The 1,115,062-nt window shown below is 46.0% G+C and overlaps 1 protein-coding gene and 1 long non-coding RNA gene across 5 annotated transcripts; one reads left to right on the top strand and one right to left on the bottom strand.

Moving 5' to 3' along the window:
* The first annotated feature begins 223,240 nt into the window (after nucleotides 1–223,240).
* Nucleotides 223,241–382,618, top strand: LOC115084686. 2 transcript variants are annotated; one of them, XR_003854630.1, is made up of 3 exons: nucleotides 223,241–223,645; nucleotides 381,898–381,983; nucleotides 382,578–382,618. It is a non-coding gene; the product is annotated as an uncharacterized LOC115084686 (long non-coding RNA). The 2 variants fall into 2 exon arrangements; XR_003854629.1 differs by having other exon boundaries at nucleotides 223,241–223,607.
* Nucleotides 326,107–957,135, bottom strand: RECK (reversion inducing cysteine rich protein with kazal motifs). Of its 3 annotated transcripts, XM_029589885.1 has the most exons (21): nucleotides 957,035–957,135; nucleotides 912,501–912,562; nucleotides 881,055–881,129; nucleotides 868,808–868,844; nucleotides 801,079–801,164; nucleotides 760,834–760,881; nucleotides 739,120–739,153; nucleotides 703,047–703,244; nucleotides 697,093–697,360; nucleotides 692,589–692,768; nucleotides 677,722–677,934; nucleotides 656,176–656,312; nucleotides 601,387–601,527; nucleotides 565,947–566,135; nucleotides 550,399–550,521; nucleotides 482,788–482,959; nucleotides 442,019–442,211; nucleotides 423,949–424,159; nucleotides 394,093–394,166; nucleotides 359,087–359,242; nucleotides 326,107–327,166 (listed from the first exon to the last, which is right to left on the bottom strand). In XM_029589885.1, the coding sequence occupies exons 1-21, from the start codon at nucleotides 957,120–957,122 to the stop codon at nucleotides 326,954–326,956; spliced, it is 2,898 nt and encodes a 965-aa protein (XP_029445745.1). In that variant the 5' UTR covers nucleotides 957,123–957,135; the 3' UTR covers nucleotides 326,107–326,953. The 3 variants fall into 3 exon arrangements, with proteins under 3 accessions (XP_029445745.1, XP_029445746.1, XP_029445747.1); XM_029589886.1 differs by lacking the exon at nucleotides 550,399–550,521; XM_029589887.1 differs by lacking the exon at nucleotides 912,501–912,562 and having other exon boundaries at nucleotides 957,035–957,118.
* Between the last annotated feature and the right edge of the window lie 157,927 nt (nucleotides 957,136–1,115,062).

Genomic DNA, 1,115,062 nt, shown 5'->3' on the forward strand with positions numbered 1-1,115,062 from the left:
GCTGAAGCGGAGCCAGGAATGGTCCAGGGTCTGAGGCAGGCGGCAAGCTGAAGCAAGCGTGGTCTGGCAGTCCGAGGTCAAGGCAGGCGGCAGGCAAGCGTGGTCTGGCAGTCCGAGGTCAAGGCAGGCGGCAGGCAAAGCATGGTCAGGCAATCCGAGGTCAAGGCAGGCATAGTCAGTCAAACCGGAGTCAGGCAGGAAGCAGGCAAGCAAGGAACGCAACTCAGAACTACAAGAATGTAGTGAACCTCGTTGCAAGGCCCAGCACAATGAGTGAAGCAGCCCTATATAGGGCTCGAGCAGGAAACAGTCATTGAGGTGGGGCCCAGGCACTTCCTGTGTCTGGCCCTTTAAGTAAGATAGAGAGACGCGGCGGCGCGTCTAGGGAGACAGGAGCAGGACTGTGCAGGACCCTGGACAGCGGCCTGCACAGCGTCTGCACGCCGGCAGCGTCAGATGCGGAGAGGAAGTAGGAGAGAGCCTGGACACGGGCTCTGACGTGTGCAGCGGCTCCAGCCGCTGCAGTAGGCCCCAAGGGCAGCCCCAGCCGCCAGGAAACACTGGGGCTTTTATGGCCTCCAGCCGCAAAGGTGAAGACGACGTTGGGGGCGTTCCAGCCCCGAAGACAGCCGCGGTTCCGGCCGCGGAGGCAGAAGCAAGTCCGGGACGGCCTCCGGGCCGCGAGGGAGGGCCGATGGCGGCGTCTGCAGCGACGGAGGCAGGTACTGTTCGGGTTAAAAGGAGGGGAAGCGGCGGAGACCGCAACAGCCTATGCAGGGCCTAAGCGAACCGTCTTTCTTTGCGAAGAAGAAAAACCCGGCTCCAGCCGGAGAGGTCGAGGGGCGGATGAACCCCTTGTCCAGGTTTTCCTGAATATATTTAGACATTGCTTGTGTCTTGGGTAATGATAGTGGATATACACGAGGAGGAACTGAACCCGGGAGAAGATCGATGGCACAATTGAAGGTCCTGTGTTCTGGAAGGAGCTCCGCCTTTTCGTTGGAGAAAACATCAGAGTATTCCGTGTACTGTGGAGGCAGTGCCCAAGAGGTGGCAGATAAAGGAATACTCGGCCGAGGCCGCTTAAGCAAACAAGTAGTGAAACTGTCTGTACTCCATGCTGTGATTTGTAGTGTGTCCCACGAAATGCGTGGAGAATGTCTCTGCAGTCATGGTAGTCCCAAGACTATAGGATGGATGGATTTGTTCAAAACGTAAAAGGAGATCTCTTCCTCGTGTAGAACCCCAGTGAGTAAGATCAACGGGATGGTTCTATCTGAGATGCGTCCAGGCAGGGGAGTCCCGTGGATAGAGGATATCCGTAAGGGCGGTGTATGCGGAAGAGTGGGGAGTTGCAACTGTTGGACGAGATCTGCCAGAATGAACTTCCCTCCAGCCCCGGAATCCACAAAGGCCAAAGTTGAGAAAGAGGTGCCGGAGTATTCCAAGGAGACCGGTACCATGCATTGCGGAGCAGGATTCGTGCAGCCTAGGATCAACTCTCGGAGATTCCTAGGCTTGGGAGTTATCCGATCGCTCTTTGATTTGAGTTAACATGTGACTCTTACCTCCGCAATAAAGGCACAAGCCAAGCGAATGGCGCCATCTCCTCTCTTCAGGAGTGAGTGGGCTACGGCCGAGCTGCATGGGCTCCTCTTCTCGATTAGACTGAGCCTCAGAAGGCGGGGCCAACTGGCGGGAGAAAGACGGAGCCAAGGGCACTGGCCTTCGTGTTGGCTTAGTCTTTCGAGCCCTTTGCTGGAGTCTGCGATCAATTCATCCGGTGAGCTCAATCAAAGCTTCTAGATCATCCGGGAGATCACGGGCAGCAAGTTCATCCTTGACTCGAGATGAGAAGCCCTCCAGGTAGATGCTGTGCAGACTGTCCTCCTGCCACCCCAGTTCGGAGGCCAGGGTGCGGAATTCCACCATGTAGTCAACTAACAGACGTAGGCCTTGTCGCAAATGAAAAATCTCAGTTGCTGCGGTAGACTGGCATGCTGGCTCATCAAACACTTGCTTGAAAGTGTGAATGAACTGCTGAAAGTACCCGAGTAAGGAATCGCCCCGCTCCCAAAGCCGGGAGGCCCACACCAGGGCTCTGCTGTCCAGCAAAGACATTATGCAAGTAGTTTTTACTTGGTCGGTCGGGAACTGCGCCGGTTATAGAGCAAACCACATGAAGCAGTGGTTCAAGAAAGCACGACAATGCTTATTGTCTCTCGCATAGCGAGGTGGTGCTGGCAAGTGCAATGAAGCCGTTGGACCAGGAGCTGGAGGTGGAGTGGCAGTCGGCAGAGTAGAATTCAGACAGCTAGCCAACTGCTCGATCGTGGCCACCAGAAGATCCAAACAATGTTGTTGCTGTTGTAAGTGCTGGGCCATACCGGGAATGGCCTAGAGCCCGGACAAGTCCGCCAGGTCCATGGTCTTGGCAAACTGTTGTTCACGTGGACCCTTGGACCGGCTAGCATGTAAGGAGGATTCACCAAAGGAGGACCTGCAGTGATGTACACAGCCAGGATACAGTACAGAACCAGGAGACTAGACAGGACCTTCACCAATACCAGCCCATGTTCCCCACAGGTTGAGCCCTTGGGTGCCGGGGCCGGCAGGACTTAGGCGCGGGTCTCCTGGCAAGAGGAATCTGTAAGAGAGTCCGAGTTGAGGCAGGCTGAAGTCTGGAGAAGTCGAGAACAAACCAGGGGTCCGGGCAGGCAGCTGAGATGCAAGACGAGACGACAAGCCAGAAGTCAGGGCAGGTGGAGGACAGACGGAGCCAGAAGACAAGCAGAGATCAGGACAGGCAGCAGACAAAGGATACCGGAAGCCAGGCCGAGGTCAAACCGAGAAGTCAAGCAAGCAGGAACTGGATCAAGGAGCAGGAGCGGAGCTGGAGAAGGCAGGAAGGCAGGAACACAGGAACGGAAATGGAACAGGCAGGCAGGAATGGAGCTGGAACTGGCAGGAAGGCAGGCAGGAATGGAGCTGGAACAATCAGGAAGCAGGAACAGCAGCAACTAGCACTCGTAGAGTACACCTGTTGCCAAGGCAAGGCATACAGGTCTTTGGGACTCTTAAATAGTCACCAGCTGATGACATGCAGATCGGGGCCAGGCCGAGGTTTCCCACTGCGGCCCCTTTAAATGTAGCTGAGGTACGCGCATGCACGCCTAAAGGGCGGGGCACCCCGAGGAGGCAGACGACGTCTCCCTCATGGGGAAGATGCTGACAGAAGGCCCCGATACGGCCCGGGGCAAAATGGGATCAGCCAACCTGCAGGACTTCAGCCTGGAGGTAAGGGAGTTTTGCATCCGTCGGACTCAGACGGCTTCATCCCACATGCCTCACCTCAATATTCGCTTTCTCCACCAGCCTCGGGAAAATGGCGACCACCGAGTCTGCTTGCCGCACTCTCCGGCATCCCTGGAACGGCTATGGCAAGGCTTTCCGCCATGTTTCACCTGAGGGCCTCCTAGGGTGCGCGCGCTACCCACGTCGGTGCGAACCTCGAGGGCATCCCCCTCGAGTGATGTCACAACATCTGGGTATTTAGGTTGCCCATTTGCCAACTGACTTTGAGATAGCAAGTATTGGATTTATCCAGTCTAAGCTGCTCTGCCACTTCTTGCTGCTGCTGGAAGCTCTCTCTACCCTCCGGGGTTTTACTAACTTGGGTATCCACTCCTCGGGGCCCTATGCTTCTTTCCAGGTGCTTATCCAATATCCAGGTACTTGCTCCTCGAGGGCCTGAGCTGTCTACCTTGGTGCCTGCTACTATTACTTCTACCTGCTGGGAACTCTACCATTACAGCTACAAGAGTGTGAGTAATCTAACATCTATCAGTCTGTCTCACCTACAGCTCCTCATTGAAGATCTGCATCGGAGCTCCCTATAACACCATTGTGGGATGGGTCTCCTCAGCCGAGGACCCCAGACTGCTGCTGCAGGAATCTACTCACTACTGCCACCTCTGGTGAACTCTACAAGCTGTACAATAAAAATTATCTCTGTGTTTGTGCAACTGAGTCTAGCCTGGTTCTGCAATTCCCCGCGGGGCTCCTCCCCGTGGGAGTGGCCATCACTGCAGCACCTAAGAATCCACCAAACACCTCAAAACCATAACAGGGAGGACCTGACTGCGGCCGGGATTTCCAACACCCAGAGTCCTCAGTAATCTCCTTTTATCTATATTGACCAGAGCCATGCCTTGATCAATAATCATAATGACACTATAACTCAAAGTCAGACTGGGAACACTGTTCACACTATGGGCTCATGACTTCTCCAATATCGTCTTGGAAAATGGATTTAGATGAAGAGCCCACTCTTAATTAGAACCAACCAGCAGTGAAAAATGAACTATAATAACCTGCCGATGACTGTCCGAAGTAAACGACTATTTGTCCTTTATGTTGATACAGGAACATCGTCAAAACTTCCAAATTTAATGTGCACAGATCTTCCCTTGTATGCTAAATACAAAAGTGCCCAAAACATGTCCCCAGCACTTGATTAGCCAATTATCTATCCTTTATGGTAGTCAGCAGTTAACTGCAGACGCTAATACTCGTGGCCTCGGGGATCCTGGCTGCCTCGTTTTTGTCTGCAAGTATCCCTACCTCAGCCACTGATTGGAACCATTTGGCACCATCTGGCAGGGACAGCCTCAATTTCACTGGATACATTAAGGCAAAACTGATCCCCAACGTGTAAAGATGTTTGCACACAGGTGCAAATTCCTTCCTCTAGGCAGATAATTTATGTGAATAATCTTGAAACACTAGAATCTTTGTATTATTGTGAGACAACTTTTTGCCAGCCCGTATTGCTTGCAAAATTTCAGACTTATATACAAAGTCAAAGATTTTTGACATCACCTCTCTCAGTTTCACAAGACTGTCTCATCGGCCCCCCTAGTCGGTTAGCCCGCTCTATCTTAAAAGGACCCTGTGATAAAGTTAGGCCTAGCTCACTCACCATCCAGCTTTCCAGAAATGGGTGCAACTCTTATCGCCAAGGACTCAGGTAAGTCAATGAATCAAATTATTTCAGAAAGAGCAATTTTCTAACTCTTCCAGCCTTTCTTCCTGCTGTGAAATTTGGGTTTTCATACTGTGTACATTGTCAAGTAGCGCTGTAATCGCGTCTTGGTTATCCAATACCCGTTGCTCCAGCTCTTCACATCTTTCTTCATATGTGGACATGCGAGTGGTGATTTCTTCTAGCTTGTTGTTGACAATCTTTTTAAATTCAGGGGCTAGTGCCTCAACAACCGTTGCTTTGATAATTGTGATCATTGGTTTCTGCAGTGTTGCTGCATCGGTCTGTGGTGGTACATCCGCCATTTTGCCGTTACCCAGCTTGGATCTTTCTCTCTTTATCCTTCTTCCTCACCAATCTAACAGACATTCCTTTAATACCACTTGGGAGGACTATGTGACCACACTGGCCATTTTGGCAAGTAAAATTCGGCCCAAAACAAAGTATGGAGGTGGATGTTATGGAGAAGGAGATCAGAGCTAGGCAAATCACATTTTACCCACTGAAGGTGTCATGTGATCCCAAGGTCTTTTATGGTAAATCTGTTTTTGTTTTGGAATAGAAACGAACAACACACAAAGAGCGACATATGATATATAATGTGTTCTTTTACATATCATACCACCGTAGACTTTGTGATCTTTAATTTCTCCCTCAGAAATTCCTACCCATCCCTCCCCCTCCCCGCCCGGCCCCCATGCACAGAAAGGGACCCAAAAAGCAAAAGGATGAGCAGTCTGTCAAGTCTATAACATCTGAGCATATAGGAGCACCATGAATTCCATGTCTCAAACATCTATACGGTTAAGAAAGAGACTTTTCGAGTCCTGCGATAAGGTTAGAATAAACGGCATCCAGACTGCAGTGATAGCCCTCCTGGTCCGGATCGATAAGTGGCTAGAAGCCAAAGTTTCCATCGTTAGCAACTGTATGATAGACGAGCGCCAGCATGACAAGGATGGCCCCTCAGGTTTCCTCCATACCGTAAGGATGGCTTTACAGGCCAATGAGCAAACTTTTGTAATCCATATGCTATGTCCCTTCTTCCCCTGGAATGTTCGAGGGAAGATCCCGAAGAGTGCCACCAGTGGAGAAAGTGGTATCTTTAAACCCAAAGTATGATTTATGGAGCGGAAGACCTTCTTCCAAAAGTTTTGCAGTTCCAGACAACTCCAAAAAGAATGACCCCGATGCGCTCCCACTGAACCACACTTTATACAGACGTCCGTAGTGGCGAACCCCGCTCTATACGCTTGGTGTGGAGAAATATACATTCTGTAATAATTTTTTAGTGGGTCTCCCTCAAAAGTGTATTGCTGGTTATCTTTTTCGTCATGGCAAAGGCAGATTTCAACGCAGAAACAGCGATTGGTTGCACAAGTTCCAATTGCCATTTAAGTCTCACCCCCTCCAGGGACCACTGTTTGTGTTTTCCAGCTGTCTGTAAAAATATGAGATAGAGCATTTTTGTGGAGTATCTGAGTCAAACCACGTACGCAGAAATTGCCACTTCGTATCCGAGAAGCTGGATTGACTAAGTGAACGTACATAATACCGAGCTTGGTAATATTGAAAAAAGTCCTTGGACGAGATACCATAGAAGGTGCAGAGCCCAGGAAAGTCAATGAATGTCCCATCAGCATGTATCATTTGGCCAATACAGGTAAGTTTTAACTGCTCCCATGTACGGAATTTGGAGGCTCCAGAGCCCGCTGGGAAAGTTGGATTGCCGCAGAATGGGAGGAACGGTGATGCACCAACCGGTAACGATGCCTTTTGCATGAGCCACTTCCACGTCTGCTGTAGTGGTCGCAATAGAAGTCCAGAGCTGATGGTTGTCGAGATAGACGCGGTCGCCACATGTAGGGCATAACTTGGCAAAATAGGAGAGAGTAATTGTGATTCAAAAGAGTGTTGGAGAAATGTGACGTGCCTTGGATCCAGTCGCCGATGTGCCTCAGATTGATCGCATGATTGTATAATTTCAAGTCTGGGAGGCCAAATCCTCCCACTGACGTCGGTCTCATCAGTATTTTCAAGGCCAACCGTGATTTTTTCCCACGCCAGAGAAATTAAGTCACCACTCTCTGGAATTTAGCCAGGGTAGCTCGGGCGAGGAGAAGTGGGAGGACACTGAGAACATACAGCCACCGGGGCAGCACAGTCATTTTCAGTAGGTGTATGCCTCTTATAAGTGAGAGCGGGAGATGCATCCATGCAGATACCGATCTTTCTGTTTTCTGTTGTAACTGTGGCACATTAAAAGCATACAAATCACCTAGGCGCTTAGGTACCCAAACCCCTAAATATTTAATTCGATCGGATGCCCATTTTAAGAGAAACTCTCCATGCCAGGGAATAGTGTCAGCCCTTCCTATCACCATAGCCTCTGATTTTTCAAGTTTTAATTTGAGACCTGCGTGTAAGACATACTCTGAGATTACCTGTAAAGCAGCTGGGAGGGATTGCGATGGATTTCTCAGGTGAAGTAGAAGGTCATCCGCAAAGGCTGCCGATTTGAACTCCACTATCCCCATCTGGATCCCTGCTACACTCTAGGTTTCCTCCAAAGTTCGTAACAACGGATCCAAAGAAAGAACAAACAACAGAGGGGATAGGGGCACCCCTATCTGGTACCCCTAGCCAAAGTAAAGCCGTGTGAGAATTCCCCATTCACCCAAATATTAGCCTGTGGATTGGTGTAAATTGTCTTAAGAAATGAAAGAAAAGGGCCTTGAAATCCATAGTGACTCAGAGTTTCAAAAAGAAATGTCCAATTTACCTGATCAAAAGCCTTTTCGGCATCGAAGCTTACAAGAAGCGAGTCTAATTTCATGGTTTGTGAAAAGGTGATGGAGGCCAGAACTCAGCGAACATTGGTTACGGCTTGCCTTCCCCTGACAAATCCCACCTGGGAGGGGGAGATAAGTTTAGCAATGAAAGCCGCCAGTCTATCAGCCATGACCTTGGCCATCAACTTTAAGTCACAGTTGATAAGGGAGATGGGCCTGTAGTAGCCCGGTAACTCAGGATTCCGGCCTGGATTTGGGAGAACCACAATGGTGGCTCTGCTTGCTGACCAGCCCTGACAATCTTCCGAAGACAGCGTGTCATAAACTCCTTGAAAAGAGAGGCTAATTGAATGAGATTGCACTTTATACAGCTCATTCGTGATTCCATCAGGGCCCGGGGATTTGCCTAGGTTAGAGCATTTAATTGCCAATTCCAGTTCTATTTTTCCCATGGGTGCATTTAGGCGATGTAAATCCTCCGCCGGTATCTGGGGCAATTTGTTTAGCAAAATAGGTTTGCAGCTCCGGGCCATTGCTAGGGTCTGCTGAATAAAGCTGTTGAATATAGTCCATCAAAATCTTCCCAATATCCTTCGTGACAAGTTTAAGTTGACCCTTAGAATCCCGCAGCCCTTTAACATAGGATCTACCTTCCCAGGATTTAACTAGACCTGCTAGTAACTTCCCCGCTTTATTACCAAAGTGAAAAAGTCTGTGTTTGTAATAGAGGAGGCTTTTTTGTGTTTTTTTGTTGGATATAATCATGTAACGTGCTTTGGAGGGCGAAGAATTTAGTGCGATTCTCCATAGTAGAGTTAGAATTCAAATGTGCCTTGGCCTTTTGTAATTGTTTTTCTAATCTGATTATATTGGCTGACAATTCTTTATTTTTCCTGGCCGTATAGGCTATGACTTCACCCCTAAGAACCGCTTTAGCAGTATCCCAATAGAGAATGGGATTTCCCTGGTGTTGTTGATTAAAGTGAGCATATTCCTTCCATTTATCCCTTATAAAAGATTTGAACCCTTCATTGTAATAGAGTTTGGCCGGAAATCTCCAGTGTTTTTTCCGCCCATGCTATGCAAGCCCTTAAAGTCCGCCCAAACAGGCACATGGTCTATTATTGCCAGAGGACCTATTTCCGAGGATGTAACCTTAGAGAAAGACAAAGAACTGGCCAAAAGGTAGTCAATACGAGACTGAGTTGGTGCATTCGTGCCTCTTCTCTCCCCTCGCTCCACCCTCTTTACCTTGGGAGTGACTCCCTTCGGCTCTGATGGACAGTTGCAGCCGCGGCTCTCTGCCTCTTGGTCCCGGTGTCCCCGGGCTGGCTTGACGCTACGGATCCGCCATGTTCCTAATGACGTAAGGGTGCGCGCTCGCTCCAGACTTGTACCGGCAAGGGCGCGAACCTCGGGGGCGTCCCCCAGTAGTGACATCATCAATTTCCACTTTTAAAGGTCTTTGTTTGCTAACCTCTGACGAGTTAGCAAGGAACTCCAATTGGACTTGCTTCGGCAGTCCACGATACTTGCAACAATGATCCGAGTCAGCCCAAGGAACCTGTCCCCACTGCTCGGCCTTTTCAAACTTACCAGGAGTACCCGCTCCATAGGGGCTCCGCTCTCTATTCTTGATTTCAGATTGCCGGAATACACAGAAGACTCCTCATTGCCTGGAGGCGATCGTGGACGTGAACACAGTGAGTTCTATTGTACATAGGAATCGGTACTCGCTCCTTGAGGGCCTACATTCCTATAGCTCTGAAGACTCCCTTCCGTCCAAGACGTTGTCGCAGGTATGGAGATCGAGAGTTAGATTGGCAAGATTGCAGATAGAAACCGGTACTCGCTCCACGAGGGCCTATGTTCCTAGAATCCTTTACAGACTCTCTTCTACGCTAGAAACTATTTCATATACAGCTATTGTGAGTTCTTATTACAGACTGTGTAGAGGAACCAGGGCTTGCCTATGGCTCCTGTTCCTGAATGTACTGAAGACTCTCTGTGGCATAGAGACCATTGCAGACATCTACTATTGTGAGTGTACCATTTTGTATCCAGTATACCCTGTCTACTCACTCCTTCTAGTCTCTCTCTACAGCTCAGCGACCCAGAGATTACATTCCAGTATCAGAAGGACTTCAACCCTACCGGACACCTCGACTCTCTACTGCCACCTCTGGTGGTCCAGTTTCCAGTTTAATAAAGAACTATTTGTGTTTACTTCATATTCTAGCCTAGCCGGTGGCTCCTCGCAGGATCTCCTCCTGGGGACACTGTCATCTGCCATTGGCCCAGGGATTCACCATCTCCTCCTAGTGGTCATTTCCTTACACTACTATCACTCTGTGGGAGCCAACCACTACAGACAACTAACACCGCTCACGGAAGTATTATATAGACAACTACCTTCTCTTTCTTTGGGACCTTCCAGCAGCCTATATATACAGATTGCTACTCCGTAGCGGAGGCATGATTGATTGCTATCTCAGTAGCGAAGTACAATATCCTATTGTTAGCCCCTCTCCTCAGAAGTATATCATAGAACAAATTACCAACTCCTCTTCCCTGAGGAGTTGGTCCATACCAGCTTGCTACCTTCCTTTCTTACAGGAACATCTAACAGTAGTTCGCTACAGATTACTAACTCTGCCCTCCTGGCAAGGTCAGCACTACAGATAGCTATCTCCTCCCTTCTGGAGGAGCAGATCATGACAGATTGCTACTCCTCCTCCTTTCAAGAGAAAAGCAGAACAGTTTGCTACTCCTTCCTCCTGGCGGGGTGACAGCAGATTGCTGACTCCTCCCCCCTGGAGGAGGAGAGCACTAACAGATTGCTACTCCTTCCCTTTGGAGGAGGAGAGTGCTAACATGAGTCCCATGGGCACGGGAAATGTGAGTGAAGTTATGTTCTGTTGGATGGAGTAGCCTCCAGACATCCGTAAGGTCTAGAAGTTTACACAAAAAGGGGAGGCCTCTTACAGAGTCTGGTCGAGGGAACTGCCTTGATGGCTGCCTGTCCATGGAGGGTTCTATGACCGCATTGAAATCTCCCCCAATTATAAGTGGGAGATGGGAATATTCCTGCAGGATGTGTAGCACCTTGTCATAAAAGGTTTGGGAGTATGTGTTAGGGGCATATATATTTCCCAGAAGCGTACGTGTCCCGTCTATCTCTATGTCCAAGAATAGTTATCTCCCTTCCGGATTTGTCACGGAACGATGCAATTGAAAAGGGAGTGTTTTATGGAGTAGTATAGCCACACCCGCTTTGCGAGAATTGGCAGATGCATAAAAGGATTTCCCCACCCATTGTTTAATCAGCTTCTCATGTTCTGAGTTAGTAAGTCTAGTCTCCTGCAGCATGGCTATGTGCACCTTGTATCTCCGTAGAGCCTGTAATATCTTATAGCGCTTTGTCACAGAACCTATACCACAGACATTCCAAGTACAGTATCTTATGTTATTCATCCTTTCACATAATATGGACTTTCATCTGCCACTAGTCTGATATGTAATCTGAGATGGGTGGCGGTCCCCCAGCATAGACCGCCACCCATCAGGGTGCTATTCATGGTAACAAGAAACATGCCAATAACTATAGAAACATCAATATAAGAAAACAACATCGTAAGATCCCCTGTTCACTTTGGTGCAAATCCCTCTATATATCCCCCTTGAAGGTGTAGGAAGCCACAATAGATAAGCCAAAGGCTGACTCCTGTAGCCACCATCACAACTAACAGTGCAGGATCACTTGAACTGTGAAGACCCCCCTCGAAACAGGAAAGAACAGCCAGAAAATTTCACCCAACTGTGATCCACGCTAGGAGCATTAATGGGAAATCAATATGGAATCTCTGCTCCAAAGAAAAATCCAGGCATCCATTGTGAACTCGGTGAGAAACAGTCATATTAGTCCTCTGAGCCAGAGGGTAAGCCCTGAATAAAGGCGTTTGCTGCCGCCGCCTCCGTGAAAACATGGGTCTGCCCATTGTAAGTGAGACGAAGTCTGGCTGGGAAGAGCAGAGTGGCATGTATTTTTAAATTTGCTAGTTGGGAACATGCTGGTGCGAAAGTCTTCCTTTGCGCTGCCACTGAAGCCGAATAATCCTGGAATAACAGCACTTTGGCCCCTTCAAAGTTTAAGTCAGGCGTTGGGCGATAGGCCCGCAAGATTTGCACTTTGTGAGTAAAATTAAGTACTTTGAAAATGATCACTCTGGGTCTGTGATTCAGGGACCACCCTGTGGGTGGAGGGCCCAGCCTGTGAGCCCGCTCTATCTATAAGGCTCCATGCTGGTTTCCCAATTTAAGTGCCTGGTTTAACCAAGACTCCAGCCGGGTGCCAAGCTCAGTTTCAGGGAGACTTTCAGGGATCCCTATCAGCCATAAATTATTGCGACGCGACCTGTTTTCTAGGTCTTTCAGCTTACTTTGGATTACCTCAAGCACTTTTTTAAGGCCCTGCAAGTCCCGATCCTGCGCTTCCATTTTGTCTTCTGCTGCTGATATTCTGTGTTCCACAGCTTGTATCTGGGTATGGATGTCGGAGAGTTGCAAGCTGATCCCGGTAATTTGGGAGGAGAGTTGTGAAAATCGCCCCTCCAAAGCAGCTATGACCGTGGCTGCTATGTCGGCGCCGGCTGAATCTGGAGGTTCCGGTGCCTGGTGCGGCTCAGCCGCGTTGGCCATCTTGGCGTTGGTGCCCTTCAATTTTTCCTTTTCTTTTTTGCTGGTTTTCGCCGCCATATCGCTGAAAGCACCTCTCCCCGATAGCCAAAGTGATTTCTGGAAGCGCGAGCCAGCCGGCGCGAGCGAGGCAAGAGCGCTCAGGAGTGCAAGAACGGGTCTTCGGAGGGTTAATTCGGAGGGGGGTCTCCGGAGAGATCAGGCACACATCCGATCACTCGTGCAGCATCACGTGATTCTCCCAAGGCCTTTTAATTATATGGAAGAATTTTTGATGGACCTGGATGCTTTTGCTAAGGGTATCACGATATTGCACCATAGTATACTTACTGCGAAGTTTGGTAATGTGACACCACAGACTTTGACACAGACCTGTAATGATGACCTGGGTAAATCCTTGGATGCCAAGGACTGGAAGACTATTTAGGCCTTTGCCTTTAATAATGGAGAAATTACTTACCTGATAATTTCGTTTTCCTTAGTGTACACAGATGGACTCAGGACCAATGGGTATAGTGTACTCCTGATAGCAGTTGGAGATGAATCAGATTTCAATCTGACGTCAGCCCTAGTACATATACCCCTGCAGGAAGTGCAGCTCTTCAGTATTCTCCTCGAAAAGCATTGTGGATATATGTGTGACTGACTAATTTGAATGACTTGCATAACTTCATAACTTGAATAACCTGATTAACTTTATAACTTGATTAACTTGAATTGGTTGAATTGGCTATAGCTGGAGACCGCCAGTGCCCTCAACCGGGAAATGTCGACACCAGGTAGGGTGGGTGTCCTAGATGAAGGAAAGCATGGCTTACCCTTGATTCCCTCGCTCTCTGAGCTGTCCCCTGAGGCTTCCATGAGTAACGGCAGCCATGGGTGGGATGCTGAGTCCATCTGTCTACACTAAGGAAAACGAAATTATCAGGTAAGTAATTTCTCCATTTCCTAGCGTGTAGCAGATGGACTCAGGACCAATGGGATGTATAAAAGCTACTCCCGAATTGGGTGGGAGGCTGTCCATGACCCACTTAGTACTGCCCTTGCAAATGCTGTGTCCTCCCGAACCTGAACATCCAAGCAGTAAAACCTGGAAAAGGTGTGAATGGAGGACCATGTCGCCGCCCTGCAGATCTCGGCAGGTGACAACATCTTGGTTCCTGCCCAGGACACTGCCTGGGCCCTAGTAGAATGGGCCTTGATTTGTAGAGGCGGCGGCTTGCCTGCTTCTACGTAGGCTGCCTTGATGACTTCCTTGATCCAGCGGGCTATGGTTGCTCGTGATGCCGCTTCCCCTTGCTTCTTCCCACTGTGAAGGACGAACAGGTGGTCTTGTCTTTCGTACGGATTCTGACATTTCCAGATATCTGGCCAGAAGTCTGCCGATGTTGAGGTGGCGTAGACTTTTGGCCTCTTCTGAATTCTTATTTTCATCTGGCAATGGTAGCGAGATGGTTTGGTTAAGGTGGAAGTGAGACACCACTTTGGGGAGGAACGAGGGAACCGTGCGTAACTGGATGGTTCCAGGGGTGAGCCTGAGAAACAGCTCACAACAGGACAGTGCTTGCAGCTTGGATATGCGACGGGCTGAATAGACTGCCAGCAGGCAGGCTGTTTTCAATGTTAATAGTCAGAGAGACAGGCCACAGAGAGGTCTGAATGAGGCTCCTGCTAAGAAATCCAGGACCAGATTGAGATTCCAAAGAGGTACCGGCCACTTTAGGGGTGGTCGGATGTGCTTAACTCCTTTCAGGAAGCGGGAGACATCCGGATGAGAGGCTATGCTGCCGCCCTCGTTCTTGGCGTCGTAGCATGACAATGCGGCCACCTGTACCTTGATGGAGTTGAGGGACAATCCCTTCTGTAGATCATTCTGTAAGAATTCCAAGATCGCAGGAATTTTGACTGAGTGAGGTATGATGTTGTGGTCCTCGCACCAGGCTTCGAACACTCTCCACACCCTTATGTATGTTAGAGATGTGGAGAACTTGCGTGCTCGGAGTAGGGTGTCGATTACAGCCCCCGAGTATCCACTCTTTCTCAGGCGAGCCCTCTCAATGGCCAGACTGTAAGAGAGAATTGAGCTGGGTCCTCGTGGAGGATCGGTCCCTGTTGGAGCAGGTCTCTGTATGGAAGTAGTGGTAGGCGGTTCCCTGTCAGTAATCTCCACATGTCTGCATACCATGGTCTTCTTGGCCAGTCCGAGGCCACAAGAAGTACCAGTCCCCTGTGTAGACTTATCTTGTGAATGATCGCGCCTAGTAGGGGCCACGGTGGGAAGGCGTATACCAGAGTCTCCTGTGGCCATGTCAGTACCTGGGTATCGATGCCCTGGGACTGAGGTTCCCATCTGCGGCTGAAGTAACTGGGTACTTGGGCGTTGGACCGGTTTGCCAGAAGGTTCATGGTTGATGTTCCCCAACGGTTCACTATCAGTTGGAACGCTGTGGTCAACAGCTTCCATTCTCCTGGGTCTAGACTTTCTCTGCTGAGGTAATCCGCCGTGATGTTGTCTTTCCCGGCGATGTGGACGGCTGAGATCTCATGGAGGTTCCCTTCCGCCCACGACATTAGGGGGTCTATTTCCAGAGACACTTGTTGGCTTCTGGTTCTTCCCTGACGGTTGATGTAGGCCACTGTTGTGGCGTTGTCTGACATTACCCTGAACGCTTTGTCTCGGAGTCTGTGACCGAACCGTAGGCAGGCTAGTCTGACTGTCTGGGCCTCTAGGCGATTAATGTTCCACCCCGACTCTTCTGCGTTCCACTGCCCTTGGGGGTTAGCTCTTCGCAGTGTGCTCCCCATCCTCGTAGGCTGGCATCCGTGGTGAGCAGGATCCAGGTCGGTGAGGATAGTCTCTTTTCCTGGCTCAGGTGGCCGTCTTGTAACCACCTCTGTAGTTGGGTTCGAACTTTGCCCGGGAGCAGTAGGCGTACGGTGTAGTTCTGAGACTGGGCTCCATCGCGATAGGAGAGAGTGCTGTAGGAGCCTCATATGAGCTTGTGCACATGGTACTACTTCCAGTGTGGATGCCATGAGACAGAGGACTTGTAGGTAATTCCATGCTGTGGGGCGAGGTTCGCTCAGCAGGGTTCGTAACTGGTTCATCAGTTTTAATCTCCTTGTCGGTGTCAGGATGACCTTGTCTTCCTTGGTGTCGAATCGGACTCCTAAATATTCTAGAGTCTGTGAGGGCTGCAGACAGCTCTTGTTTGTGTTGACCACCCATCCGAGGCTCTCCAGTAGAGTCTTGACTCTACTGGAGAGTAAGGGTGTACGAGGATTCCTTCCTTCCTCAGTGTTGCCGCCACCACCACTATTATCTTGGTGAATGTCCAGGGTGCTGTGGCTAACCCGAAGGGTAATGCCCGGAACTGGTAGTGACGGTCCAGGATTTTGAAGCGAAGGAAGTGCTGATGTTCCTGATGGATCGGAATGTGTAGGTAGGCTTCCGACAGATCTAGGGATGTGAGGAACTCTCCTGGTTGTATTGCCCTTATTACAGAGCGTAGGGTTTCCATGCGGAAGCAGGGGATCCTCAGGTGGCGGTTGACCGATTTGAGGTCCAGGATGGGCCTGAACGTTCCCTCTTTCTTGGGGACGATAAAATAAATGGAATAGTGTCCGGTATTTATTTGTTATGGAGGCACTGGGGTTATGGCCTCTAGGGCCAGTAATCTGGTCAGAGTAGCCTCCACTGCTATCCTCTTGGAGGGGTCGTGGCAGGGGGATTCCACGAACTTGTCTTGAGGGGTTTGGAGGAAGTCTAGGTAGTATCCCTCTCGAATGATGGTTACGACCCACTTGTCCGAAGTTATCGCGACCCATCTTTGGTAGAATAGGGCAAGTCTGCCCCCTATGGCTTCTTCCTTTGGACGGGTCGGCCGAATCTCATTGTGGGGTGCGGTTGGGGCCGGGGCCCGAGCTGGTTCCCCTTTTGTTGTGCTTGTTCCGAAAGGACTGGTTCCTGCCTGTAGGGCGAGGTGCTTGATAAGTGTTTCTGTATGGATTGAAGCGCTGTGAATTTCTGCCCCTGGAAGATTGGGGGAAGGGTCGCTGGTTTTTCTTATTCCTGTCTTCCGGTAGTCGCAGCAATGGGGACGCGCCCCATTTGTTAGCCAGTTTCTCTAGTTCGCTGCCGAACAGGAGGGATCCTTTGAAGGGCATCCTTGTGAGTCGCGTTTTGGAAGATGCGTCGGCCGACCAGCTTCGGAGCCAGAGTTGCCTCCTGGCTGCCATAGCTGGTGACACTCCTCTGGCTGCTGTGCGCACCAGATCGGAAGCAGCATCCGCAAGGAATGATTCTGCTGGTTCCATGGCTTCCCCAGGGGTGTTGCTCCTGGTCTGTGATAGGCAGGCACGTGTCACCACGGTGCAGCAGGCCGCTATTTGTAGGGACATAGCGGCAACGTCAAAGGACTGTTTAAGGATGGATTCCAGACGTCGGTCATGAGCATCTTTGAGTGCTGCACCTCCCTCCACTGGGATAGTAGTGCGCTTCGAGACCGCGCAGACCATGGCATCCACTTTTGGGCATGTCAGAAGGTCTTTGGCCACCGGGTCCAGAGGGTAGATGGCTGCCATAGCCCGTCCCCCTTTGAATGTGGACTCTGGAGCACTCCATTCCAGGTCAATTAGCTGCTGGACGGCTTGTAACAGAGGAAAATGGCGGGAGGTCTGGCGGAGTCCCTCTAGCAGGGGATTCGTCTTAGGCTCCCCCGAAGCACTTGTGCCCGGGATAGCAAGCTCCTTCAGGCTGTGGGTGACCAGGTCTGGGAGCTCGTCCTTGGTGAAGAAGCGTCTCATGGTTCGGTGAGGCTCTGTCCCCAGGGGGAGTTCCCCCTCTTCTAGGGGCTCTGATTCCTCTTCAGAGTTGTGCGTGTCCCCGTAGGTGGGACTTCTGGGTGGTGGAAACATTTGTCTGGGCCTAGAGGGGCCTGGGGCATAAAGGTCTTCTGGTGGAGGCTGTGGCTGTTTTGCCGGAGACTCCGTCTGTATGTGAACGAAGGTGTGTAGGCCTTTGAAGAATTCCACCCATTAGATAGATGCTGGGTCCATGCTAGGGGGCGCTGTGTCTCTGGGGGTCCCCATTTGAGGGGGTGTCCCGCTGGAATTTGCTAAGTCCAAGGTACTCATTGAGGAGCTAGTACTCGGCCCTGGGTGGGACTGGCAGTGGACTGGATCTCCCAGGGCCTCCTCGGGAGGCCCTGGGAGATCCAGTCCTCCTCCCAGGGCGTTGGCCTCTTTGTTTTGTGCGGCTCTGATGTGACATGCTGGGCAGAGGCCTTGAGCCTTGATCTCCATTTCCGGTGGTACCATGGATATAGTCGCGTAAATCCTTATGCGCTCTGGTGCATCTGGGTTGTGTGCTCGCAGGTATGCGCCCAGCCCAGTAAGCATGCGATGTGCGCGAATGTTATGTGCTCGGCACTTGTGCGTGTAACTTTATGTGCATATGTATTTTGTGTGCCTAGCTAGCCTTGTGCGCCCGGATCGAGACGGTGGACAGAGCGGTGAATAGGGCGACAGCGACCACGCGGGCAATATGACAACCACCTCGGAGGGTCTCCACGTGCGAGGACCCTTGGATCTAACCGGGGCCTAGCCCTGCTAGGGCGGATCAACCCGGCGGCACTGGTCCCGGCCGGCGACCTGTGTGACTCCTCGAACCTCGGAGACTGGAGTCTATGAAGAAGATTTCTACCTTACCTTGTCTTCGGCGCTTCCCGGTTTCGTTCCGGGCGGTCTCCGGCTGCGGGGGGAGAGGGCAAATACCTTCACCGCCGCGCTCGAGGATGCACCCACTGCCTCTCAGCCGTGCCCAAATCGGGGGCTAGGTCCCCGCCGAGGGTCGGCCACCGGACCGAGGCTTACCTCCGAGGGACCACGGAAATCACCTCGGAAATTCTCAACTGGGGGAGGGACCCGAGAGTATCACCACAGGAGAGCGGGGCTCGTCTGTAGAGGTAAGTTTTCTTCTGAATTTGGGTTTTCTCCGTTGAATTTGTTCTAACGCTGTGAAAGCATGCAGGTAGTCCCTAACTGCTATGGAGACGGAAAATACCGAAGAGCTGCACTTCCTGCAGGGGTATATGTACTAGGGCTGATGTCAGATTGAAATCTGATCCGTCTCCATCTGCTATCAGGAGTACACTATACCCATTGGTCCTGAGTCCATCTGCTACACGCTAGGAAAATTTATTTATACTAGGCAGATTGAACTCATGCTCAAATCGTTACAGAGTCATCAAATGTAGAAAAACATGGAAGCTTTCTTTTAGACCACACAGTGAAGCAAGTTTCAGTTACATTCTCATTAAATGTGATTTTATTGTGAATAAAGCTCCTGTAGTGAGGTTCAAATGATTATATAGTTTATGTGTCCCATGATAGTGTTCCGTGTTTCGTCGTTAGGCTGCGTCGGGAGGAACATAAAAAAAGCACAATGTTAAACACTCTAAAAAAAAAACAACTTCCCCTTTCTTTGTATTGTTTCTCTCTATTCTAATATTTCCCAGGTGATAATTGCGAATGTATATGGGATTTTGAAAAAATAATGTGCATATGTTGTATTATGTATGCATTCCTTGTGTTTAAATGGTACATAATAAATAAAAATATTGCACTTTGATAGATATATGTATGAGGTGTTGATGTATAAGAGATGTGAATGATTAAATTAATGGTGACCCTACATGTATATGCTGTTCACTATATCGATGACATCCTCCTAATTTGTATAGGGATGGATGTTCAGTTTTTTCTATTTTTCGACTGGTTGAACCAATGTGATGTGAATAAACCATTCAATTTTTGTATTCACCGCACACAGATCTCTTTTTTAGAGATCTGTACACATAACAACATAAGATATGTCATACTGGGACAGACCAAGGGTCCATCAAGCCCAGTATCCTGTGTCCAATGGCCAACCAAATCACAAGTACCTGCCAAGTACCCAAATATTGAATAAATAGATCCCAAGTAACTAATCCTTATTGACTAATAGCAGTTTATGGAATTTTGCTCTACGAACTTATCCAAACCTTTTTTAAAGCCAATTATACTAACTGCCATAACCACATCCTCTGGCAATGAATTCCATAACTTAATTAAGCATTAAGTGAAAAAGAACTTTCTCTAATTTCTTTTAAATGACCTACTCGCTAACTAGTCCTTATATTATCCTATAGAGCAAATAACACAATTCACATTTACCCATTCGAGTCATTTCATGATTTTGAAGACCTATATCATATCCCTCCTCAGCTGTTTCTTCTCCAAACTGAATAGCCCTAACCTCTTTAGCCTTTCCTCATAAAGGAGCTGTTCCATCCCCTTTATCATTTTGGTCGTCCTTCTTTGTACTTTCTCCAGTGCATCTATATCTTTTTTGAGATGCGGCGACCAGAACTGCACATAGTATTCAAGGTGCAGTCTCACTAAGGAGCGAAACAGAGTGTTGTGGTTATGTGTGTTTGGTGGATCCTTGGATGCTGTGGCGGAGGCCACGCCCATGGGGAGGAGCCCCGAGAGGAGCCACAGCACTGGGCTAGACTCGTACTACACAAACACAAGAGTTCTTTTATTAGACAGCTGGAAGAGAACCATCAGAGGTGGCAGTAATAAGGCAGTCTAGTAGTTGCAGTCTAGGGACCTCGGCAGAGGGAGCCCTTCTCTCCTTGATGACGTCAGGAGGTTCTGCAGCAGGTCTCCCAGTGAGGAGCTACTGTGGATGAGATAGACTGAGAGTTAGAGTACTCACTAGGTGTTGGCTGTTGATATGCGATTCCACCAGGTATGTTGTAGAAGGTACAGGCACCAAGGCAGTGTGCGCAGGCCCTCGAGGAGCGAGTACCTGTTCCCTGTAAGGCACCTGAAATAAAGCTGAGGGCCCCCGAGGAGTGGGTACACAGGTTAGCATTTACCCCGAAGGGCAGAGAGAGAGAGAGCTTCCTGCGGCAGCACGGAAGCGGCAGAGTAGCGTAGACAAGATTCGAGTCCTTGCTAACTCGGGCAGCTAGCAAATTAGTGAAGGTAATATACCCGGATGGCATGACGTCAGTATGAGGGAACGCCCTCGAGGTTCGCGCCAAGGGTGATACAAAGATGTGGGGTGCGCGCGCACAACCTAGTAGCTACCTGAGAGGAGAAATGGCGGGTGGCTGCACCATAGCCGTTCCGGGGACGCCAGAGAGGACGGCTTGTAAACGCGGCAGTAGCCATCTTTCCCAGGTAAGCAGGAGGAGCCATGAATAAGGTGAGGCAAACGGGGCGAAGCCGTCTAGGACCGAAGGACGCAACACAGAGGTATTATGACATCCACCATTTTATTCACTATTCCCTTCTTAATAATTCCTGACATTGTTTGCTTTTTTGACCACCACAGCACACTGAGCTGACAGTTTCAATGTATTATCCACTATGACACCTAGATCTCTTTCCTGGGTGGTAACTCCTAATGTGGAACCTAACATCATGTAACCACAGCAAAGATTATTTTTCCCTATACACATCACCTTGCATTAAATTTTATCTGCCATTTAGACACCCCATGTACCAGTCTCACAAGGTCCTCCTGCAAATTATTACAATCTGCTTGAGATTTAGTTAGTCTGCTTAATTTTGTGTCATCCGCAAATTTAAGCACCTCACTCATTGTGCCCCTTTCCAGATCATTTATAAATATATTAAAAAGCACCGGTTCTAGTACAGGTCCCTGAGGCACTCCACTATTTACCTTTTTCCACTGTGAATACAGACTATTTAATCTACTCTCTATTTCCTATCTTTTAACCAGTTTGCAATCCATAAAAGACCATCGCCTCCTATCCCATGACTTTTTAGTTTTCTTAGAAGCCTCTCATAAGGGACTTTGTCGAACGCCTTCTGAAAATCCAAATACACCACATCTATCGGTTCTCCTTTGTCCACATGTTTATTCACCCCTTTATAAAGACTTCCCTTGGGTAAATCCATGCTAGCTGTGGCCCAATAAACCATGTCTATCTGAATATTCTGTGATTTTATTCTTTATAATAGTTTCCATGATTTTTCCTGACACTGAAGTCAGGCTCACCAGTCTATGGCTTCCCGGATCTTCCCTGGAGCCCTTTTTAAATATCAGGTTACATTGGCTACCCTCCAGTCTTCGGGTATAACAGACGTTTTTAATGATAGGTTACACATTTTTACTAATAGGTCTGAAATTTCATTTTTGAGTTCTTTCAGAACCCTGGGGTTTATACCGTCTGGACCGGGTGATTTACTACTCTTCAGTTTGTCAATGTCACCTACTACATCTTTCAGGTTCACCATAATATGTTACATTTCAACTGAATCATCACCCTTGAAACTGGTCTCCAGAATGGGTATCTCCCCCAACTTCCTCTTCAGTTAACACCAAAGCAAAGAATTTGTTTAGTCTTTCTGCAATGGCACATAAGTGCCCCTTTATCTTCCATAAGTGCCCCTTTAACCTCTCGATCATCTAACTGACTTCCTCGCAGACTTTCTACTTTAGATATATTTTTATAAGTTTTTATTATGAGTTTATTATGAGTTTTTGCCTGTAAGGCCAACTTCTCTTCAAATTCTCTCACACTTAACTTGCCAATGCTTTATCCTATTTTCTTCTGATGGATTCTTCTTCCAAAATATGAATGAAGATCTTTTGGCTAATTCACCTCACTTTTTAACCATGAAAACAATCATTTGGCCTTCCTTCCACCTTTCTTATTGCATAGAATGCATCTGGACTGTACTTCTAAGAGGGTATTTTTAAACAATGTCCACACGTGTTCCACACTCTTTACTTTTGGAGCTGCACCTTTCAATTTTTTTTTAACTATTTTCCTCATTTTGTCAAAGTTTCCCTTTTGAAAGTTTAGTGCTAGAGCCATGGATTTATTTACTGTCCCGTTTCCTGTCATTAATTCAAATTTGATCATATTATGATTACTATTGCCAAGCGGCCCCACCACCATTACCTCTCTCACCTGATCCTGGACTCCACTGAGAATTAGATTTAAAATTGCTCCCTCTCTTTATTGGCTCCGGAAACAATTGCTCCATAAAACTGTCATTTATTCAATCAAGGAACTTTATCTCGCTAACATGTCCTTAAGTTACATTTACCCAGTCAATATTGGGATAATTGAAATCTCCCATTATAACTACATTACCAATTTGGTTAGCTTCCCTAATTTCTCTTAGCAGTTCGCTGTCCATTTCATCATTTTGGCCAGGTGGATGGAAGTATACTATCGCTATACTCTTCCCCAATACACAAGATATTTCTACCCATAAAGATTCAATTGTGCATTTAGGGGTGGATTTTCAGAGCCCTGCTCGCCTAAATCCGCCCAAAACCGGGCGGATTTAGGCGAGCAGGGCCCTGCGCGCCGGTGAGCCTATTTTACATAGGCATACCAGCGCGCGCAGAGCCCCAGGACTCGCGTAAGTCCCGGGGTTCTCCGAGGGGGGCGTGTCGGGGGCGGGCCCGGTCGTTGCGGCATTTCGGGGGCGGGTACGGGGGCGTGGCTACGGCCCGGGGCGGTCCGGGGGCGTGGCCGCACCCTCCGTACCCGCCCCCAGGTCGCGGCCCGGCGCGCAGGAGGCCCGCTGGCGCGCGGGGATTTACTTCTCCCTCCGGGAGGCGTAAATCCCCGGAGAAAGGTAAGGGGGGGGGGTGTAGACAGGGCCGGGCGGGTGGGTTAGATAGAGGAAGGGAGGGGAAGATGAGGGGAAGGCGTTAGAGGATTCCCTCCAAGGCCGCTCCGATTTCGGAGCAGCCTTGGAGGGAACGGGGGTAGGCAGCGCGGCTTGGCGCGCGCCGGCTATACAGAATTCATAGCCTTGCGCGCGCCGATCCAGGATTTTAGTGGATATGTGCGGCTCCGCGCATATCTACTAAAATCCCGTGTACTTTTGTTTGCGCCTGGAGCGCCAACAAAAGTACGCCAACGCGCCTTGTTTGAAAATCTACCCCTTAGTCTCTTGCAGGATCTTTATCCTGTTGGACTCTATATATCATCCCGGACATAAAGCGCCACCCCACCACCAAGTTGCTCCTCTCTATCATTGCGATATAATTTGTACTCTGGTATAGCACTATCCCATTGGAGCTCGATGTTGATTTTCTGTGTCCATCTGTGGAGATGATTTTGCAGGTTACCGCTGATTGTTCTCCACCATCAGATGGTGCTGGTCCCTCACAACCTTTTCCTGGTATTGTTTCTAGTGGTTCCTGTTTTGTACCTCCTAAGCTGGAGATTGTGTCTTTGGATGCTATTTAGGATTTAATGGTTCGATTTGGATTTGCTTTTTCCCAATGCTCTTCTAAAGTGAACTCTATTGCTAATAAACTGGAATCATTATCTGCTGATTTTGACTCTCAGCACCAGGTTGTTGCTGGAAAGATATCTGACTTGCAAGATGAAGTTAAGATGGTGAAATCAGTTCAAGCTTCGCTTATTCAGGAACACAGTAGTATTTCCAGAAGAGTTGAGCTGATAGAAATTAGACTTCGACATTTAAACCTCCATTTGTTGAATTTTCCTTGTGTTATTGGTGAATTACCTCAGTTAACTCTTAGTAGATAATTCCAGGAGGTTTTAAATATTTCCTCTGATATGGTTTCTTGTCTTACTAAAGTCTATTTTCTATTGGTGGGAATAATTCTCAGATTCCTGTTAATTTAGAGTTAACTGCTTTTTTGGAATCTTCAGAATATGAGGTGGTGGAGAGATTAACATTGCTAGTCTCTTTTTTTGCTGAATCAGATTTAAGCACTGTGATAAAGGCTTATTTTCAACATATGAACAGGGGCGAATTGCAGGAAAAATTCAGCCCAGGAGATTTTTTCAAAACCGGCCCCTGGGGTATATGACTCCCTCGTGCACTTTCTCTGCAACACAGGTGTCAAAAGCTCCCTAAAGCACGCCACGTCGACTCTGGAACCTGGAAGAAATAAGGCTAAATATCTCCAAAATAAATGTCACATTTCCCCTAAATAACTAAGCATTAGAGCATACTCTAGACCAGCAGTGAGTAAACAAAGCTGTAGACTCCATTCCATCCATCCAAATCGATTAACATACACACACGAATATCCTGATGTGGCCAACCAAGCAGCTCTTGAACTAGTGAAAGTAACAAGACAACTACACTACCAGCCAGTGTCAGAGCTCAGACACACAAACATTTATAGATTGCAGAAACTTTATATACACTAATATATACTCTCTTTCTCAAACACTTTCTCACAGGCACCAGTTAAGCCCACACACTGAGAGTGTATGTGTGCGGGTGTCAGAGAGACACCCACACACGCACTCTCCCTGACACAAAGTGTATGTATAGGTATGTATCACTCTCTGTGTGGCACAGACACACATTCTCTCTAACATGCTACTGTTGTGCTGCTGCTTATGTGCTCATACAGTGCATGCCCCCACACCAGCACTACTGCATCATAGTTTAAAATTCTTGTTTGCTGCCAGCCCTTCCTCATTCTGCAGCAGCGTCCTTTTCCAATCCCACTCTGAAACTTGCTGGTTCCACACCTGCTCCTCTCACAGCTCAGTCCAGTCACCTCAGGCAGAAGCCTCCCCAACACTGCATAGGTACTTTCTTCTGGCTTACTCTCTCCCTTCCTGTGTCTGTAGCTTGCCTCCACTTCTCTGCCACCCTCCCACCACTCCAGTGCATTCCCATTGACTGCATTCTAACAGTCTTCTGCTTTTATGGTTCCCCAGGTTTGACTCTGCCTACCTATTCCAGGCAATAGGGGACCAAAAGTGATCCATAATTTTCCCTGGGCTTATAAAAAGAAAAACTTAAGCCCTGGGTGAGACGAGGGACAGCCATTAACCCAGCTACACTTGGGACTCTGCTTTCTCTTGTGCAGCCAGGGCTGGTGCAAGGGTAATTTAAATAACAGATTTTACATGAAAAAGAGCATTCAAAGTACAATCTTCTAAGGTAAAAATATCACGTACAACATGTATATTATTTACATGCACTACTATGGCATCAACCAGAAAACTCTGCAAAAAAAGCCACCTGCAGTCATATGGTATTAAAGTTTATTATAACAGGTGTTGGGTGTGGGCTTGGCCTTCAGAAAGCTCTGAGTTAACTGAATTGCAGTATAGTAAACCTCGCATACAAAAACAGCACAAACTACCAGGACTTAAACAGTAATAATCCTACCTATGAAAAGGCAACACGGAAAATATTACATCAGACCTTAAAACACCAATACCCCTGCTATTAACAGAATGAGCCAAGCTGTTATAGATTCCTGCACAGAAACTACATGCCATAGTTCCCTTTAAGCTGAGTGCATAAGTGATTGCTCATATATTTTAGAGCATTGCTCACAGGTTTTACATGATCGCTCTCAAATTTTTCTTTGTGATGTATACAGAAATGGAACTTTAATGTTGGCACTCAAAAATTGTTGGTTTAAAAAACTGTTGCTCACACACAAAAAAATTTGTACACTTCTAGTCACTCCTTGAAGCACTGCTACACACTAGCAGAATACCTCACCTCAGTCAAACATGTAGAACATAGACAGACCACTCACCAAATACAAAATGAAGAGATGATGAAGTATAAATACAGACAAAAACTGAATTTGAGACCTTGACAAGCCAGACTGTATGGAATGGAATAACAAATCATTACTCACTAAACATCAAACAATAACATCAAGAAATATAAAGCATCAATCATAATAGTAAAACCAAACTCATAAAAAGAATACATATTTCAAAACAGCTAATGAAAAGAGCATCCAACGATTATGGACATATAACATTTTTTTTTTAAATTTCCCAAACATCAATAAAATATTTCAAACTAGCAGACACAGCAAACACCATCCAATAGTTAAAATGAAAGCTAAAATAAATCCCTTCCTCTCTGTACTTGGGAACTTTAGATTCCAGTCACCCTGAGATTGTCATGGATTAGTAAAGGGTGGGAGATATGCACAAACTTTCTTCTCTGTCTAACATAATGTTCATTTCATACAAACTCCCTTATATTCTCTCTCATACTTATGCTCACTAGACCACACAAACTCTTTCGTACATGCTCACTGGCTCACATGCTTTCTCTCACAGACATGCTCAGTGTCCGACACTGATGCTCTTGTTCACACATATGCTCACTGGCTCATTCATGTTCTCTCATATTCATGCTCACACACATGTTTACTGACTCGTTCTTGCTCAAGCATATGCTCATTGGTTCATTCATTCTCTCTTGCTCACAAATGCTCTGGTAACCACAACAAGCCCAACAGTATTATGTATGCAACAATGGAAAAACAGAATCATAATCACGCCTCACAAAACATCAAGCAATAAAATCAAGAGATATAAGACATCATTAATAATATTAAAACCATAAAAAGAATAAATATATCAAAATAGCTACAAACATAGGGGGGCCTGATATTCAAAGCACGTTCAGCGCTACTTAGCTAGATAAGCAGGACTTTTGGTTAAGTAGTGTCCACTGAATATGTGCTTACGTTTAGTGGATGTTGCTTAGCCACATAAGCCCCTCTTATGGCTAAAAAGTTAGCTGCATAAGTTGTGGGTGGAGCGACTTAGTATAACTTATATTATATCTGGCCAAGTAACTTAAATGGCCATCTTTCAATATTGAGCCCCCAGATTTTGGGGTAGCATGGCCACTTGGGCTAAGGCACTGGATTAAGGTTCCACTCTCTTTGGGAGGTGTGGGTTTGAATCCCACTGCTGCCATTGTCTTTCTTTTTTGGGTACGTGCCAAGTTCTTGTGGCCTGGTTTGGCCTCTAATGGAAACAGGATGCTGGGCTTGAAGGACCCTTGCTCTGACCCAGCTTGGTATGTTCTTGATGATTTAAAAAGTCACATAAATTTGTTCTAACATTTCCCAAACACCAATAAAATATTTCAAAACAGCAGACATATGAAATAGCACCCCATAATTTAAGATAATAAAAATTTAAATAATTAAAAAATCTCCTGCTTTCTATACTATTACCTACATAAATAAATACCTGGCATCTTTCAATTTCCCAGAGATTGTTGTGGATTTAGGTGAAGGGGACACACCATCTTTATCCTTTTTTTCTGCGCCTAGGCTGCGCCCGCGATGTCCCTTATTTAGTGCAGGAGGGGAGGTGGAGACCCTGCTACTGCCAGCTGCATCTTTCTGCCGACTCCAGCCCGTAGGCCTTTTTACTTGCCGCAGCAGTTGGGCTCCATTGCAGTCCCGCTGAGACCTCTCTCGGGCCACGTTGGGTTGGGCTCTGTCACGGCCCCACAGAGACCTCCTTTGGACCACGACAGGTTGGGCTCTGCTGTGGCCCCGCTGAGATCTCCCTCGGGCTGTGAAGGGTTGGGCACTTTCGCAGCCCCGCTGAGTTCTCCCTTGAGCCGCAATAGGTTGGATTCTGTCACGGCCCTACCAAAGGCCTTGTTCCGCGGCTTCATTTCAGCAGGAGCTGAGATGAAGACCACGTGAACAGTGCGACTGGCCCACCGGGGGATGCCTGATCCCCCGAAAGGACAATCTACTCCTGCATATGAACAGTTTATGGGGCAAAATATTCTTATTTTTCCAGACTTAGCTCTTGGTACTCAAGAAAGGAGGAAAGGATTCCTGTCCTTGCATCAGGAAACCTGTGTTCTTGGAGCTTTCTTCTTTCTATGATATCCCTGTAAATGTGTGGTAAAGTTTCAACAGAACTCATGTCTTTTTTGCTGCTGAGCAACTTAGGACATTTATTGATTCTAAAAAATTGCTTACTGGTCCTAAATCTTCAGTCATATAGTAGGTCTATATACATATTAGCAGGAAATTTTCAACTATCATGCTAAGGTAGTTTCTTTTGTGGTTTTCTTCATTCTTCTCAATTTCTGCCCCCTTTTTTCCCTTTATTTTGCTTGTGGACTAATGAGATTGTAAAGATGTTTTTCTTACTGGTAGTTATTTTGATATATTATTTTTCAATCATGTTTCTGTTCAAATATTGTTCTAGTTTCTAATACTATATAATCCAATAAATGAAAAATAAAAAAAATAAAAATATAATGGAAAGCCTGAAAGAACAAAAAACACATTCCCAAAGATAACATATGCCAATCATAAAAATTCAAAATTTTTTTTTACCTTTGCTCTCTGATCTTAATTTTTTTTTCCCTCACACTCCCTTGGTCTTTTCCCAATTCCTTTTACAAGGTCTCTTTTCTTTCAGATTCTTCTCTCACCACTGTCTTCTGTTGTGATTATGTGTGTTTGGTGGATCCTTGGGTGCTGTGGAGGTGATCATGCCCACGGGGAGGAGCCCCGTGAGGAGCCACAGCATTGGGCTAGACTCGTACTACACAAACACAAGAGTTCTTTTATTAGACAGCTTGCAGATATCCACCAGAGGTGGAAGTAGTGAGGCAGTTTAGTTGTTGCAGTCTCAGGGACCTCGTCAGAGGGAGCCCTTCTCTCCTTGGTGACGTCAGGAGGTTCCACAGCAGATCTCCCAGCGAGGAGATACTGTGGATGAGATAGACTGAAAATTAGCGTACTCACTAGATGTTTGCAGTTGATATGCGATTCCACCTGGTCTGTTGTTGAAGGTACAGGCACCGAGGCAGGGAGAGCAGGCCCTCGAGGAGCAAATATCTGTTCCCTGTAAGGCACCTGAAATAAAGCAGAGGGCCCCCGAGGAGTGGGTACACAGGTTAGCATATACCCCGAAGGGCAGAGAAAGAACATAAGAACATAAGAAAATGCCATACTGGGTCAGACCAACGGTCCATCAAGCCCAGCATCCTGTTTCCAACAGTGGCCAATCCAGGCCATAAGAACCTGGCAAGTACCCAAAAACTAAGTCTATTCCATGTAACCATTGCTAATGGCAGTGGCTATTCTCTAAGTGACCTTAATAGCAGGTAATGGACTTCTCCTCCAAGAACTTATCCAATCCTTTTTTAAACACAGCTATACTAACTGCACTAACCACATCCTCTGGCAACAAATTCCAGAGTTTAATTGTGCGTTGAGTAAAAAATAACTTTCTCCGATTAGTTTTAAATGTGCCCCATGCTAACTTCATGGAGTGCCCCCTAGTCTTTCTACTATCCGAAAGAGTAAATAACCGATTCACATCTACCCGTTCTAGACCTCTCATGACTTTAAACACCTCTATCATATCCCCCCTCAGTTGTCTCTTCTCCAAGCTGAAAAGTCCTAACCTCTTTAGTCTTTCCTCATAGGGGAGTTGTTCCATTCCCCTTATCATTTTGGTAACCCTTCTCTGTACCTTCTCCATCGCAATTATATCTTTTTTGAGATGCGGCGACCAGAATTGTACACAATATTCAAGGTGCGGTCTCACCATGGAGCGATACAGAGGCATTATGACATTTTCCGTTTTATTCACCATTCCCTTTCTAATAATTCCCAACATTCTGTTTGCTTTTTTGACTGCCGCAGCACACTGTACCGACGATTTCAATGTGTTATCCACTATGACACCTAGATCTCTTTCTTGGGTTGTAGCACCTAATATGGAACCCAACATTGTGTAATTATAGCATGGTGTTGCAGTCTGGGAAGCTGCAGTCCAGGTGTGAACCCTTGAGCCGAACTACCCTGGGTAGAGTAGGTCGGGAGGAGGAGCCACAGGCACAGGTCTTCACCCGGGAACCAGGAACCCGCCAGGAGGAGCCCGTAGGGTCCTAGAACCTTGGGACTTAGGAGCACAGTAATAGTCTCTATAGAAAAGGCCTGGGCAAGGGTAACCCACAGAGTCCAGCAGCAGGGAGCAGGAAGGCCCGGCAAGAGCGGGGCAGTCAGATAAAGTCTGTAGCCTGCTGAACAAGCTGTAGAGAGCAGGCCCGGGGTCTGTAGTATGCCGCGGAGCGGAGCAGACAGGAAACAGGAACAGAGTCTGTAGCGTATCGTAGACTGTGACCAGCAGAAGGCAGGACTGGAGTCAGTAGCGTGCAGTGGAGCCAGACCGGGCAGTGAGTAGAATGGAGACGAACCCAAGTCAGGCTGGCAGCCAGTAGAAGCAGTCTCAGGTGCAGGCAAAGGTCGGAGGCTGGCGGCAAGCAGGAGCGGAGTCGGGACAAGCGGAAGTCAATGGCGGGCTGCAGGCAGAAGCGGAATCAGGAACACGCTGAGGTCAATGGCAGGCGGCAGGCAGAAGCGGAGTCAGGAACAAGCTGAGGTCAATGGCAGGCGGCAGGCAGAAGCGGAGTCAGGAACAAGCTGAGGTCAACCGGAATGCAGAACAGCAGAAGCGCAACTAAGAACTACTAACAGTAGCGATCCTCGTTGCAAGGCAATGAGAAGGCAGACGAACGCCGGTTAAATCAGGCTTGGGGCGTGGCGTAGTTAACCCAGGCGGGGCCAGACTTCTGGCGACCGTGCGTCCATAATGCGGGTCCTCGCGCTTATGGCAGCAGCGAGATGACCCAGCAATGGCGGACGCCCCAAGGGCCCGGCGGAGCCGCGAGAGCGGCGTTCCCCCCATCGGAGGTGAGCCCTGAGCACAGCAGATAGAGCGGAAGCGGTGGAGACCGCAACAGTACCCCCCCCCACCCCATTTACGGCCCCTCTTGAGCGGGCCTGGTTTCTCTGGATGGTCCCGGTGGAACTGGTGCAGGAGATCTTTGTCTAGAATATTACGGCTGGGCTCCCAGGTGTTATCCTCGTCACCACAACCTTCCCAGGCCAGTAGATACTCCCATCTACGGTTGTGAAATCGGATGTCCAGGACGTCCCGTACTTGGTATGTAGGATCATCATCAACGGTTGTGGTTGCAGGATCCGGAGGTGTACGGTGATACCGGGAGAGGACCACAGGCTTGAGCAGCGAGGCGTGAAACACGTTGTGTACTCTGAAGGAAGAGGGTAGCCGAAGCCGATACGATACCAGTCCCACTCGTTCAGCCACTCGAAACGGACCACAGAACTTGGGTGCAAATCTTCGTGAGGGAAGTCGAAGGTGCAGATTCTTCGTACTTAGCCAGACTCTATCCCCAGGTTGGAATGTGGGAGCTGGCCGGCGATGGTGATCGGCCGTCTGTTTAGCCTTCGCGGCCGCACGGAGAAGCTGTCTTCGCGTCATGTGCCACAACGCCTGGAGCTGCTGGGCCGTTACTTGAACAGCGGGTGAGGCACTGGGAGCCTCTAGCGGAAGCGGGGGTCGTAACGGCTTACCATATACCAGATGGAATGGAGATTTGCCCGTGGCAGCATGGACCTGGTTGTTATATGCGAATTTGGCCCAGGGCAAGAGCTCAGACCAGTTATCTTGCCTCTCATTAATAAAGGCTCGGAGGTAAGCTTTTAGAGTCCTGTTCATTCTCTCGGTCTGTCCGTTGCTTTGAAGATGAAAGGCTGTGGAGAAGCTAAGCTTAACCTGGAAGCATTTACAGAGGGCTCTCCAGTAGCGGGCCACAAACTGCGAACCTCTGTCTGAAACGATATCTTGAGGGAGGCCGTGAAGCCTGAACACATGTTGGACGAATAGGTGGGCCAACTCGGGTGCAGAGGGAAGCTTAGGCAGGGGAACCAGATGGACCATTTTCGAGAACCGGTCAACTGTGACCCAGACAACCGTATGTCTCTGGGATGGAGGCAGGTCAACTATAAAGTCTGTAGCTATATGGGTCCATGGTTCAGTGGGAACCGGAAGCGGGTGCAGGAGACCATATGGGGAGCCAGAATTGGGTTTCTGGCGAGCACAGGTAGGGCACGAAGCCACATACGAGGCGACGTCATGCCGGATGTTAGGCCACCAGTAATACCGGTTAACAAGCTCCAGGGTCCTTTCTCGTCCAGCATGTCCTCCGATCAAGGAGTCGTGGGCCCAACGTAATGCAGTTAAACGGTCCCGCCGCGAGAGCACCGTCCGGTCTTGTGAAAGGATGGTCATAGCAGAGAGACGAATCTTAGCGGGGTCCAAGATGAATTGTGGTGGCTCAATGTCCTCCTCGGCACAAGAGGTGCGAGACAAGGCGTCTGCCCGGAGATTTTTAGCAGCAGGACGGTACTGTACAACAAAGTCAAAACGACTGAAAAACAAGGCCCAGCGGGCTTAGCGGGGGTTCAGTCGTTGAGCCTGGGTCAGAAATTCCAAATTCTTATGATCCGTGTAAACGGTGGTGGTGTGCAAGGAGCCTTCGAGCCACTGTCTCCATTCTTCGAAGGCGAGTTTTATCGCCAGGAACTCCTTATCCCCTATGGAATAATTAATTTCAGCAGCTGAGAACTTCCGGGAAAAGTACGAGCAAGGAAGGAGTTGTCCAGTATCAGAGTGCTGGCTGAGAACCGCTCCCCACAGCGATGCTGGAGGCGTCAACCTCCACGATGAATGGTCGTGAAGGGTCCGGGTGTCGGAGACAGACATCCGAGAGGAAGGCCTCCTTGAGATCCGAGAAGGCTGCGACTGCAGCATCCGACCAGTGCTTAACATCTGCTCCTTTTCGGGTCAAGGCTGTAAGAGGAGCCACACGGTGAGAGTAACGTGGAATAAAATGTCTATAAAAGTTCGCAAAGCCCAGGAAGCGCTGGAGGGCTTTGAGACCCGTGGGCTGGGGCCATTTAGTGATGGCGGCTACCTTTTCTGGGTCCATGCAAAAGCCAGCTTTGGAGATAATATATCCCAGGAAAGGTAGAGATTCGGCTTCAAAAACGCATTTCTCAAGCTTGGCATTTAGATGATTGGCCCGGAGGGCCTGAAGAACCTGGCAAACATGCTGGCGGTGAGAGTCTAAGTCTTTGGAGTATATGAGGACATCATCCAAGTAGACTATTACATGGGAATGGAGCATCTCTCGAAGGACCTCGTTCATGAGGTGCTGGAAGAAGGCGGGGGCATTACAAAGCCCAAAGGGCATCACGAGGTACTCGTAATGCCCATTACGTGTGTTGAATGCCGTCTTCCACTCGTCTCCTGGGCGAATACGGACGAGGTTATAGGCCCCTCTCAGGTTCAGCTTGGTAAAGATGCGAGCCCCTTGGAGACGGTCCAATAGTTCCGGGATGAGCGGCAATGGATAGCGGTCTCGCTTGGTAATGGCGTTGAGACCACAATAGTCAATACACGGTCGTAGCGAACCATCCTTTTTGCCCACGAAAAAGAATCCAGCACCTGCCGGTGACTGGGATGGACGAATAAATCCCTTGGCTAGGTTCTCGGAGATGTACTGGGACATCGCCTTAGTCTCTGGTAGTGAGAGAGGATATACACAGCCACGAGGCGGTGTGGTACCGGGAACCAGCTCAATGGGACAGTCAAATGGTCTGTGTTCCGGGAGAATCTCTGCCATCTCTTTGGAGAAGACATCTTGAAAACTTTGGTAGGCCTCTGGCAGGAGATGCGAGGAACAGAGATGCAGAGAGTTGGGAGGACGAGGAAGCCGTAAACATTGGTCAAAGCAAGCAGAACCCCAGCTAACTAGCTGGAAGTCATCCCATCTGATGACGGGGGAGTGCGGACGGAGCCACGGAAGTCCCAGCACCAATGGATGCACGGCTCGTTCCAGGATGAGTAAAGAAATCTCCTCGGAGTGAAATAGACCCGTCTGCAAAGTCACTGGTCTCGTGGAGCGAGAGATAACTCCAGGCAGCAAGGTCCCTCGGATTGAAGAGATGCGTAAAGGAGGATTCCTTGGTTCTGTAGGCAGGCCCAGTTGTTTCACCAGCTCGGCCACAATAAAGTTCCCCTCGGCCCCAGAATCGACAAAGGCCCGAATCTGGATCTCCCCACCGGGGTATTTGAGGGTTACAGCCAGAGTGCAGAGAGGAGCGGATCTGGTAGCGCCTAGGTGTAGCTCCTCGGTATAACCTAGGCACGAGCGTTTCCCGGACGCTCGGTGCAAGATGACAGGAAATGTCCTTTACCTCCACAATATAGGCAGAGGCCTAGAGAGCGCCAACGGCTCCTCTCTTCCGGGGTAAGTGGTGACCTGCCCAGCTGCATGGGTTCAGAAGCAGGGCTGGCAGCAGGAGAAGTCCTTTGCAGAGGAGACCTGGAGGAGACGTGTAGGCGTGGCTGACTCCTATTAGCCGACCGAGTCTCTCTGTCACGCTGTTGAAGACGGCGGTCAACCTTGCCTGCAATGTCCATTAAGTCATTCAACTCCTCAGGAATCTCCCGCCCTGCCAGTTCATCTTTAATCCGACCAGCCAAGCCTTCAAGGAAGATCCCTTTTAAACAATCATCCTGCCAAGCCAGTTCCATGGCCAGGGTCCGAAAGTTGATAATGTACTCCGCTACCGGACGCGTGCCCTGTCGGAGGTGCAAGAGTTCAGAAGCCGCCGTGGACTGGCGTGCAGGGTCATCAAAGGCCAGGCGAAACTGAAGCAGGAATTCCTGAAGATTCTGTAGCAGAGGATCGGAGCGTTCCCACAAGGGTGAAGCCCATTCAAGCGCCTTGTCATCCAGTAAAGAAAAAATATAGGCCACTTTAGCCGCTTCAGTGGGAAACTGGGTAGGTAACAAGGTGAACCGTACTTGACCCTGGTTCAGGAACCCACGGCAGGACTTACTGTCCCCAGCGTACCTGCTAGGGGCTGGCAACTGTGTACTGTGAACAGCGAGTGGTACAGAAGGCCCTTGGCGAGTAGAAGCTTCTAGACGAGAGACCAATTGGTCCACAGTGGCAGCAAGAGTATCAATACAATGTTGCTGCTATTGAAGGCGTTGCGCCATCCCAGGGATAGCCTGCAGGCTGGGAGACTCCGCCGAGTCCATGGCCTTGCAAACTGTTGCAGTCTGGGAAGCTGCAGTCCAGGTATGAACCCTTGAGCCGAACTACCCTGGGTAGAGTAGGTCGGGAGGAGGAGCCACAGGCACAGGTCTTCACCTGGGAACCAGGAACCCCCCAGGAGGAGCCCGTAGGGTCCTAGAACCTTGGGACTTAGGAGCACAGTAATAGTCTCTATAGAAAAGGCCTGGGCAAGGGTAACCCACAGAGTCCAGCAGCAGGGAGCAGGAAGGCCCGGCAAGAGCGGGGCAGTCAGATAAAGTCTGTAGCCTGCTGAACAAGCCGTAGAGAGCAGGCCCGGGGTCTGTAGTATGCCGCGGAGCGGAGCAGACAGGAAACAGGAACAGAGTCTGTAGCGTATCGTAGACTGTGACCAGCAGAAGGCAGGACTGGAGTCAGTAGCGTGCAGTGGAGCCAGACCGGGCAGTGAGTAGAATGGAGACGAACCCAAGTCAGGCTGGCAGCCAGTAGAAGCAGTCTCAGGTGAAGGCAAAGGTCGGAGGCTGGCGGCAAGCAGGAGCGGAGTCGGGCACAAGCGGAAGTCAATGGCGGGCTGCAGGCAGAAGCGGAATCAGGAACACGCTGAGGTCAATGGCAGGCGGCAGGCAGAAGCGGAGTCAGGAACAAGCTGAGGTCAATGGCAGGCGGCAGGCAGAAGCGGAGTCAGGAACAAGCTGAGGTCAGTGGCAGGCGGCAGGCAGAAGCGGAGTCAGGAACAAGCTGAGGTCAACCGGAATGCAGAACAGCAGAAGCGCAACTAAGAACTACTAACAGTAGCGACCCTCGTTGCAAGGCAATGAGAAGGCAGACGAACGCCGGTTAAATCAGGCTTGGGGCGTAGCGTAGTTAACCCAGGCGGGGCCAGACTTCCGGCGACCATGCGTCCATAATGCGCGTCCTCGCGCGCGTGGCAGCAGCGAGATGACCCAGCAATGGCGGACCCCCCAAGGGCCCGGCGGAGCCGCGAGAGCGGCGTTCCCCCCATGGGAGGTGAGCCCTGAGCACAGCAGATAGAGGGGAAGCGGTGGAGACCGCAACACATGGGTTATTTTTCCCTATATGCATCACCTTGCACTTATCCACATTAAATTTCATCTGCCATTTGGATGCCCAATTTTCCAGTCTCACAAGGTCTTCCTGCAATTTATCACAATCTGCTTGTGATTTAACTACTCTGAACAATTTTGTGTCATCTGCAAATTTGATTATCTCACTCGTCGTATTTCTTTCCAGATCATTTATACATATATTGAAAAGTAAGGGTCCCAATACAGATCCCTGAGGCACTCCACTGTCCACTCCCTTCCACTGAGAAAATTGCCCATTTAATCCTACTCTCTGTTTCCTGTCTTTTAGCCAGTTTGCAATCCACGAAAGGACATCGCCACCTATCCCATGACTTTTTACTTTTCCTAGAAGCCTCTCATGAGGAACTTTGTCAAACGCCTTCTGAAAATCCAAGTATACTATATCTACCGGTTCACCTTTATCCAATGTTTATTAACTGCTTCAAAAAAGTGAAGCAGATTTGTGAGGCAAGACTTGCCCTGGGTAAAGCCATGCTGACTTTGTTCCATTAAACCATGTCTTTCTATATGTTCCGTGATTTCGATGTTTAGAACACTTTCCACTATTTTTCCTGGCACTGAAGTCAGGCTAACCGGTCTGTAGTTTCCCAGATCGCCCCTGGAGCCCTTTTTAAATATTGGGGTTACATTAGCTATCCTCCAGTCTTCAGGTACAATGGATGATTTTAATGATAAGTTACAAATTTTTACTAATAGGTCTGAAATTTCATTTTTTAGTTCCTTCAGAACTCTTGGGTGTATACCATCCGGTCCAGGTGATTTACTACTCTTCAGTTTGTCAATCAGGCCTACCACATCTTCTAGGTTCACCGTGATTTGATTCAGTCCATCTGAATCATTATCCATGAAAACCTTCTCCATTACGGGTACCTCCCCAACATCCTCTTCAGTTAACACCGAAGCAAAGAAATCATTTAATCTTTCCGCGATGGCCTTATCTTCTCTGAGTGCCCCTTTAACCCCTCGATCATCTAACGGTCCAACTGACTCCCTCACAGGCTTTCTCCTTCGGATATATTTAAAAAAGTTCTTTTCAAATTCTCTCTTAGCCTGTCTTATCAATGTCTTACATTTAACTTGCCAACGTTTATGCTTTATCCTATTTTCTTCTGTTGGATCCTTCTTCCAATTTTTGAATGAAGATCTTTTGGCTAAAATAGCTTCTTTCACCTCCCCTGTTAACCATGCCGGTAATTGTTTTGCCTTCTTTCCACCTTTCTTAATGTGTGGAATACATCTGGACTGTGCTTCTAGAATGGTATTTTTTAACAATGACCACGCCTCTTGGACATTTTTTACTTTTGTAGCTGCTCCTTTCAGTTTTTTTCTAACAATTTTTCTCATTTTATCAAAGTTTCCCTTTTGAAAGTTTAGCACGAGAGCCTTGGATTTGCACACTGTTCCTTTTCCAGTCATTAAATCAAATTTGATCATATTATGATCACCATTGCCAAGCGGCCCCACCACCATTACCTCTCTCACCAAGTCCTGTGCTCCACTGAGAATTAGATCTAAAATTGCTCCCTCTCTCGTCGGTTCCTGAACCAATTGCTCCATAAAGCTATCATTTATTCCATCCAGGAACGTTATTTCTCTAGCGTGACCCGATGATACATTTACCCAGTCTATATTGGGGTAATTGAAGTCTCCCATTATTACTGCACTACCAATTTGGTTAGCTTCCCTAATTTCTCTTAGTATTTCACTGTCCATCTCACCATCTTGACCAGGTGGACGGTAGTATACCCCTATCACTATAGTCTTCCCTGACACACAAGGGATTTCTACCCATAAAGATTCAATTTTGTATTTAGTCTCATGCAGGATGTTTGTCCTGTTGGACTCTATACCATCCCGGACATTAAGTGCCACACCTCCTTCCGAGTGCTCCTCTCTGTCATTGCGATATAATTTGTACCCTGGTATAGCACTGTTCCATTGGTTATCCTCTTTCCACCATGTCTCTGAGATGCCAATTAAGTCTATGTCATCATTTACTGCTATACATTCTAATTCTCCCATCTTACTTCTTAGACTTCTGGCATTAGCATACAAACATTTCAAAGTTTGTTTTTTGTTTGTATTTTCATTCTGCTTTTTAATTGAAAGGGATAAGTTAGAATTTTTTAGCTCAGGTGAGTTTTTAGTTACAGGCACTTGGACTACTTTTCCAATTATTGGAACCTCACTGTCGGGATGCCCTAATTCTAATGCATCATTAGTATCCTTTAAAGATACCTCTCTCCGAACCATGCGCTGCTGAGCGACTGTCGGCTTTCCCCTTTGTTCTAGTTTAAAAGCTGCTCTATCTCCTTTTTAAAGGTTAGCGCCAGCAGTCTGGTTCCACCCTGGTTAAGGTGGAGCCCATCCCTTCGGAAGAGACTCCCCCTTCCCCAAAAGGTTCCCCAGTTCCTAACTGAATCCCTCTTCCTTGCACCATCGTCTCATCCACGCATTGAGACTCCGAAGCTCTGCCTGCCTCTGGTGACCTGCACATGGAACAGGGAGCATTTCAGAGAATGCTACCCTTGAGGTTCTGGATTTAATCTTTCTACCTAAGAGAACTTCCTGCGGCAGCACAGAAGCAGCAGAGTAGCATAGACAAGAATGGATTCGAGTCCTTGCTAACTCGAGGAGCTAGCAAATGAGTGAAGGTAATATACCCAGATGGCGTGACGTCAGCATGAGGGAACGCCCTCGAGGTTCGCGCCAAGTGTGTTTCAAAGACGTGGGTTGCGCGCACATGCACACCCTAGTAGGTACCTGGGAGGAGCAATGGCGGGAGGCTGCACCATAGCCATTCCGGGGACACCAGAGAGGTCGGCTTGTAGACGCAGCGGTAGCCATCTTGCCCAGGTAATCGGGAGGAGCCGTGAATAAGGTGAGGCAAATGGCGCGAAGCCGTCGAGGACCGACGGACGCAACAGTACCTCCCTTCAAAGGACGTCCACGCTGTTTCCTACCATGTCTTGGTTTATGAGGATGCAGATGATGAAAGTTCTGTAGCATCTTTATCCCGGATATTAGACATTGGTGTCTAAGAATTTACTTCAGGGCCATACCCTTCCCATGACAGGAGATATTCCCATACTCTGCCTCATCTTCTCACATCGAGAACTGAGTCTACTTTATATCCAATGTCTTCTTCAGCATCTATAGGTATAGCTTCAGGTATCTTGTTGGAGAACTCACTAAGGACCAGTGGTTTCAATAGGGGATGTGGAATGCATTGTGGATCTTTAAAGTAGATGGTATCTTCAGACTGTAAGTCAGATTGCCCAGTCGTCGGAGAATGGGAAATGGTCCAACGAAGCGCGGAGCGAAGCAAGCTGAAGGAAGTTTAAGTCTTAAGTGCTTCGTGTAAAGCCAGACTTTATCACCAGGCTTAAAGTCTGGAGCCTTGCAGTGATGAGCATCGTATCCTTTCTTTGCTCGAAGTCCTGCTTTAACAAGCATCTCTTTTGTCTGAGTCCAAAGTTGTTGGATATCTTTAGCAGAGGAAGGGAGGGGAATGTGAGGGGAGGGCGAAAGGGAGTTCCCTCCGAGGCCGCTCCGATTTCGAAGCGGCCTCGGAGGGAACGGAGACAGGCTGCGCGGCTCGGCGCGCGCCGGCTGCCCAAAATCGGCAGCCTTGCGCGCGTCGATCCAGGATTTTAGCAGATACGCGCGGCTACGCGCGTATCTACTAAAATCCAGCGTGCTTTTGTTGGCGCCTGGTGCGCCAACAAAAGTACGCGCTCGCGCTGTTTTATAAAATCTACCCCTAAGTGAACTTAATAGCAGGTAATGGACTTCTCCTCCAAGAACTTATCCAATCCTTTTTTAAACACAGTTATACTAACTGCACTAACCACATCCTCTGGCAACAAATTCCAGAGTTTAATTGTGCGTTGAGTAAAAAAGAACTTTCTCCGATTAGTTTTAAATGTGCCCCATGCTAACTTCATGGAGTGCCCCCTAGTCTTTCTACTATTCGAAAGAGTAAATAACCGATTCACATCTACCCGTTCTAGACCTCTCATGATTTTAAACATCTCTATCATATCCCCCCTCAGCCGTCTCTTCTCCAAGCTGAAAAGTCCTAACCTCTTTAGTCTTTCCTCATAGGGGAGTTGTTCCATTCCCCTTATCATTTTGGTAGCATTTTGGTAGCCCTTCTCTGTACCTTCTCCATCGCAATTATATCTTGAGATTTTTCTAGAAGGTATTCCTTCCGCTCCGCGGCTGGGCTAAGCTCAACCCATATATTGTGAAGCAGCGTACTTTCTACTGAGTTCTCTCCCTGACATGATACTTCTGCGAGGTTTCTCCGATTGATCTAAGGATTCGGTTTTTTTTTCTTCATGGTGAGGATCAGGGAGTCAATGGTCCACCCAGAGACCCCTTTCTTTTTGGATAATTAGTGCCTTACTTCTTAAGGCGTCAAAAAAAGAAACTGTTTCGATATGATGTAATCTTAGTAATAATTTCAAAACACCATCATATGAAAATAATATTAAACCATTGCCTTTGTAGTCTTACAGTTTGAGACCTCATATATCGTGGCGGGCTTTCAAAGCCATAGCCCTGAGTAGCCACTGTTAGAAATATGCGGTATATAAATGACTGTTACACCATCTTAATATTTATAATCATCGGTCTCTTAATATTATTGTAATGGCAACTTGTGTCAGTTTACCGACAGTAAATATTTGCATTTAGTATTTTCATATGATGGTGTTTTGAAATTATTACTTCTTAAGGCACCATACATTGTGTTCCTTCTTTTTTCACTCCCTTTACTTCTTCTACATGGTTCTTTTTATTTTTTTTATTATTCTGGATCTAATGATTTTTACTCAGCACACCTCTACAAAATGCAAAGCTCCTGCTTCATCTCAGGTTGGCAGTATAACTGTTACAACTGTCGCTGCCCGATGTCTCCACTCCGCCCTCCTTACCTCTCTGGCAACTCCTCCTGCGGTTGACGGATGTTTGGCTGCCGCGGAATCTGCCTGCCATCCTCTCCGGCGTCCCCGGACCGGCTTGGGCGCTGCCTCCCACCATGCTGTTCAGCTGCCTTAGGGCGCGTGCGCTGCGCGGCCCTGCTTCAATTACCTTCAGTGGCGCGAACCTCAGGGGCGCCCCCCTGTGATGACGTCATGCATCCAGGATACAAAAGGCCTACGCGATTAATAGCTAATCGAGTTAGCAAAGGTTTCCTAATGGATGGGATTCGCTCTCCGTACCTTGCAACTCTGCTTCCTTCGGACCTACTCTATTTGAGGTACTCGCTCCTCAGGGGCCTCTCTCTCTTTCTTATCTTTCAGGTCACAGTCTGGAACCGGTACTCGCTCCTCGAGGGCCCATGTTCCTGGACTCGCTACTTGGACTCCACTTCTGCCAGGAAGACACCGCTGCCTATAACATCTGGAGGTTACCATCTCTATCTCTCAGAGCTATTCCCTGGAACCAGGTACTCGCTCCTCAAGGGCCTGCCTTTACTCCAGCTCCTGTGCTCCAAACTGAGAGACCGCTGCGTGAGTACATTACCAACGAGGCTCTATTCCTGAACTCTGCATATCCTGCTACTACTCACAATATCAGTTCTCTCTATTACAGCACAGCCATTGTGGGATCGCTGTTCCAGAGCCTGAGGGACTACAAGCCCAACCGGACTACTTTCCAGCTCACTACTGCCACCTCTGGTGGTTCACCAATCCTGTATAATAAAAGAACTAGTGTGTGTGTGTCTCCTACGCTGAGCCTGACCTGTGGCCTCTCAGGGGACTTCTCCCCGTGGGAGTGGTCTTCTGCCACAGGTCCAGCGATCCACCTAAAACCCTTACAAATAATAACAGATTGCTAACTCCATGGATCCGGCACAGTTTAATGCCCTGCAGGCCATACCGGGCCTGGCCCTGCGCATTTCGGAGCAGCAAGACGCTTTGGAGAAACTCACTTCAGCGTTTCATCAGCTGCACACACAGAAGACCCAAGGCACTGCTTCCAGCAATGAAGGTCAGTTATAGGAGGTAACTTTAAAGACTGCTGTACCGCTGGCAGCTCCAGTTCGTTTCTCGGGAGAGATTCAGAAGACCAGGGGCTTTTTAAACCAGTGCTGCATGAATTTTGCTCTACAGCCTTCTCAGTTCCCTACAGCATTTTCCAAGACTACTTACATCCTTTCTTATCTGGATGGAAGGGCCTTGTCTTGAGCGTCTACCCTATGGGAACGCAAGGTTCCCATATTGCAGGACATAGATGGATTTCTGGACTCATTTAAATCCGTTTTTGATGATCCTGCTCGAGTTACCATTGCCGGCTCTGCTTTGGTGGACCTGAAGCAAGGCAACAGACCACTGGCTGATTTTGCGATAGAGTTTAAAACTCTTGCTACAGAACTCGACCGGGACCCTAAATGCCTGATGACCCTTTTCTTCAGAGGCCTGGATACCCATTTAAAAGACGAGCTGGCCGCTCGCGAAACACCTGACTCGTTGGATGAACTAGTGGCTTTGGCCACTCGGATCGATCACCGGCTTCATGACAAGGTGAAGGAACTCCGGCCTAATAGAAGACCTGGGTTGAAACAGGCTAGTGCTAAACCTGCACCTCGGATGGTTCCAGTAATTCCTGCTGCCAGTGAAGATGAACCGATGCAACTTGGTCACGGGCATTTGACTTCCAAAGAGAGAAGACTTCGGAAGAGGCGTGGTCTTTGCATGTACTGTGGTCAGTCCGGCCACGATGTCCCTACATGCCCTATTCGTCCGGGAAATGGAAGGGCCTAAGTCCTGCGGGAGGACTGTTCTTAGGCCTCACTACGCCCTCTTCTCCACTCTCTCTCTCCCAGACTCCTTGACCTGCGGACCGTCCATGGTTCAAACTCTTGCCCTGGTGGATTCAGGGGCAGGAGGCAACTTTATTCTCCGATGTTTAGTGGAACACCTGAGGATTGCCCTCGTCAGTTTGAAAGTTCCGCTACTTCTATCCTCCATCCATGGAGAGCCCTTACCGGGCGAATTGACTTGCCAAACCTTACCAATGACTCTCCGCACCGGAGCTCTCCATATGGAATCGCTTCCCTTCTTTGTGTTGGAAAAGGCCATGCACCCTATCGTCCTGGGGTTACCCTGGTTGCGAGCGCACCAACCCCAATTTGACAGGGCATCCTTGGAACTCTCCCGCTGGGGCCCAGAGAGTCATGGGAGATGCCTTAAGGAGATTGCTCCTGTCATCTGCATGCCTACGACTCCGGTGATGCCAAGACTGCCGCCCTAATAAGCATCCTATGGGGATGTGTTCTCCAAAGAAGCGGCTGACATCCTTCCTCCACATAGGTCCTATGACTGCCATAAGACTGAAACCCAATACTGAACCTGCTAAAGGGCGTGTCCTCTCTCAGCAATTGAAAACAAGGCAATGTCTGAATACATTGAAGAGAACCTTCAGAAGGGGTTTATCAGACCATCGAAGTCTCCAGCCGGCACAGGCTTTTTCTTTGTGGGGAAGAAGGACGGTACCCTACGTCCATGTATCGATTACCGAGGTCTGAACGAGATCACGATTAAAGACCGCTACCCCTTGCCTTTAATCTCGGAGCTGTTTCACCGCCTTCAAGGGGCCAAAATATTTTCAAAACTCGACCAGAAGGGGGCCTTTGTAGTTCGCATTTGTAGTGGCGACAAATGGAAAACAGCCTTCAACACTCGAGACGGCCACTTCAAGTACTAAGTGATGCCCTTCAGCCTGTGCAACGCACCCGCCATATTTCAGAACATGATGAATGACATCTTGCGGGATCTGCTGTACAAGAGTGTTGTGGTCTACCTGGATGATATCCTAATCTTCTCCCAGGACCTGCCCGCTCACATTGAAGATGTCAAACAAGTACTCCACTGACTCCATGAATACTGGCTTTACGCCAAACTTTCTAAGTGCGAATTCCACAAAGACTCAGTGCCTTTCCTCGGCTATATTGTGTCTAAAGAAGGCTTCCAGATGGATCCTCACAAACTTGAGAGTATCAAAAATTGATCCCAACCTACCAGCCTGAAGGCCCTGAGAAGATTCCTGGGGTTCACCAACTATTATAGAAGCTTCATAAAGAACTACTCTTCTTTAACAGAACTCTTGACCGCTATGACCTGCAAGGGTGCCAACGCTTCAAAATGGTCTGCGGAGGCCATTTCCGCGTTCGAGAATCTGAACACTGCCTTCTCCACAGAACCATGCTTGCAGCATCCTGACCCCAACAAGCCCTTTATCGTTGAAGTTGATGCTTCAGATGTCGGCGTGGGGGCCGTATTGAGCCAGACAGGAGATTCGAAAGCCTTATGTCCCTGTTCCTTCTTCTCAAGACGATTCTCCCTGGCCAAGAAGAACTATGGGATTGGCGATAAAGCGCTCTTGGCAATAAAGCTTGCATTCGAGGAATGGCGGCCTTGGCTCGAAGGCGCTCAACATCAAATAACCGTATTCACGGACCACAAAAATCTAGAGTATCTCCACGATGCACAACGTCTTAACCACAGACAAGCCAGATGGTCCTTATTTTTTAATCTTTTCGACTTTGTGCTTAAGTATCGCCCCGGAGACAGAAATACAGAGCAGACGTCTTGTCATGCTCCTTTCTCTCGGAGGATGTGCCCGAAGAACCTCAGCACATAATTGATCCGAAGAAAGTCATCTTGGCGACTACCCATTCTGTGCCCGCTGGTAAGACCATCGTTCTAAAACACTTCAGGAAGAAGGTGCTCTTTTGGGCGCACGATTCCAAGCTGGCTGGCCATCCTGGTCAACACCGTACCCTACTCAAAATACAGAAGTTGTATTGGTGGCCTACAATCAAGGATACCTATTCCTATGTGGCATCCTGTACAAATTGTGCGAAGAACAAACCCGCTTCTGGTCAACTGTGGGTTCTGCTGCAACCTCTGCCAGTTCCAGAATGGCCCTGGTCACACATCGCTACTGATTTTGTAGTCAATTTACCCCCTTCCAGAGGAATGAATACCATCTGGGTAACAGTTGATCGCTTCAGCAAGATGGCCCACTTCGTAGCCACTAGTTCCTGGCTTACCCTCAGCCTTGGAGCTTGCGAAGCTCTTCATATCGCACATATTTCGCCTTCACAGCCTACCTAGTCACATTGTCTCTGACCGTGGTTCACAATTCACGGCACGATTCTGGAGGGCCTTGTGTAAGTTATTTGACATCTCTCTAGACTACACTTCAGCCTACCATCCGCAATCAAATGGCCAAACAGAACGGATGAATAGAACTTTGAAGCAGTTCATTCGTGCCTACGTCAGTTCCTGTCAGAATAACTGGACCGAACTGCTACCATGGGCTGAATTCGCCATCAACTCTCATCCAGCAACATTAACTGGATCAACATCTTTTGAAGTGGTATATGGACGTTTTCCAACACCACCACTTCCATTGAAGCTCTCAGTGACGTCCCCAGCAGCTCAAGCTACTGCTGATGAAATCCATAACTTGTGAGTTCAGACAAAGGACATGCTGAATAAAGCAAGTGACCGTGCTAAGAAGTACTATGACGCTCACCATTCGCAAGCGCCAGTTTTCAAACCTGGAGATAAAGTCTGGTTATCTACCAAACACCTCAGACTGAAGCTACCCTCCACTAGGTTCGCTCCTAGCTTCGTTGGACCATTTCCAATCCTCCGACATCTTGGCAACATCATATATAGTCTGAAGCTACCACCTGGACTCAAATCCATAACGCTTTCCACGTTTCACTCTTAAAACCGCTCATTCTCAGCGAATTTACTTCCAAGACTCAGGTACCACCTGTTATCAACGCAGAAGACGACCTAGAGTACAAGGTTGAAGAGATACTTGATGTCCGAAGACGAGGCAAAGCACTTGAATACCTGTTGTCATGGGAAGGTTTCAGCCCCGAAGAAAACTCTTGAGAGCCTCAGGCCAACATCCTTGACAAAGAGATGCTCCGTCAATTTCACCTTGCGAATCCTTCTAAACCAAAGATTGGTACCCGAAGAGGAGACCGCCCTTTGAAGGGGAGTACTGTTACGACTGTCGCTGCCCGTCTCCACTCCACCCTCCTTACCTCTCTGGTGACTCCTTCTGCGGTTGACGGATGTTTGGCTGCCGTGGCGTCTGCCTGCCATCCTTTCTGGTGTCCCCAGACCGGCTTGGGCGCTGCCTCCCGCCATGCTGTTCAGCTGCCTTAGGGCGCGCGCGCACTGCGCGGCCCTGCTTCAAGTACCTTCAGTGGCGCGAACCTCAGGGGGGTCCCCTGTGATGACGTCACGCATCCAGGATACAAAAGGCCTACGCGATTGCTAGCTAATCGAGTTAGCAAAGGTTTCCTAACGGATGGGATTCGCTCTCCGTACCTTGCAACTCTGCCTCCTTCGGACCTACTCTATTTGGGGTACCTGCTCCTCGGGGGCCTCTTTCTCTTTCTTATCTTTCAGGTCACAGTCTGGAACCGGTACTCACTCCTCAAGGGCCCATGTTCCTGGACTCGCTACTTGGACTCCACTTCTTCCAGGAAGACACCGCTCCCTATAACATCTGTGAGTTACCATCTCTATCTCTCAGAGCTATTCCCTGGAACTAGGTACTCGCTCCTCGAGGGCCTGCCTTTACTCCAGCTCCTGTGCTCCACACTGAGAGACTGCTGCGTGAGTACATTACCAACGAGGCTCTATTCCTGAACTCTGCATATCCTGCTACTACTCACAATATCAGTTCTCTCTATTATAGCACAGCCATGGTGGGATCGCTGTTCCAGAGCCTGAGGGACTACAAGCCCAACCGGGCTACTTTCCAGCTCACTACTGCCACCTCTGGTGGTTCACCAATCCTGTATAATAAAAGAACTAGTGTGTGTGTGTCTCCTACACTGAGCCTGACCTGTAGCCCCTCACGGGACTTCCCCCGTGGGCGTGGTCATCTGCCACAGGTCTAGGGATCCACCCAAACCCTTACAAATAATAACAATAACCGAAACAATGTCTTCACAGACTGATCGTATCTCAAACCAGACTCAATCTTCTTTTTTCTCATGGCATCATTTCTCACTGCGTTTACGCTAGTCTCTCTAAATATCAATGGCTTTTCACACCCAATCAAAAGGAAAAAGATTTTGACTTACTAACAATCTTTACATACAGATATTGCTCTCCTGCAGGAGACCCATCTTTCTACCAATGAAGCTATCAAACTTCGACAACAATGGGTAGGTCAAGTGTATTTCAGTTCGGCCATACATAAAAAAGAGAGGCACCGCCATCCTGATCCACAAGTGTTTGATAGCTCAAGTCACACATCAGTCAGCCGACCCGGATGGGCGCTGGAATTTAATTCAATTTACCATCTCATCTGAAACATTCACTCTCCTTAATATTTACGTGCCAAATAATGATAACCCGGACTTCTTTCATTCATCGTTTGCACAACTGGAACAGACTGTGAGCAGGAACGGAGTCTATAGCGTGCTGAGAACTGGAACAGGCGGTGAGCAGGAACGTGGATGGATCCAGTTCAAAGGCTGGCGGCAGGCAGAAGCGGGGTCAGGCACAGGCTGAGGTCGGAGGTTGGCGGCGAGCAGAAGCGGAGTCAGGAACAGGCTGAAGTCAAAGGCAGGCGGCAGGCAGAAGCGGAATCATGAACAAGCAGAAGTCAAGTCAGGAATGTGGAACAATCATAGCGCAACTCAGAACTACTAACCAGTAGTGAACCTCGTTGCAAGGCAATGAGATGGTATCCGAACGCCGGTTAAATCAGGCTTGGGGCGTGGCGTCGTTAGTCCAGGCGGTAGATCGGCCCAAGGGTTCACTTCCGGACTGCAGCTTCCCAGACTGAAACATTATAGCAAAAAGTGCAAGTGAAAGTGAAACTAAAATAATAAAACGTACGTATACCCAACTCCGCGGAGTGGCAGATGGTTTTCGTGAGGACTAACATTCTGCTGTCCTGTGAGAACACCTGTTACAGGTAAGCAACAATTGCTTTCTCACAGGACAAGCAGGATGGTAGTCCTCACATATGGGTGAGTACAGCGCTGAGGATGACTGAGAGTGTACACAATGCACCCAAGACGTGCAAAAGGCACAACGTCGGGGGTGGAATTTGGTAAGGAGGGCATCCTGAAACCCTTAACGAGTTGGTGGAAGGATGTTGGGTAGTTAAACTGAACAGAAGAGGAGTAGACGGACTGGCCAAACATGGAAGCATGCCGGCCAGTCTTATCTAAGCGATAATGGGCTGCGAAGGGATGGAGAGAGCTCCAGGTCGCAGCTTTACAAATATATACAAGCGGCACTGGCCGAAGGTGAGTTATTGAGGCTGGTACGACCCTAATAGAGTATGGTTACACACGGTGTTGTAGTGAAATGCCTGTTAGTAGGAAAAGAAGATACAGACCGTCAATTAGGAGGGTCTGTTTGCCCACTGGAACTCGCAGCTTGGCTTTTGCCACAGGAGGAAAGAGTTAGGTGTAATTCCTATGGAGTGTAGTGTGGTCTGGATAGAATGCAAGTGCACTTTTATAGTCCAAGGAGTGGAAAACCCTCTCGCTCTGGTGAGAGAGAGGTGTTGGGAAAAAGTGGGCAGAGTATATTCTGAGTAAGGTGAGATGCTGCCTCTACCTTAAGAACGATATGTAGTTGAGTATGTAAAACCACTCGGTCACGGAGGAACGGAAGGTCAGGTGAGTATGTAACAAGGTGTGGAACTCACTGACCCTGTTGGCAGAAGTGATGACTACGAGGGAAAGAATTTCCCATTGCAGACTGTTATGTGAGAGGAATGGCAAGGCTCGAACGGGGAACGCATGAGTCTTGTAAGCACTAAATATAGGTCCCATTCCGTAACCAGTAAAAATAGAGGTGACTTAATCAGTGGATAAACCAGGGTAAGCTGACTCGGAAGGGGTTGAACCATTAATCGGGTATCCCCACTCCCAAGTGGTACGCCAATTGGAATCGAGGCGTATCCATGTAGAGGATGTCTGGGGAGCAGAATTCGAGGGAGTAAGAGAAAAGAGTAGTGTAAAAATAAAGGGGGTAAAACTCCCTTTTTTTTTTTTTTTTTACGACACGTGGTAAATCATGCCATTTTGAATGGTAAGATTTATGTGTAGAAGGTTTTTGAGACACTACCAGTACCTGAGAACATCAGTGAGTCCATGATATGAGGATGACCTGTGAGAAGGCAAATACGTTACTGGTGTGATAGATTGAGAAGAATGGGAAAGCATACTGGTCTCGGCCAGGACGTGGGTCTGAGAATAGTGAACCCCGTCCCAGTGCAGCATAATAAGGGTGATAGCTATGAGAGGCATCGAAAGAGACACATATAAGAGGCCTTTGTTGCAGCAAAGGCGTCCATGGAAATGTATTGGAGACATGTATAGGGAGTTGAATCTGTCCACCGTATGGTTTGATTCAGATGCAGAGGGCAAGTTTGGTTGACCTCAGCGTTAGAAGATATGCCTCGCTACACATATAATCCAAGACCATCCAAGAGCATGGAAACTTATGTGGAGAAGGTCTGCTAATGCGTTCAGTAAGTCTGTTAGATAAGTGGCCTGGGGATGCATGGAGTGAGCAAGGGCCAAGAGTAGAGCTGCACAGCTGCCTAGCAGAGCAGCTAAGAGGTTGTGCATGCTTGTGTGTTGGAAATACCACAATGTCACTATGCTGTCTGTCTGTATGCACAAAGGTTTGCTGCATAGGCAGTATTGTAAGGCATAAAGGCATAACTCATGGCTCAAAGCTCCAGGAAGTTAATGTGAAACTCTGCATGGAGCGGAAGAGACGCATATTGGGTTGAGAAGATGTTAGTTCGAACTCTGCAACCTTGAGAAAATGCGAGTATGAGCAGGACCAGTCTAGGTTTTGGCTCTAGATCTGCAATATGGATCAGGGACGACAGCGGTTGAACAGTTTAGGTTCACTGATAATTGAATTTCACTGAATCTTACTCATAGCAATTTTTTTGGGACCTATGAGTAAATGCATGGTGAAAAAATGCTGTGGCCCAACAATGAAAGAATTGAGGGACTGAGGTTAGGGTGTATGCGTGCAGAGACATATAGGAATTTGTCAGAATGTCTGTGCGGTTGTTGGACAGGAAGTTCGTTGTGACTGTGGTGTCCAGAATTGTGCTATATGGGATTTATGGTAGTGAACAGCAATCCCAGGCAATAGATTTATAGCGAGTCATGAAGAAGGTAGAGCTCCTTGCTTGGGTTGACGGTTGTTATGCAGCTATCCATGCAAGGAAAAGCGTGAATGATGTTTTACTCCGTAGAGAAACAGCAGTCACTGCTAGTGATTTAATGAAATACCCAAGTTGCCGAAGCTGGTGCAACCGGCAGAGCTTGGGATTGTAATATTGTTGACTCACCATGAAGCACACAGAAAGAATAGAGGAGAGAGGCAACCTACTTACTGCGGTATGGAAGCATGGTGATGAGAGATACCATTTTACCTGCACCTTCTGAAGAAAGTTGATATTTCTGAGGTCCAGGATGGGCGGAGAGTAACTACTTTCTTTTGAAAGAAAGAACAGTGAAATTAAAACTCCCCCCACTTCTGCTCTTCGTAGTGTCCGGGGGACTGGACCCTGAACCTTGGTACAAAGTGGGGTGGCCGCTCTGATATCCGGAAAGTTGAGAGACCAGGAGGTGTCCAACTGGCGGGGCTGACGTAATCAGGATATCATGTAATCTCCCACGGGAGCGTGAGCGGTAAAAGTCGTACCTACATTTCTGTGTGCTATACAAGAAAATGTCGAGACCTGTCGCCAGGTCTCGAGGTGGACTTGCAATTGAGACAGTGTTTGTTGAATCTTGTGTTTAGCAGATCAGCAAATGCATCTGGAATTTTGGTCCTTAATTAGGAACCAGAAACCAGAGTATTAATCAGTACAAAGTCCCGTGCTAACAAAAGGAGATAGAGCAGCTTTTAAACTAGAACAAAGGGGAAAGCCGACAGTCGCTCAGCAGTGCATGGTTCGGAGAGAGGTATCTTTAAAGGATACTAATGATGCATTAGAATTAGGGCATCCCGACAGTGAGGTTCCAATAATTAGAAAAGTAGTCCAAGTGCCTGAAACTAAAAACTCCCCTGAGCTAAAAAATTCTAACTTATCTCTATCAATTAAAAAGCAGAACGAAAATACAAACAAAAAACAAACTTTGAAATGTTTGTATGCTAATGCCAGAAGTCTAAGAAGTAAGATGGGAGAATTAGAATGTATAGCAGTAAATGATGACATAGACTTAATTGGCATCTCAGAGACATGGTGGAAAGAGGATAACCAATGGGACAGTGCTATACCAGGGTACAAATTACATCGCAATGACAGAGAGGAGCACTCGGGAGGAGGTGTGGCACTTTATGTCCGGGATGGCATAGAGTCCAACAGGATAAACATCCTGCATGAGACTAAATACAAAATTGAATCTTTATGGGTAGAAATCCCTTGTGTGTCAGGGAAGACTATAGTGATAGGGGTATACTACCGTCCACCTGGTCAAGATGGTGAGATGGACAGTGAAATGCTAAGAGAAATTAGGGAAGCTAACCAAATTGGTAATGCAGTAATAAAGGGAGACTTCAATTACCCCAATATAGACTGGGTAAATGTATCATCGGGTCACGCTAGAGAGATAACGTTCCTGGATGGAATAAATGATAGCTTTATGGAGCAATTGGTTCAGGAACCGACGAGAGAGGGAGCAATTTTAGATCTAATTCTCAGTGGAGCACAGGACTTGGTGAGAGAGGTAATGGTGGTGGGGCCGCTTGGCAATAGTGATCATAATATGATCAAATTTGATTTAATGACTGGAAAAGGAACAGTGTGCAAATCCAAGGCTCTCATGCTAAACTTTCAAAAGGGAAACTTTGATAAAATGAGAAAAATTGTTAGAAAAAAACTGAAAGGAGCAGCTACAAAAGTAAAAAATGTCCAAGAGGCGTGGTCATTGTTAAAAAATACCATTCTAGAAGCACAGTCCAAATGTATTACACACATTAAAAAAGGTGGAAAGAAGACAAAACAATTACCGGCATGGTTAAAAGGGGAGGTGAAAGAAGCTATTTTAGCCAAAAGATCTTCATTCAAAAATTGGAAGAAGGATCCAACAGAAGAAAATAGGATAAAGCATAAACGTTGGCAAGTTAAATGTAAGACATTGATAAGACAGGCTAAGAGAGAATTTGAAAAGAAGTTGGCTGTAGAGGCAAAAACTCACAGTAAAAACTTTTTAAAATATATCCGAAGGAGAAAGCCTGTGAGGGAGTCAGTTGGACCGTTAGATGATCGAGGGGTTAAAGGGGCACTCAGAGAAGATAAGGCCATCGTGGAAAGATTACATGATTTCTTTGCTTCGGTGTTTACTGAAGAGGATGTTGGGGAGGTACCCGTAATGGAGAAGGTTTTCATGGGTAATGATTCAGATGGACTGAATCAAATCACGGTGAACCTAGAAGATGTGGTAGGCCTGATTGACAAACTGAAGAGTAGTAAATCACCTGGACCGGATGGTATACACCCCCGAGTTCTGAAGGAACTAAAAAATGAAATTTCAGACCTATTAGTAAAAATTTGTAACTTATCATTAAAATCATCCATTGTACCTGAAGACTGGAGGATAGCTAATGTAACCCCAATATTTAAAAAGGGCTCCAGGGGCGATCCGGGAAACTACAGACCGGGTAGCCTGACTTCAGTGCCAGGACAAATAGTGGAAAGTGTTCTAAACATCAAAATCACAGAACATATAGAAAGACATGGTTTAATGGAACAAAGTCAGCATGGCTTTACCCAGGGCAAGTCTTGCCTCACAAATCTGCTTCACTTTTTTGAAGGAGTTAATAAACATGTGGATAAAGGTGAACCGGTAGATATAGTATACTTGGATTTTCAGAAGGCGTTTGACAAAGTTCCTCATGAGAGGCTTCTAGGAAAAGTAAAAAGTCATGGGATAGGTGGCGATGTCCTTTCGTGGATTGCAAACTGGCTAAAAGACAGGAAACAGAGAGTAGGATTAAATGGGCAATTTTCTCAGTGGAAGGGAGTGGACAGTGGAGTGCCTCAGGGATCTGTATTGGGACCCTTACTTTTCAATATATTTATAAATGATCTTGAAAGAAATACGACGAGTGAGATAATCAAATTTGCAGATGACACAAAATTGTTCAGAGTAGTTAAATCACAAGCAGATTGTGATAAATTGCAGGAAGACCTTGTGAGACTGGAAAATTGGGCATCCAAATGGCAGATGAAATTTAATGTGGATAAGTGCAAGGTGATGCATATAGGGAAAAATAACCCATGCTATAATTACACAATGTTGGGTTCCATATTAGGTGCTACAACCCAAGAAAGAGATCTAGGTGTCATAGTGGATAACACATTGAAATCATCGGTACAGTGTGCTGCGGAAGTCAAAAAAGCAAACAGAATGTTGGGTATTATTAGAAAGGGAATGGTGAATAAAACGGAAAATGTCATAATGCCTCTGTATCACTCCATGGTGAGACCGCACCTTGAATATTGTGTACAATTCTGGTCGCCGCATCTCAAAAAAGATATAATTGCGATGGAGAAGGTACAGAGAAGGGTTACCAAAATGATAAGGGGAATGGAACAACTCCCCTATGAGGAAAGACTAAAGAGGTTAGGACTTTTCAGCTTGGAGAAGAGACGACTGAGGGGGGATATGATAGAGGTGTTTAAAATCATGAGAGGTCTAGAACGGGTAGATGTGAATCAGTTATTTACTCTTTTGGATAGTAGAAAGACTAGGGGGCACTCCATGAAGTTAGCATGGGGCACATTTAAAACTAATCGGAGAAAGTTCTTTTTTACTCAACGCACAATTAAACTCTGGAATTTGTTGCCAGAGGATGTGGTTAGTGCAGTTAGTATAGCTGTGTTTAAAAAAGGATTGGATAAGTTCTTGGAGGAGAAGTCCATTACCTGCTATTAAGTTCACTTAGAGAATAGCCACTGCCATTAGCAATGGTTACATGGAATAGACTTAGTTTTTGGGTATTTGCCAGGTTCTTATGGCCTGGATTGGCCACTGTTGGAAACAGGATGCTGGGCTTGATGGACTCTTGGTCTGACCCAGTATGGCATTTTCTTATGTTCTTATGTCCTGAAGTAATCCCAAATGATTGATAGAGAGGTTCTCTTGGTATTGTCTCCGATATCGCTGGCAAAAGCGATATGTGACACTAATACGTTTCTTGGAAGGCCAGACGACCTAGAACCTTTCAAACCATATGGCCCGATTTAGAGAACAGGTCTCAATGGGACTGTCGCTGAAGCAGGATTAGAGTAGAGTACTTACCATCCGTTGTGGATCACAGAAGGACGAGCCGGCGAAGGTTGATGGCTCCGTGGAATTCAGGAGTCATCGAGGGATAGCCTGAAGGACGTACACGTCTGCCTCAACTCTGTAACCTGGTATGGTAGTGCAGGTACAGAGGAGACAGGCTGAGCGTGTCTGGTGCTACCACAATAATTTGTGGAGGGTCAGAACCCTGCACCGTTGTCGGTGGGGAACGCCTCGGGTACAGGGGAGTCATGACTCATGAACCCAGCCCTCTTTGCAGCGGCTCGATGTATCGTGACGCCAGTGCAGAATTTCGTGGAACTCGGTCTGCTCATTCTGGAGCATGGAGGACTGCCAGCTTTGTGTGGAACAGTGGCTGTGACAGTAGCGACGTTGCTCGTCCCGGGTGTTCTCCAGCACCGAGTAGGATAGCACCGATGTGCTGGATGGCATTGGTGGCGGACGGTCACCGTGCCGGTGACAATGAGTGCCATGGTGCTCAGCCCGGTCTTTCCCCAGTGCCCAGGTGGATGCCCTCGCTGTCCTGGATGGCGAATGATGATGGACTGTCAGCATGCCTGCACTGCTCCTGGCAATATGTAGTGTCGTAGGCTGATAAGGGGCTTTAGTAAAAAACCCCAAGAATGGAGCACTCTGTTTAGGCGAGGGCATTGTATGTAGGTGCTATGTCAGTATTAACGGTATCGATGGCGGCATGGAGCGACCTCGAGGGTATCGTCAAAATATATATGAAAAAAATGTCGATGGCCTGGGCAGAGCAACGATAACAATGACGGAGGCACCGACGGCATCGGTATAGGTATCGATGGCAACGATGTGGCATCGAAGGATCGAACAGACATCGATGGCATCGGGAAATTGATACCGGCATCGACGGAATCGATGGCCGCATCGATAGGAACAACGAAGACAATGATGGAAACAATGTGGGCGTTGATGGCATCGATGGATGGAGACTGGCGCCGACGGCATCGGTGGCATGGCCAAGGGCGTCGACGGCATGGCCATAGGCGTCAACAGCCTCGATGGTATCAACATGGGAATCGATGGAATCGACCCGGCTATCGATGGCATCAACCTGGGCATCAATGGCATCGACATGGGCATCGATGGAATCGACATGGGCATCGATGGTATCGATAGCACCAACATGGGCATCGATGGCACCAACATGGGCATCGATGGCACCAACATGGTCATAGGTGGCATGCACATGGCATCGACCCGGGCATTGATGGCATCAATGGAACCGACCCAGGCATCGATGGAACTGACCCGGGCATCGATGGCACCAATGGAATCAACGATGGCATCGATAGAATCGACCCAGGCATCGATGGAACTGATCTGGGCATCGATGGCATTGACCTGGGCATTGATGGCCCCCTGTGGGGAAAGACTGGGGAGGTTGGGTCTTTTCAGCTTGGAGAGGAGACGACTGAGGGGGGATATGATGGAGATGTTTTTTTTTTTTAATTTTTTATTTATCATCTTTTAACAGTTATACAAAACAAAACTTTTGCATTGGAAATACAAAGAATCTCAATATAGGAAATAATCCTGAAGTAAATAAACAAAGAAGTCATGAACCCTCTTAACTCAGAGAGTTTTAAATACTTCTTACTTAAATTCCTCTATTACATAGGAAAATGTGGAGAGAAAGGAAACATATAAGGAGTTTTTTTTGGAAACATGAAAATACTTTAGCTCCTGATATCAACCCCAATCTAACTCTCCCTTTATGGTTCACTAGGAAGTCTTCTCCCATTCAAAAAGACCCGTAATTGATCAGGTAAAAAAAATATATGAGTATTCCTGGCCAGTTTAATGATGCACTTACAAGGGTAGCGCAGCATGAAGCTGGCTCCTAGTGCTAAGGTCTCATTTCATTTCATTCATTTCATTTATAAAATTTATTAATCGCTTAACACTGTTAGGTCTAAGCGATATACAAAAATTTACATACATAATAAAAAAAACAACACAAATAAAGACAACTACATATAAATAAATTCATAAAGACTAACTCATAAAGAATTGTCTAATATTCATTGCAATATACACTGACTTATTCAAATACATTGTTAGCAGTTATAAACTCGATTCAGCAAATAAACTTTAAACACAGCTTTGAATTTTTTGACATCCTCGATAGATCGTACATCAAAAGGAATCATGTTCCAGCAGTTAGGAGCCGCTATGGAGAAAGAAGTTTCTCTTGTATAGTATAAACGGGCTAATTTTACTGATGGAACTTCAAGTAAATCAAGTTGTGAGGACCTTAGTGCTCTGGCTGGCTTATGAATTCGAAGTAGTGCGTTAAACCAAAAATCAGAGGAGGCAGCACGTAATTTAAAGATGGTCATACCTATCTTAAAAATTATACGTTCTGCCATAGGGAGCCATTGAAGTCGACTTAAAACTGGAGTGATATGATCACGCCGTTTAGAAGATGACACTAACCTGGCTGCTGAATTCATCAAAAGTTGAAGCGAACGAATTGAATTTTTAGGTAAACCAATATAGAGACTATTACAATAGTCGAGGTGGGGAAAAATTATGGCTCGTACGACCATCAAAAAATCAGTTTCATACAAAAGATGTCGTAATCCTGCTAACAGTCTCAATTTGAAGAAACCCAATTTCACAACGGATCTAATCTGTGCTCTGAATGAAAGAGTTGAATCGATCAGGATACCTAAGCTCTTGATTGGTTTAGAAAGAGAAAAGGAAAAATTCTCAAAAGAGATAGTATCAAAGGCAGGTTTCATTTGTAAGAAAGCCTTCCTACGCTGCTGCGTAGGTTTAGCAAGATCCGGATACACACGTACTAGACCACCACAATATACTTCATTTACATTTTTAAAGTAATTTTTCATTATCTTTGAAACACTAGCTTCATCAAAAAGGGAAACAAAAAGTATAGCCCTGTCCACAATTTCAATAGTAGAATCTTCTAGATATTCGGTTAGATTTTGAAAGTCCAACCTTTGAACATTAGAAACAGCTGGGTCTGGGTTATTCCTTTTAGGTAGAAAAAATAGTTTCTTTACAGGAGGAATCTCTTCTTGAGGTATCTTTAATATCTCTATTGCATATTTCTTAAAGGTTAACAAAGGGATTTCCCCCATTACAATAGGAAAATTTGTTAATCTAATATTTAGATGCCTCATAAAATTTTCTATTGATTCCAATCTCCTCGACATATAAGTCCTTTCAGAAATCATAGTGGCATTTATGCTGTGGAGATTTCTTATTTCCTCATTAGTTTTCTTGATTGCTTCCTCATGTTCCATAAATTTCTGCTGGTTGTCGCGCTCTTGTGTCACAAATCTTGCAGAAAACTCTTCAAACTTTAGGGCCTGATTGTCTAGTTTATCCGACATCCTCACCATAAAGTCCCAGATAGTATCAAGGGTCACCACCGTTGGTTTAACAAATTGCAATGGGGGGGATCTCCTTACCCCAAATCCTGCAGACACGCTGCTTTCTCCCGATGTTGAAGGGATTTCAGCTGCTTCCTGCCCCTTTCCTCCTTGCACAGCAGCCGTTTGGGGTCTCGGTTCTCCTCCCAACGCACCGGCAGCTTCTGGGCCACCCAGCCAAGCACTCCGAATGATGTCATCGACATGAGCCTCGGTTCCTCCGTAGTAGGTGCGTGGCAAAGCTTCCAGCGGTGTTTTCGGAGCTGGAGGGCTCAACGAAAGTTCCCCAGGGGAGTAAGGCTCTCCTCTCGCCGACTCACCAGCGGGGGTTGAAACCCTCAAAACGGGTGAAGAGGCGAACTCGGATATCAATCGTTGCCCCGAGGTAAGGTCCGGGTCGGGTGGATATACCCGGACTTTACCTTTTCTCTTATGCGGCATTTTTTCCAGGGTAACTTAGCCAAAGCAGTCACAAAGGGTCTTGAGAACGCGGAGCAAACGGAGTTACGTCCTCTCAGGGCACCATCTTGGTTTCTCTCCTCATGATGGAGATGTTTAAGGTCATGAGAGGTCTGGAACGGGTGGATGTGGATCGGTTATTTACTCTTTCGGATAGTAGAAAGACTAGGGGGCACTCCATGAGGTTAGCATGGGGCACATTTAAAACTAATCGGAGAAAGTTCTTTTTTGCTCGGCGCATGGTTGGACTCTGGAATTTGTTGCCAGAGGATGTGGTTAGTGCAGTTAGTATAGCTGTGTTTAAAAAAGGATTGGACAAGTTCTTGGAGGAGAAGTCCATTACCTGCTATTAAGTTCACTTAGAGAATAGCCACTGCCATTAGCAATGGTAACATGGAATAGACTTAGTTTTTGGGTACTTGCCAGTTTCTTATGGCCTGGATTGGCCACTGTTGGAAATAGGATGCTGGGCTTGATGGACCCTTGGTCTGACCCAGTATGGCATTTTCTTATGTTCTTATGATGGCATCGACATGGCATCGACCCAGGCATCGATGGAACCGACCCGGGCATCGGCACCGATGGAAAAATCAGCGCCATGGATGAAAACATTGATGGCACTGAAAGAACTGATGCGGGGATCGATGGCATCGACGGACCGCCGGGGGAGGGGTGTCGATGGTGTCGAAAAAGGCAGGATGGCCTGGAAGTGGGTACCGATGGTAGCAATGGGGGCATTGACTTCACGAAGGTACCGAGGTATGAATTCGACAGGGGGCCCTGGCGACAACGGTAACTGTGGAAGTTCCGTGAGGAAAAGTTGTGAGAATTTCTCACAGAGCTCCTAACCGCTATGCTTACTGCAGAGCGGAAAAAAGAAGACTGAGGGGAGACACCTGTGGTCACAAGGAAAATTGCAGGCTGAGCATGCTCAGTGCACTCAGTGTGCCAGCGTCAGTCAAAGCTTTAAAGAAACTTTGACAGAAAAGTTTTCCGTAGCAGGGCTCCGTCCACTGACGTCACCCATATGTGAGGACTACCATCCTGCTTGTCCTGTGAGAAAGACTGCTATCACTTCTTTATCTTCCAGAAAAGCACCAGGCCCCGATGGTTTCTCTTCAGATTTTTATCAAGCATTCCATAGTGTACTTATCCCACATTTGTATACTTATTTCTCCTTGCTTCCTTCTTCTCCTAATGCTGTTGGGCCATTCACAGAAGCTTCTATTGTGGTGCTTCCAAAGCCAGGCAGGAACGCTACTCATGTAGCCAACTACAGACCCATATCCATTCTAAACACCGACTATAAAATCTTTGCTACAATTTTAGCTACTAGACCTGCTCACCCCATTTGTTCTCTTATACATCCTGACCAATCGGGATTCATCAAATACAGACTAATAGCAAATAACACACACCTTTTTTTTGCACATTCATGATCAGGCACTCTCCATTTCCAATCCAGTGGTGGCTGTATCTTTGGATGCAGAAAAGGCCTTCGACTGTGTCGAATGGCCTTTTCTATTTGCGGCTCTCCAGTGGTTTGGTATAGGCCCTACAATTATATCTTGGATAAAACTCCTTTACACGTCTCCATCTGCTTTTTTATACATAATTTGGCTTCTCCTTCATTTTCACTTTTTAGAGGAACCTGTCAGGGTTGTCTCTTGTCCCCACTTTTGTTTAACCTGGCTCTGGAACCACTACTATTGGCAATTTGCCAAACTCCATCTATTGAAGGTGTAACTATAGGTCTAGAAACATATGTTATCTGCCTATGCAGATGACGTTCTCCTTTTCTTGACTAATCCCACTTCTTCTTTCACAAGTTTATTTGATCTGATCTCCTCCAACTCTTCTCTATCTGGATATAAAATAAATTGGCATAAGATAGAGCTCCTCCCTTTGAATTATTTAGGATCCAGGGCAGATCTCTCCCATCTTTCCTTAAATAAAGTTAAGAATGGGCTTAAGTATTTAAGGATCAGATTTTTTTTTATCGACCCCATGCTTACGGCAGCCAATTGTGAAACTACAATACTGCAACAATTACGAGACGCTACATTACAGTGGTCCCCTCTCCATCTTTCTTGGTGGAGGAGACTTGAATCTATTAAAATGGAATTGACACCAAAAATCTCATATTTACTCTCCATGATACCCATTTATTTTCCTAGAGATTTTTACACGCAAATAGACAAGCTTTTACAAAGATTCCTTTGGCGCAATAAAACCCCCAAAGTCGCTTTAAAAAAAATTAAAAGCCGCACGAAACTGTGGAGGAGTGAACTTCCCTGATTTCTAGGCTTATCATCAAGCATTTATTTTGCAACAAGGGTCTCACTTCTTTAAGGTTGAGCCTGATTTCTCAATTAAACCTAGAAGGTTATCCATAGAAAGACATTTGCTGGCTCCATACCCTACTGATTGCTTCTCAGGCATGTCCCTCCTCCCCAGACAAGCTTCTAACCCAATTTTACGAATGCTCCATCATGCTTTTTCCGAGCTGGAATCACTTCGACCACCTGGAACCTGTACATGGAAAGCTTCTACATTGGCCCCAATATGGCACAACCCACTTATTAAGACTGGGGGACATCCTATCTTTAGGCCTGTCTGGCAGGCATTTGGTATTTGGACCCTCTCCTCTCTTATCCAAAACATTTCTTTTATGTCCTTTCAGGATATCCAAGTTAAATTTGGGCTTCCAAAAACTCAATTTTATGCCTGGCTACAACTCTGATGATCTCTCCGTATATCAAAACTCCAAGAATTCTCCTTAGACAAATCTTACATTTTCATTAAATATCAGGAATTTGGCTCCAAAGGCCATCTAGCCTCCCTTTTTTATAAACTATTTGGACCCCTGGAAATTATACCATCAAGCTAGGTTGAGAGAACACTGCACAAATCTCATCTTTGTGTGAGTTTCCTCACTCCAAACTTCACCAAATCTTCACAAGAGAGCTCTATTCTGTTCGTACGTCTCACTTTGAATGTCAAAGTGGCCCCTAACCCCGTACACTAATACCTAAACCTTCCCTCGAGTTACTAGGTGGGCCTCCCATAGAGATATAAATACCTGTCTAGGGTGAAGGCATTATGGCTAGGTGCTCACTCTCTCTCTCTCTCTCTCACTCATAGCTGGCTCTCCCAGAGCTCCAAAATACCTGCCCCTAACTCCTCCTCTTTTTCTGATTTGCATCGCACCATACGTTATGGCGCTATCGCATGCATTAAAGGCGTTTTCACATGCGATAAGCCCTTAATGCGTGCGAAAACACCTTACAGCATTTTGATAAATGACCCTATGAGTTAGATAAAATTATCTGGATAATTCTGAATATTGGAATTAGCTGGATAACTTATCCAGCTAACTTTACTCCATTCTGAAAGGCCTCAGAATGCTATCTAGCTAATTACTTAGCTGGATAATTCTGAGGCAGTCAGCCAGTGGGTATTTTCAAATCCCATCATTTGTCCAGCGCAGTCTGAACTTACACAATTGGCACTGAATATCATCCTCATAGTGCCCACCTTCTTTTTGACAAGGGGGGGGGGGGGTGGTCTTCTGCATTCTCATCTGTACCTTCTTAAGGGTATCATATACAGGCAGGACATTGGAGCAGGGGAGAGAAAAAGAAGTATGTCCAATTATTTTACCCTGGAATAATTCTCCTGCTCTGAAGTAAATGGAATGCACTCTGCTATTTCCTTTATAAAACAGGTGAAAAACAGACCGGAAGCCGATCCAAGTTGGCTATATAGTGACCAAAAAACAGGAGAAATGGATCGGTGTGTATGAAAGAGACTTTATTCTGACATAATGCAAGCCCAACTCTGGCCGAGTTTCGCTCTTTGTGGAGAGCTGCCTCGGGGGCTATGTGTATATGCGAAACAGCTGTATGTGGGTGTTACTCCCACTCTGCCTATGAAGGTATATGGACAGGGTATTGGCAGTACAAATGAACTATTTGATTACAGATAGATCAGTATTACTCCATCATATGTGATTCGGTTTGTAGCGATTATTTCGTCTGATAGAAAGAGTATGTCAGTAAATATTCTGTCCACCGAGCAACTTAAAGGAACGGCTGCAGCATGAACAAGAGGATGCTCCCTGGCCTCTATCACTGCTCAACTTTACAGAAAGGGAGAAAGAGGACGGGAGGGATGCCTTGCGCTCCGGACGGATTGATGTCCTGGGGCGGGGAAAACAGTAGGCAGGTGCCACGTTCCTCCCCGCCCCGCCATGCAGGACATGGAGACATCCAGTCGAGCACCCTTTCCTCTGTGAGTTTCAGGTACCTAGTCCCTTTCCCTGCATCCCCCCACCTTCACCCCTTCAGTATTGATGCATCTCCAATTCATCCAGGGGATCTGCAATGCTCATAGAGGCTGATGCCACCCAGGCTGATGCAGGTGGATCAGGCCTCTTTGAACATAAAAGCTTCTGCATATCCTCTTGTTCACCTGAAGACTTCTATGCAACATCTTTTGATAGGGGCTGCACCAGACACAGCATGCATGATTCAAGGCATCAGTGACTGATGTTATGCCACACTTTTTGAAACCACTGGCGCCTCTCTGGGACATCATCAAAAATATGGCCAAAGTGAAGCCAAAAGACGTGACTGTGAAAAAATAGAAAAAAAATTATAAATAGCTTTTGACAAAATATTTGTCTAAGGACTAAAGGAGAAGATTTTTTGTGAGATCTGAGCAAAGCCATAGCACAGTAATGTTGAGATTACTTACCTGATAATCTCCTTTTCCTTAGTGTAGACAGATGGACTCAGAACGAATGGGTATAGTATGCTCGTGCTAGCAGTTGGAGACGGATCTGTCGTCAGCACTGGTATATATACCCCCACAGGAAGCTCAGCAACTCAGTAATCTTCCTTGCAAAAGCTGTTATGGATGTATGTGTACTGACGCTCAGTGAAATAGTGAAACAGGATTCCCCTGACCGATTGACAGTAGCTGGAGACCGCCAGCATTCCCAACCGGAAGGCGTCGACACCTGGCAAAGGGGACGCTCTTATGTAAACAAAAGACATGGCTTACCTTGAATCGGTGAAACCCATGTACACTGGCAGCTGGGCGGGATGCTGAGTCCATCTGTCTACACTAAGGAAAAGGAGATTATCAGGTAAGTAATCTCAACATTTCCTAGCGTGTAGCCAGATGGACTCAGAACGAATGGGATGTACAAAAGCTTTACTCTCAGCCTGGGCGGGAGGCTGCCTGAGGACCTTGTAGGACTGCCCTCGCAAATGCTGTGTCCTCCCTGGCCTGAACATCCAGACGGTAGAACCTGGAGAAGGTATGGAGGGAGGACCATGTCGCCGCTTTACATATTTCTGCAGGCGACAGCATCCTGGATTCTGCCCAAGATGCCGCTTGTGCTCTGGTAGAATGAGCCTTGACCTGTAGAGGCGGAGACTTCCCGGCCTCTACGTAAGCTGCTCGGATAACTTCTTTAATCCAGCGGGCGATGGTGGGCCGAGAGGCCGCTTCACCTTGTTTCTTTCTGCTGTGCAGGACGAACAGATGGTCCGTCTTTCGTACTTCTTGTGTCATTTCCAGACATCTGGGCAGCAATCTGCCTATGTCGAGATGGCGTAGTAAACGCCCTTCTTCAGATTTCTTCAAACCCGCCGTGGTAGGCAAGGATATGGTTTGGTTAAGGTGAAATTGTGAGACCACTTTAGGTAGAAAGGAGGGAACCGTGCGAAGATGGATAGCCTCCGGAGTGATTCTGAGAAAGAGATCACGGCAGGACAGCGCTTGTAGCTCTGAGATGCGGCGTGCTGAACACACCGCCAGCAAGAACACCATCTTCAAAGTTAGAGAATGGAGAGACAAGCCCCGAAGGGGTCTGAAGGTGGATCCCGCGAGGAAATCCAAAACAAGGTTGAGGTTCCATAGGGGCACTGGCCACGTCAGTGGCGGACAAATATGCTTGACTCCTTTCAGGAAGCGAGAAACATCTGGGTGCTTGGCAATGGTCTTGCTGTCCCTCCTGGGACCGTAGCAAGACAGCGCAGCCACCTGAACCTTGATGGAGCTGAGGGAGAGACCCTTCTGAAACCCATCCTGCAGGAAATCTAAAACAATCGGAATTGTGGTCGCATGTGGGTTGGTGCCATGAGTGTCGCACCATGCTTCAAACACTCTCCAGATCCTTACGTAGGTGAGGGATGTGGAAAACTTGTGAGCTCGGAGGAGTGTATCTATCACGGGCTCCGAGTAACCTCTTCTCTTCAATCTAGCCCTCTCAATGGCCAGACCGTAAGAGAGAATTGAGCCGGATCCTCGTGGAGGATGGGACCTTGACGTAGAAGGTCCCGGAGAGGAGGCAGGGGAAGGGGCTCCCCTGCCAATAGTCTTCTCATGTCCGCGTACCAGGGTCTTCTTGGCCAGTCTGGTGCCACTAGAAGAACTAGGCCCTGGTGTTTCTGAATCTTGTGGATGATGGCGCCCAGCAGAGGCCACGGAGGAAAGGCGTATAGCAGAGTCCCTGGAGGCCATGGCTGAACCAGGGCATCGATTCCGTGTGAGAACGGATCTCGCTTGCGGCTGAAGTATCTGGGTACTTGAGCATTGGACTTGTCCACTAGTAAGCCCATGTCCGGAATCCCCCAGTGATCCACAATCATCTGGAAGGCTGTGGGTGACAGCTGCCACTCTCCCGGATTTAGGCTTTCTCTGCTGAGGAAGTCTGCCGTGGTGCTGTCCTTCCCGGCAATGTGGACGGCGGAGATGTCCTGAAGATTCGCCTCTGCCCAAGCCATCAGCGGGCTATCTCTAGAGATCCCTGTCGGCTTCTTGTTCCGCCCTGACGGTTGATGTATGCCACCGTGGTGGCGTTGTCGGACATCACTCTGACTGCTCTGTTCCTCAGTCTGTGAGCAAATCGTAGGTAGGCTAAATGGACTGCCCGTGCCTCGAGGCGATTGATGTTCCACCCCGCTTCTTCTCTGTTCCACCGCCCTTGTGCGGTGAGTTCTTCGCAGTGTGCTCCCCATCCGCTCAGGCTGACATCTGTGGTGAGCAGAATCCACGTGGGGGAGGACATCTTCGACCCCCTGCTCGTGTGGTTGGACTGCAACCACCACTGTAACTGGGTCCGTACCCTGGCTGGCAGAGGTAGGTGCGCAGAATAGTTCCGAAAGCGGGGGCTCCAGCGAGAGAGCAGGGAGCGCTGTAGAGGTCTCATATGGGCCCTTGCCCAAGGTACCATTTCCAGGGTGGAGGCCATAAGGCCGAGAACCTGCAGATAATCCCAAGCTATGGGCCGACTGGCTCCCATCAAGTACCGGAGACGCGTCTGAAGTTTTAACCTTCGCTTGGTAGTGAGACTGGCTCTGTCTGCCTGGGTGTCGAACTGTACTCCCAGGTATTCCAGTGATTGGGAAGGCTGTAGGCAACTCTTGTTGAGGTTGACTACCCATCCCAGGCTTTCCAGAAGAGCGATCACTCTGTCGGTTGCCCGATGGCTCTCCTCTCGAGATTTCGCCCTGATCAGCCAATCGTCTAGGTAGGGATGGACAAGGATTCCTTCCCGTCTGAGTGCCGCTGCTACCACTACGACCACCTTGGTGAAGGTCCGCGGTGTCGTGGCCAACCCGAAGGGTAGAGCCCGGAATTGGAAGTGGCGTCCCAGAACCTTGAAGCGTAGGTAGCGCTGATGATCCGGATGGATCGGGATATGCAGGTAGGCTTCTGACAAGTCTAAGGCTGTGAGGAATTCTCCTGGCTGTACTGCAGTCTTGACGGAGTGCAGAGTTTCCATGCGAAACCTCGGGACCCTTAAGTGTTGATTGACTGACTTGAGGTCCAATACGGGCCGGAAAGTGCCCTCTTTCTTGGGTACCATGAAATATTTATTTTATTTATTTATTTAGCACTTTTATATACCGACTTTCCAGTAACAGAGTTACTGATCAATTCGGTTTACATTCTAAACAGAAACATTGACAAGTTAATGTCTTACAATGAACAGGTAACAGGAACTTGGATACAGATATATGGGGTTAATAACAAATACTACATACCGTAAATGCTACGGAATAAATGGAATAGTGTCCAGAATTCATTTCCCAGGCAGGTACTGGGATGATGGCTTTCAAGGAGAGGAGCCTCGCCAGGGTAGCTTCCAACGCTGCCCTCTTGTGTATGGGACACGAAGATTCCACAAACTTGTCCAGAGGGAGATGATGAAAGTCCAGATAATACACCTCTCGGATGATGGCAAGGACCCACTGGTCCGACGTAATCTCGACCCATCTGGGGTAGGAGAGGGTTAACCTGCCCCCTATGGCTCCGTCCCCCGGATGGATCGGCTGATTCTCATTGTGAGGCGCAGCCGGGCCCTGAACCCGAGCCGGCTCCCCTCTTGCACTGCTTGGTCCGAAAGGACTGGTTCCGGGCCTGAGGACAAGGCGCCTGGTAGCGACTCCTATAGGGAGTGAAGCGCTGTGAGCTTCTACCTCTGGAGGGCCTTGGAAAGGCGCGCTGGTTCCTTCTGAACCGATCTTCCGGCAGTCGAGGTTCTGGAGAGGTGCCCCATGTGCTGGCCAGTTTATCAAGGTCGCTGCCAAACAGGAAAGAACCCCTAAAGGGCATTCTGGTGAGGCGTGTCTTCGAAGGAGCATCGGCTGACCAATTCCAGATCCAGAGCTGCCTCCTGGCGGCCACGGAGGATGAGACCCCTTGGCTGTTGTACGGACTAGATCTGAAGCAGCATCTGTGAGGAACGAGAGAGCTGACTCCATGTCTGTTGCTGGAGCATTGTTCCTGACCTGTGATAAACAGGAGCGCGTCACCACTGTACAGCAGGTTGTGATCCGCAAAGAGAGAGCTGCCACCTCAAAGGTCTGTTTCAGAATGGCGTCCAGTCGCCGGTCATGAGGCTCCTTGAGGGCCGCCCCCCCCTCAACTGGAATGGTAGTGCGCTTGACCACAGCGCTAATCAAGGCGTCCACCTGAGGGCACGCCAGCAGCTCCTGGATAGCCGGTGCCAGGGGGTACATGCCCGTCAGGGCCCGACCCCCTTTGAATGAGGCTGCTGGTGCAGCCCATTCTAAATCTATCAGTTGCTGTGCTGCTTGCAAGAAAGGAAAATGGCGGGCTGTAGGACGAAGGCCTTCCCGCAGAGGGTTCTGCGTAGAGGGTACCGTAGCGCTGGGACCTGTAATAGCCAACTCCGCCAGGCACGGAGATACCAGGTCAGAGAGATCCTCTTTAGGGAAGAACCGCCTCATGGTTCAGTATGGCTCAATCCCTGAGGGAAGTTCCCCCTCATCCGGGGGTTCGGACTCGTCCGGTGAAACATCAGGGTCCGTCTGAACCGGACTGTCTGGAGGCGGGAGGTCCTGCCCAAGATAAGGGCGCGAAGGTCCAGGGACAGGATCCACAGGAGCCGCAACAGCAGCAGCAGCCACAGCAGCAGCAGCAGGGCCTGGAAGGGAAGCTGATTGCATCTGTACAAAGGCATGAATTCCCTTAAAGAGATCCACCCAGGAAATGGAAGCGGTCTCTAATCGACGGGGTACCAGGTCCCCCGGGATTCCAGGTTGGTCGAGACTGCCCGCTAGATCCGGGGTAGCCCCTGGGGAACTGTCAGCAAACCTCGGTTGAGACTGGTCCTGGCCCGAGGCTCCCACGGCCTCCTCACATTGGGCACAAAGGGAGTCTGGCTCTTCACTGTGCGTGGCTCTAAGCTGGCATGCTGAGCAGAGGCCGAGGGCTTTAATGCCGGAATCAGGAGGCACCGCCGCAGAAGACGCTGAGGCGTTCTGTTCCATCGCGGCTTGAAAATGCAATATGCGCACAACAATATGCAACAGCAATCTGCGCTTAATAGAACAGGCGCTCAATAGTATGCGGCAGCAGAATGGCGCTTAATAGAACAGGCGCTCAATAGCATGCGAAAGCAATATGCGCTTAATACAACAGGCGCTCAATAATATGCGGCAGCAATATGCGCTCAATACAACAGGCGCTCAATAATATGTGGCAGCAATATGCGCTTAATACAACAGGCGCTCAATAATATGCAGCAGCAATATGCGCTTAATACAACAGGTGCTCAATAATATGCGGCAGCAATATACGCTGAATACAACAAGCACTCAATAATATGCGGCAGCGATATACGCTCAATGATATCCAATATGCGCTCATCAATATGCGGTCAGCAATATACGCTCAATGCTATCCAATATACACACATTAATATGCAGTCAGCAATATATGCTCAATGATATACCATATGCGCTTAGTTATAGACAGGCGCCTATCATGGGCGCTCAATACCTGAACAAGGCCAACAAAATGGCGCCCTCCACGGCATGCCGCCTACAGGCCACGCCGCCGATCCTCGTCCCTCGTAGACCAAAAAGTAAGAGATGTACGCCTTACCTGATCCTCGGCGCTTCCCGGCTGTAACCCGGGTGGTCTCCGGCTGCGGGGGAGAGGGCAAGTACCTTCACCGCCGCGCTTGAGGATTTCACCCGCTGCCTCTGAGCCGCCGAACTCGTCTCGCTCGGGGCTAAGTCCACGCCGGGACCGAGGCGCCTCTCAGCCCGACCCGAGGCTGTCACACTCGGGGGCTAGATCCCTGCCGCGATTCGGCCACTGGACCGAGGCCTAGACCTCCGGGGGATCATGGAAATCACCCCGGGAAACTCAACTGGGGGAGGGACCTTAGGGTATCACCACAGGAGTGCGGGCTCGATGTTCCTGGAGAAAGTAAGTAGAAGAAAAATACAAAGTAGTATTGGAAAACACGCTCAGCGAGTGTGCAGGCTCTCCAAACTGCTTTGGAGACGGAAATTACTGAGTTGCTACGCTTCCTGTGGGGGTATATATACCCGTGCTGACGTCAGATCCGTCTCCAACTGCTAGCACGAGCATACTATACCCATTCGTTCTGAGTCCATCTGGCTACACGCTAGGAAATTTACTTTTATTTAAATTAAAAAAAAAAGTTTCCCAACCAGAACTGCAATGAGAAAAATCAAAGTATCTGACTCTGTGGTAAAAGGTGAATTGAGGGGGCCCCTGCATAACAGCTGTGATGTGGGAGCATGTTGAAAGCTCTGAACTTATTGCATCAACCCAGACTCTATCAACATCACCCACCTGTGAGGACTGCCATCCTATTTGCCCTTGAAGAACTCATGTGAATTGGTTCAGATAAGGGATGGAAGGTGATAATGGAATATCTAAGTTTCCTTTTTCTCCTGCTGTTCCCAAATATCTTTATTCAAGCTGTGATAAATATCTTTTTGCAGTCCTGCATATCTCAAGAAACAAAAGACACTTATGACAATTAATATTTGATGCTATTCACACTGTGGGTGCAATAAACTCCACTGTTACTATTGGTTATGAATATCAAGCTGTGCCAGTGTGGAGTGGCATAGTAATGTCGATTTAACACCTTTAAATTTATTTTAAAAAAGCTTTTAAAAAGCAGATGAATGAAAATATTAAAAATATGTACATTATCAGTAATCTGATGTCAATTGATATTAGCCTACCAAAAGCCTGCTGCTTTTTATTGTAAATCCAGTGTACCTTTAATTAAATCAATATTCAAACTAAGATATGACCAGCAATACTAGAAGTAAATCATAAACATCTTATCCAGCCTGTAAATTTATATAACATAATGAGAAATTACTACTTACCTGATAATTTCCTTTTCTTTAAGACAGATGAATCCAGAACAAGTGGGTTATGCATTCCTACCAGCAGATGGAGACAGAGTAACTGACATCACAGTATATAACACCTGCAGTTACATCAGCCTGCCAGTATTCTCTTCAAAAACATCTGTGGACAGACTAGCAAAAAACCTGATGAAAAATACATAACCATTGAACTACTCAGCCAACACGCAACACTGATCTCAGACAAGAATGTAATAACACTAGTCTAGGGACTGGAGTAACACTTACCAGTAAGCCCCATAACACGTAGGCACACAGGAGGATCATTATGCAATCATACGGCAGCCAGGGGAGAAAGCTGGATTCATCTGACTGTCCTAAAGAAAAGGAAATTATCAGGTAAGTATAATTTCTCATTTCTTAGCATCCAGTTAGATGAATCCAGAACAAGTGAGATGTACCCAAGCTATTCCCAAAGAGGGCGGGGGGTGCCCGTGATCCAGTCAAAACTGCATGTGCAAAGGCTGCGTTCTCCCGGGCTTGCACATCCAGACGATAATACCTAGAAAGGTGTGTAAGAAGCATGTTGTAGCTCGGCAAATGTCAATGGGAGACAACAATCTAACTTCTGCCTATGACACTGCCTGAGCTTGAGTGGAATGGGCCTGAACCCAACTAGGTAACGGCTTCCCAGCATCCATATATGTGGTCATGAGTACCTCCTAAACCAAGTGAGCTATTGTAGCCCGCAAGACTGACTCTCCCTGTCTACTACTGCCATGGAGAACAAACAGGCGATCCGACCTATGCAAAGGCCCAGTGTCTTCCAGATACTTGATAATATGCCTCGTGACATCCAAAGGCCGCAAAAGAAGAGTATCTTTTACGTATCTCTCCCTGACCAGAGATGGCAGGGAGACGGACTGGTTCAACTGAAACCTAGAGACCACTTTCGGTAAAAAGAGAAATGGCTGCTGGCAATCAAGGCCCGCAGCTCGGAAACCCTAAGCGCAAAACAATTTGCCACAAGGAACAATGTTGTCAAGGTCAGAAAACACAAGGACAGAGTACACAGTGGTCGAAACATAGGGCCTATCAAAAAATCTAAAAACAAATTGAGACTACAGGGGCACCGGAAATGCAAAGGAAACAAAGATGTCCCACTACTTTCACAAAACAGACCACATCAGAATGAGCTGACAAGGATCTACCATTGAACGGACCCCTGAAATAGGTGAGAGCAATTACTTGACCCTTAAGGAATAAAGGACCAAGCCTTTATTCAAGCCATCCTGCAAAAATTCCAAAATGAACGGTACCTTGACTGAACAAGGAAGAGTACAATGATCCTCACACCAGGCTTCAAACACTCTCCAAATCCACACATAGGCCAAGGAAGTGGGGAACTTTCTAGCTCTTAGCAAGGTGGATATCACTGCCAAAGTGTATCCACATTTCAGCAAGTGAGCCCTGTCAAGGGCCATACTGTTATACAAAATTGAGTCAGATCTTCTTGAAGGACAGGCCCCACTTGCAACAGGTTCCTCTGCACCGGAAGTCGAAGAGTCGAATTCACCAGGAACCTCCGCAGATCTGCATGCCATGGTCTCCTGGGCCAAACTGGAGTAACCAAGAGCAACATCCCTCTGTGATGTCTGATCCTACGAATCAATCTGCCCAACATGGGCCATGGAGGAAAGGCAACTTGTCTTCCGGCCACTCCTGCACTAGGACATCAGTCCCCAATCGCCTCAGATCTCTTCTGCGGCTGAAGAATCGCAAAACTTATGCCGTGCGCAAAGTCGATAAGTCCAGGAACAGGAGATCCCAGTGATCCCGAATCAGCTGAAATTCCTCGTCTGACAACGCCCACTCTCCTGGATCCAGACTCTCCCTGCTGAGAAAGTCTGCTCTTACGTTGTCTTAGCCTGCGATGTGCGAGAATGAGATCATCTGGAAATACACCTTAGCCCATTCCATAAGATTATCTATTTCTTCCCTGCCAACTGCTTTAAGCCACAGTCGTTGCATTGTCTGACATTATGCAGACCAAGCGAGCCTGCAGACTGTCGCCGAACTGTAAACATGCCAACCAAACCGCCGTGAACTCCAGGCAATTGATGTTCTAGAAAGACTCTCTGCACTTGTGCCATCAACTCCTGACAGTGAGCTCCTCAGCCAAGGAGACTCACATCCGTTGTCAGGACTAGCCAATCTGGAGGGGATAGCGAAACTCCTTTCCAAGGATGAGTCGCTTGCAGCCACCACTGCAGTTAGGAAAAGACCTCCATCAGCAGGTGGAGCCATATCAAATAGTCCTAAGACTGCGGATTCCACCGAGACAACAGGAAGTGCTGAACAGGACGCATATGCGCCCTTGCCCATGGCACCACTTCTAGGGCGCTGCTATTAAGCCAAAGACCTGCAGGTAAAACCATATGGTCAGGCGCAGAGTGTTCAACAACAGAAGGAGTTGAGCTAGCAACTTCTGAATTCGAGCTTTCAGCAGGAACACTGTGGCCTGCTTCATGTTGAACTGAATCCCCAGGTATTCCAGTGGGAGCACTGAGAGGAGAGGATCACCTTGCTGGTGGCAGAAAGGAATCAGTAAGTTTTTGCTTGGGACATTGTCTTTTTTAAAAGTATTGGGGCAAAGTTAACTATTTGGTAGTATTATTTAGTGTTTGTGTGTTTGTGCTTTTAATAGTCATTAAGGCAGCAAATAAATATAAGTTAGACTGTTTGCATTTTTAAATAGTCAGTCAGTAAGGCAGCTAGTGAGCAGTAGTTAGAGTTGTGAGTGTTTAGTGGACTCTTGGGCCGGCCTGGCGGAGACTGGGAAAGGTGGACTACTTTCTCCGTGGAGAGAAATGCAGGCCAGGAGGTGGACACTGGGACCCGGTGAAGGAGTAGGCCTTCACCCTGGAATCCCGTACTCCCCAGGAGAGGTCTATGGGAGTCGGGCTGCTGGGGCTTGGGAGAATAAGGAGGAGGTCTTCACCCTGGAAGCCAAGACTCCCCCAGGAGGAGCCCGTAGGAGTCCAGCTGCTGGGACTTAGGAGATCAGTGAAGATGTCTTCACCCTGGAAGCCAAGACTCCCCCGAGAGGAGCCCGCAGGAGCCCGGCCGCTGGGGCTTAGGCGAGCGGGAACACAGAGAAGATGATCCGAGATCAAGGCAGACACCAGGCTGGAACTGAAGCAGGATACTGAGATAGGGACCTGGCTGGTACTGAGGCAACGTACTAGGGCTAGCACCAGGCTGGAACGGAGGCAGGGTACTGAGGCAGAAACCTGGCTGGAACTGAAGCAAGGTACAGAATCAGGAACCAGGCTGGAACTGAAGCAGGATACTGAGACTGGAACCTGGCTGGAACTGAAGCAAGGCACAGAAGCAGGGACCAGGCTGGAACTGAAGCAAAGCACAGAAGCAGGAACCAGGCTGGAACTGAAGCAAGATACAGAAGCAGGAACCAAGCTGGAACTGAAGCAGGATACTGAGACTGGAACCTGGCTGGAACTGAAGCAAGGTACAGAAGCAGGAACCAGGCTGGAACTGAAGCAAGGCACAGAAGCAGGAACCAGGCTGGAACTGAAGCAAGATACAGAAGCAGGAACCAGGCTGGAACTGAAGCAAGATACTAACAGACGTTAGCGAACTCCGAGGCACACAGCAACTAGGAACCCCAAGGTAACCTCGTTGCAAGGCGTTTAACAACAGCAGGCGCCGGCCTTACATACCCGCCGGCGTCTGACGTTACTGAGGCGGGCGGAGCATCGAGTTGCGGGAAAGGGCCTACAAGTTCGGGCTTTTTGGGCGCACGCCTAGTAGGAGGGCGGCTGGCTCTGGTGTCCCGGCGGCATCGCCCCCGCGGAAACGCTGAAGAACAGGCCCGGGACCCGGCAGACCCTTGCAGCGAGCCTGAGTCCCAAACCCGGATGATCGAGGTAAGGTCCTGGTCGCGAGCGCCGCGACCGGGGCCACAACAGTTAGTGTGTTTATTTTTAAAAGTCTGTAAGGCAGCTAGTAAGCAGAAGTTAGAGTGTTTGTATATTAAAAAAAAAAAAAGTAGCCAGAAGCTAGAAATAAGCTAGGAGCAGTGTATACCTAAGTAAAAAGTTTGAAAAGTTCAGTTCAGTTACTCACCTTGGAAAAGTGTCGAGGTGGTGTGATTTGGTTTGATTAGGTACCACCATTTGTTAATCAAGAGAGCAGTGAGTCACTCTGGCTGACTAACTGAAGTTAGACTGTATTTCCCAACCCACCCCTAGCTCATCCTTTAATTTATAGGCAGGTGCCACTTAAAAAAAAAACCCACCTTATTGAGAGTTTGATCATTCCCGTGTAGGCCACTACCAGACATATAGTGAATTCACTAATACATTTAAAGGACATTAATTAGACACATTCCTACTCCCATAGTAACCTAAAACTTAAATAGGAACTGAACAAATTTGAGATGAAGGCAGTAGTCCAGCAGCAAGAGGAGGACTTCCCAGTCTTTTGCATTGAGTGTCACATGTATGATTTTTTACCCGCCAGTGAGAAATTGTACATGTGTATGCGATGCAAAGAGCTCCTGGCTCTCAGAGAACGAATCCGATCTCTGGAGGAGCTGAGGCAGACAGAGAGGTATATGGATGAGACCTTCAGGGACATAGTAGCCAACTCCCAACTTCAGACTGGCAGCCCTGGTGCTGCCTTGGAGGAAGAAGGTCTCATGATGGGAGAGCATCAACCTGATGCAGCAGGAAAGGATCCTGTAGCAAGGACCTGCCCTCCAGTGATGCATTGTCCTTTCGCACCGAGGATATCTCCCCAAGGCTTACTGCCCAGGAGGGAAGGGTTAGGTCGGCCGTCATAGTTGGTGATTCGATTATTAGGAATGTAGACAGCTGGGTGGTTGGTGGGCGTGAGGATCGCCTGGTAACATGCCTGTTATGAAACTGACGGTGGACCCTTAGTCCGAGGTAGAGTAGAAGATACTTAAGAGAGAATAAACTCTCTTAGGTTCCTACTGTCAGAAGGCGAGGCCAGGTAATCCAACGTAGAACAGTTACTTCGCCACCGGAAGCTCACGGCCCCCCAAGGAGGAGCCAGTAGGGACCCGAGCCGCTTGGACTTAGGAGACTTCCAGAAGATTGAAGATAGCTCTGGATGCAGGCGCCTCCTGCAGGTCGTGGGTTCCAGGCCACTGGTGCCTCCAGCAGGTCGCAATGCAATCTGGAAGTTGAAGCCAAGGAAAGGTCTGAAGCCGGTCCAGTGGTCGAAGCTGAGAGAAGGGTCGGAAGTCGGTCCAGTGGTCAAAGCCAGGAGAAGGGTCAGAAGCCGGTGCAGTGGTCGAAGCCAGGAGAAGGGTCGGAAGCCGGTCGACTGGTCGAAGCCAGGAGAAGGGTCGGAAGCCGGTCCAGTGGTCGAAGCCAGAAGAATCCGTCCAACAATAGGAGAAGCAGGAACTAGGACCAGAAGGACAACACCACAGAACACCAGAAGCAGAGTCCAGGAATAGGGAACTCAGGAACAACACCAACCAGGAGCCAGGATACCAAGAAAAGGTCTGAGGGGCAGACCTTGTCTTAAAATAGTGAACCAGCAGGGGAGTTCCCCGGAAGCAGCTGAAATCAATATCCGGTAATGTCCCTTTAAGAATCCTGTTTAGCCGCGCACGCGGCTCTAAGCAGGCTCGGCGGGGAAGGAGCCAGCAGCAGAGAACGTCGGTAGGGGCGCGGCCAGGCCTCAGCAGCAGCCATGGCCACGTGCCGAACGTTGGAGCCGGCTGCCTGCTCCCGCAGGCGCCCCGGGAACGTCCCCACGCCGCAGGTGAGTGGCTGGCCCCAGTCGCGGTGGTCCATGGCCAGCGGCCATAACAGTACCCCCTCCTTTAGGCCTCCCCCTGAAGGCTTGGGTTTTCCCGGATAATTAGTGTGGAAGTCTTTTATAAGATTCTTGTCCAGAATGTTCATAGCAGGTTCCCAAGAACTCTCTTCCAGACCGAACCCCTCCCAGGCCAGGAGGTACTCCCATCTGCTGCCTCGTTTTTGGACATCAAGAACTTCACGAACTTGGTATATGGTCTCCTCCTCTGCCCTAGGCTGTGGAACTTTGGGAATTTTTCGGCTAGGCCAAATGAGGACCAAGGCTTTAGAAGAAACACATGGAAGGAGTTGTGTATTCTCAACGTGGCGGGCAGACGAAGCTGATATGTTACAGGACCTAACTTTCGCAGCACTGGGAAAGGCCCAATGTAACGGGGAGCTAGTCGCATAGAGGGGATTCTCAAATGGATGTGCCTGGTGCTGAGCCACACCTTTTCCCCTGGATGGAACTGGGGAGCTGGTTGTCGATGCTTGTCGGCAAAAGTCTTTGCGGAATGAGCTGCCTTGCGTAGCATCTGTTAGGTATGAACCCAAAGCTGTTTCAGCTGTGCTGCAGTTAGCTGGGCCGCCGGCGATGGAACAGGCAAGGGTACCGCAAGGGTGGCCTGGGCTGACGACCAAATACAATCTGAAAAGGGGATGCCCCAGTCGAGGTACCGGCATGTGAATTGTGGGAAGATTCAGCCCAGGAGAGAAGTGCTGCCCAATTATCCTGACGAGAATTGACATATAACCGTAGAAATTGCTTCAATGTTCGATTCATACGTTCCGCCTGACCATTGGCCTGGGGATTAAACGCGGTGGTAAAGTCCAGAGAAATGCGAAACTTCTTACAGAGATTGAGCCAGTATCAAGCCGTGAACTCAGGATCACGATCTGATGTGATATGCAGTGGTAGTCCATGGAGACGGAAGATGTGAAGCATAAATAATTGAGCCAGACGGGGAGCAGACGGGAGGGAGGGAAGCGGGATAAAATGGGCCATTTTGGAAAAGCGATCCACTACTACCCAAATCACTGTGTTGCCCTCAGATGGTGGGAGTTCCACAATGAAGTCTGTGGAGATAATAGTTCAAGGCTTCGTGGGAGTTGGCAGTGGTTGTAAAAGTCCCCAAGTCTTCCCGGTAGGAATCTTGTGTTGAGTGCAAGTTGGGCATGAATCAACATATGCTCGTATATCCTTACTCATCTCAGGCTACCAATAGTATTGTTGGAGAAGTGTTTGAGTACGAGCTCATCCAGGATGCCCGGCTAACTGGGAATTGTGACCCCAAGCCAATACTTTATTACGAAGTCTTTTAGGTACCACTGTTTACCAGGTGGCACAGTGAATGTTGCAGAAAGAATAATGCAAGCCAGGTCTATGATATGTTGTATAGGCTCCTATATATCTTCAGTGGAGAAGGATCGGGATAAGGCATCTGCCTTAATGTTCTTGTTAGCTGGTCGATAACGAAGTTCAAAATTAAAACTCATGAAGAAGAGTGCCCACCGAGCTTGATGCGGATTCAAACGTTGAGTTTGCTGGAAGTATATCAAGTTCTTATGGTCCGTGTAAACTGTTATGCGGTGTTGCGCTCCCTCCAATCACTGCCGCCATTCCTCAACCGCAAGTTTAATGGCAAGAAGCTCTTTGTCACCGATGGAGTAATTTCATTCCGCTGGAGAAAATTTCTATGAGAAATAAGAACAAGGATGAGAAGTTCCCGATGCATCGATCTGGCTTAAGACTGCTCCTACTCCTTCAGCAGATGCATCCACCTCCACCATGAATGAACGTCAGGGATCAGGATGCCGGAGGAAAGAGTTCTTGAGTGCCTGAAAAGCTTCTTCAGCCTCAAAAGGCCAGACCTTGATGTTCGCCCCCTTCCGAGTAAGAGCAGTGAGAGGTGCAGCCATTTTAGAAAAGTTCTGAATAAAACTACGATAGTAGTTAGCGAATCCAAGGAAGCGCTGGAGCGCACGTAATCCATTAGGCTGAGGCTATTCTTGGATACATTTCAACTTGGAGGGGTCCATCTGAAAACCCTGTTTGGAGATAATATACCCCAAGAAGGGTAGTGAGTCACGTTCAAAAACACATTTTTCAATCTTAGCGTAGAGCCGGTTCTTTCTTAGGCATTGCAAAACCTGTATAACATGTTGCCGGTGTGACTGTAGATTGGAAGAAAAGATCAAAATATCATCCAAATAGACCACTACACAGACATAAAGTAGATCTCGAAATATTTCATTAATGAAGTGGTGAAATACTGTAGGAGCATTGGTCAATCCGAAAGGCATAACCAGATATTCATAGTGACCATTTCTGGTGTTAAAAGTCGTTTTCCACTCATCACCCTCACGAATCCTGATTAGGTTATATGCGCCTTGAAGATCCAATTTGGAAAATACCCGGGCTCCCTGTAAACGGTCAAAGAGTTCAGCAATTAAAGGTAACGGGTATCGGTCCTTGATGGTGATAGCATTTAACCCACGGAAATCGATACATGGACGCAGAGTCCCATCCTTTTTCCCCAACAAAGAAGAAGCCAGCTCCAGCCGGAGATGTGGATCATTGAATGAACCCCTTCTGCAGATTGTCTTGAATATATTCAGTCATAGCTTGGGTCTCCAAGGCGGACAACGAGTAGACCTTACCACGAGGTGGTGTAGCTCCAGGAACCAGATAGATGGCACAATCGAATTCTCGATGTGGAGGTAACGTATCAGTGGCTTTTTTAGAGAAGACGTCAGCAAACTGACCGTACTGGGGCGGCAAGCCCTCAAGAAGAGAGGTGCAGATATAACTACAGGAAGGAGTAGTTCCCTGAAGGCAGGTCTCCTGGCATGCTGGACCCCATTGCGTAAGTCTTAAAGACGTCAGTTGAACTGAGGATTGTGACATTGCAATCAAGGAATTCCAAGAACAACTGGATGAATGGCTCTCTGGATGACATAGAATGATATTTGTTCAGAGTGGTTAGATGCAATGTGGCAAACCAGAGGAACTGTCTGATGAGTTATTCTCCCCGGCAGGGGATCCCCATGGATGGAGGATATAATCAACGGCCTTGGGCATGGACAAAGAGGAATGTGTAGTTGTTCCACTACATCTTGCAGGATGAAGCTTCCTCCGGCCCCAGAATCTACTAAAGCCAGTGTAGAAAATTAGTGACCTCCGAGAAGCAGAGAGACATTTAGGGTAAGTGGGGGAGCCGGAGAAGTGATGCCTAGGGTTACTTCCCCAGTGGAGCCTAGGCTTGGGAGTTTCCCGGATGCATAGGACAACGAGCAATGAGATGGCCCAATCCTCCACAATATAAGCAGAGACCTGCCTTACAAAATCTTTGCCGTTCCTCCGGAGAGCGCGGACCTCGTCCTAACTGCATCTGTTGACTCTGTGGACCCTTGGGCCGATCGGAACCGATGGAAAGAGACTGAGAGGGTTCTCAGCAGTGATGCCGATCGGAAGGCAGCCGAAGCGGACTCGAGGATGGCTGGCTGAAGGAACCACGGAGGCCCTATGCGACCAAGGGCTTAACAGGAACAGGAGGGAAGGTGAGACTGGCCTGGTGGTAGAAGATCTTCGCCCTGGAAGCCGGTACTCCCCCGAGAGGAGCTCGTAAGAGTCCGGCCGCTGGGACTTAGGAGATTCACCCTGGAAGCCGGTGTCCCCCCAGGAGGAGCCCGTAGGGACCCGGCCGCTAGGACTTAGGAGATACCTCAGAGATGGAGTCCTGAAGAAGTCCAAGGTCGAGAGCCAGAGGGACGTCGCTCACCAGGCCGAGTCGAGTACCAAAGAATCACCGCTAGCCGAGCCGAGTCAGTAACCAGAGAGTCGTCGAGAGCCAAACCGAGTCAGGAACCAGAGAGTCGTCGAAAGCCAAACCGAGTCAGGAACCAGAGAGTCGTCGAAAGCCAAAACCGAGTCAGGAGCCAGGGAATCAGAAGACAAGCAGGAACTCAGCAACTGGAAACAGGAAGAACCTCGGAACCTCGTTGCAAGGCAGGGAGAACCGGGACTGCAGGGCTTAAGTAGCCCTGCAGCGTCTGACGTCATCCCAGGGGAGGGTCTGGCTTTCCCGCGCTGGTCCCTTTAAAAAAAGAGCAGAAACGCGCGCGTCTAGGGGGCGGAGCTAGCCGCGGGAGAACGCCGGCGGAGAGGCAGAGGCCGGAGCGTGGTGCCCGAGGGCCCTGCAGGCCCGATCGAGGTCGGCACGCGCCGGGAATGCTGCGCCCGAGGCCCCTGCAGCCTCGGGAGACCGGAGCCCGAAGCGGAACCGCGGTGGGGTGAGTGCCGATCCCGGGACCGCCCCGGGGTCGCAACAGTATCGGTTCTTCGATGGTCCCTTCTGTGGCAGAAGAAGTTTGAGAGACCGGAGAAAATGGATGGGAAGGAGTAGAGCTCGCCAGCGCTTCCTTGTGCTTGAGCCTTCACAAGCCCTTTCCTGTAGGCGACAGTCTATCCTGGTAACGAGCTCAATAAGAGAATCCAACGAGTGTGATAGTTCCCGGGCCTCCATTTCATCCTTAATTCTGGCGGACAATCCTTCCAAATATATGGTCCGGAGACAGCTCTCCTCCCAATGGAGTTCTGAGGCTAGAGTTCTGAATTCAATAGTGTACTCCGCAAGCGCACGTCCTCCTTGGCGAAGTTGCAGAAGGCTGGAACCCACAACTACTTGTTTCCCTGGATCATCAAATACTGTTCGAAACAGTTCCAAGAAGTTGGGGAGGTTTTGCAGCATTGGATCCGACCATCTCCAATATGGCGAAGCCCAAGCCAGGGCCTTACCCTCCAACAGGGATAAGATGTATGTAGTCTTTATAAGATCATCCGGAAAGAGGGAGGCCTGGAGATGGAAGTGCATGCTACATTGATCGAGGAATCCCTGGCACAGGTGGGGTTCGCCTGAATAGCATGGAGGAGAAGGTAATGGAATTACTGGACGAGTATTCTCCTGCAACACGGATGGTGAAGGTAGAGGCAGAGGAACTGCATGAGCTGCGACTACCAAATCCAAATGGGCATTGAGTCGCTCCCCGGAAGCAGCTGGAATCAATATCCGGCAATGTCCCTTTAAGAATCCTGCTTAGCCGCACGCACGCGGCTCTAAGCAGGCTCGGCGGGGGAGGAGCCAGCAGCAGAGAACGTCACCAGGGGTGTGGCCAGGCCTCAGCAGCGGCCATGGCCACGTGCCGAACGTCGGAGCCGGCTGCCGGTTCCCGGGGGCGCCCCGGGAACATCCCGACACTGCAGGTGAGTGGCTGGCCCCGGTCACGGCGATCTGCGGCCGGCGGCCAAAACAATGACTACCTGGTGCGAAGGTGGCAGACCTCACGCATCACCTAGATAATATTTTAGACAGTGCTGGGGAGGAGCCGGCTGTCGTGGTATATGTGGGCACCAACGACATAGGAAAATGTGGGATGGAGGTGTTGCGGTCCTGGCCACGAGCACCACGGCCAGGCCTTTACCTCTTGATTCCCGGACCTGCTCCCGCCTCCGGAGTCGGACCTGTTCCCGCCTCCTGGCTTGCGGCCTGTTTGGCGGCGTTCCCCGCTGGGGCAGCGCTGCTGTGAAGCTGCCGGTGGACGCCCTGCTCCTAGGCACTCGGGCGCCTTTGTAGCCCGTTTCCCGCCAGTGCCGACTCTGCCCAATACCTGACGTCAGACGCCACAGCCTTGATAAGCCGGCCGCGGCCATCCAGCCTTCGCCTTGCAACGGGTTAGCATTCTGGTTTCCTGTTGCGTTGTGCCCCGGAGTGACCCGTTTGGCTACATCACTCCGTTCCTGCTACAGTACCTGCTTGGTTCCTGCCTGCTTGCTACAGTACCTGCTTGGTTCCTACCTGGTTCCAGTACACGAGTCTTGCTACAGTTCCTGCCTGGTTCCAGTACCCGAGTCCTGCTACAGTTCCTGCCTGGTTCCAGAACCTGTACCCAGTTACAGTATCACTACTGTTCTAGTCTGCTTCCAGTTACCCGTCCTGTTCCAATCCGCCTAAGTCCTAGCGGCCAGGCCCCTTCGGGCTCCTCTTGGGGGGGCTTCAGCTTCCAAGGGTGAAGTCACTTAAGTCCCAGTGGTTGGGCTCCTACGGGCTCCTCCCGGAGGAGCACCAGCTTCCAGGGTGAAGAGCATCTACATCCCGCCTGAACATCTGCCTCCCGGCCTGCTGTTCATCTGAGACATTGTCCATCCCTTCCTAGTCTCCAGCAGGTCGGCCCAAGGGTCCACTAAACTGAGACTCCCACAACAGGAGGTTCCGGAAGCCAAATTTAGGCTCTTATGTAGAAAGCTTAAATCCAGAACCTCCAGGGTAGCATTCTCTGAAATGCTCCCTGTTCCACGCGCAGGTCCCCAGAAGCAGGCAGAGCTCCGGAGTCTCAATGCGTGGATGAGACAATGGTGCAAAGAAGAGGAATTCAGTTTTGTAGGAACCTGGGAACCTTTGGGGAAGGGGGAGTCTCTTCCGAAGGGATGGGCTCCACCTTAACCAGGGTGAAACCAGACTGCTGGCGCTAACATTTAAAAAGGAGATAGAGCAGCTTTTAAACTAGAACAAAGGGGAAAGCCGACAGTCGCTCAGCAGCGCATGGTTCGGAGGGAGGTATCTTCAAAGGATACTAATGATGTATTAGAATTAGGGCATCCCGACAGTGCGGTTCCAATTATAAGAAAAGTAGTCCAAGTGCCTGTAACTAAAAACTCAGCTGAGCTAAAAAATTCTAACTTATCCCTATCAATTAAAAAGCAGAATGAAAATACAAACAAAAAACAAACTTTGAAATGTTTGTATGCTAATGCCAGAAGTCTAAGAAGTAAGATGGGAGAAGTAGAATGTACAGCAGTGAATGATGACATAGACTTAATTGGCATCTCAGAGACATGGTGGAAGGAGGACAACCAATGGGACAGTGCTATACCGGGATACAAACTATATTGCAATGACAGAGAGGAGCACCCGGGAGGCGGTGAGGCGCTTTATGTCCGGGATGGCATAGAGTCCAAGAGGATAAACATCCTGCATGAGACTAAATGCACAATTGAATCTTTATGGGTAGAAATCCCTTGTGTGTCGGGGAAGATTATAGTGACAGGACTATACTATGTCCACCTGGTCAAGATGGTGAACTGATAGTGAAATGCTAAGAGAAATTAGGGAAGCTAACCAAATTGTTAGTGAGGTAATAATGGGAGACTTCAATTACCCCAATATTGACTTGGTAAATGTATAATCGGTACATGCTAGAGATATAAAGTTCCTGGATGGAATAAATGACATTTTTATGGGGCAATTGGTCCAGGAACCGACAAGAGAGGGAGCAATTTTAGATCTAAATTCTCAGTGGAGGACAGGATTTGGTGAGAGAGGTAACAGTGGTGGGGCCGCTTGGCAATAGTGATCATAATATGATCAAATTTGAATTAATGACTGGAAGAGGAACAGTATGCAAATCCACGGCTCTCGTACTAAACTTTCAAAAGGGAAACTTTGATAAAATGAAAAATATTGTTAGAAAAAAATTGAAAGGAGCAGCTACAAAGGTAAAAAGTGTGCAAGAGGCGTGGTCATTGTTAAAAAATACCATCCTAAAAGCACAATCCAGATGTATTTCACACATTTAAAAAGATGGAAAGAAGGCAAAACGATTACCGGCATGGTTAAAAGGGGAAGTGAAAAAAACTATTTTAGCCAAAAGCTCTTCATTCAAAAATTGGAAGAAGGATCCAACAGAAGAAAATAGGATAATGCATAAGCGTTGGCAAGTTAAATGTAAGACATTGATAAGACAGGCTAAGAGAGAATTTGAAAAGAAGTTGGCTGTAGAGGCAAAAACTCACAGTAAAAACGTTTTCAAATATATTCGAAGCAGAAAGCCTGTGAGGGAGTCATTTGGAGCGTTAGATGATGGAGGGGTTAAAGGGTCACTTAGAGAAGATAAGGCCATTGCGGAAACATTAAATGATTTCTTTGCTTCAGTGTTTACTAAAGAGTATGTTGGGGAGATACCCGTTCCGGAGAAGGTTTTCATGGGTAATGATTCAGATAGACTGAACTAAATCACGGTGAACTGAGAAGATGTGGTAGGCCTGATTGATAAACTGAAAAGTAGTAAATCACCTGGACCAGATGGTATACAACCCAGGGTTCTGAAGGAACTAAAAAATGAAATTTCAGACCTATTAGTAAAAATTTGTAACTTATCATTAAAATCATCCATTGTACCTGAAGACTGGAGGATAGCTAATGTAACCCCAATATTTAAAAAGGGCTCCAGGGGCGATCCGGGAAACTACAGACTGGTTAGCCTGACTTCAGTGCCAGGAAAAATAGTGTCCTAAGCATCAAAATCACAGAACATATAGAAAGACATGGTTTAATGGTACAAAGTCAGCATGGCTTTACCCAAGGCAAGTCTTGACTAAAAAACTCTGCTTCACTTTTTTAAAGGAGTTAATAAACATGTGGATAAAGGTGAACCGGTAGATGTAGTGTACTTGGATTTTCAGAAGGCGTTTGATAAAAGTTCCTCATGAGAGGCTTCTAGGAAAAGTAAAATGTCAAGGTATAGGTGGCAATGTCCTTTCGTTGATTACAAACTGGCTAAAAGACAGGAAACAGAGAGTAGGATTAAATGGACAATTTTCTCAGTGGAAGGGAGTGGGCAATAGAGTGCCTCAGGGATCTGTATTGGGACCCTTACTTTTCAATATATTTATAAATGATCTGGAAAGAAATACAAGTGAGGTAATCAAATTTGCAGATGATACAAAATTGTTCACAGTAGTTAAATCACAGCAGATTGTGATAAATTGCAGGAAGACCTTGTGAGACTGGAAAACTGGGCATCAAAATGGCAGATGAAATTTAATGTGGATAAGTGCAAGGTGATGCATATAGGGAAAATTAACCCATGCTATAGTTACACAATGTTAGGTTCCATGTTAGGTGCTACCACCCAAGAAAGAGATCTAGGCATCATAGTGGATAACACATTGAAATCATCGGTTCAGTGTGCTGCGGCAGTCAAAAAAGCAAACAGATTGTTGGGAATTATTAGGAAGGGAATGGTGAATAAAACGGAAAATGTCATAATGCCTCTATCGCTCCATGGTGAGACCCCGCCTTGAATATTGTGTACAATTCTGGTCGCCGCATCTCAAGAAAGATATAATTGCAATGGAGAAGGTACAGAGAAGGGCGACCAAAATGATAAGGGGAATGGAACAGTTCCCCTATGAGGAAAGACTACAGAGGTTAGGACTTTTCAGCTTGGAGAAGAGACGGCTGAGAGGGGATATGATAGAGGTGTTTAAAATCATGAGATGTGAATCAGTTATTTAGTCTTTCAGATAATAGAAAGACTAGGGGGCACTCCATGAAGTTAGCATGTAGCACATTTAAAACTAATCGGAGAAAGCTCTTCTTCACTCAATGCACAATTAAACTCTGGAATTTGTTGCCAGAGGACGTGGTTAGTTCAGTTAGTATAGCTGTGTTTAAAAAAGGATTGGATATGTTCTTGGAGGGGAAGTCCATTACCTGCTATTAATTAAGTTGACTTAGAAAATAGCCACTGCTATTACTAGCAAAGGTGACATGAAATAGACTTAGTTTTTGGGTACTTGCCAGGTTCTTATGGCCTGGATTGGCCACTGTTGGAAACAGGATGCTGGGCTTGATGGACCCTTGGTCTGACCCAGTATGGCATGTTCTTATGTTCCAGCAACTAAGTAGGCTGAAGACTGCTCTTGGCTAAGTTCACCACCCAGCCGAGCTCCTGCAACAGGGAAATCACTTTGCAAATAAACAGGCAACTCTCTTCCAGCGACTTGGTGCGAATCAGCCAGTCATCCAAATACAGGTGTATTAGGATTCCAATCTTTCTCAACTCTGCCATGTAACCACTACCATTACCTTGGAACAGGTTCTAGGAACACTGGCCAGACCGAGGGCAGTGCCCAAAAATGAAAGTGGCGCACCAGAATTGCGAACCGCAGAAAGCGTTGATATTCAAGTCAGATGGGAATGTGGAGATACACCTCTGATAGATCCAGAGAGGCAAGAAATTCTCCCTACTGCACAGCCATTATCACCAAGCGCCATGTCTTCATGTGAAAATGCTTCACTCCCAGATGACGACTGACGCCTTTGAGATCCAGGATGGGACAAAAATAGCCCTCCTTCATTGGCACAACGAAATAATGGAAAATCACCCCATATAATTCCAGCAAATCCGACCACATAACCCCTGTCCTCAAAGAACTGCATTGGCTTCCTACTCTCTCACGTATCCTTTTCAAAACCCTAACCATTATCCACAAAACTCTCTGCAGCCACAATTCCAACTGGCTTGAAGAGCCCCTGTGATTCATTCTCCATAACCTCCCTGCCAGAACCACCCACAAAGGCACCCTCTATACCCCTCCCTTAAGAATGCCCACCTCTCCTCCATGAGGGAACGAGCCCTTTCAGTTGCAGGTCCCACCCGTTGGAATGCCCTACCAGCTGAACTTCGCATTGAGCCCTGCCTGTACAAATTTCGGAAAAAGCTAAAGACCTGGCTCTTTAAGCAGGCATTCCCATCATAATCCTCCCTGATCCCCCCTGTTCCCCCCCCCTAGTTCCTTTTTATTTATTCTTATTTTATGTCATACTTTTAATTAAGGTTATAATTTGTTTCCTATGTTTATTCTCTACTTTATTCTTATTTCTGTTATACTCCATGTTTTTTTGCCACTACCTAAGTTTATTGCTCCGTTTGCCTTTTCCTTGTTTAGTTCCCCCGCCCCCCCCTTGTTGTGGCTCCCCCGTCCCTGTTCTCTGTATTTCTCTTAGTTCAATGTAAACCGATATGATGTACCCACAAATGTCTGTACAAAAAAAGCTGTTAAATACATAAATAAATAAATGTGGGTACTGGGACCACAGCCCTCATACTGAGGAGTCTTGCCAATGCATTTTCCACTGCCTGTGTTTTTTTTTTTTGTGGTGAGTGGCAAGGAGACGCCTTGAACATGCCCCAAGGAACACTGCAAAACTCCAGCGCATATTCCTCTCGTATCACTTCCAGGTCTCATTGATCTGATATGATTCCGACCCACCTCCAATAAAAGAGAGAGAGGCGTCCCCCAATCTCCTGTTCCCAGTGTTGGGTCGGCAAACCTTCATTGGGAAGTTCCACTATCCGAGCCTGCACCTCTTCTGGGTTGCTAGGAACAAAAGGACTGAGACCCACTGAAGGGTGAAGTCCTCTAAAGGTCGCTCCTCTACAGGGTCGAAAATACTTGGATCCTCTAGCACGACCTCTCATGTGAAGGGAGTGCTGTGCCTGCTTCTTATCCTCTGTCAAACGAGGAACTGGAGATTCACCCCACTTACTGGCCAGTTTCTCCAAATTGCAACCAAACAAAGGCGAGCTGTTAAGGGGCAATTTGGTGAGGTTAGCCTTGGAGGTCGCATCAGCCAACCGATTTCTCAATCATAACTGACCCTGGCTGCTACTATCGAAGCCACCCCTCTGGCTGAAGTGTGGACCAAATTACAGCCCACCTCTGCCAAGAAGGCAGCAGCTGGTTCCACAACTCCTCTGGAGTTTACCCCCGATTCATCAACCTCCAAGGAAAGAAGCAAAGAAAAGCGAGCTATCAAGGAACAAGAAGCGATCTGCAAGGTAACTGCCACTGCTTCAAATGCTTGCTTAAGGACAGTCTCAATCTTTTTAGCATTTGCAAACTTCAAGGTTGCTTTTCCTTCCATGGGAATAGTGATCCGCTTGGAGACTAAACACACAAGGGCATTTCCACCATGGGAAAAATATAAGCGCTCTCTTACCACTGGATCCAGAAGGCACAGGCCTTCCAAAATCTGATTCCCTTTGAAAATAGCCTCTGGGGCACCCCACTCAAGATCAATTAATGCCTGAATGGCCTCCATCACAGGGAAAAAACAAGAGGCTTTATGCATGAAAACCAAAATGGGATTTCTCTTTGGAACAGACACTGAATCTGCCCCAGGAAATCCAAGCAATTTTCAAGGTCTGGGAAATCAGAGCTGGCAGTTAATCTCTACGAAAGAATCACAATATAGTTCCATACCATTCTAATCTAGGGGAATTTCACCATCCTCAAGAAAGACAGGATCGGCATCATCCGTGATGTATGGATCTCCATCGAGAGGACACGCTGCCGCTCCAGGAGTACTCCGGTGCCCAAGAAAAAATCCAGGCAAGGTTTTCCCCCTGTGCCTCTGCTCTAGGATCATGAGACAGGGCCGAGGACTGCGCCTGAAGAAAGGACTGCAACCGATGGAAAAATCTGACCCATGAAAAAGTAGAAGCATTCAGACCAGGAGGGACCTGAGGTGTACTCAATGAACTACCTTCCCCTGCTGAGGAACCAGTTAGGGGAGTTCCAAAATCAGGCACCACACCTGAATTGTCTTTACTTAGACCCATATCTGGCTGGGAAGAACCAAATTTACTGAAATTAGAGGAAAACAATACACCCTGATCCTCCAAATTGCGCTGGCACAAATCAGCGGGTACTCCTGACTGAGATGCCCCTTTATAACCATGATGGCTGACAATGCGCTGAGCGGTGGCCAGAGGCGTGCGTCTAGCGTGTTTCTGTTTTTTTTCTGAGATAGGAGCTCAACTAGGCACCTAGAAATTATGCGTCCAACACTTATGCGCACACACCTAGGCACTTACCTAGGTGGCCAAAAATTAAGCATACAATAAACTTAAGTGCACAATACCACTTGTGCACATAGGTAAGCGGTGGCCACTACATGTCACTTAACGTGGGAGTAGACTACAAGGCCCCAACTGTGTGCACAACACACCAGACTGACAATCCTGTAGAGGACAGCCTTAGAAAGTGTGCCACCAGGCTGCCCTATTCCCTCGACCTCCCATGGAGGAACAAATGTCGGACCGGCACACTAAGCACGAGACCAAAGAAAGATGAAACCTGTATTTAACAAAAAAAACCTTCCTGCTAAGTCTTTGTATGTCTCTCTCTCTCTTTTTTTTTTTTTAAACTTACCAGAGACTGTCTCCAGCTGCGGGAGGAGAGGACATGTGCCATTATTACTGCGTTAGGCTTCCTTCACCCACTACCTTTCAGCTGCTCAAGCAGCTAAGTCCATACTGGCAAAGCCAGCTACCGGACCAAGGCACACATCTGAGGGAACACGGAAATCACCTCAGGAATTCTCAACTGGGGGAGAGACCATTTGGTATCACCGCAGGAGCGAAGGGAAAATTTTATCCTTAATTCTCCTTTATTTTAAAATGAAGCAATTCCCAGTGGGGAGATGCACGTCCACCATCTGCTGGAGACAGAGAATACTAGCAGGCTGATGTAACTGCAGAGATATATATAATGTGACATCAGTCACTACATCTCCATTTGATTGTAGGAATGCATAACCCATTTGTTCTGTATTCATCTGACGGACACTAAGAAAGGGAATATTAAAGAAATAAACCTGAATTGTTAAACTTACCTACAAACTGAAATGTTAGCATATATCTTAACTCTTCTGTACTGCCTCTGGTTATTTTGCATTTCATATTCCATTGTTGTATCTGACATTGCAAATTATGAACTAAATTCTCCAAAGATTCCAAAAGCCATCTTTCAAGTGAAGATACCTTTTTACAAGTGTCCATTTCAAATTCAGATGACAAATGAAGACTTTTTCCAGGCATATGATATGCTGTAGGTTCAAAAGAAGAATATCATAATTTTTATTCTATTTGCTTTGTGCCTAACATTTTTAATATTTCTCCTTTATTTTTCATGAATTTGTTTTACTTAACCATGCCTCATATGTTTTTCTGTATCTAAAACAGCAACATTAAAAGGGTCAACATTCAGATGGATTGTCCAGCCAAATTAAAATCTTAGCCAACTAAACCATGGTTTTTAAATTTCGGCTGCTCTGACCATCTCCATCATATCTGGCTAACTATTTAGTTAGATAAGTTAGCCAGATAAGTTGGAGGTATTCTGCCATGAACTTACGTTAGATGGATAACTTATCTAGATAACTCTGGATGTGACAAAGATTACTCCTCAAAATTAGCTGGATACGTTTATCACTCTAACTAGGAGTTTATCTGGCTATATTCAGGGGAGTGCCTAATTGACAGTACAATGCTGAATATCTGGACAATTTATTTGGCTATCTAACTGGATAAACTGCTAGCCATGCTGCTAAATATACTGACCTCAAAATGTTTTATTCCCTCAGAAGGGAAACAAAATCTTCAACTTCATATTGATGAACAACCTTAAAAGTTCAATATTCTGTAAGCTGGCTAGCATTGATATAGCCAGATAAATATGCATGGGGGAAAAAAGCAGGAATTTTCAAACAAGCAAATACTTAACTGGCTAAGTCTAAATATCTGGGTATGCCTGGATAGAAATGTACACGGCTAAATGATCTTAGACATATATTTGAATATGGCAGGGGTGGACAACTCCAATCCTCAAGAGCCACGATCAGGCCTGGTTTTCAGGATATCCATAATGAATATGTCTGAGGTAGATTTATATGCTCTGCCTCCAATGTGTGCAAATTTCTCTCATCCGTATTCATTCTGGATATCCTGAAAACCTGGCCTATTTGTGGCTCTTGAGGACCGGAGTTGGCTACCCCTGGAATATGGGGAGGACTGCATAAATTTGAATATTCCCACAAAAACATTTATCATTAGTTTCCAGCTAAGTGGCATTTTGAAAGTTAGCTGGCTTTCAATAATAACTGGTTAAAGTCCAATAATGCCACTTAATGGGACAAGATAAATGTCTAAATGGCAATATTGGAATTTAGCGAGTTGTTATTGATAATTGGCTAACAATCTATGGGGCGGATTTTCAAAGGCCCGCACGCGCCTATTTTGCATAGGCCGCCGGCGCGCGTAAAGCCCCGGGACGCGCGTAAGTCCCGGGGCTATTGTAAGGGGGCGTGTCGGGGGCGGGGCCGTGGTGTTTCGGGGGCGGGCCCGGGGGCGTGGCACCGGCCCGGGGGCGTGGTCGAGGCCTCCGGACCAGCCCCCGGGACCGGAGGACGGAGCGGGGCTGCCGGCCGATGCGCGCAAAGTTACGCCTGCTTCCAGCAGGCGTAACTTTGCCAACAAAGGTAAGGGGGGAGGGTTAGATAGGGCCGGGGGGGGGGGGGGGGGTGGGTTAGGTAGGGGAAGGGAGGGGAAGGAGCGGGGAGGGCGAAGGAAAGTTCCCTCCGAGGCCGCTCCGAAATCGGAGCGGCCTTGGAGGGAATGGAGGCAGGCTGCGCGGCTCGGCGTGCGCAGGCTGCCGATTTTGCGCAGCCTTGCGCGTGCCGACCCCAGATTTTATAAGATACGCGTGGCTACGCGCGTATCTTATAAAATCAGGCGTACTTTTGTTCGCGCCTGCTGCGCGAACAAAAGTATGCGCTCGCGCAACTTTTTAAAATCTGCCCCTATATCTTTACTTAGTCAGATACCAATGATAACCATCTAACTTTGAATATGACCATTTACTGTATATTACTTTTAGTTGGTTATGTTTAAAAAAAAAAAGGGCATGTAAAGAGCCCTGCAGCTGAGAGCACTCTCTAGCACCACTTATATCATTAGAGAAAATTGTGCTACCAAACAGGTAACCTAATTTTTTTCAAAGAGGAGAAGGCACTTTTAGCCAGGGTTATCCTGGCCAAAGAAGATATTATTTACCCTCCTGAGCATTGGGGGTGGGGTGTCAAGGTCAGGATATGTGCCTGGAATTTCATCATGTGGGAGTTTAAAAAGTAAGAATGCTTTTTATTTAGGGGTACAAATGCAGCCACACACTTGCACACTTTAGTGGAGACTTTGGAAGGAAGGGAGAGGTATTACTTATTTGAGATTTTAATCTACCGGATGTGCATTGTTGTATACCTTCTGCATTATCTGTAAGAAGTAGTGAGAATGTGGATGCTCATCAAGGGACTCTGCTCAAACAAATGGTGATAGAATCCACAGGGGAATAGCAATACTGTATCTGGTGCTCACAAATGAAGACAGTATTTCTCATGTCTGGGTAGGTGTCCATATGAATACCAGTGATCATCAGGTGTTATGGTTTGATGAAATGGCAAAGACAGAGAGAAGTTGTATATGAAGCTCAAAGTCCTAGACTTCAAAAATACAGACTTTGGTGAAATGGGGAAGTAGCTTGAGGCAGAGCTAGAAGGGAGAATATAGGTGAAGTGAAACTGCAGTGGTCCAAATTAAAAGGCAACAAATGCTTATGTAAGAGAAGTAAATACAAGTAAGAAGAAAAGAAAACAGATTTGGTTCTTCAAAACAGTTGCTGAAAAAATAAAGGCAGAAAGATCAGCTTTCAGAAAGTTCAGAAGATCTCTAAAAGAGGAACACAGGGAAGTACACCTGGAACGCCCTTCCGGAGGAAGTGGTGAAGACCAAAACTGTGGACTTCAAAGGGGCGTGGGATAAACACTGTGGATCCATAAAGTCTAGAGGATGTGAATGAAGAGAGGGTGGCTTGCAGGAATGACAGCTAATAACTGGAGATAATACCCTTATTCAATAGACATACCGTATTTTTCGCTCCATAAGACGCACCTGACCATAAGACGCACCTAGGATTCAGAGGGGGAAAATTTAAAAAAAATAAATTTGTGCTAAACCGGCTCTGCGTCTGGGCGTCTTATGGAGCAAATTAGGGGAGTGCATAGTTTTTTTTTTTCTCCCCATTTTGTTTTCGGGTCTGGGGAGGGCCATTTCGGTCCACTCCCCAGATCAGAAAATTTTTCTTTCTGTGGGAACCCCCAAAACCCCCCCCCCATCCCAACCCTTTAAATTAACAACCTCCACCCCCCTGACCCCCCCAAGACCTGCCGAATTAATTTCCTGCAACCCCCCACCCTCCTGACCCCCCCAAGACCTGCCAAACGTCCCTGGTGGTCCAGCGGGGGTCCAGGAGCGGTCCGGGAACGATCTCCTGGGCGTGAGCCGTCGGCTGCCAGTAAACAAAATGGCGCCGACGGCCCTATGCCCTCACTATGTCACTGAGACCGACCGCTGCTATTGGTCGGTCTCAGTGACATAGTGAGGGCATAGGGCCGTCGGCGCCATTTTGTTTACTGGCAGCCGACGGCCCTATGCCCTCTCTATGTCACTGAGACCGACCAATAGCAGCGATCGGTCTCAGTGACATAGTGAGGGCATAGGGCCGTCGGCTGCCAGTAAACAAAATGGCGCCGACGGCCCTATGCCCTCACTATGTCACTGAGACCGACCAATAGCAGCGGTCGGTCTCAGTGACATAGTGAGGGCATAGGGCCGTCGGCGCCATTTTGTTTACTGGCAGCCGACGGCCCACGCCCAGGAGATCATTCCCGGACCCCCGCTGGACCACCAGGGACGTTTGGCAGGTCTTGGGGGGGTCAGGAGGGTGGGGGGTTGCAGGAAATTAATTTGTCAGGTCTTGGGGGGGGGGTTGTAGGAAATTAAGTCGGCAGGTCTTGGGGGAGACGCACATACATTTTCCCCCCACCTTTGGGGGAAAAAAAGTGCGTCTTATGGAGCGAAAAATACGGTACACACGGTTAATGCGACAACGACAGTGCTCTATGCTTCAACGGCAAGAGGAAATGTGGATAAAAGGATTTGCGTTCACAAAAAAGTGGGGAATAGCTTGCTTGTTACAGTGGTTACTACCCCAAACCAAACAAGCCTGATACTTCACTTTCACTGCATATGCAGAGTAGCTCTCTGCTTCAACCGAGGGGGGAATGAAGAAAGGTGGATTTATATTCAGATAACAACCAACAAGGACTAAATTGCACAGGCTGGGTAAACAAGCATGGGAGTAGCTTGCTTACTGCAGCAGTTACTACCCCTAACCAATTAAACTAGATACTTCACTTAGAAGCAGTTCCAGCACTGCTCTCTACATTAATGGCGGGGGTGGCTGGGAAATAGAAAAAAAAGTTACTAAATGCCAAGAGTAACAGATAAGCATATGAGAGAGAGAGAGAGAGAGAGAGAGAAAAAAAAAAGAAAAAAGTGTGAAAGCTTGCTGGGCAGACTGGATGAGCCATTGGTCTTCTTTTGCCGTCATTTCTATGTTTCTATATGTTAAGTATATTGGTGAAGATGAAAGAGATGAGGAATGAAATCAGGATGGTAAAAGCTCAAGTGGAAGAAAGGAATGCCAAATAGCTAAAGAGAGATGACAAAACCTTTTTCTGATATTTATTTATTTATTTAAACTTTTTTCTATACCGTCGTTAAGTTAAATACCATCACAACGGTTTACAGAAGGGCACGATAAAGAGAAATATGGGTGGTATAGATTACAAATTACTCGTATGCCATCATAGTACGGTAGCAATTTAAAATAATAAACTAGGTGTGTAAGTTAAACCTGATTGTTAGGAACAAATTAGGCAGTTTGATTTTAACATTAATATGCTTATGTAGGTTACTAAAAACTTCTAGCTTGGTGCATCCTTATTGCTCAACTATTTTTCTCCTTTTCTTTACCTTTATAAAATGCTTGTTTAAAAAGCCAGGTTTTTAGATTAGTTTTGAATAATTTCAGATTTGTCTGTAGTCTTATTTCGAGTGGCATGGTATTCCAGAGTACAGGACCAGCCAGTGACAGTGCTCTTTCCCTTACTTGCGTGAGATGTGCTGATTTGACAGAGGGGACAGTTAGTAGAGCTTTATTTGCAGATCTCAGGTTTCTTTGTGGTACGTGCACGCACAGTGCCGTGTTAAGCCAGTCGGCTTTATCATCGTGGATTAGTTTATGGATTATACAAAGTGCTTTATATTGTATTCTTTGTTCAATTGGAAGCCAGTGGAGTTCAGCAAGTGTTCCTGTAATATGGTCACTCTATTTTTTGCCTGTCAAAACTCTGGCAGCAGAATTTTGCAATATTTGCAGAGGCCAAATTGTAGATTGAGGTAGTCCTAAAAGCAGGGAGTTACAATAATCTGTGCTAGCGAATATCATTGCTTGTAGAACTGTGTGAAAATTGTTAATCGTTAATAGAGGTTTTAGTCTTCTTAGGATCATTAGTTTTGCATAACCTTCTTTTATTTTCTGTGAGATGTGTTGTTTCATGTTTAGCTCAGGGTCAATTATTACTCCTAGATCCCTAACTTTTGTTGCTAACTCGGTGGTTTGAATATTTTTGATTGTGAATGTTGGTTGTGTGTGGTGAGTGTTTTTACGTTCAAGGTGTAAGAATTCAGTTTTGGAGAAGGGAGGAAGGCTAGAGATGGTATCATAAGACTGAAAGGAGAGAAGGAGCAATGTATGGAGAAAGATGAGGAAAAAGTAGAAATATCAAATAAATACTTTAGTTTTGGTTTTACTAAAGACCTTGGAGGAGAATCATTGCTGGTTGGCAAGAGTATGGATGTGTGTGGGGTAGATACAAAGGAGTATGTTTGGATAGAACTTGGAAAACTGAATGTGACAAGGCCATGGGGGCATAGGATACTAAGGGAGTTCAGAGGTGCTGGCAGACCCATTGAAGAACCTGTTCGGTAGATCCTTAGTGATGGTATTAATGCTGCAAGTTTTGAGAAGGGCAGTTGCAGTCCCACATTAAAAAGTGGTAGCAGAGACTTAACTAGTAACATTTAGCTGGTTAGCCTTATTTTGGTGATGGTATCCCAGCTGCAAATAGAACTAGATCTTTGGGAAGAGAAAGCACATTTAATGAACCCTTTACTACCTGTATGAGAGACAGACACAGCCTGTGGGCTTGTGTGCGAGTGTGAGAAACTGAAATGAGAAAAAGTTAAAAAAAAACAAAAACAAAACCCCCAAAAAACCCTGAAAGGTGCAGCTACAAAGGTGTGCAATAGGTATAGACACTTAAAAAATACCATCTTAGAAGTGCAGTCCAGCTATATTTCATGCATTAAGAAAGATGAAAGGAAGGTCAAATGATTGCCAGAATGGCTAAAAAGTGAGGTGAAAGAGGCTATTTTAGCCAAAAGATCTTCATTCAAAAACTGGAAGGAGGATTCATCAGAATAGGATAAAGCAAAAGCACTGGCAATTTAAATGTAAGACACTGATAGACAGGCTAAGAGAGAATTTGAAAAAAAGTTGGCTATAGAGGCAAAAACCCATAATAAAAATTTTTTAAATAGCCTACGAAGAGTATTTCCTTGGTTGGCTCCCCTATTAAGTGGGCTGGTATGTTTGTGTTTACAATTATAATTATTGTAAAAGTATTTCTGTTTGAAGATGTGATGATGTAAACTTTTCTTATTTAATGTGCATTGTTAAAATGTCAAGAAATTTAATAAAGTATAAATTATAAAAAAAAAAAGCCTATGAAGGAGTTAATTGGGCCGTTAGATGATCGAGAGGTTAAAGGGGCACTTTGGGAAGATAAGGTCATTACAGAAAAATTAATGAATTCGTTGCTTCGATGTTTACTGAAGAGGATGTTGGGGAGATAACCATTCTGGAGGCTGTTTTCAAGCATGATGAATTCAACCAAATCACAGTGAACCTGGAAGATGTTGTAGGCCAGATTGACAAACTGAAGAGTAGTAAATCACCTGGACCAAATGGTATACACTCCAGGGTTCTGAAAGAACTAAACAATGACATTTCAGACCTATTTCAATTAATTTGTAACCTATCATTAAAATCATCCATTATATCTGAAAACTGGAAGGTGGCCATTGTAACCCCAATATTTAAAAAAGACTTCAAGGGCGATCGTGGAAACTATAGATTGGTGAGCCTGACTTCAGTCCCAGGAAAAATCATGGAAACTGCTATAAAGCAAAATTGTTTACTTTGTAATAGGTGTTATCCAAGGACAGCAGGATGTAGTCTTCACATATGGGTAAAATCACTGACGGAGTCCTATCATGGAAAACTTTCTGTCAAAGTTTCTAGAAACTTTTGACTGGTATCCTGAGCCCACTGAGCATGCCATGATCCCTCGAACCACAGGGGTCTCCCTTTAGTCTCGTTTGTAGCAATAAGCTTTAGCCCAAAATAAAATAATAAAACGTACCGGACACAATTCCGCGGGGTGGCGGGTGGGTTTCGTGAAAACTATATCCTGCTTGTCCTGGGATAACACCGATTACAAGGTAAGCAATTTTGCTTTATCCCAGGACAAGCAGGATGCTAGTCCTCACATATGGGTGATTAGCAAGCTACAGGCTGAGTCATCCTGGTATTGGACCAACAGCGTACAACTTGTGCAACAGGCACAACAACTGGTGTACTGTTGGGAGAAATGAGGCAGCCTGAAATCACGGAAGGTTGGATGTGGAAGGAGTTGGGATCATACTGGAAACAAGTTCTTTAAGACAGATTGTCCGTAAGCTGAATCCTATCTTCCTTCCTTGTCCAGGCAATAGTGAGCCGCAAAGGTGTGAAAAGAACTCCATGTTGCAGCTTTACATATGTCAGCTATTGGCACTGAACAATAGTGTGCTACTGATATTGACATTGCTCTTACTGCGTGCGCCTTTACTCGCCCTTGGAGAGGGAGGCCTGCTTTTTCATAACAGAATTGTATACTATCTGCAAGCCAGTTAGACAGAGTTTGTTGCCCACAGCTTTTCCAGGTTTGTTTTTATCAAAAGATACAAAGAGCTGTGTGGATTTCCTATGGGCTGCAGTACGATCTAAGTAATATGCGAGCACATGTTTACAGTCCAAGGTGTGTAAAGCCCTCTCTCCTTGGTGAGAGTGTGGTTTTAGGAAGAAAGTAGGCAAGATGATGGATTGATTCAAGAGGAATTCCGTAACTATTCTGGGGAGAAATTTTGGGTGTGTATGAAGTACCACTCGGTCATGGAGGAATTTTGTGTAGGGTGAGTATGTGACAAGTGCTTGTAACTCGCTAACCCTTCTAGCAGATGTGATAGCTATTAAGAATATCGTCTTCCAAGTAAGAAATTTAATATCACAGAAATCCATGGGTTCAAAAGGAGAACGCATGAGCCTCGTTAATACTACATTAAGATCCCATTGTGTGACTGGTGGTTGGTGTGGAGGTTTAAGTTTAATTAATCCTCTCATTACCCTACTAACGAGGTAGTTGATCAGGAATCTCAACGGGATATTGGTGCATCCCAGATGGTATTGTGGTAAGCTGAGATTTCACTTAAGTGTACCCTTACAGATGAGGTCTGGAGACCAGAGTCTGAGAGGTGCCACGGATAGTCTAACAAAGATGATGTAGTGCAGGAAAAAGGGTCAATACCGTTTTGTGTGCACCACATGGTAAACCTTTTCCACATAGCACGATAGTTCTTCTGTGTGGAGGGTTTGCGTGAAGCTACAAGCACTTGAGAGACGTTAGTTGAAAGATTGAGAGGTTGTAGTTTCAAGCTTTCAACATCCATGCTGTGAGGGATAGAGATTGAAGGTTGGGATGACGCAACCTGCCTTGATCCTGAGTTATGAGAGTGGGTGCTGTGCCCAGGCGAATTGGGTCTGTGATCGAGAGATCGAGGAGTATTGGAAACCATACTTGCCTAGGCCAATATGGGGCTATGAGTATCATGGACCCTTTGTCCTGTTGTAGCTTCACTAGAGTCTTGGGTATTAGCGGTATCGGGGGATACGCATATAGAAGGCCTGAATTCCAGTGGCGAGCAAAGGCGTCCCTGGAAAAGCGGCTTCTCTGCTTGTGCAAGGAACAAAAATTGTCCACTTTGTAATTCAGTTGTGATGCAAAGAGGTCTACTGTTGGTTGACCCCAACATTGGAATATCCTGGTCGCTACTATGGGATCCAGGGACCACTCGTGAGGTTGGAAATGACGACTGAGGCGGTCCGCCACTATGATAGATTCCCGATGGACCTGGAGCAGGTTCACGCATCGGTACTTCCTTTGTTATTTCTTCTTCCACCGGTCTTGGCGTCGGGGTATCGGGTGGTTGCACTGGAATGGCACCGATGAGAGTGTCCAACTTCGCTAATATTGGCGCCAAGAAGGACATATCTGGCACAGGCATTGGTGTAGGCATCGTGTCGGTAAGGGTAATGGTGTCGATGGATGAACCGGAACCAGCGATGGACTCTGTGACGGTATCGGAATCGACACTGGTGAAGATGGCCTTGTACCAGGAGCGCCCTACACAGCCACTACCCATGGGCTGGTCACGGACCACAACATGGCATGCCAGAAAGGAGGCAACGAGGAACCTGGGGTACAAGACATCAGGAACAGGTGAGGAACATCAGGACTGGATCACAGACATCAGGAACAGGTGAGGAACATCAGGAACAGGCGACAAGACAAGACATGGAACTCCAACGAAGAGCAAAGGCCTGACGGCGCGCTGGAAGGCGAGACATCCAGAAGCATGTAACTCCAAGGCAAGGCAGAACTGAAAGCAAAGTCCTTTTATAGTGCAGGAAGCAGGCAACTCTCTGGGAGGAGTTTAGATGGGCCACACCCGGCTGGCCCTATAACTAAAGCGAAGAGCTGCAGGCCGGCCCCTTAGGAAGAAGGGGTGTGGCCCAAACCAGAGTCCAGGAGGAAGCAGAGCAGGCCTCAGGCAGGCCCAGATGGCAAAAGAAGGCCTCCCAGGCCATGGAGCAAAACAGGGATAGACTGTCCAGGCAAGGCCCTGGCTTCGGTGCGACTTCCAGAGAAAAGGTGAGAGGTCTCCTGTGGCACAGCTATAGGAGGAATCGTAACATCAATTCTGCTTAGTTTTATGCATAGTATTTGCTAGACTGATGATGCATAAAAGAATGTGCTAGAAAAACTGCTAGTGCAAAATGAAAAATTACTGTGCTATGTTGAAAGTATACCAAGGCCAATGCTGACATTCCAGCATAACAGTAATCTCATCTTATATACGGATAGCATTTGCATACTCTATGATAACAAATTTACATATAGCTACTTAGAATAATTGTTTTACCATTATAGACAGTCATAAAAATATTTTGACAACTGTGTAACTTAGTCATTGGTGTAGAGATTAGAGGTATGAGTATGACACCTCTATATAAATCCTGATATCAGTGAATGATTTCTGAGAGAGCGCTTTCGGTATCCTTGCATGGTAATCTGTTACTCTCTCTGTTGTGACCATGACCTATAGGTCCTGATCGGGCGCGGCCGCTAGCTCATGGGAGAGCGTGAGCCCCTGAACCACGGCACGACTCAGAGAGGAGCCCCGAGCCACACCGTGGGAGGTGAACGCATGCAAGCACGGGCGGAGCAGGAACAAAGCAGGACTGGAACTAAAGTAAGGAACTCGGAACAGGCACCCAGCAGGATCAGCCCTCCGCTGGACCTACATGCACCAAGGAGACCCAGCAATGCAATGCTGGTCTCAGGAGTAGTCCTCCGGCCACTCGAAAGCCCTTTCGGACCCGCCGCTTGGGAATGATGAGTGCGTGAGGCCAGATGGAGGCTGAGGGCAGGAACAAGACGAAGACTTGGAACTTGGAAGGACTCAGACGAAGACTCAGGTTACTCGGAAGACTCAAGACAAAGACTTGGAACTTGGAAGGACTCTGCCAAGGATTCAGGCTACTCAGAAGGTCTCAAGCAAGGTTTCAGGACTCAGGCAAAAGTACTGGATGAGAACTGCATCGCAGCGTGCCCTACACAACCGCCCATGGCTGGTCGCGGACCACGCCATGGGCGAAGCAGACTCTAGGCAAAATAGTGGAACTTGAGACTGGAACATGACGACGATTCAGTAGAGGCCTGCACCGGGGAGTGCCCTACACAGCTGCCTGTGGCTGGTCACGGACCACGCTGGAGCGGAACAAGTTCTGGAAGAGTCTTGGGCATAAGAACATAAGAAAATGCCATACTGGGTCAGACCAAGGGTCCATCAAGCCCAGCATCCTGCTTCCAACAGTGGCCAATCCAGGCCACAAGAACCTGGCAAGTACCCAAAAACTAAGTCTATTCCATGTTACCTTTGCTAATGGCAGTGGCTATTCTCTAGGTGAATTTTTTTAAACACAGCTATACTAACTGCACTAACCACATCCTCTGGCAACAAATTCCAGAGTATAATTGTGCGTTGAGTAAAAAAGAACACTCTCCGATTAGTTTTAAATGTGCCCCATGCTAACTTCATGGAGTGCCCCCTAGTCTTTCTACTATCCGAAAGAGTAAATAACCGATTCACATCTACCCGTTCTAGACCTCTCATGATTTTAAACACCTGTATCATATCCCCCTCAGTCGTCTCTTCTCCAAGCTGAAAAGTCCTAACCTCTTTAGTCTTTCCTCCTAGGGGAGTTGTTCCATTCCCCTTATCATTTTGGTAGCCCTTCTCTGTACCTTCTCCATCGCAATTATATCTTTTTTGAGATGTGGCGACCAGAATTGTACATAGTATTCAAGGTGCGGTCTCACCATGGAGCGATACACAGAGGCATTATGACATTTTCCGTTTTATTCCCTTTCTAATAATTCCCAACATTCTGTTTGCTTTTTTGACTGCCGCAGCACACTAAACCGACGATTTCAATGTGTTATCCACTATGACGCCTAGATCTCTTTCTTGGGTTGTAGCACCTAATATGGAACCCAACATTGTGTAATTATAGCATGGGTTATTTTTCCCTATATGCATCACCTTGCACTTATCCACATTAAATTTCATCTGCCATCTGGATGCCCAATTTTCCAGTCTCACAAGGTCTTCCTGCAATTTATCACAATCTGCTTGTGATTTAACTACTCTGAACAATTTTGTGTCATCTGCAAATCTGATTATCGCACTCGTCGTATTTCTTTCCAGATCATTTATAAATATATTGAAAAGTAAGGGTCCCAATACAGATCCCTGAGGCACTTCACTGTCCACTCCCTTCCACTGAGAAAACTGTACATTTAATCCTACTCTCTGTTTCCTGTCTTTTAGCCAGTTTGCAATCCATGAAAGGACATCGCCACCTATCCCATGACTTTTTACTTTTCCTAGAAGCCTCTCATGAGGAACTTTGTCAAACGCCTTCTGAAAATCCAAGTATACTATATCTACCGGTTCACCTTTATCCACATGTTTATTAACTCCTTCAAAAAAGTGAAGCAGATTTGTGAGGCAAGACTTGCCATAGGTAAAGCCATGCTGACTTTGTTCCATTAAACCATGTCTTTCTATATGTTCTGTGATTTTGATGTTTAGAACACTTTCCACTATTTTTCCTGGCACTGAAGTCAGGCTAACCGTAGTTTCCCAGATCGCCTCTGAAGCCCTTTTTAAATATTGGGGTTACATTTGCTATCCTCCAGTCTTCAGGTACAATGGATGATTTTAATGATAAGTTACAAATTTTTACTAATAGGTCTGAAATTTCATTTTTTAGTTCCTTCAGAACTCTGGGGTGTATACCATCTGGTCCGAGTGATTTACTACTCTTCAGTTTGTCAATCAGCCTACCACATCTTCTAGGTTCACCGTGATTTGATTCAGTCCATCTGAATCATTACCCATGAAAACCTTCTCCATTACGGGTACCTCCCCAACATCCTCTTCAGTAAACACCGAAGCAAAGAAATCATTTAATCTTTCCGCGATGGCCTTATTTTCTCTAAGTGCCCCTTTAACCCCTCGATCATCTAACGGCCCAACTGACTCCCTCACAGGCTTTCTGCTTCGGATATATTTTTAAAAGTTTTTACTGTGAGTTTTTGCCTCTACAGCCAACTTCTTTTCAAATTCTCTATTAGCCTGTCTTAGCAATGTCTTACATTTAACTTGCCAATGTTTATGCTTTATCCTATTTTCTTCTGTTGGATCCTTCTTCCAATTTTGAATGAAGATCTTTTGGCTAAAATAGCTTCTTTCACCTCCCCTTTTAACCATGCAGGTAATCGTTTTGCCTTCTTTCCACCTTTCTTAATGTGTGGAATACATCTGGACTGTGCTTCTAGAATGGTATTTTTTAACAATGACCACGCCTCTTGGACATTTTTTACTTTTGTAGCTGCTCCTTTCAGTTTTTTTCTAACAATTTTTCTCATTTTATCAAAGTTTCCCTTTTGAAACTTTAGCACGAGAGCCTTGGATTTGCACACTGTTCCTCTTCCAATCATTAAATCAAATTTGATCATATTATTATTTATTTATTTATTTAATTAACATCATGTAAAATTTACATATCATCTCAGTTTACATTGTAACTCAGAGAACAGGCATGTAAGAATGCAATCACATAGAACAGGGCATAAAACCTGGATCACAATAAAAGGGGAAAACACATATTATATGAGCGCCTAGTGAGCGCCGACGGCTCCTCTCTTCCGGAGTAAGCGGTGATCTGCCCAGCTGCATAGGCTCAGAGGCAGGGTTAGAAGCAGGAGGGATCCTTTGCTGAGAAGACCTGGAGGAGGTGTGTAGACGAGTCTGACTCCTGTTACCAGACCGAATCTCTCTGTCACGCTGTTGGTGCTGACGGTCTACCTTGCCTGCAATGTCCATTAAGTCATTCAGTTCCTCAGGGATCTCCCGTCCCACTAATTCATCTTTTATCCGCCCGGCCGGACCTTCAAGGAAGATACCCTTTAAACAATCATTCTGCCAAGCCAGTTCCATAGCCAGAGTCCGGAAGTTGATGATGTATTCTGCTACTGGACGTGTGCCCTGTCGAAGATGCAGAAGTTCAGATGCCGCTGTGGACTGGCGTGCAGGGTCATCAAAGGCCAGGCGAAACTGCAGAAGGAATTCCTGGAGATTCTGCAGCAGCGGGTCAGGGCGCTCCCACAATGGGGAGGCCCACTCTAGCGCCTTGTCATCGAGTAACGAAAAGATATATGCCACCTTGGCCGCCTCTGTGGGGAACTGGGCTGGTAACAAAGTGAACCGTACCTGACATTGGTTCAGGAACCCACGACAGGACTTACTGTCTCCAGCATACCTGCTGGGAGCTGGTAATTGAGTCTGGTGTACAGCGTCTAAAACGGAAGGCCCTTGGCGAGTAGAAGCTTCAAGCTGAGAGACCAGTTGATCCACCGTGGCAGCAAGTGTCAATACAACGTTGCTGATAGCACAAGCGGCCTAGAACCCCCTCAGATGCCTCCTCGGCAGCAGGACGACAGGGGGTGGATGATGTTCCTAAATGTTCCATTAACCCCTGCATGGAGTTTAAAACTAGGTCCATGTCCTGTATCTGTTGTTGCATCGAACGGTGCATCTGCTGTGCCATATCTGGTAAGGCTACAGTCATTGATGACTCCACCGAGTCCATGGCCTTGCAAACTGTTGCAGTCTGGGAAGCTGCAGTCCTGGTGTGGACCCTTGAGCCGAACCACCCTGGGTAGAGTAGCTCGGGAGGCGGAGTCTCAGGCACAGATCTTCACTCGGGAACCAGGAACCCCCCAGGAGGAGCCCGTAGGGTCCTAGAACCTTGGGACTTAAGAGACACAAGTACAGGTCTTCACCCAGGAACCGAGAACCCCCCAGGAGGAGCCCATAGGGTCCCAGAACCTTGGGACTCAGGAGTAAGGTCTCAGTCTCTAGGAAAGGCCTGGAAAGGGTTAAGTCACAGAGTCCAGTGGCAGGAAGCAGGTAGGCCCAGCAAGGGCAGGACAGACAGGTAACTGGAATGGTGTCTGTGTAACCTCGTGGAGTATGACCGGCACAAGGCAGGACCGGAGCCAGCAGCGTGTAGAGACTCAGACTTGGCAGAGAGTAGCAGGAGAAGAAACCCAAGTCAAACTGGCAGCCAATGGAAACAGTCCTGGGAACAGACCGGGGTCGGAGGCTGGCGGCAACCAGGAGCAGAGTCGGGCACAAGCTGAAGTCGGAGGCAGGCTGCAGGCAGAGGCGGAGTCGGGTAAACGCTGAGGTCAGGGGCTGGCGGCAGGCAGAAGCGAAGTCAGGAGCGAGCAGAGGTTGGTGGCAGGCGGCAGGCAAAAGCGGAGTCAGGAGCGAGCAGAGGTCAATGGCAGGCGGCAGGCAGAAGCGGAGTCAGGAACGAGCAGCGGTCAATGGCAAGAAGCAGTACAGCAGAGATGCAACTAAGAACTACAAGCAGTAGCGACCCTCGTTGCAAGGCAATGAGAAACCCGATGAACACCGGTTAAATCAGGCTTGGGCGTGGCATGGTTAACTCAGGCGGAGCCAGACTTCCGGTGAGCGTGCGTCCATAACGCGCGTCCTTGCGCGCACGTGGGCCCAGCAATGACGGACGCCCCATAGACCCAGCAAAGCCGCCGGCGTTCCCGGCATAGAAGGTGAGCCCTGAATACGGCAATTAGGGGGGAAGCGGTGGAGACCGCAACAATCTCACTGTCGGGATGCCCTAATTCTAATGCATCATTAGTATCCTTTAAAGATACGTCTCTCCGAACCATGCGCTGCTGAGCGACTGTCGGCTTTCCCCTTTGTTCTAGTTTAAAAGCTGCTCTATCTCCTTTTTAAAGGATAGCGCCAGCAGTCTGGTTCCACCCTGGTTAAGGTGGAGCCCATCCCTTCGGAAGAGACTCCCCCTTCCCCAAAAGGTTTCCCAGTTCCTAACAAAACTGAATCCCTCTTCCTTGCACCATCATCTCATCCACGCATTGAGACTACGGAGCTCTGCCTGCCTCTGGTGACCTGCGCGTGGAACAGGGAGCATTTCAGAGACTGCTACCCTGGAGGTTCTGCATTTAAGCTTTCTACCTAAGAGCCTAAATTTGGCTTCCAGAACCTCCCTCCCACATTTTCCTATGTTGTTGGTGCCCACATGTACCACGACACCCGGCTCCTCCCCAGCACTGTCTAAAATCCTATCTAGGTGACGCGTGAGGTCCGCCACCTTCGCACCAGGTAGACATGTTACCAGGCGATCCTCCTGCCCACCAGCCACCCAGCTATCTACATTCCTAATAATCGAATCACCAACTATGAAGGCCGACCTAACCCTTCCCTCCTGGGCAGTAGGCCTTGGGGAGATATCCTCAGTGCGAAAGGACAATGCATCACCTGGAGAGCAGGTCCTTGCTACAGGATCTTTTCCTGCTGCACCTGGTTGGTGCTCTCCCATCATGAGACCTTCTTCCTCCAAGGCAGCACCAGGGCTGCCAGTCTGAAGTTGGGACTTGACTACTATGTCCCTGAAGGTCTCATCTATATACCTCTCTGTCTGCCTCAGCTCCTCCAGGTCTGCTACTCTAGCCTCCAGAGATCGGACTCGTTCTCTGAGAGCCAGGAGCTCCTTGCATCGCATGCACATGTACAACTTCTCACCGGTGGGTAAAAAATCATACATGTGACACTCGATGCAAAAGACTGGGAAGCCCCCCTCTTGCTGCTGGACTGCTGTCTTCATCTCAATTTTGATCAGTTCATAGTTAAGTTTTAGGTTGCTATGGGAGTACGAATGTGTCTAATGTCCTTTAAATGTATTAATGAATTCACTATGTGTCTGGTAGTGGCCTACCGGGGTCTGATCGAATTCTCAATAAAGTTTTTGTTGATTTTTTTTTTGTGAAAGTGGCACCTGCCTATAAATTAAGGATTCAGCGAGGGGTGGATGGGCGAGGGGTGGGTGGGCGAGGGGTGGGAGGGTTGGGAAATACAAACAGTCTAACGTCAGTTAGTCAGCCTGAGTGACTCACTGCTCTCTTGATTAACAAATGTTGGTCCCTATTCAAACCCAATCACACTACCTCAACACCTTTCCAAGGTGAGTAACTGAGCTGAACTATTCAACTTTTTTTACTTAGGTATACACTGCTCCTAGCTTATTTCTAGCTTCTGGCTACTTTTTGGGTTGTTTTTTTTTTTGTTTTGTTTTTTTCAATACAAGCACTCAGTTAGTATTAAATACAAACACTCAGTTCTTTAAAAGTCTGGAGAACACTCAGTTCTGCAGACTTTTAAAAATAAACACACTACCTACTGCTACCTTATTGACTGACTATTTAAAAATACAAACAGTCTAACTTGTTTATTCACTGCCTTTCTGACTATTAAAGGCACAAACACACAAACACACTAAATAATATTCCCAAATAGTGAACTTTGCCCCAATACTTTTAAAAAAGACAATGTCCCAAGCAAAACCTTACTGATTACTTTCAGCCACCAGCAAGGTGATCCTCTCCTCTCAGTGTTCCCTCTGGACGGAAGCAGGCAAGGAACTCCGAAGACCAGGACAGGAATCAAGACTCAGGATTCAAGACTCGGAACTTGGAACATTAAAAACTGTGGATCCATCAAGTCTAGAGGATGTGTATAAAGAGGAGGCAGCAAAACACTGCACAGAGCGGCAGTAGCCACAGAGGCATTCACGGAGCGGGATGCCAGTGGTTGGTGTTCCACCTTCACGGAGCGGAAGGATGGAGGGCTGCCATCTCCAAAAAAAACCAAACAGGGGTGGGTAAGAGTATGTAAAATTAACGGTGAGGTCATAGGCTATAGGTATTGCCAATTATTAGGCTTGTTCAATATTTGTTGATAGTTAATGTGGCTCTCACGGAAATGGGGTCTGGATCGTAGAGTCTGGGTGGACAGGGGCAGGGGTGTGGCCTGCTTGTTGCAGAGGTTGCTACCCCTAATTGAGCTGGATGTTCACTTGGATGCAGATCTGGCGATGCTCTCTACATTGGTGGTGGGGTGGAGGGGAAATAGGGCTGGAGGGTACTGGAAGCCAAGAGTAACAGGTGTGAGAGAGAAAAAGGAAGAAAAGAAAAAAAAAAAAGATAAAGTGCGTAGCTTGCTGGGCAAACTGGATGGGCCGTTTGGTCTTCTTCTGCCGTCATTTCTATGTTTCTATGTAAGGGTCTTCCGGAGACTTGTGCTGCAGACGAGAAGAAGGCCTTTTACCACGTTATTATGTTCTTACACTTTCGGATAATAGAAGAACTAGGGGGCATTCCAGGAAGTTAGAAAGTAGCACGTTTAAGACTAATCGAAGAAAATTCTTTTTCACTCATCGCACAATTAAGCTCTGGAATTTGTTGCCAGAGGATGTGGTTAGTGCAGTTATTGTAGCTGGGTTCAAAAAAGATTTGGATACGTTCTTGGAGGAGAAGTCAATTAACTGCTATTCATCAAGTTTACTTAGGGAATAGCCACTGTTATTAATTGCATCAGTAGCATGGGACCTTCTTGGTGTTTGGGTACTTGCCAGATTCTTGTGGCCTGGTTTGGCTTCTGTTGGAAACAGGATGCTGGGTTTGATGGACCCTTAGTCTGACCCAGCATGGCAATTTCTTATGTTCTTATGTTCTTATGTTGCCGATGCCAACACCGACTAGGAGGAAAGAGGGGTGGCACGATCTACTTCTGACCCATGTGGTGGATCGGCGACTGGCACCAGGACTGGAGGAGACCATCGTGGATCCCTGGCATTGATAGAGGATGGCCCATCCTTGCCAAGAGGTTTCTTCATGGGCATCATGGCAAAAACCGGTTCATCCCCATGTCCAGCACCATGCATTGACGGGGACCGGTGCCGGTGTTTCTTAGGCTTTCCTCAATGCTCGGTCTGGTCTTTCCCTGGTGTCAAAGACGTTGAACCCGGTGTCCTTCGGTATGGAAGAGTTTGACAACAGTCAGTCTCCGATGCCCCTATCCACCGACGGTTTCGTCGATGTCGATGGCATGTTGTCCATTGGTGCGGCTCCAAGGTCCATTGATGCCAATGCTGCCAATGGCTCGGACATTCCTGACCCGAAGAGCTGATCGAAGCCGACATCCCTTCGTGGTTATTTGGGTGCATAAGCGACAACCCTGGATGTCATGTGATGACCCCAGGCAGAGGAGACATATCTCATGAGGAATCGTAATGGACATGGGTCCTCGGGCACCAGTGGCATCGACGAAAACTGGACATGGCCATGACGTATCGAAAGAAAAGAGGCCGCAGACAAGAAACTGGAGCACCACTGCCACAGGGGCGCAGCATACCAAGACTCCTGGCCTCTTCCAGAATCAGTCCTTCTCCTAATTTGGAGGGAAGCCCCCTGCAGCACCTGACAAAGAGTAGGATCTGTTTTAATTTTGTGTTCTCCAGTATTTATTATTAGGCCTCACAGCCAGAGATAGTCAAAATAAGGTGGTATATAAGTTCCAGCACACACCTGTTTGGTTGGGTTCATCTCAAGTTTTGAGATGTATCATTTTGGAAATTCACATCTGGAGTTTTGTCCTGTGAATCCCTAGTCTTGCCTCATGTAGGGAAAGTCCCTTCCTTGGGAAGGACAGAAGCAGAGAAGATCTATTGATAACATTTCACTCTCTATGGATAGACAGTGGTGCCCACCTTTTGTGAAGACATTTTGCCTTTTAGTTTGGGAGGATGTTTTGGCTGACACCCTTCCAGCCCAGTAGTTAGGGAAAGAAATAGTTATGATTTTATCTGTGTTGCTTGAACCTTTCAATCTAAAAGATCTAAACATACCATCTTGAGAGGAGAGTTGTGAGTTAGAAGTTTGTGTCATCTGGCGCCTCCCACCAGAGTCTCCATGCTGGAGAAAAATGAAGAGGACTGGGATTTTGGAGAACTTGGTACCACTAGACCTCAAGCATTCTTGGGGAAAGGATTCTACCACACACCAAGCATAGCTCCCCACCTGGAATACTTAGCATTCTAAGCCCTGGAGGGTAAGAACGTCTCAGGATACAGTACTAAGGGACACATTCACAGATAAAACAGTATGAGAAATATTGTTGGGCATATCTGGTGTCAATTAATAACCATGGAAGATCTGCAGTAAAGTTTAAGCTTGGAACACCCATCCATAGTGACCCCTGCTTTCCTGGATAAAAAAAAACAGAAAAGGAGGCTACAACTGCAAACATCTAAATTCTAAGTGTGTATATTTTATCAGATGTATTATTTGCAGACATTTTAATATTTGCATTCAAGAAATCTGAGTTGAGCCAGAGCAAGACAAGTTATGTTGTGAATGGCCAAGGTTTATCCATGTCATTTCATAGTCTGTTTAGCTGACTCTGAAATAAGATGAGGAATTTAATTTAAGCTTAGTAATGATACTTTACACTACTACCAAAAACAGACACACTGCTTACCATAAATCATGAAATGAATATCTTTAGTAACATGCTTATCTTCACTTGCATAGAGGATATTACAGGTATATCTTCCAGAATCATAGCCATGAATATTGTAAAACATGAGATCACCATTATTGGTTAAAATGAACTTTTCAGAATCTATAAAACATACATAATATAATTACTAACTCTATAGTAAACATGTGACAGAAAAGTATAGCATTCATGCATGTAGTGTAACAGCATACAAGTCTCATTTTCATTATCACACAAGAGAATACCTTTGGGTGTAGTTCCAAATGGCAAAATATTTGATATTAAAAATATTTATATATTTTTTTTTTTGAACTTAACAGAAGTTAGAGAATTTTACTGATAGACTGATAACTACTCATGTAATTATCTTCTCCTGTTTTAATTTCAAAAGTCAAATATATGCTAGGCTGGAGATCCCTATGTTTTTCTTGCCAGATGGCCATTTGTTACCTGTTACCCTACTTCCCTGTGATATTAAAGATTTCAGAGTATACTATCATAGAAGGTAAGGTAGACAACACAGCTATGAAAATATGTGGTGTTTCAAATAATAGTATTCATGTCAGATGTGATTATGGGCTTTATACTAAGTTTCTGAATTTTTTTTTTAAGTATAAAGCTTTTAACATATTACTAACAGCAGTTTAAGGAATATATAACTTTGACTTTTTAGTTCTACAAAAAATTGTGGTACTCAAAAGCTTAATTTAAATCTTCAATTTCACACTGAATCCTATTGGGTTAAATGGAACATACCCTTTTTTCTTTTTAAAAGGAGTATGTTTAAAAGCCCAAGTGCCATGCTAGGTCAGACCAACTGTCTAACGAGTTTAATGTCCTGTCTCTCACAGTGGCCAATCCAGGTCTGACATCATGAGAGCATTAGTCTGTGTTGTTCCTCAAGGTGATAATATCAGAAAATAGATAAGGGATATAGATATCACAATGAGACTGATAATGCTTTCTGTGGAGTAAGGACTAATCTAAAATCCTGCATAAGCCTGTATATGCTAAATTTTTCAGGTACATACCTCACCCCCCCCTGCCCCCCCCCAAAAAAAACCTGAAACAATATCTGAACACTTTTATTATTAAAACTTGGGCAAACATGTTTCAGGTGAAAATTTTTCTAAGTTCTTATTTTGGGCAAGTCAAAACATAACCGCTGGTAGGCTGCTATGCTGGCAATAAACATAGCACCTTGAAACATCTTTCTCCCGAGAGCATCCATAGTGCTCTGATCCTTTCCCGGGGGCACAAAGGAATGGGTCCAATTGTGCTTGACCTTTTTGAGAGCAGATTAAACTATAACCGATCGGAGTGGCATCGGTTACTTGTCAAATCAGAGAGCCTTCTGGATGAGATATTGCGTCTGCTTTCCTATTTATGGGAGGCATCGAGAGGGTATTTTCCCACATTTTCATCAGTACCTCCATAAAGATTTCGTGCACTGGGACAGCCACAATCTCCTTAAGAGACTCCCATGTACTGGAGAATACCCAGTATCTTGTGCTGCTTATCCTCCTCCATTTGCAACTGAAATGGAATGACTTCCGCCTTCAACCTAACAAAACATGTGAAGGAGTGGTCTTCCGGTTGAGACTTCCTTCTGTCATCGGGAGACAAGTCTGAGGGGAGGCCATCTGATGCATCAGGGTCCGAATCATCTGAGGAGCCATACCCAGAGGGTTGTAAGGTCCCTCATTCATGCTGTCATACAGCAGTATGGCAACCAACTCGACTGGCCATGTTGGCCCAGTCCCCAAGACTGCCCCCATGACCAGGGGAGCTTTCTCCTCCAAGGAACAGGAGACAACCACCAGATGGATCATGGTGGTCTTGATACCCCACCCCAGAGAAGGTGTTGGTAGCACTCTGATTAGCATATTCAGGGATTCAAGTAACAGCTCAAGGAGGGATGGTGCTAGGCTTGGTGCTATTGATGTCCCGATGCCAAGGACCCACAAAGCCCTCTCCAAAGTCAGCCTCATGCGCTTCTCCAGCTCCTCCTCAAAGATCGCTGATGCCAGGGCTGACTGGGATCTAGGAGACGTGACCAAATCCTCTTCAGAACTGAGAGGAGGATTGGTGGCGGATATTGGAAAGTGGAGACCTTGGCAAACTCCTGGGATCCATGGAAGACTGGCACTCCTCATCACAGGATTGCTTCAGGGACATCACAGTCAAAGCTGGTGCATTCCAGTTCCTGGCACCACCCATAAATGGGGACCAATGCCAATGCTCCTTTGGCTTCCCTCGATGCTCCATCGGTCCTTCTTCAGTGCCGAGGCTGAAGACTGACCCAGATGTCTTTGACCTGGAAGAGGCGCACAATGGCTTGTTTCCCGCGTCCCTAGAAGCCATCGATGCCAATGGAGCCACCGGTCTCTTGAAGCCGATGCATCGGTCTTGCCTGGCCTAAAGAGCTTTTCCATCTTGTTGAACCGGGCCTGATGTCCTTTTGGAGTCATCTAGGTACACCTGCTGCAACTCTGGACTTCATAAGATGCCCTCAGGCAAAGGACACATCTATCACAGGGCTCATGATACACATAGTGTTGTGCACTGAAGGCACTGCTTAAAACCAGTCGATGACATGTTGTTGCAAAAGAAAAGGGTCATGATGTTGAGACTGATAGTGGCGGCCATTGATGGTCCATGTGCCCTGAACACACCATCACTTGGGGGATCAACTGTGAAAGGAAATTTACCAAAATGTTGAAAAACCTGACTAAGACAATAAGGGGAGAAGAGCAGGTTTGCTTACCGTAAACAGTGTTTCCTGTAGATAGCAGATGAATTAGCCATGCTGTCTGGGTCGGCTTCCGTGCCACTAGGTGGCGGAGCTCTCAAAGATCAGTGAACTTTGTCAGTGAGGCGTTCCTGCTTGTATCTTCCCGCGATTCCCCAAGTCTCCTCAGTCCGTAACCAAGGAAGATGACAAGCAATGCTGGAACTGTCCGGGGAGATGGGCGGGTCAACATGGCTAATTCATCTGCTATCTACGGAAAACACCGTTTACGGTAAGCAAACCTGCTCTTTTCCCGTAGATAAGCAGCATGAATTAACCCTACTGTCTGGGTGTTAGTACCTGGAGCGTGGACCCTTGTTCTGAGGTAGAGTCTGTACAGCCGTCAAGGGGAGAATTCCTCGTTGGTCTCTACCGTCAGATGGCGAGGCCTGTTGCAGATGTAGATCGGACTTCACCCTGGAAGCACGTGGTCCCCCCAGGAGGAGCCCGTAGGGACACGGCCGCTGGGACTTAGGCGACTCCCTGAAGATAGAAGATGGTCTGGATGCAGGCGCCTCCTGCAGGTCATGGGTTCCAGACGGCTGGCGCCTCCAGCAGGTCGTAGGTAGTCTCTGTAGAGAAGTTGAAGAAAATCCAGAAGCCGGTCCAAGACTCAGAGTCCAATGAGCAGTCCACAGCCAGTCCAGGGGTCGGAGACCAGAGCGTGGTCCAAAGCCGGTGCAAGGGTCGATATCCAGAGAGCGGTCCAAAGCCAGTCCAAGGGTCGAAGTCCAGAGCATGATCCGAAGACAGTCCAAGGGTCGAAGTCCAAAGCGCGGTCCAAAGCCAGTCCAGTGGTCGGGGTCCGAAAGAATCAATCCAATGAGGAGGACAGAGCAGAAGTGGGACAAAGAACCAGGATACCAGGAACACAGGAACCAAGCAAGACCTCAATACTATGGCAAGGTCTGAGGAGCAGATCTTGCCTTTAAATACCAAATCCAGGAGGAAGTGCTTCAGAAGGGAGCCACGATACTTCCTGTCGTGGCCCCTTTAAATGCTGTCTTCAGCCACGCGCGCGGCCCTAGTGAAGTTGAGAAGGGGGCGGAGCCACGGCAGGAGTCAGAGGCCTGTGGCCGGCCGCACAACGACCCGGGCCACGCGGAGAACGTCGTCTGAGGCTCCCTGCACCAGCAGGAGCCTCAGCGGAGCCCCAACGCAGCGGGTGAGTGCTAGGTCCCTGTTGCGGACCGCCGCGGCCATAACACTGGGAGTCCCCAAGTGAGAATTGAGCGCAAATTGATTATATCATGTGTGATATGTTTTAACTTGGTTTGTGGGACTTGGGTCATGGAGAGAGCTGACTCCACCCACAGGGAGGAGCCCTGTGGGGACTCTCCATGACAGGCAGGGTCTCAGTAGTGATGGACACAGGAGTCAAAGAATCTTTATTATACAGCAACGAGAAACCCGAGGAGCGGGTTGTAAACTCAGTCCTGGAATTAGTACGGGGTAGGCCAGAATGAGATGTGAGTAACTGATACAAGACAGTGTAAATCCGGTAGTGGTCTGCAAGGCGGGGTAACCCGGAAAGTACTTGCTTCAGATATAACTTGTGCGTTGTAGCTCTGGTAGTGGTCCGCAGCGCGTGGTAGACCAGAGGTAGGCATTGGCAATTGGCACAAGACAGTGTGTATCCGGTAGTGGTCCGCAGAGTGCGGTAACCCGAGGATCCCAAATAGCAGGGTAGATGAAGTAACAAAGAGTAGGTCTTGTACTCACAATGCAGTAGAGAATAAATGCCAGCAGCAGCGGAGATCCGATGCAGGAGAACCCGGTTAGCTGAAGATGGTGAGACAGGCAGGAGAGGCTCTCCGAGGAGCGGATAGCCCTGAGTGCAGCAAGGCCCCCGAGGAGCGGGTACCTGAGTCACTCAGCCAGGAATGCCGGTATAGCGATGCGAAGCGTCTCAGAGAAAGGACTAGCAAGATGGAATCCTTGCTAACTCGTAGGTAGGAAAGTCTGGTTAGCTTAAATACACGTAGGCAATGACATCATGCGGAGGGGATGCCCCGAGGTTCCCGCCATGACGTGCACAAGGAGGCGGCAGGCGCGAGCACATGTGCCCTAGGTCACTTCGGGTTCAAGATGGCGACTGGGATCGCCCTCGCCGTTCCGGGCACGCTAAGGAGGTCGGCATGCAGATGCAGAGACGGCCATCTTAGCCAGAATTGAGGCTACTGGGAAAAATGAGGTGAGCAGCAAAGGTCGCAGCCGTCTGTGACGGACGGGGGCAACAATGTGCCCATGACTAAGAGAAAGTAGTGCGCTCAATATGGTAAACAGGAGGCGGACAGTTCTTATGTTCTGCTGTCTCTGTGTTTAAGATGTGCCTGACTTGAGAATAGTCCGCCCCATGCGTGCGTTGTCCACAGTCTGCTTGTCTAAACAATAGTGGGACGTGAACGTATGCAGTGAGGACCAGGTGGGTGCCTTACAAATGTCCAGAAGAGGCACTTTGTGGAGATGAGCTATTGAAGCAGCCATAGCACGGGCCTGGTGCACCTTGGGTATAGCGGACAGGGTCTCTGAACATTTTTGGTAGCAAAATTGAATGCAGTTCAAGATCCAGGATGATAGTGTTCTCTTGGATACAGGGAGTCCTGGGGCATTCAGGTTGAAGGAGAGAAAGAGCTGAGAGGCTTTTGTGGTCCGAATGAGTGCGCTGTTTATAATAAGCGAGTGCTTGTTTGCAATCTAATGTGTGGAGTCTTCGCTCACCCTTGTCCGCATGAGGTTTTGGGAAGAAGGTCGGGAGGGAGATGGTTTGGTTGATGTGGAAAGTGGAAACCACCTTTGGTAGAAAGTTAGGATGTGTACATAGCGTAAATCTTGTCATGGTAAAACTCTAGGTAGGGCGGGTAGTGAACTAAGGCTTGTAGCTCGCTAATACGCCTTGAGGTGAGGGCGATCAAGAATAGCACTTTCCAGGAGAGGAACCTGGGATGACAAGTGTCCAATGGTTCAAAGGGTGGTAGAATGAGTTGTTCCAACACTATGTTTATGTCCCACGGAACTGGGGGCTTCCGAGTCAGAGGTCGGAGACGTAGGACCCCTTTCATGAATCTGGAGAAGTGCGGGTGACAAGAGATAGGTTCCGCATTGAGAGGAATGTGATAAGCAGCTACGGCACTGAGGTACACTTGTACCGAGGCTGTGGCGAGACCTTCCCAGTAAAGTAGAGAGATAATCCATGAGGCGATCTTGCGGGCAGGTGAGTGGATCTGCTCCCGTAGCTGAGCAGCAGGAAGCATAACGTGCACATTTCCGATGGTAGCTGAGTCTAGTCGAAGGTAGTAGGCCAGATTGACAAACTAAAGAGTAGCAAATCACCTGGACCGAATGGTATGCATCCTAGGGTACTGAAGGAACTAAAAAATGAAATTTCTGATCTATTAGTTAAAATTTGTAACCTATCATTAAAATCACCCATTGTACCTGAAGACTGGAGGGTGGCCAATGTAACCCCAATATTTAAAAAAGGCTCCAGGGGCGATCCGGGTAACTATAGACCAGTGAGCCTGGCTTCAGTGCTGGGAAAAATAGTGGAAACTATTCTCAAGATCAAAATCGTAGAGCATATAGAAAGACAAGATTTAATGGAACACAGTCAACATGGATTTACCCAAGGGAAGTCTTGCCTAACAAATCTGCTTCATTTTTTTGAAGGGGTTAATAAACATGTGGATAAAGGTGAACCGGTAGATGTAGTGTATTTGGATTTTCAGAAGGCGTTTGACAAGGTCCCTCATGAGAGGCTTCTACGAAAACTAAAAAGTCATGGGGTAGGAGGCGATGTCCTTTCGTGGATTACAAACTGGTTAAAAGACAGGAAACAGAGAGTAGAATTAAATGGTCAATTTTCTCAGTGGAAAAGGGTAAACAGTGGAGTGCCTCAGGGATCTGTACTTGGACCGGTGCTTTTCAATATATATATATAAATAATCTGGAAAGAAATACGATGAGTGAGGTTATCAAATTTGCGGATGATACAAAATTATTCAGAGTAGTTAAATCACAAGTGGACTGTGATACTTTACAGGAGGACCTTGCAAGACTGGAAGATTGGGTATCCAAATGGCAGATGAAATTTAATGTGGACAAGTGCAAGGTGTTGCATATATGGAAAAATAACCCATGCTGTAGTTACACGATGTTAGGTTCCATATTAGGAGCTACCACCCAGGAAGAAGATCTAGGCATCATAGTGGATAATACTTTAAAATCGACGGCTCAGTGTGCTGCAGCAGTCAAAAAAGGAAACAGAATATTAGGAATTATTAGGAAGGGAATATTTAATAAAATGGAAAATGTCATAATGCCTCTATATCGCTCCATGGTGAGACCGCACCTTGAATACTGTATACAATTCTGGTCGCCGCATCTCAAAAAAGATATAGTTGCGATGGAGAAGGTACAGAGAAAAGCAACCAAAATGATAAAGGGGATGGAACAGCTCCCCTATGAGGAAAGGCTGAAGAGGTTAGGGCTGTTCAGCTTGGAGAAGAGACGGCTGAGGGGGGATATGATAGAGGTCTTTAAGATCATGAGAGGTCTTGAACGAGTAGATGTGACTCGGTTATTTACACTTTCGAATAATAGAAGGACTAGGGGGCATTTCATGAAGTTAGCAAATAGCGCATTTAAGACTAATCGGAGAAAATTCTTTTTCACTCAACACACAATTAAGCTCTGGAATTTGTTGCCAGAGGATATGGTTAGTGCAGTTAGTGTAGCTGGGTTCAAAAAAGGTTTGGGTACGTTCTTGGAGGAGAAGTCCATTAACGGCTATTAATCAAGTTTACTTAGGGAATAGCCACTGTTATTAATTGCATCAGTAGCATGGGATCTTCTTAGTGTTTGGGTAATTGCCAGGTTCTTGTGGCCTGGTTTGGCCTCTGTTGGAAACAGGATGCTGGGCTTGATGGACCCTTGGTTTGACCTAGCATGGCAAGTTCTTATGTTCTTTCCTGGAGGAGACCAGGATATCCTGAAGATGAGGAGAAATGTTCAGGCGTTGAAATACGAGCTTTTCAATCTCCATGCAGTGAGATTCAGAGATGAATGAAGCGGGTGAAGCAGAGATCCCCCTTCCTGGGTGAGCAGGTGTGGGCTATTGCCTAGGAGGATCGGATGGTGTATCGACATTCGGACTTAGGAAGCTGTACCATGGCTGCCGTGCCCATGCTGGGGCGATGACTATTATGTCTGTGTTGTCTGAGATACACTTCTGGATTGTGCGACAGATAAGAGATATCGGAGGGAAAGCGTAAAACAAGCCCTTCGTCCAATCTAGGAGGAACGCGTTCTGCGCTAGCTGGTGTGCACTGGGGTACAATGAGCAAAAGAGGATGCAAAGAGAATGCAAAGAGCTCCTGGCTCTCAGAGAATGAGTCCGATCTCTGGAGGCTAGAGTGGCAGACCTGGAGGAGCTGAGGCAGGCAGAGAGGAATATAGATGAGACCTTCAGGAACATTGTAGTCAAGTCCCAACTTCAGACTGGCAGCCCTGGTGCTGTCTTGGAGGAAGAAGGTCTCATGATGGGAGAGCACCAACCAGGTGCAGCAGGAAAGGATCCTGTAGCAAGGACCTGCTCTCCAGGTGATGCATTGTCTTTTCGCACTGAGGATATCTCCCCAAAGCCTACTGCCCAGGAGGGAAGGGTTAGGTCGTCCGTCATAGTTGGTGATTCGATTATTAGGAATGTAGATAGCTGGGTGGCTGGTGGGCGTGAGGATCGCCTGGTAACATGCCTACCTGGTGCGAAGGTGGCAGATCTCACGCATCACCTAGATAGGATTTTAGACAGTGCTGGGGAGGAGCCGGCTGTCGTGGTACATGTGGGCACCAACGACATAGGAAAATGTGGGAGGGAGGTTCTGGAAGCCAAATTAGGCTCTTAGGTAGAAAGCTTAAATCCAGAACCTCCAGGGTAGCATTCTCTGAAATGCTCCCTGTTCCACGCGCAGGTCACCAGAGGCAGGCAGAGCTCCGGAGTCTCAATGCGTGGATGAGACGATGGTGCAAGGAAGAGGGATTCAGTTTTGTTAGGAACTGGGGAACCTTTTGGGGAAGGGGGAATCTCTTCCAAAGGGATGGGCTCCACCTTAACCAGGGTGGAACCAGACTGCTGGCGCTAACCTTTAAAAAGGAGATAGAGCAGCTTTTAAACTAGAACAAACGGGAAAGCCGACAGTCGCTCAGCAGCGCATGGTTCGGAGAGAGGTATCTTTAAAGGATACTAATGATGCAATAGAATTAGGGCATCCCGACAGTGAGGTTCCAATAATTAGAAAAGTAATCCAAGTGCCTGTAACTAAAAACTCACCTGAGCTAAAAAATTCTAACTTATCCCTATCAATTAAAAAGAAGAATGAAAATACAAACAAAAAACAAACTTTGAAATGTTTGTATGCTAATGCCAGAACTCTAAGAAGTAAGATGGGAGAATTAGAATGTATAGCAGTGAATGATGACATAGACTTAATTGGCATCTCAGAGACATGGTGGAAAGAGGATAACCAATGGGACAGTGCTATACCGGGGTACAAATAATATCGCAATGACAGAGAGGAGCACTCGGGAGGAGGTGTGGCACTTTATGTCCGGGATGGCATAGAGTCCAACAGGACAAACATCCTGCATGAGACTAAATACAAAATTGAATCTTTATGGGTAGAAATCCCTTGTGTGTCAGGGAAGACTATAGTGATAGGGGTATACTACCGTCCACCTGGTCAATATGGTGAGACGGACAGTGAAATGCTAAGAGAAATTAGGGAAGCTAACCAAATTGGTAGTGCAGTACTAATGGGAGACTTCAATTACCAACCAAAGAAGAAGCAATCCCTTGCACATCCGCAAGTAACAAAGAGCACTGGTGCAGGCAGGCACTTATAACCACCAAGAATTTCCAGTAAATCTTGTTTTAATGTTCCAAACACTTTCAAAATCACAAAGGCTTGAAATGGCAACTCCGTAAAGCATAACATCAAATTTCAGCAGTCCCCCTATTCATCAATAGTAGCCATTAAACGCTTCGATCAAACGGCACAAATCCAACCAAAGAAGAAGCAATCCCTTGCACTTCCGCAAGAAACAAAGAGCACTGGTGCAGGCAGACACTTATAACCACCAAGAATTTCCAGTAAATCTTGTTTTAATGTTCCACTTTCAAAATCAGGAAGGCATGCCTTTGTGATTTTGAAAGTGTTTGGAACATTAAAACAAGATTTACTGGTAATTCTTGGTGGTTATAAGTGTCTGCCTGCACCATCGCTCTTTGTTACTTGCGGATGTGCAAGGGATTGCTTCTTCTTTGGTTGGATTTGTGCCATTTGATCGAAGCGTTTAATGGCTACTATTGATGAATAGGGGGACTGCTGAAATTTGATGTTATGCTTTACGGAGTTGCCATTTCAAGCCTTTGTGATTTTGAAAGTGTTTGGAACATTAAAACAAGATTTACTGGAAATTCTTGGTGGTTATAAGTGTCTGCCTGCACCAGACTTCAATTACCCCAATATTGACTGGGTAAATGTATCATCGGGTCACGCTAGAGAGATAACGTTCCTGGATGGAATAAATGATAGCTTTATGGAGCAATTGGTTCAAGAACCGACGAGAGAGGGAGCAATTTTAGATCTAATTCTCAGTGGAGCACAGGACTTGGTGAGAGAGGTAACGGTGGTGGGGCCGCTTGGCAATAGTGATCATTATATGATCAAATTTGATTTAATGACTGGAAGAGGAACAGTGTGCAAATCCAAGGCTCTCGTGCTAAACTTTCAAAAGAAAAACTTTAATAAAATGAGAAAAATTGTTAGAAAAAAACTGAAAGGAGCAGATACAAAAGTAAAAAAATGTCCAAGTGGCGGGGTCATTGTTAAAAAATACCATTCTAGAAGCACAGTCCAGATGTATTCCTCACATTAAGAAAGGTGGAAAGAAGGCAAAACGATTACCGGCATGGTTAAAAGGGGAAGTGAAAGAAGCTATTTTAGCCAAAAGATCTTCATTCAAAAATTGGAAGAAGGATCCAACAGAAGAAAATAGGATAAAGCATAAACGTTGGCAAGTTAAATGTAAGACATTGATAAGACAGGCTAAGAGAGAATTTGAAAAGAAGTTGGCTGTGGAGGCAAAAACTCACAGTAAAAGCTTTTTTAAATATATCCGAAGCAGAAAGCCTGTGAGGGAGTCAGTTGGACCGTTAGATGATCGAGGGGTTAAAGGGGCACTTAGAGAAGATAAGGCCATCGCAGAAAGATTAAATGATTTCTTTGCTTCGGTGTTTACTGAAGAGGATGTTGGGGAGGTACCCGTAATGGAGAAGGTTTTCATGGGTAATGATTCAGATGGACTGAATCAAATCACGGTGAACCTAGAAGATGTGGTAGGCTGATTGACAAACTGAAGAGTAGTAAATCACTCGGACCAGATGGTATACACCCCAGAGTTCTGAAGGAACTAAAAAATGAAATTTCAGACCTATTAGTAAAAATTTGTAACTTATCATTAAAATCATCCATTGTACCTGAAGGCTGGAGGATAGCAAATGTAACCCCAATATTTAAAAAGGGCTCCAGGGGCGATCCGGGAAACTACAGACCAGTTAGCCTGACTTCAGTGCCAGGAAAAATAGTGGAAAGTGTTCTAAACATCAAAATCACAGAACAAATAGAAAGACATGGATTAATGGAACAAAGTCAGCATGGCTTTACCCAGGGCAAGTCTTGTCTCACAAATCTACTTCACTTTTTTGAAGGAGTTAATAAACATGTGGATAAAGGTGAACCGGTAGATATAGTATACTTGGATTTTCAGAAGGCGTTTGACAAAGTTCCTCATGAGAGGCTTCTAGGAAAAGTAAAAAGTCATGGGATAGGTGGCGATGTCCTTTCGTGGATTGCAAACTGGCTAAAAGACAGGAAAAAGAGAGTAGGATTAAATGGACAATTTTCTCAGTGGAAGGGAGTGGACAGTGGAGGTCCTCAGGGATCTGTATTGGGACCCTTACTTTTCAATATATTTATAAATGATCTGGAAAGAAATACGACGAGTGAGATAATCAAATTTGCGGACGACACAAATTTGTTCAGAGTAGTTAAATCACAAGCAGATTGTGATAAATTGCAGGAAGACCTTTTGAGACTGGAAAATTGGGCATCCAAATGGCAGATGAAATTTAATGTGGATAAGTGCAAGGTGATGCATATAGGGAAAAATAACCCATGCTATAATTACACAATGTTGGGTTCCATATTAGGTGCTACAACCCAAGAAAGAGATCTAGGTGTCATAGTGGATAACACATTGAAATCATCGGTTCAATGTGCTGCGGCAGTCAAAAAAGCAAACAGAATGTTGGGAATTATTAGATAGGGAATGGTGAATAAAACGGAAAATGTCATAATGCCTCTGTATCGCTCCATGGTGAGACCGCACCTTGAATACTGTGTACAATTCTGGTCGCCGAATCTCAAAAAAGATATAATTGCGATGGAGAAGGTACAGAGAAGGGCTACCAAAATGATATGGGGAATGGAACAGCTCCCCTATGAGGCAGGACTAAAGAGGTTAGGACTTTTCAGGTTGGAGAAGAGACGACTGAGGGGGGATATGATGAGATGTTTAAAATCATGAGAGGTCTAGAACTGGTAGATGTGAATAGGTTATTTACTCTTTCGGATAATAGAAAGACTAGGGGGCACTCCATGAAGTTAGCATGGGGCACATTTAAAACTAATCGGAGAAAGTTCTTTTTTACTCAATGCACAATTAAACTCTGGAATTTGTTGCCAGAGGATGTGGTTAGTGCAGTTAGTATAACTGTGTTTTTATAAAAGGATTGGATAAGTTCTTGGAGGAGAGGTCCCTTACCTGCTATTAAGTTCACTTAGAGAATAGCCACTGCCATTAGCAATGGTAACATGGAATAGACTTAGTTTTTGGGTTCTTGCCAGGTTCTTATGGCCTGGATTGGCCACTGTTGGAAACAGGATGCTGGGCTTGATGGACCCTTGGTCTGACCCAGTATGGCATTTTCTTATGTTCTTATGTACCTTTCTGTTTTGTTCCGTTGCAAAGAGGTCGATCTGGGAAAGACCCAAAGTTGAAAAAATTTGATTGGCCATATCTTGATGGAGTTCCCACTGGTGGGGGTGAAACATTCTGCTCAATTTGTCTGCTCTGGAGTTGTTGATTCCGGGTAGTTAAGTGGCCTGTAGGGAGATGGCTCTGCTGATTGACCATTCCAGGATCTCTATGGCTTCTCTGCAAAGGCTCCAGGAACCTGATCCTCCTTCCTTGTTTATGTAAATCATGGCGACTTGGTTGTCTGTGTGGATCATGACAGTTTGCCCGCAGAGGGTCTGCTCGAAAGCCCAGAGGGCATATCGGGTGGCTCGGAGCTCCAAGAGGTTTATTTGTGTTTGTTCCCATTTGGACCACAGTTCTTGTGTCTGGAGGTGGGTGAGGTGGGCTCCGCTATCTGTGGTGGTAGCCTCTGTGGTAAGACCGTATGATGACAAGGGGGTCGAAGAGGCAATCCCATCTCCAGTACTGATGGTGTCATCCACCACCGTAGGTCTCTTTTCATGCTGGACCTTAGTGTGATCGGGGTGGAGAGGGGGCTGCAGAACTGGCTCCATTGGCTTTTAAGGCCCCACTGCAACCGTCGCATATGCAGTCGCATGTGAGGTACGCCCGGAATTTCAGAAGCAAGACTCTGTCCTGAATGGTGTCAATATGAGCTCCAATGAACTGTAAGATTTGAGTAGGTTGCAGATTTGATTTCTCCTAGTTTACGAGGAGGCCTAGATTGTCTAGGCAAGATATGGTTTGAAGAAGATTGGTTATGAGAGAGGACTCGTTGGGAGCTACAAGCAGCCAGTCGTCCAGGTAAGGACATATCTGGATGCCTCGTTGGAGGTGTGCCACTGCTACCGCTAGGCATTTTGTGAAGATTCTGGGGGCGGAGCAGAGGCCGAATGGGAGAACTTTGTACTGGAAGTGGCGCCTGTTCACAATGAAACAGAGGAATCGCCAGGAGGCAGGATGCATTTATTTATTTATTTATTTAAAAGTTTTTATATACCGTCATTAAGTTATTTACCATTATAACGGTTTACAATAGGGCACATATATCAAACAAAAAAAGTAGATCATACTATACATTGAGGGTGCCAATATTATCCGGTAACAAATACACATTTAAGTACTATTTGGTTTATGACATGGAATTTACATTGATGAAATTTCCATGGGAGAGTATATGTTTTTGCTATTCAACCTGTCGGTTTGTTGACTACTATAATCTGAGGGATAAAATAATTTCCATGTAGTATCTGGAGATTATGTGCTAGGTGCTCTATATCCGCTTATCCTTATTTATTTGCTTGCGTCATTCTCTTTATCGAAGGCTTGCTTAAAATGCCAGGTTTTGAGGTTTATTTTGAAAAGTTTATGATTTCTCTGAAGTCTTAGATCAAGGGGCATAGTGTTCCATAATATGCTATATGAGCATATGCATCCTTCAAATCCAGTGAGTACTTCCAATCCCTGGGTCAAAGATAAGGTAGGATGGATTTGAGGGATGTCATCTTTAATTTTTTCCTCTGTAAGTACTTGTTGAGAGATCGTAGGTCCGGGATGGGCCAGAGGCCCCCAGACTTCTTGGGAATGAGGAAGCATTGAGAAAAGAAACCCTGTTGGAATTGCAAGGGGGTCAACTCCCGAATGCACTGTTGGTGGAGAAGATGGTTGATCTCCTGATGCAGAGGTCCACGGTGTGCATTGTGATGTTTCTGGTGGACTAGGTGCGGTAAGGTTGGAAGAGAGAGGAAATTGAGGAAATATCCATCCCGTATGATGTTTAAGACCCAAAGGTTGGATGTGATGCTGTCCCAGACCAGAAAGAACTGGGATAACTTGCCTCCTACTATAGGTGGTGGTAGTGGTGGGGACGCAGCTCCTAAAAACCCTGCGGGGCTTTCGGTGGATGAGGGTCCGCAGACTGTCTAGGTTGTCGAGAGCACTGATGTGGCCCGTGCTGTTGGAAGGGCTTTTGTCGGCTCGGTGGGTACGAGGATGGCTGGTAAGATGGATATGGTCTATATGGCCGTCAAGGGTAGGCTGTCTTCCTATACGAGTGAAAAGGACGCCTGGATGAAGGACCTTCGGGAGGGGCAGTCAATGACAGGACAGCCTCCTTCTGCTCCTTGAGTTTCGCAACTCTCTGTCAGCTTGTCGCCAAAAAGATTGTCCGGAAGACAAGGAAGATCCGCCAATTTCTCATGAACGTCATCTCTAATGGCACTCGCTCATAGCCATGCTAAGCCTCGTGCTGCTATGGCTTTGGCGGTAGTTTTAGCTGACGTATTAAACACTTCGTATATTGAGCAAAATAGGTGACGCAGGCCATCCTGCATGTTATGGAACTCCTGTGGGGGTCGATCGTCCGGGGACGAGGTCTGTAACAGGAACTGGAGGCATTTATACAGATATTTCGTCACGAAGAATCGGTAGTTATGTATCTTTACATTTAACATTCCTGACTGAAATGTTTTCTTGCCGAAGTTGTCAAGATAAGAACATAAGAACATAAGAAAATGCCATACTGGGTCAGACCAAGGGTCCATCAAGCCCAGCATCCTGTTTCCAACAGTGGCCAATCCAGGCCATAAGAACCTGGCAAGTACCCAAAAACTAAGTCTATTCCATGTTACCATTGCTAATGGCAGTGGCTATTCTCTAAGTGAACTTAATAGCAGGTAATGGACTTCTCCTCCAAGAACTTATCCAATCCTTTTTTAAACACAGTTATACTAACTGCACTAACCACATCCTCTGGCAACAAATTCCAGAGTTTAATTGTGCGTTGAGTAAAAAAGAACTTTCTCCGATTAGTTTTAAATGTGCCCCATGCTAACTTCATGGAGTGCCCCCTAGTCTTTCTACTATCCGAAAGGGTAAATAACCGATTCACATCTACCCGTTCTAGACCTCTCATGATTTTAAACATCTCTATCATATCCCCCCTCAGCCGTCTCTTCTCCAAGCTGAAAAGTCCTAACCTCTTTAGTCTTTCCTCATAGGGGAGTTGTTCCATTCCCCTTATCATTTTGGTAGCCCTTCTCTGTACCTTCTCCATCGCAATTATATCTTGAGATGCGGCGACCAGAATTGTACACAGTATTCAAGGTGCGGTCTCACCATGGAGCGATACAGAGGCATTATGACATTTTCCGTTTTATTCACCATTCCCTTTCTAATAATTCCCAACATTCTGTTTGCTTTTTTGACTGCTGCAGCACACTGAACCGACGATTTCAATGCGTTATCCACTATGACACCTAGATCTCTTTCTTGGGTTGTAGCACCTAATATTTGCAGTCTTTACCGGGGGGGGGGGGGGGGGGGGGGCATTTGAGTGCAGCCTAGATTTCTTTGCCCTCTGCATCGCGGACTCCACGACAACAGATGCATGAGGGTGCTGGACCACTGAGTAAAACGGTGACTCCCGCATGCGGTATTTCAGATCTGTCTTCCGGGAAGTTGGTTGTCCCGAGAAGGGGGATTCCCATGCTTTCGTCATTACAGAATCTAAGACGCGTGGGAAGGCAGTGCCGTAGGTTCGGCAGAAGTGTCGAAGATTTTCAAGATTCCCATCATCTCCTGCCTGGGGTCTGGGACCTTCCTTGTCTCTATATCCAGGCGTTAGTCCACTTTCTCCAAGAAGTTCGAGTAGGAGAGATCCTCTGGGGGAGAAACAGGTTCAGGTGGAATTTCTGCTGGATCTGACGGGGATCCCTTGGAGGAGCCCGGTGAGGATGGCTGGGGGAAGTCCTCTGCAGGAGGAGACGGCTGCCAAGGCTCATCGACAGGGTAAGGTCCTGGGCCTGAGCTGCCCTGCGGTGATAGTGGAGCATCAATGGGCTTTTCCGGCGGTTGTTGACCTTGTTGCTCAATGGAAGTGAGGAATTGTGTCAGGATCATGGAGATATGTGACATGGCCTAGGAGGCTAAGCCTGTCGAAAGGGGTGGCCTTGGTTGGGTTGGAACGCCACTGGGGGCTATCGCTGCCTGCAGGATGTCACTGTCAGGGCCCCTGGGTTGAGTGACATTCACAGGGGGGGGCGCCTGTCCCTTTTGAACAGTGGGTCTTGCAGGCTTGATGCACTTCGGCGGCATGAGGCCATGGAGAGGCCAGAGAATACGTCTGACGAGGCCAAGAAACTGTGGGATATCCTGGGAGAAGAGAGATCCCCCTCCGAATCTACAACAAGAAGAGGAGAAGGTTCCCTGAACCATTTATGTCCCGAGGTGTGTTTCTTTGGCGGCTTGGAAGGTGTCTTCATTTGCTACGTTGGTGCTGATGCTGTCACAGTGTGGTGAGACGCAGGGGTATGTGCCAGAGCCGGCTCTGCATCAGTGGGCCTTGTCTTCGATGCAGATGTGTCAATGCCCCTGTGCTGTGTCGATGCGTCGCTGTTCTTTTGATGCATCGATGCTTTCGACACTGATTGCTTCCTCGGCGCCGACGACCCATCTCCCGCGCCGTGCCTTGGTGTCGTGAGGGCTTGCTTTGGCGCCGGTTCCGATGGACCAGGGGGGTCCGCAGAGGTGGCCCAATGATGAGAGGGTGTCTTAGACTTCCGGTGGGGTCCCGGAGAGGATCTAGTTGACACCTCTGAGGGGGCATAGGAACCCAACGCCGCTCCACGGAGTTGGGTGATACGGGCAGCCCTCTGCCGCTGGGCCCACGGGGACATACGGCTGCAGTCCCGACAATTTGGTTGGTCATGGTCTGGACCCAGGCAAATATAGCACCAGACATGGCCATCAGTGGCAGACATAATTTTGCCACATTGACAGAACCTGAAGCTTAGTGGACGAGGCATTTTAAGTTCGTCAGTGTTTTGGTTTTTTTTTTTTCTTCACAGGAAATGCTTTCTCTGAGAGAAAAGGAAAAAAATGGATTGAGGAGACTAGGGGAAACACGGAAAGATACAAGCAGGAATGCCTTACTGACAAAGTTCAGTGATCTTTGAGAGCTCTGCCACCTAGTGGCACGGAAGACGTCCCAGACAGCATAGCTAATTCATGCTGCGTATCTACGAGAAAATCAGGGTACCCCATGTAAACAGCACGATCCCACAGTTATCAGTTACTGTGAAAATCACCAAAAAAGCCTTCCAAAGTTGCTGAAAAAGAGAGGCTAAACTTTGCTACGAGACATTGGGCTCCATGGAAAAAAAGAGATTGAGGGGACCTTGCATAAACATGTGGTATATTGCATGCCAGTGCATGCTTAGACAAAGTTCTAGAAACTATGACTTGATCTCTGTGCTGGGCTCCATAAGATGATGTCATCCATATGCCATCCTGCTTGTCCTCAGAGTACGTAATAATTCAGATTGATAGACTAGAGAATAACAAATCACTGGATGGTATTCACCCCCAAGTTCTGACAGAACTCAAAAATGAAATTGCAAATCTGTTTCTGTTGATTTGAAACCTATCATTTAAAACAGCCACTGTACCTGAAGATGGGCCGATGTGATGTCAATTTTTAAAAAGGGCTCCAGGAGTGATCCAGTAAACTATAGACTAGTGAGCCTGATGTCAGTGCTGGGCAAAATTGTTGAAGCTACACTTAAAAACAAAACTACTTACCACTTAGACATGGTTTTAGTGGGGGAGAAGAACTGCATCAGGAGGGACCAACAATCTAAAAATAAAAATGAAAATAAAATGATTGTTTCACATTGTTTTGAACAAATAATGGCATCAAAAACCATGAAGGAGTACAAAAACGTTCTTACCCCAAGCTCTAAAATTGGATAGATGTAAACAGCAGAGCAGTTCTAATACACAAAAATAGAATGTTAAGTAAAAAATCATAATCTAGATGGAGTCGTACATCCAAACCAACAAAGATTACAATAGCATAGGTGTTTATACAAAACAAACTCACCAATGAAAGATATGGGGATATGTCACAAAAGTAATTTCTCTTTTTACTTTTTGAGACTGTGCATCCAGGCATCCAATTAGTGTCATTTCCTATGGAGATAAGAAAACACCTGATGTAAAAACCTTGATGTAAAAAGGGCTGCCTAGCACCAGTGAATGAGAGAAATAGAGAAAAATTTACCAGCGTTTCAGGACAAATCATGACCGTGACACATCAGGAGGAAACTGATGTTTGGTCAGCATTTAAAAGCTCAATTTGAGAGTGCCAAACGGCGATAAAAATTCACATGATCATGACTGTGTTATGCCTGTCAGTCGCAGACGGCTGTGACAGCAAGTACTCACAGCTTGTTCTGCTTTCCTACCCTCCCCGTTCGCGGAGGCATGGACGCCATTACTTCCGGCTCCGATGTCGGGTCCTCCTAGGCGAATGTGTGTCACAAGTCCTGCCTTTGAAGCCACTTCAGCGGAAACCTCGGGGGCGTCCCCTGTTCATCATGTCATCGGACTCCGGTATTTAAGCTCCTGCTTTGCCCCCAGCAAGCCGACTTGGCAACAAGTTCCGTACTAGTCCTACGCTTGCCTTGTTCCTGAGACGCTGCTCCTGCTTGTATCGTGGAACCTGTCTGGCACCCGCTCCTCGTGGGTCAGTGTGCGCTCTACGGGGACCTGTTCCCTGGTCTAACCCACTCCTCGGGCTGGCCAGTCGCCTCTTGGGTTCCATCTGGCTTCCTGCTCTACCTCGGCTCTCCTTGGGAACTACTGCAGCGACTTGTGAGTTCTCAGCCGGCCTTCCCCGCTACTCGAGGTTGCGCTGTATCCTTCAAAGACTGTTTGCGCCTTCCTGCTCCTCGGGCAGCGCTCACCTACTCCAAGACCATCATGAGCTTCCCGCTCCTCGTGGCTTGCTCTTTGTGATTCTACAATTGACTGCTGTCCTGCTCCATGGGCCTGTTTCTCTATTACTCAGCCAGCTACCCGCCGATCTCCAGGAACCTGTCTACGTGAGCTATTGGACTTGGGCTCGGGCTCTCTGCCCCGGGAGGTTCGCCTACACTCTCCCTCTATGCCACTGTGCTGTGGCTCCGCCCCTCGGGCTGCACCATCGGAGAAAATCCTGCTTGGCTGTTCGGGCGCCCATCATCCCGTGATCTGCCAGGCGCTCTCTCTCTTCAGTTTCTCCAAGTGCCATCTACAGACTACTACCATATGGGGGGCTCATCTCCTGATCTCTGGGACTCTCCTCTCGACTATGCACAGAGCTTCCCTACACTCCAACACCTCGTCTCCTGGCAGTGCGAACCTGTGGGGCTCCTCCCCACAGGCTGTATCAACTCACATCTCGAGCTAAGGGTCCACATACACACTAATCATAACAGACTGCTATCAACCATCGGAAAATGCCCCCAGTACTAGTGACAAACGTGTCTTACAGGAAGACTTTCTTTGCAAATAAAAATAAGAAAAAAAGGAAAAAAGGGGAGCCAATATCACAGAGAGAACTTTGACTGGGAACAATGCTGGATATATAATTTGAACACTATCTCACTACAAGGGTTAAATTCTCATATAGATTTGTCTGTTTTCTTTTAAAGAAGTCTTTACCTCTTCTACACTGTTCTCTTAATATTTTATTTGCCAGTTTACATTTGTGTTACTTTGTTCTTATATTTTTTTTCTGTTTGTACTCAGAGGTTACGATTTGTGAGCTGTTCTCTCTTTTTCCTTAAGAACATAAGATATGCCATGCTAAGTCAGACCAAGGGTCCATCAAGCCCTGTATCCTGTCTCCAACAGTGGCCAATCCAAGTCACAAGTACTTGGCAAGTACCCAAACATTAAATAAATGTCTAGCTACTATTGCTTATTAATTAATAGCAGTTTATGGATTTTTCCTCTAGGAACTTATCCAAACCTTTTTTAAACCCAGTTACACTAACTGCAGTAACCATATCCTCTGGCAATGAATTACAGAGGTTAACTATGTGCTGAGTGAAAAAGAATTTTCTTCGATTTGTTTTAAAGGAAGCTACTTGTTAACTTCATGGAGTGTCCCCTAGTCTTCCTATTATCTGAGAGAGCAAATAACTGATTTACATTAACTTGTTCAAGTCCTTTCATGATTTTGTAGACCTCTATCATATTTCTCCTGTTGTCTCGTCTCCAAACTGAACAACCCTAATTTCCTTAGCCTTTCCTTACCACTTATTTTGATCACCCTTCTCTGCACTTTCTCCAATGCAACTATATCTTTTTTGAAATGCAGCGACCAGAATGCACACAGTTTTCAAGATGTGGTCTCACTATGGAGCTATAGAGGCATTATGACATCCCATGTTTTATTTGCCATTCCCTTCTTAATAACTCCTAACATTCTCTTTGCTTTTTTGATCCCACAGCACACAGAGCCAAATAGTTCCTTGCAACACTGGAAGACCTTTTATTGCAAGCTGTCCATTTACTTATGTATACATAAGTAAAGGGGCTTTGTATAACTACGTGTTTAAGCTTCGTTTGATTTAAATTTTGTGCACTATTGGTGTGTGCACTTATTAAACTGTTTATGCTTCGTTTACAGTGCTATTGTCCAGTTTAATTTATTGCCGCACATTAATTTGCTGTGATTTACCTAAATGTGTGTGCTCTTAACTCTGCCCTTCTTGCATGCGTACTTTATGTATACGACACATGTAGACTGGGGGTGTCCCCAAACATTTTGACAGACAGCTATGCTCAAACCCCTTTTCACTCTTCTAACATGATTCTTGTAACCGCTAACAGGCAAATCGGGTTTTTCACAATGTATCATTGTCAAAATTCAGTCTGTGGTATTGGCTCCCCTTTTTTTTCACATTTTTATTTGCAAAGTAAGTCTTCCCCTAAGACACATTTGCACTAGTACTGGAGGCATTTTCCGATGGTTCATAGACATGATCATGTGACTTTTTGGCACCGTTTGGCATCTAAAACTGAGCTCTTAAATGATAACACTGGTAAACAAAGTTTTTGTTTCCTTCAGGTTTTTTTGGTGTTCCAAATAGATTGTTTGATGCTGATCACAGATATTACTTCAAAATTTGAACATCACGAAAGGTTTTTGAGAAACGGCCAATTGTGTTACAATAATTGTGAAATTTTAAAACAATCTTGCGTACATATATTTTCTTCCTGGACAGTAGTTTTTATGATTTTTAAAATCCATGTCATATTTTTGACGGCCATAAGCAACGTAACATGTAATAGACTAACCTTTTTTAAAAATAGACCAAGAAACTGCCTGATCATGCCAGAACTTGCTTGGTCAAGCCCCAGCTCGGCTGCAAGATTCCAACTTGTTTCCGTGACGAGGCAGCCTTATATAGGCAGCAGCAATGAGTAGTCTCCTAAAACTGTTGAGTTTAAAGCTTGTGGACTTAATTTCATATACTTTATGAAATGTCGCGCCAATGTCGTAATAGCTGTGACACGTTTTGCTACATCTGTGGTGAGTTTACTCTGAAAGCACAGAAAAAGAGTATGACTGCACTCATTAAGAAGGCATACGAGTTATACTTTAGGTGCAAAATTGGTGACCAGGACAGAGCATGGGCTCCTCATATATGTTGCACATCTTGCACCAATAGTTTATGAGCTTGGCTGAAAGGTGTGTGACCATCCATGCCGTTTGCCATCCCAATGATATGGAGGGAGCAGAAAGATCATATAACGGACTACTACTTCTGCATTTTGAATGTGTCAGGATACTCATCAAAGAACAGGAAGTTTACTGAGTGCCCTAACCTTGCATCGGCAATAAGACGTGCACATGTGTGCACCCCCTTGCGCGCGCCAACCCCGGATTTTATAACATGCGTGCGGCAGCACGCGCATGTTATAAAAGCGGAAGTAGACTTGTTTGCGCCGGGTTGAGCGAATAAATCTACGCCCGCGTATAAGTTTCAAAATCTGGCCCCAAGGTTTTTACATCCGGTGTTTTCTTACTTCCAAAGGAAATGACACTAACTGGATGCACAAACAGTCTCAAAAAGTAAAAAGAGAAATTACTTTTGTGACATCCTGTCCCCATATCTTTCATTGGTGAGTTACATTTTTTTATAAACACCGGTGCTATTGTAATCATGGTTTGTTTGGATGTATGACTCCATCTAGATTATGATTTTTTACTTAATATTCTATTTTTGTGTATTAGAACTGCTCTGCTGTTTACATTTATCCAATTTTAGAGCTTGGAGTAAGATCATTTTTTTATATTCTGCTTTTTGCACTTTTTTTATAACTTCAAAGTGGATTACATTCAGGTACTGTAGGTATTTCCCTATCCCCAGAGGACTTAAAATCTAAGGGGCAGATTTTCAAGGGGTTACGCGCACCAGGCCTCTTTTCAAAAGGCCTGGTGGCGCGCGTAAAGCCCTGGGGCTTGAAAAAAGGGGCGGGGAATGGGCAGGGCATGTCAGTCCGGGGGCGGGGAATGGGCGGGTCGTAAGCAGGTAAGATACATTTTTTAGGGGGGTTTAGCTTAGGGCTGGGGAGCGGGAGAGTTAGGGGAAGAGAAGGTGGGGTGGGGTGTAGGGAACGGAGGAAGGCAAAGCAGCTTGGCATGCGCATGTTATAAAATCGGGCGTACATTTGTGCGCGCCGGGTTGCGCGCACAAATGCACCCCGCGCGCATATGTTTTAAAATCTGCCCCTAAGTTTGTACCTGAAGCAATGGAGAATAAAATGACTTGCCCAAGGTCACAAGGTACAACAGTGGGAGTTGAACCCTGCTCTCCTGGTTTTTAGCCCACTGCTCTTGTACTCCTTCATGTTTTTGATGCCATTATTTGTCCAAAACAATGTGAAACAATAATTTATTTTCATTTTTAGATTGTTGGGCCCTCTGATGCAGTTGTTATATGAAACACGGTCCGGTTTGGGGGACCATGTAAATCCATTAAAAACTCTGTTATACCTTCAACACATCTGTGCTATAAAGATTTCCTACAGATAAGAATAGTGGACATTTTTTAACTTTATTGCTCCATCGTTTGTTGCTTTTGATTACTATAAGGTTGGGGTAGTCACCTTCTTCTTTTTGCTTTTAATGGTGGAGAATCAACATGGGTTTTCAAAAGGACCATGCCCTCCCTGCCTCCTTACTGACTCCATTTGTGTGCAGTACCTGTTTCCATCTAAGGGTTTGACTCCTGACTTTGCCACTAGTACCAGCAGTGGCTGAACTCCATCTATGCCTGCCTGCTTCCCATCTTTTCCACCCCTGTGACATCTGTGGGCATCTGAGATAAACTGCAGCACAGGATGCCAAGGATGCCAGTGCCTGCCAGCTTACTGGCTCCAATTGTGCTTCAGCGCATTTCCATGTACGGGTTTTTTTCTGGACTCTGTTGCTGGGAACCACAATGGCTAGACTCCCAGCTCAGCTTGCCTGCTTCCTGTTCTGCCCCCCACCCCATGACATCATCTGGATGCGTGTGGGTTAAACGGTGACAGAATATGCCAAAGGTATTGAACGCCTTTGTCATACGCACAAAGGAGCACAATGAAGGAAGTTTTCTTCAATTAGAGCATGGCTGATGCACAACGGTCTTGCCCTTACCCTTGACAAAACAGATTATAATTCTCATTAGATTTCCTACTGATGACACACCATCTAGCTTCCAATTCACGGGTCAGAGAATTCAAGTTTCATCCTCTGTCTGTAACCTGGGCATTACATTAGATCCCAGTCTATCAAAGAAGTTACAGGTAAAAGCAATGGTCAAAGCCTCCTTCTTTAAGATATGGATGTTGCACAAGTTAAAACGTTTGCTAACAGCCCAAGCGTTTAGATCTATCTGGCAAGTTCTTGTCCTTTCAGGAATGGATTACTGTATTTCTTTAGTCCTTGTTCTTCCCATCAATGTGTTAAGATCATTACAGATCATGTAGAACTCTGCTGCTAGGATCTTAATGGGTACCTCCATGAATGAACATATCACTCCCATTCTTAAATCTGTACACTGGCTGCCGACCGAATGGCGCATAATGTTAACGCACAAATTCCTTCACAACAATTTTGTTCCCTGGATCAATGCCAGCTTATAGTTTTATGTTCCAGCATGCTAGTTCCGTTCGGCAAACTCCATTACTGTGGAACTCACTTCCTGAGAATACAAGAACTATGTGCATGAACATTTAAGAAGACAGTTAAAACCTTTTTCTTTATACAGGCCTTTAAGGTTGAAGTCTGTACCTTAGCCTCATGGATGGAGTCCATATATTTACCTGTCATTTCCTGGCTACTTGTCTTCATTTACCCTGTCATAGTTTCTGTTCCGGCATTATATGCTGCTTTCTACTGAATGTTTTTATATTTAAAATTATGCATGTACATGATGTAATCTGCCTTGTAATGCCTAGAAATGTGCTGAATCTAATTTTAAATAAAGTCTTGCCTTTCCAATTTACTAGATTGTTTTGAGGGTATAAACAAACGTGAACAAAGGTGAGTTGGTTGATATGGTATATTTGGATTTTCAAAAGGTATCTGACAAAGGACATCACGAGACTCCTCAGCAAATTGGGAGGTCATTGAATCAGACCAAGTGTTCTATTGTGAACTGGCAACTAGATAAAAAAACAGGAAACAGAGGATAGGAATAAATGGTCAGTTTTCCAAATGGAGAATGATCTGAGGAAGAAGAAGAAAGGAACGAGTGAGGTGACCAAATTTGCAGATGCAAAGATTATTTCTAGTCGTTAAAACAGCAGATGATTGTGAAGAACTGCAGAAGGACCTTGTGAGACTAGGAGACTGGGCTTCTAAATGGCAGATGCAATTTAAAGTGGACAAGTGCAAAGTAATGCACATAGGGAAAAAAATTCCAAGTACAGGTGTGTGAGGAGTTACCACCCAGGAAGAGGACCTCAGAGTCCTTATGGCCAATACCTTGAAATCTTCAGCTTAGTGTGTGTAGGCAGTCAAAAAGGCAAACAGAATGCAAGGAATTATGTGGAAAGGAATAAAAAACAAAACTGAGCATATCATAATATCTTTGTATAAATCCATGGTGCGATCACATCTTGAGTATTGTGTGTAGTTCTGGTCATCCAATCTCAAAATAGACATAGCAGAAAAATAAAAAACAGCATACAATAATGCTGCAATCAGACTCCTCCCTCAACTGTCACCAATCCAAAAAAACAAGGAAGAGCAGATGCAGATACTCTAATCCACTTTGTTATTTTGTAGAGTATCTGTGTCTACCCTACCTTGTATTTTAAACTGGTGATAGTTGAGGGAGTCATCTGACAGCGGCATTATTGGATGTTTTTTTAATTTTATACATTATTACTTGATGCTTGACAAAGAAGAAAAAACAGTTGGTTATAAATAAGGAAAAGAATGGAAGAGGAAGATCATTTGATATTTTTGAGCAACATTTGCAATCAGCTGCTTGTTTGGTCAGCTGAAAACTTTTTTAGTAGGTTTGTTCTTTTGTGTGTTTAGTATTGTGTGGGTTTTTTTGTTTGTATTTTCTGTTTGCATGTGATTTATTATATGTAATTTGGACCCTCATTAGTGTCTTTGGGTTTATTTATGTGTCGCATCGTGAGTAGTCTCAGAGTAACCAGATTCATACTGAACTCTGGCAGAAATCTTGCACAAACTTCTTTATCAGTGACAAGAAAACAAATAAAGCAGCTTCGCTATTCTTTGCAGTTCAACACCACAAAGGTAGTATTACAATTTAGAGTAGTGTTTTCTTTCTTTAGGCTTCTTTCTCTCCTCTGGGCCACCTGTTCTCTCCTAGGCCTGGCTAGTTATATACCTTTCCTAGGACCTCAGCTCGGACCACGATGCCCTGCTGTCTTATGCTTAAGCTGGATTGGGCCAGATATCTGGACCTTGTCCTTTAAGGTGTTTTGGGTTTTCTCCTGTATGCTGCTTTAAATATCCTCTTTAGCAGCTCAAATTTCTTAGGTTGAGTGCTTGCCCATACTAAGGGTTGAGGGCAGACGGCCCCGACCCTATAGAAGTGGCAGAAGTTCATCGGGCACCAAAAGAGACTGATAAGTACATATAATAGAAGCGAGAACGCTTAGGGTCGGGCTGACCGCCGGGGAGAGAATACCTCATAAAAAGATATAAAGCACATTGAGATAAAAGCAAATTAAAAAACAAAAAAGTAAAAAATATATGGAATAAAGAATTTGAAGAATAAAAACGGGAGCTATTCAATGAGAATATCACACAGTGATTGCTTTGCATATAGCAACCGCACATCACCACACATCAGGGTGTTCCCTTGATGGTTGGTTGTTAATGATTTTTAGTAGAAGGGAACAGAGGTTTGGTTGTTGGTAAGTGCATACTAAGGGTATAAGCAATCCCCATTCCTCTCTCCTTCCCAGCTCTATGCTGGGGCTGTTTAACCTGTCTAAGGTTTCCTCTCTCCATCCCATTTTGGAAACATAAGATTTGCCATACTGATTCAGACTAAGAGTCCATCAAGTCCAGTACCCTGTTTCCAACAGTGACCAAGCCAGGTCTCAAGCACCTGGCAAGATCCCAAGGGGGAGAATAAACAGTGAATTTTTGCAATCTACCTTAATAATGATTAAGGGATTTCTCCTCCAGGAACTTGTCCAAACCTTTTTCAAATGCGGCTACACTAATAGTTTTCACCACATCCTTTGGCAATGAATTCCAGAGCTTAATTACGCATTGAGTAAAAAAAATATTTTTTCTTATTGGTTTTAAATGTATTACTTAGTAGCTTCATTGTGTGTCTCCTGGTCTTTGTACTTTTCGAAAGAGTAAACAACTGATGTTTACTCGTTCCATTCCACTCATTATTTTATAGACCTTTATCATATCTTCCCAACGCCATCTCTTCTCCAAGCTGAAGAGTCTTAACCTCTTTAGCCTTTCTTCAAGGTTAGTGGGATTCCCTCTGTAGCTCATTTGGCCCAGTAAGTTCCTTTGCTTTGTTTACTGGGTCTCTGGAACATTCCAGTTCCTTTTGGAAACAGTGCCATTGGGTTCTTGGTGACAAGTTATCTGGCAGGCCTCAATTGTATATAAGCTGACCCCACAAGTTTTTAAACTGGGGACAATCATACCCCAAAACCATCAGGAGCTCAGGAAGTATCCCCACATCCATAATATGATACAGACTTTCAGATACTTGAAACGTTTTAATGATCTAAAGACAATGACAAACCTTTTCCATTGGAAAAAAATCAGCAGAACCAGGGGTCACGATTTGAAACTCCAGGGAGGAAGGCTCAGAACCAATGTCAGGAAGTATTTCTTCACGGAGAGGGTGGTGGATGCCTGGAACGCCCTTCCGGAGGAAGTGGTGAAGACCAAAACTGTGAAGGACTTCAAAGGGGCGTGGGATAAATACTGTGGATCCATAAAGTCTAGAAGATGTGAATGAAGAGAAGAGGCATGGGGGTAGCTTGTGGGAATGACAGCTACTACCTGGAGATTAATACCCTTATTCAATAAACATACTCACTGTCAATGCGACTCCAGCATTGCTCTATGTTTCAACGGCAAGAGGAAATGTGGAAAAAGGATTTGCATTCATAAAAAACCGGGGAGTAGCTTGCTTGTTGCGGCGGTTACTACCCCAAACCAAATAAGTCTGATACTTCACTTTCAATGCATATCCAGCATAGCTCTCTGCTTCAATGGCAGGGGGGAAAGAGGAAAAGAGGATTTATACTCAGGCAACAACCAACAAGGACTGAATTACATAGTCTGGGTAAACAAATAATTATGGGTGTAGCCTGCTTGTTACAGCAGTTACTATCTCGAATGAATTAAGCCTGATACTTCACTTGGAATACATATCCAGCGCAACTCACTGCTTCAACGGCAGGGGGGAATAAATGAGGAATTATATTCAGACAACAACCAACAAGGACTGAATGGCAGAGGCTGGGTAAACAAATAAGCGTGGGAGTAGCTTACTTATTGCAGCAGTTACTACCCCTAACCAATTAAGCTAGATACTTCACTTAAATGCATCTCCAGCACTGCTCTCTACATGAATGGTGGGGCTGGAAGGTAACTAGAACCAAAAAGTTACTAATAAGGGCCAAGAGTAACAGGTAAGTATGAGAAACAAAATGTGAAAGCTTGCTGGGCAGACTGGATGGGCCGTTTGGTCTTCTTCTGCCGTCATTTCTGTTTCTGTGTAGGTTTGCCCTGATGGAGTCATCAGCATTATCTAACTAGTTGGATACTGCTGCTGATCACCATATACACAGGTGAATGTCGCTTTCTCTTGCAATTAATCAGACCTCGCTGAGCTAAGTCTTTACTTATGAGGGTCCTTCCGCATCCTGAATCAACTAGGGCCTGGGAGGGCCCCTCATTCAGCTCCAGTGAAATTAGAAAATATGAAAGTTCTCTTTATGGTCCATCTACCAGGTTACAACTTTGCATATTCGCAAAAAACTATACCCATTCGCACCCCCACACTTCAGCCTCATATTGGGGGCGATCCTTAATAATGTGTTCTTCCTCATACCTGTTGGACTTGCTCTGCTTTGGTCAACAGTTGCTACCAAAGATTCATCGTTCACCTTATTCAATTGATGGCGCTCTTTCTTGCACTGCTCCTCTAGCTTGAGCTCGCATTCTATTTCTTCAAACCACAGGCAGTCCTTGTCAGCATGGTCTTCCATCTTCCATCTCCTTTTACTTCCAGGCTTCCTATAAAGAGCTACTTGCTCTCTTCCTTATCATATGGACACCGTTCCTCTTTATGCTGCCCAGCATAAGGGGCTTGATTTTAAAAAACATTTACGCAAGTAAAACTGGGTTTTACTTGAGTAAATGGCTTTTGAAATTGCTACAATAGTCACATGTAAGCGCATAACTCCTTTGAAAATTACCCCCAAAGCATACACAAAGGGTAAACTTCTATAATCTTGTTAATTGTTTGGGCAGGCACCTTACAACTCAGCGATCGTCCTCCCTTGGAAGATTTTCCTTTATTATTGGGTACTTTAACCTTTGGTGGCATTTGGGTCACCAGGCTGACCTCCATCGACTCGCCCCTTTTGTAGTGATAGTCCCTGGCCAAGTGGCCACGTTTCCCACAGTTGTAACAAGCAGAAGAGCTTGAGTATGGAGGCAGAGATGTACTGCTCAGGAGACTGTGGTTGAGTCTTGTGTTATCACTGTCATGATAGAAAGCATGTGTGGGTTTTCTCTGCAGCCTTCACATTACTTCTGGCCTTATATGAGCCTGATGGAAGGCATCTGCTAATTCCACCATGTTTTAGAGTTTGATATTGTAATTTGGGTGGTTCTTTATTTATTTATTTATTTTATCTTTATTGCGTATTCTTTATGTATATTGTATATATTATATGTTTGTTATAAAAAAATGTATTTTGCATTTGACGTGATTAATGAGATTGTATTAAAAAGGTATGGAATCTGTTGCCAGAGGATGTGGTCAAGGCAACTAATATAGTGAAGTTTAAAAGAAGGTTGGACAAGTTCCATAAACAGTTAATAGCCAGGTAGACTTGCTAAGGCCATTGCTTATCCCTGGAAGTGAAACAGATCAACTTATTTGGGAACTGCCAGATACTTGTAGCCTGGACTGGCCACCGTTGGAGACAGGAAGATGGGCTTAACGAACCTTGATTTGACCTAGTATGGCACTTATGTTTTTAACATTCGAGACACGTGAAAGAGAAGGATTTTCATGTATATTTTTAAACAGTCTCTCCCCTCACTCCTTTATATGTTAAGAGAATTAGAGATATGAAATAATTAATCAATGAAAACTTTGCTGATGTCATATAAAATGTTCCTTATAAGGAGATGATAATCATCTGCCTTCCACTTATTTCTCTTGTTCTTTTTGGCGAGAATGTTCAAACTTTCTGAATTGGTGCAAAATCCCCATGTGGTGCAAAGTTTATCCAGCCTTTACAACAATTTTCAAAGGGAAAGCAAGGACTTTTATTTTGAACTTTGCTGCATGAGCAAAATATGTGAAGTCACGAGAACCTGCATTTTGTGCGAGAAGAATTTTGCTTAAAAAGTATGGAGAAATTTGGTTTTACCTGATAATTTCCTTTCCTTGAATCCTGTTACACCAATCCAGATGTGTAGTTTTCTCCCACTAGCAGATGGTGACAGAGAACACACCTTTTTTCATGACATCATCCCTGGTAGTTACCATGAATCAGCTCCAGGAAATAGCTATAGACTATATTCATTGCAACAGACCAGTTAATCTGACTTCAGTGCCAGAAAAAATCTTAGAAACTATTCTAAAGAACAAAATCACAGAACATATAGGGGCTAATGTAATAAGACCCACGGTGGAATCGGCGCTAGTTGTCTGTGCGTATTTTTTTTCAGTATGCACAGCAAAAGCAGGCGCCTCCGCAGTATGTAATAAAGGACAGGCATGCAGATGAGATGTGCATAGAAAATCTGCGCAAAAGTAAAACACGTGCAAATAGGCGCAGTCAAGGCCCTATGTAATCAACCGAGCAGAAACCCGCACTGAAACCCGCATTAATGTGGTGACCTGTGAGTGATTAACAGGGCGAAATCCTTCCTCTTTCATAAAGCATTGAAGAAATTAGTGGTTCAGGAGTAGGACTGAAGGTGGGAAAGAATGTCTAACCCCTTCATGTTCTGTCTCTGATCACATGGCAGATTTACTGGTGGATGCCAGTAAGCATGGGAAATACAGCAGAGATTTCTTCAACCAACCTTCAAAATGTACCATAGCATGCAGAAAAAGTGAAGGTAATCCACGATTACCCCCAGAGCTACACAGACACACACAATCACACTAATACCAGCAATGGAGTAAATCGGCATCTAGACACACGCTTTAACTTAACTCCTGCCCTGACCCAGGTGCTAAAAAACCCGTGTGCAAAATCCTGCAGTCCCTGCATAGCCTGTGAATAATTAATTGCCTCCTTTGCATGCCATTTGCATGCACTCCCCAAAACCAGCCACAGGTTTTTAAGCAGGTTGATGCACACATTTTTACCGTACTAACCACGTTATTAAGTACACGCATAAAACTAGCACGGGAAAATTGCGCACAAAAACCTGAGCAAGTACGTGCAAAAACCCGTGGCAGCTTTAACGCAGCTTATTACATTGGCCCCATATAGAGATATGGTTTAATGGGATTCAGCCAGGATGGATTTATACAAGGGATGTCTTGCCCCACCAATCTGCTACATTTTTTGAAGGGGTTAACAAACATGTGCATAATGAGCCAGTGAATCTACTGCATTAGATTTTTCAAAAGGCATTTGACAAAGTCCCCCATGAGAGACTCCTGAAAAAATTAAAGAGTCAAGGGATAGGAGGAAATGTGCTATTGTGGATTGCAAACTGGTTAAAGGATAGGAAACAGAGGAGGACTAAATGGTCATTTTTTTCCATGGAGAAAAGTACTGAGACTGGTGCTTTTTTTTTTTTGATGAAATCTTTTTATTTATAAGAGAACAGGCACAAATTGAACGGATAACATGTAATTTCTCACAGGAACTAAGATACAGAAATTACAAACAACAGTAACCCTTATAATCGTTTGCATAAAGAGGAGAGAAAGAGGAACAAAGAATAGCAAGGAGGATTAGAAAATAAAAGGGGGAGAGAAAGGAAAACAGAGAGATAAGAGGAAGAGAGAGGAAGCAAGAGTAGAAACTGGGTAGGTAATGAGATCGTTTGCAAACACCATCCATTCTACTACAATGAGTTTATATAGTCGTTGAGTGGCTTCCAAACCCTACACCAAGATATCTTTTTATTTATTTATTTATTTATTTATTTATTTTATTTAGAAGAGTTTATATACCGAGGTATAGCAGGCTGCCTTCACCCCGGTTTACATTTTTAACAACTTATTACAGGAGTAAAAAAATAATAGATAACATTAACACATAATATAAATAATAGATAACATTAATATATAATATTTTTTCTATGTATAGTCAACGTGAAAAGGGAAGGAGTAAAATAATGTAAAATAATAATAGTAGAAACAACAGCAGGTAACAGGCATTGTACAAACAGGGACAAATTGGGAAATACAGTGTACAGACATTGAAATAGCGAGTATGGGAGCACTGGATGCATATAAACTTGCGTTCGGCTTCGGAGTGTGGTGGACAGCTTAGTCGTCACCAGCTGTGAAAGATTGCCTGAAGAGCCAGGTCTTGAGCTCCTTTTTGAAAGATTTGGAGTCGTTGATCATGATTAGGTAGTCTGGTAGGGAATTCCATGCTTTCGGTCCAGCAATGGAGAAGGCTCTGTTCCTAGTGTTGGAGAGCTTAGCTGAAGCGAGAGGGGGTATTGTTAGATGTGGTTTGCTGGTTGTTCTTCTTGTTCGTTGTGGATTGTGTAGCTGGATCATGTTATCAAGTGCGTTGTTCTCTGTTCTGTAGATGGCATTGTGTAGGATAGTTAAGGTCTTGAACATGATTCGTTGTTCAACCGGAAGCCAGTGGAGCATTCTCAGAACTGGGAATATGTGGTCCATTTTTTACTTGCCGGTTAAGACCCTGGCTGCAGCATTTTGCAAGAGTTGAAGAGGCTTTAAGGTCGATTTGGGAAGACCAATCAGGAGCGAGTTACAATAATCGATAGTATTGAAAATAAGAGATTGTAGGACTGTTCTGAATTCTTGTTGGTGTAAGAGCGGTTTTAGGGGTTTCAGTATGTGTAATTTGTAAAATCCGTCTTTAGTTTTTGTTGCGATGTTCTTTTTGAGGTTAAGTTCGTTGTCTATCCAGATACCGAGGTCTTCAGTATTGTTCTTCAGTTGGATATTTGTGCTGTCGATTTGTAAGGGCGGCAGTGGGGTGATTTGGTCAGTGTTGTTTCTTTCGATGAGGATGCACTCAGTTTTGGTCATGTTGAGGCATAGTTTTAGTTGGTTCAGCATGTTTCTGATAGCGATGAGGTGGTTAGCTGTGCGACTCAGGGCATCTTCGATTGTTGAGGTTATAGGAATGAGGAGTTGAATGTCATCGGCGTACATGTAGAATGTAACGCCAAGATTTGAGATAAGATGGCAGAGTGGTAATAGATAGATATTAAAGAGGGTGGCTGAGAGGGCGGAACCTTGCGGGACCCCAGTTTCAAGGGGGAGGGGGGCAGAAGAATTGTTAACGGTTACTTTGAAGAATCTGTCTTTTAGAAATGAGGTGAACCAGTCAAGAGTTTTTCCTGACAGACCTATGTTTGCAAGTCTGGATATCAGGCTTTTGTGGTCTAAGGTGTCAAACGCCGCGGAGAGATCTAGAAGAATTAGTAGGTGGCTGAGTTTATTGTCAAATCATCTTATTATATTGTTTGAAAGATTTAGTAGTAGGGTTTCTGTACTGCGATATTTTCTGAAACCATGCTGAGCATTGTGTAGTATACTGTTGTTTTCCAGGTGTTCATTCAGTTGTATCAGTGCGGCTTTCTCTATCATTTTTGCAAGAAGGGGAAGGTTCGAAATAGGACGGTAGTTATTCAGATCGACTGGGTCTAGGTTCCTTTTTTTTAGAATTGGAGTGAATGTTGCAATTTTTAGTTTTGTAGGAAGTACACCTTCTTCAAGAGATTTGTTAATAATTGCTGCTATGGAGGGGGCAATGAAATGAGCCATTTCTTTTAATTCACGGGTTGGGATGGTGTCAGGATCATGACGAGCTGGGTTTATCTTCCTTAGCATTTTTTCAGCTTCAATATTTGTGATAAGATCGAAATTCGACCAGGGTGTTATCTTCATTGTGTCTCGAAGTTCTACTGTATTTGCGGAATTGTTAAAGGTGTCAGTGATTTTGTTTATTTTATTTTTAAAGAAAAAGGCCAGGTCTTGGCTTAAATTGTTCGAATCAGATTTGGGGGTGGTGTTATTCTCCTCTATGAGGTTTTTTATAATGTTGAAGAGGGCGTTGGAGTTGTTTGTTGAGTTTTTTATTTTTTGACTGTAGTGGTCGCGTTTGGTGTTCAGGATCGTCTTTTTGTAGCTGGCGAGTTGTGTGCGGTATCTTTGATGGGATTGTGGGCAATTGGATTTTCGCCATTCTTTTTCCAATTTCCTGAGGTTGGATTTCATTGCTCTAAGGTGGGAGTTGAACCATGGGTTGATCTTTCCTTGGTTATTTTTTACCAGTTTCGATTTCACTGGGTTTATGTTATTAGCGGTTTGTTCAGTCAGGTGGAACCAGGAGTGGGTGGCTGTGTTAATATTGGAGAGGTCGAGATTCGCAAGTTGTTTACCTAGTTCTTGTTGAAGTAGGTCGGGTTGGAAGGGGGGTCTGTAATTGAAGAATAGAGGTTCTTTCTTTTTCGTGATGCAATTGGTTGTTACTAGAGACTTGCAATGTAATAGATGGTGATCAGACCAAGGGACAGGTTTGGATGAAATTGATGTGTTGGAGAAAAAGTGGTTGGTGAAAATCAGGTCCAAGGTGTGGCCTGCTTTGTGAGTGGGGTTGTTCACTAGTTGGGTTAGGTTTAGGCTGGAGAGCATACTGAGCAGTGTTTGGCAATTTTGTGACCTGGGGTTATCGTCGGTGTGGAGGTTGAAGTCACCAAGAATAATAGTAGGTTTTTTATACTGATATTGGTTATTAAAAATTCTATGAGTGGGGAGATATCACCTTCTAGAAGTTTAGGTGGGCAATAGACTAGGCATATCTGTAGGAATTCAGAGTCAAAAAGAGCAATTTCATATTTCTTAGGAAGGTTGTTCTGGATTAGTTTCATAGAGAAATGTTTTTTTATGATGAGGAGAAGCCCTCCTCCTCTACGGGACTTGCGTGGGATTGAAAATAGGTCATAGTTATTGTTGGTGAGTTGGTTTATCAGCACTTGGTCGGTGTTTTTGAACCAGGTTTCAGTTACTGCAATGAAGTCCGGTTCTTTTCTTGGATTATGTCTGATATTAAGAAGAATTTTTTTGTTAGTGATTGAGCGTTAATCAGAAAGAAGGTGAGATAAAATAGGTTTTTAATGTTCTTCATGATTGGGATGTTGATTAGGTGTCTGTTATTGAGATTTTTCTGAAGATATTTGGTGTGGGTTGAAGTCATTTTTCAGACGATAGCTAAGTCTTGAAGAGTTCGGGTGACCCTCTGGACTAGGTCTCATGGAATGGGTGTAATAGAGATCGAGAGTATGTATGTGGGAGGAAGACTGGGAGTTCTGGGATGTATGGATGGTCTGAGTAGGTGTCTGTCTGGAGTCAGGAGGATCTTTGTAGTTGTCTGTCCAGTGTCCAGTATCAGACGGTGATATTTAGTAGCCATTGATTGTTCGGATTTGCTAAAGATACAAACTGAATTCCACCAAAGGTGCTCTGAGAGCTTATCACTGTGTTTCCAGTTAGACATGATGGGGCAGATTTTAAAAGGAGCGCGAATAGCCTACTTTTGTTTGCGCTCCAGGCGCAAACAAAAGTACGCTGGATTTTAGTAGATACGCGCGGAGCCGCGCGTATCTGCTAAAAACCTGGATCGGCGCGTGCAAGGCTATGGATTTTGTATAGCCGGCGTGCGCCGAGCCGAGCAGCCTACCCCCGTTCCCTCCAAGGCCGCTCCGAAATCGGAGCGGCCTTGGAGGGAATCCTCTAACGCCCTCCCCTCACCTTCCCCTCCCTTCCTCTACCTAACCCACCCGCCCGGCCCTGTCTACACCTCCCCCTTACCTTTCTCCGGGGATTTACGCCTCCCAGAGGGAGGCGTAAATCCCCGCGCGCGAGCGGGCCTCCTGCGCGCTGGGCAGCGACCTGGGGGCGGGTACGGAGGGCGCGGCCATGCCCCCGGACCGCCCCGGGCCGTAGCCACGCCCCCGTACCCGCCCCCAAAACGCTGCCGACACGCCCCCGAAACGCCGTGACGACCGGGCCCGCCCCCCCGACACGCCCCCCTCGGAGAACCCCGGGACTTACGCGAGTCCTGGGGCTCTGCGCGCGCCGGTAGGCCTATGTAAAATAGGCTTCCCGGCGCGCAGGGCCCTGCTCGCCTAAATCCGCCCGGTTTTGGGCGGATTTAGGCGAGCAGGGCTCTTAAAATCCGCCCCGATATTGTGTATAGCCACATTCAGTAAAAAATCTAGTAATTTACGAGAAGGAGTGGGAAGTTTGATGGAAGCATCTGCACCTTTAAGTATTATCAATGAATAGGTTAGAGGTTGGGAGAGGCCTAGCACCATTGAAATAGTTTGCCACACTTGCCTCCAAAAGATGGATACATGAGGGCAATAAAAAAAGCATATGGGAAAGTGAACCCTTGGCACTTTTGCAGGACCAACAGGCATGGGAGGTGAGTAACCCAGCACGGTGTTGCTTCCATGGAGTCCAGACTGCTCTATGCAGCACAAAGAAGGACGTCTGAGTGAGACTGGAAGACAGTGACATGCGACTGGAAACCTTCTAGACATATGACCAAGTTGCTGAATCTGGTTGATGAGAAAATTCGGATGACCACACAGAGTAGAGGCTGGTAATGGGACAAGAAGTTAAGGAAGTTTTAAGCAATTTGTAAAAATGAGAGGCTAGATAGCCTAGAGCACCATACTTCTGGTAAATCTTAAGTACATAAGGCAAATTAATCCCAAACAAATCAGGAATAGAAATTGCATAAAGGGCATTATGGAGCTGAAGCCAAGAATAAAACTGAGATTTCGGCAGTGTATATCACAATCGCAATTGCTCGAAAGGGAGAATCTTATTATTCTGAAGGATGGAGAAGAGAAACCATATCCCTTGTGATTGCCACAAGGGCCAATTAATAGGGTGAACGTCAATTTGGATCAGAAGGTTGCACCAGATAGGAGCATAGTGGGACATTTTCCAGGAGCTGGAATCAGGCATTTGGATCATATAAAAATCTTTAAGAGCTGTATGTGTAGCGCGAAGAATAGGTTTAAGCGCATGCCGAGGCGATAATGATATTGCAGGAAAAAATTCAACAGGGTAGGGGTGTAGCAAATGTACTTCCAAGGAGAGCCAACGAGGGATGTCAGAGGGGGAACTATGTGGCGTAAATTAGTGATATCCTTGCTGTAAAACAAAGGCCTGGTGGTAAGAGTAAACATCTGGGAAATTCACTCTGCCTTCTTGGGGAACATTTTTCAGCTTAGATAATGCTATTTGAGGAACTTTATTGTTCCATAAAAAGTGGGTAAGAATACGATCTACATAATTATAAAAATCCTTGGAGAAGAAGGCTGGGATCATAGATAGCATATACGTGATTTTAGGGGCTAAAACTATCTTTATAGTGTCTAATTGGCCACACCAAGAAAGGTGGAGAGGAGACAACTGTAGGAAAGTAGCCCGTAATTGCTGTAAAATTTGTGATTCACAACAGCTAATGGTGGTATGGAGGTCAGTGTGGAATTAAACCCCCAAATATTTGAGGCCCTTAGTAACCTTTTGAACGGGGAAATGAGAAAGATCAGTAAGGGAACCCAGCAAGTTTAAAGGTAACATCTCAGTTTTATGCCAGTTGACTTTGTAACCGGACACAGACGAGTAGTTACAAATAAGTTGAAATAAAGAGGGGAGAGAAGAATCCAGATTGAGTAAAAAAAAGGATATCATCTGTATACACTGATAGCTTAAAGGTTTCAGTCCCAATAGTAATTCCTTCAATATTAGTAGTTTGTCTAATAGCAAGGAGTAATGGTTCCAAAGCCAGGTTGAACAATAGGGGTGAAAGGGGGCATCCTTGTCTGGTTCCCCTGTGAAGTTGAAAGCGTGGAGATACCCTGTTGTTTATATAAAGGTAAGCAGATGGAGAAGAATTTTACCCATGATGTAAAATTAGGACCGAATCCAAACCATTGAAGAACTGGAATAAGAAAAGGCCATTCCACTCTGTCAAAAGCTTTTTCAGCATCTAGAGAGACTGCTATAGCAGGGGACGACAGAACATAAGAACATGCCATACTGGGTCAGACCAAGGGTCCATCAAGCCCAGCATCCTGTTTCCAACAGTGGCCAATGCAGGCCATAAGAACCTGGAAAGTACCCAAAAACTAAGTCTATTCCATGTTACTGTTGCTAGTAATAGCAGTGGCTATTTTCCAAGTCAGCTTAATTAATAGCAGGTAATGGACTTCTCCTCCAAGAACTTATCCAATCCTTTTTTAAACACAGCTATACTAATGCACTAACCACATCCTCTGGCAACAAATTCCAGAGTTTAATTGTGTGTTGAGTAAAAAAGAACTTTCTCCGATTAGTTTTAAATGTGCCACATGCTAACTTCATGGAGTGCCCCCTAGTCTTTCTATTATCCGAAAGAATAAATAACCGATTCACATCTACCCGTTCTAGACCTCTCATGATTTTAAACACCTCTATCATATCCCCCCCTCAGCCATCTCTTCTCCAAGCTGAAAAGTCCTAACCTCTTTAGTCTTTCCTCATAAGGGAGCTATTCCATTCCCCTTATCATTTTGGTAGCCCTTCTCTGAACCTTCTCCATCGCAATTATATTTTTTTGAGATGCGGCAACCAGAATTGTACACAATATTCAAGGTGCGGTCTCACCATGGAGCAATATAGAGGCATTATGACATTTTCCGTTTTATTCACCATTCCCTTTCTAATAATTCCCAACATTCTGTTTGCTTTTTTGACTGCCGCAGAACACTGAACTGACGATTTCAATGTGTTATCCACTATGACGCCAAGATCTCTTCCTTGGGTTGTAGCACCTAATATGGAACCCAACATTGTGTAACAATAGCATGGGTTATTTTTCCCTATATGCATCACCTTGCACTTATCCACATTAAATTTCACCTGCCATTTTGATGCCCAATTTTCCAGTCTCACAATGTCTTCCTGCAATTTATCACAATCTGCTTGTGATTTAACTACTCTGAGCAATTTTGTATCATCTGCAAATTTGATTATCTCACTCGTCATATTTCTTTCCAGATCATTTATAAATATATTGAAAAGTAAGGGTCCCAATACAGATTCCTGAGGCACTCCACTGCCCACTCCCTTCCACTGAGAAAATTGTCCATTTAATCCTACTCTCTGTTTCCTGTCTTTCAGCCAATTTGCAATCCACGAAAGGACATCGCCACCTATCCCATGATTTTTTACTTTTCCTAGAAGCCTCTCATGAGGAACTTTGTCAAACGCCTTCTGAAAATTCAAGTATACTACATCTACCGGTTCACCTTTATCCACATATTTATTAACTCCTTCAAAAAAGTGAAGCAGATTTGTGAGGCAAGACTTGCCTTGGATAAAGCCATGCTGACTTTGTTCCATTAAACCATGTCTTTCTATATGTTCTGTGATTTTGATGTTTAGAACACTTTCCACTATTTTTCCTGGCACTGAAGTCAGGCTAACCGGTCTGTAGTTTCCCGGATCGCCCTTGGAGCCCTTTTTAAATATTGGGGTTACATTAGCTATCCTCCAGTCTTCAGGTACAATGGATGATTTTAATGATAGGTTACAAATTTTTACTAATAGGTCTGAAATTTAATTTTTTCGTTCCTTCAGAACTCTGGGGTGTATACCATCTGGTCCAGGTGATTTACTACTCTTCAGTTTGTCAATCAAATCTACCACATCTTCTAGGTTCACCGTGATTTGATTCAGTCCATCTGAATCATTACCCATGAAAACCTTCTCCAGTATGGGTACCTCCCCAACATCCTCTTCAGTAAACACCGAAGCAAAGAAATCATTTAATCTTTCCGCAATGGCCTTATCTTCTCTAAATGCCCCTTTAACCCCTCGATCATCTAACGGTCCAACTGACTCCCTCACAGGCTTTCTGCTTCGGATATATTTTAAAAAGTTTTTACTGTGAGTTTTTGCCTCTACGGCCAACTTCTTTTCAAATTCTTTCTTAGCCTGTCTTATCAATGTCTTACATTTAACTTGCCAATGTTTATGCATTATCCTATTTTCTTCTGTTGGATCCTTCTTCCAATTTTTGAATGAAGATCTTTTGGCTAAAATAGCTTCTTTCACCTCTCCTTTTAACCATGCCAGTAATCGTTTTGCCTTCTTTCCACCTTTCTTAACGTGTGGAATACATCTGGACTGTGCTTCTAGAATGGTATTTTTTTTAACAATGACCACAACTCTTGCACACTTTTTACTTTTGTAGCTGCTCTTTTCAGTTTTTTTCTAACAATTGTTCTCATTTTATCAAAGTTTCCCTTTGGAAAGTTTAGTACAAGAGCCGTGGATTTGCATACTGTTCCTCTTCCAGTCATTAATTCAAATTTGATCATATTATGATCACTATTGCCAAGCGATCCCACCACCGTTACCTCTCTCACCAAATCCTGTGCTCCACTGAGAATTAGATCTAAAATTGCTCCCTCTCTCGTCGGTTCCTGAACCAATTGCTCCATAAAGCTATCATTTATTCCATCCAGGAACGTTATCTCTCTAGCGTGTCCCGATGATACATTTACCCAGTCAATATTGGGGTAATTGAAGTCTCCTATTATTACGGCACTACCAATTTGGTTAGCTTCCCTAATTTCTCTTAGCATTTCACTGTCCATCTCACCATCTTGACCAGGTGGACGGTAGTATACTCCTATCACTATAGTCTTCCCCGACACACAAGGGATTTCTACCCATAAAGATTCAATTTTGCATTTAGTCTCATGCAGGATGTTTATCCTGTTGGACTCTATGCCATCCTGGACATAAAGCGCCACACTGCCTCCAAACAGTCTAACTTCAGTTAGTCAGCCAGAGTGACTCACTGCTCTCTTGATTATCAAATGTTGGTACCTAATCAAACCAAATCACACTACCTCAACACCTTTCCAAGGTGAGTTACTGAACTGAAATTTTTAACCTTTTTACTTAGGAATACACTGCTCCTAGCTTATTTCTAGCTTCTGGCTACTTTTTTTTTTTTTTTTTTTAAATAGTCAGTTCTGCTTACTAGTTGCCTTACAGACTTTTAAAAATAAACACACTAACTACTGCTTACTAGCTGCCTTACTGACTGAACATTTAAAAATACAGTCTAACTTGTTTATTCGCTGCCTGACTATTAAAAGCACAAACACACTAAATAATATTCCCAAATAGTTAACTTTGCCCCAATACTTTTGAAAAAGACAATGTCTCAAGCAAAAACTTACTGATTCCTTTCAGCCACCAGCAAAGTGATCCTCTCTTCTCAGTGTTCCTGTACTTGTAGGAAAAGGCGGGTGTTGTTGGCAATTAGACAATTTTTGATGGCCGGACTGATCAGGATGTATAAGGGAACCCATGAAGTGAGAGAGCCTGGTAGCCAAGATTTTAGCGAAAATTTTATAGTCTGTATTCAAAAGAGAGATAGGCCTGTAATTAGATACCATTTTAGCATCTCGTCCTGGCTTTGGAAGCACTACAAGACAATCATCTGAAAAAACAGTGGGAGTGTCTACATTTGAGAGTAAAGAGGAAAAATAATTATGGAGGTGTGAAGCAAGGTCCGTTTTGATAAAAATCAGTGATGAAGCCGTCAGGGCCAGGTGCCTTTTCGCTGGAGAGAGAGCTGATAGCCGTTTTAATTTCTTCTATTGTGATAGGAGCATCCAGGATAGAAGCTTGAGAAGGCTTCAAAACAGGGTGTGAGAGTCGGGAGAGAAATTGGCAAATCTCTTCAGAAGAGGCCGCAGATTCAGATTGATAGAGATTGTCATAAAAGTCTCGAAAAGACTGAAGAATTTCAGTGTCTGAGGTTAAAGGTTGATTAGTCGAGGAGAACACTCTAGCAATACGTTTCTTCTCAGATCTTTTTTTGAGATAAGTGGTGAATAATCTGCCACATTTATTGTTTTCTGTGTAATAGAGAGCTTTAGTCCGAAACACACCAACCTTAACTTGAGAACTCAATTGCAGATTATATTGGTAGCATGCCTTAAGAAGCTCCGTTACAAAGGAGGGCATCAGAGAGGCAATATGAGCTTGTTCTAGGGTAGACATTGTGTCTTCCAGTCGTGATATCGCAGCTTTCTGAGCTTGATGAGTATGGATAATATGACTAATAATTTCCCCTCTGATTGTGGCCTTAAAAGCATCCCATAATGTGAAGGAGGAAATATCCGGAGTCGTATTCAGATGGAAATAATCAGCAATTTTAGTTTGGAGACTTTCCATAAAAGATGTATTAGCAAGCAAGGAGGAGTTAAAACACCAGTGATGATCAAATTCGATGGGAGATGACAATTCGAGTTGAATGGTAACAGCGGCATGGTCGGATATTAGAATAGGACAGATGGTCGCCAATTGTAGAGTAGGAAGAATGTCTGGAGACAAGAAAAAAATCAATTCTGGAATATGAGAATGAGTAAAAAGTATAATCCTTGGTTGCTGGAAGGGTAAGTCACCAGGGGTCAGATAAGCCACATGAGTCTATTAAATGCTGCATCATCTTGCATGACTTTGAGAATCAGGGACGGGCGGTAGTCTTGTCTAGAAATGCGTCCAATGGTTGATTAAAGTTCCCACTGAAGATGTAAGAAGTGGAATCCAGAGTCTAGAGGTTAGTGAAGACAGAATGGAAAAAGCTGGGGTCATCAGCGTTCGGGGCGTAGATGTTAAGGAGAGTGTATGAGTTCTGAGCTATGGTAATCCAGGCTAAAAGCCAGTGACCATCTGTATCAGCAGCCTGATGGGAGATTTGTACGTCTAACTGTTTATGTATTAGAATAGCAACCCTTCTTTTCTTCTGTTGGGCAGGGGCATATAGGACCTGGCCCACCCATTGCTGCTTCAATTTAGCCGATTTGGCCGCTGAGAGATGCGTCTCCTGCAGGAAGGCGATATCTGTATGGAGAGATTGTAAATATGTCAGTCTTTTTCCGCTTAATAGGGTGGGAGAAGCCGCCAACGTTCAAAGAGGTAACAATAATGGAGCGGATCGTAGACGCCATAAGTTGTTATATGGATATGAGAATGTGGATGGTGAGACCAGGTATGAATAATGATTGGAAAAAATCATAGTAATAGTGTGCTAATTGTAAACCCAACAAGCCAGAGAAACCAAGGAGGATGTAAGACAAGTGTAAAGAGGAAAAGGTAGAGCTCACATAAAAAGGAAGTGAGCATGGTTGAAAAATGGAGGAAAGCCATCCAAGGCTATGTAAATCTAAAGAGCCTCTTGACAGGTCAGAGGCTGCTAGCATCCCATGTCTTACACCAGACATAAAGGAAATATAATGCCTGTCAACCCACTAACATAAAGAAGAAAGTATGGGTGAAATGATTACAATCATCCCCCAAGGTAGATCTTGCCACAAGATGGAGGGAGGCGTAATCAGGTAACCATTTCAGCTGCTTCCACTGTAGATTGTAGAAAATCTCCCAGTTTCTCAGGTTGATGAAAGAATTGAGTCCGGTTCTGGTAAGTAACTTTCATTTGCACCAGATACATCAAACCATATTGGGCTCCCAGGGCACGCAGCTTGGGGCGGAAATCAAGGAAAGCTTTCCTTCTGTCAGCCGTGGCCTTAACAAAATCCGGGACAAAGATTATCGTGTGACCCTGAAATTGGGTAGGTGAGTTACGTTTTGAAGCAGCTAGAATTGCAAGAACTTGGGGGTAACATAGTATTTTAAGAATTAGAGGTCGCGGATACTTCGAGTTTCAGAGGCCTGGAAGGGAATGCGATGGGCCCTCTCGATTTCAAACGGGAGATCATATTTTACCTGTAGGCAAGTCGGTATCATCGCGGTTAGAAAAGCGATTGCATCAGAGCCTTCTGCTCCTTCCGGGACACCAAGGACTCACAAATTATTTCGTCGGTTGCGATTTGTGAGCTCTTCCACCTCCCTTTGTAGTTGTTCCATGTCCCTGTTAATTGTGACACAGTTGAAAGTAATAGGGGATGAAGTTTGCGATTCTACATCCAAGCCTACTTTGAAAGCTCGCTATCTGTTGAGACATATTCTGTAAATCGCTCCTTATTGTATTATGTCCCTTATTGTATCATGTCCTTGAGTTGTTTTAATTCTATGAAGACTAAGTCCGCCGACGCCATGTTTTTTGCGGCTGAGCTTTTCTCTGATGGGAGGATCTTGTTTCGCTCGTTTTGATCCTGTTGCCGCAGCAACAGGATCAATCTTACCCACTTTTGTTGTAGACATCTTCCTGTGCAATGATAAGTATTTCAGGGGAGAAACCGATTGAAATCGAAGTGGGTTTGCATATATTGTAAGCGGAGTCTGGTGGGGAACATAAGAACATAAGAAATTGCCATGCTGGGTCAGACCAAGGGTCCATCAAGCCCAGCATCCTGTTTCCAACAGAGGCCAAAACCAGGCCACAAGAACCTGGCAATTACCCAAACACTAAGAAGATCCCATGCTACTGATGCAATTAATATTCACCTGACCTCAGAAACAGGCAGGAGCCACCACTTGAACCTTTACTGAATTAAAGGCCAACCTTTTACTTAATCCATCTTCTAAAAATTCCAAATTAAGTGGGATGTTAACCAAATGAGGAAGAACCCCTCAATTTTCACACCAAGCCTCAAACACTAGCCAAACCCACACATAGGCGTAGTAAGGTGGCAATCACCACAGTACAATATCCACACTTCAGCAACAGAGCCCTCTTAAGAGCCATACCGTAAGACAAAATCAATTCGGATCTTCGTGAAGAACAGGTCCCTGCCATAGTAGGTCCCTGTGCACTGGAAACCGGAGGGGAAAAGTCCACAAGGAGCCTTTGCAAATCTGCATACCAATGTCTTCTGGGCCAATCTGGTGCTACAAGAAGCACCATCCCCCTGTGACTCTCGATCTTTCGAATCATTCTGCCCAACATGAGCCATGGAGGAAAGGCATACAGCAGCTTGTCTTCTGGCGACTCTAGCATGAGGACATCGATGCCCAAAGACTTTATATCTCTCCTATGACTAAAGAAGTAAAGGACTTTCACATTGCAAACAGTCGCCAGTAGTTCCATAAACGGAAGACCCCAGCGATCCACTGTTAACTGAAACACCTCGCTTGACAATTCCCATTCTCCTGGATCCAGACTCTGTCTGCTGAGAAAGTCTCCTCTTACATTGACTTTTCCTGCAATGTGTGAGGCTGAGATCTCTTGAAGATGCAGTTCCGCCCATTCCATAAGTTAGGCTATTTCCTGCGACAGTTGCTAGCTTTTGGTTCCTCCATGTCGACTCCATGAAGTTAGCATGGGGCACATTTAAAACTAATCGGAGAAAGTTCTTTTATACTCAACGCACAATTAAACTCTGGAATTTGTTGCTAGAGGATGTGGTTAGTGCAGTTAGTATAGCTGTGTTTAAAAAAGGATTGGATAAGTTCTTGGAGGCGAAGTCCATTACCTGCTATTAAGTTCACTTAGAGAATAGCCACCTCCATTAGCAATGGTAACATGGAATAGACTTAGTTTTTGGGTACTCACCAGGTTCTTATGGCCTGGATTGGCCACTGTTGGAAACAGGATGCTGGGCTTGATGGACCCTTGGTCTGACCCAGTATGGCATTTTCTTATGTTCTTATGACTGATGTAAGCCACTGTTGTTGTATTGTCCAACATTACCCAGACCGCTCGACCCTGCAATCTGTCGCTGAACCACAAGCATGCCAACAGGACCACACTGGCTTCCCAGCTGATTGATGTTCCAGAGAGACTCTTCTGCACCCCAGCGCACTTGCACTGTGAGCTCCCGACCCCTGGAGGCTCGCATCTGTCATGACTTCTAGCCATTTCGGTGATCTTAGGGAAACCCCCTTTCTTAGATGATCTGCTTTTAACCACCACTGAAGTTGAGTGCAGACCTCCTTTGGCAGGTGTTGTCGAATCAAATAGTCTTGAGACTGTGGGCTGCAATGAAACAGCAGAGTGCACTGAAGAGGCCGCATATGTGCCCTTGCCCATGGCACCACTTCCAGGGTGGCCGCCATCAATCCAAGCACCTACAGATAGGACCACACTATCGGGCATATTGTGTTCATCCATAGAGACATCTATGCCATCAGCTTCTGAATACAGCACTCTGGCAGGAACACCCTACCCTGTTTCGTGTCAAAATGAACACAGAGATACTCTAGGGACTGTGATGGCTGTAGATTGCTCCTGGCCAGGTTCACGACCCAACCTAGCTCCTGCAACAAGGAGATCACCTTGCGCGAGACTCAAGAGATTCAGCCAAGAGAGCCAAGAGGCTCTCTTGGCTGAATCAACCAGTCGTCCAAGTATGGATGTACCAGGAACCCATCTTTTCTCAATTCCGCCACCACAACCTTGGAAAAAGTTCTGGGCGTGGTGGCCAAACTAAAAGGTAGCGCTTGAAACTGATGATGCTGCCCCAAATCCACAAAAAAAAGAAATTGTTGATGCTCTAGCCAGATGGGAATATGCAGGTAAGCTTCAAACAGATCCAGAGACCACAGGAACTCCCCTGACTTTATTGCCATTATCACTGGGTGCAAGGATTCTATGCGAAAACGAGTCACATGCAAATGATGGTTGACCCCTTTGAGATCCAGGATGGGATGAAAAGAGCCCTCCTTCCTGGGCAAAATGAAATAAATGGAATATCGGCCCGTATTTTTTGAGATGTGGGCACTGGAACCGCTGCCTGCAGGCTGAGGAGTCTTGACAACGTACACTCTACTGCCTGTCTCTTCTGTGGAGAGCTGCAGGGAGACACCATGAACACGTCCCGAGGAACACTGCAAACCTCCAGCGCATAGCCATCTTTTAACACCTCCAGAACCAACCGGTCTGAAGTGACCTCAACCCAACTCCGATAAAAAAAAAAAAAAAAAAAAGAGGCAACCTCCTATCTCCTATTCCTGGAGGTGGGTCAGCACATCTTCATTGGAAGCGTCGGGATGCTCCACTACCTGAGCCTGCACCCTATCTGGGCTGCCTGGGACGAAAGGACTGAGCTCTACCCAAAGGTGGAGTCCTCTGAAAAGCCACTTCTCTGTAGGGTCAAAAACATCTGAACCCCCAAGTACAACCTCTTGTGCTGTTTCTTATCCTTTGGTAATCAAAGAACCAGATACTCACCCCACTTATTAGCCATTTTCTCCAGCTCACTCCCAAACAAGAGCTAGCCTTTAAAGGGCAATTTGGTACGGTTAGACTGCGAGGTTTTATTGGCTAACCAATTTCTCAGCCATAGCTGATGCCTTGCTGCTATTACCGAAGCCACCTCTCTGGCCAAAGTGCGGACCAAATCGCAGCCTGCATCTGCCAAAAAGGCAGCTGCTGGTTTCTTCACTACCCTGGAATTGATACCAGATTCATCAATCTCCTGAGAGAACACTAAAAAAGAGTGAGCCACCAGGGAACTACAGGAAGCTAGCTGCAAATCCATTGCTTCAAAAGCTTACTTAAGGATAGCCTCAACTCTCCTAGCTTGTGCATCTTTCAAGGCCACTCCCCTTTCTATGGGGATAGTCAGCCGCTTGGTAATGGCACCAGAAGCGCATCCATCTTCAGGAAACGCAATTGCTCCCTTGCAACTGGATCCAGGGGGTACAGTCCTAAGACTTGTTCCCCTTTAAAATTAGCTTCCGAAGTGAACTATTCGAGATCAATTATTTTTTGAATGGCTTCCATAATAGGGAAGAAACGAGGCTTTATGCAAAGAAATCAAAATGGGATCTTTCTTTGGCTCAGACATGGATTAAGCCCCAGGTACTCCTAGCATCTTCAATGTTTGGGAAATCAGTACCGGTAACTCATTTCTATGAAAGAACTGCAACCTAGTTCTATACGGCTTCAATGCCGGAGGAATTTCCTCATCCTCCAGGATCAGCTTCATCAGTTGTGTCATCTGGGTCCCTATTGGGAAGACCGGCTCCAGGCATACCCTGACGCTTATCCACAGCAACAGGCATGCAGGACTTCACAGCCTGCGACAATGACCTGTTAAAAATTGGCTGGGGCTGAGGACTGCACCTGAAGACAAGACTGCAGTCCTTGAAAAAATTCTACCCAAGAAAAGGCAGAGGGATCCATATCAAAACCAGGGAGGCACCTGTCCAGTACCCACAGAACTACCTTCCCCACTGACGAACCACTTAGGGGAGCTCCAAAGTCAGGTGACCCTTCTAGCAGCTCTTTTTCCATTTCCACACCGGGCTGGGAAGAGCCAGGCTTAGTAAAATCAGACAGAGGCAATTCTCCCTGAGCCTGAAGCACTCACACAAGTTAGAGGGAACACCAGGCTGAGATGCCCGAATATGACAAGCAACACATAGGGCAAGGCATTTAGGCTTCTTTGCTATGGGCGCCATCAGTCTGACAATATACCTTAACAGGCATCTGTCAATAGTGCACCCAAAATATAGACATTCAAAAATTAGGAGCTCAACACTGTGATTTGATAAATGCACAAACTGAGCTCCGCAAGAATGCTCAGATAGTGCACGCAAAAAAAAAGTGCATGCATGTGTGTGCCCTGGCAGGCACTCCTATGCACCTAACTAGGCACCCAACCAGATGCTCAACTAGGCACACAACATGCCGTACTACCAGGTGCACAAGCATGAACCGACTGAAACTGAAGAGGGCAGTCTTTAGTGCATAAAAACGCGCAAACTCGCTGCCATAGCCTACCACGTGACGAACAAGATGAGCCTGAAAGTGGGGCCTAGCCAAAAAGTCTGCTCAACCTGCCAGGCTGCCCATGTCCTCTGAGCTCTCCTGAGGTGAGAACGCCGAGCATGGAAACCGGGGAGAGGGGGAGGAGGAGGAATCCTTACTTAACTTCCCTTCTTCCCTATTATTTATTAATTATTCTTTACCTGAGCTCAGCCCATCCCGGCTGAGTACAAAGTCTGACTGTGGCTGCGGGGGGAGAGGGCATATACTTTCACCGCTTGGTTTCCTGCACCCACTTGCCTTTCATCTTTTTTTTTTTTTTAACAGCTAAGTCCACGCCAGTTAAAAAATCAGTTACCAGACCAAGGCACTCAACTCAGAGACCATGGGAATCACCTCAGGAATTCTCAACTGAGATATCACCACAGGACAGCAGGGCGAATAATCCTTCTCTTTTTCTTTTTTTTGTTTAGCAATCCCTAGTAGGGAGATGCACATCCACCATCTGCTGGAGATGGAGAATACTGGTGGGCTGTCACTGTTTTGTCAGCTATGCTCCATCTCCATCTGCTGGTCGAGATGCATAACTCACTGGTTTTGGATTCACCTGTCTGAACACTAAAAAATGTTTGCTTTATAAATTGTGTTCTTAAGCAACCCATCTCCAACATTTTGATGATAAATGAAATGTGGCCCATATGGCCACTTTACAAATCTTTGCTAGATATACAGCTCCTTCTTATGTCCAAGAGGATGACTGATCTCAAGTTGAATGGGCTATGATTTCTGCTAGAGCCTGATTTACTTTTTTTTTTTTTTTTGAAACTTTCTTTATTGGGATTTTCAACACTTTTCCACCTAACCAGTACACTTCCAAATCAAATAACACCAAACAGGACCCTCCCCCCAGATTTACTTTTAACATATGTGCTGCTCTTATCGATACATTTGTTCAACTTGCTATGGTTGGTTTGGTTGTTGCCTAAAACTTTTTATACTCCTCCTTCAAAGTAAACAATTTATCTGACTTTCCGGAAAAAAAAATTAGAGACCTCTAAATATTTCAGTAAGAGGCCTTCATACCTCCATTGCCCCCGGCGAGCCCAGACACTGATCGCGCCTCCTACCAGCCGCGCCGCCCCTACATGCGGCCCAGAGACACTCCCACAAACATCCTGCTACCAATCGGGAGCTGAGCGGGGGATTTAAATTTACTAACCCGCTGCGCCGCATCAGATCGATCCTCTCCCTTCACCGCCGCTGCTGCCAACACTGCTGAGCTCGGACTAGTGAAGGCCTGCGCGATCGGCGCCCAGACCCGTCGGGGTAAGGCCTTCATACCTCCATTGCCCCCGGCGAGCCCAGACACTGATCGCGCCTCCTACCAGCCGCGCCGCCCCTACACGCGGCCCAGAGACACTCCCACAAACATCCTGCTACCAATCGGGAGCTGAGCGGGGGATTTAAATTTACTAACCCGCTGCGCCGCATCAGATCGATCCTCTCCCTTCACCGCCGCTGCTGCCAACACTGCTGAGCTCGGACTAGTGAAGGCCTGCGCGATCGGCGCCCAGACCCGTCGGGGTAAGGCCTTCATACCTCCATTGCCCCCGGCGAGCCCAAACACTGATCGCGCCTCCTACCAGCCGCGCCGCCCCTACACGCGGCCCAGAGACACTCCCACAAACATCCTGCTACCAATCGGGAGCTGAGCGGGGGATTTAAATTTACTAACCCGCTGCGCCGCATCAGATCGATCCTCTCCCTTCACCGCCGCTGCTGCCAACACTGCTGAGCTCGGACTAGTGAAGGCCTGCGCGATCGGCGCCCAGACCCGTCGGGGTAAGGCCTTCATACCTCCATTGCCCCCGGCGAGCCCAGACACTGATCGCGCCTCCTACCAGCCGCGCCGCCCCTACACGCGGCCCAGAGACACTCCCACAAACATCCTGCTACCAATCGGGAGCTGAGCGGGGGATTTAAATTTACTAACCCGCTGCGCCGCATCAGATCGATCCTCTCCCTTCACCGCCGCTGCTGCCAACACTGCTGAGCTCGGACTAGTGAAGGCCTGCGCGATCGGCGCCCAGACCCGTCGGGGTAAGGCCTTCATACCTCCATTGCCCCCGGCGAGCCCAGACACTGATCGCGCCTCCTACCAGCCGCGCCCCCCTACACGCGGCCCAGAGACACTCCCACAAACATCCTGCTACCAATCGGGAGCTGAGCGGGGGATTTAAATTTACTAACCCGCTGCGCCGCATCAGATCGATCCTCTCCCTTCACCGCCGCTGCTGCCAACACTGCTGAGCTCGGACTAGTGAAGGCCTGCGCGATCGGCGCCCAGACCCGTCGGGGTAAGGCCTTCATACCTCCATTGCCCCCGGCGAGCCCAGACACTGATCGCGCCTCCTACCAGCCGCGCCGCCCCTACACGCGGCCCAGAGACACTCCCACAAACATCCTGCTACCAATCGGGAGCTGAGCGGGGGATTTAAATTTACTAACCCGCTGCGCCGCATCAGATCGATCCTCTCCCTTCACCGCCGCTGCTGCCAACACTGCTGAGCTCGGACTAGTGAAGGCCTGCGCGATCGGCGCCCAGACCCGTCGGGGTAAGGCCTTCATACCTCCATTGCCCCCGGCGAGCCCAGACACTGATCGCGCCTCCTACCAGCCGCGCCGCCCCTACACGCGGCCCAGAGACACTCCCACAAACATCCTGCTACCAATCGGGAGCTGAGCGGGGGATTTAAATTTACTAACCCGCTGCGCCGCATCAGATCGATCCTCTCCCTTCACCGCCGCTGCTGCCAACACTGCTGAGCTCGGACTAGTGAAGGCCTGCGCGATCGGCGCCCAGACCCGTCGGGGTAAGGCCTTCATACCTCCATTGCCCCCGGCGAGCCCAGACACTGATCGCGCCTCCTACCAGCCGCGCCGCCCCTACACGCGGCCCAGAGACACTCCCACAAACATCCTGCTACCAATCGGGAGCTGAGCGGGGGATTTAAATTTACTAACCCGCTGCGCCGCATCAGATCGATCCTCTCCCTTCACCGCCGCTGCTGCCAACACTGCTGAGCTCAGACTAGTGAAGGCCTGCGCGATCGGCGCCCAGACCCGTCGGGGTAAGGCCTTCATACCTCCATTGCCCCCGGCGAGCCCAGACACTGATCGCGCCTCCTACCAGCCGCGCCGCCCCTACACGCGGCCCAGAGACACTCCCACAAACATCCTGCTACCAATCGGGAGCTGAGCGGGGGATTTAAATTTACTAACCCGCTGCGCCGCATCAGATCGATCCTCTCCCTTCACCGCCGCTGCTGCCAACACTGCTGAGCTCGGACTAGTGAAGGCCTGCGCGATCGGCGCCCAGACCCGTCGGGGTAAGGCCTTCATACCTCCATTGCCCCCGGCGAGCCCAGACACTGATCGCGCCTCCTACCAGCCACGCCGCCCCTACACGCGGCCCAGAGACACTCCCACAAACATCCTGCTACCAATCGGGAGCTGAGCGGGGGATTTAAATTTACTAACCCGCAGGTGCCGTGCGCCTTTGTCGCGCCCCTTCGGCTCAGCCCCGAGGGTGCCCCGAGTCTACCCCAGGATCTTCGGTTCCACCTCAGCCGACTATCTCACCCAATTCTTACTCTACACCTGCGCTAACCACACCAGTTTCTCCTGAGCTCCAGCTCAGCTCTTGCCAATTAGCCCTCCAGTGATATACTCTATTCGCACTATATCGACCATTCCCTAGGGGAACTAAAATCCTCTATTACATCCATTTGCTAGACCTGCACTCTTCTATTGATAGTCTACCCCATAGGAAATCAACATTCCCTTTCCCTCACACATACAAAGATTAAAGAATAAACTTATTTGCCAACATTTGACGACGTTAATCTCATTCTACCTATAATGCAAAGATACACAATACCCATCCTATACCACAGTCCCTCATCTAAGATGAAATTTCCATTGCAACACCAATTCAAACCATATAGAAACCTCATTCCAGTCATGATCTCCCCTCTTACCCAATTCCTTGGGCTAGCCTTATTCTCTCTAACTCTATTCAATGCGCAATCAATTACAAAAAAAACCCATATCTTACATGACTACCTGCTTGATTCCAAACCAGACATCTGTGCGATCACAGAGACGTGGCTGAAGCCGACAGACACAGTCTTAATAAATCAACTTCCCACCCAGATATATGACGTCTTTTCAATACCTCGACAAAAGAAAAAAGGAGGAGGACTTCTCTTAGCAGCCAAAAAAGATCTTAATCTCACCCAACAACCCATCAATTCATCATCTAAGCTGGAGGCAGGCCTGTTCAAATCAAAAACTCTCCAGATCCTCCTCATTTACGCCCCTCCTGGGTTGCTAAACCTTGATGTATCGCCTTTAGTAGAAATTATAGCTAAATACTTGACCTTGGATACTCCTTCCATCATCCTTGGAGACTTTAATCTACACATTGATGTCAGGCCTCAATCATCTAATTGTGAAGCTCTCCTTTCCTCACTCTCAGCTATGGGCTTTACCCAAATTATCACCCAACCCACTCATAAAGGGGGTCACACACTTGATCTTATCTTCACAAATAATAGCCTCATACAACTCTCATCCCCTTCCTACCTTCCAGTACCATGGTCAGACCACTTTATGATCACCTCCACTTTTAAAATGACGACAGGATCTCTTGCACCCCTGCCACCAACAACACTGCACTATAGGAAATCTTGTCCTTCAGAAGCCCTTGACAATTCGCTATGCAAAGAACTACCCAACTTGGATCTTTCGAACCCTAATGCAGCTATACTTTCTTGGCAAAATATCACTGAAACCATAGCAAATAATCTATGCCCTCTATCATCAAAGAATTTCAATCCATCTCAGAAACATAAACAACTATGGTTCTCTTTGGAGCTTCGCACATTAAAACAAAGCCTAAGACAGAAGGAAAAGAAATGGCGGAACTCCCCCAATCCTCAATCTCTAGCCATCTACAAAGCAGCTCTCCATCATTACAGAACCATGACACTGCGAACCAAAAGAGACTTTTACGCCCACCGTATCCATGATATGTTCTTCGATGCAAAGGCCCTTTTCGCTTATGTTTCAGACCTCACCAAGATTACTTCAGCACCAATTTCTGATGATATAGCCCAATCAAAAGCCAATGAACTGGCCATCTTCTTCCAGAGTAAAATCGCTAACACCTTGGCTAAATTACCCTCCAATCCTATCACACCTTCTTTAGATCCCCTCTACCGCCCTAACTCATTCACAACATTGGAAACATTCGAACCCACCTATTCTACAGAGGTGGAAACTATCCTCAAAAGAATGAAACCCTCCTCTCATCCACAAGATTATATCCCATCTAAATTACTGCTTCTAATACCAGACTCTATCTCCAAATACCTAGCAGACATTATTAACTGCTCATTTTCACAAGGTATCTTCCCAGACACTCTCAAACTAGCAACTCTCAAACCTATCCTCAAAAAACCAAACTTGGACCCAGATGATCTAAAAAATTATCGACCAATATCTAATTTGCCTTTTATAGCCAAAATCATGGAGAAAGTAGTAAATAATCAACTATCAAATTACTTGGAGGAAAATAATATCCTTCATCCTTCACAATATGGATTTCGGAAAGAACATAGTACGGAATCACTCCTCATATCACTCCTTGATCAAGTATACCTGGGATTTGACAAAGGATGCTCCTTCCTGCTTGCACTCCTTGATATCTCCGCAGCTTTCGATACAGTCAACCATGCTATATTATTAAACCGGCTATCTGACATAGGAATCTCAGGATCTGTCTTCAGATGGTTCGACTCATTCCTCAGTAATCGAGGTTATAAGGTTAAAATCAATAATATGGAATCTCCTTATACTAATTCCCCACATGGAGTCCCCCAGGGCTCCTCTCTATCTCCCACTCTATTTAATATTTATCTCCTCCCTCTCTGCCATTTCCTCTCGTCGCTAAATTTGAAATTCTACGTATACGCAGACGATGTCCAAGTTTTGATTCCTATAACAGGCTCTTTGGACTCAGCAATCAAATTATGGGAATCTCACCTTCAAACTATTAACCATCTCCTTACTAGCCTCAACCTGGTGTTAAATACTGCTAAGACTGAAATCCTGCTTATCACCCCTGAAAATAGTCTACACTTACAACAATTGCACACTATCTCCCACATCACTCATGCTAGAGATCTTGGAGTTATTATTGACAACCATCTGAGCTTAAAGAAATTTATAAATTATACTATAAAAGAATGCTTCTACAAGTTACAGGTGCTTAAAAAACTCAAGCCTCTCCTATATCACCATGACTTCAGGACTGTACTCCAAGCAATCCTGTTCTCTAAGGTCGATTATTGTAACTCGATCCTACAAGGTCTACCAGCTGTTACATTAAAACCTCTGCAACTACTCCAAAACGCAGCTGCAAGGATTTTGACCAACACTAAGCGCAGAGATCACATCACGCCCATTTTAAAAGACCTACATTGGCTTCCAGTTAATTTTAGAATTGTTCACAAATTCCTCACCATTATTCATAAAAACATCCACCACCAGACTCCACTAGACCTACTACACCCTCTCAAATTACACTCTTCAGCTAGACCTTTGAGAGATGCCTATAAGGGATCCCTTCATGTTCCCCCAATCAAATTGGTACAAAGATTATCAATCAGGGACCGGGCCTTTTCAACAGCAGGCCCCACCATTTGGAATACACTACCCCCAGACCTCCGACAGGAAACCTGCCTCATAAATTTTAAAAAGAAACTGAAGACTTGGCTTTTCGGTAGAGCCTTTCCTGTCTCCTAGACTATATACTACTAAGATATTTTTCAATCAGCTGTACTTCAATAACTAGCAGAATGTCATATAATCATGTTATAATGCTAGAGTTATTCTCCTGAGGTTGGCTTCAAGCCCCTTCTCTCTGTTATATCTCTCTACTTTGATTATCTGTCTCTTCATTTCCAATTCCTAGTTACTCACCCTTGTTATAATGTAACTTTTTACCTTCTGCTCACAATCTGTCTCCTCTTTTGAGGTTTGACTAGTTACTGTTAATGTACTATCGTTCTGTGTAAACCGAGTTGATTTGATCTGTATCAAGAAAATCGGTATATAAAACCCCTAAATAATAATAATAATAATAATTTCTAAGTAATAGTAGAGATTGCTTCTGGTTCAAATAGAATGAACTGGACAGATTAATTTAAAAACATCTTGCTAATGTTTTTGACACTAAAATAACTACTCTTAAGATAAGAACTTTAATCATTGTCCTTTTAATAGGATCAAAAGGTATAATTATTTAAGTCTTCATGAACAAAGTTAGCATCCACAGTGAATAAAACTGCTCTTTAGGATGTGCTTCACTCCAGCTCCTATCAAGTAACATTATTTCCCTTGATTCTATCTTTTCAACATAATATTACTGATACCTGCATCCAAATTTAATTGTGCGGTTAAAACATTTTACTAGCCCCTTTTTGTAGAGAAACTAAAATTGCAGAAATATCTGAATGGCTAGGAGAGTTTGATGAAGCTTTGCAAAATTATTCAAAAGAATACCAAATATGAATATATGCTAAGGAAGTGATCTTTCATTATTATACTATACTACTTTGCTTATAATAGGGATGGTAGCAAGGACAAAAAGCCTTTATTAACTAAACTTAACCTCTCTAGAGTCATGCTATAAGATAAAATTGGAAATTGGTCCTACATGTGCCATGGATCTTCAATTAGAAAATCTCTGGCTTCTAGATATTTTAGAAGTTGATCGAACCTCACTTCCAATAGATGTACAACCCTCTCTGAAACAACATCTTTTCCAACAGACAAGATTAAAAAATAAGCAAGTAAAATTGCATTCTTTCAGGTTTTAAATTGCGTACATGTTAAGAGAAAGGAAATATCCTTTACTATACAATCGCGACCTTTCAAGAACCAGGCTATAAAATACATGGAGCTGGACCTCCTATGAGAATAGGATACTGATTTAGGAGACTTTGATCCCCTTATGAATTGTATCAGAGACATCACAGGATTTACATTACAAGTCCAGCTTGACCAATCCAGAGTCATTAGAATGACCCACAAAAACTGATTCACTATCTTTCTCAAGGTCCTTACTCTCAGAAGTGAGGGAGGAAGCACACAACAGCTGGACTAAAATGTCTATCACTTTGAAGCTGTGTTTCCAGTGATAACTGAAGAACCAAATGGCACATGAAATTTAATGTGGACAAGTGCAAGGTGATACAAATAGGGAAAAATAACCCTTGCTATAGTTACACGATGTTAGGCTCCACATTAGGAGTTACCACCAAGGAAAGAGATCTAGGCGCCATAATAGATAATACATTGAAATTGTCGGCTCAGTGTGTAGTGGCAGTGAAAAAAAACAATATTAGGAATTATTAGGAAAGGAATGTCAAATAAAACGGTGGATGTCATAATGTCTCTTTATCACTCCATGGTGAGACCGTACCTTGAATACTGTGTGCAATTCTGGTCGTCGCATCTCAAAAAAGATATAGATGCACTGGAGAACATACAGAGAAGGGTGACCAAAATGATAAAGGGGATGGAATGGCTCCCCTGTGAGGAAAGGCTGAAGAGTTCAGGTCTGTTCAGATTGGAGAAGAGATGGCTGAGGGGGGGATATGATAGAGGTCTACAAAATCATGTAAGGACTTGAACAAGTAAATGTAAATTGGTTATTTACTCTCTCAAACAATAAAAGGACTATGTGGCCCTCCATGAAGTTAGCAAGCTCATTTAAAACAAACTGGAGAAAATTCTTTTTCACTCAACGCATAATTAAGCTCTGGAATTCATTGCTAGAGGATGTGGTTATGGCAGTTAGTGTTAGTGTAACTGGGTTTAAGAAAGGTTTGGATAAGTTCCTAGAAGAGAAGTCCATAAACTGCTATTAATCAATAAGGAATAGTAGCTTGGGATTTATTTAATGTTTGGGTACTTGCCAGGTACTTGTGACTTGGATTGGCCACTGTTGGAAACACGATACTGGGCTTGATGGACCCTTGGTCTTTCCCAGTATGGCATCTCTTATGTTCCTATGTTCACCATAAACAAAGCAGAGTGATCTAGGAGTGCCTCTGTACCTCCTCTGTGGACAGAGGAGGGAGGCCTGTAATTTTCTATTGCCGACAGAGGAAGGTGGGCCAGGAGTGCTACTGCACCACTGCTGCAGGCAGAGGAAGGAAGCCCAGAACTGTCCATTACTGATAGAGGGGAGGAGACCTGGAGTCATGCCACCATGGACAGAAGGCAGCCCAGAACTGCTCACAACAGATGGAGCAGGGAAGCTCAGAAGTATTGCTGTGCTGCTGCTGATGGAAGAGGGAGGCCCGGGAGTGAAAATGTTCTGCTGTCAATGGAGGAGGGAGGCCCAGAAGTATTGCTGTTCCACCAACAGAGGTAAAATGTTGGCAGGAAAAAGTTGAGAGTGCTGGCCTGAGGAAGGGAGAGAGGAGATGGTGCTTTTGATGGGCTGGGGAGATGGTGATAGTGCTGGACTGGTGAGGGGGGAAGGGGAAGAGAGATGGTGCTAGTGCTGGGAAGGGAAAGGGGAGATGTTGCTGGGGCTGACTTGATGGTGCTAGTGACTGGAGTTGGGGAGGTGGTTTTGGTTTTTGTTGGTGCATATATGCACTTAAAATTGAGTGTAACAGGTGTAAATGCACTTTACCCATGTAAGTGGACTTTTGAAAATTGCTACAATATATGCCATTGAAAATCTATAGGATATTCATGTGTAAGTGCACTTTATGTAAGTAAATGGCTTTTTTAATTTGTTATGATAGTATGTTACATTTACACATGGAAATCCTTTTAAAATAACCTCATTCCATCCCCCTTGCATAATTTTGGTTAAAAGAGAATTCACAGGCATTTCTTTTCAGTCCACATGGAGAATGTAGTACAGGGTCAATGGTGAAATCATCCTATTTTCCAGCTTAGTATCAGAAAAAACATTTGTATCTCAAAGTCATTCTCCCAATGATCTAATCAGGCATCCCAAATTATACAGTTGAAAGTTAGGGAGCCCCAACCCACCCTCTCCTTTGAGTATCATTAACTTCCCCATAGAGCATCTCGCCATCTTTCCTCACCAAAGAAAATATAAGCATGTCTTAAGAATCACCCCTTTTTTGTCACCCTAATTGGCAGCCTCTTTAATAGATATGGAAGTTTGGGTGCTAATATTTTGATCAGTGCTATCCTTCCCAACCAGGAGTCAACTTTGCAGTTTATCCTTAAATTCTTTGAGAATTGGGGGAACATTTAGGGAATACCACCTGCTGGATTTCTATGTATGCAGACCCCTAAAGGAGAAATTACTACTTATCTGATCATTTCCTTTTCTCTAACATAAGAACATGCCATACTGGGTCAGACCATCAAGCCCAGCATCCTGTTTCCAACAGTGGCCAATCCAGGCCATAAGAACCTGGCAAGTACTCAAAAACTAAGTCTATTCCATGTTACTGTTGCTAGTAATAGCAGTGGCTATTTTCTAAGTCAATTCAATTAATAGCAGGTAATGGACTTCTCCTCCAAGAACTTATCCAATCCTTTTTTAAACACAGTTACACTAACTGCACTAATCAAATCCTCTGGCAACAAATTCCAGAGTTTAATTGTGCGTTGAGTGTAAAAGAACTTTCTCCGATAAGTTTTAAAATGTGCCACATGCTAACTTCATGGAGTGTCCCCTAGTCCTTCTATTATCTGAAAGAGTATATAACCGATTCACATTTACTCGCTCTAGACCTCTCATGATTTTAAACACAGATATTTCAGCATTCTTGGAGTCTTCCGGAGATGACCAGGTCACAGATCGTGGAACTTTATTAGTTAGTTTTATTTTTCTCTCTGATTGCAACATGGTTCTAAGATTATTTCTTCGTAATAGAGGGATTTTGTATTTTGGTCAAAAGATTTGGATGTATCCGGACATTGCTAGATCTACTCAACAACGTAGAAAGAAATTTTTGACTTTGGGTCAAGAAGTTAGGCAACTAGGGGCGCAGATGATAATTCGTTATCCTTGTAAATGTATTATGAAATTTAACAATGCAAGATATGTATTCTTTGAACCTTCTCAGTTGAGAGTATTTTTGGACTCTCACACATCTGTAGATGCTGCTCACTGATGTAGTTTCCAAATAATTGAGAAATAGTCCGTTAACCTCTTCTTCCTTTTCAGTTTTGCCTTTTACCATTGCTTGTTTAAATAATATGCTTAATAGAGCCTTGGATCTCCATTATTACTTTGTACTTGGGTCTAAGGTAATTTTGTCTGTTTTTTTCTTATTGATTTTGAAAATATAATTTTTATTTCTGTTACTCATGATCCTTATTTCAGTGACAAGTTATATTGCTGTCTAAAAATTTGGAAACAATAAAATACAAATTAAAAACAGTGCACAACAGGACATTGTTTAAAAATACAATCTTAGAAGTGCAATCCAGATGTATTCTACACATTAAGAAAAGTGGAAGGTGTTGGGTTCCGCGGCCGTGGAACGCCACGACCGCAGCCCTCTACCTTGCCCGCGGCGGTGACCCGCCACGACAGGTCCTAGAAAAACCCCAGAGTCGGTGCCCGTCGCTCCGGCACAGGTCCCTGGGCTGGCCGCCGAATGGGGAGCCGTCCCTGCTCCTCCCTCGCGGCGTCCTGCAGTCTTTCCTCCGCGGAGGAAATCCAAGATGGTCGCCGCCATCTTTAGGCACGAGGCCACGCCTCCTCATTAGAATTAAAGGGACCTGATCCCTTTAAATATCTACAGTTGTTCCCTATGAGCCAGAGTAGAGGAAATATAAAAGGAGGCTTCCTCTGCTCATTCCTTGACTTGGCAACGTCTCTTGTAGTGCTGTTTAAGTCTGCTTGCTTTGGCGAGTCTTCTTGCGCTTTGGATCTTTGTTCCGGGTTCCTGTCTCGTCTTGGTGTTCCTGGTTCCTGACTTCGGACTGGCTAACGGTGATTCCTGGTGTGTGACTTCGGACTGGCTAGCGGTGATTCCTGGTGTGTGACTTCGGACTGCAAGCGGTGATTCCTGGAGTGTGACTTCAGACTGGCAAGCGGTGATCCCTTGGCGTGTGACCTCGGACTGGTAAGCGACGACCTTCTGGTACTTGACCTTGAACTTCTTCTGGACCACTGTCTCCAAGGGCCCACCTAAGTCCCAGCGGCCCAGGTCCCTACGGGCTCCTCCTGGGGGGACTGCGGGCTTCCAGGGGTGAAGCTCCAGTTAGCCCTTGCTCCGAACTCTTGACTCCTTGACCTCTCAAAGGTCCACCTAAGTCCCAGCGGCCCGGGTCCCTACGGGCTCCTCCTGGGGGGACTGCGGGCTTCCAGTAGCGGACACAGTTCCTCTCCTTGACGTCACGACTCTTCGTCTGCCTCTAAAGTCGCCTCAGTCTCCAGTGCTGAGGGTCAGCTGGTCACTTCTGTTCCGCCTCGCCACCCAACGGGAGAACCTACGGATCCACTTCCTAAGGTATACCATCCTCCCATCGGTCCAAGGGTTCACAAGCCTGGGCATAACAGAAGGAAGGCAAAACGATTACGGCATGGTTAAAAGGTGAGGTGGAGGGGGCAAGATGGCGGCGTGCAGGAGTTGAGTGAGAGCGTCCCCGAGACTTGTTTCCTGATTATAGAAATAATTAATTAATTTATTTATTTAAAATCTTTTCTATACCGTCGTTAAGCGGGTGCCATCACAATGGTTCACAATAAGGCACAAAAACTATATTGAATAAAGTGTCTAGAATTCTAACTCTTAAACAGGTGCCATAAAAAATACTGTAACATTGATGCTTATTATGAGATTGTTCTCCTTGAAACAAATACACCCCTTATACATGATGAGCACTGTCATAGGGATCTGCAACCATTCTATCACTATATCTTTTTACATACTAACTACTCATTGTTCTTTTCTCCTTATCTTGGCCCCAGCAGTATAAATACTGCCTGTGAGTTAAAACATTTTTCTCATCCTGCTAGTTTGTTTTCTTTTTCTTTATCCACTATAATGGACTGCCTTTTATGACTTTCTCTGTACCCTCTAAGAATGATTTCTTCCTTCTGCCAGTTGTTTAGTTTTTTACATTGTTCTTTTGATACTTATGTAAATGTAAACTGAAGCTTAAGACTAATGTTATGATAATGTAGTTGTATTTGTAGTTCAACTATAGAGCTGACTGACTTTTATTGTAACTTCAACCTTAATGCTGCCATTTGCTATCTGAAGATTGTTTGACTCTGTAAGTATCACGTACCTAATTTAGGGATCTAGAGGGACACATGCTTTACACACACCCAACACAAACCAAAGGTTAGTGGCTAGAACACACTTATAGGCCTTGCCCTAGACCAGGGGTCAGGAACCCATGGCTCGGGAGCCAGATATGGCTCTTTTGATGGCTGCATCTGGCTCGCAGACAAATCTTTAATAAAAAAGTAAAAATCTAACAAAATCCCCCACCCTCCTGATGCCCCTCAAGACCTCCAAAATTTATTTACTACAACCCCCACCCTCCTGACCCCCCCAAGACCTGCCAAAAGTCCCTGGTGGTCCAGCGGGGGTCCGGGAGCGATCTCCTAGACTTGGGCTGTCGGCTGCCAGTAGTCAAAATGGCGCTGACGGCCCTTTGCCCTCACTATGTCACTGGGGTCAACCAATGGCGGCGGTAGCCCCTGTGACACAGTAAGGGCAAAGGGCCGTCGACGCCATTTTGATTACTGGCAGCCGACAGCCCAAGTCCAGGAGATCGCTCCCGGACCCCCGCTGGACCACCAGGGACTTTTGGCAGGTCTTGGGGGGGTCAGGAGGGTGGGGGGTTGTAGTAAATTAATTTTGGAGGTCTTGGGGGGCGTCAGGAGGGTGGGGGGCTGTAGTAAATTAATTTTGGAGGTCTAGGGGGGCGTCAGGAGGGTGGGGGGTTGTGTTAGATTTTTACTTTTTTATTAAAGATTTGTCTGCGAGCCCTGGACCCCCGCTGGATCACCAGGGACTTTTGGCAGGTCTGGGGGGGGGGGGGTTGTAGTAAATTAATTTGGCAGGTCTTGGGGGCATCAGGAGAGTAGGGGGTTGTAGTAAATTAATTTGGTAGGTCTTGGGGGAGTCAGGAGAGTAGGGGGTTGTAGTAAATTAATTTGGTAGGTCTTGGGGGGTCAGGAGGGTGGGGGGTTGTATTTAGTATGGCTCTCACGGAATTACATTTTAAAATATGTGGCGTTCATGGCTCTCTCAGCCAAAAAGGTTCCCGACCCCTGCCCTAGACTGTCTGCTGCCTGCAAAACGTAAGGGGAAAACACGGGTCTACCCCTCTGACCCTCCCCCAATGGTGGGATGTTTAATAACTTCTTACTCACCCGTACCGACGACGATTGAGGAGGTGATATCCCCCGCTAAGGTGTCCGAGGAGGGAGCCTTGGCGTCTTTGGGGGATGTGACTCTGAGCGCTCCGGAATCCCGGCGTCCGGTGATGACGTCCCCGCCTGACTTCCTTCCTGCTGCCGAGAAGCAGCCAACCGAAGTGCTGACTGCAGACCTGGCTAAAGGAGTGCAGAGAGGAGGATTCTTCAGCATCCCTGTGCCATCTGAAGGAGCCTCGGTGGAGGGAGAAACGGGAACCGAGGTTGGACCGCAAACATCTACCCCCGAAGGAGGTGGGAAGGAGACCCGGGGAATTGTAGTTGTACAGGCGGAGGAAAAACTGGTGAAGAAGGTTGGTGAGTTTAGCCAACCTCAGATAATACTAAAGTCAGACAATGTGACTCTTGGCGCGCTCTGGGACTTAGTATCTGGTTTAAGTTTAGCATTTCAAGGTTTCAACACAAAAGTAGAGGGAATCAGTGAAAAAAAGTTGATGATTTGGAAATAAAAAAATAACAGTATGGAACCTCGGATTGAGGAAATTGAAGCCTCACTGAAAAATAATAGTGAGTGTAAAGCAAGTTTGTTTACCGTAAATGGTGTTTCCGTAGATAGCAGGATGAATCAGCCATGCTGTTCTGGGCTGTCCGTTCAGGCCCGGGAGGTGGAGCTTCACAAAGCTGTAACACAGAACTTTGCTCTGTGCGGCTGCGTATGGGTTACCGCACTGGAAAAAGCAGATTCTCCTCAGTCTGTAACATAGCAGCAGGAGAACGTATGTGGTTCAACGGCTGTCTGTCCAGGGAGGTGGGTGGGTCAGCATGGCTGATTCATCCTGCAATCTATGGAAACACCGTTTACGGTAAGCAAACTTGCTTTTCCCATCGATAGCAGGGCTGAATCAGCCATGCTGTTCTGGGAGTCCCAAGCTATAGTCACGCGTTTGTGTATGTCAGTTTTCTGCGACAAGCGTGACCGTGAAGCATGGACAGAGCGCCTTAGTGTTCACTTCTTAAGGGTATTGAGTATGGCTCTGCCAACACTGGCATTCCCTGCCGTTTGTTGTGCTATGCAATAGTGCGATGTGAAGGTATGCAGAGACGACCAGGTTGCTGCCTTGCATATTTCAATGGATGGAATGTGTTGTAAATGGGCGATGGACGCCACTACTGCTCTGATTTGATGTGCATGTGGAGACGAAGCTAGAGGGAGGCCTCTCTTGTCATAACAGAATTTTATGCATTGTACAATCCAGCTGGAGATAGTTCTCTTGGCTACCGGTAAGCCCGGAAAATTAGGATTAAAGGTGAGGAAGAGCTGGGAAGAGCGAGTGTCCGATTGAGTTCTATCCTTGTAGTACGCCAAGGCCCTCTTACAATCCAATGTGTGAAGTAACTTCTCCCTGTCGTTTGGATGTGGTTTTGGACAGAATGTTGGCAACTCGATAGATTGATTAAGATGAAAGGCGGTAATCACCTTTGGTAGGAAAGACGGATGTGTGCGAAGCACAACCTTGTCATGAAAGAATTGCAGATATAGACTATAGTGCGCTAGGGCTTGCATTTCACTGACCATGCGCACTGATGTGATTGTGACCAAGAAGACCAACTTCCAGGTGAGGTATCTGACGTGCGACGTGTCCTTAGGCTCAAAGGGAGGTAACATGAGTTGCTTCAAGACTACATTGAGGTCCCAAGGAGCCGGAGGTTTTGCAGAGGGGGGCTGCAGGTGGGAGAAGCCCGTCATGAACCGAGAAACTATCGGGTGTGTAGCGATGGAGTGACCTTCATGGCGTGAATGAAAGGCCGCTATAGCGCTTAAATGGACTCGTATCGATGCTGTCGCGAGTCCTGTCGTGTAGAGAGAGTGTAAATATTCCAAAAGGTGTTCTATTGGACAGTGCCGTGGATCAAACTGGTGAGATGCACACCAGACTGTGTATCTTTTCCACTTAAACTGGTAATTTCTTCTTGTGGATGGTTTCCTGGCTGCCATGAGGACGTCTCGCACCGAAGGGGATATTCCCATATTTGTTAGTTGTGACCGCTCAATCTCCATGCTGTCAGATGCAAAGATGTGTGCATCGGATGTAGGAGGGATCCTCCTTCCTGTGACAGGAGATCATCGCAGTCCTCCAACCGAAGGCGAAGAAGGTAAGTGTACCATGGTTGTCTGGGCCATGCTGGAGCAATTAGTATTAGGTTTGCTCTGTCTTGTATGCATTTTTGAATTGTACGAGTGATCAGTGGAATTGGTGGGAAGGCATAAAGTAAGTTGTCTGTCCACGGAAGTAGAAAAGCATCTTGTGCCATCTGACGCGGGTTGTTCCTCGGTGAACAGAAGTTTGGTACCTTCTTGTTGCTCTCTGTGGAGAATAGGTCTAGAGCCGGCATTCCCAAGTATTCGAAAATCTGTTCTGCCACCTCTTGGTGCAAGGACCATTCGTATGGATGGAAGATTCTGCTTAGGCGATCCGCCCGGGTGTTGGCTATGCCTGGTTGGTATGTCGCTTGTAGGTGAATGGAGTGTTGCGCTGCCCAGTCCAGAATTATGAGTGCCTCTCTGCAAAGGCTCCAGGAACCTGATCCTCCTTGCTTGTTTATGCAGAACATGGCTACCTGATTGTTGGTATACACCATGACTCAATTGCCCTGCAGGTGTTGTAGGAATGTTCATAAGGCATTCCCGTATCACTCGGAGTTCCAGGAGGTTTATCTGGAAAGAACTCTCTTTCTGAGACCATCAACCTTGCATTTTGAAATAATCGAGATGAGCTCCCCAACCTGTGTGGGAAGCATTTGTTGTTAACACTGCATTGTGCGGAAGTGTCTTGAAAAGCGCTCCCTTGGTCAGTGTTTACTTTTGTAGCCACCAGTTTATATCTGTTAACATGTCCAGAGTTATAGGCACTTTGTGAGATAAGGGTTGACGGTGTTGCGACCATTGCCTTTTTAACCCCCACTGTAGTCTTCGTATATGAAGACGAGTATTTTGAACTGTGTATATGGCTGCAGACATGTGCCCTAGGAGCATCAGAACTTGATGTGCTGATGTGGTTTGTGTAAGTTTGACGATGCGCAATAAACACCTGAGGGTGATTGCCCTGTCATTCGGAAGAAAAGCTCTGCTCTTGATAGGTTACAAAGTGGACCCCAATAAATTGAAGGGACTGAGTTGCTGTGAGGTTTGATTTTTGGAAGTTGACTACCAGGGCTAAGGTCTGAAGACAGTGAAAGGTTTGATGCACCTGGGATCGTAGCGTCTGTGGATCTGACGCCACTATCAGCCAATCGTCCAGATATGGGAACATTTGGATACGTTGTTTTCTGAGGTGGGCCACCACCACTGCCATGCATTTTGTGAAAACTCTGGGTGCAGCCGCTAGACCGAAGGGTAAAACTTTGTATTGGTAATGGCGATCCTTGCATCGTAAGCACAGGTATTTCAAAGATGCTGGATGCATCGGAATGTGGGTGTATGCATCCTTTAAGATCTAGGGAGCACATCCAATCGTTTGGCTGGAGAAGGGGTAGAATGGACTTCAAGGACACCATCTTGAACTTTTCTTTTACTAGGTATTTGTTGAGTTCTCGTAAGTCCAGTATGGGACGTAGACCTTCTGTCTTCTTGGAAATGAGGAAATATGGGGAATAAAATCCCTTGTTCCAAAAGGAACGGGGTAATTGTTGTATTGCCTGTTGTTCGAGCAATTGATTGATCTCCCGTGATAGTTGAAGTAGGGAAGGGAGGGGTATGGAAGGGAGGGGTGGGTTGGAAGAAAAATGCAGATGGTATCCTTGATGTATGAAAAATGCAGATGGTATCCCTGATGTATGATGTCCAACACCCATCAGTCCGTTGTGATCTGTGACCAAGCTTGGGTAAAGAATTGTATCCTTCTTGCAATTGCTACAGGCGAAGGAGATGGCCCTGAAAGGTTCAAAAAGAGGATTGAGTCTTTGGTGTTGTTGTAGACATTTGCCCTTGGGTACGTTGGGTCCTAGGTCTCCCTCTTCTTGGTTGTTGTTGAGGCTTGCGGCCTCTGTGATTGTTGGTAGTTCTGAGGTCTGTACTGTGTATATGGGTGAAATTGATGTCTTTGGAAAAGTTGTCCTCGCAGTGGAGGATAATACTGCCTGGTGAAGGAGGAAGTAGGCGGAGGGGTGACCAAGGATTGTACTGCCACTGATTGTTCCTTTAATTGTGGCACCGTGTCTTGCAGTTGATTACCAAATAAGTTGTCTCCACGACATGGTAAATTTGCCAATTTGTTGTGAACATCCTCTCATATGGCACTTGCCCTCAGCCATGCAATTCTGCGTGCAGCTATTACAGAAGCAGAGATGCGGGAGGACGTCTCAAAAGATTCATACACGGATCTCAGAAGATGGCGTAAGCCTTCCTCCATGTCCAGTATTGGCTGCGGAACCTCAGAAGGTTCTGTTGAATTTGGCAGAAAGGTTTTTACCTGATGTAGAGTCGTAGAGGTATTGGACTATATAAAACTGATGTTGTCCAATACGCGCCCCCAGCATTGAAGACTGAAAAGATTTCTTCGCAAAATTGTCTAGATATTTATGGTCTTTCCCCGGTAGAGCACTTGAATGTGACCTTGTCTTCCTAGCTCTTTGTAATGCGGATTCCATTAAAATGGACTGGTGTGGCAGTTGCGGAGTGGCGTAAAAGGGGGAGTGTTTCATCTTGTATTTAAGATCAATTTTTTGAGATACTGGGATGATGTTATGAGGAGTCTCCCAGGATTTTTCCATCACTGTGTGCAGAACCTTAGGTGATGGGAAACTTGTCGATTCGTTTGGAAGGTCAAAGATTTTGAGAAGACCTAAAGTTTCTGACCTCGAGTCTGGTGTTTTTTGTATTTCTAGGTGGAGAACTCTCCCCACCTTTTCAATAAATTTAGGATAAGCCAGGTCTTCTGGCGGTGAGTATGGTTTTGATGCTCCTCCTCTGGATCAGACAGATATCCCGTTGATGATGTTGGGGAGGATGTAGTTGACCATGGTTGTTGTGGCAGTGTTATCGGTTGCTCTGGGGTTGGTACTGATGGCCCCGGTGCAATTGGTAAAGGTGTCTCAGGGCATTGAGACGAAAGATTCGGTGAATGTGCCGGAGAGCTCTGTGGAATACCACTTGGAGGTAGAGGAAGCTGAAAGGAGGTTTGTAACGTAGTAAGAAGCCCTGATAATAGAGTTGAAATCTGCGTAAGAGTCTCCTTAGCTTCCTCTGGCATCTGCGGCATGTGTCCCATATTCGGAACTGTGTGCGGAATGATTGGTGGTTCATAAACTGGATCTCCTACATCTGGTGAGATCCCTGTCTGTACTCTCCGTCTTTTAGTACTTCTCTGTGAACTGGATGATATATCTGATAGTATTTCCAAGGAGGAAGATGAGGAAAGGGAAGATTCCTGTAATTCCTCTTCCATAGAGGACTCTTGTCTTATTGGTGTTCTATTGTTACTTGATGGAGTTCTCCGTGGCTCTAAATCCCAAGAGTCCTGGGAAAGGGAATGACTTGGTGATTCCATTCTTGGATTGACATCCAAGTGTTTTCTCTTCTGATAATGCTTTAAGCCACGCAAATCTTCAGCGGAATGGAGTCTGTGCCTAGATTTTGATGGCAGTCGACTTTTTTCCTGGTGTTTGTGGTACTGTGATGAACAGGTCTTGCTGCTTGGTTTGTAGAGGCATTTAAGTGTTGTTTCTTGCTTATTTGCGTCGATTTTTTATGTGCCGTTTGTGAATGCGCTGGACATAATGGAAGTAACGGCGTCGAAGGATGCGTCAATGTCGATGGCAGCATCGGCCCCGGAATTTGGTTCGGCGTCAGCACCGATGACTTCATGGGTGCCGATGGTTGTGTCAGCGCCGGAGGGTGCACCGGCTTCGGTAATTGAGTCTGCGTCGATTGTTGCACCGGTGTTGGAGGCCGCGTCGGTGCTGACCTATGTCTTCAGTGTTCCGAGTGCTCCGACTTCGAGGCCTAAGTCGAAGGTGCGTCGGCTTTAATACAGTGTCCATGCGCGACGCATTGTTGGCCATACCTCTTTTCGAGCCCGAGGAGGTAGGCCCCATCGACGCAGCTCTCTGAGTTCTTTTCGGGTGATGTGTCGCCGGTCCCGGCAAATAGTGGGACTCAGACGGAGGGGCATATGAGCCCCTAGCCACTCTCAATCTATCTATTTTTTCGGCCCTTTGGCGTCTGGCCCTAGGAGACATTTTTCCCACAGGACTTACAGGTTTCTTGTACGTGGTCTGGTCTCAGACACACATAGCAGGCCTCAGGACCATCTGTAAGCGACATAATCTTGCCGCAGGGTTTAAACCCCGATGGCCTGGGCTTCTTATGCGCTGTGCTGGATTCCATTCTATTTATTTATTTCCGAGTTCTTCAAATCTGTCAAAAAAAAATAAATTCTGAGGAGATTCGAAGCTCCGCGTGCGCTCCTGCGTGTGGAAAAAACAGACTGAGGAGAATCTGCTTTTTCCAGCGTGGGAACCCACGCGCAGCCGCACAGAGCAAAGCTCTGTGTTACAGCTTTGTGAAGCTCCGCCTCCCGGGCCTGAATGGACAGCCCAGAAGAGCATGGCTAATTCAGCCCTGCTATCGATGGGGAACACTAAAATAATTAAAGATCTAACAAATGCTTCGCGAAGGATTGAACATCTAGAGAACTATTCACGACATCTTAACCTAAGATTTTTAAATTTTCCCAAAATAGCAGGTCAAAATTCAGAAATTACCTTGAAGAAATTTTTCCTGGAAAATTTGAAATTTGAGGAGTCAAAGATGCCTTGTATTGCCAAAATATTTTTTCTTCCAGTTTCAAGGAAGGACAGACAACAGGCAGGAAATCAAGCACAGATCTTGGAAAATCTTACCCAATACCTTGAGGATTCAGCTGTGGAGTTAAGTGACCGAGCTATCCTTTTGGTGACTTTTGTTTCGGAGCAGGATATGGGTATTGTAACGAGAAGTTTTTTAAAGAATATTTTGACACCCTTTTATGGGGCATTAGTTAGAATATACCCTGATCTTTCTCGGTTTAAGCAGCAAAGAAGAAAAGAGTTTTTCCTTTTAAGGGGTTAAGTGATATCTCTGGGTTATTCGTTTATGCTCAGATACCCCTGCAAATGTATTGTGAAGAAACAGAAAGAGATTTTTGTATTTCATTATCCTGAGCAACTTAAAACATTTGTAAATTCTAGGGTGATTACTGTTGTAACCCCTAGTTAATACTAAGTGGGATTGTAAGTAAAGTAATGTTGTCGGTAACGTTATGCCAATTATCTTTATAATAGAGAGTAAATTTATTACAATATATCTCCCATATATTCGCCCCCCCCCCCCCGTACTTCCTATAGGAGGAACATATTCCAATGTTAAAGATTTCCTTAATTTGTATGTTTCTTTATTTGTATGGGATGTTTACAGGAAAATATGTTCCTATTTTCTGAACAGTGAGAATTGTCTTTCTTTTTGAATTGAAAAATTAATAAAGTGCAAATTAAAAAAAAAAAAGGTGAGGTGAGGTGAAAGTTATTTTAGCCAAAAAAAATCCTTCAAAAATTTGAAGAAGGATCCATCTGAAGAAAAAAGGAAAAAGCATAAGCATTGTCAAGTTAAGTTTAAAGACTGATAAGGCGGGTTAAGAGAGAATTTCAAATTAAGTTGGTAGATGCAAAAACTCATAATAAAAATGCTTTAAAAATATATCCGAAGCAAGAAAACTGTGAGGGAGTCGGTTGGACTGTTAGATGACAGAGGAGATAAAGTGGCTCTTAGGGAAGATAAGGCACTTACAGAAAAACTAAATGAATTCTTTGCTTCTGTGTTGACTAATGAGGATGTTGGGGAGATACCAGTTCCGGAGATGATTTTCAAGGGTGATGAGTCAGATGAACTGAAGTAAATCACTGTGAACCTGGAAGATGTAGTAGGCCAGATTGACAAAGTAGAGTAGCAAATCACCTGGACCGGATGGCATGCATCCCAGGGTTCTGAAGGAACTGAAAAATGAAATTTCAGATCTATTAGTTAAATTTAGTAACCTACCATTAAAATCATCCATTGTACCTGAAGACTTTAACATTGGAATATGTTGAAGACTGGAGGGTGGCCAATATTTCAAATGGGCTCCAGGGGAGATCCGGGAAACTATAAACCAGTAAGCCTGACTTTAGTGCCGAGAAAAATAGTCAAATCTATTCTAAAGATCAATATCACAGAGCATATATAAAGACAAGGTTTAATGGAACACAGTCAGCATGGATTTACCCAAGGGAAGTCTTGCCTCAGAAATCTGCTTCATTTTTTTGAAGGGGTTAATAAACATGTGGATAAACTAGACTGGTAGATGTAGTATATTTGGATTTTCAGAAGGCATTTAAATCGGAGAAAGTTCTTTTTCACTTAACACACAATTAAGCTCTGGAATTTGTAGCCAGAGGTTGTGGTTAGTGCAGTTAGTGTAGCTGGGTTTAAAAAAGGTTTGGATAAGTTCTTGGAGGAGAGGTCCATTGACTGCTATTGATCAGGTTGACTTGAGGAATAGCCACTGCTATTACTGGCAGAGGTAGCATGGGATTTACTTAATGTTTGGGTACTTGTCAGGTACCTGTTGCATGGATTGGCCACTGCTGGAAACAGGATGCTGGGCTTGATGGACCCTTGGTCTGACCCAGCATGGCAATTTCTTATGCTCTACCAAATGCACTCTGGGGCTAGAAGCCTCAACATAGGGCTCACTTAACTGGGAAGTTGTTATGACCGGAGTAGTGGACTCTTAGGCCGGCCGTGTGGAGAGGTGAAGGAATGTGGGAAGGACACCGCAGAGATGGATAGGCCGAGAGGCGGCACGGAGCTGGGAGACCGATCAGGAGTTTCGCCCTGGAAGCCCAAAGCCCCCGGGAGGAGCCTGTGAGGGCCCGGACCACTGGGACTTAGGTGAGGTCTCCCAGAACACGAGGCCAGCAGCGTGAAGATGAACCAGGAGCTGGGCAGGCAGCAATCAGGGAGTACCAACAGACGAGCCGAAGTCAGGAGCCAGGAAGACAGTCCGAAGGGAAGATTTATGTATTTATTTATTTAGCTTTTTTTATATACCGGCATTCATGAACAAGTCACATCATGCCGGTTCACATAGAACAAGGGGTGCAATGAACAGTATAACTAAACTTGTGCAAGGGGGGAAGCAGTTACAAAAAACAGGGGTAAATAACATGGAATGAGCAGAAAGGGGGAGAGTGGGGTGTAACAGGAACTGTAAGGGAAATATAAATAAATTTAAATTTATAAGTATTTACAGTACTATATAGAGACATTGTTATATGAACTGGAGGGGGTTATGAGCTGTCCGGGAAGGCTTGTTTAAAAAGCCAAGTCTTTAGTCTCTTGCGAAAGGTTGGAAGGCAAGGTTCTAGGCGGAGATTTGTAGGAATTGAGTTCCAAAGTGCGGGTCCAGCTGTCGAGAATGCCCGGTCTCTTGCCGTTGTGTGACGGGTTGATTTTGTGTTCGGAACCTGGAGGGATCCTCGGTGTACTTCTCTGATTGGTCTTTGAGAGGTATGAAGGCTGAGCGGGTATTGAAGGTCCAGGGATGAAAGGTGGTGGATTGACTTGTATATGATTGTAATAGATTTGTAGAGGATTCTGGCCTGGATGGGGAGCCAATGAAGATTTTTTAAGATGGGTGAGATGTGGTCTCTTCTTTTGGAGTTTGTGAGGATTCTAGCCGCTGTGTTCTGAACCATCTGTAGCGGTTTGGTGTATGAAGATGGAAGGCCCAGAAGTATGGCGTTGCAATAGTCTAATTTAGCAAAGATTATTGCTTGAAGTATGGTTCTGAAATCTTGGAAGTGGAAGAGATGTTTAATTCTTTTTAATACTTGTAGTTTATAGAAGCAGTCCTTGGTGGTCCGGTTTATATAAGCTTTTAGGTTCAAATTGTTGTCAATAATGGCTCCTAGGTCCCTGACTTGAGAAGATAGGGGGATGTTTGGGGTGAAGGTATGTTGATTGTTGTTTTCAGGAGTAATGAGAATAAGTTCTGTTTTGGAGGTGTTTAGTATGAGGTTCAGGCTGGAGAGAAGATCATTGATTTTTGATTGGCACGCATTCCAGTATTTTGACTAGTGATTCTTTAATGGGAATTACTATCTGCACATCGTCTGCATAGATAAGGTGTTTGAGATTTAGATCCGTTAGAAGTAGGCACAGTGGGCGTAAGTAAATATTGAATAAGGTAGGTGATAAAGAGGATCCCTGTGGTACTCCTATGGGGGCATGAAAACGGGAGGATTCCTTATTGTGTATTTTCACTTTGTAACCTCTGTTGTTAAGGAAACTTTTGAACCAGGCTAGGGCGGACCCTGCGATTCCAATGGCTGATAGTTGTTTTATGAGGCTGGTGTGGTTGACCGTGTCGAATGCAGCTGAAAGGTCCAACAGGATCAGAAGGAATGAATGACCTTTGTCAAGACCCAGAATCAGGTGGTCCGTTAGAGATACCAAGAGGGATTCTGTGCTGGCAGCTTTGCGAAATCCGTATTGTGAGGGGTAGAGGAGTTTGTTGTCTTCGAGGTAGTCTGAAATTTGCGAGTTCACTAGTTTTTCCATTATTTTGGCTATAAATGGTAGATTGGCGATTGGTCTGTAGCTGTTCAGGTCTTTGGGATCTGCGCTTGGCTTCTTTAGGAGCGGTTTAATTGCTGCCATCTTGAGGTCATCTGGGAAGAGGCCTTGTGATAAGGAGCAATTGATGATGTCTGCTAGTTTTTGTGATATGATTTCTGGGATGGACAGGAGGGATTTGGAGGGAATGTGGTCAGCAGGGTGAGAGGACGGTCTCATTTTGTTCAGGATAGATTGGACCTCTTTGGCTGATGTGGGTTCGAATTGGTCCATCTGCGAGGCTGCATTGGTATTGCTTGGAGCGGGGGGTCGAATAAGGCGAGGTAGTGATGGGTAGCTGCGATACGAGCTTGCTGATTTTGTCCTGGAAGTACTGGGCCAGTTCCTCGGCTTTTGATTGTGCTTGAGTGAAAGGAATGGTTGGAGTGGTGGGTTTTGTGAGGTTTGAGACAAAGGAGAAAAGTGCTTTGGCGTCAAAGACTAGATCATGGATCTTGTTTGCGTAGTAGTCCTTTTTGGACTTAGAAGTGGCGGATTTGTACTGGTAGAGGGCCTGTTTATAGGCACCATGGGTGCTCGTGGAGGGGGTTTTACGCCAATTACTTTCTTTCTTTCTTAAGGTAAGTTTCAGTTTTCTTAGCTCTTCCGTGAACCAAGGTTGGTTTTTTTGCGGGTTTGAGTTAGATTTTTTTGTTGTGGTGGGGCAGAGCTTGTTAGCTATGTTTTCTGTAATTTTGTTCCATGATTGAATAGCAGTATTAGGATTGGTGAGATCTATGTTGGTCAGTTGAGGGATTAGTTGCGTGCTGAGGTCTTCAGTGGTGCATGTTTTCCTATATTGGAAGGAGGGTTGAGGTTCGTGCTCCCTAATGATTTGATTTAAGGTGAATTTGGTAGTGATAAGAGAATGATCCGACCAGGGTATCTTCTTGCACTTGGGGGGAGAAGGATGTTTTATGCCTGAATTAACAAAAATTAGATCAAGCGTATGGCCTGCTTTGTGAGTGGGTTTTTTGACTATCTGGTTAAATCCTAGGGTGGATAGGGCCGTGAGTAAGGATTCACAGCTGTGTGAAGGAATCGGCTCGTCAACGTGTAAGTTGAAATCTCCCAGGATGATTGCTGGGGTGTCCAAGTTGATGGTGGTAGTAATTAGTTCGATGATCGGGGAGGTGTCAGTTTCCAGGAGCCCTGGGGGGGCATAAACTAATAGGATTTGGAGTTGATCTGAGGAGAAGAAGCCGATTTCTAACTTGGGTTCTGATGTAGCTGAATGTTGTTGTTTGAAGCCAAGGCCTTTTTTTGTAGCTAGTAAGATGCCCCCTCCTCTTTTTTTTAGTCTGGGGAGGGAGAAGATGTTGTAGTCCTGCGTAGGCAGTTGATTTATTATTGCAGTGTCCGTGGGTTTAAGCCATGTCTCAGTTATGGCGCATATGTCAGGTTTGGCCTCTAGGAGGTAGTCATTAAGTAGTAGGGATTTTTTTGTTAGAGATTGCGCATTGAAAAGACTGAGGGAGAATAAGGTAAGACCTAGGAGTTGGGTGATCGGAGCAGTTAGGATAGGCATCAGGTTTATAAGTGAGCGTTGTCTAGGGTGCCTTAACGGTATCCTTGTAATAAGAGTAGGGTGTTGAAGGATGGGAATACAGGCGATTGGGTGCATTTTCGTGTGCTGCGAGTATGGAGCGTGTGTTGGATGCGTAGTTTGATTGTATGTAGAGGGGGAGATCTTGCGGGGCAGAGATGTGGACAGGAGAGTGGAGGGTGGCACTGAGGTGCTGCACTAAGGGGCGCACAAAGGGGCAAGCCCCTTTGTCGGGCTCCTTAGGCGCGCGACGCACAGCGCCTGGACGTGTGGTGAATTTAAAGGTCTCCTTGCTCCCTCTCTATTGGCTGCCCCTCGGAGGTCTGCGATTGGCTGCTAGCCCGGAAGGGCTGAAGAATGGCGTCGGGTCTGAGGCGGGCGGAGTCTCGCTGTCGGCGTGGTGAGCGGCCGAGGTAGGTGTGCGAACAAGGCCTTACCTCGGCTGGTCTCGGCGCCGGCTGCGCAGGCCTCGCACGATCTCGTCTCGGGCCGGGCGGGTGAGAGAAGGGAAGGAATCGCGCCGCTTCGCTGATTTAAAGGGCTCCTTGCTCCCTCTCTATTGGCTGCCCCTCGGAGGTCTGCGATTGGCTGCTAGCCCGGAAGGGCTGAAGAATGGCGTCGGGTCTGAGGCGGGCGGAGTCTCGCTGTCGGCGTGGTGAGCGGCCGAGGTAGGTGTGCGAACAAGGCCTTACCTCGGCTGGTCTCGGCGCCGGCTGCGCAGGCCTCGCACGATCTCGTCTCGGGCCGGGCGGGTGAGAGAAGGGAAGGAATCGCGCCGCTTCACTGATTTAAAGGGCTCCTTGCTCCCTCTCTATTGGCTGCCCCTCGGAGGTCTGCGATTGGCTGCTAGCCCGGAAGGGCTGAAGAATGGCGTCGGGTCTGAGGCGGGCGGAGTCTCGCTGTCGGCGTGGTGAGCGGCCGAGGTAGGTGTGCGAACAAGATAAAGCTGATGCTGGACTGGAAACCTGGAGAAGGAGCAGAAGCTGGAGCAGTAATAGAGCTGGAACAGGAATGGAAGATGGATCAGGAACGGAAGCTGGAACAGGAACGAGACCAGATCAGGTAGAAGCAGGAACAGCAACTAGATACTCACAGGGAGTGAACCTCATTGTAAGGCGATATTCTGAAGCAGGGACAGGGTTTAAATACCCTGCCGGCGTCTGACGTCACTCTGGGGGCAGGCCAAGGTTTCCCGTGCCTACAGCTTTAAGAGCTGCCCCTTCGCGCTCACACGTGTAGTTCGTGGGTGGGGCAAAGCAGGAAAGTCTGACAGAGTCTCCCTCGAGGAGACGCCACAACGGGGAAAGGCCTGTTCAGGCCTGGAACAGTGTCAGAGAGGCCAGCAAAGCTTCGGGAGCGCCAGCAGAGGTAAGAGCCCGGTCGCGGGAATCGCGACCGGGATCACAACAGAAGTACCAGACGCCTCACCTGCAATTCACTTTCAATAAAGTAGAAAAGGCTGAAGTTTATTCGGCAGGGTCAAGATGGCATCCTGAGTGGTCGCACGATTTGAAGCTCCTGAGTTTCTTTCCTAACTTTTTCTTCATTGTGCCTTTTCTTTTGCTGCTTGAGATGGGGAAAAGAAAAAGTGTTGGAAGAACTTACCTAGCTGCAGGAGCAACCTGGCAGACTACAATGCTAGTTTACATCTGTCCTACCTTCACAGACACCAACTTGACAGGCACTGGGGCTTCCTGTCTGTCGGCTGCGGAGCTAACGCTCAGCCCGGTTGAGCAGTCCACACCAAGGCCTCCTGGAGTCCCCGCTTGTGTCGGGGCTGGATTGCCGGAGGTGGAATGCTCTTGCATTGCCCCCACTGTGCTGAGTGGTTTTTGTGTCCCTGCTGACGTTGGAGAGACAAGGCAGGAAACTGTGGAAACTACTTTCTACCTCCAGGAGCCTGAGAGTTTAGTTCAAGGCAACACATTTGGAGTGATGACTTCATTTGAGATTCTCTCTGCTTCTGGGGCTTCAAGTGTCGATCTACACGACATTCAAGCGTCCATTAATTCACTCCAGATTAGACCTGCTGTTAGTAAACTGAATTTGGTGACACTGGACAGCTTATGAGGTGTTATGGCCTCTATTGGACATTCAGTGTCTTCATTGGTCTCAATTATATTGGATATTCATTCAAAACTTTTGAATCAAGATCAACGTTTAAAGCAATGTGAAACTAAGATATCTCATTTAGAAGATTCTATCTCCAAGATTAAGGAAGTCCAAATTAAGCAAATTGTTGATTACCGGTTGGTTTCTTGCAGAACTGAAAATCTGGAGAACACTGCCAAAAATCTGAACTTGCGTATAGTAAATTTTCCTCAGACACCTATGATTTTGCCTTTGGAAATGATCAAAAGTTACATGAAATGTCTTGCAAATTCCCGACTTTGCTTTTCCTCCTATTCAGAAAATTTATAATCTACCTTCTAAGAAGATTTTGGTTGGTGATCTCTCAGATAGAGCTCAGTAAGACACTTCCATTAACATAACTGATTTTCTTGAGAACTCAGTTGTTCAGTCTTTCTCTCGGGGCACTATACTAATCTCATTTGTTTTTTTGCAAGTTAGGAATAAAATTTTGTGTTTGTTCTTTTCTCATCGAGATATTTTGTTTAAAGGAGAGAAAGTTTGGATCTTCCCTGATTTAGCTAAGTCTATGGTAGACAGGGGGAGAAAGTTTCTCAATATGAGACCTGAGGTTCTAGTTTTTGGGGCCTCCTGTATTATTAGACACCCATGTAAATATCTTGTCATTTTGAATTCTGTACGCTATATCTTTTTTTTTTTTTTTTAACATCCCACAGTTGAAGGAGTTCATCAATGCCCGTCTGAATGCTTCTTCTCCCTCCTCTTAATGGTGGGTCTATGTTAGAGTAGGTAGTATTCACTCAGGGTGATTTATTATTATTTGAAATTTGTATATTTAGTATGGTTTTGTCCCAAGGCCACTTTCTATGTCCCCCTGGTATATGTGATATTTAATGTGGACTTATAATGTTTTGTTTGCTTTTTTTATTATTATTGGAATTATGTAATTATATATATTTTCTAAACAAATATGTATGTATTCAAATGATGTAAAATGACTATAAAAATAAAGTTAAAAAAAAAAATTAGAAAAGGCTGAAAACTGTCCATAAATTCTCCATCAGGCCAGGCAAAGACTGAAGCCTGGGGATCAAGTTCCTGCTGCACCAGGCACCTGTCCTGCCATTTTCTGGAGAAAGAGAATACTGGCTTTTTGGAGGAGCTGCACCATGGTAATTACCAGTGATGATGTTACGGAAAAGGTGTCCCCTCTGTTTCCATCTGCTAGCTAGGAGCAGAAAACCCATCTCTGGATGGTGTAGCAGGAAGAAAACGAAGCACATAGATGTGAAAATGCAAGCTACATGTGTACTTTTCCTCCCCTGATCTAAATAAGCCCCTCGGAATGCCTCCTCTCAATGTGGCTAGAAGTCCATGTATTGTGGACAGCAAATGGACTTTTATCCTCATTAAGGATGAGCAATTTTCAGAAATCCAATATATGTGGGTAAAATGCTTTTTACCTGTGTAAATCTCTTTCAAAATTACTCTTTCAAAGGCAAACTGGATTTTGATTTCCTTTTATAGTTCAAAAATATATATTAACGTGCAAATGAGTAGTAAAACAAACACTGTACCTTTGTTTATTATTCCTTTCGGTCCATGCCATGTATGTCTTAGACCTATGGTCTTCAGCACTAACAGCTTTTGAGTAATACACCTAAGGGTTATGCCTTTGGAATTAACAAAAACAAACGCTGGAACTAAAACAGAAAGAGAAATCATAATATAAGTGTCAATACAGTACAACAAATGTAAAGTACTATCTAAATTACTGGTCAAAGACAACCTTAATATAATTACATTAACACTGTAAAAAAAAGTGAAATTGATTTCCTGTAATTAGAGTTCTCTGACAGTAGATCAATGAATCCACACTGATTGTTCATGTGACCATTTAATAATAAGTTGAGGGTCACATGGGGTGATGTGCTAAGGAGGATGTGCTCTCCCTTAGCTCTGGGTGCCACACTTTCGAATCTATTGGCATCGCCCCTCATTGGCCTTGGACAAAGGTACTAACCACACAGGGCAAGACGGCACGTCGATTGTTCAGTTTATGAACAAATCCCCACAGTTAATGGCCTCTAGAGGAGGAAAAAAAGAAGGAAAGCCACAGACCCTAAGATGGCGGCGGACGCGGGAAAGCCGAGGCCTTCATTATCGGCACCACTCACGGTGGATGTTCTAAAGAAGACACTAGATATGGCGTTGGACAACAAGCTAGCCGGCACAGCTCAACAAATAACTGAGGTAAAATCCGCACTGGACGAATTCGGCCCTAGAATTGAGCAATTAGAGGGGAGAGTATCGGGGTTGGAGGACGGGATAGCAGCGAGCGAAGCGCAACGCAGCGCTCAAATGGCGGCCTTAAAAGAATGCCAGGCTAAGCTGGATGATATAGAAAACCGGCTCCGGCGGGATAACTTATGGTTTCTGGGATTGCCGGAGGCAGTGGATGAGAAAGGCTTAGTGGCCTTCCTGGAAGCATGGCTCCCTGAAGCTGTGGGCCTGGAGAAACTGCGAGGTAAAGTAAGAGTTGAAAGGGCGCACAGACTGGGGGCTCGGAGCGACTGACACATGGCCCCGAATTGCGATCGCAAAAATTTTAAACTCGGTGATCAAACAAAAGATCTGGCTTGCTTACAGGAGGCACCTGGAGATCACATATCAGGGCCAAAGGATCCATGTATCTCAGCAGCACAGGAAATTTGCTCCGAGGTGCTCTAAGTTCTTTGAGAAACGGGTCAAATTTGCTCTTCAATTCTACGCCATGCTAAAAATTGGGCAAGATGGGAAAATTCATAATTTTACTGTGCCCGAGGAAGCCCAGAAATTCCTGCAGACCCAAGTGGCTTGAGCAACAGAAGCACACCTCAGTACTCCCAGTTTGAGAAAGGATGAGTGAGTGCGGTGTCATAGCCATGCTATTTCTTTTTCTTCCCCAGGATTTATTTTTTTATTTTATTTATTTATCGAGTTTTATATACCGTCGTTCGGTTATGCCACTACAACGGTTTTAATAATAGTTAATGCATTATTGGGTTAGTTGTACATATTTGCTGTAAGTGTTACAGTTTGAGATGGTTGCTAGGAAAATTTTAGGAGAGAGATCATATGGAGGGCTGTTGAGGCTGGTGAGGTGGTGTGATGTTCAGGGGATGGATGGAAGTCAGAGGATGTTAAGGTAGGCTTTAGTGAAGAGCCATGTTTTCAATTCTTTCCTGAAGGTTTGTAGGTTCGATTGTGTTCTTAGTTCGGGTGGAAGAGTATTCCAGAGTTTAGGGCTTCCGATGGTTATGGATATGAGACTGCGGCGGCAATCATTCTTGTGGGACATTATTAATAGTTTTCAATCGTGTTGCTCTGATTAAACAGCTGGCCTAACCGGACTGGGCTATGGCTAGGACGGAGAAAGTCTGTGAGGGCATACCAGGGATTCAGAATCTCAATGACTGCTCAGTGCAGCCACACACATGATGCTTTGGCTTCTGAAAAATTTGTACTTTGGAAACATCGATTCGGGAGGTCAGTTCCCATAAATCTCATATAGACATGATCTGCGCTGGACTAGACAGGTTGAAAGACTGAGTTTTACAAATTTGAAACCTACAAGAGACCTTTTGGCGCTTAGCGGGAGGTTTGAACCCAAGCACCCTTTAAGCATACCCTCTAGATCTGACTCTCCCTCAAGGGGGAGAGCCGGGTCGTATATTTCAAGTTAAGGTGTACCAGAGGGTACAGGGGGAAAGGGAGGGGGAGGGGCAGGGATGGGGAAGGGGTAGGGAACATTTAAGTAGACATATGAAAGGGAGGGGGGTAGGGTTGGTTTTGTTGGGATGTGTGAGACTGACAGAGGGAATGTGTGTCTGTGGGAATGGCGTGGGAATGGCGTGGGTATGGGTATGGCTATAGCTAGCCCCAAGGCTTATGTGACACCACAGGGTACCATGGTGTGGGAGAAGCTGGGACCTCTCCCCTCCCCCCCCCCAAGGGAGATGTACTATTTTTCTCAGGCTGATGAGCATTCGCCCAGCATTAATATGACGAAAATTGTATCTTGGAATGTCCATGGGCTAGGATCGCCCATCAAAAGAAAGAAAGTTTTAACTCACTTAAAGAGATTATGTCTTCAAGAAACACACCTCACCAGTAAGGAAAGCCTTAAGTTAAAGCGTGATTGGGTGGGGGAATGCTTTTTTACGGAGGCTAAAAATAGGAAAGCGGGTGTAGCTATCCTTATTAGTAAAACCACTGAGTTTGTTTTAGAAAAACAGTAGTGGATCCGGATGGCAGATATGTGATAGTGATAGGACACTGGCAAGGACAAATGGTCACTATCTGTAATGTGTATACACCTACTATGAATCCCCAGCAATATTTAAAAGGGCTTACAAATGTGCTACTGACTCTCAAAGTGGGAATATTAATATTAGTGGGGGATATTAACTGTGTTGCCGATGGAACAGTAGATAGATCAATGACACGAGGGCCACGACCAAGGAGAAAGGGGGATGGGGTAGAAGCCCTAATAAAGCCATTAGGGTTAATAGATGTCTGGAGGACTCTATACCCCATGGAGAGTTTATCTTTTATTCCAACCCACACGGCTCTTTTTCTAGAATTGATTACATCTTGTTGACTGATGAGGCATTTCCCCGGGTTATCAGGGTGGATATAGAATCTCCAGTCTTATCGGATCATTCGCCTGTATCTCTGGATATTAACTTAGGGTCAAAAAGATTAGGGAACACCATGTGGAGATTTCTGCATGATCTCAAAGGGGATAAGGATTTTCAACAATTTTTACGTGATAAATGGATGGATTATAAAGAGCATAAGTCCCAGCATGTATTTAATTCACAACTGTTCTGGGAGGCTGGCAAAGCAGTGTTACGGGGAGAGATTATAGGTTACACAAGTGCCCAGTTCAAGCATATGAACAGGGAAATTCTGCAACTAGACTCTCTAACCAAAAAGGCCCGTCAAAGAATGCTACAATCCCCGTCTGAGGAGAACAAAAAGTCTTTCTTTAGTACCCTTAATCAGCTAAATAAGGTGCTCCATATAAGGATGGGACAAGCGCTTCAGGTTGCCCAACACAATTATTTCAAATTTGGTAATAAAGTAGGCCGACCATTAGTTAATCTAGTAAGGGCGGCTAGACCACGGACAATGATCCATCGCATGTGCACAAATCATGGGCATCAAGTGTCAGATATTGCAGATATTGGTGAAGTGTTTCATGCTTTTTACAGTGCCCTGTACAGGGATGATTTGACGCCACCTCCCAATAATGAGCAGGATTTCTTTTCTGATATTTCATTGCAGACCATTACTAACCCACAGAAGGAATTCTTAAACCGCCCCATCCAATCCTACGAGGTAGTACAAGTCATTAACACAATGCCCTCTGGAAAGTCACCTGGACCGGATGGGTTTTCCTATGACTTTTAAAAGATGCTCAGGGCCCACATAGCCGCCCCATTGACAAACTTTTATATAGATGGGCTTGCAAGAAATTCCTTTCTGACGGAGTTTAATAGTGCTCATATTATAGCACTTCCAAAACCCGGAAAAGATTTAGAAAAACTGGAATCATATAGGCCCATCTCCCTCCTGAATAGTGACCTAAAAATACTGGCTAAAATATTGGCGGTAAGACTTACCCTGGTGATTCCAAAATTGATATCGGCACAAGTGGGATTTGTAAAGGGTCGAATGGCTACTAGCCATATTGTCAAATTGCTGTCCGCAATGCAGTTCTGTCAACAACATGGAACCCTAGCTTTAGTTATTGGATTTGACGCCGAGAAAGCTTTTGACAGGGTATCATGGCCATATATGTTCTCCGTGTTACACAGATACGGCCTAGAGGGCGATTTTTTCCAATATCTTCAGCTGTTATATGAGTTACCCATCTCAAGGATTATAATCAATGACACACGATCTGGGCCAGTTTCCATCCAGAGAGGGGTTTGTCTGGGCTGTCCACTGCCCCACTTTTGTATATCCTTACTATTGACCCGCTCTTACGAAAAATTATGGCTCATACAGGCATACGGGGGTTTGAGAGGGCACAACAGATATTGAAAGTGGCGGCATTTATGGAAGACGTCTTAGTGTTTTTAATGGACCCTGTCACATCTTTAGAACTTCTGTTGTCCACTCAAGGGCCGTTTGGATTGTTTGCAGGGCTCAAAATTAACAGGGAAAAATCCGAAGCTATGGAGATCACAAACAGAATTAAAGCCAATTGGATAGGTCAGTTCCCGCTACGTTGGGCCAACGAAGAAATTAAATATTTAGGGGTCAAGATTCCAGTGGCCCTTGATTCTATATATCAGATCAATATTAACCCGAATATTAGAGATACCCTGGAGGTTTTGAAGAGGTGGCAGGGACTACCACTGTCATTGAAAGGCCAAATCCTAAATGGCTATATACCCTGCAGATGCTCCCAATACGACTCCAAACTCGGGACATTCAAACTATCAACTATCAACAAAGCACTCCGTCAGTTCCTTTGGGGGGGGGGAAGCCCATATTCCCTTACAAATGTTACAGCAATCAATCCGGGTGGGGGGACTGGGTTGCCCTGATTTAGCCCAAGACAATCTGGCGTGTAACTTACGTTTCATATATGATTGGATTTATGAATCTTCCCTTTATTTATTTATTTATTTATTTATTTAAAAGGTTTTATATACCGACAACCGTTTGCACATCGTGTCGGTTTACAGGTAACTTAGAACCAAGGTTTAGATAGGCATTGCCTTTACAGGGAACAAAGAACAGTCAAACAAATTAACAAAGCAAAAAACTAGATAATTTAGTTGATTCAACTGGGTGTAACATAAGTTGGGAGAGGGGTATGAACAACAATAACAAAAGGAAAAGGCTATGTACAGGGTTCAATATACATTCGTTGAGATTGCTGATTCTTATTTGGGGGAAAGAAAGAGGGGAAAAAGGGAGGCCAGCAGAAAGGCAGAGGTTAGAGGTAGGTCACAGAGGGACCTATTATCAACTATTAACACTGCGGTATGGGGTACCCTCCTTAAACGTGCTTTTACATATGGAGTCACGCCATATTCCAGCTGAATTAAAAGGCCACCTCCTTGTGTCCATGTGTAGATAAACCTGGGCACAGCTTTGTAAAAAACTTAAGCAGCCTCAAGGCGTTACTCCAATGCTATGTCTATTCAATAACCCGTACTTTACCCCAGGTGTAGGGGATTCGCCTTTTCTGCACTGGCAGAAGGCAGGTCTACGATATTTATATCAATTGTTTCAGCCCCTGACTGGAACATTGTTTAGTTTTTCGAAGCTCTAGCTACAATTTCGCCTGCCTCACATGGATTTCTATGCCTCCTTACAAATCCGTCACTTTATGCAGACATATGCTGCGAATTGGCACACGACTTGCAGCACTGCGGCTCTGCAAAAACTGTTATCTAGCAAGTCTCCAAAGGGTCCTGCTATATCTACCTTTTACAGAGAAATAGAGGCTTGTGGTTCAGAGGGTAGCCACCTGCAAACGTTATTTAACAAATGGAATGGCTGGTCAAAATTTAGTTTGTCTTATGAGAGTTTTTTGAGAACTTTTTCCCAGATCCCTAAAATCACTACCAATGAGGACCTGCAGGAGACCCAATACAAGTTCATGTGCAGGGGTTTATATCTCCAACACAAGCCTTTAAGTTTGGACTTTGCGACTCTCCTTGTACAAAATGTGGAATATCCCTTTTATCATATGTTTTGGGAATGTCCTTATATTCAAGTGTTTTGGAAAGAAATTCAGAGGTTTTGTATGTCTATATGGCAGTGCACAATACCTACAGATCCAGATTTGTGGCTGTTTGGGGCTCCAACAAATTTACAGGGTGCTAAGTTGTCTCACTTGCGGCTGTTTATTTCCAAGGCTGCAGTGGTGGGGAAGAAGGCGATTTTAACAAAATGTTTGGAAGACAAAGCCCCTGATAAACATCAATGGGTTAAACAGCTGCTCCGGCTCTGTACTCATTAGCTTTACCTCACACAACACTAACAGCCCTCCAAGCCGGCAGAGAATGCTGGGGTCTGGGCTCCTTTTTTACATTATATCCAACCCACGAGGCAATCCCCTTAAGAAATGGAGACAGGACAGATTGGAAGGCTAATCACTTACACCAGTGAACACGTCTTTTCCCAGTTTCCTCACTTACAAAGCATGCTGGCCCACATCCGAGATGTCTAATTTAGATTCCTATTACATGGACTCATTCTACTCCCTACTATGTGTGTAAAGGGGTGGGGGGGGGAAGGTTTATGACGTCTGGCATAAGGAAAATGATATGTGACATTTAGTCTCTTGACTCTCTAGTTACTGTTTGGTACCCGAGCATTATATTATACTTGTGGCATTGAAGAAACTCAGGTGGGGAGTATCACCTACCTTTCGCTAAGATCAGTTTTTTGGGAGTTTTTTTGCTCAGACTCCCTTTACTGGACCCAGAGCAGGCGAAACAAGCCAAGGCGTAAAAAGGGGTAACTGAGCAGAGACAAGCAATTACGGATACCCTACCTCAGTATCTAATGTGTTTTGCTTTCCTGTATGTTTAAGATACCCAGGTGAGAGGTTCAGTCTGGAGTGGTATTACTTTGTTACTGTTGCAGTCATTTGATGAATACTATTGATTGAATAATCATAATGCTGTACTTCGTTAAGGATGTGCACATGCTGTGATTCAAGAGACAAATACTCCATTGTTATTATGCCATACTAGGTATTTTAATATTTCTTTATGATTGTTTTAATATGAAAAATCCTAATAAAAATAATATAAAAAAATAATAAGTTGAAGCGATCTCTCAAAGCTAGCAGATTTGGAAGCTTGACACCTTTGAACTGTTTACAAAACAATCAAGTATCAAAATGTCAGTATTCACTCAAATCTCCAATTTCTTTTCTTGCTAAGCTTAAAAATAGCACTCTATGTGTAATTCTGTAAGGAGAAGTGGTATGTTTGTGAATCAATTGAACTGCTGTTATTAGAGACCCTCAATTACAGTCTAGCAATTTCATTTCCTTTAATAGCAGGCAGTCCCGAGCTATTCGCTCAAGTGGGTGTAGGGAAATCTTTAGGAAACTCCCTCAGACTACCTTAAGGACCCAGGTACAGCTGTCGCCCAATCTTCCTTAAGATCCAGACCCACAAGGAATCCTGGGTGAAGAGAAGAGCCTCTCACGAGAGGGCCTAGAAGGATTAGATAGGCCCTGGGGAACAGGCAGGAACCCAGTCTGTGCAAAGACCTGCTATGTTTGATGTCTGTCTGTAAAGTGAGCTGCACATACAGGAAACAGCAAGAATCTGCCTTCTTATTCCTCCAGGGAAAACTGCCTATGGGCTGATGTACGATCCAAAAAGAATGTGAGCACCCGCTTGCAGTCCAGGCTGTGGAGAGCACCATTCCCCTGGGTGTGAATGAGGCCTTGGGAAGAAGGTGGGAAGGATGATGGACTGGTTCATGTGGAAAGCAGTCACCACCTTAGGAAGAAATTTGGGATTCGTAAGCAGCACCACACGATCATGGAAGAACTTTGTGTAGGGAGCGTATGTAACCAGGGCCTGTATCTCACTGACCCTGTGAGCGGAAGTGATCGCCACCAGGAACATGACTTTCCAGGTGAGGAATTTCAGGTCAGAGTACTGAAGAGGCTTGAATGGATGCCGCATTAGCCTCACCAGGATAACACTGAGATCCCACGGGGTAGCTGGAGGTCAAAGCAGGGGCTTTAGTTGAACGAAGCCCCGCATGAAGCGTCCGACAAGACGGTGGACCAAAACGGGCGCACCAGCGACGCCCTGGTGGTAGGCGCAGAGTGCACTAAGGTGCACGCGGACTGAGCTGGTTTGGAGGCCAGACTCGGACAGGTGCCAGAGGTAATCCAGCAGGCGGGGGGGGGGGGAGGGGGGGCCGACAGGAGAAAGGGTCCAGTCCAGTCCATGACCACCGCACCAGGTGGAAGGTTTCCGGGACTCAATCAAGACCCTGGACATACCATCCAAGAGCTGCAAAGGCTGAAGGATCATGCACTCAACATCCATTCCGTGAAGGCCAGGGTCAGGAGGTTTGGGTGGTGCAGGGTGCCCTGGTTCTGCGATATGAGGTCGGGAGCTGTTCCCAGCGGGACAGGTGTGCTCACTGACAGGTCCTGGAGAAGAAAGAACCACACCTGCCTTGGCCAGCAGGGTGCCACTAGGATTATGATCCTCCCATCCTCTTGCAGTTTTATCACAGTTCTCGAGAGGAGCAGAATAGGGGGGTACTCATCAAGGAGACCCTTTCCCCAGTGAAGGGAGAAGGCATCCCAGGCTGAATGGCCCTTCCCCGGAATCAGGGAGCAGAATTTGCTCACCTTGTGATTGCGGGAAGAAGCGAACAAGTCCATGTCCGGCGTACCCCAGGGGCAGAACAAGTCGGCCGTCACCGCAGGGTTCAGGTACCACTCGTATGGCTGGAAGGACCGACTGAGGCAGTCCGCCAGTGTGTTTAGATGGCTGGCAGGTAGGTGGCCTGCAGATACATCCCATTGGAAAGGGCCCAATCCCAGACCTGCATTGCCTCCTGGCAGAGGAGGAACGAACCTGTGCCACTCTGCTTGTTGATGTACCACATCACCACCTGGTTGTCCTTTCTGATGAGGAGGACCTGGAAGGCCCACACGGCGTACCGGATCACCCAAAGCTCCAGAAAGTTTGTCAGTGAGCTTCGGCTGTAGTTCACAGGCCCTGAGTATGCAGGCCATCCTTGAGGGTCATCTAGGGTGGCGCGGGCTGAAAAGGGAGCCCGGTTACCAAATTGGGAAGGGCTTCCCACCAGGTCAGGGAGAAATGGAGGGGGTCCGTGACCGTAACCGGAGCCTCCAGATCTTGGGATGCCTGCCACCACTGGGATCGCAAGGCCCACTGAGGGTTCCTCATATGGAGGCGGGCAAAAGGGGTCACGTAGACGGAGGCCGCCATGTGGCCCAGCAGGCAGAGCAGTAGGTGGGCTGGCACCCTCTTGCTGTTGCAAACCGAGGGTGGCCAGCGAGGAGAGGGCGACTGCCCGGTACTTGGGCAGGAAAGCCTTTGCTTGTGCCCTGTCCAACCTGGTGCCTATGAAGTCTAGCTGTGGAGACGGACAGAGATGTGACTTGGGGAAGTTGATGACGAATCCCAACATCTGCAGTAACTGAAACATCAAGAGCCAGTGCTTGGAAGGCCCCAGAGCGGGTGTCGCTCCGGATTAGCCAACCGTCCATGGAAAGACGTGGACCGAGCGATGCCTGAAGTAGGCAGCCACCACTGCCAAGCATTTGGTGAAGATGTGTGGGGCTGATGCCAGCCCAAAGGGCAGTACTTTGTACTGAAAATGTGCCATCCCCACCAGGAAGCAGAGGTTCTTCCTGTGGTTGGGGACAATTGCACTATGGGCATAAGCCTCCTTTCAGTCGAGGGAACAAAGCCAGTCTCCTCTTTGGAAGTGTGGGATCAGCGTGCCCAGAGAGACCGTTTTGAATTTTTCTCTTATGAGAAACCTGTTTAATGCCCTGAGATCGAGAATGGGGCACAAGCCACCATCCCTCTTCGGAATGAGGAAGTACCTCAAGTAGAAGCCTTGGGGGACCCGTTCTACTGCGCCCGCTGCTAGAAGGGCGGAAAGTTCGGTTTGAAGGACAACCTGATGAGTGAGTGAACCCCACGATGGACATGGGGGAGCGGTCTCTGGGAGCCTGCTGAAGTTCAGGCGGTAGCCCTGGTGGAAAATGGAGAGAACACAATGGTCCGAAGTGATCACTTCCCAACGGCGGGCAAAGCAAAGGAGCCTGCCACCGACCAGGGGATCGACTGCTAGGGGAACCGGTATTTGGCTCGTGCCCCCTCGCCACCAATCAAAAGCCTGTAGTTGGGGCCTGCTGGGGGGCTGGTTGGGTCTTTGGAGCCCGCTGCTGCCAGCTGGAACCCCTGGAATTGGTCTGAGGTGGGCAAGCACAGGTGGCTGGAAGATAGTATTTCCTCAGCCGGTAAAAGGGCTTGCGTGAGCCTGGCCTTGAGGTCTTCCTGAAGGAAGAAGGGCCTTCTAAGTGGTCAGAACTGATGGAGGGGGGTTGAGGCGTTGCTGGCACGGCGCCCTGCACCATAGTTGATGGGGAATGCATCAGGCTACCAGGGGCACTGGAGGATGGGGCCTCTGGAGGCCAATGAAACTTCGATGGTGGCTCGGCAGCCACCGATGACGCTCTGGAACCAGAACTGTGTCAAGACGGTGACCGGTGCCGATGCTTTCTGGACTTCTGGCGCTCGACCTGGTCTTTCCCCGGCACCTAGGAAGACAATGACCCCAAGGACTGCGGGAGGGGAGAGACCACAGAGAATCGACCTCCCTCTCCCCGATCATTTGGGGTGCTGGATAGTGGGATCACCAGGGGAAGGGACGGCGACGGCTTCCCGTGATCCTTGGGCATCAAGGACCCTGATGCAGAAGCGGAAGATTTCGAAGACCTGAAGAGCTTCTCCATTTTACCTAGGCGCACTCGATGTCCTTTGGGTGTCATTTGGTCACACAAATGGCACCCTCGGACTTCATGCGAGGCCCCCAGGCAGAGGATACAGACCTCATGCGGATCCGTGATGGACATGTTCTGCGGGCTCTGGGGGCACCGGACGACGTCATAAAAAAAAAGAGGCTGGAGCGTGGTCGAATCCGGCAGCCTTTTGGATGAGGTAAATCCTGTCTGCTTTCTTATTCAAGGAAGGCACTGTGAGAGGGTGTTCCAAATTCTTAGCAGCAACTCCGTAAGGCTCTCGTGTATTGGGACTGCTACAATCTCATTAGCAGGCTCCATGAACTGAAGAACCTCAAGCACTTCGTGCCTGTTGTATTCTTAAGTCAAAAGCTGGAAGGCGATGACCTTCACCCTCACCCTGACAAACCTTAACAAAGGTCAAGTCCTCAGGTGGGGGACTTCCTCCACTCCTCTGGAGAAGGATCTGATGGGAGACCATCTGAATCCTCGGAGGGATGCGTCTGATCAACCCCCAGGGGTCATAGATACCCTCATCCTCACTATATACCACAGGGGTGGAGCCCTAGGTGCTTGGTTGATGTCCAGAGGTGCAGGAACTGATGGAACAGGACAGGGAACTACTGGCATTGGTGTCTGATGGCCTCAGAGGAGCTTCCTCCTTGGAGGAACTGGTGATGCCATGCTGGGCACTGATGCCAGCTGGGTAGCTAAGACATCTTAGCTTCTCCAGAAGCAGTATGAGCACAGGTGGCACTGGCTCTGATGCAGTCGGTGCCACGGAACCAAAGCCCTGTAGTGCCCGCTCCACAGCTAGCTGAACTCCATGCTCCAGCTCCTCCTCAAACGTTGCCAATGCCAACACCAACTGGGAGGAAGGAGGGGTGGCCAGATCTTTCTTGGACCTGCGAGGGGGATCAGCAACTGGTAGCAGGACCTGTGGAAACAGTCACAGACTTCAGGCATCGATGGAGGTATGGCGCTCCTCCCCAGGGGGTCATTTCGGGGGCATTGCGGCAAAAATTAGTGCGACCCTGTGCCCGGCACCATGCAATGACTGTGACCGGTGCCGATGCTTCTTGGTCTTCCCATGATGTTCGGCCCATTCTTTCCCTGGTGCCAAGGTCGAGGATAATGAATCTGATGCCCTCGTCCCAGAGGTCAACAACAGTAGGTCTCCGATGCCCTTATCCACCGGCGACCTTGATGGAACAGACAGTCCCGCCAATGTCAATGGCATGGTGTCCATGGGTGCAGCTCCAAGATCCTCTGATACAGATGCCGCTGATGCTGATGGCTCGGATTTCCTCGACCCAAAGAAGTTGTCCATCTTGTCAAGTCAAAGCAGACGTCCCTTCGGGGTCATCTGGGCACACAAGAGGAAATGCCAGGCAGAGGATGCAAACATGAGGATGATCAGTAATCGATATGGTCCTCGGGCACTGGGGACATCAGAGAAGCTGGACGTGGCCATGATGGGATGAAACAAAAGGGGAAAAAGATGGAACAATGACAGTGAGCATCGATGAAAGATGGGCACGAAGGTGCCGCCAACATGCGGGGGGAGGGACCGACTGCGAAAGAAAGCTTACCCAAATGCCGAAAACCCTGACTGGGGCACTAAGGGGATGCACTGAGAGGGACCCAGTGCTGGACTTTAGAAGTGAAAAAAAACCCAAAAACGCAAAAAAGAACTTTTCTGGGAGGCAAAAAGCCAAAAATTTTAGAGCTCAATCCAACTGCAATGCTGACAGCTCCCCTGGAAAAAAACAGAGACTGAAGAGGGACCCGAGGGATAGGGCATGCTCAGTGTGCCTAGTCAAAGTTTCTAGAAACTTTGACATGAGTTTTCCACATCGGGTTCCATATGATGATGTCACCCATGTGTGAGGGCTACCATTCTGCTTGCCCTTGGAGAACCTCCTTTAAAGGATGCCTCTGGTGTGTAATCCATGCCAGATCAATCAACTCCTGGATTGCATCCAGAAAGGGAAAGAAACAAGAAGCCTTGTGTAGGTGACCAAAATGGGATCCTCAAGGAGTCAGTACAGTCGCTCCGAGGGCCTTCCAAGGTCTGAGAGATCAAATTCAGCAACTCATCTCTGTGAAAGAAACAGAGAATTCCATATGACTCCCAATCTGAGGGAATGTCCCCTTCCTCAAGAGGACAGCCACACCATAATCATCGGTATCATCTTGATCCACCTGCATTCGAGCCTTGTCAGACCGAACTGCATCACGGTGCTTGACCACGGAGTCAGGCAGAGGAGCACTCAGAGCAGATTCAGGGGACCATCCCTGTAGATTGCAGATCTCTGGAAGAATTCCACCCAGGAAAATGGAGGACGGTTCTATTCGAGGCCCTAACCTGTCATCCTGAGAGCTAGTGTCCCCTGACAACTCAGCCGTGAATCAATCAAGGGAGGGGATACCCCCATGATGTTGCCCTTCAGACCGAGGAAATGGACTGTCATCTGCAAAATCAGGAGGAGGTAAACCTCCCTGAGCTTCCAGGTGGCGCTAACACAGGCTTAAAGAAAGCTCTGACTAAATGGCCCTAATGTAGCATGCAGCACAAATAGCTAAGTGCTTACGCTTCTTCGCAGTGGGCATCATGGTTGTAAACGTGCAGACTGGTAAAGGCTCGTGCCTAGAGTACCTGCTCTTATAAACTGTGCCCAAAATGGACGTACAAAAAATGTATATCCAAGTAGACATGTCTAGGCCGCTCCTCCAATTAGACGTCCAAACTGGGCGCCCAGTATCGACACTAAGGAAAATGCCTAAGCTGGACACACAGGCGAGAACGGACGCATAAACAGACATGCAGGCGCGACTGATGGCCCGCAGCATAAAACACGCAAAATATATATACTGTTCCTTTCTTTAGTACAGGCATTTATAAAATAAATTGCTAGGGTTTCTCACTGCTTCAATTCGATGTCAAAAAGTTTAAGTTTTGTTTAAAAATTCTTTTAGTTCTGTACTAGTTCTTAATTAATCAGGTAGAACATAAGAGAGGATGGGGACAGTGATAGAAAACTCCCATTTCCTAGTCATTTGAAAGTCAAAGGTAATTAGCAGTGGCTTTAAATGCTTGGGCAAGTGTAGTTTAAAGAAGAAATTACTACTTACCTGATAATTTCCCTTTCCTTAGTACAGTCAGGTGAATTCAAAACCAGTGGGTTATGCACTTCTATCAGCAGATAGAGACAATACCCATGCAGTGACATCAGCCCACCAGTATTCTCTGTAAAAGCCAACTGTGGCAAACTTAATAAAACTTGATTATTAACAGATAACCATCCAGCACTTAGCCAAAAAGAAAACACTGAGCTCAGACAAAGAATGTAATAACACTAATCTAGGGACTGGATTGACACTTACCAGTACTCCCTGGAACACACAGCCACGTAGGAGAACCATAGCACAACTATGGGTGAGAAGTTGGATTCACCAGTCTGTATTAAGGAAAAGGAAATTATCAGGTAAGCAGTAATTTCTCCTCTCTTAGCGTATAGACAGGTGAATCCAAAACCAGTGGGATATACCAAAGCTACTCCTGAACAGTGTGGTAGACTGCCCGTGGTCCAGTCAAAATCACACATGCGAAGGCTGCGAAGTCCCGGGCCTATACATCCAGGCAATAATACCTGGAAAAGGTGTGTAAAGAGGACCACATTTCAGCTCGACAAATGTCGATGGGAGACAACAATCTAAACTGCGCCCATGACACTGCCTGAGCCCTAGTGGAATAAGCCCTAACCTGACTAGGCAACGGTTGCTCAGCATCCAAATATGTGGCCGTGACTACCTCCTTAATCAGCGGGCTATTGTAGCCCATGACGCCAGCTCACCCTGTTTATTAACACCATGGAGTATAAACAGCTGGCCCGTCTTCCTGAGAGAATCAGAAACCTATACCTCAAGACATGCCTGTTGACATACAAGGGCCAAAACAGGCGATATTCTTACGCATCTCTTTCCCTGTGCAGAGATGGCAGGGAAATGGACTGATTCAAGTGAAAATCCGAGACCACTTTTGGCAAAAAGCAACAGTATGCAGCTGTATTATCCTCGGATTCACTCACATAAGGCCTGTAGTTTGGATACTCAATGCGCGGAACAAACTGCCACAAGAAACACCGTTTTCAAGGTAAGTAACATCATGGAAAGGTTATGCATCGGTTGAAAAGTAGGGCCCACTAAAAAATCCAAAACTAGATTACGACTCCACAAGGACACCAGTAACTGCAAAGGATGACGAAGATGGGGGCCACATCTAGAATAGCCGACAAGGACATACCATTCACCTGACCTTGGAAATAGGCAAGAGCTGCCACCTGTACCTTTAAGGAATTAAGGGCCAACCCTTTACTCAATTCATCCTGCAAAAATTCCAAAATGAGCAGATGAGGTAGAACCACTCGATCTTCACACTTAAGCCCCAAACACTAACCAAACCCGTACATAGCCTAAGGAAGTGGAGAACTTTCTCACTTGTAGCAAGGTGGCAATCACCACAGTAGAATATCCACTCTTCAGCAACTGAGCCCTCTCAAGGGCCATACCATAAGACAAAATCGATTCGGATTTTCATGAAGAACAGGCCCCTGCTGTAGCAGATCTCTGTGCGTCGAAAGCCGGAGGGAAGTGTCCACCAGAAGCATTTATAGATCTGCATACCACGGTCTCCTGGGCCAATCTGGTGCTACAAGAAGCACCATCTCCCTGTGACTCTTGATTCTCCAAATCATTCAGCCCGCAATGGGGGAAAAGCATACCGCAGCTTGCTGTCCGGCCACTCCTGCACAAGGGTATCAATGCCCAAGGACTTTGGATTTCTCCTGTGACTAAAGAAATGAAGAACCTTCACACTGCAAGAAGTTGCCAGCAGGTCCATACATGGAAGGCCCCAATGATCTACTATTAGCTGAAACGCCTTATTGTACAATTCCCATTCTCCTGATCCAAACTCTGTCTGCTAAGGAAAACTGCTCTTACATTGTCTTTTCCTGCAGTGTGCGAAGCTGAGATCTCCTGAAGATGCACTTCCGTCCATTCCATAAATTGGTCTATTTCCTGCAACACTTGCTGGCTCTTGGTTCCTCCCTGCCGACTGATGTAAGCCACTTTCATTGCATTGTCTGACATTATCCATACTGCACGACCCTACAACCTGTCGCCGAACCGCAAGAATGCAAACCGGACTGCACAGGCTTCCAGCCGATTGATTTTCCTCTTCTGCACGATTGGACCGCCGCCTGGAACTGACCTCTGCTTGTCCCTGACCACGCTCGGACTGACTTCTGGAACTGACCCTTGTTTTGGCTGACTACCCTCGGATGGATACCCTGGCTTTGACCCTTGTGCTCCATAAGGACACTCTCTTTGCTGCCCCGGTGACCACCAGGCCAGCCTGTTCGGACGCTACTCGCGGCCTTCTTCCAACTAGACCTATAGGCGCTGCCTATCTTGACTGGAGGACCTCCAGTTCCTGTCTTACTCCTCTGGCCTCCGGTTCCTTCCGTGTTGGTCTAGTCCAGTGGTTCTCCACTAGCCATGCACCCTTGCTTGTGGTAAGCACACCTCTCCATTATCTCTCCGGGAGACCCACAGAGGCCCACCTAAGCCCAGGCGGTCCGGGAATCCAAGGGCTCAACCCAAGGAGCCCCCAGACTGTTATTGGTGAAGCTCCAGCTAGCCTCGTTCTCCTTGTAGGCTCCACCTCCTGGTGGCAGGCGCCCCCTGGGAACCCTGAGGGTCGTACCAATCCTGCGCCAGGCCAAGGGTCCACCTCCAGCACAACACTCCCTGGAAGGTATCCAGAGTGAGTAAGGAAGATCGACCTAACAAGTCTGAGCTGATAGGGAAGGAATGTGAAAGAGTGTCCCTAAAATCCCTCTTTAAACAATACTGGACCAGGCATTTGGCCTAGTCCACCTTAAAAGTTAGAATTTATTAGAAAAACCAAAAGGAAGATAAAAACTCGACTGAAAAAACCCCAAAACAAAACTGCATATAAAAATCAGAAGATTCAAGCTCCACTAGTAGCTCACTGTTTGGCACACAATCATATTTTTATGGACTTAAAATGGAGCATTTTAGAAAATTTATCTTTATTTAAAACTGATATATCGCCAATATCCTAGGCAGTGTATAAAAGGATCCGCAAGGAAACCTAAAACATACATAACAGCAATAACATAAAATCAAATACATACAACTAACATAACTAAAAACATGAATAAAACCAAATACATATACATATTTAAACATAACTTAAAACCTAAAAGCAATAATAAAAACATAACTACAAATAAAACATCAAGGAAGATAGAGACCATATTATTTTAGGGAGACACTAATAAAATGCCTGCCTGAACAGCCATGCTTTTAAAAGACTCTTGAATGACTTCATATCATGCACCTGCCTCAATTCAAAAGGAAGAGAATTCCAGAGAATAGATGCCGCCACTGAAAAGGCACAATCCCTGGGCTGTACAGAGTCTTGCTGTTGAGGCAATGGAATATCTAATAAGCCTTGCTGGGAAGACCGTAACTGTTGAGTAGGACAGTAAAGACGTAAAAGAGCATTAAACCCAGGGAGAAACAGAAGATGTGGTCAATTTGAAGGTGATTATAGCATTCTTATATTTAATACGCTCATTAATGGGTAGCCAATGTAATTCTATGAGAGTGGGGGGTAATATGAGCTTGTTTCTTTGTGCTGGCAATGAGACGAGCAGTGACATTAATCAGTAATTGTAGGGGTTTTAAGCTAACTGCAGATAAACCCAAAAGGACAGAGTTGCATTCCCACATCCATGTGGAGGTGACCAAGAGCTATACTTTCTCACTCAAGAACAATTTTAGATTGTTTTATTGTATTCATGTTGTTGTACTGTGGATATATCAATTAAATAAATTTATTTTAAAAAATGCACAGTACCAAAAAGCCTCGTATTTTCAAAATAGGGGAGGGGCAGCTGCTATGAGCTCTCTCAATTCGCTCAACCATGTCCTCACAAGTCTTTCTCAATCACCCCATCCTATCCCAACCAGTCTCTTTCTTGAAATCTCTCTCATTCCCACCAATTTTCTTATCTCAACCTTTTCTCTTATGCCCACAGATCTCACTCTCTCAAGCTCCTCTCCCATCCTCAGTATTCTCATCTCCAAACCCCACCTTGTTCCAAGCAGTCTCATCACCCTCTTTTCCCCTAATCTCTTACTTACAGATTTCCTCCCTTTGACCTGGGCTGTCACTGAAGAAGCCTCTGTTGCCACTACCACTACCTCTGCACATACTGCCTCCTCCTCTGATTGGTCCACAATGCCATTGATGATGCCTCTGAGCATCCTCCTCCATGGACATCACTTTGACTCATGACTGACACAACCTCTGACCTCTGATGTCACACCTGAATCTTCCAATTGGTCAACTTAGACCTTCACCACTACCACTTGCTCCCATTGGCCATGTGGGCCACTGCCACATGAGCCTTGTTGCTTCAAGCCCCTTTGTGTACCTCTATAAGACAGTACCCACATTGTATCAAAAAATGTATTATCTTTATTACAATACTTCACAATATTCCTTTCCCAATTGCACCAACCTATCCTGATATCACCATCTTGAATTGGAAAAAAGACATGCAGTGAGCATGCTCTTGCCAAGTTGTCACTATAGGAAATAAGTCTTCCTTGCCTCAGTCACCCCTCTCTAGCCTTTAATGATTCGCTTATTGCAACTACACTACAATATATTTCCTGGTAATGTCATCTTTACTCATTTGAATTCTAACCTGAAAAATGAGAAATTACTACTTATCTGATAACTTCCTTTTCTTTAGGACATTCAGATAAATCCAGTTTCCCTCCCTTGGCTGCCGAATGACTGTATTATGATCCTCTTCCATGGCTACATGTTACAGGGATTACTGGTAAGTGTTTGTCCAGTCGCCAGACTAGTGTTAATACATTCTTGTCTGAGCTCAGTATTGCCTGTTGGCTGAGTTTTGAAATGGTTAATTGTTTAATCAAGTTTAGTTAGTCTGTCCCCAGTTGCTTTTGAAGAGAATACTGGCAGGCTGTCACTGCAGGGCTATTTATACTGGGACGTCAGTTTGCTCCATCTCCATCTGTGGTAGATGGAAATGGGCCACATCAGGATGAGCTGACAAGAATCCGCCATTATCAGTTTCAGGCAATGCCTTTTGGTCTGGCCACCGCTCCCAGGACCTTTTCCAACGTAATGGAGGTAGTTGTGGCAAAATTGAGAAAGGATGGGATCTTAGTACACCCGTATCTGGACTGGCTGATTCGAGCCAAGTTGCTGGAAGAGCCACCTGGTGACCCAAAATATGATCTCCCTGTTGTATGAGCTCAGCTGGGTTGTGAAACCGGCCAAGAGCAGCCTGCTCAGTCACTGGAATACCTTGGGGTTCGGTTCGACACAAAGCAGAGCAAGGTTTTCTTGCTGGAAACTCATTCAGAAGTTGATGGCACAGCTGCGTCTATTGATGAACACTCTGCGCCCAACCGTATGGTCCTACCTGCAGGTACTTGGTTTAATGGCGGCAACCCTGGAAGTAGTAACATGGGCAAGAGTGCATATGCGTCCTCTTCAGCGCACCCTGTTATCTCAGTGGAACCCGCAGTCTCTGGACTATTCAGTTCGGCTCTACTTGCCAATGGAGGTCTTCTCCCAACTGCAGTGGTGGCTACAGATGGATCATCTAAGGAAGGGAATTTCCCTAGCACCACCAGAGCAGCTGGTATCGACGAAAGATGCGAGCCTCCATGGTTGGGGAGTTCACTGTCAGGAGCTGACAACACAAGGGCTTTAGGATGCAGAAGAGTCTCTCTGGATCATCAGTCATGTGGAAGCCAAGGCAGTCCAGCTTGCATGTTTGCAGTTCAGTGACAGGCTGTGGGGTCGAGCGGTCTGGATAGTGTCAGACAACGCAACAACAGTGGCTTACATAAATCAGCAGGGTGGAACCAAGAGCCAACAAGTGTCGCAGAAGATAGAGCAATTTATGGAAAGGGCCGATGATCTTCAGATGATCTCAGCCTCGCATGTAGCAGGAAAAGACAATGTAAGAGCAGACTTTCTTAGCTGGGAAAGTCTGGACCCAGGAAAGCGGGTGCTATCAAACAAGGCGTTTCAGCTGATTCTGGATCGCTGGGGTCTCCCATTTCTAGACCTGCTGGCAACTTCTCGCAATGTGAAAGTTCCACAATTCTTCAGTCGCAGGAGAGATCTGAAGTCATTGGGGATTGATGCCTTGGTGCAGGAGTGGTTGGAAGACAAGTTGCTGTACGCTTTTCCTCCATGGCCCATGTTGGGCAGCTTAGTCCGAAGGATCGAGCGCCACAAAGGAATGGTGCTCTTGGTTGCTCTGGATTGGCCCAGGAGACCGTGGTATGTGGATGTGCAGTGGCTCCTGGTGGAATCACCCCTTCGGCTTCCGGAGCACAGGGATCTGTTGCAGCAGGGTCCTATTCTTCATGAAGATCTGAATCGATTTTGTCTTACAGTATGGCTCTTGAAAGGGCTCACTTGCTGAAATATGGATATTCTGCGGCAGTGATTTCCACCTTGCTAATAGCTAGAAAGTTCTTCACTTCCTTGGCCTAGGGGCAGGGTTGACAAGTGTTTGATGCCTGGTGTGAGGATCAAGGTACTCTTCCTTGTTCGGGCAAGATCCCACTCATTTTGGAAGTTTTGCAGGACACTTGAATAAAGGCTTGGCATTGGATTCCTTAAAGGTATAAGTAGCGGCTCTCACCTGTCTCTGAGCTTAGGTGAATGGCGGATCCTTGTCAGCTCATCCTGATGTGGCCAGTTTCCTGAAAGAAGTGAAAGATCTTTGTCCTTCTTTGCGGTTTCCATTGCCCTTATGGAGTTTTAATTTGGTATTGGATTTCTTAGCAGGTTATACGTTTAGACCGATGCATAACCTGACTTTGCAGTTACTGATCTTGAAAATGGTGTTTCTTGTGGCAATTTGTTCGGCGTGTAAGTTTTCCAAACTGTAGGCCTTGTCTTGCCGGGTGCCATTCCTCCGGGTGACTCCAGGAGCAGTACGGCTGCGTACTGTTCCTTTCTACCAAAGCTGGTCACTGACTTTCACTTGAATCAGTCCATCTCCCTGCCATCTCTGGATAGAGAAAGAGATATAGAGGAGTATCGTCTGTTTTGATCCTTGGATGTCAAGAGACATTGTCCGGTATCTGGAGATTGCTAAGCCTTTACAGAAGACAGATCGCCTGTATGGCCTACCTGGTGATATTAGGCAGGGAGAGCTGGCCTCGCAGGCTACCATAACTCGCTGGATTAAGGAGAAGTTGTGACTGCATACGTTTATGCTGGGAAGCCATTACCTAGTCAGGTCAGGGCTCATTCCACTAAGGTTCAGGCAGTGTTATGGGCAGAAGTAAAATTGTTGTCTATCGTCGACATTTGCCGAGCTGCAACGTGGTCCTTGTACACACTTTTTCCAAATATTATCGTCTGGATGAGCAGGCCCAGGAGGACACAGCCTTTACACGTTTGGTTTTGACTGGACCGCGGGCAACCTCCCGCCCTATTCGGGAGTAGCTTTGGTACATTCCACTTGTTCTGGATTCATCTGACTGGACGCTAAGAAATGAGAAATTACTACTTACCGGATAATTTCCTTTTCATTAGGACAGTCAGATGGACCCAGCTTCACGCCCTTGGCTGCCAAATGGTTGTATTATGATCCTTCTCCAAGGCTATGTGTTACAGGAATTACTAGTGTTAGTCCAGTCCCTAGAATATTGTTAATACATTATTGTCTGAGCTCAGTGTGCTGATCTGGTAGTGGCCCGCAGAGCGGGATACGCCAGGAAATCCTTGTAGATAGAGATACCTCAGAAAGCAGATCCGATAGTGGCCTGCGAAGTGGGGTACGTTAAGGATGTCTGTACTGTAGATGGTGCTAGTGAGGTAGTCAGAGGTGTGGGAACCTGGAGGTGGAACACGTAGCTGGAACAGCATTATCCTGCAACACAGGGTAAACAGGAACCACTGCAACTGAAGAAGGGACACAGTGGCCCAGGACTGGGGTACACCGTAGAGAAGCTTCAGTAAGCTGGTATCGTTGAAGTCTGTAGAAGATACTCACAAGAGGTAGTTCCAGGAAGGTGTCCTGAGAAGCGGGACAGGTAGCAGTCCAAGGCAGGAAGATCCTCCGAGGAGCGGATAGCCATGAACACAAAAGGGCCCCCGAGGAGCGGGTACCCAGAGCATCCACACGCCAAGAGAGAATCTGGAACTGAAATTCGAGAATGGAGCGGATTCAGCAACGAGGGAATTCCTTGCTAACTCGCAGTAGCAGGGGGCCGGTCAGCTAGTACAGCAGCGAGTTGACGTCATCAGGAGGGGACACCCCCGAGGTTCCCGCCATGATGTGTACAAAGGAGGCCCTTGCGTGCGTGCGTGCCTTAGGTGATTCTGTATTCAAGATGGCGGTCGGCAGCGCCCACGCCATCCCGGGGACGCCGAGGAGATCGGCGTTGGCTAGCTGAGGCCGCCATTCTTCCTAGAATTGACGGTGTAGGGAAAAAAGAGGTGAGCATGAGAGGTTGCAGTCGTCTGCGACCGATGGGTGTAACAACTGGACACTAAGAAAGAGTATTAGCTCCTGAAAACAAATCAAGAAATGTATTCAGTCCAATAAAAAGGTATCATCTTATATAGTTTTTTGTTTTTGCTAACTTTATTCGTATGCATTCAAGTGGACTAACATAGTAGCCAAACTACTCTGGATTGACTTTCTTAATTCTAAGAGTAAATATTAAATCTAAAAAAAAAAGTGTATATAAACAACATTCATAAATTATTTAAAAAAAACAAAAAACTCAGAAAAGAAATCTTTTCCTTAAATGTACTGATAACTTACCAGTATGTCCTTCTATTCCCAGTATTTCTGTATTGTTTTTTTGTATAAAAACTGGTGTAGCTGTAAAGCCAATTTCATCTATTTTTCTCTTCTTCAAGTGTATTTTATCTTTCTTTATGCAGTGAGGAGAATCCACAAAGCAAGGACTTTCAGCTATGCAAACAAAACATGGAAAAATATTTACATTGTGAAAACTGAATAACTTAATTACTCAGATTCCAGTGTAAAGGGAACAGATATATAGGTGATTCAATACCTACCTAGCTTGGAGGGATACAAAACACATCATTTGGAAGCATATCTACCTTGGGACAAACTACATGTCCACAGCCAAAGTTTAAGTACCGCAATTGATCAGAGAGACAGGCAAGGATCTCAGCAGTGGAGAGAATACCACATTCCACATTAGGAGCTTCAAAGCATAGGTACGGATGCAAGGGGAAAAAAAGTTTGCCTTCACTGATGAGAGATTTAGGCCTCTATCTGAAATCAAGAGGAGTCTGAAGTCTTTAGTGATCAGTTTAGATTCTACACTGTTAAGAGTTTAAATGCATCTAGCAGGTGGGGGTAGAACCATGATGCAAAAATCACCAACAGAGGTGAACTAAGTCACCTAATATAGCTGAAGATGACAGAGGATAATGAGATTGCATATGATAGTAAGTCAAGAGGAGAAAGAGAAATGCAGATGAATGCTCAAGGCGGGGTAATTGAATCCTCCACCTGTAGGTGTAAAGGCCATTATACTCTCACAGACTTAGTGCAAGGAAAATCATTGCAGGGTCACAGCCATACTAGATGATATTCTTGTCAGAAAGAACAGGATATGGAATATATGAGAAGTGTCACTTACATGAAAGATAACATAAAATCAACAAAAAAGCAGAAAATACAGGGTGAGGAAGAGGTACTCTAGTGAAGGGAAATGGGTATCAGATGAAAACTGAGAAAATTTAAGGCATGAAGAAAATCATAAACTGAACTCAAATAAAAAGCCCTGCAGTAATGCACATTGCTACCACAGTTTCTGAGAATTCAGAAGACATTATAGAGAATTAAAAACACAAAAATATTGAGATATTTGCTGGTACATAGCATTAGGTCCACCTAGTTTGCTCATTTGTGCCTGCCTCAGGGCTGTCACACATTCTTACTTCATATATGGTCCTCTTTCTTCCTTTCTCTGCCACAAAAGATCCTTTATGTCTATCCCAAACATGCTCGATTTCTCCTACTGCTTTCTGCTTGAAGTTTGTTTCAGGTATCCACCACCCTCTCAGTCAAAAAGTGTTACGGTCCTGGGCCGTGCCTGGGTCCCTTCACCTACCTCGGGGCCGGCCCGGGCTGCTGCAACGCCTTGTCGGCCGGCATGGCCCGACCCGCCTCTGCCGCTGGGCTCCCTCCTCGAGGAAGACGCAGTCGATCCGCTGCACCTGGCCCCGCCCCCTAGGCGCATGCGCGCGCTCAGGGGCTAAGATTTAAAGGGGCCAGCACGGGAAGAGAGGGAGCAGCTCACAGATGATGTCAGATGCTGCAGGGATATTTAAACCCTGCAGCTAGGCCTATGCTTTGCCTTGCAACGAGGTTCACTCTCTGTTGAGAGTTATGAGTTGCTGCTTTCGACTTCTGGCTTCGGCTTCAGACTACTGGCTTCTGACTTTGGCTCGTCCACTGGCTTCTGACTTTGGCTCGTCCACTGGCTTCGCTTCTGATTCCAGCTTCTATCCAGGAGGCCCCTCCTAAGTCCAAGCGGCTAAGGTCCTCACGAGCTCCTCTCGGGGGGACCGCGGGCTTCCAGTGGTGAAGTTCCAGTTGGCCTCCTGGCTTCAGCCCTACTCTTCTCGATCCTCTGGAACTCTTCTTTAGACACCGGCCCACAGGAAACCGCATGTAAGTCCAAGCGGCTCGGGTCCTCAAGGGCTCCTCCTGGGGGGACCTCGGGCTTCCAGTGGTGAAGATCCCTCCGGTCTCCTGCTCAGTGCCGCCTCCCGGCTTCGACATCCACGGTGGGCCTACCCACGGTGAGCCTTCATCTGTCCCAGCCGGCTCAAGGGTCCACGAATCCAACAGTTTGCAAGGCCATGGACCAGGCGGATGTGGCAAGCTTAAAGGCATCTGCCTTGATGCTCTGATGGTGACTGTAGACCGACTGGCCAATCTTATTGATGGAACACCTGCACTTGTACCTCCTGCGCCAGTTGCCACGGCCGATCCTGGATCAGCGACGCCTACACAGCTGCCTGCACCCTCACGGTACTTGGGGGAAGCGAAGTACTGCCGCGGATTACTCAATCAGTGTTTCATCTGATTCAATCTGCTGCCTTCCCAGTTTTCGACGGATCAGATTAACACCATTTACATTATTTCTTTGTTGGACGGGAAGCCTCTGGCCTGGGCTTCTCCGCTATGGGAGCGTAAAGATCCCCTTCTAGGGAATCTGGAACAGTTTGTCTCTGCCTTCCGACATATTTTCGATGAGCCCTTTCGTAGGCCCACTGCCACCTCTGAGCTACTTCAGCTACGCCAAGGCAACCGGTCCCTTGCCGAGCATGCGGTGGAATTCCATATTCTTGCAGCCGAGCTAGATTGGAGGGACGACAGCCTTCATGGCATATTCTTGGAAGTTATCTCTTCAAGACTCCAAGACGAGCTAGCGGCAAGAGACCTCCCGGATGACCTGGCTGTTTTCGGGAAGGGAGGTCCTGTCATAAACCCAGTAACTCTGGGTCTACATTTCCCCGATCGGTACCCTCTTCCTCTGCTTCTCCCGGAAACCAAGACGTAGAGCCTATGCAGTTGGGCCGAGGTCCCATCTCGCAGGAAGAGAGAAGACGACGACACGCTCAAGGTCTGTGCCTATATTGTGGTGGCAAGGGGCACTTCCTAGCCCGATGTGGTGAGCGGCCGGGAAACGCCAGAACCTAGGGATCAATGGGGAGCTGACCCTAGGTAATACATGTTCCGCCTCCTCATGTGCTGTACACCGGTTACCCTCGTCTACCCTGGGGGTATGTTTGATAAGCTGGCTTTGGTCGACTCTGGAGCCGGAGGGAATTTCATTCTCGCAGACCTCATCCAGCAGTTGCAGATTGGGGTCCAACCCCGAATTCCTCCTATACTCCTATCTGGGTATCATTGATTCACGGTACTCTCCTTCCGGGAAGCATTACTACCTGCACCAAGCCTTTGGTCCTTCGTACCAGCCTCCTGCACGTGGAAGAGATCACCTTCCTTATACTGGACAAATCCATGCACCCCATCATCTTGGGCTTACCCTGGCTACAGAAACATTCCCCAGTCATACAATGGGATACCCTTCAGATCGCAGCTTGGGGCCAGTCTTTGACTCCTGCCTGATGAATATTCCTCGTCCCAGTGTGCCTCTCTTGGCCACACCCATGGCACTCCCGCCACAGTACCAAGACTTTGAAGATGTCTTCTCTAAGGAGAAGGCCAAACTTCTCCCGGAACACCAGCCCTTTGACTGTGCCATTGACCTGGTCTCAGGCACTACGCCTCCCAGGGGGAGGGTTTACCCCTTGTCGCTTCCGGAAACTCGGGCCATGTCCTCATATATTCAAGAGAATTTGGACAGAGGTTTCACTTGGCCTTCTAACTCCCCTGCCGGGGCCGGGTTCTTCTTTGTGACCAAGAAGGATGGGTCACTCCGACTCTACATCGATTACCATGGCCTCAACGCTATCACGCGATGGGACGGGTACCCTTTGCCTCTGATTCCAGAGTTACTAGACCAGCTGCAAGGAGCGAAGGTCTTTACCAAGTTGGACCTCCGGGGTGCCTACAATTTGGTACGGATACGACCCGGCGAAGAATGGAAGACCGCCTTCAATACTAGAGACGGGCACTACGAATATTTGGTCATGCCCTTTGGCTTGTGCAACACCCCTGCGGTCTTTCAAAACCTCATGAATGAGGTCTTGAGGGATATGTTGCATACCTCGGTTATAGTATACCTTGACGACGTGTTGATATATTCTAAGGATTTGTCCATGCACCGAGTACAAGTGCGGCAAGTACTACAGAAACTTCGGGACAATCGTCTCTTTGCCCAGTTAGAGAAGTGCCAGTTTGAGCAGGCATCCTTGCCATTCCTCGGATATATAGTTTCATCCACGGGCTTCCATATGGACCCTGATAAAGTGGCGGTCATTCGGGATTGGCCACAGCTGGTAGGGGTCAAGCCCTATGACGCTTCCTGGGCTTTGCCAATTTCTATTGCCAGTTCATACCCCATTACTCCCGCATGGTGGCACCACTTACAGCCCTTTCCAGGAAGGGTGCCGATGTGAAGAATTGGTCCCAGACGGCAATAGATACTTTCCAGAGGCTGAAGGAAGCCTTCCTCCTTGATGTCTGTCTCCACCATCCAAATCCGCAGTGTCAGTTCATCGTGGAGATAGACGCATCTGATGTTGTGGTAGGGGCTGTCCTGAGCCAGTTATCCACGAAAGGCAAATCCCTACCATGTTCCTATTATTCCCAAAAATTCTTTCCGGCGGAGAGAAATTATAGTATTGGCGATGAGCTCCTGGCCATCAAGCTCACGCTGGAGGAATGGCGGCAATGCCTGGAGGGGGCCCAATACCCCATGATTGTCTATACAGATCACAAGAACCTGGAATCCTTGTGCCGAGCCCAACGCCTTAATTCTCGACAAGCCCGATGGTCGCTCTTCTTTAGCTGGTTCAATTTCCTTCTTTGGTACAGACCAGCCTCCAAGAACATTAGAGCGGACGCCCTCTCACGCACGGCTGAAACAGAGGATAACCCGGATCTGCCCCGTTATATCCTCGATTCAGCCAAAGTCCTTCTTGCAGCTTCAGAGGTGGTTCCTATGGGTAAGACGGTTGTACCCGTTCGCCTGTGCAAGAAGGTGTTGTCATGGGCTCATGACTCCTTGACCGCAGGGCATTCGGGGGTCGCTCGGACTTTGGATCTGCTGACCGAATATTACTGGTGGCCTCAGGTACGGAGAGATGTTCATCTCCATGTCAGCTCCTGCCCGACCTGTGCTCGACAAAAGATGCCGACCGGTCGCCCGTGGGGGCTCCTTCAACCATTACCTATCCCCACCGAGCCATGGGCTCATTTGTCCACCGACTTCATCGTGGACTTGCCACTTTCAGAAGGGAAAACAGTGATATGGGTCACTATCGACAGATTTTCTAAGATGGCCCATTTTATCCCCCTCACTAAGTTACCAACGGCACCTGAGCTCGCTAGCCTTTTTGCCCAGCACATCTTTCGCCTACACGGACTTCCTCTCCATATTGCCTCCGACCGGGGCTCACAGTTTACGGATAAATATTGGAGATAAATATTGGAGAGCACTCTGCAAGAAATTTGGGGACCAGTTGGGCTTCTCGACCGCCTTTCATCCCCAAGGCAATGGCCAAGCGGAGGGCACAAACCGGACCCTGAAAGCCTTTCTCCGAGCCTTCGTGGGAGACCTACAAGATGATTGGGTAGCTTTACTCTCATGGGCAGAATTCTCCTACAACCACCAGAGGCATTCGGCCACCGGTAGGCCTCCCTTTCAGGTAGACGTATCCGACCTCCTTTGCCATTGGCTGTTCCGTCACCAGCCGTGCAACTCACAGCTCAACAGCTATGCAACCTCTGGGGCTCTACTCAGGAGAAACTTCAACGCACGGCAGTCATGGCAAAGAGGTGCGCCGACCGTCTGCAACATCCAGCTCCGACGTTCCATCCTGGGGACAAGATATGGTTAAGTACCAAACACCTTCGCTTGTGGGTCCCTTCTATGCGCTTGGCTCCAAAGTACATTGGCCCATTTCCAGTCACAGAACGAGTGGGTGCTGTCTCCTACCGACTCCGCCTTCCCTCTATGTTCAGGGTTCATAACATTTTTCACGTTTCATTGCTCAAGCCCTTGGTCTTGTCCGTTTTCCACAACAAGATCCCTGACCCTGCCGCTCCTGCGGCCCAGGAGGACACTGTCTGCCAAGTGAAAGAGGTATTGGATGTGCGATTCCACCTCAGACGATGGGACTATCTCCTCTCCTGCGAAGGTTATGGCCCTGAGGAGAATTTGTGGGAACCAGCCTCTAACATCCTGGACAAGGGTCTTCTCCGCCAGTTCCATTTGGATCATCCCACTAAACCCAAGCCTCCGGGAAGGGGGCGTAAGGGGGGGGGGGGGTACTGTTATGGTCCCGGGCCGTGCCCGGGTCCCTTCACCTACCTCAGGGCTGGCCCGGGCCGCTGCAAAGCCTTCTCGACAGGCAAGGCCTGTCCTGGCCTCTGCCGCAGCGCTCCCTCCTCGAGGGAGACACCGTTGATCCGCCACACCTGGCTCCGCCCCCTAGGCATGTGCACGCAGGGGCTCAAGATTTAAAGGGGCCAGCGTGGGAAGAGAGGGCGCAGCCCACAGATGATGTCAGACGCTGCAGGGGTATTAAAACCCTGCAACTAGGCCTATGCTTTGCCTTGCAACGAGGTTCACTCTCTGTTGAGAGTTACAAGTTGCTGCTTTCGACTACTGGCTTCTGACTTCGGCTCGTCCACTGGCTTCTGACTTCAGACTACTGGCTTCTGATTCCGGCTTCTGACCACTGGTTCCAGACTCCGGCTTTCATCCAGGAGGCCCCTGCTAAGTCCAAGCGGCTCGGGTCCTCCCAAGCTCCTCTCGGGGGGACCGCGGGCTTCCAGTGGTGAAGTTCCAGTTGGCCTCCTGGTTTCAGCCCTACTCTTCGCGATCCTCTGGAACTCTTCTTCAGACATCGGCCCACAGGAGACCGCACATAAGTCCAAGCGGCTCGGGTCCTCACGGGTTCCTCCTGGGGGGACCTCTGGCTTCCGGTGATGAAGATTCCTCCGTTCTCCTGCTCAGTGCCGCCTCCCAGCTTCGACATCCACGGTGGGCCTTCCCACGGTGAGTCTTCATCTGTCCCAGCCGGCTCAAGGGTCCACGAATCCAGCAAAAAGTAGATTCTAACATTACTTTCAAGCTTCCTCCCTTTCAGCTTTCTAAGATGTCCCTTGTTCTTGAGCTTTGAATTCTATAGAAAGCAAAGCTGCTTACCTGTAACATGTTTTCTCGGAGGACAGCAGGATGTCAGACCTCACACATGGGGGACACCTTCCGATAGAGCCTAGGACGGAAAACTTACATCAAAGTTTCTAGAACTTTGACAGAGCCTCTTTGAGCATGCTCGGACAAGAATTATATCACGTGGCCACGCCGGGTCCCCTCGGTCTTATAATATAGAATTAAAGAAAGAAACCCAAAAAGTGGAGACCCAACTCCATGGGGAAGAAGGTAGGTCTCGTGAGGACTGCCATCCTGCTTGTCCTCAGAGAAAGCAGAGTTGATTACCTATAACAGGTGGATGGCGGTCCTCACACGTGGGTGAATCCCTAGTTACAAGCAGCACCCCCAACACAAAAGGGTACCAACAAACAGCTGCCAATGGGCACAACAACAATGTTTAGTTGGTAACAGGAGGGGAGCAGCCTGAACAGTAATAACAGACCCTAGGCGGGAACAGAGTTAAGTTCTTAACCTCAAACAAGTACCAAAGGACAGACTGGCCAAACCTATTGTCGCATCGGCCATCCTGATCCAAACAGTAATGTGATGTGAATGAAACTCCATGTCGCAGCTCTGCAGATCTCTTCCATGGGGACTGCTCACAAGTGGGCTATGGCTCGAACAGAATGAGCCTGGACATGGCCACAAGATGCAATCCCATTTGGATATAAAAGAAAGAGATGCAGTCTGCTAGCCAATTGGATAGCATCTGTTTGGCAACAGCGATCCCCCAACCTGTTTTGGTCAAAAGAAAGAAAAAGATGGGTGGACTCTCTATGGGCTTCTGTCTGCTCCAGACAGAAGCCAAAGGCTCTCTTGCAGTCTAAACTGTGCAGGGCTCGTTCACCTCGATGCAAATGATCAAACTGTGACTATGCCCACAGAGTGTGCCTTCTTTTCAGCAGGCCCACTCTTATGGAAAAGCTTACCAAAAGAAGTAAGATGTCTTCATTAAAGAAACTTCTTTAAAAACAAAACAAAACACTAAAGACCCACCTTTTTAAAAAAGCATTCTCAAGCTCAACTAACAATTTATAACCCATGTGGTGTCCTTTTCATCAAGCGATGTACATGCAGTCTTCCCCTGGCTCTTTCCAGGGTTCTTCGCACAGCAAAGTTATTGTTTTATTTTTTTATTTGATTTGCTTTGTGTCTGTAATTTGACTCATATTGTATTGTTATTTTAATTTTTATTTATTTTAATTTCATTGTTATGTAATCTTTATCTACTGTGTGTTTTTATTGTACCCTGCCCTGAATTTAGAAAGAGAGGGTAACAAATATTTTTAAATAATAATAAATAAATGAGGCCTGGGAAAAAATGTTGGCAGGACGATAGACTGGTTAAGATGGAAGTCTGACACCAACTTAGGTAGGAATTTAGGGAGCGTATAAAAGACCACTCTATCATGAAAAAACTGTGTGTAAGGTGGATAAGTCACTAAGGCCTGGAGCTGACTGCCACCAAAAATATGACATTCTAGGTCAGGTACTTCAGGTCACAGGAGTGCAGTGGCTTGAAAGGAGCTTTCTTCTGATGAGCTAAAGCCACATTGAGGTCCCAAGACACAGCAGGAGGCCGCAAAGGAGGCTTCAACTGAAACAGACCCCCATATGAAACGTACAACTATAGTCTGTAAAGAGATGGGCTTACCATAGTGATATGCGCCAATCGCATTCATATGAACCCTAACGGAGTTGGTCTTGAGACCAGCTTTGAGAAGTGCAGCAGGTAGTCAAGCAGATTTTTTGTTGAAGAGGGTCTAGGGTCTTTTGCTCACACCACAAAAGACCCTTGCCCCAATGGCGAGAAAAGGCGTCTGAGGCTGAATCGCTGTCTGACCTGTACAGGGAGCAGAACTGAGCTACCTTCCTAATGCAGGGGGATGAAAACAAGTCCACATCTGCGTTCCCCCAGAGGCAGAAGAGCCGATTCACCATCATTCTCCACCATTTGTGGAGCCTGAAGGCTCGACTCAGTCTGTCTGCTATCACGCTCTCCGATCCGGTCAGATACATGGCCAGAAGCACCATCCCGTGGGACAAAGTCCAAGACCAGATCTGGACCACTTCCTGACATAGGAAGTAGGAACCCGTGCCTCCCTGCTTGACGACATACCACATTGCTACTTGATTGTCTGCCTGGATCAGGAGAACTTTGTTGGACAGCCAAGCTCTAAAAGCCCATAGTAGAGCATACCTGATCGCACGGAGCTCCAGGAAGTTGCTTTGACTTTGGACTTCCTGGGCGGACCACAGACCCTGGGTGTGGAGCCAGTTTACATGTGCACCCCACCCAGGGTGGATGCATCTGTTCTAAGGACAATTTGCGTAGGGGGAGTTCTAAAAGATACGCCCTGCTCTAAATTCGAGAGAACCCGCTAACAGGACATGGAGTCCCGGAGAGACATAGTGATGCGGATACGAGCCAGGAGGTCCTGGGTGGCCTGGCACCACTGTGACCTCAAGTTCCACTGGGCTCTGTGCATGTGTAAACATGCCAAGGGAGTGTGTGAGCGAGAGTCAGTGTGCATATATCTGAACCTGTGTTTGTGTGTGAACCTATGTGCATGTGACAGCCTGTGTGTTACAAACAGGCTCTCACAGGCACACATATAATGTATCGGTGAAGGAAAGGGAACCTGTGTATATTAGAGAGAGGGACAGTGTTAGAGAATGAAAGTGTTATTGTGTATGTGTGTGAGAGAGAAGATAAAATTTGAGCGGCCCTTCCTCCCCCAATCACTGAATAAATCCTGGAGGGAGGGGGGGGGGGGAGGGCAGCAGAGTACTTTTTCGCACAAGAAACCTACTTTTACCCAAGTTGGAGACTTTCCACAGTTGCTTTAATGAAGCTGTGCAGGCATGAGTAGGCAACCCTAGTCACCAGTCATCCCATCACTCATCAAAGCGTTAACAAAAGATGGATGGTTCACCCAAATAGATGGTTTCTGCTTCTATTTTTGTATCAGGGAATTGTTTTCCAAGTTTTATACAATATTAAGGGCATTCTATAACACGTTGCTAGGGCCCCGCGGTGCCATTTTCACAGGATCTCGCTGCAACCCTTCCAAACACCGGCACCGACCGACCAAAACATCCCCGCTGTTTCCCTACACCATATTTAAGGAAAGAGAAACCTTGATCTTTGCCACCCGCTATAGAAACACTTACCAGCCACCTCTGCTACTAGAAGTAACGCCAAAATAAGAGCCATCTCCGTGCGCCACTGCATCCTGCTCCGCACCTCCCAGGCTAGCCCCACCCTCATGGCCTTCTGATTGGCTAATGCAGAATAACGGCAGCCTGCAGCGGCTTGGATGGAGAAAGAGGGAAGCTGTAAATCCTCCCCTCAACTGTCTGTACGCTCGCGACTAAGGAGTGGGCTGGTGGCACTGGTCTTCATCTCATCTTCTGCCGTCACGGCTCCTGCTGAGATAAAGCCGCGGAACAAGGCCTTTGGTGGGGCCGCGACAGGCTGTAACTCGTTATGAATCGAGGGAGATCTCGGCGGGCCGCCACAGAACCCAACTCGTCGTAGCCCAAGGGAGGGTCTCAGCGGGGCCGCGACCGAGCCCAATCCGCCGAGGCTAGAAGAAAGGCCTACGGCCCGGAGTCGGCAGAAAGATGATTCTGGTGGTAGCGGGACAGCCACTTCGCGGGGAGGCCAAGGTACAGAAGAAAGGAGGACGCCTGAGAGAAGTATATGTGTGCGTTTGTATAAATGTTTGCCTGTGTGCATTAGTGAGCCCCTGCATCTGTATATGAGGGGGGGGGGGGGAAGAGAGAGCCCCTGCATCTGTATATGGGGGGGGGGGAAGAGAGAGCCCCTGCATCTGTATATGGGGGGGGGGAAGAGAGAGCCCCTGCATCTGTATATGGGGGGGGGGAAGAGAGAGAGAGAGCCCCTGCATGTGTGGGGGAGGGGGAAGAGAGAGAGCCCCTGCATGGGGGGGGGGGAAGAGAGAGAGCGCCCCTGCATCTGTGTAGGGGGGGGGGGGGGAGAGAGAGCGAGCCCCTGCATCTGTGTATGAGGGGGGGAAGAGAGAGCGAGCCCCTGCATCTGTATATGAGGGGGGGGGGGAGAGAGAGCGAGCCCCTGCATCTGTGTATGAGGGGGGGAAGAGAGAGCGAGCCCCTGCATCTGTATATGGGGGGGGGGGGGAGAGAGCAAGCCCCTGCATCTGTATATGGGGGGGGGGGGAGAGAGCAAGCCCCTGCATCTGTATATGGGGGGGGAAGAGAGAGCGAGCCCCTGCATCTGTATATGGGGGGGGGGAAGAGAGAGCGAGCCCCTGCATCTGTATATGGGGGGGGGGGAAGAGAGAGCGAGCCCCTGCATCTGTATATGGGGGGGGGGGGAAGAGAGAGCGAGCCCCTGCATCTGTATATGGGGGGGGGGAAGAGAGCGAGCCCCTGCATCTGTATATGGGGGGGGAAGAGAGAGCGAGCCCCTGCATCTGTGTGTGGGGGGGGGGGGAAGAGAGAGCGAGCCCCTGCATCTGTATATGGGGGGGGGAAGAGAGAGCGAGCCCCTGCATCTGTATATGGGGGGGGAAGAGAGAGCGAGCCCCTGCATCTGTATATGGGGGGGGGGGGGGGGGAGAGAGAGCGAGCCCCTGCATCTGTATATGGGGGGGGGAAGAGAGAGCCTCTGCATCTGTGTATGAGGGCGGGGAGAGAGAGCGAGAGCCCCTGCATCTGTGTATGAGGGCGGGGAGAGAGAGCGAGAGCCCCTGCATCTGTGTGTGAGGGCGGGGAGAGAGAGAGAGAGCCCCTGCATCTGTGTGTGAGGGCGGGGAGAGAGAGAGAGAGCCCCTGCATCTGTGTGTGAGGGCGGGGAGAGAGAGAGAGAGCCCCTGCATCTGTGTGTGAGGGCGGGGAGAGAGAGAGAGAGCCCCTGCATCTGTGTGTGAGGGGGGGGAGAGAGAGAGAGAGCCCCTGCATCTGTGTGTGAGGGCGGGGAGAGAGAGAGAGAGCCCCTGCATCTGTGTGTGAGGGCGGGGAGAGAGAGAGCCCCTGCATCTGTGTGTGAGGGCGGGGAGAGAGAGAGAGAGCCCCTGCATCTGTGTATGAGGGCGGGAGAGAGAGAGAGAGAGAGAGAGCCCCTGCATCTGTGTATGAGGGCGGGGAGAGAGAGAGAGAGAGCCCCTGCATCTGTGTATGAGGGCGGGGAGAGAGAGAGAGAGAGAGCCCCTGCATCTGTGTATGAGGGCGGGGAGAGAGAGAGAGAGAGAGCCCCTGCATCTGTGTATGAGGGCGGGGAGAGAGAGAGAGCCCCTGCATCTGTGTATGAGGGCGGGGAGAGAGAGAGAGCCCCTGCATATGTGTATGAGGGCTGGGAGAGAAAGAGAGCCCCTGCATATGTGTATGAGTGCGGGGAGAGAGAGAGAGAGAGAGCCCCTGCATCTGTGTATAAGGGTGGGGGGGGGGGGAGAGAGATCCCCTGCATCTGTGTATGAGGGCGGGGGGGGGGGGGGGGGAGAGAGAAAGAGCCCCTGCATCTGTGTATGGGGGGGAGAGAGAGCGCCCTGCATCTGTGTATGAGGGCGGGGAGAGAGAGAGAGAGCCTCTGCATCTGTGTATGGGGGGGGGAGAGAGAGAGAGGGGGGTGTAGGGGGAACCTCTTTCTGTTTGCAGGACATAGTGTATTTGCAGCTGTTTTCTAAGGCCCAGGCTGGGGGGCCTTGCAATTCCAAATGTGATTGACATTTTTTTATGTGTCCTTCTGGATTCAAGGTATGGCGCAGGTTAAAATTGTGTCACTTAATGTGGACGGGGTGCACTCCTCGATTAAGCGAAAGAAGTTACTCACAATGTTTAAGCGCATGCGGGCCCAGGTGGTATTCCTGCAGGAAATGCACCTTTCAGATAAGGAGCACGGTAAACTACAAAGAGACTGGGTGAGTCCATGCTACTTTTCCTCATTTAGTTCGAGGAAGCGTGGGGTCGCCATTCTAATCCATAAAAATTTAACATTTCAGCTAGCACGCACATACCAGGATCCAGAAGGGAAAATGGTGTGTAATATTTATGCTCCTATTGTATATTATCCTCTATTTTTTGCTTCCTTGGTGAGTTGTCTAGCTGAGTTCCCTAACTATCACCTGGTAGTCGAGGGGGGGGGGGGGGGGGGACTTTAATATAGTGGCTAATAAGCAGCTAGATATTTCCTGGCGTGTAGCCAGATGGACTCAGAACAAACGGGATAGTATCCGCGTGCTAGCAGTTGGAGACGGATCTGACGTCAGCACGGGGTATATATATCCCCACAGGAAGCGTAGCAATTTAGTAATTTCCGTCTCCAAAGCAGTTTGGAGTGCCTGCAAGCTAGTTGAGCGTGCTTTCCAAGACTACTTTAATTTTTCTCTTTTCTTATAATTCTAGATTCTACTTTCTACTTTCTGCAAAAATATCGAGCCCCGCGCTCCTGCGGTGATACTCGAAGGTCACTCCCCCAGTTGAGCTGCCCGGGGTGATTTCCGTGATCCCCCCGGAGGTTAAGTCCTCGGTCCGGCCGAAGTGCGGCAGGGACACAGCCCCCGGGCAAGGTTCGGGTGAGGCATACGAGGCGCCTCGGTCCCGGCGGTCCTCAAACGCGGCGGTGTAGGTACTTGCCCCCTCCCCCCGCAGCCGGAGACCGCCCGGGTTCCAGCCGGGAAGCGCCGAAGATCAGGTAAGGCGTACATCTCTTCTTTCTGGTCTCCGAGGAACAGAGGATCGGCGGCGTGGCATGCCATGGAGGACGCCATTTTGGGGCCTTGTTCAGGTATTGAGCGCCCGTAATAGGCGCGGCTCTATTCCTCCTTGTGCGTATATTGCCTTATTTCTGTGAGCACCTGCTACTGAGCGTGTATTACTAACCGCTTGTTATTGAATGCATATTGGCTGCCACTGAGCGTATATTGCTGACTGCCTATTGCTGAGAGCATATTGAATGCCATTGAGCGTATATTGCTAACCGCATATTGCTGAGAGCCTATTGAATGCTATTGAGCGTATATTGCTAACCGCTTATTGCTGAGAGCCTATTGAATGCTATTGAGCGTATATTGCTAACAGCTTATTGCTGAGAGTCTATTCAATGCCATAGTGCGTGTATTGCTAACTGCATATTGCTGAGTGCATATTGCATACAATTGGGCTGTTTTCTTGGCCGCCTATTGCTAACAACATATTGCGCATATTGCTGCTGCTTATTATTATTACTGGGCGCCTATTGTGTTGAGCGCCTATTGCTGCCGCATATTATTATTATTGTGCGCCTGTTGTATTAAGCGCCTATTGTTGCCGCTTATTATTATTATTGTGCGCCTGCTGTATTTAGCGCCTATTGCTGCCGCATATTATTATTATTGTGCGCCTGTTGTATTAAGCGCCTATTGCTGCCGCATATTATTATTGTGCGCCTGTTGTATTAAGCACCTATTGCTGCCGCATATTATTATCATTGCGCGCCTGTTGTATTAAGCATTCAGCGCATATTTTTCAATGGATCAGAACGCAGCAGGGTCTTCAGCGGCGGCGCCGCCTGCCTCAGGCATTAAAGCCCTTGGCCTCAGCTCTGCATGCCAGCTTAGAGCCACGCGCAGTGAAGAGCCAGACTCCCTATGTGCCCAATGTGAGGAGGCCGTGGGACCCTCAGTCCAGGACCGGTCTCAGCTACGATTTGTTGACAGTTCCCCAGGGGCTACCCCGGATTTAGGGGGCAGTCTCGACCAATCGGGAATCCTGGGGGATCTTGTACCCCGGCGATTAGAGGCTGCTTCAATTTCCTGGGTGGATCTCTTTAAGGGGATTCATGCCTTCGTACAGATGCAAACGGCTTCCCGTCCAGGCCTTGCGGTTCCTGCTGTTCCTGCGGTTGCTGCGACTGCGGCGGCTGCTGCGGTGGCAGCTCCTGCGGATCCTGTTCCTGGACCGGTCACGCCCTTATCGCGAGCGGGACCTCCCGCAGCTGGACAGTCCGGATCAATCAGACCAGGAGGTCTCATAGGACGAGTCCGAACTCCCTGGACGAGGGGGACCTTCCCCCAGGGATTGAGCCATATAGAACCATGAGGCGGTTCTTCCCTAAAGAGGATCTCTCTGACCTGGTGTCTCAGTGTCTGGCGGAATTGGATATTACAGGTCCCAGCGCTTCGGTACCCTCTGCGCAGAACCCCCTGTTGGAAGGTCTTCGTCCTACAGCCCGCCATTTTCCATTCTTACAAGCGGCACAACAACTGATAGATTTAGAATGGGCGGCACCAGCGACTTCCTTCAAAGGGGGCCGGGCTCTGACGAGCATGTACCCATTGGCACCGGCTATCCAGGACCTGCTGGCGTGCCCTCAGATGGACGCCTTGATTAGTGCTGTGGTCAAGCGCACTACCATTCCAATTGAAGGGGGGACGGCCCTCAGGGAGCCTCTTGACCGGCGACTGGACGCCATTCTGAAACAGACCTTTGAGGTGGCAGCTCTATCTGTGCGGATCGCAACCTGCTGCACAGTGGTGACGCGTGCCTGTTTGTCACAGGTTAGAAACAACGCTCCGGCGGCAGACATGGCGTCAGCTCTTTCGTTCCTCACGGATGCTGCATCTGACCTGGTCCGGACAACAGCTAAGGGGATTTCATCCTCCGTAGCTGCCAGGAGGCAGCTCTGGATCCGGAGATGGTCAGCTGATGCACCTTCCAAGACACGCCTCACCAGATTGCCCTTCATGGGCTCCTTCCTATTTGGCAGCGACCTTGATAAACTGGCCAGTACATGGGGTGCCTCTCCAGTGCCCAGACTGCCGGAGGATCGGTTCAGAAGGGGCCAGCGCGCCTTTCCAAGGCCCTCCAGGGGCAGGAGTTCCCAGCGCTTTGTTCCTTACAGGGGTCGCTACCAGGCACCACGTCCTCCAGCCAGGAATCGGTCCTTTCGGACCAAGCAGCGCAAGGGGGGAGCGGGCCCGGGCTCGGGTCCTGGCCGCGCCTCCCAATGAGAATCCGCCGATTCATCTGGGGGACGGAGCCATAGGGGGCAGGTTAACCCTCTTCTACCCCAGATGGGTCGAGATTACGTCGGACCAGTGGGTCCTCGCCATTATCCGGGAGGGATATTATCTGGACTTTCATCATCTCCCTCCAGATAAGTTTGTGGAATCTTCATGTCCCATACACAAGAAGGCAGAATTGGAAGCTACCCTGGCGAGGCTCCTGTCCTTGAAAGCCATCATCCCAGTACCTGCATGGGAAGTGAATTCTGGACACTATTCCATTTATTTCATGATACCCAAGAAAGGGGGCACCTTTCGGCCTGTGCTGGACCTCAAGTCAGTCAATCGATACTTGCGGGTACCGAGGTTTCGCATGGAGACTCTGCGCTCCGTCAAGGCTGCAGTACAGCCAGGAGAATTCCTCACGGCATTAGACCTGTCAGAGGCATACCTGCATATCCCGATCCATCCAGATCATCAGCGCTACCTACGCTTCAAGGTTCTAGGCCGCCACTTCCAGTTTCGGGCTCTGCCCTTCGGGTTGGCCACGTCTCCACGAACATTCACCAAGGTGGTAGTAGTGGTAGCAGCGGCACTCAGGCGGGAAGGAATTCTGGTCCATCCCTACCTAGACGACTGGCTGATCAGGGCGAAATCTCGAGAGAAGAGCCTTCGGACAACTGACAGAGTAATCTCCCTTCTGGAAAGCTTGGGCTGGGTAATCAACCTCAGCAAGAGCTGTCTACAGCCTTCCCAGTCACTGGAATACCTGGGAGTACAGTTCGACACCCGGGCAGACACAGTCAGTCTCACTGCCAAGAGAAAGTTGAAACTTCAGCAGCGTATCCAGTATTTGATGGGAGCCAGTCGGCCCATAGCCTGGGATTATCTGCAGGTTCTTGGTCTCATGGCATCCACCCTGGAAGTGGTGCCTTGGGCGAGGGCCCATATGAGACCTCTACAACACTCCCTGCTCTCTCGCTGGAGCCCCCGTCTACGGAACTATTCCACGCGCCTTCATCTGCCAGCCAGAGTGTGGACCCAGTTGCGGTGGTGGTTGCAGTCCAACCACATGAGCAGGGGGTCGAAGATGTCATCGCCCACGTGGACATTGCTCACCACAGATGCCAGCCTGAGCAGCTGGGGAGCACACTGCGAAGAACTCAAAGCACAAGGGCGGTGGAACAGAGAAGGGGCAGCGTGGAACATCAATCGTCTAGAGGCCCGGGCAGTCCGATTGGCATGCCTTCGGTTTGCTCACAGACTGAAGAACAGAGTAGTCAGAGTGATGTCCGACAACGCCACCACGGTGGCGTACATCGACCGTCAGGGCGGAACCAGAAGTCGACAAGTATCTCTGGAGATCGCCCCACTGATGGCTTGGGCAGAGGCGAATCTTCAGGACATTTCCGCCGTCCACATTGCCGGGAAGGACAATACCACGGCAGACTTCCTCAGCAGAGAAAGCCTAAATCCGGGAGAGTGGCAGCTGTCACCCACAGCCTTCCAGATGATTGTGGATCACTGGGGGATTCCGGACATGGATTTACTGGCGGACAAGTCCAATGCTCAAGTACCCAGATACTTCAGCCACAAGCGCGACCCGTTCTCACACGGAATCGATGCCCTGGTCCAGCCGTGGCCTCCAGGGACTCTGCTATATGCCTTTCCTCCGTGGCCTCTGCTGGGCGCCATCATCCACAAGATTCAGAATCACCGGGGCCTAGTTCTTCTAGTGGCACCAGACTGGCCAAGTAGACCCTGGTACGCAGACATGAGAAGACTACTGGCAGGGGAGCCTCTTCCCCTGCCTCCTCTCCGGGACCTTCTACGTCAAGGACCCATCCTCCACGAGGATCCAGCTCAATTCTCTCTTACAGTCTGGCCATTGAGAGGGCTAGACTGAAGAAAAGAGGTTACTCGGAGCCTGTGATAGATACGCTCCTCCGAGCTCGTACGTTTTCCATGTCCCTCACCTATGTAAGGATCTGGAGAGTATTTGAAGCATGGTGCGACACTCATGGCACCAATCCACATGCGACCACAATCCCTATTGTGTTGGATTTCCTGCAGGATGGACTTCAGAAGGGTCTCTCCCTCAGCTCCATCAAGGTTCAGGTGGCTGCGCTGTCTTGCTATGGTCCCAGGAGGGATGGCAAGACCATCGCCAAGCACCCAGATGTTTCTCGTTTCCTGCAAGGAGTCAAGCATATTCGTCCGCCGCTAAAGTGGCCTGTGCCCTTATGGAACCTCAATCTTGTTTTGGATTTCCTCGCGGGATCCACCTTCAGACCCCTTCGGGGACTGTCTCTCCGTTCTCTAACCTTGAAGATGGTGTTCCTATTGGCGGTATGTTCGGCGCGCCGCATCTCAGAGCTACAAGCGCTGTCCTGCCGTGATCCCTTTCTCAGAATCACTCCTGAGGCTATCCATCTTCGTACGGTTCCCTCCTTTCTACCTAAAGTGGTTTCACAGTTTCATCTTAACCAAACCATATCCTTGCCTACCACGGCGGGTTTGAAGAAATCTGAAGAAGGGCGTTTATTACGCCATCTCGACATTGGCAGATTGCTGCCCAGATATCTGGAAGTGACACAAGAACTACGAAAGACGGACCATCTGTTCGTCCTGCACAGCGGGAGGAAGCAAGGTGAAGCGGCTTTGCGGCCCACCATCGCTCGCTGGATTAAAGAAGTTATCAGAGCAGCTTATGTGGAGGCTGGGAAGTCTCCGCCTCTACAAGTCAAGGCTCATTCTACCAGAGCGCAAGCGGCATCCTGGGTGGAATCCAGGATTCTGTCGCCTGCAGAAATCTGTAAAGCGGCGACGTGGTCCTCCCTCCATACCTTTTCCAGGTTCTATCGTCTGGATGTCCAGGCCAGGGAGGACTCAGCTTTTGCGAGGGCGGTACTACATGGGCCTCAGGCAGCCTCCCGCCCAGGCTGGGAGTAAAGCTTTTGTACATCCCATTTGTTCTGAGTCCATCTGGCTACACGCCAGGAAATGTTGAGATTACTACCTGATAATCTCCTTTTCCTTAGTGTAGACAGATGGACTCAGCATCCCGCCCAGCTGCCTGAGTACATGGGTTTCACCGATTCAAGGTAAGCCATGTCATCTGTTTACATTAGAGCGTACACTCTACCAGGTGTCAACGCCTTCCGGTTGGGAATGCTGGCTGTCTCCAGCTACTATCAATCGGTCAGGGGAATCCTGTTTCACTTTTCACTGAGCGTCAGTACACACATCCATAACAGCTTTTGCAAGGAAGATTACTAAGTTGCTACGCTTCCTGTGGGGATATATATACCCCGTGCTGACGTCAGATCGTCTCCAACTGCTAGCACGCGGATACTATCCCGTTTGTTCTGAGTCCATCTGTCTACACTAAGGAAAAGGAGATTATCAGGTAGTAATCTCAACATTAGACCCCCCCAAGCCTATGCAAAATCAAGACAGGAGTAAAGGTGTCAATCTTTTAAGTGATGAATTGCAATTTCCTAGCGTGTAGCAGATGGACTCAAAACAAGTGGGTATAGTGTGCTCGTGCTAGCAGTTGGAGACTGATCTGACGTCAGCACGGGTACATATACCCCCGCAGGAAGTGCAGCAATTCAGTAATTTCCGTCTCCAAAGCAGTTTGGAGCTACCTCACGCTCGCTGAGCGTTTTTCCAAGTTCTAACGACTAAATTCATAGAATAAGGCTACTGAAGACGAGCCCCGCACTCCTGCGGTGATACCCAGTTGAGTTTCCTGAGGCGATTTCCGTGGTCCCCTCGGAGGTAAGAGCCTCGGTCTGGTGGCCGACTCGCGGCAGGGACCTAGAGGCAGCCTCTGTCCCGGCGTGGACTTGGCCCCCGAGCGAGACGAGTTCGGGCGCGGCCTAGAGGCAGCGGGTACACTTCCTCGAGTGCGGCGGTGACGGTACTTACCCTCTCCCCCCGCAGCCGGAGACCGCCCGGGTCGCAGCCGGGAAGCGCCGAAGACAAGGTAAGGCGTACACTTTACTTGTTGGTCTGAGGAAGGGAGGATTAGCAGAGTCTGCCTACGTGGCAACCCGCCAAGGGGGTCGCCATTTTGCCTGCCTGCTCGCCTTCTGCCCTGGTTTGTCAACCGTGCAATAGGCGCCCTTTGCTGGGCGCATGTTGCTGGGCGCACAGGCATAGGCGCACGTTGCTACGCGCACGTTGATACGCACAGATTGGTAGGCGCACATCTTCGCGCATATTACAAAGCGCAGACTCTAGCTGAGTTCACAGACCAGATGGAGCGTAAGAGAGCCCATGCGTCAGCGGAGCCGGCACCTCCAGAATCAGGCATAAGGCTCTGCATGCAACTTCAGAGCCACTCAGAGCAGGGAAGCAGGCTCCCTATGTGCCCAATGTGAAGAGGCCTTGGGAGTTCCAGGCCAGGACCGGTCGTAGCCCAGCGTACCTGCCAGTTCCTCAGAGAACACCCCGGACCTAGCAGGCAGCGGTGAGCTGCCAGGGAACCCGAGAGACCTGGTGCCCCTAAGGTCAGATCCTGCTTCGCTCTCCTGGGTGGAATTATTCAAGGGGATTCATGCCTTTGTCACGATGCAGTCCGCTCCCCGAACGGGTCCATACGTACAGCCCCTGGACCCTCAAGGCCTAGGCACAGCCGCTCGCCGCCCGGAAGCCCCACTTATGGGGATTCCGATTGCTCTGAGGAAGATGACGAGCCCCCCGAGGAGGGTGGACTTCCCTCGGGGATTGAACCCTATCGGGCCATGAGGCGTTTCTTTCTGAAAGAGGATCTCCCAGGCCTGATCTCACAATGCCTGTCGGAACTGGCTCTTCCGGGCCATGACACCCCAGGGGAACCTAGAATGTGTTACGCTAACCTCGCAGATAGTAGTGGAACCGTCGGTTAGACCGCTTACCGTGAGGCGAGAAACGTAATACACAGTCTGAGTCAGGGCAGGCAGCAGGCAATCAGGCACCAGAAGCAGATAATCCAAAGGCAGGCAGCAGGCAGCGAAATCCAATACACAGTCCGAGTCAGGCAACAGTCAGCAGGCAGGAACCAAAGGCAAAATCCCCAGACGAGAGCTCAGAGAACAATTGTGGCCGAAGCAGCGAATCAGGGAAGCTGCTCCCTTTAAATAGTCAATTTTCCCGCGCAGAGGTGCCTCTGCCGGAGTCTGACGTCAGGGGGGCGTGGCCAGGGCTCGAATCGCGCGAGAATTGGCTCCCCTTGTCGCGCAGAGGTGCCTCTGCCGGAGTCTGACGTCAGGGGGGCGTGGCCAGGGCTCGAATCGCGCGAGAATTGGCTCCCCTTGTCGCGCGGAGGTGCTGGCTTGTTTGCCGGGGAGAAACGCCCCGATCCCTACCAGATCGAGCTGCCGATGCCGCTGAGTCAGCCCCGCTGTTCCCCGGACCCCGGACAGCTCTTCCCACACGCTGTCTCGCCGAGACCCGCGCGGCCGAGTTAACAGAATGAACCCCCTGTTGGAGGGCCTGCGCCAAACGACTCACCATTTTCCCCTCCTACAAGCAGCACAGCAGCTAATCGATCTGGAATGGAATGCGCTGGAGGCCTCATTCAAAGTGGGTCGGGCCTTGGCTGGCCTGTACCCCTTAGACCCGGCAACCAAGGAGATGCTGGCGTGCCCCTAGGTAGACGCCATAGTTAGCGCAATTGTGAAGCGCACCACCATTCCGGTGGAAGGGGGTACGGCCCTGAAGGATACACATGACCGGCGCATGGACGCCATTCTGAAACACGCCTTTGAGGTGGCAGCCATGTCCCTACGAATTGCGACCTGCTGCACTGTGGTGACGCGTTTCTGTTTATCACAGGCTAGGAACAACACCCCGGGAGAAGAGATGGAATCAGCTCTCTCGTTCCTCACTGACGCAGCCTCCGACCTAGTCCGTACGGCAGCCAAGGGAGTGTCATCTTCAGTGGCAGCCAGGAGACAGCTCTGGCTACGTAATTTGTCGGCCGACTCCTCCTCCAAGACACGTCTCACGAGAATGCCCTTTAAGGGATCCCTCCTGTTCGGCAGCGACCTCGAGAAACTGGCCAATAAATGGGGTGCCTCTCCATTACCCCGTCTACCAGAAGACAGGTCACGGAGGAGCCAGCGTCCCTTTCCTAGACCATCCAGAGGTAGAAACTCTCAGCGCTTCAACCCTTACAGGACTCTCTACCAAGCACATCGTTCGCAGGCCAGGAACCAGTCCTTTCGGACTAAGCGCAATAAGAGGGGAACCGGCTCGGGTTCGGGTCCCGGCCGTACCCCACAATGACAATCAGCCAACCCATCCGGGGGTAGCAGCCATAGAGGGCAGGCTAACCCTCTTCTACCGCAGGTGGGTCGAGATTACCTCGGACCAGTGGGTCCTCGCCATCATCCGAGAAGGGTACTACCTGGACTTTCTTCGGCTCCCGCCGGACAAGTTTGTGGAATCTCCTTGTTCACCCCTCAAGAAGACGGCACTAGAAGTTACCTTGCGGAGGCTCCTGTCCCTAAAAGCCATAATCCCAGTGCCTGCAGGGGAGATAAATTCTTGGCATTATTCCATTTATTTCATAGTGCCCAAGAAGGAGGGCACTTTCAGGCCCGTTCTGGACCTCAAGTCAGTCAACCGGCACCTATGGGTCCCCAGCTTTCGCATGGAAACTCTGCGGTCTGTCAAAAATTCAGTACAGCCAGGGGAGTTTCTCACATCCCTAGATCTGTCGGAAGCCTACTTGCATATCCCAATTCATCGGGATCACCAGCGCTATCTACGCTTCAAAGTCCTGAACCAACACTTCCAGTTCCGAGCATCACCCTTCGGGTTAGCCACCGCGCCGCGGACCTTTTCCAAGGTCATAGTAGTAGTGGCGGCAGCGTCACTCAGGAAGGAAGGAATCCTCGTCCATCCCTACCTGGACGATTGGCTGATCAGGGCAAAGTCACCGGAAGAAAGCCACCAGGCAACCAACAAAGTTATATGTCTTCTGGAAAGCCTAGGATGGGTAGTAAACTTGAACAAGAGTTCCCTACAGCCTTCTCAGTCGCTGGAATACCTAGGAGTCCGATTTGACACCCAGGAAGATAAGGTAAGTCTGACCGCCAAGAGGAGAGCAAAGCTCCAGAATCGTCTGCAGGCCCTGCTCAGCGCCACCCGGCCCACAGCTTGGGATTACCTACGGGTCCTCGGCCTTATGGCATCCACGCTGGAGGTGATACCATGGGCGCGGGCTCGTATGAGACCATTACAATGCGCCCTCCTATCTCGGTGGAGCCCACGATCACAGAACTACACCATACACCTACCTCTACCAGCCAGAGTGCGGAATCAGATACGGTGGTGGTTGCAGCCCGGCCACATGAGCCGGGGGTCAAGAATGTCCTCCCCAACCTGGACCCTGCTCACTACAGATGCCAGCCTGAACGGATGGGGGTGCACACTGCGAAGAACTCACCGCCCAAGGGCGGTGGAACAGAGAAGAGTCGGGGTGGAACATCAACCGACTAGAGGCACGGGCAGTCAGGCTAGCATGCCTGCGATTTGCCCACAGACTTCGAAACAGAGCAGTCAGTGATGTCTGACAACGCCACCACGGTGGCATACATCAACCGACAGGGCGGAACCAGAAGCCAACAGGTATCCCTAAAAATAGCCCCCCTGATGACTTGGGAGGAAGCAAATCTCCAGGACATCTCCGCCGTCCACATCGCCGGGAAGGACAACACCACGGCAGACTTCCTCATCAGACAAAGCCTAAATCCAGGGGAATGGCAGCTGTCGCCCACAGCTTTCCAGATGATTGTGGATCAGTGGGGGACACCGGGCATGGACCTACTAGCGGACAGGTCCAACGCTCAAGTACCCAGATATTTCAGCCGCAGGCAGGATCCACTATCCCAGGGGATCGATGCCCTGGTACAGCCATGGCCTCAGGGGATCCTGCTATATGCCTTTCCTCCATGGCCCCTGCTGGGCGCCATTATACACAAGATTCAGAGGCACAGAGGCCTAGTTCTTCTAGTGGCCCCGGACTGGCCAAGAAGACCCTGGTACGCAGACATGAGAAGACTACTGGCAGGGACTCCATTTCCTCTGCCTCCACACAGGGACCTGCCACGACAAGGTCCCATCCTCCACGAGGATCCAGCTCAATTCTCTCTTACGGTCTGGCCATTGAGAGGGCTAGACTGAAGAAAAGAGGATACTCTGGGCCGGTAATAGATACACTCTTCCGAGCACGCAAGTTCTCCACATCACTAACATATATCAGGATCTGGAGAGTATTCGAAGCCTAGTGCGAAACTCACAGCACCAATCCACATGCCGCTAAGATCCCTATCATTTTGGATTTCCTGCAAGATGGCCTTCTGAAGGGTCTGTCCCTCAATTCCATCAAGGTTCAAGTGGCAGCGCTATCCTGCTACGGTCCCCGGAGTGACGGCAACAGCATCGCCACACACCCAGACGTTTCACGTTTCCTGAAAGGAGTCAAACACATTCGCCCGCCACTGAAGTGGCCAGTACCCCTGTGGAACCTCAACCTAGTTTTGGAATTTCTAGCGGGACACGCCTTCAGGCCTGTCCCTCCGTTTGTTAACCTTGAAGATGGTGTTCCTGCTGGCTGTATGCTCAGCACGCCGCATCTCAGAGCTACAAGCACTGTCCTGCCGTGATCCGTTTCTCAGAATCGCTCCAGAGGCTATCCATCTTTGCACGGTTCCTTCCTTCTTACCCAAAGTAGTCTCACACTTCCACCTCAACCAAACCATATCCTTGCCTGCCACGGAAGGTTTGAAGAAGTCGGAAGAAGGTTGAATACTACGCTATCTCGACATCGGCAGGCTGCTGTCCAGATACCTGGAAATGTCAGAAACAGTACGAAAGACGGACCACCTGTTCGTCCTTCACAGCGGGAAGAAGCAAGGGGAAGCGGCCTCTCGGGCAACCATCGCCCGCTGGATCAAAGAAGTTATCAAGGCAGCCTACGTAGAAGCGGGAAAACCACCGCCGCTTCGGGTCAAGGCTCACTCTACAAGAGCGCAAGCGGCCTCTTGGGCAGAAACTAGGATGCTGTCGCCTGCAGAAATATGTAGAGCGGCGAAGTGGTCCTCCTTCCATACCTTCTCCAGATTCTATCGTCTGGACGTCCAGGCCAGGGAGGACACAGCATTTGCGAGGGCAATCCTGAACGGACCTCGGGCAGCCTCCCGCCCAGTCCGGGAGTAGCTTTTGTACATCCCACTTGTTTTGAGTCCATCTGCTACACGCTAGGAAAGGTAGAGATTACTTACCTGATAATCTCGTTTTCCTTAATGTATGCAGATGGACTCAGCATCCCGCCCGGCTGCCGGCATACATGGGGATTCACCGACTCACGGTAAGTCATGTTTTTCTTATAATAGGCCATCCACCCTGCCGGGTGTCGACACCTTCCGGTTGAGAACACTGGCGGTCTCCAGCTACTATCAATCGGTCAGGGTAATCCTGTTCATTTAATCGATCGGTCAGTCACACACACACATTTATTTATTTATTTTTAATTTTTATATACCGGAATTCCTGTATACAATACAAATCAGTCCGGTTTACATGAAACGAAAAGATTGCCCTGGTCTGGGAGGTCAGACCGGGGTTTTTTTACAAAGAACATTGAACAATAACATATAATACATAGAACAATAAAATATAATACAATCCTTGAACATTGAACAATAACAATAAATACTTAAATATTTTCATAATTAAATTAAAATTAAGCCAATTAGCATGTTAAACTTAAATTAAATGTAAAATTAAATTTAAATTTAATTTTGGATAATATTGTATATTGTTAACTGTAATACAAAATATTCCTAAGTTCAGTCAGGATAAGGCGCTTAGTTAAATTCTTGAGATTGGAACGCTTGCCTGAAGAGCCAGGTTTTTAACTTTTTTTTGAACTCTGGTAGACTGGGTTCGAGGCGTAGGTCTGGGGGGAGAGCGTTCCAATGGTGTGGTCCTGCAGTTGAGAGTGCTCTTTTTCTTAGTAATGATGTTGCTGGAGGGGTGAACAATGTGCCTCTGTAGGCGCTTCTGATGGGTCTGGAGGATAGGTATGGACGAAGTTGGGTTTGGAGTGATATCGGTGCGATGTTGTGTATTGATTTATGAATAATGGTAAGGGTTTTAAAAAGGATTCTCTGGGAGATCACGTGACACCTTGACGGGAGAGGTCCTGATTACTAACAGCCACTCAGGAAAAATTAACGGCATGGCATGATTTGCCGCTCTCCTTGGTGGGCAGAATCAATTTGTTCAAAATGGTTGTTCTACCCAAATGGCTATACGTTATGCAAAACTTTCCTCTGCTACTACTGGCCAAGGATCTGGCTCGGGTGGACCAATTATTGCGCCGGTTTATTTGGCATGGGAAAAAGGCCAGACTGCCACTGCGTCAGTTACAAAACCCTTGGCATTGGGGGGGTATGGGTATCCCTAATTTGTTGCGCTATGGGTTGGCAGCTAACTCTCGCTTGATTAGGGGCTGGCTACTGGGGAAGTCCCCTTTCTTAAATATCACAGCTGAGGCCACGTTTACCAGACCGGTCGCTTTGAGTTACATTCTTATGAGTTCTTATACCAAGATTCCACCCTCGCTGGTGACTAACCCATTAGTACAGCCTGTACGGAAAACATGGAGGCTTATCACTCATCTTCTGGGACTTCCCAATCATTGCACGTGCTTCACCCCCATCAGGGGGAATCTGGACTTTACCCCAGGGTCTACCACTTCTTACTTTAGGATCTGGGAGCAGAAAGGGGTAATATATTTGGGACACGCCTTAGATGACACGGGACAGCTTCTATCCTTTACCAGAATGTGTGAACTGTATGGGCTGCCGAAGAAGCATTTCTTTGGATATGTGCAATTGGGACATTATCTGCGCAGCCTGGGTCCTCCAGCTCAACATATGACAGTGTTTAAAGCTTTGAATGGGTTTTTTCAATTTGACCATACTAAAGAACCCTCGATGTCCTGTTACCACAGGCAGCTGACTAGGTACTCCCATAAGGAGGCCAGTGTCATTCCTGTTGATCGCTGGAACCGCGATGGTATATTTTTGATGACCTCCCGTATTTACTTGCATAGTTTACGAAGTGTTCTTCAGATTACTGGGAACATGTACTTTCGGGAGATGCATCTCAAATTTTTAAGCCGGGCGTATTTGGCACCACAGTTGGCTCAAAGCGGGCATCATCAGCACAGCCCAGTGTCCACGCTGTCGGGTGGGGCTGGGGACCCTGGTTCATGTTTTCTGGGGATGTCCCCCAATGGTGAACTATTGGAGGCGCATTGCTTTGTACTTAGGGGGGCTGGTGGGGGTTCAGCTACCAATGTCTCCTTATGTTTGGCTACTTCATTGCATTACCCGCTTCCTGGTGGCAGAGTCTGGCCCACGGATATTGCTTCAAAAGGCGGGTCTAGTGGGGAAGAAGATCATTCTACTACACTGGTGTGACCCGGACCCGCCGACATTCTGGTTGTGGAGGATTCACTTTCATCGATTGATGCAGTTGGAGGCGATTCATGCTCGGACTTCACCCAGGCGACGGAAGCTTTTCTTGCTTACGTGGGAGCCCTATTTGCAATCTTTGCCTCATAGGGCTCGCAGTTTGGCTCTCAATGATTAACTGTGCTCTAGTGGAAATGTCTGGATGGTGTTTGAAGTGGTTTCTGGTCTTCGGTGGGGGGTTGGGGGGGGGAGGTGCTCGAGAAGGGAGGGGGTGGGAGAACTGTTGCAATTTGGGTGGGTTATCTCTGAAAAGAGTGTTCAAGTTTTCATGGCAACTTAATGTACATCTATAGTGTTCATGTATTGGTTATATTCTTTACTGTTGCATTGTGTTTTGTGTGTGCAATCGCTCAATAAAAATATATTGAACATAAAAAGGATTCTCTGTTTGATGGGTAGCCAGTGGAGGTTGCTCAGAATGGGGGAAATATGTTCTCTTTTATTGGTGTTTGTTAGGATTCTGGCGGCGGCGTTTTGTACCATCTGTAGAGGCTTAATACTGTTGGCAGGGAGGCCAAGCAGAATTGCGTTGCAATAGTCGAGTTTTGAAAAAATAATGGATTGTAGGACGAGGCAAAAGTCGTTGAAGTGAAGGAGTGGTTTTAACTTTTTATATATATATATAAAGCTTTTGCAAGGAAGATTACTGAATTGCTGCACTTCCTGCGGGGGATATGTACCCGTGCTGACGTCAGATCCGTCTCCAACTGCTAGCACGAGCACACTATACCCACTTGTTTTGAGTCCATCTGCATACACTAAGGAAAACGAGATTATCAGGTAAGTAATCTCTACATTAATGGACATCTGGCGGGTATTGCTTCCCGGAGACTCTGACTTTGTTTTTTTCTAACCCACACCAGTCTTATTCTCGATTAGATTACTTGCTGGTATCGGATAGCTGTTTCCCGAGAGTGACTGAGGCCACTTTGTGTACTATTTCTATCTCTGATCACATCCTGTGATGGCAACAATACAATGGTAATCCAGGGCTTGCCCTCCATTCTCCTGGCGCATGCGTCCCGATTTATATCTGGACAAAGTATTCCAGACTTATTTACAAAATCAATGGCTGGAATACCTAGAACATAATGCGACCCCAGATATGAGCACTGCGACTGTGTGGGAGGCTGGTAAGGTTGTGATGCGAGGTACAATAATAGCGTATGTGGCTAGAGCAAATAAAAAATGCAATGCTGAAATTCTGAGGTTAACTGCTGTTCTTAAACAAGCTCAACAACAACAGATGACCTCCATGACAGGGGAGTCCAAGGCGGTGGCTGACAGGGCTAGGGCTGCTCTTAATGGTTTACTACACCAAAGGGCATCTAAATCGCTCCTTTACTATCAGTATCACTTATATAAACAAGGGAACAGGGCAGGTAGGCTGATGACCCACCTTATTCGGCCTAGGGGGCAACGGGCAGCCGTAACGGGGATTAGGGATAGCCAGGGAGTCCACTTGAGTACCTCACCTGGCATTGCCCGTAGATTTCGGGACTACTATATGTCTCTTTATGGCTCTAAGCCTATGGCTGCTGATGTTGCTGAGTCCCTCTTTCAGGGGATCTCATGGCCCTAGCTAACTGTAGGTCAGATTACTGCATTGAACAGCCCTATCACTGAGGGGGAAATCTATGCTGTTATTTCCAAGCTTAAATTGGGCAAGGCAGCGGGCCAGGATGGGCTAGGCTCCGAATTTTACAAGATAATGAAATTTTCAGTCTTGTCCCCGTTGCATAAATATTATGCGGACCTTTTGTTCACTGACCACCTGGCTGAGGACTCTAACCAGTCTGTCATTGTCGTTCTCCCAAAGCCAGGAAAAGATCCCTTGGAGGTGGGTTCTTATAGACCCATTTCCTTATTAAACATAGACATTAAAATCCTGGCAGCTGTCCTGGCAGCCTGGCTAAATGGAATTTTGCCCCTCCTTATTCATAGAGATCAGACGGGGTTTGTTAAGGGGCAACGGGGTCTGCAATGTTCGGCGCTTGCTGGCGATATTAAGCTATTAATCAATACCGGAGGCCCTGGTTTTGAGTCTGGATGCGGAAAAGGCATTTGATTCCTTATCCTGGGAATACATGTTCTGGGCTCTGCAACGTTACGGCTTCTCAGGGGCCTATCTCCAATGGCTGAAGGCTCTTTATTGTAACCCTAGCGCCACTATTTTGCTTAATGGGGGATCCACCGACCCTTTTCCTTTACACTGCGGAGTACGGCAGGGGTGTCCCCTTTCCCCATTGCTATTTGTGTTGGCATTGGAACCCCTGGCTATTCGGCTAAGAGGAGACCCGGGATGACCCCGCACCAGTGTGCCTACTATTATTCATCTTTTTGATCAGTTTCGACTGGTGGCGGGGCTGAAAATCAATTATGGAAAGTCAGAGGCTTTGGCCCTAAATGCTCACCTGCCTGGATCCTGGGCGGTCCCTTTCCTTTTCAGTGGGCCCCTGGCAAAATCAAATATTTGGGCATCTGGATACCCCGAAAGCTGGCACAGCTTTATGAGTTAAATAGTGCCCCATGTCTCCTTAAGCTTCGGGCGCAGCTGCAGCTCTGGACCCCATTGCCACTTTCCCTATTTGGTGGTAGTGCTCTTATTAAAATGGTAATGGTGCCACGGCTTCTCTATCTGCTGCACATGATACCTTGTTGGTTGAGAGCTGGGGATCTTCGGCAATTGCGCGCTAGTTTACAAAAGTTTTTGTGGAAGGGGAAACGGGCTCGGTTGGCTTATGCGGTCCTGGAGCGCCCCCGGGAGCAGGGAGGGCTTAATTTACCGGATTTTAGACTCTATAATTTGGCTTGTCAGTTGCGGTATGTGGATGAATGGATTACAGAAACCTACTCTTATTGTGATTCAGGGATGTTACATAAGATGTCTCAACCTAGCTCCCCTTTAAGTATTATTCAGATGCGCCCGGGGCTGCGGAGTACCATGGCTTACCCTCGAATATTTTTACAACCTTGTATCAGAGCCTGGCGCTGGTTGCGGCAATAGTGGGGCTTGAGAGGCATAGCCTCCCTTTTTTTAACTTTTCTAGGGAATGCAAGTTTTGTGCCGGGGAGGGATAGCCAGGCTGTATTCCAGGCTTGGGCTGACAATGGGGTGGTATACATATTTCATTTGTACCCGATTCCCATGTCCTCCAAGATTTCGCTACTCTGACACGCACGTTTCAACTGCCTACTAAGTACTTTTATGCGTACCTGCAAGCCCGTCGTCATATTCAATCCCTCGCATGGTCTGTAGAGGAACTGACAGCGGAAACAACGTTTGCTACTAAGTTTTTTGACACTGCCTGCCTCCATAATACGACTGGATGGAAAAAATTAGGGCAGTCCTTGGGCCACTCAGGCTGATTACAGCATCTTACAACTCGTTGGACTGCCTTGTTGGACTCACAGTTGGCCCCGTCCTACCTGAAGAGCTGCTTTACGGCTCTCTACCAGTTATTGCCAGATGAGGGGCTGCGTGAGGTCCAATTCAAAATTCTTCATAATATTTTCTATGATGATGATCGATTTCATATGAAGCTTACCCAGTCTCCTTCATTTATTTATTTATTTATTTTTAACTTTTATATACCGACATTCTTGCATTAAATGCAAATCATGCCGGTTTACAGTGAAACAGAAAAAGCAGGAAAAAATTCCTTAGTCGATTACAATGAAACAGCTTAGTTTGTAGCCGGTGTGGCGTTGTTGAGGGCAACTTATATCGTTTGTTGGCGTGGCCGCACGTGGCGCTTTTTTGGAAGTCAGTCCTTGACATGATTAATAAAAGTACTGGTATTGTCCTCCCTCATATGGGTCGTCTTTTGATGGCACATCAGCAGTCCTCTCAGGTTCCTGGTACATGTTCCAGAGCAAGATTTGAATGCCTAGCAGTTATGATGACGTGCCGTACCGTACTGGCTATCTGGACTGACCCCTTGGTGCAGCCTTCAGTTGATGCATGGTTTGGCAGGATGGCCTCTCTACTTCAGATGGAATTTATGGATTTTCGCCTTGGCAAGAGAAAACCGGATAAGATATAAACTGCCTGTTGGAATGCATGATATGCCCTGTTTCCTCTGGCTCTCCAAACTGAGCTTAATAACACTGGGTACAAGGCCATATGGTCTTAAATGAGGTTCCGAGGGGGGATTAGATTGGGGTGGGGGGAGGCATAGTCTTTCTGTGGTATGCATGCAGTATGAATGAGGATGCTTTGGAGCTGGGTATTTGGGGTGGGGGTCAGGAGTGGATGGAGGATATAAAAACGGAAAACGGGGGAGTACATTGACAGGATTAGTTGTTGAACCACACATTTTTGTGCAACGCTTGTATTGAATGCAGTTTTTTTTTCTGTTTGCATCTGCTATTGTTATCTCAGATTTGTGTAATGTCTTCCTATTAATAAAAATTATTTTGAAAAAAAACCAAAAAAACAGAATTCTCAACTCTGTTCCTCCTAAGGCGCATCAAGTGAGAGCGGTAGCGAACCTCAGACATGTCCAACCAATAGACATATGCAAAGCGGCTACATGTCATCCCTTCATACGTTTACGTCCCACTACTGCCTAGACCAGCACACAGCTGAAGACCCTAAGTTGGGACGTGCAATTCTACATTCGCTAAAGAACTAAGGCACATAGTCGACTGCCACATGGAGGAGATCACACTTCCAAGACCAATTCAACTCCACAATACAGCGTGATCGGGAGCTTAGGACTCCCATGACAGCATGGCTAATTCAGCCCTGCTATCAACGGGAAAAAGCAAGTTTTCTTACCGTAAATGGTGTCTCCGTAGATAGGATGAATTAGCCATGCTGACCCATCCACCTCCCTGAGCAGTCTACATTACTCTGTATCCTTCTTATGCTTGCTTTTTTACAGACTGAGGAGATTCTGTCTTCCTGCGCAGGAACTCACGCGCAGCCTCAGAGACAAACTTCTGAAACCTACTTTGAAGCTCTGCCTCCCGGGCCTGATTGACAGTTCCCATGAGAGCATGGCTAATTCATCCTATCTACAGAAACACCATTTACAGTAAGCAAACTTGCTTTTACATGAAAAATATTCAGTGTTCTAAGGTAAAAATATCACTTATATGTGTATTAATTACATGCACCGCTGTGGTACCAATCAGAAAACGCTGAAAAAAACATACCTGCAGCATATGTAATTGGGACTTTTGTAAAGCATGTTGGCCGTCAGAAAGCTTTAAAATTATAGTACACTTCCCATACAAAAACAGCACTAAACTGTCAGCACTCAAACAGTAACAACCCTACCTATAAAAAGACAACGCTGCAAATATTAAACCAGGTTTTAAAACACCAATACACCTAATATTAGGAAAACAGAACAAGCCAAGCTTAAGAGCCTGACACTGAAATTACATGCTAGCAGAATACCTCACCTCAGTCACACATGCAGAATACAGACTGTTACCAAACACAGAATAAAGAGAAAGTATAACTAGAAACATGCAGACAAAAACTAAATTAGAAACCATAATAAACTCCGTATGCAGTTCAACAATGGAAAAATAGAAACATCACCATTCATTAACCATCAAATAATAAAATATATAAGCCATAACAATCACAATAGTAAAACCATACTCAGAATAAATATTTCAAAGTAGCTGATGAATAGAACATCCCATGATTAAAAACATAAAACATTTGTTTTTTTTAAATTTTCCAAACATCAATAAAATATTTCAAAACAGCAGACACATCAAATAACACATACTAATTAAAACTAATAAGGGTTTAAGGAACCTTTTCTCCATACCTGGGAACTTTGATTTCCAGTCATACTGAAATTGTCGTGGATTAGTTAGCAGAGGCAGGATAGGGGCACATAATCTTTCTCCTCGCTCTTCCTTGCATGCTCTCTGTTCCCTCCCCACACACGTTCTCATACAAACACATGCTCTCTGTCCCCCATGCCTCCCCCATACACACACATACACACACACTCTGTCCCCCATGCCATTCCTCACAAAATCTGTCCTCATCTCCCCCCCCCCCCGCCCCCCAACACATCCGCATTCTCTGGCCCCTGGATTCCGTAATGCACCTACTTTCATGCACACATACAGATGGTCTGTCCCCTATACACACATGCTCTCACATCCATGTTCTGTGTCCCTTCCCCACCACGTGCACATGCTCTCACATGCACATTTTCTCTGTCCCCTCCCCACAGACATGCTCTCTGACCCCATCATACACACATACACGATCTGAAGCACCACACATGCTCTATTTCCTCGGATATTGTAAGCAGCAGATGCAGCCATTTTCTTGCATCACTGCAGCAACAGGAGGTCTCCTCTTTCTCATTTGTGGGAAGACAATTTTTTTCACCTGGCGGGCTGCACCTGCTCCCGATCCTCTCTTTAGCTGCGCAGACCCTGCTCCTGATCCTCTCTTCAGCCAAGCGGGCCTTGCTGCAGTTGCTCCCGGTCCTCTCTTCAGCCAGAAAATCCTAGTTTCCACTGCTCCAGATCCTTTCCTTCGGTGCTGGTGTTTTCTTCCAGCCCCGCAAAGCACCTGCCTCCAATTTTAGATTGTCTCCTTCTTCTAGCTGCAAGAGCTCACTTCCTCTTCTGACCCATGCGTGGGAAGGAGGCCCACACTCCTGCTCTAAAGTCCAAGCTGAATAGGGTTGATGGAAGCACTAGGCTGCTGCCGCCAAAACTGTGGCACTTTAGGCGGTTGCCTAGTGCTTCCAGCGGCCTTGCTCACAGGCCCCGCTCCTGGCCACAGCAGATGGACTCTGCCGTGGCCTTGCAGGCCTCTCTCCCAGCCCTGCATGGCTGTCTGCTATGGCCCTGCCGGTTTCTCTTCGGGCTGCAGCAGCCCCTCTTCTTCTCTTTGGCCAGGAAGTTTAAAAAAAAAAAAAATCACGTGATGGGAGCAACCGTCCCACTGGGAGAAGCCCAATCCCCCGATAGGGCAATCCCCTCCTGTCAGCAACCCATGCTGGTCTCTGGGGTAGCACCCCTGGCCACTCCGAAAGTCCAGTGCCACTTGAAAGCGGTTTGAGCATGAGGACAGATGGAGCAAGAACACTTGAAAGTGACTCTGGAGACGTGGACAACCAAAGATCTTAGCCTTCATTTTGGTAAATCAGCTTAATCAAGCTCTGCCAATGAGTCTAGCTGATGACCAAAAGAGATTCATTAAGAACAGAAATGAGTTACCAATATATGCACATTTATTGAAGCACTGTGGTCTGATAAGGTTCTTAATCCGCGGGGCCTGATCATAAGTTTAGATGCTGAAAAAGCCTTTGATAATGTCCAATGGCCTTACATGTTTTGGCTAATGCAAAAATATGATCTCCCAGATTTATTAAAGTGTTTACTTTGGGTTCCAAAGAAAGCAGAGTTGCTTACCTGTAACAGGTGTTATCCAAGGACAGCAGGATGTAGTCCTCATATATGGGTGACATCACTGGATGGAGCCCTATCATGGAAAACTTTCTGTAAAAGTTTCTAGAAACTTTTGACTGGCACACTGAGCATGCCATGATCCCTGCAGCCACAGGAGTCTCCCTTCAGTCTCGTTTGTAGCAATAAGTGCGAGCGAAAAAATAAAACAAAACTGCAATGGACCCAACTCCGCAGGGTGGCGGGTGGGTTTCATGAGGACTACATCTTGCTGTCCTGGGATAACACCTGTTACAGGTAAGCAATTCTGCTTTATCCCAGGACAAGCAGGATGGTAGTCCTCACATATGGGTGATTAGCAAGCTACAGGCTGATTCACGGTTTAATAGGTCAATGGCACCCAACAAGTGCAACAGGCACAACAACTGGGGTGTCATTGACTAAGATGAGGCAGCCTGAATCACAGCAGGTGGTTGTGGAAGGAGTTGGGTATCATACTGGAAATAGGTTTCTCAAAACAGATTGACCAAAGGCAGAGTCTTGACATCCTTCTTTGTCCAGGCAGTAATGAGCTGCAAATGTATGCAGAGAACTCCAAGTCGCAGCTTTGCAGATGTCAGCAATAGGTACTGAATGGCAGTGTGCTATGGATGTTGACATAGCCCTTACTGAGTGTGCTCTTATTCGCCCCTGGAGAGGAAGGCCTGCTTTTTCATAGCAGAATTAGATACAGTCTTCTAACCAGTTGGAGAGAGTTTGTTTGCCTACTGCAACTCCTGGCTTGTTTTTGTCAAAAGAAACGAAGAGTTGGGTGGACTTTCTATGGACTGCAGTGCATTCTAGGTAAAATGCAAGTGCACGTTTACAATCCAAAGTGTGTAAAACGCTTTCTCCCTGATGAGAATGAGGCCTTGGGAAAAAAATGGGCAAGACAATGGATTGGTTAAGGTGGAAATCCGTTACCACCTTAGGCAGGAATTTGGGGTGTGTGCGAAGTACCACTCGGTCATGCAGGAACCTTGTGTAGGGTGAGTATGTGACAAGGGCTTGTAACTCACTGATCCTCCTAGCAGAGGTAATGGCTATTAGGAAAAGGACTTTCCATGTAAGAAATGTTACATCACAGGAATGCAAAGACTCAAACAGGGACTGCATGAGTCTTGCAAGTACCATGTTCAGATCCCATTCTGTAACTGGAGGTTGAATGGGGAGCTTAAGTTGAAGTAAACCCCTCATAAACCGGCTCACTAGGGGTTTGGCTGTTATTGGGGCATCCCCTATACTTTTGTGATATGCGGCAATGGCACTCAGGTGTACTCGTACAGAAGAAGTCTGGAGGCCAGAATTTGAAAGGTGCCATAAATAGTCTAGTAGAGATGGAGTGGGACAGGAGAAAGGGCCAAAACCTTTTAAAGTGCACCAATCTGTAAATCTAGGCCACTTGTAACGGTAAGATTTACGTGTGGAAGGCTTTCGTGAAGTTACGAGAACCTGAGAGACTTGAGTCAAAAGATTGAGTGGTTTCAACATCCAAGCTGTTAGGGCAAGGGTTGGTAGGTTGGGATGGCGTAGCATGCCCTGGGTTCTGAGTTATGAGAGTGGGTGCTGTGCCCAGGCGAATTGGTTCTCTGATCGAGAGGTCGAGGAGTATGGGAAACCATACTTGTCGGGGCCAGTACTGGGCTATGAGGATCATTGACCCTCTGTCCTGCTGTAGCTTAACGAGAGTTTTGGTTATGAGCAGAATCGGAGGATACGCATATAGAAGGCCTTTGTTCCAGGGGCGAACAAAGGCGTCCCTGTTGAATGACTGTCGGCGGCTGTGGAGGGAGCAGAACCTTTCTACTTTGTGGTTGAGTTTGGACGCAAAGAGGTTGATGGTTGGTTGACCCCAGCGTTGAAAGATTTTGCTCACTACACAGGGATCCAGAGACCATTCGTGGGGATGGAAACCTTGACAGAGACTGTCCGCCAGGACATTTTGTATGCCTGCTAGATAAGTGGCCCTGAGATGCATAGAGTGTGTCAGGGCCCAGGCCCAAATCTGCACTGCTTCTTGACACAGCAGAAAGGAGCATGTGTCTCCCTGTTTGTTTATGTACCACAATGCTACTGTGTTGTCAGTTTGTATCAGCACAATTTTGTGTGACAGGCAGTCTTTGAAGGCATAAAAGGCATATCTTATTGTTCTAAGTTCCAAAAAGTTGATTTGACACTTTTTTTCGAGCGGAGTCCATATACCTTGTGTCTGAAGGTTGTTGACGTGAGCTCCCCATCCCAAGTTGGATGCATCCGTGGTCAAGATGACATGAGGAGTCTGTTGTTGGAACGGTAAGGCAGGCTGGTTTGCCCACCAGCGGAGCGAGAGACGTAACTGATGGGTGACTCATATTAGAGACGACAGTGGCTGAACAGCTTGAATCCACTGAGATTTCAAGTCCATTGAGTTCTTCTCATGGCTAACTTCGCCATAGGGGTCATGTGGACTGTAGATGCTATGTGGCCCAGTAGTGTAAGAAACTGATGGGCAGAAGCGAACTTGCAGCTGGTCAGAGAATTTGCCAGATTCACTACATTGTTTGCACGGTCGCTTAGATGAAAAGCTTTTGCGACTGTGGTGTCTAGGTCTGCTCCGATGAAAGTGAGGAGCTGAGACGGAATCATATGTGATTTTTGATAGTTGATCAGGAATCCCAGGGAATGTAACAGGCTAATGGTGCTTTCCAAGGCAGTGAGAGTTCCCTGTCTGGATGGACTCCTGATTAGCCAATTGTCTAGGTAGGGAAAAACATGAATACTGTTTTTTCTTAGATGTGCAGTAGCTACTGTCAGGCATTTTGTGAACACCCGAGGTGCTGAGGCTAGCCCGAAGGGTAGGACTCTGTATTGGAAATGGTTTTTGTCCCACTACGAATCTTAGATATTTTCGATGTTGTGGGGAAATGGGTATGTGAGCGTAGGCTTCTTGAAGATCGAGAGAACAGAGCCAATCTCCTTGGTGTAGTAAGGTAAGGATGGTTCCAAGGGAGACCATCCGGAATTTTTCTTTTTGAAGAAATCTGTTGAGATTGTGGAGGTCTAATATGGGGTGGAGACTGCCTATTTTCTTTGGAATTAGAAAATAGTGGGAGTAGAACCCTCTGCCTTCTTCAGATCGGGGAATGGGTTCAACAGGATGGCTAACATCCATTGATCTGTGGTGATTTTTGTAAAACTCGATGGACCAGGTAAGGGACCAGAGTCCCCATCATCCTCTTCTGATGAGCCTGGAATGGGTATAGCTGGAGTCATCGGAGGATCCATCGACTGTTTGTTTTGGTGCAGGCTGTGGGAAGGCGCCAATTAAGGCATTGTCTGCTAAGCAGAGGTGCCAGTACTGATGGCTCTGCTGTCTGTGCCAACATCTGTATTGGCGTCTGTGGAGGTTGTAATTTTTGAAAAACCTCAATGACTGCCTGTTGAATCATGGAAGTCACTTCTTCCCTGGAGACTGGGACTGGGTCCACTGTCGCAGAAGAAGGTAAGACTGGCGCTAGTGGCTCTTCCACATTTGGATGTGGTGACACAGTCTCCAACACCGGTCCCGGTGGAGAGCGCCTCAGTGTCTCAGGTACAGAGGGGCACAATGGCTTTTGTACACGGACCCGCTTTGCCATCGGCTCGATGGCCATCGATGCCGATGCGGTAACCGGTTCTCCGGATGGAATGGAATCTGATCGATGTCACTTCTCTCGATACTCTTTGCTAGACATAGAGGACGATGCTATCGAAGATCCTGATGGAGACGGATGGTCTCTGGACTCCTTCTTTCCTCGGTGTCTTTCAGTGGAGGAAGGAATCTTCTTCAGTGACGACTGTGAAGATGTTGATGGAGTGAATTTCTTAAAGTTCCTCCATTTTGTCCAGTCGGGCACGCCTGCCCTTCGAGAGTCATCTGAGTGCAGGTGGAGCATGCACAGACATCGTGGCCTGATCTCAGGCAAAGTACACAGATGTCATGCAGATCTGTTATTGACGTCGTTCGGGGGCAATTTGGACATTTCTTAAATTCCATGGCTATGGTAAAAAATAAGGCTGGGTACCGAAGTGAGGTAACAGGGACCGACTAAAATAATGACAAAAAACGGTTTGTCGAAGGGAGACCCGTATAGGGTATTTTTTTGACAGAAAATATTAATTTTTCCCTGAGGAAAAGTTTGTGAGAGAACTGACAGAGCTCCTGAAATGCAAGGCTAACAGCAACGTGGAAAAAAAGAGACTGAAGGGAGACCCCTGTGGCTGCAGGGATCATGGCATGCTAGGCATGCTCAGTGTACTAGTCAAAAGTTTCTAGAAACTTTGACAGAGTTTTCCGTGATAGGGCTCCATCCAGTGATGTCACCCATATGTGAGGACTACCATCCTGCTCGTCCTGGGATAATATATGATATGCTTATTTGCTGATCACATGCTCTTATTTTTTAGGACCCCGATAGGATCACTTGCCAAGACACTAAACTTGATAGAAATGTTTGGCCTATTTGCTGGCCTAAAAATAAATCTTTCAAAATCAGAAGCCATGCCTATATCAAACTTAAAACTGGCTGGCAAGGCGCATTTCTGTTGACATGGTCATCTGGGTGTTTCACATGTTTGCGTATATAGATACCTTGTGACCTTTTCTCAGCTATACAAATTAAATATTAGCAAATTAATAGAATCCCTTAAAGAACAATTACAGGCATGGAAAAATCTGCACTGTGTGTTTAAAATGGCTCTTTGGCTTAAAATTTTATATAATGTCATGCGCCCCGCCTGCGGCCGTCCCACGCACAGGACTGCTCACCTTCGGGAGTTCCACAGCGGGTCCCAGTTCAGTCTCCCTCACAGTCCTCGCTAGGCCCTGGCGTCCTATGGCGGCGGTCGCCGGGCCTCACGCCGAGCCTCTGCGTCCTCAGCATCCCGGGCCACGCCCCTAGGTGTGCGTGGACTAGCCTCTCTGATGTAGGCTCCAGGGCGGGGCCTAGTTCCGCAGCGCACCCTAATTGAGTTCCTGTTAAAAGGAAGTTCCTGGCCTCACTTCCTTGCCTTGGCAATCGGGTCGGTTTGTTCCTGAGATTGCCCTTGTTCGTGTATCTTGCTTGCTTGTCCCTAGTCTCGTTCCAGGATCCTTCTGTTCCTGCTTCCTATCCTACTTGTGCCTACATCCGTCTGTTCGTCTTCCTGGTCTTACCCCGGACTGACTTACTGCCAAAGACCTCAGCTTGTTCCTGACCTGCATGCCAAAGACCTCAGCTTGTTCCTGACCTGCCTGCCGCCTGCCAAAAGACCTCAGCCTGTTCCTTGACCTAGTCTGACCTCTGGATTCTGACCTTTGCCTGCCTGACCGTGTCCATTGATTCTGGCTCTGTCCCTAGCCTTGTCATCACCATCACTATACTGGTTCTCTTTGCTTCAACCTGTCTCCAGCCTTGAAGCCGATAGCGCTTCCCTAGTATCAGTGGGCACACCGCACTTCCATTCTCCCAGGAGACCCTACGAGGCCCACCTAAGTCCAAGCGGCCCGGGTCCCTACGGGCTCCTCCCGGGGGGACCTCGGACTTCCAGTGGTGAAGCTCTACACCACCTCTGTCTCCTTCCGTGTTCTGCCTCCTGGGGCAGTCCCCGCACTGTTCCAGGACCAAGGGTCTACCCCCGAGCGCAACATAGGTTACAGAAGATCCTGTATGGATGAGACAGTTGGATGTGGAACAGCTATTCAAAATAGTTACAGATTTCATATGTTGTGGAAAAAAATCCAGACTAAAATACACCACTGTTATGAGATCTAAAAAATATTGTGGATTTAAATTTACCCATTTTCACTTTTACAATATGACTTGTCAATTGCATTGTTGCTGGGAATGGTATAGACCTCAATACAAGTTTGATGTTCTGGGACTTATCTCAGACATTTCACAACCATATTGAGCTATAAATGTACTTCAGGCTCCAGACAAGGCCCTTCCACAGCAGTTAAGATCACATATCTTGATTAGACCTGTTCTATTAACATGGTGATTCTTTTGTAAAAGAGGAAAGTAAATCCATATGCCATGGACTTACTTGAACAACTGGTAATAGGTAATCTTGATTTTTCCCCCTGGTTGGGACAATCCAATTAAAGAGTGGAAGCAGCAAGGGTTATTGACAGAATTTTTATTGGAAAAAAAATTTTTTTTTAAACAATTACAATCTTGTTATGGTTTGCACCAACAATTTATATATTTACAAAGTAGATATTATGTGCTTAAAATAATTTCAATGGCTACTACTATCATTGCACAAGAATCTGTTATTGTATTTAAAAGCATAAAATAATATGGCAACACTGTGTTTTTGGTATAGATTATGTTTTCGTAAAGAGAGCCCGACATTATTTACATCTCTAGCCCATAGTCTTTGGGGAAGCCTATAACAGGAAAAAAAAAAGCCATTACTTTATTTCGACTGTGCAATTACAACAACAGTAGATGTGAAATTACAGGAAATACAATTCAAGATACTACATAAAATATGTGGATACAGTTAAAGCACATAAAATGAAAGTCAAGGGTATGGACAAATGTAATAAGTGTCATACTGAAAAAGGTATCTTAGTGCCCAACTTTTGTTCTTTGTTCGGCCCTTTTCCTTTTTGGGCTGCAGTATTAAATCTTATTGCGCTAATTGTTCAGAGAAAACCACTCTTTTGTGGAGAATTCATTTTATTGAACTCTACAGTGGATAATAAAATGTTTCTAAAAGTCAAGCAAACTTTCTTTACATATTGATACTACTGCCTAAAACTTGTATTCTCTATTGGTGGATTTAACCAACACGCCTCATACCCTGGATGTGTTACCAGAAACTAGCAAATTAGATGCAAATTGAAACACTAGATGTTAAATTTACCCAACGGAAAGTACAAGATGAATATATTAAATTATGGGAGCTCACATACTTTTTTTTACCTGCAACACTTACACAAGCTTTGCTAACTGGTGGATATTCTCCAAACTGGTGATTGAATATTTATGGAAATTATCTCCTTCCAGGTTGTCAGAGCTATAATTGAGCTGACTGATATGTGTGTGTGAGTTTTTATCTTAAGAACCTAAAATAGAAAACTAAATATGAACATCTTTGCTTTCAATGTAATGACAGACATTGTGTTATGCAGCTATACTATATTACCAGTTTACTGTAATTATTCAACAATCTTTTTGATATTGTATTTTGCTTAAATAAAAATAAAAACCCCCCAGTATATCCAAGGATCAAGAAATAGGAACCCAAAGTCATCCTTCGGGCTGAGGCATAGCCTCGTTGTGCCATCCTCCCTCTGGAGAAAATCTGAATCCAAGGTCAGATTTCAGCAGAGCCAATAGAACTAAAAACGACCAGTGTCCTCTCTGCCATCTTGAAAAGGCTGTGATAAAAACTAAGGGGGCAAATCTTGCCTTTATCCTGCTGAAAATTGCAATTCTAAGCACCATACAACTGGGCCAGAATGGATCCTGGGACTGAACGCTGTCCCAAAGTAAATGCTGGGAGTATACATTTCTTAAATTACACGCTCTGCGGCACACCTTAGGCAATGCACAAACCCACTTTCTAACATATTCTGAAGAGACTCATTTCCCATCAGCCTTATGCAGGGGATAGGATTTACCAGACTTTAGGACACTGATCACAACTGGGGCTTCTGTGGAGAAAGAAGATTCTTCTGTCTTCTCAGTAACTTGAAATTCCACTGTGCTAACGTAGTTAAGATATACTCATCCCTACGAAAAGGATAAACTATGGATGAGGAGTCCTCCCATCCGGAAGAAAGTCCTCTGCTTCCACAAACTATCAGCATAACAGTATCCTTCATGTTCCCAAGCTCAACTGAAAGATCCCAGAATCTCCAAATGACTGCTCAGCTACCCCCAACTCTACTGTTTTCCTTTATCTCCAAATCCTGCAAAGGAGGCAAAATCCTGGGGCGGATCCATGTAATAAAATCTGCCTTATAAGAAGGCCTGCACAAGCCGTTAAAAGAAAACATTTCAAATAGTACACCAAAGGGGAGGCATTTAGGAGAAAAGAGGCTGGAGTTATTGCCACAGAATCCAGTTTAGCCGCTAATCCGCAGGCTTCTGCACTGTAGGACAGAGCAGAGGAACCCTGAAAAAAACCCTTGAGAGAGCCATGAGGTGGCCACCATTCCTGCTGGTGCAAGGTCCTCTGTGACACAAACTATCTATACAGTAGCCTTTTGGAAGTGCCTAAAAATGGAGCTCTCCTAAATCTTGAATCTGAGGAGCTATGGCAAAATTGCAACCATGGCAGAAGCAACACTCCCTCCCGCCCCCCAAAGAGCTGCTACAAGTTCCACAGGCGATGCAAAGTGCAAGCTTTTTTCGCCTGTGCACTGCTGAGTAAGCCATACACTCCTGGAGTATTAATACAGTTGCATCCTTCCTCAAGCCTGCTGCTGGCCAACTCAGACGTTTTGCTACTAATGCCATGGCCCCACATTGATCAACAGCGCTGCTGGAAAAACTGCAGTGCCTTTGCTCTCTCACAGCTTTACTTTTTTTTTTTTTTTTAAATTTAAACAGACAAAAGAGAGAAGGAGGATAGGAGGCCTGGGAGTGAGAAAACAGCCTCTTGTATGGTAGGCCTCTGGCCTCCTGCAGCAATCAGCTGTGGGAGGGAGCCTTATGCTATTATTGCAGGAGCTGCAAATGCCAGTTCTTCTGATCTAGGGCAATGCTCTGCTGAGGGAGGGTGAACTTGTTTTTCACCTTAGGAGTGGCCCATCCAATTATCTTCATTCAGCCTAATCAAGCCTAACTCCACAACACAGGATGCATGACTACCATCTGCTGGAAACAAAGAATACAGGCAGACTACCATCAGCACATAGGTATATAAGGAGTGACAACAGTGAGCCTATTGATCTGTCTCCATCTGCTGGCTGGCATGCATAACCCCACTGGTCTGACTGGTTCTTGTGGCCTGGTTTGGCCTCTGTTGGAAACAGTATGCTGGGCTTGATGGACCCTTGGTCTGACCCAGCATGGCAATTTCTTATGTTCTTAATCAGGTTTTATATCTGCTCAAAGAGAAATTTTGGTCCTAGGATATTATAGATTCACATGAGCAGGGGCATAGGGTGATTCTCTAAGTTGGTGGTGCACCAAAAAATGTGCTGTTGCTGCTGCATAGCTTAAAAAAAAAAAAAAAAAAAGTGTGTGCTAATTATTTAAATAAGGGAGATAATGAGATTCTTATGCATACCCATGTAGTAATGGTATAGTTAAGGACATAGGGAAGATGTCAAAATACTAGCTTCTTCAACATCCCTGCCTACCCGCCAGGCCATCCAGACCCTGATCTTACCCCATCCACACAACAAAATAAGGCCACACAGACCTCAACCCTGTTTCCTCCAACACAACAAGGTTGCCCAGATTCACTTGGCGGGGGGAGGGGTGTATTAGGTTGGTTTCCAAAGCCTTCTCAACACCCGTACCCTTCTAGAAACAGGAGAGGTACCTCCTGCTGTATTGCCCAACACTGTCAAAGTCACCAGCTCAGCTTCACTTGACTTTTGACTGCTTGTAGGTTCAATTGTGAAGCAGCACTGAGCCAGCACCAGTTTCTCAGCAATTGGCTAGTCAATAAGAAATAAGCAGTTCTCTTGCCAGAAAGAAAGGGAAAACTTAGATCCTGGGGAGATCAAAGGAGTTCAGGCTGCTTCATTATACACCCCAAGCTTGGATTGTAACTTCAGGAAGATGTACACAGTTGGGAGAAGCAGCAAAAGATACTGTGTACACAGCATTCTGCTCTAGTCCAAAAATGACAATCATTAAAAACCATTTTATAAATAGTGTAGGACATAGAATTAATACAAATAAAGTACTGCCATGCATCAGGTTGTAGGATAAACACCAGTGACCCTAAACAAGAATGTGCATCATTGAACTTGAGGCTTGCAGTTATGCACTCAGACTGAACCAAAAAGTGCAGGCTAAATAATACAAAGATGGAATCTTCAGCCATGTGAAGATCTTCACAACGTCTCATGAGACTGTGATTCACACAGAAGAAAAGAAGCTACAGTTCTTTCATATCAGACATTTGTCAGCACCTTACAAATGTCTGAGGAGAACCTTTGACAAGAATTGTGAACATGTCCTTGGTGAAAACTTTGTGACAAGCTATAAAATGGATATTGTTCCACACATCTGCTGATTAATTTCATTAACCCGCAATGGGAATGTTCATGTGCATCTGGGTCAGACGACATCACTTGCATTCCACCAATCCTGTCTCTATAGAAGTTGCTATGGAACTGAATATGTAATGAGATTCTGAATAGAGAAAAGGACTCTGAAGTATACAGACTGGCTCTTCCTCATGGATTTTACACACAGGTCAATCCAGTACCGAGCGGTAGGAAGAGCTGCGTTAGTGCCCGGCGCACCCGTGGTTGCCGCACGCACAGTGCAGCTCACCTACCGCTCGATCCTGTATGTAAATAGCTTGCAAATGCAAGCTGCGTCTAAGAAGCGTCCATGAAGCGTTAGGCCCACGCAACCCATTTTACTGTATAGAGCGCCTATACAGTAACCTGGGTGCACAGGCCTAACACTTCACGGACACGCTGGTATCTGTCATTTCAAATGTCATTTGAAATGACAGGTACCAGGAAGTGGCCAGTTCTCCGACGCTCGGGATTGTCAGCCCTCTCCCCTCCTCCCGAAGCAAGGCGCGAAAAGCAGCCTTGCTCCAGGAGGAGGGGAGACAGGACTGGCAGTGTAAAGCAAAAAAAAAAATTAGCAAGAGCGAGGGGAGAGAGGATGGGCAATGCTACGCTCGGGATTGCCAGTCCCCTCCTCCCGAAGCAGGGCGCGAAAAGCAGCCTTGCTCCAGGAGGAGGGGAGGGGGGACTGGCAGTGTAAAGCGACGAAGCGACTTATTTTTTGCAGCCCCCCTCCGGACGCGGCTCCCCTCTCCTGCCTCCAGCTGCCCGCGAAGATGGACGCCTGCACGGGCGAAAGCGGCCCCTGTTCGTGCAATTGGGTTGCTCAAGACGTGACGTCACATGCCGTGACGCCAAACGTCGTGACGTCAAGCCTTGAGCAAGGCTGCTTTTCGCACCTGCCTCGGGAGGAGGGGAGAGAGGACTGGCAGTCCCGAGCGTAGGATTGCCTGTCCTCTCCCCTCTCTCTCTTTTTGGCGTCCATCATCGCGGACAGCTGGAGGCAGGGGAGGGGAGCTGCGGTCGTCCTCTCCGATGTCCGGAGGGGGGCTGCTGCTCCCCTCGCTCTCTTGCTACTTTTTTCTTTTTTTTCGTGTTGTCCGCTTTGGTTGCTTGCTTCGGGAGGAGGGGAGAGGGCTGACAATCCCGAGTGTAGGATTGCCCGTCCTCTCTCCCCTTGCTCTCTTGCAACTTTTTTTTTCGCTTTTTTTTTTTTTTTTTTGCTTCGGGAGGAGGGGAGAGGACTGGGGCTGTCCCGGAGACCAGCACCCATGGACGCGGCCAGGGCAGGAGAGCGGGGGCTGGGGGAAAGTTTGCCGCCTACCCTTACCCCTGCCTCTAATGCAGGGGTAAGGGTAGGCGGTAAGTTAGCAGGTTAAACGGGCGGCAAAACGGCAGGGTAAAATAGCGATAGTCGGGGCGTGCGTTACTGGATGGTAGGGAATAGCTAATTCGATCGTTTACATGCAATATACATGCCGCATGCGGAAGGGGTTGCCCGGGGATTTTAGGACGCGGTAGGAGTAGGTTAAAGGGGATAGTGTATCGCAGGTTGGACTAACGTGGCCGAAAAGTGAGTAGAAAGCCGGTTAGGAGCAGGGTAACCGCGGCCGCACTTTACTGTATTGAGCTGACAGAAATTATTCCAAAGAGCTTTGCTTCTAGAACTTTGACTGCTGTAGTTCACCACACCTGTGAACCTCCAAGTAAGACTGGGTTTCATACTCAGCAGCCTGCTCTGAGAAAAAGGAGTCTGGCCAACTATCCCTTAACAGAACTAATGCTAAGACCTAAGACCTTCTTTACCCTATTTCTGCCATCATATAATTCATGAAGACGTCTGAAAGACCTTTTGGTTCCAATTGTCATCTGCTGATACGGGGGTTTTGCTGGATTTTATCCTGTGGTGTTGAAACAGATCCTACAGCTGTAGGAATGTGACCTGAAACGGAAAAGAGTGAGAGAAAACTGGCTTAATTACCTTTCAGCTAGGTTAATTGGTTTGGCAATTGCGTAATTAATAAGTGCAAAGCTGGGCTTGGAGAAAGAACTTTATATGCGTTATCTTTCATTATAGTGCTTTGCGATGTGAAACTGTAACAAAGAGCAAAGAAAAGAAATATCTGTACCAAATTAACCCTTGTATTCTTATGCTGCTATAATAAAACTTGATTACCTCACAAAAGTGAAAGCAACTGATGAATTAATATTTTATATTTATATTCAGTTGTAAATATCCAGACCTGATATTCCTACAGGATGTCAGTTACTATATCTAAAATATTAAAAACTATCTAAAAATACATTTTATTTTTATTTGTACAATTTTTATATACCGTTGCACAGTAAAATTCCATCGCTATGGTTTACATAATAAAATCATAAATACATAAAATTACTAAAAATGCATATCATTAAAACTACTTAATACAAACAGTATTCCTAACCTAAATACTCTCTAAAATAAGGTAAGATAAGAACAAGTTTATGGATTTTTAGTTTCCGTTTCCATTTTCACTCTCAAATGCCTGATGAAACAGCCATGTTTTTAATTGTCTCTGGAACTTTTTTTTGTCTTGCTGTAGCCTTAATTCGAATGGTAATTGATTCCATAATTTTGGTCCAGCTATTGACAACGAACGATCTCTAACCTCGCTCAGATGTGCTAATCTTATATTAGGTATTACTAACAAGGCTTTGTTTGCGGATCTTAGTTCACATTGGGGTACCTGCAATCTGATAGATGTGTTCAACCATTCCATCATTTCACTGTACAGAATTTTGTGAATAATACATATTGTCCTAAATATTATATGTTGATCAATGGGAAGCCAATGTAACTCTTTTAACACAGGGGTAATGTGATCTCTCTTTCTTGTATTGGTTAATATACGCGCTGCTGTTTTCTGTAGAACCTGGAGTGGTCGCAATGTTGATTTATGTAAGCCCAACATAGTGGCATTACAATAATCCAGACTCGTAAAAATCATGGCTTGCAATACCGGTCTAAAATTATCCCTACTTAAAAATGATCTAAGTCTCCTTAACATCATCAATTTTGCAAATCCCTCTCTTACTTTTTTTGAGATATGAAACTTCATGTTTAGTTCGACACATGCATATACATATTGAAAATGTTTTCACCTTTATCTCATGTGCTTGTCTCCTCTTCTCCCAGCCCTCTGTAGCTGCCTCTACCCTCTCCCAGCCTATTGGCATCAGTAGCATGGGATCTTCTTGGTGTTTGGGTACTTGCGAGGTTCTTGTGGCCTGGTTTGGCCTCTGTTGGAAACAGGATGCTGGGCTTGATGGACCCTTGGTCTGACCCAGCATGGCAATTTATGTTCTTATGCACCTGTTGCCCTCTCTCTCAGCCCGTCTCTCCTCTTTGAGCCTGTGCATAGATGTCTCTTATCCTCTTCAAGCCCCAGTTCTCTGTAACTCACTATCTCCTTTCTCCCAGCCCTTCTGAAGTGCCCCAGTTTGTAGCTCTCTTTCCCTTGTCCAGCCTTAGAGAGATTTACTAAACTGCAATAATTTATCACAACAGGGGAAAAATATTGCAAGGGGGGGGCTACAATACTTGGCCCCTCCCCAACAAAGAATTGCAGCAGTACCATCGCAAGATTTTTTTTATTGTGGCACAAACACGTGAAAAAAAAAATCGCCAACACTCAAAAGGCCTGAGGATCAAAAATTCACAACCCCCCAAATCTGCATAAAATCATCCCAGGGGTCTTTGGAGACCCTTGCCTGTCCCCCCTACCTCCTTCCAGGGCAGCTCTAGCTCACAAATAAACAAAAAAAAAAGGTAAATCACGCAGCAATGGCCAGCTCCCTTACCTGACCCCTGCTCTTAAATCTCAAAAATTGCCCCTTAGCCAAATGATCTTGCCCACATAGGCCCATCTCTTCCCCCCATCCAAAAAAAGTAAAATACCTGGGTCTAATGGCTCCCTCCTAACCAACAACCCAAAACAAAAGTAGCCTGGTGTTCTTAAAGGATCCCCAACCCGTACCTTAAAAAGGAAGGCAATTATGATCATTGGGGACCCTGAGCCCCTCTTAGCTCTGGGCCCCTTGACACCATTTAAAAAAATGGCATTTACCTGACATTGTCCCTCTCATATGATACCAATGACTTCTTTTTGAGGTATGGGGGGGAAGGTTGGGGGTGGGGGGGTCTGCCAAGACCACCAGGCTACTATTTTGGGGTTGGGGGGACCTACTAAACTCTAGGAATTTTACTTTATTTGGATGGGGGGGAAGGGATGGGCCTTAGCGGGAAGATCATTTGGCTGAGGGGCAGATTTGAGATTTAAGGGGAAAGACTGAGTAAAGGATTAAGCCATCACCACATGATTTGCAGTTTATTTATTTATTTTTTTGGGCCAGAGCCGCCTCAGAAGGCGTGGGAAGAGGCAGGTGGGGCCTTCAAAGACCCCCCGCCACCAAGTGATTTTTTTCTTTTCAGATTTGGGGAGGTGTTTTGGGCTCCTTGGCCCTTAATTTTCCTGCAGGACCATCGGAGACCATATTAGTGACACAGTGCTCACTCAAATGCGCTAAAATAACAGGGCCAAGTTTTTTCTAAGTCAGTTGTGTTATTTTATTAACATAGCATTACCTTTCCTACGCTGCTTTGCATACATTAGCTAACTTTATGCATGCAAAGCAGCTTATTTCCACAGGGAGAGAAAATCTCCATGTCTATCACATGATTTGGTGATAGTGCATGTTAAACAGCATTTAACGCACATTACATGCTGTTTAACTTGCGATATTGCCTTTTTGAGTAATAGTAAATCTAGGGCTTAGTTTGTAATGGTCTCTTCCCCTACCTTGTCAAAGTTTGTAGCTGTTTCCTTTTCTTCAAGCCCCAGCTCTCTGTAGCTGTCTCGCACCCTCTTTGCTGCGGTCTCTATCACTGAAGCTTCTTCTTCCCAAAGGTTCACTTCAGCAGGACAAACAAAGCAATATTATCTTTCTAAACAACTTTATCCCTGCCAAAGGCAGAAAAGCCTTGCTGCAGTTAGGTACTGACAATAAAGGAGTCAGGGATTTTAAAACAGAAAGGAGAAACTTAAAAGGAGAAGTGTTACATCTTCCACTAACTGCAACTTGCAGATGGAAGAGAACGAAACAAGTCTTTAAATTAGTAGCTATAACTTTTCACATAGATAAGCAGCATGAATTAGCCATGCTGTCTGGGTACATCCTCCATGCCACTAGGTGGTGGAGCTCTCAAAGTCTATTACAGACTTTTAACTAGATACTCCCTGCCCACTATATCCTGGCAGGATCACCTCAGTCAAAATTTTTCCACACAACAGAGTGCGCGGAGCTCTCTTCTCTCTCTCTTCACTTTACTACAAAATATATATATATATATATATATCTAAAATCCTAGAAAAAATAAAATAAAATAGAAATATATATAGAAGAAGGAACAACATATAATGGTGAGATTACTTACCTGATAATCTCGTTTTCCTTAGTGTAGGCAGATGGACTCATTACAAATGGGTATAGTGTGCTCGTGCTAGCAGTTGGAGACGGATCTGACGTCAGCACGTAGTACATATACCCCTGCAGGAAGTGCAAACGCTCAGTAATCTTCCTTGCAAAAGCATTATGGATATATGTGTGACTGATCGATTAATTTAACTGAACATGATTAACCTGACCGATTGACAGTAGCTGGAGACCGCCAGTGTTCTCAACCGGAAGGTGTCGACGCCCGGCAGGGTGGATGCCCTATGTAAGAAAACATGGCTTACCTCGAAACAGTGAATCCCCATATATATCGGCAGCCGGGCGGGATGCTGAGTCCATCTGCCTACACTAAGGAAAACGAGATTATCAGGTAAGTAATCTCACCATTTCCTAGCGTGTAGCAGATGGACTCATTACAAATGGGATGTACAAATGCTACTCCCGGACTGGGTGGGAGGCTGCCCGAGGTACGTTTAGGATTGCCCTTGCAAATGCTGAGTCCTCCCTGGCCTGGACGTCCAGACGGTAGAATCTGGAGAAGGTATGGATGGAGGACCACGTTGCCGCTTTACATATCTCTGCAGGCGACAGCATCCCAGTTTCTGCCCAGGAGGCCGCTTGTGCTCTGGTAGAGTGAGCCTTGACTCGTAGAGGTGGTGGTTTTCCCGCTTCTACGTAGGCCGCTTTGATAACTTCTTTGATCCAGCGAGCAATAGTCGCTCGTGAGGCCGCTTCTCCTTGCCTCTTCCCACTGTGAAGGACGAACAGGTGGTCCCGTCTTTCGTACTGTTTCCGACATTTCTAGGTATCTGGACAGCAGCCTGCCGATGTCGAGATGACGCAGTATTCGACCTTCTTCCAATTTCTTCAACCCTTCCGTGGTTGGCAAGGATATGGTTTGGTTGAGGTGGAAGTGTGAGACTACTTTGGGTAAGAAGGAAGGAACCGTGCGAAGATGGATAGCCCTGGGGTGATCCTGAGAAACGGATCGCGGCAGGACAGCGCTTGTAGCTCTGAGATGCGGCGTGCTGAGCATACGGCCAGCAAGAACACCATCTTCAAGGTTAACAACCGGAGGGACAGTCCTCGGAGGGGTCTGAAGGTGGATCCCGCTAGGAAGTCCAAAACTAGGTTGAGGTTCCACAGGGGCACTGGCCATTTTAGTGGCGGGCGAATATGTTTGACTCCTTTTAGGAAACGTGAAACGTCTGGGTGTGTGGCAATGCTGTTGCCATCACTCCTGGGGCCGTAGCAGGATAGCGCTGCCACCTGAACCTTGATTGAATTGATGGACAGACCCTTCTGAAGTCCATCTTGCAGGAAATCCAAAATGATGGGGATTTTAGCGGCATGTGGGTTGGTGCTGCGAGTTTCGCACCAGGCTTCAAATACTCTCCAGATCCATATATAGGTTAGTGATGTGGAGAACTTGTGTGCTCTGAGGAGTGTATCTATTACCACCCCTGAATATCCCCTTTTCCTCAGTCGAGCCCTCTCAGTGGCCAGACCGTAAGAGAGAATTGAGCTGGATTCTCGTGGAGGATGGGACCTTGTCTCAGCAGGTCCCTGTGAGGGGGCAGGGGTAGGGGATCCCCTGCCAGTAGTCTTTTCATGTCTGCGTACCAGGGTCTTCTTGGCCAGTCCGGGGCCACCAGAAGAACTAGGCCTCTGTGCCGCTGAATCTTGTGTGTAATGGCGCCCAGCAGGGGCCATGGAGGAAAGGCATATAGCAGGATCCCCTGAGGCCATGGCTGCACCAGCGCGTCGATCCCCTGGGATAGAGGATCTCGCCTGCGACTGAAGTATCTGGGCACTTGAGCATTGGCTCTGTTCGCTAGTAGGTCCATGCCCGTCGTCCCCCACTGATCCACAATCATCTGGAAGGCCGTGGACGACAGTTGCCAATCCCCCGGGTTTAGGCTTTCTCTGCTGAGGAAGTCTGCCGTGGTGTTGTCCTTCCCGGCGATGTGGACGGCGGAGATGTCCTGGAGATTTGCTTCCGCCCAAGCCATCAGGGGGGCTATTTCTAAGGATACCTGTCGGCTCCTGGTTCCGCCCTGCCAGTTGATGTATGCCACCGTGGTGGCGTTGTCCGACATCACCCTGACTGCTCTGTTGCGAAGTCTGTGGGCAAATCACAGGCATGCTAACCTGACTGCCCGTGCCTCTAGTCGGTTGATGTTCCACCCCGACCCTTCTCTGTTCCACCGCTCTTGGGCGGTTAGTACTTCGCAGTGTGCTCCCTAGCCGCTGAGGCTGGCATCTGTAGTGAGCAGGGTCCAGGTTGGAGAGGACATTTTTGACCCCCGGCTCGTGTGGCCAGGCTGCAGCCACCACCGTAACTGATTCCGTACTCTGGCCGGTAGAGGTAGATGCACGGTGTAGTTCTGTAATCGTGGGCGCCACCGAGATAAGAGGGCGCGTTGTAACGGTCGCATATGAGCCCGTGCCCATGGTACCACTTCCAGAGTGGAGGCCATTAGGCAGAGGACCTGTAGGTAATCCCAAGCTGTGGGCCGGGTGGCGCTCAGCAAAGTTTGTAAACAATTCCGGAGTTTTGATTTCCTCTTGGAGGTCAGGCTGACCTTGTCTTCCTGGGTGTCGAATCGGACTCCTAGGTATTCCAGCGACTGTGAAGGCTGTAGGGAACTCTTGCTTGTGTTGACTACCCATCCTAGGCTTTCCAGAAGAGATATAACTCTGTTGGTTGCCCGGTGGCTCTCCTCCGGTGACTTTGCCCTGATCAGCCAATCGTCTAGGTAGGGATGGACGAGAATGCCTTCCTTCCTGAGTGACGCCGCCACCACTACTATTACCTTGGTAAAGGTCCGCGGCGCGGTGGCTAACCCGAAGGGTAGAGCCCGGAACTGAAAATGTTGATCCACGACTTTGAAGCGTAAGTAGCGCTGGTGATCCCGATGGATTAGGATATGCAAATAAGCCTCTGACAGATCCAGGGATGTGAGATACTCCCCTGGCTGTATTGCACTTCGGACTGACCGCAGAGTTTCCATGCGAAATCCTGGGACCCTTAAGTGTCGGTTGACTGACTTGAGGTCCAGGACAGGTCTGAAGGTGCCCCCCCTTCTTGGGTACGATGAAATAAATGGAGTAATGCCCAGAATTTATCTCCCATGCAGGCACTGGGATTATGGCTTTTAGAGACAGGAGCCTCCCCAAGGTAGCTTCCAGCGCCGCCCTTTTGAGGGGCGGACAAGGAGATTCCACAAACTTGTCCGGAGGGAGATGAAGGAAGTCCAGGTAATACCCTTCCCGGACAATGACGAGGACCCACTGGTCCGAAGTAATCTCGACCCACCTGTGGTAGAATAGGGTTAGCCTGCCCCCTATGGCTTCTTCCCCCAGATGGGTCGGCTGATTCTCATTGTGGGGTGCGGCCGGGACCCGAACCCGAGCCAGTTCCCCTCTTGTTGTGCCTGGTCCGAAAGGACTGGTTCCTGGTCTGAGAACGAGGTGCTTGGTAGCGAGCCCTGTAAGGGTTGAAGCGTTGAGAGCTTCTACCTCTGGATGGTCTAGGAAAAGGGCGCTGGTTCCTCCTTGACTTGTCTTCTGGTAGACGGGGTAATGGAGATGCGCCCCACTTGTTAGCCAGGTTCTCGAGGTCGCTGCCGAACAGGAGGGATCCCTTAAAGGGCATTCTTGTAAGGCGTGTCTTGGAAGAGGAGTCGGCCGACCAATTTCGTAGCCAGAGCTGTCTCCTGGCTGCAACTGAGGATGACACTCCCTTGGCTGCTGTACGGACTAAGTCGGAGGCAGCGTCAGTGAGGAACGAGAGAGCTGATTCCATTTCTTCTCCCGGGGTGTTCCTGGCTTGTGATAAACAGGAACGCGTCACCACGGTGCAGCAGGTCGCAATTCGTAGGGACATGGCTGCCACCTCAAAGGCTTGTTTCAGAATGGCGTCCATGCGCCGGTCATGTGCTTCCTTGACGGCCGCCCCTCCCTCCACCGGAATGGTGGTGCGCTTCACAATTGCGCTAACTATGGCGTCTACCTTTGGGCACGCCAGCAGCTCCTTGGTTGCCGGGTCCAGGGGGTACATGCTAGACAAAGCCCGACCCCCTTTGAATGAGGCCACCGGACCGAGGCTCTTTCCTCCGAGGGACCACGGAAATCACCTCGGGAAACTCAACTGGGGGAGGGACCCGAGGGTATCACCGCAGGAGTGCGGGGCTCGTTTTCAGGTAGGATTCTTCTAAGAATTTAGTCGTTAGAAATTGGAAAAACGCTCAGTGAGCGTAAGGTAGCTCCAAACTGCTTTGGAGACGGAAATTACTGAGCGTCTGCACTTCCTGCAGGGGTATATGTACTACGTGCTGACGTCAGATCCGTCTCCAACTGCTAGCACGAGCACACTATACCCATTTGTAATGAGTCCATCTGCTACCCGCTAGGAAAATAAATTCTACTTCACAGGACCTGCCCTCACAGGACCGTTAAACGTCCCAGGGCACCCCCTCCCACCTCTCAACCACTCCGATTATCTGCACTCCTCGTCCTCCCGGGTTTCCAGGGCGAGACCGAGTGGAGCCTGGGGGAGAGGTATATATTAAAAAAACAAAACAAAAAAAACCGATGAAATGGCTCACCGGCAATGCGCTCTGAAGTACAGCTTCATGGACCTCTTGGGCCGTTGCCCTTTTTATGTCTCCTCGGCCTCCCGTTTTCACTGGGTCTGCTCAGAGTTGAGCCCCTGCACCACGGAGGAAACGGAGCGGGAGATGCTCCGCAACGTTGAATGGACGGCTCTAGAGAAGCAAACGCCAGGTTGCCGACACAGGCGCCAGGGCGCGCCGACTTATGATGAATGCGCCAGATGCGTCGACTGCCCACGCAGGCGCTGGACGCCCTGACTGCCAAGGACTGCGCTGGATGCGCCATCCATGGGCGCGTGCACTGGGCGTCGCCGTCCATTGGCGCGGGCACTCTAACAAATGCAAATGCCAAGCACCCCGACCATCGGTGCACACACGGACAGCCTTACCATAGTTGTAGGTCCCGGACACGCCAATCATTGGCGTAAGGCTCCGGGCCCCCGACTGCTGATGCAGGTGCATGGCGCCTCTACCATCAGCGAGGACGCCACATGCGCTGACCATAACTGTAGCGGCCGGGTGCCCCGACCGCAGGTGCAGGACGCCCCGACTACCAGCGAGGGTGCCGACCATCACCGCAGGCACCGCCGCGCCGGGCTTTTAACAGTCCAACACAGGTGTCGACGCGCTGAGCCCATCAATGTGCGCCATTCCGTCGCGAGCGCACCAGGCCCATCAACAAGTGCCAAATCATTGACAAGGGTGCCACCGAACTGGACCATCGATGCGAAGAGACCGTCGATGGTACCCTATGATTGCAATAAGCGAGGCAATCAAATTGCTAAATCGGCGAGGCCGACACGCCATACACTGCCAGTAAGCCTATGCTTGAGCGGGAACATGCCCACACAAACCGCATGAGCCGAATCGACGAGCCGAATAACACTATAGATGGGGCATCTGCGCAGAATGTAGAAAAACATCTACAAGGCGCCGGGACGTACATATTATTGAGCACGCAGAAGAGGGTGCAGGCACAGGATATGCCAGAGCTTCCTTTCACGGACCAAGTGTATACACACACTTATACCCATCAAGCGCCTGCTAACACCAAGGCTTTTTTTTAAAAAAAAAAAAAAAAGAGAATTGGGCCCTCCAACTAATTTGACGTAAACAGACATAATGAAGCACAGTTCGTCTTTCAACATGTATACCACCTATGCAGCTTACATAGATCGGGCGATTACTATTGTACATAGCAGCTACACCCCACTTCCGCGTGCGGGGCTGGGGGCATCGTACAATTGCAGGTTTCCGGCTAACCTACAACTCCCATTGCACAGCATTATGGGAATATTCCTGAAAGGAGTCCCTTGTGGGATCCTACAGTTATTCTACATAGCCTAAAGGCTTAAACGGGTTGATTGTGTCGACGAGGCAAACGTCTTCTGCTCGGCACCCGTTCCAATATACCGCTAAGCAAAAAAAAACAAAACAGTTTTTACAAATGGAGACACAATGCATAAAGTTTTTTTTACTTTTTTCTTGGGAAGGTCTCATAACCCCCATGCTATCCACCAGAATTTGTGTCGCATTTTCTAATAAGCCTTGCATCAATACCTTCATCTCACGAAACGGGAAGCACTTTCTGAACTCCGTTTTTTGTTTCTGTAGTTCGGGAGTATTCCTGAACTACAGAAATACATGAGTATTCTCATAATATTCCCATAGTTGCTGAAGCCTTAAGAATATTCCCATAATTCTTAGGGCTTCAGCAACTACCTGCAAGCCAGCCACCTTCCATGGTTCAGTTTCTAGTGCCTATTTGATGATATTTCACGACTGCGGGGCATTCCCAGATCCTCCAGACATTTCTTCGGAGATCAGTTCACTGATGCCGTCAAACTTTCTGCCGTGGCTGTCTTGGATTCCTATTGCTCACTAGCCTTGCAAACTACCGAGCATAAAAAAAGAAAAAGAAATAACCTTCAAGCCCTACTCCACTTGTAAGCGTTCTCTTCTCAACCATCGAGGCAGCAAGCTAGAAAGCCTGCCCACCCACGGCATACTTCGGATCCTCAACCTCCAAAAACCCAGTGGACTTCAACCATACATATTCTCATATACCAATGCACCCCAGTCCTGGTATTACCTTTGTTCCAAACAGACAACCAACTTTTTCCAGTACGAGGTTCTTCCATTGGCCTGGTTTCAGAACCCAGGGTCTTCACCAATTGCAGGACAGGGCATGGGCGCACCTTCCTCGTCAGTGGGTGCAAATATATCCTTCTCTAAATGATTGGCTCCTACGAGCATCCAATCCAATACTACTACGGCAGACTCTTCTACAGACAATCTCTTGCCTACACAACCCAGGTGTTATGATCAATTATGACGAATCGAACCTGGAACCCACTCAAACTTTACAATTCATAGGAGCCTATATCGATACGATCCACGATAAGGCTTTCCTACCTTACCTGAGAGCATTAGCTCTCTACACACTGTTTATGACTCTGCTTTACAGTTCAACAGAGCCAGCTTGACAAGTCCTCACTATTCTGGGACATATGGCGACAACCATTTATATGGTGCCACACACACACACACGTGCCTTCACATGGCCACCTATAATAGGATCTCAAACTACAATGGACTCAATGTCTGCAGTCACTGTCCACACCTGTTTCCTTAACCATCAGCATAAAGTGTAACCATACAATGATGGTTACTCCCATCAACGTTTTTTCCGTGGGTTTCCCACTGAGACCCCTTTTACATCAGGTGATACTAACCACAGATGCATCTCCCAAAGATTAAGGAGCTCATCTGGAAACGTTACAAACACAAGGTCTGTGGACCTCATACGAACGGACACGTCATATCAACCTTCTGGAGCTCAGAGGGGGGATGAACGCCCTTCGAGCCTTCGAAAGTGCCCTACCAGGACAGATAGTCATGGTGCACACAGAAAAACCAAATGACAATGTTCTATATCAACAGAGTAGAAGGGTTCTGTTCATGGAACCTCTGCAAGGCGGCAGTACAAATATTGAAATGGCCTCACCAAAGATCCATTTCACTACAGGCAACATAACCTGCCACGGATACACAACTCCAGAGCATGCAAGCTCAGCAGACTTTTCGTCCACACGAACTGGAGTAAAATCCAGAGTAACTCAGGATCTTTTGCTACGTGGGGTCTTCCCACAGTTGATCTGTTTGTAACACAGAACAACAAATACTAGAGAACTTCTCCTCAGTTTACCCAAGCCCTCTCAGACTCGCTCCAGACGTCTTTCTCATCTATTGGTCGCACAACCTACTCTACGCTTCCCCCTGATTCCACCCATCTCTCGCACAATCCAGAGATGCATCGAGAACCAAGAGGATTTGATCCTAATTGCGCCAACATGTCCGCCACAACTATGGTACAGTTACCTGCTTCGACACTCAGTCCGTAACCTGATCCCCTGGGCGACATTCTGAACCTTTCACCCAGGACAAAGAGACACTAGTACATCCTCTTCACTCCTCGCTACACCTCAGGCCGTGGAGATTGAAAGGATCGCTTACCAGCATTTGAACATTTCTCCTACCCTTCAGGACATACCATTGTCCTCTCGAAAACTATCTATCAGATTCAGTTCTTAAACAAAGTGGTCACGCTACACTTCCTACTGTATATCACTGGGCATCAACCTGTCGTCTTGCCCACCTAAATGGCTTCTTCCTTATCTCAAACTACTGTACAACAAAGGGCTTGCAACGTCCTTGCTATGAGTTCACTTAAGTGCTATAGCCGCTTACCATACCCCTCTAGATGGAGAGTCTATTTCATATCATAGCTTAGTATCAAGCTTTCTGGAAGACAAATTATACCTCCGTCCACCTGTATGCAAACCACCGGTACAGTGGGACATTCACATAGTTCTCGAACAACTAATACTTTCGCATTTGAACTTAAAAAAAACAAAACAAAAAAAAACTTGTCACCTTCGCTACCTTTATTGGAAGGTGCTCTTTCTGGTTCCTTTACCTTCTGCTGGAAGTGTTAGTGAACTGCAAGCCTTAGCTCACTACCTCCTTATCTGCAATTTCACCATGACAAGGTGACCTTATGCACGCACCCTAAATTTCTACCAAAGGTGATCTCCAGTTTCCACATCAACCAGACCATCACCTTCTATATATTTCATCCTAAACCTCATGCTAATGCTAATGAGAAAGTCATACACTTTAATTTGCGAACGTGCACTACAGTACTACAGACGGCGCACGTTTTTCTCCTAACCGACCTTCACAACTATTTATTTCTTTAATCCAAATGCTCCAGGGTGTATGGTAACAAAGAGAACTTTCTCCATTTGGATATCAAACTGTATACAATTTGTCATCAACAAAGGTCGCAAACTTATCTGTAACACCTACGGCGCATCAGGTGCATGCCATGGCAGCCTCGATCGCCTCTCTACATCAAGTTCCTATCATACAAATATGTAAGGCAGCGACATAGTCGTCGCTCCACAGCTTCACATCCCACTATTGTTTAGCTAAACAAATGGCGAATAATGCCTTAGTGGGGCGAACTATCCTTCAGAAGAGCACATTTTTCATGTAATTACAGCCTTCAGAGGAACTGTCCGCTATGTTTCATCAAATTTAGCAAAAAAAAAAAAAAAAATTAATTAATACACATTACCTGCTCAATACTTCAGCTGGGGACTCCCAGACAGCATGGCTAATTCATGCTGCTTAAGTATGTGAAAAGAGCAAGTTTGCTAACCGTAAACGGTGTTTTCCGAAGATAGCAGATGAATTAGCCATGCTGACCCGCCCGCCTCCCCGGACAGTTCTAGCATACCTAGCTAATGCTTTGATACTGATTGAGGTTCCTGAGGTGATCCTGCCAGGATATAGTGGGGAGGGAATACCTAGCTAAAAGTCTGTAATAGACTTTGAGAGCTCCACCACCTAGTGGCACGGAGGACGTACCCAGACAGCATTGGCTAATTCATCTGTTATCTACGGAAAACACTGGGCGCATTGACCGTCGACTACAGGAACACTCTCTGGAGTCCAGAGCATCCCGGAAGGCTGTACCAGGACCATCCCGAGTCAGATGCTCATCTTCTCCTAGACCAAACCCACCGCTGAATCCAGTGGAGGAGGAACCCATGCTGATGGGTAGGAGTAGACTTTCACCAAAAGAACGTCATTGTCGACAGCAGTCTGGCCTCTGCCTGTACTGCGGCCAGCCGGGGCATGCAATTGCCTCATGTCCGTTCTGACCAGAAACTTCCGTGCCTAGGATCTGATGGAGGACTTCTCCTAGGCCTAACCTCAACATCTCCTCCACTGACCGTTCCCGTATCTATAAAGATGGACAATAGAGTTCCACACCTTGGCACTGGTGGACTCCGGGGCCGGTGGGAACATCCATCCTAAAGCAGCTCACAGAACATCTACAGATCCCTACTATCCGGTCTCCGGTACCCCTACTTCTTTCCTCGATTCATGGGGAACCTCTTCCTGATGAAGTTACCCACACTACAGCTCCCATCCAACTACACACCGGAACCTTGCATGTGGAGTCCATCTCGTTCCACATCTTAGACAAGACCATCCAGCCCTTAGTATTGGGACTATCTTGGCTGCAACAGCACACCCCACACTTTGACTGGGCCACTTTACAGCTCTCTCGTTGAGGCCCTGCTGGTCACAAGAATTGTCTGGAACCCGTTTTACCATTGCCTTGTATGGTAACCATAACCACTCTTTCCGGCCTTCCGCCGCAATATGCATCCTTCTCCGATGTGTTCTCTAAGAAGGCCGTGGATGCATTTACCTCCACATCGCTCATATGACTGTGCGATCAACTTACTACCTAATTATCAGCCCCCATGGAGGCAAAATCTATCCTCTCTCACAGATGGAGACCCAAGCCATGTCAGAATATATTTGAGAAAACCTGGCCAAGGGATTCATTTGGCCCTCCCAAGTCCCCTGCACGTGCAGGGTCGTCTTCTTCATAGGGAAAAAAGTTGGCTCCGTGTGCCCCTGCATCGACTACCTTGGCTTAAATGAAATAACCTTCAAGGATCGCTACCTGCTTCTACTTATCTCTGAGCTCTTTGGGCTTCAAGGAGCTAAGATCTTCTCAAAGTTAGACCTCTGAGGGGCCTATAACATGATTTGGATCCACAAGGGTGATGAGTGGAAAACCACCTTTAACACCTGTGACGGACACTTTGAATACCTCCGGAATGCTGTTTGGGTTGTGTAATGCTCCCACGGTATTTCAAAACTTGATGAATGAGGTTTTCAGAGATATGGTATACCAGTGCATAGTCATATATCTTGATGATATACTAGTTTTTTCACAAGACCTTGAAAGTCATCGCTGGGACGTTTCTTGAGTTCTACAGTGGCTGTGGGAGAATCAACTATTCGCTAAGCTTGAAATGTGTTCATTCGAACAGAAGACCATCCATTTCCTGGGCTATGTGGTATCTAACCAGGGGTTACCATGCTAGCAATAAAAATGGTCGCGCTGACGCCCTCTGACGGTCATTCGACACAGAGGATATACCTGATTCACTGTGGCACATCATAGATCCAGCTAGGGTTATTCTATAGGCCATCTATCCAGTGCCTCCAGGAAAGACTGTGGTTCCTCACCCGCAATGACAGAAGGTGTTGCGGAGGGCCCATGACTCTCTGACCACCGGACACCCGGGCAGGCCAGGACTCTTTCCACCCTTCTACGCTACTACTGGTGGCCCACTATTCAAAAGGGTAGCCAAGCGCATATAGGACAGGAATCCTGTCCTATATGCGCTCATCATAAGTCTCCAGCTGGCAAGCCCTGGGAGCTCTTGCAACCACTCCCTGTTCCGAGCGAACCTTAGACCCATAATTGCCACTGATTTTATAGTGGACCTGCCAGTCTCCAGTGGGAAGAACACCATATGGGTCACTGTCAATCGCTTCTTTAAGATGGCGTACTTTGTGGCTCTACCTGGTCTCCCAACAGCGCCCCAAGCTGGCCATACTGTTTCTTCGGCATGTGTTTCGTCTCTTCGGTCTCCCCAAACATATTCTCTCTGACTGTGGTGTTTAATTTACTGCACGTTTCTGGAAATCTCTTTTCAAGAAGTTGGATATTTCCTACCACCCTCAAGCCAACGGCCAAACTGAGAGGACCAATAGGACTCTGAAACAATTCATTCGTGCCTAAGTGAATCTGCAGCAGGACGATTGGGCAAACCTTCTAACTTGGACGGAGTTTGCATTAAATTCTCAAGCGTCCACGTCCACCGATTCGTCTACTTTCCAGCTGGCCTACGGACACCAACCTTTACTACCGCTTCCTCTCCAGCAGCGCAGGCGACTGGTCAAGAATTACACCAACTGTGGCGTAGTACCCAACAGCTGCTCGAACATTCTGCCCAAAGATCAAAAACGGTCTTCGATGCTCAGCACCCCAGTTTCAACCTGGAGATAAGGTGTGGCTTAGCACTAAGTTCATTTGCCTCAAACTGCCTTCAACATGCTTTGCTCCTAGATATATTGGCCCCTTTCCTGTATTACGCCGCCTGGGCCCTGTTACCTACTGACTTCAGTTGCCCTCCTCACTCAAAATTCACAATGCGTTTCATGTTTCTCTGCTGAAGCCTCTGATTCTCTCTGGATTTTCGAGAAACCACCAGATCCCGTACCGCTTTCCTCCGAGGCTGATGTCACCTACCAATTGTGAGATGTCTTGGACATCAGGAAACATGGCAGGAGATGAGAGTACCTCCTGTCGTAGGAGGGCTTTGGGCCTGAAGAAAACAGCTGGGAGCCCATGGCCAATATCCTGGACAAGGATCTCATTCGACAGTTCCATGCCAAGCATCCTCACAAACCCAAACCCCCAGGAAGGGGCCTTAAGACAGGGGGTACTGTTATACCCGTCGGTCGCAGACGGCTGCGACCGCGTGTACTTCCTGCACTGCTTTCCTATCCTCCTCGGGGCTGCTCATGGCTTGGGCCAGGATTCACCGCCGCGTTCCCGAGGACTCCTCATGGCGGCCTAGATGCCGCCATCATCTTCCCCAACTTCGAGCCTTCCTAGGTGAGTGCACCACCGGGCCCTCCTTTGAAGCCTCCTCGGCGGGAACCTCGGGGGCGTCTCCGGTTGATGACATCATCAGACCGGTGTATTTAAACTCCACCTTCGCCCTCAGCTAGCCAGCTTGGCAACAAGTTCCGTATGTCTTCGACTACTGCTATGTGTTCCTGAGACTACTCTTTGTGCCTTGGATCCTGTCTGGTACCTGCTCCTCGGGGGCCAGTGCACACACTGGGGACTCGCTCTTCTTGCCTTCCCCGCTCCTCGGGCTGGCTCTGCATCTCCTGGGTTCTAACCTGCAAGGCTTCCTCGGGACTACCTCTGGGACACCTCAACTATCCGTGAGTTCCACAGGGACTTCCCTGCTCCTCAGGGTTGCACTCGCAGCCTGAACAAGACTGGCTGCGCCTCCCGCTCCTCTGGACCATGCTTACGTATTACAGTGACTGCCAGAGCTTCCCTGCTCCTCGGGGTAGCGCTCTCCGGCTTCCCTGGGACTTGCGCGCTTCCCTGCTCCTTGGTGTTGCGCCTACATACTATGTTAAGACTGCCAACAATTCCCTGCTCCGCGGGGCGGTGCTTCGTCATCACTAGAGGCTCAGCTCGGGCTTTCCTGTGCTGTGGGCTGGCCTACGGCGTTACATCATCATCCTATGCTGTGCAGCTCCTCCCTTCGGCGTTGCCCTCCGGAGTACCTCCTGATTGGCCAAGCCTCACGCCCCCTACTCTGCGCTCTATTCCTTCCCTTGGGGGTCCCTGCCCAGGTATTGCCTTCAGTCTACTCTCAACGGAGGTCCTCTCCTGGTGCCGAGGAGCCTCTCTATTGCCTCACCCAGAGCTCTCCGCTGTCTCTGACCTCGCCTCCCAAAGGTGAGGACGACCTGTGGGGGTCGTCCTCACAGGTAGTAACAACTTGCACCTCAGGCCAAGGGCCCACATACCCACAAATCATAACAGGGACAATGCAAAGCATCTCAGGAAATTTAGTAGCTAGGTGTGGGTTTACAGGTCAGCAAAACAACTTACTTTCCCCTTCTCCCGCACTAAATCCCTAAACACAAAGGTAAATAAAATCAGTGTGAAAAGCAGTACTTGATGCAGTTGGTTTTTTTTTTTTACATTGTGCGGATTTGTTGTGGTAGTGATTTTGTATCTTTGTGTGGCTGTTAGACCCTGACATGCTCATTTTGTTGGTGCAGGGCACACTTTTTCAAGTTGGTGGTTGCAGGTACATCACTGCATTAATAACACTATGCCCCTGCATGTGGACTTTAGAATACTGCTGTCCTCGTTCATAATTGTAATAGCTGACCACAACTTGCTCTGGCTGGATCCCACCTTGTCAGGAGCTGTTGTGCAGGCTGCTGCAAAGGGGGTGCTGTGGGTACCACCTCCAGAGTGGCACATGACAACAAGACAGGAACTAGTTGTGGATGGTCCTGTAAGACTTGAGCAAGAAATGATGTGCAGGCTGGAGTGAAGCTCTGGAACGCAGCTCAGGCTGGGCTGGAGCTGAGTAGAGGTAAAAATGATCTGGAACACAGGAGCTGCATGGAGGTAAACGTGAACTGGAGTTGAGTGAAGGTAAGAGTAAACTGAAACACTGTAGTTATGTGGGAATAAGGGTGAACTCAGGAACAGATTGGAACACAGGACAAGACTGGACAAGACAAACTTAGAACATAAAACACAAAGCCAGAAGGCATCAACAAGGAAAGGCTTTGAGACAAGGCAGAGAGAGGCCTAGAGACTAGGAAGAGACCTAGGGAGTCTCAGGGCTAAGCCAGGTCTGATACGGCCAGAGGCAATGAAAGCCCCTGGAGCAGGCCATAGGGCAAAGCCGGACGGCTACAAGGCAGGGAAAGACCAAGGTCCAAAGGCCACAGAACAAATAAAGGTGAAACAATCAGAAGGCCTGGAAGCCATGCAGAGAAACAAGGAAAGGCCTTAGAAGGCTGCAAGGCAGAGGTGGCTAGAACAAGGAGTGGAATAGCACTCAGTGCTAAAGCATTGAGGGAAAACAGGCAGGATTAAGTAGGGCAAGAGTTGGGGTGGTGCAGGCAGAAGAGAGGGGCCTGGACAGTCTGAGGGATGTGCTTATGAAGATCCCCTGGAAGAGTGGCAGTAGTACAGCAGGTGGAGGCCAGAGACCAGACATGTGCCGGAGATTATGGTTCCAAGCAGTGTTCGCTGGGGTCCCCCTGGTGGAGGGGAGGCTGTACAGCAGCCGGAAACGCAATAGAAGCAACTGCACTGCCAGACCTTTGCAGTAAAATTACACTTAATTTCTCAAACCACCTCTTTAAACACAGTCAGTGATACAATTTCATGCTCCTAAGGCATCAGGGTATGCCAGACATGCAGAGTAAGCGCATACCCATATGTATCATCCAAATTCCCTTGCCTTTTAAACTGGGTAATTGCCAGGTTCTTGTGGCCTGGTTTGGCCTCTGTTTGAAACAGGATGCTGGGCTTGATGGACCCTTGGTCTGACCCAGCATGGCAATTTCTTATGTTCTAGTCATGTGGTCAACATTTAGCAATAAGCTCTCCAATCCCCTTTCTGGGGTAGTCACTTACTAGAGCACAGTGGACCACCCAATTTTGACTCAACCCTCTCCAATAATTTTCACTTTCCCGATAAAGGTAAGGAGGGGGTGGAGGGAATGGAGGAAGGCTGTGCGGCTCGGCGCACACAAGTTGCATAATTGTGCACCCCCTTGCGTGCATGTTATAAAATCGGGCGTAGATTTGTTCACGCCGGGTTGCGCGAACAAATCTACGCCCGCACGCAGGTTTAAAGATCTGCCCCTTTGTCTTTTTGAAGACTTTCGTACAGTATTACAAACCCTCATTTACTCAAACTTAGATTACTATCACTCGCTATTACTTGGACTTGCTACATGTAGCATAAAACCATTCTAATTACTACAAAATGGTCTGCCAAACATCTATTAGGAACTAGGAAATTTGACCACATTACACCCTCATTGATTTCACTGCACTGGTTACCAGTACAATCTCGAATTTATTGCAAAGTCCTCACGTTAATATTCAAAATTATTCACTCATGTAACACTCGACTGATTGGTGTGATATTACATCTACATACACCTTAGCGAACATTAATTTCACAAAAAAAAAGGACTGCTGCCTGTTCCTATAATAAGTAGCACACACTTCACCCAAATAAGAGATCGTGTGTTCTCCATAGCAGGCCTTGAGCTTTTGAATTCACTACCAGAGATGCTATGTTTGATATCAGATAGAAAAAGATTTAAATGTGAACTAAAAACATGGTTGTTTAAAAATGTCTATAATCTTACTTAAAATTGAGAGTAAAAGAACCATAGTATGAAGAATTATAGGAAATCCTATTTGAATCATGAGGAATTAATTGTAATGAGAGAGTGAGGAAGTCACAAGACTAAAAAATGACGAGAGTTCTATGGATAGGAAGCATAGAGGATTACAGATAATCTATAACTTATAATATTATGATAATCATGTATTATGGAGCAACTGGTTCAGGAACCAACGAGAGAGGGAGCAATTTTAGATCTAATTCTCAGTGGAGCACAGGACTTGGTGAGAGAGGTAACGGTGGTGGGGCTGCTTGGCAATAGTGATCATAATATGATCAAATTTGATTTAATGACTGGAAGAGGAACAGTGTGCAAATCCAAGGCTCTCGTGCTAAACTTTCAAAACATAAACTCTGATAAAATGAGAAAAATTGTTAGAAAAAAACTGAAGGAGCAGCTACAAAAGTATAAAATGTCCAAGAGGCGTGGTCATTGTTAAAAAATACCATTCTAGAAGCACAGTCCAGATGTATTCCACACATTAAGAAAGGTGGAAAGAAGGCAAAACGATTATGGCATGGTTAAAAGGGGAGGTGAAAGAAGCTATTTTAGCCAAAAGATCATTCAAAAATTGGAAGAAGGATCCAACAGAAGAAAATAGGATAAAGCAAAAACGTTGGCAAGTTAAATGTAAGACATTGATAAGACAGGCTAAGAGAGAATTTGAAAAGAAGTTGGCTGTAGAGGCAAAAACTCACAGTAAAATCTTTTTTAAATATATCCGAAGCAGAAAGCCTGTGAGGGAGTCAGTTGGACCGTTAGATGATCGAGGGGTTAAAGGGGCACTTAGAGAAGATAAGGCCATTGCGGAAAGATTAAAAGTTTACTTTGTTTAGGTGTTTACTGAAGAGGATGTTGGGGAGGTACCCATAATGGAGAAGGTTTTCATGGGTAATGATTCAGATGGACAATCAAATCACGGTGAACCTAGAAGATTTGTTAGGCCTGATTGACAAACTGAAGAGTAGTAAATCACCTGGACCGGATGGTATACACCCCAGAGTTATGAAGGAACTAAAAAATGAAATTTCACACCTATTAGTAAAAATTTGTAACCTATCATTAAAATCATCCATTGTACCTGAAGACTGGAGGATAGCAAATGTAACCCCAATATTTAAAAAGGGCTCCAGGGGCAATCCTGGAAACTACAGACCGGTTAGCCTGACTTCAGTGCCAGGAAAAATAGTGGAAAGTGTTCTAAACATCAAAATCACAGAACATATAGAAAGACATGGTTTAATGGAATAAAGTCAGCATGGCTTTACCCAGGGCAAGTCTTGCCTCACAAATCTGCTTCACTTTTTTGAAGGAGTTAATAAACATGTGGATAAAGGTGAACCGGTAGATATAGTATACTTGGATTTTCAGAAGGCGTTTGACAAAGTTCCTCATGAGAGGCTTCTAGGAAAAGTAAAAAGTCATGGGATAGGTGGTGATGTCCTTTCGTGGATTGCAAACTGGCTAAAAGACAGGAAACAGAGAGTAGGATTAAATGGACAATTTTCTCAGTGGAAGGGAGTGGACAGTGGAGTGCCTCAGGGATCTGTATTGGGACCCTTACTTTTCAATATATTTATAAATGATCTGGAAAGAAATAAGAGTGAGATAATCAAATTTGCAGATGACACAAAATTGTTCAGTGTGCTGCAGCAGTCAAAAAAGCAAACAGAATGTTGGGAATTATTAGAAAAGGAATGATGAATAAAACGGAAAATGTCATAATGCCTCTGTATCGCTCCATGGTGAGACCGCACCTTGAATACTGTGTACAATTCTGGTCGCCGCATCTCAAAAAAGATATAATTGCGATGGAGAAGGTACAGAGAAGGGCTACCAAAATGATAAGGGGAATGGAACAACTCTCCTATGAGGAAAGACTAAAGAGGTTAGGACTTTTCAGCTTGGAGAAGAGACAACTGAGGGGGGATATGATAGAGGTGTTTAAAATCATGAGAGGTCTAGAACGGGTAGATGTGAATCGGTTATTTACTCTTTCGGATAGTAGAAAGACTAGGGGGCACTCCATGAAGTTAGCATGGGGCACATTTAAAACTAATCGGAGAAAGTTCTTTTTTATTCAACGCACAATTAGACTCTGGAATTTGTTGCCGGAGGATGTGGTTAGTGCAGTTAATATAGCTGTGTTTAAAAAAGGATTGGATAAGTTCTTGGAGGAGAAGTCCATTACCTGCTATTAAGTTCACTTAGAGAATAGCCACTGCCATTAGCAATGGTTACATGGAATAGACTTAGTTTTTGGGTACTTGCCAGGTTCTTATGGCCTGGATTGGCCACTGTTGGAAACAGGATGCTGGGCTTGATGGACCCTTGGTCTGACCCAGTATGGCATTTTCTTATGTTCAGAGTGGTTAAATCACAAGCAGATTGTGATAAATTGCAGGAAGACCTTGTGAGAATGGAACATTGGGCATCCAAAATGGCAGGTGAAATGTAATGTGGATAAGTGCAAGGTGATGCATATAGGGAAAAAAACCCATGCTATAATTACAGAATGTTGGGGTCCATATTAGGTGCTAAAACCTAAGAAAGAGATCTAGGCGTCATTGAAATCGTCGGTTCAGTGTGCTGCGGCAGTCCAAAAAGCAAACAGAATGTTGGGAATTATTAGAAAGGGAATGGTGAATAAAACGGAAAATGTCATAATGCCTCTGTATCGCTCCATGGTGAGACCGCACCTTGAATACTGTGTACAATTCTGGTCGCCGCATCTCAAAAAAGATATAATTGCGATGGAGAAGGTACAGAGAAGGGCTACCAAAATGATAAGGGAAATGGAACAAATCCCCTATGAGGAAAGACTAAAGAGGTTAGGACTTTTCAGCTTGGAGAAGAGACGGCTGAGGGGGGGATATGATAGAGATGTTTAAAATCATGAGAGGTCTAGAACGGGTAGATGTGAATAGGAAAATTAGTTTCTTATCTGATAATTTTCGTTCCTGTAGTACCATGGATCGGTCCAGACAGCTGGGTTATGCCTCCCCTCCAGCAGATGGAGTCAGAGAGAAAATTGAAAGCACCCCCTAGATATACTGGTGTGCCACCTGCGATCCCTCAGTATATGTGATATCGAAGCAGAAGTAAGGAATTAATCACTTTCAACACTGCCCCCAATAGATTTCCAAAAATTTTTTTATTTTTTTTTTTACATCTTAAACTCAGTGACCAGATCAAGTAGAGACCTCCTTGAGAACAGGTAAAACCAGAAATAACAAGTAGGACACCAAAGAGTGTACAGTAAAACACGAGAAAATGACAAACTTAACCTTGAAACTGTGGCATCTGTTGCGAATACAAACTGTAATGGAAGAATATGGAACACGAGCGGACTCCCAGAAAAATTGTGGGCGGGCGTCTGGACTGATCCATGGTACTGTGGGATGATGGGGAGATTATTTCTTTGATTTCCTTATTTGAATTAATATTGTATTGGATACAGTGGATTTAACTAGTAAGCCAGCTAACACTTACTAGTGACAGGCTGAAGCTTTGCTGACTTCGCATTTTTCTCAGAGATGCTGGACATTGGAAGAGTGACAACAACATCTGGAGTGTGTTAAATTAGTCTACATTTGGGTCTGTCTATCAACCAGAGCTGAAGTCCTGGATACAGTCATTGCTATAGTCATTGATTGGTTGGGTCAGAAATAACTCCAAAACAACTGTTTCTATAATAGAAAGGAACAACTGTTTCTATAGGGAAGAGCCATGCTAATAAGTGATTCTTAGTTGGCTGGGGCTATTCTGGTACAAAACCATATATGACAAGAGAACTTGGTTATTCTGGTACAAAACCATATTTGAGGAAAAGAGCTTCAATTTGTGACCAATCAGAAAAGAACATTTGTCCTGGATTTCACTTGGGACATTATAAAACAGGGTAAAACTTTATCATCGCTTTGGAGGCAGAGAGAGAGAAACACATGCCCAGAAGATATCCTGTATCACAGTGCTACATTCCCTCCCCACTGTGAGTATCAATAGCCTGGCCAGCTACAACTTACATCGTAAGTATTTGATACAATATTAATCAAGTATAGATATCAATGGGAAATTCTCTGCGTTTATTTCATTATCTCTGAAAAGATCCCTAGAGATAACTGGATAAGGAATTATATACTTTACTGTATATTCTAAGTGTATACTAAAGAAACATTAAAAAGGATATAGCAAATCAACTTTTACCAATTTGCTTATTAAAAATTATTATTAAATTGGTGTCTGTGAATTATTCCTTATCAAACTAAAACAGTTACAGTACTACAGGAACGAAAATTATCAGGTAAGAAACTAATTTTCCTTTCCCTGTACGTACCAGGATCAGTCCAGACAGCTGGGATGTACCCGAGCCGCCTTGGGGTGGGACCCTGAGAGTCCCGCTCGAATCACGCTGCTCCCAAAGGACTCTGCTGGAGGACCACGGACATCCAGGCGATAATGCCTGGAAAAAGTATGCCAGGATTTCCAAGTGGCTGCCCTGCATATCTCTTGGCAAGAGACCAATTGATTCTCTGCCCACGAAGTTGCTTGAGAACGCAGAGAATGAGTTTTAAGTCCTGCAGGAACAGGCTTACTGCAGCCAATATACGTGGATGCAATAGCGCCCTTCAACCAGCGTGCGATTGTAGCTTTGGATGCCTGAAACCCCTTCTTGGGTCCATTCCATAACACGAAAAGGTGATCTGACCGTCGAAAGTCGTTGGTAACCTCCAAATAGCGCAAAAGAATCCGACGGATGTCCAGACGTCTCAAGTCCCTTCCTTGAGAAGACTGCAGTTCCTCTTCCGAGAAGGAAGGCAATTCTACCGTCTGGTTGACATGAAACGCTGAGACTACCTTAGGTAAGAAGGAGGGAACAGTTCGTAGAGAAACTGCTGACGCAGAAATGCGCAAAAACGGTTCTCTGCAAGAGAGAGCCTGAAGCTCCGACACCCGACGAGCCGAGGAAATGGCCACAAGGAAAACAGTCTTGAGGGTCTGATCCTTCAACGAAGCCGTTTTAATAGGTTCAAACGGGGCCGCACACAAGCCACGGAGTACCAAGTTCAAGTTCCAAGAAGGACAGGGAAGCCTGACGGGAGGACGCAAGTTCCTAACACCTCGCAAAAAACGAGCCACATCTGGGTGACTCGCAAGGGAAGACCCCTCGACCTTATCTCTCAAGCAGCCCAAGGCCGCTACCTGAACTCGAAGCGAATTATACGCCAAACCCTTCTTTAGGCCATCCTGTAAGAACATAAGAATATCAGCCACGGACGAACGTCTGGGCGAAGTACTTAGCACGGCACACCAATCGTGGAAAACCTTCCAGACCCTAGCATAAGCAAGCGTAGTGGAAGACCGGCGCGCCCGAAGGAGAGTAGAGACAACTGCATCCGAATAACCTCTCTTCCTCAACTGCTTCCGCTTATAAGCCAAGCTGCCAGACAAAAGTGATCCGCCAGATCGAAAAACACGGGGCCCTGACTGAGCAGATTGGGAAGATGACCCAGACGTAGCGGACCGTCCACCGCCAGATTGACGAGATCCGCAAACCACAGGCGACGCGGCCATTCTGGAGCCACGAGAATCACCCGACCATGATGGGCCTCTATGTGTCGTAACACTTTTCCCACCAGGGGCTACGGAGGAAACATAAAGAAGGATGTGACGGGGCCACGGAAGCACCAACGCATCCACCCCTTCCGACCCGTGTTCTCTTCTTCGACTGAAGAAACGCGCCGCTTTCGCATTTTGCCGAGTCACCCAACGCTAGATGATGAGACGCATCGCCTCCGTTGAGAGCTCCCATTCTCCTGGATCTAGATGCTGCCGACTGAGGTGATCTGCCTGAACGTTGTCTACGCTGGCAATGTGGGTGGCCGCGAGGCGCGACACGTGTCGTTCCGCCCAGTCCATCAGCAACGCCACCTCTGTCGCCACCGCTCGACTTTTTGTGCCTCCTTGCCGATTTATGTACGCCATTGTGGTCGCATTGTCCGACAGAACCCTCACCGGTCGGTCGCGCACCATCGGAAGGAGGCGACGCAAGGCCAGACGTACCGCTCTGGTCTCCAAGCGGTTGATGGACCAGGTGGACTGGAGCGCCGACCAGGTGCCCTGGACTGCTCGGGACTGGCAAACCACCCCCCAGCCGGAGAGGCTGGCATCCGTTGTCACCACCATCCAGGACGGAGGCTCCAGGTCCACACCCTGAAGGAGATTGACTGGTGTTAGCCACCAGGAGAGACTGGAGCGGGCCGGCTCCATCAAAGGCAATTCCATCCCGTAATCCTCTGATCTGGGATCCCAACGAGAGAGCAGGGCCCTTTGTAACGGCCGCATATGCGCAAAAGCCCATGGTACCATCTCCATAGTAGACACCATATGACCAATGACTTGTAAATAATCCCAAGCCGTGGGAATCGGAAGGTCCATCAGGCGCCGCACCTGTGCCATGATATTGATCATGCGTTGATGTGGAAGAAAAACCTTGCCCACCAAGGTATCGAACCGAGCGCCCAAAAATTCCAGCTGTTGGGTCAGCTCGAGTCTGCTCTTCACGAAGTTGACTACCCAGCCCAAGGACTGAAGTTGACACACCACTGCATGAACCGCCCGTTCGCAGGACGCTTGCGACTTTGCCCGAATGAGCCAATCGTCGAGATAGGGATGTACCAGGACTCCTTGCCGACGGAGGGAAGCCGCGACCACCACGAGAACCTTGGTGAACACTCGAGGAGCGGTCGCCAACCCGAAGGGGAGGGCACAAAACTGGTAATGATTCCCCAACACCATGAACCTCAGGTATCTTTGATGTCGTTCGCGGATTCCAATGTGAAGATACGCCTCGGTCAGGTCCAAAGAAGCCAAATACTCTCCCTTGTGGACGGCCGCAATAACAGACCGTAGTGTTTCCATACGAAAGCGAGGTACGCGCAACGCCTTGTTCACACCTTTTAGATCCAGAATGGGACGGAAGGTGCCCTCCTTTTTGGGAACCAGGAAGTATATAGAATACCGACCCGTCCTGAGCTGGTCCGGCGGGACCGGAACCACCGCTCCCAGAGCCTGCAAGTGATCGACGGTTTGAGCTATAGCCAGCTGTTTCTCCGGCGGGCCGCATGGCGATATCATAAAAAGATCCCGGAGGGGACGTACAAAATCCAACTCGTAGCCGTGCCGAACGACGTCGAGGACCCATTGATCCGAAGTGATTTTGACCCATTCCTCCCAGAACCGGGACAGCCGTCCTCCGATAAAGGGAACGGAGGAATAGGTCTGCACACCATTGTGCGGGCTTACTGGTAGTGAAACCTTGCGAGGAGCCCCCTCGTTGAGGCCTCCTGCCACGAAAGGAAGGAGACCAGGACTGGGATCTAGTTGCCTGCTGCCTCTGGGGAAAAGGACCACCTCTTCCCGCACGGAAACGCCTTTGACCCCGAAAACGAGCCCTGGCATTCCCAAAAGACAGAGTCTGACGAGGCTTATCCTCCAGCAATTTATAAACTTTGTTGTCTCCCAGGTCCTTAATGAGCTGATCTAGCTCCTCGCCAAACAGCAACTTGCCCTTGAAAGGGAAGGAACCTAATCTCGCCTTGGAGGTGGCATCCGCCGACCAGCGACGGAGCCACAGCAACCGCCTAGCGGAAACTGCTGAGGACATAATACGAGCTGAAGTGCGTAATAAATCATATAAGGCATCCGCTGTATAAGCGACCGCAGCTTCTACACAATTGGCCTGCTCCGCCTCGCCCGGAGGAAGCTCCTGCATGGTCAGCAGCTGATGGACCCAGCGCAGATTGGCCCTCTGCACGAGGCTGCTGCACGCTGCCGCCCGGTCACCCAGGGCCGCCACGTCAAAGATGCGCTTCAGTAAGACCTCCAGCTTGCGATCCTGGAGATCTTTCAAGGCTATACCCCCCATAACAGGGATAGTCGTATGCTTGACCACAGCCGTGACAGCCGAATCCACCGCGGGTGTCTTCAAAAGTTCCAGGGATTCCTTAGGTAAGGGATATAGCTTTTCCATAGCTCGATTCACCCACAGGGAAGCCTCTGGCAGCTCCCATTCCTTCGAGACAATCTGCAAAACTTTGTGGTGGAAGGGAAAAGTCTGAGGGGGGCCCAAAGCCCTGCCATAGCAATATCCCCCGTGGAAGTGTCCGCATCCTGAGGTGGCGCTGTCAGCTCTAGCTCCTGCAGGACGTGGAGAATGAGAGAGCTTAACTCATCCTTCCCAAATAAACGTAGTACCTGGGGGTCATCCCCCTTTACGGACCCCTGTTTGTCCGCCATCAGCAAGTCCGGAGCCCCCGGGGGATCCGGGGCGGCTCCTGCGTCTCCCGTGCCCTCAGCCCCCCCCCCCCCCCCCCCCGCGGGGAACATTGACCCCGGAGGGCCCCATGCCCGGTGGGCTCCCCCGGGGTAAGGAAGTTGTTTTGGGGACCTTCGGGTGAGGAGAAGCCTCACAGCTACAGCGCGCCGGGTGGACTAGCCACCCCCTCCGGAGTCCGTAGAGGCAGTGGCAGGCCGGGATTACAGAAAATGAGCTCACTGCCTGTCACCAACAGGCCTTAAGTGGCTCTGCAATCAAAACCTTTTTAACTTTTTTTTTTTTTTTTTACTAAACCCCCTTCAGGGCTGAGCCCCCTGGAATTGGGGGGAGGGTGACCGGCCCACCGGTAAGCTCTCCCCCAGCCTCAAGGACACTCTAATCCGGGAATTGAAGAGGGCACTGCCCTGTGTGCCTGCCCCACACTAAGCTCCAACCGCGCTGCGCCAAGACAACCAACAGCACAGACAGACAGAAGATAGAAGGGAAGAAACCAATTGATCTTGTCCCTTTTTTTTTTTTTTTCCCAGTACCGATAAACTAACCAGGCCAGGACTGCAGGTTATGCCTCTCAATCTGCTGGAGTCAGAGAATATACTGAGGGATCGCAGGTGGCACACCAGTATATCTAGGGGGTGCTTTCAGTTTTCTCTCTGACTCCATCTGCTGGAGGGGAGGCATAACCCAACTGTCTGGACTGATCCTGGTACGTACAGGGAACAGTTATTTACTCTTTCGGATAGTAGAAAGACTAGGGGGCACTCCATGAAGTTAGCATGGGCACATTTAAAACTAATCGGAGAAAGTTCTTTTTTACTCAATGCACAATTAAACTCTGGAATTTGTTGCCAGAGGATGTGGTTAGTGCAGTTAGTATAGCTGTGTTTAAAAAAGGATTGGATAAGTTCTTGGAGGAGAAGTCCATTACCTGCTATTAAGTTCACTTAGGGCTAGATTTTAAAAGCCCGGGACGCGTAAATCCTCCCAGATCCCGCCTGTGCCGCCTGTGCCTGTGCCGTAAATCCTCGCATCCCCCGGCCTGTGCCGGGGGATGCGAGGCGGCGCGCGCAAGTTACGCCTGCTTCAAGCAGGCGTAACTTGCCCAACAAAAGTAGGGGGGGATTTAGGTAGGGCCGGGGGGTGGGGGGACGCGGAGGGAACGGAGGCAGCCTGCCGATTTTGCGTAGCCTTGCGCGCGCCAACCCCGGATTTTATAAGATACGCGTGGCTACGCGTGTATCTTATAAAATCTGGCGTACTTTTTAAAGATCTACCTCAGAGAGAATAGCCACTGCCATTAGCAATGGTAACATGGAATAGACTTAGTTTTTTGGTACTTGCCAGGTTCTTATGGCCTGGATTGGCCACTGTTGGAAACAGGATGCTGGGCTTGATGGACTCTTGGTCTGACCCAGTATGGCATTTTTTATGTTCTTAAGTTTATAATGCACTACTATTAATATATTAGCTATTAAATACCTTCTTTGTAGCATGTGCATATGTTATTGACTTGTACTAAAATATTTCATCTGATATATATCAAATTTGTTTTTAATATTATGAATGTTATTTGTAAACTGTTGTGGTCTTGATTTGGAACAATGGTATCTAACATTTTTAAATAAGTCTGGATGGGAAAGTGTGGGACTGCTGGGGAAGGAGGGGGATCTACGGGGAAGTGTGGGAGACTGCTGGGAACAGAGGGTCTGGGGAAGTGTGAGTGCTGGGGATGGAGGAGGTCAGTGGGGAGATTGAGAGTGAGACTGCTGGGGATAGAGGGGGGGTCTGGGGGGAATTGTGAATGTGACCCTGCTGGGGATGAAGGGAATGTTTAGATTACTTACCTGGTAATCTTCTTTTCCTTAGTGTAGACAGATGGACTCAGTACGAATGGGATAGTATCCGCGTGCTAGCAGTTGGAGACTGATCTGACGTCAGTACGGGGGCGTATATAGCCCCACAGGAAGCGCAGTGACTCAGTAATCTTCCTTGCAAAAGCTGTTATGGATGTGTGTACTGACGCTCAGTGAAAAGTGAAAACAGGATTCCCCTGACCGATTGACAGTGGCTGGAGACCGCCAGCATTCCCAACCGGAAAGCGTTGACACCTGGTAGAGTGCACGCTCTCATGTAAACAAAGGCATGGCTTACCTGGAATCGGTGAAACTCATGCACACAGGCAGCGGGGTGGGATGCTGAGTCCATCTGTTTACACTAAGGAAAAGAAGATTACCAGGTAAATAATCTAAACATTTCCTGGCGTGTAGCCAGATGGACTCAGTACGAATGGGATGTACAAAAGCTTTACCTCCCACCTGGGCGGGAGGCTGCCTGAGGGCCATGCAAAACCGCCCTCGCAAAAGCTGAGTCCTCCTTGGCCTGGACGTCCAGACGGTAGAACCTGGAAAAGGTATGAAGGGAGGACCACGTCGCTGCTTTACAGATGTCTGCCGGAGACAGCATCCGTGATTCAGCCCAAGACGCCGCTTGGGCCCTGGTAGAATGAGCCTTGACCTGTAGAGGCGGAGCCTTCCCAGCCTCCACGTAGGCGGCTCGAACGACTTCTTTAATCCAGTGGGCGATGGTGGGCCGCGAGGCCACTTCACCTTGCTTCTTCCCGCTGTACAGGACGAACAGATGGTCCGTCTTTCGTAGGTCTTGTGTAAGTTCCAGATACCTGGGCAGCACTCTGCCAATGTCGAGATGGCGTAATAAACGACCTTCTTCAGATTTCTGCAAACCGCCGTGGTAGGCAAGGATATGGTTTGATTAAGATGAAACTGGGAAACCACCTTAGGCAGAAAGGAGGGAACCGTACGAAGGTGGATAGCCTCTGGAGTGATCCTAAGAAAGGGATCACGGCAGGACAGTGCCTGTAACTCGGAGATGCGGTGTGCTGAACACACCGCCAGCAAGAATACCATCTTCAAGGTGAGAGAACGAAGAGACAGGCCCCGAAGGGGTCGGAAGGTGGATCCGGCGAGGAAATCCAAAACGAGGTTGAGGTTCCACAAGGCACAGGCCACTTCAGTGGCGGGCGAATATGCTTGACTCCTTGCAGGAAGCGAGAAACATCCTGGTGCTTGGCGATGGTCTTGCCATCCCTCCTGGGACCATAGCAAGACAACGCAGCCACCTGAACCTTGATGGAGCTGAGGGACAGACCCTTCTGAAGTCCATCCTGCAGGAAATCCAACACAATAGGGATTGTGGTTGCATGGGGATTGGTGCCATGAGTGTCGCACCATGCTTCAAATACTCTCCAGATCCGGATGTATGTGAGGGATGTGGATAACTTGCGAGCCCAGAGGAGGGTATCAATCACGGGCTCCGAGTAACCCTTCTTCAATCTAGCCCTCTCAAGGGCCATTCCGTAAGAGAGAATTGAGCCGGATCCTCGTGAAGAATGGGACCTTGACGTAGAAGGTCCCGGAGAGGAGGCAGGGGAAGGGGCTCCCCTGCCAGTAGCCTTCTCATGTCCGCCTACCAGGGTCTTCTTGGCCAGTCCGGTGCCACGAGAAGAACTAGGCCCCGGTGTCTCTGAATCTTGCGGATGACAGCGGCTAGCAGAGGCCACGGAGGAAAGGCGTACAGTAGAGTCCCTGGGGGCCATGGCTGGACCAGGGCATCGATGCCGTGCGAGAACAGGTCGCGCCTGTGGCTGAAGTATCTGGGTACTTGAGCATTGGACTTGTCCGCCAGTAAATCCATGGCCGGAATCCCCCAATGATCGACAATCATCTGGAAAGCTGTGGGGGACAGCTGCCACTCTCCTGGATTCAGGCTTTCTCTGCTGAGGAAGTCTGCTGTGGTATTGTCCTTCCCGGCAATGTGGACGGCGGAGATGTCTTGCAGATTCGCCTCTGCCCAAACCATCAGTGGGGCGATCTCCAGAGATACTTGTCGGCTTCTGGTTCCGCCCTGCCGGTTGAGGTAGGCCACCGTGGTGGCGTTGTCGGACATCACTCTGACCGCTCTGTGCCGTAGTCTGTGAGTGAATTGAAGGCATGCCAAGCGGACTGCCCGGGCCTCCAGGCGATTGATGTTCCACGTTGACTCCTCTCTGTTCCATCACCCTTGCGCGGTGAGTTCTTCGCAATGTGCTCCCCAGCCACTCAGACTGGCATCCGTAGTGAGCAAGGTCCACGTGGGCGAGGTCATCTTCGCTCCCCTGCTCAGGTGGGCGGGCTGCAACCACCACCTCAGCTGGGTCCGAACTCCGGCCGGCAGAGGAAGGTGCGTAGAATAGTCCCGTCGACGGGGGCTCCAGCGAGAGAGCAGGGAATGCTGTAGAGGTCTCATATGGGCCCGCGCCCAGGGCACCACACCAGGGTGGATGCCATGAGACCCAGGACCTGCATGTAATCCCAAGCCATGGGCCGACTGGCTCCCATCACATACTGGAGACGTTGCCGAAGCTTCAACTGTCTCTTGGTCGTAAGACTGACAGTGTTCGCCTGGGTGTCGAACTGTACTCCCAGATACACTATGGATTGGGAAGGCTGCAGACAGCTCTTGCTGAGGTTGATCACCCAGCCCAAGCTTTCCAGAAGGGCGATCACTCTGTCGGTAGTCCGCAGGCTCTCCTCTCGTGATTTCGCCCTGATCAGTCAGTCGTCTAGGTAGGGATGGACTAGAATCCCTTCCCGTCTGAGTGCCGCCGCTACCACTACCACCACCTTGGTGAATGTCCGTGGCGACGTTGCCAACCCGAAGGGCAGAGCCCGAAACTGGAAGTGGCGGCCTAGGACCTTGAAGCGTAAGTAGCGCTGATGATCCGGATGGATCGGGATATGCAGGTATGCCTCTGACAGGTCCAATGCCGTGAGGAATTCCCCTGGCTGTACTGCGGCCTTGACGGAGCGTAGAGTTTCCATGCGAAACCGCGGGACGCGTAAGTATTGATTGACGGACTTGAGGTCCGAAAGGTACCCCCTTTCTTGGGTAACATGAAATAGATGGAATAATGACCAGAATTTACTTCCCAGGCAGGTACTGGGATGATGGCTTTCAAGGACAGGAGCCTCGCCAGTGTAGCTTCCAATGCTGCCTTCTTGTGCGTGGGACAGGAAGATTCCACAAACTTGTCCGGGGGGAGATGATGAAAGTCCAGGTAATATCCCTCCCGGATCACGGCGAGGACCCACTGGTCCGATGTAATCTCGACCCACCTGGGGTAGAAGAGGGCTAACCTGCCCCCTATGGCTTCGTCCCCCAGATGAGTCGGCGCTTCCTCATTGGGAGGCGCGGCCGGGACCCGAGCCCGGGCCTGCTCCCCTCCGACCCTGCTTGGCCCGAAAGGACTGATTCCTGGCCGGAGGACGTGGCGCCTGGTAGCGACCCCTGTAAGGAACAAAGCGCTGTGAACCCCTGCCCCTGGAGGGCCTTGGAAAGGCGCGCTGGCCCCTTCGGAACCGATCTTCCGGCAATCTGGGCACTGGAGAGGTGCCCCATGCACTGGGCAGTTTGTCAAGGTCGCTGCCAAAGAGAAAGAAGCCTTTAAAGGGCAATCTAGTGAGGCGTGTTTTGGAAGGCGCATCCGCTGACCATTTTCGGATCCAGAGCTGCCTCCTGGCGGCCACGGAGGATGAAATCCCTTTAGCTGTTGTGCGGACCAAGTCCGATGCCGCATCTGTAAGAAAGGAAAGAGCGGGTTCCATGTCCGCCGCTGAAGCATTGTTCCGAACCTGTGACAAACAGGCACGCGTCACCACCGTGCAGCAGGTGGTGATCCGCAAAGATAAAGCTGCCACCTCAAAGGAGTGTCGCAGAATGGCGTCCAGTCGCCGGTCATGAGGCTCCCTGAGGGCTGTCCCCCCTTCCACGGGAATGGTAGTGCGCTTGACCACAGCGCTAATCAAGGCGTCCACCTGAGGGCACGCCAGCAGCTCCTGTATAGCCGGTGCCAATGGGTACATGCCCCTCAGCGCCCAACCCCCTTTGAAGGCAGCCGCTGGTGCCACCCATTCCAAATCGATCAGTTGTTGTGCCGCATGTAAGAAAGGAAAATGGCGGGCTGTAGGATGAAGACCTTCCAGCAGGGGGTTCTGCGCCGGAGGCACCGAAGCACTGGGACCAGTAATATCCAATTCTGCCAGGCACCGAGACACCAGGTCAGAGAGATCCTCTTTAGGGAAGAACCGCCTCATGGTTCTATATGGCTCAGTCCCTGGAGGAAGGTCCCCCTCGTCCGGGAGCTCGGATTCGTCCGGTGAGACCTCCTGGTCCGACTGATCCGGACTGTCCAGCGGCGGGAAGTCCCGCTCGCAATACGGGCTTGATGGCCCAGGAACCGGATCTGCAGGAACCACCACCGCAGCAGCAGGCGCAGCAGGCGCCGCAGGCGCAGCCACCGCAGGAATTACAGGAACCGCCGGGCCAGGCTGGGCAGCCGTTTGCATCTGTACAAAAGCATGAATTCCCTTACAGAGATCCACCCAGGAAATCGAAGCAGCCTCTAATCGCCGGGGTACAAGCTCCCCCGGGATTCCGGATTGGTCAAGACTGCCCCCTAACTCCGGGGTAGCCCCTGGGGAACTGTCCACAAACCGTGGCTGGTCCAGACTCGAGGGTCGCACGGCCTCCTCACATTGGGCACATAGCGAGTCTGGCTCATCACTGCGCGTGGCCCGAAGCTGGCATGCAGAGCAGAGGCCAAGGGCTGCAATGCCCGAGGTAGGGGGCGCCGGCGCCGCAGACTCCGCTGCGTCCCGCTCCATCGAGTGATAGGCGCTCAATAACAAGAAGCGGCAGCAAGCGGCGCTTAATACAACAGGCGCTCAATAATCCTATGCGGCAGCAAAAGGCGCTTAATACAACAGGCGCTCAATAATCCTATGCGGCAGCAAAAGGCGCTTAATTCAACAAGCGCTCAATAATCCTATGCGGCAGAAAAGGCGCTTAATACAACAGGCGCTCAATAATCCTATGCGGCAGCAAAAGGCGCTTAATACAACAGGCGCTCAATAATCCTATGCGGCAGCAAAAGGCGCTTAATACAACAGGCGCTCAATAATAATATGCGGCAGCAAGAGGCGCTTAATACAACAGGCGCTCGATAACCCTATGCGGCAGGAAAAGGCGCTTAATACAACAGGCGCTCAATAATAATATGCGGCTAGCGCTAGATGCACAGTGTGCGGGCAATAGGCTCTCAGTCATAGGCGGGCAGCCATATACGCTCTATATGCATTCAATAGGCTTTCAGCAATAGGCGGTCAGCAGTATACGCTCAATATGCATTCAATAGGCTTTCAGCAATAGGCGGTCAGCAGTATACGTTCAATATGCATTCAATAGGCTTTCAGCAATAGGCGGTCAGCAGTATACGCTCAATATGCATTCAATAGGCTTTCAGCAATAGGCGGTCAGCAGTTTCTCACAGGACAAGCAGGATGGTTGTCCTCACAAATGGGTGACATCGAGGATGGAGCCCACCACGGAAAACTTCTGTCAAAGTTTAAACAGAACTTTGACTGGCCCCTACTGGGCATGCCCAGCAAGGCACTGACCCTGCAGCCAGCAGGGGTCTCCCTTCAGTCTTCTTTTTTCCGCGCAGCAGTTGCCACGCGGTGAAAGGAGCTCCCTTACCACGTTCCTGACAGGAATTCGGTACTTTTCTTTCCGAAGAAAATTTGCCCCTCAGGGGTCTCCCTTCGACAAATTTTTGTCACCTTCGCGGAAACCGGTAAGTTTTTTGCCTTTTTCCTCGACTACCGTCGAATTTGGCCCTCGAGGCCTGTTGGCACTTACCGAGCCCGCGACTAAATTTGGCCTTAAGCCATGGCAACGGGGTTCCGTCGATGTCCGGATTGTACCCGGACTATGTCAATCACAGACCCCCATAGGGTTTGTGTTTTGTGTTTGGGTAGTGAGCATGATGTCCTGACTTGCACCAAATGTGCCCTAATGACACCTAAGGGTCGCAAGGCCAGGATGGAGAAGATGGGGCTCCTCTTCCATGCACCCACCCCAACGCCATCGATAGCATCGACGTCATCGGAACCGGCACCGTCGAAATTGCACCACCATCGTCAACCCTCCGGTGACCGTCCACCATCGATGACTTCTCGGCCGTCGACTCCTGTCCCCTCCCCGGATGGGCGAGGAGACCGGAAGGACAAGCATCGCCATCGACGGCACAAGTCTCGGCCTGTCGAGGATCCACAGTCATCGACCTCTGAACAGGCCGAACCACCGACTAAGAGGCCTCGATCAGACTTGGCACCGTCCACGTCTCGTTCGCAGGCATCGAGGAAACCCTCACCCTCTCAGGGTGTGGGAGCCGTGATCCCACCGGTTACGGTGGTCCCTCCGGCTCTGCCTCAGCCTCCTTCTCCCGTCGAGCCGGGTATTGTTACCCCTGGTCTCCGGGCTGAACTGGACCGGCTGGTCCAGGAGGCCATCGAGAAAGCGATGCAAAGATTCCAACCTCCATTGGCACCGTCTCCGGCACCGATTCCGGCACCGCCACCGGCATCGACCCCGCCACCGAGGAAGGAACCGACCACCGAACCTTTGGTGGAAGCGCTGGCACCGCTACTACAACGTATGGAGGCACTTGTACATGCCCTTCCATCGATGATTCCAGTAGCACCGACAGCGCCATCGTCTCCGACTGGATTTTCATCGGCGGGAGAAACACCGTTCCTGATTCCCCCTTCCGGGGTGGTCCCATCGGTGCCTTCTCGTATATCTCCACCGATTTATCCTTTGGCTCCATCGGTTCCAAGACAGGCACCGACTCCATCGGCAGCACCGAAATCCTCGATGCCGTTCCCAGTACCGATTGTACCACCGGTTCCTCCAAGGTTTCCTTCGATGCCTTCGGATCCTCAACCAGGTCCATCGCGGCTTCAGCCCCCAAGTGATCCCTATGATACCTGGGGTGATGATACATCTTCTGACACAGATTTACCATCACCGCCTTCTCCTACAGAGAGTAGAAAAAGATCTCCTCCAGAGGATCTCTCCTTTATTAATTTTGTAAAGGAGATGTCCGAAATTGTACCTTTTCAGCTGCAATCTGAGACCGATGACAGACACCAGATGATGGAACTGCTTCAATTTTTGGATGCTCCAAAAATCATCGCTTCCATCCCCATTCACCAGGTGTTTCTCGATCTCTTAAAGAAAAACTGGGAATCTCCTTCATCTGTATCACCAGTTAACAAGAAGGCTGACTCCACATATCTCGTCCAGTCAGCACCAGGCTTTCAAAAGCCTCAACTGGATCATCGCTCTGTTGTGGTTGAGTCCGCACAAAGAAAGGCCAAGCGTCTAAAGCCACACTCCTCCACTCCGCCCGTCAAGGACAATAAATTCCTGGACAGTGTGGGACGGAAAGTGTACCATGGAGCTATGCTGATTTCTCGCATAGCCTCATATCAACTCTACATGACGCAATATAACAGAGCCATCCTTAAACAGATGCAAGATTTTGCTGACACATTACCTGACCAATACCAGCCACTACTTCAGACCCTTCTTAACAAAGGGTTTGAAGCAGGGAAGCACGAGATCAGAACGGCTTATGACATCTTTGATGCCTCCACAAAGGTTTCAGCTACTGCCATTTCGGCCAGACGTTGGGCTTGGTTAAAATCATCCAACCTTCGCCCAGAGGTCCAGGATCGTTTAGCGGATTTACCCTGCTTAGGGGACAATTTGTTTGGAGAACAAATTCAGCAAATTGTAGCTGAATTAAAAGATCACCACGAGACGTTAAAACAACTTTCTTCTGTTCCGTCTGAGGTTTCCTCCAAACAACCACTTAAGAAGGACTCTAAGAAGTCGTTCTTTCGGCCACGCCGTTACTACCCTCCATCGGCCAGGCCTCGTCCAGCTCGATCCTCTACTAGGCCTCAGCCGCGTCAGCCTAGGAAACAAAGGCCTACTGTAGCCCCTCCTCCTGGGCCTGCGGCTGGCCTTTGACTCCCCTGTAGGGAACACATGCCAAACCCCTCTTCCAGACATTCCTGTAGGAGGTCGACTGTACCATTTTCTACAACCTTGGTTGCAGATCACCTCAGATCAGTGGGTGCTAACAATTATCGCACAGGGTTACCACCTCAACTTCATAACTCTTCCGGCAGACTCCCCGCCTCTTCAAGCGTGGAGTCTATCCACCCATTTGGCTCAATTACAACAGGAAGTATCTCTTCTTCTGCAATCAAATGCTATAGAACCCGTTCCTCCCTCTCAACGAGGCAAGGGATTCTATTCCAGATACTTCCTAATACCAAAGAAATCAGGGGGACTACGTCCCATTTTGGACCTTCGAGCCCTCAACAAATACCTTCAAAAAGAGAAGTTCAAAATGGTAACCCTAGGCGCGCTGCTCCCTCTGCTACAAAGAGGGGATTGGCTGTGCTCTCTCGACCTCAAGGACGCTTATACCCACATTGCGATCACACAATCCCATCGCAAATATCTGCGGTTTCTAGTAGGCCACGACCATTATCAATACCGTGTCCTACCTTTCGGTCTGGCTTCTGCCCCACGAGTCTTTACCAAATGTCTCGTAGTGGTAGCAGCATTCCTAAGGAAGAAAGGTGTCCACGTCTACCCCTACCTGGACGATTGGCTAATCAGGGCCTCCACCCAACAGATAGCTCAATCCTCCCTAAAATTGACAATTCAAACACTCCTTTCCTTAGGGTTTCTTGTCAATTACGACAAATCTTGCTTAGTCCCATCTCAAACCTTATCCTTCATTGGGGCAGACTTGGACACCTTACAGGCAAAGGCTTACCTTCCTCTTCAGAGGGTCCACACCCTAATATCCCTGGCTCGCCAGCTCCAGTCTCAGAACACTGCCACGGCTCGCCAGTTCCTCATTCTCCTAGGACACATGGCATCTTCGGTTCAAGTCACTCCCATGACCCGACTAGCCATGAGAGTAACACAATGGACTCTACGACACCAATGGATTCAAGCTTTTCAGCCTCTGTCCTCCATAGTCACAGTCCCACAAGCGCTGCGCCTATCCTTAACCTGGTGGACGACTCAGGTCAATCTCCTTCAGGGCTTACCTTTTCTTCCACCGGATCCGCAAGTAATCCTAACCACCGACGCTTCTCACATCGGTTGGGGATCCCATGTGGACGACTTTCAAACCCAAGGGTTATGGTCCAAAGAGGAAGCCGAACACCAGATCAATTTCCTGGAACTTCGAGCAATCCGCTATGCGCTCCGAACTTTCAAAGATCATCTATTTCATCAGATAATCTTAATCCAGACGGACAACCAAGTGGCCATGTGGTACATAAACAAGCAGGGAGGCACAGGCTCCTTCCTTCTGTGTCAGGAAGCTGCGCAGATCTGGGCGGAAGCCCTCTCCCACTCCATGTACCTCAGGGCCACTTACCTGCCGGGAGTAGACAATGTATTGGCAGACCAGCTGAGCCGTGTCTTCCAACCACACGAGTGGTCACTCAATCCTCTGGTAGCGACCTCTCTGTTTCACAAGTGGGGTTCTCCCCGCATAGACCTCTTTGCGTCCCCTCAGAACCACAAAGTGGACGATTACTGCTCTCTCATTCGGAGCCAGCACTCTCGGCCGAGAGATGCATTCTCCCTCAAGTGGACAACCGGTCTGCTCTATGCATTCCCTCCACTCCCTCTTGTGTCAAAGACTCTCGTGAAGCTACGCCAGGACGGAGGAACCATGATCCTGATAGCACCTTACTGGCCACGCCAAGTATGGTTTCCAATACTCCAGGATCTCTCCATCCGCAGGCACGTTCCTCTGGGAAAGGACCCGCATCTGCTCACTCAAAACGACGGATGCCTCCTCCATCCCAACCTCCAAGCCTTGTCCCTGACGGCATGGATGTTGAAAGGTTAATCCTTCAACCATTTAACCTTTCAGATTCCGTTTCTCGGGTCCTGATAGCTTCACGAAAGCCTTCCACAAGAAAGTCTTACTCATACAAATGGAAAAGGTACACATCATGGTGCACTTCTCAGTCCCTTGATCCCCTTTCCTGTCCAATCTCCAAATTCTTGGACTATTTATGGCATCTCTCTGAATCAGGTCTTAAAACCTCTTCTATCAGAATGCATGTCGGTGCGGTAGCCGCCTTCCATAAGGGTATTGGGGGTAATCCTATTTCAGTACAACCCCTAGTAACACGCTTTCTTAAGGGCTTACTCCATCTAAAGCCACCCTTGCGTCCTCCGGCCCCATCCTGGGACCTTAACCTGGTTCTTGGTCGTCTAATGAAACCTCCTTTCGAACCTCTGCACTCCTGTGACTTAAAATATCTCACTTGGAAAGTGTTATTCCTTTTGGCTGTTACTTCAGCTCGCAGGGTTAGTGAATTGCAGGCCCTAGTTACCTATCCGCCTTACACTAAGCTCCTGCAGGACCGGGCGGTACTCCGCACTCACCCTAAATTTTTACCTAAGGTAGTTTCGGAGTTTCATATCAATCAATCTATCGTACTACCTATCTTTTTTCCCAGGCCCCACTCCAACTCTGGAGAGCAGACCCTGCATACCCTAGACTGTAAACGGGCTCTAGCTTTTTACCTAGACCGTACAGTTTCTCACAGGAAGAGCACTCAATTATTCGTCTCTTTCCATCCTAACAAGTTAGGACAACCTGTGGGTAAGCAGGCTCTTTCCTCCTGGTTGGCGGACTGCATTTCTTTTTGCTATGAGCAAGCTGGCATTCCTTTTCAAGACCGTGTTAAAGCACACTCTGTGAGGGCCATGGCGACGTCAGTGGCACACCTTCGATCGGTGCCGCTTCCTGACATCTGCAAAGCTGCAACCTGGAGTTCTCTCCATACCTTTGCAGCCCACTATTGTTTGGACAAGGCTGGACGACAGGACTCCATCTTCGGCCAGTCTGTCTTGCGTAACCTTTTTCCAACCTGATGTACCAACACCCTTCCACCTACCCGGTAGGGTGCGGATGCCCTTTCCCAAATTTCTCCTCAGTTGTTGTGCCTGCTGCACACCGTTGGGTACATTTGGTGCAAGTCGGGACATCCTCAGCTCGGTACTCACCCATTTGTGAGGACAACCATCCTGCTTGTCCTGTGAGAAAGCAAATGTTGCTTACCTGATGTAACAGGTGTTCTCACAGGACAGCAGGATGTTAGTCCTCACGAAACCCGCCTGCCTCCCCGCGGTGTTGGGTTCGTTTTACTTTTCCTTTCTAGGCACTGCCTGTAGCTTGATAATCAGACTGAAGGGAGACCCCTGCTGGCTGCAGGGTCAGTGCCTTGCTGGGCATGCCCAGTAGGGGCCAGTCAAAGTTCTGTTTAAACTTTGACAGAAGTTTTCCGTGGTGGGCTCCATCCTCGATGTCACCCATTTGTGAGGACTAACATCCTGCTGTCCTGTGAGAACACCTGTTACATCAGGTAAGCAACATTTGCTATACGCTCAATATGCATTCAATAGGCTTTCAGCAATAGGCGGTCAGCAGTATACGCTCAATATGCATGCAATAGGTTTCAGTAATAGGCGGGCAGCCATATACGCCCAATATGCATTCAGTAGGCTTTCAGCAATAGGCGGTCAGCAATATACACTCAATATGCATGCAATAGGTTTCAGTAATAGGCGGGCAGCCATATACGCACAATATGCATTCAATAGGCTTTCAGCAATAGGCGGCTAGCATTAAACGCACAGTGGCATGCAATAGGCACACAAGCCAGAAACTCAAAAGGAGGAGGAAAAGCTGCGCCTATTACGGGCGCGGAGTACCTGAACCAGGCCCAAGATGGCGTCCTCCACGGCGTGCCACGCCGCGGATCCTCTGTGCTTCGGAGACCCGTCGGAAGAGCGGTGCACCTTACCAGCATCTGCGCTTCTCGGCTGGAACACGAGCGGTCTCCGGCTGCGGGGGAAGGGAGCACCTCGCCACCGCAATTGAGGATATGCACCCGCTACCTCGTCCACGCCGGGACCGAGGGCCTTGTAGGCTACACCCGAACGTCGTCCGGGGGCTATGTCACTGCCGCGGCTCGGCAGGACCGAGGACTTTCCCACGGGGGGAGCACGGTAATCACCCCGGGAGCTCGCTGGGGGAGGAACCCGAGGGTATCTACCGCAGGAGCGCGGGGCTCTAAGCCTGAATAGGCAAGAAACAACAAAGTAGAATCTGAAATGAGAAGAAAAAAAAATCAAAGTAGTCTTGGAAAGCACGCTCAACTAGCGTGCAGGCACTCCAAACTGCTTTGGAGACGGAAATTACTGAGTCGCTGCGCTTCCTGTGGGGCTATATACGCCCCCGTACTGACGTCAGATCCGTCTCCAACTGCTAGCACGCGGATACTATCCCATTCGTACTGAATCCATCTGGCTACACGCCAGGAAATGTGATTTGAGACTGCTGGGAATAGAGGGGGTCTGGGGGAAATGTAAGACAGCTGGGATGGGAGGGTCTGGAGAAGCAAGTGTGAAATCGCTGGGATTGGAAGGGAGTGTGAGACTTAGGGGGGGGGGGGGGGGATATGAGAGTGCTGGTGTTTGGAAGAGGTCAGGGGGAAGTGAGAGTGAGAGACTGCTGGGTATAGGGCGCGGTGTATAGGGGATGAGACTCACCCCCATACCCTTAACTGTGCCCAGAAGTGAACTTTGGTCGTCCCAGCAGGCTGGCGCTCTCTTATAGGGAAGAGGGGCAATGATAGAGCCTATTGGGGACAAGGGTTGAGACCAGAAAGAAATTTTGATTCAGGAAACTTGACTGATATGACAATTTTACATGGGTTGCCAAAGTAATATATATATAAAATGTTTAAAATAAAAGGAATGTTTGTGAAGAAATTACATAATGGTAACAGTATAATAAAATTATAGGTTAAAGAGAATAACAAATTCCCAGGTTCTAGTGTTGGTCCACAGTTAGTTTAGTTTATCGTATTTGATGTATCCCTGATTCTTACATAAATCAAAATGATGTATTAAAAAAAAGTGTAATCATAAATGCTAATACAATTTAAAAATATATATAAAATCATAAAAAGAAAAATTGGTAACAAAAAACCAATAAATGTACAATAAACAAATAACATAATTGTAAACATACAATAAACAGTAAAATAAAATCAGTGTAAAAGAGAGATAAGACACCTTATTCTGGGAAGGCCTGTAGAAATAAAAATGATTTTACTAGTTTCCTAAATGTAAAATATTCCCTTTCAAGCTGAACTGAAAGTGGCAAGGAGTTCTAGAATGAAGGGGCAAGAAAGGCAAATGATTTTTCTCATGTACCTTTGGAAATAAATTTTCTGAAGGAAGGTACATGGACTAGATAATGTTGGGATGAACAAAGTGAGTGACCTGGGATATGAAGAACTAAGCAACTGGAAAGATAAGGAGTGCCTGCACAAAGGAAGATTCTGAAGAAAAAAAAAATCCATCCATTTTTTCCCCAATGCTGGAGATGCTGTCATTCTGAAGAAAGAAGGCAGGCGTGGTACCAGTTAGTTCCCCAAAAATATCTATAGTAGTGGTAGAATTGCAAGAGAAGACCATTGAGTTGGTAAGCTCTAGTTGGTGTGATCTGGTGCAGGAAAAGTGCAGGTGGAGAAAGCAGAAAAAGATCTGCCACAGTGGGGAAACTAGCAATGAGATGGCCCTTGTTGGGGGCTAGGCCATGAAATGTGAGACATGACTAGTTGTTGAGGAGTGCTAGGAGAGGGAGAGGCTGCTCTCCAGATTCTATGTCATCAGGATCCTGATTTTCAGAACAGAATCACAGAGAAGGATGCTATCTACTATGGATTCCAAGTAGTAGATTGTAGCTTTCAGTGCCCAGATGGCGAGAGAGAGAGTTTTACTGTTGTGAGCCCTGAAGTCAATCTCTATGCTCCTGTGCCTATATATTTTATTTATCCATTTTATATACCGACCCATGTAAAGATCGCAAAAGTAACATTCATAACTATAAATCAACAAGTAAAGATAGTGTAAAGAGGTAGTATTCATAAACAGGAATTTATCATATTAAATGTTCCAATACATATTAACTAAAGATCCAAGACATAAGGTGAGTAGTACAGTAAAATAAGATAATAGATTTCACATAATAAGAACATAAGAAAATGCCATACTGGGTCAGACCAAGGGTCCATCAAGCCCAGCATCCTGTTTCCAACAGTGGCCAATCCAGGCCATAAGAACCTGGCAAGTACCCAAAAACGAAGTCTATTCCATGTTACCACTGCTAATGGCAGTGGCTATTCTCTAAGGGGTAGATTTTATAAACTTACGTGCGCGCGAACAAAAGTACGCTGGATTTTATAAGATACGCGTGTAGCCACGCGTATCTTATAAAATCCGGTGTCTGTGTGCGCAAGGGGGTGCACATTTGTGCACCTTGCGCGCGCCGAGCCCTATGCGCGCTGCCCGTTCCCTCCACCCCCCCCGCACCTTCCCCTCCCTTCCCCTACCTAACCCACCTCCCCGGCCCTATCTAAATCCTCCCCCTACCGTTGTTGGCAGAGTTACGCCTGCCTGAAGCAGGCGTAACTCTGCGCACGCCAGCGGGCTGCTGGTGCGCTATCACCCGACCCGGGGGCTGGTCCAGAGGCCTCGACTATGCCCTCGGGGCCGGCATCATGCCTCCGACACGTCTCCCGCCCTGCCCTGAAATTCGCGCCGCCCAACCGGCATACCCCCGATATGCCCCCCTTGCGAAGCCCCAGGACTTACGCGCGTCCCGGGGTTTGAACGAACCGCCGAGCCTATGCAAAATAGGCTCGGCGCTCGCAGGGGGCTTTTAAAAGGGTTACGTGCATAACTTATGCGTGTAACCCTTTTAAAATCCGGCCCTAAGTGAACTTAATAGCAGGTAGTGGACTTCTCCTCTAAGAACTTATCCAATCCTTTTTTAAACACAGCTATACTAACTGCACTAACCACATCCTCTGGCAACAAATTCCAGAGTTTAATTGTGCATTGAGTAAAAAAGAACTTTCTCCGATTAGTTTTAAATGTGCCCCATGCTAACTTCATGGAGTGCCCCCTAGTCTTTCTATTATCCGAAAGAGTAAATAACCGATTCACATCTACCCGTTCTAGACCTCTTATAATTTTAAACATCTCTATCATATCCCCCCCTCAGCCGTCTCTTCTCAAGCTGAAAAGTCCTAACCTCTTTAGTCTTTCCTCATAGGGGAGCTGTTCCATTCCCCTTATCATTTTGGTCGCCCTTCTCTGTACCTTCTCCATCGCAATTATATCTTTTTTGAGATGCGGTGACCAGAATTGTACACACTATTCAAGGTGCGGTCTCACCATGGAGCGATACAGAGGCATTATGACATTTTCCGATTTATTCACCATTCCCTTTCTAATAATTCCCAACATTCTGTTTGCTTTTTTGACTGCCGCAGCACACTGAACTGATGATTTCAATGTGTTATCCACTATGATGCCTAGATCTCTTTCTTGGGTTGTAGCACCTAATATGGAACCCAACATTGTGTAATTATAGCATGGGTTATTTTTCCCTATATGCATCACCTTGCACTTATCCACATTAAATTTCATCTGCCATTTGGATGCCCAATTTTCCAGTCTCACAAGGTCTTCCTGCAATTTATCACAATCTGCTTGTGATTTAACTACTCTGAATAATTTTGTATCATCTGCAAATTTGATTATCTCACTCGTCGTATTTCTTTCCAGATCATTTATAAATATACTAGCGGTGCCCGGCCACGCATTGCAGTGGCAGAGTCAGGTTCTTTACCCTCCATCCCCCTTCCCCTTGCTCATTTACCTCAGTCACTTATCCTCCTCCCCCTTGGTCACTCCCCCCCCCCTCCCTCCCCTGTCCCCCACTCCAACTCTCTCCCCTGACACTCACCTCCCCCCTCATTCTCCCTCCCCCCACCCCCGAATCCCCCCCAATCCCAAACCTTTAAATCAAATAATAACCCCCCACCCTCCTGCCCCCTCCCAAGACCTGGGAAATTAAAATTGTTGGTGCTACATGTAGTCTGTCCCTGGGCGTCTGTGCGCGTTATGTAGCCAAATAGGGGAGTGCCTAACCAAATTTGCACTTCCAAATTTGTTTTGTGGTCTGGGGAGGGCTATTTTGGTGCGTTCCCGAGATAGTGCAAGTTTAGTGTATATATTTGTGTATGAACCTCCCCCTTCCCCCAAAAAACAACCTTATGAGAAAAGTTCTCTTAAACTAACCACCCCACACTCTCCTGCCCCCGCCCCCCCCCAGAGTTGCTGAATGAATGAAACCTGTCCCCCCCTGTGACCCCTCCCCAAGATGTTCGCAATAAATTCATCACCACCCCCCACCCTCCCGAGACCTGATAAAAATATCAGTTGGTGGAGCGGGCGTTCAGGAGTGGTCCGGGAGAGATGTATTGGCATTGGTCCGTCGGCTGCGAGCACTGAAACGGGTTCTGACGGCCCTTTGCCCTTACTTTGTCAGTGGGGTGGAGCAATGGCAGTGGTAGGTCCTCTGACATAGTAAGGGCAAAGGTCCGCCGGCTGCCAGTCCTGAAAATGGCGCTGAGGGGCCCTTGCCCTTACTATGTCACATGGGCTACTGCCGCCATTGGTGTCCCCGAGTGGCATAGTAAGGGAAAGGGCCGTCGGCGCCATGTTGATTGCTGGCAGCCGACGGCCGTAGTGCAGGAGATGTGTCCCGGATCGGTCCTGGCCCCCCGCTGGAGCCTCCCGGACTTCTGTCAGGTTTTGTGTGTGTTGTGAGGGCCTGGGAAGTAAATAAATTTGGCAAGTGTGTGGGGGGTGTGAGGAGGGTGGTTTTGTGTGTGTTGGGAGGCTGTGGGAAGTAAATCAATTTGGCATGTGGGTGGGGGGTGTGAGGAGGGTGGTGGGTGTATTTTATCTGTAAAGGAAATAGTTATCTTCCGGCGAAAAAAGTGCGCGAATGTGTTAAAATGGAAGTGAAACGTGGACCTGGACTAGCGAAATGATTAGTGTAGCGTGTGTTAGTGTAAGGTGTAACAGATGGCGCTTACGTCCAGCAGATGTCGCTGTTTTCTGGAAAAAACTTTTAAACCTATTTTACCTGTCACAGGTGTGACATATCTGTAATGTAAGTACAGAAGAACCTTCCTGTATGCGAAATGAAGGTTGTGTCCAAATTTGAAAGCAATCTGTTCAGTGGTTTCTGAGATTAGCAATTTTGTCCAAACTATTTAACATATTTATATAGATTGAAAAGTAAGGGTGCCAATACTGATCCCTGAGGCACTCCACTGCCCACTCCCTTCCACTGAGAAAATTGTCCATTTAATCCTACTCTCTGTTTCCTGTCTTTTAGCCAGTTTGCAATCCACGAAAGGACATCGCCACCTATCCCATGACTTTTTACTTTTCCTAGAAGCCTCTCATGAGGAACTTTGTTAAACGTCTTCTGAAAATCCAAGTATACTATATCTACCGGTTCACCTTTATCCACATGTTTATTAACTCCTTCAAAAAAGTGAAGCAGATTTGTGAGGCAAGACTTGCCCTGGGTAAAGCCATGCTGACTTTGTTCCATTAAACCATGTCTTTCTATATGTTCTGTGATTTTGATGTTTAGAACACTTTCCACTATTTTTCCTGGCACTGAAGTCAGGCTAACCGGTCTGTAGTTTCCCGGATCGCCCCTGGAGCCCTTTTTAAATATTGGGGTTACATTTGCTATCCTCCAGTCTTCAGGTACAATTGATGATTTTAATGATAAGTTACACATTTTTACTAATAGGTGTGAAATTTCATTTTTTAGTTCCTTCATAACTCTGGGGTGTATACCATCCGGTCCAGATGATTTACTACTCTTCAGTTTGTCAATCAGGTCTACCACATCTTCTAGGTTCACCGTGATTTGATTCAGTCCATCTGAATCATTACCCATGAAAACCTTCTCCATTACGGGTACCTCCGCAACATCCTCTTCAGTAAACACCGAAGCAAAGAAATCATTTAATCTTTCCGCGATGACCTTATCTTCTCTAAGTGCCCCTTTAACTCCTTGATCATCTAATGGTCCAACTGACTCCCTCACAGGCTTTCTGCTTCGGATATATTTAAAAACGTTTTTACTGTGAGTTTTTGCCTCTACAGCCAACTTATTTTCAAATTCTCTCTTAGTCTGTCTTATCAATGTCTTACATTTATCTTGCCAACGTTTATGCTTTATCCTATTTTCTTCTGTTGGATCCTTCTTCCAATTTTTGAATGAAGATCTTTTGGCTTAAATAACTTCTTTCACCTCCCCTTTTAACCATGCCGGTAATCGTTTTGCCTTCTTTCCACCTTTCTTAATGTGTGGAATACATCTAGACAGTGCTTCTAGAATGGTATTTTTTAACAATGACCATGCCTCTTGGACATTTTTTACTTTTGTAGCTGCTCCTTTCAGTTTTTTTCTAACTATTTTTCTCATTTTATCAAAGTTTCCCTTTTGAAAGTTTAGCACCAGAGCCTTGAATTTGCACACTGTTCCTCTTCCAGTCATTAAATCAGATTTGATCATATTATGATCACTATTGCCAAGCGGCCCCACCACCGTTACCTCTCTCACCAAGTCCTGTGCTCCACTGAGAATTAGATCTAAAATTGCTCCCTCTCTGGTCGGTTCCTGAACCAATTGCTCCATAAAGCTATCATTTATTCCATCCAGGAACGTTATCTCTCTAGCTTGACCCGATGATACATTTACCCAGTCAATATTGGGGTAATTGAAGTTTCCCATTATTACTGCACTACCAATTTGGTTAGCTTCCCTAATTTCTCTTAGCATTTTACTGTCCATCTCACCATCTTGACCTGGTGAACGGTAGTATACCCCTATCACTATAGTCTTCCCCAACACACAAGGGATTTCTACCCATAAAGATTCAATTTTGTATTTAGTCTCATGCAGGATGTTTATCCTGTTGGACTCTATGCCATCCCGGACATAAAGCGCCACACCTCCTCCCGGGTGCTCCTCTCTGTCATTGCGTAATAATTTGTACCCCGGTATAGCACTGTCCCATTGGTTATCCTCTTTCCACCATGTCTCTGAGATGCCAATTAAGTCTATGTCAGTATATTGTGTTCAGGTTCTTACATTCTCTCATTAATTTATTCCTCATGCTTTGGTTGATATCTCTTGTCCTTGTTACTGTAGTGCTCTACATTCTGATGTTTTTAAGTAAGGTTATATGTGTTTTTGAATAGCCATACCACATAACAGGATACTAAGAAACACGGGAATTTAGGACATTCCATTAGAAAGGTTGTAATAAATGCTAAAGTGGACTAGGTGCCTTTAAGTAAAGAGCAGAAAGATTTCAAATTATCTGTTAGCTGAATAGCAGGGTGTTAATATAAACAAAAAACATACTTTACAATGTCTTGTATACAAATGCATATTAATCCTAGTCAGATTAAGTTTTAGCCTTGTGGCAGGATTCAGCACATTTTGTTACTATAACTGCTGCTTCTCCTGTGTTTTTTATAGTAGAGGATGGATGTACTTTTGGAATAAAGATGGTATTTTGTTGGATTATTTTCAGCTAATACTTTATGCTTATCATACTTTTATTCTTTTAGTAAACTGCCTTGGGTCTCCTCTGGAGTGGAGATGATGGTATAGAAAAGTAAATATGTTGTGCCAGGAGTATTTCCCGCTCATTTTGGGGGCCGTGTTGCATTTTTCTGTCAGTTTTGGGAATCATTCATCTCTGATAGCTTGGTATTTCACATAGTATAAGAGGAAATGCATTTTTTCCCTCTGTTGCACTGCAGGCATTCTGGCTTCTTGGGATTTACAGTTCAGCTTTTGTCTACATATTTCTATTTGTAGTCACTTAGTCTGTGCTATGTTTTGCTGGGGGTCTATCGGTGTTCTGCAAGTGCAACCATTAGATAATCTGCTAGCATATTTCTGTGTAGGGATCTGTAGCAGTCCAGTCTGTTCTGTTTTTCTAAGTTGCACTTCCCAATAGGAAGGTGTATTGTTTTCTATGGCAGTGGTTCTCAACCTTTTTTTCTATTGGGACACACCTGACAGATAATGCTTACATACATGACACACTGAACACTTGACCATCACAGGGCTAAATGTAAACACAGATTCTACATCCATAGGAACCCGCCACCCCCCCCTCCCCCCCCAAGACATTGAATGCAGAGTAGAAGTAGGATATTTCAAATACAACTCACCATATAAAAAAGATATTATTCTTATTCTGGTGCTATCTCAATAACAGAAACACAAACTCCCTTCCTACCAGGCGCATTGTAAAACACAAAACCATGAAAAAAAATACTCAGCACATGTGTAGCATACCATAGCAATACTAACTAACAGCAGTAGCCTTACCTATGAAAAGGCAGCTGTGCATATCCTACTGAGAAATATGAGAAAGCAACAAATAAGACTGATACAAATCCCTATATACTAGTAGAATACCTCAGCTCAATCACATATACAGATCCGACCTTCACCAAATACAGAATAAAAGACCACAAATTTCATATGTGGAGACAATAACTGGAATGAAAACCTAAAAAAGCCATTCTGCACGCAGTGCAAATCTGGAGAGCTAGAAACAGAAACACATAACCTCCTACACTAATAGAAGAAATGCACATTCCTCAAACTGACATATTATGGCTCTTGCACTCCATCACTTCCCCTCCATCATCCTTCAATTTTCCCAATTACTCCCTTTCAATCATCCGCTCATACTTACATCCCTGCCCAGCATTCCTGTCCCCCCCTCCACACACACACACACATCCTCTTCTCTGTGGTCCCTCACTCTCCTGCTTGACTCTCCCTACCTGCCTTGCTGTTCTGACCTCCTGTTTCCCACCCCTTCCTGCTCAGCAGCCCACACACTCCTCTCCTTTACACCTCTTATATGCCCAGCATTCCTAACCTCCTTTCTCTCACCTTGCACAGGGTGAAGATATCAGAATCACTCCCAGACTCAGCAGGGGAAGATAAAGTTTGTGTCCCATCAGGCCCATATCAGCAGGAGCTGGAAATGTCTCGTTCTGTTCTGGGTGAAGGAGGAAACAGCCTCCCACGGGGCCAGAAAGAAGAGAAGGAAATTGAAAGTAGCCTCCCATCAGGTCCAATATAAGAAAAATCAACCAATTCCCACCCAGGCTGATAAGGGGACAGCAGCCTTCTGCTGGCCCTGCACTACACCTCCCAGGATCTCTTGACACACCAGTGTGTCCTGACACGCCTGTTGAGAACCACTTCCCTAGAACAGTGGTTCTCAATCTTTCATGACTACTATACCCCCGTCAAGAGTTCTAGATATCTTATATACTACTAGGTACACAAAAATGTAAAATTCAAATACTATAACCCATATTTAAAAAGGTATGTTAAGTGTTAACATACCAAAATATGAACTATTTAGTGCAGGCCCCATTATTTTCGGTGAGGCCTATTCACTAACATATGTTTTAGCATGTTAACACTTATACACCTTTTTAAATAGGGGCCTATAGTTACAGGATATTTACAGGGCCTATCTATTTCAAATGACAGTTAACTGCCAAATAACACACAAACTCACACCTGCTAAATGTTAATGCTGCTGAATTCAAACCAATCCTAACAGAAGTGACATGAGTCATTGACTTTAAAATATTAATTATGACTGCTGTAGCAGACACTTTATAGTCAAAGATTTCTAAAAAATTATTTATTAATAAAAGTATAACTACCATGGCTTAGACCTATATGCCTAATGCCCACCCATGTTAATGATAGGCCCATTCACAAAATATGTTCTGGCTACCCCACTGGAGAAGCAGCATCCAGCTTATGACAGTTCCACTGACTACCTAAATTATTGAAATAGGTACACTCTCATATATGAGCTGTTGTACACATTCGCTGCCACAGCGTTTTTAACTGTTGTACACTTATTGCAAATGTGTTTGCTCATTCAACTTAATCATGGGGTAACCCTTTTCAGTTACGTTGCAATCTGCCGCTTTTTTAAGCAGAACAAACTTTTTTTTGATGACTTTTTGTTAAACTTTCTTAGAAGCATTAAAGGTTTATAACATCAATTTCAACTTAATAGAGGAACTTTCATGGAATAGAAACCTTATCTTTTCCAAAAACACAGGCTAGTGCGCAGAGCTTGTCAGCTCGGCTTTGCCAAACGCCCGACACCGCTGGTGTTTCGGCTTCTTCTTCAGGGGCTTTAAACACTAAAAGTTGGGATAAAGAACATATTTAGTAAAAAAAAATGCCGACATCCAAATCAAACAGTTAAAATGATGGAAGCTTACACAGTTAGAGTTGGGGAATAGATCATCTATGCGGCATATCAGAGGACCCGCCATCTTTAAACAGACGTTTTTAAATCTACGTACGGATTCAAAAAGAGCCAATCAGAACTAAGTGCAGAAAAAACAGGAAGTATTAAAGGGTTGAAATTAAGCCCTTTAAATTAGTGAAGACCATTCGATGACATCATTCATGCCCCAAGGAAATTCTGTAGAGAGTTTAAAAATCCATCTTTGCTCTTTGTATTTGAGGAGAGAATGAACGTCTCCTCCTCTAATATTCAGTGGGATCATGTCCAGAATGGTCCATTGTAAATCAGAAAAAACATGACTTTCTGATAAGCAATGCTTTACAATTGGTGCTTCACTGTTGCCTGGGTTAAGTCTGCTCCTATGTTCTCTCAATCGAATTTTGATTGGCCTGGATGTTCGACCAATGTAGAGCAAGGGACAGTTACATTGTATCAAATACACTACATGATGGGAATTACAGTCAGTCATGAATTTCTTCTTGTATTCAATATTGGTAATCGGATCTTTCCAAGTAGTTGTGATATGTGCTGAGACACATATCACAACTACCACTGGTAGTATTAAGACCAATTGTGCATAGGTGCGGAGGGGTTGGTAATGCTGCCCTCACAAGATGGTTCTTAATGTTTGGTCCTCTCTGGAATGAAATAAGAGGTGGTTCAGTAAACACAGGGTGAAGTTGGAGTACATATAAAGTTGCATATAAAGACACCTTGCAGGCCCTACCCCATGAAATCCTTATTAAGAAAAAGAGCCCTTTCCACATCTGGACCAACACAGTGGAACTCACTCCCACCAGATCTCCGACGCGAACAATGCCCAACCACCTTTAAGAAAAGACTCAAGACATGGTTATTCAAAGAAGCCTTTGCTTAACTCCAATGTCCCTTTAAATTTCTTTTTGCAGCTTCGCTAGTAGAATTTTTGTCACTAGCAATCCGCACAGAACTCTGTCGATCTTACAATTACATCATTTTGTCTTTCCCCCTATCCCCCTGTCTCGTTCTTAGACACCTTCCTCCCCTGTCAAAAATTTGCTCGGCCATCTCATTTGCTGATTCAACCCTTTTTGTTTGCATCCAAGTTTTACTTCCTTGTTTAATGTAATGCATTTCTTTTGCAATGGTTATTGTTATTATGTAAACCGAGGTGATTTGTAACTTGTTACATGAATATCGGTATATAAAATTGCTAAATAAATACATGCCAATGTTTATGTATGCTTTTAACAATGTCTGGTGCACGGTTTGTGAATTGCAATACATAAACATCCTGGGAGATGGTTTTTCTATTTTTGTACATTAGAAGAGATTCTCTAGGGGAGTATAGGGCTCTTTTATAAGCTGCCCTCACAATTCCAAAAGGATACCCTCTTTCAAAAAATTGCTTGGCCAGGTCATAGGCTTGATGTTTGAAGTCCTTCAATGAAGAGCATAGACGCCGAAGTCGAAAAAACTGACTGGCCAGGAGGCCATTTTTAAAGGCCCTAGGGTGGAAACTTTGAAAAGGTTATTCTTATCAATATCTTTACGATACAGGGTAGTGCGAATTGTCATACCATTTTTAATTATCATAATATCCAAAAAGGGAAGTTGTTGATCAGCAACCTTAGATGTAAATTTCAAGTCACTATATATTTCATTCATCCACACAAGAAATGCCTGCAGTCGGAATTTGTCCGATTTCCAAAAAAAGAGAAGATCATCAATATAGCGGATCCACAGGCACACTTCATGAAAAAAAGGAGATCTATAAATCTTCTGCGTCTCTAAACGGTTCATAACGAGGTTAGCCACTGCAGGGGCGACTGAAGACCCCATCGCTATGCCGTGTATTTGGAGGAAAAACTTGTCATTGAAGGAAAAATAATTGTGTTTTAAAACTAACTCAGCTGACAAGCTCTGCGCTCTAGCCTGTGTTTTTGGAAAAGATTACATTTTCTATTCCATGAAAGTTCCTCTATTAAGTTGGAGTTGATGTTATAAACCTTTAATGGTTCTAAGAAAGTTTAACAAAAAGTCGTCAAAAAAAAGTTTGTTCTGCTTAAAAGAGCGGCAGATTGCAACGTAACTGAAAAGGGTTACCCCCATGATTAAGTTGAATGAGCAAACACACTTGCAATAAGTGTACAACAGTTAAAAACGCTGTGGCAGCGAATGTGTACAACAGCTCATATATGAGGGTGTACCTATTTCAATAATTTATGTTGAATATGTGATTTTTCTGGTTCGTTGATATCTTCATCACATATTTCACCAGTTTTTCTAGATTGAGTTCTACTGACTAGCCTGTTTCTCTGGTAGCACCTCTGCCTCTTGGCAGTCTACTTTGCTGTCAGCCTCATTCTGTAATATAGACTCTGTTCTAAATACATCCTTAATTTCCAGAAACTATATGTTCTATTAGCCTTTCGACTTCCTGATATCACAGTTCCTAATAGAAGTCTTCTTTTTCCTGTCCTTTTTAGACCTATAGGGCCAGATCTTAAAATCTACGCACGATATAAAATCCAGGCTCAGTGCGCGCAAGGGAGTGCACACATGTGCACCTTGCACGCGCCTAGCCCAAGGAGAGCCCCGATGGCTTTCCCTGTTCCCTCCAAGGCCGCTCCGAAATCGGAGCGGCCTTGGAGGGAACTTTTTTCCGGCCCCCCCACCTTCCCCTCCCCCCCCATCTAACCCCTCCATCCCTAACTAAATCCCCCCCACCTTTACTCCAAAAGTTACACCTGCCCGAGGCAGGTGTAATCTGCGCACGCCGGCAGGCTGCCGCTGTGCCGGAGCACTCGAACCCGCCCCAGACCGCCACCACACTCCAACCACGCCCCCGGATTGCCCCTTTTTGCAAGCCCCAGGACATACGTGCGTCCCGGGGCTTGCGCTCGGTGCGCGCAGGGGAAGATTTTCTCGGGTTACGTGCATAGCCTTTGAAAATCTGCACCATAACTTGCATCAGCTTTATATTCTCTATTTCTTTCTTCAGGCAGCCTGCTCTCTCTGTTGCCTGTGAGCTGTTTTCTTCCTATCTGCAGACTGTTCCCAATTATGCAAGATAGCTACCTCATTTCAACAGCACAGCACAGTACAGTACACTTGGTTCATATACCCAGATCAGCACATTTGATTCATATGACCCGCTCTTCCTTTTCCCAGCACTCTAAACTCACATTAGTGAAAACCACTTCAACCCGACATACTTGTTTTATGCATAACTCACCTCAAAAACCAGAGTAGTCAATGTGGGCACCCCTCCCCCACCAACAAACTTGGTAATCATGGTAGGTTAGCAGATGACTCAATATCATCTATTCTCACAGGACAAGCAGGATGGTAGTCCTCACAAATGGGTGACATCGAGGATGGAGCCCTGTACGGAAAACTTTTCTGTCAAAGTTTCAACAAGCTTTGACTGACACTGGCACACTGGGTGCACTGAGCATGCCCAGCCTGCAATTATCCCTGTGAGCCACAGGTGTCTCCCTCAGTCTTCTTTTTTCCGCTCTGCAGTCAGCATAGCGGTTGGAGCTCTGTGAGGATTTTTTAACTAATTACCTCATGGAAACACTTAACTTTTCACTTCAAAAAACACTTTTCCCTGCACAGGTCTCCCTCCGCGTACGTTTTTACGACGCTCGGTGAGTACTAATTCTTATTTTTCGGTCGGTTCCTGTCACTATCTTAAGGCTGTTAACTGACTGAAGCCTTCCCTTCCCCCATTTTTCAGTTAGCTTTAAACAGCTTGCGAGTATCTCTGTGACACTCTGCTTGCTTATGCTAGTGGGGTAGGGATTTTTTCCTTAACTTTAGGACCTCTGTAGCTTCAAGTCCTTCGTTCCCTGGTACCCTCACGCAGTCGATACCCTATCGCTACACCGGGACCCTCCTAAACCGCCCTGGGCTTTTATATGTCATCAGCGCCCCTCCCCCCACGGTGCCCTGATGCCTTTATCCATGTTTTTTGCTTTTCAGTGCTACCAGGCTTTTTCCTCCTACGCACTGTTTTTTTCCTTGGGCTTCCTCGGTGCCGTCCCTACCCGGATGCATGCCATTGACGCACACGCTGTTAGTCACTGCCATGCATACTCGGGTCGCCGCCACCGCTGCCCGAGACACTTTTTAACGATCCCAGGGTCACTTCATCGATGCCACCCCCCCTTTTGGGGATGCCATCGATGCCCCATCCTCCCCACCGATGTCCAGCCCTTCTCCATCGGTGGGCATCGGTGCCACATCGATTCGTCGGTGGGCATCGATGCCGGATGGTCCCCATCGGTGGACATCGGTGCCGGATGGTCCCCATCGATGGACATCGGTGCCGGATGGCTTGTCCGTCGATGGCATTGGTGCCAGGTCCTTTTGCATCGATGGACACCGAAGCCCAGGTGTTTCATCCATGGGCATCTATGTTAGAATGCATCCATCGAGGGCAGTCGATGCCAGGCTGCTCCCATCGGTGAAATTCGATGCCCAGGTGGGTCCCATCGGTGGGTATCCATGCCGGCTCGATTCCGTGGATGGGCGTTGATGCCAATGCCAGCCTTATGGCTGGCATCGATGCCCATGCCGATTCCAGGACTGGCGTTGATGCCGGGATGGAATTCATCGACTGGGAGATCCATGCCATCGATTCCATACGTGTCCATATCGATGCCACCGACACACGTGTCTGGGGCACCGATGCCATGTACACTTGGAAATCTGAGTCTGTCCAAATCGATACCGTCAACGTCTGTGGCCCTATAGTTGATGCCTGTGGCCATGCCACAAACGGCATAAATGCCCGCCTCCATGCATCGATGCCCTCGAAACCTCCGTTTTCCTTCGGTGTCCTTGACGCCCTATTGATTCGACTTCGACTCAGTCGATGCCGGTATCTTTTTCAATAACGGCAATGTTTTTCGATTATTCGATTCCACATCGTTTCAAAGATACCTATGCCACTGCTGTCAGTGCCCGTCACTGTCATCATTCTCCTGGCCAGTCATCGACGATTTTTCATACCCATTTTGATGATATCCTCGAAGCCCCTTAGGTTGCCTTCAATATCGTCAATACCGACATAGCACCGCCACATAATACCCTCGCCTCCTCACATTGCTCCACGCTTTGGGTTCTTTTTTAAGCCCCGTATTAGCTTAAGACACTCCATTGTGTCAGGAGCAGAGCAGGTGTGCTGACAGTTCGTCATCGATCGCCTTCCAGGACGACGAGGGCTTCCATCTCGGCGCTGGGGAAAGACCGGGCCGAGCACCGTGGCACCCATCATCGCCGACATCGTGATCGTCCGCCGCTGACGCCATCCAGCACATCGGTGCCATCCTTCTCCAGGCTGGACAACGCTCGGGCAGAGCGACATCACCACTGCCATCAGCACTGTTCCTACAGTTTTGGCAGTCCTTGGTGATCCAGAACTTCCGGATCCAGGTCCGACAGCTTCTGCATTGGCGTCACGACACATCGAGCCGCTGTGACGAGGGAAGGGAACATGAGTTCCGTTAGGGCTCCTCTGTTCCTGGCGTGCCCCACCGTCAAGTGGTGTGGGACTATGGCCATCTGTTACACTTAGCAGTCTAAACGCCACTCACGCCTGGCCTGTCTCCTCTGTACCTGTGCCACCATACCGGGTTTCAGAGCGAGATGGACGTTTACGTCCCCGGCCTTACCCTCGAGGACTCCGGAGACCGGAGTCAACAATCTTCACCGGCTCGTCTTGCGGCGATCCACGTCGGATGGTAAGTACCCGCTTCGGCGGCATTCCCATAGAGTTGTGTTCTCCCATTCGGACCGTGGTTCGAAAAGTTCTGGGTCATGTGCCTTTTAGAACTGTATTAGTGTCACATATCGCTATGTTAGCTATGTTAGCCACAATATCAGGAGAACCCCTCTATCTTCTTGGGATTGCAGCAGGGCTTCTTCTCTTGTCAGTAACAAGTCCCTGTGCCGACCAATGCTCTGACTCTTGGTTCCCTCCCAACCAAGGTCCAGCTGCATTGGCTGATCTGCTAAACATGAGATTCAGCAACCATTGCCCCATGTACAAGTCCACCTTGAGGCCTGGCCACAGGTCTCAGTGTCTCCTTGTACAGCATACAGAAATGCGGGTACCACTTACCGCTCACACACCTGCAGGAGCCTACATGATATCCTCCATTGGGACACCTCCTGGTCTCCCATCTGGTCAGATATCAGAGCGGCCACCCCACCTTGTACCAAAGTCCCGGTACACTCCCCCCAGGCGCTACGAAGTGCAGAGGGGAGAAGGGAGGGGGGTTGGGGAGTTTTAATTGCACTATTCTTTCTTTTAACAGAAAATAGTTACTCTCCGCACATCCTGGACCTAAGAAAATCCAACTTTCTTTAGACGTCACAGGTACAATGGTATCTTTGGTTACCATCACTCCATACTGCAGTAAGTACATTATTTTAATGTTTCTATGTGCTTTATGGTGAGTCAACATTACAACCCCAAGCTCTGCCGCTGGCACCAGCTTCGGTAAGTGAACTGTCTCTTGCATCACTGTTGGTGAATGCTGTTTTCTCTGCGGAGTGTAACATCATTCACTTTCCTTGCATAGACTACTGCTAACCACTTTCAGTACATGCAAGGAGCTCTCACTTTTTTCAGGACTCACTATACATTTACTAACTGGGATTACTGTCACTGCCATAAATCCCTTCTGTAACACTTCTGGACACCACAGTCTTAAGACCCTCTTGTCCAGCATGCGCACAGACATTCTGATACATTGTTATATGTCCCTGCGCATATTTTCCATAACCTCAGCCTTTCAACTTTTCATGGTTGGGCTATGGGGTTTCTTCCCACTATGCATTTTTCTCATAATTCAAAACTGCTATGGGTTATATTCAGTGACATTCTATACTCAATGGACCTAAGTGGTTTCATTGCTTTCGTCCCTGATTCTTATCCCAGTTCGAACTAGGACCTAGTCTCCTTCGACTCATGCACTCCAGCATAGTTTCTCATAAACTTCCTGGACGTTGCACCCATGAGTTATGCCCTTATGCCTTCCAATACTGCTTTTGCAACAATTCTTTGTGCATACAGACAGACAGCATAGGGACAATGTGCTTTCCAACTCATAAGCACGCATTACCTCTTAGCTGCTCTGCTAGACAGCTGCGCAGCTCTACCCTTGGCCCTTGTTCACTTCATGCGTCCTTGGGCCACATATCTAAGAGATTTAATGAACGCTCTATCTGACCTTCTCCACGTAGGTTCTATCCTCTCGAATGGTCTCAATTACATGTGTACAGGGCAAATCTTTTAACGCTGAGTTTAACTAAACTTTCCTCGGCGTCTGCATCATTCCATACGATGCACAGGTTCTGCTCCCTGCACATGTTTCCTATGCGTTCCCTTAGATGCCTTTTCTTCCATCAAAGGCCTCTTCAATATATCTCTTCTGCTGCCTCTCGTAGCCAGCATTCTTCTAATGTTGAACTGGGATGGGGTTCAGTATTCTTTTCCCCACTCCCTGACTGAGATCAGTATGCTTCCCATACTTCTCAATCCATCATATCAGTAACCTTTTATTCCCTCACCAGTCAGTCCCAAATCATAGACTTACTGATGTTCTTAGGTTCTGGTAGCGTCACAAAACCTTCTAAACATAAATCTTGCCGTTTAATATGGCAGGCTTTACCTCCTGACGCTAAAAAAAAAAAAAAAAAAAAGAGGTATTACCCCTTTTACTTTTCCACCATTTTTTCTTACTCCCTCGGATTCTGTTCTCCAGACATCCTCCACATAGATACACCTTTCTCTTAGGAGGTGTATCGTTTTGGGAGTTGGGTTCCCGTTTTCGGTAATCCTCTCTGAGTCGGCTTACCATGGATTATCCACTGATCAAGCCGCCTCTATTTCTCTAATCACGGAATGAACATATATATTCTCCTTATAAGTCTCATACATTCTACGTTTGAGCCTTTCCATTCCTCTCTTCCACAGTTTGGCAAGGGAACTTCTTTCCCTCTTAATGTCATTCCTGCCAGCAGGGTCCGTGAGTTATGCACTCTTTCCATACTCACCTGACTCCGTTCCTCTGCCACTGAGTAGTTCCACGCATTCAACTTTCTATCCTTTTCAGGTAGATGTTGTATCTCCTTTCCTCAGGAAATACTCTATTAATTTTTCCTAACCTCTCTCTCTCGCCCTAGGGAGAGACTGGGTTTTCCACATTCCTGGACAGTAATGCTGCGCTTACATTCTATCTACATTGCACTGCATTCCATGTGAATTCCACTTGACTCTTTCCTTCATGCAAGGGTCAAGCTGCTACTTCCAGTGGCCACACAGACCTAATCCTTCTGATTAAGTGGTCTATATTTCCTTTCCTACCAACAAGCAGACATTTCACTACAACACTGTGGGTATCCACATACTGTTGTGTCCGTCTTAGCCTTAACAGCTTCCCTTTGGTTACTGCTGCTTGTACTTTTTTATCAGGTTGCAGCCTGGAGTCCTCTCCATACCTTCGCAGCCTATTATTGCTTACATTTGACTAGCCGGCATGCTCCATGTTTGGCCAGTCCGCCTACTCTTACTTTTTTCAATTCACTACCCAACATCCTTCCACGAACCCATTATGGTGTTGCGGATGCCCTCCGTTCCCATTTCCACCTCAGTCGTTACGCCTTTGCGCATCTGCGGTGTATCTGGTGCATTCCCGGGCATCCTCAGCTCGGTACTCACCCATTTGTGAGGACTACCATCCTGCTTGTCCTGTGAGAAAGCAAATGTTGCTTACCTGATGTAACAGGTGTTCTCACAGGACAGCAGGATGTTAGTCCTCACGAAACCCGCCCGCCACCCCGCGGAGTTGGGTCTGTATACTTTTATTTTAGTTTCGCTTGCGCTTTTTAGCTATAAGACGAGACTGAGGGAGACACCTGTGGCTCACAGGGATAATTGCAGGCTGGGCATGCTCAGTGCACCCAGTGTGCCAGTGTCAGTCAAAGCTTGTTGAAACTTTGACAGAAAAGTTTTCCGTACAGGGCTCCATCCTCGATGTCACCCATTTGTGAGGACTAACATCCTGCTGTCCTGTGAGAACACCTGTTACATCAGGTAAGCAACATTTGCTTTACATGCTGAGTCACTTCTGATTTTATCTCATTGTGTGAATGTATTTTAGAAGTCCAGATTGTCTATGGTTAAATCTGGCTTTTTAAGCTTCATGTTACTGGTGTAAAGCATTTATTATAATCAGAAATTTCATTTTTTAGTTCCTTTGGTATGCAACCTAGGGTACTAAAGGAACTAAAAAATGAAATGTCTGATCTATTAGTTAAAATTTGTAACCTATCATTAAAATCATCCATTGCACCTGAAGACTGGAGGATAGCAAATGTAACCCCAATATTTAATGAGAGCTCCAGGGGTGATCCAGGTAACTATAGACCAGTGAGCTGAATTCAGTGCCGGGAAAAATAGTGGAAACTATTCTAAAGATCAAAATCGTAGAGCATATAGAAAGACATGGTTTAATGGAACACAGTCAGCATGCATTTACCCAAGGGAAGTCTTGCCTAACAAATCTTCATTTTTTTTTATTTTATTTATTTATTTTTAATTTTTATATACCGAGGTTCTTATAGAGACTATAAATCACTCCGGTTTACATATAACGATAAACTGCCCAACAGAGATAAGGGGGCTTTACATAGAACAGTGGTACATATGGAACATATGGTACATTTTTGAAGGGGTTAATAAACATGTGGATAAAGGTGAACCGGTAGATGTAGTGTATTTGGATTTTCAGAAGGCGTTTGACAAAGTCCTCATGAGAGGCTTCTAAAAAAAATAAAAAGTCATGGGATAGAGGTGATGTCCTTTCGTGGATTACAAACTGGTTGAAAGATAGGAAACAGAGTAGGATTAAGTGGTCAATTTTCTCAGTGGAATGCCTTAGGGATCTGTACTTGGACCGGTGCTTTTCTATCTCTCTCTCTCTCTCTCTCTCTCTCTCTCTCTCTATATATATATATATATATAAATCTGGAAAGGAATACGAGTGAGGTTATTAAATCTGCGGATGATACAAAATTATTCAGAGTAGTTAAATCACAAGCGGATTGTGATATATTACAGGAGAACCTTGCAAGACTGGAAGATTGGGCATCCAAATGGCAGATGAAATTTAATGTGGACAAGTGCAAGGTGTTGCACATAGGGAAAAATAACCCTTGCTGTAGTTACACGATGTTATATTCCATATTAGGAACTACCACCCAGGAAAAAGATCTAGGCATCAGTAGATAATACTTTAAAATCATTGGCTCAGTGTGCTGCAGCAGTCAAAAAAGCAAACAATGTTAGGAATTATTAGGAAGGGAATAGTTAATAAAATGGAAAATGTCATAATGCCTCTGTATCGCTCCATGGTGAGACCGCACCTTGAATACTGTGTACAATTCTGGTCGCTGCATCTCAAAAAAGATATAGTTGCGATGGAGAAGGTACAGAGAAGGGCAACCAAAATGATAAAGGGGATGGAACAGCTTCCCTATGAGGAAAGGCTGAAGAGGTTAGGGCTGTTCAGCTTGAAGAAGAGACGGCTTTAAGATCATGAGAGGTCTTGAACGAGTAGATGTGACTCGGTTATTTACACTTTTGAATAATAGAAGGACTGGGGGCATTCCATGAAGTTAGCAAGTAGCACATTTAAGACTAACGGAGAAAATTCTTTTTCACTCAATGCACAATAAAGCTCTGTAATTTGTTGCCAGAGAGTGTGGTTAGTGCAGTTAGTGTAGCTGGGTTCAAAAAAGGTTTGGATAAGTTCTTGGAGGAGAAATCCATTAACGACTATTAATCAAGTTTACTTAGGGAATAGCCACTGCTATTAATTGCATCAGTAGCATGGGATTTTCTTAGTGTTTGGATAATTGCCAGGTTCTTGTGGCCTGGTTTGACCTCTGTTGGAAACAGGATGCTGGTCTGACCCAGCATGGCAATTTCTTATGTTATGTTGGTCTTGGGTGTGTGAATTAGGCTGTGAAACTTAATGTACATGGCTATAAACTCTCACACAATAACTAGATAAATGTCTTTTTCACAATATACTTTATTCTTATTATACACAAATAAGATGTTACATGGTTTATTTTTCATTTTTTTATTACATTTAAAGCCTTTGGAAACAAATTTCCTTCATAGCACTGTATTTATTATAAATACTTTTGAAAAAACGACTGATGATAATTCTGGTTGAAAACAACTTTGTAAGTACCAACTTTTGAAGTTCATCAGCTTATGAAATCTACTTCAGCAGTTGAATATAACACTGGAAAAATACTTCATATACTGAATAGACATGAACAGTATAAAATAAAGATTGTCAAGTAAGATATAGTACTGCAATATTAAAAATGGCACTTATAAATATATATTTATATATAAACAAATATTTTCATTCAACAATGCAATTACATTTTCAGTACATAATTATAAAAATATTATGCAATATTTTACTTCATTAACCAGAACATATAAGCAGTAGAATTCTGACTTAATAATCACAGTTTATAGTAGAGATTCCCTATTTGTGGGTCTGAACTCTTTAATGAACACATCTGAAGACTTAGGTGGGTCCTAAAGTCTCACTGAGGACAATCTGCTAGGAATTTCAAGAGTAAAACCTGGACAGCAAGACAGCAGTCCCATAATACATTTGGAAAATAATTGTTTATCAGTGAATAATTAGGTGAATTGTCAATATTTTCCTCACAAAATGCCCTTCCCATTAGCTATAATCATTTTGGTTTGGTTTAGTTTTCACTTGATATTTCCACTTTGTAATATATTTTAAATTACAGTCAAGAGGAATTTGCCCAACTATATATTTATTGCTTGACCTCTAGGAACAGCTGAGACAGAAGCTTGACTTCCTTTGTTACAGCACATATTGTATGTGATCATTAAAACAGAAATCCACTCTAACATGATTGTCACTTTGCCCTGGAACATGGGCATTTAATTTTCTTCAAAGTAATATATAAGATCATATATTATGTACAGATGGAATTACAATCTCAGTTCAATTTTTTTGGTAAATTAATAAAGGCACAATACACAAGCAACAACTACAAAATTGGGGACAGATTTTTCTTATAAAGTATCCCAAAGTAACAGCAATTTTTTTAGTTTAGGATATATCTATAAACTGAAACAAAGCTGCCACTGTAATGAATGCATATAACAATATAATGCAACTAATAATATTTTTGTAGCTTAATAATTCGGTTTTGCTGACACACATACTTCTTGAAACAGTCTTCAAGACATACAAAAATAATATATGTAAAACAAGTAAAAGTATACAAACAGGTTGTTTATATTTTGACAAATATAAAGGACTGAGGGGAGAGGGGTATCCACTTCATTAGAAGTGAATACCTCTTATTTGATAGATGATGCCTCCTGAGGAAACGTAGCAGCGCAAACAGTCTGGCTAGAGACTTCCAAACTTTCATTTTGTTCAATAAAGATAAGAGTTTTTACATCTATATGAAAGATATTTGACACAGCAGCAACCACACCATATTGCACCAATCATACGGTTTCTATATGAAGGGATGAGTGCCTTGTGATGACATCTATATATTAAATTCCATAAAAGATCAGTGGCACATCAGAAAATTCCACAATGTTTAGTGAAGATGCACTAGTCAGTGGACATTAATACCAAAAGCACGCATAAAGCAGGGAATAAAAATAAAAGTCTGATAGTTTCTTGCAAAAGATAATGATTTCATATTTTTGTGGAATATTTTGTTTGCCACTATTCATTTTTGATATGTTAATTTCTGTATGTATGAGATGTTTGAATAGCAAGCATTTCAGGGATTCATGGTTATAATGTCCTTCAAATTGCATCAAATTAATTACAAGGTAAATTATCAAATTAAGGCAATTTAACAAGCAGCAAGGAAGCATTTTCCAGCTCTCTGGAAAAGTTTGCACCTTGAGCATTTAGAACCTTAAAGAAGTGAAAAATTCCTAATATTCATCTTTTGACAACCAGTTCTTAGATTCTGGCTATAAGATTGAATATTTTGTCTGATATGAACATCAAAGATAGCCTCTTAAAGATCTCTGCCTTTAGAAAATACAGTGTGATATGGAAATATTTGCTGCTGTCTTAAAGCAGCAGCATGCCATTTACAGATTCCGATTTTATATATTTTACTTTACAAAAAATGGAATGTCAATAGTACTTGAATCTTTAACTTAAAGACCAAACTTAGGGCCTCATTTTCCAAGCAGTTTACCGCGTGCGATAAATTCGCAAATTAGTAATTTGGTATTCAGGGGGCGGAGTTGGGGCGGAGCATATGTAAAGCGGGAACCAGTTTATCGTGTGCGGCGAAACAGCCACAGAGAGAGAGAGAGCCTTACTATAGTGCCTATGCCCTAGACAGGTATTTTAATCCCTATGGGAGGGCCACCTACTAACTCGGGGTGGGGATTAGGTATGAGCGTCGGGGGTTGGGGGCCACTTTCGCATTCCACATGAGACCTACGGAAAGAACAGTGGTCTCTAGTGAAGATTTGCTGGCCGTCGGAGTGAGGAAACTCACTCCAAGAGGAGATTTGGGCAACGTTCTCTCCACCTAGCATGCTGGACACTCTACCTGGGCAACAACAAGCTAGGTGGAGAGAACGCTGCCCAAATCTCCTCTTGGAGTGAGTTTCCTCACTCCGACGGCCAGCAAATCTTCACTAGAGACCACTGTTCTTTCCGTAGGTCTCATGTGGAATGCGAAAGTGGCCCCCAACCCCCGACGCTCATACCTAATCCCCACCCCGAGTTAGTAGGTGGCCCTCCCATAGGGATTAAAATACCTGTCTAGGGCATAGGCACTATAGTAAGTCAGTCAGTCAGTCTCTCTCTCTCTCTCAGCCTGAAACAGGCTGTCCGGAACTATCGTGGCCCGCGATGATTCAATTGCTTCCCCACTGTGTTACCAATGCGATATTGGAAAATGAGGCCCTTAATGGCAAATCGACCTTCTCTCAGCAAATGGTAGAATTTATATCTGGTATTGAAAGATTGCCATGGTAATCACTACCACAGTGCTTAGGAAGGGTATATCTAACTTATCGCATTCCTCTGAAATTTATTCCACCAAAATTACTCCCACATGTTATACCTGCTATTTGATGCACACACATTTTCCTGAAAACTGACATATATACTTTTCAAAATCAAAAGGTATGCATGTAAATGCTAAACCTGCACAGACTCTTCCCTCCGTCTCCCCAGAATGCCACTGCTCAGTGTGTGTAACAGTGTATGCAAAAAAGTATTTTGCACATACTGTTACCCACACAACTCCCAGGTAATTTGGTAATAAGTCATTTATGCTTTAACTACTGTTTTATAGGCATAAACAGCATTTAAATTTACTTCCAATTTTATTATGGAAAGATATGCATGGGGATAACCATACTAGGTGCATCTGGATTGCTTCCCTCCTTATGATGGTATTTTAGTAGAATACAGTCATGAAAGTTTGTACTTACACTAACCCCACTGAGGTTCAAATAAATGTAGAAGATGATATATATTTATAATTTAAAATATAAAACACTATTTAATCTCCAGATCAGTTGAAAAGGTTTTTCACTATATAAAAATATATACAAAAACTTGTTTTATAATATAAACTATGTACTGAGTAATGCTTCTGACAAGATAATTAGAAGACAAAACAAAAGCAAAGGTAGTAAAGGAATAGTCTGAATACTTGAAGATAATTTTAGTGAGATTTGAACCTGGGATGTGATTAGAGCTGATAATGGAACATGAGATGCTAAAGTTGGGCTATCAGAATTTATGAGCGAATCAATCTTTTCTGCTTCCTTATTGCAGGCTTCAATCTACAAAAAAAACAAAACAGTGTGTGGTCATTTAAAGGCATACATCATTAAAAATAATACTGACAAATCCTAAATTAAATAAATTACAGTGCTATAAGCTATTGGTTGACAATAGTGCAACATCTATATAATGAGTATTTTAAGTTTCTGTCATTTAGCCCTGAAGATCTGATTTATTTTAACCAACATGATAAAAAATGGGATTACATTTCTAATGTCTTCAGAAGACATTAATTCTCCAGCTACTGAATCAAGGTTAAAATTTCTTTTTTTAGCACATTTTATGAAATACAAAAGCACTTGTTTTTGCTTTTGTCTGTCCCTGACATTGACATCCCAGACACATGGACAAAAGTGAAAAACCACTGGCAGCCCAAACTATGAAGCTGCAGGAAAACCTGGGTCCCGTTCACCCACATGCCAAAGAAAAGCAGACACCAATGGCTCAAGATCAGAACTGCTGGCAAGGCCAGGTTGCGCCCGACCAACAAAAGAAAGAAGGAACTGGTGGCCCAATGAATGAATGTGAGCCTAAAAAAGAGTTGCTGGCAACCTGAAGAGAGAAGCTTTAGGAGAGCCCAAGCCCAACCTGCCTGCTGAAAAAATACTAATCACTCAATGAAGTTTCCACCCGATGTCTACAAATACTTGTAGACACATGTATAAAAGAATCAACAGCATGCACACATTGTTTATACAGGAAGTGTCGCCAATATTTGAGAGCTGTCAAAATACATGTATAATAATGGTAGTCTATTGATTGCAAGGGAATATGATAAATAGGACTTTAAAGCATTTTCAACAATAAGCGCAGTTGCTTACCTGTAAAAGATGTTCTTCTAGGACAGCAGGATGTTAGTCCTCAGGAATCCTGCCCGCCTCCTCATGGAATTGGGTTCTCCTTCCGGTTTGTTTTATTTTTCACTTTTATTTTTTCATCTGTTACAAGACTGAAGGGGGACCTCGCGTGGACGTGCAGATAGTGGCATGCTGGGCATGCTCAGTGTGCTGGTCAAAGCTTCTAGAAACTTTGACAAAAGATTTCCATGCCAGGTTCCATCGGATGATGTCACCCACTTGGTGTGGACTAACATCCTGCTGTCCTAGGGTAACCCCTGTTACAGGTAAGCAACTGCACTTTTTCTTTGATTCTTCTCCACTATCCAAATCAAAATCTTTCGACAGTCTGGTATTCAAGTTCTTGGTTAACTCCATATCTCCTTTTATTTTCTTCCCCATTACCCATCATGTATTTTATTTTATTTTAACTTCCATAGTGATACTTTGTAAAATATCCCCATTATATTTTGATTATAAATAAACCATAGTAAGATTCAAAGATCTCTGAATGCAAGAGGATTGGTAGTCCTCACACATGGGACACCAAGAACTGCATCAGATTACTACAGCAAGACCCATCTTGGCAAAGACAAATGAATCTCCAGTACTGTTTAGCCTTTCCAAAGAGAGCCTGCTTTACTGACACCAGCTGAGGAGTTTGGAGATTGCTTTTTCAGGAAAGTACAGCTTTCGCTAGGCCTTGGTAGATAATAATCTTTCCCCAACTAATAGGGATTATTTATCCTAGCTTATTGTACCGATATATAACCTGTTCTGTGACCTGGACGTTCTTATAAGTCTCTGTTTAGTGCGTACAGAAAATATAGTTTTTCATATTATCACATGAGCCATAGTCAGGTGTCATCATCTTGGTGTGTTTGTGTGCTCCAAAGTACAAGGCAAAAACCTCCATCCTTCCACTCAATATAGTTTACCATTAGTTTCTTTCAAACTATTTTTATTTAAGTTGTGGGACAAAATATTTCTAAAATGGCAGATGAGAAATGTTCTCAAAATGCAAGGGGAACTTGAGATACAGGTCTATGGGACTCTAGCAGCTATACCAGAACAAGTGGTGGCTTTCAGATAATTGGAGCCAAGAGCCCCACAGACAGCATAAAAGCTGTGCAAAGTGAAATAAGAGTTTTAGGGCCATCACAGACAAGCCGCCATGTTGACCAGATACCTAAGGGCACGCGCGCAGCCCGACTGATGTACCGGCGTTGGCGCGAACATCGGGGGCGTCCTCCTGAGATGACATCATCAGCTCCAGATATTTAAGGTCTCAGTTTTTGCTAACAAGACGAGTTAGCAAGGTATGGGATTCGCTAACTCCGGGTATTGCTGTGGATGGGATTCGCTCTCCGCACACTTAGCTACTCTGCCTCCTCGGACTTCACTAGAGGTACCCGCTCCTCGGGGGCCTCGCCTTCTCTTTTTCATTTCAGGTCGCAGTCCGGAACTGGTACTCGCTCCTCGAGGGCCCACGTCCCAGACCAGCTCCTGAATACCACTTCTGCTAAGAAGTCATCGCTGCTTACAACATTAGTGAGTTTCCATCTATCTCTCAGAGCTTTCCCTGGGACCAAGTACTCGCTCCTCGAGGGCCTATTGCATTCCATCTCCTGGGCTGCCTCAAGAGACTATGGTGTGAGTGTTACCATCAAGGACTTGTTCCAGAACTCTGCATGTCTTGCCTACTCACCACCTTCTTAGTTTCTCTACATCTCAGCCACCTTGGGATCGCTGTTCTACTACCTGAGGGACTACAGCCCAGCCGGGCGCTTCCAGCTCAATACTGCCACCTCTGGTGGTTTAATATATTGTCTAATAAAAGAATAGTGTGTGTCTGTCTCCTAAACTAAGCCTGACCAGTGGATCCACCCACAACTATTCTACATAACAACAGATTGCTATATCCAGCAACTCCGTTAATAACAGATTGCTATCTCTCAGCTTTAACAACAGAGCTCTAATAACACAGGGTTAGGGGCAGACTGGCCTATTGGGGCTTTGGGTATGTCCCAGTGGGCCAGTCAACAAAATCACATGGTCTGTGAGGTTGTTGCGTCCTCATGCCAAAAAAGCCACTGTGACCAACACCAGCCCTACACAGCAACTTGTCTCACAGATTGGGATCCTTCCCTGAGGCTCTCAGCTCATGTTTGCCTACTCAGGTATCCCGTTCTCCCACCTTTGCCACACTTCTGGCTCCTCTCCTCACATGCCTCTGCCAACATGCAGTTGGCCTCTTGCGCTGCCTCAGCAATGGCTCAACTTCTTGCCCTACTTTCAGCCACTGGGCTCCCTTCTCGCTGAGCCATGGCAAAAAGTAATAATTGAACAAAATACAAACCCAGCCTCTGGGCCTTCCAGCCCGCCCTTTACCACACCAAGTAGCAACAGACAGCCAACTGACACCCTATTTTTCTGGACCATGCCTGGATCCCCAACTACCAATGTAAGTAAAACCACTTTTATTTATTCAGAGGGGGGGAAGAGCGAGTGACAGCGTGCATGAATCAGTGAACATGTGAGTTTGTGAGCAACAGTGTGTGTCAGATCACATGAGTCAGCATGTATTAAAGTGTGTGAGCGCATGAAGTTTAGTGAACATATACTTGTGAGTGCACGTCAGTGATCATGAGACTGCACGAGTGTCAGCACACATCAGTGAATGCATGAAAGTCAATGTGCATGTGTCAGTAAGCATGTGTGAGGGTGAGAGAGCAGGAGATCCTTTTCACCTTTCAATATCAGTATACCACTTTGGACTTTTCTCCTTTCACTGATGTATCTGAAAAATGTTTTGTCACCTTGCTTTACCTCTTTGGCAATCTTTTCTTCCACTTGTCTTTTCGCTTTCTTGATTACTTTCTTTGTCTCCCTCTGTTCCACCAGATATTCTTCCTTGTGCTTCTCCCTTTGGGATTCTTTATATTTCTTGAATGCTGTTCTTTTAGCTTTTATTTTGTCAGCCACATTCTTTGAGAACCGAATAGGTTTCATTTTTCTCTTGCTTTTCTTTACTTTTCTAACATAGATTAGTTGCCTTGGTAATTGCTACTTTTAGTTTGGTCCACTGTTGTTCCACATCTCTCTTGTTCTCCTAGCCTTCTAAGTTCTTCCTCCAGGTACTTCCCCATTTCATCAAAGTCTGTGTTTTTGAACTGCAAAACTCGGGTCTTCGTGCTACTTCTCCGTATCCTATTTGTGATATGAAACCATACCGTTTGATCATTGGTACTGAGGTGGGCACCCACCTGGACTTTAGAGACATTATCTCAATTAGTGAGCACTAAATAGAGTATAGCTCCCTCCTTCGTGGGTTCCATTACCATTTGTTTGAACAGAGGCCCTTGCAGGGCATCTACTACCTCTCTACTACTGTTATTTATTTATTTATTTTAGTATTTTTATAGACCGATAGCCGTTTGGCACATCGTACCAGTTTATAAGGAACAGTAGGAGGGCCAGGAACAAGGCATGACCGTTACATAGAACACAATGAGTAACATTTGAATGTATTTAAAAAAGGTACTTAGAATGAATAAGAATAACATTTGAACGCATGTAAAGGTACATAGGAAACTTAAATAACAAGGAGAGAACAACGCAAAATGGAATAAGCTGTGGTTAACTTGGTCTAGCGGTACTATAAAATAAGAGATTCTGCAGAAGGGATTCTCCAGTCTACATCCGGCAGATTAAAATTTCCAACAATCACCACTTCTCCCTTCTTTCCCATCTTTTGGATGTAGGGGGGGATATTGTAGGTAATGGCAGATTGCTAAAAAAAATTTCCCATTCCTATTCATTATGCAGCTTCTTTGAATATAACTTCCGGTAGTAATATAACTTAATTTGCAAACTGCCCTCTGTGGATGACTGCAATATACCATTGCCATCAGAAAAAGATGTTATAAAATACTTGGGTTTGATGTTTTTAATCATGCGTGCAAGGAGTTTACCTGCCTTATTACCCTGCCTAAATAGAAGGCTCTTATAATGCCGGATGTGCTGCATTTCCCTTTCAGATAATAGAAAGTTCAGGGATTTCCTCATGCTATTCATGTGCTGTAGCATTTCTGGCTGCATTGTGGAAATATATTGAGTCTGAATCTGAACTAATCACAGAGTTGTAAAAACTCCCTTATCTTATTTTTTGTCACATATGCAATAGTCAATCCTTGAAGCATTGCCGTCCCAGCATTCCTAAAAATTTTCACCAGTCAGATCCTCTGGTTAAACTCTAAATATTTATTCTATTTTTGTCTCACAAAATCTTTAAACTGATTATCATGAATAAGGGCTGATGTATGCACCTTGTAAAAGAGAGGGCCCTTGGGGAACCAATAGCCAATTCCAAGATTATAGGAATATGGTCTGAAATTGTAAAAGTATCAATCGATGCAGAACAGAGTTTGGGAAACAAGGTAAAGGAAATAAACAATCGATTCTTGAATAAAATTTATGAGCTTGAGAGTAAAATGTAAAATCTCTCTCTGTCTGTTGCAATGTGACCATGCATCAGTCGGTTGTAACTCTTTCATCAAAAAGTGAACCCCTTCAGTAGGTTTATGTGGGGCCTTAGCTTGCACTGGTTTACTGTCAAGATCCAATGAAAAAGATATATTAGAATTGCCCCCCCCATCACCAATTTATAGATGGAATATTGTCCAAGGGCTACTACTGTGGTAGAAAAGAATGATTGTGTAAAAACATTAGGGGCATAAACATTGCAGAAAATCAATATAAGATTAGCTAATGCTCCTTCCAAAATTAAATATCGGCCCTCTTTGTCAGCAGTTTCCTTTCCACCAAGAGTGGGCAGGTCTTATCAATTAGTATGGTAATTCCCATGCATAGTAGCATTGGCCCATCCAGTCCTGTTTAAGCTTCCCATGCTCTTTATCATTTTTTTATTTTTATATTATTTTTGCTAAATTTACAACATAAGAATATATTGTATCAGCTGAAAAAGGAACACAGAAATAATACAAAGATACAGACTGAAAAGTATAAGAAGACATTAACATTCCTCTACAACAGTGGTTCTCAATAGTTGTGTCGGGACACACTAGTGTGTCGCGAGGTCCTGGGAGGTGTGTCGCAGAGCCAGCAGAAGACTGATCTTTCCTCATTAGTCTGGATAGGAGTTGGCTGATTTCTCCTTCTTGGCTGCTCTTGCTTCCTTCTCCTCCTCCTGGCCCAGTGGGAGGTTATTCTTTTCTCTTTCATCCAGATCAGATATCACCAACTCCCGTTCATATGGTCCTGGCAGGGCACCAACATTATCGTCCTCTGCCTGGCAGTAAGGCTGCTAATGCTCTCTTCACCCCATTGGGGCCTGGACAAGAAAGCAGGAGCATGAGGAAGAGAGGTGCGTGCTCTATAGATCCACTGCTGCTGCCTCTTCTTCTTCCTCTCCTCAATGTTTTTTGCTCTCATCTGCTGCTGGTAAAGTGGGAGGGAGATTCTGGATTGGACTGAAGGCTTATGCTGGCTGGGAGCCAGGAGGAGAAGGAAATGTGCTGGGCAGGAAGGCCTTGGGAGACAGGGAGTCAGGAGTCTGCTGGGTAGGAAGGGGTGGGGGAAAGGAGGTTGGGATTGCTGGGTAGGGAGAGGTGGAGGAAAGAGGGCCTAGGGACTGCTGAGCAGGGAGGAGAGATGGAAGTGGAGGGATACATGGAGGTGTGGGGCCTGCTGGGTTGGGGAGAAGGGAGGTCAGAGATGCTGAGCAGGAAGTGGTGGGAAAGAGGTGGTTAGATGTATGCTGGGTAGGGAAGGGCAGGGAGACTTGAGCAGGGGAGAGAGGGAGCATGAGGAAGAGGATGCGGGGTGGGGGTGTCGGGAATGTTGGACAGGGATATGAGCATATGAAGGGATGATTGAGTAGTTGGGAGAAGGGAGGGGTGATGGGGGCATGGACGGGAGTGACTGGGTACAAGGGCCATACTATGTCAGTTCTGGGAATGTGCATTTCTTCTCTCTTTGAACTTTGCTTAGTGTAGGAGGAAATGCATTTCTGTTTCTAGTTCTCCAGTTTTGCACTGCATGCAGAAGGTCTTCTTTGAGTTTCCATTCCAGTTTTTGTTTCCTCATTTGTAATTTATGGTATTTTATTCTATATTAGGTGAAAGTAGGTCTGTTTGTATTCTGTATGTGTATGACTGAGATGAGGTACTTTACTAGCAAGTAGGGATTTGTATCAGTCTTATTTTGTTATATTTTCTCAAAATGATATTGCACTGGTGGTGAACTGCTGCCTTTTCATGGGTAGGGCTATTGCTGTTTCATTTCTTGGAGTGAGTGCTGCTGCGGTATGGCAGGTTTGACAGACATGTACAGAGTGGGGTTTGTTTGTATTATTTTACAATGCACCTGGTAGAAGAGGGAGTCTGTGATGCTGTTATTGAGATGACACCAGAATCAGAATATCTTTTTTGTATGGTAAGTTGTACAGGGAAATGTCTTAGTTCTGCTCTGCACCTATTGTTTGGAAGCAGGAGATTCCTGTGGATGCAGATTATATGTTTATATTTAGTCCCGTGATGGCCATGTGTTCAGTGTGTCACGTATGTCAGCGTGATCTCTCAGGTGTGTCCTTACAGAAAAAAGGTTGAGAACCACTGCTCTACAATATAGGAAATATGGGAGACCAAGAAAGAAAAATCGAGTGAAACATCAATGAATAATAGAAAAAGAACATAAGAGCACAACCTATGCCTCAAATAAATGCCAAGACTACATGAGCGATCTCTAGGTGTGCGAGTCCAGAAAAACCCATAACTGTGATGGTTCAAAAAAGACATACTTTACATCTAAATATTTTACACAATACTTGCATGGATACCACAAAATAATCTGGCCCCCACGTGATAGAACCTCAGGTCTCATAGATAAAAATTTCTTATGTCGCTCCTGTGTTTAATCTTGTAACATCTGGGTAAATCCAAATTTTTTTCCCATGAAAAAGAACACAAAAACCTTAGCACAGTATTCCTATTGCTCATAAAAGCTAAAGTCACCAACAAAGTCCCTCTTTGTACAATGTCAGTTTCTTGTGAGAGTTCCAGGAGATCAGTAATATTCGTAAATTGTTAATCTTGAGGAATATTTCCTGAGGATACTGCCTCATTTTGGGGTAAATAATAAGCTCTTGTTATAAGAGGCATAGCATTCGATGGTATCTTAAGAACATTTGAGACATAACTCTTAAAGACCTCAACTGGGGAAACCATTTTAAGGATAGGAAAATTAAATACACTCAAAGAGTCCTCAGTATTCTCCAATTTTTAAATATGAATTATCTCTGACTGAACCAATCCCTGATGAATCTTATCAAAAGAAGACATTTTAGATTCCATTGCTTTTAATTTTAAATCTTGAGTTGAAACCATTCCTTCCATCTCCAGAACACTTTGATTAGTATCCAAAGAAACTCAAGTCAAGGAGGCTGTAGCTGCCTCTAGGGAAACTAAAAAACTCCCATACACTGTCCAACGTTATAATAGCAGGTTTTTGTTTTTTTTTAAAGGTAAACGAGTACCTGGGACTGCTGGGGCAGCACCACCTTCACTCAGTAGGGTGTTGAATTGAGGATCCCCAAATAAAATCATCTTTGGGGTATCCACAGCGGCCTCTGCACTAAAAGAAGCAATATAATCTTCACCAAAATGATTTTCCACTGGTGGAGCCGCAGTTGCAGAGACCCCCGATGCCTCCAATTCTGCTCCAGGCGAAGCAGACATTCTCCTGTCTTCCGCAAGGGAAACCAGAGGTAATTCCATACTCACAGAGGATAATCCACAGTAGGGAGGTGGCGTTCTTGGCGCACCAGGACTCAGCGAGATCTCCTCGGCCTATAGGGTTGGCGTTCACTCCGCATCAACACCCAGTGTGGCCCTCGCTCCCGGCAATGTCAGTGTGGAGGTGAAAAAACTGTCAATCCACTGTTGAAGTGAATTGGAGGAAGTAGAAGACACAGTAATCTCCCTTAACTTAGCTTTACGCTTTGGGGTAGATTTTACAAATTTACGCACACGTGTACTTTTGTTCGCGCACCAGGTGTAAACAAGAGTACGCGGGAGTTTAACAGATTTGCGCGTATCTCTTAAAATACGGGATCGGCGCGCGCAATTCTGAGCAAAATCGGCAGCCTGTGTGCGCCAAGCCGCACAGCCGGCCTCCGATCCCTCCGCCTCCCCCCACCTTCCCCTACCTAACTCACCCCCCCAGCCCTATCTAAACCCCCCCTACCTTTATTCCAGAAGTTACGCCTGCTCGAGGCAGGCGTAACTCGCACGCGCGGGCCGGCTGCTGGCGTGCCATGTTCCAGTCCGGGGGCTGGTCCGGAGGCCGCGGCCATGCCCCCTGGAACACCCCCGGGCCAGAACCACACCCGCAGCCCCGCCCCGGAACGCCCCTGGGTGATGCGCCCCCCCCCCCCCCCAGGAAAGCCCCGGGACTTACGCGCGTCCCAGGGCTTGCGCGCGCCGCCAAGCCTATGCAAGATAGGCTCGGCGCGCGCGGGGGGGGGGGGGGGGGGGGGGGTTGGGGTAGGTTTTCGGGGGTTACGCGCATAACCCTTTGAAAATCTACCCCTTTGTATAAGGCATATTGTTCAGAGGCAAAACCAGGGGAAAAAATCAAGTCGAGGAGAGTCAGCTCCAACCCTGCTTCTCAAATGGCAGCCATCTTGGTCTCCCCTGCTCTTAAACTTTCTCCAAGAAACCCATTTAAATGATAATGTTGGACTTGGCTTTTTAAAATAAACATAATATCTTTTTCCTTTTTATAGGCAAATATATACAGTTTACATTTAGTGAAACAATTCTCAGATCAGCCACCCCCTTGAGAAATAAAGAGAATAATAACAACCCACAATATTGTATACCTCCATTGTTGAAGGGCTGCCCAGCCTTGACCATCCACCCAAAGCTTTGGAACCCAATAAGAAGCTCTAAATACTACACTGGTGTGCTTACAATATACCACACACAAATACACACACCCATCCCAGCACATTTAATTCAACCCCATTCACTTTTTGCCTTCCATACTGCCGCAGCAGTTGAATGATAACATGATTTTTTATCGTTCCAAACCACACCCATACTACAGTAAACAACCCAAAACAACAAACTTAAAAATGTTTCAAGGCACCAAATCCATTCCATTCTTCTTTTCTTCAAGGAATGTAGTCACAACCTCCAGGTTTGCATACGAGATGGAAAAAAGAATACCTCTCTTATCATCCTTCTAGACACAGATATGTTGCTGAGATACCCCATATAACTATCATAAAAAAAAATCACTTGATGCAAGTCTATCCACATCTGAGAATAGACTGTGTTTATGCAAAAACTTAACAAGAGGACAATGAGAAGTTTATAGCTACATATACTCTTCAATGGCATAAACCGCATAAACACAGTGATCAGCATATATTCACAGTTTTGAGAAATTAAATAAAGCATGGTCCAAAAAGGGGAAAAAACCAAAAAAGAAAAAACTTAGCTGCTGAAAACTAGAAACATAAATGCTGCGTCACAGCAAGGCCATAGAGGAAAAAAATGGCCGCCACAGGGGAAACCTAAAACTTAAGTAGGAACTGAATAAATTTGAATAAATTTGAGATGAAGGCAGCAGTCCAGCAGCATGAGGGGGGCTTCCCAGTCTTTTGCATCGAGTGTCACATGTATGATTTTTTACCCGCTGGTGAGAAATTGTACATGTGCATGCGATGCAAAGAGCTCCTGGCTCTCAGAGAACGAGTCCAGAGGCTAGAGTGGCAGACCTGGAGGAGCTGAGGCAGACAGAGAGGTATATAGATGAGACCTTAAAGGACATAGTAGCCAAGTCCCAACTTCAGACTGGCAGCCCTGGTGCTGCCTTGGAGGAAGGTGGTCTCATGATTGGAGAGCATCAACCTGGTGCAGCAGGAAAGGATCCTGTAGCAATGACCTGCTCTCCAGGTGATGCATTGTCCTTTTGCACCAAGGATATCTCCCCAAGGCCTACTGCCCAGGAAGGAAGGGATAGGTTTGCCGTCGTAGTTGGTGACTCGATTATTAGGAATGTAGACAGCTGGGTGGCTGGTGGGCGTGAGGATCGCCTGGTAACATGCCTACTTGGTGTGAAGGTGGCAGACCTCATGCATCACCTAGATAGGTTTTTAGACAGTGCAGGGGAGGAGCCGGCTGTCATGGTACATGTGGACACCAACAACATAGGAAAATGTGGGAGGGAGGTTCTGGAAGCCAAATTTAGGCTCTTAGGTAGAAAGCTTAAATCCAGAACCTCCAAGGTAGCATTCTCTGAAATACTCCCTGTTCCACACACAGGTCACGGGAGGCAGGCAGAGCTCCGGGGTCTCAATGCGTGGATGAGACGATGGTGCAAGGAAGAGTGATTCAGTTTTGTTACGAACTGGGGAACCTTTTGGGGATGGGGGAGTCTCTTCCGAAGGGATGACTCCACCTTAACCAGGGTGGAACCAGACTGCTGGCGCTAACCTTTAAAAAGGAGATAGAGCAGCTTTTAAACTAGAACAAAGGGGAAAGCAGACAGTCGCTCAGCAGCGCATGGTTCGGAGAGAGGTATCTTCAAAGGATACTAATAATGCATTAGAATTAGGGTATCCGACACTGAGGTTCCAATAATAAGAAAAGTAGTCCAAGTGCCTGTAACTAAAAACTCACCTGAGCTAAAAAAATTCTAACTTATCCCTATCAATTAAAAAGCAGAATGAAAATACAAACAAAAAACAAACTTTTAAAAGTTTGTATGCTAATGCCAGAAGTCTAAGAAGTAAGATGGGAGAATTAGAATGTATAGCAGTGAATGATGACATAGACTTAATTGGCTTCTCAGAGACATGGTGGAAGGAGGACAACCAATGGGACAGTGCTATACCGGGGTACAAATTATATAGCAATGACAGAGAGGAGCACCAGGGAAGCGGTGTAGCACTTTATGTCCGGGATGTCATAGAGTCCAACAGGATAAACATCCTGCATGAGACTAAATGCACAATTGAATCTTTATGGATCGAAATCCCTTGTGTGTCAGGGAAGACTATAGTGATAGGAGTATACTACCGTCCACCTGCTTAAGATGATGAGACGGATAGTGAAATGCTAAGAGAAATTAGGGAAGCTAACCAAATTGGTAGTGCGGTAATAATGGGAGACTTCAATTACCCCAATATTGACTGGGTAAATGTATCATCAGTACATGCTAGAGATATAAAGTTCATGGATGGAATAAATGACTTTTTATGGAGCAATTGGTTCAAGAACAGACAAGAGAGGGAGCAATTTTAGATCTAATTCCCAGTTGAGCACAGGATTTGATGAGCGAGGTAATGGTGGTGGGGCCGCTTGGCAATAGTAATCATAATATGATCAAATTTGAATTAATGACTGGAAGGGGGACAGTAAGCAAATCCACGGCTCTCGTGCTAAACTTTCAAAAGGGAAATTTTGATAAAAAAAGAAAAATTGTTAGAACAAAACTGAGGTAAAAAGTGTGCAAGACACATGGGTCATTGTTAAAAAATACCATTCTAGAAGCACAGTCCAGATGTATTCCACACATAAAGAAAGGTGGAGAGAAGGCAAAACGATTACCGGCATGGTTAAAAGGGGAGGAGAAAGAAGCTATTTTAGCCAAAAGATCTTCATTCAAAAATTGGAAGAAGGATGCAACAGAAGAAAATAGGATAATGCATAAGCGTTGGCAAGTTAAATGTAAGACATTGATAAGACAGACTATAAGAGAATTTGAAAAGAAGTTGGCCGTAGAGGCAAAAACTCACAGTAAAAACTTTTAAAAATATATCCGAAGCAGAAAGCCTGTGAGGGAGTCAGTTGGACCGTTAGATGATTGAGGGTTTAAAGGGGCACTTAAGAACATAAGAACATGCCATACTGGGTCAGACCAAGGGTCCATTAAGCCCAGCATCCTGTTTCCAACAGTGGCCAATCCAGGCCATAAGAACCTGGCAAGTACCCAAAAACTAAGTCTATTTCATGTCACCTTTGCTAGTAATAGCAGTGGCTATTTTCTAAGTCAACTCAATTAATAGCAGGTAATGGACTTCTCCAAGAACTTATCCAATCCTTTTTTAAACACAGCTATACTAACTGCACTAACTACATCCTCTGGCAACAAATTCCAGAGTTTAATTGTGCGTTGAGTGAAAAAGAACTTTCTCCGATTAGTTTTAAATGTGCCACATGCTAACTTCATGGAGTGCCCCCTAGTCTTTCTATTATCTGAAAGAGTAAATAACCGATTCACATCTACCCGTTCTAGACCTCTCATGATTTTAAACACCTCTATCATATCCCCCCTCAGCCGTCTCTTCTCCAAGTTGAAAAGTCCTAACCTCTTTAGTCTTTCCTCATAGGGGAGCTGTTCCATTCCTCTTATCATTTTGGTCGCCCTTCTCTGTACCTTCTCCATCGCAATTATATCTTTTTTGAGATGTGGTGACCAGAATTGTACACAGTATTCAAGGTGCGGTCTCACCATGGAGCGATACAGAGGCATTATGACATTTTCAGTTTTATTCACCATTCCCTTTCTAATAATTCCCAACATTCTGTTTGCTTTTTTGACTGCTGCAGCACACTGAACTGACGATTTCAATGTGTTATCTACTTTGTCGCCTAGATCTATTCTTGGGTGGTAGCACCTAATATGGAACCTAACATTGTGTAACTATAACATGGGTTATTTTTCCCTATATGCATCACCTTTACTTATCCATATTAAATTTCATCTGACATTTTGATGCCCAATTTTCCAGTCTCACAAGGTCTTCCTATAATTTATCACAATCTGCTTGTGATTTAACTACTCTGAACAATTTTGTATCATCTGCAAATTTGATTACCTCACTCATCGTATTTCTTTCCAGATCATTTATAAATATATTGAAAAGTAAAGGTCCCAATACAGATCCCTGATGCACTCCATTGCCCACTCCCTTCCACTGAGAAAATTGTACATTTAATCCTACTCTCTGTTTCCTGTCATTTATTTATTTTATTTATTTATTTGACGTGTTTTGTATACCGTCGTTCGGTTTCACCATCATAACGGTTTTTAGTGCTTGTGAAATAATCTTGGTTATCAAAATCAATGTAGCAAAAAGTCATCAGAAGGAAGGTTTTGGGGTTTGATTTTTAGTAGAATACATATACAATAGTTATTACATGTTAACCATCTACTATCACAGCAATATTCATACACGTTGTAATGTTGATACTTATAAAACGAAAACTTATTGCATACAGGCTTGGGGTGAGTTTAGTTGCACATTGTCTTAGGTGTGGTGGGAGTTATTTAATTGCTTGAGGGACAGAGTCTTTTTCTTGGTGTTGGGTTGCGTGGTTGGTTGGTGGTTTTGTTGATTGAGTGAGTTTGAATAGGCTCTGGTGAAAAGCCAATTTTTCAGGTCTTTTTTGAAAATTTTGATGCTTGGTTGATTTCTTATTTCCATTGGTATTGAATTCTATAGCGTGGGGCTGGCGATGGATATGGCTCTCTCGCGGGTGTTATGAATCCTGCTCGCGGAGCTTCTCCCCACGAGCAGTCTCCTCACCTTCCATGCTGCTTGTCTCCTGATGTGGGCGGACGATGCCGACATCGGGCCTTCTCCGCGGCAGGAGCCGCGGACTCTGCTCGCCTCTCGCGGCCTGGAGGCCGCCCATCACACTCCTCTTCACGGCGGCAGGAGCCGCAGCCTTCAGGGTCTGCAAGCGGCAGCATGGCCGCTCTCTAAGGTCCTGCCCCCTTCCTAAGGGGCAGGCCCGCATCTTCTTCCCCTTCTTAAAGGGGCAGCATAGGTGGGGTCCACCTGGCCCCACCGGAAGTCAGCTCTCTTGATTTCCTGTGTCAGCCCTATAAAGGGGCTTCTCCTGCATTTCAGCTTTGCCTTGTATTGGAGTTACTTGTCTCTGGAAGTCTCTTCTTCCAGCGCTCCGTCAAATCTTCATTGGAGCTCCATGTCTTGTCGTGCTTCCTGTGACTTCCTGATGTTCCATGTCTTCATGTTTCGAGGTTCCTAGTCCAGGCTTCCTGATATTTCACTTCCTGATGTTCCATTTCCTGTGTTTTCAAGTTCTCCTGGATCCGCCGGCTCCTGTGGTTCTCCAGATGACATCTTACTTCATCATTGGAGTTTCGTCTCAGCTGGACTCTTTCTGTGTTTCCTAGTATTCTTGACCTTCCAGCTCCTGTGGTTCTCCGGATGACACCGGCTTCGTCATTGGAGTTTCGTCTCAGCTGGATTCCCTTCCTGTGCTTGTCCTGCTCTCCGTGTGGTCCGTGACCAGCCTCTTCAGGTTGTGTAGGGCGCGTAGGACAGGGTGGTCCGCAACCAGTCCCACGGGTGGACTGTGTAGGGCGCCCTGAGAGACAGTGCCAATGTTTAACCTTCCCAGCTGCTCGTCTCGTCAAGAGTCTTCCAAGATCCTCATCCACTTCCAGTGTCTTCTCGTCGCAAGTCTTCTGTGTCACAAGGCCTCCGTCTGCCCTCATCCTCAGTCCGGCCTGCTGCTTCTTGCCGATACTTAGCGGCAGGTTCGAAAGGGCTGGGAACGGTCGGAGGACTGTTCACTAACCAACATAATGTTGTTGGCTTCCAAAAGCATGCAGGTCCAGCAGAGGAACAGACTTTGTCTTCGCCCATGCTGGGACACGCCTCACCAACCCTCGGTGCAGGCTTGGACTCGTCTGAGATCGTGCCGAGGCCCAAGGGCACACTATCCCCTCAAGTTGGGATCACTCTTCTAGCATTCCCTTCTATAACAGCAGGTTGTGTTTAGTTTTGTGGTTCTGGCGTGAGGGATTTTGAGGAGGCCTTTGTTTGTTGAGCATAGGTTCCGTTTTGGGGCATGGGGTACAATGGATTTGCTTAGCCAGTTGTTTTGATGTCCTTGAATTATTTTATGCAGAATTGTAAGTACTTTGTATTCTATATGGTATTTTATTGGGAACCAGTGTAAAGAGATGAGGGTTGGTGTAATGTGTTCATGTTTTTTTGATCCAGTCAGAATTCTGGTAGGCCAAGGAGTAGAGCGTTGCAGTAGTCCAAGTTGGAGAAGATGAGTAGTTGTAGGACTGTTCTGAAATCATCCTGTGCAAGGAAGGGTTTGAGACGTCTGAGCGTTAATAGTATGTGGTATCCTTCCTTAATTTTGTTGGTTATATGGGTTTTGAAGGAAAGTTCTTTGTCTATGATGATTCGTAGATTTTGCGTATGAGTTACAGGTGAGATTAAGGTATTTGGGTTTTCTGTTTTAAGTGGTAAAATGGGGGTGTTGTTTTTGTTGAGGATGATTAACTCAGTTTTTTTCTATGTTTATTATGAGTTTCAGGTCAGTTAGATGCTGTTTGATTTCTGAGAGATAGTTGTTTTCTCGTATGTATCTTTCAGCGTGTTCTGTATAGGGACCAATATTTGTGTATCATCAGCTTACAGAAAATGGGGCAAACCAAGGCGTTCTAGTGCGTGACAGATAGGTAGTGGGTAGATGTTGAAGAGTGTAGCTGATAGGGCCGATCCTTGCAGCACTCCTGTGTTGAGGTTTACTTTATTCGAGAGACTGTGTTGAACATTACTTGGAAATTTCTGTGGTATCTATGACTCCTATTTCAGCTAATCTGTCGAGTAAGATTGCATGGTTTACTGTGTCGAAAGCAGCTGATAGATCCAGGAGTATTAATAAGTAGCTTTGTCCTTTGTCAAATTCTCTGAGTACTGTGTCATTAAGTGAGAGAAATAGAGATTCTGTTCTTAAATTTTTCCTGAATCCAAATTGAGAGGGGTAAAGTATGTTGTTCGTGTCAAAGTATTCAGATAGTTATGAGTGGACGATTTTCTCAATGATTTTCGCAATGAATGGTAAATTTGATATGGGTCGTTAGTTTTGAATGTTCTCAGGATCTAGGTTGATCTATTTTATTAATGGTTTAAAGATTGCTGATTTTAGGCATTCCGGATATTTTCCTTCGGTGAGGGAAAGGTTAACTATGTCTGTTATTGTTTTGGAAATTGTGTTTTCAATTAGTTTAATTGTCTGAATGGGGATACTATCAATGGGATGGTTTGCTGGATTCATTTTTTTGATTATATTTTGGATTCAAGTGAGGAGGCGGGGTCGAAGTTAGACCAAATTGATGTTATTTTCGGTAACAGTTTTGGGGTTTGGATGTGAGTGATGGAGTTGTTGCTGGAGTTGTTTATTAGCTTATATATTTTTTTCGGTGAAATATTTGGCAAAATCATTGCTTTTGTTTGTACTGGAAGGTGTTCCTGGCTCATTTGTTGGTTTGGTGAGGTTTTATATGATTGTGAATAGCATTCTGGGGTTATGCTGGTATTGATTTATTTTGCTCGAGTAGAAGTCCTTTTTTGCATTATGGATCAGTTTTTTATATATTGCTAGATGGGTTCTGTATGCGTTGAGTAGTGGATTAGTTTTGTTCTTGCGCCAGGATCTCTCTTTTTTTCTGAGTTCACGTTTGGCTGATCTTATGGTATCGTTGTACCACCGATTTAGGTGTTTCGGGTTTTTTATTGTCTTTGTGATGGTAGGGTTTATTCTATCTGCTAGTGTTTTGGTAATGTTGTTCCATGAGTTTGTGGCTGTTTCGGAGTTTGTGTAATCAATGTTCATGATTTCTTCTTGGAGATTTAGTTGCAGTGCTTCTATATCAAAAGGTGGGTGGTATGTGATGGTTTTCATTTTGTTTTCTATTTTGTTGGGTTTCGTGCTGAAGGTGAGGGAGGCTTGTAGGAGGTAATGGTCTGACAAAGGGATTTCGGTTATTTTTGTTTGTTGCGTACTTTTCTTAGAAGCCTCTCATGAGGAACTTTGTCAAACGCCTTCTGAAAATCCAAGTACACTACATCTACCGGTTCACCTTTATCCACATGCTTATTAACTCCTTCAAAAAAAGTGAAGCAGATTTGTGAGGCAAGACTTGCCTTGCGTAAAGCCATGCTGACTTTGTTCCATTAAACCATGTCTTTCTATATGTTCTGTGATTTTGATGTTTAGAACACTTTCCACTATTTTTCCTGGCACTGAAGTCAGGCTAACCGGTCTGTAATTTCCTGGATCTCCCCTGGAGCCCTTTTTAAATATTGGGGTTACATTAGCTATTCTCCAGTCTTCAGGTACAATGGATGATTTTAATGATAGTTTAAAAATTTTTACTAATAGGTCTGAAATTTCATTTTTTTTAGTTCCTTCAGAACTCTGGGGTGTATACCATCTGGTCCAGGTGATTTACTATTCTTGAGAGAGAAGATAAGGCCATCGTGGAAAGATTAAATGATTTCTTTGCTTCAGTGTTTACTGAAGAGGATGCTGGAGAAGGTTTTCATGGGTAATGATTCAGATGGACTGAACCAAATCACGGTAGACCTAGAAGATGTGGTAGACCTGATTGGCAAACTGAAGAGTAGTAAATCACCTGGACCGGATGGTATACACCCCAGAGTTGTGAAGGAACTAAAAAATGAAATTTCAAACCTATTAGTAAAAATTTGTAACCTATCATTAAAATCATCCATTGTAGCTGAAGACTGGAGGATAGCTAATGTAACACCAATATTTAAAAGGACTCCAGGGGCGATCCTGGAAACTACAGACCCGTTAGCCTGACTTCAGTGCCAGGAAAAATAGTGGAAAGTGTTCTAAACATCAGCATCACAGAACATATATAAAGACATGGTTTAATGGAACAAAGTCCGCATGGCTTTACCCAAAGCAAGTCTTGCCTCACAAATCTGCTTATTGAAAGTTCAATCATCATTTCAATAAACATATGTAGATGTAGTGTACTTGGATTTTCAGAAGGCATTTGACAAAGTTCCTCATGAGAGGCTTCTAGGAAAAGTAAAAAGTCATGGGATAGGTGGCAATGTCCTTTCGTGGATTACAAACTGGCTAAAAGTCAGGAAACTGAGAATAGGATTCAATGGACAATTTTCTCAGTGGAAGGGAGTGGGCAGTGGAGTCACTCAGGGATTTGTATTGGGACCCTTACTTTTCAATATATTTATAAATGATCTCGAAAGAAATACGACGAGTGAGGTAATCAAATTTGCAGATGATACAAAATTGTTCAGAGTAGTTAAATCACAAGCAGATTGTGATAAATTGCAGGAAAACCTTGTGAGACTGGAAGATTGGGCATCGAAATGGCAGATGAAATCTAATGTGGATAAGTGCATGGTGATGCACATAGGGAAAAATAAACCATGCTATAGTTACACAATGTTAGGTTCCATATTAGGTGCTGCCACCCAAGAAAGATCTAGGTATCATAGTGGATAACACATTGAAATCTTCGGTTCAGTGTGCTGCGGCAGTCAAAAAAGCAAACAGAATGTTGGGAATTATTAGAAAGGGAATGGTGAATAAAACAGAAAATGTCAGAATGCCTCTGTATCGCTCAATAGTGAGACCACACCTTGAATACTATGTACAATTCTGGTCACCGCATCTCAAAAAAGATATAATTGCGATGGAGAAGGTACAGAGAAGGGCGACCAAAATGATGAGGGGAATGGAACAGCTCCCCTATGAGGAAAGACTAAAGAGGATAGGACTTTTCAGCTTGGAGCTGAGGGGGGATATGATAGAGGTGTTTAAAATCATGAGAGGTTTAGAACGGGTAGATGTGAATCGGTTATTTACTCTTTCAGATAATAGAAAGACTAGGGGGCACTCCATGAAGTTAGCATGTGGCACATTTCAAACTAATCGGAGAAAGTTCTTTTTCACTCAACGCACAATTAAACTCTGGAATTTGTTGCCAGAGGATGTGTGTGGTTAGTGCAGTTAGTATAGCTATGTTTAAAAAAGGATTGGATAAGTTCTTGGAGGAGAAGTCCATTACCTGCTATTAATTAAGTTGACTTAGAAAATAGCCACTGCTATTACTGGCAACGGTAACATGGAATAGACTTAGTTTTTGGGTACTTGCCAGGTTCTTATGGCCTGGATTGGCCATTGTTGGAAACAGGATGCTGGGCTTGATGGACCCTTGGTCTGACCCAGCATGGCATGTTCTTATGAGCCTCATTGCCCACATTAGGAGAGAAAAAAATGAAACTGGAAAAATGCAGAAAAGGAACTTAAATGATCCAGTGAGGGGTTCTAGTTTGTAATCCACGAAAGGACATCGCCTCCTATCCCATGACTTTTTAGTTTTCTTAGAAGCCTCTCATGAGGGACTTTGTCAAACGCCTTCTGAAAATCCAAATACACCATATCTACCGGTTCACCTTTATCCACATGTTTATTATTTATTTATTTAAATGATTTTATATACCGACAGCCGTTTGCACATCGTGTCGGTTTACAGGTAACTTACAACCAGTAAATATATAGGCATTGCCTTTACAAGGAACAGTATATAAGATAAACGCAGTAACAGAGTGAGTAACTAGATAACAAGGAGAGGGAGGGATTCGGGTTAGGCGTGACGAAGGAGGGGGCAGGGGGAGGGTGAACAAAGACACAGAGGGATATGGTATGTACAGGGTTTAGAGGAACATTTGTTATATACACTGGTTATATACAAAGTTGTCCTGTATTGTATACAAAGTTGTCCTCTGCGCTTAGACCGGCGGGTCTAAGCGCAGAGGTTTAGAGGAACATTTGTTATATACACTGGTTATATACAAAGTTGTCTAAGCGCAGAGACAACAGGTGTTTAAGTGATGTTAAAAGTGAGGTTATACAACATAAAATTCTTTATATACAAAAGGTTAAATAAGACATTTGTGATTCCTTAGGGGGGTTAGAGGGGGTAGGTGTTGGATGTAGGTCCTGAGAGGGGGGCGTTTGTAGGTGAAGATGATAGGGTTAGGGTGTTGGTAAGTGATGATGATTGGGGGTATGCTTGGAGGAAGAGCCAGGTTTTGAGTTTCTTTTTGAAAGTGGGTGTGGAGGTTTCAGTGCGTAGGTCAAGAGGCATAGAGTTCCATAGGGTAGGGCCTGCGAGGGAAAGGGCTCTATTGGTGGTGGAGATGAGTCTCGTGGATTTTATAGAAGGAGAAATAAGAGTTCCACGGAGTGAGGAACGGGTAGGCCTTGTGGAAGTACGAGGGAGGAAAGGTGGGTTTATCCAGTTGTAATGTTCATTTGTAATACTTTTGTGAATGAGGGTAAGGGTCTTGTAGATAATACGTGAGTGAATGGGGAGCCAATGGAGATCAATGAGGGTGGAAGTGATGTGGTCTTTCTTATTAGCATTTGTGAGGATGCGTGCAGTAGCGTTTTGTAGGAGTTGTAAAGGTTTGATGTGGGTCCAAGAAGGGAGTCCAAGTAGGAGAGCGTTGCAGTAATCAATCTTCGAAAAAATTATAGATTGGAGTACTGTGCAGAAGTCAGAGAAATAGAGAAGGGTTTGAGTTTTTTGAGGGTTTGTAATTTGAAGTTCTGACTTTTGTAACATATGGAAATGTGTACAGCAGCCTTTCTTATATGTTTCCAGGTTTTAACATCTAAATCTCCTTGTAAATCCAAGTTCCATTGTTTAATAAGCTCAGGTGTTGTACCATTACCAATAGTTTTGTTTCTAACAATCAAAGTATGGAAATCAAATGACCACTTCTATCCTCACAACACGGGATCTCCTCCACCCCTTCACATTCCTCAAGCTTTTGCACAATCCTGGGTGGTTTCATAATTTTAAACTTAGCTGCAAATATAGATATCTAGTATTAGGGATTTGAAACTCAGCCACAAGGTCAGCGAAGAGTTTTACACTGTTACTCTCAATAAGTTGACCTAGAAACCGCAACCCAGAATAATGCTAAAGATCAGTATCAGGGGAGAAAGTACATGAGGACGAAGAAGGGTTTCTAAAAATGGAAGTTATATAGGTCCTAGTTCCTTCCATGTAACCCAGCCTCTTCTCCATTGACCTCCAAATTCTCAAAATGTGCGCCACAACCAAGATTACATGATTATATTAGAAGCGAGGTGGCATCTATAGTAGGGATGTGAAAATGTAATCCCCAGTCCCACTGCAAGCCAAGAATGTAGAGGGTCTATGCCCGGCCAGACACGTAGTCATACCAGACAACAGCCCCACTAATACAACTGAAAATCTGGTAACCAAGCCCCTCATGCATCCATATGCCTCATCATTGAGAAACATCTCTTTTATCTATTTAAAAGCAAGCATGCTATGAAAATCCATGTGTATTTTTAGCTGCTCTGGAAACAATTTTCACCTACTGTTATTTTGTACCCATGTACCTAATTTTCAAAGAGAAATTATAAGGGTAGTTTCCCTTTGTTAATTGCCTATGGGCACAAAGTACTTGTTGAATTTACAACTGATTATTCCACAGGTAAAAATTTGCTAGTAAAACACTACACACAGATTTGTAAATCAAACCTATGCATGTTGTTTTCCCTACCCCACTGCTGTGAATGCAGTGGAAAGCAGAATTGCTTGCCTGTAACAGGTGTTGTTTGAGGACAGTAGGATGTTAGTCCTTACACATGGGTGACCATTATCAGATGGAGCTCTGGCATGGAAAACTTATGTCAAAGTTTCTAGAACTCTGACTTGCAGCACTGAGAATGCCCAGAATGCCTTATACCATGTGTGGTCCCTCTCCAATTAACATAGAATTAAGAATAAAACCAAATAAAGAGGAACCCCAATGCCGTGGGACAAAGACCAGAGTTTTACAGTTCAAAAACACAGACTTTGAGGAAATGGGGAAGTACCTGGAGGAAGAACTTAAAGGATGGGAGAACGAGAGAGATGTGGATCAGCAGTGGACCAATCTAAAAGGAGCAATCACCAAGGCAACTGCTCTATATGTTAGAAATGTAAAGAAAAGCAAAAGAAAATTGAAACCTATCTGGTTCTCAAAGGAGGTGGCTGACAAAATTAAAGCTAAAAGAACAGCATTCAAGAAATATAAAGGATCCCAAAGGGAGGAGCACAAAGAAGAATATTTGTATCAACTGAGGGAGACAAAGAAATTAATCAAGTTGGCAAAAAGTCAAGCAGAAGAGAGGATTGCCAAGGAGATAAAAAATGGTGACAAAACATTTTTCAGATACATCAGCGAAAAGAGAAAGGTCCAAAGTGGTATAGTGAAATTGAAAGGTGGTAATGATCAATGTGTGGAGAGAGACGAAGAAATGGCAGAAATATTAAACAAATACTTCAGCTCTGTGTTCACTAAAGAAGACCCTGGAGAAGGACCATCTCTACACAACAAGAAACTGGAGGGAAGCGGAATAGATGAAAATCCTTTTACAGTAGAAAATGTGTGGGAAGAGCTAAATAACCTGAAAGTGGACAAAGCCATGGGGCCTGATGGGATTCATCCAAGGATATTGAGGGAGCTCAGAGATGTTCTGGCGGGTCCGCTGTGTGACCTGTTCAATAGATCCCTAGAAACAGGAGTGGTGCCGAGTGATTGGAGAAGAGCGGTGGTGGTCCCGCTTCACAAGAGTGGGAACAGGGAGGAGGCTGGCAACTACAGACCAGTCAGCCTCACTTCGGTGGTGGGAAAAGTAATGGAGTCACTGCTGAAAGAGAGAATAGTGAACTATCTACAGTCTGGAGAATTGATGGACCAGAGGCAACATGGATTCACCAGGGGAAGATCCTGTCAGACAAATCTGATTGACTTTTTGACTGGGTAACCAAGGAATTGGATCAAGGGAGAGCGCTCGATATCATATACTTGGATTTCAGCAAAGCTTTTGATACGGTTCCGCACAGGAGACTGGTGAATAAAACAAGAAGCTTAGGAGTGAGTGCCGAGGTGGTGACCTGGATTGCAAATTGGTTGACGGACAGAAGACAATGTGTGATGGTAAATGGAACCTTCTCTGAAGAGAGAGCGGTTTTAAGTGGTGTACCGCAAGGATCGGTGTTGGGACCTGTCCTGTTCAATATCTTTGTGAGCGACATTGCGGACGGGATAGAAGGTAAGGTTTGTCTTTTTGCGGATGACACTAAGATCTGCAACAGAGTGGACATGCCGGAAGGAGTGGAGAGAATGAGATGGGATCTAAGGAAACTGGAAGAGTGGTCGAAGATATGGCAACTGAGATTCAATGCCAAGAAGTGCAAAGTCATGCATATGGGGAGTGGAAATCCGAATGAACTGTATTCGATGGGGGGGGGGGGAAGGCTGATGTGCACGGAGCAGGAGAGGGACCTTGGGGTGATAGTGTCTAATGATATGAAGTCTGCGAAACAATGCGACAAGGCGATAGCAAAAGCCAGAAGAATGCTGGGCTGCATAGAGAGAGGAATATCGAGTAAGAAAAGGGAAGTGATTATTCCCTTGTACAGGTCCTTGGTGAGGCCTCACCTGGAGTACTGTGTTCAGTTCTGGAGACAGTATCTACAAAAAGACAAAGACAAGATGGAAGCGGTACAGAGAAGGGCGACCTGGAAGGTGGAGGATCTTCATCGGTTGACGTACGAGGAGAGATTGAAGAATCTAAATATGTACACCCTGGAGGAAAGGAGGAACAGGGGTGATATGATACAGACTTTCAGATACTTGAAAGGTTTTAATGATCCAAAGACAACAAACAACCTTTTCCGTAGGAAAAAAATCAGCAGAACCAGGGGGTCACGATTTGAGGCTCCAGGGAGGAAGATTCAGAACCAATGTCAGGAAGTATTTCTTCACAGAGAGGGTGGTGGATGCCTGGAATGCCCTTCCGGAGGAAGTGGTGAAGACCAGAACTGTGAAGGACTTCAAAGGGGCGTGGGATAAACACTGTGGATCCATAAAGTCAAGAGGCCGCCAATGAAGAGTGGGTGACTCGCCAGAATGATGGCTACTGCCTGGACACAATACCCTTATTCAATAAACATACACATGCTTACTGTGACTCCAACATCGCTCTAAGCTTCAACAGCAAGAGGAAATGTGGAAAAAAGGATTTGCACTCACAAAGAGGGGAGTAGCTGGCTTGTTACGGCGGTTACTACCCCAAACCAAATAAGCTTGATACTTCACTTTCAATGCATATCCAGCATAGCTCTCTGCTTCAACGGCAGGGGAGAAGAATAACTGATACTTCACACATCCAGCAGAGCTCTCTGCTTCAACGGCAGGGGAGAAGAAAAAAGGGTTCGCAGTCACAAAGAGGGGAGTAGCTGGCTTGTTAAGGCGGTTACTACCCCAAACCAAATGTGCCTGATACTTCACTTTCGATGCATATCCAGCATGGCTCTCTGCTTCAACAGCATGGGAGAAAGACTGATACATCACGCATTTCCAGCATAGCTCTCTGCTTCAACAGCAGGGGAAAAGAAAAACTGATGCTTCACGCATTTCCAGCATAGCTTCAACGGCAGCGGAGAAGAAAAAAGGATTCGCAATCACAAAGTGGGGAGTAGCTGGCTTGTTACGGCGGTTACTACCCCAAACCAAATGTGCCTGATACTTCACTTTCAATGCATATCCAGCATGGCTCTCTGCTTCAACGGCATGGGAGAAAGACTGATACTTCACGCATATCCAGCATAACTCTCTGCTTCAACGGCAGGAGAGAAGAAAAACTGATACTTCACGCATATCCAGCATAGCTCCCTGCTTCAACGGCAGGGGAGAAGAAAAAACAACCAATAAGGGCTGTATAACATAGTCTGGGTAAAACAAATAAGCATGGGTGTAGCTTGCTTATTGCGGCGGTTACTACCCCTACTGCCCCTAACTAATCAAGCTAGATATTTCACTTGGATGCAGCTCCATCACTGCTCTCTACATTAATGGTGGGGGTGGAAGGGAAATAGAACCAAGAGCTAAGAGAAACAGATAAGTATGAGAGAAAAAATGTGTGAAGCTTGCTGGGCAGACTGGATGGGCCGTTTGGTCTTCTTCTGCCGTCATTTCTATGTTTCTATGTTTCTATGGATGGACTAACATCCTGCTGCCCTCAGAGAGCACCTGTTATAGGTAAGAACGCTGCTTTCTCAGAAGACAAGCAGGATGGTAGACCTAACACATGGGTGAATCCCTAGCTACAGGCTGCCCTCCCAAAATAAAAGGGGATCAACAGATACCCAAACCAGGTGCCAACGGGCAAAACAACAAAGGTGTTGATAACAGAGAGGGAAACAGCCTGAACCCAAACAACGGGCCTTAGGCAGATAAACAAATTCTTAAGGACAGATTAGCCAAACCTACTATCGTGTCGGCCATCCTTATCTAAGCAATAGTGAGATGTGAATATGTGAAGAGAACTCCATGTCGCAGCCTTGCAGATCTCCTTCATGGGAACTGCTCGCAAGTAGGTCACTTATACTACCATGGCTCAAACAGAATGTGCATTGACATGACTCTCAGGATGCAGTCCCACCTAGGCATAACAGAAGGAGATGCAATCTACTAGCCAATTTGATAGTGTCTGTCTGAGAATGGCAATGCCCAACCTAATTCTAGCAAAAGAAAGTTGGGTGGACTGTCAATGGGATTCTGTCCACTCCGGATAGAAGGCTAAGGCTCAACTGCAGTTCAAACTTTGCAGAGCTTGTTTGCCTTGGTGCGAATGGGACCTAGGAAAGAATGTTGGCAGGACAATGGACTGGTTAAGATGGAAATCTGTCAACACCTTAGGCAGGAACTTAAGATGCGTATGCAAGATCACTATGGAAAAATGTAATATAAGGTGGATAAGCCACTAAGGCCTGGAGTTCACTGACCCTACGCGTTGAGGTGGCCGCCGCCAAACATATGACCTTCCAAGTCAGGAATTTCAGGTCACAGGAGCACAGCAGCTCAAAAGGAGCTTTCATCAGCTAGGCTAACACCATGTTGAGGTCCCAAGACACAGCGGGAGGTCATAGGGTAGGCTTCAACTGAAGCAGGCCCCGCATGAATCATACCACTTTAGGCTGTACAGAGATGGGCGTACCATGAACACCATGGTGGTATGAGCCAATTGCATTGAGATGAACTGTAAGTGAGTTGGTCTTCAAGCCAGCTTCTGATAGGTGTAGAAAGTAGTCAAGTAGTTTTTGTGTGGGGCAGAAGAACGGATCTAGGGCCTTCTCACACCACACGGAAAACCCCAGTCATAGAAGGCTTTCTGGAAGCCACCAGCTCCTGAGACATATCGTTTGAAGGATTGAGTGGTTGTAAAACTAACATCTCAACATCCAGGCTGTGAACGACAGGGCTTGGAATTGGGATGTCTCAACTTGCCTCAATCTTTCTGGGAGCAGAACAGAGGTACCTTCCTGTTGCAAAGGGATGCAGAGAGATCCACGTCTGGGCTCCCCAGTGTTCCAGGGCAGCCCAGGATGGTCACATCCATGGTTAGGACAATATGGGTAGGAGGTCTTTGGAAAGAGATCCCCCGTTCCAAATTTGAAAGTACCCGCCACCAAGACAAGGAATCCTGGAGGGGTGAGGTGACTCAAGATGAGATCCTGGAGGTTCTACGTGGCTTGGTACCACTGTGACCTCAGGGTTCAATGGGCTTTAGTCATGTACAATCATGCCAAGGGAGTGAGGTGAAATGTTGCTGCCATGTGGCCCAACCTCAACATGTCCCAGGCTGGCTCTGCTGCGATGGCCATCAGGGTGATTAATGGCCCTTTGACGAGGCAGGAAGGCCTCGTATCTAGCAGGCCTAGTATCTAGCAGGGCTGCTATGAAGTCCAATTGAGGTGACAGGCTGAGATGGGACTATGGGAAGTTGATGACAAACCCTAGTGACTTCAGTAACCAGATGGTCAAGTGCATGAACTCGATGGCCCTTACCTGAAAAGTGCGCCACCACCACAGCCAGGCATTTTGTAAAGACACATGGGGCTGACTTGACCCAAACGGCAACATTTGATACTGAAAGTGCTGTTTTCCCATCACGAATCTGAGATAATTCTGGTGAATTGGGAAGATCTTAAAGTGTGTGTATGCATCTTTCAGATCGAGGGAGCATAGCCAGTCCCCTTTTTGCAAAAGGGGGATCAAGGTACCCAGGGAAACCATCTAGAACTTTTCCTTTTTGATAAATCTGTTCAAGGCCCTTAGGTCTAGGATGGGACAGAGTCCTCCTGTTTTCTTTGGAATCAGGAAGTAGCTTGAGTAATATTCTTGCCCTCTTAGCCCTGGTGGAACAGTCTCAACTGCTCTGGCCATTAAGAGGGAGGAGAGCTCCATCAGAAGTACCTCCTGATGTGCTATTGAGTCCCAAAATGGGCTTGGAGGGCAATTTGGCAGTGCACCCAATAAGTTCAATCGGTACCCTTGACGTATGATGGAAAGAACCCACTATTCTGAGGTTATACTGGGCCACTGGTTCGTAAAGAACTATAGACTTCCCCTCACCGGCAGATCCATTGCCATGGGTACAGGGAACTGAACTTCGCTCCCTACGATCCAGTCAAAACCCCATCCCTGGAGTTGACTGAGATGGTGGCTGGGCTTTGGAAGCTCTCTGCTGCCTGGGATAGCCTCGGGAGCTCTGATGGGAGCGAGAGGGCAGAGGATAGTACTTCCTCTGGCAAAAGAAAGACTTCTTCTGCCCTGATCTCACCAACTTCCTAGCAGAGGAGGATGGGTCCAGAGTGCTGGTGGAGAGTTCTTGGAGGATTTCTTGGTAGTGTCAGAGCTGTGCCTTCACATCCTTCACCCTATCTCTGAAGAAATTCTCTCCAGTACATGACATGTCAATAAGCCTTTCCTTTATCTCCGGTTGGAGATTCGAGGCCCGTAGCCATGCCATTCTACAGATGCCGATTCCCACTGCAGAGACCCTCGATGCCATTTAAAAAACATTGTACGTCGTGCAGACCTCGTGTTTTCCGTACTCCAGGCCCTTATGCACCAGCAACATGAGGGTGTCCTGCTGTTGTTGAGGCAAGTACTGGCTCATGTAGAGCTGATAAGAAGCTATGCAGGCAATGAGCATAGCTCTCTGAAAAACTTTTCTCCGAAGAGCGTTCATCACTCTGTGATCCTTCCCTGGGGGTGCTGAAGAATGGGTCTGAGAACGCCTGGCTCTCTTGAGAGCGGATCTGACCACCACCCATTGGTGGGGAAGCTAACACTTGTTGAATCTGGGAGCCTTCTGAACAAGGTAAACCCTGTCCGCCTTTCACAATGCCTCCTGTGAACAAAAAAAGTGTTCCCATATTCTCAGCAGTAACTCTTTAAGGATGTTGTGTACTGGGACTGCCACAACCTCCTTAGGAGACTCCACAAACTGAAGAATTTCAAGCATTTGGTGCCTGGCATCCTTCTCTGTCAGCAACTGAAACAAGCCTTGCGAAAGTTAGGTCCTCAGGCGGAAACCTCCTTCACTCCTCTGGAGGAGATGGGTCTGAGGGGAGATCATCAGAGCCATTGGTAGAAGACTACATTGTGCATCTCCCTAGGGGTCGTAGGGGCCCTCACCTTCACTGACATTGACAGGAGATGGGGCCCTTGGCGCTCAGCCTTTGTCCAGCGGTGCAGACATGATGGGACTGGACAGGGGACTGCAGGTGTCTTGCCTGGCCTAAACAGAACTTTCTCATCCAAGGAGCCGGCCGCGACCACCGTGTTGGCAGGGAGAGGCTGCAGTGCTTCGGGAACAGACACCAGCTGGATAGGTAGCGTGTTGATGAGCACATGGACAGACTAACAGTGGCTCTAAGACCGTCGGTGCCCACTCGACTGCCATCTGTACACACCTCTCAAGATCCTCCTCAAACATTGCTGAGGCCAACATTGACTGGGGGGAAGGAGGGATGCCCAGATCCGCTTTGGAACCGAGAGGAGGATTAGCAGCTGGAGGACTGGCTCTCCTCATTTTGGGGTTGTTTCAGGGGCATAACAGCATGAGCTGGCGCATCCCATGCCCAGCACCGTGCATTGATGTTCGACACGATCTTTCCCTGGTGCAGAGGCTGATGATGAGGAACCAGATGTCCTCAGCCTGGAGGAGCTCGACGAAGGTCAGGCTCCAGCACCTCTATCAGCCGACGGCACAGACAGTCCTGCCGATGTCGATGGTTTGGTGTCCATTGGTTTGGCTCCTTGGTCCTTCAATGCCACTGCTGATGGCTCAAACTTCTTCAACCCAAAGAAGTGCTCTATCTTGTGAAGTCAAAGTCGACCTCCTTCGGGATCATCTGGGCGTATTAGCTGCCACCCCGGACATTATGCAATGCCCCCAGTCAGAGGACACATTCATCATGAGGATCCATGATGACCATGGTCCTCGGGCACTGAAGGCATCGCTTTAAAACCAGATGTGCCATGATGGAATGAAAGAAAAGGGAGGAAAGATCAAATTTGATGGTGACGGGTGTCGATGGCAGGTGGGCACCAAAGCAGTGCCACAGCGGGAGTTCGACCACAAAAGGAAATTTACCAATAAACGATGAAAACCACTATCTAAGAATGCTATGGGTAGACCGAGAGGACCTGGCATTGAATGCAGGCGGCTGCTAAGAAAAACATGAGAAGAAAAAAAGTTTGACAAAATGGGGCAGAGGCGAAAAGAGTGAGACTCAATTCTGCGATGCTGCAGCTCTGTGGAAAAATAGAGATTGGAGAAGGACACATGGTATAGAGCATACTGGGCATGCTCAGTGTAGCAAGTCAAAGTTCTAGAAACTTTGACAGAAATGTTCCATGTCAGGGGCTCCATCTGATGACATCACCCATGTGTCAGGACTAGCATCCTGTCCTTGGAGAAGCCTGCGTCAACTTTCAGCCAGACTGAATGAAGACAATATTCAGGCAGGCCATTTTTTTATATTCAGCATCAAGGAAAAGGCATAATCTGAAATAAAATTTTAATATAAGGGAAAAACATTCAAATGTTTGGTGTTATCAAATTATGGAATTTTCTGCAGATTTTAAATAGATATGCACCAAAGAGGAATGAGGATAACTCCATCACATATGGGTATTAACTGATCTGATAATATAAAATAGGGGTGTGTAAAGTTTTTCAATAATGCCACATTACTGGTGCTCATCAGAACCAGGACCCAGGGGAGGAGAGTGGTGATCCCCCTTGGAACTCCATGAGCTGGGGGTTACAGTGCGAAGTATACCCCATGACACAGTGAAAGGACCAAAACAACCATACAATAAAAAGAAGAATTCAAAACAGCTAACAAACTGAATAACATCCAATAGTTAAAAACTCACATAAACATTTTCCAAATACCAATAAAATATTTCAAACCAGACACAAAAGTAACACCCAATAATTAAAACTAGTAAGGATTTTTTAAAAATCCCCTACTCTCCGTACCTGGAAACTTTTGATTTCCAGATGCCCTGAAATTGTCATGGATTAGTAGGCAGAGAGGAAGGGGTTGTTGCATACACGTGTTCTCTTTCCCATACCCACACATGCTCTTTCTCATCCACCCACACACATTCCTCTCACTTTTCCCACCTCTTGAAGCAGCAGCAAATTCCTTCTTTATCCCCTGTGGCCAACAGAATGATTCTGAGCCCCAGGGGCAACCCAGATGTGACTTGGTTCACCTTCTTGCAGGGCAGGCTATGGCGTGCTGGTTCTTCCTCCTCCTACGTTGCGCTGGTCAAGTTGCCGATTCCAGCATTCCTCATCTTCTTAAGGTCTTGCCAGACACATTGCCAATTCCAGCAGGGCCGCACTTCTCTCTCTATGCTATGGCACTGAGAGGGGGATGCCATTGCTGGATGCCGAAACCTACATTGTCATCAACAAAGGCCTGTGATATCAGGCCATTCTTGATGACATCATTTCAAGGCGTCAGCAGGCTGGAGATAATGGGGCAGCTGAATTAGGTAGCAGGGCCAAATAAAAACATGTCATTGGGATGGGTTTGGCCTGCGGGCTGTAGTTTGCCCACCCCGAAGTAAAATATCACTCAGCAAAATCAGTTGTACCAATAACTAGAAGATGGCTAAACAACAAAACCTAACTCTTTTCTGGCTAGAAATTACTGTATGTACCTATATAGATTATAGCTCTTATAATTTTTGTGTTATAATTGATTGCTATATTATCTCCATGTTAAGCAAATAATAAAAAAAACTGCTAGTCTTACCTGTAGCGCTTTTGGATGCTTATCAACAGGTATGATAAGAATCACAATTTCAGTTTCTATGCTTAAATAACCAAACACATCACACTGTGGAACCGAAATATGTAGACGGATTTTTTGAAGTATATCAAGGATTGTTATTGGCTTTTTATTTGTTACCTAGAAGAAGATTGAGAACTTTATTACACATACAATTTACCATGCTATATGTAACATTTTATACTTCACTGATACATATTGCCCTCCTCAGCATAATACACACTTTTTAAATGAAACCATTTCCCATATTTAACACAGTTCTATGAAAGAATTGAAAGTAGTTAGGACATGATGCTAGGGGATTCTACTACTCTGCAAACCAGACTCTGAGAATTGCATAGTGACTTGTATTTCAGGAATAAGCGTACACCACTTAAAAATATTCATAAATACATTTCTCTGCCAAGTCTGGTTATGGATTCTCATACATTAGTGTCTGAGTCACACAACAGGCTTATTCTGAACAAGCCAAACAAAGTTTGACTACATTCTTGCTTCCGAAATGAATGTAGTCAAACTTTACTAAATCTGAGTCACGGAGAATGAAAATGATGCTTTTCAAGATATTACTGGGTCAGTATAAACGACCTATGATTTGGGAATTGCGGAGGATACGTGAGTTAAGAAGGGAAAGGATCTCAAATTAAACCAGAAATGACAAATATACATTTTTGACTGAATCTATGAAGAAATCTATGACTCAGTTTGGACAATACTTGCTTTTGGGGACAACAATGAATGATACAAATTATTGCTGTTTCCTCTGAGAAAGGCATAGTCGTGCAAGAGATTCCCATAACATCAAGAGAGACTGGCCACTTTGACAATCATTGGAATATGGGAGGAAAAGCTTTAAGCATCCAGCACTTGTTGAATCAAGGAAGATTGTCTTACCGCCTTTTCATATCAAGCTAGGTGTTGCGCCAGTCGGTCACAGACGGCTGTGCCCTCTATTGCTCACCTTTTTTCCTGCCTGGCTCAGTTAAGAACATAAGAAATTGCCATGCTGGGTCAGACCAAGGCTCCATCAAGCCCAGCATCCTGTTTCCAACAGAGGCCAAAACCAGGCCACAAGAACCTGGCAATTACCCAAACACTAAGAAGATCCCATGCTACTGATGCAATTAATAGCAGTGGCTATTCCCTACGTAAAATTGATTAATATCCATTAATGCACTTCTCCTCCAAGAACTTATTCAAACCTTTTTTGAACCCAGCTACACTAACTGCACTAACCACATCCTCTGGCAAAAAATTCCAGAGCTTTATTGTGTGTTGAGTGAAAAATAATTTTCTCCGATTAGTCTTAAATGTGCTACTTGCTAACTTCATGGAATGCCCCCTAGTCCTTCTATTATTCGAAAGTGAAAATAACCGAGTCACATCTATTTGTTCAAGACCTCTCATGATCTTAAAGACCTCTATCATATCCCCCCTCAGCCGTCTCTTCTCCAAGCTGAACAGCCCTAACCTCTTCAGCCTTTCCTCATAGGGAAGCTGTTCCATCCCCTTTATCATTTTGGTTGCCCTTCTCTGTACATTCTCCATCGCAACTATATCTTTTTTGAGATGCGGCGACCAGAATTGTACACAGTATTCAAGGTGTGGTCTCACCATGGAGCGATATAGAGGCATTATGACATTTTCCGTTCTATTAACCATTCCCTTCCTAATAATTCCTAACATTCTATTTGCTTTTTTGACTGCTGCAGCACACTTAGCTGACGATTTTAAAGTATTATCCACTTATGATGCCTAGATCTTTTTCCTGGGTGGTAGCTCCTAATATGGAACCTAACATCGTGTAACTACAGCAAGGGTTATTTTTCCCTATATGCAACACCTTGCACTTGTCCACATTAAATTTCATCTGCCACTTTATCCTGTTGGACTCTATACCCTCCCGGACATAAAGTGCCACACCCCCACCAAGTTGAACCTCCCTATCATTGCGATATAATTTGTACCCTGATATAGCACTGTCCCATTGGTTATCCTCCTTCCACCAAGTCTCTGTGATGCCAATTATGTCAATCTCATCATTTGCTGCTATACACTCTAACTCTCCCATCTTACTACTTAGACTTCTGGCATTGGCATACAGACATTTCAAAGTGTATTTTTTGCTTGTTTTAACAACCTGCTTTTCAGTTGTTTGGGATAATTTGGAAATCATTAGCTTTGGTGATTTTTTACATATAGGCATATGAACTATGTTTGCATTTAATGGAACCTCTCTGTTGGGATGCCCTAACTCTCCTGTTTCATTAATATCCTTCAAGGATACATTTCTCCGAACCATGCACTGCTGAGTGACTGTCGGCTTTCCCCCTTTTTTCTAGTTTAAAAGCTGATCTATCTCCTTTTTGAAAGTTAGTGCCAGCAGCTTGGTTCCACTCTGGTTAAGGTGGAGCCCATCCTTTCAGAAAAGTCTCCCCTTTCCCCAAACGTTTCCCCAGTTCCTTACAAAGTTGAATCCCTCTTCCCTGCACCATCGTCTCATCCACGCATTGAAACTCTGGAGCTCTGCCTGCCTCTGGGGACCTGTACGTGGAACAGGAAGCATTTCAGAGAATGCCACCCTGGAGGTTCTGGATTTCAGCTTCCTACCTAAAATCCTAAATTTGGCTTCCAGAACCTCTCTCCCACATTTTCCTATGTTGTTGGTGCCCACATGTACCACGACAACCGGCTCCTCCCCAGCACTGTCTATAATCCTATCTAGGTGAAGCGTGAGGTCTGCCACCTTCGCACCAGGCAGGCAAGTTACCAGGCAGTCTTCACGTCCACCAGCCACCCTGCTATCTACATTTCTAATAATTGAATCACCAACTATGATGGCCGGCCTGACCCTTCCCTCCTGGGCAGTAGCCCTGGGAGATTTGTCCTCAGTGCGAGAGGACAATACATCACCTGGAGAGCAGGTCCTTGCTATAGGATCACTTCCTGCTACACCAGTGTGATGTTCTCCTATTGGGAGACCTTTCTGATCCAAGGCAGCACTGGGGCTGCCAGAATGGATTTGGGACTTGGCTACTATGTCCCTGAAGGTCTCGTCAATGTACCTCTCTGTCTCCCTCAGCTCCTCCAAGTCTGCTACTCTAGCCTCCAGAGATCGGACTTGTACCCTGAGAGCCAGGAGCTCTTTGCACAGAGTGCACACATATTATCTCTCACCAGCGGGTAAAAAATCATACATGTGACACTCAATGCAAAAGACTGGAAAGCACCCCTCTTGCTGCTAAACTGCTGCCTTCATCTTAGTTTTATTGAGTTCCTAGTTAAGTTTAGGATCCTAAGGGAGTTGGAATGAGAGTACTTTAAATTTACAGGTGAATTTAGTAATTAATCAGCTAGTGTCCTACAAGGGGATAATTAAACTTTCAATAAGGACTGGTACAATATTATGTTTTAGATAAGATCTTGATTGATTTTTAATGAGAAAGTGTCTTGTGCCTAAATATCAAGGGTGGGAAAGTGTCTTGTGCCTAAATATCAAGGGTGGGAAAGTGTCTTGTGCCTAAAAATCAAGGGTTGAGTGGGTGGGAAAGACAGACACTAGAATTAACTATCTCTGGCTTGCTTTTTACCTCAGACACACAAAAACTCTAAAGAATATATCCCTTAATTTCATCTTTCACCAAACTTTTATAAGCCCAAAAATTTCTGAAAACTATACTTACCAATCCTCTTAAACCATGGTTAAATTAATCTTCACTCTGTTAATAGAAGGATTCCAGCTGTGGAAGTCAATCCCTGGATCGCTTGCAGTGACCTCTGGCCTCCTCTCCCGGGGGATGCTGGGAGCAGTATGCAGATGAGCTTTCTAGTCCTCCTCTACTGCAAACCTTGCAGGGCCTCTGGAAGCTGGGCTGTGGAAGTCAATCCCTGGATCGCTTGCGGTGACCTCTGGACTCCTCTCCCGGGGGGATGCTGGGAGCAGTATGCAGATGAGCCTTCCGGTCCTCCTCTACTGCAAACCTTGCGGGGCCTCTGGAAGCTGGGCTGTGGAAGTCAATCCCTGAATCGCTTGCGGTGACCTCTGGACTCCTCTCCCGGGGGATGCTGGGAGCAGTATGCAGATGAGCCTTCCGGTCCTCCTCCTTTTGGGAAGATGGCTGCCTCTGCTTTTCCACGCCGACCCCTTCGGCGTTTCCAGTCCAGCATGGGCGATTGCATTGCCCATTTTTCTCCCGGAGTTACCTAGGGCACGTGCACAGCCCTGTCCTTTACGTGCGTCATAGCGGGAACCTCGGGGGTGTCCCCGCTGCATGACATCACAAGCTCTGATATTTAATCTCCATTCACGATTCCAAATATGAGTTAGCAAGGAATCCTCCATGCTGATCTCTCTACGCTACCAGACGCTTCTGCTCTGTGTACCCTCACTCCTGGATGACTTAGGTACCCGCTCCTCGGGGGCCTTGCCTTGCTCCTCTACACCCTCCAGGGTTATCTGCTACCAACCAGGACGCTTAAGGTATCCACTCCTCAGGGGCCTTGCCTTGCTCCTTACACCCTCCGGGGTTACCTGCTACCAACGAGGAAGCCTAAGGTACTCGCTCCTTGGGGACCTTGCCTCGCTCCTGTCTAACCTCCGGGGTTGCCTACCTCCTACAAGGACGCCTAAGGTACCCGCTCCTCGGGGGCCTTATTTCGTCCCGGACCTCTGTTCCTCAGGGGTTCTCTCCTACTACAGCTACCAGCATCAGAGTGAGTACTACTGCTCTAGTTCTGTCTCTGCTATGTCTCATCTCTCTCTTCATAGATCCTCGGCCTACCACCAGATCTACTCTCACTGGCCTTTCCATCTAGGCCTGGGTTCTTGGCCTACCCCACTTCGCGGACCATTACCGGACCCATCTCCCTCTCAGGACCTGGTGAGACTTTGTGCTGCCTTTCCACTCTACAGACGAGACATTAACATCTATGTTGCAGTATAATAAAGACTCACATTCTCTGTGTCCATTTCTGCTTAAGAGCTAGCCTATCGTAAGTCCCCGCAGGGCTCCGCCCTGTGAGAGGTGCCATCTCTTGCAATGACCAAGGGCCCACGCCTCAATGTCCTGAACATAACAGAACATAACACTAGGTTTAATGAAGAACTTTGTCAAGGTCATGGACAAAACTAAAGAAGTTGTCAAGTATTTCAGTGGTAAATTTCCAAGATTAAGTGAAGTTAAGATTTATTTCTTTATTTAAAACTTTTTTATTCCGACATTTGTTTTCATATCACATCGGTTTACAATTAACAGGGTAACATAGAACCAGATTTAGAAGGAGAAAAATAAAGTTAATGTAACAGGGAGATAAAGGAACAAGTTGGGAGGAGTAGAGGAAACAGCAGGGTCCAGTGGACTTAGGAATGCAATTAAATAAGAGATTGGAGTGAGCGAAACTATGTACAATTGAGTATTACCAGTATAAATTGCTTAGAATCTAGGTTCTTTGGCAGTGGGGGTGGTGAGAAGGGGCCTGATGGGAAAGCGGAGTGTGAGAGCATTAAATTATGTATAGGCCAACTTGAATAGCCAAATTTTCAGGTTTTTTTTTTTTTTTTAAGGTTTTTGTGCAGTGTTCTTGGCGTAGTTCGGGTGTCATAGAGTTCCATAGAGTTGGTCCTGCTATGGAAAATGCGCGTTCCTTGGTGGAGAAGTGATGGGTGAGTTTGTGGGTGGGTGTAAACAGGGATCCTTTATAGGCAGCTCTGGTGGGTCTGTTGGAGGTGTGGTAATGCAGGGAGTCATTAAGCCAATGTATATTCTGATTGTGTATTGTTTTGTGGATAGTTGTGAGGGTTTTGTGGAGTATTATAGAGGGGATCGGAAGCCAATGAAGATCTCTGAGGATTGGTGTGATGTGACCTGTTCTGCGGGAATTGTTGAGGATTCTAGCGGCTGTGTTTTGCAACATTTGGATAGGTTTGATGGAAATGGCAGGGTGTTGCAGTAGTCAATTTTGCTGAATAAGGTGGCTTGGAGGATGGTTAGGAAGTCATTGTGATGGAGGAGGGGTCTTAGTATCTTTAGTGGTGTTAATAAATTTGTTTAAGTTCAGATGGCTGTCAAGAATGACCCCTAAATCTCTGATGTGCTGTGGAAGAGGGGAGGGTTGATCAGAGGGGAAGGGGCATTGGTGGCTGGGGGAGATAAGAAGTAGCTCTGTTTTTGTAGTGTTTAGGGTGAGGTTAAGGTTAGTAAGGAGGCGGTTGATGGCGCAGAGGCAGTTATCCCAGGTCTTGAGGGCTTTTGGTAAGGTTTCCGTGATAGGGATGAGTATCTGGACGTCATCAGCATAGATACAGTGTGTTAGACCGAGATCAGCAAGGAGTTGGCAAAGGGGTAGTAAGTAGACATTAAAGAGAGTGGGGGACAGGGAGGAACCTTGGGGCACTCCTCAGGTTAGGTTAACGGGGTTAGATTCTTGGCTGCCAATTTTGAGCTTATAATGCCTGTTACTAAGGAAGGATTTAAACCAGCTGAGGGCCGTTCTGGAAAAGCCAATTTCGGCGAGTCGATCAATTAGTATGGTGTGGTTGACAGTGTCGAATGCAGCAGAGATGTCTAGCATGGCAAAGATGTAGGACTGGCCCTTGTCAAGACCCCTGAGTAGGGTATCTGAGAGGGATATTATGAGGGTTTCCGTATTGAAGAATTTACGGAAGCCATATTGTGATGTGAATAGGGTGTTGGGTTTTTCCAAGTGATCTGTGAGTTGTAAGTTGACCACTCTTTCAGTAAGTTTGGCAAGGAATGGGAGGTTGGAGATAGGTCGGAAGTTTGATGGGTCGGATGGGTCTAGGTTAGGTTTCTTTAAGATAGGTTTGAGGGAGGCTTGTTTCCAGGCGGTGGGAACTTGTCCGAGGGACAGGGAGCAGTTAATGATTTTTGATAAAGGCTTGGCAATGGTGTCTGGGATGGTGAGAAGGGATTTTGCTGGGATGGCGTCATACGGGTGTGAGGAAGGTTTCATTTCCTTTAGGAGTGTCACTATCTCTGGGGCAGATGTAGGTTCAAAAGAGTCGAATGGGTTACCATGTTTTTTTGGGTGGGGTGGGAGGTGGGAATCGTGCCATAAGCTTGTCCACTTTGTTGTGGAAGAAGCGTGCTAGTTCATTACATATGGTTTTAGCTTCGTTCTCTATGATAGGAGGTGATGTTGTTTTAGTGAGGTTCGAGACATAAGTGAAGAGTGCTTTGGCATTAAATTGGTAGTTGTGGATTTTTTGGTTTTAAGGGTTGTGGTTCTTTAGGAGTGGAGAGTGTGTTTATAAGCAGCTAGTAGAGAAGGTGAAGGATCCTTACGCCATTTATTTTCTTTAGTCCTTAATTCTTGCTTGAGTGCCTTTAGTTCAGCCATGTACCATGGTTTTTTTGTGTTGTTTGGGTTTAGGTCTTTAGAGATGAGAGGACAGATATTGTCTGCAATGTTATTGGTTATCTTGTTCCATGAGTTATGAGCAGCCTCCACATTGGTGAGGTCTAGATTGTTTAGGTTGTTAGAGCGTGGGTTAGCTCCTCCTTAGTGCAGGTTTTTTTGTATTGTATGGTGTTATTTAGTTTTTGGGTGGGGGTCTGTGCTTTGTTTAGGGAGAGCTTGGTTTTTATAAGTGAATGGTCTGACCAGGGGACCGGGGTGCAGATGGGTGGGTCCGTATGTGGAAAGTGGGAGTTTGTGAAAATCAAATCAAGGGTGTGGCCAGCTTTGTGTGTGGGGCTGGAGACTATTTGTTTACAGCCCAGGGCTGAGATGGAGGATAGGAGGGCATTGCATGGAAGGGGTAGGGGGAAGGTGTCGACGTGGAGATTGAAGTCTCAGAGGATGATGGCTGGAATGTCCATGTCTATGTCTATATTTGCGGGGAGAGGCATTGTGGTCGAGGAGGCCGGGGGGGTGTAAACTTGGCAGATTTGTAATTGTGAAGATTTAAAAAAGCCAATTTCAAATTTGGGGGCGGTGTTGACTGTCTGAGAGATAATTTAAGCTCTTTCTTAGCAGCCAATAAGAGACCTCACCCTCTTTTTTTGTGTGTGCCACTTTCCACATTCGCATTTTCCACATGGTTATATGGTTACATGGAATAGACTTAGTTTTTGGGTACTTGCCAGGTTCTTATGGCCTGGATTGGCCACTGTTGGAAACAGGATGCTGGGCTTGATGGACCCTTGGTCTGACCCAGTATGGCATTTGCTTATGTTCTTACGTCTATCTTTTGCGTAAATAGTGTGTAGATAGTGTTTTAATAATAAATTGTAAACTTAGGATTTTTCATGTATTTATGGTTGCATAATATTTCACCTGTCCTGTTTAAAAATTAAATCAGCAAAAGGATTATGGAAATAAACTTTACTATGAAAGAAAAAGCCAAATAATATTATATAAATATCTCTATATCTCTCTCTATATATCTATATATATATATAATATATTATTTATATAGATATAGATTTATATATAGATTTATATATTTGGCCTTTTCTTTCATAGTAAATTTTATTTCTATAATCCTTTTGCTGATTTAATTTTTAAACAGGACAGGTGAAATATGCAACCATAAATACATGAAAAGTCCTAATTTTACAATTTATTATTAAAACACTATCCATACACTATTTACGCAAAAGATAGACATAAAATATAAAAGCAAGTATCAACAGAATCAGTAGCCAATCAGCTGGTTTAATTGTCATATTTGAATTCAGCACGTCAACACACAACTTCTAAAAATGTTTATATTGCTGTAATCAATTACCCATTTTAGGCATTAAAAAATGTTTTAAAAATAATACAAGTGAAAAATAGTGCAAACCCTTGAGACAAAAAAGAATTTCCAAAAATCAATGTCTTTCTCAAGAGCAAAAGATGCTAAAAAAAAAGTTTAACCCTAACCATGGAAATCTATTGAGTTTTAAAACTTATTTCTTGCTAGCAGTCATTGCTTTTTGAAATTGTTAGTTAATCCTTAAGACTTTAAGTTAATTATTTCAATTATCATTGTTACACATATGTATTTGATATTTATACTCCTAGTTTTACTGTTAAATAAGCGTTTTGCTTTTTCCATTTATTTTATTTATTTATTTAAGGATTTTTATATACCGCGGTTCGTTAGCAAACATCACCTCGGTTTACAGAGAACATTAAATTAGCAACAAGCTTTACAATCAAAATTAAGTTAAGGCGAAACAAATTTGTAAACAATAATAATGTAACTAATACATTAGGATAATACACAATATAACTCAACAATACTTCCAAGGAGGTGTAGGGTACTAGGTGATCAAGAATATCAGTATAGACATAGCAGATCAATTATGACAGAGTGTGAGGGTAACTCATACTAATTAGTGATTTCTTAAAAATTCAAGATTAATAGACTGATAATTACTATTATAGTAAGAATATTTTGAAATAAATATTACCAATGAGTGTTAAGAGTAGTTGGCAAATAAACTGAAACAATGAATGGGAAAATTCTATACAATGTCATGATAAGATATAAGAAACAAAATGAATAGAGTTCACAAATTGTATGCTTTTTTGAAGAGCCATGTTTTTAAATTCTGTTTAAATTTTTTGTGGCATGGTTCTTGGCGTAGATCTGTAGGTAGTTTATTTCAGTGATTAATTCCTGCAATCGAAAATGCCCGTTCTCTCGTTGCGACATGTTTTATTTGTTTATGTTTAGGTGTAGTTAGTTTCGCCAGGTGCATTTTTCTAATAGGTCTGACTGAAGTGTGGAATATAAAACTTTCAGAGAACCAATTCATGTCTGAATTGTATAATGATTTATGTATAAGGGTGAGGACTTTAAAGATTATTCTAAATCCGTTTGGAAGCCAATGTAGGAATTGAAGAGCTGGAGTAATGTGTTCGTGGTGGTGTGTATTCGTGAGGAGTCGTGCAGCTGCATTCTGTAGCATCTGCAGTGGCTGTATTGCATTTTTCGGTAGACCCAGTAAAATAGAGTTACAGTAGTCTAGTTTAGCTAATATAGTAGCTTGTAGTACAGTCCGGAAGTCATTTGGGTGTAGAAGTGGTTTTATCCTTTTCAGTGTATGAAACTTATAAAAAACATTTTTTATTGTGGAGGTGATAAATTTTTTCAGTGTAAAATTATTGTCAATTATAACACCAAGGCTGCGTACTTGTTGTATAGAGTGTGAGACCGATAGCGGTTGTTGCGTAGGGTTAGTAAAATTGTAGTTTTGAGGCGATATGATGAGAAGTTCATTTTGTTGGTATTTATTGCCAATGAGTTTTCCGTTAGAAGATTCTCAATTTCCATCAGTGCAGACTTCCATGTTTTGAGTGCGTTGGGAAGAGAGTCCTTGATAGGTATAAGGATCTGTACATCATCTGCATAAATGAAGTGCGGTAGATCCAGTTTCATCAACAGTTGGCAGAGGGGAGTGAGATAGATATTAAAAAGCGTGGAAGAAAGAGAAGAGCCTTGTGGTACTCCCTGCAATAGATTTTTGGGTTTGGATTCGTGATGTCCAATTTTTACACTGTATTTTCTGTCGTTAAGAAAAGATTTGAGCCAACATAGAGCAGTGCCGGTGATGCCAATTTGAGAGAGGCGGTTTAAAAGGATACTGTGGTTGACAGTGTCAAATGCTGACGAAATATCAAGAAGGGCGAGTATATATGAATGACCAGTGTCCAAAGCTTTCAGAATAGTATCTGAGAGTGTTTGGAGAAGTGTTTCAGTACTATGGTGCTTTCGGAATCCATATTGGAATGAGGAGAGTAGATGATTTTCATCAAGGAAATCAGTGAGTTGTTTGTTAATCACTTTCTCTAATATTTTAGACAGAAAAGGTAGATTTGATACTGGGCGAAAATGTGCTGCTTCAGTTGGGTTTAAATCATGTTTCTTTAATGTTGGTTTGATTATGGCGTGTTTGAGTTGTACAGGTACAATTCCAGAGGTAATGGATTTGTTGAGAATCTTAGTTATGGGTTTTGAGATTCTAGAAGGAATGGCAAGGAGGGTTTTAGTAGGCATGATGTCAAATGGGTGTGTTGCTGGTTTAGTTTTTCTAAGAATCCCTTCAATTTCTAATATCGTAGTAGGTTCAAATTTAGTAAGTGCAGCAAGGCAGGGACTGTTTAGATTTGTATGTGTAGTATTAATAGGTGGAGTAGAATCATTTATAGAGAGGTTAGACAGTGGAGAGGTAGAGATGCGGTTCATGATAGCATTGATTTTGTCCTGAAAGAATGTTGCAAGTGTTTCGCATCTGGTTCTGTCCTCATTATCTGAGTTAAAGTTAGCTGGGGGAGTGATGATGGAAGCAACATATTGGAAAAGTGCTCGCGGATTGAATTGGTATTGGTGGATCTTCAAGGCGTAATAGTTTTTTTTAGATTCATCTGTCTTATTCCTGTATTCATGTAGAAGTGACTTAAATTTTTGAAGTAACGTATGTGTTTGATTTTTGCGCCATTTCTTTTCAATTTTACGGAGTTCAAGTTTCAATATTTTAAGATCAGGAGTGTACCAGGGTTTTTTGTCTTTCTTTTCAGAGTTGATTTCTTTTGTAAGTAAAGGGCAGAGCTTATTTGCTATATTACTAGTGATATGATGCAAGGAGGAGCAAGCCGAAGTGGCATCCGAGAGATCTAACTTCTGAAAATCTTCTGAAAGGGCTTCAGCGATGTCCTCAGTATTGAATTGTTTTCTGTAAGTAATTGTTCTTTTATTTGCGTGGGGAGTATGGGGATTGCCTGTCATAGTGCATCTTGCATCAATCCGGAAATGATCAGACCACGGTATGGGAGTGCATTTGGGAGAGTCCACATTAACAAAGGAGTTCGTGAAGATGACATCTAGGGTATGACCTCCTTTGTGAGTAGGGCCAGCAACCCATTGTTTAAAACCAATTGCGTTGAGAATGGTGAGGATAGATTCACAGGTTGAAGTAGGAGTGGAGCGGTCGAAGTGAAGGTTAAGATCTCCAAGGATAATTGCAGGAGTGTCGATATTAATGTATTTAGATATATATTCAGTTAGTAAAGAAGGGTTATTTTCAAGAATGCCAGGAGGAGCATATATAAGGCATATTTGCAGATTTTTTGATTTGAATAGTGCAATCTCGATTTTGGGCGGAGGATTAATGGTTTGTAGGGTGAGATTGAATTTCCACTTATTTTATTGTAAAGCCTGTGGCTGAATTACTGTTTGCTGTAAACCGAGGTGATGTGCATTACGTGCCGCGGTATATAAAAAACTAAATAAATAAATAATCAATCCCTCAATTGCTGACGGTGGTTGTGAACTCTATACCTGAAGTAGTTTGTAGTTTTTTGCAATACGATATTCAAAGCAAAATAATGTATTCTTTCATCAGGCATACCTAGATAATCAAGGAGTGTAAATATGTTTTTTAAAGGAGAGTAAATACACAAGTTTAGATTATTTGCAGTACATCGCTGAATAGGTTTAGAATACAGCTCTGTCCCCTGACACAGGACCATGTTTCACAAAATGCTGCATCGAGAGGAACAAATGGGATTGATTCCTAGAGCCAATAGTAAAATTATTAAAATTACATTTTCAGTGGGGTAAGTGTAGGGTGATAAGAGAAGGGCTGGTTTAGCGAGGGGCTTATAATGGAATCAGCCTGGGTGGTAAAAGGAGCGTTTCGACGAAAAATTGCCAACCGAGAAAGGTCTCTTTAAATGGCATCAGGTGTATAATATATAGAAAAATGCTTTGGTGGGAACAGTGTATCTTTCAGTAAATTTGAAGTACTCAAAGTACTAAAGTATGCTACGCTTACCCCACTGAAACTGCAAATCTCAAACCATAAAGAGTTTAAAAAATCACTCAAAATGCATCTGTTTAAAGAGGCCTTTGCAGACATTGTTTTTTATTTTATTGATTGTTTTGTTGTTCAATCACCATTGTCTTATAACCTTTCAATGGCATTTCATCTGAACTCTATTTTATCTTATTTATTTATTTGAAAACTTTTATATACCGGTATTAGTATGCAAACATCATACCGGTTCACATTGTAACTAAAGGCAGAAATTACAATCAACAGGGAGGGGAAAACAAGGAGGATTATACATAGAGCAGGGGGCATAGAAATTAAAGCATTAAAACTGTAACGAGCTATTTAGAGGACTATATACAAGTTTAGGCATCTTAGATGTTTTTGGCTTTCTTTTTTTTCCTATCGCTTATTATGTTAAAAATGTTTTTAGGGAAGATGTACGGCGACATATGAGAATAGGGATTAATAATCTTGAATTGTATTTTTCTCTGTTACTGTTTTTATTAATTTTTATTTTTAATGTTATTTTAGTTGCTATTTTTATTTTTATAGTTTATTAATTTAATTATTATACTCTATAATTATTTGATGTCTTGTGAACCGTTTTGGTCAATATTCATTGTGAAAGACGGTATATAAATGCTTTTAAATAAATAAATACATTTTGATAATTTTACTATTGGCTCTAGTGGAGATGCTCCACTTGGTGCTCTGTAGAGTCCCCCAATAAATGTTGGGCTAGTATTGCCTAAGCCAGGATGACGAGGTTGACGGCCTTTGGTAGGATATATAGGCTGATTTGCTTCCAATGGAGCAGGCCGATCTGCATCAGATGGTAGTAGAGAGTCAGCCAGGCAGAGGGTCCCCATGGACCAAGGATAATGTGAGCAGGGTCTCCAACTGGAAGGTGGGAAGACATGCTGGTGTACCAGACTTCACTGGTGAATTTACCACTGGAGCCAGTGTCCAAGAATATTTGAGTGTCTATCAAAGTCTGCCCAACCAAAGGACAGACCGGTACCAGAATTTTTGGAGAGGGGGCTGGGTTGACCTAGGGTGGCCTCTCCCACCATCCCCGGGCCCTGGATTTTCCCGACTTGGCCAGCATTGAGCTGCAGTATTCCTGGGCAGCACAGTATAGACAAAGGCTAAGGCACCTTTGCTTCTTATTTTTCCTCGGGTGATATATGAAGTCAGTCCACCTGCATTGGCTCTGTCTGCAGGGTTGCTGGGTCTAGGGCTCCGGTAGTAGTCACAGGGTGCTGAAAGAGAGCAGGATAACTGCCAGACTGATGAGCCTTTCCAAAGTGGTTGGCAGATCTCGACCTGCCAGCTCATCCTTGATGTGCTCAGACAAATCTTGCCAGAACATGGTCACCTGTCTTCACCCCATTGGAGCTTAGACACCAGTATGCGGAAGTGGACTGCATAATCCCCAGCTGACCGGGTGCCTCACTGTATCTGAAGTAATTCAGTTGCTGACAAGGAAGTAAAGGCCAGGCTCATCGAAAATGAGGCAAAACTCTTGAAGGAAATGGTCCAGGTCCACCTAGCGTAGGTTGTCTCTCTCCCAAGGGAGGGAGGCCCAGGCCAGGATGGAACCCCTCAACAGGGACAGGAAGTAAATGACCTCTGCTTTGTCTGTGGGAAACAGAACTGCCTGGAGCTCAAACTGCATGCAGCATAGATTCAACAAACCCCACCTTAGCTTCCCCATGGTAGCGAGGTGGTGATGGCAGCTGTGGGATAGATCTTGGGGAAGCGGCTGGCCTACCCCCCGTAGCAAGGGTCCATTTGGGCACTAGTCTCTCAAGGACTCCTTTCACTTGGTCAAGGATGCCTTGACTATTGAGCTTGACTTCAGAGCTGGGAAAAACCATGGAAACTGTTATAAAGAATAAAATCAAAAAACATTTAGATAGACATGATTTAATGGAACACAGCCACACAACTCCAACTGGCTTGACCTCCCTTTCACTGCGCCCCTGTCCTCCCGAGCCACCAGATCTGCCAACAAAGGTAATCTACATGTACCGTCCTTGAAGGCAGCTCATCTCTCATCCACCCGTGACCGCTCCATATCCATTGCCGGCCCCGCCCTCTGGAACTCCCTACCCGTCCACTTGCGCCTTGAACCCTGCGCCATCAAATTCAAAAAGAAACTAAAAACATTCCTGTTCAACCAAGCCTACACAGAATAGACCCTCCCTTCCCTCTATTGCTCATACCCCCTAGGTGACCGCCCTTTTCCTTATATTAAGGAATCTAATCACAATGTACATTGTTGTCTTCTTGTTATGACCTCTTGTTGATTTCTTGTTGTTTAATCTATTTTCCCTACTGCTCTAGGTTAACCCCCTGCCCAGTTCGCCTCCCCTGTTGAAATGTACTTCTAAATCTTTTGTTAATATGTGAACCGGTATGATGTCCCCACTAATACCGGTATATAAAAGTTTCTAAATAAATAAATAAATAAAAATTTACCCAAGGAAAGTCTTGCTTCACAAATCTCCTACATTTTTGTGAAGGGGTGCATAAATATGTGGACAAAGGTGAACCGGTAGAAGTGGTGTATTGGATTTTCAGAAGGTGGTTTGACAAAGTCTTGCATGAGACACTTTTAACAAAACTAAAAAGTTATGGGATGGGAGATAATGTCTTTTTGTGGATTGCAAATTGGTTAAAAGACAGGAAACAGAGATTAGGATTAAATGGTCTGTTTTCAAAGTGGAAAAAGGTAAACAGTGGAGTGCCTCAGGGATCTGTACTTGGACTGGTGCTTATTAATATATTTATGAATGATCTGAAAAGGGGTACGACAAGTAAGGTGATCAAATTTGCAGATGACACAAAATTATGCAGAGTTGCTAAAACTCAGGCAGATTGTGATTAAATGGCAGGAGGACCTTGTGAGACTGGAAGATTGGGTTTCCAAATGGCAGATGAAATTTAATGTGGACAAGTGCAAGGTGATGTACATTGGGAAAAATAACAGTTGCTGTAGTTAAGAACATAAGAAAATGCCATACTGGGTCAGACCAAGGGTCCATCAAGCCCAGCATCCTGTTTCCAACAGTGGCCAATCCAGGCCATAAGAACCTGGCAAGGTTGGGCTTGATCTTAGGAGTTACCACCCAGAAAGAGATCTAGGCATCATAGTGGATAATACATTGAAATCATCGGCTCAGTGTGCTATGGCAGTCATAAAAGCAAACAATGTTAGGACTTATTAGGAAGGGAATGGCAAATAAAACTGTGGCTGTCATAATGCTTTTGTATCGCTTCATGATGAGACCGCACCTTGAATACTTTGTGCAATTCTGGTCGCCACATCTCAAAAAAGATATAGTTACATTAGAGAAATTGCAGAGAAGGGCAACCAAAATAAGGGGCATGGAACGGCTTCTGTATAAGGAAAGGCTAAAAGGTTAGGGCTGTTCAGTTTGGAGAAGAGATAGATGGGGAATAGTTAAGCTCTGGTATTCATTGTCAGAAGTTGTGGTCTCGACAGTTAGTGTAACTGGGCTTAAAAAAGGTTTGGAGAAGTTCCTAGTGGAAAAATCCATAAAGTGCTATTAATTAATAAGCAATAGTAGCTTGAGATCTATTTAATGTTTGGGTACTTGCCAGTTATCTGTAACTTGGATTGGCCACTGTTGGAAACAGGATGCTGGGCTTGATGGACCCTTGGTCTTACCAGTATGTATATCTTATGTTCTTATGCTGTTGCTAGATCCATAGAGCCATATCTGGAATTGCCTGTATGGCAGCTAGCTCCACCAAATCTATGGCCTCAGCAACCTGTAATGGGCTAGATATCAGTGGGTCCCTAGTGGGCCTTCAGAAATAAAAACATTCAAACGTGACCTTAAACCATGGTTATTTCAAAATGCCTATAACCTAACTTAAAATCATCTGAACCCAGAGCATGCATCTTCAAGGACAAAGTAATTTAAAATATATGTTTCTGACCTCTTCCAGTTAATGTAAGTCTATCTATAATATGTATGTTGTGATCTTTTATTTGGAATGACGGTATATAAAATAGCCAAATAAATAAATACATTTTGCTGTGAAGTATTTGGCGGCGCCTTGAAGGTGAACCCTCTAGGCCCAAGCTAACTGCTGGTGGATGTGCCCTAAGCGGTAGATTTTATATCATGTGCACATACATGTACACCCGATTTTATAACTTGCGCACGCAAGTTATAAAATCAGGGGTCGGCACGCGCAAGGGGGTGCACAATTGTGCACCTTGTGTGTGCCGAGCCGCGCTGCCTTCTCCCATTCCCTCCCCCCTCCTGCCTCTGGGCAGGCGCAAGTTGAGCGCGTAGGCCCACTGCCGGCATGCGATCCCCGACACAGTGGCAAATATGGTGTCCAAAACAATGATAATTCTTCTATATTTTCTAATCAGAATAAATCCAAATGTTTATAGACAAAGTTAGGTGTGGCTTCTTTTATTATGCTATATTCCTGGTAACTCTTGGAAAGAGCCTTTAGTAGAGGAGAGGCAATGACATCATCCAAGGGCACCATGGCTGATTTCATGCCATGGGCCCTTTAAAATTTGGGCCATCGGGCAATTGTGTGCCTAAAAGTCTGGAAGAGTGGCAGCTGATGGCATCTGGTGTCGCGCTCAGCAGCATTTGTGGTGAGAGGCTGTGTGCCGGTCATGAGACAGGCCTGGTGGCGTCAGGGGTGAGTGAGGCTTCTTGCAAGACTGCACACTGTGAGCTGCCAAACATAACAGCACACTGTTTGGAAAACACTGTTAGCTTAACAGAAACTAATTCCTAACAGGCCGACTCAGTAAAGTCTGCGGGAGAACGGACGAACGCCCGCTCTCCCGGCGGGCGCACCGGCCCCTTGCCGGTGCGCTCGATGCAGTATTCAAATTAGGTGGCGCGGTAGAAACGGGGAAAAGGAGGCGCTAGGGACACTAGCGCGTCCTTAGCGCCTCCTTTTGACCCGGAGTGGCGGCTGTCAGCGGGTTTGACAGCCGACGCTCAATCTCTACCAGCCTCGGGAAAATGGCAACCGCCGCGTCTGCTTGCCACACTCTCCGTTGTCCCCGGAATGGCTATGGCAAGGCTTTCTGCCATGATTCACCTGAGGGCCTCCTCCTGAGGGCTACCCACGTCTTTATTCCAACATTGGCGCGAACCTCGGGGGCGTCACAACATCCGGGTATTTAGGTTGCCCATTTGCTGACTGATTTTGAGTTAGCAAGTTTGGATTCGTCCGGTCTAAGCTGCTCTGCCGCTTCTTGCTGCTGCTGGAAGCTCTCTCTACCCTCCGGGGTTTTACAACTTGGATACCCATTCCTCGGGGGTCCTATGCTTCTTTCCAGGTGCCTATCCAATATCCAGGTACTCGATCCTCGAGGGCCTGAGCTGTCTACCTTGGTGCCTGCTACTATTACTTCTACCTGCTGGGAACTCCACCATTACAGCTACAAGAGTGTGAGTAATCTAACATCTACCAGTCTGTCTCATCTACAGCTCCTCATTGCAAATCTGCATTGGTGCTCCCTATACCACCATTGTGGGACGGGTCTCCTCAGCCTAGGACCCCAGACTGCTACTGCAGGAATCTACTCACTACTGCTACCTCTGGTGAACTCTACAAGCTGTACAATAAAGATTTATCTCTGTGTTTGTGCATCTGAGTTTAGCCTGGTACTGCAGTTCCCCGTGGGGCACCTCCCCATGGGAGTGGCCACCACTGCAGCACCTAAGAATCCACCAAACACCTCAAAACCATAACATCAGGCAGTGTCTCTGTAAGAGTACATTCGTGGGAGTAGCACTCATAGTTGAAGGAGAGTCTCACCTTCAAGTCAGGATGGCAATTCCCATCTATCTGCTGTTTTAGACTTATGTTTCTGACTTTTGCTAACATGCCTCCATCAAGCTCCAGTATGTGGCTTCCATTTTGATTTCCCTGTTGTCCCAGCAACGAAACTGTAGTATATTTGCTGCTGTGATGTTGCCACAATTATCCTTGTTTGTTCCGTAGTCCTAGCACCTCCTTCTTCTTCCCTCTCTTGTGGATGTCCCAGCAACGCCATTTCTCTTTCTCTCCTGCACGATCCTAGTGATGTTTGTATTTACAGCAAATTGCGCATATTGGATATCCTGCCTGCAACTCATCCACACAGTGGATCCACAGGACCAATCACCATAAAACTTGATATGGGGACTACTATACCATAGTCCACCATAGTTCTTTAATCTTCCAAATCACAAGGCTGTAAAGTACTGTGGTTTCAGTTGAAATATGAGGTCAAACAAAGGGTGCACACTAGCTCTATTTAAGGTGTTTTTAAGTTTTTTAATATTAGATTTATATGACTAGTTAGCCACTTCAAAGCACATTACACACACATACCAGAGGTGTCCTTGTACTTCCAAGTGCAAGAATGCCTATAAAGGGAAAACAGAGAACAGAATACCAACAGGCAAGCAACATTATTTATAATATATTTTTTTTTTATGGATGACACTGGAAATCCTAAAAATGGGCTCTAGGGGGTTGAAGGTGGTATTTATTCCTCAGAGAAACTCTGTCGGATCAACTAGTCAAACCTACTGTTTCATCTTTATTAATAGCTTATGCAACTTGAGCTCTAAGCAATGTACAGCTAAAAACACACACAGTTTCATCTTTATTGATCACTTATGCAACATGATCTCTAACTGATGTACAGCTAAATACACACATAATAAAGGTAAAATGACTTAGGCAATAATATACAAACATACAAAATGCTTAAAATAAAGAAAAAATGCATAATATAAAACATTAAAATCCAGAAATTAATTAAATGATCTGGAAAGAAATACGACAAGTGAGATAATCAAATTTGCAGATGACACAAAATTGTTCAGAGTAGTTAAATCACAAGCAGATTGTGATAAATTGCAGGAAGACCTTGTGAGACTGGAAAATTGGGCATCCAAATGGCAGATGAAATTTAATGTGGATATGTGCAAGGTGATGCATATAGGGAAAAATAACCCATGCTATAATTACACAATGTTGGGTTCTATATTAGGTGCTACAACCCAAGAAAGATCTAGGTGTCATAGTGGATAACACATTGAAATCGTCGGTTCAGTGTGCTGCGGCAGTCAAAAAAGCAAACAGAATGTTGGGAATTATTAGAAAGGGAATGGTGAATATAACGGAAAATGCCATAATGCCTCTGTATCGCTCCATAGTGAGACCGCACCTTGAATACTGTGTTCAACTGTCACCGCATCTCAAAAAAGATATAATTGCGATGGAGAAGGTACAGAGAAGGGCTACCAAAATGATAAGGGGAATGGAACAACTCCCCTATGAGGAAAGACTAAAGAGGTTAGGACTTTTCAGCTTGGAGAAGAGACGACAGAGTGGGGATATGATAGAGATGTTTAAAATCATGAGAGGTCTAGAACGGGTAGATGTGAATCGGTTATTTACTCTTTCGGAGAGTAGAAAGACTAGGGGGCACTCCATGAAGTTAACATGGGGCACATTTAAAACTAATTGGAGAAAGTTCTTTTTTACTCAATGCACAATTAAACTCTGGAATTTGTTGCTAGAGGATGTGGTTAGTGCAGTTAGTATAGCTGTGATTAAAAAAGGATTGGATAAGTTCTTGGAGGAGAAGTCCATTACCTGCTATAAAATTCACTTGGGGCAGATTTTTTAAAAGTACGCGAGCGCGTACTTTTGTTCGCGCACCAGGTGCGAACAAAAGTACGCTGGATTTTATAAGATACGCGCGTAGCCGCGCGTATCATAAAATCCGGGGTCGGCGCACGCAAGGGGTGCACATTTGTGCAACCTGCGCGCGCCGAGCCCAGCGCAAGCTGCATGTTCCCTCCGAGGCCGCTCCGAAATCGGAGCGGCCTCGGAGGGAACTGTTCTTCGCCCTCCCCCCACCTTCCCCTACCTACCCCCCCCCCCTGGCCCTATCTAAAACCCCCCCCCTTACCTTTGTCGGCAAAGTTACGCCTGCTGAAAGCAGGCGTATCTTTGCGCGCATCGCCGGCAGCCCTGCTCCGTCCTCCGGTCCCGGGGGCTGGTCCGGAGGCCTCGACCACGCCCCCAGGCCCGCCCCCGAAACGCTGGGGCACGCCCCCGAAATGCCGCGTCGTTTCGGGAACGCCCCGGACACGCCCCCTCCCAACCCTTTTCGAAAGGCCCGGGACTTACACGCGCCGGCGGCCTATGCAAAATAGGCGCGCAAGGGCCTTTTAAAATCCACCCCTTAGAGAATAGCCACTGCCATTAGCAATGGCAACATGGAAGAGACTTAGTTTTTGGGTACTTGCCAGGTTCTTATGGCCTGGATTGGCCACTGTTGGAAACAGGATGCTGGGCTTGATGGACCCTTGGTCTGACCCAGTATGGCATTTTCTTATGTTCTTATGAAAAATTTAAATCAAATTGAACACTGTTTTGTCAGTGTTCAACCAATAATGGTATGTAAATATGTGGACTGAACTGGATATTGCAACTTTGCAAACCTCCTCCAAGAAGGCTGATCTTAGGTGGGTCACCGATGCAGCAATGGCGCCAATATGATGAACCTTGGAATCCTCTTCCAGAGTCAGGCCTGCCTGAGCATACTAAAACAAGTCTAAAGAATGTACCTCCAATGGATACAGAGAAGGGCAACCAAAATGATAAAGCTCCCCTACGAGGAAAGGCCAAAGAGGTTAGGGCTATACAGCTTGGAGAAGAGACTGCTGAGGTGGGGATATGATAGAGGTCTTTAAAATCATTAGAGGTCTTGAATGAGTAGATGTGAATCAGTTATTTACATTTTGGGTAATACAAGGACTAGGGGGCACTCCATGAAGTTTGCTAGTAGCACATTTAAGACTAATCAGAGAAAATTCTTTTTCACTCAATGTACAATTAAGCTCTGGAATTTGTTGCCAGAGGATATGGTTAGTGCAGTTAGTGTAGCTGGGTTTTAAAAAGGTTTGGATAAGATCTTGGAGAAGTCCATTAACTGCTATTAATCAAATTGATTTGGGGAATGGCCTCTGCTATTACTGGCATTGGTAGCATGAGATCTTCTTAGTGATTGGGTACTTGCCAGGTTCGGCCTCTGTTGGAGACAGGATGCTAGGCTTGATGGACCCTTGGGGTCTGACCCAGCATGGCAATTTCTTTTGTTCTTATGGGAGTATATATGTGTGTGTGTGTGTGGTATTCTTGTAAACATGCACCAAGAAATAGTGGAGTAGCAATAATCACACATGCCGCATACGCAAATAGGGAGAAATATGTGATAAATATCTATCAAGCTGCTCAGTAAAAAGTAAATTTTAAAACCAGCGTGTGTGCGCACACATGCATGATAAGAAGAACGCATGTATACGAAAACGAAAACCCCGAATTTTCAGTGGTGTGAGAAAGTATGCATAAACTTTACAAAATGCACGTATCGTCGCTTTTATTTCTTTGCGTGTATCCTTCGTTCTTAGGCACTGCACATCTCGCAGGCGGGTGGCGTGCCTGCTTCAGCACCATACCACTTCCACAGAGGCGTATACAGAAAAATGCCTCGCCCTGCCCGCCAACCCAATTTTACCACCAGAGACGTCCAACTACTGGTGGCCCTGGTGGTGGCCAACGAGGCCAACTTATTTTTTGTTCCTGGGGTATGCCAGAACATCAGGAGAAACAAACCTGCATGGATGAAGCTCCGCACAACTTTCAATCATGGTGCCTCCTACCTATGTGGGGAAAGTATAATGGGGATAATGGTGTGGGTAGGGTCAGGCCATGCATGGGTGGGGGGACGGGGGGACTAGAGAGGTGTAGGGAATGGGTGGTGAGGGTCATGGGGGGTATTGAGTGTAATATAGCTACTCACATCTGAACGAGTAACAATCAATAGTTACATACAAGTACGGCACTCACATTGAGAATATCCATGCACTAATAATGTGTCTCATATTTTGTTGCCCTATAAACTAGGGACTTGAAGGAGAAGGCCCGGGAGCTGCACCTGAAGCAGAAGTGCTGGCTGGACTGGCTGCACACTTGGCAGTATGGGGCTGGCGGTAAGATATTCCTCATGCCAACTTGAAATTGTTAACAAGCACTATGTCTTCTCTATGTCAAGTATCACATTAATTACCCCCTCCTCTGCCACACTTGGTCTCAGCCTTCATCTTATGCTAATCCTCCTTCACATATCTCTGTGTCGCAAGCTCCATGCTCCTGAAAGTGTTTAGAAAAGACACCCTGTAGCCTAGAAGGCACACTTTCAGGGACTTTACTCCTGCTCCAACATGGATTTGCCCATAACCAACAGGGCTCGGGTCTAATACAACAATATGTAGCATCACAACTCTACATACCTTGCTACATACACCTCTATGGTGAGTTTAACTCCTGTTGCACATTTATTTTCTTCATCAACTAGCACTTAGTAGCCTTTATCAATGTACATCATGTTCCCATCAATGAACAAGATGTCCAATCACCTACCAAAATGGAAGGCAGCACCGGGTTGTCCCATACCTAACAATACTTCCCGTTGCCTTTACCTCTCCCTCCAAAGACTAGTCCTTTAAGTGCCTCAGTCCTCTGCGCATCATACTCTGCAGCATGTGACCACACAATATGACACACATTTGCTTTTGTCTTCACAGATACTAGCTCCTCGTCATCATCCTTCTCCTTAGATGAGGAGGAAAAAAACTGAGCAGATGATAGCGGCAAGGCCCCAGCCCCACACCCTGCTGAAGCATCAACAGCTACTACAGGGGAGAAGCAGGATGCTCGTTCTCCACCCTGTCTACCATGAAGGGAACCAGTGATGGTGGTCCAGCACCTCTGCCTCCAGCAGGTGCACCCCAGGCCTCAATAGCGCCCAGACCCTATCCCCATAGGGCCTCTTCCCTGTTTGGCCCAGGGAGTTAGGAATGCCACAATGCAGACTGAGGCCTGCATCCTCATCTGTTGCCTATTATCAACCACATCCCAGTGGCCAGAAAGAGGCTCTTAAATGGGCGCCCCTGCTCCCAGCAAAGAGCTTCTAGCGGCAATTTGAAGCCATGGTCAAGATACTGGCAGAGGACAGAGGAGGATACATGCATCCCTTGGGAGTCTGCTCAGGAAGGTGCACTGCCATAGTCATGCCCTGCGGAGGCTAGGCATAGGCATGCAGCTTCAGCCCAGGAGCCAAGAACCATCCTGAGCAGACTCCTAAATCCTGAGTTTGCGACTGACCACAATTCTCTAGGGTATTTTTGTTTTGTTAATAGTTTACTCCCTAGTTAACCCCTCCCCATCCCTTTTCATTTTTAAATGTTTGTTAATTTAATAAGAAATAATTGGTTACATTTGTGAATAAACATTGTTAGCACAAGAAAATACTTTGAGTTAACCTGTGCTGATAGTTTCCATGAGGTGAATAATGCAAAGTAAACATTTAAATCGATAACTTGGACTTTCAAGATTAATTTGTGAATTTATCTCTCTAAATACTTTGAATATTGACCTCTATAGCTTTTTTGGTGTGAGAATAGCCATGATGGCAGTTCATATACTTTAATTTCATGCTTAAGAGGTACAGCAGAAGGGATGTTCTTCTTTAAGCACTTCCTCAGGTTCCCCCTTCTCCACAATCTCTCATTATGCATAGCTGGGCCCAGAAGAGGAATGTGGTTATAGAATGTTGCAAATGACAAAGGTCAGATCATAGACAGTAAGAGAGAGTTTTCACCTTACTCTGCAACTTTGGAGGAAGTTACTACATGTCAGGTTGTTGATGTGAAGGGTCACTGGCAGCATTTCTTTCATATCCTAAGATTTGAAAGTGGCAAGAGGAATGGGAAGGGGCAGGAGCACACACTTGGAGGGAACACAAGGTGGGCCGCATATGTAGAGTGATAATATTCTGTGATAAAGGGCCAGGACACACACATTTCCAACAGGTATTCATTTTTGTCCATAGAGAGACAAAGTTTGCTGATATGGTCAAAATTGTTTTCTCACCATTAGAAGCCATGATGGCAAGCAAAGTGGCAGAAAACATGCATATATATGGCATCCCACCCATGCAACTACCACTCTTCACCCAATCATATTGGACATAGCTAAGCATTCTGGCCTTCTAGTAATTGTTCATTAGTAGGAAGTCAAGGATTAGGTAATGGGCCAATGAGTGAAAATGCAGCATCTGCAAAATCCTATTAGCACTTAGGACCACACATAGCTTTGGGAGTGAGGGTGGCTGGACAGAGAAGTTATTAAATTCCATCACTACACAGGCAGACAGGTTATGCAGGTAAGATAGTGCAACAACATGGGCAACCACATACATGAGTTACTATTCTTTCTATTTAATTTGTTATGCACATAACTTTTACCTGTGAAATTCCCAGCCAGTCACCCACATTATCTACAGGCAAATTGGTCATCTTGATTTTTCTTTGCTGTTAGGACAGCCCCATTGAAATCCTGGGGGTGGGAGAAATCAGGGCAACCATGCTGGGCCCCACATTTTAGAGGGCCCTGTTCCAACACATCTCAGCAGCTTCTGGTGTGCTGCTCATCTTCATCATCTTCTGTCTTCTTCCCTTAATCACCTCCTGCCAGGAGTTGAACAGCAATAGTACTTCTTATCCATGACTTCCACCTCCTCTGCTAGCTTCCCTCTGAAACACTAACCATGCAGGGTCCTGTAGCCTGGTGGAATTCCCTCCCCTTTGCCCCCAACCCACCTGGTTCAAACTGTGGATCTAAGCTGGCAGAGGGGCAGGCAGCCACACTTAAGAAGTTCTAAGATTCTGAGGATTTTTTAGGGGGGGGGGGAAGAAGAAAGAGGTGGTGGTTTATGGCGAATTTGGGTGGGGGGGAAGAGGTGATAATAATGTTAGGGTTGAGGTACAAGAAAGAGTAGGTCATTGTCCAGAAAGGGGATAAAAGGGATGATTCTCATGAGAAGAGGTGGTGATTGTGCTGGAAGGCGAGGTAGGAAAGAAAGGGACGATGATTGTCATGAGAGTAGACCCCTCACAGGCTAATTCACTTTGAGTCCTGTACCCTCTAGGTTAAACCTTCATAACCCCATTGGGTGTTTTAATAATAAACATGGGATGTGCTAGTCTACTAAGGTATTCTTACCTAGGGTATCCCATTGGTAGTTTATAACTAAAGTGCTAACTATGGCTAACAGTAAGATCTTTTTCCTCTGAAGTAAAATGGTAAGAGATTTAAAGCAAGCCCAACATGGCATCTTCCAGTCCTGGACCCCGCTACTGGATATGAAATAATAATGGAATCCCCAAAATGCTAAAAAGGACTATAAGGCTTTGCCTTCCCTTTTTGCTATCACCCTGGGGAAACTAACTCTATATTCCTTCTTATATTCCTAAACAAGAACACCTAACCTTGTCCTCTCCCCCCAGGTCTTATCTCACCAAAGTCAAGATGCTTATTGTCTCAGTGACTGGTCAAGTCCTCAGCAGAGCAAATTTCTTTCTGGGTCATCTTTAGAGGCAGCAAGGGGGAGGGTTGGGACAGGGACCTCAGCAAATTCCTGTTTTTGTTTTATGTTTTACTATTTGAAAAGATGCTTTTTTGAGCCATTCAGACCCATTAAGACACTGCCTGGGAGCATTGGGGTGCGCATTAGTGGGCTCTACCTTAATCAGGGTGGAACCAGACTGTTGGCACTAACCTTTAAAAAGGAGATAGAGCAGCTTTTAAACTAGAACAATGAGGAAAGCTGACAGTTGATCAGCAGCACATGGTTTGGAGGGAGATATCTTCAAAGGATACTAATGAAGCTGGAGAATTAGGGTATCCCAACAGAAAGATTTCATTAATAGCAAAAGTAGTCAATGTGTCTATAAATAAAGAATCACCTGAGCTATAAGATTCCAAATTAACCCTGTCAACTGAAAAGCAAGGTGTTAATATAAATAAAAAACAGACAAATGTCTGTATGCCAATGCCAGAATTCTAAGAAGTAAGATGGGTAAGAGTGTATAGCAGTGAATGATGAGATAGACTTAACTGGCATCTCAGAGACATGGTGGAAGGAGGATAACCAATGGAATAGTGCTATACCAGGGTACACATTGTATTGCGGTGATAGGGAGGAGCAACTTGATAGGGGATGGCGCTTTATGTCCGGGATGGCATAGAGTCTAACAGGATAAAGATCCTGGAAGAGACTAAATGCACAATAGAATCTTTATAGGTATAAATCCCATGAAGGTTGGGGAAGAGTATAATGATAGGAGTATACTACTGTCTACCTGGCCAAAATGATAAGACGGACAATTAAATGCTAAGAGAAATTAAGGAAGCTAACCAAATTGGTAGGGCAGTAATAATGGGAGATTTCAGTTACCCCATATTGACGGGTAAATGTAACATCAGAAGATGCAAGCTAGATAAAGTTCCTGGAAGAAATAAATGACAGCTTTATTGAGCAATTGGTTCAGGAACAAATGAGAGAGGGAGCTCTTTTACATCTAATTCTTAGTGGAGTACATGATTTGGTGAAAGAGGTTACGGCGGTGGGACCACTTGGTAATAGTGATCATAACATCATATTTGAATTAATGACTGGAGGGGGGACTATAAGTAAATCCAGAGCTCTAGCCCTAAACTTTCAAAAGGGAAACTTTGATAAAATGGGAAAAATAGAAAAAAAACCTTAAAGTTGCATAGCTTAACGCTAATAAAAAAAGGTGTAACTATTTTCGGCGTTAAAACTGCAATATCATGCATTATGGCTTCGCACTTTGCGAAGGCAGCTGACTTTTACAAAATTCCCACCGCTGACTCCGCCCCAATCCTTCCCCTTTTAAAATTAGCATCACAACATGTGTTATGGTGCTTTTCCCGTAGATAAGCAGCATGAATTAGCCATGCTGTCTGGGATGTCCTCCGGTCCTGTAGGTGGCGCAGCTCTCAAAGTAAAGTTCTGAGTCTTGCTGTAGTATGTGCCTGCTTGGCACCTCCCCTGCTTCCATGAGTCTCCTCAGTCCGTTTTTTTCTGTGAGCCTAACAGCATGCAGAGCTCTCCTCAGTCTCCTCACACAATTTTCTGTGTGAAAAAAAAAAAAGAAAAGAAAAGAGAGGTTTTTCTATCTCACTACCTCTTCCTGTAGTTGGCTTAACTACTTCTTCAAAATTTCATCGACATACGACAGAAAATGCCTCATCCAGGCTTCAAATTCTGTCAGTGTGGGAAAATAATGTCTGCTACGGAAGGCATACCTGCTGTTACATTTGCCCGGGCGAACTGCAGGGACTGGAGACTCATGTCCCCAAGAGCACAGAGACAACATGCAGCCAAAATCCAGGAGTTAAAGGAGGCTGCTTCAGGATCTTATGTTCCCTCTGAGGAGTCGGCTCAATCCCCCTGGGACCTCCCCATGCTTCGAAAGCGTCGGTGCATCCACAGGCTGCTTTGGTGGGGCCTCCCGCTTCGACTGAGAAGAAGCTGCCATCGGTAACGACGTATTGTGCAGGCGACGCACTCACTGCGTCAAAGACGGCATCGGTGCGTCGACTGGCATCGAGGCTCCAACGCACCATTGACACACCCGGTGCTGGTGAGTCAAGCCATGCTTCGGGCTCGAAGCATGGCCATAAAACTACGAAGCTTCGAAGCACATCAGCTCCGACTCATCACCACCAGCCTATGCCATCGACTGCATCAACACACAAGCCCTACAAACAACCAAAGAAGCACATATCTGTCCACAAGAGGCGGAAAGAGCTATCGCCTCTGTTGATTGTGGATGAAGATCCTTTATCTTCTCCCCCTGATGCATCCTCGCCATCTCCACCATCTGGCCATGATGAGCCTCTACGTAAAAAGGCAAGGTCATCATCATGTCCTAGCACCACGTACTCAGGTAGAGAAGGACCCAATCTGCCACCTCAAGCTCCACCATGAGGTGCATCACTTTTAACTGACACACCACCTCAGGAAACAGCCTCGCAAGCGATGTCACAAAGTTCATTAATTTTGTCACAATTCTTGGCATCGGTAGCGACTCAGGATGGACGTCCACCAGAACCACCACAAGAGACTCCAACATCACCTCAGGACAGCCTCAGTCCAGGACCTGCTCCTACATCACCTTCCCCTTCTCCTCCTCCTGCTGACCAGTCACCTCTGACATCTTCACCAGGCTCCTCAATTGGGTATCCTTCCAACCCCCCAGAAGAACAGCCAGAACCAGTCTCGCCTACCAAGGATCTCACTTATGCTAAATTCCTTGAGAAAGTGGGCCAAAAACTAAACATTGAAACCAAGAGACTTCCAGATCCAAGAACAGATGTTCTTGGCCTCTTAAAGGTTTTTGAAAGTCCAGCAGAACCTACTACACTTCCATCTCATGAGGTGCTGGATTCAGTAATGAAAAGAGCCTGGAAGACACCCCTATGAGGCCCTTCCACTTCAAGAAAATCAGAGTTAAAATATCAAATGCGACAATCTACCTACTACTCACATGTTCAATTACCTCATGCCTCAGTAATTGTCGAGTCAGCTATGCAAAAGGCCCGTAAGTCTTGGCTGCATTCAAATGCCCCTCCCGGTAGAGACTTCAAATACATGGACGATTTTGGAAAAAGAGCATACCAGTCAGGTATGCTCAATGCAAAAATTCAACATCAGTTTGTAATCACCCAATATCTATTTGAGTGTTTACAAGCCCTGAAACCCAAACTTCAGGATCGATCTCCTGACTAGCAACTCCCTGAAGAGTTCCATCATATGAAGGAGGGTTTGTGGCATCTCATCCGTACAGTATACGAGGGTTTTGAAACATCTGCAAAATTCACAGCCAATGCCATCGCAGCGAGAAGACTTGCATGGCTGAGGGCAAGTGCCATCAGAGAAGATGTCCATGAGAAGTTAGCAAACCTGCCCTGCTTGCCAGATAATTTGTTTGGTGACCAATTCCGGGAGATAGTAGCTCAATTAAAAGATAAAAAATTAGCAGTACTGTCTCTAACCTCTCCATCTGACCTTTCATCCTCCAGGCGGTATTATACACCTTACCGCAAGCCGCAATATCAGCATCGGCCCTTCAGGCCTTATCCAGCCTCACGTCCGCTGTACTACACTTCTTCTTGCCCTCAGACTTCACAACCAGAAGGGCCTAGACAGCGTCAGAGGACTCTGAAACAACCTTAGATACCTCAAGATCAAAATCCCCTGAAACCATCGCATGGTTTTTAGGGAACCCCAACTCACCGCTACCACTTCCTGTTGGAGGCAGATTATCCCATTTCCTACCTGTATGGGAAGTCATTACAACTGACCTCTGGGTATTAAAAATAATAAAGGAAGGTTACTCCCTCAACTTCCAATCCTTTCCCCCCACGCCACACCTCGTGCATACCAGACACCAAACTGCGCACTACGATCAAATTCACCTGGAGATCAACTTACTCCAACAGCAATGCATCAACGAACTACCTGTGCCGCAGTATCACACAGGATTCTATTCCCAATACTTCCTCATTCCAAAGAAATCAGGAGGGTTACGTCCAATCCTGGGTCTCCGAGAGCTCAACAAGCACTTGACAACGTAAAAGTTCAAGATGGCGTCCCTAAAATCCATTCTTCCCTTCATTCAACGCAACGAATGGATGTGTTCCATGGATCTCAAGGATGCTTACTCCCACATACCGATGCACCCAGCCTCATAGTGGTACCTCTGCTTTATGGTGATGGGACGCCACTTTCAGTACAAGGTACTTCCATTTGGCCTTTCCTCGGCTCCCAGAGTTTTCACGAAATGTCTAGCGGTAGCGGTGGCTCACCTACGACATCAAGGCATACAAATATTCCCCTATCTGGACGATTGGCTACTAGTAGCACCCACCCCGTCTCTCCTACAAGCCAATTTCATTACTACCATCAAATGCTTAGATGGTTTGGGGCTAATGATCAATTACGAGAAATCAAATCTGCAACCCACTCAAGCTTTATACTTCATTGGAGCCCATATCGATACTTCAATGGACAGGACCTTCCTTCCCGAAACATGAGCAATCAACCTGACAAATCTCGCTCAACACCTACGACAATCTGCCACTGCCCCTGCTCATCAAATCTTAACACTTCTGAGGCATATGGCGGCAGCTATCTATGTGGTTCCCCACACATGTCTCCACATGCGGCATCTACAGTGAGGCCTAAAGACACAATGCAATCAATTTTCTGACCGTCTCTCTACACCCATTGGTGTTTGAGGTAGTGGTGGGTGGATCCTTGGGCCGGTGGCAGATGATCATGCCCCCGGGGGAAGATCCCAAGAGGGACCACCGGTCAGGCTCAGAGTATGGAGACAGACACACACTAGTTCTTTTATTAAACAGTATATTGAACCACCAGAGGTGGCAGTAGTGAGCTGGAAGTGCCCGGCAGGGCTGTAGTTCCTCAGGTACTGGAACAGCTGGATAACTGAGCTGTAGAGAAACTGAATATAGTGAGTAGGCAGGGTATGCAGAGTTCAAGAACAGAACCTTGATGGTAACACTCACACAATAGTCTCTAGAAGTAGTCCAGGTGTTGGAATGAGTTAGGCCCTCGAGGAGCGAGTACCTGGTTCCAGGGAAAGCTCTGAGAGAGAGAAGGTGACTCAGTGGTGTAGTAGGCAGTGATGACTTCCAGGCAGAAGAGATATTCAGCAACCAGTCCGGGAACATGGGCCCTCGAGGAGCGAGTGCCGGTTCCTGACTGTGACCTGAAAACAAAGAGAGAGCGAGGCCCCCCGAGGAGCGGGTACCCCTGGTAAGTCCGAGGAGGCAGAGTAGCTTGGAGAGAGCGAAACTGGTCCATAACCAACTCCATGTAACTCCTTGCTAACTCGATTAGTTAGCGATTTCTAAGACCTTATATATCTGGTACTGATGACGTCATCTCAGGGGGATGCCCCTGAGGTTCGCGCCACTGCTGGTACATCAGTTGGGGCCGCGCACGTGCCCTTAGGCCCTTGTGAAACATGGCGTATTGCAGCATCGAGCCACTCCGGTGACGCCGGAGGAAACAGCAGAATGACGCCGCGGCAGCCAACCTTCCACTTGAGTGAGAGGGAGTCGCCAAGGAAGGCGGAGTGGAGACGTCGAGCAGTGATGGTCGCAACATCCATCTCCATCATGACCAACATGGAAAGAAAATTATTCCTTACTTGCTAATTTTCGTTCCTGTAATACCATGGATCATTCCAGACGGTGGGTTATGTTCCATGTCCAGCAGATGGAGTCAGAACACAAAATTCCCAGGGGAGGACCCATATAACCACGCCTCCCCTGTAACAGCTCTCAGTAACTAGACTAACAAAGCCCAAAAGAGAGAGACTAAAAACAGAGGGATCAAGTAATCAAAGAAGGAATTGAAATAACCATTGTCCAAATAAACAGCAACTAAATTCTGAACAGTGAACTTGCGAACAGCAGTGCGTGAACAAAAAAGACGCGCAGTATTCGAAATACAGAGTCCATTGTACTTTGCTGCAACCACAGGGCAGTTCACTTGCTCTGTGGCACCAGTTTTATTTTTTTCTTTTTACAGTTGTGATTTCTGTTGGGTTATCACAAGTTGAGAGGAAAAAAATTGGATGTCTATCCATCCATACAATAGTACAATGTAATTACTTTCTCCACGCTTCAGGTCCTTTTTCTTACAAATTATTTCCTTTGGAAAATACTTCCTATTAGTCATAACAGTTCCACAGGCATCAATTCCTTTACCACTCAAAAATGTCATCAGTGTTGGTGATGAGTAAAACCTGTCCATGTATACTGTAAAACCCTGATTTTCAAGGCCATGCATCAAGCGATAAACAACATTTCCAGTAGTTCGATGTCAGGATCAGTCACGTAACCTTCACCTTCACTTCTTCCAGAGTATACTTCAAGGTCATAAACATACCATTTTACTCTCACATAACATGTAGCATTTGATGCCCCATTTATTGGGTTTATCTTTCATGTATTGTTTGAAACCGAGATGTTTTTTGGCAGGTATTACTCCTTCATCCAAAGACAGGTCCTTATGCAAAGTGTAGTGCTCCTGAATGCTAGCAAGTAGTTTACTGAGAAGTGGATGCACTTTGTAGATTTTATCAGTTTTATCGCTTGAACCTTCATCGACATAATGAAGGAATTTCCATACTGCCAAGAATCGATCACGAGTGAAGTTCTTGCGATATCCTGGTGTGTGGAAGAGATAGCCCTGACATTTTCTGTACCAGTATGATTCATATCTGGGCTTTACTACTGCATACTCCATGGAAAGCCTAATGCCAAAGAATGCCTTCATTTCATTGACAGTCACTGGATACCATTTTCTTGCAGAGTAATCTTTAGGATTTGCCTGAAAACAACATTCAGCTTGCTTGTTTGTCATATCTACAAATGTTTGCCATTTACTATCATCCCACAGTTGTGAAAAGAAATCAACAGCGCTTGATTCAGAAGAAAGTCCACTCACCATTTTAGGTCTAGCCTGCTGTGTACTAGGCTGACTAGTACGACTAACAGGAACATAGTTCTTTGACCAAACAAATGGTAATGTTGGCTGGTTCTTCCATTTACTACAATGTCTCACGCGATTTGTTGTTGGTCTGACCACAACTTCATCCTCACTTTCACTTGTAACCCAACTGTCACTGGAGTCTATCTCCGAACAGTGTAACTCCTCAACGTCACTATCTAGCACCTTTTCTAATGCCTGCTTTGCACTAAATGTCTTTCTCTGTGGCTTTGCTTTCGAATGGCTAGACAGACCAGGGTCATCATTGTTTGATGAACAATGATTCCTCTTACGCTTATCCATCGTAAGTTATACAACAACAAATTATTACGACCAAATGATACTCAAAGTACCCTAAAAGCTTCCATAAATTCCATAAACAAACATGGCTGTCATAAGTCATCGCCTATCATGTGGCTGAAATCTAGTGCATCACATACAGCTGTCGGCAGAGGGTGTATGCTATAGAAGGCTAATTATAGTCTAGAGGAGTGGCTGTTTGCTGCCCATAGGACTCCTGTACCGGTATTACATGGGAACGGAATAAATCAGTATGTGATTATACCGGTTTACCGGGATAATGGGTGATATTGATATTAGGCCGTCCTGGAATTCAGGTACAATAGGTTCAAAGGGTTAACCTTTTTTTTTTTTTACACTGTTTATTTTAACAAGGGCAAGACAGCCACACTTGAGTGACAAAAGTTATATAACACAGATGATAGCAAAGTCCAGCAGATATAACAACAAAAGTGATTATCCACCACGTTTGCCCCAGTAAGCTCAAAAACTATTCCAAATCTTGTTATACATGGTCACACTGTGACAACAAAAATGCTAACTTTTCAATTAAAGCAATATTATGAATTTGTTTCTGCCACATCTCCAGGGAGGGGGCCAATTTCCACAATAACACAGTGGTTAACTTTTCTGCATGAATCAATTGATCTGCAAGGATCCTCTAAGAGATAACCAAGCATGATTTCCCCATCACCCTAAAAGACATAACTCTGGCATCATGGAAATAAATATCTCTTTCCAGTATCTAAGAGATCACCCCTCATTACTTTTCCAAAAGGTTACAACCAGAGTGCAGGACCAGCACACATATGATAGAAAGATCCCTCCACATCCCCTCTAACATAGCTTAGAGGACCCAGGTGAGAAGAAAGAGTAGAAAAGCAGATAGCGATGAGTATAACAGCTTCACCACCAATTCAACCCTCCTTTTGTAAAGAGAGATTTTGTGAGCTTCCCTCCATATTGACTTCAGTTTCAAAAAGAGTCAGTGAAGAGACCAATCCCTATTCAGAACTGAGTAACCAGGAAAAGTTAACTGGGAACTTTTTCTGGGTTATTGCAAGTTATTACACACTCTTGGCATTTAGTGTGCACTTTTCATTTAGGAAATGCAATAATGTGGAAAATCTTAAACCCAAGTTGCTCTATAAGCATCCACTCCCCTGCTCCCATTTTTGTAGCAAACTGGAAAAGACACTTTAAACACCTGGAGTGTGGTCACGTCTAGCGTGACAGAATGCATAACTAACACAAAAACACTAAGTGATTATATATAGATGATTCAGCTTTGCTTATTCTATTTATATAAATATTTTAACATTTATTCTTTCAGTTTCATGTTTTACCTTCGCGAAGGTGTCTAGTTTATCTTTATCAAATAAAATTTTCAGCATTCCAGCACAGAGTGGACAACAGGATCCTGTATTAGAGAAATAAGCAAGATAAATTACAGAGAAATAAATAAATGCTTTCTAAGTTAAGATGGTTTAAACTAAAAGATTACTATCTTAACCTGCTTTGCCTTTAAACTGTTTTGAAATTACTGGCCTTTCGGATACAAATTTTATCAAGAAGTAATTATTTAGATTATACTATTCAAATACATGTAAATTTATAAAACAATCATCTGTGCACAAAAACATATCTATATAAAGGTTAACTTGCTTGGCTGCATGAAAATCTCCATCCTTCCTTTAAATCTTGTTTCTGCCTAACTAATTCCACTAATATGGGTCCCATTCCCAACTAATTACCTCCTTCTGGACAACATTTTTTTCTCTTGAAGCTTCCTGATTGCCCCTTCTAGTTTAGCTTCTCTAATGCAATCAGGGTCGCTTTTACCTATGCTTGATCGTGAAAAAGATAGAGGAAAAAGCCAAGGAATACACTGTTTCAAAAGCCAAAACCCTTCCAGGTTAAGCCAAACCAGAGAGTGATCAGAAATCTCCATTGGGCTTATACTGGAGGATATAACCTTGGAGAATCCCGCCCTACTAATCAAAAGGTAGCCAATACAGGAAAAAGATTGATGGGCCCTTGAAAGAGGCATCTAAGATCTCTCCAAAGGATGTAAAGTTCTCCATCCATCTACCACATCTAGACTATGACACATATTTTATACCTTTAGTAACAGCAGAAGGGTGATATAGGCCCGCAGTAGACCTATGTAAAGTTGAGCCCAAAACACAGTTAAATTCCCCCGTAGCAGCCATACTATCTTCACAAAAAAACTGTGGACATAAACGTTAGAAGCATATATATTACAAAGAACCAGAGGATGTCTATCAAGAGAGCCTTCCACAGAAGGGTGTTCTATACATTTTGTGGCCTGAAAGGGAAGTGATTTACCCAACAGAATAGCCACCCTTGCTTTTTTCCCTAACTGCTACAAACAAGAAAACTTTCCCTACCAAAGTTCTATGTAACGTTTGATGCTCATCCCTATCCAAATGCGTTTCCAGAAGCATTGGAATATGAACTTCGTATCTGCACAAGGTTTACAATATCTTGTACCTCTTAACTACAGACTGATAGCCAGATATGTTCTGGGTTGATATTAAAATATTTTGAATATCAGATAATTAGGAGGATCAAAGGTACAAAGATGAGGAACAAACCTCTTTCAAAAGCCCAGATCCCCAGCCATATGTTTACAAAATTTCCCATATAAGGTACACAAAATGGGTGATATTTACCGCTCCCTCAACACTAATGTAAACTATACATACAACAAAAGAGAGAACAAATCTTTATTGTCAAAACCTTTTTTTTATTTTTCGCATGTACTTTTACTATAAGACGAGACTGAAGGGGGACCCCTGCTGGTTGCAGAGTTGGTGCTATGCTGGGCATGCCCATTAGTGCCAGTCAAAGTTCTAGAAACTTTGACAAAAGTGTTCAGTGATTGGGCTCCATCCTGATGATGTCACCCATATGTGAGGACTAACATCCTGCTGTTCTGTGAGAACACCTATTACAGGTAAGCAACTCTGCTTTCTCACATAAAAAGTGTGTCATAAAACTCACTCACTCATTCACACATTCACTCAATTAAAACCACAATTTAAGCCACAACGAAGTAGCCCACCAGAAATTACATTAATGCAACTTTTTCAAGATGTAAAAAAATTTCAGAATGCAACAAAGAACATGTATTTATACATCCTGTGGTTATATAACTCCACTTACAACTCTATAAATAATTTTACCTTCTGGTACAATTACCTATTTATTCCCTAATCTTCACTATTCTCAATTCATTTAACCTTAATTACCATGCTATTATATGGTCAAATATAATAAATACATGTGTGCATCTGTACTTAGAAGTGCATGAAAGATTGAAATTATCTTCATCTGGCGTTCTTCACTGTATGCTTCTTCCTTCATCAAAATTTAGAGACAGTACTTCATCTTTCACCACGGTGTAACCCCTACAAGAGGCCCTTGTTTCTCTGTTACCAGCTTCATCAGGGGGATATTGACCATCTGGGAAAAAAACCCATAATCCTCACCTTAAGTAAACATAATACCGTGCTAATAAAGACACACTATCAAAACTACTTGAAAAACGCTTACCAGACCTGCATTCAAAAAATCACTTTCAATCACCTCCGCGTTATCCATGAGCTTACTCACTCCGTGATGTTCTTTATCAGTTTTATATATGAAACCATCATAGGCTAAATCTCAAAAAGTACTTGACTTTCTCTTGGTTTAAATCTCATACACTTTTCCCAGCAGGACCTGTAATAATAATAAATAACCTTACCGACTCCAAAAATTACATACCCATAGTGCGGTCAATACTTCTACAAAACCCATAATAGACATACCTTGCTGCTGCACCAGCTATTGATATGTTTACAATGTTTTCTGCAACATCTCGAAACCTGAAGCCTGGATCAACGTGACCGCACTGCTCCACGGAGAATGCTAGTAAATGTACTCCTCTAATGTTCTTCTAAACACGTTTTAATGCTGCCACCGCCCAGCGCTTGCAAGCGGCGTACGGGCCTGAAGGCACGACTAAATGCCAAAACGTCAAACCATCCATATGTCACGTGAAGGTGCATGGCAAATCGTGCTGATGCACTTAAAACGATTCAATGCTGTCTCAAAGGAGCTATAAGATTTATCCTAATATCTCAAAGTTCCATCCTCAATACCAATCAGCCATGTCACTATATCAATGCTAATTGCATGAAGCTATAACTCACAACCATTCCATGCCTTACATACACACGCGAACTATTAATAATACCCCTATTTATTTCTTGAATACAAACACCACATCTATACCACGCTATAGCCTAATACATGCAGATATATCTGATACATATATACTAAACCTACTCCGCTCTTAAGATAGATATCTCAGATTTCAACGTTAAATTCGGTCATCCACTACCAAGACGTGTGACTCCACTCCCATACCTAAACACTCACACTGGACAATAAAGAATGCACTTAGTCAGATTTGGTATAGATTTTCTCAAACCTCTCGTTTAGTTCCAGGGCTACTGCTGCCGCATCTTCCTTAACCATGGGATCCAGGGCCTCAGGCGACGGATTGCTGGAAATATGCGCCATCTTCCCTTCAGGGCCCTTGAGCATGCCACAATCGTCCGATGGAATCCTCGTAGTCATGGGATACAATCAAATAATATTCTATCTGGCAAATCTCACAAGAAGTAGAGTAGTCCCCAATATTATTTTATAAGGAATTGCTGTCGCAGAAACTAATAATAATAAGAACATAAGAACATGCCATACTGGGTCAGACCAAGGGTCCATCAAGCCCAGCATCCTGTTTCCAACAGTGGCCAATCCAGATCATAAGAACCTGGCAAGTACCCAAAAACTAAGTCTATTCCACGCTACTGTTGCTAGTAATAGCAGTGGATATTTTCTAAGTCAACTTAATTAATATCAGGTAATGGACTTCTCCTCCAAGAACTTATCCAATCCTTTTTAAACACAGCTACACTAACTGCACTAACCACATCTTCTGGCAACAAATTCCAGAGTTTAATTATGCGTTGAGTGAAAAAGAATTTTCTCCAATTAGTTTTAAATGTGCCACATGCTAACTTCATGGAGTGCCCCCTAGTCTATTATCCAAAAGAGTAAATAACCGATTCACATCTACCCGTTCTAGACCTCTCATGATTTTAAACACCTCTATCATATCCCTCCTCAGCCATCTCTTCTCCAAGCTGAAAAGTCCTAACCTCTTTAGTCTTTCCTCATAGGGGAGCTGTTCCAGTCCCTTTATCATTTTGAGGAGGTAAGGCCCCGAAACAAGTCAGATGCACGTCTTCCTTCTCTTATTGAATCTCTTTGTAATTGGTTAAATGATGCGGACATAATTGATGTACCTAACCAATTGTCTTTTTTGGTTGGGAAATAGAGAGCCCCCTTTTGAAGAATATCTCCATTTCTATATGAAGATGTGACTTATTTATGAACCAATATGTACATTAAATTCCCAAGAAGTGAGCCCAATAGTATTTTGGAATGCTGTGAAAGCTGTGTTACATGCCATATCATTACCAGGCCCTTGACATAAACAAAGGAATGGAAAAATATTTGAGCTTTATATTAAACTGGCAAATCTTAGATGGTTCATACAAGTACTTTGTCTGATGACATTAAATAGCAGATTATCTTGGTGCGGACAGAACTGAATGCTCTATTAGATATATGGCTCAGAAAAATTTGCAGTTTTATAGATATTAATTGTATCAGTAAGAGCAGCAAACTACTAGCCATGATGGTGAAAAATACCACTTCTAAGAGATTAATCATTCATATCAAGTTTAATGGTAAACTATGCAACACCTCTGCTGTGATTTCAGAGGCCTTTGATGTTTATTGTAAAACCCTACAGACTGCAGAGACATAGTGGAGTACATTTTCAAAAACAGCGAGCGTGCGTACTTTTGTCAGCGAAAGCGTATGAACGTACACCGTGACGTCACGCACGCCCGTTCATGCGCCTTTGCTGACGAGCGCCCGTACACTACGGGCGTGCGTTCATCCATCTTTGCCGGCGGGGGCCGCTGGAAGCCGCTTTCGCCGCCAGCTGCCCCCGGGAGGCAGGGGAGCCGCGGTGCTCGCCTCCGGAGGAGGGCAGAGAGGACTGTAAGAAAAAGTAAGTTAACTTTTGTTACACTTCATATACAATATTTTAATAGCATGTCGAGTCGCTTTTCGCCCTGCTCCTTGCTTCGCGAGGAGGGGAGAGAGGACTGGGGCTGCCCCGGAGACCGGCGGCCAGGGCAGGTGAGTGGGGGCTGGGGGAAAGTTTGCCGCCTACCCTTACCCCTGCCTCTAACGCAGGGGGGTAAGGGTAGGTGGTAATTCAGCAGGTTAAAGACGAGGCTAAACTGCAGGTTAAAAAGGTGATAGTCGGGGCGCACGTTACTGAATGGGAGGGAATAGTTAATCCAATCGTTTACATATCATATATATGCCGCGGGCGGAAAGGGTTACCTGTTGATTTAAAGAAGCGGTAAGGATGGGTTAAAAGGGATAGTGAATCGCGGGTTGGACTTACGCGGCCAAATTGTGAGTAAACAGCGGGTTAGAAACGGGGTAACTGCGGCTGCGCTTTACTGTATCGGCCTGTTTGTCGGCAGATTTACGCCTACCCAAGGCAGGTGTAAATTTGCGCACGCTAGCAGGCTGCTGGTGCGCCATTACCCGACCCGGGGGCTGGTCCGGAGGCCTCGGCCACGCCCCTGGCCCAGCGTCATGCCCCCAGACCCGCCCCTGACCCCCAGACCCGCCCCCTCCTGCCCCTTTTATGAAGCCCTGGGACTTACGAGCGTCCCGGGGCTATGCGCGCGCCGGCAGCCTATGCAAAATAGGCGCACAAGTGCCCTGCACGCATAAATCCGGCCGGATTTACGCACGCAGGGCTTTTAAAATCTGGCCCATTTTGTAGATTCTTGTGCAGATTTTTTTCTCAGATTTGCCTCTTACTCAGTTAAGTGAGGAATAGAAAGAGATCCTAGATGTCCCTATACAATTAGTTGAGATATAAAAATGGGAATGGTTAATAGAACGGAAAATGTCATAATGCCTCTGTATCGCTCCATGGTGAGACCGCACCTTGAATACTGTGTACAATTCTGGTCGCCGCATTTCAAAAAAGATATAGTTGCGATGGAGAAGGGCAACCAAAATGATAAAGGGGATGGAACAGCTCCCCTATGAGGAAAGGCTGAAGAGGTTAGGGCTGTTCAGCTTGGAGAAGAGACGGCTGAGGGGGGATATGATAGAGGTCTTTAAGATCATGAGAGGTCTTGAACGAGTAGATGTGACTCGGTTATTTACACCTTCGAAAAATAGAAGGACTAGGGGGCATGCCATGCAGTTAGCAAGTAACACATTTAAGACTAATTGGAGAAAATTCTTTTTCACTCAACGCACAATAAAGCTCTGGAATTTGTTGCCAGAGGATGTGGTTAGTGCAGTTAGTGTAGCTGGGTTCAAAAAAGGTTTGGATAAGTTCTTGGAGGAGAAGTCCATTAATGGCTATCAATTTTACTTAGGGAATAGCCACTGCTATTAATTGCATCAATAGCATGGGATCTTCTTAGTGTCTGGGTAATTGCCAGGTTCTTGTGGCCTGGTTTTGGCCTCTGTTGGAAGCAGGATGCTGGGCTTGATGGACCCTTGGTCTGACCCAGCATTATGCAATTAAAATTGACAAAAAGTCCTGGATCACATGGGTTTTGGACAAAATGTATTACATCTTGGGTGATCTTACTGTAGAAACTTTGAGGAATATATTTCAAGCAGCTAGAGATTCTGGTTCCTTTGAACTGGGCCATAACCTCATCACAGTGGTGTTACTTCCGATACCCAGAAAAGACTTGAACTACCCTGAATTCTTTAGGCTGTTTCCCTTCTTAATTAAGATATAAAGTTTTTAACTGCAGTCTTGGCTGGTAGATTGAAAAATCTGATTCATTCACTTGTAACTCCTGACTAAACTGTTTCTCTAAAAGGGAGATTCTCTAATTCAAACAGTTTAAAACTTTATTGGCTATTCAGTCTTCTTCCCATGGTAAATTAGAAGGCATGTTGATAGGTCTTGATGCCAAAAAAGGCATTTGACTGGGTCAACTGGGTCAACTGGGAATATGCGACATGGCTGTTAAAATATGTTGGTGAGAATTTTCTTTAATGGGTACAGTTATTACTGTATATAACAAGCCAAAAGCCCAAGATTGATCAATGGTTTGTTATTACAACAATTGTTTCTAGAAAGTTAGCAAGTAGCACATTTAAGACTAATCGGAGAAAATTCTTTTTCACTCAACGCACAATAAAGCTCTGGAATTTGTTGCCAGAGGATGTGGTTAGTGCAGTTAGTGTAGCTGGGTTCAAAAAAGGTTTGGATAAGTTCTTGGAGGAGAAGTCCATTAACTGCTATTAATCAAATTTACTTAGGGAATGGCCACTGCTATTAATTGCATCAGTGGCATGGGATCTTCTTGGTGTTTGGGTAATTGCCGGATTCTTGTGGCCTGGTTTGGCCTCTGTTGGAAACAGGATGCTGGGCTTGATGTACCCTTGGGTCTGACCCAGCATGGCAATTTCTTATGTTCTTATGTTCTTAAAGGGGTATGCTTCAAGGTGGTCTACTTTCCTCTTTACTTTTTGTGGAACCGTTGGCCATTAAATTGTGTAAACTGGACAATTTTCAAGGGATTGTACTGGGGGATGATAATCAACAAATGATTAAATTGAGTTTATTTGTGAACGATATGTTATAGTTTGTAGGTGACCCACAACTATGTTTGGATAGTACTGTGCAAGTGATTTTTTTGTTGGGGAGTTCGCTCGATTAAAAATTAATTATGAAAAATTTGAAGCTTTTCCACTGGATAAAACATCTAAAGATAAGTGGCAGGTTATCTTTACATTTAAGTGGGCAGTGGATACCATCGCTATTTAGAGATTACTTTAACTAGATCAATAGCTGACATGCCTTAAACATTTCTGCACTGTTAAGAGAGTGTTTATTTGTTCTCTGTTGGGAAGATGGGAATCACTTACACATTCACTTATGGGAAGATGCGCTTTAATTAAAACGGTCATCTTACAGAAAATTCTTTACAATTTGCAAATGCTCCCATTGTGGGTCAAGGGATCTGAAATAAAAATTTTCAGATCTTTGATCTCTTCGTTTATATGGCAGAATAAACCATCCTGTTTGCATTTTGACAATCTTGTACATGATTAAAAAAATGGGAGGGGTGGCCTGCTTGCTTCGATATGTTCAAGATTGGGTCTCTCATGGGAATAAGTATGATACTGAAAACTGGGTCTTTATCTATAAGCCTATTAATTTATTACATTGTCAAAGAACTAACTTGGTTTCTCTTCTTCAACCTAGTTTTTGGTTGATGTCAAAGAGGGCATGGAAGTGGTGGAGACTGAAAATTAAGTGTAAAGATCTGATTTTTCCTTTTATCACTTTGGTGGGTAATATGGTTTTGTTTTTTTTTTAATTTATACTTTATTTTCTTCAATGATTATATCATGAAAACATAATAAATATGTATCACAATTATAACAAATACTAACAAATTTCAATGTAGAAAAACATTATTAATATATTGCATAATTGGGGGAGATATAAGGAAATATATATATAAATGGTAATATATATATATATACAACCAAATAGAAAACCCATTTAAAATTATGGGTCCTACTGGGCAGGCAAATGTTTAGGGTAATATGTATTTTGTAGTATGTAGGGTAACTCCTCATTCAAGGATGGGCAACATGGGGCCTCTGGTATTTCAGGCAATAGGTATAACTATTTTTTTTTTTCAAGAACTTAAAAGACTGTTGGAACCTTCCTATGTATAATTGTTTTGCTTACAAGTCCGTCATTACTGTTTTTCTCTTTGTAAGGATAATATTGATTCTATAATATACATTCATATAGAAGATTCTTTTGGAAACACTATCCCTAAGCATAATAGACTGGGGTATTTGGTACACAATATTAAAAGCTGGTTTGGAAGCTCCACATTTATGTAAATTGGCTAATGATTGGAGTACAGATTTAGGAGTTAATTTGGATGTCTCCGATATTTTCCAAGCCTTAACATTATTTATTATGTGTACTCAAATATGTGAGAAACACAATTTAAGAACACACATTGGATTTACATCACTAGAGAAAGAGGGGCCAGAATGAAACTTTGGGATTCTGATCTCTGTCTCAAGTGTAATTTCTCAACAAGAACTTCATGTTATATGTTTACTATCTTATTGAAAACAAATTTTTGTTTATTTAGAAAATATTTTGGTCTGCTTCTTTAATATATTTACATCTCTTTTCTGTTTATCATGTGTTGCCTACAGGGGAGGGGTGGAAAACTTTCTCAGTATTTCTTTAGTACGTGCCAAAAATTCTTGTTTTATGCTGGAAGGGAAATCGAGAATGGAAAAGGATAATTTTGCTTCTTTGGAATTGTTGGGTAAAACTGAACTATCTTGTAACAAGCCGTAAAGCCCGTTAAAACGGGCTACATCCCTCTGTCTCTCACCTCCCCCTCATTCTCTCTCCCCTCACTCTTCACCACCCCCCTCCCCCACCCACTCCTCTCCACCCTCCCTCTCCTCCCACTCAGTCCCCCCTCTCCCTCCCTCCCACTCACTCAGTCCCCCTCTCCCTCCCTCCCTCCCACTCACTCAGTCCCCCTCTCCCTCCCACTCCCACTCAGTCCCCCTCTCCCTCCCTCCCTTCACCCACCTCCATTTCCTCCCGGCGCCGTAAGCGCGACTTCCCGCAACCCTCACCCGGCTCCATTAACTCCTCCCGCTCCTGCCGGCAGATCTCGGGGGGGGGGGCGCGGGAGTGACACCCCCCCCCCCCGAGATCTGCCGGCAGATCTGGGGAGGAGAAGCAGCGGCACCGCGCGCGCGCGCGGCGCCGCTGCTTCTCCTCCCGCTCCTGCGGCCCCACCGCCCTTTTTTTTTTCTGATCGACATCCTTGCCCGCACATGCGCAGTAGAGCTGCGCTCTACTGCGCATTTGCGGGCCGTCGGTCACAGGCCATTTATAAGGTAGATAGAGGTTTACATTTCAATCAGCAAATATTCAATTATGGGCTACAGTCCAGAATGAAACTTGACTAGATTTTTTTTCTTTGCAAATTGATTTTATTTGGCTGCTTTTTGTATTATGTTTACTGTATATTTCTGCCTAGTTCTGGAAATGTGTGTGTGTTGGGAATTAATATACTTTGGTCACATTTTGTCTGTGGAGTAAACAGTTATTGTATTCACTGTGTTCATTTTGACTGGATCATTGTTTTGTTCATTCTATTGAGTTGACCAAATAAATATATGTTTAAAAAAATTTCTCAGCTGGAAGAGTGGTCAAAGACTTAATATCTAGGATTCAATGCCAAGAAGTGCAAAGTCAGGTATCTGGGGTTCAATAATCCAAAGGAGCTATATGTGATGGGGTGGGGGGGGGGAGTATAATGTTCATGGATCAGGAATTAGAGACCTAACAGAGATAGTATCTGACGATCTGAAGGTAATGATGCAATGTGACAAGGCAGTGGCTAAGCTCAAAATGATGCTGGGCTGCATAGACAGAAGCATAATCAGCAGAAATAGAGAAGTGATGCAGATCTTTGGTGAGGCCTCACCTAGAGTACTGTGATCAGTTCTGGAGACTGTATCTCAAAAAGGACAGAGACAGGTTGGAAGTGGTTCAGAGAACAGAAACCAAAATGGTGTGGGGTCTGTACTGAAAGACATGAGACTAGAGGATCTAAATATTTACACCCTGAAGGAGAGGAGGGATATAATATAGACTTTTTTTTTCTTAATTTATGCATTTTCCATTAAATTCAAGAAAACAATCTTGAAATAGAAAAGAAAAAAAGAAAAAAATCATCAAAATACACACAAAAACTGAAAGAACGGTTTATCGCTAAGAAAAAAGACTAGCTGAGAAGGAGTAAAGAAAACATATGACAAACCCTTATATTTAATAAGGCACTTGCACAGAAATTTCAAAATAAACATAGCCCTAATCTGCAGAACCCTGGGTCTCATCAAAAGAAATGGATGCCTCCTCTTCTGCGTTTGCCTGGAAACATCAGGGTATATCCTGATAGCAAGGAGGAAAAAGGGCTCAAGACTGTGCTTAAATAATAATCTCAAAACCCAATCGCAATCCAATTCAATTCAAATGCGAAAGTGACCATCATAGTGGCCACTTGTATGAGGACAATATCTGAAGCCTCCAGCAATTAAGATAAATCCAGATTTGGAGTTAGAAGATTCATGTCTTGAGCATTTTCATGAACTTCTTGCTTCTTAAATGGGGGTAAGAAATATGATTTAGATAATGGAGGCACTGCCGCCTCAGGAACCTTAAAAACTTCCAAAAGATATTTCTTAAACATGTCCTTTGCGAAAATGTGTGGAAGTTTGGGGAAATTTGTAAAATGAAGATTTTACCTATGGATTAAATTTTCCAAATTTTCAAGTTTGTTTTAAAGCAATCGATTCTCCTTTAATGACTGCTAGAGTGGGCGTTAAACTTTGAATAACTTCCACTATTTCTTTTTGAAAAGAAGCTCCTGATTTTTCCAATAACATAACTCTGTTTTCAATTATGTTTACTCTCTCAACAACAGGATTCAATTGCACAGTTATGGATGATCCAAAATTCACAACAGTCTCCCAAATAGAATCAAGAGTGATCAATTGATGTCTTACCAGGGCAGGAACAAAAAGGTTTCTCAAAGGGCTTGAAGCAGGGTCAGCTGAGATCAAAAAGCAGGGTCAGCTGAGATCAAAAAGTCTCCATATGTTGGTGAGCAGGATATGCTCCTAATGGGGCCGTCTCCAGCATCCTTCTCCAGCACTCACAGGGTGTCCTGACCCTGCATGGGGTCGCAGGGCTTCGGCGTCTCCAGCCCAAGCCCCTCCCAACAGGGTGTGTCCTGGTCTCTGAAAGCAGCCAGGTTCCCCAGTGGAATCCTAATGATTGGGGAAAGAGAGGTTAACAAGTCCTGGGAAGATGCCGGCAGCTCCTCTCCCGCCTCCTTCCCAAAGGACAATACCCTGATTGACTCCCCTGATGAACATGAGTGTCCATGGGGCCCAAAACAGGGGAAGCCAGAAGGTGGCTGATAAAATAAAGGCTAAAAGAACAGCATTCAAGAAATATAAAAGATCCCAAAGGGAGGAGTACAAAGAAAAATATTTGGTAGAACTGAGGGAGACGAAGAAATTAATCAAGATGGCAAAAAGTCAAGCGGAAGAGAGGATTGCCAAGGAGATAAAGAATGGTGACAAAACATTTTTCAGATACATCAGTGAAAAGAGAAAAGTTCAAAGTGGTATAGTGAAATTGAAAGGTGGAAAGCATCAATGTGTGGAGAAAGATGAGGAAATGGCAGAAATATTAAACAATTACTTCAGTTCAGTGTTCACTAAAGAAGACCCTGGAGAAGGACCATCTCTACTTAACAAGAAACAGGAGGGGAGTGGAGTAGATGAAACTCCATTTACAGTAGAAAAGGTATGGGAAGAGCTGAAGAATCTGAAAGTGGACAAAGCCTTGGGGCCTGATGAGGTTCATCCCAGGATACTGAGGGAACTCAGAGATGTGCTGGCGAGTCCGCTGTGTGACCTGTTCAATAGATCCCTAGAAACGGGAGTGGTGCCGAGTGATTGGAGAAGAGCGGTGGTGGTCCCACTTCACAAGAGTGGGAACAGGGAAGAGGCTGGTAACTACAGACTGGTTAGCCTCACTTCGGTGGTGGGAAAAGTAATGGAGTCACTGTTGAAAGAGAGAATAGTGAACTATCTTCAGTCAGGAGAATTGATGGACCAGAGGCAGCATGGATTCACCAGGGGAAGATCCTGTCAGACAAATCTGATTGACTTTTTTGACTGGGTTACCAAGGAATTGGATCAAGGAAGAGCACTCGATGTCATCTACTTGGATTTCAGCAAAGCTTTTGATACAGTTCCGCACAGGAGACTAGTGAATAAAATGAGAAGCTTAGGAGTGAGTGCCGAGGTGGTGGCCTGGATTGCAAACTGGTTGACGGACAGAAGACAATGTGTGATAATAAATGGAACTCTCTCTGAAGAGAGAGCAGTTTTAAGCGGTGTACCGCAAGGATCGGTGTTGGGACCGATCCTGTTCAATATCTTTGTGAGCGACATTGCGGATGGGATAGAAGGTAAAATTTGTCTTTTCGCGGACGACACTAAGATCTGCAATAGAGTGGACACACCGGAAAGAGTGGAGAGAATGAGACGGGATTTAAGGAAGTTGGAAGAGTGGTCGAAGATATGGCAGCTGAGATTCAATTCCAAGAAGTGCTAAGTCATGCATATGGGAAGAGGAAATCCGAATGAACTGTATTCAATTTGGGGGGAAGGCTGATGTGCACGGAGCAGGAGAGAGACCTTGGGGTGATGGTGTCTAATGATCTGAAGTCAGCGAAACAATGTGACAAGGCGACAGCAAAAGCCAGAAGAATGCTGGGCTGCATTGAGAGAGGAATATCGAGTAAGAAAAGGGAAATGATTATCCCCTTGTACAGGTCCTTGGTGAGGCCTCACCTGGAGTACTGTATTCAGTTCTGGAGATTGTATCTCCAAAGAGACAGAGACAATTTGGAAGCGGTCCAGAGAAGGGCGACCAGAAAGGTGGAGGGTCCTCATTGAATGACTTATGAGGAGAGATTGAAGAATTTAAATATGTACACCCTGGAAGAAAGGAGGAGCAGGGGTGTTATGATTCAAACTTTCAGATACTTGAAAGGTTTTAACAATCCAAAGACGACAAACCTTTTCTGTAGGAAAAAAAATCAGCAGAACCAGGGGTCACGAGTTGAAGCTCCAAGGAGGAAGACTCAGAACCAATGTCAGGATTTATTTCTTCATGGAGAGGGTGGTGGATGCCTGGAATGCCCTTCCGGAGGAAGTGGTGAAGACCAGAACTGTGAAGGACTTCAAAGGGGCGTGGGATAAACACTGTGGATCCATCAAGTCTAGAGGATGTGAATGAAGAGTGGGTGGCTCACGGGAGTGACGGCTATTGCCTGGAGATTATGCCCTTATTCAATGAACATGCGCACAGTTGGTGTGACTCCAGCGTTGCTCTGGGCTTCAGCGGCAGGAGGAAGTGTGGAAAAAAAAAAGGATTTGCATTCATGAAAAGCAGGGAGTGGCTTGCTTGTCACGCCGGTTGCTGCCCCAAACTAAATAGGCCAGATACTTTACTTTCAATGCATATCCAGCATAGCTCTCTGCTTCATCGGCAGGGGAGAAGTCTGATACTTCAAGCAAATCCAACATAGCTCTCTGCTTCTACGGCAGGGGAGAAAGTCTGATATGTCACTTTCAACACACATCCAGCATAGCTCACTGCTTCAACGACAGGGAGAAGTCTGATACTTCAAGCAAATCCAACATAGCTCTCTGCTTCTACGGCAGGGGAGAAAGTCTGATACGTCACTTTCAACGCATATCCAACACAGCTTTCTGCTTCTACGGCAGGGGAGAAAGTCTGATACTTCACTTTCAATGCATATCCAACACAGCTCTCTGCTTCTATGGCAGGGGAGGAAGTCTGATACATCACTTTCAACACACATCCAGCATAGCTCTCTGCTTCAACGGCAGGGGGAACGTAGAAAGGTGGATCTATATACAGACAATAACCAACAAGGACTGAGTTACATAGTCTGGGTAAACAAAGGCATGGGTGTAGCTTGCTTATTGCGGCAGTTACTACCCCTAACTATGGTAGATATTCACTTGGATGCAGTTCCAACACTGCCCTCTATATTAATGGTGCGGGTGGAGGGGAAATGGAACCAAAGGGTTACTAAGAGCCAAGAGTAATAGAAGTATGAGAGAAATAAAATAAATAAATAAATAAATAAGAAAAACTGCATAGCTTGCTGGGCAGACTGGATGGGCCGTTTGGTCTTCTTCTGCCGTCATTTCTATGTTTCTATGATCGCAGGGAAAGTCCTCTCTTTTGTCCTGTGTTTTTGGGCCAAATGTTGCATCAGTAAAAGGCAAAAGTAGCTCCAACAAAAAGAAGAAGAGTGCCGAGCTCACGCAAAATGCTCAGCAGCGGCCATCTTGGATCCCGGTGAGCTCCTCGATACAGACTTTTTCATACCTTAAAGGAAAAAATGATGCACAAGAATCAAACATTTTCCGATGGAAAGGAAGCTGTAGAACAAAGGGTCATGACATGGAACTCTAATGAGATAGATTCAAACAATGTCAGGAAATATTTCTTCACAGAAAGGGTGGTGAATGCATGGAATGCATTTCTAGAAGAGGTGGTGTAGACAAGAATGGTAATGGAATTAAAAAAGGATGTGGGATAAACACAGAGATTCCCTAGTGGCTAGAGGATGGAAATGAAGAAAAGAGATCACCTTTAACTTTCAGTATAACATCTCTGAATGAGGGTAACCTGCACAGAGCAGGTATTACTACACTGAACAGAAAGCATAGGGGATAACCGGCATGGATCAGCAATCTAAGCAACTTGCCGGGTAGACTGGATGGACAACATTGGATATTTATATGATGTCATACACTAGGAGTCAGAAAAAAAATTCCAAAAGCAAGAAGAGAAAGACTATTAATTGGCTACAGAAAAGATTTGGCAATTATTTCTGCCAAATGAGATGTTATAAAGTACTGACTGAAAGGGTGTTCAAATTTTTACACATGCTACATTCACTTTTTACTATTCTCAACCTGTTAAATCAGCAAATATATAGTAATTTTGCATTAAAAATTGCAAAAAGATATCATGTTAACTTTGTACCATGTGCGGGTTGTCTCAGCTTCTGTTCACTCAAGAGATTCATTTACACACACACAATTTGACCAGGGGTGCCTAAACCTTTGCACACAACTATACATGAAGGCTGTTGTACAAGGTATATTCTACACTAGAGCTTATCAAACCTTTAGCCAATGTGACCCTATTTTAGCACTTGAAAATTCACACAACCCCAGAGGACAACCAAACCTAACTCACAGGGGTGTAAGCTTGCCTTTAACAATCCCTCCACTCACCATTCCTGCACTCCAACTGATCCCCTCTCTCAACCTCCATCCCCTTCCAGAGGGCCTCTCAACCTTTGTCCTTCCAGCTGATCCCCTCTTACATTCCTCAATTCCTCTCCCCTTCCCAGCCTAGCCTCTTGCTCACCCACTCCAGCTTTTTACATCCTCCCCATTGAACCTCTCACCTCCAAGCCATTTTTGTGACCTCAATTGATCATCTGTCTCATCCCTTCTTCTCTCTTTTCTCACATACCCGCCAGTTGATACTCTCACCCCTAGCTCCTCTCTTGCATTCCCCCTCTCACCTTCCAAAGTCAATGCCTCTCCCACTGATCCAACCCTCAAACATGTTACGCCCGGTCGCAGATGGCTGCGACCACTCTTGCTCACCTCTTTCTTTACAGCATTGACTCCGTTGGATAGACTTGCGGCCTCCGCCAGCTATCGCCAGCCTGTCTACCACTCCCAGGCCTCCCTGGACGCCATGGACACTGACGACCGCCATCTTGACCTCGGAATCCCTTAGGCGCTCGCGCACGGACCCGTCTTAAGCACGTCATGGCAGAAATCTCGGGGGCAACCCCTCCAGATGATGTCATTTCACCAGGATACTTAAGCCGCCTAGTCCTGCTTACCAACGACTTGGCAACGAGTTCACTCATTGCTGAATCCGCTTCGCTCACTACGGACTTCCTGTTCCTGTTGTTGCCTCTTCGGCATGAGACGCTCTGGGTACCCGCTCCTCGGGGGCCCTTTCCTAATCTCTGGCTATCTGCTCCTTGGAGGGCCTAATGCCTTGGATTCCTACCTGCCCTGTTGCCTGGGGTTTTTCTTGGAACCTTCGCTACTGTGAGTACCTCCGCTCTGTGGACCATTACCATACCAGCTCTAGTGAGGAACCCTCATTGGTGTACCCTGCGCTGCGGACCACTACCGTACCATCTCTAGTGTGGAACCCTCATTGGTGCACCCCGGGCTGTGGACCACTACAGTGTCATTGCTAAGTGAGGAATCCTCATCAGTGTATCCTGTGCTGCGGGCCATTACCGTATCACCTCTACTGAGGAACCCTCACTGACGTACCATGCTCCACGGACCACTACTGTATCATCTCTACTGAGGAACCTCATCGGTGTACCCCACTCTGCGGACCACTGCTGTATCTTCACTACAGAAGTATTCCCTTTGAATATACCCCATCGCACAGACTCAGACTTTCTCCTGCGTTTCTCGCTCCACGGGCAGTGCCTCTCTATCTCTTAATAAAGACTCTATAGCTGTGTCTGATGTCGCTGAGACCTCGCCTCCGGATGGTGAGGCTCACAGGGCTCCTCCCTCTGGGCGGCTCCATCTCTCACCTCAGCCCAGGGGCCCACATACCTACTAATCCTAACAAAACCCTTCCTGTATCTGATCCCTCCCTTCAAACAGCCCCCATCCAAACATCCCCTTGACTAGGATCAGCAGCAACATTTTCCTTTGGGCCTTAGGCGATAAGTGGATGACAGCTAGTGGGAAGGGAGGGCAGGCTGATGACAGGGGCAACATTTTTCTCTTAGGTAAGTTCAGTGATGGGAAAGTATAGAGAAGAAGTGACAACCTGCACAGATCTGTGCACACTCTGCCCACTCTTCCCCAATGGCTGGTCCAATGCCTGATGTTGATCTGCAACTGGCAGCAGCATTAGTAATGAAAGTCAGCACAGGATCTGTGAGCCAGTAAAAGCTCACAGGCCCTGCAGTGGCCCCAGTCCCTCTTCACACATGGCTTCCTGTTAACATGGAAACTCAAGCGAGGGCGGGACCATTGCAGGACCTGAGGGTGCATGCTAGGTCAAAGATCCCATGCCGATTTCCACTACTTCTGCTGCTGGTGATGTCTGGAGAGGACTGCACTTTGAGGCATTTGTGACCCCGGCTGGAGGTTTTGTGACCCCCATTTGGGGGTCCCGACCCACAGTTTGGGAAGCTCTGTTCTAGACCTTATTTAACTTTCTCACAAAGCGATTGAAGCTAATTTCAACTAGTTTCAAATGCATCAGTAATTAAATTAAATTTGGAGTGTTTTTATAAATCAGTAGCTTGGGTTCTTCTTAGTGTTTGGGTAATTGCCAGGTTCTTGTGGCCTGGTTTTTGGCCTCTGTTGGAAACAGGATGCTGGGCTTGATGGACCCTTGGTCTGACCCAGCATGGCAATTTCTTATGTTCTTATGTAAATGTCTAGAAGGCAGGCTGCAAGCATGCAGTAATCAAGGAAACCTCTACTAAATAGCACAGAGTGGCCAGTGACTGCTAGGTTGGCTTCAATCTAGCCTATCGATAAATTATGTGGAAAGATGAATTGAAAGTAATGTTGCCATTTTACATTCATGATGTTCATCAGATAAGATATCATTCTCCTGCAAAATGAAGCAAACATTCTAATAAAATTAGCAATTAGTTATAGAAAGCTGGTGTTTTCAACAGAATTTTATTAATATTTCTCCATTATTTTGTTCTCTTAGTCCTTGGCAACATGTGCCCTGGCTTAGTGGCTGCCACCTGGTTTCACTGCTTTATGCCTAGATATCGTAATCTCATTTCCGTGTCCTGTCCCTGAGTGGTAACAGAAAGTACTGACAGTTCATTTTTTTTGTCCAGTCTTTTGCACAAATGCATCACCATGCATTTGTCCAAATTATTATTTCACCTGCCAGCTGTTACATGGTTTAAACAAAAAGAGAGTGGCTAGATACCTATGAACATAACCAGATGGCACAAGTAAAAATCAAACGGATTATACAATTAACAACAGATTGAGGAATAGGGACAGGGAATGCAAAAAGCAGATTGGGAGGAGCCTGGACATCACAACCCTGTGAAAATCTAAAGTTAAAAGAAGTAAGTAGTAGAACAGCAGCTTAGTGGTTAGAGCAGTGGGCTGAGAAACAAGGATGCCAGAGTTCAAATTCCACTTTGCACACTAACGCTCTTTGTGATCTAGCACAAGATGCTTCTCCCTCCACTGCCCCACACACAGATTGTGAGCTCTCTGAGGCAGGGGAAATACCGATTATACTTGAATCTGTAACTTGTCTTGAATTTGGATTGGGAAGGGCGAGTAATTAAATCTAAAATATAAATCCAAGATTTATATAAAGGATAAAGTAAACTGGAATCTGGATTGTTTTTTTTAAGAATATCAACACAAGCACCCAATGCCAGAACAAATTCCAAAACAGATTTAAAACAAATGAAATTCAATGTGGTTAGACATTTTTACAAAATTGCATAAAGGAAGTACCAGAATCAATTGGTGGATAAATCAGAGAGGAAAAGAAACTGAAAGGAGGGCAGCCCTTGCTAGTGTTGGGGGGTAGCCCTCCAGCCACTCTGTAAGCCCTTTCGGACTGGATGTAGACAATGTGGACCCCTGTGTGCAACAGTAGAGAAGGGCCACAAAGGAAAGCCCGGGTGTCGAACTTGTCCACAGGCAGAGAGTGTCCAGGTCCAAGCATTGAATGGATCAGCGGAAAACAAGAGAGTCCGATAGAAGATCCAGGATCAGGTCAGGCAGCAGGCAAGTGAAATCCAACACAGTCCGGGATCAAGGCAGGCGACAAGCAGGCAGTCTGAGGTCGAGATGGGCAGCAAGCAGGCAGAATCCAGAAAGGTCCGAGGTCAAGATGGGCAGCAGGCAGGCAGAAGCAGCATCCAGAACCAGGTACACGACAAGTGAGGCAGGGAACAGGCCAAAGAACTTGTTACCGAGGCAAGGAATCCAGGTCTAGGTAGGATAAGTTGTCCTGAGAGTGTGACATCATCATCAGGGTGATCACCTAACTTCTGCCAGAGTGCGCAGAATCGTGTGCACCGATGCACACACATGCCCAATGCGTCTCTTCGCTGGGTCCTAGCCACACGCGCATGCAATTTATTTATTTATTGGATTTTTATATACCGTCGTTTAGACTAGCCACCACAACGGTTTACAAACATTCGTTCAAAACATCCAGTAAAAAACATAAATAGAAATAATGAACTAAGGGGGCCTGGATCGTTGTGAAGGAGGGTGAAGGAGGGAGAAGGAGCCGACGCAGGCAGCCCGGTGAGAGGAGGCGGAGAGAACTAAGATCTGCCACAGCTGTGCTCTGCCAGTGACATCACCTGCTGGCGACCACGAGTTCAAAAGACCGTGGGACTGCGGCGCAGCGCAGCGCCTAAGCCGCGCATGCCGAAGGGGCGTGCGCGTGACTTAGATCGACTTGGATCGCCTTGTAGCCACGATATATTGTTTTATGGGGCGGAAAAGGAAGGCTAAAGTGTTTACATCATCCCCAGCACCACAAGGATCGGGGCCCATGGACACTCATATCTATAGGATATCGCCACAGGGGGATGGAGAAAGAGACTCCTTTGAAGTCTCTTTAAGCCCCAGCACGAGACTAACACCTCTTCAGCCCCCACCAGGAACATCAGGACAGAACATCAAAGAAACTGCAACAGTAAGTGACGGTGAACTTGTCTCTCAATCACTGAGCGTTGCAGGCCCCTCCAGTTCGGAGCTAATTCAGCAAAGATCTGAAGGCGGCATAGTATTACCTAGCATTGAGAGCGCAAGGCTAGCAGCCGTGGATACATCCAATGTGACGTTGGGGGATCTTTGGAGGATGATGGTTAAATTGGACTCTAATGTTTCACAGATGAATGTCTCTCTTGGAGCAGTAGTTAATAGAAATAAGATTCTTATACAGGAACAAGGGAAACGTATAAATGATATAGAATTATTAATTCAGAATGCTAGTGTGGAAGTTGAGAATGTTAAAAAATTGGAAGTTTTACATACAACAGATAATGTTATATTGCATCCTAATGTGGAAAATTTAGAAAATCAATTGCGCATTAAAAACTTGCGTATTGTAAATTTCCCAATTACAAGACTATTATCGCCATTAGAGATGTTCTCTAAATATCTTAAAGAAGTTTTAGCTTGGAATGAGACTCCGGCTATTTCCAAGATTTATTACTTTTCACCTCTAACTGGTGAGACCCCGGGAAGGGATGAGGGAGATTCCCCGGGGATATCAACCTTTTTGGAGGAATCTGTAGATATAATAAATAAAAGAGCAACCTTGTTTGTGTCGTTTGTAATGGAAAGAGATAAAGAAATAATTATGGATAGATTTTTCAAAAAGAAAGATATACTGTTTTGTGGGCATAAGGTTTATATATTTCCCCGATGTCTCCAAGCCAACTCAGGCTAGGAGAAAGCAGTTTTTAGCCCTAAAAAATAAAACATTAGAACTTGGGGCGACTTTCTTTTTAAAGTACCCCAGTAAATGTTTTATTAATTATCAAGGGAAAAAATTTATTTTTTCTCAACCATCTCATTTGGAAATCTTTTTGAGAGATAAGAGTCAGGTACGTTTGGAGAATGAGGTATCATCATCGTTAGTACATTAAGATAGTAGATTCTTTTCACCCTCCTTTTTTGATCAATATATTGGTATTATGGGCAGAAGGGCCCCCACATTATTTAGATATGTATAGCAGTTGCGATTTTATAGAAGAATGTTTGAGAATATTTGTTTTCCTTGTTTTTGGAAAGTAGATCTGCTATAACATTTTGTTTGGGTTATGTTTAATAAATATGATTTTATTTTGTAATGACAATTAAAATCCAATAAAGACTAAATTAAAAAAAAAAAGAAATAATGAACTAAAAGTCGTAAAACAGAGTTGATAAAAACAAAAATAATTAATACAAGGTTTCTCAATCATAAGAAACGTTAATAACCAGTAAAAATAAAAATATAAGCATATAAAATTAGGCTGTAACAACTGTGGTACTTAAAATATAACTGGAGGATAAAAATTATTCAATACCTATCGTATATGCTTTCTCAAACAGCAATGGCATCTCCCGGCTGCACAGTGAGTGTCCAAAGCAGAGGAGTCTGGGAAAGTGGCTGGATTCTAACAGTACCTCCCCTCCAAGGGCCTCTTCCTAATCTTCTAGGTACAGGCTTGGTGGGAAATCGGCAATGAAAATATCAAACTGAGGAGCCTGTAGATTGGATGCTGGTTCCCAGAAGTTCTCCTATAGACAATAACCCTTCCAGGCTGAAAGATTCTGGAATTTCTTTCATATCCTTCTGGAATCCAAGAGTTTAGCCATTTCATACTGAGGATCCTCTTCCACCACGATATCTGAAAATCAAGGTGGGAGCTAGATGGCCAGGACAAAATGGCGGGCTTTAAAAGGAAGACATGGAATACGTCATGTACGAAAATTGTGGGTGGTACTTTTAGCTTCTAGGCCACACTCCCAATCTGACGTACCACCGGAAAAAGCCCTACAAAGTGAGGAATAAAAATTTAAGTGAGGGCATGCAAAGTCTTAAATTCTAGGTACTTAACCAGACAAGATCCCCCGGTCGTAACTGGGGTGCAGGTGTTTTCTTTTATCTGCTTCAATCTTAGTGCGGGTAGCAGCTTGTTCAAACAGTCGATGAGCTGATTGCCATAAACTGATTAGTTCCTGACCCTTTAAGTTGATGGCAGGGCATGTTACTGACATGTCTAATGGTATATGGGTATCCGAGGGTGCCTACCATAGACCAGGAAAAATGGAGAGGATCCAGTAGCTTTGCAGTTGTGATCAGAATCAGGACCCAATCACCAAGACAGCGTGATTCCTTTGGACCACAGCACATCTCCAGGGCAAGGCTCCAAGGTATGCAAACGCATCTGGGCATGGGCTGGACAGAAGCTTGGAAGCAATTGGGGACTTGGAACACTTAGAATCTTGGAATAATTGGAGACTCCACTGAACCTGCATGCACAGGAGTGAGACCCAGCAATGCAATGCTGGTCTCTGCAGTAGCCCTCCAGCCACTCAAAAGTCCTTTCGGACCTGCCGCTTGGGAACAGAGGTTGAGGACAGAAGATAACTCTGCAGAACAAGACTTAGACAAAGGCACTGAAGACTTGGAACCAGACGAAGATTCAGGCTCTGTTCAGGTTTTAGATTCAGGTTCAGGTTTCAGATCCAGGTTTCAAATTGAGCCCTATGCCGCAGCGTGCCCTACACAGCCCTTGGGCTGGTTGCAGACCACGCTGAATGTGGAGCAGACTCTGGGCTTGAAATATGATGAAGACTTGGCACTGGAAACATGACAAAGACTCTTGGAGAATCCTGACGCTCTGCGTGCCCTACACAACCCAAGGGCTGTTCGCTGACCACGCCAGAGATGGAGCAGACTCTGGACTTCAGACTTGGACATGGATGGAAGCTGGGCAAGGAGCTCCGAAGACCAGGATCAGGATTCAGGGATTCAGGAACTCAGAACCAGGGATGGGACCCTGGCATTCAGGAACTCGGAACCAAGGATGGGACCACAATGTTTAAAAGCAAGAGACTTCCAGAGACTTGACCAGCGAAGAAGACAAGCTTTGTGCCATGAAGCACCCTACACAACCCGTGGTCTGGTCACAGACCACGGCACTCGCACACCTGGAGAGGTGGACAAGAGAGATGACCTGGAAGGCGGGTCTTGGAGACAAAGACTGAAACATCAGGAATTTGCGAGGACTTGACATCAGGAAAAGAAGACACAGGGACTGTTGAGAGACCAGGAACATGGAACGAAGAACATAGAGGAGCTCCCACGAAGAGCATGAAGGCCTTGAAGAAGCAAGGATTGGAACAGGAAAAACTTCAGAAGCGAGAAGCTGGAACAGGAATTCTAGGAGCAAGCAACTCCTTGTGAAGGCCCCAAGGAACTGCCAGGAAAGCCCTTTTATAGGGCTTTTCCCACTGCAGACCCTTTAATTCCAAAGGCAGGGCATGCATGTCTAAGATGAAGCCGAATGCAGGAAAAGATGTCAGCATGGAGAGAAAGCGACGGCGGCCTACTGGCGGCATGGATTGTGACATCATCGCTGGCAACGAGTGACTCTCGCCACATGGCTCAAGCGGCATTGGTGGACAGCGGCAATGATGGAATTCCTAAGCCACGAAGAAAATGGAAGATGTGGCGACTTCTCACCGCATGGGAGCAGTGGAAGGCTGGCGATGTTAGGGGTGAATAAACCACTCGTGAGCCTGTCCCGCAGCAGTATTCAAAACATTTACTAACGTGATTGTTATGGCAGACATCTTCCCAAGGAAGAAGGGAGACCCAGTTATCTTGGCATTGGTTGATATAAGACCAAAGGAAACTTTTAAGAGATTGATCAGTCCATTTGATCTGTCCATTGGATTGGGGGTGGTAGGCAGACAAAAAAGTCCAGTGTAATTTCAAATTTTTTGCATAACACCACCAGTAATGTGCGGTAAATTGAACCCCACGATCAGAAAAGATGTGACGAGGAAATCCGTGAAGGCAGAAGAAGTGCTGAATGAATAATTCAGCCAACTCCGGAGACAGTATAAACCAAGTAGAGGCACAAAGTGGGCCATCTTAGAGAATCAGTCTACAATTACCAGCAGAAGGTGGAAGATCGGTGATAAAATCCGTTGCTAGATGTGTCCAGGGTTCCATAGGCATGGTGAAGCAAGGTCATGGATCGAGTTCGAGAACTTATTTGCCGCACACACCAGGCACATTTTTATGTAGGTTTTTATGTCCTTCTGTACCTGAGGCCACCAGTAATACCAGGTGGTTAGCTCTAATGTTGTTGCCATGGACACTCGGAATCGAAGGAGCGAGATAGCACATTGGCCCATCGATTCTTTTCGGCTGGGCAATATTGCAGCTTGAAATCAAAACGGTTAAAAAAGAGTGACCACCGAGCCTGCCTAGGTTTCAGGCGTTGAGCTTGTGACAATTACTCTAAGATTTTATGATTAGTATGTATCTTGATTTGATGTCGGGCCCTTTCTAACAAGTGGCACCATTCCTCCAGGGCCAGCTTGATGTAAAGTAACTCTCACTCACCAATATCCCTTGTTGATCATGCTGCAGGAGGATAGCCCCCACTCCGAGAGTGGAGGCTATCCTCGATTGCAAACAGTTTATTGGGGTCCGGGTGGCATGGACAGGGATCCAGCATGAATTCCTGTTTGAGACACTAGAAAGTCTGTAGAGCTTTTTCACTCCAGACGTGAGGGTTTTCCCCTTTCCGGGTCAAAGCTGTGAGGGGAGCCACCAATGAGGAGAAGCCATGCACAAATTGTCAATAATAATTTGTGAAGCCTAAGAACCTCTGTAGACCCTTGAGACTTGTGGGTTGGGGCATTTCCAATATAGCTATTAATTTTGCTCGGTCCATGCATAGACCAGTCTGGGAGATTATGTATGCTAGAAATGGCAGTTCAATCTCATGTAGAGTTGATGCTTCCTCAGCCACTGCAAGACCTGTCGGACATGCCCTCAGTGTTAAGTGTCTGAGAAAATACCAGGATGTCATCCAGATAGACCACAACATATAACATGTGACTGGAGTAGGTTTTGGATTATCTCGTTGACCACGGCTTGGAAGACCGCAGGTGCATTATATAACCCAAATGGCATGACTAAATTTTCGTAATGGCCAACCCTGGTGTTAAACAGTATTCCATTTACCTCCCTACTGGATTCATTTCAAATTGTATGCCCTTTCTGGTCTAGCTTCATAAATCTACGAGCCCCTTTCAACTGATCAAATAATTCAGTAATGAGGGGCAATGGGTAACAATTCTTCTTAGTGATCGCATTCAGCTCACAATAATCGATGCAAGGCCACAGGAAGCCATCTTTCTTCCCCACAAAGAAGAATCCCCCCCCCCCCAGGGAGGTGGAAAGGCAGATAAAGCCCCTTTTCAGGTTGTCTTGAATATACTGTGTCATTGCCTCGGTCTCAGGAACAGACAGTGGATAAAACCTGCCCCTGGGGCATAAACTCTGCCCCAGACATCTTCCTGGGTATCACGTCAATAGGACAGTTGTAAACCAGATGTGGGGTTAAGACCTCAGCCTGTTTTTACTGAAGACATCTACAAAGTCTTGATAAGGTGCAGGCAACCCAGGCAAGGTAGGAGTAGAATGACAAAGTTCAAGAGAAGAGGTCAGGATTCTGATCATAAATTGCTCCTGAAAGGTGGGACTCCCCAGTCAATTTGGGGTTGATGTTGAGACAGCCAGGGCAGGCCAAGGATTACCGCCTTCATGGTTTTAGGTAGAACATTCCTGTTGAAAAAGACCAGTGCACATGAGAAGTGGAGTCGTGGACTTTGTGATGCACTTAGGCAGGGCTTTGCCAGAGATAAAGGGTACCACTAGTGGTGTCTCCAGTGGTTCTGTGGGAATAGTGTACTGATGCACTACTGATTCATCTCTAAAGCTCCTGGCCACACTGGAATCCAGGAGGGCGTGAAAATGTATTATAGTGTTATTCACATTCAGGTTTACTGGCAACGGAATTTGTGGAGAGGTACTTTGTTGACCTAGGGTGGCCTCCCCTACCATCCCTAGGCCTGTGACTTTTCCTGCTTGATAGGCTACCAAGCAGCATAGTGACCAGGGTCAGCACAATATAAACACAAGTTCAAACTTCTCCATCTTTGATGTTCCTAGGCAGTGAGTCTGAGGTGATCCACCTGCATCAGTTTCTCAATGGCCAGCAGGGAAAGTTATCAGTAGGGAAGAGGGTCACCTGAAGGGTAAAGTGCATACGACACTGGTTGATAAACCCTCGAAATCTCCATGGGTCACCGTGCATGGAGCAGCAGTTACTACCCTTAAGAGAAACATGGGGGTAACCTGCACGGAGTGGCAGTTACTACCCTTAAGAGAAACATGGGGGTAACCTGCACGGAGTGGCAGTTACTACCTTGGGAAGTTTGCTGGGCAGACTAGATGGACCATTTTGGTCTTTTTCTGCCGTCAGTACTACGTTACTATGTGATACCACAGTGGACGAGGTAATCTCGGAAGCTTTGGAGAGGGGGGGTACTGGTGCCGGTGGTGGAAGTACTTTGGGTGGCACTGACTCTGGAGAGAATGCATCCATCCGGGCGCCAGCTTTTCCAAGACCCCCATGATCTAGACCAGTACATTCTGTTGCTGCTGGATTCATTGTGCCATATAGGGGATAGCATGGAATGCAGCCATCTCTGCCGGGTCCATGGCCTCGGCAAACTGTAAGGAGGGCAGTCCTTGCTGGTGTCAGGGGAGTAGCTCTCTGGCCAAACTGTAAGCCCTTTTGGACTGGATGTAGACGATGTAGACCCCTGTATGGAAGAGTACCAGAAGGGCAGCAAAGGAAAGCCCGAGTGTCTACCCTGTCCACAGGCAATGAGAGTTCAGGTCTAAGCTCTGAGTGGATCAGGTGGAAAGCAACAGAGTCTGATAGAAGAGATTCAGGGTGGGGCAGGCAAGTAAAAGCCAACACAGTCAGAGGTTGAGGCAGGTGGTAAACAGGCAGAGTCCAGAACAGTCTGTGGTCGAGAAGGGTAGCAACAGGCAGAATCTAGAACAGTTTGAAGTTGAGATGGGCAGCAGGCAGGTAGAAACAGTGTTCAGAACCAGGCACACAACAAGCGAGGCAGAAACCAAGAACAGGCTAAAGAACCTGCTGCCGAGGCAAGGATTCCAGGTCCAGGCAGGATAAGTAGTTCTGAGTGTATGACATCATCAGGGCGATCACCCTACTCTTCTGCCAGAGGGCACACGCATGCCCTATGTGTCTCTTCGCTAGATCCTAGCCACATGCACGTTGAGCATGCAATGGCATCTCCCAGCCATTCAGTGAGCATGTGAAGCCGAGAAGTTTGGGAAGGCAGCCGTATTCTAACAGAAACAAGTATGAATAACCAATGATATGCTGAGTGATGAGAACAAAGCTAAATTATGAGAAAATAAATACAGAAATTTAAAAAGACTGTAGAAACACAAAAGAATGATACTTTCAACAAGCATGAATTCCAAGAACTGGACAGATATTGTAGCCCATTACTTTCCAAGAAAATTAAAAAATCTGAAACCTAAGGAGTAAAATATAAAGAAAGGCAATTCATTATAACAGGTGTTCTCAAACCTGTCCTATTGACAGACAATTTAACAACCTCCACAATAAATGTGCATGAATTAAATGAGCACCAACTGGAGACTCTGTATGTAAATCTCTCATATATATTCATTTTGGATATACTGAAAAACCAACTGGCTATAAGTTTCCTAGGAAAATCTCTGTACTATAGGCAAAGTAAGAAATTATTGAAAACGTATATTGGAAAAATACTCTTATACAATGATTAACAGCCAAAACCTCTTATATCTTATTGGGGTCAATTTAAAAAAGAAATGCTCAGTGCCTAAATTTAGGGACCTAAATCTCAGCCAAAATTTAGAACTGCAATTCATATGCCCATATTTACGACCCTAAATTAGGTGTTTAGTGCTGAAAATCAGTGCTAAGTGCCTAACATTTTTACCCTGATCTAACTCTACCCCCACTGCCACCCACTTTTTAGGCTCCTAAATTTTGGTGCTCAACCCTAGGCAATTTTCAAAGGGGATGGTTTAGCTAACCTACGGGCCAATACAGTAAAGTCAGAGGGAGAGCGGACTTTACTGTAACGCCTGCTCTCCCGGCACGCGCACCGGCCCTTTGCTGGCGCGCGCGATTCTGTATTTAAATTAGGTGACGCGGTAAAAACAGGGAAAAGGAGGCGCATGGGACACTAGCGCGTCCCTAGAGCCTCCTTTTTGACAGGAGCGGCGGCTGTCAGCGGGTTTGACAGCCGACGCTCAATTTAGCCGGCGTTGGTTCTCGAGCCCGCTGACAGCCACGGTCTCGGAAACCGGACGCCGGCAAAATTGAGCGTCTGGTTTTCGGCCCGACAGCCGCGGGCCGAATTCAAATTTATTTTTTTTTTAATTTTTTTTTTTTACTTTTCGGGACCTCCGACTTAATATCGCTGTGATATTAAGTCGGAGGGTGCACAGAAAAGCAGTTTTTACTGCTTTTCTGTGCACTTTCCCGGCGTCAGAAGAAATTAGCGCCGACCTTTGGGTCGGCGCTAATTTCTGAAAATAAAATGTGCGGCTTGGCTGCACATTTTACTTTCTGTATCCCGCGCGCATACCTAATAGGGCCATCAACATGCATTTGCATGTTGAGGGCGTTATTAGGTGCCGCGGGTTAGACGCGCGTTTTCCTCCCCTTACTGAATATGGGGTAAGGGAAAGCGCACGTCCAAGAGCAGGCTAACAGTGCGCTCCGTCGGAGCACACTGTACTGTATCGGCCTGCTAATTTTCAAAGTTAGGAATCTAAACACATTGAAAATTGACTCCTTAATAAACACAGTATAAGTAAGATTACAGAGGAAGGGAAAAAAAAAAAGAATAGTCAAAAGATAAAGCACCTAGAGGTGACACTTTGCCTGCTGAATTTTTACAGAATATAGGTGAGGAAGAATTAATTCTCACACAAATCTGATGAATCAGATATCATTGGAGAATACCAAGATAACTTCAATGTCAATATTTATTTCATTTGAATTCCACCTTTTGGTACTTCAAAGCAGATTACATTCAGGTACTGTAGGTATTATCTTTCTTATAATCCCTAATTTGAAAGCATTGGTGTGCAGAAGTTGCACTACAATCAGTTTGATATCTCATACATCTAAGACACTTTTGCAGGTCATTTAAAACAGAATAATTTCAATTGTTGAATAGCAATTGGATGAAAAACCCCCCACTAGGAATTAGAAGAGGAGCCAGAAATGGTATTTACTTACTATGAAGAATAGCTGAGAAAATGATTCAAAAGACAGACAGATATTTGCTTTGATGACTATGATAGAGTAAATCATAGAAGATCTGGTCAAAAGAAAGTTGAGAAATGCTGGTCATGTAATCAGAGGTTCTGGTAAGCTAATTATCTAATTTACTAGTGCAGGGAAAGAGGGCAAAAGAAACAGAGCAGTATAGGGAGACAATGATAATGCTATTTCATAATATAATGAGGTTACTCTAGTAACATTTTTTGTCTACCCTACAGAATTGAGAGTCAGCTCTCCATTAAAGACACTGATAGCCATATCTTAGAGGAAGATTCCCAACTGTGCTCAAACCCTGATAAAGTACTACTAAAGAATTCATTAACTTACCTGGAGATGTAACTGGTTTGCATCCTTTTGCAACAAGAGGAGGACATTTAACAGATGCACATTCTGTGTTAAAATTATAATCTGAAAGAACTCCAACAGCTTGACATTGGCCATAGTAATCCACAGCTACACGATCAGAATATGCAGCGCACACATTACTGTAAGTTTCACCATTGTGTCCACATACTGGTTCAACTGTTTTGCAGAAGAGCTAAAAAGTAAACAGAGATGGTTTAATGAAATACCAATTATTTTTACCATTAACATAGAAAAACAAAATATCTTAAGGATTATAAGGTCCGTTTAGTCTGCAAAATTTACTTTCTGGTACAACGCCACTGCTTCAGTTATCTTTGGTTTTTCCTTCACATCTAGGAATCCTTATCCCATGTATTTTGTAATTCTTTTAAAAAAGTGAAATGTTTTGCAAATGCCTCTCTCACAAAATGATCGATAATGTTCTGTTGTTACTCTGTTGGTCCACTTGAATGCATGACCTTTATTTCCATGCTCTGTGGATAATAAAAACTATCTGCCTACTAATCCCTGCCAAAGTGCCAAACCAGAAAAAAAATTAATTTAATTTCTAATTTATATTCTGCCTTTTGTCACTGGTCAGCTATTTCAAAATGGATTAACACAGGTATATTTACTGACTCCACATGACTTACATTTTAACAGGCTGATATAATAAGGTATGTTCAGCAGAACACACCGTTTTACCTGCATATGAACGCACATTTTCTGTGCATACACCTTACTGCCTATGCAGCAATGAGCTCTATGTGCATAAAATGTAGTGCCCTTGTATGGAAACCCCATGGAAATGAGGGCATTAACCATTTCCTCCTGATTCAGAAAGGTGTACTGGCTTAATTCATGCTTTTCTAGAGTTGGAAATTTTACTCCTTGTACAAGATGGAGTAAAGTTTACAGCACTAGTTTTAATAAAAAGCAAAGAGCTCCTGGCTCTCAGGGAAGGAGTCCGATCTCTGGAGGCTAGAGTAGCAGGCTTGGCGGAGCTGAGGCAGACACGAGAGGTACATTGATGAGACCTTCAGGAACATAGTAGCCAAGTCTGGCAGCCCCAGTGCTGCCTTGAATCAGAAAGGTCTCCCAGTAGGAGAACATCACCCTGGTGTAGCAGGAAGTGATCCTGTAGTAAGGACCTGCTCTCCAGGTGATGTATTGTCCTCTCGAACTGAGGACAAGTCTCCCAAGGCTACTGCCCAGGAGGGAAGGGTTAGGCCGGCTATCATAGTTGGTGATTCGATTATTAGAAATGTAGATAGCAGGGTGGCTGGTGGACGTGAGGACCGCCTGGTAACTTGCCTGCCTGGTGAGAAGGTGGCAGACCTCACGTGTCACCTAGATAGGATTATAGACAGTGCTGGGGAGGAGCCAGCTGTCGTAGTACATGTGGGCACCAACGACGTTGGAGAGAGGTTCTGGAAGCCAAATTTATGATTTTAGGTAGGAAGCTGAAATCCAGAACCACCAGGGTGGCATTCTCTGAAATGCTTCCTGTTCCACGTGCAGGTCCCCAGAGGCAGGTAAAGCTCCAGCGTTTCAATGCGTGGATGAGACGATGGTGCAGGGAAGAGGGATTCAGTTTTGTAAGGAACTGGGGAAACTTTTGGGGAAAGGGCAGACTTTTCCGAAAGGATGGACTCCACCTTAACCAGAGTGGAACCAAGCTGCTGGCACTAACTTTCAAAAAGGAGATAGAGCAGCTTTTAAACTAGAACAAGGGGGAAAGCCGACAGTCACTCAGCAGTGCATGGTTCGGAGAAATGTATCCTTGAAGGATACTAATGAAACAGGAGAGTTAGGGCATCCCAACAGAGAGGTTCCATTAAAAGCAAACATAGTCCATGTGCCTATATGTAAAAAATCACTGAAGCTAATGATTGCCAAATTATCTCTAACAACTGAAAAGCAGGTTGTTAATACAAACAAAAAACACACTTTGAAATGTCTGTATGCTAATGCCAGAAGTCTAGGAAGTAAGATGGGAGACTTAGAGTGTATAACAGCAAATGATGAGACTGACATAATTGGCATCACAGAGACTTGGTGGAAGGAGGATAACCAATGGGACAGTGCTATATCGGGGTACAAATTATATCACAATGATAGGGAGGATCAACTTGGTAAGGGTGTGGCACTTTATGTCCGGGAGGGTATAGAGTCCAACAGGATAAAGATCATACAGGAGACTAAATGCTCAGTAGAGTCTATATGGGTATAAATCCCATGTGTGTTGGGTAAGAGTATAGTGATAGGAGTATATTACAGTCCACCTGGACAAAATGGTCAGAAAGATAATGAAATGCTAAGAGAAATCAGGGAAGCTAACCAATTTGCAGTGCAATAATAATGGGAGATTTCAATTACCACAAAGTCACAAGTGCAAGTAAAGAGATCAAAGTCCCATTCACTTAATATAGCAATTTATTGACCATGAATAAAGTTCATATATTATTTAATTCGGCAACTCCATGTCAGTAGTAGCAAGCATATAGTTTTCTATGTCCCCCGACACGGTCCCGTGTTTCGCGGAGGCTGCATCGGGAGGGACCCAAAGGAATCATTCATATCTAAAATGTAATATAACATAGTATGAGAAACGGAACACACTCTGCCGAGCAAGTAATATCATTAAAGTACACATACCCATTCCATTCTTCTCAGGAGCGCACTCACCCTGTAGTCTGACAGCCATTTAAAGCGCAGAAAAGGGGCGGAAACAGATTCTCGCGAGATACTGACCGCAATACCTTATTGGCCTATAACAGCTGTCATCCGCGGGCACTGAGGGACAATATTCCCACGGGTCAATTTTTGAGACTCCGTCGGATATGCTCCACACGCCAGGAATTCCTTTCTCAGTCCAATGGTTTGGTTGACCGTTTTACAGAGAGAGGTTATCCTATGCGAGTCATTAAAAGGGCTTTTAAGCGCGCCCTGTATACACAAAGAGAGTGGCTATTTACATCTTCCACGTCATCAGATGAGGTTACCCACAACTGCATTCTTCCTTTTTCCACTGTTGGCAGGGCCATAGCTAAGATGGTCAAACGACATTGGTCATCTTTGTCTTTGAACACTATAATGCAGGGTCCCCCGCGATTCACTTTTAAACGCGCAACCAATCTTAGAGACCGTCTAGTGCACACAGCACCAGTGACACAATTTTCTGATAAAACGAACGGACAACATACTCCGTGCGGTCACTGCACTATGTGCAGGCACACACAACTGACCACCACATTTACACACCCTGTGACAGGACGTGTGTTCAAACTATATTCTCAATCAAATTGCTGCACAAAAGGAGTGATCTATGTGATAAGATGCCCCTGTTCATTGTTATACGTGGGGAAAACATCCCGAATGATAAAGACACGGGTCATTGAACATTGCTCGAATATAAGATCCTCTAGAATCGATGAACCTCTGGTGTCCCACTGGCTCCAAGCTGAACACTCCATTGACTCTCTCTCTTACTCCGTATTGGAGGTAGTCTCGCCCCCCCCCACGGGGAGGAGATTTCTCCGGTGCGCTGGGTCGGAGGGAGCAGCGATGGATTCATACTTTAAACACAGTAGCCCCTTCTGGCCTTAATAAAGATATTGAATGGCACCTATTCTATTAATTTCCTTTGGTAGCCTCTATTGACAGGTGCCCGCTGATTGTTGTATCTCGCGAGAATCTGTTTCCGCGCCTTTTCTGCGCTTTAAATGGCTGTCAGACTACAGGGTGAGTGCGCTCCTGAGAAGAATGGAATGGGTATGTGTACTTTAATGATATTACTTGCTCAGCAGTGTGTGTTCCGTTTCTCATACTATGTTATATTACATTTTAGATATGAATGATTCCTTTGGGTCCCTCCCGATGCAGCCTCCGCGAAACACGGGACCGTGTCGGGGGACATAGAAAACTATATGCTTGCTACTACTGACATGGAGTTGCCGAATTAAATAATATATGAACTTTATTCATGGTCAATAAATTGCTATATTAAGTGAATGGGACTTTGATCTCTTTACTTGCACTTGTGACTTTGTGGATTACCTTATGTGCAAGGTGCTTCTGGTATACTTTTAGATTTCAATTACCCCAATATTGACTGGGTAATTTTAACATCAGGACTTGTTAGAGACAAAGTTCCTGGATGTAATAAATGACTGCTTCATGGAGCAATTGGTTCAGGAACCAACAAGAGAGGGAGCTATTTTAGATTTACTTCTTAGTGGAACGCAGATTTGGTGAGAGAGGTAACGGAGGTGGGGGCCACTTGGCAACAGTGATCATAACATGATCAAATTTAAACTAATAACTGGAAGGGGGACAATAAGTAAATCTACAGCTCTAACACTAAACTTTCAAAAGGAAAACTTTGATAAAATGAGGAAAATAGAAAAAAACTGAAAGGTGCAGCTGCAAAGGTTAAAAGTGTTCAACAGGCATGGACACTGTTTAAAAATACAATCCTAGAGGCGCAGTCCAAATGAATTCCACACATTAAGAAAGATAGAAGGAAGGCAAACCGATTACCGTCATGGTTAAAAGGTGAGGTGAGGGAGAGGGTGAGTAGGAGAGAGAGACGCCCCCGACAGAAAGAGAACATCTTACTGACTTACTGTGCCTTGAAACGGAGGGAACAACTCCCGCACCATTGAACCCTGGAGTGAGAAGCAACCCGGAGGGAAAAGCTGGTGAGCGGGGAGACCCGGGAGAGACGCACGAGTGACGTCAGTAATCGGCGTCTGCTGCATAAATTGAAGCTGCAGACCCGGGGAAGTCGGAGAGCGTGAGTAGGAGAGAGAGACGCCCCCGACAGAAAGAGAACATCTTACTGACTTACTGTGCCTTGAAACGGAGGGAACAACTCCCGCACCATTGAACCCGGAGTGAGAAGCAACCCGGAGGGAAAAGCTGGTGTGCGGGGAGACCCGGGAGAGACGCACGAGTGACGTCAGTAATCGGCGTCTGCTGCATAAATTCAACCTGCAGACGGCGCCCCGCCGTCACTGGCGCGCCGCCTAAGCCGCGCGCCACCCAAGGGGCGCGCAACTCTGTCCGGCTCAGTCCGGAGAAGGCGGGAGAAGGTGCTTTCTTTATGTCTGATTGTTAAATTGGAATATCTTCCCGAGTACTCCTCAAGTTTTGATGGGGAGGAAAAGGAAAATAAAATCTATTCCATTGTCACCAATAACACCAAGGGGACCTATGGACAGCCACGTTGTAAGGCTGACCGATTCACCAAGAGAGGACGAGGGGGGGGACCAGTTTTCTGCGTCTCTAAGTCCCGGTGAAGGACCTGCATTTCCACCACAACCTAAGCCATTAATTTCAGATGATTTTCTGCAGCTGGGAACAAGCAGCCCATTGAAACATGGGGACTGTGAAACTCCACCAGAGAATCAGATAAGTGGTGTAAAAATGTTGGAAGGAGTATTGCCAGGGGGACTGAATAGGTCTGAGATATGGCCAGTGAACCCCCCTGAGAATATAACCCTAAATGATATATGGAAATTGATGACAACAGTAAATAATAATGTCTCGCGAATGAATGAGTCATTGTTAGGAATTGTGAACATGAATAAACAACAAATAGAAGAACAAGGAAAGGAAGTAGCTGGTTTAAAGGATAATATGGTTAAAGTAACAACAAAAATTAAATTATTAGAAAATACTGGAGTTGCCCAAATTAAAGATAGTCTCTTTACTCGTAAAGAGTTAGAGAATATTGAGAATTTGGTGCGATATAAGAATTTACGAATAATTAACTTTCCCCAAACCAGACTCCTATCTCCTGCAGAAATGTTGAAAAAATATTTTAAAGAAATTCTTCAATATTCAGAGACAGAGTTACCAGTTTTTTCCAAAGCTTTCTACTTTTCTAGGAAAGTTAGAGGGCAAGAGGAAGGAAATTTAGGAACATCTTCGATTGGGGTCTCCACATTTTTGGAGGAGTCAATCGATATAATACAAAAGAGGGCTACCTTATTTGTTTCTATGTTATTGGAATCGGATAAAGATAGAGTGTTTGGGGATTTCCTCAAACACAGGGATATGTCCTTTTGTGGACAAAAGATTCTGATGTTCCCGGATGTCTCAAGGGCCACTCAGGCCAAAAGGAGACATTTTTTGTCTTTAAAGAGTAAAGTAGTAGCCCTAGGGGCAACTTTCTTTTTGAAATATCCAGCTATCTGTATTATTTCTCTTAGAGGAAAGAAATACAGTTTTATAGACCCATTACATTTGGAGACTTTTATTTCAGATAAAGATATAGATGGAGGAAATAGTTTAGAAGGTCAGAAATAGAATTTTCATGTCTCTCTCTCCTATCTTAAAATGAATATTGTATAATTTAATATATGGTTTGATCTCTCCCAGTATATAGGTAATGTAATGGGTTAAAGGTTTTTCATTTTATATTGCTTAATAATGATATGGATAAGTCTTAATTATCTGTATTATTATTATTATTATTATTTTTGTTATACCGAGTTTCATGACTAATATCACATCAACCCGGTTTACAGCTAACAATGTGTGTAGGGTAAAGCGTAACATAATAAACAAATTTCCCAATTGAAACTTTAAATACAGTAAAACAATAATAAGGATGTGAGAAAGTTACAATAAAACAGGGAAAATTAACTAGGATCAGAAAAGGGGGGGAGAAAGTGTACAAAGAGATATTTACAAATCTGACAGTTTCATCAAGTAACATAATTGTATAGCAAAGTGAGTACATATCAGCCAGTTGCATCAAGTAACATAGTTGTGAGTAAATGAGACAACGTGAGTAAATATGACTGTGGATAGATATGACGCAGTAAATAAATATAGCCAAGTGAATAAATATGACACCCAAGTGAATAGATATGACACAGTTGTGAGTGATGATAATATTGTGCTGAGTATAAGTTTGTTGTTGGTGGATTCTTATTTTGATCCAATTTTTGAATACATTTGTGCTGAAGGGTGGAGGTTTTAATCAGGGCCTGGGAATGCTTTTTTGAAAAGCCAAGTTTTTAGTCTTTTCCTAAATGTTAGAGTGCATGGTTCTTGTCTCAAGTCAGGTGGGATAGAGTTCCATAGTGTTGGACCTGCTGAAGAAAAAGCTCTGAGACTCAATGATTTATGTTGGTAGGTTTTGGCATGAGGAATTTGGAGTGACTCTTTGTAGTATTCCCTGATGGGTCTGGCGGATGTGTGTTTTTTAAGTGGTATTTGTAGGTCGAGTTGAGTGTGTTGGTTTATAGCCTTGTGGATGATATTGATAGTTTTGTACATGATTCTGTAGTGGATCGGTAACCAATGAAGGTCTTTGAGGATCGGTGAGATGTGGTCGATTTTCCTGGAGTTTGTAAGGACTCTGGCTGCTGAGTTCTGAACCATTTGTAGAGGCTTGGTGTAGGAAGCTGGGAGGCCTAGTAGTAGTGAGTTGCAATAATCTAGTTTGGAAAAGATTATTGCTTGCAAGATTGTTCTAAAGTCTTGAGCGTGGAAAAGTGGTTTAATTCTTTTCAGAATATGTAATTTGTGGAAGCAATCTTTGGTGGTCTGGTTAATGAATGGTTTGAGGTTAAGCCGGTTGTCTAAGCGGGCTCCTAGGTCTCTTACGTGGGTTGTTTGAAGGAGGGCTGGTGGGTTTGGATGTGTGTTGTTGTTTTCCGGTGATATGAGCAGGTATTCTGTTTTCGAAGCATTGAGGACGAGGTTTAAGCTGGTGAGGAGATGTTTGATATCTAATAAGCAACTATCCCAGTATTCCATTGTTTTTGAGATTGATTCTTTTATGGGGATCACGATCTGTACGTCGTCTGCGAAAAGGAAGTGTTTCAGGCTTAGTTTTGAGAGAAGTTGACATAGGGGAAGCAGGTAGACATTAAAGAGTGTGGGTGAAAGTGATGAACCTTGTGGCACCCCACGGTTGGAAGGGTGATATTGGGATTCTGTATTGTGAATTTTGACTCTATATCCTCTGTTTTCTAGAAATGTTTTAAACCAGTTTAGTGTAGCACCTGACAATCCAATGTTTGCCAGTTGTTTTAGAAGAAGGACATGGTTGACGGTGTCGAAGGCCGCCGAGAAGTCAAGGAGGATTAGTAAAAATGCTTGGCCTTTATCAATTCCAGAGATGAGGAAGTCCATGAGTGAGAGAAGTAGTGTTTCGGTGCTTGCTGCTTTGCGAAAGCCATATTGGTTTGGAGACAGAATACTGTGGTCTTCTAAGTAGTTGGATAGTTGAGTGTTTACCAATTTCTCCATAATTTTGGCTATGAATGGGAGGTTGGAAATGGGGCGGAAGTTATTAGGATCATCGGCATTTAGATTTGGTTTTTTTAGGAGTGGTTTGATTGAGGCAGTTTTTAGGTCATCTGGGTAGATACCATGTGACAGGGAGCAGTTTATGATGTCTGCTAGTGTTTTTGCTATAGTGTCAGGGATGAGAAGAAGCATTTTGGAAGGGATTTGATCAAATGGATGTGATGACGGTTTCATTCTCTTCAGCACCGATTGTATTTCTGTGATTGTAATGTGTTCGAACGCGTTGAACTGAATGTCTTTGTTTTGGGGGAGATATAAGTTATCTGGAGAGGCATTGTTAGGTATCAGCTGATTGAGGAGGTCAGATATTTTTTTGTTGAAATGAAGAGCCAGTTCATCTGCTTTAGTCTGAGCTAGTTCGGGTGGGATATCTGGAATGATAGGTTTGGTGAGACTGGAAACGAAGGCGAATAAAGCTTTTGAGTCAAAGATGAGGTGGTGAACCTTAAGGGCATAGTAGTCTCTTTTGGTTTTCAGCGTAGTACTTTTGTATAGATGGAGTGAGCGTTTATAATCAGAGAGTGAGGCCGGTGAAGGGGCTTTGCGCCATTTTCTTTCTTTCTGCCGAAGTAGTTGTTTGAGTTTTCGCAGCTCCTCATTAAACCAGGGTTGTCTTTTGGATGCATTTGAACTCTGTATTTTGGTTGTCAGAGGGCAAAAAGTGTTAGCTATAGATTTTGTTATTTTGGACCAGGATTGGAGTGCAGAGTTGGGTGTAGAAACATCGATGAGTGGTAGATCTGTATTTAGTAGTTTGTTGAGGTGTTCCGAGGTGCAAGGTTTTCTGTATTGGAAAGAAGGTCTTGAGTCGAGATTAGAGTCTGATCGTGGTACAGAAAAGCTGGTGGAGATTAGAGAGTGGTCTGACCATGGGACTTTTTTGCAATTTGGTTGTTTTGTTAGAGAAATACCGGAGTTTGTAAAGAAGAGATCGAGTGTGTGGCCTCCTTTGTGAGTGGGTTTGTTGATTTGTTGACTGAAACCCATCGCTGACAATGCGGTGAGGAAGGCTTCACAGTTTGTTGAAAGGGGGACTTTGTCAACATGTAAGTTGAAGTCGCCCAGGATTATAGCAGGGGAGTCAAGATTAAGATGCAAAGTTATGGTTTCGAGAATAGGGGAGGCGTCTGATTCTAGCAAGCCTGGAGGGGCATAGACTAGAAGGATTTGGAGATATTCTGATTTGAACAATACTAGTTCTAATTTGGTAGCTGTGTTGATCGGGTAGTGTGTGAACCTTAGGGATTTTTTAGCAGCTAAGAAGATACCCCCTCCTCTTTTTTTTTGTCTAGGGATGGAGAAGAAATCGTAAGTTTGTGTTGGTAGTTGGTTAATGAGGGTGATGTCGGTGTGTTTGAGCCATGTTTCTGTTATGGCGCAAAAGTCTGGGGTTGTGTCCTGCAGTATGTCGTTAAGTATAAGAGTTTTATTGGTGAGCGATTGGGCGTTAAATAGGATGATGGTGAATAGGGTGAGACCTAGGAATTGTGTGGTGGGGGAAATCATGATTGGAATGAGTGATTTGTAGGTGCGTGGGCGGTAGTGCATAGTTGCTAGAGGCTGATGATTGCTGTTGGAGGTTAAATGGGTGCTGGAAGCTGGATGAGTGTTGCTGGAAGCTGGATGAGTGCTGGTGGCTGGATGAGTGCTGTTGTAGTCTGGATGGGTACTGCTGGAGGTTGGATGGGTGCTGTTGACTGGTTGAGTGCAGCTGGATGAGTGCTGGAGGCTAGATGGGTGCAGCTGGATGAGTGCTGTAGACTGGTTGAGTGAAGCTGGATGAGTGCTGTAGACTGGTTGAGTGCAGCTGGATGAGTGCTGGAGGCTAGATGGGTGCAGCTGGATGAGTGCTGGAGGCTGGTTGAGTGCAGCTGGATGAGTGCTGGAGGCTAGATGGGTGCAGCTGGATGAGTGCTGTAGACTGGTTGAGTGAAGCTGGATGAGTGCTGTAGACTGGTTGAGTGCAGCTGGATGAGTGCTGGAGGCTAGATGGGTGCAGCTAGATGGGTGCAGGAGGCTAGATGGGTGCAGCTGGATGAGTGGCTAGATGGGTGCAGGAGGCTAGATGGGTGCAGCTGGATGAGTGCTGTAGACTGGTTGAGTGCAGCTGGATGAGTGCTGTTATAGTCTGGATGGGTGCTGCTGGGGACTGTAAGGATGGCACGCTAATGAAGGCTGAATGATGTCCGTATGCCTCTGGATGTGTCGTCTTGACCTTGGAGGTTTTTGATTGAGTGCTGGAGGTACTGGCGTATATTTTCCGTGGCTGGTAATGAGTGTGTAGCGGCCCTGGCTCTGGGTCGCTCCAAGGGGCGCGCTAAGGGGCAGGCCCCTTAGGTCGCGCTCCTTCGGGCGCGCGACGCCGGGGGCGCGACGCCTCCGAGATGCGCCGGAGTTTAAAGGGGGCAGTAGCCGCCCTCTGATAGGCCTGATGCCTGCTTAGGGGCGCGGCTCACTCACCACGTTTCGTCCTACGGCCTGCTTCTTAACTCGGGAGCGGTGGAATTGTTTTTTTTTTAAATTGTTTCCTTTGCCTCCCGTCTCTCCTGCACGGCTCACCTCAAGGTAGGCTGGTGAGCAGGCTCTTGCCCCGGATGGGCCGCGCCGATCGCGCGAGCCTCGGCAGGGAGGTGGACGCAGTTAGGTGCGGGTGGGCGCTGAAATGGACGCCGCCGAGATGCGCCGGAGTTTAAAGGGGGCAGTAGCCGCCCTCTGATAGGCCTGATGCCTGCTTAGGGGCGCGGCTCACTCACTACGTTTCGTCCTGCGGCCTGCTTCTTAACTCGGGAGCGGTGGAATTGTTTTTTTTTTTTTAATTGTTTCCTTTGCCTCCCGTCTCTCCTGCACGGCTCACCTCAAGGTAGGCTGGTGAGCAGGCTCTTGCCCCGGATGGGCCGCGCCGATCGCGCGAGCCTCGGCAGGGAGGTGGACGCAGTTAGGTGCGGGTGGGCGCCGAGATGCGCCGGAGTTTAAAGGGGGCAGTAGCCGCCCTCTGATAGGCCTGATGCCTGCTTAGGGGCGCGGCTCACTCACCACGTTTCGTCCTGCGGCCTGCTTCTTAACTCGGGAGCGGTGGAATTGTTTTGTTTTTTTTTAATTGTTTCCTTTGCCTCCCGTCTCTCCTGCACGGCTCACCTCAAGGTAGGCTGGTGAGCAGGCTCTTGCCCCGGATGGGCCGCGCCGATCGCGCGAGCCTCGGCAGGGAGGTGGACGCAGTTAGGTGCGGGTGGGCGCCGAAATGGACGCCGCCGAGATGCGCCGGAGTTTAAAGGGGGCAGTAGCCGCCCTCTGATAGGCCTGATGCCTGCTTAGGGGCGCGGCTCACTCACCACGTTTCGTCCTGCGGCCTGCTTCTTAACTCGGGAGCGGTGGAATTGTTTTTTTTTTTTTAAATTGTTTCCTTTGCCTCCCGTCTCTCCTGCACGGCTCACCTCAAGGTAGGCTGGTGAGCAGGCTCTTGCCCCGGATGGGCCGCGCCAATCGCGCGAGCCTCGGCAGGGAGGTGGACGCAGTTAGGTGCGGGTGGGCGCCGAAATGGACTTATTACTTATTACTTATTACTTATTTGAAATTTTGTTTAAAAGTTTTAAATGAAAATTCAATAAAGAAATAATTAAAAAAAAAAAAGGTGAGGTGAAAGAGGCTATTTTAGCCAAAAAAACATTCTTCAAAAACTGGAAGAAGGATCCATCTGAAGAAAATAGGATAAAACATAAGCATTGTCAAGTTAATTGATAAGATAGGCGAAGAGAGAATTTGAAATGAAGTTGGCCATAGAGGTAAAAACTCATAATAAAAACTTTTTAAAATATATCCGAAGCAAGAAACCTGTGAGGGAGTCGGTTGGACCAATAGATGACCGAGGGGTTAAAGGGGCTCTTAGAGAAGATAAGGCCATTGCAGAAAGACTAAATGAATTCTTTGCTTCCGTGTTACTAATGAGGATGTTGGGTAGAATCCAGTTCCGGAGATGGTTTTTAAGGGTGATGAGTCACAAGAACTGAACAAAATCACTGTGAACCTGGAAGATGTATTAGGCCAGATTGACACACTAAAGAGTAGCAAATCACCTGGACCGGATGGTATGCATCCTAGGGTACTGAAGGAACTCAAAAATGAAATTTCTGATCTATTAGTTAAAATTTGTAAACTATCATTAAAATCATCCATTGTACCTGAAGACTGGAGGGTGGCCAATGTAACCCTAATATTTAAAAAAGGCTCAAGGGGCGTTCCGGGTAACTATAGACCAGTGAGCCTGACTTCAGTGCCGGGAAAAATAGTGGGAAGTATTCTCAAGATCAAAATTGTACAGCATATAGAAAGACATGGTTTAATGGAACACAGTCAACATAGATTTACCCAAGGGAAGTCTTGCCTAACAAGTCTGCTTCATTTTTTTGAAGGGGTTAATAAACATGTGGATAAAGGTGAACCGGTAGATGTAGTGTATTTGGATTTTCAGAAGGTGTTTGACAAAGTCCCTTATGAGAAGCTACTAAGAAAACTAAAAAGTCATGGGATAGGAGGCAATGTCCTTTCGTGGATTACAAACTGGTTAAAAGACAGGAAACAGAGAGTAGGATTAAATGGTCAATTTTCTCAGTGGAAAAGGGTAAACAGTGGAGTGCCTCAGGAATCTGTACTTGGACCGGTGCTTTTCAATATATATATATATATATATAAAAATGATCTGGAAAGGAATACGACGAGTGAGGTTAACAAATTTGCGAATTATACAAAATTATTCAGAGTAGTTAAATCAGAAGCGGATTGTGATACATTACAGGAGGACCTTGCAAGACTGGAAGATTGGGCATCCAATTGGCAGATGAAATTTAATGTGGACAAGTGCAAGGTGTTGCATATAGGGAAAAATAACCCTTGATGTAGTTACACGAGGTTAGGTTCCATATTTGGAGCTACCATCCAGGAAAAAGATCCAGGCATCATAGTGGATAATATTTTAAAATAGTCTGCTCAGTGTGCTGCAGCAGTCAAAAAAGCAAACAGAATGTAAGGAATTATTAGGAAGGGAATGGTTAATAAAATTGAAAAGTCATAATGCCTCTATATCGCTCCATGGTGAGACCGCACCTTGAATACTGTATACATTTCTGGTCGTCGCATCTCAAAAAAAGATATAGTTGCGATGGAGAAGGTACAGAGAAGGGCAACCAAAATGATAAAGGAAAGGCTGAAGAGGTTAGGGATGTTCACCTTGGAGAAGAGATGGCTGAAGGGAGATATGATAGAGGTCTTTAAGATCATGAGAGGTCTTGAAAGAGTAGATGTGAATCAGTTATTTACACTTTCGAATAATAGAAGAACTAGGGGGCATTCCATGAAGTTAACAAGTAGCACATTTAAGACAAATCGGAGAAAATTATTTTTCACTCAATGCACAATAAAGCACTAGAATTTGTTGCCAGAGGATGTGGTTGTTGCGTCCGTCAGTCTCATATGGCTTCGACCTCTGTGCCTCACCTTTCTTCCTTCTCTCTCCTCAAGCCTTGGGAAGATGGCTGCTGCTGCGTCTTCATGCCACTCTCTCCAGCGTCCCCGGAACGGCTATGGTGACGGTGTTCGCCATGTTTCTCCTGAGGGCCTCCTAGGGTGCGCACGCCACCCATGTTTTTATCCACATCATGGCGGGAAACTCAGGGGCGTCCCCCTCAAGTGACATCACGCCATCTGGGTATTTAGCCTGCCCTTTGTTTGCTAACAAACTGAGTTAGCAAGGATTGGATTGCCTCTGGTCTAAGTTGCTCTGCCGCTACCTTGCTGCCGCTGGAAGTTCTCTCTGCCCTCCGGGGCCATTCATCACTAACCTGGGTACCTGCTTCGCGGGGGCCCTTATGCTTTCTTACAGGTACCTATCTGGGATACCGGGTACTCGCTCCTCAAGGGCCTGCTCTCCCTGCCTTGGTGCCTACAATTCAACTACTTCTGCCTGCCAGGATCTCCATCAATACAGCTATCTACTTCAGTGAGTAATCTAACCTTGTCAATCCAATTCATATGATCTATCAAACCTAAGACCTATTTCTAATTTACCTTGTATTTCAAAACTTCTTGAGAAAGTAATTAACAATCCACTAACAGATTATCTTGAAAGGCATAGTACCCTGTATCCAGCACAACATGGATTTAGAAAATATTTTAGTACTGAGACCCTTTTAACTTTATTACAAGATATTATCCTCAGAGGAGCCAATAACAGCCAAACTTACTTCCTGATCATGCTAGATATTTCAGCAGCTTTTGATGCAGTTAATCATAAAATCCTCCTGGAAAGACTAAACGAAATAGGCATCAAAGACTCCGCACTGAAATGGTTTAAATCTTACTTAAAAAATAGAACCTTCAAAGTAAAATTTCTTGATAACGAATCACAACCAATTGATCTCCAGTATGGAGTACCAAAGGGATCCTCTCTATCCGCAACCCTTTTTAATATTTATATGCTTCCATTGTGCAGAATCCTATCTGGCTTCGGTCTAACACATTTTGTCTATGCTGACGACATTCAGATTTTAATACCGATCGAAAAATCTATCAACCAAACTCTTAAGCTCTGGGATATATACCAATCTGCCATTGAGAAAATATTAACCCAAATGAATCTTGCCCTAAATACAAATAAAACAAATTCTTTACATCTCACCTAAATTAAGCAAGGCAAAAGAACTTGAAATTCAAGAAGCAGCTAAAAATTACCCCATCTCCCTGGAAGTATAAGATCTAGGGATCTTCCTAAACTGCGAATTCTCAATGAAAACTTCCGTAAATAAAATCATAAGCGATGGTTATTTTAAACTAAATATCCTCAAAAGATTAAAACCTCTTCTATTCCCAAAAGATTTTAGAACAGTTTTACAGGCACTTGTCTTATCGAGATTAGACTTCTGCAATTCATTATTTTTAGGCCTACCAGCAAATGTTACAAGACGATTGCAACTTCTGCAGAACTCAGTGGCTAGACCTTTGACAGGAACTAGAAGATCTGAGCATATCACCCCAATATTGGAAGACCTTCACTGGTTGCCTGTTAAATACAGGTCTCAGCATAAAATCCTATCCCTAATTCATAAAACGCTCTACAATGAAAAAACTGAATGGTTAACTTCATCACTTCATTTCCATATCCCTTCAAGAATTACTAGATCAACCGGTACAGGGATGTTGCCAATTCCTTCCCCTAAGATTGGGCATCTAAATAATGTAGGAGAAAGAACTATCTCTATTGCTGGACCCCAACTATGGAACTCTATACCACAGGAATTATTATTGGAAGCAGACATTAAATTATTTAAAAAGGGCATTAAAACTTGGCTATTCAAACAAGCCTTCCAAGAACTGTTAACTTAATGATTTCAGACTACTGATTTTATACCAAGGTAATGTATATTTTTGATTTTATTATCTCTGATCTTACTATACTGCCTTTCTAATAGTTTAAATTTTATGATTATTTAAGCTTACTATTTTTTAGTTTACTACTTTATTTATTTATATTATGAAACTATGTATCCACTTCCTTTTTTCTTTTGGAAATGCAAATATTTTGAATGAATATTTAACTACTGTAAACCGATTTGATATGCTCGCATGAAAAAATCAGTATATAAAGATTATTAAATAAAATACATAAATAACCCCAGCAATTGTGTGTGTTTATATTGGGTAAGCCCCCAAGGTAGTTCTGTGTGCACACAGGCAATAAGCCCCTCAAGTAGCCACCGCACCCCCCCCCCCTCCCCCCAGTGTAGTTCTCAGTAAGATTACACCCCCTCCCCCCCAGGTCAGAGCCCCTGGGCAGAATGCCAGTGTGCATGGTCTGAACCCAGAACAGAAGTAAATCTCCCTGAGCATCCAGACAGACTGACACAGGCTTAAAGAAAGCTCTGGCTGAATGGCCCCAATGTGGCATTCAGCACAAATAGTTAAGCGTTTAGGCTTCTTCGCATCAGGCGCCATGGTTGTAAGCATGCAGACCGGTAAAGGCTCACGTCTAGAGTACCCGTGTGTGTAACCTGTGCCCAAAATTGATGCACAAAAAATGTGCAACCAAGTACATGCACCTAGGCCACTCGCCCAACTAGATGCTCAAACTGGGCACCAATACCGACACTAAGGAAAACACCTAAGATGGACACATAACATGTGCGTCCAGAAGGAAGAACGTCCAAATGGAACACACAGGCGACAAAGGATGTTTAAACCGATGCACAGGCGTGCGCAGACAGCCTGAGACAAAAAGCATGCATAATTACCTCGTGGCCTAGCATGTGCCAAAAAAGGGAGAAGTCTGAGAGCAGGGCCTAATCAAACAGCTGGTTCAACCCGCTGTGCCTGCTCTACCTCATCTCATAGAACTCCCCAGAGATGTGAGCGGGACAGCCAAACGCTGAGGAAAGAGTCCTTTTCTCCTGCTTTTTTTTTTTTTTGCTGACTTTTTTTTTTTTGTAAAGTAAAAAACTTTTATCTGAGCTCAGCCCTCCCTGGCTGAGAGCAGGAATGTGTCCCGTTTATGGGGGTGGGGGAGAGGGCTAAAGCCTTCACCGCCAAGCCTCTCTTGGTCTGCAACTACTAATTAGAATTTAGGTCCACACCACTCAAGACTACCGGACTAAAGGCATTCTACTGAGGGACGGACCGCACGGTATCACCTCAGGAGGCAAGCGGTGCTATACAGATGTCTTGCTTTCCGATATCTCCTTTCAAACTTCTTTCTTCTTTTTTCTCACAGGCAATCCCTTGAAGGGAAATGCATGTCCACCATCTGCTGGAGACAAAGAATACTGGTGGGCTGTCGGGGCGGGACTATTTGGCCATGATGTTACCTTTTGCTCTGACTACATCTGCTGGCAGAGGTGCATAACCCACTCATTGGGATTAACCTGCCCGAACACTGAGGAAAGATGCCATTTTATTAGATCAATGAAGTGTGTGTGGAGTTTAGCCCTGATGTAGATTTTCATTGAAACATAGCATTGTGCCATGGTTTCCGGGTTATATGAAGCTGGTAAACTTCTTTAAAGCTAAATGATGCTTGCATTATATGTATCATGAATATGTTTTGTCATGTGCAGAAGATGAGTTACAAAGTTTTTCACAGTAATTGATTTAATTTTGATGGGTGCGCAGTTTGAACACAATAATAAAGGGACCTATGAAAGTTGATTTATGACCTCTGGTTTGCCAGTTTCCATGGGTATCAATACTTGACAGTTCTACAAACAAAGCACTAGTACAAGATATTGGTTGACACCAAGCATTTTTAAAGTTGTCTTGCCATTGGTTCGTGCCTGTAGTTTCTTATAGGAAAGAACTGTTCCTTAAGTTTAATTATATACTTATTACTCAAAAATCCACCTAATGCAATGATAACCTTTGTAAATTTCTGTACTAAAGATGGAAATTAGGAATCATGAAAAGATCATTTTTCATTTTCTTCACTTTTTCATTTGTTGAATCTTTCACTCAATTGTTTATGTAGATTATACGACTAATGTGAATCTTGCTGGTTCAGAAATAAGATTCTGCATTATGAACTTATAGCCTTTATTGCTGCAGATAAACAAAACTGAATGAAGGCTAAAGATTTACAAAGCAAACTGTATCACTTTTGCCCAAAGTTTATATTAGACCCTGTACAAATTGTTTTATAAAAAAGACAAATTAAATAAAATAATAGAATGAAACAACCACTTCATACCTGGCAAGAACCCTTATAGGCTAACATTTTTCCTCGCTGGTACAGTGTGCAGATATTGATATGCTCCATATTTTCCGTGTCACAAACAGGTTCATGGGTTTGTTCACAGATCAACTGCCTTGGCACACATTCATGCTGGCTGCAGCCAAACTTTTCAAAACTGGTCAGGCACACCTGTCTTTTTGGTACACATCTGCATAAAACAGTAATGTTTAACTCTTAATATTTTACACAGAAAAATAATAAGATCCAGAAAATATACTTATAATATTCACACTAGACTTAAAATAATGAAAAAGGGGCTGCTCTGGTGGAACAGTGAAAAGTGCTGGGCACTGCCATGCAGAAGACCCAAGTTTGATTCCCAGACCTGATATTTGCATGCCAGAATAGTTAATGATGCGTAGGAGTCAATGTTCATGACCCTTGGAGGAAGGAAGTCTCAGTTATCACTCAATCATGATATCTACTAGACAGATTTAGGGTGGACATGTACCACTTTCTTGAGGGAGCTGCAGTCCATGGCTGCTGGTCAAACATTGTGACTGCAATGGCTGGCTAGGTGAAGTGAGTGAGATACAGATTACAAAATAAAGGAACAATCCCAAGTAGATACAAATGCATGATTATGTCAATATAGTCCAATACAGAATGCTTCCAAATGAGCAAGAAGCTAGTGAAGAAGGAAACTACCAAGTCAAAAAAAATAATAATGTAAAGGGCTCTGTATAATATTTTATGTTTGTAACCTTTGAAAATATAAACAAAGAGGTAAACAGATGGAGAAAGCTTCTTAAAAACTTAAAAACACATAAGGGGAATAAATATAGTTTGACAGTAACAGAGTAATTGTTAGTAAATACATTTTGTCAGCTGATACAAAGATATGATTATATTCATATACAAATCATCCAGATTTGCTCCTTATACCAGAAAGGGACATGTTAATTTTTTAAATTATTTTATTTATACATTTTCAACCAAAACAATTCAAGAAATAATCTCAGGACAAGTCAACATTTGAAAGTGTAAAATGAGAGCTACCAACATGGAGCAAGGACCATGAACTTGCAATGATGAAGGCAGACTAGCCAAATTAAATCTACACATGTTGCATCCACCGGTCTCAGACAGCTTCAACCTTTGTGCCTCACCTTTCCTTCCTTCTCTCTCCTCAAGCCTTGGGAAGTTGGCTGCCACCGCGTTTTCATGCCGCTCTCCCCGGCGTTCCCGGATCGGCAACGGCGTTCGCCATGATTTTCCTGAGGGCCTCCTAGGGTGCGCGCGTGCACGCCACCCATGTCTTTATCCACGTCATGGCGGGAACCTCGGGGGCGTCCCCTCCGAGTGACGTCAGCACATCCTGATATTTAGCCCGCCCTTCATTTGCTAACAAACCAAGTTAGCAAGGATTGGATTAGCTCTGGTCTAAGCTGCTCTGCCGCTTCCTAGCTGCCGCAGGAAGTTCTCTCCACCCTTCAGGGTAATTCTACTCTAACTTGGGTACCCGCTCCTCGGGGGCCCTTCTACTTTCTTTCAGGTGCCTATCCTGGGATATCAGGTACTCGCTCTTCGAGGGCCTGCTCTCCCTAACCTGGTGCCTGCCATTCTACAACTTCTGCCTGCCAGGACTGCCAAAGATACAGCTTCTGCTTCAGTGAGTACTAACCTTTCAGTCTATCTCACCTACAGCTTCACTGCTCTATATCCGGGACTTGTTCCTGTTCACCGCGCCGTCTCCACCAACTCTAGAGTGGGAAGGGTCCTCTCTTCCAAGGATTCCTGGACTACTACTGCTGGAGCTATCTTCCACTGCTGTCCGCTTCCCAGGCAGTGCCACCGTGCTGTACAATAAAAACAATCTCTCTGTGTTTGCGTGCAAAGATTCTAGCCTGGTACTGCAGTTCCTCATGGGGCTCCTCCCCGTGGGAGTGGCCATCACTGCAATACCCAAGAATCCACTCCAACACCTCATAACCATAACAACACACTATAATAAATAGAAGAGAACTGGTAAAAGGGTCCTTGGCACTTAGCTACTTGAAGATACAGTTATTGCAAGGTCAACATACTTTAAAGTCTGACAAAGTCCTATTAGCATCATGGGATATAGTTATGTTTGTTGACCTCATATCCAAGTGAATTAACGCAACCACTATTCTTTGCACAGGATATACATAATGAGCTGTTGGACTTAAATGGCTGTTAAGTCACCTGCTATCTAAAAGTGCCTCTAGTTTATAACCACGAAATATAATATATGAAAGTATTGGTAGTATACCAATTGCAAAATATTCTGTATGTACTGTATATTAGCAGAGGTAGGGCCAACTCAAGGGTAACACTACATTCTGCCATGAGGGAACTAGGGATCAATTCCTGGAACCAGCTTCTGCTCATCAGGTAAGGGGGGATGCTTAGCAGGCAGCATTCATAGCTCTTTGTATGTAAGATGACCGAGTACTCATTCAACAATTACATCTACAGACAGTATTTGTGCACTTTAAACTCTAAGTTCCAAATGGAGCCACATCTGGTTTTCTGCAAAAAAAACAACAACAAAAAACAAAACCCCACCACCATGATGACTGGATTAGAGAAGAAAAGGATAGACCTTAATCAGTAAAAATAATTCCTGATAAGTTCTGCCTTAGCTTAGGACCTACCTCTTCTCAGAAATAGTAGCTGGTGCAGGTTCTCATGGGATTACCAGATCAGATGTGGTGGAATACAGGACATATCATACCTTACCTAGCATTTCCACACTGGATATAAAATAAAAGCAGTATAAGCTGCCAGGACAGCAATAGCAATAGTAGGTCAAAGAGGAAATAATCATACATGTTAATGCCCCCTCCCCTTCTTTACAGGCTCTCCTGCTCTCGTACGATTAAAAAATCAGGGCAATTCCACATTATCAGTATGACAAGGGTGGGGGGGAGAAGAGTTAGCATCAATGTTTTCCTTTATTTCATAAGACCATAAGAAATTGCCATGCTGGGTCAGACCAAGCGTCCATCAAGGCCAGCATCCTGTTTCAAAGAGAGGCCAAACCAGGCCACAAGAACCTGACAAAGCAAATGTTGCTTACCTGATGTAACAGGTGTTCTCACAGGACAGCAGGATGTTAGTCCTCACAAATGGGTGACATCGAGGATGGAGCCCACCACGGAAAACTTCTGTCAAAGTTTAACAGAACTTTGACTGGCCCCTACTGGGCATGCCCAGCAGGGCACTGACCCTGCAGCCAGCAGGGGTCTCCCTTCAGTCTGATTTTCAAAGCTACAGGCAGTGCCTAAAAAAGTAAAAACTAAAACGAACCCAACACCGCGGGGTGGCGGGCGGGTTTCGTGAGGACTAACATCCTGCTGTCCTGTGAGAACACCTGTTACATCAGGTAAGCAACATTTGCTTTCTCACAGGACAAGCAGGATGGTAGTCCTCACAAATGGGTGAGTACCGAGCTGAGGATGTCCTGACCTGCACCAAATGTACCCAACGATGTGCAACAGGCACAACAACTGGGGTGGAATTTGGTAAAGGGCATCCGCACCCTACCGGGAAGGTGGAAGGGTGTTGGTACATCATGTTGGAAAAAGGTTACGCAAGACAGATTGGCCGAAGATGGAGTCCTGTCTTCCAGCTTTGTCCAAACAATAGTGGGCTGCAAAGGTATGGAGAGAACTCCAGGTTGCAGCTTTACAGATGTCAGGAAGCGGCACCGATCGAAGGTGTGCCACTGAAGTCGCCATGGCCCTCACAGAGTGTGCTTTTACACGGTCTTGAAAAGGAATGCCAGCTTGCTGATAGCAAAAAGAAATGCAGTCCGCCAACCAGGAGGAAAGAGCCTGCTTACCCACAGGTTGTCCTAACTTGTTAGGATGGAAGGAGACAAACAATTGAGTGCCCTTCCTGTGAGCAACTGTACGGTCTAGATAAAAAGCTAGAGCCCGTTTGCAGTCTAGGGTATGCAGAGTCTGTTCCCCGGAGTTGGAGTGGGGCCTGGGAAAAAAGATAGGTAGTATTATGGATTGATTGATATGAAACTCAGAAACTACCTTAGGTAAAAATTTAGGGTGAGTGCGGAGTACCGCCCTGTCTTGCAGGAGTTTAGTGTAAGGCGGATAGGTGACTAAGGCCTGTAACTCACTAACCCTGCGAGCTGAAGTGATAGCCAACAGGAATAATACTTTCCATGTGAGATACTTCAATTCACAGGAGTGCAGAGGTTCGAAAGGCGGTTTCATTAGACGACCAAGAACCAGATTAAGGTCCCAAGATGGGGCCGGAGGACGTAAGGGTGGCTTCAGATGGAGCAAGCCTTTAAGAAAGCGTGTTACCAGGGGTTGTACTGAAATAGGGACACCCTCTATACCTTTATGGAAAGCGGCTACCGCACTGACATGCATTCTAATGGAAGAGGTTTTAAGACCTGATTCCTATGTAAATTAAGATACGTTAGCCTCTTTTTATGTGCCTTAATGTAAACCGTTGTGACGGTCCCCACCAAACGACGGTATAGAAAAATGTTAAATAAATAAATAAAATAAATAAATGCCATAAATAGTCCAAGAACTTAGAGATTGGACAGGAAAGGGGATCAAGGGACTGAGAAGTGCACCATGATGTGTACCTTTTCCATTTATATGAATAGGATCTTTTGGTGGAGGGCTTTCGTGAAGCTATCAGGACACGAGAAACCGAATCTGAAAGGCTGAAGGACTAACCTTTCAACATCCATGCCGTCAGGGACAAGGCTTTGAGGTTGGGATGGAGGAGGCATCCGCCGTTTTGAGTGAGCAGATGCGGATCCGTTCCCAGAGGGATGTGCCTGCGGATGGAGAGATCCTGGAGTATGGGAAACCACACCTGGCGTGGCCAGTGGGGTGCTATCAGGATCATGGTTCCTCCGTCCTGGCGAAGCTTCACGAGAGTCCTTGACAGAAGAGGAAGTGGAGGGAATGCATAGAGCAGACCTGTCGTCCACTTGAGGGAGAAGGCATCCCTCGGCCGAGAGTGCTGGCTCCGAATGAGAGAGCAGTAATCGTCCACTTTGTGGTTCTGAGGGGACGCAAAGAGGTCTATGCGGGGAGAACCCCACTTGTGAAACAGAGAGGTCACTACCAGAGGATCGAGTGACCACTCGTGTGGTTGGAAGACACGGCTTAGCTGGTCTGCCAATACATTGTCTACTCCCGGCAGGTAAGTGGCCCTGAGGTACATGGAGTGGGAGAGGGCTTCTGCCCAAATCTGCGCAGCTTCCTGACACAGAAGGAAGGAACCTGTGCCTCCCTGCTTGTTTATGTACCACATGGCCACTTGGTTGTCCGTCTGGATTAAGATTATCTGATTCGATAGATGATCTTTGAAAGTTCTGAGCGCGTAGCGGATTGCTCGAAGTTCCAAGAAATTTATCTGGTGTTCGGCTTCCTCTGGTGACCATAACCCTTGGGTTTGGAAATCGTCCACATGGGCCCCCCAACCGATGTGGGAAGCATCGGTGGTTAGGATTACTTGTGGATCTGGTAGGAGAAAAGGTAAGCCCTGAAGGAGGTTGACTTGAGTCGTCCACCAGGTTAAAGACAGGCGTAGCGCTTGTGGAACTGTGACTATGGAGGACAGAGGCTGAAAAGCTTGAATCCATTGGTGTCGCAGAGTCCATTGTGTTACTCTCATGGCTAGTCGGGTCATGGGAGTGGCTTGAACCGAGGATGCCATGTGTCCTAGGAGAATGAGGAATTGGCGAGCCGTGGCAGTGTGTTGAGACTGGAGCTGGCGAGCTAGGGACATGAGAGTTTGGACCCGTTGAAGTGGAAGGTAGGCCTTTGCCTGTAAGGTGTCCAAGTCTGCCCCAATGAAGGATAAGGTTTGAGATGGGACTAAGCAAGATTTCTCGTAATTGACAAGAAACCCTAAGGAAAGGAGTGTGTGAATTGTCAATTTTAGGGAGGATTGAGCAATCTGAGGGGTAGAGGCCCTGATTAGCCAATCGTCCAGGTAGGGGTAGACGTGGACACCTTCCTTCCTGAGGAATGCTGCTACCACTACGAGACATTTGGTAAAGACTCGTGGAGCAGATGCCAGACCGAAAGGTAGTACCCGGTATTGATAATGGTCGCGGCCTACCAGAAAACGCAGATACTTGCGATGGGATGGTGTTATCACAATGTGGGTATAAGCGTCCTTGAGGTCGAGAGAGCACAGCCAATCCCCCTTGTTCAGCAGAGGGAGCAGCGCGCCCAGGGTTACCATCTTGAACTTTTTTTTTTGAAGGTACTTGTTGAGGGCCCGAAGGTCCAGAATGGGACGTAGCCCCCCTGATTTCTTTGGTATTAGGAAGTATCTGGAATAGAATCCTTTCCCTTGTTGACAGGGAGGGACGGGTTCTATAGCATTTGATTGTAGAAGAGTGGGAACAGGGAGGAGGCTTGTAGAAGAGTGGGAACAGGGAGGAGGCTGGCAACTACAGGCCGGTTAGCCTCACTTCGGTGGTGGGAAAAGTAATGGAGTCTCTGCTGAAAGAGAGAATAGTGAACTATCTACAGTCCGGAGAATTGATGGACCAGAGGCAACATGGATTCACCAGGGGAAGATCCTGTCAGACAAATCTGATTGACTTTTTTGACTGGGTAACCAAGGAATTGGACCAAGGAAGAGCGTTCGATGTCATATACTTGGATTTCAGCAAAGCTTTTGATACGGTTCCGCACAGGAGACTGGTGAATAAAACGAGAAGCTTGGGAGTGAGTGACAAGGTGGTGACCTGGATTGCAAATTGGTTGACGGACAGAAGACAATGTGTGATGGTAAACGGAACCTTCTCTGAAGAGAGAGCGGTTTTAAGTGGTGTACCGCAAGGATCGGTGTTGGGACAGGTCCTGTTCAATATCTTTGTGAGCGACATTGCGGACGGGATAGAAGGTAAGGTTTGTCTTTTTGCGGATGACACTAAGATCTGCAACAGAGTGGACACGCCGGAAGGAGTGGAGAGAATGAGACGGGATCTAAGGAAACTGGAAGAGTGGTCGAAGATATGGCAGCTGAGATTCAATGCCAAGAAGTGCAAAGTCATGCATATGGGGAGCGGAAATCCGAATGAACTGTATTCGATGGGGGGGGAAAGGCTGACGTGCACGGAGCAGGAGAGGGACCTTGGGGTGATAGTGTCTAATGATATGAAGTCTGCGAAACAATGCGACAAGGCGATAGCAAAAGCCAGAAGAATGCTGGGCTGCATAGAGAGAGGAATATCGAGTAAGAAAAGGGAAGTGATTATTCCCTTGTACAGGTCCTTGGTGAGGCCTCACCTGGAGTACTGTGTTCAGTTCTGGAGACCGTATCTACAAAAAGACAAAGACAAGATGGAAGCGGTACAGAGAAGGGCGACCAGGAAGGTGGAGGATCTTCATCGCATGACGTACGAGGAGAGATTGAAGAATCTAAATATGTACACCCTGGAGGAAAGGAGGAGCAGAGGTGATATGATACAGACTTTCAGATACTTGAAAGGTTTTAATGATCCAAAGGCAACGACAAACCTTTACCATAAGAAAAAAATCAGCAGAACCAGGGGTCACGATTTGAAGCTCCAGGGAGGAAGATTCAGAACCAATGTCAGGAAGTATTTCTTCACGGAGAGGGTGGTGGATGCCTGGAATGCCCTTCCGGAGGAAGTGGTGAAGACCAGAACTGTGAAGGACTTCAAAGGAGCGTGGGATAAACACTGTGGATCCATAAAGTCAAGAGGCCGCCAATGAAGAGTGGGTGACTCGCCAGAATGATGGCTACTGCCTGGAGACAATACCCTTAGTCAATAAACATACACATGGTTACTGTGACTCCAACCTCACTCTAAGATTCAACAGCAAGAGGAAATGTGGAAAAAAGGATTTGCACTCACAAAGACGGGAGTAGCTGGCTTGTTACGGCGGTTACTACCCCAAACCAAATATCCAAATTACTACCTCCACCTTCCTCTATTCCTGATGCCTTTCAACTAGCTTGATCACTCCATTCTTATACTTCACTTTCAATGCATATCCAGCATAGTTCTCTGCTTCAACAGCAGGGGAAAAGAAAAACTGTTACTTCACACATCCAGCAGAGCTCTCTGCTTAAACGGCAGGGGAGAAGAAAAAAGGGTTCGCACTCACAAAGCGGGGAGTAGCTGGCTTGTTACGGCGGTTACTACCCCAAACCAAATGTACCTGATACTTCACTCTCGACGCATATCCAGCATGGCTCTCTACTTCAACGGCATGGGAGAAAGACTGATACATCACGAATTTCCAGCATAGCTCTCTGCTTCAACGGCAGGGGAAAAGAAAAACTGATACTTCACGCATATCCAGCATAACTTCAACGGCAGGGGAGAAGAAAAAAGGATTCACACTCACAAAGCGGGGAGTAGCTGGCTTGTCACGGCAGTTACTACCCCAAACCAAATGTGCCTGATACTTCACTTTCGATGCATATCCAGCATAGCTCTCTGCTTCAACGGCAGGGGAGAAGAAAAAAACTGATACCTCACGCATATCCAGCATAGCTCCCTGCTTCAACGGCAGGGGAGAAGATAAACAACCAATAAGGGCTGTATAACATAATCTGGGTAAAAACAAATAAGCATGGGTGTAGCTTGCTTATTGCGGCGGTTACTACTCCTACTACCTCTAACTAATCAAGCTAGATATTTCACTTGGATGCAGCTCCTCCACCGCTCTCTACATTAATGGCGGGGGTGGAAGGGAATTAGAACCAAGAGTTAAGAGAAACAGATAAGTATGGGAGAAGAAATGAGGGAAGCTTGCTGGGCAGACTGGATGGGCCATTTGGTCTTCTTCTGCCGTCATTTCTATGTTTCTATGTTTCTATAAGAAGGGATACTTCTTGTTGTAATTGAGTCAAATGGCTGGTTAGACTCCATGCCTGACGGGGCGGGGAGTCTGGCGGGAGAGTTATGAAGTTGAGGTGGTAACCCTGTGCGATAATTGCTAGCACCCACTGATCTGAGGTGATCTGTTTCCAACGGTGTAAGAAGTGGTACAGTCGACCCCCCACAGGGATGTGTGGAAGAGGGATCTGGCATGTGCTCAGTACAGGGAAGTCAAAGGCCAAGGAGGTGGGGCTACAGTAGGTCTTTGCTTTCTTGGCTGGCGAGGCTGAGGCCTGTTGGAGGACCGTGCAGGACGAGCCCTAGCTGATGGAGGATAGTAGCGACGTGGTCGAAAGAACGACTTCTTAGAGTCCTTCTTTGGTGGTTGCTTGGAGGACACCTCAGGTGGGACAGATGAGAGTTGTTTCAACGTCTCATGGTGATCTTTTAACTCTGCCACAATCTGCTGAATTTGCTCTCCAAACAAATTGTCGCCTAAGCAGGGTAAATCAGCAAGACGATCCTGGACCTCTGGGCGAAGGTTGGAGGACTTTAACCAAGCCCAACGTCTGGCTGAGATGGCTGTGGCTGAAACCTTTGTGGAAGCATCGAATATGTCGTAGGCAGTTCTAATCTCGTGCTTCCCTGCCTCAAATCCTTTATGAAGAAGGGCTTGAAGCTGTGGCTGGTATTGGTCCGGCAACGTGTCAGCATAGTCTTGCATCTGCTTAAGGATGGCTCTGTTGTATTGAGTCATGTAAAGTTGATATGAAGCTATGAGTGAAATCAACATAGCTCCATGATACACTTTCCGTCCCTCACTATCCAGGAATTTATTGTCCTTGGTAGGTGGAGTGGAAGAGTGTGGCTTAAGACGCTTGGCCTTCTTCTGCGCGGACTCAACCACAACAGAGCGTTGATCCAGTTGAGGCTTTTGAAAACCTGGTGCTGACTGGACAAGATATGTGGAGTCAGCTTTCTTGTTAACTGGTGAAACAGATGAAGGAGATTCCCAGTTTTTCTTTAGCAGATCCAAAAACACCTGGTGAATAGGGATGGAAGCGATGATTTTTGGAGCATCCAGAAATTGAAGTAGTTCCATCATCTGGTGTCTGTCATCGGCCTCAGATTGTAACTGAAAAGGTACAACTTCTGACATCTCTTTCACAAAATTAATAAAAGAGAGATCCTCAGGAGGAGATCTTTTTCTACTCTCTGTAGGAGATGGTGGTGAAGGCAAATCTGTGTCAGAAGATGTATCATCATCATCACCCCAGGTATCGTAGGGATCATGTGGGGCTTGAAGCCCTGAAGGACCTGGCTGAGGCTCTGAAGGCATCGATTGAAATCTAGATGGAATCGGTGCTATAGGTGGAACTAGGAATGGCATCGAGGGCTTCGGCGCTGCCGATGGAATCGGTGCCGGTCGCGGAATCGATGGAGCCGAAGGATAAATCGGTGGAGATATACCAGAAGGCACCGATGGAACCACCCCGGAAGGGGGAATCCGGAACGGTGTTTCTCCTGCCGATGAGAATCCAGTCGGAGACGGTGGTGTTGTCGATGGTACTGGAATCACCGATGGAAGGGCCGTCATAAGTGCCTCCATGCGGCGCAGTAGCGGTGCTAGAGCTTGCACCAAAGGCTCAGTGGTCGGTTCCCTCCTCGGTGGCGAAGTCTGTGCCGGCGTCGGTGCCGGAGGCGGTACCGGAACCGGTGCCGGAGACGGTGCCGATGGAGGTTGTAACTTCTGCATCGCTTTCTCGATGGCCTCCTGGACCAGCCGGTCCAGTTCTGCCCGGAGACCAGGGGTAACAATACCCGGCTCGACGGGAGAGGAAGGCTGAGGCAGGGCCGGAGGGACCACCGTAACCGGTGGGATCACGGCCCCCACACCCCGAGAGGGTGAGGGTTTCCTCGGTGCCTGTGAACGAGACGTGGAGGGTGTCCGGTCTGATCGCGGCTTCTTAGTCGGTGGCTCGGCTTGAGCAGAGGTCGATGGCTCTGGATCCTCAAGAGGCCGAGACTTGTGCCGTCGATGGCAATGCTTTTCTTTCCGATCCCCTCGCCCATCCGGGGAAGGGACGGGAGTCGACGGCCGAGAAGTGATCAATGGCGGACGGTCACCGGAGGGTTGACGGTGATGGTGCAACTTCGACGGTGCCGGTTCCGATGACGTCGATGCTATCGATGGCGTTGGGGTGGGTGCATGGAAGAGGAGCCCCATCTTCTCCATCCTGGCTTTGCGACCTTTGGGTGTCATTAAGGCACATTTGGTGCAAGTCAGGACATCATGCTCACTACCCAAACACATAACACAAACCCTGTGGGGATCTGTGATTGACATAGTCCGGGTGCAATCCGGACAACGACGGAATCCCGTTGCCATGGCTGTAAGCCAAAATTTAGCCTGGGGATCGGTAAGTGCCAACAGGCCTCGAGGGCCAAAATCGATGGTAGTCGATGGAAAATGGCAAAAAACTTACCGGATTCCGTAAAGATGACAAAAATTTGTCGAAGGGAGACCCCTGAGGGGCAAATTTTCTTCAGAAATTAATTTCCAAATTCCTGTCAGGAACGTGGTAAGAGAGCTCCTTTCACCGCGTGGCAACTGCTGCGCGGAAAAAAGAAGACTGAAGGGAGACCCCTGCTGGCTGCAGGGTCAGTGCCTTGCTGGGCATGCCCAGTAGGGGCCAGTCAAAGTTCTGTTTAACTTTGACAGAAGTTTTCCGTGGTGGGCTCCATCCTCGATGTCACCCATTTGTGAGGACTACCATCCTGCTTGTCCTGTGAGAATTACCCAAACACTAAGAAAGTTAATTCATATTAAACCATGTATGTGACACATTCTCTATTTGTTTTAAATTGCCACTGGAAAATGAGAGAAGAAAGGAGGCAACAGGGAAGAAAGCAAAGAAAGGGGTAAGTAAAAGGGAGGAAAAAAGGAAGGACAGAAGCAGTAAATGAGAAAGTGTGTGTTATTAGCAAGGAAAGATGCAACAGTGAAATGGAAAAAAATAGGATGTGATGTAGACTGGACAAAGGAAAAGGAGGGAGAATAGCTGTCAGGTAATGAGAAATTACTATTTATCCCAGGACAAGCAGGATGCTAGTCCTCACATATGGGTGATGTCACTGACGGAGCCCTATTGCGGGAAAACTTCTGTCAAAGTTTCTAGAAACTTTTGACCGGCAGCCTGAGGCTACTGAGCATGCCCAGCATGCCATGATATTCTCTGCCACAGGGGTCTCACTCCAGTCTTCGTTTTTCCGCGCTGCCATTAGCATTGCGGTCATTGGAGCCCTGTGAGACTTCTCACAATTCTGACTGAAAAAGTCACTTTAAAATTTTCCATTTTCTCCCACATCGGGTCTCACTTCTTATTTGTTACCAGCCGGTGACAAAAATAATACTGAATTCTCATTTCTTGGAAAAAAAAATTTTCTCAGAGATTCTCATCGGCGGCCGTCGATGCCAACATGGCCTCCGGTTTCAAGAAATGTCCCTCTTGTAACCGGACCATGTCGGTGACAGATCCGCATCTCGAGTGCGTGATCTGCCTCGGAGAAAAGCATGACATATCGTCATGCTCTCAATGTCAGGAAATGACCCCAAAGGCTCGAAAACTTCGACGAGAAAAAATGGCCAGTATTTTTCAATTACAACTGATTTCATCGCCATCTACGTCGACAAAGTCCTCCCCAGTAGGAGGGACTAAAAAACTCCTGATAAACAAAAGCCACATCGAAGGATCCAGAGACGCTACTTCACTGACCCCGTCCATGTCATCGACAAGGTCAGTGACAGAGCCCAGAATAAAGTATAAGCATCGTCATAGTCGACCCTCGGAATCCCCATCGATTCCGTCCTCGACACAACCGTCCACAAAGCACCAAAAGTCCTCCAATGCTGTGCCGACCTCGGTAGCTACTACGCCGTCATCGACATCAGCATCGTTACCAGCATTCACCGCTCCGGACTTAACAGTCCTCATACAGAAGATAGTGATGGACGCTTTGCAGAAACAACTTCTGGTGCATGTGCCGATGCCGGCGGTCTCGCCAGTGATGCAGATGCCATCATCGATGCTGGCACTTACGCCGATGCCGACGTCATCGTCGATGCCGGCGGGAGTGCCGATGTCAGCACCATCATATCAGTGGTTACCTCAACACACGTTATCGGGTCTGTACCGCCTATAACATCGAGGGATCCATCTGTTTCGATGCCACTAAAGCCCTCGATGCCTACATCTGTGGTGCCTCCATCTTTATCGATGCCTGCTTCTATGGGAAATATTCCATCGATGCCAAGTTTTTCGATGTCATCGATGCCGCACTTGTCGATTCCTATTTCACAGTTTTCCTTTCAGACATCGACGATTCCACTGACATCACAGACAATGTCCATTTATACCACGGCGCCTACCATACCGCCACATCAAAAATCGAAGACATCGAAGTTTAAGTCATCTGTTAAACAAAAATCATCGATGACTCAACAACTTAAGCTTCCAACTTCAGAGGAAAGGGCATTACATGATATCTTAACCAAAAGATATCAGGATTTACTATCCTCCTTGCCATCTGGTCCAGAAGAACAGCAAGTTGAGGATCTTTCACAGGAAGAACCCATCCCAGGACCCTCTGGCATCGTTCCTCCTCCCAAGGTTATGCCTCCTCACCAGATGCCTCAGTATGACACTTGGTCTGACACTGACTCAGATCCCTCCTCAGAGGACTTCATGTCAGACCCATCTCCACCTCCTGCTGCAAAACAATCACCTCCAGAGGACCTTTCCTTTCCACTTTTTGTCCAGGAAATGGCTGATTCTATTCCTTTCCAGATACATACAGAGCAAGATGTAAGACAACAGACTCTGGAGGTGCTCCAATTCGTTGATCCTCCGAAGCATACTATGGCTATTCCAGTTCACGAGATCCTTCTCCAACTGCAACAATGACTTTGGGAACACCCATGTTCCATTCCTGCAGTCAATAAAAGGATAGAATCAACTTATCTTGTACAACCCACCTCTGAGTATCAAAAAACTCAGCTACCCCACCACTCTTGTGGTAGTAGAATCGGCACAGAAGAAATCCAGAAGGACAAGAACCCATTCCTCCATTCCTCCTGGAAAGGATAATAGATTTCTGGACCAACTGGGCCGAAAAGTCTTCCAAGGGTCAATGCTGAATTCTAAGATATCAGCATATCATTTATACATGACCCAGTACCAGAGGAACCTCTGGAAACAGATGGAGGAGTTTGTGCCATCATTACCCACACAGCATCAGGAGGCTGCACAATCAATTATTAATAAAGGCTTAGATGCGGGGAAGCATGAAGTTAGAGTGGCCTATGTTAGCTATGACACAGCTTCACGAGTTGCTGCATCTGGTATCGCTGCAAGACGCTGGGCCTGGCTTAAGGCCTCTGATTTACGCCCAGAAGTGCAGGACAAACTTGTTGATTTACCCTGCCTTGGTGATAATTTATTTGGATCAAAAGTGCAGGATGCAATTTCCCAGTTACGAGATCACACGGAAACGTTACATCAATTATCCTCACTGCCCCAAGACTTTGCTACGCATGCCACCAGACGACCTCCACGTAGAGAGGCCAGACGTCCTTTCTACAGGCAACGCAAATACTATCCCCCCCGCATCTAGGCCAAGACAGCCTAGGTCTCAACAGAGATCTCAGCAAAGACAACAAAGAGCAGCAAGGGCACCACCAGCTCCACAAACTGGCCCTGCTACTGGTTTTTGAAAGTGTACCCAGAGAACAAAACCTCTATATCAATCCTTACTCAGAAATTCCAGTAGGAGGCAGAGTGTCCAAATTTTATATCAATTGGACAACAATAACATCGGACCAGTGGGTCCTCTCCATAATACACTGAGGATACCAACTCAATTTCGTTTCAATCCCTGCAGATGTTCCACCAAAAAACTTTCACCTCAGCGAAGATCATATTCTTCAACTTCAAATAGAATTATCCACCCTTCTGAGAACCAGAGCCATAGAACGAGTGCCCCAGACTCAGAAAGGCAGAGGTTTCTATTCCCGGTATTTCCTCATTCCAAAGAAAACCGGAGGCCTTCGTCCTATCTTAGACCTCAGAAATCTCAACAAATTTCTAAAGAAGGAAAAGTTCAGGATGGTATCCCTAGGAACCATGCTTCCACTTCTTCAAAAAGAGGATTGGCTTTGTTCTCTGGATCTCCAAGATGCTTATGCTCACATTCCAATTTTTCCTCCTCATCGCAAGTATCTGCGCTTCATAGTAGGTCACCAACATTTCCAATACAGAGTTTTACCATTCGGCCTGGCCTCTGCTCCCAGAGTGTTCACCAAATGTCTAGCAGTAATATCAGCACACTTGCACAAACAAGGTGTTCATGTTTTTCCATATCTAGACAACTGGCTCATCAGAAGTCAATCTCAAGAAGGAGTTCTAACCTCTTTGAATCACACAATTACTCTCCTTCACAACATGGGATTTCTCATCAATTATCAAAAGTCCCATCTTACTCCATCCCATCTCCTTCAATTCATAGGAGCGGAATTAAACACCATTCTCGCAAAAGCTTTTCTTCCCGAAGATCGAGCAGAAACACTTTCTCGGTTGGCAAACTTCATTTATTCAAAGGAAACGGCCACAGCTCATCAGCTTCTAACATTATTAGGCCACATGGCCTCCACAGTTCATGTTACTCCTCTGACACGGCTAGCCATGAGGATAACTCAATGGACTTTAAAATCTCAATGGATCCAAACCATTCAACTACTTCATTCTCCAATCCAAGTCATGCACCAACTACGCTCATCTCTGCTCTGGTGGGTGAACAAGGATAATTTGCGCAAGGGCCAAACTTTCCAGCAACCAGTCCAACAAATAACTTTAACTACAGATGCATCCACCTTGGGTTGGGGAGCTCACATAGACAATCTCCAAACCCAAGGGACTTGGACAAAACTCGAAGCAACATTTCAAATCAATTTCCTGGAACTTCGAGCTATACGTTATGCACTGCATGCATTCAAGGACTGCCTTTCACACAAAACTGTTCTTATCCAAACGGACAATACAGTAGCCATGTGGTACATCAACAAACAGGGAAGTACGGGCTCGTATCTCCTTTGTCAAGAAGCTGCACAGATTTGGGGATGGGCCCTGACACACTCAATGTTCCTCCGGGCCACTTATCTGGCAGGCATACACAATGTAGTGGCGGACCGACTCAGCCGTCAATTTCAACCACACGAATGGTCCCTGGATCCCTCAGTAGCAACCAGGATCTTTCAACGTTGGGGACAACCAACAATAGATCTCTTTGCGTCACATCTGAATCACAAAGTGGACAACTACTGTTCTCTACACAAACAAAAGTACGAGCCAGCCAGGGACGCATTTGCTCGCCCTTGGAACTCAGGCCTACTTTACGCGTATCCTCCGATACCGCTCATAACCAAAACTCTAGTGAAGCTACAACAGGACAAGGGGTCCATGATACTCATAGCTCCATATTGGCCTCGACAAATCTGGTTTCCCACACTTCTAGACCTCTCAGTCAGGGATCCCATTCGCCTGGGAGCAGCTCCCACTCTCATAACTCAGGATCAGGGTCGGTTGCGCCATCCCAACCTTCAATCCCTATCCCTGACAGCATGGATGTTGAAAGCTTGATTTTACAACCACTCAATCTTTCAACCAATGTCTCTCAAGTGCTTCTGGCTTCACGTAAACCTTCCACACGAAAGAACTATTCTTCCAAATGGAAAAGATTTACTTTGTGGTGCAGGCAAAACAATATTGATCCTTTCACTTGCCCCAATACTTCTCTTCTAGACTACTTATACCTTCTTTCAGACTCTGGTCTACAGACTTCATCTGTAAGAGTACATTTAAGTGCAATCTCAGCTTACCATAACAAGGTTGGAGATGCACCCATATCCACGCAACCTCTCGTCAGTAGGTTTATGAGAGGTTTAACTCAGCTTAAATCACCAATTCGGCCTCCAGTAACAGAATGGGATCTGAATTTGGTACTAACAAGACTCATGCATTCTCCTTTCGAACCCATAGATTCCTGTGATTTTAAATTCCTCACATGGAAGACTATCTTCCTCATAGCCATTACATCAGCTAGGAGGGTCAGTAAGTTACAAGCACTTGTCACATACGAACCCTACACAAAATTCCTACATGATAGAGTGGTTCTCCGTACACATCCAAAATTCCTTCCCAAAGTAGTTACGGAATTCTACTTGAACCAATCCATAGTTTTACCCACATTCTTCCCAAGGCCCCATTCTCACCGTGGAGAACAGGCTTTACATACCTTGGACTGTAAACGTGCTCTATCCTTTTATTTAAACCGCACTGCAGTTCACAGGAAATCCAATCAACTTTTTGTTTCTTATGATCCAAACAAACCAGGTAAAGCAGTGGGTAAGCATACTCTACCCAATTGGCTAGCAGATTGCATACAGTTTTGCTATGAAAAAGCAGGCCTTCCTCTCCAAGGGCGAGTAAAGGCACATTCGGTAAGAGCAATGTCAACTTCAGTAGCACACTATCGTTCAGTGCCAATCCTTGACATATGTAAAGCAGCAACATGGAGTTCTCTTCACACCTTTGCACCTCATTACTGTTTGGACAAACAAGGATGACAAGATTCAGCCTATGGACAATCTGTCTTAAAGAACTTGTTTCCAGTTTAAACCCAACTCCTTCTACAACCAACCTGTTGTGATCTTCGGCTGACTCATTTCAACAGCAATACTCCACTGTTGCCTCAATACAAAATGACTCAGCCTCTAGCTTGCTAATCACCCATATGTGAGGACTAGCATCCTGCTTGTCCTGGGGTAAAGCAAAATTGCTTACCTTGTAATAGGTGTTATCCCAGGACAGCAGGATGTAGTCCTCACGAAACCCACCCGCCACCCCACAGAGTTGGGTCTCAGATTTTTTCTTATTCTATTTTTGCTAAAGCTTATTGCTACATACAAGACTGGAGTGAGATCCCTGTGGCAGAGAATATCATGGCATGATGGGCATGCTCAGTAGCCTCAGGCTGCCAGTCAAAAGTTTCTAGAAACTTTGACAAAGGTTTTCCCGCAATAGGGCTCTGTCAGTGACGTCACCCATATGTGAGGACTACATCCTACTGTCCTGGGATAACACCTATTACAAGGTAAGCAATTTTGCTTTATCTGATAATTTCCTTTTCTTTAGGACAGACAGAAGAATCCAGAACCAATGGGTTATGCACCTCTACCAGCAGATGGAGACGGAGCAAAGCTGACATTACAGTAGATATACTGGTATATCCCTGCAGTGACATCAGCCTGCCAGTATTTTCTACAAAAGCCAACTGTGGACAGACTAACAAAACTTGATTAATAACAGATAACCATTCCAGTACTCAGCCAACAGGAAACACTGAGCTTAGGAAAAGAATATATTAACACTAGTCTATGGACTGGATTAGCACTTAACAGTAACCCCTAGAAACATGTACTCACACAGGAGGACCATAGCACAATCAGTTGGCAGCCAAGGGCGGGAAGCTGGATTGATCTGTCTGTCCTAAAGGAAAGGAAATTATCAGGTAAGTAGTAATTTCTTATTTCTTACGTGTCCAGATGAATCCAGAACCAGTGGGATGTACCCAAGCTACTCTCAAATAGCTGCCCACAGTTCAGTCAAAACCGCACATGCAAAGGCTGCATCCTCCTGGGCCTGCACATCCAGATGATACTATCTGGAAAAAAGTATGTACGGAGGACAATGTTGCAGCTCGGCATATGTCGATGGGAGACAACAATCTAACTTCGCCTATGTCACTGCCTAAGCTCTAGTGGAATGAGCCCTAATCTGACTAGCATCCACATACGTGGCCGTGACTACTTCCTTAATCCAGTGATCTATTGTTGCCTGTGAAGCCAGCTCGCCCTGTTTACTTCCATTATGGAGGACAAACAGGTGATCCGTTTTCCTGAGAGGTTTAGAAACCTCCAGATATCTCACGATATGTCTCTTAACATCCAAGGGTCACAACAGGCGATATTCTTCCGCATCTCTCTACCTTTCCAGAGATGGCAGGCAAATGGACTGATTCAAGTGAATTCCAAGATCACCTTGGCAAAAAGGAAGGAACAGTACACTGCTATATCACCTCTGGAGTCACTCGAAGGAATGGATCCTGGCAAGACAAAGCCTGCAGCTCGGGTATTCTACATGCAGAACAAATCGCCACAAGAAACACAGTTTTCAAGGTTAGTAACCGCAAGGAAAGGTTATGCATTGGTCGAAATGTAGTGCCCGCTAAGAAATCCCAAACCAGATTAAGACTCCACACGGGCACCAGTAACCGCAAGGGAGGATGATGTTTCACTCCTTTCAAGAAAAGGGCCACATCTGGATGAGCCGATGAGGATCCACCATTCACTTGACCCATGAAACAGGCAAGAACCACTATCTGCACCTTTAAGGAATTAAGGGCCAACCGTTTATTCAACCCATCCTGCAAAAATTCCAAAATGAACAGGATCTTAACCGAACAAGGAAGAACCCGTCGATTTTCATAACAAGCCTCAAACCTTCACCAAACCCACACAAAGGCTAAGGAAGTGGAGAACTTTCTCGCTCGTAGCAAGGTGGCAATTACTGCAGAAGAATAAATATCCACACTTCAGCAAGCGAGCAAGGGCCATACTGTCAGACAAAATTGAGTTGGATCATCATGAAGAACAGGCCCCTGGTGCAGCATATCCTTGTGCGCTGGAAGCTGGAGGGAAGAGAACGCCTGGAGCCTTTGCATATCTGCATACCATGATCTCCTGGGCCAAAATGGTGCCACCAGAAGCACCATCCCCCTGTGACTCTTGATCTTCCGAATCGCCCTGCCCAGCATGGGCGGGGGAAATCATACAGCAGCTCACCCTCCGGACACTCCTGCAGGAGGGCATCGATGCCCAAGAGCTTCTGATCTTTCCTGCAACTGAATAAACATGGAACTTTTGCAGTGTGAAAAGTCGCTAGTAGATCCAGAAAGCATGCCAACTGGACTGCACGGACTTCCAGTCAATTGATACTCCAGAGACACTCTCTGCACTCTGACGCCCTTGCGCTGTCAGCTCCGGACAGTGAGCTCCCTAGCCTTGGAGGCTCCCATCTGTCATGAGCACTAGTCAGTCTGGTGAGCCTAGGGAAACCCCCTTTTTCCTCAGATAATCTGCTTTATACCATCACCACAGGTGTGTGCAGACCACAATTGGCAGATGAAGCTGAATCAAACAGACCTGAGATTGTGGGCTCCAACGAGACAGCAGAGTGCACTGAAGAGGACACAAATGCACCCTCACCCACGGTACAATTTCCAGGGTCACCGCCAATCAATTCAAGCACCTGAATACAGGAACACACTATCAGGCATATTGTGTTCATCAATAAACACATCTGCGTCATCAACATCTGAATACGACCCTCCAGCAGGAATGCCCTGCCCTGTGTTGTGTCAAACCAGTACCAAGAGATCCTAACGACTGGGAAGGCTGCTCTTGCCAGGTTCACTATGCTCAACCAAGTTCAGGCTCTCTTCCAGAATCTTGTAGAAAAAGGTACTCGCCACGGAAGCCAAACCAAAAGGTAGTGCACAAAAGCGTGAAGCATAGAATCATTAATGCCCTAGCCAGATGGGGATATGCAGGGTACGCCTCAGACAATACCAAAGACGTCAGAACTCAGATTCATCAATCTCCTGAAAGATAAGTAAACAAGAACGAGCCACCAGGGAACAACAAGAAGTAATCTGCAAGTCATTGCCAATGCTTGCCAAAGGATGGTCTCAAACCTTTCATTGTGTGTATCCTTGAAGGCCACTCCTCCCTCTATGGGAATAGCAGTTCGCTTGGTGACAGCACCCACAAGTGCATCCTCCTTTAGAAGGTGTAACTGCTCTCTCTCAGCTGGCTCCAGGGGATACAGTGCTTTCAAGACTCGTTCCCCTTTAAAATTCGCTTCAGAGGCACCCAGTCAAGATCAATCAATTCTGGAATGGCCTCTATTACAGGGAAAAAACAATGAGACGTCATGCAAAGAAGACAAAATGGGATTCTTTCATAGCTCAGCCGGGGTTCTCAGCACCCGGCACTTTCAATACTTCAACACACCGACACCCAGAGCTGGCAATTCATCCCTGTGAAGAAATTCAATACCATTCTATATGACTCCAAACCCGGTGGAATATCCCTAATCTCCAGGGAGCAGGGATGCACGTCATCATCTGTGTCATCATGACAATGCCCCATAGCAGGGCAAGACGCACCCCGGCACCTGCCCGCTCTGCCAACCTTGCGGGATCTCGCAGCTGCGATCCTGGACTGTCAACCTTGGTCAGCTTCACCTTTTGTGTGAAAGGATCCATGGCAAAGGCAGGGGGAATGATGGTCTAGCACCCACTGAGTCTTCCTCCCCTGCTGATGATGCAGTTAGAGGGAACTCAAAACCAGGCGAACCTCTGACACATCCCACTGGAGAACTCCCTCTGAGCATCTAGTCAGTGCTGACACAATTTAGAAGGTACACCAGGGTGCAATGCCCTAAAATGGCAAGCAACACACACTGTAAGGCACCCAGGCTTCTTTATTACCGGCATCCACTATCAACAAGATCTACTGCGTCTGAAAACAGAGTGTCCAACTGTGTGTCCATCTAAAATAAGGACGCCCAAGAAAAAGGAACTTCTATCCCAGGACTCCCAACTTGGACGTCCAAAAATTGGATGTGCAAGCCTGGAAGTACAAACCTGAACGCCAAAAAAAGATCCTTTACATCCAAGTACGCAGCCCAGGCGGATGCCCCACCTGGATGCGCAGGTGCGAACCGACTAGAGGCCCAACACGGGAAACACTGCCGCGGCTTACCATGTGGCAGCAAAGAAAATTCTGAGAACGGGCCTAGCCTAAAAAAGCCACTCAACCCGCCAGACTGCCGCAATCCCCAAACCCTCCAAGGAGGCAGGAAATAAGCTGGATCAGCATGCCGAGGATTTGGAGTCTGGAAGGGGAGGGGGAGAGGGGTCCTTAAACTCTCTACCCCCCTTACTCTCCTTTTTTTTTTTTTTTTTTTTTTACAACTCCTTACCTGAGAAGAGCTCTGGTCTTCGGCTCCGGGGAAAGAAGGCAAATGCCTTCACTGCTGGGCACAGTTCCTGCAACCGCTACCCTTTCAGCTGGATCTCCCATCTGCTAAGTCTATGGCAGGAACCAGCTACCGGACCAAGGCACTCAACTGCTAGCCTTTCAGCTGGAACTCACATCAGCTAAGTCCACCCCAGGAACCAGCTGCCAGAGCAAAGCACTCAACTGGGGGAAGGATTGAATGGATATCACCCCAGGAGAAACTTGACTGAGAGAGGGACCTTCTGGTATCACCTCAGGAGAGCAGTGCGTATAGTCTCCTTAATCTCCTTTTCTTTCTCCTTTTTTTTTTTAAAGCAATCCCCCAGTAGGGAGATGCACGTCCACCATCTGCTGGAGAAGGAGAATAATGGCGGACTGATGTCACTGCAGGGATATAGATACTGTGATGTCAGCTCTGCTCCGTCTCCATCTGCTGGTAGAGGTGCATAAACCACTGGCTTTGGAGTCATCTGTCTGGACGCTAAGAAAGGGAAGGATAGCAGCTAGATGTAGGAAAGAGAGATGCAGATGGGAGATTAATGACAGGACAAGGAAACTAAAAGAATAGGAAAACAAAAGATCATAACATAAGACATGCCCATACTGGTTCAAACCAAGAGTCAATCAAGCCCAGCATCTGTTTCCAACAGTGGCCAATCCAAGTCACAAGTACTTAGCAAGTACCCAAACATTACACAGATTCCAAGCTACTATTCCTTATTGATTAATAGCAGTTTATGGACTTCTCTTCTAGGAACTTATCCAAATCTTTTTAAACCCAGTTACACTAACTGCCGTAACCACATCCTCTGGCAATGAATTCCAGAGCTTAATTATGAGTTGAGTAAAAAATAATTTTCTCTGATTTGTTTTAAATTAGCTACTTGCTAACTTCATGGAGTGCCCCCTAGTTCTTTTACTGTATGAGAGAGTAAATAACTGATTTACATTTACCTCCTCAAGTCCATTCATGATTTGTAGACTATCATATCCCCCCTCAGCTGTCTCTTCTCCAAGCTGAACAGCCCTAACCTCTTTAGCCTTTCCTCATAGGGGAGTCATTCCATCCCCTTTATCATTTTGGTCACCCTTCTTTGTACTTTCTCCAGTGCAACTCTTATCTTTTTTGAGATTTGGTGACCAGAATTGCACACAGTATTCAAGGTGTGGTCTCACCATGGAGCAATACAGAGGCATTATGACATGTTATATGATTGCTTATAAGTTCTATCTGGAAAGGCTAACACTTCAATAATGAAAATGCTCCAAGAAAATTTGTTTTTTCTTAGTTTTATATTTTTTGCACATTTTTATTTAGTGCATTTTAAAAATTCACTTTGAAACAGACATCCATGCACGGAGTTATTATTACCTTTAACAGAAGCTTTGGGATAGCTTGCATGAGGCTTGCTGGGAAGACTAGATGGACCATTTTGTCTTATTTGCCTCTTTCACTATGTTAGTATGTTAATATATATACATCCAGTCTAAATATTATTGTATTTGAAATTAATTTAATATTGGACATTGATAATTTTTTCACTAGTGTGTCTATTTTATTGAAGGATAATCCTGGAAGGACTAAGGAACCAAGTTTGCTTTATTCTGCTTAGTATAATTGATTCAATTTTTATACAGCACAGATTTGCGTTAGGTACTTTTTCTATAAGGATGAGACTGGGATTCACATGTATAATATGAAATGGACACAATTTAACTCATTCTTTTTCAAGTGCTTTCAATCCTCTGAAAATATTTAAAGTAGACTTTGTGTAGCATATTTTTCAACAATTTTTAGGCGTTTGTTTACAAAGTAAGCAAAAGAACATCTGATGGGAAGACCATTTCTGCCCATTTGTCCGTAATCTTGTATTTGCAGACAAACCAGTATACAGAATAAGATAAAATTTGACATTTGATTTGCAGGCCCATGCAATATCATTGCATAAAAAATGTGCATCCAAACTGGGCACACATTTTTTGAACACGTGCACATCCACCTCTCCTGGGCGCTCGATACAATAAGCAAATGAGCTGCTGCACATCAACGTAATGAGTAATTTGTGCATCCCTAACACTCTGCATTGGGCACCCAGGAGACGTGGCGATGCACTCGCAACAGCCTAGCCCAGGGGTCGGGAACCCATGGCTCGCGAGCCAGATATGGCTCTTTTGAGGGTTGCATCTGGCTCGCAGACAGTCGCCACACTTTCCCGCTGACCCAGCTGCTCTCCAGTCCTCCTCCGCCCGGGCTTAAAATGCTGTCAGCCCGGGCGGAACGCGGCAGAACAGCTGGAGTCAGCGGCACTGCCGTGCTCTCTTCGCCCCCCCCCCCCTTCGCGGCCCGGAAGAGGAAGTGAAGAGTATCGGGTGCCTGCGCGGCAAGAAGAGGCCACGCTAGTGCGCTCAGCATCGGCCCGAAGAAAAGAAGACTGCAGCGCGGCTCGGAGGAAAATGAAGAGGTTCAGCCGCGGCCGATGGGACTCCGCCTCCGCGAGGGCTGAAAATGAAGAGGTTAGCGTTGGGAGGAGGCTGCTGCTGCTGCTGCTGCCGTGAGTTCCCGGGGTGGGGGAGAGAGTGAATGAGCGAGCAAACACATCTCTCCCCCACCCCGGGAACTCGCGGCAGCAGCAGCCTCCTCCCAACGCTAACCTCTTCATTTTCAGCCCTCGCGGAGCCGGAGTCCCATCGGCCGCGGCTGAACCTCTTCATTTTCCTCCGATCCGCGCTGCAGTCTTCTTTTCTTCGGGCCAATGCCGAGCGCACTAGCGTGGCCTCTTCTTGCCGCGCAGGTACCCGATACTCTCCTCTTCCGGGCCGCGGGGGTGGGGGGGCCTGTGTGTGTGTGTGTGAGTGAGAGATTTCATGTATGTGAATGATTGAGAGCCTGTACATGTGAAAGAGAGTATGTCTGTGATTGAGAGCCTGCCTGTGAGAGAGAGAGAGAGAGCATGAATGTAAGTTTACCATTGGGAACCTGTATGTGTAAGTTTGTGATTGAAAACCTGTTTGTGTGAAAGAGTATGTGTGTATGATTGAGATCCTTTGTGTGTGAGAGAAATCATGTGTATGTATGATTAAGAGCCTGTGTGTATAAGTAAGAGAGAGATCATGTGTGTCTGTGTGTGATTGAGAGCTGGTTTAGGTGATGGAGTATGTGATTGAGAGCCTGTGTTTAAATGAGAGAGAGACCATGTGTGTCTGTGTGTGATTGAGAGCTGATTTAGGTGAGGGAGCATGTGAGTATGTGATTGACAGCCTGTGTGTAAATGAGAGAAAGAGAGGACATGTTTGTAAGCATGTGAATGAGTCTGTGTGTGAGAGAAAAAGACAGCATGTATTTATGTGATTGAAAGCCTGTGTGTGTGTAAGCGTGAAAAGATAGACAGCATGTGTGTAAATGTGTAATTAAGAGCCTATATAAGTGAGTGAGAAAAAACGTGTATATGTGAGTACTGAGAGCATGTGTGTATAGGTGTGTCATTGAGAGCCAGTGTGAGAGAGAGCGCTGGTATGTGACTGAGAGAGGAGAAAGTTCCAAGCAAACCACCCCACCTCCTGCTAATTCAGAACAATCTCAGGACACCTGGATATCAAACGTTCCCAGGTATGCAGAGCAAAAAAATGTTTGTATCCTTATTATTTTTCATTACTGGGTCTTTGTGTCTGCTATTTTGAAATATTTTGTTGGTATCTGGAAATGTTTTATATGTGTTTTTAATTATTGGATATTCCACTCATTAGCTGTTTCGAAATATGTTCTTTTTGTTAGTACAGTTTTACTGCTGATGATTTTATATTTCTTGATTTGTTTTATAAGGATGGGTGATGTTTCTTTTTTCCTTTGTTACACTGCATACAGAGACTCTGGCTTGTTGCAGTTTCCAATTCATTTTTTTCTGTATGCTTCTTGTTATGCGTTTTGGTCTCTTTATTCTATGTTAGGTGAGGGACAGCACGTGATTCAGGTGAGGTTTTCTGCTGGCGTGTAGTTTCTGTGTAGGACTCTATAGCAGCCTGACTTGGTCCGTTTTCCTAATAGGAGATGTATTGGTGTCTTAAGGCCTGGTGTAATATTTTCAGAGACTTATTGTACTTTAAAAGTGTGATCTTACATAAAATGCACACATTTACTTATATTTAGTTTTAAACATATTGTATGGCTCTCATGGAATTACATTTTAAAATATGTGGCGTTTATGGCTCTCTCAGCCAAAAAGGTTCCTGACCCCTGGCCTAGCCAGAGCTCCTGCCCCACCTCCAGCAGGACTGTTCCCAATTGGTCCTTTTCACTGACACTTATTAGTGAAAGGAGGAACCCCTTTTCAGGACAGCCTTCTGAAAGGGGATTGGTTTTTTCACTGACATGTGACAGTGAATGGACCAATCAGCAGTAAGTGAAGGAGTAAATCAATTAATATTAAGTGCCCGACAAGTAATACCAATTTATTTTCTCCTTCACTTACTGCTGGAAGGGATTCCAATTGCACCAGACCTTGGGGATGCTGCTTTCTGTGGTTCCCCCAATGAGAGAAAGCAGGATTTCTTTTTTTTTTTTTTATGTTGAGTCCCTTTAGTGCGGCATGTTTCTGCTTTCTGTGGTTCCTTCTACTTAGTTCACAACGATACTATAGGAGGAATCACAGAAAGCAGAAGTTTTTGTTTTTCTGGTGAATCCTTGAGTGCGGCATGCTCTCAAGGACTCACCGTTAAATTTGCTGTTTTAAAATGGGTGCCTTGGTCACACAGCAATTTTTGGCATGGCAGGGTAATAGCATGTGATGAGCGCTATTAGCTATGTGCTCGATTAGACACGCTAATCCCCGTATTACATTGGGGGTTATTTTAGCATGTCCAATAGAATGTTACCTGGTGCGCTAGCCTGAGTGCACTATATTGCACTGGCCTGTTGGGAAGATAGTATAGCCAAATCTAATAGTTTAAAAGATTTTTTTGGTTAGGGGAGGAGGAAGAGGGAGAAGGTATTTCATCCTTATGTTCCAGACAACATTAATGTGCCTTACCTGCTTGATCCAAGAACTAAACAGGTTTTACACACACTAAACTGTTTTTGTGAATATAAAACTTATTACTGCATGGAAAATGTAAGTCAGCCCTTACTGAAACAAATTGTCACTTATATGGAGAACTGGTGGGAGTGCACACAAATTTCACTTGTTCAATTATATGCAAATTTTTGTGTACTTACACTCTATAAATGATAGACAAGTGTTGGAAAATTGCACAGAGAGCCAATAAATACAAACAAAACAAAAATAAAAGTGGCTATCCTCTCAGGCCTACGGAAAGAGATAACACGATCACAGGAAGAAATTTCTAGAAGAATGGTGAAGGGCTGGAATATTTTATCAACAGAAATTGAAATGACTAGAACAGTAAATAACTTGGCGTAGAACATCTGGAAATGGTCAGCCTAGCAAAGCTGATATCAGATGATTATCAGCTCAATGCTTATGCTGTTTGCTAATGAAAGGACAGTAATGTTAGTCTGTGTATTTTCACAGAATTTGGAGGATCTTCCTCAGGCAGCATTGATGGTACTTCAAAATCATGAGGTGTATTTTGCACTGACCTGTATAATAGAATGGGAATCATGGCTGCTAGATAAACCATGGGCTTGATTTTGGATCTGCAGTCATGGTGTTTAAGAACCTGTTTTCTCAGATAACTGCATATCATGTGCCCATTTGAACTGATATTGAATTTCTTCAGTGATATCAGCCTTCTATGAGAAATGGATTCTAAGGTATGGGAAATGCTAAATATTTTCCAGAGTCACACCATGAATCTGAGTTGTCAGAGCTGGTGATAAGAGCTTGCCAATGGAGGACTTTAGTATTCTAAGCGTTACACTTTAGTTTCATTTTCTCGTATACCTCGGTAAAGAGGTCAACAATTGCCCGAAGATCCACTTCTGAGTAAGCACACATTGCAGCACTGTCAGCATGCAGGAGCATAATGAATGAAGTTGGAGTAGTCTTGGTTGTGGATCATTGGCTGATGCTAAGCAGTTTACCACCTGTTTCACAGTCTAGCTCTGCTCCAACTGGAAGCTTATCAGTGGTCAGAAGTAGCATCAAGATGAAGGAAATACCTCAGGACTATATTACCTGTTTTAACTCCCGGCAATGATTCCACAATGCTGAAGTCCTTCTTGGAATGTCAGTTTTATTCTCCAGCACTCCTATCAGGGCAACAGTGGCATGTGGTCAGGGTCTTCAAGGGATGTACTGAATCCCTTGCCCTACATACACTCCTGTTTTTTTTCAGCTTTTGTTTTTCCTAGCAGGAGTCAATAGGGGACAGCATTTCTCATGCCCATTATCAGCAGCAAAACAACACAGGGCAGAGAGCGGGGCCTTGGTTTGCTTCCGCCTTCTTTTGTGCTGGGTTGAGTCAGGCAGCTCATACGGAGCAAAAGGAGCAGGCCAAATGGGCACTAGGAGAGACAGTAGCAGCAGGAAAAAACATCTGTCCTCATGGGCCATTAAGGAGGATTGGTAATGGTGGCAAGGCAGCCGCGAGAGGAAATGGTGTCCGTTCTCCTGGGCTGTTAGGGAAGATCAATGGTAGTGGCATAGCAGTAGCGGGAGGAGCCAGCTTCAGTCCTCCCGGGCAATTAGGGAAGATCAGTGGCAGTGGTACAGCAGTGGCAGCAGGAGGATCAGCATTGGTCTTCCTGGGCCATTAGGCAGGATCAGTAGCATCAGCAGTTGAGCAGAAGGTCCTGCTGCAACTGCTACTGGGAAATTGGGGTGGGAGAGTCCTGGTTTGCAATGACACAGATGGGAAATGGTGGGAAAAGAAAGGAAATTGAGAACTGAACTCAGTCTACTTCCTTTTCCCTAAGTCCTCAGAAGTCTCACTCAATCCTTTCTACCCCTTCCCCAGGACACTTGGGGGAAGAGCAAGACTGTTGGGGACTTGGCGGGAGAAGATGAACATAAGAATATAAGAACATGCCATACTGGGTCAGACCAAGGATCCATCAAGCCCACATCCTGTTTCCAACAGTGGCCAATCCAGGCCATAAGAACCTGGCAAGTACCCAAAAACTAAGTCTATTCCATGTTACCATTGCTTGTAATAGCAGTGGTTATTATCTAAGTCAACTTAATTAATAGCAGGTAATGGACTTCTCCTCCAAGAACTTATCCAATCCTTTTTTTAAACACAGCTATACTAACTGCAGTAACCTCATCTTCTGGCAACAAATTCCAGAGTTTAATTGTGCGTTGAGTGAAAAAGAACTTTCTCCGATTAGTTTTAAATGTGCCACATGCTAACTTCATGGAGTGCCCCCTAGTCTATTATCCGAAAGAGTAAAAAACCGATTCACATCTACCCGTTCTAGATCCTCTCACGATTTTAATCACCTCTATCATATCCCCCCTCAGCCGTCTTCTCCAAGCTGAAAAGTCCTAACCTCTTTAGTCTTTCCTCATAGGGGAGCTGTTTCATTCCCTTTAGCATTTTGGTCGCCCTTCTCTGTACCTTTTCCATCGCAATTATATCTTTTTTGAGATGCGGCGACCAGAATTGTACACAGTATTCAAGGTGCGGTCTTCACCATGGAGCGATACAGAGGCATTATGACATTTTCCGTTTTATTCACCATTCCCTTTCTAATAATTCCCAACATTCTGTTTGCTTTTTTGACTGCTGCAGCATACTGAACCGACGATTTCAATGTGTTATCCACTATGACGCCTAGATCTCTTTCTTGGGTAGTAGCACCTAATATGGAACCTAACATTGTGTAACTATAGCATGGGTTATTTTTCCCTATATGCATCACCCTGCACTTGTCCACATTAAATTTCATCTGCCATTTTGATGCCCAATTTTCCAGCCTCACAAGGTCTTCCTGCAATTTATCACAATCTGCTTGTGATTTAACTACTCTGAACAATTTTGTATCATCTGCAAATTTGATTACCTCACTTGTCTTATTTCTGCTGAGAGTAACAATTTCAAGGTGAATGGAAATAAAAAATTCCCAGGAATGCAGAGTGGGGGAATTTTTGTATCCTCTTATGAAATATGTTGTTGGTGTTGGGAAAATTTTATAAAATGTTTACAAGTCTTTGAATATTCTGTTCGTTAGCTGATCTGAAATATTTTTCAGAGTATGGTTTTTAGGGATGTGTATTTGTTTCATTCATTTTGGAGTTACACGTGTAACTCGCAGATTTTATACTAGACATAAAAAAATGGATAGGTTGTGTATAACGTGAGCTAGTACAAGTACACCTACACTATCCATTATGCGTGTACTATTAAGTCTGCGAGTTATGCATGCAATTCTGAAATGAATGCACATCCCTAATAGTTTTACTATTATGATTTATATTTCTTGATTATGTTTTATGAGGAATGGTAATATTTCTGTTTTTCCATTGCTGCACTGCATAAAGAGACTGACTTGTTGCTTTTCCCAGATCAGTTTTTGTCTGCACATGTCTTTTTATACTTTCTGGTCGTCTTATTCTCTTTTTGGTGAGGATCTGCATGCATGTTCAAGGAGGAGCTGACCCGCCCCAGCTAATGCGTGGAGGCCACAACCGGCGAGGTGCTCCACCTCCGAAGCAAGAGAGGGAGCAGAGGTTAGGTGCTGGCCAGAGAGCAGAATTTTAAAATGAGCTGGCCCACTATCCAGCCTATTCTTTTGGCGGTGTTTGCATGGTAAGAGATAGGGTTCTCTGCCCCTTTCTGGTGGCCTACCTTTTATTTTCTAGTCCCATTCCTAGACTGAGATTGGATTCTCTGGGTCAGCGCTAGCTCATTCTTCAGAGTGTGGGCTCTAGTCATGTGTGTCACCTTCACGGGCTTGAGGACCTTCATCATGGTGCAGAACATTAGGTTGGCGCCTGTATCTCGGTTGACTTTCTAAGACTCCGGGAGACCAAGGCAGGAGCCGATCCTGGTTGGCAGCCTCGTGACCCCTTTTGCACGCTCCCTAAAGTCAGCTGTCACTGTCTTCTTGTTTTTGAAGGGCAGGGACAGGAGCATCGCAGCAGGTGAACTATTCCACAAAGCCGATTGCAAGTCCATAGGCCGAGAACAACAACCCGGGCTCTGTTGACTGCTAGCAGCTCTGAGGCTCATTGCCTTTCATGCAGAGGGAGCATGACAGACTTGTGGGTAGTCTGTGTTCTGGAGGCATTGGCATTGGGCAGGCAGTTCTGTACAGCGTTCTGTCGGCAATAGTGCAGGGCCGGGCAGACCCCTGGCCGTGTCCCTGCACTGGATGAGAGGGGAGAGGTGATTGTGGTAGAGGCCCACGTGGGCTATTTGCAGGTAGACTGAGAGGTTTCCTCTATTCCTCCTGGTTGGTACTGCAGCTCCAACCCCTCGGAAAAATGCCTGTTTTGCTTGCCGGCAGACTCTTTGCATGATACAGGTAGGTCCTGCCTGGAGAACTGACTGCGACTCCTGTGGCCTGCCTGACTCACAGGTTGGTGTAGTCAGCGGAGCATGGCAATTAGTGTGTGTGGCCTCCCAGGTGTCCTCCTTATGGTTGGGCCAAGGCCAATGTGAGATGCTGTGATGGCTGGGGAGGTTATTGGCCACGATGGAACCCCCTTTGCAGGGGTTTAGGGAAGGTGGAGATGTACACAGCTGCCACTGATGGTCAAACTGGGTGCAAAGGTGTCCAATGCTTCACAGGCCTGCAGCCTTTTGTGCCACTCTCCCAATGGAGCAGAGAAATGGAGCAGAGTATTTAAAGATTTAGTTATTCTGGGTATATCTGGCTACCACATTTATTAATGGATAGCTCTGAGCCAATAGCATTTGGTTGCAGTAGAGGGTTAGGTGGATTGTGCAAGTTGCACACCTGATTTTGTGACTGTTGGTATCCATGCTGCTGTGTGCCTCTGAGACAGGACCTAGGCAGAGCTGGGTATACATAGATGGTCTTAGGACATGTGCAGTCAGCAGGCAAAACAGCAGAGGGAGCAGCAAGGGGCCAATGCAGTTTCGGGAGTTGGTTCCTGGTGTGCCCCTTGACCACTCTTGCATACTATTTTGGGTCCCTGATGGACACACAATACAGCCATATTTATATTATCTTCTTGTGTTGATCTGTATTCTGCCTTTTCAGTCACTTCAAAGCATATTCCATTCAGGTATTGCAAGTACCATATTGTGATTGCCTAGAAATCAGCCACCTTGGCTACAAAGATAGAGGAATAACCAGTAAGAAAAAGGAGGTGGCAATACCCCTTGGTACATGTCCTTGCATTCAGTACTGGTGCTCGTATTTAAAAAAGGATAGAGACAGTATGGAGGCAGTCCAAAGAAAAGCAACTAAAATGGTGTGGGATCAGCATTGGAAGACTTATTAGGAAAGGCTGAAGGATCTGAACATATATACTCTAGAAGTGAGAAGGTGCAGGGGAGATATGATACAGACCTCTAGATACCAGAAAGGTTATAATGATGCATAATTGTCAAACCTTTTCCGCTGGAAAGAAATCAGCAGAACAAGGGTTCATGAAATGAAACTCCAGGGAGGACAACTCAGAACCAACGTCAGGAAATATTTCTTCATGGAGAAGGTGGTGAATGCCTGGAATGCCCTTTCAGAGGAAGTGGTGAAGACAAAAACAGTGAAAGAACTGAAAGGGGCATGGGATAAACACTGTGGATCCCTTAAGAATAGAGGATGGAAATGAAGAAAAGAGTGCATGCGGGTAACTTGCTGGTGCGGTGATTACTACCCTTAACCAATAAGCCTTGATACTGTGCTCTCTGCTTCAACAACAGGGGGGAAAGGGGAATTGGATTCAGACAGCAACTAACAAGGACCCTGACTTTTATGGTCTGAAGATCAAAAAAGCATGGGGGTAACTTGCTGATGCGGCTGTTACTACCCTTAACCAATATGCCTGATACTTTTGATGCAACTCCATCATTACTCTCTGCTTCCACAGCAAGGGGTAAAAGGGAATTGGATTCAGACAACAACCAACAAGGACCCTGAATGTTATGAATCCCGCGACGCATCCTCTGGACAGTAATACACATTTCAGCTCTAAAATAAATAGCTCACCTAATTTCAATTCCTATAGCATCAATATTTAATCTTTTGCTTAAGGAAGGTCACTTCCCTCAGGCACTCAAATGCACAACAATCAGACCAATTCCGAAAAAAAACAAAACACTGGCTCCAACAGTATTTAATAACTATAGGCCTTTACCTAACATCATTTCCAGTAAAGTTACTAGAAAAAGTAGTGCAGAAACAATTAACTGAACACCTTGAAAACAATAATAATATTTTATAACCATCCCAGTTTGGCTTCAGAAAGCGTTTCTGTACCGAAACTTTACTATTGGCACTAACTGATACTGTCCTTAGAGGATTTGACAGCGGACAAAGCTATTTACAAATTTTACTAGATCTATCGGCAGCATTCGACACCGTGAACAATACAATTTTCCTTGACAGATTACCAGAAATTGGACTAACAGATACTACACTTCAATGTTTTTCTTCGTATCTCAAAAACCGCTCTTTTCAAGTTAAAATTAAAAATTCCACCTCAGACAAAATAAACCTCAATACTGGAGCTCCGCAAGGCTCCTCGTTATTGACTACTTTGTTTAATATTTACATGCTCCCACTCTGTCACTTATTAGCCAGACTTGGTCTTACTCATTACATATACACCGATGACATACAAATTTTAATCCCAATCAAAAACTCAGTTGACACAACCTATAAAATGACATCCATGTACCTCTCAATTATAAAACAATTGCTAACAAACATGAAACTAATTCTGAATGATGATAAAAACAGAAGTCATATTTTTGGATAGGAGACCATCCTGCTCTAAACTGCACATCCTTTCACTGGAGGACCAAACAAAAATAGATTTAGTCAAATACTCGCGAGACTTAGGAGTTATCATCGACTCCAAACTCAATTTCAAAAAGCATATTTCCAATAAACTAGGAGATAGATACAACAAGCTCCTAACCCTTAGACGATTAAAATCTCTCCCATGTCAACATGATTTTAGAACAATACTGTAATCATTAATATTCTCCAGCACTGACTATTGTAATTCTCTCTTACTAGGCTTCCCACTATCTACAATTCGCCCATTACAGGTTTTACAAAATGCAGCAGCTAGGATTTTAACAGGCACAAAAAACTACGACCACATAACACCCATATCAATATCCTTACACTGGTTACCAATAAAATATCGCATAGAATATAAATCTCTATGCATCCTACATAAAATCATCTATGGGGAACAAACCAATTGGTTTAATGTGACAATTTGACTTCACACACCTCAACGAAACCTGAGACCTGCAAAGGCAGGCTTATTAACTATTCCCACAATGCATTCAGCACATTTAATGCAGGTCAGAACTAGAGCCATATCTCTTGCAGGTCCAAAAATCTGGATGCCTTACCAACAGAACTAAGGTTACAACAGAACCTAAAAGTATTTTAAAAAGACCTAAAAACATGGCTGTTTAGCAAAGCCTATCAAGACCAAGATCAGTTTAAGACCTAGCAATCTTTTCCTACCTTTTCTTCTTGCTTACCAATTATCGGGTCGATACAGTAAGGCCGCGGTAGAAACAGTGCGGCAGTGTCAGGCGCACCCTTCCTCCCCGCACGCACAGTTCTCTTCACTAAGTCCCCGATACTCTCTTCTAATCGCATGCAAATGCATGCCGCGGCTGTGAAGCGATAGGGAAGGGTTATGCCCGCGCAACCCATTTTACTGTATAGGCGCTTAATACAGCGCCTATACAGTAACCTGGGTGCGCTGGTACCTGTCATTTCAAATGGCATTTGGAATGACAGGCACCAGGAAGTGTAAAAAAACACAAAAAGTCTTTGTTGCTTCGTCGCTGTGTCTCTCCTCCCGGAGCAGGGCACGAAAGCAGCCTTGCTCCGGGAGGAGGTGAGGCACAGCGGCGAAGACAGACGGGAGAGGAGAAAAAGCAGAGCCGAGCAGAGCGAAAGCGTGCGAGCAAAGCGAAAGCGTGTAGCAAGCCGGCGAAATAGACCTGCGAGCAGAGGCAATAGCAGAGGTTCGGTAAGCCTGGCACCCTCCTTGATGTAGTACGTCCCGGATGCCCCCCCCTCCCCAGCGCGCCCGCCACTACCCCTTTCATCAGCTGCATCCACTGCGACCCGGCAGTCCCGTGAGGCCTACAAAAAAAAAAAAAATCCCCGGCTCCCGCGCCCCCGCACTGGCCCGCTGACTCTACCCCCCCCCTCCTCCCGATCGGGCAGGTAGGCGGTGGCGAAAACCAAAGCAATTTTTTTTTTTTTTTCAAAAAGCGACATCACACAATGCATAAAATAATTTCTCCAGCCTTAAAGCGACTTACTTTTGGGATCTGTCAAGTAAGTCGCAAAAGTAACTTACTTTTCTGAAGCCATCACGATCGTAGCTCAAGACGAAGATGGCCGCCTGCACGGGGGAAAGCGTGCAATTGGCCACTGAAGACGTGACGTCACATCTCGTGACGCCAAACGTCGTGACGTCACGTCTTCAGCTGCCAATTGCACGCTTTCCCCGTGCAGGCGGCCATCTTCGTCTTCGTCCGGAGGAGCTAAGATCGTGTTCCTGATGGCTTCAGAAAAGTAAGTTACTTTTGCGACTTACTTTTGGGATCTTGACAGATCCCAAAAGTAAGTCGCTTTTGGAAAAAAACAAAATTGTCGCTTTAAGGCTGGAGAAATTATTTTATGCATTGTGTGATGTCGCTTTTGGAAAAAAAAAATGGATTTTGGTTTTTTTTGCTTTTCGCCGCCGCCTACCCGCCCGATCGGGAGGAGGGGGTAGAGTCGGCGGGCCAGTGCGGGGGCGCGGGAGCCGGGGATTTTTTTTTTTGTAGGCCTCACGGGACTGCCGGGTCGCAGTGGATGCAGCTGATGAAAGGGGTAGTGGCGGGCGCGCTGGGGAGGGGGGGGGGCATCCGGGACGTACTACATCAAGGAGGGTGCCAGGCTTACCGAACCGCTGCTATTGCCTCTGCTCGCAGGTCTATTTCGCCGGCTTGCTGCATGCTTTCGCTTTGCTCGCACGCTTTTGCTTTGCTCGGCTCTGCTTTTTCTCCTCTCCCGTCTGTCTTCGCCGCTGTGCCTCACCTCCTCCGGGTCGCAGTGGTAGCATGGCGCTGTGAGGGGGGGCGAAAGGGTATATACCCATGAACGGATTTGAGTGGGAGCGCTCTGTGAAGCGGGACATGCCCGTGAGGGGCATAATGGGTGGATGCAGCTGATGAAAGGGGTAGTGGCGGGCACGCTGGGGAGGGGGGGGCATCCGGGACGTACTAATCGGAGAAAGTTCTTTTTTACTCAACGCACAATTAAACTCTGGAATTTGTTGCCAGAGAATGTGGTTCGTGCAGTTAGTATAGCTGTGTTTAAAAAAGGATTGGATAAGTTCTTGGAGGAGAAGTCCATTACCTGCTATTAAGTTCACTTAGAGAATAGCCACTGCCATTAGCAATAGTTACATGGAATAGACTTAGTTTTTGGGTACTTGCCAGGTTCTTATGGCCTGGATTGGCCACTGTTGGAAACAGGATGCTGGGCTTGATGGACCCTTGGTCTGACCCAGTATGGCATTTTCTTATGTTCCTTATGTTCTTACATCAAGGAAGGTGCCAGGCTTATTGTTTTATTGTGTTTGAGTATCTTAAGCGGTGTCGATGGATTTGTTACACAGTCCTAACTCCTACTAGGGGGAGGCGCTAAACTAACAGGTTAAGGCCGCGGCAAAACAGCGCGTTCCTAAGGAGATAATATCAGCGCCCGTTACAGTATCGGAGGGGAATAGCTAATTCCTTCATTATACAGCTTTTTCGTTCATTTACATGCTGGGTGCGGAAAGGGTTAGGTGTTTATTTTAGGAAGCGCTAAGGACGCGTGAAACTGGAGACTGTATCGCTGGATGGCCTTACTCGTCTGTATTGTGCGCTCCCAGCACGTTACAGACAGGCAATCTTTAACTGCACGTTACTGTATCGACCTGATTGTATATTCCGAATATTATCCCAAAGTGAAATTAATGTTATTTTATTTTTTATTACTTTGTATTTTAATTCTATTTTGATTCTATACTTTTATTTAAGCTTGATTTTCTACTAATTTTACTATATGTCTTAAAACTATTTATATCTATTAACAATTTTAATTTAAAATGTACCTTTTATTTTATTTATATACTACTAATTTATTCTTGTATACCGTTGTGATGGTCCCCCCCAAACGACGATATATAAAATCAATAAATACAATCAATAAATATGGTCTGGGAAACTGATAAGCATGGGGGTAACCTGCATGACGTGGCAGATACTAGGGATGTGAATCGTGTGCCCGATCGTTTTAACGATCGGGTTCGGCTGGGAGGGGGGGGGAAATCTGATCATTAGAGATGTGAATTGGGATCGGTTCCGATTCCAATTCACATGACTAATTTTTTTTAGTGAGGCCGCGCCGATAAAAAAAACAACCCACCCGACCCTTTAAAATTACCCCCTTAGCCTCCCCCACTCTCCTGACCCCCCCCAAAACTTTTTACACATACCTGGTGGTCCAGGGGGGCCACGGGCAGCGATCTCCCGTTCCCAGGCCATCAGCTGCGCTAAAACAAATGGCGCCGATGGCCCTTTGCCCTTACCATGTGACAGGGCAAAGGTAGCGCTGGCGCCATTTTGAATATTGGCAATACGGCCCGAGTGCAGGAGATCGCTCCTGGACCCCCGCTGGACCCCAAGGAACTTTTGGCCAGCTTGGGGGGGCCCTCCTGACCCCCACAAGACTTGCCAAAAGTCCAGCGGGGGTCCGGGAGCGACCTCCTGCACTCGGGCCGTATTGCCAGTATTCAAAATGGCGCCGGCGCTACCTTTGCCCTCACAATGTCACAGGGGTCGACCGTCCTGTGAATGGAGTCATCTTTTCTCATGACCCAAGGGCCCACTGCCTAGTTTACACACAGAATGTAACACCACATTATACACATCAACTCCTTTTCATATAAGGTCTAAAATTCTTTAATGATGTAATTTTACAATGAATACCTCTGAATGTGTCTCTAGCACCCCCCCCCCCCCCCCCCAAAAAAAAACAACAACAAACTTGCCCCAAATCAAAGTGCACCCTTATAATGGTCCATATATTGAGTATCAGGCTTAGCCTTATAAAGAGTCTCTCTCTCTCCCCCCCCCCCCCCCTCACGGACCATTATGCCTATTGAGAAGCTATAGCAAAGTTACGTGCATAACATACACGTGCTGGCTGAGGAAAATTAAGGGTTACACGCATCAGTGCTGGCCCTGCCTCTAGAACGCCCATGCCCTGCCCCTTTTTTGCCTACTTTTTCTGGACATGCATCCTTCCTGGCTATTTAAAATTCGCGCACCTCCCACATGACCCACTTACGCAAGTATGTAGCTGTTTTTGCGTGCGCTAGGCTTTTAAATCTACCTCTATGCGTACCCTCCACAAAAGCTCTTTTCCCCTGTGTTACCCTTCCGTGTGGGTAGTAAGCTCATATTCCCCCTGTGTCGTACGTGGGCTGACAAGTGGCAGCAGGAAACGTGCACCCACATGGATGAGGAGAGCGCCCTCTTAGGGACTTGGTGCACTGTGGAGATGAACGTGGCTGTTGCAAATGGGTAAGAGGTTGCAGAAATATGTAAAACATGGCACTATGATCATAAATCTGTTTTCTGAATACATAAAAATGCATCTCCAACAAAAACAGGAAGCCTCTGGTTACCCTCAGATGTAGAATAACAAAACCTGTATATATCTGATTTTTACAAAAAAAGAAGGTGTGGTTTTACATCCAGACCAGGTTAGCATGAACCCCGCAAAGCGCCAAATTGCTAAGCTTTTCTTAAATTCTTTGTGGGGGTAGTTTGGCCAAAGAACAAATGTACCCGTTACAAGTATTGTGAGAGATCCTGACAATCTCTATAAGTATTTGTTTTCACCTCAATTTGAGGTTTCATTGTGTGACTTTATTGATGATGAAACAACATGTGTGACATGGAAGCACTCAAAAGAATGCAGCATGTTGACAGGTAATACAAACATCTTCATTGCCTGGGGTGGGAGGGGCATGGATGGAGTTTGGGGGCGGGGCTTAGACCAGAAGTGAATGCTGATTGGCTGATATCAATTTTGAGTGACAGTATACCCATTATACTACTAATATGTATGAGATAGATTTGTATACAACGGAAGCTGTGCATGCAAATCTCTCTCATGCATATACATTGTTGATATCCTGAAAACCAGGCCTCTCTGTGGCTCTTAAGGACCAGAATTGGCCAACTCTGATCTAAACAAAGTATCACACACTGGCTCCTGAAAATCTGCTATACCCAGAATTTCATATAGATTTCAAGGGAAGCAGTTTAAAGAAATAGAAAACTGACATGCATTTTTGACTGATGCACTGTAAGTATTATTGCTGGCCATTACTTTCATAATACTTCAGAATACATGAAGTGTACCGTTTTATTGTTTTTGCAGCTATCTTGCCATATTTCAAATCATACTATTTGATAGCAGAGGTTTCTGGAGCCTGAGGTGCTTTTACTTAAAATTTTGTTTTGAATACTATAAGAACATATCAGATGTAGTACCATGGGGTAAAGTGACTAAGAGGGAAAAACAAGCTGTATCTGAAGCAAGGCCAGCACTTTTTTTTTTTTTTTTTTTTTGCTGCCCTAGGCAGCTCCATATTTGGTGCTTCACTTTCTCTCTCCTTTCCTCCCCCCACTTACCTTATCTCAGCAGTTTGGTAGAGTTAAGGGCAAGAAAACAAGAGCTCTTCCAAGTAGCTACAGCAGAAAGTCAGGAGAAAAGCTAGGTAGAAACAGCAGAGGAAGGGTGAGAAAAGGAAAGAAAATTCTGTCTCTCATCAACATCCAAGAAAGGAAATAAGAGCCCCTAAAGCGTGAATACAGGTAACACTACTACTGCTTTTCCTTCTTGAGCATGTTTTTCAATTTCTATTATAACTGTACTGACAAAATGATATACTTTTAATTTATTTTCCAATGTACAGGTGAAGAGCTAAGCTACATTTTTCAGAGCACAATTTGAGTTCTGTTAATCAAGCCAAAAAAAGCTGACTACTATTAATATTAAGGGAAATATTTATAACAGTCTGCGTGCAGAAAGCCCATGTGGACTTCAGCTCTAATTTTCAAAGCGGACATACACTATGCACATTTATTTCTGCTTGGAAGCAGATGCAAACTGGGTCACATGTTTTTCCACATATTTGCAAAAATTGAAAGTGTGCATGTAAATTGTGTCTTGTCCCAACTCTGCCCATAGAAATGCTCTTTTGAATATGCATACAGGTACACATGAAATTGCTTATGCACATACTTTTTACATGTACAACCCTCAAAGTATTTAAGAATAAATTTTGAATTTAAGTAGTATTTTGCATTCAAAAAAATCTCAGAAACAAATTATAATGTTAGGATGAAATGTTTCACAAGGACATGAAAAGAAACTGGTACAGCTCAAATATAAGCTATTTCTGGCTACTAATCCCAAGAGTAAACTACCACATAATATATCTTTTCGTAATGTAATAGCATAATGAAATAGCACTGTACAAAATAAACCCAAACTCCTCAAATATACTTAATCTTTACCTCTGAGTTCTAGAACATGGATTTGGAGAGCATGGATCCTTGGAAATACATAATCCAAATTCAAATTGATTGTCCAGAAGTCCAACACATCGCGCTACACATGCACTTGGATAAGTGCGTCCATTGTGTCCACACACAGGAACAAACTGATCTGCACAGTTACATGGTAACCCTAAAAGAGTAATGCAAAATGTAGTGATTTACTTACTTAACCATCTATAGCAAATGTTATAAAAACTCTTATTTAAGCCAAAGGTAAAATATATAGCATTTGCATTACACAGCTACTGAATCATGTATGTTAACCAGAAACTTATCCAAATTGACATATACATCCAGCAACTGAACTATATTAAAGCACTGGGGAGTATAGTATGCAAAGACTTAACATAGTCAAACGACTATGCAAATGGCCAACAATTCAGATCAAGACAGGCAAAAAAAAATCCCCCCCCCCCCCAACGCATGCCATGTGCCAAATAATGTATTTATTGCCACTTTTCTAGAAAACTTAACATTGCATCTATTAACAGCAATACTATGACACAGATGACAAACCACAGCATTTATGGAATAAAGGATGAATATTCAAGACAAACCCATATTTAAAAATTAAGATAAAGTTCCAACTCTATTGCTGCAACATTACAGACATTTTCTTTCCATTAAAGAATATTTTCAATCAGATAATCCAATAAGCATTGTGGGTAGAAATTCAGCACTCAGCAATTACTGTCTTGAAATGTTAACACTAGAAAACAAAGTTGCTTACTTATAACAGGTGTTCTTCAAGGACAAGAGTTTACAAATTCACATATGGTGATAGAGCCTCAAGATGGAATCTTCCCATAAAGCTGTCTAGAGCTTTCCTCATGCTCTGTTGAGCATGTGCGGAAAGTCCCATGTCAGCAGCAGCAACAATGCTACCTTCAGTTTTTTTTAATTTAACTTAGAGTAGAATCCAACTCCAAGGAAAGGCAGGCAGGTATGTGTGAACCTGTAACATGCTGTCCTCAGAGAACATCTGTTACAGGTAAGCAACTCTGTTCTCTCATAGAACAAATATGATACCAAGTCCATATATATGGGAATCCCTAGCTGCAAGTTGCGTCAAACAAAAAAAAAACAGGAATCAAAGAATAGTGCACAAACATGTCTTTGTTGGTAGCAAGCCATTTTCTATTTTATTGGGGAGAATTCTCTGAAGACAACCTGAAATCATAAAAATGGGCTGGGAGGAAAGGGAAGAAAGAGTTGAGTTGTAATCCTCAAAACAGACCTTACATGATAGACTGATCAAATCTACTGCTTCATCTAGCATCATTATGTAAACGATGTAATGTGTATATTTGAAGAGAATTTCATTTTACATTCTTGCAGAACTCTTCCACGGAGGTCGAACATAGGTAGGTCACTGATAGTACCATGGCTCTTACATTATAAAAATTGTCAGGCCCATAAAGGGTCAGACCTGACCAGGCATAAAAGAAAGATGCAATCTGCTATAAAATCCAGGGTGGCGCGCACCGGAGGGGGGTGTTGAAAAATGCAATTTACACACAGCAACAAAATCAGGCTTCCCTCAATTCCCTCCCCCTGACCCCTTAAAATGCCCTACCTTTTTTTTTTTTTTTCTTTCTTTTAAAACTTAAGCCAGCTCCTGAGCTGGCATAAATTGCGGCGCACGATCCCCCGGCACAGCGGCAAATGGCCGCTGTACCGGCTGCCTCCAGCTCTGCCCCACCCTGCCCCCCTGGACTGTCCCTTTTCTTCGGCATGGCTCTTGTGCGCTTAACAAGGGTTTCATGTGCTGCCGGGTCTCTTTTAAAATGTGCGCGGCACGTGCAAGGCCCAGCCGCATGCATAACCCCTGTTTTTTACGCATACTGGCCATTTTAAATCGGGACATTAGTGTATTTGGATTTTTAGGAAGACTTGTGACAGTATCCCATGAGAAACTCCTAAGAAAATTAAGGAGTCATGGAATAAGAGGAAAGGTGTTCTCCAAGGACAGCAGGAAGTTAGTCCTCACACTGGCATACTGAGCATGCCCAGCATGCCGCTAACTACTCATCCATGCAGGGTCCCTCTTCATTCTTATAACAAAGAGTTCACAAAAAAAAAAAACAAACCGAGAGAAACCCAACTCTGCGGAGCGACAGGCAGGTTTCATGAGGACTAACATCCTGCTGTCCTTAGAGAACACCTGTTACAGCTGAGCAACTCTGCTTTCTCTAAGGACAAGTAGGATGGTAGTCCTCACACATGGGTGATTAAGTAGCTTAAGGCCGCTCAACATGTCAGCAAAGAACAGGTGCCAACATGCACTATGCTAGTGCTGCAGTAGCCAGAGGAGCAGGCCTGCACCCAAGGATAGGGCCCATGGAGGGAGAATTGGGTTTTCATGGCTGGAAGAAATTACGGAGACCGAATTGTCTGAAACGACTGTCCTGCCGGCCATCCTTGTCCAGGCAATAATGTGAGGTGAATATGTGGCAGGAACTCCAGGCCTTCGCTCTGCAAATCTCGTGAATGGGAACTGCACACAACTGAGCCACAGAGTCTGACATGGCCCGTATGGAGTTCGCTTTGACATCTCCATCAAGCTGTAGGTGCGTAACAGAAAGCAATACAGTCTGCTAGCCAATGGGATACGGTCTGCTTAGAGACCACAACTCCCAATCAAAGGAGACAAAAAGCTGAGTGGAGATGCGGTGAGGCGCTGTCCGCTCCAAGTAAAAGGCCAGTGCCCTTTTGCAATCCAGTGTGTGTAGAGCACGCTCACCCTGGTGAGTGTGAGGCCTTGGGACACAAGAAGGCAATACAATAAACTGGCTGAGATGAAACTCCAAAACTACCTTCGGAAGGAACTTCAGATGCGTTTGCAGGACCACCTTGTCGTGACAGAACTATGTATAAATTGGGTTCAACAACAGAGCTTGCAGTTCACTGACCCTGCGAGCTGATGTAACCACGACCAAGAAGATAACCTTCCAGGAAAGGTACTTTAGATTACAAGATTGCAATGGCTCAAACAGAGCTTTCATGAACTGCGACAGGACTACATTGAGATCCCAGGAAACTGCCGGAGAGCAAGTGGGGGGCTTTAGTTGCAATAAGCCCCTCATAAAATGTCCCATGGGGAGATCATGTGATGCAGTGAAGGGAGCAGATGCATCTCTCCCTTCTTGGAGCCCCCCGTTCCACATCTAGTCCCATCCGCTGCAGCTAAAGCGCAGAGACATTCCTCCAGCATTGATTGTGGACATCATCCGGTCTCCCCTTGAGGAGAGATGGCATCCCACCAGCTAAAAAAAGATAAAGATAAAGACAGGGATAAGGCCAGGCCCACTGACCAACATGCTGATGAAGAAGAAAAGGCCCCCCGAACCTATGCAGATGGTGGTGCTTGCCAATATTAAAGCAGCTATTGAGGAAACTATACATCCCAAACTGCTTCTCATCTCCTCAATTAACAGAGTTTTCTGCTTCCATAAATACTTTTGAAACTCGCTTTGCAGACATGGAACACACGTCTCTGATTTACAAGATGGCCACCACGCGATGTTGCAGGATATCGCCTCCCTTAAAACCTCACTGGCCAAAAAGACGGAACGGCTTGAGGATCTGGATAACAGATCCCACCAATCAAATCTACATTTTGTAGGACTGCCCAAATCTATTGGGGAGAGAGAGCTGGCGGGGTTCCTGGAGTCGTGGCTGACTCAAACACTTGAGCTGGCTCAGACCCTCGGCCCATTTCGCATCGAGCATGCCCATCACCTAGGCCTAAAACGAGGAACGGACGTCCAGCCCAGAGTTGTGATAGCCAAGGTCCTTAATTATGCTCACAAGGCTGGAATTTTGGCAGCACTTCGTTCGGGCAAAACGGCCTATGAAAATCAGAAGGTCCTTGTCTTTCAGGACTTCTCCGCAAACGTGGTGCAGCAGCGCCGAGCATTGGTGCTGTTTTGTGCAAAATTGCATTCCTTGGGAGAGAAAGCGGCCTTGGTTTATCCGGCATGGTTTCGGGTCAGCATCCCAACAGGGACTCAATGGTTTGCGGATCCAGAGGCAGCTCAAGGCCACTACCAGACATATAGTGAATTCACTAATACATTTAAAGGAACTTAGACACATTCCTACTCCCATAGCAACCTCAAACTTAACTAGGAACTGATCAAAATTGAGATGAAGGCAGCAGTCCAGCAGCAAGAGGGGGGCTTCCCAGTCTTTTGCATCGAGTGTCACATGTATGATTTTTTACCCACCGGTGAGAAGTTGTACATGTGCATGCGATGCAAAGAGCTCCTGGCTCTCAGAGAACGAGTCCGATCTCTGGAGGCTAGAGTGGCAGACCTGGAGGAGCTGAGGGAGACAGAGAGGTATATAGATGAGACCTTCAGGGACATAGTAGTCCAGTCCCAACTTCAGACTGGCAGCCCTGGTGCTGCCTTGGAGGAAGAAGGTCTCATAATGGGAGAGCACCAACCAGATGTAGCAGGAAAGGATCCTGTAGCAAGGACCTGCTCTCTAGGTGATGCATTGTCCTTTCGCACTGAGGATATCTCCCCAAGGCCTACTGCCCAGGAGGGAAGGGTTAGGTCGGCCGTCATAGTTGGTGATTCGATTATTAGGAATGTAGATAGCTGGGTGGCGGGTGGGCGTGAGGATCGCATGGTAACATGCCTACCTGGTGCGAAGGTGGCGGACCTCACGCGTCACCTAGATAGGATTTTAGACAGTGCTGGGGAGGAGCCGGCTGTCGTGGTACACGTGGGCACCAACGACATAGGAAAATGTGGGAGGGAGGTTCTGGAAGCCAAATTTAGGCTCTTAGGTAGAAAGATTAAATCCAGAACCTCCAGGGTAGCATTCTCTGAAATGCTCCCTGTTCCACGCGCAGGTCACCAGAGGCAGGCAGAGCTCCGGAGTCTCAATGCGTGGATGAGACGATGGTGCAAGGAAGAGGGATTCAGTTTTGTTAGGAACTGGGGAACCTTTTGGGGAAGGGGGAGTCTCTTCCGAAGGGATGGGCTCCACCTTAACCAGGGTGGAACCAGACTGCTGGCGCAAACCTTTAAAAAGGAGATAGAGCAGCTTTTAAACTAGAACAAAGGGGAAAGCCGACAGTCGCTCAGCAGCGCATGGTTCGGAGAGATGTATCTTTAAAGGATACTAATGATGCATTAGAATTAGGGCATCCCGACAGTGAGGTTCCAATAATTAGAAAAGTAGTCCAAGTGCCTGTAACTAAAAACTCACCTGAGCTAAAAAATTCTAACTTATCCCTATCAATTAAAAAGCAGAATAAAAATACAATCAAAAAACAAACTTTGAAATGTTTGTATGCTAATGCCAGAAGTCTAAGAAGTAAGATGGGAGAACTAGAATGTATAGCAGTAAATGATGACATAGACTTAATTGGCATCTCAGAGACATGGTGGAAAGAGGATAACCAATGGGACAGTGCTATACTGGGGTACAAATTATATCGCAATGACAGAGAGGAGCAGTCGGGAGGAGGTGTGGCGCTTTATGTCCGGGATGGCATAGAGTCCAACAGGATAAACATCCTGCATGAGACTAAATACAAAATTGAATCTTTATGGGTAGAAATCCCTTGTGTATCAGGGAAGACTACAGTGATAGGGGTATACTACCGTCCACCTGGTCAAGATGGTGAGATGGACAGTGAAATGCTAAGAGAAATTAGGGAAGCTAACCAAATTGGTAGTGCAGTAATAATGGGAGACTTCAATTACCCCAATATAGACTGGGTAAATGTATCATCGGGTCACGCTAGAGAGATAACGTTCCTGGATGGAATAAATGATAGCTTTATGGAGCAATTGGTTCAGGAACCGACGAGAGAGGGAGCAATTTTAGATCTAATTCTCAGTGGAGCACAGGACTTGGTGAGAGAGGTAACGGTGGTGGGGCCACTTGGCAATAGTGATCATAATATGATCAAATTTGATTTAATGACTGGAAAAGGAACAGTGTGCAAATCCAAGGCTCTCGTGCTAAACTTTCAAAAGGGAAACTTTGATAAAATGAGAAAAATTGTTAGAAAAAAACTGAAAGGAGCAGCTACAAAAGTAAAAAATGTCCAAGAGGCGTGGTCATTGTTAAAAAATACCATTCTAGAAGCACAGTCCAGATGTATTCCACACATTAAGAAAGGTGGAAAGAAGGCAAAACGATTACCGGCATGGTTAAAAGGGGAGGTGAAAGAAGCTATTTTAGCCAAAAGATCTTCATTCAAAAATTGGAAGAAGGATCCAACAGAAGAAAATAGGATAAAGCATAAACATTGGCAAGTTAAATGTAAGACATTGATAAGACAGGCTAAGAGAGAATTTGAAAAGAAGTTGGCTGTAGAGGCAAAAACTCACAGTAAAAACTTTTTAAAATATATCCGAAGCAGAAAGCCTGTGAGGGAGTCAGTTGGACCGTTAGATGATCGAGGGGTTAAAGGGGCACTTAGAGAAGATAAGGCCATCACGGAAAGATTAAATGATTTCTTTGCTTCGGTGTTTACTAAAGAGGATGTTGGGGAGGTACCCGTAATGGAGAAGGTTTTCATGGGTAATGATTCAGATGGACTGAATCAAATCACGGTGAACCTAGAAGATGTGGTAGGCCTGATTGACAAACTGAAGAGTAGTAAATCACCTGGACCGGATGGTATACACCCCAGAGTTCTGAAGGAACTAAAAAATGAAATTTCAGACCTATTAGTAAAAATTTGTAACTTATCATTAAAATCATCCATTGTACCTGAAGACTGGAGGATAGCAAATGTAACCCCAATATTTAAAAAGGGCTCCAGGGGCGATCCGGGAAACTACAGACCGGTTAGCCTGACTTCAGTGCCAGGAAAAATAGTGGAAAGTGTTATAAACATCAAAATCACAGAACATATAGAAAGACATGGTTTAATGGAACAAAGTCAGCATGGCTTTACCCAGGGCAAGTCTTGCCTCACAAATCTGCTTCACTTTTTTGAAGGAGATAATAAACATGTGGATAAAGGTGAACCGGTAGATATAGTATACTTGGATTTTCAGAAGGCGTTTGACAAAGTTCCTCATGAGAGGCTTCTAGGAAAAGTAAAACGTCATGGGATAGGTGGCGATGTCCTTTTGTGGATTGCAAACTGGCTAAAAGACAGGAAACAGAGAGTAGGATTAAATGGGCAATTTTCTCAGTGGAAGGGAGTGGACAGTGGAGTACCTCAGGGTTCTGTGTTGGGACCCTTACTGTTCAATATATTTATAAATGATCTGGAAAGAAATACGACGAGTGAGATAATCAAATTTGCAGATGACACAAAATTGTGCAGAGTAGTTAAATCACAAGCAGATTGTGATAAATTGCAGGAAGACCTTGTGCGACTGGAAAATTGGGCATCCAAATGGCAGATGAAATTTAATGTGGATAAGTGCAAGGTGATGCATATAGGGAAAAATAACCCATGCTATAATTACACGATGTTGGGTTCCATATTAGGTGCTACAACCCAAGAAAGAGATCTAGGTGCCATAGTGGATAACACATTGAAATCGTCGGTTCAGTGTGCTGCGGCAGTCAAAAAAGCAAACAGAATGTTGGGAATTATTAGAAAAGGAATGATGAATAAAACGGAAAATGTCATAATGCCTCTGTATCGCTCCATGGTGAGACCGCACCTTGAATACTGTGTACAATTCTGGTCGCCGCATCTCAAAAAAGATATAATTGCGATGGAGAAGGTACAGAGAAGGGCTACCAAAATGATAAGGGGAATGGAACAACTCCCCTATGAGGAAAGACTAAAGAGGTTAGAACTTTTCAGCTTGGAGAAGAGACGACTGAGGGGGGATATGATAGAGGTGTTTAAAATCATGAGAGGTCTAGAACGGGTAGATGTGAATCGGTTATTTACTCTTTCGGATAGTAGAAGGACTAGGGGACACTCCATGAAGTTAGCATGAGGCACATTTAAAACTAATCGGAGAAAGTTCTTTTTTACTCAACGCACAATTAAACTCTGGAATTTGTTGCCAGAGAATGTGGTTCGTGCAGTTAGTATAGCTGTGTTTAAAAAAGGATTGGATAAGTTCTTGGAGGAGAAGTCCATTACCTGCTATTAAGTTCACTTAGAGAATAGCCACTGCCATTAGCAATGGTTACATGGAATAGACTTAGTTTTTGGGTACTTGCCAGATTCTTATGGCCTGGATTGGCCACTGTTGGAAACAGGATGCTGGGCTTGATGGACCCTTGGTCTGACCCAGTATGGCATTTTCTTATGTTCTTATGTTCTTATATCTCCAAACGGGAAGCCATTTGCCCGTCTTCTGCTGGTGTCTCATGATCCGGGCTGGCCAGCCCCGGGATTCACTGATACGTGCTTTTGTGGGAGACAAGAATGCCTGCAGTCTCAAAATGGGAGGACAGATTTTTTTTTATCACAGGACTCGGCGCATAATTTTTGTTTTTATTTTTATTTTTGGGGGGAGCCACTAATCGTGAGAGCCAAGTTATTTCTGGACATATCTGCCAGTTATTTCCCTTCTGGCGTAGTTTTTCTTTTACTGTTTTTGAACTATCTTCAAAATCACTCACTAAGTGGCTTTGGACATTTTCCTTGCTTACATCAGGTCAACTATATTATGGCAGGGCCACACCAGGAGTGCACTGGAGCTTCCTGACATTATTTAACTCCTTTTTCTTGTTTTTCTTATTAATACTCCCTTTGGCTTTCTTCCTTATGTCTTGCCATGAAAGCAGAGTCGCTTACCTGTAACATGTGTTCTCCAAGGACAGCAGGATGTAGTCCTCACATATGGGTGACGTCACTGGACGGAGCCCTATCACGGAAAGCTTTTGTGTCAAAGTTTCTAGAAAGTTTTGACTGGCACACTGAGCATGCCCAGCATGCCATGATCCCTGTGTCCAGAGGGGTCTCCCTTCAGTCTCGTTTGTAGCAAAAAGTGCGAGTGAAAAAAGAAAATAAGAAACGTAAGCAGACCCAACTCTGCGGGGTGGTGGGTGGGTTTCGTGAGGACTACATCCTCCTGTCCTGGGAGAACACCTGTTACAGGTAAGCAACTCTGCTTTCTCCCAGGACAAGCAGGATGGTGGTCCTCACATATGGGTTATTAGCAAGCTACAGGCTGACTCATACAGGCCAATTCAGACATTTCGTGCAGAGTTCTGAAGGAACTAAAAAATGAAATTTCAGACCTATTAGTAAAAATTTGTAACCTATCATTAAAATCATCCATTGTACCTGAAGATTGCAGAATAGCTAATGTAACCCCCATATTTAAAAAGGGCTCCAGGGGAGATCCGGGAAATTACAGACCGGTTAGCCTGACTTCAGTGCCAGGAAAAATAGTGGAAAGTGTTCTAAACATCAAAATCACAGAACATATAGAAAGACATGGTTTATTGGAACAAAGTCAGCATGGCTTTACCCAAGGCAAGTTTTGCCACACAAATCTGCTTCACTTTTTTGAAGGAGTTAATAAACATGTGGATAAAGGTGAACCAGTAGATGTAGTGTACTTGGATTTTCAGAAGGCATTTGACAAAGTTCCTCATGAGAGGCTTCTAGGAAAAGTAAAAAGTCATGGGATAGGTGGCGATGTCCTTTCGTGGATTACAAACTGGCTAAAAGACAGGAAACAGAGAGTAGGATTAAATGGACAATTTTATTTATTTATTTATTTATTTAAAGTCTCTTCTATACCGATAGCCTTTCGCACATCGTATCAGTTTACATAAAACAAATAACTTTGGGCGGGGCCCTTACAAGTAACAGTCGAAAACAAGTAACAAATGAAAAGCAATGGGGAAAGGTGTGATAACAATTAGAGCAGTTTTAAGGATGGGAACAAGATAAGGGGTATCATATGCAATACTGTAACAGTAACAATAGATAAAACTGATTGGCATAATAATAAATAAACAAATACAACACCTATAATATAATAACTACAATGTGCAGTGTTTTTAGAGCAGACCGGTGCTCTAAAGGGAGTGAGCAGTGGAGTGCCTCAGGGATCTGTACTGGGACCCTTACTTTTCAATATATTTATAAATGATCTGGAAAGAAATACGAGTGAGGTAATCAAATTTGCAGATGATACAAGATTGTTCAGAGTAGTTAAATCACAAGCAGATTGTGATAAATTGCAGGAAGACCTTGTGAGGCTGGAAAATTGGGTATCTAAATGGCAGATGAAATTTAAAGTGGCCAAGTGCAAGGTGATGCATATAGGGAAAAATAACCCATGCTATAGTTACACAATGTTAGGTTCCATATTAGGTGCTACTACCCAAGAAAGAGAACTAGGCGCCATAGTGGATAACACATTGAAATCGTCGGTTCAGTGTGCTGCGGCAGACAAAAAAGCAAACAGAATGTTGGGAATTATTAGGAAGGGAATGGTGAATAAAACGGAAAATGTCATAATGCCTCTGTATCGCTCCATGGTGAGACCGCACCTTGAATATTGTGTACAATTCTGGTCGCTGCATCTCAAAAAAGATATAATTGCGATGGAGAAGGTACAGAGAAGGGCTACCAAGATGATAAAGGGAATGGAACAGCTCCCCTATGAGGAAAGACTAAAGAGGTTAGGACTTTTCAGCTTGGAGAAGAGACGTCTGAGGCGGGATATGATAGAGGTGTTTAAAATCATGAGAGGTCTAGAACGGGTAGATGTGAATCGTTTTTTTACTCTTTTGGATAATAGAAAGACTAGGGGGCACTCCATGAAGTTAGCATGTGGTACATTTAAAACTAATCGGAGAAAGTTCTTTTTCACTCAACGCACAATTAAACTCTGGAATTTGTTGCCAGAGGATGTGGTTAGTGCAGTTAGTATAGCTGTGTTTAAAAAAGGATTGGATAAGTTCTTGGATGAGAAGTCCATTACCTATTAATTAAGTTGACTTAGATAATAACCACCGCTATTACTAGCAACAGTAACATGGAATAGACTTAGTTTTTGGGTACTTGCCAGGTTCTTATGGCCTGGATTGGCCACTGTTGGAAACAAGATCCTGGGCTTGATGGACCCTTGGTCTGACCCAGTATGGCATGTTCTTATGTTCTTATGATGAGGCAGCCTGAAATCACAGCAGGTGGTTGTGGAAGGAGTTGGGGATTATACTGGAAGAAAGCTTTTCAAGACAGGATGGCGAAAGGCAGAGTCTTGACGGACTTCCGTATCTAAGTAGAGGAGGGCTGTGAATGTGTGAAGAGAGCTCCATGTCGCAGCCTAGCAGCTGTTGGCAATTGGTACTGAACGATAGTGTGTTACCGATGTTGCCATGGCCCTTACAGAATGTGCCTGCACTCACACCTGGAGAGGAAGGGCTGCTTTCTCATAGCAGAATTCGATACAATCTGCTAGTCAGTTGGAGAGAGCTTGTTTGCCCACTGGAACTCACAGCTTGTCTTTGTCAAGGAAGGAAAGAGATGGGTGGATTTCCTATGGAGTGCAGTGCGTTTTAAGCAGAATGCAAGTACACGCATTCCGTCCAATGTGTGCAAAAACCCTCCCGTCCTGGTGAGAGAAGGCCTTGAGAAAAAGTGGGTAGACTATAGACTGAGTAAGGTGGGGGTGAGTACGGAGGACCATTCGGTCATGGAGGAACCTAGTGTCGGTTGAGTATGCAAGAAGGGCTTGTAAGTCAATGACCCTTTTAGCAGAAGTGATGGCTATGAGGAATAGAATTTTCCATGTTAGAATTTTAAAGTTATAGGAATGCAGAGGCCCAAACGGGGAACGTATGAGCCTTGTAAGCACTACATTTGAGCCCCAGTCTGTAACCGGTGATCATAGAGGAGGCTTAAGTTATAGAAAACCCATGATAAGCTGACTTATAAGGGGTTGAGCCATTAACCGGGCATCTCCTACTCCTTGGTGGTACACTGAGATGGAACTGAGGTGTACCCGTGCAGAGGATATCTGGGGACCAGAATCCGAAAGGTATCCTAGATAGCCTAATAGGGATGGAGTGGGGCAGAAAAAGGGGTCAATATCTTTTTGTGCACACCATTTGGTAAAACTTGCCCATTTCGAATGGTAAGAGTTATGTGTGGAAGGTTGATGTGAAGCTACAAGTACCTGAGAATATTAGTAAGTCCGTGTTATGAGATTGACCTGTGGGCAGGCGAAACAGTTATTGGAGTGATAGGTCAAGAAGTATGGGGAAGCATACTTGTCGAGGGCAAGACGTGGTTATGAGAATCATTGAAAACCTGTCCTGTTGTAGCATCACGAGAGTTTTGGCTATGAGCGGTATCGGAAGAGACACATATAGGAGGCCTTTTTGCAGGGGCGAGCAAAGCATAACGCATTTCAATGCATGTGTAGGGAGTAGAATCCATCCACTCTGTGGCTCAATTCGGACACAAGAGGTCAATGGTTGGTTGACCTCAGCACTATAAGATTTTGCTCGCTACACATGGAGTCAGAGACCACTTGTGAGGATGGAGACACTGATTGAGATTGTCTGTTAATATATTCGGTATGTCTGTTAGATAAGTGGCCCGGAGATGCATGGAGTGTGCAAGGCCCAGGTCCAGAACTGCGTGGCTTCCTGACAGAGCAGATAAGAGCCTGTGTGTCACTGTGTGTTCATGTACCACATTGCCACTATGTTGTCTGTCTGTATTCACAAATTTTTTGAGAGAGGCAGTGTTTGAAGGCATAACTCATGGCTCGAAGCTCCAGGAAGTTGATCTGAGACTTTCCATGGAGTGGAGTAGACTTATTTTGGGTTTGGAGGGTGTTGATACGAGCTCTCCAACCCAAGATGGATGCAACCGTGGCCAAGATCATGAGGATTTGGTACTGGATATGGTGATATGGATCAGGGACGAAAGCGGTTGAACACTTAGAGCCACTGAAATATGAAAATCCACTGAGTTTTCCTCATGGCTAGTCTGGCCATAGGAGTGACGTGGAGAGTGGAAATCATGTGGCCCAGCAATGAAAGAATTGATGGGCGGAGGCTATGTTGCATGTGTGCAGAGATGTGGAGAATTTGACAGGATGTCTGCGCGTTTGTTGGGCAGGAAGTCCGTTGCGACTGTAGTGCCCAGAACTGCTCCATATGGGATTTAAGGTAGTTGATCAGAAATCCCAGCCAAATTTAGAAGATTCATAATGAGTCTTGGAGAATTTAGAACTCCTTGCTTGGATTGACTCATATAAGGCAGTCGTCCAGGTAAGGAAAGGCGTGAATGCTGTTTTTCTCTGTAGATAAGTGGCAGTCACTGCTAGGCATTTGGTGAAATACACAAGTTGTCGAAGCTAGTGCGAACGGCAGAACTTGGTATTGAAATTGTTGTTGATTCACTATGAAGCGCATAGAAAGACCAGAGGATAGAGGCAACCCACTTATTGTAGTAAGGGAAGCATGGTGGAGAGACATCATTCTGAACTTTTCCTTCCTAAGAAATTTGATGAGATTTCTGTGGTCCAGGATGGGCGAAGATTGCCTGCTTTCTGTTGAAGCTGTTGAAATAATGGGATTAAAATCCTCCGCCTTGTTGCGGCTGGGAAACGGTATCCCGAGCCCTGGTCCTCAGTGGGATGGCCACTCTGTTGTCTGGCAAGGTGGAAAATCCAGGAGCCTGCCTGACTGGCGGAGCTGGTGGATATCAATTGGTCTCACGCAGGAGCGTGAGCGGTAAAAGGTCCTTTTAGCATCTCTCTCTGCTTTGCAATAAACAGAGAGCTGTCGCAGTGTCTCGCGGTGGTCTTGCAATTGAGGCACTTTCTGCTGGACCTTGTGCATGACAGATCAGGTAGGTCATCTTGGACTTCGGGTGGTAAATCAGGGCTGGAAGCCAGATTACTATCTAGTACGGAGTCCTGTTGCTGGCAACGGGAGGACATCTCGAAGCAATCCCATGTGGAGGCAGAGAGGTTCCCTTGGTGTTGTTTCAAACATAGGTGGTAAATAGCAGTATGTGACACCAATGTGGTTCTTGGAGGATGTTACGACCTAGAATCTTTTGAAAACATCTGGTCTGTTTTAGTGACCAGGTCTCGTGGTCACTAAAACAGTGGTCAGTGTTGAAGCAGCATTAAAGTGCCCTTCGCCCTTCGTGGTGGAGTCTCAGAAGGACGAGTCGGCGGCGATGACTTAGGCTGTTGGTATTGTCGCAACGAGGCGGTGGCACCACAGTGTAAACATCGATGGCTCCCGTGGTAGTAGATTCCAGAAGGCATCGAGGACAGCCTCAGAGACTTAAACATCCAGGTCCTCCCTGTAAGCTGGTATGGGTGGCGCAGCTACAGGGGGAGAAAGGCTAGGCACTACTGGCACTTCCACATTAATTTGTGGTGGCTCAGTACCCTGCACCAGGGTCAGTGGGGAATGCCTCTGTGCCTAGGGTGCAGAGGAGCATGGAGACTTGTGTACCCAGGCCCGCTTCTCAACTGGCTCAATGGACATTGATGCCGGTGCCATACCAGTGCCGGCACCGAACGTGGAACCACGTCGGTGCGGCGACAATGTTTCCCTCAGAGCTTGGCCCGGTCATTCTCCAGCACCGAGGAATTGCAACCAATGTCCAGAACGGCGTCTGTGACAGTTGTTTACCGCGGCAGTAGTGATGTTTCCCTCTGTACTCTGCCCAGTCATTCTCCAGCACTGAGGAAGATGCCACCGATGTCATGGGATGGTGTCGGTGGTGGGCGGTCACCGTTCCAGTGACAATGATTCCCATGGTGCTCGGCCCGGTCATTCTCCAGCACCGAGGAAGATGCCCTCACTGTCTTGGATGGCATTGGTGATGGACTGTCACCATGCCTCCATTGCTCCTGGCAAGTTATCAGCAAAGGCATCGACGGAAGCATCGATGGCATCGACAGAGGCATCAGTGGAATCGATGGCACCATCAATGGCATTGACAGAGACATGGACATAGATGGCATCGACGGCATAGACGTGGGCATCAACGGCATCGACAGAATCAACATGAGCATCGACGTGGGCATCAACGGCACGGATGAGGGCATCGAGGGAATGTATGGAGGCACTGATGGAATCAACGTGAGCATCGATGGCGGCCCTGGTGGCAATGGGAACCGTGGACGTCCCTATCCCTCTAGCCCCGATGAACCCAGTGGAAGATCGCAGGAAGGACACTCGCGGGCATCGGGGGTGGACCGAGGGTGATAGACATAGGGAGAAAGAAGGCCGCAGTTCGGTTGGTAACCCGGGGAAACAGATAGTGAGGTGACAGGAACAGACCAAAAATCAGGGCATAGTACTTACCGAGCGTCGATAAAATGTGCACGAAGGGAGACCTGTGTAAGGAACAATTATTTGTGAAATAAAATTTCAAGTGTTTCCTTGAGGAAAAGTTGTGGGAAAATCTCACAGAGCTCCTAAACGCGAGGCAAACTGCATTGCGGAAAAAAAGAGACTGAAGGGAGACCACTGTGGACACAGGGATCATGGCATGCTGGGTATGCTTAGTGTGCCAGTCAAAGTTTTCCGTGATAGGGCTTCTCCATTGACATCACCCATATGTGAGGACTACCATGCTGCTTGTCCTGGGAGAAACAATGTTCCTACTATTGTTATTATCTTAATGTTAAAATGTTTGTCGGCGATGTGGATAGGGCCTGGTGGTTACTTTAGACATTGATGGCTAATTGAGGATTACGATTCTTTTCTTGTAATGTGTGTGGTATCAATTCCCCCATCAAATGATCTAAGATTTTGTCAGTACGAAAGAAACAGTCTGCTGACCTAGCCTTTTTACAAGAAACACATCTTAATGATTTAGAACATCAAAAACTGATTTGGTCTTGGGTGGGGGCAGTTTACGTTATGTAATTCTGGTTGCTGAGCTTCATCTGATTCTGATAGTCCTCTGCAATATATATGCTCCTAATAATCCGCGTTTAGACTTTTTTGAAAGCCTATATGGTCAACTTGCTCCTTATATGGATCGGGATATAATTATTGGAGAGGATTTTGACAGTATCTGAAACCCTCGGCTAGATAGGACGAGCGCCCACAATAGAGAGAGTGCGTTGGGGAAGGGGATTCATTTCCTAGAAAATTCACTGCAACTGGTAAATGCCTGGCGTATCCTACACCCTACAGCTAAGGATTTCACGCATATCTCACAAGGTCATTTATCTCAATCCAGAACAGATTATATTTTAGTTAGTACACGTATTTTCTCTAAGGTTTGCGCCGCCGATATTGAGGATGTGATCATCTCAGATCATGCCCCTATCTGGATTGAGATGAACTGGACCGCCCCCATCTCCAAAATGTCGTATATGGCAGTATCCCTACTATCTGGCTGAGGATGCTCATTTTCATGACTATTTACGCACTAAGTGGGACCAATACCTGCAGTTTAATGGCGAACACTTAACTGACCCAGTATTGTTTTGGTACACTGCAAAGGCAGTTCTTAGGGGGGAGATTATATTTTACACTGCCCGACGGCAGAAATTTCTTGAAAAGCAATTACTTTCCTTAAGTACCCAGTTACTGCGTGCCAGGCGCACTTTCCAACATGCTCACACTAGTGCTAATAGGGAACATTACTTTACCCTTCAAAGCACTATTAATACGCTGCTGCATCAACGGGCCAAGAAGAGTATATTTTACTACCAATTTAAACTTTGTCAGTTTGGCAATAAATCAGGCAAAATGATGGCGAACTTGATTAGGTCCAATAGAGTTCCTAGTCAGATGTCGGCTGTATATACAACTTCGGATATAGTAGCTCATGTTACCCCTACTATATTATCTACCTTCTGGGCATTTTATGCTTGACTGTATACTGCTGAGCATAAGAATTTGTAGGTCTGAAAGCAATTCTGTGCATGATTGAACTTCCCTCAATTAACTAGTGATCAGCAAGACTGGTTAAATGGTCCAGTCACAGAAGATGAAGTCCGCTCGATTATTAAACAGGCTAAACGATATAAGGCCCCTGGCCCAGATGGTTACACTGCTGAGTTTTACAAGTGCTTGACTGATTCTATTTCAGCTCCGCTAACGTGTACTTTTAACGCTTTAATTGAATCAGGGTCCTTCCCTGTCCATATGAATACTGTGCATATCACTTTGATATCAAAACCTGGGAAGGATCCACTGCTTCCAGTCATAATGCCTGATTTCTTTGTTAAATGTAGACCAAAAACTTCTGGCTAAGATTTTGGCGGACCCCCTAGCGGTGTTGATGCCTTCCCTAATTCAATCATGTCAGGTGGGTTTTGTGAGAAAGCGATATGCACTTATGAATAGTAGGAATGTATTGGCAGCCATGGTTCTCTGTCAGCAGGTGGGGGAACCATTTTTAACAGTTAGCTTTGATGCTGAAAAAGCATTTGACCAGGTGAAGTGGGATTATCTATTCCATATTTTACAATCCATAGGAATAATGGGGGTCTTTTATAATGTGGTTAGGGTTGCTATATCATGACCTCTTGGCTATTATTGTAGCTAATAACTCCCAATCTGATCCATTACTAGTCTGTCACGGTACCAGGCAGGGCTGCCCCCTATCCCCGTTGTTGTTGCTTCTGCAGTTAGAACCTCTCATAGCTGTACAGGTTGCGCAAATGATCAAAGGGGTATGGTTCTGCACAGAAACTTTCAAATATGCTGCATTCGCAGACGATATTTTAGTCTTCTTGACAAACCCCCGGCAACCCTTACAAGGTCTTTCACAGTTATTTCAGGAATTTGGGAGGGTTTGTGGGCTCAAACTAAACAAAGGGAAATCGGAGGCCTTGGCCTTCCCTGGCTCACTATGGGATAATTGGGGGGAACCCTTTCCGCTTGTTTGGGCTGATTCTAAGATCAAATACCTGGGTATATATATCCCCTCCCAACTCAAGAAGCTTTACAACGTAAATGTGCTTCCCATGCTTACTGCCTCGGTGACCCACCTGGAGGCGTGGAGGTCTCTCCCCCTGTCGTTGATGGATTGTGTTAATTTATATAAGATGATCATCCTCCCCACATGGCTATATTTGTTTCAAAATCTGCCCTTAGTGATCAAATACAGAGACCTGAGGAGCCTGGGGAGGGCGTTGCGGACCTTTCTATGGTGAGGCAGAAAATCGAGAATTCCGTTTCGCTATCTCCAAGCGAGATGGGGTAAGGGAGGGTTGAGTGTCCCGGATTTGAAATGATATAACTTGGCTGGTAATTTACGAACAGTCCGAGATTGGCTTTTGGGAGAATCGTCTTATGTTGATATCAAGGCTGAAAAAACGTTAATGGGGATGTTAGATCAACATTTTCTTCTACTGGTGGAGGGGGCAAAACTCTCGCTGTCCCCCCTCTTAAATCTTTTACTTTCTCCAGTCCGGAGTGCCTGGAAGCTCGCTACAAAAGTACTTTCCATACCAGGTCAATGTGCATACGTTTTTCCCATTAGTGGTAACAGATTTTCCCCCGGGTTCCCACACTGCAGGGTTTCGAATTTGGATTTAATCTATATATATATTTTTAATAATATATTAAATGTTTTAGACAGAGAAGTTCACTTGTTATCTTTCACCTCTCTGTCTGCACAGTATAATTTACCTTTGACACACATATTCTCGTATCTGCAAATTCAGCATTACATAACCTCCCTGCCTGGTCCTTCCATGCAACCACAAAATTTCCTAATTTTAGAGGATTTCTTTGCACTAGAGAGGGAGGAGAGCCCTTCCTTGGCCCATTACTATAAAAAATTAACCAGCCGTAACAATGATAATGTTTTTTCCTTATTAGCGGAATGTTGGAACAAAGAGGCAGCGAATATAGTAACTGTAGAACTAATTAAAATGGGCTTCAATCACATCTCTGGGATATCCACCAATATGTATTTTCGAGAACTGCAATTTAAGTGTTTGTGGTGCGCCTATATTCCCCCCACCTCAGCAGTCTACTACAATATATTGTCGTTGGAGCTCTGTGGGAAATGTGGGAAGGAGGTTGGTACCTTGCTGCACAAGTTCTGGGGTTGACCTCTTGTCAAGGTTTATTGGGAACATATTATTCACTATCTATCCCGTTTGCTGGATATCTCAATGAAACAAACCCCACAGCTAGTGTTGTTTGGTCACATTCCATTATTACTGATCCGAGGGAAAGGGCCTCGGTTGTTGTTACATAAGGCTCTGTGTGTGAAAAAAGATAGAACTTCTACAATGGCGGAGCTCTGACCCTCCCAAGTATTGAATGTGGCGGAATCATTTCCATAGACTGCTACAGATGGACAAAGAGTTGGCTCACTCCTCTCCTCATACCATACAGACCCAGGTGTTTAATACTAAATAATTAAAAGACCTTGAGAGACAAGGTTGGAGCTCTTATTCACCACTACGTCAGGCCAGAGTTGTTTGAGGATCAGTAGTCCATGGGAGATTGGGGTCTCAAGGGAGGGGGAAAGGAGTAGCAAAGCGGGGGGGGGGGGGGGGGGGGAGTAACTGAGGTGGGAATGAAAAGAGTGTGCTTTGACACTTTGTTGGTACTTCCTTCTTTTTGCTGTTCGTTCAATTATCTGTCTTGTACTGGTGGTAACACTGTTTGTATTTTCAAACTCAATAAAAACAGTTTGAAGTAAAATGTTCCATGAGCGGATGGGAAGAAACCGCAGTGTCATCCATACCCTGATGGTATGCCCCAATGGCACTGAGGTGAACCCTCACTGAAGTGGTCCGTAGACCAGATTTGGAGTAAGAGTGTGGGAGGGGAGCAAGAGAAGGTACCGAGACCGCGTCCCTCGCACCAAGATGAAAACCTTTTCCACTTTAGATTATAAGATTTCCTGGCGGAAGGTTTCCTAGACTCCTGAAAAACACACATTCTCACAGGACAAGCAGGATGGTAGTCCTCACAAATGGGTGACATCGAGGAAGGAGCCCTGTACGGAAAACTTTTCTGTCAAAGTTTCAACAAGCTTTGACTGACACTGGCACACTGGGTGCACTGAGCATGCCCAGCCTGCAATTATCCCTGTGAGCCACAGGTGTCTCCCTCAGTCTTCTTTTTTCCGCTCTGCAGTCAGCATAGCGGTTGGAGCTCTGTGAGGATTTTTTAACTAATTACCTCATGGAAACACTTAACTTTTCACTTCAAAAAACACTTTTCCCTGCACAGGTCTCCCTCCGCGTACGTTTTTACGACGCTCGGTGAGTACTAATTCTTATTTTTCGGTCGGTTCCTGTCACTATCTTAAGGCTGTTAACTGACTGAAGCCTTCCCTTCCCCCATTTTTCAGTTAGCTTTAAACAGCTTGCGAGTATCTCTGTGACACTCTGCTTGCTTATGCTAGTGGGGTAGGGATTTTTTCCTTAACTTTAGGACCTCTGTAGCTTCAAGTCCTTCGTTCCCTGGTACCCTCACGCAGTCGATACCCTTTCGCTACACCGGGACCCTCCTAAACCGCCCTGGGCTTTTATATGTCATCAGCGCCCCTCCCCCCACGGTGCCCTGATGCCTTTATCCATGTTTTTTGCTTTTCAGTGCTACCAGGCTTTTTCCTCCTACGCACTGTTTTTTTCCTTGGGCTTCCTCGGTGCCGTCCCTACCCGGATGCATGCCATTGACGCACACGCTGTTAGTCACTGCCATGCATACTCGGGTAGCCGCCACCGCTGCCCGAGACACTTTTTAACGATCCCAGGGTCACTTCATCGATGCCACCCCCCCTTTTGGGGATGCCATCGATGCCCCATCCTCCCCACCGATGTCCAGCCCTTTTCCATCGGTGGGCATCGGTGCCACATCGATTCGTCGGTGGGCATCGATGCCGGATGGTCCCCATCGGTGGACATCGGTGCCGGATGGTCCCCATCGATGGACATCGGTGCCGGATGGCTTGTCCGTCGATGGCATTGGTGCCGGATGGCCGTCCGTCGATGGCATCGGTGCCAGGTCTTTTTGCATCGATGGACACCAATGCCCAGGTGTTTCATCCATGGGCATCTATGTTAGAATGCATCCATCGAGGGCAGTCGATGCCAGGCTGCTCCCATCGGTGAAATTCGATGCCCAGGTGGGTCCCATCGGTGGGTATCCATGCCGGCTCGATTCCGTGGATGGGCGTTGATGCCAATGCCAGCCTTATGGCTGGCATCGATGCCCATGCCGATTCCAGGACTGGCGTTGATGCCGGGATGGAATTCATCGACTGGGAGATCCATGCCATCGATTCCATACGTGTCCATATCGATGCCACCGACACACGTGTCTGGGGCACCGATGCCATGTACACTTGGAAATCTGAGTCTGTCCAAATCGATAGTCAACGTCTGTGGCCCTATAGTTGATGCCCGTGGCCATGCCACAAACGGCATAAATGCCCGCCTCCATGCATCGATGCCCTCGACACCTCCGTTTTCCTTCGGTGTCCTTGACGCCCTATTGATTCGACTTCGACTCAGTCGATGCCGGTATCTTTTTCAATAACGGCAATGTTTTTCGATTATTCGATTCCACATCGTTTCAAAGATACCTATGCCACTGCTGTCAGTGCCCGTCACTGTCATCATTCTCCTGGCCAGTCATCGACGATTTTTCATACCCATTTTGATGATATCCTCGAAGCCCCTTAGGTTGCCTTCAATATCGTCAATACCGACATAGCACCGCCACATAATACCCTCGCCTCCTCACATTGCTCCACGCTTTGGGTTCTTTTTTAAGCCCCGTATTAGCTTAAGACACTCCATTGTGTCAGGAGCAGAGCAGGCGTGCTGACAGTTCGTCATCGATCGCCTTCCAGGACGACGAGGGCTTCCATCTCGGCGCTGGGGAAAGACCGGGCCGAGCACCGTGGCACCCATCATCGCCGACATCGTGATCGTCCGCCGCTGACGCCATCCAGCACATCGGTGCCATTCTTCTCCAGGCTGGACAACGCTCGGGCAGAGCGACATCACCACTGCCATCAGCACTGTTCCTACAGTTTTGGCAGTCCTTGGTGATCCAGAACTTCCGGATCCAGGTCCGACAGCTTCTGCATTGGCGTCACGACACATCGAGCCGCTGTGACGAGGGAAGGGAACATGAGTTCCGTTAGGGCTCCTCTGTTCCTGGCGTGCCCCACCGTCAAGTGGTGTGGGACTATGGCCATCTGTTACACTTAGCAGTCTAAACGCCACTCACGCCTGGCCTGTCTCCTCTGTACCTGTGCCACCATACCGGGTTTCAGAGCGAGATGGACGTTTACGTCCCCGGCCTTACCCTCGAGGACTCCGGAGACCGTCGGAGTCAACAATCTTCACCGGCTCGTCTTGCGGCGATCCACGTCGGATGGTAAGTACCCGCTTCGGCGGCATTCCCATAGAGTTGTGTTCTCCCATTCGGACCGTGGTTCGAAAAGTTCTGGGTCATGTGCCTTTTAGAACTGTATTAGTGTCACATATCGCTATGTTAGCTATGTTAGCCACAATATCAGGAGAACCCCTCTATCTTCTTGGGATTGCAGCAGGGCTTCTTCTCTTGTCAGTAACAAGTCCCTGTGCCGACCAATGCTCTGACTCTTGGTTCCCTCCCAACCAAGGTCCAGCTGCATTGGCTGATCTGCTAAACATGAGATTCAGCAACCATTGCCCCATGTACAAGTCCACCTTGAGGCCTGGCCACAGGTCTCAGTGTCTCCTTGTACAGCATACAGAAATGCGGGTACCACTTACCGCTCACACACCTGCAGGAGCCTACATGATATCCTCCATTGGGACACCTCCTGGTCTCCCATCTGGTCAGATATCAGAGCGGCCACCCCACCTTGTACCAAAGTCCCGGTACACTCCCCCAGGCGCTACGAAGTGCAGAGGGGAGAAGGGAGGGGGGTTGGGGAGTTTTAATTGCACTATTCTTTCTTTTAACAGAAAATAGTTACTCTCCGCACATCCTGGACCTAAGAAAATCCAACTTTCTTTAGACGTCACAGGTACAATGGTATCTTTGGTTACCATCACTCCATACTGCAGTAAGTACATTATTTTAATGTTTCTATGTGCTTTATGGTGAGTCAACATTACAACCCCAAGCTCTGCCGCTGGCACCAGCTTCGGTAAGTGAACTGTCTCTTGCATCACTGTTGGTGAATGCTGTTTTCTCTGCGGAGTGTAACATCTCCAGAAATCACATGATCTTTGGCAGTCTATTATCTGCGGCAGTCTATCATTAAAACCCAACCTCTAGCCTATATTAGGCACCGCTCATGTTAATTATGTTATTACCCACATATATCTTAATCCAAGTTAATTCGACCTGTTCATTGTAAGACATTTACTTGTCATTGTTGTTATTGTTTAAAATGTAAACCGAATTGATCAATAATTTTGTTATTGGAAAGTCGGTATAGAAAAATGCTAAATAAATAAATAAATAAATCATTCACTTTCCTTGCATAGACTACTGCTAACCACTTTCAGTACATGCAAGGAGCTCTCACTTTTTTCAGGACTCACTATACATTTACTAACTGGGATTACTGTCACTGCCATAAATCCCTTCTGTAACACTTCTGGACACCACAGTCTTAAGACCCTCTTGTCCAGCATGCGCACAGACATTCTGATACATTGTTATATGTCCCTGCGCATATTTTCCATAACCTCAGCCTTTCAACTTTTCATGGTTGGGCTATGGGGTTTCTTCCCACTATGCATTTTTCTCATAATTCAAAACTGCTATGGGTTATATTCAGTGACATTCTATACTCAATGGACCTAAGTGGTTTCATTGCTTTCGTCCCTGATTCTTATCCCAGTTCGAACTAGGACCTAGTCTCCTTCGACTCATGCTCGCAATTCCTTAGGGTTATAAAGTTTCTCCTGAAAGCTGTCAACCCATTATGCATCTATTGCACTCCAGCATAGTTTCTCATAAACTTCCTGGACGTTGCACCCATGAGTTATGCCCTTATGCCTTCCAATACTGCTTTTGCAACAATTCTTTGTGCATACAGACAGACAGCATAGGGACAATGTGCTTTCCAACTCATAAGCACGCATTACCTCTTAGCTGCTCTGCTAGACAGCTGCGCAGCTCTACCCTTGGCCCTTGTTCACTTCATGCGTCCTTGGGCCACATATCTAAGAGATTTAATGAACGCTCTATCTGACCTTCTCCACGTAGGTTCTATCCTCTCGAATGTTCTCAATTACATGTGTACAGGGCAAATCTTTTAACGCTGAGTTTAACTAAACTTTCCTCGGCGTCTGCATCATTCCATACGATGCACAGGTTCTGCTCCCTGCACATGTTTCCTATGTGTTCCCTTAGATGCCTTTTCTTCCATCAAAGGTCTCTCCAATATATCTCTTCTGCTGCCTCTCGTAGCCAGCATTCTTCTAATGTTGAACTGGGATGGGGTTCAGTATTCTTTTCCCCACTCCCTGACTGAGATCAGTATGCTTCCCATACTTCTCAATCCATCATATCAGTAACCTTTTATTCCCTCACCAGTCAGTCCCAAATCATAGACTTACTGATGTTCTTAGGTTCTGGTAGCGTCACAAAACCTTCTAAACATAAATCTTGCCGTTTAATATGGCAGGCTTTACCTCCTGACGCTAAAAAAAAAAAAAAAAAAGAGGTATTACCCCTTTTACTTTTCCACCATTTTTTCTTACTCCCTCGGATTCTGTTCTCCAGACATCCTCCACATAGATACACCTTTCTCTTAGGAGGTGTATCGTTTTGGGAGTTGGGTTCCCATTTTCGGTAATCCTATCTGAGTCGGCTTACCATGGATTATCCACTGATCAAGCCGCCTCTATTTCTCTAATCACGGAATGAACATATATATTCTCCTTATAAGTCTCATACATTCTACGTTTGAGCCTTTCCATTCCTCTCTTCCACAGTTTGGCAAGGGAACTTCTTTCCCTCTTAATGTCATTCCTGCCAGCTTGTTGAAACTTTGACAGAAAAGTTTTCCGTACAGGGCTCCATCCTCGATGTCACCCATTTGTGAGGACTAACATCCTGCTGTCCTGTGAGAACACCTGTTACATCAGGTAAGCAACATTTGCTATACCCCTTCTGAAAGGCTGAGGACCCTCACAGTCACCCAGTCAACATCCAAGCCATGAGAGCTAGGGCTTAGAGGTTGGAGTGGTGGCCTGCCCTAGTCCTGGGTGATTAGGTCCGGAGCCATCCCCAATCGGATCGAAGGGCACAAAGCCAGGTCCCGAAGGATCGGAAACCAGACCTCTCAAAGACCCCCATGGCTGTCTCAAAGACATCATAAGCAGAACGATAATGGAACCCTGATCCTGCTGCAATTTCTGGAGCATTTTCGATGTGAGAAGAAGGGGAGGGTAAGCGTACAGCAGCCCATCGCCCCAGTGAATCGAAAAGGCATCTGCTATCAGTCTGCTGCTTCTTCGGCCTAGGGAGCAGAAGCGATGCACTTTCATGTTTTCCAGGGAGGCGAAGAGGTCCGGGGTCCCCCAGGAGCGAAAGATCCGGTTCACTACCTCCTGACTAAGGGACCATTCTGAGACCAGAATGCTCGGCTAAAGCCCACAGCATGTGCACCCCACCCCATCCAAGATGCGTCAGTGGTGAGGGTGGCCTTGGGTTGAGGGCTCCAAAAGGAGTATTTCCGCTACAGATCTGAAAGGGTTGCCCACCACTGGAGAGACTGTTTGTAACAGTGTTGTGATTAGAACACGAGCTCGCAGGTCATGACCAGCCTGACACCATCGAGAACGCAATGTCCACTGTACTCTGCGCATGTGCAGCCGAGCAAAGGGGGTGACATACACCGTCGCTGCCATGTGGCCCAGCAATCGGAGGAATTGGTGTGCTGAGTTATGGAGGCAATCGGAGACTTCTCGAGCAAGAGCTGTGAGGGTCTCCGCCCTGTCCCGGGAGAGAAAAGCCTTCGCCTGGACCATAACCAATCGAGCTCCAAGAAGTCCAGTTGCAAGGACGGATGGAGATGGGATTTTGGATAGTTGATCAGAAATCCCAGGGTCTCCAAAGTTTGGATGGTGGTGCACGTGGCATTCTGTGCCCCTTGCCGGGAGTTTGTCTTGATAAGCTAGTCGTAGAGGTATGGAAAATCGTGAATCCCCCACCTTCGAAGATAGGCTCCAATAACCACCAGACATTTTGTAAAGACACGGGGTGTGACCTTCAGGCCAAAGGGCAGAATGCGATACTGATAGTGATTCCTGTCGACGAGGAATTGTAGGTACTGCCAATCGGTCTGAAAGATGGTGATATGGACGTACGCGTCTTTCAGATTGAGTGAGCAGAGCCAGTCTCCTGCTTTGAGAAGGGGGATCAGGGTGCCCAGGCAAGACCATTTTGAACTTTTCCTTCACCAAAAAACTGTTTAAGGCTCTCAGGTTCAGAATGGGTTGGAGGCCACCCATTTTCTCTGGGATTAGAAAATACCTGGAGTAGAAACCCCTCGTCCTGCTGGATGGTCGGAATGGGTTAGACCACTTGAAGCCAGTACGAGGGCAGAGAGCTCTATCTGAAGTATCTGTAAATCCCTTGTTGCTCTCCACCAAGGACACGGAGGCGAGCGGGGTGGAAGTCACTGAAATGCAACTCGTAACCTTGATGCATGATGGACAGGACCCAAAGGTCCGATGTGATCGAGATCCATCGGTCTGCGAACAGCTGGAGCCGATCCCCAACCGGAGGGATGGCATCCTGTGGAGAAGGTTGGCTCATGCTCCCTGGCTGTCAGTCAAAATCCTGTGGCGGGGTTCTGCAGTGGAACTGCGGTTGTCCGGGTGGTCGAGGTTGTCTTGGCCTTGCCCTGGGAGTAAGCTGTTGATCCCTGGACCTCTGTGCTGGTGGATAGTATTTTTGAAGCCGATAAAAAGGCCTCTAGGGGTATTGCTGCGGGGGCTTCTTGGGTGGCTGAGTGTCAGAGGTACTGGCTGACAATTGCTGAAGGGTCTCTTGATAGTCCTTCAATTGTGCCACCACCTTCTTAATTCTCTCTCCAAACAGATTTTCCTCTGTACATGGCAAATCAGCCAGGCAGTCCTGAATCTCAGGATATAAATCTAGGTGCCGTAGCCAAGCTGTCTGCCAAGCTCCGATGCCTGCTGCAGCGCTTCTCATGGCTGTCTCAAAGACGTCATAAGCAGAACGAATTTCGTGCTTGTCGCACTCAAGGTCCTGCTTTACGATCTTTTGGAAATCCTCCTGCAACTACTGAGGCAGGAATTCACTAAACTCCAGGGCCTGTTTTCCACAGGTGTTCGAGAAGTACTGACCCATATATATAATTGGTAATAAGCAATTCGGGCAGTTAACATTGCACTCTGAAACACGTGGGCTCTATACTCCCCGCCCTGGGGGGGGGGGGGGCTGAGGCATTGGTGTGGATCCTCTTTGCCTTTTCAGGGCTGATTCTACTACACCAATTGGTGGGGGAGCTGACGATGCTCAAAACTGGTGGAAGGCTGGACTAGGTTAAACTACGTCTGTCTTATGATTCACCAAGAGCACCGAGATGGGGTGCTCTGAAAGGCGAGCAAACCAATTCCTTAAATATGTCGTGGACAGGTAACGCCACCACCTCCTTTGGTACATCCATGAATTGCAGAATTTCAAGCATTTGTGCCTGTCTTGCCTCAGTTAAAAGCTGGTAAGACACCGATTTGTCATGGCCTTAACAAATCCCGCGAAGGAGATATCCTCCGGGGAGATTTCGCTGTTCCTCCAGTGGCGAGGGCTCAGAAGGGAGATCCTCCAATTCCTCAGTGGAAGACATGGAAACCTCCATTTCCCAAGGGTCATAAGAGGCCACTCCTTCACTTCGTCCCTCCAAAGATGTGTATTGGGGGGGGGGGGGGGGGGGAGGAGTCGAAGACCCAGCTGCAACCAGAGACATGGGCCTTGAAGGCACCGAGAGAGGAGCAACAGGCACCAGTGGGCCTCAAGGCCACAGGAGCACCGATGGATCCAACAGTGCCAGGGGAAGCAGGGGAACTGTGGGCACCAATGGAATTGACCCCGATGGCCCTGAAGGCGCCGGAGTACTATGCACCCCCGAGACACCATCGAACCTGATAGCCCTTACTCCTCTGACGAGTCGCTCACCGGCATGGGGCCTGGTGGCTGCGATGCTCCCTTAGGCCATGAAGGAGCTTTGGGCATTGTTGCTGGCTATGTCGGTAGAACACAGAGCAGCATATTGAGCCGTTCCAATAATGGCACAAGCACTAACGTGGTAGGTTCTTGTGGCAGAGCCTCAAAGCCCTGCACCACCTCTAACTCCTTCTCAAAGGTAGCTGTGGAAAAATAGTTTGAGAAGGAGAAGGTGGAATCAGAATGTCCCGAGGGGCACTGAGCCCTCCACTGGTGTCTGTGGAGGCTTCGGGAAGGTCAGAGGGAATAGTTTTCTCTGCCTTAGACTGCTTCGAAGGAGGCACTGTTGTCAATGCACATAGGGAAAAGTAACCCATGTTGTAGTTACACAATGTTGTTTACCCAGGAAAAAAGATCTAGGTGTCATAGTAGACAATATATTGAAATCATTGTATTCCCAGCCCTCATTTTCTCAAAATTGATTACTGTAATGCCTTAGTATTAGGCCTTTTGGCATCTTCCACCAGACCCGCTTCAACTACTGCAGAATGGCAGCTGCCAGAGGAATAACTAAAACTAGGAAAGTAGATCATATAACACCTATTCTAAAGGAATTACACTGGCTACCAATACACACATAGAATCCATTTCAAAACTCTATCACTAATCCACAAGACACTTTACAATGACAAAGATGAATGGCTTAAGGCTGCTCTCCATTTCCATACTCCACAGAGAAATACGCGCTCAGTAAGCAATGGGACTTTACCTATACCCTCTCCCAAATCAGTACACCTAAATACTGTAAGAGAGCGGGCTCTAGCACTTGCAGGTCCCCAGTTATGGAACTCCTTTCCATAGGACCTAAGATTAGAGGCAAATTCCCGAACGTTCAAGAAGGGAATAAAGACCTGGCTATTCCAGCAAGCTTATGCATAATTAAAGATGACAACTCTATCTATTCTTTAATTTCAGATAACTATTTTATTCAGTTATTTTAGTTATAACTTCCTTAGATGCTTTTAGAAAATTTTATTTCGATGTTTCTTTTAACAAATTATGTATTGCATTGTATATTTTGAATTGTCTGTTTTATATTACATTGTAAACCGATGTGATGTTTTCCCACGAACTTCAGTATATAAAAACAAATAAGTAAATAAATAGTGTGCTACAGTGGTTAAAAAAGCAAATAGAATGTTAGGAATTATTAGAAAAGGAATGATGAATAAAATGGGGAACGTCATAGTACCTCTGTATTGCTCCATGGTGAAACCGCATCTTGAGTACTGTGTGGAATTCTGGTTGCTGCATCTCAAATAAGATATAATTACACTACCAAAGTTCAGAAAAAGTCGACCGAATTGATAAGGGTATGGAACGGCTCCCCTATCAGGAAAGGTTAAAGAGGTTAGGGCTGTACAGCTTGGAGACAAAGACAACTCGGGGGGATTAGATCTATAAAATTACTAGCGGTACCCGGCCACGCGTTGCAGTGGCAGAGTCAGGTTCTTTACCCTCCCTCCCCCTTCCCCTTGCTCATTTACTTCAGTCACTCATCTCCTCCCCCTTGGTCACTCACCCCCCCCCCCTTCCCTCCCCCTGTCCCCACTCCAACTCTCTCCCCTCACACTCACCTCTCCCCTCATTCTCCTCCCCCTGACACTCACCTCCCCCCTCATTCTCCCTCCCCTCAGTGTCACCTCCCCCCGCCTACTGCCTACCCTTCAGATCAGAAAACCTTTGTCTTTCTATTTCTGTGGGAAACCCCCCACCCCCCCCCAAAAAAAAAACCCAATCCCAACCCTTTAAATCAAATAATAACCCCCACCCTCCTGCCCCCTCCCAAGACCTGGGAAATTAAAATTGTTGGTGCTACATGTGGTCTGTCCCCTGGCGTCTGTGCACATTATTAGCCAAATAGGGGTGTGCCTAACCAAATGTGCACTTCCAAATTTATTTTGTGGTCTGGGGAGGGCCATTTTGGTGCGTTCCCGAGATCGTGCAAGTTTAGTGTATGTATTTGTGTGTGAACCTCCCCCCTTCCCCCAAAAAAAACAACCCTATGAGAAAAGTTCTCGTAAACTAACCACCCCACACCTCCTGCCCCCCCCCCCCCCCCCAGCCCCCGCGAAAAACAGTAGCCCCCCCCCTGCCCCCCCCAGAGTTGCTGAATGAATGAAACCTGCCCCCCCCCGTGACCCCTCCCCAAGATGTTCGCAATAAATTCATTACCACCGCCCACCCTCCAGACCCCCCGAGACCTGATAAAATGTCAGTCGGTGGAGCGGTTGTTCAGGAGCAGTCTGGGAGCGATGTATTGGCGTTGGTCCGTCAGCTGCAAGCACTGAAACGGGTTCCGATGGCCCTTTGCCCTTACTATGTCAGTGGGGTAGAGCAATGGCAGCGGTAGGTCCTCTGACATAGTAAGGGCAAAGGTCCGCAGGCTGCCAGTCCTGAAAATGGCGCCGAGGGGCCCTCGCCCTTACTATGTCACATGGGCTACTGCCGCCAATGGTGTCCCCGAGTGGCATAGTAAGGGAACGGGCCGTCGGCGCCATGTTGATTGCTGGCAGCAGACTGTTGTGTTCATGGACCCTTGGGCCGGTTGGGACAGAGGATGGAGTGCTGTAGAGGTCCACAGCAAGTGTCCCAACCAGGAGGCGGTTCGGAGGCTCGGAGCAAGCTGAGAGACTGGACTACGGTGGAGTCCTATGCGACCAAGGACTCGGTACCCACTGGGAGGACGGACGACGTTGGACCCTGGTGATAGAAGAATCTTCACCCTGGAGACCGGCACTCCCCCGGGAGGAGCCCTTAGGAGTCCAGCCACTGGGACTTTTGGAGATTCACCCTGGAATGCCGAAGTCCCCCCAGGAGAGCCCGTAGGGACACAGCCACTGGGACTTAGGCGACTCCCTGAAGGTGGAAGATGGTCTGGACGCAGGCGCCTCCTGCAGGTCGTGGGTTCCAGACAGCTGGCGCCTCCAGCAGGTCGTAGGTAATCCAAAAGTCGGTCCAGGAGTCTGAGTCCAAGAGGTGGTCCCGCAGCCAGTCCAGGGGTCGGTGTCCAGAGAGCAGTCCAATGCCAAACCAGAGGTCGAAGTCCAGAGAGCGGTCCAAAGCCAGTCCAGGGGTCGGAGGTCCAGAAGAATCAATCCAGCAAGGAGGGCAGAGCAGAAGCGGGATGAAGAGCAAACCAGGAACGCAGCAACAGCAGGCCGAAGACCAGGAACCTTGTTGCAAGGCACTGGAGTGATCTGGATGCAGGGTACTTATACCCTGAGGGCGTCTGACGTCATCCACAGCAGAGCAGAGAGTTTTCCCGCGCTGGCCCCTTTAAAAGGAGCTCCTCCCCACGCGCGCGCGCGTCTGGGGGCAGGGCCAGCCGTGCCGGAGAGACGCGCTGGAGGGCCTGCAGGCCCAAGGAAGCCCCCGAAACGGCCCGGGCCGCCCCCGAGGTAGGTGGAGGGACTGGGGCACGGCCCGGGACCGTAACAGTACCCCCTCTCCTACGTCCCCTCCCTGGAGGCCTGGGTTTACTTGGGTGATCCAGATAGAATTGGTGGAGGAGATTCTTGTCCAGGATATTGGAAGACGGCTCCCAGGAATTCTCCTCAGCACCATACCCCTCCCATGAGAGGAGATATTCCCACCGGCGGTGGTGGAAACGAACATCCAGGACGTCCTTAAACGGTGTATATGCATCAGGAATCGCCGTAGCAGCAGCCGGCCTCAGGCGGCTTCGTGTGAATTTTGAGAGAATCACCGGTTTGAGCAGGGATACGTGGAACACGTTGTGGATCCTCAATGTGGAAGGCAAACGTAATCTATAGGAGACCGCCCCGACACGCTCGAGTACTGCCAACGGGCCAATGTACCTAGGAGCCAGGCGCATAGATGGAGTCCGTAAATGGATGTTTCTGGTACTTAACCATACCTTCTGTCCCGGAAGGAAGACCGGACAGGCCGACGAGACTTATCCGCAGATCTCTTAGCCTTGGTCGCTGCCAGACGGAGTTTCTCCTGGGTGATTCGCCATAAGTGGTGCAAATGCTGTGCCGTAAATTGGACCACTGGAGATGGTACCGTCAGAGATAGAGGTAGTGGAGGTCTTGGAACTTTCCCATAGACCAACTGAAACGGGGATTGGTCCGTCGCAGAGTGCTTGTGCCGGTTATATGAGAACTCTGCCCATGGTAATAAAGACACCCAGTCGTCCCGGAGATCTCCCACAAAGGAGCGAAGGAACGTCTTCAAGGTCTTGTTGGTGCGCTCGCTTTGCCCGTTGGCTTGGGGATGAAAGGCCGTGGTCAGGTGAAGCTGTACACCAAACTTCCTGCAGACAGCCTTCCAATACTTTGCAGTAAAATGAGGGCTGCAGTCTGAGGTTATATGTGACGGGAGACCATGGAGGTGGAAAACATGCTGAGTAAAGAGGGTGGCCAGTTCCGGTGCCGATGGTAGTTTAGCGAGAGGCACAAAGTGGGCCATTTAAGAAAAACGGTCGACCGTGACCCAGATTACGGTCTTCCCGTCAGAGGCTGGTAAGTCGACGATAAAATCGGTGGATAAGTGAGTCCAAGGCTCGATAGGGACTGGTAATGGCTGAAGAAGACCCCAGGGACGTCCATGCAGGGTTTTTGCCGTGCACAGACGGGACAGGACTGGACATAGAGGCAAACGTCCCTCTTCAGTTGCGGCCACCAGTAGAATTCTGAGAGGAGATTCAGGGTCCTGGCTATTCCCAGGTGTCCGGCAGTCAGAGAATCGTGGGCCCAGGCTAATACTCTCCTACGGGAATGGACAGGAACTACAGTCTTCCCTGCGGGAGCCACCTCAGCGGCCGCTAAGAGGACCTTAGCTGGATCCAGGATGTACTGCGGCGGTGAAGAGTCCTCTTCAGTCTCAGAGGTACGTGAGAGGGCGTCCGCCCGGGTGTTCTTGTATGCCGGTCGATAGCGTAGGGTGAAATTGAACCGGCTGAAAAAGAGGGACCAGCGTGCCTGCCGTGGATTTAGGCGCTGGGCGTGACACAGGTATTCCAGGTTCTTGTGATCTGTATAGACGGTTATTGGGTGTTGGGCCCCCTCCAGCCATTGACGCCATTCCTCAAAGGCGAGCTTAATAGCGAGTGGCTCCTTGTCCCCTATGCCATAGTTCCTTTCAGCGGGGGAGAACTTGCGGGAAAAATAGGAGCATGGCAAAAGTCTTCCTTTCTCGGATAGTTGACATAAAACGGCCCCAACCGCTACGTCTGAGGCATCGACCTCCACGATAAATGGTCTCTGCGGATCTGGATGGCGGAGGCAGGTGTCCTGGAGGAAGGCTTCTTTCAAGTCCTGGAAGGCTTGTATAGCCGTCTGCGGCCAATGTTTAACGTCGGCGCCCTTCTTGGTAAGAGCCGTTAGCGGAGCCACCCTTTGGGAGTAGCGGGGAATGAACTGCCAGTAGAAATTGGCAAAACCCAGGAAGCGCTGGAGCGCCTTCACTCCAGAGGTTGTGGCCAGTCCTTGATCGCTGAAACCTTCTCTGGGTCCATAAGAAACCCGGTGGAGGATACAATATACCCTAGGAAGGGTAAGGAATCCTGCTCGAAAATACACTTCTCCAACTTGGCGAATAATTGATTGTCTCGCAGCTTCTGTAGTTACTCATCGAACCTCCTGGCGGTGTGTCTCCAGATCCCTGGAGTAGATAAGGACATCGTCTAAGTAAACTATGACTGAAGAATGAAGCATGTCTCGGAGAACCTCATTCATGAGGTTTTGAAAAACTGCCGGGGCATTGCAGAGACCAAAGGGCATAACCAAGTATTCATAATGACCGTCCCTTGTGTTGAATGCGGTTTTCCACTCGTCTCCAGGACAAATCCGCACCAGGTTATAAGCTCCACGAAGATCCAGCTTAGTAAAAACCTTGGCCCCTTGTATCCTGTCCAGGAGCTCCGGTATCAGAGGAAGAGGGTACCAATCACAGCAGGTAATGCTGTTTAAACCACGGTAGTCTATGCAGGGGCGGAGTGACCCATCTTTCTTGGCCACGAAGAAGAAACCGGCTCCTGCCGGTTGTAGGCAGACATAGCTTGAGTCTCAGGAAGAGACAAGGGATACACCCGACCTCGTGGAGGTGTAGTACCAGGCAAAAGGTTTATCGCACAATTGAAGGGACGATGTTCGGGGAGAATCTCAGCTTTTTCCTTGGAGAAGACATCATGAAACTCCTGATAGTGCGGAGGCAGCGCCATGGGGGTTGTCAGGAGTGGCACCTGGGCTTGAAGTACCTTAGTCAGACAGGAGCGAAAGCAGGTCGGCCCCCAGGAAGTCACCTGGAGGGAGTCCCAATCAATGATAGGTGAGTGTTTCCGAAGCCAGGGTATTCCTAGAATGATAGGATGCATAGATCTCTCCAGAATGAGGAAGGAGATCTCCTCTTGGTGCAACACGCCAGTACGTAGGGTGAGCGGATGGGTGCGCGTAGAAATGGTTCCTGGAAGAAGTCCTCCCTGGATGGAGGAAATGCGAAACGGGGGAGTTTGGGGTTGTACCCCAATCTGGAGTTGCCAGGCTAACTCCTGAAGGATGAAGTTCTCTCCTGCGCCAGAGTCTATTAAGGCCTGAGTCTCAAACTCTCCCCCTGGGAGAAGCAAGGTCACCAGGACGAAGCACGGGGAGTCAGTAGTGGTGTAACTTAGGGGAAGCTCCCCACTAATTCCTAGGTACGAGCGTTTCCCGGGCGCTCGCTACACTGGGCAAGGAAGTGGCCTCTTCCACCGCAGTATAGGCAAAGGCCCAGTGAGCGACGTCTTCTTCTCTCTTGTTGGGAGAGAGGTCCTCGACCCACCTGCATGGGTTCAACGTCCTGGGTTGCAGAAGAGGTTGGCTGGGAACTTGCCTGGGGGGCCGGAACGGGTCCAGAAGTGGCAGGCCTATGAACCGTCCTCCTCTCTCGGAAGCGACGCTGGATGCGGCGGTCCACCCTGCCGGCCAGGTCAATAAGTTCATTCAGATCATCAGGAAGATCGCAGACTGCCAGTTCATCTTGTAATCTCGGGGAAAGACTCTCCAAGAAAATACCATGTAGGCTGTCGCTTCCCCAATTTAACTCTGCAGCGAGAGTCTGAAACTCCATGGCATGTTCCGCTAGGGGCCGATTGCCCTGTCGCAACTGGAGCAACTCGGAGGCAGCCGTGGGTTTACGGGCGGCCTCATCAAAGACCTGCCTGAAAGCAGAAACAAAGTGGTCCAGATTATTCAGGCGGGAATCCTGGCGTTCCAGTAGATTGGAGGCCCAGGCCAAAGGTTTCCCATCTAGTAGGGAAATGATGTAGCTGGTCTTGACTCTGTCAGTAGGAAACTGAAGCGGAAGAAGGTCAAACCAAAATGTGGCACTGGTGCAGGAATCCTCGGCAGCGTCCTGTATCTCCAGAGGAACCGTGAAGGTGCTGGCATCTGGACAGGGACGGTAGCTGCAGCGGAGGGCCCAGCTCCAGATGGCGTAGAACTGGCAGGAGTGGGTCCTCCAACACGGTTGGCTAAAGCTTGAACCGTTGCCATTAAGGCATCGAGGCATGCTTGCTGTTGTTGTAGCCTCTGGACTATACCGGGGATGGCTTTCAAGCCTGCAAGGTCCGCCGGGTCCATGGCCTTGCAAACTGTTGTGTTCGTGGACCCTTGGGCCGGTTGGGACAGAGGATGGAGTGCTGTAGAGGTCCACAGCAAGTGTCCCAACCAGGAGGCGGTTCGGAGGCTCGGAGCAAGCTGAGAGACTGGACTATGGTGGAGTCCTATGCAACCAAGGACTCGGTACCCACTGGGAGGACGGACGACGTTGGACCCTGGTCTTAGAAGAATCTTCACCCTGGAGACCGGCACTCCCCCGGAGGAGCCCTGTGATGCGGAGACACACGCTGTATCAAGTGACAAGCACACAGCGCCTTCTCTGTATTAAATACCAAAGAAGTTCTTGAGAAAGAGATTGAAGTGTTGTCTGAAAAGAAAGAAAAAACCCAATGCTTTCAAAAACTCCATAATACAACCAGTAACCAAAAGAAAAAGCTCACTATGCTGGGTGACTCTGTCATCAGAGGCACTAATCTGGAAGCTCTCAGCGAGGGAAACACTACAGTTAAAAGCCTCCCAGGATCATCGGCCAGCAGAAATGCTATTCAAACAGTCAGTGACAGTAGGACATTAGAATTTCACCCCCCAAATACAAATGCAATAAAAAAGGGCAAAGTGGATAACAAAAGTCAGCTAAATAAGTCACATAAAGAATCCAAGAAAAGCATTAACCTGTACCAGAATGGCTGGAAAGCTATGTGCACAAATGCTCGTAGTTTGGGCAATAAAATTCCAGACCTGCAAGCCCTAATTTTAGAGACGGACTTGGAAATTGTTGCTGTCACGGAGACGTGGTTCACAGATTCACATGATTGGGATACTACCATACCTGGATATAACTTATTAAGGAAGGAAAGAGATAACAAAAAAGAGGGAGGAGTGGCTCTTTATGTCAAAAACAATATCCAAGCATCCAAGCTGCAGGGAAAATGGGGCAAAGAAGAAGCTTTATGGACCGTCCAAAAAAAAGATGATGGGGCATGCATTTTTATTGGCATGGCTTACAGGCCTCCAAATCAAATAGAAGTACTAGACAGAGATCTGATCGAAGACATCCAAAAGAAGAGTAAGAAGGGCAAAGTGGGGATTGTTGGAGATTTTAATCTACTGGATGTAAATTGGAGAATCCCTTCTGCGGAATCTAACAGTAGTAGAGAGATAGTGGATGCCCTGCAAGTGGCTCTGTTCAAACAAATGGTAATGGAGCCTACGAGGGAGGGAGCTATACTCGATTTAGTGCTCACTAATGGAGATATTGTCTCTAATGTCTGGGAGGGTGCCCACCTCAGCACCAGTGATCATCAAACGGTATCGTTTCATAACACTAATACATTATAGAGAAGTCGCACAAAGACCAGGGTTTTTTGTTTCAAAAACACAGACTTTGTTGAAGAACCTGGAGGAAGAACTAGAAGGATGGGAGAAAACGAGAGATGTGGAACAACAGTAGGCCAAACTAAAAGGAGCAATTACTGAAGGGACTAATATACATGTAAGAAAAGCAAAGAAAAGCAAGAAAAGAATGAAACCTATCTGGTTCACAAAGAAGGTGGCTGATAAAATAAAAGAATAGCATTTAAGAAATATAAAAGATTTCAAAGGGAGGATCACAAGGAAGAATATCTGATAAAACTGAGGGAGACGAAGAAAGTAATCAATAAAGCAAAAAATCAAGCGGAAGAAAAGACTGCCAAAGAGGTAAAGCGAGGTGACAAAACTTTTTTCAGATACATCAGAGAAAGGAGAAAAGTCCAAAGTGGTATAGTGAAAGTGAAAGGTGAAAAGGATCAATGGGTGGAGACAGATAAAGAAATGGCAGAAATATTAAACGAATACTTCAATTCGGTGTTCACTAAAGAAGACCCCAGAGAAGGACCGTCGCTAGTTAACAAGAAACTGGAGGGGAGTGGAATGGATGAAACTCCATTTACGGAAGAGAATGTCTGGGAAGAGCTAGGAAAACTGAAGCCATGGGGCCTGATGAGGTTCATCCCAGGATACTGCAGGAGCTCAGAGATGTGCTGGCGGCTCCGCTGCGTGACCTGTTCAATAGATCCCTGGAAATGGGAGTGGTGCCGAGTGATTGGAGAAGAGCGACAGTGGTCCCTCTTCACAAGAGTTGGAGCAGAGAGGAGGCTAGTAACTACAGGCCGGTTAGCCTCACCTCGGTGGTGGGAAAAGTAATGGAGTTGCTGCTGAAAGAAAGAATGGTGAACTATCTACAGTCAGAAGAATTGCTGGACCAGAAGCAGCATGGATTCACAAATCTGATTGACTTTTTTGACTGGGTGACTAGGGAATTGGATCGAGGAAGAGCGCTCGACGTCATCTGCTTGGATTTCAACAAAGCTTTTGATACGGTCCAGCACAGGAGGTTGGTGAATAAAATGAGAAGCTTAGGAGTGAGTGCCGAGGTGATGCCCTGGATTGCAAACTGGTTGACGGACAGAAGACAATGTGTGATGGTAAATGGAACTTACTTTGAAGAGAAAACGGTGTTAAGCGGAGTGCCGCAAGGATCGGTGTTGGGACCGGCCCTGTTCAATATCTTTGTGAGCGACATTGTGGACGGGATAGAAGGTAAGATTTGTCTTTTTGCGGATGACACTAAGATCTGCAACAGAGTGGACATGCCGGAAGGAGTGGAGAGAATGAGATGGGATTTAAGGAAGCTGGAAGAGTGGTCGAAGATATGGCAGCTGAAATTCAATGCCAAGAAGTGCAGAGTCATGCATATGGGGTGTGGAAATACGAAAGAACTGTATTCGAAGGGGGGGTGAAGGGCTGATGTGCACAGAGCAGGAGAGAGACCTTGGTGTGATAGTGTCTAACGATCTGAAGTCGGCGAAACAATGTGACAAGGCGATAGCTAAAGCCAGAAGAATGCTGGGCTGCATAGAGAGAGGAATATCGAGTAAGAAAAGGGAAGTGATTATCCCCTTGTACAGGTCCTTGGTGAGGCCTCACCTGGAGTACTGTGCTCAGTTCTGGAGACCGTATCTCTGAAGGGACAGAGACAGGATGGAGGTGGTCCAGAGAAGGGCGACCAAAAAGGTGGATGGTCTTCATCGAATGACTTATGAGGAGAGATTGAAGAATCTAAATATGTACACCCTGGAGGAAAGGAGGAGCAGAGGTGATATGATAAAGACTTTCAGATACTTGATTGCTCCATAAAACTATCATTTATTCCATCCAGGAACTTTATCTCTTTAGCAAGTCCTGATGTTACACTTACCCAGTTAATATTGGAGTAACTGAAATCTCCCATTATTACTGCACTACCAATTTGGTTAGCTTCCCTATTTTCTCATAGCATTTCACTGTCTGTCTCATCGTTTTGTCAGGTGGATGGTAGTATACTCCTATCGCTATACTCTTCTCAAACACACAAGGGATTTTTATCCATAAGGATTCAGTTGTGCCTTTAGTCTCTTGCAGGATCCTTATCCTGTTGGACTCTATGCCATCCCAGACATAAAGTGCCATCCTGCCACCAAGTTGCATCTCGCTATCATTACGATATAATTTGTACCCCGGTAAAGCACTTTCCCATTGGTTATCCTCTTTCCACCATATCCCTGAGATGCCAGTGAAGTCTATGTCATCCTTCACTGCTATACATTCTCTCTCATCTTACATATTAGACTTTTGGCATTAGCATAAAAACATTTCAAAGTGTGTTTTTGTTTGTCTTAACATTCTACTTTTCAGTTGACAGGGATAAACTGGAATCTTTTAGTTCAGGTAAGTCTTTAATTACTGGTACTTGGACTACTTTTCTTATTATTGGAACATCTCTGTTGGGATGCCCTAACTCTAATGCTTCATTAGTATCCTTTGAAGATACCTCATGCGCTGCTGAATGACTGTTGGCTTTCCCCTTTCATTTACTTTAAAAGCTGCTCTATCTCCTTTTTAAAGGTTAGCGCCAGCAGCCTGGTTACACCCTGGTTAAGGAGGAGCCCATCCCTTTGGAAAAGACTCCCCCCTTCCCCATAAGAATCCCCAGTTCCTTAAAAAACTGAATCCCTCTTTCCTTGCACCATTGTCTCATCCAGGTACAAAACTTAGATTGTAAGCCCTCTGGGGATAGAGAAATACCTACAGTACCTGAATGTAAACCGGTGTGATATCTCAATTGAGATGAATGTCGGTATATAAAAAAAATAATAAATAATAATAATAATAAATAAATAAATAAAATCCACACATTGAGACTCTAGAGCACTGTTTACCTCTGGGGATCTGTATGTTGAACAGTTCAGAGAATGCTACCCGGGAAGTTCTGGATTTCAGCTTTCTATCTAAGAGCCTAAATTTGGCTTCCAAAACCTCCCTCCCACATTTTCCTATGTCAATGTTGCCCACATGTGCCATGTGAGTCAGCTCCTCCCTAGCACTGTCTAGGTGACACATGATGTCCACCACCTTTGCACCAGGTAGGCATGTTAACAGGTGATCCTCATGCCCACCAGCCACCCAGCTGTCTACATTCCTAATAATTGAATCACCACCTATGACAGCCAACTTAACCCCTCCTAGGCAGTAGCCCTGGGAGACACGTCCTCTGAGCGAAAGGATAGTGCACCACCTGGAGAGCATGTCATTGCTACAGAATAATTTTCTGTTGCACCAGGTTGATGCTCTCCGATCTGAAGACTTTCTTCCTCCAAGGCAGCACCAGGGCTGCCAGACTGGAGTTGGGACTTTGCTACTATGTCCCGGTAAGTCTCATCTATATACTGCTATATCTGCCTCAGCTCCTCCAGGTCTGCCATTCTAGCTTCCAGAGATTCCTCCTAGTCTGCGGAGCTTTAAGCAAGTGGTGGGAAGCTTTACTTATCTGGGGTTTAGAATTTCCAGTAACTGTGAAGAGCTGTTTAAACTCAATTATGCTCCTGTTTTGGGTTCTATCTGCAAGGATTTGTGAGACTGGAATGATTTATTTCTTCATATGGAGAATAAACATGATTAAGATATCAGTTCTCCCAAAGCTTCTGTATGTTTCAGTATGTCCCTTGCTCTATTTCGTAGGCAGTTTTCACTTCTTTGCATGACCAGTTAGGTAGTTTTATTTGGCATAGTGAAGTGGCGCGTATTAATTTGACCACTTTGTCTAATTTGGGCATGCGTTTTGGATGTGCTAATCTCTTTATTGCATCGGGTGCTAGTCTAGCACATCCAACCGCATGCTGTGTGCTAGGCTGGGTGCACTTTACTGCATCGGTTCCCCAGTGTCTCTCAATGGATGCAGCAGATGGTCGAAACTGCAATTTTAGACAAACTTACCCAAGATGGTTTACCGTGTGTATATAGGAAAATTATGGCAAGATCGAGGCATCCGGCGACAGGAAGGTAAGTAGCTGACTGAAAACAGCCACTGTGCGCCAAAATACCGTGAGCAGAAAAACGCCGGGTGAAGAAACTTCACCCCCTCCGGAGTCCCTGGTCAGCGCGCGGCAGGCTAGGGCTAGACCAGATCCCAGCCTGTCCCCAACAGGACTTACGGGTCTTGAACAAGAATTAAAATTAAAATCCTGGTTTGTTTTTTTTGGTTTTTTTTTAAACGAAAGAAAGTAGCCCTCGTCAGGCACTAGACCTGGGAACAATCAGATAACGATGGGGGAGGGTGACCGGACCACCGGTAACTTTCCCCCCGACCAAAGGGACACAAACCCGGGAAAAGAAAAAGAGAGCCAAGGCTCTCACAGCCTGCCTTTATGCACCAAAGAACACGCTGCGCAGACAACAGGGAATGAAAAGTAAAACAAAAACAGACGCCTTCACACTAAAGCCTATCTATCTAACTTTCTTTTTTTTTTTTTTTTTTAAACTAGGTAGAATTAACAAATTGATCTAGACAGTAAACTTAAGAAATTAATAAATGACACCTGAGAACTTTGGTCAGGATCTAGACAGGACTGCAGGTTATGTCCCTCAATCTGCTGGAGTCAGAGGAAATACTGGCGGATGGCAGGTGGCGCCCCAGTATATCTAGGGGGTGTTTCAGTTTTCTCTCTGACTCCATCTGCTGGAGGGGAGGCATAACCCAGCAGTCTGGACTGATCCTGGTACGTACAGGGAAATACTGTATATACACACACATACTGTATATACAGTATATCTACACATACATATATCTATAGATGTAGATATTGTGATGTAGTGCAGCGCGGCCGGGAGGCAGAAATGGATAAGATACCATAAGGCAGCTGGTAATACTAGAGTCTGACAGCAGGGGGCACAGATGAAGAGGAGAAACTACAAATCCCAGGTTCCTAGAACCACCACCTGACCTGTGGGGAGAGCCTGGAGGCGAGCAGGTGGCAGACTTAGAGTAATGAGTCAGTCACAGGTGAACCTGGGGAGCTAGAGGAAGAGGGGCGAGCCTACATGGTGGCAATGGCCAGAAAAAGCCAGGGCCAGGAGCCAGGGGAGAGAGAGGAGATGGAGGTAGGTTCCGGGGGAGAGGAATCCTCCAGCTCGCACGGGGAAACAGAGTAGCCTGAAAGGGGAAAGGTATAACTTAGGCCTTAGGGGGAAGTTGGAGCAAGGTGTATTTGCTGTTCTAATAGAGAGGATTTGAGACCTGGAAAGTACCTCTGCTATAGCACAGGTTGTGAGGAAACCTGAGGGCTTGGGCGGGGGCATGGTCATTTGTTCAGGCCTTGAGCTACCGAGGACTGGCAGAGCTGGATGGGGGAGGTGGCAGAGCGAATGTAATACACCCATATATTGCTTTATAAACTGCTATGAAGGAACTATCTTTCTCTGTGTTATCTTTGGGGATTGGGGGGCTGTTTTACCCCCAACCCCATATGAGGAGAACCTAGAAGCCCAGCAAACCCAGGGCCTGCTGGGACTCGAACCCAGAGAGTTACGTGTCGTTGGCGGACTCCAGGGATATCTGGGACTCGCGGAAGGCCTGAACCAGACGCAGAAGCGGGGCACCCAGGGCAGCAGTGGCGGTGAGCCTTCACAATATATATATATTAAAAACAGAAAAAACAGAAGCATAACAGAATAGAAAAAAATAGAAAAATATTTAATCTAAAGGACCAAATAAGTACCTTAAAAAGATAGCTGTGTGAATAGTAATAATCCATTTATAAAGGATGAAAAAGCCAGATCATATTTTGTCATAACAGTGAGTTTTAAGCAGTTACCATGTTCCTACCTGACTTTGTGCAAATTTCAATCATATCTGGTATAAAAAAAACTTCTTTATTATCACTATTTTAATATTTTTTAATTATATAATATCAAAATGTGTTTTTATAACTGATGACTTCAAAGCTGAAGATAAAAATCCAAACTGGTAAATCACAGACACAGTCATTATGAAACCACCACTTCTCATCTGTTCAGCTCACTATGATAGTCATTAAATAGAGTCCTAGCTGAACTTCTCTTAGGGTCTTGGAGGCTGTGATATCTGGTTCTTTCAAGATGACAAATCAGTAAATGTCACTACATCCTGATATTGGTCATCTCAAATTCTAACAAATTTAAAAAAAAAATTTAATTTACTGAATTGAAGGGCATTCACCAGGCAACCACACTGCCAAACAGTGCCTCAAAAGTCCATTCTCTATTATTGTATCGTTTTTAATTTGCTCATCTTTATTGTCTCATATTTTGATTTCTTATTTAACTTTTTTTATTTTTTATTTATTTTTACATTTTGCTTTTATTCACCCTTCTTCCCTCTCTCCCCTCCACATCCTCATTATCCCAGGACAAGCAGGATGCTAGTCCTCACATATGGGTGACGTCATCCACGGAGCCCTTAAGCGGGAAAAACTTCTGGCAAGTTTCTAGAAGCTTTTAACTGGCTGCCTGAGGCTACTGAGCATGCCTGGCATGCCATGATATTCCCTGCCACAGGGGTCTCACTCCAGTCTTCTTTTTTCCGCGCTGCTATCCGCATCGCGGCTTCCAGGAGCCCTGTGAGTTACCTCACAACGACAAACTTTAAATTACAAATTTTTACCCCTTTCGGGTCTTACTCGATTTGTCACCGGCTGGTGACAAACATCACATAATTTTTTGTGAAAAAGGAATCCGGAATCATCGATGGATGTCGACGGAAAAAACTTCCGGATTCAAAAAATGTCCGGCCTGCAACCGGACTATGTCAATCACGGACCCGCACGTCGACTGCGTCCGCTGCCTGGGAGGAGACCATGACATCGCCTCCTGTGCCCAGTGTCAAGAAATGACGGTGAAGGGTAGGAAACTTCGCCAGGAAAAAATGGCCCAGATTTTTCAAATCCGGCCATCGCCGTCGCCCTCGTCATCGACAAAATCTTCACCGGTAGGTTTATCGAAGAAGATACTTCTCAAGACGAGAATTCCAGAGGGTTCAGGAGACGCTTCATCGCCAACACCGTCAGTGGCATCGTCAAAATCCGTGTCTGAGGTTCGTACAAAGCACAAACACCGCAGACATCATTCCATCCCTCCGTTACCACCGCCGGAGGAACCGGTATCTAAGCAGCGGAAATTGTCATCGACCTCCGCAGCACCGACAGAGGAATCGATTCCATCGACTTCCGTGACAGATTTAACGGCGTTAATTAAGAAAATTGTCACCGATGCCCTCAAGGAAAACATGCCGGCGACATCGCCGATGCCGACCCTAGGGCCGATGCCGACCTCCGGGTCGATGCCGACTTCTCAGTCGATGCCGGCCATCGGGCCGATGCCGATGACTCAATCGATGCCGACTATCGAGTCGATGCCCTCCTCGATATCGATGCCACTGCCGGTGCCATCGTCGATCTCGATGCCGAGGACGACTGCAGCATCTCCGCTAACAGCACTTTCTGTGCCGATGGATGCGGCCAGCTGCTCTTCAGCGATACCTGCTACTCCGATGATCTCTGCAGCTTCATCATCGATACAGCTGTCAGATCCATCGATGGAATCGGTGTCCACAATGGCCCCTAGGCCTATCTCCTCCTTGATTCCTATTTCTATGTTCTCCTTCCTGACTACAGCACTGCCTACTGCTGCACAGGTAGCACCTCGGTACACCCTAGCCCCGTCCAGAACTCCAGGACAAGGGAAAAAGGCATCAGGGAAATCTAAACATGCATCCCTGCAGGCTACAGAAGTTTCTTCTGACAGAAGACTGCATGCACTGCTAACAAAAAGATACCAGGATCTGTTAGCTTCCTTGCCTGCACAGCCTGAGGGACAGAGTGATACCAGTGAGGGTGAGCCGGACACTCAAGATCCTCTACAAGGACCATCTGGGATGGCACCATCTGCAAAGCTAGACCATCGTTCACACCAGGTTCCAACAGATTCATGGTCTGATACACAGTCAGAGCACTCTTCGGAGGATTTTTTATCTGAAGGTACTCCGCCTCAGGCCAAGAAGCAATCCCCTCCTGAGGATTTATCCTTTGCTTCCTTCGTGCAGGAAATGTCAGAATCCATCCCCTTTCAACTTCAAGCGGAGAAGGATGAAAGGCAGCAGACACTGGAGATACTACAGTTTGTAGATCCCCCAAAGCATAACTTGGCTATCCCAGTGCATGAAGTGCTGCTGCAACTTCAGCAAAGGATTTGGGAGCACCCGTGTACAACACCTGGAGTAAATCGTAGAGTGGACTCTACATATTTAGTCCAAGCAGCCCCAGGGTTCGAGAAACCACAACTGCCACACAACTCATTAGTTGTAGAATCTGCGCAGAAAAAGTCACGCAGATCTAGGACGCACGCCTCTATCCCTCCAGGGAAAGATAACAGATTCCTGGACCTGATGGGGCGGAAAATTTACCAGGGAGCGATGCTAAATGGCAAAATTGCTGCGTACCAACTATATATGACGCAGCATCAAAGAAATCTGTGGAAGCAGATAGAGGAATTTCTCCCATCTCTCCCCCAACAACACCAAGAGGCAGCACAACAGATTGTGCAGAAGGGACTGGATGCGGGCAAACATGAGGTGCGAGCGGCGTATGATGCCTTTGAGACTTCCTCCAGAACGGCAGCATCTGGTATCAGTGCCCGTAGATGGGCCTGGTTGAAGGCTTCGGACTTGCGTCCAGAAATCCAGGATAAGCTGGTAGACTTGCCTTGCCAAGGTGACAACTTGTTTGGAACAAAGGTACAAGATGCCGTGGCACAGCTTAGAGAGCACTCTGAAACTTTAAAGCAGCTCTCCACTTTGTCCCATGATCCTGCAACTCATCCTGCCCGCAAGCCGCCGCGTAGGGATACAAGACGACCTTTCTACAGGCCGAGGAGATATTACCCTCAGGCTTCTAGACCACGCTCTACAAGGCCTCAACAACGGCCTCAACAAAGACAGCAGAGAGCGGCAAGACCTCAGCCTCCGCCCCAAACTGCTTCCACCTCTGGCTTTTGAAAGCAGTACCAGAGAACGGAGCCAACCAAACCCCTTTCCACAGTTACCAGTAGGGGGAAGGATTTCCCAATTTTACAACGAATGGGAAAACATCACCACAGATCAATGGGTCTTATCCATAGTCCAACAAGGTTACCATCTGGACTTCACAACTTCCCCGCAGGAGTTTCCTCCACAAAACTCCTATCTCGAACACATTCCTCAATTACAAATGGAATTATCTACTCTTCTGAAAGCAAAGGCTGTGGAACACGTGCCACACTCCCAGAAGGGAAGAGGATTCTATTCCCGATATTTCCTCATTCCAAAGAAAACAGGAGGACTTCGTCCCATTCTAGATCTCAGAAATCTCAACAAATTTCTAAGGAAAGAAAAATTCAGGATGGTATCATTAGGCACCATGCTTCCTCTCATACAAAGGGGGGATTGGCTTTGTTCTCTGGATCTTCAAGATGCTTATACTCATATACCTATATTCCCACCTCATCGCAAGTACCTAAGATTCAAGGTGGGACACCAGCATTTTCAATACAGAGTCCTACCATTCGGCCTTGCCTCAGCTCCCAGAGTATTCACAAAATGCCTAGCAGTAATAGCAGGACATTTACACAAACAAGGTGTTCATGTCTTCCCTTACCTAGACGATTGGCTAATAAAAAGCCAGTCGCATCAAGGAGCACTAACGTCTCTCCGTTACACAATACAGTTGCTTCACAGGTTGGGTTTTCTAATAAACTATCAAAAATCCCACCTTCAGCCGTCTCATCTGCTACAGTACATAGGAGCAGAACTAGACACAAACCTTGCACAAGCTTTTCTTCCAGAAGATCGTGCTCAAACACTGTCCCGGTTGGCGTACTCCATGTCCATACAACCGCAAGCAACAGCTCATCAGTTTCTAATCTTACTAGGCCACATGGCGTCAACGGTTCACGTCACTCCTATGGCAAGACTTGCCATGCGACTAACCCAATGGACTCTTCGATCACAATGGATCCAAGCCATTCAACCACTTCACTCTCGCATCCAAGTAACCCACCAGCTGCGCTCATCGCTACGATGGTGGACACTCAAGGACAATTTGCGCAAGGGCCTGCCCTTCCAAAAACCGATCCCTCAGATAACATTAACTACAGATGCATCCACCTTGGGATGGGGAGCTCATGTGAACTCTTTCCAAACGCAAGGGACTTGGACAAAACTCGAGGCCACTTACCAAATCAATTTTCTGGAACTTCGAGCTATACGTTATGCGCTGCATGCGTTCAAGGACTGCCTTTCACACAAGACTGTGCTAATCCAAACAGACAATACTGTAGCCATGTGGTACATCAACAAACAGGGAGGTACGGGCTCGTATCTCCTTTGTCAGGAAGCGGCACAAATTTGGGACTGGGCCTTGAACCACTCAATGTTCCTACAGGCCACTTATCTAGCAGGGATTCACAATGTACTAGCAGACTGACTCAGTCGCCAGTTCCAACCACACGAATGGTCTCTAAATCCCTCTGTTGCGACCAACATATTCCAACGTTGGGGACAACCAACAATAGACCTCTTTGCATCGCATCTGAACCACAAGGTGGACAGCTTCTGTTCTCGACACAACCAGAAGCACCAACCAGCCAAGGACGCCTTTGCTCGCCCTTGGAACTCAGGCCTACTGTATGCATATCCTCCAATACCGCTTATCACCAAGACGCTGGTGAAGCTACAACAGGACAAGGGGTCCATGATTCTCATAGCCCCATATTGGCCTCGACAAGTATGGTTTCCCACACTGCTAGACCTGTCAATCAAGGATCCAATACGCCTGGGAGTAGCTCCCACTCTCATCACTCAGGATCAGGGCCGGTTGCGCCATCCCAACCTTCAATCCCTATCCTTGACAGCATGGATGTTGAAAGCTTGATCTTACAATCACTTAACCTCTCAACTAATGTTTCTCAGGTGCTTATAGCTTCCCGCAAACCTTCCACAAGAAGGAATTATTCTTTCAAGTGGAAACGATTTACTTCCTGGTGCAAGCAAAACAATACAGATCCTTTCACTTGCCCCACAGCTACTCTGCTAGATTATCTGTACTATCTTTCAGACTCTGGTCTTCAGACATCGTCAATCAGAGTACATTTAAGTGCAATCTCAGCTTATCATAACAAGATAGGAGATGCACCAATTTCAACACAACCTCTCGTCAGTAGATTCATGAGAGGTCTAACTCAACTTAAACCACCAATTCGGCCCCCAGCTACGCAATGGGACCTGAATCTGGTCTTAACAGGTTTAATGCGTTCTCCCTTCGAACCCATAGATACCTGTGAACTTAAATTTCTCACATGGAAAACTATTTTCCTCATAGCCATTACATCAGCTAGGAGGGTTAGTGAATTACAAGCACTTGTCACATATGAACCTTATACAAAGTTTCTCCATGACAGAGTGGTTCTCCGAACACATCCAAAATTCCTTCCCAAGGTAGTTACGGAATTCCACTTAAATCAAACTATAGTTCTACCCACATTCTTTCCAAAGCCTCACTCTCATCAAGGCGAAAGAGCTTTACACACTTTGGACTGTAAACGTGCATTGTCCTATTACTTGAATCGCACTACGTCCCTCAGAAAATCCAATCAGCTTTTCGTCTCTTATGACCCAAATAAGCCAGGTAAAGCAGTGGGAAAGCATACTCTATCCAATTGGTTAGCAGACTGCATACAATTTTGCTATACAAAAGCAGGCCTTCCTCTCCAAGGGCGAGTAAAGGCACATTCAGTAAGAGCAATGTCAACTTCAGTAGCGCATTTTCGTTCAGTACCAATCATTGACATTTGTAAAGCAGCAACATGGAGTTCTCTCCACACCTTTGCAGCTCACTACTGTTTAGACAAGGAAGGACGACAGGATTCAGCCTATGGACAATCTGTCTTAAAGAACTTGTTTCCAGTTTAATCCCAACTCCTTCTACAACCAACCTGCTGTGAACTTCGGCTGCATCATTTCCTCAACAAAGCATCACTGCTACCTGCACGGACAATGACTCAGCCTCTAGCTTGCTAATCACCCATATGTGAGGACTAGCATCCTGCTTGTCCTGGGATAAAGCAAAATTGCTTACCTTGTAATAGGTGTTATCCCAGGACAGCAGGATGTAGTCCTCACGGAACCCACCCGCCACCCCGCGGAGTTGGGCCTCAGACTTTATTATTTTAATTTTGCTTACGCTTATTGCTACATACAAGACTGGAGTGAGACCCCTGTGGCAGGGAATATCATGGCATGCCGGGCATGCTCAGTAGCCTCAGGCAGCCAGTTAAAAGCTTCTAGAAACTTGCCAGAAGTTTTTCCCGCTTAAGGGCTCCGTGGATGACGTCACCCATATGTGAGGACTACATCCTGCTGTCCTGGGATAACACCTATTACAAGGTAAGCAATTTTGCTTTCTCTCTGGCCTCTTTTCCCATTCCCATCTCCAACCTCACCATTCCCCTCCCCAACTTCTTTTCTCCAGGTGGGCAACAGCTTCTTTCTCTGGCCCACCAAAAAATACATGGCTAAGCTGTGACATCCTTACAATGTCAACACTACATTCTGGCAGCTCCTTCCATCCTGAGCTTGCAGCACCTTCATGGCATGACACTGAACAGTATAGCCATATTTTTCTTCCCTGATTGGGCAGAAAGCAGAGTTGCTTACCTGTAACAGGTGTTCTCACAGGACAGCAGGATGTTAGCCCTCATATATGGATGACATCATCAGGTTGGAGCCCAATTACGGAACACTTTTGTCAAAGTTTCTAGAACTTTCACTGGCACCTACTGGGCGTGTCCAGCATGACACTAACTCTGCATCCAGCAGGGGTCCCCCTTCAGTCTCGTTTACAGCAAAAATACGTGTGAAAAATAAAATAAGAAATCATAAGCGAACCCAACTCCGCGGGGTGGCGGACAGGTTTCGTGAGGACTACCATCCTGCTGTCCTGTGAGAACACCTGTTACAGGTAAGCAACTCTGCTTTCTCACAGGACAAGCAGGATGGTAGTCCTCACATATGAATGAGTACCAAACTGAGGATGCCCGAGCAATGCACCAAATGCACCCAAAGACATGCAAAAGGCAGAACAGGGGTGGAAATTTGGTTAGGAGGGCATCCTGAACGGGTCGGTGGAAGGATGTTGGGAAGTTAAACTGAAAACAAGTTGCATAGAATAGACTGGCCAAAGATGGAATCTTGCCTGCCAGTCTTATCTAAGCAATAAAGGGCTGCAAAGGTATGGAGAGAACTCCAGGTAGCAGCATTACAGATGTCAGCAAGTGGCACCGAACGGAGGTGTGCTACTGATGTCGCCATGGCCCTGATAGAGTGTGCCTTCACACGGTCTTGCAGCGGAATTCCTGCTTACTGGTAGCAAAAGGAGATACAGTCCGCCAACCAGGGTATCAAAAGAAACAAACAATTGGGTGGACTTCCTATGGGCTGAAGTGCACTCCAGATAAGAGACCAGGGCACGTTTACAGTCCAAGGAATGCAAAGCCTGTTCTCCTGGGTTTGAATGGGGCCTGGGAAAGAAAGTAGGTAGGATTATGGATAGATTAAAATGAAATTCCGATACTACCATTGGTAAAAATTTAGGGTGAGTGCGGAGCACTACCCTGTCATGCAGAATTTTAGTGTAAGGCGGATAGGTAACTAATACCTGCAATTCACTAACTCTGCGATGTGATAGCGAGCAGGAAATACCACTTTCCAGGTGAGATAATGGAGATCACAGGAGTGGAGAGGCTCAAATGGAGGTTTCATGAGCCGCCACAATACTACATTAAGGTCCCAAGAAGGGGCCAGAGGGTGCAGTAGAGGTTTCAGATGGAGCAAGCCTCTCATGAAGCATGTCAAAATAGAGACATCACCTACGCCCTGTGGAACACCGCTACTGCAATAAACATGCACTCTGATAGAGGAAGTTTTGAGGCCTGACTCTGACAGGTGCCAGAGATAGTCCAGAAACTTCGCAGTGGAAAAAGTGAAGGGGTCTATGGACATGGAAGTGCATCAGACCATAAAACTCTTCCATTTAGAATGATAAGGCTTCCTCGTGGAAAGATTTTGTGAAAGAGGCTATTTTAGCCAAAAAAACATAAGCATTGTCAAGTTAAGTGTAAAACATTGATAAGACAGGCAAAGAGAGAATTTGAATTGAAGTTGGCCATAGAGGCAAAAACTCATAATAAACACTTTTTTAAATATATCCGAAGCAAGAAACCTGTGAGGGAGTCAGTTGGACCATTAGATGACAGAGGGGTTAAAGGGGCTCTTAGGGAAGATAAGGCCATTGCAGAAAGACTAAATTAATTCTTTGCTTCCGTGTTTACTAATGAGGATGTTGAGGAGATACCAGTTCCGGAGATGGTTTTTAAGGGTGATGACTCAGACGAACTTAACGAAATCACTGTGAACCTGGAAGATGTAGTAGGCCAGATTGACAAACTAAAGAGTAGCAAATCACCTAGACCGGATGGTATGCATCCTAGGGTACTGAAGGAACTCAAAAATGAAATTTCTGATCTATTAGTTAAAATTTGTAACCTATCATTAAAATCATCCATTGTACCTGAAGACTGAAGGGTGGCCAATGTAACCCGAATATTTAAAAAAGGCTTCAGGGGTGATCCGGGTAACTATAGGCCAGTCAGCCTGATTTCAGTGCCGGGAAAAATAGTGGAAACTATCTCAAGATCTAAATCGTAGAGCATATAGAAAGACATGATGTAATGGAACACAGTCAACATGCATTTACCCAAGGGAAGTCTTGCCTCACAAATCTGCTTCATTTTTTTGAAGGGGTTAATAAACATGTGGATCAAGGTGAACTGGTAGATGTAGTGCATTTGGATTTTTAGAAGGCATTTGACAAAGTCCCTCATGAGAGGCTTCTAAGAAAACTAAAAAGTCATGGGATAGGAGGCGATGTCCTTTCGTGGATTACAAACTGGTTCAAAGACAGAGAGTAGGATATAAATGGTCAAATTTTCTCAGTGGAAAAGGGTAAACAATGGAGTGCCTCAGGGATCTGTACTTGGACCGGTGCTTTTCAATATATATATAAATGATCTGGAAAGGAATACGACGAGTGAGGTTATCAAATTTGCGGATGATACAAAATTATTCAGAGTAGTTAAATCACAAGCGGACTGTGATACATTACAGGAGGACCTTGCAAGATTGGAAGATTGGGCATCCAAATGACAGATGAAATTTAATGTGGACAAGTGCAAGGTGTTGCATATAGGGAAAAATAACCCTTGCTGTAGTTACACGATGTTAGGTTAAGAACATAAGAAATTGCCATGCTGGGTCAGACCAAGGGTCCATCAAGCCCAGCATCCTGTTTCCAACAGAGGCCGAACCTGGCAATTACCCAAACACTAAGAAGATCCCATTCTACTGATGCAATTAATATCAGTGGCTATTCCCTAAGTAAACTTGATTAATAGCCGTTAATGGACTTCTCCTCCAAGAACTTATCCAAACCTTTTTTTGAACCCAGCTACACTAACTGCACTAACCACATCCTCTGGCAACAAATTCCAGAGCTTTATTGTGCATTGAGTGAAAAAGAAATTTCTCCGATTAGTCTTCAATGTGCTACTTGATAACTTCATGGAATGCCCCCTAGTCCTTCTATTATTCGAAAGTGTAAATAACCGAGTCACATCTACTCGTTCAAGACCTCTCAAGATCTTAAAGACCTCTATCATATCCCCCCTCAGCCATCTCTTCTCCAAGCTGAACAGCCCTAACCTCTTCAGCCTTTCCTCACAGGGGAACTGTTCCATCCCCTTTATCATTTTGGTTGCCCTTCTCTGTACCTTCTCCATCGCAACTAGATCTTTTTTGAGATGTGGCGACCAGAATTGTACACGGTATTCAAGGTCTGGTCTCACCATGGAGCGATATTTATTTATTTATTTATTTAACATTTTTATATACCGACCTTCATGAAAGAAATTCATATCAGATCGGTTTACAAATAACATGAGGGGAATAACAAAGTCAACCATATAACAAGAAATGAAAGTTACATATAACAAGGGGTATTAACCTGGAGGGCTAGGATAGCCGGAGCGATAGAAGGCATAACTGGAGAAATTAGATAATACAATAATATGAAGAGAAGAGGCATAAGTGTATAGGCTACACTTGTCAGAGAGTTTAGATAGGAATCAGTGTCTGAACTAGTGAGGAATTGCTGGGTCTGTAGGTTAGGTGAAGGCCTGGATGAAGAGCCATGTCTTAAGTTTTTTACGGAAGGTAAGCGGGCAAGGTTCTAATCTGAGTTCTGTGGGCATCTTGTTCCAGATGGCTGGGCCAGCTGTAGAGAAAGTTCGTTCTTTGGTAGATGATACGCGAGTAGATTTCGTTGAAGGGGGTTGCAGGGTGCCTTTATATGCTTCTCGGATCGGTCTGTCTGATGAGTATAATTTGAGGGGAATCTGGAGGTCTAGTTGTTGTTGGTTGTGAATGACTTTGTGGATTATAGTGAGAGCCTTGTGTAATATTCTATATTTTATTGGCAGCCAGTGCAGGTTCTGTAGTATGGGAGTGATGTGTGTTCCTCTGTTGGTATTAGTCAGGATTCTTGCCGCAGCATTTTGGAGCATCTGTAATGGTTTGATAGATGAAGTAGGGAGCCCGAGGAGAAGAGAGTTACAGTAATCTGTTTTGGAAAAGAGTGTGACTTGCAGCACAGTCCTGAAATCTTGGAAGTGGAGGAGGGGTTTGAGCCTTTTCATGACTTGTAATTTATAAAAGCAGTCCTTGGTAGTGTTATTGATGGCTTTCTTAAGATTTAGACGGTTATCAATGATTACTCCAAGGTCCCTTACTTGCGTGATCTGGGTGTTGCCTGCTGGTGGATTAATTAAGGCCGAGTGGTCCGAGGAGATGATTAGGAGTTCAGTCTTATTTGCATTCAGAACTAGATTCAAGTTGGTGAGCAGACTGTTAATAGATTTGAGGCAGATTTCCCAAAAGGCGAGAGATTTAAGGAGAGATTCTGTAATGGGAATCAGAATCTGTACATCATCTGCATAGAGATAGAATTTTAATTTTAGGTCCGTAAGCAATTGACAGAGGGGCAGGAGGTATATATTGAACAGCGTGGGTGACAAGGAAGAGCCTTGTGGTACTCCTAATGTTGATTTGACATCTGGGGATTCGTTGTTATTGATTTTTACTTTGAAGCTTCTGTTACTTAGGAAGGAGTTAAACCAGCTGTGTGCAGATCCTGTTAATCCGATTTCTGCTAGGCGATTTAGTAGGATGGAGTGGTTCACGGTGTCAAATGCGGATGAAATGTCCAGAAGGACTAGGATAAAAGATTGACCTTTGTCTAGGCCCATGAGGATGTGATCGGCAAGGGAGATAAGTAGGGTTTCTGTACTAGCTGCTTTACGAAAGCCATATTGGGATGGGTGAAAGATATTGTGATCTTCCAGGTATACAGAAAGTTGTGTATTTACAACTTTCTCCATGATTTTTGCTAAAAAAAGGGAGGTTGGATATGGGGCGGAAGTTGGAGGGTTCACTTGTGTCGAGGTTAGGTTTCTTCAGGAGAGGTTTGAGGGATGCGGTTTTCAGCCTGTCCGGGTAGATTCCTTGGGCGAGTGAGCAATTTATAATGTTGGCCAAAGCTCTGGAAATAGTGTTCGGGATGAGAAGCAGTAGTTTAGTTGGAATGTGATCTGTTGGATGGTTTGATGGTTTTAGTTTCTTAAGTATAGATTCGATTTCCAGTGGTGTTGTAGGTTCAAAGGAATCGAGGATGGCCCCAGTATAAGTACTGGAGTTGAAGATTATGGAGGGTGGAGTTGCATTGGATGGTAGGCGTGCTAATGTGTCTGCAGTTTTTTTCTGAAAGTAGAGTGCTAATTCATCTGCTTTGGATTGTGCTTGGTCGTCTGGTATGGTGGGTGTAGGGGATTTTGTGAGTTGGGAGACGTAAGAGAAAAGGGGTCCTGGCATCAAATTGAAGGTCGTGTATTCTGTGGGCATAGAAGTCTCTTTTTGTCTTTAAGATGGAGATCCTGTAGTTGTGGAGGGTGCGTTTGTAATCAGACAAATTAGTGGAGTTGGGGATCTTACGCCATTCGTATTCTTTGTGTCTGAGGTTTTGTTTCATCTGCTTGAGTTCTGGGGAGAACCAGGGTTGTTTCTTCTTCTGTATTGAGTTGATTATTTTCACCGTTTTAGGACATAATTTATTTGCTATTGCCTCAGTGATATTGTGCCAAGAGAGGAAGGCTGCATCTGGGCTAGTAGTGTCCAGATTGGGGAGTTCTTTGGTGAGATGATCACTGAGTGTGTCAGAGGTGCAGGTTTTCCTAAATTGGATGGTATATATGATATAGAGGCATTATGACATTTTCCGTTTTATTAACCATTCCCTTCCTAATAATTCCTAACATTCTGTTTGATTTTGACTGCTGCAGCACACTGAGCCGACGATTTTAAAGTATTATCCACTATGATGCCTAGATCTTTTTCCTGGGTGGTAGCTCCTAATATGGAACCTAACATCGTGTAACTACAGCAAGGGTTATTTTTCCTTATATGCAACACCTTGCACTTGTCCACATTAAATTTCATCTGCCATTTGGATGCCCAATCTTCCAGTCTTGCAAGGTCCTCCTGTAATGTATCACAGTCTGCTTGTGATTTAACTACTATGAATAATTTTGTATCATCCACAAATTTGATAACCTCACTCGTCGTATTCCTTTCCAGATCATTTATATATATATTGAAAAGCACCGGTCCAAGTACAGATCCCTGAGGCACTCCACTGCTTACCCTTTTCCACTGAGAAAATGGACCATTTAATCCTACTCTCTGTTTCCTGTCTTTTAACCAGTTTGTAATCCACGAAAGGACATCGCCTCCTATCCCATGACTTTTTAGTTTTCGTAGAAGCCTCTCATGAGGGACTTTGTCAAACGCCTTCTGAAAATCCAAATACACTATATCTACCGGTTCACCTTGATCCACATGTTTATTAACCCCTTCAAAAAAAATGAAGCAGATTTGTGAGGCAAGACTTCCCTTGGGTAAATGCATGTTGACTGAGTTCCATTACATCATGTCTTTCTATATGCTCTACGATTTAGATCTTGAGAATAGTTTCCACTACTTTTCCCAGCACTGAAATTAGGCTCACTGGTCTATAGTTACCCAGATCGCCCCTGGAGCCTTTTTTTAAATATTAGGGTTACATTGGCCTCCTTCCAGTCTTCAGGTACAATGGATGATTTTAATGATAGGTTACAAATTTTAACTAATAGATCAGAAATTTCATTTTTTAGTTCCTTCAGTACCCTAGGATGCATACTATCTGGTTCAGGTGATTTGCTACTCTTTAGTTTGTCAATCTGGCCTCTACATCTTCAAGGTGCACAGTGATTTTGTTCAGTTCGTCTGACTCATCACCCCTGAAAACCATCTCCGGAACTGGGATCTTCCCAACATCTTCATTAGTAAACACGGAAGCAAAGAATTCATTTAGTTTTTCTGCAATCGCCTTATCTTCCCTAAGAGCCCCTTTAACCCCTCGGTCATCTAATGGTCCAGCCGACTCCCTCACAGGTTTCTTGCTTTGGATATATCTAAAAAAGTTTTTATTATGAGTTTTTGCCTCTGTGGTCAACTTCATTTCAAATTCTCTCTTCGCTTGTCTTATCAATGTTTTACACTTAACTTGACAATGCTTATGTTTTATCCTATTTTCTTCAGATGGATCCTTCTTCCAATTTTTGAAAGATGTTTTTTTGGCTAAAATAGAATCTTTCACCTCACCTTTTAACCATGAAGGTAATCGTTTTGCCTTCCTTCCACCTTTCTTAATGCGTGGAATACATATGGACCACGCCTCTAGGATTGTATTTTTAAACAATGTCCAAGCCTGTTGAACACTTTTAACCTTTGCAGCTGCACCTTTCAGTTTTTTTCTAACTATTTTTTTCTAACTATTTCCATATTAGGAGCTACCACCCACCCAGGAAAAAGATCTAGGCATCATAAGTGGATAATACTTTAAAATCGTCGGCTCAATGTGCTGCAGCAGTCAAAAAAGCAAACAGAATGTTAGGAATTATTAGGAAGGGAATGGTTAATAAAACGGAAAATGTCATAATGCCTCTATATTGCTCCATGATGAGACCGCACCTTGAATACTATGTACAATTTTGGTCGCCACATCTCAAAAAAGATATAGTTGCGATGGAGAAGGTACAGAGAAGGGCAACCAAAATGATAAAGGGGATGGAACAGCTCCCCTATGAGGAAAGGCTGAAGAGGTTAGGGCTGTTCAGCTTGGAGAAGAGACGGCTGAGGGGGGATATGATAGAGGTCTTTAAGATCATGAGAGGTCTTGTACGAGTAGATGTGAATCGGTTATTTACACTTTCAAATAATAGAAGGACTAGGGGACATTCCATGAAGTTATCAAGTAGCACATTTAAGACTAATCGGAGAAAATTCTTTCACTCAACGCACAATAAAGCTCTGGAATTTGTTGCCAGAGGATGTGGTTAGTGCAGTTAGTGTATCTGGGTTCAAAAAAGGTTTGGATAAGTTCTTGGAGGAGAAGACCATTAACGGCTATTAATCAAATTTAGTTAGGGAATAGACACTGATATTAATTGCATCAGTGGCATGGGATCTTCTTAGTGTTTGGGTAATTGCCAGGTTCTTGTGGCCAGGTTTGGCATTTGTTGGAAACAGGATGCTGGGCTTGATGGCATGGCAATTTCTTATGTTCTTATGTGAAGCTACCAGGACTCGGGACACATACTCTGAAAGGTTAAGAGGTTGGAGTATTAACCTTTCAACATCCAGGCAGTCAGGGACAGGACCTGGAGGTTGGGGTGGCACAGGTACCCATCATTCTGAGTTATCAGAAGTGGACCCTTCCCCAGAGGAATGGGCAGGCATATTGATAAGTCCTGGAGGATAGGAAACCACACCTCCGTAACTTTACGGGAGTCTTCGATATGAGTGGAAGTGGAGGGTACGCATAGAGGAGACCGCTGGCCCATGAGAGGGCGAAAGTGTCCTTTGGCTGCGAGTGGTGGCTGCAAGTGAGGGAGCAGAAGTTTTCTGCTTTGCAGTTGTGGACTGACGCAAAAAGGTCTATGTAAGGGTAACCCTAACGTTGGAATATTGAGTCTGCTACCATGGGGTTGAGAGACCACTCATGCAGATGAAACGTGCGACTCAAGCTGTCCACTAATACATTGTCCACAGCCGCCAAGTAGGTGGCTCTGAGGTACATCGAGTGGGAAAGGGCTCACGCCCATATCTGTGCAGCTTCCTGACACAGGAGGTAGGATCCCGTTCCCCCTTGTTTGTTGATGTACCACATCACCACCTGATTGTCGGTTTGAATCAGGATGACCTTGTTGGAAAGGCAATCCTGAAAAAAGCTGAGGGCATATCTGAACGCCCGAAGCTCCAGGAAATTTATCTGGTGTTTGACTTCCTCTGGAGATCATGTTCTCTGAGTCTGCAGGTCACCGGCATGAGCACCTCACTCTAGGTTGGAGGCATCTGTTGTCAAGGTGATTTGAGGTTCTGGAGCCTGAAATGGAAGGCCTTGAATTAGATTGATGTGTTGCATCCACCAGGCTAGCGACAGGCGGAGCTGCTTGGTAACGTGGACAATGGTGGACATTGGCTGACAAGCTTGAATCCACTGGGATTTTAGGGTCCACTGCATTACTCTCATGGCTAGGCGGGCCATCGGAGTGACATGCACAGAGGATGCCATGTGACCCAGCAGTATGGGGAAGTGATGAGCAGTGGAGGATACTCGAGTCTGTAGGAGATGCGCCAGGGAGGCAAGGGTGAAAGGTCGATCCTGAGGGATGAAGGCTTTCGCCTGTACAGTGTTCAGGTTGGCTCCTATGAAGGATACGATTTGAAATGGAACTATCTTGGATTTGGGATAGTTGATGAGAAACCCTAGGGAGACCAAGGTATGAAGAGTGAGACGCAAGGACGCCAATGCGGCTTGCTGAATCGGAGTCCTTATCAACCAATCGTCGAGATAAGGGTAGACACGGACACCTTGACTCCTGAGGTAGGCTGCTACTACTACGAGGCACTTGGTAAAGACTCGCGGAGCAGATGCCAGGCTAAATGGCAGCACTCGGTACTGGAACTGTTGTGGGCCGACCAGGAATCGCAGGAATTTGCGATGAGATGGAGTGATCGAGATGTGTGTGTATGCGCCTTGGAGATCCAGAGAGCAAAGCCAATCTCCTCTTTGCAGAAGAGGACGTAGAGAGCCCAAGGTTACCATCTTGAACTTTTCCCTTTGTAGATACTTGTTTAAGGCACGAAGGTCCAGAATTGGACGTACGCCACCTGACTTTTTTGGTATGAGGAAATACTGGGAATAGAACCCCTGCCCCTGTTGGGAGAGGGGCACTGGTTCTATTGCCTGGGATTCAAGGAGGGTGGAGACCTCCTGTTCGAGAAGGGGAGAGTGGTCGGATGACCCCCATGTCAGTCAAGGTGGGGAGTCCGCTAGTACAGTGAGGAAGTTGAGGTGGTAACCTTGAAAGACCACAGCAAGTACCCATTGATCTGTGGTGATCGTATGCCATATGTTGGTGAAGTGGCACAACTGACCGCTGACGGGTACTGATGGTAGAGGAGGTTGGCATATGTTCTATAGGAAGGAGTCAAAATTCTGACGTTGGTCCAGGCTGAGGGGCTGGCTGTGCCTTCTGAGGCCGTGATTGTCTGGACTGATCTTTCTGGTAAGTTCTGGATGGGTGACCTCAAGAAGGAGGAGGAGATTTCCTTGGCTTGTAGGCCGGCCGCTTAGAGTCTCACCTGAAAGTCCTCTTGGATGTGGACGAGAAATCAGAAGTCACTGAAGAAAGTTGACATGTTTCATGGTGGTCCTTTAGCTGTATCACAGTCTCCTGAATTTTGTCCCCGAAGAGGTTATCACCAGCACAGGGTAGGTCAGCCAACCTGTTCTGTACCTCTGGTCTTAAGTCAGAGGACTTCAGCCAGGCCCACCTTCTTGCACTAATCCCCGCTGCATACACCCTAGAGGCAGTGTCAAAAATATCATACGCAGCGCGGACCTCATGCTTGCCAGCATCCAGGCCTTTTTGAGCCAGAGTGTGAAGCTGATCCTGGAGTTGCTCAGGTAAAGATTCAGAGAAATCCTGGATCTTCTTAAAAAGGTCCCTGTTATATTGGGTCATGTATAACTGGTAGGAAGCAATGCGAGATATCAGCATTGATCCATGGAAGACACGTCTGCCAAATGCGTCCAGGGATTTTTGTTCCTTCCCTGAAGGAATGTAGGAATGAGGTTTGGAACGTCTTGCCTTTTTCTGGGTGATTCCACAACCACAGAGTGATGATCCAGTTGTGATCTTTGAAACCCAGGAGCTGCCTGTACAAGATTGGTGGCATCTGACTTATGGTTGACAGGTGGTACCGTACCTGGGTGCTCCCAATTCCTCTTTAGTAGATCAATGAGGATTTCATGAATAGGAATAGACATGATTTCTTTTGGGGCATCAAGAAACTGGAGAACTTCCAGCATCTTGTGTCTTGAGTCCTCTTCTGTCTGAAGCTGAAATGGAATAGTCTCAGACATTTCTTTATTGAAATTAATAGAAGACAGATCCTCTGGAGGACAACATCTTCTCTCCTCAGGTGGAGATGGCTGTGAAGGTAAGTCATCAGTATCCTGGGAAGAATCATCGGTCCAAGGATCGTAAGGTTGATCACCAGCTCCCATAGGATCTCCAGAGGGGAGTAATGGTGCTATTCCCAATGGACCAGACCGAGGTATCGACGGCATTGGAGGTGGCACCAACGGTATCGATAGAGGCACCGGCGGATGCATAGGCACCGATGGAACCGGCGACATCGATGGAGGAGTCGGTCGCAAGATCCCAGACGGCGGTATAGATAACGGTGTTTCTTCATCCTCCAATGACAGAAGTATCGGCGTGGAAGGTAGTGGTCATACCGGTGTCCTCTGTTCCAGCGGTGGAAGAGCACCGAACGACGTATCCAGCCTGCCGAGCAGGGGTGCGAGTGCCGTGGGAATCGGGTTGGTGACTGGAGCTGGTATCGGCATCAGTACTGATGGAGGTTGAAAACCCTGCAGTGCCTTACCGATGGCCTCTTGGATCATCCAATCCAATTCCTCGCAGAAGCCTGGGGCATGGAACCCCAGCTCCGGAATACGAGGCAACACTGGCATAGCCAGAGGGTCCACCGGTAAAAGTGGAATCGCGGATCCTGGCACCAATGAAGGTGGGGAACGCCTCGGTGACCCAGTCGTAGAGGAGGATGAGGCCCTTCTCTGGATGGGATTTCTTTATCGGTGGCTCTATCAATGCCGATGCCAAGGGCTTGCCTGGATCGGCGGACTGAGCTTTCCAATGATGGTGTCGATGCTTTTCACAATGTTCTCCTCGGTCCTTCTCCTGAGGCGATGAGGAAGAGGTTGACACCTTAGGAATAGTCAAAGCCGGGCAGACAGCACCGGTGTCCCGATGCTGGCGAGAGGTCAATGGCCCCGGCTCAGACGAAGTCGAAGCGGTCGAGGGAGTCGGGGTTTTTTTTTTTTTGTCAATTAGATTTTTATTGACCATTTAAAACATTAAACATAACATTTGACATAGAATATGACAACAATGGTATTCATTTTTACAACAATTCCAAAGTGTCTGGGAAAGGATATTGCTTACATATAGATATAAGTCAATAGGGACGAAATACTGTATGTCTGGACCAGAACCTGTAACCTCTAGAGGGAAGGCATCTTAGATATCATTATCGAGGACGCTGCTTTATACCTATGTAACACCTCTATCCCATATGCAGTTCCCCCCAATAAAGATCAAGCGAAAATACAAAATGGTACTACATGTGTTTGTTCACTCTCCACTTCCTGTATGGCTCCCAGACAGCCATATGTTTGGGCTGGTTCCTATGTTTTTGCGCAGTAAGCTTATACAATTCCATCATTATATCAAGTTTCCGTATTAACATGGATAAATCCGGTACCTGGCTGCTTTTCCAAAGGGCTGCCAACACACACCGTGCTGCAATTAAAATCTGTTGTGTTAGTAACCATTCATATTTATTGCCAGCCACTGGGACATTAAGCAATGCCTGTTCAGGGGACAGATCAACAGAACACTTAAATATCTCCTGCAGAACAGATTTCACTAGAGCCCAAAATCGCTGCACTCTATCACACCGCCACCAAAGGTGAAAAAAGGTTCCACTCTCCCCACAGCCCTTCCAGCAGCTTGCAGACGATAATAATTTAGCCTTCCATAATTTATAAGGAGTACAATACCATCTGAGGAGCACCTTGTACCCATTCTCCTGAAGAGATGCTGAAATAGAACTACGTTTAGTGTTCTGAAAAATGATATCCCACTTGTCTTTACCCAATGGTGCCCCGAGGTCTCTCTCCCAGGCTGTCACAAAACCGGGTTTGGATTGGGTAGCCGTATTAAGAGACTCATAAATTTGCGAGATCAATTTGGTTACCTTATCAGCTCGTTCACACCAATTCTCAAATTGGCTCTTTCCTTGAGAAAGGCCAGTGGTTATTACACTTGTGTGTAGAAAATGTCTGATTTGCAGGTATTGAAAAGCATCTCTGTCCTCCAACTGGTATCTACCCTGGAATGTCGCAAATGGGAGAAATCCACCCGCTTCCCACAGTTTACCAAATGTAAGAATATCCCTCTCTTTCCAATGTGCGTAACTACTAGAGTCCCACCCGGGAGAAAAGGTCTGATTGTGGTATAGGGAGGAACTCGAAAAATATTGCCTATCCCCTGTTAGTTTGGTTTTCCATTTGCTCCAAGTCCGAAGTGTGTTAGTCAAGAATGGAGTTTCAACGCCACCGGTTAGCCAGGTTTCTTTTGGTTGCCATGTAGTAGCCCACAGCGGCATGGGGTCCAGCAGGGCCTGTTCAATATCCACCCACCTCTTTCTCTCCTTCTGTCTGTTCCAATCTATCACAGCCCGGAGTTGGGCGGCTGCATAATAATACCCCAAATTAGGCACCCCTAGCCCCCCCTGTAACCTATGTCTGTATAATGTAGACCGCGCTATCCTTGGAGGTCTTCTCTTCCATATAAACGCAAACAGCTTTTGCTGCCAACGTTTAAGAAGGGCATTTGGTATAGGGATGGTAGGGTTTGGAATAAGTACAGGAACTTGGGCAAAACAGACATTTTAATAGCAGCAATCCGTCCTACCCAAGATAACTGATGCCTCGTCCAACTGTCCAGATCCTGAAAGATTTTTGAAGCAAGGGGAGTGTAATTTAAGTGGAAAAGATCCTCCAGCTTATTACCAATTTGAATACCCAAATACTTAATGCTTCGTTTAGCCCATTTAAAGGGGAATTGAGATCTAATGCTCTGAGCAAGAGCATCCGGCAGGGAAATATTAAGAATCTCCGATTTTGCTAAGTTTAATTTAAAACCGGAGACCGCACTAAACTGGTCCAGTACCGATACCACCCTCACCAGGGATTCAGACGGTCGGGTCATGGTGAACAGAACATAGTCTGCAAATAATGATAACTTATAATCAACCCCCCCTACTTGAATGCCGTAAATGGACATCGTATCCCGAATTTTAATCGCCAGTGGCTCCAGAAACAGAGCAAATAATAGCGGGGACATAGGGCAGCCTTGTCTGGTACCTCTCGCTATCACAAAGGAGTCAGAATAAGTGCCATTCACCTTGACACACGCCCTGGGGTTCTCGTATAAAGCCCGTATCCAACTTGTAAAAATAGGTCCGAAGTTCATCCGCTCCAATGTTTTAAACAAATATGGCCAATGGACCATGTCGAAAGCCTTTTCGGCGTCTATGAACAAGAGGACAGTTGGAGAGTCATTTTTCTTCGCCCACCATATCAGATCCAAGATTTTTCGGACATTGTCCGCTGCCATTCGGCCTGGTATGAAGCCGGTCTGGTCAGGGTGTATCAAATGAGACAGTACCAGTTGCAAACTCCGTATCTGAGAGGTTTTAACTTTTTTCTTGTGCGCCCCTTGTGAAATGAATTTCCCTCTCAGTACGGCCTTGAGACGCTCCCAATATAAGGAAGGGTTAGCCAGCGCCTCTACGTTATGTATTCTATAGTTTTCTATTTCATCTCTCACCGACTGGCAGAATGGCATATCGTCAAGAAGAGTGTCGTTTAGTTTCCAATATTTTTGACCACCCTCATACCCGGAGATGGTTAAAATTAAGTCCACCGGGGCATGATCGGACCAAGTAATCTGGCCAATGGACGCTTCCCTAACCGAAGAGGAAGAGGATCGATCCAAGAGAAAATAATCAATCCTTGAGTAGGATTTATGTGGATGGGAGTAGAAAGTGTAGTCCCTCCTATTTGGATTTCGGGATCTCCAAATATCTAGAAGGCCCCACTTAAAAATGAAGGATTTAAGAGTTTTCCTCTCATTCTTAGCCCCCAGCCCTCCGCCAGTAGAGTTATCCAGAGGTGGATGAACTGTCATGTTAAGATCCCCTGCAATAACCCAAACTCCCGGGTCCTGCTGTGCCATGAATTTATCTAATTGCGCAATAAAGGGACCATAAGATACATGTGGAGCATACACATTAAGGAGATTATACAGTTTCCCACCACTCTCCAACTGAACTAAAACATATCTGCCCTCTGGGTCAGCTTGATGTTTTTTAACCTGACCTTGCAGATTTTTCTGCAATAGAATACTGACCCCGGTATATTTATGGGTTTTGGAAGCTGAGGCGCTATAACAGTGAGGGAAGCAGTTGCTCATATTTTCTAAGTAGATGCGTCTCCTGCAAAAACAATATATCCACCCCCCGACTGCTGCATGTCTTCTCTTAATAATTGATGCTTCCTCGGGGTATTGAGGCCCTTAACATTTAGAGATCTTATAGTGATGGAAGTCATATGACCATTAGGATAACAGCACCACCTCGGCCCCTCCACCCAGATCCTGCAATCCCCCATCTTCGGGTAGACATAATGCGTCCCTCCCCACTTATGAAAACCCAAAAGAAAATATGCAGGTAAATTGGTCCCCAGTACCGTCCAGAATGTACTCTTATCCCCCATTGACAACACTGAGCGCTATGATATTTCCCAACCCAGCACTCGGTCCCCACCCCCCCCCCCTTCCTAAGAGTGTCGTGGGTTACGAGCATATCTGCCTGGGCAGAAAAGGACATTAACACCCACGGAGCCTGCAACCCCCTTCCCCCATTAAATACAAAACATCTAAATTCAACTGTATAAACGGTGAAAACAGTGAAAAGCACAAATCAAGTCCAAAAACTCTCAGTGAAATAGTGTTATGAACCACGTCATTTAGGTAATAGTTCTTACTGCTCCCAGTAATAGCGCCGTGCTCCACGTGGTCAAGATGGGAATTCTTAAGGAGGCGAAGTTCCCCCCTTCAACCATTGCCGGTGGGCTCCTTCTGCTGTTCCTGCCTCCGTAGTCGCCTCCCCCCCTTCGCCACCCGCTGCCATTTGGGGGGATCGGAGGTCGCGGTGGATTGCAGTCGCTTCTGTGCCGGGAGGGCCCGCACCTCGTGGCCAGCCTCTTTCAAAATGGCTGCCGCCTGCTCGATCGAGGTAGCTTTAGCAGTTGTACCATTGATGGTGATGGCCATGCCACATGGGAAGAGCCACCGATACCTTATCCCTTCCTTGCGCATGATAGCAGTAATGTCTCTAAATTCCGCCCGATGTTTCAATGTGAAGGGAGAAAGATCCGCAAACACAGAGACTTTATTACTCTGCCACTCCCATTCTTTCTGCTGCCGCGCTATCTTCCAGATCCGTTCCTTGATCGGGAACCGATTAAAACATACCACAATGTCCCACGGTCTGTCGCCCAGAAATCGAGCGATGGGCTCTCTCGATTTCGATCTCTGGTGCAATTTCAGTAGTCGCCCCCGATTCTTCTTTTTGTAGGAAGAATGTGCCGAGTGTTTTAATTATGGCTTCACAATCCGTGTAGTCCGCTGTCTCCGGGATGCCCCGAACACGGAGATTGTTTCTCCGACTGCGATTCTCGAGGTCTTCTAATTTATATTGCAACTCTTGTGCATCCTGAGTGAACTGCCGTCCCTGATTATGCAGACCCTCCATTTTCTCAGCCTGAGCATCAAGGCGGCCGTCAAGCTCATCTACCCTCCGACCGATATCGGAGAGTTCCTCCTTGAGGCCTGCCATTCTCTCCAGCAGTTCTTTTTTGTTTGCTTTCATGTCTCTTCGAAGATCCGCAAACCATTGGCGAAATTCATCTCGCGTCGGGGCCCCCTGGGGTCCCGCTTCCACTGGCCCGAGATCTGCCTCGGTTTCAGCTGCATCAGACTCAGCCTCGCTACTAGGCTTCTCCAGCTCTGCAGGCCCCGACTCACCGGTCTCCGCTTTAGAGTAAGAATATTGGCGAAAATCAATATTTTTCTTCTTTTGAGCCATCACGCACCGTTGTACCTTTCCACAGGCTGTAGCCAGAGCTATTTCAAGAAGTTTTAGCCAAGTTTCACCGTTTATTGCTAAGGGGATAGGAGGAGCTCAGGTTTAAGCGACCATTCTGCTCCGCTGTGCTAGCGCCCCCCCCAGGGAGTCGGGGGTTTTGACTGAAAGAGAAAGTCAATTTTCTCTGAGCGGGCCTTACGGCCCTTCGGTGTCATTTGGGCACATTTGGTGCAAGTTTTCATGTCATGGTCGGACCCCAAACCCTATGCGGGTCTGTGATGGACATTGTCCGAGGACAGTCGGGGCACAGACGAAAACCCAACGCCATGACTTGAAAAAAATTTAGCCGTGGTATGGTCGATAGCCGGTAGGCCCCGAAGGGAAAACTTGACGGGAATCGACCGCAAACGAGGGTAAAGCCTTACCGTTTGACCACGGATTATGGATATCGATAGGGAGACCCCTATGGGGTAAAATGTTTTGAAAATTTTGAAAGAAGTTCCGTGAAGAAAATTCCTGTCGGGAATTTCTAGAGAGCTCCTTAACCCGCGTGGCTACTGCTACGCGGAAAAATGAAGACTGAAGGGGGACCCCTGCTGGATGCAGGGTTAGTGTCATGCTGGGGATGCCCAGTAGATGACAGTCAAAGTTCTAGAAACTTTGACAAAAGTGTTCCATGATTGGGCTCCATCCTGATGATGTCACCCATATGTGAGGACTACCATACTGCTTGTCCTGTGAGAAAAGCATGCCCCCCTTCAGTATTGTTCAAGCTCCCCTGTCTTAAGAGCCTGTATTCTGGGATTTCTGGTCAATGTATTTCTATTTCTTGTTTACTGGTTATGCCACTTGATAAATAAAAAGTTAAAGAAAATGTTCACCATTATTTCAACTTTCTTTCTGGTCCTTTTACAATTATAATAGTTTACAAAAATTCCAGAATTTGACTAAAATAAAAGATGAAATAAAAGTGGATGTTAATACCTGTAAACATGCGGCGTTCATCTTCAGAGCTATGCTCATTTAGGCACTGATGAATAGAACATATTAAATTTCCAGCAACACAAGAACACACATTGCAGCCTATGTTAAATGATGTTCCATGACCTTTAAAAAAAATTAGCAATGTATATATTAAAAAACAAGACACAAAACGATTTTTTTTTAACTTGTGTTAAACATTTACAGATTTATTTCCCCTATTCTTCGGGTCTAGCATAAACCAGGAGGATTTCAATTTGAGTTTGGAATATTTTTTAGATTTGTACAACTTGATGTAATGAAGCCTTAATAGTGATTCTAGGGAATTTTGACAATGATTGGTATTCACCAATCTAACTGCCTCTATCTGCCTAAAACAGACTGCCTTTCATGCATCAAGAGCCAAGGAACCAGAATACACAGTACCAAAGGGTTTCAAGGTGGGTGGGGGTGGGGATCCCTCTCATCGCCACCATCTTGCTCTTTCATTCACCCTACCCTAACCCTGCCAGTTTCTCTCTCTTTTAGTTCCTTCATCCTTTTCCAACCAGTCTCTGTCCATCTTCCCCCTCCTGGTGGAGTAGCCCAGAGGTTAGAGCAATGGGGCATAAACCAGGAAAGCTAGGGTTTAAATCCCACTTCTCCTACTGATGCTATTTGTGACATTGGGCAAGCTGCTTCACTCTCCAATGCTTCAAATATAAACTCAGATTGTAAACTCTCAGACAGGGACTGTAACTTACCTTAAACTCAAATTTGAAAAGGCAAGTAATTAAATCTAAAAATCCAATCCAATCAATATCTAGTCTCCTCCTCTCTCAATTCCCCCACACTATCCCCCAGCCTCTATCAATCCCTGACTTTGTTTCTTCACTGTATCCCCACTAATCTCTCTCAATCCCATCCTGTTCCTACGAGTCTCTCTCAATTGCTTCGCTGTCTCCACTAGTCCAGCAATCCCTACTGCTACTCTACCTCCACCAGTGCCTTTTTCAATCCTCCAAACCTATCCACATCTACCAACCTGTCCCTATCAGTCTCTCTCAATTCTATCCTGTTCCCACTAGTCTCTTTCTCTCTCCTCCCAACTTGTTTCACCAGTTTCTAAATTTGCCCAAACTGTCCCCCAGTCTCTTAATCCTTCTGCCCTGTTCACCCCAGTCTCTTAATCCTACCACCCTGTGCCAGCAGTCTCTCTCTCTCAATCCTGTCCTGCCTCCAGCAATCTCTCTCAGTCTTCCCACTATTCTCTCTCTCTCCCCCAGTAGTCTCCATTTCTCAGTCCCTCTACTCCATCCGAAACAATTTTCTTCAGTCCTCCTACCAGTCTCTGTCAATCCCTCCCACCCTATCTCTACCGGTTTCTCTCTCAGCAGCCCCAACATAACATTTTCCTCTCCCCTCAGCAGCCCCAACTTAACACCTCTTGCCTCATCCCTTGTTAAACATTTCCCCTCTGCTCTCTGTATCCTCTGCCCAACATCCTGACTATTTTTCATCTGCTTCACCTCTCTGCCCAGCATCAGTAATCCCCCACCTAAAAAACACCTTTTTCCCCTGCATCACATCCTACCTTTCCTCCCTCCCTCATCGCCCCTGCCCCCACCAAATTCTCTCTCTCCTTGCCCCACTATCTTGCTGCTTTTCTCTTTTCCCAAATCTCCACCTCTAACACTTATCTCAATCCCTCATCCTCTTTCTCTGTCTTCCCCCCTGTCCCCATCCCCCTTTTCACTTTCTCCTCCTCCCTTCTCCCCCCCACCCCCCAATATCTCTTCTGGCCGTCTCTCATACACTCTCTCCACCATCTCTGAGTATCTCAAATACTTCCCTCCCAATGACCAACTCTGGCTTTTTCTGCCCCCACCCCACTCCCATTACCACTTCACGTTCTCACCTTTTCTTCCCCCTTCCCATTTACCACCTCTGGCTCTCGCTCTCTCTCACACACACACACTCATCACTATCTGTTCCCCATCCATATGGTCCATCTAGTCTGTCCATCTGTCCAATTTATCTAGTCTTACAATTCCCATCATTACCTCAGAGATCCCCTTTATTATTCTATGCTTTCTTGAATTCAGATACTGTTTTTTCCTCCATCACATCCACTAGGAGGCCCTTCCACACATCCACTCTCTGTAAAGTAGAATTGCTTACTTGTAACAGGTGTTCTTCTAGGACAGAAGGATGTTAGTCCTCACACATGGCTGACATCATTAAATGGAGCCCAATACAGAAAACGTATGTAAAAGTTTCTAGAACTTTGACTAGGCAAACTGAGCATCCCAGAATGCCCTAAACCACACATCCACGCAGGGTCCCTCCAATCTTGTAACACAGAATTACAATAAAAATAAAATAATAAAAAAATAGGAGAAATCAAATTCCATGGGGTGGTGGATGGGTTTTGTGAGGACTACCATCCTGCTGTTTTTGGAGAACACCTGTTACAGGTAAACAACTCTGCTTTCTCTGAGGACAAGCAGGATGGTAGTCCTCACAAATGGGTGAATCCCTAGCTACAGGGTGCTCCCCAACACAAAAAGGGGACCAACAGACACCTAACCAGATGCCAAAAGACACAATACCACCGGTGCGGTCGGTACCAGAGGGGGAGACAGCCTGAACCCAAAGAACGCTCCCTAGGTTGGGTGAGTTGTGTTCTATACCTCAAAAAGATTCCAGAGGACAGACTCGCCGAACCTACTATCACGTTGACCATCCCTATCCAGACAGTAATGTGATGTGAAAGTGTAGAGAGACCTCCATATCGCAGCCTTGCAGATCTCCTCCACGGAAACTGCTCACAAGTGGGCCAACGACGTTGCCATGGCTCTGATGGAATGAGCCTTGATAAGACCCCAAGATGCAGTCCCGCCTGAGCATAAGAGAAGGAGATGCAGTCTGCTAGCCAACTGGATTGTGTCTGTTTGGCAACAGCAACACCCAAACTATTCTTATCAAAAGAAAGAAAAAGTTGGGTGGACTGTCTATGGGCTTCTGTCTGATCCAGATAGAAGGCTAAGGCTTGTTTGCAGTCCAAACTGTGTGCAGCGCTTGTTTGCCTTGGTACGAATGGGGCCTAGGAAAGAAAACTGGCAGGACGACTGACTGATTAAGATGAAAATACATCACCACCTTAGGCAGGAACTTAGGGTGCATAAGCAAGACCACCCTGTCATTATAAAACTTAGTATAAGGTGGATAAGTCACTAAGGCCTGGAGCTCACTGACCCTGTGCGCTGAAGCGACCGCCACCAAAAATATGACCTATTGGGCACAGAGCATTGTACCTGAATCCTGCTTCTGCAAGTTTAAAAATATTTCTATTTATTCAAGATATATTATTCTCTGTTCTGTCTGTTCTGAATCTGTTATTCTGTTGTGTGACTGCCTAATTGAGTTCTGAATAGAGATTTTCTGTACTTACTAACTGGCTAGTGTGGGGTTGTTGAACTAAAAGGGGCAAAAAGAAAGGTGGAATAATATTTGCTAGTTTTTACTCTAATTTCTAATTTATGCTTTGTAATGGGAATTTACTAGTATTATTCTAATTTCAAAGTCTGTTATTGAACTGAGGAACTCAGAATACAGGTTTCTACTAGAGATTTGGGGGTGCTTTGAAAATAATTTGAGACTAAAGTGCTCACTGTTTAATTCCTTCCTACCCTACCCCACTACCCACCCACAGGCTTGTTCTTCTAATATAGTCCACCTGGATAAAGAATTGGAAAGAAGATAATTTAGAAATTTATCAATTCTTTAGGTATTCTCCATCAAATTAATTGAGCAAAATGAAGACTATCCAGTGTAACAATTGTGGAGCCTTTATTTTGAGGCAAATCATCTGCAAACTTAGGGCTTGCCCCATTTGTTCAAAACTCTCTTCCATGAAAACGGAGTTTGCTCACCTTAAAGCTGAATTAGCTAAAATAAAGAAAATACCAGCAACTACCTAGAAACCCTCACCCACTAAGAACATAAGATTTGCCATACTGGATTAGACCAAAGGTCTATCAAGCCCAGTATCCTGTTTCCAACCGTGGCCAATATAAGTCAAAGTACCTGGCAGGATCCCAAAAGATCATAGATTCCAAAAGACCTGTACAGTATAATTCAGGAATCGTTTCCCCAATACCAAGGAGAATTCAAAAGCCCTTGAAAAAGTTGTTTACAGTGGGCACAGGTAGGACAAGACCTGTGACCCAAAGACACCCATCCTTCATAATGGTGCAGCCCACATGTCCCCCCCTCCCACTTACAAAAAGCGTACATCAATCCAGGAACAAATGGATCACTGTGGGCTCTAGGAGAGTAAGACCTGTGATGAGGAAAGACACGCAAGGGAGATTGAAGTGGTATCTGAAAAGAAAGAAGAAATCCAATGCACGCAAAAATTCCAGAATAAAAGCAATAACCATTAAGAAAAAGCTCGCTGTGCTTGGTTACTCAGTCATCAGAGGCACTAATTTGGGAACTGTTTTTGAGGAGAACACTATAGTTAAAAGCTTTCCGGGATCATCGGCTGGTAGAAACGCTTTTCAGATAGTCAATGAAATCAAAGAAGAAAGCAAGGACGCTGTAGTTGATATTATCATCCATCTGGGTACCAACGACCTTGCTAGAAATAGCATCCAGGTGGTACAGAGAGATCTCCATTCTCTGGTAAAGCAGATTAGTCCCATGGCAAACACCATTGCCTTTTCAGAAGTTTTATCTGTTCATTGAAAGGGGAAAGAGAGACTAAGCCATATACAAAAATTAAATACATGGCTCAAAACTTGGTGTAAGGAACAAAGTTTTGGATATTTTGGAGGCTGGGGCAATTTATGGAATAGAAAACGACTATGTTCTGAAGGAACAAAAAATGAAATTTCACATCTATTAGTAAAAATTTGTAACTTATCATTAAAATCATCCATTGTACCTGAAGAATGGAGGATAGCTAATGTAACCCCCATATTTAAAAAGGGCTCCACGGGCGATCCAGGAAACTACAGACTGGTTAGCCTGACTTCAGTGCCAGAAAAATAGTGGAAAGTATTCTAAACATCAAAATCACAGAACATATAGAAAGACATAGTTTAATGGAACAAAGTCAGCATGACTTTACACAAGGCAAGTCTTGCCTCACAAATCTGCTTCACTTTTTTGAAGGAGTTAATAAACATGTAGATAAAGGTGAACCGGTAGATGTATATTTGGATTTTCAGAAGGCATTTGACAAAGTTCCTCATGAGAGGCTTCTAGGAAAAGTAAAAAGTCAAGGGGTAGGTGGCGATGTCCTTTCGTGGATTACAAACTGGCTAAAAGACAGGAAACAGAGTAGGATTAAATGGACAATTTTCTCAGTGGAGGGGAGTGGGCAGTGGAGTACCTCAGGGATCTGTACTGGGATTCGTGCTTTTCAATATATTTATAAATGATCTGGAAAGGAATACAACGAGTGAGGTAATCAAATTTGCAGATGATACAAAATTATTCAGAGTAGTTAAATCACAAGTGGATTGTGATAAATTGCAGGAAGACCTTGTGAGACTGGAAAATTGGGCATCCAAATAGCAAATGAAATTTAATGTAGATAAGTGCAAGGTGATGCATATAGGGAAAAATAACCCAAGCAATAGTTACACAATGTTAGGTTCCATATTAGGAGCTACCACCCAAGAAAGAGATCTAGGCGTCATAGTGGATAACACATTGAAATTGTCGGTTCAGTGTGCTGCGGCATTCAAAAAAGCAAACAGAATGTTGGGAATTATTAGAAAGGGAATGGTGAATAAAATGGAAAATGTCATAATGCCTCTATATCGCTCCATGGTGAGAGCGCACCTTGAATACTGTGTACAATTCTGGTCACTGCATCTCAAAAGATATAGGTGCGATGGAGAAGGTACAGAGAAGGGTGACCAAAATGATAAAGGGGATAGAACAGCTCCCCTATTTATTTATTTATTTGACATTTTTCTATACCAACCTTCATGGTAATAACCATATCAAATCGGTTTACATAGAACGGGGAGGAACTTTTACAATAAACAATCATTTAACAAAAGGAGCAAAGTTACAATCAACAATGTGGATAAACTTGGAAGCATAGGAAGCTGGAAAAAAAGAGTAGAAGGAGGCAAATAGCCGAGAACATAATAAGAATACAAGTTAGTAGTTTGTATATATTGGCTGCTTAGGGGTTCCTAATTCCAGAGTTCGTGAATTGTGGCTAAGGGCCGTTAGTGTGCTTCAGAAGGTTGCGGGAAGGCTTGGCAGAAGAGCCATGTCTTAAGTTTTTTTCTGAATGTTAGATGGCATGGCTCCAATCTAAGATCTGTGGGGATGTTGTTCCAGATAGTAGGGCCTGCTATCGAGAATGCCCGGTCTTTCGTGATGGTGAGACGTGCGGCTTTGGTTGGCGGGGCTTGCAGAGTTCCTTTGTATGCTTCTCTAATTGGTCTGGTTGAGGTGTGGAGTCTGAAAGGGATTTCAAGGTCGAGCTGTAGATGATTGTGGACTGTTTTGTGTATTATGGTGAGGGATTTGTGTAGGATTCTGAAGTTTACTGGCAGCCAGTGTAGGTTCCGGAGGATGGGGGAGATGTGTTCTCCACGGTTGGTGTTGGTCAAGATTCTTGCTGCGGCATTCTGAAGCATCTGTAGAGGTTTGGTGGTGGAGATGGGGAGTCTGAGGAAGAGAGCGTTGCTATAATCTATTTTGGCAAAGAGCATGGTTTGTAAGACTGTCCTGAAGTCGTGGAGGTACAACAGGGGTTTGAGTCTTTTTAAACCTGAAGTTTATAGAAACAATCTTTGGTCGTCGTGTTGTTAGCTTTCTTTAGGTTTAGACGGTTATCGAGGATAATACCGAGGTCTCTTACATGTGTGACCTGAATGTTGGGGTGGGTCTGTGGAGGGGAATTGTCTTGGTTGGAGGAGATAAGGAGTTCAGTCTTGGCGGTATTAAGGACCAGGTTCAAACTGGTGAGGAGGCTGGTGATGGATTGTAGGCAGTTGTTCCAGAAAGTGAGTGTTTTTGTGATAGATTCTGTTATAGGAATCAGAATCTGCACGTCATCTGTGTAGAGGTAATGTATTAAGTTTAGGTTCATTAGCAGCTGGCAGAGGGGGAGGAGGTAAATATTGAAAAGGGTAGGTGATAAGGAAGATCCTTGAGGTACACCTAGCGAAGATTTTATGATGGGAGATTCTTTATTGTTAATTTTTACCTTGAAGCTTCTGTTACTGAGGAAGGAGTTGAACCATTTGTGAACCGATCCTGATAGACCAATGTCTGAGAGTCGATTGAGAAGGATGGAGTGGTTAACTGTGTCAAACGCCGCCGAGATGTCTAGAAAAACTAATAGGAAAGTGTGACCTTTGTCTAGTCCCATGATGATACGGTCTATTAGGGAGATGAGGAGGGTTTCTGTGTTGCGAGATTTGCGAAAGCCATATTGGGAAGGATATAGGATTTCGTGTTCTTCCAAGTATTTTGAAAGTTGTGTATTGACCAGTTTCTCTGGGAGTTTGGCTAGAAACGGAAGATTAGAGATGGGGCGGAAGTTAGATAATTCATTAGGGTCAAGATTAGGTTTCTTGAGGAGGGGTTTGAGAGAGGCATTTTTTAATCTGTCTGGGTAGATACCTTGTGTTAGAGAGCAGTTTATAATGTTCGCCAAAGGTCCAGAGATGGTGTCTGGGATAAGTAGCAAAAGTTTAGTTGGGATATTGACTGCCGGGTGGCTGGCTGGCTTCTGTCTCTTCAGTAGGGACTCAATCTCACTGGAAGAGATTAATTCAAAAGTGTCAAGAGAGGCTCCAGTGTGATTGGGGATATTGGAGAGTGTGGAGGGGGGGGTTGTGTTGGAGGGGAGGAGTGCGAGGGTGTTAGGAATCTTCTTCTGAGTGAGCTCACTAGCCTTAGATTGTGCCTGTTCATCTGGGATAGTAGGGGGGGCTGTTTTTGTAATCTGTGAGACGTATGAGAAGAGAGCCTTGGCATCGAATTGTAGGTCGTGGATTCTATTGGCGTAGAATTCTCTTTTTGTCCGTAGAATGGAGGTCCTGTATAGATGGAGGGTTCCTTTGTATGCTGATAGTGTTGGGGTCTTTGCACCATCTTCTTTCTTTGTGTCTGAGGTCTTGCTTCAACCGTTTGAGTTCAAGGGAGAACCAGGGTTGTTTTCCTTTTTGCGCTGAGTTAATAGTTTTAACAACTGAGGGGCATAGTTTGTTTGCTACTCCTTCAGTTATATGTGCCAGGAAAGTAGCGCTAAGTTGGGACTGGATACATCCAGATTGGTGAGTTCCTTGGACAGATGATCACTGAGTAAGTCGGATGCGCATGGTTTCCTAAAGTGTATGGTAGGCTGGTGCTGAGGGGTGTTAGGCTGTTCTTTAGTGGTAAGGGTGGTGGATATCAATAAGTGGTCTGACCAGGGGACTGGAGTGCAGACTAGAGCAGTGGCGCGAGAAATGTTGGAGTTGATGAAGATGAGGTCGAGCGTATGTCCTGCCTTGTGGGTGGGTTTGTTAACGATTTGATTAAGGCCCATTGCCCTGAGGGAGGAGAGGAGAGCTTCGCAGTTGGAAGAGAGAGGTGTGGTATCGATGTGGAGGTTGAAGTTGCCCATGATTATAGCTGGTAGATCCATGTTGATATGTTTCACTATAGCTTCTATGAGGGGTGAGGCGTCTGCGTCTAATACTCCTGGTGGGCATAAACTAGCAGGATTTGGAGTTGTTTCGATTTGAATAAGCCCATTTCCAGTTTAGAAGCGGACTTGATAGTATGTGAGGTAATTCTGAGTTCTTTCTTGGAGGCTAAAAGAAGGCCGCCACCTCGTTTCTTGTGCCTGGGGATTGAGAAAAAGTCATATATGTGTGTGGGAAGTTGATTGATTAGAGCTATGTCAGAGTATTTTAGCCAGGATTCTGTGATAGCACAGATGTCTGGCTTAGTGTCCAGGAGATAGTCATTGAGGATGTGTGTTTTCTTCGTCAGAGACTGTGCATTAAAGAGAGTTAAAGAGAATAAGGTGAGCCCCAGGAGCTGGGTCAAAGGGGAGGTCATGATTGGGATGAGGGATCTGGATGTCCTTGTTGGGAGTTGATGGGAGGAGTATATGCAGGAATGGTAGCGATGGTATAAGACTGGGATGGGGTAGGTTAGCATCTTTCTTCTCCGTGCTAAGAAGGACGGTGGGAAAGGAGAAGCTGGGCAGCCCGTGCTAGAGGAGATTGTGAATCCGGGATGCTTTTATTTCTGCGTGACGTATAAAGTTCAAGCTCTGAGAGTTTGGTAAGGGTAAAAAGTAATTTGATGAGAAGAGTGGACGAGATTAAGCAGGGCTGGCGCCGTGGAGGTTCTGTGAAAGCTCTGTCCGTCGGTTCTGGCACCGGTTCGCACTAAGGGGCGCACAAAGGGGTGGCCCCTTTGTCGCGCTCCTTAGGCGCGCAACGCCTGAGGCCGTCGGGCCCTTTAAAGGGCTTACGTCGCCGCGGTCTCCGCGTCACCGGGGGTGGGCGGGCTTACCGCGCTGCTATTTTTTCTTTTAATTTTTAGTTTCCTGCTCCTGTGCGGGGCAGGCCCGAGATGAGGGCTGGTTGCCTCCCGCGTCGCCGCTGCCTCTCGAGCCTCCCCTGACCCCGATGGGTCAGCGCCAACCGCGCGGGGAGGGGGGCAGGAAGGGAGATGGCTGCCTCAGGGCCGTCGGGGCCCTTTAAAGGGCTTATGTCGCCGCGGTCTCGGCGTCACCGAGGTTGGGCGGGCTTACCGTGCTGCTATTTTTTCTTTTAATTTTTAGTTTCCTGCTCCTGCGCGGCTCGGGATCCGGGGAAGGCCCGAGATGAGGGCCGGTTGCCTCCCGTGCCGCCGCTGCCTCTAAAGAGGTTAGGACTTTTCAGCTTGGAGAAGAGACGGCTGAGGGGGGATATGATAGAGGTGTTTAAAGTCATGAGAGGTCTAGAACAGGTACATTTAAATCGGTTATTTACTCTTTTGGATAATAGAAGTATTAGGGGGGCACTCCATGAAGTTAGCATGTGGCACATTTAAAATTAATCGGAGAAGGTTCTTTTTCACTCAATGCACAATTAAACTCTGGAATTTGTTGCCAGGGGATGTGGTTAATGCAGTTACTGTAGCTGGGTTTAAAAAAGGATTGGATAACTTCTTGGAGGTGAAGTCCATACAGTAGCATGGGATAGACTTAGTTTTTGGGTACTTGCCAGGTTCTTATGGCCTGGATTGGCCATTGTTGGAAACAGGATGCTGGGCTTGATGGACCCTTGCTCTGACCCAGTATGGCATGTTCTTATGTTCTTGTGTCAAAGATGGCTTACATCTGTCTGCGGCAGGAAAAAGGATATGAAGAGATAAATTCAAATCCTATGCCATAAGGCATTTAAACAAAACGACAAGGGTGGCAGAGAGGCATTAGAATGTTAACCCCCAAAAACATAAAGAAAACAAAAACAAAGAAAAAAGAAATGGGTGAAGAGGATAACAAAAGTCAGCTGAATAAAGCAAAAACAAGTCCAAGTTAAGCAGTAAACTGAATGAGACACACTGGAAAACTATGACCACAAATGTTCATAGTCTAGAAAATAAAATCCCAGACCTGTAAACCCTAATGGTGGAGGCAGACTTGGACATTGTTGCTGTTACAGATAAATGGTTCACGTAATCTCAAGATTGGGATACGGCCATACCAGGTTATAACTTGTTAAGAAAGGACAGAGGACAGAAAAGGGGGAGTATCAAGTCTTTATGACAAAAACAATATCCAAGCAACTGAACTGCAAGGAATAGAGGATAGAGAAGAAGCATTATGGGCTATCCTTAAAAAAAAAAAAAAGTATGGTGCATCCATTTTACTGGAGTGGTTTTACAGGCCTCTGACTCAAATGGAAGAACTAGACAGAACGCTGGTAGAAGATATCCAAAAGGTTGGAAGGAAGGGAGAAGGGATTGTTGGAGATTTTAATCTGCCAGATGTAGACTGGAGGATCCCTTCTGCAGAATCTAACAGTAGAGAGTTAGTGGATGCCCTGCAAGGGACTATGTTCAAACAAATGGTTATGGAACCCATGAGGAAGGGAGTTATTCTCGACTTAGTGCTCACAAATAGGGATAGTGTTTCAAATGTCTAGGTGGGGGACCACCTCACACCAGTGATCATCAAACTGTATGGTTTGATATCACAAATAGGATATGGAGAAGTCACACAAAGACCAGAGTTTTGAACTTCAAAAATATGGACTTTGTTGAAATGGGGAAATTCCTGGAGGTGAAACTTGGAGAAAATGGAAGAAGTGGAGCAACTGTGGGCCAAAGTAAAAGCAAAAATTTCAAAGGCAACTGATCTATAAGTAAAAAAAAGTAAACAAAACAAGGAGAAATAAGAAAACTATCTGGTTCTCAAAGGAGGTGGCTAAAATAATAAAATTAAAAAGAACAGCATTCAAGTTATATAAAGGATCCCAAAAAGAGGAACAAAGGGAAGAATATCTGGCTAAACTGAGGGAGATGAAGAAAGTAATCAGGAAAACAAAAAGTCAGGTGGAAGAAAGGATTGCCAAAAAGGTTAAGAGAGGTGACAAAACATTTTTCAGATACATCAGAGAAAAAAGAAAGGTCTGAAGTGGTATAGTGAAATTGAAAGGTGAGAAGGATCAATATGTGGTTATTACCATTAGTGTAGCTGTGTTTAAAAAAGGTTTAGATAAGTTCATGGAGGAGAAGTCCATTAACTATTAGAGAATAGCCACTGCTATTACTGGTATCAGTAGCATGGGATCTACTTAGTGTTTTGGTACTTGCCAGGTAATTGTAGCCTGGATTAGCCACTGTTGGAAACAGTATGCTGGGCTTGATGGACCTTTGGTCTAACCCGGCCTTGGTGCCCCTCCAGACACTAGTGCCGACCTGGGAACTGATGCCAGCTGGGTCAGTAATGCACCGATGAGCACACTGAGCTTCTCCAGAAGTGGTTTGAGGAGGGCTGCCACCAGATCTGGTGCTGTCTGTGCTACAGGAATGAAGCCCTGCAGTGCCCGTCCCACCACCAGCTGGACTTGGTGCGCCAACTCTTCCTTAAACATTGCCAATGGGAGGAAGGAGGGGTAGCCAGATATTCCTCAGACCCACTAGGTCGATTGGCGATTGGCTCCAGGACCGGTAGAGACTGTTAAGGTCCCCGGGCATCAATTGAGGATGGATGCTCCTTGCCATGGGGCTGCTTTGGGGGCAATGCGGGAAAAGCCAGTACTTCCTCATGCCCAGTACCGTCCATTGACAGGAACTGGTGTCAATGTTTTAGGCTTCCCCACAATGCCCGGCCCGGTCTTTCCCTTGTCCCGAGGTCAAAGACGATAAATTCTGGTGTCCTCGGCCCAGAGAAGATTAACAATTGGTTTCCAGCACCCCTATCCACTGGTGACCTCAACGGAACAGACGTTTCCACTGATGTTGATGGCTTGGTGTCCACTGGTGCGGCTCTGAGATCCTTCAATGCCGATCCTGCCGATGCCTTGTTGAACCTGAAGAGCTGATCCACACCTTGTCAAGTCTCAGCCAATGTCCCTTCTGGGTCATCTGGACGCAAAGCAGCAACTCCGGACGTCATGTGATGCCCCCTGGCAGAGGATACATACCTTATGAGGATCAGTGATGGACATGGTCCTCGGGCATTGGGGCCATTGGCAAAAACTAGACGTGGCCATGATGGGGTGAAACAAAAGGGGCCGAAAGACGAATGATGGCGGTGGGCATCGATGGCCTGCGGGTACCAAGGCACTGCTACCACAGGGGGAATCGACTGTGAAAGAAAACTTACCAAAATGCTGAAAACCCCGACTGGGGACACTACAGGAAGGCACCAAGAGGGACCTGCCGACAGATCTAAGAGAAAAAAAATCACGAAAAACCGTGAGCAGCAAAGTTTTCCACAAAGCAAAAACCTAAGTTTTGAGCTCAATAAAACCGTAAGGCTCACAGTTCCTTGGAAAAAAAGAGTGTGTAGCTAGATTCAAAAAAGAGTGTGTAGCTGGATTCAAAAAAGAGAGTGTAGCTGGATTCAAAAAAGAGAGTGTAGCTGGATTCAAAAAGGTTTGAATAAGTTCATGGAGGAGAAGTCCATTAATGGCTATTAATCAAGTTTACTTAGGGAATAGCCACTGGTATTAATTGCATCAGTAGCATGGGATCTTCTTAGTGTTTTGGTAATTTCCAGGTTCTTGTGGCCTGGTTTGCCCTCTGTTGGAAACAGGATGCTGGGCTTGATGGACCCTTGGTCTGACCCAGCATGGCAATTTCAAAATAAAACCTTGTGTGGACAGGTGGTGTTATGACTGGGTGGTGGGCAAACAAGAGGTGGACCCTTGGGCCGACCTGCAGGTACACACGGAGCAGGCCGGGAGGCGGAGTCAGAGCTTGACAGGAACACCCGGAGCCTGGAATCCCCCCAGGAGGGGCCCGTAGGGACCCGGGCTCTGGGGACTAGCACAGTTCAAGATAGTCCAGAGGGTTCAGAGAGTTCAAGAATGGCTGCCAGAGAAGAGACAGGGAACTGGGTAGCCGGCGGGTCACTGATGAAGGCGGGGCCTGAGCCGGCCGAGGGTAGGAGGCCAGGCTGTGGGCCTACCCGGGAGCAGGAGAGTAGAGTGACCAGCGCTGGAGTCCGGGGTGAACCAGGACCAAGGCAGTCAGCTGGCTAGCGAGAGGTCCATGAGGCAACCTGGGATCAAGGTAGGCGGCAGGCTGACGAGAAGTCCGTGAGGAAAACCGGGGTCAAGGCAGGCAGCAGGCTGGCGAGAAGTCCATGTGGCAAACCGGGGTCAAGGCAGGCGGCAGGCTGGCGAGAAGTCCATGTGGCAAACCGGGGTCAAGGCAGGCGGCAGGCTGGCGAGAAGTCCGTGAGGAAAACCGGGGTCAAGGCAGGCAGCAGGCTCGCGAGAAGTCCATGTGGCAAACCGGGGTCAAGGCAGGCGGCAGGCTGGCGAGAAGTCCGTGAGGCAAACCGGGGTCAGGAACCAGGAGACAACGAGAGCAGCAAGTAAGAACAGGAACAGGAAGCAACTAGTCAGCAGGAAACCTCGTTGCAAGGCGTCTAGTGAGGGACTGGACGCCGGTTAAATCTGGAGTACAGCGTGACGTCAGTAAGCGAGGCGGAGCCGGGCTTCCGGGTGCTGTGCGCTTAAGAAGACTCTTCTCGCACAGGGCCAGGCAGGGATAGGCCTGTAATGGCGTCTTTCTCGTGGGTAGTCCTCGGCCGGCGGCCCTATCGAGCCTGGATTCAAGCGGTTTCCTAAGGGAGCTGAAGCGATGGTAAGCGGGCCTGAGCCCGAACATGAGAGGGGCGGTTGGAACCGCAACAGGTGGTATAGGGCATGTTGGGCATGATCAGTGTGCTTAGTCAAAGTTCTAGAATTCCATATCAGGCTCCATCTGATAATGTCACCCATGTGGGAGGACTACCATCCTGCTTGTCCTCAGAGAAATAAATATTTCCTAAGATTACTCCCGAGTCTACTCGTTCTCATCCCATGACCCTTATTCTAGAGCCTCTTTTTCATTGAAAGAGGCTCACCTCCTGCGCATGGAAACTTTTGGGATATTTAAAAGTCTCTATCATACCTCCCCATCTCGCCTTTCCTCTAGGATGTGCATGTTTATGTCTTTAAGTCTATCCCTATATGCTTTAGAATGAAGGCCACTGACCATCTTAGTAGCTACCCTCTGGATCGACTCCATCCTATTTATATCCTTTTGACAGTGCGGTCTCCAGAACTGTACACAGTATTCCAAGTGAGGTCTCACTAGAGACCTATACAGAGGCAATATCCCCTCCCATTTTCTGCTGACTATGCATTAGTGAACAAACATAGAAGATGGAGAATAGCAGTACATGCAAAAGACAATTAAGCATGCAAACAAAATTAATACTTGATGACTGGAGTTACATTATTAAGTAGATTACAAAATGTGGTACACATTCATTTGAAGACAGTAAGCAGATTGCAAAGTTTATAAACTCAGTTTGTACTGAAGGTATTAAGATTAGTATAGCATCAACATGCAATAAATTAATAATTTAGTGTTGTCTGGGCCAATGATCTTGTAGCTGCTTTGCAAGAGTACTGGGTTCATCCCAGAACAAGATCCTGCTCCATGGACCAGAAGAGATTAGAAGAGCTGTGACAACAGGGATCACAATCATGGTAAGAAAGCCCAGCCATTCTACAAGAACAAAATCAGCTGGACAGATTTAGGGTGCACATGGTCTGTCACTCCTGGACTATCACTACAATGGCTGGGTCAACAGAGGAAGAGGAACATAGCAACTAGCAGAAGTGTGACGTGTGGGGGAAGGGAGAAATTCTAGGATAAAACTGTAAAGAAAAAACCAACTACAATTTAATATTTTCTGCTGCGTGAAAATCTGCAATATCCCTTAATGAATTTCATTAAAACTGGATATTATCATTCCTATTAGGTACAATAAAATAGGTGCAGTTTCATTATTTGGTAAATGTAAATTATTATATACTTACTTTTTCTTTGACTACCAACAACACATGTCTTTTGAAGGTCAACACAGTGCATTTCCATACAGTTTTCTAGCAGCCCACTTTGTCCACAAGTGCAAATTTTATAACAACCAACTTCACCTGTGGATGAAGGAACCTGGATGAGGGTACCTTGCCGAACAAGAAAATCTGAAGCTTCTCCTAACTTGCACCCTGAATTAAAAAAAACAAATATAGTTTATTGTAAATACAAAATTTACAAAATTCTTGTTTTTCATTTACATTACATTTCACGAATATGCTAAATCTAGCCTTTTTTTGTCTTTATTATTTTGCTTTCATTTCATTTATTAAAATTTATGAATCGCTTAACACAACAAAATTGTGGCCTAGGCGATTTGCAATAGAACATCCATAAAATAGTATCACAAACACCAAAAATATTACATACAACAGCATTGGATTCTAAAACATCACAGAAACTACCAGCATTTAAAAAATTCAGACCTTGCATCAAGAGCACTGAAGGAGGATGTTTTTTAGGGAAAGTCTAAATTTCTTCAGATTTTCCTGCATTTGAACCTCGAAAGGTAAAGAGTTCCAGATAGAGGGAGCAGCTACAGAAAAAGCAGTTTCCCGTGTAAATGCAAGACGGGCATGACGGATGGAAGGCACATCTAGTAAACCAAGCTGTGATAATCTTAATTGCCGAATAGGTTGGTAAATCCTGAGAAGGGCATTGCCCAGGGAGGAGAATCCGGACTGAGTAGTTTATATACAGTCATAGCAATTTCAGAAATTGAAAGCCTTTTAAGTGAATCAGGACAGGAGTAATATGTTCGAATCGTTTAGTACAAGACACTAGTCTAGCAGCAGCATTAAGTAATAATTGTAATGGCTGCAGATTAGATTTAGGTAGACCTAACAATAGACTATTACAATAGTCTAAATGCGGAAAGATAATAGCTTGCATTACAGTAAGAAAATCAGAATTAAACAACAAATGGTGAAGACCAGATAGCAAACAATTTGAAAAACCCAGATTTAACAATGGCTTTAATCTGAAGTTTGAATGAAAGTGTAGCATCAAGAAAGATGCCGAGACTTTTAATAGGTTTGTTCAGAGCAAAAGATGAATTATCCAACTTAATGGTGTCTATGTAAGGTGTAGAATGAGGACGATGTATGAGTAAAAACTCTGTCTTTTTTGTATTGAGAGAAAGCTTGTTTTGATTTAGCCATAGTTTGATAGTACTTAGTAGTAGGTGATCAAGTGTTTCTTGCCAAGAAGGTCTGATTTTGATAAAAAGCTGTATGTCATCTGCATATAATTTGAAACCATCTGTAACATTGGTCAGTAATTTAGTAATAGGCGCAAGGTAGATATTAAACAGCATAGCGGACAACATCGAACCTTTGCAGCACTCCAGATTTTAAGAGAAAGGTTGACGACTGCTGATTATTTAAACTAACGGATTGCGAACGGCCTTCAAGGTAGTTGGCAAACCATGCAAGAACAGAGCCATTGATACCACATTCACGCAATCGAAAAAGAAGGATCTCATGGTCGACAGTGTCGAAAGCCAACGAGATGTCCAAAGAAACCAATAGAAATTGATGTCCATTATCAAGTCCTCATTTTAAAGTATCAATAAGTGAGATGAGGAGTAATTCTGCACTCGCAGATCGGCGAAAACCGAATTGATGAGGATTAGGAATTTCGTATTTTTCCAGGAAGTCTATAAGTTGTTGCTGAACAGCGCTTTCAATAATTTTCGGTACAAAGGGAAGGGAAGAAATAGGCCTATAATTTCCAACATCAGTACTGTCTAATTGAGGCTCTTTCAACAAAGGTTTTACTGCTTTTTTAAGACAATTAGGAAGCAAACCAGTATTAAGTGAAGAATTATCAATACATGAGAGAGAGACACTTAAAATGTCAAAGATGGCTTTGAAAACTAACTCAGAGACATTAGTTAGTGGACAAAACACATTATTCATCTTTGAAACAAGGTTGGACATTTTGTTTGTTCTGTTATTTTGTATTTGTTATTGTATCCCAAGAGAATATTAGCAAGTAGTAAGTTGAATTTATTTTTGCCTTGGAGAGATCTACCGGTAGTTGAAAAAGCACTTTGACAATCAAATAGGCTTTTTAAAATTTCTTAAAGAAGGCACTCAAAACCAAGGCATCAAATTTTGCTTTCTATGATAAAACCCTTGGCAAAGTTACCTTTTAAGTATGCCTTCAATTCAAATGCCCAAAACCCTAGGCTAAATAAGGAATCAAACTGTCACAACTAATTATGTTCTTTTACAGTATTCGCATTTAAAGTGTTTGTTATAGTTTGGTGGGTTTCATTTCCTGCATGTGTTATCACATACCTTTGAAGATACAGTGTCTACTTATGCCTGCCTTTGTTCACTAAATAAATGCAAATTCTTCTATTTGCATTTGCTTATTTATTTATATAAGCAGTATGAGGGCGATTTTCAAATAGCCCTCATACTTGCAAACTACATGGGCACTTTTAATGTACATAAATTATGTAAATTTTCAAAAAAACTACCTGAACTTTTATACATATTATGATACTTTAAGATTAGTCATACACTCCTTTTTTAATTTACTCAATTCTATGTTACACTATACAGTGCTGGCTAGAATAGATTTCTGAGTTATCTATCTTCCTTGTTCTTTATACTTTAAGAGCATTCTGGCAGCTGTTTCTATGCTTAAGCATATTTTGTACATATAATATATATGCCATTTTGTTTAGAATACATGAGATGAAGAGGAAGGTCCTAGTTCATTTTATATAGCCCATTCTAATCAAACCTTCCTCATGAACTTGAGATTCCCACTCCAGCTCTGCTAGTAAACTTTTGACATCCATGTTTTTTGCCAACCCACACAGGCATACTGTGAGAGGTCGATTATCAACTGAAAAGGCATTTTAGGACTGCTTCTCCAAATGCACTCTCTCGTTTAGATATTGTCTAGTCAGTAATATGATGTAAAAGTGTGAACTGAAGGCTATGTTGCAGCTTTACATATTTCCTGAATGTGTCACTGAGCGGAAATGTGCAATTGACACTGTTGTGGCTCTTACTTGGTGTGCTTTTACTGGATCACTTTATTTATTTACTTACAGTACTTATAATCCGCTTATAATGGATCATTCTAAGCGGAGTGCATACAAATCAAAACAAGACAATTCAACAGGCAATACATCAAATCAACTTCAGCATCAAAAACAACATTAAACTGTTAAAAACAATATAAATATAAAATCAAAGGCTTCTTCAAACAAGATAGTTTTTAGTCTTTTCCGAAAACCTTAAGATCAGAACTGATCTTAAAGTCATCCAGTAAGGCATTTCATAACTTTGGGCTGACAGATGAAATTGCATAATTGAGTACTTCTTGCAAATGTAGCTCTCGCACATTTGGTACCTCAAGAAATTATAAAGATGATTTTAATTCCCACATGGGAAAATATTTCTTAAACATTTAGCCAAATAACTGGGAGAATTTTCTTGATTTGCTTTCACAACAGCAAAATCTTAACTGCATCCTTGCTAAGTGGAACATGCAGCTTGCTAACTAGTTTGATAAAGTTCTCTTATATACTACAGTAGGTCCTAATTTGTTAAGGACAAAGGATATAAAGAGTTCTGAAGAGAGATGCACTTTCATCCATTTCAAGGCAGTGCTCTTTTACATTTTGAGTATAAAGCATTTGTTCACCTTTGTACACATAAAAATTTGGGAAGAATGTAGGAAGTGCTATTGATCGATTGATGTGAAAATCTGATTACCTTCAGTAGAAATTTAGAATGAGCTCACAGGACTACCCCTATTGTAGGAAAATTGCAGATATGGAGGAGACAATTGCTTATATGGCATTGACATAAAAGTTTTCATAAATTTTAAAAAGTACGTGCATAAATTTTTGCCAGTTTAAATGTATGCAGGTTCTCTTGCTAGGGTCATTTTCAAAATGAAAGTATGTACCTGTCTTTAAAAATTAGTGCAAAGCCGGTGGGTAGAAAAGCACCTGCAAACTTTGCATTTATCTGGACAGTGTTAAAATTACCCCTATACAGGGATGGACTGAGACATGTTGGCACCCATGACAGGCTAGTAATTTGGCACACCTCTCCTCCCCATGGCAGGTGCAAGGGTATTAAGGTGCCCTAGATGAAACTTATAGCTTTGCAGGCGCGCGCACACACACACTTCCCCTTCCATTGGCCCTCACCAAGCACACAGTTAAGAATTATGCATTTGTAACAGATTTTACATGAAAAAAAGAAGTCTTCTGATGTAAAAGTATCACTTACATTTTATTATATATACATGCACTGCTGTGGTGTCAACCAGAAACTCCTGCAAAAGAGACACTTAGAACCCATATAATATTAGACCTGCTTCCACACCCTGCCTGCCTAATTCACTATTGTTCTCTTTGTTGTGTATCTCCCCCCCCATCCCCGTATATTTTACCCACTTCTGTACTACACTTCATGCATCAGATGAAGTAGATTCTGTGCTTAAAAGCTCATGCCTTAATAAAATGGTTAGTCTATAAGATGCCACCCACTTCGTGTCATATTAGGCCTATTGTAACGTGTGTTGGGTGTGTACTTGACCCTCAGAAAGCCATGAGTAAACTGAATTACAATTACAGTATAAAAATCTCCCATACCAAAACATTAGTAATTGCCAGCATTCAAACAGCCCTACCTATGAAAAGGCAACACTACAAATATAATACCAACCCCTAAAACAGCAATACAACTCCTATTAGAATACCTCAGCATAGTCACACATGCAGAACACAAACAGACTCTTACCAAATACAGAAAATAGCAACCATAAAGTATAAATAGAAACATACAGCAAAATCTGAACTGGAAACTGCAACAAGCCAGACTCTCTATGCAGTGCAACAATGGACAAACAGAACCATCATCATTCTTCAATCAATAAAATCAAAACTTATAATAATCATAATAGTAAAAAATATATTACTAAAAAGAATATTTAAAAAAAGATGACAAACAGAAGATCCAATAGTTAAGAACATACAATTTTTTTTAAATGTTCCATACACCAATAAAATATTTCAAATCAGCAGATATATTAAACACCCAAAAAAAAAAAACCTAAGAATAAAAAAAATTCTTATGCTCCATACCTGGGAACTTTTGTTTTCCAGTCACCCTGAGATTGTCATCGATTAGTGGGAGTGGGGATGCATAAGAACATAAGAACATAAGAAAATGCCATACTGGGTCAGACCAAGGGTCCATCAAGCCCAGCATCCTGTTTCCAACAGTGGCCAATCCAGGCCATAAGAACCTGGCAAGTACCCAAAAACTAAGTCTATTCCATGTAACCATTGCTAATGGCAGTGGCTATTCTCTAAGTGAACTTAATAGCAGGTAATGGACTTCTCCTCCAAGAACTTATCCAATCCTTTTTTAAACACAGCTATACTAACTGCACGAACCACATTCTCTGGCAACAAATTCCAGAGTTTAATTGTGCGTTGAGTAAAAAAGAACTTTCTCCGATTAGTTTTAAATGTGCCCCATGCTAACTTCATGGAGTGTCCCCTAGTCCTTCTACTATCCGAAAGAGTAAATAACCGATTCACATCTACCCGTTCTAGACCTCTCATGATTTTAAACACCTCTATCATATCCCCCCTCAGTCGTCTCTTCTCCAAGCTGAAAAGTCCTAACCTCTTTAGTCTTTCCTCATAGGGGAGTTGTTCCATTCCCCTTATCATTTTGGTAGCCCTTCTCTGTACCTTCTCCATCGCAATTATATCTTTTTTGAGATGCGGCGACCAGAATTGTACACAGTATTCAAGGTGCGGTCTCACCATGGAGCGATACAGAGGCATTATGACATTTTCCGTTTTATTCATCATTCCTTTTCTAATAATTCCCAACATTCTGTTTGCTTTTTTGACTGCCGCAGCACACTGAACCGACGATTTCAATGTGTTATCCACTATGACACCTAGATCTCTTTCTTGGGTTGTAGCACCTAATATGGAACCCAACATCGTGTAATTATAGCATGGGTTATTTTTCCCTATATGCATCACCTTGCACTTATCCACATTAAATTTCATCTGCCATTTGGATGCCCAATTTTCCAGTCTCACAAGGTCTTCCTGCAATTTATCACAATCTGCTTGTGATTTAACTACTCTGCACAATTTTGTGTCATCTGCAAATTTGATTATCTCACTCGTCGTATTTCTTTCCAGATCATTTATAAATATATTGAACAGTAAGGGTCCCAACACAGAACCCTGAGGTACTCCACTGTCCACTCCCTTCCACTGAGAAAATTGCCCATTTAATCCTACTCTCTGTTTCCTGTCTTTTAGCCAGTTTGCAATCCACGAAAGGACATCGCCACCTATCCCATGACTTTTTACTTTTCCTAGAAGCCTCTCATGAGGAACTTTGTCAAACGCCTTCTGAAAATCCAAGTATACTATATCTACTGGTTCACCTTTATCCACATGTTTATTAACTCCTTCAAAAAAGTGAAGCAGATTTGTGAGGCAAGACTTGCCCTGGGTAAAGCCATGCTGACTTTGTTCCATTAAACCATGTCTTTCTATATGTTCTGTGATTTTGATGTTTATAACACTTTCCACTATTTTTCCTGGCACTGAAGTCAGGCTAACCGGTCTGTAGTTTCCCGGATCGCCCCTGGAGCCCTTTTTAAATATTGGGGTTACATTTGCTATCCTCCAGTCTTCAGGTACAATGGATGATTTTAATGATAAGTTACACATTTTTACTAATAGGTCTGAAATTTCATTTTTTAGTTCCTTCAGAACTCTGGGGTGTATACCATCCGGTCCAGGTGATTTACTACTCTTCAGTTTGTCAATCAGGCCTACCACATCTTCTAGGTTCACCGTGATTTGATTCAGTGACTTTTCCCCCTCTCTCATATTCTATCTATATCTTTGGAATTACCTCCTGGGGTTCACATTACCAGTACTGCCCTAGTGCAATTCCTTTTAGCTAAGGATAGATAGATGGAGTTATGGAGAGGCACCATTCATTACAGCCTCTCCCTTTGAGGGTGCTGGGATAGCCATCTCCCCTGGTGAGGAAATAAAAGCAGCTTGCAGTAGTGCCAGAGTGGAAAAGTGCAGCCTGACTTTTGAAGTTAGAGGTGTTGGAGCTTTGCCTTCATTTGGATTTTTGGGCTCCGGCACTCCAACCTGGTGTCCCTGAATGAGGTCAGAGATCTGCTCTTCCAGTCCACTCTCTGGCTGGTAGGGTTTGCATTCTGGGTTGTTTGCAGATTTACAGAATTTTTTCTTTGTAAGAAGCCTATGACACCCTGGGTAATGCCTGGAGAGAATCCACAGGGAAACATTTCCCTAGGGGAAATGACCCTCTGCAGAGAATGTCTGGTGTTTCCGAAATCAGTTTTTGGGAAGAGACTTTTGGTTGAAAGAGCTGGGAGGAAGAGCTTTACTGCCCCCTTCCTACCCTGACAAAAGAAACAACAAAGAGCTGGGTGTTCCTCAGAGGATCTTTTCCATCAAGGATTCAAGGGAAAGAGACAGAGATAAAAGCTGGAAATTTGTATAACTGTAACAACAATATTGAAACTGAAGACTCCCACTTAGTGATAGGATTTTACCTGTTATGCAGCCTCATCCTCTGTTGCTCCTGCAATGACGCCTCCCCACCAGCAGAGGCCTCTAACGAGCACTGCTTCCAGCCACTGGAGCCAGCTCCTCAGTAACCACCTGACTAGACCTGTCTTGCATCCTCTGCTCCACCAGGCGTGCTCAGCGAGCTTAGCCTCCAGCTTTGCCAAGCTCCTTCTCACTGCCTACCCCACACCTAAGCTCCAGTGGAATGTAACCCAGCCTCGCCAGTGTAACCCTTGCCTTTTCATGGAGTCTTTCTTGGCTCTCTGACCTGGCCTTTGTTTCCTTATTCCATGCCTTTGGCCTACGGACCTTCTTGCCTTGTGACCTATGGTCCTTCTTGCTCCTTGCCTTGCGGCCTATGGGCCTTCTTGCTCCTTGTACCTTGTCTTGTGGCCTACTCAGGCCTTACCTTGTGACCTTCCTACCCCTAATATCGTGCTCTGTGGACTACTCTGACCTTACCCTGCCTAAAGGCCTATCTAGGCCATTCCTTGCTTTACTCTGCGGTCTACACTAGGCCTCACCTTGGGTTGTGGCCTACGGGCTTATAGCCTAGTGGCCTATAGCCTTCTTGTCTTTGGGCTTCTTTGCTCTATATTCTGTGTTACCACTGTGTAAGTCCTGACTTGGTCTTTGTTTGGGTCTTGTCCTTGTCTGATCTTGTCTTGCCCCTTCTAGTCTTGTTGGTTCTAGTATCCTGCACTCAGCTACTTCACTGACTGTGTACCTGCCCAGTACCCTGCCTTATGTTCTTATGCTTGTATCTCTCCCTGACTGTTCTCCTACCTTGCCTTGTCTCTGTACTTTGCAGTTCCAGTATCCAGTCCAACCCTGTGCCAAGCCTCACTCCAGCCTTACCAGCCTGTCCAAGCCTCATTCTAGCCTTACCAGTGTTAGAATCCAGCTGCCTTCCCAGACTCCTTGGCAGCAGACGTTCACAGTGCGGCAGTGCCACTGGACACTGACACATGTGATACTAGAACCCGGTAAAGAGAAGCTTAGGGTGTACGTGCGATTCAATGTGCACGATTCAGCACACACTGACTGGAGAGTTGGGTACCCACCCCAATGATGATGTCACATGCTCAAGACTGCTTAGCCTGCCTGGACTTTGATTCATTGCCTCAGCAAGGTGGTCTCCTGGTTGCTGCTCCTCCTGGTTCTAGTCTTCTCTTGCTTCCAGCTTGGTTTCTGTCTTCAGCTCCAGCCTGGTTCCGTCTTCTCAGCCTTCAGTTTTACTTCAGTCTTCACCTGTGGCTCCACTGCAGTTTTCAGCTCCGCTTCAGCCCTCAGACTTGTCGCAAGCCATCAGCCTTGTCTCAAACCATAAGCCTTGCTTCAAGCCATCAGTCTTGTCCTTGCCTAGATTCAGATGTATAGACTATGACTGAGCCCAAATGTATAGACATTTGGGCTCAGTCATAGTCTGGCCCATGCCAAGATCTGCTTACCTGCTGTTGGCGTCTCAGGAATCTACCTACGAGGCTACGTCATGGCAAGAGGGGCTCACGCATACGCAGCTCCTTACAATTTGCTGATGTCATGAGCTCAGTGAATGCGTCCCTGCAACAGGCCATCGCTGCCTTGATCACCCAGATGCAGGAGCAAAAAACAGAACTGATTGGTCTCCTGCACCAGTTCATGTCAGAGGCCCAGCAGCAACTTGATCAAGTAAAAGACTCATTACAGACCTTGTCACAGCATTTAGACATGATACAAGTTCAACGTCCAGTCTTAGTTTCAGTTTCACTTCTGGCAAATCCTGCACCAGACCCAATCATCACTTCTGGTGAACCCTGCACTGGACCCAATCTGGATTGGTAAGTCCATGATTCAACTACCGCCACCTCCAAGGTATGGGTGTGATCCTAAAGCATGCAGAGGATTCCTTAATGAGTGCAAGATGCAATTTGAATTACAGCCAGCTTGTTTTTTCTCCGACCGTATATACTCTCCTTGTTGGATGGTCCAACTCTCCCTTGTGAGATGATTTGCTTCTCAGGAATTTGGCCAATTTCATTCAGCAATTCCGTACTAATCAGGGCAATTGTTCTGTTGGCGAATATGCGGCAGAATTCGTACCTTAGCTTCCAAACTCGGTTGGAGCGAAGATAGCCAAACTGTCATTTTTTGGCAGGTATTATTTGAGAGAATGAAAGATGAATTTGCAGCCCATGACCTTCCTCCAACTCTAAAAGCACTCATTGCCTTGGCTATGTGTATTGACCTGAGATGCCAAGAACAGACCTCACTACTGGTTCCCAGACCTCAGATCTTTCACAACCCATCCTGAAACCACCGAAGGTAGCTGCCTTCGAAGAATCCAAGGAATTGGGTAATACCAAACTTTTGCTTGATGAGAAAAAAATGCAAAGATCACAAAATCTTTTTCTCTAGTGTGTCACACAAGATCATTTTGTCCGTCAGTGAGACCAGAAAACTCTATAAAGAGAAGTCTTGTCAGGAAGGAAGTCTTGCACCATCCTGCTTCCTCTTCGCTACTGATGGTTCCAGTGTGACTTACCTACAGAAAACACTCAGTTCAGACTGAAGCTTTAGTAGATTCCGGATTCGGGGGCAACTTTATTAAAGAATCACTGCTGCGTCAATGTGGTTGCCCTACTATCAGCTTAACCATCCCGTGTCATTTCGTCCATCTACAGAGAACCCCTACCTGGTCGTGTGACTACAGCTTTCTTGCTTATTGTGATGCAGATTGGGTCTTACCAAGAGAACATTCAATTCTATGTACTATCTGAAGCATCCAGTCCTTCTGTTCTTGTTCTAACCTGGCTGAGTCTTCTTCAACCATCTCTTGTATGAATTTCTTATAGACTGACCAATAGGGTCCATCCTGCCAAAAACATTAATTTGTTTCATTTTTATCTTCAGCTTCTTCCCTTCGAATTACTTCGTCTGAAGTGCCGGTTTTGCCGCTTCAATTTACATCCTGTTCCTACGTGAATTCTGAACTGTGTTGTCCTCCTGCCAAAGAACCTTTGTCTATCAATCAGGACCAATCTCAGTCCTTGTCCAAGCTTTGCAGCCTTTTCTTCAGTTGCCTTCTGATTTTTCAGTCCGGTCTCAAAACAAAATCTCTGGATCCTGGGTCTGGACCCCCTGGCTCCCAGTTGGTAAAATAGTACCTTCGTCTCCTCAGAAGCCAAAGAAAAGAGGCTTGAGGAGGGGGTACTGTTAGAATCCAGCTGCCTTCCCAGACTCCTCAGCAGCTGATGATCACCTTGCATCAGGGAATCGCCATTGGACACACTGACGCATGTGATATTAGGACCCGGTGAAGAGACGCTTAGGGTATGTATGTGCATCGGTGCGCACGATGGCGGGAGAGTCGGGTACCTGCCCCAATGATGATGTCACAGGCTATGGACATGGATATGTTGCCTCAGCAAGAAAGTCTCTTGGTTCCTGCTCCACCTGGCTCCAGTTTATTGTCTTGCTCAAGCCCTCCAGCTTGGTTCCTGCCTTCAGCTTCTGCTTGGTTATGTCTTCTCAGCCTTTAGCTTTTCTTCAATCTTCAGCTCCACTTCAGCCCTCAGCCTTGTCTTTACCTGGCTTCAGCTGCAAGCCTGGGCTTTGTATAGACCTTTGGACTCAATCATAGTCTGGCCCATGCCAATACTCGCACAACCACCGTTGGCATGGGTCTCAGGACTCTACTTACAAGGCTGCATTATGGCAAGAGGGGCACATGCATACGCAGTTCCTTACAACCAGCCTGTCCAAGTCTCGCTCCAGCCTTAGCAGCCTGTCCAAGCTTGCTCCAGTAGTCCTGACTCACTATGTTATATGCCGCTGCAGCCAAGTCCTACTGGCCTAGAAACCAAGAGCTCAACCTTCTGTGAAGGGGGACTGGTTAGGCAGAAGAACGACCCTAGTCCTCAGAATCCAGCCTTGTAGTCCTGTACCGCTCCTTCAGTGATGTACCTTGAGCCGAGCCAAGTATCCAATGACACTTGGAGTCTTCACCTCTGAGGAGAGAGGAAATTGACACTCTCTGTGCAGACGCTGTTACCCATTTTGACCAACTTTGGAGGGATGTTTCCTGCTCACACATGGAAACCTCATTTTATCCATGCCTTGGAAGGTGAATTTTTCCCCTGCCCTGGTAGTAAGAGACTTTTGCACAGATAGATTGTGATCATCAGAGCTGTGGTGCTAAGAACTGTTTGAATTGTGTCATTTATCTAATATACCTTCAATAAAGTTTACTTTTAAACACTCAAATCAGAGTCTCCTGCGTGTTATTGGCACCTATAGTATCAACAGTAGTGAAGGATTTATACCTCTCTTAGGGAGAAAAAGAGCCAGTGTCACTCAGCACACTGAAGGAGAAATGTTTTCCCCCACACAAAGAACTTACGCCTCGGGAAAGAGTTGTGTAAGAAATCTAGTGCAAGCGGATCCAGCCTCAGGAACTAAGAAATTGCCATACTGGGTCAAACTAAGGGTCCATCAAGCCCAGCATCCTGTTTCCAACAGTGGCCAATCCAGACTACAAGTACTTGGCAAGGACCCAAAAACTAAGTGTATCCCATGCTACTAATGCTAGTAATAGCAGTGGCTATTTTCTAAGTCAACTTAATTAATAGCAGGTAATGGACTTCTCCTCCAAGAACTTATCCAATCCTTTTTTAAACCCAGCTACACTAACTGCACTAACCACATCCCCTGGCAACAAATTCCAGAGTTGAGGGAAAAAGAATTTTCTCCGATTAGTTTTAAATGCGCTTCATGCTAACTTCATGGAGTGCCCCCTAGTCCTTCTATTATCCAAAAGAGTAAATAACCGAGTCACATTTACCCACTCTAGACCTCTCATGATTTTGAAGACCTCTATTATATCCCCCCTCAGCTGTCTCTTCTCCAAGCTGAACAGCCCTAACCTCTTTTAGTCTTTCCTCATAGGGGGGCTGTTCCAACCCCTTTATCATTTTGGTCGCCCTTCTCTGTACCTTCTCCATCGCAACTATATCTTTTTTGAGATGCGGCGACCAGAATTATACACAGTATTCAAGGTGTGGTCTCACCATGGAGCAATACAGAGGCATTATGACATTTTCCGTTTTATTCACCATTCCCTTCCTAATTCCTAACAATCATTGATCAGATTATAAACATTTTTATGGCATCACTGGTAGTTAACTTCTACCCCAAAACATGATTACATATATACATATACACATATATATACATATACACATATATACAACACATATCTCCCTTTCGCACACATAAGAACATGCTAGTGCGCACACACACAGATGCACCCTCTTTCACACACATGCTCACATACACACACACACAGATGTTCCCCTATCTCTCACACATCCACAGATGCTCCCCCTCTCACACATGTACTCACAAACTCGGTTGCTCTCTCTCTCTCTCACACATGTGCTCACACAAATACAGATACTCCCTCTCTCATACATGTGCTAACCCTCACAGAAGCTTCCTCTCTCACACACATGCTTGCACAAACACACAGAAGCTCCCTCTCACACACATACGCTCACACATGCTCCCTTCTCTTGCCCCCCCCCCCCCCCCCCCCACACACACACACCTCCCCAGGATCTCCAACTCTTCTTTGGTTGTGATCCGCTGCCAGCCCTGCGCTCTCCTCTTCACTTCAACTGCTGGAGGGTTGGGGTCCGCTGGGCATCCCTGAGGCCCCCTCCAATCTTAGGTGGGTTGGGGGTCAGCCAAGCGACCTCACGGTGCACTTCAATCTTTGGCCACCAGTGGTTTGGGATCTTTGAGCAGCCCCACAGCCTCCTCTGATCTTTGACCACCAGCAGGTTGGAGGCTGCTGGGAGGCCCCATGGCCTCCTTAAATCATCGGCTGTTGGATCTTTCACAGGAGGAGCTGGAGGGAGGCAACCAGTGCAGCAGAGAGATGGTGAGGTTTCAGTGCCCTATTGGTTGGCCCATGTGGTGGTTTCACCAAAATAAACACTTCATACCAGCAGCTTAAGAAAGACCTTATTAGAAAATTTCAGGAAAGGCAATTCAGAAGGAGTCTCAGACAGCATTGCTTACACAATAGGTTAAATCCAATTCACACACCAATGAGCTAGTTTGTTTTCATAACGTTTTCCAAATTGGTTGATATTAACTCAACATCCTTAAGTGGCAAGAATAGTGAATATATCTTTGATAGGAGGTGTGCTTCCCAACTCACTGAAAAAAGCCTATTCTCAAAAATTCTCAGTTAAATCTTTTATAGCCTGCAAGTTGCAGGCCAATTTCAAATCGCCCATGTCTAGCAAAGAACTAGAGAAAACTGTTCACAAACAACTTTGCGACTATTTAGAAGAAAATGCCTAACTAAATCAAAGATAATATATATAGATTCAGAAAGAAGCACAGAAACTTTGCTCCTTTCATGGTTTGATAGTATATTCCATGAATTTAATTATGGCAGCTGATACTTGTTGATTTTACTTGATATATCAGCAGCATCTGACACCTTAGATCATAACACCTTGATATCCACCTGTCTGAGTTTGGATTTAACACCACCATTCTGAACTGCTTTTGTTCATTTCTTAGTAACAGAAAATTTGCTGTCAGTATTGATTTGGGTAAGTACACACGGGTTAACACAAAAACAGGGGTTCCACAAGGGTCTATTTTGTCAGTAACCTTATTCAATGTATATGTATCTCCTCTCTGTAAAATGGATTGGGTTTGAATTTTAGAATCTATGCAGGTGATATTCAGTTTTCTTTCCCCATAATAATATCATTTGGCTGAAACGTTAAAGGAACTTAGAATTTACATGTCTGCCATTCAGAAATAGCTAACGTATAATAGACTAGCTTTAAATGTGAACAAATCAGAATTAATACTCATCTAGATTTTGTGAAACTATTGATGAGCTTCCCATTCTGTGCTTTGATAATCGAAACTAAAAATTCAGTCTGTAACACGAGACTTGGGGGTATAGATTGGTACAAGGTTTTCTATGAAGCAGCATGTTAAGGATTTAGTTAAAGCTGGTTATTACAAATTAAGATTAGTAAAATGATTAAAATGCTTTTTAGATCATGAACATTTTAGATTGGTGCTTCAGAATATAATCTCTGTGGGCTTAGACTATTGTAACTCGCTGTTTTTAGGGGTCCCTGCAAATACTATCAGACCAACGCAGCTGCAGCAGAACTCAGCAGTCAGAGTTCTCACTGCTGCTTGTAGATATGATCACATAACCCTTGTTTTATTATATTTACATTGGTTGCCAATTCAGTATAGGGTGCAATATAAAATACTATCTCTGTTACATATGATAGTTCATAGTGATTACATTTTTTGGTTAGGAATAAGGTTTTACCTGCACACACCTTCACGTAACATAGAGTCTGCCAATAAAGGCCTGTTATCTATTCCCATGATAAGGCAAATACACTTGGGTATAGTTAGGGAGAAGGCCAACTCTGTGATGGGCCCTTTATTGTGCAACACCATGCCAGAAAAATTTATTACATGTCAAAAACCTTTTTTAAAAAGGACTCAATACATGACTGTTCAAACAGGCTTTTGGTGAGCTGATATAAAATTTTTGATTGCATATACGTTGGGAAGCATTGAGTAGGAAGGCAGGGTTCAGAGGCAATGTTCAGAGATTTAAGAAGCTATAGAACAAGAGTTTAATGTCTAATTGTTTTTATGTTTCATGAGATCTTGTATATTTTATTATTTATTTTACATTGTGATTTTATGTGAAGTCATTTATGGATTATGTACGGTTTGATTTTTTAATTTTATGTATGTTCTATTTTAAACCGCTTTGGTTATTTTAGTGGTATATAGGAAAATTAGTTTCTTACCTGATAATTTTCGTTCCTGTAGTACCAAGGATCAGTCCAGACTGCTAAGTTGTGCCTCCCCTCCAGCTGATGGAGTCAGAGAAAAGCTGAAAAGCACCCCCCAGATATACTGGCGTGCCACCTGCAGTCCCTCAATATATTCGATATCAAAGCAGAAGGACTAAATTACTACTTCCGCCAACCCTTCTTTTTTTTTTTTTTTTTTTATAACAACCACTGACCAGATCAACTCCTTTGAACGACAGACAAAAAACACCGTAACTCTCTAAACACAGAAATTTCCTTTAACAACCGAAAAACACATTAGAATAGAATGTAAGTCAAATAACTTACCGTTTACACTGCGTAAACTCTTGTAGCCAAAAAACCTTTAAGAGCATAATAACCACGAGCGGGCTCTCCGCAAACAGACTTGGGCGGGCATCTGGACTGATCCTTGGTATTACAGGAACGAAAATTATCAGGTAAGAAACTAATTTTCCTTTCCCTGTACGTACCAGGATCAGTCCAGACTGCTGGGATGTACCCGAGCCGCCTTAAATGGGGTGGGACCCCGAGAGTCCCGCTCGAATGACACTGCTCCCAAAAGACTCGGAAGACGGACCACGGACATCCAGTCGATAGTGCCTAGCAAATGTATGCAAGGATTTCCAAGTGGCCGCCCTGCAAATCTCCTGTGAAGACACAAAATGGCTTTCAGCCCACGAAGTTGCCTGAGAGCGAAGAGAGTGAGCCTTCAGACCATCAGGAACAGCCTTACCACATCCAATGTATATGGAAGCAATGGCCTCCTTCAACCATCGAGCAATCGTCGTCTTGGATGCCTGAAGACCCTTCTTGGGACTCTTCCACAAGACGAATAAGTGATCCGATCTCCGAAAATCGTTAGTCACCTCCAAATACCTGAGGAGCACCCGACGGACATCCAAACACTTTAAGTCCCGACCTTGAGTAGACTGGAGCTCCTCTTCCAAAACGGAAGGCAATTCCACTGTCTGATTCACATGAAAGGCCGAAACTACCTTGGGCAAGAAGGAAGGAACTGTGCGTAATGAGACTCCCAACTCGGAGATCCGCAGGAACGGTTCCCTACAAGAAAGAGCCTGCAATTTCGAGACTCGTCGTGCGGAAGAAATGGCCACTAGAAACACTGTTTTGAGAGTTAAGTCCTTCAACGAGGACAACTTAATGGGCTCAAACGGCACCGTGCAGAGACCACGTAGTAGCAGGTTCAAGTTCCAGGAAGGACAGGGCATCCGCACCGGAGGACGCAAATTCCTAGCACCACGCAAAAAACGACCAGCATCCAGGTGGCTGGCGAGAGAGAACCCTTCGACCTTACCTCTCAAGCACCCCCAGAGCCGCTACCTAAACCCTAAGTGAACTATAGGCCAAACCTTTCTTCAAACCCTCCTGCAGGAACGTAAGGATATGCCCCACCGAAGACCGCCGTGGCGAGATCTTCAAAGCACCACACCAAGCATCAAACACCTTTCACGCTCGCGCATAAGTGAGCGTGGTTGAAGATCTACGCGCACGAAGGAGAGTGGCAATGACCGTGTCCGGATAACCTTTTTGTCTCAACTGCCTCCGCTCATAAGACAAGCCGCCAGACAAAAGCGATCCGCCAGATCGAAAATACTGGACCCTGTTGAAGGCAATTCGGAAGATGACCTAATCGTAGTGGACCGTCCACCGCCAGATTGACAAGATCCGCGAACCATGGACGCCGAGGCCACTCCGGAGCCACGAGAATCACTAGCCCCCGATGGGATTCTATGCGCCTCAACACCTTTCCCACCAGGGGCCATGAAGGGAACACATATAGGAGGACGTGAAGAGGCCACGGCAGCACCAGAGCATCCACGCCTTCCGAGCCGTGCTCTCGCCTTCGGCTGAAGAACCGCACCGCCATTGCATTTAACAGAGTCGCCATCAAATCCAGGTGCGGGACTCCCCAACGCTGGGTGATGAGATACATCGCTTCGGCCAATAGCTCCCACTCCCCTGGATCCAGGAGTTGGTGACTGAGGTAATCCGCCTGTACGTTGTCCACGCCTGCAATATGGGTGGCCGCGATGCGTGACAAATGACGTTCTGCCCAGGCCATCAATACAGACGCTTCGTCCGCCACCGGATGACTTTTGGTGCCTCCTTGCCGATTGATATACGCCACCGTGGTCACATTGTCTGACAGAACTCTCACCGCTCGTCCGCGTAACATCGGGAGGAGGAGCCGCAAGGCCAGCCGCACCGCCCTGGTCTCCAGTCGATTGATGGACCATGTATGTGGCTTGGTGGGCAGACCACGTCCCCTGCACTGCTCGGGACTGGCAAACCGCCCCCCCAACCGGAGAGGCTGGCATCCGTGGTCACCACTATCCAAGATGGAGGCTCTAAGTCCACCCCCTGCAGAAGATGGTCCGGGATTAGCCACCAAGCGAGACTGGAACGGGCCGGCTCCATCAATGGTAACTCCATGCCGTAATCCTCGGACCTGGGATCCCAACGAGAAAGAAGTGCTCTCTGTAAAGGCCGCGTATGCGCAAAAGCCCATGGAACCATCTCCAGAGTAGAAACCATATGACCAATGACCTGTAAATAGTCCCAGGCCATAGGTACTGGGAGATCCATCAGGTTCCGCACCTGCGACATCAGATTGACCATACGTTGATGTGGTAGAAACACCTTGCCCAGCAAGGTATCGAACCGGGCCCCCAAGAACTCCAACTGTTGGGTCGGCTCCAGCCGGCTCTTCGCAAAGTTGACCACCCAACCTAACGCCTGCAATTGCTGTACCACCAGCCGAACCGCCCGCGTGCACAATGCTTCCGACTTCGCCCGGATGAGCCAGTCGTCGAGATAAGGATGGACCAGAATTCCTTGACGGCGCAGGAAGGCTGCCACGACCACGAGAACCTTGGTGAACACCCTCGGAGCAGTCGCTAAGCCGAACCGCAAGGCACAAAACTGGTAATGGTTCCCTAACACCATGAATCTCAGGCACCTCTGATGATGCTCCCTGATTCCTATGTGCAGGTACGCCTCGGTCAGATCCAAAGAAGCCAAAAATTCTCCTTTGTGGACGGCCGCAATAACAGACCGCAGTGTCTCCATGCGAAAGTGAGGAACGCGCAACCCCTTGTTTACGACCTTTAAATCCAAGATGGGCCTGAACGCGCCCTCCTTCTTCGGAACCACGAAGTAAATGGAGTACCGGCCAGTCTTGCGCTCGACCGGTGGGACCGGCAATACCGCCCCCAGAGACCTCAAGCGGTCCAGAGTCTGGGCGATAACCAGCTGCTTCTCCGGAGGACCGCAAGGCGACATCATAAAAAGATCCCGGAGGGGACGAGCAAAATCCAACTCGTAACCGTGGCGGATAACATCGAGAACCCATTGATCCGAGGTTATCTTGACCCATTCCCCCCAAAACCGGGACAACCGACCCCTGATGCACGGAAGAGAGGAATGGGCCTGCGCGCCTTCATTGCGAAGTCTTGTTAGGAACAAACCCTTACGAGGGTCCAGAACATTGCGGTCACCTGCCACGAAAGGAAGAAGTCCAGGATTGGGACCGTGCCGCTGGCTTTCGTTGGGAAAAGGAACCACCCCTCCCCATGCGGAACAGTTGCTGTCCCCGAAAACGGGCTCTGGAGTTCCCGAAGGGCCGAGGCTGACGGGGCTTATCCTCTGGCAACTTATACACCTTATTATCTCCTAGGTCCTTAATGAGCTGATCCAGCTCATCCCCAAACAACACCTTACCTTTGAAGGGGAAAGAAATTAACGTGCCTTAGAGGATGCATCTGCTGACCAACGACGGAGCCAGAGTAGCCGCCTGGCTGAGACCGCAGACAACATGATCTGCGTCGAGGTCCGCAGCAGGTCATTCAAGGCGTCCGCTGTATAGACGACCGCAGCCTCCACGCAGCTGGCCTGCTCTGCCTCGCCAGGAGGCAGATCCTGCGTTGTAAGCAATTGCTGGACCCAGCGCAAATTTGCCCTCTGCACGAGGCTGCTACAAGCCGCCGCCGGACTCCTAATGCCGCAACCTCAAAGATGCGTTTCAATAAGACTTCCAACTTTCGATCTTGGACATCCTTCAACGCAATGCCCCCCGAGACAGGAATGGTAGTGTGCTTTACCACGGCCGTAACCACGGAATCTACTGACGGGTTCTTGAGGAGTTCCAAGGTTTCCGCCGGTAGGGGATACAGCTTATCCATAGCCCTGCTAACCCGCAAAGATGCTTCTGGGAGATCCCATTCCTTAGACACGATCTGAAAAACTTTATGATGGAATGGAAAAGTTTGCGGGGGGGCCCGCAGGCCCGCCATAGCCACATCCCCCGTGGACGTGTCAGCTTCCTGATGCGGGGCCGCGATTTCCAACTCCTTCAATACATGAAGGATTAAAAAGCTTAACTCCTCTTTACTAAATAATCTGAGCACCTGGGGGTCATCTCCTTCCACCGCCCCCTGCCCGGCAGTGTCATCCAACCCGGGCATCTCCGGGGAATCCGGGGCGAGGTCCGGCACCTCCGGACCACCAGCCCCCCCCCCCCCCCCCCCCACGAGCGAGGGCCACGAGCCCCAGTCTTCCCCATATTTACACCTGCCCTGGGGACCTTTGGTGGAGGGGGCCCATCCACCTCCACACCAGCTTCAGCCTCTAAAAAAGCTTTGTGCATTAAAAGCACAAACCGGGAAGAAAAAAGAGCCACTGACCTTTTCAGGCTGTCTGCCGTGGGCCGGGAGGGAGAGGGGGGCCGGTGCACCTCCGAATCGGGCATGCTCCGAGGAGATAAGGCAGGCGGTGAAAGAGGAGGGGAGGATTCCTCCTCCGACGCAGATTCCCCTGCCTGCCACGTGGTCAAGATGGCTGCCACCCCCCCGAAGGCGGGAGGTGGGGCCGAAGATCGGGAGACCCGACCTCTTTTCTGCCGCGCTGAGCCGGGGAGAGAAGATCCGCTGCGGGCAGCGCTCGGCCCCCGAGAGGGTCCCTCGCCCCCAGGAAGACATCAGGAGCAGAGACCCTCTCGGGAGAGTCGCGCCCCCGCCCCCCCACAGGCCATGCAGGCCTGTGGGGGGGCGGGAAGCGCAAGAGCAACTGCCAGAAAAAAAAGAAAAAACGCGCCAAAAAGGTAAGCAGTGCACCGCTAGTGACAGGAACGCGCCGGGTGACCCAGCCACCCCCTCCGGAGTCCTGGGACCTATTAATGGCAGGCCGGGGCTGAAATGAAAGGGCTCACTGCCTGCCACCAACAGGACTTAAGCGGCCGGTTTTTTTTTTTGGTTTTTTTTTTTTTTAAAGAAGAAACAAAGCTTACAAGCCCCCTTCAGAAGACTTTCTGGAATATGGTACATGTGGGGGGAGGGTGACCGGCCCACCGGTAATCTCTTCTCCTGTCCCCTGGGACTATACTAGCTCCGGGTAAATCATGAGAAGGCAGTGCCCTACAAGCCTGCCCTGAAGTTTGTGACCTCGCTGCGCAACAAACCCCCTAAACAAGACCAACCTCCCTTAACTAATTTTAATTTTTTTTTTTTTTTTTTTAAATTAGACAGACAAAAGAAGGAAGGAAGAACGAATTGATCTAGTCAGGGTAATTTTGAATAAACAAAACCTGGATAAATAATGTAGAAACCGAGAGATCAGGACCGCAGGTTATGGGGGTAATTTTCAAAAGAGTTACGCATGTAAATGTGACATACTATCGTAGCAATTTTCAAAAGCTATTTACTCGAGTAAAGTGTACTTACTTGAGTAAATCCTATGGACAATTCAATGGCATATATTGTAGCAATTTTGAAAAGCCCACTTACTTGAGTAAAGTGTATTTACTCGAGCAAAAACCAGTTTTGCTCGAGTAAATGCTTTTGAAAATCTGGCCCTATGCCTCTCAATCTGCTAGAGTCAGAAAAAATACTGAGGGACTGCAGGTGGCACGCCAGTATATCTGGGGGGTGCTTTTCAGATTTTCTCTGACTCCATCTGCTGGAGGGGAGGCACAACCCAGCAGTCTGGACTGATCCTGGTACGTACAGGGAAAAGCATTTTAAATTAAATTAAATCCTTTTAATAGGATGTATTATAACTTTTTCTCATATATATAAATGAGCTGGGAAGTCATGTGATTTCTTGTAAATTGAGCCCAGAAATGAATTTTAAGACTAAACTTCATATTTTGTCACGTCAGCAACCTTCAATAATTCTAAAAGCCTGATCAGTTTAATGATGACAGTGCAGAGATGACAGCTTCATAGGAAAACCTTTTCAAAGCTCCTTAACATTCCCCCCTTCATCATATTTAGTATGATATAATAAATTTAATTCAAATTATAAATATAAGAAGGTCCACTAGGACTAAGTTCTAAGTCTTGGATCATAGGACATATTGACATTAAAAATCATTTGTAGCTTTGAAATGAAAATAGTCCCACCCCATAGAGAGAAGGGGACAGAAAATGGTCAAGTATCTTTTATCCATAGTATATATATAATCAACAATTAATAAAGATCAAATTAGTTAGACTAACATAAGAACATAGGAACATAACATAACATAGGAAGTGAATAAGTTTCCAAAAATTAACTTTTCTGAGGGCCACTACTCGTCAGAGCAAATGCAAGACAGTAATAATATTCTAATTAAGCAAATCTAAACTTAAAGTGTCTTATGCATGTGGTGAGGATGAAAACAGTAAATTCAAAAAGGCATGGGGTAAACACTGTGGGGTACATTTTAAAAGACAGGAGCGTGCGTACATCAGGCGCAAACAAAAGTACACTGGATTTTATAAGATACGCGCGTAGCCGCGAGTATCTTATAAAATCCGGGGTCGGCGCGCACAAGGGGGTGCACATTTGTGCAACTTGCGCGTGCCGAGTCCTGCGCGCTGCCCTTTCCCTCCACCCCCCTGCACCTTCCCCTCCCTTCCCCTACCTAACCCACCCCCCCGGCCCTATCTAGACCCCCCCCCCCTTTATCCGAAAAGTTATTACTGCCTCTGGGGTATGCCTTTCCAGTGGAAAAGGTTCGTAGTTTGTGCATCATTAAAACTTTCAGGTAACTGAAGGTCTGTATCATATCTCCCTTGCACCTCCTCACTTTCAGGGTGTACACTTTTTGGATTGAATCCCAGCTGCCATATCCTCGACCACTCTTCAAGCTTTCTTAAATCACTTTTTCGTTTTCTCTATTTCTTCAAGCGTGTCCATTCTATTGCAGATCTAACACGAAAAGCCCATTTCCTATGTTTCAAAAACCAAAAAAACCAGAGAAAACTGCATAAAAAAAATAAAAGAGAAAAAGTTCCTAGGGGAACATGCTCATAGTCCATTATCACATCAGACTGCTGTGCCTGGTTCCAGCTGTTCCATGCACTCAATCTGCGGCATCCACATGCTTACGCCTCATGCTGCACTAGTGCATCTCTCTGCCTCTGTGCCAGCAATGCTTCTCCCACTTGATCGAGATAACACTAGATTTCTGCCTTTTCTCACAGGGGAACTGTTCATCCCCTTTATCATTTTGGTTGCCTCTCTCAGAACCTTTTCCAATTCCACTATATATTTTTTGAGATGTGGCAACATGAAGTGCATATAGTACTACAGATGTGGCTGCAAATGGACCAATGCAGATGATCCATTCCTTTCCTTTTTTGACTGCTGCTGCAGACTCAGAGAAGATTTCAACATATTGTCCATGACAATGTCTAGATGGTGACTCCTAGTATGGAACCCACCATCATCATATAACTATAGCTTGGATCACTTTACCCTATGTGCATCACCTCACCACTATTCACATATATTTTTTTTTATTATCTCTTTATTAATTTTTTCAACATTTTACAAAGTGAATAACTTTGCAAAGGAAATAATATAACGTTTGTTATGTATACATAAAAAATAAAAATTAAAAGAGAAATATAGAAAACTATATCAATATTCAACAAGAAATTAATATCATCTATGCCATACCTAAAACAACTAAAGGCATCATAGAGGAAATATGCAGGACATTATGAATCCATAAATGAGGAATATCACAAGAAATCACCAAATTATAAAATTTGACTGTGACAGGGAGTCCAGCATATATTTAATTACCTCCAATCACATTCTCATTAGTCAAAACTTGCCTTTTTGCACTCAGAAAAACTTTTAAATGGTTAACTTCAAAAAAAGATGTGTGTTGTTCCCTGAAATTTTACTACACATTTGCAAGGGTATTTTACAATTATAGTAGCACCAAGAGCAAGAAACTCAGGCCTTAATAATAGAAATTCCCTACGACGGATCTGAGTGTTTCTGGCAAGGTCTGGATAGACCCTTACCATAGCACCAAGAAAAGGAGTACCCATATTTTTAAAATAAGCCCTCATCACCAGATTCATATTTTGTTCAGACTGAAAAGTAATTAAAGTAATCCGTGCTAAAATTTCTACTTGAGATTCTTCTAGGAAACGTGTCGGATTTTGAAAATCTATGGAATTCCTTGATAAATTTTCTCTATTCAAAATTTGCTTATATGGTCTTTTAATTTCCGGTCTTTTATCTGGCGGGGCTTTTAGATTTTCCCCCAAATATTTTTTAAAGGTTACCAGAAAATGTTCTTCTTTTACTTGTGGAAAATTTAATAACCGAACAGTTAAATGTTTAATAGGATTTTTGAAAAATTCTATTTTTCTTTTTTTTTTTTTTTTTTTTTTTTTATTTATGCCTTTTAATATTACATTGAAAAGTAACCATACAGATCTTTGTAATCTAATAAAGGAAATATACATTGATAAGTTCATTTACAATATATCTATCTGTACTAAGAAAGTAAGTTAAGAAGAAATCCTCGAGAAAGATAAGAAGAAACAAAGCGGTTAAAGGTAACCTATTTGAATATTAAATAAACAATTGAAAATTAAGATTTGCATCTAACATATTCTCTATATTTATTTTGTCTGTTTCCAAGACTAGGGAATCTGGGGCTATTGAATCCAGAAACAATCGCAATTGCGTATCTTCGAAGAATATATATTTCTGATTTTGATGTGTAATCTCACATTTACATGGGAATTTTAAAAGCATCTTTCCCCCCAATTTTTCAATTTCTGCTTTAAAAGCTAGAAATTTTTTTCTTCTTAATTGCGTAAATCTGGAGAGATCGGGGTAGATCCAAATTGGGGCCCCATGAAAATTCTCCAATCTTTCCCTCATATAAAAACGAAATATAGCATCTCTATCAGATGCGAAAACAAATGTTATATGCAAAGTAGCTCTAGAAGAAATCACTGTCTCTGCAGTTGTTTCTAAAACTGCAGTCAGGTTAGTTTGGGATTCCTCTGGTTTTTTATCCAATTCTCCTTTAGTCCCGTTTGATGGAATATAATAGATTTGGGATATTGGGGGAACAGATTCTTAAGACATTTGTAAAACATGAGACAAATATTCTTTAAACATTTCCAACGGTGGGATTAAGTCCTGTTTGGGAAAATTTAATACTCTTAAATTTAAATATTTCCGGAAATACTAGAACAGAAGAAACAATTCGTTGGAGGTTGGGCTCTCACCTCACTCCTACCTTATCGTCAGCGCTGGTAAGAAAAGGCACAGATTTAGGAAATTAGTCCTTTTTCTCTCCTCCACCTCGGAAATTCCATTTTTCTAAATGTTACTAATTTCTCTCGGGCTAATGTCGAAGTAAGGTCTTTCAAACCTTCTTGCAATGAGTGTATTTGTTCGCATTGTTCTGTAAGAATTCTCTGGTGATCTTGGGTAACAGAATCTAATTTTTGGGAAACATTCTGAAGAATTGTTCCTGACTACTATAGACAAGTCTTTTCATTAGGTCCCAAAGAGACTCTAATGTTACAGCTGTAGGTTCTACAATCCTAGTCAGACAACTCCAGTTTTTTGTTTGTGATCTTCACTGCCTATTTCACTTAGGCCTCTCCCAGTAGGAGCTCCTCCTCCCCTGGGATAAGTTCAAACTTTGGTCTGGAGTGGAGGTTCTGGCTATCTCCAACTCATCTACTGGTTTTCTAGCTGACTGGGATACTATGGTCGGATTACCTCCATTTCCACCAGTAGCTAGGGAGAGAATAGGAGGGGAAGCTAAATTCAACTGCCGAGGTTCAGGGGGACTTAATGTTATCTCCCCAGGTGACATCAGTGTTCCTCCCACTGCTCCACCAATGGGTTTTTCAACCCCCTGTAGTGCTGCTGGAACCGCAAACTCAGGCATGAGGCATTGCTGAAGTAAGGGGATGGGCTCAGCTGGTTAAACCCTCACCTTAGCTTTTCTCTTGTGAGGCATTATTTAAACACAGAAGGAAATATACTAACAAAACCTCCTTCCCTGAGAAAACACCCTCTCACTTGTCAAATTCTTCAATTCAATCTCCTCCAGGGGAAGTTGGTTTAATTTACAATGAAATAGAGTCAAGTTTTTTTACCCATAAGTCCAGGCAAGAAGCAAATCAAAAAGGTCCATGCTGATCCACGCCCCTTAGGCATGCACGGCTTTAGCGACGCGCCGACGGCAGCGGGGCACTGCTAGGGAGCAGATCTTAAGGGTTCTGCCCGGCCCCTCCCTCTGACATCAGGGTCACAGCGATGCGATGCGGAAATCCAAAGTGCAAGGAAACTCGCACCCAATTCAAGGTAAAGTATTTACCAGTTGCCCGGAGAAGATTTTAACAGGTAATTTTGCTCCAAACCGCCCTACTATTCACATATTTCTTAACCCCTGCAAAAAAAAATGTAGCAGACTGACGAGGCAGGAATTGCGTTCGGTAAATCCACATTAGATATGTCCCATTAAACAATGTCTAGCTATATGTTCTGTAATTTTATTCTTTAGTTTCTATGATTTTTCCCCGCACTGAAGTCAGGCTCACCAGTCTATAGTTTCCTGAATTACCGGAGGCCTTTTTAAAGAATGGTGTTACATTGGCCAAATACAGTAGAACATTTAAAAGCTAGGTTACAAATGTTTAGTAATAGATTTGCAATATTATTTTCAAGTTTTTCAGAACTCTGTGGTGTGCAACATTTGGTCCAAGTCATTTGCTACTCTTTAGTTTGTCAATTTGCCCTATAATATCATCCAGATTCACCATGATTAGTTTCAGTTCCTCCAAATAAGCAATCCTCTTTCTAACATGGTTATCTCCCAAACATTCAGCTCAGCAAAGACTGAAGTAAAGAATTAATTTAGTCTTTCTACTTATGGCCTTGTCTTCCTTAAGTGCCCCTTTTACCTCTCAATCATCTAACAGTCCAAATAACTCCCTCACAGGCTTCCTGATTTGGATATATTAGAAAAAGTTATTATGGATTTTTGCCTTTATAGCAAGAACATAAAAACATGTTTTGCCATGCTGTTTCTAACAGTGGTCAATCTGAGACACAAGTACTTGGCACAATTCCAAATTCAAGAGATTCCATTCTGCTTATTTCAGGGTCAAGCAGTGAATTTCCCCAATCTACCATAATAATGGTTTATGCATTTTTCGCCCAGGAACATGTACAACTTTTTTTAAACCCAGCTACAACAACTTTGACCACATCCTCTGTCAACGAATTTCAGACTTTAATTATGTGTTGAGAAAAAAAAGATTTTTCTCCTAATTATCTTAAACGTATCACCTAATAACTTCACTGCATGTCCCTAAGTCATTGTACTTTTTGAAAGGGTAAACAACCAGTTTGTGTTAGGAAGCACTAGGGAGCGGTCCCGATTCGGGAGAGAGAGTGTGCCCTTGGGCCACGGCACGGCCCCAGAGGGAACTCCGGAGAAGTGCCGAGGCAGACGAGAGATGTATCCGAGCACGGGCAAACAGACTGAAGAGTAGGGGCCCTGACCTCTGCCGAAACCGAACACACCAGAAGAGACCCAGCAACACAATGCTAATCTCTGGGGTAGACCTCCGGCCACTCAATAGCCCTTTTGGATCCGCCGCCTGGGAGCGGCAAGTGCGACAGGATGGACAGAGGTCGAGGACAGGCGATGACTGTAGAACAAGAACAAGACATAGGCACTAAAAGACTTGGACGAGACGAGACACTTGGACGAGTAGAGGCACTAGGAGACTCAGGCAGGCACTACCTCTCAGGGTGCCCTACACTGCCCTCCGTGGGCTGGTCGTGGACCACCCTTTCCTGCAGCGCACCCTACACAACCTGAAGAGGCTGGTCACGGACCACGCGGAGAGCAGGACAAGCATAGGACTGAAGGTCAGGACAGAAAAGGAATCCGGGCAGCACTAGAAGACGGATCAGACGGAACAGGGCTTCAATGACCGGGAACAGGACTCAGGCTAAGATTCAAACACGGATTCAAGCAAACTCAGGACGGTCACCTGAAGGTGGAATCCGGCGACGAGACAAGGCTGGAATACCCGGAGCCAGGAACTGGAGGAACCGGGATAAAAGGACACAGGAACTGAAGCACTGGAACAACTGGAGGCGAGGACCAAGGACAGGGACATCTGGAGACAGGAACTAGAGAACTGGAATGACAAGGCACAGGACGCACAAGGACGCAGGATCCGATGAGAGACCAGGAACCACGGACTAAGACAAGGGAGCTCCCACAAAGAACACGGACATTGAAGGAGATATGATGGACCTCAGAGCCTCCTGGATGAAGAGCTGGAACGGAACATCCAGGAGCAGGCAAGCTCCTTGTGAAGGCGATGAGGGACTGGCGAGGAGCCCTTTTATAGGGCTGAAGAAATGTTGCCGGGAGACGTCATCAGACAGGGCCGCAGGGCTTCTCCCACCGCGGGCCCTTTCAATATCGAGGAGAGGCACAGCCGCACACCTAAGGTGAGGCCAGGACCGGGGACAGTGGCAGAGGCATTCATGCCACGAAGAAGGCTGTAACAATGACAACCCCCATGCCGCAAAGGAGGAACGTCGGCGGCCTCCGGGCCACAAGGGAGGAGTACCATGTCGGCGGCTTCCCTGTGACGCCGGAAGAGGCAACGAAGGCGGCCTCCAGGCAGCAAGACAAGGCCAGGGTATCGGCGGCTCCATGCAGTGAAGAAGGGCAAGATCGACGGCGGCTCCGCCTCCCGTGGAGCGAGGATGTCGGTGGCACTCGGGCTGCAGGAGGTGAGAGGCTGCTCATGGCTAGGCCCGTGAGCTGAATCGTAACAGCTTGAATTTACCTCTTCCAATCTTCTCATTATTTTATCTATCATGTCTCTTTTCCAAGCTGAAGAGCCCTAACCTCTTTAGCCTTTCCTCATAAGGAATTCATTCCATCCCCTTTATCATCTGGTCACCCTTTTCTGTAACTTTTCTAATTCCACTATATCTTTTTTGAGATGCGGTGACCAGAACTACACACAATATTCAAGGTGTGGTCGCACCATGGAACGATACAGAGGCATGATATTCTCTGTTTTATTCTCCATTCCTTTCCTAATAATTCCTAGCATTCTATTTGTTTCCTTGGACGCCACTGCACACTGGGCAGATGGTTTCAAACCTTTATCCACGATATCACCTGGATTGTTTTCCTGGGTGGTGACTACCAATGTGGAACCTTACATCGTGTAGCTATAAATTTGGGTTCCTCTTCCCTATGTGCATCACTTTGTACTTGTCCACAATAAATGCCAACTTCCATTTGGATGCCCAATCTCCCAGGGTTCTTTTGCAATTTCTCTTGTGTTTTAACAATTTTGAATAATTGTGTATTAGCTTCTTTTCAAATTCTTTTTCCTTGCCTTATCAATGTTTTGCATCCAACTTGCTAAAGCTTATACATTTTCTTGTTTTTCTTCATTTGAATCCTTCTTCCATTTTTTTGAAAGAAGTTATTTTGGCTATGTTATCCTTTTTCTTCTCACCTCTTAACCATGTTGGCAGTCTTTTGACCTTCGGAAAAAACAAAGAAGGATCGGTATGTCAGAAGAACTTTTATTAGAACTTGCCCGACTCTGGCCGAGTTTCGCTCACACAGGAGCTGCCTCAGGGGCTACTGTGTAGATGGACTCTTGAAGACAAGGCTTCAGTACAGAAACAGCTTAAGATACTCATAATCATTCAATACAAGAGACTAAAGCACTGCAGTTCCCTGCCGAAGTTTACAGAAATTGTTTGGATTCTGATGCTTTACTGATTTCGATATTCACACAGCATCGCACAATTTGAATATGATCGCTTAGCAAAACTAGCGATCTCCTTGACATTTTGATAAAGGCACATCCGCGGGACTGACAGACAAAACTGTGTTAAGCATCCCAAATCTGAATGTGTTTTGTCTAATGCCAAGTTGTCTTGTATTGAATAATTATGAGTATCTTATGCTGTTTCTGTACTGAAGCCTTGTCTTCAAGAGTCCATCTATACAGTAGCCCCTGAGGCAGCTCCTGTGTGAGCAAAACTAGGCCAGAGTTGGGCAAGTTCTAATAAAAGTTCTTCTGACATACCGATCCTTCTTTGTTTTTTCCACTACACAGCAATATTGGATCGGCTTCCGCTTTGTTTTTTGGGACCAGTCGTTTCACCTTCTACATTTTTTAATGCATGGAACATATTTGGCCTGGGCTTCCAAGATGATATTTTAAAAACATGTCCATACCTAATGTAAACTCTCAAACCTTTGCAGCTGCATCTTTTAGTGTTTTTCTAACTATTTTCATTTTATCAAAATCTCCCTTTTGAAAGTTAAATGCGAGAGCAGTAACTTTCCTTAAGACCTCCCTCCAGTTTTTAAGTGAAATTTGGTCACTTTATTATCTTTGTTGCCAAGTGGCTCTCCTATCATTACCATTTGCACTAAATCCTACATTCCACTAAGAATTAGGTCTAAAATAGCTCCCCCTCTTGTCTGTTCCTGGACCAACTGCTCCATGAAACAACCAATTATTTCATCTAGAAACTTTGCCTACTTAGAATGTCCTGATGTGACACATACCCAATCAAAATTAGGGTAAATGAAATCTCCTATTATTACTATGTTGCCAAATGTGTTAGCATTTCATTGTCTGTCTGTTCATTTATTTATAGATTTATAAAATTTATAGTATGCTCATGTTCGAAAGTTCTTGCCAGGTTACAATAAAAACATACATTGAATCATTCATAGTAATATATAAAAACACAATTGACTAAAACGTTATGAATAAAATCCAAACAAAATATTAACAAAAGCTAAAATACAACAAATATAAAACTAATCTCAACAATAAGACTATAAATGAGACATCACAGCTGAGTCAAACATTTCATCATCAAGGATTGAATCATGTCTCAACACATTCATTCTGACAGGTGTACAGGCATACTCTTCCCTATCATACATGGAATTTTTATTCATAGAAGTCTCACAGTTCTTACGTCGGCAAGCCGCAAAACTCGCGACCGGCCCTCCTCACATAACCTGCTGCCCTGTTGGGGTTGGGCCCCGGCCTCTCCGCTGCTTCCTTGGGCCCAAGATGCAGCCAAGACGCCACCAACATGCCGCACCACGGCAGGGACGCCGCCACCATTGGTCTCTCCCCATCTGGGTTCCCAGGTGCGTGTGCACGTCTCTTTGATCAATTTAAAGGGCCCGCAGCCCAGACCTACTTAAGGCAAGCTCTGACAGTCAGAGCTTGCCTTTGCAACAGGTTCCCTCATTCCTAGTTGCCTCCAAGCCTCCTTTCAAGTTCCAGATACATTTTGACTGCCTACTTGGGTCAAGACTTCTGATTCGCCCAACCACGCATTTGACTCTCTCCGAATTTCGACTTCTGCTTCGCCTGACCACTCGCCTGCCTTCTCTGTGCCCTGACCATTGCCTTGAATGATTGTGTCCAGAGTTCTACGCTGCTTGCCACAACTTCCACTCATCGCCGGCTCTGAACCTCGCCTGTCAGTGACGCCTCTCCTCTGGACGTGGACTCTCAAGGCTCAGGCCATCCTTTCCTTTGGTGCCTCCAGTTCCCCATTGTTCCTTTGGCACCCAAGGCCCCGTTCCGAATCCAGTCCAAGGTAGGACTACGCCACTTGGAACAACTGTATACAAAACCTCTAAATAAATAAAATAATATATATACCTCTCTGTCTGCCTCAGCTCCTCCAGGCCTGCCAGTCTAGCCTCCAGCGAATTGACTCATTCTCTGAGAAACAGGAGCTCTTTGAACCGCATGCACTCATACATGTGACACTCGATGCAAAAGACTGGAAGGCCCCCCCCCCCCCTTGCTGCTGGACTGCTGCCTTCATGTTAATTTTGTTCAGGTTCTAGTTAAGTTAAGGGTGCTCTGGGAGTAGGAATGCATACAATTAGGATTCTTTAAATGTATTAGTGTATTCACTAATTATCTGATAGCGATCTACAAGGGGATAATTAAACTCTTGATAAGGAGTGGGGAATTTCTGAATTTAAGTTAAAAGGCTCATTAAACTTTTTTTTTCTACTTAATACAAAACACATTTGCCTTCCCTCTGACTAGCTATTTAATACAAAGCACACTAAAGAATATACCCTAACAGTTTACTTCTCCCCAAAACTTTTAAGTTCTAAAATTTCCCCAAGCAATACATACAGATTCTCTTCAAGCACCAGAAAAGTGATCCTCTCCTCTCAGTGCTCCCACCTCTGATGCCCTGCAAATGGAACTGGGAGCATTTCTCAGAATCCTGTCCTGGAGGTTCTGGATTACATCTTTCTACCTAAAATTCTAAATATGGCTTCCAGAACCTGCCTCACACACTTTCCTATGTCACTGGTACCCATATGTACTACTAAACTATGTACTACCCATATGTACTACTAACTACGACAGTCAGCTCCTTGCACTGTCCAAAATCCTATCTAGGTGATGCATGAGGTCTGATACTTCACATCAGGCAGGCAAGTTACTAAGCAATCCTCATGTCCACCAGGCATCTACATTCCTAATGATAGAATCACGCCGCATCTCAAAAAAGATATAGTTGCGATGGAGAAGGTACAGAGAAGGGCAACCAAAATGATAAAGGGGATGGAACAGCTTCCCTATGAGGAAAGGCTGAAGAGGTTAGGGCTGTTCAGCTTGGAGAAGAGACGGCTGAGGGGGGATATGATAGAGGTCTTTAAGATCATGAGAGGTCTTGAACGAGTAGATGAATAATAGAAGGACTAGGGGGCATTCCATGAAGTTAGCAAGTAGCACATTTAAGACTAAGCGAAGAAAATTCTTTTTCACTCAACGCACAATAAAGCTCTGGAATTTGTTGCCAGAGGATGTGGTTAGTGCAGTTAGTGTAGCTGGGTTCAAAAAAAGGTTTGGATAAGTTCTTGGAGGAGAAGTCCATTAATGGCTATTAATCAATTTTACTTAGGGAATAGCCACTGCTATTAATTGCATCAGTAGAATGGGATCTTCTTAGTGTTTGGGTATTTGCCAGGTTCTTGTGGCCTGGTTTTGGCCTCTGTTGGAAACAGGATGCTGGGCTTGATGGACCCTTGGTCTGACCCAGCATGGCAATTTCTTATGTTCTTATGATAGCCTCTCTAACTCTTTCCTCATGGGCATCAGCCCTTGGAGACCAATCCTTTGGGCAGAAGGATAATGCATCACTTGGATAGCAGGTCAACTACAGGATTACTTCCTGCTATATCATTGTATTTTGCTATATTATATATTTGCTTTGTAATCCGCTTTGTGGTTTGTATGAGAAGGTGAAATATCAAATTAAAGAAAAAATAAATAAATGTACCTTCTCGAAATGCAGTCTCTTAATTTGTTGGTTTTCTTCAGTGAGTCCTGTGCAGAAGGGTACTGCCAAAACAGGTTAGGGATTGTCTTTTCTGCAGTGCAACCCTCCTCAGGCAGAGCCTATACGGACTGAGGCCTCTCACATATATCAATTTTATTTATTTATTTATTTAACATGTTTTGTATACCATCATTCGGTTTCGCCATCATAACGGTTAACAGTAATCATAATAAGTAGACAAAGTTACATCAGGGTTTCTACAGTGAGCATAATAGGTGAAAAAGTTGGGTAAAAAATAAAAGCATCAGGAAATGTTGGTTATTACATATTGAAAAAGGTTCTTGAGCGGTGTATAGTGGGTTTAACAGTTCAGATGAGACTCCATGGGTGGAGATGATGGTATCTCTGTTTTCTTGATGTTGTATTGGGTGGGAAACTGTTGGTGTTGATGGTAGAGAGCGTCTGAGTAGGCTCTGTTGAAAAGCCAGGTTTTAAACTCTTTTTTAAACGTTTTAGTGTTTGGTTGTGTTCTTAAATTGGATGGTAATGAGTTCCATAGTGCAGGGCTGGCAATGGATATAGCTCTCTCACGGGTTGAGATCAGATGAGTGGTTCTTACATGAGGGATTTTGAGGAGGCCTTTATTCACTGAGCGAAGGTTCCTTTTTGGAGTGTGTAGTTCGATGTGTTTGCTTAGCCAGTAGTTTTGCTGTCCTGTGATTATTTTGTGGAGGATTGTTAAAACTTTGTAGTCAATTCTGTATTTTATTTTATTTTATTTTATTTAAATTGCCTTAGGGTCAGGCCATCCATGCAATACCTCTGTGCTTGCTCATCAGTTTCCTGGATTTGATGTTCTGCCATATGGTGGGTTGCTCCCAGATTCTATGGTGCCTTTGGTGTACATCAGTTTGTAGATGTTTCTTGGTATCCATAAGACCAGTGTAACATGTTATAGGCCAAACTTCTTTGCAAAACGCTTTACCTTCTTTTAGTTTAGAGGAAGAGCCCAGCTGTAGAACAGTGAATATTCCTAACTGTTCCAAGTCCTACCTCTTCCAGGTTGAGAGAAGGGGATGGCCCTGCCTGAATACAGAGGAAGCATGAGATAGATCTGAATATAATTATCACAGTGTGCAAGCAAATTTATCTCATCCATATTCATTTTGGTTATCCTGAAAACATGACCTGTATGTGGTCCTATAGGACTGGAGTTGTACACCCCTAGTCTATCATATCCCCATATCTCCTCTCCTCCAGAGGATACATATTTAGGTCCTCAAGTCTCATCTCATAGGACTCTTGATGTACACCTTATATCATATTGGTAACTATTCTCTAGGTTATGGTTGTATCATTGTTGTTGTTTTTGTATTTAAATTGATATGAAGAAGGGCATACCAGAATAGAATGATCACCCAACCTGCTAAATCTACCCTGAGGAAACGTGCTCTATCCACAGCAGGCCCGTCTCTCTGGAACTCACTACCACCGGACCTCCGCCTTGAACCGTGCCATACTACTTTCAAAGTGAAACTCAAGACTTGGCTTTTCCATCAAGCTTTCCCAGAGAGCTAAAAGCAAGAAGAACAAACTTTCAGCCTTGTCTTACAGCATTATTGTAATGTTCATATTGCGTCAGTTATATGTTTCAAGTTGTTTTCTAAGTTGATCTTAGTTGTTTCATAATAGATTTTACTTTGATTATTATCCGTTCATTATATTCGATATGTTCCATGTAAACCGCCTCCCCGGCGATAGTTATTTCTGTTAAATGTGAACCGGAGTGATATGTATTGTATACAGGAACTTCCGGTATACAAAAACCAAAAATAAATAAATAAATAAATAAATATGTTCTTATTATGTATGTATAGTAGTTACCCGCTAAATATGCTGGATCGAGTGGGATATAAATTCTTTAAATTAACAAACATAATACACCTCCCCCTCTCTATAACCATTTGGAGGAACAGCCTCAGAATTGAACACAATATACTAGTCCAGCCATTGCAGTGATGATCCTCCGCTCCTAACGTGGTGAACTTATACCCTTTGTTCTAATCAACAGGTGTCACCACTAAGCAATGGTTGAGATTCTCTCCCGACCCTTAGGTGCTCCAAAAAGTGCCTCTACAGCATGTCTAGCCCTGGCAGGTCCAGGAGGCAAAAGTTGGAATAAACAATTATTACCTTGAATACAAAAATATGGAAGACAAGGTTCCCCAGACTGGCAGCCTCTTCGATTAACCTCACATAGCTGATTAGTTGGACAAGGATTTGGATTGCATGGATGAGTAACTTCTTCCACAATAGTATCTATAGGGCTTGAATCTGAAAAAATAGTTTAGAAATTTAATGATCAGCTGGAAATAGGTATATATAATCAGTAAATAACCTGCAGTCTATACTGTGCAATTTTTTCAAAAGTATATATAACTACTAATACCATATATCAATTTAAAAACAGTATGTCAGCAAGAAATTTAAAAACGACCAGACTACAATGTCACAAATAATATACACTGTATAAAATATTCACAATCCATGACAAGTCATTTTTAACATTTTTCTGAACCTGACCAAACTTGGAGGTTCAAGGGAATTGCATACAAGTAATTTAAAGAATTTCCAAATACTGATTAGGGATGTGAATCGTTTTTTGACGATTTAAAAAAATCGTCCGATATTTTTTAAATCATCAAAAATCGGTACAGTGCGCGATACAATAAAAAATTTCACGATTTATCGTGAAAAATCGTTACTCCCGTTAGTGTCCACTAACAGGAGTTATTTGGGGGGAGGGCGGGAAAACCGGCACACCAAAACAACTCCTAAACCCACCCCGACCCTATACAACTAATCCCTTACCTTCCCCCACCCCCCGAACCCCCTCAAAACTTTTTACGAGTACCTGGTGGTCCAGTGGGGGCGCGGGGACCGATCTCTCGCTCTCGGGCCATCGGCGCCATTTTGGCTGCCAATCAAAAATGGCGCCGATGGCCCGATTAAAAAAAAACCCACCCCGACCCTTTAAAGATGACCCCTTAGCTTCTCCCACCCTCCCGATCCCCCCAAAACATTTTTAAATTACCTGGTGGTCTAGTGGTGGTCCCGGGAGCGATCTCCCGTTCTCGGGCCGTCGGCTGCCAATCATAAAGATGGCGCTGATGGCCCTTTGCCCTTACCATGTGACAGGGTATCCGTGCCATTGGCTGGCCCTTGTCACATAGTAGGAGCACTGGATGGCGGCCGCCTCATCTATCTATTGTACAGATTAGCTCCTGTTAGTTTGTTTTTGCAACAGATAGAGATGCTGTTTTCAGATTGTTTATGAAAAAAAGAACAGAAAATTTCCACGGTGGAAAAATCTGGGTTTACCCTGATCTTTCCAGAACAACTCAACTAAGGAGGAAAAAATTCTTAGAATTAAAAACAGACGTGGAACAAAAGGGTGGGAAAATGATTGTAAAATATCCATGTAGGTGTGAAGTTTGGAGAAATGGTCAAAAATATGTTTATTTTGAAATAACACAGTTAAAAAAATTTCTTGATTCTTTTCCCCCGTGAAATTTAGCATAGGAACGAAGCAGATAATATAAATATAATATATCTAGGAGAAGTCTTCTTTTTTCAATTGTAAAAGGTTATCCTGTTTTCCTTAGACCGCTCAAATTTCTTTCTCAATCTTGAGCATTACTTTTCCTTATTCGGTAACGCAGATTATAATATATACTCTATGGAATGTTATATTATTGAGAATCTGTAATTATTTGTCTTTTCCCTCTGTGTAAGATTGTAAAAATCAGCATAAATAAAAAATTAAAAAAAAAAAAATTAGCTCCTGCATATTCAAATATCAGGAAAACTGGTCAGATTGAAAGTGTTTAAAAGATGACAGGGCATTTGAACAGCAAACCTTCATGCTTAATCAAAACTTTTCCTAAACAAGGCATTAACAGTAAACCAAGCATCCTTAACAGATAAACATGAATGGATCAAGGATAGGAATTTAAAGGACAGGAAGAAAGCTGTAGCAAGAAGCAATTCTAGATGGTATTTGATATGTTATTCTGAAACTGAAAAAAAAAAAGTCAGCCTCAGGAGATCAAATAGCAGCAAATAGAATGTAAATGAGTGTAGAACAGAGTTGACCAACTCAAAACAAACAGAAATAGGAATGTCTGCACTGCTTGCATGGAGCACGTACATAACATTATGCTAGAAGCCTTGACTGGCCTGGCAAGCATGAGATATTTCTGGCCGTCGACTCTCCCTCGCTGTCTCCCCTTCCCCCACTTGGTGATCCCTATGACGACGATTCCAGAAGAGGGGGCGGACTGAGCAGGGCAATGAGAGAAATCTCGCATAAGGCGGGCTGAAGGGCATTTAAAATATGGAAGATGCAGATGGAAAGCCAGTCCCAAATTGGTTGTGTGAGATTGGAATTCAACAGAATGGGAATTGCTGAGTGCAGTGGTCCTGTCCACATGGTTGATGAACTGCAGAGGATACAACAGAGTGCAGCATTTCTGAAAGGGCTAGGCTGGGTGGCAGGCCCAGCCCCAGACAACCTCATTGTCAAATATGTTATCTTGGCAAGGGACACAGTTATCAAAAGGGGCAGCAGCTAATCAGTTGGTGAGCTTTGCATTCTTCACAAAGGCTCAAGGTTGGGGCGACCCTTCCAAAATCTTCTTGATCAGGAAGATGTTGACTGGCTAGGTAAGAAAGGCAGGGTCGGTCAAGGATACAAGAACATAAGAAATTGCCATGCTGGGTCAGACCAAGGGTCCATCAAGCCCAGCATCCTGTTTCCAACAGAGGCCAAACCAGGCCACAAGAACCTGGCAATTATTCAAACACTAAGAAGATCCCATGCTACTGATGCAATTAATAGCAGTGGCTATTCCCTAAGTAAACTTGATTAATAGCCGTTAAGGGACTTCTCCTCCAAGAACTTATCCAAACCTTTTTTGAACCCAGCTACACTAACTGCACTAACTACATCTCTGACAACAAATTCCAGAGCTTTATTGTGCGTTGAGTGAAAAATAATTTTCTCTGATTAGTTTTAAATGTGCTACTTGCTAACTTCATGGAATGCCCCCTAGTCCTTCTATTATTCGAAAGTGTAAATAACCGAGTCACATCTATTTGTTCAAGACCTCTCATGATCTTAAAGACCTCTATCATATCCCCCCTCAGCCATCTCTTCTCCAAGCTGAACAGCCCTAACCTCTTCAGCCTTTCCTCACAGGGGAGCTGTTCCATCATTTTGGTTGCCCTTCTCTGTACCTTCTCCATGGAAACTATATCTTTTTTGAGATGCGGCGAGCACAATTGTACACAGTATTCAAGGTGTGGTCTCACCATGGAGCGATATAGAGGCATTATGACTTTTTCCGTTTTATTAACCATTCCCTTCCTAATAATTCCTAACATTCTGTTTGCTTTTTTGACTGCTGCAGCACACTGAGCCGATGATTTTAAAGTATTATCCACTATGATGCCTACATCTTTTTCCTGGGTGGTAGCTCCTAATATGGAACCTAACATCGTGTAACTACAGCAAGGGCTACTTTTCCCTATATGCAACACCTTGCAGTTGTCCACATTAAATTTCATCTGCCATTTGGATGCCCAATCTTCTAGTCTTGCAAGGTCCTCCTGGAATGTATCACAGTCTGCTTGTGATTTAACTATTCTGAATAATTTTGTATCATCCGCAAATTTGATAACCTCACTCATCGTATTCCTTTCCAGATCATTTATATATATATACTAGCGATACCCTGCCACGCGTTGCAGTGGCAGAGTCAGGTTCTTTTCCCTCCCTCCCCCTTCCCCTTGCTCATTTACCTCAGTCACTCACCCCCCCTGCCCTCCCCTGTCCCCACTCCAACTCTCTCCCCTGACACTCACCTCCCCCCCTCATTCTCCCTCCCCTCACTGTCACCTCCCCCCGCCTACTGCCTATCCTGCAGATCAGAAAACTTTTGTCTTTATTTCTGTGGGAACCCCCCACCCCAAAAACAAAACCACCCTTCCCCAACCCTTTAAATCAAATAATAACCCCCCCCACCCTCCTGCCTCCTCCCCCCCCCCCAAAGACCTGGGAAATTAAAATTGTTGGTGCTACATGTGGTCTGTCCCTGGGCGTCTGTGCGCATTATGTAGCCAAATAGTGGAGTGCTTAACCAAATTTGCACTCCCGAATTTGTTTTGTGGTCTGGGGAGGATTATTTTGGTGCGTTCCCGAGATCGTGCAAGTTTACTGTATGTATTTGTGTGTGAACCTCCCCCTTCCCCCAAAAAACAACCCTATAAGAAACGTTCTCTTAAACTAACCACCCCACACTCTCCTGCCCCCCCCCCCCACCCCTGCGAAAAAACAGTACCCCCACCCCCCTGCCCCCCCAGAGTTGCCGAATGAATGAAACCTGCCCCCCCTTGTGACCCCTCCCCAAGATATTGGCAATAAATTCATTAATACCCCCCACCCTCCAGACCCCCCCGAGACCTGATAAAAATGTCAGTAGGTAGAGCGGGCGTTCAGGAGCGGTCCGGGAGCGATGTATTGGCGTTGGTCCATCAGCTGCGAGCACTGAAACGGGTTCCGACGGCCCTTTGCCCTTACTATGTCAGTGGGGTGGAGCAATGGCAGCGGTAGGTCCTCTGACATAGTAAGGGCAAAGGTCCGCCGGCTGCCAGTCCTGAAAATGGCACCGAGGGGCCCTCGCCCTTACTATGTCAAATGGGCTACTGCCACCATTGGTGTCCCCGAGAGGCATAGTAAGGGAAAGGGCCATCGGCGCCATGTTGATTGATGGCAGCCGACGGCCGTAGTGCAGGAGATGTGTCCCGGACCGGTCCTGGCCTCCCGCTGGAGCCTCCTGGACTTCTGCAAGGTTTTGTGTGTGTTGTGAGGGCCTGGGAATTAAATAAATTTGGCATGTGTGTGGAGGGTGTGAGGAGGGTGGTGGGTGTATTTTATCTGTAAAGGAAATAGTTATCTTCTGGCGAAAAAAGTGCGTGAATGTGTTAAAATGGAAGTGAAACGTGGACCTGGACTGGCGAAATGATTAGTGTAGCGTGTGTTAGTGTAAGGTGTAACAGATGGCGCTTACGTCCAGCAGATGTCGCTTTCTGGAAAAAATCTTTAAACCTATTTTACCTTCACAGGTGTGACAAGCTCCTCCCATTAAATCATCTTTAAGGAAAAGAGCTCTATCCACTGCAGGCCCCCAAACAATGGAACTTGCTTCCTCCTGAGCTCAGACTGATTCATTGCCCTACCACGTTCAAGAAAAGACTCAAGACTTGGTTGTTCGGTCAAGCATTCCCATAACTTCTTGAGTCACCCATAACATCCACAAACTGTCACAGACTATAGCCTCCACAGACTGTCACAGACTATCGCTATCCATGACCTAAGTTTATGGTTACTTAGCTACAGTAACTTCTTCCCCCCTTCCTCCCTCCATTAGTTAATTTCCCTCCTATTTTAGCTTGTTACCCTTTAACTCCAATTCATGTAACTGCACACATTGTTCTTTTTCCTAGTTATGTTCTCCAAGCTGTTCATCTCCTTGTTCATTGTAAGACACTGTTGTCATTATTTTCTACTTGTAATGTAAACCGGAATGATAATTAACCCTGTCACTTGAACTTCGGTATAAAAAAGTTATAAATAAATAAATAAATATCTGTAATGTAAGTACAGAAGAACCTTCCTGAATGCGAAATGAAGTTTGTGTCCAAATTTGAAAGCAATCAGTTCAGTGGTTTCTGAGATTAGCGATTTTGTCCAAACTATTTAACATTTTTATTTATATATATTGAAAAGCACCGGACCAAGTACAGATCCCTGAGGCACTCCACTGTTTACCCTTTTCCACTGAGAAAATTGACCATTTAATCCTACTCTCTGTTTCCTGTCTTTTAACCAGTTTGTAATCCACGAAAGGACATTGCCTCCTATCCCATGACTTTTTAGTTTTCGTAGAAGCCTCTCATGAGGGACTTTGTCAAACGCCTTCTGAAAATCCAAATACACTACATCTACTGGTTCACCTTTATCCACATGTTTATTAACCCCTTCAAAAAAAAATGAAGCAGATTTGTTAGGCAAGACTTCCCTTGGGTAAATCCGTGTTGACTGTGTTCCATTAAATCATGTCTTTCTATATGCTCTATGATTTTGATCTCAGAATAGTTTCCACTATTTTTCCCGGCACTGAAGTTAGGCTCACTGGTCTATAGTTACCCGGATCATCCTTGGAGCCTTTTTTTTTTAAATATTGGGATTACATTGGCCACCCTCCAGTCTTCAGGTACAATGGATGATTTTAATGATAGGTTACAAATTTTAAGTAATAGATCAAAATTTCATTTTTGTGTTCCTTCAGTACCCTAGAATGCATACCATCCGGTCCAGGTGATTTGCTACTCTTTAGTTTGTCAATCTGGCCTACTACATCTTCCAGGTTCACAGTGATTTCGTTCAGTTCGTCTGACTCATCACCCCTGAAAACCATCTCCGGAACTGGTATCTCCCCAACATCCTCATTAGTAACACGGAAGCAAAGAATTCATTTAGTTTTTCTGCAATGGCCTTATCTTCCCTAAGAGCCCCTTTAACTCCTCGATCATCTAATGGTCCAACCGACTCCCTCACAGGTTTCTTGCTTTGGATATATTTTTAAAAGTTTTTATTATGAGTTTTTGCCTCTATAGCCAACTTCATTTCAAATTCTCTCTTCGCCTGTCTTATCAATGTTTTACACTTAACTTGACAATGCTTGTTTTATCCTATTTTTCTTCAGATGGATCCTTCTTCCAATTTTTGAAGGATGTTTTTTTGGCTAAAATAGCCTCTTTTACCTCACCTTTTAACCATGATGGTAATCGTTTTGCCTTCCTTCCACCTTTCTTAATGTGTGGAATACATATGGACTGCGCCTCTAGGATTGTATTTTTAAACAATGTCCAAGCCTGTTGAACACTTTTAACCTTTGCAGCTGCACCTTTCAGTTTTTTTCTATTTTTCTCATTTTATCAAGATTTCCCTTTTGAAAGTTTAGTGTTAGAGCTGCAGATTTACTTATTGTCCCCCTTCCAGTTATTAGTTTAAATTTGATCATGTTATGATCACTGTTGCCTCTCTCACCAAATCCTGTGTTCCACTAAGAATTAAATCTAAAATAGCTCCCTCTCTTGTTGGCACCATGAAGCAATTATTTATACATCCAGGAACTTTATGTCTCTAGCAAGTCCTGATGTTACATTTACCCAGTCAATATTGGGGTAATTGAAATCTCCCATTATTATTGCAATGCCAAATTGGTTAGCTTCCGTGATTCTCTTAGAATTTCATCATCTGTCTGACCATTTTGTCTAGGTGGATGGTAGTATACACCTATCACTATATTCTTACTTAACACACATGGGATTTCTATCTATATAGATTCTACTGAGCATTTAGTCTCTTGTATGATCTTTATCCTGTTGGACTCTATACCCTCCCAGACATAAAGTGCCACACCCCCGCCAAGTTGATCCTCCCTATCATTGCGATATAATTTGTACCCTGATATAGCACTGTCCCATTGGTTATCCTCCTTCCACCAAGTTTCTGTGATGCCAATTATGTCAATCTCATCATTTGCTGCTATACACTCTAACTCTCCCATCTTACTTCTTAGACCTCTGGCATTGGCATACAAACATTTCAAAGTGTGTTTTCTGTTTGTTTTACCAACTTGCTTTTCAGTTGTTTGGGATAATTCGGAAATCATTAGCTTTGGTGATTTTTTACATATAGGCATATGGACTATGTTTGCTTTTAATGGAACCTCTCTGTTGGGATGCCCTAACTCTCCTGTTTCATTAATATCCTTCAAGGATACATTTCTCCGAACCATGCACTGCTGAGTGACTGTCAGCTTTCCCCCTTGTTCTAGTTTAAAAGCTGCTCTATCCCCTTTTTGAAAGTTAGTGCCAGCAGCTTGGTTCCACTCTGGTTAAGGTGGAGCCCATCCTTTTGGAAAAGTCTCCCCTTTCCCCAAAGTTTCCCCAGTTCCTTACAAAGCTGAATCCCTCTTCCCTGCACCATTGTCTCATCCACGCATTGAAACTCTGGAGCTCTGCCTGCCTCTGGGGACCTGCACATGGAACAGGAAGCATTTCAGATGCCCCCAGGAAGTCACCCATAACCCATGAGTTGCTAATTCACCTATGGCTTGCTTTGCAGGCAGTTTGCGAGTCAGGATTTGAAACTAATCTGTTCTGGGAAGCCTTTTCCTTGGCCACGTTTGGTTCATTGCATCTGAACGAGCTGGCAGCTGCATCCAAACAGGATTCAGGTTTCAATGGCATCTTGATGCGCAACATGCAAATTGATGACCAGGTAGTCCACATTCTTTTACCCAGGTTTAAGACTGTCCAGGCCAGTAGGGGGCCAATGGTATGTTTACAGCAGGTTGACTCACAGGTCACGTGCCCCTTGAGAAATGTAAACATCTGTCTGAGTGGTAGGCCTCCGGGAGGCACGTGTTTATCTACGCTGATAGCATGACATTAACCAGGTTCCAATTTTCCACACCATTGCGAACAGCCCTGATACATGTGGGGCTGGACACTAGTGAGTATGGGACGAATTTGTTTTAGAATCAGAGCAACTACCAGTGTAGCACAGGCAGGTCTCAACACTGACATGATATATTGTATAGGATGATAGAGGTCCTATACACTGCTAAAGAGTAGCAAATCACCTGGACCAGAAGGTATACATCCCACAGTGCTGAAAGAACTGAGAAATGAACCTGCAATTGGAAAATTTGTAAACTATCAATATCATCTATGGTTCCTGGAAACTGGAGGCTTGCCAATGTAACGCTATTTTTTTAAAAAGGGATCAAGGGTGATCAAGAAAATTACAGACCAGTGAGTGACGTCTGTGCCTGGAAAAAAAACAAGTTTGCTTACCGTAAACGTTGTTTCCGTAGATAGCAGGATGAATTAGCCATGCTGTCCTGGGATCTGTCAATCAGGTCCGGGAGGCGGAGCTTGATAAAGCAGAGGATAGATTTTTGTTCCCTCTGCGGCTGCGCGTGGGTTCCCGCGCAGGAAGTACAGATTCTCCTCAGTCTGTTGATTAAGCAGTGGTAGATCGAAATATAGTTGATTGCCAGGGCGGAGGGTGGGTCAGCATGGCTAATTCATCCTGCTATCTACGGAAACAACGTTTACGGTAAGCAAACTTGTTTTTTCCCGTCGATAGCAGGGATGAATTAGCCATGCTGTCCTGGGAGTCCCAAGCTCCCAATCACGTTCAGTGTATCCTTTTTTTTTTTTTTTTTTTTGAACGTGAAATGGTTGTGGCAATCACTTTGTCTGAGCTGTTGCGGATTGTAGGATTATCTGACCTAGCATCGTATCCGCCGAAGCTTGTTGATCCAAGCAGTAATGTGGCTGTGAAAGTGTGAAGCGATGTCCAAGTCGCCGCCTTGCATATATCTATGGGCTGAATGTTCCTGAGGTGAGCCCACGTGGTTGATAGGGCCCCGCACCTGGTGAGCCTTAGGTTTTGGAAAGTAATGGTAAGTTCTGTTTGTCATAGCAGAACTGGATGCATTGGATAATCCAGCTCGAAATGGTCCGTTTTGTGACCGGAAGACCAGGTCCTTTAGGGTCAAAGGACAAAAATAGTTGAGATGGTCGTGAAGCAGCAGCTGTTCTATTTCTGTAATAAGCTAATGCTCTTTTACAATCTAGGGTATGCAGTAATGACTCGCGTTCATTGGCATGCGGCTTTGGAAAAAAGGTTGGTAAGTCAATAGTTTGATTAATATGAAATTGTGACACGACCTTTGGCAGGAAGGAGGGATGCGTCCTTAGTACTACCTTCTGATGGAAAAACTGTAGGTATGGTTCATAATGAACCAATGCCTGTAGTTCGCTTACACGTCTCGTTGAAGTGACTGCGACAAGAAATACTACTTTCCAGGTTAGGTATTTTAAATGTGCGGATTCCATGGGTTCGAATGGAGAACGCATAAGTTGTTCCAATACTATGTTGATGTTCCATGGAACTGCCGGTTTCTTGTACGGTGGTCTAATGTGGAGCATGCCTTTGAGAAATCGAGCCAGAAGAGGATGAGCCGCTATTGTTACATTATTAACTGGCCTATGGTAGGCTGCAATAGCGCTCAGATGGACTTGAATGGATGCTGTTGCTAAGCCCGCTTCGTATAGGGTGTGCAGATAATCCAGTAATTGTTGAGGCGTGCAATCCATGGGAGAAACCTGGTTCAAAAGACACCATGAGGTATACCTCTTCCACTTGTAACTATAGTTCAATCTAGTGGAGGGTTTCCTGGATTCGAGAAGTATGAGCTGAGCCCTCTGAGAAACTTCTTGTTGTGTTAGCAACCACCTGTCAGCCTCCAGGCTGTCAAATGGAGGGAGGGAGTGTAGCGGATGGAGCAGCGTTCCTTGCTCCTGAAGTAGAAGGTCTGGACGATTCGGAAGTCTGATCGGATCGTCCACGGAAAGGCGAAGGAGGGTAACTGTACCATGGTTGGCGTGGCCAAGCTGGGGCGATGAGTATCATTGTGCCCTGTCTGCTATGCACTTTTGTATGGTCCTGGTGATCAGAGGGATCGGTGGAAAGGCATATAGTAGGCCGGAAGACCACGGGATCAGAAAGGCGTCCTGTGCTATCCTGAGCCTGCTGGAATGGATGCGAACAGAACCTGGGAAGCTGCGTATTGTGTTCCGTAAGCAAACAGGTCTATTGCCGGAGTTACCCACTTGTTGAATATGTGGAGAATTACTTCCCCATTGAGGGACCATTCGTGGGGATGAAATATACGACTTAACTTGTCCGCCCTTGTGTTTGCTATTCCTGCAGATACGTAGCCTGAAGATGGATGCTCTGTTTCTGAGCTAGGTGGAAAATCTGTAGTGTTTCTCTGCACAGGATCCAGGAGCCTGAGCCCCCCTGTTTGTTTATATAGAACATTGCCACTTGATTGTCCGTATATACCATGAGTCTGCGGCCACGCAAGAATGTCTGGAATGCTCGCAACGCCAGTCGAATTGCTCGCAGCTCCAGTAAGTTGATCTGTAGGGATTGTTCCGGTAACGTCCATAATCCCTGCGTCTCGTATACGTCTAGATGTGCTCCCCAGCCCTTTCGGGAAGCATCCGTCGTGAGGACTGTGTTGGTGTATGGGCTGTCGAAAGAGAGCTCCTTTCACTAAGGTGGATGGAAGGAGCCACCAAGCTATGTCCTTGAGCATTTCCCTTGTTAAGAGGATTGACTGAGTGAGAGGCTGCGAATGCTGTTTCCACTGTCGTTTGAGTCCCCACTGTAATCTTCTCATGTGTAATTTGGTATTCGGAACAAGGAAATTGGCTGCTGCCATGTGGCCGAGGACTACTAGTACCTGACGTGCTGATGTTCTTTGCTTTGTGTGTAACTTCAGTAAGAGCTGTCGTAACTGAAGTTGTCTGTCCTGCGGTAGATATGCTCTGGTTCGCGTAGTGTCCAGATATGCTCCTATAAATTGGAGTTGTTGCGTCGGTTGTAAGTGAGACTTCTGGAAGTTGACTACCAACCCCAATTGTTGCAAGCATTGCAGGATGAGATGTAGGTGAGAGTTGAGGAGTTCTCGGGTCGGAGCTACTACTAGCCAATCGTCCAAATAAGGGAAGATTGTCATTCCCTGTAGTCTGAGATGAGCCACCACCACTACCATGCACTTGGTGAACACTCTGGGTGCAGCTGATAACCCAAAGGGGAGTACTCTGTACTGGTAATGATTGTGCTGGTAACGAAAGCATAGGTAACGCCAAGAAGAGGGGTGCATTGGAATGTGGGTGTATGCATCCTTCAGGTCGATTGAACACATCCAGTCGTTGGTCTGCAAGAGTGGAAGGATTGACTTCAGGGATACCATTTTGAATTTTTCCTTTACCAGAAATTTGTTGAGTTCGCGTAGATCCAAGATCGGACGTAGGCCTCCTGATTTCTTTGGGATGAGGAAGTATGGGGAATAGAAACCTTGGTTGTGAAAGTTCTTGGGAAGAAGTGTTATGGCCTTGCTTGACAAAGGAGGGATATCTCCTGTTGAAGCTGTGGGTGAGACCGCAGCTGGTTTGGAGAGGTGAATTGTGGCAGGTGAGGCTTTGACTGAAAATGGAGATGATACCCCTGACGTACAATGTCGAGAACCCATTGGTCTGATGTTATATGTTCCCACACTTGTAGACGAGCTTGGATTCGTCCCGGCGGTGTAGTGATGGATGTGGTGGTGGCATTAGATTCAAAAAGATTGAACCGGCTTAGCTTGCCGCCGGTTTGTGTCTGGGTTTGTTGACGGGGCGCCCGTTGTTTACCCCTTCGTGGGATTTGAGCTGTGTGTTGGCTAGATTGTGGTCTCTGGTATGTAGAATACGGTTGAGCACGATATCCTTGATAAGAGCGATATGGACGACGTCCATAGGACGATCTGCGAGGGTATGGGTAGCCCCGTCTGGAAGACTGGTAAGGTTGGTGCGATTGCAGCGACTGTACCCGCTAATGCTTCTTCTTTAGTTTTCCCACCGTCCTCCTGTAGTTTGGTGCCGAAAAGGTGTTCCCCCTGTGCATGGAAGGTTTAGCGAGTTTTTCATGCACATCCTCTCTAATAGAACTGGAACGTAGCCACGCGGTTCTCCGCGCCGCTATGGCTGTGGCCGACGCTCTTGCTGAAGTCTCCATTCCCTCGTACATGGAACGCAGGAGATGCCGTGAGCATTCCTCCATATCATGAAGTGTTTGTGGTAATTTCTCCGCTGTTGTGGAGAGGAATCCTTTAGTGGCCTGTATGCACTCGTACATGTATTGAATCATGTAAAACTGGTGGTGGATGATACGAGTAGTGAGCATTGAATTTTGATAGATTTTCCTCCCAATTTCGTCTAGGTACTTAAGGTCCTTATTGGGGGGATATGTGGCATGAAGCTTTTGTTTTCTAAAGCGCTGCATTGCCGATTCCACCACTAACAGACTCGTGAGGCAGTTGAGGGAGCGCGTACGGAGCTTCCTTCTTTATACGGAACTTAATATCTGATTTTCTAGATACGGCCTGTAGAGAGAAGGGAGTTTCCCATGACTTGAACATGAGTTTGTGCAGGAGATCATGAGGCGGAAGGGTGGTGGGTTCCCCCGGTACATCAAAAATTTTTAACAGTCCTAGGGTCTCTGCTCTAGGGTCAGGTTCCTTTAGAAATTGTAACTGGAGGATGTTCGCCATCTTTTCTAAAAAGCGAGGATATGACAAGTCCTCCGGGGGAGAGTATGGTTCAGGTTGAGTGTCTGGAACATCCGAGGGATACCCGTGGATGAAGTGGGGGATTCAGTCGGTGATTGGAAGTGTTCTGGTGAGGTCCAATGATGTGGAGAGGGTTGAGGAGTATCCCGATCAGGCGAGGTTGGTGTATCATCTCTGTCAGGCAATGGGGGTGTGTCCTCCGCTTCCGGTTGTGTATTCCTGGAATCCTCCCCAACTTGAATGAGGATTCCAATGTGCTATAAAATCCCGCCAAGGATTGGGATAGTTGCCAGAACGCATCTTTGGTGGCTTTTGTCATCTCTGGTCTATGGTGGCTTGTACTAGGTCTAGTCGCACCGTCTGGTGTGCTGGAGGTCTTGGATGGAGAAGATGCCTGAGAGGAAGTCACATAATAGGGGAATGTGATCTCCGTGACCTGGATCGTTTGGATGATCTGGAGGTGGACGGGCTGACCGCCCTGTCCTGTCTGCGTCGATGGTGCGCTTCTCGTCCCCTGCGTAGCATGTCTCGTTTTTGAGGTATTTGAGTCATGTGAAGACTGTCTCTTGTAGGCCCTAGATTCTCTGGAAGGCGATTTCTTACTACGCTTGTGGGAATGCTCCCTATGAAGTTTTGAGAGGGAGTACCTTTCCGGACGTTTGTCCGTATGTTCTGTGACAAACCGTCCCTCTAGGCCTGTTCCGTTCTTCCCTGATGCTCTATCACTTTTGTAGGAGGAGTCAGGTGAGGCAGGGAGTGGTCGCTTCTTTGGACGTGGTTGTGGCCCCAACTCGGAGGTTCTTTTCTTATGTACTCCTGTCTTGTGTGAGGCCGATGGCATTGGTACCTTCTTTGGAGCTGATGTTCCTGGTGAAGCAGCCCTGGAGCTTGGTTCCCGCGCCGTTGTCGGCGCCGACCTCTCTTGTGCTGGTATGGTTGCCAGTGATTCCTGCACCGTTGACGGCTCCGATATCTCCTGCGCCCTTGTCGGCGCTGGCGTCTTAGACGGCGCCGAAAGAGATGGCGCGTGGTCGGATTTCCACCGCGCCGAGTAAGTAGACGTCTTCGGCGCCAGTCTGCTTCGGAAGCTCTATGGTGGGCCGATTTCATCTTGGCCTGGTGGCCTGATCTCGGCGCCGTATGGTGTTTGGAGATTGGCGCCGTTGCACTCGGCGCCGCCCTCATGACATATTTTTCGGCGCCGTGAGTGTCCGCGCCCTCGGACTCGGCGCCATCTTCTGCGACTCACTCCGTGGAGTTTCCGGCGCCCGTCTTATGTCCTTCTTTGTGCGCCATGTCTGCGCGCTTGTTTGGCGATAGGCCCACACTTCGAGGTCTCTGCTCGAAATACTGGGCGCTCCGTGTTTTTTGGGGAAAACAGAGCCCTGTTTTCCTACCTTCTTGTCACTGGGGCGTGTGGTGTCCGACGACGCCGTCCTTGGAGCGGAATACTTCAACTTTTTCACCGGGCCCGGTGATGAAGAGTGTACCTCAGAGGGGTCTGAGGTACTTAGAAGTTCCTGTAAGCGATACGCTCGCTGTCGTTTGGCTCTGGGAGACATTTTGGAGCAGAATTCGCAGTTCGGGACATCATGGCTACCACCGAGGCATCGGTAACACCGGTCATGGCCATCCGTGACCGACATCACCTTACCACAGCGGCAGCGCTTGAAGCCCGATTTTGACATTCTGAGGAGAGTGTTGGCTCCGCGTGCGATCCCGCGCGCGGAAAGAACAGACTGAGGAGAATCTGTACTTCCTGTGCGGGAACCCACGCGCAGCCGCAGAGGGAACAAAATCTATCCTCTGCTTTATCAAGCTCCGCCTCCCGGACCTGATTGACAGATCCCAGGACAGCATGGCTAATTCATCCCTGCTATCGACGGGAAATGGTAGAAACCATCATTAAAAACAAAATTGCAGAACATATAGAAAAGCATAGTTTAATGGGACAAAGCTAACATGGATTCAGTCAAGGGAAGTCTTGTCTCACAAATTAGCTATATTTTTTTGAAGGCATAAAGCATGTGGATAAAGGTGATCCAGTTGATATATTGTTTCTGGATTTCTAAAAAGCATTAGACAAAGTCCCTCATGAGAGACTTCTTAGGAAATTAGAAAGTCATGGGATAGGCGGCAGTGTCTTATTATGAATGCCAGCTGATTAAAAGAAAACAGAGAGAAGGGATAAATGGTAAATTTTCCCAATAGAAAAAGGTGAATAGTGGAATGCCCCAGGGATCTGACTGGGACTGATGTTTTTTAAATATATTTATAAATGACCTGGAAATGGGAACAAGTAGTGAGGTGATCAAATTTGCTGAAAACACAAAATATTCAAAGTTGTCAAATCACAAGAGGATTGTGAGAAATTGCAAGAGGACACTTGCAAAACTGAGAGACAGGGCATGTAGATGACAAATTAAATTTAATGTAGAAAAGTGCAAGTGATGCATTTAGGGAAGAGTAACAAACTATAGCTACATAATGCAAGGTTCCACATTAGGAGTCACCACTCGGGGAAAAGGATCTAGGTGTCACTGTTGAAATACATTGGAATCTTCTGCTCAGTGTGCAGCAACAGCCAAGAAAGCAAATAGAATGATAGGAATTATTAGGAAAGGAATGGAGAATAAAATAGATTATAATAATGCCTCTATATCACGCCATGGTGCGAACTCATCTTAAGTATTGTGTTCATTTCTGGTCACTACATCTCTAGAAAGATGTAGCAGAATTAGAAAAGGTACAGAGAAGGGGGACTAAGATGATAAAGGGGACGGAACAATTCCCCTCTGAAGAGGTCAGGACTCTTCAGCTTGGAGAAGAGATGGCTGAGGGGAGATATGATAGAGGTCTATAAATGAGTGGAATGGAACAAGTAAATGTTAATCAGCTGTTTACTCTTTCGAAAAGTACAAAGACCAGGGGACACATGACAACGTTGCTGGGTAATACATTTAAAACTAATAAGAGAAAATATTTTTTACTCAACACATAATTAAGGTCTGGAATTCGTTGCCAAAGGATGAGTTAAAAGCTTTAGTATAGCTGCATTTAAAACAGGTTGGACAAGTTCCTGGAGGAAAAGTACATTAGCATTTATTAAGGTAGAGTTGCATAAATCCATTGCTTGTTCTTGGGATAAGCAGCTTGGAATCTATCTACCCCCTGGGATCCTGTCAGGTATTTGTGACCTGGATTGGGCAAACTGTTGGAAACAGGATACTGGGCTTGATGAACCCTTGGTCTGACCCAGTATGTCAAGCCCTATGTTCCGCAATCTATACATAAGATCTGAATTGCATGATACGGGTATTAATCAGTAATATTTTGCTGCAGGTGTGCCACAGAGGTGAAAGACAGTCTGGACTGAGAGACCTTCCTTTGTCCACTGAGAGGTCAAATGGGTGCAAGGAAGACCTTGTGGGCAATAATTGGGTTTGGCTCAGTTCGGTGTTTCATATAGCATGGATTGGTAGGCACGGAATGCCACTAGGAGCAGTTGTCACCGATCCTGCAACACAACTTGGGGGGAAAAAGTAAGGTCTGAGGTCATCATAATCCATCTAGGAGGAAATAACTTGGGAAGGATGTCAGATAGGCAAATTGATTGACTTGATCAGGAAGGGCATGTCTGAGCTGGCTTCCTTGTTTATCCTGTGTACTTGTGGTACGACATTATACTGTGCATTAAATGGCGCAACCTGAAATTATTAGGCAGAGGGCAAAAGAAAATGAATAGGCAGATTGGAATTTAGGTCAAAAACTGGGCTGCCATCAAATTAGGCATGAATGGGCTGATGTTATGGTGAGGATTTCACCAGGCACACTAAGTCCACAGTTGATTTATCGTGGGGGGCATGAGGCAAATGTCTCACTGCCTCATGCTAGTGGCAGGGGTACCCAAGCCAGGGGCACCTTGGGAGTGGGTGTCAGCATTTTCACATGATTATGTCCTTCAGAGTGGTAGCAGAGTGTGGTTGGGGCACTGCAGTGCCCAGTCAACGAGGGCCCCCTTACTTGGATACATGGCGGAAGGCCGGAAAACAGTAGATGTCTTGCTTGGCTAAGGCAGTTGGCGGTAAGGGGATTTTGGTTCGAGCACTCTGGTTTGAATGGTTCGGGTACAAAAGAGTTAGTATGTTATGTTAATAATAATAAAGCTGTGGACTATTTCCTATATTTAAACCCACTCGTGTTCATTGATTGTCTAGTGGGTGTGGATGGGTGCATTCACTAAAGCTGACAATGTTAATAGCAGTGCCTGCATCGTTTGCACAGGATACATATATAACATTGCACTAAGAGCCCTGACCAGCCTGGCACGGCAAGCATGGGATATTTCTGGATGTTGACTCTCCCTCACTGTCTCCTCTTCCCCCACTTGGTGATCCCTATGATGATGACATCAGAAGAGGGGGGCAGATCAAGTGGGGCAACGAGAGAAATCTTGTGTGAGGTGGGCTCAAGGGCATTTAAAATCTAGCAGTGTAGATGAACCCGCCATTTTAGCAATTCTCTGGCTCTCCCACGTATTTGGGAGGAGTACCATGCTAGATTCTGATTTGCTTATTGTTGCTCACAATGTTTGCTGTAGTCAGTAAAGCCTGTTAACTAGTTTATGACTTGTGGTTGTACATCATATCTGTTTCAATGTCGCAGCTGGGGAATGGGAGGCAGGGTACCTGAGCCAGGGGGCACACTTAGGGAATGGGTATTAAGCATTTTGACACAATTATGTCCTTCAGGGTAGTAGTAGAGTGTGGTTGGGGCATTGCAATGCCTGGTTTACAAGGCCCCTTTGCTTGGATACTTGGCAGGGGGGGCCTGATAACGGTAGCTGTCTTGTTTGGCTAAGGCGGGAGGCTGTAAGGAAATTTTGGTTTGAGTACTCTGGTTTGAGTGGATTGGGTATAGAGTGGTTAGTAATAATAAGGCTGTGGTCTGTTATTTCCCACATAAGTGTTCACTGACTGACTGTCTGGTGGGCGGGGGTCACTAAGGCTGCCAATGTTATGCATTATAGACTTCATTACACTATGTCTCATTATACCTGATCACCGACCTGTGATAAGGACACAATGAGAGACTCATTTTTTCAGAGATGTGAAGTCACTCGGAGGATAACATCCCCTATAGAAAAAGGTTGGAAGAAGCAGATCACCGCATTGGAAGAAGCAGCCACCCAAATATACTTCTTATGCCTGAACTGCAGCCCATCATTTGCTTGCACACTCAAACACGTACTTATTTGGCTAGCTCCATAGAGTATAATAGAAAAAAAAAAAGGCAGCGCTCATACATGGTTTTAAAGTGCCAACATATCCACCAAAACTATGGCAATATACAAAGCATTAAGAACAGACATGCAAGGCAAACATGTGTGAAAAGGAAAAAAAAATATGTTCTCCTAATTCAGCAGTCTTTGTTGTTCTTCACTATTTTGTCCACTATGATTCAGCACTTGCAGTACCTTAGGAAAACACACCCTTTTCTTACAAGCAAAATTCATTAGTTCAATGTTTTCATGCTGTCACACCTTATATTAGTTTCAACATTGGGCAGCAACAGTAGGAGCAGAGGCAAATGAAGCATAATCTGTTCACTAAATGACTCTATCTCAGCAGTACCTACACTTCAGAATTCCACTCACAGCATCCCCAGTTGTCATGCGTGCATAAACAAGAAATCTTTACCTCTTAGTTTTCTTTCCATTAGTCCTGCTATACCAGTCCAGTCCAAATATGTGGGTTACATCTCCTTACCAGCAGATGGAGGCAGAGCAAACTGATTGCTCCAGTGACATCATGTCTTATGTACTGGTGATGCAGCACTGAGAGAACCCAGTATCCCTATGGCAAAGCAATACAAATAATACAACAGAAAAAAAAAAAAACAAAACAAGAGATAACATCAATAAATTCACAATGAGTGAATCAGGAAATCCTCATGATTCTACCCATCTGTTACAAACAGATATAAACAAAGGAATAAACAGGACAAGAAAGGAATGCACCAAAAAGAAAGCTTGTGCTGAATCATCTGAAAATATATTTAGTAGTACAGAGATTTGAGCTGTACATTCCACATGACCCAAAGAGGCCCAACTATCTGGGAGGGTCCTGGACTGGTGAAGCAGAACTAATGGAAAAAAAATTAACTGGTAAAAAATTCTCCTTCCATGTCATTCTGCTACATCAGTCCAGTCCAAACAGGTGTGAAGTACTAAAACCCACTACTTAGAATGGGAAGAAGTGGGGAGAGGAGAGAGCACGGGAAGCTGGTTTCCCTGCCCTCCCCCCCCCCCCCCACCCCTCTGTGATGTCAGCAGGAGGGGACTGGTGGTTTTACCTTTTGTGCAGAAATGTTGTTGCTGGTGCCTCTGTGTCAGATGGCAATGGGAAAGAAGAGGAAAGGCAGTGGGAGTTGCTCACCCTTCTCAACCTATTTATTACTGCAGCCTCAGTGAGCCAGCTGTCAATTGATGCTTTTTTTCCACCAGGTATGTCAGAATCAGTAGAACTTGGAGCAATTTGTCCCGTTCAAGAGAAGACTTTTAGTCCCACCGGGCCTTCACATTCACTGGCTTTCAACCCAGCTTCCAGAGGATCTTTCAGTTGGGCAATTGGTGAGGATTCTTTCTCCCCACTGTCTGCTGGTGGTTTGTTGATACTCCCCCAGGTTATGTAGCTGGGCTTGCTTTACCATCTTCTAAGCCAGATATAACAACTTTGGATATGTTATGGGCTGCCATCTCCAAGCTGGGCTAGACTGTAACCTCAAAATTTGACTCACTGGCTAACATAAATCATTTATAATTATTCTGCAGTTTTGAAAGAACATTCTCAAGTTATTTCTTTACACTCTGGAAAGCTTGGTGAATTGCAGTTCAAATATGTTAAATTTCAGGAATGTGTTGCAGGCCTTATAAAGGACTGTTAGTTTATTCATCGCAGACTTGAAAATCTGGGCAATTCTAACAGAAGATGTAATTTAAGATTTTTAAATTTTCCTGTTTGTGCTATATTATCAGCATTAGAAATGCTTAGAAACTTTAAATTAGAAGTCCTTAAGATTTCTAAAGAAGCTATACACTGAGGCGTGGGATAAACATTGTGGATCCATAAAGTCTAGAGGATGTGAATGAAGAGTGGGTGGCTCACGGGAATGACGGTTACTGCCTGGAGATAATACCCTTATTCAATAAACATACACACAGTTAATGCGACTCCAACATTGCTCTAAGCTTCAACGGCAAGTGGAAATGTGGAAAAAGATTTGCATTCACAAAAAAGCGGGGAGTAGCTGGCTTGTTACGGCGGTTATACCCCAAACCAAATAAGCCTGGTACTTCACTTTCAATACATATCCAGCATAGCTCTCTGCTTCAACGGCAGGGGAGAATGACTGATACATCATGCATATCCAGCATAGCTCTCTGCTTCAACGGCAGGGGAGAAAGTCTCATAGTTCACTTCAATGCATATGCTGCATAACTCTCTGCTTCAACGGCAGGGGAGAAAGTCAGACACTTCACTTTCAATGCATATTCAGCATAACTCTCTGCTTCAACGGCAGGGGAGAAAGTCAGATACTTCACTTTCAATGCATATCCAGCATAGCTCTCTGCTTCAACGGCAGGGGAGAAAGTCTCATAGTTCACTTCAATGCATATGCTGCATAACTCTCTGCTTCAACGCAGGGGAGAAAGTCAGATACTTCACTTTCAATGCATATCCAGCATAACTCTCTGCTTCAACGGCAGGGGGAATGAAGAAAAGTAGATCTATATACAGACAACAACCAACATTTGCGCTACAGGAGGTATCTCACCTTTCCACGGGAGGCCGCTTCAAAGCCAGGGCCTCGCCTGTGTACCATCCAGGATTTGCTCCAGGGCCTGGGAGGCCTAACTGTTTCTGAGGCCTGCCTGTGGCTTGCTTGGCTGTGTTTGGACTTCCTGGTTCGGCCACACCCTTCTCCCTAGGGGCCGGCCCGCAGCTCTCCACCCTCAGTTATAGGTCCAGCGAGGGGCGGTCCAGGTGAACTCCTCCCAGGGAGTTGCCCGCATACAGCAGTATAAAAGGACTTTCTCTTCAGTTCCCGTTTGCCTTCGGATTGGGTTCCACAGTTGCCTCCGTGGTCTCGATTGTCTTGACGGCTTCTTGTCCTGCGTCTCTGCCTGTTGCCTTGATGTTTGTTCCAGATGTTCCATGATGGTTAGGTTTCTGATCCAGTTCCTGATCCAGTTCTGGATGTTCCTGCTTCCTGTAGCTGCCAGGAGTGCAGCAACCCCTCCCCCTCTTCCTGCTCTGGTCCCGCTCCTACGGTTGTAGGACAGGGTGGTCCGCGACCAGCCCATTGGGTTCTCCCGTGTCGGTGGGCTGAGTAGGGCGCCCTGAGGGACAGTGCCATCGTCTTCCTACCAGCCGTCGTCTCTGATGTCTCTGCCTGTTTCTCTGATGTTGGCTCCTGATGTTGCCTTGATGTTTGTTCCCTGATCCGGTTCCTGATGTTCCTGCTTGCTTCAGACTGCCAGGAGTGCAGTATCCCGCCTCGACTGCCAGGAGTGCAGTACCCTGCTTCTTCCCTGCGCTCTCCCATTTTCAGCGTGGTCCGCGACCAGCCTCCCTGGGCTGAGTAGGGCGCGTATGGGACAGGGTGGTCCGCGACCAGCCCATTGGGTCCGCCTGTGTCGGTGGGCTGAGTAGGGCGCCCTGAGGGACAGTGCCCAATGTCTCTGCTTCAGCCCTCGTCTATGATGTCTTGCTTCAGCCCTCGTCTATGATGTCCTCCGCTTCAGCCCTCGTTCTATGATGTCTTCGCTTCAGCCCTCGTTCTATGATGTCTTCGCTTCAGCCCTCGTCTATTGATGTCTTCAGTGTTCTAAGGACTCTGTCTGCCCTCGTCCTCTGTCCGGCCTGCCGCCCTATGCCGTTACCCAGCGGCAGGTCCGAAAAAACAGTCGGAGGACCGTTCATCAAATCAACATTGCGTTGTTGGTTGCCATGGGCATGCAGGTCCGGCTGAGGGTCAGACTCTATTCCATATTCCTAGCTTCAGTACCTGCCTGGCTCTCCATGCCTTGCATCAGGTTCACCTCCCATGGTGTGGCTTGGGGCTCCTCCCTGAGTCTTGCCGTGGCTCAAGGGCTCACTCCACCTGCTCCAGAGGCGACCGCAGCTCCTCGCACCTGCAACATACCCCGAAGGCCTCCAAACCCTCGGCCCCGTCAGCGGCGTGGTGGACGCGCTCGTAACAAGAGGTGTCTAAAGCTTATTATTACCCGAGAGAAAAAGTTCCTCTTTTGTTTCTTCTCAGTCAGAACTTCCTTGAAATATAATGCACTTTTCTGCTTTCTTAGAGGCAGTCTAGCTCAGAAAGATTGGATAGGTCCACTTTATTGGTAGTTTTTACCAGAGAATCCGATGGGAGCTTGGACCTAAACTCTTCTTCATCTCATAAGTAAAATTTTCATGGGTCAAAAAATGTCTTTGGTCACTAATGACGTCAGGGAGACGCTTGTTAAAAAAAACAAAAAAAACAACCTAGGGTATATATTCAAAAGCCATTTAGATGGCTAAATGAAATGTTAGCCGGCTAAATGGCTTAGCCACGATCTTTGGCAACCTATGCAGCTAAATTCTAGACAGATAACTCTTTGGTCCAGCTACAATTAGCAGGATATCTCAGGGACTTTTTCTGCGGAGGGGCTGTAGGCGTTCCAAAGAGGAGTGGAGTTAGCCGATAAATCTAACTGGCTAACTCTGGCTGTGCTGTAGGCAGATCTAAAGTTAGCCAGATATACTTCTCTGATTAACTTTTAAGATAGCTGAGTATATTCAGTGGCATGGCCGGATAAATGTATCCAGTTAACTTAACTAGCCACTCAGCAGCTGAATATGGACACCCTAGGGTTTTGGCTTTAGGAGCTACTTTTGTACTACACTTTCCTTGCAAGTGTTATAATTAAGCTTCAAAATGTCAAATACATCTTTACAGATCCTATCAAATTAGTAACTCTTTTTGAAGGCAGACAGGTTGCAGCTGGGCTAGCGAGATGGGTTATGTAACTTCATAGGCAGGCCCTTAGTAGTAGATATGGTGAATTCTTTGTTTAAAATGGTATTTCTTTTGTGCTCTTCTCTTTCCATTGATGTGGTCTAAATAGCAATTGTAATTGTGTTTATATTGCTTTTTCTTTTTTTCCTCTTTTTATATTCATGCCTATGTTATTGTTTAAACAAGACATTTCTTGGGATTGTTGTTTTGGAAATGAATAAAGAGATAGTATAAAAAAAAAAAAGGGAAGTAGTAAGGGCCACTTTGAGAACTCCAGCTGCATAAGCTGTATCCCTTTAGAAGATATGCCCTGCCTGTAATGCTTGGCAAGCGTGCACAAATATAAGCAAGTAGCCGCTTTGCAAATATCTTCAGGATCTAACCACTACCACTTCCACCAAAGATGAAGACTACGCCCTCATAGAATGAGCCCAAAATAATTTCAGTGGCTCTTTGACTCTTAAGTAAATATGCTGAAGCTATATTATCTCTAATCTATCTAGCAATAGTACCCTTAGAGAATACTTCACCCTTGTGCAGTCCCCAAAGAGAATAAACAATCTTTCCATTTGATTAAAGGAATTCCAGATACCTGATGACCACCTGCCGCACATCCAAAATCTCAAGGATTTATTCTCCCTCTATCATACAGTCCTTGAAAAGCTGGAAGTGTAATAGACTGATTTAGATTTAACACCTTTGGCAAAAAGGAGGGAACAGGGGCAAAAAGACTCAGAATTTGATCCAATAACCAGAAAATGAGGTTACTTACTTATAACCGGTATTCTCTGATGGACAGCAGATGTCAGTCTTCACACTCTCCCTCTAATGGAAGGCCTGCTTGCTGGTAACAGAATGCGATGCAGTCTGCCAACCAGTTTGACAGTGTTTTGCTTGCCTACCACATTCCCAGTTTGTTCTTATCAAAAGAGACAAAGAGTTGGGTTGACTTCCTGTGTGCTGTAGTGCGGTCTACGTAAAACGCAAGAGCACGCTTTCACTCCAATGTGTGGAGAGCTCGCTCACCTGGGTGAGAATGAGGTCTTGGAAAGAAAATGGGCAAGACTATGGACTGACTTAAATGGAAATCAGTTACCACCATTAGGAAGGAATTTAGGGTGAGTGCAGAGGAACCACCCGGTCATGAAGGAACCTTGTGTAGGGTAAGTAGGTCACAAGGGCCTGTAACTCTCACTCACTCTGCGAGCAGATGTGATGGCTACTAGGAAAAGAACTTTCCATGTAAGGTATCTGAGTTCACAGGAGTGCAAGGGCTCAAAAAAGGAGTGTGCATGAGCCGTGCAGGTACGACATTGAGGTCTCAATGCCACGACCAGTGGCCGTTGAGGAGGCTTAAGCTGAACTAAGCCTCTCATGAAGCGACTCACCAGGGGTTGAGCCGTTATCGGGGCACCCCTATTCCTTGATGGTAAGCAGAGATGGCACTGTGCACTCGAACAGATGATGTCTGGAGACCAGATTCCAAGAGGTGCCAGAGATAATCCAACAGACTCGATGTGGGGCAAGAAAAAGGATCCAAGCCTTTTTGTGTGCACAAGGTAAATCTCTTCTATTTCGAGCGGTACGATTTCTGCATGGAAGGCTTCCGTGAAGCTACTAGACTTGAGATACGTCACTTGAAAGGTTGAGTGGTCGTAGTGTCAAGCCTTTCAACATCCCAGGCCGTCAGAGACAGGGCCTGGAGGTTCGGGTGGCATAACTTGCTGTGATTCTGTGTTATGAGGTTGGGCAACGTGCCCAGGTGAATGGGATCCTGGACAGAAAAGTCGCGAAGTTGGGAAACCAAATTAGCACAGCCAGTACGGGGCTATGAGAATCATTAAGCCCCGGTCCTGTTGTAGCTTCACGAGAGTCTTGCTTATTAGCGGAATCGGAGGATACGCATAAAGCAGGCCTTTGTTCCAGGTACGGGCAAAGGCTTCCCTGGCTTGTGAATTCTGGTCCCTGTGCAGAGCAGAAGCTTTCCACTTTGTGGTTCTGACTGGACGCAAAGAGGTCGATGGTCGAATGACTCCACCAATGGAAGATTCTGCTTGCAACAGAGGGATCCAGAGACATTTGTGGGGCTGGAAACGTCAGCTGAGGCGGTCCGCCAGTGCATTCTGTGTGCCCGCTAGATAAGTGGCTCGCAGAAGAAATGGAATGCGACAGGGCCCAGGCCCAAAATCTGTGCTGGCCACCTGGCAAAGCAGATAGGAGCCCGGGCCCCCATGTTTGTTCAGGTACCACATTGCAATCTGGTTGTCTGTTTGAATCAGGACAAGTTTGTAGGAGAGGTAATCCTGAAATGTATAAAGGGCGTACTGCATCGCTCGAAGCTCCAGAAAGTAGATTGATGGGTCGCTTCAGCTTTTGTCCCTTGAGTTTGAAGGCCTTGGACGTGGGCTCTCCAACCTAGGTTGGAGGCGCCCGTAGTTTAAGGTCACCCGAGGAGGCCGGTTGCTGGAAAGCAAGACTCACTTGTAAGTTGGCTTTGTGTGTCCACCAGGCAAGGGACAGACGAAGCTGGCTGGATATGTGTACCATGGACGACAGCGCCTGAGTAGCTTGTCGCTAATGGGATTTCAGAGTCCATTGGGTCACTCATGGCAAGGCGTGCCATAGGGGTGACATTGATAGTTGATGCCATGTGGCTGAGCAACCTGAGTAGCTGGCCAGCTGAGGATCTTTTTCGACGGCGGATAAAGCTGGCAAAGGTTGGACAGCGTAATCGCATGGTCGTTAAGTAAGAATACTCTGGACAGAGAGAAGATGAGATGGTGTCAATTGGGATTTGGGTAATTTATTAGAAATCCCAATGAGTTTAGAAGCCTTATGGCGAGACTGAGAGACTCGAGGGCAGTCTTGGCAGGGTCCCCCCGGGTGACATCAAAGGGTGGAGAACACCGCCCCATTGACGGTGATCAATGCTTGGGGAGCCTGATAGAGGAGATGAATGGCTTGGAGAAAAAAGGCCTCCGAATCCCATCCCCCTCAGAATGTGAAATAAATAATGCCACTCCACCCTGTCGAATGCCTTTTCCGCGTCAAAACTAATGGCCAAGTATGGAGTGGACATCTGTTGGCACATGGTCATGGCTGTGAGTACCTTTCGGATATTTGGCCAAGGCATAGCGTTGGCGGACAAATCCAACTTGGTGATCACCGACAAGGGAGGACATAATAAAAGCGAGCCGGTCGGCTAAAAGTTTGGCTAGTAGTTTTTGATCAAAATTAAGAAGGGAGATAGGCCGGTAGGATTCCGGTAATAAGGGGTCCTTACCAGCCTTTGGAATAAGTGTAATATGTGCCAAATTGGTATGGTCGGGGAAAGAACCGTGACCTATCAAGGCATTAAACACAGATGCCAACGATGGGGAGAGTTGGTCTACTAAAGTCTTATAAAATTCGGAGCGGGATCTGAACACAACCCGTCTCTGTGTTGTTTTAAGTTTGTGACAAAACTCAATAAAAATTGTTAAACATAAAATTCTGCCATAAAACCATCTGGTCCGGGAGCCTTAAAAGCTTTTAGACCGTAGGATAGCTGACCGTACCTCTGTTTCCGTAATCGGGTGATTTAATTGATCTCGTTGGTCAGGAGTAAGCCTAGGAAGGGATAAGCGAGCGCAGAAGTCCTCACATGCATCGGCCCTCCACCCTGTCGTGGTATATAAAGTACTACCGATGAGATGTTCCCAACGTTCGTCGGTATATAAAAGCCATTAAATAAATAAATAAATAGTAAAAAAGAATCCTTAAAACGATTTAATATAGGAGTGTCTTTCAGCATCCGACCAGTGGGTCCTCGAAGCGTGGGAATATACTGGCATGCCCCCGTCGCCCCGTGTAAATTGGACATCATCTTTCCCGCCTTATTACCATACTGATATAAATGGTATTTATAATATAAGTGACTTTTTGTTGCATGTTGATGCAACAACAAGTTCAAAGCGGATTGTTGAGATCGGTAGAGGTCACGGGTCTCTTTAGAGTTGGAATGCGCCAATTTGAGACGAGAGTTACGGACTTGGGCGTTTTAAGGCCAAGATGCGGCCATTGAGAGCTTTCCGGTAGTGTGTTACATAAGAAATTATTTCTCCCCGCAAAACCGCTTTTGCGGCGTACCAAAACAAAATAGATCGGGATTGGGATTCTCTGTTAAGTGTCGCGTAGTCTGCCCATTTGGTCGCAAGAAAATCCTGAAATTTTTTATCAGCGGCTAAGAAATAGGGGTATCCCAAATTTTTTGCCGGGGAATCTTGTCGGATAATTGAAAGTCCATCCATACTGGGGCATGGTCAGAGATCACAATATTGTCGATACCGGCATCTGCGACTAAGGGAAAGGCTGTAGTACTTATGAGAAAATAAGTCCAGCCGTGAAAGAGTGGCGTGGGCCTTAGAGATATGAGTGGAAGTCTCGGTCTGTGGGGTGGAGAGTGGCGCCAAATATCTAAAAGTTGCAAGGTATTCACTAACAAGGTTGGGCCTTTCCCTAGACCTGGCTCACGGGATCGATCGTTAGATGAGTCCAAAAGTGGATCCTGATTGGTATTAAAGTCCCCCCCAACAATTAGCGTCTGAGTGAGATAGGGAAGTAGATGGGTATAGAGACTTCTAAAAAACACGGGTCATAAGAACATAAGAACATAAGAAATTGCCGTGCTGGGACAGACCAAGGGTCCATCAAGCCCAGCATCCTGTTTCCAACAGAGGCCAAAAACCAGGCCACAAGAACCTGGCAATTACCCAAACACTAAGAAGAACCCATGCTACTGATGCAATTAATAGCAGTGGCTATTCCCTAAGTATAATTGATTAATAGCCATTAATGGACTTCTCCTCCAAGAACTTATCCAAACCTTTTTTGAACCCAGCTACACTAACTGCAACTAACTACCTTCTCTGGCAACAAATTCCAGAGCTTTATTGTGCGTTGAGTGAAAAGAATTTTCTCCGATTAGTCTTAAATGTGTTACTTGCTAACTTCATGGAATGCCCCCTAGTCCTTCTATTATTCGAAAGTGTAAATAACCGAGTCACATCTACTCGTTCAAGACCTCTCATGATCTTAAAGACCTCTATCATATCCCCCCTCAGCCGTCTCTTCTCCAAGCTGAACAGCCCCTAACCTCTTCAGCCTTTCCTCATAGGGGAGCTGTTCCATCCCCTTTATCATTTTGGTTGCCCTTCTCTGTACCTTCTCCATCGCAACTATATCTTTTTTGAGATGTGGCGACCAGAATTGTACACAGTATTCAAGGTGCGGTCTCACCATGGAGCGATACAGAGGCATTATGACATTTTTCCGTTCTATTAACCATTCCCTTCCTAATAATTCCTAACATTCTATTTGCTTTTTTGACTGCCTGCAGCACACTGAGCCGACAATTTTAAAGTATTATCCACTATGATGCCTAGATCTTTTTACACAGCACTATCGTCTGGTGATATAATTCAGTAACCAAAATGAGATATCGGCCTCGGGGGGTCCCCGAATCTCCTGACTAATATGTACAGGGAGTCGCTTGTTGAATAAGATAGCAACCCCCGAGGATTTTGGAGACGCGGAAGCAAACCGCACTTCTCCTACCCAGTTATGTTTTAGCTTTAAGTATTCAGAATCAGAAAGGTGTGTTTTCCTGCAAAAAACGCCACATCTGCAGACTTCCTCTTTAACAGAGTAAGCACCTTGGAACGCTTAATGGGAGAATGTAGCCCACAAACATTCCAAGATATAAAAACGTGTGGAACTACTCATCAAACTGCAGGCTATAACAAAACCAACTGAAGGTGAATCTAGGTATCTGAATGATGAAACCCTCCCAGCTGAGGCTCCCATCCTGACCTCCAAGTGTCCCACAAAGACCCAAGGACTAGAGTGAGACTCCTCCTATAAAGCAGGAGAAGTTCAGCAATGTGTAAGGAATAGCAGTCCTTCCAACAGGAGCCCCCCCCCCAACCCTCCAGCAGTCATCCGTACCCCGTCCCCTTCCCCCCACCCACCCCACCCCCCCTTCCTCCTCAGTCCCCTCCCCCCACACACCCAGTCAACTTATCTATCCCCGCTAACCACTTCATCCATACCAGAGTGCTCTCTTCGAGAGCTTGGAGATCCCGTATAGACGTGATCAGGGCCCCCCCACCCACCGCTCTGACACCAGCCCTATCATGGCAACATACTAAACCCCTCCCCTCAGCAATGAAGCATTGTGAGAGAAAAAAACCACGTAACATGAGAAACAACATTTGGTATGGGCAATACCCAAATAGGGGAACAAAGAAAACAAAAAAATGAACAGGTAAAAAAAAAAAAAAAAACACGTGACCCCCAGAGGCCCCTGGATATGGTCAGAGTACATATTCGCAGAAAAGGAAAAAAAAACAACTCCCAGCGGCGTGCTGAAAAAAAGGTTATTGAATTATAAATAGTTACCATGCCGCCCACTAAGCACCAGAAAAGGGCTGACATAAAATTATATCACAAGAAAGGTACAATATATCTAAATGTGGGTATATATAGTAAAAAAGAGCCATATACATTTGTAAAAAAAAAAGGGTACCAACCCAAGTCTATGTTGGCAGCCGCCTGTATTCTGCTAGCAAGGGTAAACTATCCCCCCTTAAAATAAATAGCAAAAAGAAATAAAAAAAACAACTCGTGTCCCACCTCCCAACGGAGTCCCAAGGCCTCCCCTCTCCCGTGCCTCAGGCCCCCCAGTGTTAACTGATAGATCGGAGAGGTGATCAAATATAGCAGTCATAGAGGCTGTCCGGTCTCCACGGCCCAGCTTCAAAATAAGGTGGGACTGGAAACATTTACTGGAGTCGATTTGTAGAAAGGAGAGACACGCCATCCTCCATAGGAAGTCTAGGGGATTTCTTCCGATGCTTAGCGTGGCACCACCCAGTGGCCAGGAAAAAATTCCTTGCAGACCTCCCAAAAGGAGACAGTCTTAGTTCAAACCTGTAACAATGGGTAAGAAGCAAAAAAAAACCGTCTGTCCCTGCGCTGAACATGTGCCATTGCAGATCTTATGCCCGAGCCAACCTTGTGTCCAGAAAAGGGGGGAGGGAGGAAAAACACAGCAACAACAACAAAAAAAGAACTTAGGCACCAGCAGTCGGCCCCCTAGGCGATGTTCCCCCCCATAAGTTCAGGAGAGGAAAGTCAAAGTAAAAAAAAACCGTCGTCTGCTCCCAGTATGGGGGGAGAGTTACATAGCACGGGCGGTTCAAGAGAGAAGAGGAAAGAAAAAAAGAAGAAAAAACTGCCGCTTAAATCGGGAGTAACATCCACCGCTCGGGTGAACAGAACCCAGACCTGCACTTAAAGCCTATTTAGACAACCGTGTCCATAAGAACAAATAACTCTGGCAGAGTTAAAAAGACCTAAAGTGTCTGGGTAAATACTCGCCTTGAGGCGTCCAGGATAGCATTCGTCCTTCAGCCAGGTAAAGAGTCCAAAAAAGCTTGGGGCTGCGGGTGGTGTGTTCGAAAAAGAGTGCTGTATCAGCGTGCCATACCCGCAAGTCGTGTAGGAAACAGCAAGGAGAACTTAATACCCTTATTATGAAGGGTGGAGCAGATCGGGGTAAATCCTCGTCAGGCTTCCGAAACGGCAGCTGAGAAGTACCTGGAATATACGAATTGTATGTCCCTGATATCGCAAGTCCGGGTTTTCCGCGATGCCCTCCAAATGTCCATTATGCGCGGAATTTAATACTTTCGCGATTACCAGTCTAGGTCTCCCTCCTGTAGTTTTCCGTAAGCCAAGCCTATGAGCCCGTTCGATCACCAGTTTCCCCCGGAGGTGGGGGAGGGCTAGGGCCTCTGGAATCCATTCCTCCAACAATGTGGCATAGAGAACGATCCTTAATATCTTCAGGAAAGCCTAGGAACCGGAGATTATCTCTCCGGGCCCTATTTCTCTAGGTCATCCACTTGGTGCGTAGGCTAAGCAGGCAGTTTTATCGTGGTCCCTCCATTTTATTACCAGCATGCGGTTGATCCGTCTTCTAACTGAGAGATCCTGCTTTCGGCCGTGCTCTAAGCGGGGGTTGAGCGCGGGGCAATCGTCTCCATTCACTTCCCCCCAGCTGAGCAGTGATTTGAGACAGTTTATCTTTGAGAACTTCCCGAATGGCAATCTTTTATCTCATCTTTAGTGAGAACCCAGAGGGTGGGGGGGGACTCACCATCGCGCGCCGTCGCCATTTTGGCTGCAGGAGTCTTGATCTTTTCTCTCTCTTTCCTGCCTCCTTTAGATGTCATTACAGGCGAAATGGTGTTCATATAGCGCACTATGGACATATGTAGTATCCTCACTGCCGTTTATTATATGATAGGGGTCAATTTCGCGGCGGGATGAATCACGATGGGCTGGAGGGGCCCCGGAGCCAGCAAGAAGCACGTCTTCCCCGGCTCAGCACATCACGTGATCTCCTCACAATGGATGATTTTAATGATAGGTTACAAATTTTTACTAATAGGTCTGAAATTTCATTTTTAGTTCCTTTAGAACCCGGGATGTATACCATCCGGTCCATGTGATTTATTACTCTTCAGTTTGTCAATCAGGCCTGCCACAATCTTCTAGGTTCACCGTGATATGGTTCACTCCATCTGAATCATTACCCATGAAACCTTCTCCGGTACGGGTACCTCCCCAACATCCTCTTCAGTAAACACCGAAGCAAAGAAATCATTTAATCTTTCCGCGATGGCCTTATCTTCTCTAAGTGCCCCTTTAACCCCTCGATCATCTAACGGGCCAACTGACTCCCTCACAGGCTTTCTGCTTCGGATATATTTTTAAAAGTTTTTACTGTTGAGTGTTTGCCTGTACGGCCAACTTCTTTTCAAATTCTCTCTTAGCCTGACTTATCAATGTCTTATGTTTAAGTTGCCAACGCTATTTATTTATTTATTTATTTAGTGATTTTATTTTATATACCGCGGCACGTTAAAAACATCACCTCGGTTTACAATGACACAATAAATCAGCAATAGGCTTTACAATTAAATGAAATTAAGAGGAAACATTATAAATACCACATAAAACCAAAACTATTAAACCAATGATAATCATATTCTGCAGTTGAGGCATGCCTAATAAGGAAGGGAGATCAGAAACAGGTAAAAATAAAACTTAGCAAAACGAGCAATTCATTAATATGGAGTGTGGATATGCTTATGCATTATCCCTATTTTCTTCTGTTGGATCCTTTTCCCAATTTTTGGACTGAAGATCTTTGGCTAAAATGGCTTCTTTCACCTCCCCTTTTAACCATGCCGTAATCGTTTTGCCTTCTTTCCCACCTTTTTTTAATGTGTGGCATACATCTGGACTGTGCTTCTAGGATGGCATTTTTTAACAATGACCACCGCCTCTTGCACACTTTTTATCTTTGTAGCTGCTCCCTTCAGTTTTTTTCTAACAATTTTTCTCATTTTATCAAAGTTTCCCTTTTGAAAGTTTAGCACAAGAGCCATGGATTCGCTTACTGTCCCCCTTCCAGTCATTAATTCAAATTTGATCATATTATGATCACTATTGCCAAGCGGCCCCACCACCATTACCTCTCTCACCAAATCCTGTTCTCCACTGAGAATTAGATCTAAAATTGCTCCCTCTCTCGTCTGTTCCTGAACCAATTGCTCCATAAAAATGTCATTTATTCCATCCAGGAATTTTATATCTCTAGCACGTACCGATGATACATTTACCCAGTCAATATTGGGGTAATTGAAGTCTCCCATTATTATCGCACTACCAATTTGATTAGCTTCCCTAATTTCTCTTACCATTTCACTGTCAGTCTAACCATCTTGACCAGGTGAACGGTAGTATACTCCTATCACTATAGTCTTCCCCGACACACAAGGGATTTCTACCCATAAAGATTCAATTGTGCATTTAGTCTCATGCATAGAGTCCAACAGGATAAACATCCTGTTGGACTCTATGCCATCCCAGACATAAAGTGCCACACCGCCTCCCAGGTACTCCTCTCTGTCATTGTGATATAATTTGTACCCCAGAATAGCACTGTCCCACTGGTTGTCCTCCTTCCACCATGTTCCTGTGTGGAGGCAGGCACAGAGGATTCCCCACAAGGAGTCTTTGCATGTCTGCATACCATGGTCGTCTTGGCCAATCCGGGGCCACTAGTAAAACTAGGTCCCTGTGATGTTCTATCTTGCGGATCACCCTGCCCAGTAGTGGCCATGGGGGGGAAGGCGTACAGTAGGTCTTCCTCTGGCCAAGTCTGGATGAGAGCGTCAATTCCTTGGGATTGTGGCTCTCGTCTGCGGCTGAAGAACTTGGGGACTTGGGCACTGAGATGGGTGGCCAGTAGATCCATGACTGGAAGGCCCCAGCGATTTACTATCAGTTGGGAAGGCTGTGGTTGACAGCATCCACTCCCCCGGGGTCCAGGCTCTCTCTGCTGAGGAAGTCCTGCGATGTGGGAGGCAGAGATCCCTTGTAGGTTTATCTCCGCCCATGCCATGAGAGGGTTTATCTCCAGAGACACTTGCTGGCTCTTGGTTCTGCCCTGGCGTTTGTTGTAAACAACCATTTTCGTGTTGTCCAACATTACTCGAATTGCTTTGCCTCGGAGTCTGTGGCTGAATCACAGGCATGCTAGTCTGACTGCTTGAGCTTCCAGGCGGTTTATTGTTCCTTTCTGCCTCTTTCCTTGTTCCATTGTTCCTGGGCCGTCAGTTCCTGACAGTGGGCTCCCCACCCTCGCAGGTGAGCAAGATCCAGTTCGGTGGGGACAGGCTTACTCCTCTGCTTGGTGGTATTCCTGTAGCCACCACTGGAGCTGAGAACGTACCTCTGCAGGTAGCTGGAGGTGAACTGAGTAGTCCTGGGACAGTGAGTTCCAACGTGACAGTAAGGAGCCTGGAGTGGTCGCATATGGGCCCTTGCCAAGGGACAAACCTCCAGGGTTGATGCCATGAGGCGACCACCAGCAGCCAGAGAAACGCCGACCCAAGACACCCTGCAGGAGTCGCAGATTGATGAGGTCAGCGCTGAGAGTCTGCATGGGGATTCGTCAGTGAGGTCAGCTGAACCAGGAAGCAGAGGAGAAGAAGCATCGGGGGAGGTAATTTCAGCTCCTGTTGCTTCAACAGTTCCAGCGACCTCTGCAGGGAACCCACTAACATCGGGGAACAACCAGGAACTCTGGCAAGACCTGCAGTCGTAACACTGGAATCCCTGTGGAATTATCCGCTGGACTTACACTGGCTGTAAGGGAATGCAACAGTAAGTTGGATGCATTTTCTTTTCAAGAAAACATTGTCCCAAGTTCAGACATTTATTATTTTATTTAACAGCTCTTCTATACTGACATTAGTAGGTACATCATATCGGTTTACATCAAACAATAGATGGAAAATACAAGGAACAGGGAGAGGGGAAAGGGACAACAAAGTAAAGGCAAAGACAGATATTCAACAAATAAGAACTTTAATGTGGCAACCATGAAAGAGTGGCCCTGTCCAGACGCTTGGAATGATAGAGTACTGGAACCGCCATTTGATTAACTTTCCTAGAATCATGGGAGAACTGGGCCGATGATTACTTTTAAAATATATCTCACAGAAATACTTCAATTACCTGAATCACAATTTCCTGCAATAAATAAGGTTTATTTTTTTGCCTACAAATGCAGCTCCCTCTATTGATTTCAGAATTTGACCACATTTTTGGAATCCTCAGCTATAGAGATCATAGAATGTTCTACTTTGGCTGGTGTCACTAATTATGGAACAAGACAATAGTAAGTTAATGTCTTTTTACTTTAGGCATTTAAATTCCTTATTACATGGCAGCAAAGTTCGGTGTTTCCCTGATATCTCAAGGGTCACTCAGGAGAGACGGAAGGGTTTTCTGAGCATGAGACAGGAGGCTATATCTAAAGGGGCCTCCTTTATATTACGATACCCCTGCAAATGTATCATAAAGAAAGAAAGTGATACCTATAGATTCTTTTCTTTCCCAGGAAGTACCATAGGGAACCAGATAAATAAAAGAAAAAACAGCTCTGTGATCAGGTAAAGCCTTATATATTTGTTTAATTTCCTAATACACCTCTAAGTTTAGCCTCTGGAGTTTCAATTGTATTGAGATTAGGATTAGCCCATTAGAATTTCTTGTAATTACTTATGTTAAAAATTTTCTCTAGTGTGATATAAACATGTTTTCCTGTACAGTTTAAAAATACTTCATATATTAGAAAAAGGGAGACGCCGCCGAGCTCCCCCAGGAAACCCCGTCCCTTAGGCACGTGCACAAGGGGGTCAGGATTTAAAGAGGCCGTGGCGGGAAACTTCGGCCCGGCCACTAAGATGACGTCAGACGCCATTGGGTATTTAAACCCAGCCTGTGCTTTACTTCCTTGCCTTTGCAACAGGTCATACTCTTCTGGAGTTGCTGGTTGCTGCCTTACGTCCCGGTTCCTGTGTGCCTGATCCAGTTCCTGCTCCGTCCTGCCTCCGTGATCCATTTCCTGCTCCATTCCTGTTCCCGTCTTCTTCTCCGCTCCTGCTCTGCTTGACTTCCTGGCTTTGTCCTCGGCTTGACTCTGGTACTCTCCATTCGCTGCCTGTCCTGACCCTTGGCCTGTTCCTGACTCTGCTACACTGCTGCCTGCCCAGACCTCCAGCTCGCTTCATCGTTTTGCTTCTCTGCTGCTTGTCACGACCTCTGGACTGTCTCCGTTCACCCATCTCTTCAGCCTGCCTCAACTCGGACCTCTCACCGGATTCCTCTTCACCAGGAGACCCCGCCTAAGTCCTGCCGGCCCCAGCACCCAAGGGCTCAACCTGCAGGGAACATGGGTTGGTATAGGTGAAGGTCCTGTTCGGTCTCCTGGTCTCGCACTGCCTCCCGGCTACGAGTCCTGCTGCAGGCCTCACTTCAGCAGATCCTTTACACACTCTAGCCGGCTCAAGGGTCCACGCTCCACAACAGTTTGCAAAGGCCATGGACCCAGGGGACGTCCCTGGTCTCCAGGCCATCCCTGATATGGCTCAATGGCTAAAGCAGCAACAACATGGCACAAACTTCAAGGGTCACCGCTATCAATCCAAGCACCTGTAGATAGGACCACACTGTCGGGTGTATAGAGTTCTTCAGACGCACCTGCACCAAGAACTTCTGAATATAACCCTCCAGCAGGAAAACCTTACCCTGTATCATGTCGAACCAAACACCGAGATACTCTAATTACTGAGATTGCTGAAGACTGCTCTTGGCCAGGTTCACCACCCAACCTAGCTCCTGCAACAAGGAGATCACGTTGCACATCAACAGGAGGCTCTCTTCCAGAGACTTGGCACAAATCAGCCAGTCATCCAAACACAGGTGTACCAGGATCCCATCCTTTCTTAACTCTGCCACCACTACCACCATAATCTTGGAAAACGTTCTGAGTACAGTGGCCATACGAAAGGTAGCACTCGAAACTGACAATGACCCAAAATCACGAATCGCAGAAAACACTGGTGCTCTAGTCAGATAGGAATATGCAGGTATGCCTCAGACAGATCCAAGGAGATCAGAAACTCCCCCGACTGCACGGCCATTATCATTGAGCACAATGTTTCCATGCAAAAATGAGTCATCCGCAAATTATAGTTGACCCCCTTTGGGATCCAGGATGGGACAAAAAGAGCCCTCCTTCTTGGGCCCAACGAAATAAATGGAATATCAACCCATATTTTCTTGAAATGTGAGCATTGGAACCAAAGCCTTTAGACTGAAGAGCCTTGACAATATACACTCCACCGTCTGCTTCTTCTGTGGGGAGTGGCAAGGAGACACCATGAACATGACCCAAGGAATACTGCGAAACTCCAGTGCATATCCATTTCATATCATCTCCAAGATCCACTGGTCTGACGAGATTTCGACCCACCTTTGATAAAAGAGAGAGAGGCGACCCCCTATCTCCTGTTCCCAGGGAAGGGTGGGCACACCTTCATTGGGAGGCTTGGGGGGTTCTGCTACCCAAGCCTGCACCTCATCTGGGCTGCCTGGGATGAAAGGACTGAGATCTACTGAAAGGGCAAATCCTCTGAAAGGGTCAAAAATGCTTGCATCCCCTAGCATAACCTCTCAAGCTAAAGGAGCATGGCGGCTGCTTCTTATCCTCTAGCAACCGCGGAACGGGTGACTTGCTCCACTTATTGCTCATTTTCTCCAATTTGCTCCCAAAAAAGAGCGAGCCTTGGAGGTTGCATCGGCTGACCAATTTCTCAGCTATAACTGATGCTTGGCCGTTATTTACTGAAGCCACCCCATTGGCTGAGGTGTGGACAAAATTGCAGTCCGCATCTGCCAAAAAGGCGACTGCTGGCTCCATAGCTACTGTGAAATTCACTCCAGATTCACTGACCTCCTGAGAGAGAAGTAAACAGGAGCAAGGCACCAGGGAACAAAAAGAAGCTATCTGCTTCAAATGTTGCTTAAGGATGGCCTCAATCCTATCATGCGAATCCTTTTAGGCCACTCCTCCCTCCACGGGGATAGTCGTCTGCTTGGAGACAGCACATACAAGTACGTCCACTTTGGGAAAATGCAACCACTCTCTTGCCACTGGATTCAAGGGGTACAGGCCTTCCAAGACTCGACTCCCTTTGAAATTAGCCTATGGGGTGCCCCACTCAAGATTAATCAATTCTTGAATGGCCTCCATAACATGGAAAAAACAAGAGGTTTTACGCAAAGAAACTAAAATGGGATTTTTCTTTGGCTCAGACATGGAATCAGCCCCAGGCACTTCCAGTATCTTTAATGTCTCGGAAATCAACCGGTAACTCATCTTTATGAAGGAACAGTTCCAATCCTCCAGAGAGTAAGTATCGGCTTCATCATCCGTACCATTTGAATCCCTATCGGGAAGATTGGCTGCTGATTTAGGTATACTTTGTCACTTAACCACAGTACCAGGAATGCAAGAGGTCACCACCTGCGACTCTGACCTGGCAAAATTGGTTGGGGCCGAAGACTGCACCTGAAGAAAATATTGCAATCCTTGAAAAAATTCCACCCAAGAAAATGCAGAAGGATCCATGCCAAAACCAGGAGGCACCTGTCCTATGCTCACTGAGCTACCTTCCCCGCTGGCAAACCAGTTAAGTGAGTTCCAAGGTCAGGTTCTCCTTCTGACTTGTCTTTACCCAGGCCATCATCAGGCTGGGAAAAACTGGGCTTAGTAAAATCAGACAAAGGCAATTCTTCCTGAGCCTCTAAGCAGCACAGGCACAAGTTAGAGGGAAGACCAGGCTGAGATGCCCAAATATGACAGGCAGCACAGAGGGTAAGGCACTTAGGTTTCTTAGTTATAGGTGCCATCAGTTTGTCAGTACGCTTAACAGGTGACTGAAAAGTGTGCATCCAGCTGAATTCGCACTGTAAAAAATATGCGTCCAAAATTTAGGAATACAATCCTGTGCTTGATGGGCACCCAAAACCTGAGCGCCCTCAAAACAGCCCAGATTGTGTGTACAGGCAAGCAGGCATCCAACTAAGCATCCAAAATCTGGGCACACAACTGGTTGCACTTGCCCTCCTGAAGAGGGCAGCCTAACATGCAGAAAAAAGTGCAAAAATGCTGCTGTGGCCTACCACATGGCACCCAGAGAAAAGCCTAAGAGCAGGGATGGGAACGAACATTAGATCGGCATGCCAAGCACAGAGACCGGAGGAACCTCTCCTTCTCTGTTCTCTGTTTGTTTGGTATTTTTTAAGCTTTACCTGGGCTCAGCCCATCCCAGCTGAGTACAGAGTCAGTCCTCCAACTACCGGGAGAGAGGGCATATACCATCACCGCTGTGCTTGGCTTCCTGTACCCACTGCATTTCAGCTGTTTCAGTAGCTAAGTCCACATCGGCTGAAAAACCTGCTACTGGACCAAGGCACTCATCTGAGGGACCACGGAAATCACTAGGGGAGGGACCATTTGGAATCACCGCAGTATGGTGGGGAGAATTCAATTTCTCTCTCTTTCTTTCTCCTTCTAAAACTTGAAGCAATCCCCAGTAGGGAGATGCACATCCACCATCTGCTGGAGACAGAGAATACTGGCAAGCTAATGTCACTGCAGGGGTATGTATCCTGTAATGTCAGCTTTACTCCGTCTCCATCTGCTGGTAGAGGTGCATAACCCACTGGTTCTGGATTCATCTGTCTGGATGCTAAGAAATAAGATAGACTAGATAATCTGCAACAGCTGTGGACACCCTGGAAGGTGAAGTTTGAGAAATGGTCTAGAGCAGTGGTTCTCAACCTTTTTTCGGCTGGGACACACCTGACAGATGGTTCTCACATGCGTGACACACTGAACATGTGACCATCATGGGGCAAAATGTAAATATACATTCTGCATCCTCAGGAACCCCCTCCACCCCCAAAAATGGGTGCAGAGCAGAACTAGGGCATTACCCGTACAGCTCACCATACAAAAAAAGATTCTGGATCTGACGACATCTCAGTAAAAGCAAAATAAACTCTCTTTACTGGCAAGCACAATATCCCTCCTTATGAAAAGATAGTAATTTACCACTACAAATATTTAACCAGCCCTAAATACTAATACACCTCCTATTAGGAAAACAGGGCAAGCCAAGCTGCTATAGATAGATACCCCCTTAGAAGTAATTGTAAAACTATACTAATAAATGTTACAAAACAGCTGATGAACAGAATAACATCCAACAACTAAAAAACTCATAAAAATTATTAAAAATTGTCCAAATATCAATAAAATATTTCAAAACAGCAGACATCACATAATACCCAATAATTAAAATGGCAGTCAATCAAGAAAAATAAACTTAAGAAGTTGCCTTTACTTACCCTCTCCAGCAACTCTCCTACTCCTTTCCCTTGCAGGCCAATAGCACTCACCAGAAGCAGCAGAGGCTGCTGAAGCTCTGTCCTCACAGTCCTTTTCCTTAGGGACCACAACCAGTCACAACCAGTCTGTCTCACACAGACCAGTAACTTCCCTAACTAGTATCTCTTCCTCACACACACACACACACCCCAGTCACCTCCCTGACCAGTCTGTCTCTCACACACACACACACACACACCAGTCATCTCTCTGACCAGTCTCTCACACACACACACACCAGTCACCTCCCTGACCAGTCTGTCTCTTTCTCACACACACACACAGTCACCTCGGTGACCATTCTCTGTCACTCACACACACACACACACCCCAGTCGCCTCCCTGACTAGTTTCTGTCTCTCTCAAACAGACACCAGTCACCTCGGTGACCATTCTCTGTCACACACACACACCCACCCCAGTCACCTCCCTGACCAGTTTATGTCTCTCACACACACACACACACACACATCACCTCCCTGACTAGTCTCTCTCAATCACACATGCTGTGTCACTTACATACAAGCTCACACATACTCTGTCACTTACAACCACACACACTGCCACTCATGCACCCATTGTACCACACACACACACCTTCAAAAAGTTATAATCAAATAGAGTTGGTTCACAGAGCAACTACTAAGATGGTCAATTAATTTCATCATATTAGAGCTTCTGATTTTTGGTTAAAACTGAAAAACTGTGATAAAATACCCTGATGGAGACTGGGCTTTTTGGTTTTAACTGAAAAGTGCAAAATTAGCTTATTTTTTGTAGGTGCTCAAGACATCATCCAGCCACACCAGTCAATTAGAGGCACATGAGCAGCGGTCGGATAATGTCATCAGAACGGATGGCAAGGAGACCAACCCCACCAGTACAAGGTGTCTTATTTTATTTTTATTATTCTTATGGATTTTATGCTCTGTGGGGGTAATTTGATTTTGTTTTAATTCAATGTTTTAATTTTATTTATTTTATGTTTTACCTGTATTCTTATTGTATAATTATGACTGCTGGACTGCTGAGTTAGGCCCTACTAAGTTTGTGTCAGCACACGTCAAATACGTGCTGTAAGAAAAGCAGCTGCAGGATATGGGCCTAAGTGAGCGAGAAGTGAAGGACATGGGAATGGCCCACATAAGGTACATGTGTGGTCTACGTAGAAACCAACTACAAAGGAAAGTGCAGACACTGATAAGAGATGATCGATGTCTTCCTACAAACTATGGGAAGATAGTACAGGAAGAGAACAAACATTTGGACACGAAAGAAAGAGAATGAATGTTTGGGTGCAGGTGGTCTAAGGAAAGGAAGCCAAACCAGAATAAAGTATTTAGAAAAGATCAATACTAAGCAAAGGAAACCAGGAAAAAATGTATATAAACCTTGTAAGACTGTGATATAGGCAAGGATGAGCTTAAGTGCCTCTGATAATTTGCAGAGTCTAGGCTTATCCTTCCTAGCCACTCCTACTGTAATTGGCAATCATTTATTTATTATAATAAACATGTCACTAGATTACTAAAATGACTCAGTCTTGTGTCTGGTATATTGGGGCTAAAACCATACATTATATATTTATGTATGTTCGAATTGTAAACTGCCTAGTTTTATTTTGGTGGTATATAAGTAATGCCAAAAAATAAATAAATACATAAATAAATAAATAAATAAATAAATAAACAAACAAACAAACAAATAAAGGGAGGTGCCATGGGAGGAGCAGGCTGGCAGCTCAAGCTCTGTCAGAAGTGATGCTGGAGGAGTGAGCCAGGAATCTCAAGCCCTGCTGGCCCAAAAATAGGCAATGAGGAAGGAGTGGGCCAGTGGGATTTCAAGCCCTGCTGGCACAAGAAAAATGTAAAAAAGAGGTACTGCGATACAGACGGAGACCAAGCCCTGCCAACCCAAACTGATTTGCTGCTGGAGTTATGAGTGAAGGGAAGGGGAATGGAAGAGCAATGGGATCAGGGAAGAAAAGGGGAAGGGAGGGACCTACTCAGCCACACATCAGCCACCATCCTAGCTAAATACACCTCTGCCAGCCACACATACTCCTGCCAATCTTGTAGCCTCATATACCCAACCCTCCCTGCCACAAACTTTGCAACATCCCCCCAGACCACCCACACACCCTCCAACTTCCTTATCCCCCCATCCACCTCAGTAACCCCACACCCCTTCCACCCTTATCTTAGCACACCTCGCTACATGGCATTGTAAAGTTGCATTTTGTAATTTTTAATTTAAATACAGGCATGTAAAAATTTGTAGATATATTCAATTTAATAAGCCAAATCAATTTATCTAAAAATGCAGCAGAAATTTACATTTTTGATATGAAACACCAACACCTATTTTCAGTACCCACCAAATATACCTAAATGCCTGAAATATAAACACCTAAATTTGCAATTTATAAACCCCTGGGATCAAAATTCCTAATCATAAAGCATAAGGGGAGAGAATTAAAGATCTAAACATGAATATCCTGGGAGAAAGGCAGGAAAGCAGAGTTGCTTACCTGTAACAGGTGTTCTCACAGAACAGCAGGATGTTAATCCTCACATATGGGTGACATCATCAGGATGGAGCCCAATCACGGAACACTTCTGTCAAAGTTTCTAGAACTTTGACTGGCACCTACTGGGCATGCCCAGCAATGCACCGACCCTGCATCCAGTAGGGTCCCCCTTCAGCCTCCTCGTATAGCAAAAAGTACGTGCGAAAAATAAAATAGGAAAACGTAAACGAACCCAACTCCGTGGGGAGGCGGGTGGGTTTCGTGAGGACTAACATCCTGCTGTCCTGTGAGAACACCTGTTACAGGTAAGCAACTCTGCTTTCTCAGAGGACAAGCAGGATGGTAGCCCTCACATATGGGTGAGTACAGAGCTGAGGATGCCCGAGCAATACACCAAATGCACCCAAAGACGTGCAACAGGCACAACAACAGGGGTAGATTTTGGTTAGAAGGGCATCCTGAACGGGTTGGTGGAAGGATGTTGGGAAGTTAAACAGTAAACAAATTGCGTAGAACAGACTGGCCAAAGATAGAATCCTGTGTGCCAGCTTTATCTAAGGAATAATGGGCTGCGAAAGTATGGAGAGAACTCCAGGTAGCAGCCTTACAGATATCAGCAAGCGGAACCGAACTGAGGTATGCTACTGATAGGTATGATAGTGTTTAAACTGCGTGTCTCTGAGTCAACTGTCTGGTTTAATGCGCTCTTACGAATTTATAATCCTGTTAGATCCCTAAGATCCTCACAATTGAACCTATTAGAGATCCCCTCAGTTCGACAGGCACGACTCTTTAATACTAGAGAAACTTCTTTTTCTATAGTGGCTCCAGTTCAATGGAACCTCATCCCTTTTGAAATCCGTGTGCTGGAAGATGTTAAAAAATTTAAGATGGCATTTAAGAGTTATTTGCTTACTCGTGCATTTAATATTGCATAAATACAATGTGAATGTTTTCAACATGTTAAAGTGAACTCATGGAGTGTTATTTGTTGAATCTCCCTGTTAGATCTACTATAAGGTATGTTATTTAGTGAATCTCCTCGTAGAGATAAGTCTCTAATGTTAGATCTGTATAATTTGATATGGTTTCTATGAAACCTTATACATATGATTGTATTATTTATGTTTCTGTTTTTATTATTATTATGTATGTTTACTATGTATATCGCCTAGGCCTTTCAGTGTTAGGCGATTAATACATTTTATTTAATGTAAATGTAAATGATGTCGCCAGGCCCTGACCGAGTACACGGTCTTTAGCACGGTCTTTGCTGGCAGCAAAAAGAAATGCATTCAGCCAACCAGGAGGAGAGGGTCTGCTTTCCCACAGGATTTCCCAATTTGATGGTGTCAAAAAAAACAAATAATTGAGTGGATTTCCTGTGAGCCAACGTGCAGTCCAGATAGAAAGCTAGAGCATGTTTGCAGTCCAAAGAATGCAGAGCCTGTTCTCCTGGGTTCGAATGGGGCCTGGGAAAAAAGGTAGGTAGGATAATAGACTGGTTAATATGAAATTCCGACACTACCTTCAGCAAAAATTTAGGGTGAGTGCGGAGCACTACCCTGTCATGCAGAATTTTAGTGTAAGGCAGGTAGGTAACTAATGCCTGTAATTCACTAACTCTGTGAGCAGACGTGATCGCCAAAAGAAGAACTACCTTCCAGGTGAGATAGCGGAGATCACAGGAGTGGAGTGGCTCAAACGGAGGTTTCATGAGCCGTCCCAAAACCACATTAAGGTCCCAAGCAGGGGCAGGAGGGCGCAGTGGAGGTTTTAAATAGAGCAAGCCTCTCTTGAATCGTGATACCAAGGGTTGCGTTGAAATGGTACGCAGACACTGCACTAACATGCACCCTGATAGAGGAAGTTTTTAGGCCTAACTCTAACAGGTGCCAGAGGTTGTCCAGGAAACTTGCAGTGGAACAAGTGAAGGGGTCTAAGGACATGGAAGTACACCAGACCGAAAACCTCTTCCATTTAGAGCGATTAGACCTTCTAGTTGAAGGCTTTCGTGAAGCCACCAGGACTCGGGATACCAACTCTGAAAGGTTAAGAGGTTGGAGTATTAACCTTTCAACATCCAGGCCGTCAGAGACAGAGCTTGGAGGTTGGGGTGACTGAGATACCCTTCGTTCTGAGTGATGAGAAGGGGATCCTTCCCCAGAAGAATGTATCAGCGTACTGATAGGTCCTGGAGGATTGGAAACCACACCTGGCGTGGCCAATGGGGAGCTAGCAGAATCATTAATCCTTTGTCCTGCCGGAGCTTCACGAGAGTCTTTGAGAGGAAGTGGAGGGTACGCATACAGGAGACCGCTGGCCCAGGAGAGGGCGAAGGCATCTCTTGGTTGCGAGCGGTGACTGCGAATGAGAGAGCAGAAGTTGTCTACTTTGTGGTTGTGGACAGACGCAAAGAGGTCTATGCGAGGGTAACCCCAACGTTGGAATATCGCATCCGCTACCATGGTGTTGACAGACCACTCATGCAGATGGAAAGTGCGACTCAGCTTGTCCGCCAACACATTGTCCACTCCCGGCAAGTAGGTTGCTTTGAGGCACATCGAGTGGGAAAGGGCCTATGCCCATATCTGTGCAGCTTCCTGACACAGAAGGTAGGAGCCCGTTCCCACTTGTTTGTTGATGTACCACATCGCAACCTGATTGTCGGTTTGAATCAGGATGGCTTTGTTTGATAGGCAATCCTGAAAGGCTTTGAGGGCATATCTGATCGCCCGTAGTGCCAGGAAATTTATCTGGTGTTTTGCTTCCTCTGGAGACCAGGTTCCCTGAGTCTACAGGTCGCCTACGTGTGCACCCCACCCAAGGTTGGATGCATCTGTTGTTAAGGTGATTTGAGGATTTGGAGCCTGAAATGGAAGGCCTTGAATGAGATTGGAGTGGTGCATCCACCAGGCTAGTGACAGACAGAGCTGTTTGATAATGTGGACAATGCTGGTCATTGGCTGACAAGCTTGAGTCCACTGGTATTTTAAGGTCCACTGCATTACTCTCATAGCGAGGCAAGTCATCGGAGTGACATGCACCGAGGACGCCATGTGACCCAACAGTATGAGGAAGTGACGAGCAGTTGAAGATACTCGAGACTGTAGTTGATGCGCCAGAGATATAATGGTGAAAGCATGATCCTGGGGGAGGAAGGCTTTCGCCCACATAGTGTTTAGGTCAGCCCATATAAAGGATAGGGTTTGGGATGGAACTATCTTGGATTTGGGATAGTTGATTAGAAACCCTAAGGAGATCAGGGTGTTGATAGTGAGACGCAGGGAGGTTAGCGCGCCCTGCTGAGTCGGAGCCCTTATCAACCAATCATCGAGATAAGGGTAGACATGGACACCCTGATTCCTGAGGAAGGCTGCGACCACCACCACCAGGCATTTGGTGAATACTCGTGGAGTAGATGCCAGGCCAAATGGTAGTACACAGTTCTGAAAATGACGAGGGCCGACCAGGAATCACAGGAATTTGTGATGAGATGGTGTGATTGAGATGTCTGTGTATGCATGCTGAAGATCTAGAGAGCATACCCAAAGTCCTCTTTGCAGAAGAGGAAGTAGAGAGCCCAAGGTTGCCATTCTGAATTTTTCTCAGTGCAGAAATGTGTTTACTGCATGGAGGTCCAGTTTTGGGCATATGCCACCTGATTTTTTTGGTATTAGAAAATACCGGGAATAAAATCCATGCCCCTGCTGGGAGAGGGGTACCGGTTCTCTTGCTCTGGATAGGAGGATGGAAGAGACCTCCTGCTCGAGCAAGGGAGAGTGGTCGGACTTCCCCCACATCAGCCGAGGTGGAGAGTCTGCTGGAACAGTCAGGAAATTTAGGTGGTAACCTTGGGTGACTACTGCAAGTACCCACTGGTCTGTGGTAAATGTGTGCCAAGCACTGTTGAAGTGGCAGAGTCAACCTCAGACTGGTATGGATGGGAGAGGAGGTTGGCTTACACTCTCTAGAAAGGAGTCAAAATCCTGACACTGGTCCAGGCTGAGAAGCTGGCTGAGACTTTTGAGGCCGAGTCTACCTGGATTGACCTTTTTGGTAAGGTCTGGAAGGGCATCCTCTAGAAGCCGGAGGATAGCATTTCCTTGGCTTGTAGGTTGGCCGCTTAGAGTCTCGTCTGAAAGTTCTCTTAGGCACGGAAGGGAACTCAGACGGCACAGAAGAAAGCTGGCGCAGCGTTTCATGGTGGTCCTTCAACTGTGCCACAGTCTCTCGGATCTTTTCCCCAAAGAGATTATCTCCCACACAGGGTAGATCTGCTAACTTGTCTTGGACCTCTGGTCTTAAGTCCGAGGATTTGAGCCAGGCCCATCTTCGTGCACTAATCCCCGCTGCAGACACTCTAGAGGCAGTGTCGAAGATATCATAAGCAGCACGGACCTCGTGTTTTCCAGCATCCAGACCTTTCTGAGCTAGAGTACAAAGTTGAGTCTGGAGTTGCTCTGGTAACGAATCAGAGAAGTCCTGGATCCTTTTAAAGAGGTCTCTGTTATACTGGGTCATGTATAACTGGTAACAGGCTATGCGAGATATGAGCATAGAGCCATGGAAGACACGCCTGCCAAAAGCATCCAGGGATTTTTGTTCTTTCCCTGGAGGAATAGAGGAATGAGGTTTTGAATGTCGTGCCTTCTTCTGGGCTGACTCAACAACCACAGAATGATGAGCCAACTGAGACTTCTGGAATCCAGGAGCTGACTATACCAGATAGGTGGCATCTGTCTTGCGGTTGACAGGTGGGACCGAACATGGGTGTTCCCAGTTTCTTTTCAGAGATCAAGCAGGATTTCATGAATACTTATGGACATGATTTCCTTAGGAGCATCAAGAAATTGGAGTACTTCCAGCATCCTGTGCCTAGAGTCCTCTTCTGTCTGAAGTTGGAAAGGAATGGTTTCAGACAATTCCTTGATGAAATTGATAAAAGACAGATCTTCTGGTGGAGAACATCGTCTTTCATCTGGGGAGAGGGCTCTGGTGGTAGATCATCTGTATCCTGGGACACATCATCTGTCCAAGGATTATAGGGCTGATCTCCAGCACTAAGTGGTTCTCCAGCAGGGAGAAAGTGTGCTAATCCTGAAGGACCAGGCCTAGGCATCGATGGCATCGGAGGCGGCACCGACGGCATCGAAGGAGGTATCAACAGCATCGATGGAGGAACTGAAGGGACCAGTGACATCGATGGACGAGTCGGTGGTAAAATCCCAGACGGTGGGATGGGAATCGGTGTTTCTTCATCATCCGATGATAATGGAATTGGTGTAGAAGGCAGTGGACCCACCGTTGCTCTCGGTTCCATCGGAGGCAGGGCACCGATCAACGCATCCAGTCTACCCAGTAGCGGTGCGAGCGCTACGGGAACTGGATTGGGGACCAGTACCAGAGTCAATGGAGGATGAAAGCCCTCAAGTGCTTTACCGATGGCCTCTTGGATCATCTGATCCAATTCCTCGCAGAAGCCTGGGGCATGGAACCCCGGCACCGGAGTAGGAGGCAGCACTGGCGTAGCCGGAGGGTCCACCGGTGAAGGTGGAATACCGGATCCCATCACCACTGAAGGTGGGGAATGCTTCGGTGACCCAGTCACAGAAAAGGATGGGGCCTTTTCTGGACAGGGCTTCTTTGTCGGTGGCTCTATCGACGTCAATGCAGAGGACTTGCCTAGATCGACGGACTGAGCCTTCCGATGCCGGTGTCAACACTTTTCACGATGTTCTCCTCAGCCCTTTTCCTGAGGAGGCAAGGAGGCTATCGACACTTTTGGAATTGTCGATGCCGGTCGAACAGCAGCGGTGTCCCAGTGCTGGCGAGAGGTCTATGGCACCAGCTCAGACGTCGTCGAAGCTGTCAATGCAGTCGGGGTTTTTAACTGAAAGAGAAAGTCCATTTTCTCTAATCTAGCCTTATGGCCCTTCTGTGTCATTTGGGCACATTTGGTGCAAGTTAGGACATCGTGGTCGGACCCCAAGCACATAACACAGATCCCATGCGGGTCAGTGATGGCCACTGTCAGAGTACAATAGGGGCACCGCCGAAAACCCGACGCCATGGTTCCGACAAAATGTTTTTTGCCGCGGTGCAGTCGATGGCCAAAAGGCCCCAAAGGGATAACTAGACGGGAATCGACCGCAACAAGAGTAAAAGCTTACCTTTCGACCGCGGAGTATAGATATTGATAGGGGGACCCCTATGGGGTAGAAGTTTTTGAAAAATTTTGAAAGACGTTCCGTGAGGAAAATTCCTGTCAGGAATCTCAGAGAGCTCCTTAACCTATGTGGCTACAGCTGCGCGGAAAAAAGAAGACTGAAGGGGAGCCCCTGCTGGATGCAGGGTTGGTGCATTGCTGGATGCATTGTTGGTGCCAGTCAAAGTTCTAGAAACTTTGACAAAAGTGTTCCGTGATTGGGCTCCATCCTGATGTCACCCATATGTGAGGACTATCATCCTGATTGTCCTGTGAGAAAGTGGGATCTATGAGAGAGACACTTAAAAATTTCCAAGAATACAGGCATGGGAGGTGAGTTTCTTTCACAGAAAAGAAGGCTCCAGAATGAGGGATCAGGGTATGATAGTAAAAGTGAATAAACTCAGGAGTAAACTAAGGAAATATTTCTTTACAGTAAGGGTGTGGATGCTTTGAACAGCCTCTCTGTAGAGGTGATGGAGATTAGAACCATATCAGAAATCAAGACAACAAGGGACAAACACAGAGGATCTCTGAGGGATAAGAAGAGACTATAAAGCTAAGCAGGAGATGTAAATGAGCAGACTGGAAGGGCCATATGGTCTTTATCTGCCATCAAGATCTATTTTTCTACCATCTCCTTCATTTTGTTCCCAAAGAGGTTATCCCCAATACATAGGCAAATTCATGCAACCCAGAAGCCATAAATCATGCAAGTTTTTGTGTTCCTATTGCCACAGCTGATGTTCTTCAAAAGCATATGAGGACCTAATAAGATGCTTTCCACACTCTTCCACACGCTACATCTGCTCTAGGACCTTCTCTCCCTACAGCAATGATTGAGAACTGCTTTAATTTTTTTCAAACATGGATGCATGATCTGTACCCCATAGCATTGATGTGTTGCAAACCTGGAGCTCAACAATGAGCTTTAAAATATCTTTTTTCCTCACGTCTGGGATAAGAACATGCCATACTGGGTCAGACCAAGGGTCCATCAAGCCCAGCATCCTGTTTCCAACAGTGGCCAATCCAGGCCATAAGAACCTGGCAAGTACCCAAAAACTAAGTCTATTCCATGTTACTGTTGCTAGTAATAGCAGTGGTTATTATCTAAGTCAACTTAATTAATAGCAGGTAATGGAATTCTCCTCCAAGAACATATCCAATCCTTTTTTAAACACAGCTATACTAACTGCACTAACCACATCTTCTGGCAACACATTCCAGAGTTTAATTGTGCGTTGAGTGAAAAAGAACTTTCTCCGATTAGTTTTAAATGTGCCACATGCTAATTTCATGGAGTGCCCCCTAGTCTTTCTATTATCCGAAAGAGTAAAAAACCGATTCACATCTACCAGTTCTAGACCTCTCATGATTTTAAACACCTCTATCATATCCCCCCTCAGTCGTCTCTTCTCCAAGCTGAAAAGTCCTAACTTCTTTAGTCTTTCCTCATAGGGGAGCTGTTCCATTCCCCTTATCATTTTGGTAGCCCTTCTCTGTACCTTCTCCATCGCAATTATATCTTTTTTGAGATGCAGCAACCAGAATTGTACACAGTATTCAAGGTGCGGTCTCACCATGGAGCGATACAGAGGCATTATGACATTTTCCGTTTTATTCACCATTCCCTTTCTAATAATTCCCAACATTCTGTTTGCTTTTTTGACTGCCGCAGCACACTGAACCGACGATTTCAATGTGTTATCCACTATGACACCTAGATCTCTTTCTTGTGTAGTTGCACCTAATATAGAACCTAACATTGTGTAACTATAGCATGGGTTATTTTTCCCTATATGCATCACCTTGCACTTGTCCACATTAAATTTCATCTGCCATTTTGATGCCCAATTTTCCAGCCTCACAAGGTCTTCCTGCAATTTATCACAATCTACTTGTGATTTAACTAATCTGAACAAATTTGCATCATCTGCAAATTTGATTACCTCACTTGTCGTATTTCTTTCCAGATCATTTATAAATATATTGAAAAGTAAGGGTCCCAATACAGATCCCTGAGGCACTCCACTGCCCACACACTTCCACTGAGAAAATTGTCCATTTAATCCTACTCTCTGTTTCCTGTCTTTTAGCCAGTTTGAAATCCATGAAAGGATATCGCCACCTATCCCATGACTTTTTATTTTTCCTAGAAGCCTCTCATGAGAAACTTTGTCAAATGCCTTCTGAAAATCCAAGTACACTACATCTACAGGTTCACCTTTATCCACATGTTTATTAACTCCATCAAGAAAGTGAAGCAGATTTGTGAGGCAAGACTTGCCTTGGGTAAAGTCATGCTGACTTTGTTCCATTAAACTATGTCTTTCTATATGTTCTGTGATTTTGATGTTTAGAATACTTTCCACTATTTTTCCTGGCACTGAAGTCAGGCTAACCAGTCTGTAGTTTCCTGGATCGCCCCTGGAGCCCTTTTTAAATATGGGGGTTACATTAGCTATCCTCCAGTCTTCAGGTACAATGGATGGTTTTAATGGCAGGTTACAAATTTTTACTAATAGGTCTGAAATTTCATATTTCAGTTCCTTCAGAACTCTGGGAACTCTTGGGTGTATACCGTCCAGTCCAGGTGATTTACTACTCTTAAGTTTGTCAATCAGGTCTACCACATCTTCTAGGTTCACCGTGATTTGGTTCAGTCCATCTGAATCATTACCCATGAAAACCTTCTCCAGTACGGGTACCTCCCCAACATCCTCTTCAGTAAACACCGAAGCAAAGAAATCATTTAATCTTTCCGCGATGGCCTTATCTTCTCTAAGTGCCTCTTTAACCCCTCGATCATCTAACGGTCCAACTGACTCCCTCACAGGCTTTCTGCTTCGGATATATTTTTTAAAGTTTTTACTGTGAGTTTTTGCCTCTATGGCAAACTTCTTTTCAAATTCTCTCTTAGCCTGCCTTATCAATGTTTTACATTTAACTTGCCAACATTTATGCATTATCCTATTTTCTTCTGTTGGATCCTTCTTCCAATTTTTGAATGAAGACCTTTTGGCTAAAATAGCTTCTTTCACCTCCCCTTTTAACCATGCTGGTAATCGTTTTGCCTTCTTTCCATCTTACTTAATGATCTTTTCCAGGTGGTGTTTTAGAGTGCTCTTTTCAGGGCCAATTCCACCATAACTGATTGTTGTGGTTCTTGTATTTCATTGAATCCTGGAGCTTGTTGCACTCTGTACTTCAGGTTCAATTTTCTTGCCACTGGTATGGCAGTCACTGGAGTTTACCGCATCCTGGTCTAAAGCTATAGCACTGCCACTATCAGCTTGTGCTCCCTCCTGGAAGCGTTAATTCTTGTCTAACCTCTGGATCCAAGGATGAATTGCTGAAAGAAATATTCCCTGCTCTGCCAGTACTGGCTTTCTGGCAACCATCTAATTTGAAGCAAAAATCTGTAAAAAGTAGGTTTCTAACAAACTAAAAAAAAAAAAAAAAAGACTGGCATAAATCCCTGCATTATTCCACACTGCATACTGCATACTATGCTAGCTCGTATCACATGACCCCACAGTTAGCCACATGTGAAAGATATTCAAAACCAATCTGAAAACCTGGCTCTTTAAACAAGCTTTTTATAAAGATAAAGAGAAGGAGAAAAACAGTTGATTGATAAGGACGCACCAAACTAGAAGTTGTTATTTGTAACCTACATATGCATATTAATGTTAAATTCAAACCGCCTATGTTCCTAACAAACAAGCTTAACTTACACGCATAGTTTATTGTATTTAATTGTTACCATACTATGATGGGACATGATTAATTTGTAATCTATACCTCTCATATTTTTCATTATCGTGCCTTTCTGTAAACCGTTGTGATGGTTATCTAACTTAAAGACGGTATAGAAGAGTTTTTAAATAGAAATAAATAAAAAAGATATTCAATATAACAGGATCCTACACATTCCTCCTCTAGTACATTAAATATAAAGTGGGATACTACATTGGAGAAACAGGTCAGAAATTAAAGACACGAATTAACTTATACAGATACAAGAGCATCATTACAGAAAAAACCTAGACAACACCTTCATGGGGAAGCACTTTTCAGGATAAGACCACTGCATCAATTATCCTTATGATTAGGATACTAAATAGAAAATTCAGAACAATCCAGGAATGTAAGACATCTGACAAAATGATTAGAGATTCCGAATGGACAAGAAAAGAACCCAGATCTCTGAGTCCTAACTCACTACCAACATAAAATTCCACTGTCTATCCCCTTTGATCATTCTTCTACATCAACCTTGCTTCCCCCTTTCACAATATCATTGGAACGTATTTTCTGTCAATGTTATCTTTTGCTCATTTTATTTAGGGCCTAAGGAAGGGAATGCCAGCTCCCGAAAGGTAGTCAGGAAATGTATTAAGTTAGTCCAATTAGAAAAGTGTCACCTATTCTTTTTTTCTTAAACCTCTATTTCCATGCTTTCAAATGAATTAACATGGCAACTACAGTATTTTCTCAGAAAAGGAAATGCATCCAGTTGTCATCTCAGCTGAAAAAAGAACCAAGGAGAATGCCATTCTATAGCAGCTAGGCATGAAATCAGGCACAGGCTGTCAGGTTTTCCAATGCTTTACATCAGTGCCATCAGATGTCACCCGTGTGGCTGATTCATTCTGCTTCGTCTTAGAGATACCTCAAATTCTTTGGTTAGGTTAATAATCATCTTTATAAAATCTGTCTCTTATCCTCACACTCATAAAGAGAAGAACTTGTTTCACAGCCTGGATTATAAAAAAATTCAATTTAAAATTTTGAGTAGACAAATCGAAAGAATTAATCCAGGTTTTGTTTCTTCTGACACCAACATGCAAGTTGAAATCAATACCTATAAACGAAGCTTGACCGACGTGCCGCAAATGCGCAGTAGAGACCAGCTCTACCGCGCATGTGCGGGCGAGCACGTCGGTCTGACGCTAAGAAAAAAAATGGCGGCGTCCAGTGGCAGCAGCGGGCGGCGGTGACGGCGGTAGCGACGGCGGCGGTAGCGAGCGGCAGCAACGGCGGTAGCGGGCGGCAGCGGGCGGCGGTAGCGGCCAGTAACGAGGGAGGGAGAAGAGAGAGAGAGGGAGGGACGGACTGAGTGGGAGGGAGGGACGGAGAGAGAGAGTGGGAGGGAGTGACTGAGTGAGAGGGAGGGACTGAGTGGGAGGGAGGGATTGAGTGAGGGGGAGGGAGTGGGACTGAGTGAGAGGGGGGGGACTGAGTGAGAGGGAGGGAGTGGGACTGAGGGAGGGAGTGGGACTGGGAGAGAGAGGGAGGGAGTAGGACTGAGGGAGAGTGAGTGGGACTGAGTGAGTGAGAGGGAGAGAGGGGGGAGGGAGTGACTGAGTGAGAGGGAGGGACTGAGTGGGAGGGAGGGATTGAATGAGGGGGAGGGACTGAGTGAGAGGGAGGGAGTGGGACTGAGGGAGAGAGAGGGAGGGAGGGAGTGGGACAGTGAGTGAGAGGGAGGGAGAGAGAGTGAGTGAGACTGAGTGGGAGGGAGGGACTGAGTGAGAGGAGAGGGAGGGTGGGGAGGAGTGGGTGAGGGAGGGAGGGAGGTAGGGGGTGGTGAAGAGTGAGGGGAGAGAGAATGAGGGGGAGGTGAGAGACAGAGGGATGTAGCCCGTTTTAACGGGCTTAACGGCTTGTAGTGAATAAATAAAACTTATGGTTAGCAAACTGCATTAGCCTGGAATCTAGGAGAACATGGCAATCTCTTTAAAAACATACTCTGTCATATAATCTCTCTCTGAAATATATAAAAACAAAATCTGATCTATACAGTTTTTTTCCTTCTCCAAACGTAAACACAATGAATGAGCATTGCAAAAAGATTTGACTTTTACTAGTCATAATTGAATTTAGCAGAGTCTTATCTTGATTGTACAGTCCATTAACAATTGTTACTTACTAAGATATGTGTCCAAAGGAATACAATTTTCTATATCGTCTGTTGGAGATAAAAGTTCACAAATACTTCCGGCTGTGTGGCCTTCAGGAAATTTATTCTGATCTCCACATTTCTTGAGGATTTCTATACAATCTGATCTTCAGAAAGAAAATTACCGGTAATTTTAGTATTAGTGTATTTACATATTCTTTGAAGAATAAAATACTTTTAAATGGTATAGCAAAATACACACACGTATGAAAGATCCACAGTATACAGCACTGATTTGTTAATTTTTCTCCCTTCCCACCTACTCCTACCCCCATTTCAAACAAACTCCAATATGCAGCTTAGTGTAGCAATGTTTTATGTAGTATTAGAGGAACAAAAGCCATCTAAGACAAACAAAATAAGCAACTTAGTTGTAGCATATCATGTAAACCCATAATGCATTTAATAATAAACTTTTCATCATCATGGTAATGAAACTACAAAAGATTCCCATACCCAAATCTTTGAGCTGACATTTTAACTATGTTCAAAGAATGCGTATGTATTTTCCAGAATGTCAAGCCTGATGGAAGATTTTCAATCCAATGCAATATTATGTTTATGTTTATTGATTTTTAAATACCGTTGTCTCAGTCAGAACCTTCACAATGGTTTACAAGTTTTATTGCAAAAAATTATATCTGACAAGAAACCTTCTAATAAGGGAAGATTTTCAGTCTTGACCAAAAGATATAAATCTGTCATTTTAATTATTTAAATTCTTGTATTTGAAATTTGGGCAAACACTTTGTCCTAGAAAGCAGATAATAAGTGGGCAGCGCTATGTGAAATGTAGAAAGGAATCTTCAGTACTGCAACACCTAGGATAACTTTCTATCAGGGTCATTCATCAAAACGCATTATGGCGTTAATGGAAGTGATAAGCGTTAATGCATGTGTTAACGCCATAATGCAGGCAATAATTGTGTTACCGCACGGCGCAAATACAAATTTTTAGAAGGGGAAGGATTTGGGCGGGATAAATTAAAATAAGGGGCAATATTGCACCGTGCGACAGCATAACGCATGCTGTCGCACAGTTATTACGCCGGAAATAACTATACCTTTTTTCCTGGTGATGAGTTGTGCATTTCGAACATTTCTGGGCTAGGGAGAGGAGAGAGGGGAAAGGGGTGAGAGGTGGAGTAGAGAGAGCATCTCTGGAGAGGTCTTCACACTATTCATATCACTATAGGACCGCCAGCTAATAGTGAGGTGTTGGTGGTGGTTTAGGGGCTAGTTTCAGATGCAGAGTGAGACATATGAACAGCACAATACACAGAGGTGAAGAATTGACATCATATGGAGTGAGGAAAGTCTCACAAAGATGAGATTTCTACTATGTTATCTCGCCCTAGCTTGATGGTACCCTGTTATAGAGTTACCATAAACACTCCTCTTTCTCTTACTGTGGGCGTTTATCCATGCTTTATTATAGCATTTTGATGAATCTAGGGTTTAGTATGATGAAGACTGAGTCCCTGGAAAGACAAGAATAATAAAGGGGCAAGAGGTACAGTGTCAGGAAAAGCTCCACTCTAGAAAGACATACCTCTCAAGGGCAAGGTGGGAAGAGGCATGAGATAGAAAGGAAGACCAGGAAAAATGGGTTCCTCCTCCCAGAATCATCAAAGAATGACACGTCCAACTGGGAGGTAAGGTAGATCCTTTCAAAATAGGGAGGACGGGACTCATGGGGTTTTTCATGGAAAATAAAAGATAAGGAGGAGTGGAGAAAGGAAGAGGAAGGGAAGGAAATGGAATTTCTTCCAGCCAGCACACTGCCAGAGGGGTGGCAAGAGTCAGAATGCAGAGAAAATGCTGTGGAGGAGCCTGTGTAAAAAGAAAATGAAAGAAATCAAGTACAGCACATTCTTAAGGCAGAAATAATTGTTCAGTTTGCCATGTGGTTGTTTGTGGCTGAGTTTGCTTCCTTATTTAAAAAACTTCATGGAGACAAAAAAAAATATTAAGGGAACGCAAAACCTCAGTTGATTACAGAGGCTCAGTAACAAGTGGATGGCAGCAAACACACAACCCAACCCAGGTTTGTGAAAGTGCTGCGAGTGTGCTTATTATTTTCGTTATGACAAGCTTATGAACATTGCTTGCTAAACTTGGGAAAGCCAGGCCTGAGTATCTCGGGCAGGCCTGGGACTGTCTATTTATGTTGGAAAACCTGCTTTATTATTTTTTGTTCTGTCAAGCTAGTAAAAGCAACTGGAAAGGAAACTGTAGAACTAGGGGGGTCATGAAATGAAATTCTAGGGGAGGGGGAACAACTCAGAACCAACATCATGAAATATTTCTTCATGGAGAAAGTAGTAGATACTTGAAATGCCCTTCTAGGAGAGGTGGCAAGGTCAAAAACAGCAAACAAATTTAAAACAGCATGGAATAAACACTGGGGATCCCTAAAGGCTAGAGGTCGGAAATGAAGAAAAGAGTGCATGGGGGTAACCCTCACAGAGCAGCAGTTACTACCCTTAACAGAAAGCATGGGGATTACTACCCTTATGGGTCGATTTCAAAGGGCACACCCATAAAAAGCAGGGGTTAAAGGAAACAAAAGCTGAGAGGACCGCCATTTATACACCATTTATATTTATATTTTTACGTGTTACAAACAGATCTCAGTCACAATTTCTGAACACTATTCAATTTGACGTTTTTATTTTTTTATTATTTTAGTAGTCACATACCATTTATACTTATAATTTTTTATAAATTTTTTTTATAAATTTTATTTTTTCATGATTCAGGCTTTCTGCATCATATCATTTTATCCCAGGACAAGCAGGATGCTAGTCCTCACATATGGGTGACGTCACTGATGGAGCCCTAGGCGGGAAAACTTCTGTCAAAGTTTCTGTAAAGCTTTGACTGGCACTCAGAGTGCCTACTGAGCATGCCCAGCATGCTCTGATATTCTCTGCCACAGGTGGCTCTCTTCAGTCTTCGTTTTTCCACGCTGCTGTAGGCATCACGGGATAGGAGCCGTTGAGATTCTCTCAACACTTTTCTGACTGGAAAGTCAAACTTTATTAATAATTCTCTGTCACAAGTCTCTCGAGGTATTTTCTTCACCGGCTGGTGAGTACCTCTGTCTCATTTTCCTACCGTTTGGGAAAATTTTTTCTCACAAATTTTCCATTCTTTTTTGGCAGATGTCGACGGGAAATATGGCTACAGGTTTTAAAAAATGCCGTTTGCGCCCAGAAAATGTCCATTACCGATCCGCACATCGAATGTGTGCTCTGCCTCGGAAAAAAAACATGAGGTAAATAATTGCCCGCAATGCACTGAAATGACGCCAAAAAGTCGAAAGACTCGACTGGAGAAAATGGAACACCTGTTCCAACTACAACTTCTACCATCTCCTTCGATGTCATCCAAGTCGTCTCCGGCTGAAACGACTAAGCGCCTCTTGCTTAAAAAACCCTGTCCAGGACCGTCGGGAGATCGTTCCTCACCCTCCAAGTCTTCGAAAAAATCCGTCGATTCCCAGAAGTCCAAGCATAAACATAGACATCGAAGGTCATCGACGTCCGAAACCGCGGCTCAGGAACCATCGACGGCGAAGCGGCCACGTACGGAGGAAACATCGGCGCCTGGGCCTAATCCTCCATCCTCTATGCCCGATCCTCTGCAGGGCTCTGCACCGGATCCTACACCTCAGCCTCCGCCACCGCTTACAACTGTTCTACCACCGACAGTTGTAATGCTGGAATTGTCTGAAGTTATCAGACAAGCGGTATTGCAGGCTTTCAGAGAACAGTACGTACCGACGGGCTCGTCGATGCCGATGCTCCCAGCATCGGTGCCGGCAAATCTGCCGATGCCGGTGGGCTCACTGATGCCGGTGTCGACAATGACACCGAGGACAAGAGATACATCGATGTCGACACCAAGGGTAACAACTACATTGACATCGATACATGCACACCTAACATCGATCTCTTCGATGCCGAGTGCCGAGTTACCACCGACAGTGCTTCCATCACAGAGGCCCCCCGATATCGACGTCGATGTCTATCCATACTCCATCGAGACAACCATCACGGCAAGAACCAGAAATACAAGACCTGGCTTTCTACCAACGTCTTCTTCAAAATTATCAAACTGTCATCGACACTTTGCCGAAAAAGACAGGAGAACAAATACCTGCATCACGGCCTATCGATGACCCATTACCAGGCCCATCAGGTTTATATCTACAATCAAGAACCACCACAAAATCCGACCATGATACTGACAAGTTTTCTGAAGACTTTATGTCGGAACCTTCTCCACCGGAACCAAGAAAAAAGTCCCCTCCAGAAGACTTATCATTTTCCAGTTTTCTTCAGGATATGGCGGACACCATTCCTTTTAAGTTAACAGCTGAACAGGACACTAGGCAACAAACTCTAGAAGTCCTTCAATTTGTGGATCCACCCAAGCAAGTTTTAGCCATCCCAATTCATGAGGTACTTTTAGACCTCCAACATAGAATCTGGGAGCATCCATCTACAGTGGCAGCAGTAAACAGACGGGTGGATTCCACTTATCTAGTACAAGCAGCACCTGGTTTCCAAAAGGCACAACTGCCACATCAGTCAGTAGTGGTTGAATCAGCCCAGAAAAAGTCAAGGCGTACACGCCCTCACTCAACTCCACCTGGCAAGGACCACCACTTCCTCGATTCCTTAGGAAGGAAAATCTATCAGGCTGCAATTTTAAACTCCAGAATCTCTGCATACCAGTTGTACATGACACAGTATCAGAGAGACTTATGGAAGCAGATGGAAGAACTTACAAATGCTTTGCCTGCACAATTTCAAGAACAGGCACAGGCCATAGTTAATAAAGGCCTAGAAGCAGGAAAGCATGAGATGAGAGCGGCTTATGATAGCTTTGACACTGCCTCCAGGACTGCAGCTGCAGGAATCACAGCTCGCAGATATGCATGGCTAAAAGCCTCGGATCTCAGACCTGAGGTCCAAGTAAAACTGGTAGATTTGCCATGTTTGGGAGATAACTTGTTTGGTGATAAAGTCCAAGAAGCAGTTCAACAGTTAAAGGACCACACTGAGACATTACGTCAGCTGTCCCAGATGCCTCAGGATACCTCTACTCAACCACAACAACGCCTACCCCGGAGGGAACCTAGGCGTTCTTATTACAGGCCTCGAAGATACTACCCACAAACTTCTAGGGGCAGATCCAATAGGCCTCAACAACAACGCTCCCAAAGAAGACAAACCAGAACTCCTCGCACGCATCCTCCACCTCCGTCAGGCCCAGCAGCGGGGTTTTGAGATTTCCACCAGAGAGCAAATTCAATCCCACAACCCTCAACCAAACCTACCTGTAGGTGGACGAGTATCCCAATTTCATACAAATTGGCTCAAGATAACATCAGATCAATGGGTACTCTCCATAGTGTCTCGGGGTTACAAACTCAATTTCCACTCAATTCCACCAGAATCTCCTCCGAGTTTCTTCCCTCAACAGAATTCTCTTCTAATTACATTGCAAGCAGAATTATCCACCCTTCTGAGAACCAGGGCAGTTCAACCAGTGCCCCGAACTCAGCAGGGCAGAAGATTCTACTCCCGTTATTTCCTAATTCCAAAGAAATCAGGAGGCCTACGTCCCATCTTAGACCTCAGAAATCTCAACAAATTTTTGAGAAAAGAAGTTCAGAATGGTCTCTCTAGACACCATGCTTCCACTTCTTCAAAAAGGGGATTGGCTTTGTTCTCTGGATCTTCAAGACGCTTATGCTCACATTCCAAATATTCCCTCCTCATCGCAAGTATCTGCGCTTCACAGTCGGTCATCAACATTTCCAATACAGAGTTCTGCCATTCGGATTAGCCTCTGCTCCCAGAGTATTCACCAAATGTCTGGCAGTAATAGCAGCACACTTGCACAAAGAAAGAGTCCATGTCTTTCCATATCTAGACAACTGGCTCATCAGAAGTCAATCTCAGCAAGGAGCTCTGACTTCCCTCAACTGAACAATTGCTCTACTTCACTCCATGGGATTTCTCATCAATTATCAAAAATCCCATCTCACACAGTCTCACCTTCTTCAATTCATAGGAGCAGAATTGAACACCATACTCTCAAAGGCCTTTCTACCCAAAGATCGAGCAGAAACACTTTCCCTACTGGCAAACTCGATCCACTCAAAAGAACAAACTACAGCTCATCAGTTTCTAAGCATTCTAGGCCACATGGCCTCCACAGTTCATGTCACTCCTATGGCAAGGCTCGCCATGAGAGTAACCCAAAGGACTTTGAGATCTCAGTGGATCCAAGCCATTCAACCACTGCATTCTCCAATTCAAGTAACCCACCAGCTACGTTCCTCTCTTCGTTGGTGGGTAAACAAGGACAATTTGTGCCAGGGCCTACCCTTCCAACAACCAGTTCCGCAGATAACGCTAACTACAGATGCATCCACCTTGGGTTGGGGAGCTCACATAGACACTCTCCAAACTCAGGGTACTTGGACAAAACTCGAAGCAACATTTCAAATCAATTTCCTGGAACTTCGAGCTATACGTTATGCATTAGATGCGTTCAAGGACTGCCGTTCACACAAGACTGTTCTGATCCAAACGGACAACAGTAGCAATGTGGTACATCAACAAACAGGGAGGAACAGGCTCGTATCTCCTCTGTCAAGAAGCTGCACAGATTTGGGACTGGGCCCTGAAACACTCAATGTTCCTCCGGGCCACTTATCTGCCAGGCATTCACAACGTAGTGGCGGATCGTCTCAGTCGTCACTTCCAACCACATGAATGGTCCCTGGATCCCTCAGTAGCGACCAGGATATTCCAACGTTGGGGGTCAACCGACAATAGACCTCTTTGCGTCACACCTGAATCACAAAGTAGACAACTTCTGCTCGCTACACAAGCAGAACAACCAGCAACCAAGGATGCCTTTGCTCGCCCTTGGAACTCAGGCCTACTATACGCGTATCCTCCAATACTGCTCATAACCAAAACTCTAGTGAAGCTACAGCAGGGCAAAGGGTCCATGATACTCATAGCCCCTTATTGGCCCCGTCAAGTATGGTTTCCCACACTCCTAGACCTCTCAATCAGGGATCCAATTCACCTGGGTGTAGCTCCCACTCTCATAACGCAGGATCAGGGTCAGTTGCGACATCCCAACCTTCAATCCCTTTCCCTGACAGCATGGCTGTTGAAAGCTTGATCTTGCAACCACTCAATCTTTCATCCAACATATCTCAAGTGCTTATAGCTTCACGTAAACCCTCCACACGAAGAAACTACGCTTCAAAATGGAAAAGGTTTACTTTGTGGTGTAGGCAAAAGAGCATTGATCCTTTTTCCTGCCCCATAATTTCTTTATTAGACTACCTATATCACCTTTCAGACTCTGGTCTTCAAACTTCATCTGTTAGAGTACACTTAAGTGCAATTTCAGCTTACCATAACAAGCTGGGAGATGCACCAGTCTCCACGCAACCTCTCATCAGTAGATTTATGAGAGGTTTAACACAACTCAGGCCACCAATTCGACCACCAGTCACGGAATGGGACCTGAACCTGGTATTAACAAGACTCATGTGTTCTCCCTTTGAACCCATGAATTCCTGTGATATCAAATTTCTTACATGGAAGACTATCTTCCTCGTAGCTATTACATCAGCTAGAAGGGTTAGTGAGTTACAAGCACTTGTCACGTACGAACCCTACACAAAGTTCCTACACGACAGAATGATCTTCCGTACACATCCAAAATTCCTCCCTAAGGTAGTTACGGAATTCCACTTGAACCAATCCATAGTTTTACCCACATTCTTTCCAAGGCCTCACTCTCACCCAGGAGAAACAGCCTTACACACCTTAGACTGCAAGCGTGCTTTAGCATTTTACATAAATCGCACAGCAGTCCACAGAAAATCCACTCAACTTTTTGTCTCCTATGATCCAAAGAAACCAGGGAAAGCAGTGGGTAAGCAGACTTTATCCAACTGGCTAGCAGATTGTATACAGTTTTGCTATGAAAAAGCAGGCCTTCCTCTCCAAGGGCAAGTAAAGGCACATGCAGTAAGAGCAATGTCAACCTCAGTAGCACACTATCGTTCAGTGCCCATAATTGACATTTGTAAAGCAGCAACATGGAGTTCTCTTCATAACTTTGCAGCTCATTACTGTTTAGACAAAGCAGGAAGACAAGATTCAGCCTATGGACAATCTGTCTTAAAGAACTTGTTTCCAACTTAATACAACTCCTACTACATCCATCCAACCTGCTATGATCTTCGGCTGACTCATTTACAACAACAATACTTCCCAGTTGTTTCACTACAAAATGACTCAGCCTCTAGCTTGCTAATCACCCATATGTGAGGACTAGCATCCTGCTTGTCCTGGGATAAAGCAAAATTGCTTACCTTGTAATAGGTGTTATCCCAGGACAGCAGGATGTAGTCCTCACAGAACCCACCCGCCTTCCCCGTGGAGTTGGGTATTTTTACTTTTTACTATTTTTTTAGCTAAAGCTTAATGCTACATACGAGACTGAAGAAAGCCACCTGTGGCAGAGAATATCATAGCATGCTGGGCATGCTCAGTAGGCACACTGAGTGCCAGTCAAAGCTTTACAGAAACTTTGACAGAAGTTTTCCCGCCTAGGGCTCCATCAGTGACGTCACCCATATGTGAGGACTACATCCTGCTGTCCTGGGATAACACCTATTACAAGGTAAGCAACTTTGCTATATTTAATATCTGCGGTATTTTTATGTACCAGAAACATTGAGATGAGATTGGCATAGCTGTCAGTTAGTTCACATTTGGTTTCAATATCCACCATACTGTACAACTGTGTCTCTTTTTTAAAATTAATACGCTGCTTGCTTTCTAAATGATCCCAAGCACTCAGAGCAATCGGTCAATGTCAATCTTCTTACTGGCTCAGAGTGGTAATTTTTTGGCGGGCTTCTGACTGAAATACTGCAAGATTCCACTTAAATACCCCCACCCTTACAAGTTACCCGCTTAGGCTTCATTACGCACTGCAGGTAAGCATTGTTGGGCCATAGGGGGCCTCAACAGTGCGAATACAAACTAATAGATTTATTCTGCTAGACAGCAGTCCTCTCAGCTTTTGTTTCGTTTTTTTTTTTTTTTTTAATTTAATCTTTATTGAGATTTTTCAAAAAAGAAATACAATATTCACATTTACTGTGCATAAACAGGAAATTCGATAGGCACCATAATACATTCACACAATTGGTATTCATATTCAAATTATACAAGTTTGTCTATTCGAATACAAATAATGGAGGGGACTGATATTTATATAATATATATCAATAATCACCGCACATTGAGTTGAGGTATTTTTAGACATTATATATCTTTTGCCATTTACCGCGATAGAGTGTACTCTGTTTTTTACTTAATGGTATAACTATATACATATATCTCTATATATATATAGATATATATATATAGAGATATATATATATATAAGGTAGTTTTTATGCAGATTGCATTACCATGGCTAATGTTGTTTAGATTAAAATATGCACTCCTATGATCTTTATCTATTGCTTTGCAGGCACAGTTTTTTTACCGGTGATATGTGCATTAACTATGGCTTCGATTTACATTTACAGTTCCCTGAAAATTACTTTCAGATTCGAATGTAATTGCTAAGCAAAACTGGCAATATTTTGAAATCCTAAGACAGGCATGTCCGTGGAATTGACTGCAAATACATTGTTAAGGTATCTATTCCAAACTAAATACAATTCAAATGTGTTTTGATCATCTGACTAACATACCCGGTCCAATCGTCACATTTCGGCACAAATAAAGTTTATACACAAGCTGCACTATTATGAGCATCCTCAAATAATGGGTGAATTAAATATAAAATACAGCTATCAGGCAGAGCGCACTGTTAACCCGCGATTGGACGCCCATTTTCGACGCGCTGGCTTTACCCCTTATTCAGTAACGGGTAACAGTGCGTCGAAAACGCGCGTCCAACCCCCACGAACCTAATAGCGCCCACAACATGCAAATGCATGTTAATGGCCCTATTATTTATTTATTTTATTTATTTAGAGCTTTTCTATACTGGCATTCATGATACAATCATATCATGCCGGTTTACAGTTAACAGGGGGTGCAAAACCTTAAAAACTTTTAACATGTGCAGAGGAAGCAAAAAGGTTACAATGAAAAAGGGTGGCTGGAACTGGGGGAGGAAGGAGACAAGAGTAGAGGTGTTTTTACAGAAGAAACATATTTACATTGTACAAAAAGGTCTCTTAAAGTTTATTAGAGACTCATTTAGACTTGGGGAAGGCTTGTTTAAATAACCAAGTCTTATAATAAGCAAGGTTCCAGTCTGAGATCAGGTGGTAAGGTGTTCCAAAGAGAGGGTCCCGCTGTAGAAAAGGCCCGATCTCTAAGTGCTAGATGGCTAGACTGGAAAATTGGGCATCCAAATGGCACATGAAATTTAATGTGGATAAGTGCAAGGTGATGCATATAGGGAAAAATAACCCATGCTATAATTACACAATGTTGGGTTCCATATTAGGTGCTACAACCCAAGAAAGAGATCTAGGTGTCATAGTGGATAACACATTGAAATCGTCGGTTCAGTGTGCTGCGGCAGTCAAAAAAGCAAACAGAATGTTGGGAATTATTAGAAAGGGAATGGTGAATAAAACGGAAAATGTTATAATGCCTCTGTATCGCTCCATGGTGAGACCGCACCTTGAATACTGTGTACAATTCTGGTCGCCGCATCTCAAAAAAGATATAATTGCGATGGAGAAGGTACAGAGAAGGGCTACCAAAATGATAAGGGGAATGGAACAACTCCCCTATGAGGAAAGACTAAAGAGGTTAGGACTTTTCAGCTTGGAGAAGAGACGACTGAGGGGGGATATGATAGAGATGTTTAAAATCATGAGAGGTCTAGAACGGGTAGATGTGAATCGGTTATTTACTCTTTTGGATAGTAGAAAGACTAGGGGGCACTCCATGAAGTTAGCATGTGGCACATTTAAAATTAATCGAAGAAAGTTCTTTTTTACTCAACGCACAACTAAACTCTGGAATTTGTTGCCAGAGGATGTGGTTAGTGCAGTTAGTATAGTTCTGTTTAAAAAAGGATTGGATAAGTTCTTGGAGGAGAAGTCCATTACCTGCTATTAAGTTCACTTAGAGAATAGCCACTGCCATTAGCAATGGTAACATGGAATAGACTTAGTTTTTGGGTACTTGCCAGGTTCTTATGGCCTGGATTGGCCACTGTTGGAAACAGGATGCTGGGCTTGATGGACCCTTGGTCTGACCCAGTATGGCATTTTCTTATGTTCTTATGGTGTGTGGCCTTGGTTGGGGGAACTAGTAGGGAACCTCTGTGGGCTTCTCTGGTGGGTCTGGATGATGTATGTAGTCTGAAGGGGATTTGGAGGTTAAGCGGAGCATGGGTATGAATGGCTTTATGGATGATGGTGAAGGACTTGTGTAGAATTCTAAAATGTATTGGTAACCAGTGTAAATTTTTGAGAATGGGAGAGATGTGGTCTCTTCTTCTGGTGTTTTGTCAAGATTCTGACTGCTGCATTCTGTAGAATCTGAAGGGGTTTGATGGATGAGGACAGGAGACCTAGCAAGATAGAGTTGCAATAATCCATCCTGGAGAAAATTATGGCTTACAGGACTGTTCTGAAGTCTTGAAAGTGAAGGAGTGGTTTCATTCTTTTTAGTACCTGCAGCTTATAGAAGTAGTTCTTGGTAGTGTTGTTAATGAATGATTGTAAATTCAGGCGATTGTCTATTACTACTCCTAGGTCTCTTGCTTAAGTAACAATGGTGTTAGTTGGAGCACTTTGAGGGGAGTTCCTGTTTTCCAGAGAGATGAGAAGGAGTTCCGTTTTAGCTGAGTTTAGTATCAGGTTTAAGTTTGCGAGGAGTAGGTTGATCTCTCGGAAGCAGTTTTAGTGATAGATTCTTTGATGAGGATCAGGATTTGTACGTCGTTGGCGTACAGGAAATGTTTTAGTTGAAGGTTAGTTAACAGTTGGCAAAGAGGAAGAAGGTAAATGTAAAAGAGAGTAGGGGACAGGGAGGAACCTTGAGGGACCCCTAGTGAGGAATTGAAGCGGGGGGATTCTTGATTCTTGATTCTAACTTTATAACCTCTGTTATAGAGGAATGTTTTGAACCATGTGTAGGCAGTGCCTGTTATTCCAATGTCAGATAGGCGGTTGAGGAGGATGGCATGGTTTACAGTGTTGATAGCCGCCGAGAGGTCCAGTAGGATTAGTAAGAATGATTGTCCTTTGTCTAAGCCCATGATTAGTTGGTCTGTTAGCGATAAGAGTAGGGTTTCAGTGCTTAGTGCCTTGCGGAAACCATGTTGGGAGGGGTACAGAATTTCGTGATCTTCGAGGTAATCCGAGAGTTGTGAGTTGACAAGTTTTTCCATAATCTTGGCTACAAAAGGAAAGTTGGAAATTGGGCGGAAGTTGTTTGGATTCTTGGGATCCAAATCTGGTTTCTTTAGGAGAGGTTTAAGAGAAGCAAGTTTTAGGGTGTTGGGGAAGATTCCCTGTGTTAAGGAACAGTTAATGATGTCCGCTAGTGGTTTGGCGATGGTGTCAGATATTAGCAGAAGAAGTTTCGACGGAATTTGGTCGAAGGGATGGGAGGAAGGTTTCATTTTCTTTAATAAAGATTGGATCTCTAAGGCGGTGGTAGGTTCGAACGAATCCAGCAAGATTCTTTTGTTGAGGAGGTGGTAGGATCTACTCTGAGAGGTGGGGCTAGGGGGCAAGAGGGTTATGAGATTGGTGATTTTGCTTTGAAAGAATAGAGCTAGTTCATCGGCTTTGGATTCTGCTTGCTCGTTCGGGATAAACGGTGTCTTTGGTTGTGTTACTTCGGATACGTAGGAGAAGAGGGCTTTTGCGTCGAAGGCTAGGTCATGAATCTTGTGGGCATAGAAATCCCTTTTTGACCTTAAGGTAGAGTTCCTGTAGTGGTGGAGGGCTGATTTGTATGCAGAAAGTGTGCTGGGGCAGGGGGTTTTGCGCCATTTGTTTTCTTTCCGTCTTAGGTTTTGTTTGAGTTTTCATAGGTCATCAGTGAACCATGGTAGTCTCTTTGGGGAGCTGGGGTTGAGTTTTTTTGTTGACAGTGGACATAATTTATTTGCTAGTTCCTCTGTGATGTTGCTCCAAGATAAGGCTGACTTGGGATCTGAAAGGTTTAAGTGAGGAAGTTCTTTAGCCAAGTGGTTGCTGAGATCAACGGAAGAGCAGGATCTTCTGTAGGGAAATGACGATTGAGGGGGTGAGTGTTACAGGTTTCAGTTATTGAGAAAGTAGCGGAGATAAGTGAGTGATCCGACCAAGGGACCGGTGTGCATACAGGGGGGGATGGGTGCGTGATGCCGGAGCTTTTGAAAATAAGGTCCAGGGTGTGGCCAGCTTTGTGGGTGGGCTTATTGATGATCTGTTGAAAGCCCATGGCTGTAAGTGTGGAGAGTAAAGCTTCGCAGTTGGTTGTGGGTGTGGTGTTGTCGACATGAAGGTTGAAATCTCCTAGCATTAAGGCAGGGGAGTCCAGATTTATGTGTTTTGCAATTATTTCTACAATGGGGGATGCGTCTGAGTCAAGATGTCCTGGTGGGGCGTAAACTAGAGGATTTGGAGTTGGTCTGTTTTGAAGAGGCCAATCTCTAATTTTGAATCAGATTTTGCTGGGAGTTGGGAGACTCTCAATGCTTTTTTGGTTGCTAGAAGGATGCCCCCGCCTCTTTTCTTTAGTCGAGGGAGGGAGAAGAAGTCGTAAATCTGTGTAGGAAGTTGATTTATTAGTGCTATATCTGTTGGTTTGAGCCAGTTTCTGTTATCGCGCAGATGTCCGATTTTACGTCTAGGAGATAGTCGTTGAGGATCAGAGTTTTCTTAGTGATGGATTGTGCGTTGACTAGTGTCAGGGAGAATAATGCGAGACCTAGGAGTTGCGTAAGGGGTGAGATCAAGATTGGAATGAGAGTTTTGGAGGAGCGTGATCAATATTGCATTGTTGCTTTTCCTGTGTTGAGGAAACTATGGTGAAGAATAGGGATTGGGAGTCCCGGTAGCATTATGGTCTAGTTGTTCAAGAAGGGATGGGTTGAGTGCTGGAGAAGGTTGGAAGAATGCTGGATGAATGCTGGACAAAGGCTGGACGAATGCTGGACGAACGCTGGAGGAGGCTGGAAGAATGCTGGAGGAGGCTGGATGAAGGCTGGAAGAATGCTGGAGGAGGCTGGAGGGAGGTGGAAGTATGTTGGCAGGGGGTCGTGTGTAGCAATGTTGAGGCGAGGCTGCTTAACAAAGGGGGGCCTCTGTCCTGATTCCTGGGGCTCACAAAGGGGCGCACTAAGGGGCAGGCCCCTTAGGTCGCACTCCTTCGGGCATGCGACGCCACTGGGATTGCGCCTGTGTTTAAAGGGGGCAGTAGCCGCCCTCTGATAGGCCCGATGCCTGCTTTGGGGGCGCGGCTCCCTCACCGCGAGGCTTCCTGGGCCTGGTGCAGGTTTGTATTAGGTATTCCCCCGTGATTCAGAAGTAAAATGTGCAGCCAAGCCGCATATTTTACTTTAAGAAATTAGCGCCTACCCAAAGGTAGGAGTTAATTTCTGCCGGCGCAGGGGAAGTGCACAGAAAAGCAGTAAAAACTGCTTTTCTGTGCACCCTCTGACTTAATATCATGGCGATATTAAGTCGGAGGTCCCGAAAGTTAAAAAAGTAAAAAAAAAAATTTTGAAATAAGCCCGCGGCTTGAAAACCGGACACCCAATTTTGCCGGCATCCGGTTTCCGAACCCGTGGCTGTCAGCAGGCTCGAGAACTGATGCCGGCAAAATTGAGCGTCGGTTGTCAAACCCTCTGACAGCTGCCGCTCCTGTCCGAAAAGAGGCGCCTCTTTTTACCGCCAGCCCTAATTTAAATAAATTAAATAATTGTATCGCTCGCACAGGAGAGCAGGCGCTCGCCTGCTCTGCCGCGATTTTTACTCTATCGGCCCGAATGGGTTTTGGAGCATTCTAGCAAGTAATTCACTTATTCACGATAAGAGCGATTCATTTTATACAGTGGCACTCTGCATTATCCCCGCTGCCTTATAGACAATTTTTAGATACATTTTCCTAATCCTCTTTATTTTATTTTTTTTATTTTTTCTGCTACCATCTTAGAATCCACACATGAATGTGCTTTGTTCTAACACCATGGAGCAGCAGGTAGTAGAAAGCATGGGGTAACCTGCATGGAGTAACAATAGGCATGGGTGTACTGCACAAAGCAGCAGTTATCCTAAACAATTTAAAAAAAATTTGCTGTGCAGATTGGATGGAACAATTTGTTTTTTTGAGATAAACCACTATTTCCAGGATTTTACAAACAAAAGAAAGTTGGGAGACTGTAATTGTTCTTATCAGTTAAATACAAATTATCCTTTTAAAGTAAAGGTTTAACAATAGCTTTCTTACATTAATTGAAAATATTCCAGGACAAGTTATCCCCCACACATGGAAAGTCAACAAATTTATCCTGGACGTCAGGCCTGAGGTCCGAGGCTTTAAGCCATGCCCATCGACGAGCGGTGATCCCAGCAGCTGCTGTTCTGGAAGCCGTCTCAAAATTGTCGTAGGCCGCCCTCACTTCATGTTTTCCGGCTTCTAGGCCTTTGTGAACTATAGCCTGTGCTGCTTCTTGAAACTGTGAAGGGAGAGATGTGGTGAATTCTTCCATCTGCTTCCAGAGATTCCTCTGATACTGTGTCATGTACAGTTGGTAAGAGGAGATTCTGACATTCAGGATAGCAGCTTGATACACCTTTCTTCCAAGGGAATCTAGAAACCGGTGATCTTTACCCGGTGAGATTGATGAGTGTGGGCGAATACGTTTGGATTTTTTTCTGGGCAGATTCCATTACCACGAATTGGTGTGGTAGCTGTAGTTTTTGATATCCTGGAGCTGGCTGTACCAAATATGTGGTGTCTACACGTTTATTTACTGCTGAGACAGAACATGGGTGCTCCCAGATACGGTGTTGGAGATCTAAAAGCATCTCATGTATTGGAATAGCCGATACTTGTTTTGGCAGATCAACAAACTGAAGGACTTCCAAAGTTTGTTGCCGTGTATCTTCCTCTGTAGTCAGCTTAAAAGGAATGGTGTCCGCCATCTCCTGTATGAAGGTGGAAAAAGAAATCTTCTGGTGGGGACTTTTTTCTTTGTTCTGGAGGTGAAGGCTCCGACATGAAGTCCTCAGAAGATGTGTCAGTATGTTGAACATCCCAAGAGTCATCTTGATCATCCCTATATGGAGATGGTGGGGGAGACCTGGGTGGGTGATGAAGGCCTGAAGGTCCTGGCTGTGGATCATCAGAGGATATTGCTGGAGAAGTACTCTCTAATGTTTTAGGTGGAAGTGTATCGATGACATCTTGATATCTCTGTAAGAGTCGCTGAAAAAATGCCAGATCATGGTGCCCTGGATCTTCAGATTGTGGTTGCATCGATGGAATGGTGGTTGGTATCGATGCAGATGTTGTTGGAAGCGCCCGCAAAGGTATCGAAGACGGCAATGGTGCTGGCATCCAGATCGGCCTTGAGGCGGTCGACGGTATCTGTGCATAAATCGATAATTTGCACTTGCATAATCATTCTTAGTTATCCCAGGACAAGCAGGATGCTAGTCCTCACATATGGGTGACGTCACTGACTGAGCCCTATTGCGGGAAAACTTTCTGTCATCGATCCTATGCTTGTCATCGGTGTCGACATCGACACCGGCATCGGTAAATTTACCAGCATCGATGCTGTGTGCATCGGCGGAAGCACCGGAGTTGTTTGCTGTTCCTTTAAAGCCTGTAAAACCGCTTGTCTGATGAGGTCAGACAATTCCGGTGTTACAACTGTTGGATTCAGAGCAGTTGTAAGCAGTGGCAGAGGCTGTGGTGTCAGATCCTGTACAGAGCCCTGTGGAGGATCTGGTATCGATGGTTCTTGCAGAAGAGGCCCAGGCGCTGAAGGAATCTGTGTTTCTTGGTTCCGTGGCCACTTCGCAGTCAATTCTTCCTGGGGAAGGGAGGATTCGGACATCGATGGACGTCGATGTCAATGTTTCGTTTTGTGTTGATCGACGGACTTCATCGATGCCGTGGACGACGCTGGGGACGGATGATCTCCTGAGCCTTCCGTACGATATTTTTTAAGTAAGACGCGTTTAGTAGCTCTGGCCGGAGACGACTTCGATGACGTCGAGGGAGATGGAAGAAGTTGAAGGTGGAACAAATGTTCCATTTTCTCTTGATGAGCCTTCCTTCCTTTCACAGTCATATCCGCGCATTTTGGACAATTGTTAACATCATGTTTTTCACCGAGACACATTACAAACTCTAGGTGCGGGTCGGTGATAGACATGGTCCTGTTACATACAGGGCATTTTTTGAAGCCCGTAGCCATTTTTGGGTCGACAGCCATCGACGAGAGAATGGGAATTCGTGAGAGAAAAATATATTATACTCAAAGAGCAAAATATGAGACTGAGGTACTCACCAGCCAGTGGAAAACCACGAGAGACTCCAATGAGAGAGAATATTATCGAAAATATGTGACTTTTCAGTCAGAAAATGTTGTGAGAGACTCGAAACGGCTCCTGCTCCGCGATGCCACGCGGAAAACACAGAAACGACGGCAGAAGAAGACCAATCGGCCCATCCAGTCTGCCCAGCAAGCCTCATACTTCTTTTTTTCTCATACTTATCTGTTTCTCTTGGCTCCTAGTAACCTTTGGTTCTATTTCCCTTTCACCCCCACCATTAATGCAGAGAGCAGTGATGGAGCTGCATCCAAGTGAAATATCAAGCTTGATTAGTTAGGGGCAGTAACCGCCGCAATAAGCAAGCTACACACATACTTATCTATTTACCCAGACTATGTTATTCTGCCCTTATTGGTTGTTTTTCTTCTCCCCTGCCGTTGTAGCAGAGAGCTATGCTGGATAAGAGTGAACTATTAGTTTTACTTCTCCCCTGCAGTTGCAGCAGAGAGCTATGCTGGATATGTATGAAGTATTAGTTTTTCTTCTCCCCTGCTGCTGAAGCAGAGAGCTATGTTGGATATGTATTGAAAGTGAAGTATGCATTGAAAGCCACATTATCTATCTACAAATATTGAATAAGCCTAATAATTGGTAATACCTATAGCTTATGAACTCTTCATTAATTTTACATACTCTTGCCCACCCCTGTTTTGTTTTGTTTTTTAAATATGGAGATGGCAGGCCTCCATCCTTCCGCTCCGTGAAGGTGGAACACCAACCACTGGCCACTGGCATCCTGCTCCGTGAATGCCTCTGTGGCTACTGCCGCTCCGTGCAGTGTTTTGTTGCCTCCTCTTTATACACTTCCTCTAGACCTGATGGATCCACAGTGTTTATCCCACACCCCTTTGAAGTCCTTCACAGTTTTGGACTTCACCACTTCCTCCGGAAGGGCATTCCAGGTATCCACCACTCTCTCCGTGAAGAAATATTTCCTGACATTGGTTCTTAGTCTTCCTCCCTGGAGCCTCAGCTCGTGACCTCTGGTTCTGCTGATTTTTTTCTGACGGAAAAGGTTTGTCGTCTTTGGATCGTTAAAGTTTTTCAAGTATCTGAAGGTCTGAATCATATCACCCCTGCTCCTCCTTTCCTCCAGGGTGTACATATTTAGATTCTTCAATCTCTCTTCGTATGACATCCGATGAAGACCCTCCACCTTTTTGGTCGCTCTTCTCTGGACCGCTTCCATCTTGTCTCTGTCTCTTTGTAGATATGGTCTCCAGAACTGAACACAGTACTCCAGGTGAGGCCTCACCAAGGACCTGTATAAGGGGATAATCACTTCCCTTTTCTTACTCGATATTCCTCTCTCTATGCAGCCCAGCATTCTTCTGGCTTTTGCTATCGCCTTGTTGCATTGTTTCGCAGACTTCATATCATTAGACACTATAACCCCTAGGTCCCTCTCCTGCTCCGTGCACATCAGCCTTCCCCCCCCCCCCCCCCCCCCCCCCCCCCATCGAATACAGTTCATTCGGATTTCCACTCCCCATATGCATGACTTTGCACTTCTTGGCATTGAATCTCAGCTGCCATATCTTCGACCACTCTTCCAGTTTCATTAAATCCAGTCTCATTCTCTCCACTCCTTCCGGCGTGTCCACTCTGTTGCAGATCTTAGTGTCATCTGCAAAAAGACAAATCTTACCTTCTATCCCGTCCGCAATGTCGCTCACAAAGATATTGAACAGGACCGGTCCCAACACCGATCCTTGCGGTACACCACTTAAAACCGCTTTCTCTTCAGAGAGAGTTCCATTTACCATCACACATAGTCTTCTGTCCGTCAACCAGTTTGCAATCCAGGTCACCAACTCGGCACTCACTCCTAAGCTTCTCGTTTTATTCACCAGTCTTCTGTGCGGAACCGTATCAAAAGCTTTGCTGAAATCCAAGTAGATGACATCGAGTGCTCTTCCTCGATCCAATTCCTTGGTTACCCAGTCAAAAAAGTCAATCAGATTTGTCTGACAGGATCTTCCCCTGGTGAATCCATGCTGCCTCTGGTCCAGCAATTCTCCGGACTGTAGATAGTTCACTATTCTCTCTTTCAACAGTGACTCCATTACTTTTCCCACCACTGAAGTCAGGCTAACCGGTCTGTAGTTACCAGCCTCCTCTCTGTTCCAACTCTTGTGAAGCGGGCCCACCACCGCTCTTCTCCAATCACTCGGCACCACTCCCGTTTCTAGGGATCTATTGAACGAAGACTGAAGAGAGACCCCTGTGGCAGAGAATATCATGGCATGCTGGGCATGCTCAGTGGCCTCACAGGGCCAGTCAAAAGTTTCTAGAAACTTTGAAAGAAAGTTTTCCCGCAATAGGGCTCAGTCAGTGACGTCACCCATATGTGAGGACTAGCATCCTGCTTGTCCTGGGATAACTAAGAATGATTATGCAAGTGCAAATTATTTCAAGAATAGATTATTTAGCTTTTCTTGGGCTTTCAAAAAAGTTATTATCCTGATTACAGCTTATTAAGAGTACAGCAGCTAGATTGGGGGGGTCTTAAAAGAAATGATTATGTTACACCAATACTTTGAGAGCTACATTGAGTTCTGATTCGATATTGCATACGTTTTCAGTTTTTATTTTCCCCATAAATTCATAAAACAAGAACAAAAATGGGAGAAATCAGTGGAAACAACTGACTTGTCATATTTCCAAGTAAATACTTTAATGTTATTTAAGATTCTCTATAAACAGGCATCACAGTAGGTTGTGAGAAAGGTTGGTAAGTATGTGAAAAGCTCGCTTCATTCTTCCCAACTTAATTTTCTTTTGATTACAACTATTTGTGAGATCAACCTGGAGAACCATATCAAGAGCATTTTCTGTTTCAGCAACAAAAACACAGAAATCTCCAGCAGAGCCGAGATCTACTGCCAATATTGTTTGTTTTCACAAACTCTTGAAAACTTAGTTAACTGCCCAATCTTTTGGGCAATTTAATATTTTATGAAGTTCTCTGGAGGCTTACAGCCAAATTTTCAAAACCTGGTGCGTGCCGAAATGGGGGGAAACATGCGTTGCTAGGCGGAGCACGTACCAAGGGCATTTGAAAACAGCTTGCGTATCTCCTGGTACGCGTGGAAATGCTGGTGTTTTGAAAAGGGGTGGGCTGGGGGCATGATCTGTGCAGGGGCCGGTCAGAACACCACCATTTTGCACTGTTCTGGTGACTCGGGCACCGGTAGCCAGTCGGCGCGCGCAACTTACTTTTACACTGAAGAGGAAGTAAGTTGGAAAACAAAAAAACCTTGTGTAGATAGACTAGGTTTAGGGGACGGGAGGAGAGGGGAAAAGGAATGCAGGATAAGTAGGGAGATAGGGAAGTTCCCTCCCAGCCCGCTTCTTAATTGGAGCGGACTGGGAGGGAACTGGGGTAGGCCCAATCGCGTTGCCGCACAAATTTTACTAAAAGTCCTCCCCTTGCACAAGCGACTGGGCACGCGCGCACGCGGGTATCGCATTTGTAACAAGCATGTGGCGATGTGCACATCGCCACATGCTTGTTACAAAATCGGCGCATCTTTTAAAATCTAGCTTTGCAGGAAAATTTTGGTTGACTGGGGAATTTTAGAATATTTTCTGTTAAGACAATTTTATAATTCTTTATGTATTTTATGAATTGAATATTTTTCATTGTATACATTTTCTCAAATTATATTTAGGCACTTATTATAAATTGCCTCGTGATTTGATGGAATGCCATAAATTTGACAGTAATAATAATGTCACATTCCTAATTTTGTTGTGTTAAGCTTATTATATGTGCACACAAATATCTAGATATACACATTACTTTTCTAATCCCAAGATATCATAATTACAATAATAAAAACACTTACTTGCAAATTATGCTTCCTCTTGATTTACTGTGACAGGGTTTAATTTGCAGTGAGCAAGCAATTGCCTTCCACAATTCAGGTTGACATTTTTTAATATCTAGTACAGGAATATTCATGAATGGCATCTTAATGCTTCCTTTTTCCCAAAGCTTCATATCATTCATGGCTCCCTGGTCTGACTGGGCATTGCAGCTTCTGAAAAGTTCTGTGGGTCTTAATAGCAAACAATTCAAACAATTACCACAAAGAAAGCAAAATTCCTTTATCTGGATTGTGTTGTCTTCTAAGAGAAGTGGACCCAGCCACACAGATAAATCACATGGTCATGCTGGCATCCTTTCCAGAGCTTTTTTAGGCATAGACAGCACACCCTCAATCAATTTATTTGAAAAAATAAATAAATAAAAGGCTGGAAGTGGCTGGATTGTGTGGCTTGTTAAAATGTCATCCGAAAACGTCCATTACAGGTAAGCAATTTTTTCTTTCTCTGAGGACAAACAGGTGCAATAGAGCAACACACATAGGATTCCCTAGTTAAGGATAGTCTTCAAATCAAAAGAAAAGATGAAACAATGAGGTAGGGAATTGTGTGCTATATCACAAACAGGACTTGTAGAACAGAGTCCAAACCTAAAACCTTACTGATAGATTTTAAAACCCCTACGTGCGCTGAAGGCAGGAGATCCTTGTGGATTTTAAAACTTGCGCGAGTATGCGTATAAAACATTTTTCCATTGAAAGGGGCGGGGCATGGGCAGGACACAGGCAGGCCAGAACGGCACCATGAAGTCTGTGCATAAGTGTTTATGCACACACGTGTGCACTGGTATCCCCTACCGCATAACTTTCTTCTGCAATGGATGGTGTATAAGTCGTATAACAAAAAAATACTAGGCTAGTCAGCGGGGTTTTAAGGCTTAGGACTAACAGGGTGAAAAGGAAGCAAGTTAGCTAGGTGGTTAAAGAAGTCCTCTCCTTTACTGGACCGAACTGGGAACAAAATGGGGAAACAGGTAATTGCGTTGGTGCGCATAGCTACTAAAATTCCCCCAACTTACGTGCTCAATTCACCAAATGTGCGTGTCAATATAAAATCGTGCACACGTGTACATGCATATATCTGATTTTATAACACATGCATGTATGTTTTGTTTTGTTTTTTTTTTTAATTATCACCTTACTGGTGCTCATCTATAATGGGGGGAGGGGGGGTCCCTTCTTTTAATTCCTCACTTGAGAAATTCCTCAAATGAGGGGGATACAGTGGCAAGAATACCTCACTGTCCCAGGGGAGGACCAAAGCAGTAAAATTTTCTTCAGTCCACATATACTTTCTAATATTTAACTATCTTCTTATAAACGTTTATAAAAATCCATATTATAGCTTATGTACATGTCACCAGCAAATATACAACTTGGTCAAACTTATTACATAATAATGCTGAAGGTAAGTACCAAAAAACGCCCTAAATCAATAAAACCAATGACCAAAACATAAAGGGATTGTAATATTTTTTTCTTATAGTAACATTTCTTTTTCCTATAATTAAATCGATTTATATTATCACAGCACTTAAAACAAATATAGAAACATAGAAATGACGGCAGAAGAAGACCAAACGGCCCATCCAGTCTGCCCAGCAAGTTTCGCACTTTTTTTTTTCTCATACTTATCTGTTGCTCTTGGCTCTTAGTAATCTTTTGGTTCTATTTCCCTTCCACCCCCATCATTAATGTAGAGAGCAGTGTTGGAACTGCATCTAAGTGAAATATCTAGCTTAATTAGTTAGGGGTAGTAACCGCCGCAATAAGCAAGCTACACCCATGCTTATTTGTTTACCTAGACTATGTAATTCAGTCCTTGTTGGTTGTTGTCTGTATATAGATCCAATTTTCTTGATTCCCCCTGCCACTGAAGCAGAGAGTTATGCTGGATATGCATTGAAAGTGAAGTATCAGACTTTCTCCCCTGCCGTTGAAGCAGAGAGCTATGCTGGATATGCGTGAAGTATCAGTGGTATCAATCACAAGTTTCACATAAATTTCACATGGTGCACATCCATGCCACATATATCCCATTAGGTATATGTACCTACTTTCTATATTACAATGTAGAAAGCTGGGTGGCTGGTGGGCGTGAGGATCACCTGGTAACATGCCTGCCTGGTGCGAAGGTGGCAGACCTCACAAGTCACCTAGATAAGATTTTAGATGGTACTGGGGAGGAGCTGGCTCTCGTGGTACATGTAGGCACGCCTCTGTCGATAGAAGGGCCGTCTAGATTATTTTCTTGGAGGCCGACGAGATGACTGGGTAGCAGAATCCTGTGGAACTAACGATTGTTGGCGCAGGGTTTCTGTGTGTTCTTTTAATTGTGCTACAGCATCTTGCACTTTAGAACCAAACAGGCTGTCACCAATACATGGTAAGTCAACTAACTTTTCCTGGACCTGAGGTCTGAGGCTTTAAGCCATGCCCAATGTCTCGCACTTATACCAGAGGCCGCTACTCTGGATGCTGTTTCAAAACCATCATAAGCGGCTTGGACTTCGTGCTTGCCAGCTTCAAGTCCCTTGTGAATAATTGTTTGGGCTGCTTCCTGATATTGCTGTGGTAATGAAGTTGAAAATTCTTGTATTTATTTCCACAGATTCCTTTGATATTGAGTCATGTATAAAGCAAAATTGCTTACCTTGTAATAGGTGTTATCCCAGGACAGCAGGATGTAGTCCTCACATATGGGTGACGTCACCGAACGGAGCCCAGGCGGGAAAACTTTCTGTCAAAGTTTCTAGAAACTTTTGACTGGCCCCAGTGAGGCCACTGAGCATGCCCAGCATGCTATGATATTCTCTGCCACAGGTGTCTCTCTTCAGTCTAGTATGTAGCAAAAAGCTTTAGCAAAAAGAATAATAAAAAATAAACAGGCCCAACTCCGCGGGGTGGCGGGTGGGTTCCGTGAGGACTACATCCTGCTGTCCTGGGATAACACCTATTACAAGGTAAGCAATTTTGCTTTATCCCAGGACAAGCAGGATGCTAGTCCTCACATATGGGTGATTAGCAAGCTAGAGGCTGAGTCATTGTGTAGTACAATGTTTTTGATGAATGAGTCAGCCGAAGATCACAGTAGTTAGGTTGTAGTAGGAGTTGGGTTTAAGCTGGAAACAAGTTCTTTAAGACAGATTGTCCATAGGCTGAATCTTGTCTTCCTTGCTTGTCCAAACAGTAATGAGCTGCAAAGGTGTGAAGAGAACTCCATGTTGCTGCTTTACATATGTCAAGTATTGGCACTGAACGATAGTGTGCAACTGAAGTTGACATTGCCCTTACTGCATGTGCTTTTACTCGCCCTTGGAGAGGAAGGCCTGCTTTCTCATAGCAAAACTGTATGCAATCTGCTAACCAGTTGGATAGGGTATGTTTACCCACTGCTTTACCTGGTTTGTTTGGGTCATAGGAAACAAAGAGTTGATTGGATTTCCTGTGAACTGCAGTGCGGTTTAAGTAGAAGGACAGAGTACGCCTGCAATCTAAGGTGTGTAAGGCCCTTTCTCCTTGGTGAGAATGAGGCCTTGGAAAGAAAGTGGGTAAAACTATAGATTGGTTTAAGTGGAATTCCGTAACTACCTTAGGAAGGAATTTTGGATGAGTACGGAGAACCACTCTGTCATGTAAGAACTTAGTGTAGGGTTCATATGTGACTAGTGCTTGTAATTCACTAACCCTTCTAGCTGATGTAATGGCTATGAGGAAGATAGTCTTCCATGTAAGAAATTTTAGATCACTGGAATCAATGGGTTCAAAGGGAGAACGCATGAGTCTAGATAGAACCAAATTTAGATCCCATTGAGTAACTGGGTGTCTAATTGGTGGTTTTAGAAGAATTAAACCTCTCATAAATTTTTTAACGAGAGGTTGTGTAGAAATAGGTGCATCTGATACCTGATTATGGTAAGCTGAAATTGCACTTAAATGTACTCTTACAGATGAAGTTTGTAGACCAGATTCTGAAAGATGGTACAGGTAGTCCAATAAAGACTTTGTGGGGCAAGTGAAAGGATTGATGTCTTTTTGCCTGCACCACAAAGTGTATCTCTTCCATTTGGAAGCGTAGTTCTTCCTTGTGGAAGGTTTACGTGAAGCTATAAGAACTTGGGAGATGTTAGCTGGAAGATTGAGTGGTTGTAAGATCAAGCTTTCAACATCCAAGCTGTCAGTGATAGGGATTGAAGGTTGGGATGTCGCAACCGACCCTGATCCTGAGTTATGAGAGTGGGAGCTACTCCCAGGCGAATGGGATCCCTGACTGAGAGGTCTAGAAGTGTGGGAAACCATACTTGTCGAGGCCAATATGGGGCTATGAGTATCATGGTTCCTTGGTCCTGTTGTAGCTTCACTATAGTCTTGGTTATGAGTGGTATCGGAGGATACGCATATAACAGGCCTGAGTTCCAAGGGCGAGCAAAGGCGTCCTTGGATGGCCTGTGGTTTATGTTGTATAGGCAACAGTAATTGTCCACTTTGTGATTCAGATGTGTTGCAAAGAGGTCTACTATTGGTTGTCCCCAACGTTGAAATATCCTGGCCACTACTATGGGATCTAGTGACCATTCGTGTGGTTTGAATTGACGACTGAGTCTGTCCGCCACTACATTGTGAATGCCTGCTAGGTAAGTGGCCTTGAGAAACATAGAGTTGGTTAAGGCCCAACCCCATATCTGAGCTGCCTCCTGACAGAGGAGGTACGAGCCTGTCCCTCCCTGTTTGTTGATGTACCACATGGCTACTGTGTTGTCTGTTTGGATCAGCACAGTCTTGTTTGTAAGGCAGTCCTTGAAGGCATGCAGAGCATAACGTATAGCTCGAAGTTCCAGGAAATTGATTTGAAAGGTTGCTTCGAGCTTTGTCCATGTTCCTTGTGTTTGGAGAGTCCCTATGTGAGCTCCCCAACCCAAGGTGGATGCATCTGTGGTTAGAGTTACTTGTGGGACTGGTTGTTGAAAAGGTAGGCCCTTGCACAAATTGTCCTTGTTCACCCACCACAGTAGAGAAGAAAGTAGTTGGTGGGTTACTTGAATTGGAGAATAAAGTGGTTGAATGGCTTGGATCCATTGTGATCTTAAAGTCCATTGAGTTACCCTCATGGCTAGTCTTGCCATAGGAGTGACATGAACTGTGGAGGCCATGTGGCCTAGCAATTGGAGAAACTGATGAGCTGTTGCTTGTTTCTTGGAGTGAATCGAGTTTGCTAGCAGAGACAGTGTGTTTGCTCGATCCTCTGGTAGAAATGCCTTTGAGAGGATGGTGTTTAAATCTGCTCCTATGAATTGAAGCAGGTGAGAAGGAGTGAGATGGGATTTTGGATAATTGATGAGAAATCCCATGGAGTGCAGTAGAGCAATTGTTTTGTTGAGAGACTGTATTGCCCCTTGCTGAGATTGGCTTCTTATGAGCCAATCGTCCAGATATGGGAAAACATGTACACCTTGCTTGTGTAGGTGTGCTGTTATTACTGCCAGACATTTGGTGAACACTCTGGGAGCAGAAGCGAGTCCGAATGGCAGTACTCTGTATTGGTAATGTTGAAGGCCCACTTTGAAGCGCAGATACTTGCGATGAGGAGGGTATATTGGAATGTGAGCGTAAGCATCTTGAAGATCCAGAGAACAGAGCCAATCTCCTGTTTGAAGAAGCGGTAGCATTGTGCCTAGGGAAACCACTTTTCTTTCCTTAGAAATTTGTTGAGATTTCTGAGGTCGAGGATGGGTCGTAGGCCTCCAGTTTTCTTTGGAATGAGGAAATATCTGGAGTAGAATCCCCTGCCCTGCTGAGCCCTGGGCACTGGTTGAATGGCCCTGGCTGTCAGAAGGGTGGATAATTCTATTTGTAATTGAAGTATTTGGGAATTTTGTTGTGGGTAGGAAGTTGGTGGGAATTCTGGAGGAATTGAGAGAAAATTTAGTTTGTAACCATGAGCTACAATGGAAAGTACCCATTGGTCTGTTGTTATCTTTTCCCAACTGGTGTGGAAAAGGGAAATTCTTCCTCCCACTGGTATGTTTTGATTGGGGTTTTGGAGGGTGGGTCTGATCTCTGGATCTGTGTTCAAAAACCCGTAGCTGGACCAGTCTGTGGAGGAGGCTGGGTACGGGCTGGTCTTGGTTGCCTAGCTTGAGAACGCTGGGTAGGTCTAGAAGGTCTAGTTCTGGCAGGTTGGTTGTAGTACCTTCTTGGCCTGTAGTATGGACGTCTAGGTTCCTTACGTGGGAAACGTCTAGGGGCCTGGGTAGCTGGTTCTTGAGGTAATTGTGACAGCTGCCTTAAGGTCTCTGTGTGATCCTTAAGTTGTTGGACGGCCTCCTGCACTTTTTCCCCGAATAAATTGTCACCACGGCATGGCAGATCTACAAGCTTGTCCTGTACTTCAGGTCTGAGATCTGATGCTTTCAACCAGGCCCATCTTCGAGCTGTGATGCCAGCTGCTGCTGTTCTTGAGGCTGTGTCAAAGTTGTCATAAGCAGCCCTAACCTCGTGTTTCCCAGCTTCTAGGCCCTTGGCAATGATAGATTGTGCAGACTCTTGAAATTGCTCTGGAAGAGAATTCGTAAAATGCTGCATCTGCTTCCATAGATCCCTCTGGTACTGTGTCATGTACAGTTGGTAAGCAGAGATCCTGGAAGATAAAAGTGCACTTTGGTACACTTTTTTGCCCAAAGCGTCCAGAAAACAATGATCCTTTCCTGGAGGAGCAGATGAGTGTGGACGTACCCTTTTTGATTTTTTCTGGGCAGATTCCACTACCACAGATTGATGTGGCAACTGTGTCTTTTGAAAACCTGGTGCCTGCTGCACTAGGTAAGTGGTATCTACCCTTTTATTCACTGCTGGGGCCGTACATGGGTGTTCCCACACTCGTTGTTGTAGGTCCAACAGAACTTCGTGGATGGGAATAGCCAAAACTTGTTTTGGTGGGTCTACAAATTGCAATACTTCTAAGGTATGCTGTCTTGAATCCTCTTCAGAGGAAAGCTTGAATGGGATGGTATCCGCCATCTCTTGTACAAAACTTGAAAAAGATAAGTCCTCAGGTGGGGATCTTTTTCTTACTTCAGGTGGTGATGGTTCTGACATGAACTCTTCTGAAGATGTTTCAGTTCCAGGGTCATCCCAAGAGTCATCTTCATCTGGATGTTGATATGGAGTTCTTGGGATTGTTTTAGGAGGAATACCTGATGGTCCAGGTAATGGGTCCTCGATGGAAATTATCGAAGGATTCATGTCCATTCTTTTTGGAGGAGTTTTGTCGACAACTCTTTGATATTTTTGTGAAAGTCGTCGAAAAAGAGCCAATTCCTGGGCCTCAGTATCTTCCTGTTCAATAATTGTCGAGGGAAGGATGGGTGTCCTCGAAGAAGTTGTCGAGTGTAATGCTCTCGAAGTCGATTCCGTCGACGGTGGTAACATTACAGCCGGGATTTGTGCGTATATCGACGTCGATGATGTAATTATTTTTGGTGTCGACGTCGATTGAGCCGTCGGAGTCAAAATCGACTCCGGCATCGGTGTGGTCACCGGCATCGGCAAATTTGCCGGCATCGATGTGGAGAACATCGGCATCGACAATGAAGTCGGGATGGTGAATTGTTCCTTCAGAGCATTCGAAATCGCTTGACGGATTAACTCCGACAATTCCGGCCGCACAACCGTTGGGAGCAGAGCGGTTGAGGGCGGTGGCGTAGGCTGAAGCACAAGTTCCTGACACGTACCTTGCGCAGGCTCAGGTGTCGATATCGGAGTGGAGGTAGGCCGAGGCGTTATTGACTCCGAGGTTTCTTGATTTCTAGGCCGCTTCGCTGTCGAAGGTTCCTGGGAGGCCGAGTAAGACAACGAGGGGCTTCGATGACGGTGTCGATGTTTCAACTTTGATTTTTCTAATGATTTCGTCGACGTCGAGGACGATGAAGGGGACGAGTGGTCTCCCGAAGGTCCCGGCTGAGGTTTTTTAAGAATTACCCTCTTAGTCGCTCCAGCCGGAGACGACTTTGATGACTCCGATGTGGAAGGAATAAGTTGCAGACTGAATAAATGCTCCATTTTTTCAAGTCTAATCTTCCTAGTTTTTGGAGTCATCTCCCCGCACTGTGGACAATTATGGACATCATGCTTATCCCCTAAACATACCACACATTCAGTGTGCGGGTCAGTAAGAGACATTTTTCTCTTACACACAGGGCATTTTTTAAAACCTGTGGACATTGTGGAATCGACGGCCGTCGATTCGCCTGAGGAGAATTTAAAAATATCTCCGAATCAATATATTCGACTGGGTTACTTACCGGCCGGCAAGAAAAAACCCCGAAAGATGTCTGTGACAGAGAATTTCTAAATAAACGACTTTTAAGTCGAAAACAGTTGAGGTAAACTCAACGGCTCCGGAACCGCGATGCTAGCTGCAGCGCGGAAAAAACGAAGACTGAAGAGAGACACCTGTGGCAGAGAATATCATAGCATGCTGGGCATGCTCAGTGGCCTCACTGGGGCCAGTCAAAAGTTTCTAGAAACTTTGACAGAAAGTTTTCCCGCCTGGGCTCCGTTCGGTGACGTCACCCATATGTGAGGACTAGCATCCTGCTTGTCCTGGGATAACTGATATGATGAAATTCTCATATTTAACATGGCTCCTTGATAAATTTTCCTACCCAGGGAATCCAAGAATCTATGATCCTTGCCTGGAGGAGTGGAGGAATGCGGCCTTATCCTTTTCGATTTCTTTTGTGCAGATTCTACAACCACTGATTGGTGTGGAAGTTGTGCTTTTTGGTAGCCGGGAACAGACTGTACCAAATAAGTAGTGTCCATTCTTTTATTGTCAGCAGGTACTGAGCATGGGTGCTCCCAGAGCCTATGCTGTAAGTCTAGGAGGACTTCATGGACAGGAATGGCTAATACTTGTTTTGAAGGATCCACAAATTGGAGGACCTCCAGTGTTTGCTGTCTAGCATCTTCCTCAGTTACCAGGGTGAAGGTATGGTGTCCGCCATATCCTGAACAAAATTTGAGAAGGATAAATCCTCCGGTGGAGATTTCTTCCTTTGTTCTGGAGGGGAAGGATCCGACATAAATCCTTCACAGGAAGTGATTCTATGCCCATCATCCCATGTATCATATGGATCGTCCTAATGTAGAGACATTGGAGAAGATCTTGGTGGGCGAGGAAGTCCAGAAGGACCTGGCTGAGGATCATCTATAGGTATCTGTCCAGGAATGTCTTCCCGTGGCTTGGATGGGATGGCACTGACAATTTCACCGGATTTCTTCATAAGAAGTTGGTACAGCGCAACTTCAGGATGTCCTGGAGCCCGAGGTGACATCGGCATCGTTGACATTGGGTCGGACATCAGCGATGGAATCGATGTCGGTATCAATGGTCGCCTCGGCATCGACGTAGGCTGTGGTGCCGGCATCGGTGCAGGCACCGGCATCGGCGGGGTTGTCAGCATCAGTGTAGGCACCGGCATCGGTGCAGGCACCAGCATCAGTTCGGGAACCGGCATCGGTGGAGGCACCGTCGTCGGTGGAGGCACTGGCATCAGTTCGGGCACCGGCGGTGGAGGCACTGGCATCAGTTCGGGAACCGGCATCGGTGGAGGCAACGGCATCAGTTCAGGAACCGGCATTGGTTCGGGAACAGGCATCGGTGGAGGCACCATCGGTTCGGGAACCGGCATCGGTGGACGCACCGACATCGGCGTCTGTTGATCCTTTAAGGCCTGGAGCACCGCTTGATGGATGAAATCCGACAATTCCGGCGTAACAGCTGGTGCAGGCAGAGCAGCTGTATGCGGTGGCAGTGGAGGTGTCGATGTTCCTTCCACAGAGCCCTGTGGAGGTTCAACAACTGGTGCGTCTCCATGGGATAAAGGCCTCGGTGTCGGAGGTACCGGTGTTTCCTGGCTGTTTCGCGGTCGATTCCTCCGGGGAGAGAAGAGCCTCTGGTATCAGTGGGTGTCGGTGCCGATGGTGGTGCTTTGAACAGTGTTCGGTCGCTGACTTCGTCGATGCTATCGATGACATTGGCGATGGATGGTCCCCGACCCTTCCGGACTACGTTTTTTCAAAATTATACGCTTTGAGACTCCGGCCGGAGACAATTTAATCGATGTCGAGGGAGATGGCAGAAGTTGTAGCTGGAATAAATGCTCCATCTTTTCTTGGCGGGCCTTTCTTCCCTTAGCGGTCATTTCTGCGCATTTGGGGCAGGTTATAACGTCGTGTTTTTCCCCCAAACAAAGCACACACTCAAGGTGTGGGTCTGTAATGGACACTGTCCGATTACAGATGGGACATTTTTTAAATCCCTTGGCCATTTTAACGTCGACAGCCTTCAATGAATGAGAAGAAACGCGAGAGGAAAAAAATTTTTACTCAGACTAAAAACGAGATAAAGATTTACTCACCAGCTGGTGGAAACCTGAGAGATCCCAATGTGGGAGAGAATGAATGTGAAATGTGACTTTTAGTCAGACAAAGAAGTGTGAGGAAACTCACAAAGGCTCCTGCTCGGCGATGCCTACAGCAGCGAGGAAAAACGAAGACTGAAGAGAGACCCCTGTGGCAGAGAATATCATGGCATGCTGGGCATGCTCAGTGGCCTCACAGGGCCAGTCAAAAGTTTCTAGAAACTTTGACAGAAATGTTTTCCGCAATAGGGCTCCATCAATGATGTCATCCATATGTGAGGACTAGCATCCTGCTTGTCCTGGGATAAAGCCTATAAACTCCTCCTGATCATAGAAATCTTCGGATCCATAAGAATAATCATACAACTAAGAACATAAGAAAATGCCATACTGGGTCAGACCAAGGGTCCATCAAGCCCAGCATCCTGTCCCCAACAGTGGCCAATCCAGGTCATAAGAACCTGGCAAGTACCCAAAAACTAAGTCTATTCCATGTAACCATTGCTAATGGCAGTGGCTATTCTCTAAGTGAACTTAATAGCAGGTAATGGACTTCTCCTCCAAGAACTTATCCAATCCTTTTTTAAACACAGCTATACTAACTGCACTGACCACATCCCCTGGTAACAAATTCCAGAGTTTAATTGTGCGTTGAGTAAAAAAGAACTTTCTCCGATTAGTTTTAAATGTGCCCCATGCTAACTTCATGGAGTGCCCCCTAGTCTTTCTACTATCCGAAAGAGTAAATAACCGATTCACATCTACCCGTTCTAGACCTCTCATGATTTTAAACACCTCTATCATATCCCCCCTCAGTCGTCTCTTCTCCAAGCTGAAAAGTCCTAACCTCTTTAGTCTTTCCTCGTAGGGAAGCTGTTCCATTCCCCTTATCATTTTGGTAGCCCTTCTCTGTACCTTCTCCATCGCAATTATATCTTTTTTGAGATGCGGCGACCAGAACTGTACACAGTATTCAAGGTGCGGTCTCACCATGGAGCGATACAGAGGCATTATTACATTTTCCGTTTTATTCACCATTCCCTTTCTAATAATTCCCAACATTCTGTTTGCTTTTTTGACTGCCGCAGCACACTGAACCGACGATTTCAATGTGTTATCCACTATGACACCTAGATCTCTTTCTTGGGTTGTAGCACCTAATATGGAACCTAACATTGTGTAATTATAGCATGGGTTATTTTTCCCTATATGCATTACCTTGCACTTATCCACATTAAATTTCATCTGCCATTTGGATGCCCAATTTTCCAGCCTCACAAGGTCTTCCTGCAATTTATCACAATCTGCTTGTGCTTTAACTACTCTGAACAATTTTGTGTCATCTGCAAATTTGATTATCTCACTCGTCGTATTTCTTTCCAGATCATTTATAAATATATTGAAAAGTAAGGGTCCCAATACAGATCCCTGAGGCACTCCACTGTCCACTCCCTTCCACTGAGAAAATTGTCCATTTAATCCTACTCTCTGTTTCCTGTCTTTTAGCCAGTTTGCAATCCACGAAAGGACATCGCCACCTATCCCATGACTTTTTACTTTTCCTAGAAGCCTCTCATGAGGAACTTTGTCAAATGCCTTCTGAAAATCCAAGTATTCTATATCTACCGGTTCACCTTTATCCACATGTTTATTAACTCCTTCAAAAAAGTGAAGCAGATTTGTGAGGCAAGACTTGCCCTGGGTAAAGCCATGCTGACTTTGTTCCATTAAACCATGTCTTTCTATATGTTCTGTGATTTTGATGTTTAGAACACTTTCCACTATTTTTCCTGGCACTGAAGTGAGGCTAACCGGTCTGTAGTTTCCCGGATCACCCCTGGAGCCCTTTTTAAATATTGGGGTTACATTTGCTATCCTCCAGTCTTCAGGTACAATGGATGATTTTAATGATAAGTTACAAATTTTTACTAATAGGTCTGAAATTTCATTTTTTAGTTCCTTCAGAACTCTGGGGTGTATACCATCCGGTCCAGGTGATTTACTACTCTTCAGTTTGTCAATCAGGCCTACCACATCTTCTAGGTTCACCGTGATTTGATTCAGTCCATCTGAATCTTTACCCATGAAAACCTTCTCCATTACGGGTACCTCCCCCAACATCCTCTTCAGTAAACACCGAAGCAAAGAAATCATTTAATCTTTCCGCGATGGCCTTATCTTCCCTAAGTGCCCCTTTAACCCCTCGATCATCTAACGGTCCAACTGACTCCCTCACAGGCTTTCTGCTTCGGATATATTTAAAAAGGTTTTTACTGTGAGTTTTTGCCTCTACTGCCAACTTCTTTTCAAATTCTCTCTTAACCTGTCTTATCAATGTTTTACATTTAACTTGCCAATGTTTATGCTTTATCCTATTTTCTTCTGTTGGATCCTTCTTCCAATTTTTGAATGAAGATCTTTTGGCTAGAATAGCTTCTTTCACCTCCCCTTTTAACCATGCCGGTAATCGTTTTGCCTTTTTTCCACCTTTCTTAATGTGTGGAATACATCTGGACTGTGCTTCTAGGATGGTATTTTTTAACAATGACCACGCCTCTTGGACATTTTTTACTTTTGTAGCTGCTCCTTTCAGTTTTTTTCTAACAATTTTTCACATTTTATCAAAGTTTCCCTTTTGAAAGTTTAGCACGAGAGCTGTGGATTTGCACACTGTTCCTCTTCCAGTCATTAAATCAAATTTGATCATATTATGATCACTATTGCCAAGCGGCCCCACCACCCTTACCTCTCTCACCAAGTCCTGTGCTCCACTGAGAATTAGATCTAAAATTGCTCCCTCTCTCATCGGTTCCTGAACCAATTGCTCCATAAAGCTATCGTTTATTCCATCCAGGAACGTTATCTCTCTAGCGTGACCCGATGATACATTTACCCAGTCAATATTGGGGTAATTGAAGTCTCCCATTATTACTGCACTACCAATTTGGTTAGCTTCGACTTGAGAACTGCCACAAGTGTTGGAGTTTGAGTTTACACAGGCCTACCAGTCATATTCTTGGAAATACTTCCAAGATGTCTTCAGTGGCCTAGAGTCTCATGAATTAGGGAACATCAGTGAGTCCCTTCTCCCAATATCTCCCTTATTGCACTTTGTGCAGTCAACTTCAATGACCCTCTTGTGGAAAACCACAACCTTCCAATGCTTCCTGATGTTCTGAAGGTCTCAAGAACTATATGCACTGCCGTAGGCACTGCTACCAATGCACCCAATGTATTCAACATAAGGTAGATAAAGAGCAATCACCTCATAAATCCTTCTATTTAATTCCTCCTTGAAGGTTGCCAATGTAAAAAAAAAAAATGGATCTCAGCTTCTTGAGTCAAACTGGCAACTGAATGGTGCAGCCTAGCACTCGCTCTGGAAGGTGATCTGCCTTGCTGACAATGCTGCTTAGGAAGAGATAAGGTAGCTGTCAACAAATTCCTGTTATTGGCATCATGCATTGATGAAGGAATGATAGTAATGCTTCTTAGATTTGCCAACACACTACATCGGAATCCTCCAATGTCTGTCAATTCAGCAGGAGGTGTGGGAAGAGATCCTATTGGCATATCGCCTACCAGTGCCTGACCCCAAGGATGAGCAATGATCTCCCAATGTTGATGCACGTCCAATGGAAAGCTAGTTCCTGGACCAACAGCTATGCCTCTATGGCTGACAGAGGATTCCAGGCTACCCTAAAGATACATTCAGATGTTCTCTCCAGAGCCTCAGACTCCCAGAGGACATCTTTAGGGAAAAAACGTTTCACATCAGTACATTGTTCTCAAGTCCAAGGAACCACATGCAGTTATCAAGAGGGTCTGCAATGGACTGTTCACTTTTTTTTTAAACCTATTTGCATCATTTTCTGACATTGCTGAAAAAAATAAATGAAGCAAAATCAAATGACCCAATTCTGAAAAATCAAAAAACCCAACTGATGCCGCCCATGCTCCAATACGGATGCTCGGGTTCAAAGCTACAAAAATATAAACAAAATCTGTAAAGCCTACCAGAATCGGAAGCCAGACAGATGACAACTGAAGGAGGACACAAAACATTCAGCTAAAAGCCAAAATTTACATGAAAAAATAGAGACACTTGAGATAATCCGTTCATTGAAAATCTCAGACAGAACAAAATTAAAGGTAATCACACATGACACTGACGTCGCAAGAAAACCTATACATGTTCAGTAGAGCATTTAAGAAAGCGGTTCACAGAAGATATTGTTCGGGGCTCTACTAATAACATCACCCAAATGTGAGGACTGAATATCCTGCTTTCTCTCAGAGGTTTAAAAAAGCCTCAAACAAAAAAATATAATTTTAAAAACACAATGACTGTACAGAATATATGATAACAATAATCTACAGATCTTTGCACATATAAAAACGTACCTATTATTAAAATTAGTGCAGTAAGTAAGATTTTTACAACCCAGCTGACAAGGTTCACGCACATCTGCTAAGCAAGTCATCATAGAAGCTTCTACTGGATTGTATTCACAGACGTGATCAAATTCTTGCCAACTTTGTGTATTGCCCCAACTTGTACTATAAAGTTTTGTGCACAGATCTCTGGAAAAACAAAACAAAACAGTACATCAATAACAATAATTAAACTAAACAAGATAAAATATCAATCTGTATTTTAAAAAAATACTTATTCAGCGATCAAATGATATTTGAACTGTTAAATTACACAAAAATATAGTCAAGGCACCAGTATCCTGAGGAAGCTTGGGAATAGATTTTGCAACAAAAGAAAAATCTGTTGCCGTTATCAAAATTCTGCAAAAAGCTGCATGAAATTACATATAAATTTACACTTCTTACTACATGCAAAAAGGTCTAAGTCTGACAGTTCAAAAATATTAAAAAATGTAAAATTCCATGGCCAGCCCAGTGGCTCAGTGAAAGAGCTGGGTTTAATTTCAGGGCTAGCTAGGGCTTGGGATACTGTAGAGAAAGTGTCCAATGTCCCCACTTTCCCTGCAGTTGGGGAAGTTCCAGTTATGCCACAGCAATACCTAGTGGCCAAATTTAAAGCCCATGAATGTAAGATCCCAGAAAGAGAATGAGTCCATGCTGAGAACCGTTTCTAGAATGACAGACTAGACAAGTTAGGAGAAAGATAAAAAATTCTGCTTTATTAATGTCCAACACAAATCACGATCATAATCTTCTCTCTCTCCTTTAAAACATCTTTTTGAATCTTTTTGCATAACTATATCATTTCACATCGCAAAATATTGATGTTCTTGTTACATAGCAACAGATCGCCTAATGGAAAATTACAGCATAAATATTGCACTTATCTTATTATCTAGTTTGTAGCTCTCACAAATATTTGCATAAGGTAAAAGATTTCACTTCCACAAGCTCTCATAGCTTTTCAAAAGCGCCTAAAATTGGCTGCTAGAAAAACAATATTTTTATTGACATTGGATACTAGTGTTTCCCTTACTGTGTGGTATAGTCCCCCCTCCCTTCAGGACTTGTCGATCAGGGATCCCATCAGCCTGGGGATTGCACCCGATCTGATAACACAGAATCAGGACACTCTGCGCCATCCGAACCTCTGGGTGTTGGCCTCGATGGCCTGTATATTGTGCACGTAATACTTCAGCCCCTGGACCTCTCAGAAAATGTCTCCAAGGTGCTGGTAGCTTCCAGAAACCCTTTCACCAGGAAGACTTACAGGTTGAAGTGAGGACTGAATATCCTGCTTTCTCTCAGAGGTTTAAAAAAGCCTCATGCCCCTCACACCTATTTGGTGTGAGGGGCATGACTTAGATCCATTCACCTGTCCACTTCCAAGATTCTTGGATTACTAGTGGCACCTTTCTGAGGCCGGGCTTAAAACCACCTCGGTCAGAATTCATCTGAGTGCGGTTAGTACTTACCATCGGGGTGTCGCTGGAGCGCCCATCTCGGTTCAGCCTTTATGCGGGGCCTGCTTTAGCTAAAGCCCCCCCCCCCCCCCTCTGCTGCCCCCTGTTCTCTCCTGGGATCTCAACAATGTTGGCATGGCTCGTGCATCATCCTTTTGAGCTTATGCACACCTGTGAGCTGAAGTTCTTCACCTGGAAGGTCCTATTCCTGGTGGTGGTTACTTTGGCTCGAAGGGTAAGCAAACTTCAGGCCTTGGTTACGTACCCACCCTACTCAAAATTCTTTCATGACAGTGTGGTCCTGTGTACACATCCCAAGATCCTGCCTAAGGTCGTGACTGATTTTCACATCAATCAGTCTATTGTGTTGACTACCCACCATCAAGGGGAACGGGCTTTACATACGTTGGATTGCAAGAGAGCTCTGGCCTCCTTCTTAGAATGCTCAGCAGGGCAAAGACAGTTCACCCAACTATTCATATCTTTCGATAAGAATTAGAATGGGGATTGCGGAGGGTAAACAGACTTTATCCAACTGGCTAGCAGATTGCATCTTATTCTGCTATGCGCAATCGGGCCTTCAACTAGAAGGCAGAGTTAAAGCTTACTCTGTGAAGACATGTGGGGCTGATGTAAGTCCAAATAGCAGAACACTATACTAGAATTTCTGCTTTACCACCACAAATCTGAGATCCTTCTGGTGGCCTGGCAAGATCTTGATATGAGTGTAGGTGTCTTTTTGATCCAGGGAGTCTAGCCAGTCTCTTTTTGTAAGAAGGGGACCAGGGTGCCCAAGGAAACTATCTTGAACTTTTCTCTTTTGATGAATTTATTCAAGGCCCTTAGGTATAGGATGGGATGGAGTCCCCCTGTTTTGTTTGGTGTCAAGAAGTACCACAAGTAAAATGCCCGCCCTCTGTGCCCTGGTGGAATGTGCTTGACCTCCTTGGCCAATAAGAAGGAGAGCAGCTCCACTAGACCTGGACTTCACCAATCTTGCCTTTGCCACCACCTTCGGATCAAGTCTGGAAAGCCTTGTCGGCCGCCAGAACTGTGTATCTAATAGAATATTCCAGACATACTTGGAGAGCATGAATCTTGGACAGTGTTAACATTTTACCCTTGCTAACTTTTACCCTTGCCCTGCTCTCACCCTGGTGATACTATTTTGAGATGTATGAGCAAGGAAAACTTGTGGGTAGAAAGGAAAATAGAAGTTACAAGCAATACTCATTGTTCCCTTTGTATGCCAAAAGGCAGGAACCTAGCTATGCGGAGGACCCCGGTGCAGACCCTGACTGATGATTTATTTTTGACAAGACAGAAGTGAGAATTCCAAAGGGGGAGGCAGATGCTGACATAGTTGATGTAAGGGATTGGGGAACTAAAACATATGCACACCAACACATGATGGCATTTATAGTTCACTATGAACTTTTGTATCACTGCACAAAGGAAAAAAAGGGGAAATTTGAAAATATATGATAAAATATAATCAAGAGGGATGTTAGGGTGGGAGTAAATGAGTAATAGGAAAAATATGTATCCTGGCGTCAAGGATCAAGGATTTATTACACACATGATATTGTAAAACTCAGTTATATAAGGAGGTACAGAAAGCCTGAGAATTTTGGAGAAGGCTAGCATATTTGCTGAGGCATGTGACTACGTTATTTCGAGGCACTCCTTACCTTCTCGCCAGGCTAAACGAATAAGAGAACTGATTTTGGGATATTGCTTTTGTGCTTTTTAATAATACTTAGAGCTGAGTACAAGATTATGGTTATTATACAAATTATAATTATAAAAGTAAGTATTATAACTTTCTTGTAATAATTGTCATATTGTTACTAATAAAAGAATTATAATAAATAATTCTGAATACAAGTCTTTCTCTTTATATATATATATATATATATAAGTTAAGAGAGAAAAAGAGAAATTTGGGGGAGGAAAGTTTAGCCTGACAAAAATTGGCTGTTTTCCAAAATTATAATTAGCACAAGTAGGATAAAGTTCAGTCGAGCTAAACAGAACCTGTGAGCTCAAACCAAGGGGGAAGTGGTTGGCTAGGTAGATCATCTACCCCTGTGGTGGTCAACTATGGCCTATTAAGGCCTATCTTGTGGTTGCACAAAATAGGCTGTGCAAACTTAACAGCCACATAAGGGCTCATTACCCCCTGGCGTGACATGTTCAATTGAATGTACTTGGCGGGTTACAGTAAAATATGTATAATTACATAAAATGAAAACAGACCATTAAATAATGGTTAATGATGCAGAAGAGAGGAGTAGGGAGCAAATGGAAAGCAACTTTCATTAATATTCCTATTTCTGCAGTATTATAGACATCATTCAGCATAAATTACATATAAGTACATGATTGTAGAGTTCCAGAAGAACATAAGAACATAATGCCATACTGGGTCAAAACCATGGGTCCATCAAGCCCAGTATCCTGTATCCAACAGTGACCAATCCAAGTCACAAGTACCTGGCAAGTACCCAGTCATTAGATAGGAGCCTTGATATGTGGCCCCTGACCAATGAATGTCACTATGATGACTAGACTAATAAAAGTGGGAAAGTATTTACCCAGATAGTCCAAGCATGTTTCCAACTGAGAAAATTATTGGGTTAAAAAAAAAACAAAACTACAGGTGTTAAATTTAAGGCTCTAGCAATAATCACACATTTTGTGCACACATTTTTATTGCACTATTTTTTGAGAAATGTTTACTATTCTAGAAATCTATTAAAAAGAAGCTGTATTTAAAGTACAAACTAGCTACTAGATTAAAAAATATCTAAGCATCTAATTTATGAGGAATTTATATCAATCATGCAGTTACTCCCCTCACAGTTAAAGGGAGAAACTGTGACAGAAGTTCTTTTACAGCAGTGGAATAAAGCACATGAAAAAAAAAATGCTGGAAAATTTTAAGGAAAATAATACCCAAAAAAGAATATCTGTGGAAAATCATATTTAAAAAAAAAAATACTGACCGACAAGTAGACGAGTTGGCTTTAGAACAGCAATGAAGTTTAGCACCATCAAGCCCTGTGGAAGGTGGAGGGTGCACTGTAATTCCAGGATGAATTGACCTTGAACTTTCAAGAAAACACTGCCAGAGTGGATCCTGTGGCAGAGGCATTGTTTTGCAACCATCAATAAGTCCATCAACTATTTCAAGTTCAGTTTTCATTGACATCAGAATCCTTTTACATGCAGTTTGGCAAGCATAATCTTCTGCTCTCTCACAACAATACAAACCTAAATATAAACATTTTAAAAAGATCTCTCAGTTCATGTAACAGTAAACAAACTTCCTTTATCATATTGTAATATAGAGAAGTGAGGGGGAGGGAAGGTTATCCTAGGCTGTCAAATGTTGCTGGGAAAACACATGCCTGATCAATCATTATAAATAGGATAGTACAACTGTGTGCACATAATGTAAAATACAATTTTTTTAAAATTGACACTCCTCACCAAACAAAAAAACATATAAATGATGAGAGAGCATATCTGTATCTATTTTAAATTTTCAAACCTTATAGTTCAGTTTCCTTTTATTCATTTTTAAGTCATAATATTTATAATGAAAAAGGAAAAAATCACTTCAGGAAGACCAATCTATGAAGCAGATCTCTGTACAAACCAAAAAAATTAGACAAAAAAAAACAAAAAAACAGTGATGCACACAAGGGTACATTCAGTAAAAGGACAATCCGCTAAGCAATTTGCCTGGGTAAATACGTATTTTACTCAGGTAGAAATTTCCCTTCTCAGTCCAGCTAAAAAGCACAGACAGGCTTCTATGATGCTCATACATTTTAAATGATTCCCAGGGGCAAGGGAAGCAACAGTGGACACTAACATTTTGAATAGCACATGTGATGATCTCCTACCCGCCCAATTAGCTACATATACTAGGGATGTGCATTCGTTTTGCGCCAAAATAGGAAATAGAGTTGATGTTTCCTATTTCGTCGCGTTTCAGGGGGGTGATGAAACGATAAGAAAACCACACGAAATTTCGTGTGGTTTTCTTATCGTTTTTGGGGAGGGGAGAAAGGGCACATAAAAAAAAAACAACCCAAACACAACCCAATCTTTCAAATTTAATTAATTGCAACGCCCCTCATCCTCCTGACCCCCCAAGACTTGCCCGATTCCCCTCTCCCAAAACTTACCGAAAGTCCCTTGTGGTCCAGCGGGGTCCTGGGAGCGATCTCCCCCTCTCGGGCCGTCGGCTGCCACTAATCAAAATGGCGCCGATGGCACTTTGCCCTTACCGTGTGACAGGGGCTATCGGTGCCCTTGGTTGGCTCCTGTCACAAGGTACTAGCAATGGATGGCTCGCGCCATTTTTAAGATGGCGCCAGCCATCCATAGCTCCTACCAAGTGACAGAGGCCGGCCAATGGCACCGATAGCCCTGTCACACGGTAAGAGCAAAGGGCCAACTGTACCATTTTGATTAGTGGCAGCCGACGGCCCGAGAGGGGGAGATCGCTCCCAGGACCCCACTGGACCACCAGGGACTTTCAGTAAGTCTTGGAGGGGGGTTGCAATTAATTAAATTTGAAGGGTTGGGGTGGGTTTAAATCTGTATGATTGGGGTGGGTTACGGGCATCGTTTGGGGGGGCAGATGAAATAAAATCGGCCCGGACCGCGTGAAAACGAAATTTCCTGCAGCGGGCCAATAACAAAGGCCAAACCGAAAAGTTCAGCCGAATCACATCTCTAACATACACAGGTGCAATGTACATGTGCAATTTTTACGTGCGTGCATGCAGGAAATTTTCAAAGAGACACTGTCTGGGGAGTTTCCCTAGAAACAATAATTACAAGGTACATGCAGGCAAAATTGCCACCTAAATTGAAAACTGCACAAACATTTTAAATGGTTCCCTTTCATTCCTTGCTGCCACCAGACATATTCATACTTTTATTTCTATGCATATACATTCTTGCTTATACACATACATATAATCATCTTGTTTGATGTAATTTCCAACTTTGGTTCTATGTAAACAGACATGATATGTACTAGTACAGGAACATCGGTATATAAAAGCCTTAAATAAATAAATAAATATATATAATGGTGAATTTTAAATGAGTTGCATGTGTAACAATGAGAACATGCGCACACAAGTAGAGCATATTGGCATTAAGTGCAATTTTATAAATTTCAAACATACATGCATAAGTAAATTTGCTCATATAAAAAAGGGGTGTACTAAGAGCGTTCCAGGGTGGGGCCAACATTTACACATATAAGGTGCTATTTTAAAACCTGTGAATGCAACATGCATACAGCCATTACCTGCACATATTTACACCTGTTAATTACCAGGTGTAAGTCAGAATATAATTCCTCTCCTCAATTATTTAATCCCTCCTGTCACTTAAGTCATATCTGAATGCCTGCCATGTTATTGGGAACATTGTTACCATGTTATAATGGTACCATGTTATAATGTAATATAGTTATATTTTACCTTGTTACTGTTACCATGTTATAATGTAATTTAGTTCTAGTCTTAATCTACCATGTTATAATGTAAAATAGGGCGGTCTCCACCCTATTTCTAAGTTTCCTGTGAACCGATGTGATATTTCGATCGAATGTCGGTACATAAAAATAAATAAATAAATAAATACTGACTAGGTGAGGGGTCTGGGTAAACTAGGAGGTGTGCAGGCTGAAGAACCAGGGGAGGGATTGATAGACTGCACAAACCGATGGACTAATTGATAAAACTGGTAATTTTCTTCAGACAATATAAAATTTGATAATTTAAATACATAAAAACCCTCAAGCGCTAAGAAAAATAAGTAAGTTACATTTCCTCATGTAAATGCTTAAAATTAGGAGCACAAATACACCTGCACAGCATATGTCAGCCACTTAACAGAAAATGTTTTTCTTATCTGAATAATTCTTAAAAGCGCTACATAGCTGGATAAGAAAGATAGCTGGATAAGTCTTCAAATGCTAGTGATCCATCTATCTTACTTATCCAACTATGTAGCACATTTCTTTTACTTATCCAACTATCTTACATAACTGGATAAGTCTTAAACTGCTCTACTTTGCCGGATAAGTCGCTGTAGCACTACTTAGCTGGATATTTGTTGCCACAAGTTAAAACTTAAGCAGCTATGTTTAAAATATATGTACCGTATTCTTTGATAACGCAAACATATTGTTGGGGAGACGTGTATTTTATATAGTGTGCGCACATTTGCGTGTACAATATAAAATGTGTACATGTATGCCCGTGTCCATATAGCTGCGTATATAGGCATGCTCGTGCATTTTTTATTTTTTTTTTACTGTATATGTCTTATGTTTCAACACTGTATTAACTGTAAAGGAACAATTACAAACCAAGCCCCCAAGTACAGAGGTTCTTATGCACTTGGGAGGCTAATGTAAGAATATTCATTACAATTAATCAACGATATCCTCCCCCCATCCCTCCCACCCACTTCTAGCCTTGTGTGGCAGGGTTTGAATATACTTCTCCCAAATATTTAGAAAGAGACATCTGCGTTTAACAGTAGTGTGAGAGGCTAGGCATTCAATTTGCATTATGTCATGCAAAAGGTTAAGCTCTGCCAGAAAGAAGGCATGTTTTCCCCTCTCCAATTCAGGAGAATGGTTTGCTTCCTTAAAACACATGCTTTGCAGGTATACAGCCTGTCTCCCTCTGATTGAAAAAGGAAAGGGGGAAAACGCTCAAACAGTAGAGCCTCAGTGGTTTGTGGAACAGGATATCCCAAAAATGTAGAAATATATCTGGAGTTGTTTAACCACTAAGGTTGAATCTTTGAGCAAAACCAAAAATTATGTGAAAGTGTACTCGCAAGAACTGTTACGGTCCCGGGCCGTTCCCCTACCTCGCGGCCTGGACCGGCCACAGCACGCTTCTCTTGGCTTGTCCCAGCCGCAAGGGATCTTCCAAGGGCGACCGGGCCTGGTTCGTGGCCTGCCGCAGTGCTCCCCAGGGGAGGGAGACGCTGTCGACGGCCCGCGGCTGGCCCCGCCCCCTAGGCGCGCGTCAGGAGCTTTCATTTAAAGGGGCCAGCGCGGGAAATGCTGGTCAGCTCCCCGGGTGACGTCAGGCGCTGCCGGGTTACTTAACCCGGCAGCTACTACAGGACCTCGCCTTGCGACGAGGTTCTTCAGATTTCCTGATTGCTAGTTGCTGCGAACACTTGGACTGCTCTCATCTTCGACCCGGCTTGCTTCCTGACTTGTCTCCTGCTTCCGCCCCTTGGTTTTGGTATTGACGTCTGATCTTCTGGCTTCCGACCCGGCTCCGTTCCACGACACCGTCTTCAGCTTCTGTCCCTGGCTTGACCGTTAGGTATCACCGCAGGAGAGCGGGGCTCATCTTCTAGAGGTAAGTTTTCTTTCTTCTTTGGTTTAAAAATTTCTAACACTATTCTGGTGTGTGTAGTGTCCCTATCTGCTTAGAAGACTGAGAAATACTGAAGAGCTAAGCTTCCTGCACGGGTATATGTAAGCTGTCAGCTTTAAAATCTGACTCCGTCTCCCATCTGCTATCAGGAGTACACTATACCCATTGGTCCTGAGTCCATCTGGCTACACGCTAGGAAATGGAAAGATTTTGTATTGCTGTTATTGATGTGACACCAAAATTACAATTTTTTTGTATGGTGAGTTGAAGGGGAAACCTCCTAGTTCTGTTCTGCACCCACTGTTGGAGGAATGTGTGTAGATGCAGGGTAGGTTTAATGAAATCGAGGTGTAAGATTGATATTTTCTATCCCATCCTGTATAGACCCCAGACTTTATTAGTGTTGTATGACCTGCTGGTGGGAGGAGGGGAGAGCAAGGTTTCATTGAACTAGCAGTGAAAAAAAGCCCCTAAATTTGTCACTGGGAGAGTTAGGGGAAGGATCAAATAGGGTTTAAGTGATTGTGGGAAGGAGAGATCTCTGAAGAGTCTGCAGATAATGGTACATAAAAAAAATCAAAGCCAAATTAAAATAAACCAAATAAAACCCATAATTGTTTAAAAATGTAATCAAACCTTGATGTATGATTTATGATATTTATAATCAAGTGTTAACACATTTTCATTGGCGACTTCATTGTTATCTTGAGATTACAGAAATTAAGTAACCAATCATGAAAACTATATGTCCACTGTAATATTTGAATTTTCTCAGCATACACTATAGCATTTTAATTTTCTGAACTCTTTAAAATCAACGCTGTGGCACTAGTAGCCCAAAAAGATTAAAAAAAAAAAACTGTATGTTTATGTTTATTGATTTTTATATACCGTTGTCTCAGTCAGGACCTTTACAACGGTTTACAATAGAGGTGGAAGCGAGAAAATACAATAATTCAATTAAAAATGATTACATGTATCAAATAAATAGTTACAAATTAAAAACACATAAAATATAAAAATACCTAAGAATTATAGGCAATCTACATAAGAGCATGAAAAGATAATAAAAAACAGTTTTAAATATAAGAACATAAATACCGTAAAAGCCTAATAATTAATAACGTCTGCACATATACCATAGTGTTGCCATAAAAAGTGTGTGTATTATTAATTTGTTGTATCTGCATATGCACATTCAAACAACCATGTCTTGAGGTCTTTCTTAAACTTCTTACTATCTGCTTGCAGCCTTGAGTGGGTAGTGTATTCCAAAACTTTGGACCCGCAATTTAGATTGCTCTGTCATGACTTAGATGAGCAAACCTTATAGATGGTATATTTAATAGCGCTTTGTTAGCCGACCTGAGATTTCTCTGTAGTATATGCAGTCGAATAGTTGTATTGAGCCATTTGTTTTTTTCACCATAGATAATGTTATAAATGCTGTATGATTCCTCATACATAAAGAAATTCTGAAAACCACAATGTTTATGTATACGTTTGGAGTTTCTACTTACTATCAATTGGGTTTCTCATTGGATAGGATTGTGTATAGTTGTTCACACAGTGTATTAGTTGAGGGCTAACAGAGGCACAATAATTTTCAACAGCTTTAATTTGTGAAGGTCCAGGAGAAGAATCTGTTCGAAAAATTGCTTGACAGTATTCTCGGCAATTTGTATGACGGCCTGCATAGCTGCAGCAAACTGATCCCACTTTAAAAAAAGAAGAGACATCATATTAGTGTTATAAACAAACAAAGAAAATAAAATGAAAATTATATCAGAGTTCCTCTGGTGAATAAAGTCAGTGTAGAAAAATGAGACCTGAAAGCGTGATACAGTAATAGTTGTTACACTCTAGTCCTATACAAGCTTCTTCATTTTATATTATATTTTTCTAACAAGAATTCAAAGTGTGTTACAGTAGGTTAGTGACTACAACAGATGCAAAGTACTATAAGAGGAATAAGTTTGAGTACAGTACTTAATACAGGATAGTGTGTACTGTTTTAGCAGGTATAGGTTATACTGTAAAATGGGTCAGTGACACACAGTATAAGATATGTGGTTGTTGGATACTGATGCAGTTCTTTCAAATCATCCCCCCCCCCCCCCCCCCCGGTTATACTGTATTTTCGAAACACCACCCAAACAGGCATAGTAGTGGTCTTATGGTGGTTATTAGAGAAGTTCAATCTGCAAGAATTAGTGCTGGATGTTACGCCACCTTATGAAATTCTGGTAATCACTTCCACCTTTGTTAATTTTTGCTTAGTATATTTAGCTTACATCTCTCCCCGATTGAAATACTATTTATTTATTCATTTAACACTTTTATATACCGAAATTCATGTAGAAAATTACATATCACTTCGGTTTACAGTATAACAAACTAGCATGTAAGAATTCTTCTACATTTAACAGGTATAAGATAACTTGGTGCCAAGTAACAGGGTCAAAGAACAATTGAATGATAGGCTATTTACTCTAAATCTAGGGACAACCACAGTTTGGGGAATTTTAATTTACATATTGACCAGGATCCCCTATCTCCAGCTGGTGAGGTTTTATTAGAGATAATGTATGGGTTGAGATGGGAACAATTTGTTAAACTTTGTATCCACAAGTATGGCCACACTTTGGACATTATTGTGTGTCCTAATTTCTAATCTCAAAAGCCTCCTGACATTGTAACTACAATACCACCATTATCAGACCACCACCTTATCTCCTGTTCAATTCAACTGCTACCTCATCATATACTTCATTATTCTGTTCAACATATCATGAAGCAAAGTTATATGGATGTGGATTTATTTAAGATGTATTTAACACCTTGCCTTGCTGAGCTTTCTGTTTAGAACATTAATAGTGTTGATTCCTGGTACTCAATGATTTCTGATAAAGTCAGGGATAAAAATTTAAGTGGCAGCAGGAAACCAAGAATAAAGAGACTGAAAAAAAATCACATAAAAATACAATTTCTAAACAAACATTTTCTATTGATGCCACACAGGATAAACTTGAACAGTTTTAAGTAATTGGATCTTATACAAGAGTTTCAACATGGGAGAGAGAAGAAACAGGCCAGAGAAAATGACAATAGTGGAAGGACAGGAGACAGCAACACAAAGAAGGAAGAAGAAGAGCGAGGACAGGAACGGGAAAAACAGAGAGGGGGAGGGGTAAACAGCATAAAGGGAGGACAGGACTGAGAATGACATAGAATCAAAGTGGAGAAAAAAGTAGCTATTTGCAAAGGAGTTTGGTACTGCCATTAGTAGTGAAAAATGGCGTCATTGTGACAGCTTTTTTAAATTTAAATATTTTTAATTTATTGTTTAAGCACAACAAGACATGTGTAACATAGAACAAGTTCCGAGGTATGAACATTATCACCCGTAACAAAGTCTTGTACGCTTACAAAATATTAGGACTCCAAGCATACGAAAAACTGACATCAGCACCTGTGAATAATACACAATCAATGTGAAATGGAATAACACATAATAATAAAGTAAGATACTGCCGGTGAACGATGAGTCAGTCTCATTATGTCTGAAAAAGCAAAAATAAAAATAAAATATAACCCCTCATGACCTCCCCCCCCCTTACTCTGCGGTGATAAAGGTGTAGTGATTAGTAATAAAGAGTATGAGAATATTGAGTGGATGGATGTGATGGTAAAGCGTCAACATAGTGTTGGAAAACTGCAGTAAGTATAGTAGACATGGTACATAAAAGAGGACATGGGAACTAGTGATGAGACAGCTTGAAAACACCATGTTAAAGAGAAAAGGTCGCCTTGCTCAGTCGGCAGCTGCGCTACACAAAGCCTCCTTCCATCTGCCGTAGGGTTGCCTCGTGGCTTGGAATCTTCCATAACTCTTCTTGACATGTGCCGGGATTTCCGCCAATCTATATACTGTTGCGAGTCTATTTTGAATTGTAGCTAAGGAAGGAATCTGGGGTGATTTCCATCTTTCTGCTATTTCAATCCTGGTAGTGGTAAAGATGAAGTTGACCAGATTGTTGGAATTGTCCTTGCCCGGAAATAAGGGCATCCCTAATAGGGCATGCTGAGGTAAAATCTTTGTAGGGACCCCGCAGAGCTGATGTATCCATGTTTCTATGGAAGTCCATAAAGTCTGAAGCAAGGGACAGTCCCACCATATGTGAAGAAAGCTACCAACATTATTACACCTCCTCCAGCATTGATCAGAAACATTTGGCATCATACAATGTAAACGTATCGGGCAGTAGTACCATCTCATTAACAGTTTTAAGGAGTTTTCAATCATAGATGACGCAATCAACCCCCTGCCCGTATGCATGAAGATCATTTCCCAATCTCACTGCGACAGGGATATATTCAGATCAGTTTCCCAAGCAATCACAAATTTTGGTTTCATGAATGGCACCTTACCTAGCATAGCATATAGTAACGAGAGTAATTTAGTTGTATTATCCGCTTTACTACAGATTTTCTCGAACTCTGACTGACCTTGTTGTAAGTGTTCTTGAAGCTGTGCACTTGAAGCAAAATGTCTTAATTGTAAATACAAAAAACAGATCAGAACCTTCTAATTCGTATTTATTTATTTATTCGTTTTTATATACCGAAGTTTAGCTAGAGGCCTTCACTCCGGTTTACATTTGAAACAACGAAATACATGTGTAGAAACCATATGAAAGTCATTACAATAAATTGGTCGAACCGAAAAATACATCTAACAATAAGAATGGTAATACAACATTTAGGATAAAATGATAGAGCGAGATAAAACAGTATAACGAGATATAATACTATAACAAGGTAGTTGGTAATTCACGATTTAGGATAATTAACAGCAGGGGGCAAGTTGTGAATCTGGTTGTGAAGGTAGATGGGAAGGGATGTGCGTTATCAGGTTTTCTAGCGATATATTGGGAGTATCATTATATGGATTAAATCACCGTAATGGAATGGTTTAGTGATAAGTAAATAAGTATGAAGTGTCTGTAGGGTTATGGAGTGTTGGTTGTGATGGGTAGTTTAACCAATCCCATCTTTGAAAGTTTGTCTGAAGAGCCAGGTCTTGAGTTCTTTTTTTAAAGGTTTTAGTGTTATTTTGTAGTCTTAGTTGCTCTGGAAGTGAGTTCCAGAGGTGAGGGCCTGCTATTGAGATGGCTCTGTTTCTTACAGTAGTATGTTTGGCAGTTGAAATTTTTGGGATGTTGAGTTTTAACTTGTTAGTTGTTCTCATATTACGTTGAGAGACGTGTCTCTGAATGATGTTATTTAGTCCTGTGTTTTCCATATTGTGAATTGCGCTGTGTATAATGGTCAGAGACTTATATTTGATTCTCCTATCCACGGATAACCAATGTAGTTCTTTTAGGACTGGGGTGATGTGGTCGGATCTTTTGCGACCAGTGAGGATTCTGGCTGATGTGTTCTGTAGTAGTTGGAGTGGTCGAATGGTAGATTTTGGTAGGCCTATCAGTAGTGAGTTGCAATAGTCGAAACTGGTGAATATGAGTGATTGAAGAATGGTTCTGAAGTCGGGTTGGTATAGTAGAGGTTTAAGGTGTTTGAGGATTAGTAACTTATGGAAGCCTTCTTTGATTTTCTGGGAGATGTGTTTTTTGAAGTTAAGTTCTGGGTCTAGCCACATTCTGAGATCTTTCACTTTGTCCTGTAGTTTGATGTGTGAGTTGTCGATTTGTATGGTGTGTTGTCGATTTGTATTTAAATTGGAGATCTGGAAATGTGATGAGACCCCCTCTTCCCCCAAACATGCTTCCACAGGTAAATCCCCCATTGTAGCCACTTTCGGGAGGTGTGCGACCTATATCCCGGGGTGAAATGATTATTGGAGTATAAGTAAGTATCTAAATGATACTCCCTGGTGCCCAAAAGTACATGTTTTCTAGCATGCCAGAGATGGAGTGGTAATAACATGGTAGGGGGGAGAAGGTCGTCCGGCTTAATAATCCATGTTTTCTTAGGTTGCCATAGTAGACTGGGTAATGGAACCTCACCCATAAGCTGCTGACTGAAATGTACCCAAGGTTTCTGCGGATTTTGCCAATGCCAATCTATAAGCATTTTGAACCGAGCTGTCAAAAAGTATCTCTCAAGATTGGGAACTCACAATCCACCCTGTTGTTTAGATTTATAGAGAGTTTTATGAGCTATACGTGGACGTTTACCACCCCAAACATACATCAGCAACCTCTTCTGCCAATGGGCTATACGCTTATGGGGAATATCTATGGGTAATGTCTGAAATAAATAAAGCAATTTAGGGAGGACAATCATTTTTACCGCAGCTATGCGACCTACCCAAGAGGTCCTATATCTGTTCCATTCTTCCAACTCTTGAGTTATCTTAGACCACAAGTTCTCATAATTTAAGAGGAAGAGATCCTGAGTGGCGCTAATATAAACCCCCAGATATTTTAATTTGTGCGCAGCCCATTTAAATCAAAACCTCACTTTTAAGTGAAGCCTCTATAGAGGACGTAATATTAACATTGAGAATCTCTGACTTTTCCCAATTAATTCGAAAGCCCGATAACCTACTAAAAGCTTTCAGGGCAGCAGACAAGTGCAGAAGAGTGAGTTCGGGTTCAGTCACAATTAATAAAATGTCATCCACAAAGAGTGACAATTTTGAGGAGAATTGTTTTACTTCTAGTCCCCGAATATCAGGATTGTGCTCCAGAAATGTCGCAAATAAAAGCGGTGACAAGGGGCAGCCCTGCCGAGTGCCCCATCGAACCGGAAAAGAGGGAGAATAGGCTCCATTTATCTTGATACAAGCTAGGGGGTCTGTATAAAGCTGTTGGACATTATCTCCAAAATTTAGCTTCTTTACAAGGGCAAAAAGATATGGCCAGTGGACCATATCAAAAGCTTTCTCGGCATCAACCGAGAGAGCCACTGTAGGAATGTGTTTTTTGACCCACCATATTATGTCTAAGATCTTATGGACATTATCACTAGCCTGGTGACCCAGTATAAAGCCCACATGATCCGTGTGGATGATCTGGGCTATAAAGCTGTTCAACCGAGTCGCCAGAATTTTGGCCAGAATTTTCAGGTCTATATTTTTTAGCGAGATCGGTCTGTAAGACCCACACACAGTGGGTCTCTACCCGGCTTAGCAATGATCGTTATGCCCACTGTGTTAGCTGAGGTTGATAGAGAAGTACCCTCTTTCAAGGACTGAAGAAATTTACCAGGACAGGAGCCAGCTGCATGGCAAATTGCTGATAAAACCGCCCAGTGTAACCTTCGAGGCCCGGGGACTTCCCTGGTTTAAGTGATTTTATAGCCGCAAGAACTTCCATCTCCAAAATGTCCTTGTTTAGTATGTTTTGTTGGGATACCTCAAGTATTGGCAAATGGGAGCTGTCAAGATATCTAACTATCTCCCCTGTGTCTATTCCCTTGTCTCTCGCATATAATTCAGAGTGAAATTGATGGAATCTCTGCCTGATAGATGTGTTATCAGTCAGCATTACTCCCTCCCTGCTCTTTATCTTTACTATAGTAGTTTGGGCTTGTCTTCATTTTAGAAGCTGAGCTAACACTTTTCTGGCTTTGTTCCCCCCTTCGAAATACTTCTGCTGAGTGCGCTCTAGCTGATGTGCTATAGTTGAGGCATCCAGCAAGGCATTACGAGTTCTTAAGTCATCCAATTGAGCAGGCGTTTCCCCGAGGAGAGCCAGCAATTTTATGGATACACTCCAATTTCTTTATTTTATTTTATTTATTTATTTAAAGTCTTTTCTATGCCATCGCTAAGTTATATACCATCGCAACGGTTTACATGTATGCACATAAGTAAGTTTGGAGTAAGCGTACTATAGTACATTCTAACAGGTGCCATTAAGTTTCGGTTACATTAAATCATAAAAATACGTACAAATGTTTAGAGATGTAGGTTCTGGCCAGGTGTACCTAGAAGGTGCTTTTACAGGTCAAAAAAAATCACATTTACTGTGCTATATTATTACATTCATTGTGTACTCAATTTGTTAAAATATTGTAATGCACATTTATGAGAATAGTGCTGTGTGCTGGTGCTCTTCTGTTTATTCCAGTGTATTTTCTATTCTCCGGTTCTTTAGAAAAGGCTTGTTAGACTTCTCTTGAATGTTTTGGGGTCTCTCTAATCTGATCTCCAAAGGCATTGTGTTCCAGAGTGTGGGTCCTGCTAAAGACAATGCCCTTTCTCTTACCTAAGTCTCGCTGTCTTGACTGAGGGAATGGTTAAGAGAGCTTTGTTTGCTGAACAAAGGTTCCTGTGTGGTACGTGTACCCGTACTGCAGTGTTTAGCCAGTCCGCTTTTTCATGATGTATTAGTTTATGTATGGCGCATAGTGCTTTGTATTTTATTCTTTGTTCTATGGGTAGTCAGTGAAGTTCGACCAGAGTTTCAGTTATATGGTCTCTTCTTCTTTTTCCAGTTAGTATTCTCGCTGCTGTGTTTTGTAGAATTTGAAGTGGTCTTATTGTTGTATTTGGGAGTCCTAGTTTAGCACAGCACTTAGAGTACATGACCCACACAGAAATCTAAGGTCAGCAAACAGAGCACTCCTTCCCATTCCCTCGGTAAAAACCGCAAGACTTACCCAAGTAAGGGCCCGAGCACTGTCTCTAGCCGGTCCCATATTATGGAACTCCATGCCCCTTGACCTTAGACTCCAGAGCAATCATAAACTTTTTAAAACACAGCTCAAAACCTGGCTTTACATACAAGCCTTCAAGAAAGAAAACTGATGCGGGCAACGAAGGAAAAGTTATGCGGCTTAAAGCACCTGAATGCCTTATTTTATAAAGCCTCACCAAATTATTTCAACATTTTTAACTGTATACAACCTTCAGGACATATTGCTATGATACACTTAATCCCCCTAATAAACACCTTATTGTTACCGAATACTATTGGCACCACCTATGTAATGTACGACCCATATTTTTACTGGTGCCCTATTGTAAACCGTTGTGATGGTGAATAACTTAATGATGGTATATAAAAACTCTTAAATAAATAAAATAAATAAATAAATAGCCATTAGTTGCGCCCTATTCCCCTCCCATTGCTTTTTTAAAAAAGAGGCCCTTGCAATAAGTTTCCCTCTAATAACCGCCTTCAAGCAACCCAAAAGCACTACCGGATTCACTTTCCCATTATCATTCAATGCCAAATATTCTTGTATGACAGACTTAACCTGTGCTACATAGGTAGGATCCTCTATAATGGAGTCATTAAGCCTCCAAAACCTGTTACCCCTATTGTAGTTGATCTGTAGCGAGAACCATATAGGTGCGTGGTCCAACCAAACAATAGGTTCAATATCAATCGCAGTGACTCTAGGGAGGAGACCCATACTACCCAAAAAGAGATCTATCAGAGAGTAACTACCATTGGGAGCTGAGAAAAAGGTGTAGTTCCTTGATTTTGGATAACGAGAACGCCACATGTCTATCAAGCCCTGACTGCGCATAAGGGTCCGTAATACTGTCCGAGCTAACTTGGGGTCAGAGCTGGAACCAGAAGAAGTATCCAGGTAAGGATTATATGATAAGTTAAAGTTCCCCCGATAATCAATTGTCCCTCCACTTTGGTCAATAAGGTCTGAGTGAGAAATTGATAAAATTCCACTTTATGCATCGTAGGTCCGTAAACAGAGACCAATGAGAATAGTTCTCCCCTCACTACTAGCTTAACCAATATGAATCTACCATCTGTGTCAGCATAAAACTCTTTAAATTCAAAATAGATATCCTTGTGGATGAGAATCCCCACTCCTGAATATTTAGAGGCAACCGTAGCTGCTGCCCAATATTGGTGAGGGAATTTCAAATGTCTCATCAGACCTTGGTAACATTTTCTTAAGTGGGTTTCCTGGAGGAGGACCACGTCTGCTCCCAAACGTTCTAATTCTTTAATCAACAGACACAGTTTTCTTGGGGTGTTAAGGCCCTTAACATTTAAAGAAAAAAATTTAAGAGTCGCCATCACATATGATCCTTCCCTCCCCTTTCCCAACTGAGAAATTAGCAAACAAGGATACATGAACACCCATCCAAACCCAAGAAATAAAGTCACCATCACAACTACCACCCATATACCCATCCCCCCACCCTTCCCTCCCTCAGAAAACTGAAGCATTGTCTCTGTACCCCATAGAACCATGGAGGAAGTCTTACAGCACTCCTCATGACACCCGGCCTGGGCTTACGAATCAACTCAACAGTAACTGCTTCTTTCGCTGTGGAGAGACTAAATCAAACCTTGAAATGAAACTGCGGAAGTAATACAAAAACATCCCCTGGACGATTTGTATCCAGAATAGCGTCGCAAACTTGACATCAGGATAACAGTAAAAAAAAAAAAAAAGGTGTGAAATCGGCAATTCACACAGGGGCCTCTCCGCCCTCGCTATCAGCTGGATTTCTCTGAAGGCATCATCTGTCCTATGCGACCCTCTGCCACCTGGGTAATGGGACCGATGTCCGATTAGATATCCCCGACGGGAATATTCACATGTCATATGTGATGGCCTTTAAGATCTCAGCAGCATCCTGCACGGTTTGAGCACAGTGTGTGACCCCCTGCACCATGAAGGATAGCCCGCCTGGAAACAACCACCAGTAGCGTATATTAACTTCATTAAGTTTGACAGTGATACAGCGAAACTCCAGACGTTTTTTCAGGGTGGCAGACGACAGGTCAGCAAATATGGCGATGTCATGACCTTCTCAGAGCCAGGTGTGCTGTTTTCTCACTGCAGTAAAAATCTTCTCCTTAAGGGCATAGGAGTGGTAACAAACACTTTATCTCTAGGCTTGTTTGTGATTTTCGGCCCTAAGGTCCTGTGGGCCCGTTCTATTAAAATGGGTTGCTCGGGGTCCTCAGCCATGGCAGAGCTGTCTTGCAGGAGAAAACGTGAGATTTTAATTACCACAGCATTACAGTCAGTGAACTCTTCAGTTTCAGGTACACCCCTTATCCTTATATTGCTGCGCCTGCTTCGATTTTCAATATCTTCAAGTTTCTCCGTTAGATTTCGGCAGGTCTCTTGCAGCGCAGTGTGCTCTTTTTGCAGCGTGTGCCACCCCTCTCCTTGTGTGTCAAACCTGATCTCAGCCTCATTTATCTGACAACCCAGCTCTGCAATATCCTTTCTCATTTCCGTGATCAATGCAGACACCTCAGTCTGGTAGGTCTTGATGTCCTGCCTGAGTTCCCCAAACCACCCTCGCATTTCGGAATGGGTGGGATACGCACAGTCTAGGTCAGGCACATCTCCGCTTGTTTCCTCCACTTCGGCGATTGGGTCTTCCGGCGCCATTTTGGATTGCTCGGGGTCTGCCGAAATCATCACCGCAGGAAAATGAAAACTTACGCAGGTCTGAAATTTTCTTTTTGTTGGACATCTCCATTCAAAGCAGGGGACCTTCGACCGTATTATACCCCATTTTCGAGTGCGCTGAAACGCGAAAGGCAAGCGTACAGCCCAGCGGTCCCGGGGAGCAGAGAAGTTAGGCTGCTCTTGTCAGAAAATATTTTAATATTTTGTGCTTTATTGATAATTACTTATATTTAGTGAAGTCAGTAATCAATTAGCCATAAAGAGACATGTTAGCATTAATACCCATAAGCCTTTACTTCTTCTAAAAGCCATGGCTTTAGTCGAAGGCCTGTGCTGGAAAAACTCCAGCCCCCTCTTCTCCCCCTTTTCAGACCTTGAGAAAGGTTGTTTTCGACTTATTGCTTATCTCTAGTGAGAAAGAAGTCTGCATTTTATGGCCTTGGGCATCCTTAAACATGTGGTCACTCAGGCGTGAATCCTGGGATGGGGGGAGTGCATAAGTTCTTCTCTCAGAAATAGAAAGGATTGTTTGGGTTTTTTTTTAATTTATTAGTTTTCAATAATTAACAAAGAGTCACAATATTTCAATATATTACAACATATTCATCCATCTATACTTTCATAATACCATGCCCCTCCACTATATCTAATACAAAAGAAAAATAATCCAAACAGGACTCTTATAATTATTAGAATAAAAATAATCAGGAATATAAGGGGATCCAAGATGTTAAAGCGAGCATAAATCATCTAATTTCAAAAATTATAAGAAATCTTTAAGGAGAGAATACTTTTATCATTTATGCCCGAACTACTGAGGTGCCACTGTCTCAGTTCCATAATTATCCAAAAAGGAACGTAAATGTAAGGGGTCATAATATATATACTTGTTATTATTTATATACATTAAGCATTTGCAAGGATATCTAATTGTAATTTTAGCTCCCAGCTGCCTTGCTTCTTGGCACATCTCCAACATCTGTTTTCTACGAAGTTGAGTGCTTCTTGAGAGATCAGGATAAATTCTTATTTTTTCACCATAGAAAAACTTATCTCTATTGCGTAAAAAACACTTCAGAACAGAATCTGTCCATAGGAAAAACAAAAGTACACAAAACAGTTCCCCGATACTCTATTTGTTCTGGCGTAGATGTTTCAAGAAAACCAGTCAGATCTACCCCTAAATTTAGGGGAGCATTTGGTTCCGTGTGTGATATTTCAGTTGTTCTTGATACAAAATAAATCTTTGAAATAGGTGGTATAGCTTCACTTGGAAATAAAAGAACTTCCAGCATATATTTTTTAAACTGATTGCGTAATGGTACCAATTTTATAGAGGGAAAATTTAGTATCCTCAAATTTAAATATTTCTGAGAATTTTCCAAGGATTCCAGCTTATTCAAAGTATTTGCCTCACTTTGTATTAATTTCACTTGAGTGTCTTGAATTTTGGTCACATTTAATTCAATTTCTTTGATTTTCTTCTCTTGAATGTCCAGCACAGGTTTAATTTCATTATCTTTTTGTTGAAGGTTAGTCACTGCCACGGTTAGAGTGGAAATTGCCTTCTCCAAGACAACTAAGGCATTGCACACAACATCTAAGGTTATTTCTTGCGGTCTTCTTAGCTTAAAACTGGGATCTGGGCTTACCTCCTTAGACCAGCAGACCTCCGAGATTTACTGGATTTCGTCTGCCAGCTCCTCTCCTCCACCGATAGCAAGATGGCGTCCTAAGGAGAGGATGCGTTGAGAGCTGCTCCTCGATTCGGAAGTTTCTTTCCTGAATAGAATGCCTCACACAAAGAGGAAGGGGAGGGTGAGGCTGGAGTCCGCAGTCGCCGCCTCACCAGATCCCCTTCAACCTAAGATCGAGGGCTTTTTCAACGTGGCTACTACTTCTACCCCAGAGAGGAGGTCCGCAGCGTCGGGTGGGGAGCGCACCCAGACGCCATTGGACACTTCAATATCTTTAAGTCCTGGGGCGCCCGATACTCCCTCTCCCCCTATCCATGATGTGAACCCGGAACAGGCCTGGACTCGGCGACCGGAGGGGTTGGCAGGAGCCCAGGAGGCAGCGGCTGTTTCCGGGTTAGGACCCGTTGGAGAGGGGGCGTGTGTTGACGCTCGAGAAGAGCGGAGAGAACAGTGGGGACCCACCGTGCAGAGTCCGGTGGATGAGAACACGTCAGAAAGGATTGGTTTTGCCTGGCGCACCCTGGCATTAAATAAAAGACCGAAAATGGGCACTTCTTTAAACAGGGTAAGAAAAACTCCTATTTTCCATATTCTGATATAGATATCGTTTGAACCTCATTCAAGGTTTTAGAACTGAAGTTCTTCAAAGGCTAAAAAAGATAGATGTATTGACAGAAAAGATACAGTTATTCTGGATCAAAAGGATTCAAAGAGTTTTTCAGGGTATAAAACTTGAAGCAGTCACAGAAGGAAGTGTGTGTGACTTTGGATTTTTCCTTGCACGTGACTATAGTGAGACAAGAGCGGGCTGCTTCAGATATCTGGTAAAGAGATAATCATGTATTCAAGTATATGAGAACCTTTAAATTGCTATTATTTCTAGATTGGCAGATGTATTAGAAATGCATTGATTAATTAATTGAAAAGATGACATTGATTGATATTTACCTGATTTTAATAATTTCAGTTACCCTATTAATGGTTGTCACATTAATAGGAAAATTAGTTCTTACCTGTTAATTTTCGTTCCTGTAGTACCACGGATCAGTCCAGACAGTGGGTTGAGCCTCCTTTCCAGCAGGTGGAGACAGACTAAAACTTGAAGGATGCCCTATATCAGGACAGAGCCTATCCTCTAACCCTTCAGTATAACGTTTGTCAAAGCATAAAACAAGAAACCCAAGAATAGGATCAAGCAAGTAACTATAAAGCTCAACGGAGCAAATATAGAATAATGTAGAAAAACATAGTATACCTATACGCTCTTGCATCAACTTGGTATAAGAAAACGACCAAGGCTTCCGGTGTAATTGCTCAGTAATCTTGCACAAAGAAAAACTAGGAAAATCTGCAGACCTGCAAGAAAATAAGCTTCGAGAGGACAGAAGACAGACAGGGAAGGGCGTCTGGACTGATCCGTGGTACTACAGGAACGAAAATTAACAGGTAAGAACTAATTTTCCTTTCCTGTACGTACCCGGATCAGTCCAGACAGTGGGATGTACCAAAGCTTCCCTAAACTGGGTGGGACAGAGACAGTCCCGCTCGAAGCACTTGCCGCCCAAAGGAACCGAACACCAGAGCGTGCACATCCAGACGGTAGTGACGAGCAAAAGTGTGCAGAGAGATCCAAGTGGCGGCCCTGCAAATCTCCTGCGGAGAGACAGATTGACTCTCCGCCCACGAAGTAGCCTGAGAACGCAGAGAATGGGCCTTCAGACCCTCAGGAAGCGGATGACCTTGACAAAGATACGCCGAGGAAATGGCTTCCTTCAACCACCATGCAATCGTGGTCATAGAAGCCTGTATACCGCGGTTGGGACCACTCCAAAGGACGAAGAGATGGTCCGATACCCGGAAGTCATTGGTGACCTGGAGATAGCGAAGCAAGACTCGTTTTACATCTAGCCGACGGAGGTCACCACCCGCTGTACCCGCAATCTCCTCCGGAGAGAACGCTGGGAGTTCGACCGACTGGTTGACATGAAAAGCGGAGACAACCTTAGGCAAGAAGGAAGGAACCGTCCTGAGAGAAACCCCGGAATCCGAGAAACGCAAGACGGGCTCCCGACAGGACAGCGCCTGAAGCTTGGAAATGCGGCGAGCAGAGGAAATAGAGACCAGAAAGACAGCTTTGAGAGTAAGATCCTTGAGCCTAGCGTGGCGAAGAGGGTCAAAGGGAGCCGCACAGAGAGCACGAAGGACCAGGTTGAGACTCCACGACTGACACATGGCCCGAGAGGGAGGGCGGAGACACCCCTCAGGAAACGAATCACGTCCGGGTGAGCCGCTAAGGAATGACCATCCACCCGACCCAGGAGAGAGCCAAGCGCAGAGACTTGAACGCGTAGAGAACTGAAGGAGAGGCCCTTAGAGAGACCCTTCTGAAGAAAAGAAAGAACCAAAGGGATCGAGACGGAGCGCGCCGGGACACCCGCCTCCGTACACGCGGACTCAAAAACCTTCCAGATGCGCACATAGGCCAGAGAAGTCGACTGCTTCCGGGCTCGCAGTAGGGTAGAGATGACCTCCTCCCTATAACCTTTGCGCCTCAGGCGACGCCGTTCAAAAGCCAGGCCGCTAGACAGAAGCGATCGGCCTGGTCGAATAATACAGGACCCTGCCGGAGGAGACGAGGAAGATGACCGAGACGCAGGGGCCCGTCCACCACTAGATTGATGAGATCCGCGAACCACGGCCTTCGCAGCCACTCGGGAGCGATGAGAATCACCGGACCCCAGTGAAGCTCGATTCTCCTGAGGATTTTCCCCACCAGAAGCCATGGGGGAAACACGTACAGAAGGACGTCCGCTGGCCAAGGGAAAGCCAGAGCATCCACGCCCTCTGCGCCGTGCTCCCTCCAGCGGCTGAAGAACCGATTGGCCTTGGCATTGCGCAGAGTTGCCATGAGATCGAGGTGAGGGGGACCCCACCTGTCCACTATCAGAGCCTTGGCTGTGTCCGAGAGTTCCCACTCTCCCGGATCGAGCGACTGCCGGCTGAGGAAGTCGGCTTAAACATTGTCTTTGCCTGCGATGTGAGAAGCCGCAAGGCACTGTAGGTGACGCTCCGCCCAAGCGATGAGTCGACTGGCTTCTAAGGCTACCAGGGGACTGCGAGTGCCCCCTTGGCGATTGATGTAGGCGACTGTGGTGGAGTTGTCGGCCAGGACTCTTACCGCCTTGCCGCGGACCAGGGGAAGGAACTCCTGAAGAGCCAGGCGGATCGCCAAAGTTTCCAGTCGATTGATGTGCCAGTGTGACTGAGTCTGCGACCAAGTTCCCTGGGTGGACTGAGAAAGGCAGACCGCACCCCAGCCCAACAGGCTGGCGTCCGTGGTCATTATCGTCCACTGTGGAGCTTGAAGAGGCATCCCTTGCAGAAGATGAGGAAGAGACAGCCACCACTGTAATTCGTCGGCAGTAGAATCCAAGAACGGAAAGACTACGTGGAACTGCTCTGACACTGGCTGCCAACGGGACAGCAAAGCTTTCTGCAACGGACGCATATGAGCAAAGGCCCAGGGAACAAGGTCGATGGTAGAAGCCATGGATCCCAGGACTTGGAGATTATTCCAGGCTGTAGGAGAAGGTAGCGCAATCAGATTCCGGACCTGAACGATCAGCTTGAGGGTGTGCACCCGAGGCAGGAAAACCTTGCCTACTCGGGTGTCGAAGTGAGCTCCCAGAAATTCCAACTCCTGGGAGGGCTGAAGCTTGCTCTTGGAAAAGTTCACTATCCACCCGAGGGAGGCAAGGAGCTCCAAGACGCGATCCACCGCCCGCCGGCAAGAGGTCTCCGACTTGGCCCGAATGAGCCAATCTTCCAGATAGGTATGGACAAGAATCCCCTCCCGGCGCAAGGCCGCCGCTACTACTACCATGACCTTCGTGAAGGTGCGAGGAGCAGTCGCGAGGCCGAAGGGGAGAGCTCGAAACTGGAAGTCCTGGTTGAGAATGTGGAATCGGAGATACTTCTGGTAGTCGTGGTGAATGGGAATATGAAAATATGCTTCTGCGAGATCGAGGGAAGCAAGGAACTCTCCGGGACGGACCGCCGCAATGACCGCCCGCAGGGTTTCCATGCGGAAGTGGGGAATCTTGAGGGCCCGGTTGACCCTCTTGAGGTCCAGAATGGGGCGGAAGGACCCGTCCTTTTTGGGCACAGTGAAGTAAATAGAATACTGGCTGGCGCCAAGCTCCCTCTCTGGGACTGGGACCACCGCCCCCAGATCCAGAAGCTTGGAGAGAGTCTGGACCACCGCGTCCCTCTTGGCCCGTCCGCAAGGCGAAAAAAGAAAGAGATCTGGCAGTTCCCTGACGAGCTTGAAAGCGTACCCGTCTTTGAAAATGTCGAGGACCCACTGGTCTGACGTGATCTTGACCCATTTCTCGAAGAACAGGGAGAGGCGGCCGCCGAGGTAAGGGACCGAGGAATGGGTCAGCTGAACTTCACTGCGTGGCAGGTTTGGTGGTGGCACGCACAGGCTGGCCCTCGCGAAAAGGCCGCCTGCCACAAAAGGACTGCGACCAGGACTGAGCACGAACAGACCCCCTCGCAGAACCGCCCCGCCCCCGAGAAGCGAAGCAACGCTGGCCCCTGAAGCGAGAGCGGGAGGACGCGAAGGATCGGGAAGACTTAGGGCGGTCCCTCTGGAAGCTTATGGACCTTGTTGTCAGCTAAGGAGTCCATAAGCTTCTCGAGATCCTCGCCAAAGAGCATCTTACCTTTGAAGGGCAGCGTGCCCAGCCGAGTCTTCGAGGACTGATCAGCCGACCAGTGGCGTAGCCAAAGGAGCCTCCGGGCAGCGACTGCCTAAACCATCGCCTTCGCCTGCACACGGACCAGATCGTAGAGGGCATCTGATACATAGGCGGTTACCGCCTCCAGACGTTCGGCTTGTTCTGCCTAACCTGGCGGAAGATCCCGGGCGCAGAGTAACTGTTGAACCCACTGAAGGCCCGCCCGCATCATGAGACTGCTACAGCAAGACGCTCGGACCCAGAGGGCCAGAACGTCGAAGATGCGCTTCAGGTGAGCCTCCAATTTATGATCTTGTGGATCCTTCAAAGCCGTGGAACCTTCCACCGGGATCGTGGTTTGCTTGGCAACCGCAGAGACATAGGAATCTACCAAGGGATATCGCAGCAGCTCCAAGCCCTCTTCCGGGAGGGGATAGAGCTTATCCATCGCACGCCCCATCCGGAGCGAACCATCAGGAGCCTCCCATTCCCGAAGGATAAGGAGCTTGAGCATGGGGTGGAAGGGAAAGGCCGAGGCCGGAGCCCCCCCAGAACCGGGTTCATATCCTTAGGGAGCGAGGCCATGAGATTATCCACGGAAGGACTCTCCAGACCCAGCTCCTGCAGAACAAAGGGCAGGAGGGGCTCCAATTCCTCCTTACGAAAAAGGCGAAGGGCTCTGCGGTCATCCCCCTCTAGGGAGGGGCATCTGCCAAATCAGAGGAAGCGACGGGGTCCGAGGACCCAGGAGACACCGGGGGGGGGGGGGGCACCCCTGGGACCACCCGCACCCGAACTGGTCCCTGGGGCTCCGCAGCCGGTCCGGCGGTCAACGGCGCTGAGCAAGGGATTTTTGGCGGGGGGGGACGACAAGGGGGGGGACAAGGGGGGGGCTTTCGTCCTGCTCATGCAAGCTAGCTAATGTTGAGATTACTTACCTGGTAATCTTCTTTTCCTTAGTGTAGACAGATGGACTCAGAACCAATGGGATAGTATCCGCGTGCTAGCAGTTGGAGACGGATCTGACGTCAGCATGGGGTATATAGCCCCACAGGAAGCGCAGCGATTCAGTAATCTTCCTTGCAAAAGCTGTTATGGATGTGTGTACTGACGCTCAGTGAAAGTGAAAAGTGAAAACAGGATTCCCCTGACCGATTGACAGTGGCTGGAGACCGCCAGCATTCACAACCGGAAAGCGCAGATACTGGTAGAGTGTACGCTCTTAGGTAAACAAATGCCCTGGCTCACCTGGAACCGGTGAAAACTCATGTACACAGGCAGCTGGGCGGGATGCTGAGTCCATCTGTCTACACTAAGGAAAAGAAGATTACCAGGTAAGTAATCTCAACATTTCCTGGCGTGTAGCCAGATGGACTCAGCACCAATGGGATGTACAAAAGCTTTACTCCCCGCCGGGGCGGGAGGCTGCCTGAGGACCATGCAATACCGCCCTTGCAAAAGCCGAGTCCTCCCTGGCCTGGACATCCAGACGGTAGAACCTGGAAAAGGTATGAAGGGAGGACCACGTCGCTGCTTTACAGATCTCTGTCGGCGACAGCATCCTGGATTCAGCCCAAGACGCTGCTTGCGCTCTGGTAGAATGAGCATTAACCTGTAGAGGCGGAGCCTTCCCAGCCTCCACGTAGGCTGTTCTGACAACTTCTTTAATCCAGCGGGCAATGGTGGGCCGAGAGGCCGCTTCACCTCGCTTCTTCCCGCTGTGTAGGACGAACAGGTGGGTCCGTCTTTCGCAGGTCTTGTGTCACGTCCAGATACCGGGGCAGCAATCTGCCGATGTCGAGATGGCGTAATAAACGGCCTTCTTCAGATTTCTTCAAACCTACCGTGGTAGGCAAGGATATAGTTTGGTTAAGATGAAACTGTGAAACCACTTTAGGGAGAAAGGAGGGAACCGTCCGAAGCTGGATAGCCTCCGGAGTGATTCGTAGAAAGGGATCACGGCAGGACAGTGCTTGCAGCTCCGAGATGCGGCATGCGGAACACACCGCCAGCAAGAACACCAACTTCAAGGTGAGAGACCGGAGAGATAAGCCCCGAAGGGGTCGGAAGGTGGATCCCGCGAGGAAATCCAAAACAAGATTAAGGTTCCATAAGGGCACAGGCCACTTTAGTGGCGGACGAATATGCTTGACACCCAGCAGGAAACGAGAGACATCTGGGTGCTTGGCGCTGGTCTTGCCATCCCTCCTGGGACCATAGCAAGACAGTGCCGCTACCTGAACTTTGAAGGAGCTGAGGGAGAGACCCTTCTGAAGCCCATCCTGCAGAAAATCCAACACAATAGGTATGGTGGTGGCATGTGGATTGGTGCCGTGAGTGTCGCACCATGCTTCAAACACTCTCCAGATCCGTACGTAGGTGAGGGATGTGGAAAACTTGCGAGCTCGGAGGAGTGTATCAATCACGGGCCCCGAGTAACCTCTTTTCTTCAGTCTAGCCCTCTCAAGGGCCAGACCGTAAGAGAGAATTGAGCTGGGTCCTCGTGGAGGATGGGGCCTTGACGTAGAAGGTCCCGGAGAGGAGGCAGAGGAAGAGGCTCCCCTGCCAGTAGTCGTCTCATGTCCGTGTACCAGGCTCTTCTTGGCCAGTCTGGCGCCACTAGAAGAACTAGGCCCCGGTGCGTCTGAATCTTGTGGATGATGGCGCCCAGCAGAGGCCACGGAGGAAAGGCGTATAGTAGAGTCCCTGGAGGCCATGGCTGGACCAGGGCATCGATGCCGTGTGAGAACGGGTCGCGCCTGCGGCTGAAGTAGCTGGGGACTTGAGCATTGGACTTGTCCGCCAGTAAATCCATGGCCGGAATCCCCTAATGATCAACAATCATCTGGAAAGCTGTGGGGGACAGCTGCCACTCTCCTGGATTCAGGCTTTCTCTGCTGAGGAAGTCTGCTGTGGTATTGTCCTTCCCGGCAATGTGGACGGCGGAGATGTCTTGCAGATTTGCCTCTGCCCAAACCATCAGTGGGGCGATCTCCAGAGATACTTGTCGGCTTCTGGTTCCGCCCTGCCGGTTGATGTAGGCCACCGTGGTGGCGTTGTCGGACATCACTCTGACAGCTCTGTGCCGTAGTCTGTGAGCGAATCGAAGGCATGCCAAGCGGACTGCCCTGGCCTCCAGGCGATTGATGTTCCACGTTGACACCTCCTTGTTCCATCGCCCTTGCGCGGTGAGTTCTTCGCAATGTGCTCCCCAGCCGCTCAGGCTGGCATCCGTGGAGAGCAAGGTCCACGTGGGCGAGGACATCTTCGACCCCCTGCTCAGGTGGTCGGACTGCAACCACCACCGCAGCTGGGTCCGAACTCTGGCCGGTAGAGGAAGGCGCGTGGAATAGTCCCGCCGACGGGGGCTCCAGCGAGAGAGCAGGGAATGCTGTAGAGGTCTCATATGGGCCCGCGCCCAAGGCACCACTTCCAAGGTGGATGCCATGAGACCCAGAACCTGCAGATAATCCCAGGCAATGGGCCGACTGGCTCTCATCAGATACTGGATACGGTGTCGAAGTTTCAACTGTCTCTTGGTCGTAAGACTGACCGTGTCCGCCCGAGTGTCGAACCGCACTCCCAGATACTCTATTGACTGGGAAGGCAGTAGGCAGCTCTTGCTGAGGTTGATCACCCAGCCCAAGCTTTCCAGAAGGGCGATCACTCTGTCGGTTGTCCGCAGGCTCTCCTCTCGAGATTTCGCCCTGATCAGCCAGTCGTCTAGGTAGGGATGGATCAGAATCCCTTCCCGCCTGAGTGCCGCTGCCACCACTACTACCACTTTGGTGAATGTCCGTGGGGACGTGGCCAACCCGAAGGGTAGAGCCCAAAACTGGAAGTGGCGGCCCAGAACCTTGAAGCGCAGGTAGCGCTGATGATCCGGATGGATTGGAATATGAAGATATGCTTCGGACAGGTCTAATGCAGTGAGGAATTCTCCGGGCTGGACCGCGGCTTTGACGGAGCGCAGAGTTTCCATGCGAAACCTCGGTACCCGTAAGTAGCGATTGACTGACTTGAGGTCCAGCACAGGCCGAAAAGTGCCCCCTTTCTTGGGTACCATGAAATAAATGGAATAGTGTCCAGAATTCACTTCCCAGGCAGGTACTGGGAGGAAGACATTCAAGGACAGGAGCCTCGCCAGGGTAGCTTCTAACGCTGCCTTCTTGTGCCGGGGACAAGAAGATTCCACAAACTTGTCCGGAGGAAGAAGATGAAAATCCAGATAATATCCTTCCCGGATAACGGCGAGGACCCACTGGTCCGACGTAATCTCGACCCATCTGGGGTAGAAGAGGGTCAACCTGCCCCCTATGGCTTCGTTCCCCAGATGAATCGGCAAATTCTCATTGCGGGGCGCAACCGGGGCCCGAGCCCGGGCCAGCCCCACGCTTGCGCTGCTTGGTCCGAAAGGACTGATTCCTGGCCGGAGGACGAGTCGCCTGATAGCGCCCTCTATACGGAACAAAGCGCTGGGAACTCCTGCCCCTGTAGGGCCGTGGAAAGGAGCGCTGTCCCCTCCTGGATCGATCTTCCGGAAGTCTAGGCACAGGAGAGGCACCCCAGGTAGTGGCTAGCTTATCAAGGTCACTGCCAAACAGAAACGAGCCCTGAAAGGGTAACCTGGTGAGACGAGACTTCGAAGGCGCATCAGCTGACCACGGCCGGATCCAGAGCTGCCTCCTGGCGGCTACGGAGGATGAAATCCCCTTAGCTGTAGTGCGAACCAAATCCGATGCGGCATCGGTGAGGAAGGAAAGAGCGGACTCCATGTCAGCCGCTGGAGCGTTGTTCCTAACCTGAGACAAGCAGGCACGTGTCACCACAGTGCAGCAGGCCGCAATCCGCAAAGAAAGAGCTGCCACCTCAAAAGTTTGTTTCAGAATGGTGTCCATTCGTCTGTCATGGGGCTCCCTGAGGGCCGTCCCCCCTTCCACTGGAATAGTAGTGCGCTTGACCACAGCGCTAATTAAGGCGTCCACCTGAGGACATGCCAGCAGGTCCTGGAGAGCCGGTGCCAAGGGGTACATGCCTTTCAGGGCCCGGCCCCCTTTGAAGGAAGCCGCCGGAGCCGCCCATTCCAAATCTATGAGTTGCTGAGCCGCCTGCAAGAAAGGAAAATGGCGAGCTGTAGGACGAAGACCTTCCAGCAGGGGGTTCTGCGCAGAAGGTACCGAAGCACTGGGACCAGTGATATCCAACTCCGCCAGACACTGAGTCACGAGGTCCGAGAGGTCCTCCTTAGGGAAGAACCGCCTCATGGTTCTATATGGCTCAATCCCCGGGGGGAGGTCCCCCTCATCCGGGAGGTCGGACTCGTCCGGCGAAACCTCCTGGTCCGATTGATCCGGACTGTCCAGTGGTGGGAGGTCCCGCTCCCGATAAGGCTGTGAGGGTCCAGGCACAGGATCCCTAGGCGCTGCCACCGTAGCGGCGGCCGCAGCCGGCGCCACAGATGCAGCCAGCGCAGGAACCGCAGCAACAGCAGGAACCACCGGAGCAGCAGGGACAGTAGGGCCGGGTTGGGAAGCCGTCTGCATCTGGACGAAGGCATGAATCCCCTTAAAGAGATCCACCCAGGAAATGGAAGCAGCCTCTAATCTCCGGGGTACAAGATCCCCCGGGATTCCCGAATGGTCAAGACTGCCCCCCCAAATCCGGGGTAGCCCCAGGGGAACTGTCAAGAAACTGCGGCTGAGACTGGTCCTGGCCGGAGGGTCCCCTGCCGCCGCACATTGGGCACATAGGGAGTCTGGTTCAGTACTGCGTGTGGCTCTAAGGTGGCATGCAGAGCAGAGGCCAAGGGCCGAAATGCCTGAGATAAGCGGCTGCGCCGCTGAGGATGCGGCTGCGTGCTGATCCATACGAAACCGAACAAGCGCGCAATAATATGCGGCAGCAATAGGCGCTTAATACAGCAGGCGCACAATAGCGGTAATAAGCGGCAGCAATAGGCGCGTAATACAACAGGCGCACAATAATAATAATAATATGCGGCAGCAATAGGCACTCAATACAACAACAAGCGCACAATAGGAATAATATGCGGCAGCAATAGGCGCTGAATACAACAAGCGCACAATAGTAACAGTATGCGGCAGCAATAAGCGCATAATAGAACAGGCGCACAATAATAATAATATGCGGCAGCAATAGGCGCTGAATACAACAAGCGCACAATAGTAACAGTATGCGGCAGCAATAAGCGCGTAATAGAACAGGCGCACAATAATAATAATATGCGGCAGCAATAGGCGCTGAATACAACAGGCGCACAATAGTAACAATATGCGGCAGAAATAGGTAATCAGCAGTTAAGCAGTTAACAATATACGCTGAATGAGATTCAATAGGCAATCAGCAGTTAAGCAGTCAGCAATATACGCTGAATGGCATTCAAATAGGCAATCAGCAGTTAAGCAGTTAGCAATATATGTGTAATGGTATTCAATAGGCAAGCAGCACGAAGCCGTTTAGCAATATACGCTCTATGGCATGCAACAGGCTTGCAATAATATGTGGCATATATTCACAGTGGCAGCCAATATGCAAAAACAATACAATATACGCACAAGGAGGAAGAAAGCCGCGCCCATTACGGACGCGGAATACCTGAATAGGGCCACCAAATGGCGTCCTCCACGGCTTGCCACGCCGCCGATCCTCGAGACTTCGGAGACCTGGGCGAAGAGATGTACGCCGTACCCGATCTTCGGCGCTTCTAGGCTGGAACACAGGCGGTCTCCGGCTGCGGGGGAAAAGGGCCGGTACCTTTCACCGCAGCGATTGGAGGAACTGCACCCGCTACCTCGTCCACGCCGGGACCGAGGGCCTCGGAGCCACACCAGAGTCTCCCCTGGGCGGCCGTGTCCCTGCCGCGGTTCGGCCGGACCGAGGACTTTCCCACCGGGGGGCCACGGTAAGCACCCTGGGAAGCTCAACTGGGGGGAGTGACAGAAACGTCCCTTGAGGAGCACGGGGCTCGATAGTCGTTTGTAAAGAAGAAAAGTAGAATCTAGAATGAGAAAAAGAGAAAATTAAAGTAGTTTTGGAAAGCACACTGAACCAGCGTGTAGGCACTCCAAACTGCTTTGGAGACGGAAATTACTGAATCGCTGCGCTTCCTGTGGGGCTATATACCCCGTGCTGACGTCAGATCCGTCTCCAACTGCTAGCACGCGGATACTATCCCATTGGTTCTGAGTCCATCTGGCTACACGCCAGGAAAATAAGATTTGTGCATGAGGACGAAATCCGCTGAAAAAGGGACCCTGGATTTGACAGTGGGGGGGGGGGGCAAGGAGGGGTCAGGACCCCCCTCCTGGTGACCCATGGGGGCCAAATCGGGGGTTAAATCAAAAAAATCCGGCCCCCCAGCCCCAGGAGCACTGAAATCGGCCCTGATGAAAAATCCAAGATGGTGGCCGTTCCCAGGCTCTGCCGACCCGGGAAATGCCTAACCATGCTGGGAGGAGTGGAGCCCCGGGCTAAATTTGCTTGTCCTGCCGAGGAGGGAGCTTTCCCACCCGGCAGGCAAGCATTACAGAGGCCCTGACGCGAAAAACGCGAAGAAGGCAGCCCACAAGAAAGGCAGGCTGCCTTCCGGGACATAGCTAAGCCGCGGCTAAAGAAAAAAAAAAGCTGAAAAAAAGCTTGATTGACAGCCTGCACAGCAGGAGAGAGCAGGAGGGAAACCTGCTGCCTTCTGCTTGTCTGGCTACCGGTTCTAGGCCTACTCTGACCAGAAAAAAGGAAAAAAGCTGGTCAACTGCTGCCAATAAGTTAGAGGTAGGTGAGTACCTGCAACTTATTTAAAGTTTAAAACAAATTTTTTTTTTTTTTTTTTTTTACTGAGCGCAGCAGCGGGTTCAAAACCCTCTCGGCAGCCAGATGGGGGGGAACGAGGCCCAGAGAGCGTCGGTCCCCACACCTGGAAGCGTCCACGGACTCAGGATATGCAGGGAAACCCCTACTGCAAAAGGGGCAAAGCCCCCCTGAGCCGGGCAAGAGCTGGGAGACGGCACCGTCTCCCACACAGAAACAGGAAAAATCACTAAAAAGAAGGCAAAATTCCCTTCTAGTTTTTTTTTGTTTGTTTTTTTTGACAAGAAATACTTGCTTGAGCCTAGAAAAGAAAGAAGAAAAAAGGCTGACTAGCCTACAGCAGAGAACCAAAGGGGAGATGCTGCACCTGCTGGAGACAGACGAATACTGAAGGGTTAGAGGATAGGCTCTGTCCTGATATAGGGCATCCTTCAAGTTTTAGTCTGTCTCCACCTGCTGGAAAGGAGGCTCAACCCACTGTCTGGACTGATCCGGGTACATACAGGAATGTAGGATATACTCTGGTAAAGTTAAGATTTGAACATAAAATGTTTCTTAGTCATTTAGAGATTTTTATTGATACCTTTCTTTATCTAAAATAAAGAAAATATTTTTTACTACAAACTGACTGGTTTATTTTAAATGCATGCTGTGCTGCATGAATTATTGGTGAATAAAGTTCTGTGGTAGATATACACACACATCTCTGAAATTAAACAATAAACTTTTTGTCTATGGGCAAGAAGGGTAAGAGGGAGGATTTAAGTAAGGGGTTTTCATCCAAGCAGGATTCCCTGGTAATTGTTTTAATTCTGCTAGTTGTAGAAACCTCTATACTTATATTCAAAACCTTTTTACACTCTCATGAGGAGTGACGTCACTTCCTCCATTGTGACAGCTTCTATCCTGAGGTGGGGGCAGAGCTGGCAAGAACAGTAGTAAAACAGAACGTGATAACAGATAAAGACCATACAGCTGATCCACATTCCCTGCTTAGATTTATAGTTTCTTCTCCCTCAGAGATCCTGTGAATTTATCCCTTATTTTCTTGAGTTTTGTTACTTTCCTCATCTTTACCACCTTCACATGCTGTTACATGCATCCACCACCCTTTTTGGAAAGAATTTTTTTTTTTACATTACTCCCAAGTCTACCCAGTTTTACCCTCATTCCAAACCTAATCATAGTTTCTACCAATCTGTGTTTCTATATGAAAAAGAGGAAGACTATGGCTGGTTGAGAGAAAGACAGGAAGACTCGGCTGTAGGGCAAGTCTGTTTGTGAGAGAGAGAGATTTGTGGGTGTAAGTGTGCAAGAGATGGGCTGAACTTGGGATAGCACATGTTTGACAAAGACTGGCTGGAGATGTATTCATGTTGTAGATATCTGTGCTTTGGGTCTGTATGAGGTTAGGCTGCATGTCCATGTTGAACGCTATGACTTTGTATGCCTTTTGAAGGTGACTGGGACTCTCATATATCTAAATTTGCATGAGGCTAGACTTATACAAGGCAGCATCAGCAAGGAAAGCTGTGTGCATCCTGACCAAAATTTGTCGAGTGGTCTATAGGAATAGAAAAAAATTGAAATAGGAATCAAAGCAATTCAAAATATGGAAAAAATGAGAAAATGTGTAAAACTAGTGACAAAACCAAAGGAAGAAATCTGCTGTCACACAATGGAAAACCAAGCTGCTTAACTATAATGGCTGTTCCTATAGACAGCAGGATAATCAATCAATGATATTCTATATCATATAAGATTAGCATTTACAAAGTTAAAAAAAAGCCTTGTAGTTTTTTCTAAACAGAGTGGCAGCCACTGTGTGGGCCCCTTCAGTCCTATATAATAGCTTAGGGAAGCCCAACTCAAAAAGGGAGGTGAGGGAGGGAACTTGTGCCTCATTAACTAGCTATCTTCAGAAAGCACACTTTACAAGTATGCAACTTTGTTTTCTCCATTGACAAAGCAGGTTTGCTTACATGTAAATAGGGTTCTTCATAGACCGTAGGATGAATTAGCCATAACATGGGGCAGCATTCAATGTTGCTGACAAGGACTCAAGCTTTCAGAGCTCAGTAAAGACTACTGAGCATGTGCAGGAGTTTCCGCACATGCATGCTGCCTCATTAGCCCCTCGATCTCTTCAATATGTTAAGTAATACTCACCTGTCTAGGGAGGCAGGCGGGTATTAAGAATGGCTAATTCATCCTATCATCTACCGAGAACTCTGTTTACAGGTAAGCAAACATGCTGACTTCATTAATAAGTAGGCATGAATTAGCCATAATACGTGGGGAGTCCAAAGCTGAGGGTTGCATGCAGAGCAATCACTGAAGTCAACTCAGCCCCACTATGTGGAAAGCAAACTACCAGGAGACAAGCTGCACAGAACTGTTTGTCTGAAGTTACTGTCTCATCAGTACATACTGCCAGACAGAAGTGGGACGTGAAGTCTGCAGAGATAAGAACATAAGAACATAAGAAAATGCCATACTGGGTCAGACCAAGGGTCCATCAAGCCCAGCATCCTGTTTCCAACAGTGGCCAATCCAGGCCATAAGAACCTGGCAAGTGGCCAATCCAGGCCATAAGAACCTGGCAAGTACCCAAAAACTAAGTCTATTCCATGTAACCATTGCTAATGGCAGTGGCTATTCTCTAAGTGAACTCCAAGAACTTATCCAATCCTTTTTTAAACACAGCTATACTAACTGCACTAACCACATCCTCTGGCAACAAATTCCAGAGTTTAATTGTGCGTTGAGTAAAAAAGAACTTTCTCCGATTAGTTTTAAATGTGCCACATGCTAACTTCATGGAGTGCCCCCTAGTCTTTCTACTATCCGAAAGAATAAATAACCAAATAGTAGCTTTACATATGTCTTAAATGTAATTGGCCCTCAGATGAGCCTATGAAATCATCATGGCTCTCACTTGATGAGCCTTTGATTGAGTTTGTAGTCAAATGTTTTTTATTGAATAGAAAAATCATAATAGATCCTTAAAACCAACAGCTGTAGAGAAAACAAACTTCTTTTATTAAAAATGCTATAAAATAATATAAGGTATACCTTGGAGAGAAAGGCAGTGTGCTATGTAAAGCACCGATTTAACATTCTCTCAAATGATTTTACTATTTATAGGATTTCTACATTTGTTTCATCCCCCTCTAAACTAGATTACATACTTGCCAAAATCTCTATGATTGCTTTTCTATTATAAACAAATTTAGAAACCCGATCCTATGTAGAAGAAATCCTCCCCTGCATATATCGAAGTTGAGTTTGAAAAACATCAAAACGAGAGGTAAGCTACTGTAATTGCTGTGAAATAAGAGCTTAGCTTCTTCTCCAAAATCGCAGCTACAGCTGTTGCCAGATCTGCCGTTTAGGAGTCTGAGCCTGAATTTGTTGCAGTCATCAGGACTGTCGGCTATTTTAGGTTTAGCAGGTCTGGTCTCGTCTTTCCGCAGATTTTTAGACACCATCGTGTGGAAAAAAAAGTAAAAACACCTGAAAAAACTCCAAAGGTGTCCCTTTTTGCAGTACTGTCAAGTTTGAGAAAAAAGCCACCACTATGCTGAAAGGAAGGGGATTAAAGGAGGAGGCCCAAGGAGATATCAGAATCATGACCCAAGGAGAGATCAGAATCAAGTCAGCCTATAACAATATGCACTACAGTCCATTAATCAAGTGGCCAGAGTTTGTTTTCAAACTGCCCTTCTCAATCTTCAAATAAGAATTTTGCATAAGTTGAAACCATACCTCAATTTTACTGAGTTTGAGATTCGTACAGTTCTACAAAAGAAAATTATTCCTTACCTGCTAATTTTCATTCCTGTAGTACCATGGATCAGTCCAGACGGTGGGTTATGTCCCCCGTCCAGCAGATGGAGTCAGATCAGAGCTCGAGAGTGCCACCTCATATAGCAGCGCACCCTCTGCTGGAGCTCAGTATCATGTATAACAAAGCCCAAAAGAGCAAGAAACAAAAAACAATTTGGATCAAACAACTGACGTAAGTAAACATCAAGAACAAGAACATGTACGACCCAGAACGAGGTCGAAACAGTGAAACCTATGAGGAGCTGTACCAATCCCCTTAGGAAGAAAAAAGAAAGAGACAGCTACAGATACAAGGCCGAGCAGAGGTTCACAGTCCCAAAGTGGTGGGCGTCTGGACTGATCCATGGTACTACAGGAATGAAAATTAGCAGGTAAGGAATAATTTTCTTTTCCCTGTACGTACCAGGATCAGTCCAGACGGTGGGATGTACCAAAGCTTCCCTAAACCGGGTGGGCCCCTGAGAGCCCTGCTCGGATAACCTGATCGCCAAAGTGCTCAGAAGGCGAAGGCGGTAGGTGTAGCCGATAATGCCTAGCGAAGGTATGCAGTGACTTCCACGTCGCTGCCCGGCAGATCTCCTGAGGAGAGACCGCACGAGACTCTGCCCAAGACGTAGCTTGAGAGCGTGTAGAATGAGCTCTGACGCCCCTAGGCGGATCCCGACCGGACCCAATATAAGACGCTGAAATGGCATCCTTAATCCAGCGGGCGATGGTCGTTTTTGACGCGGCGGAGCCCTTTTTAGGCCCCGACCAGAGCACAAACAGGTGATCGGAAACGCGAAAGGCATTGGTAACCTCTAGGTAGTGGAGGAGCACCCGCCTGACGTCCAAATGACGAAGAGACTTCGAATCCACAGGAGAGAACGCCGGGAGCTCCACCGTTTGATTCATGTGGAAGGAAGAAACCACCTTTGGAAGAAAAGACGGGACCGTACGAAGCGAGATCCCCGCTTCCGAAATGCGTAGGTAAGGTTCCCTGCAGGAGAGAGCCTGCAGTTCCGAAATGCGGCGGGCAGAGCAGATCGCCACCAGAAAAACGGTCTTCATAGTGAGGTCCTTCAGCGACGCGCCCTGTAGAGGCTCGAAAGGCGCGCCCGCCAGGACTCGAAGAACCAGGTTGAGGCTCCACGACGGACAGGGATCCCTGACCGGTGGCCGCAAATGACGGACCCCCTTCAGGAAACGTGCGATATCCGGTTGGAGAGGCAGGGAGACTGTTGTCTGTACCAGGACATTCAGAGCCGCGACTTGTACTCGGAGAGAATTATATGCCAGTCCCTTATCCAGACCATCCTGCAAGAATTGAAGGATCAATGGGACCGTCGCCTCCGTGGGCCGGGCTCCATGGTCGACACACCAAGACTCGAAAACCTTCCACACGCGAACGTAGGCCACGGAAGTGGAAGGCTTGCGTGCCCTGAGCATCGTGGAGATTACCGCCTCTGGATAGCCTCTGCGGCGGAGGCGGCGCCGTTCAAAAGCCAGGCCGCAAGACAAAAGAGTGCCGCCTGCTCGAAAAATACCGGTCCCTGTCGGAGGAGCCGGGGAAGGTGACTCAGCCGGATCGGACCGTCCACAGACATGTGCAGCAGGTCTGCAAACCAAGGCCGACGCGGCCACTCCGGCGCTACGAGAATCACGGGGCCGCTGTGATTCTCTATTCTGCGAAGTATTTTGCCCACCAAGGGCCAAGGAGGAAAAACATAGAGCAGCTGACCTTCCGGCCACGGCAGAGCGAGAGCGTCCACCCCCTCTGCCCCCCGTTCCCTTCTGCGACTGAAGAAGCGCGGAGCCTTGGCATTGCCCGCGGTCGCCATCAAGTCCAGTCGAGGGGTTCCCCAGCGACGAACCAGGAGAGCCATCGCCTCATCGGAGAGAGACCATTCGCCGGGGTCCAGTCTTTGTCGACTCAGATAGTCTGCCTGAATATTGTCCACGCCGGCAATGTGAGAGGCCGCGAGCCGAAGCAGGTGAAGTTCCGCCCATGCCATCAGGGGCGCGATTTCGGCTGAAACCTGAGCGCTTCTCGTTCCTCCTTGACGATTGATGTAAGCCACAGTGGTCGCGTTGTCCGAGAGAACCCGTACCTCCTTGTTCTGAAGCAGAGGGAGGAAACGTTGCAGCGCGAGGCGCACTGCCCTGGTCTCCAGACGATTGATCGGCCACCTCGCCTCCACCGGAGACCATGTCCCCTGTATGGCGCTGCGCTCGCAGACGGCGCCCCACCCCACGAGGCTGGCGTCGGTGGTCACCACCACCCAAGATGGGACTGCTAGAGAAACGCCGCGAGCCAGGTGATCCGGGACCAGCCACCACTCTAGGCTGTCGCGAGCCAACTGAGGAAGAGGCAGAATCACGTGATACTCCTGGGACACCGGTTTCCAACGTGAGAGCAGGGACGCCTGCAGAGGGCGAAGGTGTGCAAATGCCCAGGGAACCATGTCTATGGTGGATGCCATCACTCCCAGAAGCTGTAGATAATTCCAAGCGGTAGGTTCCGTCAAAGACGCGAAGAGCCTGATGTGCTCCCTCAAGGAGAGGGCCTTGTCCGCTCGGAGGAAGACCATTCCCTGCTGAGTGTCGAAGGTTGCTCCCAGAAAATCCAATCGCTGAGAGGGAACTAGGGAGCTCTTGGACAGATTCACCACCCAGCCTAGGGAGCGAAGCACCTCCAAAACTCTGGTCACCGAAGCCTGTCCATGTGAGAAGGACTTTGCCCGCACCAGCCAGTCGTCCAGGTAGGGATGTACTAAGATCCCCTCCCGTCGAAGGGCCGCTGCCACCACTACCATGATCTTGGTGAAAGTTCGTGGGGCCGTCGCGAGTCCGAAAGGAAGAGCCCGGAATTGAAAATGCTGATCCAGAACTTTGAAGCGTAGATAACGTCTGTGGTCCGGACGTATAGGGATGTGTAGATACGCCTCTGTCAGATCCAGAGAAGCCAGGAACTCCCCCTGGTGGACTGCTGCAATTACCGACCGTAACGTCTCCATGCGGAACCGACTGACCCGCAGCGAGCGGTTTACCTCCTTTAAGTCCAGTATGGGTCTGAACGAATCGTCCTTTTTGGGAACTACGAAGTAGATGGAATAATGGCCCGAGCCCACCTCGGCGAAGGGAACGGGAACAATAGCCTCGATGTCTTGGAGTCGGTCCAACGTCTGTTGAACCGCCATCCGCTTGAGATCGGAGCCGCAAGGAGAGAAGACGAACCTGTCTCTTGGCGGACGGACAAAGTCCAAGGCGTAACCGTGTTGTATGGTGTCCAGCACCCACTGGTCTGAGGTTATCCTTACCCACTCCTCGAAGAATGCCGAGAGTCTGCCCCCGATGGGCGGACTGGAGGAGTGGGTCGCTCTGGCATCATTGGGAAGGCTTGGTGGAGGAATGTCCCTGTCCCGAGGCCTCTCTCGCGGGACGCCGCCCGCGAAAGGAACGGGACCAAGGCTGCGATCTACTGGGAGCTGTACGAGAACCAGGCTGTCGGTACGACCTGTAACGTCGTTGCGCCCTAGCCCTGGTCCTAGAGGAGGCAAATGCCCGGTAAGGACGCTGCCTGTCTTCAGGCAGACGATGTACCGAGTTCTCACCCAGCGACTTGATGATTTCATCGAGATCATTGCCGAAGAGAAACTTCCCCCGAAAGGGCATAGAACCTAGGCTCGACTTGGACGAGGCATCCGCAGACCAATTCCGCAGCCACAGGAGCCTTCGTGCTGCCACCACAGAAACCATGGACCGAGCAAGAACCCGGAAAAGATCATATAGGGCATCAGCTCCGTAAGCAATGGCAGATTCCAGGCTGTCGGCCTGGGCGGCTTCCTCCGGAGGCAACTGCTGGGACGTTAAAAGCTGTTGAACCCACAGGAGACTGGCCCTCTGAGTCAAAGAGCTGCACATGACGGCCCTCATTCCCAAGGCCGAAACTTCAAATACCTTCTTAAGGAACGTCTCCAGCTTGCGGTCCTGCGTGTCCCGTAGGGCTGTCCCGCCCGTGACGGGGATCGTGGTCCGTTTCGTCACCGCTGAGACCGCCGAATCCACTTTAGGGAAACGAATGAAATCCAAAAAATCCTCCGGTAAGGGATAAAGTTTTTCCATGGCACGGGTGACCTTCAAGGACGCCTCAGGGACGTCCCATTCCCCAGTGAGAAGCTGTAGAAAAGACTCATGCACTGGGAAAGCCTTCGCTCTAGGCCGGAGTGCAGCCAGAACTGGATCCCCTTTTTTTGATGAGGTCGCAATCGCCGGGGTCACTGGTGCCGGAGGATCCGGAGGTGGATCCAGATCCAACTCCTGCAGGGTCTGCTGGAGGAGATCCTCCAGCTCCTCTTTGTGGAAAATGCGCAGAGCGCGAGGATCGTCGCCCTCCGCCTGTCCCTCCGGGTGTGCAGGGTCCGGAGGATCCAAGGGGTCAACCCCCGACGTGGAAGCCGCTCCTACCAACCGTGGCTGAGATGGCAAAGCAGAGGTCCCCGGAACTGCCCCAGCCGGGGTCAGGGACCCGGAGGGAGGAACTGTGAGCTTAGGAATCTTTGGAGCAGGAGGACCTGCTGGAACACCTCCCGGGGCTGCCAGGCCCTGTAAATAAGCTGTGTGCATCTTGAGAATAAAGTCCGGGGCGAAAAAGGGCAGCCCGGGAGGCGCAGCAGCAGCAGCATCCCCTGGGGGTGGATGAGCGGGTCGACCTTCCTCGGGACAACGATGTAGGCGGGGGGGCCCCCTAACAGCCCCTATCTCCTCCGGCGAATTTCCTGCGCTCAGATCCTGTTCCAAAATGGCCACCTTTCCCGCCATCGGCGATGAAGTGGCCGGCCCTCGCTGCCCGGGCTGCGGGGAGGATGGCGTCGGGAGCGAGCCCGAGGCGTGCGCTTCACCTTCCCCCTCGGGGAGGCAACGTGGACACACACCCTCCCGCGAAAAACGAGACTCCGGGTCGCCGCAGGTCTTGCAACGGGAGAAACGCGGCATGACAGCGCCGCTAGAAACAAACGCCGCGGGGGGGCCAAAAACGAAGCGCACCGCGGGGGGGCCTAAAGGCCTTCACAACCCGCCCGACGAGTCCGCAAGCGCCGGCGGGAAGGTCCCTTCTGCCGGCGCGCCCAGGCCCGCGAAAAGGCTGCCGGGCTGCAGGACCGTCCAGGAAAATTAGCTGCAAATAAAAACTTGCACAAAGTAGAAAACTTACCCCCCAAACGAACCCTGAAAGGGACTGAGAGGTAGCACAGGAAGGAGACAGAGCAGAGAAAAGCACGCCTCCTCAGAAATTAAAGTTAAAAATTATTTTTTTTTTTTTTTTAATACAACTAGATCCAAATTGTTAAAAGAAATAAGACATGACAGGAAGAACTGAGAAAAGAGCTAAAATAACCAAAAAACCTGTCACACTGGGGAAGCACTGATTTCCCCAACTCGCATCTGCTGGAGTCAGAATGATACTGAGCTCCAGCAGAGGGTGCGCTGCTATATGAGGTGGCACTCTCGAGCTCTGATCTGACTCCATCTGCTGGACGGGGGACATAACCCACCGTCTGGACTGATCCTGGTACGTACAGGGAAAGTCTTATTTAAACAAAGCTTGATTACTGTAGCTATTTATCTTGGCTTACCTGCCTCCACTTTAAAGGCATTGCAAACAATTCAAAATTCTGCTGCAAGGATCCTTACCATCCGTGCTTAGAATGACCATATCACATCTATTTTGCAGTCTCTCCAATGGCTATTAGTCCAGTAGAAAATGTTGAAAATTCTGATTTCATTCACAAAGCATTCAACACAGATACTCCTCCTTGCATCAGCTCACTCTTAAAAATATATCAACTATCAGAGTGCTAGAATCTGTTGGCCAATGTCTTCTTGACATATCATCAGTAAAGATAATCTGGCTTAGAGTAGAGAGAGAAAATCTTTGCAGTCTTAGGCCCAGCTACGTAACTCCTTACCTGAGCAGTTTAGAAAACAACCTAGCTTTACCACTTTCAAGAAACAAATAACATCTCTTAAAAGAAGCATTCAGCCTCTGACTGCACCTTTAACCCACATTTTATGTTTTTTTCTGGCACCCTATTAGTACAACATTATTCTCAACAGCATTAATTTCTCAGCAGGTCTGTCTTTATATTGAGTGTTGTTACATGTTATGTGCTTTTATTGTAAGCTGCCTAGAAAAATGAACAGCACAATTTATACATTTTAATAAATAAATCAATCTATTATGATCAAAGGACAAACAGTTGAGAAGCTTGACAGTAAGAGTGAGTGCTCTTTAAATAATGCCAGGGCTCTCTTACAATCAAAGAAGTGAAGAGACTATTCTCCTTTATGCGCATGTAATCTTGGAAAGAATTTCAGTAGCACAATATCTTGATTAATGTGGAAAGCAAAGCTGCTTAGCTGTAACAGGTGTTCTAAGTGGACAGTAGGACAAACCAGCCACACAAGTGGAAGACGTTGTCATACGGTACTGACACCAAATGTGCTCTCCCCAAGCTCAGAAAAACCTAGAAATCTTTCTGAGCACAGATGGGTGTTCCCGAGCCTCCTCAGTCCCCTCCCTAGCTAAACTTCAGCTCCAGGGTAGGACTGTGTGGCTGCTTTGTCTTACTGTCCACAGAGAACACCTGTTACAGGCAAGCAACTTTGCCTTCTCCGCGGACAAACAGGACAAATTCAGCCACACAAATGGGAACTCCTGAGCTGAGGACTGCAGTGAAATATAGGAATTTTTTCTTGATACAGTGGAAATTGCAACAATAAAAATGAGGAAAGAGAGAGTTGAAGCTCTTAGTTAAATAGGTTTCCTAACAATGCTTTGCCAAAACTATTATCATTGTAACAATATTCTTCTTCGAGAGATTGGTATTTGGTAAAAATATGTAAAGAAAACCAAGTGATCGATTTCTGGATATGCTGAATTGAGGCCAAATGGAGATGAGCTGATATCGCGCTCACCTAATGGGCTTTAACCTTGGTGGTAAGATGCTTTCCAGAATTTGCATAGCAATAGTAAATGCTGTCTGAAAGCCGTGTTAATAAGGTTTGCTTCTTTACTGGTAAACCTTGCTTAGGAGTATCATAAGAGAAATCGTTGAGAAGATTCTCTCAAAGTCTTGGACCTACAGTTGTGCTCATAATTTGTAAGATGTGTAAGATTTTAAGAAAACACCATTAATCAGACAAAACATGTCTTATTTTTAATGTGTTTTAAATTAAACTATTATGTATCACAGAATAACACAATCATTAAACAAACCATAACAATAAGAGAAATAATAAAATGGTCCTGTTCAAACGTATATATTTAAATGCACTCTGACAGATTTAGTTTTTAATCCTAATTCAAAGAGGATGAGATACTGAAGTGAAATGGCAGTAGAGCAGAAGAATAGATCTGGTTAGCATACTATATGGAAAATCATTTCCATTTAAAGTTATTTGAGCATCTAGTAGCTGGTTTTCTTGCGGCCAAGATAACTATTTACTTATTCAAAAGCTTATATCCATTCCCTCCACTTCATAGTGTCTTTTATCTCTGCAGAAAAGGGCATTACTTGTACTATTTGGATCTCAATATCCATGCTGTTAGAACTAGGGAATGAAGATTGGGGTGAAGTAATCAGTCATTTTGCATTAACAGCATTGCAAACATTTAGAGACAATTTTTTTTAAACTGCCCACCTTCAATGAGGGGGAAATTTTGCACCTTGTTCTACAATGCATGTATTTTTCTTAGGGCAGGAAAAAATATAAACCTCACATGTCTTTTTTTAGGTCAAAAATGTACTTGCAGGGAAAGCAGGCACAAGCCTCTGCAGGTAATTTCTGAAGTAACAATAATCAAAACAAAACTACCTTTGTAATTTTGCTTTGATTATTCATGCAAATCTCCCAGGGTTGCATCAATAAAGTTAATCTGATTATGCACCCCAAAATACAAACTTTCCTCTTTTTATCTTGCAATGTTTTTTATCTTTTTGAATTTGCCAAAATATCTATTTAAGGGATTTGGGGGTATCAGTTAGCAATAGAAAGACCAAGTTATTTTACTTAAAAAAAAAAAAAAATGACAATCCTTTTTACTAATACAGCATACTTACTTTCATTTCTGTTAATGCAACTAAAAAGAGCATTCTGTAAAAAAAAAAAAAATAATAATAAAAATTAACAAAATCATAAAAGACTTCATTATCATGAACAAAAGCTTAATAATGCATTTTACCTGCACTTCAGTTACACTAACAATATATACTCCTCTAAATATGATCCACAACAAAGCATTCAACCTGTGAGGCTGTGCTCAAAAATATTTATTTGATTTGATTTTATATTCCACTTTGCAGATACTTCAAAGCAGATTACATTCAGGTACTATAGGTAGGTAGTCAGTCTCACCCCCTTGTGTGGAGTTCGCACTATTGGAAAACTTTAGAAGAACGGAATTCCCAAATGAAAAAAGTTCAAACAAAAAAAATACTACTAATATAAGCAAGGCATTAAGCTTAAAATACAAGAGGTAAAACAAACAGTATTCATTTTTCCGTCTATTCCTAGTAGCAGGTTACATTATCCTCCCCAAAGCCCCATTTTTCCACCCCCACAGGCAGCATGCCTCAACAACTCAGATTCCTTGACAGAAGACTAAAGGGCAAGCTACTTTAGAAGTTTTCCCGCTCTCCTGCCCATCCAAACCCCACTCATATACCTGCTTTGGTCACAAATTATGGGGCTTGCTGAGATTGTCATCTATTTAAATTGCATCAATGCACAAATATGTATTGTTCCACAAGATGTTATTCTGTTATCTTATGAAGGCCAATGTCCTATTAATCTCCCAACTTTACATATAGGGAACAGTAATTGCCAGTATACTTCTCAGCATTTACTGAAGGAAACTAATGAGAAATTACTACTTAACGGATAACCAACAGCAAACACTGAGCTCAGAGAAAGAATGTATTAACACTAGTCTAGGGACTGGATTAACCACTTTACTGGATTAACTGGATTACTGATTTACCAGTAACCCCTGGAAACACACAGCCATGCAGGAGGACAATAACACAACACGCCGGCAGCCAAAGGCAGGAAGATGGATCCACCTGCCTATACTAATTTTTCATTTCTTAGCTTTTAGACAGGTGGATCAAAAACAAGTGGGACATAGCAAAGCTACTCCCAAACAGGGCAGGAGGCCGCCCACGGTCCAGTCAAAACTGCACATGCAAAAGCTGCGTCCTCCCGGGCCTACACATCCAGACGATTATACCTGGAAATGGTGTATAAGGAGGACCACACTGTAGATCGGCAAATGTCAATGGGCAGCGATCTCAATCTAACTTCTGCCCATGACATTGCTTGAGACCTAACCTGACTAGGAAACGACTGCTCAGCATCCACATACTTAGCCATGACTACCTCCTTAATCCAGTGAGTTATTGTAGCCCGTGAAGCTGGTTCACTTACTTCCACCGTGAAGGACAAACAGGCAATCCATCTTCCTAAGAGGTTTAGAAACCTCCAGATACCTCACAATATATCTCTTGACAACCAAGGGTTGCAACAGGTGATATTCCTCCGCATTTCTCTCCCCTATCCAGAGATGGCAGGGAAATGGACTGATTCAAGTGAAATTACGAGACCACTTTTGGCAAAAAGGAAGGAACAGTACACAGCCAAATCGTTCCCAGAGTCACTCGTAGGAATTTCTCCCAGCAAGATAAGGCCTGCAGTTCGGATACTCTATGCACAGAACAAACTGCCACAAGAAACACCATTTTCAAGGTCAATGACCGCAAGGAAAGGTTCTGCATTGGTCGAAAAGTAGAGCCCACTAAGAAATCGAAAACCAGATTAAGACTCCACAAGGGCACCGTTAACTGCAAGGGAGGACAAAGATGTTTCACGCCTTTCAAGAAATGGGCCACATCTGGATGAGCCGACAAGGGTCCACCATTCATCTGACTCCTGAAACAGGCATGAGCCGCTACCTGTACCTTTAAGGAATTAAAGGCCAACCCTTTTTTCAATCCATCCAGCAAAAATTCCAAAATGAGCGGGATCTTAACAGAAAAAGGAACAACCCCTCGATCTTCACACCAAGCCTCAAACATTCACCAAACCCGCACATAGGCTAAGAAAGAAGAGAACTTTCTCGCTCGCAAGGTGGCAATCACCGCGGTAAAATATCCACTCTTCAGCAAGTGGGCCCTCTCAATGGTCATACCATATGACAAAATCGTCAGATCTTCATGAAGAACAGGCCCCTGTCACAGCAGATCCCTGTGCACCGAAGACTGGAGAGGAGAGTCTACCAGGAGCCTTTGCATAGCTGCATACCATGGTCTCCTGGGCCAATCTGGTGCCACCAGAAGTACCATCCCCCTATGCCCCTGAATCTTCCGGATCACTCTGCCTAACATGGGCCTTGGAGGGAAGACATACAGCAGCTTGCCCTCTGCCACTTCTGCACGAGAGCATCAATTCCCAAGGACTTTGGATCTCTTCCTGCGACTGAAGAAACGAGAAACCTTTGCAGTGTGAGAAGTCGCTAGTAGGTCCAGAAATGGAAGGCCCCAGCCTTGTCAGCTGAAACGCTTCATTTGACAATTCCCATTTTCCTGGATCCAAATCCTGCCTGCTGAGAAAGTCTGCTCTTACATTGTCTTCTCCTGCAATGTGCAAGGCTGAGATCTCCTAAAGATGCACTATCGCCCATTCCATAAGCTGGGCTACTTCCTGCGATACTTGCTGGCTCTTGGTTCTTCCCTGCCAATTGATGTAAGCCACTGTCATTGCATTGTCCAAATTTATTCGGACCGCTTGACCCTGCAACCAAGCCGAACCGCAATCATGCTAACCAGACCGCATGGGTCTCCAGCCAATTGATACTCCAGAGAGACTCTTCCGTACTCCAGCAGCCTTGTGCCGTCAGCTCCTGACAGTGAGCCCCCCAACCCTGGAGGCATGCTTCCGTCAAGCTTAGGGAAACCCCGTTTCTCAGATGATCCGCCTTTAACCACCACTGGGGGTGAGTGCAGACCTCTATCGGCAGGTGGAGCTAAATTGAATAGTCCTGAGACTGTGGGCTCCAAGACAGCAGTATGCACTGAAGAGGACAAATAAGTGCCCTAGCCCAAGGCATGACTTCCAGGGTCGCCACCATCAATCTGAGCACCTGTAGATAGGACCACACTGTTGGGCGAATTGAGTTCATCAATAGATACATCTGTGCCATCAACTTCTGAATACGACCCTCTGACAGGAACACCCTGCCCTGTTTCATGTCAAACCGAACACCAAGATACTCTAGCAACTGAGATGGTTAAAGACTGCTCTTGGACAAATTCTCCACCCAACCAACTTCCTGCAACAAGGAGATCACCTTGCACGACACCAGAAGGCTCTCTTCCAGAGTCTTGGCCCGAATCAACCAGTCATCCAAGACGGGTATACTAGAATCCCATCCTTTCTCAACTCTGCCACCACCACCACCACAACCTTGGAAAAAGCTCTGGGCATGGTGGTCAGACCGAAAAACAGCGCCTGAAACTTATAATGACGTCCCAAAATCATGAATCACAGAAACTGTTGATGCTCTAGCCGGATAGGAGTATACAAGTACAACTCGGACAGATCCAAGGACATCAGAAACTCCCCCAACTGCACAGCCATTATCACCGAGCGCAAGGTTTTCATGCAAAAATGAGTCACCCACAAATGACGGTTGACCTCTGAGATCCAGGATGGATGAAAAGAGCCCTCCTTCTTGGGCACAAGTGTTCCCAAGTGCTCCCAAGTGTTCTTCAGAAGGAAGTAAAGGGGTTATACCTGAAGGCCCTGGCATCGATGGTCCCGAAGGAGGAATCGAGGGCATCGATGGCGGTATGGCTGGCATCGAGGGAGGCATCGGAGGCGTTGGTGGCGGCACTCCCGATGGTGGAATGAAGAGCGGTGTTTCTTAATCTTCCTCCGATGACAAGGGAATCGGCGAGGAAGGAGTCTGGTCCCTCTGTTCCTTCGGATCCATCGGTGCAAGGGCACCGATTATCTTCTCCATTCTAGCCAATAGCGGTGCCAGCACCATGGGAATCGGATCGATGACCAGGGGAGGAAAAGGCACCGGCATCGATGGAAGTTGGAAGCCCTGGAGTACTTTGCCGATGGCCTCTTGGATCATCCAATCCAATTCCTCACGGAAACCTAGGGCATGAATACCCGGTTCCGGAGTGGGAAGAAGCACGGCGTAGCCGGAGGATCCACCGGTGAAGGTAGAATCGCGGATCCTGGCATCTGTCCAGGTGGGGGAACGCCTCCGTGATCCAGAGACAGAAGAGGACGACGCCTTTTCTATGTTTCTATATGTTTCTATTGTGTGTTAAGCAGGAGAAAGGGTCTAGGGCCCTCTGCTCACCACCAGATGAAAAACCTCCTCCACTTCAGTCCATAGGATTTTCTAGTGTTAGCCTTTCTGGAAGCTATTTTATTTATTTTATTTTATTTAGATTTATATTCAGCTTTTCGCACTTTTCTCAGCACTTCAAAGTGGATTACATTCAGGTACTGTAAGTATTTCCATATCCCCAGAGGGCTTACAATCTAAGTTTGTACCTGAGGCAATGGAGGGTAAAGTGACTTGCCCAAGGTCACAAGGAGCGACAGCACGACTCGAACCCTGGTCTCCTGGTTCATGAGGACACAAGGCACATCCTCAGAGAGGCCAAGGGGCTGGAGAATCAGCCTCTAAACATCTAAGCTGTAAGCGATAGGGCCTGGAAGTTAGGATGTCACAACCTGCCCTATTCCTGAGTGATCAGAGTTGGGGAAGTCCCCTGTCTGATCGGTTTCCAAATGAACCACTCCAAGAGAAGCGGAAAACAAATCTATCTCAGCCAAGGAAGGGCTTGAGGATCATAATCCCTCTGTTCTCCCTGAGCTTTAACAAAGTCTTCACTACCAGTGAAGCAAAAGATATGCATACAGAAGACCCTGGCCCCAATGGAGGGCAAAAGCATCTGAGGCTAGCCTGCTGTGTTTCCTGCATGTGGAACAGAAGAGGAGGACCTTCCTGTTCCAATGGGCTGTGAACAGATCCACCTCCTGGGTTCTCCAGAGGCAGAATATCCAATTCGCTATTCCACTGTCCAGGGACCATTCATGGGGTCTGAAGGAATTACTCAGTCTGTCTGCAACCCCATTCTCCAGACTGACCAGATACGAGGCCCTCTGCCTCAGCCCTTGAGAAAGGGCCCAAGACCAAATCTGGACTGCTTTGTGACAAAGGAGGAAAGAGCCAGTAACTTTCCTGCTAGTTGATGTAGTACATCTGGATTAACAAAATTTTGTTGGACAGCCAATCTCTGAAAGCCCATAAGGCGTACTGTATCACCTGGAGCTCCAAGAAGTTTATTTGAAGCTAACTCTCCTGGGCCAATCAGAGGCCCTGGGCGCTGAGCCCATCTACATACAAGGTGGATGCATCCATTATCAGAAAAATTTGCACAGGAGGAATTTGGAAAGAAATCCCCCTTACCAAATTGCAAATTTCTTGCCACCAGGACAGAGTGTCCCGGAGTGACAAGGATGCAATCTCGGATGGTCGAGCGCATGGACTCTTCAGCCCCTGCTCGAGAGGTGCTCTTGATCAGCCAATCATACAGACAGGGAAACACAAACACTCCCAGTCTGCGAAGTTTTGCCACCACCAAGGCCAAGCAGTTTGTAAAGACCTGTGGGGCAAACACCAGCTCAAATATCAGAACGCAGTACTGGTAGTGCTGGTTTCCCACTATGAATCAGAGATACGTCCGGTGACAATGGAAGACCTCGATGTGAGTGTAGACATCTTTTAAATCACAAAAACATAGCCAATCCCCTTTTTGCAGAAAAGGGATCAAGGTGCCCAGGAAAAGCATCTTAACTTTTTTCTTTTGAGAAACTTGTCAAGGCCCTTAGGTCTAGGATGGGAAGGTGTCCCCCTGTTTTCTTTAGAATCAGGAAGTGCCGGAAGTAGAATACCCACCCACTTTGCCCTGGTGGAACGGGTTCGACTGCTCTGGCTGTTAAGAGGGAGGAGAGCTCTGACAAGAGTACCTGCTGATGACCTACAAGCCCCCCCCCCCCCAAGATGGTCTCATAGGGGGATAATTGTGAGGGCCCACTGGTCTGAGGTTACCCTGGGGAACCAATTTGCAAAGAACCATAGCCTACCCCCAACCGGGAGGTAACCCAAATCGGGTACCAGGGACACTGGCTACACTCTCGCTGATCCAGTCAAAACCTTGTCCCAGGTTGGGGCTATGGGCTCTCTGTTGCTGGGGCAGCCCTGAGAGGCCTGCTGCTGATGGGACCGCAATGGCAGAGGATAATGCCTCCTTAGGCGGAAGAAAGCCTTCCTCAGCCCTGATCTCAGAGCCCTCAGAGTCCTAAATGAGGAGGCTGGGTCTTGGGTGCTAGCAGAGAGCTGCTGGTACATTGCAGACTGATCATGGATCTGTGCCACTGCATCCTTCCCATGATATCCAAAGAGATTCTTTCCTGTGCATGGCATGTCGGCGAGTTGCTCCAGCACTCCCTGTCAGTTATCTGAGGCCCACAGCAAGGCAAGTCCTGTAGCAGAGATTCTCGATGCTGCCTCGAAAACATTATAGGTTGAACAGACTCAGAGTTTTCCACACTCTAGACTCTTTTGAACCAGTGACTGGAGAATGTCGTGCTACTGTTGAAGCAACTGCTCAGTTATCTCTTGCACCTGCTTTAGGATGTCTCACATATATTGGGCCATGAAGAGATGGTAGGCCACTATGAGCATAGCTCCCTGAAATACCTTCCTCCCTAGTGTATCCATGGTTCTTGGGTACTTCCCAGGGGATGCAAAGGAGTGGGTCCAAAGACGGTTGTCCTTTTTGAGAGCAGATTTGACCAGTGCACATTTGATTAGTGCAGCAGCTGGCGCTTATCAAATCCAGGCGCCTTCTGGACAATGTATACCACGTCCACCTTCTTATTGGCGAAAGCCACAAAAAGAGGTTCTCCTACATACTCATCAGTAATTCCATAAGGATCTCATGCAACAAGCTCCTTTGGAGGCTCCACATACTGGAAGATACCCAGCATCTTGTGGCAGATATCCTCTTTTGTCTGCAATGTAAAGGGGATGGCCTCAGTCATCAAACAAACAAACCCTGCAAAGGAGAGGTCTTCCATAGGAGACTTCCTTCTGCTGACGGGAGGAGAGAGAGAGGAAGCCATCCGATGCCTCGTCTTCCGAAGCCTGCCCGCCCCCCCCCCCCCCCCCCCCCATATATCAAGAGAGTCCTCCTCACTGCCATAGACAGGGGATGGATCCCATCGCACCCGGCCCTCAGCCAGTGGTATGGATCCAAAGTGACTGACCAGGTGGACTGGGACCCCGAGGCCATCCCCGTCCTCAGCAGAGATTCTTCCTCTGAGGAATCATGGACAACCACCAGACTGGTAGACAGCGGCACAGATGCTCCACCAGGCATCGATGCTGCAGCAGCCACAGAGTTGTCAGCAGAGTACTGATGAGCTCCTGCAAGGAATTGAGCAGCAGCTTGAGGAGCAATGGTGTCGGTCCAGGTGCTCCAACACAGAAGCCTGCATTGCCTTCTCCATGGCGATTTGACTCATTTTTCAAGCTCCTCTTCAAGAATCGCCGATGCCAATAGTGACTGGGAACTAGGAGATAGCAAATGTTGCTTACCTGATGTAACAGGTGTTCTCACAGGACAGCAGGATGTTAGTCCTCACAAATGGGTGACATCGAGGATGGAGCCCTGTACGGAAAACTTTTCTGTCAAAGTTTCAACAAGCTTTGACTGACACTGGCACACTGGGTGCACTGAGCATGCCCAGCCTGCAATTATCCCTGTGAGCCACAGGTGTCTCCCTCAGTCTCGTCTTATAGCTAAAAAGCGCAAGCGAAACTAAAATAAAAGTATACAGACCCAACTCCGCGGGGTGGCGGGCGGGTTTCGTGAGGACTAACATCCTGCTGTCCTGTGAGAACACCTGTTACATCAGGTAAGCAACATTTGCTTTCTCACAGGACAAGCAGGATGGTAGTCCTCACAAATGGGTGAGTATCGAGCTGAGGATGCCCGGGAATGCACCAGATACACCGCAGATGCGCAAAGGCGTAACGACTGAGGTGGAAATGGGAACGGAGGGCATCCGCAACACCATAATGGGTTCGTGGAAGGATGTTGGGTAGTGAATTGAAAAAAGTAAGAGTAGGCGGACTGGCCAAACATGGAGCATGCCGGCTAGTCAAATGTAAGCAATAATAGGCTGCGAAGGTATGGAGAGGACTCCAAGCTGCAACCTGATAAAAAAGTACAAGCAGCAGTAACCAAAGGGAAGCTGTTAAGGCTAAGACGGACACAACAGTATGTGGATACCCACAGTGTTGTAGTGAAATGTCTGCTTGTTGGTAGGAAAGGAAATATAGACCACTTAATCAGAAGGATTAGGTCTGTGTGGCCACTGGAAGTAGCAGCTTGACCCTTGCATGAAGGAAAGAGTCAAGTGGAATTCACATGGAATGCAGTGCAATGTAGATAGAATGTAAGCGCAGCATTACTGTCCAGGAATGTGGAAAACCCAGTCTCTCCCTAGGGCGAGAGAGAGAGGTTAGGAAAAATTAATAATTTCCTGAGGAAAGGAGATACAACATCTACCTGAAAAGGATAGAAAGTTGAATGCGTAGAACTACTCAGTGGCAGAGGAACGGAGTCAGGTGAGTATGGAAAGAGTGCATAACTCACGGACCCTGCTGGCAGGAATGACATTAAGAGGGAAAGAAGTTCCCTTGCCAAACTGTGGAAGAGAGGAATGGAAAGGCTCAAACGTAGAATGTATGAGACTTATAAGGAGAATATATATGTTCATTCCGTGATTAGAGAAATAGAGGCGGCTTGATCAGTGGATAATCCATGGTAAGCCGACTCAGAGAGGATTACTGAAAACGGGAACCCAACTCCCAAAACGATACACCTCCTAAGAGAAAGGTGTATCTATGTGGAGGATGTCTGGAGAACAGAATCCGAGGGAGTAAGAAAAAATGGTGGAAAAGTAAAAGGGGTAATACCTCTTTTTTTTTTTTAGCGTCAGGAGGTAAAGCCTGCCATATTAAACGGCAAGATTTATGTTTAGAAGGTTTTGTGACGCTACCAGAACCTAAGAACATCAGTAAGTCTATGATTTGGGACTGACTGGTGAGGGAATAAAAGGTTACTGATATGATGGATTGAGAAGTATGGGAAGCATACTGATCTCAGTCAGGGAGTGGGGAAAAGAATACTGAACCCCATCCCAGTTCAACATTAGAAGAATGCTGGCTACGAGAGGCAGCAGAAGAGATATATTGAAGAGGCCTTTGATGGAAGAAAAGGCATCTAAAGGAACGCATAGGAAACATGTGCAGGGAGCAGAACCTGTGCATCGTATGGAATGATGCAGACGCCGAGGAAAGTTTAGTTAAACTCAGCGTTAAAAGATTTGCCCTGTACACATGTAATTGAGACCATTCGAGAGGATAGAACCTACGTGGAGAAGGTCAGATAGAGCGTTCATTAAATCTCTTAGATATGTGGCCCAAGGACGCATGAAGTGAACAAGGGCCAAGGGTAGAGCTGCGCAGCTGTCTAGCAGAGCAGCTAAGAGGTAATGCGTGCTTATGAGTTGGAAAGCACATTGTCCCTATGCTGTCTGTCTGTATGCACAAAGAATTGTTGCAAAAGCAGTATTGGAAGGCATAAGGGCATAACTCATGGGTGCAACATCCAGGAAGTTTATGAGAAACTATGCTGGAGTGCAATAGATGCATAATGGGTTGACAGCTTTCAGGAGAAACTTTATAACCCTAAGGAATTGCGAGCATGAGTCGAAGGAGACTAGGTCCTAGTTCGAACTGGGATAAGAATCAGGGACGAAAGCAATGAAACCACTTAGGTCCATTGAGTATAGAATGTCACTGAATATAACCCATAGCAGTTTTGAATTATGAGAAAAATGCATAGTGGGAAGAAACCCCATAGCCCAACCATGAAAAGTTGAAAGGCTGAGGTTATGGAAAATATGCGCAGGGACATATAACAATGTATCAGAATGTCTGTGCGCATGCTGGACAAGAGGGTCTTAAGACTGTGGTGTCCAGAAGTGTTACAGAAGGGATTTATGGCAGTGACAGTAATCCCAGTTAGTAAATGTATAGTGAGTCCTGAAAAAAGTGAGAGCTCCTTGCATGTACTGAAAGTGGTTAGCAGTAGTCTATGCAAGGAAAGTGAATGATTTATTTATTTATTTATTTAGCATTTTTCTATACCGACTTTCCAATAACAAAATTATTGATCAATTCGGTTTACATTTTAAACAATAACAACAATGACAAGTAAATGTCTTACAATGAACAGGTCGAATTAACTTGGATTAAGATATATGTGGGTAATAACATAATTAACATGAGCGGTGCCTAATATAGGCTAGAGGTTGGGTTTTAATGATAGACTGCCGCAGATAATAGACTGCCAAAGATCATGTGATTTCTGGAGATGTTACACTCCGCAGAGAAAACAGCATTCACCAACAGTGATGCAAGAGACAGTTCACTTACCGAAGCTGGTGCCAGCGGCAGAGCTTGGGGTTGTAATGTTGACTCACCATAAAGCACGTAGAAACATTAAAATAATGTACTTACTGCAGTATGGAGTGATGGTAACCAAAGATACCATTGTACCTGTGACGTCTAAAGAAAGTTGGATTTTCTTAGGTCCAGGATGTGCGGAGAGTAACTATTTTCTGTTAAAAGAAAGAATAGTGCAATTAAAACTCCCCAACCCCCCTCCCTTCTCCCCTCTGCACTTCGTAGCGCCTGGGGGAGTGTACCGGGACTTTGGTACAAGGTGGGGTGGCCGCTCTGATATCTGACCAGATGGGAGACCAGGAGGTGTCCCAATGGAGGATATCATGTAGGCTCCTGCAGGTGTGTGAGCGGTAAGTGGTACCCGCATTTCTGTATGCTGTACAAGGAGACACTGAGACCTGTGGCCAGGCCTCAAGGTGGACTTGTACATGGGGCAATGGTTGCTGAATCTCATGTTTAGCAGATCAGCCAATGCAGCTGGACCTTGGTTGGGAGGGAACCAAGAGTCAGAGCATTGGTCGGCACAGGGACTTGTTACTGACAAGAGAAGAAGCCCTGCTGCAATCCCAAGAAGATAGAGGGGTTCTCCTGATATTATAGCTAACATAGCGATATGTGACACTAATACAGTTCTAAAAGGCACATGACCCAGAACTTTTCGAACCACGGTCCGAATGGGAGAACACAACTCTATGGGAATGCCGCCGAAGCGGGTACTTACCATCCGACGTGGATCGCCGCAAGACGAGCCGGTGAAGATTGTTGACTCCGACGGTCTCCGGAGTCCTCGAGGGTAAGGCCGGGGACGTAAACGTCCATCTCGCTCTGAAACCCGGTATGGTGGCACAGGTACAGAGGAGACAGGCCAGGCGTGAGTGGCGTTTAGACTGCTAAGTGTAACAGATGGCCATAGTCCCACACCACTTGACGGTGGGGCACGCCAGGAACAGAGGAGCCCTAACGGAACTCATGTTCCCTTCCCTCGTCACAGCGGCTCGATGTGTCGTGACGCCAATGCAGAAGCTGTCGGACCTGGATCCGGAAGTTCTGGATCACCAAGGACTGCCAAAACTGTAGGAACAGTGCTGATGGCAGTGGTGATGTCGCTCTGCCCGAGCGTTGTCCAGCCTGGAGAAGGATGGCACCGATGTGCTGGATGGCGTCAGCGGCAGACGATCACGATGTCGGCGATGATGGGTGCCACGGTGCTCGGCCCGGTCTTTCCCCAGCGCCGAGATGGAAGCCCTCGTCGTCCTGGAAGGCGATCGATGACGAACTGTCAGCACGCCTGCTCTGCTCCTGACACAATGGAGTGTCTTAAGCTAATACGGGGCTTAAAAAAGAACCCAAAGCGTGGAGCAATGTGAGGAGGCGAGGGTATTATGTGGCGGTGCTATGTCTGTATTGACGATATTGAAGGCAACCTAAGGGGCTTCGAGGATATCATCAAAATGGGTATGAAAAATCGTCGATGACTGGCCAGGAGAATGATGACAGTGACGGGCACTGACAGCAGTGGCATAGGTATCTATGAAACGATGTGGAATCGAATAATCGAAAAACATTGCCGTTATTGAAAAAGATACCGGCATCGACTGAGTCGAAGTCGAATCAATAGGGCGTCAAGGACACCGAAGGAAAACGGAGGTTTCGAGGGCATCGATGCATGGAGGCGGGCATTTATGCCGTTTGTGGCATGGCCACGGGCATCAACTATAGGGCCACAGACGTTGACGGTATCGATTTGGACAGACTCAGATTTCCAAGTGTACATGGCATCGGTGCCCCAGACACGTGTGTCGGTGGCATCGATATGGACACGTATGGAATCGATGGCATGGATCTCCCAGTCGATGAATTCCATCCCGGCATCAACGCCAGTCCTGGAATCGGCATGGGCATCGATGCCAGCCATAAGGCTGGCATTGGCATCAACGCCCATCCACGGAATCGAGCCGGCATGGATACCCACCGATGGGACCCACCTGGGCATCGAATTTCACCGATGGGAGCAGCCTGGCATCGACTGCCCTCGATGGATGCATTCTAACATAGATGCCCATGGATGAAACACCTGGGCATCGGTGTCCATCGATGCAAAAGGACCTGGCACCGATGCCATCGACGGACGGCCATCCGGCACCAATGCCATCGACGGACAAGCCATCCGGCACCGATGTCCATCGATGGGGACCATCCGGCACCGATGTCCACCGATGGGGACCATCCGGCATCGATGCCCACCGACGAATCGATGTGGCACCGATGCCCACCGATGGAAAAGGGCTGGACATCGGTGGGGAGGATGGGGCATCGATGGCATCCCCAAAAGGGGGGGTGGCATCGATGAAGTGACCCTGGGATCGTTAAAAAGTGTCTCGGGCAGCGGTGGCGGCTACCCGAGTATGCATGGCAGTGACTAACAGCGTGTGCGTCAATGGCATGCATCCGGGTAGGGACGGCACCGAGGAAGCCCAAGGAAAAAAACAGTGCGTAGGAGGAAAAAGCCTGGTAGCACTGAAAAGCAAAAAACATGGATAAAGGCATCAGGGCACCGTGGGGGGAGGGGCGCTGATGACATATAAAAGCCCAGGGCGGTTTAGGAGGGTCCCGGTGTAGCGATAGGGTATCGACTGCGTGAGGGTACCAGGGAACGAAGGACTTGAAGCTACAGAGGTCCTAAAGTTAAGGAAAAAATCCCTACCCCACTAGCATAAGCAAGCAGAGTGTCACAGAGATACTCGCAAGCTGTTTAAAGCTAACTGAAAAATGGGGGAAGGGAAGGCTTCAGTCAGTTAACAGCCTTAAGATAGTGACAGGAACCGACCGAAAAATAAGAATTAGTACTCACCGAGCGTCGTAAAAACGTACGCGGAGGGAGACCTGTGCAGGGAAAAGTGTTTTTTGAAGTGAAAAGTTAAGTGTTTCCATGAGGTAATTAGTTAAAAAATCCTCACAGAGCTCCAACCGCTATGCTGACTGCAGAGCGGAAAAAAGAAGACTGAGGGAGACACCTGTGGCTCACAGGGATAATTGCAGGCTGGGCATGCTCAGTGCACCCAGTGTGCCAGTGTCAGTCAAAGCTTGTTGAAACTTTGACAGAAAAGTTTTCCGTACAGGGCTCCATCCTCGATGTCACCCATTTGTGAGGACTACCATCCTGCTTGTCCTGTGAGAAATGACCAGATCCATTTGGGAACCGAAAAGATAAGTGGCAGACAACTGGATCACAGGAAGCCATGGCAAACCCTTGGGATGAGCAGTCCTCACCCACAGGGTCGTTTTGAGGGCTTCTTGTCAAAAGTCAGAACAATCCCATCCCATCACCGAGCATCGACTGGGACCGAAGCTGATGCTTCTCCGGCTTCCCTTGATGCTCAGCTCGGATATTCCCCGGTGCTGAAGTCAAAGATGAGGAACCCAATCCAATCTTCGACCGGAGTCCCCGACAGCCATCGATGCCTATGAAGCTGATAGCCCTGCCAATGTCGTTGGCTTGACAGCCATGGGTGTGGCTCTGAGGTCCCTCGATGTCAATGCCTCTGAGGCCTGAAAATTTGTTCCTTCTTCTCCAGACAGGTCTGGTGTCCTTTTGGGGTCATCTGGGTACATTTGCAGCAACCCTGGATGTCATGCAATGCCCCCAAGCAAAGGACACATCTATCATAATAGACATGGTCCTTGTGCATTGAGGGCACTGCTGGAAACTCGATGACAAAGCATCACAAAACAAAAGGGTCACAAGATAAAAAACAAGACCAAAGCACACCGCCGCTCCAGGGTTTTGACTATGAAAGAAAACGTAAGGTAAATGACTGAAAACCCTACCTATGGATGATTACGAGGGGAACTACAAAAGACACTGACAAGACATGAATCCCATTGGAGCAACTTCTTCCAAAATGAGAAAAAAAAGCCACAAAAAGGTTGTAAAAGATGAAACTCTCAAAACCGAAAGCTTCCAGGCTCCACGGATAAATTAAGACTGAAGGGACCCCACATGGATCCATAATATAATGCATGCTTGGCATGCTCAGAGAGGCTCAGTCAAAGTTCTTGAAACTTTGACATAAGATTTCTGTGTCGGGCTCCATCGGATGATGTCACATGGGTTAAGATGAGCAGGATGGCAATCCTAAGAGAAACTATCTTCTCCTATAAATTATCTTTTTTTCTGTTTACTTTCAAAAAGTTTTAAAACAAGGATTTTCAGAATCTTTTTCTACTCTCTGAAATTGAATAGAGAAAAGATTTAAAAAATGATAACTATTCAAAGCACTGTTTCATTTACATGTAAAATAATTATGAAATATGACATACAGCTGCCAGCTGGAAAAGGCTGGTTGATTTTGCTCTTACTTTGTCCCATCCACAACCAGATCCACTTTGGCTTCAAGTCCAAAAAATGCAATACTTTGCTTCCACCATAGACTTGAGTGGAATCAAACCAAATGAGCCCACAGAGTTGGATTTTTTGGGAGTTATGCCCATTTGGTTGTTGCGATTCGGCCTGTGGCTGGAGCCATGGGCCGCCTCTTACCTTTTTCCCGGGAGGCCGCAGCTGAAGCCGGGGTCTCGCCTGAGCTGCCGATGCCAGGACCCTGCGGCCCGGCAGGAGCCGTGCCGGGCCTTCTCTTCTGCCCTGGGAGCCACTGCCGCCATTCACCTCTGCGGCGGAGGCCACATCCACGATGTTTCCTGCAGCAGGAAGCTGCTCCTCTACCTCCTAGAAGTGGATGGACGCCGCTGCTCCTCGTCAGGCCTGTTCTGAGGCCTGCTCTGTCTCTTCCTGCTCAGCACTGCACAGCAGCAGCATGGCCGCTGTCCAGGGTCCTGCCCCTTTCTTCCTAGGGGCGGGCCCATGGCTTCTTCCCTGATTTAAAGGGCCAGCACAGGTGTGGCCCTTATGGAGCTCCTCCCAGGGAGTTAACTCTTCTGACTACAGAAGGATTCTCTGCTCAGTCTGTCTTCGCCTTGGCAAGGGTTTAGTCCTCCCTATGACTTCTCTGGCTTGTTCCTGCCTGGCTTCCTTGATGTCTTCGTATCCTGATGTTCCGCTCCTGGTCATGTCTTTCTATATGCTCTACGATTTTGATCTTGAGAATAGTTTCCACTATTTTTCCCGGCACTGAAGTCAGGCTCACTGGTCTATAGTTACCCGGATCGCCCCTGGAGCCTTTTTTAAATATTGGGGTTACATTGGCCACCCTCCAGTCTTCAGGTACAATGGATGATTTTAATGATAGGTTACAAATTTTAACTAATAGATTCCACCCAGGAGATAGAAGCTGGGTCTAGACTAGGGTGCGCCGTGTCCCTGGGGAGCCCCGTTTGAGGGGGAGTCCCGCTGTGTAATGCTAGGTCCGGCAAACTGCTCGAGAGGCTGGAGTCCGGTACCAGCTGGGGAGGACCATGAGTTGGGTCCCCTAGGGCCTCTTCGCACTGTATACACAGGGCAGTGGCCTCCTCATGCTGTGCAGCTCTAATGTGGCATGCTGGGCAAAGGCCCTGAGCTTTGAGTTTATTTTCAGGTGGTGCCATGGCTTGTGCGCGTACAATACGGTTGTGCGCTCCGGTGTGCGTCATAGTTGCGCGCGTAGTTTTGGTGCGCGCCTGCAAAGAGATGTGCGCGTTGTTGTGCATATAGGTCGAAATTATGCACCCGGCACAGTAGGCGCGTGGCTATGCGCTTCGCTTGTGCGCCCGGTACTTGTGCACGCGATGTTGTACGCACAAGGTATTTGTGCGATGGCTCGCCTCTGTGCGCACGGATCAAGACAGCGGACAGGGCGGCGAACAGAGTCAAAATGGTGACAGCGACCACGCGGACAATATGGCAACCACCTTGGAGGGTCTCCACGTGGGAGGACCCTTGGATCTGACCAGGGTCTAGCCCTGCTAGGGCAGATCAATCCGGTGGCACAGGTCCCAGCTGGTGACCTGTGCGTCTCCTCGAGCTTCGGAGACCGGAGACTTTTAAATAGATTTCTACCTTACCTTGTCTCAGTGCTTCCCGGTTTCATTCCGGGCGGTCTCCGGCTGCGGGGGGGAGAGGGAAAATACGTTCACCGCTGCGCTCAAGGTTGCACCTGCTGCCTCTCAGCCTCACCCAATGTCGCAGGCTAGGTCCCAGCCGAGGGTCGGCCGTTAGACCGAGGCTTACCTCCGAGGGATCGCGGAAATCACCTCAGGAAATCTCAACTGGGGGAGGGAACCCAACGGGTGTCACCGCAGGAGAGCGGAGCTCATCTGTAGAGGTAAGATTTCCTCTTAATTTGGTTTTCTTTGGTAAAACTACTCTAATGCTGTGCTAGCGTGCATAGAGTCCCTAACTGCTATGGAGACGGAAAATACTAAAGAGCTGCACTTCCTGCAGGGGTATATGTACTAGGGCTGAGGTCAAATTGAAATCTGATCTGTCTCCAACTGCTATCAGGAGTACACTATACCCATTGGTCCTGAGTCCATCTGCTAATCGCTAGGAAAACACTAATATTGTTGCCTGGATTTTTTTATTTTTTTTTTTTACATAGGATAGCACAGAACCACAAGATCTCTAAACATATTCAGTGGTCAAAATTTACACAGGTGTTATTTCCAGAAAATAATGTATAGTTAATTTGTAAGATGTCTCATTGAAAAGTTCTCAATTGCTCATGCTCTCTATCTGCTAATTTGTACAGGTAGTTTTTCAGAGAAAAATTCAAATGCCCACCACTACCACCAACCCTTCCCGCACACAGGTAAAAGCATACGGCCTATGTACATACCTTTACCTGCACATTAGGCAGGGAATTTTCTAACAGCCTATTTCAACAGGTAAAGCACTTTCTTACTCATGCAAATGGCTTTAAAAGTTAAACTATTGAAATAAAAGTTTTTGCTTTCTAAAAAAAAGTAGCCCAAAAACAAAGTAACTCTTTTCTGCAGAACCAGTAAATAGATTTTGTTAGCTGGAGCTATGCCCTAAAAAAGATTAATCTGTAGGAATGTATTTTCAAGTTGAGGCATGCTAATCTGCTCCAAAATTGAGGCTAGCAATCTTGTACGTATTCCACAAAAAAAAGCAAAATTTGCCAATTATATTAGCCAATTCAGCTGTTTTCAGTAAAAAATGTCCCCTTGATGGAGACAAAGTAGGTTTGAACTGTGTTCGTTTTAATTTTTTTTTTTTTTAATGTACATGGACTGCTTTATAAAATGTCAGGAAGCTGCAGTGACTATATGTAACCCTAAGTGGTCACTAGATGGCGCAGTAGCTCAGTTTTACTGGGCTATGTGTAGGGTCCTTCGTTTTCGGTTTAAACCGATTTTAACCCATAAATTTCAGGATTTTTCCCCAAAAATGACTTTCAGTTTAAACCAACTATAAAGCAGTTACAGAGCTGCATATGCAGCATTTCAAGGCCACCAGCCGCTGCTGGTAGCCAATGGTTAAAGCGCATGCTGTGTTTCAAATCCCACCTTCCACCAGTGAAAGCAGTCACCTTCCAGTGCCACCCTTGCCATGTTTTAAGTCCTGCCTCCTCACCCCCCAAGCAGCCAAATTGCTTGCTGTCTGGTGCTGTGAATGCAATTTCAAGCAGGCCCTGTCCACCAGAAGCACTTTCCGGCAGGCTCCATGGCACTACATAAAAGTAGGAGGGAGCCTAAGTAAGCATGCTGCCCAGGGAAAGAGAAGAAGCCAGGAGCCACCACTCCTAAGGATGAATCCTGTTTCAGTGGGAGGGAGGAAGAAGATTCTCGGTGGGGAGGGAGGAGAGAGAAAAAAAGCATGTTAGGCAGGGGATGAGAGTAGAGATGGGGGATGATGCTGAGTGTGAGAATCTGATGTTTTATTATCCTGAATCATTTTTTTCAACTGATTTTCTCCTGTTTTTGTTATCATAATAAACCACGATAAATTTCCAGAAAAAAGAACAGTAAAAAAAAAAAAAACCCCCAAAAATGAAGGTCCCTAATTATATGGTATGTACATGGGAGTTCAAATGTTCAGCCTATCTTTTGCAATGAGAATGTTCTGGTTAATAAAGGTTATCTAATATTTATCTGGAGGAGGAGATAGTGGGTAGCCCTTCCCAAATAAGGAGTTTGTATTGTATAAATTTAACAAGAGGTTAAAAGTTTATCCTATTCCTTATAAGGGAGAAAATTCCAGATAGTGGTTCAAGGACTTTGTGAGTGCCATTTGTGACAGCTAGCCAATGGCTAAAAGAGTTGCATTTGTATTTAGAGTGTGTGCACTGGTGCCAGGGGCTGGGTGTCTGAAGAAAGAGTCAGAGTAGAAGTCTTTGGAAGGTCCATGTGAAGGGGTTAGAAGAGAACAGCAGTGCTTTATCCAGAAGTGCTACTAAGGCCCACCAATGTGGGTGTGAGCAGCTAAGGACCTACTGAGTAGGTTTAGACTGAAAAAAGAAAAAGAGACCAGTGTGGATTAGTAGGGTGATAGCAGAGGAGCTCCCAAGGTTTCCAACAGCCCAGAGGTGGACAGAAGTGCAAGTGGTTTGAGGATCCAAGATGGCTGCACATAGCGTGTAGGAGCCGAGGCAGGTCCTGCTTGTTTGTGGATTTTTCGCTTATAACTATTTCTCATGGCTCCGAAAAGGAAGGGGAAGATAAGGGTTTATCCCTCAACGCCCCCACCATCTTCGGTTATGCAGCAGGAAATAATCCGGTTTCTTACCTCGCAAGCTTCATTTGATCCAGCGGTCGAGGAACCCTTGGAGCATGGAACTGAGGGAGAAGTACTGGCTCCGGAGGAGACAACGCTGAGCCCAGAACTCAGGTCAGTCCCTCAACAATGCTCCGGGCTGCTGTTTCTACACGGCGCGAAAAAAGAGGAACCCCCTCCCGGTCTGCTGGCAGAGACACCATCTGAATCTCCTGTACCTCGGCTCGCCGACGAACAAGAGCTAGCAGCAGCAGTAGCGGGAGAGCAAAATGACGCGGAGAGATCGAATATTACAGCAGTAGAAGGGGCAGTAGGGGTAAGTCCAATGAGTAATGTCCTGCAATTACGGACTGAGCAAATCCCTGAAGTTGTTCCCCTTAGGATTCCTGAGCGCCTGGAGGTTGTTACAATGGTGGCCTTATGGGACTTGATGGTGGGGGTCGCGACGACTTTGAACAATTTAAACTCCAAGGTAGAACATCTTGCCTCTCAAAACAGTCGGAATTCAAATGATATTCAACAAAAAGTGGATGTACTAACTACACAAGTAACAGATTTACAACGAAAAGACCATGAAAATATTGCTTTCAAGGCTGCAGTTGCGAAAGATAGACAATACCTTACTAGAAGAGTGGAGGCACTTGAAAACTCTAACAGACACCTTAATATAAGAGTCTTAAATTTTCCACGTGTATTGGGAGAAATCCCATTTATTACCTTTAAACGGTTTTTGCAAGAAGTCCTAGGGTTTGAAGAAAGTACTTTACCTCAAGTAAATAAATGTTATTTTTTGCCTAAAACTTCTTCTAACCCTAATAGGCTAAACTTGCAAGATAATCTAACAGAAATTTTAGAGAGTTCAGATCTAGAGTTAGACAGAGCCACCCTTCTAGTTTCTTTATTAACTTCAGCAGATATGCAAAGTATTATGAGAGTATACTTTAGGAAATTTCCAGTTACCTTTATGAATGCAAATGTTAAGATTTTTCCTGACCTCTCACCAATAACACAAGAGCGGCGTAGGAAATTTTTAGCCCTACGCCCTGAGATTGTTACCCTTGGTTATAATTTCATGCTAAAATTTCCATGTAAGTGTGTATTGAAGAGGGGGGCAGAAATGAATGTTTTTTTCACTGTTGAGCAAGTGAGAGAATTTCTTCAATCTAGATCCCCCATCACTTCATCTCCCATAATATAATAATAAAAATATTTGGAAGCTTAGATGTGCAGAAAATCTTATATATATTTTTCTTATTGTTGCTCCCTTTGTTTCGGATCCTTAAATACCTGGTTAAAATTATATTGATTTATGGATATTTGGAGACCATATGTAAATTTCCATAATATTATTTCTATGGATAAATATGGTTATTATATTGCCTAGGAAATGAATGTATTGTTCCCCTTGTTTATCATATTTGCAAATTAAGGTTTGTAAAAGAATTGAAAAATTGATAAATAAAGAATGAAAAAAAAAAAAAAAGAAGTGCAAGTGGTTTGCACTAGAAGTTCTTACTAACTAAGACAAAATTTGGAATTTGGATTTTGGATGCAGAAACTGTGCTGGGGCGGGGACTAGCTGAAGCTTGGGGAGTTGCAGCTGGTTATTTCAGTGCAGGGCTCGAGACTAGCACAGCTCCAAAGGCAGATGTCTCAAGAGCTGTTTCTGATGCAGAGGCTGGATTGTGAGCTGAATATTAAAAGTGAATAGAAATTACTGGCAAGGGATAAGTTTGGATCTGTGGGGGGTGCTGGCTGAACCTTGGAGGGGGGTTGTGGCTGGTTATTTCATCACAGGGCTGGGGACTGACACAATGTCCGAAGGTCTGGGTGTGTACAGACTCTGATGCCGCTCTTGTAGCATGTCTGGATGTAAACTGTTTCTGAATGCAGTAAACAGTGGTGTCTTTTGTGAGAGGAAATACCATCAGGGACTCTCACTAGTTCCACATAAGAATAAGCAAAGAGACAGACTACCTGGAAGTGCAGCAAGAAAAGAGTACAGTGTGAGAGACTGCCCTAAAGTGCAGCCACGGAAAACAGCAGAAATGAAGTCACGGAGGCTCAGAAGCCTAGGTGAGACAACTGAATGTGCAAAATGGGGAGTTGGGAGTTATGTGACCTAACCAAGATGACACCAAAAGTTAAGACAAGTCTGAACTGTTATTTGAACTTACAAATTCCTCTATTTCTATTTGGATTACAATAAACATTTATTGTATTTGAAACAAGTAAGATGTGGACATTGGATTTTCTGGACAGTGATATACATGCCTTCAACCAGTTTGGTATTACAGGCCAACCAGTCCCCAGCCCATGCCCAGAGACTGAGTCTACCCTACCCTGGGGTCACTCGACAAAAGCTCCCCAAGGCTGAGAAGGTGGTCCCTTGGCACAGGGGTTACATATATAATATACATAGAAAAAAGTTCCACAAGAGATTTTATGCTATATGAATATTCATATTAAAATACATACCTCATATTCTCTTCTGCAGATTTTCAAAATTTCATTCTTTGAAGAAGCCTGCAAGTAAGACAAGATAATAAAGAATAAAAAGAAAAATACATAAATCTAATTATGTAAACAAGATTACTGTGCACTCCCCTTTAATCTTACAATCAATGAAATATGGGAAGGTAAAACACAAACATACTTTAAAATGTGATTTCAAATGCTAGAAGTCTGAAAAATAAGTTTGGAGAGTTAAAATTTATGGTACATAATGAAGATTATAGACAATAGGCATCTCAAAAATCTGGTGGAAGGAGGATACCATGGGACAAATTATATCAACATATCAGGGCAGATCAAGTTGGTGTTAAGAACAGCATGGATTCAAACACGATAAATGTTCTGCAAGGAGAACTGCACTCTGAAATGTTTATGGACAGAAATTCCAAGTGCAATGAGGAAGAGCACAGTGGGTATACTACTGCCTGATTGGCCAGGATGAGGAAACAGACTATAAAATGGAAACAGATTAAAAAGACTAATAAAACTGGCAATACAATAATTATTGGAAGATTTCAATTACCCAACTATTCAGCCAGATCCGCTCGACAATAGTAATAAAGCAATTCATATTTGACAACCACTGGAGGGCAAATACTAAGAAAATCTTCTGCAGTGGCATTTAACTTCAAAAAGGAAGATTTCGATAAAATGAGGAAATTAGAAAAAAAGATTAAAAGCTTGCTTGAGTGTTTCAAAATACCATCTTGGAAGCCCAGATAAAAAGGTATTCCATGCCTTAAAAACTTCAAAGGGAAAACAGAGTTGCTAGTCAGCAGGATGTTAGTCCTCACATATGGGTGACATTCATCAGATGGAGCCCAGCATGGAAAACTTGTGTCAAGTTTCTGGAACTAGGCACTCTAAGCATGCCCTATACCATGCATCTACATGGGGTCCCTCTTCAGTCTTATAACTCAGAATTATAATAAATGAAAAATATAAGGAAAAATCCAACTCCACAGGGTGGCAGGCGGGTTTCATGAGGACTAACATCTTGCTGTCCTAGGAGAACACCTGTTACAGGTAAGCAGCTCTGCTTTCTCCTAGGACAAGCAGGATGGTAATCCTCACACAAGGGTGAATCCCTAGCTACAGGCTGCTCCCCAACACAAAAGGGGACCAACAGACACCAACCACCACAGTGCTGTTGGTAACAGAGGGGGAAGACAGCCTGAACCCAAACAATGAGCCCAAGGTAGGGAAAGTTGAGTTCTAAACCTCGAAGAGATTCCTGAGGACACATTAGCCATGTCGGCCATCCTTGTCCAGACAGTAATGGGATGGGAGATTTCAGATCTCCTCCACAGGAACTGCTTGCAAGTGGGCCACTGACATTGCCATGGCTCTGACAGAATGAGTCTTGACATGACCCCCAAGATGCAGTCTCATCTGGGCATAACAGAAAAAGATGCAATCTGCTAGCCAATTGGATAGTGTCTGGTAATGGCAACTCCCAACCTATTCCTATCAAAATAAATAAAAAGCTGGGTGGACTGTATGGGCTTCTGTCTACTCCAGACAGAAGGCTAAGGCTCTCTTGCAGTCCAAACTGTGCAGTGCTCGTTCACCTTGGTGCGAATGGGGCCTGGGAAAGAATGCTGGCAGGGCGATTGACTGGTTAAGATGGAAATCCGTCACCACCTTAGGCAGGAATTTAGGTTGCATATGCAAAACCATCCTGTCATGAAAAAACGTAGTGTAAGGTAGATAAGTCACTAAGGCCTGGAGTTCACTGACCCTGCGCACTGAGGTGACCGCCACTAAAAACATGACCTTCCTTCTTCAGGTACTTCAGGTCACAGGAGTGCAGCAGCTCAAAAGGAGCTTTATCAGCTGAGCTAGCACCACACTATAGTCCCAAAACACAGCGGGAGGCCTTAGGGGAGACTTCAGCTGAAGCAGGTCCTGCATGAAATGTACAACTATAGGCTGTACAGAGATGGGCGTACCATCTACAGCAGTGGCTCTCAACCTTTTTCCCATCGTGACACACCTAAGAGACCACACTCACATGTGTGACACACTGCTCATTACAATTTACGGCAGAAATAAAAAAATAAGGGTCCAGTATTATTTTTATTGTTAAGAATGACACAAGGAAAAAGATACATATTCTGTCTGAACAGAAATTGCATAAATGGTAAACATCCCACACCAAAACAGCACCAATTTCCAGCACTTAACAGTAACCACCTTACCTAAGAAAAGGCAACACTGAAAATATTACACCAGGACTTAAGACACCAATACACCTCCTATTAGGAAAATGGACCAAGTCAGGCTGCTATAGAGCCCTACACAGAAACTACACGTCAGCAGAGAACCTCACCTGAATCACATGTGCTGACCCTCACCTAACAAAGAATAAAGAGACCAAAATGCATAACTAGAAGCATGTAGACAAAAACTGAATTGGAAACCGCAACAAGCCAGAGTCTCTGTATGCAGTGCAACAAAGGAAAAAAAGAAGCATCACCCATCCTTATAAAACAAATCAAGAAATATAAAATCAGTAGCAGTAAAACCATACTAACAAAAATAACAGATTATTTCAAAACAGCGGATGAATGGAATATCCAATAATTAAAAACTCATATCAAAAATTTCTAGATACCAATAACATATTTCAAAATAGCAGACACAAAGACCCAGTAATGAAAAAAAATAAGGATACAAAAAATGTTTTGCTCTGCATACCTGGGAAAGTTTGATATCCAGGTGCCCTGAGATTGTTTTGAATTAGCAGGAGGAGGGGTGGTTTGCTTGGAACTTTCTCCTCTCTCTCTCTCACTGGCTCACAATCGCTCACATATACACATGCTTTTTCTCTCTCACTTACATAGGCTCTTAATTACACATTTACACACATGCTGTCTATCTTTTCAAGCTTACAATCACACACATACATGCTGTCCTTTTCTCTCACACACAGACTCTCACTCACATGCTTACAAACATGCTCTCTCTTTCATTTACACACAGGCTCTCAATCACATACTCACATGCTCCCTCACATAAACCAGCTTTCAATCGCACACATACTCTCTTTCACATGTACAAGCTCTCAATCATACATGCTATCTCACTCACAGGATCTCAAACACATGCTTGCTTATTCACTCTCTCTCCCCCCCCCCCCCCCCTGAACTAGCGGCAGTAGCAGCCTCCTCCACTTTTAACCCTAAAGGCAGCAGCAACCTACTTCATTTTCAGCCCTCGCTGAGCAAGGAGTCCCATCGGCCGCGGGGGTTGACTACGTTCTTCGTTTTTCTCCGAGCCACACTGCTCATTTCTCAGGCTGTGCCTCCCCTTTTTTCGGGCCGATGCCTGTACTAGCATGGTTTCTTCTTCCCTCGCATGACCCGCTGAACACCATTTCCTCTTCCCAGCCACGGAAAGGGGGGGGGGGGGCGGGAAGAAGAGAGCATGCCGGTGCTGCTGACTCCAGCTCTCCTACCGCGTTCCACCCAGGCTTTCAGCGTTTTAAGCCCAGGTGGAGAACCTATCATGCTCGGGTAGGGGAGCAGCTGGGTCAGCAGGGGACTGGGAAGTGTCGTGACACACCGGTTGAGAACTACTGATCTACACCATGGTGATATGCGCCAGTTGCATTGAGATTAACTCTAACAGAGTTGTTTGGGGGTTTATTTATTTATTATTTATTTAAATTTCAAAATAAAATTTCCACAAAGAATCCACTTTGCTACAGCAGAATGATACATCTTATTATAAGAAACAACTGAAGAAAATTCCTACAATACGAAAACACAGTATACGTTAGACTTCAACCTGCGGGGGAGGTCAGCCTAATTTGGAGATATAAAGAAAAACAGAGGAAAGACATAGCTTATTGCAGCTCCCAACATATAAATAGAAGTCTCTTAAACTTCACTTCTACAAGGTGGTAGAATTTTCCTGGAATGAATAAAAATCTTAAGTTGCTCTGGTGAAAAAAAAGACAAAGCTATTTGTATTATATTTGACTAAGCATCTACACAGATATCTTAAAAAGAAGGATGCCCCTAGGGCCAGGGTATCCTGACGCAAGGCCAGGAATCCCTTCCTTCTTTCTTGTGTAGCCTTAGCCAAGTCCGGAAATATCCTCCCATAAATGATACATTAGATTTCTTAAAATATTTCTTCATTACTGAACTTAAATCACTATCAGCAAAGAACGATACCAACAAAGTAGCTTGTTCTACCACTTCATAGTTAGATGACTCAAGATATTCCGTAAGATTAGCCATATCAACAGCGGGTGATTGCATTCCAGAGCCTGGGCTAGCTGGTAAAAAATACACTTTATCCGGGGGGGGGAATTGCATCAGACGAAAACTCCAAAATTTCAAGAAAAAACCTCTTCAAGGTAAAGCGCAGTAATTCTCCCACCACCCTTGGAAAGTTCAAAAATCGAACATTTAAATGCCTCAGTCTGTTCTCAATAAATTCTACTCTTCTGTTCAATGAGCCACTGTCTTGGATTAAAGAATTTTGTACTCCTCTAATAGTATGTAATTCTTCTTCTATTTGTTTGAATTTTTGATGACTATCCTGTTGTTGAGATGTATTGTTTCTGCAAAGTATATCAACTTGTTGTGACAAAACATTAATCTTAGAGGAGCACTCTGAGAACGCTTTGCCCATCATAGAAACAAGGTCCCACAACGATTCCAGGGTTACCACTGGAGGTTTCTGAGCAGAGACAGGGACTCCCTCTACAAACAGAGTCCCAGCCTCTCTCTCTTCACCACCTCTCCCCCCTTGGAGATTCTCACCTAATAGGGGGGTGTCCAAGCCACCGGCACTGATCGCAAAAGTTTCCATCATGGGGGGTACATCAAAGCTGCTCCCTCTGCGTCGGCGGCTTGAGGAACCACTTCGGGGCTCAGCACAACAAGCTGCTGTGGCCCCTCCCATGCAAACAGTGGTGGACAGACATCTAGGGGACTCAGCGGCACCTCCTCCAAGGCTGTGGTGAGTTCTCCTCCACTCACCACAGCAGCCGGATCCACAGTCCCCGAAATAGTAGCTGCTGCCAGACATTGCTGGATGGTTTGCTGCCTGGATAGGGGAAGGGGCTCCGAGGGAAAAGATTTCACTTTTCCCTTCCTCTTAGACGGCATCAAAGAGGTAATTTACTGCCAAGAAAAAACACTTCAAAGCAGAACTGAGCAGAGCAGTGTCGGCGTAAGCCACCATTTTGGCTCCTCCCCCCAAAAGAGTTGGTTTTTAAGCCAGCCTCTGATAGGTGTAAAAGTTAATCAAGCAATTTTTGTAGGGGGCAGAAGAACGTCAGTTCATAGGACTTTCTAGTAGAAGGCTTTCTGAAAGACACCAGGACCTGAGACACATCCTCAGAAAGATTGAGTGGTTGCAGAATTAACCTCTCAACATTCAGGCTGTGAGTGACAGAGACTGGAGAGGAAGGGATGCCACAACATGCCTTAGTCTTGAGTGATGAGCTCTGGGGAAGTCCCCAGACTGATCGGATTCCGGATGGACAACTCCTGGAGAAGTGGAAACCAGACCTGTCTCGGCCAACGAGGGGCTATGAGAATCATAGTCCCTCTGTCCTCACGAAGCTTCAAGAGAGTCTTCGCCACTAAGGGAATCAGAGGATATGTGTACAGAAGACCATTGCCCCAATGGCGGGAAAAGGCATCCAAGGCTGTTTTGCTGTCTGTTCTGTACAGGGAACAGAACTGAATCACCTTTCTGTTGCAGGGGGACGTGAACAGACACACACCTGGGCTCTCCCAGAAACAGAAGATCTGGTATACTACCCCCAGTCCAGAAACCACTCGTGGGGTCTGAAGGCACGATTCTGTCTGTCCACTATCATGTTCTCTATTCCTACCAGATACATGGTCCTGAGCACCATCCCCCCGAGGGACAGGGCCCAGGACCAGATCTAGACTACTTCCCCATGCCTCCCTGCTTGTTGACATACCACATAGTTATCTGGTTGACTATTTGGATCAGGACAACTTTGTTGGACAATCTATCTCTGAAAGCCCATAGCACGTACCTGATCACCCATAGCTCCAGGAAAGTGATTTGATAATGTGCTTCCTGAGCGGACCAGAGGTCCTGTCCTCTATGTGAGCTCCTCACCCCAGAATGGATGCATCCATGGTAAGGAAAATTTGGGTAGGGGACTCTGGAAGGATATTCCCTGTTCCAAATTTGAGAGCACCCACCACCAGGACAAACAGTCCCAGAGAGATGGGGTGATTCAGATGCAATCCTGGAGGCTCTACGTGGCCTGTGCCACTGCAACCTCAGGGTCCATTGGGCTCTGCGCATGTGCAAATGTGCCAAGAGAGTAACATGGATGGTTGCGGCCATGTGGCCCAACAGCCTCAACATGTGCCAAGCTGACACCTGCTGGCTCTGTTGAATCACCGCCAATATGAACATCAAGGTGACTGCCATGGACCACAGTGGGAAGGCTTTTGCCCAAGCCGTATCTAGCAGGGCTCCTATGAAGTCCTATTGAGGTGACGAGCTGAGATGAGACTTTGGATAGTTGATGATGAACCCTAGTGACACCAACACCCAGATGGTCAAGCGCATGGACCGAGTGGCTCCTGAGATGTGCTCTAGACCAGCCAATCATCAGGTAAGAGAAAACATGCACTCCCGGCCTGCAGAGGTGCGCCCCCACCATGGCCAAGCATTTTGTGAAGACACGTGGGGCTGAAGCGAGCCCGAACAGTAACATTCTATACTGGAAGTGCTGTTTTCCCACCTCAAATCTGAGATACTTTCTGTGACCTGGGAAGATCTCGATGTGACTGTACGTGTCCTTCAAATCGAAGGAGTATAGCCAGTGGAGAAATTACCTACCTGATAATTTTGTTTTCCTTAGTGTAGACAGATGGACTCAGGAACATGGGTTATGCTCCCCTGCCAGCAGATGGAGACAGAGCAAGCTGATGACACAGTATATATATCTATATATAGTATATATATAGTATATCTATATATCTATATATAGCATATATATCTATCTATATATAGTATATATATCTATCTATATATCTATATATCTATCTATATCTCTATATATCTATATATCTATATCTCTATCTCTATCTATCTCTATATACTCCTGCAGTGTCCTCAGCCTGCCAGTATTCTCTTCAAAAGCAACAGTGGACAGACTAGCAAAACACAATAAAAAAAAAAAACAGGCAACCATAACTGTACTCAATCAACAAAGAACACTGAACTCTTGGGATCCATATCTCCACAGGAGGACTACTAATACAATCATTTGGCAGCCGAGGGTGGGAAGCTGAACCCATCTGTCTACACTAAGGAAAATAAAATTATCAGGTAAGCAATTTCTCCATTTCCTAGTGTGTAGACAGATGAACTCAGGACCAGTGGGATGTACCAAAGCTACACCCGAACAGAGAGGGAGACTGTCCGTGGTCCAATCAACACTGCACGTGCAAAAGCTGCATCCTCCCAGGTCTGCACATCCAGACAATAAAACCTGGAAAAGATGTGTAAGGAAGACCATGTCGCAGCTTGGCAAATGTTGATGGGAAACAACAACCTAACCTCCGCCCATGACACTGCCTGAGCTCTAGTGGAATGGGCCCTAATCTGAGTAGGCAACGGCTTCTTAGCATCCACATACGCGGCCATGGCCACCACCTTAATCCAGTGAGCTATCGTAGCCCGCAAAGCTGGCTCGCCCTGCTTCCTTCTGCCATGAAGGACAAACAGGCGATTTGACTTTCAGAAAGGACCAGAAACTTCCAGATACCACACAAGTAGTCTCTTGACATCCAAGGAATGTAGGAGGCGATACTCCTCCATGTCCCTGACCTTATCCTGGGACAGCAAGGAAATGGACTGATTCAAATAAAATTCCGAAACCACCTTAGGCAAAAAAGATGGAACAGTATGCAACTGCAACGCCCCTGGAATCACCCAAAGGAACGGCTCCTGGCAAGACAAGGCCTGTAACTCGGAAATACCACGCACAGAACATATAGTCACCAGGAACACTGTCTTTAAGGTCAATAACCGCAAGGAAAGGCAGTTCTGGTCTCCCTGTCGCGAAATAGGCACAGCAGAACTAGAAAAGGTATAGAAAAGGGTGACAAAATGATAAAGGGGGAATGGAATGGCTCCCTTATGAAGAAAAGCTAAACAGTTTAGAGCACAACAGCTTGGAAAAGTCGACAGGGAGATATGACAGAAGTTTATAAAATCATGAGTGGGGTAGAATGGATAAATAGCAGACTGTTATTTACCAGTTTCAAATACTACTAAAACAAGGGAACATACTAAGATCAACAGATTTAGTTTATTCTTGATTCACAACCAAATTAATCCAAACACAACAAAGCGATAGAAAGCTAGAAAGTACTTTTTCAAGCAGCACTAAGCTGTGGAATCCATTGCCACAGGATGTGGTCCAGGTGAGTAGCATAGGGTTTTAAAAGGTTTCTTAAAGAAAAAGACCTTAAACAATTTAGTCAGGTAGACTGAGGAAAGCCACTGTTTACCCCTGGAAGTGAGCAACAAGGATCTGCCAGGTATCTGTAACCTGAACTGGCCACTGAGATAGGATGCTGGGCTTGATGAGCTTTGGTCTCAGCCAGCATGACATATGGAGAAATTTAATTTAATTTAAAAACTTTTTCTATACCGTCGTTTAGTAGAGCACCATCACAACGGTTTACAGTTAGGCACAAATATGTTTGGTTTGGTTTCTAAATTATCCAAAAGGTGCCAGTATTATACGGTTACATAGTTCAATAATATACTCTAAATGGGGAATGGGTGTGGTTACCATTTATGATTGTTAGCGTAATCATGTTTTATACTGTCTTTCAAATAAAATACTTAAATATGAGAAAAAATAATAAAAAATAAGCAACTCTGCATTTTATACTGGTGACTTTCAGCTGTTTTTGTGTTGTTATTCAGCTACTTCACTGTGAAATGCTTTTTTGAAGAGCCATGTTTTTAAGCCTTTTTTGAAGAGTTTTAAATCTTTCATTAGTCTTAATTCCAGGGGTAATGTTTCCATAGTAAGGTCCTGCCAAAGATAGTGCTCTCTCTCTGACTTGGGTCAACTTGCTGTTTGACTGAGGGGTTATGGTTAGTAGAGCTCTATTGGCTGATCTGAGACTTCTTGAGGGACATGTAATCGTAGTGCGGTGTGTTTAGCCAGTCAGGCCTGTTCGTCATTTATTAGTTTATGCACTGTGCATAGTGTTTTAAATTGTACTCTTTGTTCTATTGGGAGCCAGTGTAAATCTGCAAGTGTCTGGGTGATATGATCTCTTCTGCCTTTACCAGTAAGTATTCTGGCAGCCGAGTTCTGTAATATTTGCAGTGGTCTGATAGTAGTATATGGCAATCCTAGGAAAAGTGTGTTACAGTAGTCCGTGCTGGCAAATATTAATGTTTGTAGTATTGTACGAAAGTGTTCCTGATTTAATAAGGGTTTTAGTCTTCTAAGGACCATTAGTTTGGCGTAGCCTTCTCTTGCTTTTATTGATATGTGTTGTTTAAGGCTCAATTCCGTGTCTATAGTTACTCCTAGGTTTCTCGCTTTATCAGTTAGCTCAATTGATTTGCCATTTTTAGTTCTGATGGGATTTTGAATTCTTTCAATGTTTTTTCATTCAAGATGTATAAATTCTGTTTTTTCGATGTTGATTACTAGTTCCATTTGGTTTAATAGTTGTTTTATTATGTCTAGGTATAACATTGCAAAATTCAGTGTTTTTTCAATTGTTTCTTCAACTGGTAGAATTAACTGAATGTCGTCAGCATATATGTAGTGTATGATACCTAGCCCCGCTAGCAGGTGGCAGAGGGGGAGCATGTTAATGTTAAATAGCGTCGCCGAGAGTGCTGAACCCTGGGGGACTCCTGTCTTTAGTTTGATTTTGTCTGATATTGTGTTTTTTATCTGTACCTGATAAGATCTATTGTTCAGATAGGATGTGAACCATTCAATTGTTTTGTTTTGTAATCCAATTTCTTCCAGTCTTTTCAATAGTATGTCATGGTTTACCGTGTCAAATGCTGGATGAGGCCAATCTCCACCAGTGTATCATGCAACTCTGCCAGCAGATGGAAACGGAGTAAGAAGCTATCACTAATATAAACTTGCCCCAATAACAGACCGCCAGTATCCTCTGGAAAAGCCAAACTGTGGACAAACTGATTAAACTCAAATATGATTAACAACATTCAACCACTCATGCTTCCAACTAATAGGGAACACTGAGCTCAGCCAAAAGAAAAGCAAGTTTGCTTACCGTAAACGGTGTTTCCGTAGATAGCAGGATGAATTAGCCATGCTCTCGTGGATCTGTCAATTAGGTCCGGGAGGCGGAGCTACCAAAGTGATGTCAGAGCTTTGCTCTGAGGCTGCGCGTGGTTTCCCGCGCTTGGATCAACTCTCCTCAGTCTGTAATAAAGCAAGCAAGGTCGAAGGGTACGACGGGCGACTGTGCAGGGAGGTGGGCGGGTCAGCATGGCTAATTCATCCTGCTATCTACAGAAACACCGTTTACAGTAAGCAAACTTGCTTTTTCCTGTCGACAGCAGGGCTGAATTAGCCATGCTGTCGTGGGAGTCCGAAGCTCCCTAACATGCTGCATAGAATTATTTCCGTTAGTATCGTGTGTGCAGCGTGTTGCCAATCATGTGCCAGTCGACCCCGCCAGCGGTTCCTTTAATGAATGCAATAAAGTTCGTCCCAATTTGGCATCTTCCGCTGTCTGCTGGACCAAGCAGTAAAGGGAGGTGAAAGTGTGAAGAGACGCTCACGTGGCGGCTTTACAGATGTCTAGCGGTGGAACGTGTTTCAAATGAGCCAGCGAAGCTGCCACTGCTCTGGTTTGATATGCCATGGGACGAGACGGCAAGTCAATCTGCTGTTTGTTGTAACAGAAAAGTATGCACTGAGTAATCCAACTAGAGATAGTTCGTTTAGCTACTGGGAGTCCAGGGGCATTTGGACTGAAAGAGACAAATAGTTGTGAGACTCTCTTAGGGGACTGGGTTCGTTGCTTGTAGTAAGCCAATGTTCTCTTGCAGTCCAATGTGTGTAGAAGTTGTTCACGATCGTTCTGATGCGGCTTCGGGCAGAACGTGGGTAATTCAATAGACTGGTTGAGATGAAAGTGAGACACCACCTTCGGTAGAAAGGTAGGATGGGTTCGAAGGAGCACTTTATCGTGGTGAAACTGCAGATATGGAGTATAATGTACCAAGGCTTGTAACTCACTAACTCAGCGAGCTGAGGTGACCGCAACTAGGAAAACTACTTTCCAAGTGAGGTATTTGAGATGTGCCGCATCCATTGGTTCGAATGGGGCCAGCATCAACTGTTCCAGTACCAGATTGAGATTCCTTGGCACTGGGGGGGTTTTGCTAATGGCGGCCAAAGGAGAGTAAGCCCCCTGAGGAATCGCGAAACCATGGGATGATGAGAGATCGGAAGTCCCTCATGTAGTCGGTGAAACGTAGCTATAGCACTAAGGTGAACTCGAACAGAAGTCGTGGCAAGGCCTGCTACATGCTATGTATGTAGATACGTCAGAAGCATGTCCGGGGGCGCACGTGAGTGGATCCGCCCCGTTTGACGTGCACCAAGTCGCATATTGTTTCCATTTGAATTGAGAGCTGCGTCTTGTGGACGGCTTCCTGGAGGCCAAAATTACGTTTTGGACAGAAACTGAGAATCCCTGTTCAGCAAGAAGGATCCGCTCAATCTCCACACCATCAGATGTAAGGAGGCATGGAGCAGATGCAGGAGAGAGCCTTCTTCCTGTGATAATAGGTCTTCTTGATTTGGTAAGCGGAAGGGCTCCGCTGTGGATAGCTGGAGTAGGTGCGTGTATCACGGTTGACGCGGCCACGTAGGTGCTATCAGAATCAATTGTGCTTCGTCTTGCATGCATTTTTGTAATGTTTTGGTGATAAGAGGAATGGGGGGGGAAACGCGTACATTAAGGTTTCCGTCCATGGAATGAGAAAGGCATCCTGGAAGGTCCTGTACTGACTCTGCCAGACCGAGCAGAAGCGAGGCCATTTCCGGTTGGCTTCTGTGGCAAAGAGGTCTATTGTCTGTGTTCCCCACCTTCGGAAGATCTCCTCTGCTATGATTGGGTTGAGAGACTCTTCGTGGGGGTGAAACACTCTGCTCAATTTGTCTGCCCTGGTGTTGGAGATTCCCGGTAAGTAGGTTGCTTGCAACTGAATTGAGTGTTTGCCAACCCATTACAGAACGGTGAAGGCTTCTTTGCAGAGGATCCATGAGCCTGAGCCACCTTGTTTGTTGATGTAAAGCATGGCTACTTGGTTGTCCGTGTAGACCATCACTCGATGACCTCGAAGGTGAGATACAAAGGTCTTTAATGCGTAGCGTATCGCCCGAAGCTCTAAGAGGTTGATTTGATACAATTGCTCCTGTTGTGTCCACAGACCTTGTGTGTCTGCAGGTGATCGAGGTGCAACCCCCAGCCTTTGCAGGAGGCATCCGTGGTGAGAATGGCATTGTGAGGTAACAGTAAAAATGGAGCACCCTTGCTGAGCGTCTGTACACGTAGCCACCAGTCGAGTTCGTTGCACATGGCTGGTGTTAGGGATACAGTCTTCGTCAATGGTTGGGAATGTTGGTGCCATTGGTGTTTGAGATCCCATTGGATGTGGTGCATGTGTAGTCTGGTTGAAGCCAACACATGAATGGCCACTGCCATGTGTCCCAACACTATTAGAATTTGCTGGGCCGAAGGCGTCGAGGTACATCGTAAGCTCCGGAAGAGCTGACGCATCATGGTGCGTCTGTCGTGTCGCAGGAACACTCTGTGTTGTATCATGTCCAACAGGGCTCCTATAAACTGAAGCCTTTGGGTAGGCTGCAGATGGGATTTTTCGTAGTTGACGATGAGGCCCAACTAGTCGAGGTGAAAGATCATATCCTGTAAGTTCCTCTGGAGCGTCTGAGGGTCTGACGCTATCAGGAGCCAATCGTCCAGATAAGGAAAATTTATAATTCCCCGTTGACGGAGGAACGCCACCATCACCGCCATGCACTTGGTGAATACCCTGGGCACCGCCGAGAGGTGAAGGGAAGTACCCTGTAGTGGAAGTGCTGGCCATGAACTTGAAAGGATAGGTATTGCCAGGAGGAAGGATGCATTGGAATATGAGTGTATGCATCCTTGAGATCCAAAGAACACATCCAAGCCGTCGGAGGAATCAGGGGTAGGATGGACTTGAGGGATATCTTGAATTTTTCCTTGACTATGAATTTGTTGAGGTCTCGGAGATCCAAGATTGGATGGAGATCCCCAGATTTCTTTGGAATGAGGAGATATGGGGAATAGAACCCCTTGTCGTGGTTGGATGGAAGGATTCAACTGATTGCCTGTTGATGAAGTAAGGTCAACACTTCCTTCTGCAACTGCACGAGGTTGGATCTGGGCTATGTCAGGTGGGGCAGGGGCGGTAAACTCAGGAAGGGGATTCAGTATCCGGAACGGACGATATCCAGCACCCACTGATCCGATGTGATCGTTTCCCACTGCTGAAATTGATCTATTATACCTCCTGCTAGAACCGGTTGTGATGGTGGCAGAGCGAAGTCTAAAAAGATGGGTTGGACTTCGCTGCGGTAGCTGGTGGTTGTGCTGCTGGACGCTGGGGGCGTTGACGGCCTCTGCGATTTTGAGGGGCTTGTGGTTGCTGTCGTGGAGGAGGGTGATACGGCAACATCCTATAAGAAGTGTATGGACGGTACGGACGGCGTTGGAAGGACGATCTCCTGTTTGGGGTATAGTAGCCCCTCGAGGTTGGGTAGGACTGAGCGGCGGAGAGAGATTGCACCGCTACAGATTGTTCCTTCAGCTGCGCTATTGTGTCCTGGAACTGGGGGCCAAAGAGGTTGTCCCCTTTGCAGGGCAGATTGGCCAGTTTGTCATGGACGTCAGGTCTTATATAGTTAGCGCGAAACCATGCAACTCTGCGTGCTGCGATAGACCCCGCCGAAACCCTAGAAGAGGCCTCAAAACTCTCGTACACGGTACAGAGTAGATGTCTGATGGCTTCTTCGACGTCCTGTAGTACGACCGGATCCGCTGGAGTGTGAGGTTGTGACTCTGAACCTCGTTTAAGGCGCTGTATACAGTCGTATATGTACAGAATAATGTAAAACTGATGATGACTTATCGGTCAGTTAACATGGAGGCTTGAAATGTTCTCTTAGCAAAGTCGTCTAAAGATTTCAAGTTTCGTCCAGGTGATGTGGAGGAATGAATTTTCGATTTTTTGGCTCGCGCCATAGCGGATTCTAACACCACAGAGGCGTGAGGTAGTTGAGTAGGAGAATAATGGGATGACTTTTGCATTTTAAACTTAAGGTCCGTTTTCCGGGAGACTGCCGGTAGTGTGAAGGGTGACTCCCACGAACGCTCAAGAACCGAATCCAGAACCTTATGCGGTGGCAGAGCTCTGGGTTCCGCTGGCAGGTCGAAGATCTTTAGCAATCATAGGGTGTCCGCTCTAGGATCTGGTATTTTTTTGTATGTCCAGGTTGAGAGCTTTCCCCATCTTTTCCAGAAATTTGGGATAAGTAAGGACCTCGGGCGGAGAGTACAGTTCAGCCGGTTGTTCCTCTGGTTCCAAGGGATATCCCGTCGACATGTCAGGAGTGGTAGTGTAACCAGTCGGTGACTCGGGATGAGACGGAAAATCCTGTGGTGGTGGTAATGTGGTGGGAAGTGGGAAGTGGGGCCTCGGCGGGGAAGGGATCGGTGAGGCCAGTTCCGAGCGCTGTGGAGAGGACGGTGCTGTGTGGGGGAACTAATCGGCAATTTGTAGGTAGCCTGCATGACCTCAAAGAACCCCGCTAGAGCAGTCGATAAATTGGAAAACGCCTCCTGAGTGTGCGGAGGCATGACTGGGCAAGATGATGCGTCCCGGCACGGCAATGCCGTTGACTTGTGCGTCGAAGGCCTGTGAGCCCCCTGCTCAATTAACGGCTGCTTCGTAGATTCAGATGACTCCTTCCGCCCCTTCACTCAGTCCCGAGTGGGGTCTCATCCTCTAGACGGCTCCAGGCATGCGTCCTGTCCGGAATGGCTGTCAGTCCGGGAAGTGGACGGTTTGATCGAGGCCGCTCGGTGCTGTTGGGGTGGTACCATGGAAGCCGGTCCCGGTGACGATCGCACTTCAGTATATCCGAGTCTGGTGGAGGCGTATTAACCTTTCGAGCTTGAGGTGAATCCGATGCCCTCCGTTTCTTTGCAAGCAGCTCTTGTAAACTGTGTCACCTAAAGCGCGCTTTTGAGACGGATGACAGGTCCGAGTAGACTCTGAGGGACGAAGATGACTAAAAGAGAGAGTGAGGAGTTGGCGCCCGGCCGAGATCCTCACTAGAGTCCGCTGAGAGGTCCACCGGGGGACATTGCGGTACCTGGGCAGTTAGATGCCACTTCCGAGATGGAGGGTCTATTGGATGTCTCTCGCGTACCTTTTTCCTTGATTTATCAGCACCCGAAGGTGTTTGTGTCACTGATATGGAGGACGACATGGTTGATGTTGCCATCTGCGTCGATGGCGTCGTAATCTTTTCCAATGATAAATCAGATGGCCTATGTTTGTGTCGATGCGTCGGCTCGAGTACATGTGTCGGACGCGAAGCTATGGTATGCGTCGTCTGTGTCGCGTCAACGGAGGATATCGACGCAGGCCATGCCGTTGACTTGTGCGTCGAAGGCCTGTGAGCCCCCTGCTCAATTAACGGCTGCTTCATCGATTCAGATGACTCCTTCCGCCCCTTCACTCAGTCCTGAGTGGGGTCTCGTCCTCTGGACGGCTCCAGGCATGCATCCTGTCCGGAATGGCTGTCAGTCCGGGAAGTGGACGGTTTGATCGAGGCCATTCGGTGCTGTTGGGGTGGTACCGTGGAAGCCAGTCCCGGCGATGATCGCACTTCGGATGGGGAGGCGTATGAACCCATGCAGCCCAGTTTTAAGGCCTCCATTTTATCGGCCCGCTGCCGACGCGCCCGCGGAGACATTTTCCCGCATTGGGAGCAAGTTGCCATCGGGTGGTCTGGGCCCAGACACCGATAGCACTAGTCGTGGTCATCGGTGCAGGACATTACCTTCCCGCAGGCACAAGGCTTGAAGCCCGATGGACGAGGATCCTTCTTGTCCTTCATCAGGAGCTAGTCGTTTTCATTTTTTTTTTTTTTTATCAGAAAACCGAGGAGGTCTGGAGCTCCGTGTGCGATCCCGCGTGCGGATAAAACAGACTGAGGAGAGTTGATCCAAGCGCAGGAAACCACGCGCAGACTCGGAGCAAAGCTCTCACATCACTTTGGTAGCTCCGCCTCCTGGACCTGATTGACAGATCCCACGACAGCATGGCTAATTGGGCCCTGCTATCGACGGGAAATAAACTTATTCACTAATCTGAGGGACTGGATAACCCACTTACCAGTCTTCAGACAAATAGTAGGAACAATACTCTGCAATGTCCGCACCGAAAAGGCAAGCCAAAGTTAAAAATGCAGCAGTTGAGGGTGGGTTAGGGATTGGCTTGCCCTTATTAGAGGAAAATAAATTATCAGGTAAGTAGCAATTTCTCCTACCTCTGCATTCAGGCAGACCAGTCCCCACCAAAGCTACTCCTGAAAAGGGTGGGAGGCTGCCCACCGTTCAGTTAACACTGCCCGTGCAAATGCAGCGTCCTCCCAAGCTCGAGCATCCCAGTGATAATACTTGGTAAAGGTGTGCAATGACGACCATGTCGCTGCTTGGCAAATCTTGACAGGTGAAAATAACTGAAGTTCCGCCCACGATAACAACTGAGCCCTTGTGGAATGCGGTCTAATCTTCTTCAGCAAAGGAATCTCTGCAGCCACATAGGTGGCCATAATGACAACCTTAACCCAATGGGCTATAGTTGCCCTCATCGCAGGAGCACACTGTTTGCAGCCTCCATGGAGTACAAACAGGTGATCAGACTTCCGGACAGATTTAGTAACCTCCAATTACCACAATAAATGTTGCTTGACATCCAAGATACCAAAAGACGATACTCACTTTCATCTCTGTCCCTGTTCAAGGCAGGCAGAGAAATGGACTGATTCAAATGAAACTCTGAAACCACTTTTGGCAAAAAAGAGGGCCCAGTCCAAAGCTGTACCACTCCCGGAGTCATACGCAGAAAGGGATCAGGAAAAGGGCCTGCAGTTCGGAAACCTAAAAAACTATCTTCAAGATAAGCAGCTGTAAGGAAAGACCATGCAGCAACTGAAATGTTGGACCTGCCATAAATTCCAGGACTAGATTAAGGAAGCACTGGAAACCACAAAGGATGACGAAGATGTTTAACTCCCTTCAAGACCAGGACACATCGGAATGAGAAGTCAAAGGCCCACCAATGACATACCCCCTATAACAAGCAAGGGTTGCCACTTGAACCTTCAAGGTTTTAAGAGACAGACCTTTATGCAATCCATCCGGTAAGAATTCCGAAATTAAGGGAATATCCACCTTGAGAGACTGAGAACCTCACTCAGTACAACAGGCCTTGAAAATTCTCCAAACTCTAACATAAGCAGAGATGTAGAAAATTTCCTGGCCCAAAGCAAGGTGGAAATCATAGCAGACGAATAACCACATTTCAACAACCTAGCCATCGCAATGGCCAAACCGTAAGACAAAATCGATCCGGATCATCATGTAGAATGGGTCCCTGCCACAACAGATCCTTCTGAGATGGTAGTCTGAGGGGACTGCCCGCCAGCAGTCTCTGCAGATCAGCATACCACTTCTTCCGGGGCCAGTCCAGAGTCACAAAAAGGACAGTGCTGGCTTGACTTGCTATCTTCCCAACAATCCTGCCTATCAGAGTCCAGGGAGAGAAGGCATACAGTAGGCTGCTCCTTGGCCACACCTGAATGAGAACATCGATGCTCAGCGCTTTCAGGTCTCGTCTGAGACTGAAAAATCATGGAACTTTTGCGTTGTTGGAGGCCACCAGCAAGACTAAGTATGGGTGGCCCCAGTGCTCCACAATGAGCTGAAAGGCTTCATCCACTAACTGCAACTCTCCTGAGTCCAAATGCCTTCTGCTGAGAAAGTTAGATCTGATATTTACTTTCCGGCAATGTGAGAGGTGGATATGCCTAGCAGATGTTGCTCCACCTACATCATGAGCGCATCTATTTTGGCACCTGTAGACTCTTGGTTCCGCTCTGATAATTGACATAGGCCACTGTCATTGCATTGTCTGACATTATCTGGATCGCCCAAGTCTCTAGGTGCTCGGAGAACTTATAGCATGCTAGACGAACTCCTCAAGCTTCCAACCGGTTGATGCTCCACTGCTGCTCCTTGGCATTCCAGCAACCTTGCACCATCAACTCTTGATAGTGAGACAAGGCTCGCATCTGTTGTGAGCACTAACCAATCCGGTGTCACCAAGGAAACTCCCTTCCTGAGATGATCTGCCTGCAAAGCACCACTGTAACTGGGCGCTCACCTCCAATAGCAGGAGAAGTCTTACCATGTAGTCCTGTGACTGCAGGTTCCAGCAAGAAAGTAATACATGTTGAAGAGATTGCATGTGAGCTTTTGCCCAGGGAGCTACTTCCAATGTGACTGCCATCAAGCACAGGACTGCCATCAAGCACAGGACCTGTAAATAAGACCAATACTGTCGGGCGAGCAGCGCTTATCAGTTTGCAAACTTGAGCAATCAACTTTTGAATTTGACTCTCCAGCAGAAATACTCTGCCCTGCTTCATACTGAAGTGAACGCCAATACGCAGTGGCTAGACCGAAAAGCAAGGACTGAAACTAGTAATGGTGACCCAGAATGGCAAACTGTATGAACCATTGATGTTCCCAACAAATGGAAATATGAAGATGTGCCTCCGTCAGATCCATAGACGTGAGGTATTTCCCTGATTGCACTGTCATTATGAAGTGTACAGTTTCCATTCGTAAATGAGTTTCCTGCAAACAACAATTGTCTCCCTTGAGATCCAGAATGAGTCGAAAGGATCCCTTTTCCTTGGATACTACAAAATAGATGAAATAGCGGCCCATATGAGGAATAGGAATAAAGGCCTTAGGGCTAATAGTCTTTTCAATGTAGCGTCCACTGTTACCCTCTTCTGAGGGGAGTTGCATGGAGATATCATAAAGACATCTGGAGGAATGTGAAGAAATTCTAGAGCATAGCCATACCAAATCACTTCGATGATCCATTGATCCGATGTGATCTGGACCCACCTGTGATAAAAGTGAAATAGGCATCCGCCTATCTCCTGCACCAACAAGTGAGTCCACAAAGCTTCACTGAGCAGATTGAGAGGCTTTACTCGCAGAGTCTGCATCCTTCTGAGGCCTTCTGGGGTGAAAGGTCAGAGACCTACCGAAGTGACGGGATCTCCAAGAAAAAGCTCCCCTAAAAGGATGAAATCACCTATAGTCACAAGAGTGGCCGAGAAACTGGCTTCTTATCCTCCAGTAAACAAGGGATCTGGGATTCCTCCATCTATTTGCCATCTTTTCCAACTCACTGCCAAACAAAATGGAACTCTTAAAGGGCAATGGTGAGATTGGACTTAGATACAGTGTCAGCCGACCGATTACGCAGCCACAGCTGCCATCTAAGAACATAAGATATGCCATATTGGATCAGATCAAGGGTCCATCAAGCCCAGCATCCTGTTTCCAACAGTGGCCAATCAAGTCATATGTACTTAGCAAGTGCCCAACCATTAAACAGATCCCAAGCTACTATTCCTTATTGATTAATAGCAGTTTATGGACTTCTCCCCTAGGAATTTAACCAAACCTTTTTTAAAACCCAGTTACACTAACTACTGTAACCACATCCTCTAGCAGCTATTACGAAAGCAACTCCTCTGAAGGTTGTGCGAAGCGGGTCATATCCCGCATCAGCCAAAAAGGCAGTCCCCGGTTCTATCACCAAAAGGGCACCACCAGAGAACTGCAAAAGATGCAAGGTAGCTTGAGCTACCAAGGCACAAAAAGAAGCAATCTGCAAATTCATCGCCACAGCCTCAAAAGCTTGCTTAAAGGATAGCCTTAATCCTATCCTGAGCATCCTTTAGAGTTGCCCCTTCTTCCACCGGGATGGTGGTTTGCTCAGTAACTGAACATACCAATGCGTCTTTTGGGAACCACAACTGCTTTCTGGCCTGCGGATCCAAGAGATAGAAACCCATCAAGGCGCGTTCCCCCTCTCCCCCTTTTAAAGTTCACCTTGGTGCACTCCATTCAGGGTCAATCAACTCTTGAATAGCATCCAGGAAGGAAAAGAAAAATGAAGCCGTGTGTAGAGTGAAAAATATGGGATCCTTCTGCACATCTGAAGAGTCAATCCCAGCCACTCCAAGGGTCTTCAGAATGTAAGAGATCAGACTTGGCAACTCATCTCTATGAAAGAAACAGAGAAGAGTTCTATGGGGCTCTAAATCCGTGGAAATCTCCCTTTCCTCAAGGGGGAGCCCCCCAAATCATCATCAGCGTCATCTTGATCCACATCAACTTGAACATTGTAAGGATGCGTAGCACCACAGCGTTTGCCCATGGTGGAAGACATGGAAACTTCGAGCATGTGATCCTGATTTAGACAGTATTGCCGACTCAGGACGCTCCTGTAGAAAGGTCTTTAATCCCTGGAAGAATTCCACCTAGGAAAAGAAAGATGGCTCCATACCAGGCCCCATAACCCCGAACCTGATGTTTTTAGGGCAAGTCTCCCCTGACGGCAACTCAGCCAGTGGACCAATTGAAGAAGGGGACATCCTTATCATATCGCCCTCGGCCCCATTGCCCTCAGACCAAGGGGATGGCCCATCGTCGGCAAAATGAGGAGGCAGCAAATCTCCTCAAGCATCCAAGGCAGCACTGGAACAGGCTTGTAGAAAGATCCAGCTGTATTGCCCTTATATGGCATGCAACACAAACAGCTAAGCACTTTGACTTCTTTGGTGTCGGCACCATGGTTAATATGGGCTCAATACACACACAGTGGAAGGTACTGGCTTAACTACGCTCACAGTTATGCGCTTAGCAAAACACACAAAGTTTGTGCTAGCAAAACACACAAAGTTATACGCACAGAAAACTCACAAGTACACGTGCGCAAAATGCGTTCAGTGATGCGCTAAACTACGCTCACAATATACACACAAAGTACGCATACAAGGGATACAGATTTAAGTGCACAAGAAAGTGTGAAGACGCACGCTGACATCACACACAAAAAAAGCACTATGGAACTGCTGTGGCATACCATGCATCCCGGGAAGGAAGCCTGAGAGTGGAGCCTAGCCAAAAAGCTGCTCAACCTGTTGTGCTTGCGCTTTCCCCACACTCACAAAACTCTCCAAAAAATGTGAACAGGAGAAGCCAAATGCTGAGGAGAAGGACCCAGTAAGAAATAGCCTCACTATCGCCACTCTTCTTATTTATTTACTTATTTATAAATTAAAACTTTTATCTGAGCTCAGCCCTTCCGGGGTCACGGTTACGGGAAGAGAGGGCAGAAGCCTTCACTGCTGATCCTCTCTCTGTTATGCTCGGTATACTGTGGATCCTTGACCCGGAGAAGAGAGACACTCACCTGAGGAACCAGGTGCCCCACGACTCCGGATGGTGGACGTCTCGGTCCCGCTACCCCTCAGTACCCCTCTCAGGCCTTGGCAGGCTGGGTACAGGCCGGAGAAGTAGAAGTAAGTCCAAGTTCCAGGCAGGGGTAGGCAACACGGAGTCAAGGCAGTCCAAGGTTCAGGCAGGCGGCAGGCAACACGGAGTCAAGGCAATCCAAGGTTCAGGCAGGCGGCAGGCAACACGGAGTCAAGGCAATCCAAGGTTCAGGCAGGCGGCAGGCAACACGGAGTCAAGGCAGTCTAAGGTACAGGCAGGCGGCAGGCAACATGGAGTCAAGGCAATCCAAGGTTCAGGCAGGCGGCAGGCAACACGGAGTCAAGGCAGGCAGGAGTCAGCAGGAAACTGGAACGAAACACGCTAGGGACCTGTTGAGAAGGCATCAGAAACACCGCTGAGGGGGTTTAAATTTCCCTCCCACCTGACGTCATCTCCGGGGCCGACCTCGTTTCCGCGGCCCAGCCCCTTTAAGGGGCGGGGCCAGCCGCGGCTCCTTCGACGCTGTCCCTGGCCGGCAGGACGCCATAACGCCGCAACCCGTGCCTTGCCGCCCGCTAGCAGAGAAGTCCCGAGTGACCTGCGGGGAACAGGTAGGGAGGCCCGATCGCACGCGATCACGATCGGGTCTCACAACACTCGCAGCCTGCAAACACTAATTTTTTTATCAAAGTTTCTAGAAGCTTTGACCAGCACACTGAGCATGTCCAGCATGCTGCTATCTGCGCATCCACGCAAGGACCCCCTTCAGTCTCGTAACATAGAAGGAAAAATTACAAGCAAAAAAATAAAACAACAAACCAGAAGGAAAACCCAACTCTGTAGGGAGGTGGGCGGGATTTCTGAGGACTAATGTCCTGCTGTCCTAGGAGAACACTTGTTACAGGTAAGCAACTGCGCTTTCTCTGAGGACAAGCAGGATGGCAGTCCTCACATGTGGGTGAATACCAAGCTTCAGACTGTCCCTGAGAACAGCAGAGACCAACAGCGACCGAACAAGGTGTCAATGGGCACAACACAACTGTGGCACTGTAGGTCAGTAGGGGACTGTCTGGTTCCCACAGAAGCACAAAGAGTTGGGTTCAGGTCTGGAACCTGTTGTTGGATAGCTTCACTATGTGCAACTCTGGCTGCAGGTGCTGGATCCAAATAATTTCAGGAACCACTGAGCCTATCTCATGCCGACACACACACAATGAGTATCATACACTGCTGCCGCTATGTGGTCCAGCATTTTCATGAAGAAATAGGTAGAAACTTATTTTTTATTTGAAAGAGGTAGAATTTGGACACTTGGATAGACCCTTTCCCTTGTGAGGTATCCAGGCTGGCTCCTATGAAGTATATTATACAGACCAGCTTCATAAAGGAATTTGGAAAATTGATGATGAACCCTGGGAACTGAAGGGTGTTCATTGTACAGAATATGAGCCAGTCATCTAAATATGGAAAAACAAAGACATTGCTCAATCTAAGGTGAATAGCAACAACTTCCAGGAATTCTGTGAACAGTGAGTGCCACAGAGAAACCAAGAGAGCATGATACTAGTAATGATTGTTGGCTAGGGTGTCAGAGAAATATCCTGTGAGCCTTGTGAACTGTAATGTGTGTGTAAGTATTCAAAGTCTAGCCAATAGATATCTAATTGAAAGAAGATGGTGCCTAAAGAGTTCATCCTGAATTTTTCTTTTTAGAGCATGCTTGTTGATATCTCGGAGATCCAAGATGGGACAGAAACCACCTGTTTTCTTTGGAATGAGAAACTATTTGGATTAGAGCCCTGTGTTCTTTAGTTGCACTGGGACAGGCTCTACCAGATTTGCAAAGAAGAGGGCAATCACTTGTTGGGGGAGTTGGAGCTGCACTGTACTTAGAGAGTGTCCCTCTGGACAATTGGTCAGGGGAGAGGATTTGAAATCCAAACTAGTATCCCTGTTGTATGATCTTTTCAGTTGTTATGCTCCAAAAATCTGGAACAATCTTTCACTGCCCCTGTATCTCAAACCATATTACTTCACCTTCAGGAAAATGCTAAGGCATGCTCTTTGGCCATACTTTTCCTTAGTCCCCCAGCAGACACAGTCTTCCGACTTATCAACCTATGCTTTCAAGTAAGGACTATAAATTATATACTCTAGGCACTCAATGTTATCCATTGTAAATTTGATTTGACTGTGATTGTAAGCGACCTTTGACCAATGTACTATTATTGTTGAGTTAAAACTTGTTTTGTAATACCACTTGTGAAAAAAGGTGGAATAACAAATGCTGATAAACAAATACCTAGCATCTGTTTTTATCAAAGACCATAATGGACTGAAGTGCTAGAACCTTCCCTACCACTGGAAGGCTGGTTAAATCTAATAGGGAAGCTTTTTTAATATTATAATCAAAAGCTATGATTAGATTTTGGTTGTGATTGTTGCCAAAGTTTGGGTTGTACTCTGTCCTTAGTATGTGGTCTGTTCTATTGCAGGCGAGGTTGCTGAAGTCAGGCTTTGTACATTTTTCACAGCCTCCTGTAGTGTTAAGATTGATTTTTCCTACTTGCAGTTAGCTGCTCAGGTGTAGCTGCTGACAAGGTAAGGAGAGTGGAGGTGTGTTATTTAATAAGATCCACTGCCCAAAGAGATTTTCACCTGTGCATGGAGAATAAGCTAGCCCTCAAGCCATGCTAGTCTTCTGGCTCAAATAGCTACTGCTATTTTGGAATAAAATATGGAAGAAATATTTTTCTTCCATAAGTCTTGGAAGAAATATGATCAAATTAGATGCTTCCCACATTCTTCTGCTTTTGTACTATAAGAGTGAATTGATCCACAGATTCTGAAGAAAGGTGTTAGTACATATCTTACAGCCTCTGATGAGCAACTATCCTAGATGTTACTATAACTGAATGAAAAAATGTTTTGTAACATTGTATAACAATTTAACAAGCTGATGAACTATAACAAAAGTTCTCCGTAGACAGTGTGATAAATCAGCCATAACCAGCAGCATCAACATAACCCAGCTCGCGGAGCTCAGAAATGTTTGAGAAAGCTTAGGAGTTCCTATACACAGTTGCTGCTTCGTGAGCCTCTCAGTCTCATCCAGAGACTAAGCTTAATCATAGTAGTTGATTCTCCAGAGAGGCAGGCAGGTAATACATATATAGACTTATTTAGCCTGCAGTCTACTGAGAATCCCTATTACAGGTAAGCAACTTTATTTTCTCTGTTTACAAGAAAGAATAAGTCAGCCATAAGTATGGAGAACCCCAAGCTTTATTCAAAGTTGACGCCACTACTATAAATCCATGAGGTAGTTGCACCTTTTGATGACCAGGAGAAAGTTGAACACTATAGCCTGAATTTTAAATCACCAGCGTGCGTAAAATCTGGGGGGTTATGTGCATGGCTGGGTCCTGTGCGCATTTTAGAAAGGGCTCGGCTGGAGGAAGTGACGTCACCCCTCATGCAAGCAGCATGAACTCACTGCTCCGAGTGCCCCACGGGTCTTGGCGCTAAAAAAAGGTGCCAAAAACCGTGCGGTTTTTCTTTAAACTAAGAGCCCTAGCCTTCTCAAGGTGTCCCGAGGCCCGGGGAATGGCAGCGAAAAGAAAGATAAATGATCTGAGGAAGTTCTCTTACTCGCGGGATAGCGGCGATATCGGGGGATAAAAATCCAAAATGGTGCCGGAAGACCCGATAACCGAGAGCATGGAGAGCGAGGAGGGAGCACTTGATTTGCCAGCCCCCATGTCTGAATTTCCATCGCGAGCAGAACTCAGAGGTTGGTTTACTGAATTAAGGCAGGACATTAAGGATTACAAAGCTGAAATTACTAACCTGCTGGCAGAAATGAAAGAGGAGACTGCTGAATTAGGCAGAAGGGTGGACAAGGCTGAGATTCGGTTGGACACTCAGGGGGAGGGTTGGATTCAGATGCAAACAAGACATCAGGAACTGAAAACCACTTGCCATGCCTTAGCAGAAAAGGTAGAAGACATGGAAAATCGCAGCCGGAGAAGTAAGCTGAGGATAAGAGGAGTGCCAGAAATGGAAGACTACAGGGACTGTGTTACTGTGGTAGAAAAAATAGCCATCTCCCTTTTGGAAGCTGATGAAAATCTGTCTGAGGCTGTTTCACCTAACATTCTTATTGACAGCGCACATAGAACACTGGGTCCCAGAATTGCTAACAGACCCAGGGACATCGTGGTATGCTTCCACTCTTTTGCCTTTAAAGAAAAGTTATACAACATTTCTAGATGTCAGCGCACATGGCACTGGGAGGGCCATGATATCACCATCTTTGCAGATTTATCCTCCGCTACTTTAAAAAAGCGCCAGGACTTCCGCTGCGTCACAGCTAAGCTTATTGAAGCAAACATCCGGTACAGGTGGCTTCTCCCTGGTGGTCTGTCCTTCACGATCCAGGGTATTACACACAAAGCTAAGACGGTACTGGAAGCCTGCGGGATCCTGAAGGAAGTGGGCATTAATGTTGATGTTCCTCTCGCTCCGAAAGGAGCTGGCTCCTCCCTGGCTCACATCACGACTACAATCAATTCTCTACCTCGATGGCAGCGGGTCCCAAAAGGACGCAGGAGGCTCCAGAGGAATCCCGAGACTGAATCTCAGACTGAACCATAGAAATGACTGAGTATTTTGCTTGAACAGGCTCTAAGTTCTATTTGACTGCATTTGAGTGAAAACTGGCGGTGACTATGTGCTTCGATTTTACCCGACGGGTGCCCTGAGGAGTGACGAGAAACTTCCTCCATGCTTACTAGAAGCACAGGATTTGTGCTTCGGGGATTAAAGGGAAGAGGGGAGGGGACGGGACCAGGGTTTTCTCTTGTTGACATAAAGGTGATATTTTTGGCTTTGCACAGCGATTGGTTCCTGGGTGGTTACCCAATAGAAAGTAGAAGCAATACGGAGGGGAGCTTTCATTTCCATGGTTACTCTTAAATTTTATTCTCTCAATGTTAAAGGGCTTAATAGTCCAGGCAAGTGACACTTACTGTTTAAGGAGTTAGATCGCATAAAGGCAGATGTGGTCTTTCTTCAAGAAACCCACTTGAGGAAACCCACATTGAGGAAACAAAAAAACAGGGATGGGATCCATCAGGTCTAGAGGACGCATATAAAGAGCAGGTAGTAAAACACTGCACGGAGCGGCAGTAGCCACAGAGGCATTCACGGAGCGGGATGCCAGTGGCCAGTGGTAGGTGTCCACCTTCACGGAGCGGAAGGATGAAGGGCAGCCATCTCCCAATTAAAAAGAAAAAAACAGGGATGGGTTCATGGGCTATAGGTATTACCAATTATTAGGCTTTTCAATATTTGATGATAGTTAATGTGACTTTCAAGGCATACTTCACTTTCAATGCATATCCAGCATAGCGCCCTGCTTCAACGACAGGGGAGAAGAAAAACTAATACTTCACACATATCCAGCATTGCCCTCTGCTTCATGGCAGAGAGCTATGCTGCCGCTTACCCAACTAATCAAACTTAATATTTCACTTGGAAGCAGCTCCATCACTGCTCTCTACATTAATAGTGGGGGTGAAAGGGAATTAGAACATAAGGTTACTAAGAGCCAAGAGAAACAGATAAGTATGAGAAAAACTAAGTGTGAAGCTTGCTGGGCAGACTGGATGGACCGACTGGTCTTCTTCTGCCGTCATTTCTATGTTTCTATTATCTGGGTTTAATGAAGCATCCTAAATTTCCCTATCAATACTGGGCAGCCGCTGCTCCTGCTTCAAAGTACTCGGGGACAGGCATCTTACTGCACAAGGATATACATTTTTAATTTAAGGACCTTACTACAGACCCCTTGGGTAGAATGGTTATGCTGAAATTGCTAATTGGGGGGGGGGGGGGGAATCCTCTCTCTGCTCTCGGTTTATGGGCCTACTGCTCACAAAGCTGATTTCTTTAATTCCCTGAATTGTACTTTGGCATCTAAAATAGAAGGATCTCTTATTATAGGTGGGGATTTTAATCTCACTTTAGATCCCGGCAAGGACACCTCCTCAGGGATTAGTTCGGACCCTAAGGTGGCTCGACAGGCACTTAAACATTTGATGACAGACATGGGGATTTTGGATATTTGGCGCACACGTTATCCTAAATCTAGGAATTATATGTTTTATTCTACCCCACATAGCAGTTATTCGAGGATTGATATGTTCATGGGCAGTAGAAGCTTATTACCCCAGGTGAAGGAGGTCGAGATTGAGGCCATTGTGTGGTCTGATCATGCCCCCATCTGGTTCACATTCCAACTTCAGGATTATGATAGAGGGGTGAGATACTGGAAACTGAATGATTCTCTTCTCAATGAGCAAAGTTTTCTTTCTCAATTGGAACAAGATATCCAAGAATATTTATTGCTTAATGACACTGGGGAGGTAACAGCGGGGACGGTTTGGGAATGCCTAAAAGCGGTGCTTAGGGGTAAATTTATAGCTCGAGCCCCTTATGTTAAACGCCAAAGGGAAATTGAGCGGCTGCGATTGGTGCGGCAGTTAAAAGCATTGGAGAAAATCCATAAAAGGAATCCCACGCGGAGGGGCTCTCTAGTGTCCATAGAGGCTGTACGCACGAAAATAGCTTCTATTGATGCAGCAGCAATAGCGTATCCGCTGGAACGGATTCAGCAAAAATACTTTGAAGGAGGCAATAAAGCAGGGAAACTATTGCCTCATAAATTAAAGCGTAAAAAGGAACAGGCCGCTATTGTGAAAATTAAAAGTCAAGAGGGTACTATGCTCTCTGATGGTAAAGCGATCCGGCAACGTTTTCAACAATATTTTACTGAACTATACTCCGCTAATGAGCGGATAACTCAGGGGGACATAGATACCTACTTGGAAAACTGACCTGAAAGCTTTAGACCCCTCCCAGAGGCTCATTCTTGATAAGGATATATCAGAACTGGAAATAAGGAAGGCCATTCAAGATATAAAATCAGGAAAATCCCAGGTATAGATGGCTATACGGGAAGATTTTATAAACAGTTTGCTCCCTTGCTTGCCCCTATTTTGGCTAAGTTCTTTAAATCCTTGAAGGAAGGTCAACCGCTTTCTCCCTTAGCCAACATGGCTGGTATTACTTGGCTAAACCTGGTAGGGATCCCTCAGTGTGTGGATCCTATAGACCAATATCCCTTATTAATATTTATTTGAAGATTTTGGCCAAGTTACTGGCAAACCAGTTAAATGGGTTTCTGGCCCAACTTATCCATCCGGATCAGGCAGGCTTTATACCGGGTAGACAGGCCAGCGATAATGTGCACAAAACAATGGATATGATTTGGTGGGTAAAACGACATAGGATACCAGCGGTGGCTCTCTCAGTTGATGCTGAGAAAGCTTTTGATGTAGTTCACTTGCCCTATTTATTTGCCCTATTACAACGCTTGAACTTTGGGACCAATTTTCTTCAATGGCTACACCAGCTTTATCAGCATCCTTTGGTGTGCATAAAGGTTAATGGGGGATACTCGTCTACTTTTCCAGTACAGCGGGGAACCAGACAGGGATGTCCTCTGTCGCCTCTGCTATTTGCTATTTTTCTCGAACCTTTAGCTAATAAAATTCGGAGTACCCCAGAGATTCGTGGGATACAGGTGGGGGCTTTTGCAACAAAATTATCCCTCTTTGCGGATGATATTTTACTTTTGGTTACTGAACCGGAGCGATCCCTTCCGCTGGTATCACAAACCTTGGAGGCATTTGGCAAAGTCTCAGGTTTTCGCATAAATTGGGAAAAATCAGAGATTCTCAATGTCACAATTTCTGCTGACACGGAAAAGTCCATGAGGGAGAAATATAGATTTCGCTGGGCACATTCCCATATTAAATATTTAGGAGTTTATCTAAGTGCTACGCAAGAGATGGTTCATCTTAACTATGATAAATTGTGGGCCCAGATCACTAGAGATTTAGAGGAGTGGAACCGTTATAGGATCTCCTGGTTTGGGTGAATAGCAGCCGTAAAGATGTTAATTTTGCCCAAATTTCTCTACTTATTTCAAACACTTCCATTAGTTGTCCCTAAGCAAAGCCTTTTTACTTGGCAAAAACGTCTGTTATCTTACATATGGGGGGGCAGGAGACCTAGAATTGTGCGGAAGGTTCTTTATCCATCTAAAACGCAGGGGGGACTGGGCATACCTAATTTGGAGTGATATTTGGCAGCTAGATTCAAGACCTTGGTAGAGTGGCAAAGGAGGTTCATTGCAGAAACCATGGGTAGTGTTTAGCCAACAATTACTGGCTCATGTCCCACTCCATAGCCTCTTATGGCAACCTAAAAAGACTTGGATTATACAGCCTAGAGAAGTCCTGCCACCATCTATGCTGCTCCCTCTGCAGATGTGGGAATCCAAGAAATCACAGTTGGTGGGAACACAAGAATTCTTTCATAGCACTTATTTGTATGCTAACTCCTTATTCACACTGGGTTTTGAGAGTCCAGCTTTTCTGGGCTGGGAAAGGAAGGGTATTCTTACCTGAGGGCAGATTTGGGGAGCGCAAAAAATGTTAGGCTATATGGAGCTACAACAGAAATTCGGGCTAGTGCAGTCTGATTTATATTTGTACTTGCAGCTCCATCATTTTGCACAGTCCCATCATCTTTCGATGCATTTTGCACGAGGAAAATCCGATTTTGAACTCTTGTGTTCAAATACAAACCAAACATCTAAAATTACTTTCGAATGTTTATGCATTTTTAGGTAAAGAAAAATACCAACCACTCACCTATGTACAGGCATGGGAAGCAGATCTACATAGAACCTTCTCCCAGGGTACATGGGAAGAACTTTTCTCAAACATGGGTAGGGGTCTTATAGCCTCTCATATAATTGAAAATTCTTGGAAAATGGTACTGCAGTGGTATTATTCTCCAGAGAGATTACATTGTATGTCCCCTTTAATCTCTAGCTGTTGCTGGAGGGGCTGTTCGACTACTGGTAGTTTCTTTCACATGTGGTGGGAATGTGCAAAACTACGCCCTTTATGGTCACAGGTGGAAGCTTGGTTGACTCAGATATATCGCACCCCTATTAATATTCTTCCCCAACAAGCCTTGTTAGGCTTTCCTCTACTCCAGGGGCAGGAACACTCCAATACTATGGATAACTTTATCTTTTCTGCTATCCGGATTGAAATCGCATGGCGATGGAAATTCTCTCAGATTCCCTCCATAATGGGAATACAACAAAAGGTGGAGCAAATTTATAGGCTTGCGGAAATTACAGCCCATCTTCGGCACACTGTGGGAAATTTTAGGAGCACCTGGCGTTTGTTTTCTGTGTGGCAGAAAGGTCAGGTTATTTCTGTTAGTGCTTAATAGTAGAATATATGGAGGGTTGATGGATGGTTGAGGCTCCTTAGATTATTGCTGAATGCTCTGCCCAGGAACCCTTGAAGATTCTGAAAGACTATCTCTATACTATACTTTGTGCTTACGCTATAGAATGTTACATATCGCCTATGTCTGGCAATAAGGGAGGGGGTCCAAGCTTTTCTAACTTTGTACTGAATTTTTCAGGTTGTTTAGAAGTTGATTAACTCAAAGACACAGTACTCATATTAGTTTATTGACACTTGACAATGCTTTTTGTTGCTTTAGTTCAGAATCTTTATTGTGATGTTCATTGCTATTTCACAAGTACATATTCGTTTGTAGAATTGCTGCACAGAATTGAACTTTGTAATGTTGCAACACTGAGCAATAAAATATTTCAATTTCAAAAAAAAAAAAAAAAGAAAGGGCTCGGCTACATGCTTAACTCTCCATTTGCGCTGAAGCGCTGGGCCTGAAGAAAGCACGCTGTCCTGGGAAAGCACGTGTCGGAAGCCAGCTGGCACGCAGATTTTACTTCTGCTCCAGAGGAGCAGTAAAGCAAAATTGCTTACCTTGTAATAGGTGCTATCCCAGGTCAGTAGGATGTAGTCCTCACATATGGGTGACATCACTGACGGAGCCCTAGTACGGGAAAACTTTCTGTCAAAGTTTCTAGAAACTTTTGACTGGCCCTGTGAGGCCACTGAGCATGCCCAGCATGCCATGATATTCTCTTCCACAGGGGTCTCTCTTCAGTCTCGTATGTAGCAATAAGCTTTAGCAAAAAATAAAATAATAAAATGTATCGGACCCAACTCCGCGGGGTGGCGGGTGGGTTTCGTGAGGACTACATCCTGCTGTCCTGGGATAACACCTATTACAAGGTAAGCAATTTTGCTTTATCCCAGGACAAGCAGGATGCTAGTCCTCACATATGGGTGAATAGCAAGCTAGAGGCTGAGTCATTTTGTAGTGAAGCAACAGTGAAGTATTGTTGGTGAAAATGAGGCAGCCGAAGATCACAGCAGGTTGGATGTCGAAGGAGTTGGGATTAAACTGGAAACAAGTTCTTTAAGACAGATTGTCCGTAGGCTGAATCTTGTCGTCCTTACTTGTCCAAACAGTAATGAGCTGCAAAGGTGTGAAGCGAACTCCATGTTGCTGCTTTACATATGTCAAGAATTGGTACTGAACGATAGTGTGCTACTGAGGTTGACATTGCTCTTACTGAATGTGCCTTTACTTGCTCTTGGAGAGGAAGGCCTGCTTTTTCATAGCAAAACTGTATGCAATCTGCTAACCAGTTGGATAGAGTATGTTTACCCACTGCTTTACCCGGTTTGTTTGGATCATAAGATACAAAGAGCTGAGTGGATTTTCTGTGGACTGCAGTGCAGTCTAAGTAAAAAGCTAGTGCACGCTTACAGTCCAAGGTATGTAAGGCCCGTTCCCCTTCATGAGAATGAGGCCTTGGAAAGAATGTGGGTAAAACTATGGATTGGTTCAAGTGGAACTCCGTAACCACCTTGGGGAGGAATTTTGGATGTGTACGGAGAACCACTCTGTCATGTAAGAACTTTGTGTAGGTTGAGTACTTGACAAGTGCTTGTAACTCACTAACCCTTCTAGCTGATGTAATGGCTATGAGGAAGATAGTTTTCCATGTGAGAAATTTAAGATCACAGGAATTCATGGGCTCGAATGGAGAACGCATGAGTTTTGTTAAGACCAGATTCAGGTAACTTTCTGTGACTGGTGGCCGAATTGGTGGTTTAAGTTGAGTTAAACCTCTCATAAATCTGCTGACGAGAGGTTGTATGGATATTGGTGCATCTCCCAGCTTGTTGTGGTAAGCTGAGATGGCACTTAAATGGACTCTTACAGATGAAGTCTGAAGACCAGAGTCTGAAAGATGGTATAAGTAATCCAGTAGAGAAGTTGTGGGGCAGGTGAAAGGATCAATACTCTTTTGCCTGCACCACAAAGTAAACCTTTTCCATTTCGAAGAATAGTTCTTTCGTGTTGAAGATTTACATGAAGCTATAAGCACTTGAGATACATTGGTTGAAAGATTGAGTGGTTTTAAAATCAAGCTTTCAACATCCATGCTGTCAGGGATAGGGATTGAAGATTGGGATGGCACAACCGACCCTGATCTTGAGTTTTGAATGTGGGAGCTACTCCCAGACGAATTGGATCCCTGATCGAGAGGTCTAGAAGTGTGGGAAACCATACTTGTCAAGGCCAATACGGGGCTATGAGAATCATGGTACCCCTGTCCTGTTGTAGCTTCACTAGAGTTTTGGTTATGAGTGGTATTGGAGGATAGGCGTAGAGAAGGCCTGAGTTCCAAGGGCGAGCAAAGGCGTCCTTGGCTGGCTGTTTCTTTTGTTTGTGTAGAGAACAGAATTTATCCACTTTGTGATTCCTAATTGATGCAAAGAGGTCTATTGTTGGTTGTCCCCAACGTTGAAAGATCCTGGTCACTACTGAGGGATCCAGGGACCACTCCTGTGGTTGGAACTGACGACTGAGGCGATCCGCCACTACATTGTGAATGCCTGCCAGATAAGTGGCCCGAAGGAACATTGAGTGGTTCAGGGCCCAGCCCCAAATCTGTGCAGCTTCTTGACAAAGGAGATACGAGCCTGTACCTCCCTGTTTGTTGATATACCACATGGCAACTGTGTTGTCCGTTTGGATGAGAACAGTCTTGTGTGAAAGGCAGTCCTTGAACGCATGCAGCGCATAACGTATAGCTCGAAGTTCCAAGAAATTGATTTGAAATGTTGCTTCGAGCTTTGTCCAAGTACCTTGGGTTTGGAGATTGTTTATGTGAGTTCCCCAACCCAAGGTGGATGCATCTGTAGTTAAAGTTATCTGTGGGACTGATTATTGGAAGGGTAGGCCCTTGCGCAAATTGTCCTTGTTCGCCCACCAAAGTAGAGATGAACGTAGCTGGTGGGTTACTTGAATTGGAGAATTCAGTGGTTAAATGGATTGGATCCATTGTGACCTTAAAGTCCATTGGGTTACCCTCATGGCGAGCCGTGCCATAGGAGTGACATGAACTGTGGAGGCCATGTGACCTAGTAAGGTTAGAAACTGATGAGCTGTTGCTTGTTTCTGTGAGTGAATCGAGTTTGCCAGTAGGGAAAGTGTGTCTGCTCGATCCTCTGGTAGAAAGGCCTTTGAGAGGATGGTGGTCAATTCTGCTCCTATGAATTGAAGCAGGTGAGATGGAGTAAGATGGGACTTTTGATAATTGATGACAAATCCCATGGATTGAAGTAGAGTAATTGTTCGACTGAGAGAAGCCAGAGCTGCTTGTTGAGATTGACTTCTGATGAGCCAGTCATCTAAGTAGGGAAAGACACGGACACTTTCCTTGTGCAAGTGTGCTGCTATTACTGCCAGACATTTGGTGAATACTCTGGGAGCAGAGGCAAGTCCGAATGGTAGTACTCTGTACTGGAAATGTTGATGACCTACCATGAAGCGCAGATACTTGCGATGAGGAGGTAATATTGGAATGTGAGCATAAGCGTCTTGTAGATCCAGAGAACAAAGCCAATATAAGAACATAAGAAATTGCCATGCTGGGACAGACCAAGGGTCCATCAAGCCCAGCATCCTGTTTCCAACAGAGGCCAAAAACCAGGCCACAAGAACCTGGCAATTACCCAAACACTAAGAAGAACCCATGCTACTGATGCAATTAATAGCAGTGGCTATTCCCTAAGTATAATTGATTAATAGCCATTAATGGACTTCTCCTCCAAGAACTTATCCAAACCTTTTTTGAACCCAGCTACACTAGCTACCTTCTCTGGCAACAAATTCCAGAGCTTTATTGTGCGTTGAGTGAAAAAGAATTTTCTCCGATTAGTCTTAAATGTGTTACTTGCTAACTTCATGGAATGCCCTCTAGTCCTTCTATTATTCGAAAGTGTAAATAACCGAGTCACATCTACTCGTTCAAGACCTCTCATGATCTTAAATACCTCTATCATATCCCCCCTCAGCCGTCTCTTCTCCAAGCTGAACAGCCCTAACCTCTTCAGCCTTTCCTCATAGGGGAGATGTTCCATCCCCTTTATCATTTTGGTTGCCCTTCTCTGTACCTTCTCCATCGCAACTATATCTTTTTTGAGATGCGGCGACCAGAATTGTACACAGTATTCAAGGTGCGGTCTCACCATGGACCGATACAGAAGCATTATGACATTTTCCGTTCTATTAACCATTCCCTTCCTAATAATTCCTAACATTCCTAACATTCCTCCTCCTAACATGATGCCTAGAGAAACCATCCTGAACTTTTCTTTCTTCAGAAATTTGTTGAGATTTCTGATGGGATGTAGGCCTCCGGTTTTCTTTGGAATGAGGAAATAACGGGAATAGAATCCTCTGTCCTGCTGAGTCCGGGGTACCGGCTCTACAGCCCTGGCTCTCAGAAGGGTGGATAATTCTACTTGTAATTGACTTTTGTGACTGTTGCTGAGAGAGAGAGGTCTCGGAGGAGAATCTGTTGGAAATGAGAGGAAATTGAGTTTGTAACCTCGAGAGACTATGGACAGTACCCATTGGTCTGTTGTTATGTTTGTCCAATGGTTGTAAAAGTAGGATATCCGGCTTCCTACTGGTAGATCTGCTCGAGGACTTGTTGGATTTGTTCCCTGGCTGTGGCCTCAAAACCCCGCAGTTGGCCCAGTCTGAGGCGGGGACTGAGGCCGAGCAGTTCTTTTCTGCCTAGACTGAGAACGTTGTTGCGGCCTAGTGGACCTGCCCCTCGATGCTGGAGGGTAGTAGCGTCTCTGACGGTAGAATGGATGTCTGGGTTCACGTCATGTAGGACGGCGGGATGGCTGTGCAGTAGATTCCTGTGGAACTAGGGATAGTTGTCGCAGGGTTTCTGAATGCTCTTTCAGTTGTGCCACAGCATCTTGGACCTTTGAACCGAATAGGTTGACTCCAGTACATGGCAAATCGACCTGTTTATCTTGGATTTCAGGTCTAAGATCAGAGGCCTTAAGCCATGCCCAACGCCTAGCAGCAATTCCCGAAGCTGCTGTCCTAGAAGCTGTTTCAAAGCTATCGTAAGCAGCTCTGACCTCATGCTTCCCAGCTTCAAGTCCTTTATGGATGATGTTCTGGGCTGCTTCCTGGTATTGCTGTGGTAAAGATGTAGTGAAGTCCTGCATCTGTTTCCAGAGATTCCTCTGGTACTGAGTCATGTAGAGCTGGTAGGAGGAAATTCTGCTGTTTAGAATAGCTCCTTGGTATATCTTCCAACCCAGGGAGTCCAAAAATCTATGATCTTTCCCTGGTGGGTTCGAAGAATGTGGACGTATTCTCTTCAACTTCTTTTGAGCAGACTCCACTACTACTGAGTTATGAGGGAGCTGCGATTTTTGATATCCAGGAACAGACTGTACGAGATACGTAGTGTCCATTCGTTTATTTACAGCAGGTACAGAACATGGGTGCTCCCAGAGTCAATGTTGTAGATCTAGGAGGACCTCATGAATAGGTATGGCTAATACCTGCTTTGGAGGGTCAACAAATTGGAGTACCTCCAATGTCTTGTCTGGTGTCCTCTTCTGCAACCAATTTGAAGGGTATGGTATCTGCCATATCCTGAATGAAGCTGGTAAAGGATAAATCCTCTGGTGGAGACTTTTTCCTTTGATCTGGAGGAGAGGGCTCCGACATAAAATCCTCAGACGATGTATCTGTATGAGTATCATCCCAGGTGTCATCCGGATCACCCCTGTATGAAGATAGCGGGGAGGATCTCGGTGGATGATGGAGCCCTGAAGGTCCTGGTAGCGAATCATCAGAGGGTAGGTCTGCAGAAGTGTCCCCTGTTGGTTTTGGAGGAAGGGCATCGACCACTTTTTCCAACCTGTTCATAAGAAGTTGAAAAAGTGCAATTTCTGGTCGTTCCGGGTCCACAGATGGCATGGGTATCGATGGCATAGGGGTTGGCATTGGTGATGGCATCGATGGTTGCCCCAGCAGAGGCTTCAAAAATTTTGAAGGTATCAGCGTCGATGGAACTGACGGAATCGGTGCGAAGATCGGTGTCGATGGAGGGATTTAGCTTCGATGCGGACACCGCCTTCGGTGCAGTCACTGGCATCAATGATGACACTGTCATCGGTGCGATCACCGGCATCGGCGAAGGCGCCGGTGTATGTTCCTTGAGTGCCTGAAGGACCACTTGTCTGATAAAATCAGATAATTCCGGCGTTACAACTGGTGAAGGCAGAGCAGTTGTAAGCGGTGGCGGAGGTTGAGTTGGCATATCATCCACAGAGCCCTGTGGAGGTGCAGCAATCGGCGTCTCTGGTTGAACAGGCCCAGGCGTTGAGGGAACGGGTGTTTCCTGGGTCCGTGGCCGCTTTGCGCTCGATTCACCTGGGGAGAGAGGTGATTCCGATGCCGAAGGACATCGGTGTCGATGTCTATGCTTTGAACGGTGTTCGCCAACTGATTTAACCGAAGCTATCGACGACGTCAGCGACGGATGGTCCCCCGATCCTTCCAGGCGGCGCTTTTTAAACAGTACACACTTGGAGGTCCCTGCTGGAGACGATTTTGTCGAAGTCGAGGGAGATGGTAAAAGTTGCAGATGGAACAGATGTTCCATCTTTTCCTGGCGGGCCTTCCTCCCCTTCACCGTCATCTCTGCACACTTTGGACAGGAATTGACGTCGTGTTTCTCACCCAGGCACATCACACACTCGAGGTGTGGGTCCGTAATCGACACTGTACGATTACAAACGGGACATTTTTTAAATCCCGTAGCCATTTTGTCTCGACAGCCGTCAATGACAAAAGAGAAATCTTGAGAGAAAAATAATTTTACTCGAGGAGTAAAAGAGACACAGATTTTACTCACCAGCCAGTGGAAAAACCCGAGAGAGATCCCGTGTGGGAGAATTTCTGAGAATATATATATGACTTTTGTCACACAATTTTTGTGAGGAACTCACAAAGGCTCCTAACCCACGATGCCTACAGCAGCATGGAAAAACGAAGACTGAAGAGAGACCCCTGTGGAAGAGAATATCATGGCATGCTGGGCATGTTCAGTGGCCTCACAGGGCCAGTCAAAAGTTTCTAGAAACTTTGACAGAAAGTTTTCCCGCACTAGGGCTCAGTCAGTGATGTCATCCATATGTGAGGACTAGCATCCTGCTTGTCCTGGGATTACTATAAAAACAAAAAAATTGGGGATAGCTAGGGAGGGTTTAGGATTGGGGAGGAGAGGGGAAGAGGGAGGAAGGATAGAGTTAGGGAAGTTCCCTCCCAGTCCGCTTCTTTATTGAACTGGGAAGGAACCAAGCAAAAGCCAGATCGCGTCACCAAGCGATTCTTTTAAAATACCCCCCACACACACACCTCGCGGAAGCCACCCACCCATACATGCGAATGCGTACATTAGAATCCAGCACGCATGTTAGAAAATAGGACGTGCACATGGGCCTTTAAAAATCTACCCCATTTGAGGTCCAACTTCCTTGCTACAGTAAGTGCAGACAGGGGAGTTTGCCATATTGTTTGCAGTTCCTGTAGCATTCCATGAACTGACTGTAACAGATATGATTTACTTTGGGGCATGAAAATACTTTAGCACACCAAGAACATCTTCTCTATATTCTGCCTTCTCCTATAAAGTGAATGGGATTGCTTTGGCCATTTTTTGAACAATGATAGTATGAAGGAGTGCCCCTGAACCCCCCCCAAACAATCTTTACGGCACCAGGCATCTAGCCTGGTCCACCTTAAAAGCCAGAGAGGCAAGTAGCTAGAAGAGCGAGTCACCTGAGAGCAGGAATAAGGGCATAGGCCCAGAGGGGAAAAGATAGGCTCCGCATCTCCAGAAGGCAGCTCTTGACACATCTCTGTCCTGAAGGGAATGTTGTGTGAGATATAGTGCTGGAGGTAAGCAGATTGCATTTTGTGAATGCTGATTCCTGTTATAAATAAAGCTGGAGTCTTTAAGAAAGAAGGCTGGAGCAGTGTATCTTATGTCTCCAGCCTAAAGTTTACTCAGGTATCCCACAGACAGCTATCCCACAGACATTCCCCATCCTCAGGTGGGGAATGTATTTATGGAAGGTTATGTAATAGGAATGTGCATTTGTTTGAAACAAAAATGGAAAACAGGACAAATAAACCCCATTTTCATTTCATATCAAACAAAATATAATTCAACCTACAAAACCCAAAAAATTTTGTTCCAATTTTTCAGCACACTATTTGCAGAAAATGAATAAGAACCAAAAAACAAAAAAAAGTTAAAACATAATGAAAACATAAAATAACAAAAATTTTTTGGCTATGCATAAACCTATTGTGCAAAGGGATCTGATGGAAGACCAGTGGACTCATCACCATCAGAATGGTATAACAGATATGTATGAAGTTTGTGACTCTTCTTGTGAATTAGGTACTACACAGGAATGTCTTCTGAAGTTGTTTTAGCCTTTAAGGCAGTTGAACCATAAGATAGTGACCCAGATTCTGTTATTTCTTATCTGCACAGATATGAAGGAATAGTTAACTGAGTTTTCTAGGAATGGATTCAGAATGAACTTTCTTTTTTGGCTTTGGCACAGACAGCTATTTCTCAGTGCCAGCAAACGTTTCATGCCAAAGAGTGATGGCATCAAAGGTGTCCTTCTATGCAGTGTTGTCTGCACCAACATACCCCAGGTGCTGAGGAGTGCAACTTACCTCTCTCTTTGCTGGGCAGGGAGTGGCACCAGTAGCTAGACTTTGAGTCCTGGCACCTAGCATGAGAGGACTGCCTTTTTTGATTTAGGCATTCGTTCCTCAGCTCTTTATTGCTATGAAGGTGATGTGAGGAGAATTAAAAAATTATCTGAGTGTGTAGTTCCTAATCTTCTGGCCCTCAGGGGGACACAGGTACAGGCAGTGCAGCTATATTCATCATGGGACAATATGAGGCATCAAACATAGCAGTTATTTTGGTCAGCTATTTTGTAGGAGCAGCAGAGGTATCTTTTGAATACCAGATTGTTATCTGCCATTGTGAACAGAGTAGAGCCTAAATTAAACTAAAATTTTGAAAGAAAGTTATCACCACCAAAAATGAAAACAAAAAGATTCTCACCTGTTTACATGCACGTCGACAGTCTACAACAATGGCTAGCTCACAACAACCTAAGCCAACCCAACCATCTGATTTCTTGGGTATACCTTTAAAAAAAACATAAATTTTAGTGGAATACAGATAAATTTATCACCACCAATACTTTCAATTACACTCATATTAATTTTCTGAATGGTTAAATCAACTATGCAACATCATTTTAAAGTGGTCTTCTAAACTGACTAACCTGATTTTATTTTCAATCAACAGAAAATATTAAAACAATCTACTGAAGGCTTTTAGCATTTTACATTATACTGTACTTTTTTTTTCCTAATATAGCTTTTTAAGCACATTCAAATATACATACAGTACTTACTCCTTAAAACTGCAATACTAGCAAATATTTTTAGATATACCATTTTCCAGCTATATTACGTAATTAAATTCCCTTTTGATCCATATTTCATTCCTCAGAAGATTTTAATGTTAAGTTTTTGAAAAGCTCCTATTTAGCTGTGCCCATTGCGAATACAAGTAAACTGAAGTGCTAGAGTACTGATCCTGGTCAAAAATGTCCACAGGCATCACAGTGATACATGAAAAGAGCAATCTTTATGATTAAATCTATTTTATTAGAATTTCAAAAACAGGTAAAACAAACAATAGGAAAAATACAACTTGGGAACACCGGGGTGCTCTGACCAGTGCTCCACTAATATAAAACTCCCAACATCCCAAAAGAACCCCCCTCCCTCCCCCCAAAGGCCGCAAAGGTAGTCTTCAAGAGCTTTCCAAAGAAGAGCACACTTCACTCATTGTGGGGGAGTGACTGGATATAAGAGTCCCATATCTAAAGAAAAGTTTTGGTCTTCCTTGTGATATCCACTTGCTCGACGTATTTCTCAAAGAGGCACATAATGGGGTAGATTTTCAAAAAACGCGAATAGGCGTACTTTTGCTGGCGCATCAGGCGCCAGCAAAAGTACGCTGGATTTTAGTAGATACGCGCGGAGCCGCACATATCCACTAAAATCCTGGATCGGCGCGCGCAAGGCTATGAATTCTGTATTGCCGGCGCGCGCCGAGCCGCGCAGCCTACCCCCGTTCCCTCCAAGGCCGCTCCGAAATCGGAGCGGCCTTGGAGGGAATCCTCTAACGCCCTCCCCTCACCTTCCCCTCCCTTCCTCTACCTAACCCACCCGCCCGGCCCTGTCTACACCCCCCCTTACCTTTCTCCGGGGATTTACGCCTCCCGGAGGGAGAAGTAAATCCCCGCGCGCCAGTGGGCCTGTTGCGCGCCGGGACACGACCTGGGGGCGGGTACGGAGGGCGCGGCCACGCCCCCGGACCGCCCCAGGCCGTAGCCACGCCCCGTACCCGCCCCCAAAACACTGCCGACACGCCCCCTAAACGCCGCGACGACCGGGCCCACCCCCCAACATGCCCCCCTCGGAGAACCCTGGGACTTACGCGAGTCCTGGGGCTCTGCGCGCGCCGGCAGGCCTATGTAAAATAGGCTCACCGGCGCGCAGGGCCCTGCTCGCCTAAATCCGCCCGGTTTTGGGCGGATTTAGGCGAGCAGGGCTCTGAAAATCCGCCCCAATATGTACTAAGTTTTGCCACTGGGTAAAGGTGGGAGGATCCACCTTCACCCAATTCTGCAAAATAGTTCTTTTACCCAACAAAAGCACTTTACAAATTGATAATTTCACAAAATGTTTTCCCACAACCACACAAGACAGAGAATCAAATAGTAGCACTTTTGGACAAAAAGGCAATTTAAACTTCATCATACTATAAATGTATTGCAATATGTCACTCCAAAAGATGGCAATACAAGAACAATTCCAAAAGTGGTGGCTCAATGTGCCCTCATCTTTGTTACATTTAACACATAGCTGTCTGTGTCAGGAAGATGGAGTTTATGCGCTAAACACTGTGGAAGATAGTACAGTGCTAGAAATTTATATTGTGTTTCCCGTAGGTCCATTCAACTAGCGATAGAACGAATTCTGCAGAAACAATGTGGGGTGGATTTTAAGAGCCCTGCTCGCCTAAATCCGCCCGGATTTGGGCGGATTTAGGCGAGCAGGGCCCTGCGCGCCGGTGAGCCTATTTTACATAGGCCTACAGGTGCGCGCAGAGCCCCGGGACTCGCGTAAGTCCCGGGGTTTTCTGAGGGGGGCGTGTCGGGGGGGCGGGCCCGAACCGCGCGGCGTTTTCGGGGCGTGTCGGGAGCGGTCCGGGGGCGGGGCTACGGCCCGGGGCGGTCCGGGGGCGTGGCCGCGCCCTCCGGACCCGCCCCCAGGTCGCGTCCCGGCGCGCTAGCGGCCTGCTGGCGCGCGGGGATTTACGTCTCCCTCCGGGAGGCGTAAATCCCCCGACAAAGGTAAGGGGGGGGTTTAGACAGGGCCGGGCGGGTGGGTTAGGTAGGGGAAGGGAGGGGAAGGTGAGGGGAGGGCAAAAGAAAGTTCCCTCCGAGGCCACTCTGATTTCGGAGCGGCCTCGGAGGGAACGGGGGTAGGCTGCGCGGCTCTGCGCACGCCGGCTATACGGAATTGATAGCCTTGCGCGCGCCAATCCAGGAATTTAGCGGCTACGCGCGTATCTACTAAAATCCCGCGTACTTTTGCTTGCGCCTGATGCGCCAGCAAAAGTACGCCAAATCGCGCGGTCTGAAAATCTACCCCTGTATATATTGTTCGTCCGTAAATGACATCTAGCTCCCTCTCCCATCCCCGTGTCAACTGCCCAAGGGTGACACGAGGCTTGCGCCCTTGTGCCTCTCTATATAAAAAGGAAATTGTGAGATGGGTTGGGTCTTCAAAGTCAAATAAATCAGATAAAAATTCTCAGTGTTCATGAGACCAATCATTAACCTCCAAGGAATGCACATAGTGACGGACCTGTAAGTAATGTAAATAAAGTTTGTTGTCCATGAGAACTCTGTTTGCAGATCAGAGAAGGATTTTGCCCACCCCGTGTCATCCAAAAAATGAGTTATCAATTGTACACCTTGAGAGGCCCATGAAAGAAATACTCAGGACTGTAAACTCGGAAGAAAGTGCACATTCCCAATAAGGGGCAAAAATTAGGAGATTGAATATTGAAGCCGTAGGAGGGAACACATATGGCACCAGACAAGTATAAGAGGGGTAACTAAGACAGTATTGCGTATAAAATCAGGAAGGGCCGACCATGACGAATGTAGCACGGCACCTGCGCTGAGGGGACCTAGGAAGCTTCGTTCCAAGGATAAGGGGACATAATAATTAGTATTAAGTAGCCAGTCTGCCAGTAGACGTATATTAGAGACTACGTTGTAGGACCTAATATCAGTCAACCCCATACCACCAGCATCCCATTTACCCATTAATTTATACAACGTGATTTGAGGCTCCCCACCCACCCCCCATCCCCCCACCAAAGAAAAATCCTAAGCACTCTGTGAAAGGTCCGAATATCCTGTTCTGTTAGAGTACAGGAAAATATTTGGAAAAAATAAAGCCATTTAGGTAAAATGAACATTTGAAAAAGAGCTATTCTGTCCACAAGCAACAGGGGAAAGCTTGCCAATTGCGCAAAAGAGATCTTGTAGTATGCATTAACTTATTAAAATTAATCTGATAAATACAACTAGGATCGGCATGTAAAAGGATCCCCAAATACTTCAGGGGCCCTTCCACCCAATGAATGGGAAAGTCTGCTCCCCAAAGATGTTGGGGTAGCCTGGGAGAGTGGCAATGCTTCCAATTTATCAAGATTTAGTTTCAGCCGGGGGCGCTCTTGAGCAGCGACCAAGATGGCCGCTTAAGCCCGCAGCTCCAGCAGACCTCGCTCCTTAACGGGGAATTTGGCCGGACTACGGATTTTTTTTTTTTAATTCTAATAACATATATATTCTTACTGGATGGCGACTAATAAAGCAGGAAAGATTGAAGCCGCCTTCGCAGCTGCCTCCGGCTCCAAACGAGCAAAAGCAGATCCTCCATCACCGGACAAGGCCCCGCCAACGAAGATAATGGCGTCGGCGGATTTAGTACTTACTGAGCTTAAACAATTGAAAGATTTAATTCAAGTAAACATTGAGGTGACGACGGCCATACGGAGTGACTTACAATCTATGACGACGAGGATGGAAGCATTCCAAACTCATATAGATGACGTTGAAACTCAGGTATTGTCATTATTGCTCACTACCGCGTTGATCCCCCGCTTCACGAAAGATTTTGAAAAAATGCAAACAAACACTAGAAGATCTCTCGAACCGTAATAGATGCAATAAATTACGAATGCTGGGGATTCCTGAAGGATCTGAGGGATATGATATGATGCAATTTTTGACATATTTGATCCCCGAATGTCTGCACTTGGATTTGGCTCACCCTTTTGAATTAGAGAGAGCGCATAGGATCCCATCAAAGCCTCCCTCACATTCGAAATACCCCAGGCCAATTATATTTAAAGTACTACGCTATCCTCAGGTTCTGGCTATTTTTAACGCAGCCAGAACGCAAGCTCCTATACAATTTCAAGGCCACAAAATATTATTTGTTCCAGATCTCCCTAAAACGACGGCAGACAAATGGAGCGCTATGAGCTAAATATGGGCTACTCTACCCAGCTCTGATGCGGATTACTTGCCATAATCAAACTAAACTGTTTCACAGTCCACAAGACCTGGATGATTTCCTACAATCTTTTGAAACGGCGCAATCAATGGTCACCTGAAGGAGCAAAACTCATGCTGGGTTCTACTTCGTCAGCTGGTATTGCAAAATCACAGATTTTTTCCGTGGTGCCGGGATAAGGCTTTAATTTCATTTGCCTTGAAATTCAATTTTTCTTTTCTTTTATTATTTCTTTTTTTTCTTCGTCAGTTTCTCTGGATGATGCCAGCCGCCTGTTGATAATGAGGCACCAATATTGCAGATCGACGCTCACATCTGCTTATTAGGATTATATACTATACTAATATTCCTGCCATTTTCCTGGCGATATCAGCTTTGGCTTCTTATATATTTGGAGTTGCGGTCTCGGGGGGCCAATGGTCCGCCTTGAGGCTCTTTATTTAGTTGTTTTCTGAGTATTTGTGCAATGCACACTCGATGCATACTGTTTCATTTCTGTCGCCAGTCTGCTTACCAGCTTTCCAGCCTCTTCTTTCTTTCCTACCCTCTTCTCTGTTTCTCTCCGCCTTTCCCCTTTTCACTGCTAGATGTCTATACCATTTATGTCTCATTGGGGGATATAGTGTTGTTTACATCTTACTGTATAAAGTTCTTTCTTCCCAAACGCGACTAAGATCTCAGCCATCACCGTGATCTCACTGAATGTCAACGGCTTCACGCACCCCATAAAAAGAAAGAAGATCCTTACATATTTATATGTAAGTTATATATGTCGTTATATATAACTTACATATTTATATGTAAGTTATATATAACTTTATATATAACTTTATATATAACTTACATATTTATATGTAAGTTATATATGTCGTTCTTCCCTTTATATGCCCTGCCTTATTTACCCCCACCCCCTTTCTCTACACTATATCTAAGTTCCCCTTTTTATGCCCTTACTGTAAATACCATTCCATACATTTGCTCTTAAATGCACCTGAAGCGCTTTCTTCCCTCTCTTATCACCCCTAATTTATAATTCCAACCCCTCCTAACCTGTCCCTACTCTCATACCTAATTTCCTAATATCCCTTTACTTTCCAGTCCTGTTTAACTCAGCTCAGTTAAACCTAAATGATAGTTCGGTTTTAAAAGATTCTACTTGTTTTATGTTTAAATATTTATATTCTTACTTTTGTTATATGTATAATGTTTATTTAACCCTGTTAAATGTATAACGCTCCGGCGTAAGTTCCTGTCCATTGTACACCGACGTGATATCTTTGATGAGCGGCGGTATATAAAAAACTTTAAATAAATAAATAAATAAATATTTACAATCTTTACATACTGATGTCGCTCTGCTTCAAGTAACACATCTCACATCCGCTGAATCACTTAAGCTTAAACAATGGGTGGGCCAGGTTTTTTTTTAGCCCTGCTGTTCACAAGAAGAGGGGCACCGCCAATCTTTTGCATAAAAATTTAGATGCCAATGTATTGCGAAAAGAAGCAGACCCAGATGGGAGATGAAATTCCATTCAGGTATCTATATATAAGGAGCAATTTACTATTCTCAATCTCTATGCTCCCACGGTTGATGACCTTTCCTTTTTCCATAAAACATATAGAAACATAGAAATGACGGCAGAAGACGACCAAACGGCCCATCCAGTCTACCCAGCAAGCCATGCACTCTTTTTTTTTCTCATACTTGTTACGCCTGGCTTTTAGTACCCCTTAGTTCCATTTCCCCTCCACCCCACCACCAATGTAGAGAGCAGTGCCGGAACCGCATCCAAGTGAATATCTAGCTTAATTAGGGGTAGTAACCGCAGCAATAAGCAGGCTACACCCATGCCTTTGTCCACTCAGACTATGTAATTCAGACCTTGTTGATTGTTGTCCATATACAGATCCTCTTTTCCACATTCCCCCTGCCATTGAAGCAGAGAGCTATGCGTTGAAAGTGAAGTATTAGACTTTCTCCCCTGCCACTGAAGCAGAGAGCTATGCTGGAAATGTATTGAAAGTAAAGTATCGGCTTATTTGGTTTTGGGGAAGTAACCGTCGTAACAAGCAAACTACACCTCGCTTTTTTTGTGAATGCAAATACTTTTTTTTTCCTTCCACATTTCCTCTTGCTGTTGAAGCCTAGAGCAATGATGGAGTCTCATTAACCGTGTGTATGTACATTGAACAAGGGTATTATCTCCAGGTAGTAGCCCTCATTCTCGCGAGCCACATTAACAAACAACAAATATTGAACAAGCCTAATAATTGGCAATACCTATAGCCTATGTCCTCACCGGTAATTTTACATACTCTTACCCACCCCTCTGCTTTTTTTTTTTGGAGATGGCAGCCCTCCATCCTTCCGCTCCATGAAGGTGGAACACCGACCACTGGCCACTGGCATCCCGCTCCGTGAATGCCTCTGTGGCTACTGCCACTCCGTGCAGTGTTCTGCCGCCTCCTCCCACCCCTGGCCTTGTGGGCCCCGATTATTGATCCCTGCGTCCGCTACTTTTTATGGCTGTGACAACTCCCCTCCCCCCACAAGAAGACTTAATTTGGGCTTCAAGGGCTGCTGCTTCTCCCTTTTATTGCAACAGGTCTAAGGCGATCTCTAGCTCAGCCTTTCTGCGCACTTCGGCGGCGGTTGTGGCGGCAGCTGTGGCAGCAGTGGCTTCCTGTTGTTCTTCTATTCTGAGCCCTTCTATCTTGAGGGCTGCTGCTTGTTCGGCATACTGTATGCGAGCCACCCCCTCTTCATTCACGTCCTCTAGACTTGATGGATCCACAGTGTTTATCCCACGCCCCTTTGAAGTCCTTCACAGTTTGGGTCTTCACCGCTTCCTCCGGAAGGGCATTCCAGGCATCCACCACTCTCTCCGTGAAGAAATACTTCCTGACATTGGTTCTTAGTCTTCCTCCCTGGAGCCTCAGCTCGTGACCTCTGGTTCTCCTGATTTCTTTCTGATGGAAAAGGTTTGTCGTTGTCTTTGGATCGTTAAAGCCTTTCAAGTATCTGAAAGTCTGAATCATTTCACCCCTGCTCCTCCTTTCTTCCAGGGTGTACATATTTAGATTCTTCAATCTCTCCTCGTATGTCATTCGATGAAGACCCTCCACCTTTTTGGTCGCCCTTCTCTGGACCGCCTCCATCTTGTCTCTGTCTCTTCAGAGATACGGTCTCCAGAACTGAACACAGTATTCCAGGTGAGGCCTCACCAAGGACCTGTACAAGGGGATAATCACTTCCCTTTTCTTACTCGATATTCCTCTCTCAATGCAGCCCAGCATTCTTCTGGCTTTAGCTATCGCCTTGTCACATTGTTTCGCCGACTTCAGATCATTAGACACTATCACCCCAAGGTCTCTCTCCTGCTCCGTGCACATCAGCCCTTCTCTCCCCATCGAATACAGTTCATTCGGATTTCCACTCCCCATATGCATGACTCTGCATTTCTTGGCATTGAATCTCAGCTGCCATATCTTCGACCACTCTTCCAGCTTCCTTAAATCCCGTCTCATTCTCTCCACTCCTTCCGGCGTGTCCACTCTGTTGCAGATCTTAGTGTCATCCGCAAAAAGACAAACCTTACCTTCTATCCCGTCCGCAATGTCGCTCACAAAGATATTGAACAGGACAGGTCCCAACACCGATCCCTGCGGTACACCGCTTAAAACCGCTCTCTCTTCAGAGAGAGTTCCATTTACCATCACACATTGTCTTCTGTCCGTCAACCAGTTTGCAATCCAGGCCACCACCTCGGCACTCACGCCTAAGCTTTTTATTTTTTTCACCAGTCTCCTGTGCGGGACCGTATCAAAAGCTTTGCTGAAATCCAAGTAGATGACATCGAGTGCTCTTCCTTGATCCAATTCCTTGGTTACCCAGTCAAAAAAGTCAATCAGATTTGTCTGACAGGAACTTCCCCTGGTGAATCCATGCTGCCTCTGGTCCAGCAATTCTCCCAACTGTACATAGTTCACTATTCTCTCTTTCAACAGTGACTCCATTATTTTTCCCACCACCGAAGTGAGGCTAACCGGTCTGTAGTTACCAGCCTCTTCTCTGTTCCCACTCTTGTGAAGCGGGACCACCACCACTCTTCTCCAATCACTCAGCACCACTCCCGTTTCCAGGGATCTATTGAACAGGTCACACAGCGGACCCGCCAGCACATCTCTGAGCTCCCTCAGTATCCTGGGATGAACCTCATCAGGCCCCATGGCTTTGTCCACTTTCAGTTTCTCCAGCTCTTCCCATACATTTTCTACTGTAAATGGAGTTACATCTACTCCACTCCCCTCCAGTTTCTTGTTAACTAGGGACATTCCTTCTCCAGGGTCCTCCTTAGTGAACACAGAACAGAAGTATTCATTTAATATTTCTGCCATTTCTTCATCTCTCTCCACACATTGATCCTTTCCACCTTTCAGTTTCACTATACCACTTTGAACTTTTCTCTTTTCACTGATGTATCTGAAAAATGTTTTGTCACTTCTCTTTACCTCCTTGCAATCCTCTCTTCCGCTTGACTTTTTGCTATCTTGATTAATTTCTTCGTCTCCCTCAGTTCTACCAGATATTCTTCTTTGTGCTCCTCCCTTTGGGATCTTTTATATTTCTTGAACGCTGTTCTTTTAGCCTTTATTTTGTCAGCCACCTCCTTTGAGAACCAGATAGGTTTCTTTTGTCTTTTGCTTTTCTTTTCTAACATATAGATTAGTTGCCTTGGTAATTGCTCCTTTTAGATTGTCCACTGTTGATCCACATCTCTCTCATTCTCCCAGCCTTTTAGTTCTTCCTCCAGGTACTTCCCCATTCATCAAAGTCCGTGTTTTTGAACTGCAAAAATTGGGTGATTGTGCTTCTTTTCCGTATCCTTTTTGTAATATTAAACCATACCGTTTGATGATCACTGGTGCTGAGGTGGACACCCACCTGGACATCAGAAACAACATCTCCATTAGTGAGCACTAAGTCAAGTATAGCTCCTTCTCTCGTGGGTTCCATAACCATTTGTTTGAACAAAGCTACTTGCAGGGCATCCACTATTTCTCTACTATTATTAGATTCTGCAGATGGGATTCTCCAGTCTACATCTGGCATATTAAAGTCTCCAATGATCACCACTTCTCCCCCTTCTTTCCCATCTTTTGGATGTCTTCAACCAGATCTCTGTCCAGCTCTTCTTTTTGGTTTGGAGGCCTGTAAACCACTCCAATAAAAATGGATGTCCCATCTTTTTTTAGGTCGGCCCATAGTGCTTCTTCGTTGCCCCATCTTCCTTGCAGCTCAGATGCTTGGATACTGTTTCTAACATAAAGAGCCACTCCTCCCCCTTTCCTATCCTCTCTGTCTTTCCTTATTTATTTATTTATTTTTAATTTTTATATACCGATGTTCCTGTAAAGAATACATATCGCACCGGTTTACAAGGAACTGAACAGTCGCCTCCAGGGCGGAAATACATTAAAACAGTCACCTCAAGGCAGAATACATTAACACACGTATACAGGAAAACTATTAAAGAGAACTTTCATAAACTCAATTAAATGTAACTGGGAACCATAAATCAGGAACATATGTACAGAGGTAGGTATATCGTCTGTCGCTTCACCAGATTTTAGCTCTTAGGGAAAGCTTGAGTGAATAGCCAAGTCTTTAGCTTCTTTTTGAATGTCAGAAGGCATGGTTCTTGGCGGAGGTCCGGTGGGAGCAGGTTCCAAAGATGGGGACCTGCAGTGGACAGAGCTCGTTTCCTCAATGAGGTTTTTGTTGGCTGGGTGTGAAGCATGTTCTGGTATGCACTTCTGATTGGTCTATTGGAGATGTGTTGCTGTAGTTGGAAGGATAGGTTGAGGGGGGAGATGTTGTGAAGAGCCTTGTGAATCATCATGAGGGATTTAAATTGTATCCTAAATTTTATAGGCAGCCAGTGAAGATTTTGGAGGATAGGGGTGATGTGATCCCATTTTTTGGTGTTAGTGAGAATTCTGGCCGTCGCGTTCTGGACCATCTGAAGTGGTTTGATGGTGTTGGCTGACAGGCCCAGGAGGAGTGAGTTGCAATAGTCCAGTTTAGGGAGGATGATAGATTGTAGTACCAAGCGGAAGTCTCGGAAGTGTAGAAGAGGTTTTAATTTTTTTAAGACTTGCAATTTGAAGAAGCAGTCTTTGGTAGTATTGTTTATGAACTTGGTGAAGTTGAGTTGGTTGTCCAGAAGTACACCAAGATCTCTTACTTGTGGCGTGTGGTCGATTGATGTGAAGGAGAGTTGGGTGGAACTAGTTGGGTTGAATAGAGAGCACTTGTCTGGAGCTATTATGAGGATTTCAGTTTTGCTAGTATTTAGCACGAGGTTGAGGCTTGTTAGCATATTTTTGATTGCCGAAAGGCAGCTGTTCCAGTAAGACCACGTTTTGTGGAGGGATTCCATTATCGGGATGAGGATCTGAATGTCATCCGCGTATAGGAAGTGTGTTAGCTTGAGGTTAGATAGTAGATGGCAGAGTGGAAGGAGATAAATATTGAATAGTGTAGGTGAAAGGGATGATCCTTGAGGTACCCCCAGCTTTGATCTGATAGGGAGTGATTCTTTGTTGTTAATCCTAACCTTGTATTGCCTGTTTTCAAGGAAAGATTTGAACCAGTTGAGCGCTGAACCTGTTATACCAATATCTGCTAGACGCTGAATGAGGCAGGAATGGTTCACAGTGTCGAACGCTGAGGAGAGGTCCAGTAAGACGAGAAGGAAAGGTTGACCATTTTCCAGGTTGATGAGGATGTTATCAGAAAGCGAGGCTAGTAGAGATTCAGTGTTCAGTGACTTTCGAAATCCGAATTGATTGGAGGTTAGAATGTCATTCTCTTCTAGGAATTCGGATAGTTGTCTGTTTACTACCTTCTCCATGATTTTTGCAATCATTGGGAGGTTGGCAATTGGTCTGAAGTTAGCTGGGTCAGTGGGTGGAAGGTTAGGTTTTTTTAGGAGAGGCTTGAGAATAGCAAGCTTGAGTTGGTCAGGGACTTGACCTTGGGAGAGCGAGCAGTTTATGATGTCTGCTATCGGTTTAGCGATGTTAGGAATGGAGAATAGTAGATTGATTGGGATGTGGTCAAGTGGGTGGGACGAGGGCTTCATCTTCCTAAGGATGTTTTCAATTTCTAAGGCGGACGTCTGCTCAAGGGAAGCCATCGAAGCTGTAGTTGCTTTGTATTGCATGTGGGTTGGGTGAGAGTGTTGTGTGCTGGTGGTGGGAGGGTAGTTCGGTTGAGGAGAGGGCCCCTTGAGAGGAGCGAGGAGGGTGTCTATTTTTTTCTCAAAGTAGACCGCCAGTTCGTTGGCTTTGCTGGATGCTTGTGCGTCTGGTATAAGAGGGGTAGTTGGTTTAGTGAGGGCTGACACATAAGAAAACAGAGCTCTAGAGTCGAAGATAAAGTGGTGGATCTTTTTTGAGAAGAATTCTTTCTTGGTTATATTGATGATGTTTCTGTAAGAGTTTAGGCAAGATTTATAAGCCAAGAGGGTAATAGTGGACGGGTTTTTTCACCACATGTGTTTCTTACATCTGAGCTCTTGTTTGAGCGACTTCAACTCCGGCGTGAACCAGGGTTTCCTGTTGTCCTTTTCAGGATGGAGCAATTTCGTGGTCATGGGGCATACTTGATCAGCCACCCTATTGGTGATGTTGATCCATGAGGTAGTGGCAGTGTTAACAAGTTATAGCCTGGTATTGCTGTATCCCAGTCATGAGATTCCGTAAACCACGTATCCGTGACAGCAGCAATGTCCAAGTCCGCCTCCACCATTAGGGCTTGCAGATCTGGGATTTTATTGCCCAAACTACGAGCATTTGTGCTCATAGCTTTCCAGCTTTCTTCGTTCAGGTTACTGCTGTTCCCGGACTCCTTTTGTGACCTCTTTAGTTGAGTTTTGTTATCCACTTTTCCCTTTGCATTTGTGCAAGGGAAAGGATTAGTGACTGATGGCAGTGTCATCCATCACAGTGAGCTTTTTTCTTTGGTTTCTGATCTGGAATTTCTGTATGCATTGGGTTTCTTCTCTCTTTTCAGATAACATTTCACTCTTTTTCTCGAGAACTTCTTCAGTATTTAATACAGAGAAGGCATTTTGTACTTGTTGCACTTGATACAGTGTGTGTCTCCAGATCACAGGTCTAATTCTACCAGAGCCCACTGTAATACTGTTTTTTTAAGTTCCTCAATGCCCTATGTGAGTGGGGGGGTAGAGTTGTGGGCTGCACAGCTATCAATAATGGGTGTCTGTGGGTCACAGGTCTTATCCTACCTGAGCCCACAGTAAATCTCTTTTTCCTTGACTTTTGGTTATTCAGCGGTAATGGGAATTTAATTCCTGAAGAATGTACAGTAGCTGAGACTTTCTTTATTGAAGCTAATTCAGCTTTACCTTCAGCCAGCTCCTTTTCCAAGGTATAGAGTTCTGAACAAATGGGGCAAGCCTTAAGTTTCCATATGATTACCCTCAATATAAAGGCTCCACAACAGTTGCATTGGATAGTCCTCATTTTGGTAATTTGTCTGATGGATAGCAATTAGGGAAATACTAATTTACCTTGTTGCCATTTATGAATTTAGGTAGACTATATTAGAAGAACAGATCAAGGGGTGGGTGGGTAGAGAGGTAGGGTGGGAGGGAAGTAGACAGAATAGCAAAATTAAAAGCTTTGTAAAGGCTTAATTTCAAAGAAATCTTAGCTTTGCCAAGTAAGTTGACTGAAGTCTCTCCTTCCTCTTTCAAAGCAGACTGACTAGAAGCTGTCCTGATCTCTAAGTCACCTGCTAAGTATCTGTTAGAAACTGCCCCCTTTTTTTTTTTTTTGGTATATTTTGTAATTTCTTTGGAACAGACTACGGCACAACAATTTAGATCAGTTATAACAATATCTGGAGAAATAGGCACATAAGATTAACAGTAGACAGAATATCAAAATTAAAAGCTTTGTAAAGGCTTATTTATTTATTTTATTTAAACATTTTTATATACTGGCATTAGTTGTGGACATCATGCCGGTTTACAGTAAAACTGGTTAAGCTTAGAGATTACATTTTAACAAGGGAGTCAAAAACTGGGAAGGGGGTAAAAGGTAGCTGAGAAAAGACAGAATAACAAAACGCTTAATTTCAAAGAAATCTTAGCTTTGCCAAGTAAGTTGACTGAAGTCTCTCCTTCCTCTTTCAAAGCAGACTGACTAGAAGCTGTCCTGATCTCTAAGTCACCTGTTAAATATCTGTTAAAAACTGCCCCTTTATTTGCTGGAAATAGACTCTCAACAAACCATTATTGGTGGGGACTTTAATCAGCCTTTGGATCCCTTTCTTGACAAGAAATAGACAGCTCGTCCCACCTACTCCAAATCTTCCAGAGCAATTAAACATTGCATCAATTAACTGCATCATTGGGTCTCTCGGATCCTTGGCGCCTACTACACCCCACTACTAAAGATTATACATTTTATTCCTTCCCTCATTCCTCGCACTCCAGGATTGACTATTTGTTAACTTCTTCACAGCTAATATCTCGGATTATTTCAGCATGTATCGCTCCTATATTGATTTCTGACCACGCAGCTTTGCTCATCTCATGTGCACTGCAAAATCCAGCTTCCATTGATCGGATGTGGCGATTCAATTCTACTCTGATTTCGGAACCAGGTTTTGTTGACACGCTTCGTACAAAAATCATGGATTACTTTCAGCTTAATGCTGATCCAGACATTTCAGAATCCACATTGTGGGCGGCATTCAAGGCAACAATCCGTGGAGATATCATCAGCTACTCGTCCCATTTGCGGAAACAACAGAGGAGCACCTTGGAAACCCTTCAGAAAGAAGTAGCTACATTGAAGCTGCCCATAATCAAACCTCTACTAAAGCCTCTTCAGATGCTCTATTACAAGTGAAATATCTCTATAATCAAGCGCTTACTGCATCAGTGCAATTACATATGTCTCATTCGCATGCGTTATATTATGCTGGGAATAATAAATGTGGTCATTTATTGGCATCATATCTGAAGAAAAGAGCGGATAAAAAGAGACTGGTCAAAGTTTATTCTCCATCCAATCATCCTCTGACTACTGATGCGGATATTTTGCAAGCTTTGAGACTTTTACAATAACTTATACCAATCTGAACTACAATCAACTGATACCGCAGTACAAAATTTCTTCTCTACTATTTCTCATCCTTCGCTAACGCCGGAGCAAATGGCAAGCTTAGATGAGCCTATTTCAGCTATGGAAATTACTAAAGCTATCGCCACTCTCTCTACAGACAAGGCGCCTGGTCCAGATGGATTTACTACGAATTTCTTCCGTACCTTTCAGAAGGAACTACTTCCGCACCTACATGCCTACTATTTGGCAGCTCCTTTACAGCCTGATATTTTTTCTTCTTTTTCGGAAGCATGTGTTGTGGTACTTCCAAAGCCAGGCATAGATGAGTCTCATATTGGCAATTACCATCCAATCTTTCTCCTGAACACAGAATATAAGATTTTCACTAAAATATTGGCTACTAGGTTGTCCTCTGTCATGTCATCTCTAATCCACCCTGATCAATCTGGATTTATAAAAAAACGGTTAATTGCTAATACCCTCCTCTTTCTTCATGTATATGAGGCCGCCTTATCACTCTCTTCCCCAGCAGTAGCGGTAGCTCTAGACGCAGAAAAGGCCTTTGATCGGGTCAAATGGCCTTTTCTTTTCTCTACCTTGCATAGATTTGGGTTTGGACCCACATACATTTCCTGGATACAGTTATTATATCACTCCCCTACAGCTTTCCTTTATATAAATAACCAAAGATCACCCCTCTTTTCCTTACATAGAGGCACCCGTCAGGGTTGCCCTCTTTCCCCTTTACTATTTAACCTGGCTTTGGAACCATTACTCATTGCGATTAGACAAGATCCACGTATCGAAGGAGTGACCATTGGTTCTAATATGTTTAAACTTTCTGCATATGCGGATGATGTTCTGTTATTCCTTCTTAATCCGGACCTATCTCTCCCCCGCCTACTGGACCTGATAGCGTCTTTTTCTTCCATATCTGGATATAAAATAAATTGGAATAAAACCGAACTTCTTCCCCTGAACTATATGGGTTCTTTGGTAGATCTCTCTCTGTCCCCGATTCAAAAAGTTCCCCAAGGTCTCAAATACTTAGGGATTAAATTTTTTTCTGACCCACAGGTTACTCTGAGTCACGCAGAATCCCATATCTTACTTACCATACGTGATTTAGTGCTTAGATGGTCTCCTTTACATTTAACATGGTGGGGCCGTCTGGAAACCATCAAAATGGTTATTGCACCTAACATAACATATATTCTTCCCATGTTGCCTATAATTTTTACTAGTGACCTTTACAAACATATTGATAGATTGCTTTCCAAATTTCTATGGTGCAATAAGGTTCCTCGTATTGCCTTATCTAAATTGACGAGGACAAAAAATGAGGAAGGGGTCAACTTTCCTGACATTTATGCATACCATCAAGCTTTTATACTACAGCAAGCATACCACCATTTTGTAACTGAGAGAGACCCCTGGGTGTGGGAAATATGCGCTTGCCAGCAAGCTATTTCATCAGGTTTAAACACTAACTTCCCTTCTCCCTGACATTTGCCTGAATAAAAGCATCACTTGTGCTTAAGTCTCTGCCTGGGAAAGGATACCTGTTGGCCCTGAATTCCTGGGGGAGGGGCTGGGTGTTCCCTAGTCAGAGGCAGGACAAAGTCAGGAGGTATAGATTTCAGAAGCCAATGAGATGATCCGTGCACACCCCCTGAGCCAAAGCCAATAGTGTGGTGATACGTCTGTTGCTATGGGAAAGTAGCCAATCATGTAATGATACATCATCTGCCTTTGTATGAATGTACAATAAAAGAGAGCGCCGAAGTGTGCTCCAGGCTTTTTGACCTGCCTGCCATGAGAGCTGCCTCAAGTGTGTTCTTTGCCTCCATACTCTACATCTGGTGACCCTGCCTGTGATACTCTCTGCTCATTCGGCTGGACATAGCTTAGATGCGCATCGTTCAACAGATCTGCTAATCGTAAGTATATTAAGTACTTTTTAGTATATTTAAGTATTTTTTAGCAAGTTTGTTCCCCACACTCGTGAGCAATGGGAGGTGATTTATCTATGCAGCAGAGGCTACATGCCAAGGAGCTGCAGAAAATCATCAAGAATCATTATTTCGTTACCAGGGGGGAAATAGCACAAGTCAGATTAGGGGATTTAGAAAAATTAATAAGTGAAATAGCTTGCCGCTGCCCTTGGTATTCAGATACAGGAACTTTAAATATCCAGGATTGGATTTCAATAGGCAATTGTCTTCATACTGCTCCAAGGTCCCCAATCAGGCAGTTATTGTTATGGCAAAAATGTACAGAGGCCATTGAGCACATGGGGATAAAAAGTCTCCAACAATCTTCAACCCATGTGCCTTTAGAAGCAGACAGTAAAAAGGCAGGCAATACACTCCATTCACCTACCCTTCCCCCACCTTATCTTCAAAATCCCTCAGAGCCAGCAAATTCTTTGTATCCTCAGCTCCCCATACCTACACCCAAGGCACAAGCCATTCACACATCTCCGCCCTCTTTAGAAAACCAGCTCTTGAGCACAATTAAGCTACAACCTGGCATGGGAGGGGTGGTCCGCATGGGGTTTCAGCAGGAACAAGAGAAAGGGAATCTTACAGGAGAAGAATTATTAGAAGGGCTTCAAGCCTTTCCCATTACAGAAAGGATCAATGATCAAGGCGGGACAGAATATAATTGGACCCCCCCTTCCCTATAGTATCCTCAGAGAACTCCGTACAAGCATTAAGGAGACAGGTTTCCATTCCTCTTACACCCGAGGTTTGTTAGAGGGTTTTGTCTAATGGCTACAAATTAGTTCCCCAAGATTGGAAGGATTTATCCCGCATGCTCCTCACCCCAGCCCAGTATGTAGTATGGGAATCTGAATACCAAAGGGAAGCATTAATAGCGGGAGCCAATTCGGGTGGCGCCTACCTCCCAGAACAGCTATATGGGTCAGGTCAATTTGCTACCATGGAACAACAAGCAATTGGCATACCAGCGGTCGCTTACCCGGCGTTAGTCCGCTGCGTGAATAAAGCCTTTAAAAAGGTCCCTGATTCAGGGAAGGTTACAAAGTCATTCACAATGACCCGCCAGGCAGCCACAGAGCCCTATACACAATTTATTGATCGCTTGTAGGAAGCCATTCGGCGACAGGTAGACAATACAGAAGCAAGTGTGGAACTCATAACAAAGTTAGCTTTTGAAAATGCAAATGCCGACTGCCGTAAGGTTTTACAACCCATAGTTGGCAGACCTGATTACACCCTAGCAGACATGCTTAAAGCATGTGCAGATGTAGGTACCCATGCTTTTCAAATGGATGCCCTCGCTTTCGCCCTGCAGAAAGGCCAACCCAAAGGTACATGCTTTAATTGTAAGAAACCTGGCCACTTTAAGCAACAGTGTCGAGCCCCAGGTGGCGGAGCGTATAAGAGAACCGACTCTGCAGGGGACCCCAGATCACGGCCAAAAACTGTATGCCCCAAATGTAAAAAAGGGTTCCATTGGGCTAATCAATGTCGAAGTACTGGTCAGGGAAACTAGTTTCCGGGCCAGCGACAAGCCCCAGCCCAATTGTTGCCATCCCCATGATTCGAGTACAGCCAGCCGCAGCAGCAACAGTCGGCAGCGCCGGCATAGATCTTGTTAATCAAGACACCAAATTTGTAGCATTCCCGGGGCAGGTCACCCTGATGCCCTCTCAGCTTACAGGCCCTTTGCCTGAACAAACCATCGGGTTAATTCTACCTCGATCCTCTGCAAGTAAAGCAGGGATCTTTGTTATCCCAGGAGTTGTGGATTCTGATTATGAGGGTACTCTTATGATTCAATTTGAAACAAAATCCTCCCTCACATTGCACAAAGGGGACTCCTGGGCTAGTCATGGTTCCATGTGTCTTGCCCGTAGGAGAACAGCAGACTGCCAGAGGCTCCAGCGGCTTCGGATTTACCCGAGCCCCAGCACTGCACCCTAGTATCCTAGCAGTGACTCAGGCAATCAAAAAAGAGAAACCGAAGAGAACCTACTTGCTAGACGGTAAGCCCTTTGAAGGCATTTTAGACTCATGAGCCGATGTCTCAGTCATAACCGCTGATAACTGGCCCACTGACTGGCCAACAGTAGACTCCCCCTCGGTGTGGGGGGTAGGGGGACAGCAGCCGGCTCGCCGCAGTGCTCGCTGGCTAACTGTGACAAATCCCTCTGGCTCAGGCACAGCAAACTTAAAACCTGTAATTCTCCCCATACATATTAACCTTTGGGGACGAGATTTGATGAGTCAGTTTCAAGCCCGGCTAGTAATAGAAGATTAAGCATGTCTCACAGTAAGCCCACTGCTCTCCCCTTAGCTTGGAAATCCACCACACCCATCTGGGTAGAGCAGTGGCCCCTGCCTAACGATAAACTTCAGGCTCTCAATGAGTTGGTAAATGATCAATTAGTTGCTGGTCATATTGAACCCACTGTTAGTCCATTTAATACACCTGTTTTTGTTATAAAAAAGAAATCGGGAAAGTGGAGACTCCTCCACGATCTCCGAGCCATTAATGCTATTCTGCAACCTATGGGTCCGCTTCAGTGCGGCACCCCAAACCCAAACATGATTCCTAGAGATTATCAAATTTTAATAGTAGATCTGAAAGACTGCTTTTTCACAATCCCACTGTATGAAAGGGATAAACAATTCTTTGCCTTTACGGTCCCTGTTTTAAATAATCAGAGACCTACTAAACGTTATCAGTGGACTGTTCTACCACAAGGAATGTTGAACAGCCCCACATTATGCCAACACTTTGTGGATAAAGCGCTGCAAGGGTTTCGGAAGCGTTTCCCACATGCATTGATATATCATTATATGGATGATATATTAGTGGCTGCACCTCAAATCCCAGATGACTGGCTGCTCCATTTATCCTCGGAACTAGCCAAATCCGGGTTGAAAATTGCCCCTGAAAAGGTGCAAAAACATGAACCATTTTTATATTTAGGTCATAAGATGCTGCAGACTTACTCAAGCCCTCAAATCCCACAGCTAGAAATGAGTGATGCTTTTATATATGTACAATTACAGCAAATACTGGGATCCATCAATTGGCTGCGGCCCTATGTGGGTCTGCCTACCCATATGCTCAGCCCTTTATTTGATGCTTTAAGGAATAAGACAAATCCATCAGAATTGATCATGCTAACTCCTCAGCAGAAACAGATTTTCCAACAGGTCAATGAGGCACTGAAACTTATATGGGTAGACAGATGCGCTGACAATGTTCCCTTCACTTTAATCCTGATTCCGACCGCGAAACAGCCTACAGCAACCTTAACACAACTAGTCGAGAAGCAGACAGGGAACAAGACGTTAATCATTAAATGGTTATACTTGCCACACTCTCCTTCGCATACAATTAGCATGTTACCGCTTATGCATGCAGAACTAATTTTTAAAGGACGAGAATGTAGCAGAGTTTTGCTAGGACTTGATGTAGCAAATATAATAGTGCCTTTACCTCTTAGGGACTGGGAAAGAATGTTATGTCAATCATCAGTACTGCAGGCTGCGCTGGCAGAATATGTGGGTAAGATTTCCTATCACATACCATCAGATCCTCGTATCCTTGCATTTAATCAGGTCCCACTCTCAGTCTATCCAGGACTATCGCCTACCCCTCTTCCCCAGGCACAGACGGTTTTCACCGATGGTAGTCTGAAATGGGGTGCGGTCGCCTGGCAAGTGCAAGGAAAATGGGTGACAAAAATTACACTACCTCAGCGGTCAGCGCAGAGAGCAGAACTAGCTGCAGTCATTCTCGCCTTGCAATGTTTCATGAATGCTGATTTAAATATTATTTCTGATAGCCAGTATGTTTGTAACGTTGTTTCTTCTCTTCCAGGAGCGTATGTAACCCCTTCATTAGATGAGAATCTGCTATCCCTTTTTCTTACCCTGCAGTCAGTCCTCCAACACCGCACACACCAACTCTACATTGCCCATATCAGAAGCCACCAGCCTTTCCCTGGATGGATTTCTGAGGGCAATGCGGTCGCAGATGCGGCCACAAAACAGGCAGTGCTTAGCGTCACTCCCTGGAATAGTCACTCCATGTTTCATCAAAATGCTAAGTCTATCGCGAAACAATTTGATATCCCACTAGAGCAAGCCTGAGCTATTGTACAGCAATGCCCCCAGTGTTCACAAGTCACCTCTGCCCCTTCCATGGGCGTGAACCCACGAGGCTTACACGCCAACGAAATCTGGCAGATGGATGTTACCCAATATCCCTCCTTTGCCCCCTGGAAGTTTTTGCATGTAACCATTGATACCTTCTCACATTTTCTATGGGCCACGCCCCAAAAAGGAGAAGCTACCAAGCATGTTATTAATCACTGTATAAAAACTTTTTCTATAATGGGGTTACCCTCTGTCCTGAAAACGGATAATGGCCCTGCTTATAGCAGCCATTCCTTTGCTGAATTTTGCCAACAATGGAACATTAGACACATATTTGGCATTCCCTACAATTCCACAGGGCAAGCCATTGTAGAGAGAGCCAATCTTACCCTTAAGACAGCTCTTGACAAACACAAACAAAAAGGGGGGAATGCCATTGGACTTCCCACTAAGCAGGACTGGCTGAACAAAGTATTGTTCACTTTGAATCATCTAAACATATCAGGTTCAAATCAGACCACAGCCGTGGATAATCATTATGGAACTAGGGTCAGTCACCCACAGCCATCAGTCTTGTATAGGATATTACCTAACCCTGTCTGGCATGGTCCAGTTCCTTTATTAACATGGGGACGTGGATATGCTGCTGTGCTTTCTCCCACAGGTCCACTTTGGGTTCCGAGCCGCTGTGTGAAACCGTGTAAGGATGGCGTGGCATCAAGGTCTACAGGACCCGATCCCCAACTTCTCCCTGAGCCTCCACAGCCCTCAGAAGAACAGAGACCGGACCCCCCGCAAGAAGCAGCACCAAATGACCTGGGGACAGATCAAGGCCCTATCCAACCAGTCTGCACAACTCTTGGAACAGCAGGGCCTTGAGAAAACTCCAGAAAACTTCTTATTGGCCGCCTTTTCTTGCCTGAATGCCAACTCATTAACAATTGTGTTCTGCACCCTCCTCCTTTGCCTTATTTCTCCAGCTATGGCGATTTCAGAACAAGGACTCTGGCAGGACAACATGTACATCCTCGATGCACAGAACTTTTCACACCTGCTGAATCGAACAGACTGTTGGATCTGCACACACCTGCCAACCCATACCCGCGGAGGACTAATGATGCATGCCGTGCCATTTAATCTTACAGGATGGATGAGTTTCCCGTGGCCGGGAGGTTATCCCCTTAACTCTCCAGTTGGTAACACCATAATACCCATCAGCAGCCGTATTCAAGAGACTGCCGCTCTTTGTTGGGACTATAATACCGGGGATGGGGAGGGGCTTCGGGTGGAAAAATATCCATATTGTAACCGCACCATTGTATTAGAAGAAGTCATGTTTCGATCATATTCTAATGTAACAGTTTACCCTGAATTCCCAAATAACATCACAGAATACTTGCATAGCTTTACCCACCATATGTGCAATTGGCTGATCTCAGGATGTTCCGTGGGAGAACCAAAAAGGTGTGATAGAAAAGAAAAATTCTCAGACGGACAATTTAGCCTGTGTGAGTATGTAGCCGCTATGGTACAACAAGTCAAACAGCCCCGTAACTGGTACACTAACCAGATAGGGAACATTTGGATGCTGTGTGGGCGTAGAGCATATATGCACATTCCCCCCAGATGGAGAGGCAGATGCACTCTAGGCTACATCCTCCCCTCTTACTATGCAGTCAAAAATTTACCCAAAGCAAGGCTCCGTAACAAAAGGGAGGCGATAAATAATCCCATAGAAAAGTTTACAGAAACTCAGGTAGCTAGAAGCCTGTTTCCTCCAATGGGAACAGCTATGAATTACAGGGACTTACACATCCTAGCTAACTGGACGACTGCCCTATTTAATCAGACAGTCCATGCATTAAAACTACTCACAACAGAAGTTTCTCAGATTAGAGAAGTAGCATTACAGAACCGCTATGCCTTAGACACCATTTTAGCATCAAAGGGTGGTGTTTGTGCATTAATTGGATCTCATTGCTGTGTGTACATATCAGACTATAAAGCAAACCTCACACATACCATAGAGCAGATAGAAACCATGGTTGCTGATGCACCATTTTCAGGCAGAATACCAACTTCTCCATGGGACTGGCTATGGTCCTAGCTCCCTGATATTTCTGGTCTCAAAAGGGTGATTTCTATTATAATTACTGTAATTGTCTTAATTATTTGCCTGTGCTGCTGTATTCAGTGCATACCCAACCTCATATCCATACTGAAACCTTGCTCTCAGCCCAGATATAAAGATGTCTTGTATGCTGCTTAATAGGGAATCTTGAGCCCTGCAGCGTTGGCACACCACCTGCACCAGCTCTGGGTGATATGGAGATTCAGGAGCTCATCGGCAGCTGGCACACCACGCCGAATCAGCTTTCTTCTCTCCATAATCCCCCTTCCCCTATTTCCAGCCCATACCAAGACATAACAGATTTCAGTAAGGGTCTAAAGCTTTACTGAGCTACCTAAACAAAAACAGAAAGGGTGAGATGTGGGAAATATGTGCTTGCCAGCAAGCCATTTCATCAGGTTTAAACACTAACTTCCCTTCTCCCTGACATTTGCCTGAATAAAAGCATCACTTGTGCTTAAGTCTCTGCCTGGGAAAGGATACCTGTTGGCCCTGAATTCCTGGGGGAGGGGCTGGGTGTTCCCTAGTCAGAGGCAGGACAAAGTCAGGAGGTATAGATTTCAGAAGCCAATGAGATGATCCGTGCACACCCCCTGAGCCAAAGCCAATAGTGTGGTGATACGTCTGTTGCTATGGGAAAGTAGCCAATCATGTAATGATACATCATCTGCCTTTGTATGACTGTACAATAAAAGAGAGCGCCGAAGTGTGCTCCAGGCTTTTTGACCTGCCTGCCATGAGAGCTGCCTCAAGTGTGTTCTTTGCCTCCATACTCTACACTGGGAACACCCCAGATGGTTAAGCATAGAAAGTAGCATTCTTGCCCCCTATCCAATCTCATGTTTTCCTGGTATGAAGTTGCTTCATCAGCATGCATCCAATCCTATATTACAATCCCTGCACAAAGTGTATGTCATTTTCAACTCCTTCTGTCCTGAAGGCGAATGTACCTGGAATAATTCTAGCATGGTACCTTTGTGGCATAACCCGTTACTGAAATCTGGTAGTCACATTCTTAATTGGCCTACTTGGTACGCAAAGGGCATCTGGTTTCTTTCTTCACTAATTGACAAAACCCAGTTGCTATCCTTTTCTGTGCTCCAAATGAAATTCGACCTACCAGATAACCAATTTTATTATTGGTTACAATTGCAGAGTATTCTTTCTTCCAATTTGTTAGTTCATTGGCAGAATAAGTGTCCCTTCCTTCTCAGCATTTACCAAGAGCACAGAACAAAGGGACACTTAGCCTCCAGAATCTATAAACTTATAATAAAGTTCTCCAATCCTTCCAAACTGAATCCTTTAGATTCTGCCTGGTCTGCGAACATTAATGCTCCCATAAATGCTTCCAGATTTGATTGGTTATGGTCCACATCTACACGCATTTCATTATCATCCAGTTTGACTCAATCCTCTTTTTTTTTTTCTGCACAGAGCCTCCTGGACTCCATGGAAACTACACAGGACAGGCCTTCTTATGTCCCATTGTTGTTGGACGTGTCTCACTCCTAAGGCCACCTTGCAACACATGATATTTTCTTGCCCCTTCGTCCATAATTTTTGGATGCAAATTTGGCAAACCATATCATCCATTTTTTCCATTACGCAACCTCTCACTTATGCCCTGGCTTTTTTCAAAGGTGCAAACCCAAATTTGGACCTCTCCTTACCCCAACGGAAGCTACTTGACTTCCTAGTCACAGTAGCACTACACAATATTATGTCAAACTGGAAACGTAATGGCTTGCTCTCATATCATCTCTGGTGAAATTCCGTTTGTCTCTATAGTAAATATGAAAAAGCTATGGCTATCAAATATAATAGATTAGCAGCCTGGGCTCAAGTGTGGAAGCTGTTGACGACTATGTTTTATCTTTACCCAAATGTGCCTTGTAAACGGACATTATGCCTTTTTTCTTAGATATCTAGCAGTCTCTCGAATTATCTCTCTATTCTCTCAACTCTTACTCTCCTTTTCTTCTCTTTACACCTTTATTCTTCTGTTCTTTTTTCTCACTTATCACTGAAGGTCTTGGGATGGATCAGCTTACTTTTTATTTGTTACCTCATGCTTATTAGATCGTACTATGTGTGATAAAACTACCCGTGTACATACCTTGGTACCATTGGTTTTGAACTACTTCACTAAATGATTATGTCTAATGATTTATTGTAACCGAACCTTTGACGGCACCTGTTAGAATGTACTATAGTACACTTTCACCTACATTAAATATGTGCCTACATGTAAACAGTTGCGATGGTATTTAACTTAGCAACGGTATAGAAAAGTTTTTAAATAAATAAGTATGTTAATTTCATGATTATTGATGTGTGATTTGCATGATTTTGAGGTATTACCTGGAATTATTGTGAAGTATTTTGTGTTATAAGTTGCCTTCATTAATAATAATAATAAAGAAAGTTCAACATTAAAAAAAAAAAAAGATTTAGTTTCAGCCCCACCAGGGAACCATAATGATAAATAAATATCTGCAAGCAACTTTGTCAAGGAGCCCACAGGATTAGTTAAATGTAAAAATATCATCTGCAAAAACTGCAATTTTAAATTCAGAGGAGGGTCCCGCTCCCAGGGAGATGCCCTGAATATTGTCATTAAGTCGCAGATGGCACAGTAGGGGCTCTAAAGCCAGTATAAAAAGTAAAGGGGATAGTGGACATCCCTGCCTGGTACCCTGGGCCAATAAGATATCATCAGAAAGATAGCCATAGACATAAAGAAAGGCCCGGAGATCACAATAAAGAGTATGAATAGCACGTACAAAGAAACGCTCTATACCATATGCCTGTAAGGTTAGAAACATAAAAGGCCACTCCAGTCTATCAAAGGCCCTCTGCATCTAGGCTCAATAAGAGAGACATCATCTGATGTTGACGACTCCATTCCACAGATGCAAGGAGCCTGCGTACATTAGTTATGCTATAATGCACAGGGACAAACCCCACTTGGTCTTCCCCCCAATAAGAGCAGGGATAATCCTCGCTGAACGAGTAGCCATGATTTTGGCCAAAGCTTGACATCAAAATTTAATAAAGATATGGGGCAATAAGATGCAGGAAGCTGTAAATCCCTGCCCCCCTTGGGCAACACCGTAATCATTGCCCGATTTGGTGCCAGCGGAAAGGACTTCAAATCATTCAACTTCTTGAACATCTCTACCAGGGGAAGCACCAGTTGTGAGGCAAGAATTTTTAAAATGCCAAAGAAAATCCATCGGGTCCTGGTGCCTTTAACAATTTAGTGGCCTTAATGGTATCTAAGATTTCCTGTAGCTGTATAGGTTGGTTTAATTGGGCCAGACGCTCAACAGACACTTTGGGAAAAGATACTGTCTGCAAATAAGTTTGAATCCGCTGCAGGGCTACTGGCTGTGCAGAATATAAAGCCTGGTAATAGTCCCTAAATACATGACAAATTGCTTTGCCTGAGGTGACCAACGCCCCCTTAGAATCCCTAATGGCTGGTATGAATTTGGAGCCCGTCCAGCATTTAACCAGATTTACCAAGAGCTTCCCTACCCTACTGCCAAATTGATATAACTTAAATTTATAATACATGGTCCCCATTTTTGCCCACTGATGTAAGAGCATATTTAACTAATCCCGTACAGACAAAAAGGCAGCTCTATGCGCTGGAGAAGGATCCATTTCCATAGCTCGTTTTGTGTTAAGAAGTTTTTATAGGGCAAGTATAGACCTGGTTAGAGCTTTCTTACTAGCAGCAAACTTATTTATTGAAGGCTTTTATATACCAAATTTCTTGATACAAATCAAATCAACTCGGTTTACATCGAACAAGTAGAAACTATAACCAACCAAAACAGTAGACAATTTGAAGGAGAATAAAGTTACATTATAACAAGGATGTGTAAACTTGGAGTAGGAAATAAGAGGGGGAATAAAGATTATAATATACATTGGAATATGCGAGGGAGGCCATGGGCAGTCCTCAAGATAATTTGTTAAAGTTCTCTAATAATTTATATATATGGTTTAGCGCTTATTTATATACACAGTTGCTTGAACAGTTATAAGTCAGGCTGTTGGGCTGGTGTCGGTGAAAGCTCGGCTGAACAGCCATGTCTTTAGTTTCTTTTTAAAAGTTGGTAAGCATGATTCCTGTCTGAGGTCCGGAGGCATGGTGTTCCAGATGGCGGGACCTGAGATGGAGAATGTCCGGTCTCTGATATTTGAGTGTTGTATAGCTTTGATAGAGGGTACATGTAGTGATCCCTTGTAGGCATCCCTTAAAGGTCTAGATTGTTGAGTGCAGTTTGAGGGGGTATCGCAGATCAAGAGGGGTCTGGTGGTGAATATTCTTGTGTATTAATGTAAGAGATTTATGAAGAATCCTGAATTGTACTGGGAGCCAATGGAGGTCTTTTAGAATGGGAGAGATATGCGCTCTTCGTATAGTGTTTGTCAAAATTCTCGCCGTTGCGTTTTGGAGAAGCTGGAGGGGTTTAACAGTTGAGGCCGGGAGTCCTTGCAATATGGAATTACAGTAGTCGATTTTGGTAAATAGAATGGCTTGGAGGACGGATCTAAAATCATAATGGAATAGGAGCGGTTTGAGTTTTTTGAGTACTTGTAACTTGTAGAAGCACTCCTTTGTAGTGTGTTTTATGAATTGCTTTAGGTTCAGGTGATTGTCAATGATGACTCCTAGATCTCTAGCATGGGATGTTTGTATTATTGTCTGCGTCTGGTGTTGAAAAGGACTGCTTTCTGGGGTGATAAGTAACAGTTCGGTTTTGGAAATGTTGAGCACCAGATTGAGGTTTGAGAGGTGATGATTGATCATTTGCAGATGGGAGTCCCATAACTTGATTGTTGATTCGAGTGAATTAGTTATTGGGATTAAAATTTAAACGTCATCTGCATAAATATAGAACTTGAGTTTCAGGTTTGTGAGAAAGTGGCAGAGAGGTAGAATGTAAATATTGAACAGTGTAGGCGATAAAGAAGAACCCTGGGGGACTCAGAATGGTGCGTTGGTGTGGGAGGATTCCTTGTTCTTGATTTTAACCTTATAGCCTCTATTACTAAGAAAGGAGTCGAACCAGCTAAGGGCTGATCCTGTAATACCTATGTCTGATAGACGGTTTAGTAGGGTATTGTGATTTACCGTATCGAAGGCTGCGGAGATGTCAAGAAGAGCCAGGAGGAATGATTGTCCTTTATCAAAGCCAATGTAAACTTGATCGAGGAGTGAAATGAGTAGTGTTTCGGTATTGTGTTCTTTTCTAAAACCATATTGCGATGGGTGGAGAATATTATGTTCTTCTAAATAATTTGAAAGTTGTTTATTTACAATTTTCTCCATGATCTTCGCTACGAACGGGAGATTTGATATAGGGCGATAGTTATTAAGGTCGTCCGGATCCAGGTTAGGTTTCTTGAGAATGGGTTTGAGTGTGGCCATTTTGAGAGCATCCGGGTATATTCCTTGTGAGAGGGAACAATTGATAATATCGGCTAGATGTTTGGAGATGTATTCTGGTATGAGAATCAGAGATTTGGAAGGTATTTGGTCTAAAGGGTGGGTCGAAGGCTTCAGTCTTTTTATTAAGTTTTCCACCTCTAAAGTGTGAGTGAGGTCAAAGGAGTCCAAACTTATATCTATGTTCCGTGGGAGGAGGGTATTCTGAGGCAGTGAGTTTAGGTTGGTTGGTAATCTAGCCAGGGTGCTAGAGATTTTGTTCTGAAAGAATACAGCTAGGTCGTTGGCTTTTGCTTGGGCTGTGTCATCTAGAATAGTAGGGGGCGCAGTTTTGGTAAGTTCCGATACATAGGAAAAAAGTACTTTCGCGTCAAACATCATATCGTGGATACGATGGGCATAAAAATCTCATTTTGTACGGAGCGTTATTGATCTGTAATGGTGAAGTGCCGCTTTGTATATTGAAAGGGAATGTGGATTGGGATTCTTCCTCCATTCTTTTTCTTTCCGTCTTAGGTTTTGCTTCAGGGTACGGAGCTCGTTAGAGAACCATGGCTGCTTGTTTTTTTGAGAGGGGTTTATGTTTTTTTTTTGTCAGTGGGCATAAGTTATTGGCTATCGTTTCTGTGATGGTTTGCTAAGAAGTAATAGCAGAGTTGGGGTTGGATAAATCTAGGTTGGGAAGTTCTTTAATCAGCGAATTGCCAAGGTCTTCTGATGGGCATAATTTCCTGTAGAGCAAGGTGGTCATCTGAGGGGGTGTCGGAGATCTTGTCAATGACCTGAAGTTGGCAGTGATCATGAAATGGTCTGACCAAGGAACTGGGAGGCATTGAGGGGTTGAAAGAGGAATGAGGTTGGAGTTTGTGAAAATAAGGTCCAGAGTATGACCTGCTTTATGTGTGGGCTGGTTAATGTATTGCTTGAAGCCCATGTCCGATAGGGCTGTTAAAAAGGCTTCACAGTTAGACGATCTGGGGTTGGCATCGATGTGAAGGTTAAAATCTCCCAGGATTATGGCAGGGGAGTCCAGTTTTAGGTATTTAGCTATGATTTCCACCACAGGTGAAGCATCTTGCTCCAGAAGTCCAGGGGGAGCATAGGTGAGGAGGATTTGGAGCGACTTAGATTTGAATAAGCCAATCTCCAATTTTAGTATTGTATTGATAGGTTGTAGCGTGAGATTGAGGGATTTTTTGGCAGCTATGAGGAGGCCTCCCCCTTTTTTCTTTTTTCTGGGTATGGAAAAGATGTCATAAAGCTGTGTAGGAAGTTGATTTATTAAAGCTGTATCTGCGGGTTTCAACCAGGTCTCGGTAATAGCACAGATGTCTGGCCTGGCATCAAGTAGGTAGTCGTGAAGGATGTGTGTTTTTTTTGTGATAGACTGTGCGTTGAATAGTGTCAAAGTAAAAAGAGCTAGTCCGAGTAGTTGAGTGATGGGGGAGATCATCACCGGAGTTAAATTTCTGCGGGTTATAGGTTGGTATCGTATCGATGGCTTCATCTTGAAATAGGTATTGTAATGTAGAATATGTATTGGGGATCCTAGGATCATGATGTGGATAATGAGAGCTCTTTGCTGGGGTTTGCCTGCAGTTGCTGTTTTCTGGCGTATTAGATGTGGAGGGTAGTGGGAGTCTACTGTGAGGTGAAGTGGTTAAAGTGTGAGGCGAAATGGTTAAAGTGTAATGGTGGTTCTGAACAAGGCTGGATGAAAGAAGAGGTGGCCGAAAGGAACTTGAGGTGGTTTGATGATTGCTTAAAAGACCGGGAGGAGCCTGTGTGAGTATAGAAATCCAGGACGAGTTGTGTTGGTTTGGTGAGCGTTAGGAGAGCAGGTGGCTTAGTGTGTGGATGTGGACTGTTGTAGGTTGTCTAGCAGGCACCAACTTGAGGTGTGGCGAACAAGCAGGGTGAAGAGTTGCAGATGGTGTGGCTTGGCTTGGCTTTTCTCCGGGGCTGCACGAAAGGGCGCACAAAGGGGCCAGCCCCTTTGTCGTGCTCCTTTGGCGTGCGGCGCCGGCGGAGCTGGAGTTTAAAGGGACCGTCGGGACAGCCTGATTGGCTGTCTGAAGAGTCCTGAAGAGCTCCGGATTGGCCGGTTGAAGAGCAGGGCGGAGCATGGCTGCAGTCGTTCGGAGGAGGATCCTCCGAACGACTGCAGCCACGTAGCACAACTTTAGCGGTCTCCCAGAATAAGATTGGGGAAACCTGATGACAAGCATTAGATTCTGAAAATAATTCCCATTTCTTCTGAAGGTAGTCACGAAAACCCAGATATTTGGGAAACCGCCAAAGCCAGTCTCCATCTTTGGGCTTAAATCCTACTATATCAACCAACACAGGGGCATGGTCTGAAACAATAAGAGGCCCAATAGGAGCATCCTGAGTCTGAGAAAAGAGACTCACACTAAGCAGGAGATAATTAATACGGGAGTATGAGTGATGTGCACGGGATATGATGTCCAGCGCATAGAGCTGCCTTTTTGTCTGTACGGGATTAGTTAAATATGCTCTTTCATCAGTGGGCAAAAATGGGGACCATGTATTCATTCATGCCATAGTTACACAATGTTAGGTTCCATGTTAGGTGCTACTACCCAAGAAAGAGATCTAGGCGTCATAGTGGATAACACATTGAAATCGTCAGTTCAGTGTGCTGCGGCAGTCAAAAAAGCAAACAATGTTGGGAATTATTAGAAAGGGAATGGTGAATAAAACGGAAAATGTCATAATGCCTCTGTATCGCTCCATGGTGAGACCGCATCTTGAATACTGTGTACAATTCTGGTTGCCGCATCTCAAAAAAGATATAATTGCGATGGTGAAGGTACAGAGAAGAGCTACCAAAATGATAAGGGAAATGGAACAGCTCCCCTATGAGGAAAGACTAAAGAGGTTAAATCTTTTCAGCTTGGAGAAGAGACGGCTGAGGTGGGGATATGATAGAGGTGTTTAAAATCATGAGAGATCTAGAATGGGTAGATGTGAATAAGTTATTTACGCTTTCAGATAATAGAAAGACTAGGGGGCACTCCATGAAGTTAGCATGTAGCACATTTAAAACTAATCAGAGAAAGTTCTTTTACACTCAACGCACAATTAAACTCTGGAATTTGTTGCCAGTTAGTATAGCTGTTTTTAAAAAAGGATTGGATAAGTTATTGGAGGAGAAGTCCATTACCTGCTATTAATTAAGCTGACCTAGAAAATAGCCACTGCTATTACTAGCAACAGTAGCATGGAATAGACTTAGTTTTTTGGTACTTGCCAGGTTCTTATGGCCTGGATTGGCCACTGTTAGAAACAGGATGCTGGGCTTGATGGATCCTTGGTCTGACCCAGTATGTTATGTTCTTATGATATGTAAGAGTATTCCCGGTCTCCTGGGTGTAGTACTCGCAAAACATCAAGAAGCTCCAAATTCCAACGGAAATAATCGATACCTCGGCCTAACTTCAATGCTGGGCCAACACTGATGGAGGAGCGGTCAAGGTATCTATAATGAACATAACTGAAGTTTCCTCCCAACACCGGTGGCGTATCAGTATTGGGCAACAAGAGGGTAGCGACATGAACAAAAAAAAAGCATGATCGTATATATTTGGAGCATAAATGTCACAAAACACTATAACATGACCAAATATAGTACCTTCTACTACTAAGTAATGCCCCGTTACGTCTGAGATTACCTTAGATTCATGAAAAGGCACTTGTTTCCCAATTAACAGAGCAATCCCTGCTTTACGAGTACCTGACTGAGATGAATACACTGCACTCACCCATTGTTTCTTCAATATACCATGTTCTCGGGCATCAAGATGCATTTCCTGTAGCAAAGCCACGTGCGCACCCCAGCGCCGCAGAGCTTGAAGACATTTGTTGCGCTTTGTAGCACAGCCTAATCCCCCCTCATTCCAAGTAAGGCAACAAATGGCAGAGTTTGTCATAACAGAGATCGAAGGAGATCGGGATCAAATAGGCCCAAACCTGCCCTGAATAACAAAAGAAGTAAAATTGGAAATTGGAACCCAGAATAATCCCAAAGGCCTTCCCTATTCCTACCCCTATGCTAAAAAAAAAAAAAAAAAAAAAAAACCCTCCCCCTCCTTCCCGTCCCCAATCCCACTTAGGAACAATAAAAAGAAAAACAAAACCTCAAACTCATACTAGCTAAAAAGATAGAGAAGTTGTTTGGAATATGTGATGAGGCCCCACCCCTCATTTAAGCAAGCAAAAAGAAAGAAATAATAGCAACCAATCGGTCCCTTATGAAGAAAGAAAATTTGGAAACATCCCTGTTAAAACATAATAGTGTGAAACCACAGAAAAGTATCAATGACATTAACAGAGATGACCCCCAATGAAGCTGGTTTCAAAAATATCAGTACAATGAGGTCAGTCCACCACTTCTGGGAGTGAAGTGGAGTCTTGCAGCAGAGGACTGAAGAAAGCTTGAGCTTCTGTGGCAGAATCAAAAGTGTGAGAGGTGTTGTGGAATGTTACCCGTAACTTTATGGGAAACTGCAAAGTAAATCAAATATGGTGTTTAACTGCCAACGAACACACCGAGGCAAACTCCTTCCACCTAGCAGAGACAGCGGCTGAATAATCCACAAACAGCAGTACCGGGAGATTTTCATATTTCAGAGTCCCTTGCTTACAATAGCTATGTAAGATCTCATATTTGTGCAGAAAGTTCAAGAGTTTTATTTATTTATTTATTTCAGAGCTTTTATATACCGAGGTTTAGCAATTAGCCTTCACCCCGGTTTACAATAGAACAATTTGTTACATAGAACAGTACATGGAACATAGAATGGTATAGGTTACATCAAACTGTTAGGAGATTATCTTAGAACTAATCTTAAATGCTTGAACAAGATCGCGTCAATTTTAAATAAAACCTTTAACAGCAATAAGGAACTGAGAAACGAGTTAGTAAGAACAAGACTATATGGCAATGAGATACGCAAGAGGTTAGGGTGGGAGGATGGAGGGGGAAAGAAAGGGGGTGGGATGGGGAGGGGAGAGGAAAAGAAGAAGGACGGTGGGAGCGGTGAGAGGTGAAGAGTGGAGTGGGGGGAGAGCATTAGGAACTCATAGTGCGCTCATCTTGCATGGGTGTTGCTGGTGGGGTTATGAAGTTTAGCCTACGCCATCTCTGAATGTTTTGCTGAATAACCAGGTTTTCAGTTCTTTTTTAAAGGATTTGCTGTCGATTATTGAGCTTAGGTATTGTGGTAAGGAGTTCCATATGTTTGGTCCTGCAATTGAGAATGCTCTGTTTCTCTTGCACGTGAGCTTAGCCGATGGAAGTGATGGAATTTCCAGGAGTAGTTTTGCTAGTAGTTCTGGTGTATCGCTGAGGTTTGTGTTGAAGGATCATGTTGTTGAGTGTGGTGTTTTCTGTTTTGTCAGATCGATCCAGTAAAGTGCGGCCGCGTTTACCCCGCTCCTAACTCGCGTTCTACTCACTTTCCAGCCGCGTTAGCCCTTCCTGCGATACACTATCCCCTTTAACCTACTCCTACTGCGTCCTAAAATCCCCGGGCAACCCCTTCCGCACGCGGCATGTATATTGCATGCAAACGATCGAATTAGCTATTCCCTACCATCCAGTAACGCGTGCCCCGACTATCCCTTTTTTACCCTGCCGTTTTGCTGCGCGTTTAACCTGCTAACTTACCACCTACCCCTACCCCTGCGTTAGAGGCAGGGGTAAGGGTAGGCGGCAAACTTTCCCCCAGCCCCCGCTCTCCTGCCCTGGCCGCGTCCATGGGTGCTGGTCTCCGGGGCAGCCCCAGTCCTCTGCCCTCCTCCCGAAGCAACAAAAGCAAAAAAAAAAAATCGAAAAAAAAGTTGCAAGAGAGAGAGGGGAGAGAGGACGGGCAATCCTACGCTCGGGATGGCCAGTCCCTCACTCCTCCTCCCGAGGCAAGGCGCGAAAAGCAGTCTTGCTCCGGGAGGAGGGGAGAGAGGAATGGCAGTGTGAAGCGACCAAGCGACTTACTTTTTTTTGCAGCCCTCCGGAGGAGACGGCCATCAGCAGAAACGGATCGCGGCTACTCTCCCCTGCCTCCCGGCGAAGATGGACGCCTGCACGGGGGAAAGCGGCCCCTGTGCGTGCAATTGGCCGCTCAAGACGTGACGTCACATGCCGTGACGCCAAACGTCGTGACGTCACGTCTTGAGCGGCCAATTGCACGCACAGGGGCCGCTTTCCCCCGTGCAGGCGTCCATCTTCGCCGGGAGCAGCGATCCGTTTCTGCTCATGGCCGTCTCCTCCGGAGGACTGCAAAAAAAAGTAAGTCGCTTCACACTGCCAGTCCTCTCTCCCCTCCTCCCGGAGCAAGGCTGCTTTTCGCGCCTTGCCTCGGGAGGAGGGGAGAGGGACTGGCCATCCTGAGCGTAGGATTGCCCGTCCTCTCTCCCCTCACTCTTGCTACTTTTTTTTTCGCTTTACACTGCCAGTCCTGTCTCCCCTCTTCCCGGAGCAAGGCTGCTTTCACGCCTTGCTTCGGGAGGAGGGGAGAGGGCTGACAATCACCCGCCCGCCAGCTCCCGCCTCGATGACAGCCCGCTGGCTACCGCCTCGATGAACTCGCTCCCACCTCGAACGCGCGCCCGCCGGCTCCCACCAGTAAGTTAACTTTTTTTACACTTGTTTTAATTTTCGCCTGCGCCTTGCTTCGGGAGGGGGGGAACCATCCACTTCCTGGTAACTTCATTTCAAATGTCAGTTGAAATGACATTTGAAATGACAGCTACCAGCGCACCCAGGATACTGTATAGGCGCTGTATTAAGCGCCTATACAGTAAAATGGATTGCGCGGGCCTAACCCTTCGCCTAACGCTTCAAAGATGCGACTTGCATTTGCAAGCAATTTAAATAGAGTATCGAGCGGTATGTGAGCAGGACTGTGCGTGCGGGGAACGAGGGTGCGCCCGGCACTGCCGCACTCTTTCTAACGCGGCCTTGCTGTATCGACCTGTGTGTAAGGCGTTGTGCACTAAAGTAAGGGTTTTGAATTCGATTCTCTGTTAGATTGGGAGCCAGTGAAGACTACTTAAAACAGGGGTGATGTGTTCTGATTTTTTTTTTTGCCAGTTAGGACTCTGGCTGCGGCATTTTGCAGCGTTTGGAGTGGTTTTAGGGACGATTTGGGAAGACCTAACATGAGCGAATTGCAGTAGTCAAGGCTGTTGAAGATCAGCGATTGTAGTACTGTTCGGAATTCCTGATGGTGGAGAAGTGGTTTTAGATGTTTCAGGACTTGCAGTTTGTAGAATCCTTCTTTGGTTTTGGTTGCAATGCTCTTTTTTAAGTTGAAATCTTTGTCAATCCATATGCCAAGGTTCTTTGTATCGTTTTTTATCGGGATGTTAATGTTGTCGAATGTGAGGGAGTGTGTAGTGATAGTTAGTTCTGAGACATTTCTTCCTATGAGGATGCATTCAGTTTTATTCATGTTCAGGCACAGTTTTAGTTTGTTTAGCATGTCTCTTATTGAGGTTAGGTGGTTTGCTGCTATGGAGAGTGCCTCTTCTAGTGTGTTGGAAATTGGGATTATGAACTGGAAGTCATCAGCATACATATAGTACGTTATTCCGAGACTGGAGATGAGGTGGCATAGAGGTAGGATATATATGTTGAAGAGGGTTGCAGATAGTGTGGACCCTTGAGGTACGCCGGTTTCGAGAGGAAAGGGGTTTGATGAGTTGTTGTTCAGTGAGACCTTGAAGAATCTGTTCTGTAGGTAAGAGGAGAACCAGTTGAGGGTACTGCCTGTGAGGCCGATGTTGGCGAGCCTTGATAGTAGGCTTTTGTGGTCAACGGTGTCAAAAGCCGCAGATTGGTCGAGAAGAATTAGGAGATGGTTTATTTTGTTGTCGAGTCCTCTTAAGATATCGTTCGAGAGGTTAATGAGTAGAGTTTCTGTGCTGCGGTTTTTTCTGAATCCATGTTGTGCATCGTGTAGAATTTTGTTGTTTTCAAGGTGTTCGTTTAGTTGAGACAGAGCTGCCTTCTCGGTCAACTTAGCAAGTAGAGGAAGGTTTGAGATCGGACAGTAATTATTCAGGTCTTTGGGGTCTAGGTTCTTCTTTTTTAAAATTGGAGTTATGGTTGCGGTTTTTAGATTGGTAGGTAGCTCACCTTCTTCGAGTGATTTGTTGATGATGGCGGCTATGGTTGGGGCGATGATATGAGCCATATCTTTCAGGTTACGAGTCGGGATGGTGTCCAGGTCATGACGAGCAGGGCTGATTTTTTTTTAGCATTTTTTCGGCAACAGTGATAGAGATCGGGTTGAATTGTGACCATGGTGTTATGTTCATTGTTTCGTAAAGATTCTCTGCGGGTGTGGAGTTGTTGAATGTGTTAGTTATTCTGTTGATTTTGTCTTTAAAGAATGTGGCGAGGTCTTGGGATAGATTGGATTGCATTGGTAGCTGGGGCGTTGCTATTTTTTCGTCTATGAGGTTTTTGACGATGTTGAACAGAGCGTTTGAGTTATTGGATGAGTTTTTTACCTTTTTGCTGTAGTAGTTGCGTTTTGTGGTCATAATCATGTTTTTATAGGTGGCTAGTTGAGTGCGGTATCTTTGCAGGTTTTTTGGGGAATTAGAGTTTTTCCATTCTTTTTCCATTTTTCTGAGGTTTATTTTCATTGATCTTAGATTTGAGTTAAACCATGGGTTGTTTTTGCCGTTGGTTAATTTTCTTTGTCTTGTTTTTTCGGGGTTTATCTTGTTAGTGGTTTGTTCTGTGAGTTGGTGCCATGATTGAATCGCTCTGTTGATGTTGCGTTTGCCAGTTGTTTTCCTAGCTCTTTTTGTAGTAGGTCCTGTTGAAAGGGAGGGTGGTATTTGAATGAGTTAGATTCGCTTGTGCAAGTCATGTTTCTGGGCTGTAAATGTGATTTGCATTGTATAAGGAAGTGGTCAGACCAGGGGACTGGGTTGGCTGAGATGGATATATCAGTGAAGTGGTGATTGGTGAAAATCAGGTCTAAGGTGTGACCGGCTTTATGAGTGGGGGTGTTTACATGTTGATCCAGGTTAAAGCTGGGGAGCATGTCTAAAAGTGTTTGGCAGCTTTGTGTTTTGGGGTTGATGTCTGTGTGGAGGTTGAAATCGCCAAGTATTATAGTAGGTTTTTTTGTGCTGATGTTAGTTATTAGGAATTCAAGGAGTGGTGATATTTCATTTTCAAGGAGGTTTGGAGGGCAGTAGACAAGGCATATTTGTAGTTGTTCGGAGTCAAAGAGAGCAATTTCGTATTTCTTTGGTAGGTGGTTAGGGGTCAGTTTCATGTAGAGATTCTTTTTTATTATCAATAGTAGTCCGCCTCCTCTTTGGGACTTTCGAGGGATAGAGAATAGGTCGTAGTTGTTGTCGGCTATTTGATTTATAAGGACTTGGTCAATGTTTTTGAACCAGGTTTCTGTTATCGCAATGAAGTCAAGTTTTTTTTCTTGGATTATGTCGTTTATTAGAAAGTATTTTTTGGTTATTGATTGGGCGTTTATTAGGAAGAAAGTGAAGTAGAGAAGGCTTTTTAAGTTCTTCTTCAGTGGGATGTTGATGAGATGGCTGAGTTTTCTCAGAGGAGTGGTCATGGTTAGGCTGGTCAGTGAGTTTGAGGTTGGTTACCTTCTGTGTTGTTGAATTCGAATTGTTTAGCTTGGGCGTGTGTGGGTGCAGTGACCAAAGACTGGTTTGCGTAGAGGAGTAGGTGAGCTAGATGCCGATGGGCAGCGTTAAGGGGCTGCACTGAGGAGCGCGACAAAGGGGCTCCTTTGTTGCGCTCCTTCGGCGCGCGACGCCTGGAGATCGCGCCGGGATTTAAATCCCCCGCCTAGTCGCGTTGTGGATGACGTCAGCGGCGGAGCGACGGAATCGGGTTCGGTAAGTTGCCGCTGTAGGAGAGTAAGTTAAGGCCTCGTGGCCGGCGATGGGCTGCCGTTGGTAGGGCGAGCTTTAAGGGCCTTACCTCGATAGGTCCCGGCACCGGCTGCGCGGCCCTGGCTCCCAGCTCCTACTTCTCTGGTGTGGGCAGTGGAGAGTGTGCTTCTTGGTCGGCAGATCACTGCGAAGAGGGCACCTGGAGATCACGCCGGGATTTAAATCCCCCTCCTAGTCGCGTTGCGGATGACGTCAGCGGCGGAGCGACGGAATCGGGTTCGGCAAGTTGCCGCTGTAGGAGAGTAAGTTAAGGCCTCATGGCAAGCGATGGGCTGTCGTTAGTAGGGCGAGCTTTAAGGGTCTTACCTCGATAGGTCCCGGCACCGGCTGCGCGGCCCTGGCTCCCAGCTCCTACACTTCTCTGGTGTGGGCAGCGGAGAGTGTGCTTCTTGGTCGGCAGATCGAGTTTTGTGATCACTGGCTGTGGGCAGCCCGAGCCAAGTGTTCATCCACCTAATCGGTGTGCGTGTTTGATTACCACAAGCCTGAGCAATGCAGGCAGGTCCAGCGCTTGGGGAAGCCAAGGTTCCAAAAACAGTTCGAAGGTCCTGGGCTAAAACAGATTCTGGCAGACCAACGAAGTGTAGATTGCTTCATCAGGATCGGTTTTCCAAGTCCTCAAACCGTTCAGTAGCTTTCCCCAATGACGTGGTCGCAGCATCAAGAACGCGCTTAAGCATTCGCACCTGCTCATCTACATCGTTTAGGTGAGTTTCCACTTCCCCCAGTCATGTAGTGTTAGCAGCTAAGAGCGATTGAAGGGTGTCAAAACACTCGTGAATGGCACACATTTTTTCATCCAGGGCCTGAAGAATCATACCGGCTACATCACTGAGGTCACCATTACCAGCCACCGGGGAAAGGAGTGTTACTGGCACCCACCGCCATTTTGGAGGGAAAAACAGCTCTTCTCTTTTCGGGCCAGTTTAGCAGTCATCAGGTGTTCGAAACACTGCCAAAAAACATGAAGAGGACAACGTGCAGGCTGAAGGAGGATATCTCACCCAGGTAGAAAGACAAAACCACAATGAAGCACGCGAATGGATCAATTAAGGGGAGTGGGCCCCAGAGCGAAGCAAAACACATCTTGTCGCTAACATCACATCACGTGACCTGAAAAGGGCAATTTTTAAGGTGTCTAGGTAGCATGCAAGTTTGAAGGTACCAATCCACAAGCAAATTTTTAAGGAGAAACTCCCCATGGCACTTCTCTTTGCACCTACTATATCCTTGAATTTTCAAAGTATGTGTGGTAAAATACAAGGATTTCAAAACAAAATCTCTATACCTACTTTGCCTTTTCTGAACTTTTCCTGCCCCAGCCTTTTTCCGCAGGGCAAAAGTACACATACTCATGAGAGGCTTCTAGGAAAAGTAAAAAGTCATGGGATAGGTGGCGATGTCCTTTCGTGGATTGCAAACTGGCTAAAAGACAGGAAACAGAGAGTAGGATTAAATGGACAATTTTCTCAGTGGAAGGGAGTGGACAGTGGAGTGCCTCAGGGATCTGTATTGGGACCCTTACTTTTCAATATATTTATAAATGATCTGGAAAGAAATATGACGAGTGAGATAATCAAATTTGCAGATGACACAACATTGTTCAGAGTAGTTCAATCACAAGGAGATTGTGATTAATTGCAGGAAGACCTTGTGAGACTGGAAAACTGGGCATCCAAATGGCAGATGAAATTTAATGTGGATAACTGCAAGGTGATGCATATAGGGAAAAATAACCCATGCTATAATTACACAATGTTGGGTTCCATATTAGGTGCTACAACCCAAGAAAGAGATCTAGCGTCATAGTGGATAACACATTGAAATAGTCGGTTCAGTGTGCTGTGGCAGTCAAAAAAGCAAACAGAACGTTGGGAATTATTAGAAAGGGAATGGTGAATAAAACGGAAAATGTAATAATGCCTCTGTATCGCTCCATGGTGAGACCGCACCTTGAATACCGGGTACAATTCTGGTCACCGCATCTCAAAAAAGATATAATTGCGCTGGAGAAGGTACAGAGAAGGGCTACCAAAATGATAAGGGGAATGGAACAGCTCCCCTATGAGGAAAGACTAAAGAGGTTAGAACTGTTCAGCCTGGAGAAGAGACGGCTGAGAGGGGATATGATAGAGATGTTTAAAATCATGAGAGGTCTAGAATGGGTAGATGTGAATCAGTTATTTACTCTTTCGGATAATAGAAAGACTAGGGGGCACTCCATGAAGTTAGCATGGGGCACATTTAAAACTAATCGGAGAAAGTTCTTTTTTACTCAACGCACAATTAAACTCTGGAATTTGTTGCCAGAGGATGTGGTTAGTGCAGTTAGTATAGCTGTGTTTAAAAAAGGATTGGATAAGTTCTTGGAGGAGAAGTCCATTACCTGCTATTAAGTTCACTTAGAGAATAGCCACTGCCATTAGCAATGGTAACATGGAATAGACTTAGTTTTTGGATACTTGCCAGGTTCTTATGGCCTGGATTGGAAACAGGATGCTGGGCTTGATGGACCCTTGGTCTGACCCAGTATGACATTTTCTTATGTTCTTATACTATTCCACCCTGTGCATACCTTTGACTACTGAAGGAAGGGCATTTTACAGCCCAGGGTATTTACCCAGCTAACTGCTAAAATACCCAAGCAAAGTCCTTTGAAAACAGACTTTGAAAAGCTTAAATACAATATAAAAAGCTACAGGAAGAAAAAAAATTATAGAGCACAACTACAATAAAAGCGTAAAAACAAAATGAGAAGACAAAAGAAAGACTAGAAATAAGACCCAACAAGGAAGTAAAGCCAAGAAACAGGCATATTGATATTGTAAAACATCTAACTTGTACTGCTGCTTTAAGAAGGAAACAATTCTTAGTACATTTTAACATTTTTATTGCCACCTCTGACAAAAGAATTTTGTAACTTATGTACTGAAACCATGATTTTCATGTCATTTTCTGATTTTATCTGGACAAATATTTATTCAAACCAATCAACTTTATATTGATGAAACAGGTCAATAACCAAACTGTTAAATAACGGTTCTCTGAAAGTAGTTTCATGGATTTGCCATGATCATGTGACTTCTGTGCCTTCATAAATTTCTTCACATCAGTTCTAGAGTACAGAAATTTTCCTATCAACCATCATTGATTTGTTCAATCAGCAACATCTTTTCAATGTTAGAAATGTAGATCTAGACAGCAATGCATTGGAGAAATTACTTACCTGATAATTTCGTTTTCCTTAGTGTAGACAGATGGACTCAGGACCAGTGGGTTATGTGCTCTTCTGCTAGCAGATGGGAGACAGCATCAGATTTCAAAGCTGACGTCACCCTAGATATATCCCTGCAGTGACCTCAGCTCTTCAGTATTATCTTCGAAAACCCATTGTGAATACATATTTGCTTCAATAACTTGATTAAAACCAACTAAACTTGATTGAGCTGATTCAACTGATATAAAAAACTGGAGACCGCCAGTGCACTCAACCAATCATCGCAGACACCGGACAAACAAGGGGTGTCTTAAACTAGGGGTAGGCAACGGCTTATCCATAATTTGCTTAATCTCAAGGTTCGCTTTCTGAGGTCCTCCTTCTCTGGGGCAGCCGTGGGCGGGATGCTGAGTCCATCTGTCTACACTAAGGAAAACGAAATTATCAGGTAAGTAATTTCTCCATTTCCTAGCGTGTAGCCAGATGGACTCAGGACCAGTGGGATGTACAAAAGCTACTCCCGAACAGGGCGGGAGGCTGCCCATGGCCCACTTAGTACTGCCCTTGCAAAGGCTATGTCTTCTCGGGCCTGAACATCCAGGCAGTAGAACCTGGAGAAAGTGTGTAAGGAGCACCACGTCACTGCCAACAGATCTCAGCAGGTGACAGCAGTTTGGTTTCTGCCCAAGATACTGCATGGGCCCTAACCTGTAGGGGTAAGGGCTTTCCTGCCTCTATGATAGCCGCCGTGATTACTTCCTTGATCCAGCGAGCTATGGTCACCTGCGAGGCCGCTTCTCCTTGATTCTTCCCACTGTGGAGAACAAACAAGCGATCCGTTTTGCGTACCGGTTCTGATCTTTCCAGGTATCGCACCAGGATTTGCCAATATTTAGATGGCGAAGAAGACGTGAGTCTTTCTAGTCCTTATGTTCATCTGGAGATGGCTTGGTTCAAATGAAACTCAGATAACACTTTCAGTAGGAAGGAGTGAACCTAAGGAATGGTTCCCAACAGGATAGTGCCTGTAGTTCGGAGAAGCAACGAGCTGAACATATTGCCACCAGGAATACCATCTTCAATGTTAAGAGGCATAGTGACAGACTGCGCATAGGTCTGAAGGAAGCCCCCGCTAGGAAGTCTAATACCAGATTAAGGTTCCATAGGGGCACCGGCCACTTTTGGGGGCGGCCGAAGTTGCTTAACGCCTTTTAGGAAACTGGCCAAATCCGGACGAGCTGATAAACTGATTCTATTCACTTCGGCTCTGAAGCAGGAGAGAGCTGGTACTTGGCCCTTGAGGGAATTGAGTGACAACCCTTTCTTCATACCGTCCTTTTGAAACTCCAGAATCATGGGGATCTTGGCCGTCCATGGGAAAATCCCGCGGTTCTCACACCAGGCTTCGAATATTCTCCAGATCCGTATGTATGCCAGAGATGTTGAGAACTTGCACACTCGGAGCAGGGTGTCAATCACGGCCTTCGAATAACCGTGCTTCTTCAGGCAAGTCTTCTCAAGGGCCATACCGTAAGATAAACAAGATGGATTTTCGTGAAGAATCGGGCCCTGCTGGAGAAGGTCCCTGTGTGGAGGTAGGCACAGAGGGCTCCCTGCAAGGAGTCTTTGCATGTCTGCGTATCATGGGCGTCTTGGCCAATCCGGGGCCACTAGAAGAACTAGTCCCCTGTGGTGTTCTATCTTGCGGATGATCTTGCCCAGTAGTGGCCATGGGGGGGAAGGTGTACAGTAAGTCTTCCTCTGGCCAGGTCTAGACGAGAGCGTCGATCCCTTGGGAGTGCAGCTCTCGTCTGCGGCTGAAGAACCTGGGGACTTGGGCACTGAGAGAAGTGGCCAGTAGGCCCATGGCTGGAAGGCCCAAGCGATTTACTATCAGTCAGAAGGCTGTGGTCGACAGCGTCCATTCCCCAGGGTCTAGGCTCTCTCTGCTGAGGAAGTCTGCTGAGATATTGTCTTTTCCTGCGATGTGGGAGGCTGAGATCCCTTGTAGGTTTACCTCCGCCCATGCCATGAGAGGGTCTATCTCCAGAGACACCGGCTGGCTCCTGGTTCCTCACTGGCGGTTGATGTAGTCAACTGTTGTAGCGCTGTCTGACATTACTCTAATCGCTTTGCCTCGGAGTCTGTGGCTGAATCGCAGGCACACTAGTCTGACTGCTCGAGCTTCCAGGCGATTTATATGTTCCATCCCGCCTTTTCCTTGTTCCATTGTCCCTGGACCGTCAGTTCCTGACAGTGGGCTCCCCATCCTCATAGGCTCGCATCCCTGGTGAGCACGATCCAGTTCAGTGGAGATAGGCTTACTCCTCTGCTTAGGTGGTCTTCCTGTAGCCACCATTGAAGCTGAGAACGTACCTCTGCTAGTAGTTGGAGGCGCATTGAGTAGTCCTGGGACAGTGGGTTCCAGCATGACAGTAAGGAGCACTGGAGTGGTCGCATGTGAACCCTTGCCCATGGAACAACCTCCAGGGTTGATGCCATGAGCCCGAGGACTTGAAGACAGTCCCATACCTTGGGGCGTGCATTGGTCATCAATCGCCGTAATTGTTCCATCAGCTTCTTTCTCCTCGGGGGAGGGAGGAAGACTCTGTTCTGTTTGGTGTCGAAACAGGCCTCCAGGTACTCTAGAGACTGAGAGGGCTGCAGACTGCTCTTGACCGTGTTCACAACCCAACCGAGTTCCTGCAGTAGGTTCTTGACTCTGCTGGTCACCTGCCGGCTCTCTTCCGAAGACTTTGCCCTGATCAGACAGTCGTCCAAGTAAGGGTGTACCAAGATCCCTTCCTTCCTTAGTGTTGCCGCCACGACCACCATAATTCGGGAGAATGTTCTAGGGGCGGGTGCTAAGCCGAAGGGTAGTGCTCGGAACTGGTAATGGTGTCCCAGTACCGCAAGGCATAGAAAACGCTGGTGATCTTGATGGACTGGGATGTGAAGGTAGGCTTCGGAGAGGTCCAGGGAGGTTAGGAACTCTCCCGGTTGTACTGCCATTATTACGGAGCATAGAGTTTCCATGCAGAAGTATAGTACCCGTAGATGACAGTTGACGTTCTTGAGGTCCAAGATAGGTCGGAATGATCCTTCTTTCTTGGGAACAATAAAATAGATGGAATAACGCCCCATATTTTTCTGAGGCGTAGGTACCGGAGTTATAGCCTTCAGACTGAGTAGTCTTGTCAGAGTGGATTCCACTGCCAGTGTCTTGGTGTGGGAGTGGCAGGGTGATATAAATTTGTGCCAAGGGATGCTGCAAAACTCCAGAGAGTAACCTTCTCGAATAATGTTTAGTACCCATTTGTCCTTCGTGATTTCGACCCATCGATGGTAGAAGAGGGAAAGCCGACCCCCCTATTTCCTCTTCCTGTGGATGGGTTGGGCCATTCTCATTGGGAAGCACAGATGGAGCATGCCCCCGGGCCTGTTCCTCTCTTTGTCAGTTCCGAAAAGGCTGTGACCTTCCGAAGGGGCGAGGTAAATGGAATGATGAGTTCCTGTAGGGTCAAAAACATTGGGAGCCTCTGCGCCTAGTTCTTCTGGGGGAGGGGCGTTGGGATCTTTTACCCCTGTCTTCAGGTAGCTGAGGCACTGGGGATTCACCCCACTTGCTGGCTAACTTTTCTAATTCGCTTCCGAATAGGAGAGATCCCTTAAAGAGCATTCTTGAGATTTGCCTTAGAAGTCGCGTCTGCCGACCAGTTCTGCAACCATAACTGCCTTCTGGCCGCCACTACCGAGGCTACTCCTCTGGCTGAGATACGCACCAGGTCTGAGCTTGCGTCCGTCAGGAAGGCTGCAGCAGATTCAATCGTTTCACCGGCATACGTTCCGGAATTATCTGCCTCTCTCAATAGGAGCAAGCAGGAACGTGCCACTGGCGTGCAGCAGGATGCTATCTGCAGTGCCATAGCTGTCGCGTCAAATGCTTGCTTAAGGATGGACTCTAATTGTCTACCCTGAGTATCCTTCAATGCCGTCCCTCCCTCCACAGGAATGGTTGTTCGCTTCGAGATGGCGCAGACCATGGCATCCACTTTCAGGAAACGCAGGCATTCCTTGGTTGCTGGTTCCAGAGGATACAAGGCTTCAAGGCCCAACCTCCTTTAAAGCTTGCTTCTGGGGCATCCCACTCCAGGTCAATCAGGTCCTGGATGGCTTCTATCATTGGGAAATAGCATGAGGCCTTACGAAGGAACACCAAGATGTGGTTCTTCTTTAGTTCCATCATAGGGTCCGTGCCTGGGATCCCCAGAGTCTTCAGGGTCTGTGAAACCAGGACCGGTAATTCATCCCTGTGGAAGAAGCGAAGCATTGTTCTGTATGGCTCCAGGCCTGGAGGGATTTCCCCTTCCTCCATTGAGGCACCATCATTGTCTGAGGTGTCCGGGTCCCTGTCAGTAAAATTCTTGGTGAGGCAAGGCATGTCTTGTGGCACCCGAGCAGGGCTGGGAGGGTCAGGTGCTCCTGGCTGGGGTTGGACCTGGGTCGCAGCCGGGGCTGATTGCGCCTGAATGAAGGCTTGCAGTCCCTGGAAAAATTCTAACCAGGAGAAGGCCCCTGGGCCCATGTTAGCCCCAGGTGAAGTCGGAGCAGGAGCCCCTGAAATGCCCTCTTGTGGAGTTGCCATTTTGGAGTTACATAGGTCCGAGGTGGTATCATATATAGTAGTTCCGGACCCATCCTCAGACGGTGAGGGACAAGGCTTTGGTACCCCTTGGGCTTCTTCGCAATGATGGCACAGACAGGACTCTAGTTCAGGCTGTGCGGCTCTGATGTGGCAGGCTGTGCAAAGAGAATGCCTTCTGAGCTTCTTGGATGCTGGTGCCATTGTCTCTGAATACAGACACACAAGTAATGCATTTCAATATGCACGCAGTTATGCGCGTGAGCACTGTGTGCACGTGTAGTTCTGAGCGCAGTTGTGCGTGTAGTTATGCGCATGGTTGTGCGCGCGTCTATATTGGATAAGCTCAAGTTGGGCACATCGGCCATCCGGCCTGCCCCGCGCATACCACCGGTCAAGAAGGGAAGATGCCGCCGCCGACCCCTGGGCATAAGATGGTGCCCCCAAAGGTCTCCACGTGTCTGGACCCCTGCACCAGATCGAGGCCTAGCCCAAACAAGGCTGCTCAACCTGATCGGTGCTCCCTTTACCTTGCCAGAAGAAAAAATGGAATCGGTACGGCAATCCGAGCCCCAGAGACCGGAGACCTTAATTTACACTTGATCTTAGCCAAAAGGCCAAGAAGCGATTTAAAGTTTTCTGCTTACCTGGTCTCGGTGCTTACCGATCGCATGCCGGGACAGTCACCAGCTGTGGGGGGAGAGGGCTTTACCTTCACTGCCACGCTCTGTTGTGCACCCGCTGCCTTTCAGCCACTCTGGGGGCTAAGTCCATGCTGGGAACTGGTTACTGGACCAAGGCACACCTCTGAGGGATATCGAAAATCACCCCAGGAATTCTCAACTGGGGACGGGACCCTTAGGTATCACCGCAGGAGAGCGGGGCTCTATCTTCTTTAAGGTAAAAAAATTTTCTTCTTTGCTGTAATTCTTAACACTGTTCTAGTGGGTGGGATAGTGTCCGCATCTGCTAAGAGACAGAGAGATACTGACGAGTTGAGGTCACTGCAGGGGTATATGTAGGGTGACATCAGTTTTGAAATCTGCCTCAGTCTTCCATCTGCTAGCAGAAGAGCACATAACCCGCTGGTCCTGAGTCCATCTAGCTACATGCTAGGAAAATGCAGTTTACAGAAATTTGTGAAGTAAAACGTCTGGACAATAAATTACCATCTTTCATAAGAAAATAAGATTTGCCATGCTGAATCAGAGCAACGGTCCATCAAGACCAGCACCCTATGACAATCCAAAATTGTTTGGACAAACCAAATTATTAGGAGATACCAGCAAATCAAAGTAAAGATCCATTCCCTTGATGCGTAATCCCAGGGATAAGCAGTAGGGATATGCATTTGTTTTAAAAAAATGGGTAAACTGCAATGAATAAGACTATTTTCATTTGGACCCCCAAAAAGGAGGATGCCCATAAATTTAAGAAAATGTTCATTTTATTCATTTGTTTTCCATTCAAGTCTATCGCCCATTAAAAAGTGCTGCAGTGGGGCAGACGACTGTGGAGAGAGAAAGAGGCTGCCATCAACCTGCCTGGCTCGGCAGAGCAGAGACTGATTGAGATCCAGCTATCAACTGTGGGACTCCCTCGATGCTGACATCATCAGCCAGAGACCGCGAGCTTAAAAGCCCGTGCAACTGAGGTGAGAGTGGGGCCGACAATTGTGGAGAGAGAAAGAGGCTGCCACCAACCTGCCTGGCTCAGCAGAGTGGAGACTGATTGAGATCCAGCTATCAGCTGTGGGACTCCCTCGACGTTGACATCATCAGCCAGAGACCGCAAGCTTAAAAGCCCACGGAACCGCACGGCTTAGATCAGCTTTGATCGCCTTCTGATCACTTGATTGTATGCTGATTATATGGGGCATAAAAGAAAAGCTAAGTTTGTGACATCCTCTCCTGCTCCGCAAAAAACCGGCCCCTTGGATGCTCACGTAAGCAGGAGTAATTTGCCACAAAAGGACAGTGAGGGAGACTCATTGGATGCCTCCCTAAGTCCTGGCATGGGACCTACGCCTCTACAGCCCCCAGGAGGAATCTCCATCGAAAGAGAAGCTGCAAATCTAAGTGGCTTTGGAATTTTATCTGAGTCACCGAAAATTGCAATACCTCCCTGCTTGGAGCTAGAACAGCAGGAAGCAGGTGAAGGAACTCTAATGATTAAAATAGACAGTGCACGGGTTAACACCGTGGACGAATCTAATGTAACCCTGGGTGATCTTTGGAGAATGCTGATAAAGTTAAATTCAAATGTGTCACAGATGAACTCTTCCTTTAGTGCAATAGCTAATAGGAATAGGTCTGTTATACAGGAACAAGGGAAAAGATTAAAGGATGTAGAGGTCTTAGTTGAAAATATGACATTAGAATTACAAAATGTAAAAATGTTGGAAAATCATCATATATCTGACACTATGGTTTTACATGCTGATTTAGAGAACATAGAAAACTTCATCAGAATAAAAAACTTAAGTTTCGTAAATTTCCCAATTACTAGACTATTCTCACCCTATGAGATGTTTTCAAAATATATAAGGGAAAATTTGGCATGTGAAGAGATACCTTTGATCTTAAAAATTTATTTCCCGGCCCAAACAAGTAATACACCTGGGAGAGAGGAGAGTACACCAGGTGTATCTACTTTTTTGGAGGATTCCTTTGATTTGATAAATAAAAGGGCAACATTGTTTGTTTCTTTTTAGAAAAGGATAAATAATTCATTCTTGATAAGTTCTTTAAAAACAAAGATATACTATTCTGCGGGCAGAAAGTGTTTGTATTTCCTGACGTATCCAGGCCTACACAGGCAAGGAGAAAAAAATTTCTTTCCTTGAAAAATAAAACTTTAGAAATAGGTGCATCTTTTTATTTGAAATATCCTAGGAAATGTTTTATTAATTTTCATGGAGAAAATTATGTGTTTACGGAACCTTCACACCTTGATATATTTTTGAGGGACAAAAGTGAGGTAAATTTGGGTAAAACTATATCAGCAGCAGAAAGGCCAGATAAAATAGTAGAAGCAGCTTCTTCTCTCTGAGATTAGCTCAACGAGATATCAGCACTAATTTCAAGCCGCTATGACACTCCCTCATCAACAAATGTCAGCCCAGGCACAGAAGAAGATAGTAGGTGCTTTGGAATAGTTGATTGGCACATAGAAGGGCTCTGCGGGTGAGAAGGGGAGACTCCCGCAGCCTTCCCTTTCGTTTTACCATCCACAATTTCATCTGTCATTTAGATGCCCAGTTCCCAGTCTGGCAATGTATTTTAATTTTTTTGAATATTTTGTGTCATTTACAAATATACCACTTGTTGCTCCCTTTTCCAAATCGTTAATAAATAGCATTAAACACTGATCCCAGAACAGATTCCTGAAGCTATCCACTATTCACCTTTTCCAAATGAGCAAACTATTTAGTCTTAATATTTTGTTTCTGATCTTTTAACCTGTTACTAATCCATAGTAAGACATTATCTCCCATACTTTGCATACATTTTGTAATATAGTTTAAGATAATATTTGTTTGCAAGTGTTAAGAATTGTGTGTTGTTAAGGAGAATAGACTTTGGGTTAATTTTGTGAGTTAATAAAGGTTAGGATTTGTTTAAGCATTAGAACTGTGAGTCTACAAATGTCACTTATTTGATCTGAAAAGGTAAGGGTACTGATACCTGGGCATCTAGTCATTAGTATGATTCTTAGCTACCCACCTCAGTCACTTTATTTGTTTTTTATTAGACTATATTATTTATTAGAATGAAACAATCCAAGAAGAAAAATAGAATCAATATGGTACGTAAACAAGGAATATTTAAAAAAAATATATCCATAAATTCAAAACTTTCTAGCCCACATCTAGGGGGAAAAGAAAGAAAAAAAAAGAAAAAGAAATAATGTAACAAATATTATAATAAACAAGATTCATGAGTAAGCCAGCTAATTTATTATACAGCCATCATTATTACACTTCTAATTATTACTAAGGACAGCGGGAGTTCCCTGAATCTTGTCCCTTAAAAAGCGGTCTAAATGCAAAGGATCAAGAAAAACAAATTTATTATTCTGATGGGTTACTAAACATTTGCATGGAAATTTAAGAAAATTACTAAATCCAATATCTAGAGCTCTTTGATTAAAGGAAAGAAAATGTTTGCCATGGGTTTGGGTAGCCCTGGAAATATCAGGAAAGATCTCAATTTTTTGCCACAAAAGGACAAATCTTTACATTGGAAATATTTATGAAAAACAAGATATTTATCCTGTTTTAATGAGAAGGAAACTAACAAAGTAGTTCTAGTAGAAATATTGTCTAAAGAATCTTATAAGAAGGTAGAAATGCATGGACTATCCAGGACATCCATTTCTCCTTCCTTATCAGAAACCACTTTCTTTTTAGGAAGATAATACAATTTAGAAAGAACAGGAGCCTCATCTTCATCAAAAGCTAATACTTCACAAATATACTTCCGAAATAATTCTCTAGGTAAAAGTAATCTTGAAATAGCAAAATTGAAAACGTGTAGATTACAAGATCTCATTTCATTTTCTAATATCTCAATCCGATTATGAACAATAAGGTTGTCCTTAATAAAGGATGTACCAACAGCTTGTACTGGTTAACTGAGAAGTGTAGAAATAGAACCCTCTACGCTTTTGATCCTATTATATTGATCTACCATCTTAGCTCTCACTTCTGTTGAGAAAATATGAATCTGAGATATTGAACTAGATAAGTTTTTGTCAAACTTAGCAACCAATCTCCACACATCTAAAAAAGTAACATTAGCTGGTTCTTCAATTCCTTAGGCTACTCCACACAAAGGGAGGAATTATCGAAGGAAGAGAGACAACTGAGGGATTTACCCCTGAAGCCACTAATACTGGTAAACTAAGCTTTGACTGGTTCTCCACCCCAGGAGTCTCTCGAACCAGTTGAGGATGGGTGGCAGCCACTGGAATGTGAGAAATATTCCTAGACATAGTCAAATCTTCCAGAAATGACACTGCAGCAGGCTGAAGGGGTGGTTGAATGGGCCCAGGACTTAAAGATATTCCAGAGTGTGAATTTTCACCCACACAGTCTCTATTGGATGACTCACCAGTACGAATAATGTGGTCATCCACGAGTCCATGAACTGCTGTCAAGGAAGGAGCAGAGGAGGAGGTCCAGGCTTTAGGTTTTCTCTTCCTCCCCATTTTGCACCCAACTGATATAGTGCTCGTTGCCGGTTCCTCCTCCGAGGAAGCTCCATCGAGGTTGGCAAGGACACCGATGCCTGCAGCCCCGACCAGCTTTTCTGGGGCCAGCACTGGCACCGATGTCACTGATGCCTGTGCTTCTGGACGACGACCAAGCACCCAGGGCCCCACATTCCCTGTAGATTACAGTGAGGATAAGGCCCTGAATGAGCCCTAGGGGGGTGACATTGCAGAATCCTCCTCTGAGGACTTGGAGGGTCTCCCTTCAGAACCGTTTCCTCGAGATGACCAAAGGATGTCTCCTCTGGAGGGCTTGACCTTCACAGGTTTTATACAAGAGATAACAGAGGCCATCTATTTTCATTTAATGACGGAGGAGGATGCCAGACAGAAGATGCTGGAAATTCTCTAATTCGTGGAGGCTCCTAAAGAGATTGTGGTGGTTCCGGTACACAAGATCTTTAAAGAGTTGTTGCTGAGAATTTGGGAATATCTCCTCAAGGTCCCGCCTGTCAACAGGAAGGTGGGTGGGGTTTACCTCGCCCAGCAGGCTACCAGATTTGAGAAGCATCAGCTGTCACCATTCACTAGTGGTCAAATCCACTTTCAAGAAGGCCAAGCGCTCTCAGACTCATGCCTCGGCGACCCTGAGCAAGGATCATAGAGCAATGGACGCTCTTGGGAGGAAGGTATTCCAAGGGGCCATGCTCATTGCCTGTATCGCCTCTTACCAGCTATACGTGAGCCAATTCTCATGCAACCTTTGGACGCAGGTGCAAGAGGTGGCCGGGTGACTGCCTCAACAGTAGCAACTGCTGGTGCGTCAGGGCATGGAATGTAGAAAACATGAGGTTTGTTCAAACTACAATATTTTCGAGATGGCATCGAGAGTCTCAGCAATGGGAATTGGCACCTGCAGGATGGCATGGCTGCGGGCCTTGGATCTCCGACCAGAGGTACAGGAAAGACTCGCTGACTTGCTGTGCACAGGAGAGAATCTCTTCAGAGATAAGGTGAGGGACATGTTGGCCCAGTTACGGGATCATCATGAAACCATCCAGCAGCTCTCTGCCAGCACTTCAGACCCGCCCTCCTCAGCCAGGAGGTCTACGAGACAGGGTTAGAGGAAGTCTTTTTACCAGAGTAAGTACTGACCTCTGGCCCCTCACTCCTGTTCACAGAGAGTGAACTCCCGTGGCCGTCTCAGGCAACAGAGAGCTCCCAAGCCCCAGCCACACACACACACACACGTGCTCACTCTCACATGCTCTACCACATACACACAAACACAACCTCTCACTCTCACACCCAGGCTCCCATTCTTACCCACAGATGTACACTCAGGCTCCCAGTCTCACTCACATACACATACGCCCAGTCTCCCATTCTCACCCCCCCACGCACACACACCTAGGCTCCCATTCTAATCCACATGCACATCCATGTTCTCATTCTCACTCATACACACCCCCCAGGCTCCCATTCTCATCCACATACACACACAGGCTCCCCATTCTCATCCACATACACACATTCAATCTCCCATTCTTACCACAGACACCCAGGGCCTTCTCATTAGGCATAGCCAAACTCCTACTTCCACTATCACGGGGATGGGATCTCGCAACTGCCTTGCTGCTCTGACCCTCCTCTTTGCCATCGCAGGGATGGGATCCCACGACAGCCTTGCAGCTGTGGCCTTCCTCTTCGCCATCGCGGGGATGGGATCCGACAGCCTTGCAGCTGTGGCCCTCCTCTTCGCCATCGCAGGGATGGGATCCCACGACGGCCTTGCAGCTCCAGCCCTCCTCTTCACCATTGTGGGGATGTGATCCCACAATGGCCTTGCTGCTCCAGCCTTCTTCTTCGCCGTCGCAGGGATGGGATCCCGCGACAGCATTGCCCATTCAGTGTCAGACAGCCCTGTTGGGTGGGCCATGGCTCACCCAGGCCCACCTGTTGTTACACCACTGATTGTAAGTATCAATGCAGGATTGGATAAATAGAAATCTAGGAATTATACTTTGCATTATTCTTTATTTCTCTTAAAGATCACGAGATAACATTATAAGGAACTATACAAATGTTATTGTTTAATTGTATTTTGAAGTTTATTCTTAAAAGAATATTAAACATTGTAGAGGACAGAACCTGATTTTCATTTATTGCAATGTGTCTGACAAGAGACGAGTGCCATCTAGCATTCAAAAAGAATACAGCAAGCGATATTAAAGCACTTCAATAAAATACATATTACCATTTGATTCTGTGAATTATAACAATTTCCTCTACAACCAGATATTCATAGCACCCATTTTTGGTGTTAAAAGCAGTCTTCCATTCGTCTCCTTCCCAGATCCTAATTAGGTTGAATGCCACCCACAAGTGCAACCTGTTCCCCTCTGAGGCAGTCAAAGAGTTTTGTGATCAGTGGGAGAGGATATCTGTTCTTCTTGGTAACTGCATTGAGCCCTCTGTAGTTTATGCAAGGGTGTAGCGAACAGTCTTTTTTTTTTCCCCCATGAAAAGCTCCAGCGGGCGATAAAGGGCGAATGAACCCTCTTGTCCAGATTTTCTTTGATATATTTGGACATAGCCTCTGTTTCGGCTATGGAAAGCAGGTAAACTCTACCTCTGGGTGGTACTTTCCCTGGACCCAAATTAATGGGACAGTCGTACGAGCGATGTGGTGGCAAAACCTTTGCTTATTTTGCTAAAGACATTCGTGTACTCTGTGTACTGAGATGGCAGACCTCGAAGCTCTGGGGTAACTATCCAGGCAAGGTGCACAATGGGCAAGATCTTAGCAAGACATCGCTCATGGCAGTTGGAGCTCAATTTGGTGACTTATAGAATTCCCCAATCAATTTAGAGTTGATGCAGCATGAACCAAGGTAGGCCTAAAATAACCTCATTGACCACCTTCAACAAGATACCATTGACCACTCTGAGTGCAGGATACCTGTCTGCATAGCAAGCGAAATGGTGACACATTCTGGCAAGGATTCTCCATGAACTGACGAGATTGTGAGCAGACTGTTGGGATCCCATAGTGAAGGACCAAGGACTCATGAATGAAGCTACCTACGGCACTGGTATCAAGGAAGGCTTGGTTATTAACAAGTATATCCCTAAATGAGAGCCATACTGGATCTAGAATTTGTGGAGAGGTGCATGGTCGATCTAGAATGGCCTCTCCCATTAGACCTAGGTCTTGGAGTTTTCCGGTTTGGCGGGTCAACTGCTTGCAAAATGCCCAAATGCTGCTGTGCTCATAAGTTTACATACCATTGGCAGAATTTGTAAGGTGTGTGGCATTTTAAGACAACATGAGTGATTAGACAAAGGGGTAGATTTTATAATTTTGCGCGAGCGCGTACTTTTGTTCGCGCACCAGGCGTGAACAAAAGTATGCTGGATTTTATAAGATACGCGCGTAGCCGCGCGTATCTTATAAAATCCGGGGTCGGCGCGCACCGCCTGTTCCCTCTGAGGCCGCTCCGAAATCGGAGCGGCCTCGGAGGGAACTTTCTTTCCATCCCACCCCCGCACCTTCCCCTCCCTTCCCCTACTTAACCCACCCCCCCCCGGCCCTATCTAAACCCCCCCCCCCCACCTTTGTTGGCAGATTTACGCCTGCTGAAAGCAAGTGTAAATCTGCACGCGCCAGAGGGCTGCTGGCGTGCCATCACCCGACCCAGGGGCTGGTCCGGAGGCCTCGACCATGACCACGCCCCCGGGCCCGCCCCCGAAACGCCGCGTCACTCGCGGCACGCCCCCCCCCCCCCAACACGCCCCTCCATGCAAGCCCCGGGACTTACGCGCGTCCCGGGGCTTGCGCACGCTGCCGAGCCTATGCAAAATAGGCTCGGCGCGCGCAGGGGCGGTTTGGGGTAGGTTTTCAGGGGGGACACGCGTACCCTTTGAAAATCTACCCCAAAATGTCTTATTTTTAATGTGCTTCAAATTATATTAGGCATCATAGAATAGCACAATTATTAAACAAACCATAGCGCTAAGGGAAGAGAAGCACCTGCAATTCAAATTGCATCCAACACTGCTTCAGGAAGCCTCTACATTTGGTGGGATCACCATCACACCTTGGAGGCAGAGGCAGGTGAAGCTTGGGGGTAGAAGGCTGTACCAGAGTTGCTGGACAGGCAACCATTTTATTTATTTATTTAACAGCTTTTATATACCGGTATTAGTAGGGACATCATACCGGTTCACAAATGAACAGCAGGACTGAAATTACATGATGAGAAGGGAGCGAAGTGGGAGGGGGATAACTTGAGAACAGCATGGAAGGAGAGGTTAAAACAACAAGAGATAACTCTGTAGAAACTTATGGTGCAGTATCTTAGAGAAGCAGAACCTGGAGGTGCAGGGAGAAAACCAGTCAGAGTGTTCAATTGATCTTGCTGCCATTTTAGCTGACACTAATGAAACAGGAGAGTTAGGGCATCCCAACAGAAAAGTTCCAATAAAACAAAAAATAGTCCATGTGTCTATATGTAAAGAATTATTTGAGCTAAAAGATTCCAAATTATCCTTATCAACTGAAAAGCAGGTTGTTAATACAAAAACATACTCTGAAATGTCTGTATGCCAATGCCAGAAGTCTTAAGAAGTTAGATGGGAGAATTAGAGTATATAGTAGTGAATGATGAGATAGACATAACTGGCATCTCAGAGACGTGGTAGAAGGAGGATAATCAATGGGACAGTGATATACCACTGTACTTATACCACAATGATAGGAAGGATCAACTTGATGGGGCTGGGGGTGGCGCTTTATGACCAGGATGGCACAGAGGAGGACCGGAAGGCTCATCTACATACTGCTCCCAGCATCCCCTGGCAGAGGAGTCCAGAGGTCACCGCAAGCGATCCAGGGATTGACCTCCACAGCCCCAGCTTCCAGAGGCCCCGCACCCTTTGCAGGAGAGGAAGACCGGAGGCGCGCGCCGTTAAACCCTTCCATTAACTAAGTGAAGATTAATTTAAAGGAGTTAAAGAGGATTGGTAAGTATAGCTTTCAGAAATTTTTGGGCTTATAAATGTTTGGTGAAAGGTGAAATTAAGGGATATATTCTTTAGAGTTTGTGTGTGTCTGAGGTAATAAGCAAGCCAGAGATAGTTAATTCTAGTGTCTGTCTTTCCCACCCATTCAACCCTTGGGGGCAGATTTTAAAACCTGCGCGCAGGTGCAGATTTGTTCGTGCAACCCGGCGCGAACAAATCTACGCCCGATTTTATAAAATCCAGGGTCGGCGTGCGCAAAGGGATGCACAATTGTGCAACTTGTGAGCGCCGAGCCACGCAGCCTTCCTCCGTTCCTTCCGAGGCCGCTCAAATTTCGGAGCAGCCTCGGAGGGAACTTTCCTTCCACCCCCCCCCCACACCTTCCCCTCCTTTCCCCTAACTAACCCCCCCCCCTTTACATTTGTTGAAGAAGGTACTCATGCCTCCTGGCAGGCGCAATTTATACGAGCTGGCCAATGGCCGCTGTGCCTGGAGGCTCAGGCTCCGCCCCCCCGGACCGCCCACGCCCCACCTCTTTTTGCAAGCCCCGAGACATACGTGCATCCTGGGGCGCGCGCAGGGGGAGGCAGGGGTAGGTTTTCGGGGGTTGTGCGCGTATCTTACACGCGCAACCCTTTGAAAATCTACCCCTTGATTTTTAGGCACGAGACACTTTCTCATTAAAAATCAATGAGGGTCTTAACTAAATCATACTATTGTACCAGCCCTTATTGAAAGTTTAATCATCCCCTTGTAGGACACTAGCTGATTAATTAGTAAATTCAACTGTAAATTTAAAGAACTCTCATTCCATTTCCCTTAGTATCCTAAACTTAACTACAAACTCAATAAAACTAAGATGAAGGCAGCAGTCCAGCAGCAATATGGGGGCTTTCCAGTCTTTTGCATTGAGTGTCACATGTATGAAAAAGAGAAATAGAAGTGAGGTAATCAAATTTGCAAATGATACACAATTGTTCACAGTAGTTAAATCACAAGCAGTTTGTGATACATTGCAGGAAGACCTTCTAAGACTGGAAAATTGGGCATCCAAATGGCTGAAATTTAATGTGGATAAGTGCAAGGTGATGCATATAGGGAAAAATAACCCATGCTATAGTTACACAATATTAGGTTCCATATTAGGAGCTACCACCCAAGAAAGATCTAGGCGTCATAGTGGATAACACATTGAAATCATCGGTTCAGTGTGTTGCGGCAGTCAAAAAAGCAAACAGAATGTTGGGAATTATTAGAAAGGGAATGGTGAATAAAATGGAAAATGTCATAATGTCTCTGTATTGCTCTATGGTGAGACTGCACCTTGAATACTGTGTACAATTCTGGTCGGCGCATCTCAAAAAAGATATAGTTGCGATGGAGAAGGTACGGAGAAGGGCGACCAAAATGATAAAGGGAATGGAACAGCTCCCCTATGAGGAAAAACTAAAGAGGTTAGGACTTTTCAGCTTGGAGAAGAGACAGCTGAGGGGGAATATGATAGAGGTGTTTAAAATCATGAGAGGTCTAGAACGGGTTAATGTGAATCAGTTATTTACTCTTTTGGATAATAGAAAGACTAGGGGGCACACCATGAAGTTAGCATGTGGCACATTTAAAACTAATCGGAGAAAGTTCTTTTTTACTCAACGCACAATTAAACTCTGGAATTTGTTGCCAGAGGATGTGGTTAGTGCAGTTAGTATAGCTGTGTTTAAAAAAGGATAAGTTATTGGAGGAGAAGTCCATTACCTGCTATTAATTAAGTTGACTTGGAAAATAGCCACTTCTATTACTAGCAACAGTAACATGGAATAGACTTAGTTTTTGGGTACTTGCCAGTTTCTTATGGCCTGGATTGACCACTGTTGGAAACAGGATGCTGGATGAACTGTGCTGGATCCAGGAACCAGGTTAGCTTTGATCATCTTGCACCACTAATCCAGGTAATGTTAGATTCTTCCTCCTACCAGAGAGGGTTGTTGCTGGATTTGAAAAGTGGTTATAAACTTGGTTCAGGCTTTGGCTGGACTTGTTGCATTGTGTTTGGTCGATGGCATTCACGTTGTTGAGCCCAAGTCGGAAGTTTTCCTGCGGCAGAAGTAAAGGTGGAACCCAGTATCACTGGAATTGCTGGATAGGGTGTCTCTAGAAATAAATTCTTTAAAAAACACAGTAAATGCGCCTTGCAGAAGACTGCTGTTCCTGTCCCTTGATAGGGACTGGACTTCTATATACTGTTTCTTTATTTGAGCCACTGTTTTCCTAGGTTCTTCTCCAAAAAGTTGATCACCCAGGCAGGGGACATTTGCCAACTTGTTGTGGACATCATCGCATAGATGACTGGCTCACAACCAAATAATTTGGCATGCCCCAATGGATGCTTTCAAGGTGCATGCCATGGTATTGAAAGTCTTGTAGATGCATTGAATAAGATGGCATACGCACACTTTCGCATCTAAGAGTTGTGGGAGAGTATGCAATTCTGCCATAACCATGTGGAAAAAACGGTTTGAATTTCTGTATACAATCATGTAACTACTGAACCATGTAGAACTGGTGTGCAGTGGCATTAAGCATGGAGCTTTGAAACACCCTTTGACCAAAATTAGCCAATAACCAAGAGTCCTTCCCTGGCAGAGTATTCAAGTATATCCTTGTTTTCTTTGCTTTTTTAAGAGCAGCTTCTACAACAACTGATTGATGGGGTGATTGCATTATTCCAATCCCTGGGTATTTTTGTACTCTAAATTTAAGGTCTAGTTGTCTTGCAACTAGGGCACAGGAAATAGAACTTTCCCACATTCTGGTTTGCAATACTTGCAGGTTATCATGGTTCAGGATTGCAGCAGAATTTGGAGGAGGCTAAAGACATTCAAATGAGGATCTTTGTCCTTATGCACACTAACAGAATGCTTTTCCCAGCTTATCCAGAAATCAAAAGTAAGAAAGGTCCTCTGGTGGAGATGAGTGTTCCAGAGGGACCTCAAGAGGATCAGATGGGATCTCCATCGACTCCTCTTCAGGGCCTAGGTGGTGTGGGAACACTGATCCAGGGACCCCATTTATGAAAGTGACTGAAGAGGAGTCTTTGATCATCTCAGGAGGGATATAATCCTGGCAGAATCCTCTGACTGGCTCAACTCCACTACAAGGGAATGCAATAGACTAGAACTCCTCCTCAGGGATTCTGATGAAGTATCCACACAAACCTGGGATACTGAGAATCCTTCTCGTGAAGTAAATCAGATATCCTGGAGAGGTTGGAAAGTACTATCCTTAGTCTTAGCCACTACAGAGGTAAAGAAATCCTTTACCAAATCTATCTTGTCGAAGAGATGACATTCCCTGTGTCCTGGCATGGGTGGTACAATATCCTCTTCTGATACCAGAATGGAATCTTACACATTTTCTGAGCTCTGCAAAATTTAAATTGGAGGCAGATTAGATGTGAAAGGCAGCAGAGAACAAATGGGATCTGGAGTCTCTAGGCATAGTCCCTGTCCCATCAATTTTGTTGGTGTAAGGGCTCTGGCATTTGGTGGGAGTAGAGGTATATTGCCCCCTGTCCTTGAAAATTCTGTGCAGGCCAGCGAACAGCTGCAAAGACAGCACTGCAGCATGATGCGTCAAAGATGGAGCAACCTGCTGATAAAAGTGTTGAGGATCAATGCATTTCACGTACTGGCGTTCAAAGCATCAATGGTACCAATGCACCCTAGACTCCTTTTTGCGCTCTGACTGTTCCAGCAGCTCTGCAAAGTGGTGGCACCTTTTCTTACTCTATGCATTCCGCTTTCGATTATTTTATCACGAGGATTTGGCCTGTTCTGCCCAGGGGGAGATAATTTTGAGGAGCACCTGCTCAGTTCAATTCTAAGGGAAGGAGAAGAGGCTGTACTTTAAGGGGAGGATCAACTGCAGCTTCTGAGACACTTACACAGTTCCTTCATTTTCCAGTCCCTCAATTTGAGTATGCTGGGGCTTCTATCCACAATTGTAACAAATGACATTGTCGTGATCTGGTCCCAAGCAGCAGTAGAAGAGATCATGTCCATTAGTAATGGACATTCTTCTACCACAAATGCAGTTCTTGAAACCCACTCACCGTGAATTTCTTCTTACTGGACATGGTGGAAAAGAATAATCTTAATTTCATTTTTTTTTTTGGTAGCACTGAAAAGTGTTGCTTGGGGAGCTGCTGAAGCAATGAGGCACTATTAAAAAGAAAAAAAAAATCAAGATTTTCACAGGAAACCTGAGAAAGAGATAGAGGTACATGTCTGTTCCGGCGCTTGAATGAAAAAAGACTAAGGAGGCTTACAAGGCAATCCCCAAATGGGAATTCTCATATGTGTTCAGTAGAACAAAATCTCTATTAGCCAAGAAAGAGAGGTCCATTTGGTGCCACCTGATTGCAACATCCACACGTCTTGGCTGATTCTAATCTGCTTGTTGACAAAAAAGAAAAATTATGCTTGAGAAAGTTTGCAGAAAAGGAAAGCTAACCACTACAGGAGTGAGTGTATATATGAGATAATTGGAGTAGGTGGGAATAAAAACTAAATGCTCAATTTCCAAGTAGCAGATTCTATCAATAACAGAATATATTAAACAAAGAGAAAAATATAATTTAAAAAAAGCAAAGCAGGTAAAACTAGCAAGAGAAGTTCAAAATATATCAGAACATAGACAGCAAGGCTTTGTCGGGTTCCTCTTCAAAAGGCACTGGAATGAGTAAGTGCTGGACCCCAAGGGTTCCCAAACTACAGCATGCAGGCTGGATCAAGCCTGCCATAATTTACCTTCCTGTGGATAGCTCCAACCCCCAAAATAAGTTTTCTGCTCTTTGGGGGGTGGAGGGCAGTTGAATATTTCTCAAGAGGCAGCAGCAGCAAGAGAAAGCCTAGAAGATGTTCCTAGGCCCTGCCAGCAAGAGAAGAAAAAGAAGACCATAACAAGTCCCCGTAGAGGTAGCAGGATGTGAGTTGATAGCAAATTCTGCCCAAGGCAGTAGTTCAGCCCAGTCGCTCTGCCTTTCATTGACATAGGATCGCAGAAATTGTTTCAGCGTTCTTTTCATTCTTTCAGTCTGTGGTGGTAAGCGGAGGTTAAGTCCAACGCAATGTCAAATTTTTGACATAAAGCTCTCCAAAATTTAGCAGTGAATTGTACTCCTCTGTCGGATAGAATATGCTTAGGCATCCCATGAAGGTGAAAGATGTGCTTAATAAAGAGTTTTGTTAACTCCACAGCGAAGGGTAATCCTGGTAACGCTACAAAATGTGCCATTTTGGAGAAGCGGTCAACTGTGACCCAAATGGTGTTGTTTCCGTTGGATGGTGGCAAGTCTACCACAAAATCGGTTACTGTGTGTCCAGGGCTCATCCGGCACTGGTAGAGATTGTAGCAAACCCCAAGGACGTCCGGCAGGCAGCTTTTGCTCGGCGCAAACAGCACAGGAACCCACATAAGCTTGTACGTCTTTTTTCATGGTTGACCACCAATAGTACCGCTGTAACATTGCCAAAGTACGACTTTGTCCCGGATGGCCGGTCAGACGGGAATAATGTACCCACTTCAACAGCTTCTTCCTTTGATTTCTGGCCACAACCATCTTCCCTGTGGGAACCACGTGAGTGGCTGCAAGGACCACCCTCCCAGGGTCAATGATATGACTGGGTTCATCTGGCACATCCTGAGGGGAGAAGGATTGCGACAAGGCATCCGCCCGAGTGTTCTTCTCTCCCGGACGATACTTCAGAAGGAAGTCAAATCTGTTAAAGAACAGAGATCATCTTGCTTGACGGTGATTGAGTCGTTGAGCATGTTTGAGGTACTCCAAATTCTTGTGATTGGTGTACACTATTTGATGTTGTGCGCCTTCCAGCCAAGTATGCCACTCCTCAAAGGCCAGCTTGATTGCGAGTAACTCTTTGTCTCCCATTCCATAATTTCTTTCGGCAGGCGAGAACCGCCTTGAGAAGGAGCAAGGATGGAGCATGTTAGATTCGCTATACTGGCTTAAAAACGCTCCCACGCCAACATCTGATGCGTCGACCTTGACGATGAATGGGCGATGTGGGTCAGGGTGACAGAGGCACGGCTTCTTTTGAAAAGCCTCTTTGAGCATCAGAAAGGCTGATATGGCTTCTGGAGACCAGTTGGCGGGATTGGCTCATAGCAGTTAGAGGGACTGTCAATGATGAGTAGTTTTTGATAAAGAACGATAGTAATTGGTGAAGCCCAAGAAGCGGCGCAGTGCCTTCAGGCCTGCAGGTTGGGGCCAATCCCAGATACTTTCTAATTTCTTAGGGTCCATCTGAAACCCATTCTTAGAAACAATGGAACCTAGGAAGGGTACAGACTCCTTATGGAATTCGCACTTTTCAAGCTTTGCGTATAGGTGGTACTCACGCAGGCGTCTTAAAACTTTCTTGACGTCCTCTTGATGAGTTTGCAGATCTTGAGAAAAGATCTGTATATCATCAAGATATACAACTATGCATTGATATAGTAAGTCCCGTAAATGTCGTTCATCATATTTTGAAAGACTGCAGGTGCGTTACTTAGACCGAAGGGCATGATGAGATATTCGACGTGTCCATCGCGGGTGTTAAAAGCAGTCTTCCATTCGTCTCCTTCGTGGATACACACCAAATTGTAAGCTCCTTTAAGGTCTAGTTTGGAGAATATCCTGGGCTCCTTGGAGCCTGTCAAACAGTTCAGAAATTAAGGGCAGGGGATACCTGTCCTTGATGGTAATCTCATTCAGACCCCTGTAGTCGATGCAGGGGCGTAAGGTGCCATCTTTCTTCTCTTCAAAAAAGAAGCCTGCACCAGCAAGAGATTTGGAAGGTCTGATGAATCCCTTTTTGAAGGTTCTGTTGTATGTGAGTGGACATGGCCATAGTCTCAGCTACAGAAAGAGGGTAAACTCTTCCTTTGGGAGTTCAGAGTTGGGTTTCAGATTTATAGCGCAGTCAAAAACTCTGTGCAGTGGAAGATTATTTGCTGCTTGTTTCGAGAAAACATCCTGGAAAGAGGCGTATTGTGGAGGTAATCCAGGTAGCGATGGTGTAGTGGGCATTCAAATGAGCGGTGAAACGTCTGCGAGGTACCGACCATGACAGTCAGGCCCCCACCGGGACAATTCCAATGTGGCCCAATTAAATTGTGGCATATGATCTTGTAGCCAAGGCAGTCCAAGTACCACCGGGTGCATGGCCTTTTCCAATACGAGAAATGAGATGGAGTCAGAGTGTAGAGCTCCGGTGCGCAGGTCAACAGGCTGGGTAATCAATGAAACTTCTCCAGGAAGTAGTTCCCCACAGATAGAAGACATTAACAATGGCTTAGCTATTGGTGTGGTAGGAATTCATAGATGTTCTACAAGGCGTTTCAAAATAAAATTACCTCCGGCTCCGGAGTCAATGAGAGAGAGAGTCTGAAATTCTAGGCCTCTGCAGAGTTGAGAGACTGGTAAAGATAATGGAGGAGTAGGAGAGGTGAGGCCTAGGAGAAGTCCTCCAGCAGATCCTAGGCCTGTCAGTTTCCCAGACAGATGGGACAGGTTTGGACGGCATGACCTGATTGGCCATAGTACATGCATAACCCCATGCATTTACGAAAACGTCTCTCCTTGGAAGTTAAATGGCTTCAGCCTAGTTGCATAGGCTCTTCCTCTTCTAAGGCAGGTCAAAGTGAAAGCTAGTAAGGGCAAAATGACTGACGCGGTGGCAAGCAGCGGTGAAACAAATCTTTTTGTGCTGTCAGAAGGGATGGTTGACTGGATCCCAAAAAATGTCACTTCAGCTATTGATGAGCGGCTAGTACAGTTACAAGTAGCAAATGAAGACATCAAGGAAGGCCTAGAAGGGCATGCTAGGCATTTGGAGGCTGCCCAGTTGCTTATATCCTCTCAGAAGAATGCAACGCTCCAACTGGAAAGGCAGACAGCAGTTCTACAGGCTCAGAATGTAAAATTAGTTGAACGCGCAGAAAATCAGGAAAATTGCCAGTGCAGAAATAACTTGTGTGTGATATGAGTGCCAGAATCAGTTATAGATACAGACCTGCTTCAGCTGATCGAAAATTGGCTCCCGGAACAGCTAGGCAAGGCGGGGGATGACAAAAGCCTGAGATGCAAGCTTGTTCATAGGGTGGGGCAGTGCACAGATGCGGCCAATAATAGCTCAGGATATAGGATGGTTATTAGTGGCAGTATATCGGGTTTAGTGTCCTAATAGATGTTCTATGTCACAGAATAATGAGTGCACTGCTGACTAATCATGATTAAGCTGTTTGTACTAAAAGGAAAGCGGAAAATGTTCTATATAGGATGGCTAAAGGGGCATGTTATGTTTGTAAATGGGTACCCTAGTAGGACAGTAGAGGGGGGTTATTTAGTTTGAACATAATAAGCCAGGGAGACCGCCAGAGTGCACCTTAGTGTTGTTACATACATTGGGATGATTGGCCCTTGGGGTATACTACGTATGGGGGAATGTGTGTTAGCAAGGGGGATTGTGGGGGAGGGGGGGAGGGGGTGTTGGATGTGTGTGGTTGTGAGTGCTGTAAATTTGAAAATGGATGGGTCGGGAATTTGGAGGCTGGATGCTAATATCGTACTCAGATTTTTAAGGTGTAGAGAGCTGTTGTGGCTGGGCACCCAGGCTGGGTGGTACTCAGCACCAAAAGTGATGTCTAGTATTGGATACCACAGTAAAGGAGAATACCTGATAAATGTTCAATGCATGCTAATATGGTACGTGTCAATAAAGGAATACATTTTCCCATAAAACGTAAAAAACTGCTATATTCTTTCAGGAGAATGAAAGCATAGTCTACATCCAGGAAACACATCTTTTGGAAGGCAAACATAAGAAATGAAAACAAGACTGGGTGGGGCAATGTTATTTATCTTCATATTCTAGTAGGTAAAAGGAGGTGTTACGGTTTTGGGCTGCAGCCTGATGTGGTGAACACCAACTTCAAGAGTACACAGGACAGGAGGACGGGAGCAATTGCAGGTGATCTGGTGAGGCTGGGTAGAGTGTCTGGAGTCAGGTGCAGACTGAGAGGGAGCTGGGTGCAGGTTGAGAGGAGTCTCTGGAGCTGGGTGCGTGGTGGTAAAGGTGAACTTCGGGAAATACTGGGACAGAATGTGGGTATCCGTGGATGTGAATGCTGGTGAGTGTGAACGGTTACACTGGAACTGAGTGCAGGTATGGGTGAAATCAGAATACAGGAACAGCATGCAGGTAAGCATGATACTGGATGCAAGTAAGCGTGAACTGGAGAAGGGGAACGAGAGCAAGGAAGACAGATAATGACAGGACTGGACAAACCAAAACAAGGACTACACTGAACATGAAACACAGAATGCCTGAAGACAGCAAGGCAAACAAGTCCAAGGGGAAGCAGGGCCAAGCAGAAGAGTAATAGCACAGCTACAAGGGGGTTCAGGGAGAGAGGGGAGAAGGCAGCAAGCAAGAACTAGAATGCCTGTAGACCACAGAGCAAGATCAGCAAAGAACCAGGAGGCCCATAGGCCACAGAACAAGGCAAGGCAGGAAACCAGGATGCCCAAAGGCGCAGATGGCTAAAGCAGGGAGCCCAAAGGAACTCTATGCCAAAGCACAGAGGCATGGGCTAGGCGGGGTTAAATAGTGAGTTCTGGATATGAGACAGGTAGGCAAGGAAGGCTGGGCCAGCCAGGGGAGAGTGCTCATGGGGGGCCTCTGGTGGTGAGGAGGCTGCACAGCAGCCAGAATCGTAACAGGAGGTAGCTATAATGATTGATTGATTTTTATATACCGTCGTTCGGCATAGCCATCACAACGGTTAACAAAGCAACACATTGATCAATATTCATTCATATAAATTAAATAATTGGTAAAAATAATAAAATAGTAATATTGCTCATTAAAAAGGAAAGTACAGTACAATCTTAACATAAAAGCACAATTGTTATTCACACAAGCAATTAGATTTCAGTTTGGATAAGTATACAGCTGATGAGGAAGGCGCTTTGTTATAGTGCTAGGAGCTTGTTATAACCAGAAAGTAGCACTTTATATTATTTTTGCCCCAAAGGAGTACACCCATTCTTTTTTCCAAATTGTGGTGGAATACACAGAGTACTCTATTATTCTGTGTGGAGATTCCAACAAAGTGGCAGATAGAGTGCTAGACCATAAGCCCTCTAAAGATAGGAGGAGTGATGAAGGATCTCGAGCGGTGAATTTTGTTTGTGAAGAACTTAACTTGGTAGATGTGTGGCATACACTTCATCTGGGGGAGGTAGACCACTTTCTATTCTAACTCTCACAATATTTACTCATGGTTGGATTACTTACTAATGACAAGGGGAATGTTTCACAAGGTGCAGGATGCCAGAATAGGAACTATTTCTTTGTTAGATCCTGCACCAGTGAGCATGGGGGTGGAATTGGGAGACCCCAGATTCAAAAATCATAGCTGGAGACTCAGTCCAGGACTCTATCTTGAGAGTTTCCATTCCTATTTACAGAATAGTTGGAAATCGTATGTAGCTGAGAATGATTTACTCCCCACCTCTCCAATTCTATTGTGGGAGGCAGGGAAGGCAGTTTTGCTGGGGGGGGGGGGGGGGAAATCCTAGCGTATTCAGCCAAACAAATAGGATTAAGACTGCTGAGATTCTAAGGTTGACTAAACTATTATAGGATTGGCAGTTTAGGAATAAAAGAGCCTTGTCAGAACAGACTAAATGTCAGATGCTGCATATTTAACCTCAAAAGAATAAACAAAAAAAAATTAAGAAAAGCAATGCAGATAAAACCAGCATAATATAAAAAAAAAGTAAGGCTAGCAAAACCAGCAAAAAAATTCAAAGTGCATGTCTCTTAATCAACAGATATGGTCTCACTTCTAAATACAATGCACATCACTGAATACAGTAGGTGGCCAACTATCCTCTGCTTTGTTGGGAGAGTTGTTTGCTTTGGGAAGCGAATTAGTCTACTCCTCTCTTTGTATTTTGCAAACATGATGGCAACATACCAGTACGTCCATTATTGAAAACTACAACTTTCATAAGGACAAAACTATACAAACAGCAGCATATACAAGAAATCATTATTGCAGCTGCTTACCTGGCAGCGAGGAATTCATACAACCCCAAACTTCAACCTGAAAAATTAAACAGCACTCCATGAAAGGCTTGTTTGGTAATAACACATTTTTTCTATCTGATTATTTCAGTAACGTTGCCTGAGAGATAAGCACAAATACATATAAATATCCTATCTCGCAGTAATTCCCAAATCTGTCCTGGGGGATCCCTCAGCCAGTTGGATTTTTGGGATATCTACAATGAATATGCATGATAGATTTGCAAGCACTGTCTCCAATGCATTCATATTTAACTCATGCATATTCATTGCAGATTTATTTATTTATTTATTTATTGTTTTTGTTATACCGAGTTTCATGATAGGCATCACATCAACCCGGTTTACAAATAACAAGGAGTGTAAAGCATAACGTAACGTAAAAAACAATATTTTCAATAAGAACCTTGAACTTTAAATACAGTGAATCAGAAAAAGGGAGAGGGAAAGTTACAAAAAACAAGGAAAATAAACTTGGGATGGAAGGGGAGAAATTGAACAGCACAATATTTACATTTCAGCCTATTGATACATTAGAATAGCAAGTGAAAAAATAAGACTATGAAACGGTACATAGGTAATCAAATGAATAAATATGACAGTTGTGAATGGTAATAGTATGATAAATATATATCATACTATGATAAATATATATCATACTACTAACAGATATCCTGAAAATCCAATTACTGTATTTTTCGCTCCCTAAGTCGCACTTTTTTTTCCCCAAAAGTGGGGGGAAAATGTCTGTGCGTCTTATGGAGCGAATATAAAAAAATAATAATAATTAACTACAATCCCCTACCCTTCTAACTCCCCCCCCCCCCCAAGACTTGCCAAAAGTCCCTGGTGGTCCAGCGGGGGTCCCAGGAGCGATCTCCTGCTATGTCACAGTGGCTACCGGTGCCATTGCTCCTACCATGTGACAGGGGCCGACCAATGGCACCGGTAGCCCCTGTGACATAGTAAGGGCAAAGGGCCTCCGGCACCATTTTGATTATTGGCAGCCGATGGAGCAGGAGATCGCTCCCAGACCCCTGCTGGACCACCATGGACTTTTGGCAAGTCTTGGGGGGGGTCAGGAGGGTGGAGGGTTATAGCTAATTAAATTTAAAGGGTTGGGGTGGGGTTTTGTTTTTTTATTTTTTTTTCCAGACAAAAAAGAACGATAAAAGTTTTCTGATCCGGGGGAGTGGACCGAAATGGCCCTCCCCAGACCCGAAAACGAAATGGGAGACAAAAACAAAATTGTATGCACACCCCTTATTTGCTCCATAAGACGCACAGACGCCCTGGAACAGAGCCGGGTTAGCACACCATTTTTTTTTTTTTTTTTTTTTTAATTTTCCCCCTTTGAATCCTAGGTGCGTCTTATGGAGCGAAAAATACGGTAGCTGAAGGACCCCCAGTACAGATTTGGGAACCACTGTTATATGGGATTGCTTTTCTCAAACAGCTTACTATACAAGACATACAGAGCTTTTTTGTTTTCTTATATTTCTGCCAGACAATGTCATTTACATCTGAATGCTAGAAGTGAGATGTACAAACAAAAAATGGAGAGATGATGGGAATTTGCTTCTGATCAAAATCATTTGTGCGAAAGCAAACAAAAAACAAGATAAAGAAGATGACATAAAGCAAAGTTGCTTACCTGAAATCAGGTTCTCCGTAGACAGTAATATAGTTCAGCCATAACCAGTGGCTGCTGATATCCAATGGCACAGACACAGACCCAGCTCTCAGAGTTCAGAAGTATTTCTGAGCATGCACAAGAGTTCCCTCACAAGCTCCTCAGTCTCTTTCCAGGATTTAAGCTTAAGCTGAGTAGTCAACTTTCCAAGTAAGCAGGTAATAAATGTATGGCCGATTTATCCCATCTATGGAAAAATCTCATTACAGGTAAGCAACTTTGCTTTTTCCGATGACAAGCAGGATTAAATCAACCATAAGCAGTAGGAGGTCCCAAGCTAAGGAGTGACTTGCAGAGCAAAAAATGACACTCTCTCTAGAGAGTGGACTATTTATTGTGTTACAAACTGCTTGTGCACAGGAACTGTCTCTGCAGGATATACTATCTAGACAGTAGTGGGATATAAATAGACAACAAAGCAAATGGGGATAACTAGGGCCCAAAAAGTAGAGAAAACATTTTTAAGAGACCAGGATATGTCATATGGTAGCTCAGCTGAAGAAAGACTAAGGGGCTCATGAGGCACTCTGTGTGCTCAAGAACTCTCAAGCAAGTTCAATAAAGTCTTTAGTGAGCTCTGAGAGCTGAGGGTGTCCGCACTGTTGGATATCATCACCTATGCATTATCGCTAATTTGTGTATACTTGTCGATAGAGAAAGGATACCATTAATTCTGTTACTGGCCTGCTGTCAGAGTTAAATAAATTCAGCCAACAAATTACTGGATGTATGCAATTACAATTTTCAGAGAGAAAAACTTACTGACTTTATGAACATGGCTCTAATAGCACTAATCTTCAAGAAAGGCAAGGAGAGCGTGAACTGTGGATTTTATCATCCTATTTTAATAATAAACATGGATACAGAGATATTGGCCAGGCTCCTAGCAGATTGGCTATGGCGATTCAAAAATTGACATTTGGATCAAAATGGTTTTATTCTACACAGAAGCACCAATATTAATGTTAGGAGGCTGTGGAACATTCTAAGAGTGATCAGGTTGCACTTGTTGCAGAAGGTAAAATGAGTTATTACCTCATAAGTTCCATTCCTCAAGTCCAGTCGGACCAGTCAAGATGAAGAGGTTATGCACCCCAACCAATGGAGACAGAGAAATAGGTTCACCAATGTCACTCATATATACATCCATGCTGACCTCAGCCTACCAGTAATACCTGTAACAAGCTAACCTTAATAGCAAAGTATAAACCACCTTACCTCTCAAATATCTATAGAAATTCAAGACACTTAAATTTATAAATGACAGTCATACTAGGCATCATCGATACTGAAACCACTTTACTGCTCTGCCCTATTTATAATCATTGATCATTAAAGGTTAGCATGTCCATCAAAATCCAATAAATGGTAAGTTTGTCCTCATAGGATATTAATAGATGTACACAAAAATATTTTTTTTAGTATTTTTCAATTGCAAATAAAAGTGTTCTCTAAATTATAAAGAGATGACTGAGGAGGGATTTGTAGAAGTCATGAGAGGACTTGAACAAGCAGATTGTGATAAATTGCAGGAAGACCTTGTGAGACTGGAAAATTGGGCATTCAAATGGCAGATGAAATTTAATGTGGATAAGTGCAAGGTGATGCATATAGGGAAAAATAACCAATGCTATAATTACACGATGTTGGGTTCCATATTAGGTGCTACAACCCAAGAAAGAGATCTAGGTGTCATAGTGGATAACACATTGAAATCGTCGGTTCAGTGTGCTGCGGCAGTCAAAAAAGCAAACAGAATGTTGGGAATTATTAGAAAAGGAATGATGAATAAAACGGAAAATGTCATAATGCCTCTGTATCGCTCCATGGTGAGACCGCACCTTGAATACTGTGTACAATTCTGGTCGCCGCATCTCAAAAAAGATATAATTGCGATGGAGAAGGTACAGAGAAGGGCTACCAAAATGATAAGGGGAATGGAACAACTCCCCTATGAGGAAAGACTAAAGAGGTTAGGACTTTTCAGCTTGGAGAAGAGACGACTGAGGGGGGATATGATAGAGGTGTTTAAAATCATGAGAGGTCTAGAACGGGTAGATGTGAATCGGTTATTTACTCTTTCAGATAGTAGAAAGACTAGGGGACACTCCATGAAGTTAGCATGGGGCACATTTAAAACTAATCGGAGAAAGTTCTTTTTTACTCAACGCACAATTAAACTCTGGAATTTGTTGCCAGAGAATGTGGTTCGTGCAGTTAGTATAGCTGTGTTTAAAAAAGGATTGGATAAGTTCTTGGAGGAGAAGTCCATTACCTGCTATTAAGTTCACTTGGAGAATAGCCACTGCCATTAGCAGTGGTTACATGGAATAGACTTGGTTTTTGGGTGCTTGCAGGTTCTTGTGGCCTGGGTTGGCCACTGTTGGAGACGGGATGCTGGGCTTGATGGACCCTTGGTCTGACCCAGTATGGCATTTTCTTATGTTCTTAAGTTAATGTAAATCGGGTAGTAACTTCTAAGACAGAACCTAACACTGTGCAACTACAGCAAGGGCTTTTTCTCCCTATATGCATCACTTTGCACTTGTCCACGTTTAATTTTATCTGCCATTTGGAAGCCCAATCTTCCAATCTCGCAAGGTCCTCCTGCAATTTATCACAATCCACTTGAGATTTAACTACTGTGCACAATTGTGTCATCTGCAAAATTTCATCACCTCACTCATCGTACCTTTCCAGATCATGTATAAATATATTAAAAAGAACTGGTCCAAATACAGATCCCTGAGGCACGCCACTGTTTACCCTTTTCCACTGTGAAAACTGACCATTTAATCCTACTGTCTGTTTCCTGTCTTTTAACCAGTTTGCAATCCGCAAAAGGACATCACCTCCTATCCCATGACTTTTTAGTTTTCTTAGAAACCTCTCATGCAGGACTTTGTCAAATGCCTTCTGAAAATCCAAATACACTACATCTACCGGTTCACCTTTGTCCACATGTTTATTTACCCCTTCAAGAAATGTAGATTTGTGAGGCAAGTGTTCCCTTGGGTAAATCCATGCTGGATGTGTCCCATCAAACCATGTCTATCTAAATATTTTGCGATTTTATTCTTTATAAAACAGTTTCCACGATTTTTCCCAGCACTGAAGTCAGGCTCACCAGTCTATAATTTTCATGGATCACCCCTGGAGCCCTTTTTAAATAATCGGGGTTATATTGGCCATTTTCAAATCTTCAGGTACAACGGATGATTTTAAAGATAGGTTACAAATTAACTGAAACAGGTCTGAAATTTCTTTCAGAACTCTGAGGTATATGCCATCCGATCCAAGTGATTTATTACTCTTCAGTTTGTTAATCTGGCCTACCATATCGTCCAGGTTCACCGTAATTTTGTTCAGTTCATCTGAATTGTTACCCTTGAAAACCGTCTCCAGAATGGGTATCTCCCCATCATCCTCTTCAGTAAACACCGAAGCAAAGAAATCGTTTAATCTTTCCGCGATGGCCTTATCTTCCCTAAGTGCCCCTTTAACCCCTCAGTCATCTAACGGTCCAACCGACTCACTCGCAGGCTTTCTGCTTCGGATAAAATTTAAAAAAGTTTTTATTGTGAATTTTGACTCTAGGGCCATTTTCTTTTCAAATTCCCTCCACCATTTCGATCACTCCTATCATTTCAATATAATTTGTACCCTGGTATCACAGTATCCCCCATTGGTTATCCTCCTTCCACCAGGTCTCCAAAATGAGATTTCAATTTTATCCAATTCTTCATTCAGTGCTATCACTAACTCTACCATCTTTATTTTAGACTTCTAGCATTTGTTCACAGGCGTTTCAAAGTATGTTTTTTGTTTGTATTAACAACAGTTAACAGAGGTAATTTGGAATCTTTTTGCTCTTTACTTAAAGGCCACTTTAGCATTTATTGCAACCTCTCTACTAGGATTCCCTAAATTCCCTGTTCTGTTAGTATCCTTCAAAGGTACAACATTCTGATCCATGCACTCCTGAGCGACTGTTGGCTTCCCCCATCTAGTTTAAAAGTTGCTCTATCTTCTTTTTAAAGGTTAGAGCCAGAAGCCTGGTTCTACTCTGGTTAAGATATAGCCCATCCTTTTGGAAAAGGTCCCCCCTTTCCCAAAATGATGCCCAGTTCCTAACAAACCTGTACCAACATCTCATGCATGCACTGAGACTCTGCAGCTCTGCCTGTCTCTGGGGTCATGAATGTGGATCAGGGAGCATATCTGAGAATCAGGGGTGGTTCTATCATGAGGCAGGGCGAAGCGGTCGCCTCAGTCAGCAAACCTTTGGAGCGGTAGAAAGGCTTCTCCCTCCCCCCCCCCTCCCATTAAAAAAACAGCTCTGAGGTGATCGCCTCATTTCCCAGCCTAAAATAAATAAAACTCCTGCACAGCAACGGGAGTAGAGGAACCAGTCGAGCTCCCAATCCTCCCCTCTTGGCAGGAAACAAGGGTCGCGGTTTATGGATATGCCGTTGAGCTTCCCACTGCCACCAGCAGTAAAAGGATGGCACAATTAATCGATTTACCAGTGAAGCTCCCACCCCCACCGGCAAGGATGGCGCAGTTTAATGATGTGCCAGTGAGACTCCCACCCCCCCAGGGGCAAGAAGAGGACGGTGCAGTTTTAACAATGTGCCGGTGAGGTTCCCACCCCCACCAGCAGGTCAAGAATGGCGTGATTTGTTGAATGCCCAGCAGGAACATAGTTCCACATCGGTGAGGCAGCGCCATTTGATGACATACCAGTGGGGTCTTCCAGGCCCTATGGCAAGGAGAAAATGGTACGCTGGCTGGATTTCCACCCTGGTCTACAGAGCAAAGGCTTGCCCAGGAAGAAGAGCACGTCGAGGAGGGTTGAGGGAAAACAAAGTGGAGGAGGGTTGAGGGAGAGGGGAAGCAAAGAGAAGGTAAGAGGAGATTGGAAAGGCAAGGGGATACAAATGATTAGTGGGAAGGGTAAGAGTTGTGGGTTATGAGGGAAGAAAGGGAAGGGGAAAGTGGAATCAGGCGAACCACTACCAGGTGTGCAATGGGGAGGGCCAAGCCTCACCCATAGAAAAAGAACAATGGGGGTACTGCAGGAGCACAGCCACTGACTGAGATGCAAGGCCACAACCAAAGAAGCCTGACTGGACTAAGCAATCGAGGAAGGGAGGGAGGGGAGAGTTTGGGATGAGAGTGTTGATGGAGAAATGAAAGGGGAAAGAAGAAAGGGGTGAGTGAGGCGAACAGGAGGCAGTGTGAGGGGGGGGAGTTAAAGAAATGGATGGAGCAAAGAGAAAGGTGCAGAGTGGGGAGGTAAAGGAGGGGGGGGAAGGATAAATGAGAGGGAAGGGATGGGGTCTCATACCTGGAGGGTGGAGGCAGCGGTGGTAGAAAGGACGAAACCCAGAGGGAGCCACTGCAGTTGAAGAAAGAAAAGAGAGAGGGCCAGCAGCTGAAGAAATAAAAGGTGTGAGAGAGGCCCTGGTAGAAGCCCTGGTAGAGGAAGAGGAAGAAAGGAAAACTGGAGAGAGGCCTTGGCATGAGGAATTGTGTGTTTGTGCAAGAGCATGTGTGTAAATAAGAGAAAGAGGGGATGTGTGAGAGAACATGTATGAGGAGGGAGCACTTGTGTGTGTGTTTGTTAGAGAGTGTTTGAATATGAGTTTTGTGCATCCCCAGACCCTCTCATAAATCCACAACAATCTTGAGGTGAACGGAAACCAAAGGCTCCCAGGTATGGAGAATGGGGAATATTTTTTATCTTTATTAGTTTTAATTATTGGGTGTTTGATGTGTCTGCTATTTTGAAATATTTTATTGGTGATTGGTAATTTTTAAAAAAATGCGAGTTTTTAATTATTTGTTCTATATGTCACCTGATTTAAAATATTTGTTCTTTTTGTTAGTATGGTTTTAATGTTATGATTGATGTTTTATATTTCTTGATTTGATGTTTTATGAGGAATAGCAATGTTTCAGTTTTTCCATTGTTACACTGCATACAGAGTCTGGCTTGTTGCAGTTTCCAATTCAGTTTTTCTTTACATGCTCTATTTATATTTTATGGATCTTTATTCTGTATTTGGGTGAAGATCTGTCTGTGTACTGCATGGGTGACCAAGGTGAGATATTCTGCTAGCTTGTAGTTTCTTTTGGGATCTAAATCAGCTTGGTTTGTTCATTTCCTAATAATAGGTGTGTATTGGTGTTTTAAGGTCTGATGTAATATTTTCAGTGTTGCCTTTTCATAGGTAGGGTTGTTACTGTTTGAGTACTGGGTAGTTACTGCTGTATTGGTATGGGAGGTTTACTATATTATAATTGTAGTTCAGTTTACTCATGGTTTTCAGGGGGCCAAGTTCACACACAATACTTGTTAAAATAGGCCTAGTACTATATGGGTTCCACGTGTCTTTTTTGCATGGTTTTGTGGTTGGCACCATAACAGGGCATGTAAATTTAATAAATTTGGTAAAAATGTGGGGGGCCGATGTCAGCCCGAAGGGTAGTACTTTATACTGGTATCGTGCTTTCCCCACCACGAAGCAGAGGTACTTCCGGTGGCTGGGGAAGATAGCAATAATCCTCCTTGAGATCAAGGGAGCAAAGCCAGACTCCTCCTCTGAGGAGCGGAAGCAGTGTGGCCCAGAGATACCATCTTGAAGCTTTTCTCTTATGAGAAACTTGTTCAACACCCAGAGGTTGAGCATGGGGCACAAGCCACCATTCTTTTTTGGAATGAGGAAATACCTCGAATAGAACCCTCGGCCCCGCTGAAGGCAAGGGACTGGTTCCACTGTGCCCGCCACAAGGAGGGCGGCGATTTCCATCTGAAGTATGACCTGGTGGGCGGACGAACCCCATGATGGACATGGAGAAGAGGTCTCCGGGAGCCAACTGAAGTTTAGACTGTACCCCTAACGGATGATAGTGAGGACCCATCGGTCCGATGTGATCTCTTCCCAGAGATGGGTGAAGCTCAGGAGTTTGCCTCCAACCAAGGGATTCAACATCAAGGGTATGGTCAACTGATCTTCACTCCCTCATCGCCAGTCAAAAGCCCATGGCCGGGGTTTGCTCGGGTACCAGCTGGGGCCTAGGCGCTCACTGCTGGCGAGGGCAAGCCCTTGGAGCTGGTGCGAGGCAGGCGAGCCTGGAGGATAATACTTCCTCTGCCTGTAGAAGGGCTTCCAGGAACCTGGCCTAAAGGACTTCCTGGCCGAGGATGGGGTGTCAGAAGTGCTAGTGGAAAGCTATTGAAGGGTGTCATGATGGTCCTTCAGATTGCGCTACCACATCCCAGACTTTATCCCTGAAGAGGCTTTAACCTGTGCAAGGGAGATCAGCTAACCTGTCTTGGACCTCCAGCCGGAGGTTAGAGGCTCTGAGCCATGCCATTCATCTGGCACCGATGCGAACCGCAGCTTTGCGGGCTGCCGTCTAAAATACATCATAGGTGGAACTCACCTCGTGCTTCCTGGCTTCGAAACCCAATGGCTTAAGAGGGCCTCCTGTTGTGTTGAGGTAGGCCTCTGCGAAGTCCTGGACCTGTTTCCAGAGAATGGGTTGTATTTGGTCATATTAAGCTGGTAGGTGATGATGCGGGCCACCAGCATGGTGCCTTGGAAGTCTTTCCTGCCCAGGGCATCTAGCTCCCTGTGCTCACGTCCCAGAGGGGCAGAGGCATGGGTGTGGGAGTGCTGGGCCTTTTTCAAGGCAGACTCCACGACCAACGACTGGTGGGGAAGGTGCCGCTTCTCAAACCTCACGGCCTGCTGCACCAAGTAGGTGGCATCAGCCTTTCTATTGATGGGGGGGGGGGGGGGAAGATAGAAATGGGGTGCTCCCACATGCAGAAGAGGAGGTCCTTGAAAATGTCATGGATAGGAACTGCCACAATCTCCTTAGGAGCGTCAATGAACTGGAGAACCTCCAGCATCTTATGTTGCACGTCCTCTTCGGTGAGCAGTTGAAAGGGGATGGCCTCAACCATGGCCCTGATAAATCCTGCAAATGACAGGTCCTTGGGGAGCGACCAACACCATTCTTCCGGAGGGGAGGGCTCAGAGAGGGGGCCATCTGAATAAATGGAGGACGACTCCGTGGAGTCATCACCCAAGGATCGTAAGGCCCTTCCTCCTCACCAAGACCAGCGTGCTGTGGGCAAGATCCGTGAGGCTGGGTTCTGATGGCTTTGGAGGCCTTGAGGGCACCGCAGGAATAGACGGTTCCCCTGGCATCAAGGAGACCGGAGGCCGCAGGAGGCCAGAAGGACCCAGCAAGGGCTCAAGGAACAGTGGTTTGGGAAACATGGTACTGGCCCTAACTTCCTCCTTGAAAGACCTGAGAATCAGGATTGCTCCGGTGCAGGGCATGTGGCCACTGGGGAACAAAGGGTCCCTCGGGCACCGGCTGCGTTGGAAGGGTGCCCAGGAGGACGTCCAGATGCTCCAGTAGGGGTGTTAGAATTGATGGCTGAGGTTCAGGTACAGGTAAGGGGGCTGGTGGCTTCGGCAGCTCGACAATCGGCAGCTTGGACCGCAGACTGTACCCTGTGGTCCAACTCCTCCTGAAACTCCAGAGTGGCCAGGACTGAGGGAAGGGGACGAGGCGTCACTGGCTCTTCCTCGGATCTCTGAGGTGGCACGGTGCCCAGCACTGGTGTCTGTGGGAAACGCCTCAGACTACCGGGGGCATTAGAGGATGGGGCCTCCAATGGCTGGTGTTGCTTCGGTGGCCGCCGGTGCCGCTTCAGAACAGGAGCTGTGAGTCAACAGCTTGGGGACCCCGAAAAGTTTCTCCATCTTGTCGAGGCCGCCCGACGGCCTGTGGGAGTCATCTGTTCACAGAGACGACACCCACGGACATAGTGCAAGGCCCCCAGGCAGAGGATACAAACCTCGTACGGATCCGTGACAGACAGGGTCCATGGGCACTGGGGACACCAACGAAAACCGGTCGACGCCATACCAAAAGACTCAGCATGCAGTCGATGACCGGCGGACACCATGAGGCGAGAAGTCAGAAATCGACTGCAAAAAATCGGAGAAGAGGGAAAAGAGACCTACCACCGAGGAAGCACAGACCACGAAGGGGAACCAGACTAGGAAAAAAACGGAAAAACCCAAAATTCTGGAGAAAAACCAGAAAAAGAAGGAGCTCCACGAACTGCCAGGCAACTGCACCATGGAAAACAAGAGACTGAAGGGTGACCTTGTGTAGACACACGGATAGCAGCATGCTGGGCATGCTCAGTGTGCTGGTCGAAACTTCTAGAAACTTTGACAAACGTTTTCCATGCTGGGCTCCATCAGATGATGTTACCAACATGTAAGGACTACCATCCTGCTTGTCCTAGGAGAATACTATCTCCATCTTAATTTTTTTGATTTATCATATAGTTAAAATTTCTAAGGGAATAGGATGTAAAGCTAATTTAAATTATTTTTAGTCCACGGATTTATTTTGTATTTGATCTGTCAATGACCCTCAAAACTCTACAATTAATCTACTAATAACTACCTAGTTACCCACCTTATTGACTCTAGCTTTGAATTCAATACCTGCTATATAAAATCTGTATTAAATTTATAATAAAGAGCTTTGAGGCAGGTGAGCGTTTCCAGTCCTCTTCGGCTGCAAGGGTGTGGGGCCTCTGGAAGCTGGGACTTTGGATCCTGAAGTCTGGAACCCTTACAGTGACCTCTGGAATCCTCTCCTGGGGGCTGGTGCAGATGAGCCTTCCAGTCCTCTTCTGCTGTTCCCATGCTAAGTTATGCACCATAAGTAGAAAATTCCAAGGTGAATTCTGCACCATGCAGAATTCCTCCAGAAGTAAATCTGCTTCTGCCCACACATACTGTGCATAGCAAAGATTCACAGAAGTACAAACACACCCTCAGGGTCAGAGTGAAACACTGGGGCATACAGGCAGGCAGAGGACAGCCAGAGTGATAGAACAGCAGGAAGAGACAGAGTGTTGACGTCAGGTTGGGAAGCTGAGGGTCACATTTCCTTCACTGAAATTTCATCAGCTTGCTGATATAGATATACAGATATAGATATATCTTTTTGTGTGTATAACGACACAATGTGAGAGAGCTGCCAGAGTCTCCTGTGGTCATACTGACATGTCATTCAACATCAGCCAATGACTTCTCAGAGAAAACTGTACACAACGTAGAAATTCAACAAACTTCTAAAGAAGGAGAAGAAACTTGTGTTTAAACTAGAAAAGTACTAAATAAATAAAATAGCAGAGCAAAAACAGTAAAGCTCCTTATTGAGCTGCCAAAAAAAAGGCATTAAGGGGCAGAGCTGATGGATGGCTGCTCTTTTGCTAGGCAGAATTCAGTTTCTAAACCTTGGCAATCTTGTCTCTGCAAAGTTTCTTGGTGCAATATACGACCCATCAGTGTGAATCTTATAAAGATACTTACTTTTGGAAAATAGATGTTTTCCAAATCTTGGATGTACATATACATTTCATTTAATATTTACAAATCATACAGAAACCCACAAAATAAATATGAAAAATAGGGTCAACCTTACCATAGACTCAGGGCAGTATTCTGGTGCACGCTGAAGCAGATGTTTTAAACGGGATTCACTCTTTGTTGTTAAAACCTATTTAAAAAACAAACGGAAAGTTAACAACTCTGAGAAAAGTTACTACCGTATATAAAGTAACTAGCAAAAATTGCCTGGCATTGCATGGGTTGTCTGGTCCTTAACAGCTATAAATTAAAATCAAACAAATGTGAAAACAATAAATATCAATTTATTTTGTGAAGTAATTAGCAGAAAGAATATACACACTTTGGAAATCTTCTATAAACTATATTGACAGTATATTAGCCATCTTTTATTGCCCAACTGTAGAGTGCTAAATAGCAATTGTTTCAGAGAAATATTAAAAAGCACAAATCCCTGGTTAGTGTTAGCACTATTTACCATCCTCCACTAAGAATACTGACCAGTTAAGACCCGCAATGAAATTCATCCTTATTTTTCAGTACATATTTTTCTTAGCGCGCAAGACAAAAGCAGGCTCCTCTGCGGGATGTAATAAGGGGACAGTATGCAAACGAGATACAAACAAAAAAAAAACCCATAACCCGTGGAATACCTAACATATGCGCCAATATCTGCAAAAGCCTAGATACAGGCAGCCACGGGAAAAACATGCACTAAATTATAGGTGCTAATAGCACTGTTGCAGAGTTCATTTCAAACCTATAACATGGGCACGTGATCAAAAGACAAAAAAAAGATGAAGTACATGTAAATAAAACTGGACCCCAAAGGTAACTTCACTTTGTGAGTTCTTTCGAGATCAAGGCACACAGTACACCTTCCACACGGTAAAGCACCTGTTCGTTCCTCATATGTCACTGGTGTGGGTAACGGATAATGTGCAATCAGAACTATTCAGCTGGCATAGCTAACTACTCTGAGGTATATGCACTCAGATATGCAGCAGAGTTGGCATGGCTTATGTATCTCAGACATGTGCTTAAACATAACTCCTGCCCTGACCCAGGTGCTAAAAAACCAGGGTAAAAAAAATACCCTAACCTTTGTTTTTTAACGTGGCTCTCTGCATTGCCCATGAAAAGCATACTTACCTGTAACAAGTGTTCTCCTAGGACAGTTAGATGTTAGTCCTCACATAGGGGTGACATCATCAGATGGAGCCCGGCACAAGGAACTTTGACTGGCACTCTGAGCATGCCCAGCATGCCACTATCCGCGCATCCACGCAAGGTCCCCCTTCAGTCTCGTAACAGAGAAAATACAAGCAAAAAAATAAAATAAAACAAAAGAAAAGCCTAACTCCGCGAGGCGGCAGATGGGTTTCCTGAGGACTAACATCCTGCTGTTCTAGGAGAACACCTGTTACAGGTAAGCAACTGTGCTCTCTCCTAAGACAAGCAGAATGGTAGTCTTCACATATGGGTGAATACCAAGCTCCAGGCTGTCCCCTGCGATGACCAACAGTTACCGAACGAGGTGCTGCCAACGGGCACAACAACTGCAGTGCTGTTGGTCAATAGGGAGACAGCCTGGTTCCAACTAGGGGCGTTAGGTAGGAAGAGTTGGGTCAACCTGGAAGAGATTGCATAGGACAGATTGGCCGAAGGCACTGTCTTGACAACCATCCTTGTCCAAGCAGTACTGGGCAGCGAAAGTGTGCAGGGAATTCCATGTCGCTGTGGGCTTTCAGACTGGAGGGCAAATCAAAGCTCACTCTGTGTGCCATGGCGACTTCGGTGGCTCACCTGCGAGTGGTCCTCACTGAGGTTCCCTCCCGGCTGCCGGTGTCTGAATGATGTCATTAGTGCCGACGGCCGAGGAGGAAGAAGCAGGCCACGATCCTTATTCAGACACCAGCAGGGAGGAAGCAGCCCGCGCTGTACAACAGAAAGAGGTGTGTGTGTGTGTTTTTTATTTTGTGTTTTTGTAGACTCCAAGTCTTGAACACCCAAAAATGAGTACAGCAAAAACAGATAGTGGAAGATCATTCCAAGAGGCCTGGACAGAGTAATTTGGAGTAATTGAACGCAATGGGAAAGCGTTATGTATTCTGTGGAATGAAAGTGTTGTGTGTCGCGCATCGTCAGATCGCACTTTGACACCAACCACAAATGTACTGCCAAACTTGGTGAAACTGAAAGAAAATAGTTTCTTGAAGGGAAAATGAGGAAATATCATTCCCAGTATCTTAGTTTTTGCAACTATCTTTCTAGAACAAATCATCTGACCGCTGCCAGTTTTCAAATTTCACTGTGCATAGCAAAACATGGTAAGCCCCTCTCTGATGGGGATATTATCAAAACGGCCATGTTGTCTGGGAGTAATTCCCATTTTCATGATTTCTCAAACAAGGATAAAATTATTCAGCGCATCTCTGAGATGCCACTTAGCAGAAATACTGTTAAAGATCAAGTCCAGCGCATGGCAAGTGATGTTAGTCAGCAGCTCACCACTGACTTACAAAAAGCACAGATATAAATAATCATGCAAGGCTAGCAGTAATTTTGCATTATGCTGTTGGTGACATCATGAGAGAAGAGCTGGTGAAACTGGTGTCTTTGCCTGAAAGAACCCAAGGGATAGATATCTACAATGCTGTGATGGAGGCTTTTTTGTCACAAAACATAAGACCAGAAAAAGAGGTTTCAATTTCTAGTGATGGGGCACTACAACTTTCATACAGTTCTTTGTTAAAGAACAAAACATCAAGTCATTCAGTTCCATTGTATTATGCATCAAGAAGCTCAGGAAAGCAGCAAAAATTTTAACAATGTTTCAAAGATGTCACAAAAATGGTGAATTACATCATGACTCGTGCTCTGAATTTTCGAGTTTCAAGCACTTCTTGAGGAGGTTCAGGCACAGTATAATTGTTTACTTATGTACAATAATGTCCGGTGGCTGAGCAGAGGACGAGTCCTGGAGAGATTTGTAGCCTGCTTGGATGAAATTAGGCTGTTTATGAATGAAAAACGGCAGGAATATCCACAGCTCACTGATATGGCCTGGCTTACCAACCTCATGTTTTTGTTGGGGTTTTTTTACACAGATTTTACACTACACTTCAATGTACTGAACAAACAACTACAAGGTGTAGGGAAAACAGCAGAAAGGATGTTTTGTGATATCAAAACATTTGAGAAAAAACTGCAGGTTTTTGAAAGAGACCTTGAAAGGGGGCAGCTGAAATATTTTCCAAATCTAAAAATGCTTTTAGAAAATTCTACAACATTTGCAGACAATCCTACAAGCCATCAGGAAATCTACAAGGAATTTTCTAGCAGCTGCATAGGTGAATTTTAGTAACACATTTTTACAGTTCCGTAAGCTGGCGACAATCCTGTGTTTTCTTACTTCCCCAGATAAAGCCAAATTTGAAGAACTTGATCTTTCCTACTTACACTGGTTAGATTTAGGAAATCTGGAAATGGAGCCATTGGAATTTCAAGAAAGCTCTATCTGGAAAAATAAATTCTATGACCTATGTGAAACACTTAAGAAGATAGAAGGAATGACAAAGGACAGCACAGTTAGTTCTGAAAATGAAATCTTTAAAGTGTGGCATTCTCTGCCAAATAATTTTAAGTCAATGAAAGCCCTTGGGATTGCTTTCCTTACTTTGTTTGGATCATATTATGCTTGTGAGCAGTTGTTTTCAGCTTTGAATTATATCAAATCTGACACCAGAAACAGACTAACAGATTACCTGAGTGCTGCATGTGTTGCTCTCAAACTTACAAAGTATGAGCCAAGGTTAGACAAATTATCAGCAAAAATCACATTAATTGTTCAAAAGCATGCCAAATGCAAACTTTTACCTTTCAATAAAAAGTTGTTTGTATCACTGAAAGCTCTATTATGTTTTTCTTTAAGACAAAAGATGTTAATGTACGAATTGTTTTTCTTTTTTTTTTTTCTAAACTAAAACCTCAGTATTCAGGTTAAATTGCTGTGTTGGCACTTTGCGATAAATAAGTGGGTTTTGGGTTGCAGGTTGGGCACTCAGTCTCTAAAAGGTTCGCCATCACTGCTCTAGAATCTCTGACAAAGTTCCATGCCGGGCTCCATCCGAGGATGCCACCCATACATGAAGACTACCATCCTGCTTGTCCTAGGAGAACCACGCGTGAGAAATTTGTATATACTGAGTCTCCATGATTTGCAAATTTACCTCATGCATATTCATTGTGCTTATCCTAAAAACTTGACTGGTTGTAGGGTCCCCAGGACAGGTTTGGGAAGCTCTGGCTTAATGTTTACCACTTTTTGACAGTTCTTGAGAAAGCATTACAAGCTTGGCTCTCTCCTTTCCTTTGTCTCTGATGGGAAAGATTAAATTTAAAATGATTTTACTTCCTAAATGGATATGTGTTTTCAGCAGTTTTACAATCTCTCTCTCTCTCTCTCTCTCTCTCAGTTGAACATTCTGTTAATAAATTGTGAATTACATTTCTCTGGCTAGGAAGGAAGGCACACATGTCCAATGGTTTCAATCAGACTTAGGTCTGCTGAATTTAAAGGGTTATAATCAAATAGCTAACCTACAACATGTGAATTATCGCAGCCTATATCACTGGCACCTTGGAGCCTCCCTGATGCATCCTTTAAGTCTATGCTACACCCTGCTTGCTATCTCCTGCAAGCTCATGGATCAGTATTATTGACCCTTTCAGCAACAGGAACAGCTGTGAAAGACGTCTATGGTACTGGAGATTCTTCCACAACACTGAAATAACACAGGGACTGGGAGAGCAGAAAGCCAGCTCTCCTCTACACAGAAGAGATATTACACACATCCCTCAGGAGGCCACTCTCCCTCCTCTGGGCTCTCTTCATTGTCCCCTTGTGTCGTTCTGTTAAGGCCTTCATGCAGTGGCATACTAAAAGGAGGCGAAGGGGGGGGCGGTCCACCCTGGGTGACAACAGGGGGAGTTGTGCCATTGAGACTGTTTCATAGCACCAATCAGCTGTTTTTTGTTTTTTTTTCAATATATTTTTATTAAGGAATATAATAAAACAGAGTACCAAAGAATTCTAAACACATTAGGGTTCCATCATATTTTTGTATATCCCCTTCCACAATGTCCAGGAACTTAAACAGCCTTAGTCCCTATGTTGGTAATATCTAAAAATGTAGAGTCTTGGTTGAATCATTGGTTTAAACTCGATCCCCCACCAAATGTTTATTCCTCGCATGGAAAGGCTAATTGTATGCTGTCGGGAAGAGTCTGAAAAATCATGCATTAGATCGCATTGAAATATAATTTCTTCTTTCAAGAAAACTTGCAAAATAGGGATCCATTCTCCAATTGAAATAATTCTATCATTAATGTTCCCTACATATCCACTGTGAACGGAGACGGATTAATCCAATTTAATAAAATACATTTTTTTGCAATTAAACATGCCAGAGCTTCCCAAACCTGTCCTGCGGATCCTACAACCAGTCAAGTTTTCAGGATAAACACAACGAATATGCATGAGGTAAAATTGCATCACAGAGACATGGTGGAAGGAGGATAACCAATGGGATAGTGCCATACCAGGGTACAAATTATATCGCAATGATAGGGAGGAACAACTTGGTAGGGGGTGGGGGGCATTTTAAGTCAGGGATGGCTTACAGCCCATCAAGATAAGGATCCTGCAAGAGACTAAATGTGGGTGGTCTCCATTGAATGACTTACGAGGAGAGGTTGAAGAACCTGAATATGTATACCCTGGAGGAGAGGAGGAGCAGAGGGGTGATATGATACAGACCTTCAGATACTTGAAAGGTTTTAATGATCCATGGTTGTCAACAAAACCTTTCCATTGGAAACAATTTATTAGAACTAGGGATCACGATCTGAAACTCCAGGGAGGAAGACTTAGAACCAATGGCAGGAAATATTTATCCACGGAGAGGGTAGTGGATGCCTGGAATGCCCTTCCGGAAGAAGTGGTGAAGACTAAAACTGTGAAGGATTTCAAAGGGGCATGGGATAAACACTGTGGATCCCTAAAGGGTAGAGGATGGGAATAAATAAAAAAGCTTGGGGGTAACCTGCACGGATTGGCAGTTACTACCTTGGGGAGTTTGCTGGGCAGACTAGATGGACCATTTTGGTCTTTTTCTGCCGTCATTACTATGTTACTATGTATGTTATGACTGGCTATCCTTTTTTTTTTTTTTTTTTTTAATTCTTAGCCCTAGAAAGCAGACAAAACAGCTCTCTTTCAAATACCTCCACCACGGAGCCCAAAAAGTCGATCAGACTTCCGGACAGATTTAGTAATCCTCAAGTACTACATCAGATGCCACGTAACATCCGAGGCAAACCAAAGACGATACTCACTCTCATCTCTAGCCCTGCCCACCATGGCTAGAGATGAGACTGTATCGCCTCCGGAGCTACAAGCAGAAATTGCTCACAGCAAGATAGAACCTGCAGTTTGGAAACCCAATGATCTGAACAAACTGCCACGAGAAAGCAGAGTTGCTTACCTGTAACATGTGTTCTCACAGGACAGCAGGATGTTAGTCCTCACATATGGGTGACATCATCAGGATGGAGCCCTATCACGGAACACTTTTGTCAAAGTTTCTAGAACTTTGACTGGCACCTACTGGGATTGCCCAGCAATGCACTGACCCTGCATCCAGCAGGGGTCCCCCTTCAGTCTCGTTATATAGCAAAAGTACGTGTGGAAAATAAAATAAGAAAACGTAGACAACCCAACTCCGCGGGGTGGCAGGTGGGTTTCGTGAGGACTAGCATCCTGCTGCCTGTGAGAACACCTACTACAGGTAAGCAACTCTGCTTGCTCACAGGACAAGCAGGATGGTAGTCCTCACATATGGGTGAATACCGAGCTGAGGATGCCTGAGCAAAGCACCAAATGCACCCAAAGACGTGCAACAGGCACAACAGGAGTGGATTTTTGGTTAAGAGGGCATCCTGAAACCCTGAATGGGTTGGTGGAAGGATGTTGGGAAGTTAAACAGAAAACAAATTGCGTAGAACAGACTGGCCAAAGATGGAATCCTGTGTGCCAGCCTTATCTAAGCACTAATGGGCTGCGAAAGTATGGAGAGAACTCCAAGTAGCAGCCTTACAAATATCAGTAAGTGGCACCAAACGGCGGTGCGCTACTGATGTCGCCATGGCCCTGACCGAGTGTGCTTTTACACTGTCTTGTAGCAGAATGCCTGCTTGCTGGTAGCAAAAAGAAATGCATTCTGCCAACCAGGAGGAGAGGGTCTGCTTTCCCACAGGATTACCCAATTTGATGGTATCAAAAGAAACAAATGAGTGGATTTCCTGTGGGCCGACGTGCGGTCCAGATAGAAAGCTAGAGCACGTTTGCAGTCCAAAGAATGCAGAGCCTATTCTCCTGGTTCGAATGGGGCCTAGGAAAAAAGGTAGGTAGGATAATAGATTGATTAATATGAAATTCTGACACTACCTTCGGCAAAAATTTAGGGTGAGCACTACCCTGTCATGCAGAATTTTAGTGTAAGGCGGGTATGTAACTAATGCCTGTAATTCAATAACTCTGTGAGCTGAGGTGATCGCCAGAAGAAAAACTACCTTCCAGGTGAGATAGCGGAGATCACAGGAGTGGAGAGGCTCAAACGGAGGTTTCATGAGTCATCCCAAAACCACATTAAGGTCCCAAGCAGGGGCAGGAGGGTGTAGTGGAGGTTTTAAATGAAGCAAGCCTCTCATGAAACGGGATACTAACGGTTGAGTTGAAATGGAGACATTTCCTACACCTTTATGGTACACAGACACTGCACTAACATGCACCCTGATAGAGGAAGTTTTTAGGCCTAACTCTGACAGGTGCCATAGGTAGTCTAGGAGCCTTGCAGTGGAACAAGTGAAGGGGTCTATGGACATGGAAGTACACCAGATCGTAAACCTCTTCCATTTAGAGCGATAAGACCAGACTCGGGATAAAAACTCTGAAAGGTTAAGAGGTTGGAGTATTAACCTTTCAACATCCAGGCCGTCAGAGACAGAGCTTGGAGGTTGGGGTGATGGAGATACCCTTCATTCTGAGTGATTAGAAGGGAATCCTTCCCCAGAGGAATGTGTTGGCGTACTAATAGGTCTTGGAGGATTGGAAACCACACTTGGCGTGGCCAATGGGGAGCTATCAGAATCATTAATCCTTTGTCCTGCCGGAGCTTCACGAGAGTCTTTGAAATGAGAGGAAGTGGAGTGTACGCATAAAGGAGACCGCCGGTCCAGGAAAGGGCGAAGGCATGTCTTGGCTGCGAGTGGTGATTGCGAATGAGAGAGCAGAAGTTGTCTACTTTGTGGTTGTGGACAGACTCGAAGAGTCTATGCGAGGGTAACCCCAACGGTGGAATATCGCGTCCGCTTAGGTAGAAAGATTAAATCCAGAACCTCCAGGGTAGCATTCTCTGAAATGCTCCCTGTTCCACGCGCAGGTCACCAGAGGCAGGCAGAGCTCCGGAGTCTCAATGCGTGGATGAGACGATGGTGCGAGGAAGAGGGATTCAGTTTTGTTAGGAACTGGGGAACCTTTTGGGGAAGGGGGAGTCTCTTCCGAAGGGATGGGCTCCACCTTAACCAGGGTGGAACCAGACTGCTGGCGCAAACCTTTAAAAAGGAGATAGAGCAGCTTTTAAATACTAGAACAAAGGGGAAAGCCGACAGTCGCTCAGCAGCGCATGGTTCGGAGAGATGTATCTTTAAAGGATACTAATGATGCATTAGAATTAGGGCATCCCGACAGTGAGGTTCCAATAATTAGAAAAGTAGTCCAAGTGCCTGTAACTAAAAACTCACCTGAGCTAAAAATTCTAACTTATCCCCTATCAATTAAAAAGCAGAATAAAAATACAATCAAAAAACAAACTTTGAAATGTTTGTATGCTAATGCCAGAAGTCTAAGAAGTAAGATGGGAGAACTAGAATGTATAGCAGTAAATGATGACATAGACTTAATTGGCATCTCAGAGACATGGTGGAAAGAGGATAACCAATGGGACAGTGCTATACCGGGGTACAAATTATATCGCAATGACAGAGAGGAGCAGTCGGGAGGAGGTGTGGCGCTTTATGTCCGGGACGGCATAGAGTCCAACAGGATAAACATCCTGCATGAGACTAAATACAAAATTGAATCCTTACGGGTAGAAATCCCTTGTGTATCAGGGAAGACTACAGTGATAGGGGTATACTACCGTCCACCTGGTCAAGATGGTGAGATGGACAGTGAAATGCTAAGAGAAATTAGGGAAGCTAATCTCAGATTAGGGAAGAAATCTCAGATCCACCAACTCAGGTCTCCTCTCCATCCCAACTCTTAAAAATGCTCACCTCAATACAACACGCAAACGAGCCATTACAATAGCTGGCCCTACCCTCTGGAACTCCCTCCCACCCCCACAGCTCAGAAACGAACCCTCACCGCAAGTCTTTAAAAAACAGCTCAAAACATGGCTGTTCTTGAAAGCATTCCCTCCTGAACCCCAACATCCTATAATAAACGCTCTTGAAAGCCTTACCGCATAACTTCTACTCTGCATGAACGCATAACCCCCCCCCCCCCCTTCTCTACCCCCCCCCTGTCCCCCTTCCCCTTCTCGTAACCTCCCTTTTCCCTGTCCCCCCCCTCTCGTCCCCCACCTTCTCGTAACCTCCCTTTTCCCTGTCCCCCACCCTACTCATAACCAAGTCATATTGTACATATTGTATATAGGCTATATGCCATTTCTATATACCCACATCTAATATTTAATTTTAATTTTATTCATATGTTACAATGCTCCTTATATTTATTGTTTAATCAACTGTTCTCTTGTTACAATGTAAAATAGGGCAGTTCCGGCTCTATTCAACCTGTTTTCTGGAAACCGATGTGATATCTCGATCGAATGTCGGTATACAAAAAATATAAATAAATAAAATAAGCTAACCAAATTGGTAGTGCAGTAATAATGGGAGACTTCAATTACCCCAATATAGACTGGGTAAATGTATCATCGGGTCACGCTAGAGAGATAACGTTCCTGGATGGAATAAATGATAGCTTTATGGAGCAATTGGTTCAGGAACCGACGAGAGAGGGAGCAATTTTAGATCTAATTCTCAGTGGAGCACAGGACTTTGTGAGAGAGGTAACGGTGGTGGGGCCACTTGGCAATAGTGATCATAATATGATCAAATTTGATTTAATGACTGGAAAAGGAACAGTGTGCAAATCCAAGGCTCTCGTGCTAAACTTTCAAAAGGGAAACTTTGATAAAATGAGAAAAATTGTTAGAAAAAACTGAAAGGAGCAGCTACAAAAGTAAAAAATGTCCAAGAGGCGTGGTCATTGTTAAAAAATACCATTCTAGAAGCACAGTCCAGATGTATTCCACACATTAAGAAAGGTGGAAAGAAGGCAAAACGATTACCGGCATGGTTAAAAGGGGAGGTGAAAGAAGCTATTTTAGCCAAAAGATCTTCATTCAAAAATTGGAAGAAGGATCCAACAGAAGAAAATAGGATAAGGCATAAACATTGGCAAGTTAAATGTAAGACATTGATAAGACAGGCTAAGAGAGAATTTGAAAAGAAGTTGGCTGTAGAGGCAAAAACTCACAGTAAAACTTTTTAAATATATCCGAAGCAGAAAGCCTGTGAGGGAGTCAGCTGGACCGTTAGATGATCGAGGGGTTAAAGGGGCACTTAGAGAAGATAAGCCATCGCGGAAAGATTAAATGATTTCTTTGCTTCGGTGTTTACTGAAGAGGATGTTGGGGAGGTACCCGTAATGGAGAAGGTTTTCATGGGTAATGATTCAGATGGACTGAATCAAATCACGGTGAACCTAGAAGATGTGGTAGGCCTGATTGACAAACTGAAGAGTTAAATCACCTGGACCGGATGGTATACACCCCAGAGTTCTGAAGGAACTAAAAAATGAAATTTCAGACCTATTAGTAAAATTTGTAACTTATCATTAAAATCATCCATTGTACCTGAAGACTGGAGGATAGCAAATGTAACCCCAATATTTAAAAAGGGCTCCAGGGGCGATCCGGGAAACTACAGACCGGTTAGCCTGACTTCAGTGCCAGGAAAAATAGTGGAAAATGTTATAAACATCAAAATCACAGAACATATAGAAAGACATGGTTTAATGGAACAAAGTCAGCATGGCTTTACCCAGGGCAATTGCCTCTTGCTCACAAATCTGCTTCACTTTTTTGAAGGAGTTAATAAACATGTGGATAAAGGTGAACCGGTAGATATAGTATACTTGGATTTTCAGAAGGCGTTTGACAAAGTTCCTCATGAGAGGCTTCTAGGAAAAGTAAAAAGTCATGGGATAGGTGGCGATGTCCTTCGTGGATTGCAAACTGGCTAAAAGACAGGAAACAGAGAGTAGGATTAAATGGGCAATTTTCTCAGTGGAAGGGAGTGGACAGTGGAGTACCTCAGGGTTCTGTGTTGGGACCCTTACTGTTCAATATATTTATAAATGATCTGGAAAGAAATACGACGAGTGAGATAATCAAATTTGCAGATGACACAAAATTGTGCAGAGTAGTTAAATCACAAGCAGATTGTGATAAATTGCAGGAAGACCTTGTGAGACTGGAAAATTGGGCATCCAAATGGCAGATGAAATTTAATGTGGATAAGTGCAAGGTGATGCATATAGGGAAAAATAACCCATGCTATAATTACACGATGTTGGGTTCCATATTAGGTGCTACAACCCAAGAAAGAGATCTAGGTGTCATAGTGGATAACACATTGAAATCGTCGGTTCAGTGTGCTGCGGCAGTCAAAAAAGCAAACAGAATGTTGGGAATTATTAGAAAAGGAATGATGAATAAAACGGAAAATGTCATAATGCCTCTGTATCGCTCCATGGTGAGACCGCACCTTGAATACTGTGTACAATTCTGGTCGCCGCATCTCAAAAAAGATATAATTGCGATGGAGAAGGTACAGAGAAGGGCTACCAAAATGATAAGGGGAATGGAACAACTCCCCTATGAGGAAAGACTAAAGAGGTTAGGACTTTTCAGCTTGGAGAAGACGACTGAGGGGGGATATGATAGAGGTGTTTAAAATCATGAGAGGTCTAGAACGGGTAGATGTGAATCGGTTATTTACTCTTTCGGATAGTAGAAGGACTAGGGACACTCCATGAAGTTAGCATGGGGCACATTTAAAACTAATCGGAGAAAGTTCTTTTTTACTCAACGCACAATTAAACTCTGGAATTTGTTGCCAGAGAATGTGGTTCGTGCAGTTAGTATAGCTGTGTTTAAAAAAGGATTGGATAAGTTCTTGGAGGAGAAGTCCATTACCTGCTATTAAGTTCACTTAGAGAATAGCCACTGCCATTAGCAATGGTTACATGGAATAGACTTAGTTTTTGGGTACTTGCCAGGTTCTTATGGCCTGGATTGGCCACTGTTGGAAACAGGATGCTGGGCTTGATGGACCCTTGGTCTGACCCAGTATGGCATTTTCTTATGTTCTTATGTTCTTATGCTACCGTGGGGTTGAGAGACCGCTCATGCGAATGGAAAGTGCAACTCAGCTTGTCCGCCAACACATTGTCCACTCCCGGCAAGTAGGTTGCTTTGAGGCACATCGAGCGGGAAAAGGCCCATGCCCATATCTGTGCAGCTTCCTGACACAGGAGGTAGGAGCCCGTTCCCCCTTGTTTGTTGATGTACCGCATCGCAACCTTATTGTTGGTTTGAATCAGGATAGCTTTGTTTGATAGGCAATCCTGAAAGACCTCGAGGGCATATCTGATCGCCCATAGCTCCAGGAAATGTATCTGGTGTTTTGCTTCCTCTGGAGACCAGGTTCCCTGAGTCTGCAGGTCGCCTACACGTGCACCCCACCCAAGGTCGGATGCGTCTGTTGTTAAAGTGATTTGAGGATCTGAAGCCTGAAAAGGAAGGCCTTGAATGAGATTGGAGTGGTGCATCCACCAGGCTAGTGACAGACAGAACTGTTTGGTAATGTGGATAATGCTGGACATTGGCTGACAAGCTTGAATCCACTGGCATTTTAAGGTCCACTGCATTACTCTCATGGCATGCACTGCATTACTCTCATGACATGCACTGAGGACACCATGTGACCCAACAGTATGAGGAAGTGACGAGCAGTTGAAGATACTCATGACTGTACCTGATGCGCCAGAGATGTAATTGTGAAAGCACGATCCTGGGGTTGCCTGTAGAGTGTTTATGTCGGCCCCTATAAAGGATAGGGTTTGAGATGGAACTATCTTGGATTTGGGATAGTGGATTAGAAACGCTAAGGAGATCAGGGTGTTGATAGTGAGACGTAGGGAGGTTAGCGCGCCCTGCTGAGTCAGAGCCCTTATCAACCAATCGTCGAGATAAGGGTAGGCATGGACACCCTGATTCCTGAGGAAGGTTGCAACCAATACCAGGCACTTGGTGAAAACTCATGGCGCAAACGCCAGGCCGAATGGTAGTACACGGTACTGGAAATGACTAGGGCTGACCAGGAATTGCAGGAATTTGCAATGAGATGGTGTGATTGAGCTGTGTGTGTGTATGCGTCCTGGAGATCTAGAGAGCATAGCCAATCTCCTCTTTGCAGAAGAGGAAGTAGAGAGCCCAAGGTTACCATCTTGAATTTTTCTCTGTGCAGAAATTTGTTTAGTGCACGGAGGTCCAGTTATCGGGCATATGCCACCTGACTTTTTTGGTATTAGAAAATACTGGGAATAAAATCCCTGCCCCTGCTGGGAGAGGGGTACCGGTTCTATTGCTCAGGATAGGAGGAGAGATGAGACCTCCTGCTCGAGCAAGGGAAAGTGGTCGGACTTCCCCCACATCAGCCGAGGTGGAGAGTCCGCTGGAACAGTCAGGAAATTTAGATGGTAACCTTGGGTGACTACTGCAAGTACCCACTGGTCTGTGGTGGCTGTGTGCCAAGCGCTGTTGAAGTGGCAGTGTCAACCGCCGACTGGTGTGGATGGAAGAAGAGGTTGGCTTACACTCTAGGAAGGAGTCAAAACCCCAACGCTGGTCCAGGCTGAGAAGCTGGCTGAGAATTTTGAAGTCAAGTCTGCCTGGATTGACCTTTCTGGTAAGGTCTGGAAGGGCGTCCTCTAGAAGCCGGAGGATAACATTTTCTTGGCTTGTAGGTTGGCCGCTTAGAGTCTCGTCTGAAAGTTCTCTTAGGGGCGGAAGGGAACTCAGACGGCACAGAAGAAAGCTGGCGCAGCGTTTCATGGAGGTCCTTCAACTGCGCCACAGTCTCTCAGATCTTTTCCCTGAAGAGATTATCGCCCACACAGGTAGATCTGCCAACCTGTCTTGGACTTCTGGTCTTAAGTCCGAGGATTTGAGCCAGGCCCATCTTCATGCACTAATCCCCGCTGCAGACACTCTAGAGGCAGTGTCAAAGATATCATAAGCAGCGCGGACCTCGTGTTTTCCAGCATCCAGACCTTTCTGAGCTAGAGTACAAAGTTGAGTCTGGAGTTGCTCTGGTAACGAATCAGAGAAGTCCTGGATCCTTTTAAAGAGGTCTCTGTTATACTGGGTCATGTATAACTGGTAACAGGCTATGCGAGATATGAGCATAGAGCCATGGAAGACACGCCTGCCAAAAACATCCAGGGATTTTTGTTCTTTCCCTGAAGGTACGGAGGAATGAGGTTTTGAACATTGTGCCTTCTTCTGGGCTGATTTAACAACCACAGAATGATGATCCAACTGAGACTTCTGGAACCCAGGAGCTGACTGCACCAAGATAGGTGGCATCTGTCTTGCGGTTGACAGGTGGGATGGAACATGGGTGTTCCCAGTTTCTTTTCAGGAGATCAAGAAGGATTTCTTGAATAGGTATGGACATGATTTCCTTAGGAGCATCAAGAAATTGGAGTACTTCCAGCATCTCTTGCCTAGAGTCCTCTTCTGTCTGAAGTTGGAAAGGAATGGTTTCAGACATTTCCTTGATGAAATTGATAAAAGACAGATCTTCTGGGGGAGAACGTAGTCTTTCATCTGGGGAGAGGGCTCTGATGATAGATCATCTGTATCCTGGGACGAATCATCGGTCCAAGGATTGTAAGGCTGATCTCCAGCACCTAGTGGGTCTCCAGCAGGGAGAAAGGATGCTAATCCTGAAGGACCAGGCCTAGGCATCAATGGCATGGGAGGTGGCACCAACGGCATCGAAGGAGGCATCGAAGGGATCAGTGACATCGATGGACAAGTCAATGGTAAAATCCCAGATGGTGGAATGGGAATCAGTGTTTCTTCATCATCCAATGATAATGGAATCGGTGTAGAAGGCACTGGACCCACCGGTATTCTTGGTTCCATCAGAGGCAGGGCACCGATCAACCCATCCAGTCTACTCAAGTAAGCGCTACGGGAATTGGATCGGTGACCGGCTCGGGGACCGGTACCAGCGTCAATGGAGGATGGAAACCCTTAAGTGCTTTACCGATGGCCTCTTGGATCATCCGATCAAATTCCTCACGGAAGCCTGAGGCATGGAACCCCAGCACCGGAGTAGGAGGCAGCACTGGCGTAGCCAGAGGGTCCACAAGTGAAGGTGGAATACCAGATCCCAGCACCACTGAAGGTGGGGAACGCCTCTGTGACCCAGTCACAGAAGAGGATGGGGCCTTTTCTGGACAGGGCTTCTTTGTCGGTGGCTCTATCAACATTGATGTCGATGCTTGGATCGACGGACTGAGCCTTCTGATGCCGGTGTCAAAGCTTTTCACGATGTTCTCTTCGGTCCTTTTCCTGAGGAGGCAAGGAGGCTATCGACACTTTTGGAATTGTCGACGTCAGACAAACAGCAGCTGTGTCCCGGTGCTGGCGAAAGGTCGATGGCACCGGAACAGACGACATCTAAGCTGTCGATGGAGTCGGGTTTTTAACTGAAAGAGAAAGTCCATTTTCTCTAAATGGGCCTTACGGCCCTTCGGTGTCATTTGGGCACATTTGGTGCAAGTTAGGACATCGTGGTCGGACCCCAAACACATAACACAAACCCCATGCGGGTCAGTGATGGACATTAAGAACATAAGAACGTGCCATACTGGGTCAGACCAAGGGTCCATCAAGCCCAGCATCCTGTTTCCAACAGTGGCCAATCCAGGCCATAAGAACCTGGCAAGTACCCAAAAACTAAGCCTATTCCATGTCACCGTTGCTAGTAATAGCGTTGGTTATTATCTAAGTCAACTTAATTAATAGCAGGTAATGGATTTCTCCTCCAAGAACTTATCCAATCCTTTTTTAAACACAGCTATACTAACTGCACTAACCACATCTTCTGGCAACAAATTCCAGAGTTTAATTGTGCGTTGAGTGAAAAAGAACTTTCTCTGATTAGTTTTAAATGTGCCCCATGCTAACTTCATGGAGTGCCCCCTAGTCTATTATCCGAAAGAGTAAATAACCGATTCACATCTACCCATTCTAGACCTCTCATGATTTTAAACATCTCTATCATATCCCCCCTTAGCCGTCTCTTCTCCAAGCTGAAAAGTCCTAACCTATTTAGTCTTTCCTCATAGGGGAGCTGTTCCATTCCCCTTATCATTTTGGTAGCCCTTCTCTGTACCTTCTCCATCGCAATTATCTTTTTTGAGATGCGGCGACCATAACTGTACACAGTATTCAAGGTGCGGTGTCACCATGGAGCGATACAGAGGCATTATGACATTTTTCGTTTTATTCACCATTCCCTTTCTAATAATTCCCAACATTCTGTTTGCTTTTTTTGATTGCCGCAGCACATTGAACCGACAATTTCAATGTGTTATCCACTATGACGCCTAGATCTCTTTCTTGGGTAGTAGCACCTAATATGGAACCTAACATTGTGTAACTATAGCATGGGTTATTTTTCCCTATATGCATCACCTTCACTTATCCACATTAAATTTCATCTGCCATTTTGATGCCCAATTTTCCAGCCTCACAACGTCTTCCTGCAATTTATCACAATCTGCTTGTGATTTAACTATTCTGAACAATTTTGTATCATCTGCAAATTTGATTACCTCACATTGTCAGAGTACAGTCGGGGCACCGACACAAACCCTACGCCATGGCTCCAACAAAAATTTAGCCACAGTGCGGTCGATGGCCGGTAGGCCCCGAAGGGACAACTCGATGGGAATCGACCGCAACAAGGGTAAAACCTTACCTTTCGACCGCGGAGTATCGATATTGATAGTGGGACCCGTATGGGATAGAATTTTTTGAAAATTTTTGAATGAATTTCCGTGAGGAAAATTCCTGTCAGGAATCTCAAGAGAGCTCCTTAACCCGCGTGGCTACTGTTGAATGGAAAAAAAAGAAGACTGAAGGGTAACCCCTGCTGGATGCAGGGTCAGTGCATTGCTGGGCATGCCCAGTAGGTGCCAGTCAAAGTTCTAGAAACTTTGACAAAAGTGTTCCATGATTGGGTTCCATCCAGATGATGTCACCCATATGTAAGGACTACCATCCTGTTTGTCCTGTGAGAAAAACTGTTTCAAGGTGAACAGCCGCAAGGAGAGACCACGTAGTGGTCACAAGTTAGAACCTGCCAGAAATTCAAAACCAGATTAAGGTCCCACAGAGGCACAAGCCGCAAGAAAGGATGGAGATGCTCAACTCCCTTCAAGAACCAGGACACATCTCAATAAGAAGACAAAGGCCCACCATTGACTCACCCTCTATAACAAGCAAGAGCTGCTACTTTAACTTAAGGGCCAAGCTTTTGAGCAAACCTTCCTGTAGAAATTCCAAAATTAATGGAAATTTCCACTTTGAGAGGCTGCAAACCTCTCTCCTCACACCAGGCCTCAAAAATTCTCCAGACTCATAAGCCAAAGATGTAGAAACTTTTCTGTCTCAGTGCAAAGTGGAAATTACTGCAGAAGAATAACCATGCTTCAATAACCGAGCCCTCTCAAGAGCCAAACCGTAAGACAAAACAGACCCGGATCATTGTGCAGAAAGGGCCCCTGACGCAACAGATCCTGCCTGAGCAGCAGCCTGAGAGGACTGTCCCCTCACATCAAATTGGCATACCATGGCCTCCAGGGGCCAATTCGGAACCACCAAAAGTACAGTTGCAGTCTGACCCACAATCTTTCGAACGATCCTGCCTATCAATGCCATGGCGGGAAGGCATAACACACCCTGCTCCGCGGTCACACCTGAATGAGAGCATCGATACCCAATGTTCTCAGATCTCTTCTGTGACTGAAAAACTGTGGAACCTTTGCGTTGCCAGAGGTCACCAGTAAATTCAGATGTGGGTGACCCCAGTATGCCACTATGAATTTAAAGGCTTCGTCCGCTAACTCCCACTCTCCTGGTCCAAGCTCTGCCCGCTGAGAAAGTCTGTTTTTACATTGTCCTTTCCAGCAATGTGGAGGCGGATATGTCTTGCAGATGTTGATCTGCCCATATCATGGGCGCATCTATCTCCTCCAACACCTGCTGGCTTCTGGTTTTGCCCTAATGTCTGACGTAAGCCACCATCATCACACTGTCCGACATTATCCTGACCACCTCAGCCTCTAGATGCTCAGTGAACTTCAAGCACACCAGCTGGACAGCATGTGCTTTCAATCGATTAATGTTCCATGAATGTTCTCAGCACTCCAACAACTTTGCACCATCAACTCCCAACAATGAGCTCCGCAACCCAGAAGGTGCACATCTATTGTGAGCACTAACCAATCCGGTGACTCCAAGGAAATTCCCTTCCTGAGATAATCTGCCTGTAACCACCACTGCAATTGAACGCTTACCTCCAATGGCAAGTGAAGCCTCACCATGTACCTCGGTGACTGCTGATGCCAACGAGAAAGCAATGTGCGTTGAAGAGGCCGCATATGCACCTTCGCCCAGGGGACAACCACCAACTAGGCTGCCATCAATCCCAGGACCTGTACTTAAGATCACATTGTCGGGTGAATAGTCCTTCTTAGGGTTTGAACTTTAGCAATCAACTTCTGAATGCGACTCTCTGGCAGACACATTGCCCTGCTTCATATCAAAACGAATACCTAGATAATACAGCATCTGAGACAGCTGTAGCTGCTCTTGGCCAAGTTCACTACCCAGCCTAGATCTTGCAGCAAGGAATCCACCGTGAGAGAAGCCAGGTGACTCTCTTCCACACTTTTGGCCCGAATCAACCAGTATCAATCGTAGAGCATATAGAAAGACATGGTTTAATGGACCAGAGTCAACATGGACTTACCCAAGGAAAGTGTTGCCTAACAAATTTGCTTCATTTTTTTGAAGGGGTTAATAAACATGTGGATATAAGTGAATCGGTTGATGTAGTGTATTTGGATTTTCAGAAGGCGTTTGACAAATTCCCTCAAGAGAGGCTTCTAAGAAAACTAAAAAGTCATGGGATAGGAGGCAATGTCCTTTCGTGGATTACAAACTGGTTAAAAGACAGGAAACAGAGAGTAGGATTAAATGGTCAATTTTCTCAGTGGAAAAGGGTAAACAGTGGAGTGCCTCAGGGATCTGTACTTGGACCGGTGCTTTTCAATATATATATAAATGATCTGGAAAGGAATACGACTAGTGAGGTTATCAAATTTGCGGATGATACAAAATTATTCAGAATAGTTAAATCATAAGCGGATTCTGATACATTACAGGAGGACCTTGCAAGACTGGAAGACTGGGCATCCAAATGGCAAATGGAATTTAATGTGGACAAGTGCAAGGTGTTGCATATAGGGAAAAATAACCCTTGCATATAGGGAAAAATAACCCTTGCTGTAGTTACATGATGTTAGGTTCCATATTACGAACTGCCACTTGGAAAAAAATCTAGGCATCATTGTGGATAATACTTTAAAATCGTCGGCTCAGTGTGCTGCAGCAGTCAAAAAAGCAAACAGAACATTAGGAATTATTAGGAAGGGAATGGTTAATAAAACAGAAAATGTCATAATGCCTCTATTTCACTCCATGGTGAGACCACACTTTGAATTCTGTGTACAATTCTGGTCGCCGAATCTCAAAAAAAGATATAGTTGCGATGGAGAAGGTACAGAGAAGGACAACCAAAATGATAAAGGGGATGGAACAGCTCCCCTATGAGGAAAGGCTGAAGAGGTTAGGGCTGTTCAGCTTGGAGAAGAGATGGCTGAGGGGGGATATGATAGAGGTCTTTAAAATCATGAGAGGTCTTGAACGAGTAGATGTGAATCGGTTATTTACACTTTCGAATAATAGAAGGACTAGGGGGCATTCCATGAAGTTAGCAAGTAGCACATTTAAGACTAAGCGGAGAAATTCTTTTTCACTTAACGCACAATAAAGCTCTGGAATTTGTTGCTAGAGGATGTGGTTAGTGCAGTTAGTGTAGCTGGGTTCAAAAAAGGTATGGATAAGTTCTTGGAGGAGACGTCCATTAATTGCTATTAATCAAGTTTACTTAAGGAACAGCCACTGCTATTAATTGCATCAGTAGCATGGGATCTTCTTAGTGTTTGGGTAATTGCCAGGTTCTTGTGGCCTGGTTTCGAAACAGGATGCTGGGCTTGATGGACCCTTGGTCTGACCCAGAATGGCAATTTATGTTCTTATGCAGATACAAATGAACCAGGATGCCGTCCTTGCGCAAGAACACCGCTACTACCACTACAACCTTGGAGAAGGTCCTGGGTGCAGTGGCCAGCCCAAAGGGCAGGGCCCTGAAACTAATGATGTCCCAGAATAGCAAACCGCAGGAACCGTTTATGTTCCCATCAAATGGGAATATGCAGATATGCCTCCGGCAGGTCCAGAAACGTGAGAAATTCCCCTGATTGCACTGCCATTATTACAGAGCACAGTATTTCCATTCGGAAATAAATTGCCCACAAATATCGACTGACACCTCTGAGATCCAGGATAGGCTAAAAGGACCCCTCCTTTTAGGGTATGACAAAATTAATGGAATAGCGGCCCATATTTACTTGCGATTTGGGAACAGGAGCCACGGCCTTTAAATCCTACAGCCTTCATAAGGTAGTCTCAACTGCCACCCTCTTCTGTAGAGAGTTGCAGAGAGAGATCTTATAGGCATCCGGAGGAATGCGAAGAAATTCTAGAGCATAGCTCCCTTATCACTTCTAGGATGTGATCTGGACCCATCTCTGATAAAAGCGAAATAGACATCTGCCTATCTTCTGCACCAGTAGGTGAGGTCAAGATGCTCTGGTCCCGGAGCCTACATCCTTCCAAGGTTTTCTGAACCGAAAGGACTGACATGTACCGAAGGGACAAGGCTTTTGAGTAAATCGCTCCCTTATAAGGGTGAAAACACTTGTACTCTCTAGAGAGGCCTACAGTCCAAAAGAGACATGAGGCCGGCATTTTATCCTCCAACAAATGAGGGACCTGGGATTCCCCCATCTATTTGCCATTTTCTCCAACTCACTGCCGAATAAAAAAGAACGCATAAAGGGTAACCTTCTGAGATTGGATTTGGAAAGTGTGTCCATTGACCAATTTCACAGCTACAGCTGACACCTAGCCACTATCACAGAAGCCACCACCCTGGCAGCTGTTCGAATAAGGTCACAGTCACATCAGCTAAGGCGGTAGCTCCTGGTTCTATTACCTTTCTGCCAGATGACCCCACTCCCTCAGCCTCCTGAGTGAAACAGAGTGGCCCAAGCTGCCAGGAAGCAACAAGAAGCAATTTGCAAATTAATCACCATGGCCTCAAAAGCCTGCTTAAGGATAGCCTAAATTCTCCTATCCCGAGCACCCCTTAGAGCTGCTCCTCCTTCCACCAAAATGGTGATCCGCTTGGTAACAGAACACACCAGTGTATCCACCTTTGGGAAATGTAACTGTTCCCTTGCCTTTGGATCCAAGGGGTATAGACCAGCTAAAGAGCACACCCCTTAAAGTTTGCCTCAGGAGCGCTCCATTTAAGGTCAATCAACTCTTGAATAGTCTCTAGAAGGGGAAAGAAACATGATGCTTTGTGTAGGGTGACCAATATGGACTCCTCCTTTTGCGCACCCATAAAATCACCCCTATCTACACCAAGTGTCTTCAGAGTCAGAGACAACAGACACTTTAATTCATCTCTATGAAAGAAACAGAGCATAGATAGACATGGTTTGACACAGCCAACATGGATTTACCCACAGGAAGTCTTACCTCACAAATCTCCTACATTTTTTGAAAGGATGAATAAACATGTGGACAAAGGTGAACCGGTAGATGTGGTATATTTGGATTTCCAGAAGGTGTTCGACAAAGTCCAGCATGAGAAGCTTCTAAGAAAACTAAAAAGTCATGGGATTGGAGGCGATGTCCTTTTGTGGACAGCAAGTTGGTTAAAAGACAGGAAACAGAGTAGGATTAAATGGTCAGTTTTCACAGTGCAAAAAGGAGTGCATCAGGGATCTGTACCTGGACTGGTGCTTTTTAATATATTCATAAATTATCTGGAAAGGGGTATGATGAGTGAGGTGATCAAATTTGCGGAAGACACAAAATTATGCAGAGTAGTTAAATCTCAAGTGGATTGTGATGAACTGCAGGAGGGCCTTGTGAGACTGGAAGATTGGGCTTCCAAATGGCAGATGAAATTTAACATGGACAAGCGAAAATTGATGCAATAGGGAAAAATACCCTTGTTGTAGTTACACAATGTTAGAGATCTAGGCGTCATAGTGGATAATACATTGAAATCGTCGGCCCAGTGTACTGTGGCAATGAAAAAAGCAAACAGAATGTTAGCAATTATTAGGAAGGGAATGGAAAATAAAATGGAGTATGTCATAATGCCTCTGTATCGCTCCATGGTGAGAGCGCACCTTGAATACTGTGCGCAATTCTGGTCACAGCATCACAAAAAGGATATAGATGCACTGGAGAAAGTGCAGAGAAGGGAGACCAAAATGATATGGGCATGAAATGACTGCCCTATGAGGAAAGGCTAAGGAAGTTAGGGCTGTTCGGTTTGGAGAAGAGACGACTGAGGGGGGGATATGATAGAAGTCTACAAAATCATGAAAGGACTTGAACAAGTTAATGTAAATTGGTTATTTACTCTCCATGAAGTTAGTAGCTCATTTAAAACAAATCAAAGAAAATTCTTTTTCACTCAGCGCATTGTTAAACTCTGGAATTCATTGCCAGAGGATGTGGTTTCAGCAGTTAGTGTTACTGGGTTTAAAAAAGGTTTGGATAAGTTCCTAGAGGTTAAGTCTATAAACTACTATTACAGTAATTAATAAGCAATAGTAGCTTGTGATCTGTCTAATGTTTGGGTACTTGCCAGGTACTTGTGACTTGGATTGGCCACTGCTGGAAACAGGATACTGGGCTTGATGGACCCTTGGTCTGATCCAGTATGGCATTTCTTATGTTCTCATGTACATCCCCGCACTTAACTGTATGCAACTACTTGCACACTTAAAATAAAGTACGTGTACAAATACATGCTCTTGGAAGGCTGTAGGAACATGTCCACAGGAAACCCCAGCAAGTACCCCTATACGCATAAATATAGGCTGCGGCCTTATGCACACAAGTAGGTGTGCACATGTGCATCACCATGCTGCCACACAGCAAGAATATGTGCATTCAAGCACATGGGGGGGAAAAAAAAACAAAACAGAAAACACACCATGGCCTACCATGCTGCTGGAGAAAACAAGTCTGGGAGCAGGGCCTAACCAAAGGCTGCTCACTGAACTCCCCAAAGAAGTGAGAGGGAAGAAGGGGAAAAGATGCCAACTAACTCCAAGGGAAGAAAACCCGGTAAGAAAAGGAATAGGAGAAATAAAACTTCTCGTATTTATTTTTGTTTTATATTGCCTTTATATGAGCTCAGTCCTCATTAGCTGAGAGCATGAACGGATCTCAGACTAAAGGGGGGGTGGGGAGGGGGCAAAGGCCTTCACTGCTGAGCCTCCCTTGTCATCCAACTGCTTTTTTTTTTTTTTTTTTTAAATCCATGCCTGACTAGGTTGGAAGGATCCACTGGTGTCACCTCAGGAGCTCAAGCGGCGCTTCCAAACTTATAATTTTTTCCTTTATTTTATTTTTTTGCTAAAAGCAATCCCCAGTAAGGAGATGCATGTCCACCATCTGCTGGAGACGGGGATTACTGGCAGGCTGATGTCAGCTTTACTTCAAATCCATTTGCTGGTAGAGATATGGATTGGCCTGCCTGAATGTAGAAGAATTCTTTCAACCCCACCTCCCTTCCAGCTTCTTCCCCCCTCAGCCCAGCAATAAACCTGACTCCTTATTTCGAACCACAGACCCACTGGTATCTGTTCCATTGTCTTGTAAAAGGTTCCAAAGTTTACATGCCATGGATTTTTCCAGGGCTATTCACAGAAATCTTTAGAAGCCAGGGAAAATTTTTCTTTAACCCTTCCACTCAATTTATTACATAAGAACATAAGAAAATGCCATACTGGGTCAGACCAAGGATCCATCAAGCCCAGCATCCTGTTTCCAACAGTGGCCAATCCAGGCCACAAGAACCTGGCAGGTACCCAAAAACTAAGTCTATTCCTTGTTCCATTGCTAATGGCAGTGGCTATTCTCTAAGGGGTTAGATTTTAAAAAATGCGGCGTTCGCGTACTTTTGTTGGCGCACCAGTCGCCAACAAAAGTACGCTGGATTTTAGTAGATACGCACGTAGCCGCGCGTATCTGCTAAAATCCAGGATCAGCGCGCGCAAGGCTGCCGATTTTGGGCAGCCGACGCGCACAGCCTGCCTCCGTTTTCGGATTTCGGAGCAGCCTCGGAGGGAACTCTCTTTTGCCCTCCCCTCACCTTCCCCTCCCTTCCTCTACCTAACCCACCCCCCCGGCCCTATCTAAACCCCCCCCCTACCTTTGTCCATGGATTTACGCCTCCCGGAGGGAGACGTAAATCCACGCACGCCAGCGGGCCACTGGCGCGCCGAGACGCGACCCGGGGGCGGTTCCGGAGGGCGCGACCACGCCCCGAACTGCCCCAGGCCGAAACCACGCCCCCGGGCCTGCCCCCGAAACGCCGCGTCCCGCCCCCAAAACGCTGCGTCGATCGGCCCCGCCCCCGACACGCCTCTGACACGCCCCCCGACAAAAAACCCCGGGACTTACGCGAGTCCCGGGGCTCTGCGCGCGCCGGCAGGCCTATGGAAAATAGGCATGCCGGCACGCAAGGCCCTGCTCGCGTAAATCCGGGCGGATTTACGAGAGCAGGGCTTTTAAAATCCGCCCCTAAGTGAACTTAATAGCAGGTAATGGACTTCTCCTCCAAGAACTTATCCAATCCTTTTTTAAACACCGCTATACTCACTGCACTAACCACATCCTCTGGCAACAAATTCCAGAGTTTGATTTTGCGTTGAGTAAAAAAGAACTTTCTCCGATTAGTTTTAAATGTGCCCCATGCTAACTTCATGGAGTGCCCCCTAGTCTTTCTATTATCCGAAAGAGTAAATAACCGATTCACATCTACCCATTTTTAGACCTCTCATGATTTTAAACATCTCTATCATATCCCCCCTTAGCCGTCTCTTCTCCAAGCTGAAAAGTCCTAACCTATTTAGTCTTTCCTCATAGGGGAGCTGTTCCATTCCCCTTATCATTTTGGTAGCCCTTCTCTGTACCTTCTCCATCGCAATTATATCTTTTTTGAGATGCGGCGACCAGAATTGTACAGAATGATATTTTCTGTTTTATTCACCATTCCCTTTCTAATAATTCCCAACATTCTGTTTGCTTTTTTGACTGCCGCAGCACACTGAACCAACGATTTCAATGTGTTATCCACTATGAGGCCTAGATCTCTTTCTTGGGTAGTAGCACCTAATATGGAACCCAACATTGTGTAATTATAGCATGGGTTATTTTTCCCTATATGCATCACCTTACACTTATCCACATTAAATTTCATCTGCCATTTGGATGCCCAATTTTCCAGTCTCACAAGGTCTTCCTGCAATTTATCACAATCTGCTTGTGATTTAACTACTCTGAACAATTTTGTGTCATCTGCAAATTTGATTATCTCACTCGTCGTATTTCTTTCCAGATCATTTATAAATATATTGAAAAGTAAGGGTCCCAATACAGATCCCTGAGGCACTCCACTGTCCACTCCCTTCCACTGAGAAAATTGTCCATTTAATCCTACTCTCTGTTTCCTATTTTTTAACCAGTTTGCAATCCACGAAAGGACATTGCCACCTATCCCATGACTTTTTACTTTTCCTAGAAGCCTCTCATGAGGAACTTTGTCAAACGCCTTCTGAAAATCCAAGTATACTACATCTACCGGTTGACCTTTATCCACATGTTTATTAACTCCTTCAAAAAAAGTGAAGCAGATTTGTGAGGCAAGACTTGCCTTGGGTAAAGCCATGCTGACTTTGTTCCATTAAACCATGTCTTTCTATATGTTCTGTGATTTTGATGCTTAGAATACTTTCCACTATTTTTCCTGGCACTGAAGTCAGGCTAACCAGTCTGTAGTTTCCCGGATCGCCCCTGGAGCCCTTTTTAAATATTGGGGTTACATTTGCTATCCTCCAGTCTTCAGGTACAATGGATGATTTTAATGATAGTTTACAAATTTTTACTAATAGTTCTGAAATTTCATTTTTTAGTTCCTTCAGAACTCTGGTGTGTATACCATCCGGTCCAGATGATTTACTACTCTTCAGTTTGTCAATCAGGTCTACCACATCTTCTAGGTTCACCGTGATTTGATTCAGTCCATCTGAATCATTACCCATGAAAACCTTCTCCATTACGGGTACCTCCCAAACATCCTCTTCAGTAAACACCGAAGCAAAGAAATCATTTAATCTTTCTGCGATGGCCTTATCTTCCCCCAAGTGCCCCTTTAACCCCTCAATAATCTAGTGGTCCAACTGACTCCCTCACAGGTTTTCTGCTTCAGATATATTTAAAAAAGTTTTTACTGTGAGTTTTTGCCTCTACAGCCAACTTCTTTTCAAATTCTCTCAGCCTGTCTTATCAATGTCTTACATTTAACTTGCCAACGTTTGTGCTTTATCCTATTTTCTTCTGTTGGATCCTTCTTCCAATTTTTGAATGAAGATCTTTTGGCTAAAATAGCTTCTTTCACCTCCCTTTTAACCATGCCGGTAATCGTTTTGCCTTCTTTCCACCTTTCTTAATGTGTGGAATACATCTGGACTGTGCTTCTAGGAAGGTATTTTTTTAACAATGACCACGCCTCTTGGACATTTTTTTTTTACTATTGTAGCTGCTCCTTTCAGGTTTTTTCTAACAATTTTTCTCATTTTATCAAAGTTTCCCTTTTGGAAGTTTAGCACGAGAGCCGTGGATTTGCACATTGTTCCTCTTCCAGTCATTATATCAAATTTGATCATATTATGATCACTATTGCCAAGCGGCCCCACCACCGTTACCTCTCGCACCAAGTCCTGTACTCCTCTGAGAATTAGATCTAAAATTGCTCCCTCTCTCGTCAGTTCCTGAACCAATTGCTCCATAAAGCTATCATTTATTTCATCCAGGAACGTTATCTCTCTACTGTGTCCCGACGATACATTTACCCAGTCAATATTGGGGTAATTAAGTCTCCCATTATTACTGCACTACCAATTTGGTTAGCTTCCCTAATTTCTCTTGGCATTTTTTTGTCCGTTTCATCATCTTGACCAGGTGGACGGTAGTATACACCTATAACTATAGTCTTCCCCGACATACAAGGGATTTCTACCCATAAAGATTCAATTTTGTATTTAGTCTCATGCAGGATGTTTATCCTGTTGGACTCTATGCCATCCCGGACATAAAGCGCCGTACCTCCTCCCGGGTGCTCCTCTCTGTCATTGTGATATAATTTGTACCCCGGTATAGCGCTGTCCCATTGGTTATCCTCTTTCCACCATGTCTCTGAGATGCCAATTAAGTCTATGTCAACATTCACTGCTATACATTCTAATTCTCCCATCTTACTTCTTAGACTTCTGGTTTTGGCATACAAACATTTCAAAGTGTGTTTTTTGTTTGTATTTTCATTCTGCTTTTTAATTGATAGGGATAAGTTAAAAAAAATTTTAACTCAGGAGAGTTTTTAGTTACAGGCACTTGGACTATTTTTCTAATTATTGGAATCTCACTGTCGGGATGCCCTAATTCTAATGCATCATTAGTATCCTTTGTAGATACCTCCCTCCGAACCATGCACTGCTGAGCGACTGTTGGCTTTCCCCTTTGTTCTAGTTTAAAAGCTGCTCTATCTCCTTTTTAAAGGTTAGCGCCAGCAGTCTGGTTCCACCCTGGTTAAGGTGGAGCCCATCCCTTCGGAAGAGACTCCCCCTTCCCCAAAAGGTTCCCCAGTTCCTAACAAAACTAAATCCCTCTTCCTTGCACCATCGTCTCATCCACGCATTGAGTCTCCGGAGCTCTACCTGCCTCTGGTGACCTGCGCGTGGAACAGGGAGCATTTCAGAGAATGCTACCCTGCAGGTTCTAGATTTAAGCTTTCTACCTAAGAGCCTAAATTTGGCTTTTTGGGTTTTTTTGTTTTCATTTTTAACATTGTTTCAACTATCCCTATGTCACCTTCTAGTTTCTCCCACTCCTAACACTCCTACAGACCCTTCCTCCCTCCTTCCAAGCACTTCCCCAACTAACTCCACCTCCTTTCCATTTTCTTCCTCTCAGTGCTGCAACAGAGCCCCAGCCCAAGCTCCACCTCACCCTCCACCAACAACTCCATTTGTGTGTGGCCTAATAGCAGAAGGCTGCTTCAGGATGCAGCACTGTATTTTAGACATACAGGTACCTGGGATTTTTCCACTCCTTGTGAAAGACATCCATTTTATGAGAAATGTTAGAGGCAACCTTCAGATTTTAAATATACAAAATATTAAATGATCCAGAACTGTTATGAGCCCTGTCCGCGGAGTTAACCCCCATGAGCAGGCCCTGCTTACCTCACTGTATTGCTTCTGTTTGCTGCCCAACACGGCACGGACGCCGCCGGAGTCGGGCCTTCCTGCGCGGCCAGAGCCGCGGACTTGCCATTCCTCCTGCGGCCTGGAAGCTGCCCTGGTGTCTTGCCTTCGCCGCGGCAGAAGCCAGGGACTTCACTTTGCCACCATGCGGCTGGGAGCCGCCGCCATCATCCTAATCTTCGCGGCCAAAAGGCCGCAGCCCCGGTCTGGATTAGCAGCTGGAGCTGTCCCGGGGCCTCCTGCAGCGGCTGGAGCCGCTGCCGTCATCGTGGCCTGCCTTCAGGCCCAGCCCTGCTCTTACGCGACGACGTCGTGCAGGACTGCTGTCCACGGTCCTGCACAGTTCCTGCTTCCTTCCTCCTAAGCGCGCGGCTGCGCCTCTCTTCAGTATTTAAAGGGCCAGCCACAGGAAGTGTATTGGGCCCCACCTGGACTGATTTCCTGCCTAGCCCTATAAAAGGGCTGTCTTCGCATTACGTCTTCGCCTTGCATTGGAGTTACTTCACTCTGGAAGCTCCTGCCTGCTAGAGCTCAGTCAGGTCTTCTTCGTGGAGCTCCTCTTTGTTTCATCTCTTCATGTCACATCAAGTCATGTCTCGTGCCTGAGGTCCTTGTCCAGGTGTCCTGGTGTTTCGCTTCAGCACTCCTGAGCCTTCTGGCCCTGTCAGGCCGTGCTCCCTCGGATGACGTCTTTCCTGAGCGTGGAGTGCCTACAGGTGGAATTCGTTCCTGTGCTCCTGAGCTGTCATGTCCTGCCAACCTTTGTGGTGCTTCGGGCGACAACTGGCTCCATCGTCGGAGTCCCACTTCGACTGGATTCTTCCCTGCGCTCATCCCGTTCTCAGCGTGGTCCGTGACCAGCCCCCTCGGGCTGTGTAGGGAGCGCAGTGGGACAGGGTGGTCCGCGACCAGCCCATTGGGTCCACTCGTGAAGGTGGGCTGAGTAGGGCGCACTGAGAGACAGTGGCAATGTTCACCCTCCCAGCTTCTCGTCTTGTCTGGACTTCGTCAAGTTCCCCGCCTCGTCCTGTATGCCGTTGCATCAGTCTTGGTGCCATGTCTTCGCTTCAACGTCTTGTTCCTGATGTCGTCACATCGACCCTGGTCCGGGATGCCGTCGCATTGACCACTGGTCCGTGATGTCTTCGCATCAGCCTTGGTGTCATGTCTTGTTCCAGCCCTCGTCTCTGATGCCGTCCGCCTCAGCCTTGGTGTCATGCCTTCGTCTGCGATGCCGTAGCATCGACCCAGGTGTCATGTCTTCATGTCAAGGCCCGTCTGCCCTCATCCTCAGGCCAGGCCTGCTGCTCCATGACGATCTAAGCGGCAGGTCGAAAGGGCTCGGAATGGTCGGAGGACCATTCACTTTCCAACATCATGTTGTTGGCCTTGGGAGCTTGCAGGCCTGGCAGAGGGTAAGACTGTCAGCCATGCTGGAACACACCGTCAACCCTCGGTTCGGCCCTGGATCCATCTGGGGTCGGGCTGAGGCCCAAGGGCACACGAAAACACCCTTCTCAACAGAATGCAAGGCCTTCTGAGGCCGTTCACATAACAAGAACCTGAAAAACTAAAGAGAAGGGCAACCAAAATGATGATAAATGGAATGGCTTACCTATAAGGAAAGACTAAACAGGTTAAGGTTCTTCAGCAAGGAACAGAAATAGTTGAGAGGAGATATGATAGAGGTGTATAAAATCATGAGTCGGATGGAATGTGTAAACAGGGAAGCAATAGTACTAGGACTAGAGGACACTCCATAAAGTTAACAAGTAGCACTTTTAAAGCAAATTAGAAAAAGTATTTTTCACTGAACATATAATTAAGCCCTGGAATTTGTTGCCAGAGGATGTGGTGAAAGCAGTTAGCATAGCTGGGTTTAATCAAGTTCCTGGAGGAAAAGTTCATAAACCACTATTAGCTTTGCAGACTTGGGGAAGCCAATGCTTATCCTAATTATCAGAAAGAAAGATTGCACCTATTCTACGAGACATAGAGCCTTCTCTATAGCTGGACCAAAAGAATGGAACTCTATCCCAGGATACCTAAGCTCCATCAAAGATCCCAAAAACTTTAAAAAAGAATTAAAAGCATGGTTGTTTAGACAATCATACACAGAATGATATGATCTATATATACCTTTCACAACCACCTTCATTCTAACATGTTATAATCTGCTTCTGCTGAGATGTTATATATATATATTCTATCTTTATTTGGTGTTATATTTATAATTTTATAACTGTTCATTGTATGAATTTGTTGTTACACTGTAAACCGGAATGAAGGCACTATGCTATATTTCGGTATAAAAAAGAATATAAATAAATAAAATAAATAAATTCTTTGGAATTCTACCAGGAACTTGTGACCTGGATTGGTCACTGCCAGAGGCATGATGTTGGGCTCGATGGACTTTTGGGCTGACCAGTATTGCATTTCTTATATTCTTATTCCTAATGTGTAACAAATACTTACCTGTTCGCAAACATCACGGCACATTAAGTTGTCCTTTGCAAGATAACAGCATGATGATGTATCTAAGGGGGGGGGAAAAAAGATGTTTTATAAAATCTTTGAAATAAACTGACTTGATGCAATGAAAATTGGTGACCCTCATAAATTTTGCTCAGATGAAACATTCACAAAAAGATGTGTAATCAATGATGTAAACAAGTGGTCCTAAAATGTGACGGTTTGAAGTAAAAAGTACCTATGAATATGATTAACCACTGACCACTTAAACAGAAATCATTTAGCAAAGCTCATGTACATCACTATAGCATTACAAGAACAGCACATAAAGAGTTCAAATACCTTCCTCTGTCCTCAAAACAGTGCTAGAAAATCTTTGCTGAAACCAATAATAAAGTAATGCACATGCCATGTGCCTTACCCTCAATCTTTCTTCCCTTTTGATCTTGTTCTGCCTGTGTTGCTGGAATCCAATAATTTAACACAGCTGCATTGAACTATATCAGCAGGCAAATGTTCAAATATGATAGTACTTACCCAATAATATAAGCTAGGTACAGAATTTTTTAAACATATTACTTTTCCTATTCTAGGGCCTCTATTTGCAAGTTTTACTTGCTTAGTGTAGGTAAAATCCTATTTGAAAGTGAAGGTGAACCCTCTATTTTTAAAATAGCAAACAAAAAAAATGCTTATATTAACCTTCCAGATAAATCTGTATTGTTGCTAAAATCCAAAGCCTTTATTTTTAGTTCAAAAATCCAGTTTTTCCAACATACACAGGGTGTTGTACAATACCAAAGGCATGAATTTATGTAGAACGCAGAATAAAGCCATTTTATTTATTTAAAAAATATTGTGAAGGAAAACAGCAAACTTCAGTTATTACTGCCTTCTGTACAGTTTTGATCCCATAAATGGAATAAAGCGATCCAAGCTAAAAATTCAATATCAAAGTGAAATAGAACTAAGCTTTACACTTTTTACTAAAAAATCAGAAAGATATTATCAGATGCTGCAGACAAAGAACATAGCAAAAATTCTGCCTCCAAGGAGAACAGAAGTAAGCTTGGGTTTTTTTTCAGTGTCCTACTGCTTGAAAATCTTCCTAAGCATAGTATTACATGGCAATCTTATAAGTCTACTATCTCCATTGAAAGTAGGCTAAAAATGGGCTCGGGGGGGGGGGGGGGGGAAAGAAAAGTAAGAATTAAATTTAACCCCTCAAAGAGCCCCAGAGGAACAGTCTGACCAAACCCACTGTCATAGAAACATAGAAACATAGAAATGACGGCAGAAGAAGACCAACCGGTCCATCCAGTCTGCCCAGCAAGCCCCACACACCTGTTCCCATACTTAACTGTTTCTCTTGGCTCTTAGTAACCTTATGTTCTAATTCCCTTTTCACCCCCACCATTAATGTAGAGAGCAGTGCTGGAGCTGCTTCCAAGTGAAATATTAAGTTTGATTAGTTGGGTAAGCGGCAGCATAGCTCTCTGCCATGAAGCAGAGGGCAATGCTGGAAATGTGTGAAGTATCAGTTTTTCTTTTCCCCTGTCATTGAAGCAAGGAGTCATGCCGGACATGCACCGAAAGTGAAGAATGCCTTGAAAGTCACATTAACTATCATCAAATATTGAAAAGCCTAATAATTGGTAATACCTATAAGCCCATGAACCCATCCCTGTTTTTTTTTCTTTTTTTCTTTTCTTTTTTTAATTGGGAGATGGATGCCCTTCATCCTTCTACTCTGTGAAGGTGGACACCTACCACCGGCCACTGGCATCCCGCTCCGTTAATGCCTCTGTGGCTACTGCCGCTCCATGCAGTGTTTTACTACCTGCTCTTTATATGCGTCCTCTAGAACTGATGGATCCCATCCCTGGGTTTTTTTATTATTTATTTAATTGGGAGATGACAGCCCTCCATCCTTCCGCTCCGTGAAGGTGGACACCTACCACTGGCCACTGGCATCCCGCTCCGTGAATGCCTCTGTGGCTACTGCCGCTCTGTGCAGTATTTTACTACCTGCTCTTTATATGGACACCTACCACTGGCACCTCTGTGGCTACTGCCGCTCCGTGCAGTATTTTACTACCTGCTCTTTATATGTGTCCTCTAGACCTGATGGATCCCATCCCTGTTTTGTTTTTTGTTTTTGTTTTTTATTTAATTGGGAGATGACAGCCCTACATCCTTCCGCTCCATGAAGGTGGACACCTACCACTGGCCACTGGCATCCCGCTCCGTGAATGCCTCTGTGGCTACTGCCGCTCCGTGCAGTATTTTACTACCTGCTCTTTATATGCGTCCTCTGGACCTGATGGATCCACAATATTTATCCCATGCCCCTTTGAAGTGCTTCACAGTTTTGGACTTCACCACTTCCTCCGGAAGGGCATTCCAGGCATCCACCACTCTCTCCGTGAAGAAATTCTTCCTGACATTGGTTCTTAGTCTTCCTCCTTGGAGCCTCAGCTCGTGACCTCTGGTTCTGCTGATTTTTTTCTGTTGGAAAAGGTTTGTCATTGTCTTTGGATCGTTAAAGTTTTTCAAGTATCTGAAAGTTTGAATCATATCACCCCTGCTCCTCCTTTCCTCCAGGGTGTACATATTTAGATTCTTCAATCTCTCCTCGTATGTCAACCGATGAAGACCCTCCACCTTCCTGGTCGCCCTTCTCTGTACCGCCTCCAACTTGTCCTTGTCTCTTTGTAGATACGGTCTCCAGAACTGAACACAGTACTCCAGGTGAGGCCTCACCAAGGACCTGTACAAGGGGATTATCACTTCCCTTTTCTTACTCGATATTCCTCTCTCTATGCATCCCAGCATTCTTCTGGCTTTTGCAATCACCTTGTCGCATTGTTTCGCCGACTTCATATCATTAGACACTATCACCCCAAGGTCTCTCTCCTGCTCCGTGCACATCAGCCTTTCCCCCCCCATCGAATACAGTTCATTCGGATTTCCACTCCCCAAATGCATGACTTTGCACTTCTTGGCATTGAATTTCAGCTGCCATATCTTCGACCACTCTTCCAGCTTCCTTAAATCCCTGTCATACCTGTAGTGTCCAAATAATAAGAAGTAAACATGCCATAGAAGCCAATCTCAGATGGGCAATTAACAAGGCCAGGACTCGTAACATCATAAACCTTAACAGGTCTATAATCATGTTTAGACCTGCTTAGAAATAAAAGCAAGTTTGCTTACCGTAAACGGTGTTTCCGTAGATAGCAGGATGAATTAGCCATGCTGTATGGGAACTGTCCATCAGGGCCCAGGAGGCGGAGCTTTGTAGCAGAGTGTAGATCTTTGATCCTCTGCGGCTGCGCGTGGGTTCCCGCGCAGTATCAACGGTTCTCCTCAGTCTGTATTTAAGCTAGCGCGTATCGCGGACCTATCGACTGCCAGGGAGGCGGGCGGGTCAACATGGCTAATTCATCCTGCTATCTACGGAAACACCGTTTACGGTAAGCAAACTTGCTTTTTCCCGTCGATAGCAGGGCTGAATTAGCCATGCTGTATGGGAGTCCCAAGCCTCCGTACACGCTGTTTCTTTCCGGTAGCGTGAGTTGTTGTGGCAGTCGTAGATCACTTAGTGACTGCTTGTAAAATTGTGTGTCCCAGAATTGCATCTCCTGCTGATTGTTTATCTATGCAGTAGTGAGATGTGAAGGTGTGCAGGGAAGACCACGTGGCTGCTTTGCATATATCTACTGGCTGAACGTTGCGGAGATGTGCTACCGATGTCGCCACGGCTCTCAATTGATGAGCCTTGGGTTGTGCAAGCAGCGGGGTTCCTTTTTTGGAATAGCAAAACTTGATGCATTGTACTATCCAGCTGGCTATGGTGCGTTTAGTTACTGCTAAGCCTGGAGCATTTGGATTAAATGACACAAACAGTTGTGATGTCCTGTTTGGGGAATGTGTCCTTCTTTTATAGTATGCTAATGCTCTTTTACAATCTAAGGTGTGTAACAAGCGTTCCCTGTCGTTAGCGTGTGGTTTTGGAAAAAATATCGGCAAATCTATAGTTTGATTGAGATGGAATGTGGAAACAACCTTTGGTAGGAACGAAGGATGAGTTCGCAGGACAACTTTGTCATGATGAAATTGTAAATACGGTTCATAGTGTACCAGTGCTTGTAGCTCACTGACTCGTCGTGCTGACGTGATGGCTACCAGAAACACTACCTTCCAGGTGAGAAACTTCAGGTGTGCCGACTCCAAGGGTTCGAATGGCGGCAGGGTTAGTTGTTCCAGGAGTACATTAAGATTCCACGGTATCGGTGGTTTCACGACCGGAGGACGTAAACGTAACAGACCTTTAAAGAATCTAGATAGTAGCGGGTGTTCCGCCACCGAGTGGTTATTCATTGGTTTATGATATGCCGCTATTGCACTGAGATGCACTCTGATCGACGAGGTTGCCAGTCCAGAGTCATAGAGAGACTGCAGGTAATCCAGTAACGATGCTGGGGAACAGTCCGTAGGTGAAATACTCCTTTCGCTGCACCAGGTGTGGTAGCGTTTCCATTTGAACGAGTAACATCTCCTTGTGGACGGTTTCCGAGATTCGAGAAGAATGGTTTGAACCGTCTGAGATATCCCTTGCTCCGTTAAAGATGCCCGCTCAATCTCCATGCAGTTAGATGGAGGGAGGATAGGAGTGGGTGAATGAGCACTCCGTTGTCTTGCAGGAGAAGGTCTGGCCTGTCCGGAAAGCGGATTGGGGTCGCCACTGAGAGCCGTAACAGATAGCTGTACCACGGTTGTCGCGGCCACGCTGGTGCGATGAGTATGAGTTGACTGTGATCTGCCATACATTTTTGTATGGTTCTCGTTATTAATGGGATTGGCGGAAAGGCGTATAGGAGACTTGCCGACCAAGGAATTAGGAAGGCGTCCTGCGTGAAGCGGGACGGGCTGGGTCGGACTGAGCAGAATTGCGGTAGTTGGGCATTTTCTTCCGTGGCAAAGAGGTCTATGGCTGGTGTTCCCCAGCTGCTGAAGATCTCTCGTAGTACTTCGGGATTCAATTGCCATTCGTGCGGGTAGAAGATGCGGCTCAATCTGTCCGCTCTGGTGTTTATTATACCCGGAAGATAGGTCGCTTGAAGATGAATGGAATGTCTGTGAGCATGAGAAAAAATCTGAAGCGTCTCCCTGCAAAGGGGCCATGATCCCGACCCCCCTTGTTTGTTTATGTAGAACATCGCCACCTGGTTGTCTGTGTAGACCATCACTCTTCGTCCCCGCAGATAGTTTTGGAACGTGAGCAGGGCATTTCGGATTGCCCGGAGTTCTAGGAGGTTATCTGCAGCTCTTGTTCTGACGGGGACCAGAGGCCTTGCGTCTCCAGGTGGTCTAAATGCGCCCCCCATCCCTTCCGTGAAGCGTCCGTCGTGAGGACTGCATTGTGAGGTGGGGGGTTGAGCGGTGCTCCTTTTTCGAGAGTGGGTTTCCTGAGCCACCAATCGATATCTTGTCGCATCGGGTTGGTTACCTGAACTCGCTTGTGTAATGGTTGGGAGTGTTGTGTCCATTGCCTCTTGAGACCCCACTGCAGGAGCCGCATGTGGAGTCTGGTATTCGGGACTGTAAATATCGCTGCTGCCATGTGCCCTAGAATTTTCAAGATGGACCGGGCTGTGGTACATCCCGTGTGTTGCAGAACCCTGAGTAATGAGCACATCTGGAATTTCCTGTCCTCTGGTAGGAAAGCCCTGACTCGAATTGTGTCCAGTCGAGCTCCTATGAATTGCAGGATCTGCGAGGGTTGTAAATGTGACTTTGGAAAATTGATCATTAATCCTAGGCGTTGTAAGCATGTTATCGTTATGTTGAGATGCGACTTCAGGACGTTCGGGTCCGATGCTATTATTAACCAGTCGTCGAGGTAAGGAAATATGGTCAGACCTTGTAGACGCAGGTGGGCCACCACCACTACCATGCACTTGGTAAATACCCTGGGGGCTGCTGACAGTCCAAACGGCAGGACCTTGTATTGGTAATGTTTGTTGCGATACTGGAAACATAGGTACTGCCAACAGGATCTGTGGATAGGAATGTGCGTGTACGCATCCTTGAGGTCTATAGAGCACATCCAATCCCTGGGTTGAATTAACGGTAGGATGGACTTCAGAGATACCATCTTGAACTTCTCTCGTACCAAGCACTTGTTGAGCTCTCTGAGGTCGAGGATGGGTCGATCGCCCCCCGTTTTCTTTGGAATGAGGAAGTATGGAGAATAGAAACCCTGGCCCCTCAGCACCCGCGGGACTATGCGGATTGCGTTCTGATGGAGAAGATTGATTAACTCCTGGGCCAGTTGTGGATGTGTTAGGTGTCTCTGATTTAGGGGGCAATGAGGTATGACCGGTTGGGATTGGAAATGTAACCGATATCCCTCCTTTACGATGTCGAGTACCCACTGATCTGTCGTGATGGCCTGCCAGTTGGTCAGGCAAGCCGTTAATCTGCCTGGGGGGTATTCCGGTAAATTGGGTGTTGGTGGTGGCCGGGAGTTCAAAAAGACTGTGTGGTCTTTGCCGGAACTGCTGACTGTTGTGGCTGTTGTTGGCGTTGAGCGCGAGGTCGCCCCCTCCTCTGCTGTTGCTGCTGCGGAGGGTTGTTGTTTGGCTGCCGGTTATACGGTAGGTAGTTCTGCTGTCTGAAATTTTGATAGCTCCTGTACTGTTTCCTGGGAAACTGTGGTCGACGCGTCGAGGAGAAATATCGTTTCGCTGGCACTGGGGCAGCGAGGGACTGGACCGCCATCGCTTGATCTTTTAGCTTACTCACTGTATCTTGGAGGCGGTCTCCAAAAAGGTTCTCCCCCGTGCATGGCAAATTTGCGAGCTTCTCATGAAGGTCCTCTCTAATCGCACTAGCCTTGAGCCAGGCCAGACGTCTAGCTGCGATCGCCATGGCGGAAGCCCTGGATGAGTTTTCGAATCCCTCGTATACCGCCCTTAGCATATGTCGGGTGCACTCCTCCATGTCCGAAATCACTGCCGGTGTTGACTCCCCTAAGGACGTGAACAGACCCTTAGTGGCTTGCAGGCACTCGTACATATATTGGACCATATAAAAATTATGGTGTTGAATTCTCGCTGTCAACATAGCATTTTGGTAGACGCGCTTGGCAAAATCGTCCAAGGACTTATTGTCCTTCCCTGGTGGGGCGGATGCATGCGTCTTCGCTTTTTTAGATTTTTGTAAGGCGGATTCCACCACTATGGAGTCATGTGGTAGTTGTGGAGTTGCATACATTGAAGGCTTTTGGAGCTTAAATTTTAAATCAGTCTTTCTGGATACCGACTGTAAATTAAAGGGGGTCTCCCATGATTTTTGCAGGACCCCATGGAGTATTGCATGAGGTGGGAGAGCCGCCGGCTCTCCAGGCGCATCAAAAATTTTCAGCAATCCCAAGGTTTCTGCCCTCGGTTCTGGTAGTTTTTGAACCTCTAACTTTAGGATATTTCCCATCTTTGCAATGAACTTGGGATATGTAAGATCCTCCGGAGGGGAATAAGGTTCCGCTGGCTGCTCTGGAGGATCCGACGGGTATCCCGTTGAAGATAGAGGCGAGGAATGCATGGATTCAATAGTCCTCGTCGGAGACGGTGAGTGGGCAGCCGATCCCTGCGGAGAAGGGGATCGGGAAGATGGTAGATCTCTTTGCGCACTCTGCGTGGCCGGGCTAGTAGTGTCTGCCGGGCTCGTAGCCTCCGGTGGTAGGGTGTATGTCGACTGCAATGTCTCAAAAAAGCCGGCTAGGGAGTGTGTCAAGTCCCAAAAAGCTTTCGATGTGTGGGGCGGCATCGATGGTGGTTTTTCCCTTTGTGTGGATTGATAGGGTACTTCTACTGGTGGAGGACCATAAGTACCTTCCCTCTCCGAATCTTCACTCCATCCCATTCCTTCTTGAGCAGTGGACTTTATACTCCTCGATTTTCTGGATGATGAGGATGAAATTGGGATAATCCCCTGAGAAATCGAGCCCGATCTCTCAGATGTACTCTTATGTCGTGACGACGAAGAAGAAGAGGATCTCCTTTCTTTACGATGAGAGGCGTGATGCCTTTTTGCATGACCCGGCTCCCTAGTGGTGGATCTGGACGAGCCCGAATGATGCCGATGCCTTTTTTGAGTTGAAGGCCGTGTATTGTCTCGGGATTTCCTGTCTGACTGTGTTTGTAAACGCTGTTGACAACCCGGACCTTTTTCCTTATGCGAGTCCGCTCTCCGTTGCGGAGGGGATTCCTCTATTAACAGCTGTGAAGTGTGACCTGAGTGTTCATGGTGAGTATGTGTGGTACTCCGCGAGTTCCCCTCTGGATCTGTAACCCGTCGATCTCGGTGGGAATCTTTAACCTCTGTCCGGGATTCTGACCCGGGCTTCCGTTGTTCTGGAGCAAGTGATGATTCGCTGTCTGTTGCAGCGGTGTGTGTAGGCCTTGGTGCTGCCTTTGATTTGGAGCGCGATGGTCTCGGCTCTCCTTTCTGTTGAGGTTGCGGCCTCGATTGAATTGTCGGCGCCGACTTAGGTTCCCTCGCCGACTGAGATTCCGGCGCCGACTGAGATTTCGGAGCCGGGTGAGGTTTCGGCGCCGAGTGGGTCTTCGGCGCCGAGTGGGTCTTCGGCGCCGAGTGGGTCTTCGGAGCCGAGTGGGTCTTCGGCGCCGAGTGGGTCTTCGGAGCCGAGAGAGGTTTCGGCGCCGAGAGAGGTTTGGTCTCCGACTGGGTTTTGGAACGCTTCGGCGCCGCCTGTGACGTCTCCGGCGTCCTTTCAACCCTCTTTTGAACCTTTTCCGGAGGTTCTGTGCCTCTATTTGGGTCCTCCTTCCGTGATAATAGTAAGGATCGGACCGGGTTGTCTTTAGTGTGCGTTAGGGTACAAGGCTCAGTCAACCTGAAAGGCCTCTGTGTCCCTACGTGCAGCGGTTCGGAATTTAGACCAGGGCCCTGGTCTCCCTTGTCCTTGGGCTTCCGCTTTGCGTCTCGGATTTTTGGCGATTGAGGGTCCCACGAAGTTGCTCTCTTACCCGCTTTCGCCGTTTTTGATTTTGGGGCCGGAGAGGAGTGAGTTGTGGACGCTTTGTCCTCCGCAGAGAGCGCCAGCCAACGGTAGCTCCTGTGTCGACGGGCCCTCGGGGACATCTTCGCGCAATGTTCGCAGTCGGACTGGTCATGGTCGCGTCCTAAGCAGCGGTAGCAGCGATCATGTCCGTCCGTGACGGACATGATCTTACCGCACGGACACGGCTTGAACCCCGACTTCTGCGCTGACATTCTCTTTTATTTTTTATTTTTTTTTTTTTTGAGGAGAAAAGGCTCCGCGTGCGCTCCCGCGCGCGGAAAAAAACAGACTGAGGAGAACCGTTGATACTGCGCGGGAACCCACGCGCAGCCGCAGAGGATCAAAGATCTACACTCTGCTACAAAGCTCCGCCTCCTGGGCCCTGATGGACAGTTCCCATACAGCATGGCTAATTCAGCCCTGCTATCGACGGGAAAAGAAGGAGATGCAATCTGCTATCCAGTTAGAAATGGTATGCTTCTCAACAGCAAGTATAAGCCATTCTGGGTCAAATGAAACAAAGCGGAGTGAGCCTTTTAAAGATTTAGTCTGCTCCAAGTACAAAGCAACAACTCACTTGCATTCCGAACATTCACCTTTCTTAGCCTGGGAAAAATGTTGGAAGGATGGACTGGCTAAGATAACAATCCAAACTCAATGTTGTGTAACTTGGATAACTTTGATATATAAAGATAATAAAAAAAAAAAAAGGCAATCCAACACCATCTTAGGCAGAAACTTGCAATGAGCAAGCAATAACATCCACCTTACTCTACGTTTCATCATAATGACTAAATTTCCAGCATCCAACTTTCCTTTCATCAAGCATTTAATGATTATAAGATTCCTGAACAAAATCGCATGTGTAATTATGGAGTAGCAGCCTAGTGGTTAGAGCAGTCGGCTACAAACTAGGAGACTAGGGTTCAACTCCCACTGTTGCTCCTTGTGACCTTGGGCAAGTCACTTTACCCTCCATTGCCTCAAGTACAAACTTAGATTGGAAGCCCTCTGGGGATAGGGAAATACCTACAGTGCCTGAATGTAATCTGCTTTGAAATGCTGAAAAAAGCGTGAAAAGCAGAATGTAAAAAATCTAAAATAAATAAAAACGCTTACTTGTTCCTAGTTACAGTGTGGGCCTTAATGGGCAGCATGAAGGTCATGGATTATCAATGGATTACTTTGTGCAGAACATACATTCCCCTTCCATAATTGCCTCTTGATTCCTTCCAGCCTCTATTTTATCCCCAGAATAAGTGAGATAGGGTGAGTGTGCAATGAGCACCGACTGCATGTGACTCATTTGAGTGCTGGAAGCAACAGCAATGTAGGAGCTCTTGCAGCTGCATGCAGCAGCCAAAGTAACTGAGCTGGCTGCCCACATCATATTAACATATACCTTCTCCTGTTCTTGTAAAGAGAGGAAGCCGGTCCACTGTGACAAATTCATATGCTTTTCCATCCCTCTCTCCATTTATTTTACAGCTTTTAAAAAGAGACTGTTGGAGCTTTTATTGCAATCTATTTAATGTTTGGGTACTTAACAGGTACTTGTAACCTGGATTGGCCACTGGGAAACAGGATGCTCGGCTTGACTGACTCTTGGTACGACGCAATATGGCAACTTATGTTCTTATGATCCCTAGCTCTTCTATTGACCATGTAAGTCCTCTCCATGTCCACACAACTTACTCTGCAGAGGTTGCTGTGCCACATATTTTTGTTAATGTAGATGTGGCCTGGGCTTGAAAAGGTTGGAAAACACTACCCTAAGGCAACTACAAGAATGCCAAGCTAAGCGAAAGACATACTAGGACAGAGAAGCCATAAACCTGAAACCTCAAATGGTCTGGGTTCATCCATACACTAGTTATATGAAAAAATAGCAGAGGGCTGCTAATGCCACTATAAGATCAAGGTTTTATCAATTGGGACAGCAGCAGAACCCTAACCACAGGCAATTGCTGAAATACAGCAGCAAGGCAAAGATCAGTTCCACAATAACTTGGATTGTGACTCATCTAGCAGCTAGACATAAGAACAGCATACAACCCACAGAAGCAGTTTTTCCCGTAGATAAGCAGCATGAATTAGCCATGCTGTCTGGGTACATCCTCCGTGCCACTAGGTGGCGGAGCTCTCTAAAATCACCAAAGTCTTTTAGTGAGGTGTTCCTTCTTGTATCTTCCCATGTTTCCCTGAGGCTCCTCAGTCCGTTTTTTTCCACGCGACTGACTGCACGCGGAGCTGTCACCTCCTGTGAGAAGAAAAATGTTTCTGTGAGAAAAAAGTGACAAAAGTCAACAGCGCACCACAGAGAAACTTAGAATAACTTAATATGCCTCATCCACCAGGGTTTAAGTTTTGTTCCTGTGGTACGATAATGTCTGTCGCAGATGGATACCAAAGCTGTTACATCTGCCTTTGTCCCAACCATGACCAGTGTAGATAGGCCTTAGGCCTGAGCTATGTATTTCCTGACTCTGCTGGCAACATATTTCGCAACCATGTGCTTTGGCAAGCTCAGTACCGGAAGAAGGCAACACCCCAGAGACGGTACTTGATTGGACTATAAAGCAATGTTCATAATTGGATATTAGAAGAAGATAATACACCCAGGATGCGCATCAATGTATTTCTATTGGACAATGAAAAAAGTTTAAAAACTCCAGCCGGGGAGCTCTGCATTTGAGAAGCAAGCTGAATGTCCTTTGCCACTGACCTGCGTCTCCAGAGAAACAACGACTTCCTCTTATTCCTTGTTCCTCTTTCTATATTGTCTTTGTATTGCTATCAATAAATTTGCCTTTTAGATCATAAAGCTGTCTGAAGGTGCTTTCCGATACCCGCGAAAAACATAATGGTGCCGTGACTCGGATGGCCTAATGCGGGTATCGCGGACCAGCACACCTTCAGGGATATCTCATTGCCAGCATCGAAGGAAGTAAGGGTGCCGTTGATCGAGAGTGGGAACCTACCCTGAAGCATCCAGAATCTACTTTGAGATTTTTGAGACCTGAAGCACTTCAGAAACCACGAAGGAAGCAGCGTTTGAGGAAGTAAGTCTTACTCTTAAAGAAAAGAAAAAAAAACTGTTCAGTAACTTTTATTATCTCTTAGACCTTGGCGCGCACTGCTATCTGGCAGATCTAGTACAGTACCAATCAGTAAACCCAAGCTGAATACTGCGACATACCACCTGGGGCTTCGGGCATATACGGGCATATACGTGGGATATATACTGGGATACGCGGGATGCGTACCGGGACGGAGTAGAAACTAGTCAGGTGGATTCCGAAGCGGGAATACGTACCGCAAGAAAAAAGAAGCCTTCAGATCGAGCATTCCACGGAATACGTACTTGGAGCTGTCTGGAAAGGTAAGTAAAAACTTGTCTTATACGAGTGAGTCATAGGTTTATTCCGTTCGAGCGCCAATAAGTTCGAAAACAGTTGGCAGATTTGACGCTGCCTTCTGGCCCTATCCCGGTTGTTTCGGCGACGCCGCCCCGGGAGCTTGTGGATTCCGGTAACCCGGGCAAATGGAAAGGAGTAGATAGGTCTTTAGTGCAGGCTATCTCTCCCTGTCCCGCTGTGAATACCTTCGCGTTTGAAGAAGTACAGCACACCGGAAGCGTGAATTCACGGTACGGTGAAAACTACAATTAAGGTAAGGTTGAACCACTCTTTCTCATAAGAGAGTGGCTACACGAAATTTATTATTAATAATTATGTCGCAGTTTTGGTCTGCAATATTAAGAGGTCCCAAGATAGCAGGGGAGGTCTGTCCATCATGTCCCCTGAGCAGAGTCATTGCTCTGCATAAGCCCAATGAGAAATCAATTCGCAAATGCCACTCTAAGTGGGTTGCGTGGGCAGCAAGGGATAGTTCCCTAGAATGGCCAGTAGGGGGCTCCTTTGACCCGTCCACGCTCATACAGCTAATAGCCTATTTTAAGAACAGGTATAGCAAGCCAAGGGCAAAAGACAATAAGAGGCTAGCGGACCATATACAAGTGTCCAGATGGTTCGCTATGACAGGAACATATTTAGTAGCTATTACTGGTGATAGAGAAGTGTCACCACCCCCATATGATTCACTATATGTTCGTGATTGTTTAGTGCCTGAAGAAACAGTGACTGCAGTGGGTAATTTACATACAGATCCTGCTGTACTTTCAGAAAGGGAAGGAGAACCCCGAGTAAGCCCCACAGTTCACACAAGCACACCCCAACTCAGTACAGTTGAGATTGAAGATGACCTTTTTCAAGATGCTGTTCCTGCATTTGAGGAATACGGCATGTGGTTAGTAGACCCAGTAGAAAGCCCAGTAATTGTAGATATGCACAATTCAGCAGACACTGGAATGCCAGTAGATTCTGCACCGAGTACTATTCTTGTGCCTAATGATAGGCCTCCACCACAATTTGACCCCAATAATTGGAGGAGTAGTGGGAGTCAGAGTAAATACACCCCTTCATTACCACGACGCCAGGCTTTAATAGCCAACATACATGTCCCCAGATAACGTGAGTTCACACATATCAGAGAAGGTATCAGCGTATGTAGGACCTTACATTGCCACCTTAGTGAAGCTTGGACAGGACACAGTGTGAACTTAATATGAAACACAGTTTTAAATGGAACCACATTTAATACGACCATCCTTTAGGATGATCTCCTTAATCTGAGCCTTATTTTTATAGCTATTGCTTGCATTACTGCAATATTCATTTCAGGACAAAGAAGCTAAGATAAGAATTTGCTTACCTAGGATATTTGTGTACATAAGACTAGTAAATCCTTGCCAGCCTTCCCGATGTCTGTCATGTAAGCCGGAGTGATACGCGTAGCATACAGGAACCTCCGGTATATAAAATCCAAAAATAAATAGATATGTCTCTACAGACTTTGGCTGACTAATTACGTGCTTCCCTGTCTTCTGTAATAGGGACAGCAGCCATGCACTGGGATCAGTTGCATGTGGTCAGTTTTTATCAGATTGAAGAACTTTTGTAATGCCATCACAGACGTTTAACGCCCTAAAATTAATGGGCTTGTGGACAGATATGACGGGTTGCTAGGCTTCCCATGTTAATGTATTTACTGGTCTTATTGTTCAAGCTATTAAGATTTAGTTGTATTATCATTTGCAGGTATATTTTTAGTATAAGGATTTTTAGTATAAGTAAGTTAATTTTTAAATGGTACCGTATAGTTTTAAGTTTTAAGTGTAAGTTCCTCTTTTCAATGTGAATGCATTTTTATTAAGGTGATCACCAAGCGCATGCGATATCTTCCTCTTACAACATGTTATTTCCTTTCTGCTCTAAACAGTACGTTTGTGGTAAAAGAGGGATCAAGGGGGGGAGCGAGACACATCTCCCACCAATTTAAATCCCCTTTGCTCTCAACTTTACATACTGATCCTTTATTACGTTACTGACTTCACATCCCTTTAATACTGAACTGGAGTACTGACAAGAACATATACTAGTGTTAAATTTTAGAATCTGAGCTGCTGAATTATGATTCTGAGAAGAGAATTATGAGTTTGACAAGACATTTTAGCTAAAGAGTTAAATTGTATCTTTACAAAAAAAAGGGGAAGTTGTCTGTGTTGCAAACCTGCAGAGTACAGCTTATCTGTTCTGCCAGCACTGGCTGTGCGGTGAATGGAAGAAAAAAAAGGAGAAATAATTTCTAGTTTAAAATGTAGCATATTTAAGTATTAATTATTTGATATTTGAGTTCTAATTATTTTAATTATTTGGTATGACACATTGACCATAAGCTCAGAACATTATTGATTAAATTTATTTAATATTATTGGTTGGAAATCTATATGTACAATATTTGCTAATTTGATATTTCAATTGTATGCTAGTATTTACTTTTCAGGTCTTCAAGGACTTCTACCTTTTGGACAGAATTCTGAACTTTTATTTTTCATACACATTTTTGATTTTTGATTTTTGATCCACTTTTCTTTTTGATACATTTTTGATACGAATTTTGAGCTCATATTATATGTTATCTGTTGTCTAATGTTAAGAAGATAACAAAAGTATATTTGATGGATGGATGAGTGTGTGTCAGTCTAGTGTGACTTATGTTCGTTATTTGTGGTTTAGCTTACCGCAGATGACTTTTCTTTAAATGCTTAATTTGCTTTTATGCTACTTTACCATATTAGGTATCTGAAACTATTAAAGAAGCACATATCCCCACTAGGCCATGATGAATGAAAAGCTGTTACACCTTACTGAAAGCGTGAAAACAACATTTATGGGACTTACTCCATTCTTCCCATCCCTTCTACGGAAGTCTCAGCCTTAACACAGAATTCATCTTCCACTCATCATTGAACTTTACTACTCTTGCTTGATTATATTTTGCCTTTATGTTGTTGTACTCTACATTAATGCAGTTCTCATGATTGTGTGAATCTTATTGCCCTGATCAGATTAGATCCATTCCCAATTATTGTCAGCTCTTTACACAAAGACTAACTGTTATGCATTACACCACAATATGCTTTGTCAAATGTCATTGATAATTGATTGCCATATACTCCAAGCCCATATGCCATTCTGCAAATGCCATGATTTGGATATCTACATACATCTACATACACCTACATGTTACACACCACATTAATTTAAAATACTAAAGTTTTGCTGCTATTCCCAGTTCTCTCATATCCATTATATGATTAATTAAGATGATCATTCATCCCTAGGTCCCATAGATAACTGGTTTGACTTACCATCTATTATTGCTTTCCACGTTATATTCATCTCCAGTTGCTACACTCTGCCCTTCCTAGTCCAGACTTGTTCAGATGTCTGCGAGCCAGTGGCAGACCGGCGCAGTGTGCCGCAGCATGGTTTGTCAGTTCAGCCTTCACACCGTTTTTAGGCAGCTCATGTGAATAGGCTGCGCAGACAAGTATGTCCTCTTCAATTTGAGTACATTTAGTAAGTCTAAAGGTTTAATGTAGTCCCAAATGTTTATATAGTTATTCTTGGTAATTGAAGACAGAATTATGACATTCATTTGATTCCCCAATTCTTAAACATCACATTTAGTAGAGTTTGTAGATACCATCCCATTAGTTACAGAGATTTCTTATCCCTCATCCATATGGATGTCTCCTTCGACATCCTATTCCTAATTTAGATTTGAAGCATTTGTTTATATTCTCATAGTGTTCAAATGCATGGTAGGCTAAGACATAATGCATTTGCCTTTGTTTCCGCCGTTTTGGAAGCACTCTTGCTTCTGCTATGCCGAAAGTGCCAGGACTCAATATTATGGTAAATTCTACATCTGAAGTACACTCTCAAGTTGCTGCAGTTCGTCAACACCTAATGATGAACATGATTGAATCTTCTTCTGAAGCTAATGAGTGAGATTTTCTTAAGGATAAGGTTGTATTTTCACAGAATTTGGTTTAATTGACGGGAAACACAGTTTAAAGTGGCTTACATTTCTAAGTGAGTTTGCAATGGTTAATTGTGAGAATGAATGAAGTTTGTTATTTTAATGGCCTACGACATCATCGGTGAAGATGACATCAATAACAGCAGCAATGTTACCTCCTCAGGCTGTTATGCTTAACGATGACGGGTAAGCACCAGGTAGCCAATCATTAGGATTGCGTACCATGGGCAACCTAAGACAGTGGCATTAACCCTGAGTAGAATGATGGATTATTGCTTTGACTATTCTAACCATTCATTGACAATCAATAATCAATCATTAAGTGGATTAATTGATTTATATGCTGCTAATAGGAGCACACTACAGAATCTTGGATCAACTGGAAGAAGGCCTGAACAATACCTGAATGAAGACTGAATGTGAGACTGAATGTCAATAAAGCAAAGCATAAAATGAGAATGCGTGAACAATTGTGATTGTGATTGTGAATGTGTGTTATGTAAAAAGAATGATTCAACACCATAAGGAATATGGAAGCCATTTTTAACAGTACAAAAAGGTGGGTCATACTAAATTGATGCTATGACCATTTCAATCCAGGAAATACAATCTCAGCCTTTCATTGGTGAATCGTTTCCCAACGATTCAAGGGGGGGATGTAGATAGGCCTTAGGCCTGAGCTATGTATTTCCTGACTCTGCTGGCAACATATTTCGCAACCATGTGCTTTGGCAAGCTCAGTACCGGAAGAAGGCAACACCCCAGAGACGGTACTTGATTGGACTATAAAGCAATGTTCATAATTGGATATTAGAAGAAGATAATACACCCAGGATGCGCATCAATGTATTTCTATTGGACAATGAAAAAAGTTTAAAAACTCCAGCCGGGGAGCTCCGCATTTGAGAAGCAAGCTGAATGTCCTTTGCCACTGACCTGCGTCTCCAGAGAAACAACGACTTCCTCTTATTCCTTGTTCCTCTTTCTATATTGTCTTTGTATTGCTATCAATAAATTTGCCTTTTAGATCATAAAGCTGTCTGAAGGTGCTTTCCGATACCCGCGAAAAACACCAGGCAAAGTGTAGGGACTGTGGACGCATGTCCCCATGGGCACAGCGCCAGAGAGCTGCCCGAATAGCTCAACTCAGAGGTGAACCATCGGGCTCTTCTGCCCCCTCTGAAGTCTCAGCCGGGTCATCTCCAGGACCACATAGGAAGCCAAAGGCCCCATCCCATCGAAGGGCCACTTCTGCGGACCCTCTAGGTCCAAAGCACCTGTCGTCGAAGCGAGCCCGATCAGCATCAACGCATGGGGCGGGAGATGTGCCACTGACACCGCAGCCGCATACTGCATTGAAGGCGTCGACGCATCAAAGCACCGATGCGCCTAAGAAACACCGATGCCCCGACGCAGCCATGAAGAACAGATGCACCGAGCGAGCATCAACGCTCCGACGCATCAATGCTCGGAAGACATCACGTCGCAGTCAGGTTCCACCGATGCACTACGACTCCTTCGAGGCCTCCTTCGACGCAACCCAACGCAGCCGATGACTAAACAGCCCACAAAACACTCAACTGGGCACAAAAGGCCAAGGGATCCTTCCCCACTATTAATCGTGGATTCGGATGACGGCCCATCTCCTGCAAGACTCTCCAGAAGCTCCTCAGCCTCTTCAGAGGTCTTTTCAGGACTCTCCACAGCCTCACACCGCCGCATGGGATCCAGACTTCAGGATCCTCTCTATGAGAAGGTCAACCAGCCACAGATGGACATCGGTTATCTGAGAAGGCCGGACAGCAATATTCTCTCGCGGCACTACCTCCATCAGGATTCCCGGCTCAACCAAGGCCGCCCCCTACATCGGGCTTGGCCTCCCAAGCTATATCCCAGATCTCAATGATCTTGTCTCAATTCCTGATGTCAGTGGAGCAGCAACACCAGCCACCACCTGACAAGCTCTCTGAGACTCCATTATCACTCGAGGAGTCCCCCTACTCCGAGTCCTGCACCAAGAGATCAACCTCGGAAGCCCTCACCTCCAGCAGAAGACTCTCCCAATTTGTTTTCCCTTGCCAGGTTCCTCGACGGGTTACCCATCGCACCCAGCTGGAATTCCGCCGGAACCGGTATTCCCCCCCCCCCCCCCCCCGAGGATCTCACTTATTCACAATTTTTAGAAAAAGTGGGCCACCGACTAGATGTGGAGACCAGGAAAATACCGGATCCAAGGCAGGAAATGCTTGGAATCCTTAAATTATTCAATAGCCTAGCTGAACCCACAGCACTCCCATCACACTCAGTGGCTAACCCCACCAACACTGACAACGGGCTCAAGACATCAAACAGTGCTCACCACAGATGCCTCCCCCACAGGTTGGGGAGCTCATCTCACCAGCCTACAGACTCACGGGTTATGGTCCAAACGAGAATGAAGCCAATAACATAAACCACCTGGAACTTCGGGCTATCCGCAATGCCCTTCGAATCGACCCTACGAGACCAAGTTGTCATGATTCACACAGACAATCAGGTTGCAATGTTTTACATAAACAAAGAAGGAGAGTCAGGTTAATGGAGCCTTTGCAGAGAAGTTGTCGAGATCCTGGAATGGGCTCACAATAGGGGGATTTCCTTGCAAGCCACATACTTACCCGGAATCAGCAATTCCAGAAAAGACTGAGCAGGGTATTTCACCCCCACGAATGGGAACTACATCAGGATGTAACCAATCACATTTTCTCCACTCGGGGTCTCCCCCGGATTGACCTCTTCGCAACAGAACACAACAGGAAGGTCGAGCTGTTTTGCTCAGTGTACCCAAGCCCCCACTAGCTGGCACAGGACGCGTTCCTCATAGATTGGTCGCAAGGTCTGCTGTACGCATTCCATCTGATACCACTCATCTCTCGCACAGTCCAAAGTGCATCGAAGACAACGCGGATTTGATTCTCATCGCCCCAGGATGGGCATGACAACCGTGGTACAGTTACCTAGTTCAGCTATCGACACGCAAATCGATCCCCCTAGGCAACAGCCCTCAGCTGCTTACCCAAGAAGGAGGATCGATGCTTCATCCACTTCACTCATCGCTGAATCCCACTGCATGGAGGTTGAAAGGCTCGTATTCCAAAGCCTAAACATTTCTCCTCAACTTCAAGATTTTTTTTTTTAATTTAAACATTTTTTATTAATTGATTGCAAAAAATAAAGCCTTACAACCATGCTTGCCAGAACAATAAACCAAATAGCAGTTAGGTGGTACCATACACAGGGCAATATGTACAGGCAAATCAGCAATCATCATAACTATGAAAATAGCAATGCAACCCTCAACAGAAGTAGAAACAACAGAAGTAGAAACAACCATTCAAGGAGTGACAAAAATACATAATTCCAATTGGACCGGGCACCAGAACATGTTAGGACTGTTGGGGAATCCCAAGCCTAGTGAGAAAAATCAGAGAGTGAAAAAAATCTGTCTAATCAGACCAAACTCTTCACTGCGAGACACTTGAGTTGTGGTCCACAAGTTCCCCTTGGGTCCCCTTGGGTCCCCTCTAGCCATTTAACATATGGTTCTCCAGGTTGCACTAAAAGGTTTCATACAATCGTGATGTACCACCGTACAGCGTTTCAATTGATATACATTGTGTAATCTGTATAAAATTGAACAAGACTGGGGATGTTGCTCACTTTCCAACGTACCGGTATTTCAATCCTGGCAACAATAAAGACTTGTTGTAGAAGCCTCTGTTTGGATTTATTCACTGATGCTAATGGCAGGGTTAACAAGGCATGCCACAGCTTAACCTCTAAAGGTGCTTGAATGACGTGAGATAGCCACTTCAATATCTCAGCCCATAAACTGCTAATTTTCCCACATTGCCACCAAACATGAAAATAATCTCCCGTCTGTCCACACTGCCACCAACAGGCATCAGATATGGTGGGTTTAAATCTGTGGAGGAGTGAAGGGGTATAGTGCCAGCGATACAGCAGTTTGTAACAGTTCTCCTGAAGATTAGCGGAAATGGAGCACTTGTGTGCGGTCATGAAAATGAAGGATCATTCAGCTTCATTCAAATTGTGTCCAAAATCAGCCATCCATGCCTTCTGTTGGCAGTACTATCCTGATGCCCTTCCCGCCAATAGGGTATAAGTTTTTTATATAAGACCCCTCATCTTGTGTATATTCAGGCAGTAGTGTTCGTACAATAAAAAATCCACATCTACAAGATGGTAGTGAGAGCGAATTTCCTCCATTCATTACAGAACCCTGAACATGAATGTGTTCAATACATCTAATACCAGCCACAAGCCATGCTTTTGATGCCTTGGCAACGGTGGCACGGGGAAAAATAGCATTATCAAAAAGGTGAGTTAAAGGAGTATAAAGCTCCTTTCCAACCAACAGGGACTTCCACCGTTGCCAAAGACAAAGAGTAGTGCCCAGTGCATAGGGCATGTAGGAGACTGCAGCCCGAGAGGACTTAGGCTGCCACGGGAATGTGGAGAATGGTAAATCCCCCAAAATTGCCTGTTCCAAACTTCAAGATATTCTGGTCTCCTCCAGAAAACCATCAACTAGACAAAGTTACCAACGAAAATGGTCACGTTACGCTTCCTGGTGTTCGGCCGAGGGTACAGATTCACTCACCTGTCCACCAGAACGCCTCCTGAATTATCTCCATCTACTCTACAGGGAGGTCCTCGCCACTGCCTCACTTCGAGTACACCTCAGTGCCATAGTGGCTTAAGAACATAAGAAATTGCCTTGCTGGGTCAGACCAAGGGTCCATCAAGCCCAGCATCCTGTTTCCAACAGAGGCCAAACCAGGCCACAAGAACCTGGCAATTACCCAAATGCTAAGAAGATCCCATGCTACTGATGCAATTAATAGCAGTGGCTATTCCCTAAGTAAACTTGATTAATAGCCATTAATGGACTTCTCCTCCAAGATCTTATCCAAACCTTTTTTGAACCCAGCCTCACTAACCACACTAACCACATCCTCTGGCAACAAATTCCAGAGCTTTATTGTGCGTTGAGTGAAAAAGAATTTTCTCCGATTAGTCTTAAATGTGCTACTTGCTAACTTCATGGAATGCCCCCTAGTCCTTCTATTTTTCGAAAGTGTAAATAACCGAGTCACATCTACTCGTTCAAGACCAATCATGATCTTAAAGACCTCTATCATATCCCCTCAGCCGTCTCTTCTCCAAGCTGAACAGCCCTAACCTCTTCAGCCTTTCCTCATAGGGGAGCTGTTCCATCCCCTCTATCATTTTGGTTGCCCTTCTCTGTACCTTCTCCATCGCAACTATATCTTTTTTGAGATGTGGTGACCAGAATTGTACACAGTGAGGAGAACCAAGATGGCCACTGCATCGTGAGCACGGGAACCTCTCTGCTCTGTGGTTTTCTTATACAATTTTTCTTAGAACTTTTGCCTATTGAATTTCAAATTATATGCCTCACTCGAAAAGAAAGGCAAGGATTCGAGAGATCCTTACCTCTACACCTGAAGTTTCAATGCGGCAAACTCGGCTGGAGGAGGTTTTTCGAGCGGTACAACAAATACCGGAGAGCTTGGCTGCTGGCGTCTTAGATGGAGAGCGGCCGTCGGACGCCTTAGCTGAAGAAATATCCTTAAGCCCCGGAGCCCCAGCGGTACCCTCCTTGTCATATAGACCCCAGTTCGCTGGGGGGACGGAACAGCAGATAACTCTACCATGTACCCCCGATGTTTCTCAGAGAGGAGATGGGGAATCGCCATCGACCTCGGTGAGCCTGGAAGAACAAGGCTTCAGAGAGAACATGGAGGAGTCGCGGCAGGAGAGCTCAGACAGGAGGGACCCCATGGAGATAAGAGGTGAGGAGACCGGGATTCATGTAGAGTTGAACCCAGACTTGGTAATGCCAGAAAAAATAACTCTCACTGAAATCTGGAAAGTACTTATAAAAATGAATACTGCTATGAATGATTTGACTAAAGCTGTTAAAAGTAATATGGATAAAACTCAAAACTTGGAAAAAAGAGTACAGACAGTTGAAAAAGCTTTAAAAAACACTGAAACAGAGACTAAGGAGATTAAAGAGGTTCAAATTAACCTAATTAAATCAGAAAATATGCTTAATAACAGGATGGACTTTCTAGAAAATGAAGTAAGGAGAAATAATTTAAGATTTCTTTATTTCCCCAAAACAAAATGGGCAAACACAAAAGACCTCCTTAAAAGTGACTTTATTAATATATTGGGACTGTCTGAAAATACCATACCAGAAATCTCAAAAATGTATTACCTCCCTGGGAAAGAAGTTACAAAACAACAAGAAGACCGAGATAATACTGTATTTGATAATCTTACAGACTTTCTGGAGAAATCCTATGAGGCTAAAATTGAAGCGAGAGCAACTTTGTTTGTGACCTTTACCCAGGCCTCGGATAAAGAAAACATACTGAGATTATCCTTCAGAAAACAACAATCTTTGTTTTATGGCTCTCAGGTGAGAGTGTTTCCTGACATTACTAAAAAGACACAAGAAAAAAGGAAGTTATTTCTTCAGATGAAAAATGAGGTGCTCACTCGATGAGCCAAATTTTTCTTGCGATTTCCCTGTAGATGGGTCTTGATACATCAGAATGATAGATATATCTTTTCGGACCCTCAACAGCTGCGTTTATACCTGGACTCACACTCTTAATATCTTCATGAGGACCTAGGGCATGGAAGAAAAAAGTAAAATTGTTGTACTAGATGAAACTGCCAATTCCTAAAACTTTTCTTATGAACCGCTTTTATAAGGTTCTCCTATTATTCTTATAATTAAAAACATGTTTATTTTCTGATATCTAGAGACGGAGGTAATATTACTCCTCTTATATTTCACTTAATTTAATATAATTTCTTGTACAGATTGGAGATATATATTAATCTGTCTGTATTCCTAGATATACTCTGTTTATTTTTCCTCAAAATATTGTTGTCATTGTATGATAATGAAAATTCAATAAAAATAAAATTAAAAAAAAAAAAAGAATTGTACACAGTATTCAAGGTGCAGTCTCACCATGGAGCGATATAGAGGCATTATGACATTTTCCGTCCTATTAACCATTCCCTTCCTAATAATTCCTAACATTCTATTTGCTTTTTTGACTGCTGCAGCACACTGAGCTTACCACACTCCTCTCAACGGGGAACCTATATCTTGTCATTCCCTCGTCTCCAGATTCATAAAAGGTGTCCTATGTTTACGACCCCGACAAGAAAACCGCCAGTGCCATGAGATATCAACAGTGTTGGAACAACTCATGCTACCACCTTTCAGAACCATTGGACACTTGTCATCCTAGGTACCTTTCCTGGAAAGTGCTCTTCTTAGTCGCCCTCACCTCTGCAAGACGCATCAGTGAGCTACAAGCCTTAGTTCACAACCCACCTTACCTTGAATTTTACCACGACAAAGTTACACTGCGTATGCACCCTAACTTCTTACCCAAGGTGGTTTCGGCTTTCCACATCAACTAGACCATCACCCTCCCCCACTTTCACTCAGACTGTAAACGAGCGCTAGCTAGCCTATTATAAAAAGTGTACTCATTCTGCCAACAGAGCCTCACAGCTCTCTCTCTCCTTCAACCCAAATGCATCAGGACTTCCCATATCCAAGAGAACATTATCGTCCTGAATCTCAAACTGCATACAGTTCTGGTACCAAAAGCGTTCAGAGAGCCTAACCTCCACACCCAAGGCGCATCAGGTCCGTGCGATGGCTGCTTCAATTGCTCACCTACACGATGTGCCTCTCCTGGACATTTGTAAGGCAGCCACATGTTCATCACTGCACACATTCACATCCCACTACTGTTTGGATACACAAACCGTGAATGACGCACACATGGGGCAGACCATTCTCGAAAAGGGCACCTCTACAGCACATCAAGCACGCTCATAAGAACTGTCTGCCTCTATTCTGCTGTACTGAGCGCTTACCTCACTACGTCATGTACACATTATTTAAGAAATGCACGCAATACTTCAACTGGGGACTCCCAGACAGCATGGCTAATTCAAGCTGCTTATCTATGGGAAAAGAGCAAGTTTGCTTACCGTAAATGGTGTTTTCCGTAGATAGCAGATGAATTAGCCATGCTAACCCGCCCATCTCTCCAGACAGTTCTGGCATTACATATCGTCTTGCTTTGTCACAGACTGAGGAGCCTCAGGGAAACACAGGAAGATACAAGAAGGAACACCTCACTAAAAACTTTGGTGATCTTAGAGAGCTCCGCCACCTAGTGGCACAGAGGACATACCCAGACAGCATGGCTAATTCATCTGCTATCTACGGAAAACACCTTTTACAGTAAGCAAACTTGCTCTTCTAAGAACCCAATCTATAACAGGCAGGCAACATTACTCCAGTGCCAGTAACAAATAGTAAAGTGGGAGAGTTAACTTAAAACAATTTTTCCCGACCTTTTCAAGGCCAGGGTGCATCTACAGAAGCAAAAATGTTGTGTGGCCCATCAACCTGCATGGGGCAAGAAAAGCAAATAGAGAGGACTCATATGAACTACAGAAGCACTGAAATCCCCACCAATCAACGGCAGGGGAGAAAGTCCGATACTTCACTTTCAATGCATATCCAGCATAACTCTGTGCTTCAACGGCAGGGGGAATGAAGAAAGGTGGATCTATATGCAGACAACAACCAATAAGGACTGAGTTGTTTAGTCTGTGTAAACAAATAGGCATGGGTGTAGCTTGCTTATTGTGGCGTTTACTACCCCTAACTAAGCTAGATATTTCACTTAGATGCAGTTCCAACACTGCTCTCTCATTAATGGTGGGGGTGGAAGGGAAATAGAACCAAAAGGTTACTAAGAGCCAAGAGTAACAGATAAGTATGAGAAAAAAAAAAAAGTGTGAAACTTGCTGGGCAGACTGGATGGGCCGTTTGGTCTTCTGCCGTCATTTCTATGTTTCTATCTCGTCCAAATGTTAAAACAAAGGGAGACAGTAAAGACACACATGAACTCAATCACAATGGGGCCAGTACCCTCTATATCAGCACTTCCCAAACCTGTCCTGGGGACCCCACAGCCAGTCTGGTTTTCAAGATATCCACAATGAATATGCATAAGATAAATTTGCATACACCGAGTCTCCATGATAAGCAAATTTATCTCATGCATATTCAAGTGCAGTTCAAGTCAGTATGATGCCAGTAGTCAGCTCAGTTAGTTAACTTGGCTACCACATGTGGTTGTCAGAGCTCCTCCACTGCTACTGCTCCCAACACTCTGGATAAATCACATCTAGCACTCCAGTGCACTCTCTCGCTCCCTATCTCACTCACAGGCCCATGTGGAAAGGTGCATTCAACCAAACACACAAGTTTAACTGTTCACGAATGCACATTTTGTGAGTATAAACCTTACTGCTAATGCAACAAGGAGTTTTACACTCACAAAATGAGTATTCAAAAATATGTGGTCAGGGACTTCAGGTGATGCAATGAGCAGAGAGGAAGCCACTGGTCTAGGCACCCACTTAATGTCTAGGCACAGTTTAATTTGATGAAAAATCTTGTTTTTTAGCTGCCAAAAACACCGTCTACAGCCAAAGAAACTAAGACATCTAGTCCCTCTTTATGGGCTGAAAAGATTAGTAAGATTAAAAAGCAAGTTAAAGTGCCTAAACCCCACAGTATGATGAGCTGATCGAAGATATGCCCGAGCTCGGAAAGAAGTCCAAGTACTTTCATAAGCTAATGGAACACTATTTCTAAGAAACTAGACACTCTGTTAGGGATTATAGTGGAAAAAGTAGCACAGCTTAGGTTAGGAAAGGGCCTACCCACCCGGTTACGAGTGTTGTCCCACCAGTGGATGTTGAGGTTTGTCCCGATTCAAGGGATAAGGGGTAGTTCAGGAATGGGTCTATTTCATTGTTAGAATTCTGGATTGGGGAGGGGATGGTGTTCTGATGAGCACTCATCTGAAGTGTGATGGGGCATACTCGGCACCTAAATATAGTGTTTGGGCACAATTGTAATATTATATATTCAGGATTTTAAAGATATGGCACAAACAAGTCTGTTGGGGCATGGAGGTATGGTCAATTAAGCGGCACCTGCTTTTTGCATCTGGGAGCAACATTCCTGGATGCCTCTTCCTATATAGAAATTTGTAATTGTGCATGGAAATGAGCACCCAGGATAAATTGTACTTCTCTAAATGTATGAGGCATATCCTTGCCCATTAAATGGAAACACATACTTCAGTTTGTCTCACAGAGCTAAGGCAGGAAATGCACCTCACTAAAATAGAGCATGAGAAACTACAGGTTCTTTTCTCTTCCACCGGGGAGCCAAGAGCCGAGGGAATGCCGGCTTCTCCGGAAGGGAAAGGAAAAGGGGGAGGTGGGCTGGAGGGACACCCGCCGCTCCAGATGGTTCAACATCCCATGGTGGGAAAAACAGCATGCAGGCACCGCATTCCTCTCCACCCCGTCACACGGAGCCCTGGGTTGATCAAGCATATTATTCGTCATATAATTCCAAGAGTAGGGACGTATGCACTCTTATTGATAAAAATTTGCCCCCTATAGTGCATAAATTGTTAGCTGATCCTGAGGAGAGATATGTATGTAATATGAGTCCTTCATATCAGTAAACATGGGCCTATTATGGATCAACATGAGGCTTACAGATACTTTGGTGCTTTGGGGAATGCAGAATCATCTCAACTTAAGTAGAGAATGAAATGTATGTCAAGACCCCCCTAGTTGATAAAACTTCTGTTTCACGTTTAGGAAAAGGTATCTCCAGGGAGATACAGCATCTGTTTATGACTCTTAACCTGACCAAATAGTGGAAATTCTTTCCGTAATGAAACCTAACACCAGACATGTGTTTAATCTTCACCTTGCAAAATAAAAGGGCCTCTCTAGGACTTCTGGTGATGAAGCAACACTGAGAAGTCACATTCTGAAGAGTTCCATCGAGGCCTACTTATTACTTTTTTTCTCTGCCAGTTTATTTTTTAGGCTATTCTTCATCCCGATATTATTAAAATACCATACAGCTTATTTTCAGACATATGATTGATTGATATGTCTATTAAATCGACAAGATTGACTAAAAAGAAAATAAACACTGAATATAAGCATGGCAGCTGATTTGGAAAAGGCTATGTCTGAACTCACAGAGTTGACTTGGTCCAGGATATCTCCAAGCTTATTTCAGTAAATTTGAATGACCAACTGTCATTCAAGCTGCAATCAATGGAAGAAATTTGTGACAGCACGGGGAAAAACACTGAAAAGATCGTGGATCTAGACTAGAGCAAAGGGCAACTGAACAAGAACTCTATGGATCAGTACGGTTGAGTGAAGTTAAAAAAGAAAATGTGAAGATCATGTGATGCCGTGCACGAAGCGGGATATAGTGGCTGAAGCTCCGTGCTCCCTGTGCACAAATACGGCGTTCCCCGAGAGCTAAACTCCGTTCCAGCCGTCTTCTAGCAGTATTTCAGACTCTCTAAATGGTGAAGGCATCTCCTGAGGTATGCCCGGCATTTAAAGGGGAAATCAGAGAAAGGCGAACCGCGAGCACCAGTACCTAAAATGGCGGAGGCAGCGGCCACGTCGGGACCTCCCTCTCTAGCCGGCGCAACGATGGGGGAATTACAAACGGCAGTAGCAACCAGAGTTGCTACTGCCGTAGAACCAGAGTTTAAAAAAATTGCTACTGGCAGTAGAACCAGAGTTTAAAAAAATATTTGACAAACTTGACTCTGTTTTCAGCCAGATGGCAGCATTTGATAAGAGATTGGGGGAAGTCGAGCATCAGATGTCCTCCAACCAAGACGAGCTACTGACCACCACCATGCAGCTTACAGAAATCCAGGCTACGCGCAAAAAACAAGACGACCGCTTAGAGGACCTGGAAAACCGGTCCAGGAGGAACAACCTCCGCTTCGTGGGGCTCCCAGAATCACTGCCCGAAGCTAAACTGGTAGCATTCCTGGAGGATTGGATCCCGACTGGGCTGGGCCTCTCACTTGCGAGGGGGCCATTCAGGCAAGAACCCCCTGATCGGCTGCGGGTGGTTATAGCCCAGATTTTGGATTTTGTGTACAAATCTGATATCCTCTGGGAAATCCAAGGGGGGGGGGGGAGCAGGAAAGCTCACTTGTGAGAACAAGAACATCTTAATTTTTCAGGACTACTCAGCTAAGCTGACTCTCACAAGGAAGGAATTTTCTCCTGCATGCTTGCGTTTCCACAAGCTGGGCATGAGACCAGCACTGATGTACCCAGCTCGTTTGCGGGCCCATCTAACTGAAGGGGTACGGTGGTTTTACACTAGACAGGAGGCCCTAACGATGGTGGAACAGCTGGAGCGAGCAAAAAATACGGATGCGGTTTGAGTAGGGTCCGGATACTTTGTTTGGAAGGCTGATTTGCAGTGAGGCACATGTGAAAATGTTAAAAATTTGAAACCATGCAGGACTGCAGCCCAAATGTTCCTCAGGCCCCACAACTACCTGATACCCCTCTGTACCGGGAATGCAGAGAGGTAGGGACAGGATGACTACACATCGTGCTTGGAGGGGTGTTGACACAACACTGCATGGGGACATATTTGCTGCAGCTCCAAAGGACTCAGCCACTGCATTATTTTCCGGTTGATGTTGGTCCCTTTCATAGCCTTGGGGAAGGCTTACTTTTATTGTTCATGTTTTATTCACATTTACAGTTGTTATGCGTAGGGGAAAGGCGAGTCATAAGATGGTGATCTCCTTAGATGAGGTTAAAAGAAGGGAGGGGGAAGAGGAGGGGTAGAGGGGGGTAGGGGTATGAGGATTTCTATTATCAGTATGCACTGGGTCCACAGCATACCTTGGCAAGTGGGGAGGAGGGGGGCTCCTTAGCTGGGGAGGAGCACGCTTCTACCTGAAGGATCTGATCTGTAGTTTCCACACCATGATTTCCTTCACTTATGCCTCCTGGAACAGTAAAATTTGTATCTTGGAATGTTTGTGGGATAGGGTCCCCCACTAAATGCTATAAAATTCTATCCGAACTTAAGAGGCTTTCGGCAGATGTCGGGTTCTTGCAAGAAACATAGAGCATCAGAAGCTCAAGCGCGATTGGGTGGGCCAGGTCTTTTACTCCTCCGCGTCCACTAGATCTGCGGGGCTAGCGATTTTGTTCCAGAAATCTGTGGTATTTACAGTCCTCCAACAGAAATCTGACCCCCTGGGCCATTATGCTATACTGGTGGTGGAGATGGGTGGCCGCAGATTGACCTTGTGCAATGTATGCCCAACACCTTCAATCACACATTGTGCAGGAGGGCCCCTCTGTTGATGGGGGGAGACTTTAACCTCGTCGCTGATCCGACCCTTAACCTGGGCGGAAAAAAGGGAATACCTTTTTTGCTGTCAGAACTCCAGGTAATGGATGCTTGGCACCTTTTTCCACCCGGGAGGAAGGGATTATACCCATCTTGGTTCGGTCCTTGAGAGCGTCCAATTTCCTCAGGTGGATATGGGAGTTTAGAACGTAGAGGTTCTTGATAGACTGATCTTCTATGATGCTGAGATGAATTAGAGAGTCCTGAAAAAATTTCAGATGAATGGGAAGAACCTTCCAATAAATGTGGAGGAGATAAAGAATCTTCCGAGTCCACCACTAAAAGTGGGAATGGACTTCTAGGCTTTTTATGACCCGATGTGTGATTTTTATATTGTTTTACAGGTGTAGATACACTGCTGCGTCGATCTTCATCTGTTCATGGGTGTCGACGCTCTTCAGATGTATCAGTGCTGCGTCGGAGCTGTTCCTGTGTGTCTACGCATCAGCGCTGGTCCGCTGCTCCAGCGCGTCGAGGTTGCTCCGATACATCGATGCGCCGACGTTGCTGATCTTTCCCCGAAGGCTTGGGGCGCTGCTGAGGCGGCTTATCACTAGGTATCGACGCATCTGACACAGGCTGCGTCAACGGTGCGTCCCCAGCCATTTGTGCCGAAGGATTTTTATTTTTATGTTTGTGACCTGGAGGGTCAGCAGAGGTAGACCTTCGATGGGCATGGGTTTTGGGGGTCGACTGCGGTCCCGGAGCCAACCTGGCTGAGGCATCAAAGGAGGCATATGAGCCCGTCTTGTCCTCTCTGAGCTGGGCAATCCATGCTGCTCTCTGGCGCTGTGCCCTTGGGGACATTCGTCCACAATCTGTGCAGTTTACCTGATCATGTTTTGGACCAAGGCAAATGTAACAAAATTGTCAGTTACAGACATAATTTTACCAGTGTCACAGAATTTAAAACCTGGACAAGGTATGATGTAAATATTCTGTGGTGAAATTGAAGTTTTGAAGAAAATAATTGAAGTTTTTCTCTTCACAGCAACATTTCCTCACAAGAACTGTAGAGCTCCGCGTGCGGTTAGTCACGCGGAAAAAAACAGACTGAGGAGCCTCGAGCAGGCACAGGGACAGGCAGGAGGGAACACCTCATCTAAAGACTTTGGGTGATCTTACAGAGCTCCGCCACCTAGTGGCACGGAGGACATACCCAGACAGCATGGCTAATTCTGGGTATGGGAAAACAGGTGTTCTCCCAGGACAGCAGGATGTAGTCCTCACATGTGGGTGACGTCACTGGATGGAACCCTATCACGGAAAACTTTTCTGTCAAAGTTTCTAGAACTTTTGACTGGCACACTGAGCATGCCCAGCATGCCATGATCCCTGCAGCCACAGGGGTCTCCCTTCAGTCTCGTTTGTAGTAAAAGGTGCGAGAGAAAAAATACAATAATAAACGTTTCGTACCCAACTCCATGGCGTGGCAGGTGGATTTCGTGAGGACTACATCCTGCTGTCCTGGGAGAACACCTGTTATAAGAAAGCAACTCTGCTTTCTCCCAGGACAAGCAAGATGGTAGTCCTCACATGTGGGTGAATAGCAAGCAACAGGCTGACTCATATTTAATTTGGACCAACAACATACAACTTGTGCAACAGGCACAACCACTGGTGTACTGTTTGGAAAAATGAGGCAGCCTGAAAATCACAGGAGATGGATGTGGAAGGAGTTGGGATTATACTGGAAATAAATTCAAGACGGATTGTCCAAAGGCAGAGTCTTGACGTCCTTCCTTGTCCAGGCAGTAATGGCTGAAAATGTGTGAAGAGAGCTCCATGTTGCTGCTTTACAGATCTCAGCAATCGGTACTGAACAACAGTATCCTGAGTTTGCCATGGCTCTCACTCAGTGCGCCTTCACTCGTCCCTTGAGAGGAAGGCCTGCTTTTTCATAGCAGAATTGAATACAATCTGCTAGCCAATTGGAGAGAGTTTGTTTGCCAACTGCAACTCTCTGGTTTGTTTTTATCGAAAGAAACAAAGAGTTGCGTGGATTTCCTATGGACTGCAGTGCGGTCTAGATAAGAACATAAGAACATGCCATACTGGGTCAGACCAAGGGTCCATCAAGCCCAGCATCCTGTTTCCAACAGTGGCCAATCCAGGCCATAAGAACCTGGCAAGTACTCAAAAACTAAGTCTATTCCATGTTACCATTGCTAATGGCAGTGGCTATTCTCTAAGTGAACTTAATAGCAGGTAATGGACTTCTCCTCCAAGAACTTATCCAATCCTTTTTTAAACACATACTAACTGCACTAACCACATCCTCTGGCAACAAATTCCAGAGTTTAATTGTGCGTTGAGTAAAAAAGAACTTTCTCCGATTAGTTTTAAATGTGCCCCATGCTAACTTCATGGAGTGCCCCCTAGTCTTTCTACTATCCGAAAGAGTAAATAACAGATTCACATCTACCCGTTCTAGACCTCTCATGATTTTAAACACCTCTATCATATCCCCCTCAGTCGTCTCTTCTCCAAGCTGAAAAGTCCTAACCTCTTTAGTCTTTCCTCATAGGGGAGTTGTTCCATTCCCCTTATCATTTTGGTAGCCCTTCTCTGTACCTTCTCCATCGCAATTATATCTTTTTTGAGATGCGGCGACCAGAATTGTACACAGTATTCAAGGTGCGGTCTCACCATGGAGCGATACAGAGGCATTATGACATTTTCCGTTTTATTCACCATTCCCTTTCTAATAATTCCCAACATTCTGTTTGCTTTTTTGACTGCCGCAGCACACTGTACCAAAGATTTCAATGTGTTATCCACTATGACACCTAGATCTCTTTCTTGGGTTGTAGCACCTAATATGGAACCCAACATTGTGTAATTATAGCATGGGTTATTTTTCCCTATATGCATCACCTTGCACTTAGCCACATTAAATTTCATCTGCCATTTGGATGCCCAATTTTCCAATCTCACAAGGTCTTCCTGCAATTTATCACAATCTGCTTGTGATTTAACTACTCTGAACAATTTTGTGTCATCTGCAAATTTGATTATCCCACTCGTCTTATTTCTTTCCAGATCATTTATAAATATATTGAAAAGTAAGGGTCCCAATACAGTTGCCTGAGGCACTCCACTGTCCACTCCCTTCCACTGAGAAAATTGTCCATTTAATCCTACTCTTTTTTTCCTGTCTTTTAGCCAGTTTGCAATCCACGAAAGGACATCGCCACCTATCCCATGACTTTTTAATTTCCCTAGAAGCCTCTCATGAGGAACTTTGTCAAATGCCTTCTGAAAATCCAAGTATACTATATCTACCGGTTCACCTTTATCCACATGTTTATTAACTCCTTCAAAAAAGTGAAGCAGATTTGTGAGGCAAGACTTGCCCTGGGTAAAGCCATGCTGACTTTGTTCCATTAAACCATGTCTTTCTATATGTTCTGTGATTTTGATGTTTAGAATACTTTCCACTATATTTCCTGGCACTGAAGTCAGGCTAACCGGTCTGTAGTTTCCCGGATATCCCCTGGAGCCCTTTTTAAATATGGGGGTTACATTTGCTATCCTCCAGTCTTCAGGTACCATGGATGATTTTAATGATAAGTTACAAATTTTTACTAATAGGTCTGAAATTTCATTTTTTAGTTCCTTCAGAACTCTGGGGTGTATACCATCCGGTCCAGGTGATTTACTACTCTTCAGTTTGTCAATCAGGCCTACCACATCTTCTAGGTTCACCGTGATTTGATTCAGTCCATCTGAATCATTACCCATGAAAACCTTCTCCATTATGGGTACCTCCCCAACATCCTCTTCAGTAAAATGCAAGTGCACGTTTACAGTCCAAGGTGTGTAAAACCCTTTTGCCCTGGTGAGAGTGAGGCCTTGGGAAAAATGTAGGCAAGACTATAAACTTATTCAAGTGGAAGTCAGTAACCACCTTGGGAAGGAATTTAGGGTGAGTATGGAGGACCACTCGGTCATATAGGAACCTTGTATAGGGTGTGTGGGAAATATAAGCTTTGCCAGCAGGCCAATTTGGGGTTTAAACACTAACTTCCCTGACCTTTGCCTGAATAAAAGCATCACTTGTGCTTAAGTCTCTGCCAAGTAGAGGATACCTGACTTCATGTATTTCTCTGGCTTATAATTAATCCTGATAGCCTGAAAGTAGGGCTGGGTGTTCCCTAGTCAGAGGCAGGACAAAGTCAGGAGGTATAGAATTCAGCAGCCAATGAGATGATCCGTGCACACGCCCTGAGCCAAAGCCAATAGTGTAGGGACTCGTCTGTTGCTATGGGGAAAGTAGCCAATCATGTAATGACACATCATCTGCCTTTGTATGAATGTACAATAAAAGGAAGAGCCTCGTGAGGGCTCACCCCTTCTCTTCCTGCCTGCGATGAAAGCTGCCTCAAGTGTCTTCTTTGCCTCCATACTCTACAAGGGTGAGTACGTGACAAGTGCTTGTAACTCACTAACCCTTCGAGCAGATGTAATGGCTACTAGGAAGAGAACTTTCCATGTAAGAAATTTAACATCACAGGAGTGCAAAGGCTCAAACGGGGAGCGCATGAGCCTAGTAAGTACTAAATTTAGGTCCCATTCAGTTACTGGTGGCCTCAGAGGGGGGCTTAAGTTGTAATAGGCCCCTCATGAACCTACTCACAAGGGGTTGCGCTGTTACCAGGGCTTCCCCACCTCTTTTGTGGTACGCTGAGATGGCACTCAGGTGTACCCTCACCGAAGAAGTCTGGAGACCAGAATCTGAAAGGTGCCAAACATAGTCTAATAGAGATGGTGTAGGGCAGGAAAAAGGGTCAATACCTTTTTGTGTGCACCATATGGTAAATCTATTCTACTTAGAACGATAGGATTTTCATGTGGAAGGCTTTCGTGAGGTCACAAGCACTTGAGAGACATCAGTTGAAAGGTTGAGCAGTTGCAGGCTCAAGCTTTCAACATCCAGGCTGTGAGGGATAGGGTCTGAAGGTTCAGATGGCGTAACATGCCTTGGTTCTGAGTTATAAGAGTGGGCGCTGTGCCCGAGTGAACAGGTTCTCTGATTGAGAGGTTGAAAAGCATGGTAAACCATACTTGTCGAGGGCAATACAGAGCTATGAGTATCATTGACCCTTTGTCCTGTTGTAGTTTCACGAGGGTTCTGGCTATCAGCGGTATCAGGGGATACATGTATAGGAGGTCTGTGTTCCAGGGGCGAGCGAAGGCGTCCATGGCTAACTTGTTTGGCTGTCTGTGCAGGAAGCAGAATCTGTCCACTTTGTGATTCAGTTCGGATGCAAAGAGGTGTATTGTTGGTTGACCCCAGCGTTGGAAGATTCTGGTCGTTACCACAGGATCCAGAGACCACTCGTGGGGATGGAACTGTTGGCTGAGGCGATCAGCTACCACGTTCTGCATGCCTGCCAGATAAATGGCCCGTAGATACATGGAGTGTGCAAGGGCCCGGGCCCAGACCCTGATATGCACGGCTTCTGGGCAGAGGAGATAAAAGCCTGTGCCGCCCTGCTTGTTCAAGTACCACATTGTTGTCTGTTTGTATGAGAACAGTCTTGTATGAAAGGCAGTCCTTGAACGCATATAGAGCGTAACGTATAGCTCGAAGCTCTAGGAAGTTGATGTGAAACGTTGCTTCGAGCTGTGTCCAGTACCTTGAGTTTGAAGATTGTCCCCAACCCATTTAGTCTTTCTGTAATTGCCTTATCTTCCCTAAGAGCCCTTTAACCCCTCAGTCATCTAACCCAGTGGTCCCCAACCTTTTTTGCACCAGGGACCGGCTTCAAGCAAGACCATTTTTCCATGGCCCGGCAGGGCGGGGCTTTGGTCATATGGGGCGGGGTTATGGAGGGGGTTGGATTTTAGTGCACACTTATCATTTAATTATGACATTTATAATGTGAATGTGACTCAACTCACCATAGGTTCTCACATGCATGGCACACTGACCCATGATCGTCACGGGGCTAGATGTAAAAGTACAGTTTGTATCCACGGGAACCCCCCTGACCCACAATAATGGATGTAAAGCAGAATTATGACATTCCCCATACAACTCACCCTACAAAAAAGATATTCTGGTTCTGGTGACATCTCAGTAACAGCAACTCAAACTCCTTCTACTTCCAGGCTCAGTAGCCCTACTTATGAAAAGACAGCAGTTTACCACCAATGCATGTCCTCTTGAGAAAACACAACAAATAAGACCGATACAAACGCTTACATGCTAGCAAAATATCTCATCTCAGTAACAGACACAGAACCGACCTAACATACTCCCAGGATCTGTAGTAATGCACATAAACTAATCCGCACACAGTTACACCTGTATTATGGAATACACTCAAACAGGAGCAACCCTATCTTTGAAAAGGCAACACTACAAATATTAAATCAGGTCCTAAAAACAGAACTAGCAAGCAGCTATAGATCCCCACACAGAAATAATTGTAAAACTATACTAATAAGCAGAATAAATGTTTCAAAACAGCTATGAACAGAATAACATCCAACAATTAAAAACTCATAAAAACTATTAAACATTCTCCAAACACCAATAAAATATTTCAAAAAAGCAGACATCACACAATTAAAATGGCAGTCAAGAAAAATAAACTTAGAAAGCCACCTTTACTTACCCCCTCCAGCAGCCCTCCTACTCCCCTTCCCTGCAGGCCGTGGCACACACCAGAAGCAGCAGTAGAAGCTAAGCTCTATACTTATGGTCCTCTTCCTTAGTGCCCATGTCTCTCACACACACACACCATACCAGTCATGCCATGACCAGTTTCTGTCTCTCACACACCAATCATCTCCCAAACAGTCTTTGGCGCGCACACACACACACCAGTCACCTTCCTGAACAGTTTCTCTCATGCCATACACACACACACAGGCTTCCCACTCCCGTGTTCTACTTACATATATGGGCTTCTCACTCTCATAATCACTTTCTCTGTGTCTCTCTCTCTCTCTCTCTCACTCACACACACACACACACACACTCACTCACCAGTCTCTCACTCCCATGCTTGTTCTCTCCACATGCACAGGCTTCTCATTCCCATAATCACTTTATTTCTCTCTCTCTCTCACACACACACACCAGTCACCTGATCTCGCTCATGCATACACACACACACACACAGAGGCTTCCCACTCCCATGTTCTCTTTCAGATATACAGGCTTCTCCCTCCCATGCTGTGTCTCACACACACCCAGGTTTCTCACTCCCATGCTCACTCTCTTCATTTGCACAGGCTTCTCATTCCCACAATCACTTTCTCTCTGTTACACAAACACCAGTCTCTCTCATTTCCATGCTCACTCTCCACGTGCACAGGCTTCTCATTCCCTGAATCACATTCTCTCACATTCACACACACCAGTCTTTTTCTCTCACACACACCGTCACCTTACCAAGCAGTCTCTCTCTCTCATGCATGCACACTCACCCAGGCTTCTCACTCCCATGCTTTCTTTCACCCCCACAACACCAGGCTTCTTACTCCCATGCTTTCTCACATACCCAGATTTCTCACTTCCATGCCTTTTCTCTCTCTCACACACACACACATCAGTCACCTCCCTGACTGTCTCACACTCTCACATACACATCAGTCATCTCCCTGAGCAGTCACTTTCATTGTTTTTCACATACACACACACACACATCAGCTCTCTGACCAGTCAATCACACGCAGGCTGGCTGCTTCTCTCTCTTTCTCTCACTCACTTCCTTCCCCCCCCCCCCCCCCCCCCGGAGCACAAATGGGAGCTGCAGCAGCCCCCACAGGCCAAGAAAGAAGAATCCCATCGGCCGCGGGAGGCTCATGCTGCTGTCTCCTTTCTCGATTACTGGCTGCTTCAACTGCTCGGGGACCGATGCTGCAGCCGCCGCTGCTACTTTTCCACACGGCTCGGCTCTTTCTCCTTCCCACGTACCGCGTATCACTTCCTGTTCCGGGTCACAGGAGGGGGGGAGGGGGGCAGGCGCGGGAAGAAGAAAAGGCCAGCCACGGGTGCACAGCTTCTTTTAGCACCGCTGCCGTTCCCACTGGGGTTGAACGTGCTGACAGCCCGGCGGCAACGGCAGCGGGAGAGACCGGGAGCACGCGACACACCTGCCGGTGCTTGGCGGCGCCGCAGACCGGCAAAAAACTCCCACGGCCCGGTCCTGGTCCGCGGACTGGTGGTTGGGGACCCCTGATCTAACCGACTCCCTCGCAGGTTTCTTGCTTTGGATATATTTTTAAAAGTTTTGATTATGAGTTTTAGCGTCTACGGCCAACATCATTTCAAATTCTCTCTTCGCCTGTCTTATCAATGTTTTACACTTAACTTGACAATGCTTATGCTTTATCCTATTTACTTCAGATGGATCCTTCTTCCAATTTTTGAAGGATGAGTTTTTGGCTAAAATAGCCTCTTTCACCTCACCTTTTAACCATACCGGTAATCGTTTTCCCTTCCTTCCACCTTTCTTAATGCGTGGAATACATCTGGACTGTGCAACTAGGATTGAATTTTTAAACAATGTCCATGTCTATTCGACACTTTTAACCTTTACAGCTGCACCTTTCAATTTTTTTCTAACTAATTTCCTCATTTTATCAGTTTCCCTTTTGAAAATTTAGTGTTAGTGCTGTAGATTTACTTATTGTCCCCCTTCCAGTTATTAGTTTAAATTTGATCATGTTATGATCACTACTTCCAAGTGGCCCCACCACTGTTACCTCTCTCACCAAATCCTGCATTCCACTGAGTATTAAATCTAAAATAGCTCCCTCTCTTGTTGGTTCCTGAACCAATTGCTCCATGAAGCAGTCATTTATTACATCCAGGAACTTTATGTCTCTAGCAAGTCCTGTTACATTTATTTTATTATTTTATTTATTTAGCCATTTTTATATAGCGAACATTCGTGTTAACTCCATGTCGATTTACAATACTATAAAACTGATCATAAAATAATTCCTAAAATAGTTCTTCAAAACAATAAAATCAGATAAAACAAAAATTAAAACAAAAGTAACATTGCCCCAAAATAAAATATAAAACAAAGATAAACAACCTTCCAAATTACGAGTTACAATGATATTAATCAATACTAGGTAAATTGGCCTCTTTGGCTTGTTTCATTGGATGCAGAGAAGGTTTTAAACAGAGTTTTATGGTCTTTTATGATTTTCTGAACAGTTTGTTACTTGGGTCAGAGCGATGTACGAGAGGCCCCATGCGCGCTTGGGTACTTGCCAGGTACTTGTAGTCTCTATTGGCCAATATTGGAAACAGGATGTTGGGCTTGATGGCCCTTTGGTCTGACCCAATATGGCAGTTTCTTATATTCTTATAATAAACGGTTTGCTAACTCCATTTACTTCTATCCAGAGGGGTACGAGGCAAGGGTGCCCCCTCTCCCCACTGCTTTTCAGCTTAGTCATTAAACCCTTAGCAGAGGCCATATGGGTCAGTTCTGATATAAAGCATATTAAGGTTGATGGTAGGGAGCATAAGGTTTTGCTGTATATAGACTATTAGTATATACTTATCAGATCTGGCTGACTCAGGATCAGCGTTCCTGGACCTAGTATGGGACTCAGGATCAGCGTTCCTGGACCTAGTATGGGGCATTTGCAGGCAGGACAGACACAAATCAGAGATATTAACCTTGGGAAATAGGATTAGGATACCTGAATGTTTATCTGGGAAGAGTGAAGTGCGAGGGGGTTTAAATATCTGGGAATATTTATACCTAGAGTCTTTAAGAATCCTTATGCTAGAAATTACTCATACTAGCTAGCATCAAACATCTAAAAGCCTGGGAAGTTATATCTGTATGATGGACGGCCAAATTAACTTAATCAAAAGGACTTTGCTCCTTAAACTGCTGTATCTTTTTCAGTATGTGCCCTGCGTCTTACCGGTGCAGGAGTTCCTTGATTTGCAAAGTCAGCTGCATAAATTCATATGGAAATATAAGCCACCAAGAATAAAGCTTAATACCCTACCCAAGGCACAGGGGGGTATGCGTTGCCCAATTTTAGAATATATTACTGGGTGGCACGACTGGTGAGCCTGAGTGCTGTTTCAGTAATAAGGACCTTGGCTGGTTGGTCTTAGAGAGAGATAAGGCCTGTGAGATAAATTAAGCTGTGCTTCCATTTATATATGCAGACAGATGTGTAGTAGTTAGTTATTCCTCAAAACTTGCAGATCTGGAGGCAAACTATAAAATACCTGGGGCGCGGTGGTGAATTGCTCGAGCCCATCTCTATTTATAAAAACCCTAATGTATTGGGATGCACTCTCTCACCCATTTTTAAACATTGGAGAGATAAGGGCTTGGTATTTGTAGCTCAGCTGTGGGGGCGAGCAAGGGTTCTTTTCATATCAGGAGTTAGAAGCCTGGAGGGCGAGTCGCAAGTTTATTATTTACAGTTGTGAAGAGCTGTGGCCACTAAACTTGACCTGCAGACTCCCCTTAAACCACTTAATGGCATGGAAAACTATTTATGTGACTTAGATACGTTAGTCAAAGGGCTGGCGAACATATACTGAGGAATATTGCTGCACAAGTTCAGGACAGAAATCCACCCCCCCCAAGCCTCAGATAAATGGCATGCTGATCTGGGCATCACCCTAACTGCAAAGGAGGGGAAAAGATTCTAGACAGTAGCTCAATCTGTAAACTATACACTGCAAGAGGGTTGAATTGGTTATTAAACTACTTCATAGAGCCTACCACATTCCAGTATATTATGCACATATATTGCCAGAGTATAGCACAACCTGCTGGAGGAGATATGGGGAACAAGGCACCTATGTTCACATGTGATGGCTACGCCAGGGAATAGCTTGGTTGTGGAGAGAAGTTACATAAGATGTTCACCAAAACACCCAATGACTCCTAGACATTATTTTCCCTTCTATCGGCACTATGCAAACATGTGGAACCAATGCAAGCACGTAATAGAACACATAATTGAACCTGTATAGTATGACAAACGAACTATGTATATAAAGCCTACAATATCTATGCTAACAATCACATTAATCTTTTGGACACCCTGTTAAACATCGAAACTTTGTAAACCGTTGTGATGGCGAAACCGAACAACAGTATATAAACCTTGATATATAAATAAAATAAATAAATAAGAGATCTCCAAAATCATGAACACCTCAATTCACTTGCAGCCCAGCTTGGGATTGTTGGTAATTTGGCAGGGTTCATTGGCTCCAATAAAACACAGGCCTTTGGTGGGTCAGTTAATTTGAGGTATGAAGGTCATTGCTGCAATATTTTGGAAAATTCATCCTAATTTAGACTACTGACGGGTACAATTTAGGGACATTGTGGACACTGAACAACTACATTTTGCCCTTATAAATAAAAACTTTAAATATCGTCAAATATGGGGATATTATTTGTAGGGTGGAGCTTGACATTTGTCATAACTTTGGTTTGTCATTTTTATCTATGGCCACCAATTACTGGTTGGCTTTGAACCTCACTGCAATCTTGTGCAATTGAGTCTCATACATCAAAACTGAACACTTCTAGTATGTGGATTACTTTGTATGCCCGAAAATTGTTAAGAGTTTAAAAAAATAAAAAATTTGTCAGCTCAGCACCCTCACAAGGAAATTCCATGCACATGAGGGCATGAAGCATTCCCTCCCAATGCAGAGGGGTGCACAGGATGAGTGCACATTTTCTTAGCTCTAGAAACTTTACTCCTAGTCAGAGGTAGAGTAAAGTTTTTATAGCTGGATCTGCCACCACCAGGGCTCCCTCCCTACCCGTGATGACAAGCAGCAGAGGCTTGACAGGGCTTTTTTTTTTTTTAAGTTTTACTTTGATCAGATATGCTCCTAAATTTGGAGCACAACAAGCGATATGCCCCTAAATTAGGAACACAAGAAAAGACATGCTTCCTATACACTCTCTCCCATTCAGACCTTCCAGAGTTAAAATGTGCAGTCAGCCAGAGCTGTCTGCACATTTTAATTCCTAATGCATTAGCATAGGATTAGATTATTTCATTGAGAGTTAAAACTGTGCACTGGAATTCAGCACACAGGTTACTGCATCAGCCTGTCAGCCTGGAGATAAGACAGAGGCTAGAAGGGCTCAAAGGAGGAACATCACGAGGGGAAAGAGAAGGTGCTGTTATGTGTGCTGCTCAAAGCAGCAACTAGCTATACATACCCTGCATGCTGCCTATTATTCAGCATACTCCAGGGCTCATGATACAAGAAGAGGTATACATGATTACAGATGTTCTCAGAAAGGTGCTCATATATGCCACCCTGGTGACAATGTTAGGAGGTGCTGAGAGCAGAGCCCGGATGCTGGTCTAGATCTGAGCATCAGGCAGTGGTGACTTTTCTGTGGCACACCTGATCAGGTCAGAAGGCACAATGGTTGGGAAACCCTGACTTTAAGTGCTATCACCTTCAAAGACAGGTGATAAAAAGTTGGGTCCCCACCCTAGGCTATGTGTCTGAGATAGCTAATTCAAGCCATAAAATGAAGGACTGCACACCAAACATAACTTTTTTTTTTATTTTTGTTCTGTTAATAGGACATTTATAGTAATCTGCAGGAAAATACAGTGGGAACAGTTTTAAGAAATACACAGCAGAAACAACACTTCTCATGTTAAGATAAAATCCTACCCAGGTCTTCAGCAAAACCATTGTTGCCAGGTTGGCAATGACCCATCCCAAGTTACTGGGGGAAGAGGGGGCCAGAAAGGGAAGAAGGGCAGGAAGAAAGTAGCTGTTAGGTGTTTTGGGGTAAGGAAGAAGAATAGAATGTTGTGCTTGAAATCAATGATGATGCATAATATGGCCCCAAAACAAAGCAACAGTAAGCTTCAGGCCGTAGGTAACCACATGTACATAGTTTTAGTTTTAAAATGCTCTAATAATTTGAAAGGTGTCTCTCTCTCATTTATTCCATGCACTGTGAATAAAACAGGTGACAGAAGTGGGAAGCCTGGGAGTGGGTCTCAAGATGGTTGACTGACAGATGTCAGCAAGTAATGGTAAATTGAACCTATTCTGAGGAGAGAAGAGTGATAAGTAGAGTGCCTCAAGCATCAGTTCTGGGACCAGTTTTGTTCAATACCTTTTGTGAGTAACTTAGCAGAACAGTTTGAAGGAAAGGTTTAGCTTTTTGCAGATGACACTAAGATCTGCAAAAGAGTGGACACACCTGTAGGAGTGGAGAGAATGAAAAGTGATCTACAAAATCTTGAAGAGTGGGCCAAGTTTTGGCAGCTGGGATTCAATGCCAAGAAGTGCAAAGTCATGCAGCTGGGGTACATAACTCCAAAAGAAAGCTATACATGATGGGGGCGAGATACTGATGTGCATGGAACAGTAAAGACTTGGGGGTAATAGTGTCAGATGATCTGAAAGCGGCAAAGCAATGTAATAAAGGTGGTACATCAAAAGAGGCATAACCACAAGAAAAAGAAGGTGATATTACCCTTGCACAGGTCATTGCTGAAACCTCATCTGGAGTAGTACTGTGTTCAGTTCTGGAGATTATATCTTTAAAAGGATACAGACATGATTGAAGCAGTCCAGAGAAAAGCAACCAAAATGGTGTGGGGTCTGCATTAAAAGCCATATGAGAGGAGACTGAAGGATCTAAATATATATACCTCGGAGGAGAGAAGGTACAGAGGGGATATGATAGACATTCAAATACTAATGAAGAGTATAAAAGATGCAGGGGAATCAAGCCGTTTCCAATGAGAAAGGTGTAGAACTAGGGGTCATTATATGAAGCTCCAATGGGGTAGATATAGTTAAGAGGAGAACTGTAATGGAATTCAAAAACGCTTGGGATAAACACAAAGGATCCCTAGTGGCAAAAGGATGAAAATGAAGATAAGGTAACCTACACGGAGCAACAGTTACTAAACAGACTGAAAATAAAGCTTGCTAGGCAAACTGGATGGACCACTAGGGTCTTTTTTCTGCCGTCAGTTACTACGTTACTATGGCAGGAAGCAGTCTCAGCAGGCCGCGGGGGTGAAAGATTGGTCTTTTGGTAACCTTCCCGAAGGAATTCCACTGCAAACGTGTCTCCCGACTCAGACTCTGAAAGAAGAAGAAGTCGCTCCCAGTACTGCCAATTTAACAAGGAAGAAGTCACAACTAAATAACACAACAAAGTGATAACAGGGGATGGAGCAGAAACAGATCACTCAAAGTAATATACTACCAAAACAATTCATCCACACGCGCAACAAATACAATAAAAGGTATCACTTCATTGCCTTCGAACATTTCCTGTTTCAACTTGTTTTTGGTTTTTTTACAGGAAATTGTTTTACAAGTTTTGCAGTATTACGAGTACACGATGCCATTCTCCTAGGGCTCCGGATCCCGCCGCTCTCTCGGTCTCTTCCCACCAGTATTTGCTTTTCCTCCCGCGATCTCGCTGTAACCCGCCCAAACGCCAGCCCTGAGCTAGGGAAACATCCCCGCTGCTTCCCTGCACCATGTTTAAGAAACCCCAAACACTGCCTGCTTACTGAAATACTTACCAGCCGCCCCCCATACCAGTGCTGCTCCTGCCGCCACCACGACTAGTCGTAACGCCGTGACCAGCGCCATCTCCGTTCGCCACCGCATCCTGCTCCGCACCTCCCAGGCTAGCCACGCCCCACGGCCTTCTGATTGGCTAATGCAGAATAACGGCAGCCTGCAGCAGCTCGGCTGGAGAGTGAGGGGAACTGTAAACCCCTCCCCCTCAGTTGTCTGCACGCCCGCACCGGCGTGTGGAATGTTATCTTTGGGGAGCTTTTACCCTCCGTTCTGGCCTTGGTGCCACGCAGGGCCCCCGTCAGCATGCCTTAATGTTGTTGTGTAGCTCTCTGCTCGCGCCTTGGTACCCTTGTACAATTAGCCACGTGTGCGACTCCGCACAGAAATACACATTTATTTAGTCGTTTATTTGTTACCGTTTTCTTGCGATAGGCGCAGGTCGGCAGGTTTAAAAAATACTAGACCTAGCTTTCTAAAATATGCGTTGAGAAAAAGATAATGCAACATTGGTACATAAGAACGTAAGAAGTGCCATACTGAGTCAGATCAAAGGTCCATCCAACCCAGTATCCTGTTTCCAATTGACTGATCCAGGTCATGAATACCTGACAGGATCCCAAAAGGTTGATAATTCTTTGTGAACCTTAGCACAAAATAGACCCACATGTTGGGTGACCTCACTGACAGTGCCAATACAGATCTATCGGAGTCTTCTTAGCTCCGAAGTTTCTAGAAAACTTTAGGAGCATGCATGAAAGTTCCAGTGCAGAGTCACTATTTTTAACTTTTTTTAATGCAAATTTCATTATAATACACGAAAGTATTGTGTACTAAATGAAAATAATAATTATAAATTAACATTACAAATTGTATACAATAAGAAATAACCTTGATTCTTACAATTCCATTAGTCCTCAAAGAGGATCCCTTAACACAGTTAAAAGAAACATTTTACCAAAGAAAAAAGCAGTGAAAATAAACAGAGAATATTCCAATAAGAAAGTTCATACGACTAAGGAGGAAAATCGGAAAGAGAAGGACTCACCACCCTAGATTGTGGAGTCACGTTATCACTAAGAAATAAACATAATTGAAAAAGGAAAAAAAAAATGAGAGGCCTTTGAATTTAATAAGACATTTACACAGACATTTTAGAAAAAAGAGAGCCCCTAGCTGTAGAACTCTGGATCTTATCAGTAGGAACGTCTTCCTTTTCTTCTGGGTTTGTCAGGAAGCATCCAGAAATACCCTGACATTGAGATGGAAAAAAGATTCCGATTGATATCTATATAAATAAAAATGTAAATGTTCGATTGTTCAAAATCTTAAATCTCCGAAAGCTGTACCCAACCACGCGTTGCTGTGGTTCAGTCTGGTAAAATAGAAAAGAAAGAAAAGAGAAAGCGCACGTTTTGAATATGGTTAATTTCACAATGCTTGTGGGTATACAATATTTTTTGTTGTTCCATTGTCTGTGCAGATATAGAGATTGTCTGGTTTGCCGACTCTAGAACACGCAACATATAATTGTCCATGTGAGAAGCAATCCTTGTCTAGATGTAAACCGCATAATTCTAGAAATGAAAAAGAATGAAAAAAGAAAAACCATAAATTATACTCACTAAATGAATGGTATGGTAAATGACACAGCTCAATTCCAACGCAATGTCACACGAAATAATTAAATCAAAATGAAAATAAATCGAAATCTATGAAAATTCAATTTAACAATGCAATTGGAAACATTGAAATGGAATCGTAAAATATTTAGTCCAAGCCGTTAAGCCCGTTAAAACGAGCAATATTTTTGTCCCCTCTCCTCCTACGTCTTTGCTCTGCTCCACTCGCCCCCCCCCCCCCCCCAACCCCAGCACCATGAAGGGCCAGAGGCTGCGGCGGTGGTAGGAGCTGCAGCGGTGGCCAAGGGGGATCTCGCGAGGCGTAATGGTCCTGCCATCCCATCTCCCTCCCCCCGGTGGGACAGGCTCAGACCCCTTTCACTCTATCCTTACAGGCCCCAACTCCTTTCCTCTCCCATTCCCCTCTACACTGAACCCCTTCCACTGTAACCTATAAGTGGAGAGCTGGGGGGGGGGGTAGAGAATCTCTCTTTCATACAGCCCCCTACATAGGCTTCCTCTCTCTCTCTCTTGCACATACACTCTCCCTCACGCCCAATCCCTCTCACACAAAAAACACAATCCCTCACGTAGTCTCCCTCGCTCTCTGGCACTCACACTCGCCTTCAGCGCACATTACCACACTTCTCTCTCACACAGTTAAAACGGGCGGGATTTTTGTCCCCTCCCCACCTAAGTCTTTGCTCTGCACTCGCAAGAGCTTACAAAGTTCCCACGCCAGTTGTGTCTGGGAGAGAGAGGAAAACACTCCGTCACCCCCCTCCCCTCGCAAAGGGCAGGTGGCAGGCACTGCAACAGATTTGGGACACGTTGCCTAGCTTACTTTGCTCTTTCTGGCAGACCTGTGCCTTTAAGAAATCCGATCGGGGGCTTAGGAGGGAGCAGGGCTCTGGCTTTCACTTTCGTCACCCTGCTTTGCTGAGAGTGGGGGTGGAGCGATGCCCATGTTAACTCTTCCCGTGGTGGCTGAGACCCACGGGCGGGCTGACAGCACTGCCTCCCCCCCCCCCCCCCCCCCCGCAGTTGCAGGATATTTACTTGGCTTCTCCTTATCTGCGGAACTCAGGGGGTGGGGGAGGAGGGCGAGCTGTTCTCTGTTCAACTCTTTGCGCTTTGGCTGCTGCAGCTGTTTGTGATCTCTTCACAGCCGCTTTCTACTGCATTTGCTCTGCTCTGGCCGTCCCAACTCCCTCCTCCCCTTGCCCGGCGGTGGATGGACTGGCTCGGCGACTCTTCTACCCTTTCCTCCTCCTGTGTGTAACTGTCCGGCAGTCCCTAGTCCCTCCCCCCTTCCCCAGCGGGGGAGGAACGGGCTGAGCCGTTTCTCAGAGCTTTCATTCGTCTGCCCTTTCCTTCTCCCCTCTGTGACACCCAGCACGTAGCGCAGAGCTCAATGGTCCGCACATGCGCGGTAGAGCTGCTCTCTACTGCGCATTTGCGGGCTGTGAGTCAGAGCCCATTTATATTGTAGATAGCGTGTGTTGCTTGTACGTCCAACAGATGGCTCTGTTTTTCCAAAAAAGCATGTTTTTACCTGTCACAGGTATGACATCTATATAATGTAGGTATATAAAAACGCGCGTATTCGAATGCAACGTTGTGTCAAAATTTCAAAGCAATCGGTGAAGAACTTTCGGAGATTTAAGATTTTGAACAAATGAACATTTACATTTTTATTTATATAGATATTATATAGATGTCACACCTGTGTTAAAGGCAGTTTTCCAAATGTCGTTGGGATGGATCCATACCAAGTTATACGCTCCACGTAGGTCCAATTTTGTGAATATAGATGCTCCCTGTAGACCAGTGGTTCTCAACCTTTTTCCCATCGTGACACACCTGACAGGCCACGCTCACATGTGTGACACACTGCTCATTACAGTTCACGGTGGAAATAAAAAGTAAAGGTCCAGTAATTATTTTTATTGTTTAAAATGACACAAGGAAAAGATACATATTCTGTCTGTACAGAAATTGCATAAATAGTAAACATCCCACACCAAAACAGCACCAATTTCCAGCACTTAAACAGTAACCATCTTACCTAAGAAAAGGCAACACTGAAATACTACACCAGGCCTTAAGACACCAATACATCTCCTATTAGGAAAATGGACCAAGTCAAGCTGCTAGCCCTACACAGAAACTACACGCCAGCAGAAAACCTCACCTAAATCAAATGTGCTGACTCTCACCTAACAAAGAACAAAGAGACCAAAACGCATTACTAGAAGCATGCAGAAAAAACTGAATTGGAAACTGCAACAAGCCAGAGTCTCTGTATGCAGTGTAATAAAGGAAAAAAGAAACATCTCCCATCCTTATAAAACAAATCAAGAAATATAAAATCAGTAGCAGTAAAACCATACTAACAAAAAGAACAGATTATTTCGAAACAGCTGATGAGTGGACTATCCAATAATTAAAACTCATATAAAAAATTTCTAGATACCAATAAAATATTTCAAAATAGCAGACACAAAAACACATTAATGAAAAATAAGGATACAACATTTTTTTTGCTCTGCATACCTGGAAACGTTTGATATCAGGTGTCCTGAGATTGTTTTGAATTAGCAGGAGGAGGGGTGGTTTGCTTGGAACTTTCTCCTCTCTTCTCAGTCACATACCAGCACTCTCTCTCACACTGGCTCTCAATTACACACCTATACACACATGCTCTCAATCACTCACATATACACATGCTTTTTCTCTCACTTATATAGGCTCTTATCTATCTTTTCACGCTTACACACACAGGCTTTTAATCACACACATACATGCTGTCTTTTTCTCTCACACACAGACTCTCATTCACATGCTTACAAACATGCTCTCTCTCATTTATACACAGGCTCTCAATCACATACTCACATGCTCCCTCCCCTAAACCATCTCTCAATCACACACAGACACACATGCTCTCTCTCTTACTTATACACACAGGCTCTTAATCATACATACACATGATTTCTCTCACACACAAAGGATCTCAATCATACACACATACTCTTTCACACAAACAGGTTTTCAATCACAAACTTACACATACAGGTAAACTTACATTCATGCTCTCTCTCTCACAGGCAGGCTCTCAATCACAGACATACTCTCTTTCACATATACAGGCTCTCAATCCTTCACATACATACATACATCACAATCCTTCACATACATACATACATGAATAAAACTGAATGTATCCTCATTGGAAGAAACGTCTCAGACCAAACCATTGCCCTCAACTCTCTTCTAATCAACAACATATCCATACCTCTAAAAAGATCAACAAAGGACCTCGGCGTATGGATCGATAAAGATCTCAACCTAAAAACACACATAGCAGCCAAAACCAAGGAAGGTTTCTATAAACTTCATGTACTAAAACACCTAAAGCCGCTCCTCCACCATCAGGAATTCCGAACAGTTCTACAATCCCTGATCTTCAGCAGCTTAGACTACTGCAACTCAATGTTATTAGGTCTCCCCAAATCCACCTTAAAACCGCTGCAGTTACTGCAGAATGCCGCTGCAAGAGTACTGACCGGAAATAAAAAATCGGATCACATCACCCCAATACTAAAAAGCCTACACTGGCTACCTATCATTCAAAGAATTGAATACAAAACCCTGACGATCATCCATGACGCTTTACACAATTCAGTTAACTCCGCAGTCAGTAAAATGTTCCACCCCCACAAACCTCAACGGAACACCAGAACTTCTGAAAAACGTCTACTCGAAATACCCACATATCCCATGGCTAAGCTTACTAACACCAGAAATAGAGCTCTCTCCATAGCGGGGCCTAAACTCTGGAACGCCCTACCATGCTACCTCACCACTATCATCGAAAATAAATCATTCAAAAAAGAACTGAAAACCTGGATCTTCAGCCAGACTTTCAATGATGATTTAAGCAATCCACAATTGTGATGCCTCAAGCTTCCCATCCTTCTCCCCTCTTCTCTTCTCCGCTTACCTACCCCTTCCTCCTTCCATTACCTACCCCATCCCCCCCTCATTTCCTACTTTTCCCATTCAGACTTTCTTGTATTCAGAGCACGAGTTTGTACATACCTTCCTCGTTTTTCGTTTCTATTTTCTTTTTCGTTATTTGAATTAAATTATTTTTTAGTTATTCCTGTTACTTCCTTCTCCATATGCTAGTTGCATATACTTTTGTTTCTCAAATTGTTCTATGTATCATTGTTTCGTTCCAATGTAAACCGGGGTGAAGGCATGTGCTAAACCTCGGTATATAAAAGCTTCAAATAAATAAATAAATAAATATCTCACTCACACACATACACACACAGGATCTCAAACACATGCTAGGGATGTGAATCGGGCTTCGGACGATTGAAAATATCGTACGATATTTTCAAAATCGTCAGAAATCGGGGGCTCCCCCAAAACTATAGGAAAACCCCACGAAATTGTTTGTGGGGGTTCTCTTATCGTTTTGGGGGAGGGCGGGAAAAACGGCACACAAAAATAACCCCTAAACCCACCCGACCCTTTAAAACTAATCCCTTAGCTTCCCCCACCCTCCCGACCCCCCAAAAAACTTTTTACAGGTACCTGGTGGTCCAGTGGGGGTCCCGGGAGCGATCTCCCGCTCCCGGGCCGTCGGCTGCCACTAATCAAAATGGCGCCGATGGCCCTTTGCCCTTACCATGTGACAGGGTATCCGTGCCATTGACCGGCCCCTGTCACATGGAGGGAGCACTGGATGGCCGGCGCCATCTTTAAAAATGGCGTGGGCCATCCAGTGCTCCTACCATGTGAAAAGTTTTTTGGGGGGGGTCGAGAGGGTGGGGGAAGCTAAGGGATTAGTTTTAAAGAGTTGGGGTGGGTTTTTTGTTTATTGGCTCGGGTGCAGCCGATAAACAAAACCGCGATCAGGCCGGAAAAAAAAAAAAAACACGATGTGAATCGGAACCGGAATCAGAACCGATTCCGGTTCCGATTCACATCTCTTAACACATGCTTGCTCATTCATTCATACTCTCTCTCCCTCCCTCCCTGGAACTAGCAGCAGCAGCAGCCTCCTCCCAACCCTAACCTCCTTCATTTTCAGCCCTTGTGCGGAAGAGGAGTCCCATCGACCGCGGGGGTTGACGTTCTTCTTCATTTTTCTCTGAGCCGCACTGCTCAATCCTCCGGCCGTGCCTCTCTTCTGTTCTTTGGGCCGATGCTGACTACACTAGCATGGTCTCTTCTTCCCATGCACGCACCCGATGCTCACCACTTCCTCTTCCGGGCCACGGGGGGGGGGCGGGAAGAAGAGACCATGCCGCTGACTCCAGCTGTCCTGCTGCGTTCCGCCCGGGCTGACAGCATTTTAAGTCCGGGCGGAGGAGGTCCGGGGAGCCGCTGGGTCAGCGGGTGACCGGGAAGTGTAGCGACACACCTGCGTGTTCTTGGCGACACACTGGTGTGTCGCAACACACCAGTTGAGAACCACTGCTGTATACGATCGAATAATTCTGAGATCAGTGGCAAAGGTTACTTGCCTTTGCGGGTGATGGCGTTTAGGCCACAGTAGTCAATACACGGCCGAAGTGACCCATCTTTCTTGGTCATAAAAAAGAATCCCGCCCCAGAAGGAGAGGTTAAGGGGCGGATGAATCCCTTCGCAAGGTTTTCTTGGATGTACTCCGTCATAGCCTTTGTCTCGGGTAGAGACAGAGGGTAGTTGCGTCCTCGGGGAGGCATGGTCCCTGGAAGAAGATCAATAGGACAATCAAACCTCCGAAGAGGCAGAAGAAGGTCTGCTTTTTGCTTGGAAAACACATCTTAGAAATCTGCATAAGGAGTGGGTATACCAGAAGAAGTGGCAGCCAAAGGAACCACGGATGGCGGTACCACTTTCTGAAGACAGGACTGGTGGCAGGTGGGACCCCACTCCACCAGTCACAATGAGCCCCAATTAAATTGGGGAGAGTGCTTTTGTAGCCAGGGGAGTCCGAGGACTACCGGATGTATTTCTCCAATACTAACAGTTCAAGTTCTTCTGTATGTAGGGCGCCAGTGCGCAGTTGGACTGGTTCCGTGGTAAGGAAGATTCGGACAGGTAACGGCTCTCCATAAAAATATGCTATAGACAAGGAGGTCTCTAGCGAATGGGTCTTTATACCCAGGAGCTGAACAAAATCCTTGAGAATGAAATTACCTCCTGCTCCGGAATCCACCAGAGCAAGAACTGGAAAGCACCGGGAATCCCAGATCAAGGTGACCGGTACAGACAATTGAGGGGCCGGAGAGGTTGCGCCCAAGGTCAGGACCACTTCTGAACTTAGGCCGGGAAGTTTCCCGGAAGGACAGGACAGGTCTGTAGATGGTGGCCAAGTGCTCCGCAATACAGACACGGACCGGTTTGTCTCCGCTGGAGGCGCTCTTACGGTGTCAGCCGCCCACAACCCAACTGCATGGGCTCTTCCATCTTAGCCACAGTAGTGACCCTGCTCGAGGCAGGGCTAGTGGTCGGTGGTGATTGGGATCGAACCCGAGAAGGCTTCTTGGGCATCCAACTCTCCCGGTGATGCTCTTGGAGACGGTGGTCGATTCGACCTGTCAAGTCTATAAGGTCCTCAAGAGAGGAAGGGAGCTCCCTTTCAGCCAGCTCATCCTTCAGCGGTGAGGAAAGTCCATCCAGGTAGCCAAAGTCAGAAACTCGATGGTATAGTCGAAGAGACTTTTTTGACCTTGACAAAGATGTAATAAGCTGGAGCTTGCCACGGCATGCCGCCCGGGATCATTGAAGGTCCATCAGAACACAGCCACGAACTGAGACAACTCACTTAGGAGGGAGTCCGACCATTCCCACAGGGGGAAGCCCAAGCCAGCGCCTTCCCTTCAAGATGAGATAGGATGAAGGTAATTTTGTGTTACGAACGCACCCAGTGAGCCCTGGGAAGGGCGCAGAGGCGTGATCGCTTGCTCCTGAGAGAGAGTGAGCCTCTGGACCCCAAGGAGGCTCAGGGAGGAGTCCCAAGACACACCCCAAGGGAGGTGAGCAAGTACAGGCATGGGCGGAGCAAGAACACAAGAGGAGGACGAAGTGGGTCAACTCTCTGTTGAACCAACACATACTAGTGAGGATAGACAGAGGCAGAGGGCTGGAAACAATGAGGCAAGGTATCGGAGTAGGAGATTCCGGATCCAAGAGAATAAAAGAGTCAGAGTACATAGGGGAACGAGGACTCCTGGAACTTGGAAGAGACGAGACGAGACAGGACTCTCGGAAAGTTGGACAAGACGAAAACTCTTGAAGACTTAGACAAGACGAGACTCTTGGAGACTTGGACAAGACAATACTCTTGAAGACTTGGACAAGACGGAACTCTTGAAGACGAAGAAAAGATGAGGCTCTTGAAGACGAAGAAGAGACGAGGCTCTTGGAGACTTTGGATAAGATGAGGCTCATGGAGACTTGGATGAGACAAGACTCTCGAAGATTTGGACAAGACAGGACTCTTGAAGACGAGAGAGAGTGCTGTCCCTTAGGGCGCCCTAAACAGCCCGGCGTGGACTGGTCACAGACCACTCTGACCCGCTGCACGCCCTACACAACCTGGAAGGCTGGTCACGGACAACACGGAGAGCGGAATGTGCACAGGACGGAGAGTAGGGTTCGCAAGAGGGGATGCCTCAAGCGCAGGTCATCTGGACATCTGGAACTTAGAACCAGAGGACATCTGGACATTGGGATCCCTAGACATCTGGACAGAAGAAGAAGAACTACTGGATGAGTAGAGATCAGAGGGCCACAGAGAAAAGGACGACCGACATCAGAATGAAGGACGTCTGGACACCTGGATCACTTGAACCAGAGGACATCTGGGCATCAGGAACGTCTGGGACATCTGGATACAGATGAGGAACCCCGAGGCTTACAGGAAGGGAAGCCAAGGGCTGGAACATACCACGAGGACGATCCGACGAGGAATGAAATTTGATCATATTATGATCACTATTGCCAAGTGGCCCTACCTCTCTCACCAAATCCTGTGCTCCACTGAGAATTAGATTTAAAATTGCTCCCTCTCTTGTCGGTTCCTGAACCAATTGCTCCATAAAACTGATATTTATTCCATTCAGGAACTTTATCTCTCTAGCATGTCCCGATGATACATTTACCCAGTCAATATTGGGGTTATTGAAATCTCCTATTATTACTGCACTACCAATTTGGTTAGCTTCCCTAATTTCTCTTAGCATTTCACTGTCCGTCTCACCATCTTGACCAGGTGGACGGTAGTATACTCCTACAACTATAGTCTTCCCCGACATACAAGGGATTTCTACCCATAAAGATTAAATGTTGGACTTTATGCTATCCCGGACATAAAGCGCCACACCACCTCCCGGGTGCTCTTCTCTGTCATTGCGATATAATTTGTACCCCGGTATAGCACTGTCCCATTGGTTATCCTCCTTCCACCATGTCTCTGAGATGCCAATTAAGTCTATGTCATCATTCACTGCTATACATTCTAATTCTCCCATCTTACTTCTTAGACTTCTGGCATTAGCATGCAAACATTTCAAAGTGTGTTTTTTGTTTGTATTTTCATTCTGCTTTTTAACTGATAGGGATAAATTAGAAATTTTTTTTAAATTTTTTATTTATTGGATATTTTTCAATGATACAATTGTATACATTTAAGGAAAAAATAGTAATGACAACATATATTACATAATCACTACAGGAAATATAATTCTGTCATACATTTTCTTCACAGGAGACGACTTATTCTAACAGGAAATTAAATACTATAATTTTCCACCACAATTAATGAAAGCGCTTGGCAGAAAAGGTTATATTATATAGAACATTTCATCCTAAAATGAGGTTTATACAGGTTCTGGACTTGGGCTATCTCCTGACATAGAAATAGATCTTTCTTTTATGAACTTTTGTAACTGAGAAGGCTGAAAAAAAGTGTATGTTAAACCTTTAAATTTTACAAGACATGTACATGGGAACCTGAGAAAAAATAGGGCTCCCAATTGAACAACACCCACTCTCAATTCCAGAAATTGTTTCCTCCTAAACTGCATTTCCTTGGCAAAGTCAGGATGCATTTGTACTCTCATACCAAGAAACAATCAGGTTTATTGCAAAAATATAATTTGAGAACCCAGTCTCTATCAGAGTCTAATAAAAAAGAAATTATTAATGTTGCTGGCTGGGCCTCCTCCTCTATTGACGACTCAAGTATCGCTGATAAGTTCAATGGGGACAATTATTGCATCTCTTTTCCTTCAACCGGAATCTTTTTCCTTGTGGGAAGGTAGAATATTTTTGACAATGGGGGTAAAGCTGCCTATGGAATTTTCAATATTTCTAAAGCAAACTTAGTTCACATTTCTGTCGGGGTAGCTGTGGTCTTCTTAGGAAAATTAATCAATCTCAGGTTCCTGCTTCTCTGTTGATTTTGCACATTTTCTATTTTCCTTAATAAATATAAATTATCCTTAACCATTCCTTGATTCATCTTTTTCATTTCCCCAATATCTGATTTTTAACATTATAACTTCCCATTTATTTTCTATAACTTTCTCTTTTAAATTTTGCAAGTGCGTCTCTATTTGTCCCACTTTTTTCACAATGGGTCTGATTAGTATAGCCACATTGTTATTCAAAGTTTCTATTGCCACCCAAATTGTTTCGAGGGAGAACGTTTCTGGCCTTACCATTGGAGGCAGTGCTTCTTGGGATATTTCTTGGGATATTTCTTCTCCAGGCTCTCCTCCAAGTTGCCAGGAAACTAGCTCTTCCAGATCCCACATTTCTCCTCTGTCAGGCTCTTCACCTTCCGTCCCAGAGGTTGCTGGCGGTCCTGTGCTTATCGGAGCTTCCTCGGCTCCTAGCGGGACCCTCTCCCTGGTGTGACCCAGAAACAACTCCAGGTGTTCCAGGTTAGTCGTCCGACTTGCCGCTGGGTTTTTGGGGGCTGTTCTCTCAGCTGGCGAGAGCAATGTCAATGAGTCATGGAGGATGCCGGCTGTTAATGCGTCTCCACAGCTGTCCCTGTTGTGTCCGTCGGTTGCATACGGCTGCGACCGCTCTTCCTTACCTCTTTTTCTTTTCCTTCTCTGGGCAATATGGCTGCCTCCGGTGCCGAGTGCCGGGAGCCTCGGCGTTCTCAAACCAGCATGGGCGTCCCCATCCGCCATGTTCACTCCCATGCACATCTCTGACGCTCAAATACACGTCATGGTGGGAACCTCGGGGGCGGCCCCACCGCATGACGTCAGTACCTCCGGGTATAACTAGCCTCCGCTTCCGCTACCTAAATGAGTTAGCAAAGTCTTCGCTTTGCTACTCTGCCTGCTCTAAGCTGTCCGCTTAGATGCTTCCTTCGCTAAGGGCCTCACTCCAGCAGAAGCTCTAGACACCCGCTCCTCGGGGGTCTCTCGCTTCCTGTTACCCTCCGGGCCTCTCTAGTTAGACAACCGCTCCTCATGGGTCTTGTCTCTATCTTCATTCCAGGATATGGGACCATTGGGTACTCGCTCCTTCGGGCCTACTATTCTACCACCAAGAAGACGCCGTCTCTCCGTGAGTACCTCTATGAACCGGCGCTCCAACTCCACCCACCAGCCATGGCATCACACGCTCCGCGGGCTTCTGCCTATCGTGAACATCTGGGTGAGACTACACCACTGAGCCTGTTGAGCGTATTGGCACCTCGTGGATCAGTGCCTACCTTCCTGCATTACCATCTATTACAGCAGTACAATAAAGACTATCCATTCTGTGTCTGTTAACTGTGTCAGCCAATCGCAGTGGTTCCCCACGGGGCTCCTCCTCGTGGGCGGAGTCATCTCCATTGCGACCAGGGGTCCACAATGCTTCAAACACAACAGATTGCTAACTCCATGGACTCGGCTCAGCTTGCAGCCCTGCAGGCCCTTCCTGGCCTAGCCAGCGGATTACAGAACAACAAAAGTCTTTGGAGAATCTTGCTACTGCCTTCATTCAGTTACATGCTCAACTGAACTCCTCAGCTCCTCCTGTAAAGGAGTTGCTGGCACCAGTGGTAACCCTTAAGACCCCTGTACCTTTATCTACACCAACCCGCTTCACGGGTGAAGCCAAGATGTGCAGAGGATTCATCAATCAATGCAGCATGCATTTTGCTTTACAGCCTACCCTCTTTACCACTGAGGCTTCAAAGACCACCTACATCCTGTCGTTCCTCGAAGGACGAGCCCTGGCCTGGGCTTCACAGCTATGGGAATGTAAGGACCCTATTCTGAATGACCTATAAGGATTTCTACAACAGTTTAAATCAGTATTTGATGACCCGGCTCGCCAGACCATCACTGGATCTGCCTTGCTTAACTTTCAGCAAGGTAACAAGCCACTTACCTTCAGCAAGGTAACAAGCCACTTACCTCAGAAGAACTTACGATCTGCTAATAAGGGCCTACTGACAATACCAACGATAAGATCAGCTAGACTAAATAAAGTCAGAGAACGTGCAATGTCGATAGCGGGAACCAAACTTTGGAACAATTTACCAACTGAGCTGAGAATAACAACAGACAAGAAAAAATTTAAGGCTGACCTTAAAACATGGTTCCTCAGATGCGCGTACACAGAAAATGGAATACAGGCTTAAATTCTTGCATACAGATTTTACACACAGGTTTAAAAGCATGTACGTGGATTTTGAGCAGCAGGCAGATATTGAATTGTATATGTCTTTTGTTTTTAATTATGTATTCTTTCTTATTTTTATCTTTTATTGTTACTAGCTTTTGATTTTTTAGTACTTTGAGGACAGGTCTTATTCTTTAATTTTAATCCTTATCTTTTAACAGCTAATGTTTTTATTGTGCTTCTAATTTTTTAGCTTTTAACTTTTATTACTAAATGTATTTATTGTATTTCATTATTTGTTTTCTAAATTGTAAACCGCTGTGAAGGCAATGACTAATGTGGCGGTATATAAAAAACTATAAACTATAAACTTTACCATCGAATTTAAGACCCTAGCATCTGAACTGCATTGAGACACTGGAAGCTTACGTGCCATATTCATGGAGGGTCTCAACTTCCGCATAAAGGATGAACTAGTGGCTCGTGATTTGCCTGAATCCCTTGAGGCCCTGATGGAACTAGCAAGAAGAATCGATCGCCGTATCTGCAATTGTACTCAAGAGGCTAAGAGTCCACGAAAGTCTATGGTGGGGGGCTAACCGTCCAAAACCTGTGCCTACTGCTTCCAGCTTACCGTCTGCACCCCTAGAGGAGGAAGAGCCTATACAACTAGGCCGAAGCCACTTGACCTCTAAGGAAAGACGTTACTGCAAGCATATGGGCCTGTGCATGTACTGTGGCCAATCGGGTCACACAATCCAAACCTGTCCCATTTGTCCGGGAAACTGACAGACCCGGGACCTGCAGGAGGACTTCCCCTGGGCCTTACCTCTCCTACTCCGCCATTATCTTTGCCTGTATCCCTGCTCTGCGGAGGCCTCAAGTTCCAGACTCTCGTTCTCATTGACTCCGGTGCCGGAGGTAATTTTATTCTGAAGCGCTTGGTTGAGCATCTGAGGATTCCTACCACTCCTATAGACAAGCCTCTACTATTGTCATCCATTCATGGAGAACCACTTCCTGGCGAAGTTTCGCTGATCACCCAGGCCATTGGCCTGTGCACTGGAGCCCTTCACTCAGAGACAATTCCTTTTCTAGTGTTGGACAAGGCCATGCATTTGGTTGTGTTGGGGGTTGCTGTGGCTTCAAGACCATATGCCACAATTTAATTGGGCCACTTTGGAACTGTCTCGGTGGGGACCAGACTGTCATGGTCGGTGTCTTGCTGAAGTTTCACCGCTCATTTGCATGCCTACCACTCCATGATTACCTGGCTTACCTCCACAATACGCCTCCTTTCAGGATGTTTTCTCTAAGCAAGCAGCTGATGTGCTTCCTCCACACAGAGAGTTCGATTGTGCCATCAATCTGAAGCCAAACTCCGAACCTCCCAAAGGAAGAGTCTATCCTCTTTCTGTAGCTGAAACCAAAGCTATGTCTACCTACATACAGGAAGATCTACAAAAGGGCTTTATCAGGTCTTCCAAATCCCCTGCTGGTGTAGGTTTCTTTTTGTAAGGAAAAAAGATGGCACCTTACGCCCCTGCATCGACTACAGGGGCTTGAACAAAATTACCATCAAGGACAGGAACCCCCTGCCCTTAATATCTGAACTGTTTGATAGACTCCAAGGAGCGAAAATATTTTCCAAATTGGACTTAAAAGGAGCTTACAACTTGGTGCGTATTCGAGAAGGAGACAAATGGAAGACTGCTTTTAACACCCGTGATGGTCACTTTGAATACCTCGTCATGCCCCTTGGCTTAAGTAACGCACCTGCAGTCTTTCAAAATATGATGAACGACATCTTACGGGACTTACTGTATCAATGCGTAGTAGTATACCTTGATGATATACTGATCTTTTCTCAGGATCTACAAAGTCATCAGGAGGATGTAAAGAAAGTCCTAAGATGCCTGCATGAACACCACCTTTACACAAAGCTTGAGAAATGCGAATTTCACAAAGAAGCTGTACCCTTCCTGGGATATATCGTTTCGAAGAATGGTTTTCAAATGGACCCTAAGAAACTTGAGAGTATCCGGGACCGGCCTCAGCCCACAGGCCTGAAGGCATTACGTCACTTCTTAGGATTTACCAGTGACTATCGATCCTTCATTAAAAACTACTCTTCATTGACAGTCCCTCTAACTGCTATGATCAAGAAGGGAGCCAACCCTGCCAATTGGTCTCCTGAAGCCATCTCAGCCTTCATGACGCTCAAAGAGGCTTTTCAAAAAAAGCCATGTCTCCGCCAACCTGACCCACACCGTCCTTTCATCGTGGAGGGCGCTGCATCCGACGTTGGTGTGGGGGCGGTTCTAAGCCAATACAGCGAATCCAATGTACTCCATCCGTGCTCCTTCTTTTCTAGGCGGTTCTCGCCTGCTGAGAGAAACTATGGGATAGGAGACAAGGAACTTCTCGCGATCAAACTGGCTTTTGAAGAATGGTGTCCCTGGCTAGAAGGCGCTCAACACCAAATAGTAGTATACACTGATCACAAGAATCTAGAGTACCTGCGACATGCTCAATGACTCAACCATCGTCAGGCAAGATGGTCCCTGTTTTTCAACAGGTTCAACTTCCTTCTAAAATATCACCCTGGAGAAAAGAACACTCGGGCTGATGCCCTTTCTTGCTCCTTCTCACCACAGGACGTGCCAGACGAACCCCGTCACATAATCGATCCCGCAAGAGTGGTTCTCGCAGCCACCCACACGGTACCTGCTGGGAAGACGGTGGTGGCCAGAAATTTAAGAAAAAAACTGTTCAGATGGGCACACAATTCTCGCCTGGCAGGCCATCCTGGACAGAGTCGCACCTTAGCAATGTTGCAAAGATTCTATTGGTGGCCCACCATGAAGAAGGACGTGCAAGCGTACGTGAGTTCCTGCGCTGTTTGTGCCAAGCAAAAGCCACCACCCAGGCGACCTTGGGGTTTACTACGATCTCTACCACCACCGGATGAACCTTGGACCCATATCGCTACTGATTTCGTAGTGGACCTGCCATCATCCGGCGGCAACAACACCATATGAGTTACAGTCAACTGGTTCTCTAAAATAGCACACTGTAGCATTACCAGGATTACCCTCTGCTACTGAATTAGCTAAACTCTTCATCAGACACATCTTCCGTCTTCATGGGATGCCCAAACATATCCTATCTGACAGAGGAGTGCAATTTACTGCAAAGTTTTGGAGAGCATTATGTCAGACGTTTGATATTGCTTTAGATCTAACCTCTGCATACCATCCTCAGTCTATCAGTCAGACTGAGAGGATGAATAGGACACTGAAACAATTTCTGTGATCTTATGTCAACTGTAGATAGAACAACTGGGCTGAACTACTGCCTTGGGCAGAATTTGCCATCAATTCTCACCTGCTTCCTCAACCGGGTCTTCCCCTTTCCAACTTGTCTATGGGAGACAACCTTTACCTCCGCTGCCTATTCCATTGACAGTAGCCTCTCCTGCTGCCCAGGCTACCACATCAGAATTATCCGAGCTCTGGAGACAGACGAAGGAACTCCTTAATAAAGCAGGGCAAAAGGGAAAAAGTGTTGCAACCCCGGGACCGACCCAGGGCCGGCACTCACCCGTGGCACGGTCCGAACACGTTCCCAGGCCGGTCCCAGGGTCGGTGCCCACCCATGGCGCTGCCCGGGTCCGTTCCTCCTCGCTCGGCCCTGCACGGGCCTCCGGCGCTGCGCTCCTGCCTCGGAGGAGCGGACAGCGTCTCGAGGCAGCTGGCTCTGCCCCTAGACGCACGCGCGCGGCTGAGCTCCCTTCTTAAAGGGGCCAGCGCGGGAGAAGCAGGGGACGGCCTCCGATGACGTCAGACACTGCAGGGCTATTTAAGCCCTGCAGTTGCTCCTCTTCTCTGCCTTGCAACGAGGTTCCCAGGGTTTTTCCTGTCTCCAGTTGCTGCGTTCTTCTGTCGACTCGGTCTCCATTGGTTCCTGACTCCGGACTGGCTTACGACGATTCTCTGGCTTCTGACCCCGGTTCGGCTTACGGTGATCCCTTGGTTCCTGATTCTGGACTGGCTTACGACGATTCTCTGGCTTCTGACCCCGGTTCGGCTTACGGTGATCCCTTGGTTTCTGATTCTGGACTGGCAAGCGACGATTCTCTGGTACACGACTCTGGACTGGTGAGCGACGACCCTCTGGCACTCGACCTTGGACTCCGTCTGATTCGGCCCCCGCGGGCCCTCCTAAGTCCCAGCGGCCGGGTTCCTACGGGCTCCTCCTGGGGGGACTCCGGCTTCCAGGGTGAATCTCCTAAGTCCCAGCGGCCGAACTCCTACGAGCTCCTCTCGGGGGAGGATCGGCTTCCAGGGCGAAGACCTTCTCACCACTGTGCCAGTTCCACCGTTGCATTCTTCCTTGCCAAAGCCCTTGGTCGCATAGGGCTTCCTAGGGTCTTCCTCAGGCCATCCACAACTCCGTCCTTGCCGCCTCCCGCTCGGGACCACCGCCGCCACCTCACTCAGCGGTTCACCTTCTGGTTCCGACCGGCCCAAGGGTCCACGAATCCAACAAAAAGGACCTATGATGCCATCATCAAGAGGCACCCCAGTTCCAGCCAGGCGACAAGGTCTGGTTAAGCACAACATACCTCCGACTCAAGCTTCCATCTGCAAGATATGCTCCTCGCTTTGTGGGACCTTTTGCCATCCTTCGGCGATTAGGGAATTTAACATACAGTCTCAAACTACCTCCATCAATGAAGATACACAATGCATTTCATGTATCTTTACTAAAGCCAGTAATACTCTACGAGTTCTCCAGAAAGGAACCAGAGCCCACCAGCCTAGACAGAGAAGATGACATTGAATACGCTGTAGACGACATCCTTGATGTACGTAAAAAAGGCAAGACACGGGAGTACCTCATTTCGTGGGAGAACTACAGCCCAGAGGAAAACTCCTGGGAAACACTGGCCAACATTACAAAGAAATGCTCTGCCAATTCCACTTGGCACACCCTCGCAAGCCCAGACCACCTGGAAGAAGTCTTGGAGGGGGCCCTTTGAAGGGGGGTACTGTTGCATCCGTCGATCACAGATGGCTGCGACCGCTCTCCTTACCTCTTTTTCTTTTCCTTCTCCTTCTCTGGGCAAGATGGCTGCCTCCGGTGCCGAGTGCCGCGGGCCTCGGCCTTCTCAGACCAGCTTGGGCATCCCCATCCGCCATGCTCACTCCCATGGCCTCCTAGGGCGCGAGCACGCACATCTCTGACACTCAAATACACGTCATGGCAGGAACCTCGGGGGCGGCCCCACCGCATGATGTCAGTAACTCTGGGTATAACTAGCCTCCGCTTCCGCTACCTAAACGAGTTAGCAAAGTCTTCGCTTCACTACTCTGCCTGCTCTAAGCTGTCCGCTTAGACGCTTCCTTTGCTAAGGGCCTCGCTCCAGCAGAAGCTCTAGACACCTGCTCCTCGGGGGTCTCTCGCTTCCTGTTACCTTCCGGGCCTCTCTAATTAGACAACCACTTCTCGGGGGTCTTGTCTCTATTTTCATTCCAGGATATCGGACCATTGGGTACTCGCTCCTCGAGGGCCTATCACTTCCTATCCTGCACCTCGGACCTTCGGTCCTACTATTCTACCACCAGGAAGACGCCATCTCTCCATGAGTACCTCTACGAACCGGTGCTCCAACACCACCCACCAGCCACAGCATCACCCGCTCCGCGGGCCTCTGCCTATCGTGAACATCTGGGTGAGACTACACTACTGAGCCTGTTGAGCGTATTTGCACCTCGTGGATCAGTGCCTACATTCCTGCATTACCATCTATTACAGCAGTACATTAAAGACTATCCATTCTGTGTCTGCTAACTGTGTCAGCCAATCGCAGTGGTTCCCCACGGGGCTCCTCCCCATGGGCAGAGTCATCTACATTGTGACCAGGGGTCCACAATGCCTCAAACACAACAGTCCCCCTGCGACTCCTCACCTGGCAATTCGATTCCTCTGAGGAGGTGAGCGTCCATCGGCCCTCAAACTGTGCCCGACGAGGCCTCCATATTCAGCCTCTCCCGGGCTCTCTATTTTTGCTCCGAATGAAGCATAGGTAAGAGTTAGCTAAATGAGTGGGGAGAGAGACGCTACACACCCTCACTCTAGTGCGCCATCTGGGATCCTAAGTTAGAATTTTTTTAGCTCAGGTGAGTCTTTAGTTACAGGCACTGTCTGGGACTACTTTTCTTATTATTGGAAACTCACTTTCGGGATGCCCTAATTCTAATGCATCATTAGTATCCTTTGAAGATACCTCCCTCTGAACCATGCGCTGCTGAGCAACTGTCGGCTTTCCCCTTTGTTCTAGTTTAAAAGCTGTTCTATCTCCTTTTTAAAGGTTACCACCAGCAGTCTGGTTCCACCCTGGTTTAGGTGGAGTCCATCCCTTCAAAAGAGTCTCCCCCTTCCCCAAAAGGTTCCCTAGTTCCTTACAAAACAGAATCCCTCTTCCTTGCACCATAGTCTCATCCACACATTGAGACTCCAGAGCTCTGCCTGCCTCTGGGGACCTGCGCATGGAACAGAGACCATTTCAGAGAATGCTACCCTGGAAGTTCTGGATTTAAGCTTTCTACCTAAGAGCCTAAATTTGGATTCCAGAACCTCCCTCCCACATTTTCCTATGTCATTGGTGCCCACGTGTACCACGACAGCCGGTTACTCCCCAGCACTGTCTAAAATCTTATCTAGGTGATACGTAAGGTCCGCCACCTTCGCACCAGGTAGGCATGTTACCAGGAAATCCTCACACCCACCAGCCACCCGGCTGTCTACATTCCTAATAATCGAATCACCAACTATGACAGGAGGCCTTGGAGACACATCCTTGGTGCGATAGGACAATGCACCCACCTGGAGAGCAGGTCCTTGCTACAGAATCCTTTCCTTCTGCAGTAGGTTGATGCTTTCTGATCATGAGAACCTTCTTCCTCAAGGCAGCACCAGGACTGCCAGTCTGAAGTTGGGACTTGGCTACTATGTCCCTGAAGATCTCATCTATATACCTCTCTGTCTGCCTCAGCTCCTCCAGGTCTGCCATTCTAGCCTCCAGAGATCGGAATCGTTCTCTGAGAGACAGGAGCTCTTGCATCTCATGCCCATATACAATTTCTCACCGGCAGGTAAAAAAATCATACATGTGACACTCGATGCAAAAACAAACAGTCTAACTTCTGTTTATTCACTGCCTTACTATTAAAAGCACAAACACACTAAATAATATTCCCCAATAGTTAACTTCCACCCCAATACTTTTAAAAAACAAAATTTCCCAAGCAAAACTTACTGATTCCTTTCAGTTACCAGCAAGGTGATCCTCTCCTGTCAGTGTTCCCACTGGATTGTGGGCTACTGAGCTCTTCCCTTGCAATATATATTGTGTTTCTAAGGTAAATTAGTGCAAAACAATCCCTTTGGAGATTTACACTACAGTTAATTGTCCTGAGTGATTCACTGCTGTTCTGATTAACAAATGATGATACCTAATCAAATCAATGGCACAACCTTAACACTTCAGTTAGTCAGCCAGAGTGACTCGCTGCTCTCTTGATTAACAAATGTTGGTACCTAATCAAACCAAATCACTCTACCTTAACACCTTTCCAAGGTGAGCAACTGAACTGAACTTTTTAACCTTTTTAGTTAGGTATACACTGCTCCTAGCCTATTTTTAGCTTCTGGCTACTTTTTTTTTTAATATATAAACACTCTAACTTCTGGTTATTAGCTGCCTTACAGACTGACTATTTAAAAATACAAACAGTCTAACTTCTGTTTATTTGCTGCCTTACTATTAAAAGCACAAACACACAAACACACTAAATAATATTTCCCAATAGTTAACTTCGCCCCAATACTTTTAAAAAAGAAAATTTCCCAAGCAAAACTTACTGATTCTTTTTAGCCACCAGCAAGGTGATCCTCTCCTCTCAGTGCTCCCACTGGATTGTTTTTTTCAATGTCTGCTGCATGGTCTCCAACTTTTCACGGGACACATGATCCATCTGTGCTGCTTTTTCTTCTTACAGCTGCTGCAGAATATTGCTCAGTTCCTGCACCTGGTGCATGAGTACCTGCTCCTGCTCCCAAATGGACAACATTTTACTCTGCAGTCTCTCATTCTCCCATTGTTTCTCCTTGACTGTCTCCTGGCTCAGCCTGAGCTCTTCTCCTGCTCCATTATTGCTGCCTGAGCTCATCCACTGTGGCTTGGAGATGCTGCTCTAGCTCCTGAGCACTCGCCAGAGGAGTGTACTTGAGGTGGATGCACTCCTGGATAGAGTCCATCTCCTGGTTCTGTGCCTGTACCTGCTCCATTAGCTGCTGCCTGAGCTTATCCACTGTGGCTTGGAGATGCTGCTCCATTTCTGCAGTATCTGCATGGTGATTTCCAGAAATGCCATTTTCTCATTATGTGCTTGTATACTCATGTACTCGGTGCTGGTCCGGTGCTGCAAGTCAGATGTGCACAATTCTGCTGAGCTGCCTCTTCTCTCTTTCAGACCTTGTTCTCACTGAGAGCTACCTTCTGTGTATGGGCTTGAAATTCAGCATTGGTGACTCTGTTTCTCATGTCTTGGCTTGCTCCTGGCCATGGCTGCATATGAGTTCCTCCAGCTACCTCTATAGCTGTACCATGTTACTTTTCATTGGAGCAGTTTCTTTGTCATGCAGCTCTGGTGGGATGTAGGGTGCTTGCAGGTGGTATACTCTATAAGAGCTGCTCCTTTTCCAGCTGGCTGTTTTCCTGCTTCCTGGTTATATTTGCCAATTGCATCTCTAACTCCATAGGATCTTCTCTGGTCTGCTGGCAGCTGTTATGGAGAGAGTCAATAGTGGACCCTTGGGCCGGCTGATTATAGACAAAGTCCAACAGTTGTTAATGAGCCGGGAGGCGGACCCTAGCTGGAGCGGACTGGTGAAGTCTTCGCCCTGGAAACCCGAGACCCCCCCAGGAGAAGCCCGTACGGGTCCGAGTCGCTGGGACTTAGGAGGAATCGTGAAGAAGTCCGAGGTCGTGGTGGCTTGAAGATAAGGAGAATCGTGAAGAAGTCCGAGGGTCGTGGCTGGCTGAAGACAAGGAGAATCGTGAAGAAGTCCGAGGGTCGTGGCTGGCTGAAGACAAGGTAAACCTGGAACCGGAGCTGGAGTCAAGGCTCGTTCGGAATGAGCAGGAACCAGAGCTGGAAGCAAGGCATGGCTGGAACAAGCAGGAACCAGAGCTGGAAGCAAGGCACGGCTGGAACAAGCAGGAACCAGAGCTGGAAGCAAGGCACGGCTGGAACAAGCAGGAACCAGAGCTGGAAGCAACTAAGCACTCAAAGGAGCGACCTCGTTGCAAAGGCAAGGTAGGAGAGTCAGACGCCGGTTTAAATAGCCAGCCGGTGTCTGACGTCAGGAACGGGGCGGTTCAGCACTTCCGGGTGCTGGACCTTTAAGAGCCGTCTCCTCGCGCGCCTTCGGCGGCGTCTCCACGTGGAGGGAGCCGCCGCCACGCGGCCGTGCAGGCCCCAGGAGCAGCGGATCGCGGCGGGCCCGGGGGAGTCGGTGGAGAGGTAAGGACCCGGTCGCTAGCCTAGCGACCGGGACCGCAACAGTACCCCCCCCTTTACGCCCCCTTTTCAAAGGACTTGGCCTATCAGGATGGTCCAGATGGTACTGCTGCAGGAGAGTTTTGTCCAAGATATTGCGGGCAGGCTCCCATGTATTGTCCTCGTTCCCACAACCCTCCCAGGCCAGCAAGTATTCCCAACGCCTGTTGGCGAATCGAGCATCAAGGACCTCTCGTACCTGAAATGTGGGATCTTCATCTGCGGTGGTGGAACCATCGTCGAGTGGCCTGGGGTGAAATCTGGAAAAGAATCACTGGTTTAAGAGGGAGACGTGGAAGACATCATGGATGCGTAGAGTGGTGGGAAGTCGTAAGCGATAAGAGACCAGACCTACCCTTTTCTGCTACGCGGAAGGGACCACAGAACTTGGGTGACAGTTTTCTTGGAAGGTTGCCTCGAATGAATGTTTTTTTTGTACTAAGCCACACTCGATCGCCTGGGAGAAAGAGAATGCAGTCTCCGGTGTTGATCGTAGTAGCGCTTAGCCGTGCGTGCGACTTTCTGAAGCTGGTGTTGAGTAGAGGTCCAAAGTTTACTCAGTTGATCAGCGGTTAACTGAGCTGGCAGGTGAAGAGGTGGGTACAGGCAGTGGTAATGGTGGCTTAAAGCTGTTTACCATACACGATTTGGAAGGGCGACTTTCCTGTTGCCGTATGTATTTGATTATTATAAGCAAATTCTGCCCAAGGAAAGAAGCTCCCACCCAATTATCTTGTCTGTGGTTGATAAACGCTCATAGGAATAACTTTAACGAACGATTCATGCGTTCAGTTTGCCCATTACTTTGCGGGTGAAAAGCGGTAGAGAAACTCAACTGGATCTTAAATTTTCTGCATAAGGCCTTCCAATACCTGGCTGTGAACTGGGGACCCCTGTCGGACACAATGTCTTGGGGCAGACCATGAATACGAAACACATGGTGTGTGAACAGAGAAGCCAATTCAGTCGCGGAAGGTAATTTGGGCAGGGGCACGAAATGAGCCATTTTAGAGAAGCGGTCCACCGTGACCCATACCACAGTCTTGCCTTGAGAAGGCGGAAGTTCTACCACAAAATCTGTGGCAATATGTGTCCAGGGTTCCGTGGGCACCGGTAACGGTTGTAGTAAACCTCTCTGAGGACCATTTAGTGGTTTTTGCAGGGCGCAGGTGGGGCATGAGTTAACGTAGAGCGAAACGTCATGTCGAAGTCCGGGCCACCAATAGAAACGATTTATGAGATCCAATGTTCTCTGTCTACCGGCGTGCCCCCCGGTCAAAGAGTCGTGTCCCCAAGACAAAACTTTTTCTCCGAAGCCTTTTTGGAACCGGAGTTTTACTTGTGGAATCAATTGAGGTGCTAGTTAGTTGAACACATGCAGGGTCCAAGATGGGTTGCGGAGAGTCCTCCTCTTCCTCCAGCTGAGTGGTACGAGATAGGGCATCGGCTCGAACATTCTTCTCTGCAGATCGATACTTGAGGACGAAATTGAAACGACTGAAGAAGAGTGACCATCTCGCTTGCCGTGGGTTCAGTCGCTGAGCTTGAGCTAAGTACAATAAATTTTTATGGTCAGTGTATACAGTCACTGGATGGTTAGCCCCCTCTAGCCATTGCCTCCACTCCTCGAAGGCCAACTTGATGGCTAAGAGTTCTTTGTCTCCGATGCCGTAATTACATTCGGCGGGCGAAAATTTCTTTGAAAAGTAGGAACATGGCATCAACTTGCCGGAAGCATCGTGTTGACTGAGGACAGCGCTGACAGCCAGGTTCGAGGCATCGACCTCCAAGACGAAGGGACGTTGTGGATCCGGGTGACGTAAGCAAGACGCTGCTAGAAATGCTTGTTTTAACTCTTCAAAGGCATCGGAGGCAGTAGTGGGCCAATCGTGAGCGTTGACTCCTTTGCGAGTAAGCGCAGTGAGAGGAGCTACCTTCTGGGAGTAATGAGGTATAAAATGCCTGTAAAAGTTGGCAAAACCAAGGAAACGCTGTAGGGCCTTTAGGCCAGACGGACGGGACCAATTGATAATGGCTGCAACTTTTCCTGGATCCATCTGGAAACCGGATGAGGAAACAATGTATCCTAAGAATGGAAGCGACTCACATTCAAACTGGCATTTTTCAAATTTGGCGTATAAATGATTGTCTCTAAGGGCCTGTAGCACCCGTTTGACATGTTGACGATGAGAAGAGAGATCTTGGGAATAAATCAAGACGTCGTCGAGGTATACTATGACAAAAGAATGAAGCATCTCCCGGAGTACCTCATTCATAAGATTCTGAAAGACAGCAGGCGCATTACATAAGCTGAAAGGCATTACCAAATACTCGTAATGTCCGTCACGAGTGTTGAATGCTGTCTTCCATTCGTCTCCCGGACGAATACGAACCAGGTTGTATGCCCCACGCAAATCCAGCTTTGTAAAGATCTTGGCCCCCTGAAGTCTATCGAGCAATTCCGGGATCAGCGGCAAGGGATAGCGATCCTTCTTCGTGATGGAGTTCAACCCTCGATAGTCTATGCATGGCCTGAGGGAGCCATCTTTTTTGGCTACGAAAAAGAAGCCTGCTCCTGCAGGGGAGTGTGAAGGGCGAATGAAGCCCTTAGCAAGATTTTCTGTAATGTAGTCCAACATTGCGTGGGTTTCTGGCAATGAAAGAGGGTAGACCCTACCCCGCGGAGGGGTGGAGCCTGGTAGTAGATCAATGGCACAGTCAAAGGGCCGATGGCACGGGAGGAGTTCTGCCTTTTGCTTAGAGAACACATCAGAGAATTCTTGATAAGGCAGAGGAAGTTCCAGAGCTGAGTGAGAGAGTAGTACTTCGGGCCTTGGGAGGGGATCCAGACAGTTCCGGAAACAATAAGAGCTCCATTGAGCAATTTGGAGTGAGTCCCAATGGATCACAGGAGCGTGTCGCTGCAACCAGGGGAGTCCCAAGACCACAGGATGTACTGATTTCTCAAGTAGCAAAAAAGAGATTGTCTCAGTGTGGAGCGTGCCAGTTCGTAAGGTGAGAGGCATCGTGGTTTCAGAAATGCAGCCAGGTAAAGGGGTTCCCCGGATGGAGGTAACTCGTAACGGAGGTATCCGGCGCTTTGTAGATAATCCCAGTTGGCGTACCAGCTCTTCCAGGATAAAATTCCCACCGGCACCGGAATCAATAAATGCTAGAGTCTGGAAGGAGCCTCCGGGATACTCTAAGGTTATAGGAACCGTACATTGAGGAGCAGCATTAATACAGCCTAGGGGAATCTCCTCACTTCTCCCTAGACTTGACCATTTCCCGGTCTCGCTGGACATTGACCCAAGAAATGACCCTTGGTACCGCAATAAAGACAGAGCCCCTGGGTGCGACGTCGTCTCTTTTCTTCCTCGGCCAGAGGCGCCCGTCCAAGCTGCATGGGTTCTTCCGAGGAGTACCGGTAGCCGATGGTGTCTTGTGAGGTGCAGTCAGAGATCGGGAGAAGGAGGGTGCCAGCGAAACTGGCCGACGAAGAACTCGGCCCTCCTTGGCTCGCTGTTGTAAACGTCGGTCAATCTTCCCTGCCTAATCTATTACCCCATTCAGGGTGAGAGGAACATCCTGAGCCATCAATTCGTCTTTGATACGCCCTGCGAGTCCTTCCAGGAAAATACCTCGCAAGCAGTCATCCTGCCAGCCGAGTTCCATAGCCAGAGTGCGGAATTCAATGGCGTACTCCGCCAGAGAACGGGGCCCTTGTCTTAGCTGCAGGATCTCAGTGGTGGCGGTAGTCGTACGAGCTGGTTCATCAAAAGTTTGTTTGAAATGAGTCACAAAATCCTGTAAATTGTGAAGCATGGCGTCTTGCTTCTCCCACATGGGTGAGGCCCAAAGCATGGCCTTCCCATCGAGCAGTGACAAAATATATGCCACCTTGACGGCATCAGAAGGGAACTGCCCTGGTAACAAGGTGAAGCGGATGAAGCATTGATTCAGAAACGCCCTGCATGATTTGGCATCCCCGGAGTAACGTGTGGGCGCCGGAAGTTGAGTCTGCACGGGAGTTGGAGGCCCAGGCGGAGGTGGGGGTTGTACCACCTGTGGAGGATTAGCATCCAACCGGTTGGCTAGACGATCCACTGTAGCTGCCAAGACCTCCAGGCATTGCTGTTGCTGCTGGATTCTTTGGGCCATACCGGGAATGGCCTGCATGGGAGAGGAGTCCGCCGAGTCCATGGCCTTTGCAAACTGTTATGGAGAGAGTCAATAGTGGACCCTTGGGCCGGCTGATTATAGACAAAGTCCAACAGTTGTTAATGAGCCGGGAGGCGGACCCTAGCTGGAGCGGACTGGTGAAGTCTTTGCCCTGGAAACCTGAGACCCCCCCCAGGAGAAGCCCGTAGGGGTCCGAGTCGCTGGGACTTAGGAGAATCGTGAAGAAGTCCGAGGGTCGTGGCTGGCTGAAGACAAGGAGAATCATGAAGAAGTCTGAGGGTCGTGGCTGGCTGAAGACAAGGAGAATCGTGAAGAAGTCCGAGGGTCGTGGCTGGCTGAAGACAAGGAGAATCGTGAAGAAGTCCGAGGGTCGTGGCTGGCTGAAGACAAGGAGAATCGTGAAGAAGTCCGACGGTTGTGGCTGGCTGAAGACAAAGTAAACCTGGAACCGGAGCTGGAGTCAAGGCTCGTTCGGAACGAGCAGGAACCAGAGCTGGAAGCAAGGCACGGCTGGAACAAGCAGGAACCAGAGCTGGAAGCAAGGCACGGCTGGAACAAGCAGGAACCAGAGCTGGAAGCAACTAAGCACTCAAAGGAGCGACCTCGTTGCAAAGGCAAGGTAGGAGAGTCAGACGCCGGTTTAAATAGCCAGCCGGCGTCTGACGTCAGGAACGGGGTGGTTCAGCACTTCCGGGTGCTGGACCTTTAAGAGCCGTCTCCTCGCGTGCGCGCGTTCCCAGGCAGGGGGAGGAGTCAGATTCGGCCTTCGGCGGCGTCTCCACGTGGAGGGAGCCGCCGCCACGCGGCCGTGCAGGCCCCAGGAGCAGCGGATCGCGGCGGGCCCGGGGGAGTCGGTGGAGAGGTAAGGACCCGGTCGCTAGCCTAGCGACCGGGACCGCAACACAGCTACTTAATTCTAATGCCACCACTTCCAGGTCCATCTCCTCTTGCTTCTTTGCTTGGTAGTGCAAATGCTTCTCTGCTTTCAGTTCCATCTGCAAACCCACCACTTGGGTTTGTAATACTTGCATTAGTTTGAGAGCCTCTGCAATGCCACATTGTGGCTCCTCTGCATTCTAGGGATGTGAATCGTTTTAGGACGATTAAAATTATCGTCCGATAATTTTAATATCGTCTTAAACCGTTATGGAACACAATACAATAGAGATTCTAACGATTTATCGTTATAAATCGTTAGAATCGTGAGGCCGGCACACTAAAACCCCCTAAAACCCACCCCGACCCTTTAAATTAAATCCCCCACCCTCCGAACCCCCCCCCAATGACTTAATAACCTGCGGGTCCAGCGGCGGTCCGGAACGGCAGCGGTCCGGAACGGGCTCCTGCTCCTGAATCTTGTTGTCTTCAGCCGGCGCCATTTTCCAAAATGGCGCCGAAAAATGGCGGCGGCCATAGACGAACACGATTGGACGGCAGGAAGGTCCTTCCGGACCCCCGCTGGACTTTTGGCAAGTCTTGTGGGGGTCAGGAGGCCCCCCCAAGCTGGCCAAAAGTTCCTGGAGGTCCAGCGGGGGTCAGGGAGCGATTTCCCGCCGCAAATCGTTTTCGTACGGAAAATGGCGCCTGCAGGAGATCGACTGCAGGAGGTCGTTCAGCGAGGCGCCGGAACCCTCGCTGAACGACCTCCTGCAGTCGATCTCCTGCCGGCGCCATTTTCCGTACGAAAACGATTCGCGGCGGGAAATCGCTCCCTGACCCCCGCTTGGACCTCCAGGAACTTTTGGCCAGCTTGGGGGGGGCCTCCTGACCCCCACAAGACTTGCCAAAAGTCCAGCGGGGGTCCGGAAGGACCTCCTGCCGTCCAATCGTGTTCGTCTATGGCCGCCGCCATTTTTCGGCGCCATTTTGGAAAATGGCGCCGGCTGAAGACAACAAGATTCAGGAGCAGGAGCCCGTTCCGGACCGCTGCCGTTCCGGACCGCCGCTGGACCCGCAGGTTATTTAAGTCATTTGGGGGGGGTTCGGGAGGGTGGGGGATTTATATTAAAGGGTCGGGGGTGTGGGTTTAGGGGGTTTTAATGTGCCGGTTTTGCGATTTTACGTTTTTTTTCGATTTTTCACGATTTTTTTTTCACGATATTTTACACCCCCCAACGGCAACAATACGATTCCCTCCCCCTCCCAGCCGAAATCGATCGTTAGACGATCGAGGACACGATTCACATCTCTACTGCATTCCACTTTTGCTGGGTTCTCCATGGCATCTCTCTCTGGGTTCTCCATAAGAACATAAGAAAATGCCATACTGGGTCAGACCAAGGGTCCATCAAGCCCAGCATCCTGTTTCCAACAGTGGCCAATCCAGGCCATAAGAACCTGGCAAGTACCCAAAAACTAAGTCTATTCCATGTAACCATTGCTAATGGCAGTGGCTATTCTCTAAGTGCCCCCCTTTCTCAGGGATCTCTGCGTATCCACTCTCCAGGCTTTCCAAGCGCCTCTCTCAGGCTCTCTGTGGTACAATCTCTCTGGGCTCTCTTTTAACTCGAGTCACATTTTGAAGAGTTCTCATTCCTCTGGTACTCCTTACCAGTGCAGGCATCTGGGCTTCCTGTAGTGCTTCTCTCAAATCTCACTGCAACAACTGCATCTTGCCCCATGACAGCGCCTCTGTCTGGCCTCTCTGCAGCACCTGCATCTTATTCTTCTGCAGCATCTATCTCTGGCTCCTCTGCAGTGCCTCCCATAAGCCAATCAGTGCTGCTTCCAGCAGGCCATTCTGTATTGCCCTTTTCTTGGCAGTCTGTGTTGCCTTCTCCAGGCTAGGCTTTGAAGCTTCACCATGAGCTTTCTGGTATCTCAAACTGCCAGTTCCTTTACCTGGTTTCTAAGCTGTTCTTGCAACTCAGGGTCTGTTTTGGCTTCCACCCCTTTGCTGCTTTCAACTCTCTCTGGAGTTCAGTTGCTTTGCAGAGTTGAGCTGCAATCATGTGACTCAGTCAGTGTGGTGCAGTTTCTGCTTCCATCTTTCTCTCTGTCAGGCATACAGTTACCTGTGCCTAGAGTGCTTCATAAGAACATAAGAAATTGCCATGCTGGGTCAGACCAAGGGTCCATCAAGCCCAGCATCCTGCTTCCAACAGAGGCCAAAACCAGGCCACAAGAACCTGGCAATCACCCAAACACCAAGAAGATCCCATGCTACTGATGCAATTAATAGCAGTGGCTATTCCCTAAGTAAAATTGGTTAATAGCCATTAATGGACTTCTCCTCCAAGAACTTATCCAAACCCTTTTTGAACCCAGCTACACCAACTGCACTAACCACATCCTCTGGCAACAAATTCCAGAGCTTTATTGTGCGTTGAGTGAAAAAGAATGTTCTCCGATTAGTCTTAAATGTGCTACTTGCTAACTTCATGGAGTGCCCCCTAGTCCTTCTATTATTCAAAAGTGTAAATAACCGAGTCACATCTACTCGTTCAAGACCTCTCATGATCTGGTTCCTCAAGGCACTCTATAGTTCCATTGTATGCTTCTCTGTGGAATCTGGTCCAATGTCAGCTGCCTTATTGCTTCCAGCCTCTTCTGAAGCAATACCTCTTTTAAGGGTAGAGCAGACAGCTGACTTGGTTAGCTGTGGTGCTCTCTCTGCTTCCAGCTATATTGAGTCTAGTCTTGGTTCATTTTAATCAAACTAGCAGTTATATGTGCCCTGTCTGCTTCTTGTTTTCCCCAGGTATTTGTCCATAGAGTCTGCTATTTCAGGACAGTGTCCTGCAGCTGCTCCTGCCCTTCAAGGAGGCTCTGAACCAAGGCTTGCATATTTACTTGAGTTATGCTTGCTCTTGTATGAATTCTGGCACTTAGTGCAGAGCCAAAGCTTGATGCTGGAGGCCACACACTAACAGTTTCACTTTCTGCTGGGGCCATGCCCTGTTAAATCCACAGCTTCTCTGTCTTCTATTTCGTCTCTCTTTTTTCTTCTTTATAACAGGAAAAAAAAGAAAAAAACTCCTGTTTTTCCAGCACTGGCTTCACGGCAAATGAACATGAACTCCAGACTGACCTTGCCTCCTTTGTCTGCTGAAAATCTAAACCTAACCTCCTTTCAGGCCCCACAGACAACTCTTTTTTTTAATGGCAGTTACACTTTGTTTTTTCTTGAGTGCTCTTCTTTAAGCCAACAAGCTTTAAAATTTCAGTACTCTGCAGCCTAAGTAGCACTTTCCTTCTGTCCCAGCCCCCTTCCCTATGCAGGGTTACACAAACCCTTTTTTTCTGCTTTACTTCTGTGCTCTTGTGCATACTTCTAAGAGCAGTGCTTTGCCTCCAAACTTCTTGGCAGGTTCAAAGTATATATATTTAACATTATTAATTTTCATAATGCATTTACAAGGATATCGAACTGTAATCTGGGCTTCTATTTGTCTAGCTTGTTGGCAAAGAGCTAGGAAATTCCTTCCTCCTCGTGCTGCCTAGATTTACGATATCCGGGATGATCCATAATTTCTGTCCATAATATGGATCCTGTCTATTACGTAGAAATAATTTGAGAACCAAGATGGAAAAATAAACTTAACCAATAACATTCCATGTTTTTCAACTTGTTCTTCTCCCGAAGATTCAAAAAAAGCAGAAAATCAGCAATTGGGGGTTCCGAGCCCAGTACCTGAGATGATATATCATCTCTTTTATCAAAGATATAAAATAGATTTTTGCAAAGGGTGGCAGCGCTTCAAGTGAAATCTTTAAAATTTCGCTGAAGATATTTTGGTAAACTGATCCCGAGGAGAGATATGTGAATCTGAGGAAAATTCAGCAATCTTAAATTCAAGTACCTCACTTCATTCTCAAGTTTCTTTGAGTGTGCCATATCACCCTGTATCAGGCCAGCTTGGACCTTCTGGATTTGAATTACTTTCTGCTCCATTTCGTCCAGCTTTATGGTATGCGAAGCAATGTAATATTCTGTAGTTTGTATACGATTATTTATATCAACTGTTTAAAAAAATTAAAGAAGAAATTGACTTTTCCAGAGTCATTATCGCAAACCATACTGAATCCAATGTAATAACTGGCTGTTTAACGATAGTCAATTCAGGAATAGAGCCAACCAAGTCCAAACCGCTAGAAATTACCATGTTACTGTGGGCACTAGCAGTTCCTCCTACCCCCCTAGGAGCCGACTCCATTACCAAATCATGGCGTTCTGTTGGGAACCCTGGCCCGACTTGCTTCGCTACCTGCTTGCCCGCATTACCTTGGCCTAGCATTCCTTTGACAGCCACTTCCTTGTTGCTGCCACCCCAGTACGCAGAATACGCTGATGTCTTTTCCAAGGAGAAGGCTGAACTCCTCCAGGAACATCAGCCCTTTGACTGTGCTATTGAATTACTACCTAGTTCGATGCCTCCCCAGGGCCGAGTTTACCCCTTGTCCTTACCGGAGACACAAGTATATTCAAGAAAACTTGAACAGAGGATTTATTTGACCCTCAACCTCCCTGGCAGGGGCCAGGTTCTTTTTCGTCCACTCAGCGACAGGAGCTTCTCCTTTCTAAGATGTCTTTGGAAAACAGCCTAAACTACCTTTACCACGTCCACTGATGGTGCCTTCACATGCAGCCCAGCTCACGGCCCAACAGCTCCGTTCACTCTGGGACTCCACTCAAGCCAACTTGCGGCGTGCTGCTGACTCCGCTAAAAGGGACATGGATAAACACCATCGCAGAGCTCCAATCTTCAACCCTGGAGATCGGGTCTGGGTAAGCACCTGCCATATTTGCCTACGGATTCCATCCATGTGATTGGCTCCCAAATACATTGGGCCCTTTGTGGTCACGGAACGCGTGGGGTCCGGTTTAACTACCAGTTACGTTTGCCATCAAGCCTACGGATTACACAACATATTCCATGTCTCTCTGCTGAAACCACTGGTACTTCTCGACATTTCACTGCAACCACCAGAGCCTTTGAACGCAGTCGCGGACGAAGATCTCATCTACCAAGTGCAAGAAACTCTTGATGTTTGGTTCCATCACCAACGGTGGGAGTACTTAATCTCATGGGAGGGCTTCGGCCCGGAGGAGAACTCATCGGAACCCGCTTCCAATATCCTAGACAAATCTCTCCTCCACCAATTCCACCAAGACCATCCCAGCAAGCCAAGACTCCAGGGGATGGGGCGTAAGAGGGGGGGTACTGTTGGGAACCCCGGCCATGGGCAGCCACGGCTGGGTTCTCCATCACTGTCCTGCACTTTCCGACGCTCACCCCAGGCTTCCCCGTCCAGGCTCGGGCTACGTCGGGGCCTTCCCGTGGCGTCCTCCCCACGAGGGAGCCGCCGCCGACTTCTCGGGCAGCTCCGCCCCTTAGGCGCGCGCGTGTGCACCACTCTAGGATTTAAAGGGACCACAGCGGGAAACCTCGGCCCGGCCCGAAATCCCACGTCATCCCCTGAGGACTATAAAAGGGTCCTGAAGATTTCCATGCTTTGCCTTGGCAACAGGTCAACTCTTTGAGTAGCTAGTTGCTGTTCCTGCTTGTTCCTGATGCCGCTCTAGTGTTCCTCTTGTTTCTGATCCTGCTCCAACGTTCCTGCCTCCTTCCATGTGTTCCTGCTCCTGTGGTTCCGCTCCTGCTTCTGCTTGCTTCTCCGGTTTTGACTTCGGCCTGGTTCCAGAATTTCCTCTGTCTGCTGCCCATCCTGACCCTTGGCTTGTTCTCTGATTTCACTAGTCTTCAGCCTGCCCCAACCTCTGGCCCGGTTCCTCGTCTTGCACCTCCGCTGCCCACCACAACCTCTGGACCGTCTTTGTCTTCGCAAGTCTTCTGCCTGCCTTGACTTGGACCGCTTACCAGACTTCCTTGCCAGGAGACCCTCACCTAAGTCCTGCCAGCCCTGGCTCCCAAGGGCTCAACCTGAGGGGAACGAGGGCTGGTATAGGTGAAGGTCCTGTCAGGTCTCCTGGTCCTGTTTCGCCTCCCGGCTACGAGCACCACTGTAGGCCTCCTTCAGTGGATCCTCCAACTCTCGAGCCGGCTCAAGAGTCCATGTTCGCAACATGTTCTAACTCTCTCCCTGAAGCATGTTGACTTGATGAGTGAAGTGTATTGTTAATGTTTTCACTTACTTCGGGTTTCTCAGCTACGATCGAGGGATTTGCCCCAACAACTTCCAGGGATAACTGACCTATTCCCAGGCGTTCCTCCGGCCGGTCTAATCCAAAGGTCAAATCGCCAAAAGGGGGGGGGGGGGGAGGGCGTTATCGGCGCTCCAGGACTCAACGAGATTGACAAAGCAAGAACGCCGCAATTCGCTCTATGGCGGGAGTCACGGCGCTTTCAATGACTGGAGCTCATCCAGGGTCTGCAGTGAAGAAGCCCTCAATTCTCTGCTGAACTGGGCCTACTGGGAAGGGAATTGGAGCTACCTCCTGCAGTTTGCCCTTGCACTTGCTATGTGGCATGCTTTACCTAGCAGCCAAGAAGAAAACAGGAAAAAACAACAATGCAGAGCAGAGCTAGTCCAGCGCATCTCTCCTTAAAGACGACATCTTGGCCCCCTGTAGTCCCTTATTCTGTATTAGGTAAGGGTCTGTCTGTGATGTTCATGTGTGACAGAGATGCAATATTTTGACTAGCATGTAGTTTTTCTGTAGGGATTTGTAGCAGTTTGGCTTGTTCTATTTGCCCAGTAGGTGGTGTATTAGTGTTCTAGGGCCTGGTGTGTCACACACAGGCTCTCACAAGCAGGTGTGTGGGAGAGAGAGCCTGTGTGTGAGAGAGAGGGAGTGTGTGTGAGACATTGGCATGTATATGAGAAAGGGAATGTGTGAAAGAATGAATGTGTTAGTATGTGTGTGAATGAGGGAGAGAAGAGATAGTTTGTGTGGCCCTACCTTTCCAATCTAAGATAATCTCAGGGTGAGTGGAAATCAAAAGGTCCCAGGTATGGAGAGCAGGAAATTTTGTAATCCTTATTCTTTTAAATTATTGGGTGTAATTTGATGTTTCTATTGTTTTGAAAGATTTTATTGCTTTTTGGGGGAGGAAATACTAGAACTTTTTAAATTATTGGATGTTTTATTCATCAGATGTATTGAAATATTTTATTGATATTTCGGAAATATTAGAACACATTTATGCAAGTATTTTAATATAATTGGATATTTGTCAGCTGTGTTGACATTTATTCTTTTTATTATCATGGTTTTAATATTCTGAATTATATTTTATATTTCTTGATTTTATTGCTTGATGTTTTGCGAGGAATAATAATACAGTCGGGCTTCTGGTTTCCAGTACAGCATTTCTGGCACATTTTTATTTTGTATTTGGTGAGGATTTGTCTGTATTTTAAAGGTTCAGTTCTTGTATAACTTGAATTTATGCCGTGAAAAGTATGGTACAGATCATCACTGGCTTTTATGGCATTATGGTCCTCTCTTTCTCATTTCTATTTTACATAAGAACATAAGAAAATGCCATACTGGGTCAGACCAAGGGTCCATCAAGCCCAGCATCCTGTTTCCAACAGTGGCCAATCCAGGCCATAAGAACCTGGCAAGTACCCAAAAACTAAGTCTATTCCATGTAACCATTGCTAATGGCAGTGGCTATTCTCTAAGTGAACTTATTATTCTCTAAGTGAACTTATTTTAAACAGAAGTTTGCTCTTTATTAATTTCATTTGCATGCAGAAAAATGGTTTTGAATGTTCCTGCAGAAAATATTTTTTTCATTCACATATTTTATTGTAACGGATGTTAGGAGATTATGCGATTATTTTAAGGGATGGTTTTAGCTAATTTTCCCTCTAAGGTTGCTGTAAGTAGGGATGTGAATCGTTTTTCTGATGATTTAAAATATCGGAAGATATTTTCAAACTCGGCAGAATTCGGGGGACCCGAATGGCACGGGCCATCCAGTGCTCCTACCATGTGACAGGGACCGGCCAATGGCATGGATACCCTGTCACATGCTAAGGGCAAAGGGCCATCGGCGCCATTTTGATTAGTGGCAGCCGATGGCCCGAGAGCAGGAGATCGCTCCCAGGACCCCCGCTAGACCACCAGGTACTTTAAAAATTTGGGGGGGGGGGGATGCGAATGAATTAAATTTAAAGGGTTGGGGTGTTTGGGGGTTTTTTGGCACGACACAGCTGATTAAAACGGGTAAGAATCGCGGGAACGAAGATTTCCCGTGGTTTTTACCCGAACTCGATACCGGAAACGAGTCCGGTACCGATTCACATCCCTAGCTGTAAGCATAAAATTGATAGACTTTTTGCATCAAAGAAAGTAGTGCTCACTGTTGCGGTCCTGGTCGCGAGGTTCGAGACCGGGTACTTACCTCGTTCCCCATCGAGCATTCCCCGACAAGCTCCAGCGTCCTCTGGGCCTAGGCAGGCCACGAGGGAGACGCCACCGAGCTCCGTTCTGTAGCTCCACCTCACCTAGGCGCGCACGCGAGGGGGGAACTTTTAAAGGGCCAGTGGCGCGAAACCATGGCCCGCCCTTGGAGGTGACGTCAGACGCCAACAGGGATTTAAACCCGGCGTCTGACTAGCCTCATTGCCGTGCAACGAGGTTCTTCTGTTTGGATTTCTAGTTGCTGTACCAGCTTCGTTCCTGCTCCAGTCTCCGCTCCTGCTCCAGACTCCGCTCCTGCTCCAGTCTCCGGCTCCTGCTCCAGACTCCGCTCCAGCTCCAGGTCTGTCCCTCCTTCGGATTGTCTTGTTGGTTCCTGACTCCGGTTTGTCCTTCCGTACTTCCTGTTTTGCCGCCTGCCCTGCCTTTGGACCGTCCTGACACCGATCTCCGTCTCTCAAGAATATCCACCTAAGTCCCAGTGGTCCGGGTCCTCACGGGCTCCTCCCAGGGGGACCTTGGGCTTCCAGGGTGAAGATCCTACCTTTGCGCCAGTCTTGGTTACTGCCTCCCGGCCTGTTCCTTCTCCGTGGAGTTCTCCTACCCATCCGTCACCCTCCGCCAGGCCGGCCCAAGGGTCCACCTTTCCATCCACAACACTGACAAGGAAATGTAGGAAGGTGGACTGTCTTTTAGGGCACCTGACAACAGCAAATTTTCTGGTGTACCACCACCTTCAGTAAGTACTTGCTCAAAGTCACAAGGAGCAACAGTGAGATTTAAATGCTGGTTCCCCTAGTTCAAGCCCACTGCTATAACCACTAGGCTACTTGTCCTCTTCTTGAGGTCTTCAGTCTGCAGCTGCAGCTGTTACTATGATCTCCATAATGGCTGGTATCAATGTATACTACTGATGTCTGAAGTGAATAGCATAGCTCTTTACACTCCCTTCATGCACTTAGAAGTGGTGTGCTGGCACCATGGCCAATGGGAACCTCTATTAAATACCATGGTACCCCCGGTTTCATAAAGCAGCAAGCTGTACAGTGCAACCAGTGAGGATATTACTTTCCATAGAGCACTAAGCTTTGGAGAGTAAGAAGAACTATTGGTTTGGGCCAGATCGCATTCTTCTGAAAGGAGGCCATAGGTTTCCTCACCTATTGGTGGCACCTTTAAAAGTATGAAATATCCCAGAGGAAGTAGGAACTCAGATTTGCATCTTTACTATTCTTGCGATGATTCTTTTGGACTACTTCCATGTCATCCTTGCATATTATTGTTGTGAAGCCTGTTGTTAACAAAGCTCTGTAATGAAAGCTGGGAGGAGTTAGCAATCTGTTGTGAATGGAGTTGCTGGAGTTAGCAATCTGTTAGAAAGCTCTGTTAACAAAGTTCTGTTGTTAAAGCTGGTAATTAGCAATCTGTAGTTATTTAGAATAGTTGTGGGTGGATCCCTGGACCAGTGGCAGCAGTCCATGCCCTCGGGGAAAATCCAGAGAGGGACCACTGGTCAGGCTTAGTATAGAAGACAGACACACACTAGTTCTTTTATTGGACAATGTAGTAAACCACCGGAGGTGGCAGTAGGGAGCTGGAAGTGCTCGGCTGGGCTGTAGTCCCTCAGGTACTGGAACAGCAATCCCAAGGTGGCTGAGCTGTAGAGAAACTAAGAAAGTGAGTAGGCAAAGCATGCGGTGTTCAGGAACAAGTCCTTGATGGTAACACTCCCACAATAGTCTCTTAAGGCAGCCCAGGAGTGGTATGCATTAGGCCCTCAAGGAGCGATTACCTGGATCCAGGGAACGCTCTGAGAGATAGATACAGACTCATAGATGTTAAGCAACCAAGACGTCTTGAAGCAATATATTAACCACCAAAGGTGGCAATAGTGAGCTGGAAGCGCCCGGGTGGCTGTAGTCCCTAAGGTATTGGAACAGCGATCCCAGGGTGGCTGAGCTGTAGAGAAACTAAGAAAGTGAGTAAGCAGTATATGCAGAGTTCTGGAACAAGTCCTTGATGGTAACACTCACACAATAGTCTCTTGAGGCAGCCCAGGAGATGGTATGCATTAGGCCCTCAAGGAGCGAGTTCCTGGACCCAGGGAAAGCTCTGAGAGATAGATGGAAACTCACTGATGTTGTAAGCAGTGATGACTTCTTAGCAGAAGTGGTATTCAGGAGCAAGTCCGGGACGTGGGCCCTCAAGGAGCAAGTACCGGTTCCGGACTGCGACCTGCAAAGAAAAAGAGAGAGCGAGGCCCCCGAGGAGCGGGTACCTCTAGTGAAGTCCAAGGAGGCAGAATAGCTAGGGTTGTGGAGAGCGAATCCCATCTGCAGCGACCAGGAGAAAGCTAGGTAACGAATCCCCTTGCTAACTCGTCTTGTTGGCGAAAACTGAGACCTTAAATATCTGGAGCTGGTGTCGTCATCTAAGGGGGACGCCTCTGAGGTTCGCGCCAACACTGGTAATCAGTCGGGCCGCGCACCCTTAGGCATCTGGTCAACATGGCGGCTTGCAGCGTCGAGCCGGTCTGGGAACGCCGGAGGAGGATGGCCTGGAGACGCCGTAGCAGCTAGCCTTCCATCAACCCCGAAGGGAGTCACCAACGAGGTAAGGTGGGCGGAGCAGAGACGTCGGACAGCGACAGACACAACAATTATCTCAGTGGAAAGAACAAAGAAGGATCGGTATGTCAGAAGAACTTTTATTAGAACTTGCCCGACTCTGGCCGAGTTTCACTCACACAGGAGCTGCCTCAGGGGCTACTGTATAGATGGACTCTTGAAGACAAGGCTTCAGTACAGAATCAGCATAAGATACTCATAATCATTCAATACAAGACAACTTGGCGTTAGACAAAACACATTCAAATTTGGGATACTGAACACAGTTTTGTCTGTCAGTCCCACGGATGTGCCTGTATCAAAATGTCAAGGAGATCGCTAGTTTTGCTAAGTGATCATATTCAAATTGTGCGATGCTGTGTGTAAATATCGAAATCAGTAAAGCATCTCATCAGAATCTAAACAATTTCTGTAAACTTCTGCAAGGAACTGCAACGCGTACAGAAATTGTTTGGATTTCGATGATGTGCTTTACTGATTTCGATATTTACACACAGCATCGCACAATTTGAATATGCTGATTCTGTACTGAAGCCTTGTCTTCAAGAGTCCATCTATACAGTAGGCCCTGAGGCAGCTCCTGTGTGAGCGAAACTCGGCCAGAGTCGGACAAGTTCTAATAAAAGTTCTTCTGACATACCGATCCTTCTTTGTTCTTTCCGCTACACAGCAATATTGGATTGGCTTCCGCTTTGTTTATTGGGACTATTACTTCAGTGTTACAGTTTATAACTTTGAATCCACATGTACATTAATAATGATATTAATAGAATGTTAAACTTTTACTGTATCCAGAAATATCTGACTCTAGCCCACTGGAGCCTCCAATGCACACCCTAACTTGCCTCAACCCCTTCTACACACATTCCACTTACCCCATATGGGTAGGATGCCAAATGATTAAACTCCCTTTGCAGGCCCACCACATCACCCTCACATTCTGCCTCTGGCCATAGATGGGGAAAAAATGGGCCTCTGTTCACCACCAGGGACACCATATAGGCAACGTCCGTGGTAATGAAATTCGGCTGCCTTGAAGTTAGTGATATTGCTCTATAAACCCACCCCTTAAGAACTGGAAGTTGTGCTTCATGGACGTGTGCATATGGATGATATGCATTCATTTGTGCACGCTTGACAAAACCGCACACAAATGTATGCAAACATCTGAATGCAAATTATATGTTAAATTTATGCATATTTCGCATTGTGTGCACAAATTGTTGCAGTCTGATACTGCAGGCGAAGTGGTGGACCCTTGGGCTGGCCTACCTCGAGTGATAGGGTAGGCCGGGAGGCGGAGCCAGAGGTGTTCACCCGGGAACCAGGAACCCCCCAGGAGGAGCCCGTAGGGTTCTGGCTCCTTGGGACTTGGGCAATAGAGAGAGTCCAGTGACAGGGGTGAGAGCAAGGAAGTCCAAAGGTACTTGATAGGCAGGAGACCGGGTACTGAGGCAGGCGGTGGATAGTAACAGAGTCTCTGTGGCCAGCGGGAACAGGAGCAGGGGTGGCCTGAAACAAAGTCTGTGACGAGCAGGAGCTGGCGCACGCTGTAACCTGGACCGGGTTCCATAGCAAGCAGGAACTGGAGTAAGCTGAAGACTGAAGCAGGACCAGAGATGAGCCGAGATCAGTGGCAGGCAGCAGGCTGGGCAAACAGGAACAGGCCAAGATCAGGGCAGGCGGCAGGCAAAGCGTAGTCAGGAACAAACCAGGGTCAGAGGCAGGCAGCAGGCAAAGCGTAGTCAAGGCAATCCAAGGCCAGTGACAGGAACTCAGTGAAGACGATGCGCAACTCAGAACTACAAGGCAGTAGTGAACCTCGTTGCAAGGCGATGAGACGGCGTCCGGGCGCCAGTTATATCGCCCTGGGTGCGTGACGTCATCATCGCAGGCGGGGCTCGACTTCCGGGTGCTGGACGCACAAAGTGAGCGTACTCGCGCGCGCGCGCCCGAGGCCGCGGGGAAACAGGCAGGAAATGGTGGACGCCACGTGGAGCCATCGGCATCATGGGATCCTGGGGTCGCGGAGCGCGGCGTCTCCAGCCGCGAAGGTAGGCACTGGTCAGGCACAAGGGAGAGGAAGCGGTGCAGACCGCAACAGTACCCCCCCCTTTACGGCCCCTCTTGAGAGGCCCAGGTTTCTCCGGATGGTCCCGATGGAATTGCTGTAATAAACTCTTGTCGAGGATATTACGACTGGGCTCCCATGTATTGTCCTCATCACCGCAGCCCTCCCAAGCTAGGAGGTACTCCCATCTACGGTTGTGGAAGCGGATGTCCACAACCTCACGCACTTGATAAGTGGGGTCATCATCGATGGGCGCTGAAGCCGGATCTGGAGGTGTGCGGTGATAGCGAGAAAGGACCACTGGTTTAAGCAGGGACACATGGAAGACATCGTGGATTCGGAGTGTGGACGGCAGTCTCAGCCAATAAGATACCAGGCCCACTCTCTCAGCCACCCGGAACGGACCGCAGAACCTGGGTGCAAACCTCCGTGAGGGGAGATGGAGATGGATATTTCTGGTGCTGAGCCGCACCCGATCTCCTGACTGGTAGACAGGAGCTGGTCGTCGTCGGCGGTCGGCCACTTGTTTGGCAGCGGCGGCTGCGTAGCGCAGTTTGTGCTGGGTTCCGTGCCACAATGTCTGTAGTTGCTGTGCTGTGACTTGGGCGGCAGGTGAAGCGCTGGAGGTGACGAGAGGGAGTGGTGAACCTGGAACTGAATGGTTTTCCGTACACAACCTGGAACGGGGACTTGCCAGTGGCTGCATGAGCCTGGTTGTTGTAGGCGAACTCGGCCCACGGCAGTAGTTCCGACCAATTATCCTGCTTTTCGTTCACGAAGGACCGGAGATAGGCCTTCAGGGTCCGATTCATCCTCTCAGTCTGCCCGTTGCTCTGCGGGTGAAAGGCCGTGGAGAAGCTGAGCTTTACCTGGAAGCACTTGCAGAGGGCCTTCCAATAGCGTGCTACAAACTGGGGACCTCAGTCGGAGACTACATCTTGTGGGAGACCATGTAGCCTGAAAATGTGTTGAGCAAAGAGAAGAGCCAGTTCAGGCGCTGATGGCAGCTTGGGTAGCGGGACCAGGTGTACCATTTTGGAAAAGCGGTCTACAGTAACCCAGATGACTGTATGACCGCTGGAAGAAGGCAGGTCCACCACGAAATCCGTGGCCAGGTGTGTCCAGGGTTCGGTGGGAACCGGCAGGGGCTGCAGTAGACCACACGGGGATCCAGGACTGGGCTTTTGACGGGCACAGGTAGGGCAGGAACTCACATAAGTACCGACATCACGCCGGATGTTGGGCCACCAATAAAAACGGTTAAGGAGTTCCAGTGTTCTTTCACGGCCTGCGTGCCCTCCGATGAGGGAGTCGTGAGCCCAGCGTAACGCCGTGAGGCGATCCCTGCGAGGGACTACGGTCCTATCCTGGGAGAGGACCGTCAAAGCAGACAAGCGGACTTTACTTGGGTCCAGGATGAACTGAGGTGGTTCCTGATCCTCCTCGACACACGACGTCCGGGAGAGGGCATCCGCACGGACGTTCTTGGCTGCCGGTCGATATTGTAAGGTGAAATCGAACCGACTAAAAAACAAAGTCCAACGAGCTTGGCGGGGGTTTAATCACTGGGCCTGGGACAGGAATTCCAGGTTCTTATGGTCAGTATATACAGTGGTAGTATGTAACGCCCCTTCGAGCCACTGCCTCCATTCTTCAAAGGCAAGCTTGATTGCCAATAGCTCCTTGTCCCCGATGGAGTAGTTGCTTTCGGCTGGGGAAAACCTCCTAGAGAAATAGGAGCAGGGTAGGAGTTGTCCGGAATCAGAGTGTTGGCTGAGCACGGCTCCTATGGCGATACTAGAGGCGTCAACCTCCACAATGAAGGGTTTGGAGGGATCAGGATGTCGGAGGCAGACGTCTGATAGAAAAGCCTCTTTCAAATCGGAGAAGGCTGTAACTGCGGTGTCAGGCCAGTTCTTGGCATCGGCTCCCTTACGGGTCAGGGCTGTGAGTGGAGCAACCCGGTGTGAGTAACGTGGGATGAAATGTCTATAGAAGTTTGCGAAACCCAGAAATCGCTGGAGGGCTTTGAGCCCCGTGGGTTGAGGCCACTTGGTGATGGCCGCCACTTTATCTGGGTCCATGCGGAAGCTGGTGGACGAAATGATATATCCTAGGAAGGGCAAGGACTCGGCCTCAAAAGTGCACTTCTCCATCTTAGCGTAGAGATGATTCTCTCGGAGGACTTAAAGAACTTGTTTCACGTGACGACGATGGGAGTTCAAATCCTTAGAGAAAATAAGCACGTCGTTCAGATAGACAATGACATGCGAGTTAAGCATGTCACGCAGAACCTCATTCATAAGGTGTTGGAAGACGGCTGGGGCATTGCAGAGTCCGAAGGGCATTACTAGATACTCGTAATGCCCATCCCTGGTATTGAAGGCCGTCTTCCATTCGTCCCCGGGACGGATACGAACAAGGTTGTAGGCCCCCCTGAGGTCCAATTTGGTGAAAACACGGGCACCCTGTAGACGGTCCAAAAGTTCTGGGATCAACGGGAGTGGGTATCGATCCCGTTTGGTGATGGCGTTCAAGCCACGATAGTCAATGCATGGCCTGAGCGAGCCATCCTTTTTGGCCACGAAGAAGAAGCCGGCACAAGCAGGCGAGCGAAAGGGTCGAATGAACCCTCTAGTCAGGTTCTCCGTCACGTAATGCGACATGGCCTTTGTCTCGGGTAAGGATAGAGGGTATACGTGGCCTCGAGGAGGAGTGGTGCCTGGCAATAAATCAATGGGACAGTCAAACGGCCGGTGTTGCGGAAGGAGCTCTGCCATTTCTTTGGAAAAAACATCCTCAAAGTCCCGGTATGGCTCGGGTAACAGATGGGAGGAGCAGATGTGCAAGGGTTTGGGTGAATGCGGAAGCTGTAAGCAATGTTCAAAGCAGGCTGGGCCCCAACGAACCAGTTGAAAATCATCCCATTGTATTATTTATTTATTTATTTTTAATTTTTATATACCGGAATTCCTGTATGCAATACAATCAATCCGGTTACAAGTAACGAAAAGGTTGCCCTGGTCTGGGAGGATAGACCGGGGTTTTTTACATAGAACATTGAACAGTAACATAGAACATTGAACAATAACAATCAACCATTAAACATTATTACAAGGAACATTGAAGGTAAAAATAACATTTAGCAAATAGCAATTAACATTATTTGTGTTTTGGAATAGAATGTGTGTGTACAACTTTTTACAAGGAACTTTAGTAGTGAAGATAATCTGCAAATGAACTGTTATATAGTATGTAAATAATGACTGTTAAATAAACATAACGAATGAGCAAGTACATATATGTAATTAAGTGTAAGGTGTTAGTGACATCCTGAAAAGGTTGGATCTGAAAGTCATGAAAAGTTGGATCTGAAAGTCATGATGTTGGATCTGAAAGTTGGATCTGAAAGTCATGATGAGGTGTCTATTTACCCTCTGGGAATTGAAAGGCTTGACTGAAGAGCCAGGTTTTTAACCGTTTTTTGAACTCTGGTAGACTAGGTTCGAGTCGTAGGTCTGGTGGGAGCGCATTCCATTGGTGTGGTCCCGCAGTTGAGAGTGCTCTGTTTCTTAGAGTTGATTTGGTTGGAGCTGCGACTAATGTGCCTTTGTAGGCGCTTCTGATGGGTCTGGAAGGTAAGTGTAGACGCAGTTGAGTTTGTAGAGATATAGGTGCGATGTTATGGATTGCTTTATGAATAATAGTTAAGGTTTTATATAGGATTCTCTGTTTGATGGGTAGCCAGTGGAGGTTGCTCAAGATGGGTGTAATATGGTCTCTTCTATTAGTGTTAGTTAGGATTCTGGCTGCGGTGTTTTGTACCATCTGTAGAGGTTTGAGGCTATTGGCGGGTGAATGCTGCCGGAGCCAGGGTAATCCCAAAACCAAAGGGTGCACAGCTTGCTCCAAGACAAGCAAGGAGATCTCCTCAGAGTGAAACAATCCGGTTTGTAATGTTACAGGGGCCGTGGAGCAGGTAATGACCCCAGGGAGTAGAGTACCTCGGATTGAGGAAATCCATAGCGGCGGAACCTTTTGTACAGTTGGAAGGGCCAGCTGAGTCACCAGATCGACCACAATAAAATTCCCTTCAGCACCAGAGTCTATGAAGGCACGGATCTGGAGTTCCCCTCCAGGGTACTTCAGTGTTACAGGCAATGTGCACAGAGGAGCTGATCCAGTAGCGCCTAGGTGTAGCTCCTCGGTGTAGCCTAGGCAGGAGCGTTTCCCGGACGTTCTGGGCAAGTAGAGAGAAAGTGCCCCTTGCCTCCACAATAGAGGCAGAGGCCTAGCGTGCGACGTCTCCTCTTTTCTTCTGGGGTTAATGGAGACCTACCCAATTGCATGGGTTCCCCACCAGGCACAGTGATAGGAGGAGCCCTGGAGGCCAGGGTTCTGGAAGAGGTAGACAGCTGTGGAGGTGGCCTACAGCCCGAGCGGGTCTCTTTGTCTCGCTGTTGAAGGCGGCGATCCACCCTACCCGCTACGTCTATCAGATCATTTAAGTCCCCTGGAAGGTCCCGTCCTGCCAGCTCATCCTTGATACGGCCGGCTAGCCCTTCAAGAAAGATCCCTTTCAGACAATCATCTTGCCAACCGACCTCCATGGCTAGCGTACGAAATTCGATGATGTAATCAGCCACCGGGCGTGTTCCTTGCCTGAGGTGCAAGAGTTCCGAGGCTGCGGTGGTTTGGCGTGCAGGGTCATCAAAGGCCAGCCGAAAATTAAGAAGGAAGTCCTCCAGGTTCTGTAGCATGGGGTCCTGGCGTTCCCACATAGGTGAAGCCCAGTCAAGGGCCTTGCCATCCAACAGTGAGAAAATGAACGCCACTTTGACTGCATCCGAAGGAAACTGTGCAGGCAGGAGTGTAAAGCGTACTTGGCACTGATTTAAAAACCCTCGGCAGGACTTGCTGTCCCCGGCATACTGGGTGGGTGTGGGTAACTGCGTTACTGAGGCGGTAGAGGAAGCAGGTGCCGGAGGCGACACCCGAGCTGAACCCTTTAGGCGGGAGACCAATTGTTCCACGGTGGCAGCGAGGGTGTCAATGCAGTGCTGTTGCTGCTGGAGGCGTTGAGCCATTCCTGGAATGGCCTGCAAGCTAGGGGCCCCCGCCGAGTCCATGGCCTTGCAAACTGTTGCAGTCTGATACTGCAGGCGAAGTGGTGGACCCTTGGGCCGGCCTACCTTGAGTGATAGATTAGTCCGGGAGGCGAAGCCAGAGGCTCGAGGTGTTCACCCGGGAATCAGGAACCCCCCAGGAGGAGCCCGTAGGGTTCTGGCTCCTTGGGACTTGGGCAATAGAGAGAGTCCAGTGACAGGGGTGAGAGCAAGGAAGTCCAAAGGTACTTGATAGGCAGGAGACCGGGTACTGAGGCAGGCGGTGGATAGTAACAGAGTCTCTGTGGCCAGCGGGAACAGGAGCAGGCGTGGCCTGAAACAAAGTCTGTGACGAGCAGGAGCTGGCGCACGCTGTAACCTGGACCGGGTTCGGTAGCAAGCAGGAACTGGAGTAAGCTGAAGACTGAAGCAGGACCAGAGACGAGCCGAGATCAGTGGCAGGCAGCAGGCTGGGCAAACAGGAACAGGCCAAGATCAGGGCAGGCGGCAGGCAAAGCGTAGTCAGGAACAAACCAGGGTCAGAGGCAGGCAGCAGGCAAAGCGTAGTCAGGAACAAACCAGGGTCAGAGGCAGGCAGCAGGCAAAGCGTAGTCAAGGCAATCCAAGGCCAGTGACAGGAACTCAGTGAAGACAATGCGCAACTCAGAACTACAAGGTAGTAGTGAACCTCGTTGCAAGGCGATGAGACGGCGTCCGGGCGCCAGTTATATCGCCCTGGGTGCGTGACGTCATCATCGCAGGCAGGGCTCGACTTCCGGGTGCTGGACGCACAAAGTGAGCATACTCGCGCGCGCGCGAGGCCGCGGGGAAACAGGCAGGAAATGGCGGACGCCACGTGGAGCCATCGGCGTCTTGGGATCCTGGGGTCGCGGAGCGCGGCGTCTCCAGCCGCGAAGGTAGGCACTGGTCAGGCACAAGGGAGAGGAAGCAGTGCAGACCACAACACAAATATACATGCACGATACGAAATATATGTGCACGAGTTCATACACATGTGTAAATGGGCATGTGCAGGTGTTTGAAAGTTATCCTCTTTGTGTGGGAGAATGATAGCGAGAGTGTGTATCTTAGAATGAGCTTATATGTGTGTGAGAAAGAATATAAGAGTGAACATGTGAGTATATGAGTGAAAGTTTGTGTGAATGCTGCTGCTGCAGCCCAAACCCCCCAAATCTGTAACAACCTCAGGGTGAGTGGAAATCAGAAGTTCCCAGATATACTTCTCTTTCTCTTTCTCACTGCTCCCACCCTCCACCTCTCTCTTTTTACCTGCTATCCCCATCCCCTTTCTCTCTCTTTCTCTCATCCCCCATTCTCTTTTCCTCCTCACTCCCACCTCTTTTTTTTCTCTTCCTTTACCACTCCCCCAACTGAGGCTCTAACCAGCATCCCCCTTCCTGATCTCCTTGGCATTTCTGAAGCATTTAGAAGCTGGTGGCATGCGACAAGGGACAATCACCCAAGACGGCTGCTGTAACTGCTGTGGGATTCACTTGTCAGTGGTGACAGATAATAGCTGTTTGGGTCTGTGCATACGCCTGCTCTAGTGTTGATTATTTGTGCCTGTGCTAAGAACAGAACAGGTGTTATGGTTTCGAGGTATTTGAGTGGATTCTTGGGTATTGTGGAGATGACCACTCCCACAGGGAGGACCCCCATGAGGAACCGCAGTACTAGGCTAGACTCTATACACGCAGACACAGAGAATTTGTGTTTATTATTCAGCTTGGTGGTATTGCCCAGGAGGTGGCAGCAGTGAAGTAACGCAGTAGAGTAGTCCAGGGGACCTCGGCAGATGGAAGGCTGCGCTGGGTAGAGGAGAGAGTCTCAGATATAGACTCGTAGCGCTGAAGCTGAAGGTGAGATAAGCTGACAAGGTTAGTTTACTCACTGAATAGATAGCTGTATTAGATAATGATCCTGGCAGGCAGAAGTAGCTGGATTTGCAGGCACCAAGGCAGGGAGAGCAGGCCCTTGAGGAACGAGTACCCGGTAACCCAGATAGGCACCTGAAAGAAAGCATAGGGCCCCCGAGCAACGAGTACCCAGGTTAGAGGTGAATGGCCCCGGAGGGCAGAGGGAACTTCCAGCGGCAGTAAGGAAGTGGCAGAGTAGCTTAGACCGGAGGCAATCCAATCCTTGCTAACTCAGTTTGTTAGCAAACGAAGGGCAGGCTAAATACCCGGATGGCGTGACGTCACTCAGAGGGGATGCCCCCGAGGTTCCCACTATGACATGGATAAAGACGTGGGTGGCGTGCGCGCGCGCACCCTAGGAGGCCCTCAGGAGAACATGGTGAATTACCGTCACCGTAGCCGTTCTGGGGACGCCAGAGAGAGCGGCATGATGATGCGACAGCAGCCATCCTCCCGAAGCTTATGGAGAGAGAAGGAAGAAGGGTGAGGCACAGAGGTCAAAGCCGACTGAGACCGATGGACGCAACAGTACCCCCCTTCAAAGGGCCCCCTCCAGACCCCCTACCTGGTCTTGGTTTTTGAGGATGCGATCGATAAACTTGATGAAGCATCTCTTTGTCCTTGATATTAGCCAAAGGTTCCCAAGAGTTTTCTTCTGTTCCGTATCCCTCCCATGACAGGAGGTATTCCCAAACTCTGCCTCTCTTACATCAAGAATGGCATCAGCCTTGCACTCGATGTCTTCTTCTGCATCAACAGGAGTAAGTTCAGGTGTCTTGGTGGAAAACTCGCTAAAGACAAGCGGTTTCAGCAGCGAAACATGGAACACATTATGAATCTTCATCGCTGGAGGAAGTTTCAGACTGTAGGTTAGTGAGCCCAATCGTCGGAGGATGGGAAAGGGTCCAACAAAGTGTGGAGCAAATCAAGCAGATGGAAGCTTGAGTCTTAGATATTTGGAAGACAGCCAGACTTTATCACCAGGCTGAAATTCAGTAGCCTTCCAATGATGAGCGTCATAGCCTTTCTTTGCTCTTTGTCCAGCCTTTTGGAGCATCTCTTTAGTCTCTCTCCAGAGCTGTTGTATATCTTTGGCAGTAGATTGAGCTGCCAGGGACGACACTGAAAGTAGAAGTGGTAAAGGTGGTAAGGGTTGTCGTCCATAGACCACTTCGAATGGTGTAGATCCAGTAGATGATGCTGTATGAGAATTGATGGCGAATTCAGCCCAGGGCAAAAGTTCAGCCCAATCATTCTATCGTGTACCAACATAGGCACGGAGGAACTGTTTGAGAGTTCTCTTCATTCTCTCAGTTTGGCCATTTGACTGAGGATGGTACGCAGAGGTGAAGTCAAGTGCGATGTCGAATTTCTTGCACAAGGTCTTCCAGAACTTGGCTGTAAATTGAGCTCCTCTGTCAGAAACAATGTGTTTTGGCATGCCGTGTAGGTGAAAGATGTGACTGATGAACAGTTTAGCGAGTTCCATGGCTGAAGGCAAGCCAGGGAGAGCAACGAAGTGAGCCATCTTCGAGAATCGATCCACTATTACCCAGATGGTATTGTTACCTCCAGAAAGTGGCAAGTCCACCATGAAGTCTGTAGCAATGTGGGTCCAGGGCTCGTCTGGTACTGGTTAGGGTTGAAGCAGGCCCCAAGGATGTCCAGGCAGAGGTTTCTGTCAGGCACAATTGGAACAGGAAGCTACATATGCAAGTGTGTCTTCCTTCATGGTGGGCCACCAATAGTATTTCTGTAGCTTAGCCAATGTTCGCCGTTGACCAGGGTGTCCGGCCAATTTCGAGTTGTGAGCCCATGCTAGCAATTTCTTCCTCAAATTGCGGGGTACCGGATGTGTAGCTGTCAGAATAACTCTTTTCGAGTCCATGATATGCTGGGGTTCATCAGGTATGTCTTCAGAGAGAAAAGAGCGAGGTAGAGCGTCCGCTCTGACATTCTTATCACCAGGGCGATATTTCAGCAAAAAGTCAAATCTGTTGAAGAATAGGGACCAACTTGCCTGTCTATGATTTAGGCGCTGAGTGTGATGGAGGTACTCCAGATTTTTATGATCTGTAAAGACATTGATCTGATGTTGTGCACCTTCAAGACAGGGGCGTCATTCTTCGAATGACATCTTTATCACCAGCAATTCTTTATCCCCAATGCCGTAGTTCTTCTCCTCTGGCTAGAAGCATCGGGAAAAGAATGAACAGGGGTGCAAGATCTTAGAGTCATTGGACTGGCTTAACACGGCTCCCACACCAATGTCAGAGGCATCGACCTCCACAATGAATGGTCATGTAGGGTCCGGATGGCGGAGACATGGTTTGCTTGAGAAGGCGTCTTTTAACTTCTGAAATGTGGTCACGGCCTCCATAGACCAAGTGGCAACGTTGGCTGCCTTCTTAGTCATCGCTGTTAATGGAACAGTCAATGAAGAGTAATCTTTTATGAAGGTTCTGTAGTAGTTTGTAAATCCCAAAAATCGTCTTAAAGCTTTTAGGCCAGTGGGTTGTGTACTTTTTTTAATACTCTCAAGCTTCTGAGGGTCCATCTGGTAACCTTTGTTTGAGATAATGTACCCTAAGAAGGGCACGGATTCCTTGTGGAATTTGCATTTAGACAACTGGCGCATAAGTGGTTCTCATGAAGTCTTTGCAGAACTCTTTTGACATCCTCCTGATGGGATTGCTGGTCCTGTGAGAATTTCAAGATGTCGTCTAGGTAGACAACGACACATTGGTAGAGTAGATCACACAGAATGTCGTTCATCATGTTTTGGAAGACGGCCGGGGCGTTGCACAAGCCGAAGGGCATCACCAGATATTCAAAGTGCCCATCTCGGGTATTAAAAGTCGTCTTCCATTCATCGCCAGAGCGGATGCAAACTAAGTTATAGGCTCCTTTGAGGTCAAGCTTGGAGAATATCTTTTCTCCCTGTAACCTGTCGAATAGCTCCAAGATGAGTGGTAAGGGATAGCGATCCTTTACAGCGATCTCATTCAGGCCTCTGTAATCAATGCATGGACATAATGTTCCATCCTTCTTCCCCACAAAGAAGAAGCCTGCGCCAGCAGGAGACTTGGAAAGTCTTATGAAGCCTTTCTGGAGATTCTCTTGGATGTATTCTTACATCGCTTTATTCTCTATAACAGAGAAAACGTAGATCCTTCCTTTGGGTGGTTCCGTATTAGGCTTCAAATTGATGGCGCACTCATAAGATCTGTGTGGAGGTAATACATCAGTGGCTTCTTTAGAAAACACAGAAAAAATGCATATTGAGGCGGCAACCGAGGCAACAACGGGGTTGTTGGCATGCATGGTACAGGAGAGACCTCCATCAGGCATTTGCCATGACAATCTGGACCCCAAAGTGAAAGCTCCAAAGTGGCCCAGTTGAATTGTGGCATATGTTTCTGCAGCCACGATAACCCAAGTACCAAAGGGTGCAAGGCCTTCTCTAGCACAAAGAAGGAAATAGTCTCTGTATGAAGAGCACCAGTAAGTAAACTTACTGGTTCTGTAAGCAGGGTTACTTCACCCGGTAAGGGCTCTCCATGAATAGAAGACAGAAGTAGAGGTCATGGTAGTGGTGGCGATCCGCAAATGTTCCACTAGACGTTTCAAAATGAAATTTCCCCCTGCCCCAGAGTCCACTAAGGCAAGGGTCTGGTATTCAAGAGGTCCGCAGATTAAGGATACTGGAACAGAGAGTGGAGGAGAGGGTGCAGTTAGACCTAAGAAGAGTCTTCCCACAGGATTTAGGTCTGCCAGTTTCCCGGACATATAGGGCATGTTTGAACAACATTACCAGCTTGTCCACAATACATGCATAGGAGTTAGCAATCTGTTAGGGAGTTAGCAAACAGATAGGGATATTTGAGGGTGGATCCTTGGGCCGGTGGCAGATGACCACGCCCCCGGGGGAAGATCCCGAGAGGGACCACCGGTCAGGCTCAGAGTTTGGAGACACACACTAGATCTTTTATTAAACCATATAAGGAACCACCAGTAGTGGCATTAGTGAGCTGGTGTCCGGCAGGGCCGTAGTCCCTCAGGTACTGGAACACCGATCCCTGGATGGCTGAGCTGTTGAGAACCTGAATATAATGAGTAGGCAGGGTATGCAGAGCTCAGGTAAGGAACCTTGATAGAACACTCACACAGTGGTCTCATAGAAGCCCAGGAGCTGGAATGAATAGGCCCTCGAGGAGCGAGTACCTGGTTCCAGGGAAAGCTCTGAGAGAGCGATGGTAACTCACTGATGTAGTTGGCAGTGATGACTTCCAGGCAGAAGAGAATACAGAGCAAGTCTGGGAACAAGGGCCCTCGAGGAGCGAGTACCGGTTCCAGACTGTCACCTGAAAAACAAAAGAGAGAGCGAGGCCCCAGAGGAGCAGGTACCTCTGGTAAGTCTGAGGAGGCAGAGTAGCTTGGAATCCGAAGCGAGTCCATTCCATTCCTTGCTAACTCGATGTGTTAGCAAATTCTAAGACCTTATATATCCATCGCGGGTGTCGTCATCTCAGGGGACGCCCCTAAGGTTCGCGCCATCGCCGGTACTTACATTGGGGCCGCGCTATGCGCGCGCCCCTAGGCCTCCAGGAAACATGGCAGGTTGCAGCATCTAGCCGGATGGGGACGTCGGAGGACTTCGGCAGGAGGACGCCGCGGCAGCCAATCTTCCCGCATTCGAAGAGGGAGTCGCCAAAGAGGTAAGGAGGGCAGAGACAGGGCGTCGGGAACCAACGGACACAACACATAGTCCCAATCTCAAGTTCGTCTCTCTTTAAAAGTCAGATGACTGCGGCCTAATTGCATTGGTTCTTCTTCGCCAGCAACAGGACCTGGAGGTTTAGTCCTGGGTACAAACTTGACTCGCGCCTCTCCCTGAGGTGGTCTTCTGGGGCTCTTGACCTCTTGAACTTTGTCGTGAAGTCAGCAATCAATCGTTGTTTGTTGTGTTCCGCGGCCGTGGCGCCCCACGACCGCGTCCACCTACCTGACTCTCAGCACCATGGGAGCCCTGGGGGAGGGCTCCGACTCGGGCCCCCGCTGCCCGTTGCAGGGGAAAACCTTCTGCTTCCTTCCAGCGGCATCTCCCCTCCACGGAGGAAATCCAAGATGGCCGCCGCCATGCTTCAGGACTAGGCCACGCCCCCTCCACAGAATTAAAGGGACCCATCCCTTTAATGACCTCACCTGTTCTCTATCAGCCAGGGCAGAGGAAGTATAACAGGCAGCTTCCTCTGCTCATCCAGTGACTTGGCAACGTCTCCTGTGAGCTTTGTCCAGTCTGCTTGCTTCGGTGAGTTCTTCGAGCTTGGCTTCTGCTTTGTCTTCCTGGTTCCTGACTTCGGATTGGCTTACGGTGATTCTCTGGTTCCTGACTTCGAATTGGCTTACGGTGATTCTCTGGTTCCTGACTTTGGATTGGCAAGCGGTGATTCTCTGGTGCACGACTTCGGACTGGTGAGCGACGACCCTCTGGCACTCGACCTAGGACTCCCTCAAGACTCCGTCTCCAAGGGCCCACCTAAGTCCCAGCGGCCCGGGTCCCTACGGGCTCCTCCTGGGGGGACCGCGGGCTTCCAGGGCGAAGCTCCAGTTGGCCTTTGCACCGTTGCTCTGACCTCCATAGGTCCACCTAAGCCCCAGCGGTCGGGTCCCTACGGGCTCCTCCCGCAGACCACCAGTGGTGAAGAACACAGCGCCTCATCTCGTCTCTTCATCGCCTCTGTATTCGCCTCAGCCTCCAGTGCCAAGGGCCAGCTAGTCCCGCCTCCTGTTCTGCCTCGCCACCCGACAAGAGAGCCTACGGACCCTCCGATAGGTACACCACCCTCTTGTCGGCCAAGGGTCCACAAGCCTGAGCATAACAGATTGCCAAGTCCATGGACCCGGCAGAGGCCTCCGCCCGCCAGGCCATCCCGGGAATGGCCCAGCGTCTGCTGGAGCAGCAGAAAACCCTGGACGCCCTGGTCTCCTCAGTGCAGAGCTTGAACCAGCGCCTTGAAGCGTTGGCTCCTATGAACCCTACGCTGCCTTCTCCACCGATGGCTTCGGCGGGTCGGCCGGTAGTCCGCATACCGGCACCGCCACGCTTCTCCGGGGAACCTCGGGCCTGCAGGGGTTTTATGAACCAATGCAAGATGCACTTCCGCCTGCAGGCCGCTCTCTTCCCAGATGATGCCACCAAGACAACTTTTATCCTGGCTCTTCTAGGAGGAAAGGCCCTAGAATGGGCTTCCCCCCTGTGGGAACGGGACGATCCCGTTCTAAGGAACCTCGAGGAGTTTTGGGAGTTGTTCCGAATCAACTTCGGGGATCCTGCTCAAGAAGTTTCAGCAGGGCCGAGAGTACTGCAGTTGCTTCAAGGCTCGAGGACATTGGCGGAATACGCCATCGACTTTTGGGCCCTCTCCTCGGAGCTTGGCTGGGACTCAGACTGCCTCCGCACCATTTTCTACCAGGGGCTGAGCCCCTGAATTAAGGACGAGCTCGCGGGACGTGAGATACCGAGGTCCTTGAATGCCTTGATCGATTTGGCTGGTCGCATCGACAGACGCCACCAAGAGCGTCGCCAAGAGGCCCAGGCAACATCCAAAGCTGCAACTCCGCCCAGACGTCCTCGACATTCGCCCGCACCCAAGGATAGGTTAGAGAACCCCCGGCCGCCACCCGACGAACCCATGGAGTTGGGTCGTGGAAGAGTCTCTCCACAGGAACGCCGCAGGTGGATAAGGGAAGAACTCTGTTTTTACTGCGGAGCAGCGGGCCATCAGATAGCAATATGCCCGACTCGGCCGGGAAACGCCCGGGCCTAGGACCAAAAGGAGGTCTCATCCTGGGCCGTGCTTCTCCAGTACCTCCACTAACGCTACCAGTTGCGTTAACCTTCGCCGGCGGCGAGTTCCACACTTTGGCCTTGGTGGACTCTGGCGCCGGGGGTAACTTCATCATGAAGAGTCTAGCGGAGCATTTGGAGTTACCACAAACTCGCCTTCCAGCGCCCTTGGTCATCTCATCCATTCAAGGGAAACCTCTCCCAGAACGTGTGACTCACACCACAGTTCCGGTCCCACTGAGGGTTGGAATCCTCCACCAGGAGCGCATGCCATTGTATGTTCTGGAGTACTCCATACACCCAATCGTCTTGGGCCTTCCCTGGCTGCAGGAGCACGAGCCTCAGTTCAACTGGAAAACTCTGCAATTGTCTCGCTGGGGGCCGAAGTGCCACGGCCAATGCCTCCAAGCTGTGGTTCCCGTCCCCTGTCCCGTGGCTTCCACCAGCCTTCCGGGCCTGCCGGCCCCTTATGCCTTGTTTGCAGATGTATTCTCAAAAAAGAAGGCCGAGGTACTTCCACCCCATCGTCCCTTCGATTGCGCCATCAATCTCCTCCCTGGTACTGAGCCTCCTCGGGGCCGCACCTACGCCCTCTCGCCTGCTGAGACACAGGCCATGAATGAGTACATCAGAGAGAACCTGGAAAAGGGCTTCATTCGGAAGTCGAAGTCACCCGCAGGGGCGGGGTTCTTCTTCGTCGGGAAGAAGGACGGGACACTTCGCCCATATATTGACTACCGGGGCTTGAATGCCATAACGGTCAAGGACCGTTACCCTCTGCCTCTCATCTCTGAACTCTTTGACCGATTACAGGGAGCGAGGATCTTTTCTAAGCTAGACCTCAGAGGGGCGTACAACCTCATTCGAATCAAGGAGGGGGACGAATGGAAGACGGCCTTCAATACCCGAGACGGCCACTATGAGTATTTGGTGATGCCGTTCGGGCTCTGTAACGCCCCTGCCGTATTTCAGAATACCATGAACGAGATCCTCCGTGACCTCTTGTACCAGTGCGTGGTCGTATACTTAGACGACATCTTGATATTCTCCAAGGACTTAGCGGCTCACCGCCAACACGTCGTCCAAGTGCTACAACGCCTCAGGGAGAATAAATTATATGCGAAGCTCGAAAAGTGCCAGTTTGAGCAAGAGTCTCTCCCCTTCCTGGGATATATAGTCTCCAGCCAGGGATTCCGTATGGATCCACTAAAGCTAAAAGCCATTCGGGAATGGCCACAGCCGTCTGGACTAAAGGCACTTCAAAGATTTCTGGGCTTCGCCAATTATTACCGCTCTTTCATTCCCCACTACGCCTCCGTTGTTGCTACTATGACGGCCCTGACCCGAAAGGGCGCAGACCCCAAAAATTGGCCTCCAAGAGCGGAAAGCGCCTTTTGTCGCCTTAAGGAGGCATTCATGCAACAACCTTGCCTCAGGCACCCGGACCCGCAGCGGCCATTTTTTGTCGAGGTGGACGCATCCTCGGAGGGAGTGGGGGCCGTACTGAGTCAGGCCTCCGACGGCCATAAGCTACGTCCGTGTGCCTTTCTCTCCCGCCAGTTCTCGCCGGCAGAGCGGAATTACACCATTGGCGATAAGGAGCTCCTGGCCATCAAGGTGGCCTTAGAAGAGTGGCGCCCATGGCTGGAAGGGGCTCAACACCAGTTCACAGTCTTCACAGACCACAAGAATCTGGAATACTTGCATCGCGCTCAGCGGCTCAACCCACGACAAGCCCGTTGGGCCCTGTTCTTTACCCGTTTCAATTTTGTCCTCAGGTACAGACCGGCTGGGAAGAACGTTAAGGCTGACGCCCTGTCACGGGTGTTTGAGTCTACGGAAGAATCCGAGGAGCCGCAGTTTATAATTGAGCCATCCCGTATCCTTTTGTCGGCCACTACAACCATCCCACCCGGGAAGACACTAGTTCCGCCATGTTGGCGGAAGCAAGCCTTGGCGTGGGCTCACGACTCACGTTATTCCGGCCACCCAGGACAATCCCGGACATTACAGACCTTGCGACGATATTACTGGTGGCCGCGGATGAATAAAGACGTCCAGGCGTACGTGGAGTCCTGCCAATCGTGTGCCCACCACAAGAGGATCCCTGGTGCAGTTCCAGGCCTACTTCAACCCTTACCGGCGCCCTCAGAACCCTGGACCCATGTGGCAACTGATTTCGTGGTGGACCTGCCGCGATCCAGCGGCAACACCGTGATCTGGGTGGTCGTCGACCGTTTTAGTAAAATGGCGCATTTCGTGCCATTGCCAGGATTGCCATCCGCGCCACAGCTGGCCCAGATGTTCGTCCAGCATATCTTTCGGCTACACGGCCTACCCCAAAGTATTCTGTCGGATCGAGGCCCTCAATTCACAGCCAAGTTCTGGAGGGCTCTCTGTCAAAAGTTCGACGTCACCCTGGATTATACGTCGGGCTATCACCCTCAGACCAATGGACTCGCGGAGCGAACCAACCAGACGTTGAAGCAGTTCCTCCGCATCTACGTCAATGAAAAACAAGATGACTGGGCTAGTTTGTTACCATGGGCTGAATTCGCTCTTAACTCCCATGTCTCCGCAGCTACGGGATCCTCTCCATTCCAAATTGTGTATGGAAAACAGCCACGACCGCCTCTGCCCGTGCCCATCACCGTGCCATCTCCGCTGGCCCAGCTCTCTGCGGAAGAGCTACATCGCCTGTGGGTATCCACACAACGCGCCCTGATCAAGGCCGGTCAGGCGGCAAAGAGGTATGCGGACCAACGGAGAAGACCTTATCCACCTTTTAAACCGGGCCAAAAGGTTTGGCTAAGTACACAGTTCATCCGGTTGAAGCTGCCTTCATCGCGACTGGCCCCGCGATTCATCGGGCCGTTTCCCATTATCCGACAGGTGGGTTCTGTCTCTTACCAACTCCGTCTCCCTCCGTCTCTCAAGATACACAACACGTTCCACGTCTCCCTCCTAAAGCCTCTGGTATTGTCATGGCCCTCCAGCACACCTCCTACTCCTCAACCTGTCGCCTCTGAAGATGACCTTACCTACCAGGTCCGGGAGGTGTTAGATGTGAGAAAACATCATAGGAAATGGGAGTATCTGCTGGCATGGGAGGGCTTCGGCCCCGAAGAGAATTCCTGGGAGCCCATGGCTAACATCCTGGATCGGAGTCTATTGGACCAGTTCCACAGAGACCACCCGTCCAAACCCAGGCCTCCAGGGAGACGCCCTAAAGAGTCAGGTAGGTGGACGCGGCCGTGGTGCCCCACGACCGCGTCCACCTACCTGACTCACAGCACCATGGGAGCCCTGGGGGAGGGCTCCGACTCGGGCCCCCGCTGCCCGTTGCAGGGGAAAACCTTCTGCTTCCTTCCAGCGGCATCTCCCCTCCACGGAGGAAATCCAAGATAGCCGCTGCCATGCTTCAGGACTAGGCCATGCCCCCTCCACAGAATTAAAGGGACCCATCCCTTTAATGACCTCACCTGTTCTCTATCAGCCAGGGCAGAGGAAGTATAAAAGGCAGCTTCCTCTGCTCATCCAGTGACTTGGCAACGTCTCCTGTGAGCTTTGTCCAGTCTGCTTGCTTCGGTGAGTTCTTCGAGCTTGGCTTCTGCTTTGTCTTCCTGGTTCCTGACTTCGGATTGGCTTACGGTGATTCTCTGGTTCCTGACTTCGGATTGGCTTACGGTGATTCTCTGGTTCCTGACTTTGGATTGGCAAGCGGTGATTCTCTGGTGCACAACTTCGGACTGGTGAGCGACGACCCTCTGGCATTCGACCTAGGACTCCCTCAAGACTCCATCTCCAAGGGCCCACCTAAGTCCCAGCGGCCCGGGTCCCTACAGGCTCCTCCTGGGGGGACCGCGGGCTTCCAGGGCGAAGCTCCAGTTGGCCTTTGCACCGTTGCTCTGACCTCCATAGGTCCACCTAAGCCCCAGCGGTCGGGTCCCTACGGGCTCCTCCCGGGGGGACCGCAGACCACCAGTGGTGAAGAACACAGCGCCTCATCTCGTCTCTTCATCGCCTCTGTATTCGCCTCAGCCTCCAGTGCCAAGGGCCAGCTAGTCCCGCCTCCTGTTCTGCCTCGCCACCCGACAAGAGAGCCTACGGACCCTCCGAAACGTACACCATCCTCTTGTCGGCCAAGGGTCCACAAGCCTGAGCATAACAGTTGTTGCTAACTTCATCAGTTCTGCTAAGGTCTCAGGCATCTCTCGAGCCGCCAGCTCACCCTTCAAGCAGGAGTTCAGGCCTTCGAAGAAGAGAGCCTTCAGGCATCTAGGGTCCCAATGTAATTCAGAAGCCAATGTCTTGAATTCTATGGCGAAGTCTGGTAAAGGCTTATTACCTTGTTTCAGATGAACCAAATTGGATCCTGCTGTAGTATACCGGGCAGGGTCATCGAATACTGATTTGAAGAGTTCAAGAAACCCAGCAGGATCATTCAGGATAGGGTCATTGCGCTCCCACAGCGGTGAGGCCCAAGCTAGCGCTGTTCTGTCCAGATAAGAAAGGATATAGGTAGTCTTGGCATATGCTGTAGGGAAATGGTTAGGTTGCAGGGAAAAGTGCATGCAACATTGATTAATAAATCCTGTACATTTCCACACTTCACCCGAGAAGCGTGTTGGAGCAGATAGAGGCACTGTAGTCTTGATCGTCACTTCAGGCGGTGTAACTTCTTTACCTGCGGTAGTCGGTTTATTCATCTGTGTGTGTAGCTGGTTAAAGGCAACAGTCAGGTTGTCCAACGAATTCTGTTGTTCGGAGATTCTCTGGGCCAGGCCCAGAATGGCCTGCAAAGTGGTGAACTGAGCCAAATCCATGGAGTTAGCAATCTGTTATGGTTTCGAGGTGTTTGAGTGGATTCTTGGGTACTGCGGAGATGACCACTCCCACAGGGAGGAGCCCCGTGAGGAACCACAGTACTAGGCTAGACTCTATACACGCAGACACAGAGAATGCGTGTTTATTATACAGCTTGGTGGTATTGCTCAGGAGGTGGCAGCAGTGAGGTAACCCAGTAGAGTAGTCCAGGGGTCCTCGGCAGAGGAGACCTGTCCCACACTTCAATGATGGTAGGCTGTGCTGGGTAGAGGAGAGAGTCTCGGATGTAGACTCGCAGCACTGAAGGTGAGATAAGCTGACAAGGTTAGTTTACTCACTGAATAGATAGCTGTATTAGATGATGATCCTGGCAGGCAGAAGTAGTTGGATTTGCAGGCACCAAGGCAGGGAGAGCAGGCCCTCAAGGAGCGAGTACCCGGTATCCCAGATAGGCACCTGAAAGAAAGCATAGGCCCCCCGAGGAGCGGGTACCCAGGTTAGAGCTGAATGGTCTCGGAGGGCAGAGAGAACTTCCAGCGGCAGCAAGGAAGCGGCAGAGTAGCTTAGACCGGAGGCAATCCAATCCTTGCTAACTCAGTTTGTTAGCAAACGAAGGGCAGGCTAAATACCCGGATGGCATGATGTCACTTGGAGGGGTCACCCCAGAGGTTCCCACCATGACGTGGATAAAGACGTGGGTAGCATGCGCACGTGCACCCTAGGAGGCCCTCAGGAGAACATGGCAAATCACCGTCGCCGAGCTGTTCCGGGGCATGATGAAGCGGCAGCAGCCATCCTCCCGAAGCTTGTGCCGAGAGAAGGAAGAAGGGTGAGGCACAGAGGTCGAAGCCTTCTGAGACTGACGGATGCAACAACAGGCAGATGAGAAGAATACAAAAAACAACCTGCATAGGCAGATTTGTTTCTGTATTCTTCTCATACGCCTGTTTGGTTCCCTGAGCAGATGAACAATGCCAGACTAGGTGTGTGTAAGAGGATCTGTGAACAGCAGAACAATCACTACTAGTGAATGAATAAGTAGGATATGCAACCACAGGTGGGACAGACCTTCCCTTTACCTGTTCGGCCAGCCTAAGCTGGCCTCTTCTAAGCCAGTCAGTAAACAGGAAAACACTCCAGATACACAGACAACAATAACCAGACTGCACAGCAATCTTTAGGAAGTTCAATACTTCCTCTTGGAAGCACAGTGCCTATAAACCTATAGGACATCTTTCCAAGGCCAGCTTGTGCCAGATATCTTTTAAGGGGTCCTCAAGCTCCCAGAATCCTCCATAAAGAGAAACCATAAAGAATCCTCCATAAAGAGAAACCCTGAATTTCTGCATTGCTGCAAGAATATCCTGTGGTTAGCAAGAAATACAAAGGCCCAGACCCAGTATGAAAGGTGTTGGACACAAAAAGAGATGAAAACTGGTAGTAAATGAACTCTAGCATATAATTTTATCAGAAGGGTGTAACTGCAAGGTCAGAAATAATGAGGCCATGCTAGGTGAAAAATAATGAACTACATACCAAAGTATAAACAGAACTGCAAGTTATCTAGCTTAGCCAAGTATATCAGCCTTCACCTAGTCTAGGGAAAAATATATTTTTAACATGTTTATGTCAAAATATAACAATCAAAAGTAAACTTTAGGAGGGGAAGTGACGTCACGCAGATAGATGGTGGCTTAAACCAATAGCTCTGGGCCCCGGCCTAGAAAATCTCACCCGATAAAGAGCCTTCACAACATTGCGGCTATTTTTATTCACTTCCCCAGTTGCCTGCAATCCCCATGATGTCAGTCCATAAAAAATTACCTGATTTCAGGCAGTTCTCATTCAACCCGATGGCAGCAAAATCGATCGGGGAGACCGGTGTGAGGAATCTAAAAGAAAATGGTGCCGCAGCGGCAAACAGCGAGCCTGGGGGAGAAGAAAACAATGGCTGCACACAAAGCTCCGATTTACCCCTCTCCAGGGCAGATTTCCAGCAATGGTTCAGAGAACCTAGAGCTGATGGGGCTCCTGAAGCAGGAGCTACAAACAGTTGTCGCCTGGAAGCGGTGGAGCAGTGGCAAGCAGAACAGGAAACAATGGTGGAGGAGAGGCAGCAGTCGTTTCAAGCACTCTGTGATTAAAATATCAAGCTACAAGATTGGGTGGAGGATCTGGAGAATTGCTCCAGAAGAAACAATTTAAGATTTTTTGGCATACCGGAAGATCAGGCTTATATGGACTGCCAGACAGTAAACAGATATCTGTTGCTCCATATTATTTTCTGGTGAAAGGGAGGCAGTGCCAGAGCGTATTAAGCTGGCGAGAGCATATAGGGCACTGGCCAAGGCTCCAAATAAACTTCTTCACAACATAGTAGTCTGCGTCCACCAGTTTGCTATAAAAGAAAAAGTGATGGTGCAAGCAAGACAAATGAGAGATATACAGTGGCAGGCCACAAGATAGAAATGTTTCAAGATTTATCTCCTCTGACTATAAAGAAGAGGAGAGAGTTTAAAGAAGTGGTTCAAGTGCTGATAGCAGATGGACATCGCTACAAGTGCTGTTTCCATTTGGTCTCCATTCTACAATAAATGGGTTTTCCTCGAGGGTCCACCTAGTGGATGAGGCCTTGAAGATTCTACAAGCTGCTGGACTGCAAGCTGGATCTAGTACGAGAACGCGTCAGTTAGCAACTACACCCGGGAGAGACCCCCAGCTCCAGATGGCAGCAGTGGAAAGAGACTGCAGAGGCATTCTGGAGGATCCACCCCTTTGAGAGATCCTGCTACTTGAAGCAGCCAGGTTATGAAAACTGTAACCTCGTTTGATTTATCTGGCGGAAGTCCAGAATCCAATGCCTCTTGAGGCCCGAAAGGGCTTTGAATGTTCACAGTTTGTTAAAGAAATTTTATATGTTGTAGTTTGACTAATGCCTTCTCTCTTTACTTTCTGTTTAAGGGAGGTTTTATATGCTAAAGATTAATAAGGGGCCCGGTGGGGTCTGGGGTCGCTATGAACTCTACATGACGCTATTCCTCAGAGCAGGAGCTGGCGCAAGCCTGGGAGGGAAGGGAGGGGTGGTGTGGAGGGGAGTGGGGATAGATGTGGGCTGAAGAAGGGGGATAGAAAAGGGAGGCCATGGAGGAGACTTGCCAATTAGGATCTCCTGGTAGTGCAATGTTGGGAAAGCCTGGGCAGCAATTAGATTTCTTAGGGTACCGGGAAGGTGGGATGGTTGCAATCTTGGAGGAGTTTTTAAGATAGTGTGGGAGATACTTCAGTTGATATCATGGGGGACATAAAACTACTTTCCTGGAATGTGAAGGTCTTAATACCTATGTCAAATGACAAAAGTTATTACAAGATGTGGTGTGCTTGAAGGTGGATATTCTTCTGTGAAACACATTTAAGAAAAAAATATGAAAGATTGTTATTCTCCAAACACTTCCCGTCTCAATGTTTTGCCTCGGCCTCCTCCACTTCTAAATATAGTGGAGTAGGCATTCTTTTTTTCAAAGAATATGGTAGTGGAGGTTGTTTCGGTCTTGAGGGACTTGGAAGGGAGATATCTGATTGTGAAATTCAAGATTGGGAAAGATATTTATACCAATGCTAATATATCCAACCCCAATGTGGGTCACAGGAAGTTTTTGGAGAAATTTTCAAATATCCTATGGCAATGGGCAGAAAGTTTTATAATAGTAGGAGGCGATTTTAATATTACAAGATACCCATTCCTTGATAACAGTGGAGGTTCCGGGGGAACTACTAAAGCCAACAGAAAGGGTTTGAAGACTTTAATGGCCGAGTGGGATCTGTTAGACATCTGGAGACTTTTTCACCCCTCCGAGCATAATTATACTTTTTTCTCTAAAGTACATAAGGTGTACTTCAGGATAGACTTTTTTCTAGTTGATAAGGCTCTGGTAAACAAGGTGGGGGCTTCTGGGATTAATTCTATTACCTGGTCAGACCACGCAACTGTTGCGTCGGCCAGCCACGGTACCTGTGACCGGCATTCCTTACCCTTTCTCGCCGTCCCGGGGATGGGCTCCAATTCCCCCGCAATGTGGAGGGAGCACCTCCAGTGCTGCCTTCCTTGCGGCGGCCCTGCCTGCTGCCGACAGCCTCGTGGTGCAGCAGAGATGCCGCTGCTGCTCCCTCCGCAGGCCTGGCTCTCTAGGCAGGTGCATGCGCGCCTTTCTAAATTATTTAAAGGGCCTGCGGCATGCTAAGGCTGCCGGCCCTTTCTCTGTGACGTCATGGGGCCCAGTATATAAGACCGGGCCCAGCCTTCGTTGGTTGCCTTTGCAACAGGTCTCCTTGCTCCTCATTGCCTCCTGGTGATTCTTCGTGTTCCTGTTTCCTTGTTCTTCCTCGGATTGACTCCAGCCCTGGACCTCTGCATTGCCTGAACACGTCATCGACTCTCTCTAAGCCCTGACCTTTGCATCGTCTGACTATGCCTTTGATTCTCTCCTCATCCAGACCTCAGCCTGTCTTGCCACAGCCTCTCATTGCCGCCAGCCCTGACTCCAGCTTGCTCTATGACGCCTCTTCAGTCAATGTCCTGGACTTGGCCTATTCAGGCTTCGGCCTGTTTTTGCCCGGGCGCCCCCTGTCTGCCTTTGATTTTATTGGTGCCCGGGCCTCCGGGATTCAGCCTCATCCAGTACAGACTTCTTCATCTCACCGCTGCTGCCTCTGGGCTGACCCTTCGGTCCCTCCATCGACGACAACATACGGAGGCCCACCTAAGTCCAGCCGGCCCTGGTACCCAAAGGCTCAACCTGTGGGGAACGAGGGCTGGTATTAGTGAAGTGCCAGTCAGCCTCCGTCCTTCAGCCTACTCCACCTGCTGACGGTGGGGACCCGTAGGATCCCTCCTGCGAGTAACATTAACCCCACCTCGGCCCAAGGGTCCACTTCCAGTGCAACAGGTTGCAAAGGCCATGGACTTGGCGGATCTGTCTGCTCTCCAGGCCATTCTGGGCCTAGCCCAGAAGATCCAAGAGCAGCAATGTTTCCTGGAGGCATTGGCAGCTTTGATTGAGCGCTTAAATGTTCATTTGGATTCCCACCTGGTAGATTTAGCTGCGCTGAAATCTGTTTCCGGGCTAGCCCTGAAGCTTCAGAGTCTCCAGTCAACCCTAGAATTGGTGGTGGTGGACGTGAAAGGTCTTGCCACTGCCTGACTCAGTTTAACGCGCCACCACGACCCCCAGCGGCCTCCATGCCGACTTCTGATCCTGGACGGGCGGTTATTTCCTTACCAGCACTGCCCTCTTACTTGGGGGACCCCAAGTAATGTCAAGGATTTTTAAATCAATGCCAGATGCATTTTACTCTGCAGTCAACGCTTTTCCCCAAATGACTTATTCAAAACAACCTTTATTCTATCCCTATTGGATGGCAAGGCCCTGGCTTGGGCCTCCCCATTGTGGGAGCACTCCGACACTGTGCTTTCTAGTCTTCCACAGTTTATTTCAGCCTTCAAGCTAATTTTTGAGGAGCCTGGCAGGCTTCCCTCAATGGGTTCCGACTTGTTACAGCTAAGACAAGGAGCTCGCTCCTTGACTGATTATGCAATCGAGTTCCGTACTTTGGCCACAGAGTTGAACTGGCAGGGGGACAGTCTACATGCCATTTTTCTGGAAGGACTGGCACCCAGGTTCAAAGATGAACTCGCCACATGGGATATTCTCCCATTCCTCGAAGGCCTCATCGACTTAACTGGGAAAATAGATAGGCGACTCCAGGAGCGGGCCCGAAAGAACTGGTCCATTTTGAGGAACCGCCCTAGGGTTCCAACTCCCTCCATCGGTAGCCGTCCTCTGCTCTCGGAGAACTCCACTGAAGAACCTATGCAACCGGGCCGTATCCACATCTTGGAGGAAGAAAAGTCTCACCGCTGCCAATTAGGTTTTTGCCTGTATTGCGGGAACCCGGGTCACCATTGCCTTCTATGTTCTGAGAAAAAGGAACCTTCTTCACGCCAAGGAATCACAGATTCGGTAGCCCTTGGACTTGCCACAGCATCACCTTTGTTCTTATTGCCAGCCTCCCTGGAACATCTTCCCACCTGCTTTGCCACCCAGGTTCTAGTGGACTCCGGCGCTGGGGGAAATTTTATCCAACAAGACCTTGTAGATCAATATCAAATGTTCATGTGTCCCTTGACACACCTGTTGGCGCTTACCTCTGTCCATGTGGACTTCCTTCCCGGTTTGGTGACTCGGATTACACGTCCTGTGACGCTAAAGATCGGACCAGATCATACTGAACTTATCACCTTCTACGTCCTTCCCAAAGCTGTGAGCCCTGTTATTTTGGGCCTTCCATGGTTGCAAAAACACTAACTGCAATTTGACTGGGCCTCAACTGATCTTATTTAGTGGGGTCCGCAGTATTCAGAAACCTGTCTTGACGGTGCAAGGAAGGGTTCAACCCAGTCTAGCAAAGGATAAAGATCTTGCCCACCTGTCTAAATTGTCTGTACCACTTTTAGTAAAACCTAATGTAGTAACCTTAGATGTGATAATGGACGCAATTATTAGTTTGCAAAATGCAATGGTTATTCAAGTAAACCCAATAGTGGAGAAGAGTGAATTTTATATAATTTTTATATATATATAAAAGGTAAAAAATGTTATTTATTACCTTTTTTGTTCCCTCTCCACTTGTTAATTGTAAACCGACATGATGCGATATTTATCGCGAATGCCGGTATAGAAAAACTTAAAATAAATAAATAAATAAATATAAGATAAAGTGGTTAATCTGCAGAGGAATATTGAAAAAGAACAAAATGAATTGGACAGTATTAGAAAAGACTTAGAAAACTGGAAAATAGTTCAAGACCTAGCTGTAAAGGAAAACCAAATGTTGCAAGTAAAGATAGAAAACTTAGAAAATGCTAATAGAAAGAGAAATTTGTGATTTATAAATTTTCCAAAGCTACCCCATGTACCCCCTAAAGAAATGTTTAAAAGATATATGCTGGAAATTTTTAAAATTCCAGAAACATCAATTCCACCTTTAGTTAAGGTTTATTATATTCCAGCTTTTAAAAAACAGGAAAAGGTAGAAGGACAGGAAGAGGTACAAATAGCTGAGGCAGATGTATTGGTGTCCAATTTAGATATCTCCAAGATATTGGAAACCTCAGATAGTGAATTAGTTCAGGGGGCTACTTTGTTAACTACATTTGCTTTTGAATCTGACAGGGATTGGGTATTTAGGTTATTTTTCAAACATAGTAAGGAAAAATGTTTAACTCTGAGTGTGAGAGTATATCCAGATTTTTCTAAATTAACTCAGAAAAGAAGAAGACAGTTCTTAATGTTGAAAGCTAAGGTGCTCCAAATAGTAGCTACCTTCTTTCTAAAACACCCTTGTAAGTGTCTTATTAGTTACAAGGGTAATTCTTTTGTGGTTTTTTTTCCTCTCTTCAATTGATTGATTTTTTAAAGGAGAAAGAAATAGTAAATTGACTTAAGGATTGAACTCTACTGAGACCTTTAAAATAGTGAATATCCCGATAAAATTAAAATTAAAGATAAAATTAAAATAAAGATAAAATTATGACGCCTCTTCAGTCAATGTCCTGGACTTGGCCTATTCAGGCTTCGGCCTGTTTTTACCCGGGCGCCCCCTGTCTGCCTTTGATTTTATTGGTGCCCGGGCCTCCGGGACTCAGCCTCATCCAGTACAGACTTCTTCATCTCACCGCTGCTGCCTCTGGGCTGATCCCTCGGTCCCTCCATCGACGACAACATACGGAGGCCCACCTAAGTCCAGCTGGCCCTGGTACCCAAAGGCTCAACCCGCGGGCAACGAGGGCTGGTATTGGTGAAGCGCCAGTCGGCCTCCGTCCTTCAGCCCACTACACCTGCTGATGGCGGGGACCCGTAGGATCCCTCCTGCAAGTAGCATTAACCCCACCTCGGCCCAAGGGTCCACTTCTGGTACAACAGCAATGGTCTGGATCTCTCTCAAAGGAAAGGGAAGCGATACAGGGAAAAGAGTCTGGAGACTTAATGAGAGTCTGCTGGATGACAAGGAATACTGTGAAAGGTTGAGGAAGGAGTTGGGGGGACTAGTAGCATATGGGAATGTTTGAAAGCTGTAGCGAGAGGCAAATTGATTGCCAGGGCAGCCTTTTTGAAGAAAACTAAAGCAGCGAATTGATTGCAGCTATTGAATAATATAGCTAAGTTAGAAATCAGACATAAGAGACAAATAGATGCCCTTGTGGAGGTACAGCTAGACTATTTAAGAGGGGAATTGAAAGCATTAGATATGGAGGAGATAGCATTTCAAATGGATAAGGTCAAGCAGGAATTATTTGAGGGAGGAAATACAGCTGGCAAGTCACTAGCTAGGAAACTTAAAGCTAAAATGCTACAGAACAAAATCTTCCAAATTAAAGGTAGAGATGGGGAAATGGTATCAGAATGTGAGGCAATTCTATCAAGAACTCTATGCTACTAGGCAGGATATTCATATATCGGATATCTCAGATTTTTTGAAAGACCTCTATTTGCCTAGTCTGGATCATAACCAGCGGGAAAGACTAAACAAAGAGATTTCGGAATTTGAGGTAACACAGGTGATAAAAGACTTGAAGGAGGCAAAGCTCCAGGGTTGGACGGGTTCTCCGTGGGCTTCTATTTTTTATTTATTTATTTAAGGCTTTTATATACCGACTTTCTTGATACAAATCAAATCAACTCGGTTTACATCGAACTAGGCAGTAACTATAACCAACCAAACAACAAGAGACAGTTTGAAGGAGAATAAAGTTACATTATAACAAGGGTGCCTTAACTGGGAGTAGGAAAAAGAAAGGGGGAACGAAGATAAAGTGCAATATACAAGAGAATATGTGAGGGGCAAGGAGCCGTCCTCGTGGTAACTTGTAACATGATTTAGCGTATATTTCCTTACATAATTGCTGGAACGTTATTTATTTACATAACTGCTTAGTGCAAACAGCTTAGTGCAGAGATTACTTGCCCTTTGGCAAGAGGTTTTAATGATCTACTCTCATCTAGCCAAATTGCCAGTGACACAAATACTGCAGAATTACAATATTCTTAAAGCCAGGACGAGACGCCTATAGGCCTATTTAACTTATAAATTTAGATTTAAAAATTTTGGTAAAAATCTTAGCAAACAGGCTACGAGGAGTAATAGATTCTTTAATTCATCCAGACCAAACTGGTTTCAGGCCAGGGAAGCTCACTGTGGATAATGTCTGCCGTGTCATTAATTTAATTTGGCAGGTACAGACCACTCAAGTTGCAATGGCCTTTCTTAAGATAGATGCTGAAAAAGCATTCAGCTTGGTCCATTGGAACTATTTGTTCACTCTCTTGGAAAACTTGGGGTTGGGAGGTAATTTTTCCACTTTGATACACAAGTTATACAGTAACCCCTCTGCCTGTATAAAGGTCAATGGAGATTATTCTGAGATTTTCCCTCTAGGGCAGGGTACTTGTTAGAGTTGCTCACTGTCTCCATTGCTCTTTGCCTTGTACTTCAAACCTCTGGCTATTAAAATTCGAGCTAATAAGAATATTCAAGGGATAGTAGTGGGAGACTAGGAGAATAAATTATCACTATTCACAGATGACATCTTATTCACGGTGGCCCAACTGGAAAAGTCTCTCCCTTTTGTGATGAGTGAGATTACTAGATTTAGTAAGATTTCAGGGTACCAATTAAATGCGGGGAAGTCTGAATTTCTGAATATATCTATGGCTGAAGAGGTGGTCTTGGAAATTAAATGTTACGGTCCCGGGCCGTGCCCCGGTCCCTCCACCTACCTCAGGGGCGGCCCGGGCCGTTTCGAGATATCTTCGGGCCTACAGGCCCTCCAGCGCGTCTCTCCCTCCTTGGGAGAGATGCCGACGACTCGGCGCGGCTGGCCCCGCCCCCTGACGCGCGCGTGGGGAGGAGCTCCCCTTAAAGGGGCCAGCGCAGGAAAATCATCAGCTGTACCTATGATGACGTCAGATGCCCTCAGGGTACAAGTACCCTGCAACTAGCCTCTCTTCTTTGCCTTGCAACAAGGTTCCTGGGTTTTGCCTGTGTTTGCTGCGTTCCTGATTGTCTTCGTCCCGCTTCTGCCTGCTCCCCTTGCTGTTGATTCTTCTGGCTTCGACCCGTGGACTGGCATTGGACCGTGCTCTGGCTCTGACCCCTTGGACTGGCAGTGGACCGCTCTCTGGCTTCGACCCGTGGACTGGCTGTGGACCTCCCTCTGGCTTCGACCCGTGGACTGGCTGTGGACCTCCCTCTGGCTTCGACCCGTGGACTGGCTGTGGACCTCTCTCTGGATACCGACCCCTGGACTGGCTGCGGACCGCTCTTGGACTTCGACTCCGGGACCGACTTCTGGATTACCTATGACCTGCTGGAGGTGCCAGCCGTCCGGAACCACGACCTGCAGGAGGCGCCTGCATCCGGACCACTCTCACCTTCTGGAGTCGCCTAAATCCCAGCGGCCGGGTCCCTACGGGCTCCTCCTGGAGGGACCGGCTTCCAGGGTGAATCTCCTAAAGTCCCAGCGACTAGGCTCCTAAGGGCTTCTCCCGGGGGAGCGCTGGTTTCCAGGGTGAAGACTCTCCAATCTTCAGGCTCCCACTTCGTCCATCCGTCCACAGGGTACCGAGTCCTTGGTCGCATAGGGCTCCACCATAAGTCCTGGGTCTCAGCCTGCTTCGAACTTCCGAACCGCCTCCTGGTTGGGACAATTGCTGTGGACTTCTACAGCACTTCATCCTCTGTCCTAACCAGCCCAAGGGTTCACGAACATAACAGATTGCAAGGCCATGGACCCAGCGGATCTTGCAGGGTTGAAAGCCATTCCCGGTGTAGCTCAGAGGCTACAACAGCAACAAGCATGTCTTGACACTTTGACGGCAACAGTGCACGCCTTAGCTGAATGCTTCGGTGGGGCCTCGGCTGCTAGTACTACTTCGTCCAGAGCTGGGCCCTCTCCTGCGGCCGCCATCCCAGTCCAGATGCCAGCACCTTCACGGTTCTCAGGAGATGCAGGGTGCTGCCGAGGATTCCTGAACCAATGCTATATTCGGTTCGATCTCCTGCCGCTTCAGTTTCCCACCAACAGAGTCAAGACCAGCTATATCATTTCCCTCCTGGAAAGGAAACCTTTGACCTGGGCCTCCAATCTTCTAGAATGCCAGGATTCCCGCTTGAACAACCTGGTCCAGTTTGTATCCGCATTTAGACAGGTCTTCGATGAAGCCGCTCGCAAACCTACTGCCGCCTCCGAGCTGCTTCAGCTGCGACAAGGCAATCGGCCTCTAGCAGAACATGCCATGGAGTTTCAGACCCTCGCTGCGGAGCTGAACTGGGGAAGCGAAGGTCTGCATGGTATCTTCCTGGAGAGTCTCTCCACAAGATTACAGGACGAATTGGCGGTCCGCGATCTCCCTGATGATCTAAACGAACTGATTGAGTTAGCCGGAAGGGTGGACCGCCACATCCAGCAACGCTTCCGAGAGAGGAGGGCAGTTCATAGACCGATCGCTCCTGGACCAATTTTGCCGCATCCAGGAGGTTCATCACCAGCCCCTTCTGGGGCTCAAGAAGTCGAACCCATGCAGGTGGGCCGAGGACCTCTCTCCCAGCAAGAAAAGAGGCGATGTCGCTCACAGGGTCTTTGCCTGTATTGCGGTGGAAGGGGTCATTTCCTCGCCCAGTGTAGCGAGCGCCCGGGAAATGCTCGGACCTAGAAAATCTTTGGGAGCTTCCCCTAGGTCATACCACCACCGACTCCCCATGTTTCGTTCCAGTCACCTTGCTTCTTCTGAAGGGGAATTTGAGACACAGGCTTTAATTGACTCTTGCACAGGAGAGAATTTCATTCTTCAGGAGCTGGTTCGGCAACTTCAGATTGGGGTACAACCTCAAGATCCTCCACTTCGCATTTCCTCCATCCAGGGAGGACTTTTTCCAGGTACCATCTCTACTCGCACCCAACAGCTCGTCCTACGTACTGGCGTCCTGCACCAAGAGGAGATCTCCTTTCTTATTTTAGAAAGATCTATGCACCCAATCATCCTAGGAATGCCTTGGCTTCGGAGACACTCACCTGTCATTTCTTGGGACACCCTCCAAGTAACCTCCTGGGGGCCAACCTGCTTTCACTCCTGCCTGTCCAAGGTCATTCGGTCTCCGGTGCCGCTCCTGACGACTCCCTTGTCCCTGCCTCCACCTTATCGGGACTTCCAGGACGTCTTCTCCAAGGAGAAAGCCAAGATCCTTCCTGAACATCGCCCATTCGATTGTGCGATAGACCTTCTGCCCGGTACCACACCCCCACGTAGTTGGGTTTATCCCTTGTCCCTTCCTGAAACACAAGCCATGTCTGCCTATATCCAGGAGAACCTGGAACGAGGATTTATTCGGCCATCCAACTCTCCGGCGGGAGCGGGTTTTTTCTTTGTGGCCAAGAAAGATGGGTCACTTCGCCCTTGCATAGACTACCGTGGCCTGAATAGCATTACTCGCCGGGACCGTTACCCTCTGCCTTTGATACCGGAGCTCCTGGACAGATTACAAGGGGCCAAGATATTCACTAAACTAGATCTCCGGGGAGCTTATAACCTGGTGCGGATCTGCCCCGGAGACGAGTGGAAGACCGCATTCAACACATGGGACGGCCATTATGAATACCTAGTTATGCCCTTTGGCCTCTGTAACGCTCCGGCGGTTTTTCAAAACTTCATGAATGAGGTTCTCCGAGACATGCTTCATTCGGCGGTTATAGTCTACCTAGACGATGTCCTCATTTATTCCAAGGATCTGGAGACGCACCGACGAGATGTCCAACGGGTATTACAGAAGCTGCGTGATAATCGGTTATTCGCCAAGCTCGAAAAGTGCACGTTTGAGCAAGATTCTTTACCCTTCTTAGGGTATATTGTTTCCTCCACTGGGTTTTTCATGGACCCTGAAAAGGTCTCCGCGATCAAGGACTGGCCACAACCATGGGGAATAAAGGCGCTCCAACGTTTCCTAGGGTTTGCCAATTTCTATCGGCAATTCATCCCTCATTTTTCTCAAAAGGTGGCTCTGCTGACGGTTCTTACCAAGAAGGGCGCCGACGCTAAAAGATGGCTGCAGATGGCTATACAAGCCTTCCAGGACTTAAAGGAGGCCTTCCTTCAAGACACCTGTCTTCGCCATCCAGATCCTCAAAGGCCATTCATCGTGGAAGTCGATGCTTCCGACGTAGCCGTTGGGGCCATTCTGAGTCAACTGTCCGAGAAAGGGAGACTCCTGCCATGCTCGTACTACTCCCGTAAATTTTCCCCAGCTGAAAGGAACTACGGTATTGGGGACAAGGAACTGCTAGCTATCAAACTCGCCTTTGAGGAATGGCGACAATGGCTGGAGGGGGCTCAACATCCGATAACCGTTTATACCGACCACAAGAACCTGGAATACCTATGTCACGCCCAGCGCCTTAATCCACGACAGGCACACTGGTCTCTCTTCTTCAGCCGCTTCAACTTTATTCTGCGATATCGACCTGCTTCCAAAAACATCCGGGCGGATGCCCTCTCACGCGCCGCTGAAACTGAAGAAGATTCCCCATTGACACAGTACATCATAGATCCAGCCAAGGTTCTCTTAGCAGCCGCGGAGATGACTCCCGCAGGAAAGACTGTAGTTCCTGTTTGCTCGCGGAGGAGAGTATTGTCTTGGGCTCATGATTCCCTAACCGCTGGGCATCCAGGAGTAGCAAGAACTCTGCACCTCCTATCTGAATTCTACTGGTGGCCACAGATGAAAAGGGACATGCGTCTTTACGTTCAGTCCTGTCCCATCTGCACACGGCAAAAACCTCTGCATGGACGTCCCTGGGGTCTTCTCCAACCATTGCCAATTCCTACCGAGCCTTGGACTCACGTGTCAACCGATTTTATCGTCGACTTACCAGCTTCTGAAGGCAAGACCGTGATCTGGGTCATGGTTGACCGTTTTTAAAAAATGGCCCACTTCGTGCCCCTCGCTAAGCTACCATCGGCTCCTGAATTGGCCACCCTCTTTATCCAACATATTTTCCGACTCCATGGTCTCCCGACGCATATAACCTCTGACCGCGGGCTGCAGTTTACTGCTAAGTATTGGAAGGCTCTCTGCAAAAAGTTTGGCGTGCAGCTTGATCTGACCACGGCATTTCACCCTCAAGCCAATGGGCAAAGTGAGCGTACCAACAGGACATTGAAGACATTCCTTCGCTTCTTCGTGGGAGATCTCCAGGACGATTGGGTATCCTTACTACCATGGGCGGAGTTCTCATATAACCAACACAAGCATTCTGCGACGGACCAATCCCCGTTTCACTTGGTCTATGGGAGGGTTCCGAGACCTCCTCTACCTCTGCCCCTGGCGGTGCCTTCCCCAGCTGTCCAGGCTACGGCACAGCAGTTGCACCAATTATGGCAAAGCGCTCAGGATAAGCTCCATTGGGCGGCAGCCAAAGCTAAAAAGTATGCAGACAAGTCTCGGAGGCCTGCTCCGGTCTTCCTTCCGGGGCAGAAGGTATGGTTAAGTGCCAGAAACATTCGGTTAAGGACTCCTTCTATGCGTCTGGCTCCCAAGTACATTGGCCCATTCGAGCGAGTCGGGGCAGTTTCCTATCGATTGCAGTTGCCCTCCACTTTAAAGATCCACAACGTGTTTCACGTGTCCCTCCTTAAGCCTGTGATTCTCTCGAAGTTTCATACGAAACCGCCCGAGCCGGCTGCTGCCACGGCTGATCCTGATGTCCTCTACACCGTGAAAGATGTGCTGGATGTCCGCTTCCACCACCGACGATGGGATGGTCCTGAGGAGAACTCCTGGGAACCATCTTCCAACATCCTGGATAAGAATCTCCTCCACCAGTTCCATCTGGATCATCCAAGTAAACCAAGGCCTCCAGGAAGGAAGGAGGCGTAGGAGAGGGGGTACTGTTACGGTCCCGGGCCGTGCCCCGGTCCCTCCACCTACCTCGGGGGCGGCCCGGGCCGTTTCGGGACGTCTTCGGACCTCCAGGCCCTCCAGCGCGTCTCTCCCTCCTCGGGAGAGATGCCGACGACTCGGCGCGGCTGGCCCTGCCCCCTGACGCGCACGCACGGGGAGGAGCTCCCCTTAAAGGGGCCAGCATGGGAAAATCATCAGCTGTACCTATGATGACGTCAGACGCCCTCAGGGTACAAGTACCCTGCAACTAGCCTCTCTTCTTTGCCTTGCAACAAGGTTCCTGGGTTTTGCCTGTGTTTGCTGCATTCCTGATTGTCTTTGTCCTGCTTCTGCCTGCTCCCCTTGCTGTTGATTCTTCTGGCTTCGACCCGTGGACTGGCATTGGACCGTGCTCTGGTTCTGACCCCTTGGACTGGCAGTGGACCGCTCTCTGGCTTCGACCCGTGGACTGGCTGTGGTCCTCCCTCTGGCTTCGACCCGTGGACTGGCTGTGGACCTCTCTCTGGATACCGACCCCTGGACTGGCTGCGGACCGCTCTTGGACTTCGACTCCGAGACCGACTTCTGGATTACCTATGACCTGCTGGAGGCACCAGCCGTCCGGAACCACGACCTGCAGGAGGCGCCTGCATCTGGACCACTCTCACCTTCCGGAGTCGCCTAAGTCCCAGCGGCCGGGTCCCTACGGGCTCCTCCTGGGGGGACTTCGGCTTCCAGGGTGAATCTCCTAAAGTCCCAGCGACCAGGCTTCTAAGGGCTTCTCCCGGGGGAGCGCTGGTTTCCAGGGTGAAGACTCTCCAATCTTCAGGCTCCCACTTCGTCCGTCCGTCCACAGGGTACCGAGTCCTTGGTCGCATAGGGCTCCACCATAAGTCCTGGGTCTCAGCCTGCTTCGAACTTCCGAACCGCCTCCTGGTTGGGACAATTGCTGTGGGCTTCTACAGCACTTCATCCTTTGTCCTAACCAGCCCAAGGGTCCACGAACATAACATTAAAAGTAAATTTCCCTTTAAAATTCAAAAAATGGAAGTAAAATATTTGAGGGTTAAAGTAGGCACAAATTTGGACAAACTTTATGATATGAATTATGTAGGACTCTGGCAAAAATATTTCTGAGGACCTTCTTAAGTGGGAGCAGTTTGGTTTATCCTGGCTTGGTAGAATAGCGGCCATAAAGATGAAAGCTCTTCCAAAGCTCACTTATCTTTTTCAGTCTTTACCTATTGAAATTCCTGATACCCAACTATCTCTTTGGCAGAAGAAATTTCTTCACTTTATTTGGAGGAAACGTCCTCCTAGGGTAGGGTGTCGGGTACTATATTTGCCTAAAGACAGAGGACGGCTGGGAGTTCCATGAGTGTCCTGGTACTACGTGGCAGCAAAATTGAAATTCATTTTGGACTTGCATAGTGAGAGTAGAGGAAAGATGTGGATTGAATTGGAAACAGCCCTTTTGAATAATATCCCTCCAGACACTCTAGTATGGTTACCCAGTAAAGTTAAGTGTGTCCAGCAGCATATTCCTCCGCCGGTCACCTTAACTTTGAAAATATGGGATAAATGGAAATCGGAATGGGTAGGGGACAGACTTTATTTTTATAGATCTCCTATTTTCATGAATAGAGAGTTTCTTCCGGGCTGCTCTGGTAAATTGGAGAGAAGATGGAGAGCTAAAGGGTGTAGTAGGTTGGAACATCTTTGGAGCGGGACACACACACACTTCAGTTAGTCAGCTAGAGTGACTCTGCTCTCTTGATTAACAAATGTTGGTATCTAATCAAACCAAATCACACTACCTTAACACCTTTCCAAGATGAGTGCTGAACTTTTCAACCTTTTTACTTAGGTATACACTGCTCCTAGCTTATTTTTAGCTTCTGGCTACTTTTTTTTTTAATATACAAACACTCTAACTTCTGGTTATTAGCTGCCTTACAGACTATTAAAAATAAACATACTAACTACTGCTTATTACTACTGACTGACTATTTAAAAATACAGTCTAACTTCTGTTTATTTGCTGCCTTACTTGCTATTAAAAGCACAAACACACAAACACACTAAATAATATTTCCCAATAGTTAACTTCGCCCCAATACTTTAAAAAAAGAAAATCTCCCAAGCAAAAACTTACTGATTCCTTTCAGCCACCAGCAAGGTGATCCTCTTCTCTCAGTGCTCCCACTGGATTGTGGGCTGTGGTGGGATGTGTGCAAGTGTTGCTATCCTTTCTTTAATGGCAATTAGGGCCTATTTAGTGGGCAAATGGCCCGTACTGCTGTTCCACAACTTTTTAGCAGGCTTAAGAATGTTGCGATGCTGCCCATGGACCTAGCCGCAAGCAGCCTCTTACCTTCTTTGCCAGCCTTCTTGGTGCCATTCTCTTGCGGCTTGGACGCCACTAACTTTACCTCCGCTGTTGCTGCCATCTGCAGCGGGCTGCTGCCTTTTTCGCGGCCTAATGGCCGCCACTGAACCAGCCACGCTCCGCAGCCTGGAGGCCGCTGCCAATGCCATCTCTTCTGCGGCCCGGAGGCCGCCGCTGACACTCCTTTCCCACTGCCCGGAGGCCGTCACCACCTGAGCCCTCTTCCACGCGGCTAGGCCGCCGCTGCCAATGGAGCTTGGCTTCACAGCCTGGTGCCGCTCTTGTTTCTTCCTTGCAGCTAGGCTGCCACTGAAGCTTTCTTCTTCCATAGCCTGGAGGCCACCCTGAAGTTCCTCTTCTCACGGCAGGGTGCCGCTGTCAATCTTCTTACTTTGCTGCAGGGAGCCACTCACGTCAGGGCCTGTTTCCTCTTCATGCAGCAGGCCATCGCTCTCCAAGGTCCTGCCTCCTTCTAGGCGCGCGGCCACGCATCTCTACTTCATTTAAAGAGCCAGCAGTGGGCAGTCCTCCTGGGCTCCTCCTGCTGAAGTTCCAAGGCATTTCCTCTTCAGCCCTATGAAGAGAGGGCCTTCCTTCATTCCATCATTGCCTTCGCAAGGAGTTAGTCATGGAGTTAGACTGCTCCTGGATCTTTAGTTCCAGCTCTTCGTTCCAGGAGTCCTCCGTGATCCTTCCTCGCTTCTTCAAGGCACTCTGTTCTTCGTTGGTACTCCTTGTCTTCATCCATGGTTCCTGAACCTTCGTCTTCATCTTTGTTCCATGTTCTGGTCTCTCGTCGGATCCCATCCTCTTGTCTTCAGATGTCCAGACGTCCCCTTGTCTCCAGATGTCCAGATGTCTCTGTTTTCTGATGTCTTCATCCATCATTTATTTATTTTATTTATTTATTTATAGCTTTTCTATACCGACTTTCCAATAACAGAATTACTGATCAATTCGGTTTACATTTTAAACTTTAACAGTGACAAGTAATTGTCTTACAATGAACAGGAAGAAATAACTTGGAAATAAATATATGGGGATTATAACATAGATACAATATATAGCCTAATGTAGGCAAAGGCATAAAAACATAGGCATAAAAACATAGGCTTGGGTATTGATTTTTTTTTTTTTTTTTTGGACTGCCAAGGATTTGAAATTGAATTGATGAGTTCTTTGGGGTATTATTTGTGTTATTCATTGGGGTATTCTTTGGGGTTCGAGGAATGTTTAGAGTTGAACTTGTCTCTTTCTTATATAGATCTCTTGTCGGTTGTTTGAAAACCTGAGTTTTTAAGTAGTTCTCTTATAGATTGATTGAAAAAGACCTAAAGGGGACCTTGGCAGAGATGAATTCAGCCAGCTGAAATTATGGAAAAGCTTGGTGGAAGAGCCAAGTCTTAAGTCTTTTTTTGAAAACAATGGGGCATTGCACTGATTTGAGTTCAGGTGGGAGAGTATTCCTGTTTGTATCATGTTCCAGATGTCCCTGAGGTTCTCCTCTCTAGAGGTCCCTGATGTCCAGATGCCATAGATGTCTAGATGCCTTGATGTCCTGGTGTCCCATGGTACAGGTGTCCTTTCATATCTGATATCATATGTTCCAGTCCTGATGTTTCTGAGTTCCAAGTCCAGACCCTGATGTTCTGAGTCCTGATCCTGAAGTACCATCTGTCCCTAGCTCTGGGTCCAGCTTCTCCTCGCCCCGGACATCGTCTCCAGCTGACCTTTCCTGGGAGTAAATCCGCATCGATCCACTGTCTGTGTCTGGTGGCTGGAGCCCTCTTCTGGTTAGATCTGTCTTCAAGCACTGCCCAGATTCCTCCTTTGTCCTGAGCCTCAGTCCTGAGCATGTTCTGCTCTCCGCTTGGTCCACGACCAGCCTCTTCAGTTTGGGTGTGCAGTGGGACAGGGTGGTTCGTGACCAGCCCACATCAGCTGTGTAGGGCGCACTGAGGGGCAGTGCCTCTCTAAGTGTTGCGTTCGTGCCTCTTCTCGCCCCTCGCTCCACCCTCTCTACATTGGAAGTGACTCCCTTCGGCTCTGATGGACAGATGCAGCCGTGGCTTCTCTCTGCCTCTTGGTCCCGGTGTCCCCGGGCTGGCTTGACGCTACAGATCCGCCATGTTCCTGATGACTTGGTTTCTCAAAGAGACTACAATTTTCTCAATGTTATTTTTCGAATCTGTTTTCCCTGTTTTCCAAGTTCTATAACCTTGTTATATGTACCGCCTCTTGGCATAATTTTTATGTTTCAATGTAAACCGATGTGATCTGTATTTTAATACATGAACACCGGTATATAAAAATCTAAAAATAAATAAATAAAATAAATGACGTAAGGGCGCATGTGTGCGTGCTCCAGACTTTGTACCAGCAAGGGCGCGAACCTCGCGCCCTTGCTGGTACAAAGTGCAAATGGATGACGTCACTACGGGGGTGTCCCCCCGTAGTGACGTCATCCATTTGCACTTTAAAAGGTCTTTGTTTGCTAACCTCTAACGAGTTATCAAGGAACTCCAACAGGACTTACTTCGGCAGTCCACGATACTTGCAACAACGATCCAAGTCAGCGAGGGGAATCCTTCTCCACTGCTCGGCCTTTTCAAACTTACCAGGAATACCCGCTCCACGGGGGCTCCGCTCTCTCTTCTTGATTTCAGATTGCCAAGACGGGATCTGGTTCTCGCTCCTCGAGGGCCTACATCCCTGAATATTCAGAAGACTCCTCATTGCCTGGAGGCGATCGCGGACGTGAACACAGTGAGTTCTATTGTACATAGGAATCGGTACTTGCTCCACGAGGGCCTACATTCCTATAGCTCTGAAGACTCCCTTCCGTCCAAGACGTTATCGCAGGTACGGAGATCGTGAGTTCATTGGCAAGATTACAGATAGGAACCGGTACTCACTCCATGAGGGCCCATGTTCCTAGAATCTTTTACAGACTCTCTTCTACTCTAGAAGTCATTTCATATACAGCGATTGTGAGTTCTTATTACAGACTGTTTAGAGGAACCAGTGCGCCCCTACGGCTCCTGTTCCTGAAAATACTGAAGACTCTCTGTGGCATAGAGACCATTGCAAACATCTACTATTGTGAGTGTACCATCTTGTATCCAGTATACCCTGTCTACTCACTACTTCTAGTCTTTCTCTACAGCTCAGCAACCCAGAGATTATATTCCGGTATCAGAAGGACTTCAGCCTTGCCGGACACCTTGACTCACTACTGCCACCACTGGTGGTCCAGCTTCCAGTCTAATAAAGAACTATTTTGTTTATTTCATATTCTAGCCTAGCCGGTGGTTCCTCTCAGGATCTCCTCCTGGGGGCGCTGTCATCTGCCATCGGCCCAGGGATTCACCATTTCCTCTAAGTGGTCATTCCTTACACTACTATCACTCTGTGGGAGCTAACCACTACCGACCACTAACACCACTTATGGAAGTATTATATAGATAGCTACTTTCTCTTCTATGGGACTTGCCAGCAGCCTATATATAACAGATTGCTATCTCAGTAGCGAAGTACAATATACCTATTGTTAGCTCCTCTCCTCAGAAGAGTATCATTGAACAGATTGCCAACTCCTCTTCCTTGGAGAGTTGATCCATAACAGATTGCTACCTCCTTTCCTTATAGGAGCATCTAGCAGCAGTTTGCTAACAGATCCACAGATCCACAGATAGCTAACTCCTCCCCTCTGGAGGAGCAGATCATAATAGGACAGGAGAAAAGCAGAACAGATTGCTAACTCCGCCCTCCTGGCAAGGTGAGCGATAACGGATTGCTAACTCTTCCCATCTGGAGGAGGAGAGTGTAACACTAAGTCTCCGAGTATCCAAATTCCAAGCCTCCTCATCCCGTCCCAGTTCCAAGTTCCAAGTGGTCTCGTCCAAGTTCCAAGTCCTTGTCTGAGTCCTTCCAAGTTCCAAGTCCTTGTCTGAGTCTTTCCAAGTTCCAAGTCCTTGTCTGAGTTTTTCCAAGTTCCAAGAGTCCAAGTTCCAAGTTCCAAGAGTAATCGGAATACTCTCCTGAGCCTATGTCTGATTTCCATTCACATCTGAACATCTTGCATCTGAGTTCCAAGTGTCCTCGTCTCATCTGAGTTCCAAGTTCCAAGCATCCTCATGTCGTCTGAGTTCCAAGTTCCAAGTTCCAAACGTCCTTGTCTCATCTGAGTTCCAAGTTCCAAGTTCCAAACATCCTCGTCTCGTCTGAGTTCCAAGTTCCAACCGTCCTCGTCTTGCCTGAGTTCCAAGTTCTAAGCATCCTCGTCTCGTCTGAGTTCCAAGTTCCAAGTGTCCTCGTCTCGTCTGAGTTCCAAGTAAACTCGTCTTGTACAAGTCTTCTAGCCTAGTCTAAGTCTGAGGCCCCATCTTGTTCCTAGTTCCAGTACCATCGTCTGTCCTCGACCTCTGTCCGTCCTGCCGCATCTGCTGCTCCCTAGTGGCAGGTCCGAAAGGGCTATTGAGTGGCCGGAGGGCTACCCCAGAGACCAGCATTGCAATGCTGGGTCTCTACTGGTGCATGCGGGTTCGGCAGAGGTTAGGACTCTGGTGGTCAGCCTGTTCCACCCATGCTTAGACATGTCTTGCCTGCCGTGGCGCTTCCACAGAGCTCCTCTCTGCAGTCACGTCGTGGTCCAAGGGCACACATTTCCCTGGAATCAGGATCGCTCCCTAGCGCTCCATCAACAAAGAAGCCAACTTGCAGGGCCGTTCTTCTCTAGACTCTCCAGTCTTCACCCCCTTCACCATTGCTCTCACACTGTATTGATGGAGAAGAACAGGAATGGGTCATAGTGTGGCTTACACAGCAGAAAGCAGAACGCAGAACACACACACAAAGAGAGAGATTTAGTAATAGTTGGATACTGTTGAGCTTTGGAATGGTGCTCTGGGCCACTGCTTTACCCATTCCTGGCTGTGTTGCCTTCCATTTTCTCAGGCTGTCACCCCTGGCCTTGCTGCCTTTAAGACTGATGACCACACAAATGAGGGTAAAAAGAGGAAGATAGTAATATAGGGGATGAGGGAAGGAGAGTAACCAGAGCAGAGAAGATCAGGCCTTATGAGGAGAGAAAGCCCCATTCTCCTCTTCAGCCCTGTGATCCAGCATTTCTATCCCCCTGCCGCCCTTATCCTACCAGTGCTCATGAAACATGTAAAGAGTATGAACAATGGTGTCATAGTATTCTAAAAAGTACTATTATCCCTCTTTCCCCCATGGACCTAAAATGCAAGATTAAAAAAATGCTAGAGTTCACTTCCTAAACACATACTATGCTATGCCTACCTATTTTTTAAAAAATCTGTCAATTACTGTACCTCACCTAGTCTGTACCATGCTCACAAGTGTTAGCTGGTAATCCCCTGCTATTCAGCAGAAGAATGACCTAAGCACATCTCTTCCAAGACCACTAAAAATGTACTGCAGTAACACCTACCTGAGTGTATCCCACAGCATCTTTGAAAAACAGGACATGCAGACTCCTGTGCTTTTGTCTGACTCAAACACCCAAGATCCTAGCTGAAGGCGATCACGCACTCCACTGCTCCCTCTTCGATATTTGGTAAATTCTAAGGATTAGCAGAATGACCTGCTTGAAGGTAATCCTGAGATCTTGCTTTACACATGGAGGATGATGGGAAGTGTAATTGTTAGCAGCTGTTTCAACTTCACTCAGATTAATAGGTGGCTCACCAGTATTGAAAAAATATAGAGATACGCTTGTAAATCCAACATATTTACGCATGTACTAAGTAATATGTGTAACAATGCTGTGTATTTTAATTTTATATGCGTGTAAGATGCACATGCTCGACTATGCATGTGATTTACAGACCTGTGTGAGAATCTGTTTTTAAAAACAGCAGGACTGTGAGCGAGTTGTGCCATAAATGGAGAGACCTGTAACGTCTTGTGAAGAGAAAACAGGTACAGAGGCTAACAGAGGGGCAGACTCCCAGGTGGCCTTCACAGTGGCGGAGTAGATGGTGCTGTGAATAGGGTAGGGGACCAGCATACCTCACAGCCTCACCAGCAGCACGGTGAATAATGTATATAAGATACATAGTGCTAGTGTATCTATATGGCATATAGTTAGTGTGGGCATAACCTGTCCTTCTGCTATCATGATGTAGGCCACAAGTGCCCACAGAGAAGAGCATAGGGATGTGCAGACCAAAATAATTTGTTTCGGTTCATTTATTTGTTTCGTTGGGACCCATATTCGTTTCATTAGTTTCAATATGAAAAAAAATGTTTCGTTTATTCATTTCATTAGTTTCATTCATTTTCCATTAAAACATACTGGAAAATATTCAGTCTATAATAGGCTCTAGAATAGTTTATTTTATATCAATTGTAATGAGACTTGGGAGAAGAAATCATCAAAAGGGGGAAAGAGCCGCATGGTATTTTAGAAAATGGCAAAATGGCATCAAAAAAGTGGCGTAAAGTAGCCTAAGGCTCCACAAAAGGGTACGAGGCTTGCGGGATTGGCAGGAGTTCTCTAATGCAATATAAGTGAAGCAAAGAAGCAGTAAGAGGAGGAAGAACACCTCAAGGTTTAGAAAGAGGATGGCTGACCAACAATAGTGTCATGAACAGTTGATGGCATCACGAGAAGCAAAGTGAAACCAAAAGTGGCATGGGAGATATCAGTCATTCTGTTGTAGCACTTAGACAACCAAAGAAAGGGTGGATGACTCTTCCTGTCAAAGTATAGCTGCACCTGGACGATCCACCAGTCCAGTAGGATATGTTTGTATTAGGGGTGTGCATCCGTTTTCCACGTATTTGTGATCCGCAACGTATTTTGTCCTATCTGTTAAATATGTGGGGAGGCGAAATGCATCGCGACTCCCCACGTATTTAACGGATTTCTGTTTTATTCGGCCACCTAAATAAAAATTTAAACAAACCCTCCTGAACCCCCCCCAAGACTTACCAAAACTCCCTGGTGGTCCAGCGGGGGGTCCGGGAACTATCCCCTGCACTCACACCCTCGTTTGCCGGTTTCATCATGGCGCCGATAGCCTGTGTCACAGGGGCTACCGGTGCCATTGGTCAGCCCCTGTCACATGGTCACCAGCGCCATCTTGTGCTCCTACCATGTGTCAGGGGCTGACCAATGGCACTGGTAGCCCCTGTGACATAGTATGGGCAAAGGCTATTGGTGCCATTTTGAGTTTTGGCATCGGACGGCCGGCGTGCAGGAGGTCGCTCTGGGACCCCCGTTGGACCCACAGGGACTTTTGGCCAGCTTGGGGGGGCCTCCTAACCCCCACAAGACTTGCCAAAAGTCCAGCGGGGGTCCGGGAGCGACCTCCTGCACGCCGGCCGTCCGATGTCAATACTCAAAATGGCGCCCATCGCCTTTGCCCTCACTATGTTACAGGTACTGACGGTCGGCCCCTGTGACATAGTGAGGGCAAAGGCGATGGGCGCCATTTTGAACACTGGCAGCAGATCGCCTTTGCCCTCATGTCACAGGGGCCGACCGTCGGTACCTGTGACATAGTGAGGGCAAAGGCGATCGGCGCCATTTTGAGTCCTGGAATCGGCCGGCCGGCGTGAAGGAGGTCGCTCCCGGAGCCCTGCTGGACTTTTGGCAAGTCTTGTGGGGGTCAGGAGGCTCTCCCAAGCTGGCCAAAAGTCCCTGGGGGTCCAACGGGGGTCCCAGAGTGACCTACTGCATGTCGGCCGTCCGATGCCAGGACTCAAAATGGCGCCGATAGCCTTTGCCCATACTATGTCACAGGGGCTACCGGTGCCATTGGTCAGCCCCTGTCACATGGTAGGAGCACAAGATGGCGCTGGTGACCATGTGACAGGGGCTGACCAATGGCACCGGTAGCCCCTGTGACACAGGCTATCGGCACCATGATGAAACCGGCAAACGAGGGTGTGAGTGCAGGGGATAGTTCCCGGACCCCCGCTGGACTTTTGGCAAGTCTTGTGGGGGTCAGGAGGCCCTCCCAAGCTGGCCAAAAGTCCCTGGGGGTCCAACAGGGGTCCCGGAGCGACCTCCTGCACGCCGACCGTCCGATGCCAGGACTCAAAATGGCGCCGATAGCCTTTGCCCATACTATGTCACAGGGGCTACCGGTGCCATTGGTCAGCCCCTGTCACATGGTAGGAGCACAAGATGGCGCCGGTGACCATGTGACAGGGGCTGACCAATGGCACCGGTAGCCCCTGTGACACAGGCTATCGGCGCCATGATGAAACCGGCAAACGAGGGTGTGAGTGCAGGGGATAGTTCCCGGACCCCCCGCTGGACCACCAGGGAGTTTTGGTAAGTCTTGGGGGGGTCAGGAGGGTGGGGGGTTGTAGTTAATTTTAATTTTAGCTGGGACACGAATATAACTCGCCGTATTAACGCATGGGGCGCCATACAGCCGAATGCAATGCATTTGCTCCCCGATGAATCCGAATCACGAATGCAACGTATGACGTCCCTCTGCACATCCCTAGTTTGTATCATGGAGTAAGCCATGCATGTCATAGATAGGTAATAGGTAGGTACCCAAATACACACTACAAAGGAACTGCTAGTGGGCAGTGGGCCATGAAATCAGTTATGGTTCATGAAGCGGTGCCACAAGTATGCAAAAGAATGGATAGCCATAACAAGAGCAAGAAATGGCAAGAAGGTGAATACCATAGATGAAGAATGGTCTTAAAATCCTGAGGCCTATTTCAGTAAGTTTGTAATGCAATCTATGGCTAGGGCTTCAGTGATAATGGTTTGAATATGACATGCTGTATCTGTGAGTGACAGGCCTCATTGGTAATAGTTGGAAGAAAGAATGCCAAGGATGTAAATGATAGGCCTCATTGTTAATGTTTGGAACATGGCATGCCATAGCAGTAAGTGACAGGCCTCATTGTCAGTGGTTGGAACATGGCATGCCGTAGCTGAGAATGACAGACCTCATTGATAATGTTGGAACATAGCATGCCGTAGCTGTAAGCGACAGCCCTATTGGCAAGGGTTAGAACATGGCATGCTGAAGCTACAAGTGAGAGGCCTCATTGGTAGTTTTTGGAACACGGCATGCTGTAGCTGTAAGCAAGGGTTGGAACATGTCATGCCATACTTGTAAGTGACAGGCCTCAGTGATTAGGGTTTGAAAACTCCATGCCATAGCTGTAAGTGATGTTAGGCTTGTAGGGAGCCCGGATGTTTGTCAAACTCCCCCCTGAGGCTTGATTCCTCTACCTCCCCTGACTGCTTCGCCTCAACAACTGTATGGGGTTAAGCTGGGAGGGGAAGTTAGGAGTTAAACCTCAGTGGTAGTATTTGGCAAACACTAACAGCAAAGCCTGATTCCAATGTCTTCCCCTGCCTGCTTCTCCTCGAGAACTGTTTGGGGTGAAACAGGCAGGGGAAGTCAGTGGAGTCATGCCTCAGTGGTGGCATCTAGGGAAAGGAGGCAGGGGTACTCAGAGGAGTTATGCCTTGGAGATTGCATTTGTTAAAAGGAGACAGAGAAATTTGGCAGGGTCATGCCTCATAGGTAGGTTTGTAAAAAGGAGGCATGTGGGAATTATGAGCTTTGCCGGCAGGCCATGTCAGGGTTTAACACTAACTTCCCTTCTCCCTGACCTTTGCATTAAATGAAGCAATACTTGTGCTTAAACCTCTCTGCCTAGGAGAGGATACCTGATAATTAACCCTGATTGCCTGAAAGAAGGGCTAGTTGTCCCTAGTCAGAGGCAGGACAAAGACAGGAGGTATAGGATTCAGCAGCCAATGAAATGATCCGTACACACCCCCTGAGCCAAGCCAATAGTGTAGTGATACGTCTGTTGCTATGTGGAGAGGAGCCAATGATGTGATGACACATAGTATGCTTTTGAATGTATGTACAATAAAAAGGGGACCCACGGGAGTGCCCGGCCCTTTTTTCCTGCCTGCCATGAATCCTGCCTGATGTGTCTTCATTGCTTCGATATCTGGTGACCCGCGCCGTGATATTCCCTGCTCACTCGGCTGGAACAGCCTAGGTAGCTACCGCAGCAGCAGAATTTTGCTCCCTAATCGTAAGTAATTTTTCAGCAAATCTGCTCCAACAATCGTGAGTATGGGGGGAAATCTGTCAGCTAAGCAGATGTGTCATGCAAGAAAGCTGCAGAAAATAATCAAGAATCATTATTTCGTCACCAGGGGGGAAATAGCACAAGTCAGAATAGGGGACTTAGAAAAATTGATAAGTGAAATAGCTTGCCGTTGCCCATGGTATTCGGAGGCGGGAACTCTGAATATCCAGGACTGGATAATAATAGGCAACAGTCTTCATACGGCCCCAAGGGCCCCCATAAAGCAATTATTAATCTGGCAAAAATGTACAGAGGCCATAGAACACATAGGAAAAAAAAGTCTCAAGGCAGCATCTCCAGTTCATGTGCCCTTAGAAGCAGACAGCATCAGTACACTCAATCAACATACCCTTCCCCCACCTTATCCACAAACTCCCTCAGAGACAGCAAATTCTTTGTATCCGCAGCTCCCCATACCCACACCCATGACACAGCCCATTCACACCTCCCCGCCTTCTTTAGAAAAACAGCCCTTGAGCACAATTGAGCCACAACCTGGCCTGGGTGGGGCGATTCGCATCGGATTTCACCAGAAACAGAAAAAAGAAAACCGTACAGGAAAAGAATTATTAGAAGGACTTCAAGCCTTTCCCATCACAGAAAAGACCCATGAACTAAGGGGGACAGAATATGAAATAGAACATCTGGGGACACACACTTACAAGGCACAATCACCTACCATGGCTCCTGTGGCTTCCTCTGCGTCCACCTCAGAGAAAAAACCCCAGGAAACTAAAGACACTGAAATCAGAGAAGCTAGCCTCCCTCCACCTTACCCGCAAGCCCTTCCCCCACCAACCACCAACTCCCTGTACCCCCAGTTGCCATTGCCTGAGACAGTCATTGACTCTGCATCACCGATTTGTCCAGGTAAATTACCATCTGAAACCGCTGCTCCCGGTAACAATTTATGTGCCGCGGTCAGCATGGGATTTCACCTAGAGCAAGTGAATGAAAATCTCATAAGGGAGGAATTATTGGAAGGGATTCAAGCCTCTCCCATTACAGAAAGGATCAAAGAACTAGGTGGGGCAGCAATAGAGTTGAGTGCCGCCCGGAGTGCCATGGGCAGTGGCTATGCCCCCAGGTCTTCAAAGAAATTAGTGTATAAGACCTTGGGCCAGGCAGCTGCACTCCTGCGTTTCAAGCAAAAACAGTATCGATATGAAAGAAATGATTTAATTAGACACTTCAATGACCTATTGCAGACCAGATTAAACAGAGTAATTGAGCAGACAGGGCAGACTTGGAAGGAGTGGTTTCTCTTGGTCTTTGATGTTCGGTTGCAGAGGGACTGCATGCTTGCAGCTTTCCCCCACAGAAAGTGTATGCAGAGCCTTGTGTTGTAGCTGTGCTGAAGCTTGAACAGTGTGCTGTGTGGATTTCCCTTTTGCAAAGTTAATTTGGCTCACATTTAAAATGACTCCATTTCTCTGAGATTTAAGTTTATAGCAATTGCTTGTATTGCCAGCACATAGAACTTGTATTTTTACTGTAATTTTCCCTATAGGACAAAGATAGAATCTGTTTGCAAGAGATCAGCAAGTCCTTGCCAGTCATTGTCTCTGGTTGATGTTATCTAGATTGTTAACAATGCTGCTTTTCAGTCCCTATTGACTGAAGGATTAATTCATTGAATGAAGTTCTCTCCTTTGTTTATTTTCTTTTGAGAAACACTGTTCCTCCCCCTCTTACTCTGTCTTTCTGTTATTAACTCTTGGTAGCCACTCATGGGGGGGGGAGGGAGAACTTTTGAAAAGAAAAAACTGGACTTAGTACTGCAGTTTCTCTCCCTAGTTTCTATATTTTGTTATAACTCTGATACATTTCTTTAACTGTGCTTGCAGCTTTCAAAGGGGGGCACGGCACAGATCAGATCTCCTGCTGATCCAAATCTTTTCCCTCAACCTTCAATGCATTCCTACACTAGCCCTTCCTCTCACTCTGTCTTTCTGTTGTTAATCTTTTTAATACTTTCAAACTTCTTTAATACTGAACTGAGGTTACTGACAAGGACATTTAATAATAGTTACAGTCACTTTAGCGTGCAGCAGACAGAGCTGAGCGAACAGCGTGTTTAATTTCCTATTCTAATAATTATATGAAGAAATTCTATTCTGATATTCCACATTGAAAGTAAGCTCAGAGTATTATTGATTGAATTTATTGTTCCAGGTTGCAATCTATAAAGTAATGATGGTGTCTCCACTAGGAGGCGCTATGCTATTCTACCAGTTATATTATATTATTATTTTAATAATTCTGTTGTATACTAGTTTTTATTTTTCAGGTCTACAGTCCTCCTGTCTTAAGGAAACTTCAGTTTTATTTTCTCTTTCACAAATTTTATACAGAATTCTGAACCTTAAAATTTTTACTGACAGAGGTTGCTACATCTAAAGCATTCCCTCCCAAGCCTTTTCTTGCAAATCCAAATTGATTTTATTAAATTGAATAATAGAATTGATTTATCCAAGGTTAAAAAAGTAAGAATTTTACTTTAATCCTTACCTTAGTAAATTTTTTGCTGTGTGCCAGTTTTTAATATTTTCCAGATTGACAGCCTTCCCGCCATGAGAGATGTGAGGATGAACACTTTGCAGCTTATTTTAACATTTTTCAAACATTTTTCTAACACCTTTTGACTTTTGATTTTTGATCCTTGATCTAATTTTGTTTTTGATACCTTTTGATACGAAATTTTTAGCTCAAATTATGTGTTATCTGTTGTCTGTCTTGATGTCAAGAAGACTATGAATGAACATTTGCAGGATGGATGAATGGGGCATCCATTTTTATTGGAGTGGTTTACAGGCCTCCAAACCAAAAGGAAGAGCTGGACAGAGATCTGATTGAAGACATCCACAGGATAGCAAAGAAAGGAGAAGTGGTGATCGTTGGAGACTTTAATATGCCAGATGTAGACTGGAGAATCCCATCTGTAGAATCTAATAATAGTAGAGAAATAGTAGATGCCCTGCAATTAGCTTTGTTCAAACAAATGGTAATGGAACCCACGAGAGAAGGAGCTATACTCGACTTAGTGCTCACTAATGGAGATAATGTCTCAGACGTCCAGGTGGGTGCCCACCTCAGCACCAGTGATCATCAAACGGTATGGTTTAATATCACAAAAAGGACACGGAAAAGAAGCACAAAAACCCAAGTTTTGATGTTCAAAAACACAGACTTTGATGAAATGGGGAAGTACCTGGAGGAAGAAATAAAAGGCTGGGAAAACGAGAGAGATGTGGATCAACAGTGGACCAATCTAAAAGGAGCAATCACCAAGGCAACTAATCTATATGTTAGAAAAGTAAAGAAAAGCAAAAGAAAAATGAAACCTATCTGGTTCTCAAAGGAGGTGGCTGACAAAATAAAGGCTAAAAGAACAGCGTTCAAGAAATATAAAAGATCCCAAAAGGAGGAACACAAAGAAGAATATCTGGTAGAACTGAGGGAGACGAAGAAATTAATCAAGATGGCAAAAAGTCAAGCGGAAGAGAGGATTGCCAAAGAGGTAAAGAGTGGTAACAAAACATTTTTCAGATACATCAGTGAAAAGAGAAAAGTTCAAAGTGGTATAGTGAAATTGAAAGGTGGAAAGGATCAATGTGTGGAGAGAGACGAAGAAATGGGAGAAATATTAAATGAATACTTCAGTTCTGTGTTCACTAAAGAGGACCCTGGAGAAGGACCGACACTAGTTAACAAGAAACTGGAGGGGAATGGAGTAGATGTAACTCCATTCACAGTAGAAAATGTATGGGAAGAGCTGGTGAAACTGAAAGTGGACAAAGCCATGGGGCCTGATGAAGTTCATCCCAGAATACTGAGGGAGCTCAGAGATGTGCTGGCAGGTCCGCTGTGTGACCTATTCAATAGATCCCTAGAAACGGGAGTGGTGCCGAATGATTGGAGGAGAGCGGTGGTGGTCCCGCTTCACAAGAGTGGGAACAGAGAAGAGGCTGGTAACTACAGACCGGTTAGCCTCACTTCGGTGGTGGGAAAAGTAATGGAGTCACTGTTGAAAGAGAGAATAGTGAACTATCTACAGTCGGGAGAATTGCTGGACCAGAGGCAGCATGGATTCACCATTGGAAGATCCTGTCAGACAAATCTGATTGACTTTTTTGACTGGGTAACCAAGGAATTGGATCGAGGAAGAGCACTCGATGTCATCTACTTGGATTTCAGCAAAGCTTTTGACACTGTCCCACACAGGAGACTGGTGAATAAAATGAAAAGCTTAGGAGTGAGTGCCGAGGTGGTGGCCTGGATTGCAAACTGGTTGACGGACAGAAGACAATGTGTGATGGTAAATGGAACTCTCTCTGAAGAGAGAGCGGTTTTAAGCGGTGTACCGCAGGGATCGGTGTTGGGACCGGTCCTTTTCAATATCTTTGTGAGCGACATTGCGGAAGGGATAGAAGGTAAGGTATGTCTTTTTGCGGATGACACTAAGATCTGCAACAGAGTGGACTCGCCGGAAGGAGTGGAGAGAATGAGACGGGATTTAAGGAAGATGGAAGAGTGGTCGAAGACATGGCAGCTGACATTCAATGCCAAGAAGTGCAAAGTCATGCATATGGGGAATGGAAATCCGAATGAACTGTATTCGATGGGGGGAGAAAGGCTGATGTGCACGGAGCAGGAGAGAGACCTTGGGGTGATGGTGTCTAATGATCTGAAGTCGGCGAAACAATGTGACAAGGCGATAGCTAAAGCCAGAAGAATGCTGGGCTGCATAGAGAGAGGAATATCGAGTAAGAAAAGGGAAGTGATTATCCCCTTGTACAGGTCCTTGGTGAGACCTCACCTGGAGTATTGTGTTCTGTTCTGGAGACCGTATCTCCGAAGAGACAGAGACAAGATGGAGGCGGTCCAGAGAAGGGTGACCAAAAAGGTGGAAGGTCTTCATCAAATGACTTATGAGGAGAGATTGAAGAATCTAAATATGTACACCCTGGAGGAAAGGAGGAGCAGAGGTGATATGATACAGACTTTCAGATACTTGAAAGGTTTTAATGATCCAAAGACGACAAACCTTTTCCATAGGAAAAAAATCAGCAGAACCAGGGGTCACGATTTGAAGCTCCAGGGAGGAAGATTCAGAACCAATGTCAGGAAGTATTTCTTCACGGAGAGGGTGGTGGATGCCTGGAATGCCCTTCCGGAGGAAGTGGTGAAGACCAGAACTGTGAAGGACTTCAAAGGGGCGTGGGATAAACACTGTGGATCCATAAAATCAAGAGGCCGTCAATAAAGAGTGGGTGGCTAGCCAGAATGACGGCTACTGCCTGGAGACAATACCCTTATTCAATAAACATACACATGGTTACTGTGACTCCAACATCGCTCTAAGCTACAACAGCAAGAGGAAATGTGGAAAAAAGGATTTGCACTCACAAAGTGGGGAGTAGCTGGCTTGTTACGGCGGTTACTACCCCAAACCAAATAAGCCTGATACTTCACTTTCAATGCATATCCAGCATAGCTCTCTGCTTCAACGGCAGCGGAGAAGAAAAACTGATACTTCACGCATATCCAGCATAGCTCCCTGCTTCAACGGCAGGGGAGAAGAAAACCTGATACTTCACGCATATCACTGTATTCGATGGGGGGAGAAAGGCTGATGTGCACGGAGCAGGAGAGAGACCTTGGGGTGATGGTGTCTAATGATCTGAAGTCGGCGAAACAATGTGACAAGGCGATAGCTAAAGCCAGAAGAATGCTGGGCTGCATAGAGAGAGGAATATCGAGTAAGAAAAGGGAAGTGATTATCCCCTTGTACAGGTCCTTGGTGAGACCTCACCTGGAGTATTGTGTTCAGTTCTGGAGACCGTATCTCCGAAGAGACAGAGACAAGATGGAGGCGGTCCAGAGAAGGGTGACCAAAAAGGTGGAAGGTCTTCATCAAATGACTTATGAGGAGAGATTGAAGAATCTAAATATGTACACCCTGGAGGAAAGGAGGAGCAGAGGTGATATGATACAGACTTTCAGATACTTGAAAGGTTTTAATGATCCAAAGACAATGACAAACCTTTTCCATAGGAAAAAAATCAGCAGAAGCAGGGGTCACGATTTGAAGCTCCAGGGAGGAAGATTCAGAACCAATGTCAGGAAGTATTTCTTCACGGAGAGGGTGGTGGATGCCTGGAATGCCCTTCCGGAGGAAGTGGTGAAGACCAGAACTGTGAAGGACTTCAAAGGGGCGTGGGATAAACACTGTGGATCCATAAAATCAAGAGGCCGTCAATAAAGAGTGGGTGGCTAGCCAGAATGACGGCTACTGCCTGGAGACAATACCCTTATTCAATAAACATACACTTGGTTACTGTGACTCCAACATCGCTCTAAGCTACAACAGCAAGAGGAAATGTGGAAAAAAGGATTTGCACTCACAAAGTGGGGAGTAGCTGGCTTGTTACGGCGGTTACTACCCCAAACCAAATAAGCCTGATACTTCACTTTCAATGCATATCCAGCATAGCTCTCTGCTTCAACGGCAGGGGAGAAGAAAAACTGATACTTCACGCATATCCAGCATAGCTCCCTGCTTCAACGGCAGGGGAGAAGAAAACCTGATACTTCACGCATATCCAGCATAGCTCTCTGCTTCAACGGCAGGGGAGAAGAAAAACTGATACTTCACGCATATCCAGCATAGCTCTCTGCTTCAACGGCAGGGGAGAAGAAAAACTGATACTTCACGCATATCCAGCATAGCTCTCTGCTTCAACGGCAGGGGAGAAGAAAAACTGATACTTCACGCATATCCAGCATAGCTCTCTGCTTCAACAGCAGGGGAGAAGAAAAAAGGATTCGCACTCACAAAGCGGGGAGTAGCTGGCTTGTTACGGCGGTTACTACCCCAAACCAAATAAGCCTGATACTTCACTTTCAATGCATATCCTGCTTCAACGGCAGGGGAGAAGAAAAACTGATACTTCACGCATATCCAGCATAGCTCTCTGCTTCAACGGCAGGGGAGAAGAAAAACTGATACTACAAGCATATCCAGCATAGCTCCCTGCTTCAACAGCAGGGGAGAAGAAAAACAACCAATAAGGGCTGAACAACACAGTCTGGGTAAAACAAATAAGCATGGGTGTAGCTTGCTTATTGCGGCGGTTACTTCCCCTACTACCCATAACTAATCAAGCTTGATATTTCACTTGGTTGCAGCTCCATCACTGCTCTCTACATTAATGGTGGGGGTGGAAGGGAAATAGAACCAAAGAGCTAAGAGAAACAGATAAGTATGAGAAAAAAATGTGAAGCTTGCTGGGCAGACTGGATGGGCCGTTTGGTCTTCTTCTGCCGTCATTTCTATGTTTCTATGTTTCTATGTTTCTATGTGTCAGTTTTGTGTAAATGAATATTTGCAGGATGAATGAAAATGAATATGTGTCAGTCTTGTGTAACATATGTTTAATGTAATGTCTAAAATACTTGTCATTTGTGATTCAGCCTACTGCAAATGACTTTTCCTTTAAATGATTAATTTACATGTATGCTATTTTACTGAATGAAAATTGATCACTGCATAAAAACTTTCTTGATAATGGGATTACCCTCTGTTCTGAAAAATGGCTCTACTTACTGCAGCCATTCCTTTGCATGAATTTTGTCAATAATTGAACATTAAATACGTATTTGGCATCCCCTACAACACCACAGGGCAAGCCATTTTGGAGAGAGCCAATCATACCCTTAAGACAGCTCTTGACACACACAAATAAAAAGCAGGGATTGCCCCTGGATTTCCCCCTAAGAAGGACTGGCTGAACAAAGTATTGTTTACTTTAAATCATCTAAACATATCAAATTCAAATAAGACCACAGCCATGGGTAATCATTATGGGACTAAGGTTAGTCACCCACAGCCATCAGTCTTGTATAGAATGTTACCTAACCCTGTCTGGCATGGAAGCTGCTGTGCTTGCTCCCACAGGTCCACTTTGGGTTCCAAGCCGTTATATCAAGCCGTGGAAAGATGGAAAGGTGTCCGGATCTACAGGACCCGATCCCAAACTTCTCCCTGAGCCTCCACAGCCCTCAGAAGGACAGAGACCGGACTCCTCGCAAAAAGCAGCACCACATGACCTGGGGACAGATCAAAGCGCTATCTGACCAACCTGCACAACTCTTGGAACAGCAAGGCTTTGAGAAAACTCCAGAGAACTTATTAGCCGTCTTTTCTTGCCTGAATGCCAACTCATTAACAATTGTGTTCTGCACCTTCCTCCTTTGCCTTATTTCTCCAGCTATGGCGATTTCAGAACAAGGACTCTGACAGGACAACATGTACATCCTCAATGCACAGAACCTTTCACACCTGTTGAATCGAACAGACTGTTGGATCTGCATACACATGCCAACCCATGCCCGCGGAGAACTACTGATGCATGCTGTACCATTTAACCTTACAGTATGGACTAATTATCCTTTACAGAGAGGTGTTTTCATTACTTCTCCAGTTGGTAATACCATAATACCCATCGGCAGCCGTATTCAAGAGACTGCCGCTCTTTGTTGGGACTATGATACAGGGGATGGGAAGGGGATTCAGGTGGGAAATATCCATATTGTAACCGAACCTTTGTATTAATCACTGAACACTTACATAATTATACCACATATATGTGCAATTGGCAGATTTCAGGATGTGCAGTGGGAGACCCAAGCAGGTGCAGAGAGTATAGAGGGGACGAGGGATTTACCCTTTGTAGTTATATAGCCCAAATGATAACACAAATTAAAAATACCAATGACATGTCCACTAATCTGTTAGGAAACATTTGGATGCTATGTGGGCGTAGAGCATATATGTGAATTCCCCCCAATTGGACAGACAGATGCACTCTAGGCTACATCCTCCCCTCATCCTATGCAGTATACAATTACCCAAAGCAAGACTCCGTAACAAAAGGGAGGCGATCAATAATCCCATAGAAAAGTTTACAGAAACTCAGATAGCTAGGAGCCTGTTTCCCCCAATGGGGACAGCTATGAATTACAGAGACTTATACATCCTAGCTAACTGGACGACTGCCCTATTTAATCAGACAGTCCATGCATTAAAACTACTCACAACAGAAGTCTCTCAGATTAGAGAAGTAGCATTACAGAACCGCTATGCCTTAGACACCATTTTAGCTTCAAAGGGTGGTGTTTGTGCATTAATTGGATCTCATTGCTGTGTGTACATATCAGACTATAAAGCAAACCTCACACATACCATAGAGCAGATAGAAACCATGGTTGCTGATGCACCACTTTCAGGCAGAATACCAACTTCTCCATGGGACTGGCTATGGTCCTGGCTCCCTGATATTTCTGGTCTCAAAAGGGTGATTTCTATTATAATTACTGTAATTGTCTTAATTATTTGCCTGTGCTGCTGTATTCAGTGCATACCCAACCTCATATCCATACTGAAACCTTGCTCTCAGCCCGGGTATAAAGATGTCTTGTATGATGATTAATAGGCAATCCTGAGCCCTGCAGCGGTTGGCACACCACGCTGCACCAGCTCTGGGTGATGTGGAGATTCAGGAGCTCAGCGGCAGATGGCACACCATGCCGACTCAGCTTTTTCTCTCCATATCCCCCTTCCCCTATCCCCAGCCCATACCAAGACATAACAGACTTCAGCAGGGATCTAAAGCATGGATTCAGAGATATTCTTATGCTGCTTAAATAAAAACAGAAAGGGTGAGATGTGGGAATTATGAGCTTTGCCGGCAGGCCATGTCAGGGTTTAACACTAACTTCCCTTCTCCCTGACCTTTGCATTAAATGAAGCAATACTTGTGCTTAAACCTCTCTGCCTAGGAGAGGATACCTGATAATTAACCCTGATTGCCTGAAAGAAGGGCTAGTTGTCCCTAGTCAGAGGCAGGACAAAGACAGGAGGTATAGGATTCAGCAGCCAATGAAATGATCCGTACACACCCCCTGAGCCAAGCCAAAAGTGTAGTGATACGTCTGTTGCTTTGTGGAGAGGAGCCAATGATGTGATGACACATAGTATGCTTTTGAATGTATGTACAATAAAAAGGGGACCCACGGGAGTGCCCGGCCCTTTTTTCCTGCCTGCCATGAATCCTGCCTGATGTGTCTTCATTGCTTCGATAGAGGCATAGGAACTCAGTGGCAAACATCATCCCTAAGGCTTGTTTCCACTGACCTCCCCAGCCCACATCACCTCAACAACTGTTTGGAGACAAAGCAGGCAGGGTAGGTCAGTGGAATCAGGCCTCCGGGGTAGTGTTTTCCAAATACCACCACTGAGGCATGACTCCACTGACTTCCCCTGCCTGCTTCACCACAAATGGTTGTTGAGGAGAAGTAGGCAAGGGGAGACAAGGGAGTCATATCCCAGTGAGGGTGTAAACACCACCCCTGAGGCCTGATTCCACTGATCTCCCCTGCCTGCTTTGCCTAAAGAACTGTTTGGAGACGAAGCAAGCAGGGGAGGTTAGTGGAATCAGGCCTCAGGAGTGGTGGTTACACCCTTACTTCACAATATTGATTCTAATCTGTTTAGAAGTGTTTATTTTTAAAAGTCTGCAGAACTGAGTGTTCTGCAGACTTTTAAAGAACTGGGTGTTTGTATTTAATACAAACTGAGTGTTTGTATTAAAAAAAAAAAACCCCCACAAAAAAAAAAAAAAAGTAGCCAGAAGCTAGAAATAAGCTAGGAGCAGTGTATACCTAAGTAAAAAAGTTGAATAGTTCAGCTCAGTTACTCACCTTGGAAAGGTGTTGAGGTAGTGTGATTCGGTTTGAATAGGTACCAACATTTGTTAATCAAGAGAGCAGTGAGTCACTCTGGCTGACTAACTGAAGTTAGACTGTTTGTATTTCCCAACCCTCTCACCCCTAGCTCATCCTTTAATTTATAGGCAGGTGCCACTTTCACAAAAAAACCCAATAACTTTATTGAGAGTTTGATCAGTCCCTTGTCGGCCACTACCAGACATATAGTTGTTACGAGCGTGACCTCCGGCGGCCGTCACGCTCCGAGGTATGGAGGCGCGGTCGTCGCTAAACAGGGTTGTGAGCCCTTGGGCCACGGCATGGCCCAGGGAGGAGCCCCAAGCCAAACCGTGGGAGGTGAGCTGGTGCGAGCATGGGTACATGGCAAGACATGACAGGCGCAAGGACTTAGGATACGAGGTCTGACCCTCAACCAGACCTGCACACCCCGGACAACCAACAACGCAATGTTGATTAATGAACAGTCCTCTGACCATTCCAATGCTCTTTCGGACCTGTCGCTGGGTATGGCAATGGGCGACAGGCTGGAACGAGGACGAGGGCAGACAGAGTCCTTGGAACATAGAAGACTTGAGACTATGACCGATGCGAAGACATTGCAGACAAGGGACCGATGTGAAGACATCACAGACGAGGGACCGATGCGAAGGCATCGCGGACCAGGGTTGATGTGACGGCATCGCGGACCAGGGTCGATGCGACGGCATCATGGACGAAGACATCACAAGCAAGGACTTGATGCAGCGGCATCCCAAACAAGACGAGGAACTGGGAGGGTAGACATGGCACTGTCTCTCAGGGCACCCTACACAACCCACCTTCACGGGTGGACCCAATGGGCTGGTTGTGGACCACCCTCTTCCACTGCGTGCCCTACACAGCCCGAGGAGGCTGGTCACGGACCATGCTGGGAGTAGGACAAGCGCAGGGAAGAATCCAGCCGAGGCAGAACTTCGATGACGGAGCCAGATGTCATCCGGAGCTCCACAAATGCTGGCAGGTCATGAAGCTCAGGAGCGCAGGGACCGGAGTCCACTGCCGGCATCTCCCAAGACGGAGAAGCGTCACCTGGAGATCCACGGCTGGCAGAACAGAAGGCTCAAGAGCACAGGGACAAGACAACCGGAAAGGCTGGAACATCAGGAAGGCTGAGACATGAGGAAGCCTGGACGAGGGACCTCTGGAACACGAAGACATGGAACATCAAGTACCGGGAACTTGAAGACGTCTGAAGACAGGGACTGGAGACGTCAGGAACCTGAAGACGCTTAGACCAGGACGACGAACATCTGGAACATGGAGACAGCTGAAGACAAGGACATCCGGACTTGGCCGACACCAGGACTGGAAACAAGAAACATGAAGACACTGAACACAAAGCCATCAAAGCAAGGAAACCATGGAGGACCTGGACCGGTCTGAAGACACAGGCAACTGTGGAACCCGCTCCGAATGCCTTGAGAGACTGACGAAGAATCCCCTTTATAGGGCTAGAGCAGGAAGTCATCTTGAGGTGGAGCCAGCAACACTTCCTGTGGCTGGCCCTTTAAATCCTGTGAAGAGGCGCGCGCCGGCGCCTAAAGGAAGGCTGAAGCAGAAGCAGGACCCTGGACAGCGGCGCTCTCCTGCACTTCGCCGCGGAGATGGAGGAAACAGGCAGGCAGGCTTCAGGAAGGCCTCCTCCTGTCCGGCGAGGACCCCTAGTACGACGACGCGGCTCCCTGCCGCATAGGCTGACCCGGAGCAGCACCAGGCCGCAAAGAGGAGGCGGACAAGCAGGGCCTCCAAGCTGCGGGTCTCGGCAGCGGCACAGGCTGCTGCAAGATGGCGTCAGCGGTGGTCTTGCCGCGAGGGACCCGGCGTCGGCGGAGACGGCTGCTCGGCGGGGCCAGTCCTGCCCAGCAGGGCAGGAACCGCTGCGGCCTCTGGGCCGCATGAACCAGGGTTGGGGCACCCGACTGCGCCAGCAACATCAGGTGGGTGCAGAGGCCTGCTTGCGGAGAGTAGCTCCGCGGGCAGGAATCATAACAATAGTGAATTCACTAATACATTTAAAGGATGTTAAATAGACACATTCCTACTCCCATAGCAACCTAAAACTTAACTAGGAACTGAACAAAATTGAGATGAAGGCAACAGCCCAGCAGCAAGAGGGTGGCTTCCCAGTCTTTTGCATCGAGTGTCACATGTATGATTTTTTACCCGCCGGTGAGAAGTTGTACATGTGCATGCGATGCAAAGATCTCCTGGCTCTCAGAGAATGAGTCCGATCTCTGGAGGCTAGAGTGACAGACCTGGAGGAGCTGAGGCATATAGAGAGGTATATAGAAGAGACCTTCAGGGACATAGTAGCCAAGTCCCAACTTCAGACTGGCAGCCCTGGTGCTGCCTTGGAGGAAGAAGGTCTCATGATTGGAGGGCATCAACCGGGTGCAGAAGGAAAGGATCCTGTAGCAAGGACCTGCTCTCCAGGTGATGCATTGTCCTTTCGCACTGAGGATATCTCCCAAGGCCTACTGCCCAGGAGTGAAGGGTTAGGTCGGCTGTCATAGTTGGTGATTCGATTTTTAGGAATGTAGATAGCTGGGTGGCTGGTGGGCATGAGGATCGCCTGGTAACATGCCTACCTGGTGCGAAGGTGGCGGACCTCACGCATCACCTAGATAGGATTTTAGACAGTGCTGGGGAGGAGCCGGCTGTCATGATACATGTGGGCACCAACGACATAGGAAAATGTGGGAGGGAGGTTCTGGAAGCCAAATTTAGGCTCTTAGGTAGAAAGCTTAAATCCAGAACCTCCAGGGTAGCATTCTCTGAAATGCTCCCTGTTCCAAGCGCAGGTCACCAGAGGCAGGCAGAGCTCTGGAGACTCAATGCGAGGATGAGACGATGGTGCAAGGAAGAGGGATTCAGTTTTGTTAGGAACTGGGGAACCTTTTGGGGAAGGGGGAGTCTCTTCCGAAGGGATGGGCTTCACCTTAACCAGGGTGAAACCAGACTGCTGGCGCTAACCTTTAAAAATGAGATAGAGCAGCTTTTAAACTAGGACAAAGGGCAAAGCTGACAGTCGCTCAGCAGCGCATGGTTTGGAGAGAGGTATCTTCAAAGGATACTAATGATGCATTAGAATTGGGGCATCTCGACAGTGAGGTTCCAATAATAAGAAAAGTAGTCCAGGTGCCTGTAACTAAAAACTCACCTGAGCTAAAAAAGTTAACTTATCCCTATCAATTAAAAAGCAGAATGAAAATACAAACAAAAAACAAACTTTGAAATGTTTGTATGCTAATGCCAGAAGTCTAAGAAGTAAGATGGGAGAATTAGAATGTATAGCAGTGAATGATGACATAGACTTAATTGGCATCTCAGAGACATGGTGGAAAGAGGATAACCAATGGGACAGTGCTATACCGGGGTACAAATTATATCGCAATGACAGAGAGGAGCACCTGGGAGGCGGTGTGGCGTTTTATGTCCAGGATGGCATAGAGTCCAACAGGATAAACATCCTGCATGAGACTAAATGCACAATTGAATCTTTATGGATAGAAATCCCTTGTGTGTCGGGGAAGACTATAGTGATAGGAGTATACTACCGTCCACCTGGTCAAGATGGTGAGACGGACAGTGAAATGCCAAGAGAAATTAGGGAAGCTAACCAAATCGGTAGTGCGGTAATAATGGGAGACTTCAATTACCCCAATATTGGCTGGGTAATTGTATCATCGGGACATGCTAGAGAGATAACTTTCCTGAATGGAATAAATGATAGCTTTATGGAGCAATTGGTTCAGGAACCAGTGAGAGAGGGAGCAATTTTAGATCTAATTCTCAGTGGAGCACAGGATGTGGTGAGAGAGGTAATGGTGGTGGGGCCGCTTGGCAATAGTGATCATAATATGATCAAATTTGAATTAATGACTGGAAGAGGAACAGTATGCAAATCCACGGCTCTCGTGCTAAACTTTCAAAAGGGAAACTTTGATAAAATGAGAAAAATTGTTAGAAAAAAATTGAAAGGAGCACCTATAAAAGTAAAAAGTGTGCAAGAGGCATGGTCATTGTTAAAAAATACCTTCCTAGAAGCACAATCCAGATGTATTCCACACATTAAGAAAGGTGGAAAAAGGCAAAACGATTACCGGCATGGTTAAAAGGGGAGGTGAAAAAAGCTATTTTAGCCAAAAGATCTTTATTCAAAAATTGGAAGAAGGATCCAACAGAAGAAAATAGGATAATGCATAAATGTTGGCAAGTTAAATGTAAGACATTGATAAGACAGGCTAAGAGAGAATTTAAAAAGAAGTTGGCCGTAGAGGCAAAAACTCACAGTAAAAACTTTTAAAAATATATTCGAAGCAGAAAGCCTGTGAGGGAGTCAGTTGGACCGTTAGATGATCGAGGGATTAAAGGGGCACTTAGAGAAGATAAGGCCATCGCGGATAGATTCAATTATTTCTTTGCTTCGGTGTTTACTGAAGAGGATATTGGGGAGGTACCCGTACTGGAGAAGGTTTTCATGGACTGATGGACTGAATCAAATCACAGTGAACCTAGAAGATGTGGTAGACCTGATTGACAAACTGAAGAGTAGTAAATCACCTAGACCGGATGGTATACACCCCAGAGTTCTGAAGGAACTAAAAAATGAAATTTCAGACTTATTAGTAAAAATTTGTAACCTATCATTAAAATCATCCATTGTACCTGAAGGCTGGTGGATAGCTAATGTAACCCCAATATTTAAAAATGGCTCCAGGGGTGATCCGGGAAACTACAGACCGGTTAGCCTGACTTCAGTGCCAGGAAAAATAGTGGAAAGTGTTCTAAACATCAAAATCACAGAACATATAGAAAGACATGGTTTAATGGAACAAATTCAGCATGGCTTTATCCAAGGCAAGTCTTGCCTCACAAATCTGCTTCACTTTTTTGAAGGCATTAATAAACATGTGCATAAAGGTGAACCGGTAGATGTAGTATACTTGGATCTTCAGAAGGCGTTTGACAAAGTTCCTCATGAGAGGCTTCTAGGAAAAGTAAAAAATCATGGGATAGGTGGTGATGTCCTTTCGTGGATTGCAAACTGGCTAAAAGACAGGAAACAGAGAGTAGGATTAAATGGACAATTTTCTCAGTGGAAGGGAGTGGGCAGTGGAGTGCCTCAGGGATCTTTATTGGGACCCTTACTTTTCAATATATTTATAAATGATCTGGAAAGAAATACGAGTGAGATAATCAAATTTGCAGATGATACAAAATTGTTCAGAGTAGTTAAATCACAAGCAGATTGTGATAAATTGCAGGAAGACCTTGTGAGACTGGAAAATTGGGCATCAAAATGGCAGATGAAATTTAATGTGGATAAGTGCAAGGTGATGCATATAGGAAAAATAACCCATGCTATAGTTATACAATGTTAGGTTCCATATTAGGTGCTACAACCCAAGAAAGAGATCTAGACGTCATAGTGGATAACACATTGAAATCGTCAGTTCAGTGTGCTGCGGCAGTCAAAAAAGCAAACAGAATGTTGGGAATTATTAGAAAGGGAATGGTGAATAAAATGGAAAATGTCGTAATGCCTCTGTATCGCTCCATGGTGAGACCGCACCTTGAATACTGTGTTCAATTCTGGTCACTGCATCTCAAAAAAGATATAATTGCGATGGAGAAGGTACAGAGAAGGGTTACCAAAATGATAAGGGGAATGGAACAGCTCCCCTATGAGGAAAAACTAAAGAGGTTAGGACTTTTCAGCTTGGAGAAGAGACAGCTGAGGAGGGATATAATAGAGGTGTTTAAAATCATGAGAGGTCTAGAACAGGTAGATGTGAATCGGTTATTTACTCTTTCAGATAATAGAAAGACTAGGGGGCACTCCATGAAGTTAGCATGTGGCACATTTAAAACTAATCGGAGAAAGTTCTTTTTTACTCAACGCACAATTAAACTCTGGAAGTTGTTGCCAGAGGATGTGGTTAGTGCAGTTAGTATAGCTGTGTTTAAAAAAGGATTTGATAAGTTCTTGGAGGAGAAGTCCATTCCTGCTATTAATTAAGTTGACTTAGAAAATAGCCACTGTTATTACTAGCAACGGTAACATGGAATAGACTTAGTTTTTGGGTACTTGCCAGGTTCTTATGGCTTGGATTGGCCACTGTTGGAAACAGGATGCTGGGCTTGATGGACCCTTGGTCTGACCCAGTATGGCATGTTCTTATGTTCTTATGTACCCACATCTATGATGAGATACTTGTGAAGCTTCTCTAATTCCTCCTTCTTTTCCCGGAGATGGTCACCTGCCTTCATGCTTTTGTGGAAGTGTCCAGCTATTTTTCTACACTTCTCTAGTAAGCCTTGCAGGTACGTATGCTCTGGATCCCTGGACTCCAGCCCCAGGGCCTCCTTCACTGCTAGGTGCAGGGTGTGAGCGAAGCATTGTACACCCTTATATCTACTGTCAGATACTGCATAGGCCATATTATATCCATTGTTAGTGATAAAGAAACCTGCACTGACACTTCTGGCACTCTGATCCAGCTGCCAGCCCTCCAGCATTTCTTGAATCACTGATAAATTATTGACAGAGGCATGGGAACCATCCGCCAGGTGAGTGTGCAGCAAAGCCCACCTGCGTTCTGTTGCTCCGGCCCCTGTTGAGCTGCTGCCTGCCCCTACCTCAGCCATGTCCCATCAGTGTGCCATCAGAGAGAGGAAGGAGTGTGAGGCATTTGTGGATGACCATATGTCACTTGTGAAATGTTCATTGCTCCCCTGTGCCTTCACCAGCAGCACCTGCACATGGTTATGACAATGTACAAATTGGAGATAATATTTCTGCTGAAATTGGTCCTGGAGGCCACTTTATAGTTTGGCGCTAGAAGTTGCCGCAAACACCTCAGACCCACATTCTCAATGATCTGTAGGGGCTGATTGTCTAAAGCGATCATCTCACCAATAGTCCTTGTCACCACTTTGGATGCTGCCTCCCTCTTTCCCTGTGAACACCACCCCATTTCCTCCATTGTGGGCTGTCACTTCTTAGCTGTAGTTGGGTCTGCTGCTGCTGGCCTACCACTTGACTGCTAGAAGGAGCTGAAGTCTTAGAAGGATCTTGAGGAACAATTGTCCCCTTTTCAAAGGCTAGTGTCCTCTGTCTTGCAGAAGGGGTCCCCTGACTACTATTACTACTACTACTACTACCTCTAGGTGCATATTGAAGGGGATGCTGCTTCTCCAGGTGATGCTCCATTCCAACATTGCTTAAGTGGCCCAGTTGCTTCCCTCGGCTGATGTCCTTTGCACAATAGTTAAAACAAAGCGTGAAAATGGCTCCAGATCACAGATTTGTTTTGTGATCCCTTGCCTCTGTCTGCATCCTTTAGGGTGGATGATGATGCTGGCAGTGAAATGGGGGGGTGTCACAGATAGAACCTGAGGAACTGCAGCAGAGGATTCAGTGTGGCCTGCTCTCCCTCACTAATATGTCCTTCTGCCTCTCTTTCCTCTGTCAATGAGGTGGAAGCTAGCACACTACTGATTAAACCTGCTAATACAGGGTCTTCAGCTAATGCCTCTCCCATATCTGCTTCAAGAAATCCTTTGAAGGGAGATTAATCAAGCTCTGAATCAGAAGAGGATGACAAAACTGATCTTATAGGCTCTGCTTCACTAAGGGTTTTCGCTGCTGTTTAGGTTTCACCACTTCTTCTTCTAAAGGAATTGGTGTTTGTACTCTGCTGCTACTAGTAATACCTTCCCTTTCCCTCTTCTCTGAGATAGCAGGATCTGGCTGAGACACTATTGGACAACTGGCATATCCTCCCCAAATCTCAACTTCTTGCCGTTTGACATGTCTATCTCTCCTGCTGATGTTTGGAATTTGAAAAACTCCCTCTTTATTTTAGTTGGGGGACTCACTGTTGCCTGTCTAGCAAATCCCCTGCCAACAATTGCAGGCTTCCCACTTTGTTTGGCTGACATGATGAATTTTTTTTATCTGCTGCAGTGCTCAACAAAAGATGTTGTCAATTAATCTTTATTTCTGAAAATTTGTTGGTTAGTCACATTGATGACTCTAGTGTGACTTACTACTACAGTGATCCTTCTGAGTGAAGGTTGAACAACACACAGAGAGAATACACTACAGTAGAATAACTGTTTTAGTATTTTGCTCTGCTGACTACAGTGCATGCAGATGTACAGAACACACACAGAAAAAGCAAAGAATGGTATACTGCTGAACTATGTGTGTGGGCTCACTACTGGTAGAAAGAAATGCAGTGAGTGCACTAGTAATTTAAATGCAGTAACAAAATTAATCCACAAACTGGCTGGCTGTACCTATGGTGGTAACTGGCACAGACCTACTGCACTCTTTGTGGATGCACTGATGTATCTAACAGACACAGACGCAGACAAAGAGAGTTAAAGCAGCCTCTCTATGTTGCATGTCCTGTCCGCACTCGGCCCGCGCCCGGGTCTTCTCACCTCACCTCTGCTCCGAGTCCCGGGTCATCCTCCCCCGCTGCTGCTGCTAGCTCGGCTCGGCCTCGGCGTCCCGCGGTGGCGACCGCCGGGCTTTCCACCTCCCACCAGGCCTCACAGCGGGGCTCGGCATCCTCCATGGCGTCGGCCCTGCCCCTAGGTGCATGTGTGCGGACCGCCCAGCGTCTTAAAGGACCAAGGGCGGATCCAAGCTCCGCGGCGCGCCCTGATTGATGCGTATACTTAAGGAAGTGGTCAGACACCACTTCCTTGCCTTGGCAATCAGGTTGTACACTCCGGTGTGTCTAGTTTGCCTTCCAGCGTCCCCTGTTCCAGCGTCTCCTGTTCCAGTGTCTCCTGTTCCAGCGTCTCCTGTGTCTCCTGTTCCAGCGTCTCCTGTTACTTCGTCTCTCCATTCCTTGTAGTACCCTTTGGACTGATCTCACGGTACTGACCTTTGCTTGTTCCTGACTATTCTTGATTGCTCCCTAGATCTGACCTCTGCCTGTTCTCCGACTACTCTTGATAGCTGCCTGGAACTGACCTCTGCCTGACCACTGACTACTCTTGATCGCTGCCTGGGACCGACCTCTGCCTGACTATGGACTACTCCTGATCATTGCCTGGAACTTGACCCCTGCCTGACCTGACTACTTCTGGATTGACCACAGGTACTGACCCCTGCTTCGGCTGACCATTCTGGACTGATACTCTGGCCTTGATCCTCGCTATACACTCGGACTCTGTGTTCTGGCCTTCTGTGCTCTTTGAACCTTCTGCTCTGAACATCGACCGCGCACCCTTGTTCGTGGTGGGCAAGCCCCTGTGCTTCCTCTCTAGGAGATCCTGCGAGGCCCACCTAAGACCAGGCGGCCTGGGTAACCAAGGGCTCAACCTGAGGGATCCCCGAGTTGCTATTGGTGAAGCTCCAGCTAGCCTCTGTCTCCTCCTGTGCTCCGCGTCCTGGTGGCAGGCACCCTCCGGGTCTGACCGGAGGGCCGTACCAACCCTGCACCAGGCCAAGGGTCCACCTCCAGCTCAACAGGTTGCCAAGGCCATGGACTCGGCAGAGTCTCCCGCCTTGCAGGCCATCCCTAGCCTAGCCGCCCATGTCCGAGAACAACAGCAAACCATTGAAGCATTGACTTCATCCGTGGAGAGACTTCGGTCTCAGCTACAGGACTCTGTCAGAGCCAACTCAGGGGGTTGGGCTCAAACCCCGTCTCCACGGACATCCCTGGCCCTTCCAACTCCACCCCATTTCAACAGGGATCTGCGCCTCTACCGAGGCTTCATCAATCAGTGCTTCATGCAATTTGCACTGTAGCCTGCATTGTTTCCTAGTGAGACTACCAAGATTACCTTTATCCTCTCATGCCTCCACTTTGGGAGTGTTCTGATGATATTCTCCCTCATCTCTCCCACTTCATGATGGTCTTCAAGCGGACCTTCGAGGACCCCGGCCGACAGGTGGTTGTGGGTCATCAGCTTTTCCACCTCCGTCAAGGCTCATGTTCACTCACCAAATTCACAGTGGAATTCTGGACATTAGCCACAGAACTGGGGTGGCAAGAGGACTGCCTACAGGCAATCTATCTGGAAAGCGTGTCTCCTGCCCTCAAGGATGAGCTGGCTGCTTGTGAGATTCCTACATCTCTAGATGACCTGATTTCCCTGGTTGGCAAGTTTGATCATCGCCTTCATCAACAACACCAGGAGGTAAAGGTCTCCCAGCCGCCAGCCTCATGGCCAGTCCGTGCTACGAGTCCCCAGTTGAAGGCCTTACCGGCACTTCCTCCATCATCAGAGGAGCCGATGCAGATCAATCGTGGGTGCTTGTCTCCTGAGGAGCGCCTTCGTCGCAAGAAGGATGGCCTTTGCCTATACTGTGGTGGTTTCGGACACCTCCGACAATCCTGCCCTGTACGTACGGGAAACTGCAGAGCCTGAGCCCAGCGGGGGTCCCGAGCTTGGGTGCTACTGTTACTGGCCCTCAATTGCTGCTTCCGGAGTCCCTTTCTATGGAGTTATGTTCTTTTGCAACAACTACGCTTGTGGATACTGGTGCAAGTGGTAACTTCATTCTGGACGCTATCGTCACCCTGCTCCAGATTCCTCTTCAGCCTCTGGAGGTGCCCCTTCACATAGCATCCATCCAGGGAAAGCACCTCCCTGGATGCATCACTCATCACACCGTGGCCTTCCGCCTCTCTGTCGGAACCCTTCATGACGAGGAGATCTCCCTGTACGTCCTAAAGCGTTCTACACATCTGGTAATCCTAGGACTTCCATGGCTCCAGGTTCATGGACCCCAATCCAACTGGCAATCCCTACAGTTGATTCAGTGGGGACCCCAGTGCCAGGACCGCTGTCTTCGACAGGTGGCTTCAGCAATCACCGTCCTGAACTCCACAGCCCTTACCGGGTTACCTGCTCCATATTCTGATTTCCAAGATGTAGTCTCTAAACAGAATGCTGACATCCTGCCTCCACTCCACGAATTCAATTGCCCCATTGAGCTCCTACCAGGTAACACGCCTCCCAAGGGCCAGACCTACCCTCTCTCGCTACCAGAAAGTAAAGCAATGTCTGAGTACATTAAGGAGAACTTGAGTAAAGGTTTCATAAGACCTTCTGATTCCCTGGCAGAAACTGGATTCTTCTTTGTGAAGAAAAAGGATGGCAGCTTATATCCTTGCATTGACTACTGTGGGCTAAACGCTGTGACACGCAAGGATCGTTACCCGCTACCACTCATCAGCGAACTTTTCGATTGTCTACAAGGAGCCCAGATCTTTACTAAGTTAGATCTTCGAGGGGCATACAATCTGGTAAGGATCCAACCAGAGGATATCTGGAAGACCGCTTTCAATACTAGGGACGGCCACTACGAGAACATAGTAATGCTGTTCGGACTTTGTATCACTTCTTCGGTCTTTCAGCGCTTGATGAATGAAATCCTCCGGGACCTACTATATTCATTTGTCGTGGTATATCTAGACGATATACTGATCTTTTCCAAAGACCTAAAGTCCCACCGCTCACACGTCTGAACCGAGACAACCATCCGAACCGCAAAATTAGAGAAGTGGATCTTCGAACAGACTCGTCTTCCATTTCTGGGCTACATTATCTCTAATCATGGTTTCACCATGGACCCTGAGAAACTCCAAGGCATTTGAGACTGGCCCCAGCCAGTAGACCTCCATGCCTTACAGAGATTCCTTGGATTTACAAATTATTACAGAAACTTCATCGCTAACTACTCCACGCTAGCTGCTTCACTCACAGCCATGACCAGGAAATGTAATAACCTTCAAGTCTGGAGTCCCAAGGCTCAAGCTGCTTTCCACACCTTGAAAGAGGCCTTCTGCACTGGACCCTGCCTACATCACCCAGATCCTAATCGCCCCTTCGTCATCGAAGTGGACGCTTCTGCCATTGGGGCAGGGGTGGTCCTGAGCCAATACTCCTCCAAAGGGGTCTTAGTACTCTGCTTCTTCTACTCACACAAATTTCCCCCCGCAGAGCAAAACTACACGATTGGGGACCGTGAACTCTTAGTGGTAAAATTGGCCCTCCAAGAATGGCGTCCTTGGTTAGAAGGAACCCAGCATAAATTTACGATCTTCGCAGATCACAAGAACCTCGAACACTTAAAAGAGGCTCAGCTATTAAACCCCAGGCAAGCCTGCTGGGCGCTGTTCTTTGAACATTTTAACTTTGAACTCCGCTACCATCCAGCAGCAAAAAACACCCGAGCAGATGCTCTCTTCCACTCTCTCAAGCCAGAGGACATGCCAGAAACTCCCAGGCACATCATCGACCCAGCTTGCATAACCCTCGCAGCTACCAACATGGTGCCAGCTGGGAAGACGGTGGTTCCACGCAGTCTCCGGGAGCGCGTCCTCTGCTGGGCTCACGACTCGAAGTTGGCCGGCCATCCCGGCCGAGCTCGGACCTTTGAGATGTTAAGAAGACATTACTGGTGGCCCAGCATGGTTAAGGACTCCCGCAGTTATGTAGATTCCTGCCCCATCTGTGCACAGCAGACGCCTCCAACTGGCTGCCCATGGGGACTCCTCCAGCCTCTTCCGGCTCCCACCGAAACTTGGTCAAGCATATCAACTGACTTCATCGTCGATCTGCCCCTGTCAAAGGGCAACACAGTCATCTGGGTAATTATCAACTGCTTTTTGAAAATGGGTCACTTCATTCCTCTGCTGAACTTCCTCGGCTCCTGAATTGGCAAAGCTTTCTGAGGAATGTATTCCGTTTACATGGACTACCCAGAGAAATTGTTTCTGATCATGGGCCACAATTCGCCGCCAAATTCTGGAAATCCTTGTGTACCAAGTTTGAATACACTCTGAACCTGACATCGGCCTATCACCCTCAAGCGAAAAGCCAAGCTGAAAGGACTAACCGCTCACTAAAGATGTTCCTTTATTTTTTTATTTATTTAGAGATTTTTTATATACCGCGGCACGTAAATAACATCACCTCGGTTTACAATAAACAATAAATCAGCAACAAGCTTTACAGTCAATAAGAGATAAAGTGGACATAATATGAATCAATTAAGAACAAATTAATAACAAAAACAAATTCAACCAATGATAATCAAATTCCATAGTTAATGGCAAGTCTAATAATAAACGGGAGATCAGAGACCGATAAAGTAAAATTTAGCAGCGAGAAAAAACAATAAAAATATAGAATAGGCGAGTGGCAATGGATCAGAGAAACAGGAACAAGTAATCGGCATTTCAGAAGAAGAGATGATCATTGAGTGTAAGCTTGTTCGAACAGCCAGGTTTTGAGATTTTGCTTAAATTTCTTATGGCAGGGTTCTAGACGCAGGTCTGTGGGCATTTTGTTCCAGATGTTGGTTCCGGCAATAGTGAATGAGCGGTCTCTTGTAGCAACGTGTTTTATGTGTTTAAGCAAAGAAGAAGCGAGTTTAGCTTGGTGCATTTTTCGTATTGGTCTCTTTGATGTGCGGAAAGTAAAATGATCAGAGAACCATTGCATATCTTGGTTATGGATTGACTTATGAATGAGGGTGAGTACTTTGAATAATATCCTAGATGCTACAGGAAGCCTGTGAAGGAACATGAGAGCTGGTGTAATGTATTCATGTTCCTGAGGTCCTATGTCAACGATCAACAGAAATGATTGGGCCGACCTCTTGCCATGGGTCGAGTTATCCCACAATACTCACGTCGCCTCTGCCACTGACGTGTCACCCTTCTCGGTGGTCTTTGGCCGTCAGCCACGCCTGACTCTCCCAGTGCCGCTTTTGGTTCCCTCGCCCGCGGCTCAGTCCACAGTACAGACAATACGTCGCTTATGGAACCAAGTCAAAGAAAGATTAACCCATGCAGCTGAAAGTGCTAAACGATTCACGGATGCTCATCGTCGCACTGCTCCCTTGTTCCAACCTGGCCAGAAGGTTTGGCTGAGTACCAAACACATCAAGCTTCGGCTCCCATCTCAACGTTTGGCCCCCAAATACATTGGGCCATAGGGGCAGCTACTTACCAGCTCCAGCTTCCTCGCAATATGGGTATATGCAACACATTTCATGTGTCCCTCCTGAAGCCCCTGGTATTGTCCTGGCCTATCAGGCATCCACCAGCTCCACCGCAAGTCTCCGCAGAACCCGACGCTACCCTCCAGGTAAGAGATGTCTTTGATATATGTCGGCGTCGAGGCCGTTGAGAATATCTTCTTGCCTGGGAGGGATTTGAGGCTGAAGAGAACTCTTGGGAACCCTCACAGAAAATCCTCGATAAGACTCTATTGCGAGACTTCCATCAGGCTCACCCAGACAAGCCTTGACCGAGGAGGGGGAGGCCTAGAGGGGGGGTACTCTTGCGCGTCCTGTCCGTGCTTGGCCCGCGCCCGGGCCTGCTCACCTTACCTCTGCTCCAACGAGTCCCGGGTTGTCCTCCCCCGCTACTGCTGCTGCTGCTAGCTCGGTTCGGCCTCAGCGTCCCATGGTGGCGACCGCCGGGCCTTCCACCTCCCACCAGGCCACATGGCGGGGCTCAGTGTCCTCCATGGCATCGGCCCCACCCCTAGGCGCACGCAAGCGTGGACCACCTGGCCTCTTGAAGAGCCAAGGGTGGGTCCCAGCTGCGCGGTGCGCCCTGAATGATGCGTATACTTAAGGAAGTGGTCAGACACCACTTCCTCGCCTTGGCAATCAGGTCGTACACTCCGGTGTGTTAGTTTGCCTTCTAGCATCTCCTGTTCCAGCGTCTCCTGTTCCAGTGTCTCCTGTGTCTCTTGTTCCAGCATCTCCTGTGTCTCCTGTTCCAGCGTTTCCTGTTCCTTTGTCTCTCCATCCCTGGTAGTACCCTTCAGACTGATCTCACGGTACTGACCTTTGCTTGTTCCTGACTATTCTTGATTGCTCCCTGGATCTGAACTCTGCCTGTTCTCCGACTACTCTTGATCGCTGACCAGAACCGACCTCTGCCTCACTATGGATTACTCCTGATCGCTGCCAGGAATTTGACCCCTGCCTGACCTGACTACTTCTGGATTGACTACAGGTACTGACCCCTGCTTTGGCTGACCATTCTGGACTGATACTCTGGCCTTGATTCTCGCTATACACTTGGACTCTCTGTTCTGGCCTCCTGTGCCCTTTGGACCTTCTGCTCTGAACATTGACCGCTCACCCTGCGCTTCCTCTCTAGGAGATCCTGCGAGGCCCACCTAAGACCAGGCAGCCCGGGTAACCAAAGGCTCAACCTGAGGGAACCCCAGGTTGCTATTGGTGAAGCTCCAGCTAGCCTCTGTCTCCTCCTGTGCTCTGCCTCCTGGTGGCTGGTGCCCTCCGGGTCCGACTGGAGGGCTGGACCAACCCTGCACCAGGCCAAGGGTCCACCTCCAGCGCAACACTCTATGTGGGGTACTGTGGCAGATTTCAGCTACAGCACTGGTACTACACTGGTTAGCAACAGGTTTAAAATTAAATAAATCACTGAAAAAAGATCCACTGCCAGGCAGGCAGCCTGCAGTGTCTTCCTCCTGGAGGGGAAAAGGGAATGATGGAAAACACTAACTTTCCTCTATGTCAGTGGCAGTGACATCAGTGAGATGTTAAAACATTTTTTTAAAACATATGTAACTTAACACAGTGTGACAGCAGCTACCAGTTTACAGCAGTGGTTCTCAACCTTTTTCCCATCGTGACACACCTGACAGGCCACACTCACATGTGTGACACAATTCACGGCGGAAATAAAAAGTAAAGATCCGGTAATTATTTTTATTGTTTAAAATGACAAGGAAAAGATACGTATTCTGTCTGAACAGAAACTGCATAAATAGTAAACATCCCATACCAAAACAGCACCAATTTCCAGCACTTAAATAGTAACCACCTTACTTAAGAAAAGGCAACATTGAAAATATTACACCAGGCCTTAAGACACCAATACATCTCCTATTAGGAAAACGGACCAAGGCTGCTATAGAGCCCTACACAGAAACTACACGCCAGCAGAATACCTAACCTCAGTCACATGTGCTGACCCTCACCTAACAAGGAATAAAGAGACCAAAATGCATAACTAGAAGCATGCAGAAAAAACTGAATTGGAAACTGCAACAAGCCAGAGTCTCTGTATGCAGTGCAACAAAGGAAAAAAGAAACATCACCCATCCTTATAAAACAAATCAAGAAATATAAAATCAGTAGCAGTAAAACCATACTAACAAAAAGAACAGATTATTTCGAAACAGCTGATGAGTGGAATATCCAATAATTAAAAACTCATATAAAAAATTCTAGATACCAATAAAATATTTCATAATAGCAGACACAAAGACCAAGAAATGAAAAATAAGGATATAAAAATGTTTGTCCTCTGCATACCTGGGAACGTTTGATATCCAGGACTCCTGAGATTGTTTTGAATTAGCAGGAGGAGGGGTGGTTTGCTTGGAACTTTCTCCTCTCTCTCTCTCTCACTGGCTCACAATCGCTCACATATACACATGCTTTTTCTCTCTCACTTATATAGGCTCTTAATTACACATTTACACACATGCTATCTTTTCACGCTTACACACACAGGCTTTCAATCACACTCATACATGCTGTCTTTTTCTCTCACACACAGACTCTCATTCACATGCTTACAAACATGCTCTCTCTCTTTCTCTCATTTACACACAGGCTCTCAATCACATACTCACATGCTCCCTCACCTAAACCAGCTCTCAATCACACACAGACACACATGCTCTCTCTTTCTCTCACTTTCACACAGGTTCTCAATCACATACTGATATGCTCCCTCACCTAAACCAGCTCTCAATCACACACAGACACACATGCTCTCTCTCTTACTTATACACCCAGGCTCTTAATCATTCATACACATGATCTCTCTCACACACACAGGATCTCAATCATACACACATACTCTTTCACACAAACAGGTTTTCAATCACAAACTTACACATACAGGTTCCCGATCGTAAACTTACATTCATGCTCTCTCTCTCAAAGGCAGGCTCTCAATCACAGACATACTCTCTTTCACATATACAGGCTCTCAATCCTTCACATACATGCTATCTCACTCACACACATACACACACAGGATCTCAAACACACATGCTTGCTTGCTCATTCACTCACTCTCCCTCCTGGGAACTAGCGGCAGCAGCCTCCTTCCAACCCTAACCTCCTTCGTTTTCAGCCCTGGCGGGAGCAAGGAGTCCCATCGGCCGCGGGGGTTGACATTCTTCTTCATTTTTCTGCGCGTCTCTCTTCTCTTCTTTGGGCCGACGCTGACCACACTAGCATGGTCTCTTCTTCCCGCGCACGCACCCGATGCTCACCACTTCCTCTTCCGGGCCGCGCGGGGGTGGGGACGGGATGACGAGACCATGCCGGTGCCGCTGACTGTACCTGTTCTGCCGCGTTCCGCCCGGGCTGACAGCATTTTAAGCCCGGGCAGAGGAGGACTGGGGAGCAGCCGGGTCAGTGGGGGACCGGGAGTGTGGCGACACACCTGCGTGTTCTCGGCGACACACTGGTGTGTCACGACACACCGGTTGAGAACCACTGGTTTACAGGATTAGAACAGATGGAATGTTTATAATATTCTTAAACCAAAGCACTGTTGATACAGAAGACTGTATTAATACAGAATTCAAACACAACAGCAAAGCAGGATGTATCCTCCATGAGTGAGAGTAACCAACTGCAAGCTGAAACATTCTGGGAATACATTAAGAAGGAGAGAAAGTTCAGTAATTTGCTAATTTAGAAAATTGTTTCCCTCTGTTATGTTCCCTTGCTTTGTCGGTTTGGTTTCCTTGACAACAGATCTCGGTTCTCCTCTGACCTCACACATGAGTCATAGGCATCAGGGCTGGATGCTATGGAAACTGACCTGCCTAGCCTCAGACTCTATCTTTTTAATGCAGTCAATGCTTTTCAATGGGGAAACGTAAATGAATGAAACGAATGACATATATTTCATTCGTGGGACATGCTCATACGTTTTCGGGGGCAAACAAATCTAACAAATATAGTATATTCGTCGCAGATAGGCCATTCATTTTAAATGAATGCATATCCCTAGAAGAGCATCTAGTCTGAAGTGTAGGGCACTGCACTAAAAGAAAACTGTTTGCTGTATGTACCATGATATTGTAGTTGGAAGGATGGTCTGCACATAGAGGGCATTCTTTTTTAGTAGGAGATTGGTACATGGGAGAATTTTTGTCATTTCCATATCTGTATGTTAGCATGACTTAATGCTGTCTATTATCTTCTCACCTCCAGACCCAAGTAAATGGAATCTTCTTTGTCAAATTTCATTTTCAACCATATGACTTAAATGTGATAGATGAGCTTTCAGGGCACTAGATCTGGAGGCAATAAGTAACCCTTTTTAAGATTATATGCAGATATTTGGATACCTCATCAGCTAGGCAGGCAGTGTGTAGTAACAGAAACTATTTTTTTATTTTGATTTATATTCCACTTTTCAGACTTTTTTTTTCAGCACTTCAAAGTGGATTACATTCAGGTACTGTAGGTATTTCCCTATCCCGAGGGCTTATAATCCAAGTTTATACCTGAGGCAATGGAGAGTAAAGTGACTCTTGCCCAAGATCACAAGGAGCGATAGTGGGACTCAAACCCTGGTCTCCTGGTTCGTAGCCCACTGCTCTAACTACTAAACTACTCCTCTATGTTTGGAAGGGGTATATGATTGATATTTTGATGGCAGTATCAGTAGGTGCAGAAAGAAGAGATGATTACCTGAATTGATTGTAACATTCTTTAGACACTTACATGCCTATGATGTGAAACATCAACATGTATGTGGGAAAAACTATGTGACAATTACGAACCAGAGTGATTGAACATCGCTCTAGTCTGTCTACAAAACGTTTGAATGCACCAATAGTGATGCATTGCCTTGAGAAGGCACATGTCTTCGATGAATTAAAAATATGCATTTTGGAACAAATTTTACCACACTGGCGAGGAGGAGACATTAACAAGAAACTAATACAGGCGGAACAAAAGTGGATACATTTGTTGGATACATTACATCCCAAAGGCTTAAATGCGGAGCTTGAACTAAATGTATTAATTTGAAGAAACAATGACGTTTCATGTCAAAGTGAAAAATGACGTTGCCCTGTATACGTGGAATTTGATTGGACGTTATCTGGTAATAAGCTGACGCTTGACGTAGAGATGGTCTCTGTTCCTTCTGTCTGAAGACTTCTTGAGACAATGGCCGTCCTATTGGAAGGTTTGGTTTCATGCCAACACCAGATAAGTAATATATTAGTGGTTGAAGATATGTTTTGATAATAATTTTTTGTCATACAGGAACTTAAATGAATATGAATGGAGCGGTGAAATACACTTTTGAAAAATGGACCTTTAAAACTTACAGCTCCTGATGAAGCAGGTTTCTGCGAAACATCGGCCGGTTGTCGAGCTGAGCTGAACAAATAATTCGATTGAAAAATGTGAGCTGATAGTGAAAGTGAACATATACAGTGACTCTCGTGATCAGTTAAAAGTGTAACATACATTGATTACCGTCACCACATATCAAAAATAAAGAAGTGTTTTTTTAAAAAAGACTGTGACTGCAGATGATTAGAAGACCGGGCGGCCTCCTTTTGAATGTCAGGCTTGATGATACGGCAAAAAATCAAACAAAAAATTCACTATGTATATTTATAATTCACAAATATTCCTGGTGAGTCACACCTTTGGTTGAATATTAGTTGCGTTGGTATTTCCTTTTTGGATGAAACATCAACATGTACCATGTTTACTGTTGTAGTGAGCTGAGATGAGGCCCAGGAAGGGCCACGTGGCCTGCAAAGGCCATGGTGCTGCATATGGCAACTGCCCAATATCTCGGAGGAGGAGGAAGAAGAGGAAGCAGCAGAGCTACACCAAGGGCCACCCATGGGGGAAGAGCAGCCACAACCCTGTGGTAAGCCTGAACAAGAGCTAGAAGATGTGATACAGAAGGAGGCAGTGAGGGAAGAGAAGCAAGCTGGCATTGATACCTTGGAGGAGGAGAAGGGTACAGAACACCCACAAGTGGAGGCCAGGCTTGCAGAGTACCTCCTGATCGAGCTGAATGCTCAAATGCTGGAGGAGTTGGCCTCACTATGTCCGGAATTCCACAGCTGGCAGAAGGTGATTGAGCAAGAGGGATAGGGACTAAGGGAGGAGCTGAGGGGCCTGCACCAGGAAATGGCAGAGCAGATCACAGTATGTAGGGAACTGCTCACAAGATTTCCCTCTTGGCAGCCCTAGCCAACACCAGCACCACCAGCAGCCCTTAACCAACCAGCTACACCCTCCTGCAAGAAACTGAGGAAAGACTAAAGAGGTTAGGACTTTTCAGCTTGGAGAAGAGACGACTGAGGGGGGATATGATAGAGGTGTTTAAAATCATGAGAGGTCTAGAACGGGTAGATGTGAATCTGTTATTTACTCTTTCGGATAGTAGAAGGACTAGGGGACACTCCATGAAGTTAGCATGGGGCACATTTAAAACTAATCGGAGAAAGTTCTTTTTTACTCAACGCACAATTAAACTCTGGAATTTGTTGCCAGAGAATGTGGTTCGTGCAGTTAGTATAGCTGTGTTTAAAAAAGGATTGGATAAGTTCTTGGAGGAGAAGTCCATTACCTGCTATTAAGTTCACTTAGAGAATAGCCACTGCCATTAGCAATGGTTACATGGAATAGACTTAGTTTTTGGGTACTTGCCAGGTTCTTATGGCCTGGATTGGCCACTGTTGGAAACAGGATGCTGGGCTTGATGGACCCTTGGTCTGACCCAGTATGGCATTTTCTTATGTTCTTATGTTCTTAAGAAAAGCCTGATCCTGTGCCCTCTGAAGGCGCATTGCTAAGGAGGAGTGAAAGACACAGATTGCCCAGGGCTGCCGCCGCCCCCTCCCCCCCCCCATAGCCAAAGAAAGGGAAAGCATGGGCGAAAGACACATTTTTATTATGTACAGTACTTTCGTTTATTTCACTTCACATTGGTGAGAATATCTTTGTAATAAGAGTGTTTCTTTCCTCTATAGCCTGTCTTTGACTGTGGTGATGTATCACTTGCAATTCCTCCTGTCTGAGCTCTTGTTCCTCCTTATCTGTATTCTCTTCTATTCCTTTTAGAGGAGGCATGCGTCTCGTTTTGGTCAAGTTATGTAGCATACAGCAGGCTAGGAATATCTGACAGACTTTAGGTGGGTTGTAGAGGAGGCATCCCCCTGATCTATCCCGACAGCAGAAGTGTGTTTTGAGTAAGCTGAACGTTCTCTCAATGACAGCTCTGGTCATCCATTGGGCCCTGTTGTATCGTACCTCCACTGCACTCTGTGGGGTGGCCACAGGGATCATGAACCAGGTTTTGAGGGGATAGCCTGTCACCTGCAAGAGAGATACCAGAGCAAGCTATTATCTAGGCTTTCAGGTTGGACTGGACATTATGGGATTAGGCTAGATCAGAGCGCTCCTCCAGGACAGGCAGCCCACATAGAGATGTGGGACATTCACAGAGGAGGCTGGTTGCGATATGGTGTTAGCAATGGATTGTTTCTTACCTAGGAGCCAGGCCCCCATGATGTGTCCTTCCTGGAGGTGCTCATGAATTCCTGACTGCGAGAGAATGTAGGCATCGTGAGTGGATCCAGGAAAATTGGGGACAATATCCAAGATGAGACCCTTAGAATCATAGACCACCTGCATATTGAGGGGGTAGAATCCCTTGCGGTTGCGGTAGGTGGCCTCATCTCAGTCTGGTTCCCTTATAGGGATGTGTGTGCAATCAGTTGCCCCTAGGACAGAGGGAAAGTGTGCCACCTGATAGAAATCTTGCATGATTTGTTCTTGGTGCTGTTTGCTCTGAGGGAAGGAAATATACTGGCATGTTCTCCTTAGCAAGGATGTTAAGCACCTGAACAATGAACATGGAGGTGGCGGACTGGCTTATGCCAGCCATGACCCCAGAGAAGTTTGGAAGGTGCTGGTAGGAAAAAATACTAGGCCAGTGGTAATTTGGAAATGTGCTGGCAAGGCATGGCCCCTCTGGATGATGGGTTGTAGGTCTTCCTGTAACTGCTCGCATAGGTACTGTATGGTTTCCTTATTAAACCTGAATCTACGCATGACTTCCTCCTCTGACAGATCTAAAAACTGAGTCTGTGTCCTGTAGATGTACAGGATACCATCTCGTCATCCTCCTCCTCCTCCTCTCTCTGTCTCCTGCACCTTAAAGCTATGAGTACCCATACAGTGATTATAGTCATTTGGCTATGAAAGTGTGCCTTCCTGTCTCAAAGCCCTCAATATGTCACTGCTGCTCTCTCTCTAACCCCCCCCCCAAATGTGTCACAATCGGCATTGGAGGGGCCCTGCCAGGTCCTGCTTTTAGTTAGAGAGAGAAGGAGGCCTGACAAACCACAAGAGGCTAATCGAAAGTCTCTGGTGCCATAAGCGTAAACCCCCAGTAGCAAGTTTGCTTGCATAACTGCACGCATGTCAGCACATAGGTCTGATTTAAAATATGTTATTACGTGTATACGTGTAGTCACACCCAGACCACACCCCTTCCATGCCCCTAATACGCCGCTTTTGTACATGCGTACTGTTGCATGAGCACATATATATACACGCGTATTTTGCGGCTTTCAAAATACACGCTTATCCTGCGTGGCACACATATACGCGTATGTGGCTGTTTTTGTGCGAGCAAAGCTTTTAAAATTGACCTCATAAAATAACCAAACCTACAAATTTTTTAAGCAGTACTTTGAAGCTGAAGACTTTAGCCTTATGCAGGCTGTTTGAAAATTACCCTCCCTTATACAGCCCCATCAGCTCTGAGTATATTTGAAATTTGAATGATGCACCAATTCAGTTGCCATTTTTCATAATGATGCTTGTCAGTTGATCAAAGGTAGTAATTACAAAATGTTCCTCAGAAGTTAACTTTTTTATTGTAATAATTTCAGTAAAATATTTTTATAATTTTTATTTACAATGAGAATATTTAAATATTAAGTCAACAATAGATGTTTTATGGAATTTAATTGGAGAAAATAGACCTGTGGTGAATCAAATTTAACCAAAGATCTCAAGCTTCAAGATTATCTCTGTCACCCTCTGACCCATTGCCTTCATACCACGTTCTAATTTTTGTAGCAATTATAGTGTATATAAATAATACTTATTAGCATATTTATGGTCATTGCTTCAGATTTATTGTCTCCACAACTCATTAATCTTCATCTAGTGTGTGGGGTTGACAGCTCAATCTATTTTGCAATCTCTGGGTAGCAATCATGTCCAGAAAATCTTTTGTTTCCCAGCAAATAAACCGTGTATAGGACCAGAGGACAATGATGCATCAAACAGTGATTGACATAAGCCATGGCTAGTAATCAAAAGTAGATTTTATTACCAGCTGAGTCAAGTGCATTATGGCACTATTGTTCTAGTACTGTCAGGGCAAGCGCATACGTAGTCAGTCACCTTCTCAAGATGGGTTGATTGTTCTCCAAGATTAGACAGAACTGCCTTATTATCCATCCTAGACAACAAGGCATCTCACCTAAACAGACTCCTTTTTAAAAATTGCCTGTATTTGAATTGCTAATGCATAATCTGTCCTGCACAGATGTGTAATGAATATTTGAATGTTGTTTTGCATGTCTGTTGAGGGGATAAATGATAAGGTGGTGATTATTCAATAATGGGTACTGGGCATTAGCCAACAGTTGATTTTGAGAGCTTGGCTGTCGCTAATCAGATCAGCTTCCAAAGCATCTTTTCTTCACTTCAGTGACAATTTATGTTAGAGAATAATGCAGCCTTTTCATAGATAGCAAAGTTGGCAGTAAGTGGTATTTTTTAAGTAATTAAATTTTTTACTTCATTCACGATAAAGTAAGGGGATAAACATTATGCTAACAATTTTAAATGTAATTATTTTGTAATGGTGAGAGTTAGATGAGAGAGGATGGGAAATACAATTTTTTTATTGTCATTAAGTAGATTGCACTAAATCTTATATGCATACTTAAGTAATTTTTAATTGGACAAGGTACTAAATAAATACACACTTGTAAAAATGCTTTAAAGTAGAGGTTGCATACATTTTGAGATTTAAATTGTGTATTATCAAGTGATGAAGTTAAACACTAGCATGCCTTTATTTCTTTATTACTCCTGCCTACCTTCCTTTAGCTTGCGTAGCTTCCATTATTTCCTATGGGAGGAAAAATGTAATTATTATTTTATTTTCCTACTGTGGAAAATCATGGAAGCTGGCATATATCACACTATTTTCTTTAATTCTATTCCATTCCATTCCACTGGAATGGGAGTAAAGTCTCAGAAAAGTGCTGCAGAGAGTCTTATTTGGAATATTTTTGCAATGCTTTAAAAAAGAGAATACCACAATCACTGCATTACATCACAGCACCTGTCTTTTGAAAAGTAGCAGTGACAGTCATTAGCTACCATATCACCTCAATATACTATCCACACATCTTCCCAAACCATTCCACCCCACCCCCCAAATTCATAACTCAGTCTCGCAGTTAATCTCAAGTATATACTATCAGGACCTACTCTGTACTCATGCACTGACAGCTATCATTAATGCGCACTCATTAAACCTAGTTAAAAACACAAAGGACACCAAATATCCACCAAAAAGAAAATAATGTATGTATAAAACAAAATTATTTAAATTTTTTATTCTTCTCAGCCGGTCAGAAAGAGGGTACTGTGCTTCCAGAATCTCTGGGTAGGGAGGGAATGTTGGTCTACTTTCCACCTCCTGGGAGTCTCCTCCTTCTCCTGCTGTTCCCAGATGTGGAGCATAAGTTTGTCCGGGCATGGATGAAAGAGAGAGAAAAGGGCATTCATCCAGAATGACTCACAGAAAGCAGCAAAGCAGCAAAGAAGGGAGTACATATAACTACACCTCCAGTAGGTGGCATCTCTTCACTTCCAGAGCAAACCTCAGGGAATGTATGCACATATGCATCCCCGGATGATATGCCTAATCTGACATTAGCCCTTTGGAAAGGCTTCTGCATGCACCAAGATGGGTAGTCAGGGGAAAACAGAAGAAGTGGAAAGAAACTCAGATACAAAGGGTAACAGTTTTACTAAGAAGAATGAACAAAGAATGCAACAGAAGAATGCACACACAAAATAAAATAAAGATAAGCAACATGAAAGCCAATGCACTGAAAAGAAACAAGACTACAGTGCACAAATACACAGGCACAACAGCATGCCTCATTATATATCCATTTTTGCCATATTTGGCCTTCCATCCCATCCCTGCTCCAGTTCTGAACAGTAAATATATATTTGCTAACTTGCCCAAAGAGCTATTTCCCTCAGCGCCCTTGCCAGTCTCAAAATGACAAAACTGACTGCACTGTTTTATTCATTTCCCACAAACCTCTGACCTAAATTTATTTACTCCTGCCCATAACTGAAGTATCTCCAAAAGGTGGTAAGTTGTCCGCGGCCTTCTTCGAGAAGACATCAGCAAATGAAGAGTATTGTGGTGGAAGGCCGGGACGAGAGAGTAAAGCATTCAGACAAAGCAGGGGTGAGATGGACTCCAAGCAGTGATCGTAGCAAGAGGAGCCCCAACGAGAGAGCTGTAGGGTGGCCCAGTCGAACTGCGGTGTGTGTTGCTGCAACCAGGGCAGTCCCAGAACAACCGGATATTAGGGATGTGAATCGTTTTAGGACGATTAAAATTATCGTCCGATAATTTTAATATCGTCTTAAACCGTTATGGAACACAATACAATAGAGATTCTTACGATTTATCGTTATAAATCGTTAGAATCGTGAGCCGGCACACTAAAACCCCCTAAAACCCACCCCCGACCCTTTAAATTAAATCCCCCACCCTCCCGAACCCCCCCAAATGACTTAAATAACCTGCGGGTCCAGCGGCGGTCCGGAACGGCAGCGGTCCGGAACGGGCTCCTGCTACTGAATCTTGTTGTCTTCAGCCGGTGCCATTTTCCAAAATGGCGCCGAAAATGGCGGCGGCCATAGACGAACACGATTGGACGGCAGGAGGTCCTTCCGGACCCCCGCTGGACTTTTGGCAAGTCTTGTGGGGGTCAGGAGGCCCCCCCCCAAGCTGGCCAAAAGTTCCTGGAGGTCCAGCGGGGGTCAGGGAGCAATTTCCCGCCGCGAATCGTTTCGTACGGAAAATGGCGCCGGCAGGAGATCGACTGCAAGAGGTCGTTCAGCGAGGCGCCGGAACCCTCGCTGAACGACCCTCCTGCAGTCGATCTCCTGCCGGCGCCATTTTCCGTACGAAAACGATTCGCGGCGGGAAATCGCTCCCTGACCCCCGCTGGACCTCCAGGAACTTTTGGCCTGCTTGTGGGGGGCCTCCTGACCCCCACAAGACTTGCCAAAAGTCCAGCGGGGGTCCGGAAGGACCTCCTGCCGTCCAATCGTGTTCGTCTATGGCCGCCGCCATTTTTCGGCGCCATTTTGGAAAATGGCGCCGGCTGAAGACAAGAAGATTCAGTAGCAGAAGCCCGTTCCGGACCGCTGCCGTTCCGGACCGCCGCTGGACCCGCAGGTTATTTAAGTCATTTGGGGGGGGTTCGGGAGGGTGGGGGATTTAATTTAAAGGGTCGGGGGTGGGTTTTAGGGGGTTTTAATGTGCCGGTTTTGCGATTTTACGTTTTTTTTCGATTTTTCACGATTTTTCACGATATTTTACCCCCCCAAACGGCAACAATACGATTCCCTCCCCCTCCCAGCCGAAATCGATCGTTAAGACGATCGAGGACACGATTCACATCTCTACCGGATATATGGCCTTGTCCAGAATGTGAAATGAAATGGTTTCAATGTGCAAAGCTCCTGTATGGAGCTGAATGGGAGCCGTGATGTAACTAACCTCACCCGGTAGAGGTTCTCCATGGATGGACGAGAGGAGTAATGGTACTGGGGAGCGGATAGTGGGGATCCAGAGATGCTCAGTAAGTTGTTTTAAAATAAAGTTCCCACCAGCCCCAGAATCCACCAAAACCAGAGTGTGGAATTCCTGACTATCCAACTTAATGGAGACAGTTATGTTTTGGTATAGAAGGGCTGGGCTGACATGAGAGGTGTCACCGCCCACAGGGAGGAGCCTTGTGGGCCTCACCATCGGTAGGCGTGGTCTCAGTAGCTGGACACAGCTATAGTATAGACTTTTTATTATGGGAGAAAGAGAGAGCATAACCCATGGAGCGGGGAATGTGGTAAAGGTGCAGTTCTTGAGCTGTGGGGTATACCCAGGGTGATACCTCAGATGAGACGATCCAGTAGTGGCCTACAGCGCGGGGTACGCCAGACAGTCTTCCCAATAGAGTAGCAAATACCTCAGGTGTGCAGATCCGGTAGTGACCCGCTGTTGTGACCGTCGCTGCCCGACGTCCCCACTCCGCCCACCTTACCTCTTTTGCAACTCCCTCTTTGGTTGATGGAAGTTTGGCTGCCGCTGTGTCATCTTGCCGTTCTCCTCCGGCGTCCCCGGACCAGCTAGATGCTGCTTTTCTCTATGTTCTCCTGAAGCCTAAGGGTGCACGCTTGGTTTGGCCCCGACTCAAGTACCAGCTATGGCACGAACCTCAGGGGCGTCCCCCTGAGATGACATCATCAAGCCCGGATATTTAAGGTCTTTGTTTTGCTAGCTATTCGAGTTAGCAACGGTTTACCTAGCTTCCTCCATCAGGTATTGCTGCGGATGGGATTCGCTCTCTGCATACCTTGCTACTCTGCCTTCTCGGACTTTACCAGGGGTACATTGGAAGCGGATGATGTCAGTTGAGGGGAACGCCCCTGAGGTTCGCGCCCTTGCTGGTACATTAGTCGGAGCGTGTGCGCGCCCTACATCATCAGGCAACATGGAGGATCCGCAGCGTCGTGCTGGTCTGGGTATGCAGGAGGGAGATGGCAAGAAGACGCCGCAGCAGCTAACCGTGGAGGGAGTCGCCACAGAGGTAAAAAGGGTGTAGTGAGGGCGTTGAGCAGCGACGGACGCAAAAGGCAGGAAGGCCCTCCGAGGAGCGGATAGCCTAGGAACGCGGAAGAGCCCCCAAGGAGTGGGTACTCAGAGCGTTCCCCACCGAGACAGGAACAGGAACCGGAAGTCCAAGGAGAAGCAGATTCAGCAACAAGAAGAACTCCTTGCTAACTCATCTAAGTGTAGGGCCAGTCAGCTTATATACAGCGAGGCGGTGACGTCATGCAGAGGGGACACCCCCGAGTTTCCCGCCATGACGTGTATTAAAGATGGCCCGCGTGCATGCGTGCTAGGTGACTCCAAGAACAAGATGGCGGTCGGCATCGTCCACGCCTTCCTGGGGACGCCAGGGAGGTCGGCGTTCGCTGGCGGAGGCCACCATTCTTCCGAGAATTGACGAAGTAGCAAGAAAAGAGGTGAGCATGAGACGTCACAGCCATCTGCGACCGATGGGTGCAACAGTACCCCCCTTCTTAGGGCCCCTCCCGGGGGTTTTGGTTTCCTAGGATGGGAAACGTGGAATTGCTGGATCAATTCCTTGTCGAGGATGTTGCATGCAGGCTCCCAACTATTCTCCTCTGGTCCAAATCCTTCCCAGGATATGAGGTACTCCCAGCGCTTTCCATGTTTTCGTATATCCTGTATATCCTCGACCTGATAGGTGATGTCCTCTTCAGCAGTAAGAGGTTGAGGTTCAGGTGTCTTCTTTGAGAATTCCGAAAGGATGAGCGGTTTTAACAGGGAGATGTGGAAGGCGTTGTGGATGCACAATGAAGAAGGTAACTGTAGGCTGAAGGTGACAGGACCCAGGCAGCGGCGGACAGCAAAAGGCCCAATGTATCTAGGTACAAATTGAGCAGAGGACAGTTTTAGGCAGATGAAGCATGAACTGAGCCATACCTTGTCTTCGGGTAGTAACTGTGGAGCTGCTCGATGGTGTGCATCACATAATTTCTTGGCCTTTTGTCCAGCTTTTTGCAGTAGGTCCTTGGTGTGTTTCCAGAGTTGATGTAGTTCTTGTGCTGATGCCTGAGCTGCGGGAGACGATACTGGCAATGGCACCGGTAGAGGAGGTAGAGATTGACTTCCATAGACCATGTAGAAGCTGATGAATGAGAATTCAATGCAAATTCAGCCCATGGAAGTAATTCGGCCAAATTGCTTTGCCTGGAGTTAACATAGGCATAGAGGAACTGTTTTAGTGTGCGATTCATTCTTTCAGTTTGTCCGTGCCTGAGGATGGTAAGCGCTAGTGAAATCCAGAGATGTCAAATTTTTTGCACAAAGCTTTCCAAAACTTCGCGGTGAACTGAACCCCCCTCTGACGGAGAGGATATGTCTTGGCAAGCCATAGAGGCAAAAGACATGACGGATAAATAGCTTCGCCAGTTCTGGAGCTGAAGATAGCCCAGGTAGCGCTATGAAGTGGGCCATTTTAGAAAAACGGTCAACTGTGACCCAGACGGTGTTATTACCATCGGACTTAGGTAGGTCAATGATGAAGTCTGTCGCTATATGTGTCCACGGTTCACTTGGAGCGGGTAGTGGCTGAAGAAGTCCCCATGGACGACCAGGTGGTGGTTTCTGTCTCGCACAAGTAGGACACGATTCCACGTAGGCCTGAGCATCTTTTTTCATGGAGGGCCACCAGTAATACCTTTGTAGAGTAGCAAAGTACGGGACTGTCCAGGATGACCTGCGAGCAGAGAGTCATGGGCCCACCGGAATATCTTCTTCTGGAGTGTCTGTGGGATCACTGTCTTCCCAGCTGGAACCATGTGGGTAGCAGAGAGAAGAACCCTAGCAGGGTCGATGATGTGGCGCAGAATGTCAGGGACATCTTCCGTGGAAAAAGAACGGGATAGCGCATCCGCGCAAGTGTTCTTGTCAGCTGGGCGATACTTCAGGAGGAAATTGAAGCGATTAAAAAATAATGACCAACGGGCCTCTGTGGTTCAGGCTCTGTGCTTGATGCAAGTATTTGCGGTTTTTGTGATCGGTATAAACCGTGATTTGGTGTTGAGCACCTTTGAGCCAGAGGCTCCATTCCTCAAATGCCAACTTAATCGCTAGTAGCTCCTTGTCTCCTAACCCGTAGGTTCATTTGGCTGGAGAGAAATGCCGTGAGAAGAAGGAACAGGGGTATAAGGTATGGCTATCAGCATGCATGTTGGCTAAGGACTGCTCCAACCCCCGACATCCGAGGTATCAACCTCGACAACGAAAGATCGTCAGGGGTCTGGGTGATGTAGAAGAGGCTCTTGAAGGAACGCCTTCTTAAATTGTTGGAAGGCATTCATGGCTTCTGTTGACCACTGCGAAGGGTTAGCTCCTTTTCACGTCAAGGCTGTAAGAGGCACAGTCAAAGTGGAATAGTGATGAATAAATGATCTGTAGTAGTTAGTAAATCCAAGGAATCTCCTCAGAGCCTTAAGTCCAGTAAGTTGGGGCCAATCACGAATGCTCTTGGTCTTTTGTGGGTCTATCTGAAAACCCCAACTGGACACTATGTAGCCTAAAAAGGGAATGGATTCTTGATGAAAAGAGCATTTCTACAATTTGGCATATAAGTGGTGGTCTCTCAATCTCTGGAGAACCTTAATGACGTCCAATTGATGGTTCTGGAGGTTCTGGGAAAAGACCAGTATGTCATCAAGATAAACTACTATGCAGGTGTAAAATAGGTCCCTGAAGATTTCATTCATCATGTTTTGAAACACGGCCGGGGCGTTGCAAAGACCAAAGGGCATAACTAAATATTCAAAATGGTCGTCGCAGGTATTAAATGCTGTTTTCCACTCATCGCCCTGGCGAATTCGGACCAAATTGTATGCTTCTCCAAGGTCCAATTTTGTGAATATTTTGGCTCCTTGGAGCCTATCAAAAAGTTTGGAGATCAATGGCAATGTGTAGCGGTCCTTTATAGTGATCTCGTTCAGACCATGGTAGTCTATACATGGACGAAGGGAACCATCCTTCTTACCCACAAAAAAGAACCCGGCCCCCGCAGGAGACTTAGATGGGCGAATGAAACCCTTCACCAAGTTCTCTTGGATGTAGGAGGACATAGCTTTGGTGTCTGAGAGAGACAGTGGGTACACCCTTCTTCTGGGAGGCTCGGTATCGCGTAGTAGATTGATGGCACAGTTGAAGGATCAGTGAGGTGGTAGTGTGTCTGCCGCTTTCTTGAGGAATACATCTTGATAAGCAGAATACTGCGGAGGTAGGCCCAGCAGCGAGGTGGAAGTGGTCATGCACGGCATAGGAGTCACAACCTTGAGACATCTCCCATGGAAAGACTCTCCCCATTGGGATAGTTGCAGGGTGCTCCAGTCAAATTGAGGTGTATGCAATTTTAGCTATGGTAATCCAACTACCACCCAGATGTATTGCTTTATCTAGGACTAAAAACGAGATGGTCTCCATGTGGAGGGATCCCGTGCGGAGACAGGTTGAGTGGAAAATGAGACCTCACCAGGTAATGGCTCACCGTGGATAGAAGACAAGAGTAGCGATGTGGGTGTCTGAACAGTGGGGATTCGTAGATGCTCCACGAGCTGTCTGAGTATAAAGTTCCCACCGGCACCGGAATCTACTAAAGCTAATGTGTGGAACTCGAGAGCTTCTGAAGTGATACAGACTGGAAGGGTCAGTGGAGGAGATGGAGACATTAGACCTAGGAGGAGTCCTTTGGCGAATCCTAGGTCTGTGAGTTTCCCGGACAGATAGGACAGGTGGGTACAGCATGACCAGGTTGGCCACAGTACATGCAGAGGCCTAGTCTTCTCTGGTGACGCCTTTCTTTAGCTGAAAGATGACTGCTGCCCAGCTACATAAGTTCCTCTTCCTCTATGCAGGGTACTGGCGTAGTCTGGGTAACTGGCAGTGGACGAGAGCGAGGAACCCCCGATGGTATCTTCTTGGGACCTTTATGCTCCTGTGACCGTTCATGTAGACGACGATCAATTCGTCTGGCTAGGTCAATGAGAGAGTCCAGATGATCGGGAAGTTCACATGCTGCTAATTCGTCTTTGATTGCAAAAGTTAAGGCCTCCCGGACGATAGTCCGTAGGCAACCCAGGTCCCAATGTAGTTCTGAGGACAGGGTTTAGCTCAATAACATAATCAGTCAAAGGTTTATTAATTTGTTGGAGATGCAGGAGTGCAGATCCGGCGAAAGTCTTGAAAGCGGGATCGTCAAATACGAATGAAAGACAGCAAGGAATCCAGTCAAATCTTTCAAATTGGATCATTACGCTCCCAAAGAGGTGATGCCCAGGCCAGGGCTTTCCGTCTAAACGAGACAGTATATATGTAGTTTTGGACACTACGTCTGGGAAGTAGGTAGCTTGCAGTGGAAAAGTGCATAATGGCACTAATTCAGAAAGCCTCTACATAACAGGGATCACCTGTAAAACGTGTAGGTGCAGGCAAAGGCATGGAGTGCCATATAGGCAACGCCTGTGAAGTGGCAGAAAGTTTGTCAGGCGTTGAGGCAGAATCCAGCAGAGAATTCAACTGGTTAAAAGTGTTGGCCAAAGTTTCTAGTGTCCTCTGTTGCTCGGAAAGTTGCTGGGCCAGGCCAGGGATGGCCTGGAGGACTGAGACCTGAGCCGGGTCCATGGAGTTAGCAATCTGTTATGTTTTGGTATGGAAGTGAACCCTGGGATGAGATGAGAGGTGTCACCGCCCACAGGGAGGAGCCCTGTGGGCCTCACCGTCGGTAGGCGTGGTCTCAGTAACTAGGACACAGCTGTAGTATAGACTTTATTATGGGAGAAAGAGAGAGCATAACCCGTGGAGCGGGGAATGCGGTAAAGGTGCAGTTCTTGAGCAGAACCCGTGGAGCGGGTAATGCAGTCAAAGTACAGTTCTTGACCTGTGGGGTATACCCAGGGTGATACCTCAGATGAGACAATCCGGTAGTGGCCCGCAGCACGGGGTATGCCATACAGTCTTCCCAATAGAGTAGCAAATACCTCAGGTGTGCAGATCCGGTAGTGGCCCGCAGCGTGGGGTACGCCGAAGATGACTGGATGAGGCAGATGATATTGAGGTAGTCTGAGGTCCTGGAGCTCAGAAGTACTTGAAGATGAAATAGCAATCTCCTGCAGTGCAGGGCAGATGTAGCGAATCCTGCTGGTGAGAATGCGGTAGTGGCTTGAGGCACGGGGTACACCGCAGGGAATCCCAGCAAGGCTTGGCAGAGAAGAAGCTAGGTGGTATTCACAAGGCTTGGTTCCAGGAGAACAAGGCAGGAAGGTCCTCCGAGGAGTGGATAGCCTAGGAACGCGGAAGAGCCCCCGAGGAGTGGGTACTCAGAGCAATCCCCCCCGAGACAGGAACAGGAACCGGAAGTCCAAGGAGAAGCGGATTCAGCAACGAGAAGAACTCTTTCCTAACTCGTCTAAGTGTAGGGCCAGTCAGCTTAAATACAGCAAGGTGGTGACGTCATGCGGAGGGGACGCCCCCCAAGGTTCCTGCCATGACGTGTATTAAAGATGGCCTGCGTGCGTGCGTGCGCGTTAGGTGATTCCAGGAACAAGATGGCAGTCGGCATTGCCCACGCCGTCCCGGGGACGCCAGGGACGGCGTGGGCACGGTAGGAGCACTGGATGGCCCGCGCCATTTTTAAAGATTGCGCCAGCCATCCAGTGCTCCCTCCATGTGACAGGGGCCGGCCAATGGCACGAATACCCTGTCACATGGTAAGGGCAAAGGGCCATCGGTGCCATTTTGATTAGTGGCAGCCGACGGCCCGGGAGTGGGAGATCGCTCCCGGGACCCCCACTGGACCACCAGGTACCTGTAAAAAGTTTTTTGGGGGGGAGGGGGTCGGGAGGGTGGGGGAAGCTAAGGGATTAGTTTTAAAGGGTCGGGCTTGGTTTAGGGGTTATTTTTGTGTGCCGTTTTTCCCGCCCTCCCCCAAAACGATAAGAGAACCCCCACGAACAATTTCGTGGGGTTTTCCTATCGGTTTCGGGGAGCCCCCAATTTCTGATGATTTTGAAAATATCGTACGATATTTTCAGTCGTCAGAAGCCCGATTCACATCCCTAATGGAGTGAAATAGGGCGAGAAAACCAGGCAGGTCTCGAAGAACCAGGTCGGCATGCTCCCAGAGGGGTGACGCCCAGGCCAAGGCCTTACCATCCAAAAGGGACAGGATGAAGGTCATCTTGGTGATTCCAGAAAGCAAAGAGGTAGGTGATCTATAATGGCCGTCAGGTAAACAAAAAAGGAATAGATGCCTTGATCTTTTCCAAATATTTATTAAAGTAGAGACGTATTCATAAAATTGCCCGACTCAGGCCGAGTTTCGCAGCTCAACAGCCGCTGCCTCAGGGGCTACAAATAAACCATATAATAAATACAATCAATCAACATAAATATTCTAATAACACACAGATAGCTTGTGAAGAAATTAAAATAAAATCGTAAAATGGTGACATTTATATTGAGACAGACACAATAATTATCAACATATAAAATACTATTGTAACATTACTGACACAGAAAAAACATATAATATTTCACTATGTGAGGACCAATATTTACTAATCTCTTTACCTTTGACAATCAAGAATCTCAGATGAATTACAATGGTATGAAATCATCAAGGGACAGGTAACTGTAAACCAATGCTATAAAACAACTACAAGAAATGTGTAAACCATTAATGTAACCTTTGTGATACAATGGATACTTAATTAAATGTGTTAGCCTTTGTTTTGACAAAACAAAGCGTTGGTTCACAGTTAGCTACTTTAATAAATATTTGGAAAGATCAAGGCATCTATTCCTTTTTGGTCATCTTGGTGATTACATCTGGGAATTAAGCCAGTTGCAGGCTGAAGTGCATATTACATTGATTCAAAAATTCCCTGCACATGAGGGGATTACCCGAATAGCGTAGAGGTGCCGGCTAGAGCACGGAGGGCCAGGGAACCAGCATAGAGGTGGAAGAAGTGAGCCTGGTAGACGTCGTGGTAGCAGTCATAGTAGCGTCTAAACGAGAGCTCAAGTGATCAATGGCTGCTGCCAGTGTTTCCAGGAACTTTTGTTGCTCACTAATCCTCTGTGCCAGGCCAGGGATGGCCTGGATAGCTGAAACCTCTGCCGGGTCTATGGACTTGGCAATCTGTTAGGATTCGTGGGTTTGTGGGCTCTTGGCCCAAGGTGAGGGTTGGTATCACCTGTGGGGAGGAACCCCACAGGTCCCCACCGTCGAGAGGTGAGGTCAGCTGTAGTAGGAGATTCAGTAGTGTAGATGAATGGAGCATCCTGCGTCATAGCCATGTGATCGTAGGCGCAGTAAAGGAAGTACTGTGGGGGATCCCGAGGAGCGGGGGTGAGAGACACAGTTCTGGGAGAACCCACAATATACTCACTGAACTGGAGAGGCACGTACCAGAGCAGGAACCTTTGAGAGAGAGAAGTGCTGAGCAGGCCCTGTGGAGCGGGGAGCGCGAGACAGGAACATCTGGAGGTCCGCAGCGGAGAGTGACCCGAGGGTCGGGGCTGTGCAGCAAGAGAGACTCTGGCGTGGGGACGTAAGCCAACCCGCAGAGCAGGGAAGCCCAGGTGAATCTCTGCAGTAGTGATGAAAGCAACCCCAGGGAGCGGGGCTGCGCATGATGGAATCTCTGGCAGAGAAACGAGAGCACTACTCTGAGGAGCGGGGGTGCTGAGTACAGTCACTGAAATAGAACTGAAGCGCTGCCCCGAGGAGTGGGGGAGCACAGGCACGGTCTCTGTGTAGATCATGGGCGCTACCCGAGGAGCGGGGAGGTGCAGGTACAGTCTTTGTTGTAGAACGTTGTAGCAGCAGCAAGGTTTAGCAGCAATGAAGACACCTCAGACAGTATTCATGGTGAAGCGTCCTCTTGGCTTCTGGGAAGCCTCTCCTTTTATTGTACAGAATTCCATTGCATAGCATAGCATACATACGTCACATGTTTTGCTGCTACATGTTTTCTACCATAAATGTCTGTCCTTCTTTCCGAGTAGGTGCAGGTGGGCAGAGTATTTCCAGCAGGGAGGGGGGAGGTCACCAGCTGGTCGTGAGGCAGTTGTGCTGTGTTGACCTATTTTGCCTAAGTGTGAAACCCACATAAAGCGAGTAGGCCGAGAGCTGTTTCGGGGGCAGCTAAAAGCTTGCACTAGATATGCCTCTGTGCAGACTGATTTCCTGTTAGCTAGTGCCAGATGAGGGTTGCTTACAAGCTATTACTAACTGCGGTTGGAATATGACATTTTCTGCTGCACTAAGCGTAGGCCCAAGAAAAGGACAGTTTAGACGTGGTGATAGTTAACCCCTTGACATACTCTATCAGCTATCAGGAGAAAAGCCTATAATTCCAACAGAACGTAGACACTGCCCCGAGAAGCGAGGAAGCGCAGGTACTGTTTCTGTAGTAGAACGTAGGCACTGCCCCGAGGAACGGGGAAGCGTGGGTCCAGACTTCAAGCAGCAGGTGGTTCCAAGGGGCGACCTTGGGGAGCAGGGAGGCCAGTAGGCAGAAGCTCTAGGAGGTGCAGGGCTTGACGGAGGAGTGAGGGAAGCCAGGAGACAGAGTCTCACACAAGAGCGCAGCAGGGCCCCCGAGGAGCGGGTACCCGAGCAGAGTCCAGAGGCAGGTAGAACCGATACAGGAACCTCGGATCCAAGAAGCCAGGAGAAGGTATCAGTAGCGAAGGAACTCGTTGTCAAGTCAGCTAGCAAGGGGCGAAGGTGGTGCTTAAGAATCCCGGCCTGGTGATGTCATCAGCTGGGGACGCCCCTGAGGTTCCCACCCTTGGGTCTTCAAAGGAGAGGCTGGTGGCACGCACGTGCCTAGGAAGGCCTGGAGCAGGCGTGGGTGGTGGTGGTGGTATCCTGGACGCCCTGAGAAGTCCTGGGAAGCTGGAGGGATGCGGTGGTAGCAGCTAGCCTCAGCCACGAGTAGGCCCGGAGACGAGAGCAGAGCAGTACGTAAAGTGAGTTTATTTATTTAACGGCTTTTCTATACCGACATTAAAATACACATCATATCGGTTAACATCATAACGAAAGGTAGAAATTACATTGAACGGGGAAGGGGGAAACATGAGAACAATAAACAACAGAAAAGGGGCTATGAGGAGGAGCCAGAAATCAAGCTAGGAAAAAAAAGGGGGGGGGGGGGGGGGAGAGGGATATGAATTTATTTACAAAAATTGAAAATGATGATACATAATATATAACATATTTACAAAAATTCAGGGTGGGTATGAGGATGAACATATTTACATAGAAGGAGTGGGGGGGGTCAGGGTGAATAGGGGGGCGGGGGCTAGTCCAGAAAGGCCTGGTGGAAAAGCCATGTTTTGAGCATTTTTCTAAACTTCATGGGGCATGACTCAAGGCAGAGGTGGGCAGGTAGGGCGTTCCATTGGGTTGGACCGGCGATGGATAGGGCATGGTCCCTGGTTGCGGAGAGGCGGGCCTTCTTGAGGCCTTCTTGAGGGGTGGGACTTGCAAGGTGCAGGCGAGGTTTGCTCTAGTAGGGCGTGCCGATTGGGAGAGTCGGAGAGGTTCGCTGAGCCATGAGGAGTCACTCTTGTAAATAGATTTGTGAACGATGGTGAGAGTTTTGAACAGGATACGGAATGAGATGGGGAGCCAGTGGAGGTCCTTTAGGACCGGGATGATGTGGTCTGTTCTGCATGTGTTGCTGAGTAGTCTCGCCGTGGCTTTTTGAAGTATCTGGAGGGGTTTGATGGTGGAGTGAGGGAGTCCAAGGTATAGGGAGTTGCAGTAGTCCAGCTTGGATGAGAGGGTGGCTTGGACAACTGTTTTAAGATCATGGGTGTGAAGTAGTGGCTTGAGCTTTTTGATGATGTTAAGTTTGTAAAAACCTCCTTTCAGGACGGAGCTGATGTGAGATTTTAGGTTTAGGAGGGGGTCGATTAGGACACCGAGGTTTTGGACAGTGGGCTGAGCAGTTAAGGAGAGGGTCTTAGGGTCGTTAGGGGGTAGGAGCTTAAAGGTTTGACGGTTGTGGACGAGGAGGAGCTCGGTTTTGGAGGTGTTGAGGGCAAGCTGTAGGGAGGAGAGTAGAGAGTTGATGGATGTAAGGCATTCCTCCCAGTAGCTTAGGGTAGCGGAGATAGTTTTATGGAGGGGTATGATGATCCGAACATCATCAGCATAGATGTAGAATTTGAGGCTGAGGTCTGAGAGAAGATGACAGAGTGGAAGGAGGTAGATGTTAAAGAGGGTGGAGGAGAGAGAGGAGCCTTGGGGTACTCCTTGGGCGAGAGAGAAATGAGAGGACTCAGAGCTGCTCAGTTTCACAGAGAAGCGTCTGTTGGCTAGGTAGGATTTGAACCAGAGGAGGGCAGTGTTGGAGATGCCTATGTTTGAGAGACTGGAGATGAGGAGATTGTGGCTTATCGTATCAAAGGCAGCTGAGATGTCTAGGAAAGCTATGAGAAAGTTGTGTCCCTGGTCAAGGCCAATGAGGAGGGAGTCTGTAAGGGAAAGCAGGAGGGCTTCAGTACTCAGGTTCTTACAGAAGCCAAATTGGGATGAGTGGAGGATGCAGTTGTCTTCTAGGTATTCCATTAGTTGAGCGTTTACTACTTTTTCCATAATTTTGGTGATGAAGGGAAGATTAGATATAGGACGGTAGTTGGAGGGGTCTTTGGGGTCTAGTGTAGGCTTCTTGATGAGGGGTTTGACTACTGCGTGTTTCAGTGTGTCAGGAACTGTGCCGGTGGATAGGGAGCAGTTTATGATATCGGATAAGGGTTGAGCAATGATGTTGGGTATGGTAAGGAGTACCTTGGTGGGGATGGTGTCAGAGGGGTGTGAAGCAGGCTTACTTCTTTTAAGGATGGACACTATTTCCTTAGGTGACGTAGGGTCCAGGGTGTGTAGTGCATATTTAGGGGATTGGTGGTGGTCGCTGGTCTTACAGGTGCTGGGCTTACAAGTACTGGGCAGGGGTGTCATGGGCGTGGGGGTGGATGCAGGAGGAAACCTGAGGAGTAGGTTAGCAATTTTGTTTTGGAAAAAATGGGCTAACTCTTCACACTTTGCACTGGTGTCGATTTCGGAAATGGGTGGGGTGATAGATTTAGTAAGGGATGTGACATAGTTGAAGAGGGCCTTAGGGTTGAATGTGTATTGGTGTATTTTGGTGGCATAGTAGTCACGCTTGGTTTTTTGGATAGCGATGCGGTAAGTATGGAGGTGAGATTTGTAGGCGGCGGAGTTTGGCGATGTGGGGTCTTTACGCCATATTCTTTCTTTGAGTCTGAGGTTGTGTTTCATTCGGCGTAGCTCAGCATTGTACCAGGGCTTCTTGTTTGCGGGGGCAGAGTGTTGACTGCGGGTGATGAGAGGGCAGAGGTTGCAGCTATGTCCCAGGTGAGGTTATCTCATGAATTGAGAGCAGAGTCAGGTGACGAGAGATCAAGCTTGCCCAGGGATTCTGTGAGTGCTGTAGAGAGTTCCTCAGATGAGCAGGGTTTACGGTAAGAGAAGGAGTTGTTTTGTGGGAAATTGCTGGTAGGATTAGCACTTAGGCTGAGGTGTATATCAATGAGGGAGTGGTCAGACCACAGAACCGGAGTGCATGAGGCTGCAGTGGGGGTCTGTAGGTAGGAGTTGATGAAAAGGAGGTCTAGAGTGTGCCCCGCTTTGTGGGTGGGGGTGGTGATGACTTGAGCAAAGCCGAGGGCCTGTAAAGCAGCTAAGAGGGTTTCACAAGACGGTGATAGGGGTTGGGAGTCTACATGTAGATTGAAGTCTCCGAGAAGAATGGCTGGTCTTTCGTTGTTGATGTTGTTGGATATCAGTTCAATGAGTGGGGAGGGATTCTGTTCCAGTAGGCCTGGAGGGGCATATACAAGGCATATTTGTAGCTTTGCAGATTTGAAAAGGCCTACTTCTAGCCTGGGTGGGGGGCTGATGTTCAGAGGTCTGAGGTTGAGGGTTTTGTTGGCGGCTAGGAGTAAGCCACCGCCTCTTTTTTTTGGCCTGGGCAGCAAGAAAATGTCGTAAGTATGTGTAGGGAGCTGGTTTATGATCACAGTGTCGGTGTCCTTGAGCCAGGTCTCGGTAACTGCACATATATCAGGTTGGTGGTCGTGAAGGAGGTCATCAAGTATGTGAGTTTTTTTGGAGAGGGACTGGGCGTTAATTAGCATAAGTGATAGTGTAGTGAGACCAAGGAACTGGGTTAGTGGAGAGATGAGGATGGGGAGGAGGGCTTTACGCTGGACGTGTGGGGTTGCATAATTGGGGGGGGGGGGGTCTGTAGGAAGGGTACGGAATGCGGGGGATGGGGATGGAGTTAGGTGGGGTGCAAGCCTGAGGAGGCATCGTGAGGAGGGTAAGGGTGAATTGCAGGTGGGAGAGGTAAGGGGTCACCGGTATGAGACAAATTAAGAAGGGGGAGTGGCAGGGAGGGCGCAGTAGGTAGGGATAGGGTGCTGCAAAATCTTAGGAAACAGAATGGTGCAAATGTTGTGCACTGTTGCGGAGGTTAGCAAGATGCAGAAGGGTACATTACAAATACAAAGTTCAAAAAAGGGCAGGATACATGAACACATCTGTGTTTGTGCAACATGATGATGGTTATGGAGTGAAAGCTTTTAAGATGGACCCCATTGGAGGGAGCACTTATCTTCCAGCGTGAATCTTTGGAAGTGATGTCGTCTATATCTTCCGGTTGGTTTCAGCGGGGTGCCGCAGGGGTACGGAGTTGTAGACCAGAGAATTGGGGGTTCGCATGTATTAGGGTCTTGCACGATTGCTTGCTTGGAGATGTTGGAGGTGCACGAAGGGGCGTACTAAGGGGCAGGCCCCTTAGTTCGCGCTCCTTCGTGCGCGCGGCGCCTCAGGTAGGAGCCTGAATTTAAACAGGGCTCACCTTTAGTCCTCTACTGATGGTGTCAGTGCAGCGCCGAGCTGCTGATAGGTCCTCGGCTGGGCCTGGGGGCGGTCAAAAAGGACCCACGTGTCCTGCGGGTCGGGCGGGCGTGAGCAGGCCGGAGCAAGGTGGCTCTTTCCCCGATGGGAGTGCGCCGACAAGCGCGAGCCAAGGTAGGACAGCTGAGTGGGCGGTCGAAAAGGATTCACATGTCCTGCAGGTCGGGCTGGTGTGTGCAGGCCAGAGCGAGGCGGCTCTTTCCCCGATGGGAGTGCGCCGACAAGCGCGAGCCGAGGAGGACAGCAGAACGGCCGCAGGCGAAAAGGACACACCGCAGGTAGGAGCCTGAATTTAAACAGGGCTCACCTTTAGTCCTCTACTGATGGCGTCAGTGCAGCGCCGAGCTGCCGATAGGTCCCCGGCTGGGCCTGGGGGCGGTCGAAAAGGACCCACGTGTCCTGCGAGTCGGGCGGGCATGAGCAGGCCGGAGCAAGGTGGCTCTTTCCCAGATGGGAGTGTGCCGACAAGCGCGAGCCGAGGTAGGACAGCGGAGCGGGCGGTCGAAAAGGACTCACGTGTCCTGCGGGTTGGGCGGGCGTGTGCAGGCCGGAGCGAGGCAGCTCTTTCCCCGATGGGAGTGCGCCGACAAGCGCGAGCCGAGGAGGACAGCGGAACGGCCGCTGTTGCATCGGTCACAGCTAGCAAACTAGCAAAACTAAAGTGGACAAAGCTACGAGGATTGATAGGATACATGCTAAGATAATTAGGGTCTGATTTTCAATAGCATTTACATGCTTAAAACTGGGTTTTACACGTGTAAATGCACTTTACCCATCTAAGAGGGCTTTTGAAAATTGTTACAATATATGCCATTGAATTGTCAATAGGTTTTATTCACATTAAGTGCACTTAATATGGATAAATGGCTTCTGGAAATTGCTATGATAGTATGTTATATTTGCACACTTAACTCCTTTGAAAATTACCTCCTAAGTGAGCTCAGAAAAGTTCTGGGAGATTTGCTGATGGATTCCTTCAGTCTTCCTTTAGAAATGGGAGAGGACAAGGGTGGATGTTGTTATTCTTCATAAGAGAGGTAATAAAAAAGAAGTGGGAAATTACAGATCAGTTAACTTCACTTCAGTGGTAAGTAAATTCTGGAGACTCTGCTAAAAAGACAGTGAACTACTGAGTCCTGCAGAATGCAGAATCTGAGACAGCATGGTCTTATTAGAAAGAGATTGTGCCAGACAAATCTGATCAACTTCTTTGATTGGGTGACTAGAGAATTAGATCAGGACATGCGTTAGATATAGTGCACTTGGATTTCAGCAAAGCTTTTGATTCTTTCCCACATAGGAGGCTCATAATGAAACTGAGCACCCTGCAGGTGAGCTCCAAGATAGTGGACTGGATTAAAAACTGAGTGATAGACAACATAGGATGGGATAAATATCATTCATGCTGAGAAAAGAAGGGCGATTAGTAACGTACCTCAGGGATCTGTGCTGGGATTGGTTCTGTACAATATCTTTGTGAGTGATATTTAACAAAGGTTAAAAAGAAAAATGTGCCTTTTTTATTTATTTTAATTATTTAAACTGGTATTCTGCACATTTTTAAGCGTTCAAGGCAGATAACATATTTATTTATTTATTTATAAAGTATTAGCCTAGAGCAGCACAATATTAATCACTGTAGCAGCACATAGTGGACCCATTAACAAAGTACCCTACCCTTGTCACACAGAAAGGCAGGAGACAAATCATGTCAGATTTACCAATGCTGGAAGAAGCACCTGGCTAGGATATTTGCCCTCCTCCCAATATTGGTATTAGGGTGCCAGTTGCAGGAACATGGGTAGGCAGTGGCTGGTATATTAGCTAAACTACTAGTTGCCATGGCAACTTGCCATACTTGGCACTCAGGAAATGAGCAGGAACATGTGATGCCTGTATGCTAATACCATGTGTGGCACATTACCAGTGTGGCACATTACCAGTACTTGAAAGACCCATGTCTGTGCTGCCAAGGCATAACTCTTTGGTTAGTAAATCTATATAAATAAAAATGTAAATATTCATTTGTTCAAAATCTTAAATCTCCGAAAGTTCTTCACCGATTGCTTTGAAATTTTGATACAAAGTTGCATTCGAATACGCGCATGTTTTTATATACCTATATTATATAGATGTCACACCTGTCACAGGTAAAAACATGCTTTTTTGGAAAAACAGCGCCATCTGTTTGACGTACAAGCAACACACGCTATCTACAATATAAATGGGCTCTGACACACGGCCCTCAAATGCGAGGTAGAGAGCAGCTCTACCACGCATGTGCGGATCATTGAGCTCTGCGCTACGTGCTGGGTGTCACAGAAGGGAGGAGGAAAGGGCAGACGAGTCGCCGCTCCGAGAAACGGCTCAGCCCATTCCTCCCCCGCTGGGGAAGGGGGAAGGGAGTAGGGACAGCCGGACAGTTACACACAGGAGGAGGAAAGGGTAGAAGAGTCGCCGAGCCAGTCCGTCCACCGCTGGGCAAGGTGGGGGAGGTAGTTGGGACGGCCGGAGCAGAGCAAATGCAATAGAAAGTGGCTGTGAAGAGATCACAAGCAGCTGCATCCTGCAGCAGCCAAAGTGCAAAGAGCTGAACAGAGAACAGCTCGCCCTCCTCCCCCGCCCCCTGAGTCCCACAGATAAGGAGAAGCCAAGTAAATATCCCGCAACTGCGGGGGTGGGGGGGGGGGGAGGGGGAAGGCAGTGCTGTCAGCCCGCCCGTAGGTCTCAGCCGCCACGGGAAGAGTTTACATGGGCATCGCTCCACCCCCACTACCAGCAAAGCACCGTGACGAAAGTGAAAGCCAGAGCCCTGCTCCCTTCTCCCTCTCAAGCCCCCGATCGGATTTCTTAAAGGCACAAGTCTGCCAGAAAGAGCAAAGTAAGCTAGGCAACGGGTCCCAAATCTGTTGCAGTGCCTGCCGCCTGCCCTTTGCGAGGGGGGGGGGGACGAAGTGTTTTCCTCTCTCTCCCAGACACAACTGGCATGGGAACTTTGCAAGCTCTTGAGAGTGCAGAGCAAAGACTTAGGTGGGGAGGGAACAAAAATCCCGCCCGTTTTAACTGTGTGAGAGAGAAGTGTGGTAATGTGCGCTGAAGGCGAGTGTGAGTGCCAGAGAGAGAGGGAGACTACGTGAGGGATTGTGTATGTGTGTGAGAGGGATTGGGCATGCGTGTGTAAGGGACAGAGGGAGAGTGTATGTACAAGAGAGAGAGAGAGAGGAAGCCTATGTAGGGGGCTGTATGAGTGAGAGATTCTCTACCCCCCCCAGCTCTCCACTTATAGGTTATAGTGGAAGGGGTTCAGTGTAGAGGGGAATGGGAGAACAAAGGAGTTGGGGCCTGTAAGGATAGAGTGAAAGGGGTCTGAGCCTGTCCCTCCGCCACCGGGGAAGGGGGGAGGGAGTTGAGATGGCAGGACCATTACTCCTCGCGAGATCCCCCTCGGCCACCGCTGCAGCTCCTACCACTGCCGTTGCCTCTGGTTCTTCATGGTGCTGGGGGGGGGGGGGAGAGAGCGGAGCGGAGCAGAGCAAAGACATAGGAGGAGAGGGGACAAAAATCTCGCTCGTTTTAACAGGCTTAACAACTTGGACTAAATATTTTACAATTCCATTTCAATGTTTCCGATTGCATTGTTAAATTGAATTTTCATAGATTTCGATTTATTTTCATTTTGATTTAATTATTTCGTGTGACATTGCGTTGGAATTGAGCTGTGTCGTTTACCATACCGTTCATTTAGTGAGTATAGTTTATGTTTTTTCTTTTTTCATTCTTTTTCATTTCTAGAATTAAGCGGTTTACATCTAGACACGGATTGCTTCTCACATGGACAATTATATGTTGCGTGTTCTAGAGTCGGCAAACCAGACAATCTCTATATCTGCACAGACAATGGAACAACAAAAAATATTGTATACCCACAAGCATTGTGAAATTAATCATATTCGAAACGTGCGCTTTCTCTTTTCTTTCTTTTCCATTTTACCAGACTGAGCCACAGCAACGCGTGGCCGGGTACAGCTAGTAATAAATAAGAGGTAAGTAGGCTATTCTAGTATAAAATGCACTCTGCCAGCCAATATATGTAATGGCTATGGTGGAACTTGCAGGAGCTTGCTGGAGTGTGATGTATTAAGGCAGAACCCACTCTTACAGCATGAACTTTGGGAATGCAAGGTAGATGAGGCAGTGATGGAGATCTTATCTCTCTGTCTTGTCAGATAAGGTTTCAAAAAAATTATTGACTCTGGCCTTTGTAGAAGGGAGATAAGAGATTTCCATGACAGCAATGCAGAGGTTGAAGACTGCATGGTTTTTGTAAGAGAAAGATGTGTTTCTAGAGGCCTGTGAATACTGTCCATTCATGAAGAACAGATGTGAGTGAAAGATGCAAAATAACAATTATAAAAAGTGATTTCTTTTTCCCATGTGTACACATTCTGGCCTTGCAAGCCAGCAGTTTCTCATGCACTGCATCTTGTTAAGCCATTGGCAGTTTGTTTTGTGACTGTAATACATATTTTTTTCTCTGTGGATTAATGCTGGGGTATATCTATGTAGTATATAAGTTTAAATGAGGTGGTATGCAAGTTGAAGTGAGCAGGTGTTTTTTGGCTGCTTGCTCTTAGATTATGACCTGAGCATGCTTAGTGCAGTTTTTCTGTCTTTTCCGTAGGGAACCAATTTCACATGAACAACTTTGCATTATCCAAAAAGGGATAATCAGGCTCATGCATAAGAAAATGAGGTAGTTAATACAGTATGTAGCTCAGAATAGGGTGGACCCAAAAATGCCTTATTATATATACATTTTTGCCATATTTGGCCTTCCATCCCATCTCTGCTCCAGTTCTGAACCCCTAATTTGCCCAAAGAGCTATTTCCCTCAGTGTCCTTTCCAGTCTCAAAATGACAAACTGACTCCACTGTTTTATTCACTTTTCACAAACCTCTGACTTAAATTTATTTACTCCTGACCATAACTGAAGTATCTCCAGAAGGTCCTTGCTGCAACTGCATTGCTTCCTCTGTAGTCTCTGAGAATGATTTTGACACATTTTTTCTTCTCTTCTCATGGCAAAATCAGAAAACCTAGCTGAAAAGAGCAGTGCTGTTTTACTCTACCACTGCCAAAAGATGGAACAGTGAAAACATATTCTGCACTCTGAAAACCAATGGCTGAAGTTTCTTATGGCAAAAGCTGCTTTTAAATAGATAGGAGCAATTTTACTGCATCGTATCACAGCACAAAATGCACCATTAATCTTCAGCAATGCGTACCCAAACCAAAATCTCTCCAGATTTGCATGACTCCTGGAACAATATAATGTTCTGCATTCTATAGAAATGCCTTTCAGTCCATCAGGCTCTATACTGATATTTTTCTGCCAAGACATATGACATCATCAGCTATGTGGAAGGGTATGGTAATGGTATAGATATCCAACCATTTGTGGAACATGCTGTTTAGAACTAGCAAATCTAAAGTTGACAAAGCTATTAGGATTGATAGGATACATGCTAAGATAATTAGGGCCTGATTTTCAATAGCATTTACATGCTTAAAACTGGGTTTTTACATATGTAAATGCTCTTTCCCCATATAAGAGTGCTTTTGAAAATTGTTACAATGTATGCCATTGAATTATCAATAGGTTTTACTGGCAATAAGTGCAATTAATACGGGTAAATGGCTTTTGAAAATTGCTATGATAGTATGTTATATTTGCAAACATAACTCCTTTGAAAATTACCTCCTAAGTGAGCTCAGAGAAGTTCTGGGAGATTTGCTGATGGGTTCCTTCAAACTTCCTTTAGAAATGATAGAAGACAAGGGTGGATGTTATTCTTCATAAGAGAGGTAATAAAAAAGAAATGGAAAATTACAGATCAGTTAACTTCACTTCAGTGGTAAGTAAATTCTGGAGACTCTGCTAAAAAGACAGTGAACTACTGAATCCAGTAGAATGCAGAATGTGAGACAGCATTGTCTTATTAGAGATTGTGCCAGACAAATCTGATCAACTTCTTTGATTGGGTGACCAGAGAATTATATCTAGAACATGCGTTAGATATAGTGCACTTGGATTTCAGCAAAGCTTTTGACTCTTTCCCATATAGGAGGTTCATAATGAAACTGAGCAGCCTGCAGGTGAGCCTCAAGGTAGTGGACTGGATTAAAAACTGAGTGATAGACAACATAGGATGGGATAACTATCATTCATGCTGAGAAAAGAAGGGCGATTAGTAACGTACCTCAGGGATCTGTGCTGGGATTGGTTCTGTACAATATCTTTGTGAGTGATATTTAACAAAGGTTAAAAAGAAAAATGTGCCTTTTTATTTATTTTAATTATTTAAACTGGTATTCTGCACATTTCCAAGTGTTCAAGGCAGATAACATATTTATTTATTTATTTGCAAGATTTTTATTATGCTATCTCTCAGAGATTCGGTTCGATGCGGAGTACATCATAATAAAAACAATTTAAAAGTACATACATTATATAATAAAAATCACAATCCTTAAAACTATATAAAACCATCTGCACATTTATTTCTTATCTTGCTGCTCTAAGGTCTTAAAAAACTACTCTGCATATGCGTCATAACTCCCTTCTCGAAGCTCATTATGTCAAACTCTTTCCTTATGGCCAGATTTTAAACCTCCCCCGCGCGTAAAAAATGGGGGTTGGAGGAGATCATGTGATCTCTCGTCGCGGAGCCTAAGCTCTCGATATCCCACCCCATCCCGCTGCCTGCACATTTCTCTTTTTACATCGTGGAATGCGGTCGGCCCCATCAACATCTTTTTGGAGCGTCTGACCTTGATGGCAGCCAGGGTGGGCAAAAAAGAGAAGGACAAAGAGAAGGAGCGAGGCAAGGCCTGAATGCCCGAGACAACCCTGGAAGATGAGGCTGGATTGGCTGACGCCGGCGCAGCTTCACAGGGCTCCACAGAGGAATTGACAGCAGCAGTACTCGCTGCGATACCCCTGAGCTCAAAAAAATCTCAGAACAGCTGCAGGAGCTTAATACAGGCATGGCATCATTCGACCGACGATTTTCTGAATTGGAGACTCGGGTTTCTGACACTCAAGATGGCCTCCACGTGGCTCAAGCGGATATAGAGGGGCTCAAAGCTGCACTAGAAAAACAGGCCCTTAAGATTGATGACCTCGAGAATCGCTCGAGGTGCTCTAATCTGAGGTTAGTGGGACTGCCGGAAAGCCTAGCTGAACCAAACCTTCCCAGTTTTCTTGAGGAGTGGCTGCCAACGGCGCTGAATCTTACCGGTATGTCAGGCATACTTAGAGTGGAAAGAGCCCATCGCTTAGGCCCGAAACGTGCTGATACTGAAAAGCCCCGTGTAGTGATAGCGAAATTCCTGAATTATGCTCACAAAGCAGCGATTCTGCGCACCCTTAGGCAGGGGACTAAGCAAAAGTTTTTGCTAGCTATTCGAGTTAGCAACGGTTTACCTAGCTTCCTCCATCAGGATTCGCTGCTGATGGGATTCGCTCTCTGACTCTGCCTCCTCAGACTTTACCAGGAGTACCTGCTCCTCGGGGGCCTCGCTCTCTCTCTTGCTTTTCAGGTCGCAGTTTGGAACCGGTACTCGCTCCTCGAGGGCCCACGTTCCCGGACCTGCTACCGAATACTACTTCTGCCAGGAAGTCACCGCTGCCTACAACACCAGGGAGTTACCATCTCTCCCTCAGAGCTTTCCCTGGAACCAGATACTCGCTCCTCAAGGGCCTACTTCATTCCAGTCTCTGGGCTGCTTCAAGAGACCATTGTGTGAGTGTTACCATCAAGGTTCTGTTCCTGAACTCTGCATACTCTGCCTACTCACTATATTTAGTTCTCTACAGCTCAGCCATCCTGGGATCGCTGTTCCAGTGCTCTTCCAGCTTACTACTGCCACCTCTGGTGGTTCACTGTACAGTTTAATAAAAGATCTAGTGTGTGTCTGTCTCCCAACTCTGAGCCTGACCGGTGGCCCCTCTCGGGATCTTCCCCCGGGGGCATGGTCATCTGCCACCGGCCCAAGGATCCACCCACAATTATCACAGGTAGTGTTCAGAGGAGATATTTATTTCATTCGTGACACATAGAATAAAATCACTAGATAAGGAGCTTCTCACTTTGAGTGCTCAACTGCAGACAGTCAAACGGGACTTAATACATGGTCATTCCACAAGCCATAGGGAAAAGTTTCTCTCTCTGCAAACGGCCATTAATTCATTAATCCACCAGCGCACTAAGAAAAGTCTTCTATACTACCAGTTTAAATTATTCCACTTTGGGCAGAAACCCGGCAAACTGATGGCCAACTTAATCAAATCAGCTAGAGAGTCTCCCTATGTTCATGCCATTAAGAACCCCCAGAACCAAATAGCGACTGACATAGAAGGGATTAAGCAAGTCTTCCACACTTATTATTCCGATTTTACCAAACTAAATGGGCAGCGTTTGGGGACAAGATTCAGCTCCCCTCCTTGACAGTGGAATTTAGTCGTTATCTGAATGAGCCCATTTCAGAAGAAGAGGTGGTGCGGGTTATACATAATGGGGCGGATTTTAAATGCCCTGCACGCGTAAATCCGGCTGGATTTACGCGCGCAGGGCCCTCATGCGCTGGCGCGCCTATTTTGCATAGGCCACCGGCGCGCGCAGAGCCCCGGGACGCGCGTAAGTCCCGGGGCTTTGTAAAAGGGGCGTGTCAGGGGCGTGCCCGGAACGACGCAGCGTTTTGGGGGCGTGTCGCAGCGTTTCGGGGGCGGCGACGCGGGCATGGTTTCGGCCCGGGGGTGTTCCGGGGGCATGGTCGCGGCCTCCGGACCAGCCCCCGGGACCAGAACACGGAGCGGGGCTGCCGGCCGGCGTGCGCAAAGTTAGGGGGGGGTTTAGATAGGGCCAGGGGGGGGTGGGTTAGGTAGGGGAAGGGAAGGGAAGGGAAAGTGCGGGGGAAGGTGAAGGAAAGTTCCCTCCGAGGCCGCTCTGATTTCGAAGCAGCCTTGGAGGGAACAGGCAGCACGCGCTGGGCTCGGCGCGCGCAGGTTGCACAAATGTGCACACCCTTGTGCGCGCCGACCCCGGATTTTATAAGATACGCGCGGCTATGCGCGTATCTTGTAAAATCCAGCATACTTTTGTTCGCGCCTGGTGCGCGAACAAAAGTACGCGATCGCGCAAATTTTTAAAATCTACCCCAATATGCATAAACTGAAAGCACCCGGCCCAGATGTGTATAGCTCAGAATTTTACAAATGCCTCGCAGAGCATGTCTCTAAACTTCTTCCCAAGGTTTACAATTCCCTAATTAGTCAGGGGGCATTTCCTGTGGGGGGAATCAGGCCTATGTGACTATTCTCCCTAAACCTGGGAAACACCCTTTATTACCAGCATCATACCGTTCCATATCGCTGCTGAATGTAGATAATAAAATACTAGCCAAAGTTCTGGCGGATCGTCTAGGGAATGTATTGCCTTCCCTGATTAAACCTGGACAGGTGGAATTTGTTAAACAGCGGTAGGCCCTTAGGAACATCCGACAAGTGGCAATAGCAATGGCACTCTGCAATAGGATTGAAGATCCCTATCTGGTGGTTAGCCTGGACGCAGAGATGGCCTTCGACAGGGAGGAGTGGGGTTACATGTTTCATGTATTAAAATTAATGGGGTTTGGTGGTCTCTTTTATCAGGCTGTGGAACTTAACTAATACTGGCGCACCTCTATCCTGTTTCCTTGCCCCTTTTCCCTCCCCGTCAGAGGAGGACGATCCAGAAGAGCACCGCGAAGAGGTAGAAGAGGACGCTGAAGAGTCCGAAAACCAAGATCTATAGCGCTTGTGCTTAGCCTTGTCCTGCCTCCTGACTTTTCCATTTTCCTCTGACCTGGCTACTGGCATGGCCTGTTCTAACCTCTCTGAGCCTCCCTCGGGTTCTGCACTACCTGGCAGCGCTGGATTGGCATTAGCGTTCTCGTTACCAGCATCGGAGCCAGGTTCACCTGTGTTCACAGTGCCGCTGTTCCTGATTCCAGCTGGCATATCCGATGGTCCAGTGGTGCCCACAGCAGCCGTACGAGGATCGTTGTTGCACCATCCATTTGCACGTGAGGGACCTGGTCCTTCCACCGGAGCCTGGAATACTGGCATCTGCAGAGAAAAGGAGATGGCCGAAGCAGCGAGACCTAGTGCATCTGTATTGCTGGTAGTGCCCCAAGCTGGCCGAGCAGCATCTGTGTAGGGGCCCCAACCCGGCACTGGGCCCTGTGGTCTCCACACACCCGGGTTTGGACATCCGAATGGGAAGCCTCCCTCAAGCCCCAATGGCCAAAAACTTGCTGGGCCACTCCAACTGCCCTACGGGGAAGGCAGCTTGCTCTGTGGGCCGGTATCAGCCCATAGCCCTGTCCTGAGCCATGGCCCCGGATGACCCTCGCCAGGAAAATATGGGCCCCAATCGCCCTGGCCCCTGCCCGTGTATGGAACACCCAAGCTCCACTCACCCGCTGTGCCAGGAACAGGAACGCAGCCCTGCTCTGCCACGGTCTTTCCTGACTCCTGGCTGTGAACCTGGGTCCACCGGCATCCTTGGTCGCTGCTACTGTCCTGCGATCCTCGGCCAATGCCCCGGCATCTGGAGATCGTGTGTTGCCATCTTCTCCTGCATGGAAGGCTCCAGTAGCAGCTGCTGCTTCTGCTCTGGGGCCCGCATGCCTGAGGCTGGGGCTGAAGTATGCATGGGGGGGGGGACGGACACAGGATTAGAAATCTGCACTGAGGAGCACCAGCTCATATGGTGCAGTCATGTGTTAGCAGGCACTGTAATCATAGGAACAAGGAAATGAAGGCAGTGGTCTATGAACTGGGGGCTCCAGGACAAACAGGCATGTTATCAGGAATCAATTTATGCGCCCCACAAGCATCACAAGTCCTTCTATACATGAGATTTATAAAGAGGCACTGCTTGCACACCCAGCAGGCAGGATTGGGAAATTTACTCATGGGATGCTTTGGAAATCTTGGTGTTTCTATTATGTCAGAAACATTTTCACTGGGCTTACCAGGCAGGCAAGATGTCCTGGTTCCACTGCTGCAGGGACAGAATGATCTAGTCATTCTGTTATGGTTGAGGACCCAGCTAGGCTGAGGCACCCTTCACACGAACAGTCCAGGACTTCAGGGCAAGGCAGGACAGAGCTAGGGAATCTTCTACCTACACCTGCCACCTCCCCTGCAGGTTGGGCCCTTGGATTCTGGTGGCCAGTTGGACTTAGACTATGGCTGGGATTGAAGCAGGCTGGCTTGGAACGTGGGATCTAAGGTAGTGCAGGAGTGGAGTCTGAGGCAAGGTAAGTTGAGGCTGCAGTCTGAAACAAGACTAAGGTTAAGACAATGGGCTGGATACAGGGACAGGACAGGACCAGACAAGGACAAGACACAGGCAAGTTAGGGACTAGGCCAGACAGATAACATGAAAGGCCCAAAGGCCACAAACAGGAGACCCGAAGATCACTTACGCCAAAAGCTTGAGGCTGTCACTAGGTCTGAGGCTACGGCTGAAGCTAAGGCTATAGCTAAGCAAAGCAGTACTGAAGGCAACCCAACGTGAGATACGAGAAGAAAGGGCCAAGCAGGGAGTCAAGTAGACTCAACAACAATGTACCAGGCTTGGCAAGAGGCAGGGTTAAATAGGCTGAGCCCTGCTGACTCATGGGATCATGGAGTTTATGACTGGAATGAGAGTAGATGTAGCTCTGTGGGGACCTCTGGTGGTTGGGAGGCTGCCTACCAGGCAGAATCACAACACTGCAGCTGTGATTCCAGGACTTGGAAATCACTTAGGTAAGAGTAGAGTGAGGATGCATAAGTCATGGAGCAGAGACTTGTAGGGGGAGGGAGCAAAGAGAGTGCTGGGATCAAAGAGAGACAAAGGGGAAATATGCTGGGTCATCTCGGGAGGTGGGTGTTGCAAACACGGCATACGGCTGGTGTTGAGAGCATGGAGGCACGGTCGCCAGCTCATAGGAGGGCGTGAACCCCTGGACCATGGCACAACTCAGGGAGGAGCCCCAAGGCACAACGTGGGAGGTGAGAACATGCAAGCATGGGTGGAGCAGGAACAAAGCAGGACTGGAACTAAGGCAAGGAACTTTGGAGCAGGAACAAGGCAGGGTCAGCCCTCCGCTGGACCTACACGCACCATTGTGACCCAGCAACACAATGCTGGTTGCAAGAGTAGCCCTCCGGCCACTCGGTAGCCCTTCCGGACCCGCCACTTGGGAATGACGAGTGTGTGAGGCCAGACGGAGGCTGAGGGCAAGAACAAGACAAGACAGGAACTCAGGAACTTGGAAGACTCAGACGAAGACTCATGGAACATGGAAGACTCAGACAAGGATTCAGATTACTTGAAAGACTCAGACGAAGAGTCAGGTTACTCAGAAGACTCGGACAAGGATTCAGGTTACTCAGAAGGTCTCAGACAAGGATTCAGGATTCAGACGAAAGTACTGGGTGAGAACTACATCGCAGCGTGCCCTACATAGCTGCCCATGGCTGGTCACAGACCACACTGAACGCGAAGCAGACTCCAGGCGAAGAAGTGGAACTTGAGACTGGAAAATGTCGAAGATTCAGTAGAGACCTGAATCAGGCGTGCCCCACACAGATGCCTGTGACTGGTCATGGACCACGCTGAAGCAGAGCAGGTTCTGGCAGAGTCTTGGGCATGGACAGAAGCCGGCACAAGGAACTCCGAAGACTGGGACAGGATTCAAGACTCAGGATTTGGCTTTAAAAAGAATGGCCTTCCAGAGACTTGTGCTGCAGGCATGAAGACAGGCCTTCTGCCATGAAGCGCCCTACACAGCCTCCCATGGGCTGGTCACGGACCATGACAGTGGCATGTCAGGAAAGGTGGACACAAGGAACCTGGGAACTGGATGCAGAGGCGAAGACGAAGACATCAGGACCAGGACATCAGGAACATGGAACCTCTAGACACGGAACAGGCGACAAAGGAGCTCCGACGAAGGACAAGACCTTCCTTAGCAGGCCCCCACCAGTGGAACATGCTCCCCCCAAATCTAAGACTTGAACCCAATCATCAAGAGTTCAAAAAAAGGCTAAAGACTCTTCTTTTCCAACAAGCCTTCCCAGACTCACAATCCTACCAAGACGGAAAGTCTTCCAAATAAGAAGTATCCCCTAATTATGGTCACCATACCAAGTCCTACCTTCAGGTCTCTGTAACTGGACAACAATCTTTGAGTTCTAAAAATTAATCTTATTTATATTTTCCTCTGCAACTGGACTACAATTTCTAAGTTCAAAATTCATTTTATCTTATTATTTATATTTGGCATGGTTAATATGTCACTATATCCAAGTTAAATATTTAAATTATACAGTTTATATTACATAATTTTATTAATTACAAGTAAAACTATTCTATATTATTTATTATCATTATGTTAAATTGTCATCCAGTTATAATGTTCCATATGTACCACTGTTCTATGTAAAGCCCCCTTATCTCTGTTGGGCAGTTTATCGTTATATGTAAACCGGAGTGATTTATAGTCTCTATAAGAACATCGGTATATAAAAATTAAAAAAAAATAAAAAAAATAAATAAAAAAATAAACAAGACCAGGAACATCAGGACGAAGAGTACAGGAACACCAAGAACGAAAAGCCATCTAGACAAGTGAAGACCACGGAGGACCTTGACTGGTGAGGAAGAACATGGACAACCATGGATTCCGATACGAAGGCCCTGAGGAACTGGAAGTGAGCCCTTTTATAGGACTGAAGCAGGAAAAGCTGAGAATGGCTTCCGGTGGGGCCGCGGGCTTTCCCCGCTGCTGGCCTTTTAAATTAGTTGAAGAGGTGCGGCTGCACACCTAGAGAAGGACCCAGGAGTGAGGCAGCACCGAGAACAGTGGCATCCCTGCTGCAAAGATGAAGGAGCAGGCAGAAGCATCCTGATGGCAGCACAGGCCGCGAAGAGGATCCCTGGTGGTGGCTTCCGGGCCACCAAGGGAGAGTCTTCCCGGTGGCGGCACTAGGCCGCGAAGACGCATGCCGCCGGCGGCTCACAGGCCGCTAGAGTGGAGGCAGCGGCAGTGGCGGCTTCCTGCCACGCGAAGAGGAAGTCTGCGGCGGTGGCTCAGGGCCGCGAAGAAGACATCAGCAGCACCCGGCCGCGCAGGCAAGGCCCCGAGGAGCAGCGACTCGGGACAGGAGCAACGTGGCAGTCCAGGCCACGCCAAGCAGAGTCCGGTGGTATCGGGCCGCATAACGGTGGGTGAAGAGCCTGTCCGCGGGATGGGGTCTGCGGGCAGGATCGTAACAGCTCCCCTCCTCAAAGCCCCCTCTACAGCCTCTTCTCAACAGCTGAAGACGAGAAGGCATATCTTCTATACCAGCTGGGGAACTTAGGGGGATTTTCAAAGCTTGGAAGGAGCTGAAGCGATGAGATGAAGCAACATATTGATGACAACATAGACACACAATGAAACTCAAAAGAAAATAAGAACATAAGAAAATGCCATACTGGGTCAGACCAAGGGTCCATCAAGCCCAGCATCCTGTTTCCAACAGTGGCCAATCCAGGCCATAAGAACCTGGCAAATACCCAAAAACTAAGTCTATTCCATGTTACCATTGCTAATGTCAGTGGCTATTCTCTAAGGGGTGGATTTTAAGAGCCCTGCTCGCGTAAATCCACCCGGATTTACGCGAGCAGGGCCTTGCGCGCCGGCGCGCCTATTTTCCATAGGCCTGCCGGTGCGCGCAGAGCCCCGGGACTCACGTAAGTCCCGGGGTTTTTCGAGGGGGGCGTGTCGGGGGTGTGCCGGGGCGGGGCTGATCGGTGCGGCGTTTTGGGGGCGGGACGTGGCGTTTCGGGGGCAGGCCCGGGGGCGTGGTTTCGGCCCGCGGCAGTCTGGGGGCATGGCCGCGCCCTCCGGAACCGCCCCCAGGTTGCGTCTTGACACGCTAGCGGCCTGCTGGCGCGCAGAGATTTACTTCTTCCTCCGGGAGGCGTAAATCCCCACCCGCTGGCGCGCGGGGATTTACTTCTCCCTCCGGGAGGCGTAAATCCCCGGAGAAAGGTAGGGGGGGGGGTGGGTTAGATAGAGGAAGGGAGGGGAAGGTGAGGGGAGGGCGAAAGCGAGTTCCCTCCAAGGCCGCTCCGATTTCGGAGCGGCCTTGGAGGGAACTCATCTACCTGTTCTAGACCTCTCATGATTTTAAACACCTCTATCATATCCCTCCTCAGCTGTCTCTTCTCCAAGCTGAAAAGTCCTAACCTCTTTAGTCTTTCCTCATAGGGGAGCTGTTCCATTCCCCTTATCATTCTGGTAGCCCTTCTCTGAACCTTCTTCATCGCAATTATATCTTTTTTGAGATGCGGCGACCAGAATTGTACACAGTATTCAAGGTGCGGTCTCACCATGGAGCGATACAGAGGCATTATGACATTTTCCGGTTTATTCACTATTCCCTTTCTAATAATTCCCAACATTCTGTTTGCTTTTTTGACTGCCGCAGCACACTGTACCGACGATTTCAATGTGTTATCCACTATGACGCCTAGATCTCTTTCTTGGGTTGTAGCACCTAATATGGAACCCAACATTGTGTAATTATAGCATGGGTTATTTTTCCCTATATGCATCACCTTGCACTTATCCACATTAAATTTCATCTGCCATTTCGATGCCCAATTTTCCAGTCTCACAAGGTCTTCCTGCAATTTATCACAATCTGCTTGTGATTTAACTACTCTGAACAATTTTGTGTCATCTGCAAATTTGATTATCTCACTCATCGTATTTCTTTCCAGATCATTTATAAATATATTGAAAAGTAAGGGTCCCAGTACAGATCCCTGAGGCACTCCACTGTCCACTCCCTTCCACTGAGAAAATTGCCCATTTAATCCTACTCTCTGTTTCCTGTCTTTTAGCCAGTTTGCAATCCACGAAAGGACATCACCACCTATCCCATGACTTTTTACTTTTCCTAGAAGCCTCTCATGAGGAACTTTGTCAAACGCCTTCTGAAAATCCAAGTATACTATATCTACCGGTTCACCTTTATCCACATGTTAACTCCTTCAAAAACGTGAAGCAGATTTGTGAGGCAAGACTTGCCTTGGATAAAGCCATGCTGACGTTGTTCCATTAAACCATGTCTTTCTATATGTTCTGTGATTTTGATGTTTAGAATACTTTCCACTATTTTTCCTGGCACTGGTCAGGCTAACCGCTCTGTAGTTTCCCGGATAACCCCTGGAACCCTTTTTAAATATTGGGGTTACATTAGCTATCCTCCAGTCTTCAGGTACAATGGATGATTTTAATGATAGGTTACAAATTTTTACTAATAGGTCTGAAATCTCATTTTTTAGTTCCTTCAGAACTCTGGGGTGTATACCATCCCGTCCAGATGATTTACTACTCTTCAGTTTGTCAATCAGGCCTACCACATCTTCTAGGTTCACCATGATTTGATTCAGTCCATCTGAATCATTACCCATGAAAACCTTCTCCATTACGGGTACCTCCCCAACATCCCCTTCAGTAAACACCGAAGCAAAGAAATCATTTAATCTTTCCGCGATGGCCTTATCTTCTCTAAGTGCCCCTTTAACCCCTCGATCATCTAATGGTCCAACTGACTCCCTCACAGGCTTTCTGCTTCGGATATATTTAAAAACGTTTTTACTGTGAGTTTTTGCCTCTACAGCCAACTTCTTTTCAAATTCTCTCTTAGCCTGTCTTATCAATGTCTTACATTTAACTTGCCAATGTTTATGCTTTATCCTATTTTCTTCTATTGGATCCTTCTTCCAATTTTTGAATGAAGATCTTTTGGCTAAAATAGCTTCTTTCACCTCCCCTTTTAACCATGCCGGTAATCATTTTGCCTTCTTTCTACCTTTCTTAATGTGTGGAATACATCTGGACTGTGCTTCTAGAATGGTATTTTTTAACAATGACCACGTCCTTCCCTGGGCATGCCAAGGAGTGGGTCCGAGAGTGCTTGGCCCTTGTGAAAGCGGATTCAACCACCGCCGACTAGTGGGGCAGCTGATGCTTATCGAATCCAGTAGCCTTCTGGACAACGTCAACCTCGTCTGCCTTCTTATTCACGAGAGGCACTGTGAGGGGATGTTCCTAAAACCTCAACAGCAATTCTGTAAAGATCTCGTGACCGGGATCGCGACTATCTCCTTAGCAGGCTTCATGAACTGAAGAACCTCAAGCATTGTGTGTCTGGTGCCTTTTTCAGTCAAAAGCTGGAATGAGATATCCTCCAACTTCACCCTTACAAAACCTGTGAAAGTTAAGACCTCAGGCAGAGACTTCCTTCGCTCCTCTGGAGAAAGGTCCGATGAGAGACCATCCGAATCCTCTGAGGAATCAGTCTGATCATCCCATCAGGGGTCACAGGGACCTACATCCTCACTATATGCCACAGGGGATAGGGGCCCTAGGTACTCGGCCTATGTCCAGAGGTGCAGGCACTGATGGAACTGGATGGGGGACTACAGACCTCTGTGTCTGCCAAGCTAGGCTGAGCTTCCTCCTCTGAAGAACCGGCAACAACCCCGTATCGGTAGAGGGAGGTCTTGGTGCCCCGCTGGGCATCAGTGCCACCATGGGAACCAATGCCAGCTATGTAAAACACCAATGAGCACATTGCGCTTCTACAGAAGCAGTACAAGGACAGGAGGCACCAGCTCCGGTGCTGTCTGTGCCACAGGACCGAAGTCCTGCAGTGCCTGCTCCACCAATATTTGGACTCACTGCTCTAGCTCCTCCTCGAATGTTGCAGATGCCAACACCAAGTGGGAGGAAGGAGGGGAGGCCAGATCTTCCTCTGACCCATGAGGGGACGACAACTGGCACCAGGACTGGTGGAGACAATTGCAGACCCCAGGCATCGATGGAGGTTAAGCGCTCCTTGCCACTAGGTTGCTTCGGGGCCATCACGGTAAAAGCTGGTAGATTCATGTGCCCAGCACCATGCATCGATGGAGACCAGTGCCAAAGCTTCTTGGTCTTCCCACAATGCTTGGTCCATTCCATCCCCAGTGGTGAGGTCGAAGATGATGAACCCAGTATCCTCGGCCCGGAGGAGATAGACAATGGTCTGTCTCCGGTGCCCCTATCCACCGGCGACCTTGACAGAACTGATGTTCCCATGGATGCTGATGACAAGATGTCCATCGGTGCAGCTTCATGGTGTTTCGGTGCTGATGCCGCCAATGCCGATAGCTCAGACTTCGACCCGAAGAATTGATCCATCTTGTTGAGTCTAAGCAGTCAACCTTTGGGGTCCATCTGGGCTCAAACCCCAGACGTCATGCAATACCCCCAGGTAGATGATGCAAACATCATGAGGATCTGTGATCAACCTGGTCCTTGGACACTGGGGCATTGGCGGAAACCAGATGTGGCCATGATGGCTCCATCTAATGTTGTCATGCATGTGTAAGAAGTACCATCCTGCTTGTCCTTGGATAAATAAATTGTACAGCAATCAAATACGGTTTTTCACTCAGGTACAGCCATTCTGGTCAGATACACATTTGCTCAACTCCTGCTTCCACCCTGGCAATTGATATAAGCCACCGTAGTTGCATTATCCATCAGAGCTTTCACTAAATGACCTTGTAATCTTGGAAGAAAAGCACATAAAGCTAATTATACTGCTCTTGTCTCTAACAGATTGATAGACCACCCGTCCTGGGCCACCTGATCCTAACACACAGCTCCTCAACCTGAGAGACTGGCATCGGTAGTGACCACCTCCCAATCCGGAACT

Source organism: Rhinatrema bivittatum, chromosome 2 (genome assembly GCF_901001135.1).
Source record: "Rhinatrema bivittatum chromosome 2, aRhiBiv1.1, whole genome shotgun sequence".
NCBI classification, from domain to species: domain Eukaryota; kingdom Metazoa; phylum Chordata; class Amphibia; order Gymnophiona; family Rhinatrematidae; genus Rhinatrema; species Rhinatrema bivittatum.

What these genes read in the sequence shown, in the direction of transcription:
- RECK (XM_029589885.1), bottom strand. Translation starts at nt 957,122, where the DNA reads ATGCGGTGGCGAACGGAGATGGCGCTGGTCACGGCGTTACGACTAGTC. An exon ending in GCCGTGATGTTTGCGAACAG is followed by an intron (nt 881,130 to 912,500) that starts GTAAGTATTTGT and finishes TTTTTTAAATAG; the next exon opens with GTTTTAACAACAAAGAGTGA. An exon ending in AATGAGAAACCCAATTGATA is followed by an intron (nt 697,361 to 703,046) that starts GTAAGTAGAAAC and finishes GTTTATATTTAG; the next exon opens with GTTTGTATTGTTGTGAGAGA.